At 43.5% G+C, this 1153433-nt stretch overlaps 7 protein-coding genes, 1 long non-coding RNA gene and 1 pseudogene across 13 annotated transcripts; 1 reads left to right on the top strand and 8 right to left on the bottom strand.

Moving 5' to 3' along the window:
* Window positions 1–60440: 60440 nt before the first annotated feature.
* Window positions 60441–102037, bottom strand: LOC137384930 (mucin-19-like). Its single transcript, XM_068059639.1, has 21 exons — window positions 101858–102037; window positions 101030–101130; window positions 99453–99591; window positions 99247–99252; window positions 99091–99163; window positions 98863–99000; window positions 96248–96409; window positions 94508–94602; window positions 91771–91897; window positions 87647–87881; window positions 87499–87563; window positions 87311–87408; window positions 84856–85004; window positions 84626–84764; window positions 81296–81400; window positions 80965–81153; window positions 78801–79046; window positions 76025–76181; window positions 75392–75517; window positions 67401–67539; window positions 60441–60447 (listed from the first exon to the last, which is right to left on the bottom strand). The coding sequence occupies exons 1-21, from the start codon at window positions 102035–102037 to the stop codon at window positions 60441–60443; spliced, it is 2676 nt and encodes an 891-aa protein (XP_067915740.1).
* Window positions 102038–292029: 189992 nt separating this feature from the next.
* LOC137384929 (mucin-2-like) lies at window positions 292030–403976 on the bottom strand. Its single transcript, XM_068059638.1, has 83 exons — window positions 403904–403976; window positions 403756–403812; window positions 401433–401486; window positions 401300–401341; window positions 399853–399906; window positions 399705–399761; window positions 397382–397435; window positions 395802–395855; window positions 395654–395710; window positions 393331–393384; window positions 393198–393239; window positions 391751–391804; window positions 391603–391659; window positions 389280–389333; window positions 389147–389188; window positions 386049–386102; window positions 385901–385957; window positions 383580–383633; window positions 382000–382053; window positions 381852–381908; window positions 379529–379582; window positions 379396–379437; window positions 377965–378018; window positions 377817–377873; window positions 375494–375547; window positions 375361–375402; window positions 373930–373983; window positions 373782–373838; window positions 371024–371077; window positions 370891–370932; window positions 369460–369513; window positions 369312–369368; window positions 366993–367046; window positions 366860–366901; window positions 365429–365482; window positions 365281–365337; window positions 362523–362576; window positions 362390–362431; window positions 360958–361011; window positions 360810–360866; window positions 358494–358547; window positions 358361–358402; window positions 356929–356982; window positions 356781–356837; window positions 354458–354511; window positions 354325–354366; window positions 352893–352946; window positions 352745–352801; window positions 350422–350475; window positions 350289–350330; window positions 348858–348911; window positions 348710–348766; window positions 346387–346440; window positions 346254–346295; window positions 344823–344876; window positions 344675–344731; window positions 342352–342405; window positions 342219–342260; window positions 340788–340841; window positions 340640–340696; window positions 338317–338370; window positions 338184–338225; window positions 336753–336806; window positions 336605–336661; window positions 334281–334334; window positions 334148–334189; window positions 332701–332754; window positions 332553–332609; window positions 330230–330283; window positions 330097–330138; window positions 328660–328713; window positions 328512–328568; window positions 326189–326242; window positions 326056–326097; window positions 324609–324662; window positions 324461–324517; window positions 322434–322487; window positions 322286–322342; window positions 318713–318771; window positions 318275–318376; window positions 302446–302497; window positions 295528–295636; window positions 292030–292316 (listed from the first exon to the last, which is right to left on the bottom strand). Exons 1-83 carry the CDS (start codon window positions 403974–403976, stop codon window positions 292154–292156), a joined length of 4575 nt encoding a protein of 1524 aa, XP_067915739.1. The 3' UTR covers window positions 292030–292153.
* Window positions 403977–494728: 90752 nt separating this feature from the next.
* LOC137384928 (mucin-19-like) lies at window positions 494729–521204 on the bottom strand. The gene is made up of 9 exons (XM_068059637.1): window positions 521022–521204; window positions 520423–520571; window positions 520187–520325; window positions 519340–519441; window positions 516785–516967; window positions 509705–509944; window positions 509425–509581; window positions 505141–505266; window positions 494729–494874 (listed from the first exon to the last, which is right to left on the bottom strand). The coding sequence occupies exons 1-9, from the start codon at window positions 521202–521204 to the stop codon at window positions 494729–494731; spliced, it is 1425 nt and encodes a 474-aa protein (XP_067915738.1).
* Window positions 521205–541208: 20004 nt separating this feature from the next.
* On the bottom strand, window positions 541209–578143 carry LOC137384927 (mucin-6-like). The gene is made up of 17 exons (XM_068059636.1): window positions 578123–578143; window positions 577747–577839; window positions 577141–577381; window positions 574614–574671; window positions 574156–574210; window positions 571723–571813; window positions 568337–568405; window positions 567984–568209; window positions 560848–560965; window positions 552959–553055; window positions 552707–552792; window positions 549150–549354; window positions 548835–549005; window positions 541966–542086; window positions 541728–541866; window positions 541524–541616; window positions 541209–541223 (listed from the first exon to the last, which is right to left on the bottom strand). Exons 1-17 carry the CDS (start codon window positions 578141–578143, stop codon window positions 541209–541211), a joined length of 1899 nt encoding a protein of 632 aa, XP_067915737.1.
* Window positions 578144–630204: 52061 nt separating this feature from the next.
* Window positions 630205–800576, bottom strand: lrrk2 (leucine-rich repeat kinase 2). 3 transcript variants are annotated; one of them, XM_068059026.1, is made up of 51 exons: window positions 799970–800576; window positions 799780–799862; window positions 789677–789786; window positions 781829–781917; window positions 779878–780012; window positions 774317–774451; window positions 773820–773951; window positions 773577–773696; window positions 767624–767733; window positions 765705–765784; window positions 765462–765568; window positions 765248–765377; window positions 758956–759080; window positions 754731–754858; window positions 736652–736796; window positions 733253–733392; window positions 730055–730171; window positions 729785–729955; window positions 728518–728779; window positions 726949–727149; window positions 726184–726281; window positions 724345–724414; window positions 722519–722739; window positions 716757–717001; window positions 713705–713853; window positions 711262–711355; window positions 707861–708047; window positions 707428–707609; window positions 706100–706335; window positions 701482–701609; window positions 696882–697100; window positions 686499–686700; window positions 684214–684326; window positions 680830–681017; window positions 679381–679535; window positions 678102–678254; window positions 677501–677692; window positions 670813–670959; window positions 668251–668363; window positions 665900–666090; window positions 663625–663785; window positions 661010–661180; window positions 658138–658238; window positions 651215–651409; window positions 645725–645918; window positions 642929–643001; window positions 634838–635019; window positions 632895–633047; window positions 631778–631950; window positions 631018–631098; window positions 630205–630677 (listed from the first exon to the last, which is right to left on the bottom strand). In XM_068059026.1, exons 1-51 carry the CDS (start codon window positions 800103–800105, stop codon window positions 630553–630555), a joined length of 7548 nt encoding a protein of 2515 aa, XP_067915127.1. In that variant the 5' UTR covers window positions 800106–800576; the 3' UTR covers window positions 630205–630552. The 3 variants fall into 3 exon arrangements, with proteins under 3 accessions (XP_067915127.1, XP_067915128.1, XP_067915129.1); XM_068059027.1 differs by having other exon boundaries at window positions 684238–684326; XM_068059028.1 differs by lacking the exon at window positions 799970–800576 and having other exon boundaries at window positions 789677–789782; window positions 799780–799863.
* Window positions 800577–824816: 24240 nt separating this feature from the next.
* LOC137384713 (uncharacterized) lies at window positions 824817–855506 on the bottom strand. Of its 2 annotated transcripts, none has more exons than XR_010977641.1 (3): window positions 852988–855506; window positions 843273–843359; window positions 824817–825051 (listed from the first exon to the last, which is right to left on the bottom strand). It is a non-coding gene; the product is annotated as an uncharacterized lncRNA (long non-coding RNA). The 2 variants fall into 2 exon arrangements; XR_010977642.1 differs by lacking the exon at window positions 824817–825051 and adding an exon at window positions 831304–831594.
* Window positions 854622–1048761, top strand: LOC137384712 (proton myo-inositol cotransporter-like). 3 transcript variants are annotated; one of them, XM_068059022.1, is made up of 12 exons: window positions 854622–855460; window positions 886573–886732; window positions 924511–924719; window positions 956007–956115; window positions 1006463–1006626; window positions 1008112–1008232; window positions 1024039–1024164; window positions 1034196–1034317; window positions 1039446–1039598; window positions 1041256–1041405; window positions 1041674–1041730; window positions 1048016–1048761. In XM_068059022.1, exons 1-12 carry the CDS (start codon window positions 854923–854925, stop codon window positions 1048072–1048074), a joined length of 1968 nt encoding a protein of 655 aa, XP_067915123.1. In that variant the 5' UTR covers window positions 854622–854922; the 3' UTR covers window positions 1048075–1048761. The 3 variants fall into 3 exon arrangements, with proteins under 3 accessions (XP_067915123.1, XP_067915125.1, XP_067915124.1); XM_068059024.1 differs by lacking the exon at window positions 1048016–1048761 and adding an exon at window positions 1042066–1045587 and having other exon boundaries at window positions 854623–855460; XM_068059023.1 differs by lacking the exon at window positions 1048016–1048761 and having other exon boundaries at window positions 854623–855460; window positions 1041256–1041766.
* Window positions 1048762–1062567: 13806 nt separating this feature from the next.
* On the bottom strand, window positions 1062568–1116819 carry LOC137384926 (regulator of DNA class I crossover intermediates 1-like). The gene is made up of 8 exons (XM_068059635.1): window positions 1116728–1116819; window positions 1102995–1103034; window positions 1092643–1092784; window positions 1087545–1087927; window positions 1071754–1071878; window positions 1069485–1070005; window positions 1066981–1067066; window positions 1062568–1063428 (listed from the first exon to the last, which is right to left on the bottom strand). Exons 1-8 carry the CDS (start codon window positions 1116817–1116819, stop codon window positions 1062568–1062570), a joined length of 2250 nt encoding a protein of 749 aa, XP_067915736.1.
* A 29411-nt stretch (window positions 1116820–1146230) lies between these two features.
* LOC137385055 (U2 spliceosomal RNA) lies at window positions 1146231–1146397 on the bottom strand (annotated as a pseudogene).
* Between the last annotated feature and the right edge of the window lie 7036 nt (window positions 1146398–1153433).

Below are 1153433 nucleotides of genomic sequence, written 5' to 3'. Positions count from 1 at the left end.
CAGGGTCCTGGAGTCCCCACATGGCACAGGATGTGCATTCGACGGGTGTGAGCAGCCCTGCCATGCCTCGAATTATTTATTAAAATTGGAAGTTAAATAAACACAATAAAATGGTTATAAATAAAACAAACAAATGGGTAACCACCTACTACTGACTACTGGTATTTCAGCTTCTACTGAGTAGATAGACTTAAATGTTAGAGAAAAAAATTAAAATCTGCAGAAAAAAGAAAATAAGAAAATACCCACCAGATACTCACCAACCAGCTCCCTGTGTCTCGCTGCTCGCTCTCCCCTCTCACTGTGTTTGAAGCTCTGAAGTCTCACCCAGCCAATCACCAGCCTGCTTCCCTGTGATGTCCACTTACCAAAACTAATCGATCTTACCACTATTAATATACCCTACCGATACTAAAATGTTATCAATAGAAAGTAATAACTTCAGAAATAAACCTTAGTGCTTTAAAATAATACAGAACAGTAGTCTCACCAGCTTTTCCCTTCTGCATGTGTGCCTTAATTAATTATAAGGTCCCCCCAACCTCCTAGCCATGTCTCTGGGGGCAGGGGGGATTATATCCAGTCAAATGGCTTTGTCCTTCCTAATTTTGAACTGGAGGAAGTTTAGCCTTTTCAAAGACTGCACGTTGGACAAGCAATTTGACCACACATCAATGATCAAGGTTTCTAGAAAGGTGATAGAGATGTCGAGCTAGGTGTCTTCACCTGTGTTTTGTTTACTGTTGGATGTAGACATTCTAATTAATCACAGCACATGCATCTAAATGGGGTATAAACAGAAGTGTCTGCTCCCCAACTCGCCAGTATCCTCCAGTGCCGACTGTACTGCTTCCATCGGTTCACTGTTATCAATTTACGAGATGTGCACCTTCTACATCGCTCATCCAGCCCTTCAACTGTTTACCCATTCCACGCCCCTCAACTATTTAGTGTTCCATACTAACAATCCTCTTCCAAATACTGACTCCCTCCCTAATTATTCACGAGTTTTCATTCACTCAACCATTCCAATAGTCTCCTAGCCATCCTTCCATTCTTCACCCTCCCTAAACTTCAGTTCATCTAAAATGTAGCTGCCCGTATCCTAATCATCATCCCATGACCTTTCTCCTTGCTGATCTACATTGGTTCCTGGTGTGTTTAAATCCTTTTCATGCCCTCGCACCTCTGTATATTACCTCTAACAATACATCCCCAAACTCTCCGTTCTTCTGATTCTAGCCTTTTGTGCATCTCCCAGTCCGTGGCCCATGATCAACAGCCATGCTTTCAGCAGTGTAAGGCCCATGCTCTGGAATTCCCTCCCTAAATGCCTTCACCTCTCTGCCTTCCTCTCCTCCTTTAAGGCCTCCTTAAAACTTATCTTTTTGATCAAGCTTTTGATCACCTCTCCGAATACCTTCTTCTTCTTTATTTCCTTGTACATTTCTGTCTGATTACACCTCTGTGAAGCTACTTGGTGCAGTATAAGGACCTGAAAGGGTTAATGTTGGAGACAGCGAGAGCAACCCGTCCCACTGTAGTGATGATGATGTAACAGTCACATGGTAGAGTCATAAAGTCATAGAGAGATCCAGCACTGAAACAGGCCCTTTGGCCCACCGAGTCTGGCGACCATCAACCACTATATACTAATACTAATTTATACTAATCCTACATTAATCCCATTTCCCTCTCATGTCCCAACCTTCCCTCAATTCTCCTACCACCTACCTACACTAGGGGAAATTTACAATGGCCAATTTACCTATCAACCCGCAAGTCTTTGGCATGTGGGAGGAAACCGGAGCACCTGGAGGAAACCCACCGGAGGTAATGGGCTTTGGAAGAAGAGAGTAGCAGCATGAAGGATGCTTGCTGGAGAGGCTTGAGGAGAGCAAAATAGAGATATGTAAATATTAACAGACTCTGTGACTTTATCAATAATGCCCTAGATATGCTACAATTACAACAACGACACACAATATGGTGGCACCGGTGAAAATGATCAGAAAGTACTGAGAACACCTTACCTTGTAAAGTAGCGCCAAGAGAACAACAGATCTTGTGAGGGAACTGCAAAGAGCTCCAGAGCTGCTCCATAGCTGAAGAAGATGTGGACAGTCAGTGAGTCAGCTGTGCAGGCATTCACAACCAGAAGGGATTCCACTCCTTCAATGTGAAGCCGGTGGGCAACCATACTTAACGTATCATGCAGATCAATGCTAGGTAACCTGGCAGCGGTCATGATATCTTCATTCTGTGGCAGTCCGCCCTACCATGTGCATTTGAGTCACCATGACAAACTAGAGGGTGGCTTCTGGGCGACTAGGGCTACCCACTGTCCACATCACTCACGACTCCAGTGCGCAATCCATGAACACATGGCCAGCATGCAAATAACGAGAGCCATGCTGCCACATGAAATGTAATAGAGAAGACCATTGAGGTGCTTAAGCAATACTTGCTGGACAATATAGGGCACAATTCTAAAGGGGGTGCAGTAGCAGTGGGTCCTGGGTGTATATGTGCATAAGTCATTGAAGGTGGCAGGACAGGTTGAGAGAGCGGTCCTGGGCTTTATTAATAAGGTCATAGAGTACAAGAGCAAGGAATTTATGTTGTACTTGTATAAGACACTAGTTGGACCTCAGCTGGAGTACTGCATCCAGTTCTGGGCGCCACACTTTAGAAAAGACATGAGGGCATTGGAGAGAGTACAGAAAAGATTCACAAGGATGGCTCCAGGGATGAGGAATTTCAGTTATGAAGATAGATTGGAGAAGTTAGGATTGTTTTCCTTGGAGAAGAGAAGGCTGAGAGGTGATTTGATGGAGGTATTCAAAATCATAAGGTGTCTGGACAGAGTAGATTGAGAGAAACTGTTCCCACTTGTGAAAGGATCAAGAACGAGAGGGCATTGATTTAAAGTATTTAATAAGAGAAGCAAAAGTGACATGAGGAAAAACTTTTTCCACACAGCAAGTGGTTAAAGTCTGGAATGTGCTGCTTGAGAACATGGTGGAGGCAGGTTCAACTGAAGCATTTAAAAGAGAATTAGACGATTATATGAAAAGGAAGAATGTTCCAAGTTATGGGGAGAAGGCAGGGGAATGGAACTGAGGGAATTGCTCTTTGGAGAGCCAGTGCGGAAATGATGGGCCGAATGGCCTCCTTCTGCACTGTAACAATTCTGTGATTCTGGCTGCAGCATGGCTGGTGGAGGCTGCTGACTTTCACTGGGGGAGACTGCAGGTGGCATTTCAGGATGACCTCTAGACCTCTGGCCCTAGGATGCCCAGCCCAGACTGCATCACCTTGACTTGGGTGGCAGCCGTCTGGGCTGGCTGGCTGACAGGCAACAGTAATGGCAATTGTGGAATGATAAAAGTTGTCATCCTGTCACCGTTGCTCCTTCGGGGTGGTGCCTCAGCAATCCTAGTAATCTATCAGAGACACTCTGCAAGCACTAGTTTCTGCAGCTATGATGCAGTGCTCTGAGCTTTTATGGTAACAAGCTGAGATTGCATTACTTCAATCTGAGCTTCTACTGCAGCACCCAGACACTTGGCCGCTTCTGCATGTTCCACAATGGAAGCTGGAACATTTGATTTGATACACATTAAAATTTGCCCCCGCTTCTCTGTGCTAGAAGGAGGAAGAAAATGTAGGTTGGTTTTCCATTCACAATTGCTGTTTAATGACCCTTACACAAAAGTGCATATGTGAATGTTGAATGAGGATTGAATTGGGCTTTGGCTGGATGTTCCCATGGCTGAATCAGCTCACATCTAATATTGGATACTTAGTCAAGGTACGCTAGGGTTTCCAGTGCTCTTGGGACATGAAGGAGAAAGGAATAGTAGGATATGCTGATAGGAAGAGGTGAAGTAGATAGAGATGGTGGAAGCTTGTTTGAACATAAACACTGGTACAGAGCTGAATAGTCTGTTTCTGTGCTGTAAATTCTATGTAAGGTTTAGGAGAGGAAGGGAGAACCAGAATAACAAAGTACAGATTCCCACAATTATCTCTCAATTTAAGCGTTGAATTTTCCTCCAATTGACAGATTAGCAGCAGGGTGGGACTCCTGCCTGCCCATGCGACTCCACCAATAACTTGCTTTTTTTTTCTCCCAGTGCCTTCATTAGCTAAGTGGGCCAGGTTTGGAGTGATAAACCCCTCCCCCGCCCCCTAAAATCTGGTCGCATTGGTTTGGCATATATGTTGTTGGAGAGCAGGAGACATGAGTGGCTAATATCCCAGAGAGAGCAATACACTTAGGGGTATGAAAAACCAGAAGAACCCCAGATTTGCAGATGCATCTGTGGAGCTTTGTTTGACAGAAATGTAGGCCAGAAGGATAAGACCATTAGGGACTGAGGACTGGACACCCCATAAGAGTTGTTTCAGGCATTAAGGAGGGAGACTGCAGTAGCAGTCAATAGAGTTTCCACCCCATAACTGCCACACAGTGTCAGGAGAGAGTTCAATGACCTCTCAATGGTAACCAAGGTAAGTTGAAGTGCTGTTGTTGTTCCACATTCTGTACCACGGGTAGAGTTTTCACTCAGCTCCTTAACTAACAGAATATTTCTCTGTCAGCGCCTGAGTAACAAGAAAGCTCACTTGTGAAAAAGGACAACCTCTCCAAACATTTAAGTGCAATTTTTACTCAAAATCACTTTGTCAGCTCAAATTGCTTGACACATTGAGCTCTGCTAGCCTTTAAGGACACTAGATTTAAAGCGACAATGCGTCTGTACCTCATTAGTTTGGGATGCATGCCACTTGTCTGCCTTTAATATTGTGTTTGCTCCTTTCTAAGGAAAAGTTCTCCTATATTCATCACCGCATGTTTGCAGGGATGGAGGAAGTACCCGCAAGAAAAATACTTGCTGGGAATTTCCTTGGCTTTCCTCCTGATCAGCTGCAATAATTTCAGTCAAACATTGGGGAAAACCTCCATGCATGTGTAAATAAAGTTTCAAGATTTTCCAACGGTGCAGTGGTTAGCACTGCAGCCTCACAGCTCCAGCGACCTGGGTTTAGTTCTGGGTACTGCCTGTGTGGAGTTTGCAAGTTCTCCCTGTGACTGTGTGGGTTTCTGCTGGGTGCTCCGGTTTCCTCACACAGCCAAAGACTTGCAGATTGATAGGTAAATTGGCCATTGTAAATTGTCCCTATTGTAGGTATGTGGTAGCAGAATAATGGGGATGTGGTAGGGAATATGGGGATTAATGTAGGATTAGTATAAATGGGTGGTTGTTGGTCGGCACAGACTCGGTGGGCTGAAGGGCCTGTTTCAGTGCTGTATCTCTCTATGACAAACTTACAGGTTGTTGCCCAGAAGAATCCAGTGAAAAAGAAATTCACACTGCAGTGACCTTGACTAGCAGAGACATTGCTGCCCTTCTGGTGCAAGTGGCCTTCCATCAGCAGCTGCTATATTGCCCTGAGGGGAAGCGCAGCCTCCTTGGGCCCTGATGTGCAGAAAAGTCTAAGGAAGACCTTTTTTGTCTCTAAACCTTATTGTGTTACGACATGGAAGAAACACAAACCTTTCATGATGTTGCACTCCAATCTAGCTCTTAGATGGCCTCATCCTCCTCTTTATCGCATAGAATAGAGGCATTCCCATTTGGAAATCCATGGGCTAAAAAATGGATAAGGCCTGTTAGTGTGTCATAATGCATGATTATCCTGTGTGAAATGGAAGTGATGCATGTGACACACAAACTTCAAGCTGCCTGTTCATCTCCATGGTTGTGGCTGCATGCTCAACAGGAGCCCAGGTTCATGCAAGATTAGTATCATTTAAAACTAGTCTGTCCTTCTTGAAGGGGAGGTGTACTGTGGCTGCAGCAGGGACCGGAGGTGACTGGGAAAGACTTTCTGAACAAAAGGAAACTAGAACAAAGGAGCAGCAGGCCTGAGAAAGGGATCCTAGATTCCCAGATGCAGCACTGGAGGCCTTAGTGCAGAAGGAAAAAAAGTGGAGCGAGGTCATTGTTGTGTTTTACTGCTCAGTGATTGATTACTCTGTGCTGTGTTTGTAAGACTGATCACTATGCTGTCAGTCAACCCTGAGGAGGAGTGGTTCCAAAAGTGAAACTAAGACAGATCTGGGCAGCTATCTAAATACAGCCTACATACACGGAAATTGTGAGTCTAGTTTCTTCATGCTTGGGGTAGGAAACATAACAGTCATCTTTCCGCATGGATGCTGTTGGTGGGATGTGGCATTTGAAGATGCATTCATCACCTTGTCCACTTGTGTGAGGTCATCGAACCTTTACCGTACATTGTATCCAGGTCCTCCGGGCCAGACTCCTGGCATTGACCTCCATAGTTATCTTCTTCCACTGACTTCACCGTGTATGTCTGGAGGGCCACCCCTCAGACGGGTGGTCAAGGTCAGAGAATGCATCTTCAAATATCACATCCTACCAACAGCACCACTAACCTCACACACTGCTCAATGCACCATACCTCCATCATTTACTCATCAGCAAACTCTACCAATCGGTATTCGTGCTTAACATTCATTTACTCCACCTGACCTTCACACACTCACCACTGCTACAAGCTTCACACCTATATCTTGCAGCTTCCACATACTTCAACTATTCAGCTAAAACAGGCACATCACCCAAACACATTGCAACACACTCACTGACACTCTTCCCTCTTTCTTGCAGGACAAGATGGCACATAACAGGAAGCAGCAACAAAGAACTGGCAGGTAACAGGCATGGCTGCATGTTTTCACCGCCCTGCCCCACCCCCCCCCCCGGAGGAGAAGGTGCTCAGCAATATTGGCGTGACCGTCACTGATGCCATGGCAACTGGCGTCACTGAAGTCATACAGGATGATGGTAGGTTCCTACCTTATACACCTTTTCAACTCCCACTTTACCCTCATGCCACAGTCTGGTATGCTGTACAAGCTATAGATGGTGTAACCATGTACCACTCGTTTTCCACCCAACCTCCTTAACTCACATCAACCCTTGTGCATATATCCTTTCAGTAACCTAAGACCAGCTGCCTGGCCAGCCAGCAATGTTTGAGGCTAAAGGCCCAGAGGAACAGCAAATATCTGTGAAAGAAGCACTACCACTTGATCTCAGATTCTGGAACTACGTGGACCTTAGAGGGTAGCATACAAATAAGGCAGTTGATGTAGTTTACATGGACTTCAGTAAGGCTTTTGATAAGGTCCCGCATGGGAGATTGGTTAAGAAGATAAGAGCCCATGGGGTCCAGGGCAATTTGGCAAATTGGATCTAAAATTGGCTTATTGGCAGGAGGCAGAGGGTAATAATCGAGGGTTATTTTTGCGACTGGAAGCCTGTGATCAGTGGTGTACCGCAGGGATCAGTGCTGGAACCCTTGCTGTTTGTAGTGTACATTAATGATTTAGATGTGAATATAGGAGGTATGATCAGTAAGTTTGCAGATGACACAAAAATTTGTGGGTCGTAAATAGTGAGGAGGAAAGCCTTAGATTACAGGACATTATAGATGGGCTGCTAAGATGGGCAGAGCAGTGACAAATGGAATTTAATCCTGAGAAGTGTGAGGTGATGCATTTTGGGAGGTCTAACAAGAAAAGGGAATATACAATGGACGGTAGGACCCTAGGAAGTACAGAAGGTCAGAGGGGCCTTGGTGTACTTGCCCATAGATCACTGAAGGCAGCAACACAGGTAGATATGTTGGTTAGGAAGGAATTTAGGATACTTGCTTTTACTAGTTGAGGTATAGAATATAAGAGCATGGAGGTTTTGATGGATCTGTATAAAATGCTAGTTAGGCCATAGCTGGAGTACTGTGTACAGTTCTGGGCACTGCACTGTAGGAAGGATGTGATTGCACTGGAGAGGGTGCAGAGAGGATTCACCAGGATGTTGCCTGGGCTGGAGCATTTCAGCTATGAAGGGAGACAGGATAGGCTAGCGTTGTTTTCCTTAGAGCAGAGAAAGCTGAGGGGGGACCTGATTGAGTTATAGAGTATTATGAGGGGCATTGATAGGATAGATAAGAAGCTTTTTCCCTTAGCGGAGGGGTCAATAACCAGGGGGCATAGATTTAAGGTAAGGGGCAGGAGGTTTAGAGGGGATTTGAGGAAACGTTTTTTCACCCAGAGGGTGGTTGGAATCTGTAACACACGACCTGAAGGGGTGGTAGAGGCAGGAACCCTCACAACATTTAAGAAGTATTTAGATGAGCACTTGAAATGCCATAGCGTACAAGGTTACGGGTCAAATGCTGAAAATGGGATTAGAGTAGGTAGGTGCTTGATGGCCGGCACAGACACAATGGGTCTATAACTCTATGGCTCTATGATTCTATGACATAGTGGGGGAGTCTGCACGTGGTGATTATCAGCCAAATGTTCGCTGTAGCAAGGCCTGGTGGGAAGGATAGCCAGTGTGCCAGCTCATCGGAGGGCAAGTCACACACGACGTCTGCGGCAGAGGACTCGGATGATGACTGCGATTGGGCAGGGTACAGGAAAAGGCTGATGAACGTGCAAACAGAAATGCTTGGTGCATTAGCAGGCCTGCTAGAAAGCCTGCAGTCACTGGCAAGGAGCACGTGGGAGTATAGCTCCAACTTGGCATAGAGCTTTGTGCAAAGCTTGGAGCCCATCCTTTCCAGCATCTAAGTAGTGGACAACTCCATGACAGCACTTGTGGTCCTAATCATGATGAAGAGTCTGATGACCAATGTCTCAGCTTCCGTTGCAGCACAGATAGAAGCCATCCAATATTCAGTGCTGCAGTTAAAGCTCAGACTGAGGTCCTAAGATCCATGGTTGTTGCCATGCAAGCTCAGAATGCTGCCAATTTGGCTGCAGATACCAATGTTCAAAAGGGCTTCCAGATTTTCACAACAGTCCAGCAATTTGTGCTCCAGTAGAATGGGCTGGCCCTGCCCCAGGAGAGTGGCAGTGGCTCTATGGTGCAGGAACCTGCCATCCTCTCTCAGGAGAACAGCATTAGTCCTCTCACCACTGTCACTCTGCTGGTGCCCTTGCTGTTGCCTGTCCACTGTTGAGGTGGTGCAGTCCAAAGCCAGGCCATAAAGGCCCAGAGCTGCTCGAGGGCATCCTGAAGGCCATCTGTGGTCTCCCCCAGTGAAAGTAAGCTGCCTTCCACCAGCCATGCTGCAGATACTTGGGTAGCACTGTGTAGGAGCACTAGAACAGTAAAGGCACCTACCTGCAAGACAAGCACTAAGGGAAATCCCAAGAGTGAATAGTTGAGTGTTGAATGTAGTGTTGGACTGTTATCTGGTAAAGTTACTATGAAACGGCTGTTTTGTCGTGTCTTTTATTTCAGGATTTTGGCTAAGTGGATGCTGTGATTGGTCTGTAACAGAGGGATGGAAAAGTGGGGAAGTGTAGAGCAACTGTGATCGGGGGATTTTTTTCAGGGGAACCAGAGTCTGATGAGATGCTCATGGACAGCTTGTCCGGAGTGATATGTGGCAGGTGCCGCCCCTCCTCCTCCTCCCCCTATGAACAGCTTCTCCTCTCAGCTGCCTCTGCTCCTGCTCCCAGAGATACTGCAGCCCAGGAGCAACTATAGTCCCCCAGGACCAGGAGTAATTTGAGTGCTGAATGGCCTTTCACAACCACACCACTCCTTCCAAAGCTCCAACACTACTCCCTTCTGACTAAAATAACTTCTTGCAACTCCTCCAACAACACAATACTTCCACTAACTCTGCAGAAGCAAATAGATTGTCAAAAGCACCTTACCTGAAAGTTGAACAGTAATGTCTTTAAATAGCACTGCTGTGGGGTCCTCCTGTAGCTGAACGCATAGCTGTGCATATTGAAGACAGGTTGTTGACAGGACTTGCAAGGTCCAAAATGGGAGGCTTTTCACCAAATCAATAGAAGATGCTGACTGGCGTCATGATCTGTGCAAGCTGCATACAGCACAACACACACAGGGCGCCCATGCTATTGCCCTCAAAACAGGTGACTGGCTTAGTGGTGCGTCGGAAGTCATCGGGAGTGGACCCCCCACCATTTTTTCATCACCTGGTTCCTGTAGCGCCGAAGCCAATGGCACTATGAATTTTGCAGCTCATGTCTCAAGTCTAAAATTTTACTTTTTCCAAAGCTGACTAAACTGAACAGCACCTCCAAAATACCAAAATCATTTAATATGCAAGCTAAGTAAAACAAACCCTCAGGTGCAGCAAACAAAATGGCCACCTGTGTCGTATGTTTGTTTGGTATACTGCCACCTTAGTTAGTCTAGTTTAGAGAGATTCTTTAGTCTGGAGTAATTAACCTTTATTACATTCTAACTATGCACAGCTTCATACCAATCTATGTGACTCCTCCAAAGCCATGCTGCATCTATCTTCAAGTCTCTCTCACATGTGATCTCTTACATCATCATGGTAGGAGGTATTTTTTACACTCTCTCAAGATTAACTGTTACAGACCCTTATACTACATCTCCCCTCAAGTCTTGATCCAAATATATATATTTACATACATTCACTTTTTATTTACATACTACCCCATCTCCTCCCAAGTCTCTGACTTCATAGATTCAATCTGCCAGGAGGTTTCACAACTCTCTGATCTTGTTGTCAGCTGTGGAGGATTGGTAGTCTTTCCCTAAACTCTTGTTTCTTGACTTTGACCGCCTTCGTTGAGTTTGGAGAATCTGGTGCTTTCTGAATTTCTGGTTCAACATCTGATATGTCCAAATATATGACTGATTGATGTCTTTGATGAATAGGAATAAGATTCCTTTTGTTTCTTCGTATAGTACCTTCTGAAATTCTTAATAAATATGACCTCTGTTGATTCTCCTCTCTCTGGACAATTACTCCTTCACTGCTTTGGTCTCGTACCCATATCTTTTGCCCTTCTGACCAGTTTGGTTCCTAGTACAGTATATTTCCTGTTGTAATCATGGGCTGTTTCTTTGGTAAGACTTTTCTCTGTCCTGAACTCTCTGATAATCCTGGATTTGTGGCCCTGGAAGTAATTTCTTGGGTACAATTGGAAGTTGGATCCAAAGTTTTCTTCCCATTAATAGTTCAGATGGTGCTGATCTGCATAACAATGGAATAGTTCTGTAGTTCAGAAATGCTATTTGAAATTCTTGATTTTTCTTTAACAGTGCTTTAATAGTTATGACTACTCGCTCAGCTTCTCCATTAGATTGTGGATACCTAGGGGAACTTGTTAGATGTACAAATCCACTGTTTTCCACAAATGCTTGAAGCAATCATTTGCAAATTGTGGTCCATTGTCGAACACTATCTGATCAGGTATACCATGTGTTGTGAAGATTTCTTGTAACACTCAAATGACTGCTTGTGAACACATTACCTTCGGATAACTTTGCCAAGCTTACATCCACTGAGGACATCGGATGGATTTCTCATGCCACAGCCTTACTGAGTTGAGTCTACACAAATGAAAAGATCACCATTAGGTTTAGGAACTGGAACCATTCCTGAACACCACTCTGTGGCCTGAATTTGGGTGCTGCACTCTGTGGCGGCGCCCTTTGAACACAGCGGGATGCCCTTATTCAGTGGCCGCCGCTGCGCCCCCGCGATATTACAGGCTCATTTGAATAGGGGGGGCAGAGCGAACGCCCCTGATGATGTAGATGGAGCAGGTGCTGAATCCCCAGCAATGGTGTCTGGTGGCACCACACAGGCGCAAGCGCCATTTTTAAAGGGTTTTAAGCCCTTACAATTAATTTAAATTTTTAAAGGAAAATCATTAGAAATTTTTATTAAATATAAAATTAAGTGATGGAGGCCCTTCCCCAACATCCCCCAATGGTCATTTCATTGCCCGAAATGACCAATAATTGATTTCTCAAATACCTGAACTTTCTCCCCCAAACTTCAATCTTTTGCCCTTCAGCCCCTTCCCACCATCCCACATCCAATCTAAATTGTTTGCCCCGCTCCTCCACCCCTGAAAATTCTAGTCCTCCACCTTCCCCACCAGGTTCTTGCCTTGGAACTCTGTGCAGCGTTCCAAAAATGCGCAAAGGGCGAACAGAGGCCGTAAAATCGGCATGGCACGGCAGGTAGGTTAATTTGAATATCTTTAATATCAACTTACATATGGAGATGAAGGGCCCGCAACCAGGCGGCTGGGGTGGGTCACACCGAGGTCCCCCCACCACCAGTAATATGCGGCTGGCCCTTCTCAACGTCACGGGCCAAGGCGGGCCTCTCCCGGCAGAATTTTACCGGCCCCTCGCGCCATGAATAGCAGCGTCGAGGAGCCAGTAAAATTCAGCCCTGTAGGTTCAGTAACAGGAGAAATGACTCCCATCCTGGTCATGTCTTCTAGTTGATGTTGGACTTACTTCATTAGTGCGTGTGGAATCTTCCCAGGTGTGAAAAGACATACTGGTTTGGCATCTTTCCGCAAAGTAATTTTATATTCAGTCTTCAGTCTCCCTACACCCAGTAAACAATGTTGGGAATTCCTCTTGCTGTTTAACTTCTTCTACTTTCTTTATAAAATGAAGATCAATATAAACTCTTCAACTTAAGAGAGAGAATTCCTGATTCTTTGGAACATACAGTGTTTCCAATATTTGCTTTCCTTTGTACTAGAGTGTTGCCTGTAGCTTTCCCTTAATTTCATGTTCAACCCCTTCCTGGGCTGTGTAACTGAATTTCTGTTGGTTGCAGAATATCTGTTGACAACCAGGGTTCTTTGTCTGATAAGACCATTACACTTGTTCTAATGTCAAGTTTAAAATTAGTAACATGTCTGTTGACATATATATCTGCAGACCAAATTGCTTCATTAAGATCTTACCAAGAAAGTGTTTCAATTGTTCTGCTGAAGGAGGTTTTTCAACTTCATAAACCACTCTAAGCTTGAATGTTTTTTCTTTTGAACTTGTAAGAGTAGAGATTTTACTTTGGCACATTTTACCAAAATGTCCTATTTTCTTAAGTGGAAGCATTCTGCTTTGTTTGCAGGACACTGTTTGCGCCAATGGGTACTTTTGGTGCCACACCGCTGGCAGGTTTTAATGGCATCTTTCGCTTTCCCCTCCAGGGTACCTTTTTTCTCTGCTGCCTCTTTTTCAGCACTCTGGATAAGGAATTGTTCTATACTGGAGGTTTCCTCTCAGGAGTGCTCTGTTTTTCTTCCGGACTTCTGCTTGTCTCACCAACTGAATAGCTTTGTCTTGGGTGAGGTCTTCTTTAGCCTGCAATGAATCTGATAGGGATTCACCAGCAATACCTACCACAATGCAGTCACTTATTAATTCTTCTTTAAGGTCTCCATATTCACATCATTCAACTAGCCTGTATAGGTAATTGACAAAGGCATTAACTGTTTTGCATAGTTTCTGGAACCTTCTGTTGAATCTTGCTCTTTTTAAAATCTTATTGCTCTGCAAGTTAAAATAAGAATCAAAAGCTTTTAAAACATTGATTGGCAGATGTCTCATTAATACCTTGTCTTTCAATAACATCATCTGCTATAACCCCAATAGAATACAACAATGTGTTAACTTGCTCTGCTGTCCAGTTTGGAATCAATTCAGTATCCGAGAAACTTTTTTGCCAGAGTGAACCATTTGGGTTTGATTTGGTCCTTCCATGAGCTGAATTTTAATGGCTCACCACCGTTTTTGGCTGCAATCTTGAAAAAATACGTGGCGCACGCACAAGACGTGCGCTGTGGAGCCGCCGTAATATTACGCTCGGTGGCTTATTAGCATGGAGGGGGCAGAGCACCCACCCCTGATGATGTGAAGGGCACTCCAGCAGGTGCCGACGCCATTTTTAAAGGGCTTCAGGCCCTTCAGTTTCATTTACATTTTTAAAGGTCCCATTTTAAGAGAAACTGCTGAAAAATGTTAATTTAACTTTGAATCTCCTCATCCACCCCCACCCCATCCTCATTTAATAAATTGACAGATCCTCCAAAAAAGCCTTTTGATATTCTGAACATCCCCCCCACCCAACTTCAGCATCTTTGACCCTCAACCCCTTCATCCCCACAACCAATAGGAATAGTTCTCCCCACTCCACCCCTCCCCCCCTGAGAATTTCACTCCGGCCCCCTCCCCACCAGTGTCACACCTTGGATATCTGAGGTGAGGGAGTTCCGGCCACCGGCCAGAATATTGGCATGGGACTGCCGTCACTATCAGGTAAGTGTTTATTCATTCATTTTAATTTCATTAGCATATGTAGATTACAGCTCTGCCACCAAGTGGCGGGTGGGGGTTCGCCCCGAGGCCTCACCGCCACCATTAAAATGTGGCGGAGCCTCCCCGACATCAAGGCCCGTTGTGGGCCACTCCCGGAAGGATTTTCCAGGCCCCGCTGCCACAACCCCTGACGTCAGAGGGCTGGTAAAAATCTGCCCCATTTGTCCAAACCTCTCTGGAATTGTGAATTTAAGCTCCACAGCTTCAATTTGTTTTACTTTCACTTTTGAGTTTTTCCCTCCAGTATCAGAAGTTTCCCACACACTTTCAGCCCCGTGTTGACTCCCGCTATGGCCAATGTTTCTGCCTTTGAAATCTCACCGCTAGACTAAGGATTAATTTCCTTGTTTTATTAAATGCAGTTTGATAGCATTATTGCTGTATTCCTCTAACTCCCCTCTCTTAGAGAATTGAGGATTTGCAGCCTCATTGCTTGTTTTTAGTTTTTTTTCGCTCCGGCCACCACGTGTAATGGGACCAACCTCGGCTCAGTGCTCACTAAGGACTTTCCTGGTGTTGCCTGCCCAGTGCCGTTAGGGACAGATCTTTTAGCCCCTTTCAAGGTTGCTCACCAGATTCTCAAATGTTGCTTGTGTTATGGAAGTGCTTCTGTTTTTGTTACATATAATTTTTGAGGAATTCATAGTAACTGAAGCAATGTTGGACCAGTTTTTTTTCCAAGAGGGTCATCAAGAGGACACTGAAAGGACTTGTTTGATAACAACATTTGTGGTTGTCACATGACTCAAGTTAAAAATAGAACAGAAACCCTGGTAACTGGGAGTGTACGCAGAGAAATGACAGGTCAGAAGGTGGACTTCCTGCTTCCAGTTTCACTTTTGAATTGTTTTGAGTTGGGAATGAACTGTTTAAAAAGGGGTTGGAGTTTTTAAAAATCAGCCTGAAGGGCAGAACCTCAGCTCAGCTCAGCCTGCAGGAGAAGAAGAGAAGAAAAAAGGAAGAGAACTTCCAAGGAGAGAAGAGAATTCCAAGACCACAACCCAGCTCAGCTTTCCAGCACCTTTCCAAAAGACCCAGAGAAATCCACAATGTCAACTCATCTCGTCTCCTGTTATTAAAGAAAAGCCTGCGAAATGAATTCTCAATGCCGCCTGGAAAGAACTGTTCTAAAAGATCCCGGTGACCCGTCTCCGTGTACTCGGAGGTCAGACTGTATGCCAGTTTTGGAACACAACATATCTCATCTGCTGTTTCTTCAAGAATGAGCAAGTATTCAGCCCAAGTGTTTTTTGTCTGTTATGGCTCAAAAAAAGATCCCTTTATTTTTCTGGTTAACCGGTGTATATGTGTATGTGAGTGTGAGGGGGCTAAAGGTAAAAAAGGAACTTTAATATTTCAATCTGTGTGTTTATACTTTACTTCATTACTGGTTAAGACTTGTTTTATAATAAACTGATAATTGTGTTGTTTATTTTAAAAAAAACTGATTGGTGTGTTGTATTCTGGGATAAAAATAGAATCTATGATTGATTGTATCGGTAATTGGAAATAAAATTAAATGTATGTTCTGACCTGTGGAGAAATTGAGCTAGAATAAACAGTGCACTCCTCCCACCTCGATCGTAACCTATAACGAGGGGTTCTTTGCGAGATAACCCCATCGCCAACGACGTACAATTGTAAGTGGGGTAATAATAATGGAAAAAGGAAAAATAAAAAGAACCACGTTTCTACACCACTGGAATATCTTTAAAAGTTGCTGCAACTTTTCTAGGGATGGTGGATGTATCCCTGAGTGATTTGAGACATGTAATCAAAGTTAAACTAAAGGATTGGGCAGAGCTGTTGGCATTAGAGATAAACCAGGGGCGAAGAAAGCAAACATAATTAAAGTAATAGCACACCATTTGAAATTGGAAGAAGAAAGCAAACCCTAGGGTAGTGCAGTTGAATGAGCTAAAATTTGGTTACAGATGAGGCAGTTTGAACTTAACAAAGAAAAAGAAATAGAAATGAGAAAACTTGGACAGGAACAAGAATTGAAAAAACTTGAGCTTGAAAAAGAATAGACATGAAACAACTTGAACTAGAATTTCAAAGAGAAAGAGAAGGAAAGGAATTTGAATGTAAAAAGATGGAACTAAGACAAAAGGCTCCAAGTAAAGTACTGGTGAGGAAAGGTCTGACTGCAGCCCAGATCCAGTGGAGAGCTGTTTAAATTTGTACAAGCCCTCCCTAAGTTTGAGGAAAAGGATGTAGATACGTTTTTCATCTCTTTTGAGAAGATAACCAAACAGATGAAGTGGCCAAAGGGAGCTGGACACTGCTTATGCAAAGCAGGTTGATGGGCAGACCTCACGTAGCTTATGCCATGCTTTCTGATGAGACTTCTGCAGATTATGAGATGGCAAAAAAAGCTATTCTTGCTGTGTATGAAGCTTACCAACAGTAATTTTGAAACTTCTGGAGATTGTCTGGGTAGACTTATATAGAATGAGAGGGTAAAGCAAATTAATTTTGATCGTTGGATATGGGCACAAAAGATAAAAGCCATGTATGAGAACCATAGGAACTAATTCTCCTGGAAGAATTAAAAAACTCACTTCGTCTATCAGTAAGGACCCATGTAGAGAACCAAAAGATTTCAATGGCTAGACAGGCAGTGGAAATTGCTGATGATTGCGATTTGTGTATAAGCCCAAACTCTTTGACTGTTCGCCCACATACTCAAGAAGGTTAGAAGGTGGGAGGGTGAAAGGAAAGAAAGTAGCTGGAACAAGAAGGGGCAGCTGGGAATGCCCCTGGATATCTTCTTCAGGCCAGAAACAGCAATGCTGAGGGTGGAATTGATGTCCACGAGCCTAAGTGTTACCATTATCACAAGGTGGGACACCTTTGTGCAGAATGCTGGATGTTGTGGGGTAAACCAATGGGACATATTGGGGTACACAGAACCAATGCCAAGAAAGGGGCCCTGGCTGGGAGTACGACAGATCAGGCTGCAGCTTTAACTGCAGCTGTAAGGCTAAATACAAAAACAACTGTGAGTGCAGGGGTTGTGAATAAGATACCTGAGAGTTATAGGGAATTCTTGTTGAAAGAAAAAGTAAATCCTTATCCCTCAAGTGAGGCAGGCAAACCAATCGTTATACTTAGGGATACAGGAGCCACCCAAACTCTTTTGCTGGGGAAAGGCATGACTTTCCACCAGAGAGTGCACTGAATGCTAACGTTTTAGGGAATGGTATTGACGGGGAGTATATACCCATACCTTTGTACCGGGTGCACCTAGAATGTGACCTAATGTCTGGAATGGTAACTGTAGGAGTTGTCTATAGTTTTCTAGTAGACGAAGTTGACCTACTCCTTGGGAATGATTTGGCTGGAGTGAAAGTAGTAACTTCTCCAGTAGTCACAGAAAAACCAAGTGAAGTTAAAGAAACAGATCAGTTGCAGGAAAAGGTTCCAGGAACTTTTCCTTCATGTGTAGTAATCCGAGCAATGGCTAAACAAATTCCATTGCCAGAGGTAAAACTGGCAGCACAGACAGATAACCGAATATCGGAAACTTTCTTTGGGAATTTGGATAATCCGAAGGAAATGTTTAATAAGTCTCCTCTGATCAAGGCTCAGCAAGCTGATCCAGAGTTAAATAAAGTGGCACAATCAGCTCTAACAGAAGCTGAGGCAAAAGGTGTTCCAGCAGATGTTCCATCTTATACTAAAGATGGGATTCTGATGAGGAAGTGGAGACCTCCTCATAGACCTACGGATGAAGCATGGACGGTTGTTCATCAGATAGTGGTACCACTAAAGTATCACCGGGAATTATTAAGGATAGCGGGTAGGCGATGGGGTAGTGGTATTATCACTGGACTAGTAACCCAGAGACCCAGGGTATTTCTCTGGGGGACATGGGTTCGAATCCCACCACAGCAGAAGATGGAACTTGAATTTAATTAATAAAATCTGGAATTAAAAGCTAGTCTAATGATGGCCATGAAACCATTGTCAATTGTTGTAAAAACCCATCTGGTTCACCAATGTCCTTTAGGGAAGGAAGTCTGCTGGCCTTACCTGATCTGACCTACATATGACTCCAGACCCACAGCAATGTGGTTAACTCTTACATGCCCTCTGAAATGGCCTAGCAAGCCACTCAGTTGTACCTAACCACTACAAAGTGAATAAAAAGGAATGAAACCGGACGGACCACCCAGCATCAACCTAAGCACCGGAAACGACAACGGCAAAAACCCAGCCCTGTCAGCCCTGCAAAGTCCTCCTTACTAACATCTGGGGCATTGTGCCAAAGTTGGGAGAGCTGTCCAACAGACTAGTGAAGCAACAGCCTGACATCGTCATACTCATGGAATCATACCTGACAGACAATGTCCCAGACACTGCAATCACTATCCCTGCATATGTCCTGTCCCACCGGCAGGACAGACCCAGCAGAGGTGGCGGGACAGTGGTATACAGGAGGGAGGGAATTGCCCTGGGAGTCCTCAACATCGGCTCCAGACCCCATGAAGTCTCATGGCATCAGGTCAAACATGGGCAAGGGAACCTCCTACTGATTACCACTTACCGCCCTTCCTCAGCTGATGACTCAGTACTCCACCATGTTGAACACCACTTGGAGGAAGCACTGGGGGTGGCAAGGGCACAAAATGGACTCTGGGTGGGGGACGTCAATGTCCATCACCAAGAGTGGCTCGGTAGCACCACTACTGACCGAGCTGGCCAAGTCCTAAAGGACATAGCTGCTAGACTGGGTCTGCGGCAGGTGGTGGGGGAACCAACACGAGGGAAAAACATACTTGACCTCATCCTCACCAATCTGCCTGCTGCAGATGCTTGTGTCCATGACTGTATTGGTGGGAGTGACCACTGCACAGTCCTTGTGGAGACGAAGTCCCATCTTCACATTGAGGATACCGTCCATCGTGTTGTGTGGCACTATCACCATGCTAAACGGGATAGATTTTGAACAGATCTAGCAATGCAAAACTGGGCATCCATGAGGCACTGTGGGCCATCAGCAGCAGCAGAAATGTAGTCAACCACAATCTGTAACCTCATGGGCCGGCATATCCCCCACTCTACCATTACCATCAAGCCAAGAGACCAACCCTGGTTCAATGAAGAGTGCAGGAGGGCATGCCAGCAGCAGCACCAGGCATACCTCAAAATGAGGTATCAACCTGGTGAAGCTACAACACAGGACTATCTACATGCCAAAGTGCGTAAGCAGCATGTGATACAGAGCTAAGCAATCCCATAATTAACGGATCAGATCTAAGCTCTGCAGTCCTGCCATATCCAGCCGTGAATGGTGGTGGACAATTAAACAACTAACTGGAGGAGGTGGCTCCACAAATATCCTCATCCTCAATGATGGGGGAGCCCAGCACATCAGTGCGAAAGATAAGGCTGAAGCATTTGGAACAATCTTCAGCCAGAAGTGCCGAGTTGATGATCCATCTCGGCCTCCTCCTGAAGTCCCCAGCATCACAGATGCCAGACTTCAGCCAATTCGATTCACTCCATGTGATATCAAGAAACGACTGAAGGCACTGGATACTGCAAAAGCTATGGGCCCTGACAATATTCCGGCAATTGTTCTGAAGACCTGTGCTCCAGACCTTGCCACGCCCCTAGCCAAGTTGTTCCAGTACAGCAACAACACTGGCATCTACCCGGCAATGTGGAAAATTGCCCAGGTATGTCCTGTACACAAAAAGCAGGACAAATCCAACCCGGCCAATTACTGCCCCATCAGCCTACTCTCAATCATCAGTAAAGTGATGGAAGGTTTCATCAACAGTGCCATCAAGCAGCACTTGCTTAGCAATAACCCCACTTAGTGACGCTCAGTTTGGGTTCCGCCAGGACCACTCAGCTACTGACCTCATTACAGCCTTGGTTCAAACATGGACAAAAGGGCTGAACTCAAGAGGTGAGGTGAGAGTGACTGCCCTTGACATCAAGGCAGCATTTGACCGAGTATGGCATCAAGGAGCCCTAGCAAAACTGAGGTCAATGGGAATCAGGGGGAAAGCCCTCCGCTGGCTGGAGTCATACCTAGCACAAAGGAAGATGGTTGTGGTTGTTGGCGGTCAATCATTTGAGCTCCAGGACATCCTCCATGTCAGGAATTTGATGGAATACTCTCCCCTTGCCTGGATGGGTGCAGCTCCAACAACAGTCAAGAAGCTCGACACCATCCAGGACAAAGCAGCCCGCTTGATTGGCACCCCACCTACAAATATTCATGCCCTCCACCACCATAGTGGCAGCAGTGTGTACCATCTCCAGGAGTTCCTCAGGGTAGTGTCCTAGGCCCAACCATCTTCAGCTGCTTCATCAATGACCTTCCTTCAATCATAAGGTCAGAAGTGGGGATGTTCGCTGATGATTACACAATGTTCAGCACCATTTGTGACTCTTCAGATACTGAAGCAGTCCGTGTAGCAATGCAGCAAGACCTGGACAATATCCAGGCTTGGGCTGATAATTGGCAAGTAACATTCGCGCCACACAAGTGTCAGGCAATGACCATCTCCAACAAGAGAAAATCTAACCATCTCCCCTTGACATTCAACAGCATTACCATCACTGAATCCCCCACTATCAACATCCTAGGGGTTACCATTAACCAGAAACTGAACTGGAGTAGCCATATAAATACTGTGGCTACAAGAACAGGTCAGAGGCTAGGAATCCTGAGGCGAGTAACTCACCTCCTGACACCCCAAAGCTTGTCCACCATCTACAAGACACATGTCAGGAGTGTGATGGAATACTCTCCACTTGCCTGGATGGGTGCAGCTTCAACAACAGTCAAGAAGCTCAACACCATCCAGGACAAAGCAGCTCGCTTGATTGGCACCCCACCTACAAATATTCACGCCCTCCACCACCATAGTGGCAGCAGTGTGTACCATCTACCAGATGCACTGCAGCAATGCACCAAGTCTCCTTAGACAGCACTTTCCAAACCCGCCACCTCTACCCAACTAGAAGGACAAGAACAGCAAATACATGGGAATACCACCACCTGCAAGTTCCCCTCCAAGTCACACACCATGCTGACTTGGAACTATATCGCCGTTCCTTAACTGTCACTGGGTCAAAATCCTGGAACTCCCTTCCTAACAGCACTGTGGGTATACCTACCCCAAATGGACTGCAGCGGTTCAAGAAGGCAGCTCACCACCACCTTCTCAAGAACAATTAGGGATGGGCAATAAATGCTGGCCTGGCCAGCGTCGCCCACATCCCATGAATGAATAAAACAAAAGCGCATGAAATTCCTATAGCGGGACATGTGGGGATCCAGAAGACCAAATCACGTATAAGTCAAAATTTTTACTGACCAGGTATTTCCAAGGAAGTGGTGCAGTTTTGTAAAATGTGCCATACATGCCAGATTGTGGGAAAACCTCAACCTGTCATAAAACCGGCACCTTTCATTCCCTTACCAGTTATTGGGGAACCATTTAGTAGGGTGTTGGTAGACTGTGCAGAACCTTTACCGAAAACAAAAATGGGACACTAGTATATACTCACTGTCCTGGATATGGCTACTCCGTTTCCAGAGGCCATTCCCTTGAGAATAATTTCTGGAAAGGTAGTGGTAGAGAAGTTAACCCAGTTCTTCACTAGATATGGATTACCAATTGAGATTCAGCCAGATCAAGGTTCCAATTTTATGTCTAAGATTTTGTTTATTAAAGAAACCTGGTTGGTGTGATTTATTCTGGGATAAAAATAGTCTATGATTGATGATTATCAGTCAGTGGAAAAAATTTAAATATACGTTGTGACTCGTGGAGAAGTGGAACTTTAATAAACAGTGCACTCCTCCTGCCTCAGTCGTGACACTTGGTTCTCCGACTCGAAGCCTGCGTTCGCTAGACCGGAGTTCTACCACCAAATCCCCGACTCTACGTGCCTGGAGCTCTAGCGCTTTTCTACAGCCTCTTCTCGAGTTCTGCAGTTTTGGTGCTTTTTCCGGGTCAGCCTTCGTCAAATAATTGCTTCAAATTATTTCATATACTTTAATTGGGTGTAGCATGGTAAGAACTCCCATTGTTCTCGATCTCTCCGCTGACCAACATGATGTATGTTTGTTTGGTACGCTGCCACCTTAGTTAGTCTAGCTTGGAGAGATTCTTTCAGCTGGAGTAATTTGAACATTAATCTTTGTTACGATATTACCATGTAGATCTTCACACCAGTCTGTGTGACCCCTCCAAAGCCACACTGCATCTATTTTCAAATCTCTCTCACATGCAATCTCTTACATCATCAAAAGGTATTCTTTGCACTCTCTCACAATTAACCCTTTCAGACCCTTATACCACAACCTCAACAGATTATTTGATTTTGGAATACTTCAGTGGTATTCATGCCATCACTTACATAGTGGCAGTGATAATTTGGGATGGACGTTGGGAAAATTAGTCAAAAGGGATCAAAACAACACCTATATGGTTCATTTAAATGCAAGCAGGCAGTCTTCTGGCAAATGTTTGGGAGGATATCTCTGCTACAATGTAGATTCAGTTTTGGAACAAGTAGACACTTATGTCCCATTGTGCCTCAAAACTGACAGTAAACAATTGATAATTTGAAGGAAATTTTAGTGTCTAAAAGTGAATAAGTGGTTCCTTTTCTTTTGCTTCTACATGTTATAAATTTAAAAATTCTAACATAATAATTGACTAGAAATTTCGAGCTTGCAGTTATTTATTGATATTGATTTGTGATTATGAAAAAGTCGACAAGTTTACAGAACAAAGTAAAAATTTTGCAAAGATTCCTTTATCCCATATTGAAAAGCAATTAAAAGTAATATGTTTCTAATTACATTTTATATGGTCTTGGATAGGATTTGACTAAAAGAAATGAATTAGGAAATACTTTCTAAAGATAACTGTAAATTGAAATTAACTTTAGGGTTCAAGATATAATTAGTTCATTAGAGATTATAAAGGTATCAAACTACAGGACAGACATGATCTTTGCAGCCGCACGACTTGATGAGAGTATAGGTGTAATGTACATAATCTCCATTTTCACATTCAAGGTGCACAGTCTTAACTTCAGTCTCGTTTTCTTGGCAGCATTGGCAAATATGCTCCAAGGTGTTTGAGTGGATGTTAAATCTGGAAAATAAAAAGTTGCATGTGTAGTGCGCAAATGTAAGAACAATGTGACTAATTATATAGTTTTGATAACAGGTTACAACATAGGTAGTCTTTGGTTTTATATAGTGCCTGATTCTGTCTGAAATGTCTCAAGGTGCTTCATATAGGATGAATTGTGCAATGACTCATGTTGGTTTGAAGAATGTGTTAGTGCATTTGGAATATGATCAGATAGCAAATGCCATTAGAATAATTTGCAGATACATACAAATAGAGAAGGTATTAAAAGGTTGGGGGAGGGGAGGTTATTTTGGTGAAATGGCTAAGTGGGTGCTGTGCTTTTAAGACATGCCTGTTTGAAGTTTGGTTTTAACACACAATTTTAGGGTTACTTGATGATTACCATGATTTAAACAGGCCCGGAGATGCTAAAACAGACACCTGCGGGTTTTGCACTCAAGCATTAATTAGAAGCAATTTTCAAGGAGCAGTAGATGTAGCCTCCATGCACCCACTTCCACTGAAGGAGTGGAGTTCACTGATTGATACACAATGGAATGTTTGAGGATGGCTCAGGGACTGAAGGAGAGGATGCACAGATTCTCGGACACAGCACTGGAGTTCCTGGTGGAAGAGGCCCAAAGGAGGAGAGATGTCTTGTGTCTGTAGGAGGCAAGGAAGCCACAGAGGAAGGTAATATGATAGATGTGGGAGGAGTCTGCCTCCAGCTTGGCCTGAGGCTGATGCAAAGCCATCTTCTCTTGTGTGGAGAGGCTGGCCAATTCCATCCAGCAGCCTTTGGAGCCCAAAAGCATGCAGTGTCTGATGATTGAGGTCATCATTTTCCACTGCAGTCTTCCAAACAGCTTGCATGGAATGGAAAGGTACTGCAAAGAATGCCCAAACAGCTTCCATTGCACTACTTGAATCTTCTATGGAAATGACAAAAGTGCTGCAATGGAAGCTTGGGAAGCTGCCATGGTGGCTTTGTGCTCCTTGGTTGCAAGGGACTTGAAGCATGTCTTCGATGCCCAGAGATCTGTCCTCCAGCAGATCACTGAGATGGCTGAACAGGCACCTCGAGATAGGGGCATTGGAATAATGGAGCAGGAACCTACTGACCTCTTCTGGCTGGCAGCCTTCCTGCTCCCTCCCTGCCACCCCACCATTACCCTTGCAGTTGCCTGTCAGCCAGGCAGCCCAGACTGCTGAAGCCCATGCTGAGATGGTGCAGTCTGAGCAGAGCCATCACTGCCCACAGCCTCTCAAGGGCTTACCAAGAGGACATCTGAACTGCCCTCTTCAGAATCTCAATAGCCATACACCTTGTTTGTTGCTGCCACTGGGATTGCACTTTGTAGAAGCACCAGAATAGGCAGAGCATATAGAGGATAGTCAATGTTAGCAGCAGGATGAATAGTTTAATATTTGTGAATGTTGTTAGTTATGTCATGTTTCCATGGTTTGTGTTTTCTGGAGATAAAGAGCGAAGATGGTCATTGTATAGTGCTGGAATTGGTTGACTTTTTTTCAAGGGAAGGAGTTGAAAGGATTGAGTGCAGATGATGAACTTTTTGATGGATTCTCTGTCATGGAAGGCACAGCATGTGGGAATAATGCTCCAAAGTGTGATGGTGGTGGATGTTATCACAAAAGTGGTCTTCAGTTAGATGACATTAAGCATCCCTCCCAGGTGCAGGTCGTCTACTAGAACACTATGGTGTTCCCTTGATCCCTGTCAGCTTCCTCCTCCTTGTCTTCCTCCTCCTCATCTTTCTCCTCCTCATCTTGACCCTCAGGCACAATTGCTGATGGTAAGGGCTTGTCTCTCATGATCACTAGATTGTGGAGCACGCAGCAAGTCGCCATAAAATCTGGAGACCTTCTCAGTCAGGTTAGGCAGGGCACCTCTGCTAACTCATGTAGGTCAAGGTATCTAAACTTCTGCTGAGGACTCCAATGGTCTACTCAATGATATTCCTGGTGGCTGACTGGCTCTCAGTGCTCATCTGATGTCTGGGGCTTTCTCTGTGTAGTCATGAGCCATGGCATTAGAGGGTATCCCTTGACACCTAGTAGCTAGTCATGCACTTTGTGTTGGGGCTCAAAGATCTGTGGGACGGGTGATTGTCTCATTATAAAAGCATCAGGGCAGTTACCCGGAAAGCAAGCATTCAACTGCACGATGCTCGTCTAGTGATCACACATGGGCTGCACATTGAGGAAATGGAATCCCTTCCTGCTCCTTGTTACCTCTGAGTTTAAATGAGGGGCAATCCTGTTGAATCGTATAGATGTCTGCCTGTGGTCTTCTCGGTCAGTAGGGACTGAGATATGGTCATTCCCCAGAGGGGTAAAGCCTCAGTGACTTCCCATATGCAGAAGTGTACAGAGGATTATGATATGTGACTTATATCACCTGAGGCAGCCTGTAAGGTTCTGGTAGCATAAAGATTAAGTGCTACTGGACCTTTACTGCCACGTACAATGCAGTCCTTGCCTTGCTGCAATTGCTGTGTCTTCCTTCCATGAGACCACAGATCTCTTCTGACTTCTTTGATAAAGCACACTCTCCTCATTTACTGGCCTTGGGTCATGTGAATGTAGGAGTAGTATTCTCTGAAGACACAGGGTGGATCAGGTCTCTTGCTAAGAGCCCTCCTCACCCTACTGTCTTTCCTTTCCCTCTTCGCTCCAGAAACTGCCTCATCTCCTCCTCCCATTCCCTCAAGCAGAGCAAGCGAGAACCCTAACAATATGCCATGACCAAGCATTCCCCTTTTCCTGGTGCATTCTTATAGTCTCCAATATGATAGAGTAGCACAGCACTCACTCTTTTTCGGTAAAGTACTCAGACAATTTCTGGGAAAAACAGTGATGGAGTGCTGGTGAAATTTTGATAAAGTGTCCCAGAAAGTCTCCCAATGTGTATCAACAGTCCTCTTCAAACACAATGTACTCTTTCAATCGCCAGCAGCAAGTGAACAGTGAAAGCTGAGCAAAGCTTTGAGCAGTGCTCAAAATCCTCAGCCACAACTTCTTTACTCCTATTCAGCTGGGCACTGTTAGGAGAGGTCATTAATTGAAACGCTATCCAGCAAAATGCCGTGCAGCCTCTTTTGTAAGTAGCTGGCAATTTAATTGTCAATCAGAGTCTTAATGATCCTTCGGCTATTCCTAGCATGCAGTTCCATTCTTTTACCAAGATGCCATCTTGTGTTAAAGGCAGGCTAAATCAGCGTTGCAGCTCAAGACCACACCTTGACTACCTCAGATGCTCTTCAGTGCCTGAAGTCTTCAGGGAAAAATCACCCTCATAAGATGCAGAATAAGCAACTAAAAACACTCTAAATAGGGAAACTGCATCAGTTTGGTTATGGTAGTCAGCTGGAAACTTAGCATTGAAGGGACACTGAAACAATTATTGAACATCTTGGCAATGAACATTTGGGATATAAGCAGAAACAAAATTATATTGAGCAACTACACAAAGTCAGATTGCATTTAACAGCAACTTTTCTCAAACACTGTACTACTGTAGCCATCAGTTGGTTGATTGAAGTTTATATCTGGCTATTTTTAGTTGTACATTGCTGTTTATAAACCTATATACATTCAAAAATCAATCAACAATGATTTCTAAGTGTAGAAACAATTTTCTCATTCCAATCTCAGAAAATTCCTATTCTTTGTTATGAGACAATATTTAATGGTTCTTATTTAAATCACAATTAATATACTTACTCAGTTGATCCATGACAATAGCCTTGGCATATGGTCAAATCAATTTCTGCTGAACAATTTGTACCATACAACATTTTTGTGACATATCCTGTGTAGTTCTGCTTTCTGCAGACGATTACTGGAATTAATAAATTCAACAACACAGATTAAAACTTCATCTACAATTGAACATAAACACATACTTTCAAATTTGCATTATGAGGAACTTGGATGGTTCAGGCACCAGGCACTCATGGATTTTAGCAGATTCACCTCTACTGAGTTATTTTTAAAACATATTCACATTTCCTCCAGAATGCCTGCGTCTGCAGAATAATTAATATTACCAATTACCTCTAGGTGAAACAAGGAAAATTCTGAAGATCTTTGCTAATTCTTTGACTTGAAACAGAAAGATTCCACATGATCTTCTGCAGCTCATCACAACTTGACGTTTTAACGTGATTTTTTGTGCTCAGGGTGAGAGTTGATAGGATTGGGGAACAGTCAATATTGAGCACATCCAGGTCAAGTATAGGAGGGATAGATGCAGAGTGAGGATCCGAATATTCTGCTTTAACAATGACTCTCCCAGAGTTTTTTTGAACGAAGCCAGCAATTTCCCCCACCATGCTGTGCGCCACAGTTTGTACAACTTGAAGAGAGATAACCAGCATGGATACAGGAAGGGAGGACATAGATAACTGAATTCTGATGAAAGGTCACCAGCCTGAAACATTAACTCTGTTTCATTCTCCACAGATGCTGCCTGAACTGCTGAGTATTTCCAGCATTTTCTGTTTTTATTTCAGACATAACTTACTTGGTGGAGTGTTTACAAAGACATCATTCCCATGGCATGCAAATTCCCATGACAAACCATGCAATTCCTACTTTCCTCAATGACAATTTGAAATACCGCGGACATTTATTTAAAGATTGTTTGTCCGTACCTGGCTGAGACTCAAACCTCACATCAAAAATATACCAGAATATCATAGCAATGAGCTCTTTTAGTTTCCTCCCCACTAACTTACAGCTACTGAAACCAGTACCCTGCATTTTCCGGACTGAGATCAGCAAGCTCCTTACAGAGCACAACTAGAGCCTGGGATCTTCTTGATTTATATAGATCAGTGCCACATGTGATGTGCATCTCAGTTGGGGGCCTTACTTTTATTTAACTACTAACTTAATATTTCTTTAAGGGAGAATCAACATCTATTTGTATTTTACAAATGGTGGGTGGATCACAACATTCCATTTCAAAATGATTCATAAAATCCACTGCCAATCTGGTGCAATGGAAAAGCCCATTTATAATAATGTCCACAGTTATCTGCAATACTTGTTACATTGTAGGTGACACTGTAATCAAGATTTTCAGTGTAAATATTTGCTAAAATTAGTAACACCAGAATGCTTTACACCATTATACCTCAACTCAGGAACAAACCTCAAGAAATTTTTGCCAGTTCAACAATTAAGGCAGTCATCTCTGCTATTTTTGGAAAAAAAAATCAGGGCCTTTTCAACATTGAACTACATGTAACACCTCAAGGTTTGAAATATTTGGACATATTCACTAACAAAAACAGTGGCCGGAATTCTACGCCCCCAAAAGAGCAGGCTAGTGGCGGGGTTGGGGGTGGGGCGTAAAATGGAGTGGGAGGCTGGGGCGGCCCTACCTGACCCGTTCCCGCCTCCGCAGCTAATTTACGCGAGGATGGCAGCTGCACGAAACGGCCTGCCCGCCCCAAGCCAATCAAGGCCATTAAGTGGCCACTTAAGGGCCTCCGTCCACCGCCATGGGGATTTTATGGTTGACTGATAAAACTAGGCGGCCTTCTGTTTGGGCATCTTGTGTCCCTTGGAGGGCCACCCCCCCAAGGTCCCAACTACCCCCAATGCCCAACACGCCCCCTTCCCCCCAACCGACCCACCTTGCCTCATCGGGGCCCGACCGATTGCCCCCAGCGAGGCCCCAAAAACTTACCACTTTTCCATCATCTTCATCCTGAGGCTGGGTTGCAGTCCCAGCTCCCAGTGGCACTGCTGGGACTATGAGCTGCCGGCCCGCTGATTGGCTGGCAACTCCATGAGGTAGGACTTGCTGCCTCAATGAGGTGGAAGTCCTGCCCAAGACTAACTAAGGGCCTGGGGACCCTAAAATACATTCTGGATTCCCAGGCTCGACGGAGGCGGGATCGCCAATGACTTTTCGGCCAGTGGATGAATCCCCCCCCACCCCCCCATGCCCATTGTAAAATCCAGCCTAGTGTCAATTAAAAGCAAAATAATTGGTGCATGTTTATAAAATATTTAAACCCCTTCAACATTCAAAAAAAGACTTGAGGCCTGCTCAAGTCAGAAACTTTTCTTCTTTGAAAATTTGAGCAACACTCATCCCCTGAGATACTTTTCCAACACCCCTGCTGATATATTTTTCTAACCCCCACACCTCTTACCTGAGACACCTCTCCTACTCACAGTCTTCTCCAACACACACTACAGCAGTTTGGTCCTGAGCAGTCTTGTGCAACACCCCAAGAGATCAATGAGTGTATAAATAAATGTGAGTGTAAAATAATTAAATGGTTACCTTGAGGAACTTCACATGTATAGCAGCATTTGTCATCATCCCATATTCTGTCAGACTAAACAAAGGGAATTAACAGTAAAGAGTTAATCCAGTACATGCTCTTTGAATCTATAGTGATAAGACTTTTCTGCTTGTAAAAATGTAGAGGTGATCATATGTGTTAATGTCTGATTTAAAAAAGGAAGAAATCAAGCCTTCTATTTATATTCTGTTCATGTCTTTCAGAAATGTCTTAAACCACTTCACAAACAATGTGCTCAATTTAAAATAAATTCTATGAAACATGGAGGAATAGCCATTCTTTTTTTAAGAACTGTTATTCAGTAACCTGTTTCTGAGGATCATAGTCCCCATTGACGTAATTATCGTTTCACCACTTTGATGTCATCTATTTGTGATGCTTGTTTGAGTTGTTGAGAGCGCTGGCTACCCATTTGATACATTCTTTAAGAGAAGGAAGGAGTAAATGACATCTAGATAGGAAGAAAAAGACATGTATGCACAGAGGATTATGGAATTAAATGGGGGAGATTTTGCTCTACTTTCTGTGTAGGGAATGTTTTGTTTTTGGCCTGGAGACATAGGACCCCACTATTGGCAGTCACCACCACTGCTACAGGCCTACACTAGGTGTATACTGGGGCTATGCTGGTGTGCTCAGCCCAACTCATGCTCATGTAGTGGGGTTGGGAGGGAAGTCAAAGGACAAAAATCAGGACCAGTGTACAATAGGAATACAGAGAGATTGTAAGACACAAGAAGAAAACTTAAAGACAAATGGAAACAACAATGAAATTGTGTGACAGCCACATAGAAAATGCGAAAGAGAGAAATGGGAGGGGCAGGGTAGTGGAGCCACAGAAAGATGGAGATGGGGAAAGCAAATTTGAGGTCAAGCAAAGAGACAATTATAGATAGAGAAAGAGGCATTATTTTTATGTGTGAGCACTGCCACTGTTGATCAACTAGTGACAATAACCTGCAGATGTAACACTTGTAGCAAGTTTAACAATTCAAATTCTGCAAACTGCATGGATAATTTCAGTAATATTCATAAACACCTTGCAGTTATTACATTTTCTACTGAAATATACCATTGCCTTGTCCTGAATTACAGAAGTATCAGCACAAGAAGCATTTAAGTTCTGCATTGTCATAAGCTGAGCAGAAAAATCAATTTTGCATCCTACAGTAAATGTTAATGCTGACATGAAAGCAATAGCAAAGTAACCATTTCCTGCTTAGCCAGCTAATGGATAAACTAACTATATTGGCTAGACTTAGCAATAGGTGGTGATATAAAAATCTGAATTCAATAACCCATATTTTTATACATTTAAAATAGAATATTGCAGTACATATTTTGTTTTCAATGTTTAAAAATTAAATAAAGCATCTCAGTTCATGCTAGATTATTTTTTACAGTTAAAATTCTTTCTCAATATCATGTTTATTCATCATGTAATAATGTTTATAGTAATTTCTTTCAAACAATGGTAGTTTTCATCCAATCATTTTATCTGTACTTTTTTACGATTCCTAAGACGAAGAAACATCTGATAAACATGAAAAATGTATGAACAAACCTCTGGGCAATGTGGCGGAGTACTACATGTCTTTTCCTGTTTTCCAACCCCAATTTCAGTACATGTGTAGGAAATACAGCTATTGTTGGGATCAAGCCATCTTTCATTTTCCTAGGAATGACAGATGCAACATAATAAAAATAGTAAATTCAACCCATACTTCCCAAACAAATAAAGCAATTTAATGTCACCAGTTCTTGCATTAAGAGGACAGTGGTAGAGTTTCCACAATCAACACTTAATAATCTCAATATACTTGTAAAACATAATGGTCCTGAAGATCCAGGGGGAATGCGCATCCCAGTGGGACTTCTGTTGCTGAAACTACCAAGGCTTGCAAGGTTAGGAAAGAATTCCTTCAATTCCATACTCATGCCACTAGAGGTGCATCTTAGGAACCTGCCCACTGAAGAGGCTGGAAAGTTTTTTGTGAGGGAACTATGTGTAAACGTTTTTTTCATATACATATATATATATTTGCAGGCCCCCATCTGCCAAGAATGAGGCACAATAATTTTGCCACATGGACATTAAACTTCAAATTGTTGCTAGGAAGAAGAGAAGGCTTATTACAAGGAATTGCCAGGCTCCTGGCTGGAAAGACATTTTTGCATATTAACAGACAGTGTTGGAACAAAAGAGCTATCCTCTGCTCCCCTACAATACACAGAACATATGTGGTCAGACCAGTTTAGTCACATGACTGACTGTTGCAGAGTTTGAACTGAGAGTATTAAATTGTAAATTGTTTGAACTGGCAGAAAGCTCTTGGCTCCTGGATTGAAAAGAACCTCTCCTTTCTGCTCCCATCTCTTTCTCACCCGCTTCGGAATCCATTGAAGACACATGAACCCCAAGAGAGAAAAGTCTCTTACAGTGGACAAAATTCAAGAAGAATACTGGGCCCCAACGAAAAGCAAGAATTACCTACAATCAAGGATGCTACAGTGAGCTTGAAGAACCGTAACAACTCTTCAGATATTGCCTCAAACCTTTCCATTTTATTTTTTCTTGTGCTCTTTTTTGTCTCTATCTGCATGTGTGTATCACGTATGCATGCTAGCATGGGCATGCCGTGTCTCCATAGCCGTTAGCCGAATTAGAGTGTAAGTTTAAGTTTTAATAAATTTCACTTTTCTTCTTTAAACCTAAGAAAGCCTGTTTGTGTTCATCTCTTTGCCTTATAATTGGAAAGTGGTGAACAAGGATCCACTAAGGGGGAGATCAAAACACAGTGTTTAAAATTAAACTCTGTTACAGTAAGACCAGATGAAGGCTGAGAGGAATCCCTATAGACCTTTCTCACCTGGTCGTAACTATATATATATATATATATATATATATATAAACTGGATCCTTTACAGGGTTCCACGCCATGATCTTGGCTCCATTTCCACCATTTGGTATGCCTGGTCTCATCAGGCATGCTACCAATCCTGTCCTAAGTGAACTCTGATGTCCTGAGTCTCTGCCCTGGCCCCTGCCTTTTCTTACGTCTTGTAAGAGATGGGCTTAGGCTCCAACCCTTTACAAGGCCTAGCTGATATTTTCGCACTAGGCTGGCATTTGCCACATCAGATTCCCAGCCTAACTTCCAAACCTTCTGGTGGATACCTGCTACAATGAGGATATATTGGAAGGACTGTGGATTTCCAGGATCAATGTCCTGGCTTCACATAAAACAAACATTAATAACTATTTAGGAAGAATAGGAATTATTAACGTCATAGTTGTAAGCCAGAGTTACAACTGAGGTTGAATAGAAATGCCTGCCTGGAATTGCCAAAGGGGTTATCCAGCAGATCAGTCAATTTCCCGGAGAAATGGTGTAAGCAGTCTTTTACGCAATTTATCTGTGGTTTCTGCTGAAGTTAGAACAGAAGCAGGGGAGAAACACTTAGAAATGTTCCTCTGTCATGTTTCGGTTTTTGTCTGTCAGCAGGTAAAAATTACAGCTGTTGTAGAAAAATGAATGTGATTGTATTTCCATGGTTGTCTCTATTTTGTTGTACTTAAACCTAAAAACCTGGAAACTGCCATCAATGTAAAATCATAAATCAGCAATATCCAGAGTTATGACCCATGTACTGTCCACCGGCAGCAAGCTACCTACAGCAAGTGAGGTGAGAGTGACTTCCCTTGATATCAAGGCAGCATTTGACCGAGCATGGCATCAAGGAACTCTAGCAAAATTGAAATCAATGGGAATCAGGGGGAAAACTCTCCACTGTTTGGAGTCATACCTAGCACAAAGGAAGATGGTTGTGGTTGTTGGAGGCCAATCATCTCAGCCCCAGAACATTGCTGCATGAGTTCCTCAGGGTTGTGTCCTAGGCCCAACCATCTTCAGCTGCTTCATCAATGGCCTTCCCTCTATCATAAGGTCAGAAGTGAAGATGTTCACTGCTGATTCTACGATGTTCAGTACCATTCACAACTCCTCAAATACTGAAGCAGTCCATATCCATATGCAGCAAGATCTGGACAGCATCCAGGCTTGGGCTGATACTTGAGCCACACAAGTGCCAGGCAATGACCATCTCCAATGAGAGAAAATCTAACCATCTCCCCTTGACAGTCAACAGCATTACTATTGCTGAATCCCCCACTATCAACATCCTGGGGGTTACCATTGGCCAGAAACTAACTGAAGCAGCCACATGAATACTGTGGTTATAAGAGCAGATCAGAGGATGGAAATTCTGCAGTGAGTAACTCACCTCCTGTCTCCCCAATGCCTGCCAACTATCCATAAGGCACAAGTCAGGAGTGTGATGGAATACTCTCCACTTGCCTGGATAGGTGCAGCTCCAACAACACTTAGGAAGATCAACCCCACCCAGGACAAAGCAGCCCGCTTGATTGGCACCCCGTCCACCATCTTCAACATTCACTCCTTCCATTGCCGACGCACGGTGGCAGCAGTGTGTATCATCTACAAGATGCATTGCAGCAACTCACCATGCCTCCTTTGACAGCACCTTTCAAACCCACAACCTCTATCACTTAGAAGTACAAGGGCAACAAATGCATGGGGACACCACCACCTGCAAGTTCCCCTCCAAGCCACACACCATCCTGACTTGGTACTGAACATCCCTATATCGCCGTTCCTTCACTGTCGCTGGATCATAATCCTGGAACTCCCTTCCTAACAGCACTGTGGGTGTACCCGCATCAGATGGACTGCAACGTTTCAAGAAGGCAGCTCACCACCACCTTCTCAAGGGCAATTAGGGATGGGCAACAAATACTGACCTTGTCAGCGATGCCCACAACCCATGAAATGAATAAAAAATAAGGTCTTCTCACCAGATGGTGCACCTTCACAAAAGCATGCAGTAAAAGCATGATCAATCTGGGCAATATTGACATGTAAAGAAGGAGCTCTGTAAATTTCCACTTTAATGCATTGTTTCTGAAATGTGCAACGTTCAGCCAGGTTCTTGCCTTTTGGGAATCAAGGCAACTGCTGCATTTGTTTTATTGAACATATTAGATGCACCTTATTTGGTGATCAACATCTTACAAGTTAACAGAAGATAGCACTGGTCAAATGTAAGAAACTGACACAATTGCGAAAGGCAGATGTTCAGTTGAGCCTATTTTCATTTCCAAGTGTATCCTCCATAACCATCAAAGATTCCCAATGTCATTGTTCCAGTAGGAGAAATGAAGTGAAGAAAAAGATTCCATCCTCTAATATCGCATATATACCATAGTTAATAAATAATTCTGTTTACAAATATATTCTGCATAAAGGAAGTATCAAATTTTGTATCACTTACCTTTCTTCGTGTTCCATCACTGTCCAGGCAACCTGGTTTTCAAGAAAAAGCTTTGTTAATTCAGTGATTTTAACTGATACAGTCATCAAAACTGTTCATTAGTACTTACTATTTTTACCGACTACAAAACTATCAAGAGGATTGCCTATTGAGTGAAGGTAAATAAACTTACATGTAGAAACACAAGTGGTCTTGTCTTCAGATAGCTTCATTCCCTCAGGGCAAAAACAGCCTTCTTCATAAACACCGAAGCTCGCGCCTTCTATCACAGTGCTGAAAATGAGAGTACAACAGTTAGTATTGTAAAGAGTAGCCGATAGTGGCCCCAAATGTCTGTAGGCCTTTAACCCAGCAGTTATGCCAGAATTATGCCCACAGGGACCCTCTAGCACTACTGTTGTGGGTTTTGTGGGAATGCATGGGACTGGAGGGCCACTGCAGACACCTATCTGGAACCTCCCTGCCCCATGTAACTGGAAATCCAGCATATGCCTGCCTTCCATTGGTGGGGGATGGGGGTCAAGTGTATCAAGCTCTACCCCCAGTACTCCATAGTATCCCCTTTGACCCATGTTCCTCAGGTGGCTAGGCCACTACCCTCACCTGTAGCCTTCCAGTGGGGCCCACTTATACATAGCTGACGCCGGCATGCACCATTTCACTTGACATCCCTCTAGTAATATTTGGGATCCTGACTGAGATGAGGAAGCTGGAACTCCCAGCTTTGAGACTCCTTGTCCCACAGACCACTTCTTGCTTTCATTGGTCGGGTAAGAAGGTGGTAGAGGTTCAGGCCCTTACAAGGCCAACCAAGAAATCTCTGGACTGGTGGGGACCCAGCACGGCCTAGAGTTACAGCCTGAGTCTTGCAGAAATTCTGAGGAAATTCAAGACTATCAAAATACTTATTATGCTAAAGATAAAATTTTGAAAAATTTGTCTGCAGTTGCATTGCTGCTACAAGGCAATGAAAGTTTGGCTGTCCACCATTATTTCTAACATATCTATTTTTTGATCTTATGCCTTAGTTAAATTGCACGGTTAACAAGACCTTTTGGATTTGTTATCGATACAAGGCCAGCTGGAAAAATTGGTATTACACTGTGATTGCTACACTTGAATTACTTCAGAGTTTTAGTCTAATCATTCAAATATTTTAGTTTATTCATTTATGGGATGTGGGCATCACTGGCACGGCCAGCATTTATTATCCATCCCTAATTGCCCTTGAGAAGGTGATGGTGAGCTGCCTTCTTGAACCACTGCAGTCTGTGTGGTGAATGTACTCCCATAGTGGTGTTAGGGAGTGAGCTCCAGGATTTTGACCCAGTGAAAATGAAGGAATGGCGATATATTTCCAGGTCAGAATGGTGTGTGACTTGGAGGAGAACTTGCAGGTCATGATGTTACCATGAACTTGCTGCCTTTTGTCCTTGTGGGTGGTAGAAGTCATGGGTTTAGAAGGTGCCGTCGACAAAGCCTTGGTGAGTTTCGGCAGTGCATCCTGTAGATGGTACACTCTGCAGCCACTGTGCACCAGTGGTGGAGGGAGTGAATGATTAATGTGGTAAATGGAGTGCCAAAGCTGGCAGCTTTGCGTTGGATGGTGTTGAGCTTCTTCAGTATTGTTGGAGCTGGACTCATGCGGGCAAGTGGAGAGTATTTCACCACACTCTTGACTTGTGCCTTGTAGATGGTGAAAAGGCTTTACAGCAGGGGTCACCAGGCTTGCGTCAGTCTTTAAGTAGCTTGCATAAAGCTCCCGACAACGCAGTCCGATTGCCCACATCATCCTGCCAGCATTAATCCGCGCAAGCACACCCTAACATCACCACGCACTGACGTCACTACGTGCGCTAATGTCACAATGGGATGAGCAAGCAGCGAGGAGGATAATGAGCAAGTGGCATGGGGGGGTGGCGGGAGCAGGGTGGATGAGTGAGGGCGAGAAGGGGGGGAGTGAGCGGCAAGGGGTGTGCAAGAAGCAAGGAGGGGGGAGTGAGCGGTGAGGAGGCAGCAATCAGGGAGAGTGGGCATGAGGGGAGCAAGTGGGGGGAGCGAGTGGGCGGGGAGTGAGCGGGGCAAAGCTCGTCATATATTTGCTGTATCAGAAGTAGCTCCCACTAAAGAAAAGGTTGGCGATCCCTACTTTAGAGAGTCGGGAGGTGAGGGATACACTGCAGAGTTCCCAGCCTCTGACCAGCTCTTGTAGCCACAGTATTTATATTCTGAGTCTGATTAAGTTCCTGGTCAATAGCGACACCTCTCCTCCTACACCAGCATGTTGATAGTGCGGCTTTAACTACAGTAATGCTGTTGAACATCAAGGATCAAGGGAAGGTGGTTACACTCTTGTTGAATTTGGTCATTGCGTAAAACTTGTGTTGGACAGAAGTTACTTCCACTTAGCCCAAGCTTGAATGTTGTCCAGGTCTTGCTGCATGTGGGCATGGACAATTTTATTTTCTAAGAAGTTGTAAATGGAAATGAACGCTGTGCAATCATCAGCAAACATCCCTTCTACAGACCATATGATGGAAGTAAGATCATTAATGAAGCAGCTGAAGATGTTTGGGCCTAGGACACTACCCCAAGGAACTTTGGTAATGATGTCTTGGGGCTAAAATGATTGGCCTCCAACAACCACGACCTTTGGGCTAAGTGTGATTCTAGCCAATGGAGAGTTTTCCCCCAATTCCAATTTTACTCGGGCACCTTGGTTGCACACTTGGTCAAATGCTACCTTGATGTCAAATCGGGTCTATTGTTGCAGTATGAGTGGCATTAGTTGTGTTGTCTGGGCAAGCAACTGAGCAAAGTGTCACTGAATCATTCTATGAATTCAATAACTGCAGAACACAACTTTGCGAGTCGGGAACAACTGGGTTTAATATTGATTTTAAACGTTATCTTCAGCATACTAAATATTTTAGTGTCCTGAATTTATAAGAACATAAGAACTAAGAATTAGAAGGAGAAGTAGGCCCTTTGAGCTATCTCAGCTACACCTTCCCGCACTATCCCCATATCCCTCGATATCTCTAGTATCCAAAATCCTATCAATTTCAGCCTTGAATATATTCAACAACTGAGCATCCACAACTCTCTGTGATAGAGAATTCCAAAGGTTCACAAACCTTTAAGTGAAGGAATTTCTCCTCATCTCAATCCTAAATGCCGACCCCTTGTTCGAAGACCATGAAAAAAGACTCGCATCTATATAGCAGCTTCCATGACGACCAGAATTCTCAAAGCACTTACAATCAATGAAGTACTTTTGATGTGTAATGTGGTATTGGCCAGATAATCTGTTTTTGTGATGTCAATTGAGCGATAAATATTGACCAAGACACCAGGGATAACACCCCTGCTCTTCTTTGAAATAGTGCCATGGGATCTTTTACCCCCAGTTCTAGGGTCCCCAGCCAGAGGAAAACATCCTCCCAGCAGCTAACCCTAAGAATTTTATGTGAGATCACCTCTCATTCTTCCAAACCCTAGGAATTACAGACCAAGTCTACTCAATCTATTTCCTCAGGAGTTCCAGAAAGCCCAGCCTGTAACTCCAGGCTGTGCAGGGTAAACTGGGATTCTCGTGCACAAAGCCCTGTGGCAGGAGTGAAAATTGGTAAATTCTACTTTGCCAGCTTGTTTGCCTGTTGTGCCCAAACTGGTGAGGAGAAAAGTAATTTTTAATGTTAATCATTTACCAGAAGCATAACATAATATACGAATAAGAATCAAACTGCAATAGTGTAAAACAAAAATGAATCACGCTTACTTGTTCTCACAATAATCGTCTTTTTTTGATTGACAAGGCTTATAAACAAAAGGTGCTTCGCAGGTAAAAGCTATTAAAACGTAAAAAAATTCAGTTATAAAATACACTAAATACTGCAATTGAACAGTCAGATAAACCATCAGAAATGAAGGAAATCGTGCCCAAATTTTAAATTAATGAAAACTAGGAATGCCAACATTCTGACAAAAACACCAAGATGCACTTCCACTATGGCATTTCTAAACTTTGAAATTAAGGTCATTATTATTATCAGTGAATTCTCTGAAATATGCTCATGTCGCTTTTTTTAATTCCTTGGCTGTAATATGTGCTCTAGCTCCATTGTTCAATAGGAGAAAATCACAGTGAAACATGTTCCTTTAAGAAGTTTTATAAGTGAAAACTAATATTCCATGCTCCCAAACTACGTAAGAGCCATGAAGACCAATTTTGGTCTCCAGGAGTAGAATGAGTGGGAGATGGACACAGCAAAATTAATGACCACTGTTGAGACCCAGGGGAAGGGGCAGGGAGAGGCCAGTAAAGGGTTGTATGCCCTTGCCCAGGTACATCTTCACCCATTTCTATCATTCTTGCAGGAGGGAGACAACCAACACTAGGATCACCCTGCTATTCTGCAGACAGTATAGAAGAGGCTGGCACTGAGGTCTTCAGATCAGAAATGACAGCACTGGAGAAATTGAATCTCAAGGTAAGATAAGGTACCTATTTCATCTCACCTTCTGAATATGACCTTACAGGACATAGTGCAATCAGTGATCTGACGAGTGGTTGGCATCAGTACAAGATCCAAATCCTTGTCCCTTTCTCTAATTTGACTAGGTCTAAAATGTTGTGTTTTTAGTTGCATTGCAGCTGCACAGAGTAACTAGAAACGCTTTTCATTGAGATGATGAAGAGGATTGATAGACATCTGACTTTCTATATAGCATCTAAATATAAACGCCTTGCACCTTGAGGAAATCAGCCACTCTGGAATCTTCCTGATACTGGGAAATCATTCCAAATGAAACAACCTTGGTAGACAAGGCACCCAGTTACTGTTGTACGCTAGTCTAACCTGCGTATTTGCTAACGTTCCCCTGTAGCACCCAGGGAAGTGCCAATAATGACAAGGTGGAAAAAGTCGAGAGCTACATTGTCTATTACGGGTACTGTCAGAGGGGTAGGGGTGGGGTGGAGGTCTGGTCACAGTAGGAGGCATAGTTCAGTCAAGGCTTCTGTGCGGAAGACAGAGCTCCTGGTACAACAGAACCAAAGAAGATTACAGCATCAAAGGAGCACTGGAGCTGGTAAAATATAATTACTGGGTACCAGTGGTAGGGTCTCAGCTTCCTCTGGTGAGCATTCCATCATTGCATCCTCCCCCTCTTCCTCCACGCACATTGTACACAGAGGGATTCAAAGAGGAAAATTGATACTGCTTAGAGTTCAGTCTGGGAGTGTACCGTTCACATCATTTATTCTGGTATAATCAGAATTTGGGAGGACCTCATTAAGCTGGTCTCTGCCCTGTTTTTACATCCATCGTAATTGCTGCTGAAAGTGAGGGCAGATGGAAGAAGGCCTACACTCTCTGTGCTGGCACAGGATAATAACAGACTGACATAATTCCATCGTTTGTACCTGCTTTGCCCTAAGTGTAAAGTATAGGTTGTATATATCCGATATACTTACCAGGATCAGCTGATCATAGACAGAAGTAGTTTCTTAAAGGGACAATCATTGTACTGGAACATTTGGTAATAAGTTCTTTATTTCTGCCTGGGTTTGAATTATTTCAAACGATACTGCTGTCTAGGGTGGACATGATGGGCCAAATGGCCTCCTTCCATGCTTCAAATTTCTATGATTCTGTGATTCCAGTTTGTAGCTTTATAACAGAAACATAAGCATTCAGGCTCGGGTCAGGACCGGCCGGGTCAGACACAGTGCTGCCGATTGTTCAGGGAGGGAAAAGCTTCAAAATTTGAACAGCCAGGACGTCAAGGCGGGAAACGTGCATCCGGACTCCGCACTAGTCTGCAGTGAGCGAGTGAACGTCTCCATTCCATACAACCTCTTTGATATAATCAACTTCATTCTGGGAGTTGGGTCGGGTCGGGTCGGGTCGGGCGCGGGAAAAAATCAAAGGACTCGGGCCCGGGTCAAGTTCGGGTTGGATGTGGTTCTGTCGGGCCTGGGTTGGATTTCAATTGCGTACCTGAGCAGGCCTTTACTATCAGCATGCTTTGTGAGGCTAAAATACTTTTTCGAAATAAACTGAAATGCTATAAGCTGTTTTTTCACAGATTAAGCAAGAGTCATTGGACTGTGATAGAAAACAAGCTGCCCTAAAAAACAGCATACAAGCACACTTCGAAGCTGTGTTAAGGCTTTTAGATAAAACCATGCCTAATTAAAGAATTCTTGCTGGAATGGTATATGATGAGATCGGGGGAGGTCTTGATTGATAAAGCCCCAGAAACTCATGGAAGATGGAAAACGCCAGGGCAGGCTTTCATTCCATGTTTTAAACAAAGAATTCAATGCCCCATTGGATATTGCAGATTGAAAGGGGCTCTCATAGGAAAATAAGGCTATGTCAATAAAACACTTAAGTCCATCCCTAAAAAGGGTTGTAAAAAGATGTTGATAACGAGTATTCTGGGCTGCAGTCAGAAGGAGGTGCTTTGCCAAGTGTCTCATCCACAAAAGGGGACCTACAATCAACAAGGATTGATCATCCATTGGTGTTTGTATGTACAGAAATCTCTTGTAACATTATTGGTGCACTGCTTGTGTTGTAGTGTTTTTAACTAAATTTATATTGTGTGGCAGTGGTGATTTTGAATCTGTCTTGAAGATACAATAAATCTTATAAACGGAACCTGCGCATCCTGTGTAATTTCTCATAAATGTCAAGTGAAAGAATCAGAAGCCTGTAGATTCCAGGAGTGAGGTCTTACAACTGTATAAATACAAGTTGTTGTTGTATTGAGGGATGAATTTCAGCTAGTACATGGCTTGAATAGAACATGAACTGGAATATTTTATCTCTACCTGAATAGGCAAACGGGACCTGGGTTCAACGCCTCATCTGAAAGACAGCACCTCCAACAATGGAGCATTCCTCCAGTGTTGCATTGAAGTCTCACACTAGATTTTGTACACAAGTCCAGTAATGGGCCTTGAACCCAAAACCTTAGAGCTGAGCCAGCACAATGAAGTGATGTTGAATTTGTACAAGACATTGTTAAGGCCACAGTCGATTATTGTATATAGTTCTGGTCACCCATTATGGGAAATGAAAGGGTGCAAATGAAGATTCATTGGGCTGCTAGAAGGAATGAAAGGTTATGAAAACATACTTTGAAAATTGGGTCTTTTTTCATTGGAACAGAAAAAGTAGGGATGGGTGGGGTTTGGGGGGGTTGGGGGGGGAATCCCTAAGATAGATTGCCAAAATTATGGTGTGAATTTTATCACAACGTACCCACGGTAACAGAGGTAGGGAAGGTGAGGGACTTTTAGAGTCATAGAGTCATAGAATTATACAGCACAGAAACAGGCCTTTCGGCCCATCATGTCTGTGTCTGTCATCAAGCACCAACTATTCTAATCCCATTTTCCAGCACTTAGCCCGTAGCCTTGTAGGCTATGGAGTTTCAAGTGCTCATCTAAATACTCCTTAAATGTTGTGAGGGTTCCTACCTCTGCCATCTCTTCAGGCAGTGCGTTCCAGATTCCAACCACCCTCTGAGTGAAAAAGTTTTTCCTCAAATCCCCTCTAAACCTCCTGCCCCTTACCTTACATCTATGCCCCCTGGTTACTGGCCACTCCGCTAAGGGAAAACGTTTCTTCCTATCTAACGTATCAAAGCCCCTCATAATTTTATATACCTCAATCATGTCCCCCTTAAAATGGAGTATTCAGCCTTTCTGTCCCATTCCCACTAGAATCTGACTGGCCATCTTATTAACTGCACAGTGCAGCTCAGTAGCTGAGGCATTCACTAGAAGCAGGCAGCAGCCTCATACATTTATGTTAATCCAGCTCCTTAACGTCAATGGGACTCCAATTGATGTTAAAGCCAGAGTGGAAAGTTGCTGCAACTTTCCAGCTAGCCCAAAGCAGCTGTCAGAAGAAAGAAGAGGCCCTGCAAGGGAAGTTGAAATCTTCCCTTTATGGAGCCAGGAAGGACAGGAGTGCTCCTCCTGGCTCCACAAGAAAAGTCACAGCCTCACCTGCCCTTGACTCCAACCACCCCATGAACAACTAGACCATCCTGAAACCCCTCCCTGCAACTTCGCTGCTTGTCAGCATGTTTTCCTTTTGCTCCCAGCAGGTGTCCTCTGGCCATTCAAACTTCTCCCACCCCACCGGCCAGTTTCTGCTTTCTGCCCATTTCAGGCTGATCGCCGGCAGCATACAGGTGCAGGATTTGAAATGCCCCAGGCTGAAAATCTGGGCCAGCAACTTACCCCAGTCCCACACCACTCCCCACAAAACCCATGCGAGACAAAAATTGACCCTAATGTCTATGTGTGTATTAAAATAGACTATTGGTTGTTTCAAAATTATAATGCAAAACAAAATAGAATATTTATATGAAATATATAATACAGCAAGATTTGACTGTTTCCTAGATTCAGAGTACTCACGGCATCCATCTACAGAAGATCTCCAGTCAACACATGTGGTTTCTTTACAGATCTCAGCAGCAGTGTTTATGTTGGTACAGTCGAGTTGTGTGGAATTGGTTGCACAGTGGTCAGTTTTACAGCTTTTCAGGTAAGGCTGCAGCAGAGCCTTGTCACATTTTTCAAATGGTCTGTATGGTTGGGGAAAGACACAAATCTCTCTAAAGAACAGACCTTATTAAATTTCAATTTTCCTTTAGTAAATTATAAAGATCATCAATGTGATGCCAAAAATAGCAGGTTATTTGGTTAGTTGAAGTGAGAACTAAAATGATATTGTTTGAAATTATTCATGATCAAAACAGTAGAAGAGAAAAAAACACTTCTATATTTTCGGTAGTATCAATTATCTATTTCTTATTAAACATTTTGCAGGCGTGTGTGCAGCTGCAAGTTTATCTATTACCGGGAATTTCCCATTGTGTTTCTCATTCTAAAAGTAGGTACGTGGTGGAGTTGGAGCAGATTGGCAAGGGAAGGACATGAGGGTGAGCTGGCAAAGGAAAGGGTTAGAAGCTGGGAAGAGCTGCTTGTAGAAAACAAGTAGATAATGCATCCTGGTACGCAGAGGTGAGAGTTCCAGGGCTAAATTTGAACCAGCGCTCTCTAGAAGGGCTGGGAGGTGGAAGGACTTGTAAAATGGCAACAGAAGTCGTCAGGAGGGAAGCCTGATGCCTTCCCGCCGCACGGGATAATCCCAGAAGTGGGAATGGCAGGGGCTCGGCCGCCCACCACTAGTCAGGCTCCCAGTGGATTCCCGGTGGGTGGGGGGGGGGTGCCCCCATGTCTCCGACACCGCCACAGGAGAGTTCATTCTTCTAATTTTATTTTTACACGTCCTTTGAGGATGCCTCAACATGGAGTCAACCTCTCCTTCTCCCTGCAGCCTCAGAGGTGACCACCTCTATTGGTGGCGCTGCCGAGGGTGCCAAACGGCCGGCCCTCTGATTGGGCCAGCAGTTCTGAAGGGCAGGCCAACAGCCAACTCGGCGGCAGCTTCTAAGGAGAACAGATAACGTGGCACAGGTTGTTAAGCTGTAGTTGTCTTTCATTTTCTTTCCAACTCCACAATAATAACATTTCTATTTATACGGTAGCTTATCAAATCAAATATCTAATACATTACACAGTAATTTCTTTTGAAGAGCAGTGGCTGTTAGGAAGGCAAATGGAGTAGTTATTTTATGTCAACAATGTCCAACAGACAGCAATGAGATGAATGAAAAGTTAACATCAGGATATGATTTACAATTAGTGGGCTGGATTTTAAGGAGCCCTTGACGTCAGGATCTGTAGCTGGGGGGAATGGGGGTGATGGTCTGAGGCCTGAAGATGGCCCCGGATAAGGCACGCCAGGAACCTCGAAGCCAGCAAGGCCCGGCCCGATGTTGCTGGCGGCAACACGGCCTCCTGGCAGCCACCCCCTCCCCCCGTCACTCAGCAACAGGGCCGCAATTTAAATATTTAAATAGATTAAAATACCTGCATTAATTAGTCCCCCATCACCTCCTGATGTCCCGCCATGATCATCACCCCGGCGACTGGCACTGCCATGCCTTCGGATCCCCAGTTGAGGAAACGAGGCTCAACACTGGTGGGGAGGGGGAGGGAGGCAAGTTTCTCAGTGCGGAGGCGGAGAGGGAACAGGGGCAAATTAACGTCCTGGGTGTAGGGGATGGTGGGGAGGGTTATCATTTAAAGTTTGTGCAGTTGGGGGGTGGGGAAGTCAGATGGTAAAGTTAAGTGTTTTGTGGGGGGGGTGGAGAGAGTAAATAATTAATCAAATTTTTATTGGGGGTGGGAGAGGGGCGAAAGAGATGTATTTATTTAATTTCATTTAATCTTTCTTTAAATATTTGAATTTGCTGTTAGGGCTAAAAGTCCTTTAAAACAGACAGACAGCCCGCCGTCTCCAAGTGATCGGGGGGCAGCCCACCTCGGCTATTAAAATGGGCTGCCGTGCTTGGAATCGTGGTGGCTCTTTGGTGTGCTGCCCGTACAGGTGGGCCGCCATTTTTTTCGCCAGCGGCCTTATCAAACCCAGACCATTATTTCTCCACAATTGGCATTGTGAGACTGGAAACAACCATCTAGGGAAATATAGAGGCGCAAGATTATACCTAATGCATTAGCCCTCACAATGACTGTTTAAATGATTCCACAAGTGGGCACTTGCAGTAAAAACTGATGCTCAGCGAGAGCACAGTTTGAATTACTACATGGGAAATCACAGGTTGTGGTCCCTGCTCTTCTGGCTCCTCACTCAAAGCCTCCAATCACAGAATCAATCTGTGTATATCTGTGATACATGGAGCAGAATTTCCGATCGCCTGAGGAGGCAGGACCGGAGGTGGGCGGGCCCACAATTTCCCGCTACTGCTGGTGTGCCGGTCTCCTGCCATGTCCCACCTCCCTGTCATTGTTGTTCAGGCGGGTTCGGGGGGCTGGTGAGAGAGGAGTCTGCAGGGGGCATGTGATGGCTACCTGCCCGCAAGTTGCGGGCATCCTATTAGGCCAAGTAACGGGCCTTTTAAGGCCACTCTGCAGATGTTGACTGGAATTTTCCAGTTGGCATGTGGGCCCCCATTGAGGCCGAAATACAGCCGAATGGTGGGAGCGACCCCCTGGCGGCAGACTGGCTGGGTTTATTGCGGGGGGAGGCGGTGCGCAGACACCCTCCATCCAGCTTGGAGACCGCCCACATCCACATCCACCAAAGCCATAGGGCCACAGCTGCGGCTGTTGGTCATCCAGTGGAGGAATGGCCCCTCCACAATGATGGCCTGACAGCTGTGGCCTTTTTTAATTTAAAAAAATGAAAGGGCTTCAGAATACAACTCCACCTTGAGGCTCCCTCTGTGCCTTATCTACATCGACGGTGCCCACCTCTGACAGTGGGGCTGCCGATCTCCCAGTGCTGAAGGCCATCCTATTGGCCTTCCCACCTCACAAGCCCACTCGCCGTCATTATTTGGATGGCATGTGTACACATTGGCCACTAATTGGCCTGCTCATTAAAAATCACATCAGGCGCCAACGTGAAGCGGCTTGGGACCCGGAAATACACCTGATGTCGGGGTCCTGACCCCAGACTGTTGAAACTTACGTTTAAAGAAATTAAATTACAATTTAAAGATTTACATACTTCTGTGAAATGACGTCGCATGCAGTTTTGCCAGGAGTGCAAGGCGTGGGAGTGGGTTCAGGTGCACAAGTCTGATTTTGAGGAGCTGATACACAATATGGCTTATTGGGGACATCAACCTTCCAATCATATGCAGTTTGGTGACAGCAATCAGAAGGCTCTATTGTCCCATCTGGTCGCATGCAATCATCATCGACAGTAGTTGTGCAAGAGCCTGAGAGAGAAAGAGAACACAAAACTTTTGTGCTAATTGCATGACAAACATCAAATCACCAGCACCTTTACCTCTGCAATGAAGCATAAAAGTGGCAAACAACATATGAAAACGTGAAACTACATACCGCACTGTCCTTGGGTATTATTGACGAAAAACCTTTCTGCCACTTTGATTCTAAAAGTGTTCTGAGCAGCAATGATTGTTGTTTGAATGTCAATGAAATAAATACGCACACTCTTGGGATTCCGTTCAGTTATGCTTATTTCACCTGTGATGTAGGGAATTGCTTGTTGATTTCCATCAACAGCTAGCTGCAAGATTGAAAATACAGTTTTATCTTCACCATCAATGCTACAAACCAGCAATCAGCCGAATAAGTTTTGCAGATAATTTGGGCATTGTTAACCATAACAAAAGCAAAATACTGTGGATGCTGGAGATATGAAATAAAAACAGAAAACACTAGAAATACTCAGTAGGTCAGGCAGCATCTATGGAGAGAATCACAGAATCGCACAGAATCACAGAATTGTTACAGTGCAGAAGGAGGCCAGTCAACCCATTGTGTCTGCACTGGCTCTCTGAATGAGCAATTCCCTCAGTTTCATTCCCCTGCATTATCCCTATATCCCTGCACATTCTTCCTTTTCATATAATAAAAGCAAAATACTGCGGATGCTGGAAATCTGAAATGAAAACAAGAAATGCTGGAAATACTCAGCAGGTCTGGCAACACCTGTGGAGAGAGAAGCAGAGTTAATGTTTCAGGTCAGTGACCCTTCTTCAGAACTGGCAGATATTAGAAATGTAAAAGGTTATAAGCAAGTAAAGTGGGGGTGGGGCAAGAGATAACAAAGGAGGTGTAGATAGGACAAGGTCACAGAATAGCTGATCAGAAGGTCGTGGAGCAAAGGCAAACAATGTGTTAATGGTGTGTTGAAAGACACACCCTCTAGTGGTCACCCATCTATCTGCCTGCACCTTGGGTGTAACCACTTCTCTAAAGCTCCTGTCTATGACGCTTTCTGCCACCTGCATGCTCCTAAGTGCATCCAGTTGCCGCTCCAACCGATCCATGCGGTCTGTGAGGAGCTGCAACTGGGTACACTTCTTGCAGATGTAGACGTCCGGAACGCTGGAAGCGTCACGGACTTCCCACATCTCACAGGTGAAGCACTTCACCCCTCTAACTGTCATTTCTAGCACTAATTAGTTAATTAATATAAAATAAATACTTATTAAATCCTTACGAAATTGTTATAATTAACTATATGGTCCCTAGTGCTAGATTTCTACTATAAATATTAAATGCTGACTAAATACAGTAATCTCCTCCCTCTGGTTTAGTTACTCTACTTATTAATTAGTTAATTAAGGGTTTTAATCAATTTTTACCAATGTTTTATTTTCAAATTCAGTACAAATTCCCTACCAGCCAATCAGGTCACTACTTTCCTGTGACGTCACTTTTCATTTTTTTTTACCAGAGGTAAGTTTTTTATACTTACCGGTCTGGAACTCCGCCCTTCGAGTCTTCTCCTTGAATGTAGGCCGCGAATCCCTGAGGTAAGTTTTTTATACTTACCGGTCTGGAACTCTGCCCTCCGAGTCTTCTCTGTGAATGTAATCCTGAGATTACTGCTTTTGAGGTCCTGCTTTTTAATCTCATTCCTAGCTCCCCAAAAATCTGCTTTCAGGACCTCATCCCCCTATGTCATTGGTACCAATGTGGACCATGACCTCTGGATGGTCACCCTCCTCTAGAAAAATGTCCTGCAGCTTCTCTGTGACATCATTGACCCTGGCACCAGGGAGGCAACATACCATCCTGGAGTCACATTTACTGCCACAGAAACACCTGTCTGTTCCCCTAACTAACAAGTCCCCCATCACTGCTCTTCTACTTCCTCCCCTCCTCTGCAGCTGGGCCACCCGTGGTGCCACAAACCTGTCTCTGACTGCACTCCTCTGAGGAACCATCACCCTCACTAATATCCAAAATAGAAAACCGATTAGCGAGTGAAATCATATCAGGGGCCTCCTGCACTACCTGCCAGGTCCCCTTAGACTGCCTGGCGGTCATGCATTCCCTATCTGCCTGCATGCTCCTAACCTGCGGTGTGACCACCTCCCTAAACGTGCTATCCATGAAGTCCTCCACCTCACATATGCACAACAGTGACTCTAGCCGCCACTTCAGTTCCGAAACCCGGAGCTCAAGCTTCTGCAGCCTGTGATGTTTCCTGCATATGTGCTTGTCTCAGACTCATGGTGTGTCCATGACTTCCCATGTGCCACAGGCTGTGCATTCCACTTGGCAGAGCTGCCCTGCCACACCTTAAAGGACAATTGATTATAAGTAGAATAGCTTACCAGTTACTCACCAACCAGCTCTTTCCACTGCACCGAAGCAAGAACCAAATACTGGAGGGTTAAAAATGTAGGGGAAAAAAAGTAGAAAAAGGAGTACCTCCTTCAGCCTTCACCAAACTCGAATCTTCACACTCAACTTGTAATCTGCATGCCGTTTGCAGGCTGCGCCCAGACGTCTATATTTAGGCTTTTTGAGGCTGAAACTGCAGCAACCAGTTTTGACTGGTCAGCTACTTAATTAATCAGCTATTCTAAAGTAGAGCCTGTTAATCCCTGCCTAAGACTGTAAGAAATTTACTTTACTTTCTTAACGTTACTTTATCTAGAGAGTAAACCCCAGTTAAATGCTAACTGCAGACCAGACTTTTCTAAAGATAACAACACTTAAGATCTCCACTCAGAAAACTTGAATCTCCACACTCAGCTTGCAATCTGCACACTGTTTCAGAGAGAAACAGAGTAAACATTTTAGGCTGATGACCATTCATCAGAATAGTATTTCCAGCATTTTCTGTTTTTGGTGTTAACTATAGGAAGTTTATCCCGATTTAATGAATGGAGACAAAAGTGTTCTAAAATTCCTCTAATGGGATCATTTCTTTTCTCTCCCAATCCCACTCCAAAAACACTGGCTCATTTTGAGGTGCAATCCTTCTATTCCAAATAGCTGCCTTTGTGTGTAAACTCAGTGTCATTATCAGATGATTCAATGACAGGGGAAGGAGCCATCATACAGGAGGGAGCCTTTTACCTTTCTCCTTATTCTTTCATCCACAGTGATCAGTGAGATGTGGGATGTGGGATGGGATCTTCAGTGGTCAGGAGGCAGGCATAGAATTTCCCACCACCAGCAGGCATACCGGTTTGTTGGCACAGTTCCACCCCTGAGCCATTTACAAGGAGGCTGGGTCGAGGTTGAAATGGCTAACCACAATAAAGGCAAGTAATGGGCCTATTAAGGCCCAACTGGAATTTTTGAGTCGACCAGTGGGCCACCTGCAGTGGTTGAAATATGGCCAGTGAGAGGAGGCAGCAGACCAGGAGTCCAGCACTCCAGGGACATTTCAAACCACCTCCCCCCCCCCACCACCCACAGTGCCAATGTGGAAAGATTGCCACAGCTGTGGCCACAGCCCGCCCTGTGGAGTGGTTCCCCTTCCATAATGGATGTCTGGTAGTTGTGGACGATTTTATTCTGAACATTTTGAGATGCCCTCTCTCTCTTCCTTACCTCCATCGGCAAGCTACCACTTTATCAATGTTGGAGCACCTCCTATTGGCCCTGCAGCATTGAGAGCCCACCCTGCCCTCCTTAATTGGATGGCGAGTCGCCCTCTGGCCATTAATTGGCCATTCCTTGGAAAATCATGTCAGGTGACTATTTCCAACATGATGTGGGGTCGGGACCTGGAATCAGGGATCCAGGTTGCCTGAGCCTGGTACAAAAATCTAACCCATGGGATCCAATTGTAGTACCCAGCCCCCCCGCACCCCGCCCCCATTACTCTATTTGGCTCTGCACAGACCAGTAACTCTTTAGCCTATATAGTTCATTATCACAACACACAATGCGTTTGGATTCAACCAGTTATTGCCCTTTAAATGTTTTATTAATATACGGAACTAGTTAATTATTTGGCCAATTAAATTGAGGTAACCAGATGTCGGACAGTAATCCTTAAAAAAAGACAAAATACCTACCACAAATCTATTATCTGTTGAAATAGTAATCTCAATTCCTTTGTAAAATATAATTAGCCCTTTTGCACAGGAAAGGGGTATCGAAGAAAAGCAGTAGTAATTGTCCACTAGAACTCTGAAATTGTATTTTGGATCTCGTTCTTCCACAAGAATGTAGGTGCAATTCCTGTAGAAACTATATCCTTGTTTATTGAAGGTTAGATAGTGTGGATCCCCCCATACGGAACATTCACCTAAAAAAGTAAGCAAAATATGTTTTGCATGTATTTTTGCGATGAGGGAAACAAAGCAAATAGTGTTAATGCTGCTACAAATTTGTAATAATACAGTAATTAGAAAATGCAAACAATACTAACATCCACATTCCCAAGACTGGCAGCCACATTCATTTATTACTTCAATGGGCTGTAAATGATTAGGACATTTAGGCTTTTCTTGTCTGCATTGTTTTTCGATAACAGTTTCTCCATTCACACATTTTTTAATAGCACAGTCTTCTGTCCATGTTCCAGTGCACTGAAAAATAAAGAATTGCATTTATATAGTGTTTCACATGACCACTGGATGTCTCAAAACACTTTACAGCCAGTGAAGTGGTTTTGAAGTGCAGTCACTGTTGTAATGTAGAAAATGCAGCAGCCAATTTGCACAAAGCAAACTCCCTCAAACAGCAATGCAATAATAATCAGATCAGTGTTTTTTCTGATGTTGATTGAGGGACAAAGATTGGCCAGGACATCAGAGAATGATGCCACTGCTCTTTTTTGAAATACTGCCACATGATCTTTTCCATCCACCTGAGCAGGCAGAAGGGGCCTTAGCTTAACATCTCACATGAAAGACAGCACAGCACACCTGCAGTACAGCAGTGGGATGTCAGCCTTGATTTTTGAGCTCAAATCCTGAAGTGGGACTTGAACCCAGAACCTTGTGAGTCAAAGGCATGAGTTCTACATCTGAGCAATGACTGACACAAGGGCGAATGCAAAGTCAGTTAGAGGATTGCTTTACCAGTATGCCTCTAACTCATGTCAATTTAACACAACAATGTCTCAGAACTTAGAAAACAAGAATGAAATAATTTCACAGCACTCAAGGACCACCTTTTACATTGATTTTGGCATCTGGGATTTTCACCCAATTCACCTGAATTCAAGGACCAATTCCCTGCTTGTCATGCAAAAAAATGACAATAATCACAGCACTCCCTTGCAACTAGAGTGGCCTGCCAACTCATTCAGATGTTGCAAAGTCTATTAATTTACAAAATCTCAATACACACTCTGTGCATTTGCTATTGTATTATCTACAGTATAATCAAACTTGAATTCGTGAGTAAGATGAATATTTACAGGAACTGGGAGAACTGTGTTCTTCACTAAAAGGAAGCCTGACGTGCTGCTGAAGGTGTGACACAGAAGCTGAATACTTTATGGGCTGACGAAGACCCTCTTATCTAGCCAAAGTTCATAGTACATGGTAGGTAGATAAATTCAGAAATCTCTGTCAATAGGTCATGGGAACAAGTGAAGAAAGAGGTTCATTGGATGGAGGAAGAATACCCAACTAGGATTATCTTAAATGTGTCTGCTCAAAAGAAAGCCAGTACAATGTTTACATGAAGCAATGAGTCCATCAGCTGTGGAGCCAGGAAATCACTGGTCCCACCCCTTGCATCTTCCACCCTAAACTACCATGTCTGTAACATTGCAGCTACAACTCAGTGGCTATCAAAGGGACAGGGGTCCTTTGACTCAGAATGGCTCCACTTTGTGTCAGCTAATTAATGTGGTGCCTCCTCACTCAGTCTGAGGAGTTATAGCTCCAAATTATTGGGTTGGTGGGTGTGGAACAGGAAAACTTAGTAGCTTCATAGTAGCCCCTCTAGACAGTGAGTCATATGCAGACATATCTTGCCATCAATGGCATGGTGCCATATTGACCTTGCTACTAAATGCACAGCTATTTACCACACAGTTCATGCTAACCCCATTCTTTTTTTCCAGGGAGGTCCCAAAATGATGTAGTTTGATCCAGGAATAACAAGAAGGTGGTCATATCACAAATACTTGTGAGGTACTCTTCAGCACATAGGCAAGGGAAATCAGATGGGGAGAGTCAGGAGCAAACACCCAGTGAAGCACTGGAGAGGAGCAGCAATGGAGGTGACAGCAAGCAAACAGCAACAAGAGGAAGTGTAAGAACCAGTCTGCCTGCTTCTTGAAATAATGTTGGCACGATGGACTAGTTCAAGATTCAGATATTGTGACTGCTACCGATATCACAAATTCTCCTGCCTTATTCTGTCTCTGTGATTTGGCACTACCAACATGTTGATGGAACGGAAGTCTTCAATATACACAAGTGGGATAGTTACCAACTGAATCTAGTGTCAAGGTCCAGCCTGATACCTGAACAAAGTGTAGCAAGATGCTCAAGATAAGGCTGTCTCAGTTTATTTCATTCCTAAGGTAGTTTTCACATTAACATCTGATTTATACTGTACAAGTTTGATATTCTTGTGAAGCCTTAACTGCTTTGCATCAATGTCAAACTTGTAGGCCCTGAAATTCTTGAGGACCCTCTCCACTGGTGCTTGAGCAGTAGAACAAAACTCCTTTCCTGGCATTCCACAAGTCACAGATATCCCAAATTGCAGTGCCAGGCTCATTTACATGGCCAGGATGAACACATTAGATCTGCAAAAACACCCACCCCAAACTGCCAGTCAAAATGTTGGCGTTGAACCATGCCACTCTTGCAGTAGAAAGGAGGACCAGCAGGGATCCAGCAGAAAAAATGCTCTCAATGAAGTGAGCAGCCCTATCAATGGTGTGGGGCCTTCTAAAGGTCTACAGTAGGATTTATGCCAAATCTCAGCTAGTGTGAGTTTATGTGAGGAAGGGAAGAATTGGTGAAATTTCTAGGGACAGCCCAGCAATTCCCATTGACAAGAGGGAGCGGGTGCATGGGGTATGAAAGAGAAGATCTGCTATGCCCCCCATTGGAACTTAAAGGTCCAATAAAAATGGGATAAAACCCCAATCTAACTAGGTTCCACCCCAAATTCCTGCCAGTCCCTCGGCAGCAAACTTCTTTTCTATCTTCCTGGAGTCCAGGAATTTCCAGGCCATAAATATAGATATATTCTGAAATTCAGTGCAACAGCATTTTTTGTTAACATAATAGGTGAGCAGATAATTACACTATCAATCCTTGGTTAACTAAGTTCCAGATTTCCTGCACATATTTTGGAATCCCTCAGGATTGTCATTTTGGCTGACCATTAAGTGAAAAGCCCTGTATAGATAGCACTACAAACAACATCAACCAGCAAAACTTGACAATCAACACAAGGGGCAGTGGTTTAATAACATAATAAACTTAATGGAGTTGGATGTTGAGGGAAGTATTTTTGAATGGAAACCAACAGGTGATGAAGGCTCATTGATGATATAGTACATGGTCCTTCTTCACAAGCAGAACAACATAAAGAGTACGACAAAAACAATGTATAAGCAATCACGTACTGAAACTTTGAAATAGTGCAAGAGGAGAGCAATTATTCTGACTAAACTGAGAGTTGTTATTAAAAGAGTGAGAAAAGTGGTTAAAATGCCTTGATGCAGAGAGTTGTAAGAGAATGGAATACTTTGTGGTTATTAGTTGAGGCAGAGGCCATTACATATCTCTCAGGGAAGAGTAGATAAGGCAGAGATAGGTACAGGACTATGGGAAGAGCTAGCACAGACATGAAGGGGCTAAATGGTCTCCTTACTTGTAAGCATTTATCATTTTAACACAGTTAATCATGATCAGAAAGGGAACTCAAAGTGATACGGGTGACACTGTCTTCCATGAGTTACATAAATAACTGTAGAAAAGCAATGAATGAACATCCCTATGTTGAAGTTTGTTCCTTTGGACCTAGTTGATATGTGGAAGATACCACTTCGAGAAACGTAAATGAACTTTGACAAAGTGCTGTGAAGTAATATTTTTGTTGAGCAGGAGAAATATTTATTCCTTCAGGGAAGATATTCATGTGCAAAAACTGGTCCAAGAATCAAAATCGTAAAGTCCTCTTATGCAGAACATTTGCTTTCTGATCCACTACCACATGTATTTTATAGCAAAATCTTACCTGTTTAGTTTCAGTAACACTGCAAGGACAGGTTGTGGGTGTGGGTGTGGGTGTAGATGAGATTGTGGGGGTTGTTGTGAGTGTGGATGTAGATGGGGTTGTGGGGGTTGTTGTGAGTGTGGTTGTCGATGGGGTTGTGGGAGTTGTTGTGAGTGTGGTTGTAGATGGGGTTGTGGGAGTTGTTGTGAGTGTGGTTGTAGATGGGGTTGTAGATGGGGTTGTGGGAGTTGTTGTGAGTGTGGTTGTAGATGGGGTTGTAGATGGGGTTGTGGGAGTTGTTGTGAGTGTGGTTGTAGATGGGGTTGTGGGAGTTGTTGTGAGTGTGGTTGTAGATGGGGTTGTAGATGGGGTTGTGGGAGTTGTTGTGAGTGTGGTTGTAGATGGGGTTGTAGATGGGGTTGTGGGAGTTGTTGTGAGTGTGGTTGTAGATGGGGTTGTAGATGGGGTTGTAGATGGGGTTGTGGGAGTTGTTGTGAGTGTGGTTGTAGATGGGGTTGTGGGAGTTGTTGTGAGTGTGGTTGTAGATGGGGTTGTAGATGGGGTTGTGGGAGTTGTTGTGAGTGTGGTTGTCGATGGGGTTGTGGGAGTTGTGGTGAGTGTGGTTGTAGATGGGGTTGTGGGAGTTGTTGTGAATGTGGTTGTAGATGGGGTTGTAGATGGGGTTGTGGGGGTTGTTGTGAGTGTGGTTGTAGATGGGGTTGTCGATGGGGTTGTGGGAGTTGTTGTGAGTGTGGTTGTAGATGGGGTTGTAGATGGGGTTGTGGGAGTTGTTGTGAGTGTGGTTGTAGATGGGGTTGTAGATGGGGTTGTGGGAGTTGTTGTGAGTGTGGTTGTAGATGGGGTTGTAGATGGGGTTGTGGGAGTTGTTGTGAGTGTGGTTGTAGATGGGGTTGTAGATGGGGTTGTGGGAGTTGTTGTGAGTGTGGTTGTAGATGGGGTTGTGGGAGTTGTTGTGAGTGTGGTTGTCGATGGGGTTGTAGATGGGGTTGTGGGAGTTGTTGTGAGTGTGGTTGTAGATGGGGTTGTGGGAGTTGTTGTGAGTGTGGTTGTCGATGGGGTTGTGGGAGTTGTTGTGAGTGTGGTTGTCGATGGGGTTGTAGATGGGGTTGTGGGAGTTGTTGTGAGTGTGGTTGTAGATGAGATTGTGGGAGTTGTTGTGAGTGTGGTTGTCGATGGGGTTGTGGGGGTGGTTGTAGATGGGGTTGTAGATGGGGTTGTGGGAGTTGTTGTGAGTGTGGTTGTCGATGGGGTTGTGGGAGTTGTTGTGAGTGTGGTTGTCGATGGGGTTGTAGATGGGGTTGTGGGAGTTGTTGTGAGTGTGGTTGTCGATGGGGTTGTAGATGGGGTTGTGGGAGTTGTTGTGAGTGTGGTTGTAGATGGGGTTGTGGGAGTTGTTGTGAGTGTGGTTGTCGATGGGGTTGTGGGAGTTGTTGTGAGTGTGGTTGTCGATGGGGTTGTAGATGGGGTTGTGGGAGTTGTTGTGAGTGTGGTTGTCGATGGGGTTGTAGATGGGGTTGTGGGAGTTGTTGTGAGTGTGGTTGTCGATGGGGTTGTAGATGGGGTTGTGGGAGTTGTTGTGAGTGTGGTTGTAGATGGGGTTGTGGGAGTTGTTGTGAGTGTGGTTGTAGATGGGGTTGTGGGAGTTGTTGTGAGTGTGGTTGTAGATGGGGTTGTGGGAGTTGTTGTGAGTGTGGTTGTCGATGGGGTTGTGGTGATTATGATACAACATACTCTAATTGTGTAGTCAGGACACATGAGGCTAATGTCAGAAGGTGGTGGGGTGCATTTGAGTCCTTGTAAATCACATGTCACATTGTTAGACGTTTCTGAGATTGGTTGGTTGGGGTATTTAAGGGCTTCGCACTGAATGTCATTATATGAGTTATTGAAAGAACATAGGCCCTTTGGTGATTCTCGATCTCCTCTGTCCTGTAAATTTGGTGTAAATGTATTGCTCCAGTGTGACCAATATCCATGACAAGGATGCACTGCAAAATAAAAATAGAAAACTTATCAACTTATGTAAATGCTTGATAAGGAAAGAAAGTCAGAATTGAATTTTTATAGCATCTTTCATGATCTCAAGACATTCCAAAGTGCTTTACAAATAATGAAGGTCCTTTTAAAGCATAGTCACTGTTGTAGTCTAGGAATGGTGCCACTGCATTTGGTACAGCAAGGTCCCACAAACCGTGATAAAATAAATGACCAGATCATCTGTTTTAGGTGTTGGCTGAAGGATAAATCTTGGTCAGGTTGCCAGAAGAACTCCCCTGCTCTTCCTTGAACAATGCCTTAAGATATTTTATGTTCCCCTGTGTGGCCTCAACTGGACCTCAATTTAGTATCTGACTTGAAAGATGGCACCTCCTTAAGTGCAATGCTCCCTCAGTACTGCACAGAAGTGCCAGCCTAGATTATGTGCTCAGGAGTGGGACTTGAACCCACAGCCTTCTGCCTCAGAGAGGAGAGTGCCAGCACTGAGCAAAGTTTAACAGATAGTGTTATGAAGATATTTCTAAAATTGACTGAATTTTTGAGATAACAGTTAGCTATAAATTGTTGACAGTTGTAAATGAACTGAACAATAAATAACTAATACAATTTATATTCTAAGGCACAGACTATCCCAAATAGTTTTCTTATTCATGGAGGTATAAGCTGTGAAAGTGAATACCTTCACTTGTTCTGATGTGGAAATATTTTGCTCAGAAACTGGTTGGTTGCAGTTGTACATCTTAAAAATTAAGACCATTTAGTCTAATCATTACATCACCAATACCTTTGATTTTGTGTGTCATATTTAACAACATGATTCCAAAGATAAGAATGGTTATTAAATTTTAAAACTAATTATTAAGGTTAAGCATTGGCCTCATCAAGTGTTGTCACTATTGTTCCGACATCAAAGTAAATATTTAAACCTATTGCAGCACTGGTATTTTGTGCTATCCAAGTTAATTTAGAATATGTGTGCAGCTCAAATTACTCATTTATTCCATGAGGAATAAACTTGAATTTCCATTGCTCATCACAAAACTTTTCTTTAAACTTTCCACCCACGCATAAGCAACTTGAATCTGTCGCTGATCAGTTTGATTCTCTTTAAGTACAATGGCGTTATAATGGGATCACTGGATAGGAGCTGGAAGTCCTTTACATGCAGTATTGTGTGGATTACTTGAACCTTCCCAGTGTGGCTCCCATGCACCATTTCCTGTCGCTATCTGATGCATTATGGGTTTGTATATTACAATTGTCAAATCTTCCTTTGCAAGAAACCATTTCGACTCCTTTACAATCTCCTTTGCATTATTTCTGGAATAACATTTACATACGGAGGTTGATTTTAACTTGCATCATCTGCCTTTAATGGGGTGATCATGACCTCAAAATGGGGCTGGTAACCTTCCTACACTATTAAAGCCAACCAAGTAGCTGGTGCCTTTTTTGAAAGGGGTCTACCACTCTGTGCCTAAAGCGCTTGCCTGTTTCAAGTGGTAGACCTATTTCAATATGCAAATAGGATCCGAATGCCATTTTAGGTTCGAAATAGTCGAAGCGATCAGCAGTCACGATCCATACATTTCCATTTGTGATGGAGCAGAAGAAATCTAGTCAAGGTAAGTTTGATATTATTGTTGCAGGGGCAGGAAAGCTGTTCCAGGTGCCAGAAAAAATAATCTTTAGTTTTTTAGATACAGCACTGAAACAGGCCCTTTGGCCCACCAAGTCTGTGCTGACCATCAACCACCCATTTATACTAATCCTACACTAATCCCATATTCCTACCACATCCCCACTTGTCCCTATATTTCCCTACCACCTACCTATACAAGGGGCAATTTATAATGGCCAATTAACCTATCAACCAGCAAGTCTTTGGCATGTGGGAGGAAACCGGAGCACCCGGAGGAAACCCATGCAGACACAGGGAGAACTTGCAAACTCCACACAGGCAGTACCCAGAATTGAACCCGGGTCACTGGAGCTGTGAGGCTGCTGTGCTAACCACTGCGCCACTGTGCCGCAATTGTCCCAGGATCCCCGCCCTCTGCTATTTGCCAACCGACCCAGCATCTATCCCCCTTACCACGGACTTACATGTTGTGCTTGAAGAAATTGTCGATATCGTGGTTGGAGATGTTGTAGATGTTGTCAATGTTGTGGTTGGAGATGTTGTAAATGTTGTGGTTGGAGATGTTGTAGATATTGTGGTTGGAGATGTTGTAGATATTGTGGTTGGAGATGTTGTAGATGTTGTGGTTGGAGATGTTGTAAATGTTGTGGTTGGAGATGTTGTAGATATTGTGGTTGGAGATGTTGTAGATGTTGTGGTTGGAGATGTTGTAAATGTTGTGGTTGGAGATGTTGTAAATGTTGTGGTTGGAGATGTTGTAGATATTGTGGTTGGAGATGTTGTAGATATTGTGGTTGGAGATGTTGTAGATGTTGTGGTTGGAGATGTTGTAAATGTTGTAAATGTTGTGGTTGGAGATGTTGTAAATGTTGTGGTTGGAGATGTTGTAGATATTGTGGTTGGAGATGTTGTAGATGTTGTGGTTGGAGATGTTGTAAATGTTGTAAATGTTGTGGTTGGAGATGTTGTAAATGTTGTGGTTGGAGATGTTGTAGATATTGTGGTTGGAGATGTTGTAGATATTGTGGTTGGAGATGTTGTAGATGTTGTGGTTGGAGATGTTGTAAATGTTGTAAATGTTGTGGTTGGAGATGTTGTAAATGTTGTGGTTGGAGATGTTGTAGATATTGTGGTTGGAGATGTTGTAGATATTGTGGTTGGAGATGTTGTAGATGTTGTGGTTGGAGATGTTGTAAATGTTGTAAATGTTGTGGTTGGAGATGTTGTAAATGTTGTGGTTGGAGATGTTGTAAATGTTGTGGTTGGAGATGTTGTAAATGTTGTGGTTGGAGATGTTGTAGATGTTGTGGTTGGAGATGTTGTAGATGTTGTGGTTGGAGATGTTGTAAATGTTGTGGTTGGAGATGTTGTAAATGTTGTGGTTGGAGATGTTGTAAATGTTGTGGTTGGAGATGTTGTAGATGTTGTGGTTGGAGATGTGGTAGATGTTGTGGTTGGAGATGTTGTAAACGTTGTGGTTGGAGATGTTGTAGATGTTGTGGTTGGAGATGTTGTAGATGTTGTGGTTGGAGATGTTGTAAACGTTGTGGTTGGAGATGTTGTAGATGTTGTGGTTGGACTTGTCGTAGTTATATTTTCTAAAGAAGAAAAACATTTTAGATCATTAAATCAGCAAATAACCTTTTGATTGTGAGCAAGCCCTATTTAGTGACTAAATTACAAAAATAACAATATCACTTGATTCAAAAATATAACTTTTGAAGCCACTACGTTATTAACATTTCAGAATGATAAGTGGTCAAGCTCTTAAGCAAATATAAACATGTGGTAACATGAAGTAGTCACTGATGCCACTGGTAATATCACTGGGCTAGTAATCCAGTGGCCCAGGCTAATGCCATGCAGACACAGATTCAAATCCCACAATGGCAGCTGGTGGAATTTAAATTCAATTAATTAATTTTTAATAATTTGGAACTGAAAACTAGTCTCAGCAATGGTGGCATGAAACTAAATCCATCTGGTTCACTAATATCCTTTGAGGAGGAAAACTGCCATCCTTATCTAATCTGGCCTACATGTGATTCCAGACCCAGAGCAGTGTGGTTGACTCTTAACTGCCTTCTGAAATGGCCTAGCAAGCCACTTAGTTGTCAAGAGCAATTAGGGATGGGAAACAAATGCTGGCCTTGCCAGTGACCCCCACATCCCACGAAAGAATATTTAAAATATCATTGGACAACACTCTCATCACAGGAACCAATCTAGTGAACCTTCACTGTACTGCCTTCAATGCAAGTATATCCTTCCTTAAATGTGGAGCCCAAAACTGTGCACAGTACTCCAGGTGTGGTCTCACCAAAGCCTTGTACAATTGTAGCAAGACTTCCTTATTCTTGTACTCCAAGCCCCTTGCAATAAAGACCAACATGCCATTTGCCTTCCCAATTGCTTGCTGTTCCTGCATGCTAACTTCCTGCATTTCTTGTACGAGTACACTCAGGTCTCTCTGAACATCAACTTTTGAAGCTTCACACCTTTTAAAAAAGTATTATGCTTTTTTATGCTGACTACCAAAATGAATAACCTCACACTTCCCCATATTATACTCAATCTGTCACCTTGTTGTCCACTCACTTAACAGATTGAATTTTATCAGCCCTTTGACGTCGGGGGTCGTGGCAGGGGTGTTGGTAAAATTCTGCCAGGAGAGGCCCACCTCGACACCTGACGCCAAGAAGGCCCTGCCACATTTTATCGGTGGCGGCGGGACCTCGGTGCTGCCCCCCGCTGCCAAGCGGCAGGGCCTTCGTTTAAATATTGAAATTAATTAGAACAACACGCTAATTAACCTACCTGGTCCCGGTGGCCATCCCACACTGATTTTACGGCCGCCAGCCGCAACTCACACGCCTTCAGAACTCCATTCAGAGTTCCAAGAAGAGACACTGGTGGGGAGGGGGGAGGATTGAAATGATCATGGTGGTGGGGAGTGGGTGTGTGGGAAGAACAATTCTTATTCGCTGTGGGGATGGTAGGAAGGGGTTGAAGGGCAAATGTGAAGAGGTTGGGGGGGGAGGTTCAGGTTGGGAGTGAAACTGATTTTATTACTATCAGCCAATAAAACAACCATTGTGGGGGTTGGGAAAGGGTCTCCAGCCTTTCGTATTTTATTTTCAATAAAATGTGCAGTGTTAAACCTTTAAAATTTCAAATTAATGCTAAGGGCTTGAAGCCCTTTAAATTGACGCCGGCGCCTGCGCAGCGGCACCGGATGCTATTGCTGGGGATGGTGTAGCCGCCCCGTCTATGTCATCGGGGGGCGGCCACTCCACCCACTCCATTTAAGTGAGCCCTCACCCGAAATATCGTGTCAGAAGGCCGCCAACTTCAAAACGCACCACTGCGATGGGTGGCGCACTAATAAAATTCAGCCCAACCTGTCCATATCGCTTCCCAGCTTTTTGTGTCCTCCTCACAGCTTACATTCCCACCTAGCTTTGCATCATTAGCAGACTTAGATACATCACTCTCAGTCTCTTTGTCTAAGTCATTAATTTAGATTGTAAATGGCTGAGGCCCAAGCACCAAACCTTGCAGCACTCCACTAGTCACAGCCTGCTGACTTGAAAGTGCCCCATTTAACATTACTCTCTGCTCCCTGCCCTTTAACCAATCCTCAATCCATACTAATGTATTATTCCCCAACTCCGTCTGCCCTTTTCTTGTGTATTATTCTTTTTGCAGCACCTTATCGACTCCAAGTTGACTACATCTACCAGTTTCCCCTTGTCTACCTGACTGGTATATCCTTAAAATACTCTAATAAATTTGTGAAACATGATTTCCCTTTTGTAAAACCATGTTGACTTTGTCTGATCATACTATAATTTTCTAAGTGCATTGTTAAGACTTCCTTAATAATAGGTTCCAATGACTGATGTCAGGCTAACTGATATGCAATTCCCTGTTTTCTTTCTCCCTCCTTTTTTGAATCGTGGTGTGACATTTGCTAACTTCCATGCTGTTGGGCCCTTTCTAAAATCTAGGGAATTTTGGAAAATCTTTATCAGTGCATCCACTATCTCTACAGGTATCTCTTTTAGAACCCTAGGATGTAGGCCATCAGGTCCTGGGGATTTGTTGGCTTTCAGTTCCTTAAGTTTCTCCAATATTTTTTCTCTGCTGATATTAATTGCCTTAGGTTTCTCACTCTTATTAGCCCTTTGCTTACCTGCTATTTCTGGTATGTAATTTATGCCTTCTACTGTGAAGTCAGATACAAAATATTTGTTCAACATCTCTGCCATTTCCTCACTCCCCATGATAATTTCTCCTGTCTTTACCTCTAAGTCACCAATGTTTACTTTAGCTACACTTTTACACTTTTTATCTAAATGTAAAAGCTCTTACAATCTGTTTTAATATTCCTGTCCAGTTTATTCTCTCATATTCTATTTTTTCCCTTTTTGTCAACTTTTATTTGCCTTTTGCTGGTTTCTAAAGTGCTCCCAATCCTCAGGTTTACTACGATCCTTGGCAACATTATAAGCCTCTTCTTTTAATCTAATACTATCCTTAACTTCCTTAATAAGCCATGGATGGATCTTTCTTGTTGAGTTTTTGCTTTTTAATGGAATGCATCTTTGTTGAAGATTTTGAATTGTTTCTTTAAATGTTTCCCAATGTTTACTTACTGCCATACCTTTTAGCCAATTTACCCAACCAACCTCATCCAGCTCTCCCTTCATACCCATATAATTGGCTTTGTTTAAGTTTAATATTCGTGTTTGGGACTGGAGTATGTCGCTTTCTAACACACAGGTGCGGGGGAAAATTATAATGTTTATCAAATCAAATGGTCCAGGTTGAATGTATATGGGTAATTCTGTGATCTGCCTGTTCCTAGTGGCCACTTTGGGTTAATGCAGGCAAGTCAGCCATGACTTAGCATCTATTGGCATTAACAGACAGCAAATCATGGCCTGTGTATATACAATTTCCCATGATACATTTCCTGTAGATCATTAGTTCCCACTGGCACTGACAGATGGCTTCCTTTCTGTTTGAGATTCTTCTTTGGGACTGGAGTATGTCACTTTCAAACTTACTACGGAATATAGTCATAGAGAGATACAGCACTGAAACAGGCCCTTCGGCCCACTGAGTCTGTGCCGACCATCAACCACCTATTTATACTAATCCTACATTAATCCCATATTCCCTACCACATCCCCACCTTCCCTCAATTCTCCTACTATCTACCTACACTAGGGGCCATTTACAACGGCCAATTTACCAATCAACCTGCAAGTCTTTGGCTGTGGGAGAAAACTGGAACACCCAGCGGAAACCCACGCGGTCACAGGGAGAACTTGCAAACTCCACACAGGCAGTACCCAGAACTGAAGCTGGGTTGCTGGAGCTGTGAGGCTGCGGTGCTAATTGCACTATGATCACTTTTTCCCAGAGGAATTTTTACTCTAAGATTACTAATTAAACCTGCCTCATAGAACAATACTAGATCGAAAATAGCTTTATCCTTAGTTGGTTCCACAACATATTGTTCCAGGAAACTATCACAAAAGCATTCTATAAACCCATCTTCCAGATACCCTTGACCAATTTGATTTATCCAGTCTATATCAAGATTAAAGTTAACCTTGATTATTACATTGTCTTTGTTACAAGCTCCAATTATTTCTTGCTCAATGCTCTGTCCAACAATATAACTATTTTTAGCAGGCCTATAAATTAATCCCACCAGCATTTTCTGACACTTGTTATTTTGAATTTCCTCCCATACTGATTCTACTTCCTGATCTCCTGAACCAAGATCCTTACTCGCTATTGTCCTTATGTCATCTTTTACTATAAAGGCTATTCCTCCTTCTATTCCATTCTGTCTGTCTTTTTGAAATATTGTGTACCCTGGAATATTTTTATTTCCCGACCTTGGTCACCTTATAGTCATGTCTCTGTAATGGCAATTAGATCTAAACCATTTATCTCTATTTGTGCTGCTAGTTAATTTATCTCTTCTGAATGCTTCACACATTCAGATAAAGCACCTTTAGTTTTGTTTGCTACTATTCTTTGTAGGGATCTTATTTGCTGATGCTCTATTACTGTTAAACGCTCTGTCCCTTCCTGTCAAACTCTGCTTGTATTTTCCCAAATCACTACACTGCACTATTGCATTGACTTTTCTCCTTAGATTTCTAAATCTCACTTCACCCTTAACCCCTTTTAGTTTAAAGCCCTATCCACAGTCCTAGTTATATGATTTACCAGAACATTGATGCCTGGTTGAATAGAACAGCTCCCTCTTTCCCTAATACTGGTGCCAGTGCCTCATTAATCAAATTTGCAGAAAATTAATGTTTAATCACATTAAATATTGTCCCTAATCTATTTAATCAAAATCATTAACGTGCTTATTTATCTATTCCTGTTATATATATGGTTGTGCTTTGGACAAAAGAAAGATTATTACAAAACTTTATTTTTAACTATTAGTTAAATTTAGTAACAAGATTTCAATATCATAAATGCCCATCAGTGCATAATTGAGTCTTCTCTAACATTCTCACCCTAAATGATCAAAATCATTCCCATTACCATCAAGAGTCTCTATCCTTGCCTTCAGGACAAAGCAAGCTTTCTGTAACCCACCCAGGACTGAAAATGTCTGGTAATTGCTTTTAGCTCCAGAACATGTATTGTCTTTGGAAACCATAGAGCATCACATCAGACCTCATTTTAAGTTTCAGATATCATTTTAGCCTAGTTGAGCAAGCACATAAGAAACAGCTAGGTAATAATATATAGTTCCAGGAATGTAGATCTTCATATTCCCTGAGGAAGTGGCTTCTTCTAATGGTGCTTTGTAGAAATTAATTGTACAATTAAATGGTTTGCCAGGTCATTTCAGAGATTATTAACTATGAACAATATCGTGTGGACCAGAATATGTAAGATGGGTTTTGATGAATCTTTTTTTTGCAGCAATCCAGCAGCATTCATGGCTGCTGGCCATTCAGAGGGTTCCAGCTCTGCACAAAGTTCACACACCATATACAGAGTTAAGTTAGGGAAAATTGGGCAGAATCTTCCCGGCCTGTGGTGGTGGGTTTGGAGGCGAGACCGGGAGCAAAATTTGAAACATCCGGTCACCTCTCCGACACGATTCCACCTCCAACCGATCTTGCCAGAGGTGGGGCCAAGGCAGCAGTGGCTAGCCTCTCGACAGTGATGGGGTAGCCAATTAGGCCAACTAAGGGGCTGATTTGGGCAAGTTGCTGATACGACTGTGATCTTCCTGGCTTCAGGAGCCTGGCAGCGCTGGCCCCATAAATGTACCATGAAAGTGCGAAGGCTGCAGCCTCAGCAATAACTCCTCTTGCGTAGGGGTTTCCCCTTCCACACTGATGGCCCTATGAGCTAAGGGCCTTCCATTTTTTCAAATATTAATCAGACTTTTGTGGACACCTCTGTTTTGAGGCTCCCTCGTGCTCCCCTACCTGCCTCAGCAATGCCCACCTCTGACAGTGGGGCTGCTGTACATCCAGTACTGCAGGCCCACCTATTGGGCCTCCCACCTCAGGAATCCCCCCATTGTCTTTGATTGGACAGTGAACACGGAGGCAGCCTGTTAATTGGCTACAGTCAGTGCACCTCTGACCAGTGCAGGGTTGGGGATACGATTTCACCCATTATTTTGAAAATGTTATAAGTCTTCACCCGCAGTGATTGCCACCAGTATTTGCCTGTATAATTATTTACTGTAGTGTATAAATTACTAAAAATAAAGTTTACTTACCACAGCGGACAGTTCCATGCATGCATACACTGTAAAATATTAAATGTTCAGGTGATTTTTTTTTTAGGAATCAGTTTAGAAAATTCTTACTCTGTATATAGCTCCCATATCCATTAATGAGCAAAGTGCACACCTCACTCCCTGACCCCCAGTGCATCTGAAACCCCAATTGTGGCATAGCATCTCAAAGTTTAACTGACTATTTTCAGTACAAGTCCTCTGTACTTTCAACTTAATCTAATTATAAGGGTGGCAATGTGCATTCACCAAGTTACTAACTGCTTAGTAAGTTAATGCAAGTTTTAGAGAAAATGGTAATCTAATTTTGAAATGGATTTCAGTTTAGGTATCAAGAGAAGATGGCCCTTTAGAAACTAGTATCATAATACACTGGTATCATAATGTGAATGGGTTTAATAGAAAAAGATCATATTCAGCTTTAATATTACATATTACCTAGAATTTACCATACGGAGACAGGCTATTCAGCCCCAGATCTATGCTGGCATCCTTGCTCCACATGAACCTCTTCCCACTGCATTTCCTTAATCCAACCCCATCAACAATTACTTTCTCCTTCGTGTACTCATATAGCTTCCCCTTAAATGCATTTATGCTATTTGCCTCAACCACTTAGCTTGGTAGCAAGATCCATGTTTTAACCACTCTCTGGATAAAAAAGTCTGTCCTGAATTCCTCACTGCTTTCATTAGTGGTATCTATCATATATATGTATACTATATGTATGGCATCAGTTTTGATCTGCTCTTTAAATATAATTATTTTCATGACGCATTAGAATAAATAATTAACAATAAAAACACATGTTCTGGATACTTTACCAGTTTTCACAGGCAGGTATGTTTTCATACGCTCTATATATTTGCCCATTGTAATAACAGGTACAACTATTTAAGCTGACACATTTCATTGTATTTTCATCCAGATAAGGAGCACTCTCTGGGCACTTTGGATAGCAGCCTATTCATTAGGAAAAAATTGAAAATTAGTATGTGGCACTGATAATGTAAGTGTCACATTATCAATGATTTTATCCATAGTTTTCTGTTAACTATATCACAGTTAATTATATCATAGTTTATTACTTATTAGACAGGTGTGGAAATTCATACTTACTTTGCTCATTTTGATTTTTCTATTAATAATTCATTCTTTGAAACCCAGTAAAGTAAATTAAATATGTAAGTACCACTGGGCAATGAACTGTTGAAAACAGAACTTGTAGGTATCTGAGGATGATATCCTAAACTGAAAATGCTAAGACACTTCAGGTAGTTGGGTGACAGCAATTGACTTTGCAAACAGAAGTGTCTCAGATTACAATACATGCGACTTAGTGAAGTCTCTAGGTTCAAAGCATTAAGCCCTTCTAGTGTCATCTCAACAAGATTTAATACAAAATGTGAAGCATCATATTTTCTGTTGCATAGAATTATAGAATCAAAGAAAGTTTACAGCACAGAAAGAGGCCACTTGGCCCATCGTGTCTGCGTGGCCAAAAAAGAGCCACCCAGCCTAATCCCACTTTCCAGCATTTGGTCCCTAGCCCTGCAGGCTTTCGGCACTTCTGGTGAACATCCAAGCAACTTTTAAATGAGCTGAGGTTTTCTGCTTCAACTGCTCTTTCTGGCAGTGAGTTCCAGACCCCACCACCCTCTGGGTGGAAACATATTTCCTTATCTCTCCTCTAATCCTTCTACTAATCACTTTAAATTTATGCCCCCTAGTCACTGACCTCTCTGCTAAGGAAAATAGGTCCTTCCCATCCACTCTATCCAGTCCCCTCACAATTATGTACATCTCAATCAAATCTCTCCTCAGAGCCTCTGTTTCAAGGAAAACAACACCAGTCTATCCAATCTTTGCTCATAACTGCAATTTTCCAGTCCTGGCAACATCCTCGCAAATCTTCTCTGTACACTCTCTAGTGCAATTACATCCTTTCTGTAATGAGATGACCAGAACTGCACACAGTACTCAAGTTGTGGCCTAATTAATGTCTTATATAGTTCCAGCATAAACTTCCTACTCTTATCCTCTATGCCTCAGCTAATAAAGGGAAGGATTCCATATGCCTTCTTAACCACCTTATCGAACTGTCCTGCAACCTTCTGGGATCTGTGGACATACGCTCCAAGGTCCCTCACTTCCTCTACACCTCTCAGTATTTGCCCATATATTATGTATTCCTTTGTCTTGCTTGACCTCCCCAAATGCACCACTTCACACTTCTCTGAGTTAAATTCCATTTGCCACTAATCTGCCCACCTGTCCAGTCCATTGAACATAGGAACAGAGCAAGATAGAAACAGGAGTAGGCCATTCAGCCCCTCGAACCTGTCCCGCCATTCAATGAGATCATGGCTGATCTGCGGCCTAACTCCATATACCTGCCTTTGGCCCATATCCCTTAATATCTTTGCTTAACAAAAATCTATCTATCTCAGATTTAAAATTAACAACTGTTCTAGCTTCAACTGCTGTTTGTGGGAGAGAGTTCCAAACCTCTACCACCCTTTGCGTGAAGAAGTGTTCCCTAACATCTCTCCTGAACAGTCTGGTCCTAATTTTTAGACTATGTCCCCTAGTTTTAGAATCTCCAACCAGTGGAAATAGTTTGTCTTTATCTAGCCTATCTTTTCCTGTTAATATCTTGAAGACTTTGATCAGATCACCCCTTAACCTTGTAAATTCTAGCGAAAACAGGCCTAATTTGTGTAATCTCTCAAAGAACAAAGAACAAAGAACAGTACAGCATAGGAACAGGCCATTCGACCCTCCAAGCCTGCGCCGATCTTGATGCCTGCCTAAACTAACACCTTCTGCACTTCCAGGGCCCATATCCCTCTATTCCCTTCCTATTCATATATTTGTCAAGATGTCTCTTAAACGTTGCTATCGTATCTGCTTCCACCACCTCCCCTGGCAGCAAGTTCCAGGCACTCACCACCCTCTGTGTAAAAAACTTGCCTCGCACATCCCCTCTAAACTTTGCCCCTCGCACCTTAAACCTATGTCCCCTAGTAACTGACTCTTCCACCCTGGGAAAAAGCATCTGACTATCCACTCTGTCCATGCCACTCATAACTTTGTAAACCTCTATCATGTCAACCCTCCACCTCTGTCGTTCCAGTGAAAACAATCCAAGTTTATCCAACCTCTCCTCATAGCTAATGCCCTCCAGACCAGGCAACATCCTGGTAAACCTCTTCTGTACCCTCTCCAAAGCCTCCACGTCCTTCTGGTAGTGTGGCGACCAGAAGTGCACGCAATATTCAAAGTTCATTTACGTCCAAATCGTTACTATATACCACAATATGCAGGGGACCTAGTACTGAGCCTTGTGGAACCCCCCCTGGAAACAACCTTCTAGTCACAAAAACATCAGTCAACAATTACCCTTTGTTTCCTGCCACTGAGCCAATTTTGTATCCAGCTTGCTACATTCCCCTGGATCCCATGGTCTTTTTTTTTGCCATGTCAAAAGCCTTGCTAAAATCCATGTAGACCACATCCACTGCACTACCTTCATCAATCCTCCTTGTTACTTCCTCAAAAAAATTCAATCAAGTTAGTCAGATACGACCTTCCCTTAACAAATCCATGCTGAATATCCTTGATTAATCTGTGCCTTTCTAAGCGAAAGTTTATCCTGTCTCTCAGAATTTATTCCCATAATTTGCCTACTATTGAGGTAAGTTTGACTGGCCTGTAATTATTCAGTCTGTCCCTCGTTCCCTTTTTAAACAAGGGTACAATATTAGCAGACTTCCAATTCTCCAGCACCACACCTGCATCCAGTGAGGATTGGAAAATGATGGTCAGACCTTCCGCTATTTCCTTGCTGGCTTCTTTTGATAGCCTGGGATACATTTCATCTGCCGCCTCCACGCATAGGTAACCTTTTTGGTCTTTAATGGACCCTACTCTTTCCTTATTTATCCTCTGACTGATATTCTTATATCACTTATATTCAGAAAACATCTTTGGACTTTCCTTGATTTTACTGTGGAAGAGCCTGTCACTCTAGAATTGACCTTTATAGCCATTCCAGGCGCTGCTTCACAAACCACTGACCACCTCCAGGCGCTTACCCATTGTCTCTCAAGATAAGGAGTCCAAAGAAGACTTGCCAATATTCTTTCATGCCTCTCTGTGCTTTCCTAATTTCCTTTTCGATTTCACCCCTCCGCTTTCTATACGACTCTTGGCTTTCTGTAGTATTGAGTTCTCGGTGTCTGACATAAGCATTCCTTTTCTGCCTTAGAATATTCTGCCAGCTCCTTGAGATCCAAGGGGCTCTAGATTTGGCCGTCCCACCCGTTTTCTTTGTGGGAACATGTTTACTCTGAACCCCCGAATCTCCCCTTTGAATGCCTCCTACTGCTCTGACAATGATTTACCTTCAAGTAGCTGTTTCTAGTCCACTTTTGCTAAATCCCTTCTCAGCTTAGTAAAATTGGCCTTACCCCAATTTAGAACTTTAATTCCTGTTCTAGCTCTATTCTTTTCCATTATTGTGTTAAAACTAACTGAATTCTGGTCACTACCACCAAAATGCTTTCCTGCTGCCACTCCTTCCACCTGCTCTGCTTCATTACCTAAAACCAAGTCCAGAACCACATCCTCTCTTGCTACATACTGACCAAAAACGTTCTCCTGAATGCACCTTAAGAATTCTGTTCCCTCCATTCTTTACGCACTTCCTGGTTCACTGCTCTGATGATGTGATGTATCAGGGGCAGGGGCAGGGGGAGGGGGGCTGTTTTTGGGATGGGGTGGGGGAGGGGGGTGGGGGAGGGGGGTGGGAGAGCCGCAGGTATTGCAGAGCAGTTTTATTCACTTCAATGAGAGCTGCCATTTTAGACTGTCCTAAGCAGCCAATCCCAAGAGACATAGGGCTGAATTTTACTGGCCCCTTGACACCGTGGGTCGCGGCACTGGGGCTGGTAAAATATTACGGGGAGAGGCCCGCAACGTCGAGAAGGACCTGCCACATATTACTGGCAGCGGGGAGACCTCAGTGCAGCCTCCCCGCAGCCTAGCGGTGGGCCCTTCATCTGCATATTCAAATGAACATAACTGAGATGTTAATAAATTTACCCGCAGGCGGCGGACGTCCCACGCCGATTTTATGGCCTCCGTTCGGCCTTTGTGTGCCTTTGGAACTCCGTATGGAGTTCTGAGGCGAGAACCTGGTGGGGAGGGCGGGGAAGAATAACATTTTCAGGGTGGTGGGGTGGAGGAGTGAGGAAAACATTTGTTATTGGCTGTGGGGATGGTGGGAAGGGGTTGAGGGTCAAAGGGAACAAATGTCGGGGGGAAAAGCTCGTGATACTAATAAAATTTTATCATGACGGTAGAGGGCAATTAATGTATGAGCTACCCATTGGGGGATGGGAGACAGGATTTAGAGTTGAAATAACATTTTATTTTTATATCCCAGAGACTGGGACCTTTAAATATTAAAATGTTACTGAAGGCTTGAAGCCCTTTAAAAATGGAGCTGGTGCCTGCACGGTGGCCTCCCCTACCCGTTAAGGGGGACAGCCACTCCCCCCACCCCCCACACATTTAAATGAGCCCCCATGCCAAATATCGCAGGGGCTCCTCGACGGCTCTTCCGTGTTGGAAGGCCGCCAAATTGAAAGTGCGCCACTGAGGAATACGGCATGCGGTTAAAATGCAGTCCATAACCACAGGATGTTCAATACCAACCAGGCGTGCAACCATATCCAGCTGACAGTACCTTCTTCCATGGTCATATAACTCTGCAAAAACTCCTTTAGTCCATTAAACATGCTAACTTTTATTGAAATGAATAGAGGTGCTGATGGTACTATAGCAGCCAAGTGCCTGAAGAGGGAAGGTGAATTTAAATGGCAGGTCTCCAAAAGGGTAAAAACAATGTTAATTTTCTAACTTATCTTTAAAGGACAGAGCGGAGCCTTCACTTTGAGAAGAAATGGGAACAACACAGCAAAAGGATGCTGGAAAAAGTATCACTTGGCATGAACATATGATCATCTGTAGTTTCTTCTGCTCCCAAGAATCTGGGAGCTATTGAAATGCACCATAGATTAAAAGTATTTCTCAAGATTTCAATCAGAATGCCTTTAATGGAAAAACTACATTAGTGTACATTGCATATAAATGTGTTCCAAATTTGCACTATGGGCTTCCTTCAAATTTGTTGACTAAGTTGATATTGAAATATATGCACCACCATCACTGTCACCCAAGTATCTATATCGCTATTCACTAACTGCTGGGAAATCCTTTAGTATCTTGTAAATGGTTAGAAAATAGTTCCTTTTTAATCAATGTATAAATGAACAAAATAGTTAAAAATAAGTGATGTTTAATGATTGCTATATCCAAAATTAGTATTGTTCTTGAAAGAAGTTAAGCAAAATTATTGTCAATATCATTAACATATACAAAATAATGTGTTTAAAATATTATCAGGACTAAAATATGAAAGTGTTTATCTTTTGTTCTGGTAGTAGTCAGACATTAAAGGAGCTAAATATTTTAACCCCAAAATTGGGTGCAGTTTTCACATTGCGCAATTAGCACACGTCTGTTGAATGTAATGCAGGCAGCACGCCAACTTCATGCAGACAGCTCATTTATATGATTTCTACATGCACCCAACACTGACCTTACTGTTGATAGGTTGCACACATCAGCAAGGGACCCAAAATTGTAAGAGACCAGCACCAGTTAAAACTAGCCTGCACTGCTTAAAGGGGAGGTGAATTGTGGTTGGAGTAGACATTTGAAGTCATTTTACAACTGTTTTCTGGGTCAGAATCAATCAACAAAGGCACAGCACGGCTGAAAGCGGGCTCCAACATTTTTGGACACTGCACTGAACACCTTGGTGGAGTGTTCAGGTCTGAAGTTCTGTTAATGGATAATAAATACCTGGTAGTTCAAGATCATAGGGTGAACAGGTGTTGGGTATTAATTAGTTAATTGTATTCAAGTGTGTATACATAAAGAAGAGCCAGCCAGCACTGGTTGGTGGAGTTGTTTGGAGAGCAGAAGTAAGCTCTGTGACAAGCAATAAACAATCTTCACCAAAGGATCCTAGTCTCAGTGTCTTCTTCACAAACAGGCTTGGAAATTTCCCTAACATGGAGCAGGTGGTAAGGAGGAGAGATGTCATCTATACACAAGGGGTCAGGAGGCCCTCCAGGCACATCCTCAGAAGGCATGGACTGCAGATAGCTATGCAAGCTCCTTGTGCATATAAATTTGCAAAAACATGAATTTAGAGTCACCACAAAATAAATCTACTTTTCATTGGACTAATTTAATAAAATTAGACAAACTGAAATTTTAGCATGGTGAATATGTCTTCTGAAGATAATGAATTCCTGATGGTTGTTTACTTTCAAACTATATTTTGCTGTACGCTGTTACCAAAGCCATAGGGCACTGGTAAAAACAATAGGTTGCATTTTGAAGAATAAAACAACAAGAAGTAACACTTATCTGGAAGAATTTAAGGTTTGTGTTTGTGTGAGTTTCCACTGTATTTATAAAGATTTTTGACACTTCATATAAATATTTAGAGCTACATCTTTAAAAAAATCCTAAAGCGAACTTCAAAAGGTACGCTTAGCATGGGAGATATATTGGCAAATAGGAGAAAATAGAAAATGAAATTATAATATAGCAGTAAATTAATAACATGAAATGTATGGGTCAAAAGTGTTACCATCAAAATAACAAACGAGCAATACCTATGTATACTAATGAGAGATTAGCAAGATGTTCCTTATCTGAATAATTTGAAAATAAGGATACTGTGGTACACTGATGTGTCTTTTTAATCCATAATTCATAATTTATCTCTTCAGATATATTTCATGATATTTGATATATAGATATATATGTGAGTGTGCTATTCAACAACATTGTTGAAAAATATTTATATCAAGTCTCACAAATTATCATAAATACAACAGACATTTACACAAACTCCAATTGGTTGCTAAATAAAACCAATTTCTTATTTGTTATGACTAATCTTAATCATTGTATACACATTCACGAAAATGCATTTGAACCCAAATTATGCAGATTCTTTTCTACAATTGTCTTCCTTCCTCTTCTGAAGGTAATGGCTTTTGCTGGGACCTAATTCCATAAGCAATGGCAACCCTCAGTTACCTCTCTCAAGAGACCATTCATCTGTAATTCTGTATACTTAGTATTAGCAGGCTTTTTGGCAATAAGGGGACAATACAGTTAAGTCTGATTCTATCCTCACCTGCCATTCACACAGCTATTGTTTTTTGCAAAACATAACTGGTTCACTAGTGTCCTTCAGAAAAGGGAACTTGCACCCTTACCGGAGTCATAGAGTCATAGAGAGATACAGCAATGAAACATCCTACATGCAGGTACATGCAGTCGCAGCAAGTAGGGATTGTCAATAACTAGTGCCATGATAGTGTCACCCACATTCCAAGAACAAAGAAATAACCAGCAGGTAATGATCAGAAGTGGAAACCCTGAATGATCTTTCTACTCACTAGCACAGGGAGATTGAGATTGAAGCTGTATTCCCATGTCCTCCCACTGCTGATCTGACCTAATGACACAGCATAATAAGAAAATGAATCTGGAATCTTCATGTACGTGCCTGCGCACTGTACCAGCTAGTGAATGGAATCATTAGTGGTCACAGAAAATAGGATTCTTCATCTGTTTAATATTAAAATACATATGAAGAAAACTAATTGTGAATTGCCTTCTGGCATACCTAAACTATAGAGGTATTATAAAATAATACTACCTTCAAGAACAGCAGAGAGCTTTCTTCGAATTGTATGGTCACTGCATGTTTTTGCTGTTAAAGTTCCACATGGATGATAATGCCAGCTGCATTCATTAGGGCCGTTATAATAGTCACAATACACAGCTGTAATGTGAAATGGAAATAGTTAATTGCCAGTAATTGATCCAACATCAAAAAGGAATAGATCACATAAAAGTCCAAATATTGTTGAAATAGATTGGAAATAATCAGCACTACACCAAAACTTTGCCACAGTTACCTGATGGATTATCTCATGGTGCAGTTCATCAGGGCAGATAGATCAATCTTATAAGATCTGTGCACCAACTAATGTAACACATCACTGGAGGTGACGACCCAAAAATCTGTTTCAGATCATTCAGCATTCCAGGCATAAGCAACAACCAGGAAAGTGGCAAAGATAACAATTTAAACAGGAGTGTAAAGAAAGTCATGAAGGTAATAATGCAAATTGAAATATCCGAAAATTGCCATTTTACCTATTATTTTCACCCATAAACACTTATCTTTGATAACTCCTGCAACTTTGAGATGACCCAACAAACTCTCCAGCATTTACTGAAAAGTCTCAGTTAATATTTCCAATGAAACCAATAATTTAAGACTTACGACATCGTTCTGGAGTTCTCCAGCGGACACAAGCACCAGCTTTGCTACAAGCTTCTGCGTACACAGCTACAGCGGTACAGAAACCCAGATATTTTCCTTCCATATCACAGGCACAAGCTTCTTTAATACAAGCAGCATAGTATGGTGCTGGGTCAACCTGATAAAGACACATCACAGTGTCAGAAAACAAATGGAAGAGGTTTTATAGTACTTCATATAAACAACCAGAATGCTGACTACTATGCATGTCTTAGATTTCTTTTATCAGCATTGCCATTGAAGTGATCAATTTATGAGATCTTCCATACAAGTGGAATAAGTTAGCAATGCACCACCAAACAGTAACATTTTCTGTCCCCCTCCCCTCTTGATGGTTTGATTAATAGCTGAGATTTATCTCAACATCCAAAATCACAAAACACCATATAAGCAGTACAGAGGAAACTGTCTGAGCTCAGCCTCAACCCCTACCCTCACACCCACCCTGACAATTGAACAAAGTCCTTGAGAGACAATTGCAAATCCTTATTGAGAAATATCAGCTCAGTTTAAATAGCATAACCATTGCACTACACTCCAAGCATTAACTACCTGCAAGTGTGGGAGATTTACCTCCCACCCACTGCCCTGCTCTTGCAGCCAAGTTGGTGGTGTGGCATGTTCATTTAAACTTCTGGTCAATGTTAATACCCCTGGATGTTGCTGGTGGAGAATTCAACAATGGTGGTGCTGTTGAAGGTTAGAGGGAGAGGACTGGACCTTTTTTTTTGTTGGCGATAGTCATTGCCTGGCACGAATGTAACACAAATGTAACCTGCCAATACTCAGCCCAAACCAATGCGCGGTACCTTTAAGATTTTTTGTGTAGTTGTGCATGTGTGATATTTAACCCAGAACAAGGCCTGCACAGTACCTTCCAGGCTAGCATAGGCTGCTTCATTATCAGAGAAGTTGTGAATGAAAATCAATAATGGCCATTGAAAAACCTTACTCTTCGATATATGTTGAGAATGTTAAGCAGCAGAAGATGATTGGGACTGAGAAATTCCAACAGAGATGTCTTAGTGCTGCAATGATTGGCCTCCACCAAAAACAACCACCTTAGCCCCTCACTTTGCATCTGGTACTGCTCTGGACATTTGAGTATTTTCCACCTGGCTCGATACAGATCTCAGTGTGCTTGAACTCCTTGATGCATATTTGGTGAAATGCTGCTTTAATGTTGAGGGCAGTTATTCTCACCTCTCCTCTGGCATTCAGTTATTGCATCCATGCCTTGGTTAAGGTTATGATGGGAAGTGAAGTTGAATCAAATAATTCTTGTAGGACCTGAACGGAGTGTCGATGAGCAGGTTGTGGGAGGGGGAGCTAGATGCTGTTTGATGGCTGTATTGATTATTCCTTGCATCATTTTACTGATGGAGACTAATTCGGTCAAATTTGGCTGGATTAGATTTGTTCTGTTTTTTTGAATAAGGCATACCTGGGTAATTTTCCACATTATTGTGTAGAAGGCAGTGTCATAGCAGCGTTAGAATAGTTTGACTGAAAGTGCAGATGTTTCTGGACACAGGTCTTCAGCATTATAGCCAGCATGTTATCAGGATCCATAGCTGGTTTCAGTGCACTCAGCCACTTCTTAATGTCAAGTGGAGTAAAAATATATGGGCTGGATAATGATATCTATGATGGTGGGAACCTCAGAGAAAGGCAGAGTAGGATCATCTACTCTTGCAAGCATCAGCCTCGTCATTTGCACTTGTGCTGTACTCCACTATAGCTGAGGATGGGAATGTTCATGGAGCTTCCTCTTCCAGTTAATTAGCTGGTTCTTCCATCACCATTCATGAATGGTTGTGAAAGGGTCACACGGGTTTGTCTCTGATTTGTTTGTTGTTGAAGCACTTAGCTCTGTCTGTATCCTGTTGATTTTTTTGTTTGTTTTTTATTATTTAGAGATACAGCACTGAAACAGGCCCTTTGGCCCACCAAGTCTGTGCCAACCATCAGCCACCCATTTATACTAATCCCATATTCCTGCCACATCCCCACCTTCCCTATATTCCCCTACCACCTACTTATACTAGGGGCAATTTATAATGGCCAATTTACCTATCAACCTGCAAGTCTTTGGCTGTGGGAGGAAACTGGAGTACCCGGCGAAAACCCACGCGGTCACAGGGAGAACTTGCAAACTCCGCACAGGCAGTACCCAGAATTGAACCCGGGTCGCTGGAGCTGTGAGGCTGCGGTGCTAACCACTGCGCCACTGTGCCGCCCATTGTAACTGCACTAGTTTGGTCCCTCATTCTTAGTTCTTTTGAGCACCTGAACAGCCTTCTACACTCCCCAATGAACCAGGATTATTATTATTTTGTTTAAGCCCTTATTTTGAACAATAGAAATTTCAGTTACTGAGAAAATAAAATGGTACATATAAAATCCAAATGAAGCATTTAAGAAAACCCTTTTGAGTGATTTATGAAGGAAATAATGACTCACAGACCAAGCTGGTGACCAGATCATTAAATTACATTGGCAAGAATTTTCCATTTTTAAAACATGGAATGTGATAAAACTTTGTTGCTACAATGATGACATTAAAACCATTCAATTTTCATCCCTGTGATGGCAAGATATGTGGGTGTGCTCCACTTTGAAAATGGTTAAATATGTGCAAGTGCACTCTAATAGAAACTAATGTTTTTCATAGCTTTAAAAATATCATTAAAAATGATCAAAGTAGTAGCAATAGATTTGGAATAAAGTGTCTTACCTTACTGTGACATTTTTTAAACACTTCGTTTGCATCATTAATTATGGCGCATTTTCTCCGTGCCCATGAAGAACAAAATGGGTTTCTCTCACAAGGTAATGTCTGATTCACTGAATTAGAGCAGGACATTGTGGACTGCCAACTGTTTCCAAATTCAACGGTACTGGTCACCATGGAGTTAAATTTTGTTGTTAGATCATCTTCAGTGTCTTCATTGAAATTGCCACAGAGACCACATACTTTGTTCTAGTAAAAGTTACAAATAATCAAAAATGTTAAGGATACTAACCTGACATTTCAAAATCAATCTTCAAAATAAATTAATTAGGCTGATATGAACTGCACGTCAGAAATATGTGCAACAAGCCTATGAATGAATGCCATTTATCTGGGAAATCCTTTAATCACTATGAACTTTCCATTTTCATTGGTCTGTTCTCAGGTAGTTCACCTCAGCAGAAGTGGCAGTAATTGACCTTAGCACTGCTGGACTAGGCAAGACTACAGGGAGGAAAATCAACTCGGTTTCTCACTACAGATCATTAACCATTGGAAATGGCATATGTGAAAGTCGTGTCAGGATAGGATTGGACTGGTCACAAACCGGCTGACTTCTCTATTTAGGGTCAGCTTTGAGGAATGGTCTATCAGCCAAAGTATTAGATGGGAACAAGCGCCTGTGCGACCCCACTCCAGCATCCGTCAATATCTTCGGGAAAGGATGGCAGGAAAGTGGAAAAAAATATTTTGATCTCTGTGAGCTAGGTTATTGCTGGTTTGCATTTATGCCTCTTGGATGGTAGTGCAGGTAATATACTGTTACTCATCCATTCACATCTCATCTTTTTTTTCCTCTCTAATCTGGAAGAATTTGACATCAAGCAGACTCATTTACTTGTGAGAATGTGCTAGAAATTTGAATGCACATCGTTATTTCTTTTGCTTCTTCAGTACTTTGCCAGGCAATTTGCCTTTTAAATTTAGTCTAGTCATTACTATTATTTAACCCTCGCCCAACTGGGAAGGTCACACTATACATTGGAATATAACAGTAAGCAAGTCATGCTGCAATTATATAGCACTTTGGTGAGACCGTACTGGGAATACTATGTACAATTTTGGTCTCCTTACCTAAGGAAGGATGTACTTGCCTTAGAGGGGATGCAACAAAGGTTCACGAGATTGATTCCTGGGATAATGGATTGAGTAGAATGGGCTTATATTCTCTTGAGTTTAGAAGAATAGGAAGTAATCTCATTGAAATATATAAAATTCTTAGAGGGCTTGACAGCCAGTTTCCCCCTGGGTGAAGAATCTAGAACTAGGTGTCATAGTCTCAGGTTAATGGGTCTGCCATTTAAGATTGGAATGAGGAGAAATTTCTTCACTCAGAGTGTTGGGAATCTTTGGAATTTGCCATCCCAGAGGTTTGTGGATGCTCAGTCGTTGAGTATATTCAAGACTGAGATTAATAGACTTTTGGACACTGAGGCAATGAAGGGAAATGGGGAGAGGGTGGGAAAGTTGAACAGAGGTAGAAGATCAGTCATGAACTTATTGAATAGTGGAGCAGGCATGATGCACTGTACGGCCTATGCCTGCTCCTATAGCTTACGTTCTTATACACAGAATGTATTAATATTGTTGCATCACTGGAATCTTTCTCTAACTAATAAAAAATGGACACAACTTTGGGTCCCAACCAAAGGCCCAAGTATTGTGAACTCTGACTTTGAGGCAGACTAAGTATATAAAAGGAAAAGACTTTTGAAATAATGTACTCCAGTGTATTTTAGGACTGACAAAGTCCATAGACGTGGGTGTTGACCACCTCACTGACTTTTTTTCTGAATGCATATACTGGTCATGTGACAGCCGGCTTTGGAACATTACCCAGTCACAGAGATTGATATAACTTTGGCTAAATCAAGTGATATTTCTCCAGTTATATGATCTTCCTTATGTTGATCGGCGTGATAATTGTGGAAATTTAAGTGATTTTTTAATACAATTTTTCTCTATTTATATCACTCAACTAACTAATTGATTTCATAATGTACTCTTCTGTATCATTACAATTTCCACGTAACTGTCTGCTTTAAGAAAAAGTAAAGAATCAAAATCATATGTAAGAGAGAATACTTTAACTCAAAGCTGCACATACCCTCCAATGTTCATCTAGCGTGACTGAAAGTCTTGTGTGTTTGTCCCAAATCACAGTGATCCCATTAGAAAATGTAAGGATTAAATAGAGTCCAACAGTGTGAAGTGAATAGGAATCCTCTGTGCATCTTTCTGTAGAATTTACTTCAGAAACTTTTACTTTCCCATCTTCCAAAGTTAGTTCTTTATCCTATAAGAGACAAGCAGATTTGAAAACAGTATGTGTTATAGCGTATGTGATAATTAATGGCCCCAACTGAAAATGGTATTTTGAAAATTTCTACGAAAATGGGCAACATAGCTCGCTTATAATTGTAAATGAGCAAATATACCTGAAATATAATTTTGATATTTCTTGAACACGTCACTCCATTTTCACAGCAAGCAACATTTTCTGTTAGTATTTGGAATGTACCAGTCTGTCCTTTGCAATAGTCCTAAAATAAAGGTAGGTTTAAATAAATATGTCGAACAAAGTATAGTCTGTACAATTGTATATGGCTCAGCCAGTTCAATAATTAGTACCAGTATGTAGTATAATAACAAAAATACTCAATACAATTTCAACCATAAACCATTGTTATGCTTTATTACACAGTGGGGATCAAATTGAACCTCATTATTCCAGTTTTCCAGGCATAAAATGGGTGCAAAGCTCCAATTTAGGGGCCAAATTCCAGTGCCCAAACAGCATATTGTTTCAGGCACTGCAGAGGCGTCCCTGGCCCCCGCCTAAAACAGATGAAAGGCTCCTTAAATGTGCTAATAAGGTACCGAAAATGTAAGCTTTTAAAAAATATTTACTTGAATGCGGACCTGGAAAGAGCAGGTGTGCTGCGCCTGGCTCCATATTAAAAATGCGGGCCACTGTTAGCCACTGCTTGCCCCACTCACCAGAGTCCCTGAGCTAATGCTCCAGTCGACCAAATTCCCCCTCCCCGTCCCCCGCTCCCCAGTGACTGCTGAGTTGCCTCTGGGGCTGCATCTGGTGTTTGTGCCTCGCTCACAGTATACCACTAATGCTGGTGGACCAATGTGAAGTGGTCCTGCTGCTGGCCTTAGTTTTAAAAAAATGAAATGTTGCTCTGTTTAAACAGAATATCACTGATAATTTGAGATAACTGGTGAAGGAACCAAAGGGGTTGACGTGGAGAAATTGTTTTATGCAGCGTGTTGTTATAATCAGGAATGTACTGCCTGAAAGGCTGTTGGAAGCAAATTCAATCGTAACTTTCAAAAGGGATTTGGATCAATACTTGGAGACAAAATACTTGTAAGGCTCTGGGGAAAGAGTAGGGGAGTGGACAACTCTTTCAGATGCTGGCACAGGCATGATGCTCTGAATTGCTTCATCTGTATTTTATGACTCTATGATGGATGGGCTGTGTATATGGCTTGAACTCATTCTGTTTTATTTGTTGCTCATGAATTCTGAAAGATTGCAAATGCAGACAAAAATCAAGACTCATCCATCAGTGCATGAAACCTTCAATTTCATGTCAATTACTAGAGCCTGTATTCCAAAAAGGTTGTGAACTCGTTGGGCTGAATTTTCCTGCAGGTGTCAAGAACACAATGTCAGGCCCATTTCTAGGTCCTGGGCCGAGGCTGTCTCCATGTTCACCGGCTAGTTAGTGACAATGGGGGGATTTTTATGGATGTGTGGGGGTCTCAGCCGCCAGCTGGAGAGCCGGCGAGAGATCCGCACTGCCTTCTACAGAACGGCCTACTGAAATTATATGCCAATCAGGCAGTTGAGAGGTCGCCAGCAGTCCTTTCACGGGATCAGGATGCCAGGGGTGGAAGTCCTTCCCGTCAAGAGCCGCCGGCCAATCAAAGGCCAGCAGCTCTTTTGCTCAACAGCGCCACTGGGGAGGTAGTGGCTGCTGAAAGAAAGACACCCCTACCTGAGGCCTGGGTCGCAGAGCAACCTAGGCCAGAGATGAGTGATAGCGGGAGGGGTTTTGCAGGTTGGGTGTGGTGGGGGAGGGGGCTTTAAGGGTTGTCGGCAGCAAGGGGTGGGGTGAGGTCTTAGCAGCACCCCCATGCCTGATGCCTGAACTCTCGATCAGGCATTGGATGCCTTTGAACAAGGGACCCACCACTGGCAGCATGCAAAGCAGCCCTCACAGGTTTGCATGTCGACAGGCCTGCCCACCACTGGGTCAATACCAGCGGTGGCAGGGAGAGGCCCTTCATTGGGCATTAATTGCCGCTTAAGGGCCTCAATTGGCAACGGGGCAGGGTAGAGGCTGGAAGATGACGGTGTCCCCAACCACCACCATCCCAGCCAATTAAATGCCCTCCCCACCTACAGACTTGCCATTGGGGGAGAGCATAAAATCAAGCCTGATGGGCAAGTTCCAGAGACCGAAGTGCAGGACATCCGGCAGACCCCATTGTGAGACTGGTGGGAGTACGACTGAAGGCCAGGCAGGTGGAGCGGCAGGGAGGCACTGCAGCCACCATCAGTATCAGTGGACCGGACAAGATGTAAAGTACATATGGTTATCGGAGACATCCATCTCCACGACTTCATTATTCAACGGCAAGGTTATGCAATGGGCAGATGCCAGCCTTGCCATTTGCTCCTGGTGAGCTCTTCAGCAGCCTTAAAAGTAACAAGGCTCTGATAGCCAGCTGTGAAGACACCCCTTCTGACCTGCAGGAGGTGGGGGTGGGGGCCATGCACAACTTGCAAAATTTCAAGTGTGTCCAAAAATAAGGGCTAATTTCCCTTATAAGTGTCTTAATTAGCTGCTGTGTGGGTAGCTGCTGCCACTGGGAGGCCGCCTCTGGGAAAAGTGCACGGAAATGGGAAGATATCATGGACTTGACTAGACGGCAGCATTGCAAATTCCCACACCAATTCAGCCCACCAGGGCCGCATTTTGCCAACAGCAGCCAATTAATTGGCTGCCATCGAGGCTGCCAATCCTATTAAAGATGGCAGCCGACCCCCAAGAGCTGCCAGAACAATCAGAGGGCTGGCAGCTCAGCAGCCTCAGTAGTGCCACCTTTAGCTGTGGCCACTGCTGGGAATACACCTGGAAGATGATGGCGCAACAATGGCCAGCTCCCTCAAAGTCAGGTAAGTGGGGTCTGGGCCACCAGGGCCAGTTAGGCATGCCCTGGTGGTGGTGGGGTGATGGCTGCTAAGGGCGGGTTGCCCCATTGCCACGGGGTCAATCATTGCTGCTAAAGGCCCTTCTCTGAGCCAAAGAGTACCCAAAAAGGAGGCCCCTCCCACCCACCCAGGACCCCACTGGGGAGCCTGCCAGGTGGTCTCCCCATGCAGGTGTGGGCCTCCCAGCCACTGGTAAAATGCCAGTGGAGGCAGGAAGAGGCCCTTAATTGGCCACTTGAGTACTTAAGTGGCTCAATTGGGCTCCAAGTGGGCAAGCTGTCGGCCACCTTTCCCACCACGAGCAAAATGGCATGGCGGTGGGAAGAGAACGGGCAAAGTACCTGACATCTTCTCCCGCCATTTTGCCAGCCTTCCCGCCTTCCAGCTCTTCACCAAAGGTCTGGTAAAATTCAACCCACTTCAGAAATGTGTTCTCTCTGTTGAGGACCTTAACATATCCTTAACCAAAATAAATGCAACGTTATGATTCATTTCCTATTGAAAGTAAGTCACATATTTAGCCATTGTAACTTACCTGAACCAATATATATTCACAGTTACCCTCGTAGGTGTACCACATCTCATCAAAAGTTGTATAATGACCTTCACCATAAACCTTACAGGTCTTTGGACATGGCTTCTTAGTACAACTCCATAATCCACCCCGGCATGTACTGCAACATAAAGAACAGTGACATTGGGTTCTAAAAGTTTAAACAGCTTTTAACATATGAAATTTATTAATTTTGACGTGTTGAATCTCACCATTTCTTACAATCCTTTTGGATTACTTTTCCTTCAAGATAGCTCTCTCCTCCAAATAAACAAGGGCATTTTTCAAACAAGACACACTTTCCACTGTCATCTTCAGCTTTACCTTTAGGACAGCCACAGCCTGGTACACATTGATCTGGCTGTTATAAAAGAGAAAAAAATACTTCAGTGGTTCCCCAAAATCATTTAATATTGATGTTAAATAACATGAAATACTATAAACTTATGCTGTTTGCTGTTTCTATTTTTATTAGAACATTACAGCGCAGTACAGGCCCTTCGGCCCTCGATGTTGCACCGACCTGTGAAACCATCTGACCTACACTATTCCATTTTCATCCATATGTCTATCCAATGACCACTTAAATGCCCTTAAAGTTGGCGAGTCTACTACTGTTGCAGGCAGGGCGTTCCACGCCCCTACTACTCTCTGAGTAAAGAAACTACCTCTGACATCTGTCCTATATCTATCACCCCTCAACTTAAAGCTATGTCCCCTCGTGTTTGCCATCACCATCCGAGGAAAAAGACTCTCACTATCCACCCTATCTAACCCTCTGATTATCTTATATGTCTCTATTAAGTCACCTCTCCTCCTCCTTCTCTCCAACGAAAACAACCTCAAGTCCCTCAGCCTTTCCTCGTAAGACCTTCCCTCCATACCAGGCAACATCCTAGTAAATCTCCTCTGCACCCTTTCCAAAGCTTCCACATCCTTCCTATAATGCGGTGACCAGAACTGCACGCAATACTCCAGGTGCGGTCTCACCAGAGTTTTGTACAGCTGCAGCATGACCTCGTGGCTCCGAAACTCGATCCCCCTACAAATAAAAGCTAACACACTTCTTAACAGCCCTATTAACCTGGGTAGCAACTTTCAGGGATTTATGTACCTGGACACCAAGATCTCTCTGTTCATCTACACTACCAAGAATCTTCCCATTAGCCCAGTACTCTGCATTCCTGTTACTCCTTCCAAAGTGAATCACTTCACACCTTTCCGCATTAAACTCCATTTGCCATCTCTCAGCCCAGCTCTGCAGCCTATCTATGTCCCTCTGTACCCTACAACATCCTTCGGCACTATCCACAACTCCACCGACCTTCGTGTCATCCGCAAATTTACTAACCCACCCTTCTACACCCTCTTCCAGGTCATTTATAAAAATGACAAACAGCAGTGGCCCCAAAACAGATCCTTGCGGTACACCACTAGTAACTAAACTCCAGGATGAACATTTGCCATCAACCACCACCCTCTGTCTTCTTTCAGCTAGCCAATTTCTGATCCAAAGTTCTAAATCACCTTCAACCCCATACTTCCGTATTTTCTGCAATAGCCTACCGTGGGGAACCTTATCAAATGCCTTACTGAAATCCATATACACCACATCCACTGCTTTACCCTCATTCACCTGTTTGGTCACCTTCTCGAAAAACTCAATAAGGTTTGTGAGGCACGACCTACCCTTCACAAAACCGTGCTGACTATCGCTAATGAACTTATTCTTTTCAAGATGATTATAAATCTTGTCTCTTATAACCTTTTCCAACATTTTACCCACAACCGAAGTAAGGCTCACAGGTCTATAATTACCAGGGCTGTCTCTACTCCCCTTCTTGAACAAGGGGACAACATTTGCTATCCTCCAGTCTATCGGCACTATTCCTGTCGACAATGACGACATAAAGATCAAGGACAAAGGCTCTGCAATCTCCTCCCTGGCTTCCCAGAGAATCCTAGGATAAATCCCATCTGGCCCAGGGGACTTATCTATTTTCACACTTTCCAAAATTGCTAAGACCTCCTCCTTGTGAACCTCAATCCCATCTAGCCTAGTAGTCTGAATCTCAGTATTCTCCTCGACAACATTTTCTTTCTCTACTGTAAATACGGACGAAAAATATTCATTTAACGCTTCCCCTATCTCCTCCAATTCCACACACAACTTCCCACTACTATCCTTGATTGGCCCTAATCTAACTCTAGTCATTATTTTATTCCTGATATACCTATAGAAAGCCTTAGGGTTTTCCTTGATCCTATCCGCCATGACTTCTCGTGTCCTCTCCTTGCTCTTCTTAGCTCTCCCTTTAGATCCTTCCTGGCTAGCTTGTAAATCTCAAGCGCCCTAACTGAGCCTGTCTCCACAGATGCTGCCAGACCTGCTGAGCATTTTCAGCACATTCTATTTTTATTTCAGAGTTCCAGCATCCACAGTATTTTGCTTTTAAAAACATTTGTTCCTTGGGTGATGTTAATGGAAAATCATGTTGCAGAACTCCGCAATGTAGTGAAAGAATTTTTTATGCATTTACCAACAGACCAAAATATGTCCCTCGTTATTTAGACTGGTTTGTTCAATTATATTTTTTGCATTTAACTTCTGTGTTGCATACCAGAATGTACAATTAGCAAAAGCTTGTAATGTTGGATATCACTTACACATGGTAAATTCAAGTTCCTGCATTTCTTTCCACAGTGATTCCGATTTAAGTTTCCAGCTGCTGAGCAATTCAAATATTCCTTTTCCCCAAGACACACTAATGGACAAAAAATGCAGAAAGTTATTTCATACATGTTCCAGTTCATGCTTCTAGTACTGGCAGCTTTAGAAGATACAAACAATTTACCTTGGGGGATTGGTGTAGGGGTACTCGGGGATTGATCGCACAAAATTAATCCACCTTCACAAAAGCTGAAGAGAGAAAAGAGAAGCTAAAGGCATATTTTCATATGTTTAATGATATAACTTCAGTAAATTGTGACAAGTATGCTTACCAATTATCAACACTGCCTCCAGATTGAATATACATGCCCTTGTAGTAACATGAGCAGTCTCCTTTATCAACACAGAATCCATTTTCATTCATGTACTTTCCCTCGGGACAGCCACAGCCATAAACTGGAGCATCCTTAACACTACAGGTGAAGTCAGCTTGTGTCAGTGATCTGCAGTTCCGGTTACAGGTTCTCATATTATTGGCAAAAACCTGGTTCTTCTCACAAGTTGTATCTAGAAACAAAAACCATTGGCATCAGAATACAGATGAATACTGAAGAAAGTAATAGATAAGGCTGAAGCGTAGACCATCACCTTCAGCCTGAAGTGTCAAGTAGATGATCCATCTCGGCTATAGAAACAGAAAGTGCTGAAAGCACTCAGCAGGTCTGGCAGCATTTGTATAGAGAGAAACAGAGTTAGCATTTCAGGTCTGTGACCTTTCATCTGATGGAAGGTCACAGGCCTGAAACATTGGCAGGAATTTTATGCCACCCCGACGAGTGGGATGGTGGCAGGGGAGTGGCGTAAAATGGAGCGGGAGGCATCGGGAGACCTTCCCAACCTGCTCCAGCCTCCGCCGTCACGTTACACAGGGCGGCGGCAGTGAAAAACAGCCTGCCCACCCCAGGCTAATCAAGATCCTTAAGTGGCCACTTAAAGGCCGCTTAAGGGTCTTCGCCCACGTCCACGTGGATTTTACGCATGGCAAGTGGGCATCCTGGAGCCGGGATAAGCCGCCTAACGAAACCAGGCGGCTTCTCAGCATCTCGGGGTGACCCTCATGGTCGGGCATCCTGTGCCCAATGGAGGCTGCCCCCGCTACCCCAACCACCTCCACGACCCATCACGCACCACCCTTCCCCCCTAATGACCACCCTTGCCTCACTAAGGCACGACCAATTAACCCCGGTGAGGCAACCAAAACCTACCTTCCTTCCCGGCTCCCAGGCATCTTGTCTTCATGCTGGGCTGTAGTCCCAGCAGTGGCCACCACTCGGATCCCCAGACAACGCGGAAGCGGGTTCACCACTGACTTTTCAGTCGGTGGCCGGATCCCGTCCGCCTAGGGTAAAATTCTGGCCATTAACTCTGTTTCTCTCTCCACAGATGCTGCCAGACCTGCTGAGTATTTCCAGCACTTTCTGTTTTTACTTCAAATTTCCAGCATCTGCAGTAATTTGCTTTTATGATCCATCTCAGCCTCATTCTGAGGTACCCATCATCACAGAAGCCAGTTGTCAGTCAATATGATTCATTCTGCAGGATATGAATAAAAGACTGAGTACACTGGATACAGTTGAGGTTATGGGCCTCAACAACATCTTGGTTGTAGTAGGGAAGACTTGTGCTCCAGAACTAGCTGAGTCCCTATCCAAGCTGTTTCAGTACAACACTGGCATTGACCCGACAAGTTGGAAAATTGCTCAGGTATGTCCTGTCCACACAAAGAAGGACAAATCCAATCTGGCCAATTACCAACCCATCAGCAAAGTGATGGAAAGTGTCGCCAACAGTGCTATCAACTGGCATTTACTCACCAATAGCCTGCTGACTGATGCTTGGGTTTTGCCAGGACACTCCGATCCAGACTTCATTCCAGCTTTGATCCCAACATGGAAAAAGAGCTGAATTCCAGAGGTCAGGTGACAGTGACTATCCTTGACATCAAGGCCTTGTGTGGCATCAAGGAGCCTTAAGTAAAATTTAAGTCAATGGGGATGAAGGGAAAACTCTCCATTGGTCGGTAGTCACACCAAGCACAAAGGAAAATGCTGGTGGTTGTTCGAGGCCCATCATCTCAGCCCTAGGACATTGCTGCAGGAGTTCCTCAGGGTAGTGTCCTAAGCCCAACCATCTTCAATTGCTTCATCAAATTGCACAATGTTCAATTTCATTCAGAATTTCTCAGATAATGAAGCAGTCTGTGCATTCATGCTGCAAGACCTGGACATCATCAAGGCTTAGGCTGATAAGTGGCAAGTAACGCTCGCATCATACAACTGACAGGTAATGGCCATTTCCAACAAGAGAGCATCTAATCCTCTTTAGGACATTCAATGAAATTGCCATATTGAATCCTCAGCATCAGCATTATGTGCGGGGGGGCGGTGGGGGGGGTCACCATTGACCTCAAACTGAACTGGGCCAGCCACATAAATACTGTGGCTACAAGAATAGGTCACAGGCATGCAACTGACCTCCTGACTCCCCAAAGCTGCCCACCATCTACAAGGCACAAGTCAGAAGTGTGATGGGATATTCTCCACTTGCCTGGATGAGTGCAGCTCCAACATCATGCAAGAAGTTCCACATCACACAGGAAAAAGCAGTCCACTTGATATGCACCCCATCCACCACCTGAACATACATGCCCTCCACCACCGGTGCACAGTGGCCGCAGTGTGTACCACCTACACGATGCAATGAAGCAGCTCGGCAAGTCACCTTTGGCAGCACTTTCCAAACCTGCAACTTCTCCCGCCTAGAAGGACAAGGGCAGCTGGCAATTGACAACACCGCCACTTGCAAGTTCCCCTCCAAGTCATATGCAACCCTGACTTGGAAATATATCAGCGTTCATTCATCGCTGGGAATTCCTTACCTAATAGAACTGTGGGAGAACCTTCACCACACGGACTGCAGCAGTCCAAGAAGGTGGCACGCCACCACCTTCTTAAAGGCAATCAGGGGTGAGCAATAAATGCTGGCCTTGCCAGCAACACTGACATCCCATAAATGATCAAATAAATAAAGCATAAATAAATAGGCAAAATATTTTACTCTTAAACATAACTGTTTATGTACCATGATTGCAAGAGAACTGCACTTTCAATTGCCAGTTTAATTTAGGTTGCATGTGATAATCTCCGTAAATATCAAGGGTCCATTTTAGTTAAGGATTTCCCACTGGTCAAATTACATTTTTTGTGCTGAACTGTAATTTTCTTCTCTTTATAAGTGAGCTTCTCATATTTTGCATTTTACATCAATTCTGTCAATTGGTTAGCTTTCTTCTTAATCAGTTAAGTGTTCAAGTGCTCTATACATTTATTATTTTCTACTTTTGTTGTCCATCAATCATGCTACATAAAACCTTTCTTTCCAATTTCAATTTCTTCCCAAAATATCAAAATTATAGCCAATCACATTCTATCAAAAACAAATCTCCAACAGTTCTTTATCCATCTCATTATATATTCCATTCAATAAAAATCAAATCATAACAAATAAAAATATTTAACAAATCAGGAAAACATTTAACAACTTTCCCATTCTATTTTCTAGTTGCTCTAACTCACTCCATTGGTACATAACCTGATGCACCATAAAGGGCTCAGTAACATTCCTGGAAGCAGCATGGAGGAACATAGCACAGCCGATCCTTGATGTCAGAGTGAAGAGCTATGAGGAATAATTTGATAAGGTAGGCCACTTTAGCTTCATGAGCTGTCTCAGATACTATCTTGTAAGATATTTAATGGAATAGAACAAATTAAACCCAATATAATACCAAGGCACCAGGGTCAGTGGTGTGAAGAACAAATTTAGAAAATATGTCAGAGTATTTCTTTATCAGAGGGTGATTATTTCTGGAACCAATTGTCAGGAAGGGATTTTGAGGTTAGCACCCTGGACTCATTTAAGAACTAGCCACATACTCTAATGGAAATGGTAGGATTGATATTCTGAAAGAAAGAGATTAAATGGGCTCTAGGGCTTTCTTCATTGGAACTTATCTTATGATAAAAGAAAAAAACTAATGCACATCTGTGGAAGGGCATTAATTTTCATTTCTAGGTGTGGTCAGTGAACTCTCTCCTCCATTGATTATGCAGTCTACTACTTTATTAGGTTTAGGTCCAAACGCTGTTATCTGTTAAATGTCAAGTCCATCCAATTCCTACCAAATTAGAATGCACTTTCAAAAAAGCATAGAATCAAAATGTGCAAATATTATGTCTCAACATCAGTCTAGAACAGCCTTGTCTCTAGGCATCAATAAACTCAAAGAATGGTATACTTACATTAATCTGTAAATTTTATAAACTCCTTTTAAGCAAATGATTCAGCCTGCAGAAAATGGTGTGAAATTCCATAAAAGATAAATATCTCAACTCACTGCAAACACGTCCAGTCCATTTCCTCAGGATGACACCTCTTTCTGCACATGCATGAGTGTATGCCCCAAGTGCAGCACAGACACAGTGATCAATATTCTGACAGGTGCATATGGAATCCTTACACATCTTTAAAGCAAGTGTAATTAAAACAATCAGTTTCTCCATTAATTTTAGTAAATTCATGTATATTTTGCAAACTGAAGTCTCGAAATATCAATGCCAGAACTGTGATGGAATATATGTACAATAGGCTTAGTTAGGTAGAATTTAGATATAGTTAATACATTATACATTTTTGAATTAACTGGTCAGTTTTCAAGACTCACTGACATTCCTCTTGAAGAAGGTATAATTAAAAAAGTTCAAGGTCCCTGTTAGAATAGAATTTCTGTTGCCAGGGACTTGGAGGATAAACACACACATTGAACTATCCTGTGTGACATCAGTAAAAGGTAGCCATAAATTTAATTAATTGATAGTATTGGTAAATGTCGGCAGATTTACCCACAAAGAGGGTCAATCAACCTACCCTACCATAAAACACAATTATAGAAAATAAAACAATAAAATGGACTTATAGGAACAAGAGGTCATATAAACACAATTATAAATATTTTGACCAGATAAATGCTCACAACTTCAAGAGCAGGGGAATTCCAGTAAAACATTAAGTGGAGATGTTAGTTAATCATGCTACCAAATATGGATTTTGAAAGCAAGAAAAATACACACAGAAAGGTAACACCTATATGCTAAAAGGTCATATGACACCTCAGAAACAGTATAAACATGAGGCTATTTGAAGCAAAAAATTAGAAGTATTGGATTCCTTAAACAATACTTCTCACCCTATGGTTTACTCGGGGAATTTATGGTAAAAGTTTACTTTAAATTTTGATGGCTATTCTAAGATATGTTGCTATGACATGAGCAAGGTTAAATTTTTGGATTTTGTTAGAAATAAGATGATGTGTTGCATCTCTTATTTGATATTGTGATATACTTATCCACTTAAAAGTGTATTGCATGTTAAATTCTTTAATAAATATATAAAAGTTAATAAATCGTCTCATGTAGCATTCTGTATACAACTATAAGAACCCCCTCTCTGTGTCTCTTTAGGTGGAGAGATACGTATTGAAGAGAGTTTCCCAGACCCTTACAATAGCTAGGATATTTATGACAGTCATAATTATTAAAAATAGGCTTTCCGAAAGATGGTAATATTCTCTCGTTAGTTTTCTTTCTTTGAGGGAAAGCTAGTTCAATTCTTTGGACCCAAATAAGAATTTGTCTGGTTTGAACTTAATTAAAGGAAATTCATAGGGATATACTCCTGATTTGGTTTAGTCCCTATAAGGGGTTAAAGTCATAAATCACTTCAGAACATAATAGGAGTCAAATGATCATAGCTTTTTATAACACAAAGCAGTTGAATTCAACTATTGGGTGACTGACTGCTGGAGTGCATCGGTCGTCTGCCCATTCTGCCGGTAAAGAGAGCCCTACAACTTTGAAGACCTGGCCAAAGTTAAATTTGCCAGGGGAGTTGCTGGGTGCCAAACAGGTGGCCCAAAGCAACTTGCCAGATTGTGGTCTCAAGATCAGGTTGGGACGGCTGCCCACAAAGTGAGCTGTGAGGGGGGTCATGATTATGGAGGGTGGGGATCCCAGGACAGCAACGGCTCAGATTATTTTTGCAAGCATTCCTGCTACTCAGGGGCCCACAAAAAATAATACAACACTTACAAGTGCAGACTCTGATCAGTTATAGCTTAAAAGGGTAATCAGAATCCTATTTACATCATACATCCCCAATTTACATATTAGAAAGGGCCTATCGCTTGAAACAGGTGGGCGCTCTGAAGACCTGGCAGTAGGCCCTTTCATTTTCTACCAGTTATTTTGTGGAGTTTTTGGTAATTTCCATTCTTTTTTTCCCCGACAATACTTCCTAGTGTAGGGGGTTAACGTGACATTTATCTTTTGCATCAGAATAGTTCCATTTACAGTAAAAGTAACATTATGAAATACCTAACAAAGCGGTTCTAATTCATTTGCAATAGGTTCCTAAGTAAAGTTAGTGATTTATTATAACTTCCTCGCATCTTTAGGAATTTTACAACTATTGCAGCTTTAGCAGGGGTGAAAAACTAATTTTTGAAATGGTCCCCTCAGTTTTTAGTTCAATAAATTACCTGTCCTTATAGATTCCCTTTTGTGAGTTACACTTATATTTGAACTGTGGTTTCTGCATATTTTCTGCACAAAAACAGGAAGAGTCCCAGTTTGATGCCTTTTTTTATCTTGTACAATTCCTTTTTATATTAAGTAACATTCTCATGGAATTGTAAGCAAATGTACATCCATTGCACATACCTTTGTTATTACTAACTAAATATTTTATTAACCCTGACTAAAATCCTAATAATCATCCCGAGAAGCACTTTTGGTAATTATATGACTAGATGATTTAATAGTGGTGCTAGCTCTTAATAGACCAATAACTACATTAATGTGACTGAAGGAAAATTGCCCCTTAAACAATAAATGCCTGATTTTTTTTTTGCAGTTTCACATATTTCACTGCAAGTGACTTATCGAAGAATTATTGGACCGATTTTATCTTCAGTTTAATTCAGTTATATAAATGTTAAATATAGACTTTGTAATTTCATTTTACTTTTGTTTCTGAAAGGTTTTCACTTGCACATGTTTGCAAAATATTCTACTTACCTCATAGTATTTGATGTAATCTACTGTAGCATGGCATTTAGCAAAAACACCTTGGTATTTTGTCAACTCGGAGCAGTGTTCTTTTGCATAGACATCTGTAATGTAATATGTAGATGTGATTGCTTATATTGTGCTATGGAATACGCTGAATTCAGATAATTTCAGCAACTTAATTTAATACAGTTATAGTGAGAATACATCAAGCCTCAATAATATTTTTGAGAAGTTCAACTGATATTATGAGCTGTGGGTTGAAAATACCTCTGGACCAGTTCTGATGAAAGGTCACTGACCTGAAATGTTAACTCTGTTTCTCTATCCACTGATGCTGCCAGACCTGCTGAGTTTTTCCAGCACTTCCTGTTTTTATCTATGTAACCCAGTCGTTCCAGGGATCAGCTGTGGACCTAGGTGGCATCTCACATTCGGCAGCTCATCAGGCTATCAGGCAGATCATAGATGCCATTTTCAGGAGGGCAGAGGACTAGATCCACACAGTTGGGCCTGCACTGACACAGAAGGCATTGGCTTCAGCCTCCATTGCTAGATTCCCTCAGGTGCAGGGCATCGTTGCTGTGTCCATGTGGCCAACAACCAGCCAGTGAGATCCAACAACAGAAGGGGCTTCCATTCGCTCAACATCCAACTGGCCTGTGGCCACTACAAGAGCTTCATCCTTGTGTGCATTCTCTTTCCTGGCAGCTGCCATGACTCCTTCATCCTCCACCAGTCCAGGCTGCCTTGGTACTTCACTCCATTCCCCAAAGTGTGGGGATGGATCTAAGGGGACGAGGGAAATCCTTTGAAGAAATGGCTACTGACCCCTCTATGGGAATCCCAGACAGAGGCACAGAGGTGAAACAAACAATGCCACCTGCTCAGCAGGCCAACCATTGAGCAGGCTTTTGGGTTTCTGAAGATGCGATTCTGGTAGCAGGATGGGTCAGGTGGCATCCTCCACTACCCTCCTGCAAGGGTATTGGTCATTGTGGTGGTCTGCTGTGTTCTCCATAACATGCCCCTCCAGAGAGGTGTGGACCTTTAGGAAAGTGAGGTCCTGGAAGGAGACAGCTCATCAGAGGAGGAACAAGAGGTAAGAGAGGAGGAGGAAGAGAAGGCGGAGGGGGATAACACTGAACAGAGAGGTGCTCCTGCTGCATGACAAGGTGGCCTCCACCTGCCACCCTCCGAGGAGAGGACCTCCTCACTCTCCCTCAGCCTGTAGCATTAGATCCAGGTGGGCATCAATGAAGCGAGGGTCTGCCCTGCCCATAGTGCCAGACCTCCAGCTCCCCAGCTCCCCTGTGACATCTCGCTGCCCTCTTGTGAAGTGGAATGCTTTGGCACAAAACACAGATCTCTCCCTCAGGACAACCATCAGCCTCAGTAATGCCTGCCGTAGGGTCGCTACATGATCCCCACAATTGATCTGACCCACCTCCATTCTCAATCCCACTGGCTCTAAGAGGACAGGAAACCCATCTCATACCAATTAAGGGCTTATCCATTTGAAAATTGCAATCTGAATCAGTTTCCCACAGGAAGTGGGTTTTTGACCCAAAACCAGACCCAGTTCTTGTTTCCTGCTTCCGTAACAAAAATCCAATCCTCCATGTCAGCAGAATGATCCAAGACAACAAGGAATGTTAGGATAAGGGTCTGTGACATAACCACACACTTACAAATCAAAATGAAATTATTACTGTTATAACCAAAGTTGGGTATGAAACAGAACAATACCTTTTTCTGAACTAATGCACATGGGATTTTCTGTTTCAGGAGGGTGGCATGATTTTGGATCTACTTCCCATGACTGAACAAAATTGACAATCGATTGTTCCACCATATCCTGTGCCGATAAGAAGTCATCAGCGGCATTGTCATTAAAGTTGCCGCATAAACCTGGAAAAGAAACAATTGCATAACATCACAAAAATTCAATGATCTGATTTGGTTGAGCAGCTGTATTAATTGGACCACATTCTCAAATCATAGTTCAGTTTCTTTGAACAACTTTACAGAGTTTGTTCCTCAGACAGTACTGAACAAAATATGACATTGAGCATTTTATCACACTGATTGTTTTAATATTTGCCTTTGCCTCATGGCTAAACCATCCCCATTATAGCCAATTGCTCACCTACAATTGTCATTATTTCATTTCTATTATTAGCCCCTTTCTAAAACCAGCACCCCATCTACAAACTCCCCTTCTTCTTCAAAGTCCTTAAACCATTATCATCTCCCAAATTCATGCCCATCTTTCCCATGATCCATGTTCGAATTAGGCTTCTGTCTTTGCCACAGCATTCAATTAGCCCCAATCAAAGTCACAAATCACATCCTTTGTGACTGTGATTGGAGCAGATTTATTCCCCTGTTCTCCTAAATCACTCTGCAACCTTTGACATGCTTGACCTCACCATCCTCCTCCAACATCTCTGCTCCATTGTTCAACTCAGTGAAATTGCTCTCACTTGGTTCTAACTTTATCTATTTGATTATAGCTATAGCATCTCCAGCAATAGATTCACTTCCTGTCCCTATAGGTTGCCTTCAGAGTCCCCCAAGGATCTCCCCTTAGACCCCCTACTCATCCTTATCTACATGCTGCTCCTTAGTGATATCATCCAAAGACATGGGTCGAAATTTTATGCCCATCCCCTCCCCACCCCCCTGACAGGAATGGGCTGGTGGCGGCGAGGGATTCAGTCATAAAATTGAGTGGTAGGTGGGGGTGCCATTCCCAACGCCTTCCTGCCCCCGCAGCAATTTTACCTGGGGCGGGGATGGCAGGAAACAGCCCACCTGCCCCAGGCCAATCAAGGCCCTTAAATGGCCAATTAACCGCCACTTAAGGGTCTCCTCCCACTACCGCTGGTATTTTACCAGCAGCCGCCTCAAGACCCCAGAATGCTGACAGGTAAAACCTGGCAGCCTCCTTGCAGGCTAGGGGTCGGCCCTCCAGATCGGGCACACTGTGCCTCATGGAGAGACCCCCAAAGCCCCAACAGCTCCCACTGAAATCAAGTCCCCCCCCTCTCCCAAACAACTCCCCTTGCCTCACCATAGCCCAGCCGATTGTCCCCAGTGAGCCAAAAAACGTACCTCTTTTCTGGGGCCTTTCATGCACATTAACAATCCTGCTGTTGGCTGGGTGTAGTCCCAGCCGTGGCCACTGCTCCAGGACTGAGAGCTGCCGGCCCACTGATTGGCTGGCAGTTCTTTGAGGCAGGACATCCTGCCTCAGAGAGGTGGAGGTCCCACCCAAGTCGAATTAAGGGCCTGGAGAGTGTAAAATCCTGGCGTGGCTCCCTAGGCCCGGTGGAGGCAGGCTCGCCCCTGACCTTCTGGTGGTGGGCAGGGCTTCCTGCCCAACATAAAGTTCCGAACAAGGGGTCAACTTCCAAATGTATGTCTAACTTTACCTCTCCACCAACTCTCTGCTGCTTGTGTTGTCAGACTGCTTGTCCAACATCCAGTCTGAAAGACCAAACCCCATCTTCTGTGGCCAATCACAAACCCTTGCCAGCAATTCTGCACCTGTCCCTGGCCATCATATCAAGCTGCACCAGACTGTTCACAACCTCGGCATCCTCTTTGACCCTGAGCTGAGTTTCCAACCACCTACTCTCACTCCACTTCCACTTCAACCTAACTGATGCTGAAAACCTCCTCCATGCCATTATGACTCCAGACTTTACTATTGCTCCCTCTGTAAACTGCAGCTCATTGTAAACACTGCTGCCGGTAACTTATCATGGATTGGTTTAGTCCCACCCATGAATCATCCCTGTCAATAACCTTAAAAGGAGCAAAGATATCTAGGCTAAGGATATCCTGAATAAAGTTTGACATTGATTGATTGCTCAGTAAAATAAGCTATGTGTTTCTTGCACTTGGTTCGTTGCTTTACCTCAGATGTTACGGGCTGAATTTTCACTTAAAAAGGGTGGGTCTGAGCTGGTTGCAGTAGGGGTTGGGTGGGGTGGGGGCAGGGGGAGGGTTGGTTAGAATCAGGAAAATCTGTTTCTTGACCCAAACCCAACTCCAACTCACCCCATTTCCAGCTTTAACTGATGCCAGAAGTTTGGCAGCCAGCTACCCACTCCAAAGAGGTGGGTTGGAACTTTAATTATAATAATGAGGTCGCAAACCTCATTGTCTTGCAAGTGTAAATGTTAACAGTCGGGTTTCCTGAGTGTCAGGAAACTCAGCAGCTTCATAAAGGTGAGGACCTGGTGGATTCAGGAGTTAGTGCCTCCTGGATCCAGGTGCCTGCTTGAGAAGCCTCTGTGATCTGGCACTCACATGACCTTCTGCCCTGCAATCAATAAATAATTATTCAGCCATACCTTTAACATTTCCTTTTTTGTCTTCCGGCAGTGTAATATAGAGCTGCATAGTGGGAGATGTCTGTACTTGCATTGTTAGCCCAAATGATGTTGCAAATTGAATGAAATGAGAAGACTTTTGAAATATTATTATCCCATCTGTGGAATAAAAAAAAACTCGTTTAATTTAAGATTGAATAACTTTAGTTCTTAAGACAAGAAGTTAATATCCTTCAATTTTCATTTTACCTTGCTTTAGAGGAAGTCTAATTTCGTCTCCACCAGAATAAATGGCACCATTGTTAATGAATTCATATGTGACCTTTCAGGAAAAAAGATTACGTTTTTTTAGTATCAGTTAAACAAATAAAATACAGCACCAAAAATAAAATCGCAAATTCTTACCTCACTCTGAAAATATACAACACGCCATAAACATATCTGTTGAACTGATTTTTGACATACGCGCATCTCAACTTGTACTGACCAGGTTTCTCCCTGAGGGGTTTAAAAAAATTGGTTTTAAAATATAAAGCTCAAAATCCTGCCAAATAAGGATGGCTATCATAGATACTGTCTACCACAAATATAGCAAAAGAAATCTCACGTACAAAAACTGCATAGTAGATGCAATCTCCTCTCAAATTATAATATTTCCCATCAAATGTTGTAATATGTGTTCCTTCTTCTACTTTGCAACTTCTGCGACAGCTATGATGAGAGCACTCCCATAGTCCACTATTACAAACACTAAAAAAGAAAAGAAGCCAATGTTTTAATGAAATATTTGGCAGCACAGTTGATGAATGTTCTGGTGAGAGCTGAATTAGCTGCCATTACCATGTCTGGCAGGAGGTGTTTCTTCTCAGTCCAGCATCATGAATCTTTCCACTGTATACACAAGGACAATCTGATTTCTTGATGCATTTATTGTCGCCTCTTATGTTGTCAAGAACAGTGTCTGAAGTAGATTAGAATGACAGTATAAGTGCATTGAATTCTGGCCAAGGCAAAGTTTTCATTTATAATTGCAGCACTATTATTCTTGTTCTGACACAGTCTCTTATCTGGAACTCAGATTTTGTTATCAGGTCTAGCCTGTATTTTTAGACTTATTTGATGAAGGATATTTCCAGTTATAGCAGGTAAGTTGCTACTTAGCTGGAATGGCGATGAATAATGGGCTATTGTTGTCCACTGGAGCCATACTTGATTGTCTTAGAAACTCAGAGAGAAATTGCCCAAAGTTTTTCCTAAATTGGCCACAGGTTGTTTGTGTTTTTTGCCTCCCCCAGGAGATTGCATGATTGAGTGATGGGTAAAGCATAAGTCCAAAATAAAGTCTAATACAATCCCTCACAAACAGGAAAAATAATAAAATGGACTGTTTCACTAGCTGCTCTCATGTGCCTCTGGGATGTCCACCAGAGCAAACTAAAGCCGCCAGTGTTAAGAATGTTATTGGCAGTCATCCATTTCTCCCCTACCCTCCAGCAAAGATAGATTTTGTCCTCAAACCCTGTGAATGGAAGGTCCTGAAACTTACCCCAATTCCAAGTGAGATTTTGGTCCTCAAAACCCCTCATACCATATAGCGTAACATTTCAACTCGGACCCCCACCCCCCCGGCCCGCTCCGCCCTGCTGCAACAGAGAAAGATTTTGGCACAAACTCTCCCCCCACACTTAGCAAACAATGGACACCATTGCCCAGCCTCCCACTCCGAAGAACAAGATTTTAGCCTCCCTTTCCTCATTGGTGCTGATCCAATATCACCCTCAAGTCCCCACTGACTCTGTTGCCCCTTAGAGGTTACCCCTACCCCACTTCCTTTCTACTTTTACGCTAACCCCCTCCCTAACTGCATTCGCCATCCAGAGAATCTCCAACCCTCAGCAGTTCTATTTCTTCTCTCTTGATAGCTGGTTGTCACATGCTTCAATCCTTTCCTTTACTCCTCCCCTCCCTGCTGCCCCTTCCCTCTCCTCATACATCCTCCATCTACTGCCCCAAATTGGTACCATTACTCCCTAGCCTCCAAACCTGTTCAACCTGAAAAATTCAAATTAGCCTCAACTACCCATGTGCAATGCCACAAGAGGCTGACTTAATATATTAAATGCAACATCATGAATCTGTCTCAGTTAAAAAACATGTTGTTACCTTTTGGACATTGGCAAGTATTTACACAAATGTCTTTCTGTCGTCGAAGCTTTGGATCAGTACATGTTGGAATAACTTCTTGACCACAATCACTGTAAATCTGATTCCCAGGACAAACAGGCTGAACTAGAAAGGAGAAATCATGCATTTCACATTTTTTGTTATAATGAGTACAAATACACAAATATCAGTGAAACATATAAAATTCTGAAAAGGCTTGCCAGTGAGAGACATGATCAGTGGGTTTTGATCCTGCAGGTGCTGTTATTGTGTTTTGTTCTGTTTTTTGGGGGGGTTTCAACGCCGTTGATACAGCATTTCGCTCTTTGGGATTGGAGATCTACCATGGTTGTTGTTTTTCTATTGGTTGGGGTTTTAGTGCCTGTCCCAGGAAAGCGTCAAGCTAAAAATGGCTGCAATCAACTCCAGAGCTCCAGGCCAGAGGGTGCGTAACACCGTTAGGGTAGCAGTGAAACCCATTGACCGCGCCTTCTTCATTAAGAAAATCCTGATCGAATGCTGTGGATTCCTAGTTGCGGACATCTTCTGCCTGCAGGACTTTCCCAGCAGTGGATATTTCGACATGACTTTCAAGAATGTGGTGGGATGCATCAAGTTCCTAAAGGTGTTCAATGAGGGGAAACCAGGCGCTGCTGTCCATCCTCACGGCGGAGCCACTCTTCAAGCTGCCGTCGCATCACGATCGGCTGGTGACAATCCACCTCTACAACCCCCATGTTCCTGTCATCAAGGTGCTCACCTTCCTCACCAGGTACGTTGAGGTGGCCAGCAGCAGCACTGAAGCAAAGGACCCCTTTGGGATTTGGACTAGCAAGCAGCAGGTCAAGGTCACCTTGAAGGTTGCACCAGTGGAGCCATCATCCATCCTCCCTCCAGCTTTGCTGATGGGGGAAGTCAAGGATTCTTGGTCTACGTGGGGTAGCCCAGACTTTGTTGGACCTGTGGCAAATCTGATCATGTGGCGGCCAACTGCAGCACAGTCGTCTGTAAGAACTGCAAGCAGGAAGGCCATCATACCAAGGACTGTAAGCAGAGTGAGTGCTGCAACCTATGTGGTGGGACAGGCCACCTCTACAAAACCTGCCCAAACGCTGCCTCAGTTACGCACAGGCGCTAAGGTCCAAGGAAAGGATGGACGAAGGAAAGATGAACGTGCCTCGTGCTGCAAAGGAGACCAGCAACCCTCCCCACAGCGAGGAAAATCCATCTGAGAAGGAGAGGAAAGGGGAGACAGCTGCAACCAGTGACCCAACACCTACCCCATACCTGGAAACTCCTCCTCAACACGCAAAATCCATGGAGGAGGAGGCAGCAGTGGGACAATCAGCAAGTGATCAAAAGGAAAACCACAAATGAGTAGCCTGAAGAAAAGGAACAGGTCACCACCCAAACCAGTAGCAAGAGGAGGCTACCGTCTGAAACAGACTACAGCAGCTGCTCTTCATCGGACGAGAAAGGACCGGAAAGACGGCACCTGCAAATGAAGCGGCAGAATGCAAAGGAGCCAGAAGAGAAAGCCCCCCAGCTCCGGGGCACTGGAAGCAGTGATGGGCCCAGCGCTCCCCAACCCCAAAGCGCTGAACCTAGCGAGATGCCCAGCTCCGCGAGACCAAGAGCAGCGAAGCGTCCAGCGCACTCGAGCTCTGGGAAGCTGGGAGCAGAAACATCGTCGAGGAGGAACAGAGGGGAAAGACACCACCAGCAGAGGACAGTCCAAACCTTGCTGCCTACAAGACATCCCCGATGTCACCCCAGTGGAACAAACCTCCCATGAGTGATCAGAAGGGTTTTATGAGCCCAGTGCATGTGCAACAGCTTGTGCACACAATGGGTATGCAGGAAATTACCCAAGGATTGGCACTAGTAAGGACACCTAGTGTGGTAAGCAACATCCAGTTTTAAATGGGTATAAAGATTGCTTCTATTAACCTGCGTAGTGTTAAATCCACTACACGATGTGTTTCGACCTTGGGTTACCTCGCCAAGGTCAAAGCCGACCTACTGTTTCTGCAGGAGTGTGGAATACCACACCTCAGCACCTACAGGCAATGGTTGCTATGGTGGTCCCACGGGCCATCGATCTGGTCAGGGGGTAATGATTCCCGTTCCTCCGGCCTGGGTATTCTGCTGCCGGGAGGCAACTTCACCATCTCCGAAGTTAAGGAGGTGGTGGGCAGTCGCTTCCTCGTAGCAGATGTAATGTACAACAATGCTCCGCTCCAGTTAATCAACGTATACGCCCCGGTTCAATGCAGCGAGCGGCTGACCGTCCTCCAGCAGCTCCAACTGCTGCTGGCGACGTCCAGGCCAGTCATTCTTGGCGGTGACTTCAACTGCATCATCGATGCAGCTGGACGATCTGGCAGTAACGACAGCAAACTGGATGCTACATCCAGATTCCTAATGGAACCAGTTAAAGATGCCAAGCTGCACTATGTCTTCAGCAACCCTGCAGATGGAGCGCAGCGTAGCTACACCAGGTCAAGACCGGACGTGTCTACCCATTCCAGGATTGACTCCCTGTTTGTGTCCCGTGCATTCATGGTCAGATCCACCGATGTCAAGCCAGTGTTCTTCTCTGACCACTGCCTTCTGCTGGCCAACTGTCACCTAAAGGATGACCAGTGGGTTGGCAGGGGGACATGGAAGCTGAACATAAAACTGCTGACCCAAGAGAATATTGAGGAACTCAAAAGGGATTATAAAGGTTGAAGAACCGTGAAACCCTTCTTTGAGTTTCGGGTGCACTGGTGGGAAGTGATCAAGGCAAACATCAAGAGGTTCTTTATTCTCAAAGGTGTTCAGAAGGTGAGAGAGAGACAGAGGGAAATGTCCCGACTACAGAAAAGAATGTAAAATCTGCTCCGACTGCAGTCGATTGGGTCGAGGTCAAGGAGGATCTCCAAGAGGTGAAGAGCCAGCAGGCCTCGTTCTTTGCCACGGAGGCCTCCAAGTCATCTTCCGGTCCAGAGTCCGCTCCATTGAGAGGATGAGATGTGCTCGTGTTTCTACTTCCAAAAGGTACACACAGAGAGCTCTGTGATCAGCAGCCTAAAGGAAGAGGATGGCTCAGTGATGTCATTGCAGTCTGACATACTAAGGATCAGCAAATCCTTTTATGCCAGGCTATACGACATGAAGCCAATAGACAGCACGGCCTCCCAGTCCTTCCAGTCATCTATCACGGAGGCCTTAGGTGACAGCACGCGGGAGAGTCTGGACAAATCGCTAACTCTGGACGAGCTGACAAAGTTCCGTCAGGTCCTTCGAGACGAGTAAAACTGCCGGAAGCGACGGCTTACTGGTTGAGTTGTATTCGACTCTGTGGGACTGGGTCGGCCCAGAGCTGCTGGAATTATATGAGAGTATGCTCCTGGCCGGCAGCATGTCAGCATCATCACCCTCATCTACAAGTGGAAGGCGGAGAGGATGGAAATCAGAAATTGGCAGCCCATCTCACTGCTTAATATTGACTTCAAGATTCTGTGTAAAGTCATCGCCAGTCGAGTCAAGTCTGCTCTGGAGTTGGTGATCCACCCTGATCAGACCTGTACTGTACTCGGCAGGAAGATCTCCGATAGTCTCGCGCTACTCAGGGATACGATCGCCTACGTGCACGACAGGGAGGTGGACACCTGCCTCATCAGCTTGGACCAGGAGAAGGCTTTTGACAGGATATCGCACACCTACATGATGGATGTGCTTTCCAAAATGGGGTTTGGGGAGGGAATCCGCAATTGGATCCAACTGCTCTACACAAACAACAGTAGCACAGTCTCAATCAATGGGTGGGAATCAGAAAGTTTCCCGATCCAATCTGGACTCAAGCAGGGCTGTCCTTTCTCCCCTGTCTTGTATGTTTGCTGTATTGAACCTTTTGCTGAGTCCATTAGGAAGGATGTGAGCAAAAGAGGGGTGACAATCCCAGGCAGCAGAGGCACGCAGGTCAAAACCTCCCTGTACTTGGGCGATGTTGCCATCTTCTGCTTGGATCTGCCGTCCATTCGCAGACTGATGAGCATCTGCGACCAGTTCAGACTGGCCTCGGGAACCAAAGTAAATCGCGGCAAGACCGAGGCCATGTTCTTTGGGAACTGGGCTGACCGATCCTTTGTCCCCTTCACCGTTAGGTCAGACTACCTGAAGGTGCTGGAGATATGGTTCGGAAGGGCCGGGGTGAGCGCCAAAACCTGGTACACCATAAACTGAGCATGTGGGAGCAGCGTTCTCTCTCCATTGCGGGTAAGAACCTGATCATCAGGTGCGAGGCACTCACATTGTTGCTGTTTGTGGCGCAGGTCTGGCCCATACCCCACTCCTACGCCGTGGCCGTCCCCAGAACCATTTTCCGCTTTATCTGGAGATCCAAAATGGACTATGTCCAGAGGAACACGGTGTTTAAACCTCTGGATAAAGGAGGAAAAAATGTACCCAGCGTCACCCTCATCCTGATGGCCACCTTTGTGTGTGGCTCTATCAAATGTGCGTAGATCCCCAGTACGCAAACACCAAGTGTCACTATGTGCTGAGGTTCTATCTGTCGCCGGTGCTGTGAAGGATGGCCTGGTCACATTGCCGCAGAATGCTCTATCCAGTTGGACCGTGCCGTACCACCTATTCTTCGTGGAAAAGTTTCTGTGGGAAAACACCTTTGATCATCAATCCATCAGGCAGTGGTCTGCATGGAATGTCCTCAAGGCCCTACGGGAAAAAGAGATGGTGGATCCAATCGGATGGTTCCCGAGCAGACTGCCAAAGTCATTTGACAGAATGCCTCAATCACCAGAACTTTCAAACAAGCACCAAGACGTAGCTTGGCTGGTGGTGAGAAGGGCCCTCTCCGTCAGATCTTTCCTGCATTCCCAGAATCTCACCAACTCCGCATGCTGCCCTCGAGGTAGCTGCTGTGGGGAAGAGACTGTTGCCCACCTCCTTCTGGAATGTGCTTTTGCAGAGCAGGTGTGGAAAAAGATGCAGTGGTTTTTGTTGAGGTTCATCCAGAGCAGCTCCGTAACACAGGAGTCTGTGCTCTAAGGACTGTTCCCAGGGACGTATACTGAGATAAATATCAACTGCTGCTGGAGGACCATCAACTCGGTGAAAGACGCTCTTTGGTCTGCCCGAAACTTGCTGGTCTTCCAGTGCAAAGAGTTGTCCACGACCGAGTGTTGTAGACTGACACATTCCAAGGTCCAGGACTACGTGCTGACAGACACACTAAAGCTCAGGGCAGATGCCGCGAAGGCTCAATGGAGACAGGCCATTGTGTAAGGTTCTCCTGCTGTAGTGAACCGAGGGGCTGGAACCTGTGTAAAACCCCTCAGGCTGGATACACTGAAATATGCTTTTGCTATATAATGCAATATGTAAAATGGAATGGAAAGGTGTGAGGCAGCTTACATTCTGTGTTGAAGAAAACTGATTTCTTTTGCACTTTCTGGAATGTCAACTTGGAACTGTTTAGTAATGTATTTTTTGCAGATTTTTATGAATAAAGTATATTTTTGAAAAAAACCCAAATATCATTGTTCTGTTTAAGAGCAAAATTATTTAGGAGCTTTAAGTTTTAACTATTTATTTGTTTTGTTTTCTAAATATGCAGGAAAACATACCACATCCTGAGGTTTCCCTCCAACTCGATCCAAAGTTCTGTGCTGGGCATACACGTGCAATTTCTGTTAAACTGCGACATTTGGCCTGTTCTTTATTTGTGGAAGCACAGACATCCCTTTTGCATTGTTGGAAATAGTTATTAAAATCAGTGCAGTGTGTAAAATGTTGGGAGAAGGTAGGTATGCAGAGTTTCTGAAAAGAAGCACAACAATGAAAATTATAGAAATGCAACCCAACTGCAGTCTTCAAGCTGTAAAATCAACAATTGAATGTCTCCAATTAAACTCAAATACTTTTTGCATCAATTCAAAAAATATTCAAAATGATTCCCAGTTTTCCAAAGAGAGGCATTTGCATTTAGTCAAGATTTAAAAGCACTTTTCTTCATTGTTAGATCTAGGAGGCTGATAGAAAGACAACATATAGCACAGCACAGAACATTAACATTTTACAATGAAACTTTCGATGGGTGGTCACAAATCAGAAAAAAACTAGTGGTGGCCTGCGGTGGAAATGAAAGTCAAGCTGTTTCTATCATGCTGTGGTCAATCTGCAATGCCAGTTTTACATGCTAGCCATGCAAGTGAGCAAGTTTGAAATCTGTCCATCTATTTCCTAATTACCAGAAACATTCACTGAAACTTTCAACTTTGAAACAGGCAATATGGAAAAGAAAATGGGGTGAGGTGTGATAGAATAGGTTAACTTGGTACAGTAGCCTTAGCAAGCTTTTCGCTAATATAAAACATAATACTGCAAAGACTTGGGTGTACTTATAAAAGGAACATAGAAAGTTAGCATGCAGATACAGCAAGCAATTAGGAAGGCAAATGGCATGTTGGTCTTTATTGCAACTGATTGGAGTAAAAGAATAAGGAAATCTTGCTATAATTGTAAAGGGCTTTGGTGAGACCACATCTGGAATACTGTGTGATGTTTTGATCTCCATATTTAAGAAAGGATATACTTCCATTGGAGGCAGTACAGCGAATGTTCACTAGATTGGTTCCTGGGAAGAAAGGGTTATCCTATGAGGAGAGGCTGAGTAAATTGAGCCTATATTCTCTGGAGTTTAGAAGAATGAGAGGTGATCTCATTGAAACTTATAAGATTCTGAAGGGACTTGACAGGGTAAACATTGAGAGGTTATTTTCACTGGCTGGGGAATGTAAAACATGGGGCACAGTCTCAGAATAAAGGCATGATCATTTAGGACTGAGATGAGGAGAAATTTCTTCACACAAAGGCTTGTGAATCTTTGGAATTCTCTACCCCAGAGGGTAGTGGATGCTCCATCGTTGAATATATTTAAGGCTGAGCTAGACAGAGTTTTGGTCTCTCAGGGAATCAAGGGATATAGGGAGCAGGTGGGAAAGTGGACTTGAAGCCAAGATCAGCCGTGATTGTACTGAATGGTGGAGCAGGCTTGACAGGCTGTATGGTATACTCCCGCTCCTATTTATTATGTGAGGAAACAGATGTCATTGTGCAGACTCTTGGAAAGGATATTAAGCAGATGTGGTTACATAATGCATTATTTTGGAAGGACTTTTTTTTGTTCTTTCGTGGGATGTGGATGCTGCCACCCTCACATGAAGTGCAATGATGAAAATACAGAACCCAAACTGAAGAGTTATAAAAAGTGGACAGTGTGCCGCAAAATGGCTGCCGAAGATCAAACAATTTCTCCCTGTATATTAAAACTGTCTGACTGTCTGCCAGGGACAAAGGGATGCATTCCAAGGTAACAAGTGTCCATTTCACCCATCTGCAACCCACCAAGAGACATTTTTGAATTGAATGGGTTTTTCTGAACCAAGGAAGGTGTGAAGTAGCCGCATCCTGGTCCATTACTGGTCACCACAGGGAAGGGGCTCTGTGTCTCCTAACAGAGGCAAGATGCAAGAAATTTTGACCTTGAAAAGTAGTTCTCTGGAGAGAGAGGGAGAGATCAGAACAAACATCACAAAAGAACTGCAAGAGATCCAGCAAAAGCCAAAGACGGAGCCCTGCTGTGAATTCTACACTTCAGATGTTGCAGCAGAGAACTTAAAGTGATTACCACCTCCAAACTGAAGTCTCAACCACCAAAATAATCTACAAACAACCAGGCCTGCAACTTTAAAACAGAAATCGTCCTCTGAGAAGATTCAAAAGGTTTATCGTGAACCCCGAACACTTACTTCACTTCAAACCACTTACCCTTTTCTACTTATTCTCATGTGTGTGTGCGAATGAATGAGTGTGTGGGTGTGGTTGTGACCATTTTGGGAATGAATATTGCTCAATAAATAGTTAATCTTTTGTTGTAAACCTACAAGAAAACCTGTTGCTGTCTGTTCATTTGACAAATAAAGCACAAGGGTTTAAAGTCAGTTGGGAGGTGAACACTGGGAACCACCCATACCCCTTATCACTTGGCTGTAACAAGGTCACTGGCAAGACCAGCATTTGTTGTCCATCCCTCATGCCCTTGAGAATGTTGTGGTGAACTGCCTTGTTGAACCACTGCAGTCCATTGACTTTTCTGAAGCAGTTTAGTGCAGCTGAGTGGCTTGCACGGCCATTTCAGAGGGCAGTTAATAGTCAACCACATTGCTGTGGGTCTATGAAAAACCATGTTTGTGCTTTTGTCCGGAGCTGTTCATTACTTTGTCACTAACATTCTCTCTGCATTAATGCTTTATCTTTCACCACACCATTAGCACACTCCCTTTGCCTTTGCCCCATGCCTTCCTTGTCAGTTAATCTCTCCTGCCCTCTGTCCTATCACACACCATCTCTCTTGTTCTCTTCCCCCCCACCCCCACTTCACTTGCTTAAAACCTATTACATTTCTAACCTTTGCCAGTTCTGATGAAAGGTCTCCGACCTGAGACGTTAACTCTGCTTCTCTCTCCACAGATGCTGCCTGACCTGCTGAGTATTTCCAACACTTTGTTTTTATTTCAGATTTCCAGCATCCACAGTATTTTGCTTTTATTGCAGGAAGGAAGTGTTGTGCTAGAAATAAAATTATCCTTTATTGGAAGGGGGTTGGAGAATTAGAGTATTGCAGTAATTGCTACAATTATATCGGGCATTGGTGAGACCACATCTGGAGTACTGTATACAGTTTTGGTCTCCTTATCTAAGGAAGGATATACCTTCCTTCGCAGAGGTGCAACAGAGGTTTGTTAGGTTGATTCCTGGGACGAGAGGTTGAGTAGAATGGTCTTATATTTTCTGGAGTTTAGAAGGAAGAGAGGTGATCTCATTGAAATCTACAAAATTCTTAGAGGGCTAAACAAGGTAGATGCTAAGAGGTTGTTTATCCTGGCTGGAGATTCTAAAACTGAGGGTCATAGTCTCAAGATAAAGGATCGGCCATTTAGAACTGAGATGAAGAAAAATGTCTTCACTCAGAGGGTTATAAATCTTTGTTCTCTACCCCAGAGAATTGTGGATGTTCAGTCATTTAGTATATTCAAGACTGAGATCAATACATTCTTGGACACCAAGGAAATCAAGAGATATGAGGATAGGATAGAAAAGTAAAGTTGACGTAAATGTTCAGCCAGGACCATATTGAATGCTATAGCAGGCTTGAGCGGCCATATGGCCTACTGATATTACTATTTCTTATGTTTTTATCATAGAAATAAGTACTGATTTCATTATCTCAACTTTAGAAATATATTTGTTATTTCATTTCTCAATATTCTGTACCAGCAGGTCAATATAAATATTTATTACTATAGCCCAAGTCAGGTTAAGGTTGCACTAAATTGAATTGTAATTTCTGTAATAAGGTACTCTCTGAAAATAAATAACTTACTGTGCCTTCTGTGCACTCTTCAATTACTTCGATAGGACAGTTACCGATTGTAACAGAGGACAAATGGAGGGAGACGGCACTCACTAGAACAGAGAGAGAGAAAGTGACACTCCCATGTTTTCGTACCTTTGCACTGTTACCTTTGGAGGCGTTAATGAACAATCATTGGGCCCCTGCGCTTCCTCACCTACATGCTCCCCTTAACAACATCATCCAAATATATGGGGTCAACTTCCATAGGAACTTTGACGACACCCAGCTGTACCTCTCAACCAACTCCTTGACCCCTCCACTGCCTCTGCTGTCCAACTGCCTTGTCTGAGATCCACTTTTAAATGAAGCTCAATTTCCTCCAATTCAACATTGGGAAGACTGAAGCCACAAACTCCATCTCTTTGTGACCACGACAACCACCGCAACGCCCCCACTCCCCAAAACTCCCTGACCACTGTCCAAGGTTGAAACAGACTGTTAGTAACCTCAGCATTCTCCTCCACTCCTGGCTGAGCATCTAACCCCATATCTTCTCTATCACTAGGACCACCTATTTCTACTTAGTTATTTTATCCTTCAATTCACAATTTCTCATCAATGTGCAATAAAACAAAGCAAATTCAGAAGGAAAAAGGAATTAAAATTCAGTTTGGATTTTATTTGTGCCAAGATTTCCATGACCATGAAAAATTACATATTCTGCAACTTAGATTTGAGAAAAATAGTTAAACGTGATAGGAAAAGGGATGTTTACTTAAAGATTGAGTGCTTATTCTTACCTTTTTTGAATCGACTCTTTACATTTCCTTTTTTTTCAAAGTTTCCACAAAGCCCACAAACGTTTCCACTGTATCTAGGGTGAAGTTTTAGCTTAAAAGGTAAACGGATGCAATATTTAAAGACTGCACATAAACATTTTACATGGCTTGGTAATTTTAAGCTTTTTCTAACAATATCACCCTCAAACTACCAATTAGAGTATTCCTCTATGTTTTGTATTTGTTGTCACGTTACCATAACTGCAACTTTTGAATTCAGCCTACCATCTGCTTCTATGCTAACTTTCCATTTTGTCCATTTACAGTCAAACTATACTTTATCATTTATATCACCAATAATTAATATAAAATTAATTTTGTTCTTTCTTGGCCATTTGCACAGCTTTCCACACAAAACAGTATCAGGTTCAGTAAGTATGTTTAGGACAAATACATAAAATCATTATCAAATTGTCAGTGTTCATTATTTCAGAAATACTTCTCACAGACATTACCAAACAGCCATCAGAAAAAAAAATGGAAATATCCAGGCCTGCATGAAGCAGCAGGACAGCAATATACATGTAGAAGACAGAACAAAAAAACCAAGGTAAAATAGACAATGGTTTGAATGACTAGGCTCTGGGCTTCCGAGGCAAGATGTAGAACAGAAAATACTGGACAGACAGGAATGAGATAACAACAAGAGCTTGCATTTATATAACATCTTTAATGTAGAAAAAAAGTCCCAAGATACTTTATGGAGCTATAATCCAAAATAAATGGACGCTAAAACAAAGAAGGAGATTTTACAAGGAGTGACCAAAGATTTAGCAAGGAGTGGCCAAAAGGAGGCTTATGACAAATGTCAAGAACAAGATTCAGTTACGAACCAGGAAGGCTAAGGAAAGGCCAGGTTTGAAAGAACAGAGAATTCTGGAGGTGAAGAGGTTTAATGATAGGGCAGGTTATAGAGAGAGGGAGGGGCAAGGCCATGAAGGGAATTTAAACAAGAGGATGGAAATTATCAGTTGGAGGTGTTCAGGAACCAGGAGCCAATGCAGGTCATCAAGGACGGGAATGATGGGTGGGTGGGACTTGGTGAGGGTTAGGATACAGACAGCAGAGTTTTGAATGAGCTGGACTTTAGAGCCAGGAGAGCATTGGAACTGTTGAGCCTGGAGATAACAAGGGCATGGTAAGAGTTTTGGCAAAAAGATGTGCTGCGACCAGGCAGAGACAGACAATATTATGGAGGTCAAAATAGGTTGTCATTGGATATTGGGTGAGAAGCTCAGCTTGGGGTCAAATATGATGCTGAAATTTTGAAGAGTCTAGTTCAAGCTGAGACAATGACTGGAGAGCAGGGTGGAATCAGTGGCAAGGGCAATTGTGGCGGGACAAAAGAAGATAGCTTAGTCTTCGCGATGTTTAACTTTGTGTGAAATTACATCTCATCCAAGAATGAATGTCAGATGAACAGTCAGACAGAACAAAAGCTGTGGAGGGGGTCAAGAATTGGTGGAAAGGTGGACCTGAATGTATCAGCATACATATGGAAGCTGATCTCATGGTGTTGTCCCGACAAAGAGGCAAACAAACTTAGATCCCTTGGGGACACCGAGGTAACAGTACTGGGGCAGGAAGAGAAGCCATTGCTGGAAATGCTCTGTCTACAAGAAGGTAGGTAAAAGCAGAACCATGCAAGGGCAGTCCAATTAAGCTGCACAAAGAGGAATTGAAAGGGAATGATGTTGTTGACCATATTGACTGTTTCAGGTTGGTGTGATGAGGAGGTATAAAGCACCACAGTCAGAATAACAAAGGGTGTCATTAGTGATGTTGGTTATGGCCGTTTCAGTGCTGTGACAGGAACAAAAACACTTTTGGTGAAATTTGCACAGCATGGAGTGGTGGGAAAGGTAAGCATGGATTTGGAAGGCAACGAGTTCAAAAGTTCAAGAGCAAAGGGAAATTTGCAGTGGAGCAATAGTTTCCAAAGACAGAGCACCGTGTGGGTTTCTTGATGAGGGGTGTGATGACAGTGGTTTTGAAAGAGGTGTCGAAACCTGAGCAGAGCAATTCATTTACCTAGCTAGCGTAGGCACCAGGACAAGAAATGGGCTGGTCATAGATTTAGTGGGGATGGGGTCAAGGAGTAAGAGATGGATCTCTATAAAGTGACACTACAGCTCAAAATGCCAAAGGTTATAAAGGTGATTAATTTAATGGCAAACATAATCATTGCCTTCCATTTGCTTTCGCCCTAGTGTCAACCCAAGGTGCCTTTCTTGTAAGAAGGTTTCCTAATTCAACTTGCAGATTCTCTTCGAGTAGTCCCAGCTGAGCTGATGGAAGGCTGCTATTACTCATTTTGGGACCCTTGAGAAACTTATGACCAGTGACTTCTGAGCCTGTGAAGGCCTGACTGCAGATTGTTGCAGCATGGCTGCTGCTGGTGCAGACATGCTGACACCATTGTGGGTCCTGCCGCAAAGTGCTGACCCCTTCTCCCTATTCCCATACTAAAATCACCACCACATAAAAATCTATTCCTGTTGTTTATGGACATAAATGCAGCATTAATTTGTTCACGTAAAAACTAACAGATTGAACTTCATTTATGAAACTCTATTCATAGAAATCTGTCTGACTTCCACATTTGCATTACCTTCTTTTAAAATATTTGCGTTGTGTTATAATCTAGTATTCTTTGAGAAGACAGTTAATGGAGAACATTCCTAATCAAAAAATTAGGTTTGAAAGTCAAAACATGTAGTGACTTACATCACAAATGGTTTCTGAAATAGCTATTGTTATTGGCCAAAATAGACTTCAATCTTAATCCCAAGAAGACAAGTTACAACTACACAGGGAAAGTTTCACACATGACCTTTTCAGCCTCTGGAACTCTTCTTGTCAATTTTATTGAATAATCATTCCCTTTTATATACAGAAACTTAAACACAGGGTTAACTATCAATTACTGTATCAGGGTTGCAAAAGCACCCATCAAGTCACCGAAAGGTTGTGTATTATGCTCAGATAAAAGAAAAATCAGTTTTCAATATAACTTGGAACAGTAAAAACCCCATGAAACTGATTAATAAAATGTTAATTTCTCTGATAATGCACACTGCCATTCTTGAGAAACATGATTTCACTGACATTCACAAACTTTTCTAGAGAACACATATCACCTGTTCACTAAGAAAAGTCAAATAAATAAAATGTGTTGTCATTTACTTATTTCAATTGCAGAGTGAAGAAAAATAAAAGTAGAAAGGAATACTACACTTTAAAAAAATCTCACCGACAATGCATCTTTACGGTTCCAGATCAAGGATACAGAATGTTTCTTGTTTGAAATCTGGATGTTAACTCCATTGCTATGAATGTTGATCACCTTATCATCATATGGCAATTCTCTTCTATAAAATAATAGTTATAGGGTAATTAAGTTGAAAAAAATGTGACCTTGTGCAACATTTCTCTGTGATCCGTACTGATTTAATACCTTTTCTTTCTGTGCCTGATAATGCAGCAGTTATGGACTAATAATTCAGACACACACAAGTTCAAATTCCACCATATTCAAAAATTTGAATTCAGTTTAAATAGAAGTAGAATAAAAACAAGAAATGCTGGAAATACTCATCAGGTCTAGCAGCATCTGTGGACAGAGAAGCAGAGTCAACATTTCAGGTCAGTGACCATTCTTCAGAATTGTTCAGAACTTCTGAACTGGAAATAAAAGTTGCCTGTGCCATCCTTAATGGTCTGGCTTGTATGTGACTCAAGTCCCACATCACTTCTGGTTGACACTAACTGCCTGAAGTAGCTTAGTAAACCACTCAGTCGTATAAAAGCACTGAGCACCTTCACCACATTGACTTAGTCTTTCTAGTGACACCCACAGCCCAAGAATGAGGACAAAACACCTTGACGTGTGGTAAGAAATAGAAATAGATATTAGTAATAAAATGGCAAACAATTTAGATTTTTATTGTTCATTTTCACAGAGGTTACTCCATAGTGCTTAACTATCACCTTGAATAGGATTTTTTTAAAGCAAAGAATGTTTTTAAAACAATTCCCAGCAACATGTTTTAATATTCCATTGATCCTACTTAGGCTATTCTCAACAAGCTTATCCTATTCTACTTGAATGTGGAAAGCTACTGTATCTATTATATGAAATATGTCTCCATTTGTATCATTACCTGCAATGTATTTTGATCAGAACCCTAAAATGACTTTCCTCCAATTAATTTAAATTCATCTGAAGAGTCTAAAAATGGGGGTCCCGCTAAAGACAAATCTGAATTCACTGTGCAACTAACACAAAAATGGTGGTGGTTGTTAATATTAGTATGGTGGTTGTTAATATTAGTATAGATAACATAATTAGAGGGACTGTGATGAGAAAGTGTTACAAGTGTTACCATTTTTTGTTAAATTTTGAGAATTTATGTTTTAAAACTGAAAAGGATTCCATTGAAGCTGGAACGTTGTTTTTTTTTAAAAGGCAGTCACCAGAAGGTTTGGACTGTAAACAGTTACTGGAAGGCACCTGTTTTCAAATAACCCAGCAGGGGTGGTTTTTGACTTGGGGAGATGTTTACAAAGGAGTGACAGGCCAAGATTTATGGACGGTAGGAGACCACTTCTGGAATGTTTTCAGTTTCAACTTGAACTGTTAAAAAAGACAGTTGGTGTTTTGCCTGCAAAAGAAGAACAGCTCAGCTCTCTCTCTCTTGAAAACAAACCCTGCATATAATGTGGCAATTTCCTATTTCCTCCTGTATTCAAAGAAACCCTGCATGTTTGAATGATGTGTGGGAACTGAAAAATTTGTTGCTGCATTTCTGCTGTAAGACCTATTTGGTGCCTCTGTAGTTGCATCTCTTGGAAAGCCTACCCAAACTGATCATCAGCATCACCTGGAAAGTACTGTACTAGGAAGATCCCTTTGATAGTCGTCGACACACATTTGGGATGCCTAACCAAAACAAAGGACATATTTCCATACCTTCTTTTCAGCCTAAGTGTTTTTTCTATTCCTTCTATTTCTTTGCAACAGCTGTAAACAAAAATCCCTTTTTTCCGGTTAACTTCTTGTGTATGTGTGTGTGTGTGTGTGTGTCTCTCTCTCTCTCTCTCTCTCTCTCTTTCTCTCTCTCTCTCTCTCTGTAAGGGTTAGGATAAATAAGGGGCTTTAATATTTCAATTTGTGTGTATGTTTTACTTCATTTTTGGTTAGGACTTGGTTTATAATAAACTGTTAATTTTGTTGTTTATTGAAGAAATCTGGTTGGTGTGTTTTATTCTGGGGAAAAATAGAGTATATGATAGACTGTATTGGTAAGTGGGCAAATTTAAATATATGTTGTGACCTGTGGAGAAGCGGGTCCAAGACTTAAACTTAAATAAGGGCAATTATGAGGGCATGAAAACAGAGCTAGCTAAAGTAAACTGGCAAATTAGATTAAGGGATGCAGTGGCAGACATTTAAAGGGATATTTCAGAATACACAGAATAGATATATTTCAACAAGAAAGAAAAATTCCAAGTGGGGGAAGGGGTACCCGCCATCCGTGGTTAACTAAAACAGTTAAAGATAGTATCAAACTTAAAGAAAAAGCATATAATTGCATGAAGATGGGTGGCAGGTCAGAAGATTGGACAGAATATAAAAAACAGCAAAGATTGACTAAAAGATTGATAAGGAAGGTAAAATTAGAGTACAAGAGAAAGCTAGCTAGAAATATAAAGACAGATAGTAAGAGTTTCTATAGATATTTTAAAAAAGGAAAGAGTTAACAAAGTGAATGTTGGTCCTATGGAAAGTGAGGCTGGGAAATTAATAATGGATAATAAGGAGATGGCAGATGAACTGAACAGGTATTTTGCATCGGTCTTCACTATTGAGGATACAAGTAACATCCCAGAATTAACTGTAAGTCAGGAAATGGAAGGAATGGAGGAACTCAAGAAAATTACAATCACCAGGGAAGTGGTACTGAACAAATTGTTGAAGCTGTGGGCTGTCAAGTCCCTGGGTCCTGATGGATCATTCTAGGATCTTAAAAGAAGTGGTGAGTGAGATAGTTGATGCGTTAGTTTTAATTTTCCAAAATTCCCTAGATTCGGGGAAGGTTCCCCTAGACTGGAAATCAGCAAATGTAACTCCGTTATTCAAAAAGGGAGAGAGTCCGAAAGCAGGAAACTACAGCCCAGTTAACTTAACATCTGTCTTAGGGAAAATGTTAGAAGCTATTATTAAAGACGTTATCGTAAAGCACTTTGAAAAAATGAAGGTAATCAGGCAGAGTCAACATGGTTTTGTGAAAGGGAAATCATGTTTAACAAATTTATTGAGTTACATGTGCTGTGGACGAAGGGGAAGCAGTGGATGTATTGTACTTAGATTTCCAGAAGGCATTTGATAAGGTGTCACATCAAAGGTTATTGCAAAAAATAAAAGCTCATGGTGTAGCGAGTAACATTTTGGCATGGATAGAAGATTGACGAGCCAACAAGAAACAGAAGAGTAGGCATAAATGGATCATTTTTCTGGTTGGCAAGATGTAACGAGTGGTGTGCCACAGGGATCTGTGCTAGTGCATCAACTTTTTAAAATTTATATAAATGACTTAGATAAAGGGACCGAAGGTATGGTTGCAAAATTTGCTGATGTCACAAAGATAGGTAGGAAAATAGGTTGTGAAGAGGACATAAGGAGGCTACAAAAGGATATAGATAGGTTACGTGAGTGGGCAAAAATCTGGCAGATGGAGTATAATGCAGGAAAATGCGAAGTTGTCCATTTTGGCAGGAAGAATAATAAAGAAGTATATTATCTAAACGGTGAGAGATTGCAGAGCTCTGAGATGCAGAGGGATCTGAGTGTCCTAGTGCATGAATTGTCAAAGGTTAGTATGCAGGTACAGCATGTAATTAGAAAAGCTAATAGAATGTTAATGTTTATCGTGAGGGGAATTGAATACAAAAGTAGAGAGGTTATGCTTCAGCTATACAAGGCATTGGTAAGATCACATCTTGAGTACTATGTCCAGTATTGGTCTCCTTATTTAAGGAAGAATGTAAATGTGTTGGAAGTAGTTCGGAGAAGGTTTACTAGACTGATACCTGGAATGGGCAGGCTATCTTACAAGGAAAGATTGAACAGGTGAGGCTTGTATCCGCTGGAATTTAGAAGAGTAAGAGGTAACTTGATTGAAACATATAAGATCCTGAGGGGTCTTGACAGGGTGAATGTGGAAAGGATGTTTCCCCTTGTGGGAGAATCTAGAACCAGGGGTCACTGTTTAACAATAAGGGGTCGCCCATTTAAGACAGAGATGAGGAGAAATTTTTTCTCTCGGAGGGTCGTGAGTCTGTGGAACTCTCTTCCTCAAAAGGCAGTGGAAGCAGAGTCTTTGAATATATTTAAGGCACAGGTAGATAGATTCTTGATAAGCAAGGGGGTGAAAGGTTATCGTGGGTAGGTGGTAATGTGGAGTAATCAGTTCAGCCATGAACTTATTGAATGGTGGAGCAGGCTCAAGGGGCCGAGAGGCCTTCTCCTGCTCCTAATTCATATGCTTGTATGACTAGAGTAAACAGTGCACTCCTCCTGGCTCGGTTGTAACAAAAGACATAGTCATTTGGTTATGCCTCAAATTTTGCCATTCTGTATATTATTAAGGGAGGCTACAGGGAGCATAGCAGGGTTCATTCCTTTCCCTCTTGCTCTGGTAGATTGTAACCCTCCCCACAATGATATCTGTGGAACATCGGCCAGTTAGAACATTTATAGTATGGACTCTGCCTGGCAGTCTGAAGTCCTTTTGCCATTCACATACGTGGGCTGGATTTTCATTCTGGGGTGGGGACCCCAACACCCGGATAATTTCTGGGTCCCGATCCCATGCCACACCAGTGTGGCTGACAAGACGCCACCTTCAAATGTAAATGATCTAATTGGGCTGGGAGTGAGTGTGGCGCACAATCAGCAGTGCTGGGACCAGCATTGTTGAAAGGAAGATGGCAGCCGTGACAGGGCTTGCCATTGCCTTGCAGATTGTTGCAGGCAGCAAAGGAGGGCCAGCAGTTTTACAGTGCAAACATGTGGCCAAACGGTGAGCAGGAAGGCAGGTGAAGCCCTATGTTTCAATCACACCTTTTTTCGATTTCTTTGAATAATTATTGACATCAAAGACCATTTTGCTCCCAACAGCTAATTATTTAGATGCACCAGACCGCTCCATCCCCCTGCTCCGGTCTTTGAAAATTCCCCCCCGGCCCTCCACAGCTCATTAACAAGCACCTCAAGGAGCTTAACAGGCAGTTAATATGAAATAAGCAGGTTCTCGGCTCCCCAAGCCTCGCACTCTCTTTGAAAATTGCAGCACATTCCAAAGGCGTTGGGATCCAGAGACTCCTTCTGGGAATGCAATCTTTGATATGCTCTCAGATCTGTGCTTGCCCCCAAAGCACTTTGAAAATCCAGCCCTATGAAACAGATATCTCCCAAGCAGGTAACAATAGAGCAATTCAGAACCTGGGCAAAGATAACCTAAACAAGGAAACACCAAATGGTATAGTTCCAATCCTGAAAGACCCCATTCAATGTTCCTCGAAATACTCAGGAATTAAGCCGAAATTATCCTTGGCTCCAAAAGTGTCCGACTGCCAGTGAGTATTCAACTGTACTAACAATCCCAACATGACATTTTCTTCTCCTGTAAGCACTATGTGAATAAACTGTATCACATCACAAAACATTAGTCTTCAACCTTTTCTTTGATATTTTTACAATAGATTTATAATTTTGAAGTGTCTTCGCATATACTGATGATAATAATTGAGAACTATTACCAATTATCATTGTATTGCTAAGATCAGACAACTGTATCCCCACCTACCAGCCTTCTGACTCAGCTATCAAGTATAAAATACAAGCCATATCAGTGACTGTCCCTTACTTGACTCAACTGATGCACCTGAAAGTGTCAAATTAGTTTTGCTCTCATCATTTTTGTAGCCTCTGCAAAGTATTAATTTAAAGAATTCTCACAAGGGATGACAGACAAATATCCAAAGTAATGGAAATGGCCCAGTTTCTATGTCTTCATATTTAATGTAATGAGTGAGTCTTCAGGAGAAGATGGGAGAAGAAAACAATTTAAAACAAGTGGAAATGTTGTAGGTAAAGTCAAGCTGATGTCTACACAGTTACCTGATCCACCCAGAAATAGACTAGTACATCTTCAAAAGGGGAGTATTGGAAGATTCATCTTGTCAAATAACAAAAAATGTCAATAACACTTCAATCAGGGTAATAGGGACCTAAATACTGACAACAGGTGGAAACATGTGTCCACAACACCAAGGCCAAGTAGGCTACAACTAAACACAAATCTAAAGTACCTAAGGCTGTCCTGGGCAAAGTCATCGCTGTGTACTATCTATCCTCATCAACTCTGTGCAACCACAAATAACAGGAATAGGTAAAAAAAATGTAGATGGAATTTAATGTCAGGAAGTGTAAGGTGATAAATAATGGTTAAAAAAAGGTAATAGCTGTAATTAAACTGAATGGCAGGAGGCGTAGTGTATGGCAGAACAGAGGGATTTGGGGGTATAGGTGTTTGTGTGTTTATCTGCATTAATATGGAATTAGTGTAGGTGATTCAACGTCAGAAATGCTCCATCCATCAATATTGGCGACCACGCTCTGGAAGTGGTTCAAGAGTTCACCTACCTAGGCTCAACTATCACCAGTAACCTGTCTCTAGATGCAGAAATCAACAAGCGCATGGGAAAGGCTTCCACTGCTATGTCCAGACTGGCCAAGAGAGTGTGGGAAAATGGCGCACTGACACGGAACACAAAAGTCCGAGTGTATCAAGCCTGTGTCCTCAGTACCTTGCTCTATGGCAGCGAGGCCTGGACAATGTATGTCAACCAAGAACGACATCTCAATTCATTCCATCTTCGCTGCCTCCGGAGAATACTTGGCATCAGGTGGCAGGACCATATCTCCAACACAGAAGTCCTCGAGGCGGCCAACGTCCCCAGCTTATACACACTACTGAGTCAGCGGCGCTTGAGATGGCTTGGCCATGTGAGCCGCATGGATGATGGCAGGATCCCCAAAGACACATTGTACAGCGAGCTCGCCACTGACATCAGACCCACCGGCCGTCCATGTCTCTGCTATAAAGACGTCTGCAAACGCGACATGAATTCCTGTGACATTGATCACAAGTCGTGGGAGTCAGTTGCCAGCATTCTCCAGAGCTGGCGGGCAGCCATAAAGACGGGGCTAAAATGTGGCGAGTTGAAGAGACTTAGTAGTTGGCAGGAAAAAAGACAGAAGCGCAAGGGGAGAGCCAACTGTGTAACAGCCCCGACAAACAAATTTTTCTGCAGCACCTGTGGAAGAGCCTGTCACTCTAGAATTGGCCTTTATAGCCACTCCAGGTGCTGCTCCACACACCACTGATCACCTCCAGGAGCTTACCCATTGTCTCTCGAGATAAGGAGGCCAAAGAAGAAGATTCAAGGTTATAGTAGCCATAGTATTCGCACATAAAATCTGTGTGGTTGTTCAGGTTCCCTTTTTAGCTGAAGAAATCAGGAGTAAATTAGTGAAAAAGACACCAAAAAATTCAGAAAAATTCAGTAAAACCAAAATCCATTTTTATTTTTAACATAGCTGAAAGTGAAGAAAACAGTTATGGGTTGTTATTTAACTAAGGATTTATAAAAAGGCCATAATTGCTCACATTGTTCATGGACACCACTTTAATAGGCCTCAAAGGCAGTTCAAAAAGTAGTTGTACGCTGGCATGAAGAACCATTAATCCATTCCTGCATCAAGTTAAGCACAGTGTAACCTGCCTATAGACTTCAGTTGCATGAATAAAATACATTTTCTGGTTAAAGTTATGATTCCTTTTTCTTCTCATTTCCCATACTTGTGTAAATACTTTTTGTGTTGCACAAGTTAATCCATAATGCATGAAAATGGAATCTTCAGATAATCTCAGGATGTGAAAGGGAAAAGACACCCACTAAATGGAATTAAATCGCCACCAAATGTACAGGAGTCTGTGGGTTTTATCCACCTTTAGTACATTTATTATGAGGGATGAAGGTGAATAGAAACCCAGTACAGAGGAATCACTATGTTAAAGGGCATTGTTCTTAATATAGAAAAATATTCAATTTTTCCTGATGTGATTGTTGATCAGGAATCAATCTGGTAAGTGAGTTCCCATTCTCCTGGCTTAATAAATCTGGATTTATCTTGGTTTCAAAACACTATACTTGAAGAAACGTGATGCTGCAGCATTTCGGTATCTGATTTTCAGACAGAAAGGCAAGCTTTTGAAAACACTAAGTCAAGACAGAATGTTAGTATTCTACCAAGCCCCAGAAATCTAGGAATTTATGGTTGAAAACTAACTTGAATGGTCCCTAGGTAAATGGTAGCATTCTTAGATAGTGATTGATTCTGATCAATAGTATAAATACATTGTATTTCTGCTACTGCTATGTCTGTCTTCCTGTAAGTTTTTATTCAGAATTTAGCACGGCAAGACTTTGTAAGCTATTCTGCCTTTAGCAGTGTTGCACTGTCATCCTGTGGTATATTAAGTAATGAATCAGTGCCCACATGAAATGTGTAAGCAGTTGGTTATTAGCATGTTTTAGTATTCTACAACAGCACAATTTTAGAAAGCAATATTTCGTAATATTCTATTAAGTAGTTATCATAAAGTTATCCCATTTTATAGCAACATGTTTTACATTTTTAAAGAATTCCCAAAACAGTCAATGTAGCATCTGATAGAAGAAGAATTATATTATTTCCTGTTTTGAAAAGATTTCCTGTTTTCCTCCTATAGCATTAGAGTCGTTTTAAAGTTAAGTGCCACAAAATATATTAAACATTTAGGTGCTAGGGAAGTGGGTGCTGAAAGTATACAGCAAGTAGATAGTTATCTAGAAGACTTATAATTAATAATAAAAATAATCCTGCAGAATTTAACTTACATCTGTCCTTTAACCTGAATTGTCCCATTCGTCAGAACAATCTCAGTGGTTTCAATTTTGATGAATATGCGTTCAAGATTCCCATCAGACCCTCGGTGGATTTTCACCATATATTCATCAAGTTGACTTTTGCATAGTTTACTCATGATAAATTCACAGGTTGACTTAAAATGGAAAAATTCATTGTCAAAATTCTGGAATGCTCCCATTCCCCATGTGTTGCAGGAATCTGGAAGAAAAGGACAATTCCTTTTGTTACAAAAACTGAGGATTATTCTTTTGATAGGATCAGTGTCATCTTACACCTGTCTAAATATATTTGGACAAACAACCATGTTCAACAAATTGTACTCACGATGATTTTGCTGTAATTGAGAGTAGCCATCCAAAGAACGCTTGAAGACTTGGGTAAGAGCAGCCTGGTCCGGATCTAATACAAAATGATAGGTTTAAATCCGAGGTAACTATTTATGGAATATATGCTAATAACATATAGTTTATTTTCAAAATGTTATTTTTATGCTTATACAATCAACTTTCGTTAAAAAAAACTAATTGCACTTGAAGAACCTGCTACCATTATATTAACAAAAGTGTTGCATTTTGCAATTTTGTACAATTACTCCTTAATTTCTTTCAGGCACAAACAGACCTAAACATTTCTGTACACATAAATAACATTTCAAACAGATTTAGAACTTTTAAAAATTCTGAATTGTATTCATGAAATTGACACAGGCAATTTGGACATGCTTATCATTTGTTCTTGGATTAAAACAGTCATATTTTGGTGTTTCTACACTAGATATGTTACAGAGCTCACTGGTCATTTCTATTAGGGGGCTTTGGATCCCCTTTGATATGAAGCATATCTTTTCCTGTTCAATATTAAGTACAACGAAAGGGTAAATGTTTAATTGTTTAATATTAATATAATTTTTAGCTGCTTTGTTTGTAATTTGCAGTGATGCTGTACATTTACTATTCATCTTCAGTATGCAATACTTTGATATTTCGTAAGGGGCATATGAATTGGATGCAGACTGTGATTTCCTAACCCCTCCCCCGCCCCCCCCTCTATGGAAAGAGGAAAATTTTGAATTTCTATGGGGGTTCACCTGACGAACTGCTGGAAGATCCATGGAAACACTGGAAAAATGCATAAAGGGGTGTCCAAAAGCTTCATCAGAGGTGGGTTGTAAGATGCGCCTTAAAGCAGGAGAGGAAGGTGGAAGCAGAGGGGTTTAGGGAGGGAATTCCAGAGTATGAGGCCTATGTGGCAGAAAGAATGGTCACCAAAAGTGGAGTAAAGGGAGGGGGTGATACACAAAAGGCCAGCGTCAGAGGATTGGAGAGTTTGCAGGAGAGCATAGTGCTGGAGGGGTTTGCAGAGATAGAGAGGGGCAAGACCATGAAGGGATTTAAACAGAAGGAGGAGTATTTTAAATTGTGAATTAAACTCATAAATGAAAGTGAGCTCAGAGTAGAACCTTGGGTCATCATCATTGTGTATTTTTTAAAGAAACAAATTAAGGCTCAATTAGGCTTTATAGACAAATAATATGAAAATTAAGCAAAGAAAAATTAAGAAAATTAAATGACAGCATCTCAACTGCCATTTAGAACTTTATTAATAAATGTTATACCTAACCTTTTGAGTTTAGTTGTATTTACTATATTATGGCTTGGCCATGTGAGCCGCATGGAAGATGGCAGGATCCCCAAAGACACATTGTACAGCGAGCTCGCCACTGGTATCAGACCCACCGGCCGTCCATGTCTCCGTTATAAAGACGTCTGCAAACGCGACATGAAATCGTGTGACATTGATCACAAGTCGTGGGAGTCAGTTGCCAGCATTCGCCAGAGCTGGCGGGCAGCCATAAAGACAGGGCTAAATTGTGGCGAGTCGAAGAGACTTAGTAGTTGGCAGGAAAAAAGACAGAGGCGCAAGGGGAGAGCCAACTGTGCAACAGCCCCAACAAACAAATTTCTCTGCAGCACCTGTGGAAGAGCCTGTCACTCCAGAATTGGCCTTTATAGCCACTCCAGGCGCTGCTTCACAAACCACTGACCACCTCCAGGCGCGTATCCATTGTCTCTCGAGATAAGGAGGCCCAAAAGAATTATGGAAATAGCTGTACTGCTTTTGATGTCAACTTACCAAATTTAGACTCTGCATAGTTTTGGTTAGCCCAGTAGGCAGTGGCATGACCTGTGATAGAAAAAGATCAATTTTTCTTATTGAAACAAGCATGAGAAATCAACTCATTTTGAACATAATCGGAGCCTTTATTTCACTTTTCTACAACTTATCAGCAGCATTTACTCCTCTTGGAATTCAAATATAAACATAATGGGCCAGAAATTACTGTCAAAATAGTGGTAAGACAGCGTTCACCATTATCGTAGAGCAATTTCAGACAAGGGCAGAAGTGTGGTTAAATGTAAAATCCAGACATTGCGGTCGATCTGTGCCTCTCCACCACCAGCTTCTGGAAAACAGCAGCTTGCTGTCCAATTCAGACATATTCAACAGCATGAAGTTCCTGCACTTACAAGATAGATATGAACTAAACTCGTCACTGAACGTTACAGCTTGTCCATTTCACTCCAAGTCCCCTTTTTAACAATGTGGTAAGTCTTAATTACTGGCAAACAACCACTCTGACACTGAAAAGCAATTTTTACAAGTGTGAAACTTCATTCCTTAAGCCTTTAATTGTTGTTTGAGGTTTTAACAGTTTTATTTACTTTTTGATTCTGCCTCTTTTTTTCTCTCTCTCTCTCTGAATCCAATCTTTCTTTCCCTTTCATTAATTTTCTTTTGTGCCTGATTTGACATTGAATTCATTATAATAAATTACAGCAAGACTCTGTGCTATTCATTAATAATTCTTCAATCTGATTGGTTTAAGAGTTGCTTACTTTGTTCACACTGGTCCCAGATGCCCTGTAGAGGATGCCATGGTGTTTTTATCTCCCACTCACAGCAACTTATCACACAAAAGCTCATAGAAATTAAACAGCAGAGTGCTGTTTGTTTGCCAGTTACAGTAAATTCTGGCCTGTTACGTCACAGACAGCAAATGAAAAAGGACCCAAGAAAAGAAGCAGGTCAGATCTTCCGCTGTCATAAGGTTGGATGTGGTAAATTGTGGATTGAAAAAATTTAAATAGTAAGAGACATGCAGGCTGTGTAAACCCAGTTTGCAAAGCTTCAGATACACTGAGGCCAGAGGCAGAAAAAAAGTCAAGAAACAGAAGGTGAGTCTAAATTGCAAGTTAAAGGGTGGTGAATCTGTGGAATTCTCCACCCCAGAGAACTGTGGAAGCTCAATCGTTGAGCATGTTCAAGATAGAAATCGATAGATTTCTGAATACTAACAACATCAAGGAATAGTGCGGATAATGGGAAAAAATGGCATAGAGGTAGGTGATCAGCCATGATCTGTTTGAATGGCGGACCAGGCTCAATGGGCTGAATGGCCTACTCCTGCTCCTATTTCCTATGATCTATGATCCTATAACCAGATTGGGTGAGGGCAGAAAATGGGTAATGGAGAAGAATAGACCTAGTGCAACAAAATGTGAAACCTACTATGGCTTGCAGGGACATTGGGATGAAATTCATTTTGGGGTAAATGGAAAAGAAAATCAAGGGGAGTGTAAAACCTATTGTCCATTTTGTAAGGCAGCTCAAGACAAAGAGCCTGAAATGAAGGAAGCATGCAACCCGGGTGAGACAGATGACAACCAGCACAAAGAGAAGAACAGCCAACTTCAGAAGGCTAGACCTGAATCTCCTCCTTATGGAGCAGGAGGGGTTTGGAGTTTTGGACCAAATGCCAGCCAAGCCTTTGGTACACACTTTGTGAAGGGAGCTACCTGTGACAATGAGTGTCACCTCCTTGAAGCCCAGCACTCCTTTGCAGTGTAGGAAATAATTTAATAACCTCACCAGAGCAGCAAAGGTAAACTATCTATTCCCACAGGCCCTTCCTTGAAGTCTCTTTTTATGTGTGGCACCCCTTCATTTATTACTTTCATAGTGTTCTGGGACTGTATTCTGAACCTTTGATTTCTTCTCCCAATATTCCATTATATCTGGCAGATTCTGAGAGATGGTGTCCTGATTCTCTCAATGTGCCATAAACAAGAAAGCCTCATTAACTTACCACATCTGCCCTTTCTTGTTTCCTGCCCTTTTTCTAGCCTTATGTGTCAAACTGTTGTCACTTAAGATTCTGCCTAGTCTTTACCCTTATCTCTTACAGGAGAAAGTGGCTCATAACCACAGGGCAACTCAGGCCAGGTGGTGGTTCCCTCAACAATAAACCTCAGAGCCCTCATGTGAAAAAACCTCAGAAATACTAGATGGTCATGATGACAAACCTTTTGGGGTACAAGCATCTTCAGCTTGTCTGTATAAACTGCATAATGCTTTGTAAGAGTGAACACATTAACATGAAATATGATTGGGAAACATCAAAATCTATAAAAGAACTGTAGGGGTCACCACATACCATTGTAACATCTCTTCATTTTCTGTTCCTCTAGATAATCCTTGCCAGGATGCCACTGAGGAGGATGAGGAAGAAAATAGCACATGGCTTTCCAACTGTGCCCAATCAGCCACATCCTCACCCATACCATCATTTACCCTTTCTCTCCCATTCACCAGCCCAGAGAAATCTGCATTTGAGAATGTAGATTATTTCAATGAGGTTTTTTTCACTGAATTAAACATAATGTTTAAGAGAAGTCACGAGTAAAAATGTGGGAGCAAAGGCTCCACAGAAGTCTGCCCTGTCTCCAGAGCCTGACATCCCAGTTCCCTGGAGTCTTGCCTTAAAAAGGAGGATACTGGAAGAGCATCGCACTCACATTGAGATACTGAGGACCATCTTGGAAGACCTGATACAGATGGCAAGAGTCAGCTTTCCTCAATGCCAATACCTGTTAAGAATTTGATACAATGCTACTTGGAGTGCATGGTGGCATCAGAAACATCCTCCACCACTCTCCACGACAGAGATTTTTAACCGAATAGTGAACCTAACATAGCTGCATTGACTACTGGTCCTTGGGCCTTGGGGGACCATTTGCAGAGAACAATGGCACCCAATTTCTCAGACCTTCAGGACACCATCTCTCAGAATCTGCCAGATATAATGGTCTAAAAGCTTCTATATACTGGTTGAAATGGAATCTCCCATCAGTTATCAGAAGACAGTTTTCATATGATTTGCTACATCTATCTTTGTTGAAAATACAATTGATTTGTGCCTCAGTGTAATGTCAATCTGAATTTGTGACAATTTAGAATTTTTCTGACAAAAACGTATTTTTAGTCACCTCTCTATAAGTGTCTGTTCAAAAGAGTAAAGAGTCATCATATGAACATTAAATTAACCAGGAAAAACTCAAAATATCTAAAATACCTGTCTTTGCAAAATAACCTTCCTGGGTTCACTTTTTTCATGGTAGGTTGAACAATAGCGAGGGAATACTGTCCTAACGGGGTACCTGCTATGATTTTACCAAAGTTGCAAAAGGTTTCTGTAGTTAAAAGTCCACTAAACAAACCTATTCATTGCTAGTCCTATAATTTTAGCAGCAATCTATAGTGATCACAAATATATCCATGAAATACAAGACATGGAATGCATTGTGCTAAACTATTCTCAATGCAAACTGGTAGAACTAGAATTCCTGCCTCCTAATGAGTTAGTTATGGGGTTAAAACTTCCTGGTAACCAGCTATATGGTACTGTATGCCATTTACAAATCTCAATACTGTTAGTTATGAATCTCAAGTGGATCACTGGCAGATGCTACCAATTGGAAATTATACATTTCACCATCTAAAGAAAAGGAAAAATCAAGTTAGCCATCCCAGCTCTTTCTGCTGGCCCTCAAAATACCAGTTACATTGGTAAAAATCTGGAAACCGGTAAAAAAAAGTCTACTCTCAGTTATACAAATAGCATGTAACATACAAAGATAGAAAAATAGAAAAGAAAAGAAAGATAGAAAAGAAGAGAAAGAAGCAAAAGACAAATCATGATAGAAAAGAATAGAAAACAAAAAGAAAAATAAGGAATAAAAGAAATGAAAGCTTTACATTTATATAGCACCTTTCACAACCTCAGGATGTCACAAAGCACTTTACAGCCAACTAGGTAGTTTTGAAGTGCAGTCACTGTTATAATGCAGGTGGAAAATACATAGACTGCTCATTCATCACAAAACACTGAATGTTGTGCACCCCCTGCCCCACCTGCACCTGTTCCCTCCGCTCCGCCCGCACTTGCGCACCCTGCCGCCTGCCCCCCAGCACCTGCACACCCCGCACCTGCACACCCTGCCCCCTGCCCCCCCACACCTGTACCCCCTGCCTCCTGCTCCCCCTGCACCTCTACCTCCTGCCCCCCGCACCTGTACATCCCGAACCTGCACACCCTGCCCCCCCCGCACCTCTACCGCCTGCCACCTTGCACCTGCACACCCCGCACCTGCACACCCTGCCCCCCCACACCTGTACTCCCTGACCCCTGCTCCCCCCGCACCTCTACCTCCTGCCACCCCGCACCTGCACACCCCGCACCTGCACACCCTGCCCCCCCACACCTGTACTTCCTGCCCCCTGCTCCCCCCGCACCTCTACCCCTGCCACCCCGGACCTGCACACCCCTGCACCTGCACCCCATCCAATCCCATTTACTCCCGAATGTTAAAATCAATGCAGTTCATTCTGAGAAATTAGAATGAATCCCCAACCCATTCCAGATTTCAGCCACGAGAAATCAGTATTGCTCTGGAGTGATTATTTGCATTCGTGTCAGCCTTCTCAAAGCATATTGCAGTTCCAGACTGGTTCACTAACCCACCTAAATTATTAAGTGACATTTTCTTTGCTCTCATGGTCACTGACTACTCACTTCCCCAGCTTCAAATTGGTTTCAAAGTCATTGGATACGTGGAAAAGTCAGTATTATCTCTTACATAACTGCAGTCATTAACAAATTTGGGCTGATTTCTACTTCTCAAATCTTGCTTTTTAGCTGACTCTAAAATCTTTGGTATTTTTGTCCTTATTTGCTATTGTTTAATCACATAGCGGTACTGCAAGCAGTTCTGAAGTTTAGCAGCTGGTCCAACCTACTGCCTAAGCTGAAGTTGCTCTTTACAACTGCGCTACCCTCATAGTTAAATCTACAAACAATTAAAGTTTCAGAGGAACATTATTCAACACTTTAAAAGTCTTCCAAGGGTTAGAATTAAATAAAATTCATAATGTCAAAAGGAACTAAATTAGAAAATGCAAAACTTCCTACCCTGAAAATGGAAACGCCACTTCTGTTGAATAAAATTGTCCAACCAATTTTTAAAAAATCATTGAATTCATTTTTTGCATAAGAAGAGATTCTGCTCTTCATTTTACATAAAAGTCTAAGCATCAACATGGTCCAGTTTTTCTCAAGATCTATCCAAACCCCATGCATGTCACCTCGTCCTCTGTCCATTCAACTCACTGAACTATAACCAACAGTTAAAAGAAAATCAAAGAATTTCAGAAACTGACTTTAAGAAAAATCTTTGGTAATAAAAGTTCCCCATGTGATTTTCTGCTATCAAACTGTATTGACAGCCATTACAGCAAAATATTTATAGTGGTTTTAAGTTACTTAAAAAATCTGAATCATAATTTAGGAAAGGAAAATATTGTTATCCTTTAAGACTTAATTGTTTTGTATTACAATACCATTGTAATTCATATTATCTTAAATAAATAATCTATGCTTAATTGATTGAAAAAGTAAACTAATTACTACCACAAAGTGCAAAAACTATGTACAGTACCCACTGCTTGTAGCGAGCATGTCGGTGTGAATGTACTTTGTCCACGATATGCAGCAGATGGTGTAACCAGAAAATTTAAAAAGAGCACTTTTTTATTTGGAGATACAGCACTGAAACAGGCCCTTCGAGTCTGTGCTGACCAACAACCACCCATTTATACTAACCCTACAGTAATCCATATTCCCTACCACCTACCTACACTAGGGGCTATTTACAATGGCCAATTTACCTATCACCCAGCAAAAACCCACATGATCACAGGGAGAACTCGCAAACTCCACAATGGCAGTACCTATAATTGAACCCGGGTCCCAGGAGCTGTGAGGCTGCGGTGCTAACCACTGTGCCACCGTGCCATTGCATTTGCTGCTAGAATAACATTAGTTTTCTCAGAGAGTTCCTTTGCCTGCAGTAAGTTATAAACACAATAAAATGATAAGTTATCAGTTACCTAAGCCTTAGGTAACTTGTATTCTCATACACAATGATTCAATAAGTATCTACTAAATATATGCATCCCTCAGTACAAGCAAAATGTGCAAACATGCAAAATATATAGGAAAGTCTTACCTGTAAAGAGGGCAAAAACCCAGATCACTGCTAACACAGAGTGTGTCATCGTATTAGCTTAAGGCTAAACTAGAAATTCAATGTCATTCTAGTTGGTGCTGCCGTCTACCTGAGGTTTCTTTGAATGGCCTTGCTTTTTATATTGCTGATCTGTTGCAAGCTATTTAACTGGAATGAGGAAATGAAAATTAAGAATGTTGGTATTCAACAATTATAATTCTGGCAACAGCCACATAGATCCCGACAGCAGGTATAAAAATTATTTTCTGTAAATTTCTAAAATCAAAGGTTGCAGTTTTTGTGCATTCACTTTAAATTAGTCTTTGCACCTTTGGTGCAAAAATCCTATTGCAATTGCCCTGAAGCAGCTACCTGAAAATAGCACTTTGTATGTTCATGATTCAAAATCTTAAAGGCAATATAGGATACATTATTTTCTCTATTTAAATGAGAATAACTAACGCTACAAAAAAAAAACACAAGGTAAGGAAGCTTATTTCATCATCAGCCATAAACTAGAAACTATATTAATAGCTGAGGATTGCATTTTGACTACTATTTCATCCTTTTCCTAACTTTACATAAACTGTTAAAAAGCTGGCTGAACTACGTGGAAGGAATTCCATTTATCTTTTCTGAACGAACACTATTTTAAGTCATTAAGTTAACTAAATGATTTTCTACTTTTTGATTATAGGTAAAGACTATATGACAAGGTATTAACAAACCAAGGATGAGCAAAACAACACTACTCAGAGAAAGGCAATTAGTGTTTTTTGGGAATGGCACATTACCACTGCCAGGACTGAGCATGAATATCCTACACAAGATGGAGAGGAACAGAAGGAAATCAAATCATGCTGAAAGACTAATCTTAAAATGTGAAAAGGCAATTCTTTATGTATCCAGGATTATTTCAATGCTGCACTAGATTGTTTTTGAACACGTAAGTTTCCACTTCAAGATTTTGTTATCTGTAGAGCATTTCAGGCAATTTAAGGTATATATATGGCATTGGTAAAGCCTGAAATGACAAATTAAAGAGCATGTCAATAATATAATGTAATATTATCAGGATCCTACTGATATTTATGTTTCTCCTGTGGCATTCCACACAGTAAGTAGGATAGGCTGCATTATAACATTAGCCCATTAAACTTCAACATCAACTGTTATTCACAGTCACAGCAGAACCAGAGATACCTTTCTCTTAAAGGTCATCCTTTGCCCAAAAAGTCTCAGGTCCCCTATGCCACACCTATATTCCCCAACAGGTTCTGCTTCAATTATCACTGTCTTCAACAGTCTTCCTGACACAATTCAAGAGGGTTTATTTGCCTGTCCCTCCTTCTCCACCTAAAGTGAAATTCCTTGCTTGTGTGTGTCGCTCTCTCTTTTCCTCCTTCCCAGCCATACTATGCTCTCCAAATTACTGATAAAATAAATGAAAGCTGGACTTTTCTTAGCCTGATTATTTATGCATGTACATATTTCATAAGTGGCGAGTTCTGAGTTAAATAAATCCAGGGTAAATGACTTGTCGAATGAGTCCTGCAGGTTGAGGAATAAAGCAGAGGCAAAACTGAGGTACAGGCATATTAGTGTAATGCAGACAGATAGCGAGGGATCCGGTCTGGCGAGTAGAGTACAAAGAGAACTCTGGATGTACAGATTGGGTACAGTACCGTAGTATCTAGATGGAAAAACATGTTGGTGGATTTTTTTGGGGGGGTAATCACCTTGTGTATTTCAATATATCACCTTGTATATTTTTTGTCTGTTGCATGTCTAAGCTGATGGATACTCGGGTTCTGTCGCTTCTTTGCAGCTCTACAGTTGCCAGTTTTGCTGATAACAAATGAAGTCAATGAAAATCAAGAAAAGTGACAGGCAGACATAATGGTATATGGCAGAGAAAAATCTTTGATATACATTTCACCATCACCTCTGAAATTGGTGCACTAGGTGTCACTGTGTAGAACTATATTCATATTTATTACACTTAAAAAAATTCTTGTAAAGAATTTCCGGGTACTGAAATATTTTTTTGCTGAGTGCCAATTTGCGAAGCTTGCAAAACCTGAACAACACTTTTACAAAAGCGAATAGGATCTGCATAGTGAGGCTATGTTACTGGACTAGTAATCCAAAAGCCTGGACTAATGATTTGGAGACGTGAATTCAAACTCCATGATGGCAGAAGGGGAATTTAAAATCCCCTGATTAAATAAATCAGGAATAAAAAGTTAACATTTATAATGGTGACCAGGAAATTACCAGATTGTCAAAAAAAACCCATCTAGTTCACTAACGTCCTCTAGGGAAGGAAACATGCTGTCCTTACCCAGTCTGGTCCATTTGTGAACCTCTGAAATGGCCCAGCAAGTAACTCAGTTGTGCCAAACTGCTATGACAAAATATAATCACTGTATAATCACTGCAGTGGTTCAAGAAGGTGACCCACCAACATATTCTCAAAAGCCATTAGGGATGGACAATACCCATAACCATGAATGAATATAAAATAATGGATGGTACAGGGCCTTGGCACGGCTGCATTTCAATTACGTTTACTGTTTTGGGGTGCTCTGTCTTAAGGTCTTTTCTATCAGAATATGATTAAAGAACTGAGGCTTTATTTAGAGAAATAAAAGCTATGTTTTATATTTTTTAAATGATGAAGGGGATACATTTTGGTTTAGTTCAAAGAAGTATTTTTGCACAATAGGGATGGGAGAACTAGTGTCAAATATAAAAGCCAAGATTTAGGGTAGCTGCCATTAAGTATCTTTTTCCCACAGAGAGTCATCAATGTCTGGAACACATTGTCAAGTGTGCCTTCCCTTTGTTCAATCCAAAGGGAGCTGGACATCTTCATTTGAGAGAAGGGCATCTCAAGTTGTAGAAGACTGGTGTTAGGTAGGTTAAATTATTGTTACTCATGTCAAATCATGCTGTGGAAACTATCGAGGTATTTCCCTCTTGTCCATAGCAGGGAAAATCCTGACATGCAGTGGTTGACTCTTGACTGCCCTCTGAAATGGCCTAGCAAGCCACTTTGGTTCAAGGCAATTAGGGATGGGCAACGCTTAAATCCCATAAAAGAATATAAAAATTTTCCTGAATTGCCTACTTACTGTGGCTGAGGATGGCCTTGCAGAGACACAGGGTTGAATTTAGCTCCCCCCCAGGCATCGGGATGTGGTGGTGGAGGCCTGAAGATCGTTCCGGAGAAGGCCCGCCCCTGATCCCGATGCCATGAGGACCAGGCCCGATCTACACAGAGGCGCCCCCACCCCTCCAACCTACCCCTCCTTCCCCCCCCCCTCCCCCCGCTGCTTGGTGACAGGCTCTGCATTTACATATTTGAGTAAATTTAAATACCTGCCTTAAGAGCAAGTCCGCTGCCACCTCCGGTCCCGTTGCGATCTTTGTGCCGCTAGCTGGCACTCCTGTGCCTGCCGATCCGGGGAATCAAGACGCCACACTGTTTGGGAGGGGGAGCAGGTAATTTTTCCTGTGCGAGAGGAGGGGGCAGCAGCGATAAAGCCACTTATTGGTGGAGGGGATGGTGGGAAGGGATAAAGTTGATAGTTTGGGCACATTGAGGGGGGAAAGGTAATTTGGAAAGTGTTTTGGGGTGGAGAGGGAAAGTATTTAATATTGTGGGTCTTGAGCTGGTGGAGGGGGGGGGGGAGCTGGTGGGAGAGGTCCAAACATTTAGGTTTCAATTGTTTTCAAAGATTTCTTTCAAAATCCCGGAAGGACTCAAAGCCCTTTAAAAATGGCGGCAACACCTGCGCACCAGCAGCTGACATTATTGCCAGTGACAGACAGGCCGCCCCTCCATGTGATCGGGAGGGCAGGCTGCCCCCTGCATTCAAATGAACAGCCGCTTTGAAGATTGTGGCAGTTCACCGACATGTGGCCGGTGTGGGCCGGATGCCGCTTCCTTCGCCACCCCCCCCATCACTGACCTCGGTGGCAGCTGAACAAGATTCTGGCCACATTGTGGCTTTAGACCTTCCAGGGGAACCTCTGACATTGTCCTTGTTGCCAACAAATCCAAGAAAAAACTTGAGAACAACACCAGAAACTCTTCATTGCATTCACTGACCTGACCAAATCATTTGACTCAGTAAATCTTGAGACTCTGTGGATTGTACTCCAAAGGTTTGGATGTCCAAGAAATGTCATCACACTCCTGTAATTGCTTTATGATGATATGACTGTAACTGTCTTGAGTGGGAGATCGGAAACAGATGCCTTCAAAATCCATACCAGGGTCAAGCAAGGCTGTGTGATAGCCCCCGTACTATTTACAATCTACCTGACAGTGGCTATTCACCCCAACAAAGGTCAACTGCCCTCTGGTATGAGCATTAAATACCGCCTACATGGAAAACTCTTTAACCTCAGTTGTCTCCATGCCAAAACTGAACGGATCACCATAGACATACATGATCTACATTTTGTGGATTATCGCAGTGTCATTGGCCACTCTGCACCAGATTTGCAAGCCACTCTCAATCTCTTCAATTCTGCATACAAGAGACTCGGCCTGTCCTTGAATGTTGCCAAAACAAAACTCATATATCAACCCACACCTGGTCCGCCAAATATTCCACCTCCCCTATATGTTGAAGGAGAGTCTTTGGAATATGTGGAATATGTTGAGCACTTCCCATACCTTGGCAGCCACATCCCTCAAAAGGCCACCATTGATGAGGAGATCCAACATTGGATCAACTGCGCCAGCTCATCCTTGTACAAACTACGGCAGCAAGCCGTATTGACAACAAAAACCTCCACAAGTCAACAAAAGTCCTGGTGTACAGAGCAGTTGCCATTACCGTACTCCTGTACTACAATGAGACCTGGACTGTGTATCAGCAACACATAAGAGCATGAGGGAAATTCCATCAGCAATGCCTCCGTTGCATCCTCCAGATTCAACGGGAGGACCACCAAACAAACGCTAGTGTCCTTCTTGAAGCCAAATCGCAAACATTCAGGCAAAACTCCTGCAAAACCAACTTTGAGGACTGGATACTGTGTCCGGATGGCTGAAATGCATCTTCCCCTCCTGGTCCTATTTCCTCAACTCTCAAATGGCCAGTGTTCCAGGGGAGGACAAAAAAAAATGCTTCAAAGACACTCTGAAGCTCTCTTTGAAGCACAGCAGCACTGACATTGATGACTGGGAGGAGCTTGCTACCAATCGTTCAAAATGGCAACAACATGTCCATCAAGCTGCATCATGCTTTGAGCCCAAATGCCTTAATGGTGAGGCAGAATGGCAGCAGAGAAGGAAAGAAAAGGAAGCAAATCCTGCACTGTGGATCCCACTACCTCGTGGGATGACCTGCCCCATGTACCCAAAGATCTGCAGGTCAAGAATCGGCCTCTTCAGTCACATGAAGACTCATGGCAGAAACTCGTGACCTTGAGTAGACATCATCCTCGAATTGAGGGGCAGCCGACGACACGACGGCTCATGTCTTATTGTGATCTCCTGGAACTTCCTTGATTGTCTTCAGGAATTGGAGAGGCATTTTCAAAAAATCTCTTTAATTGACATCAAAAGGGCAAATGAAGTTCAATACAGATAAATGTGAGTTAGTGCATTTTGATAGGAAAAATAGGGAGGTCACTTATTACTTGGAGTGTGCAAGTCTAGGTGGGTTAGAGGAACAAAGGGATCTTGGAGTACAAATACACCAATCACTTAAGAGTTGTGCCACAGGTTAGTAAGGCTATAAAAAAGCAAACCAAACACTAGGCTTTATTTCTAGAGGGATAGAATTAAAAAGTAGGGAGGTTATGCTAAACCTGTATCAAACCTTGATTAGATCACACTTAGTGTACTGCGTGCAGTTCTGGTGGACACATTATAGAAAGGACATAGACGTACTAGAGAGGGTGCAGAGAAAATTTACAAGGATAATACCAGAAATGTGTGGGTTACATATCAGGAAAGATTGACAGGCTGGGTGTCTTTTCTCTTGAAAATAGAAAGCCGGGGGAGTGACCTAATAGAGATCTTTAAAATTATGAAAGCTTTTGATAGACTGGATACAGAGAGAATGTTTCTTCTTGTAGGGAAGAGCATAACTAGAGGCTATCAATATAAGATAGTCTCCAAGAAATCTAATAGGGAATTCAGAAGAAATTTCTTTACCCAAAGAGTGGTGAGAATGTGGAATGCGCTACCACAGGAAGTGGTTGATGTAAATAGTATAGTTGCATTTAATGGGAAGCTAGACAAGCATATGAAGAGAGTTATAATGATAGATTTAGATGAAGAAATTTGGGAGGAGGCTTGAGTAGAGCATAAATGTGGCATGGACTGGTTGGGCCAAATGGCCTGTTTCTGTACTGTTTATCCTATGTAATGTAATTCTATGAAGCACCGATGCCAAACACTGTTCCTAGCCTAGCTGGAGGCAGGGGAAATCCTCCCAGGAGACCCTAGGCAGGTAAGGCCTCTTGCTGAGAGGTCTTCTCCCTGTCCTCCTCTTCTCTCCGCGAGCAATTTGTCTTCTTATTTGCTGCCTCTGCACCATCTCTCTCTCACACTGTAGGCCAAGGGGGACTGCGACTATAGCCCCCATGATTGAGAGCAAGTGGCCAGAGCCCTTGGTGTCACAACTGAATCCTTCCCTACATGCAGCATCACTCTCAGTAGACTTCACCAACTGGAAACAACTCCTCAAAAAAAGCATTTCCACAAACTCAAAAAGAGTAAAAAGTAATAGCAACTAAGCTGCAAGTTGTTGTTGTTCCCTTTCAGTAGAGTTGGTGAGAGGTTCTTCATACTGCTGAACACATGTTCAGTTGTGTGTGTTTAAGAGAGGGTATTAACTAGAGTGGTGAGGCCCAAAATAGCAGCGCTGGTGTCAAATCCGCATTACAAACTGGCTGATGTCATAATCTGCCTGCTCCGCATACTTCTGGCATAGACATGTAACGCTCGTGCTAACGCTCTCACCAAAGTGATGTTCAGTATGGCCCCACTGGAATGAGTGGAAGCGGAGCAGGCCCAATTTTGGTATTAAAATGGCACCATTAGTGGCAGAACTACTGGCACCACAGAGCCCAAGTTTGTAGCCCAAGTTTATCTCTCTGCCTTTACTGCATCTCTTAGAATATTGTATGACTGGAGGAGTTGGGGTGGGATTGCTGATGCACATAGGCTGCAAAATATCTGGAAGTATTGAGCTTGATGGATCAGTTGTTTATACAGCCACAGTGATGTGAAAGCATTCTTCACTCTCCTCCCTGTGGCTCAGTTGATAGCACTCTTGCCTCTGAGTTGCAAAGTTCCAGGTACAAGTTCCACTCCAGAACTTAAACACAAAAAATCAAGGGTGAGACTCCAGCGCAGTACTGAGGGAGTACTGCACTGTTGGAGGTACCGTCCTTCAGATGAGATATTAAACTGAGGCCCGGTCAACCCTCTCAGGTGGATGTAAAGGAATCCATAGCACAATTTTCAAGAAGAGCAGGAGAAATATCCCTGGTGTGCTGGCCAATGTTTATCCCTGAATCAACATCACAAAAACAGAGTATCTGATGATTACCACATGCTGTTTGTGGGAGTTTGCTGTGTGTACATTAACTGTATTGTTCCCTACATTACAACTTTAAAAAGTATTTCATTGGCTATAAAACACTTTGGGATGTCTGGTGGTCGTGAAAAACATTAGATAAATGCAAGCCTTTCTTTTTCTTCCCATTTCAGAGATATTTCCCTTCACCCTTCAATTCAAACTAGCAGTCTTCTGCCCTTACAGTCCATTGCTAACACTCTCCTTAATTCCCACCCAGTACCATTTCCAACTACACCCACCCCAACCACAACCAACCAAATGCTAATACTGACTATTCCCTCTGGCAGCTCCTCCAGGGATTCAATACCAATGCTAACCATGGCATCACACCATGGCAGTTAGCACATGGCTGAAACAAGACTGAGAACAGGAACCAGGAATGATGCTGAGAGGCAGAGGGAGGAGCAAAACTGACTTTGTCCCTTTCTTTGGCCTCCTTGTCTCGAGAGACAATGGCTAAGTGCCTAGAGGTGGTCAGTGGTTTGTGGAGCAGAGCCTCGAGTGGCTATAAAGGCCAATTCTAAAGTGACAGACTCTTCTACAGGCACTGCAGATAAAATTGGATGTTGTGGCTGTTAACACAGTTGGCTCTCTCCTTGCGCTTCTGTCTTTTTTCCTGCCAACCGCTAAGTCACTCCGACTCGCCACTCTTTAGCCCCGCCTTTATAGCTGTCCGCCAGCTCTGGCGATCACTGGCAACTGACTCCCACAACTTGTGGTCAATGTCACAGGACTTCATGTCGCATTTAAAGCGGAGACATGGACGGCCGGTGGGTCTGATACCAGTGACGAGCTCGCTATACAATGCGTCCTTGGGGATCCTGCCATCTTCCATGCGGCTCACATGGCCAAGCCATCTCAAGTGCCGCTGGCTCAGTAGAGTGTATATGCTGGGGATGTTGGCCGCCTCGAGGATTTCTGCATTGGAGATACGGTCCTGCCACCTGATGCCAAGGATTCTCCGAAGGCAGCGAAGATGGAATGAGTTGAGAGGTCGCTCTTGGCTGACATACGTTGTCCAGGCCTCGCTGCCGTAGAGCAAGGTACTGAGGACACAGGCTTGAAACGCTCAGACTTTTGTGTTCCATGTCAGTGCGCCATTTTCCCACACTCTCTTAGCCAGTCTGGACATAGCAGCGGACGCCTTTCCCATGCACTTGTTGATTTCTGCTTCGAGAGACAGGTTACTGGTAATAGTTGAACCTAGGTAGGTGAACTCTTGAACCACTTCCATGTCGTCGTCATGGTCATCGATATTGATGGATGGAGCATTTCTGACGTCCTGTCCCATGACGTTCGTTTTCTTGAGGCTGATGCTTAGGCTAAATTCATTGCAGGCAGCCGCAATCCTGTTGATGAGTCTCTGCAGACACTCTTCAGTGTGAGATGTTAATGCAGCATCGTCAGCAAAGCGGAGTTCTCTGATGAGGATCTTCCGTACTTTGGTCTTCGCTCTAAGACAGGCAAGGTTGAACAACCTGCCATCTGATCTTGTGGGGAGGAAAATTCCTTCTTCTGAAGACTTTGAAAACTGAAAACTGACTTTGTCCCTACCTCTCCTTTATGCCCATGTATAGAATGACAAGAGATTTCAATAGTGACCATTTACACACTTGCCAGTAGGGTGACCAAACTCTACACGTACATGGCCAGACACACTTACATTCAACAACAACACCCTGCATCTAACAAAATAAAATGTTCCATCGTAAAATGTTGCAAAGCACTTCACAGGAGCATAATCAGAGAAAAATCAGCCAAAAAAGGAGACATTAGGACAGGTAACAAAGTTTTAGACAAAAAAGTAGGTTATAAGGAGTCTCTTAAAGCAGGAGAGAGAAGTAGAGGTGGCGAGGTTGAGAGAGACAATTCCAGGTCTCAGTGCCTAGACGACTTAAGACACAGTCATCAATGGTTCAGTGAAGGTGCACAGGAGGTCAGATTTGGAGAAACGCACAATTGTTAAGAGTGTTTGCAGAACATGAATCACATGTAAAACGCCTCATGTAATGTCAGTTATTGACTGCAAAGGACAGTCAGCATTTTTCAATTAGTAAAAAATAAAATTGTCATACAAAGGGCTTTCAAAGCTTTAGTTATACTGCACCAGGTCCAAAGTAAACCTGACTCTAGGTCATATTGGGATTTTCAAGACTGAGCCAGCATCAAATCCAACAATGAAAATATGATTAACAGCATCAATAGTAGAATACTACAAACTTAACGATTTCTACATGTTCGTTCTGTTCGGAATCTCGTGTACATAAATGTCTGCTCAAGACTGAAAACAAAATACAAATGGATTGATTAGAAGACTCTTTCTTTTCTGCCTTTTCAGCCTCAACGATACAGGGGATAAAGCTGATTGCAAATAGCTGGTAAGTTATTACACTAACTAAATTTCATTGTCGAGCTAAGTAATGGCAGGGCAGCTCGGCCAAGTGGAATGTGCCTCCTGTGCTATGTGGGAAGTTGTGGACGTACCATGTGACCTTGCTGAACATATTTGCAGGAACTGTCTCCAGATGCAGAAGCCTCAGCTTCAGGTTTCGGATCTCGAGTGGCGGCTGGAGTCACTGTGGCAAGGGGGAGGATTATGTGGATAGCACGTTTCAGGAGGTAGTCAACCTGGTGTCTAAGCCAGCACATTCAGAGAGGGACTGGATTGCTGCCAGACGGACAACAAGGTCAGGGCAGATAGTGCAGGAGTCCCCGGAGGGCATCCCACTTTCTAACCAGTATTCAGTTCTGAGTACCACTTGGAAGGAGGGTTTGTCCGTAGAGTGCAGCAAGATTCATGACCGGACCATAGTGGGTGACTCAGCTGTGCTGGGAGGGAGGGAAAAGGATAAGAGAGCAATAGTGGTCGGGGATTCTATGGTTAGAGGAACAGACAGGCGTTTCTGTGGTCGCTGACATGATTCCAGCATGGTATGTTGCCTCCCTGGTGCAAGGGTCATGGATATCACCGAACGACTACAGAGCATTCTGGAGGGCAAGGGTGCACAACCGGAGGTCATGGTCCACATTGGTACCGACGATACAGGAAGAAAGAGGGATAGGGTCCTGCAGGCTGAGTTTAGGGAGTCGGGAAAGAGATTAGCAAGCAGGACAACAAGGGTAATAATCTCCGGATTACCCCCAAGGCCACGTGCTAGTGAGTTTAATAATAGAAAAATACACCAGATGAATGACTGGTACAAGAGGGGGGGCTTCAGGCTTCTGGGGCATTGAGACCAGTTCTGGGGAAGGTGGGACCTGTATAAGCTGGATGGTCTGCACCTGAACAGGACTGGGACAAATATCCTTGCAGGAAGGTTTGCTAGTGCTGTTGGGGATGTTTTAAACTAGATTGGCAGGGGGATGGGAACCTGAGCATAGTCTTAGATAGGACAATTTCAGGGCAGGGAACAGGATGCAGAAAATTAGTAAAATTGGCAAGAGACTCTAAAAGACAGAAGAAGAAAAAGTTAAAAAGTGCGCAACACAGGAATTTGGCAGTGTTAAAGGGTATTTATTTAAATGCAAGGAGTATAGTAAATAAAGCAGATGAGTTGAGATTACAGATAGACACATGGCAACACAATATTGTTGCTATAACGGAAACTTGGCTTAAGAAGGGGCAAGAATGGCAGCTCAACATCCCTGGATTTAGAGTATTCAGGCGTGATAGAGAGGGAGACAAAAAAGAGTGGGGGGCTGCTGTAGCATTATTAGTCAAGGAATCAATAACAGCTTTGAAGAGGAAAGATATGCTAAATGAATCATCAACTTAGGCCATATGGGTGGAACTCAGAAATAAAAAGGAGGCAGCCACATTACTGGGAGTGTACTATAGACCCCCAAATAATGAGAGGGAGATAGAGGAAGAAATATGTAGGCAAATTTCTGAGTGCAATTACTTTAGGGCGGTGATGGTTGGGGATTTCAACTACCCCAATATCGACTTGGATACAAACAGTGTGAAGGGCACAGAGGGGACACAATTCTTGAACTACATTCAAGAGAACTTTTTTAGCCAGCACATAACAAGCCCAACGAGAGGGGGCGGAATTCTAGATTTAGTTTTCGGTAATAAAGCTGGGCAAGTGGATGAAGTAACAGTGGGTGACCATTTTGGAGATAGTGACCATAATACAATTAGTTTTAGCATAATCATGGAAAAGGACAAAGATAAAATAGGAGCAAAGGTTCTAAATTGGGGGAAGGCAAATTTTATGAAACTGAGAGGTGACCTGGCAAAGGTAGACTGGATGCAGCTACTTGAAGGAAAATCAGTGGCAAACCAGTGGGAGGCATTTAAAAGCGAGATACTACAGGCACAGTGTAGGCATGTCCCCACAAAGATAAATTGTGGTATGACCAAATCTAGAGCTCCCTGGTTATCCCGAAGCTTACAGGTTAAGTTAAAGCAGAAAAAGAAAGCTTATGATGATCATAAAAATCTTAATACTTTAGAAAGCCTAGAGGAGTATAAAAAGCGCAGGGGTGAAGTATAAAAGGAAATTAGGAAAGCAAAGAGAGGACATGAAAAATTATTAGCAGGTAAAATCAGGGAAAACCCGAAGATGTAAGTGTAAGAGGATAACTAATGAAAGGGTAGGGCCTAGAGCATGGCTACCCGATCCGAACCCGACTGGGTGCGACGACATGTCGGGTTCGGGTTGGGTCGGGCCACTCTTCCGGGTCCAGCATTCGGGCTTGGGTCGGGTTGGGTCAGGTCGGGCCGAGTCGGACACTGTGACAGCCAGGACGTCAAGGCAGGAAACGTTCATTCGATCTCCGCACTAGTCTGCAGTGAGTGATTCCATCCAAGGAAGAGTACAACCTCTTTAATATAATCAACTTCATTCTGGTGGTCAGGTCAGGTCGGGTCAGGTCGGGCGTGGGAAAAAATCAAAGGACCCGAGCCGGGTCGGGCTCAGGTCGGATGTGGTTTTGTCGGGCTTGGGTCAGGTTTCAATTGCAGACCCGAGAAGGCCTTTATTAGGGCCTATCAGAGATGTACAGGGGAACTTATGCGTGGATGCAGAAGATGTGGGCAGGGTCCTTAATGAGTTTTTTGTTGCTGTCTTCACAAAGGAGAGGGTTGATGCAGACATTGTAGTTAAAGAGAAGGAGTGTGAAATATTAAATAAGATAAGCATAATGAGAGAGGAAGTGCTTGAAGGTCTGACATCCCTGAAAGCGGATAAATGGCCAGGACCGGATGTTTTGCATCCCAGGCTGTTAAAGGAAGCCAGCTAGGAAATAGCGGATGCCCTGACGATCATCTTCAAATTCTCATTAGGTACAGGCGAGGTACCAGATGATTGGAGGTTTGCAAATGTTGTACCATTGTTTAAAAAGGGTGAGAGGGATAAGCCAGGTAATTGTAGGCCAGTCAGTCTCACCTTGGTGGTGGGCAAATTGTTAGAATCTATTCTTAGGAATAGGATAAACTGTCACTTAGAAAGGCATGGATTAATCAGGGATAGTCAGCATGGATTTGTTAAGGGAAGGTCATGTCTTACTAATTTAATTGAGTTTTTTGAGGAAGTAACAAGGAGGATTGATGAGGGTAGTGCAGTGGATGTGGCTGACATGGATTTTCGTAAGGCATTTGACAAGGTCCTGCATGGCAGACTTGTCAGTAAAATGAAAGCCCATGAGATACATGGGAAGGTGGCAGGCTGGATCCAGAATTGATTCAGTGACAGGAAACAAAGAGAGTAGCCGACAGATGTTTTTGTCAATGGAAAGCAGATTCCAGTGGAGTTCCACAGCGCTCAGCGTTGGGTCCCTTGCTGTTTGTGGTATATATTAATTATTTGGATTTAAATATGGGAGGCATGATCGGGAAATTTGATGATGACACAAAACATTGGCCAAGTAATTAATAGTGAGGAGGAGAGTCGTGGACTCCAGAATGATATCAATGGCTTGGTTGAGTGGGCGGAAAAGTGGCAAATGGAATTCAATCCCGAGGAGTGTTTTTACTTCCTTCTTGGAACTTTTCTATAGAGTTAATGATAGTTCTGTATGTGTCTGGTTTTGTCAAAATACCTGTCAAGTCAATGTGTATCATGCCAAAAAAATATGAGCAGATTTTCAATTTATAATTGTTTTGCTTGGAATTGCTGCAGTGGTGAAATTAGAATTAAATGCTTAACTTGCTTTTTCACATTCACAAACTCAGACAGAGGTGTGGCACTGAGAGACGAGTGGCCTGCAGCTTCTGAGAAGGTCATGATTCAACATTAAAAAGTTATTTGCATTTAATATTTTTTTTAAACCTTTTTTACAATGCAGGGGCAATTTACAATGGCCAATTTACCTATCACCTGCAAGTCTTTGGCAGGAAACCGGAGTACCGGCGAAAACCCACACGGTCATAGGGAGAACTTGCAAACTCCACACAGGCAGTACCCAGAATTGAACCTGGGTCGCTGGAGCTGTGAGGCTGCGGTGCTAACCACTGCGCCACTGTTCTCACACTAATCAGCTCATGTCACATTCTCTGCTTTCTCCCCACAGGACAAGTTGGCAGACAACATGCAAGAGCATCCCCAGTCTGGAAGGGGAGAGGGAGGGTACAACAACCCCCGTTCATCACAAAAAGCATTCTTTCCATGAGGATGGGGCCCTGCAGTTCCAAGGCTTCCACAGTGAGTCGAGTATGGCCCATACGGAGACTGGAGCTGTATTGGCATGGCAAGGTAAGTGTAAAGCCTCTTGTTTAGTCTCTTGGCCAGGAGCCACTCAAGGATGAGGCTGAAAGGAGGGACATTTGAGATTTGTGAAATGCATACGCTCCATGGGCTGTTTGTTGAAAACCTTTTTTGTGGGAAAAGGAAATTAGTCAGAGGATGCTTGTTGTTGTGAGGGCAGTTGGCCTGTTTGCCACAAGAAGTGCCTGCAGCTGATGCCCATGTCCCCTTCGCAGCACCCCTGTGGGGAGAGCCCAGGGCCACGCGTAGCATGCTGCTAATGCATTGTGTAGTGCATAACAGGGGACTTTGATGAAATTCAGACAGTTTGGTAATTTTCCTATTATAGGCAGAGGCTGTATATCATGCACTCTAACTGGTATGGGACATGGATAGGCTAGCACAATGGGCAGACAAGTGACAAATGGAATTTAATATAGAGAAGTGTGAGGGGATGTATTTTGGAAGAAGGGATAGGGAGAGGCAATATAGACTAAATGGCGCAGTTCTAAAGTGTGTACAGGGACAGAGGGACCTGGGGATGCATATGCATAGGTCTTTGAAGGTGAGTGTGTTCAGCAAAGTATATGGGATCTTAGGCTTCATAAATAGAGGCATTGGGTAAAAAAGCAGGGAAGTTATACCTTTATAAAAGCTCTGATTAGGCCACAGCTAGAGAATTGCATCCAGTTCCAGCCACCACACTTTAGGAAGGATGTGAGGGTCCTTGGGAGGGTGCAGAGGAGATTTACCAGAATGGTTCCAGGAATGAGGGAATTTAGCTGCAAGGCTAGGTCAAAGAAACTGGGGTTGTTCTTGGAGCAACGGAGGATGAGGGGAGATTTGATAGAGGTGTACAAGATTCTGATAGGTTTAGATAAAGTAGACAAGGAAGAACTGTTCCCATTAGCTGATGGTACAAGGACTAAGGGACACAGATTTAAAAGGGACACTAATATATTTGCAGGGCTATGAGAACACAGCGGGAAACTGGGACTGATTGAATTGCTCTAGGGAGAGCCGGCATAAACCTGATTGGGCAAATGGCCTCCTTCTGTACTGTAAACGACTATATGTCACAGAGCTGCTTAATCCGCACACTATTGATGGGAGGGATAGGACTCAGTCACAGTGAAACTGGTTTTTCTCACCACAAGCAGTGAGAGTTGTGCTCACTAATGTAACTCATGTAGCTCCTGCACGACAAGGAATAGCCTTGAGGGAACCATTATTTGGAGATAGGTATATTGCTCAAAGGTTTCACTAAAGCTTTCTATGGGGTCGGTTGATGTGAAGTCATTATGAATTGGAGACGAGGATGGAGTAATATGGAGGATCTGGCACAACAGGATTCAGGAGATAACTGACTCCAAGAGAAACTAAAAGCAAAATACTGCAGATGCTGAAAATCTGGAATAAAAACAGAAAGTGCTAGAAAAACTCAGCAGGTCTGGTAGCATCTGTGGAGAAAAAAAACTATTAACATTTCAAGAAACCTGCTGAGTATTTCCAACACTTTCTGTTTTCATTTCAAGAGAAAGTACATGTTTTGAAGACTTCTGAACAGGTATGCTAGTTAAAGTGGGATTCAATAATTATTGGGATTGTCACCTTGTGGAAAAGCTAACTAGACTCTGATATCATTTGTGCTAAGCACACCCAGAGATTATTTATTGTGCTAGTTTGGGAAGACTGAATAGAGCTGGTGTATCTTTAATAAAATGAGGGCCTCCTTTCAGTGGCCTTAATGTAACTGCAGGGTCTTATGCTCCTCTTCTGAACTCTTACCAGGGTGTATGAAAGACAGGCTTGGCATCGAAGTTGATCAAAATGATTGGCCACAAGTTCTCCATGTTCAACAGTCCAAGCAATAGTGCCTAAGGTTTGGCAACCAGTCGAGTTTCAGGAACTTATGTCAAGGGCAGCACTATCGTGTCAAGCTTAAGGGCAGACAAGGGGAATGTAGTTCATACTTATGGAAGAGTCTGAGAAAAGGATAATGATTTTTTTCCCCCGCAGAAAAAGACGCTTAGTGTAGACAACCATCAGGTGGTGATGGTGGTGGTGGCAACAAATTACTGATATATTAATTATGCATAGTCTTTGGATGGAGCAAGCTTGCTGGACCAAATGGCTTTTCCACACACTACACTTTAAATATGTTCATTACAGGCAAAATATGACTTGTTTTGTTTCCCTGACTACTGTCTCAGCTGCTGAATGTCTCCTTCCTCCTTTAGGCCCACAAGTTTCTTTTGCTTCCTTTGCTGTGCCTGTAAATTAGAATCACTCTCGCCAGAGTTCAGTGGATCCTTTATTCCTCAAGCGAGCATTCTAAAGTGCTTTTATCACCCTATGCAGGACTGTTGTGATATTGAAAGGAAAAAAAATGGAGTAAAGCTCCTTTGGAAACCTTGGACAAATTAGTTCGACAGATAATTCCTGGCTGCCTCTGAGATGGCGAAGTGGGTCATTCATATCTGGTATCTGATATATTTTGTTCTGTATGCAATTTTAGAAAGCAAGCTTAACCTCAAAGACTAGCTTATGCTCTGGCATGGACTCAAAGGCCCGAATGGCCTCCATCTGTGCCATAAATGACTTTATGACATTGCATCCACTTCGAAGTTTGACATAAAGGTCTACAAAAAATCTTTATGAAGCACCTCTAGAAACTCAGATTTCATTAAGCTCTGGCCCTGACAGGTGTGTTTTTTTTTGGACAAGACTGTGAATCTGGATCAAGAAGCTATTTAGTCTAAGAACATGGGATCTAAGGTCTGTCAGCGTGGATTTCCCAAAAGAATTTATCTTTTTGCTATTTTGATGAGGGAGAACAGAGGGAAGCAATGAGGAAATAGTGTGGGGGTTGGGGGTGGGGAGAAGGGGGGGGGGGGCTTCAGATTCCGAGGCATTGGGATCAGTTCTGAGGCAGGAGGTACCTGTTCAAGGTGGATAGGCTGCAAGGCAACAGAGCTGAAGGCATAAGTCATGAAATGTGACCTTGATCCAGTGATCAAAGAAGGGGGAGGATTGGGTACTCTAATATTCCTGGCTACAAGGTATTCAGGAAAGATAGGGAAGGAAAAAAGTTGGGCTGTGGCTGTATTGATCAAAGAAATGATTATAGCACTTAAGAGGGATGATGCAATTGAGAGATCAAAGAAAGAATCTATTTGGTTACAATTAAGGAACAATGGAGCAAGCAGCTATTATGCTATTGGGCGTATGATATAGACCACCAAATAGTGGGAGGTGATAAAGGAGCAAATGTGCAGGCAAATTACATAAGATGTAAGAACGAGAGTAGTGATAATGGAGTACTTCAATTATCCTAATACTGGGATAGTAACAGTGTAAAGGGCAAAGAGAGAGAGGAATTCCTGAAATGTGTACAACAGCAATTTCTTCATCAGTATGTTTCCATCCCAATGGATGCAGTGCTGGATCTAGTTCTGGGGAATCAATCAAGTCGCCTCTTACTCATCTAAATTCCAGCGGATACAGCCTCACCTGTTCAATTTTTCCCCGTGGGATAGCCCACCCATTCCAGGTATTAGTCTAGTAAACCTTCTCTGAACTGCGTCCAACACATTTACATCCTTCCTTAAATAAGGAGACCAATACTGTACACAGTACTCCAGATGCGGTCTCACCAATTCCCTGCATACCTGAAGCATAACCTCCCTTCTTTTGTATTCCATTCCCCTTGCAATAAACAATAACATTCTATCAGCTTTCCTAATTACTTGCTGAATCTGCATACTAACCCTTTGTGATTCATGCACTAGGACACCCAGATCCCTCTGCATCTCAGAGCTCTGCAATCTCTCACCATTTACATAATATGCTTCTTTTTTTATTCTTCCTGCCAAAATGGACAATTTCACATTTTCCCACATTATACTCCATTTGCCAGATCTTTGCCCATTCACTTCACCTATCTATATCCCTTTGTAGCCTCCTTATGTCCTTTTTGCAACTTACTTTCCTACCTATCTTTGTGTCATCAGTAAATTTAGTTATCATACTTCCGGTCCCTTCATCCAAGTCATTTATATAAATTGCAAAAGGTTGAGGCCCCGGCACAGAACCCTGTGGCACACCACTCATTACATCTTCCCAACCAGAAAATGACCCATTTATGCCTACTCTCTGTTTCCTGTTAGCTAGCCAATCTCCTATCCATGCCAATATGTTACCTCCTATACAATGCGCTTTTATTTTCCCCAATAATCTTTGATGTGGCACCTTATCAAATGCCTTCTGGAAATCTAAGTACAGTACATCCACCGGTTCCCCTTTATCCACAGCACATGTTACTTCTTCAAAAGAACTCCAATAAATTGGTTAAACATGATTTCTCTATCAAAAAACTCCTTGAACTTTTCCCAAGTGCCCTGCTACAACATCTTTAATAATAGCTTCTAACATTTTCCCTGTGACAGATGTTAAGTTAACTGGTCTATAGTTTCCTGTATTCTGTCTCCTTCCCTTTTTGAATAAAGGAGTTATATTCAGGACAAAAATAATTGACATTTGGAAAAGTATGGGCTAATAAATGAAAGCCAGAATGCATATGCTAAAGGCAAACAATGTTTGACTAACTTGATCGCATCCTTTGATGAAGTAATGGAGAAGATTGATGAGATTGATGTTGCATATATGTACTTGCAAAAGGCATTTGACAAGGTATCACGTAATAAAATTGTTAGCCATGGGATTAAAGCGATAATGGCAGCATGGATACAAAGTCAGTAACCAAAGGACACAAATTTAAGGTGATTAGCAAAGAACCAGAGGAGACATGAGAAAAAATCTTTCAGACAGCGAGTTGTTGTGATCTAGAATGCATTGCCTTAAAGGGTATGGAAGCAGATTGAACAGTAACTTTGAAAAGGGAATTGGATAAACACTTGAAGGAAAAAACTTACAGGGTTATGGGGAAGGAGCAGGGGAGAGGGATTAATTGGTTAACTCTTTCAATGGGTCAATCAAGGCTTGTTGGACCGAATGGCCTCCTTCTGTGCTGTATCATCTTATGATTCTATGAAAGTGAGGCAACAGCTATTCTGGCCAATCTGCATTTATCCACCCCTCACACACAAGTGTATGGTTGGCATCGTCCATCTACAAATGATGATGGCCATGCAGCAAACAATCCATTCAGGTGGGGTGTCTTGTCTTGGTGCACCTTTGTTGATGGCTGTGAAGGCCAACCCTTGAGAGGCAGGTTCTGCCACAAGTGCCGCACATGAAGCTGCCAAATGACGCTGTGAGTTGTTGTTTTCAGCACTGGCACCTGTTGCCAAGCTGCTGTAGCCACTGGTTGTCATGGTAGTGCACACGAGTCCGCAGGATGTGTCGCCATTTCCCTCTTTCACCAGCTTGTGACTCCCAGGTATGATAGTTGACATTTAGGGTCTTCATGCCACGCTTGCAAGCATCCGAAAGAGGAGCTTTGGGTGCCCCACTGATCGTCTGGCCCTGGCTGCCTCACCCTGGGCATGCAACTGTCTTCAATCCTGCGGACGTGGACAATTCATCGAAGCCACCTCTGTTTGATTAGTGCCAACACACTTGGGAGCTCTGCCTTTGAGAGGACTGCCGCATTCATGATTTTGTCCTGCCAGGATATACCCACGATGTGTCACAGACAGCGAAGATGGAAATTATTGAGCTTCTTTTCCTGGTAGCTATAGTTGCCCATGTTTCACAGCCATTCAGCAAGGTGCTGAGAACACAGGCCATTGTAAAGTGGGTGGCACAGTGGCGCAGTGGTTAGCACCGCAGCCTCACAGCTCCAGCGACCCGGGTTCAGTTCTGGGTACTGCCTGTATGGAGTTTGCAAGTTCTCCCTGTGTCTACGTGGGTTTTCGCCGGGTACTCCGGTTTCCTCCCACCACCAAAAGACTTGCAGGTTGATAGGTAAATTGGCCATTATAAATTGCCCCTAGTATAGGTAGGTGGTAGGAGAATATAGGGACAGGTGGGGATGTGATAGGAACATGGGATTAGTGTAGGATTAGTATAAATGGGTGGTTGATGGTCGGCACAGACTCGGTGGGCCGAAGGGTCTGTTTCAGTGCTGTATCTCTAAATTAAAAAAAAATAAATAAAACCATGAGCTTGGCTCTAAGGGTCAGCTTGGTGTTATTCAATGCATGTTTCGTGAGTTGGCCAAAAGTGGTAGCTGCTTTCCCTCTGCGTGTATCGAGCTCTGCATTAAGGGACAGATTGTCTGTCACTGTGGACCCAAGGTAGCAGAATTTACTAACCACTTCCAGTGGGGTGTTGCTTAGTGAGATCAGGGCTGGAGATGCAACACCTCGTCTCATGCCATGGTTTCCTTGATGCTTATAGTCAAAGAAAACAAGTCACAGGCACAGGAGAGACAGTGCATGAGTCTTTGTAGCTGAGTTTCTGTGTGAGCAACTACCACAGCATCATCAGCGTAGAGAAGTTCTCTGATCAGGGCGTGATATGTTTTTGTCTTCGCTTTCAACCTTGATAGATTGTAGAGATTGCCATCTGACCTAGTGTGCAAGTAAACTCCTTCCATATTTGTAGGTTAAGCGAAGGTCAGGAGCAGGAGAAGATACCAAACAGAGTGAGGGCTAGTACACAACCCTGTTTCACTCCATTCTTCACTCAAAAACTGTCAGAAGTGGAGCCTTCAAACTGTACAGCATGTCATGGATGGAGCGGATAAGACTGAGGAGCTTCGGTGAACAGACAATTTTTCCCAAACTCTTGTACAGCCCTGCTTTGCTGACGTGTAGGATGTCTTAGTGAGATCTACAAAAGTAAGGTAAAGGGGTATACTGTGTTCTCTGCACTTCTCTTGTAGCTGGCGCATGGAGAAGATCATGTCCACAGTAGATCTGCCAGCATGGAAACCACAGTGTGCTTCCGGGTACACTCAGTCTGCAAGTAAATGGTGTCTTTTAAGTATGACCCTAGCAAAGGTCTTCCCCGTGATGCTAAGGATATGCCCCTGTAGTTGTTGCAGTCTCATTTGTCGCCTTTCTTTTTGTATAGTGTGATGATTTTGACATCACACATCTCCTGTGGAACAGAGCCTACTTTCCAGCAGAGAAGGAGAAGGTCATAAAGCTGTGGCAATAGATGGGACTTGCTGTGCTTGAGCAGTTTGGCTGGGATTCCTAGGCTGTTCACTAGGCGATTTATGGCCTTTGAGCTCCAGTGATGAGGGTTCTTCATCTAATTCATCCATGACAGGAATTTGCAGGAGAGGTCGAGCGCAGACTGGGAGATGTCCGACTCACAGGAGTACAGCTCACACTTGTGTTCAGCCCAGCAGAACATCTATTTACTTCTGTCTGTTATTACTTCACCATCCGCCGACTTCAGGGGAGCAGCTTTGGTGTTGGCAGGGCCACGTGCCCTCTTAATCCATTCATACATAGTTTGCAGAGGGGTATCTGTTGTTCGCGGCATTTCTCCTGTATCTGACGAAGGGAGAACAGCATGTCAATGGTCGATCTCTCTGCACGAAAGGCACACTGTACCTCAGGGTAGACACGCTCGGCCAGCTTCTGGAGCCTATTTAAAGCGACTCGAGCAAAGACTTTCCCCACTATGCTGAGGGAGATTCCACGGTAGTTGTTGCAGTCACCGCGGTCACCTTTGTTTTTATCGAGGGTGATGATATTGGCATCGTGCATGTCCTGAGGTACTGCTCCCTCGTCCCAGCACAGGCAAAGCAGTTCATGGAGTGCTGAGAGTATAGCAGGCTTGGCACTCTTGATTATTCCAGGGGTAATGTCGTCCTTCCCAGGGGCTTTTCCACTGGCTAGAGGATCAATGGCATCACTGAGTTCCGATTTTGTTGGCTGTACGTCCAGCTCATCCATGACTGGTAGAGGCTGATGAGGACTTGAGGAGAGAAGGATTGGTTACAAGCTGCAGAATATTCTGGGATCAGGTTTACCAGAGATGTTAGGGGTGCAAGAGGCTGAAATCCAAGCAAAGAAATCCGAGCAAAGAACTTCTCTCATTTGGTATCAGGTGTAGGGGAGAAAAATAAAATAAAGCAGCATGTGGTGGCTTGAGGCTCTCTCCTCAAGTCTTCGTCAGACTCATTTCCTCCATGAAGTTCTGGGTCTGCTCCTTCAACACCACCCTGACTCAATTCCCGATCACTATACTATTGCTCCTTGGCTCAGTGCTTGTGGACGATATCAATCCTTTTCCTTCCTCAGCTGCTGATCTCCATTCATTCCTTTCGATTTATCTTCCATGATGATCCTGGAATATTAGGAGTTGGCATCATACAGGCAATAGTATATAATAAAAGCAAAATACTGCGGATGCTGGAAATCTGAAATAAAAACAAGAAATGCTGGAACCACTCAGCAGGTCTGGCAGCATCTGTGGAAAGAGAAGCAGAGTTAACGTTTCGGGTCAGTGACCCTTCAAGGCAATAGTACTTGGGTTTGTTTAACCGGGTCTAGTAGTGGAAGCAAGAAAAGAGTAGTCAATCTTTGTACTTGATATTGTGCAGCTTGGTGCTGTATTGGAGGGATAAATGAGGATAGGAAACATTGATAGGTCTGTCAAGAATGTGGGTGTCAAAAGCAGTGACTAAGCATTTGTTTATCTGACTGCCAAAGATGCAATACTGTGATGGGTGAAGGAGCACAGGAAATGGTGTTGGGAGTTATACTTACTATTTGAGGGAGATCCGGGAGTATATTTTTCTTCCTGTATGACGGATATAATTTGGGGAAATAACAAAGCATCATTTCTATCTAAGAGATTGTGCTATATATGAGAAAAGGTGACAAAATCATTAGTTCATAATAAGCAGTACTATATAACCACAGCTATTACATGCAGCATACATGGGTGGTTTCGACTGAAACAGATCCAAAAGTGGTTAAATGATACAGAGAATAATTAGATGCCTCTTATAACAACTAATCAGATGATGGGTTGGTACAACATAGTCACTCAGGATTGGATCAAAGTCAGGTATTATGTCCAGTGTATTAAGCCTGAAAGCCTTGTGAGCACGCAGAGCAGATCTGGAGCTCAACCCCTTTGATGGTAATCATTCCATTGTTCTACAACAATACTGAGTCCGTGGAGGTGTTTATGATCGAGCCAATAGGAGTGCTAAAAACCACCAGGGTCTCTACCATTCAAAAAGAATATACAAATTACCTGAGGTTTTAGTTGGAGGGAAGGATGGAGTCTGGAGTACCCCAGACATTTGTTCCAGAAGGTGGAGCTTGACTGTGCCGTTGTGATGTTCTGCAGACCAATGTTCTGTGGAGTACATCCACAGCTTGTGGCTCCACATTGGATGAAGAATCTCCTTGTATTATACATGTGACCAGGTGGGGCCCAGATAGGACCAACACTGCATATTTGGAGAAAGGAAAGTACTGTTTTACAACCAATAAAATTTCAACCTCAGTAACACACTCAGCGCTTTGATTTACACCAACCAAGGTAACCAAATTTGGGAATAAAGTTCTGGTACCAGTGAAAGCCCTCAATGTAACAGAAGTACAACTGGCAATAGCCTTCCAGTTAGAAGCATTAAATGAACTAGTACAGTTTGGTTCAATAACACCATTGTCTCCAAGCCCCTGGCCTCTTTTAGAGAGAATCAGCACATCATAGCTTCCTGTGATCCATGTGCAATAATAGTCTGGTAGAATGGAAACAAGGATATCCACCTTGAGTAAGCATGAATGATGGAAGGTAGAATTTGATGTAAGACATCATCCATTGGTCAGAACCAAGTCCATTACGTTTTTAGGGAGAAATGATACTTGTTCAGGTGATCCTGATAAGTTTGAACCAATGGACCTTAAAACAAGTTCACTGAAGGAAGGGTATTATAGAAACCCTAGCTTTAGTTAGAAACATACAATGCTTGAGGAGTGGAATCAACTTAGCTCCAGGTACTCAGGGACTGCAAGCTAGATTGAATATGACAAAGGCCTTGGGAAGGTTCCCGGGATTCTGAGGTGAGGACTCAAATTGAAAGAAAAGACATACAATGCATCGAAGATTAGCGGTAAGCCAGAAGATTGGAAAAATTTTAGAAACCAGCAAAAGATGACGAAAAAAAATAGAGGGAGAAATGAGAATATGAGAGTAAGCTAGCAAGAAGTATAAAAACAGACAGTAAGAGCTTCTATAAATTTATAAAAAAAATAAGAGAGTAGTTAAAGTAAACATTGGTCCCGTAGAGGATGAGACTGGGGAATTAATAATGGAAAACAAGGAAATGGCGGAGACATTGAAAAAGTGTTTTGTGTCTGTCTTCACAGACGAAGACACAAAAATTATCTCAAGACCAGTAGAAAATTAAGGGGCAAAGAGGGAGGGAGGAACTTAAAACAATCACTATAACTAGAGAATAAGTATTAGGAAAACTAATGGGACTAAAGGCTAACAAGTCCCCTGGACATGATGACCTGCATCCTTGGGTCTTTAAAGAATTGGTTGCAGAGATAATGGATGCTTTGGTTGTAATTTTCCAAAATTTCTCTAGATTCTGGAAAGTTCCCAATGGATTGGAAAGTTGTAAGTGTAACAACTCTATTCAAGAAAGGAGGGAGACAGAAAGCAAGAAACTATTGGCCAGTTAGTCTAACATCTGTCATTGGGAAATTGCTGGAAGCCATCATTAAGGAAGCAGGATATTTAGAAAATCATACTTACAATCAAGCAGAGTCAACATAGTTTTGTGAAAGGAAGATTGTATTTATTAGAATTCTTTGAGGATGTCACAAGCAGGGTGGATAAAGGGGAACATGTAGATGCAGTGTATTTGGATTTCCAAACAACATTCGATAAGGTGCCACATAAAAAGTAACAGCTCATGGCGTTGGGGGTAATGTATTAGCATGGATAGAAGATTGGCTAACTAACAGGAAACAGAGTCAAGATAAAAGGATCATTTTCAGTTGGTAAACTGTAACTAGTAACGTGCCACAGGGATCAGTGTTGGGGCCTCAACTATTTACAAGTTATAATAATGGCTTGGATGAAGGGACCAAGTGTATTCTAGCCAAATTTGCTGATGATACAAAGATAGGTAGGAAAACAAGTTGTGAGGAAGACACAAAGTGTCTGCAAAGAGTTATAGATAGAGTAAGTGAGTGGGCAAAAATTTGGCACATGGAGTATAATGTGGGAAAATGTGATGTTGTCCATTTTGGTGGGAAGAATAGACAAACAGAATATTATTTACATGGAGAGAGACAGCAAAATTCTGCAGTACAGAGGGATTTAGTTGACCAGTTTGTTTTTAAACAATGTCCCAAGTCCTTCCAGTGACATTTATTTTTAAAGTCCAGCATCTATAGAATCTCTTCAGTCCTTCAAATGAATCAATTTCCACACCGTTTAAATATGAGTCCTTGGAGGAATGAACCACCATTTTTAAATGCATTTCAATACAAAGTGTAGAAAAAAAAAGAAAAAAAATTAAAACACATACATACTTATTCTCATTTGCTCTTTACCCTTTTTTTATTCATTATTGGGACGCGGACGTCGCTGGCAAGGCCAGCATTTATTACCCATCCCTAATTGCCCTTGAGAAGGTGATGGTGAGCTGCCTTCTTGTACTGCTGCATTCCATGTGGGGTAGGTACACCAACAGTGCTGTTAGGAAGGGAGTTCCAGGAATTTGACCCAGCGACAGTGAAGGAATGGTGATATAGTTCCAAGTCAGGATGGTGTGTGGCTTGGAGGGGAATTTGCAGGTGGTGGTGTTCCCATGCATCCACTGCCCTGGTCCTTCTAGGTAGTAGAGGTTGTGGGTTTGGAAGGTGCTGACTAAGGAACCTTGGTTCGTTGCTGCAGTGCATCTTGCAGATGGTACACACTGCTGCCACTATGTGTCAGTGGTGGAGGGAGTGAATGTTTGTGGATGGGGTGCCAATCAAGCGGGCTGCTTTGTCCTGGATGGTGTTGAGCTTCTTGTGTGTTGCTGGAGCTTCACCCATCCAGGCAAGTATTCCATCACACTCCTAACTTGTGCCTTATAGGTGGTGGACACGCTTTGGGGAGGCAGGAGGTGAGTTACTCACCACAGGATTCCTCGCTCTGAACTGCTCTTGTAGCCATAGTATTTATATAGCTACTCCAATTCAGTTTCAGGTCAATGGTAACCCTCCAGACTGTTGATAGTGGAGGATTCAGTGATCATAATGTCATTGAATGTCATGGAGAGATGGTTAAATTCTCTCTTGTTGGAGCTGGTCATTGCCTGGCACTTGTGTGGCATGGATGTTACTTGCCACTTATCAGCCCAAGCCTGGATATTGTTCAGGTCTTGTTGCATTTCTACATGGACTGCTTCAGTATCTGAGGGGTATCATGAATGGTGCTGAACATTGTGCAATTATCAGTGAGAATCCCCTCTTCTGACCTTATAATTGAAGAAGGTCATTGATAAAGCAGCTGAAGATGGTTGGACCTAGGACACTACCCTGAGGAACTCCTGCAGTGATGTCCTGGAGCTCAGATGATTGACCTCCAACAACCACAACTATTTTCCTTTGTGCTAGGTATGACTCCAACCAGTGGAGAGTTTTCCCCTGATTCCCATTGACTCCAGTTTTGCTAAGGCTCCTTGATGCCATACTCTGTCAAATGCTGCCTTCGTATCAAGGGCAGTCACTCTCACTTCAGCTCTTGAGTTCAGCTCTTTTGTCCATGTTTGAACCAAGGCTGTAATGACATCAGGAGCTGAGTGGCCCTGGCAGAATCCAAACTGAGCATCACTGAGCAGGTTATTGCTAAGCAAGGAGGCCACTTGATAGCACTATTTACAACCTTCCATCACTTTACTGATGATTGAGAGTACGCTGATGGGGCAGTAATTGGCTGGGTTGGACTTGTCCTGCAACTATTACAGTTATGCCCTGTACCATCCTTGTACTCAGATAATGCAAAGCAAGGTTAAATTCTAGCCAAAGCATCAGCAATTACATTGTTTTCCCCACAATTTGGCTAATCTTTGTGATAGGGCTGCTATAGTTAACTCCAGTCTGGCGTTCTGGTTTATGAATTTTTCCACAAAGGCTAGGGGGTTATGATCAGTATATATCAGTGTCTCTCTGCAGTTGTGGTGGCCATATATTTCAAAAATGTTCAAGAGATAGTTGTAAGCTCAGATTTTTGGGCAAAAGGTAAAGCTAGCTGTTTCACGTTGCTGCTATGTAAATGTAAGGTGTTCACCACCAACAGGATGCTGCCGTCAAGCCATTGAGTCATAGAGTTATACAGCACAGTAACAGGCCCTTCGGCCCATCGTGTCTGTGCCGGCCATCAAGCACCTGTCTATTCTGATCCTATTTTCCAGTACTTGGCCTGTAGCCTTGTATGCTATGGCATTTCAAATGCTCAACTAAATACTTCTTAAATGTGGTGAGGGTACCTGCCTCTACCACCCCTTCAGGCAGTGTGTTCCAGATTCCAACCACCCTCTGGGTGAAAGTTTTTTTCCTCAAATCCCCTCTAAACCTCCTGCCCCTAACCTTAAACCTATGACCCCTGGCTATTGACACCTCTGCTAAGGGAAAAGGTTTCTTCCTATCTACCCTATCAATGCCCCTCATAATTTTGTATACCTCAGTCAGGTCCCCCCTTCAGCCTTTTCTGCTCTCAGGAAAACAACCCTCGCCTATCCAGTCTCTCTTCATAGCTGAAATGCTCCAGCCCAGGCAACACCTGCTGAATCTCCTCTGAACCCTCTCCAGTGCAATCACATCCTTCTTATAGTGTGATGACCAGAATTGTACATAGTACTCCAGCTGTGGCCTAACTAGCGTTTTATACAGCTCCATCATAACCTCCCTGCTCTTATATTCTAGGCCTCGGCAAGTATCTCATATGCCTTCCTAACCACTATCTACCTGTGCTGCTGCCATCACTGATCTATGGACAAGTAGACCAAGGTCCCTCTGACCCTTTGTAATTCCTAGGGTCCTACCATCCATTGTATATTCCCTTGCCTTGTTAGTCCTCCCAAAATGCATCACCTCACACTTCTCAGGATTAAATTCCATTTACCACTGCTCTGCCCATCTTACCAGCCCATCTATATCATCCTGTAATCAAAGGCTTTCCTCCTTACTATTTATGAGACCACCAATTTTCATGTCATCTGTGAACTTACTGATCATACCTCCTATATTCATGTCTAAATCATAAATGTACACTAAAAACAGCAAGGGTCCCAGCACCGATCCCTGCAGTACCCCACTGGTCACAGGCTTCCAATCACAAAAACAACCCTCGACCATCACCCTCTGCCTCCTGCCACTAAGCCAATTTTGGATCCAATTTGCCAAATTACCCTGAATCCCATGGGCTCTTACCTTCTTGACCAATCTCCCATGCGGGACCTTATCAAAAGCCTTACTGAAGCCCATATATACCACATCAACTGCTTTACCCTCATATACACACCTAGTCACATCCTCGAAAAATTCAATCAAATTTGTTAGACATGATCTGCCCCTGTCAAAGCCATGCTGACTATCCCTGATTAATCCCTGCCTCTCCAAGTGGAGATTAATACTGTCCCTCAGAATTTTTTCCAATATTTTCCCTACCACTGATGTTAGACTCACTGGCCTGTAATTACCTGGTTTATCTCTGCTACCCTTCTTGAATAATGGTACCACATTCGCTGTCCTCCAATCCTCTGGCACCTCTCCTGTGGCTAGAGAGGATTTGAAAATTTGTGTCAGTGCCCCTGCAGTCTCCCCCCCTTGCCTCACATAACAGCCTGGGATACATCTCATCTGGGCCTGGGGATTTGTCCACTTTTAAGCCCACTAAAACCGCTAATACTTCCTCCCTTTCAATGCTAATTTGTTCAAGTATATCACAATTCCCCTCCCTGATTGCTACACCTACATCATCCGTCTCCAAAGTGAACACAGATGAAAAGTAATCATTTAAAATGTCACCTACGTCCTCCGGCTCCACACACAGATTGCCATTTTGGTCCCTAATGGGGGCCTGGTTATCCTCTTGCCTTTAATATACTTACAAAGCGCCTTGGGATTTTCCTTTATCTTGCCCTCCAGTGTTTTTTCATGCCCCTTCTTCGCTCTCCAAATTACTTTTTTAAGTATCCCCTACACTTTCTATACTCTTCCAGGGCCTCCACTGTTTTCAGCCCTCCGAATCTACCATAAGCCTCCTTTTTTTTTCCTTATCCAGTCCTCTATATCCCTTGACATCCAGGGTTCCCTGGACTTGTTGGTCCTACCCTTCACCATTATGGGAACCTGTTGGCCCTAAACCCTTGCTATTTTCTGTTTGAATGACTCCCACTGGTCTGATGTTGACTTTCCTAAAAGTAGCTGCTCCCAGTCCACTTTGGCCAGATCCTGTTTTATCATATTGAAATCAGCCTTCCTCCAATTCACTACCTTTATTTCCAGTCCATCTTTGTCATTTTTCCATAACTACCTTAAATCTTACAAAGTTATGGTCACTATCCCTGAAATGCTCCCCCACTGACACTTCTACCACTTGTCCAGCTTCATTCCCTAATATTAGGTCCAGTACTGCCCCTACTACTATTACCCTATTATTTTTACACGTCTCTGAGATTTGCCTACATATCTGCTCCTCTATCTCTCCCTGACTGTTTGGAGGTCTGTAGTATAGTCCCAGCAAAGTGATTGCCCCATTTTTGTTTTTAAGGTCTACCCATACGGCCTGATTTGAGGAACCTTCTAAGATATAATCCCTCTTTACTGCAGAAATTGACTCCTTGATCAATAGTGCAATGCCACCTCCTCTTTTACACCCCCCTGCCCCTACCCCCTGTCATGCCTGAAGATTCTATACCCTGGAATGAGCTGCCAGTCCTGCCCTTCCCTCAACCGTATCTCTGTGACAGCAGTAATATCATATTCCCATGTGTTAATCAATGCCCTCAATTCATCTGCCTTACTTGTAAGACTTCTTGCATTAAAATAGATGCAATCCAGCCTTGCATTATTCGTTTGTGCCTTAACAGGTCTATATTTGGTCTGGCTTCAAGACTGCCTTAGTTTTTCTTCTATATTTGGCTGTGCATCACCCCAAACTGTACCTCCACTCTGCATCCCATCCCCCTGCTATTAATTGTACATTAATTGTACATTAATTGAGTGGAATCTCTCTCTATTTATGTCCATAGAGCTGTATGTTACTCACAATGATACCCAGCAAGTTGCGGGAAGATGTCAGGTAGAAATATCTAGTGCTTGGGGCAGCCAATGTAGACACAGCAAGGGCCCACAAACAGCATGAGGTTCTTCCAGCTCGCTATCTGTTATGTGCCCTTAATTTTTCTTAGACCAGTATAAGATCCTGGCATGCCTTGGAGTAGTGCTGCAGGTAAATTTTACCTATCCAATCTAATAACTCGTATTCTCTTAACAAGGTTCCCTCTTATTTTTCACTTTTATAGGCCAAAATCCCCCAGTTGCTGTGATTATCTATGAATCATTTGGTGCTTTTTGGCTTTTGGCTATCACTTGGATGTGATAATGACCAGATAAGCCTTTTTTTTAAGTGAAGCTGTTTGAGGGATAAATATTGGCCAGGACACCAGGGAATGCCATGGGATCTTTTATATCCACCTGAGAGGTAGAAGAGACCCTGGTTTAACATTTACCTCTGAAAGCTAGCACCTCCAACTGTGCAGCACACCCTCAGTACTACACTGGAGTGGCAGCCTAGAATAAGTGCTCAAGTCTCTGAAGTGGGAGCTGAACCCACAACCCTCCTACTCAAAGGCAGGAGGACCACTACTAAGTCATGCTGACATATGTCCCGATTATCATTCATCCCTGTTCTTTCTCTCCTTACTTCCTTGCTGTTGGGGGGTGTAGTTTGTGATCTAACTATAATGATGCCTTCCTCATGTGCCCTCATGATCTTCTCCAATCTTTCAATTGTCAGACTGAAAAACACTTTAGTGCGTCAAGGCCTCATGTGAGTCATTAAGTTGCTTTATGTTACAGAAAGCTGTGCACAAACAAATTGCTTAATTCCTCTGGTTGTTGGCTCTGTACTGCATCACGCACCCTCCTCCAGCACAATAACCATAACCTGTTGCTTTTTTAACCTGTGTGAATTCATTTTATTTTAAAATGCAATACATTAACTCATCACCAAGTCCTCTTGTTGAAAAATGTAGGATCAAAAAACCTGAACACCCGGTGGCTGTGAAAGGCACTATGTAAATGCAAGTCATTCTTTTCTTTTGAAATGTGAGAGGTATACACTGGAATTCTCGGAAACATGTTGTAAATTTTCAGCTAGTTTTATTGAACTGAGAAACTGAATGGATAAAGAAAAAAATGGCTTTTAAAGATATGATGTCCTGGACTCTGGTGATAATGTTACTCTTTCTCAAAAATGATGCAATCCACTGTTACTATATGCTTCAGTCAAGCAACTTGTGGTACGGAAAGGATTTGCTATTTTATTGACTTACTAATAGTTATGGTCCCTGAAGCAGGATCCTCTCTCATCAGCTTTCAGTCTAGAGACGGCAACTCTGGTTGGATGTATTCCTGGAGGTTTCATTGCATGACATTCCACCACCAACCATCCTGTCCAGTCGAACAGCCTTTTTTCCCATCTCCAATATTTTTGTAACTAAGAAACAAAGATTTTTGAAGCAAATGGAAAAAAAAACACTTTTTTAAATGCCCCTATGATTTTTGTTCTAGTTGATTGCAGCCATGTCTAGACCAATCTTTACTTCCCAAAGACTCCTGGAGGATTGACATTCCCACTTTTGCCAGGGTGCTCCAGAAAACCACGTATGGAATGATACAGCACAGAAGGAGACCATTCAGTCCATTGAGCTTGTGCTGGCTCTTTGGGAGAGCTATCCAGTTAGTCCCATTAACCTGCTGTTTCTCATAGTCCTGTAAAAAAATTTTCTCTTCAAGAATTTATCCAATACCCTTTTGAAAGTTACTATTAAATCTCCTTCCACCCTTTCAGGAAATGTATTTCAGATCATAACTCCCTGCTTTAAAAAAAAAATTCATGTTTCCTTTGGTTCTATTGCCAATGAGCTTAAATTTGAGTCCTCTGCTGACTAATTGAATTGAATTCAGAATTGAACACTATACTCCAGCTGTAATAATTAGGACAATAATTTAAAATAAACATTTGTCAGATGTGACAAATTGAAAACTTCCCCTGATGCAATTTTCTTCCTATAATTTTATTTGTACAATGCAAAGATTTGGTCTTAAGTGCCCTTAAGTTTTATATCAGCTGCAGTTATTGTTCCTGTTTTAGTTTTTAATGGCCTCAATGGAGGATCCAGAGTTTGACATTTAATCCTTCAGGTGTGACCAATTGGTTATTATGATTGACCAGCATTTGTTCTTCTGAACAGTCAACAAAGTAAATACTGGGGGCTTGTTTACTGTACAAATTGGATCAGTGACACAAAGCAGTTTTGATTCCCATTGTCAGTAAGATGTTGTAGAGTAAATCAAGAGTTGAGGCTTGCATTACTGTTTGGTATCATGCAAGCACAATCAGCATTACACTGGAAAATGGTCTTAGAAAAAAGAATACACCTAAATAAAGAGCAATGCACATAATGTCCCTGTAATGGTCCAGCAAAGTAAACGGAATGTCTGATTATATTACCAATTAATCCAGTATGAGTTCGAAGATGTCATGGTAAAATTGTAGACTGCCCTGGTCAGATCATGCTTTGAGTGCTGTTTAGTTTGGTCATCAAGACATCAGAGAACTATCCAAGTGATAGCCAAAAGCCAAAAAGCACCAAATGATTCATAGATAATCACAGCAACTGGGGGATTTTGGCCTATAAAAGTGAAAAATAAGAGGGAACCTTGTTAAGAGAATACAAGTTATTAAATTGGATAGGTAAAATTTACCTGCAGCACTACTCCAAGGCATGCCAGGATCTTATACTGGTAAAAGAAAAATTAAGGGCACATAACAGATAGCGAGCTGGAAGAACCTCATGCAGAGAAATCAATATTTTGGAATAGTATTCTGGATAGGATAGTGCAGCAAAAAAGCTTACATTCATTTAACAGTCATTCAGTCAGATGATGTGATGGGAAGGGGAGTGTGAGAATACAGCCACACAAGGGAACCAAACGATCAAGAACAAGTGGGTTTAATATAAGTTAAAAATAATGTTAATGGAAAAGATAATGGAATGAAAGATATAGAAATCTCTAGGATTTGATACTGTCTACTCCAGGATATTAAAAGGAATAAATGAAAAAATTGCTTTAGCTTCAGTCATAACTTTCCAAGACGTGTACATTTGGCTTGTAAGGTTGGAACTGTCACTCAATGAGTAATTAGGGAGGGTGGCAGAAATAAGATAATTACAGATCTTTCAGTTGAACAGTAATTATGAGGAAGTTACTGCATTCTGCTGTCACAGACAGAGTGACTCTGTACTTGGGCAAGTATTCATAGATCTGGCAAAGTCAGCACAGATTTGTAATCGAAGGTTTAAGGCACAGAAAGAGGCCACTTGGCCCATCATGTCTGTGCTGGCCGAAAAACAATCCACCTATCCTAATTCCACCTTCCAGCATTTGGTCCCTAGCCCTGCAGTTTACAGCACTTGAGGTGCCTATCCATACTCCTTTTGAATGAGTTGAGGGTCTCTGCCTCAACTACCCTTTCAGGCAGTGAGTTCCAGACCCCTACCACCCTCTGGGTGAAAGAGTTTTTCCTCATCTCCCCTCTAATTTTTATACCAATCACTTTAAATCTATGCCCCTTTGTCACTGACCTCTTTGCCAAGGTGAATAGACCCCTCACAATATTGTACATTTCAATCACATCTCCCCTCACCCTTCTCTGTTCCAAGGAGAACAACCCCAGCCTATCCAATCTTTCCTCATAGCTGCATTTTTCCAGTCCTGGCAACATCCTTGTACATCTCCCCTGTACCCTCTTAGTACAATTACATCCTTTCTGTAATGAGGTGACCAGAACTGCACAGAGAACTCAAGTTGTGGCCTAACCAATGATTTATACAGTTACAGCATAATCTCCCTGCTCTTGTATTCTATACCTCAGCTAATAATGGAAAGGATTCTATATGCCTGCTTAACCACCTTATCGACCTGTCCTGCTACCTTCAGGGATCTGTGGACATTCACTCCCTTACTTCCTCTACACTTAGAGAGATATAGCATGGAAACAAGCCCGTTGCCCCACTGAGTCTGTGCTGACCACCAACCACCCATCTATATTAATCCCATATTCCCTACTACATCCCCACCATTCTCCTACCACCGACCTACACTAGGGACAATTTACAATGGTCAATTTACCTATCAACCTGTGGGAGGAAACCAGAGCACGCAGTGGAAACCCACACGGTCACAGGGAGAACTTGCAAACACTGTACAGGCAGTACCCAGAACTGAACCCAGGTCGCTGGAGCTGTGAGGCTGCAGTGCTAACCACTGCGCCACTATGCCGCCCATTTTTTTGTAAAACTACAGGACCAAGACATCGTTAACAGCTTGTACTTCTCAGTATTTTCCCATTAATCGTGTATTCCCTTGCCTTGTTTGACCTCCCCAAATGCATCACCTCACACTTCTCCAAGTTGAATTCCATTTGCCACTTTTCTGCCTGTCTGACCAGACCATCAATATCTTCGTGCAGCCTACAGCTATCCTCCTCACTATCTACCACATGGCCAATCTTTGTGTCATCTGAAAACTTCTTGCTCATGCCCCCTACATTTACGTCCAAATTGTTAATACACACCATAAAATGCAGGGGACCCAGTACTGAGTCTTGCAGAACGCCACTAGAAACAGCCCTCCCGTTGCTAAAATACCTGTGAATAATTACCCTTTGTTTCCTGCCAGTGAGCCAATTTTGTATCCACCTTGCTGCATTTCCCTGGATCCCATGGGATTTTATCTTTTTAATGAGTCTGCCATGTGGGACCTTGTCAAAAGCTTTACTAAAATCCATGTAGACCACATCAACGGCACTACCCTCATCCATGCTGACTATTCTTGATTAACATGTGCCTTTCTAAGTGTATCCTATCTCTCAGAATAGTTTCCAATAATTTGCCCACAATTGAGATTAGACTGACTGACCTGTAATTATTCGGTCTATCCTTGCTCCCTTTTTAAACAGAGGTACAACATTCGCAATTCTCCAATCCTCCGGCACCACACTTGTATCCAATGAGGACTGGAAAATGATGGTCAGACCTTCTGCTATTTCCTCTCTTGCTTCTGTTAACAGCCTAGGATACATTTCATCTGGTGCTGGTGATTTATCAACTTTCAAGGAAGCTAATCCCATTAATACTTCCTCTCTACCTATGTTTATCACATTCAATACTTCACACTCTTCCTCCTTAACTACAATATCTGCATCGTCTCCCTCTTTTGTGAAGACAGATGCAAAATATTTATTAAGAATCATACCAATATCTTCAACTCCTACACTGTACTGTAATGGGTTGGTTCTGTCTGACTAAACTAAATGAAATTTAGGAGGAAATAAAAACAAGAAATGCTGGAACCATTCAGCAGGTCTGGCAGCATCTATGGAAAGAGAAGCGGAGTTAACATTTCGGGTCAGTGACCCTTCATCGGAACTGACAAATATTAGAAAAGTCACAGGTTATAAGCAAGTGAGGTGGGGGTGGGGCAAGAGATAACAAAGGAGGTCTAGATTGGACCAGGCCACATAGCTGACCAAAAGGTCATGGAGCAATTCAATGGCAATTGTCTGTGTGTGACTGTGGAAAGCAATACCACCACTAGCATTAGACATAACTCTGCTGTCTATCCATTTTAATATTTTTCACTTGCTTTGCCAACTTCAGCAATCACACTGTTGCTACCTGAGAACCTGATTTCACACCCACAAAGAATGGCAAAAATACACCTTGTACCATAGTGTTAAGACATGGCTTGTCCAAACAATTATAAATCTCAAATGGTTATAGCAGAGGATTGGTTATGTATAGTGCAATTGGAATGCATCCAAATATTTTGAAAACCAATGATCAGCAGGATTTTCTGGTTGTTACAAGTAAGTTCACAGGAAGAGAAAGGATTCGAGGCAAGAGGAGAAAGCATTGATCGGCAACATCCCAGGTACTCAAATATGAAGCCAGATGAAACAGAAATAAGGCCAACTTTGGACCCATACCAGGCTTTGTCGGGACCATCAAGTTAAAGCTGGGACTAACTAGAAGCACATGAAAAGAACAGACAGTCTGGAGAGCAAGAAGTGAGGTTGAGGGATAAGAAGTTGTTTTAAAATTATACTGATAGATCCTAATTCTTGCTTTGCAATGAACAATGTAATTTGTTGCATGTATTGGTCAGGTAAACAAGGTTAATCAGGTGCATCATTTCCTGATAAAAATGCACAAAATCCTGAAACTGGCAAATTGTCTTTTGCATAAGGGTAACCTATCAGGGCTAAGGTTCCTTACTTTGATTGCAGCAAAACTTCCACAAGAACAACAAGAACTTTTAGTTACATAGCACTGTTGTAAGTTTATCAACTTTGGCTCAGTTGATAGCACTCTTGCCTTTGTGTCAGAAGATTGTAGGTGCAAGTCCCGCTCCAGGACTTGAGCACAAAAATCTATGTTGACACTCCAGTGCATTATCAAGGGGTCACTGTCAGAGGTGCTGCCTTTTGGGTGGGGCGTAGAACCAAGATACCAATTGTTCCTCATAGCTGCATTTTTCCAGTCCTGGCGACATCCTCGTTCATCTCCCCTGTACCCTCTCCAGTGCAGTTACATCCTTTCTGTAATGAGATGACCAGAACTGCACACAGTACTCAAGTTGTGGCCGAACCAATGAGTTATACAGTTCCAGCAAAACCTTTGTTATCTCTTGCCCCACCCCCACCTCACTTGCTTATAACCTGTGACTTTTCTAATATTTGTCAGTTCTGATGAAGGGTCACTGACCCGAAACGTTAACTCTGCTTCTCTTTCCACAGATGCTGCCAGACCTGCTGAGTGGTTCCAGCATTTCTTGTTTTTATTTCAGATTTCCAGCATCCGCAGTATTTTGTTTTTATTCCAGCAAAACCTCCCTGCTCTTGTATTCTATACCTCAGCTAATAATGGAAAGGATTCCATATGCCTTCTTAACCACCTTCTTGACCTGTCCCGCAACCTTCAGGGATCTGTGGACATTCATTCCCTTACTTCCTCTACACTTCTCAGTATTTTCCCATTAATCGTGTATTACTTTGTCATGTTTGACCTCCCCAAATGCACCACCAAGTTGAATTCCATTTGCCACTTTTCTGCCTATCTGACCAGACCATCAACATCTTCCTGCAGCCTCCAGCTATCCTCCTCTCTATCTACCACACGGCCAATCTTTGTGTCGTGTGCAAACTTCTTGCTCATGCCCCCATCCACTTGCGCCCAAATCGTTAATATGCACCACAAAAAACAGGGGACCCAGTACTGAGCCCTGCGGAACACCTCTGGAAACAGCCCTCCAATCACTAAAACACCCGTCAACAATTACCCTTTGTTTCCTGCCACTGAGCCAATTTGGTATCCACCTTGCTGCATTGCCCTGGATCCCATGAATTTTATTTTTCTAATCAGTCTGCCATGTAGGACCTTGTCAAAAGCCTTGCTAAGATCCATTTAGATCACATCAACTGCACTACTCTCATCCATGCTGACTATCCTTGATTAACCTGTGTCTTTCTAAGTGACAGTGTATCCGATCTCTCAGAATAGATTCCAATAATTTGCCCACTACTGACATTAGACTGACTGGTCTATAAATATTTGGTCTATTCTTCACTCCCTTTTTAAACAGAGGTACAACATTAGCAATTCTCCAATCCTCCAGCACCACACCTGTATCCAGTGAGGACTGGAAAATATCTGTCCCCTCGGGGATCATAACAGATTACATGGCACTATTTTGAATAAAGCAGCAGAGATATCCCCAGTGTTCTGGCCAATATTTATCTCTCATTCGACATCACAAAACTTGTCATTATCACATTGCTGTTTGTGGGAGCTTGCTATGTGCAAATTGGCTGCTGTGATCCTACGTTAAAACAGTGACTACACTTCAAAAGTACTTTATTGGCTTTAAAACGCTTTGGGGTGTCTTGTGGTCATGTGAGGTGTTATATAAATGCAATTCTTTTTTAACAAAGTAAAATGCCCAAGGTGCTTCACAGGAGCATTACCAAACAAAATTTGATACAAAGCCATATAAGGAGATATTAGGGCATATGGCAGAAAGCTTGGTCAAAGAGGTAAGGTTTAAGGAGTGCCTTAAAGGAGGCAAAAGAAAACAGAGGCAAAGATATTTAGGGAGGAATTCTAGAGCTTTTGGCCTTGCCAGCTGAAGGCATGACCACCAGTGGTGGAGTGATAAAAATCGGGGAATCTAAAGAGGCCAGAATTAGAGGAGTGCAGAGTTGTGAGATGGGAGGAGATTACAGAGATATGGAGGGGCGAAGCCATGGAAGTATTTGAAAATGAGGATGAAAGTTTTAAAATCAAGGTGTTGCTTAACTGGGAGCCGATGTAGGTCAGCAAGCACAGGGATGATGGGTGTGTGGGACTTGGTGCGACTTAGGACACAGGCAGCAGAGTTTTGAATGCCATCAAGTTTAAGAAGGGTGAAATGTGGAAGGCTGGCCAGGAGTGCATTGGAATAGTCAAATCCAGAGGTAATAAAGGGTTTCAGCAGCAGATAAGCTGAGACAGGGGCGGAGTCTAGCAATGTTTCCGAGGTGGAAATAGGTGGTTTTAGTGACGCTATGGATATGTGGTCAGAAGTTTAATTCGGTCAAATATTACACCAAGGTTACTAACTGTCTGAATCAGCCTCAGACTGTTATCAGAGAGAGGGATGCAGTCGGTGGCGAGGGATCAGAGTTTGTGGCAGAGACCGAAGACAATGTCATTTTTCTTCCTAATATTTAATTGGAAGAAATTTCTGCTCAGCCAATACTGGATGTTGGACAAGCAGTCTGACAAATTTGAAACAGTGGAGGAGTCTAGAGAGATGGAAAGAGAGAGTTTAATGGAAATTGAGTTGCAGGAGCAGAAGGTGGGCCTCATGGACAAGATAAGCTCAGAGAGGTACGAGGGGGGAGACTGGAGAGATACTAAAGGAAGCTATAACTTCAGGGCTAAGGCAGAGACGGTGAGGTAGAACTAAGTGTCGTCAGCATACATGTGAAAACTAATGTGTTTTCGCATTATGTCACTGAGGAGCAGCACAAAGATGAGAAATAGAGAGCCAAGGATAAATCCTTGGGGAACACCAGAGATAATGATCCAGGAGTGAGAAGAGAAACTACTGCAACTCATTCTCTGGCTACGCTTAGATAGATAAGAATGGAACCAGGCGAGTGCAGTCCCACCCAGCTGGACAATGATGAAGAGGTTTTGGAGGAGGATGGTGCAGTCAACCATGTCAAAGGCTGCAGACAGGTCGAGAAGAAGGAAGAGGGATAGTTTATCTTTGCCACAGTCAGATAGGATGTAATTTGTGACTTTGGTAAGAGCTATTTTGATATTGCAGCAGAGACAGAAAGCTGATTGGAGGGATCCATACATGGAGTTCCAGGAAGATAGGCACAGATTTGGGAAGCAACAACACATTCAAGGACTTTGGAGAGGAAAAGGAGGTTGGAGATGGGGTAGTAATTTGCAAGGACAAAGGGGTCAAGGTTTGTTTTTTTAGAGGAGGGTTGATGACAGCAGATTGGAAGCAGAGGGTTCAGTACCTGAGGAGAAAGAATTATGAACAAATCAGGAACTAGGAAGGGAAGTTGGATGCTCTGAGAGGTACGAGGGGGGAGACTGGAGAGATACTAAAGGAAGCTATAACTTCAGGGCTAAGGCAGAGAGGGTCTTAGAGGAAGTTTAGCCCAGTAGAGGAAGGGAGGGAGGTGGCAATGGCAGCTGATCGGATGGTCTCAAACTTAGTGATAAAGAAGCCCCTGAGTTTCTTGTACTTATTGACGGTGAGGATAGTGGAGACAGGGAGAGAGATTTAAGAAGAGATTTTACAGTAGAGAAAAGAAGCTAGGGGTTATCTTTGCATCCCAGGATGATCCTGGAATAGTGAGCAGTTTTAGCAAATAGTGCTTTCTGTGGTTCAGCCAGATCTGGCGGTGAATGTTAAACCAGTTGTCCACCATATCTGTTCAAGTCTGAGACCCTGGACTTATAAAGTGGAGATGAAGGCCGTAGCAGGGGGGATGGCCAGGGTGAGAGAGAGTAATGGTTATATGGGGACTAGGACATCAAAGGTGGATGTGGTGCTGTGGTTGAGCAGACTGGCAGCTACAAAAATGTCGAGGTGAATGGAGGGTCAAAGGCAGCTGGAGTTTGAAAGTGCAGTAGTATGTGAATTGGGAGTTATTTTCCAGGGGTGGACACAGAGGGAGTCAAGTTGGGAGGGAAAAGGGGGATGTTGTGAAGAGAGATACAAGGAAATAATCTGAGATGACCTAATCCGTGATTGACATGATTGACATGATGGGAGTAGCGAGTCCATGTGAGATGGCATGGTCAAGGGGTTGGCTATGAATATGGGTTTGGGAGTCTATATAGAAAGAGGGATTAAGGGAAGATAGAAGGGTATGATGAATTGAGACAGAGGTTGAAATCACCGAGAATCAGAAGTTGCTTGGTGCAGAGGCTAAGGGAGGAAAGCAGTGAAGACAGCTCAGTGGGAAAATTTTTATGATACTTGAGTGGACGGTAGAGAATTATCATTTTAAATGCGAAACAAGAGGAGTGGAGCAAGGTGAGAGAGTCTAGCTGGAGCAAATGTTGGAAGATATAGCCAGGCAGAGAGGCTTCATTTAGGGGAAAAATGTCATTACCCCTCAACCGAGTTTCCGTCAATGCCATGATGTCAATGCAATGATGGGAAAACTCAAATTACATAAGCGTGGTTATGTAGCAATCATTCATCTCCATCTTTGGCCTCCTTATCTCGAGAGACAATGGGTAAGCGCCTGGAGGTGGTCAGTGGTGTGTGAAGCAGCGCCTGGAGTGGCTATAAAGGCAAATTCTAGAGTGACAGGCTCTTCCACAAGTGCTGCAGAAAGATCTGTTTGTCGGGGCTGTTACACAGTTGGCTCTCCACTTGCGCTTCTGTCTTTTTTCCTGCCAACTGCTAAGTCTCTTCGACTCGCCACACTTTAGCTCCACCTTCATGGCTGCCCGCCAGTTCTGGCGATCGCTGGCAACTGACTCCCACGACTTGTGTTCAATGTCACAGGACTTGATGTCGCGTTTGCAGACGTCTTTAAAGCGGAGACATGGACGGCCGGTGGGTCATTAGGACAGATATATATCCTAGTAGTATACATATATCTTGGTTGATATACTTTTTTAGACAGGGCACTTGACACAAGAGACTGAAAATGAAAATGAAATTGTAGAACCTTTTTAAAAGCAGCCCTTTCCTATAAAAGCCCTATATTTTTTCTCTAAACTTTTTCTAAGTGAGACCTTTGAAAACCCTGTCACATACTTAACTGGGGTAGGGAGAGATGGTGTGGGCACACCTCACAGTCTGGCTGGCTGCTGAAGATTGCACCTCAGAGATTTGGCTAGCATTGATTGTTCTAATTCAATATTACAATCTAATATTGAATGTTGACATAGTTTCTGCCTGAGCTACTACCTTTAAAATGAATTCCACAGCTTTACAGCTTTCTGTGTAAAGACGTTTCTCCTGTCTTTCATTCTAAATTTCTTGCATTTAATTTTGCATTTAAGACCCCTTCTTCTTTACTCCTTTACTGTCTCATCCTTTTATAATTTTAAATACTCTATTGTATAATTCCATAATCTATGTTGTTCTTATGAAAAAATTACCCTTTTTTCAAGTCTTTCATTATTTCTGCATGACACAATTGTGTGGCAAACAAAAGGAGCTGATTTCAAATGAAGGTATTCACTTAATACATTTCCCCACACTATGTTAATCATAAACTATGCACTTGTAATATAGCCAACATCCCATTGTAAACATTTCACAAACAGTCATGCTGGTCAAGAGTTCAATCATTGCAGGCCCAAAATACACAGGGCATCTGCTTTGGTCCATCTTCAGCTATTTCAAAGATCTTCCTTCAGACATAAAAACAAGAGTAGGGCTGATCACCAATGATTTAACTGCATTCAGCTCCATTCACAACTCCTCCAATAATGAGGCAGCCCATGCCCATAATCAACACCCTGGGTGTTACCACTGAACAAAAGCTTAACCAGATGATCTATATCAATACTATGGCTACAAGAGTAGACCAGACGCTGGGTATTCTACAATGAGTAACTCAGTTCCTGTCTGCTCAATGCCTCACCACAATCAACAAGGCTCAAGTCAAGCCACATCAGTATATTTTCTATGACAACATTACAATTTTATCCCCCACTGAGATTGTTTTTATGCCATTATATGGACCATTATTTACTTCTGTTATCCTAGCCTTCACTACAAATCTTATTTATAGGTAAGAGGTTGACTTTCTATCAAATTCTCCCTATTAAAGGTTTCAGATATCAACAATTAAAACAAATAAAAAGGAGTCCGATTTCATTTGGGAAGCTACAACAAGAAAAGTCCGAAAAGTTCCAGGTCATTTAAAAGTATGGATCACCTTTTAAATCAATTTGACCAACATGCTAACAAAAAGCTTCATGTTAAATATCGAAGTTATAACCAGCTTTCCTTTTTTAAAAAAATCAGTGCTTAGAATATCAGATAAACAGATCTGCAGCTCATGGAATCAAAATCGCTCATTTTAAGCTTCTAACAGATCTATTGTTATAGCGTATCAGAACAGTCGTTCAAGAGGAAATCTTATACTATTCATGGTGTTGCTTTAATCATTACTATTCACAATAGAGCATATGTGGAAACATTTATGGTGTAATTCACATTTTGGACCCTTCAGAATTATTCCCAGATCATTGGAAGTTTTCAAAGGAACCACTCCAGAATATAAAACAAAGATTTTACCCTTCCAAATTCTACTGTCCCGTTATAACTGTCCACCATCTTAAAACTCCACGTGACTGGAGAAACAGAAATCACACCCCAGCAAGGTGTTAACACCTTCAGTAGACAAGCAGAAAGTAAATGAGAGAAGGAAAAAATTAATCTTACAGGCAAAAGGATTGGACAAGTCCTGCTCTGCAACTTCCGCATATCAAAGTTGTAATTCAAGTAATTATTTTCAGTTTTCCAATAATGATAGTGCATCTTGAATTCCAAGCTATTTCCATTTTTTTTAGCCTTTCTTAGTGGATTGGTGGAATAATTTTTCCTCCTTTGATGTTCAGATCCATTTCCCTTGTTACTGAAAAACTAGCAACTATTTGAAATTCGAATGCAATAATCAAAATAGAGGAATCTATACAATAAAGGTGGATTTGAGGTCTGAAATGTTTTACCACAATTCTAAGGCACCTTTGATTTGCGGCCATGGTTAGTGAGATATTGGTGCTTGAATATACTTATTCTCACCACTCTGTGGAAAAATAATTCCCCCTAAAATTTTTATTTGATCTGTTAGTTGTTAACTTATATTTATGCCCCTTTGCTTCTCCATGTCCACCTTATTAAAACCTTTCATAATTTTAAAGATTTCAATTAAGTCTCCTCCTCGTCTTCTTTTCCACAGAAAAAAGTATCATCCTGCTCAATCTTTCCAGATAGTTCCATCCTAGCAAATCTGTTAACATCCTTGTAAATCTGTTCTGCATATTCTCCAGTGCTTCAATATCCTTTTTTATAGTATGGAGACCACAGCTGTGTAGAGTATACAAAGTGTGGTCTAAATAGGGTTCTCCATAAATTTAATATTACATCCCTGCTTTTGTATTTTACTCCTCCAGAAATGTTCCCTAATATGTTGTGTGTACTCTTTAGGCCTCATCAACATGTGCTGCTACTTTTAGTGAGTTATGTATCTGTATTTCCAGATCTCTTTGTTGTTCCGCCTCATTTAGTTTCATACCTACCAACGAATAAGTGGCCACATTATTCCTCCTATCAAAATGAACCACCTCACACTTCATTATATTAATTTTAATTTTCCATCTATGCCGCCCACTCTGCAAACCTGTTTATGTCTTCCTCTATTTTAGTGCAGTCCTCTAAATTATTAGCTATATCCACAATCTGCAAAGTTCAACACCATGCTTCCAATTTTGAGTCCAAATGCTTTATATATATGTTGAGCAACAGTGGTCTGGGTCTCTGTGGGACATCACTTCCAACTGTCTGCCAGTCTGAGAAGCTTTCCTTAATGCCTATCTTTTGTTTTGTAGCCATCTTTCAATCCATTCGGCTATCTGGCCCCGTCTCCATATTCTGTGACTTTTATCAAATATCTCGCATGTATACCACATCTACTGCACACCAAATCTCGTTCCCATGGACAAAGTGAAGCAGGATGACAGAGCACTATGCTTTACCCATGTGAAGGCTTCCCAATGGCGCAAGGTAACATGGACTGCACACACATTGCCTTGTGGCTCCCTGTGCCTTTTATGACTAGTTTTCTTCTAGCAGGGAGGCAATGTGCAGGTGGCTGGTAGGTTAGTGTTGAGCGTTCAGTACTTTTTGCAACTCTTCAGATACTGAAGCAGTGCATGTCCGTATGCAGCAAGACCTGGACAACAGTCAGGCTTGGAATGACTTGTGGCAAGTAACATTCACACTACCCTTCCAGGTAATGACCATCTCCAGCAATGGAGATTCTAACCATCTCCCCTTGACGTTCAACAGCATTATCATCACTGTAACCCCCACCATCAATATCCTGGTGGTTACCATTGACCAAAAACGTAAATGGACCATCCATATAAATACTGTGGCTAAAAGAGCAGGTCAGAGGCTGGGAATTCTGCGACGAGTAACTCACTTCCTGACTCCCCAATTCATGTGCACCATCTACAAGGCAGAAGTCAAGAGTGTGATAGGTGCAGTTCCAACAACACTCAAGAAGCTCAACACCATCCAGAACAAAGCAGCCCACTCGATTGGCACCCCATCCACCACCTTAAACATTAACTGTCTCCATCACCAGTGACTCACAGTGGCAGCAGTGTGTACCATCTACAAGATGCACTGCAGCAACTCATCAAGGCTCCTTCGACAGCACCTTCCAAACCCGTGACCTCTACCACTTAGAAGGAAGTGAGCAGCAGATGAATGGGAACACCACCACTTGCAAGATGCTTTCCAAGCAATGCATCATCCTGACTTAAAACTATATCGCCATTCCTTCACTGTCACTGAATCAAAACCCTGGAACTCCGTCCCTAACAGCACTGTGGGTGTACCTACACTACATGGATTGAAGTGGTTCAAGAAGGCAGCTCACCACCACCTTCTCAAAGGCACTTAGCGATGGACAACAAATGCCGGCCTTGCCAGTGATGCCCACATCCCATGGATGAATAAAGCAAAGTTATTTCCATATGTTGATTCCTTCACCACTTGACTCACAATCATAGAATGATGCAGCACAGAAGGAAGTCACTTGGCCAATCGTGCCTGTGTTGGCTCTTTGAAAGAGCTATCCAAGTAGTTTCACTCCCCTGCTCTTTCCCCAAAGCCCAGCAAGTTTATCCTCTTCAAATATTTATCCAATTCCCTTTTAAAAATTACTACTGAATGTACTTCCTCCATCCTTTCAGCCAGTGCATGCCAGATCTACTTTCTGTCTAAAAAAATCACAACATTTAAGAAATATTTAGATGAGCACTTGAAACGCCATAGCATACAAGGCTACGGGCCAAGTGCTGGAAAATGTGATTAGAATAGATAGGTGCTTGATGTCCGGTGCAGACATGGTGGGCCGAAGGGCCTGTTTCTGTGTTGTATAACTCTATGGCTCTAATATTTTTTCCTCAGATCACATCTGGTTCTTATGCCAAATAACTTAAATAAGCATCGCAACCAGTTTTAAACATTCTGCCAGTTTCCTTATTGGCAAGATTGATGTGCTGCCAACAAGTTACATCAAGTTATAAACAAACTAATGATCAGGATATAGATGAAAGAAATGTTAGCTATATTTCCTTATACATCAATGTCATTGTCACTGCCAGCTAGCAGGAAATATAATTCCTATGGTATTTAGTAGAATAGGCCATATTACAATACAGAGGCATTATGCCATATATTATGATGTAATCATACAGTGCATTATACCCAACATAAAGTATATATAAAATTGAAATCTCGCTGTGATCATTGAGGGAGGGGTGATAATCTCTTGTTTTAATGCTCCTTTCTTGCTGACTATTTTTGTGTCTCTCATGCGTGCACACACACACGTTCCTAATAAACGCAAAATACTGCGGATGCTGGAAATCTGAAATAAAAACAAGAGATGCAGGAAATACTCAGCAGGTCTGGCAACATCTGTGGAGAGAGAAGCAAAGTTAACATTTCAGGTCAGTGACCTTTCATCAGAACTGGCAATTATTGGAAATGTAACAGGTTTTTAAAGAGACAAACGAAAATCCCGTTGGAGAGAAGAGCAGAACTTCTTCAAGGTAGGCATTCCTGGAAGAGAAGTGGCAGTGAATTAAACACTAAAATAAAAGCAAAATACTGCAGATGCTGGAAATCTGAACTAAAAACAAGAAATGCAACTTTCTTATTGTCTCCATTTCTCCTCCCCTCTATGTATAATTCGTGGCTTTTAATCAATGATGTAGCTTTTCATTCATCTCTGACTGTTTTCACTGTTCAGCAAGTCTATTTCCCTCCACTTGTTTTGTCTGTCATCTTTAAGTCTCTGTAAAGCTGTCCCACATGTTCCTTTACTGATATAATTATGCAAAAGAAAGCCCTTGAGTATCAGGTAGAGTACACAGCAAGATGGAAGCCAACATGTAATGATTGATATCAAAACTGGATGAGGACAGGCTGGTGGAATACACAAGTGAGAGAACCTGTTTGGAGGCTGAGACAAAAAGGGAACCGGAATTGGCCATTGTATGGTTTGGGCAGAGAAGGTAAAGAGAAAATGAGCAGTCAGTCCACTTCCCTGCGTCTTGGATACTAAACAGGCAGTCTTCACCTGCCATCATTCTGGTGTTGGGAGGGGGCAGGGGGGAATGGATGATGGTGGAGGGAGGGGGAAAAGAGAGCAGATTGGGAGGGTTGCAGTTAAATAAAACAGCAAAGGGATTAGAGTGGTTAAAAAGAGGAAGAATGCCCAGGTGTTTAGCCAATCCTTCAGCAAGAATGCATTCAACTTAAACCAACATTTAAAGCCCAAAAGGTATCACAAAAAGGCCATTTGTAATGGACAATTTTCAGAAATTGACCAAACATTGGCTCCCAGCATTCTACTGGACCTTGGAAGTGGACTGAAAAAAAGATCCTTGAAAATCTTACAAGAACACAAGGGGGGGGGTGGATTTTATGCTCTCCCCTGTGATGGATTTGAAGGTTGGGAAAGCATAAAATCGGGTGGGTTGAGGGGGTTGGGGGGGGTGGGCGGGAGCTGTGGGGGCAGGGGTGGTGCAGTTTCCCACGACCATCCCATCTCCACCAAAATTTAGTTCGGGGGCGGGAAGGTCTGTGAATGGCCTTCCCGCTCCGCCATGAATTAAGGCCCGTGACTGGGCAATTAACCCCAATTAAGGGGCTTTTCCTGCTGCAACTGCAATTAGCTTTGCAGCAGATGGGCCTGCTGCTGCAGAGGAAATACAGCATAAAAAACTGTATGGGCTGCTTCCTGGCTCTGGTTGTGATGGTGGGGCTCCCTTGTTAAAAGGCACTTAGTGCCTGAACGAAGTATCTGGCAACAGGAAGGTGGGGGGCGCTGAGAGCCACCCCTGCCCTTGCTGCTGACCCCCGATACCCCCTACCCCGAGACCCCCACCCCTCTAATTGGCCGGCAGCTCTCCAAGGGCGGGACCTACGGCAATGGGGTCCTTGATCGTGTGGAAGGCCCACCGCTGTCCATCTAAGTGGCTGATTGACACTAGATTTGGCGGGCCTTCCGGAGAAGAGGTAATGCGGGGATCTCGGCTTTGCTTTTTCCCGTTGTTGAGATCCCCATCACCACAATAAAATCCTGGCCAATATGTGAGTCAGCAGAGACAATTAAACCACACAATGAAATGTGTCTATCCAAGATTTGTCTGAACCATTGAATTGCTGTGAACTGCTGTAGAACTGTAAATAATACAAATTTATGAGCTATGGAAGCACTGGGTGTGCCCCCACATTCCTTGGAGGAGCTAATCCCAAGGAACGATTTCATTAGAGCATTCTAATGGCCTCCTTTGAGGAGAAAGAAGGAGCCTCACAGGGTGCAACATTACACCATTCCCCATGGACCCTCCACCAATGCAGATACTCTCACCTTGGTGGGTTTCCAGTCGAGTTATATACAGGCACACAATCTGGTGAGCACATTACAGATGGGCCTGGGCAGCTGACAGAGGCTGTGAAAGCGAGGTCATTGGCAGTCATTAGAGCATTCTGATGATGTTGATAAACCAGAATCTTCCCCATCGAAACACCTCCATATGTTAATGGATAATTCATGAACCCAGGATGTATGAGATTATTACAATATGTAAAAAGGCGCACATTTGGGGAGGGATTTGTGACAATCATTGTCACGGTTAGGGCGGCACAGTGGCGCAGTGGTTAGCACCGCAGCCTCACAGCTCCAGCGACCCGGGTTCAATTCTGGGTACTGCCTGTGTGGAGTTTGCAAGTTCTCCCTGTGTCTGCGTGGGTTTCCTCCAGGTGCTCTGGTTTCCTCCTACATGCCAAAGACTTGCTGGTTGATAGGTTAATTGGCCATTATAAATTGCCACTAGTATAGGTAGGTGGTAGGGAAATATAGGGACAGGTGGGGATGTGGTAGGAATATGGGATTAGTGTAGGATTAGTATAAATGGGTGGTTGATGGTCGGCACAGACTCGGTGGGCTGAAGGGCCTGTTTCAGTGCTGTATCTCTAAACTAAACTAAGGTTGCAATTTCCTTCCTTTTTTGTAGTTTAAGAAAAAAACGTGTTTTTAGCAGGAGTATTAGCAGCAGCCAACAGTGCAGAAGCAGCGGCTTTTCAGAAGCTGCAATTCAAGGGTTTAACAGTGTGAATGTAGCTCAGAAGAGAGTGGTGTTTGTGAGTACGATATCGATCTTGGTAAGTTTATCAATGTTACAATAAGAACAGTTGTGTGCCTTGACCATTTTCTCCACCCGAATCTGAGAGTTGGGAGTAAGAGGGGAGGTGTGGGTTCACCTACCTACAGGAGGAAGCTGTGGAAACATTGGGCTGAATTTCAAGTAACGGTGCTGGTCTCGATGGCAGCACCGGAAACGAGTGCCATTGTCACGAGAGTAAAATGTGGGCGGCCGACAGCAACCACGCAGCAGCCAGCCAATTAAGGCAGGGGAGGCGTGGGACTCATGCAATTAATCACCAGAAGTGGAAAAAGAGGCGTCAATAGTGGCGTCATCTGACGCAATGGCCGGATGTTGGCACCATATTAAAAAGGCTGCCAGCCCTGCATTCACTGCTGCCTGGCATAAAGCAGTGAATTTCTGAGTGCCCTGTGCTACCCCAGGGCCCCTTCTGCTGCCTCTGCTCCCTGACAGGCAAGGAGCTGAACGTGAACCTGCAGTGACCAAGGCTGAAGGAAGACGCCAGGTGGCCCCATGGTTTAGCGATGCCTCCCTGCAGGTTCTCTTCCAGGCTGCAAGGGAAAGGGATGGGAGGTCCTCTTCCCCAGAGACAGGAGGAGGAGACCTATCTGCCTGACTAAGCAAGCCCAGACAGAGATTGAGGAGGAGGTCAGGAGCCATGGGGTAGCCCCCAGGACATGGATCCGTGCAGGAGATGGGTTAATGACCTCATCGAGGCTGCTGACTCCAAACACTTTAGTCCTTTGGACATTGCATGTGGCTCAGTGAGAGGGAGTTTTTTGTGGAAAGGGAGCAACTGTCCAGACTTGTGCATTGGGGAAGAGCAGCTGGACATGCTGCCTGAGGCTTGGCTGCATCCCGGTGAGAGGCGCACGTCAGTCATTGAATAATTCCACACAGTCCCTCCAGAGGGCTGTATACAAGAGACAAATGTATGGCCCCACCATGGAACACTGGTCTACTACCATCAGAGGTCTTGGGCTTGTCCCCAAAGGGAGACTAACTTTGTTTATCATTGGGCCTGCAGGAGAAGACATTGCACAATCAGAAAGAATGTGCCAAGACTGGCAATTGAGTGCCTTATCTCCATGGGGCGGCACAGTGGCGCAGTGGTTAGCACTGCAGCCTCACAGCTCCAGCGACCCGGGTTCAATTCTGGGGACTGCCTGTGTGGAGTTTGCAAGTTCTCCCTGTGTCTGCGTGGGTTTCCTCCGGGTGCTCCGGTTTCCTCCCACAAGCCAAAGACTTGCAGGTTGATAGGTAAATTGGCCATTATAAATTGCCCCTAGTATAGGTAGGTGGTAGGGAAATATAGGGACAGGTGGGGAAGTGGTAGGAATATGGGATTAGTGTAGGATTAGCATAAATGGGTGGTTGATGGTCGGCACAGACTCGGTGGGCCGAAGGGCAGTTTCAGTGCTGTATCTCTAAACTAAACTAAACTAAACTAAACATGTCTTAAGCCAGATGAAGGAGGAGGCTATGGAACTGGCAGGGCAGCAAGGCGGCTACTCCATAGCTGATGATGAGACAGGGGCGCCTACCCAAGAGACTGAGTGAGCATTTTCTGGGGCACAAGGGTGCATCTGCTGCAAACAAGCCATGCTGATTATCTGTTCACCATTGCATCAATGGAGATGCACAGTCAGGGTGGTTGGAATGTTGCAATGGGCACATGCTAATCCTTCAATGTCTCTGCTTTCTCATGCAGGTAGATCAACAACAAGAGCAAAGAGCTGGAGAGTATGGGGACAGCTGGCCTCCTTTGAGGAGAAAGAAGGAGCCTCACAGGGTGCAACATTACACCATTCCCCATGGACCCTCCACCAATGCAGATACTCTCACCTTGGTGGGTTTCCAGTCGAGTTATATACAGGCACACAATCTGGTGAGCACATTACAGATGGGCCTGGGCAGCCGACAGAGGCTGTGACAGCGAGGTCATTGGCAGTCAGAGAACTGTGAGAGGCCTGGCCCATGTTGAGCACCAGGCTGATGACGTGCCTCTGGTATTGTCAGCAACATGGGAAATGCTGCAACTGCGGTGAGAAATAAGGCAACATCCGGCAGAGATGCCAGAGGCTGTGCATACCCAGCTGTGTACGATGGAGGAGTCCATCCAGGCCTTGGGTGCTGAGCTTTTTTTTATTCATTCATGGGATGTGGGCGACGCTGGCCAGGCCAGCATTTATTGCCCATCCCTAATTGCCCTTGAGAAGGTGGTGGTGAGCTGCTTTCTTGAACCGCTGCAGTCCATTTGGGGTAGATTCACCCACAGTGCTGTTAGGAAGGGAGTTCCAGGATTTTGACCCAGCGACAGTGAAGGAACGGCGATATAGTTCCAAGTCAGGATGGCTTGTGACTTGGAGGGGAACTTGCAGGTGGTGGTGTTCCCATGTATTTGCTGCCCTTGTCCTTCTAGTTGGTAGAGGTCGGGGGTTTGGAAGGTGCTGTCTAAGGAGCCTTGGTGCATTGCTGCAGTGTATCTTGTAGATGGTACACACTGCTGTCACTGTGCGTCGGTGGTGGAGGGAGTGAATGTTTGTAGATGGTGTGCCAGTCAAGCGGTCTGCTTTGTCCTAGATGGTGTTGAGCTTCTTGAGTGTTGTTGGAGCTGCACCCATCCAGGCAAGTGGAGAGTATTCCATCACACTCCTGACTTGTGCCTTGTAGATGGTGGACAGGCTTTGGGGAGTCAGGAGGTGAGTTACTCGCCTCAGGATTCCTAGCTTCTGACCTGGACTTGTAGCCACAGTAGTTATATGGCTATTCCAGTTCAGTTTCTGGTCAATGGTAGACCCTAGGATGTTGATAGTGGGGGATTCAGCAATGATAATGCTGTTGAATGTCAAGGGGAGATGGTTAGATTCTCTCTTGTTGGAGATGGTCATTGCCTGGCACTTGAGTGGCACGAATGTTACTTGCCAATTATCAGCCCAAGCCTGGATATTGTCCAGGTCTTGCTGCATTTCTACACGGACTGCTTCAGTATCTGAGGAGTCATGAATGGTGCTGAACATTGTGCAATCATCAGCGAACATCCCCACTTCTGATCTTATGACTGAAGGAAGGTCATTGATGAAGCAGCTGCAGATGGTTGGACCTAGGACACTACCCTGAGGAACTTCTGCAGTGATGTCCTGGAGCTCAGATGATTGACCTCCAACAACCACAACCATCTTCCTTTGCGCTAGGTATGACACCAGCCAGCGAAGGGTTTTCACCCTGATTCCCATTGACCTCAGTTTTGCTAGGGCTCCTTGATGCCATACTCGGTCAAATGCTGCCTTGATGTCAAGGGCAGTCACTCTCACCTCACCTCTTGAGTTCAGCTCTTTTGTCCATGTTTGAACCAAGGCTGTAATGAGGTCAGGAGCTGAGTGGCCCTGGTGGAACCCAAACTGAGCGTCACTGAGCAGGTTATTGCTAAGCAAGTGCCGCTTGATGGCATTGTTGATGACACTTCCATCACTTTTCTGATAATTGAGAGTAGACTGATGGGGCGGTAATTGGCCGGGTTGGACTTGTCCTGCTTTTTGTGTACAGGACATACCTGGGCAATTTTCCACATTGCAGGGTAGATGCCAGTGTTGTAGCTGTACTGGACCAGCTTGGCTCAAGGCGTGGCAAGTTCTGGAGCACAGGTCTTCAGTACTATTGTCAGGGCACATAGCTTTTGCAGTATCCAGTGCCTTCAGTCGTTTCTTGATATCACTTGATGTCTCTGACAGGTGCGCGTTTGGCATCCTCCATTGCGAGATTGGCGACTCTCATGGAGAGCCAGATCCAGCAGACCAATCAGTGGCTGCCAGAGGTGCACATAGATCTGCACTCCATCGCATTGTCAATGATCTCCATTCAACGGTGACAAGGCGAGAGTGGAGCGAGGCACCTGACCTCTCCACCAGGTCACATACCCTGAAGGTCAGCAGCGAGGTACAAGTGTGCAGTATAAGTGGGGAGGAGCATCTGATTTTCGCATCTGGGGTTCCTCTCAGGGTGCTCCTGGTGTGGACTGTAGCTCCAAAGCCCCTCTGCCAGTGACACCAGCGCCTCCACCATCCCCGATGACAGAGGGTGTCCCTGCTACTGTACTGGAGGCCCTCAGAATGCCGGGGCTTTCCAGGCCTCAGGCAGCCCGAGGATGACTGCCAAGGTCGTCCCAAGCCAGGGGGCAGCAAGATCAGCAGCTTGCCTCCACCTCAGCTGACAGAGCAGGGGGAGCACATGTAGGAGCACCCAGAAAAGAGTTAAGAAGAGCACCTAGGTGCTCTTAGGATTTCACAGGTGAATGTACGTTCCAGATGGATAGGGTTGCATTTGGTTTCATGCAGAATAAAGAAATAATGTCACCTCACTACATCTCCTTCGTATTGTTGATAACCTTTGGGACTTCATTTGAACCCTTCCTCCCAAGGGGCTGGAAGTGAAGGACCAATCTCCGAACGCACAATGCTTCGGCCTTGCCACTGTGCGATGTGCAACTGGATGTTGCAGTTCAGAAGGAAGGAGGTGAAAAGTGGGCTGCTTTAAGGTAAGGTTTTATTGCTGTGGTTCCAGAAGGTGATAAGGTTCAATGGAAATGTGAATGTATAAGGGCGTCTAGCGCCTCCCTTGTGTATATCTCATGGCGCCTTTCCTGCTGAGCCGGGGGCCCTTCATCTGGTTCTACCTGGGCAGCATCCTCCTCCGCATCCTCATCATCGGAGGAGGTATCACACTCCACAATATCCTCACTGGTCAATGTCTCACCGCTCTGTAGCGTCAAATTGTGCAGTGCACAGCAAACTACCACGATACATGAGATCCTCACCAGGACATACTGAAGAGCTCCACCGTATTAATCTATGCACCTGAATCTCATCTTGGGTGGAACGATGGCCTGCTCGATGGTTGCTCGGGTTGACCCGTGGCAGGTGTTGTACCTCTCCTCTGCATGTGTGCCGGTTCCTCACAGGCGTCAATAGCCATGTCCTCAGTGGGCAGCCCTTGTCTCCAAGGATCCATCTCTGAAGGCACGCAGGGCCAGAGAAAACATCTGACACCTGGGAATGCTGAAGTATGTAGGCGTCATGGTTGTTTCCTGGGAATCGTGCACACACCTATAGGATCCTTTTGCATTGGTCGCAAACCAGTTGCATATTGACCGATTGGATGTCCTTCCTGTTGATGAAGGTTGCTGGCTGGTCTGCGAGAGCCTTGATGACCACATTTGTGCAGACACCCTCCACCTGGCAGAATCCAGTGATGGCCCCAAATCCTATAGACCTCTCAGCATGACTGGATCAGTGCAGAAGCGCACATAGTTACTGGTCCTCCTGAAGACTGCGTTGGTGACATCCTTGAAGCACTGACGCGCCGCAGACTGCAAGATGTGGCACATATCTCCAGTGGATCCCTGGAATGAACCTGTGGCATAGAAGTTCAGTGCCACAGTGACCTTCAGCGACACTGGCATCAGGTATCCATCAAGTCCCATGGGGCTTAGCTCATCTTGCATCCTGGCACACAGATCAGTCACGGCCTCCCTGGAGAGGCGGAGTCTTTGGAGACATTGTTGCTCAGACATCTGCAGGTAGTTGAGCCTCGGCCGGTAGACCCGCCCTGAAGGGCTGTCTCTTCTGAGGGCAGGAGGCTGTTGGTGTGCCCCTCTGCATTCTTCTTCAGCCTCCCGTTCCTGAGGCTGGCCTTCCTATGGGCCCACAAGCCTCTGTGGTACCCCTGACAGTGCCTGTACCTTCCTCCCTCTATGCTGCTCCACCTCCTCCTCAATAGGGGCCTTGAAGTCAGGATGAATGAGGCCCATGACTGGTTTCCTCTCCATGAGTGTGAGACCTTCACAGCGAACAGCTCCACCACCCCTTTACCTCACTTGTCACCTTTGATGAGGTGGCATTTCCCAGATGGCACGCTTGTGGGGCTCGCCTGCGAAACTGAAACATTGGCCCCCCCTCTCCTGACAGTGTTTCCCGATACCCTCCCTCCTCCACCCTCCCTGCCAAGTGATGCTGCCTCACCCAATGGCTTCTCTGTGAAGCCAACATTCCGCTCCTGCCTCCTTGGTGCCTCCTTTAACCAGGTGTGGCTCTGAAGCCCTGCAGTTCCCATGATACATTTGTTAAATTGAACTCAGTAAATAAAATTGCTGCCTATTTTCTCTTAACTACCTTAATTGCCTTTGTGCTGTGTGGATGTGCGACGTCTGCCCTTCATGTCGGCCACCGACAGTAAATTTCAGAGGGATATCAAGACGTCGGACTTCCGGTCTGACATCTTCTGCCCCTATTTTATGGCCCACAAGCATGCCATCGGGGCAGTGCCACCTCATGAGAGGAGCAAACTCTAAATTGCACTTTTAAAATAGTAAATTTTAATAATGTGTGTGGGCTGGGAAAGAAAAAGAAAGACTTGCATTTATATAGCACCTTTCATAACCACCAGACATCTCAAAGCACTTTACAGCCAATGATGTGCTTTTTGAAGTTTAGGCAATATTGTAATGCAGGAAACGAGGCAGCCAATTTGTGCACAGTAAACTCCCACAAACAGCAATGTGATAATGACGAGATAATATGCTTTTGTGATGTTGATTGAGGGTTAATATTGGCCAAGCCATTGGGGACAACTCCCCTGTTCTTCTTCAAATGGGATTTTTTACATCCATCCGAGCAAGTAGATGGGGCCTCAGTTTAACATCTCATCCGAGGGCAAGGAGGGAGTCCAGGGATGTTCAATCTTTAAAATATCTGCATTAGAATTTAATCTTTACACATAGATTGTGGGATGGGGGATATATAAAAAAAGCTGCTCAAAAGGAGATTAAAGCTTTTTGGCCAATTTGATTAACTGCTTTTTGGCTGCTTGACCATTAATTTTTTTTTTACCTGTTAAGTGCCTGGAAAGTGCTGCAGGAGGATTTTGATTGTTTTGTCAGTCAATGGGACATTTGATTCAGCATGATTTGTAACAATTCGGTTCGCAATAGCACAAAATCAGATCTACAGTCTCTCCAGCTCCCCAGTAAAAGAAAGCAAAAGAATGTATAGAAGAAGGATTATATCAGCAAGCATAGCATTAGTGAAAGTGCTCAATTGAAAATATAGACAGTATTGTTTAAATAGCACATTTTCATTTAAAATTATATTTAGATATTGGTCTGCATGGGTCAATTGGTAGTACTTGTACCTTGGAGTCAGAGGGTTACAGCTCTGAGCCCTATATTGAGGTTGAGTTCATAATCTATGCTGAGTGTTTCAATGTAAGAAGTGCTATCCTCGGGATGAGATCTGTTCATTCCAATAGTTCAGATGGACATTAAAGATCCATAGCAAAATTTGAAGAGCAAAGCAGTGCTCCTGGTGCCCAAGCCAACATTCTTCCTTCTGCTAAGACCATTTTTTAATACACCTTCATGTTGCACCTAAGTAACCTTGTAGTCTATTTTGACTGACAGCTTTGCCTGAAGCTGTCTGAAATCATGAGTGTCTGAAATCAGAATGTATCTGACAATTGGATACAAACATAGCATGCCTTTTCCAGTATACCAATCTCCTCACTGTGCTATTAAATAGGTAGAGCTAACAAAGGGCTTGAAAGGAATCAGCCTTTTATAAAATCTGCCTAGCCCAAACTACAAATGTTGCTTTCTAGTTTTTAGCCCTGGTATGATTGGTCAAATTATTATTTGTCTATCTGGAGAGATCAAGAGGATATAGCGTTAGTCAACCTGTTTTCTATTCACTTATTATTAGTCCTAAGGTCTAATAGCTCATCCCACAGCCTGCTCTCCAAGATGATGTCACACATAATGTTACATTTCAGTTCATAGGGAATAATAACTTTACTTGTAGATTTTTGAGTAAAGTTTGACATATCAGCAAGCATAGCACATAGACCAGCTTCCCATCCTCTATAAACCTCTGCTCATCCAAAACTCTACTCCCAATATCCTATCGCACTACTCACCCATCACTCTCTCCTTGTTGACTTAAGTTGATTCCATCTGCCAACGCTTCAAATTTAAAAAGGTAATTTCTGGATTTAAAATCCCTTCATGGCTTCAATCCTCACTATCTCTGTAACTGCCTCAAGCCCTGCAACTCCCTCCCCCCTCTAATTCTGGCCTCTTTTGCTTTCTCTCCTCCCTCGTCCCACCATTTAATTCTGGCATGTGTCACAGTTGAATGTGATCCAGTGATCATCCAACCTTCATTGCCCATCCCCAAACAACCTGTGGCCATTGGGTTCACTGCATAATATGCAGTCTCTGACCTGTTCTGGTACCCGCAGCATTTATGTTACTGGTTTGTTGAGCTTCTCATCAATGGGAGTGACTCCCAGGATGTTTATGTTGAAGGATTTAGTGATGGTAATAGCACTGAATATCAAGGAGAGGTGGTTGGCCTCTCTCTTGTTGGAGGTGATCAATTGTTTGGTGCGAATGTTACTTGCCAGATCTTATTGCATGCGGGCACGAACAGCTTAATTATCTGAGGAATTGTGAATGGGAACTAAACATTGTGCATTCATCAGTAAACAGCCTCACTTCTGGCTTTATGATACAAGGAAGGCCATTAAGCCTATTACACTACCCTTAGGAACTCCTGTAGCAATATCCTGCTATGAGATGATTGGCCTCCAACAACCACAATCTTCTTTTGTGTAGTATAAGGACCTGAAAGGGTTAATATTGGAGACAGTGAAAGCAACCCCTCCCATTGTAGTGATGATGATGTAACAGTCACATGGTAATGGGCATTGGAAGAAGAGACGAGCAGCACGAAAGATGCTAGCTAGAGAGGCTTGAGGAGAGTGTAAATAGAGATGTGTAAATAATAAGTTCTTAGTTAACCTTATCCAGACTCCAAGACTTTATCAAGAACGCACTAACTACACTACTACTACAACAACAACACACAGCACTTTGTGTCAGGTATGGCTACAGCCATCAAAGAGTTTTCCCCTTCATCTATATTGACATCAGTTTAACAAGGTTTAACTTAATGTCACACTTGGGATAAATGCTACTTGATGTCAAGGATAGTCACTCTCAGCTCACCTCTGGAATTCAGTTTGTACCCATGCTTGGACCAAGGCTGTAATGAGGTGTGGAGATTATTAGTCATGGTGGAATCAAAACTAAGCAGCTTATTGGTAGTTAAGTGCCACATGATAGCACTGTTGATGACTCCTTGAGTCATTTAGTGAACCAGTTGGGTTTTACAGAAATTCAACAGCTTCATAGTCATTTTTCTTATGGTACTTCTGATACCAGTCCACAGTTTACCAGATTTATTGAATTCAATTCCACTGCACTAGCCTATGCAAGTGTAGTCCCAATCTGACTTCTGGGTTGCCAATCCAGTGTCAAAACTACTAGACCACTAGACCTCCACTTACTTCCATGTCGGTGGATTTGAACACATCTTTAGGAAGACAGAAATGGCACAGAATTGTTACTATCTCTCTAACTCTTGCCCTGGAGATGATTTGTTACTCAATCCATGATAATCGTAGGTAATTTTCACTCCACTAATCTCAAAGAACAAAGAACAAAGAACAAAGAAAATTACAGCACAGGAACAGGCCCTTCGGCCCTCCAAGCCTGCGCCGATCCAGTTCCTCTATCTAAACATGTCGCCTATATTCTAAGGGTCTGTATCTCTTTGCTTCCTGCCCATTCATGTATCTGTCTAGATACATCTTAAAAGACGCTATCGTGCCCGCGTCTACCACCTCCGCTGGCAACGCGTTCCAGGCACCCACCACCCTCTGCGTAAAGAACTTTCCACGCATATCCCCCCTAAACTTTTCCCCTCTCACTTTGAACTCGTGACCCCTAGTAATTGAATCCCCCACTCTGGGAAACAGCTTCTTGCTATCCACCCTGTCTATACCTCTCATGATTTTGTACACCTCAATCAGGTCCCCCCTCAACCTCCGTCTTTCTAATGAAAATAATCCTAATATACTCAACCTCTCTTCATAGCTAGCGCCCTCCATACCAGGCAACATCCTGGTGAACCTCCTCTGCACCCTCTCCAAAGCATCTACATCCTTTTGGTAATGTGGCGACCAGAACTGCACGCAGTATTCCAAATGTGGCCGAACCAAAGTCTTATACAACTGTAACATGACCTGCCAACTCTTGTACTCAATACCCCGTCCGATGAAGGAAAGCATGCCGTATGCCTTCTTGACCACTCTATTGACCTGCGTTGCCACCTTCAGGGAACAATGGACCTGAACACCCAAATCTCTCTGTACATCAATTTCCCCAGGACTTTTCCATTTACCGTATAGTTCACTCTTGAATTGGATCTTCCAAAATGCATCGCCTCGCATTTGCCCTGATTGAACTCCATCTGCCATTTCTCTGCCCAACTCTCCAATCTATCTATATTCTGCTGTATTCTCTGACAGTCCCCTTCACTATCTGCTACTCCACCAATCTTAGTGTCGTCTGCAAACTTGCTAATCAGACCTCCTATACTTTCCTCCAAATCATTTATGTATATCACAAACAACAGTGGTCCCAGCACGGATCCCTGTGGAACACCACTGGTCACACGTCTCCATTTTGAGAAACTCCCTTCCACTACTACTGTCTGTCTCCTGTTGCCCAGCCAGTTCTTTATCCATCTAGCTAGTACACCCTGGACCCCATGCGACTTCACTTTCTCCATCAGCCTACCATGGGGAACCTTATCAAACGCCTTACTGAAGTCCATGTATATGACATCTACAGCCCTTCCCTCATCAATCAACTTGCTGCGATTTAAGATAAGGCCCAGGACTATGGAACCTTGACATGCTACCTGTCTCTGAGCTCAGTTTCCTCCTCCACATCTGATGTGTTACCAAAACTGCTTTCTGCCACCTCAAACATCTATCTCTTCATGGGTAAAACCTTAATCTACACCTTTATTAATTCATTCTTTGTTAATGCCTACTGTTCCCTTCCGCAAATTACAATTTAACCAGAATGTTGTGACCCACACAAGGCTGTAACTTCCTCACCCCAAACTCTTCTTCCTTGGCAAACCCCATTGGATTCCCACACCCAAGCAAATGGAAATCATCAATTGTTAACAACAATAACAGCAATATATTTGCTTCTTGATCTGCTTCTTACAGTTACCAATTTCAGATCTGTTCTGGATATCCTGTCGGCTTCAAATCACTACTCTCTTCCATAAGTGGATCTCATATTCCCTATGATCAGGAATTTACCTTCACTGTCCAATATCTAACTTATAGGTAGAGTGACCCAGGAAGGCCATAACAAAAAAAGCCCTCAACAAAAAGAACAGAATGCTGTAAATGCAAGTTTGCAATCATGTGTGTTTCTCCAGGCCTAAGGTTTAATCACACTTTAGCGAGATAAGGCCATATATAAAAGATATAAGAGAGAGTGCAACATATAGTAAATCTCAATGCAAATCAATTTAATTTCAATGAACCTTATGGAGCTATAGAAAACCACAAAACTCTGTACATGTTGGGATAAACATGCATTTTTTTCTGTTTCCATGGGACTTTTAATCTCTGCAAGCCAAATTTAACTTTAAACTAACATTTCCAAGGTAATTATATTTATCTTGAGCTTAAGGTATAGTTGCCATACATGTACCCATTTAAGTTCAGAAACTGTAACATGGTTATATTTAGATAAGATTTTAACTGTTACATTCCTGACAGTTTTGAAATCCATTACCGATTTTGTAAACCTATGTCATAAACTAAAAATCTCTGTCCATGCCGGACCACTGGTGGTGCATTTCACTGCACTGGACAGGGTTAAATCATCAAATTACCAATAAAAACTCATCTCAGAGTTTCATAACTGTAGCAAAGTTGAAGACAAATGAAGAGATTCTTGACTGTAAGAAAGAGAAGCTCTTTTTGACACAATTTTCAAGCTGGACATTCAACAGTGCTGCTGGGGGAAAAACTTGTTTTAAATTAAAAACCTGCTGAACTTTGGAATGCAGCAAAACCTGTGGGTGCTATTAATAAAGAATAAAGACATTACGTAGCTAAAGGAGGCACCTGTGTAAATGATGGGGACTTGACGTGATTAGACAGAACTCAATGAGCCTCTCCAATAAACAATCCTTATCAGAAAGATTGCCAACTAGGTGGTTGAGATTTGCATGAGCTCTCCAACCAATCAACTGTTACTGTGGTCTTCATATGATTGAATTGCTGAAAAGAAGTTTAATTAAGATGAACAGTGTCATGTGGGCTTTAATTTTAAGTTTTAAACAGAAACATGACACATGATTGGCTATCGTGATCTAAGACTATCATCGATAGGTCAATGAGGCCTTGGCAATGTAACATCCTGTCCACCATTGAAAGGCAAAGATATAAAAGAAGCTGTTATGATAACTTCATTGCTGTAGCCAAGAGATTGAAAGGAGAGAGCTGCAGTCAACAAGAAGGGAACCCGACTGTTTGGTAGAAGGAGAGAACTGCAACCAATGGGAGCTGGCCACTTGAAGTGATTGTATGACCATTTATTAGAACATATTTGGGCCGCATGGAAGATGGCAGGATCCCCAAGGACACATTGTACAGCGAGCTTGTCACTGGTATCTGACCCACCGGCCGTCCTTGTCTCCGCTTTAAAGACATCTGCAAATGCGACATGAAGTCCTGTGACATTGATTACAAGTCGTGGGAGTCAGTTGCCAGCGATCGCCAGAGCGGGCGGGCAACCATAAAGGCGGGGCTAAAGTGTGGCGAGTCGAAGAGACTTAGCAGTTGGCAGGAAAAAAGACAGAAGCGCAAGGAGAGAGCCAACTGCGTAACAGCCCCGACAACCAATTTTATCTGCAGCACCTGTGGAAGAGTCTGCCACTCTAGAATTGGCCTTTATAGCCACTCCAGGCGCTGCTTCACAAACCACTGACCACCTGCAGGCGCGTATCCATTGTCTCTCGAGACAAGGAGGCCAAAGAAGAAGAAGAAGATTTGGGCATTGTATTGCTCGAGCATCTTCATTGCTAAGAGTGGTTAAGAAGCACATTGTATTGCCATTTAAATCCAAAAGTGTTTTTCTTCTTTTTGCTCTTCTTTTCCTTTAATAAACAATCTTATTTAAATTACGGGCTTTAGGGTAATTTGTTAATTATTTCCCTTGTAATTTGCAGGTCAAAACAAACTACATGCCTGAGAATAGGGCAGTAAGGCTTACAGCTTCGTCAAATAGCCAACATATTGGCTGGGATTTACAGGCCACCCTGAGGCAGGATCAGAGGCGGGGGCTACAGAGTATCACGGTGGGGGAGGGAGGGGGGGGGCAGGGAGAGGGCCCGTTGCCTCCCCATCGCCCAGTGATATTCCCAGGGCCACAATAAGCTGATGATGGCCTTCCTTCCCAGAGGCCAATTGAAGCCCGTAAGTGGCCTATTAATGGCCTCTTCCTGCCACCACTGGAATATTACCAGAAGTGGGGTGGGCCTCCACCTCGTGGGGAGGATGCCTTGTAAAATGAGGCAATTTGTGTACCACGGAAGACCCCCACTGGGAACAACTTTACCCCCCGGGACCTCCCTCCCCCTGGACTGAATGACAACTTCCTCCCGCACCACCCCCATTCCCCTTCGCTGTGACCTTCCGGGTTGGCCTCAGTCACCCCTTCTCACCTACCTTTGTTCTGGGGTTTCATTGCTGGGCCTGGGTCTGAGACCTCTACAGTACCGGCAGTGGCCTCCATTCCCACTGGGATGCTACTGATACTGCTGAGCTGGCAGCCCTCTGATTGACTGGCAGCTCTTGGAATTGGGATCCTTATCCCTTTTGAAGTCTTTAAAGGGAAGGGGATCCTGCCTCCTAAAACTTTGAATGAAAGAGATTGAAGAGTTGCTCCAGGCAGGTCGTGAAAAAGCAGTGGTGGGGTTCCCATGCCTTTTTGGCCTGGCACCAGGAGCCCCATCTCCAACAAAAAATCCAGTCCATTTATGTCCTCACAAAACTACTGAGCTAGGGACAGACATGGTTCAATTGACGTATTCCAGAGAAAATAAATTGGCAAGTTGCTTTTTAAAATGTTTGTATAAATGGACCATAAATGATAGCCATCAAGTTAGCAACACAGCTGACATAAGAGTTTGGTCTTGGATTTCTTTATAGTGTAAAACGCTTGAAAACTTAGCTTAGGACTGAAAAAAGTTCAGAATACTAATGCATGCTTCACCACAGCATTAATAGATTTCCAACCTAAAAGATTGGAAAGACAAAAAAAAGACTTTTATTTACGTAGCACCTTTCATGATCTCTTTGCAGCCAATTAAGTTCTTTTGAAGTGTAGTTACTGTTGGAATGTAAGGAAGTGCTGCAGCCTATTTTCAGACAGCAACGTCCATAAACAGCAATGAGATAATGATCAGATAATCTGTTTTAGCACTGTTGTTTGACAAATAAATAGTGGCCACGGGCAGAAAGAGAACGACGCACGGTGGGGTAGTGGTGGAAGGGGGGTGCAAAGAGAGATAGAGAGGGCAACAGATAGAGAGAGGGAAAGAGAGAGAGAAAGAGAATAGAGAGAGAGAAGAAATGGGGCAAAGGGAGAGAGAGGAAACAGGGCAAAGACAGATGGGGGAAAATAGAGGGAGAGGAAGAGGGGACACAGAGAAAGAGGGGACAGAGAGGGGAAATAAGAGACAGAGGAGGGATAGGAAACAGAGAGGGATGGATTAGGGAGAAAGGGGGCAGAGCAAGAGAAGGAGCAGAGGAAGAGAAGGGCCAGAAAGAGTGAAGGGGCAGACAGAAAGGGAATAGAGGGAAGCTGCCGAGAGAGAGGGGGCAGACAGAAAAGGCAGAGAGAGCAGAAGGGCGGCAAGAGAATGGGGGAACGTGAAAGGAGAGAGGGAGAGAGAGAGGGGTGGACAACAGACTAAGGCAAACATATGCCAGAATTTTACATTGAGCAGAAGGTCCTGTCCACCGGCCAAAAGGTCGGGGGCGAGCCTGCCTCCGCTGGGCCTGGGGGAGCGACGCTGGGATTTTATGCTCCCCAGGCCCTTTATTGGCCTTGGGCGGGACTTCCATCTCCTTGGGGCAGGCAGTCCCACCTAATGGAGCTGCCGGCCAATCAGTGGGCTGGTAGCATTCAGTCCCGGTAGCGCCACCAGGAATGGTGACCACTACTGGGACTGCAACCCAGCCACAGCAGCAAGAGGAACGCCGCCCCCAGAAAGAAGGTAAGTTTTTGGGCCTCGCTGGGGACAATTAGCCAGCACCCGGTGAGGCAAGGGGGGATAGTGTTGTGCAGTGGGGGCAGTTAGGCTGTGGTGGGGAGCCTCCATGGGGCACAGGGTGCCCAATCATGAGGGCCCCCCCCACCCCCGCTCCCCGGCAGCATTCTGGGGGCCTTTGCCACCCGCCAGCCACTGGTAAAATACCAGCAGTGGCAGGAGGAGGCCCTCGTGGTAGTTAATTGACCACTTAAGGGCCTTGATTGGCCTGGGTCAGGATGGCCGTTTCTCACTACCGCCACCTCTTGTAAAATTGCAACGAGGGTGGGAAGGCGCGGGAATGGCACTCCCACCTCCCACTCAATTTTACAGCACTCCCATCCCCCACCACCAGCCTGACTCTTCCCAAGTCCTTCACAGTGTTAGATCATTTCCTATCATGTGAAGAGCCTCAGGATATTTTTCTGCATTATATTGTGTCTTTAAGTTTATGTTATTGCCAAATGTTGCATTAAGGCAGGAGTCACCACATCATTAAGCCATCATGTCAAAGAAATGAAAGATTGATGCAGAATGTCGCAAATTTAATGAAAAGTGGTCAGATGAATATTTTTGTGTCCTTCACGTAGATAAAATTATTTGCTTGATATGCCAAGAAACCATTGCGATTTACAAGGTATATAACATTAGAAGGCATTATGAGACAAAACACCATGACAAGTTCTCTGAATATACAGGTGAACGCAGGAAGGAAAAATTTGAGCAGTTGAAAACATCCCTCACAGGCTAGCAAAACCTTTTCAAAAGGAAATTTGAGAAAAACGTTGCCTCTGTTAGAGCCAGCTACCGAGTGTCTCAGCTAATAGCAGCGGTTGGCAAGCCTTTTACAGAGGGAGAGTTTATCAAGCAGTGCATGCTACATGTAGTCGAGGAAATATGCCCAGAGAAGCCAGACCTCTTCGAAGGGTGAGTCTGTCAGCTAGCACAGTTACTAGAAGAGTAGAGGACTCAGGTGACGACCTGTTGACACAATTACAAGGTTATGCCCAAAATTTTGATGTTTTTTCTATTGCTTTGGACGAGAGTAATGGCATTGTTGACACAGCTCAGTTGCTTGTATTCATTCGTGGTATTGACGAATCGTTCAACATTACCAAGGAACTGGGAGGGCTGCATAGTATGAAAGACACTACTACAGGGGCAGACATTTTTATGAACGTCTGCAAAACACTCGAGCGTCTGGATTTAAAGTGGGAAAATCATCAAGGAATATGATGGGGAAAAATGCTGGGTTGATGAGTAGAATTAACAGCCACATAGAATCAATCGGCAGAGTAAAACCAATTGGATTACACTGCATTATCCATCAACAGTCGCTTTGTGGAAAGGCACTAGACTTCGATGAGGTTATGAAAGTCGTAGTGGCAACGGTAAATTTCATCCATTCTCGTGCAGTCAACCACAGACAATTCCAAAGTTATTTGGAAGAAATTGATGCACTGCACAGCGATGTGATCTGCCACAGTGACATTTGGTGGCTCAGTCACGGCAGAGTGCTCAAAAGATGTTTGGAGCTGCGCACTGAAATCGACACATTCATGACTGAAAAAGGCAGGCCTGTGAAAGAACGATTTGGTAGCCAGTGGCTATGGAAGCTCGCTTTTCTAACTGATCTGACTCAGCACATAAATGGTCACAACATTAAACTGCAGGGCAAAGGGAAGCTAATCTGCGATTTACATAGCTATGTGAAAGGGTTCGCGATGAAGCTGCAGCTGCTTAGCAGTTAGCTGAGGGCAAACTCGATGATTTTCCAGCATGTGCAACTCTCAAACAGAGCCTAATTCTGGGAACGGAATGTCCAAGGGACATGGCAGTGCAAAAGGTTGCATTACTACAAGAGCTGTTTTCCGAGAGATTCCAAGATTTCCACTGACATTATGCTGACATACGGCTTTCTGAAAATCCATTTGCTGTCAGTGTTGATTCAGCACCAGAATCTCCACAAATGGAACTCATTGATCTCCAGACAAACAATGCTTTGAAGGACAAGTACAATGAAGGTGATTTGACTGCATTCTACAAGCACCTCCCAAGTGACAATTCTTTATGTCTGAAAACAATTGCACGGGGCTTCATTACTATATTCAGCAGCACCTACATTTGTGAACAGACATTTTCACAGGTGAGGATTGCCAAATCAAGGTTCAGATCAAGACTATCCGACGATCATCTGCACCCTAGAGTGTGCATTCTTCTTCTTCTTTGGCCTCCTTGTCTCGAGAGACAATGGGTAAGTGCCTGGAGGTGGTCAGTAGTGTGTGGAGCAGCGCCTGGAGTGGCTATAAAGGCCAATTCTAGAGTGACAGGCTCTTCCACAGGTGCTGCAGAGGAATTTGTTTGTCGGGGCTGTTACACAGTTGGCTCTCCCCTTGCGCTTTTTTCTTTTTTCCTGCCAACTGCTAAGTCTCTTCGACTCACCACACTTTAGTCCCGCCTTTATGACTGCCCGCCAGCTCTGGCGAACGCTGGCAACTGACTCCCACGACTTGTGATCAATGTCACAGGACTTCATGTTGCATTTGCAGATGTCTTTAAAGCGGACACATGGACGGCTGGTGGGTCTGATACCAGTGGCGAGCTCGCTATACAATGTGTCTTTGGGGATCCTGCCATCTTCCATGCGGCTCACATGGCCAAGCCATCTCAAGCGCCGCTGACTCAGTAGTGTGTATAAGCTGGGGATGTTGGCCGCCTCGAGGACTTCTGTGTTGGAGATACGGTCCTGCCACCTGATGCCAAGTATTCTCCGGAGGCAGCGAAGATGGAATGAATTGAGACGTCGCTCTCGGCTGACAAACGTTGTCCAGGCCTCGCTGCCATAGAGCAAGGTACTGAGGACACAGGCTTGTTACACTCGGACTTTTGTGTTCCGTGTCAGTGCGCCATTTTCCCACACTCTCTTGGCCAGTCTGGACATAGCAGTGGAAGCCTTTCCCATGCGCTTGTTGATTTCTGCATCTAGAGACAGGTTACTGGTGATAGTTGAGCCTAGGTAGGTGAACTCTTGAACCACTTCCAGAGCGTGGTCACCAATATTGATGGATGGAGCATTTCTGACGTCCTGCCCCATGATGTTCATTTTCTTGAGGCTGATGGTTAGGCCGAATTCATTGCAGGCAGCCACAAACCTGTCGATGAGACTCTGCAGACACTCTTCAGTGTGAGATGTTAGAGCAGCATCGTCAGCAAAGAGGAGCTTCTGGAGCCTGATTAGAGCGACTCGAGCAAAGATTTTCCCCACTATGCTGAGCAGGGAGATTCCATGGTAGTCTCCAATATGACCCCAGACACTGGCCGCTTAGTCAGTGAGAAGCAAGCACTTAAATCACACTGAGGGTTTCAGAGAGTGATTCCTCCATCAGGCACGGGAGGGTGAGTACATGTTTGTTAATGGCCCTTTGGTAAAAATATTTGGGGACCACTGTATTAAAGTACAGTCAACTTTTATAAGGTCCCAAAATATTATCATTGCTCTTGTTTATTCTGGCAACCTGCAGCTCAGATATTTATTTGATAGAAAGAATGCGTAATTGTTACTGTTCTGGTGTGGTGTCTGTACAAACTAATCCCTCACTGGAATTAAATTTGCATATTCAAGCTTTGTTTCCAAACAAGGAAATAAGGCAATGGAATGTGAAGTTGCTCAACGAACTAAAAAGTACCTCCACAATCTTCTGGTCGGCATTATAAATCTGATTGCAACAAATGGTCAAATCTTCAGTCCTAACCAAGATAAATAAGGAAAATTGACAGAAGCCAAGTCAGCCTCTGACAGAAAGACAGGTTAACCTTTTGTTTTAGTTTTAGTTTTTAGTTTTAGTTTTGGGTGGAATACATACCAGATTGAAAACATTCAGAGGAAAAGGCCCAAAATAGGACCAATCAAATCAACTACTTCTATAAAGACTTTATTAATATTGTTTTCTCATTCTCTTCCCTCTGTTTTGGAGCTGTTGAACTCAATTTTGGTATTCCTCATGCTTTTTCATGTGCTGCATTGATATGCTCCCTGAATATTTTCCATACCTTCACACCAATATACAAAATTGTGAAATTCATTCAAAGGCAATTATATCCACTGGCCACGTCTTGTTAAAATTAAGTTAACCTACCTGAGCCCCCTCCTATTTCAGGTCACTGTTATATAGGGACGAGGGTTCTTCAAATACGTCTATTCAAATAAAGGATCCTTTGTCTTTCATATTTATGTTTGAAATGATCATACTGTGCACAACCCTGCATGTTTATATCCAGAAACTTACAGAAATGTTACCATTTTGTTCAACCAATTAGTTATCTCTCTTATATAATAAAAGCAAAATACTGCGGATGCTGGAAATCTGAAACAAAAACAAGAAATGCTGGATTCACTCAGCAGGTCTGGCAGCATCTATGGAAAGAGAAGCAGAGTTAACGTTTCGGGTCAGTTCCAAAGAAGGGTCACTGACCGAAACGTTAACTCTGCTTCTCTTTCCACAGATGCTGCCTTACCTGCTGAGTGAATCCAGCATTTCTTGTTTTTGTTTTAGTTATCTCTCTTGCTGGAAGTGGTTCTCACCATTAATCGTGTGTCATTTTCTTGGACATAATCCCAGTTTTTTCTGTATAGACCCATTCTGATGAACAGGTCACACCCAAAGCATTTGTTTATTTTTTTCTGTTCTTTTCCTGATTAACCTGCTGTGCAATTCCAATTTATATTTTAGATGTTCATATCGTGAGTCAGAGAGCCAAGCGAAAATAGCAGCTAACAATTATATGAGTTGATTTTAAAAGAAATGTGCAGTGAGTAATTTCACAGTATTTCAGCTTTGCATCAGCAATTGTGTATAACTGAATCTGTGTATGTGCAATGGTATTTTGTGCTTCACCATATTTGGTAACTTGCCTGGAATCAGCTAGTCATTGGAAATTGTGATTAGAATCAAAAGTTGTTACTTTTGATACAACCTCCTGCTGATCATTTGGAAGCCATAGTTAAAGGGGCACTCACCTGTAAGCATTCAGATCAATTAAATTTGTTTTCAATTTACCTGGCTGGAATATTTGAGAAGTTTTTCCACTGAATTTCACTGATTTTCTGTTTTTGTGCTTCCAAAGCTTCAGGAGCACTGGGAGGGATTACAGAGCTCGAGAGTCATCATAGTCACTCTACGCAAGTTGAAGGAAGAGGAGCAGCAAGTCAGGAAACCAAACGAAGCCCTGTGAAGATTGCAGAAGGATGCTCACAGGTGTCCTTAACCTACCTTGTAGTGTTCATAAGCCCCTCAATTACCTTTATATTTACAAGAAGCAGTACAGCAGCAGGCTGCCACAGACCTCTACAGCATCTTAAAGAAAGATCTGAAAACCACTCTTCCAGCTGGCCGTGCATTGCCCAAAGTAACCAATGGGCCGATTTTTTTTTCAATTCGGGCTCTTTCTAACCTGCAACACATGAGATCAATCACATTAGTCAATCTACAGTCCATGCCTTGCTTCAAGCAGATCTGTAATGCCCTCTTTAACAAGGCCACTGATTTTATAGCATGCCCCATAGATGCCAGAGACAGCAGGGAAGGTCTGTAGGCTTTGCTATCATAGCAGGTTTATCCAAATTTGGTGTATGATTTTCTGTGTCTATGTAGTTAATTGGGCATCTTCCATGAAACACTGCCCACCTAAGTGGAGGTTAGATCTTCAGCACACCTCGCATCCATTTTTAGAGTGAATGGATCTTTTAAAACAAGAAGTCATTTGTAGACACATAGGAACAGTAGTAGGTAATTCAGCCCCTCAAGCCTGTTCTGTGTCGTAGGGTCAGAGAGTTATACAGCACAGAAACAGGCCCTTCCACCCATCGTGTTTGCGCTGGCCATCAAACACCTATCTATTCTAATCCCATTTTCCAGCACTTGGCCTGTAGCCTTGTATGCTATGGTGTTTCAAGTGCTCATCTAAATACTTCTTAAATGTTGTGAGGGTTCCTGCCTCTACTACCCTTTCAGGTAGTGTGTTTCAGATTCCAACCAACCTCGGGGCGAAAAATTTTTGCTCAAATCCCCTCTAAACCTCCTGCCCCCTAGTTTAAATCTATGCCCCCTGGTTATTGACCCCTCTGCTCAGGGAAACAGTTTCTTCCTATCTATCCTAGCAATGCCCCTCATAATTTTGTATTCTATACCTCTCAATCAGGTCCCCCCTCAGCCTTCGCTGCTCGAAGGAAAACAACCCTAGCCTATCCAGTCTCTCTTCATAGCTGAAATGCTCCAGCCCAGGCAACATCCTGGTGAATCTCCTCTGCACCCTCTCCAGCGCAATCACATCCTTCCTATAGTGTGGTGCCCAGAACTGTACACAGTACTCCAACTGTTGCCGAACTAGCGTTTTATACAGCTCCATCATAACCTCCCTGCTCTTATATTCTATGCCTCGGCTAATAAAGGCAAGTATCCCATATGCCTTCCTAACCACCTTATCTACCTGTGCTGCTACCTTCAGTGATCTATGGACAAGTACACTAAAGTCCCTCTGGTCCTCTGTACTTCCTAGGGTCCTACCATCCATTGTATATTCCCTTGCCTGTGATTCGATTAGATCATGGCGGATCTTTATCATAACTGCATTTTACTTGCCTTGGCTCCGTAAGCCTTAATACCCTTGCCTAACAAAATCTGTCAATCTCAGTTTTGAAATTTTCAATAAACCTGAGCTCAAAAGTTTTTTTGGGAGAGAGAGTTCCCGATTTTCACAAGCCTTTGTGTGAAGATGTGCTTTCTAATATCATCTCTGAATAGCCTAGCTCAATGACTGCGATCGACGCCTCCATCCCAACCCAACAGTATCCCTCTGCCTCTTGCCATTGCGCTTCCCTTTGCCACTCCCTCCTGCGCCCATCTACTGGCCATGCTCCCCGCCTCACCACTGCCATCCCTCAGCCACTCAATCCTGCCCTCGCCATTTAACCCCCCCAGCCACTTGCTCCCCGCCTTGTTGCTTCCGCCGCTTGCTCCCTACTTCCCCCACACCTCCCAGCCACTCTCTCCAGGCCTCGCCGCTTACCCCCGCCTCAGCTGTTCACTCCCTGCCTTGCTCTTCGGCTGCTCGTTCCCCGCCCCCAGCGGCGAGCGATCGGCTGGTGGGGAAGCCGCAAGGCTGGGAGTGAGTGGTCGAAGCGGGGAAAGCGGCGAGGGCGAAAGCGAGCGGCCGGGCGGGGGGGAGGGGGGGAAATGTGGTGAGACCTGAAGTGAATGATCGAGGGGAGGAAGCTGTGAGGCCTGGAGGGAGTGGCCGGGGGGTGTTGGAGAACAGTGAGACCTGGAGTGAGTTCACTTAGGTGGGCAGTTTGTCACAGCTGGAAATGCATAGTCAGCTTACTAATGAAACATAAAATGGGTACAGTATGCCAACTGTTGCTTAATATAGTCAACATCAGAGCCTTGTTGATATATTCAATGCCGACGTAACTAAAGTTCAGAATTTCATTCGGTTTTTTTGAAATGACTTAAACTCCCAACATTACAGGTTGAGTTATGTGCACCCTTAGATCATATGAACCATCCATTATTTAAAAAACTTAGTGTTAGCCTGCCTTATTAATCTTTCCAACCAAAACCCACCACTTCATTGCTCTCTGCATTGAACTCCATCTGCCAGCTGTCTGCCCTCTCCATTAATTTGTCTGTCCTCATGCAATCCTTCTCCATTTACAAACTTCAATACGAACCATCTTCCATCTGTGTCTGAATTATTTACAAAAGATGAAAATGATGGGTCCAGCACACATTCCTAGGGTACAACAGTGTTCACAACCACTCATCTGAAAAACACTCATTTGCCCCTACCTCTGGTAACTATTCCCCAGCCATCCTTTTTAACCCTGTGGTTAACTTCAATTTAATACCTTATACTAAAATTTTGAAACAAATCTTTCATATGGCATTTTTAAAACTCTTTAGAAAAATCCAAATATCCACAATATCCACCATATTTCCATTATCTTTACATTCTTATAATTTCCTTAAAGAGTTGATTTAAAATAGCCAAGCAATACCTATTTGTTATAAATCTACTTTGACTCTCCCGCATTAGCACATACCTTGCTTCAATATCTACCAACTTCATCTCCACTTTCTCCCACCACCCTTGGCATTTCTCCCACAAATTACATATGACATAAATACACGTACCCACCCATACATGGACATGTATATTGTAATAGTATGCAAGACATTTAAATAGGTCATCCAATGTATTTTCTTTCATTTGGACTATAGCAACGCTGGATTCCAGGAACACTTGCCCCTCTCTGGTGTTCTGTGTTGCTCTGAGTAGTGACAGAAGGACCATTTTGAAGGACCAGAAAGCTCGTACCTGTCAGGCAGAACTCCCAGTCTGCCAGATTTGTGCTGGGATCCTGATATAGTTGTTGTACATAATCATTCAAGCAGGGACTTTCCACTACAAGTCTAACTGGTTTATAATTGCTTAGGTAATTCCTTTCCCCTTCTCCAATAATGTGGTGAAATGTTTGTTAAGTGTTTCGGTCTTTGGTTTTGCACCTATAAACCTTCCGGACCTCTATCTAGTTCCATGCTCCCTCCTAAACTTCCTAATTTTCCTTTTTGCTTCCCCTTCGATGCTTTTCATATTTCAGTTCCCCAACCCATTATTTATCACATGCCTTTTTAGTCTCAGCTTTACTCTGATTTAATTATCATTAAGATATCAGGATTTGGATTATTGCTTTTACTCTTACGTGTAATCCATTTAACTTGGAACTTATCCATCTTGAATTTAAAGGCACCTCTCAATGCATAATTGAATGTATTAAACTCTGATGAGTTATTGTCCCAAAAAATAATTCAGGTTTGGTTCCCTTTCATACCAGTTGAATTAGTTCATTTTCATTCCACACCTCTCTTCTATAATGTCTCATTAATTTTGTTGTAAGTTATGATCATTATTTTGTCCTTGAAGTTGTTCATTGTCATTTTTTTTAAAGATACTCAGATAAAGCAGGCTCCCTTCTAAAACACACAGCATACCAATAATGCAACATGTAATTTATGAGCCTCATTTTGGCCACGTCTTAACACAGTTTATTTTGCTCATTGCTGAGCTCATTAAAAGGCTTCAGAGGAGCACTTTGAAATTTTCATTTGCGAGGCACAGGGAAAACACAGTGTCTGGGACATGTCAGAGTTCAGCTGTTGTGAACACAATGGGGAGCAATGAAGGCTAATGGATGCACTGCTGAACAAAATTAAGAAGCAGAGAATAATGCTCAGCTGCTCAGCCAGAGGCAGAGCATTGCCATCGCTGGAGGTGAGAGGCTTGCATTTGTGAGCAATGAGTGGTAGGACTCTTGAGAGGGACGTGAGGCTGCTGGCAACACTTCGGCAGCAGAGATTGGCAGAGGAATCCCTGATGAACGTATGAGCACCAGCTGAGGGATTTGACATAGGAGCAGACTACTCTGACATTAGACAGAGTAGCGAGGAGGAGCTTCAGCAGATGCATCCTCCTGGTCAGAAGGAGGCCAGAGGAGCAGAGCGAGAGGCTGCAAGGGGAAGAAAGTGCTACCCAAGACATCGACTGTACCGCCCAAGAGTCAGCAATCTGCAAATGACAGAACGCCAGTGCCATGGAAGACTGTGCCTATCCAGGCAGATGGTTTCGGACATCTGGCCTCTGATCCGCAATGACCCGAGGCCTCACGACCCCCACGACAGTCCCTACCTGCATCTGTAAAGGTCACCATCACCCTGAATTTTTATGCTTCTGGGTCATTCCAGGGATCAGCTGTGGACCTGGGTGGCATCTCACAGTTGACAGCTCATCACGCCATCAGGCAGGTCATGGATGCCCTATTTTACAGGACAGGGAATACATCCATTTCAAGACAGATGGGCCAGCACTGACACAGCGGGCTTTGGGCTTCGCCACCATTGATGGATTCCCTCAGGTCCAGGGGTCATCGATTGCAGCCACTAAGCCATGATTGCACCGACACAGCAGCCAGTCAGATTCCTGAACAGAAAAGGCTTCCACTCACTGAATGTCCAGCTGGTCTGTGACCATAGGAAGTACATCTTGTAGGTGTGCGCTCAGTTCCTGAGCAGCTGTCATGATTCCTTCATCCTTCGAGTGTCAGGTGCTGCATCTCTTCAGTCCCACATCCAGATTCCATGGGTGGCTGCTGGAAGATGAGGGTTATCAGCTGAGGAGGTGACTCCTGACACCCGCCCGACACCCAGACTCAGATGCAGAGAGGCGCTACAATCAGAGCCATCTCCTAACACGAAGCTGCATTTAACGGACCATCGGCATCTTGAATATGTGCCTCTGTTGCCTTGACTGGAAGGTGGTGCCCTCTAGTAACAGCCAGCTAGGGTATCTCATATTGCAGTTTTCTGCACAACGTATGCAAAGAGGCCTGGATAAGGAGGACCTGGAACACCATTGTTCCTCAGTGGAGGACAGAAAGGAGAAGAAGAGGAAGAGGTGGATGAAGGGGGTGCTCCAGAGAAGCTCGTGCCAAAGCATTGAAGGATGATCGATGAGGCAGTCCCGGGCCTCACAGTGATTGGCAGACTGGCATGGTCACAGGGCCATGCTAAGTCAGGAACATTTCACTTGAGCGCCTCTCAGCCCTTCTGACAGATGACTCCGTACCTCACCTTCCATCAGAGAAAGAAATCATCCAGCAAGCACACACATTTCAATTATCCCATTACCACCTAAAACTATTGAGAACGTGATCTCCAACACCAACATCCTCCCACATCACAGACCATTGCACCACAGCAAACCCCAGACCCTCCCTAGCATCACCCCCCTGTCCCCAAAGTCATCAACCCTACCCCCCAAACTCCATTTCCCTGTGAAGATTGCAGAAGGATGCTCACAGGTGTAGGGTCTCAGAGTGGTGCTGCAAATGGCTGTCCAAGAGGGTGGCCAGTCTCTCAATGGAGGAACTCATACGCAAAATGACTCTGAGTCATAACAGTGCACATGTGTTGTGTAGACTCCTCCGTTGTCTGCCCATGGCTCCGCAATGCCTCAGGTGTTCCTTTGGTATGTGAATTATGCTAAGACGCACAGGACTAAAAGTAATTTCCAAAGAAAACTTGGGTTTTTATTATACTTTAAACTAGTGCTGCACGCACCCAAAGTGGTGGTGGGGTGGGGGGGGGGGGGGTGGGGGGGGTGCGCAGGTGATGTGTCGTATTTGTCTAAGACAAAAGGAAAAGAGGAGAGTCACTGTTCCTGGGGTGGAGTAGCATAAAGCGGTGATAAAGTTATTACTTCAGGCACAGTTTGTCCCTCTCCTGAGCAGATTGGCCGATGGTTAGGTTTGGTTGCGAACTGACTTTTTAAGAGAAAAAGGTAACAGAAAGTATATTTACAACCAAGTACATATTAAACACAGAATGTTGAATAAACAAAGTGATATATCAAGAAAAGTAAAAAAAATGGGAGGCCTCCCACCTTCCCCTCCTAACAGAAATGCCATCTCTGATATTAATCCATCTAAACATTTTCGAACAGGGTATAGCAATGTTTATCACATGAGGTATTATACCAAATACAATTAATGTAAAATAATGCAAGGAATCCATTAACAACTGGTTAGGAAATAAGAATAGTAACACGTTTGACATTAGCTTTCGGCATTGTCTATCTTTTTATCATTGCATACACGTACATAATACAAATCAAGGACGCACTAAAGCTTGGGGCAGCCACCGCAAAGGCTCAATGGGGAAAGGCCACTGTGTAATGACCTCCCGCCATAGTATACCAAGGGTCTGGAACCCATGTAAAACCCCTCAGCCAGTACGCACCAAAACATTTTTGCTATGTAATGCAAATGTACATTGCATATAAAATGGAATGGCAAAATTTGTGAGGCACCTCATTTTCTGTATCGAAGGAATCTGATCTATATTGCGCTTTCCGAAATGCCAAATTTGAACTGTTTTGTAATGTACTTTTTTACAAATTTTAATGAATAAAGTATATTTCTGGGGAAAAAATACAAATCAAGAACAGCTTCAGTTTTGAGGAGCAATTGTAAGTTGTACCCCTTGCTATTTCTACAACCTCTTCAAAATTTATCAAATATCTGTTTTCCTATAAAGGAACTATAATTCCTGTTCAACAATAAGTCTACCTATAGAGAGAACACACAAAGGGATCATCAATAATACCCAATCGCAATAGGCTATTAACCTATATTTACATGAAGCAAACTTTGTCCGTATTGCTTCTGAGTATAGTGAGTATGCTTTCCAGGGATGTGTGCATATCCCTGAAAACATGGTATCCTGCATCTCCCGATCATCTTCCAAACAAGTTGCACGAATGATGACAATGTGATTCTCCACAACATTTACATTCACTATATCTGCATCTTGTTTTTGTACAAAGAGCAATGTCTGAGCAATACGTGGGGCTCCCATTGGACTGGCAATCAGCCACTGGAATTCTTCGGGGACATCATCATACTGTCATTTCCTGTCAACTAACTCCCACCTGAAATAAGACTGCCTATAGATGTAGATGACCCTCCTAGGATGCTGCTGTCATACGCTGCAGTTGTTCACCACTGGACTGGCTGATGGAACAGTTGTGGCTGTATAAAATGTTGGGCTACTGGATATCGCAGACACTGGGTTGTAGGCAGGTAATGAGGTTCCGGCTGGTGATGAATCAGAGTATGAGGCAGCTGGATAGGTGGTGTAAGCATTGGTTGCTGGATAGGTGGTGTCGGTATAGATTGCTGGATATGTGACATGAGTAGAAGCTGGGGTTTAGGTAAGATGTGAGAGGCACCAAGTTGCTGTGGATTATGTGCAGGTGAGCATAGTTGCTGCACAGTTATACCAGCTTGTGGATGCGAAAGAATGAGAATGGATTTTATCTCTGTCTTCTAAGACCCCCAAGTTGGTCGACCTAAATCATTGTATGTGAATGTCTGAGGTCTCTTTTTCCTCATCGAACTCCGTTGATCTTCTGTGAAATGGTTGCCCCTTTCACTGGGAGATTGGCCTCTGTTCCTATTTGGGTCTGAAGGGTCAGCATTCAATTCTCTGCATTATTGATAATTGGCACCACCAAAGGCATCAGACACGTCACTAGTGTTTTGCACCAGTGTTGCTTCTTCAGGTATCCCCTGCAATCCAGCTTTACTTTGTCCTAGATCGTATGCATGCACAACCTTGTTCTTCCAGCTGAACTTCTCATGAGCAGACAGACTATGAAACGTCCCCAACAGCATCCTGTTAAAGCACTCTACTTGACTGTTACACTCTGGGTGGTATGGTGTTGTGTAGGATTTTCCAATTTTGCTGTACAGATGGAGTCCGTTGAACAAGTGATTCTCAAAATCTCATCCCTATTCATGGTGTATTTTCCTGGGGAAAATATATATAAGGTCATTGAACAATTTGTCAGCTGCTGTCTTGGCTGATTTATTGGTGGTAGGGTAAGTTTGCGCAAATCTTGTGTAATGATCCATGATCATCAATGTGTACTCGCATCCCACTATACTCTTCTCAAGATGGAGGAAGTCTAGCAAGATAAGTTCGAAGGGCTCAGTGGTGATGATTGGATTGAGTGGTGCTTTGGGAGGGGTGTTGGGTTTCCATTGTTTCAGACATGTACCAGATCGAGCGGTGTAAGGTTCAATACCTTATTGCATATGTGGCCAGTAAAAGCAGTCACTAACCAAACTGGTCAAACAATCGGGTCCGAGGTGTCCCATTTCATCATGTAGTCGTTGAAGAATCAAGTTGTGGTACTCAGTCGGAAGTACTAGCTGCAGATCATTTCCAGATCTCCTGTGCAAGATGCCATGATCATCGACTTGTAAGCACTTTCACTCATAAAGGAGGTGGATGGCCTTTCCATGTCATCAACGTCTCACTTTCTTCCTGAATGAATGAACCCTGCAGTTCTGCCTTGAGTATAGGGGCGATGGTTGACTCTTGCTCTTGGGCATCCCTTGCCTCCTTCCTGGTGTCAAAGTCTACAGGCAGTCTAGAAAGAGAGTCTGCCACACTGTTCTTCTTACCAGAGAGGTACTGGATGGTGAAATTGTAATCTGCCAGTTCGGCTACCGATTGCTGACTTGTTGTATTAAGCTTTCCTGTGGAGACGACGTAAGTAAGTGGATGTATACAGTGAATAGAGTGTATACAGTGAAGGAGGGTGCATAGGTAGTCTCTAAATTTTTCAGTCACTGCCCACTTCAAAGCTAGAAATTCCAACTTTCCCAAGTGTAAGTCCTTCTCTGAAGGACTGAGTGTTCGGGATCCACAACCTATAACCTATCTCTTTTTGAATAAGGGTGTTATATTAACTTTCTTCCAATCCACTGGAACCTTTCCAGCATCCAGGAAATTTTGGAATATTATTATCAATGGATCCACTCTCTCCACTGCCACTTCCTTTAAGACCCTAGGATGTCGGCCATCAGGCCCTGGGACTTGTCTGCCTTCAATCCCAATAGTTTACTTAGTACTTTTTCCCTAGTGATGATGATTGTTCTAAGTTCCTCCCTTTCTATAACCTCTGCATTACCTGTTACTATTGGGATGGTACTAGTGTCCTCCACCGTGAAAACTGAGGCAAAATACTGCCTTTTCTGTGTTCCCCTCTATTAACTCCCCAGTCTCATCCTCCAAGGGACCAACATTCACTTTAGCTACTCTCTTCCCTTTTATGTACTTATAGAAGCTTTTGTTATCCGTTTCTTTCATAATTTACCTTTGCTCTTTTTATTACTTTTTTAGTAATCCTTTGTTGATCTTTAAAAGTTTCCCAATCCTCCAGCCTGCCACTGGCCTTTGCAATATGGTATGCTTTAGTTTTTGTCTTGATGATATCCCTAACTTCCTTGCTTAACCATGAATGTTTTTTCCTTCACTTACAATCTTTCTTCCTCTCTGGAATATATTTTAGTTGAAGGAATTGAATATCTCCTTAAACATCAGCCACTGTCCATCAACTGTCCTACCTTTTAGTCTTCCTGCCCAGTCCAATAGGGCCAAATCTGTCCTCATGCCTATGTAATTACCTTTGTTTGACTCCAGAATGCTAGTGTGGGACTCCAGTTTTTCGCCCTCAAACTGAATTTGAAATTCTGGCATGTTATGATCACTCTTCCCTCGAGGATCCTTAACTATGAGATCATTAATTAATCCCACCTTACTACACAATACTAAATCTAGAATAGCCTCCTCCCTGGTTGGTTCCACTACATATTGCTCCAAAAAACAATGCCTAATACATTCAATGAACTCTCCCTCGAGGCTACCCTTGCCATTTTGATTAATCCAGCCAATTTTCATATTAAAATCACCCATGATTATTGCCGTACCTTTCTTACAAGCCCCCAGTATTTCCTGGTTTATACTGTGCCCCACTGCAGAACAACTGTTTGGGGACCTATAGATTACTCCCACCAGTGGCTTCTTTCCCTTGCTATTTCTTATTTCTACCCAGACTGATTCTACGTCTTGATCTCCAGTGCCTATATAATTTCTCATTGCAGCACTGATCTCTTCCTTTACTGACAAAGCTACACCACCTCCTTTTCCCTCTTGCCTATCCTTGCGAAAAACTGAGCACCCTTGGATATTCAATTCCCAAACCTGGTTTCCCTGCATCCACGTCTCAGTGTTAACTCATTTATTTTATTCCGAATGCTTCGTGCATTCAAATACAAAGCCTTTAAGTTTGTTCTATTATCAAATTTCCCTACTCATGTATGATTCCTTGGTGTAATATGACGTTCACACTTTCTGTCCCTTCCTTTTATTTTCTGGTAACAGGCACAGGCTTTGCACAGAGCTTGGAGCCTATCCTTTCCAGTGTGGCCAACACCATTAGCACACTTGTGGACCCAACCATGATGCAGCATTTGATGGCCGATGTCACAGGTCCCATTGCAGCATAAGCAGAAGCCACCAAATGTCTGGGTACTGCAGTGGAAGGTCAGACTGAAATCATGCAGGCAACAGCTTGCTGCCATGGAGGTTTATACTACTGTCGATATCAGTGTGCAAATAGGGCTTGCATGGTTTCACAGCAGTCCAGCAATTTGTGCTTGGAGTTATTGTTGTGCTTTCTTTTCCTTGTGCTTACTAAGACTTTGGACATCAAGGCATTAACCAGGCATCAGAAGTCACTTAACACTTAAATAGTGGGTTCCTTTATTGAGACTAGTAGCATAGTATTACATTGCAAGAGGACATCAGTACATGAGGGTCTGATGGGTGATCAGCAGCAGACTGAGACTCAGTCACATGGTATGTTACATCATTTCCTCTCTAGCAAGGTGTACTGAAAGTGCAATCACGCCCACTTAAAAGTGTACTTTCATAACCTCAGAATGTGCCAGAGCTCTCTACAGTCAAGTGCAGTTACTGTTGTAACATAGAAAACGCAGCAGCCAATTTGCGCACAGCAATCTCCCACGAACAGCAATGTGATAATGACTAAATCACCTGTTTTTTAGTATTGTTGGTTGAGGAATAAATATTGGCCGAGACACTGGTGGGAATTCTCAAGTTCTTGCCAAGAGTTTAACTCCAAGCACAGCCTATAATGCTGGAAAAAACCTAATGGCCTTACAAGAGATGTCAGTGAAAGAATACTGCTCTTTTACATTCTGCTCACATCACCACTGTCTACAGACTCATTACTCACAACATTTAAGATTCTCATCCCTCCTTCCCTTCACTTTCTTAGAATCATTTTATCAAAGTTCACTACACCATCTACAGCCTCACACTTCCCACTATTCCAACACTCACTTTCTACCAGCTATTCTCCTATGATAGATACATTCTCTAAAAACCTCACAAGGCTCTCGGTAACACCTCCTTTCCTTACTTGCAGGAGAAGATGGCACACAAGTCTATCTGTCAGACAAGGAAGTGGTTTGCTTCACACCTTGAAGCCCATACTGATCATCATGGGCAGGTGGAGATTCATTGCCATGGCAGCGGGCAGCACTGAATGAGACGTTGTGCAGGATTTCTTCACAACTGATCCTCTCTTCTGCCTTCTAACTTCTTTCTCACCACCACACTTTCTGCATGGCAAGCTGTAGATTCTTTCACTTCCCACTTCTCTCTCTGCTCTCCCTTCACACCAAAAGCTAACTCGTATCCTCTATTTTATTGCTTGTGCTGAAAATATGGAAGCTCCTCTGCCGATGCAGGCAAACCTTGTAGAAGATGCACCATCACTAGATCTCACCCTCACAGGCACCAGCTGAAATACTAGTGCCATGCATACTTTAGAGGTGAGGTTACAGGTGGGGTCTTCACGTGGTGAATCACCACGCACAAGTGCACAGAAGCAAGGCAAGGCATATTATGCTAGCTCTGGAGAGGGTTATATCAATACTAGTTCTGCTGTAGAGGACACAGATACTGACTTCGAGGGTCCAGGCTAATGAAGCAATCTGATGGGCATATGCCAGAAAATATTAGGTGCACTGGGCAGTCTGCCAGTGAGCTTGCGCACAATACCACAAAACATGGAGGGGTCCAGGTCCAACTTGTCTGTTGGCTTTGCACAAAGCATGGAGACCACTGTGTCCAACAGGAACTGAGTGGTAAGCTCCATTAACACCGCAATGGTAACCCCTGTCATACACCTCTCCTGCATCTCTCATGGCTGCCATGGAAGCTCAGTTGGATGCCATTTTGGCTTCGGAACACTGCTTAACAGGGGCTTCTAGAGCATCACCTCATGATTGCACATTTTGAGCAGAACCATAGGAGTGCCTCTGGTTCCATGGGAGAGGCACTTATCAACTGTAAGGATGACAACATGCCGGCTGCTCGCTACCCACTCCACCAGTGCCCTTGTTGGTGCCACACAGCCAGATGCCCCAGAATACACTGAGATGGTGCAATCTGTAGCCAGGATCTCAAGGCCCAGAGCAGTTTGAATTGAACTGCCACAGGCATTTGATGTGCTGTTAATGGAAGCTCAGCATAAAGCAGGCATTAAGGGTTTGCACAAGAAGGATTTGTGATTTTTTTTTGGTTTGATGCTGACATACTGTTTAATAAATTTTGTTTTTTTGTTCTTGATCTGATGTTGCTGTTTATTTTTATAATGGCACGAGAGCAAAACCCATAAATCAGATCTAAAGGAAGGCAATCAGATGGTGGTAAGCACAGTGGCTGAATTTCGATGTCAACATTTGCTCTAATATCTCTTGGCACTGCTGTCTTGCTGGGCCTTCCTAAGTCTCTAAGTCTCTGGCACATAGCCATGGAGAAAGCAAAGATCAATTAAGCATGATGTAAGCAGTTTATGGAGGCTACCCAAAAGAAAGTCCACTGCCTGCAGACACGTAAGTGGACAACCCTCAAGCTCAAACATAAAAATGAGTAGCACTGACACATCTGGCACAAAGAGGAGTGAGCACATTTGTTCTGTTTACTTAAAACATACGTACGGCAACCAATGTAGATGGCATTCCAGACAGAAACAAAACAAACTTGCAACAATATGGAAGTGGCTGAGACACAAATATTTGAAGCGGTCTCCAAATCTACTGTCTCCTGGCTCCCATATCGATACTTTGAAGGAAGCCTCAAGAAGCAGACAGTCAGCAACCATGTGCATGTGAGGCAATTGGGTTTAAGTTTGCACAGAAAATCTGACTGAGAATGTGCTCCTGATACTCCAATAATAATCTTGAGAACAAATGAAATAGAGAGGAATTTAATTTATTCAGTTACCTTAAAGAAGTAGCCTTGGTGATGGGTCTTTATAGAGGATTGTTTTCCAGCATTGTTACCTTTCCTGAAGCTATTTACCAGTGCTTAAATTTTGCAGGTTCTCATGTAGGAGACACACAACCCTAAGCCAGAACAGATATCAAAGATATGAGATATCACAATATTGTACACATGGTGGTGGTGGGGGGGGGTGGTATTTTATGCCCTCCCTGCGGCAGGTTTAGTGGCGGGGAGAGCATAAAATTGGGTTGGATGGTGGCAGGAGGAGTTCCGGCCACCATCCCGCCTCGGGCACATTTTCGCCTGTGAATGACCTTCCTGCCCCGCTGCCAATTGCCCTTAACTAGGCCCTAATTAAGGGCCTCTTCCTGCCACAGCCACAATTAGCCATATGGCGGGTGGCCCAGTTGCCGCACGGGAAGCACAGCACGGAAAACCGTGTGGCCTGCTTCCCAGCTCTAGGGGGTCCCTCGTTAAAAGGCACTTCGTGCCTGAATGAAGGACCTGTCAAGGGGAAGGGGAGGGGGGCCCGCAGAGAGCCAAACCCTTCCCTTGCTGCTGAACTCCCTCCATCCCCACCCTGTGAAACCCTTCCCACCCTGACCTACCTGTGGCCTCCAGCTCCTTGGCCTCCAGTAAGTGCTCCTCCATCACAGCCAAGGCCTCTGCAGCTATTGGCCTCTGGTTGGCAGCCACTGTCCAAGTGTGGGACCTCCAGCAACAGGGTCCTTGATCCCGTGGAAGGCCCGCCACTGTCCACTTACATGTCTGATTGATACTAGATTCAGCGGGCCTTCTGGAGAAGAGGTGACGTGGGGATCTCGTCGTCGCTTTATCCAGACATCGCGATCCTAGCCCCCAGAATAAAATTCCCCCCATTGTTACCAGAACTGCTCCCAAATTATGAGCTATCAAACCCCAGTACAGCAAAACCTGTGAATTGCAGAAACTCAGGGGATTGGCATCAGCTGCTGTGCTTTGCAGGTGTCCCTATTTTATAATTCTAAAACTGGATATAGATGCTGCCTAACATGTTGAGTGTTTTCCAGCATTTTGCTTTAGTTGTACATGATATGGTGATTTCCCTACAGTTCTCCTTAGAAAAGAATACACCATGTGACTCTTCACATGCAGTTATATAATGTCAATCTGATTCACCAATGCCTCTGCATCAACCCAGTTTTTCTTTTAATCTAAACGACCATTGTCGGCACCCAGATTACCAGGATCTTGTGCTATTTATGTAAAACTGCTCCAAAGGGCCTAGCCATTCAATTTAAAATCCCAACACATTTGATTTCCAAAGTTTGGTTGAGATTCATCGGGCTGGATTTTACCTTAGGCGGATGGGAATTTGTCGGTGGCGAACCCACTTCTGCCTAGCCCGGGAATCCGTCCCATATTTTACGGGTCCCTGGGCTTTAATTGTCCCGAGGCAGCACTTCCACCCGCTTGAGGGAGGAGGTCCTGCCTCAGTGAGCTGCCAGCCAAGCTGTGGGCCGGCAGCTCTTAGTCCCAGCCGCGCCACCGGGAATGGTGGTCACTGCTGGGACTGCAGCCCAGCCAACCGAGGAGGATGCCATGAGTGAAGGTAAATAGGGGTTGCCTCACCAGGGGATTGGTCCTTTCCTGGTTAGGCTGGAGTGGTCGTTTGGGGGGAGGGGGGCATCTCGGGTCCCGTGGGTGGGTTGAGAGGCGGGGCAGCCCTCAATCGGGCACCCTGTGCCTGACATGCCCCCCCCCCCCCCGGGGGCACAGACAGGCAGCAGCTATCACTGGGCATCCTCTCATGCCAGCAACACGCCCGCTTGCCGCGGGTAAAATACCCATGGAGGCGGGCGATGGCTGTTAGGTGGCCGTTAAGTGGCCTCGAGCGGGTGGGCCGTTTCCCACCCCCCGCCCAATGCCGTAAACTTGGTCAGAGGCAGAAGTGGGGTGGGTAGACCTCTTGGAGCCACCCACTCAATTTTACACCGCCCCCATGCCACCATCCAACCCATTGGGGCAGCGTAAAATTCAAGAATGCGATCGCATAACAGGCTCCAAACTAGAAATGTGAAGATTGTCAACCCACACAGTGAGCCAGAGAGGAAGGGTGTTTCATCTTTATATTGTTTCTGGTTCCCAGATGTTGGAAAGAATCACACTTTAAACTTGGAAACAGCTGGAGTCAGTCTTGTTTATTACAGCACCAGACTAAGGCTGCTCCCAGTCCTTTTGTGGAAGCATCTACTTGCAGAGTGATAGGTTTCTTTCTGTCCTAGTACGACAGACTTGTGTCATTGCATACTACCTTTTTGAGTTTGTTGAAACTCCTGTCATGTGACTTTGACCACTGGTACTCTACATCTTCTTTCATCAGCTCCCGCAGGTTTCCTGTGTGTTCCAACATGTGCGACATAAAGGAGCTCATGTACTGTATCAAACCAAGGAAACTTCTCAACTCTCTCTTATCGCTTGGGGCTTCCATCCCCGAGATGGCTGAGATTCTTTCAGGGTTCGGCTTAACTCTGTCAGGTGTGTACATCATTCTGAAGAACTGACATTCTGTCACTTTCAAAATGCATTTGTCTGCATTTAGCTTAATCCCAGCTTTCCTGGTTCTCTCATGGCTTTATGTAGATTATTGTCATTATCTTTTCCATCTACACCATATATCTGTATATCATCAGCTATGTCGACTGCACCTTTGCATCCCCTGTATGTCTCGTCTACTTTCTGTTGGAACACATCCTTGCTCACTTTGAGGCCAAAGGGTAAATGCAGGAATTTGTAACATCCAAAGGGTGTGTTGAATGTTGTCAACAGTGAAGATTCTGCGTCTAGCTTCACACTCCAGTCGCAATTTCTGGCATCAAGCTTGCTGAAAACTTTTGCCCCTGCCAGTGCTGGTGTGATTTCTTCCAATGTTGGAATAGGGTAGTGATCCCTCTTTATTGCTTGATTAAGATCTTTAGGATCTAGGAAAATTCTTAGCAGTCCATTTGGCATCTCTCTCACCACGATGGAATTTACCCAATCTGTTGGCTCTGTAACTCTGGCGATCACCTTCTTTTCTTCCATTTCTTGGAGCTCTCTTTCAAACTTTCCTCTTAGTTCAACTGGTACTTTATGTGGGGGATGAATCACTGGTTTCATCGCTGGGTCAATAGTGATGTGATACTCAAAATCTTTGAAGCATCCAACCATCTCATCAAAACACTCTGGGTACATTTGTACCAGATCTTCTTTGCTTCTTATTGAAGCGTACTTTTCAATGGGTGTACTATCTTCAACCCTCAGTGTCGCCTCCTTCACCTCATGGTTTACTTAGATAATCTGCAGCTCTTCACAACTGCTCGACCCCAGGATAGCTGGACCATTTGTTTCTGTGACGTAGAACATACAGTTAACATCTTTTCTTTTGTGTGTCCCTCTGATTTGGGTTGTTCCTAGCTGTCGAATCTCAGTTCCCCCGTATGCTGTTAGCATGATGTTGTTTGGTTTCAGAGCACCTTCCCTTGGATAACCATTTTTCTCCAAATTTTCAGGTAAGATCTGTTGGTATAGTCTGAGCGGGATGATGTTATAGAGTTATAGAGTCATAGAGAGATACAACACTGAAACAGGCCCTTTGGCCCACCGAGTCTGTGCCAACCAACAACCACCCACTTTTACTAATCCTACATTAATCCCATATTCCCTACCACATCCCCACCATTCTCCTACCAGCTACCTACACTAGGGGCAATTTATAATGGCCAATTTACCTATCAACCTGCAAGCCTTTGGCTGTGGGAGGAAACCAGAGCACCCGGTGGAAACCCACGCGATCCAGTATCAATCTTCACCTTCAGATTTATTGTTGTGGGCTTATTTCTCAGTCTCTTCCTGATCTGAATGGTTGTGTGAATTTCTTTTCTCTGGGAACTGTCTCATCCAGACATTTCATGAAATTCTATGGTTCCTATGTCTATCATGTTCTCAAACCCATCGCCATCTTCCAGGGTATGGATGTTTTGGTTTCTTTCACTATTCCTACACCCTGTTATTCTGGCTCTGATGACTCATCCAACACCTTCTTGCCTTGTTCTGCACATCTTTTCCCAGTGATTGGTCTTTCCGCAAGTTCTGCAGATTGATCCATATGCGGGACATTTCCTTCTACCTGTCAATTCATGTGGTCGTCCACAGCTCCTGCACGTCTTTCTCTCTGTTTGGTGTACATTCTTTAGTTGTTGTTTCACTGCATCGACCCTGCTGCCTGTCTCTTGGTTTAACTGAAGGCTAGCCATTTGGGAGGTCAGAGTCTTCATCTGTCTGGTCGTGGCTTCATGTGCTCCGGCAGTGTCTACAGCCTGCGATATTGTGAGCTTGTCCTGTCCAATTAGAGCTTTCTGTACTTCAGGATGAGCAGAACCCTAAATGAGCTGATCTATCAGCCGTTCATCTGTGTCCTTAAATTTACAGACAGGGCAATGGCTTGCTCTAAGTGATTGAATTACTTAGAATGGCTTCATTCATATAGCAGTCAAGGCCATCCCCAACCACTGACTTTGAAAAAGCCAACCCCCTCCAAGTGTGCATGGGCACCCTGGGGCATGTAGAACCTTTGAATTTCATTAGAAGATTCCAAAAAACCTCATTAGAAACAAAGGGGATTGAGAAGAACCATATGACCGCCTGTTCATCTCTGAAGAAACAAGTTTTGTTACACAGCAAAGAGACAGGCAGTAACTGAGCGTACAGCAGCAAAGAAGGCTGCTCCTCTCCTGTCTCTCTCTCTTCTTTCTCTCTCCCTAGAAAACATCAAGGGAAGAACCATCTGCGACTGAGGATCCTCCAAGCCTACAGACCGCTACAGACAGCAACCAGGGAAGAGAATCAACTACCAATTCTGCCTTCAGGAAAACCCTGAGCAAAGCAAGCCAGCCAAAATGCACTTTGTCCAACCAAGAACTTCAAGAATACAGTTTCAACTGAGGAGTGCTGGATCATCCACTTCACAGATTGTATTTAAATTCCATTTATTCTGGACTTTAATGCAACCACCAAATCTATTTTCCCTCCTGCAATCTACTTGTGTATGTGTGATTCTCGTGTGAATGTGTGCATGAATTTGTAGCATGTTTTTAGCATTTTAAAATCAGGTTAGAGTGTTAAGTATAACAAACTTACCTGTTTCTTCTTTAAACTCAAGAAAACCTGTCTGTTTGGTTCTTTCTCAATCACAGTAAAAGAAAAAAGTAAAACACTCACAGAGGTGGTAAGCACAACCACTGTTTAAAAGGAATAAACCCTGTTGCAGTCAAATAAGAGGAAGGGGCAAGAGGGGAGCCTGAGACCCCCCCCCTCCTCAACTGGCTGTAACACATGTGACTCCCCAAATGTGGCTCTGTGGTTTTCTTAATGCGTTTGTGAGTGCTCCAATGCGGTGTGATCCCTGCGACAGCCAGCTGAGCTGGTGGCAGGCTGCTGATCACGCTGCCCTTGGCCTGGGATGACTTTGGCAGCTGTTCTCTGGCTGCCAGAAGCCTGGAGGGCCCTGGCTGCCTGAGGATTTCCTGCACAGGTGCAGAACACTCCTCAGACGTTGTGACTGCTGGAGCCGGGCTCACTGGTGGAGGGGCTGAGAAGATTCTGTCCACACTCGGAGTGCCATGAGGGGAACCCCCAGCTGTGGAGGCCAGCCTCTCCTCCTCCCTTTCAAGGTTAGATTGCAGGTCCCTGTTTACCAGAGGAGGATGAGAAGTTAGAAAATACTGCTGTGTCGAGCTCATGGCCAAGGAGATGGTATGCAGGCCCATGCTTATCTGTGGGATCTGGCTCTCCATGAGGGTTGCCAACCTCTCGAAGGAGGAAGCCATGTGCTTACATGCCTGGGACGTGGCACCAGTCATGGCATGGATGGACTCCTCCATTGTCCGCTCATGACTGTGCAATGTTAAACTCCAGAAAGCTTGTTATGGAAGAATAATGTTAGAGCCTATATTTACTCAGTTTCACATTTATTGTGCAGAATAAAAGGATTACAAACATGTAGCTCCTCACTCAAAACCCTCCACCATTCTCAGTGAGTGTCTGCTTATAAGTGCTCAACTAAGATCCCAATTAACACCCCAATTAAACCATTGATACACAGATAGGTTGAGTGAGTTGGCAAAAACTTGGCAGATGGAGTTTAATGTAGGAAAGTGTGAGGTCATACACTTTGGTAGGAAGAATCAAAAGGCAGACTATTATTTAAATGGAGAGACTTCAAAAAAGTGCAGCACAGAGGGATCTGGGTGTTCTTGTGGAGTACTGTGTACAGTTTTGGTCCCCGTATTTAAGAAAGGATATATTAGCATTGGAGGCAGTTCAAAAGAGATTCACTAGGCTGATTCCTGGGATGAAGGGTTGACTTATCAAGAATGGTTCAACAGGTTAGGCCTTTATTCATTAGAGTTCAGAAGAATGAGGGGTGATCTTATTGAAACGTACAAGATTCTGAGGGGGCTTGACAGGGTAGATGCTGAGAAGATGTTTCCACTCGTGGCAGAATCTCGAACTAGGGGACATAGTTACAGAATAAGGGGACACTCATTTAAAACAGAGATGGGAAGGAATTTATTCTCTCAGAGGGTAGTGAATGTCTGGAATTCTCTATTCCAGAGAGCTGTGGAGGCTAGATCACTGAAAGTATTTAAAGAGGAGGTAGATCAATATTTGAAATATTGGGGAGTTGAGGGCTATGAAGAGCTGGCGTGAATGAGGAGTTGAGGTCGGAGGCAGATCAGCCATGATCTTATTGAATGATGGGGCAGGCTTGAGGGGCCAAATGGCCTTCTCCTGCTCCTATTTCTTGTGTTCTTATGTATGTTATGTTGAGAAGGTGGTGGTGAGCTGCCTTCTTAAACCACTGCTTGTGGTGCAGGGACACCCACGGTGCATTTTTCTGTAGCAGTTTGATCTAACTAATGCCTTGCTATACCATTTCAGAGTCAACTACATTGGTGGATCTGAAGTTATGTGTAGACTAGATCAGGTAAGGACAGCAGCTTTCCTCCCCTAAAAACCAGATGGGTTTTTAGAACAATCCGCTAGTTTTATGGTCATGATTAATGAAACAAGCACTTCATTAATTAATTGAATTTAAATTCCCCCAGCTGCTCTGGTGGGATTTGAATTCATGTCTCCGGAGCCTTAGTTCAGGCCGCAGGATTACTAGTCCAGTAACATCACCACTATGTTACCGTCCCCTGCGCCTGATGCTCGCTGCAGGTGGCCACTCTTTTCCCTAAGGCCAGGAGAATGCTACAAACTCCTCCAATCTCTCTCCAATGGTGTGCAGTGCCTCTGGAAATGCTGACAGAACCTTACGCATTTTCTGTTGCTGCTCCAGAATTGCCCTCTTCCTGGATGCCCCCCAGGCTCAGCATCTGAATCCAGCTTAGCAGTGTCTTGCACCCAATCGTGGGGAATTTCCACTTCTGTCTCTATGTCCAACACCTGCTCCTACTCACTTGTGATGTGCTCCTTACCATGTGACAACCTTAAAGGCCATATGGAGGTGTATATATCTGCACTGGTTGAGGGTGCGCATGGGTCATGTGACAATGCTTCCTCAGAGCGACCTACTCTGAGGACTCCTCGGCCTCCCCCGACTCCAGCCCGTGTCATGCTTGAAGGACCTGTGAGTGATGCAAGACATGAATTAGAACTGACATGGGAAAAGGGCTCAAAGTCATCATTGTGCAGATGATCATATTTCAGTTACTGGTGACATCAGTTCAACATGACTGATTGTTATGTGCCATGTGGCAATGTGATATCAAATTCTGTCAGCTGGTATCTGGGAGACCCCCATTTCGTCATCACAAATGGACAAGCATTCTGCCAGCCTGCCGTTCTCCATGGCCTCCTCTGCAGCTGTTAGCGGTCAGGGTGGCTATCATTGAGGGGCCAACCCCAGTTCTCTGCATTCCCCCCCCCCCCTTCAAGTTCTGTGCTCTCTTCTTCCGCAAGGAGAGAAAACAGCAAGTTATGTGTATGAGAAATGGATTATGATGGGACGATGGAGGGACAGCATTTGTGGAGGGTGACTGTGAGGGATGGTTGTGAGATGTCAATAAGATGAAGGTGAGTGTCCATGTTGGCTGCTCAGATGGTCATGTGAGAAGCCGCCTAGAGAGAGAGGATTGAGTGGAGCTGCAATGTGTGTTGGTCTGAGGTATGCTATGAAGGAAAATGCTAGGGAATTCAGAGTGTGGGTGTTGACACCTGAAAGTGAGATGCTACTCATCTTTCCTGTCCTTATGAGGTCATTGAAGCTCTTGTGGCCCGAAATCCAGCTGCTCTGCCACTTCCATCCATACCTGTTTGGTGTTTCAGACTGGCTTCTTCCTCCCATAAGCAAGGAACAATTGGCAGAATTTTAACTGCTCCGTGGCAGTGGAAACAGAGACAGATTGGCCAGTAAAATGGTGTGGGCCCACGTCAGGCATGTCCCCCAACACCACCTTGCTGCCAACCAATTTCATGAGATGCAGGCAGCGAGACAGATCAGTGGCAGACACATTGGTGGCGAGTGGTTAATTAAGACTGGTAAACAACCAACTCCCAGGTATATTCCTACCTTTTTCTGATTTTATGAACAGTGCACAGGATGCATGGAGGCTCAAAGTTTCACCTCAAAGGAGGCGCGATCTGAGCAGCAGTTGAGTGGTGGAGGGAACTGGCAGTCATCGTTTGAACCTGTCCACAGGCTGTGTCTTGGAAGAAGCGATGCTATCAGATTTGGAGGCACTGCAGGGAGTGGAGCCAAAATAACGTGCTGTTAATGGAAGGGTGTCTCCCAGCTGCACAGAAGCCACCAAAGGCTGGGACCGATGATTGAGGGGCTCATCACAGTGGAGGCTTCATTTGGCTATGGGACTATGCTTTCAGAGTTTGATTCCTCCAGTGAAAAGGAGAGTTGTAAAGAGCTGAAAAAAATTATTTTTTCAATTTTTTAAAAAATCTCTCGCAATAAGATCTGAAGGAATGAGACTCCACATTTTTACAGGTTAATTTTCAGTGCCAGAATTACGACTTCCACACAATTAAAAATTAGCTTACACTTCAATAGACAAGGCCCATCTTTTTCAGACATGTTTCATGGGAATCTAATAGATAAGTACAGCAACTTCACGTGTTTCAATGCCAAGTCTCTCGATGAGATACAGGTCGAGTGCAGCTTGTGGAGGAACAGGGCAACTCAGACTGTAACTTCCTGATTTCCATGTTTAGTGTGTGCAGCGGCCTAAGTTGACATTCAATCTACTCTTTCATAACAATGAGCACTGATCCCTCACCACCATTTCTGTTGTAAAATCTGGGCCATTAATTAACTTACAGACCAGCAATTATTATGTTTGCGGATTTTTAATGATGCGTTTAGCTGCTGTGGAAGTCAGTCATGTGCTTTTCTAAGTTTGCCAAACTGGATTTAATCAATTATAGTGAGTTTTGTAAGAAGCATCATGGGCAGACAGCCATAAAGAGCTGTAAAAAATGTGTTATCAAATAATTGGCTGATTAATTTTTAAAAATATTATGTATTGCGGGGTCAGCTAATCCAAGCACAAGCTTGTTTGAACAAAGCCCAACTCAGTTTGCAGTAAAACATTCTCAACTTGCACTAAACAACAGGTTAACAAACCATGGCAACAGATTTATTTCCAATCACAGCTTGAGGCCTTGTTAGAATGTAACCTTTGATTTACGGTTGAAGTGATGGTACACATCAGGAAGTGAGAGCCAAAAAATTCCTTTAAACAGTCAGAATCATTCACAAACTATAATAAAAACAAGACGTGCTGGAAATACTCAGCAGGTCTGACAGCTTCCTTCATCAGAACTTTATTCACTGACCTGAAGCATTAACTCTGCTTCTCTCTTCACAGATGCTGCCAGACCTGCTGAGTATTTCCAGCATTTCTTGTTTTTATTTCAGATTTCCGGCATCTGCAGTTTGCTTTCATTTTGCATTTTGCTTTCATTGACAAACTATCACTTACTATTTAGGTAGGTATTGAGGCAATGCACTATTCTAAAGAATATAATGACCGAGGAGCAGGTTTCTTTAAAATGATTAATACCGTACAGTCAGTCTGTTGAAAATAAAGCCCTTTAATTAAATTTTCTCCCTTTAATTAATCCTCGGCCTCACCAATCCCACCCCAGCTTTGGAGTTTAGGCACAGAAATCAATGTGACTCCAATTTTGTGTCATCTGTTTATTCTCACTGTGGTTGCTAGGTGATGCACATTGTCAATAACAATACTGTAGAATTTACAAACAACAAATTAGCTTCATCTCTTCAAATTACAATTTCCTTCTATTTCGTGGCCCCAAGCAGAAAGGAAGATGATCCTTGCCTGGATGTCAAGTGGCCAAGCGATAGCAAATAAACTAAACTGATTTTTAATTTTTGCATTTATAAGCAGATCATGGGGAATCTTCAGCATTGGAAGGTTGCATTTCCTCAAAGGGGAGTTGGTGGGGGGGGGGGGGGGGGGTGGTCACAGGAAGTACTAAGAGAAACAGAGATTTCCAGAAAAGTAGTCATTAATCAACTGAAGAAATTAAAGGAAGATAAGGCACATGGCTTAGATCATGTTACTGAGTCATTACAGCCCTTAAGGAGGCCCTTCAGCTCATCAAGTCCAGCTTTCTGTAGAGCAACCAGTCAGTCCAATTCCCCTGTTCTCTCCCCATAGCTCTGTAAGTTTACTTCCCTCAAGTGCCTATCCAATTTCCTTTTGAAATTATTGATCACCTCTTCTTCCACCACCCCTATAGGCAGCAAGTTGCAGGCCTTTGTACAAAAATATGGTGTGAGAATCTCTCAAATTCTTGCTTCTATATTTAGGGAATCATAAGAAATGGGACTAGTGTTCAAGCATTGGGAAATAGCTACATTAATGCGAATCATTAAAAGGGGCATTAAGCTGGCCTAAATAAATCTAGGCCAGTAAGTCCAACAGCAGTTATGGACGAAATATTAAGAAGGAATCCTTAAAGAGACATTTTGTGGCAAGGTGGAACTAATATGGATTTATACAGGGTATTTGTTTTTTCAGGTGGACTCCAGAGTCTTTACCAGTTCTGCATTTTCCTACTATTTGGAAAGTTCCCACGTGGTTGGGGGGTGGGAATAGAAACATTTTAATTCCTGTTTCTCTGAGAACACGCTCACAACAAGACTATACATTGTAGAAATTTGTCGAAAGCTTCTATTATATGATTTTTACAATTTATACACTATGCAGTATGTAAAAATCTATTTCACTATTTTGTTGAATCACTCATGATAGTGGACCAGCTCTGTATTCTGATCAGTGAATGTTCAGCTTCCTGACAAAGGAAAATATTTTCCAGTGACTGGTATGATACATTTATTTGAATATTTTAATTTACCACTGTCAAGAATCAACCATTTTATACCTGAAATCATAATTTCCTCTTGTTGTGTGATTGCCTTTAAGAGTGATATCCCTTTAAGATCTTGGTGTGCTAATGAGCCAAGTACCAGAATGTAGTCATGTGACTACATGCCACTCTCACTCTGTAACTGTAACACCAAGAGGCATGTCTTGTAAATAGATAGCTCTGTACCGTATTATAGTTTAGCTGTTTAACAAACCTGTTTGACATCTTCAATCAACTGAACTCCACACATCTCATGTTATGTTGCATCAGCCAACATAAAAAGCCTCTCATTACGTAGTGGCAGCTGTGGTGAGAAAACAGAATCCAAGATAGTAGACCAGAGGAAAACAGCTTTTAAAACTGCCAATAGCTAAGAAAGTTAAAAGAAACACTGGCCCTAATGGTGCAAAGAAAAAAAACTCACCTCCAGCTGTAGAAGATAGAACTCTGAATGACAGGCTGCAAATCAATCACTGTGATCAGATGACTCAGTCTGCCGTCGATAGAGAAATTCTAGTTTTAAAAAAAAAGAGAAGCCTTGAAATCCTTAAAAAATTGTTCTTTTTTCTCTTGACGGCTCCATGGGAGAGTAAAAAAAATACAGGGAAGACCCAATCCCTTTATTAAGCTGATTGGGTCCACGCCATTACAGGAGGCATCGGCAGCAAAAAGCATGGGAATCCTCCATTCGCACAGCTCACAACTGAAGCTATAAAAAGAAACCCCATTAAATCACTCCAACCTGAAGAGCTTTCATTCACTCAGCCTGAGTTTTAAAAAAACCCTTAAACCACTCAAGTGTTAAGAATTGCCTCTTGAACAGCTGTATAAACAAACCTTAGTTTAAAAAAACACCTGATCTGCCTATTGGACAGCTGGGTAAACAGAACAGGCTTAGTGCTGGAAGCAAGATAAACACACAGCACTGCAAAACACTTGCTTCTGACAATCAAAGCAGCTAGTCTAGGGAACAAAAACAAGAAATGCTGGATTCACTCAGCAGGTCTGGCAGCATCTGTGGAAAGAGAAGCAGAGTTAACGTTTCGGGTCAGTGACCCTTCTTCGGAACTGACAAATATTAGAAAAGTCACAGATTATAAACAATTGAGGTGGGGGTGGGGCAAGAGATAACAAAGGAGAAGGTGCAGATTGGACCAGGCCACATAGCTGACCAAAAGGTCATGGAGCAAAGGCAAACAATATGTTAATGGTGTGTTGAAAGACAAAGCATTAGTAAAGATTAGGTGTGAATATACTGAATATTGAACAGCAGCAAGTGCAAACCTGAAGAAAAACAACCTGAAAAAAACAGTGGGTAAGCAAACTGAACAAACTAAGATGAAATGAAATAAATGCAAAAAAAGATTGTAAAAAATGTAAAAAGGAATGTAAAAAAAAAAGGAAGAAAAAATAACTAAAAATGACTAAAAATGAAAGTAAAGTGGGGAGCTCGAGGAACAGCATCTCATCTACCGATTAGGCACACTACAGCCTGCCGGACTGAACATTGAGTTCAATGGCAGTATTTTGCTTTTAGTCTAGGGAACAGTTTTTTTTAAAGGGAAGGCAGTACAGAGTCACAGAAACAGGTTTTGAAGCAAGCTTTAAAACAAAAGAACCGTAGGAACATGGATACCAATTTTCCCAGCATCAACCGGAAGGCCTTTGATATCTTATCCGAGTTCCAAATGTTCAAACAAAGAATACAGTTATGCTCCAACCACAACATTGACAACATCTACAACATCTCCAACCACGATATCGACAATTTCTTCAAGCACAACATGTAAGTCCGTGGTAAGGGGGATAGATGCTGGGTCGGTTGGCAAATAGCAGAGGGCGGGGATCCTGGGACAATTGCGGCACAGTGGCGCAGTGGTTAGCACCGCAGCCTCACAGCTCCAGGGACCCGGGTTCGATACCGGGTACTGCCTGTGTGGAGTTTGCAAGTTCTCCCTGTGTCTGCGTGGGTTTTCTCCGGGTGCTCCGGTTTCCTCCCACAAGCCAAAAGACTTGCAGGTTGATAGATAAATTGGCCATTATAAATTGTCACTAGTATAGGTAGCTGGTAGGGAAATATAGGGACAGGTGGGGATGTTTGGTAGGAATATGGGATTAGTGTAGAATTAGTATAAATGGGTGGCTGATGTTCGGCACAGACTCGGTGGGCCGAAGGGCCTGTTTCAGTGCTGTATCTCTAATCTAATCTAATCTAATCAGAATTAGGAAAACAGCTGTAAAAATAATGATAACAATTGGGAATGAGGGATTGCACAGATTCGATATCTCAAACTTATATAAAGAGGACCAGAAAGATCCAGCAAAGATATGGAAAACACTGGAAGATCAATTTCCGTTACAAATGAATTTTGGAATTCACTGCCTGGAATTGATGTCCTGCAGGAAACAGCCACAGGAATCAATAGACAGGTTCATCAGCAGATGCCATTGTAAGGGAAACAAATGCGATTTCTCAGAGGCTGAGCTGTCAGACCGAATAATGGAGCTAGTGATTGTATCGACACCCATTGAAGCATTTCAGAAAGACCTCTTGGGGGTAAAAGAAAAGTCACAGCATTGATGCACTGCTGGAAGATGGCAGGAAATACAAAGCCATTGTAGCTGGACAACAGCACCTGCAAGCACTAGGTGCAACAAAAAGTGTCAGCATCACAACCAGGTTGAGAAGAGCAAGCAAGCTGTGTGGTAAGTGCCATCTGTTCCACCCACGGCGGAATTGCTGTGCATTTTGAGACCTGTACAAGGCGTGCGGTACAAAAGGACACTGGGCCTGCCAATGTGGGAATTCTGGCTCCAAAGATGCAGCCAGAAGTTATGGTCAGACGCAAACAAACAGATAATATGACAACAGCAGCAAGGAAAGTGCCAGAGACATGCATCAATGCAAGCCAATGCACGAGGTCCACATCAAAACAGACCTGGGACAAGACTGAGAGGGTAGTTCTCAGACAAAAGACAAACAGGCATTCCACATTGTGAACCTGACGCATCACATTGATGAAGTCCAACAACTGGAAGCTTTCACCACTATTAACATCATGTGCCCAAAGAAAGCTGGCAAACAGACACTCAAGGACAAGTTGACATCGGCACTAGTGCAAATATCCTACCAGTCCAAATCCTCAAAGATATGTACCGGAGTCATTGGAGATCAATGATACAACCAACAACTGCCAAGTTGGCTGCAGACAATGAGTCACCCATCCCTTGCAGTGGCACATTAACAATGCAATGCAGATACAGCAAGTTGACATGGAAACCACAAACGTTCTACCTCGTAGAAAAGAGCAAACAAGCAGTGGCAGGACTACCAGTGTGCAAGGACCTCAATATGATAACCATCCATGAGGTCACCAAGGTACCTGTTACAGCAGAATAGACCAAGGGTACCCGCATTGACTCTGTACAAGACCTACAACAAATGTCGATGCCATAGGAGATTTCCAAGGTGATGCCATACTGCACCTCAGAGAGGATGCAATTCCGTCAATCGACCTTCCCAGAAACAGCAGCATGCACATACAAGAAAAACTTAAGCGCGAGTTAGATGACATGGAACATCATGACATGGCATCACCTGTCATGTGCATCAGGCATGTGTGTACTGAAGAAGGATGGAGCAATCAGGGTATGTCTAGATTCGAGGCATCTAAACCTCTTCCAGAAGAGATTCCCCCACAAGATTCTGACATTAGGGGAATTGAATCCCAAGTTCACAGGAGCCAAATTCTTCTCCAAGTTGGATGCCAAATATGGATATTGGTTGGTACACCTAGCTATGCAATCTCAAGAAGTTACCACATTCAGGACACCATTTGGAAGATATTGCTTCCAGACACTACCCTTCGGCTTATCTGTCAGTCAAGATCTGTTTCAGCAGCATATGGACAGAATTATAGAAAACGTGCCAAATGCACATGTACTGCCGATGACATTGTGGTGATGGACAAAACCAAGGAAGAACATGATCAAAATCTCCATTCCCTGATGGCATTAACTCATCGTGAAGGGCTCATTTTTAACAGCAAGAACTGCCAGGTGAATGTGAGTCAGATCAATTTCTTTGGCTCCATCTATTCCAGTTGTGGAATCCGTCCTGACTCAGGCAAAATCGGAGATGTAAGACATGTGCCTACTCCAGAGATGTCTTGGATTTTTCAACCTTTTGGCACCATACATTCCAAATTTTGCTGACAAAGCATCATTGCTGAGAGAGCTCATAAAAAAGAGGTGCCATTTATTTGGCAGGAAGACCATCAGCATATGTTTGAGTCTCTCAAACAAGCATTGTCAACAGAAACCTGTACCCTGCAGTACTGTGACCCAAGGAAAAAGATAATCCTAGAAGTCGATGCCTCACAGAAAGGGCTAAGAGCTTGCATCCTGCAGTATGGAAAACCAATTGCATTCGTTTCCAATTGTTTATCGCAAGCATAGTCCAGTTACTCAAACATAGAGTGTGAAACACTTGCTCTGGTGTTTGGGATTACCAGGTTCCACACCTACCTGTTTGGTAAACAGTTCATTGTGGAAACCGACCACAAACCACTGGAGATGATCTGGCGCAAACCATTGACAATACACCACCTCGAATACAGCGACTTTTAGTGAAAGTACAGGGGTACGACTTCAACGTCTGCTACAAACCGATACCAAAATGATCACCTCGGATACGCTGAGCAGATTGCCAAACCTGAGCAAGAATGAAGAAGTTTCACTGGATCTACGAGTAGACAGCATGGACATCGAGTGGAAGATGTGCTCAAAATCGATTTATTTCATTTTGGTCAGCACAAATGTGGCCAATTACAATCAGAAACAGCAAATGACCCACAACTGAAGGCACTATGGAGAGTCATCATAGAAGTTTGGCCTGACATGGTAAAAGAGAGATTCCGTCAGTCCCTTGGTCCAAAATCGCCACTGACTTATTTTCCATTAATGGAGAAGACTTTATCTTAGTCACTGACTATTTCTTCAAATTTCCAATTGTCAGTCAGGTAGAAGATACTTCAAGTGCAGTCATCGCAGACACATTGAGTACTACATTCAGTCTATTTGGTGCACCTGCAGAAATCATTTCTGACAATGGGCCACAGTCTACAGGCAAACCTTTCAGGGATAGGTACACCAAATGGAGCGTAAACCATGTGACACCCTCACCACATTACCCTAGGTCTAATCATCTCGCCGAGTGAATGGTCCTCACAGTCAAAGCACTTACCTAAAGTGTAGGACAACAAAACAAATTCTTCATGTTGCCATGCTCAACCTCAAAGCTGCACCTATGGGTATCAGATGTCACAAGAGCTTCGTTTTGTTAAAAAAAACTAAGATGTCTATGTGCCTTTAAAAAAAAAGACTGTGAACTAGAGCATGGCTACCCGACCCGAACCCCACCAGACCCGACGACATGTGTCGGGTTTGGGTCGAGTCGGGTCTCTCTTCTGGGTCCGGCATTTGGTCTCAGCTCAGATAGGGTCAGGTCGGACACAGTGCTGCCTTTTGGTCAGGGAGGGAAAAGCTCCGAGATCTGAACAGCCAGAACGTCAAGGCAGGAAGCGTGCATCGGGACTCTGCACTATTCTCCAGTGAGCGATTCCATCCAAGATAGAGCACAACATCTTTAATATAATCAACTTCATTCCGGTGGTCGGGTCAGGTCAGGTTGGGCACGGGAAAAATGAAAGTACTCAGGCCAGGTCAGGTTCGGGTCGGATATGGTTCTGTTGGGCTCGGTCGGGTTTCAATTGCAGACCCGAGCAGGCCTTTACTGTGAACTGTGACTGAATGTTGACATTTGGGGCTGAATTTTATTTGGGCGCCACGCTCCGCTGTGAACTTGCGGGGTGCCTGCATTCAGTGGTTGCTGCCGAGCACCCGCAATGTTACGCCTGGGGTCTCATTGGTTTCACTACACTGAGCTGCCCCCCCCCCCCACCCCATATTACGTGGGGACAGGTGGGACATTTGGTGCAGTGAGGAACCCTTTGACAGCTATGCAGCAGGTGCTGGGACCCTATTTTAAGCACCCCAGCACCAGCTTCCTGACAGCTGTCAAAGAAATAATCTCATTGTTGAAGAGTTGAGCTGCTGTCAATCTGGCAGAAAAGCAGAAAGTGCTGGAGAAACTCAGCAAGTTAGGTAGCATCTGTGGAGAGAGAAGTAGCATTAACTTTCAGGTCTGTGATCACAGACCTGAAAGTTAACTCTGCTTCTCTCTTCACAGATGCTGCCTGACCTGCTGAGTTTACCCAGCACTTTCTGCTTTTCTGCCACATACTTACCCTGTTGTGTCCCAGTGTCCTGTGAAGTTGCGATCCTCTTCTTCCACTCAAGTGTAACATTCTTTCTTGTAGGTGTGCCGCACCTGGGTGCATAATCTTAATTTCGCACATTCCAGGATGTGAGACTTAAATGTACCATAAAAGGCAAATACACAATAGAAATAAAACCATAATTGAAGAATATCTACATATTTCTAATCATCTGAATGTGAAAAGCCGCTGACTAATATGCATTTGGAATCTGTATTCATTTCTCTGCTAACTGTTATGTGAAAATACATGTGATTGCCAACTACAAATATTGCACCAATAATTATGATCAGCTGCTGCAGAAGTAAAGTGTTCGTGAACATGCGTCAACGTGTAATCGTTGAAAAACCATGACAACAGCACAGATTTCCTCACTAGTCCTGCATTGGTTTTCAAACATGTGCAAGACAAACCTTGCAGCCAGAAGTTAGAGCTGGTACACGGTGGAGTCACCTTTGCATTTAAAGGACCACACCTAAAGCCGAGGAGGGCAGAGGGGTGCTCTAGGGTGGCCCCATAGTGCAGCATAGCCTCCCTGCTCACTCTCCTCCAGGCTGTGTGCGCAAGGCGGGAGGTCCTTTTCACCAGCGATGGTAAGAAGAGGTCCTCCCGCCTGAACAAGGCAGTCTGGCTGGAGATGGCAGAGGAGGTGAGTAGACGTGGGGCCATCCGGCGTCAAAGGGTGCAATGCCAGAAGGAGATAAACGAGCACTCCCCCAGCCAGCTGGGACCTTCTAGGCCTCATAAGCACAGGGTATGAGCGCCAAAGGCATCCATAACCAAAGGGCAATCAGATCAGCAGCCTTCCTCCTGTCAGGCTGCTAGCTCAGAGGTTGCACCAAGAAGCGCAAGCGTTTACAGAGAACACACCGACACAAATGGGAATGCACGGGTATCACAGCAATGAAAATACGTCTTTTACTAAATGTTCCTCACCAACATGTGTGTCCTTTTCTCTATGTGAATGATGTGTGCCAGCATGTAGCACCAATGTCACATCATTTTTCACTGTTGGTCCTTCAGGAGAGCCAACATATTCAATAACATCATTGCTATGCCACCATTCCTCATGAGCATCTCCACGTTTGCAGAGACATGGACATTGGCTCAATCAGCTGCTGCCTCTTATGGTTTACACAGGGATGTTGCAGATGTGGACTGATGCACAGCAGGTGAGCGAGGATGATGTGCGGGCTGCAGAGCTCATGCCGGTTCCTATGGAGCAGACAGCCTTTGTCCGATAAGCCACTGCCATACATCCCGAGCTCACTGCTAGCCCTATGTGCAGAGCCTGGGTGCCATCTGCCCTCCCATGCATCTTTCATGTTGTAGGTCCTCAGCGTCCTCATAGTCCGAGGAGGAATCCTGTTGACGTCTCTCCTCATCATGCCAGGCCTAGCCCCTATTGGGTGCGTAGTTGTGCAGAGCACAACGAACAGCAAAGAAAGGAGCTGGCCTTTTTGGCCTATAGTACAGGGCATCACCCTATCTATCCAAGCATTGGAAGTGCTCTTTCAGCATGCCGATCCCCTGCTCAATGGTGGCTCTTGTAGCTCAGTGGCTGGTGTTGTATCTCTCCTCTGCAGCAATGGTGGGGTCTCTCACTGGTACAGGGACCCATGTCTGCAAGGGATAGCCCTGGTCTTCAAGAAGTCACCCCTCCATCTGAGCCAGTTCAGTGAACAGCAGTGGCAGCTGGGACTGGTGCAGGACCCAGCTGTCATGGCAGCAGCCTGAGAAGCAGGCATAGATGTGCATGAAGAATATCCGGTGATCACATACCAGCTTCACCTAGATTGGGAGGATTTCTTTAATAGTGATGTCTGCAGGTGGTAGCCTGGTGGGAGGCCTGATGGCCTCATGGGTGCAGTTTATGAACCCTAAAACCTATGGTTCTCCAGCAATGGTGCCAAAACCAATGGCCCTCTGGGCTTGGCTGTGAGAGTCCATCCTGAAGCGGAATTACTCACTGGCCCTCCGGTGCAGGGCATTGCGACCTCCCTGATGCAGTGGTGCACTGCTGACTGTGTGACCCCACAAAGGTCTCTGGTGGGCCCCTGAAAAGCTGCATAGGCGTCAAGCTTGAGAACCACTGCCACTATGAGGATCGCAAGCAGAGGATGTCCACTGAAGCCCGTGGGCAGCAGGTCATCGTTCAGCGGGGCACAGAGATGTGTCACCACCCTCTATACATGCACAATCGCCTCTGACACTGGTGCTCTCCTCACAGGTCCCCCCTCAGCCTTCTCCACTCCAAGGAAAATAACCCCAGCCTATCCAGCCTCTCTTCATAACTGAAATGCTCCAACCTAGGCAACATCCTGTTGAATCTCCTCTGCACCCTCTCCATTGCAATCACATCCTTCCTATAGTGTGGTGACCAGAACTGCACACAGTACTCCAGCTGTGGCCTAACCAGCATTTTATACAGCTCCATCATCACCTCCCTGGTCTTATACTCTATGCCTCGGTTAATAAAGGCATATCCCATATGCCTTCCTAACCACCTTATCTACCTGTGCTGCTGCCTTCAGTGATCTATGAACAAGCACCACAAGGTCCCTCTGACCTTCTGTACTCCCAAGGGTCCTACCATCCATTGTATATTCTCTGGCGTTGTTAGTCCTCCCATTTCACACTTCTCAGGATTAAATTCCATTTGCCACAGCTCCGCCCATCTTACCAGCCCATCTATATCGTCCTGTAATCTAAGGCCTTCCTCCTCACTATTTACAACGCCGTCAATTTTTGTGTCATCTGCGAACTTACTGATCATACCTCCTATATTCATGTCTAAATCATTAATACACTACAAACAGTAAGGGTCCCAGCACTGATCCCTGCGGTACCCCATTGGTCACAGGCCTCCATTCACAAAAACAACCCTCAACCATCACCCTCTGCCTCCTGCCACTAAGCCAATTTTGAATCCAATTTGCCAAATTACTCTGGATCCCATGGACTCTTACTTTCTTAACCAATCTCCCATGCAGGACCTTATCAAAAGCCTTACTGAAGTCCATGTAGACGACATCAATTGCTTTACCCTCATCTACACATCTAGTCACCTCCTCGAAAAATTCAATCAAATTTGTTAGACACGATCTCCCCCTGACAAAGCCATGCTGACTATCCCCGATCAATCCCTGCCTCTCCAAGTGGAGATTAATCATGTCTCACAGAATTTTTTCCAATAATTTCCCTACCACTGATGTGAGACTCACCAGCCTGTAATTACCTGGTTTATCTCTGCTACCCTTCTTGAATAATGGTACCACATTCACTGTCCTCCAGTCCTCTGGCACCTCTCCTGTGGCCAGAGAGGATCTGAAAATTTGTGTCAGAGCCCCCGCCATCTCCTCCCTTGCCTCACATAACAGTCTGGGATACATCTCATCTCGGCCTGGGGATTTATCCACCTTTAAGCCCGCAAATACAGTTAATACTTCTTCCCTTTCAATGTTAATTTGATCAAGTATATGATAATCCCCCTCCCTGATCACTACACCTACATCATCCCTCTCCATGGTGAACACAGATGAAAAGTACTCATTCATGCCCTAATCCCTAATGGGCCCCACTTTTTCCCTGGTTATCCTCTTGCCCCAAACATACTTATAAAATGCCTTGCGATGTTCCTTTATGTTGTCTGCCAGTGATTTTTCATGCCCCATCTTCGCTCTCCTAATTTATTTTTTTAAGTACTCCCCTATACTTTCTATACTCCTCTCGGGCCTCCGCAATTTGCGGCATTCTGAATCTGCCATAAGCCTCCTTTTTTTTCCTGATGCAATCCTCCATATCCCTTGACATCCAGGCTTCCCTGTACTTGTTGGTCCTACTCTTCACCTTTACAGGAACGTGCTGAACCTGAACCCTCACAATTTCCTTTCTAAATGACTCCCACTGGTCTGATGTAGACTTTCCTGTAAGAAGCTGCTCCCAGTTCACTTTGGCCAGATCCTGTTTTATCATATTGAAATTTGCCTTACCCAATTCAGTACTCTTATTTACAGTCCCTCTATGTCCTTTTCCATACTACCTTAAATCTTACAGAGTTAAGGTCACTATCCCCAAAATGCACCACCACTGCCACTTCTACCACTTGTCTGGCTTCATTCCCTAGGATTAAATCCAGTACCGCCCCTCCTCTTGTAGGACTCTCTACGTACTGGCTCAAAAAGCTCTCCTGAATGCACTTGAAGAATTCTGCCCACTTTAAGCCTTTTGCACTAATACTATCCCCTCTAATATAGGGGAAGTTCAAATCCCCTACTATTATTACCCTATTATTTTTGCACCTCTCTGAGATTTTCCTACATATCTGCTCCTCTATCAATACCTGACTGTTTGGAGGCCTGTGGTACACTCCCAGCAAAGTGATTGCCCCCTTTTTGTTTTTATGTTCTACCCATATGGCCTCATTAGAGGAAGCTTTGAAGCTATCCCTCCTTACTGCAGTAATTGACTCTTTAATCAACAGTGCAATGCCACTTCCTCTTTTACCGCTACCCCCCCCCCCCCCCCCCACCCCCGCTGCTCCATCAGGTCTGAAGATTCTATATCTCTTGTTATCTCTTGCCCCACCCCCACCTCACTTGTTTATAATCTGTGACTTTTCTAATATTTGTCAGTTCCGAAGAAGGGTCACTGACCCGAAACGTTAACTCTGCTTCTCTTTCCACAGATGCTGCCAGACCTGCTGAGTGATTCCAGCATTTCTTGTTTTTGTTGCTGAAGATTCTATACCCTGGGATATTAAGCTACCAGTCCTGCCCTTCCCTCAACCATGTCTCAGTGATAGCAATAATATCATATTCCCATGTTTTAATCAATGCCCTCAATTCATCTGCCTTACTAGTAAGACTCCATGCATTAAAATAGATACAATCCAGCCTAGCATTATTTGCTTGAGCTTTAACAGGTCTATATTTACTCTGCCCTCTGGACTGACTTAGCTTCACATTTATATTTGATTTATACTGTGCTTCCACTCTGTATCCCATCCCCCTGCCAAATTAGTTTAAACCCCTCCCCCACCCACAAACAGCACTAGCAAACATCCCAGCAAGGATGTTGGTCACATTCCGGTTCATGTACAACCCGTCCAACATGTACAGATCCCACCTTCGCCAGAAACAGGCCCAGTGATCCAGGAAATTAAAGCCCTCCCTCCTGCACCATCTCCTCAACCATGCCTTCATCTGCTCTAACTTCCTATTAATATACTCACTAGCCTGTGGCACCGGAAGAAACCCAGAGATTACAACCCTTGAGGTCCTACTTTTTAATCTGCGACTTAGCTCCCTAAATTCTTTTTGCAGGAACTTATCCCCTTTTCTACCTATGTCATTGGTACCAACATGGACCACAACCTCCGGCTGTGCACCCTCACCCTCCAGAATACTTTGTAGCCGCTTGGTGATATCCAAGACCCTTGCACCAGGGAGGCAACATACCATCTTGGAATCACATCTGCGACCACAGAAATGCCTATCTGTTCCTCTAACCATTGAACCCCCTACCACTGTTGCCCTCTTGTCCCTTTTTCTCCAACACAGCACAGCTGAGTCAGCCAAGACATTCCGGTCATGACTCTCGGTGCATTCTCCAGAGGAACCCTCTCCCTCATCGATACTCAGAACTGAATACTGGTTAGAAAGTGGGATGTCCTCTGGAGACTCCTGGACTATCTGCCCTGACTTCTTTGTCCGTGCGGCAGCCACCAGTCACCCCCCGACTGTGCTCGCCTAGGCATCGGCTTGACTACTTCCTGAGACGTGCCATCCACGTAGTCCTCCACCTCGCGGAAGTGCCACAGTGACTCCAGCTGCCACTTGAGCTCCGAAACCCGAAGCTCAACCTTCTGCAACCGGAGACACTTTCTGCAGACATGTTCACCAAGGTCCCATGGCACGTCCACAACTTCCCACATTGCACAGGAGGTACATTCCGCTTGGCCAAACTGCCCTGCCATTACTTACTTTTACAATGAAAAAAAAAACTTGCTAGTGTAATACTAATACTTATGTTCACAACAAGAAAATGCGTTAATAACTGTTAGTAAGTTCCATCACAATAATTTTGTAAGTGAATTACAGTTCCTGGGACCTTACTTAGTGCCGCACATTCATCCCAGCACCATCAAGGCTGCTTACTTGTCGTTCTAGAATACATCTGTTTATTTTTTGGGCTGTAGACAACACTGAGAGAGATACATTAGTGGTCATCTCTAGTTGAGGTAAGTTTCCACATGTAAGCTGAAGATACCCAGTTCTACTTCTCCATCACTTCTCTCAACCCCTCCTTGTCTCTGTACTGCCAGGCTCTTTGTCTGAAATTCAGCCTTGTAAGGGTTATCATTCTCTTTAGCTAAATATTGGAGAGATTGTAGCTCTTATCTTTCACTCTATCCAACTATCCCTATCTCTGTAACCTCTTCCAGTCTTACAACTGCTTCTTAACTCTCTGACTGTGACTTCTTTTCTCACCCCTGCCCTTTAACCCACCAGTGGCAATGCTTTCAGCCATCGAGGCCCCACATTCTGAAAATGCCTCTCCAAACTATTCTACCTCACCATATCGTTCCTTAAAACTCACCTCGTTGAAAAAGACTTTGATCAGCTTTCCTTATCTTCAGTGTTCGATTTTCCTTTGGCCTCTGTGAAATGCCTTGAAATATTTTTCTCTGATAAAGGAGCAGGAACAGAGGTTTAAAAAGCATGCCAAAAGATTGGAGGCCAGAGAGAAAGGAGCAACAGGAGAAGAGCGGAGATTTAAAATGTGTGCCGAAAGATTGGAATCTGGAGAGAAAGCAACGGGAGAGGAGCAGAGAAAGGGAACCAAATCAAACACAGAGAAAAACGAAAATTGAAGAGTGGCATCAAACTGACATCACAATCAACAGAAAGAGCGAGGAAACAGAAAGTTGGCTGGGATGAGTATGCCAGTAAGTTGTTAATTTAATCTAAATTAATCAAATATAAAATAAAACTTGATTGATTCATTGGTATAAAATCTAAAAACTAATGCGGATTTTATAAGTTATCATATAGAGAGAGAGAGAGACCAGCAAGGAGGGTATTGGTTCAAATTAGGAGGTGGGAAATTTTAAAATATTCAATAGGTGTAGTGTAACAGAAAGTGTTGTAATTAGAGTACAAGCACAGAGCAGGACAAGAGGTATTAATTAACATTGATAGTTTAAACAGGGTATGAAATAGATTGTTCAAAAAGAAAATAGAGGGTTTTTTAAGATCATGGATGGACAGCTGTGACCTGTTGCTTGCAACTCCAGCATCATGTGGGAACTTCAGGACACTTCACGAGTCCTGGATGACCATGTGTGTAGGAAATGTTTCCAGCTGCTTCAGCTTGAGCTCAGGCTTTCTGAACTTCAGGGGCAGCTGGAATCACTGCAGAGCATCAGGGAGCAGGAGAGTTCCCTGGATTGTACATTCCAGGAGGTGGTCACTCCACAGGTAGTAAGAGTTCAGGATGGTAGGTGGGTGGCCATCTGGAAGAGTAGAAAGAGTCAGGAATGCAGGAGTCTTCAGGGTGTGTGCCATCTCAAACCAGTACTCAGCTTTTGGAGACTACTGGGAGTGACGATGTCTTGAAGGAGTGCAGTCCAAACCCGTGGCACCAATGGGTGTGGGACTGTGCAGGACGGAGCAGCAAAGTGCAGAAATGCAGTGGTTATAGGTGATTCCATAGTCAGAGAGACAGATAGGCATTTCTGTAACCATTAGTGTGAGTCCCACAATGGTGTGTTGCCTCTCTGGTGCCAGGATAAAGGACATCATGGAGAGGGTGCAGGATATTCTGCAGAGGGAAGCGAGTGTGCCAGAAGTTGTGGTACACTTTTGTACCAACAACGTAGCAAGGACAGGTATTGAGGTCCTGCAGTCATATTTTCAGGAGCTAGGGATGAAGTTAAAGAGTAGGACCGTGAAGGTAATAACTGGATAACTCCCAATGCTATGCTCCAGCAGGAATAGAAATAGGAAGATAGGGAGGATCAATGCTTGGCTTGGAGCAGGAGGGAAGGCTTCAGATTCTTGGGGCATTGGGACCTGTTCTGGGGCAGAAGACACCTATTCGAAAGAGACGGGTTGCACCTCAATAGGACTGGAACCAAAGTCCTTGTGGGGAGGTTCACTAGTGTGGTTGTGGAGGGTTTAAAGGGTCTAAACTAAATTTGTAGGGGAATGAGCACCAATATATAGAAGTGGAAAACAGGAATGTGCATAATGTGAGAGTATTAGACAGTACTAGAGAAGGGAGTAGTTCATAATAATTGGAAGCAAACTGGGAAGGACTATGCAGAATGCAAAGACAGGATTACAATGCATGTGTGTAAATGCACAAAGTATGGTGAGTAAGGTTGGTGAGCTACAAGCTCAGTATGGGAATATGATATAGTGGCAATAACGGAAATGTGGCTTAAAAATGGCGAGGACTGGGTGCTTAATATACAAGGATATGAAGTATTCAGAAAAGATAGAGAAGGGAAAAAGGAAGGTGGGGTGGCAGTACTGATTAGGGAAGACAATTGCAGTGCTGGAAAGGGTGGATGTCCTTGAAGGGGCAAGGACAGAATCAATTTGGTTAGAGTTGAGAAGCAAAAAGGGCAGAAGCATGTTACTAGGGGTATTCTATAGGCCCCCAAATAGTGAGAGAGAAACAGAGGAGCAAATCTGCGGGGAAATCACAGAGATGTGAAAGAACTATAGTGTGGTGATACTGGGGACTTTATTTACTCAAATATCGAGTGGGAGAATTTTAGAGTAAAGGTTAGGAGGGGGATGAATTTCTGAAATGTGTTCAGGAGAACTTCCTCGACCAGGATTTTCTCAGCCCAACTAGGAGGAGGCATTGCCGGAGCTGATGCTGGAAAATGAGGTGGGCCAAGTGGACCAAGTGTCTGTTGGGGAAGACTCGGGTAAGAGTGATCATCATATCATAAGGTTTAAACTAGCAATGCAGAAAAGCAACAAATGAAATAAGGTAGAATGTCTTGATTGGAAGAGGACTCATTTCAATGCGATGAGAGAGGATCTAGCCAGGATAGATGGAACCAACAACTGACAGGAAGAGCTGTATTGGAACAAAGGGTCATCTGTAAGGAACAGATGCTTCAGGTACAGGCTAGGTACATTCCAACAAGGGCGAAAGGTAAGGGAACCAATAACAGGGATCCTGGGATGGCGAGGGAGATAGAGATTATGATGAAACAAAAAAAGAGGGCATATGATACATGTCAGGTGAATTCTTCAGGTGAGAACCATACAATAAGTTGAAAGGGGAGATGAAGAGGAAAATAAGACTGGCAAAGAGAGAATATGAAAATAGAATGGCAGTCAACATAAAAGGGAACCCAAAAATCCTCTATCAGCATGTATATAGTAAGCGGGTAGTAAGAAGTGAAGGGGGACAAAGAAGGTAAGGTATGCTTAGAGAAGCAATGCAAGGCTAACATACTTAATGAGTACTTTGTCTCAGTGGAAGTAGAATCTGACAAAATATCTGTAGAACTGCAGAGAGTAGAGGCAATGGATTGGATAAAAATTCAGAGGGGGGAGGTACTAAAAAGGCTGGCTATGTTTAGGGTAGATAAGTCACCTGGTCTGGACGGCTTGCATCCAAGGTTGCTAAAGGAAGCTGGGATGGAGATAGCGGAAGAGCTTGCCATAATCTTCCATCTTCCCTGAAGACCGGGAAGGTACCAGAGGATTGGAGAGTGGCAAATGTGGTACCCTTATTCAAGAAAGGGTGTAAGGAAGGGTGTAAGGACAGTCCTAGCAACTACAGGCCAGTTAGTTTAACATTAGTGGTGGTATGGTTTTAGAAACAATAATCAAGGAAAAATGAACAGACATTTGGAGAGTCATAGAGTCATACAGCATAGAAACAGGCCCTTCGGCCCACCATGTCCATGCCAACCATAATGCCTATCTATACAAATCCCACCTGCCTGCATTAATTCCATGTCCCTCTATGCCTTGCTCATTCAAGCACCTGTCCAGATGCCTCTTAAATGTCGCTACTGTTCCTACCTCCACCACCTCCTCAGTCAGCTCATTCCAGATACCCAATATTCTTTGTGTGAAAAATTTACCCCTTTGATCCCCTTTAAACCTCTTCCCTCTCGTCTTAAATCTATGCCCTCTAGTTTTAGTCACCCCTACCATGGGACTCTGGCTATCTACCCTATCTATGCCTCTCATAATTTTATACACCTCTATCATGTCCCCTCTCAGCCTCCTTCGCTCCAGGGAAAACAGACCCAGCCTATCCAATCTCTCTTTATAACTCAAGCCCTCCAAACCAGGCAATATCCTTGTGAATCTTTTCTGCACCCTCTCTGGCTCAATTCGAGTTAATTAAGGATAGTCAGCACAGGGTGATTTGTAAAAGGCAAATCATGCTTGACTAACCTAATTGAGCTTTTTTGATGAAGTAACAGAGAAGGTTGATGAAGGGAATGCGGTGGATATTATTTATATGAATTTTAAGAAAGCGTTGGATAAGGTACCACATAAAAGGCTGGTTAACAAATTTGAGATTCATGGAATAGGAGGAACAGTGTCCAACTAGATAAAACAATTTGGCTTCAGGACAGAAAACAGCAAGTCATAGTAAATGGTTGCTTTTCAAACTGGAGGATGGTAGACAGTGTTGTTCCCCAAAAATTTGAATTTTTAAAGGAACAGTATTGTCTTTAAAAAATTAAATAGAAACTGGAGGCTCCTTCCCACCCACCCCACCAAATGTTTGTCTTTGGACCTATCAAACCAAAATAAAATTTATTTCCAACCCGAACGTTCCCCCCCACCCCCACCCCCCGCCCCCACAACCTCATTACCTTTGCCCTGCAGCCCCTTACCACTATCCCCTCAGCCAATACAAAGTGCTTTCCCAGTTCCCTGCCCCCCCCACGGCCCTGATAATTTCTCTCCTGCCCCCTCCCCACCAGTGTCATGCATCGGAACTCCATTCGGAGTTCAAAAGGTGCAGGAGTTCCGGCCAACGCCGGAATATCGGTGTGGGAATCGACGGGACAAGGTAAGTAAATGTTCAACTTAATTTTCATATTAAAGTGAAGGCTCCACCACCGAGTGGCGAGGGGCCGCACTGAGGCCTTGCCACCACTGGTAAAATGCAGCGGGGCCATCTCAGCATTGGGGCTTATGGCAGGCCTCTCCCACAAAAATTTTGCAGGCCCGCACCCACCCCACCCCCGCCACAACCCCCCCCATGTCAGAGAGCTAGTAAAATTTTGCCCATTGAGTACAAAAGCAGGGAAGTTATGCTGAACCTTATTAAAGCTCTTTTTAGGCCCCAACTGGAGTATTGCATCCAGGTCTGGTCACCACACGTTTGGAAGGATGTGAGGGTCCTTGAGAGGCTGCAGAGGAGATTTAGCAGAATGGTTCCAGGGATGGAGGATTTAAGTTACAAGGGTAGGTTGGAAAAGCTAAGGTTGTTCTCCGTAAAACAAAGGAGATCGAGGGGAGATTTAATAGAAGTGTACAAGATTATGACAGGTTTAGATAAGGAAAAATTGTTCCCACAAACTAACGGGACAAGGACTAGAGGACACAGATTGACGTTTTAGGGCAAGAGATGCAGGGGAATTTGAGGAAGAACTTTTTTACGCAGCAGCTGGTAACGACCTGGCAATCACTGCCCACTAGGGCGGTGGAAGCAGAGACAATCAATGACTTTAAAAGGAAATTGGATGGCCACTTGAAGGAAATAGACTTGCAGGGCTATGGGGATCGAGCAGGGGTTGTAACAGACTGGATAGCTTTGTGCTGACAGCTGGCTTGGATTTGATGGGCCAAATGGCCTCCTTCTATGTCATAAATGACTCTATGACTATATACTATCTAAATGCAACTTATTGTTGTTTTAAAATTCTTGTCCCCAGGTCACAACTGAATAAAGAGGGCTTTTCGATAATCATTGGACCTAGTGTGATTGCACCTTAAGCAGCTTTGTAATAATGAAAGCACTACCTCAGATCACCCATGCCAATGTAGGAGGCTGTAGGCCAGAGCCTAGAATGTTACCATATTTTTTCATATTTTTGCAATTGTCAGGACGTTACTATTTTACAACTGTTCATATAAGTTAACGGCCTAATCGTAATTGATTGGATTTTGGAATGACTGCAATTTTACAAGTGCTGATGGGCTAATCAGGAGGGGTGAATTGATTAGATTTTTCTGTTATTGAGTAACCAGAATAGTGTGGTCACAGAAACCCTGTCTTGTTTATTTACAACAATACAACCACAAACCCAACCTAATGGTCCAGCCTGAGCTGGGAGCGATCCATCACAAGCCATAAACCAGGACAATGGAGACCAAGATAAAGACAGCTCTGCTAGACATGCAGGCATTTTGGAACTGATTGTTCCAACGAACTGCTCCTACAGGAACATCTGAAAAGGGGTTGGTTATCCAGCAAATCTGAACATCAGATCTCAGTGAGGACAATCGAATAACCTAATAATGAGAAATGAGCATTTGACAAGCAGGTGCCGGAAGGGGTCTGCGAAAGGTGGGAGTATCGACATAAGGAGCAGGATACCCCAGAGTCGGGAATGGGTGGTCTAGTCAATCATGAGAAGACACGGAAAGATGGAACAACGGCAGAGTGACTAACTGACGGAGTCCTCTCCCATGCAAAGGCAAACTCAAAAGGCTTGGGTGAGAACCTAGTTGTATTGCTAATATATTTGGTGATCAATAAAAGGGTTACTGTGTTTCACTAGAGTATTTCATCTCGCCTGATTGATTGTCACCTAGATTAAGCGTTCAAATTCAGACTTGTTAAGACCTTTAAGGGTTACTAAACCACAAAAAGTCCCATAAACATTTTCTACCTCTCACACATCTCGACATGCAATTTGTTTGCCATATCAATCAGGCAACTTTTTCACATAGAAAATCAATCCTCACCAACCACAGGAACACCCTTTATGACAAATCAACCAGGTGTATATCTGGCCAGCTGGCACATGCAAACAATTCAGAATAAAGAAAACTATTACTTTACTTTGCATATACTTTTTTTATTATTTCAAAGGATGTGGGCATCGCTGGCCAGGTCAGCATTTATTGCCCATCACTAATTACCCTTGAGAATGTGGTGGAGAGCCGCCATGTCTATATAAATATATCTATGTATATATAATCTGTCACAGCATTATACCTGGAAAGTCTTGACCCAATGGAGTATTCAGGTAAAGTGGGTTAGAGACAAAGGGATAATTTCCCAAGTCGTGCAGATATAATTCATATATTCTATCATCTTTTTAAAATTCCATAATAAATTCATATTGTCCACACTGCTGATAGAAACAACAAATGTAAACTTGTCACACTGTAATTACAGCTTTCTGCCAGTGGTGGTGCTGCAGAGTCTCCACTGGGGGAGTTGTAATTCAATGTGACACTTTACAGCAATAGTTTCCCAAAGTGATTCCTGACAACGCTGGCCAGGGCCGACGTCATCAGGCTGCGCCGAGGTGCGCACATGCGCAGACGGTCTCCTGCTTTCCGCGCATGCGCTGCGTTCCGGCTTGCCAGGACCAGTTTGCGCATGCGCCGGTGACGTCATCGCGTTACGTCGTCTTCCTCGGGCGACGCGCCAGGTTGGCCTCTGCGCATGCACTTCATGCAACGCCACCGGATATTCAGGCATGCGTCAATCTTCCGATATTCACGCATGCGTCAAAGCTTCGGCACGAGTTTCTGAAAGTAGAAGGAGGAGAGGTTTCGTCGGGCATTTTCTTGCATTTTATCTCAATTATTTAGTCGTTTTGGAGATTTGCTTCATTTTTATTAGACAGAGGAGATTGTTCCAAGGTAAGTTGCTCTCCCTTTGTAAGTTGTTCTGAAAACATTTCCATTGTCTGGGGCATTGCATGTGCTGCAGTCCCTGTTGTAAGTTGCTGTGTGCAGGCAGTACATGTGCTGCAGTCCAGCTAACAACCTTCCATCTAAACGGTCACTTTCGTTTTTGTAACGTTTCAATGGAGTACATTCTGTATTTCTTATCTCATCTCATGTATCCCGTGTGGTCCCTTAATAGCCTTCCTGAACTTCCTGAACATATGCCTGCCTGTTCAAAGCTCCACTTCCCCCACCTGTGGTACCCTCTCCTTGCTGTTCAGTTACACAGTCACCTGTTCCTGCACCCATCCGAGCAGTGCACATGGACACACAGCCACCTGTTCCTGTGCCCATCCGAGCAGTGCACAAGGAGACACAGCCACCTCATGCCGTGTCCAGTGGTAGCAGAAATGTGAATGCTCTTGCTGCGTACACAACTGGTGAGGTGGGAGTGCAGCCACACCATTCTCCATCCATTGCTTTAAGGCAAAGGTAGGTAAGAGTGAAAGAAATGGAAGGTGATGCTGATAGTAGTAGGCAGGATTAAATGGGAGCGTATGGGAAGGCGCAGGAGTAGCATAACCACTAGCAGGGAACAGCTGGGCTAAATGGCCTGCTTTATGTTCATAGTCCAAAAGAAATGTGCTTCTTTTTCCAGCACCCTCACATCATTCATGTTTTCCCTGAGAGCAGCATTGAACCATCACGAGATAGGGGCAGTTACATCATCCTGACTCCTACAGCTGAGGTGGGTACTAAGTGATTCATTGACGGTGTTATCAGTACATGCCTATCCTGCAGAGCATAAAGCATGCTCAACAGTAATTTCATTGGAGGGAGGGAAGCTCTGACACTCCTGTTCTTTCCTTATTTCTTTTCATGTAAAACGTGCCCTTGAGAAAACAATCCTTGAGACTTAAGGACGGCATTCAAGCAAAGGAGGCAGTGCAGGAGAGGACGCAAGGATGTGCTGATTCCTGCATCTGAGGTGGGTAATAAGTGCTTCATTGGCGACGTTATCGATTGGTGCCTTCACTGCAGAACTTAAAAAGGTGTGCACAGCAGTAATTTCAGTGGATGGAGGGAGGCAAGCTCTGACTCTGATTTGCTTTATTTCTTTTCATGTAAAACATGCCGTCGAGAAAACAATCCTCGAGACTTAAGGTCAGCATTCAAGCAACGAAGGCAACTGGATCATGCTGCGGAGCTCATCACGATGTGGAAAGGAACATTGCATTTATGGATGAATTGGAATGCACATTGGGATGCGCTTGGGGAACATTCACCAAGAAAAGACTGAGCTCAGACTCTTGTGACTTTGCCTTCTTCACATGGACAATACAGTAGTGGAATAGAGAGCCAAGCGTTCATTCACCACAAGGCTCTCCAGGAACAATCTCTTTAGCTGTGCATAGCAGAGCTCGGCCTGTCTGTCTAACGGGAATGCTGGACACAACTCTCATGTATCAATGCACAGCAGTTCCACGGGATGCTTAATGAACTTAATAAAACTTCTCAATAATTAAAACCAGAATTGTTGAGGTTTTGTTTTGCATGCTATTTCCCCGACTTTGCAACTGCACTTCAGATATTCAACTGTGGTGGAGGGGTGGTGGTAGTGGGGGTAGAGGGAGGGGTGGAGGTAGGGAGGTAGAGGGAGGGGTAGGTGAAGAGGGAGATAGAGGGTGGGTGAAGAGGGGGAGGGAGGGGTGGGTGAAGAGGGGGAGGTGAAGAGGGAGAGGGGGGAAGGGTGGGGAGAGCGGGGAAGGGTGGGGAGAGGGAGCATGCAAAAGGCAGGGACCAGACAGTTGCAATGCCTGAAGTACTGTTGAGAAGTAGGGGAGAAAGCAACTGGATTGGGCATCCGCAGCTGGAGGGAATGGCTGAATGGAGAGGGCCGGAAGCGAGAGGCCGTAGAGAGCCGCGGGGAGCGAGCGGCCGAAGACCTTGGTGTTGCCGGGTGCAGGGACTGGCTGGTAAGTCTTTTGCTGTTGTGTTTATGGCGCATGCACAGAAAAAGGCACTCCTCTTCTGCTGCGCTGCTCCCGCCCCCACTCTCCCCCACTGTCGCCCACCCCCACCCTACTCCCCCCCACCGCTGCCCTCTCCCCCCCACTCTCTCCCCTCCCCCCCACTCTCCCCCACCTCCCCTCTCCCCCACCCTCTCCCCTTCCTCCCTCTCCCTCCCCTCCTCCCTCTCCCCTCTGCCCCCTCCTCCCCCAGTTCTCCCCCCTCCCTCTTTCCCCCTCCCTCTTTCCCCCTCCCTCTTTCCCCCCTTCCCTCCCTCCCTCTTCTCCCCACCCTCCCTCTTCTCCACCCTCCTCCCTCTTCTCCCCCCCCTCTCACTTCCACCCCTCCCTCTTCTCCCCCCTCCCTCTTCTCACCCCCCCTCCCTCTTCTCACCACCCCCCCCACCACTCGCCGCTGCTCTCCCACGCTGCTCTTCCTGCCCCCCGCGCTGCTCTCCCCGGCCCCCGCGCTGCTCTCCCCGGCCCGCTCCACTCTCTCACTCCGGCCATTGTATGCTGCCACGTGTTCGTTAGGTTTCATCTCTGTGATTCTTTGAGCAGCGCCATCTTTAGTCCTGGCAGCTGCTACAGTCGCAAGCTGTGACGTTTTAGTGGCACATGCTGTATTTGCGCATGTGCCAAAACAGCGCCACCTACCGATAGCGTTGTCAACAAATGCAGTCATAGTTTCCAATACCAATGTGGGCATAGAAGTTTACACTGCAAGAAGTTAACGGGACGTTCACACGGTAAGCCTCTACTGTCTTCCTGTTGCTGTTCTTTTCAGTGTCAATAATTCCACCTGTCATTCGCTTCCACCCTTAGCTGTCCATCCAGTCGACCCAACTCATTTATTCCACCCAAGGAATGGCATTGAAAATGCAGTCAACCTGTATCCCTGTTGTCCTATTCCCTCCCATACTCCCTTCCCATGTCTAACTCAAAGAAGCTGTGTATGCTTTCAAAATTCAAATTTAAGACATTTACATTAAATAACAGAGAGCAAGGCAATTATTTGTCTGTCTGCCTATCTACCTCTCTCTGTCTTGGAGATGTTAGCAGATGAGAAGTCGGTAATGTTGGAGTGGCAGAATCAGCACTTCACGCTGATAAAAGGTTTCCTCGCCATTATCGCCAATGTCAATTTATACAAAGTTTCCTGGAGAAATAATTTGCATACTCTGCACAAGCAAACTGGAGTCAACCCCAATCTCAAAATGTCATCGGCATTAATGAGCCCAGGAAGCACCACCATCTGCAAATTCCCATCCAAGCCACACACCATCCTGACTTGGAACTATATCGCTGTTCCTTCACTGTCACTGGCTCAAAATCGTTGAACTCCCTTTCTAACAGCACTGTGGGTGTGCCTACCCCACATGGACTGCAGTGATTCAAGAAGGCAGCTCACCACCACCTTCTCAAGGGCAAGTAGGGATGGACAATAAATGCTGGCCTAGCCAGTGACGCCCACACCCCATGAAAGAATGAAAAAAAGAAATTCCTTGGAGTGAGGCCATAAGCGCTGCATGGTTTTGTTTCCCTCTAAAGTCTTGATCTTAGTAGCAAGCTAATTGTCACTTGAATTGATTAAAATTTGCTGCGGGTGATGCGAACACATTAATTAATAAATGTTACATTGGATGGGAAAGATTAGCAAAAATCCAAGCGTTGTTGTGTGACTCAATTTTTCTCAGAACAGTGGAAATGATTCTTTGTTTTCACTGTAAAAAGATATGCAAATTACAAAAAAGCCTCAGCATTTTTTGAAAGCTCAACATCCAGTTAATGACTTGGCACACAGGTCAGTTTTTTAAACAAACATTTTTTTGAAAAGTGGCTTCATCATTGGCAGTTGTTTTTTCACAGACTTGTCATCTGCAGAGGTTACATCATGACTTAGAAGTTGGCAGGAAAAAAGACAGAAGTGCAAGGCAAGAGCCAACTGTGTAACAGCCCCGACCACCAATTTTATCTGCAGCGCCTGTGGTAAGTCTGTCACTCTAGAATTGGCCTTTATAGCCACTCCAGGCGCTGCTTCACAAAACGCTTACCCATTGTCTCCCGAGACAAGGAGGCCAAAGAAGAAGAAGAAGAAGACATCATGCAGGCAGAGGGCCAGCAATTTCCAGGAAGGAGATTGCCAGGCCCTACTGGGAGAGATGGAGCTGAGGAGGTACAGGCTGCTTGGGAGCTGTAAGGCTAAGCTGCTTCATAAAGTAACCCAGGGTGCCTGGAATATGGGGAAGCATTAGCTCTCAGTACAACCTCTGTGATCTCACAGATATTGGAGCAGCATTTCAAGAAATTTAACAACATGACCAGGGCTGGCAAGGTAAGACATTCACCATTCTCTCCCTTTTTACTGCTGGAAAACTAAAACATTTAAAAAACTTTAAAATTTTCCCTGAGTAGTAGCTGCCTAAAGGTTGATAGCTTTCATGGACCTCCTCATGCTGAGTGGCAGGTGAGGGGACTTCAGGGAGCAGAATGTGCAGCTGCCTTGCACAGAGTTCAAACTATGGGAAGAATGTGCCATCTATGTGTGTTTGCACAGGAGGCCACTTAGCACCTTGGTGTTGAGAGCCCTCCTTAATCTGTTTTGAGCCTCTGTGCCTCTATGATTTGTTAAATATATTTTTTGAGGATTCATTTTTGAAAGATTAAAGAAAAGTTAAACTTTGGGGTTTTCAAAGGAGGCCACGTAAAAGCTACTTGACTTTGAAAAACAGTCCCTGGAAATGTTTTTTAAAAGGGGCACTGAGAGGTCTTGTGAGCAAAAAAAGCCTTGCCGGGAAACCACCTGACTTCTAACTCAATAAATAACAGGGAACTTTCGACACCTGGAGAAATAGTTCACAAATAAGTGTTGGGTCAAGATTGATGAAGGTCAATAGGTTGACCTTCTGTTGTCCATTTCACTTTTGAATTGTTTTGAGTTGGGGGTTGAACAGTATAAAAATAGAACTTCCAAGGCGAGAAGAGAACTTCCAAGGAGAGAAGAGAATTCCCAAGGAAAGAGAGATCACAACCCAGCTTAGCTTTCCAGCACCTCTCTAAAAGACCCTGAGAAGTCTACTGTGTCAACTCATCTCCTTTCCTGTTTTGAAGAAAAGCCTGCTAAATTAATTCTGCATACTACCTGGAAAGTACTGTTCTAAAAGATCCCAGTGACTTGTCTACGTGTACTCGGAGGCCAGACTGTATGCCAGTTTTATAACACAACATATCTCATCTGCTGTTTCTTCAAGAATGAGCAAGTATTCAGCCCAAGTGTTTTTTTGTCTGTAATAGAACTCCAAAACAAAAAATCCGTTTATTTTTCCGGTTAACTGGTCTATGTGTGGATGTGAGTGTGAGGGGATAAGGTAAATAGGAAGCTTTAATATTTCAAACTGTGTGTTTATGCTTTCTTCATTACCAGTTAAGACTTGTCTTATAATAAACTGATAATTTTGTTGTTTATTAAAGAAACCTGGTTGGTGTGTTTCATTCTGGGATTAAAATAGAGTCTATGATCGAGCATATCGGTAAATGGGATTAAACTTAAATATATGTTTTGACTTGTGGAGAAGTGGAATGAGAATCAACAGTGAAATCCTCCTGCCTCGGTGGCAACAGTAGTAATAAATCAAACAGACTGCAAGGAGAAACCTTGCTTAAGACCACATTATGCACCCAATCCCATAGTACATACATGTGCAGAGTTCTCATATAATGCAGCAAGAACTAGCACGCCTTCCAAACTAGCTGGAACACTGACAACTGCATCTCTTACACACCAAGGGATGAATTTTATTCAGCCAGCAGGTGTGGGATTGGGGGCATGGGAAGCTGTAAAATTTGTATGACATCTTCAGGTCTTTCTGGAGGAATTCTCAGAGCTGTCCAAATGCTTCCTTTATGAAGTGCAGTCTGAGCACACACTTCTCCTCCAACAGGTCCTTGTATGACTTATACCCCCCTTTAAAGTCAATAGGTGTGGTTAAATAATAGCTTACATGGTACTTGACTCACTACACCTTCAGCCTCTCTTCCTCCCTCCATTATGATAGTGGAGACAGAGAAGCCCACAGGAAAGGCCATTTTCCAGCATCCTCTGTCCTTCTATAAACGTCGGTCCAAAAGAAATCTGAACTCTTCTATTGAACACTGATTCCACAAACCCAGCTGCAAAGTAGGGGAGAATTCTTCAACAGCCTAGAGCAAACAAATTATATTCCCAACAGCAGCCTAAGGTTCCTGGTTACAGGGATTTCAGACAAGGTAGACAAGGGGACAAAAAAGGAGGTGGGGTGGCAATGTTGATCAAAGAAATTATTACAGCCATGAAAAGAGATGATATGTTAGAGGGATCATCAAATGATGCAATATGGGTTGAACTAAGAAACAAAAAAGGGGCAAACCACACTTCTGGGAGTGTACTATCAACCTACAAACAGTCGAGGGAGATAGAAGAACAAATTTGTTGGCAAATGTCTGACAAATGCAAAATGAAGAAGGTGGTAATAGTGGGGGATATCAATTCATCTAATATTAACTGGGATACAGTCAGAGTAAAAGGTACAGAGGGCATCGAATTCGTAAACTGCATTCAGGCAAACATTTTAGCCAATATGTGGTAAACACAACAAGATGGCAGAGGGGTGCCATTTTGAATTTAGTTTTAGGGAACGAAGCTCAGCAGTGGAGGGAGTATCAGTGGGAGAGCACCTTTTTGGTCATGTTCCTAATTCAGTTAGATTTAGTATAGTTATGGAAAAGGACAAAGACAAAATAGGAGTAAAGGTTCTAAATTGGGGCAAGGCCAATTTTACTAGGCTGAGAAGTGATTTAGCCAAAGTGGAGTGGAAACAGCTACTTGAAGGTAAATTGGTGTCAGAGCAATGAGAGGCATTCAAGAAGGAGATTCAAGGAGTTCCGGGTAAACATGTTCCCACAAAGAAAAAGGGTGGGACAGTCAAATCTAGATGAGAAGGTGCATAGAGGATAAGATAAGGAAAAAAGCAGAAGGTTCTATAAGACACGGAGAGTTTAATACTGTAGAAAGCTGAGAAGCGTACAGAAAGTGTTGGGGTGAAAATAAAAGGGAAATTAGGAAAGCAAAGAGAGGGCATGAAAAACATAACATGAAGGAAAATTCAAAGATGGCTCATAAAGAGAAAGAGGATAACTCCTTAAAGTGTAGGGCCTATTAGGGACCAAAAAAATAACCATGTATGGAGGCGGAGAATGTGGGTAAGGTTCTTTATGAATAGTTTATGACTGGCTTCACAAAAGAGGGGCTGATGACAATGTCATAGTGTAGGAGGAAGAGTACAAAATATTGGATGGAATAAACATTGTATGAGAGGAAGGTTTAAAAATTCTGACCATTATATTTCAATCTTCCCTACCTACTGGACTGGTGCCAGAGGATTGGAGTTCTGCCATTGTTGTACCATTGTTTAAAAAGGGAGGAAGGGATAATCCAAGTAATTATAGGTTAGTTAGCTTAACTTCGGTTGTGGACAAATTATTGGAATCAATTCTGGAGGACAATATAAATCTTCATTTAGAAAGGCATGGATTTGTTAAGGGAAAATCATGTCTGACCATCTTGATTGACTTTTTAAGGTGGTGACAATTAGTTGATGAGGCAGTACAGTGGATGTGCTCTACATGGAATTTAGCAAGGCTTTTGAGAAGGTCCCACATGGCAGGATGATTAAAAAACGTAAAAGCCCTTGGGATCCAAGGGAGAGTAGCAAATTGGATCCAAAATTGGCTTAGTAGCAGGATGTAAAGCATAATGGTTGATGGGTGTTTTTGCGTCCAGTGGAGTTCTGCAGGACTCAGTACTCGGTCCTTCGCTTTTTGTAGTTTATATTAATGATTTAGACTCAAATGTGGGGGCATGATAAAGAAGTTTGTAGATGATACAAAAATTGGATATGTGATTGACAGTGAGGAAGAAAGCTTTAGATTGCAGGTAGATATAGATGGTCTGGTCAGTTGGGCAGAAAAGTAGAAAATGGAATTCAATCTGGTGAAGTGTGAGGTATTGCAGTTTGGGAGGTGCAACAAGACAAGGGAATACACAATAAATGGGAGGATACTGAGTAGTGTGGAGGAACAGAGGGACCTTGGAGTGTATGTCGACAGATCCTGAAAGGTAGCAGATCAGGTCGATAAGATGGTTAGGAAGGCATATGGCATGCTTTCCTTTATTAGCTGAGGCATAGAATATAAGCGCAGAGAGGTTATGCTAGAACTGTATACAACACTAGTTAGACCACAGCTTGAGTACTGCCTGCAGTTCTGGTCACCACATTACAGGAAAGATGTGATTGCACAGGACAGGATGCAGAGGAGATTTATGAAAATGTTGCAGGACTGGAAAAATTAAGTTATGAGGAAAGATTGGATAGGCTGGGGTTGTTTTCCTTGGAACAGAGGAGGCTGAGGGGTGACTTAATTGAAATGTATAAATTTATGAGGTGGCTAGATCGAGTAAATAGGGATGAGCTATTTACCTTAGCAGCGGGGTCGAAAACCAGTGGTCATAGGTTTAAAGTAATTGGTAGAAGGATTAGTGGGGAGATGAGGAAAATATTTTTCACCCAAAGGGTGGTAGGGACCTGGAACTCACTGTCTGAAAGGCAAGCAGAGGCAGAACCCTTCACCATGTTTAAAAAGTTCTTGGATGTCCACTTGAAGAGCCTGGTGGGCTACGAACCAAGTGCAGGAAGGTAGGATTAGACTGGGTAGCTCTTTGTCAACCAGCAGGGACACGATGGATTGAATAGCCTCCTTCCATGTTGTAAATTTTCGATGGCTCTATGATTCTGAACTCAGGATCTGTTGCACCTGGATTTCTTTGCATAACTATTCAGCCACTGGGAAAACCAGCACAGTTCAGGAAATTCAGGCAAAGTGCGCTTTTCAAGGAGAGGAGCTATGTTAATGAGCATTAATGCGTTTAAGTGAAGGATTTGCAGAAGCAGCGTAAAAGATTGAGAAAACTCTAGCATTTCGTTCAAAAGGGACCATGTTGGTTTCTGTTGTATATTCAGAGTAAAACTAACATGAGGTCTTAACTGGGAGCAGCCATGTTGGAAACATTTTATTTACACCTCTCAACAGGGAGGGCAGCAGAGAGGCAGTATACAAAAGATCTTACAATACAATAAGCCAGTTTAATACAGTATATTACAGGCCGCATTCAACTAAATCCAAATTTCCTTGACCTCTTACACTCAAAATCGCCGCTACACCCTTATTATTTACAACAAATTGGCTGTAAATTTCCAGGAGATTCTTAGCATACGTGGGTGTCTTGGAATTCTACATTTTTTCATAAAACATAACCTATTTGCATCAAGAACGTCTCTCTTTGAGTCCAGTTTCTCTCTTTCTCACTTTCTCTCTCAGTTTAATATATTTTCATCAAGATAGAACACAAAACAAATGTTTCCAGTTGTGTAATCAGAATATTGCTTTTATTAAATTTTTCGCTCATTCATTAGCAGACAAAAACACAGCTCCTCCTTTAAAAAAAGTATTTTACTTCAAGATTTTTAAATTTATCTGAAGCATTTGACCTTATTCTTTTACATAATTTTGAAAAATGATTGATCAGGTACAACTCGAGCTGAAGAAAAATATTCCTGACTGACTGGTACTGACGCATCCTCGTAAATTAAGTAAATTGTACATGTTCAGACTGCACAATCCAAATTAATTTCATACTGTCGCATCTCTGGCCTACAATATCAACTTCAAGCCTAGGGTTTCTGAGAGGGACTGAAGTTTTGAAGGAAAACTTTCATGAAGGTATTAAAAGACACAAGAGAAATTCAATGGACATGTTTGGTGAAATACATAATTTTTTTTAAAAAAGCTGTTTAAACTCTTATTTTCAAGAATAAATATTTGTTACTGAGTTAAAAAGTTAATGGATTTTCAGAAAGCTTTCAAAATTCTGTGACCAAATTTCACAATGAAAGTGACAAGTTTACATAAACAAAACCCATAATTAGTGTGGAGATAGGAATTTAAAGTCAAATAAGGCAACACATAAGGTATTGCAATATGGATAATAGGAGGTCACATACACATACCAGAAATGGGTGAAAATGTAAATTTTTTTTAAGATTCTCGGTGTGGAGAGAATAGATTACATATGCACACATTTTCTGTCAGTTCTTTGATTGTAGAATCAAAGACTGATACAGCACAGAAGGAGGCCATTCAACCCATCATGATGTAAGCCAGTCACCTGTTTACCCCTGGTACTTTCCCCCAAATATTGTGGACTCGCCTTACTCTTGCTATCAATGGCACATAACAAGTATTTGTTCTCACAAACTACTTTATTTACCTATTACCCAAACTACAGATATACTCACTGTACTGGTAGTTGGTAACCCCACGTGCAAGAGTTTGTCCCCAGGTGGTCAGTTCGCCAAATGAGTCCTCTTCATGTCTTCAGTCACTGACCAGGCCACTCATCCCGACTGCAGCAACAATGTCCTTGTTGGCTGTGGCTTTTATACCCCTTTCTGACCCTGGTCCCTTGACATATGAGGTAATGACTCAAATTGGGTCATTCGATTGGGTTTCAATGTGTTATCAATCCTGCCATGGCTATGCAAGATCACCTGCATGTGGTCATATCCTGCTCTCAGCAGGGGGCTGGGGGAATCTTAGGTGCATATCACCCTTTGTCAAACTCTACACACAAAATCACCAAGTCCCAGTTTACATTTGTAACAAGGACATTCCACAATTTGACAAACTGTTAGAAACAAATAGATGAATAAAAACATTGCATAAAAATACATTCCTCTTACAGTGCCTGTGCTGACTCTTTACCTGCTTACCCCATAGCCCAGCAATTTTTTTTACTTGCAAGTATTTATCCAATTATCTCTGAATGTTGCTTTTTAATCTGTTTGCACCTCCCTTTCAGACGGAGCATTCCAGATCACAACAACTCACTGGGTAAAAGAGCTGTTTCCTTGTGTCGTCTCTGATTCTTTTGCCAATCACCTTAAGTCTGTGTCCCCTGGTTACTGACCCTTCTGCCATTGGAAACAGTTTCTCCTTATTTACTCAATTAAACCATTCACGATGTTGAATTCCTCTATTAAATGTCCTCTTAACCTCCAAGGAGAACAACCCCAGCTTCTCCATTCTCTCCACATAACAACTCCCTCATCCCTGTTACCAAATCTAGTAAATTTCTTCTGTACCCTCACCAAGGTCTTGACATCTTTCCTAAAGTGTGTTGCCCAGATTTGAACACAATACTCCAGCTGAGGCCTAAACAATGTTTTATAAAATGTTAGCATAACTTCCCTGTTTTTGAACTCTGTTACTTTATTAGTAAAGCCAAGGACCCCATATGCTTTTTTAAAAGCTTTCTCAACTTGTCCTGATACGTTCAAAGATTAGTGCACCTACACCCCAGGTCTCTCAGTTCCTGCATCCACTTTAAACTTGTAGCATTTAGTTTATATTGTCTCCTTATTCCTCCAAGCCAGGGATAGTATTAGATCCAAGGAGGAGAAATATAAAATGGCCAGAAGAAGCAGCAAACCTGAGGACTGGGAGTAGTTTAGAATTCAGCAAAGGAAAACAAAGGGATTGATTAAGAAGGGGAAAATAGAGTATGAGAGTAAGTTTGCAGAGAACATAAAAACTGACTGTAAAAGCTTCTATAGATATATGAAGAGAAAAAGATTAGTGAAGACAAATGTGGGTCCCTTACAGTCAGAAACGGGGGAATTTATAATGGGGAACAAAGAAATGGCGGACCAATTAAATACATACTTTGGTTCTGTCTTCACAAAGGAGGACACAAATTACCTCCCAGAAATGTTGGGGAACATAGGGTCTAGTGAGAAGGAGGAACTGTATGAAATCAGTATTAGTAGGGAAATGGTGTTTGGTAACTTGATGGGATTGAAGGACGATAAATCCCCCGGGCCTGATAATCTACATCCCAGAGTACTTAAGGAAGTGGCCCTAGAAATAGTAGATGCATTGCTGGTCATTTTTCAAAATTCTATAGACTCTGGAACAGTTCCAACAGATTGGAGGGTAGCTAATGTAACCCCACTATTTAAAAAAGGAGGTAGAGAGAAAGCAGGGAATCATAGACTGATTAGCCTGACATCAGTAGTGGGGAAAATGCTACAGTCCATTATAAAAGATGTAATAGCAGAGCACTTGGAAAACAATGACAGGATCGGACAAAGTCAATATGGATCTACGAAAGGGAAATCATGCTTGACAAATCTACTGGAATTTTTTGAGGATGTAACTAGTCGAATATATAAGGGAGAACCAGTGGATGTGGTGTGTTTGGATTTTCAGAAGGCTTTCGATAAGGTCCCACATAAGAGATTAGCATGCAAAATTAAAGCACATGGAACTGAGGATAAGGTACTGACATGGATAAAGAACTGGTTGGCAGACAGGAAACAAAGAGTAGGAATAAACGGGTCTTTTTCCAAGTGGCAGGCAGTGACTAGTGGGGTACCGCGGGGATCAGTGCTAGGACCCCAGCTATTCACAATATATATTAATGATATAGATGAGGGAATTAATTGTAATATATCCAAGTTTGCAGACGACATAAAGCTGGGTGGGAGTGTGAGCTGTGAGGAGGATGCAGAGAAGCTCCAGTGTGATTTGGACAGATTGAGTGAGTGGGCAAATATATGGCAGATGCCGTATAATGTGGATAAATGTGAGGTTATCCACTTTGGTGGCAAAAACAGAAAGGCGGATTATTATCTGAATGGTGATAGATTGGGAAAGGGGGAGGTGCAGCGAGACCTGGCTGTCCTTGTGCACCAGTCGCTGAAAGTAAGCATGCAGATTCAGCAGGCAGTTAAGAATGCAAATGGTATGTTGGCCTTCATAGCGAGAGGATTCGAGTACAGGAGCAGGGATGTCTTGCTGCAATTATACAAGGCTTTGGTGAGACCACATCTGGAGAATTGTGTGCAGTTATGGTCTCCTTATCTGAGGAAGGATGTTCTTGCTATGGAGGGAGTGCAGCGAAGGTTCACCAGACTGATTCCTGGGATGGCAGGACTGACTTATGAAGAGAGATTGGGTTAATTAGGCTTGTATTCGCTAGAGTTTAGAAGAATGAGAGGGGATCTCAAAGAAACCTACAAAATTCTAACAGGACTGGACAGACGAGATACAGGAAGGATGTTCCCGATGGTGGGGGAAGTCCAGGACCAGGGGTCACAGTTTAAGAATGAGGGGTAAGCCATTTAGGACTGAGATGAGGAGGGATATCTTCACCCAGAGAGTGGTGAACCTCTGGAAATCTCTAACACAGAAAGCAGTTGAAGCCAAATCATTAAATATATTCAAGAAAGAGTTAGATATAGTTCGTAGGGCTAAAAGGATCAAGGGATACGGGGAGAAAGCGGGAACAGGGTACTGAGTTTGGATGATCAGCATGATCGTATTGAATGGCAGTGCAGGCTCGAAGGGCCAAATGGCCTACTCCTGCTCCTATTTTTTTCTATGTTTCTATGTTTCAAAATGTATCACTTCACACATCTTTGCATTAAATTTCATATGCCTGCACATTTCACCAGTCTGTCCTTGTCCTCCTGGAAGTGTTATCATCCTCCTCGAGAGACTGGTGGGCTTTCAGCAAGGATGGGTGCCGAGGGAGCTGCTGGTCATGGCAAGGGTGTGCGCGGAGTGGGGTGCTGGTGTCACAGCAAGGGTGGGTGCAGAGTGGGTGTTGGACTCTCGGCAAGGGTGAGTTCCGACTCGGGGGGTGAGCTTTCTACAAGGGTGGGTGCTGAGGGGCTTTAGCGCATGTTCACAGTGGAGTGGCAAGGGGAAGGATCCTCTTTCCTAGGACAGCGCACAGGAGAGGGAGAGACCAGCTGGCGTGGGTCACATACACCCAGTTATGCAGATCCCCGCGCTGTGCGGCAGAGACTCAGAGGGAGGCAGGTCCAGGCATTGGCTTGCCAATGTGGTGAACCTTGACTCAGGGAGTCAAGGCAGCAAGGAAAGCATGAGAGATTTTCACCAATGAAATTGACCTTCATTTACTGACATTTTTGCAACACCCAATAACAAGACCACGTTCTATACATTCATGGAACCTCAAGTGCATCTAGGTGCACTTCTTCAGGTGCCTCCATCAGCTTGTACGTGGTGCACCCCCGGAACTGCCATCTGAGGTGGAGGCAGGCTGCTGAACGCGCTGCACCTTGACCTGGGATGATTTTGGCGGGCGTTCTCTGGCTGCCTGAGGTGTGGAGGGCCCCAACTGACTGAGGGATTCCTGTACAGTGTTTTATGTTTTCCTGTAAGAGTGATGTCCCTTTAAGAGCTTAGTATGCTAATAAGCTAAGTACCAGGATGTAGTCATCTAACTACAAGCCTGAGTCACTCTGCAACTGTAACAACCAAAGTAATGCTCTGTAAATAGTTAGCTCTGTACTGCATATCATAGTTTAACTGTAATAAACCTATTTGAGATCTTCAATCAGCTGGACTCCACGCATCTCATTTATGTTGCATTACCTGGTGGCAACTGTAGTGAAAAGGCAAAGTCTAAGTTGAAAACTACAGGTAAAACAGTTTTGAAAATGACCCTTCCTACAGCCAAAAGAGAGAACATTCCACAGAAATACTGGCCAAAACAGTGGAATGAAAAAAGAACCTACCACCAGCTGTAGAAGACAGAGCACAGACAACAGGCTGCAAGTAAATCAGGTGAGTGACTGTGTCAAGGGTCAAGGGATAGTGGTTTAAAAAAAACAAGCTTTGAGGTACTTAAAAGAATGATATTTTTCCAAAGGCTCTGTGAAAAATAACGGGGAAGACCCAACCCCTCTCCTCAGCTTATCAAGGTCAGTACCATTACAGGAGACGTCTGATTGCAAAAAACATGGGAAAACCCCAGTCACTGCAGAGTCCCCATTCACGCAGCTAAAGTTAGAAAAAACCCATTAAACCACTTCAGCATGAGGAACATTAACAAACTCTAGTAAAAAAACAACTGAACTGCCTCTTGAACAGCTGTGTAAACAGACAAGCTCAAGTACTGCAAAACAAAACTCTAGTTAAAAAAAATAATTGGACTGCCCATTGAACAGCTGTGTAAACAGACAAGCTTCAGTGCTGCAAGCAAGATAAACCCAGAGCACCTGATCCTTTCAATCAAAGCAGCCAGTCAAAACAATGGAGTTTCTTAAAGGGGAAACAGTGCAGTCATAAAATAAGTCTTAAAGCAAGTTTTAAGCAAAAGAACAGCAGAAAGATGGATACCAAATTTCCCAGCATGAACTGGAAGGCCATTGATAGCCTATCTGAGTTCAAACTTTTCAAACAAAGAATGCAGTTATGCTTCACAGACCAAGTGATTGTCGAACCAGAGAATCAGGCTGTGAAAATGCTGATAGCAGTTGGAAATGAGGCATTACACAGAATCAATACCCTGCTTTATCGGAAGAGGACCAGAAAGATCCCACAAAAATATGGAAAGTACGGGAAGATCAGCTCCGATGAAGAGTGAATTTTGGAATTCACTGCCTGGAATTGATGTCTTACAGGCAACATCCACAGGAATCAATAAATCAGTTCATCAGTAGATGCTATAGCAAGGGCAATGAATGCGATTTCTCAGAAACTGAGATGTCAGAGCAACGAATGGAGCTGATGATTGTCTCAACACCCATTGAAGTATTTCAGAAAGACCTCTTGGGATAAAAAGAAAGGTCACAGCATTGATGCAATGCTAGAAAATGGCAGGAATATGAAGCTATTGTAGCTGGACGACAGCATCTGCAAGCACTAAGTGCAGCCAACAGTATCGGTATGATAACCAGATTGAAAAGAACAAGCAAGCTGTGTGGTAAGTATGGTTTGTCCCACTCATGGCGAAGTTGTCCTGCATTTCAAGGCCTGTGCAGGGCGTGCAGTACAAAAGGACACTGGGTCCCTCTGTGCAGAAATTTTGGCTCCAAAAACACAGCTGGAAGTCACAAGCAAACAAACGATAGGCACAGCAGCAGGGCAACTGCAGCAAAGAGAGCACCAGAGACCTGCGTAGACACAAGCCGATACACAAAGTCCACTGCAAAACAGATCTGAGACAAGACTCGGAGAGAATCAATTCTCAGCCAAATGACATGAAGGTGTTTCACATTGTCAACCTGACACATCATGTTGATGAAGTCCAACAACATAAAGCTTTCACCACTATTAACATCACGTGCCCAAAGAATGCTGGCAAACATTCACTAAGGGTTAGTGCAAATATCCTACCAGTCCGAATCCTGGATGATATGTACCGGAGTCATTGAAAATCAGTGATACAATCAACAACTGCCAAGCTATCTGCATACAACGGGTCACCCATCCCTTGCAATGGCACACTATCAATGCAATGCAGCTATGGAAAGTCGGCATGGAAACCACAACTATATTACCCGGTAGACACAAGCAGACAAGCAGTGGCAGGATTATCAGTGTGCAAGGATCTCAACATTGTGACTATCCATGAGGTCACCAAGATACCCATTACAGTAGAAGAGACCAAGGGTACCCGCAGTGGGTCAGTCCACAACCGACAACAAATGTACCCGGACAGGTTCAACGCCCTAGGAGATTTCAAAGGCGAAGCTGTACTGCACCTCAGAGAGAATGCAATTCCGTCAATCGACCCTCCCAGAAAGTGCAGTGTGCACATATAAGAAAAGCTTAAGAGCGAGTTAGATGACACGGAATGCAATGCCATCATCTGTCATGTGCATCACACAATTACGTGTGTACTGTAGAAGGATGGAGAAATCAGGGTATGTCCAGATCTGAGGCATCTAAACCTCTCCCTAAAGAGATGCCCCCACGAGATTCCGACATTCGAGGAATTGAATCTTAAGCTCACACGAGCCAAATTCTTCGCCATATTGGATGCTAAATATGGATATTGGTTGGTACACCTCGCTAAGGAATCACAAGAAGTCACCACATTCAGGACGCCATATGGAAGATATTGTTTCCAGAGACTACCCTTCGGCTTATCTGTCAGTCAAGATCTGTTTCAGCAACATATGGACAGAATTATAGAAAACGTGCCTGGCTGCATATGCATTGCTGATGACATTGCGGTGATGGACAAAACCAAGGAAGAACATGATTGAAATCTTCATTCACTGATCGCAGTAGCTCGGTTAACAGCAGGTAATGCTAGGTGAATGTAAGTCAGATCAATTTCTTTGATTCCATCTATTCCAGTTGCGGAATCCGTCCTGACTCAGGCAAAATCGTAGATGTAAAGCATATGCCTGCTCACAAGACAAGGAAGACCTCCAGAGAGATATTGGATTTTTCAACTTCTTGGCACCATACATTCTAAATTTCTCTGTCAAAGCACCATCACTGAGAGAGCTCTTAAAGACGTACCATTTGTATGGCAGGAGGACTATCAGCATATGTTTGAGTCACTCCAACAAGCATTGTTAGTACTACGATCCAAGGAAGAAGACAATCCTGGAAAACGAAGCCTCACAGAAAGGGTAAGGAGCTGCAGGATGGCAAACCAATTGCATTCAGGTCCAAATGCTAATCCCCAGAACAGTTCAATTACTCAAACATAGTGCATGAAACACTTGCTCTGGTGTTTGGGAATCACAAGGTTCCACACCTACCTGTTCAGTAAGCAGTTCATGGTGCAAACTTTTTCTTTATTTACCAATTCATGGGATGTGGGCATCGCTGGCCAGGCCACAATTTATTGTCCATCCCTAATTGCCCTTGAGAAGGTGGCGGTGAGCTACTTTCTTGAACCGCTGCAGTCCATGTGGGGTAGGTACACCCACAATGCGAGTGGTTAGATACAACTGAGTGGCTTGCTAGGCCATTTCAGAGGGCATGTAAGAGTCAACCACATTGCTGTGGGTCTGGAGTCACATGTAGGCCAGACCAGGTAAGGACAGCAGATTTCCTTCCCTTAAGGACATTAGTGAACCAGATGGGTTTTTACAACAACCGACAATGGTTTCATGGCCATCATTAGACTAGCTTTTTAATTCCAGATTTATTGATTGAATTCAAATTCCACATTCTGCTGTGGTGGGATTTGAATCCATGTCCCCAGAGCAATACCCTGGGTCTCTGGGTTACTAGTCCAGTGACAATACCACTACGCCACCACCTGACCACAAATCATTGAAGATGATCTGGTGCAAACCATTGGCAAGCACACCACCTCAACAACAATGGCTCTTAGTGAAGGTACAGCGGTACGACTTCGACGTCTGCTACAAACCGGGTACCAATATGGTCACCTCGGATATGCTGAGCAGATTGCCAAACCCGAACAAGAATGAAGAAGTTCCACTGGGTCTACAAGACAGCATGGACATCGAGGTGGAAGATGTGCTCAAAATTGATTTATTGAATTTTAGAATTTTAGAATTTAGAATTTAGAACATTACAGCGCAGTACAGGCCCTTCGGCCCTCGATGTTGCGCCGACCTGTGAAACCATCTGACCTACACTATTCCATTTTCATCCATATGTCTATCCAATGACCACTTAAATGCCCTTAAAGTTGGCGAGTCTACTACTGTTGCAGGCAGGGTGTTCCACGCCCCTACTACTCTCTGAGTAAAGAAACTACCTCTAACATCTGTCCTATATCTATCACCCCTCAACTTAAAGCTATGTCCCTTCGTGTTTGCCATCACCATCCGAGGAAAAAGACTCTCACTATCCACACTATCTAACCCTCTGATTATCTTATATGTCTCTATTAAGTCACCTCTCCTCCTCCTTCTCTCCAACGAAAACAACCTCGTCCCTCAGCCTTTCCTCGTAAGACCTTCCCTCCATACCAGGCAACATCCTAGTAAATCTCCTCTACACCCTTTCCAAAGCTTCCATATCCTTCCTATAATGTGGTGACCAGAACTGCACGCAATACTCTAGGTGCGGTCTCACCAGAGTTTTGTACAGCTGCAGCATGACCTCGTGGCTCCGAAACTCGATCCCCCTACTAATAAAAGCTAACACACCATATGCCTTCTTAACAGCCCTATTAACCTGGGTAGCAACTTTCAGGGATTTATGTACCTGGACACCAAGATCTCTCTGTTCATCTACACTACCAAGAATCTTCCCATTAGCCCAGTAATCTGCATTCCTGTTACTCCTTCCAAAGTGAATCACCTCACACTTTTCCGTATTATACTCCATTTGCCATCTCTCAGCCCAGCTCTGCAGCCTATCTATGTCCCTCTGTACCCTACAACATCCTTCGGCACTATCCACAACTCCACCGACCTTCGTGTCATCCGCAAATTTACTAACCCACCCTTCTACACCCTCTTCCAGGTCATTTATAAAAATGACAAAACAGCAGTGGCCCCAAAACAGATCCTTGCGGTACACCACTAGTAACTAAACTCCAGGATGAACATTTGCCATCAACCACCACCCTCTGTCTTCTTTCAGCTAGCCAATTTCTGATCCAAAGTTCTAAATCACCTTCAACCCCATACTTCCGTATTTTCTGCAATAGCCTACCGTGGGGAACCTTATCAAACGCCTTACTGAAATCCATATATACCACATCCACTGCTTTACCCTCATCCACCTGTTTGGTCACCTTCTCGAAAAACTCAATAAGGTTTGTGAGGCACGACCTACCCTTCACAAAACCGTGCTGACTATCGCTAATGAACTTATTCTTTTCAAGATGATTATAAATCCTGTCTCTTATAACCTTTTCCAACATTTTACCCACAATCGAAGTAAGACTCACAGGTCTATAATTACCAGGGCTGTCTCTACTCCCCTTCTTGAACAAGGGGACAACATTTGCTATCCTCCAGTCTTCCGGCACTATTCCTGTCGACAATGACGACATAAAGATCAAGGACAAAGGCTCTGCAATCTCCTCCCTGGCTTCCCAGAGAATCCTAGGATTCCTGTGAACTTCAAACCCATCTAGCCTAGTAGTCTGAATCTCAGTATTCTCCTCGACAACATTTTCTTTCTCCACTGTAAATACTGACGAAAAATATTCATTTATATCTTCCCCTATCTCCTCTGATTCCACACACAACTTCCCACTACTATCCTTGATTGGCCCTAATCTAACTCAAGTCATTCTTTATTCCTGATATACCTATAGAAAGCTTTAGGGTTTTCCTTGATCCTATCCGCCATGACTTCTCGTGTCCTCTCCTCGCTCTTCTTAGCTCTCCCTTTGGATCCTTCCTGGCTAGCTTGTAACTCTCAAGCGCCCTAACTGAGCCTTCACGTCTCATCCTAACTTAAGCCTTCTTCTTCCTTTTGACAAGCGCTTCAACTTCTTTAGTAAACCACGGCTCCCTCGCTCGACAACTTCCTCCCTGCCTGACAGGTACATACTTATCAAGGACACGCAGTAGCTGCTCCTTGAATAAGCTCCACATTTCGATTGTGCTCATCCCCTGCAGTTTCCTTCCCCATCCTACGCATCCTAAATCTTGCCTAATCGTATCATAATTTCCTTTCCCCCAGCTATAATTCTTGCCCTGCGGTATATACCTGTCCCTGCCCATCGCTAAGGTAAACCTAACCGAATTGTGATCACTATCACCAAAGTGCTCACCTACATCTAAATCTAACACCTGGCCGGGTTCATTACCCAGTACCAAATCCAATGTGGCATCGCCCCTGGTTGGCCTGTCTACATACTGTGTCAGAAAACCCTCCTACACACACTGGACAAAAACTGACCCATCTAAAGTACTCGAACTATAGTATTTCCAGTCAATATTTGGAAAGTTAAAGTCCCCCATAACAACTACCCTGTTACTCTCGCCCCTGTCGAGAATCATCTTCGCTATCCTTTCCTCTACATCTCTGGAACTATTCGGAGGTCTATAGAAAACTCCCAACAGGGTTACCTCTCCTCTCCTGTTTCTAACCTCGGCCCATACTACTTCAGTAGACGAGTCCTCAAACGTCCTTTCTGCCGCTGTAATACTCTCCTTGATTAACAATGCCACACCCCCCCCCCTCTTTTACCATCTTCTCTGTTCTTACTGAAATATCTAAATCCCGGAACCTGCAACATCCATTCCTGCCCTTGCTCTACCCATGTCTCCGAAATGGCCACTACACCGAGATCCCAGGTACCAACCCATGCTGCAAGCTCACCCACATTATTCCGGATGCTCCTGGCATTGAAGTAGGCACACTTTAAACCAAGTTCTTGCTTGCCAGTGCCCTCTTGCATCCTTGAAACCTTATCCCTGACCTCACTACTCTCAACATCCTGTACACTGGAACTACAATTTAGTTTCCCATTCCCCTGCTGAATTAGTTTAAACCCCCCCGAAGAGCACTAGCAAATCTCCCCCGCAGGATATTGGTACCCCTCTGGTTCAGGTGAAGACCATCCTGTTTGTAGAGGTCCCACCTACCCCAGAAACAGTCCCAATTATCCAGGAAACCAAAACCTTCCCTCCTACACCATCCCTGCAGCCAGGTGTTCAACTCCTCTCTCTCCTATTCCTCGCTTCGCTATCACGTGGCACGGGCAACAACCCAGAGATAACAACTCTGTTTGTTCTCGCTCTAAGCTTCCACCCTAGCTCCCTGAATTTCTGCCTTAAATCCCCATCTCTCTTTCTACCTATGTCGTTGGTGCCTATGTGGACCACGACTTGGGGCTGCTCCCCCTCCCCCTTAAGGATCCCAAAAACACGATCCGAGACATCACGAACCCTGGCACCTGGGAGGCAACACACCAACCGTGAGTCTCTCTCGTTCCCACAGAACCTCCTATCTGTTCCCCTAACTATTGTCTGCTAAACTAACTTTTGGTCAGCACAAATGTGACCAACTACAATCAGAAACAGCCAATGACCCACAACTGAAGGCACTGTGAAGAGTCATCATAAAAGGTTGACCTGACATGGTAAAAAAAACCCTCAGATGCGTTTGGCCTTATTGAGTTGAACTCAGTATCTTGAGAGGCATCATCTTCAAGGAAAAACAAGTAATTGTGCCTGAAGCTCTCCAACAGGCCATCTTGTCACAACTTCACCAAGGCCATATGAACATAGAACGAACAAGACGATTGGCACGAGTCACTGTTTATTGGCCAGGGATCAACAATGGCATTGGAAGGTTAGTGAGGATATGTGAGGCCAGAGCCAGAGCCACCAGCCACAACAATGCAAAGAACCTCTACACCCTCACGAGACTCCATCAGACCCTTGGTCCAAAATCGCCACTGATCTATTTTCCGTTAATGAAGATGACTTTATCTTTGTCACTATTTCTTCAAATTTCCAATTGTCACACAGACAATTGGCCACAGTATATGGGCAAACCTTTCAGGGATATGTGTGCTAAATGGGGTGTAATCCATATGACATCCTCACCACATTACCCTAGGTCTATTAGTCTTGCCGAGCAAATGGTTCGCACAATCAAATCACTTATCCTGAACTGTAGGACAACGAAACAAGATTTTCTTGTTGCCATGCTGCACCTCAGAGCTACACCTATGGATATGGGCTTACCATCACCAGCAGAGATCATGTTTAGCAGACAAGTGCGAACGATTCTGCCAAGCCATCATCTGTCCAAATTCTCTGAGATGCAGGAGACACTGCTCAAAAAACAGGCGAGAATGAAGATGATACATGACTGACATGCAGGGGCGGAACTACATCAGCTATACGTAAGACAAAAGGTCAGGGTCAAACACCCCACAATGAGAACAATGGATACTCGCAGAGGTATCCAAAGTATGCAGCGTGCCCAGTTCCTACGAGATTACAACATCTAGCGGAGCAGCGTTGAGAAGGAAACGAAGTCAACTGACAGAGATGTGCAATACTCCAATTGCGCACAGTGGACTTGAGAGAACGCACACAGACGATGAGGGTGTGATGGAACAATCGGACAACAAGCAAAACATTAACAACATGCCTGCAAACAAAAAACAAAGTGATTGATGACAACGCTACGTCATCAGGATGTGCCGCGGTGCGCACATGCGCACACGGTCTCAGGCCCTCTGCGCATGCGCTGCGGTCCGGATTGCCAAGACCAGTTTGCGCATGCGCAGATGACGTCATCGCGTAACGTCATCTTCCTCGGGGAACACGCCAGGTTGGCAATCCGGACCGCAGCGCATGCGCAGATGACCGGAGCCCGTGTGCGCATGTGCGTCAATCTTCCGAAAGCTTCGGCGCGAGTTTTTGAAAATGGAAGGAGGAGAGGTTTCGTCGGGCATTTTATCTCAATTATTTAGTCATTTTGGACATTTGCTTCATTTTTATTGGACAGAGGAGATTGTTCCAAGGTAAGTTGCTCTGAAAATACATTTCAAGGGAGGGAAGGGAGGAGGGAAGGGAGGGAAGGGAGGAGGGAAGGGAGGAGGGAAGGGAGGAGGGAAGGGAGGAGGGAAGGGAGGGGGAAGGGAGGGGGGAAGGGGGGGAAGGGAGGAGGGAAGGGAGGGGGCAAGGGAGGGGGCAAGGGAGGGGGCAAGGGAGGGAAGGGAGGAGGGAAGGGAGGGGGGAAAGGAGGGGGGAAGGGAGGGAGGGAGGGACGGGGAGGAAGGGAGGGAGGGACGGGGGGGAGGGACGGGGGGGGGGAGGGAGGTCAGGGGGGAGCAGCGGAGCGGAAGGGGAGTGCCTTTTTCTGTGCATGCGCCATAAACACAAGGACTGGCTGATGATATGGAGCCAATTAATTTGCCCAACAATTGCCCGGAAGCACCTTCGGATGGAGGTGGCCACGTGCTGGACATCAGTCACGTGCCACAATCCATGGATCCTGAGCGTTTCACCCCCTGGCCTAATGATCTGATGGACCATACATACGCCTGCCTGTTCAAAGCTCCACTTTCCCCACCTGCGGTACTCTCTCCTTGCTGTTCAGTTACACAGTCACCTGTTCCTGCACCCATCCAAGCAGTGCACATGGACACACAGTCACCTGTTTCTGCACCCATCCAAGCAGTGCACGTGGACACACAGCCACATGTTTCCCCATCCGCCCTTGAAACAACCATGCAGAGCCTTATGAGACTCCGCAATTGCCAGCTGCTGCCTGTCAAGCAGAGAAGGCGTCCAAAGTGGTCAAGCACTTGGGGAACATTCAGCAAGAAGAGACTGAGCACTAAAAGAAACAAGCATGCCGTGTCCAGTGGTAGCAGAAATGTGAATGCTCTTGCTGCGTACACAACTGGTGAGGTGGGAGTGCAGCCACATCATTCTACATCCTCAGTGTTGCTTTCAGGCAAAGGTAGATAAGAGTGAAAGAAATGGAAGATGATGCTGATAGTAGTAGGCAGGATTAAATGGGAATGGATGGGAAGACGCACAAGTAGCATAACCACTAGCAGGGAACAGCTGGGCTAAATGGCCTGCTTTATGTTCATAGTCCAAAAGAAATGTGCTTCTTTTTCCAGCACCCTCACATCATTCATGTTTTCCCTGAGAGCAGCATTGAACCATCACGCGATAGGGGCAGTTACATCATCCTGACTCCTACAGCTGAGGTGGGTACTAAGTGATTCATTGGCCTATACTGCAGAGCATAAAGCATGCGCAACAGTAATTTCATTGGAGGGAGGGAAGCTCTGACACTGATGTTCTTTCATTATTTCTTTTCATGTAAAATGTGCCCTTGAGAAAACAATCCTTGACACTTAAGGACGGCATTCCAGCAAAGGAGGCAGTGCAGGAGATGACGCAAGGATGTGATGATTCCTGCATCTGAGGTGGGTAATAAGTGCTTCACTGGCGACATTATCAATTGGTGCCTTCACTGCAGAACTTAAAAAGGTGTGCGCAACAGTAATTTCAGTGGATGGAGGGAGGCAAGCTCTGACTCTGATTTGCTTTTCTTCTTTTCATGTAAAACATGCCGTCGAGAAAACAATCCTTGAGACTTAGGGTCAGCATTCAAGCAACGAAGGCAACTGGATCATTGCTGCGGAGCTCATCACGATGTGGAAAGGAACATTGCATTTATGGATGAATTGGGAATGCACATTGGGATGCGCTTGGGGAACATTCACCAAGAATAGACTGAGCTCAGACTCTTGTGACTTTGCCTTCTTCACATGGACAATACAGTAGTGGAATAGAGAGCCAAGCGTTCATTCACCACAAGGCTCTCCAGGAACAATCTCTTTAACTGTGCATAGCAGAGACTCGGCCTGTCTGTCTAACGGGAATGCTGGACACAACACTCATGTATCCATGCACAGCAGTTCCTCGGATACTTAATGAACTTAATAAAACTTTTCAATAATTAAACCCAGAATTGTTGAGGCTTTGTTTTGCATGCTATTTCCCCGACTTTGCAACTGCACTTCAGATATTCAACTATGGTGGAGGGGTGGAGGTAGGGGGGTAGAGGGAGGGGTGGGTGAAGAGGGGGATAGAGGGTGGGTGAAGAGGGGGAGGGGTTGGGAGAGCAGGGAGGGGTGGGGAGAGGGAGCATGCAAAATGCAGGGACCAGACAGTTGCAATGCCTGAAGTACTGTGGAGAAGGGGAGAAAGCAACTGGATTGGGCATCCGCAGCTGGAGGGAATGGCTGAATGGAGAGGGCCGGAACCGAGAGGCCGTAGAGAGCCGCGGGGAGCGAGCGTGCGAAGACCTTGGTGTCGCCGGGTCCAGGGACTGGCCAGTAAGTCTTTTGCTGTTGTGTTTATGGCGCATGCACAGAAAAAGGCACTCCTCTTCCGTTCCGCTGCTCCCCCCCTCAACTCTCTCCTCTTCCTCCCCCTCTCCCCCTCCCCCCCCACTTCCCCCAGCTCTCCCCTCCCCCCTTCTTTACCCCTCCCTCCTTCCCCCTCCCTCTTTCTCCCCCCCTCCCTCTCCCTCTTTCTCCCCCCTCCCCCTCCCTCTTTCTCCCCCTCTCCCTCTTTCTCCCCCCCTCCCTCTCCCTCTTTCTCCCCCTCTCCCTCTTTCTCCCCCCCTCCCTCTCCCTCTTTCTCCCCCCCCCGGCACCGCTACCGCTGGTCTCCCCGCGCTGCTCTCCCCGGCCCCCGCGCTGCTCTCCCCGGCCCGCTCCACTCTCTCACTCCAGCCATTGTATTCTGCCACGTGTTTGTTAGGTTTCATCTCTGTGATTCTTTGAGCAGCGCCATGTTTAGTCCTGGCAGCTGCTACAGTCGCAAGCTGTGACGTTTTCGTGGCACATGCTGTATTTGAGCATGTGCAAAAACAGCGCCACCTACCGATCGCGTTGTCAACAATTGCGGTCAACAAAAAACAGCGAAGGGTGAAATCCACATCCCCAGAACATTATACCATAACCAGATCTGGAAGAGTTGTCAAACCACTGAGACGATATATGGATTCTTAAGCTCCTATATTTGTAAATTTCACAATCTCTATCCATGTGTAAATAATTTTGATGTGATCTAATTTTGTGTGCTTTTTACTTGTAGTATGCGAGACATATCTTTGGAAAGAAAGGGAATGTTGTATGATTGCCTTTAAGAGTGATATCTGTTTAAGATCTTAGTATGCTAATGAGCTAAGTACCAGGGTGCGGTCATGTGACTATGTCACATTACAACTGTAACACCCAAAGTAAGGTTCTGTAAATAGTTAGTTCTGTATTGTATATAATAGGTTAGCTGTAATAAACGTGTTTGAGATCTTCAACCAACTGGCCTCCACACATCTCATTTTTGTTGTATCAGACAACATAATGAACTCATTACATACAGGTGCAGGAGCCTCCTCAGTCATTGAAGCTACTGGAGGAGGGGCTGAGGAGACACTGTGCACACTCAGAGCACCCTGAGAGGTGACCCCAGATGTGGGGGGCAGCCTCACCTCCTCCCTTACAAGGCTGATTTGAATGAACCTCCCTCCTAACCAGAGAAGGACAAGAACCAGGTGAAGATACCAGGCATCTCATTCCCTCTTGCCTTGTCACTGCTGCATTGAATTCATGGCAAGGCAATGGTGTACAGGTCTGTGTACCTCTTTGGGATCTGGATCTCCAGGAGGGCAGCCAACCTCTCTATGAAGAAAGCCATGCACTCACAAGCCTAAGACATGGCAGCACTCATGGCATGGATGGACTCCTCCCATCGTCCACACATGACTGCGCATTGCCTCTGGCAGCTCTGCCAGATGTTCCATTACCTCTCTTGGCAACTCCAGAATGTTCTGTGCTGCCAACACTAGAGGCTTGTCATCAGCCTGGGGCTTAGCATGGGTCAGGCCTCCCACAGTCCTCAGACTGTCAGTGGCCTCACCTGTCACAGCCTCTGTCAGCTGCTCGGGTGTGTGTGTGGTGCTCTCACCCGCTTGTGACCCAGAATCTAAGCCCAAGCGCAATCACACCGAGTTGAGAATCTCTGCGCTGGTGGAGGGTGCAGGGGAACGATAGGACGGTGCAACCTCTGAGGATTCTTCCTGCTCCTTCTCCGAGGATGATGAGATTCGACCGGTGCTAGCAAGCAACTGTCCCTCCGAGGTGCCACAACCTCCATGAGAAAACACAAACATTTAGGGGTTATGATGCATAGATCTGCCCATGCCAACCATGTGTAATGTGGATCTCAAGAAGTGCATTGGTGCGCACATGAACACAATGCCTTCTCACTCTCTTGGCTGGACACTCCAGTCTCTCGGGCTGCTATTGAACTGCTGCCCTGGGAGTCCGCTAGTTCCAGGGCCTCCTCCACTGCTGGAGTCAGTTCGCGCATGTCCAGGATCCCACCTCCAGCCTGCGCCATTTCCCTTCTGCTGTGGGCCCTTTTATCCTGAGAACAGAAACAGGCACATAGTCAGTCCTCGCAGGAAGACCAGCAGAACACTTATGCTGGTGACAGCCCTTCAGCCCCTGATGGGGTCTCCCGAATGCCTCCTCCTCACGTCTGCCGTTATGGGGCGTGTAGGGGATAAGCTAAGACTGAAATGTGGCTGTCACAGAGAAGCAGCGATGTAACTGACAGGATCTGCTGCTACCTCAGCCCTTTGACGCCCCCTTTGCGGCCACTCCGTCCCCGTAATGCTCCTTCCCACCTTGACACATGCAAGCCCCAAAGCGGTGAGCTGAATAGAGGATTCATCTTGGCAAAAGGAAGGAGGTCATTGACTTTCTTGTGGCACTTGGTGGGTGACCCCCACGGCTGCTGATCTCCATCCAGGCTTGCTTTGCCAGGCAGGTGGACCTCTTCCTGCCATACCTTTAGAAGAAGAGCTTCACCTTTCCCTTAGATCCTGGAGGAGAATCTGCAGGGAGGCATCGCTAAACCATGGAGCCACCCGATGTCTTCCCACAGACATGGTCCCTGTGGGATGCTGGTCAGCTCCATGCATTATGAGGCCTTGATCAGGACAGCAGCAGCTTAGGGTCTCCAGAAGGAGTTGAGTTACAGGGGGTCAGTACCACACCAGCACAAGGGTAGAAAGGCAAACTCACTAAGTAAAGAATCAGTGCAAGCAGAGCTGGAAACAATTTAAATATGACACCAGCACCTGCGTTCCTGTCAGCTGACAGCATCATTACCCCCCTCACTTACTTCCAATAGGACGGGCCCTACGCCTCATGATTCCAGATTTTCCAGCCGCATGTGCAGAGTTCCGAGGCAAGAGACTGGTGGGGATGGGGGGAGGAGTGAAATTATCAGGGCAGGAAGGAGGGGGAAGCGAGGAAAACATTTTTTATTTGCTATGGGAATGGTGGGATGAGGTTGAAGGGCAAATGTGGCAAGGTTGGGGGGCAAGGAAGTTTGGGGTGGTAATAAAATTAATATTCGGGATATCAGCCAATAAAGATTGTGGGGGGGCGGTTGGGAAAGGTCCTCCAGCTTTTATTTTTTTAAAGGAAATCCACAGTAATGTTACTTTAAAAATTAAATTTTTTCCTCAGGGCTTGAAGCCCTTTAAAAATGGCGCCTGCGTGGTGACGCCAGACGCTGTTGCCAGGAACAGAGCGGCTGCCCTTCTACATCATCAAGGGCAGCCGCTCCTCCTCCTCCATTTAAATGAGCCCCACACAAAATATAGCGGGGACTCAGCGGCGGGGTCACCTCACCCGAAGGCCGTTGACTTCAAAGTGCACTGCCGCGATGTGCAGCGCGCTAATAAAATTCAGCCCCGGGTGTGGTCTCAACAAAGCCCTGTACAATTGTAGCGAGACTTCTTTTCTCTTGTACCCCAATCCCCTTGCAGTGAAGGCCAACATGCCATTTGGTTTCCTAATTGCTTGCTGTACCTGTATGCTAACTTTAAGTGCTTCTTGTACGAGGACACCCAAGTCTTTCTGAATTATCAAGCATCCCTGGGTCACTGTTTTTGCCATTAACAGCTGGTTCTTGCCTTTCCATTCTATCATATAAATTACAATCTTTAATAAGCATACTGTCAAGAAAACGTGCTGTACCAAATGAGGATTTTTAATTAATCAGTTGGAAACCTACATTAAACTTATGAAAAGGAAAGCTGGGATCATACATTTAACTTTTAAAAATGCTGGCAGCCAAGATGGCCACCATAATTTGCATCTGAATAGCTTACACAGCAAGGTATCAAAGAAGAGATGGATGTCTGAGCTAACCACCACTAGAATAATGCCTCATGAATTTGGAATCAGCTAACAGCTTCACTTCTAATGGCAAAACATTCAAAGACATCTTGAAACATTAACAGTGGAGAGAGACCTCCAGGGGGTGAACATTGAAACAATGAGACCCGAGAGAGATTGAGAATTCCTAGACTTGAATCTAATTAAATTGCAAACAAGAATACTGGACAATCATGTGACTGTCTCCCCATATGTGGAAAACTAGCAGTCTTTTGCAAAAGGACAAGCTCCTGAGACTTTAAAGCAGACAAGGTTCGAGTACTAACCAAACAAGACCCCAGTGGAGTGGTCTCTGTCTCTTTTTCTGGATAAACTGCAAGTTTTGAAACCTGTTTGCGTCTGTGGAACATCCTAGTCTACCATTGCCACAGACAGAGATCCCGGCGAAGAAACCCACCAATTCTGTCTCCAAGAAAAACCTGAACCAGGTGGGCCAGCCACAAAGTGCACTTCTACCAGCCAGAGACTTCAAGATTACAACTTCAGCCAGAAGACAACAGAATTACCAGACTCCACAGACTGTATATTATTTTTATTTGTTCTGCACTCTAATCCGATCCAACTATCCCTCATCACTCTGTAACCTGTTTGTGTGTGTGATTCTCATGCGTGTGGGTGTGAGAAAGAGAACGTGCAGCATAGTTTTATTATTATATCTAGATCGGGTTTAGATTTTTTAAAGTACAATAAACTCACCTGTTTCTTGTTTAAAACTCAAGAAAACCTGTCTGATTGGTTCTTTTACGATCACAACAAAGGTAAAAGTTAAAACACTCACTGACATGGTAAGCACATCCTCTGTTTTAAAAGGAATGTACCCCGTTGTGGTCAAACAAGAAGGACAAGAGGAGAGCCTTGTGACCTGTCATCACCTGATTGTAACAATACATTCCCATAAATAATTTTTTAAAAGCCTCGAAAATGCCAGGAATTCCCATAGGTTTAGTGAAAAATATCCCCGAATCACCAAAAATGGTTCAGAACAACATTTAACTGAATTTTCAACCTTTCAAATGCGAAGAAAGAATTTTTGTAGACTGTTCGAAAGAAAACCAAAGGAACTGAGCTGCTAATCATCATAGCTGCTCACAGGTGTGTAAACCACAGGCTTTCTCCTGAACGAGCATTTCATGATAGAAAAATTGTTAAAATTTTAAATGTGACCTACCGCAAATACATCTTTGAGAATTTGATCTCCAGTTTTCTTGGGGAACAAAAAACAAAATTCCCAACTCTGAACAACATCAAAACAACTTGCATTTAGCAAACTGTCTCAAGGCACTTCACAAGAGCATTATCAAATAACATTTGATACTGAGCTACATAAGGAGTTGTTAGGTCAGATAGCCATAAGCTTTGAAGGAGCTTCTTGAAAGAAGAGAGGTAGCGAGGCAGACATCTTCAAAGAAGGAATTCCAGAGCTTAGGGCTTTGGCAGCTGAAGGCACATCTGCCATTGGTGGAATGATTAAAATTGGAGTTGCTCAAGAGACCAGAATTGGAGCAGCACAGATAAGGGGACATTTCTTCACACCCATCAGTTCCTACAGATTGCATGCATAGGAAACTTTGCAACCTGCACACGCTCAGAGTACACAGTGTGATTAGAAGCTCCGGACAGTTGTTGTGAAGCTTTTGAGAGTATCCAAGGTCTTCAAAAAAAACTTTAATGAATATCTCAAAAGAAAACACAGTTCAATGGGTACATTAAGTCCTTTTACTCTGAATTAGATTTTTAAAAAATTTAAAACCTTACTTTGGATATTAGAAATTTCAGTTAGTGAGAAAATATATTGGATGAAGATTTTTGAAAAAAGCATTGAGTGATTTGAAAGTTCATCACCAAAGAGTTAAGGAAAGAGAAAGAGATTAGAAAACATAGAAAAAAAACAGAATATTTACAGCACAGAAGGCCATTCGGCCTATCATATCCGTGCCAGCCAAGAAAGAGCTATCCAGCCTAATCCCACTTTCCAGCTCTTGGACGTTAGCACTGCAGGTCACGGCACTTCAAGTGCATGTACAAAAATGTTTTAAAATGCAATGAGGGTTTCTGCTTCTACCACTCTTTCAGACAGTGAGTTCCAGATCCCCTATACCTTCTGGATGAAAAAAATTCTTCTCAACTCCCCTCTAGTCCTTCTGCCAATTACTATATCCCCAGTCCATGTGGTGTAGGTACTCCCAAAGTGCTGTGAACAAGCAGCAATATAGTTCCAAGTCAGGATGGTGTGTTGCTTGGAGACAAATAATAATTTTATACACTGCAATACAGTGTATAATGACACAGCCTCCTCTGATCCAAAGAAAACAACCCTGCACTATCCAATCTTTCCTCATTGCTAAAATTCTCCATTCTTGGCAACTTCCTTGTAAATCTCCTATGTACCATCTCTAGTGTGATTACATCTTTTCTGTAATGCATCAACCAGAACAGTACATAGTATGCTAGCTATGGCCTAACTAGTATTTCATACAGTTCTGGCATAAACTTCCTTGCATTATATTTTATGCCTCAGCTAATTAAGGAATGTATCCTGCATGCCTTCTTAACCACTTTATCTACTAGTCCTACTACATTCAGAGATCTGTGGACATGTGCTCTCTGGTCAAGATTCAATTAGAAATATTTGCAAATGCAGTTTCAATGCTGCATGTCGACTTAAGTTACAAGAAATTGCAATAATAGGATTTGAAATTGCTGTCGGCTTACTTTTTTTTATTTGCTTCATGGAATGTGTGTGTCGCTCGCAAGACCAACATTCGTTGCCCATCTCTAATTGCCCTTGAGAAAGTGGCGGTTAACCGCCTTCTTGAACTGCTGCAATCTATCTGGTTTGGTACACCCACAGTGCTGTCATGGAGGGATTTCCAGGATTTTGACCCAGCGACAGTGAAGAAACAGTGATATATTTCCAAGTCAGAATGGTGTGTGACTTGGAGGGGAACTTGCAGGTGGTGGTGTTCCCACGCATCTGCTGCCCTTGTCCTTCTAGGTGGAAGAGATTGCGGGTTTGGAAGGTGCTGTCTAAGGAGCCTTGGTGCATTGCTGCAGTACATCTTGTAAATGGTACACCCTGTTGCCACTGTGCATCGGTATTGGATGGAGTGAATATTTAAGGAGGTGGCTGGGATGCCAATCAAGCAGCCTGCTTTCTCCTCAATGGTGTTATGCTTCCTGAGTGTTTTTGGAGAGCACTCATCCAGGCAAGTGGTGAGTATTCTATCACGTTCCTGATTTGTGCCTTGTAGATGGTGGACAGGCTTTGGGGAGACAAGAGGTGAGTTACTCACCGCAGAATTCCCAGCCTCTGACTTGCTCCTGTAGCCACAGTATTTATATGGCTACTCCAGTTCGGTTTCTGGTCAATGGTAACCCCTAGGATGTTGATAGTGAAGGATTCAGAAATGGTAATATCATTGAACATCAAGAGAGATGGTTAGATTCTCTCTTGTTGGAGATTGTCATTGCCAGGCACTTGTGTGGCAAAATGTTACACGCTACTTATCAGCCCCAGCCTAAATGTTGTCCAGGTCTTGCTGCATATGGACATGGGCTGCTTCAGTACCTAAGCAGTTGCGAATGTCACTGAATATTGTACAATCATCAACGAACATGCCCACTTCTGACCTTATGATGGAGGGAAGGTCATTGATGAAGCAGCTGAAGATGATTGGGCTAGGACACTACCCTGAACAACTCCTGCAGCAATGTCCTGGAGCTGAGATGATTGGCCTGTAACAACCACAACAATTTTCCTTTGTAATTGGTGTGACTTCAACCATTGGAGTGTGTTCCCCTGGTTTCCCATTGACTTCAATTTAGCTAGGACTCCTTGATGCCACACTTGGTCAAATGCTGCCTTGGCATCAAGGTTAGTCACTTTCACCTCACCCCTTGAGTGCAGCTCTTTTGTCCATGTTTGGACCAAGGCTGTAGTCAGGTCCAAAGCCAAGTGGCACTGGCAGATCCCAAAATGAGCATCTGTGAACAGGTTGTTGCTGTTTAAGTATCACTCGATAGACCGTCAACGACACCTTCCATCACTTTGCTAATGATCTCTTTGCACCTTTAGACTTTGCTTTGCCAACTTCTTCTATTTTACAGACCGGATTTACCTTCCCTTGTTTCAGCTATCCTTACCTTCTTTGACCAATTATTTTGAATTTGTTTTATTGTCCTTTTTCCCATCAACTAGTGTACAGATAATATCTACCGTCTCCTTATTCTCTTCTAAGAATGTAACAGAACATTGCATCCAAATGTCCACTCTTTCATCTTTGTGCATGTTTTTACACCCCACTCCCTAGTTGTTCTGATTCTATCAGACATTTTTTGATCAAAATGACGGTGAACATCATGGGCTGAATTTTATTCGGGCGCCACGCTGCGCGACGGTGCCCTTTCAACTCAACGGGTGCCTGCATTTAGCGGCCGCTGCACAGCCCCTGTGATATTACGCACGGGCGCTCATTAGCATCACGGCGCCAAGCCGCCCTCCCCACGTTATGTGGGGAGAGACGGGACATTCGGCACAGTGAGAGAGTTTTTGACAGCTGTGCAGCAGGTACTGGGAACCTATTTTAAGGGCCCCAGCACCTTCCTGACAGCTGTCAAAGAATACTTACCTGACTGCTGAAGAGTGGGGCTGCTGTCAATCTGGCAGCAAAGCAGAAAGTGCTGCAGAAATCCAGCAGGTCAGGCAGCATCTGTCGAGAGAGAAGCAAAGTTAACTTGTCCAAGTTCACAGACCTGAAAGTTAACTCTGCTTCTTTCTCCACAGATGCTCCCTGACCTACTGAGTGACCCCTGCACTTTCTGCTTTGCTGCCACATATTTACCCTGCTGTGTCCCAGTGTCCTGTGAAGTTGTGATCCTCTTCTTCCACTCAAGTGTAACATTCCTTCTTGTAGGCATGCCGCACCTGGGTGAATAATTTTAACTGCACAATCCAGGACATGAGACTTAAATAGACCATAAAAGGCATTACAGAGATTTACAGAGAACACACTGACACAAATGGGAATGCACGGGTGTCACAGCAATGTAAATACATCTTTCACTAAATGTTCCTCACCAACATGTGTGTCATTTTCTCTGTGCGAATGATGTGTGCCAGCATGTAGCGCCAATGTCACATCCCTTTGCACTGTTGTCCCTTCAGGAGAGCCAATGTATGCAATAACATCATTGCTATGCCACCATTACTCATGAACGTTTTCACGAATGCAGTGACCTGGACATTGGTTCAGTCAGCTGCTGCCTCTAATGGTTTACACAGGGATGTTGCAGATGTGGACTGGTGCACAGCAGGTAAGCAAGGGTGATGTGTGGCTTACAGAGCTCATATCAGTTCCTATGGAGCAGACAGCCTTTGTCTGATAAGCCACTGCCGTACATCCCTACCTCACTGCCAGCCCTGCGTGCAGAGCCTGGGTGCCATCTGCCCTCCCATGCATCTTTCATGTTGTAGATCCTCAGTGTCCTCATAGTCCGAGGAGGAATCCTGTTGACGTCTCTCCTCATCATGCCAGGCCTGGCCACTATTGGATGCACAGTTGTGCAGAGCAGCAAAGAAAGGAGCTGGCCTTTTCTGCCCGTAGTACAGGGCATCACCCTATCCATACAGGCATTGGAGGCGCTCTTTCAGCATGCTGATCGCCTGCTCAATGGTGGCTCTTGTAGCTCAGTGGCTGGTGTTGTATCTCTCCTCTGCAGCAGTGGTGGGGTCTCTCACTGGTGGCTGGAGCCACGTCTGCAAAGGATAGCCCTTATCTCCAAGAGGCCACCCCTCCATCTGAGCCAGTTCAGTGAACAGCAGTGGCAGCTGGAACTGGCGCAGGACCCAGTTGTCATGGCAGCTGCCTGAGAAGCAGTCACACATTCGCAACAAGCATCTGAGGTTATCACATACCAGCTTCACCTAGATTGAGAGGGCTCCTTTAATGGTGATGTATGCAGGTGGTAGCCTGGTGGGAGGCCTGATGGCCTATGGTTCTCCGGCAATGGTGCCAAAAACAATGGCCCTCTGGCCTGGCTGTGAGAGTCCATCCTGAAGCGGACATACTCACTGGCCCTCCAGCGCAGGGCATTGGTGACCTGCCTGATGCAGTGGTGCACTGCTGAATGTGTGACCCCACAAAAGTCTTTGGTGGGCCCCTAAAAAGCTGCAGAGGAGTCAGGCTTGAGAACTGCTGCCACTATGAGGAACAAAGGCATGGGATGTCCACTGGAGCCCATGGGCTGCAGGTCATCCTTGAGCAGGGCACAGAGACATGTCACCACCCTCTCTACATGCGCAATCACCTCTGACCCTGGTGCTCTGACATCCGATGACATGTCATGTGGGGCCTGTAGATGCACGGCAAATGTAATGGTGAGTTCCCCTTGGGGGCTGCTGCTCACAACTGGGGGCCTCTACGTGGATCGCACCTGCCTGTTGATATTGCCTCTGTCGCATACGGATCCTCATGAGCAGAGGATCACACAATGTAGGATGAGCCAGACCTATTTCCATGTGATAAATAAAGTTGAACCCTTCATGTATTCGAAGGTTCTGAACAGGTCAGGGATTGGTGTTATGGGTACATCAGCTGCTTTCCTGGATCAACTATGTAATGTGCCATGGCATTGCCCATCTTGGCCAACACTCAGTGTGGCACAGCATGACATATCAAGTTCCTACCAGCTGAATTGATTGCCCCCACCATCCATATAACCTTAATGCTCCTGCCCAATCTGGCACCCTCCTCATGCATAAGGTGCCTAGTGTGCCATTGCTCCCTCACAAACAGGAACAAACACAGAGCATACATTGTTAACGGAGGGATGTACACAATGCCAGCAGAACTTTCCCTCCAGTAATCCCAGACCTTCTCCCTTTAAGAGTGCAGACTGAGACCCCTGTGTACCCAGCTCCCTCCTCCCTTCCAGTATGCAGAGTAAGACCCCTGTAATGCCCCCCTCCCTCCTCCCTTTAGGTATGTAGAGCGAGACTCCTGAAAAGAAACTTACCTTCTGCCATGAAACCTTCTGCCTCTGTGGACCCGTCAGCTTTTCCAATCGTGAACGGGACAGCACGTGACGGCCGCCTATTCATCGAAAAATCAGGAAGTGTCAATGAAGAGGTGGCAGGCTGCATAATCAGCAAAGCTAAGTACCGTTTACCATATGCTAATTGTGGTGCCGCCGTCGTGTGCCGGGGGGCCGCACCAAGGCATCCCACCACCGGTAATTTGCAGCGGGCCCTTCTCAACATTGCGGGTCGAGGCGGGCCTCTTTCCGCAGCTTTTTCCGGCCCCCGCACCACGACCTGCAGCGTTGAGGGGCTGGTAAAATTCAGCCCTGTAAGTGTAACATCATTATAGAGAGTAACGAAGAGGATGCAATGGCTGACCTTTGAGAAAATGATTTTAGAAAAGATCATTGTGAGAATTTCTACCCGAATAATGTCGATACGGCAGCACCACTCAGTGCAATTGCTTAGCTTTTTGAAAAGTCAAAAAAGAAATTATCTTTTGCTCAGTATCATTACATAATCACAGTGTCATTTACACATGTAACATACACTTTTTGACCTATTTTGTGTTTTTGGTGTCTAACAGCCTAGAAATGTGTTCGTGCTGCATCTATTTTATGGCAATGATTGAGCGCCCAAGTCTCCAACATGGCAGACAGATGGTGTTCATTATGAGCAGGAAATACAGTGCCCGCAACATTCGTGTAGGTAACAAAAAATAGGCTTCCTGTTTAAAGCTCCCTCTGAGAAATTGGGTTGTCCTGGGCCAGCTTTGTTCATGGAAGCCAGGTCTGCATGCAGTAACTGGACGTCCTTAAAGGGACTGCTCTCGGCCTCACCAAAAAGGTACGTATTTAACAGTAAAAGTACTTACCTGAACAGGGATCTGGGAGCAGCAGGAATGCTGCACTCGTGAGTTGTTTTTGGCCACAACAGCTCGCACGCCTTCCCGATCTCTGCCTAACCTCTGTCTTCGCGAACCACCTCCATCATCCTCCCAATAGCCACCTTGAACCCCCTCTCAAATATCATGCCCCCCATCCTGATTGTGCTCGTCTTCCTCTATTTCTAACTCCTGCCTCCTGCTCACTTCCACCCTCTGTCATTGGACGGGTATTGTGGAGGCATCCCACTAATTCATCACCTCTTGCAAAATGCTGACAATTGGAAATGGTCTTGACGTCGGGATGACGCCAAAATTGGGAAAATCCAGCCCAGATATCCTATCTATTTTTCACTTCTGATAGTGGATCAGGATGGGCAAATAGGAAGGTTAAGCGCACTCACCTCTCCATCCTCACATTGCAAGAGAAACGAGAGGAGTCATTCAGAGGACGGAGTTGCTAGGCTGGTAATGTTGACGCTCATGGAGGAGGAGCATTTGACATTGCAGACAGTCAGCAACGGCAATATTGGTGTGTGGCAGAGAGAGGATGATAGTTTAATGGAGGACTCCATTCATGACATAAGCACTGCAGTGACTCAAGCAAAAGAGCGCATGAGCTCCTCCATAGAAAGAGTGGCCACCCTCATGGACAGTCATTTGAAGCAGTCCACCGAATGGATGCAGGAGCAGGATGCAGAATGTGTAACGCATTCTGTAGTATTAACCAGTCCATCCCATTGATGGCGTATGGATGCATGCACACCCAACCAAGTGTTCTCACGCATCCGGTAAGTGCAGATGTTCATATGGGCCATGAAAGGGCTGAAAGAGGAAGGGATGATGTAGATGGGGCCCCTCACCGATGGACCCCATCTTCTAAAGCTGTCCCTCTGCCCCCTGACTGAGACCAACAGTAAGGCTCGTGCTCCATGACTGAGGCTGTTCTGCACAAATGCAGCTGGCGTAGCCTGTCACGGTGAACCCGAGGAAGGTGCCACAGGCATCTCAGCTGCCAGGACACCCTCCCAGCAGCTTGTCTCCACATCTGCTCCAGCCACAAGGGGAGCACTGTGTAAGAGCTCTTGCAAGAGGGCAGAGAAGTGGTGTTATCATCACATAGGGGTTCACCTGGGTACACATTTTAAGCTTTTGTTAAATCCATGCTCTTTAAGTAAAATGATTGTGTTGGAAGAGAGACATTTGTCATGTCATTTGCTGTGGGAGATATAACGACATTGCCACAAGGTCCTACCTTTGTATGAGGTCTGAGTGTGCCATGTGGCCATATGCTTTCGTGGGAAATTCGATGCATCATGAGTGCTGAAGGCCATGAGAAGTAGATCTGTCCTTGTACTCTGGAGAGGGACCTTTATGTATTAACTGAACGTCTGATTTAGAGTCTTCCATTGAAGACACGGCTGTGTTCAGTTGAAGTGTTCCTGGATCAGGGAATTCTGGGGTTCCCTGCAATCATGGCCAGAGTGTCTGCACATCAGTCTGATCTCTGGGTTGCCTTGACATGCATCCGGTTGATTCTCCTCGAGATCCTTGTCTTCCGCTATGGTGGCGCATTCTGCCCCATGGACTCCCTTCAGGCCACTCCTCTCTGGATGGTCTTGCTGTGCAGAGTGCAACAGACCACAACAATGCGTGAAACCTTGTGGGAGCATACTGCAGGGCGCCCTCCCCCACCTGCCAACAATCGGACAAGGCATCAGTACCACATCCTCAGGTGGCCAATGGCCTGCCCAATGGTATACCTGGTGTTGAGATGGCAGCGTTTATATCTCTCCTGTACCTCAGTTGTAGGATTTCGCACAGGGTCAACAGCCATCTTTTTACTGGGTACCCCTTGTCTGCTTGGAGCCTTGTATCGAGGTCATGTGGTGGAATGACCAGCTGTGGCATCTGCAATAGCGTCAGAATATCTGAATCATGACAGCTGGCAGGAAACCTAGCACAAACTTGAAGGAAGTGCTTACAATGGTCGCAGACAAGATTAACGTTTAGTGAGTGGAAACCCTTCCTGTTGATGAACGCTCTGGCCTGAGATGGCAGGGCTTTGATGGCAACGCGTGTACAGTCGATCACACCTTGCCACTGAGGGAATCCTGCCATTGAGGCAAACTCCATAGCCTTCTGTGCCTGACTGGCCATATCTATGCTGAAGGCAACAAAGTCAGATGCCCTCAGAAAAAGTGCATTCAACACCTGAGATTTGCATCTGTGGGCTGCCGATTGCAAGATCCCACATAGGTCAGCTGTTGACCCTTAAAACAAGCCTGAAGCTGCAAAGTTCAAGGTCACTGTCTCCTTGACAGCTACTGGCATAGGGCGTTCCCCCTGAGCCTTGTGGCATAAGGTATTCCTCCAGGAGTGCGCACAACTTAGCCACCCTCTGCTTCAATAGACAAAGCCCTCAGTGGCATAGCTGCTCCGACATGCTTAGGAAGCTGAACCTCTGCCAGTATACTTGATTCCGTGGGTATCACCTCTGGTCCCTCCTGTCCCTTGACCAGCATGCCTGCATCCATGTACACTATGTGACTGCCTTTGTTGCTGGGGCTGCAGCTCCTCCCCACTGCTGAGTTGGTGGCCTGCATTATCAGAGACAGATAGGCAGAGGAAAGTGAGTGATAAAGATTGACTATTGTTTAGCTGTATTTTATTTTGTTTTGTGACAAGAAAGTAGCCAATAATCAAAACTTTGCAGGGAGATCCTCTTTGCATGGAAGTCATGAAAGCTGCAAGGTGATTGGTTGGTGAGTAACCGCTGTTAGGGAATAACTCTAACTAGCTAGGTTAGTACATTACTGTTAGGGTGCATGTGTATATAGCTAATAATAAGGAACAAGCTTGTTTTTTTCTGAGTAAGGTTTATTTTAATTGGTGAACGGTATTGATTTTTTAGTAAGATTTATCAGAACTAGTATGGTTTTATTAATAATTCTAAGCTGTTGTACTGGTAAGTTTTTTTTAAAGCAGTAGCAAAGGGTCAACTAATAAATAAAGGAATGGCAGGGGTGCTTCAACCTCAAGAGTGCACCTCCTGTGCTATGTGGGAGCTCCAGGATACTTCCTGTATCCTGGAGAATCATTTGTGTAGGAAGTATCGTCAATTGAAGCAGCTTGAGCTCCAGGGTTTGGAACTTGAGCGGCAGCTGGCGACAATGCAGTGTATTCATGAGGATGAGAGTTATGTGGAAACCACAGCTTAACAGTATGCAAGGAGAGAAGGAATGGGTGACCACCAGACAGTCAAAAGAATCAGGCAGGTAGTGCAGGAGAGCCCTGAGTGCATCTCACTTCCCAACAGGTATTCAGTTCTGAATACTGAGGAAAGTGATGCTTCACCTGGGGAGTGCAGCCAAAGCCAAGTCCATGGCACCACAGGTGGCTCAGCTGCACAGGGGGGTATAGGGAGGACTGGAAGAGCCATAGTGATAGGTGATTCAATAGTCAGGGGAATAGACAGGTGTTTCTGTGGTGGCAGACGTGAATCCAGGATGGTGTGTAGCCTCCCTGGTACCAGGGTCAAGGTCACTGCAAAGCATCCTGAAGGGGGAGGGTGAACAGCCAGCAGTTGTGGTCCACATCAGAATCAATGACACAGGTAGAAACAGGGATGTGGTTTTGCAGTCATAACAGAGGGAGCTAGGTAAGAAATTAGCAAGTAGGACCTCAAAAGTAGTAATCTCTGGATTACTTCCAGTGCCGTGCGCAAGTGAGTATAGAAATAGAAGGATAAGACAGATGATTACGTGGCTGGAAAAATAGTGCAGGAGGGAGGGCTTCAGCTTCCTGGGATATTGGGAGCGGCTCTGGGGGAGATGGGACTTGTATAGGCCGGACAGGTTGCACCTGAACAGAGCTGGGACTGAGTTCCTTGCGGGACGTTTTGCAAGTGCTGTTGGGGAGGGTTTAAACTAGTTTGGCAGGGGGATGGGGACCTGAGGGTCGACTCAGCTGGGACAAAATGTGAAATTAAAATGGAACACGTAAAATTAACGGATGGGTCTGGAAGGCAAGGAAAATGAGGGTTAGAAAATACAAAAAAGTTTGGCAGTGCTCAAGGGTATCTATTTCAATGCAACGAGTACAGCAAATAAAGCAGATGACCTGAGGGCACAGATAGACACGTGGCAGTACTATGTAATAACTTTTACAGAAACATAGCTTAAGAAGGGACAGGAATGGCAGCTCAACGTTCCTGGTTACGGGGTTTTCGACACAATAGGAAGGGGGATAAGAGAGGGGGAGTGGCAATTTTGGTCAAGGAAACTATTACAGCTGTGAGGAGGGATGATATGTTGGAAGGTTCATCAAATAAGGCCATATGGATTGAGCTAAGGAACAAAAAAGGGACAATCGCACTGCTGGGAGTGTACTACAGACCCCCAAATAGTCAGAAGGAGATAGAAGAGCAGATATGGAGACAAATCTCTGAGAAGTGCAAGAACAATAGGGCAGTAATAGTAGGAGATTTTAATTACCCCCAATATGAACTGGGATAGTTTTAGTGTGAAAGGAATTGAGGGAGCAGAATTCTTGAGATGCATTCGGGAGAACTTTTCTGCCCAGTATGTGGCAATTCCAACAAGAGAAAGCATAGTTTTAGACTTAGTTTTAGAAAATGAAGATGGGCAGGTGGAAGGAGTGGCAGTGGGAGAGCATTTTAATGGTAGTGATCACAATTCAGTCAGTTTTAACATAATTATGGAAAAGGACAGAGATAGAACAGGAGTTAGCATTCTCAATTGGGCCAAGCCCAATTTTACTAAACCGAGGAGTGATTTGGCGAAAGTGGACTAGAAACAGCTGCTTGAAGGTAAATCAGTGTCAGAACAGTGGGAGGCATTCAAAGGGGAAATTCAAGGAGTTCAGGGTAAACATGTTCCCACAAAGAAAACGGGTGAGGCGGCCAAATATAGAGCCCCATGGATGTCAAGGAGCTTACGGGGTAAGATAAGGCAGAAAAGGAAAGCTTATGTCTGACACCGAGATCTCAATACTACAGAAAGCTGAGAGGAGAATAGAAAGAGGAGGGGTGAAGTCAAAAAGGAAATTAGGAAAGCAAAGAGAGGGCATGAAAGAATATTGGCAAGCAAAATAAAGGTGAACCCAAAGTTGTTTTATCAATACATTAAGAGTAAAAGGATAACTAAGGAGAGAGTATGGCCTATAAAAGACCAAAAAGGTAAGCTATGTGTAGGAGCGGAAGATATTGGTATGGTTCTTAATGAATACTTTGCTTCTGTCGTCACAAAAGAGCGGGACAATGCAGATATTGTAGTTAAGGAGGAAGAGTATAAAGTATTGGATGTGATAAACATAGGAAGAGAAAAAGTATTAATGGGATTAGCATCCTTGAAAGTTGGTAAATCACCAGGGCCAGATGAAATGTATCCTAATCTGTTAAAAGAAACAAGAGAGGAAATAGCAGAGGGTATGACCATCATTTTCCAGTCCTCACTGACTACAGGTATGGTGCCAGAGGATTGCAGATTTGCTAACGTTTTACCTCTGTTTAAAAAGGGGGCGAAGGATAGACCTTAATTACAGGCAAGTCAGTCTAACCTTAGTAGTGGGAAAATTATTGGAATCTGAGAGACAGGATAAACTGTCACTTAGAAAGGCACAGGTTAATCAAGGATAGTCAGCATGGATTTGTTAAGGGAAGATCTTGTTTGACCAACTTGATCGAATTTTTTGAAGAAGTAACAAGGAAGCTAGATGAGGGTAGTCCAGTTGATGTAGTCTACATGGATTTTAGCAAGGCTTTTGACAAGGTCCCACATGGCAGACTGGTTAAAAAAAAAATCCCAAGGGATCCAGGGAAATGTAGAAAGGTGGAGACAAAATTGACTCTGGCAGGAAACAAAGGGTAATTATTGACGGCTGTAGTCGCGACTGGAGAGCTGTTTCCAGTGGCGTTCTGTAGGGCTCAGTACTGGGTCCCCTGCTTTTTGTGGTATATATTAACAATCTGGATATAAATATAGGGGGCATGATCCAAAGGTTTGCGGACAACACAAAGATTGGCTGTGTGGCAGATAGCGAAGAGGATATCTATAGGCTGCAGGAAGATATTGATGGTCTGGTCAGATGGGCAGAAAAGTGGCAAATGGAATTCAGCTTGGAGAAGTGTGAGATGATGCATTTGGGGAGGTTAAACAAGGCAAAGGAATACGCAATAAATGGGAAAATGCTGAGAAGTGTAGAGGAATTGAGGGACCTTGAAGTCAATGTCCACAGATCCCTGAAGGTAGCAGGACAGGTCGATAAGGTGGTTAAGAAGGCATATGGAATCCTTTCCTTTATTAGCCGAGGCATAGAATACAAGAGCAGGGAGGTTATGCTGGAACTGTATAACTCATTGGTTAGGCCACAACTTGAGTACTGTGTGCTGTTCTGGTCACCTCATTACAGAAAGAATGTAATTGCACTACACAGGGTACAGAGGAGATTTACAAGGATGTTGCCAGGAATGGAAAAATGCAGCTATGAGGAAAGATTGGATAGACTGTGGTTGTTCTCCTTGGAACAGAGAAGGCTGAGGGGAGATCTGATTGAAATGTACAAAATTTTCAGGGGCCTGGATAGAGTGGAGGTGAAGGGTCTATTCACCTTAGCAGAGAGATCAATGACGAGAAGCCATAGATTTAAAGAGATTGGTAGAAAAATTAGAGGGAGATGAGAAAAAATCTTTTCACCCAGAGGGTGGTGATGGTCTAGAACTCACTGCCTGAAAGGGTTGTTGAGGCAGAGACCCTCAACTCATTCAAAAGGAGTGTGGATATGCACCTCAAGTGCCGTAAACTGCAGGGCTACGGACCAAATGCAGGAAGGTGGGATTAGAATAGGTGGATCGTTTCTCGGCCAGCACAGATACGATGGGCCAAGTGGCCTCCTTCTGTGCCTTAAACTTTCTATGATTCTATGTCCCTTAGATGCCTTATTTAATGCTGTTGCCTGCATTCATAAATTAATGACATTCGGGAACTTCTGAGTCATTGAAGTTGCCTGTTCGTACATGCACTAATCTGACCCATCAGAGTCTATTGTTAAGGTCCATCTTAGTTAGTTTCTTTGGTGGCTGTTGCTTTAAATCCACACAATACATAAAAGGATAGGCTTTGCTTGGGCCGGCCGCTGTACTATCCTGAAAACCCCTTGACAGCAACGTGTCAGGGGCCACCATTCTCAATGCGACCTTCCTCTGGGCCGCCAGAGCATTTGGCTGTTTCTGTCCTCTCTCAGCTCCTCCTCTGTTAGTCTGACATCCAGTTCTGGATGAGCTGAAATATGCTTCAATTAAACACTGAGAAGTAGTTTTCTGTTTTGGTATTTGTATTTGCAAATCTAGGTGTGGTAAGCAGCTTCGGTGCTGTTTGTAAAGTTTGGGCTAAAATACATTAAAACTCATAATAAGAAACAACAAGATGGATTCTTTCATTTGCAAATAAATTTATCAATTATAATTACATAAAAGTCAATAGGTTTGCAACAGAAAGGAAAGATTTGACTTGAAACTAGAATTTCAGCTTTTTGTCATGCAGCAAGTTAGTGACTACATTGTAAAATCAATTTTCCCAGTTTGATTTAATTTTATATTACCAAATCACCTACACAGGCTGGGTGTATGTGAACAAATCCATTGTCACAGCATTAATTACTGTTCATTCTTACATTCTTTGCACGTACATGACTTGATGTAAATATATCTGAAGGGTTCACGTGGCACGTCACACAGAAGTTCTAGTTGCCTTTCTTCTATCTCATCTTCCTGACAGCATGTACACGTGTGCTTTATACTGCCTACGACCATATCATATCTGAAATATGACCAAACCATCCATCACAGGGAAGCAAGCACAAACACAAGATCATTTTGCTCATACAACAATTTCATTAAAAGTTTAATTTTTTTATGTGCTACCATTAGTAATTTCATTTAATATTTGAAAATAGAGTTTCACATGAACAATAAATGAAAATTAGCAGGGAGCTCTGCTTGAACGGAGCAACATTCAGAGATAAGGCTAAAACATCTCTAAAGATATTGCCTGTCTTCAACTCTACCTGCGTTTCTCTGCTGAGAAAACCCTTATCCATACCTTCATCACCTCCAAGCATGACTACCCTAATACTATATTTTTTGGTCTCTCAAGAATCAAAGTTGTCCAAAACTCTGCCACACCCGTTCAATACAGAATGCCATTCATCCATCACCTGTCTTTGAGAACCTACATTGGGTCCCAGTCCTCCAGTTTATGATTAAAGATTTTTAAATCCTTTTCATCTTTAAACCCCTCTGTAGCCTTACACCACCCTATGTCTGCAAGCTTCTGCAAGTCAATTTCTTTTCCCTAACACTTTGTTCCTCTGACTCCAGCCTTCTGTACCTTTCCCCTCTGTTTGCCCGCTATAGTTCGCAGAATAATCAGCCACGTCCATTGTAGTCTTTGGAAATTGTGACCTACATGCTCTATCTTTACATTACATCACTGATTACACTTCAAAAGTACTTAATTGTTTGTAAAGATCTTTGAGACATCCTGGGGTCGTAAAAGATGCTACATAAATGCAAGTTTTTTTTAATCTCCACTTTTAGTAACCGCCTTGCGACCCAAATCTTTAACCAAGGTTTTTGTCATCCCTTCTACGTTCTCGATTCCTTGTTTGGCATCTGTTTTCTATAAATTTATTTGTGAAGTACCTTGGGATGTTAGTTACATTAAAGATGCTATATAAATGCAAATCATTGTTCTATGATCAGTATAATTTTGGGTGAGTAATTAGTGGACAACTACAGGAAACGGGCTATTGATCTCTACCCACTTTAGTGTTTGCCCATTTTTTGCCATAATTTCTGGCAGATAGGGAAATGCTTGCCTCAAACAAGATGAAAATAATTTAAATATTAATTTTCTGCCATGCAGACTGTTTGGGATAGAAATGCAATACTGTACCAATGTGCCTCCCAGCTTGCTGTAGTCATGTGACCTCTACTATGAGGCACTCTGACTGGAGGAAGCCATTACAGTCAGTTTCATTGAAGACACAATACACACCAGACTGTTGTCCTGTGAGCTCGTAACACAGACCATCAGATGTAAATCAAGGCTGAGTGAAATGGATGCACAGGGCTGCCAAGTAGCAGTAAATATAGGGAAGGACACCATCATCCTTAGGTAAATATATGTTAAACATTTCTTTACCATCTTTCTTATTTTTAAACTTTTTTCACCTGTGAGTTCTTGACTTCTTGTTCTGATTGTTTTTGTTTTGTCCTGATCGTTGTTATTGACACCAAGGGAGTTTCCAATGGGAATTTCTCCCTCTCCTAATGTGATTAGAAGAGGAGACCAACAAAGGGATGACAAGTCAAGCAGTAACAGAAAGGGAATTCTGGCTTACTCTGTAAGGCAGGAATTGAACTCTTGGAAAGGTTCATAATGTGGCCTTCTTATTAGGTTGAAGGCAACATCATGGAGCATATTCAACACAGTCAACACAAATAATAAGTGCTATTTAAATCAATCAAATAGGTGCAAATTTTGGTTCATAGGCTAATCTCCCAAGTTTGATTGCTTGTTTTCTTTGTTGCATCAAACTAAGAAGTTGAGATATCATCTGTTTTGATTGGCGCCATTCATTCAAACATGGACAATTCAACTAGACAGAGTGTAATTTTGGACTCACTCAAAACCAGTCTACCACCATGAGTGAATGTGAAGGCGGCTGGAATGGTCTCAAACAAACCCTCCCACACCAACGCACCTGACATAGTATTTCCTTAATCTCTTACTCACTCAGAGTGAGCAGGCTACCTGATGAATGAACATGTGACAGCCAATGATTTACTGAGATAGCTGAATGGCAATGGGCGGGAGGGGGGGATTCAGAAGCACATGGAATTTAAAGGAACAGGGTGGAAATATCCCATTAGCCAAATTCCTCAAACACTCTGAGGGTGATTTTTGACAATTTCTTCAGGCACTAAAGAGACTCCAAGGTGGTCAAGATGGGGTCTTGAGCTGAAAGGCCAATTTAGCAGAGGAAACCATCTTAATAAAGGAGATGAAGCTTGCACTAGGAAGGCCACCCAGTGGATTGTCAAGGGGCTGATTGCCACATAAATTCACTGATAACGCTCATTAATGAGGCTGCATGGTATTTTGGTGGAAAGTGCTTACCTAAATTCCTCTTCCAACAGTGACCAGCTGATTGGGAGCAAACAAATCATTGGAGGATCTCAAGCAGTACTTAAAGGTACATTCACTTTTTACTGTTCACTTTCTCCTGAGGGTTTGAAGAGGACTTTTGAAATACAACGGGAGATTTTTCTGGGACAATTTGTTAAGACTTCACCAATTCTGAGCAGTTCACCTGAAATGAGTAAGTGCTGTGTCACTCCACCTTATAGGAGAAAGGGAACACTCGATCATTGGCATCTTGTGGGAGGAGGAGGAGACAAGGCCAGGCAGAACAACACCAGCTGCTGCAGAAGACTGGGAGAGAAGGGACAAGAGGGAGAAGTGCACTCCTTTCTTTCTGTGGGTGCAAGACATCCTTCCTCCTCCAGAACCTCCAGTGCTGCATCAGAGTGACCCTCTCCCTCAGTCCATAAGCCATGCTGAGACCTGTCTCTGTGTCAGCCAGTACACACCACGCCCTCAGTGGAAGTGTGTGTATGGAGCCCACTCACACTGCTCCTCGAAAATTGCTTCTAATCAGCACTTGAGCTACAGGTGTCTGGTTTAGCATCTCCAGGCAGGTTCAAGTGATGCTAATCAGCAATTAGGATCAAAATTACTTAAACCAGACTCGCACAGGCATGTCTTATTAACACAGCACCCATTTAGTGCCTGTTTTCACCCTTCCACCAAAGTAACACTCTCCATCTTTTTACCAGCATTGTCTGGGTGCTCAGGCACTCATTAATTTTCATCGATATATTAATTTCCCCAGGATTATTCACTCTTCAGCAGTTGAGAATATTTCCTTATTTAAATCACAAACTTTGGGAAAAATACTACTTACTCAGCCATTCCTTCACAAAGTCCTTCACATTTTTTAAGATTAATATCAACTGCTTTACAGGATTCCATCTCAATAGTTTTGTTGTAGGTGACAGGTTTACACAATTCGACTGTGGAAAAAACACAACAGTAAAATAAGCAGGCATCACAACAAAGAATTAAACAGGAAGGGATTATTCCTTATTCAAAACATTCCTTTGTCTCGCTTTCTCTCAAAGGCATAGGTACACCTGGGCAGGACCGGGAGTGATGTCCTAGGGGGAGTATTTGCTAGAGTGGTTGAGGAGGGTTTAAACTAAAATGGCAGGGGATGGGAACCTTTGCAAGGAGTCAGAGGAAGGGGGAATCAAAGACAAGAACAAAAGACAGTAAGGGGAATAAGAAAAGTGATAGGCAGAGAAATCCAGGGCCAGAATCAAACAGGGCCACAGTGAAAAATAGTGGGAAGAGGAAAAGTAACGTTAAAAAGACATTTTTAATGTTAAGGCTTTGTGCCTTAACGCGTGGAGCATTCGCAATAAAGTGGATGAATTAATCGTGCAAATAGATGTAAACGGGTATGATATAGTCAGGCTTACGGAGACATGGTTGCAAGGTGACCAGGGATGGGAAATGAATATCCAGGGATATTCAGTATTTAGGAAGGACAGACAAAAAGCAAAAGGCGGTGGAATTGCATTGCTGGTTAAAGAGGAACTTAACACAACAGGAAGGAAAGATATTAGCTTTGATGATGTGGAATCTGTATGGGTAGAGCTGAGAAATACTAAGGGGCAAAAAATGTTAGTGGGGGTTGTATATATACCCCTAAACTGTAGTGGTGATGTTGGGAATGACATTAAACAGGAAATTAGAGATGCATGCGATAAATGAACACCTGTAATTATGGGTGACGTTAACTTGCATATAGATTGGGCAAATCAAATTAGTCACAATACCGTAGAGGAGGAATTCTTGGAGTGTATACGGGATGGTTTTCTGGACCAATACATTGAGGAACCAACAAGAGAACAGGCCATCCTAGACTGGGTATTGAGTAATGAGAGAGGAATAATTGACAATCTAGTGGTGCGAGACCCCTTGGGGACGAGCAACCATAATATGATAGAATTCATCCTCAAGATGGAGAGTGACATAGTTGATTCTGAGACAAGGGTCCTGATTCTTTGTAAAGGAAACTGCGAAGGTATGAGGTGCGAGTTGGCCATGACAGATTGGGAAACGTTACTTAAAGGGATGAAGGCGGATAGGCAATAGCAAGCATTTAAGGAGCACATGGATGAACTGCAACAATTGTTTATCCCTGTCTGGCGCAAACGTAAAATGGGAAAGGTAGCCAAACCATGGCTTACAAGGGAAATTAGAGAGAGCATTAGATCCAAGGAAGAGGCATATAGATTTGCCAGGAAAAACAACAGACCTGAGGATTGGGAGCAGTTTAGAATTCAGCAAAGGAGGACCAAGGGATTGATTAAGAAGAGGAAAATAGAGTACGAGAGCAAGCTTGCAGGGAACATAAAAACTGACTGTAAAAGTTTCGATAGGTATGTGAAGAGAAAAAGATTGGTGAAGACCAAATGTAGGTCCCTTACAGTCAGAAACAGGGGAATTTATTATGGGGTATAAAGAAATAGAGTTAGATATAGCTCTGGGGTCTAAAAGGATCAAAGGGTATGGGGCAAAAGCAGGAACAGGTTACTGAGTTGGATGATCCGCCATGATCATAATGTATGGCGGAGCCAGCTTGAAGGGCCGAATGGCCCACTCCTGCTCCTATATTCTATGTTTCTATGTTTAAGTAAATAGTTAGCCTGCAAGCAGCCCGTATGTTTCTCGTTGCCTGTCATTTTAATTCCCTGCCCCACTCTGACCTCACTGTCCTTGGCCTTCTACACTGTTCCAATGAAGCTCAACATAAGCTCAAGGAACAGCATCTCATCTTTTGATTGGGCACTTTACAGCCTTCCACACTCAACACTGAGTTCAATAATTATAGATCATAACCACTGCTCCCATCTTTTGGACAGCAGCTGTTGGTAATGGTTCTGCTATTGCCATCTACACCTCCTCTAAACACATCTTTTGTTTCTTTACTTGTCCCATTATCATCCCCTTTTGCCTTGCATCATTATCCCTTTTGTCATTTCATTTATCCTTCCTTCCACCCTACCATCTCGTTTGTTCTTTCCTCCCCTTCTCCATTTTCCTGCCTCTAGTTGCTTAAAACATGTCACATCTCTAACTTATCCCAGTTCTGGCAAAAGTTAAGCAAACTTAAATGTTAACTTTGTTCCTCTCTCCACTGATAGCCCCTGACCTGCTGAGTATTTCCAGCATCTTCTGTTTTTTATTAAAGTAAACTGTATGTTCAGTTCTTGCCAAGTAAGTTGACTTCAAAACTTTAAAGGCATCCCTGAAGGTGATCAGCGCCCCAATTGCAAAAAGTTCAGGTCACCATCAAGAGCCGAAATATAGTTCAGAGAACAACTATACGACAGATGCTGCTAATGTAAGAAGGAAGGATTATAAGGACTAACTTGATAAGCTAGGGCTCAGCACCCTCAAAAAGAAATGTTGCAGAAGGAACATTATGGAGCTATATGAGATCAGTGTTCACTAAGGAAATGGAGGCTGACAAAATATCAGTAGAATCAGAGTGAGTACAGGCAATGGATAAGGGTAAAAATTGAGAGAGAGTGGTACTAAACAGACTATCTACGCTTAGGGTTGATAAATCACCTGGTCTGGATGGCTTGCATCCCAGGTTGCTAAAGGATGAAGATCGCGAAAGGACTTGCCATAATCATCCATTCTTCCCTGGATACAGGAGGTGCCAGAGAACTGGCAAGTGGCAAATGTGATACCCTTATTCAAGAAAGGGTGGAAAAGACAGTCTTATCAACCACAGGCCAGTTAGTTTAACATCAGTGGTGGGTAAGGTTTTAGAAACAATAATCAGGGGAAAGAATCAACAGACACTTGGAAAGGTTTGAGTTAATTAAGTATAGCCAGCATGGATTTGTAAAAGGCAGATCATGATTGACTAATGTAATTGAATTTTTTGGTGAAGTAACAGAGAAGGTTGATGAAGGGATTGCGGTGGATGTTGTTTATGTGGATTTTAAGAAAACATTTGAAAAGGTACCACATAAAAGGCTGGTTAACAAAATTGAGGCTCATGGAATATGAGGCTCAGTGTCCAATTGGATAAAAACATTGGCTTAGGGACATAAAATAACAAGCCGTGATAAAGAGTTATTTTTCAGACTGGAGGATGGGAGACAGTGGTGTTCCCTGAGGGTCAGTTCTGGGACCACAGTTTTTTTTTTTGCTATATATAAATGACTTAGATCTCAGAATAAACAGTAGAATTTCAAAATTTGCTGATGATGCCAAACTTGGAGGTGTGGCAAACAGTGAGGATGACATGAACCACCTGCAACAGGACATAGATAGGCTAGCAGAATGGGCATATAGGTGGCAGATGGAATTTAATACTGGCAAGTGTGAGGTGACGCATTTTGGCAAAAGGAATAGGGAGATGCAATATATACTTAATGACACAGTTCTAAAGAGTGTGCAGGAACAGCGGGTCCTGGGGGTGCATGTGAATAGATCTTTGAAGGTGGTAGGACATATTGAGAGAGTGGTTAGTAAAACATATGAGATCTTGGGCTTCATAGAGTTATTCAGCACAAAAGTTATGATGAACGTTTATAAAGCTCTGGTTAGGCCCCAACTGGAGTATTGCATCCAGTTCTGGTCACCAGGAAGGATGTGAGGGTCCTTGAAAGGGTGCAGAAGAGATTTACCAGAATCATTACAGGGATGGAGGATTTTAGTTACCAGTTTAGGCTGGAAAAGCTGGGTTTGTTCTCCTTAGAACAAAGGAGATTGAGGGAAGATTTAACAGAAATGTACAAGATTATGACAGGCTTAGATAAAGTAGACAAGAAAAAGCTGTTCCCATTAACAAATGGTACAAGGAGTAGGGGGCACAGATTGAAAATTTTGGGCAAAAGATGCACAGAGAATATGTGGACGCACTTTTTTTAATGCAGTAGGTGGTAATGACCCTGGCACTCACTGCCCACAGGGTGGTGGAAGTGAAGACAGTCAATGACTTCTAGAGGAAGTTGGATGGCTACCTGAGAGAAATAGACTTGCAGGGCTATGGGAATCGAGCTGGGGAGTGGGACTGACTGCATTGCCCTATGGAGAGCTGGCATGAACTCGATGAACCAAATGCCCTCCTTCTGTGCCGTAAATGACACTATGCTTTGCAGAATAAAGTAAGAAAATTTGAATGTATCAATATCTGGAACTATGTTTTCACAGTAGCTAAACAACGGGGAACCACCATCAGGATTTCAAAGCGAAATTTAGGCAGATGCCATGAAATATTTCTGCACAGAGTTTTCAGTTGTTGGAAAGTTTGTCGGGAAAAGTAGTTGAAGCTAAGACATCAGACTTATTTAATAAGCAACAGCTGGATGGTTTAATGGGAAGTCCATGGGATTGGTATTCTGGATGGATGAGCTGGAGAGCTTTCTTCATCCAGACCCAACCAGTGATCTAGAATTTCTAATATGTTCTCAGGATATGTACAATGTTGTATTTATTACCAATCACTCGAACCCCAAGAAGGTGGTGGTGGACTCTATAGTTCTTGTGGGATGGTGGTCCTATAATAAGGTAAGGAATTCCAGGAAATTGACCATGCAGCGATGAAGGAAAGGTAACATATGTCCATATCAAGATGATGTGGGACTTACAGGAGAATTTTGAGGCAATGGTGTTTCCACAACATTGTTGCTCTTGTCCTCTGTAGCCTAAGTAGCCTTGATGAGTTGCTGCAGTGCATTGTTTAGATCATTCATATGTCAGCCACAGTGCATGGTGGTGAAAGAGCTCAATATTGAATTCAGTGACACGAGAACCAAACTGCTCTATCCATGATGGTGTCAAGCTCTTTGCACGATTTTGAAGCTCTTCCACCCCGGCGAATGGTCATGTAATGGAAGCATTTTGCAGGGTCAGGAGGTGAGTCACTCATCACAGAGTATCAAGTCTCTGCCCTGCTTTTGTAGTCATGATGTTGATATGACTGTCAAGTTCAGCTTTCAGTCAGTGGTGACTGCCAAGTATTTTGGGTTGGCTCAGAACACATACTCAATGAATGGTATTGAACTAGCTAGGAATGAGGTTTAAAGAGACCTAGGAGTTTTAGTAGACTTAAGGCTAATCATGTCCAAACAAACAAAGCAAAACAATAGGATATTGAACTGCATTGCCACAATATAAGTCAGGGGAAGTCATGATCAAACTCTATAATATTCTAGTCAGACCACACATCTTAAAATGTGTCCGTTTCTAGTCACCAAGAATTAAGAGAGTAGTTTGAGCACTGAAGGCAGTGCAAAGAAAAGAAAAGAGGCTGATGCCCAGCATCAGGGATCTGAGTTATGAGGAAAGACTGGACAGACCCTAGTTTCTCAACCAAGAAAAGAGCTGACTAAGAAGTGTTCTTAGAGCTATGCAAGATTGTTAAATTGTATAGAAAAGGGTAACCCAGAGTATTAATTTGAATGAAATTGTGGGAGTAGAACTAGGGGGATACATTAGAGAAATGTCCTTTTAGGACTGATATCAGGATATTTTTCTACACATGTAAACTTCCACAAAGAGTAGTGAGGACAAAAACAACTGGAATCATTTCAGAAACATTGTATGCTACAATGGAGGGAAGGTTCGGATCTCTGGATGGATAAATCAAGATAGGCTAAATGGCCTTCTTGCTCCATAATTATTTTGATAAGTTGTCTTGATAAACAGATCATAAAAATATGTAGAATCATAGAACGGTTACAGCACAGAAAAATCCCATTCGGCTCATCATGCCCGTGCCAGCTGTCTGCAAGAGCAACTCAGCTAGTCCCACTCTCCTACCACCTTTTCCCCATTACCCTGCATTTTTTTTTCTCTTCAGACAATTATCTCATTCCCTTCTGAAAGCCATGATTGAATCTGCCTCCACTACACACACAGGCAGTGCATTCCAGATCCTAACCACTTGCTGTGTAAAAAAGTTTGTTCTCCTGTCGCTTTTGATTCTTTTGCCAATCATCTTCAATCAGTGTCCTCTTCTTCTTGACCTTTCCATCAATAGGAACAGTTTCTCCCTATCAACTCTGTCCAGACTGGTCATAATTTTGAACACTTCAATCAAATGTCCTTTAAACCTTCTCCTATAAGTATATTACCAGCTTCACCAATCTATCCATGTAAATTAAGTCTCTCATTCCAGGAACCATTCTCGTAAATCCTTTTTGCATCCTCTCCAATGCCTTTACATCCTTCCTAAAGTGTGGAGCCCAGAATTGGATCCATACTTCATATTTTCCTATGATTAAAATTTGACTGAACACAGATCTATTACATGCCATTTCAATTATTTCTTCACTCAATTTCACCGCCTTTCCACAGAATGGACTTTACAGACCCCCACGACGTCAGGGATCGTGGCGGGGGAGTGCGGGGGAGAGGAGCAGAAAATGCCTCCGGCAGTGGCTCGCTATGGGCCCAGACGCCAGGAAGGCCCAGCCCGATATTGCCAGCAGCAACAGGAAAAAGCCACCAGAAATCTGGACCCTGATTCTCCCTAGCATTTAAATGAGGTGAGGAGTGAAGGAGTGGCTCATGTTGAGCCTGATAGGGTGTGTATCCTGCTCAGAGTGGGAAGATCTTGGCAGCCGAACTACCCAATTTTGCCTTGACATCCTAAACAATTTTGGTAGCATAGCACAGGAAAATCCATCCCTAGTATTCAAATACTGATCCATGGAGCACTCCACTAGGCACTTTGCCCTCGCAAGAATAACAGGCAAATCATTATAATACACAAATAATAGATAATTACCTGTCGGCGGACATGAATAGCAGCAATGATACACATCCCAGATCTTTTCAGACTAATAACAGCAAAAAAAATGAATAATTAATATGCATGTCACTCAAATCATTATTTTCTCTTTTTCCCCTATCTCTCTGCCACCCCTTTGGTATTTCAATCATACTTCATCTGTGAGATTAGTAATGATTTAACAGAGGGTATCAATGCCCACACTGATCTGATGTCCACATATGTATATGTTACAGCAAGAATGTCTAGATTATGAGAAGGAGTAGAAATCCTGGAAATTTTCCTTTCCCTATCTTAGGAGCATTGATGTCAATTAAAATGATCCCACCACTACCATGACTGAGATAAATAGTCTCAGCATCGACCAGTAATCAAACTTGCTATCTTAGTAACACACTAGTTAATGCATTTAACCTTTGAACCCTTAGGGAATCTATGTGAAGAATTAATAAGTCAGAACACTAGCAGGAAGTGAGATTAGAAAAGCATGTTAATATACACAAATTACTTGAAATATCTCACACATATTGTTTTCAATTGGATATTTGGTTTCAAAAGATTAAAGACAGATTTGCATTTGTTCAAATTTAGCAGAAAAACACAATGGATGTTGTTACAACCGAGGTGGGAGGAGTGCACTGTTTATTCTAGTTCCACTTCTCCACGGTTCACAACATATATTTAAATTTTTTCCCACTTACCGATACGGTCAATCATAGACTCTGTTTTTATGCCAGAATAAAACACACCAACCAGGTTTCTTTATTAAACAATAACATTATCACTTTATTATAAAACAAGCCTTAACTGGTAATGAAGTAAAGCATAAACACACAGATTGAAACATTAAAGTTCCCTTTTTACCTTAGCCCCTCACCCTTACACATACACATCCAACAAGAGAGAATCTAACCATCTCCCCTTGACATTCAACGGCATTACCATCGCTGAATCCCCCACTATCAACATCCCAGGGGCTACCATCGACCAGAAACTGAACTGAAGTAGCCATATAAATACCGTGGCGACATGAGCAGGTAAGAGGCTAGGAATCCTGAGGCGAGTAACTCATCTCCTGACTCCCCAAAGCCTGTCCACCATCTACAAGGCACAAGTCAGGAGTGTGATGGAATACTCTCCACTTGCCTGGATGGGTGCAGCTCCAACAATACTCAAGAAGCTCGACACCATCCAGGACAAAGCAGCCCGCTTGATTGGCACCCCATCTACAAATATTCAGTCCCTCCACCACCAACGCACAGTGGCAGCAGTGTGTACCATCTACAAGATGCACTGCAGCAATGCACCAAGGCTCCTCAGACAGCACCTTCCAAACCCGTGACCTCTACCAACTAGAAGGACAAGGGCAGCAAATACATGAGAACACCACCACCTGCAAGTTCCCCTCCAAGTCACACACCATCCTGACTTGGAACTATATCGCCATTCCTTCACTGTCGCTGGGTCAAAATCCTGGAACTCCCTTCCTAACAGCACTGTGGGTGTACCTACCCCACATGGACTGCAGCGGTTCAAGAAGGCAGCTCACCACCACCTTCTCAAGGGCAATTAGGGATGGGCAATATATGCTGGCCTGGCCAGCGATGCCCCCATTCCCATGAATAATAAAAAAAAACATACTCTGGTTAACCGGTAAAATAAAGGGATTTGTGTTTTTTGAGCTCTATTACAGAGAAAAAACACTTGGGCTGAATACTTGCTCATTCTTGAAGAAACAGCAGATGAAATATGTTGTGTTCCCAAAACTGGCATACAGTATGGCCTCTGAGTACACGTAGACAGGTCACTGTGATCTTTGAGAACAGTTTTTTTCAGGCGGCGTTGAGAATTAATTTAACAAGCTTTTCTTCAAAGACAGGAGGTGACATGAGTTGATACAGTGTACTACTCAGGGTCTTGTAGAGAGATGCTGGAATGCTGAGCTAGATTGTGGTCTTCTCTCCTTCTTTGGGAATTCTCTTCTCTCCTTGGAAGTTCTCTCCCTTTTTCTACAGTTCAACTTAACTCAAAATGAGTCAAAAGTGAAACCAATAACAGGAGGTCAACATTTTGACCTCCATTAATCTTGACCTGTCACTTCTTTGGAAATAACTTCTCCAGGTATCCAAAGTTCTCTGTTGTCTATTGAGTTGGAAGTCAGGTGATTTCCCAGAAAGGCTTGTTGTTGTTGCTGGAAGTCAGGTTGTTTCCGGGAAAGACTTGTTTTCCTCAAGACCTCTCAGTACCCCTTTTAAAAAACATTTCCAGGGACTGTTTTTCAAAGGCAAGTGGCCTTTAGGTGACTCCCTTTGAAAAGCCCAAGGTTTAACATTTCTTCAATCTTTTAAAAATGAATCCTCAAAAAATATATTTAACAAAACACCGAGACACTTTCGTAACACCTCCATCCTTGGAGAAATGAAATGTCATTTTTAAATGCGTTTCATTGCAAAGTAAAACACTCACACTCATATTCATTCACTCTTTTCTTGTAGCTAATACAGTTCTGTTTTGTACCATCTTTGCACTTAGATAACTCAAAGCAAAGTTACCTTCCAACGGCACAATGGCGCAGTGGTTAGCACCGCAGCCTCACAGCTCCAGGGACCCGGGTTCGATTCTGGGAACTGCCTGTGCAGAGTTTCCCTGTGCCTGCGTGGGTTTCCTCCGTGTGCTCCAGTTTCCTCCCACATGCCAAAGACTTGCTGGTTGATAGGTTAATTGGACATTATAAATTGCCCCTAGTAGAGGTAGGTGGTAGGGAAATATATAGGGACAGGTGGGGATGTGGTAGGAATATGGGATTAGTGTAGGATTAGTATAAATGGGTGGTTGATGGTTGGCACAGACTCGGTGGGCCGAAGGGCCTGTTTCAGTGCTGTATCTCTAAACTAAACTAAAAAATAAAGCATCTGCAATTACATTATTTTTGCCCACAATGTGGATAATCTTTAAGTGATAAGTTTGTAATAGTAAATTCCACTGGAACTGTCTGGCATTCTGGCTTTTGAATTTTTCCACACGATCCATATATATCAGTGTTTCTCTGTACTCGTGGTGGACATAGACTTCAAAATGCTTAAGAGCCAATAATAAACTGAGGGTTTCTTTTTCCACTGTTGAATATCCTTTTTGGTGTCAATTTAGCTTTTTGGAAAAGTATCCCACTGGCCTTTCTAAGCCCGATTCATGGTCTTGTAACAGGACTGCACTGAACCCCAGGTCACTAGCATCAATTGCTACCTTGAAGGGCTCAGTGAAATTTGGAGCAACCAACACTGGTTCATTAATCAAAATAGCTTTCATCCTTTCAAAAGATGCTTGGCACTCCCCTGACCACACTACCTTGCTTTTCTTTTTCTGTGGTAAATCTGTCAGTGGAGCAGCTATGGTACTAAAATCTGGTACAAATGTGTGGTTCAAACCACACATCCCCCAAAACTTCATGATTTCTTGCTTAGTCTTAGGGATAGGGAACTCCACCAATACTTATATTTTTGCTGTTCTTGACCTTGCCCTACTATATGCCCGAGATAGGTTACCCTTGCTTTTGCAAATTCACTTTTGGCAAGGTTTATTATTGAATCAACCAATTGTAATTTTCTAAATAGAGCTTCTTGTTGTTCCAAGTAGTCCTTCCAAGTGTCACTGTATACCAGCACATCATCAAGGTAAACTACACAGTTAGGAACACCAAGGCTATTACTTGGTTCATTGTCTCTGAAAGGTTGCTGGGCATTTTTTAGCCCAAATGGCATCACTCAGCATTGGTAAAGACGATCTGGTATGACAAAGGCCAATATTTCTTTAGCTTGAGGTGTTAAAGGAACTTGCCAATATCCCTTTAACAAATTTGTTTTTGTAATAAACATGGCAGTGGCCACTCTGTCAATACAGTCTTCCAAGTGAGGAATTGGGTAGGAGTCTGCCTTCGTTACTACATTAACTTTTATGTAGTCTATGCAGAGTCAGGTTGAACCATCAGGTTTAGGCATTAATACCACTGGTCAACTCCAGCTGCTTTGACTGGGTTCAATTAGGTGGTTTTCCAACATGTATTGGATTTCTGATTTAACTGGGCCTGTTACTCCGGACTTAACCAATAGGAATGCTGTTTTATTGGAAAGGATTCCCCTACATCTATATCATGTATGGCTAAGGTTGTGCATCCTGGCTTATCCCTGCAGACTCTTTTAAATGCCATGAGTAGCCTTGTTAGGTCTTCTAGTTGTTCTGCATCTAAATATGAAAGTATAATGTCTAATCTCCCTACCAATTCAGTATTAGCTAACCAGATAGTATGAAGTTCAATTTGACTAGTGTCTAGACCTCCTTCTGACTCATCCTCACTATCCCTTTCATCCCTCACTGTCCCTACTACCTGACATACCTGTGCTTGCTTATCCTCCTCCCAGCGATGATTTTATTTTTATTTATTTATTTTATTTATTTAGAGATACAGCACTGAAACAGGCCCTTCGGCCCACCGAGTCTGTGCTGACCAACAACCACCCATTTATACTAACCCTACAGTAATCCCATATTCCCTACCACCTACCTACACTAGGGGCAATTTACAACAGCCAATTTACCTATCACCTGCAAGTCTTTGGCTGTGGGAGGAAACCGGAGCACCCGGCGAAAACCCATGCGGTCACAGGGAGAACTTGCAAACTCTGCACAGGCAGTACCCAGAATCGAACCCGGGTCCCTGGAGCTGTTAGGCTGCGGTGCTAACCACTGCGCCACTCAATATGTTTTAACATATTGATATGACACCGTCAATTCTTTTTCCAGCCATCTGGGGTGTCAATGAAATAATTTACTTCACCAATTCTCTTGACCACTTTATATGAGCCACTGAACCGTGCTTTAAACGATTTACCCTGTGAAGGCAGTAATACTAACACCTCATCCCCCCTGGTTGAAATGTTCAGGTCTTGGCATGCTTGTCTGTCCATTTCTTCATGGTTGGTTGGGAAACTATTCGGTGTTACTGAGTCACTTTGCAAGCTCTCGTGAGCCATTCCTAGAACACAGATACATAATCTAGCACAGAGGAATCATCCCTCTGTTCTAAAATCACAGAATCAGAATCACAGAATAATAGTGCAGAAGAGGCCCTTCGGCCCATCGAGTCTGCACTGATGCAGTAAAGACACCTGACCTGCCTACCTAATCCCATTTGCCCATAGCCTTGAATGTTATGACATGCCAAGTCCTCATCCAGGTACTTTTTAAAGGATGTGAGGCAACCAGCCTCTACCACCCTCCCAGGCAGTGCATTTCAGACCGTCACCACCCTCTGGGTAAAACAGTTCTTCCTCAAATCCCCCTTAAACCTCCTGCCCCTCACCTTAAACTTGTGTCCCCTCATAACTGACCCTTCAACTAAGGGGAACAGCTGCTCCCTATCCACCCTGTCCATGCCCCTCATAATCTTGTACACCTTGATCAGGTCACCCCTCTGTCTTTTCTGCTCCAGCGAAAACAACCCAAGCCTATCCAACCTCTTGTCATAGCTTAAATATTCCATCCCAGGCGACATCCTGGTGAATCGCCTCTGCACCCACCCCCCCCCAGTGCAATCACATCCTTCCTATAATGTGGCTACCAGAATTGCACACAATACTCCAGCTGTGGCCTTACCAAAGTTCCATACAACTCCAACATGACCTCCCTGCTTTTGTAATCTATGCCTCGATTGATAAAGGTGTGTCCCATATGCCTTTTTCACCACCCTATTAACCTGCCCTTCTGCCTTCAGAGATCTATGCACAAACACGCCAAGGTCCCTTTGTTCCTCGGAACATCCCAGCGTCAGGCCATTCATTGAATACTTCCGTGTCACATTACTCCTTCCAAAGTGTATCACCTCAAACTTTTCAGGGTTAAATTCCATCTGCCACTTTTCTGCCCATTTGACCATCCCGTCTATATCTTCCTGTAACCCAAGACACTCAACCTCACTGTTAACCACTCGGCCAATCTTTGTGTCATCCGCAAACTTACTGATCCTACCCCCCACATAGTCATCTATGTCGTTTATATAAATGACAAACAATAGGGGACCCAGCACAGATCCCTGTGGTACGCCACTGGACACTGGCTCCAGTCACTAAAACAGCCGTCTGTCATCACTCTCTGTCTCCTGCAGCTAAGCCAATTTTGAATCCACCTTATCAAGTTACCCTGTATCCCATGTGCATTTGCTTTCTTGATAAGTCTCCCATGTGGGACCTTGTCAAAGGCTTTGCTGAAATCCATGTAAACTACATCAACTGCACGACCCTCATCTACACACCTGGTCACATGCTCAAAAAATTCAATCAAATCTGTTAGGCATGACCTCCCTCTGACAAAGCCATGCTGACTGTTCCTAATCAAATTTTGCCTCTCCAAGTGGAGATAGATTCTCTCCTTCAAATTTTCTCCAATAGTTTCCCTACCACTGACGTGAGACTCACTGGTCTGTAATTCCCTGTAGTTATCTCTACAACCTTTCTTAAATAGTGGGACCACATTAGCTGTTCTCCAGTCCTCTGGCACCTCCCCCGTGGCCAGAGAGGAATTAAAAATTTGGGTCAGAGCCCCTGCAATCTCCACCCTCACCTCCCACAGCATCCTGGGACACAAATCGTCTGAACCTGGAGATTTGTCCACTTTTAAGCCTGCCAAAACCTCCAATACCTTGTCACTCCCCATGACAATTTGCTCAAGAACCTCACAGTCTCTCTCTCTGAGTTCCATATCTACATCCTCATTCTCTTGGGTGAAGACAGATGTGAAGTATTCGTTCAACACCCTACCAATGTCCTCTGGCTCCACTCACAGATTTCCCCCTTGGTCCCTAATGGGCCCTACTCTTTCACTGGTTATCCTCTTTCCATTGATATACTTATGGAATATCTTGGGATTTTCCCTACTTTTATCAGCCAGAGCTTTCTCATATCCCCTCTTTGCTCTCCTAATTGCTTTCTTAAGCTCCATCCTACACTTTCTGTACTCCACTAATGCTTCCGTTGATTTGCTCTCCTTGTATTTGCTAAAAGCCTCTCTTTTCCTTCTCATCGTACCCTGAATGTTTCTGGTCATCCATGGTTCTCTGGGCTTGTTGCTCCTACCTATTACCCTGGAGGGAACATGTTGGGCCTGTACCATCCCCATTTCCTTTTTGAATGCTCCCCACTGCTCTTCTGTAGATTTCCCGATGAGTAACTCTTTCCAGTCTACCTTGGCCAGATCCTGCCTTATTTTACTAAAATTTGCTCTCCATCAATCCAAAACATTTTTTACAACTTGTCTTTTTCTTTCTCCATAACAAGCTTAAATTGTACCACGTTGTGGTCGCTATCACCAAAATGCTCCCCCACCAACACATCAACCCCCTGTCCGGCTTCATTCCCCAGAATTAGGCACCCTCCCTTGTTGGATCCTCTATATATTGAGCTAAAAAGTTCTCCTGTATACATTTTAAGAACTCCACTCCATCTAAGCCCTTAACACGATGACTATCCAATTAATGTTGGGAAAGTTGAAATCACCTAATATAATTACCCTATTATTATTTTTACACACCTCTGTGAATTGCGCACGTATTTGCTCCTCAATTTCCCGCTGACTATCTGGGGGTCTATAATAAACACCTAGCAATGTGGCTGTCCCTTTTTTATTCCTAAACTCTACCCATAAAGCTTTGTTTGATGCCCCCTCCAAGATATCATTTCTCCTTACTGCAGTAACTGACTCCTCAACTAATATTGCAATGTCCCCTCCTCTGTCTCACCTGAAGATTCTATATCCCGGGATATTGAGCTGCCAATCCTGCCCCTCTCTCAACCATATCTCCGTGATGGCTACTATATCACAATTCCACGTGTCAATCCTTGCCCTGAACTCATCTGTTTTACCTGTAATACTCCTGGCATTAAAGTAGAGGCCATCCATCCTGGTCTTACTCCCTTGAAACTTACTTCCACTGTATTCCCTCTGACCTGTTTGCTTTCTTGTGTTTAGCTGTGTCCCTATTCTGCTCGGAGTCTGCATCCCCTCCCCCTGCCAAATTAGTTTAAACTCCTCCCAACAGCACTAGCAAACCCGCCAGCAAGGATGTTAGTCCCCCTCTGGTTCAGATATAGACCATCTCGCTTGTACAGGTCCCACCTTCCCCAGAAACGGTCCCAGTGGTCCAGGAATCTAAAACCCTCCCTCCTGCATCAACTCTTAAGCCACGCATTCACCTGTGCTATTCTCCTATTTCTATACTTGCTAGCACGTGGCACTGGGAGTAATCCAGAGATTACAACCCGAGAGGTCCTGCTTTTTAGTCTACTGCCTAACTCCCTGAATTCTTGATGCAAGACCTCATCCCTCTTTCTACCTATGTCATTGGTACCAACATGTACCATGACCTCTGCCTTATCACCCTCCCCCTTCAGGATGCCCTGCAGCCGTTCAGTGACATCCTGGACCCTGGCACCAGGGAGGCAACACATCATCCTGGAGTCACGTTGACGGCCACAGTAGCGCCTATCTGTTCTCCTTACTATAGAATCCCCTATTACTATTGCTCGTCCTCTCTTTCCCCCTTCCTGTGCAGACGGGCTGCTTGTGGTGCCAGAAGCTTGGCTCTGTCCGCACTCCCTGGAGGAACCAGCTTCATCAGCCTCCAAAATGGAATACCGATTTGCAAGCGGGACACCAGGGGACTCCTGAACTACCTGCCTGTTTCTCTTGGACTGCCTCATGGTCACCCATTCCCTTCCTTCCTCAAGTCCCTTCAGCTGTGGTGTGACCACCTCTCTAAACGTGCTATCCACGATGCTCTCAGACTCGCGGATGCTCCACAGTGTTTCCATCCGCTGTTCCAGCTCTGAAACCCGAGCTTCCAGGAGCTGCAGCTGGACACACTTCCTGCACACATGCTGGTCCTGGGGACTGGAAGTGTTCCCAGATTCCCACATGCGGCAAGAGGAGCAAACCACGGCTTTAAGCTCTCCTGCCATGACTAGACCCATTAAATTTAAAACTTTAGAAGACTATTCAATAAAAAAAAATCAACTAAGTCTTGCTAAAACAATGACTTACAATTCAATCCAGTTTGAAAAAATACCCACCAGGACTTACTCACCAGTCAGCTGTGCTCTTTGGAAACTCTCGGCTCCCCTCACGCTCTTTGAGGACAGGTAGTAAATGAAAGGAGCTCCTCCTCACCGAACTCCCTCAGTCACAAAACTCCCACTTTAGCACTCTAATGCAGCCCCAAGTCAGCACTCTCGTGAAAACCTTTCTTTAATTAGTTTTAGAGTACTTCTAATCTCATGTCCATAAACTAATTAAAAAGTACTAAAACCGGTAGATTCATTAAGTGAATCCCTAGTGACAAACAAAAGAAATTCTAGCCATTTGTCCCAATCATGGAGATATTCTGTATGTCCTGATGATCATTTTGAGGGTCTGATGGTACTTTTCTAAAGCTCCCTGTCTCTATGGGTAGTATGCAGAAGACTTTAACTGTTTTATACCCAAATTACCCATAACTTGCTGGAAAATTTTAGACATAAAATTGGAACCTTGATCCAACTCAATCTCAATTGGTAATCCATATCTAGTGAAGAAACTGGGTTAACTTCTCTACCACTACCTTAGCAAAAATTGTTCTCAAGGGAATGGCCTTTGGGAACTGAGTAGCCATATCCATGACAGTGAGTATATATTTGTGTCCCGCTTTTGTTTGCGGTAAAGGTCCTACACAGTCTACCAACCAAATGGTTCCGCAATAACTGGTCTGGGAATTAGAGGTGCTGGTTTTATGACAGGTTGTGGTTTTCGCACAATTTGGCATGTATGCCACATTTTACAAAACTGCACCATGCCCTTGGAAAGACCTGGCCAGTAAAAATGTCGAACTATACATGATGTGGTCTTCTGGAGCCCCACAGTCCCACTATAGGAATTTCATGTGCTATCCTTAATAGTTAGAACATAAGAACATAATAACTAGGAGCAGGAGTAGGCAATTCAACCCCTCGAGCCTGCTCCACCATTCAATACGATCATGGCAGATCTCATGTCAGCCTCAACTCCACTTTCCCGCCCATTCTCCTTAACCCTTCAACCCATGACTAATTAAAAATCTGTCTATCTCCTCAAATTTACTCAATGTCCTGGCATCCACCGCACTCAGGGGTAGTGAATTCCACAGACTCACAACCCTTTGAGAGAAGTAATTTCTCCTCATCTCTGTTTTAAATCTGCTACCTCTTATCCTAAAACTATGACCTCTTGTTCTAGATTTCCCCACAAGAGGAAACATCCTCTCTATGTCTACTTTGTCAATCCCCTTAATCATCATATATACCTCAATTAGATCTCCTAATAGTTCCTGAAGATACTTTGGCGGTATCACTATCTGATGAGCTACTGTCCATTCTTCATCCACAGGTCTATGAGGAGGTCTCCACTTCCCCATCAGAATCCCATCTTTAATATAATAGCCTGCTGGAACTCCTTTTGCCTCAGCTTCTGTTGGAGCTGATTGTGCCGCTTTATTTAACTCTGGATCAGCTTGCTGAGCCTTGATCAGAGAAGACGTATTAAACATTTCCTTCAGATTATCTAAATTCCCAAAGAAAGTTTCAGATATTCAGTTATCTGTCTGTGCTGCCAATTTTACCTCCGACAGTGGAACATGTTTCGCCATTGCTCGGATTACTACACATGAAGGAAATTTTCCTGGAACCTTTTCCCGCAACTGTTTTGTCTCTTTAACTTCACTTAGTTTTTCTCTGACTACTGGAGAAGCTATTACTTTTGCTCTGACCAAATCATTCCCCAGGAGTAGGTCAACTTCGTCTACTGGCAAGCTATGGACAACTCCGACAGTTACCGTTCCAGACATTAGGTCACACTCTAGGTACGGGTATATACTTCCTGCCAGTATCATTCACTAACATCCTGTCATACAGTGTGCTCTCTGGTGGAAATATTATGCCTTTCCCCAGCAAAAGAGTTTGGGTGGCTCCTGCAACCCTAAGTATAAACTATAGGTTTGCCTGACTCACTTGAGGGATAAGGGGTTGCTTTTCCTTTCGACAAGAATTCTCTATAACTCTCAGGTATCTTATTCACAACCTCTGCACTCACAGTGGTTTTTGTATTTAGATTTACACTGCAGTCAGAGCTACAGACTGATTTGCTGTACTCTCAGTCAGGGCCCCTTTCTCTGCATTGGCTCTGTGTACCCCAATACGTCCCATGGGCTTACCCCACAATTTCCAGCATTCTGCATGAAGGTGTCCCACCTTGTGACAATGGTAACACTTAGTCTGGTGGACCTCACTTCTACCCTCAGCATCTTCCTCTCTGGCCTGAAGAGGAGATCCTGGGGCATTCCCAGCTGTCCTTTCTTGTCCCCGGCTACTTGCCTTCCTCTCACCCTCCCACCTTCTGTCCTTCACGGGTTTGTGGAAGTGACAGACAAAGGGTTTGGGCTTATACACAAGCTCAGAATCATCAGCAATTTCTGCTGCCTGTCTGGCTATTAAAGCTTTCTGGTTCTCTACATCAGTTCTTACTAATGGAGGGAGTGAATTTTTAAATTCTTCCAGGAGAATTAGTTCCCTAAGGTTCTCATACATGGCCTTCATCTTTAGTGCCCGCATCCAATGATCAAAATTAATTTGTTACCCTTTCAAATTCTATATAAGTCTGCCCAGACAATCTACGGAGGTTCCAAAATTTCTTTTGGTAAGCTTCAGGGACGAACTCATACACAGCGAGAATAGCCATTTTTACCATTTCACAATCTGCAGAATCCTCCTCAGAAAGCACGGCATAAACTTCATGAGCTCTGCCCATCAACCTGCTTTACATAAGCAGTGTCCAGCTTTCCATCGGCCATTTTATCTGTCTGGCTATCTTTTCAAAAAGAAATGAAAAATGCCTCTAACATCCCTTTCCTCAAACTTAGGAGCGGCTTGTACAAATTTTAACAGCTCTCCACTGGGTTCTGGGCTGGAGTCAGATCTTTCCTCATCAGAAGTTTCCTTGAAGTCATGGCCACCCTGTCGTCTTAGTTCCAGTTTTTAAACTTTGAATTCCCTTCCTTCTCTTTCTCGTCCTCTTTGAAATTCTAGTTCAAGTTTTTTTCATTGTCAATTCTTTTTCCTGCTCAAGTTTTCTCATTTCTATTTCTTTTTCTTTGTCAAGCTTAAGTTGCCTCATCTATAACTGAATTTTAGCTAATTCAACTGAACTACACTCTGGTTTGCTTTTTCTTCTTCCAATTTCAAATTGTGCTATTACTTCAATTATGTCTGCTTTCTTAGCTCCTGGTTTTAACTCTAACCCTAACAGTTCTGCCAAATCCTTTAGATTAACCTTGGTTACGTGTCTCAAATCACGCAGGGATACATCCCCCTTCCACAGAAAAGTTGCAGCAACTGTTAGAGACATTCTGGTAGACTAAATTTTAAACTACTACACAAGAAACCAGTTTTTTTCTTCCTTTTTCAATTATTAATCCCCTCTTATAATTGCACATGATTGGCATGTGTTTATCCCGCAAAGAGCCCCCAATTATATATTACGACTGAGGCAGGAGGAGTGTACTCTTTATTCCAGCTCCACTTCTCCATGGGTCACAACATATATTTAAAAATTTTCCCACTTACCGATACAATCAATCATGGACTCTATTTTTATCCCGGAATAAAACACACTAAGCAGGTTTCTTTAGTAAACAACAAACTTATCAGTTTATTATAAAACAAGCCTTAGCTGGTAATGAAGTAAAGCATAAACACACAGATTGAAATATTAAAGATCCCCTTTTACCTTAGCCCCTCACATTCATGCACATACATACACCGGTTAACTGGGAAAAAAAGGGATTTTTGTTTTTAGGGCTCTATTGCAGACAACAAAAAACACTTGTGCTGAATAGTTGCTCATTCTTGAAGAAATAGCAGATGAGATATGTTGTGTTCCCAAAACTGGCATACAGTCTGGCCTCTGAGAACAAGTAGATGGTCACTGTGATCTTTTAGAGCATTCCTTTTCAGGCAGCATTGAGAATTAATTTAGCAGGTTTTTCTTCAAAGACAAGAGACAAGATGAGTTGACACAGTGGACTTCTCAGGGTCTTTTAGAGAGGTGCTGGAAATCGGAGCTGCGTTGTGGTATTCTCCCCTTCCTTGAGAATTCTCTTCTCTCCCTGGAAGTTCTCTTCTCTCTTTGGAAGTTCTCTCCCTTTTTCTACACTTCAGCCCCGACTCAAATCAATTCAAAAGTGAAATCGACAACAGGAAGTCAACCTTTTGACCTCCATCAATCTTGACCTGTCACTACTTTGTAAACAACTTCGTCAGGTGTCCACATTTCTCTGTTGTTTATTGAGCTGGAAGTCAGGTAGTTTCCCAGAAAGGCTTGTTGTTGCTGGAAGTCAGCTGAAAGGCTTTATTTCCTCACAAGACCTCTCAGTAGCCCTTTTAAAAACATTTCCAGGGACCGTTTTACAAAGGCAAGTGGCCTTTACTTGACCCCTTTTGAAAAGTCCAAGGTTTAACATTTAACATTTCTTCAATTTTCCAAAAATGAATCCTCAGAAAATATATTTAACAAAACACAGAGGCACTTTTGAAACAATATAGAGATTAACTCTTAGCTTATACTTAAAAGGCTGGCATATGAGAATATTAGGAACAGAAACTATGCCAAACTCTCATATTCTAAAGTCACTGAATCAAGTCATTGTAAACCAACTTAGATACATGACACTTAGACACGTACTGACACACACATTACACATGCACTCCTTCAATTTCCAGCATCTTTATGCTACTTTTCAGTTTGTGCAATAAACAAAAACAAATGAGAATGGAAATCCTAACCTGCAGAAGGAACACTCTAGTGAAGTGTAGGTGGTGAAGGCACATGTCCTGTGATATCCTAAGTAGGTTTGGCAGGGTCTATTAACCGATGCTTGGGTAATAGAAGATCTGTGAAAAAGAGGGTGCAGGAAGATCTCCCTGAGTAGACTAGGGGCTGTATTTTACCAGCCCCCCGACATCAGGGGTCATGGCAGAGGGGCCTGGAAATTTACTCTGGGGGAGGCACGCCACGGGCCTCGACACCGGGAAAGCCCCACCCCATATTACCAGCGGCAGCGAGGCCTCGTGGCAGCCCCTCCCCACCGCTCAGTGATGGCAACTTCATTTAAATATGTAAATTAATTTTAATTAATGCCTAAATACTTACCTCATCGTGCCAGCCATCCCACTGCAATATTCCGGCCGGTTGCCGGAACTCCATTGCCTTCAGATCTCTGTTCGGAGATCCGAGGCAGAACACTGGTGGGGAGGGGGAAGGAGTTAAGTTTTCAGTGCGGGGGGTGGGGAGCAGGGTGAAATCTTCCCAATTGGTCTAGGGGGTGGTGGGAAGGGGTAAAGGTCAGAGTTAATAAACTTTGGTGGGAGGAAAGGTCAGGATCGTAATGTCAGTTTTTCTGAGGGGGAGAGAGCAACTAATAAACTGTTTACTCATTGGGGAAATTTAATACATTTTTCATTTTAATTTTTCAGGTCCTGTTACTTTAAAAATTTAAATTTAACTGAAGGGCTGGAAGCCCTTTAAAAATGGCGCCAGACGCTGTTGCTGGTGATGGAGTACCGGCAATAGGCGGCGAGCTGGAAAAATTCAGTCTGAGGTCTATATTCCCTAGAGTTTAGAAGAATGAGGGGTGATCTCATTGAAGCATGTAAAGTTCTTAAGGGGGTGTTTCCCCTAGCTGGGGAGCTGAGAAATAGAGGTCTCAGAATAAGGAGTCAGCCATTTAGAACAGAGATGAGGAGAAATTTCTTCACTCAAAAGATTGTGAACCTTTGGAATCCTCTACACCAGAGAGCAGTGGATACACAGTTCTTGAGTATATTCATGTCAGAGATCGATAGATATTTGGGTACGAAGGAAATCAAGCGATATTGGGATAGTGCGGGAAGATAGTGATGAGGTCGAAGATCAGCCATGATCTTATTGAATGGTGAGCAGGCTTAAGGGTCAGAAAGACCGTCTCCAGCTCCTATTTCTTTTGTTTCCTCTTACCCTCAAGTTCTCTGAGGGAAATTCAAAGTTCTCGAGGAATACCCAAGCAATCAGCCAAGGGTTTGAACTGAGAGCAGAACTTCCTTCAATAATAGGTTAAAAATGAAAAAAAAACTATAACAAATGAATGGACAATGCCCCAAAATTCCCACAATCAAAACTAAATTCCCACAATCAAAATTAAATTCAGGAACAAATAAAGGGGCAAACAAAAATCCAATACACTGATTATAACTAAACATAGTTTGAAGAGAAACATCAGGAAATGAGTTACCAAATAAGCCAATGTAAACAGGGCACTCAATGACGATGTTAGGTTTCAGGAAAGATATGACAGAAGCGAAGTAAAAACAAGAAATGCTGGAAATACTCAGCAGGTCTGGCAGCATCTGTGGAAAGAGAAGCAGAGTTAACGTTTCAGGTCAGTGACCCTTCTTCAGAACTAAGAAGAATCACTGACCCGAAACCTTAACTCTGCTTCTCTTTCCACAGATGCTGCCAGACCTGCTGAGTATTTCCAGCATTTCTTGTTTTTATTTCAGATTTCCAGCATCCGCAGTATTTTGCTTTTATGACAGAAGAGAAGCCCTGGCCTGTTTTTATTGTTTTCAACCATTATTGAAACCAGTGCAGCTTAGGCCTTTACGAACTTAATCCAACTACTCTGCCTTAAATTTTGTACCACCAGTGCCACAGCAAGAATCACTCCCTTCACAATACAGACCTCAAGACAGTTGGAGGGCTGTTCACATGTTATTTCATGAATCAGTTGCGTATTGTTTTTGCAGCTGTAGTAAATACAAGTGTCATTAGGATCTGGTCCAACCTAGAAATGAAAAGACATCAAAAAAGTTGTGATTATGTGGAAATGTCAACAATATAAAAGGATGAAACTTATTGAACACTATAACTGGTAGAAATTTCATATTTCGTACTTAAATTAGTTAATGAAGATGGTAAACATAATGGGCTAGATTTTGCAAGACACTACTATATCTTCCCCCACCTTCTGTTAACTATTAAATGGTTCTAAGGTATTTGCTGCTTCTACCCATGAAACTGTGCCATAGTATTTTGAGTGAAGTTAACAAGGTATTTATATTTTCTAAAAACTGGTTCTTATGCAGGAAATCTTAATTTAACAGAATTAAACATGACATACCATACATGTAGGTGCTGTAGTTTCAGGTGTAGTAATTATAATCGTTGAGTAGGTAACACCTTAAGAAAAAGAATAAGCATTGAGACAGTAACCAAGAAATTACCCAAAATATGGATGCCTCAGTAGTAAATAAACCCATCAGATCTTGAACAGAATTTTTTGTTTTTAGAGATACAGCACTGAAACAGGCCCTTCGGCCCACCGAGTCTGTGCCGACCATCAACCACCCATTTATACTAATCCTACACTAATCCCATATTCCTACCACATCCCCACCTGTCCCTATATTTCCCTACCACCTACCTAAACTAGGGGCAATTTATAATGGCCAATTTACCTACCAACAAGTCTTTTGGCTTGTGGGAGGAAACCGGAGCACCCGGAGAAAACCCACGCAGACACAGGGAGAACTTGCAAACTCCACACAGGCAGTACCCAGAATTGAACCCGGGTCGCTGGAGCTGTGAGGCTGCGGTGCTAACCACTGCGCCGGCGAGGATAGAGGACTGGAGAATTGCAAATGTTACACCCTTGTTCAAAAAAGGGTGTAAAGACAAGCCCAGAAACGACAGGCCAGTCATTTAAACTTCAGTGGTAGGGAAACTTCTAGAAAAAATAATTCGGGACAAAATTAATTGTCACATGGACAAATGCAGGTTAATTAAAGAAAGCCAGCATAGATTTCTTAAGGGAAAATAATGTTTAACTAACTTGCTGGAGTTTTTTGAGGAGGTAGCAGAGAGGGATGATGAGGGCAAAGCAGTTGATGTGGTATACATGGCCTTCCAAAAGGCATTTGATACAGTACCAAACAACAGACTTAAGAGCAAAATTATAGCTCATGGAATAAAAGGGACTGTAGCAACATGGATACAGAATTGGCTGAGTGACAGGAAACAAAGAGTAGTGGCGAATGGATGTTTTCTGGACTGGAGGAAGGTTTGTAGTGGAGTTCCCCAGGGATCAGTGCTATTCCTGATATATATTAATGACTTAGACCTTGGTGTACAGGGCACAATTTCAAAGTTTGCAGATGATATGAAACTTGGAAGCATTGTGAATTGTGAGAAGGATAGTGTAGAACTCCAAAAGGACAGAGACAAGTTGATGGAATGGGCGGATAGGTGGCAGATGAAGTTAAATGCAGAGAAATGAGAAGAGATTCATTTACAAACACAAGTCACATGGAAGGAACATCATTGTCCAGAATCAACAGAACAGAATCCTTTCCTTCGGGATTCTCCAAATTATATGCTTTCAAGCAAGATCTTTTCATCTCAGAATCAACAATGTAAGTATGCCCTTTCTCTGTAGTTGTGATAGTCCTATGTAGCAGAGAATTGGGGGAAGGCCGATTTCAATATGATAAAATAGGATCTGGCCAAAGTGGACTGGGAGCAGCTACTGTAGGAAAGTTTACATCAGACCAGTGGGAGTCATTCAAAGAGGAAATAGTGAAAGTCCAGAGCCAACATTAAGGTGAAGGGTAGGACCAACAAGTCCAGGGAACATTAGATGTCAAAGGATATAGAGGATTGGATCAGGAAAAAAAAAGGAGGCTTATGGCAGATTCAGAGTGCTGAAAAAAGCAGAGGCACAAGCTGAGTATAGAAAGTGTAGGGGGGGTACTTAAAAAAAAGTAATTAGGAGAGCGAAGAGGGGACATGAGAAAACACTGGTGGGCAAGATAAAGGACAATCCCAAGGCATTTTATAAGTATATTAAGGGCAAGAGGATAACCAGGGAAAGAGTTGGGCCCATTAGGGACCAAAGTGGCAATGTGTGTGTGGAGCTGGAGGATATAGGTGAGGTTTTAAATGATTACTTTTCATCTGGAGAAGGACAATGTAGGTGTAGAGATCAGGGATGGAGATTGTGATATACTTGAACATATTAGCATTGAAAGAGAGGAAGTATTAGCTGTTTTAGCAGGCTTAAAAGTGGATAAATCCCCAGGACCAGATGAGATGTATCCCAGGCTGTTATGTCAGGCAAGGGAGGAGATAGCAGGGGCTCGGAAACAAATTTTCAAATCCTCTCTGGCCACAGGAGAGGTACCAGAGGACTGGAGGACAGTGAATGTGGTACCATTATTCAAGAAGGGGAGCAGAGATAAACCAGGTAATTACAGGACAGTGAGTATAATATCAGTGGTAGGGAAAATATTGGAAAAAATTCTGAGGGACAGGATGAATCTCCACTTGGAGAGGCAGGGATTAATCAAGGATAGTCAGCATGGCTTTGTCAGGGGGAGACCATGTCTAACTAACTTGATTGAATTTTTCGAGGCGATGACTAGATGTGTAGATCAGGGTAAAGCAGTTGATGTAGTTTACATGGACTTCAGAAAGGCTTTTGATAAGGCTGCGCATGAGAGATTGGTTCAGAAGGTAAGAGCCCATAGGATCCAGGGCAATTAGGCAAATTGGATCCAAAATTGGCATCAGGGCAGGAGGCAGAGGGTGATGGTCGAGGGTTGTTTTTGCGAGTGGAAGGCTGTCACCAGTGGTGTACCACAGGGAACGGTGCTGGGACCCTTGCTGTTTGGAGTATACATCAATGATTTAGATGTGAATATAGGAGGTATGATCAGTAAGTTCGCAGATGCCAAGAAAATTGGTGGTGTCGTAAATAATGAGGAGGAAAGCCTTAGATGACAGGACGATACAAATGAGCTGGTAAGATGGGCGGAACAGTGGCAAATGGAATTTAATACTGAGAAGTGTGAGGTGATGAATTGTGAGAGGACCAACAAGGCAAGGGAATAAAGAATGGATGGTAGGACCCCAGGAAGTACAAAGGGTCAGAGGGACCTTGGTGTACTTGTCCATAGATCACTGAAGGCAGCAGCACAGGTAGATAAGGTGGTTAGGAAGGCAGGTGCGACACTGGCCTTGATTAGACGAGGAACAGAATATAAGAGCAGGGAGGTTATGATGGAGCTGTATGGCCAGAGCTGGAGTACTGTACAGTTCTGGGCACCACACGATAAGAAGGATGTGATTGCATTGAAGAGGGTGCAAAGGAGATTCACAAGGATGTTGCCTGGGCTGGAGCATATCAGCTATGAAGAGAGACTGGATAGGCCAGGGTTGTTTTCCTCAGAGCAGAAAAGGCTGAGGGGGGACATGATTGAGGTATACAAAATTATGAGGGGCATTGATAGGTCAGATAGGAAAAAACGTTTTCCCTTAGCGGAGGGGTCAATAACCAAGGGACATAGATTTAAGGTAAGGGACAGGAGGTTTAAAGGGGATTTGAGGAAATACCTTTTCATCCAGAGGGTGGTTGGAATCTGGAATGCACTGCCTGAAGGGGTGGTGGAGGCAGGAACTCTCACAACATTTAAGAAGTATTTAGTTGAGCCCTTGAAACCCCATAGCAGACAAGACTACGGGCCAAGTGCTGGAAAATGGGATTAGAATAGTTAGGTGCTTGATGGCCAGCACAGACACGATGGGCTGAAGGGCCTGTTTCTCTGCTGTATAGCTGTATGAGAACAGATTATGGAGTATTAAAGCACAAATTGTCATGAATGATTATCATGTGCTGATGGAAAGAAGCGATACTCACCAGTAATTGTGGTCTCAGAAGCAGTAGGTGCAGGTGGCACTGTAGTTGGTGCTGGTCCTATGGACCAGAGAAAATATTACAGGATATTCATTGAATAACTGCACAATATTAATTTTCATGACCTGATGAGAATACAAACAATACCCACCAGTGATGGTCGTCTTAGAAATTGTTGGTCTGGGTGGCACGATAGTTGTTGGCCCTAAAATGTAGGGAATATTTTACATAGTATTAATTCACTGTTGGCCGTAGATGGGGACTTAAATTTTCTTTTACATATATTTACTTGGTCTCAGTCAAAAAAGCAAGCCACAAATGCTTCTACAAATAAAATGAGCAGATCAATAATTCTTCTTCTTTGGCCTCCTTGTCTCGAGAGACAATGGGTAAGCGCCTGGAGGTGGTCAGTGGTTTGTGAAGCAGCGCCTGGAGTGGCAATAACGTCCAATTCTAGCGTGACAGACACTTCCACAAGTGCTGCAGATAAAATTGTTTGCAGGGGCTGTTTGACAGTTGGCTCTCGCCTTGCGCTTCTTTCTTTTTTCCTGCCAACTGCTAAGTCTCTGCCACTCACCACACTTTAGCCCCGCCTTTATGGCTGTCCGCCACCTCTGGCGACCACTGGCAACTGACTCCCACTACTTGTGATCAATGTCACAGGATGTCATGTCGCGTTTGCAGATGTCTCTAAAGTGGCGATATGGACAGCCAGTGGGTCTGATACCAGTGACGAGCTCGCTGTACAATGTGTCCTTGGGGATCCTGCCATCTTGCATGTGGCAGATCAATAATTACAAACCAATGATCATTTGAATAACTCCCTTCAGGAAATGTAATTCTTGTCCTTCAGAGCTTCTCTTGGCACAAGTTTCCTCCAAAAGCCACTTAAATTTTGAGCAACAATAACTTAACTCCCATGGTGTCAGCAAATAAGTTGTTATCTTTTGTCAACGATATTAAGATGTTGCTTTCAAGTAAAAATTACATTGTAAAGACAACATGATTTATTTTACAAAGAAAAAGTTCAAAAATCCAACTCAACAAATCCCATGTTTCATCATTATTTCATCAATTTCTCCTTGTTGAACATTTTCCCACTTTCCGATTTACAGAAATCATTTCATCTGTCATTAGAACACAGATTTCTCTTGGAAGCAACATCATTCCCCAGGTCAACAGAACAGAATATTTCCTTTAGGGAATCTCCAAATTATATGCCTCAAGCATGTCCTTTTCATCTCAGAACAAACAAACATTCCTGTGACTTTTGATGACCTGACATCTTCTATCATCGTTCATGGTAAGAAGTGGATTTAGCTTCTGCAACTATTGACAGCAATCTCCTCCTTCTCCAAAATGCAAATGTAAATTGCAAACAATTCAAAATTCAACAATTTCAATATTTGGAATGCAAATAGAAATGGAGAAAGTCAATCCTCCGGTTCTCCATTGCTCAATACATTTAGCACAGTTTTCATGATTATTATCTCATTATATTAAGAAAATGTTGCCATTATTGATCTCATCAGGAAAAAGCAACACGTCATGGAGCATTCATTGAAATCATCACAGTTATGAAACCGTACTGACCTTTACCAAAAGAGAGAATTAATAATGCCAGTGATTCAAATTATCAGTAACTTTCACTTTTCAGAAAGCAATTTCATGCAAACTTCATTCAATCCCAAAATAAATGTGCATCAATAACCAGTGGGGTTAGGGAATATCAATACACTTGTGCTCACAGTAACTACCATCGGGCACGGAAAAGGTTTCAAACAGCACTGTGGGTGTACCTACCCCACATGGACTGCAGTGGTTCAAGAAGGCAGCTCAACAACACCTTCTCCAGTCCAATTAGGGATGGCCAATAAATGATGCCCTAGCCAGTGATGCCCACATCCCATGAATGGATAAAAAAAAATTACCAAATTACTACTTGCTCGTGATTTTTTCCCATCGAAAGCATTCTCAATATACAGGATGATAGAAGCCTATTCAATAAATAATATGCTCATCAACAGCAATATGTAATAATTCAATTCGTACTCTTTTATACATTTCCATAGGCAACTTCATGTGAAGAACTTCAATGATGCTCCAACAAGACACTTTACTGGCTGGCTTTGGCAGAGCAGTTTTCTTGTGAAAAGAAATGAGGATCATATTACTCACCAGTATACACAGTTGTCGAACATGTAGTTAGTACCGTCTCTGTGGTTGGTGCTGGTCCTATGTAGCAGAGGAAATATAACAGGGTATTAATTCATTAATTGCACAATATTAATTTTCATGTGCTGATGAGGATAAAAACAATACTCACCAGTGATGGTGGTCTCAGGAATTGTTGGTTTGGGTGGACCTGTAGTTGTTGGCCCTAAAATGTAGGGAAACATTCGCAGAGTATTAATCCACTGTTGGCTGTAAATGGATTCCTAGATTTTTTTAGGTATCATTACTTGGTCACAGTCAAAGAGCATGCTATAAATGCTTCGACAAATACAATGAGCAGATCAATAATTACAACCCAATTATCATTTGAATAACTCCCTTCAGGAAATGTAATTCTTGTCCTTCAGAGCTTCTCTTGGCACAAGTTTCCTCCAAAAGCCACTTAAATTTCGAGCACCAATAACTTAACTCCCATGGTGTCAGCAAATATGTCGTTATCTTTTGTCAACGATATCAAGATGTTGCTTTCAAGTAAAAATTACATTGTAAAGACAACATGATTTATTTTACAAAGAAAAACTTCAAAAATCCAACTCAACAAATCCCATTTTGCATCATTACTTCATCAATTTCTCCATGTTGAGCATTTTCCCACTTTCCGATTTACAGAAATCATTTCATCTGTCATTAGAACACAGATTTCTCTTGGAAGCAACATCATTCCCCAGGTCAACAGAACAGAATATTTCCTTTAGGGAATCTCCAAATTATATGCCTCAAGCACGTCCTTTTCATCTCAGAACAAACAAACATTCCTGTGACTTTTGATGACCTGACATCTTCTATCATCGTTCATGGTAAGAAGTGGATTTAGCTTCTGCAACTATTGACAGCAATCTCCTCCTTCTCCAAAATGCAAATGTAAATTGCAAACAATTCCAATATTTAACAATTTCAATATTTGGAATCGAAATACAAATACAGCCTGCCAATTCTCCTGTTCTCCATTGCTCAATACATTTAGCAAGGTTTTCATGATTATTATCTCATTATATTAAAATTTTTTGCCATTATTGATCATATCAGGCAAGAGCAACACGTCATGGAGCATCCATTAAAATCATCACAGTTATTAAACCATACTGAACTTTTCCAAAAGTCAAAATTAACAATGCCAGTGATTCAGATTATCAGGCAACTTACACTTTTCGGAAAGTTATTTAACGCAAAGTTCATTCAATCACAAAATAAATGTGCATCAATAACCAGTGGCATAAAGGAAGACCAACACACTTGTGCTCACAGTTATGACCATCGGGCACGGAAAATGCTTCAAACAAGACATCAAGCCCAAACTATTTGTTATCGTTTGATATGTTTCCCATCAGAAAGCATTGCCAATATAGAGGATGAAAGAAACATATTCAATAAATAATAAGCTTATCAACAGCAATATGCAACAACTCAGTTCGGACTCTTTTATACATTTCCATATGCAACTTCATGTGAAGAACTTCAGGGATGCTCCAACAAGACTCTTTACTGGCTGGCATTTGGCAGAGCAGATTTCTTGTCAAAATAAGGAACATATTACTCACCAGTATACACAGTTGTAGGTCTCACTGTGATTGGTGTTGGTCCTATGTAGCAGAGCAAATATTACAGAGTATTAATTCATTAATTGCACAAAATCAATTTTCATGTGATGATGAGGATAAAAACAATACTCACCAGTGATGGTGGTCTCAGGAATTGTTGGTTTGGGTGGCACTGCAGTTGTTGGCGCTAAAATGTAGGGAAAAATTCGCAGAGTATTAATTCACTGTTGGCTGTAAATGGATTCCTAGATTTTTTTAGGTATCATTACTTGGTCACAGCCAAACAGCAATCCACAAATACTTCTACAAATACAATGAGCAGATCAATAATTACAGCCCAATTCTCATTTGAATAACACCCCTCGGGACCCCTTGTCCTGCAGATCATCTCTTGGCTCAAGTTGCCTGCAAAAGCCACTTACATTTCGAGCAACAACAACTTACCTCCCATTGTGTCAACAAATGCATCATTACCTTTTGTCAACGGTATCTAGATGTTCTATTCAAGTAGAAATTACATTTTGAAGATGACATTTTATTTTCCAATGAGGAAATTCAAAAATCCCACTGAACAAATCCTACTTTTCATCATTACGTCATCAATTTATCCATGCTGAGCATTTTCCCAATTTCCGATTTACAGATATCAGGATGAATTTTACGCCCACACAAAGAGCGGGAAGGTGGCCGGTTGGTGGGAAAAACGGAGCGGCAGGCTCAGGAGACCCTCCATGACCCGCTCCAGCCTCCGCCACCACTTTATGAAGGGCAGTGGCCGTGAAAAATGGCCCGCCTGACCCAGGCCAATCAACGCCCGTAAGTGGCCACTTAACGGCCACTTAAGGGCTTTCACCCGCCTCCACAGGGATTTTACCCGTGGCAGGTTGGTCACCAAGCACTGAGAGAAGCTGCCTGACAAAAGCAGGTGGCTCTCGACCGGCCCAGGGGGACCTCACGGTCGGGAACCCTGTGCACGATGGAATGCCGCCCCTGCTACCCCAATCTCCCCCAGCACCCAATACCCCCCTCGTCCCGCCAATCGACCACCCTTGCCTCGCCGGGGCCCGACTGTTTGCCCCCAGCGAGGCAACCAACACTCACCTTGGTTCCAGAGCACCCGACATCTTTTTTTAACGCTGGGCTGTTGTCTCAGCACTGGCCACTGCTCCCGGTGGCACTGCTGGGACTAAGAGCTGCCAGCCCGCTGATTGGCCGGTGCTCTCTTCGGCAGAACTTCCTACCTCAAGCGGGCAGAAATCCAGCCTCAGAGCAATTAAAGCCCGGGAACCAGAACAATACGGGTCAGGACCCCAGGTGAGGCAGAAGAGGGTTCGCTATCGACTCTTCAGTCGGTGGCCGGCTCCCGTCCGCCGAGGGTAAAGTCCCGGCCATCATTTCATCTGTCTTTAAACCACATTTTTCACATGGAAGCAAAATCCTTGACCACAATCAACACAACAGAATACTTTCTTTAGGGATTCTCCAAATTATATGCCTCTGCAAGTCACTTTCATCTCAGAACAAACAAACATTCCTGTGACTTTTGATAACCTGACATCTTCTGCTATCAGGCTTCGTGGTAATAAGTGGATTTGGATTTCTACAATTATTGACAGCAATCTCCTTGTTTGTCAAAATGCCAAAGTAAATTGCAAACTATTCCATAATTTAAACATTTCAATGTTTGGATTCTAAATACAAATAGAACCTGTCAATCCTCCGGTTCTCCATTGCTCAATACCTTTGGGGCAGTTTTCATGATTATTATCTCATTATATTAAGAAAATGTTGCCATTATTGATCTCATCAGGAAAAAGCAACACGTCATGGAGCATTCATTGAAATCATCACAGTTATGAAACCGTACTGACCTTTACCAAAAGAGAGAATTAATAATGCCAGTGATTCAAATTATCAGTAACTTTCACTTTTCAGAAAGCAATTTCATGCAAACTTCATTCAATCCCAAAATAAATGTGCATCAATAACCAGTGGGGTTAGGGAATATCAATACACTTGTGCTCACAGTAACTACCATCGGGCACGGAAAAGGTTTCAAACAGCACTGTGGGTGTACCTACCCCACATGGACTGCAGTGGTTCAAGAAGGCAGCTCAACAACACCTTCTCCAGGCCAATTAGGGATGGCCAATAAATGATGCCCTAGCCAGTGATGCCCACATCCCATGAATGGATAAAAAAAAATTACCAAATTACTACTTGCTCGTGATTTTTTCCCATCAAAAGCATTCTCAATATACAGGATGATAGAAGCCTATTCAATAAATAATATGCTCATCAACAGCAATATGTAATAATTCAATTCGTACTCTTTTATACATTTCCATAGGCAACTTCATGTGAAGAACTTCAATGATGCTCCAACAAGACACTTTACTGGCTGGCTTTGGCAGAGCAGTTTTCTTGTGAAAAGAAATGAGGATCATATTACTCACCAGTATACACAGTTGTCGAACATGTAGTTAGTACCGTCTCTGTGGTTGGTGCTGGTCCTATGTAGCAGAGGAAATATAACAGGGTATTAATTCATTAATTGCACAATATTAATTTTCATGTGCTGATGAGGATAAAAACAATACTCACCAGTGATGGTGGTCTCAGGAATTGTTGGTTTGGGTGGACCTGTAGTTGTTGGCCCTAAAATGTAGGGAAACATTCGCAGAGTATTAATCCACTGTTGGCTGTAAATGGATTCCTAGATTTTTTTTAGGTATCATTACTTGGTCACAGTCAAAGAGCATGCTACAAATGCTTCGACAAATACAATGAGCAGATCAATAATTACAACCCAATTATCATTTGAATAACTCCCTTCAGGAAATGTAATTCTTGTCCTTCAGAGCTTCTTTTGGCACAAGTTTCCTCCAAAAGCCACTTAAATTTCGAGCACCAATAACTTAACTCCCATGGTGTCAGCAAATATGTCGTTATCTTTTGTCAACGATATCAAGAAGTAAAAATTACATTGTAAAGACAACATGATTTATTTTACAAAGAAAAAGTTCAAAAATCCAACTCAACAAATCCCATTTTGCATCATTACTTCATCAATTTCTCCATGTTGAGCATTTTCCCACTTTCCGATTTACAGAAATCATTTCATCTGTCATTAGAACACAGATTTCTCTTGGAAGCAACATCATTCCCCAGGTCAACAGAACAGAATATTTCCTTTAGGGAATCTCCAAATTATATGCCTCAAGCACGTCCTTTTCATCTCAGAACAAACAAACATTCCTGTGACTTTTGATGACCTGACATCTTCTATCATCGTTCATGGTAAGAAGTGGATTTAGCTTCTGCAACTATTGACAGCAATCTCCTCCTTCTCCAAAATGCAAATGTAAATTGCAAACAATTCCAATATTTAACAATTTCAATATTTGGAATCGAAATACAAATACAGCCTGCCAATTCTCCTGTTCTCCATTGCTCAATACATTTAGCAAGGTTTTCATGATTATTATCTCATTATATTAAAATGTTTTGCCATTATTGATCATATCAGGCAAGAGCAACACGTCATGGAGCATCCATTAAAATCATCACAGTTATTAAACCATACTGAACTTTTCCAAAAGTCAAAATTAACAATGCCAGTGATTCAGATTATCAGGCAACTTACACTTTTCGGAAAGTTATTAAACGCAAAGTTCATTCAATCACAAAATAAATGTGCATCAATAACCAGTGGCATAAAGGAAGACCAACACACTTGTGCTCACTGTTATGACCAGAGGGCACAGAAAATGCTTCAAACAAGACATCAAGCCGAAACTATTTGTTATCGTTTGATATGTTTCCCATCAGAAAGCATTGCCAATATAGAGGATGAAAGAAACATATTCAATAAATAATAAGCTTATCAACAGCAATATGCAACAACTCAGTTCGGACTCTTTTATACATTTCCATATACAACTTCATGTGAAGAACTTCAGGGATGCTCCAACAAGACTCTTTACTGGCTGGCATTTGGCAGAGCAGATTTCTTGTCAAAATAAGGAACATATTACTCACCAGTATACACAGTTGTAGGTCTCACTGTGATTGGTGTTGGTCCTATGTAGCAGAGCAAATATTACAGAGTATTAATTCATTAATTGCACAAAATCAATTTTCATGTGATGATGAGGATAAAAACAATACTCACCAGTGATGGTGGTCTCAGAAATTGTTGGTTTGGGTGGCACTGCAGTTGTTGGCCCTAAAATGTAGGGAAAAATTCGCAGAGTATTAATTCACTGTTGGCTGTAAATGGATTCCTAGACTTTTTTAGGTATCATTCCTTGGTCACAGCCAAACAGCAATCTACAAATACTTCTACAAATACAATGAGCAGATCAATAATTACAGCCCAATTCTCATTTGAATAACACCCCTCAGGACCCCTTGTCCTGCAGATCATTTCTTGGCTTAAGTTGCCTGCAAAAGCCACTTACATTTCGAGCAACAACAACTTACCTCCCATTGTGTCAACAAATGCATCATTACCTTTTGTCAACGGTATCTAGATGTTCTATTCAAGTAGAAATTACATTTTGAAGATGACATTTTATTTTCCAATGAGGAAATTCAAAAATCCCACTGAACAAATCCTACTTTTCATCATTACGTCATCAATTTATCCATGCTGAGCATTTTCCCAATTTCCGATTTACAGATATCAGGATGAATTTTACGCCCACACAAAGAGTGGGACGGTGGCCGGTTGGTGGGAAAAACGGAGCGGGAGGCTCCGGAGACCTTCCATGACCCGCACCAGCCTCCACCACCACTTTATGTAGGGCAGTGGCGGTGAAAAATGGCCCGCCTGACCCAGGCCAATCAACGCCCGTAAGTGGCCACTTAACGGCCACTGAAGGGCTTTCACCCGCCTCCACTGGGATTTTACCCTTGGCAGGTTGGTCTCCAAGCACTGAGAGAAGCTGCCTGACAAAAGCAGGTGGCTCTCGACCGGCCCAGGGGGACCTCACGGTCGGGCACCCTGTGCACGATGGAGTGCCGCCCCTGCTACCCCAATCTCCCCCAGCACCCAATACCCCCCTCGTCCCGCCAATCGACCACCCTTGCCTCACCGGGGCCCGACTGTTTGCCCCCAGCAAGGCAACCAACACTCACCTTGGTTCCAGAGCACCCGACATCTTTCTTTAACGCTGGGCTGTTGTCTCAGCTTTGGCCACTTCTTCCGGTGGCACTGCTGGGACTAAGAGCTGCCAGCCCGCTGATTGGCCGGTGCTCTCTTCGGCAGAACTTCCTACCTCAAGCGGGCGGAAATCCAGCCTCAGAGCAATTAAAACCCGGGAACCAGAACAATACGGGTCAGGACCCCAGGTGAGGCAGAAGAGGGTTCGCTATCGACTCTTCAGTCAGTGGCCGGCTCCCGTCCGCCGAGGGAAAAGTCCCAGCCATCATTTCATCTGTCTTTAAACCACATTTTTCACATGGAAGCAAAATCCTTGACCACAATCAACACAACAGAATACTTTCTTTAGGGATTCTCCAAATTATATGCCTCTGCAAGTCACTTTCATCTCAAAACAAACAAACATTCCTGTGACTTTTGATAACCTGACATCTTCTGCTATCAGGCTTCGTGGTAATAAGTGGATTTCGATTTCTACAATTATTGACAGCAATCTCCTTGTTTGTCAAAATGCCAAAGTAAATTGCAAACTATTCCATAATTTAAACATTTCAATGTTTGGATTCTAAATACAAATAGAACCTGTCAATCCTCCGGTTCTCCATTGCTCAATACCTTTGGGGCAGTTTTCATGATTATTATCTCATTATATTAAGAAAATGTTGCCATTATTGATCTCATCAGGAAAAAGCAACACGTCATGGAGCATTCATTGAAATCATCACAGTTATGAAACCGTACTGACCTTTACCAAAAGAGAGAATTAATAATGCCAGTGATTCAAATTATCAGTAACTTTCACTTTTCAGAAAGCAATTTCATGCAAACTTCATTCAATCCCAAAATAAATGTGCATCAATAACCAGTGGGGTTAGGGAATATCAATACACTTGTGCTCACAGTAACTACCATCGGGCACGGAAAAGGTTTCAAACAGCACTGTGGGTGTACCTACCCCACATGGACTGCAGTGGTTCAAGAAGGCAGCTCAACAACACCTTCTCCAGGCCAATTAGGGATGGCCAATAAATGATGCCCCAGCCAGTGATGCCCACATCCCATGAATGGATTAAAAAAAATTACCAAATTACTACTTGCTCGTGATTTTTTCCCATCAAAAGCATTCTCAATATACAGGATGATAGAAGCCTATTCAATAAATAATATGCTCATCAACGGCAATATGTAATAATTCAATTCGTACTCTTTTATACATTTCCATAGGCAACTTCATGTGAAGATCTTCAATGATGCTCCAACAAGACACTTTACTGGCTGGCTTTGGCAGAGCAGTTTTCTTGTGAAAAGAAATGAGGATCATATTACTCACCAGTATACACAGTTGTCGAACATGTAGTTAGTACCGTCTCTGTGGTTGGTGCTGGTCCTATGTAGCAGAGGAAATATAACAGGGTATTAATTCATTAATTGCACAATATTAATTTTCATGTGCTGATCAGGATAAAAACAATACTCACCAGTGATGGTGGTCTCAGGAATTGTTGGTTTGGGTGGACCTGTAGTTGTTGGCCCTAAAATGTAGGGAAACATTCGCAGAGTATTAATCCACTGTTGGCTGTAAATGGATTCCTAGATTTTTTTAGGTATCATTACTTGGTCACAGTCAAAGAGCAGGCTACAAATGCTTCGACAAATACAATGAGCAGATCAATAATTACAACCCAATTATCATTTGAATAACTCCCTTCAGGAAATGTAATTCTTGTCCTTCAGAGCTTCTCTTGGCACAAGTTTCCTGCAAAAGCCACTTAAATTTCGAGCACCAATAACTTAACTCCCATGGTGTCAGCAAATATGTCGTTATCTTTTGTCAACGATATCAAGATGTTGCTTTCAAGTAAAAATTACATTGGAAAGACAACATGATTTATTTTACAAAGAAAAACTTCAAAAATCCAACTCAACAAATCCCATTTTGCATCATTACTTCATCAACTTCTCCATGTTGAGCATTTTCCCACTTTCCGATTTACAGAAATCATTTCATCTGTCATTAGAACACAGATTTCTCTTGGAAGCAACATCATTCCCCAGGTCAACAGAACAGAATATTTCCTTTAGGGAATCTCCAAATTATATGCCTCAAGCACGTCCTTTTCATCTCAGAACAAACAAACATTCCTGAGACTTTTGATGACCTGACATCTTCTATCATCGTTCATGGTAATAAGTGGATTTAGCTTCTGCAACTATTGACAGCAATCTCCTCCTTCTCCAAAATGCAAATGTAAATTGCAAACAATTCCAATATTTAACAATTTCAATATTTGCAATCGAAATACAAATACAGCCTGCCAATTCTCCTGTTCTCCATTGCTCAATACATTTAGCAAGGTTTTCATGATTATTATCTCATTATATTAAAATGTTTTGCCATTATTGATCATATCAGGCAAGAGCAACACATCATGGAGCATCCATTAAAATCATCACAGTTATTAAACCATACTGAACTTTTCCAAAAGTCAAAATTAACAATGCCAGTGATTCAGATTATCAGGCAACTTACACTTTTCGGAAAGTTATTTAACGCAAAGTTCATTCAATCACAAAATAAATGTGCATCAATAACCAGTGGCATAAAGGAAGACCAACACACTTGTGCTCACAGTTATGACCATAGGGCATCGAAAATGCTTCAAACAAGACATCAAGCCCAAACTATTTGTTATCGTTTGATATGTTTCCCATCAGAAAGCATTGTCAATACAGAGGATGAAAGAAACATATTCAATAAATAATAAGCTTATTAACAGCAATATGCAACAACTCAGTTCGGACTCTTTTATACATTTCCATATGCAACTTCATGTGAAGAACTTCAGGGATGCTCCAACAAGACTCTTTACTGGCTGGCATTTGGCAGAGCAGATTTCTTGTCAAAATAAGGAACATATTACTCACCAGTATACACAGTTGTAGGTCTCACTGTGATTGGTGTTGGTCCTATGTAGCAGAGCAAATATTACAGAGTATTAATTCATTAATTGCACAAAATCAATTTTCATGTGATGATGAGGATAAAAACAATACTCACCAGTGATGGTGGTCTCAGAAATTGTTGGTTTGGGTGGCACTGCAGTTGTTGGCCCTAAAATGTAGGGAAAAATTCGCAGAGTATTAATTCACTGTTGGCTGTAAATGGATTCCTAGATTTTTTTTAGGTATCATTACTTGGTCACAGCCAAACAGCAATCCACAAATACTTCTACAAATACAATGAGCAGATCAATAATTACAGCCCAATTCTCATTTGAATAACACCCCTTGGGACCCCTTGTCCTGCAGATCATCTCTTGGCTCAAGTTGCCTGCAAAAGCCACTTACATTTCGAGCAACAACAACTTACCTCCCATTGTGTCAACAAATGCATCATTACCTTTTGTCAACGGTATCTAGATGTTCTATTCAAGTAGAAATTACATTTTGAAGATGACATTTTATTTTCCAATGAGGAAATTCAAAAATCCCACTGAAGAAATCCTACTTTTCATCATTACGTCATCAATTTATCCATGCTGAGCATTTTCCCAATTTCCGATTTACAGATATCAGGATGAATTTTTCGTCCACACAAAGAGTGGGACGGTGGCCGGTTGGTGGGAAAAACGGAGCGGGAGGCTCCGGAGACCCTCCATGACCCGCTCCAGCCTCCGCCACCACTTTATGTAGGGCAGTGGCGGTGAAAACTGGCCCGCCTGACCCAGGCCAATCAACGCCCGTAAGTGGCCACTTAACGGCCACTTAAGGGCTTTCACCCGCCTCCACTGGGATTTTACCCTTGGCAGGTTGGTCGCCAAGCACTGAGAGAAGCTGCCTGACAAAAGCAGGTGGCTCTCGACCGGCCCAGGGGGACCTCACGGTCGGGCACCCTGTGCACGATGGAGTGCCGCCCCTGCTACCCCAATCTCCCCCAGCACCCAATACCCACCTCGTCCCGCCAATCGACCACCCTTGCCTCACCGGGGCCCGACTGTTTGCCCCCAGCGAGGCAACCAACACTCACCTTGGTTCCAGAGCACCCGACATCTTTTTTTAACGCTGGGCTGTTGTCTCAGCACTGGCCACTGCTCCCGGTGGCACTGCTGGGACTAAGAGCTGCCAGCCCGCTGATTGGCCGGTGCTCTCTTCGGCAGAACTTCCTACCTCAAGCGGGCGGAAATCCAGCCTCAGAGCAATTAAAGCCCGGGAACCAGAACAATACGGGTCAGGACCCCAGGTGAGGCAGAAGAGGGTTCGCTATCGACTCTTCAGTCGGTGGCCGGCTCCCGTCCGCCGAGGGTAAAGTCCCGGCCATCATTTCATCTGTCTTTAAACCACATTTTTCACATGGAAGCAAAATCCTTGACCACAATCAACACAACAGAATACTTTCTTTAGGGATTCTCCAAATTATATGCCTCTGCAAGTCACTTTCATCTCAAAACAAACAAACATTCCTGTGACTTTTGATAACCTGACATCTTCTGCTATCAGGCTTCGTGGTAATAAGTGGATTTCGATTTCTACAATTATTGACAGCAATCTCCTTGTTTGTCAAAATGCCAAAGTAAATTGCAAACTATTCCATAATTTAAACATTTCAATGTTTGGATTCTAAATACAAATAGAACCTGTCAATCCTCCGGTTCTCCATTACTCAATACCTTTGGGGCAGTTTTCATGATTATTATCTCATTATATTAAGAAAATGTTGCCATTATTGATCTCATCAGGAAAAAGCAACACGTCATGGAGCATTCATTGAAATCATCACAGTTATGAAACCGTACTGACCTTTACCAAAAGAGAGAATTAATAATGCCAGTGATTCAAATTATCAGTAACTTTCACTTTTCAGAAAGCAATTTCATGCAAACTTCATTCAATCCCAAAATAAATGTGCATCAATAACCAGTGGGGTTAGGGAATATCAATACACTTGTGCTCACAGTAACTACCATCGGGCACGGAAAAGGTTTCAAACAGCACTGTGGGTGTACCTACCCCACATGGACTGCAGTGGTTCAAGAAGGCAGCTCAACAACACCTTCTCCAGTCCAATTAGGGATGGCCAATAAATGATGCCCTAGCCAGTGATGCCCACATCCCATGAATGGATAAAAAAAAATTACCAAATTACTACTTGCTCGTGATTTTTTCCCATCAAAAGCATTCTCAATATACAGGATGATAGAAGCCTATTCAATAAATAATATGCTCATCAACAGCAATATGTAATAATTCAATTCGTACTCTTTTATACATTTCCATAGGCAACTTCATGTGAAGAACTTCAATGATGCTCCAACAAGACACTTTACTGGCTGGCTTTGGCAGAGCAGTTTTCTTGTGAAAAGAAATGAGGATCATATTACTCACCAGTATACACAGTTGTCGAACATGTAGTTAGTACCGTCTCTGTGGTTGGTGCTGGTCCTATGTAGCAGAGGAAATATAACAGGGTATTAATTCATTAATTGCACAATATTAATTTTCATGTGCTGATGAGGATAAAAACAATACTCACCAGTGATGGTGGTCTCAGGAATTGTTGGTTTGGGTGGACCTGTAGTTGTTGGCCCTAAAATGTAGGGAAACATTCGCAGAGTATTAATCCACTGTTGGCTGTAAATGGATTCCTAGATTTTTTTTGGTATCATTACTTGGTCACAGTCAAAGAGCATGCTACAAATGCTTCGACAAATACAATGAGCAGATCAATAATTACAACCCAATTATCATTTGAATAACTCCCTTCAGGAAATGTAATTCTTGTCCTTCAGAGCTTCTCTTGGCACAAGTTTCCTCCAAAAGCCACTTAAATTTCGAGCACCAATAACTTAACTCCCATGGTGTCAGCAAATATGTCGTTATCTTTTGTCAACGATATCAAGATGTTGCTTTCAAGTAAAAATTACATTGGAAAGACAACATGATTTATTTTACAAAGAAAAACTTCAAAAATCCAACTCAACAAATCCCATTTTGCATCATTACTTCATCAACTTCTCCATGTTGAGCATTTTCCCACTTTCCGATTTACAGAAATCATTTCATCTGTCATTTGAACACAGATTTCTCTTGGAAGCAACATCATTCCCCAGGTCAACAGAACAGAATATTTCCTTTAGGGAATCTCCAAATTATATGCCTCAAGCACGACCTTTTCATCTCAGAACAAACAAACATTCCTGTGACTTCTAATGACCTGTCATCTTCTAACATCGTTCATGGTAATAAGTGGATTTAGCTTCTGCAACTATTGACAGCAATCTCCTCCTTCTCCAAAATGCAAATGTAAATTGCAAACAATTCCAATATTTAACAATTTCAATATTTGCAATCGCAATACAAATACAGCCTGCCAATTCTCAATACATTTAGCAAGGTTTTCATGATTATTATCTCATTATATTAAAATTTTTTGCCATTATTGATCATATCAGGCAAGAGCAACACATCATGGAGCATCCATTAAAATCATCACAGTTATTAAACCATACTGAACTTTTCCAAAAGTCAAAATTAACAATGCCAGTGATTCAGATTATCAGGCAACTTACACTTTTCGGAAAGTTATTTAACGCAAAGTTCATTCAATCACAAAATAAATGTGCATCAATAACCAGTGGCATAAAGGAAGACCAACACACTTGTGCTCACAGTTATGACCATAGGGCATAGAAAATGCTTCAAACAAGACATCAAGCCCAAACTATTTGTTATCGTTTGATATGTTTCCCATCAGAAAGCATTGCCAATATAGAGGATGAAAGAAACATATTCAATAAATAATAAGCTTATCAACAGCAATATGCAACAACTCAGTTCGGACTCTTTTATACATTTCCATATGCAACTTCATGTGAAGAACTTCAGGGATGCTCCAACAAGACTCTTTACTGGCTGGCATTTGGCAGAGCAGATTTCTTGTCAAAATAAGGAACATATTACTCACCAGTATACACAGTTGTAGGTCTCACTGTGATTGGTGTTGGTCCTATGTAGCAGAGCAAATATTACAGAGTATTAATTCATTAATTGCACAAAATCAATTTTCATGTGATGATGAGGATAAAAACAATACTCACCTGTGATGGTGGTCTCAGAAATTGTTGGTTTGGGTGGCACTGCAGTTGTTGGCCCTAAAATGTAGGGAAAAATTTGCAGAGTATTAATTCACTGTTGGCTGTAAATGGATTCCTAGATTTTTTTAGGTATCATTACTTGGTCACAGCCAAACAGCAATCTACAAATACTTCTACAAATACAATGAGCAGATCAATAATTACAGCCCAATTCTCATTTGAATAACACCCCTCGGGACCCCTTGTCCTGCAGATCATCTCTTGGCTCAAGTTGCCTGCAAAAGCCACTTACATTTCGAGCAACAACAACTTACCTCCCATTGTGTCAACAAATGCATCATTACCTTTTGTCAACGGTATCTAGATGTTCTATTCAAGTAGAAATTACATTTTGAAGATGACATTTTATTTTCCAATGAGGAAATTCAAAAATCCCACTGAACAAATCCTACTTTTCATCATTACGTCATCAATTTATCCATGCTGAGCATTTTCCCAATTTCCGATTTACAGATATCAGGATGAATTTTCCGCCCACACAAAGAGTGGGACGGTGGCCGGTTGGTGGGAAAAACGGAGCGGGAGGCTCCGGAGACCCTCCATGACCCGCTCCAGCCTCCGCCACCACTTTATGTAGGGCAGTGGCGGTGAAAACTGGCCCGCCTGACCCAGGCCAATCAACGCCCGTAAGTGGCCACTTAACGGCCACTTAAGGGCTTTCACCCGCCTCCACTGGGATTTTACCCTTGGCAGGTTGGTCGCCAAGCACTGAGAGAAGCTGCCTGACAAAAGCAGGTGGCTCTCGACCGGCCCAGGGGGACCTCACGGTCGGGCACCCTGTGCACGATGGAGTGCCGCCCCTGCTACCCCAATCTCCCCCAGCACCCAATACCCACCTCGTCCCGCCAATCGACCACCCTTGCCTCACCGGGGCCCGACTGTTTGCCCCCAGCGAGGCAACCAACACTCACCTTGGTTCCAGAGCACCCGACATCTTTTTTTAACGCTGGGCTGTTGTCTCAGCACTGGCCACTGCTCCCGGTGGCACTGCTGGGACTAAGAGCTGCCAGCCCGCTGATTGGCCGGTGCTCTCTTCGGCAGAACTTCCTACCTCAAGCGGGCGGAAATCCAGCCTCAGAGCAATTAAAGCCCGGGAACCAGAACAATACGGGTCAGGACCCCAGGTGAGGCAGAAGAGGGTTCGCTATCGACTCTTCAGTCGGTGGCCGGCTCCCGTCCGCCGAGGGTAAAGTCCCGGCCATCATTTCATCTGTCTTTAAACCATATTTTTCACATGGAAGCAAAATCCTTGACCACAATCAACACAACAGAATACTTTCTTTAGGGATTCTCCAAATTATATGCCTCTGCAAGTCACTTTCATCTCAAAACAAACAAACATTCCTGTGACTTTTGATAACCTGACATCTTCTGCTATCAGGCTTCGTGGTAATAAGTGGATTTCGATTTCTACAATTATTGACAGCAATCTCCTTGTTTGTCAAAATGCCAAAGTAAATTGCAAACTATTCCATAATTTAAACATTTCAATGTTTGGATTCTAAATACAAATAGAACCTGTCAATCCTCCGGTTCTCCATTGCACAATACCTTTGGGGCAGTTTTCATGATTATTATCTCATTATATTAAGAAAATGTTGCCATTATTGATCTCATCAGGAAAAAGCAACACGTCATGGAGCATTCATTGAAATCATCACAGTTATGAAACCGTACTGACCTTTACCAAAAGAGAGAATTAATAATGCCAGTGATTCAAATTATCAGTAACTTTCACTTTTCAGAAAGCAATTTCATGCAAACTTCATTCAATCCCAAAATAAATGTGCATCAATAACCAGTGGGGTTAGGGAATATCAATACACTTGTGCTCACAGTAACTACCATCGGGCACGGAAAAGGTTTCAAACAGCACTGTGGGTGTACCTACCCCACATGGACTGCAGTGGTTCAAGAAGGCAGCTCAACAACACCTTCTCCAGGCCAATTAGGGATGGCCAATAAATGATGCCCTAGCCAGTGATGCCCACATCCCATGAATGGATAAAAAAAAATTACCAAATTACTACTTGCTCGTGATTTTTTCCCATCAAAAGCATTCTCAATATACAGGATGATAGAAGCCTATTCAATAAATAATATGCTCATCAACAGCAATATGTAATAATTCAATTCGTACTCTTTTATACATTTCCATAGGCAACTTCATGTGAAGAACTTCAATGATGCTCCAACAAGACACTTTACTGGCTGGCTTTGGCAGAGCAGTTTTCTTGTGAAAAGAAATGAGGATCATATTACTCACCAGTATACACAGTTGTCGAACATGTAGTTAGTACCGTCTCTGTGGTTGGTGCTGGTCCTATGTAGCAGAGGAAATATAACAGGGTATTAATTCATTAATTGCACAATATTAATTTTCATGTGCTGATGAGGATAAAAACAATACTCACCAGTGATGGTGGTCTCAGGAATTGTTGGTTTGGGTGGACCTGTAGTTGTTGGCCCTAAAATGTAGGGAAACATTCGCAGAGTATTAATCCACTGTTGGCTGTAAATGGATTCCTAGATTTTTTTAGGTATCATTACTTGGTCACAGTCAAAGAGCATGCTACAAATGCTTCGACAAATACAATGAGCAGATCAATAATTACAACCCAATTATCATTTGAATAACTCCCTTCAGGAAATGTAATTCTTGTCCTTCAGAGCTTCTCTTGGCACAAGTTTCCTCCAAAAGCCACTTAAATTTCGAGCACCAATAACTTAACTCCCATGGTGTCAGCAAATATGTCGTTATCTTTTGTCAACGATATCAAGATGTTGCTTTCAAGTAAAAATTACATTGGAAAGACAACATGATTTATTTTACAAAGAAAAACTTCAAAAATCCAACTCAACAAATCCCATTTTGCATCATTACTTCATCAACTTCTCCATGTTGAGCATTTTCCCACTTTCCGATTTACAGAAATCATTTCATCTGTCATTAGAACACAGATTTCTCTTGGAAGCAACATCATTCCCCAGGTCAACAGAACAGAATATTTCCTTTAGGGAATCTCCAAATTATATGCCTCAAGCACGACCTTTTCATCTCAGAACAAACAAACATTCCTGTGACTTCTAATGACCTGTCATCTTCTAACATCGTTCATGGTAATAAGTGGATTTAGCTTCTGCAACTATTGACAGCAATCTCCTCCTTCTCCAAAATGCAAATGTAAATTGCAAACAATTCCAATATTTAACAATTTCAATATTTGCAATCGCAATACAAATACAGCCTGCCAATTCTCAATACATTTAGCAAGGTTTTCATGATTATTATCTCATTATATTAAAATTTTTTGCCATTATTGATCATATCAGGCAAGAGCAACACATCATGGAGCATCCATTAAAATCATCACAGTTATTAAACCATACTGAACTTTTCCAAAAGTCAAAATTAACAATGCCAGTGATTCAGATTATCAGGCAACTTACACTTTTCGGAAAGTTATTTAACGCAAAGTTCATTCAATCACAAAATAAATGTGCATCAATAACCAGTGGCATAAAGGAAGACCAACACACTTGTGCTCACAGTTATGACCATAGGGCATAGAAAATGCTTCAAACAAGACATCAAGCCCAAACTATTTGTTATCGTTTGATATGTTTCCCATCAGAAAGCATTGCCAATATAGAGGATGAAAGAAACATATTCAATAAATAATAAGCTTATCAACAGCAATATGCAACAACTCAGTTCGGACTCTTTTATACATTTCCATATGCAACTTCATGTGAAGAACTTCAGGGATGCTCCAACAAGACTCTTTACTGGCTGGCATTTGGCAGAGCAGATTTCTTGTCAAAATAAGGAACATATTACTCACCAGTATACACAGTTGTAGGTCTCACTGTGATTGGTGTTGGTCCTATGTAGCAGAGCAAATATTACAGAGTATTAATTCATTAATTGCACAAAATCAATTTTCATGTGATGATGAGGATAAAAACAATACTCACCTGTGATGGTGGTCTCAGAAATTGTTGGTTTGGGTGGCACTGCAGTTGTTGGCCCTAAAATGTAGGGAAAAATTTGCAGAGTATTAATTCACTGTTGGCTGTAAATGGATTCCTAGATTTTTTTAGGTATCATTACTTGGTCACAGCCAAACAGCAATCTACAAATACTTCTACAAATACAATGAGCAGATCAATAATTACAGCCCAATTCTCATTTGAATAACACCCCTCGGGACCCCTTGTCCTGCAGATCATCTCTTGGCTCAAGTTGCCTGCAAAAGCCACTTACATTTCGAGCAACAACAACTTACCTCCCATTGTGTCAACAAATGCATCATTACCTTTTGTCAACGGTATCTAGATGTTCTATTCAAGTAGAAATTACATTTTGAAGATGACATTTTATTTTCCAATGAGGAAATTCAAAAATCCCACTGAACAAATCCTACTTTTCATCATTACGTCATCAATTTATCCATGCTGAGCATTTTCCCAATTTCCGATTTACAGATATCAGGATGAATTTTCCGCCCACACAAAGAGTGGGACGGTGGCCGGTTGGTGGGAAAAACGGAGCGGGAGGCTCCGGAGACCCTCCATGACCCGCTCCAGCCTCCGCCACCACTTTATGTAGGGCAGTGGCGGTGAAAACTGGCCCGCCTGACCCAGGCCAATCAACGCCCGTAAGTGGCCACTTAACGGCCACTTAAGGGCTTTCACCCGCCTCCACTGGGATTTTACCCTTGGCAGGTTGGTCGCCAAGCACTGAGAGAAGCTGCCTGACAAAAGCAGGTGGCTCTCGACCGGCCCAGGGGGACCTCACGGTCGGGCACCCTGTGCACGATGGAGTGCCGCCCCTGCTACCCCAATCTCCCCCAGCACCCAATACCCACCTCGTCCCGCCAATCGACCACCCTTGCCTCACCGGGGCCCGACTGTTTGCCCCCAGCGAGGCAACCAACACTCACCTTGGTTCCAGAGCACCCGACATCTTTTTTTAACGCTGGGCTGTTGTCTCAGCACTGGCCACTGCTCCCGGTGGCACTGCTGGGACTAAGAGCTGCCAGCCCGCTGATTGGCCGGTGCTCTCTTCGGCAGAACTTCCTACCTCAAGCGGGCGGAAATCCAGCCTCAGAGCAATTAAAGCCCGGGAACCAGAACAATACGGGTCAGGACCCCAGGTGAGGCAGAAGAGGGTTCGCTATCGACTCTTCAGTCGGTGGCCGGCTCCCGTCCGCCGAGGGTAAAGTCCCGGCCATCATTTCATCTGTCTTTAAACCATATTTTTCACATGGAAGCAAAATCCTTGACCACAATCAACACAACAGAATACTTTCTTTAGGGATTCTCCAAATTATATGCCTCTGCAAGTCACTTTCATCTCAAAACAAACAAACATTCCTGTGACTTTTGATAACCTGACATCTTCTGCTATCAGGCTTCGTGGTAATAAGTGGATTTCGATTTCTACAATTATTGACAGCAATCTCCTTGTTTGTCAAAATGCCAAAGTAAATTGCAAACTATTCCATAATTTAAACATTTCAATGTTTGGATTCTAAATACAAATAGAACCTGTCAATCCTCCGGTTCTCCATTGCACAATACCTTTGGGGCAGTTTTCATGATTATTATCTCATTATATTAAGAAAATGTTGCCATTATTGATCTCATCAGGAAAAAGCAACACGTCATGGAGCATTCATTGAAATCATCACAGTTATGAAACCGTACTGACCTTTACCAAAAGAGAGAATTAATAATGCCAGTGATTCAAATTATCAGTAACTTTCACTTTTCAGAAAGCAATTTCATGCAAACTTCATTCAATCCCAAAATAAATGTGCATCAATAACCAGTGGGGTTAGGGAATATCAATACACTTGTGCTCACAGTAACTACCATCGGGCACGGAAAAGGTTTCAAACAGCACTGTGGGTGTACCTACCCCACATGGACTGCAGTGGTTCAAGAAGGCAGCTCAACAACACCTTCTCCAGGCCAATTAGGGATGGCCAATAAATGATGCCCTAGCCAGTGATGCCCACATCCCATGAATGGATAAAAAAAAATTACCAAATTACTACTTGCTCGTGATTTTTTCCCATCAAAAGCATTCTCAATATACAGGATGATAGAAGCCTATTCAATAAATAATATGCTCATCAACAGCAATATGTAATAATTCAATTCGTACTCTTTTATACATTTCCATAGGCAACTTCATGTGAAGAACTTCAATGATGCTCCAACAAGACACTTTACTGGCTGGCTTTGGCAGAGCAGTTTTCTTGTGAAAAGAAATGAGGATCATATTACTCACCAGTATACACAGTTGTCGAACATGTAGTTAGTACCGTCTCTGTGGTTGGTGCTGGTCCTATGTAGCAGAGGAAATATAACAGGGTATTAATTCATTAATTGCACAATATTAATTTTCATGTGCTGATGAGGATAAAAACAATACTCACCAGTGATGGTGGTCTCAGGAATTGTTGGTTTGGGTGGACCTGTAGTTGTTGGCCCTAAAATGTAGGGAAACATTCGCAGAGTATTAATCCACTGTTGGCTGTAAATGGATTCCTAGATTTTTTTAGGTATCATTACTTGGTCACAGTCAAAGAGCATGCTACAAATGCTTCGACAAATACAATGAGCAGATCAATAATTACAACCCAATTATCATTTGAATAACTCCCTTCAGGAAATGTAATTCTTGTCCTTCAGAGCTTCTCTTGGCACAAGTTTCCTCCAAAAGCCACTTAAATTTCGAGCACCAATAACTTAACTCCCATGGTGTCAGCAAATATGTCGTTATCTTTTGTCAACGATATCAAGATGTTGCTTTCAAGTAAAAATTACATTGGAAAGACAACATGATTTATTTTACAAAGAAAAACTTCAAAAATCCAACTCAACAAATCCCATTTTGCATCATTACTTCATCAACTTCTCCATGTTGAGCATTTTCCCACTTTCCGATTTACAGAAATCATTTCATCTGTCATTAGAACACAGATTTCTCTTGGAAGCAACATCATTCCCCAGGTCAACAGAACAGAATATTTCCTTTAGGGAATCTCCAAATTATATGCCTCAAGCACGACCTTTTCATCTCAGAACAAACAAACATTCCTGTGACTTCTAATGACCTGTCATCTTCTAACATCGTTCATGGTAATAAGTGGATTTAGCTTCTGCAACTATTGACAGCAATCTCCTCCTTCTCCAAAATGCAAATGTAAATTGCAAACAATTCCAATATTTAACAATTTCAATATTTGCAATCGCAATACAAATACAGCCTGCCAATTCTCAATACATTTAGCAAGGTTTTCATGATTATTATCTCATTATATTAAAATTTTTTGCCATTATTGATCATATCAGGCAAGAGCAACACATCATGGAGCATCCATTAAAATCATCACAGTTATTAAACCATACTGAACTTTTCCAAAAGTCAAAATTAACAATGCCAGTGATTCAGATTATCAGGCAACTTACACTTTTCGGAAAGTTATTTAACGCAAAGTTCATTCAATCACAAAATAAATGTGCATCAATAACCAGTGGCATAAAGGAAGACCAACACACTTGTGCTCACAGTTATGACCATAGGGCATAGAAAATGCTTCAAACAAGACATCAAGCCCAAACTATTTGTTATCGTTTGATATGTTTCCCATCAGAAAGCATTGCCAATATAGAGGATGAAAGAAACATATTCAATAAATAATAAGCTTATCAACAGCAATATGCAACAACTCAGTTCGGACTCTTTTATACATTTCCATATGCAACTTCATGTGAAGAACTTCAGGGATGCTCCAACAAGACTCTTTACTGGCTGGCATTTGGCAGAGCAGATTTCTTGTCAAAATAAGGAACATATTACTCACCAGTATACACAGTTGTAGGTCTCACTGTGATTGGTGTTGGTCCTATGTAGCAGAGCAAATATTACAGAGTATTAATTCATTAATTGCACAAAATCAATTTTCATGTGATGATGAGGATAAAAACAATACTCACCTGTGATGGTGGTCTCAGAAATTGTTGGTTTGGGTGGCACTGCAGTTGTTGGCCCTAAAATGTAGAGAAAAATTCGCAGAGTATTAATTCACTGTTGGCTGTAAATGGATTCCTAGATTTTTTTAGGTATCATTACTTGGTCACAGCCAAACAGCAATCTACAAATACTTCTACAAATACAATGAGCAGATCAATAATTACAGTCCAATTCTCATTTGAATAACACCCCTCGGGACCCCTTGTCCTGCAGATCATCTCTTGGCTCAAGTTGCCTGCAAAAGCCACTTACATTTCGAGCAACAACAACTTACCTCCCATTGTGTCAACAAATGCATCATTACCTTTTGTCAACGGTATCTAGATGTTCTATTCAAGTAGAAATTACATTTTGAAGATGACATTTTATTTTCCAATGAGGAAATTCAAAAATCCCACTGAACAAATCCTACTTTTCATCATTACGTCATCAATTTATCCATGCTGAGCATTTTCCCAATTTCCGATTTACAGATATCAGGATGAATTTTCCGCCCACACAAAGAGTGGGACGGTGGCCGGTTGGTGGGAAAAACGGAGCGGGAGGCTCCGGAGACCCTCCATGACCCGCTCCAGCCTCCGCCACCACTTTATGTAGGGCAGTGGCGGTGAAAACTGGCCCGCCTGACCCAGGCCAATCAACGCCCGTAAGTGGCCACTTAACGGCCACTTAAGGGCTTTCACCCGCCTCCACTGGGATTTTACCCTTGGCAGGTTGGTCGCCAAGCACTGAGAGAAGCTGCCTGACAAAAGCAGGTGGCTCTCGACCGGCCCAGGGGGACCTCACGGTCGGGCACCCTGTGCACGATGGAGTGCCGCCCCTGCTACCCCAATCTCCCCCAGCACCCAATACCCACCTCGTCCCGCCAATCGACCACCCTTGCCTCACCGGGGCCCGACTGTTTGCCCCCAGCGAGGCAACCAACACTCACCTTGGTTCCAGAGCACCCGACATCTTTTTTTAACGCTGGGCTGTTGTCTCAGCACTGGCCACTGCTCCCGGTGGCACTGCTGGGACTAAGAGCTGCCAGCCCGCTGATTGGCCGGTGCTCTCTTCGGCAGAACTTCCTACCTCAAGCGGGCGGAAATCCAGCCTCAGAGCAATTAAAGCCCGGGAACCAGAACAATACGGGTCAGGACCCCAGGTGAGGCAGAAGAGGGTTCGCTATCGACTCTTCAGTCGGTGGCCGGCTCCCGTCCGCCGAGGGTAAAGTCCCGGCCATCATTTCATCTGTCTTTAAACCATATTTTTCACATGGAAGCAAAATCCTTGACCACAATCAACACAACAGAATACTTTCTTTAGGGATTCTCCAAATTATATGCCTCTGCAAGTCACTTTCATCTCAAAACAAACAAACATTCCTGTGACTTTTGATAACCTGACATCTTCTGCTATCAGGCTTCGTGGTAATAAGTGGATTTCGATTTCTACAATTATTGACAGCAATCTCCTTGTTTGTCAAAATGCCAAAGTAAATTGCAAACTATTCCATAATTTAAACATTTCAATGTTTGGATTCTAAATACAAATAGAACCTGTCAATCCTCCGGTTCTCCATTGCACAATACCTTTGGGGCAGTTTTCATGATTATTATCTCATTATATTAAGAAAATGTTGCCATTATTGATCTCATCAGGAAAAAGCAACACGTCATGGAGCATTCATTGAAATCATCACAGTTATGAAACCGTACTGACCTTTACCAAAAGAGAGAATTAATAATGCCAGTGATTCAAATTATCAGTAACTTTCACTTTTCAGAAAGCAATTTCATGCAAACTTCATTCAATCCCAAAATAAATGTGCATCAATAACCAGTGGGGTTAGGGAATATCAATACACTTGTGCTCACAGTAACTACCATCGGGCACGGAAAAGGTTTCAAACAGCACTGTGGGTGTACCTACCCCACATGGACTGCAGTGGTTCAAGAAGGCAGCTCAACAACACCTTCTCCAGGCCAATTAGGGATGGCCAATAAATGATGCCCTAGCCAGTGATGCCCACATCCCATGAATGGATAAAAAAAAATTACCAAATTACTACTTGCTCGTGATTTTTTCCCATCAAAAGCATTCTCAATATACAGGATGATAGAAGCCTATTCAATAAATAATATGCTCATCAACAGCAATATGTAATAATTCAATTCGTACTCTTTTATACATTTCCATAGGCAACTTCATGTGAAGAACTTCAATGATGCTCCAACAAGACACTTTACTGGCTGGCTTTGGCAGAGCAGTTTTCTTGTGAAAAGAAATGAGGATCATATTACTCACCAGTATACACAGTTGTCGAACATGTAGTTAGTACCGTCTCTGTGGTTGGTGCTGGTCCTATGTAGCAGAGGAAATATAACAGGGTATTAATTCATTAATTGCACAATATTAATTTTCATGTGCTGATGAGGATAAAAACAATACTCACCAGTGATGGTGGTCTCAGGAATTGTTGGTTTGGGTGGACCTGTAGTTGTTGGCCCTAAAATGTAGGGAAACATTCGCAGAGTATTAATCCACTGTTGGCTGTAAATGGATTCCTAGATTTTTTTAGGTATCATTACTTGGTCACAGTCAAAGAGCATGCTACAAATGCTTCGACAAATACAATGAGCAGATCAATAATTACAACCCAATTATCATTTGAATAACTCCCTTCAGGAAATGTAATTCTTGTCCTTCAGAGCTTCTCTTGGCACAAGTTTCCTCCAAAAGCCACTTAAATTTCGAGCACCAATAACTTAACTCCCATGGTGTCAGCAAATATGTCGTTATCTTTTGTCAACGATATCAAGATGTTGCTTTCAAGTAAAAATTACATTGGAAAGACAACATGATTTATTTTACAAAGAAAAACTTCAAAAATCCAACTCAACAAATCCCATTTTGCATCATTACTTCATCAACTTCTCCATGTTGAGCATTTTCCCACTTTCCGATTTACAGAAATCATTTCATCTGTCATTAGAACACAGATTTCTCTTGGAAGCAACATCATTCCCCAGGTCAACAGAACAGAATATTTCCTTTAGGGAATCTCCAAATTATATGCCTCAAGCACGACCTTTTCATCTCAGAACAAACAAACATTCCTGTCACTTTTGATGACCTGACATCTTCTAACATCGTTCATGGTAATAAGTGGATTTAGCTTCTGCAACTATTGACAGCAATCTCCTCCTTCTCCAAAATGCAAATGTAAATTGCAAACAATTCCAATATTTAACAATTTCAATACTTGCAATCGAAATACAAATACAGCCTGCCAATTCTCAATACATTTAGCAAGGTTTTCATGATTATTATCTCATTATATTAAAATTTTTTGCCATTATTGATCCTATCAGGCAAGAGCAACACATCATGGAGCATCCATTAAAATCATCACAGTTATTAAACCATACTGAACTTTTCCAAAAGTCAAAATTAACAATGCCAGTGATTCAGATTATCAGGCAACTTACACTTTTCGGAAAGTTATTTAACGCAAAGTTCATTCAATCACAAAATAAATGTGCATCAATAACCAGTGGCATAAAGGAAGACCAACACACTTGTGCTCACTGTTATGACCATAGGGCATAGAAAATGCTTCAAACAAGACATCAAGCCCAAACTATTTGTTATCGTTTGATATGTTTCCCATCAGAAAGCATTGCCAATATAGAGGATGAAAGAAACATATTCAATAAATAATAAGCTTATCAACAGCAATATGCAACAACTCAGTTCGGACTCTTTTATACATTTCCATATGCAACTTCATGTGAAGAACTTCAGGGATGCTCCAACAAGACTCTTTACTGGCTGGCATTTGGCAGAGCAGATTTCTTGTCAAAATAAGGAACATATTACTCACCAGTATGCACAGTTGTAGGTCTCACTGTGATTGGTGTTGGTCCTATGTAGCAGAGCAAATATTACAGAGTATTAATTCATTAATTGCACAAAATCAATTTTCATGTGATGATGAGGATAAAAACAATACTCACCTGTGATGGTGGTCTCAGAAATTGTTGGTTTGGGTGGCACTGCAGTTGTTGGCCCTAAAATGTAGGGAAAAATTCGCAGAGTATTAATTCACTGTTGGCTGTAAATGGATTCCTAGATTTTTTTAGGTATCATTACTTGGTCACAGCCAAACAGCAATCTACAAATACTTCTACAAATACAATGAGCAGATCAATAATTACAGCCCAATTCTCATTTGAATAACACCCCTCGGGACCCCTTGTCCTGCAGATCATCTCTTGGCTCAAGTTGCCTGCAAAAGCCACTTACATTTCGAGCAACAACAACTTACCTCCCATTGTGTCAACAAATGCATCATTACCTTTTGTCAACGGTATCTAGATGTTCTATTCAAGTAGAAATTACATTTTGAAGATGACATTTTATTTTCCAATGAGGAAATTCAAAAATCCCACTGAACAAATCCTACTTTTCATCATTACGTCATCAATTTATCCATGCTGAGCATTTTCCCAATTTCCGATTTACAGATATCAGGATGAATTTTCCGCCCACACAAAGAGTGGGACGGTGGCCGGTTGGTGGGAAAAACGGAGCGGGAGGCTCCGGAGACCCTCCATGACCCGCTCCAGCCTCCGCCACCACTTTATGTAGGGCAGTGGCGGTGAAAAATGGCCCGCCTGACCCAGGCCAATCAACGCCCGTAAGTGGCCACTTAACGGCCACTTAAGGGCTTTCACCCGCCTCCACTGGGATTTTACCCTTGGCAGGTTGGTCGCCAAGCACTGAGAGAAGCTGCCTGACAAAAGCAGGTGGCTCTCGACCGGCCCAGGGGGACCTCACGGTCGGGCACCCTGTGCACGATGGAGTGCCGCCCCTGCTACCCCAATCTCCCCCAGCACCCAATACCCACCTCGTCCCGCCAATCGACCACCCTTGCCTCACCGGGGCCCGACTGTTTGCCCCCAGCGAGGCAACCAACACTCACCTTGGTTCCAGAGCACCCGACATCTTTTTTTAACGCTGGGCTGTTGTCTCAGCACTGGCCACTGCTCCCGGTGGCACTGCTGGGACTAAGAGCTGCCAGCCCGCTGATTGGCCGGTGCTCTCTTCGGCAGAACTTCCTACCTCAAGCGGGCGGAAATCCAGCCTCAGAGCAATTAAAGCCTGGGAACCAGAACAATACGGGTCAGGACCCCAGGTGAGGCAGAAGAGGGTTCGCTATCGACTCTTCAGTCGGTGGCCGGCTCCCGTCCGCCGAGGGTAAAGTCCCGGCCATCATTTCATCTGTCTTTAAACCACATTTTTCACATGGAAGCAAAATCCTTGACCACAATCAACACAACAGAATACTTTCTTTAGGGATTCTCCAAATTATATGCCTCTGCAAGTCACTTTCATCTCAAAACAAACAAACATTCCTGTGACTTTTGATAACCTGACATCTTCTGCTATCAGGCTTCGTGGTAATAAGTGGATTTCGATTTCTACAATTATTGATAGCAATCTCCTTGTTTGTCAAAATGCCAAAGTAAATTGCAAACTATTCCATAATTTAAACATTTCAATGTTTGGATTCTAAATACAAATAGAACCTGTCAATCCTCCGGTTCTCCATTGCTCAATACCTTTGGGGCAGTTTTCATGATTATTATCTCATTATATTAAGAAAATGTTGCCATTATTGATCTCATCAGGAAAAAGCAACACGTCATGGAGCATTCATTGAAATCATCACAGTTATGAAACCGTACTGACCTTTACCAAAAGAGAGAATTAATAATGCCAGTGATTCAAATTATCAGTAACTTTCACTTTTCAGAAAGCAATTTCATGCAAACTTCATTCAATCCCAAAATAAATGTGCATCAATAACCAGTGGGGTTAGGGAATATCAATACACTTGTGCTCACAGTAACTACCATCGGGCACGGAAAAGGTTTCAAACAGCACTGTGGGTGTACCTACCCCACATGGACTGCAGTGGTTCAAGAAGGCAGCTCAACAACACCTTCTCCAGGCCAATTAGGGATGGCCAATAAATGATGCCCTAGCCAGTGATGCCCACATCCCATGAATGGATAAAAAAAAATTACCAAATTACTACTTGCTCGTGATTTTTTCCCATCAAAAGCATTCTCAATATATAGGATGATAGAAGCCTATTCAATAAATAATATGCTCATCAACAGCAATATGTAATAATTCAATTCGTACTCTTTTATACATTTCCATAGGCAACTTCATGTGAAGAACTTCAATGATGCTCCAACAAGACACTTTACTGGCTGGCTTTGGCAGAGCAGTCTTCTTGTGAAAAGAAATGAGGATCATATTACTCACCAGTATACACAGTTGTCGAACATGTAGTTAGTACCGTCTCTGTGGTTGGTGCTGGTCCTATGTAGCAGAGGAAATATAACAGGGTATTAATTCATTAATTGCACAATATTAATTTTCATGTGCTGATGAGGATAAAAACAATACTCACCAGTGATGGTGGTCTCAGGAATTGTTGGTTTGGGTGGACCTGTAGTTGTTGGCCCTAAAATGTAGGGAAACATTCGCAGAGTATTAATCCACTGTTGGCTGTAAATGGATTCCTAGATTTTTTTAGGTATCATTACTTGGTCACAGTCAAAGAGCATGCTACAAATGCTTCGACAAATACAATGAGCAGATCAATAATTACAACCCAATTATAATTTGAATAACTCCCTTCAGGAAATGTAATTCTTGTCCTTCAGAGCTTCTCTTGGCACAAGTTTCCTTCAAAAGCCACTTAAATTTCGAGCACCAATAACTTAACTCCCATGGTGTCAGCAAATATGTCGTTATCTTTTGTCAACGATATCAAGATGTTGCTTTCAAGTAAAAATTACATTGGAAAGACAACATGATTTATTTTACAAAGAAAAACTTCAAAAATCCAACTCAACAAATCCCATTTTGCATCATTACTTCATCAACTTCTCCATGTTGAGCATTTTCCCACTTTCCGATTTACAGAAATCATTTCATCTGTCATTAGAACACAGATTTCTCTTGGAAGCAACATCATTCCCCAGGTCAACAGAACAGAATATTTCCTTTAGGGAATCTCCAAATTATATGCCTCAAGCACGACCTTTTCATCTCAGAACAAACAAACATTCCTGTGACTTTTGATGACCTGACATCTTCTATCATCGTTCATGGTAATAAGTGGATTTAGCTTCTGCAACTATTGACAGCAATCTCCTCCTTCTCCAAAATACAAATGTAAATTGCAAACAATTCCAATATTTAACAATTTCAATATTTGCAATCGAAATACAAATACAGCCTGCCAATTCTCAATACATTTAGCAAGGTTTTCATGATTATTATCTCATTAATATTAAAATTTTTTGCCATTATTGATCCTATCAGGCAAGAGCAACACATAATGGAGCATCCATTAAAATCATCACAGTTATTAAACCAGACTGAACTTTTCCAAAAGTCAAAATTAACAATGCCAGTGATTCAGATTATCAGGCAACTTACACTTTTCAGAAAGTTATTTAACGCAAAGTTCATTCAATCACAAAATAAATGTGCATCAATAACCAGTGGCATAAAGGAAGACCAACACACTTGTGCTCACTGTTATGACCATAGGGCATAGAAAATGCTTCAAACAAGACATCAAGCCCAAACTATTTGTTATCGTTTGATATGTTTCCCATCAGAAAGCATTGCCAATATAGAGGATGAAAGAAACATATTCAATAAATAATAAGCTTATCAACAGCAATATGCAACAACTCAGTTCGGACTCTTTTATACATTTCCATATGCAACTTCATGTGAAGAACTTCAGGGATGCTCCAACAAGACTCTTTACTGGCTGGCATTTGGCAGAGCAGATTTCTTGTCAAAATAAGGAACATATTACTCACCAGTATACACAGTTGTAGGTCTCACTGTGATTGGTGTTGGTCCTATGTAGCAGAGCAAATATTACAGAGTATTAATTCATTAATTGCACAAAATCAATTTTCATGTGATGATGAGGATAAAAACAATACTCACCTGTGATGGTGGTCTCAGAAATTGTTGGTTTGGGTGGCACTGCAGTTGTTGGCCCTAAAATGTAGGGAAAAATTTGCAGAGTATTAATTCACTGTTGGCTGTAAATGGATTCCTAGATTTTTTTAGGTATCATTACTTGGTCACAGCCAAACAGCAATCTACAAATACTTCTACAAATACAATGAGCAGATCAATAATTACAGCCCAATTCTCATTTGAATAACACCCCTCGGGACCCCTTGTCCTGCAGATCATCTCTTGGCTCAAGTTGCCTGCAAAAGCCACTTACATTTCGAGCAACAACAACTTACCTCCCATTGTGTCAACAAATGCATCATTACCTTTTGTCAACGGTATCTAGATGTTCTATTCAAGTAGAAATTACATTTTGAAGATGACATTTTATTTTCCAATGAGGAAATTCAAAAATCCCACTGAACAAATCCTACTTTTCATCATTACGTCATCAATTTATCCATGCTGAGCATTTTCCCAATTTCCGATTTACAGATATCAGGATGAATTTTCCGCCCACACAAAGAGTGGGACGGTGGCCGGTTGGTGGGAAAAACGGAGCGGGAGGCTCCGGAGACCCTCCATGACCCGCTCCAGCCTCCGCCACCACTTTATGTAGGGCAGTGGCGGTGAAAAATGGCCCGCCTGACCCAGGCCAATCAACGCCCGTAAGTGGCCACTTAACGGCCACTTAAGGGCTTTCACCCGCCTCCACTGGGATTTTACCCTTGGCAGGTTGGTCGCCAAGCACTGAGAGAAGCTGCCTGACAAAAGCAGGTGGCTCTCGACCGGCCCAGGGGGACCTCACGGTCGGGCACCCTGTGCACGATGGAGTGCCGCCCCTGCTACCCCAACCTCCCCCAGCACCCAATACCCACCTCGTCCCGCCAATCGACCACCCTTGCCTCACCGGGGCCCGACTGTTTGCCCCCAGCGAGGCAACCAACACTCACCTTGGTTCCAGAGCACCCGACATCTTTTTTTAACGCTGGGCTGTTGTCTCAGCACTGGCCACTGCTCCCGGTGGCACTGCTGGGACTAAGAGCTGCCAGCCCGCTGATTGGCCGGTGCTCTCTTCGGCAGAACTTCCTACCTCAAGCGGGCGGAAATCCAGCCTCAGAGCAATTAAAGCCCGGGAACCAGAACAATACGGGTCAGGACCCCAGGTGAGGCAGAAGAGGGTTCGCTATCGACTCTTCAGTCGATGGCCGGCTCCCGTCCGCCGAGGGTAAAGTCCCGGCCATCATTTCATCTGTCTTTAAACCACATTTTTCACATGGAAGCAAAATCCTTGACCACAATCAACACAACAGAATACTTTCTTTAGGGATTCTCCAAATTATATGCCTCTGCAAGTCACTTTCATCTCAAAACAAACAAACATTCCTGTGACTTTTGATAACCTGACATCTTCTGCTATCAGGCTTCGTGGTAATAAGTGGATTTCGATTTCTACAATTATTGACAGCAATCTCCTTGTTTGTCAAAATGCCAAAGTAAATTGCAAACTATTCCATAATTTAAACATTTCAATGTTTGGATTCTAAATACAAATAGAACCTGTCAATCCTCCGGTTCTCCATTGCTCAATACCTTTGGGGCAGTTTTCATGATTATTATCTCATTATATTAAGAAAATGTTGCCATTATTGATCTCATCAGGAAAAAGCAACACGTCATGGAGCATTCATTGAAATCATCACAGTTATGAAACCGTACTGACCTTTACCAAAAGAGAGAATTAATAATGCCAGTGATTCAAATTATCAGTAACTTTCACTTTTCAGAAAGCAATTTCATGCAAACTTCATTCAATCCCAAAATAAATGTGCATCAATAACCAGTGGGGTTAGGGAATATCAATACACTTGTGCTCACAGTAACTACCATCGGGCACGGAAAAGGTTTCAAACAGCACTGTGGGTGTACCTACCCCACATGGACTGCAGTGGTTCAAGAAGGCAGCTCAACAACACCTTCTCCAGGCCAATTAGGGATGGCCAATAAATGATGCCCTAGCCAGTGATGCCCACATCCCATGAATGGATAAAAAAAAATTACCAAATTACTACTTGCTCGTGATTTTTTCCCATCAAAAGCATTCTCAATATACAGGATGATAGAAGCCTATTCAATAAATAATATGCTCATCAACAGCAATATGTAATAATTCAATTCGTACTCTTTTATACATTTCCATAGGCAACTTCATGTGAAGAACTTCAATGATGCTCCAACAAGACACTTTACTGGCTGGCTTTGGCAGAGCAGATTTCTTCTGAAAAGAAATGAGGATCATATTACTCACCAGTATACACAGTTGTCGAACATGTAGTTAGTACCGTCTCTGTGGTTGGTGCTGGTCCTATGTAGCAGAGGAAATATAACAGGGTATTAATTCATTAATTGCACAATATTAATTTTCATGTGCTGATGAGGATAAAAACAATACTCACCAGTGATGGTGGTCTCAGGAATTGTTGGTTTGGGTGGACCTGTAGTTGTTGGCCCTAAAATGTAGGGAAACATTCGCAGAGTATTAATCCACTGTTGGCTGTAAATGGATTCCTAGATTTTTTTAGGTATCATTACTTGGTCACAGTCAAAGAGCATGCTACAAATGCTTCGACAAATACAATGAGCAGATCAATAATTACAACCCAATTATCATTTGAATAACTCCCTTCAGGAAATGTAATTCTTGTCCTTCAGAGCTTCTCTTGGCACAAGTTTCCTCCAAAAGCCACTTAAATTTCGAGCACCAATAACTTAACTCCCATGGTGTCAGCAAATATGTCGTTATCTTTTGTCAACGATATCAAGATGTTGCTTTCAAGTAAAAATTACATTGGAAAGACAACATGATTTATTTTACAAAGAAAAACTTCAAAAATCCAACTCAACAAATCCCATTTTGCATCATTACTTCATCAACTTCTCCATGTTGAGCATTTTCCCACTTTCCGATTTACAGAAATCATTTCATCTGTCATTAGAACACAGATTTCTCTTGGAAGCAACATCATTCCCCAGGTCAACAGAACAGAATATTTCCTTTAGGGAATCTCCAAATTATATGCCTCAAGCACGACCTTTTCATCTCAGAACAAACAAACATTCCTGTGACTTTTGATGACCTGACATCTTCTATCATCGTTCATGGTAATAAGTGGATTTAGCTTCTGCAACTATTGACAGCAATCTCCTCCTTCTCCAAAAATGCAAATGTAAATTGCAAACAATTCCAATATTTAACAATTTCAATATTTGCAATCGAAATACAAATACAGCCTGCCAATTCTCAATACATTTAGCAAGGTTTTCATGATTATTATCTCATTATATTAAAATTTTTTGCCATTATTGATCCTATCAGGCAAGAGCAACACATCATGGAGCATCCATTAAAATCATCACAGTTATTAAACCATACTGAACTTTTCCAAAAGTCAAAATTAACAATGCCAGTGATTCAGATTATCAGGCAACTTACACTTTTCGGAAAGTTATTTAACGCAAAGTTCATTCAATCACAAAATAAATGTGCATCAATAACCAGTGGCATAAAGGAAGACCAACACACTTGTGCTCACTGTTATGACCATAGGGCATAGAAAATGCTTCAAACAAGACATCAAGCCCAAACTATTTGTTATCGTTTGATATGTTTCCCATCAGAAAGCATTGCCAATATAGAGGATGAAAGAAACATATTCAATAAATAATAAGCTTATCAACAGCAATATGCAACAACTCAGTTCGGACTCTTTTATACATTTCCATATGCAACTTCATGTGAAGAACTTCAGGGATGCTCCAACAAGACTCTTTACTGGCTGGCATTTGGCAGAGCAGATTTCTTGTCAAAATAAGGAACATATTACTCACCAGTATACACAGTTGTAGGTCTCACTGTGATTGGTGTTGGTCCTATGTAGCAGAGCAAATATTACAGAGTATTAATTCATTAATTGCACAAAATCAATTTTCATGTGATGATGAGGATAAAAACAATACTCACCTGTGATGGTGGTCTCAGAAATTGTTGGTTTGGGTGGCACTGCAGTTGTTGGCCCTAAAATGTAGGGAAAAATTTGCAGAGTATTAATTCACTGTTGGCTGTAAATGGATTCCTAGATTTTTTTAGGTATCATTACTTGGTCACAGCCAAACAGCAATCGACAAATACTTCTACAAATACAATGAGCAGATCAATAATTACAGCCCAATTCTCATTTGAATAACACCCCTCGGGACCCCTTGTCCTGCAGATCATCTCTTGGCTCAAGTTGCCTGCAAAAGCCACTTACATTTCGAGCAACAACTTACCTCCCATTGTGTCAACAAATGCATCATTACCTTTTGTCAACGGTATCTAGATGTTCTATTCAAGTAGAAATTACATTTTGAAGATGACATTTTATTTTCCAATGAGGAAATTCAAAAATCCCACTGAACAAATCCTACTTTTCATCATTACGTCATCAATTTATCCATGCTGAGCATTTTCCCAATTTCCGATTTACAGATATCAGGATGAATTTTCCGCCCACACAAAGAGTGGGTCGGTGGCCGGTTGGTGGGAAAAACGGAGCGGGAGGCTCCGGAGACCCTCCATGACCCGCTCCAGCCTCCGCCACCACTTTAGGGCAGTGGCGGTGAAAAATGGCCCGCCTGACCCAGGCCAATCAACGCCCGTAAGTGGCCACTTAACGGCCACTTAAGGGCTTTCACCCGCCTCCACTGGGATTTTACCCTTGGCAGGTTGGTCGCCAAGCACTGAGAGAAGCTGCCTGACAAAAGCAGGTGGCTCTCGACCGGCCCAGGGGGACCTCACGGTCGGGCACCCTGTGCACGATGGAGTGCCGCCCCTGCTACCCCAATCTCCCCCAGCACCCAATACCCACCTCGTCCCGCCAATCGACCACCCTTGCCTCACCGGGGCCCGACTGTTTGCCCCCAGCGAGGCAACCAACACTCACCTTGGTTCCAGAGCACCCGACATCTTTTTTTAACGCTGGTCTGTTGTCTCAGCACTGGCCACTGCTCCCGGTGGCACTGCTGGGACTAAGAGCTGCCAGCCCGCTGATTGGCCGGTGCTCTCTTCGGCAGCACTTCCTACCTCAAGCGGGCGGAAATCCAGCCTCAGAGCAATTAAAGCCCGGGAACCAGAACAATACGGGTCAGGACCCCAGGTGAGGCAGAAGAGGGTTCGCTATCGACTCTTCAGTCGATGGCCGGCTCCCGTCCGCCGAGGGTAAAGTCCCGGCCATCATTTCATCTGTCTTTAAACCACATTTTTCACATGGAAGCAAAATCCTTGACCACAATCAACACAACAGAATACTTTCTTTAGGGATTCTCCAAATTATATGCCTCTGCAAGTCACTTTCATCTCAAAACAAACAAACATTCCTGTGACTTTTGATAACCTGACATCTTCTGCTATCAGGCTTCGTGGTAATAAGTGGATTTCGATTTCTACAATTATTGACAGCAATCTCCTTGTTTGTCAAAATGCCAAAGTAAATTGCAAACTATTCCATAATTTAAACATTTCAATGTTTGGATTCTAAATACAAATAGAACCTGTCAATCCTCCGGTTCTCCATTGCTCAATACCTTTGGGGCAGTTTTCATGATTATTATCTCATTATATTAAGAAAATGTTGCCATTATTGATCTCATCAGGAAAAAGCAACACGTCATGGAGCATTCATTGAAATCATCACAGTTATGAAACCGTACTGACCTTTACCAAAAGAGAGAATTAATAATGCCAGTGATTCAAATTATCAGTAACTTTCACTTTTCAGAAAGCAATTTCATGCAAACTTCATTCAATCCCAAAATAAATGTGCATCAATAACCAGTGGGGTTAGGGAATATCAATACACTTGTGCTCACAGTAACTACCATCGGGCACGGAAAAGGTTTCAAACAGCACTGTGGGTGTACCTACCCCACATGGACTGCAGTGGTTCAAGAAGGCAGCTCAACAACACCTTCTCCAGGCCAATTAGGGATGGCCAATAAATGATGCCCTAGCCAGTGATGCCCACATCCCATGAATGGATAAAAAAAAATTACCAAATTACTACTTGCTCGTGATTTTTTCCCATCAAAAGCATTCTCAATATACAGGATGATAGAAGCCTATTCAATAAATAATATGCTCATCAACAGCAATATGTAATAATTCAATTCGTACTCTTTTATACATTTCCATAGGCAACTTCATGTGAAGAACTTCAATGATGCTCCAACAAGACACTTTACTGGCTGGCTTTGGCAGAGCAGTTTTCTTGTGAAAAGAAATGAGGATCATATTACTCACCAGTATACACAGTTGTCGAACATGTAGTTAGTACCGTCTCTGTGGTTGGTGCTGGTCCTATGTAGCAGAGGAAATATAACAGGGTATTAATTCATTAATTGCACAATATTAATTTTCATGTGCTGATGAGGATAAAAACAATACTCACCAGTGATGGTGGTCTCAGGAATTGTTGGTTTGGGTGGACCTGTAGTTGTTGGCCCTAAAATGGAGGGAAACATTCGCAGAGTATTAATCCACTGTTGGCTGTAAATGGATTCCTAGATTTTTTTTAGGTATCATTACTTGGTCACAGTCAAAGAGCATGCTACAAATGCTTCGACAAATACAATGAGCAGATCAATAATTACAACCCAATTATCATTTGAATAACTCCCTTCAGGAAATGTAATTCTTGTCCTTCAGAGCTTCTCTTGGCACAAGTTTCCTCCAAAAGCCACTTAAATTTCGAGCACCAATAACTTAACTCCCATGGTGTCAGCAAATATGTCGTTATCTTTTGTCAACGATATCAAGATGTTGCTTTCAAGTAAAAATTACATTGGAAAGACAACATGATTTATTTTACAAAGAAAAACTTCAAAAATCCAACTCAACAAATCCCATTTTGCATCATTACTTCATCAATTTCTCCATGTTGAGCATTTTCCCACTTTCCGATTTACAGAAATCATTTCATCTGTCATTAGAACACAGATTTCTCTTGGAAGCAACATCATTCCCCAGGTCAACAGAACAGAATATTTCCTTTAGTGAATCTCCAAATTATATGCCTCAAGCACGTCCTTTTCATCTCAGAACAAACAAACATTCCTGTGACTTTTGGTGACCTGACATCTTCTATCATCGTTCATGGTAATAAGTGGATTTAGCTTCTGCAACTATTGACAGCAATCTCCTCCTTCTCCAAAATGCAAATGTAAATTGCAAACAATTCCAATATTTAACAATTTCAATATTTGGAATTGAAATACAAATACAGCCTGCCAATTCTCAATACATTTAGCAAGGTTTTCATGATTATTATCTCATTATATTAAAATATTTTGCCATTATTGATCATATCAGGCAAGAGCAACACATCATGGAGCATCCATTAAAATCATCACAGTTATTAAACCATACTGAACTTTTCCAAAAGTCAAAATTAACAATGCCAGTGATTCAGATTATCAGGCAACTTACACTTTTCGGAAAGTTATTTAACGCAAAGTTCATTCAATCACAAAATAAATGTGCATCAATAACCAGTGGCATAAAGGAAGACCAACACACTTGTGCTCACAGTTATGACCATAGGGCATAGAAAATGCTTCAAACAAGACATCAAGCCCAAACTATTTGTTATCGTTTGATATGTTTCCCATCAGAAAGCATTGCCAATATAGAGGATGAAAGAAACATATTCAATAAATAATAAGCTTATCAACAGCAATATGCAAAAACTCAGTTCGGACTCTTTTATACATTTCCATATGCAACTTCATGTGAAGAACTTCAGGGATGCTCCAACAAGACTCTTTACTGGCTGGCATTTGGCAGAGCAGATTTCTTGTCAAAATAAGGAACATATTACTCACCAGTATACACAGTTGTAGGTCTCACTGTGATTGGTGTTGGTCCTATGTAGCAGAGCAAATATTACAGAGTATTAATTCATTAATTGCACAAAATCAATTTTCATGTGATGATGAGGATAAAAACAATACTCACCTGTGATGGTGGTCTCAGAAATTGTTGGTTTGGGTGGCACTGCAGTTGTTGGCCCTAAAATGTAGGGAAAAATTCGCAGAGTATTAATTCACTGTTGGCTGTAAATGGATTCCTAGATTTTTTTAGGTATCATTACTTGGTCACAGCCAAACAGCAATCGACAAATACTTCTACAAATACAATGAGCAGATCAATAATTACAGCCCAATTCTCATTTGAATAACACCCCTTGGGACCCCTTGTCCTGCAGATCATCTCTTGGCTCAAGTTGCCTGCAAAAGCCACTTACATTTCGAGCAACAACAACTTACCTCCCATTGTGTCAACAAATGCATCATTACCTTTTGTCAACGGTATCTAGATGTTCTATTCAAGTAGAAATTACATTTTGAAGATGACATTTTATTTTCCAATGAGGAAATTCAAAAATCCCACTGAACAATTCCTACTTTTCATCATTACGTCATCAATTTATCCATGCTGAGCATTTTCCCAATTTCCGATTTACAGATATCAGGATGAATTTTCCGCCCACACAAAGAGTGGGACGGTGGCCGGTTGGTGGGAAAAACGTAGCGGGAGGCTCCGGAGACCCTCCATGACCCGCTCCAGCCTCCGCCACCACTTTATGTAGGGCAGTGGCGGTGAAAAATGGCCCGCCTGACCCAGGCCAATCAACGCCCGTAAGTGGCCACTTAACGGCCACTTAAGGGCTTTCACCCGCCTCCACTGGGATTTTACCCTTGGCAGGTTGGTCGCCAAGCACTGAGAGAAGCTGCCTGACAAAAGCAGGTGGCTCTCGACCGGCCCAGGGGGACCTCACGGTCGGGCACCCTGTGCACGATGGAGTGCCGCCCCTGCTACCCCAATCTCCCCCAGCACCCAATACCCACCTCGTCCCGCCAATCGACCACCCTTGCCTCACCGGGGCCCGACTGTTTGCCCCCAGTGAGGCAACCAACACTCACCTTGGTTCCAGAGCACCCGACATCTTTTTTTAACGCTGGGCTGTTGTCTCAGCACTGGCCACTGCTCCCGGTGGCACTGCTGGGACTAAGAGCTGCCAGCCCGCTGATTGGCCGGTGCTCTCTTCGGCAGAACTTCCTACCTCAAGCGGGCGGAAATCCAGCCTCAGAGCAATTAAAGCCCGGGAACCAGAACAATACGGGTCAGGACCCCAGGTGAGGCAGAAGAGGGTTCGCTATCGACTCTTCAGTCGGTGGCCGGCTCCCGTCCGCCGAGGGTAAAGTCCCGGCCATCATTTCATCTGTCTTTAAACCACATTTTTCACATGGAAGCAAAATCCTTGACCACAATCAACACAACAGAATACTTTCTTTAGGGATTCTCCAAATTATATGCCTCTGCAAGTCACTTTCATCTCAAAACAAACAAACATTCCTGTGACTTTTGATAACCTGACATCTTCTGCTATCAGGCTTCGTGGTAATAAGTGGATTTCGATTTCTACAATTATTGACAGCAATCTCCTTGTTTGTCAAAATGCCAAAGTAAATTGCAAACTATTCCATAATTTAAACATTTCAATGTTTGGATTCTAAATACAAATAGAACCTGTCAATCCTCCGGTTCTCCATTGCACAATACCTTTGGGGCAGTTTTCATGATTATTATCTCATTATATTAAGAAAATGTTGCCATTATTGATCTCATCAGGAAAAAGCAACACGTCATGGAGCATTCATTGAAATCATCACAGTTATGAAACCGTACTGACCTTGACCAAAAGAGAGAATTAATAATGCCAGTGATTCAAATTATCAGTAACTTTCACTTTTCAGAAAGCAATTTCATGCAAACTTCATTCAATCCCAAAATAAATGTGCATCAATAACCAGTGGGGTTAGGGAATATCAATACACTTGTGCTCACAGTAACTACCATCGGGCACGGAAAAGGTTTCAAACAGCACTGTGGGTGTACCTACCCCACATGGACTGCAGTGGTTCAAGAAGGCAGCTCAACAACACCTTCTCCAGGCCAATTAGGGATGGCCAATAAATGATGCCCCAGCCAGTGATGCCCACATCCCATGAATGGATAAAAAAAAATTACCAAATTACTACTTGCTCGTGATTTTTTCCCATCAAAAGCATTCTCAATATACAGGATGATAGAAGCCTATTCAATAAATAATATGCTCATCAACAGCAATATGTAATAAATCAATTCGTACTCTTTTATGCATGGAAGATGGCAGGATCCCCAAAGACACATTGTACAGCGAGCTCGCCACTGGTATCAGACCCACCGGCCGTCCATGTCTCCGTTATAAAGACGTCTGCAAACGCGACATGAAATCGTGTGACATTGATCACAAGTCGTGGGAGTCAGTTGCCAGCATTCGCCAGAGCTGGCGGGCAGCCATAAAGACAGGGCTAAATTGTGGCGAGTCGAAGAGACTTAGTAGTTGGCAGGAAAAAAGACAGAGGCGCAAGGGGAGAGCCAACTGTGCAACAGCCCCAACAAACAAATTTCTCCGCAGCACCTGTGGAAGAGCCTGTCACTCCAGAATTGGCCTTTATAGCTACTCCAGGCGCTGCTTCACAAACCACTGACCACCTCCAGGCGCGTATCCATTGTCTCTCGAGATAAGGAGGCCCAAAAGAACTCTTTTATACATTTCCATAGGCAACTTCATGTGAAGAACTTCAATGATGCTCCAACAAGACACTTTACTGGCTGGCTTTGGCAGAGCAGTTTTCTTGTGAAAAGAAATGAGGATCATATTACTCACCAGTATACACAGTTGTCGAACATGTAGTTAGTACCGTCTCTGTGGTTGGTGCTGGTCCTATGTAGCAGAGGAAATATAACAGGGTATTAATTCATTAATTGCACAATATTAATTTTCATGTGCTGATGAGGATAAAAACAATACTCACCAGTGATGGTGGTCTCAGGAATTGTTGGTTTGGGTGGACCTGTAGTTGTTGGCCCTAAAATGTAGGGAAACATTCGCAGAGTATTAATCCACTGTTGGCTGTAAATGGATTCCTAGATTTTTTTAGGTATCATTACTTGGTCACAGTCAAAGAGCATGCTACAAATGCTTCGACAAATACAATGAGCAGATCAATAATTACAACCCAATTATCATTTGAATAACTCCCTTCAGGAAATGTAATTCTTGTCCTTCAGAGCTTCTCTTGGCACAAGTTTCCTCCAAAAGCCACTTAAATTTCGAGCACCAATAACTTAACTCCCATGGTGTCAGCAAATATGTCGTTATCTTTTGTCAACGATATCAAGATGTTGCTTTCAAGTAAAAATTACATTGGAAAGACAACATGATTTATTTTACAAAGAAAAACTTCAAAAATCCAACTCAACAAATCCCATTTTGCATCATTACTTCATCAACTTCTCCATGTTGAGCATTTTCCCACTTTCCGATTTACAGAAATCATTTCATCTGTCATTAGAACACAGATTTCTCTTGGAAGCAACATCATTCCCCAGGTCAACAGAACAGAATATTTCCTTTAGGGAATCTCCAAATTATATGCCTCAAGCACGACCTTTTCATCTCAGAACAAACAAACATTCCTGTGACTTTTGATGACCTGACATCTTCTATCATCGTTCATGGTAATAAGTGGATTTAGCTTCTGCAACTATTGACAGCAATCTCCTCCTTCTCCAAAATGCAAATGTAAATTGCAAACAATTCCAATATTTAACAATTTCAATATTTGCAATCGAAATACAAATACAGCCTGCCAATTCTCAATACATTTAGCAAGGTTTTCATGATTATTATCTCATTATATTAAAATTTTTTGCCATTATTGATCCTATCAGGCAAGAGCAACACATCATGGAGCATCCATTAAAATCATCACAGTTATTAAACCATACTGAACTTTTCCAAAAGTCAAAATTAACAATGCCAGTGATTCAGATTATCAGGCAACTTACACTTTTCGGAAAGTTATTTAACGCAAAGTTCATTCAATCACAAAATAAATGTGCATCAATAACCAGTGGCATAAAGGAAGACCAACACACTTGTGCTCACTGTTATGACCATAGGGCATAGAAAATGCTTCAAACAAGACATCAAGCCCAAACTATTTGTTATCGTTTGATATGTTTCCCATCAGAAAGCATTGCCAATATAGAGGATGAAAGAAACATATTCAATAAATAATAAGCTTATCAACAGCAATATGCAACAACTCAGTTCGGACTCTTTTATACATTTCCATATGCAACTTCATGTGAAGAACTTCAGGGATGCTCCAACAAGACTCTTTACTGGCTGGCATTTGGCAGAGCAGATTTCTTGTCAAAATAAGGAACATATTACTCACCAGTATACACAGTTGTAGGTCTCACTGTGATTGGTGTTGGTCCTATGTAGCAGAGCAAATATTACAGAGTATTAATTCATTAATTGCACAAAATCAATTTTCATGTGATGATGAGGATAAAAACAATACTCACCTGTGATGGTGGTCTCAGAAATTGTTGGTTTGGGTGGCACTGCAGTTGTTGGCCCTAAAATGTAGGGAAAAATTTGCAGAGTATTAATTCACTGTTGGCTGTAAATGGATTCCTAGATTTTTTTAGGTATCATTACTTGGTCACAGCCAAACAGCAATCGACAAATACTTCTACAAATACAATGAGCAGATCAATAATTACAGCCCAATTCTCATTTGAATAACACCCCTCGGGACCCCTTGTCCTGCAGATCATCTCTTGGCTCAAGTTGCCTGCAAAAGCCACTTACATTTCGAGCAACAACAACTTACCTCCCATTGTGTCAACAAATGCATCATTACCTTTTGTCAACGGTATCTAGATGTTCTATTCAAGTAGAAATTACATTTTGAAGATGACATTTTATTTTCCAATGAGGAAATTCAAAAATCCCACTGAACAAATCCTACTTTTCATCATTACGTCATCAATTTATCCATGCTGAGCATTTTCCCAATTTCCGATTTACAGATATCAGGATGAATTTTCCGCCCACACAAAGAGTGGGACGGTGGCCGGTTGGTGGGAAAAACGGAGCGGGAGGCTCCGGAGACCCTCCATGACCCGCTCCAGCCTCCGCCACCACTTTAGGGCAGTGGCGGTGAAAAATGGCCCGCCTGACCCAGGCCAATCAACGCCCGTAAGTGGCCACTTAACGGCCACTTAAGGGCTTTCACCCGCCTCCACTGGGATTTTACCCTTGGCAGGTTGGTAGCCAAGCACTGAGAGAAGCTGCCTGACAAAAGCAGGTGGCTCTCGACCGGCCCAGGGGGACCTCACGGTCGGGCACCCTGTGCACGATGGAGTGCCGCCCCTGCTACCCCAATCTCCCCCAGCACCCAATACCCACCTCGTCCCGCCAATCGACCACCCTTGCCTCACCGGGGCCCGACTGTTTGCCCCCAGCGAGGCAACCAACACTCACCTTGGTTCCAGAGCACCCGACATCTTTTTTTAACGCTGGGCTGTTGTCTCAGCACTGGCCACTGCTCCCGGTGGCACTGCTGGGACTAAGAGCTGCCAGCCCGCTGATTGGCCGGTGCTCTCTTCGGCAGAACTTCCTACCTCAAGCGGGCGGAAATCCAGCCTCAGAGCAATTAAAGCCCGGGAACCAGAACAATACGGGCCAGGACCCCAGGTGAGGCAGAAGAGGGTTCGCTATCGACTCTTCAGTCGGTGGCCGGCTCCCGTCCGCCGAGGGTAAAGTCCCGGCCATCATTTCATCTGTCTTTAAACCACATTTTTCACATGGAAGCAAAATCCTTGACCACAATCAACACAACAGAATACTTTCTTTAGGGATTCTCCAAATTATATGCCTCTGCAAGTCACTTTCATCTCAAAACAAACAAACATTCCTGTGACTTTTGATAACCTGACATCTTCTGCTATCAGGCTTCGTGGTAATAAGTGGATTTCGATTTCTACAATTATTGACAGCAATCTCCTTGTTTGTCAAAATGCCAAAGTAAATTGCAAACTATTCCATAATTTAAACATTTCAATGTTTGGATTCTAAATACAAATAGAACCTGTCAATCCTCCGGTTCTCCATTGCTCAATACCTTTGGGGCAGTTTTCATGATTATTATCTCATTATATTAAGAAAATGTTGCCATTATTGATCTCATCAGGAAAAAGCAACACGTCATGGAGCATTCATTGAAATCATCACAGTTATGAAACCGTACTGACCTTTACCAAAAGAGAGAATTAATAATGCCAGTGATTCAAATTATCAGTAACTTTCACTTTTCAGAAAGCAATTTCATGCAAACTTCATTCAATCCCAAAATAAATGTGCATCAATAACCAGTGGGGTTAGGGAATATCAATACACTTGTGCTCACAGTAACTACCATCGGGCACGGAAAAGGTTTCAAACAGCACTGTGGGTGTACCTACCCCACATGGACTGCAGTGGTTCAAGAAGGCAGCTCAACAACACCTTCTCCAGGCCAATTAGGGATGGCCAATAAATGATGCCCTAGCCAGTGATGCCCACATCCCATGAATGGATAAAAAAAAATTACCAAATTACTACTTGCTCGTGATTTTTTCCCATCAAAAGCATTCTCAATATACAGGATGATAGAAGCCTATTCAATAAATAATATGCTCATCAACAGCAATATGTAATAATTCAATTCGTACTCTTTTATACATTTCCATAGGCAACTTCATGTGAAGAACTTCAATGATGCTCCAACAAGACACTTTACTGGCTGGCTTTGGCAGAGCAGTTTTCTTGTGAAAAGAAATGAGGATCATATTACTCACCAGTATACACAGTTGTCGAACATGTAGTTAGTACCGTCTCTGTGGTTGGTGCTGGTCCTATGTAGCAGAGGAAATATAACAGGGTATTAATTCATTAATTGCACAATATTAATTTTCATGTGCTGATGAGGATAAAAACAATACTCACCAGTGATGGTGGTCTCAGGAATTGTTGGTTTGGGTGGACCTGTAGTTGTTGGCCCTAAAATGTAGGGAAACATTCGCAGAGTATTAATCCACTGTTGGCTGTAAATGGATTCCTAGATTTTTTTAGGTATCATTACTTGGTCACAGTCAAAGAGCATGCTACAAATGCTTCGACAAATACAATGAGCAGATCAATAATTACAACCCAATTATCATTTGAATAACTCCCTTCAGGAAATGTAATTCTTGTCCTTCAGAGCTTCTCTTGGCACAAGTTTCCTCCAAAAGCCACTTAAATTTCGAGCACCAATAACTTAACTCCCATGGTGTCAGCAAATATGTCGTTATCTTTTGTCAACGATATCAAGATGTTGCTTTCAAGTAAAAATTACATTGTAAAGACAACATGATTTATTTTACAAAGAAAAACTTCAAAAATCCAACTCAACAAATCCCATTTTGCATCATTACTTCATCAACTTCTCCATGTTGAGCATTTTCCCACTTTCCGATTTACAGAAATCATTTCATCTGTCATTAGAACACAGATTTCTCTTGGAAGCAACATCATTCCCCAGGTCAACAGAACAGAATATTTCCTTTAGTGAATCTCCAAATTATATGCCTCAAGCACGTCCTTTTCATCTCAGAACAAACAAACATTCCTGTGACTTTTGGTGACCTGACATCTTCTATCATCGTTCATGGTAATAAGTGGATTTAGCTTCTGCAACTATTGACAGCAATCTCCTCCTTCTCCAAAATGCAAATGTAAATTGCAAACAATTCCAATATTTAACAATTTCAATATTTGGAATTGAAATACAAATACAGCCTGCCAATTCTCAATACATTTAGCAAGGTTTTCATGATTATTATCTCATTATATTAAAATATTTTGCCATTATTGATCATATCAGGCAAGAGCAACACATCATGGAGCATCCATTAAAATCATCACAGTTATTAAACCATACTGAACTTTTCCAAAAGTCAAAATTAACAATGCCAGTGATTCAGATTATCAGGCAACTTACACTTTTCGGAAAGTTATTTAACGCAAAGTTCATTCAATCACAAAATAAATGTGCATCAATAACCAGTGGCATAAAGGAAGACCAACACACTTGTGCTCACAGTTATGACCATAGGGCATAGAAAATGCTTCAAACAAGACATCAAGCCCAAACTATTTGTTATCGTTTGATATGTTTCCCATCAGAAAGCATTGCCAATATAGAGGATGAAAGAAACATATTCAATAAATAATAAGCTTATCAACAGCAATATGCAAAAACTCAGTTCGGACTCTTTTATACATTTCCATATGCAACTTCATGTGAAGAACTTCAGGGATGCTCCAACAAGACTCTTTACTGGCTGGCATTTGGCAGAGCAGATTTCTTGTCAAAATAAGGAACATATTACTCACCAGTATACACAGTTGTAGGTCTCACTGTGATTGGTGTTGGTCCTATGTAGCAGAGCAAATATTACAGAGTATTAATTCATTAATTGCACAAAATCAATTTTCATGTGATGATGAGGATAAAAACAATACTCACCTGTGATGGTGGTCTCAGAAATTGTTGGTTTGGGTGGCACTGCAGTTGTTGGCCCTAAAATGTAGGGAAAAATTCGCAGAGTATTAATTCACTGTTGGCTGTAAATGGATTCCTAGATTTTTTTAGGTATCATTACTTGGTCACAGCCAAACAGCAATCGACAAATACTTCTACAAATACAATGAGCAGATCAATAATTACAGCCCAATTCTCATTTGAATAACACCCCTTGGGACCCCTTGTCCTGCAGATCATCTCTTGGCTCAAGTTGCCTGCAAAAGCCACTTACATTTCGAGCAACAACAACTTACCTCCCATTGTGTCAACAAATGCATCATTACCTTTTGTCAACGGTATCTAGATGTTCTATTCAAGTAGAAATTACATTTTGAAGATGACATTTTATTTTCCAATGAGGAAATTCAAAAATCCCACTGAACAATTCCTACTTTTCATCATTACGTCATCAATTTATCCATGCTGAGCATTTTCCCAATTTCCGATTTACAGATATCAGGATGAATTTTCCGCCCACACAAAGAGTGGGACGGTGGCCGGTTGGTGGGAAAAACGTAGCGGGAGGCTCCGGAGACCCTCCATGACCCGCTCCAGCCTCCGCCACCACTTTATGTAGGGCAGTGGCGGTGAAAAATGGCCCGCCTGACCCAGGCCAATCAACGCCCGTAAGTGGCCACTTAACGGCCACTTAAGGGCTTTCACCCGCCTCCACTGGGATTTTACCCTTGGCAGGTTGGTCGCCAAGCACTGAGAGAAGCTGCCTGACAAAAGCAGGTGGCTCTCGACCGGCCCAGGGGGACCTCACGGTCGGGCACCCTGTGCACGATGGAGTGCCGCCCCTGCTACCCCAATCTCCCCCAGCACCCAATACCCACCTCGTCCCGCCAATCGACCACCCTTGCCTCACCGGGGCCCGACTGTTTGCCCCCAGCGAGGCAACCAACACTCACCTTGGTTCCAGAGCACCCGACATCTTTTTTTAACGCTGGGCTGTTGTCTCAGCACTGGCCACTGCTCCCGGTGGCACTGCTGGGACTAAGAGCTGCCAGCCCGCTGATTGGCCGGTGCTCTCTTCGGCAGAACTTCCTACCTCAAGCGGGCGGAAATCCAGCCTCAGAGCAATTAAAGCCCGGGAACCAGAACAATACGGGTCAGGACCCCAGGTGAGGCAGAAGAGGGTTCGCTATCGACTCTTCAGTCGGTGGCCGGCTCCCGTCCGCCGAGGGTAAAGTCCCGGCCATCATTTCATCTGTCTTTAAACCACATTTTTCACATGGAAGCAAAATCCTTGACCACAATCAACACAACAGAATACTTTCTTTAGGGATTCTCCAAATTATATGCCTCTGCAAGTCACTTTCATCTCAAAACAAACAAACATTCCTGTGACTTTTGATAACCTGACATCTTCTGCTATCAGGCTTCGTGGTAATAAGTGGATTTCGATTTCTACAATTATTGACAGCAATCTCCTTGTTTGTCAAAATGCCAAAGTAAATTGCAAACTATTCCATAATTTAAACATTTCAATGTTTGGATTCTAAATACAAATAGAACCTGTCAATCCTCCGGTTCTCCATTGCACAATACCTTTGGGGCAGTTTTCATGATTATTATCTCATTATATTAAGAAAATGTTGCCATTATTGATCTCATCAGGAAAAAGCAACACGTCATGGAGCATTCATTGAAATCATCACAGTTATGAAACCGTACTGACCTTTACCAAAAGAGAGAATTAATAATGCCAGTGATTCAAATTATCAGTAACTTTCACTTTTCAGAAAGCAATTTCATGCAAACTTCATTCAATCCCAAAATAAATGTGCATCAATAACCAGTGGGGTTAGGGAATATCAATACACTTGTGCTCACAGTAACTACCATCGGGCACGGAAAAGGTTTCAAACAGCACTGTGGGTGTACCTACCCCACATGGACTGCAGTGGTTCAAGAAGGCAGCTCAACAACACCTTCTCCAGGCCAATTAGGGATGGCCAATAAATGATGCCCCAGCCAGTGATGCCCACATCCCATGAATGGATAAAAAAAAATTACCAAATTACTACTTGCTCGTGATTTTTTCCCATCAAAAGCATTCTCAATATACAGGATGATAGAAGCCTATTCAATAAATAATATGCTCATCAACAGCAATATGTAATAAATCAATTCGTACTCTTTTATGCATGGAAGATGGCAGGATCCCCAAAGACACATTGTACAGCGAGCTCGCCACTGGTATCAGACCCACCGGCCGTCCATGTCTCCGTTATAAAGACGTCTGCAAACGCGACATGAAATCGTGTGACATTGATCACAAGTCGTGGGAGTCAGTTGCCAGCATTCGCCAGAGCTGGCGGGCAGCCATAAAGACAGGGCTAAATTGTGGCGAGTCGAAGAGACTTAGTAGTTGGCAGGAAAAAAGACAGAGGCGCAAGGGGAGAGCCAACTGTGCAACAGCCCCAACAAACAAATTTCTCCGCAGCACCTGTGGAAGAGCCTGTCACTCCAGAATTGGCCTTTATAGCTACTCCAGGCGCTGCTTCACAAACCACTGACCACCTCCAGGCGCGTATCCATTGTCTCTCGAGATAAGGAGGCCCAAAAGAACTCTTTTATACATTTCCATAGGCAACTTCATGTGAAGAACTTCAATGATGCTCCAACAAGACACTTTACTGGCTGGCTTTGGCAGAGCAGTTTTCTTGTGAAAAGAAATGAGGATCATATTACTCACCAGTATACACAGTTGTCGAACATGTAGTTAGTACCGTCTCTGTGGTTGGTGCTGGTCCTATGTAGCAGAGGAAATATAACAGGGTATTAATTCATTAATTGCACAATATTAATTTTCATGTGCTGATGAGGATAAAAACAATACTCACCAGTGATGGTGGTCTCAGGAATTGTTGGTTTGGGTGGACCTGTAGTTGTTGGCCCTAAAATGTAGGGAAACATTCGCAGAGTATTAATCCACTGTTGGCTGTAAATGGATTCCTAGATTTTTTTAGGTATCATTACTTGGTCACAGTCAAAGAGCATGCTACAAATGCTTCGACAAATACAATGAGCAGATCAATAATTACAACCCAATTATCATTTGAATAACTCCCTTCAGGAAATGTAATTCTTGTCCTTCAGAGCTTCTCTTGGCACAAGTTTCCTCCAAAAGCCACTTAAATTTCGAGCACCAATAACTTAACTCCCATGGTGTCAGCAAATATGTCGTTATCTTTTGTCAACGATATCAAGATGTTGCTTTCAAGTAAAAATTACATTGTAAAGACAACATGATTTATTTTACAAAGAAAAACTTCAAAAATCCAACTCAACAAATCCCATTTTGCATCATTACTTCATCAACTTCTCCATGTTGAGCATTTTCCCACTTTCCGATTTACAGAAATCATTTCATCTGTCATTAGAACACAGATTTCTCTTGGAAGCAACATCATTCCCCAGGTCAACAGAACAGAATATTTCCTTTAGGGAATCTCCAAATTATATGCCTCAAGCACGACCTTTTCATCTCAGAACAAACAAACATTCCTGTGACTTTTGATGACCTGACATCTTCTATCATCGTTCATGGTAATAAGTGGATTTAGCTTCTGCAACTATTGACAGCAATCTCCTCCTTCTCCAAAATGCAAATGTAAATTGCAAACAATTCCAATATTTAACAATTTCAATATTTGCAATCGAAATACAAATACAGCCTGCCAATTCTCAATACATTTAGCAAGGTTTTCATGATTATTATCTCATTATATTAAAATTTTTTGCCATTATTGATCATATCAGGCAAGAGCAACACATCATGGAGCATCCATTAAAATCATCACAGTTATTAAACCATACTGAACTTTTCCAAAAGTCAAAATTAACAATGCCAGTGATTCAGATTATCAGGCAACTTACACTTTTCGGAAAGTTATTTAACGCAAAGTTCATTCAATCACAAAATAAATGTGCATCAATAACCAGTGGCATAAAGGAAGACCAACACACTTGTGCTCACAGTTATGACCATAGGGCATAGAAAATGCTTCAAACAAGACATCAAGCCCAAACTATTTATTATCGTTTGATATGTTTCCCATCAGAAAGCATTGCCAATATAGAGGATGAAAGAAACATATTCAATAAATAATAAGCTTATCAACAGCAATATGCAACAACTCAGTTCGGACTCTTTTATACATTTCCATATGCAACTTCATGTGAAGAACTTCAGGGATGCTCCAACAAGACTCTTTACTGGCTGGCATTTGGCAGAGCAGATTTCTTGTCAAAATAAGGAACATATTACTCACCAGTATACACAGTTGTAGGTCTCACTGTGATTGGTGTTGGTCCTATGTAGCAGAGCAAATATTACAGAGTATTAATTCATTAATTGCACAAAATCAATTTTCATGTGATGATGAGGATAAAAACAATACTCACCTGTGATGGTGGTCTCAGAAATTGTTGGTTTGGGTGGCACTGCAGTTGTTGGCCCTAAAATGTAGGGAAAAATTTGCAGAGTATTAATTCACTGTTGGCTGTAAATGGATTCCTAGATTTTTTTAGGTATCATTACTTGGTCACAGCCAAACAGCAATCTACAAATACTTCTACAAATACAATGAGCAGATCAATAATTACAGCCCAATTCTCATTTGAATAACACCCCTCGGGACCCCTTGTCCTGCAGATCATCTCTTGGCTCAAGTTGCCTGCAAAAGCCACTTACATTTCGAGCAACAACAACTTACCTCCCATTGTGTCAACAAATGCATCATTACCTTTTGTCAACGGTATCTAGATGTTCTATTCAAGTAGAAATTACATTTTGAAGATGACATTTTATTTTCCAATGAGGAAATTCAAAAATCCCACTGAACAAATCCTACTTTTCATCATTACGTCATCAATTTATCCATGCTGAGCATTTTCCCAATTTCCGATTTACAGATATCAGGATGAATTTTCCGCCCACACAAAGAGTGGGACGGTGGCCGGTTGGTGGGAAAAACGGAGCGGGAGGCTCCGGAGACCCTCCATGACCCGCTCCAGCCTCCACCACCACTTTATGTAGGGCAGTGGCGGTGAAAAATGGCCCGCCTGACCCAGGCCAATCAACGCCCGTAAGTGGCCACTTAACGGCCACTTAAGGGCTTTCACCCGCCTCCACTGGGATTTTACCCTTGGCAGGTTGGTCGCCAAGCACTGAGAGAGGCTGCCTGACAAAAGCAGGTGGCTCTCGACCGGCCCAGGGGGACCTCACGGTCGGGCACCCTGTGCACGATGGAGTGCCGCCCCTGCTACCCCAATCTCCCCCAGCACCCAATACCCACCTCGTCCCGCCAATCGACCACCCTTGCCTCACCGGGGCCCGACTGTTTGCCCCCAGCGAGGCAACCAACACTCACCTTGGTTCCAGAGCACCCGACATCTTTTTTTAACGCTGGGCTGTTGTCTCAGCACTGGCCACTGCTCCCGGTGGCACTGCTGGGACTAAGAGCTGCCAGCCCGCTGATTGGCCGGTGCTCTCTTCGGCAGAACTTCCTACCTCAAGCGGGCGGAAATCCAGCCTCAGAGCAATTAAAGCCCGGGAACCAGAACAATACGGGTCAGGACCCCAGGTGAGGCAGAAGAGGGTTCGCTATCGACTCTTCAGTCGGTGGCCGGCTCCCGTCCGCCGAGGGTAAAGTCCCGGCCATCATTTCATCTGTCTTTAAACCATATTTTTCACATGGAAGCAAAATCCTTGACCACAATCAACACAACAGAATACTTTCTTTAGGGATTCTCCAAATTATATGCCTCTGCAAGTCACTTTCATCTCAAAACAAACAAACATTCCTGTGACTTTTGATAACCTGACATCTTCTGCTATCAGGCTTCGTGGTAATAAGTGGATTTCGATTTCTACAATTATTGACAGCAATCTCCTTGTTTGTCAAAATGCCAAAGTAAATTGCAAACTATTCCATAATTTAAACATTTCAATGTTTGGATTCTAAATACAAATAGAACCTGTCAATCCTCCGGTTCTCCATTGCTCAATACCTTTGGGGCAGTTTTCATGATTATTATCTCATTATATTAAGAAAATGTTGCCATTATTGATCTCATCAGGAAAAAGCAACACGTCATGGAGCATTCATTGAAATCATCACAGTTATGAAACCGTACTGACCTTTACCAAAAGAGAGAATTAATAATGCCAGTGATTCAAATTATCAGTAACTTTCACTTTTCAGAAAGCAATTTCATGCAAACTTCATTCAATCCCAAAATAAATGTGCATCAATAACCAGTGGGGTTAGGGAATATCAATACACTTGTGCTCACAGTAACTACCATCGGGCACGGAAAAGGTTTCAAACAGCACTGTGGGTGTACCTACCCCACATGGACTGCAGTGGTTCAAGAAGGCAGCTCAACAACACCTTCTCCAGGCCAATTAGGGATGGCCAATAAATGATGCCCTAGCCAGTGATGCCCACATCCCATGAATGGATAAAAAAAAATTACCAAATTACTACTTGCTCGTGATTTTTTCCCATCAAAAGCATTCTCAATATACAGGATGATAGAAGCCTATTCAATAAATAATATGCTCATCAACAGCAATATGTAATAATTCAATTCGTACTCTTTTATACATTTCCATAGGCAACTTCATGTGAAGAACTTCAATGATGCTCCAACAAGACACTTTACTGGCTGGCTTTGGCAGAGCAGTTTTCTTGTGAAAAGAAATGAGGATCATATTACTCACCAGTATACACAGTTGTCGAACATGTAGTTAGTACCGTCTCTGTGGTCGGTGCTGGTCCTATGTAGCAGAGGAAATATAACAGGGTATTAATTCATTAATTGCACAATATTAATTTTCATGTGCTGATGAGGATAAAAACAATACTCACCAGTGATGGTGGTCTCAGGAATTGTTGGTTTGGGTGGACCTGTAGTTGTTGGCCCTAAAATGTAGGGAAACATTCGCAGAGTATTAATCCACTGTTGGCTGTAAATGGATTCCTAGATTTTTTTAGGTATCATTACTTGGTCACAGTCAAAGAGCATGCTACAAATGCTTCGACAAATACAATGAGCAGATCAATAATTACAACCCAATTATCATTTGAATAACTCCCTTCAGGAAATGTAATTCTTGTCCTTCAGAGCTTCTTTTGGCACAAGTTTCCTCCAAAAGCCACTTAAATTTCGAGCACCAATAACTTAACTCCCATGGTGTCAGCAAATATGTCGTTATCTTTTGTCAACGATATCAAGATGTTGCTTTCAAGTAAAAATTACATTGGAAAGACAACATGATTTATTTTACAAAGAAAAACTTCAAAAATCCAACTCAACAAATCCCATTTTGCATCATTACTTCATCAACTTCTCCATGTTGAGCATTTTCCCACTTTCCGATTTACAGAAATCATTTCATCTGTCATTAGAACACAGATTTCTCTTGGAAGCAACATCATTCCCCAGGTCAACAGAACAGAATATTTCCTTTAGGGAATCTCCAAATTATATGCCTCAAGCACGACCTTTTCATCTCAGAACAAACAAACATTCCTGTGACTTTTGATGACCTGACATCTTCTATCATCGTTCATGGTAATAAGTGGATTTAGCTTCTGCAACTATTGACAGCAATCTCCTCCTTCTCCAAAATACAAATGTAAATTGCAAACAATTCCAATATTTAACAATTTCAATATTTGCAATCGAAATACAAATACAGCCTGCCAATTCTCAATACATTTAGCAAGGTTTTCATGATTATTATCTCATTATATTAAAATTTTTTGCCATTATTGATCCTATCAGGCAAGAGCAACACATCATGGAGCATCCATTAAAATCATCACAGTTATTAAACCATACTGAACTTTTCCAAAAGTCAAAATTAACAATGCCAGTGATTCAGATTATCAGGCAACTTACACTTTTCGGAAAGTTATTTAACGCAAAGTTCATTCAATCACAAAATAAATGTGCATCAATAACCAGTGGCATAAAGGAAGACCAACACACTTGTGCTCACAGTTATGACCATAGGGCATAGAAAATGCTTCAAACAAGACATCAAGCCCAAACTATTTGTTATCGTTTGATATGTTTCCCATCAGAAAGCATTGCCAATATAGAGGATGAAAGAAACATATTCAATAAATAATAAGCTTATCAACAGCAATATGCAACAACTCAGTTCGGACTCTTTTATACATTTCCATATGCAACTTCATGTGAAGAACTTCAGGGATGCTCCAACAAGACTCTTTACTGGCTGGCATTTGGCAGAGCAGATTTCTTGTCAAAATAAGGAACATATTACTCACCAGTATACACAGTTGTAGGTCTCACTGTGATTGGTGTTGGTCCTATGTAGCAGAGCAAATATTACAGAGTATTAATTCATTAATTGCACAAAATCAATTTTCATGTGATGATGAGGATAAAAACAATACTCACCTGTGATGGTGGTCTCAGAAATTGTTGGTTTGGGTGGCACTGCAGTTGTTGGCCCTAAAATGTAGGGAAAAATTTGCAGAGTATTAATTCACTGTTGGCTGTAAATGGATTCCTAGATTTTTTTAGGTATCATTACTTGGTCACAGCCAAACAGCAATCTACAAATACTTCTACAAATACAATGAGCAGATCAATAATTACAGCCCAATTCTCATTTGAATAACACCCCTCGGGACCCCTTGTCCTGGAGATCATCTCTTGGCTCAAGTTGCCTGCAAAAGCCACTTACATTTCGAGCAACAACAACTTACCTCCCATTGTGTCAACAAATGCATCATTACCTTTTGTCAACGGTATCTAGATGTTCTATTCAAGTAGAAATTACATTTTGAAGATGACATTTTATTTTCCAATGAGGAAATTCAAAAATCCCACTGAACAAATCCTACTTTTCATCATTACGTCATCAATTTATCCATGCTGAGCATTTTCCCAATTTCCGATTTACAGATATCAGGATGAATTTTCCGCCCACACAAAGAGTGGGACGGTGGCCGGTTGGTGGGAAAAACGGAGCGGGAGGCTCCGGAGACCCTCCATGACCCGCTCCAGCCTCCGCCACCACTTTATGTAGGGCAGTGGCGGTGAAAAATGGCCCGCCTGACCCAGGCCAATCAACGCCCGTAAGTGGCCACTTAACGGCCACTTAAGGGCTTTCACCCGCCTCCACTGGGATTTTACCCTTGGCAGGTTGGTCGCCAAGCACTGAGAGAAGCTGCCTGACAAAAGCAGGTGGCTCTCGACCGGCCCAGGGGGACCTCACGGTCGGGCACCCTGTGCACGATGGAGTGCCGCCCCTGCTACCCCAATCTCCCCCAGCACCCAATACCCACCTCGTCCCGCCAATCGACCACCCTTGCCTCACCGGGGCCCGACTGTTTGCCCCCAGCGAGGCAACCAACACTCACCTTGGTTCCAGAGCACCCGACATCTTTTTTTAACGCTGGGCTGTTGTCTCAGCACTGGCCACTGCTCCCGGTGGCACTGCTGGGACTAAGAGCTGCCAGCCCGCTGATTGGCCGGTGCTCTCTTCGGCAGAACTTCCTACCTCAAGCGGGCGGAAATCCAGCCTCAGAGCAATTAAAGCCCGGGAACCAGAACAATACGGGTCAGGACCCCAGGTGAGGCAGAAGAGGGTTCGCTATCGACTCTTCAGTCGGTGGCCGGCTCCCGTCCGCCGAGGGTAAAGTCCCGGCCATCATTTCATCTGTCTTTAAACCACATTTTTCACATGGAAGCAAAATCCTTGACCACAATCAACACAACAGAATACTTTCTTTAGGGATTCTCCAAATTATATGCCTCTGCAAGTCACTTTCATCTCAAAACAAACAAACATTCCTGTGACTTTTGATAACCTGACATCTTCTGCTATCAGGCTTCGTGGTAATAAGTGGATTTCGATTTCTACAATTATTGACAGCAATCTCCTTGTTTGTCAAAATGCCAAAGTAAATTGCAAACTATTCCATAATTTAAACATTTCAATGTTTGGATTCTAAATACAAATAGAACCTGTCAATCCTCCGGTTCTCCATTGCTCAATACCTTTGGGGCAGTTTTCATGATTATTATCTCATTATATTAAGAAAATGTTGCCATTATTGATCTCATCAGGAAAAAGCAACACGTCATGGAGCATTCATTGAAATCATCACAGTTATGAAACCGTACTGACCTTTACCAAAAGAGAGAATTAATAATGCCAGTGATTCAAATTATCAGTAACTTTCACTTTTCAGAAAGCAATTTCATGCAAACTTCATTCAATCCCAAAATAAATGTGCATCAATAACCAGTGGGGTTAGGGAATATCAATACACTTGTGCTCACAGTAACTACCATCGGGCACGGAAAAGGTTTCAAACAGCACTGTGGGTGTACCTACCCCACATGGACTGCAGTGGTTCAAGAAGGCAGCTCAACAACACCTTCTCCAGGCCAATTAGGGATGGCCAATAAATGATGCCCTAGCCAGTGATGCCCACATCCCATGAATGGATAAAAAAAAATTACCAAATTACTACTTGCTCGTGATTTTTTCCCATCAAAAGCATTCTCAATATACAGGATGATAGAAGCCTATTCAATAAATAATATGCTCATCAACAGCAATATGTAATAATTCAATTCGTACTCTTTTATACATTTCCATAGGCAACTTCATGTGAAGAACTTCAATGATGCTCCAACAAGACACTTTACTGGCTGGCTTTGGCAGAGCAGTTTTCTTGTGAAAAGAAATGAGGATCATATTACTCACCAGTATACACAGTTGTCGAACATGTAGTTAGTACCGTCTCTGTGGTTGGTGCTGGTCCTATGTAGCAGAGGAAATATAACAGGGTATTAATTCATTAATTGCACAATATTAATTTTCATGTGCTGATGAGGATAAAAACAATACTCACCAGTGATGGTGGTCTCAGGAATTGTTGGTTTGGGTGGCCCTGTAGTTGTTGGCCCTAAAATGTAGGGAAACATTCGCAGAGTATTAATCCACTGTTCGCTGTAAATGGATTCCTAGATTTTTTTAGGTATCATTACTTGGTCACAGTCAAAGAGCATGCTACAAATGCTTCGACAAATACAATGAGCAGATCAATAATTACAACCCAATTATCATTTGAATAACTCCCTTCAGGAAATGTAATTCTTGTCCTTCAGAGCTTCTCTTGGCACAAGTTTCCTCCAAAAGCCACTTAAATTTCGAGCACCAATAACTTAACTCCCATGGTGTCAGCAAATAAGTCGTTATCTTTTGTCAACGATATCAAGATGTTGCTTTCAAGTAAAAATTACATTGTAAAGACAACATGATTTATTTTACAAAGAAAAAGTTCAAAAATCCAACTCAACAAATCCCATTTTGCATCATTACTTCATCAATTTCTCCATGTTGAGCATTTTCCCACTTTCCGATTTACAGAAATCATTTCATCTGTCATTAGAACACAGATTTCTCTTGGAAGCAACATCATTCCCCAGGTCAACAGAACAGAATATTTCCTTTAGGGAATCTCCAAATTATATGCCTCAAGCACGACCTTTTCATCTCAGAACAAACAAACATTCCTGTGACTTTTGATGACCTGACATCTTCTATCATCGTTCATGGTAAGAAGTGGATTTAGCTTCTGCAACTATTGACAGCAATCTCCTCCTTCTCCAAAATGCAAATGTAAATTGCAAACAATTCCAATATTTAACAATTTCAATATTTGGAATCGAAATACAAATACAGCCTGCCAATTCTCCTGTTCTCCATTGCTCAATACATTTAGCAAGGTTTTCATGATTATTATCTCATTATATTAAAATTTTTTGCCATTATTGATCATATCAGGCAAGAGCAACACATCATGGAGCATCCATTAAAATCATCACAGTTATTAAACCATACTGAACTTTTCCAAAAGTCAAAATTAACAATGCCAGTGATTCAGATTATCAGGCAACTTACACTTTTCGGAAAGTTATTTAACGCAAAGTTCATTCAATCACAAAATAAATGTGCATCAATAACCAGTGGCATAAAGGAAGACCAACACACTTGTGCTCACTGTTCTGACCAGAGGGCACAGAAAATGCTTCAAACAAGACATCAAGCCGAAACTATTTGTTATCGTTTGATATGTTTCCCATCAGAAAGCATTGCCAAAATAGAGGATGAAAGAAACATATTCAATAAATAATAAGCTTATCAACAGCAATATGCAACAACTCAGTTCGGACTCTTTTATACATTTCCATATACAACTTCATGTGAAGAACTTCAGGGATGCTCCAACAAGACTCTTTACTGGCTGGCATTTGGCAGAGCAGATTTCTTGTCAAAATAAGGAACATATTACTCACCAGTATACACAGTTGTAGGTCTCACTGGGATTGGTGTTGGTCCTATGTAGCAGAGCAAATATTACAGAGTATTAATTCATTAATTGCACAAAATCAATTTTCATGTGATGATGAGGATAAAAACAATACTCACCAGTGATGGTGGTCTCAGAAATTGTTGGTTTGGGTGGCACTGCAGTTGTTGGCCCTAAAATGTAGGGAAAAATTCGCAGAGTATTAATTCACTGTTGGCTGTAAATGGATTCCTAGACTTTTTTAGGTATCATTCCTTGGTCACAGCCAAACAGCAATCTACAAATACTTCTACAAATACAATGAGCAGATCAATAATTACAGCCCAATTCTCATTTGAATAACACCCCTCAGGACCCCTTGTCCTGCAGATCATTTCTTGGCTCAAGTTGCCTGCAAAAGCCACTTACATTTCGAGCAACAACAACTTACCTCCCATTGTGTCAACAAATGCATCATTACCTTTTGTCAACGGTATCTAGATGTTCTATTCAAGTAGAAATTACATTTTGAAGATGACATTTTATTTTCCAATGAGGAAATTCAAAAATCCCACTGAACAAATCCTACTTTTCATCATTACGTCATCAATTTATCCATGCTGAGCATTTTCCCAATTTCCGATTTACAGATATCAGGATGAATTTTACGCCCACACAAAGAGTGGGACGGTGGCCGGTTGGTGGGAAAAACGGAGCGGGAGGCTCCGGAGACCCTCCATGACCCGCACCAGCCTCCAGCACCACTTTATGTAGGGCAGTGGCGGTGAAAAATGGCCCGCCTGACCCAGGCCAATCAACGCCCGTAAGTGGCCACTTAACGGCCACTGAAGGGCTTTCACCCGCCTCCACTGGGATTTTACCCTTGGCAGGTTGGTCTCCAAGCACTGAGAGAAGCTGCCTGACAAAAGCAGGTGGCTCTCGACCGGCCCAGGGGGACCTCACGGTCGGGCACCCTGTGCACGATGGAGTGCCGCCCCTGCTACCCCAATCTCCCCCAGCACCCAATACCCCCCTCGTCCCGCCAATCGACCACCCTTGCCTCACCGTGGCCCGACTGTTTGCCCCCAGCAAGGCAACCAACACTCACCTTGGTTCCAGAGCACCCGACATCTTTCTTTAACGCTGGGCTGTTGTCTCAGCACTGGCCACTGCTCCCGGTGGCACTGCTGGGACTAAGAGCTGCCAGCCCGCTGATTGGCCGGTGCTCTCTTCGGCAGAACTTCCTACCTCAAGTGGGCGGAAATCCAGCCTCAGAGCAATTAAAGCCCGGGAACCAGAACAATACGGGTCAGGACCCCAGGTGAGGCAGAAGAGGGTTCGCTATCGACTCTTCAGTCGGTGGCCGGCTCCCGTCCGCCGAGGGTAAAGTCCCGGCCATCATTTCATCTGTCTTTAAACCACATTTTTCACATGGAAGCAAAATCCTTGACCACAATCAACACAACAGAATACTTTCTTTAGGGATTCTCCAAATTATATGCCTCTGCAAGTCACTTTCATCTCAAAACAAACAAACATTCCTGTGACTTTTGATAACCTGACATCTTCTGCTATCAGGCTTCGTGGTAATAAGTGGATTTCGATTTCTACAATTATTGACAGCAATCTCCTTGTTTGTCAAAATGCCAAAGTAAATTGCAAACTATTCCATAATTTAAACATTTCAATGTTTGGATTCTAAATACAAATAGAACCTGTCAATCCTCCGGTTCTCCATTGCTCAATACCTTTGGGGCAGTTTTCATGATTATTATCTCATTATATTAAGAAAATGTTGCCATTATTGATCTCATCAGGAAAAAGCAACACGTCATGGAGCATTCATTGAAATCATCACAGTTATGAAACCGTACTGACCTTTACCAAAAGAGAGAATTAATAATGCCAGTGATTCAAATTATCAGTAACTTTCACTTTTCAGAAAGCAATTTCATGCAAACTTCATTCAATCCCAAAATAAATGTGCATCAATAACCAGTGGGGTTAGGGAATATCAATACACTTGTGCTCACAGTAACTACCATCGGGTACGGAAAAGGTTTCAAACAGCACTGTGGGTGTACCTACCCCATATGGACTGCAGTGGTTCAAGAAGGCAGCTCAACAACACCTTCTCCAGGCCAATTAGGGATGGCCAATAAATGATGCCCTAGCCAGTGATGCCCACATCCCATGAATGGATAAAAAAAAATTACCAAATTACTACTTGCTCGTGATTTTTTCCCATCAAAAGCATTCTCAATATACAGGATGATAGAAGCCTATTCAATAAATAATATGCTCATCAACAGCAATATGTAATAATTCAATTCGTACTCTTTTATACATTTCCATAGGCAACTTCATGTGAAGAACTTCAATGATGCTCCAACAAGACACTACTGGCTGGCTTTGGCAGAGCAGTTTTCTTGTGAAAAGAAATGAGGATCATATTACTCACCAGTATACACAGTTGTCGAACATGTAGTTAGTACCGTCTCTGTGGTTGGTGCTGGTCCTATGTAGCAGAGGAAATATAACAGGGTATTAATTCATTAATTGCACAATATTAATTTTCATGTGCTGATGAGGATAAAAACAATACTCACCAGTGATGGTGGTCTCAGGAATTGTTGGTTTGGGTGGACCTGTAGTTGTTGGCCCTAAAATGTAGGGAAACATGCGCAGAGTATTAATCCACTGTTGGCTGTAAATGGATTCCTAGATTTTTTTTAGGTATCATTACTTGGTCACAGTCAAAGAGCATGCTACAAATGCTTCGACAAATACAATGAGCAGATCAATAATTACAACCCAATTATCATTTGAATAACTCCCTTCAGGAAATGTAATTCTTGTCCTTCAGAGCTTCTTTTGGCACAAGTTTCCTCCAAAAGCCACTTAAATTTCGAGCACCAATAACTTAACTCCCATGGTGTCAGCAAATATGTCGTTATCTTTTGTCAACGATATCAAGATGTTGCTTTCAAGTAAAAATTACATTGGAAAGACAACATGATTTATTTTACAAAGAAAAACTTCAAAAATCCAACTCAACAAATCCCATTTTGCATCATTACTTCATCAACTTCTCCATGTTGAGCATTTTCCCACTTTCCGATTTACAGAAATCATTTCATCTGTCATTAGAACACAGATTTCTCTTGGAAGCAACATCATTCCCCAGGTCAACAGAACAGAATATTTCCTTTAGGGAATCTCCAAATTATATGCCTCAAGCACGACCTTTTCATCTCAGAACAAACAAACATTCCTGTGACTTTTGATGACCTGACATCTTCTATCATCGTTCATGGTAATAATCACCCTCTATAAAAACAAAGGTGACCGCGGTGACTGCAACAACTACCGTGGAATCTCCCTGCTCAGCATAGTGGGGAAAGTCTTTGCTCGAGTCGCTCTGAACAGGCTCCAGAAGCTGGCCGAGCGCGTCTACCCTGAGGCACAGTGTGGCTTTCGTGCAGAGAGATCGACTATTGACATGCTGTTCTCCCTTCGTCAGATACAGGAGAAATGCCGTGAACAGCAGATGCCCCTCTACATTGCTTTCATTGATCTCACCAAAGCCTTTGACCTCGTCAGCAGACGTGGTCTCTTCAGACTACTAGAAAAGATCGGATGTCCACCAAAGCTACTAAGTATCATCACCTCATTCCATGACAATATGAAAGGCACAATTCAACATGGTGGCTCCTCATGAGAGCCCTTTCCTATCCTGAGTGGTGTGAAACAGGGCTGTGTTCTCGCACCCACACTTTTTGGGATTTTCTTCTCCCTGCTGCTTTCACATGCGTTCAAATCCTCTGAAGAAGGAATTTTCCTCCACACAAGATCAGGGGGCAGGTTGTTCAACCTTGCCCGTCTAAGAGCGAAGTCCAAAGTACGGAAAGTCCTCATCAGAGAACTCCTCTTTGCTGACGATGCTGCTTTAACATCTCACACTGAAGAATGCCTGCAGAGTCTCATCGACAGGTTTGCGTCTGCCTGCAATGAATTTGGCCTAACCATCAGCCTCAAGAAAACGAACATCATGGGGCAGGATGTCAGAAATGCTCCATCCATCAATATTGGCGACCACGCTCTGGAAGTGGTTCAAGAGCTCACCTACCTAGGCTCAACTATCACCAGTAACCTGTCTCTAGATGCAGAAATCAACAAGCGCATGGGTAAGGCTTCCACTGCTATGTTCAGACTGGCCAAGAGAGTGTGGGAAAATGGCGCACTGACACGGAACACAAAAGTCCGATTGTATCAGGCCTGTGTCCTCAGTACCTTGCTCTACGGCAGCGAGGCCTGGACAACGTATGCCAGCCAAGAGCGACGTCTCAATTCATTCCATCTTCGCTGCCTTCGGAGAATACTTGGCATCAGGTGGCAGGACTATATCTCCAACACAGAAGTCCTTGAAGCGGCCAACATCCCCAGCTTATACACACTACTGAGTCAGCGGCGCTTGAGATGGCTTGGCCATGTGAGCCGCATGGAAGATGGCAGGATCCCCAAAGACACATTATACAGTGAGCTCGCCACTGGTATCAGACCCACCGGCTGTCCATGTCTCCGTTATAAAGACGTCTGCAAACGCGACATGAAATCGTGTGACATTGATCACAAGTCGTGGGAGTCAGTTGCCAGCATTCGCCAGAGATGGCGGGCAGCCATAAAGACAGGGCTAAATTGTGGCGAGTCGAAGAGACTTAGTAGTTGGCAGGAAAAAAGACAGAGGCGCAAGGGGAGAGCCAACTGTGCAACAGCCCCAACAAACAAATTTCTCTGCAGCACCTGTGGAAGAGCCTGTCACTCCAGAATTGGCCTTTATAGCCACTCCAGGCGCTGCTTCACAAACCACTGACCACCTCCAGGCGCGTATCCATTGTCTCTCGAGATAAGGAGGCCCAAAAGAAAAAAAAGAAAAAAAAAGAAACATCTTCTATCATCGTTCATGGTAATAAGTGGATTTAGCTTCTGCAACTATTGACAGCAATCTCCTCCTTCTCCAAAATGCAAATGTAAATTGCAAACAATTCCAATATTTAACAATTTCAATATTTGCAATCGAAATGCAAATACAGCCTGCCAATTCTCCTGTTCTCCATTGCTCAATACATTTAGCAAGGTTTTCATGATTATTATCTCATTATATTAAAATTTTTTGCCATTATTGATCATATCAGGCAAGAGCAACACATCATGGAGCATCCATTAAAATCATCACAGTTATTAAACCATACTGAACTTTTCCAAAAGTCAAAATTAACAATGCCAGTGATTCAGATTATCAGGCAACTTACACTTTTCGGAAAGTTATTTAACGCAAAGTTCATTCAATCACAAAATAAATGTGCATCAATAACCAGTGGCATAAAGGAAGACCAACACACTTGTGCTCACAGTTATGACCATAGGGCATAGAAAATGCTTCAAACAAGACATCAAGCCCAAACTATTTGTTATCGTTTGATATGTTTCCCATCAGAAAGCATTGCCAATATAGAGGATGAAAGAAACATATTCAATAAATAATAAGCTTATCAACAGCAATATGCAACAACTCAGTTCGGACTCTTTTATACATTTCCATATGCAACTTCATGTGAAGAACTTCAGGGATGCTCCAACAAGACTCTTTACTGGCTGGCATTTGGCAGAGCAGATTTCTTGTCAAAATAAGGAACATATTACTCACCAGTATACACAGTTGTAGGTCTCACTGTGATTGGTGTTGGTCCTATGTAGCAGAGCAAATATTACAGAGTATTAATTCATTAATTGCACAAAATCAATTTTCATGTGATGATGAGGATAAAAACAATACTCACCTGTGATGGTGGTCTCAGAAATTGTTGGTTTGGGTGGCACTGCAGTTGTTGGCCCTAAAATGTAGGGAAAAATTCGCAGAGTATTAATTCACTGTTGGCTGTAAATGGATTCCTAGATTTTTTTAGGTATCATTACTTGGTCACAGCCAAACAGCAATCTACAAATACTTCTACAAATACAATGAGCAGATCAATAATTACAGCCCAATTCTCATTTGAATAACACCCCTCGGGACCCCTTGTCCTGCAGATCATCTCTTGGCTCAAGTTGCCTGCAAAAGCCACTTACATTTCGAGCAACAACAACTTACCTCCCATTGTGTCAACAAATGCATCATTACCTTTTGTCAACGGTATCTAGATGTTCTATTCAAGTAGAAATTACATTTTGAAGATGACATTTTATTTTCCAAAGAGGAAATTCAAAAATCCCACTGAACACATCCTACTTTTCATCATTACGTCATCAATTTATCCATGCTGAGCATTTTCCCAATTTCCGATTTACAGAATTCAGGATGAATTTTACGCCCACACAAAGAGCGGGACGGTGGCGGGTTGGTGGGAAAAAATGAGCAGGAGGCTCCGGAGACCATCCTTGACCCGCTCCAGCCTCCGCCACCACTTTATGTAGGGCAGTGGCGGTGAAAAATGGCCCGCCTGACCCAGGCCAATCAACGCCCGTAAGTGGCCACTTAACGGCCACTTAAGGGCTTTCACCCGCCTCCACAGGGATTTTACCCGTGGCAGGTTGGTCGCCAAGCACTGAGAGAAGCTGCCTGACAAAAGCAGGTGGCTCTCGACCGGCCCAGGGGGACCTCACGGTCAGGCACCCTGTGCACGATGGAGTGCCACCCCTGCTACCCCAATCTCCCCCAGCACCCAATACCCACCTAGTCCCGCCAATCGACCACCCTTGCCTCGCCGGGGCCCGACTGTTTGCCTCCAGCGAGGCAACCAACACTCACCTTGGTTCCAGAGCACCCGACATCTTTTTCTAACGTTGGGCTGTTGTCTCAGCACTGGCCACTGCTCCCGGTGGCACTGCTGGGACTAAGAGCTGCCAGCCCGCTGATTGGCCGGTGCTCTCTTCGGCAGAACTTCCTACCTCAAGCGGGCGGAAATCCAGCCTCAGAGCAAGTAAAGCCCGGGAACCAGAACAATATGGGTCAGGACCCCAGGTGAGGCAGAAGAGGGTTCGCTATCGACTCTTCAGTCGCTGGCCGGCTCCCGTCCGCCGAGGGTAAAGTCCCGGCCATCATTTCATCTGTCTTTAAACCACATTTTTCACATGGAAGCAAAATCCTTGACCACAATCAACACAACAGAATACTTTCTTTAGGGATTCTCCAAATTATATGCCTCTGCAAGTCACTTTCATCTCAGAACAAACAAACATTCCTGTGACTTTTGATAACCTGACATCTTCTGCTATCAGGCTTCGTGGTAATAAGTGGATTTGGATTTCTACAATTATTGACAGCAATCTCCTCGTTTGTCAAAATGCCAAAGTAAATTGCAAACTATTCCATAATTTAAACATTTCAATGTTTGGATTCTAAATACAAATAGAACCTGTCAATCCTCCGGTTCTCCATTGCTCAATACCTTTGGGGCAGTTTTCATGATTATTATCTCATTATATTAAGAAAATGTTGCCATTATTGATCTCATCAGGAAAAAGCAACACGTCATGGAGCATTCATTGAAATCATCACAGTTATGAAACCGTACTGACCTTTACCAAAAGAGAGAATTAATAATGCCAGTGATTCAAATTATCAGTAACTTTCACTTTTCAGAAAGCAATTTCATGCAAACTTCATTCAATCCCAAAATAAATGTGCATCAATAACCAGTGGGGTTAGGGAATATCAATACACTTGTGCTCACAGTAACTACCATCGGGCACGGAAAAGGTTTCAAACAGCACTGTGGGTGTACCTACCCCACATGGACTGCAGTGGTTCAAGAAGGCAGCTCAACAACACCTTCTCCAGGCCAATTAGGGATGGCCAATAAATGATGCCCTAGCCAGTGATGCCCACATCCCATGAATGGATAAAAAAAAATTACCAAATTACTATTTGCTCGTGATTTTTTCCCATCAAAAGCATTCTCAATATACAGGATGATAGAAGCCTATTCAATAAATAATATGCTCATCAACAGCAATATGTAATAATTCAATTCGTACTCTTTTATACATTTCCATAGGCAACTTCATGTGAAGAACTTCAATGATGCTCCAACAAGACACTTTACTGGCTGGCTTTGGCAGAGCAGATTTCTTGTGAAAAGAAATGAGGATCATATTACTCACCAGTATACACAGTTGTCGAACATGTAGTTAGTACCGTCTCTGTGGTTGGTGCTGGTCCTATGTAGCAGAGGAAATATAACAGGGTATTAATTCATTAATTGCACAATATTAATTTTCATGTGCTGATGAGGATAAAAACAATACTCACCAGTGATGGTGGTCTCAGGAATTGTTGGTTTGGGTGGCCCTGTAGTTGTTGGCCCTAAAATGTAGGGAAACATTCGCAGAGTATTAATCCACTGTTGGCTGTAAATGGATTCCTAGATTTTTTTTTGGTATCATTACTTGGTCACAGTCAAAGAGCATGCTACAAATGCTTCGACAAATACAATGAGCAGATCAATAATTACAACCCAATTATCATTTGAATAACTCCCTTCAGGAAATGTAAATCTTGTCCTTCAGAGCTTCTCTTGGCACAAGTTTCCTCCAAAAGCCACTTAAATTTCGAGCACCAATAACTTAACTCCCATGGTGTCAGCAAATATGTCGTTATCTTTTGTCAACGATATCAAGATGTTGCTTTCAAGTAAAAATTACATTGGAAAGACAACATGATTTATTTTACAAAGAAAAACTTCAAAAATCCAACTCAACAAATCCCATTTTGCATCATTACTTCATCAATTTCTCCATGTTGAGCATTTTCCCACTTTCCGATTTACAGAAATCATTTCATCTGTCATTAGAACACAGATTTCTCTTGGAAGCAACATCATTCCCCAGGTCAACAGAACAGTATATTTCCTTTAGGGAATCTCCAAATTATATGCCTCAAGCACGTCCTTTTCATCTCAGAACAAACAAACATTCCTGTGACTTTTGATGACCTGACATCTTCTATCATCGTTCATGGTAAGAAGTGGATTTAGCTTCTGCAACTATTGACAGCAATCTCCTCCTTCTCCAAAATGCAAATGTAAATTGCAAACAATTCCAATATTTAACAATTTCAATATTTGGAATCGAAATACAAATACAGCCTGCCAATTCTCCTGTTCTCCATTGCTCAATACATTTAGCAAGGTTTTCATGATTATTATCTCATTATATTAAAATTTTTTGCCATTATTGATCATATCAGGCAAGAGCAACACATCATGGAGCATCCATTAAAATCAGCACAGTTATTAAACCTTACTGAACTTTTCAAAAAGTCAAAATTAACAATGCCAGTGATTCAGATTATCAGGCAACTTACACTTTTCGGAAAGTTATTTAACGCAAAGTTCATTCAATCACAAAATAAATGTGCATCAATAACCAGTGGCATAAAGGAAGACCAACACACTTGTGCTCACAGTTATGACCATAGGCACAGAAAATGCTTCAAACAAGACATCAAGCCAAAACTATTTGTTATCGTTTGATATGTTTCCCATCAGAAAGCATTGCCAATATAGAGGATGAAAGAAACATATTCAATAAATAATAAGCTTATCAACAGCAATATGCAACAACTCAGTTCGGACTCTTTTATACATTTCCAAATGCAACTTCATGTGAAGAACTTCAGGGATGCTCCAACAAGACTCTTTACTGGCTGGCATTTGGCAGAGCAGATTTCTTGTCAAAATAAGGAACATATTACTCACCAGTATACACAGTTGTAGGTCTCACTGTGATTGGTGTTGGTCCTATGTAGCAGAGCAAATATTACAGAGTATTAATTCATTAATTGCACAAAATCAATTTTCATGTGATGATGAGGATAAAAACAATACTCACCTGTGATGGTGGTCTCAGAAATTGTTGGTTTGGGTGGCACTGCAGTTGTTGGCCCTAAAATGTAGGGGAAAATTCGCAGAGTATTAATTCACTGTTGGCTGTAAATGGATTCCTAGACTTTTTTAGGTATCATTACTTGGTCACAGCCAAACAGCAATCTACAAATACTTCTACAAATACAATGAGCAGATCAATAATTACAGCCCAATTCTCATTTGAATAACACCCCTCGGGACCCCTTGTCCTGCAGATCATCTCTTGGCTCAAGTTGCCTGCAAAAGCCACTTACATTTCGAGCAACAACAAATTACCTCCCATTGTGTCAACAAATGCATCATTACCTTTTGTCAACGGTATCTAGATGTTCTATTCAAGTAGAAATTACATTTTGAAGATGACATTTTATTTTCCAATGAGGAAATTCAAAAATCCCACTGAACAAATCCTACTTTTCATCATTACGTCATCAATTTATCCATGCTGAGCATTTTCCCAATTTCCGATTTACAGATATCAGGATGAATTTTACGCCCACACAAAGAGTGGGACGGTGGCCGGTTGGTGGGAAAAACGGAGCGGGAGGCTCCGGAGACCTTCCATGACCCGCTCCAGCCTCCGCCACCACTTTATGTAGGGCAGTGGCGGTGAAAAATGGCCCGCCTGACCCAGGCCAATCAACGCCCGTAAGTGGCCACTTAACGGCCACTGAAGGGCTTTCACCCGCCTCCACTGGGATTTTACCCTTGGCAGGTTGGTCTCCAAGCACTGAGAGAAGCTGCCTGACAAAAGCAGGTGGCTCTCGACCGGCCCAGGGGGACCTCACGGTCGGGCACCCTGTGCACGATGGAGTGCCGCCCCTGCTACCCCAATCTCCCCCAGCACCCAATACCCCCCTCGTCCCGCCAATCGACCACCCTTGCCTCACCGGGGCCCGACTGTTTGCCCCCAGCAAGGCAACCAACACTCACCTTGGTTCCAGAGCACCCGACATCTTTCTTTAACGCTGGGCTGTTGTCTCAGCACTGGCCACTGCTCCCGGTGGCACTGCTGGGACTAAGAGCTGCCAGCCCGCTGATTGGCCGGTGCTCTCTTCGGCAGAACTTCCTACCTCAAGTGGGCGGAAATCCAGCCTCAGAGCAATTAAAGCCCGGGAACCAGAACAATACGGGTCAGGACCCCAGGTGAGGCAGAAGAGGGTTCGCTATCGACTCTTCAGTCGGTGGCCGGCTCCCGTCCGCCGAGGGTAAAGTCCCGGCCATCATTTCATCTGTCTTTAAACCACATTTTTCACATGGAAGCAAAATCCTTGACCACAATCAACACAACAGAATACTTTCTTTAGGGATTCTCCAAATTATATGCCTCTGCAAGTCACTTTCATCTCAAAACAAACAAACATTCCTGTGACTTTTGATAACCTGACATCTTCTGCTATCAGGCTTCGTGGTAATAAGTGGATTTCGATTTCTACAATTATTGACAGCAATCTCCTTGTTTGTCAAAATGCCAAAGTAAATTGCAAACTATTCCATAATTTAAACATTTCAATGTTTGGATTCTAAATACAAATAGAACCTGTCAATCCTCCGGTTCTCCATTGCTCAATACCTTTGGGGCAGTTTTCATGATTATTATCTCATTATATTAAGAAAATGTTGCCATTATTGATCTCATCAGGAAAAAGCAACACGTCATGGAGCATTCATTGAAATCATCACAGTTATGAAACCGTACTGACCTTTACCAAAAGAGAGAATTAATAATGCCAGTGATTCAAATTATCAGTAACTTTCACTTTTCAGAAAGCAATTTCATGCAAACTTCATTCAATCCCAAAATAAATGTGCATCAATAACCAGTGGGGTTAGGGAATATCAATACACTTGTGCTCACAGTAACTACCATCGGGCACGGAAAAGGTTTCAAACAGCACAGTGGGTGTACCTACCCCACATGGACTGCAGTGGTTCAAGAAGGCAGCTCAACAACACCTTCTCCAGTCCAATTAGGGATGGCCAATAAATGATGCCCTAGCCAGTGATGCCCACATCCCATGAATGGATAAAAAAAAATTACCAAATTACTACTTGCTCGTGATTTTTTCCCATCAAAAGCATTCTCAATATACAGGATGATAGAAGCCTATTCAATAAATAATATGCTCATCAACGGCAATATGTAATAATTCAATTCGTACTCTTTTATACATTTCCATAGGCAACTTCATGTGAAGAACTTCAATGATGCTCCAACAAGACACTTTACTGGCTGGCTTTGGCAGAGCAGTTTTCTTGTGAAAAGAAATGAGGATCATATTACTCACCAGTATACACAGTTGTCGAACATGTAGTTAGTACCGTCTCTGTGGTTGGTGCTGGTCCTATGTAGCAGAGGAAATATAACAGGGTATTAATTCATTAATTGCACAATATTAATTTTCATGTGCAGATGAGGATAAAAACAATACTCACCAGTGATGGTGGTCTCAGGAATTGTTGGTTTGGGTGGACCTGTAGTTGTTGGCCCTAAAATGTAGGGAAACATTCGCAGAGTATTAATCCACTGTTGGCTGTGAATGGATTCCTAGATTTTTTTAGGTATCATTACTTGGTCACAGTCAAAGAGCATGCTACAAATGCTTCGACAAATACAATGAGCAGATCAATAATTACAACCCAATTATCATTTGAATAACTCCCTTCAGGAAATGTAATTCTTGTCCTTCAGAGCTTCTCTTGGCACAAGTTTCCTCCAAAAGCCACTTAAATTTCGAGCACCAATAACTTAACTCCCATGGTGTCAGCAAATATGTCGTTATCTTTTGTCAACGATATCAAGATGTTGCTTTCAAGTAAAAATTACATTGGAAAGACAACATGATTTATTTTACAAAGAAAAACTTCAAAAATCCAACTCAACAAATCCCATTTTGCATCATTACTTCATCAACTTCTCCATGTTGAGCATTTTCCCACTTTCCGATTTACAGAAATCATTTCATCTGTCATTAGAACACAGATTTCTCTTGGAAGCAACATCATTCCCCAGGTCAACAGAACAGAATATTTCCTTTAGGGAATCTCCAAATTATATGCCTCAAGCACGTCCTTTTCATCTCAGAACAAACAAACATTCCTGTGACTTTTGATGACCTGACATCTTCTAACATCGTTCATGGTAATAAGTGGATTTAGCTTCTGCAACTATTGACAGCAATCTCCTCCTTCTCCAAAATGCAAATGTAAATTGCAAACAATTCCAATATTTAACAATTTCAATATTTGCAATCGAAATGCAAATACAGCCTGCCAATTCTCCTGTTCTCCATTGCTCAATACATTTAGCAAGGTTTTCATGATTATTATCTCATTATATTAACATTTTTTGCCATTATTGATCATATCAGGCAAGAGCAACACATCATGGAGCATCCATTAAAATCATCACAGTTATTAAACCATACTGAACTTTTCCAAAAGTCAAAATTAACAATGCCAGTGATTCAGATTATCAGGCAACTTACACTTTTCGGAAAGTTATTTAACGCAAAGTTCATTCAATCACAAAATAAATGTGCATCAATAACCAGTGGCATAAAGGAAGACCAACACACTTGTGCTCACTGTTATGACCAGAGGGCACAGAAAATGCTTCAAACAAGACATCAAGCCGAAACTATTTGTTATCGTTTGATATGTTTCCCATCAGAAAGCATTGCCAATATAGAGGATGAAAGAAACATATTCAATAAATAATAAGCTTATCAACAGCAATATGCAACAACTCAATTCGGACTCTTTTATACATTTCCATATACAACTTCATGTGAAGAACTTCAGGGATGCTCCAACAAGACTCTTTACTGGCTGGCATTTGGCAGAGCAGATTTCTTGTCAAAATAAGGAACATATTACTCACCAGTATACACAGTTGTAGGTCTCACTGGGATTGGTGTTGGTCCTATGTAGCAGAGCAAATATTACAGAGTATTAATTCATTAATTGCACAAAATCAATTTTCATGTGATGATGAGGATAAAAACAATACTCACCAGTGATGGTGGTCTCAGAAATTGTTGGTTTGGGTGGCACTGCAGTTGTTGGCCCTAAAATGTAGGGAAAAATTCGCAGAGTATTAATTCACTGTTGGCTGTAAATGGATTCCTAGACTTTTTTAGGTATCATTCCTTGGTCACAGCCAAACAGCAATCTACAAATACTTCTACAAATACAATGAGCAGATCAATAATTACAGCCCAATTCTCATTTGAATAACACCCCTCAGGACCCCTTGTCCTGCAGATCATTTCTTGGCTCAAGTTGCCTGCAAAAGCCACTTACATTTCGAGCAACAACAACTTACCTCCCATTGTGTCAACAAATGCATCATTACCTTTTGTCAACGGTATCTAGATGTTCTATTCAAGTAGAAATTACATTTTGAAGATGACATTTTATTTTCCAATGAGGAAATTCAAAAATCCCACTGAACAAATCCTACTTTTCATCATTACGTCATCAATTTATCCATGCTGAGCATTTTCCCAATTTCCGATTTACAGATATCAGGATGAATTTTACGCCCACACAAAGAGTGGGACGGTGGCCGGTTGGTGGGAAAAACGGAGCGGGAGGCTCCGGAGACCCTCCATGACCCGCACCAGCCTCCACCACCACTTTATGTAGGGCAGTGGCGGTGAAAAATGGCCCGCCTGACCCAGGCCAATCAACGCCCGTAAGTGGCCACTTAACGGCCACTGAAGGGCTTTCACCCGCCTCCACTGGGATTTTACCCTTGGCAGGTTGGTCTCCAAGCACTGAGAGAAGCTGCCTGACAAAAGCAGGTGGCTCTCGACCGGCCCAGGGGGACCTCACGGTCGGGCACCCTGTGCACGATGGAGTGCCGCCCCTGCTACCCCAATCTCCCCCAGCACCCAATACCCCCCTCGTCCCGCCAATCGACCACCCTTGCCTCACCGGGGCCCGACTGTTTGCCCCCAGCAAGGCAACCAACACTCACCTTGGTTCCAGAGCACCCGACATCTTTCTTTAACGCTGGGCTGTTGTCTCAGCACTGGCCACTGCTCCCGGTGGCACTGCTGGGACTAAGAGCTGCCAGCCCGCTGATTGGCCGGTGCTCTCTTCGGCAGAACTTCCTACCTCAAGTGGGCGGAAATCCAGCCTCAGAGCAATTAAAGCCCGGGAACCAGAACAATACGGGTCAGGACCCCAGGTGAGGCAGAAGAGGGTTCGCTATCGACTCTTCAGTCGGTGGCCGGCTCCCGTCCGCCGAGGGTAAAGTCCCGGCCATCATTTCATCTGTCTTTAAACCACATTTTTCACATGGAAGCAAAATCCTTGACCACAATCAACACAACAGAATACTTTCTTTAGGGATTCTCCAAATTATATGCCTCTGCAAGTCACTTTCATCTCAAAACAAACAAACATTCCTGTGACTTTTGATAACCTGACATCTTCTGCTATCAGGCTTCGTGGTAATAAGTGGATTTGGATTTCTACAATTATTGACAGCAATCTCCTTGTTTGTCAAAATGCCAAAGTAAATTGCAAACTATTCCATAATTTAAACATTTCAATGTTTGGATTCTAAATACAAATAGAACCTGTCAATCCTCCGGTTCTCCATTGCTCAATACCTTTGGGGCAGTTTTCATGATTATTATCTCATTATATTAAGAAAATGTTGCCATTATTGATCTCATCAGGAAAAAGCAACACGTCATGGAGCATTCATTGAAATCATCACAGTTATGAAACCGTACTGACCTTTACCAAAAGAGAGAATTAATAATGCCAGTGATTCAAATTATCAGTAACTTTCACTTTTCAGAAAGCAATTTCATGCAAACTTCATTCAATCCCAAAATAAATGTGCATCAATAACCAGTGGGGTTAGGGAATATCAATACACTTGTGCTCACAGTAACTACCATCGGGCACGGAAAAGGTTTCAAACAGCACTGTGGGTGTACCTACCCCACATGGACTGCAGTGGTTCAAGAAGGCAGCTCAACAACACCTTCTCCAGGCCAATTAGGGATGGCCAATAAATGATGCCCTAGCCAGTGATGCCCACATCCCATGAATGGATAAAAAAAAATTACCAAATTACTACTTGCTCGTGATTTTTTCCCATCAAAAGCATTCTCAATATACAGGATGATAGAAGCCTATTCAATAAATAATATGCTCATCAACAGCAATATGTAATAATTCAATTCGTACTCTTTTATACATTTCCATAGGCAACTTCATGTGAAGAACTTCAATGATGCTCCAACAAGACACTTTACTGGCTGGCTTTGGCAGAGCAGTTTTCTTGTGAAAAGAAATGAGGATCATATTACTCACCAGTATACACAGTTGTCGAACATGTAGTTAGTACCGTCTCTGTGGTTGGTGCTGGTCCTATGTAGCAGAGGAAATATAACAGGGTATTAATTCATTAATTGCACAATATTAATTTTCATGTGCTGATGAGGATAAAAACAATACTCACCAGTGATGGTGGTCTCAGGAATTGTTGGTTTGGGTGGACCTGTAGTTGTTGGCCCTAAAATGTAGGGAAACATTCGCAGAGTATTAATCCACTGTTGGCTGTAAATGGATTCCTAGATTTTTTTAGGTATCATTACTTGGTCACAGTCAAAGAGCATGCTACAAATGCTTCGACAAATACAATGAGCAGATCAATAATTACAACCCAATTATCATTTGAATAACTCCCTTCAGGAAATGTAATTCTTGTCCTTCAGAGCTTCTCTTGGCACAAGTTTCCTCCAAAAGCCACTTAAATTTCGAGCACCAATAACTTAACTCCCATGGTGTCAGCAAATATGTCGTTATCTTTTGTCAACGATATCAAGATGTTGCTTTCAAGTAAAAATTACATTGGAAAGACAACATGATTTATTTTACAAAGAAAAACTTCAAAAATCCAACTCAACAAATCCCATTTTGCATCATTACTTCATCAATTTCTCCATGTTGAGCATTTTCCCACTTTCCGATTTACAGAAATCATTTCATCTGTCATTAGAACACAGATTTCTCTTGGAAGCAACATCATTCCCCAGGTCAACAGAACAGAATATTTCCTTTAGGGAATCTCCAAATTATATGCCTCAAGCACGACCTTTTCATCTCAGAACAAACAAACATTCCTGTGACTTTTGATGACCTGACATCTTCTATCATCGTTCATGGTAATAAGTGGATTTAGCTTCTGCAACTATTGACAGCAATCTCCTCCTTCTCCAAAATGCAAATGTAAATTGCAAACAATTCCAATATTTAACAATTTCAATATTTGCAATCGAAATGCAAATACAGCCTGCCAATTCTCCTGTTCTCCATTGCTCAATACATTTAGCAAGGTTTTCATGATTATTATCTCATTATATTAAAATTTTTTGCCATTATTGATCATATCAGGCAAGAGCAACACATCATGGAGCATCCATTAAAATCATCACAGTTATTAAACCATACTGAACTTTTCCAAAAGTCAAAATTAACAATGCCAGTGATTCAGATTATCAGGCAACTTACACTTTTCGGAAAGTTATTTAACGCAAAGTTCATTCAATCACAAAATAAATGTGCATCAATAACCAGTGGCATAAAGGAAGACCAACACACTTGTGCTCACTGTTATGACCAGAGGGCACAGAAAATGCTTCAAACAAGACATCAAGCCGAAACTATTTGTTATCGTTTGATATGTTTCCCATCAGAAAGCATTGCCAATATAGAGGATGAAAGAAACATATTCAATAAATAATAAGCTTATCAACAGCAATATGCAACAACTCAGTTCGGACTCTTTTATACATTTCCATATACAACTTCATGTGAAGAACTTCAGGGATGCTCCAACAAGACTCTTTACTGGCTGGCATTTGGCAGAGCAGATTTCTTGTCAAAATAAGGAACATATTACTCACCAGTATACACAGTTGTAGGTCTCACTGTGATTGGTGTTGGTCCTATGTAGCAGAGCAAATATTACAGAGTATTAATTCATTAATTGCACAAAATCAATTTTCATGTGATGATGAGGATAAAAACAATACTCACCAGTGATGGTGGTCTCAGAAATTGTTGGTTTGGGTGGCACTGCAGTTGTTGGCCCTAAAATGTAGGGAAAAATTCGCAGAGTATTAATTCACTGTTGGCTGTAAATGGATTCCTAGACTTTTTTAGGTATCATTCCTTGGTCACAGCCAAACAGCAATCTACAAATACTTCTACAAATACAATGAGCAGATCAATAATTACAGCCCAATTCTCATTTGAATAACACCCCTCGGGACCCCTTGTCCTGCAGATCATTTCTTGGCTCAAGTTGCCTGCAAAAGCCACTTACATTTCGAGCAACAACAACTTACCTCCCATTGTGTCAACAAATGCATCATTACCTTTTGTCAACGGTATCTAGATGTTCTATTCAAGTAGAAATTACATTTTGAAGATGACATTTTATTTTCCAATGAGGAAATTCAAAAATCCCACTGAACAAATCCTACTTTTCATCATTACGTCATCAATTTATCCATGCTGAGCATTTTCCCAATTTCCGATTTACAGATATCAGGATGAATTTTACGCCCACACAAAGAGTGGGACGGTGGCCGGTTGGTGGGAAAAACGGAGTGGGAGGCTCCGGAGACCCTCCATGACCCGCACCAGCCTCCACCACCACTTTATGTAGGGCAGTGGCGGTGAATAATGGCCCGCCTGACCCAGGCCAATCAACGCCCGTAAGTGGCCACTTAACGGCCACTGAAGGGCTTTCACCCGCCTCCACTGGGATTTTACCCTTGGCAGGTTGGTCTCCAAGCACTGAGAGAAGCTGCCTGACAAAAGCAGGTGGCTCTCGACCGGCCCAGGGGGACCTCACGGTCGGGCACCCTGTGCACGATGGAGTGCCGCCCCTGCTACCCCAATCTCCCCCAGCACCCAATACCCCCCTCGTCCCGCCAATCGACCACCCTTGCCTCACCGGGGCCCGACTGTTTGCCCCCAGCAAGGCAACCAACACTCACCTTGGTTCCAGAGCACCCGACATCTTTCTTTAACGCTGGGCTGTTGTCTCAGCACTGGCCACTGCTCCCGGTGGCACTGCTGGGACTAAGAGCTGCCAGCCCGCTGATTGGCCGGTGCTCTCTTCGGCAGAACTTCCTACCTCAAGTGGGCGGAAATCCAGCCTCAGAGCAATTAAAGCCCGGGAACCAGAACAATACGGGTCAGGACCCCAGGTGAGGCAGAAGAGGGTTCGCTATCGACTCTTCAGTCGGTGGCCGGCTCCCGTCCGCCGAGGGTAAAGTCCCGGCCATCATTTCATCTGTCTTTAAACCACATTTTTCACATGGAAGCAAAATCCTTGACCACAATCAACACAACAGAATACTTTCTTTAGGGATTCTCCAAATTATATGCCTCTGCAAGTCACTTTCATCTCAAAACAAACAAACATTCCTGTGACTTTTGATAACCTGACATCTTCTGCTATCAGGCTTCGTGGTAATAAGTGGATTTCGATTTCTACAATTATTGACAGCAATCTCCTTGTTTGTCAAAATGCCAAAGTAAATTGCAAACTATTCCATAATTTAAACATTTCAATGTTTGGATTCTAAATACAAATAGAACCTGTCAATCCTCCGGTTCTCCATTGCTCAATACCTTTGGGGCAGTTTTCATGATTATTATCTCATTATATTAAGAAAATGTTGCCATTATTGATCTCATCAGGAAAAAGCAACACGTCATGGAGCATTCATTGAAATCATCACAGTTATGAAACCGTACTGACCTTTACCAAAAGAGAGAATTAATAATGCCAGTGATTCAAATTATCAGTAACTTTCACTTTTCAGAAAGCAATTTCATGCAAACTTCATTCAATCCCAAAATAAATGTGCATCAATAACCAGTGGGGTTAGGGAATATCAATACACTTGTGCTCACAGTAACTACCATCGGGCACGGAAAAGGTTTCAAACAGCACTGTGGGTGTACCTACCCCACATGGACTGCAGTGGTTCAAGAAGGCAGCTCAACAACACCTTCTCCAGGCCAATTAGGGATGGCCAATAAATGATGCCCTAGCCAGTGATGCCCACATCCCATGAATGGATAAAAAAAAATTACCAAATTACTACTTGCTCGTGATTTTTTCCCATCAAAAGCATTCTCAATATACAGGATGATAGAAGCCTATTCAATAAATAATATGCTCATCAACAGCAATATGTAATAATTCAATTCGTACTCTTTTATACATTTCCATAGGCAACTTCATGTGAAGAACTTCAATGATGCTCCAACAAGACACTTTACTGGCTGGCTTTGGCAGAGCAGATTTCTTGTGGAAAGAAATGAGGATCATATTACTCACCAGTATACACAGTTGTCGAACATGTAGTTAGTACCGTCTCTGTGGTTGGTGCTGGTCCTATGTAGCAGAGGAAATATAACAGGGTATTAATTCATGAATTGCACAATATTAATTTTCATGTGCTGATGAGGATAAAAACAATACTCACCAGTGATGGTGGTCTCAGGAATTGTTGGTTTGGGTGGACCTGTAGTTGTTGGCCCTAAAATGTAGGGAAACATTCGCAGAGTATTAATCCACTGTTGGCTGTAAATGGATTCCTAGATTTTTTTAGGTATCATTACTTGGTCACAGTCAAAGAGCATGCTACAAATGCTTCGACAAATACAATGAGCAGATCAATAATTACAACCCAATTATCATTTGAATAACTCCCTTCAGGAAATGTAATTCTTGTCCTTCAGAGCTTCTCTTGGCACAAGTTTCCTCCAAAAGCCACTTAAATTTCGAGCACCAATAACTTAACTCCCATGGTGTCAGCAAATATGTCGTTATCTTTTGTCAACGATATCAAGATGTTGCTTTCAAGTAAAAATTACATTGGAAAGACAACATGATTTATTTTACAAAGAAAAACTTCAAAAATCCAACTCAACAAATCCCATTTTGCATCATTACTTCATCAACTTCTCCATGTTGAGCATTTTCCCACTTTCCGATTTACAGAAATCATTTCATCTGTCATTAGAACACAGATTTCTCTTGGAAGCAACATCATTCCCCAGGTCAACAGAACAGAATATTTCCTTTAGGGAATCTCCAAATTATATGCCTCAAGCACGACCTTTTCATCTCAGAACAAACAAACATTCCTGTGACTTTTGATGACCTGACATCTTCTAACATCGTTCATGGTAATAAGTGGATTTAGCTTCTGCAACTATTGACAGCAATCTCCTCCTTCTCCAAAATGCAAATGTAAATTGCAAACAATTCCAATATTTAACAATTTCAATATTTGCAATCGAAATACAAATACAGCCTGCCAATTCTCAATACATTTAGCAAGGTTTTCATGATTATTATCTCATTATATTAAAATTTTTTGCCATTATTGATCATATCAGGCAAGAGCAACACATCATGGAGCATCCATTAAAATCATCACAGTTATTAAACCATACTGAACTTTTCCAAAAGTCAAAATTAACAATGCCAGTGATTCAGATTATCAGGCAACTTACACTTTTCGGAAAGTTATTTAACGCAAAGTTCATTCAATCACAAAATAAATGTGCATCAATAACCAGTGGCATAAAGGAAGACCAACACACTTGTGCTCACTGTTCTGACCAGAGGGCACAGAAAATGCTTCAAACAAGACATCAAGCCGAAACTATTTGTTATCGTTTGATATGTTTCCCATCAGAAAGCATTGCCAAAATAGAGGATGAAAGAAACATATTCAATAAATAATAAGCTTATCAACAGCAATATGCAACAACTCAGTTCGGACTCTTTTATACATTTCCATATACAACTTCATGTGAAGAACTTCAGGGATGCTCCAACAAGACTCTTTACTGGCTGGCATTTGGCAGAGCAGATTTCTTGTCAAAATAAGGAACATATTACTCACCAGTATACACAGTTGTAGGTCTCACTGGGATTGGTGTTGGTCCTATGTAGCAGAGCAAATATTACAGAGTATTAATTCATTAATTGCACAAAATCAATTTTCATGTGATGATGAGGATAAAAACAATACTCACCAGTGATGGTGGTCTCAGAAATTGTTGGTTTGGGTGGCACTGCAGTTGTTGGCCCTAAAATGTAGGGAAAAATTCGCAGAGTATTAATTCACTGTTGGCTGTAAATGGATTCCTAGACTTTTTTAGGTATCATTCCTTGGTCACAGCCAAACAGCAATCTACAAATACTTCTACAAATACAATGAGCAGATCAATAATTACAGCCCAATTCTCATTTGAATAACACCCCTCAGGACCCCTTGTCCTGCAGATCATTTCTTGGCTCAAGTTGCCTGCAAAAGCCACTTACATTTCGAGCAACAACAACTTACCTCCCATTGTGTCAACAAATGCATCATTACCTTTTGTCAACGGTATCTAGATGTTCTATTCAAGTAGAAATTACATTTTGAAGATGACATTTTATTTTCCAATGAGGAAATTCAAAAATCCCACTGAACAAATCCTACTTTTCATCATTACGTCATCAATTTATCCATGCTGAGCATTTTCCCAATTTCCGATTTACAGATATCAGGATGAATTTTACGCCCACACAAAGAGTGGGACGGTGGCCGGTTGGTGGGAAAAACGGAGTGGGAGGCTCCGGAGACCCTCCATGACCCGCACCAGCCTCCAGCACCACTTTATGTAGGGCAGTGGCGGTGAAAAATGGCCCGCCTGACCCAGGCCAATCAACGCCCGTAAGTGGCCACTTAACGGCCACTGAAGGGCTTTCACCCGCCTCCACTGGGATTTTACCCTTGGCAGGTTGGTCTCCAAGCACTGAGAGAAGCTGCCTGACAAAAGCAGGTGGCTCTCGACCGGCCCAGGGGGACCTCACGGTCGGGCACCCTGTGCACGATGGAGTGCCGCCCCTGCTACCCCAATCTCCCCCAGCACCCAATACCCCCCTCGTCCCGCCAATCGACCACCCTTGCCTCACCGGGGCCCGACTGTTTGCCCCCAGCAAGGCAACCAACACTCACCTTGGTTCCAGAGCACCCGACATCTTTCTTTAACGCTGGGCTGTTGTCTCAGCACTGGCCACTGCTCCCGGTGGCACTGCTGGGACTAAGAGCTGCCAGCCCGCTGATTGGCCGGTGCTCTCTTCGGCAGAACTTCCTACCTCAAGTGGGCGGAAATCCAGCCTCAGAGCAATTAAAGCCCGGGAACCAGAACAATACGGGTCAGGACCCCAGGTGAGGCAGAAGAGGGTTCGCTATCGACTCTTCAGTCGGTGGCCGGCTCCCGTCCGCCGAGGGTAAAGTCCCGGCCATCATTTCATCTGTCTTTAAACCACATTTTTCACATGGAAGCAAAATCCTTGACCACAATCAACACAACAGAATACTTTCTTTAGGGATTCTCCAAATTATATGCCTCTGCAAGTCACTTTCATCTCAAAACAAACAAACATTCCTGTGACTTTTGATAACCTGACATCTTCTGCTATCAGGCTTCGTGGTAATAAGTGGATTTCGATTTCTACAATTATTGACAGCAATCTCCTTGTTTGTCAAAATGCCAAAGTAAATTGCAAACTATTCCATAATTTAAACATTTCAATGTTTGGATTCTAAATACAAATAGAACCTGTCAATCCTCCGGTTCTCCATTGCTCAATACCTTTGGGGCAGTTTTCATGATTATTATCTCATTATATTAAGAAAATGTTGCCATTATTGATCTCATCAGGAAAAAGCAACACGTCATGGAGCATTCATTGAAATCATCACAGTTATGAAACCGTACTGACCTTTACCAAAAGAGAGAATTAATAATGCCAGTGATTCAAATTATCAGTAACTTTCACTTTTCAGAAAGCAATTTCATGCAAACTTCATTCAATCCCAAAATAAATGTGCATCAATAACCAGTGGGGTTAGGGAATATCAATACACTTGTGCTCACAGTAACTACCATCGGGTACGGAAAAGGTTTCAAACAGCACTGTGGGTGTACCTACCCCACATGGACTGCAGTGGTTCAAGAAGGCAGCTCAACAACACCTTCTCCAGGCCAATTAGGGATGGCCAATAAATGATGCCCTAGCCAGTGATGCCCACATCCCATGAATGGATAAAAAAAAATTACCAAATTACTACTTGCTCGTGATTTTTTCCCATCAAAAGCATTCTCAATATACAGGATGATAGAAGCCTATTCAATAAATAATATGCTCATCAACAGCAATATGTAATAATTCAATTCGTACTCTTTTATACATTTCCATAGGCAACTTCATGTGAAGAACTTCAATGATGCTCCAACAAGACACTTTACTGGCTGGCTTTGGCAGAGCAGTTTTCTTGTGAAAAGAAATGAGGATCATATTACTCACCAGTATACACAGTTGTCGAACATGTAGTTAGTACCGTCTCTGTGGTTGGTGCTGGTCCTATGTAGCAGAGGAAATATAACAGGGTATTAATTCATTAATTGCACAATATTAATTTTCATGTGCTGATGAGGATAAAAACAATACTCACCAGTGATGGTGGTCTCAGGAATTGTTGGTTTGGGTGGACCTGTAGTTGTTGGCCCTAAAATGTAGGGAAACATGCGCAGAGTATTAATCCACTGTTGGCTGTAAATGGATTCCTAGATTTTTTTTAGGTATCATTACTTGGTCACAGTCAAAGAGCATGCTACAAATGCTTCGACAAATACAATGAGCAGATCAATAATTACAACCCAATTATCATTTGAATAACTCCCTTCAGGAAATGTAATTCTTGTCCTTCAGAGCTTCTTTTGGCACAAGTTTCCTCCAAAAGCCACTTAAATTTCGAGCACCAATAACTTAACTCCCATGGTGTCAGCAAATATGTCGTTATCTTTTGTCAACGATATCAAGATGTTGCTTTCAAGTAAAAATTACATTGGAAAGACAACATGATTTATTTTACAAAGAAAAACTTCAAAAATCCAACTCAACAAATCCCATTTTGCATCATTACTTCATCAACTTCTCCATGTTGAGCATTTTCCCACTTTCCGATTTACAGAAATCATTTCATCTGTCATTAGAACACAGATTTCTCTTGGAAGCAACATCATTCCCCAGGTCAACAGAACAGAATATTTCCTTTAGGGAATCTCCAAATTATATGCCTCAAGCACGACCTTTTCATCTCAGAACAAACAAACATTCCTGTGACTTTTGATGACCTGACATCTTCTATCATCGTTCATGGTAATAATCACCCTCTATAAAAACAAAGGTGACCGCGGTGACTGCAACAACTACCGTGGAATCTCCCTGCTCAGCATAGTGGGGAAAGTCTTTGCTCGAGTCGCTCTGAACAGGCTCCAGAAGCTGGCCGAGCGCGTCTACCCTGAGGCACAGTGTGGCTTTCGTGCAGAGAGATCGACTATTGACATGCTGTTCTCCCTTCGTCAGATACAGGAGAAATGCCGTGAACAACAGATGCCCCTCTACATTGCTTTCATTGATCTCACCAAAGCCTTTGACCTCGTCAGCAGACGTGGTCTCTTCAGACTACTAGAAAAGATCGGATGTCCACCAAAGCTACTAAGTATCATCACCTCATTCCATGACAATATGAAAGGCACAATTCAACATGGTGGCTCCTCATGAGAGCCCTTTCCTATCCTGAGTGGTGTGAAACAGGGCTGTGTTCTCGCACCCACACTTTTTGGGATTTTCTTCTCCCTGCTGCTTTCACATGCGTTCAAATCCTCTGAAGAAGGAATTTTCCTCCACACAAGATCAGGGGGCAGGTTGTTCAACCTTGCCCGTCTAAGAGCGAAGTCCAAAGTACGGAAAGTCCTCATCAGAGAACTCCTCTTTGCTGACGATGCTGCTTTAACATCTCACACTGAAGAATGCCTGCAGAGTCTCATCGACAGGTTTGCGTCTGCCTGCAATGAATTTGGCCTAACCATCAGCCTCAAGAAAACGAACATCATGGGGCAGGATGTCAGAAATGCTCCATCCATCAATATTGGCGACCACGCTCTGGAAGTGGTTCAAGAGCTCACCTACCTAGGCTCAACTATCACCAGTAACCTGTCTCTAGATGCAGAAATCAACAAGCGCATGGGTAAGGCTTCCACTGCTATGTTCAGACTGGCCAAGAGAGTGTGGGAAAATGGCGCACTGACACGGAACACAAAAGTCCGAGTGTATCAGGCCTGTGTCCTCAGTACCTTGCTCTACGGCAGCGAGGCCTGGACAACGTATGCCAGCCAAGAGCGACGTCTCAATTCATTCCATCTTCGCTGCCTTCGGAGAATACTTGGCATCAGGTGGCAGGACTATATCTCCAACACAGAAGTCCTTGAAGCGGCCAACATCCCCAGCTTATACACACTACTGAGTCAGCGGCGCTTGAGATGGCTTGGCCATGTGAGCCGCATGGAAGATGGCAGGATCCCCAAAGACACATTATACAGTGAGCTCGCCACTGGTATCAGACCCACCGGCTGTCCATGTCTCCGTTATAAAGACGTCTGCAAACGCGACATGAAATCGTGTGACATTGATCACAAGTCGTGGGAGTCAGTTGCCAGCATTCGCCAGAGATGGCGGGCAGCCATAAAGACAGGGCTAAATTGTGGCGAGTCGAAGAGACTTAGTAGTTGGCAGGAAAAAAGACAGAGGCGCAAGGGGAGAGCCAACTGTGCAACAGCCCCAACAAACAAATTTCTCTGCAGCACCTGTGGAAGAGCCTGTCACTCCAGAATTGGCCTTTATAGCCACTCCAGGCGCTGCTTCACAAACCACTGACCACCTCCAGGCGCGTATCCATTGTCTCTCGAGATAAGGAGGCCCAAAAGAAAAAAAAGAAAAAAAAAGAAACATCTTCTATCATCGTTCATGGTAATAAGTGGATTTAGCTTCTGCAACTATTGACAGCAATCTCCTCCTTCTCCAAAATGCAAATGTAAATTGCAAACAATTCCAATATTTAACAATTTCAATATTTGCAATCGAAATGCAAATACAGCCTGCCAATTCTCCTGTTCTCCATTGCTCAATACATTTAGCAAGGTTTTCATGATTATTATCTCATTATATTAAAATTTTTTGCCATTATTGATCATATCAGGCAAGAGCAACACATCATGGAGCATCCATTAAAATCATCACAGTTATTAAACCATACTGAACTTTTCCAAAAGTCAAAATTAACAATGCCAGTGATTCAGATTATCAGGCAACTTACACTTTTCGGAAAGTTATTTAACGCAAAGTTCATTCAATCACAAAATAAATGTGCATCAATAACCAGTGGCATAAAGGAAGACCAACACACTTGTGCTCACAGTTATGACCATAGGGCATAGAAAATGCTTCAAACAAGACATCAAGCCCAAACTATTTGTTATCGTTTGATATGTTTCCCATCAGAAAGCATTGCCAATATAGAGGATGAAAGAAACATATTCAATAAATAATAAGCTTATCAACAGCAATATGCAACAACTCAGTTCGGACTCTTTTATACATTTCCATATGCAACTTCATGTGAAGAACTTCAGGGATGCTCCAACAAGACTCTTTACTGGCTGGCATTTGGCAGAGCAGATTTCTTGTCAAAATAAGGAACATATTACTCACCAGTATACACAGTTGTAGGTCTCACTGTGATTGGTGTTGGTCCTATGTAGCAGAGCAAATATTACAGAGTATTAATTCATTAATCGCACAAAATCAATTTTCATGTGATGATGAGGATAAAAACAATACTCACCTGTGATGGTGGTCTCAGAAATTGTTGGTTTGGGTGGCACTGCAGTTGTTGGCCCTAAAATGTAGGGAAAAATTCGCAGAGTATTAATTCACTGTTGGCTGTAAATGGATTCCTAGATTTTTTTAGGTATCATTACTTGGTCACAGCCAAACAGCAATCTACAAATACTTCTACAAATACAATGAGCAGATCAATAATTACAGCCCAATTCTCATTTGAATAACACCCCTCGGGACCCCTTGTCCTGCAGATCATCTCTTGGCTCAAGTTGCCTGCAAAAGCCACTTAAATTTCGAGCAACAACAACTTACCTCCCATTGTGTCAACAAATGCATCATTACCTTTTGTCAACGGTATCTAGATGTTCTATTCAAGTAGAAATTACATTTTGAAGATGACATTTTATTTTCCAAAGAGGAAATTCAAAAATCCCACTGAACACATCCTACTTTTCATCATTACGTCATCAATTTATCCATGCTGAGCATTTTCCCAATTTCCGATTTACAGAATTCAGGATGAATTTTACGCCCACACAAAGAGCGGGACGGTGGCAGGTTGGTGGGAAAAAATGAGCAGGAGGCTCCGGAGACCATCCTTGACCCGCTCCAGCCTCCGCCACCACTTTATGTAGGGCAGTGGCGGTGAAAAATGGCCCGCCTGACCCAGGCCAATCAACGCCCGTAAGTGGCCACTTAACGGCCACTTAAGGGCTTTCACCCGCCTCCACAGGGATTTTACCCGTGGCAGGTTGGTCGCCAAGCACTGAGAGAAGCTGCCTGACAAAAGCAGGTGGCTCTCGACCGGCCCAGGGGGACCTCACGGTCAGGCACCCTGTGCACGATGGAGTGCCACCCCTGCTACCCCAATCTCCCCCAGCACCCAATACCCACCTAGTCCCGCCAATCGACCACCCTTGCCTCGCCGGGGCCCGACTGTTTGCCTCCAGCGAGGCAACCAACACTCACCTTGGTTCCAGAGCACCCGACATCTTTTTCTAACGTTGGGCTGTTGTCTCAGCACTGGCCACTGCTCCCGGTGGCACTGCTGGGACTAAGAGCTGCCAGCCCGCTGATTGGCCGGTGCTCTCTTCGGCAGAACTTCCTACCTCAAGCGGGCGGAAATCCAGCCTCAGAGCAAGTAAAGCCCGGGAACCAGAACAATATGGGTCAGGACCCCAGGTGAGGCAGAAGAGGGTTCGCTATCGACTCTTCAGTCGCTGGCCGGCTCCCGTCCGCCGAGGGTAAAGTCCCGGCCATCATTTCATCTGTCTTTAAACCACATTTTTCACATGGAAGCAAAATCCTTGACCACAATCAACACAACAGAATACTTTCTTTAGGGATTCTCCAAATTATATGCCTCTGCAAGTCACTTTCATCTCAGAACAAACAAACATTCCTGTGACTTTTGATAACCTGACATCTTCTGCTATCAGGCTTCGTGGTAATAAGTGGATTTGGATTTCTACAATTATTGACAGCAATCTCCTCGTTTGTCAAAATGCCAAAGTAAATTGCAAACTATTCCATAATTTAAACATTTCAATGTTTGGATTCTAAATACAAATAGAACCTGTCAATCCTCCGGTTCTCCATTGCTCAATACCTTTGGGGCAGTTTTCATGATTATTATCTCATTATATTAAGAAAATGTTGCCATTATTGATCTCATCAGGAAAAAGCAACACGTCATGGAGCATTCATTGAAATCATCACAGTTATGAAACCGTACTGACCTTTACCAAAAGAGAGAATTAATAATGCCAGTGATTCAAATTATCAGTAACTTTCACTTTTCAGAAAGCAATTTCATGCAAACTTCATTCAATCCCAAAATAAATGTGCATCAATAACCAGTGGGGTTAGGGAATATCAATACACTTGTGCTCACAGTAACTACCATCGGGCACGGAAAAGGTTTCAAACAGCACTGTGGGTGTACCTACCCCACATGGACTGCAGTGGTTCAAGAAGGCAGCTCAACAACACCTTCTCCAGGCCAATTAGGGATGGCCAATAAATGATGCCCTAGCCAGTGATGCCCACATCCCATGAATGGATAAAAAAAAATTACCAAATTACTATTTGCTCGTGATTTTTTCCCATCAAAAGCATTCTCAATATACAGGATGATAGAAGCCTATTCAATAAATAATATGCTCATCAACAGCAATATGTAATAATTCAATTCGTACTCTTTTATACATTTCCATAGGCAACTTCATGTGAAGAACTTCAATGATGCTCCAACAAGACACTTTACTGGCTGGCTTTGGCAGAGCAGATTTCTTGTGAAAAGAAATGAGGATCATATTACTCACCAGTATACACAGTTGTCGAACATGTAGTTAGTACCGTCTCTGTGGTTGGTGCTGGTCCTATGTAGCAGAGGAAATATAACAGGGTATTAATTCATTAATTGCACAATATTAATTTTCATGTGCTGATGAGGATAAAAACAATACTCACCAGTGATGGTGGTCTCAGGAATTGTTGGTTTGGGTGGCCCTGTAGTTGTTGGCCCTAAAATGTAGGGAAACATTCGCAGAGTATTAATCCACTGTTGGCTGTAAATGGATTCCTAGATTTTTTTTTGGTATCATTACTTGGTCACAGTCAAAGAGCATGCTACAAATGCTTCGACAAATACAATGAGCAGATCAATAATTACAACCCAATTATCATTTGAATAACTCCCTTCAGGAAATGTAAATCTTGTCCTTCAGAGCTTCTCTTGGCACAAGTTTCCTCCAAAAGCCACTTAAATTTCGAGCACCAATAACTTAACTCCCATGGTGTCAGCAAATATGTCGTTATCTTTTGTCAATGATATCAAGATGTTGCTTTCAAGTAAAAATTACATTGGAAAGACAACATGATTTATTTTACAAAGAAAAACTTCAAAAATCCAACTCAACAAATCCCATTTTGCATCATTACTTCATCAATTTCTCCATGTTGAGCATTTTCCCACTTTCCGATTTACAGAAATCATTTCATCTGTCATTAGAACACAGATTTCTCTTGGAAGCAACATCATTCCCCAGGTCAACAGAACAGAATATTTCCTTTAGGGAATCTCCAAATTATATGCCTCAAGCACGTCCTTTTCATCTCAGAACAAACAAACATTCCTGTGACTTTTGATGACCTGACATCTTCTATCATCGTTCATGGTAAGAAGTGGATTTAGCTTCTGCAACTATTGACAGCAATCTCCTCCTTCTCCAAAATGCAAATGTAAATTGCAAACAATTCCAATATTTAACAATTTCAATATTTGGAATCGAAATACAAATACAGCCTGCCAATTCTCCTGTTCTCCATTGCTCAATACATTTAGCAAGGTTTTCATGATTATTATCTCATTATATTAAAATTTTTTGCCATTATTGATCATATCAGGCAAGAGCAACACATCATGGAGCATCCATTAAAATCAGCACAGTTATTAAACCTTACTGAACTTTTCAAAAAGTCAAAATTAACAATGCCAGTGATTCAGATTATCAGGCAACTTACACTTTTCGGAAAGTTATTTAACGCAAAGTTCATTCAATCACAAAATAAATGTGCATCAATAACCAGTGGCATAAAGGAAGACCAACACACTTGTGCTCACAGTTATGACCATAGGCACAGAAAATGCTTCAAACAAGACATCAAGCCAAAACTATTTGTTATCGTTTGATATGTTTCCCATCAGAAAGCATTGCCAATATAGAGGATGAAAGAAACATATTCAATAAATAATAAGCTTATCAACAGCAATATGCAACAACTCAGTTCGGACTCTTTTATACATTTCCAAATGCAACTTCATGTGAAGAACTTCAGGGATGCTCCAACAAGACTCTTTACTGGCTGGCATTTGGCAGAGCAGATTTCTTGTCAAAATAAGGAACATATTACTCACCAGTATACACAGTTGTAGGTCTCACTGTGATTGGTGTTGGTCCTATGTAGCAGAGCAAATATTACAGAGTATTAATTCATTAATTGCACAAAATCAATTTTCATGTGATGATGAGGATAAAAACAATACTCACCTGTGATGGTGGTCTCAGAAATTGTTGGTTTGGGTGGCACTGCAGTTGTTGGCCCTAAAATGTAGGGAAAAATTCGCAGAGTATTAATTCACTGTTGGCTGTAAATGGATTCCTAGACTTTTTTAGGTATCATTCCTTGGTCACAGCCAAACAGCAATCTACAAATACTTCTACAAATACAATGAGCAGATCAATAATTACAGCCCAATTCTCATTTGAATAACACCCCTCAGGACCCCTTGTCCTGCAGATCATTTCTTGGCTCAAGTTGCCTGCAAAAGCCACTTACATTTCGAGCAACAACAACTTACCTCCCATTGTGTCAACAAATGCATCATTACCTTTTGTCAACGGTATCTAGATGTTCTATTCAAGTAGAAATTACATTTTGAAGATGACATTTTATTTTCCAATGAGGAAATTCAAAAATCCCACTGAACAAATCCTACTTTTCATCATTACGTCATCAATTTATCCATGCTGAGCATTTTCCCAATTTCCGATTTACAGATATCAGGATGAATTTTACGCCCACACAAAGAGTGGGACGGTGGCCGGTTGGTGGGAAAAACGGAGCGGGAGGCTCCGGAGACCCTCCATGACCCGCACCAGCCTCCACCACCACTTTATGTAGGGCAGTGGCGGTGAAAAATGGCCCGCCTGACCCAGGCCAATCAACGCCCGTAAGTGGCCACTTAACGGCCACTGAAGGGCTTTCACCCGCCTCCACTGGGATTTTACCCTTGGCAGGTTGGTCTCCAAGCACTGAGAGAAGCTGCCTGACAAAAGCAGGTGGCTCTCGACCGGCCCAGGGGGACCTCACGGTCGGGCACCCTGTGCACGATGGAGTGCCGCCCCTGCTACCCCAATCTCCCCCAGCACCCAATACCCCCCTCGTCCCGCCAATCGACCACCCTTGCCTCACCGTGGCCCGACTGTTTGCCCCCAGCAAGGCAACCAACACTCACCTTGGTTCCAGAGCACCCGACATCTTTCTTTAACGCTGGGCTGTTGTCTCAGCACTGGCCACTGCTCCCGGTGGCACTGCTGGGACTAAGAGCTGCCAGCCCGCTGATTGGCCGGTGCTCTCTTCGGCAGAACTTCCTACCTCAAGTGGGCGGAAATCCAGCCTCAGAGCAATTAAAGCCCGGGAACCAGAACAATACGGGTCAGGACCCCAGGTGAGGCAGAAGAGGGTTCGCTATCGACTCTTCAGTCGGTGGCCGGCTCCCGTCCGCCGAGGGTAAAGTCCCGGCCATCATTTCATCTGTCTTTAAACCACATTTTTCACATGGAAGCAAAATCCTTGACCACAATCAACACAACAGAATACTTTCTTTAGGGATTCTCCAAATTATATGCCTCTGCAAGTCACTTTCATCTCAAAACAAACAAACATTCCTGTGACTTTTGATAACCTGACATCTTCTGCTATCAGGCTTCGTGGTAATAAGTGGATTTCGATTTCTACAATTATTGACAGCAATCTCCTTGTTTGTCAAAATGCCAAAGTAAATTGCAAACTATTCCATAATTTAAACATTTCAATGTTTGGATTCTAAATACAAATAGAACCTGTCAATCCTCCGGTTCTCCATTGCTCAATACCTTTGGGGCAGTTTTCATGATTATTATCTCATTATATTAAGAAAATGTTGCCATTATTGATCTCATCAGGAAAAAGCAACACGTCATGGAGCATTCATTGAAATCATCACAGTTATGAAACCGTACTGACCTTTACCAAAAGAGAGAATTAATAATGCCAGTGATTCAAATTATCAGTAACTTTCACTTTTCAGAAAGCAATTTCATGCAAACTTCATTCAATCCCAAAATAAATGTGCATCAATAACCAGTGGGGTTAGGGAATATCAATACACTTGTGCTCACAGTAACTACCATCGGGTACGGAAAAGGTTTCAAACAGCACTGTGGGTGTACCTACCCCACATGGACTGCAGTGGTTCAAGAAGGCAGCTCAACAACACCTTCTCCAGGCCAATTAGGGATGGCCAATAAATGATGCCCTAGCCAGTGATGCCCACATCCCATGAATGGATAAAAAAAAATTACCAAATTACTACTTGCTCGTGATTTTTTCCCATCAAAAGCATTCTCAATATACAGGATGATAGAAGCCTATTCAATAAATAATATGCTCATCAACAGCAATATGTAATAATTCAATTCGTACTCTTTTATACATTTCCATAGGCAACTTCATGTGAAGAACTTCAATGATGCTCCAACAAGACACTTTACTGGCTGGCTTTGGCAGAGCAGTTTTCTTGTGAAAAGAAATGAGGATCATATTACTCACCAGTATACACAGTTGTCGAACATGTAGTTAGTACCGTCTCTGTGGTTGGTGCTGGTCCTATGTAGCAGAGGAAATATAACAGGGTATTAATTCATTAATTGCACAATATTAATTTTCATGTGCTGATGAGGATAAAAACAATACTCACCAGTGATGGTGGTCTCAGGAATTGTTGGTTTGGGTGGACCTGTAGTTGTTGGCCCTAAAATGTAGGGAAACATGCGCAGAGTATTAATCCACTGTTGGCTGTAAATGGATTCCTAGATTTTTTTTAGGTATCATTACTTGGTCACAGTCAAAGAGCATGCTACAAATGCTTCGACAAATACAATGAGCAGATCAATAATTACAACCCAATTATCATTTGAATAACTCCCTTCAGGAAATGTAATTCTTGTCCTTCAGAGCTTCTTTTGGCACAAGTTTCCTCCAAAAGCCACTTAAATTTCGAGCACCAATAACTTAACTCCCATGGTGTCAGCAAATATGTCGTTATCTTTTGTCAACGATATCAAGATGTTGCTTTCAAGTAAAAATTACATTGGAAAGACAACATGATTTATTTTACAAAGAAAAACTTCAAAAATCCAACTCAACAAATCCCATTTTGCATCATTACTTCATCAACTTCTCCATGTTGAGCATTTTCCCACTTTCCGATTTACAGAAATCATTTCATCTGTCATTAGAACACAGATTTCTCTTGGAAGCAACATCATTCCCCAGGTCAACAGAACAGAATATTTCCTTTAGGGAATCTCCAAATTATATGCCTCAAGCACGACCTTTTCATCTCAGAACAAACAAACATTCCTGTGACTTTTGATGACCTGACATCTTCTATCATCGTTCATGGTAATAATCACCCTCTATAAAAACAAAGGTGACCGCGGTGACTGCAACAACTACCGTGGAATCTCCCTGCTCAGCATAGTGGGGAAAGTCTTTGCTCGAGTCGCTCTGAACAGGCTCCAGAAGCTGGCCGAGCGCGTCTACCCTGAGGCACAGTGTGGCTTTCGTGCAGAGAGATCGACTATTGACATGCTGTTCTCCCTTCGTCAGATACAGGAGAAATGCCGTGAACAGCAGATGCCCCTCTACATTGCTTTCATTGATCTCACCAAAGCCTTTGACCTCGTCAGCAGAAGTGGTCTCTTCAGACTACTAGAAAAGATCGGATGTCCACCAAAGCTACTAAGTATCATCACCTCATTCCATGACAATATGAAAGGCACAATTCAACATGGTGGCTCCTCATGAGAGCCCTTTCCTATCCTGAGTGGTGTGAAACAGGGCTGTGTTCTCGCACCCACACTTTTTGGGATTTTCTTCTCCCTGCTGCTTTCACATGCGTTCAAATCCTCTGAAGAAGGAATTTTCCTCCACACAAGATCAGGGGGCAGGTTGTTCAACCTTGCCCGTCTAAGAGCGAAGTCCAAAGTACGGAAAGTCCTCATCAGAGAACTCCTCTTTGCTGACGATGCTGCTTTAACATCTCACACTGAAGAATGCCTGCAGAGTCTCATCGACAGGTTTGCGTCTGCCTGCAATGAATTTGGCCTAACCATCAGCCTCAAGAAAACGAACATCATGGGGCAGGATGTCAGAAATGCTCCATCCATCAATATTGGCGACCACGCTCTGGAAGTGGTTCAAGAGCTCACCTACCTAGGCTCAACTATCACCAGTAACCTGTCTCTAGATGCAGAAATCAACAAGCGCATGGGTAAGGCTTCCACTGCTATGTTCAGACTGGCCAAGAGAGTGTGGGAAAATGGCGCACTGACACGGAACACAAAAGTCCGAGTGTATCAGGCCTGTGTCCTCAGTACCTTGCTCTACGGCAGCGAGGCCTGGACAACGTATGCCAGCCAAGAGCGACGTCTCAATTCATTCCATCTTCGCTGCCTTCGGAGAATACTTGGCATCAGGTGGCAGGACTATATCTCCAACACAGAAGTCCTTGAAGCGGCCAACATCCCCAGCTTATACACACTACTGAGTCAGCGGCGCTTGAGATGGCTTGGCCATGTGAGCCGCATGGAAGATGGCAGGATCCCCAAAGACACATTATACAGTGAGCTCGCCACTGGTATCAGACCCACCGGCTGTCCATGTCTCCATTATAAAGACGTCTGCAAACGCGACATGAAATCGTGTGACATTGATCACAAGTCGTGGGAGTCAGTTGCCAGCATTCGCCAGAGATGGCGGGCAGCCATAAAGACAGGGCTAAATTGTGGCGAGTCGAAGAGACTTAGTAGTTGGCAGGAAAAAAGACAGAGGCGCAAGGGGAGAGCCAACTGTGCAACAGCCCCAACAAACAAATTTCTCTGCAGCACCTGTGGAAGAGCCTGTCACTCCAGAATTGGCCTTTATAGCCACTCCAGGCGCTGCTTCACAAACCACTGACCACCTCCAGGCGCGTATCCATTGTCTCTCGAGATAAGGAGGCCCAAAAGAAAAAAAAGAAAAAAAAAGAAACATCTTCTATCATCGTTCATGGTAATAAGTGGATTTAGCTTCTGCAACTATTGACAGCAATCTCCTCCTTCTCCAAAATGCAAATGTAAATTGCAAACAATTCCAATATTTAACAATTTCAATATTTGCAATCGAAATGCAAATACAGCCTGCCAATTCTCCTGTTCTCCATTGCTCAATACATTTAGCAAGGTTTTCATGATTATTATCTCATTATATTAAAATTTTTTGCCATTATTGATCATATCAGGCAAGAGCAACACATCATGGAGCATCCATTAAAATCATCACAGTTATTAAACCATACTGAACTTTTCCAAAAGTCAAAATTAACAATGCCAGTGATTCAGATTATCAGGCAACTTACACTTTTCGGAAAGTTATTTAACGCAAAGTTCATTCAATCACAAAATAAATGTGCATCAATAACCAGTGGCATAAAGGAAGACCAACACACTTGTGCTCACAGTTATGACCATAGGGCATAGAAAATGCTTCAAACAAGACATCAAGCCCAAACTATTTGTTATCGTTTGATATGTTTCCCATCAGAAAGCATTGCCAATATAGAGGATGAAAGAAACATATTCAATAAATAATAAGCTTATCAACAGCAATATGCAACAACTCAGTTCGGACTCTTTTATACATTTCCATATGCAACTTCATGTGAAGAACTTCAGGGATGCTCCAACAAGACTCTTTACTGGCTGGCATTTGGCAGAGCAGATTTCTTGTCAAAATAAGGAACATATTACTCACCAGTATACACAGTTGTAGGTCTCACTGTGATTGGTGTTGGTCCTATGTAGCAGAGCAAATATTACAGAGTATTAATTCATTAATTGCACAAAATCAATTTTCATGTGATGATGAGGATAAAAACAATACTCACCTGTGATGGTGGTCTCAGAAATTGTTGGTTTGGGTGGCACTGCAGTTGTTGGCCCTAAAATGTAGGGAAAAATTCGCAGAGTATTAATTCACTGATGGCTGTAAATGGATTCCTAGATTTTTTTAGGTATCATTACTTGGTCACAGCCAAACAGCAATCTACAAATACTTCTACAAATACAATGAGCAGATCAATAATTACAGCCCAATTCTCATTTGAATAACACCCCTCGGGACCCCTTGTCCTGCAGATCATCTCTTGGCTCAAGTTGCCTGCAAAAGCCACTTAAATTTCGAGCAACAACAACTTACCTCCCAGTGTGTCAACAAATGCATCATTACCTTTTGTCAACGGTATCTAGATGTTCTATTCAAGTAGAAATTACATTTTGAAGATGACATTTTATTTTCCAAAGAGGAAATTCAAAAATCCCACTGAACACATCCTACTTTTCATCATTACGTCATCAATTTATCCATGCTGAGCATTTTCCCAATTTCCGATTTACAGAATTCAGGATGAATTTTACGCCCACACAAAGAGCGGGACGGTGGCGGGTTGGTGGGAAAAAATGAGCAGGAGGCTCCGGAGACCATCCTTGACCCGCTCCAGCCTCCGCCACCACTTTATGTAGGGCAGTGGCGGTGAAAAATGGCCCGCCTGACCCAGGCCAATCAACGCCCGTAAGTGGCCACTTAACGGCCACTTAAGGGCTTTCACCCGCCTCCACAGGGATTTTACCCGTGGCAGGTTGGTCGCCAAGCACTGAGAGAAGCTGCCTGACAAAAGCAGGTGGCTCTCGACCGGCCCAGGGGGACCTCACGGTCAGGCACCCTGTGCACGATGGAGTGCCACCCCTGCTACCCCAATCTCCCCCAGCACCCAATACCCACCTAGTCCCGCCAATCGACCACCCTTGCCTCGCCGGGGCCCGACTGTTTGCCTCCAGCGAGGCAACCAACACTCACCTTGGTTCCAGAGCACCCGACATCTTTTTCTAACGTTGGGCTGTTGTCTCAGCACTGGCCACTGCTCCCGGTGGCACTGCTGGGACTAAGAGCTGCCAGCCCGCTGATTGGCCGGTGCTCTCTTCGGCAGAACTTCCTACCTCAAGCGGGCGGAAATCCAGCCTCAGAGCAATGAAAGCCCGGGAACCAGAACAATACGGGTCAGGACCCCAGGTGAGGCAGAAGAGGGTTCGCTATCGACTCTTCAGTCGCTGGCCGGCTCTCATCCGCCGAGGGTAAAGTCCCGGCCATAATTTCATCTGTCTTTAAACCACATTTTTCACATGGACGCAAAATCCTTGACCACAATCAACACAACAGAATACTTTCTTTAGGGATTCTCCAAATTATATGCCTCTGCAAGTCACTTTCATCTCAGAACAAACAAACATTCCTGTGACTTTTGATAACATGACATCTTCTGCTATCAGGCTTCGTGGTAATAAGTGGATTTCGATTTCTACAATTATTGACAGCAATCTCCTTGTTTGTCAAAATGCCAAAGTAAATTGCAAACTATTCCATAATTTAAACATTTCAATGTTTGGATTCTAAATTCAAATAGAACCTGTCAATCCTCCGGTTCTCCATTGCTCAATACCTTTGGGGCAGTTTTCATGATTATTATCTCATGATATTAAGAAAATGTTGCCATTATTGATCTCATCAGGAAAAAGCAACACGCCATGGAGCATTCATTGAAATCATCACAGTTATGAAACCGTACTGACCTTGACCAAAAGAGAGAATTAATAATGCCAGTGATTCAAATTATCAGTAACTTTCACTTTTCAGAAAGCAATTTCATGCAAACTTCATTCAATCCCAAAATAAATGTGCATCAATAACCAGTGGGGTTAGGGAATATCAATACACTTGTGCTCACAGTAACTACCATCGGGCACGGAAAAGGTTTCAAACAGCACTGTGGGTGTACCTACCCCACATGGACTGCAGTGGTTCAAGAAGGCAGCTCAACAACACCTTCTCCAGGCCAATTAGGGATGGCCAATAAATGATTCCCTCGCCAGTGATGCCCACATCCCATGAATGGATAAAAAAAAATTACCAAATTACTATTTGCTCGTGATTTTTTCCCATCAAAAGCATTCTCAATATACAGGATGATAGAAGCCTATTCAATAAATAATATGCTCATCAACAGCAATATGTAATAATTCAATTCGTACTCTTTTATACATTTCCATAGGCAACTTCATGTGAAGAACTTCAATGATGCTCCAACAAGACACTTTACTGGCTGGCTTTGGCAGAGCAGATTTCTTGTGAAAAGGAAATGAGGATCATATTACTCACCAGTATACACAGTTGTCGAACATGTAGTTAGTACCGTCTCTGTGGTTGGTGCTGGTCCTATGTAGCAGAGGAAAGAGAACAGGGTATTAATTCATTAATTGCACAATATTAATTTTCATGTGCTGATGAGGATAAAAACAATACTCACCAGTGATGGTGGTCTCAGGAATTGTTGGTTTGGGTGGACCTGTAGTTGTTGGCCCTAAAATGTAGGGAAACATTCGCAGAGTATTAATCCACTGTTGGCTGTAAATGGATTCCTAGATTTTTTTAGGTATCATTACTTGGTCACAGTCAAAGAGCATGCTACAAATGCTTCGACAAATACAATGAGCAGATCAATAATTACAACCCAATTATCATTTGAATAACTCCCTTCAGGAAATGTAATTCTTGTCCTTCAGAGCTTCTCTTGGCACAAGTTTCCTCCAAAAGCCACTTAAATTTCGAGCACCAATAACTTAACTCCCATGGTGTCAGCAAATATGTCGTTATCTTTTGTCAACGATATCAAGATGTTGCTTTCAAGTAAAAATTACATTGTAAAGACAACATGATTTATTTTACAAAGAAAAACTTCAAAAATCCAACTCAACAAATCCCATTTTGCATCATTACTTCATCAATTTCTCCATGTTGAGCATTTTCCCACTTTCCGATTTACAGAAATCATTTCATCTGTCATTAGAACACAGATTTCTCTTGGAAGCAACATCATTCCCCAGGTCAACAGAACAGAATATTTCCTTTAGGGAATCTCCAAATTATATGCCTCAAGCACGTCCTTTTCATCTCAGAACAAACAAACATTCCTGTGACTTTTGATGACCTGACATCTTCTATCATCGTTCATGGTAATAAGTGGATTTAGCTTCTGCAACTATTGACAGCAATCTCCTCCTTCTCCAAAATGCAAATGTAAATTGCAAACAATTCCAATATTTAACAATTTCAATATTTGGAATCGAAATACAAATACAGCCTGCCAATTCTCCTGTTCTCCATTGCTCAATACATTTAGCAAGGTTTTCATGATTATTATCTCATTATATTAAAATTTTTTGCCATTATTGATCATATCAGGCAAGAGCAACACGTCATGGAGCATCCATTAAAATCATCACAGTTATTAAACCATACTGAACTTTTCCAAAAGTCAAAATTAACAATGCCAGTGATTCAGATTATCAGGCAACTTACACTTTTCGGAAAGTTATTTCACGCAAAGTTCATTCAATCACAAAATAAATGTGCATCAATAACCAGTGGCATAAAGGAAGACCAACACACTTGTGCTCACAGTTATGACCAGAGGGCACAGAAAATGCTTCAAACAAGACATCAAGCCCAAACTATTTGTTATCGTTTGATATGTTTCCCATCAGAAAGCATTGCCAATATAGAGGATGAAAGAAACATATTCAATAAATAATAAGCTTATCAACAGCAATATGCAACAACTCAGTTCGGACTCTTTTATACATTTCCATATACAACTTCATGTGAAGAACTTCAGGGATGCTCCAACAAGACTCTTTACTGGCTGGCATTTGGCAGAGCAGATTTCTTGTCAAAATAAGGAACATATTACTCACCAGTATACACAGTTGTAGGTCTCACTGGGATTGGTGTTGGTCCTATGTAGCAGAGCAAATATTACAGAGTATTAATTCATTAATTGCACAAAATCAATTTTCATGTGATGATGAGGATAAAAACAATACTCACCAGTGATGGTGGTCTCAGAAATTGTTGGTTTGGGTGGCACTGCAGTTGTTGGCCCTAAAATGTAGGGAAAAATTCGCAGAGTATTAATTCACTGTTGGCTGTAAATGGATTCCTAGACTTTTTTAGGTATCATTCCTTGGTCACAGCCAAACAGCAATCTACAAATACTTCTACAAATACAATGAGCAGATCAATAATTACAGCCCAATTCTCATTTGAATAACACCCCTCAGGACCCCTTGTCCTGCAGATCATTTCTTGGCTCAAGTTGCCTGCAAAAGCCACTTACATTTCGAGCAACAACAACTTACCTCCCATTGTGTCAACAAATGCATCATTACCTTTTGTCAACGGTATCTAGATGTTCTATTCAAGTAGAAATTACATTTTGAAGATGACATTTTATTTTCCAATGAGGAAATTCAAAAATCCCACTGAACAAATCCTACTTTTCATCATTACGTCATCAATTTATCCATGCTGAGCATTTTCCCAATTTCCGATTTACAGATATCAGGATGAATTTTCCGCCCACACAAAGAGTGGGACGGTGGCCGGTTGGTGGGAAAAACGGAGCGGGAGGCTCCGGAGACCTTCCATGACCCGCTCCAGCCTCCGCCACCACTTTATGTAGGGCAGTGGCGGTGAAAAATGGCCCGCCTGACCCAGGCCAATCAACGCCCGTAAGTGGCCACTTAACGGCCACTGAAGGGCTTTCACCCGCCTCCACTGGGATTTTACCCTTGGCAGGTTGGTCTCCAAGCACTGAGAGAAGCTGCCTGACAAAAGCAGGTGGCTCTCGACCGGCCCAGGGGGACCTCACGGTCGGGCACCCTGTGCACGATGGAGTGCCGCCCCTGCTACCCCAATCTCCCCCAGCACCCAATACCCCCCTCGTCCCGCCAATCGACCACCCTTGCCTCACCGGGGCCCGACTGTTTGCCCCCAGCAAGGCAACCAACACTCACCTTGGTTCCAGAGCACCCGACATCTTTCTTTAACGCTGGGCTGTTGTCTCAGCACTGGCCACTGCTCCCGGTGGCACTGCTGGGACTAAGAGCTGCCAGCCCGCTGATTGGCCGGTGCTCTCTTCGGCAGAACTTCCTACCTCAAGTGGGCGGAAATCCAGCCTCAGAGCAATTAAAGCCCGGGAACCAGAACAATACGGGTCAGGACCCCAGGTGAGGCAGAAGAGGGTTCGCTATCGACTCTTCAGTCGGTGGCCGGCTCCCGTCCGCCGAGGGTAAAGTCCCGGCCATCATTTCATCTGTCTTTAAACCACATTTTTCACATGGAAGCAAAATCCTTGACCACAATCAACACAACAGAATACTTTCTTTAGGGATTCTCCAAATTATATGCCTCTGCAAGTCACTTTCATCTCAAAACAAACAAACATTCCTGTGACTTTTGATAACCTGACATCTTCTGCTATCAGGCTTCGTGGTAATAAGTGGATTTGGATTTCTACAATTATTGACAGCAATCTCCTTGTTTGTCAAAATGCCAAAGTAAATTGCAAACTATTCCATAATTTAAACATTTCAATGTTTGGATTCTAAATACAAATAGAACCTGTCAATCCTCCGGTTCTCCATTGCTCAATACCTTTGGGGCAGTTTTCATGATTATTATCTCATTATATTAAGAAAATGTTGCCATTATTGATCTCATCAGGAAAAAGCAACACGTCATGGAGCATTCATTGAAATCATCACAGTTATGAAACCGTACTGACCTTTACCAAAAGAGAGAATTAATAATGCCAGTGATTCAAATTATCAGTAACTTTCACTTTTCAGAAAGCAATTTCATGCAAACTTCATTCAATCCCAAAATAAATGTGCATCAATAACCAGTGGGGTTAGGGAATATCAATACACTTGTGCTCACAGTAACTACCATCGGGCACGGAAAAGGTTTCAAACAGCACTGTGGGTGTACCTACCCCACATGGACTGCAGTGGTTCAAGAAGGCAGCTCAACAACACCTTCTCCAGGCCAATTAGGGATGGCCAATAAATGATGCCCTAGCCAGTGATGCCCACATCCCATGAATGGATAAAAAAAAATTACCAAATTACTACTTGCTCGTGATTTTTTCCCATCAAAAGCATTCTCAATATACAGGATGATAGAAGCCTATTCAATAAATAATATGCTCATCAACAGCAATATGTAATAATTCAATTCGTACTCTTTTATACATTTCCATAGGCAACTTCATGTGAAGAACTTCAATGATGCTCCAACAAGACACTTTACTGGCTGGCTTTGGCAGAGCAGTTTTCTTGTGAAAAGAAATGAGGATCATATTACTCACCAGTATACACAGTTGTCGAACATGTAGTTAGTACCGTCTCTGTGGTTGGTGCTGGTCCTATGTAGCAGAGGAAATATAACAGGGTATTAATTCATTAATTGCACAATATTAATTTTCATGTGCTGATGAGGATAAAAACAATACTCACCAGTGATGGTGGTCTCAGGAATTGTTGGTTTGGGTGGACCTGTAGTTGTTGGCCCTAAAATGTAGGGAAACATTCGCCGAGTATTAATCCACTGTTGGCTGTAAATGGATTCCTAGATTTTTTTAGGTATCATTACTTGGTCACAGTCAAAGAGCATGCTACAAATGCTTCGACAAATACAATGAGCAGATCAATAATTACAACCCAATTATCATTTGAATAACTCCCTTCAGGAAATGTAATTCTTGTCCTTCAGAGCTTCTCTTGGCACAAGTTTCCTCCAAAAGCCACTTAAATTTCGAGCACCAATAACTTAACTCCCATGGTGTCAGCAAATATGTCGTTATCTTTTGTCAACGATATCAAGATGTTGCTTTCAAGTAAAAATTACATTGGAAAGACAACATGATTTATTTTACAAAGAAAAACTTCAAAAATCCAACTCAACAAATCCCATTTTGCATCATTACTTCATCAACTTCTCCATGTTGAGCATTTTCCCACTTTCCGATTTACAGAAATCATTTCATCTGTCATTAGAACACAGATTTCTCTTGGAAGCAACATCATTCCCCAGGTCAACAGAACAGAATATTTCCTTTAGGGAATCTCCAAATTATATGCCTCAAGCACGACCTTTTCATCTCAGAACAAACAAACATTCCTGTGACTTTTGATGACCTGACATCTTCTATCATCGTTCATGGTAATAAGTGGATTTAGCTTCTGCAACTATTGACAGCAATCTCCTCCTTCTCCAAAATGCAAATGTAAATTGCAAACAATTCCAATATTTAACAATTTCAATATTTGCAATCGAAATGCAAATACAGCCTGCCAATTCTCCTGTTCTCCATTGCTCAATACATTTAGCAAGGTTTTCATGATTATTATCTCATTATATTAAAATTTTTTGCCATTATTGATCATATCAGGCAAGAGCAACACATCATGGAGCATCCATTAAAATCATCACAGTTATTAAACCATACTGAACTTTTCCAAAAGTCAAAATTAACAATGCCAGTGATTCAGATTATCAGGCAACTTACACTTTTCGGAAAGTTATTTAACGCAAAGTTCATTCAATTACAAAATAAATGTGCATCAATAACCAGTGGCATAAAGGAAGACCAACACACTTGTGCTCACTGTTATGACCAGAGGGCACAGAAAATGCTTCAAACAAGACATCAAGCCCAAACTATTTGTTATCGTTTGATATGTTTCCCATCAGAAAGCATTGCCAATATAGAGGATGAAAGAAACATATTCAATAAATAATAAGCTTATCAACAGCAATATGCAACAACTCAGTTCGGACTCTTTTATACATTTCCATATACAACTTCATGTGAAGAACTTCAGGGATGCTCCAACAAGACTCTTTACTGGCTGGCATTTGGCAGAGCAGATTTTTTGTCAAAATAAGGAACATATTACTCACCAGTATACACAGTTGTAGGTCTCACTGTGATTGGTGTTGGTCCTATGTAGCAGAGCAAATATTACAGAGTATTAATTCATTAATTGCACAAAATCAATTTTCATGTGATGATGAGGATAAAAACAATACTCACCAGTGATGGTGGTCTCAGAAATTGTTGGTTTGGGTGGCACTGCAGTTGTTGGCCCTAAAATGTAGGGAAAAATTCGCAGAGTATTAATTCACTGTTGGCTGTAAATGGATTCCTAGACTTTTTTAGGTATCATTCCTTGGTCACAGCCAAACAGCAATCTACAAATACTTCTACAAATACAATGAGCAGATCAATAATTACAGCCCAATTCTCATTTGAATAACACCCCTCGGGACCCCTTGTCCTGCAGATCATTTCTTGGCTCAAGTTGCCTGCAAAAGCCACTTACATTTCGAGCAACAACAACTTACCTCCCATTGTGTCAACAAATGCATCATTACCTTTTGTCAACGGTATCTAGATGTTCTATTCAAGTAGAAATTACATTTTGAAGATGACATTTTATTTTCCAATGAGGAAATTCAAAAATCCCACTGAACAAATCCTACTTTTCATCATTACGTCATCAATTTATCCATGCTGAGCATTTTCCCAATTTCCGATTTACAGATATCAGGATGAATTTTACGCCCACACAAAGAGTGGGACGGTGGCCGGTTGGTGGGAAAAACGGAGTGGGAGGCTCCGGAGACCCTCCATGACCCGCACCAGCCTCCACCACCACTTTATGTAGGGCAGTGGCGGTGAAAAATGGCCCGCCTGACCCAGGCCAATCAACGCCCGTAAGTGGCCACTTAACGGCCACTGAAGGGCTTTCACCCGCCTCCACTGGGATTTTACCCTTGGCAGGTTGGTCTCCAAGCACTGAGAGAAGCTGCCTGACAAAAGCAGGTGGCTCTCGACCGGCCCAGGGGGACCTCACGGTCGGGCACCCTGTGCACGATGGAGTGCCGCCCCTGCTACCCCAATCTCCCCCAGCACCCAATACCCCCCTCGTCCCGCCAATCGACCACCCTTGCCTCACCGGGGCCCGACTGTTTGCCCCCAGCAAGGCAACCAACACTCACCTTGGTTCCAGAGCACCCGACATCTTTCTTTAACGCTGGGCTGTTGTCTCAGCACTGGCCACTGCTCCCGGTGGCACTGCTGGGACTAAGAGCTGCCAGCCCGCTGATTGGCCGGTGCTCTCTTCGGCAGAACTTCCTACCTCAAGTGGGCGGAAATCCAGCCTCAGAGCAATTAAAGCCCGGGAACCAGAACAATACGGGTCAGGACCCCAGGTGAGGCAGAAGAGGGTTCGCTATCGACTCTTCAGTCGGTGGCCGGCTCCCGTCCGCCGAGGGTAAAGTCCCGGCCATCATTTCATCTGTCTTTAAACCACATTTTTCACATGGAAGCAAAATCCTTGACCACAATCAACACAACAGAATACTTTCTTTAGGGATTCTCCAAATTATATGCCTCTGCAAGTCACTTTCATCTCAAAACAAACAAACATTCCTGTGACTTTTGATAACCTGACATCTTCTGCTATCAGGCTTCGTGGTAATAAGTGGATTTCGATTTCTACAATTATTGACAGCAATCTCCTTGTTTGTCAAAATGCCAAAGTAAATTGCAAACTATTCCATAATTTAAACATTTCAATGTTTGGATTCTAAATACAAATAGAACCTGTCAATCCTCCGGTTCTCCATTGCTCAATACCTTTGGGGCAGTTTTCATGATTATTATCTCATTATATTAAGAAAATGTTGCCATTATTGATCTCATCAGGAAAAAGCAACACGTCATGGAGCATTCATTGAAATCATCACAGTTATGAAACCGTACTGACCTTTACCAAAAGAGAGAATTAATAATGCCAGTGATTCAAATTATCAGTAACTTTCACTTTTCAGAAAGCAATTTCATGCAAACTTCATTCAATCCCAAAATAAATGTGCATCAATAACCAGTGGGGTTAGGGAATATCAATACACTTGTGCTCACAGTAACTACCATCGGGCACGGAAAAGGTTTCAAACAGCACTGTGGGTGTACCTACCCCACATGGACTGCAGTGGTTCAAGAAGGCAGCTCAACAACACCTTCTCCAGGCCAATTAGGGATGGCCAATAAATGATGCCCTAGCCAGTGATGCCCACATCCCATGAATGGATAAAAAAAAATTACCAAATTACTACTTGCTCGTGATTTTTTCCCATCAAAAGCATTCTCAATATACAGGATGATAGAAGCCTATTCAATAAATAATATGCTCATCAACAGCAATATGTAATAATTCAATTCGTACTCTTTTATACATTTCCATAGGCAACTTCATGTGAAGAACTTCAATGATGCTCCAACAAGACACTTTACTGGCTGGCTTTGGCAGAGCAGATTTCTTGTGGAAAGAAATGAGGATCATATTACTCACCAGTATACACAGTTGTCGAACATGTAGTTAGTACCGTCTCTGTGGTTGGTGCTGGTCCTATGTAGCAGAGGAAATATAACAGGGTATTAATTCATGAATTGCACAATATTAATTTTCATGTGCTGATGAGGATAAAAACAATACTCACCAGTGATGGTGGTCTCAGGAATTGTTGGTTTGGGTGGACCTGTAGTTGTTGGCCCTAAAATGTAGGGAAACATTCGCAGAGTATTAATCCACTGTTGGCTGTAAATGGATTCCTAGATTTTTTTAGGTATCATTACTTGGTCACAGTCAAAGAGCATGCTACAAATGCTTCGACAAATACAATGAGCAGATCAATAATTACAACCCAATTATCATTTGAATAACTCCCTTCAGGAAATGTAATTCTTGTCCTTCAGAGCTTCTCTTGGCACAAGTTTCCTCCAAAAGCCACTTAAATTTCGAGCACCAATAACTTAACTCCCATGGTGTCAGCAAATATGTCGTTATCTTTTGTCAACGATATCAAGATGTTGCTTTCAAGTAAAAATTACATTGGAAAGACAACATGATTTATTTTACAAAGAAAAACTTCAAAAATCCAACTCAACAAATCCCATTTTGCATCATTACTTCATCAACTTCTCCATGTTGAGCATTTTCCCACTTTCCGATTTACAGAAATCATTTCATCTGTCATTAGAACACAGATTTCTCTTGGAAGCAACATCATTCCCCAGGTCAACAGAACAGAATATTTCCTTTAGGGAATCTCCAAATTATATGCCTCAAGCACGACCTTTTCATCTCAGAACAAACAAACATTCCTGTCACTTTTGATGACCTGACATCTTCTAACATCGTTCATGGTAATAAGTGGATTTAGCTTCTGCAACTATTGACAGCAATCTCCTCCTTCTCCAAAATGCAAATGTAAATTGCAAACAATTCCAATATTTAACAATTTCAATATTTGCAATCGAAATACAAATACAGCCTGCCAATTCTCAATACATTTAGCAAGGTTTTCATGATTATTATCTCATTATATTAAAATTTTTTGCCATTATTGATCATATCAGGCAAGAGCAACACATCATGGAGCATCCATTAAAATCATCACAGTTATTAAACCATACTGAACTTTTCCAAAAGTCAAAATTAACAATGCCAGTGATTCAGATTATCAGGCAACTTACACTTTTCGGAAAGTTATTTAACGCAAAGTTCATTCAATCACAAAATAAATGTGCATCAATAACCAGTGGCATAAAGGAAGACCAACACACTTGTGCTCACTGTTATGACCATAGGGCATAGAAAATGCTTCAAACAAGACATCAAGCCCAAACTATTTGTTATCGTTTGATATGTTTCCCATCAGAAAGCATTGCCAATATAGAGGATGAAAGAAACATATTCAATAAATAATAAGCTTATCAACAGCAATATGCACCAACTCAGTTCGGACTCTTTTATACATTTCCATATGCAACTTCATGTGAAGAACTTCAGGGATGCTCCAACAAGACTCTTTACTGGCTGGCATTTGGCAGAGCAGATTTCTTGTCAAAATAAGGAACATATTACTCACCAGTATACACAGTTGTAGGTCTCACTGTGATTGGTGTTGGTCCTATGTAGCAGAGCAAATATTACAGAGTATTAATTCATTAATTGCACAAAATCAATTTTCATGTGATGATGAGGATAAAAACAATACTCACCAGTGATGGTGGTCTCAGAAATTGTTGGTTTGGGTGGCACTGCAGTTGTTGGCCCTAAAATGTAGGGAAAAATTCGCAGAGTATTAATTCACTGTTGGCTGTAAATGGATTCCTAGACTTTTTTAGGTATCATTCCTTGGTCACAGCCAAACAGCAATCTACAAATACTTCTACAAATACAATGAGCAGATCAATAATTACAGCCCAATTCTCATTTGAATAACACCCCTCGGGACCCCTTGTCCTGCAGATCATTTCTTGGCTCAAGTTGCCTGCAAAAGCCACTTACATTTCGAGCAACAACAACTTACCTCCCATTGTGTCAACAAATGCATCATTACCTTTTGTCAACGGTATCTGGATGTTCTATTCAAGTAGAAATTACATTTTGAAGATGACATTTTATTTTCCAATGAGGAAATTCAAAAATCCCACTGAACAAATCCTACTTTTCATCATTACGTCATCAATTTATCCATGCTGAGCATTTTCCCAATTTCCGATTTACAGTTATCAGGATGAATTTTACGCCCACACAAAGAGTGGGACGGTGGCCGGTTGGTGGGAAAAACGGAGTGGGAGGCTCCGGAGACCCTCCATGACCCGCACCAGCCTCCACCACCACTTTATGTAGGGCAGTGGCGGTGAAAAATGGCCCGCCTGACCCAGGCCAATCAACGCCCGTAAGTGGCCACTTAACGGCCACTGAAGGGCTTTCACCCGCCTCCACTGGGATTTTACCCTTGGCAGGTTGGTCTCCAAGCACTGAGAGAAGCTGCCTGACAAAAGCAGGTGGCTCTCGACCGGCCCAGGGGGACCTCACGGTCGGGCACCCTGTGCACGATGGAGTGCCGCCCCTGCTACCCCAATCTCCCCCAGCACCCAATACCCCCCTCGTCCCGCCAATCGACCACCCTTGCCTCACCGGGGCCCGACTGTTTGCCCCCAGCAAGGCAACCAACACTCACCTTGGTTCCAGAGCACCCGACATCTTTCTTTAACGCTGGGCTGTTGTCTCAGCACTGGCCACTGCTCCCGGTGGCACTGCTGGGACTAAGAGCTGCCAGCCCGCTGATTGGCCGGTGCTCTCTTCGGCAGAACTTCCTACCTCAAGTGGGCGGAAATCCAGCCTCAGAGCAATTAAAGCCCGGGAACCAGAACAATACGGGTCAGGACCCCAGGTGAGGCAGAAGAGGGTTCGCTATCGACTCTTCAGTCGGTGGCCGGCTCCCGTCCGCCGAGGGTAAAGTCCCGGCCATCATTTCATCTGTCTTTAAACCACATTTTTCACATGGAAGCAAAATCCTTGACCACAATCAACACAACAGAATACTTTCTTTAGGGATTCTCCAAATTATATGCCTCTGCAAGTCACTTTCATCTCAAAACAAACAAACATTCCTGTGACTTTTGATAACCTGACATCTTCTGCTATCAGGCTTCGTGGTAATAAGTGGATTTCGATTTCTACAATTATTGACAGCAATCTCCTTGTTTGTCAAAATGCCAAAGTAAATTGCAAACTATTCCATAATTTAAACATTTCAATGTTTGGATTCTAAATACAAATAGAACCTGTCAATCCTCCGGTTCTCCATTGCTCAATACCTTTGGGGCAGTTTTCATGATTATTATCTCATTATATTAAGAAAATGTTGCCATTATTGATCTCATCAGGAAAAAGCAACACGTCATGGAGCATTCATTGAAATCATCACAGTTATGAAACCGTACTGACCTTTACCAAAAGAGAGAATTAATAATGCCAGTGATTCAAATTATCAGTAACTTTCACTTTTCAGAAAGCAATTTCATGCAAACTTCATTCAATCCCAAAATAAATGTGCATCAATAACCAGTGGGGTTAGGGAATATCAATACACTTGTGCTCACAGTAACTACCATCGGGCACGGAAAAGGTTTCAAACAGCACTGTGGGTGTACCTACCCCACATGGACTGCAGTGGTTCAAGAAGGCAGCTCAACAACACCTTCTCCAGGCCAATTAGGGATGGCCAATAAATGATGCCCTAGCCAGTGATGCCCACATCCCATGAATGGATAAAAAAAAATTACCAAATTACTACTTGCTCGTGATTTTTTCCCATCAAAAGCATTCTCAATATACAGGATGATAGAAGCCTATTCAATAAATAATATGCTCATCAACAGCAATATGTAATAATTCAATTCGTACTCTTTTATACATTTCCATAGGCAACTTCATGTGAAGAACTTCAATGATGCTCCAACAAGACACTTTACTGGCTGGCTTTGGCAGAGCAGATTTCTTGTGGAAAGAAATGAGGATCATATTACTCACCAGTATACACAGTTGTCGAACATGTAGTTAGTACCGTCTCTGTGGTTGGTGCTGGTCCTATGTAGCAGAGGAAATATAACAGGGTATTAATTCATGAATTGCACAATATTAATTTTCATGTGCTGATGAGGATAAAAACAATACTCACCAGTGATGGTGGTCTCAGGAATTGTTGGTTTGGGTGGACCTGTAGTTGTTGGCCCTAAAATGTAGGGAAACATTCGCAGAGTATTAATCCACTGTTGGCTGTAAATGGATTCCTAGATTTTTTTAGGTATCATTACTTGGTCACAGTCAAAGAGCATGCTACAAATGCTTCGACAAATACAATGAGCAGATCAATAATTACAACCCAATTATCATTTGAATAACTCCCTTCAGGAAATGTAATTCTTGTCCTTCAGAGCTTCTCTTGGCACAAGTTTCCTCCAAAAGCCACTTAAATTTCGAGCACCAATAACTTAACTCCCATGGTGTCAGCAAATATGTCGTTATCTTTTGTCAACGATATCAAGATGTTGCTTTCAAGTAAAAATTACATTGGAAAGACAACATGATTTATTTTACAAAGAAAAACTTCAAAAATCCAACTCAACAAATCCCATTTTGCATCATTACTTCATCAACTTCTCCATGTTGAGCATTTTCCCACTTTCCGATTTACAGAAATCATTTCATCTGTCATTAGAACACAGATTTCTCTTGGAAGCAACATCATTCCCCAGGTCAACAGAACAGAATATTTCCTTTAGGGAATCTCCAAATTATATGCCTCAAGCACGACCTTTTCATCTCAGAACAAACAAACATTCCTGTGACTTTTGATGACCTGACATCTTCTAACATCGTTCATGGTAATAAGTGGATTTAGCTTCTGCAACTATTGACAGCAATCTCCTCCTTCTCCAAAATGCAAATGTAAATTGCAAACAATTCCAATATTTAACAATTTCAATATTTGCAATCGAAATACAAATACAGCCTGCCAATTCTCAATACATTTAGCAAGGTTTTCATGATTATTATCTCATTATATTAAAATTTTTTGCCATTATTGATCATATCAGGCAAGAGCAACACATCATGGAGCATCCATTAAAATCATCACAGTTATTAAACCATACTGAACTTTTCCAAAAGTCAAAATTAACAATGCCAGTGATTCAGATTATCAGGCAACTTACACTTTTCGGAAAGTTATTTAACGCAAAGTTCATTCAATCACAAAATAAATGTGCATCAATAACCAGTGGCATAAAGGAAGACCAACACACTTGTGCTCACTGTTATGACCATAGGGCATAGAAAATGCTTCAAACAAGACATCAAGCCCAAACTATTTGTTATCGTTTGATATGTTTCCCATCAGAAAGCATTGCCAATATAGAGGATGAAAGAAACATATTCAATAAATAATAAGCTTATCAACAGCAATATGCAACAACTCAGTTCGGACTCTTTTATACATTTCCATATGCAACTTCATGTGAAGAACTTCAGGGATGCTCCAACAAGACTCTTTACTGGCTGGCATTTGGCAGAGCAGATTTCTTGTCAAAATAAGGAACATATTACTCACCAGTATACACAGTTGTAGGTCTCACTGTGATTGGTGTTGGTCCTATGTAGCAGAGCAAATATTACAGAGTATTAATTCATCAATTGCACAAAATCAATTTTCATGTGATGATGAGGATAAAAACAATACTCACCTGTGATGGTGGTCTCAGAAATTGTTGGTTTGGGTGGCACTGCAGTTGTTGGCCCTAAAATGTAGGGAAAAATTTGCAGAGTATTAATTCACTGTTGGCTGTAAATGGATTCCTAGATTTTTTTAGGTATCATTACTTGGTCACAGCCAAACAGCAATCTACAAATACTTCTACAAATACAATGAGCAGATCAATAATTATAGCCCAATTCTCATTTGAATAACACCCCTCGGGACCCCTTGTCCTGCAGATCATCTCTTGGCTCAAGTTGCCTGCAAAAGCCACTTACATTTCGAGCAACAACAACTTACCTCCCATTGTGTCAACAAATGCATCATTACCTTTTGTCAACGGTGTCTAGATGTTCTATTCAAGTAGAAATTACATTTTGAAGATGACATTTTATTTTCCAATGAGGAAATTCAAAAATCCCACTGAACAAATCCTACTTTTCATCATTACGTCATCAATTTATCCATGCTGAGCATTTTCCCAATTTCCGATTTACAGATATCAGGATGAATTTTCCGCCCACACAAAGAGTGGGACGGTGGCCGGTTGGTGGGAAAAACGGAGCGGGAGGCTCCGGAGACCCTCCATGACCCGCTCCAGCCTCCGCCACCACTTTATGTAGGGCAGTGGCGGTGAAAAATGGCCCGCCTGACCCAGGCCAATCAACGCCCGTAAGTGGCCACTTAACGGCCACTTAAGGGCTTTCACCCGCCTCCACTGGGATTTTACCCTTGGCAGGTTGGTCGCCAAGCACTGAGAGAAGCTGCCTGACAAAAGCAGGTGGCTCTCGACCGGCCCAGGGGGACCTCACGGTCGGGCACCCTGTGCACGATGGAGTGCCGCCCCTGCTACCCCAATCTCCCCCAGCACCCAATACCCCCCTCGTCCCGCCAATCGACCACCCTTGCCTCACCGGGGCCCGACTGTTTGCCCCCAGCGAGGCAACCAACACTCACCTTGGTTCCAGAGCACCCGACATCTTTTTTTAACGCTGGGCTGTTGTCTCAGCACTGGCCACTGCTCCCGGTGGCACTGCTGGGACTAAGAGCTGCCAGCCCGCTGATTGGCCGGTGCTCTCTTCGGCAGAACTTCCTACCTCAAGCAGGCGGAAATCCAGCCTCAGAGCAATTAAAGCCCGGGAACCAGAACAATATGGGTCAGGACCCCAGGTGAGGCAGAAGAGGGTTCGCTATCGACTCTTCAGTCGGTGGCCGGCTCCCGTCCGCCGAGGGTAAAGACCCGGCCATCATTTCATCTGTCTTTAAACCACATTTTTCACATGGAAGCAAAATCCTTGACCACAATCAACACAACAGAATACTTTCTTTAGGGATTCTCCAAATTATATGCCTCTGCAAGTCACTTTCATCTCAAAACAAACAAACATTCCTGTGACTTTTGATAACCTGACATCTTCTGCTATCAGGCTTCGTGGTAATAAGTGGATTTCGATTTCTACAATTATTGACAGCAATCTCCTTGTTTGTCAAAATGCCAAAGTAAATTGCAAACTATTCCATAATTTAAACATTTCAATGTTTGGATTCTAAATACAAATAGAACCTGTCAATCCTCCGGTTCTCCATTGCTCAATACCTTTGGGGCAGTTTTCATGATTATTATCTCATTATATTAAGAAAATGTTGCCATTATTGATCTCATCAGGAAAAAGCAACACGTCATGGAGCATTCATTGAAATCATCACAGTTATGAAACCGTACTGACCTTTACCAAAAGAGAGAATTAATAATGCCAGTGATTCAAATTATCAGTAACTTTCACTTTTCAGAAAGCAATTTCATGCAAACTTCATTCAATCCCAAAATAAATGTGCATCAATAACCAGTGGGGTTAGGGAATATCAATACACTTGTGCTCACAGTAACTACCATCGGGCACGGAAAAGGTTTCAAACAGCACTGTGGGTGTACCTACCCCACATGGACTGCAGTGGTTCAAGAAGGCAGCTCAACAACACCTTCTCCAGGCCAATTAGGGATGGCCAATAAATGATGCCCTAGCCAGTGATGCCCACATCCCATGAATGGATAAAAAAAAATTACCAAAATACTACTTGCTCGTGATTTTTTCCCATCAAAAGCATTCTCAATATACAGGATGATAGAAGCCTATTCAATAAATAATATGCTCATCAACGGCAATATGTAATAATTCAATTCGTACTCTTTTATACATTTCCATAGGCAACTTCATGTGAAGAACTTCAATGATGCTCCAACAAGACACTTTACGGGCTGGCTTTGGCAGAGCAGATTTCTTGTGAAAAGAAATGAGGATCATATTACTCACCAGTATACACAGTTGTCGAACATGTAGTTAGTACCGTCTCTGTGGTTGGTGCTGGTCCTATGTAGCAGAGGAAAGAGAACAGGGTATTAATTCATTAATTGCACAATATTAATTTTCATGTGCTGATGAGGATAAAAACAATACTCACCAGTGATGGTGGTCTCAGGAATTGTTGGTTTGGGTGGCCCTGTAGTTGTTGGCCCTAAAATGTAGGGAAACATTCGCAGAGTATTAATCCACTGTTGGCTGTAAATGGATTCCTAGATTTTTTTAGGTATCATTACTTGGTCACAGTCAAAGAGCATGCTACAAATGCTTCGACAAATACAATGAGCAGATCAATAATTACAACCCAATTATCATTTGAATAACTCCCTTCAGGAAATGTAATTCTTGTCCTTCAGAGCTTCTCTTGGCACAAGTTTCCTCCAAAAGCCACTTAAATTTCGAGCACCAATAACTTAACTCCCATGGTGTCAGCAAATATGTCGTTATCTTTTGTCAACGATATCAAGATGTTGCTTTCAAGTAAAAATTACATTGGAAAGACAACATGATTTATTTTACAAAGAAAAACTTCAAAAATCCAACTCAACAAATCCCATTTTGCATCATTACTTCATCAACTTCTCCATGTTGAGCATTTTCCCACTTTCCGATTTACAGAAATCATTTCATCTGTCATTAGAACACAGATTTCTCTTGGAAGCAACATCATTCCCCAGGTCAACAGAACAGAATATTTCCTTTAGGGAATCTCCAAATTATATGCCTCAAGCACGACCTTTTCATCTCAGAACAAACAAACATTCCTGTGACTTTTGATGACCTGACATCTTCTATCATCGTTCATGGTAATAAGTGGATTTAGCTTCTGCAACTATTGACAGCAATCTCCTCCTTCTCCAAAATGCAAATGTAAATTGCAAACAATTCCAATATTTAACAATTTCAATATTTGCAATCGAAATACAAATACAGCCTGCCAATTCTCCTGTTCTCCATTGCTCAATACATTTAGCAAGGTTTTCATGATTATTATCTCATTATATTAAAATTTTTTGCCATTATTGATCATATCAGGCAAGAGCAACACATCATGGAGCATCCATTAAAATCATCACAGTTATTAAACCATACTGAACTTTTCCAAAAGTCAAAATTAACAATGCCAGTGATTCAGATTATCAGGCAACTTACACTTTTCGGAAAGTTATTTAACGCAAAGTTCATTCAATCACAAAATAAATGTGCATCAATAACCAGTGGCATAAAGGAAGACCAACACACTTGTGCTCACAGTTATGACCATAGGGCATAGAAAATGCTTCAAACAAGACATCAAGCCCAAACTATTTGTTATCGTTTGATATGTTTCCCATCAGAAAGCATTGCCAATATAGAGGATGAAAGAAACATATTCAATAAATAATAAGCTTATCAACAGCAATATGCAACAACTCAGTTCGGACTCTTTTATACATTTCCATATGCAACTTCATGTGAAGAACTTCAGGGATGCTCCAACAAGACTCTTTACTGGCTGGCATTTGGCAGAGCAGATTTCTTGTCAAAATAAGGAACATATTACTCACCAGTATACACAGTTGTAGGTCTCACTGTGATTGGTGTTGGTCCTATGTAGCAGAGCAAATATTACAGAGTATTAATTCATTAATTGCACAAAATCAATTTTCATGTGATGATGAGGATAAAAACAATACTCACCTGTGATGGTGGTCTCAGAAATTGTTGGTTTGGGTGGCACTGCAGTTGTTGGCCCTAAAATGTAGGGAAAAATTTGCAGAGTATTAATTCACTGTTGGCTGTAAATGGATTCCTAGATTTTTTTAGGTATCATTACTTGGTCACAGCCAAACAGCAATCTACAAATACTTCTACAAATACAATGAGCAGATCAATAATTACAGCCCAATTCTCATTTGAATAACACCCCTCGGGACCCCTTGTCCTGCAGATCATCTCTTGGCTCAAGTTGCCTGCAAAAGCCACTTACATTTCGAGCAACAACAACTTACCTCCCATTGTGTCAACAAATGCATCATTACCTTTTGTCAACGGTATCTAGATGTTCTATTCAAGTAGAAATTACATTTTGAAGATGACATTTTATTTTCCAATGAGGAAATTCAAAAATCCCACTGAACAAATCCTACTTTTCATCATTACGTCATCAATTTATCCATGCTGAGCATTTTCCCAATTTCCGATTTACAGATATCAGGATGAATTTTACGCCCACACAAAGAGTGGGACGGTGGCCGGTTGGTGGGAAAAACGGAGCGGGAGGCTCCGGAGACCCTCCATGACCCGCTCCAGCCTCCGCCACCACTTTATGTAGGGCAGTGGCGGTGAAAAGTGGCACGCCTGACCCAGGCCAATCAACGCACGTAAGTGGCCACTTAACGGCCACTTAAGGGCTTTCACCCGCCTCCACAGGGATTTTACCCGTGGCAGGTTGGTCGCCAAGCACTGAGAGAAGCTGCCTGACAAAAGCAGGTGGCTCTCGACCGGCCCAGGGGGACCTAACGGTCGGGCACCCTGTGCACGATGGAGTGCCGCCCCTGCTACCCCAATCTCCCCCAGCACCCAATACCCCCCTCGTCCCGCCAATCGACCACCCTTGCCTCACCGGGGCCCGACTGTTTGCCCCCAGCGAGGCAACCAACACTCACCTTGGTTCCAGAGCACCCGACATCTTTTTTTAACGCTGGGCTGTTGTCTCAGCACTGGCCACTGCTCCCAGTAGCACTGCTGGGACTAAGAGCTGCCAGCCCGCTGATTGGCCGGTGCTCTCTTCGGCAGAACTTCCTACCTCAAGTGGGCAGAAATCCAGCCTCAGAGCAATTAAAGCCCGGGAACCAGAACAATACGGGTCAGGACCCCAGGTGAGGCAGAAGAGGGTTCGCTATCGACTCTTCAGTCGGTGGCCGGCTCCGGTCCGCCGAGGGTAAAGTCCCGGCCATCATTTCATCTGTCTTTAAACCACATTTTTCACATGGAAGCAAAATCCTTGACCACAATCAGCACAACAGAATACTTTCTTTAGGGATTCTCCAAATTATATGCCTCTGCAAGTCACTTTCATCTCAGAACAAACAAACATTCCTGTGACTTTTGATAACCTGACATCTTCTGCTATCAGGCTTTGTGGTAATAAGTGGATTTGGATTTCTACAATTATTGACAGCAATCTCCTTGTTTGTCAAAATGCCAAAGTAAATTGCAAACTATTCCAAAATTTAAACATTTCAATGTTTGGATTCTAAATACAAATAGAACCTGTCAATCCTCCGGTTCTCCATTGCTCAATACCTTTGGGGCAGTTTTCATGATTATTATCTCATTATATTAAGAAAATGTTGCCATTATTGATCTCATCAGGAAAAAGCAACACGTCATGGAGCATTCATTGAAATCATCACAGTTGTGAAACCGTACTGACCTTTACCAAAAGAGAGAATTAATAATGCCAGTAATTCAAATTATCAGTAACTTTCACTTTTCAGAAAGCAATTTCATGCAAACTTCATTCAATCCCAAAATAAATGTGCATCAATAACCAGTGGGGTTAGGGAATATCAATACACTTGTGCTCACAGTAACTACCATCGGGCACGGAAAAGGTTTCAAACAGCACTGTGGGTGTACCTACCCCACATGGACTGCAGTGGTTCAAGAAGGCAGCTCAACAACACCTTCTCCAGGCCAATTAGGGATGGCCAATAAATGATGCCCTAGCCAGTGATGCCCACATCCCATGAATGGATAAAAAAAAATTACCAAATTACTACTTGCTCGTGATTTTTTCCCATCAAAAGCATTCTCAATATACAGGATGATAGAAGCCTATTCAATAAATAATATGCTCATCAACAGCAATATGTAATAATTCAATTCGTACTCTTTTATACATTTCCATAGGCAACTTCATGTGAAGAACTTCAATGATGCTCCAACAAGACACTTTACTGGCTGGCTTTGGCAGAGCAGTTTTCTTGTGAAAAGAAATGAGGATCATATTACTCACCAGTATACACAGTTGTCGAACATGTAGTTAGTACCGTCTCTGTGGTTGGTGCTGGTCCTATGTAGCAGAGGAAATATAACAGGGTATTAATTCATTAATTGCACAATATTAATTTTCATGTGCTGATGAGGATAAAAACAATACTCACCAGTGATGGTGGTCTCAGGAATTGTTGGTTTTGGTGGACCTGTAGTTGTTGGCCCTAAAATGTAGGGAAACATTCGCAGAGTATTAATCCACTGTTGGCTGTAAATGGATTCCTAGATTTTTTTAGGTATCATTACTTGGTCACAGTCAAACAGCATGCTACAAATGCTTCGACAAATACAATGAGCAGATCAATAATTACAACCCAATTATCATTTGAATAACTCCCTTCAGGAAATGTAATTCTTGTCCTTCAGAGCTTCTCTTGGCACAAGTTTCCTCCAAAAGCCACTTAAATTTCGAGCACCAATAACTTAACTCCCATGGTGTCAGCAAATATGTCGTTATCTTTTGTCAACGATATCAAGATGTTGCTTTCAAGTAAAAATTACATTGGAAAGACAACATGATTTATTTTACAAAGAAAAACTTCAAAAATCCAACTCAACAAATCCCATTTTGCATCATTACTTCATCAACTTCTCCATGTTGAGCATTTTCCCACTTTCCGATTTACAGAAATCATTTCATCTGTCATTAGAACACAGATTTCTCTTGGAAGCAACATCATTCCCCAGGTCAACAGAACAGAATATTTCCTTTAGGGAATCTCCAAATTATATGCCTCAAGCACGACCTTTTCATCTCAGAACAAACAAACATTCCTGTGACTTTTGATGACCTGACATCTTCTATCATCGTTCATGGTAAGAAGTGGATTTAGCTTCTGCAACTATTGACAGCAATCTCCTCCTTCTCCAAAATGCAAATGTAAATTGCAAACAATTCCAATATTTAACAATTTCAATATTTGCAATCGAAATGCAAATACAGCCTGCCAATTCTCCTGTTCTCCATTGCTCAATACATTTAGCAAGGTTTTCATGATTATTATCTCATTATATTAAAATTTTTTGCCATTATTGATCATATCAGGCAAGAGCAACACGTCATGGAGCATCCATTAAAATCATCACAGTTATTAAACCATACTGAACTTTTCCAAAAGTCAAAATTAACAATGCCAGTGATTCAGATTATCAGGCAACTTACACTTTTCGGAAAGTTATTTAACGCAAAGTTCATTCAATCACAAAATAAATGTGCATCAATAACCAGTGGCATAAAGGAAGACCAACACACTTGTGCTCACAGTTATGACCATAGGGCATAGAAAATGCTTCAAACAAGACATCAAGCCCAAACTATTTGTTATCGTTTGATATGTTTCCCATCAGAAAGCATTGCCAATATAGAGGATGAAAGAAACATATTCAATAAATAATAAGCTTATCAACAGCAATATGCAACAACTCAGTTCGGACTCTTTTATACATTTCCATATGCAACTTCATGTGAAGAACTTCAGGGATGCTCCAACAAGACTCTTTACTGGCTGGCATTTGGCAGAGCAGATTTCTTGTCAAAATAAGGAACATATTACTCACCAGTATACACAGTTGTAGGTCTCACTGTGATTGGTGTTGGTCCTATGTAGCAGAGCAAATATTACAGAGTATTAATTCATTAATTGCACAAAATCAATTTTCATGTGATGATGAGGATAAAAACAATACTCACCTGTGATGGTGGTCTCAGAAATTGTTGGTTTGGGTGGCACTGCAGTTGTTGGCCCTAAAATGTAGGGAAAAATTTGCAGAGTATTAATTCACTGTTGGCTGTAAATGGATTCCTAGATTTTTTTAGGTATCATTACTTGGTCACAGCCAAACAGCAATCTACAAATACTTCTACAAATACAATGAGCAGATCAATAATTACAGCCCAATTCTCATTTGAATAACACCCCTCGGGACCCCTTGTCCTGCAGATCATCTCTTGGCTCAAGTTGCCTGCAAAAGCCACTTACATTTCGAGCAACAACAACTTACCTCCCATTGTGTCAACAAATGCATCATTACCTTTTGTCAACGGTATCTAGATGTTCTATTCAAGTAGAAATTACATTTTGAAGATGACATTTTATTTTCCAATGAGGAAATTCAAAAATCCCACTGAACAAATCCTACTTTTCATCATTACGTCATCAATTTATCCATGCTGAGCATTTTCCCAATTTCCGATTTACAGATATCAGGATGAATTTTACGCCCACACAAAGAGTGGGATGGTGGCCGGTTGGTGGGAAAAACGGAGCGGGAGGCTCCGGAGACCCTCCATGACCCGCTCCAGCCTCCGCCACCACTTTATGTAGGGCAGTGGCGGTGAAAAGTGGCACGCCTGACCCAGGCCAATCAACGCACGTAAGTGGCCACTTAACGGCCACTTAAGGGCTTTCACCCGCCTCCACAGGGATTTTACCCGTGGCAGGTTGGTCGCCAAGCACTGAGAGAAGCTGCCTGACAAAAGCAGGTGGCTCTCGACCGGCCCAGGGGGACCTCACGGTCGGGCACCCTGTGCACGATGGAGTGCCGCCCCTGCTACCCCAATCTCCCCCAGCACCCAATACCCCCCTCGTCCCGCCAATCGACCACCCTTGCCTCACCGGGGCCCGACTGTTTGCCCCCAGCGAGGCAACCAACACTCACCTTGGTTCCAGAGCACCCGACATCTTTTTTTAACGCTGGGCTGTTGTCTCAGCACTGGCCACTGCTCCCAGTGGCACTGCTGGGACTAAGAGCTGCCAGCCCGCTGATTGGCCGGTGCTCTCTTCGGCAGAACTTCCTACCTCAAGTGGGCAGAAATCCAGCCTCAGAGCAATTAAAGCCCGGGAACCAGAACAATACGGGTCAGGACCCCAGGTGAGGCAGAAGAGGGTTCGCTATCGACTCTTCAGTCGGTGGCCGGCTCCGGTCCGCCGAGGGTAAAGTCCCGGCCATCATTTCATCTGTCTTTAAACCACATTTTTCACATGGAAGCAAAATCCTTGACCACAATCAGCACAACAGAATACTTTCTTTAGGGATTCTCCAAATTATATGCCTCTGCAAGTCACTTTCATCTCAGAACAAACAAACATTCCTGTGACTTTTGATAACCTGACATCTTCTGCTATCAGGCTTCGTGGTAATAAGTGGATTTGGATTTCTACAATTATTGACAGCAATCTCCTTGTTTGTCAAAATGCCAAAGTAAATTGCAAACTATTCCAAAATTTAAACATTTCAATGTTTGGATTCTAAATACAAATAGAACCTGTCAATCCTCCGGTTCTCCATTGCTCAATACCTTTGGGGCAGTTTTCATGATTATTATCTCATTATATTAAGAAAATGTTGCCATTATTGATCTCATCAGGAAAAAGCAACACGTCATGGAGCATTCATTGAAATCATCACAGTTGTGAAACCGTACTGACCTTTACCAAAAGAGAGAATTAATAATGCCAGTAATTCAAATTATCAGTAACTTTCACTTTTCAGAAAGCAATTTCATGCAAACTTCATTCAATCCCAAAATAAATGTGCATCAATAACCAGTGGGGTTAGGGAATATCAATACACTTGTGCTCACAGTAACTACCATCGGGCACGGAAAAGGTTTCAAACTGCACTGTGGGTGCACCTACCCCACATGGACTGCAGTGGTTCAAGAAGGCAGCTCAACAACACCTTCTCCAGTCCAATTAGGGATGGCCAATAAATGATGCCCTAGCCAGTGATGCCCACATCCCATGAATGGATAAAAAAAAATTACCAAATTACTACTTGCTCGTGATTTTTTCCCATCAAAAGCATTCTCAATATACAGGATGATAGAAGCCTATTCAATAAATAATATGCTCATCAACAGCAATATGTAATAATTCAATTCGTACTCTTTTATACATTTCCATAGGCAATTTCATGTGAAGAACTTCAATGATGCTCCAACAAGACACTTTACGGGCTGGCTTTGGCAGAGCAGATTTCTTGTGAAAAGAAATGAGGATCATATTACTCACCAGTATACACAGTTGTCGAACATGTAGTTGGTACCGTCTCTGTGGTCGGTGCTGGTCCGATGTAGCAGAGGAAATATAACAGGGTATTAATTCATTAATTGCACAATATTAATTTTCATGTGCTGATGAGGATAAAAACAATACTCACCAGTGATGGTGGTCTCAGGAATTGTTGGTTTGGGTGGACCTGCAGTTGGCCCTAAAATGTAGGGAAACATTCGCAGAGTATTAATCCACTGTTGGCTGTAAATGGATTCCTAGATTTTTTTTAGGTATCATTACTTGGTCACAGTCAAAGAGCATGCTACAAATGCTTCGACAAATACAATGAGCAGATCAATAATTACAACCCAATTATCATTTGAATAACTCCCTTCAGGAAATGTAATTCTAGTCCTTCAGAGCTTCTCTTGGCACAAGTTTCCTCCAAAAGCCACTTAAATTTCGAGCACCAATAACTTAACTCCCATGGTGTCAGCAAATATGTCGTTATCTTTTGTCAACGATATCAAGATGTTGCTTTCAAGTAAAAATTACATTGGAAAGACAACATGATTTATTTTACAAAGAAAAACTTCAAAAATCCAACTCAACAAATCCCATTTTGCATCATTACTTCATCAATTTCTCCATGTTGAGCATTTTCCCACTTTCCGATTTACAGAAATCATTTCATCTGTCATTAGAACACAGATTTCTCTTGGAAGCAACATCATTCCCCAGGTCAACAGAACAGAATATTTCCTTTAGTGAATCTCCAAATTATATGCCTCAAGCACGTCCTTTTCATCTCAGAACAAACAAACATTCCTGTGACTTTTGATGACCTGACATCTTCCATCATCGTTCATGGTAATAAGTGGATTTAGCTTCTGCAACTATTGACAGCAATCTCCTCCTTCTCCAAAATGCAAATGTAAATTGCAAACAATTCCAATATTTAACAATTTCAATATTTGGAATTGAAATATAAATACAGCCTGCCAATTCTCCTGTTCTCCATTGCTCAATACATTTAGCAAGGTTTTCATGATTATTATCTCATTATATTAAAATTTTTTGCCATTATTGATCATATCAGGCAAGAGCAACACATCATGGAGCATCCATTAAAATCATCACAGTTATTAAACCATACTGAACTTTTCCAAAAGTCAAAATTAACAATGCCAGTGATTCAGATTATCAGGCAACTTACACTTTTCAGAAAGTTATTTAACGCAAAGTTCATTCAATCACAAAATAAATGTGCATCAATAACCAGTGGCATAAAGGAAGACCAACACACTTGTGCTCACAGTTATGACCAGAGGGCACAGAAAATGCTTCAAACAAGACATCAAGCCCAAACTATTTGTTATCGTTTGATATGTTTCCCATCAGAAAGCATTGCCAATATAGAGGATGAAAGAAACATATTCAATAAATAATAAGCTTATCAACAGCAATATGCAACATCTCAGTTCGGACTCTTTTATACATTTCCATATGCAACTTCATGTGTAGAACTTCAGGGATGCTCCAACAAGACTCTTTACTGGCTGGCATTTGGCAGAGCAGATTTCTTGTCAAAATAAGGAACATATTACTCACCAGTATACACAGTTGTAGGTCTCACTGTGATTGGTGTTGGTCCTATGTAGCAGAGCAAATATTACAGAGTATTAATTCATTAATTGCACAAAATCAATTTTCATGTGATGATGAGGATAAAAACAATACTCACCAGTGATGGTGGTCTCAGAAATTGTTGGTTTGGGTGGCACTGCAGTTGTTGGCCCTAAAATGTAGGGAAAAATTCGCAGAGTATTAATTCACTGTTGGCTGTAAATGGATTCCTAGATTTTTTTAGGTATCATTACTTGGTCACAGCCAAACAGCAATCTACAAATACTTCTACAAATACAATGAGCAGATCAATAATTACAACCCAATTCACATTTGAATAACACCCCTCGGGACCCCTTGTCCTGCAGATCATCTCTTGGCTCAAGTTGCCTGCAAAAGCCACTTACATTTCGAGCAACAACAACTTACCTCCCATTGTGTCAACAAATGCATCATTACCTTTTGTCAACGGTATCTCGATGTTCTATTCAAGTAGAAATTACATTTTGAAGATGACATTTTATTTTCCAATGAGGAAATTCAAAAATCCCACTGAACGAATCCTACTTTTCATCATTACGTCATCAATTTATTCATGCTAGGCATTTTCCCAATTTCCGATTTACAGATATCAGGATGAATTTTACGCCCACACAAAGAGCGGGACGGTGGCCGGTTGGTGGGAAAAACGGAGCGGCAGGCTCCGGAGACCCTCCATGACCTGCTCCAGCCTCCGCCACCACTTTATGAAGGGCAGTGGCGGTGAAAAATGGCCCGCCTGACCCAGGCCAATTAACGCCCCTAAGTGGCCACTTAACGGCCACTTAAGGGCTTTCACCCGCCTCCACAGGGATTTTACCCGTGGCAGGTTGGTCGCCAAGCACTGAGAGAAGCTGCCTGACAAAAGCAGGTGGCTCTCGACCGGCCCAGGGGGACCTCACGGTCAGGCACCCTGTGCACGATGGAATGCCGCCCCTGCTACCCCAATCTCCGCCAGCACCCAATACCCCCCTCGTCCCGCCAATCGACCACCCTTGCCTCACCGGGGCCCGACTGTTTGCCCCCAGCGAGGCAACCAACACTCACCTTGGTTCCAGAGCACCCGACATCTTTTTTTAATGCTGGGCTGTTGTCTCAGCACTGGCCACTGCTCCCGGTGGCACTGCTGGGACTAAGAGCTGCCAGCCCGCTGATTGGCCGGTGCTCTCTTCGGCAGAACTTCCTACCTCAAGCGGGCGGAAATCCAGCCTCAGAGCAATTAAAGCCCGGGAACCAGAACAATACGGGTCAGGACCCCAGGTGAGGCAGAAGAGGGTTCGCTATCGACTCTTCAGTCGGTGGCCGGCTCCCGTCCGCCGAGGGTAAAGTCCCGGCCATCATTTCATCTGTCTTTAAACCACATTTTTCACATGGAAGCAAAATCCTTGACCACAATCAACACAACAGAATATTTCCTTTAGGGATTCTCCAAATTATATGCCTCTGCAAGTCACTTTCATCTCAGAACAAACAAACATTCCTGTGACTTTTGATAACCTGACATCTTCTGCTATCAGGCTTCGTGGTAATAAGTGGATTTCGATTTCTACAATTATTGACAGCAATCTCCTTGTTTGTCAAAATGCCAAAGTAAATTGCAAACTATTCCATAATTTAAATATTTCAATGTTTGGATTCTAAATACAAATAGAACCTGTCAATCCTCCGGTTCTCCATTGCTCAATACCTTTGGGGCAGTTTCATGATTATTATCTCAGTATATTAAAATTCTTTGCCATTATTGATCATATCAGGCAAGATCAACACATCATGGAGCATCCATTAAAATCATCACAGTTATTAAACCATACTGAACTTTTCCAGAAGTCAAAATTAACAATGCCAGTGATTCAGATTATCAGGCAACTTACACTTTTCGGAAAGTTATTTAACGCAAAGTTCATTCAATCACAAAATAAATGTGCATCAATAACCAGTGGCATAAAGGAAGACCAACACACTTGTGCTCACAGTTATGACCATAGGGCACAGAAAATGCTTCAAACAAGACATCAAGCCCAAACTCTTTGTTAGCGTTTGATATGTTTCCCATCAGAAAGCATTGCCAATATAGAGGATGAAAGAAACATATTCAATAAATAATAAGCTTATCAACAGCAATATGCAACAACTCAGTTCGGACTCTTTTATACATTTCCATATGCAACTTCATGTGAAGAACTTCAGGGATGCTCCAACAAGACTCTTTACTGGCTGGCATTTGGCAGAGCAGATTTCTTGTCAAAATAAGGAACATATTACTCACCAGTATACACAGTTGTAGGTCTCACTGTGATTGGTGTTGGTCCTATGTAGCAGAGCAAATATTACAGAGTATTAATTCATTAATTGCACAAAATCAATTTTCATGTGATGATGAGGATAAAAACAATACTCACCAGTGATGGTGGTCTCAGAAATTGTTGGTTTGGGTGGCACTGCAGTTGTTGGCCCTAAAATGTAGGGGAAAATTCGCAGAGTATTAATTCACTGTTGGCTGGAAATGGATTCCTAGATTTTTTTAGGTATCATTACTTGGTCACAGCCAAACAGCAATCTACAAATACTTCTACAAATACAATGAGCAGATCAATAATTACAGCCCAATTCTCATTTGAATAACACCCCTCGGGACCCCTTGTCCTGCAGATCATCTCTTGGCTCAAGTTGCCTGCAAAAGCCACTTACATTTCGAGCAACAACAACTTACCTCCCATTGTGTCAACAAATGCATCATTACCTTTTGTCAACGGTATCTAGATGTTCTATTCAAGTAGAAATTACATTTTGAAGATGACATTTTATTTTCCAATGAGGAAATTCAAAAATCCCACTGAACAAATCCTACTTTTCATCATTACGTCATCAATTTATCCATGCTGAGCATTTTCCCAATTTCCGATTTACAGATATCAGGATGAATTTTGCGCCCACACAAAGAGCGGGACGGTGGCCGGTTGGTGGGAAAAACGGAGCGGCAGGCTCCGGAGACCCTCCATGACCCGCTCCAGGCTCCGCCACCACTTTATGTAGGGCAGTGGCGGTGAGAAATGGCCCGCCTGACCCAGGCCAATCAACGCCCGTAAGTGGCCACTTAACGGCCACTTAAGGGCTTTCACCCGCCTCCACAGGGATTTTACCCATGGCAGGTTGGTCGCCAAGCACTGAGAGAAGCTACCTGACAAAAGCAGGTGGCTCTCGAGCGGCCCAGGGGGACCTCACGGTCGGGCACCCTGTGCACGATGGAGTGCCGCCCCTGCTACCCCAATCTCCCCCAGCACCCAATACCCCCCTCGTCCCGCCAATCGACCACCCTTGCCTCACCGGGGCCCGACTGTTTGCCCCCAGCGAGGCAACCAACACTCACCTTGGTTCCAGAGCACCCGACATCTTTTTTTAACGCTGGGCTGTTGTCTCAGCACTGGCCACTGCTCCCGGTGGCACTGCTGGGACTAAGAGCTGCCAGCCCGCTGATTGGCCGGTGCTCTCTTCGGCAGAACTTCCTCCCTCAAGTGGGCGGAAATCCAGCCTCAGAGCAATTAAAGCCCGGGAACCAGAACAATACGGGTCAGGACCCCAGGTGAGGCAGAAGAGGGTTCGCTATCGACTCTTCAGTCGGTGGCCGGCTCCCGTCCGCCGAGGGTAAAGTCCCGGCCATCATTTCATCTGTCTTTAAACCACATTTTTCACATGGAAGAAAAATCCTTGACCACAATCAACACAACAGAATACTTTCTTTTGGGATTCTCCAAATTATATGCCTCTGCAAGTCACTTTCATCTCAGAACAAACAAACATTCCTGTGACTTTTGATAACCTGACATCTTCTGCTATCAGGCTTCGTGGTAATAAGTGGATTTGGATTTCTACAATTATTGACAGCAATCTCCTTGTTTGTCAAAATGCCAAAGTAAATTGCAAACTATTCCATAATTTAAACATTTCAATGTTTGGATTCTAAATACAAATAGAACCTGTCAATCCTCCGGTTCTCCATTGCTCAATACCTTTGGGGCAGTTTTCATGATTATTATCTCATTATATTAAGAAAATGTTGCCATTATTGATCTCATCAGGAAAAAGCAACACGTCATGGAGCATTCTTTGAAATCATCACAGTTATGAAACCGTACTGACCTTTACCAAAAGAGAGAATTAATAATGCCAGTGATTCAAATTATCAGTAACTTTCACTTTTCAGAAAGCAATTTCATGCAAACTTCATTCAATCCCAAAATAAATGTGCATCAATAACCAGTGGGGTTAGGGAATATCAATACACTTGTGCTCACAGTAACTACCATCGGGCACGGAAAAGGTTTCAAACAGCACTGTGGGTGTACCTACCCCACATGGACTGCAGTGGTTCAAGAAGGCAGCTCAACAACACCTTCTCCAGGCCAATTAGGGATGGCCAATAAATGATGCCCTAGCCAGTGATGCCCACATCCCATGAATGGATAAAAAAAAATTACCAAATTACTACTTGCTCGTGATTTTTTCCCATCAAAAGCATTCTCAATATACAGGATGATAGAAGCCTATTCAATAAATAATATGCTCATCAACAGCAATATGTAATAATTCAATTCGTACTCTTTTATACATTTCCATAGGCAACTTCATGTGAAGAACTTCAATGATGCTCCAACAAGACACTTTACGGGCTGGCTTTGGCAGAGCAGATTTCTTGTGAAAAGAAATGAGGATCATATTACTCACCAGTATACACAGTTGTCGAACATGTAGTTAGTACCGTCTCTGTGGTTGGTGCTGGTCCTATGTAGCAGAGGAAAGAGAACAGGGTATTAATTCATTAATTGCACAATATTAATTTTCATGTGCTGATGAGGATAAAAACAATACTCACCAGTGATGGTGGTCTCAAGAATTGTTGGTTTGGGTGGCCCTGTAGTTGTTGGCCCTAAAATGGAGGGAAACATTCGCAGAGTATTAATCCACTGTTGGCTATAAATGGATTCCTCGATTTTTTTAGGTATCATTACTTGGTCACAGTCAAAGAGCATGCTACAAATGCTTCGACAAATACAATGAGCAGATCAATAATTACAACCCAATTATCATTTGAATAACTCCCTTCAGGAAATGTAATTCTTGTCCTTCAGAGCTTCTCTTGGCACAAGTTTCCTCCAAAAGCCACTTAAATTTCGAGCACCAATAACTTAACTCCCATGGTGTCAGCAAATATGTCGTTATCTTTTGTCAACGATATCAAGATGTTGCTTTCAAGTAAAAATTACATTGGAAAGACAACATGATTTATTTTACAAAGAAAAACTTCAAAAATCCAACTCAACAAATCCCATTTTGCATCATTACTTCATCAATTTCTCCATGTTGAGCATTTTCCCACTTTCCGATTTACAGAAATCATTTCATCTGTCATTTGAACACAGATTTCTCTTGGAAGCAACATCATTCCCCAGGTCAACAGAACAGAATATTTCCTTTAGGGAATCTCCAAATTATATGCCTCAAGCACGTCCTTTTCATCTCAGAACAAACAAACATTCCTGTGACTTTTGGTGACCTGACATCTTCTATCATCGTTCATGGTAAGAAGTGGATTTAGCTTCTGCAACTATTGACAGCAATCTCCTCCTTCTCCAAAATGCAAATGTAAATTGCAAACAATTCCAATATTTAACAATTTCAATATTTGGAATCGAAATACAAATACAGCCTGCCAATTCTCCTGTTCTCCATTGCTCAATACATTGAGCAAGGTTTTCATGATTATTATCTCATTATATTAAAATTTTTTGCCATCATTGATCATATCAGGCAAGAGCAACACGTCATGGAGCATCCATTAAAATCATCACAGTTATTAAACCATACTGAACTTTTCCAAAAGTCAAAATTAACAATGCCAGTGATTCAGATTATCAGGCAACTTACACTTTTCGGAAAGTTATTTAGCGCAAAGTTCATTCAATCACAAAATAAATGTGCATCAATAACCAGTGGCATAAAGGAAGACCAACACACTTGTGCTCACAGTTATGACCAGAAGGCACAGAAAATGCTTCAAACAAGACATCAACCCGAAACTATTTGTTATCGTTTGATATGTTTCCCAATATAGAGGATGAAAGAAACATATTCAATAAATAATAAGCTTATCAACAGCAATATGCAACAACTCAGTTCGGACTCTTTTATACATTTCCATATGCAACTTCATGTGAAGAACTTCAGGGATGCTCCAACAAGACTCTTTACTGGCTGGCATTTGGCAGAGCAGATTTCTTGTCAAAATAAGGAACATATTACTCACCAGTATACACAGTTGTAGGTCTCACTGTGATTGGTGTTGGTCCTATGTAGCAGAGCAAATATTACAGAGTATTAATTCATTAATTGCACAAAATCAATTTTCATGTGATGATGAGGATAAAAACAATACTCACCAGTGATGGTGGTCTCAGAAATTGTTGGTTTGGGTGGCACTGCAGTTGTTGGCCCTAAAATGTAGGGGAAAATTCGCAGAGTATTAATTCACTGTTGGCTGTAAATGGATTCCTAGATTTTTTTAGGTATCATTACTTGGTCACAGCCAAACAGCAATCTACAAATACTTCTACAAATACAATGAGCAGATCAATAATTACAGCCCAATTCTCATTTGAATAACACCCCTCGGGTCCCCTTGTCCTGCAGATCATCTCTTGGCTCAAGTTGCCTGCAAAAGCCACTTACATTTCGAGCAACAACAACTTACCTCCCATTGTGTCAACAAATGCATCATTACCTTTTGTCAACGGTATCTAGATGTTCTATTCAAGTAGAAATTACATTTTGAAGATGACATTTTATTTTCCAATGAGGAAATTCAAAAATCCCACTGAACAAATCCTACTTTTCATCATTACGTCATCAATTTATCCATGCTGAGCATTTTCCCAATTTCCCATTTACAGATATCAGGATGAATTTTACGCCCACACAAAGAGCGGGACGGTGGCCGGTTGGTGGGAAAAATGGAGCGGCAGGCTCCGGAGACCCTCCATGACCCGCTCCAGGCTCCGCCACCACTTTATGTAGGGCAGTGGCGGTGAAAAATGGCCCGCCTGACCCAGGCCAATCAACGCCCGTAAGTGGCCACTTAACGGCCACTTAAGGGCTTTCACCCGCCTCCACAGGGATTTTACCCGTGGCAGGTTGGTCGCCAAGCACTGAGAGAAGCTGCCTGACAAAAGCAGGTGGCTCTCGACCGGCCCAGGGGGACCTCACGGTCGGGGACCATGAGCACGATGGAGTGCCGCCCCTGCTACCCCAATCTCCCCCAGCACCCAATACCCCCCTCGTCCCGCCAATCGACCACCCTTGCCTCACCGGGGCCCGACTGTTTGCCCCCAGCGAGGCAACCAACACTCACCTTGGTTCCAGAGCACCCGACATCTTTTTTTAACGCTGGGCTGTTGTCTCAGCACTGGCCACTGCTCCCGGTGGCACTGCTGGGACTAAGAGCTGCCAGCCCGCTTATTGGCCGGTGCTCTCTTCGGCAGAACTTCCTACCTCAAGCGGGCGGAAATCCAGCCTCAGAGCAATTAAAGCCCGGGAACCAGAACAATACGGGTCAGGACCCTAGGTGAGGCAGAAGAGGGTTCGCTATCGACTCTTCAGTCGGTGGCCGGCTCCCATCCGCCGAGGGTAATGTCCCGGCCATCATTTCATCTGTCTTTAAACCACATATTTCACATGGAAGAAAAATCCTTGACCACAATCAACACAACAGAATAGTTTCTTTAGGGATTCTCCAAATTATATGCCTCTGCAAGACACTTTCATCTCAAAACAAACAAACATTCCTGTGACTTTTGATAACCTGACATCTTCTGCTATCAGGCTTCGTGGTAATAAGTGGATTTGGATTTCTACAATTATTGACAGCAATCTCCTTGTTTGTCAAAATGCCAAAGTAAATTGCAAACTATTCCATAATTTAAACATTTCAATGTTTGGATTCTAAATACAAATAGAACCTGCCAATCCTCCGGTTCTCCATTGCTCAATACCTTTGGGGCAGTTTTCATGATTATTATCTCATTATATTAAGAAAATGTTGCCATTATTGATCTCATCAGGAAAAAGCAACACGTCATGGAGCATTCATTGAAATCATCACAGTTATGAAACCGTACTGACCTTTACCAAAAGAGAGAATTAATAATGCCAGTGATTCAAATTATCAGTAACTTTCACTTTTCAGAAAGCAATTTCATGCAAACTTCATTCAATCCCAAAATAAATGTGCATCAATAACCAGTGGGGTTAGGGAATATCAATACACTTGTGCTCACAGTAACTACCATCGGGCACGGAAAAGGTTTCAAACAGCACTGTGGGTGTACCTACCCCACATGGACTGCAGTGGTTCAAGAAGGCAGCTCAACAACACCTTCTCCAGGCCAATTAGGGATGGCCAATAAATGATGCCCTAGCCAGTGATGCCCACATCCCATGAATGGATAAATAAAAATTACCAAATTACTACTTGCTCGTGATTTTTTCCCATCAAAAGCATTCTCAATATACAGGATGATAGAAGCCTATTCAATAAATAATATGCTCATCAACGGCAATATGTAATAATTCAATTCGTACTCTTTTATACATTTCCATAGGCAACTTCATGTGAAGAACTTCAATGATGCTCCAACAAGACACTTTACGGGCTGGCTTTGGCAGAGCAGATTTCTTGTGAAAAGAAATGAGGATCATATTACTCACCAGTATACACAGTTGTCGAACATGTAGTTAGTACCGTCTCTGTGGTTGGTGCTGGTCCTATGTAGCAGAGGAAAGAGAACAGGGTATTAATTCATTAATTGCACAATATTAATTTTCATGTGCTGATGAGGATAAAAACAATACTCACCAGTGATGGTGGTCTCAAGAATTGTTGGTTTGGGTGGCCCTGTAGTTGTTGGCCCTAAAATGGAGGGAAACATTCGCAGAGTATTAATCCACTGTTGGCTGTAAATGGATTCCTCGATTCTTTTAGGTATCATTACTTGGTCACAGTCAAAGAGCATGCTACAAATGCTTCGACAAATACAATGAGCAGATCAATAATTACAACCCAATTATCATTTGAATAACTCCCTTCAGGAAATGTAATTCTTGTCCTTCAGAGCTTCTCTTGGCACAAGTTTCCTCCAAAAGCCACTTAAATTTCGAGCACCAATAACTTAACTCCCATGGTGTCAGCAAATATGTCGTTATCTTTTGTCAACGATATCAAGATGTTGCTTTCAAGTAAAAATTACATTGTAAAGACAACATGATTTATTTTACAAAGAAAAACTTCAAAAATCCAACTCAACAAATCCCATTTTGCATCATTACTTCATCAATTTCTCCATGTTGAGCATTTTCCCACTTTCCGATTTACAGAAATCATTTCATCTGTCATTTGAACACAGATTTCTCTTGGAAGCAACATCATTCCCCAGGTCAACAGAACAGAATATTTCCTTTAGGGAATCTCCAAATTATATGCCTCAAGCACGACCTTTTCATCTCAGAACAAACAAACATTCCTGTGACTTTTGGTGACCTGACATCTTCTATCATCGTTCATGGTAATAAGTGGATTTAGCTTCTGCAACTATTGACAGCAATCTCCTCCTTCTCCAAAATGCAAATGTAAATTGCAAACAATTCCAATATTTAACAATTTCAATATTTGGAATCGAAATACAAATACAGCCTGCCAATTCTCCTGTTCTCCATTGCTCAATACATTGAGCAAGGCTTTCATGATTATTATCTCATTATATTAAAATTTTTTGCCATTATTGATCATATCAGGCAAGAGCAACACGTCATGGAGCATCCATTAAAATCATCACAGTTATTAAACCATACTGAACTTTTCCAAAAGTCAAAATTAACAATGCCAGTGATTCAGATTATCAGGCAACTTACACTTTTCGGAAAGTTATTTAACGCAAAGTTCATTCAATCACAAAATAAATGTGCATCAATAACCAGTGGCATAAAGGAAGACCAACACACTTGTGCTCACAGTTATGACCATAAGGCACAGAAAATGCTTCAAACAAGACATCAACCCGAAACTATTTGTTATCGTTTGATATGTTTCCCAATATAGAGGATGAAAGAAACATATTCAATAAATAATAAGCTTATCAACAGCAATATGCAACAACTCAGTTCGGACTCTTTTATACATTTCCATATGCAACTTCATGTGAAGAACTTCAGGGATGCTCCAACAAGACTCTTTACTGGCTGGCATTTGGCAGAGCAGATTTCTTGTCAAAATAAGGAACATATTACTCACCAGTATACACAGTTGTCGGTCTCACTGTGATTGGTGTTGGTCCTATGTAGCAGAGCAAATATTACAGAGTATTAATTCATTAATTGCACAAAATCAATTTTCATGTGATGATGAGGATAAAAACAATACTCACCAGTGATGGTGGTCTCAGGAATTGTTGGTTTGGGTGGCACTGTAGTTGTTGGCCCTAAAATGTAGGGAAAAATTCGCAGAGTATTAATTCACTGTTGGCTGTAAATGGATTCCTAGATTTTTTTAGGTATCATTACTTGGTCACAGCCAAACAGCAATCCACAAATACTTCGACAAATACAATGAGCAGATCAATAATTACAGCCCAATTCACATTTGAATAACACCCCTCGGGACCCCTTGTCCTGCAGATCATTTCTTGGCTCAAGTTGCCTGCAAAAGCCACTTACATTTCGAGCAACAACAACTTACCTCCCATTGTGTCAACAAATGCATCATTACCTTTTGTCAACGGTATCTAGATGTTCTATTCAAGTAGAAATTACATTTTGAAGATGACATTTTATTTTCCAATGAGGAAATTCAAAAATCCCACTGAACAAATCCTACTTTTCATCATTACGTCATCAATTTATCCATGCTGAGCATTTTCCCAATTTCCGATTTACAGATATCAGGATGAATTTTACGCCCACACAAAGAGCGGGACGGTGGCCGGTTGGTGGGAAAAACGGAGCGGCAGGCTCCGGAGACCCTCCATGACCCGCTCCAGCCTCCACCACCACTTTATGTAGGGCAGTGGCGGTGAAAAATGGCCCGCCTGACCCAGGCCAATCAACGCCCGTAAGTGGCCACTTAACGGCCACTTAAGGGCTTTCACCCGCCTCCACAGGGATTTTACCCATGGCAGGTTGGTCGCCAAGCACTGAGAGAAGCTACCTGACAAAAGCAGGTGGCTCTCGAGCGGCCCAGGGGGACCTCACGGTCGGGCACCCTGTGCACGATGGAGTGCCGCCCCTGCTACCCCAATCTCCCCCAGCACCCAATACCCCCCTCGTCCCGCCAATCGACCACCCTTGCCTCACCGGGGCCCGACTGTTTGCCCCCAGCGAGGCAACCAACACTCACCTTGGTTCCAGAGCACCCGACATCTTTTTTTAACGCTGGGCTGTTGTCTCAGCACTGGCCACTGCTCCCGGTGGCACTGCTGGGACTAAGAGCTGCCAGCCCGCTGATTGGCCGGTGCTCTCTTCGGCAGAACTTCCTCCCTCAAGTGGGCGGAAATCCAGCCTCAGAGCAATTAAAGCCCGGGAACCAGAACAATACGGGTCAGGACCCCAGGTGAGGCAGAAGAGGGTTCGCTATCGACTCTTCAGTCGGTGGCCGGCTCCCGTCCGCCGAGGGTAAAGTCCCGGCCATCATTTCATCTGTCTTTAAACCACATTTTTCACATGGAAGAAAAATCCTTGACCACAATCAACACAACAGAATACTTTCTTTTGGGATTCTCCAAATTATATGCCTCTGCAAGTCACTTTCATCTCAGAACAAACAAACATTCCTGTGACTTTTGATAACCTGACATCTTCTGCTATCAGGCTTCGTGGTAATAAGTGGATTTGGATTTCTACAATTATTGACAGCAATCTCCTTGTTTGTCAAAATGCCAAAGTAAATTGCAAACTATTCCATAATTTAAACATTTCAATGTTTGGATTCTAAATACAAATAGAACCTGTCAATCCTCCGGTTCTCCATTGCTCAATACCTTTGGGGCAGTTTTCATGATTATTATCTCATTATATTAAGAAAATGTTGCCATTATTGATCTCATCAGGAAAAAGCAACACGTCATGGAGCATTCATTGAAATCATCACAGTTATGAAACCGTACTGACCTTTACCAAAAGAGAGAATTAATAATGCCAGTGATTCAAATTATCAGTAACTTTCACTTTTCAGAAAGCAATTTCATGCAAACTTCATTCAATCCCAAAATAAATGTGCATCAATAACCAGTGGGGTTAGGGAATATCAATACACTTGTGCTCACAGTAACTACCATCGGGCACGGAAAAGGTTTCAAACAGCACTGTGGGTGTACCTACCCCACATGGACTGCAGTGGTTCAAGAAGGCAGCTCAACAACACCTTCTCCAGGCCAATTAGGGATGGCCAATAAATGATGCCCTAGCCAGTGATGCCCACATCCCATGAATGGATAAAAAAAAATTACCAAATTACTACTTGCTCGTGATTTTTTCCCATCAAAAGCATTCTCAATATACAGGATGATAGAAGCCTATTCAATAAATAATATGCTCATCAACGGCAATATGTAATAATTCAATTCGTACTCTTTTATACATTTCCATAGGCAACTTCATGTGAAGAACTTCAATGATGCTCCAACAAGACACTTTACGGGCTGGCTTTGGCAGAGCAGATTTCTTGTGAAAAGAAATGAGGATCATATTACTCACCAGTATACACAGTTGTCGAACATGTAGTTAGTACCGTCTCTGTGGTTGGTGCTGGTCCTATGTAGCAGAGGAAAGAGAACAGGGTATTAATTCATTAATTGCACAATATTAATTTTCATGTGCTGATGAGGATAAAAACAATACTCACCAGTGATGGTGGTCTCAAGAATTGTTGGTTTGGGTGGCCCTGTAGTTGTTGGCCCTAAAATGGAGGGAAACATTCGCAGAGTATTAATCCACTGTTGGCTGTAAATGGATTCCTCGATTTTTTTAGGTATCATTACTTGGTCACAGTCAAAGAGCATGCTACAAATGCTTCGACAAATACAATGAGCAGATCAATAATTACAACCCAATTATCATTTGAATAACTCCCTTCAGGAAATGTAATTCTTGTCCTTCAGAGCTTCTCTTGGCACAAGTTTCCTCCAAAAGCCACTTAAATTTCGAGCACCAATAACTTAACTCCCATGGTGTCAGCAAATATGTCGTTATCTTTTGTCAACGATATCAAGATGTTGCTTTCAAGTAAAAATTACATTGTAAAGACAACATGATTTATTTTACAAAGAAAAACTTCAAAAATCCAACTCAACAAATCCCATTTTGCATCATTACTTCATCAATTTCTCCATGTTGAGCATTTTCCCACTTTCCGATTTACAGAAATCATTTCATCTGTCATTTGAACACAGATTTCTCTTGGAAGCAACATCATTCCCCAGGTCAACAGAACAGAATATTTCCTTTAGGGAATCTCCAAATTATATGCCTCAAGCACGTCCTTTTCATCTCAGAACAAACAAACATTCCTGTGACTTTTGATGACCTGACATCTTCTATCATCGTTCATGGTAATAAGTGGATTTAGCTTCTGCAACTATTGACAGCAATCTCCTCCTTCTCCAAAATGCAAATGTAAATTGCAAACAATTCCAATATTTAACAATTTCAATATTTGGAATCGAAATACAAATACAGCCTGCCAATTCTCCTGTTCTCCATTGCTCAATACATTTAGCAAGGTTTTCATGATTATTATCTCATTATATTAAAATTTTTTGCCATTATTGATCATATCAGGCAAGAGCAACACGTCATGGAGCATCCATTAAAATCATCACAGTTATTAAACCATACTGAACTTTTCCAAAAGTCAAAATTAACAATGCCAGTGATTCAGATTATCAGGCAACTTACACTTTTCGGAAAGTTATTTAGCGCAAAGTTCATTCAATCACAAAATAAATGTGCATCAATAACCAGTGGCATAAAGGAAGACCAACACACTTGTGCTCACAGTTATGACCAGAAGGCACAGAAAATGCTTCAAACAAGACATCAACCCGAAACTATTTGTTATCGTTTGATATGTTTCCCAATATAGAGGATGAAAGAAACATATTCAATAAATAATAAGCTTATCAACAGCAATATGCAACAACTCAGTTCGGACTCTTTTATACATTTCCATATGCAACTTCATGTGAAGAACTTCAGGGATGCTCCAACAAGACTCTTTACTGGCTGGCATTTGGCAGAGCAGATTTCTTGTCAAAATAAGGAACATATTACTCACCAGTATACACAGTTGTAGGTCTCACTGTGATTGGTGTTGGTCCTATGTAGCAGAGCAAATATTACAGAGTATTAATTCATTAATTGCACAAAATCAATTTTCATGTGATGATGAGGATAAAAACAATACTCACCAGTGATGGTGGTCTCAGAAATTGTTGGTTTGGGTGGCACTGCAGTTGTTGGCCCTAAAATGGAAGGAAAATGTTCCAGTGTATTGATTCACTGTTGGCTGTAAATGGATTCGTAGATTCTTTTAGAAATCATTACTTGGTCACAGCCAAAAAGCAATCTACAAATACTTCTACAAATACAATGAGCAGATCAATAATTACAGCCCAATTCTCATTTGAATAACACCCCTCGGGACCCCTTGTCCTGCAGATCATCTCTTGACTCAAGTTGCCTGCAAAAGCCACATAAAGTTCGAGCAACAACAACTTACCTCCCATTGTGTCAACAAATGCATCATTACCTTTTGTCAACGGTATCTAGATGTTCTATTCAAGTAGAAATTACATTTTGAAGATGACATTTTATTTTCCAATGAGGAAATTCAAAAATCCCACTGAACAAATCCTACTTTTCATCATTACGTCATCAATTTATCCATGCTGAGCATTTTCCCAATTTCCGATTTACAGATATCAGGATGAATTTTACGCCCACACATAGAGCGGGACGGTGGCGGGTTGGTGGGAAAAACGGAGCGGGAGGCACTGGAGACCCTCCATGACCCGCTCCAGCCTCCGCCACCACTTTATGTAGGGCAGTGGCGGTCAAAAATGTGCCGCCTGACCCAAGCCAATCAACGCCCATAAGTGGCCACTTAACAGCCACTTAAGGGCCTTCACCCGCCTCCACAGGGATTTTACCCGTGGCAGGTTGGTTGCCAAGCACTGAGAGAAGCTGCCTGACAAAAGCAGGTGGCTCTCGACCTGCCCAGGGGGGTGCTCATGGTCGGGCACCCTGTGTACGATGGAGTGCCTCCGCTGCTACCCCAATCTCTCCCGACACCCAATACGCCCCTCGTCCCGCCAATCCTTGCCTCGCCGGGGCCCCTTCCAATTACCCCCAGCGAGGTAACCAAAACGTACCCTGGTTCCGGGCTTCCCGACATCTTGGGTTGAATTTTAAGGGCCCCTCAACGCCGCAGATCGCGGCGACGGGGGCCTTCGAAGTGTCGACCGGTGAGTCCCGCCTCAACCCGCAACATCGAGGTGGGCATGCCGCATTTTACCGGCGGCGGGAAGTCCTCTGTGCGTCTCCGCTCCACATGGCAGCGGCATCACAATTCGCCTGTGGTAATGCTGAAATATGCTGGCTGATTTTGCAGCCCACTGCCTCTCCACCGTCACAGCCGGATGTTTCATTGAACAGGCGGCCGTCAAGAGCCTTCCCGTTCACTATCTGAAAAGTTAATGGTCCTCAATCTGCATTACTGAAGAGAGGAGGGAGGGGGACACACAAGAGTCTAACTCTGCATTCTGAAAGAGAGGAGGGAGAGGGGATACACAGGGGTCTAATTCTGCATTCTTAAAGAGAGGAGCGAGGGGGATACACAGGGGACGAAGTCTGCATTCTTAAAGAGAGGAGGGAGGGGGTATACACAGGGGTCAAATGCTGCATTCTTAAAGAGAGGAGCGAGTGGGATACGCAGGGGTCTAACTCTGCATTCTGGAAGGGAGGAGGGAGGGGGGACACACAGGGGTCTAACTCTGCATTCTTAAAGAGAGGAGGGAGGGGGGATACACAGGGGTCTAACTCTGCATTCTTAAAGAGAGGAGGGAGGGGGGATACACAGGGGTCTAACTCTGCATTCTTAAAGAGAGGAAGGAGGGGGGATACACAGGGGTCTAACTCTGCATTCTTAAAGAGAGGAGGGAGGGGGGATACACAGGGGTCTAACTCTGCATTCTTAAAGAGAGGAGGGAGAGGGGATACACAGGGGTCTAACTCTGCATTCTTAAAGAGAGGAGGGAGGGGGGATACACAGGGGTCTAACTCTGCATTCTTAAAGAGAGGAGGGAGGGGGGATACACAGGGGTCTAACTCTGCATTCTAAAAGAGAGGAGGGAGGGGGGATACACAGGGGTCTAACTCTGCATTCTTAAAGAGAGGAGGGAGGGGGGATACACAGGGGTCTAACTCTGCATTCTTAAAGAGAGGAGGGAGGGGGGATACACAGGGGTCTAACTCTGCATTCTTAAAGAGAGGAGGGAGGGGGGATACACAGGGGTCTAACTCTGCATTCTAAAAGAGAGGAGGGAGGGGGGATACACAGGGGTCTAACTCTGCATTCTAAAAGAGAGGAGGGAGGGGGGATACACAGGGGTCTAACTCTGCATTCTAAAAGAGAGGAGGGAGGGGGGATACACAGGGGTCTAACTCTGCATTCTAAAAGAGAGGAGGGAGGGGGGATTCACAGGGGTCTAACTCTGCATTCTGGAAGGGAGGAGGGAGGGGGGATACACAGGGGTCTAACTCTGCATTCTTAAAGAGAGGAGGGAGGGGGGATACACAGGGGTCTAACTCTGCATTCTTAAAGAGAGGAGGGAGAGGGGATACACAGGGGTCTAACTCTGCATTCTTAAAGAGAGGAGGGAGGGGGGATACACAGGTGTCTAACTCTGCATTCTTAAAGAGAGGAGGGAGGGGGGATACACAGGGGTCTAAGTCTGCATTCTTAAAGAGAGGAGGGAGGGGGGGATACACAGGGGTCTAACTCTGCATTCTTAAAGAGAGGAGGGAGAGGGGATACACAGGGGTCTAACTCTGCATTCTGAAACAGAGGAGGGAGCAGGGATACACAGGGATCCAATTCTGCATTCGGACAGAGAGGAGGGAGGTGGGATACACAGGGGTCAAAGTCTGTATTCTTAAAGAGAGGAGGGAGGGTGATACACAGGGGTCTAAGTCTGTATTCTTAAAGAGAGGAGGGAGGGGGATACACAGGGGTCAAAGTCTGTATTCTTAAAGAGAGGAGGGAGGGTGATACACAGGGGTCTAAGTCTGCATTCTTAAAGAGAGGAGGGAGGGGGATACACAGGGGTCTAACTCTGCATTCTGGAAGGGAGGAGGGAGGGAGGATCCACAGGGGTCTAACTCTGCATTATTAAAGAGAGGAGGGAGGGGGGATACACAGGGGTCTAACTCTGCATTCTTAAAGAGAGGAGGGAGGGGGGATACACAGGGGTCTAACTCTGCATTCTTAAAGAGAGGAGGGAGGGGGGATACACAGGGGTCTAACTCTGCATTCTTAAAGAGAGGAGGGAGGGGGATACACAGGGGTCTAACTCTGCATTCTTAAAGAGAGGAGGGAGGGGGGATACACAGGGGTCTAACTCTGCATTCTTAAAGAGAGGAGGGAGGGGGGATACACAGGGGTCTAACTCTGCATTCTTAAAGAGAGGAGGGAGGGGGATACACAGGGGTCTAACTCTGCATTCTGGAAGGGAGGAGGGAGGGGGGATACACAGGGGTCTAACTCTGCATTCTTAAAGAGAGGAGGGAGGGGGGATACACAGGGGTCTAACTCTGCATTCTTAAAGAGAGGAGGGAGGGGGGATACACAGGGGTCTAACTCTGCATTCTTAAAGAGAGGAGGGAGGGGGATACACAGGGGTCTAACTCTGCTGTCTGAATCGGAGGAGGGAGTGGGCTTCACAGGGGTCTAACTCTGCATTCTTAAAGAGAGAAGGAAGTGGGGATGCACAGGGGTCTAACTCTGCATTCTTAAAGAGAGGAGGGGGGGTGATACACAGGGGTCTAACAATGCATTCTTAAAGAGAGAAGGAAAGGGGGCTACACAGGGGTCTAACTCTGCATTCTGAAAGGGAGGAGGGAAGGGGGATTCACTGGTGTCTAACTCTGCATTCTGAAAGGGAGGAGGGAAGGGGGCTTCACTGGGGTCTAACTCTGCAATCTGAAAGGGAGGAGGGAAGGGGGATTCACTGGGGTCTAACTCTGCATTCTGAAAGGTAGGAGGGAGAGGGGATACACAGGGGTCTTACTCTGCTTTCTGAAAGGCAGGAGGGAGGGGGTGTTCACAGGGGTCTAACTCTGCATTCTGAAAGGTAGGAGGGAGAGGGGTTCACAGGGGTCTTACTCTGCTTTCTGAAAGGCAGGAGGGAGGGGGTGTTCACAGGGGTCTAACTCTGCATTCTGAAAGGCAGGAGGGAGGGGGTGTTCACAGGGGTCTAACTCTGCATTCTGAAAGGGAGGAAGTAGCGGGGTACACAGGGGTCTAACTTTGCATTTTGAAAGGAAGGAGGGAGGGGGTGTTCACAGGGGTCTATCTCTGCATTCTGAAAGAGAGGAGGGAGGGGGTGTTCACAGGGGTCTATCTCTGCTGTCTGAAAGAGAGGAGGGAGGGGGTGTTCACAGGGGTCTATCTCTGCATTCTGAAAGAGAGGAGGGAGGGGGTGTTCACAGGGGTCTATCTCTGCATTCTGAAAGAGAGGAGGGAGGGGGTGTTCACAGGGGTCTAACTCTGCATTCTGAAAGGGAGGAGGGAGTGGGTGTTCACAGGGGTCTAACTCTGCATTCTGAAAGGGAGGAGGGAGGGGGATTCACAGGGGTCTAACTCTGCATTCTGAAAGGGAGGAGGGAGGGGGTGTTCACAGGGGTCTAACTCTGCATTCTGAAAGGGAGGAGGGAGGGGGTGTTCACAGGGGTCTAACTCTGCATTCTGAAAGGGAGGAGGGAGGGGGTGTTCACAGGGTTCTAACTCTGCATTCTGAAAGGGAGGACGGAGGGGGATTCACAGGGGTCTAACTCTGCATTCTGAAAGGGAGGAGGGAGGGGGATACACAGGGGTCTAACTCTGCATTCTGAAAGAGAGGAGGGAGGGGGATTCACAGAGTTCTATCTCTGCTGTCTGAAAGAGAGGAGGGAGGGGGTGTTCACAGGGGTCTATCTCTGCAGTCTGAAAGGGAGGAGGGAAGGGGGATTCACAGGGGTCTAACTCTGCATTCTGAAAGGGAGGAGGGAAGGGGGATTCACAGGGGTCTAACTCTGCATTCTGAACGGTAGGAGGGAGGGGGATTCACAGGGGTCTAACTCTGCATTCTGAAAGGGAGGACGGAGGGGGATTCACAGGGGTCTAACTCTGCATTCTGAACGGGAGGAGGGAAGGGGGTTTCACAGGGGTCTAACTCTGCATTCTGAAAGAGAGGAGGGAGGGGGATTCACAGGGGTCTAACTCTGCATTCTGAAAGAGAGGAGGGAGGGGGGGATACACAGGGGTCTAACTCTGCAGTCTGAAAGGGAGGAGGGAGGGGGTTTCACAGGGGTCTATCTCTGCATTCTGAAAGAGAGGAGGGAGGGGGTGTTCACAGGGGTGTATCTTTGCATTCTGAAAGAGAGGAGGGAGGGGGATTCACAGGGGTCTAACTCTGCATTCTGAAAGAGAGGAGGGAGGGGGATTCACAGGGGTCTATCTCTGCATTCTGAAAGAGAGGAGGGAGGGGGTGTTCACAGGGTTCTATCTCTGCTGTCTGAAAGAGAGGAGGGAGGGGGTGTTCACAGGGGTGTATCTTTGCATTCTGAAAGAGAGGAGGGAGGGGGATTCACAGGGGTCTAACTCTGCATTCTGAAAGAGAGGAGGGAGGGGGATTCACAGGGGTCTATCTCTGCATTCTGAAAGAGAGGAGGGAGGGGGTGTTCACAGGGTTCTATCTCTGCTGTCTGAAAGAGAGGAGGGAGGGGGTGTTCACAGGGGTGTATCTTTGCATTCTGAAAGAGAGGAGGGAGGGGGATTCACAGGGGTCTAACTCTGCATTCTGAAAGAGAGGAGGGAGGGGGTGTTCACAGGGGTGTATCTTTGCATTCTGAAAGAGAGGAGGGAGGGGGATTCACAGGGGTCTATCTCTGCAGTCTGAAAGAGAGGAGGGAGTGGGTGTTCACAGGGGTCTATCTCTGCTGTCTGAAAGAGAGGAGGGAGGGGGTGTTCACAGGGGTCTATCTCTGCAGTCTGAAAGGGAGGAGGGAGAGGGGTTCACAGGGGTCTAACTCTGCATTCTGAACGGTAGGAGGGATGGGGATTCACAGGGGTCTAACTCTGCATTCTGAAAGGGAGGACGGAGGGGGATTCACAGGGGTCTAACTCTGCATTCTGAAAGGGAGGACGGAGGGGGTGTTCACAGGGGTCTAACTCTGCATTCTGAAAGGGAGGACGGAGGGGGATTCACAGGGGTCTAACTCTGCATTCTGAAAGGGAGGAGGGAGTGGGTGTTCACAGGGGTCTAACTCTGCATTCTGAAAGGGAGGACGGAGGGGGATTCACAGGGGTCTAACTCTGCATTCTGAAAGGGAGGAGGGAAGGGGGTTTCACAGGGGTCTAACTCTGCATTCTGAAAGAGAGGAGGGAGGGGGATTCACAGGGGTCTAACTCTGCATTCTGAACGGTAGGAGGGATGGGGATTCACAGGGATCTAACTCTGTTGTCTGAAAGGGAGGAGGGAGGCGGATTCACAGGGGTCTAACTCTGCATTCTGAAAGGGAGGAGGGAGAGGGGTTCACAGGGGTCTAACTCTGCATTCTTAAAGAGAGGAGGGAGGGGGATACACAGGGGTCTAACTCTGCATTCTGAAAGGGAGGAGGGAGTGGGTGTTCACAGGGGTCTAACTCTGCATTCTGAAAGGGAGGAGGGAGGCGGATTCACAGGGGTCTAACTCTGCATTCTGAAAGGGAGGAGGGAGGGGGATTCACAGGGGTCTAACTCTGCATTCTGAAAGGGAGGAGGGAGTGGGTGTTCACAGGGGTCTAACTCTGCATTCTGAAAGGGAGGAGGGAGGCGGATTCACAGGGGTCTAACTCTGCATTCTGAAAGGGAGGAGGGAGGGGGATTCACAGGGGTCTAACTCTGCATTCTGAAAGGGAGGAGGGAAGGGGGTTTCACAGGGGTCTAACTCTGCATTCTGAAAGGGAGGAGGGAGGGGGATTCACAGGGGTCTAACTCTGCATTCTGAAAGAGAGGAGGGAGGGGGATACACAGGGGTCTAACTGCATTCTGAAAGCGAGTAGGTCTGGGATTACTGGAGGGAAAACTGTGCTGGCATGAAAGGAGGTACTATATACCATCCCTCAGTTAACAGTGTATGCTATGTTATTGTGGGCGTGTAATGGCACACTCGGCACCCTGTGTGTGGGGAGGTTGCCAGAAAGTGCAGGAACATTAAGTTTCATGGATGGTGGGGGCAATCAATTCAGCGGATAGGATCTTGACGTGGTCATGCTGTGCCACTCTGAGTGTTGGCCAAGATGGTCAATGCCATGGCACACCGTATAGTTGATCCAGGAAAGCAGCTGATGTACCCGTCACACTAATCCATGCCCTGTTAGGAACCTTTGAATACATGCAGGGTTCAACTTTATTTATCACATGGAAATAGGTATGGCTCATCCTACATTGTGTGATCCTCTGCATGTGAGGATCTGTATTCGCCAGAGGCAATATCAACAGGCAGACGCGATCCATGTAGAGGTCACCGGTCGTGAACAGCAGCTCCCAAGGGGAGCCCGCCATTACGGTTGCCGCGCATCTGCAGGCCCCACATGACACGCCATTGGTTGTCGGAACACCAGTTTCAGAGGAGATTGTGGATATAGAGAGGGTGGTGACATGTCTCTGTGCCCGACTCAGGGATGACCTGCAGCCCATGGGGTCCGATGGACATCCCATGCCTTTGTTCCTCATCGGGGCAGTGGTTCTCAAGCCTGACACCTCTGCAGCCTTTTAGGAACCCACCAGAGGCCTTTGTGGGGTCACACAGTCAGCAGTGCACCGCTTCTCAGGCAGCTGCCATGACACCTGGGTCTTGACACCTGAGCCAGTCCCGGCTGCCACCGTTATTCACTGAACTGGCTCAGATGGAGGAGTGGCTTCTTGGAGACAAGGGCTATCCTTTGCAGACATGTCTCCAGCCACCAGTGAGAGACCTCACCACTGCTGCAGAGGAGAGATACAACGCCAGCCACTGAGCTACATGAGCCACCACTGAGCAGGAGATCGGCATGCTGAAAGAGCACTTCCAATGCTTGGATGGATGCTGTACTATGGGCCGAAATGGCCAGCTCCTTTCTTTGCTGTTCTGCACAACTGCGCACCCAATAGGGGCCAGGCCTGGCATGATGAGGAGAGACATCAACAGGATTCCTCCTCCAACTATGTGGACGCTGAGGACCTACAACATGAAAGATGCATGGGAGGGCTGATGGCACCCATGCTCTGCACGTAGCGCTCGCAGTGAGTTAGTGACGAATGGAAGTGGCTTATCAGACAAAGGCTCTCTGCACCATCGGAACCGACATGGCCTCTGCAAGCCACACATCACCCTCGCTCACCTGCTGTGCGCCAGTCTACATCTGCAGCATCCCTGTGTAAACCATTACCAGGTATCAGCTGGCTGAGCTAATGTCCATGTCACTGAGTCCGTGGAGACGCTCATGTGTAATGGTGGCGTGACAATGCTGTTGTTGCATCCGCCAGCTCTCCTGAAGGGTCAACGGTGCAAAGGGGTGTGACATTGGTGCTACATGCTGGCACACATCATTCCCACAGAGAAAAGGACACAAACGTTGGTGAGGAACATTTAGTGAAAGACATATTTACATTGCTGTGACACCTGTGCAAACCCAACTGTGTCAGTGTGTTCTCTGTAAACGTCTGTAATACCTTTTATGGTCTATTTAAGTCTCACGTCTGGAATGTGCAAAATTAAGATTATTCACCTAGGTGCGGCATGCCTACAAGAACGAATGTTACACTTGACTGGGAGAAGAGGATCGCAACTTCACAGGACACTGGGACACAGCAGGGTAAGTATGTGGCAGCAAAGCGTAAAGTACTGGGGTAACTCAGCAGGTCAGGCAGCATTTGTGGAGAGAGAAGCAGAGTTAACTTTCAGGTCTGTGGACTTGGACAAGTTAACTCTGCTTCTCTCTCCACAGATGCTACCTGACCTACTGGATTTCTTCAGGTCTTTCTGCTTTGCTGCCAGATTGACAGCAGCCCCACTCTTCAGCAGTCAGTTAAGTATTTCTTTGACAGCTGTCAGGAAGCAGGTGCTGAGGTGCATAAAACAGGGCCCCAGCACCTGCTGCACAGCTGTCAAAGACTCTCTCACTGTGCCGAATTTCTCGTCTTACCCCGCGTAATATGGGGAGGGTGGCTCGATGGCATAATTCTAATAAGCCCCGGCAACTAATATTGCAGGGGCTCTGCGGCAGCCGGCGAATGCAGGCGCCCCGTTCAGTTCAAAGGGCGCTGCCGCGGATGGCGTGCCCCAATAAAATTCAGCCCCTTCTCTTCACGCTGGACTGTCATCTCAGCAGTGGTCACCGCTCCCGGTGGCACTGCTGGGACTAAGAGCTGCCCACCTGCTGATTGGCCGGTGCTCTATTAGGCAGGACATCCTACCTCAAGCGGGTGGAAGTCCCGCCTCAGAGCAATTAAAGCCCAGGAACCAGAACAATACGGTTCAGGACCCCAGGCGAGGCAAAAGTGGGTTCGCTACCGACTTGTCAATGGTGGCCAGCTCCCATCTGCTTAGGGTAAAATCCCGACCATTATTTCATCTGTCTTTAAATCACATTTTTCACATGGAAGCAAAATCTTTGACCACAATCAACACAACAGAATACTTTCTTTAGGGATTCTCCAAATTATATGCCTCTGCAAGTCACTTTCATCTCAGAACAAACAAACATTCCTGTGACTTTTGATGACCTGACATCTTCAATCATTGTTCGTGGTAATAAGTGGATTTAGATTTCTACAATTATTGACAGCAATCTCCTCGTTCGTCAAAATGCAAAAGTAAATTAAAAACAATTCCAAAATTTAACAATTTCAATATTTGGAATCTGTCACCACAGTTGGTGCTGGTCCTATGTAGCAGAGGAAATATTACAGGGTATTAATTCATTAATTGCACAAAATTAATTTTCATGTGATGAGGATAAAAACAATACTCACCAGTGATGGTGGTCTCAGGAATTGTTGGTCTGGGTGGCACTGTAGTTGTTGGCCCTGAAATGGAGGGGAAATGTTACAGAGTATTAATTCACTGTTGGCTGTAAATGGATTCCTAGATTTTTTTAGGTATCATTACTTGGTCACAGTCAAAGAGCATGCTACAAATACTTCTACAAATACAATGAGCAGTTCAATAATTACAGCCCAATTATCATTTGAATAACTCCCTTCAGGAAATGCAATTCTTGTCCTTCAGAGCATCTCTTGGCACAAGTTGCCTCCATAAGCCACTTAAATTTCGAGCACCAATAACTTAACTCCCATTGTGACAGCAAATCTTTTGTCAACAAAATCTAGATTTTGCTTTCAAGTAAAAATTAAATTTAAAGAACGCTAAAGAGTTTAACACAGACAAGTATGAGGTGATGCATTTTGGCAGAAGGGATAGGGTGAGATAATGTAGACTTAATGGCGCAGTTCTCAAGAGTTTGCAAGAACTGAGTGATCTTGATCTGCATGTGCATCGATCTTTGAAGGTGGCAGGACACATTCAGAGAGTGGTTCGCAAAGCATGTTGGACCTTGGGCTTCATAAATAAAGACATACAGTGCAAACGCAGTTAAGTTATAATGAACCTTTATGACACTCTGGTTAGGCCCCAACTAGAGTGTTGCATCCTGTTCTGGTCACCACACTTCAGGAAGGATGTGAGGGTCCTTGAGAGGTTGCAGAGGTGATTTACCAGAATGATTCCATGGAGTTCCAAGGTAAGGTTGGAAAAGCTGGGGTTGTTTGCCCTGGAGCAAAGGAGATTGAGGGGAGCTTTAAAAAAGGTGTACAAGATTATGACAGGCCTAGATAAGTTAGACAAGGAATAAGTGTTCCCATTAACTAATGGTGCAAGGACTGGCCGACACAGATTGAAGGTTTTGGGGATGAGATACAGGGGAAATGTTTAGTTTAGTTTAGAGATGAGATACAGCACTGAAACAGGCCCTTCGGCCCACCGAGTCTGTGCCGACCATCAACCACCCATTTATACTAATCCTACACTAATTCCATATTCCTACCAAACATCCCCACCTGTCCCTATATTTCCCTACCTATACTAGGGGCAATTTTATAACTGCCAATTAACCTATCAACCTGCAAGTCTTTGGCATGTAGGAGGAAACCGGAGCACCCGGAGGAAACCCACGCAAACACAGGGAGAACTTGCAAACTCCACACAGGCAGTACCCGGAATTGAACCCAGGTCCCTGGAGCTGTGAGGCGGCGGTGCTAACCACTGCGCCACTGTGCCGCCCATGTGAGGAAGAACTTTTTTACACAGTGAGTCGTAGTGACTTGGAACTAGCTTCCCTCGAGGGTGGGGGAAGCAGAGACAATCAATGATTTCGAAGGGAAATTTTAAGGGCACTTCAAGGAAATAGACTTGCAGGGCTATGGGGATCAAGCAGGGGTGTGGGACTGACTGGATGCTCAGCGGAGAGCTGGCATTGACTTGTTGGCCGGATGGCCTCCTTCTGTGCCAAAAGTGACTCTATTAATGTTCTTCGGAAAATAGATCATGTCATAGAGTCAAAGGTTTTATTCAAAAATCCCACTGAACATATCCTATTTCTCACCATTACTTCATCAATTTCTCCATATTGAGCATTTCCCAACTTTCGGATTTGGAGAAGTCAATTCATCAGTCTTTCCAACCACAGATTTCACATAAAAGGAACATCATTGTCCAGAATCAACATAACAGAATAGGGATTCTCCAAATTACATGCTTCAAGCATGTCCTTTCATTTTCAGAACCAACCAACATTCCTGTGACTATTCATGACCTGAAATTTTCTGCTGTCACGTTCATGGTAATAAGTGGATTTAGGTTTCTACAATTATTGACAGCAATCTCTTTGTTCTCCATAATGCATACATAAGTTACAAACAATTCCAAAATTTAACCATTTCAATATTTGGAATCTAAATACAAATAGAGCCTACCAATCCTCCCGTTCTCCATTGCTCAATACATTGAGCACAGTTTTCATGATTATTATCTCATTACATTAAAAAAATGTTGTCATTATTGACCTCAATCAGGAAAGATCAACACGTCATGGAGCATCCATTGAAATCATCACAGTTATGAAACTGTACTGACCTTGTCCAAAAGATGGAATTAATAATGCCAGTGATTCAGATTATCAGGCAAAATTCATTTTTCAGAAAGCTATTTAATGCAAAATTCATTCAATCCCAAAATAAATATACATCAATAACTAGCAGGCTGTTACAAGCTCACATGACACAGTGATGCTTGTACTGTGTCTTTATTGAACTGTCTTGTGCTGGCTGCCTGCAGTGAGTGCCTCATGGCAGAGGTCATGTCTACTGCAAGCCACGGGGCACATTAGTACAGTATTACATTTCTACCCAAACACGGGGTAAGGAAAGACTAACACTCTTGTGCTTGCAGTTACTACCATACGGCACAGAAAATGTTTCCAAAGATTACATCAAGCCTTCACTATTTGGTATCATTCAACTTGTTTCCCATCAGAAAGCAGTGTTGGTTGTTCTGATCCCCTTGGAAATCAACAAAACAACAGATTATTAGATGTGGAGATCAACAAAACCACAGATCGTTAGATGTGATTCTGCGCTTGGACAGCATTTAGTGAACAATCCCAAGTGTGCTAAGAATTAAACGAACAATTTAAAATTATCAGCCTGGCTTGCAATTTGGCTCACTTACGCTTGCTAGGAGACACATCTATTCATACACAGGGACCTGTTCTCTGCAGGCAAAATGAACATGGCTAGGTTTTGCGCCTTTTTTGAATTAGACAAAGTGTGGCAGACAATAGTTCGCTGTAGCATTCTCCGTGGCAATGCTTCAACCAATCAAAGTCGACTCGCCAACCAAATCGCGCCCTGCGCTCACACAGTATAAATTGTTTTCTCCCTTTGAAATTTGGCATTCTTGCACCTGTCAATCTGTGCAAGATGAAAAGCTTTGACTGTATGTCTCATTTTTCAGCAATGCTCAAGTTCTCAAGTACTCAAGAACCGAATTTACTGAACGACCCCAATAAAAAAAACAAATGGACAAGATTTCACTTTTATAACTTATACTTATCAATCAAACCAAAATCAACATAACTCAAACATAAAATAACAGACAAATCACAGCCAATATGTATAGTTTACAGATTATATGTTAGTTATCAGTTACAACAAAAATAGATCTCCCAGATTTACTAGGAAATCCACACAGCAAGTATGGCACCGACAACCACAAAGTTCTTCAAAACTCTGAACTTTTTCAGGTACATCTCCAAATTCTGTCTTCCAAGATGCAGTCATCAATTTTCATCAGACAGCAGTCCCCCTGTAATTCCAAACTCCACAGGTACGGTCTCCATCAAACATGGCACACTACTCCATAACCTCCTCAACTCTACTTACAACTGGATCCACCAGTATTTCTTTAAGTCACTGAAAGTTGCAACAATTCATTTTTGCCTGTGGCCAGCTCCCAGATTTAGCTTCCACTCTGTATGCATCTTGTCTGCCAAAACTGCAATCCTGTAATCAGAGCTTGGATAGCTCTAGTCAAATGCCTCTGGTCAAATGACTCTGTTTTGTATCTGGTTCCAGCCAGTTCTGTCTCCCCAGAAGCCTGAGATTTTAGTTTCACTTCTAATTAAGCACTGGTTCAATAAAACAAGCTTTGAAACCAGAGAGAGTGCACCTAGAAGAATATTCATCTATTCAGACAACAGCTTGCACATGCTCTTCCACTGGTCTCTCAAGCCACGAACTCCATCACACAGTATAGAGGATGAAAGAAGCACATTTAGTAAATAATAAGCTTGCCAAAAGCAATATGTAACAACTCAATTGGTACTAAATTATATGCTTCCATATGGACTGAACATACTTTAATGATGCTCCAACAACAACAAATGTTACTGGCCTGTTTTGGCAGACCAGATTTCTTGTGACTACGAGAAAAATATTACTCACAAGTAAGGCTATTTCAGAAGCTGTAGGTCTGCCTGTCACCCTAGTTGGTGTTGGCCCGAAGTAACAGCGAGTATTAATTCACAAATTGCTGTAAATTGATTTCATGTTTCAAGAAGAAAAATAACTATGCCACCAGGAATGGTGATCTCTGAAGTTGTCAGTTTACCTGTCACTGTAGTTTGTGCTGGCCCTAAATAGCACAGAAAATGTTACAGAGTATTAATTTATTGCTGGCTGTAAATGGATTCCAATGTACTTTTACAGCAATCATTACTTGGTCAAAATGGAAAGTGCAAGTTATACTGCTACTACAGATCAGATCAAATGAGCAGATCAAATATTACTCCCTTCATGAAATCTCTCAGAGCAGCAGTTCTTGGCCCACATTGCCAAGAAAATCAAGTTACTTGTCAAATAGTTACAACATACTTCCCATGCTGTCAACAGAGAAGTAATTAGGTGGGGGGGATGGGCAGACGATAGATTAAATAGGGAGAAACAGTTTCCACTGCCGGTGTTGGTGAATAATGAGAGATTTAAGATAATTAGCAAAAGAACTGAAGGGAAGATGAGAAGCAATTATTTTACACAGTAAGTTGTTAAGATCTGTAATGCACTACCTGAAAGGTTAGTGAACCATATTCAATAATAATTTTCAAAAGGAAGTTGAATATACACTTGAAAAGAAAAAGAAATGGCAGGCTGCAAAGATTGTGGGCTGGATTCTAAGCTCCCACTGCCGCTCCTGGCGGTATGCGGGAAAAAAATGGCAGCGCCAGGATCTACAGCGCGGCAGCTCATTTAAATACCGAGGTCGGCCCGACCCCTCCAATTACATGGAGGCAGCGGGCTGACCGATGTCAGTAGTGGCGTCAGCTGCCTGTGCGCAGGCACTGGCACCATTTTTAAAGGGCAGTCAGCCCTGCCAGTTAGTTCACATTTTTTAAGAAATACCCCCCAAAATGTACTGAATAAAATTCTAACACCCCTTTCCCACTCCCCAGTAACAATTAAATTAAGTATCTGCCCTTCCCCATTTAGCTTTGGAATATGACCTTCCCCTACCCCCGCCAAACTGTATAAAGATCACAGTTCACCCCTTCCCACCATCCCTTACATTCATAACGATTATTTGAAACCATTACCCACCCTGCACTAGAAGTCTCAACACCCCTCCCTTCCCACCAGATGGGGAAGTGAAGGCACAGGAGTGCCGGCGCCGCACTGATGATTGTGGCGGGGTGGTAAGATGGGAGCTAAGTGCAAGTTAATTTAGTGATTTTCTTCATTTGCAAATGGTAATGCATGTCCCGTCGCCCAGTGGCTAGGGGGCCAACCCCGAGCCTCGTCGCCACCTGGAAGATTGGGCCCAGCCCTTCCAGTGTTGAGCTTTGTGGCAGGCCTCTGCTGGAATGATCCTCCACCCGCCCGCCGCCCCCCCCCACCCCGCCGCCAACCACAGAGCCTGACGTCAGGGGCCCTGTAAAATCCAGCCTCGTGGATGCATTGGTTGCAACCTTGCAAAATTCCCAAAATTCTGGAAAGATCCCAGCAGATTGGAAAACCGCAAAGGTAATAGCCCTAATCAAGAAAGGAAGGGAACAGAAAGCAGGAAACTATAGGCCAGTTAGGCTATCATATGTTATTGCGAAAATGTTGGAATCCATTATTAAGAAAGTAGCAGCAGGATATTTTGGAAATCATAATGCAAACAAGCAGAGTCAACATGGTTTTATGAAAAGGAAATCGGTATTTAACCAAGTCATTAGAGTTCTTTGAGGGTGTAACAAACAGAATAGATGAAGGGGTACTCATAGATGTAGGGTATATTTGGATTTCCAAAAGGTATTCCATAAGGTTCCATATATAAAATGTTACTCACAAGTTAAGAGCCCATGATGTTGAGGGTAATATATTGGTTTGGCTAGATATTGGCTAACTACCAGAAAACAGAGTTGGGATAAATTGGTCATTTCCAGGTTAGCAAACCGTAACTAGTGGGGTGCCACAGGAATCAATGCTGGGGTCTCAACTATTTTAAATCTATATTAATGCCTTGGATGAACAGACCGAGTATATCGTAGCCAAATTTGCTGACGATACAAAAATTGGTAGGAAAATAGGAAAGCAAGTTGTGAGGATGGCACAAAGGCCAGAATTTTACTAGACCTTTGCAGACAGGCTTGATGCACGTAGGGCAGTAAAAAGGCAGCAGAAGATGTCGGGAGGGAAGCTGAAAGGTGGAAACGTTAGCGGCTCAGCAGCCCACCAACCAGAGACAGATGACCATTTTTCAGGCCGCCCGGATTTTACGAGCCTTGGAATGTCCCTCCACTGCGTGATGAGTCTGCCAGCTGCAACAAAGTGACATCCCAGTGGCTTCCTTGGGGGCCTTCCTTTCTGGACGCTCTTTAGCACAAGGAGGGGCCTCCTGGCAGTATTGGCCACCCCATGGCTCTGATGTCGCCTCTGGAGGTTTCACCCCTTTAAATCCCAGCGCCTGTCTGCCTGGATCCGGCACTTCCGGCAATCACTTACTGAGCCTTCGAGGTCCTCTATTGGTGGCGCTGCAGAGCCTGCATAGCTGCTGGCCCTCTGACTGGGCTGGCAGCTTGGAGAGGCAGGCCACCAACTTCAATTGGACGCTGCCTGTAAAATCGCCCGTGGTCCCACTGTCCACCTGCGCGGGCTAGGGAGCTGCTTTTGGACCCAATGTCAGGATCCACAGCTTGTCACTAAAATTGTGGCCAAAGAGGCTACAAAGGGCTATAGTTATAGTCAGGAAAAAATTTGGCAGGTGGAGTACAAATGTTGGAAAATGTGACATTATCACTTCGGTCGGAATAGAAAAGCAGAATATTTAAATGGAGAAATACTAAAGAATTCTGCAGTACTGATAGATATGGGTGTCCTTGTACATGAAATGCAAAAAGTTAGCATGCAGGCAAAGCAAGTAATTAGGAAGGCAAATGGAATATGGGCATTTATTGCAAGGGGGATGGAGTATAAAAGTAGGGTAGTTTTGGTACAACTGTGGAAGGCGTTGGTGAGACCACACCTAGAGTACTGTGTACAGTTTTGGTCACAGTTAAGGAGGGATATACTTGCATTGGAGGTAGTTTAAAGATGGTTCACTAGGTTGATTCCTGGAATGAAGGGGCTCTCTTATAAGGAAAGGTTGAGCAGATTGGGCGTAAACTCATTGGAGTTTAGAAAAATGAGAGACACTTTTATTGAAAGATATAAGATTCTGGCAAATGTTACACCGCTTTTCAAGAAAGGAGGGAGAGATAAAACAGGACAGGCCAGTTAGCCTAGTACCAGTCATTAGGAAAATGCTGGGATCTAATATTTAAAAAGTCTTAACAATGTACTTAGAAAAGTACAGTACGACTGATACAAGTCAACATGGTTTTTCTAAAGGGAAATCCTGTTTGACAAATTTATTAGAGTTTTTTTGAGGATGGAGCTAGTAGGGTAGAAAAAGGGGAACCAGTTGATGAAGATTACCTGGATTTCCAAAAGGCATTCCATAAGATGCCAAACAAAAGGTTAATTGGCAAAATAAGGAGTTGGGGATAATATAATAGCATGGATAGATGATTGCTTCCTGCCTTTTAACTAATGAGTGCACATAAATGGGGCATTTTCAAGTTGGCAGGCAGTAAATAGTGGAGTGCCACAAGGATCAGTGCTGGGGCCTCAACTATTTATATTCTATATTAATGACTTGGATGAAGAGACAGAGAGTAATGTATCTAAGTTTGCTGATGATATAAAGATAAGTGGATAGGTAAGCTCTGGGGAGGAGACAGAGATGCTGCAGAGATATAGGCAGGTTAAGTGAGTGGGCAACAAGATGGCAGATGGAATATAACATAAGCAAGTGTGAAGTTATACACTTTGGTCGTAAGAATAGAAAAGCAGAGGTCAATCATCTGAGCTCCAGAACATCACTGCAGGAGTTCCTCAGGGTAGTGTCCTAGGCCCAGCCATCTTCAGCTGCTTCATCAATGATAAGGTCAGAAGTGGGGATGTTCACTGATGATTGCACAATGTTCAGCACAACCATCGCTGAATCCCCCACTATCATAATGCTAGGGGCTACCATTGACCAGAAACTGAACTGGAGTAGCCATATAAATACTGTGGCTACAAGAGCAGGTCAGAGGCTAGGAATCCTGCGGCAAGTAACTCATCTCCTGACTCCCCAAAGCCTGTCCACCATCTACAAGGCACAAGTCAGGAGTGTGATGGAATACTCTCCACTTGCCTGGATGGGTGCAGCTCCAACAACACTCAAGAAGCTCGACAGCATCCAGGACAAAGCAGACCGCTTGACTGGCACCCCATCTACAAACATTCACTCCCTCCACCACTGACGCACAGTGGCAGCAGTGTGTACCATCTACAAGATGCACTCAAGCAATGCACCAAGGCTCCTTAGACAGCAGCTTCCAAACCCGCGACCTCTACCAACTAGAAGGACAAGGGCAGCAAATGCATGGGAACACCACCACCTGCAAGTTCCCCCCCAAGTCACACACCATCCTGACTTGGAACTATATCACCGTTCCTTCACTGTCGCTGGGTCAAAATCCTGGAACTCCCTTCCTAGCAGCATTGTGGGTGTACCTACCCCACATGGACTGCAGCGGTTCAAGAAGGCAGCTCACCACCACCTTCTCAAGGGCAATTAGGGATGGGCAATAAACGCTGGCCGAGCCAGTAACGCCCACATCCCATGAATGAATTAAAAAAAAAATTTTTAAAGGTGTGAAACTTGTAACTGTCAATGTTTAAAGCATCTTGGAAAGCTATTCAGCTCGTAATTTATCCACCAAGAATGACACTACTATATCTTCCCACACCTTCTGTTAACTATTAAATGGTTCTAAGGCATTTGCTGTCTTTACCCATGAAGAGTTTTTTCTACTATTGGTCTATAATTACATTTTGTTAGTGTAGACTACGTCCATTTGTTTTACTCCTGTAATTTAAAGTAGTGCAAGGTGTGCTTGTACAAGGAGCGCAGAAGGTTAACATGCAGGTACTGCAAGCAATTAGGAAGGCAAATGTCACATTGACCTTCATTGCAAGGGGATTGGAGTACAGGAATAAGGAAGTATTTCTATAATTGTACAGGGTTTTGGTGAGACTACATCTGGAATATTTGTATTGGAGGCAGTGCAGCAAAGGTTCACGAGATTGGTCCCTGGTTGAGGGGGTTGTCCTGTGATCAGAGACTATGTAAATTGGGCCTATATTCTCTGGAGTTTAGAAGAATAAGAGGTGATCTCATTGAAACATATAAGATTCTAAAGGGGCTGGATAGGGTAGACACAGAGAGTATTTCCGCTGGTTGGGGAATCCAAAACACAAAGGCACAGTCAGGATAAGAGGCCGATCAGTTAGGACTGAGATGAGGAGAAATTACTTCACTCAAAGTGTTGTGAATCTTTGGAACTCTCTACCCCAGAGGGTGGTGGATGCATCATTGTTAAATACATTTAAGGCTGGGATAGATAGATTTTTGGTCTCTCAGGGAATCAAGGGATATAGTGAGTGGGCAGGAAAGTGGAATTGAATCCTAAGATCAGCCATGATTATTTTGAATGGCGAACAGGCATGATAGGCCATATGGTCTATTCTTGCTCCTAGTTCCTGTGTTGCATTCTTGTGTTGAAGAGTCTTGACAGGGTAGATGCTGAGAGGATGTTTCCTCTGGTGGGGGAATCTAGAACTAGGAGGCACAGTTTCAAATTAAGAGGGTTCCCTTTTAAGATGTAGATGAGGAGTAATTTCATCTTTCAGAGGATCGTGAATCTTTGGAATTCTCTATCCCAGTGAGCCGTCGAGGCTGAGTCATTAAATATATTCAAGGCTGAGCTAGATAGATTTTTAGTTTAGTTTAGTTTAGTTTAGAGATACAGCACTGAAACAGGCCCTTCGGCCCACCGAGTCTGTGCCGACCATCAACCACTCATTTATACTATTCCTACACTAATCCCATATTCCTACCACATCCCCACCTGTCCCTATATTTCCCTACCACCTACCTATACCAGGGGCAATTTATAATGGCCAATTTACCTGCAACCCTGCAAGTCTTTTGGCTTGTGGGAGGAAACCGGAGCACCCGGAGAAAACCCACGCAGACACAGGGAGAACTTGCAAACTCCACACAGGCAGTACCCAGAATTGAACACGGGTCGCTGGAGCTGTGAGGCTGCGGTGCTAACCACTGCACCACTGTGCTGCCCATGATCTACAAGAGAGTCAAAAGTTATGGGGAACAGGCAGTGAAGTGGAATTGAGGCCATGATCAGATCAACCATGATCTTAGTGAATGGTTGCGCAGGCTCAAGGGGCCATATAGCCTCCTCCTGGTCCTATTTGTTATATTCTTATGATCTAATGGGAATGGGTAGGGGATTGTTTCAATGAACCAGTATGGACACAATAGACCGACTGACCACCTGTGCTGTACCATTCTATGACTCTATGAAAATGGTATCACAGTTTGAGATACAGATGTGACAACACCTCCTGTTCTCACTTAGTTAACAGTTGAATACTGCAATTTCATCAGGAGCCATTTCCTTTATCATACAGAATTTATTCCATCTCATCGCTGTATTATTAACAGCCCATGGCAGTGCCTAGCCTATAATTTTCAGTATGTTCAATTTATGTTGCATGATTTAATTACCCTTTAGAGACATGATCCATTCATTAAGACAGGAGGGGTTGATTTTCTGGTCCTTAATTTAGGGAAGATGTGTGTTTTAATGTTGCTTTTGAAATAAGTTTAATTCAGTTTTTAGGCCATTCACAACTTCCCTCAAGCAGAAATGGACAAAGTTGCTGGAAGAGCAAGGGCCTACTTTCTGACTTTCACTGACAACAGCTGAATTTATCTAATGCCTTGTATCATGCACAGAAGGAGCCATGATAAAATAAACAATGAAAGAATTATGAATTAAAATGTCAACTGTTAAACAAAATCACAAGAACATGAACACTTGCACCACAGTCAAAATGGAGTAGTGGTCAAGTGATTCCTCCTGTACTGGAAATCCACAAACTTGTCTGCAAAGATGGAAATTGTTAACCTCGTCTGAAATAGCTCTGGGGAGAACCCCACTGAAATTGAAAAGAGCACTGTTGCATATTAATGACTCTTATCAACAAGTATGAACTAACAAAGGATTCTGGAAACAGACCGACTAAATTTTACCAGCCTTCCAATGTCAGAGGTCGTGGTGGGGGAGGGCCCAGAAAATGCTTCCGGGAGAGGCCCACCTCAACCCCCGACGCCAAGAAGGCTCCGTCGCATTTTACCGGCAGTGGCGAGGTCTTGGTGCAGCCGCACCCCCTCCCCCCCACCGAATTAATTCAATAAATGAAAATGAATTGACCGGACCGGGCGGCCGTCCCACACCGATATTCCGGCCAGTGGCCGGATGTCCCGCACCTTCTGATCCCCGTTTGGGGAACTGAGGCGAGACACTGGTGGGGAGGGGGGAGGAGTGTAATTCTCAGGGCGGTGGTGGAGGTAAGTGGAAAAACTCTTCTGATTGGTGGGGGAGATGGTGGGAAGGGGCTAAGGTTTAAAGTTATTAAAGGTGAGGGGAGAAAGGTTGGGATCTGCACAACGTTTTTTTGAGGGGAATGGGCAATTAATGAATTGATTCTTCCTTGGGGGTGTGGATGAGGGGAGTGAACATGTAATTCCATCTGTAACTGCACTTTTGCACCTTCTTTGCCTTTAAAAATGTAAATTCATATGAAAGGCTTGAAGCCATTTAAAAATGGCGCCGGCACCTGCGCGGTGGTGCCGGACGCCATTGCCAGATACAGAGCGGCCACCCACTCTATGTCATCCCTCCATTTACATGAGCCCCCACATGAAATAGCATGAGGGCTCAGCGGCGGTCGCTCCACGCGGGCAGACCACCAACTGCAAAGCGCACCTCCTCAATTTGCAGTGCGCACATAAAATTCAGACCACCGACTCACAGAATTAGAACCATGTTACCAGAATGGTCCCCATTCAGACATCAATCGATAGCCATGGTTATCATAGCCTGACCTATTGCGAGACCACATCAGGGGAGAGGGCCATGTGTCGCCCAACAGAAACTCTAATGCGATGGATTTTTACCTTAAAAAGGTAGCCTTCTGGAGAGAGAGGGGGGAGATCAAGCCAATACCTTCAGAAAGCAGTCCAGCCAGAGGCTGTGCAAGAGATCCAGCCAAGCAAGAAGAACTCTGCTGAACAATAACTAAAAATCCACCAACGCAGATATATCACAAAGTGAATTTAAGACTCTTCATCTGTGAAGGTAATAAAATCCACACTACCAGCTTTGTACTGAATTTTAACCACTAGAACTCTACAACACCACAACAAGTTCAAGACTACAAACACCCAGGCCTGCACCTTTAAAAGAGACTGTCCTCCTGAGAAGATTCAACAGGTTTACCATAATCGCAAACACTTACCTCACTTCAGATTTTAAATTCCCTAGCGTTTTCTCTCTATTTATCTATTCTTGTTCAGGTGTGTGGGAGTGAATGTGTGTATGGGGTGAGGTTGCGACCCTTTCGGGAATTGTGTGAAAATAAATAGTTACCTTTTTTTACCCTAAAAAACACTCAGAGACAAACTCACCACTTTTAATAAAACGCAATTGCGGTCAGTTGGGAGATGAACAGTGGGAACCACCCACACCCTTTTCCACCTGTCCGTAACACATGCCATTATATATTGAAAGAAACCATAACTCAACAGTTATGGGGTCAATGGGAGAGCCAAGTGTAGTTGGTGGCACTGTTGTAGTTGTTCCTACTTAAAAATACTAATAGCTTTCAAAATCACAAGACTCCAATTCAACTCCTAAACTGCTCTTGTAGAATTTCACCATTGCGCAATAGGACATGTGTTGAGCAAGAAATATGATTTTTTTAAATTCAGTGTAGATTTAGATTGCAGCCCCCCCCAAAATAATGGTCAAGTGTCAAGGATAGGTAGTAATGGGTTTTTACTGAGCAGAAGCAGATGCTGTAAAAGCACACTTGTTAAATGATTTGCAATGCATATTGAAAAAAAGCAACACTCACCAATTGTGGAGCTGGCAGTAGACCCAGATATGACGGTTGTCTGTGTTGTCGTTGTTTCTTCTGAAGAAAAGCAGAAGCATTCACAACCCACTACATCCAGCTTGAATTGGGATAATATTAAAAGAGTTTTGCCATGATTCAGCAAGTATTCAAAAGCATTTTAAGCCTCCTCAGTATCCTGCCTCGAGGGAATGCTCTCACCTGATTCCAGTCTTATCTCTTTAATCATTTAAGCAGAGAATCACTTGCAATGGCTTCTCTTCCTGCTCACGCACCATTACCTTTGGTGCCCCCCAAGGATCTATCCTTGACCTCCTCCTGTTTCTCTTACATGCTGCCCCTTAGCGACATCATTGGAAAGCACAATGTTAGTAGTCACACATACGCTGACGACAGCCAGCTCTACCTCGCCATCACCTTTGTCGACTCCTCCACTGTTGCTAAATTATCAGACTGCTTATCTGGCATCCAGTATTGGATGAGCAGAAATTTCCTCCAATTAAATATTGTGAATACTGAAGCCACTGTTTGCGGTTCCTGCTCCAAAACTACATTCCCTAGCTGCTGACTCCATCCCTCTCCCTGGCAGCATTCTAAGATTACGTCATACTTTTTGCAACCTTGGTGCCACATTTGACCCCAAGATGAGCTTTCGACCTCATATTCATACCATCACTAAGAAAGCCTATTTCCACCTCCATAACATTGCCAGACCTCACCCTATCTCAGCTCATCTGCTGCTGAAACCCTTATTCGTGCCTTCATTACCTCTGGACTTGACTATTCCAACACACTCCTGGCTGGTCTCCCACATTCCACCCTCCTTAAACTTGAGGTCATCCAAAACTCTACTGCTTGTGTCTTAACTCGCCCCAAGTTCCATTCACCTATCATCCTGTGCTCACTGACCTACATTGCTTCCCAGTCAAGCAATGCCTTGATTTTAAAATTCTCATCCTTGTTTTCAAATCCCTCCATGATGTTGCCCCTCCCTATCTCTGTATTCTCCTCCAGACCCACAACACTCCAAGCTATCTGCACTTCTCTAATTCTGCCCTCTTGTTCATCCCCAATTTTAATTGCTCCATCATTAGCGGCTGTGTCTTCAGTTGCCTAGGCCCTAGGCCCTAACCTCTGGAATACTCTGCCTACGTCTCTCCACCTCGCTATCTCGCTTTCCTTCTTTAAGACAGTCATTTAAGGAATGGTGGGACAGATTAGAGCCCAAAGAGGAAGAGGACATGGCTGAGGTACTAAATGAGTTCTTAGCATCTGTCTCCACGAAAGAAGGGGATGATGCTAATATAGTAAAAAAAAAAGGGAGGTAGTAGAGAAACTGGATAGCATAAAAATAGATAAAGCAGAGGTACTTAAAAGGTTGGCTTCGCTGAACTTTGAAATGTCATCCAGACTGTATGGGATGCATCCTCAGTTGCTGAGGGAAGTAAGGACAGAGACAGCAGAGATTCTGGCCACAATCTTCCAATCCTTTATAAATGACAGCTTATGCCTCAGTTTCCAGTTCTGAGCACTGCACTTTAGGAAGGATGTCAAGGCCTTGGAGAGCAGATTTACTAGGATAGCACCTGGAATGTTGGACTTCAATTACGTGGAGATCCTAGAGAAGCTGAGATTGTTCTATGTAGAACAGGAAAGGTTAAAGCGAGATTTAATTCAAAATTGTGAAATGTACTGACAGAAGAAATAGGCAGAAACTGTTTACAGAGGTGCACATCTGCTTCTCTGGGCCCCACAAAGATATGTTTCATATTTACCTTCTGGAGCCTCTGCATTTGGTCAGACTAGTTTTAGTGGTTGGAGTGCAAAGGTTGGTTGCTCTGTCAGGTTGACCTTCAAAATTGTCTCGGGTGCCAATCTTAATAAGAGGGCCCTGATTTGTACATAATTATGAGGCATCCACCTCAACCACCCAGATAAAACAACTGCAGGTTGGGTATCTGAGCAACACAAAAAATACTATATGGTTCTAACTCCTGTTCCACCACTTTTCCACCAGGTGGAAGGAGTTAAAATCCTGCAAATGTGTCTATAAAAAATGATCCCAGTCATAAAAATGTATTTAGCTTTTTGAGGCTATACATGCACTGTGTGTAGTTACGAACACCCATCAAAGTACGCTTGTCTTAATGGTATTCAATCCGATTTGAAAAGGTTATGAGGTTATTCTTTCCTCACAATTATTTGATCAATTTTCAAATCATGATCAATCAAGAATGCATGACAAAATTCTATAACTAATAATGTATATAATATAATGCATATTCTATAACTAAAAAAACATAAGGGCTTACAAATACAAGCCTGAAGAGGAGCACAGGGATCAATCTCTGTGCCTGAATGGATAGGCCCTAAGCAAACATAACATTGGGTCTTGGGTCTCATTATCCATTGACCTGGTAAACTGTGCAAAGCAAATGGGCGTCCCCAAGCAGCTTGCTGGAGAAGAGGACTCAATGATTAGGTCTCTGCGCTGTTCATACTAGCTCTAAGTTAAGACCTGGCTGGGCAGCGTTGCCCAGGATCAGGAAAGGTGGGTAGTGGACCCGGGATCAGGAAGGGTGGGAAATGGTGGCCGGCATTGAGGAGGGTAGCAGCCGAGATCGGGGAGAGGGGTTGGGGGGTGCTGAGGGGGGGAGAGTGGTGGAGCAGTGGTCAGAATGTAGAGCACTTCTGCCCTTCCTGGCTCCACATTCAAGTAAATATATTTGAAACACTTACCTTGTCAGTTGTGGCCTGCAGCATTCTCTTAAAAGATTATCTGTTAAATCGCATGTAGATCTGGGTTTTCCTGAGTACAGCTTGCCTATTAGCCTATAGCATTTCTTTACCTTATCAGTTATAATGATACAGTGACTAGCAGTGCTACTTTTTTTCATTGAAATTGTTACTTACGGTAGGTGATGCCTCCATAACGGCACTTGCTGTAAGATAAGAAATATTAATAATAAAATATTTTAGTATTGTATTTATTTTTGGGAAAACAATAGCAATAGGTTCTTCATTTTCATTACAATTTCTCTTTTTGTTCACGGAATAAATCTGCTTATGTCATGCTTATGCCATTATGGACAGCATTTGGAGATGAATTTAGTCTTGGAGGCACTGAGAAGGCATTACATTAGAGTTCATTTTTAGTCACTTTTTTAAGCATATTAGCAGGTCCACATAGCTTTACTTCATGTGCTTTCAGTACAATCAGAAGCATTACCACTAATACACAGCTGAGAAGCCGGCCAAACATATCTGCAGTAATGCAGCTGTTAAATTCCGACAAAAGCAAAATACCGCGGATACTGGAAATCTGAAACAAAAACAGAAAATGCTGAAAATACTCAGCACGTCTGGCAGCACCTGTAGGGAGTGAAACAGACTTAGCGTTTCAGGTCTGTGTGACCTTTCATCAGAACTGGCAAAAGTGAGAAATGTATTGGTTTTGAGGAAGTGAAAGGGGGAGGGGCTAAAGAACAAAAAGGAAGTTGTGTGATAGGGTGGAGGGCAGGACAGAATAAATGGCAAAATGTTTTGTGGCTCTTTCCAAGATTTTATTGGTATGGAGATTAAAATATTTATCAAAAGCTTGGAATACATCTTTGAATTTATCGGTAGCCTTGTTGATCCTTTGTCAGACAATTACGTCGCCCGCTATCGCTCCTACTGAATAAAGGAGGGTGTTCACTTGCTCCACTTCAAATTTGGCCTGGAGTTGAGAAGCAATTCTGAACCTTAAGAACCTTTTTCTCTATATTAGCCAATTTTGGACCTGATTGATTCTGGAAACTGTCAGGCATTCCCAATTTTTGGATCTTTTTGTTTGCTAGGCTTTACTAGGGTGTTCCCCTTTACTTTAAATGTTTCGGGCTTGGCTTGAGGTGTTCACGTTCTTTTCGGGGCATTCCCGTGCTCCACAGCCTTTCCCGTGCTTTCCAATGATTACCACGCATTTTCTCCTCAGCAAGGCTGAGCAATGGCTATCGACTGTATTTGTCTCCCAAGTCGCCGATTCGCCTGAGGTCGCATTCTGCATCCGATTTTTTTTCCCCATGTGCCGTTTAAATAAATGGCCAGTTTCACCATATTATCAATTCTGGATCATTGCCCGGCATGAAGACTAGGACCCGACCGCTGGATGTGCTGGACATACTGATGCAGAGTCCCACACTGCTGCAGTGTGGTCTGAGAGGTGCAGAGCTCTTCACAGCCTTTCTGCCAGTAAGTAGTTTTCTTACTGTACCGGGCCAGTATTTATCTTAAAATTTCTCTGTTGTTCCCCTGGTGTTTCTTCCAAAGGTAAGGAAATTTTCAATTCCCCAGGTCGCTTTCACCATTGCCACCATGTTGCGTTGTTGGGTTTATTTTAGTAGCGTTCTAGGGCATTCTGGAGAAAGTCTTAAGACTCGGTAAAGGGTAACCAACAACCTTTTATTATTTACTGTTTCTATATACACTCTCTGCAAGCCACCTAAGCTAGCATCCTTCATGCTGCTATACCTTCTTCTTCTCAAGCCTATCTCATGTGACTGTTATGTCATCAATCATACAGTGGAAAAGGTCTCTCACGTCTTTGGTATTAACCCTTTACACCCTTAAACTACAGAAACCACCTACACAGTGTCTCTTAACTGCTGCACAAAAAGAGTCAAACAAGTTACTTGGTTTAATTGACACAGTATACAGGAAAAATCAAAGGGAGTTTTTGGAAATGGAAGGTGGTTTCCAGTGGCATTCCGCGAGGCTCAGTGTTGGGTCCCTTGCTGTTTGTGGTATATATTAATGATTTGGACTTGAATGTGGGAGGCATGATTGGGAAATTTGCAGATGACATAAAAATTGTCCGTGTAGTTGATAGTGAAAAGGATAGCTGTAGACTCCAAAATGGTATCAATGGTTTGGCTGAGTGGGCACAAAAGTGGCAAATGGAATTCAATCCGGAGAAGTGTAAGGTAATTGGGGGAGGGCAAACAAAGCAAGGAATACACACTAAACGGAAGGATATTGAGAGGGGTAGAAGAAGTGAGAGACCTTGGAGTGCATGTCCACAGGTCCCTGAAGTTGGCAGGACAGTAGATAGAGTGGTGAAGAAGGCATATGGAATGCTTTCCTTTATTGGCTGAGATATAGAGTATAAAATAAAAGCAAAATACTGCGGATGCTGGAAATCTGAAATAAAACAAGAAATGCTGGAAATACTCAGCAGGTCTGGCAGCATTTGTGGAGAGAGATGCAGAGTTAACGTTTTGGGTCAGTGACCCGTCTTCGGAACTGGCAAATAGTAGAAATGTGAAAGGTTATAAGCAATCAAAGCGCGGGTGGGACAAGAGATAACAAAGGAGAAGGTGTAGATAGGACAAGGTCACAGAATAGCTGACCAGAAGGTCGTGGAGCAAAGGCAAACAATACGTCAATGGTATGTTGAAAGACAAAGCATTAGTACAGATAGGGTGTGAACAGACTGAAAATTGAACAGCTGCAAGTACAAACATAAAAAAAACAATGGGTAAGCAAACTGAACAAACTAAGATGAAATAAAATAAAATAAACAAAAAAAAATGTTAAAAAGGAAAAAGAAAAAAATAACTAAAAATAAAAGTAAAATGGGGGGCCCATCATGCTCTGAAATTATTGAACACAATGTTCAGTCCGGCAGGCTGTAGTGTGCCTAATCAGTAAATGAGTTGCTGTTGCTCGAGCTTGCGTTGATGTTCACTGGAACACTATAGCAATGCCAGGACAGAGGTGTGAGCATGAGAGCATGGGGGGAGGGGGGGAGGGTTGAAATGGCAAGCAACTGGAAGCTCAGGGTCCTGCTTGCGCACTGAACGGAGGTGTTCCACAAAGCGGTCACCCAGTCTTCAATTGGTCTCCCCAATGTAGAGGTGACCACATTGTGAGCAGCGAATACAATATGCGACACTGAAAGAAGTACAAGCAAATTGCTGCTTCACCTGAAAGAATTGTTTGAGGCCTGGGCCTGTATAGAATACAAAAGCAGGGATGTAATGTTGGAACTGTATAAAATGCTGGTTAAGCCACAGCTGGAGTATTGCACATAGTTCTGGTCACCACATTACAGGAAGGACATAATTGCTTTGGAGACAGTACAGAGGAGATTTACAAGAATGTTGTCAGGACTTGAAAGTTGTAGCTATGAGGAAAGATTAGATAGGTTAAGGTTGTTTACCTTAGAACAGAAGAGGCTGAGGGGTGACTTAATAGAGGTGTACAAAACTATGAGGGCCTAGATAGAGTAGACAGGAAGGACCTGTTTCCCCTAGTGGGGAGGTCAATTACCAGGGGGCACAGATTTAAGGTGATTGGTAGAAGGATTAGAGGGGACATGAGGAAAAACTTTTTCACACAGCCAGTAGTGAGTGTCTGGAATTCACCGCCCAGATCGGTGGTGGACGCAGAAACCTGAAGTGCTGTAACCTGCAAGGCTATGGACCAGGTACTGGAAGGTGGGCATAGATTGGGGGGGCTAGTTTTTTCCGCCGGTGCAGACATGATGGGCTGAATCGCCTCTTTCTGTGCAGTAACTTTTCTATGATTCTATTGCTCTGCCAGATGTTGCTCAGATTTTACTCTTGGTTATGTTTGGAAATTTAAGTGTGTGCAAAATGTTACCAGGAAAGGTCATTGAAGTGGTCAGGTGGTATCTGAAATATTTTATAGAGTTTTGTGAAATATGTCATCATGAAAGCAGATGGTATAAATGGATTTAACAGAAAAATGGATACATTTCTCGAGGAGTGTATTGAGGAATATAGTCAGAGCACAGGAACATCTGGATGTTTTGTTTAGGTATATTGGCTTTTTCTAATGTCAAGAAAATATGCAAAACCAAATGAGGACTTTTAATTCAGCGGCTGGAAACCTACATTAAACTTTTTCAAAGGAGCTGGGATCCTACAGTTAACTTGAAATAGCGAGCAGCCAAGATGGCCACCACAATTTGCACTGAAATACCTCACATTCCAGGACATCACATTGCAGACACTTGTTTAACATGGCTGCATCCAAGACAATGCCTCATGAATTTGAAATTAGCGAACACTTTCACTTCTAATAGCAAAACATTCAAAGCCATCTTAACAGTGGAGTCTTACCTCCAGGGGGCAAACATTGAAACAATGAGGCTTGAGAGAGATTGAAAATACCGAGACTTAAATCTAATTAAATTTCAAATGATGACACTGGACAATCATGTGACTGCCTCTCCATCTGTGGAAAAACTAGCAGTCTTTTGCAAAAGGACAAGCTCCTGAGATTTTGAAGCAGACAAGCTTTGAGTGCTAACCAGACAAGACCCCAGTGGGGCTGTGTGTATATCTCTCTCTCCCTCTGTCCAGATAACATTGCAAGTTTGAAACCTGTCTGCGGCTGTGGAACATCCAAGTCTACCATTACTATAAACAGAGACTCTGGGGAAGAAAGCCACCTACAATTTTGTCTCCAAGAAAATTCAAAACCAGGTGGGACAGCTGCAAAGTACATCGACCAACCAGAGAATTCGGAATCACAACTTCAGTCATAAGACAACTGAATTACCATACCCCAGCGACTATATATTATTTTTACTTGTTCTGGGCTCTAATCCAAAACAAAACTATCCCTCATCACTCTGTAACTTATTTGTGTGTGTGAGAGACTCGTGTGTGTGTTTGTATATATGTATGTGTTTGAGAGAGTGAAAGTGTTACATAGTTTTATTATTTTATTTAGATGAGGTTTAGATTTTTTTAGGTATAATAAAGTCACCTCTTTCTTCTTTAAACTCAAGAAAACCTGTCCGATTGGTTCTTTTATGATCATAACAACGGTAAAACTCATCGATATTGTAAGCATTTCCATGGGTTAAAAAGGAATAAAAACAAACAAGGAGAAGGACAAGAGGGGAGCCCTGTGATCCCTCCTCACCTGACTGCAGCAATAATTACTAAAAATTTTATTTGTAATAATTTTGTTACAATATGATGAATATTTAGAGATCAATAATCAAATATATTATTTAGAAATGGATAATAAAATAGATTATTGATACTTTACCATGGTCCACAGTTTGTAATTGCAACTTCATTTGGTTGCAGTAACAGACCATTATAATAACAGGTACACTCAGATAAGGTAACACACTTCATTGTATTTTCATCCAGGAAAGGAGCATGGTCTGGGCATTTTGCATAGCAACCTGCACATTAAAAGAAAATGGCAAAATTAGTCGAGGTGTTGAGCATAAATAAGTTACTAACGCTGAGATGCATTAGCATTTATAGGGTATTGTATGCTTAGAAACATTTCACCGTTTTTCCCCAAATTTTTTTTCCAAAATTATACTTTATTTTATACTTATAAAAATTTGCAAAAGTACATTTCAAAACAGATCGAATTTCACATTTCAGACAGTACAATAGAAATCAGATTTCTTTGATAAAGAAACATGAAGTGCCTTACAATTCTTGCCAATCCATTTTAAATGCAATTTTACTTTTTTTTATTTCCAAAATATACTTTATTCATAAAAATCTGTAAAAAAATACATTACAAAACAGTTCAAAACAGTACCCAGTCAACAGTACAAAGAGTGCAAAGACATCAGTTTTCTTCAATACAATCATGAGTTGCCTCACAACCCTTCTATTTCATTTTACATGCCGTGTACATTTTGCAGCAAACCCATATTTGCTGGATACAGCCCGAGGGGTTTTCCAAGGATCCGGCCCCTCAGTTCAGCTTGGTGGGGGGACCTTATACAGTGGTCTTTCTCCATTGAGCCTTTGCCGTGGCTGTCCCAAACTTTAGTGCATCCCTCAACACATAGTCCTGGACCTTGGAATGTGCCAGTCTGCAACACTCGGTCGTGGACAACTCTTTGCGCTGGAAGACCAGAAAGGTTCGGGCAGACCAAAGGATATCTTTCGCCGAATTGATAGTCCTCCAGCAGCAGTTGATGTTTATCTCAATGTGTGCCCCTGGGAACAGCCCACAGAGCACAGACTCCTGTGTTACAGAGCTGCTTGGGATGAACCTCAACAAAAACCACTGAATCTCTTTCCACACCTGCTTTGCATAGACACATTTCAGAGGAGGTGGACAACCGTCTCTTCCCCACCACAGCCACCACGAGGGCATTGTGCGGAGGGTGTGAGACTCCGAGCGTGCAGGAAGGATCTGACAGGGAGGGCTCTTCTCACCACCAGCCAAGCTACATCTTGGTTCTTGTTTGAAAGTTCTGGTGATGAGGCATTCTGCCAAATGACTTTGGCGGTCTGCTCGGGGAACCATCCAACAGGATCCACCATCTCGTGCAGACCACTGCCTGGTGGATCGGTGGTCAAACGTGTTTTTCCGCAGCAACTTCTCCACGAAGGATAGGTGGTATGACACGGTCCAGCTGGATGGAGTGTTCCGCGGCAATGTGACCAGGCGCATCCTTCGCAACACCGGGGACAGATAGAACCTCAGCACGTAGTGACACTTGGTGTTTGCGTACTGGGGATCGACGCACAGCTTGACGCAGCCGCACACAAAGGTGGTCATCAGGATGAAGGCAACGTTGGGCACATTTTTTCCGCCCTTATCCAGAGGTTTGAACATCGTGTCCCTCCGGACCCGGTCCATTTTGGATCCCCAGATGAAGAAGAAAATGGCTCGAGTGACTGCCACAGCACAGGAGTGGGGTATGGGCCAGACCTGTGCCACGTACAGCAACAACATGAGCGCCTCGCATCCGATGACCAGGTTCTTACCAACAGTGGAGAGAGATCGCTGCTCCCATCTGCACAGTTTATGGTGTACCCCGACTACTCGCTGCTTCCAGGTTTTGGTGCACGCCCCGGCCCTTCCGAACCATATCCCCAGCACCTTCAGGTAGTCTGACCTGACGGTGAAGGGGACAAAGGATCGGTCAGCCCAGTTCCCAAAGAACATGGCCTCGCTCTTGCCATGGTTAACTTTGGCTCCCGAGGCCAGTTCGAACTGGTCGCAGATGATCATCAGTCTGCGCCAAGACAGCGGATCCAAAGAAGACGGCGACGCCATCCATGTACAGGGAGGCTTTAACCTGAGTGCCTCCACTGCCTGGGATTGTCACCCCTCTTATGCTCACATTCTTCCGAATAGACTCAGCAAAGGGTTCAATACAGCAAACAAACAAGTCATGGGAGAGAGGACAGCCCTGTCTGACACCAGATTGGATCGGGAAACTTTCTGATTTCCACCAATTGATTGAGACTGCGCTACTGATGTTTGTGTAGAGCAGTTTGATCCAATTGCAGATTCCCTCCCCAAACCCCATTTTGGAAAGCATGTCTATCATGTAGGTGTGCGATATCCTGCCAAAAGCCTTCTCCTGGTCCAGGCTGATGAGGCAGGTGTCCACCCTCCTGTCCCGCTCATAGGCGATCGTATCCCTGAGTAGTGCAAGACTATCGGAGATCTTCCTGTTGGGTACAGTACAGGTCTGATCAGGATGAATCACCAACACCAGAGCAGACTTGACTTGACTGGCTATGACTTTTGACAGAATCATAAAATCAACATTAAGCAGTGAGATGGGCCGCTAATTTCTGATTTCTGCTCTCTCCCCCTTCCGCTTGTAGATGAGGGTGGCGATGCCTTTCCTCACGGATTCTGACATGCTGCCGGCCAGGAGCATACTCTCGTATACTTCCAGCAGGTCCAGGCCGACCCAGTCCCATAGGGCTGAATACAACTCAACCAGTAAGCCATCGCTTCCGGGAATTTTACTCGTCTCAAAGGACTTGACAGCCATTGTCAGCTCGTCCAGAGTGAGCAGCTTGTCCAGTCTCTCCCTCATGCTGTAATCTAAGACCTCTGTGATAGATGACAGGAAGGACTGGGAGGCTCTGCTGTCTGTGGGCTTCGCGTCATGCAGCCCAGCATAAAAGGATTTGCTGATCCTTAGTATGTCGGACTGCGAAGACGTTACCGAGTCAACCTCTTCCTTCAGGCTTCTGATAACAGAGCTCTCTCTGTGTATCTTTTGGAAGAAGTAACGTGAGTACGTCTCATCCTGCTCAATGGAGTGGGCTTTGGACCAGAAGATGATCTTGGAGGTCACCATGGCAAAGAGCGAGGCCTGCTGACTCTTCACCTCATGGAGGTCCTCCTTGACCTCGACCCCCATCGACTGCAGCCGGAGCAGATTTTGCATACTTTTCTGGAGTCAGGACATTTCTCTCTCCCTGCTGAACATCTTTGAAGATAAAGAACCTCTTGATGTTCTCCTTGATCACCTCCCACCAGTGAACTAGAGACTCAAAGAGGGGTTTCACGGTTCTCCAACCTTTGTAATCCCTTTTGAGTTCCTCAACATTCTCTGGGGTTAGCAGTGTAGCATTGAGCTTCCATGTCCCCCTGCCAACTCGCTGGTCATCCTGTCAGTGACAGTCGGCCAGTAAGAGGCAGTGGTCGGAGAAGAACACCGGCTTGACGTCGGTGTGTCTGACCGTGACAGCACGGGACACAAACAAGAAGTCAGTCCTGGAACGGGCAGACCCGTCTGTTCTTGACCATGTGTATCTACACTGCACTCCATCTGCAGGTTTGCTGAAGACGTCATGCAGTTTGGCATCTTTAACTGTTTCTATTAGGAATCTGGACCTAGCGTCCAGTTTGCTGTCATCTCTGCCGGATCGTCCAGCTGCATCGATGATGCAGTTGAAGTCACTGCCTAGGATGACCGGCCTGGACATCGCCAGCATCAGTGGGAGCTGCTGGAAGACGGTCAGCCGCTCGCTGCATTGAACCGGGGCGTATACGTTGATCAACCGGAGCGGAGCATTGTTGTACATTATAACTGCTACAAGGAGGTGACTGCCCACCACCTCCTTAAGTTCGGAGATGGTGAAGTTACCTCCCTGCAGCAGAATACCCAGGCCGGAGGAACGGGAATCATTACCCCCTGACCAGATCGATGGCCCAAGGGACCACTATCGCAACCATTGCCTGTAGGTGCTGACGTGTGGTATTTTACACTCCTGCAGAAACAGTTGGTCGGCTTTGACCTTGGCGAGGTAATCCAAGGTTGAAACACATCGTGTAGTGGATTTAATGCTGCGCACATTAATTGAAGCAATCCTTATACCTATTTTTAAGTTAATTGTTGCTTCCCATACCATTTGTCCTTGCTAGTCCCAGTCCTTCGGGATGTTCCTCCATACCCATAGTGTACGCATGCTGTTTCACGATCGTTGGGCTCATGAAACCCCTCCTGGTTTTTCATGCAGGGTTTGTTCCACTGGGGTGACATCGGGGTGGGGGGAGGGGGGTGGGTCTTGTAGGCAGCAAGGATTGGGCTGTCCTCTGCCATTCCCCTCTGTTCCTCCTCAAAAACATCACTGCTCCCAGCTTCCCGGAGCTGGAGTGCGCCAGACGTGCCGTTGCTCTCGGTGTCCCGGAGCTGGGATGCGCTGGACATGTCGCTAGGTTTGGCGCTTTAGGTTTGGGGCGCACTGGGCCCATCACAGCTTCTTGTGCCCGGGGGCTGGGGGGCTTTATCTTCCAGATCCTTTGAGTTCTGCCACCTCTTTTGCAGGTGCCGCCGTTCCGGCACTTCCTTGTCCAGTGAGGAGGAGCTGTTGTAGTCTGTCTCAGGCAGTAGCCTCCTCTTGCCATTGGTTTGGGTGGTGGCCTGTTCCGCTTTTGGAGGTTTTTTCTTTGCAGTTTTCCTTTCTACCACTTGCCACTGACCTGTTTGTCCATCTGTTGCCTCCTCCTCCACGGATTCTGTCTGTCGAGGAGGGGTTTCTGGGCACAGGGTAGGTGCTGGGTCGCTGGTTTCAGATGCCCCCCCTTTCTTCTCCTTCTCAGGGAGACTTTCTTCGCTGCGGAGAGGGTTGCTTGTCTCCTTTCCAGCACCAGACGTATTCGTCGTTCCTTCTCCCGGCCTTTTCTTGGATCTTGCCGCCTGAGCATAACTGAGGCAGCGTTTAGAGCAGGTTTTGTGGAGGTGGCCTGCCTCATTGCACAAGTTGCAACACTTACTCTGCTTACAGTGCTTGGTCTGATGGCCTTCCTTCTTGCAGTTCTTGCAGACGACTGTGCAGCAGTTAGCTGCCACGTGACCAGGTTTGCCACAGGTACGACAAACTCTGGGCTGCCCAGCGTAGACCAAGAAACCTCGACGATTCCCCCAGTAGCGAAGCTGGATGAAGGGTGGATGATGGCTCCATTGGCATCAACCTTCAAGGTCACGTTGACCTGCCGCTTGCTGGTCCAAATCCCAAATAGGTCCTTGATATCAGTGCTGCTGCTGGCCACCTCGACCTACCTGGTGAGAAAGGTGAGTACATCCACGACAGGAACATGGGGGTTGTGGAGGTGAATTGTCACCACTCGGTCATGTTGTGAAGAGTGGCTCCGCTTTGAGGATGGACAGTGACGCCAGGTTCCCTTTCTCCTTGAACATCTTCAGGAACTTGATGCATCCCGCCACATTCTTAAATGTCACATCGAAATATCCACTGCTGGGGAAGTCCTGCAGGCAGAAGATATCCGTAGCTTGGAATCCACAGCAATCGATGAGGATTTCCTTGATGAAGAAAATACGATCAACCCGTGCATCTCCTTCCTTGTCCTTCACCACCACCCAAACGGTGTTACGCACTCCCTGGCCTGACACTTGAAGATTGGTTATAGGCATTTTACTCAAAGCTTACCCAGGACAGGATCAAAGGCCACTAATCACTCACTATAAGGCAAAAGATTCATACGAACTGAAGAGAAACCAGAGTAAACTTTTTTTTAATTTCCAAAATATACATTATTCATAAAATTCTGCAAAAAATACATTACCAAACAGTTTCAAACAGCACCAAGTCAAAAATACAAACAGTGCCAAGGAGATCAGTTTCCTTCAATACAATCATGAGTTGCCTCACAACCCTTCCATTTCATTTGTCATACCAGATGCATTTTTACATTTTACAGCACACACTACCCGATGTGTTTCAACCTTGGGTTACCTCGCCAAGGTCAAAGCCGACCTACTGTTTCTGCAGGAGCGTGGAATACCACATGACAGCACCTACAGGCAATGGTTGCAATAGTGGTCTCTTGGGCCATCGATCTGGTCAGGGGGTAATGATTCCCGTTCCTCCGGCCTGGGTATTCTGCTGCGGGGATATAACTTCACCATCTCCGAAGTTAAGGAGGTGGTGGGCAGTCGTCTCCTCATAGCAGATGTAATGTACAACAATGCTCCGCTCCAGTTGATCAACGTGTACGTTCCAGTTCAATGCAGCGAGCGGATGACAGTCTTCCAGTAGCTCCCACTGCTGTTGGCGACGTCCAGGCCAGTCATCCTAGGCGGTGACTTCAACTGCATCATTGATGCAGCTGGACGATCCGGCAGTGACGACAGCAAACTGACGCTAGGTCTAGATTCCTAATAGAAATAGTTAAAGATGCCAAAGTGCACGATGTCTTCAGTAAACCTGCAGACGGAGCGCAGCGTAGATACACATGGTCAAGATTGGGCGGGTCTGACCGTTCCAGGATTGACTTCCTGTTTGTGTCCCGTGCTGTCACAGTCGGATCCAACGACGTCAAGCCGGTATTCTTCTGCAACCATTGCTTCTTACTGGCCGACTGTCACTTACAGGATGACCAGTGGGTTGGCAGAGGGACATGGAAGCTCAATGCTACACTGCTAACCCCAGAGAATGTTGAGGAACTCAAAAGGGATTACAAAGGTTGGAGAACCGTGAAACCCCTCTTTGAGTCTCCAGTTCACTGGTGGGAGGCAATCAAGGAGAACATCCAGAGGTTCTTTATCTTCAAAGGTGTTCAGAGGGCGAGGGAGAAACAGAGAGAAATGTCCCAACTCCAGAAAAGTATGCAAAATCTGCTCCAGCAGATCTGCAGTCAATGGGGGTCGATGTCAAGGAGCATCTACAAGAGGTGAAGAGTCAGCAGGCCTCGCTCTTTGCCACGGAGGCCTCCAAGAGCATCTTACGGTCCACAGTCGGCTCCATTGAGCAGGATGTGACGTGATCACGTTACTTCTTCCAAAAGGTACACAGAGAGAGCTCTATGATCAGAAGCCTGAAGGAAGAGGATGACTCGGTATCGTCTTCACAGTCTGACATACTAAGGATCAGCAAATCCTTTTATGCTGGGCTGTACGACGCGAAGCCCACAGACAGCAGAGCCTCTCAGTCCTTCCTGTCATCTATCACAGAGGTCTTAGATGACAGCATGAGGGAGAGACTGGACAAGCCGCTAACTCTGGATGAGCTGACAAAGGCCGTCATGTCCTTCGAGACAGGTAAAACTCCCGGAAGCGATGGCTTACAAGTTGAGTTGTATTCGGCCCTATGGGACTGGGTCGGCCCGGACCTGCTGGAAGTGTACGAGAGTATGCTCCTGGCCGGCAGCATGTCAGAATCCATGAGGAAAGGCATCATCAGCCTCATCAACAAGAGGAAGGGGGAGAGAGCAGAAATCAGAAATTGGCGGCCCATCTCACTGCTTAATGTTGACTACAAGATTCTGTCCAAAGCAATCGCCAGTCGGGTCAAGTCTGCTCTGGAGTTGGTGATTCATCCTGATCAGACCTGCACTGTACCCGGCAGGAAGATCTCTGATAGTCTTGCGCTACTCAGGGATACGATTGCCTATGTACAGGACAGGAGGGTGGAAACCTGCCTCATCAGCCTGGACCAGGAGAAGGCTTTTGACAGGATATTGCACATCTGCATGATGGACGTGCTTTCCAAAATGGGGATGGGGAGGGAATCTGAAATTGGATCAAACTGCTCTGCACAAACATCAGTAGCGCAGTCTCAATCAATGGGTGGGAATCGGAAAGTTTCCCGATCCAATCTGGAGTCAGACAGGGCTCTCCTCTCTCCCCTGTCTTGTTTGTTTGCTGTATCGAACTTTTTGCTGAGTCCATTAGGAAGAATGTGGGCATGAGAGGGGTGACAATCCCAGGCAGTGGAGGCACTCAGGTTAAAATCTCCCTGAACATGGACGATGTCGCCGCCTTCTGCTCAGATCCACTGTCCGTTCGCTGACTGATGAGCATCTGCGACCAGTTCGAACTGGCCTCGGGAGCTAAAGTTAACCATGGCAAGAGCAAGGCCATGTTCTTTGGGAACTGTGCTGACCGATATTTGTCCCCTTCACCGTCAGGTCAGACTACCTGGAGGTGCTGGGGATATGGTTCGGAAGGGCCGGGGTATGCACCCAAACCTGGAGGGAGCGTGTAGCCAGGGTACACCATAAGCTGAGCATGTGGGAGCAGCGATCTCTCTCCATTGTGGGTAAGAACCTGGTCATCAGGTGCGAGGCGTTCACGTTGTTGCTGTATGTGGCGCAGATGTGACCTATATCCCACTCCTGCGCTGTGACAGTCACCCGAGCCGTTTTCCGCTTCATCTGGGGATCCAAAATGGATCGGGTCCGGAGGGACATGATGTTCAAACCTCTGGCTAAGGATGGAAAAAATGTACCCAATGTCACCCCCTGATGACCACCTTCGTGTGCGGCTGCAACAAGCTGTGCGTAGAGCCCCAGTACGCAAACACCAACTGTCACTACGTACTGAGATTCTATCTGTCCCCGGTGTTGCGAAGGATGGACCGGGACACATTGCCGCAGAACGCTCCATACAGTTAGACCCTGCCGTACCACCTATTCTTCGTAGAAAAGTTTCTGCGGAAAAATACCTTTGACCATCAATCCATCAGGCAGTGGTGGGCACAGAATGTCCTCAAGACGTTTGCACACCTCCTTCTGGAATGTGTCTTTGCAAAGCAGGTGTGGAGACAGATGCAGTGGTTTTTGTCGAGGTTCATCCCGAGCAGCTCTGTAACACAGGAGACTGTGCTCTACGGGCTTTTCCCAGGGACGAACATCGAGATAAAAATCAGCTGCTGCTGGAGGACTATCAATTCGGTGAAAGATGCTCTTTGGTCTGCCCGAAACATGCTGGTCTTCCAGCGCAAAGAGTTGTCCACGACCGAGTGTTGCAGACTGGCACATTCCAAGGTCCAGGACTGCGTGCTGAGGGACGCACTAAAGTTTGGGGCAGCCGCGGCAAAGACTCAATGGGGAAAGACCACTGTATAAGGTCCTCCCACCAAGGTGAACTGAGGAGCTGGATCCATGGAAAACCCCTCGAGCTGCATCCAGAAAATATGGGTTTGCTGCAAAATGTATATGGCATGCAAACTGAAATGGAAAGGTTGTGAGGCAACTCACTGCTGTATTGAAGGAAACTGATCTCCTTTGCACTCTTTGTATTGCCGACTTGGTGCTGTTTTGAACTGTTTTGTAAAGTATTTTTACAGATTTTTATGAATAAAGTATATTTTGGAAAAAAATCACAGGGCCAGCAGCTCAGCTGTATCACCAGCGTCACTAGGAGTGGTGGCCACTGCCGGTACTGCAGAGGCCTTGGACCCAGGCTTAGCGCTGGAGCCCGAATCCAAGGAAAGTGAAGCAGAATCGCCGGGGCCAGTCCTGACTGGCCCCAGCAAGGGGAGGGTGGAAGGGTGGGCATTAAGTGCAGGGAAGTGGGGTTCAGTGAGTGTCAGGTTTTTCCTGCAGGGGCCCTCCGTGTGCCACAGGTTGCCCATGAAGGAGGCACCTTCCCAAAGCCTCCAGGGAGGTCGCTTCGTTTTACTGGGATATGTCCTCACATGGTGGAGGCATCACCCGCCGCTAGTTAAATCCCAGTGGCAGCAGGAAGAGGCCCTTAAGTGGCCATTAATAGGTCACTTAAGGGCTTTAATTGGCCTCCTTGTGGGAAGGCCATCTTTGGCCTATCTTGCCCATGACAAAATTGCATTGTGACGGAAAGGCAACGGGCCCTCCGCACCGCACCGACCCATAACTCCCATTGAAATTCTATGAGTGCCCCCACCTCATCTCTGAACCCATCTCGAGGAGCCCATGAAATTCAGCTCTATGTGTGCAGCCAACAATGCCCTACACTTAAATGGGCCAACTGGTTAGCCCAAGCTGCCTTTGCTTCTCCTGTCAGTCACCCATAATGAACTATATAAACTGGAGTGCCTTTTAGTAGGAGGTTGCTGTCATGGCCTGTATGACAACAATTTGCCATTAACAGCTGCTCCTGGTTAAATATCCTTCTGCCACCGAGAAGGTTAGAGTCACTATTACCTTCACTGGCAGTGCAGTTGCTTCTCACCAGTTTCTATATCTTAACTTTTTCTAACAGTTGATAATATAAGGAAAATGTACTCCATTCAGTTACAAATTCTGTGTACAGATTATAGGAATAATTTTCACTTCAAACATGAAGCAAGAATTGCTATCTCATTGTTACTATAATGCCACATTTTGTTTGTACATACTTAAATGAACTTATGTTCCTACTAACCTTGAAAAATATTTTAAAAAGTTAATTCTGAGATATATCACGTAACTAAACCATAAACTACAAGAGAAAGAAATTTGAAACCTTCGAGAATTGCGGAGAACTTCTTGCCAATCGAATGGTTGTTGCACGTTTTTGCAGTTACTACTCCACATGCTTGGTAGTGCCAGCTACATTCATCATCTCGATTGTAATAGTCACAGTATATAGCTGCAATATAAAATATAAATAATTCATATTTATTCAGTATCACAAAAGGAATACAACTCTTATTGAGTATTCTAATCATGGATGCGGCAGGAAGTAAAATAAAATACCACCCCTGCAAAAAAAAAGCAAGTTAAGTTTACAAGTTGTTGAGAGCTGAGAGTCAATTCCCAGCCAACAGGTAATATTATCATCTACATATGCAAAAACTGGAACTACTCAGTCATGACAATGCTCATCATGGTATGGTTCTCAAATATTTCAAGGCACACAAAGCCAAAATTAGCCCTACAAAGTTGAATTAAGAACCATCGATATTGCCCACACCACCACATTTAGTGACACAGCTTGGCATGCTAACAGCACAATTCAGTTGCATCAACACTTTCGAGCAATGATAGACAATTTGGCCCACAACATCACCTAGTTAGAAACTCAATTAGAATTAGAATTAGAATATTACAGCGCAGTACAGGCCCTTCGGCCCTCGATGTTGCGCCGATCATCTGACCTACACTATTCCATTTACATCCATATGTCTATCCAATGACCACTTAAATGCCCTTAAAGTTGGCGAGTCTACTACTGTTGCAGGCAGGGCGTTCCACGCCCCTACTACTCTCTGCGTAAAGAAACTACCTCTGACATCTGTCCTATATCTTTCACCCCTCAACTTAAAGCTATGTCCCCTCGTGTTTGCCATCCTCATCCGAGGAAAAAGACTCTCACTATCCACCCTATCTAACCCTCTGATTATCTTGTATGTCTCTATTAAGTCACCTCTCCTCCTCCTTCTCTCTAACGAAAACAACCCCAAGTCCCTCAGCCTTTCCTCGTAAGACCTTCCTTCCATACCAGGCAACATCCTAGTAAATCTCCTCTGCACCCTTTCCAAAGCTTCGACATCCTTCCTATAATGCGGTGACCAGAACTGCACGCAATACTCCAGGTGCGGCCTCACCAGAGTTTTGTACAGCTGCATCATGACCCCGTGGCTCTGAAACTCGATCCCCCTACTAATAAAGGCTAACACACCATATGCCTTCTTAACAGCCCTATTAACCTGGGTAGCAACTTTCAGGGATTTATGTACCTGGATACCAAGATCTCTCTGCTCATCTACACTACCAAGAATCTTCCCATTAGCCCAGTACTCTGCATTGCTGTTACTCCTTCCAAAGTGAATCACCTCACACTTCTCCGCATTAAACTCCATTTGCCATCTCTCAGCCCAGCTCTGCAGCCTATCTATGTCCCTCTGTACCCTACAACACCCTTCGACACTATCCACAACTCCACCGACCTTCGTGTCATCCGCAAATTTACTAACCCACCCTTCTACACCCTCATCCAGGTCGTTTATAAAAATGACAAACAGCAGTGGCCCCAAAACAGAACCTTGCGGTACACCACTAGTAACTAAACTCCAGGATGAACATTTGCCATCAACCACCACCCTCTGTCTTCTTTCAGCTAGCCAATTTCTGATCCAAAGCTCTAAATCACCTTCAACCCCATACTTGCGTATTTTCTGCAATAGCCTACCGTGGGGAACCTTATCAAACGCCTTACTGAAATCCATATACACCACATCCACGGCTTTACCCTCATCCACCTGTTTGGTCACCTTCTCGAAAAACTCAATAAGGTTTGTGAGGCACGACCTACCTTTCACAAAACCGTGCTGACTATCGCAAATGAACTTATTCTTTTCAAGATGATTATAAATCCTGTCTCTTATAACCTTTTCCAACATTTTACCCACAACCGAAGTAAGGCTCACAGGTCTATAATTACCAGGGCTGTCTCTACTCCCCTTCTTGAACAAGGGGACAACATTTGCTATCCTCCAGTCCTCCGGCACTACTCCTGTCGACAATGACGACTTAAAGATCAACAACAACGGCTCTGCAATCTCCTCCCTGGCTTCCCAGAGAATCCTAGGATAAATCCCATCTGGCCCAGGGGACTTATCTATTTTCACTCTTTCCAAAATTGCTAACACCTCCTCCTTGTGAATCTCAATCCCATCTAGCCTAGTAGGCTGTATCTCAGTAATTACCCGGGGCATATTGAAATACTTCACCCGAGCTTGTACAGTACACTGATGTTCCAAATGACTTTCATTAGTATAATTATCTAATCACTAAGGAAGATATTTCTGTGTCCAATCATATTGTATTAAGCAAGTAACACTGTTGAGTCAATGCCAGCCCATAGTTTCAACAAGTATGACTCAAATCCTCATTTTCAAAAACTGATCATGAAATAGATCACAAACGGTGATGAAAAATAAATCCAGGTGCCTGGCCATTTTTCCAGCATGGAAATAGCCCCGCCAATGGTATGCTATCCATCATGTGCCATTGGGAGTGATTTTTTGTCACCTGTCTGGCAGAAACTGGGTGAATGAGCAGTTAAAATCACTCAGGTTATTTACCCACCTGGGAGCTGACGTTTCCCGATTATAACCTCCTCAAATGAGCAGACAGCAAGGATACCACCTAAAGCTGGCAGGGTCCTTTATTGCATATGCATGTCAGGTCGCACTGATGTTAATTTTATCTCAGCAGCCTGAGCAGGAAGCAGCATTGCATTTCCCACCAGACCAATCTAACAATGTAGAGGATCGTGGCCAGATCAGGCCCAAAAAAGGTACAATTTTTAACAACTTTGTTCATGGGGCCAGGAAGAGCAGATGCAACAGCCCCAGCAGCTGATCCTACCACTGGCCTAGTCTTGGCTGGCAACCACCCAGCTGCATGATTGCCCACCACTTCCCGAATAGCCCAAGGGATTTCAAACAATTATAGAGTTATAGAAATTTACAGCACAGAAGGAGCCATTCAGCCCATTGTGTCCGTGTCGGCCAACAAGGAGCCATTAGACCTAATCCCACTTTCTGGTTCTTGGTCCATAGTCTTGTAAGTTACGGCACTTCAAGTGCATATCCAAGTACTTTTTAAATGTTATGATTTAAATGAGGCTCTGGAATTAAAATAACCCAGGTGTCATTTCTGGAGTAGCAGGAGAGTTTCTAACTCACACTGCAAGTTGTTGTCGCTACTCAGCTGCCAAAAAATGGTCCGGAGTTAAAATCAAGGCATGATGATCAAGCCCAATCATTCAACCCAATCAATGCCAAAGGTGTACAATCGTAAGGAATTTGGTGAACATAGGGTGATATCATAAGCAAAAAAAATGAAAAGGATTGGAATGTGATTGGTGGTCATTGGTATGGAGTGTGGAAGAGATGAGAATCCTAGAAAACCCTTCAGTGAATTGCAAGTCAAATGATGAGTCATGAATTGTAACACAGGTATGAGATGAGAAAATTTTCATGTACTGAAGCAATAATCTTGATGTCCTGCTGCGATCTTTGGTCTTGTAGCCGGTACTCCCATGCCTTTGAATCCCCATCCAGGGAAACGAGGTGCAACACAGGTGGGGAGTGGGGGTGGAGCTAAGATTCTCAGTGCAGAGGGTGGGGAACAGGGTCAAGTTAACGTCATGGGTGTAGGGGATGGTGGGAAGGGTTGTAGTTTAAAGTTTGTGCAGTGGGGGGGGGGGGGGGGTGGGGGGAAGAGGCAGAAGGTCAGATGGTAAAGGTAAGTGTTTTGGGGCGAAAGGTAAATAATTAATTTAATAGTTATGGTGGAGTGGGAGAGGGGCAAAAGAGATGTATTTATTTAATGTCATTAAATCTTCAAATATTTAAATATGCTGATAGGGCTAACAGCCTTTAAAAATGGCGTCAGCACCTGCACACAGGCAGCTGACGCCATTGCCAGGGACAGACAGCCCATCCGCTCCATGTGATCGGGGTGGTGGGGGGGGAGGGGGGAGGAAGCTCACACAAGCTATTTAAATGAGCTGCCACTTTTGGAATCATGGTGGCTCTTTGGCATGCGGCCCTTTTTTTGGCGGCAGGCTTATAAAATTCAGCCCATTGTTGACCAGAAAGGGGCTGCCTGTCAACTCTTTAGAGACAGAATTGTGATCCTTGATAGGAGGGGAAAAGTACTCACATTTTAAATATCTCCTGCAAAGAAGGATTTTTAAGATGATTTTCATAATCAGCCTTCTTGAGCAACTAAAAGTGCATTTACTTGCTCCTTAAAATGGTTCTTGAATATCATGCATGGAGAAATTGCTACTTACGACACAAGTCTGGGGTTCTCCAGTCAATACAAACACCAGCTTTATTACAAGTTTCTGCATATATTGCTACAGCGGTACAGAAACCCAGAAATTTCCCTTCCATGTCACAGGCACAAGTTTCTTCAACACAGGCATCGTAGAATGGGACTGGGTCAACCTGGTGGAATGTTAGACCACAGTGTCAGAAAACACATGAACATGTTGCAAGAGCATTACCGCTTTTCTTTTCAAAGCTTTATAGATATAGCCATATATTGACATATTCCTTAATATTCCTCACCTTTTTATGGCAGTCTTTAAAAGTGGATCCTGTAATGATGCCGCATTTCCTTGCAGCCCATGAGTAACAATATGGATTTCTTTCACAAGGAGAAGTTAGCGATACTGCTAACTTACATGGCTTTGGAGATTGCCAGCTTGCTGCAAATTCTTCATAATTGGCCACTATACGTTTTGATTTTGTCGTTTGGTCATCTTCAATACGGGAATTGTAATTTCCACAGAGGCCAACTACTTTGTTCTGTAATAAATGTTCAAAGCAATATAAGAATGATTATGTAACTGAGAACAGCAATGCTTTTATTGAACATATCTTCTCCGGATAAAATACTTTTCTGAGCAAGTTAATTCATTTATTTATCAACAGATTACGTAATTTCAGAAATCAAAATTAGAATATTATAATAACTTACAATTTGCATCAAAAGAAGAAATTTTATAGTTGTTCTATTTTCCCATTTTAAATTATGCTAAAATTGATTTATTTCTAAAAGGAAATCCTTAGACCTCACTACTTGTTTTTAACCATCCCCTCCTCGCCCCTGAATAAATAGTAACTTTTTTTGGAAACAAAGCACAAAAGATAAATAGTGTTTGTGAAACTTTTATATCTGAACAAAGTGCTGAAATTACTTAGTACAGAAAGGTCTCTTGTTCGTCTTTATCTGAGTTGTATTACTTAGATGCTGACAGCATTGGTATGAAAGCAACAGTTCAGCTCATGTAAATATATCAGTACAGTGTCTCAGATATGCAGAAAAATTGTTATTAAAATACCATTTTAAAAGATCCATAATCAAATGCAACAATATGAAAATAACAACAGCCAAGGCTGAGGATTACAGTTGCTGAGGCACTATGTATGGCAATTTAATAAAAGATAATAGATAATAATTGTAACCCATTCAAAACACACTCACTTGCACAGAGTTAAAATTGGGCCCATTATTACTGTTAATTCACAAGTTACAGAAATTTAGATTCATATATGGTTAAGAGTCAAAAGATATCTAAAAGGTAGCACACATTTGTATATACCAATAAAAAAAATTCTCAAGGGTAACAAAAATAAAGGCATGGTTTAAATCAAGCTGTATGCAATATTATGATTAGACATTTATCTAGTAAAACATCATCTTTAAAAGGTTTAATTTACTCTGTTAAAGTTAGCTCACACTTCGGGCTGAATTTTGTCAGCCTGAAGCAGGTCCCGGTGGATGGAGATCACAGATGAGGTCAGCAGCTGGGGGCTGACCCACCCCCACCACTCCCCTCCCCACCCGAGAACTGGGTCCAGTGCCGCGAAAGGGCCAATGACCTCCTTGATCCACCAAGCGGAGTCCTCCATAACTATCCCCTCTTTGGGGCTTGAATGTGGCTCCGTGGGAGGGAGTTCTACATGGGAAGGGAGCGACCACAAAGGCAGTGGCAAGGGGTTGAGGCCTTCTATCAGATGCATGGATGCATCTTGGCGACAGACCACCTTCTTTCAGAGCTCACCCCATTACACCCCGAGAGCAGACGGGGGAGGAGTCATTGAGGAGACCACATCAGGGGACAAGGGGCTGCCAACAGCATAAGTGCCCTGTTGTTCTTTGTGTAAGGTCTAACTGTGTCCCTCTTTATGCTTGCAGGAGAAATGGGCCATAACACCAGAGACATCGAGGACTGGTGGTGTGCATCTTCTGATGCTGGCAGAGGAGGCGGCTCTGGCAAGGGCCCAGGGAGGCCATGCAATCGTGGACAGTGAGACTGGAGTGTTCGCACAAGAGGATGAGGAGACATTGTGTTCATGTGTCCTCCACCATACTTCTGGAGATCCACATCACGCTTGGTTGGCATGAGGATATCTGAACAGCCGAACCCACAAATGCTTGTGTTCTCTCATGCAGGTTTTTTTTTAAATTCTTGCATGGGATGTGGGCATCACCGTCCAGGCCAGCATTTCTTGCCCATCCCTAATTGCCTTGAAAAGATGGTGGTGAGCTGCCTTCTTGAACCACTGCAGTCCATCTAGTGCAGGTACGCCCATAGTGCTGTTAGGGAGGGAGTTCCAGGATATTGATCCAGCAACAGTGAAGGTACGGCAATATATTTCCAAGTCAGGATGGTATGTGGTTTGGAGGGGAACTTGCAGGTGATGGTGTACCTGCACCTCAGCTGTCCTTGTCCTTCTAGGTGGAAGGGGTCACGGACTTGGAAGGTGCTGTTGAAGGTGCCTTAGAGAGTTGCTGCAGTGCATCTTGCATACCAGGGTTGTCCAACCTTTTCATGTGGGGGGCCATATTACAATTTTTGTCTTACATAGGGGCGGGTGAGACAATTTCAGAAAGATAAAGGCATTAAAAATTTATTACTCAAAAAAAAATGTACATTTTTGTGAAGAAGCTTTTAATGAGGAGACTAATTTATTGACTTAATTTCTTGTCACTATGTTGGACATTGATTTAGTGAGATACCTGGCATATTTTGCTTGCACAGTCAATATCTGTCTGCACACTTGTTGCGGTGATGTGGAGTATTCCAGATAGATGTCCATCTGTCAGGAGTGATCTTGATCTCTCTCTCTCCCTCTCTCTTTCTCTCTGTGTTCCCCCCTCTCTGTGTCATTCCCCCCTCTCTGTGTCATTCCCCTGTCCACCTCTTTGTCTCTCTCTGTCCTCTCTCTCTCTGTCCCCCTCTCTCCCTGTCCCCCTCTGACTCTCTCTCTCTCTGTCTTCCTTTTCTCTCGCTGTTCACCTCTCCCCCTCTCTCTCTCTGTCCCCCCATTCTGTCCACCTGTCTTTCTCTCTCTTTCTCTCTGTCCCCCCACTCTGTCCACCTGTCTTTCTCTCTCTTTCTGTCCCCCCACACTGTCCACCTGCCATTCTCTCTCTTTCTCTCTCTCTGTCCCCCTCCCCACCTCTCTCTGACAGTTGCAGAGAGTTCGAACGCTCAGCAGATGGTTGATCAGTCTTTTTTTAAAAACGTTTGCAAGTCAGTTTCACAGCTGACAGGTGTTGACATTTGGAACGGCTTTTTCCCAACTTTGGACACACTTGGGGTTTTCCGACTTCCAACTTCTGGATTCCAGTGGACACACTGGAATGTAAGTACTTCCTGTTGATAAAGGCCATTGGCTGCTCCCTGAGAGCCTTGATGGCCAGATGTATGTAGTCGATGACATCGTGTACCTGGGGAATCCATCAATGGCCCTCTCCGCTTGACTGTCAGGTGGTCTGGTACCGCACAAAGTCGCCCCTTGAACAAGACCCCATACATGTCCCCAGTGTATCCCTGGAAAGAGCCGGAGGTGTATGATTTGAGTGCCATGGTGATCTTCAGAGTCATGGGCATTGGGTGTTCACCAAAGTCCATTGGTTACAACTTGTCCAGCAGCGTGGTGCATAAGCCAGTGATGGCCTCCCTGGACAGCCAAAGTCTTCACTGACACTGCCATTTGGACATCTGGAGATAGCTGAGGCAGATCTGGTACACTCTCTAGTGTGGATAGTCCTTTTATTGGCGTGGTCAGTTGCTGCCGCTCTCCTATTGGAGCTTCACGGGTGGGCCCATATGGATCGTGGCCCTCCCTCCCTCTGAGCTGTTGCTGCACACACTGGGATCCACAAAATTGGGTATATGAGACCCACGTCAGCTTATCTTTGCCGCTCCCATATTCTGTCCTTGGAGAGACAAACTTGCCTGGGATCTCCCCATTGCTACTCCCCTCTGAAGGCACGATTATGCGCTTCAGTGCCCATTCGTGCAGAGCCCAGCATCTGAGACTGCACCTACCCTTGCACTCATGCACCCAAGACTGCACCCTCCCTTGCAGAGAGCCCAGCACCACAGGCCAACAATGGCCTCCGCTCCTCCCTTTCCCGTATCCACTGTTCACCATGGCTGCCACCTTTAAAAAGTCAGGGATCTGCAGGAACATGATCCCAGCGCACCAGTGAATAAATATGAACCCCTCTGCTCCCCCACCCCCATTAAGTTTTCTTCAATTCTATGCAAATGCATTCTAACTAGTACACCAAACCAAATTAAAATGCAGTCTGGCTGCTTTGCGGCAATGCCACTTTGGAGCTTTCCTCCCGCTGGTAAAATCCGGAACCAATGTTATGCCATCAAATTTCCAGGCAAGCTCATCCTCCCCAGTTTTGTGGCCTCCCCATGCCTCCACTCCTGCTCCTGCTAGCTGGATAAAATCCACCCCCAAGTTTGCTTTGAAGGGCAGTTTATCGTGATTTGCCACTGATGATGTATTAATTTTATCCCTGCTTCTAAATTCACTCCTGGGAGTAAGTTGCACCAGAGGGAGCCAGTAGAGTTCCAGTGATGTGCGGAGTAGTTCAACAGATACACTACCTGGTTGAACTCTACAACATGGGCCTCAGATCTATGGCAGGATTTTCCTTGCTTATCCTGCCTGTGGACAGGCGGTGGAGCAGGAGTAATTGATTCTTGCCGTGCAGCCCAGCATGAGTCTTGTAGGAAAATGGTCCCAAGAATTGTCTTCAGTGAATCCTCAAGATGGACATAGAAGTCAGAGTGAATGCAGGGAATGGAAAGGGCTAATGATAAACCATGAAGGCTTAGACAAGCAAAGCATTTATCATCCAGGATAAGACCACAAGCCCAGAGATGCTTTGTGAAGAGGAGTATATAGATGTACGGCCTTCTCTGGACCTGTGTGAGACTCTTTCGTGAGCAAAGACCTGAGAACCTAAAGAGTAAACGAGTTACCCTGCATGTCTCGGTTATCATACTTCATGGATTTGGAGGTCATCGAGGGTTATGTCAGATGATGACACCAAAAGGGCTCATGTCTTCGAATGCATGTGTCACTGAGATACTTCAATAGAATTGAGAAGGTCTGTTTGGGCATTATAGATATATGATATGGCGTTTTGATAGCAAAGTCTTCTTTAGTTTAGTTCTTATAGTAGTCTTTTTAGTATAAGGTGTGGGAATTATTAGCCTAGTCTATGTAGCAGAGCGTCTCTGTAAAAATCAGTAATTGCATCGCTGAAAACTGAAAGAAAGGTTACAGCAGTTAAGATTGAATGGCTATACCAGTTAGCTACAGGCAGATACAACTGTGTCATTAAGATGTATATGTTTTCCTGAGATCCATGGAGCTGAGATTGAAGCCAACTAGTCTAGGTACACCTACCAGCATGGAGGGTCTGCAGACAAAATTCCACTGCTCTGGTGTATCGAAAGGTTAACACTTTCCTGCAAGAGGAAGGTGAGGAAACCAATGCATCCATGCCAGCTCATAAGGGTGCAGTTGTACACGTTTTAGAAACATTGCTGACTACAATCTTGTGGACTTTAATCTATTCAATAGGTGGGCTATCTAATGCTGCTAACTTGTTCCATCATTCTATCCAATTTATATCAATCTCAGACACATCCCAACTGTAAATTTATAATCAAAAAACAATTAATGTTGAATAACTAATATTACTGAACTGCATCTGTCATCTAAAATAAAAGCAAAATACTGCAGATACTGGAAATCTGAAATAAAAACAGAAAGTACTGGAAATACTCAGCAGGTTAGGCAGCATCTGTGGAGAGAGAAGCAGAGTTAACGTTTCAGGTCTGCGACCTTTCATTAGAACTGGCAAAGGTTAGAAAAGAATTAGGTTTTAAGCAAGTGAAGGGGTGGGGAAGGGGGAATTGGTGGGGAAGAGAACAAAAGGGAAGGTGTGTGATAGGGCAGAGGGCATGAGAGATTAAATAACAAAGCTATCATGGGACAAAGACAAAGAGAGTGTTTCTGAATGTGAAACTGGGAAAATGGGATGGAGTCCTTACAGGAAACAGGGTGTGAAAAAGTGGAAAGTGTAGTCAAGGTAGCCATGAGAGTCAGTGGGCATATGATGAATATTAGTTACAGCCTATCCCCAGAGATGGAGACAGAAAAGTCAAGGATGGGAATGAAAGTGTCAGAGATAGAACGATGTAAAGGTGAGAGAAGGGTGGAAATTGGAAGCGAAGTTGATGAAGTATTATAGTTCGGGGCGAGAGCGGGAAGCAGCACCAATACAGTCATCAATGTACCAACAAAAGAGGAGACCAAATGCAGATTAGGTGAGCACTTTGCAGAACACCTCAGCTCAGTCCGAAAGCATGACTCCGAGCTTCCACTTGCTTGCCATTTCAACACCCCGCACCCCCCGCCCCCTGCTTTCATGCCCACATTTCCGTCCTTGGCTGCCGCAGTGTTCCAGTGAACATCAATGCAAGCTCGAGAAGCAGCACCTGATCTCTTGATTAGGCACTCTACAGCCTCACGGACTCAACCTTGAGTTCAACAATTTCAGAGCATGACTGTCCTTTATTTATATTTTTCTATTTTTTTAATATTTTATTTTATTGTTAAGCATGTGCCTGTTTTTTCATTTGGGCAGCATTGTTCATTACTCTGCCATTCATAGTCTTTCTGGACTGATGCTTTGTCTTTCACCACAAGCATTAACACACTCTTTGCCTTTGTCCCAGGACAGCTTTATTATTTAATCTCTCCTGCCCTCTGCCCTATCACACACCTTCCCTTTTGTTCTCTTCTCCACCAACCACACCACCCCCCAACGCCCCTTCACTTACTTAAAACCTAATTCTTTTCTACCCTTTGCTAGTTCTGATAAAAGGTCACAGACTTGACGTTAACTCTGCTTCTCTCTCCACAGATGCTGCCTGACCTGCTCAGTATTTCCAGCATTTTCAGTTTTCCTTTGCCTCTATCTATTAATTATTTGTGTATTAAATTAACAATCATCTCAGTGATGTTCCCACCCCTTAAGCGACACACTGTAGACTCATTAAGGTAGACAAACCTTTCTATCATTTACCTATTCCTGTCACATCTCTTCTACATCTTATGACTGGCACAGCATTTAGTTTTATCAAGGTATCTGTAAACATGCCATAGTCAGGATGTGTTTTGTAGCATTCTTCATTATTTTCTGATGAATCATATTGGATGATTATATCCATTTATCAAAAACAATTAAGGCCTTCACTTTGTTCATGGTTATTTCCTATTTACTAATACGAACACCCAAAAAAATTGAAGCACACTTACCTGCCATTTTGTAGCCAGTGTCACTGAAAATCTGGTTCGTTTATCCCATATTATAGTTATCCCATTGGGAAATTCAAGAATTAAATAGAATCCAACCATGTGCAGTGAATATATTCTTTCTAAGCATCGTCCTTCTTTGGTAAAAGTTTGTACTTTTCCATCAATTAGCTTTATTTCTAAATCCTATAAGAATGTGTTGAAAGAAGAAAATAAATTATGGCTTCTGTTTAAACATACAGGGCTAAAAATTCATCTACCTCATTTTTTGAGCACGGGTGTTGCGATTCGCATCCTGCCCATGCTGGTTCCATTGGAACCAAATTTGGAGCTGCCATCTTATTATCATGATTGTAGCCTGAGGCTGAGTAGGTTCCTCACTGCGGGCTGCCTCTGCACATTGTCAGGTGCCTGTGCGTTCAGCAGGGTGCTGATCAGTGTTGTACTGATAGCATGTGGTGCAGCCAGCCTGCTCTTCTTAAAGGTCCTCTTAAAGGGAAGCTGCACTGAATAACACTGCTGAAATGTAAAACATAGAAAATGGAATAGCAGGGCAGAGGTATGGTTTCAGGATGATGGATGCAGCTCTGGAGGCATTAGTGGTGGAGGTGAGCAAGAGGAGAGATGCCATGTTTCCACAAGGGGCCAGGAGGCCCTCAAAGACCACTCTCAGAAGGGTATACAAGCAGGTGGTCAGGAAGGTCAACTCCCAGAGTCTGGGCCTGAGGACCTCACACTGGTGATTAAGGTCAGTGAATACATCTTCACAGGACATATCCCACCCACCACACCATCAACCTTTCACACTGCTCAGTGCACCACCGTCCCATCACTCACCCAACAGCACTCCCTGATGCTCAGGACTCACACCTCACAAGTACACACCTACACAATGCTTCCAGACTTATATCCACCTCTCACTGCCTCCACATACCTCCAACTGGTCAGCTGTGGCAGCACATCACCCAAACACAGTGCAACACTATCACAAATATTCTTTCCTCTCTCTGGCAGGGCAAGGTGGCTTCATTTTGTGGCACCGGCGGTGCTCCCAGCGGCGGGCTGAAAATGCGGGGCGAACCCTGCCTTGGTATTTAAAGACGGGGATCCCACCTCCAAGAACTGTTGGCCAATCACAGGTCCAGCAGGTCAGCAGTATCAGCGGCACCACGGTGAGTGGTGGTCATTGCCAGTACTGCAGAGGCCTTGGACCCAGGCCTACACTGTAGATGTAGACCCAGACCTCAGGTAAGCGAGGCAAGGTCACCAGGGCGAGTCCGGAAGAGGCGGGGCTAGAATGGTGGTTGGGAAATGTGGGGGGGGGAGCAGTTTCAGGAAGCTGCAGTTTTGCTGGCAGGGGTCCTCCATGGGCCACAGTTTTCCCCTGAAGGAGGGACCATGCCCAAGCCCACAGGGCAGTCGCCTCATTTTACTGGGTTTAATCCCAACAGCCAGGGGAAGAGGCCCTTAATTAGCCATTAATAGGCCACCTAAAGGCCTCAATTGGCCTCTGGGAGGGAAGACCATCATCAACCTTTCCCGCTCCTGACCAAGTCGCTTGGAGATGGGGAGGCAACGGGCCATCCATGTACCACCCACCCTGCCGCCTCCCATCACAATTCAATGGGGCTTCCCGCCTCCAACCCATCTCAGGGGAGTCCATGAAATCCAGCCCAATAGAAGGCAGCAGAGCAGAACCTGTGAGGAACAGGTACACCTGCATCACCTGAGCCCTACAATGGGATTTGTTGCGATGGGGCCTTTGGCATTTGACATCGCTGAGAACATTGAGAATGTTCTTGCCTTATGTCCCTTCTCAACTCGCAGCTCACCCTCATCCTGCTATCAGGCATGATGAGCAAGCTGCTGATGGTGTGAGCATGGACCTCTTCCTCTCACTCCACGCCCACTTCCGTCACACCAACATTTCCCTTCTGATTTCCTACTTTCAGACACCCAAGAATATACCTGCCCAGTTACAGCAGCCCCGGCACTAATGAAGAGGCCCTGTCGGTTGATCTGACACTCGCATCCACCAGCTCAGGTACTGGCACTGCACGTAACTTGTAGGCTAATATAGAGTTTGGATCGGCATGTAGTGAGTCACCGTAAACAGGCCAGGGGTAAAGGATGGTTGGTTTTCTAGCTTACTGGAGGGCAAGATCGCAAACAGCAGATCGCTGTTGGACCTGCACACACTGAGATGCTGGGTGCATTGACTGGCCTGTCAGACAGCCAGCATCACTATCAAAGAGCGTGGAGAAGTGCAGACAAATTAATCAGATGACATAGCACAGCTTGTTCTTGCCAGATTAGCTATCCGGGTGTTGTATCAGCTAATTGGACTATGTAATGTCAGAATACTGCTCCTTCACAGGCCTCTGGCACATGCTGGGGAAGCCCATGCGGCACCTTTCTCAAGAGTGCTCGCCGTGCAGGCTGCTGGTGACAGTGCTATGAAGATGAAATTCACGCCCATATTTTTCAAAACATGCATTAAAGTGTTTAAGTCAAACGTTAAAAGCAACTGCTTAATATTTACAATTCAAAGCACATACCTCAAGTAAAATTCTGATCACTCTCATACATGTCACTCCATTTTCACAGCATGGTACACTCTCTATTAGTATTTGAAATGCACCAATTTCATCTGAAGTGCTCTAAAAATGAAAATAGAGATCAAAATATAGTCTGAGATGACTCATCCACTTTTATAACAAGAGCAGAAAATGCTGGTCATACTCAGCAGGCGGCAGCTGTGTAGAGAAAAACAATGTTAACATTTCAGGTCGACAACCTGTCATCAAACTTGGAAAAGGTTAGAGATGTATCAGGTTTTAAGCAAGTACAGAGTCGGGGAAAGGAGGGGAAGGGAGGGAACAACAAAAGAGAAGGTCTGTGATAGGGAATGACAAAAAGGATGATGGAGCAAGGAAAAAAGGGGTGGTAATGGGACGAGTAAAGAACAAAAGATGGGTCTAGGGAAGGTGTGAATGTGATTCTCAGAATGGTTACCAACAGCTGCTATTCGAAAAAAAATTGGAGCAGTTGTTATGATCTGAAGTTGTTGAACTCGATGTTAAGTCAGGAAGGCTGTAAAGTACCCAATTAAAAGCTGAGGTGCTGATCCTCAAGCTTTGGTTGCACTTCACTAGAGTCATAGAGTCATTTACAGCATAGAAGGAAGCCATTTGGCCCATCAAGTTCATACTGGCTCTCCACAAAGCTATGTAGTCAGTCCTGCTCCCCAGCTTGATCCCCTTAGCCCACATTGAGCAGTGTAGAAGGCCAAGCACAGAGAGATCAGAGTGCAGGTGTGGCATAATTCACTGATTTCAGCAATTTCAGATCAATATATTCAGATATAATAACATTTTAATTTATTTCTCCCCTGTTAGGTCTCACCTGCACAAAATTGTATTCACAGCTGCTAGCAAAGAAGAACCTGTGTCCGTCAAAGGTTATGTATTGGCCATCTCCATGAACTACACAAGTCTTTGTACATTGATCTTGACTGCAGCTCCATGATCCACCCTCGCATGTGCTAGAATAGAAATACAGTGCCACAACATTTTATAATGCCATGCAGATATTGATAAATAAATAAAATAATGTATTATTTGGTTTATGTTTAATCTCACCAGTTGTTGCAGTCCACATGGATTGTATCTCCAGAGTAGTAAAAGATATCACCAAATAAACAAGGACATTTTTCACGAGCAATGCAGGTTCCATTTTCATCTTCCACTTGACCATTTGGGCAGATACAGCCAGGAACACATTCAGTTGGCTTGAAAGAGATAATTAGCATCTATTAGTTTCATTTTTTGACAATATTTGAAGACAATGGGTTGGATGTCATTCTGCCCTTGCAGACGGACAGGGAGGCAAGGGGCAAACAAAATGGCAGAGGGTCCATTTCTGATGTTGCCCGAGCCCCTTGCCATTTTGTCTGGGGCAGTGAAGATCAAGGATAGTCTTCCCACCAATTGAGCCCCTTAAGTGACCATTTCCACTTCAGTTTTATTGAAGGAGCAGGGCCCCGCTACTGCGGGGAGATGCTGCCAAGTAAAACCTGGCAGCCTCCTAGTGGGATCGGGGGTCCCACCTTTGGGAGAAATTGAGGACCCCCCACCCAGAGGCAATCACCTGAAAGATAACCCCCCACCAAACCGCCCCCGCCACCCCGTCGCCGGGGCCTAGCTCGCTGACCCCAGTGATCACAACCAACCCCAATTACCTGTCCCGGGGTCTTCACATTCTTCGACACTGCAGGGCACTGGCAGTAGCCACCGATCCCAGGGGAACTACTGGTACTGCAGAGCTGCCAGACTTCCGATTGGCTGGCAGTTCTGGAGGTGGGAGCTCGTCCCTTAAAGAAACATCCTCCCCAAAGGTGGGCAGTTAATTGGTTGCCCGCCATGGAATAGCAATGGGGGTTCCGATGAAGACCTGAGGCGTGTTTTCCCCCCACCTTCCAGCCCGCTGTCGAGACCCCCGTCACTGGAATAAAATCCGTTCCAGTGTAACTGTCAGTGTATTTTATAAACAGATCATTTTATACTGACTAAATAAACCAAATTCCATTTTTATTACATAGAAATATTTATTTTATTTTTTGTTTATTTATTGATACAGCACTGAAACAGGCCCTTCGGCCCACCGAGACTGTGCCGACCAACAACCACCCATTTATACTAACCCTACAGTAATCCCATACTCCCTACCACCTACCTACACTAGGGGCAATTTACAATGGCCAATTTACCTATCAACCTGCAAGTCTTTGGCAGTGGGAGGAAACCAGAGTACCTGGCGAAAACCCACACGGTCACAGGGAGAACTTGCAAACTCCGCACAGGCAGTACCCAGAATTGAACCCGGGTCCCTAGAACTGCGAAGCTGCAGTGCTAAGCACTGCGCCACTGTGCCGCCTATTCAGTGACTTATCACACTGAGTTTTCACTAAAATTGTGCATCATGTGCAATTCCTATAGGTATTTTGAACAGTGTAGGAAACTCCTGCCAGAAAGAAGTGGGAGCTCAATTTCAATACTTTAATTAGACAAATGATGTCTTCATTTACGATGGATCAATACTGATACATAAAAATGCCCCTGCATAACGGTCACCAGCAATTCTAGGTAGATGTTGGATCGAAAGGTGGTAGTGTAAAGTAACAGGAAAGGTCAAATACAGGATGTGAAGGGTATTTTCTAAGTGTTTCTATGTATCATTTTGGTTACAATGGGGCTGGAAATCCACTAGTCACAATCCCATTGGCTGTGCCAAGGTCGAGCCCACCAGGGTGCTCTAGCTCTGATCCTGCCAGAGTTCACCAGAGTCAGTAAGAAGACAAGTAATTACCATGGGGCAGACACGTGCAAGAACCACTTCTCTGTTCTTGGGGAGCCAATCAGAAATGTTGTTAAAGAATACTGGCTCTCTTTAGACACTCAGACCACTGGTGTAGGCCCCACTCACAATCTTCTGGTGCCCATTGGTGTGCTGAGTCCCTGTCCAGACTAATCCAGAGCATGAATTTGGCATTGGGAGTCCATGTTCCTGGCTCCAACACCTGGCCTCGCCTTATACAGGGCAGCTGGATGTATAGTGATGTAGGAACAGGAGTAGGCCATTCAACCTCGTGAGCCTGCTTTGTCATTCGATTAGATCATGGCTTATCTGTACCTCAGCTCCATTTCCCTAACTTTTATCTATATGTTTTGATGCCCTCAATTACAGTCTTGAAATCTTCAATTGACCCATTATCCGCAGCCTTTTGTGATAGAGAATTCCATATTTGCACTACCCTTTATGTGATAAGTGCTTTGTGATTTCACAAAGGCCTAGCTCTAATTTTTTAAGATTATATCTCTTTATTCTGGATTTTCTCACCTAAGGAAAGAGGTTTCTCTGTATCCACTCAATAGAATCTTTGAATACCAATTAGATCATTGCACAACCTTTAAAACCCAAGGGAATACAAGCCAATTTTATGCAATCTGTCCTCATAATTTAACCCTTTAAGATATGGTATCCTTCTGGTGAATCACTGCTGTATCCCCTCCAAGGTAAACGGATCATTCCTGACGTGCAGTGCCCAGACCTGAATGCAGAGTGGTAAAGAACCATGACACAGCCAGAGGCTTAAGCCAGCAAGCAAGGCAAAATAGTGGGAAGAGCTAAGGTTGGTAGTGGTCACTTACCAAGCAGTGAAAATGGCAGCATTGAACATCTGGAAAGTTTTCATCAGATTTAACTAAGCCATAAATCTAGATTCCGGCATCTAATTAGTCCATCAAATTAAATACTAAAGCTTAAGTGAATCCATATGGGCTAACATATTACACAAAATAGGGAAGCAGCCATTTTTATGAATGAAAAGTAATTGGATTAGGTTCATACCAGATAGTAAAAACAAGAGAACGCAAAACTGGCCTCTAAAAAGCAACACATGACACTGGCATATTTTAAAAGCTTTTTAAATTTTTTGCAAACCTCTAATTATTTTGAAAAATTATCCAATCATCCTTTGGTATAAACTGAAAGTTACTAATTAGTGTAATACTTAAATGTTACTTACACAGGGCACATTTAAATTTTGGCATGTCTTTGCACATTCATTTTGTTTTTGATAACCAATACAATCCAAATATATCTTTCCGGGGCAATCTAAAGAAAAAAAGTCATGTAATTAAACTGGAATGAAAGTTTAATTTTGTGTACCAATTATTTTGAAAGAAATGAAAGTTAAATAGATTACCAGGTTTGGAAGTAACTTCCGAGTAGGAACAGGCCAGTTCTCCATTTTGACAAAAGCTGAGCAATGGAAAATATTAGTTTTATTTGATATTTGCTCAATGATTTATGCTTAATTTGTTGAGTGTAAGAAAGCTACTTACCAAATGGCATTTTTAATATCTGCACTGTGTCCAGATTTAATAACAATATCATCAATATAACATGGACACTTCAACGAATTAACGCAGACTCCAGTTTCATCCAAATATTTTCCTTCGGGGCAGCCACAACCATCGACTGGGACATCTTCAATATCACAGGTATAATCATTCAGCATTAATGATTTGCAGGACTGGTTACAGGCTCTCATAACATAGGAAAACTCTTGATTGTCAGGACAACTTACTCCTAGAAATAAATAACACATGCATCAGTAATAAAACTTGTGATAAAAATGCACCATAGAAGTTAATCTTAATAAACACACAAGTTAATAAAGTAATTCTCTCTGTAAAACAGGAAAACGTGAGATTGGTACTTTGAAATGCACCACAATTATGTTTGAATCAGTCATGCATTTATCCGTACATTCTTGTACACAAATGATTGAACCTACTGAAATGTGAACTAATTTTACCAATTCTAAAATATTCAAATATAAACTGATTTATCAATGAATTTTATATATTTCAGATACTGTGCAAGATTTTAACTCATTCTCTTGCACAGATTTAAAATCTGGCTCTATCTGTCCAGTGTCATACTTTATCACCTAATCCAAGTTTCCTCAGCTGATTACACCTGATGTGAAAAGCTGCCAACAGTTTTTTTGAAATTTCAAGTACATAGCAGGCACATTTAACCCTGCTTGTGCAGTGGACAAGCAGTTAAAATCACCTTATCTGCCAAAGTCGAGTTCTCCCCTACAGTTTCTGATTTTAACCTGGTCTTTTACTCAGGTAGATAGGATACCCACTGGGATCCTTCTTTAAACGTGCAGACAGGGTTCGACAGGGCCCAGCTGCTATTTTAAACAGAGGCCTGAACGGGGAAACCATTGTGCCAGGTCAATCTAGTGAAAGGAGGAGTCAGAGCCAGAAGAAAGCCCAAAAAGGTAAGATGTCCTCTGGGCCCCACCTTGCTCCTCCAGGCACCACAAGGGAAGTAAGAACTGTTTGTACCTTCACCGCCCCAGACCTCCCTACCCGCTTCCTTAATCATGAGCCGCCTCCAGGCAGCTGACCCAAGTGACAGGTCTCTGTCCTGCCTCCTGATGGTCCATTCCTGAAGGTCCACTCCTGTTGCTTCAATCAGTTGTGGGCAGGAACCCAAGTGGGCTTTTGCAGATGATGTCTGGGAGTTAAATTCTCCGAAGCCTCGTGCTAACACAGTCAGGATGGTTTGCCACCCGCCTCAGGCCCTGTCTCAACTGATTTTTTTTTTCTCTGGTTACATATTTCATACTTGCGTGTATAATTGTTATATAGCATCACTGATTTGCTGCCGTTACATTAACATATATACTTAAAGTAAATATGTGATAACTTACCGCACATATCTCTTCTCCAGTTAAGCACAATTACACCTCTTGCAGCACACTCATGAACATATGCTTCAAATGCTGCGCAGATACATTCATCAATGTGCAGGCAGATGCATGAGGTAGATCGGCAGATCTGAAGAAATGCACAAATTTAAGGAGTTTTTTTTTGCAATGCTTTTATAAACTCTGTCGTCATTTAAATTCAAGTATAAGTCAGTACATAATAATGCCAAAAGATACTGAGGATCTAGCAGAGGCTTTCAAAATTATGACAAGTCTTTGAGGGTAAATAATGACATATCGGTTCCTGTGGTTGGGAAATCAGTAGCAAGGGGCATAATCTCAGGATTGTAATTAGGAGAATGAAGGAGGAAAGTTAGAAGGTTTTTTTTGCACAGAGAGTTATTAGAAAATGAAATGCTTTATCATAAGTAGTCATTGAGGCAGGGGCATAATGCCATTTAAAGGAATTTACCAAGTATTTGAAAAAATGAATATGAAAGAATATGAGACAAGAGTACAGCAGACACTGTTCCTATTAAAATATTAATTATGAGGTGCAGTGCTGTGATCAGGGCAAATGTCCAATTTGCAGAATTTGACAAATGTCCTTGGAGTAATTGCGTTTGAGTGGTGTGATGGGAATCCTAGGTGTGATTATGTTAGATAGAGTATATGGGAGAGCGAGAAGTGTTGAGTGCAGTCAGAAGCCACAATGAAAACCATTCACTTCATTTATTGATTTGAGAACGTGTTTGTAAGAAGCTGCTGTCAAAACTCGCTCATTGCTGACGTTATGTGCTGCACTTCCTCATCCTTCTTCCATTCCTGCTGTTACATAGGAACGTAGGTACAAGCTCCTCGAACCTGTTCCACTATTTAATTAGATGATGGTTGATTTGTGTCTGATATTCATTTACCCATAAATGCTCCATATCCTTTGATACACTTACCTAATAAAAATCTATCAATTTCAATCTAAAAATGTCATTTGACTCAGCATCCACAGCCTTTTGGATGAGAGAGTTCCAGATTTCCATTCCCCTTTGTGTGAACAGATGCTTCCTCCGTTTGTTGCTTTGCCTAACAGGACTCCATTTTTGCCTCACCTTCCACCTCAGGGATATCCATGATCTATCTAACCTAAGACCCTAGGGGGAATTTTATGCTCTCCCCCACAGCGGGTTTGGAGGCAGGGAGAGCATGCAATCAGGTGGGACCACGCCACCTTCCCACATCAGCCGAAATTAAGTCTTAACCACTAATTTAGGCACTTAATTGGGCAATTAATGTCTTCATCCCTCTGCTGCTGAAATTAGCCCAGCGGTGGGCAGGCCTGTTGCTGCATGGACAGCACAGCAAGAAAAACCGTGCAGATTGTTTATCGGCTCAGGTGGGTGGGTGGGTGGGGGGGGGGGAGGCTCACTTGTTAAAAGGCACTTAGTGCCTGTATGAGGGACCCAGCATCGGGAAGGGGGGCCCACTGTAAGCCACCCCCCACCCTTGCTGCCAACTGCCCCTCCACCACCTACACCCCCTATCCCATGACCTCCACCCTACAAAACCCCTCCCGCACTGACGTACCTGTGGCCTGGGCCCAGCACCGCTCCTGGGCCCCGAGTGGGTGCTCCACCAACAGCAGCCACTGCCTCCGTGGTGGCACTGCTTAGTTAAAGAGCTGCCGGCCACTGTCTAGTTAAGTACCGAATTGGCACTTGATTCAGCGGGCCTTTCACAGAAGGGGCGATGCGGGGATCTTACCACCGTTTTGCCAGAGGCTGAGAAGACTGCTGCCCGGATAAAATCCCAGCCCCTGTCTGCCCTCTCAGATGGATATAAAAGATAACATAGCATGGTTTGAAGAACAGCAGGGCTGTCCTCCTAGTGGTTTGGGCAACATTTATCACTCAACCAACATCACTAAAACAGATTATCTGGTCATTATTACATTACCGTTTGGGGGCAATTTGGCTGCCTTGTTTCCTACATTGCAACAGCAGCTACAATTCAAAAAACATATTTCATCGGCATTAAAATGCTTTGGGAGGTCCTGAGGTTGTGAAAGGTGCTATTTAAATGCAAGTCTTTTTCTCTTTACAACCTTTTTTACAGGACGTTGGATGAAAGATGCAACACGCCAACACATCTTCAATTCTTCTAGAAGTAAACAGCAAACACCCTCCAAAATGACCCGACAACAAAATCAAACTTTTAGCATTCTAACATGGACTGCAGCAGTTCAAGGAGGCAGCTCACCATCATCTTCTCAAGGGCAATTAGGGGTGGGCAATAAATATTGGCTTAGCCAGTGACACCCACATCCCATGAATGAACAAAACAAAGTGTGCTCGATAATGATCAACAGGAACAGAAGTAGGCCATTCAGCCCCTTGATCCTGTTCCACCATTCAATGAGATCCTGGTTGATCTGTACTCTAATTCCATCACCTGTATTGACTCCGTAGGCTAGCAAAAATCTATCCATCTCAGATTTAAAATTATTAATTGAGTTAGCATCTGTTGTTTTTTGTGGGAGAGAGTTCCACAATTCTACCATGCTTTGTAAAAAAGTATTTCCAAACTTCTCTCCTGAATGGCCTGGCTCTGATTTTAAGTTTATGGCACCTTGTCCTCGACATTCCCTCTCTCCAGCAGAAAATGTTGCTGTGTATTTACTCTATTCATTTGTTTCCAAATCCCAAAAACCTCAATCAAATCGACTTAATCTTCTATAATCCAGGGAATACAAGCTTAGTTTATGTAACCTCTCATAATTTAACCCTTGGAACCGAGTAACATTATGGATAATATGTGCTGCGCTCCTTCCAAAGCCAATATATCCTTCCTAAAGTGCAGTGACCAGAACTGTACACAGTATTCCCAAAGGCTTTGTATAGCTGTAGCAAAACTTCCACCCCTTTATATTCTAACCCTTTAATTATAAAGGGCTAACATTTCATTAGTCTTTTTGACTACTTTTTATATCTAGCTGCTACATTTTAGTGATCTGTGTACATGGACCCTTAAATCTCCTTGGACTTCTACCGTTCCTCGCTTTTCACCATGTATAAAATACTCAAATCTATCCTTTTTTGGTCTAAATTGGATGACCTCACACTTTCCTGCATTGAAATCCATTTGCTACAGTTTTGCCCACTCACTTTATCAACGTCTCTTTGTAATGACATGTTCCCATCTACTCTTTGTAATACCAATCATTGAGTCACCAACAAATTTGGATCTATGATGCTCTGCTGTGTTACCTGAGACATTAATACATATAGTAACTAGTTGAGGCCCCAATGCAGATTCTTGCGGGGAACTACTAGTCACTGGGGGAGAATAAGATCCAGCCCAACATCATATCCTTGAAGCTGTGTTTGTGCCTCTAATTCAGTGTACTTTAGTATAGAAAACTCTTACTTGGGCAAGAAACTTAACATCTCCTTATGGCCTGATACCATTTAATACATTTCTCACTGTCACTCCTGCTGTAATTACTTCAGTTATTTTAGTATTCCCTTCACCTGGAGTATCTAAATCATTGTTTATGGCCTGAACACTGCTCTGAAACCTTTTTAAAAATCAAACTACAATTTTTTACTGTTATTTCTGACTGAGCCCTCATCCCAATCATTATTACAAAGGCCAGCATTTTATTGATCTTTTTGATTAGATTTTGTACCTGTTCATGACATTTTAAAGATCTACGTACCTTGACCCCCAAGTCTCTTTGGACCTCCACTGTTTCCAGATTTTCATCATTTAGAAAGCACTCTGTTCTATCCTTTTTTAGGTCCAAAGTTGATGATCTCATATTTGTCTACATTGAAATTGATTTGCCACAATTTTGCCATTCAGTTAATCTATCCATATCCCTTTATAATTTTATGCTTCCATCTATAGTGCTTATAATGCTGCCTTACTTTGTGTCCTTGGCAAATTTGAATATGTGGCTTTATATCCTGTCACCTAACTTATTTATAAATACAGTGAATATTTAAGGCCCCAACATAGATCCTTGTGGGACACCACAAGTTAAATCCTACCAATTAGAGTACCAGCCCATTATCCCTACTCTCTGTTTCTTTCCACTTGGACAATCTCCTAACCAAGTCAATAATTCTCCTTCAATTTTATGAGTTTCGACTTTAGCTAACTGTCTCTTATGATGGACTTTATCATATGCCTTCTGGAAGTCCACATAAATAACATTATTTTTGATCCTGCCTGTGTGAAGCGTTATTGGGTTTTCTAAATTAAAGGCACAATGAAAACACAACTTTTTCTTCCTCTTCCTGTAATAGAAGCTTGTTAGTCTAAGGTTATGCTTCAGTTGCTCAGCAAGTTCAACTGATGGCTTTATCTGTGCATGAAAATGGTATTAAGAGTACTAACATAACAATCTTCAACATTTTGACTGGTCGGTGTTAATTAACACGTGGATAGCACGTTTAGCGAATTGGTCACACCGCAGATTAGGATTGCTGAGGGAGAAAGGGAATGGGTGACCAAAAGGCAGAGAAAGAGCAGGAAGGCAGTGCAGGTGTCCCCTGCGGTCATCTCCCTCCAAAACAGGTATACCGTTTTGGATACTGTTGAGGGAGATGGCTCACCAGGGGAAGGCAGCAGTAGCCAGGTTCATGGCACCGTGGCTGGCTCTGCTGTTCGGAAGGGCGGGAAAAAGAGTGGAAGGGCTATAGTCATAGGGGATTCGATTGTAAGGGGAGTAGATAGGCGGTTCTGTGGTCGAAAACGAGACTCCCGAATGGTATGTTGCCTCCCAGGTGCATGGGTCAGGGATCTCTCAGATCGGCTGCAGAACATTCTGAAGGGGGAGGGTGAACAGCCAGTTGTCGTTGTGCACATAGGCACCAATGATATAGGTAAAAAACGGGATGAGGCCCTACAAGCAGAATTTAGGGAGTTAGGAGCCAAATTAAAAAGTAGGACCTCAGAGGTAGTAATCTCAGGATTTCTACCAGTGCCACGTGATAGTCAGAGTAGAAATGAAAGAATAGTCAGGATGAATGCATGGCTTGAGAGATGGTGTAGGAGGGAGGGGTTCAGATTTTTGGGACATTGGGACCGTTTCTGGGGGAGGTGGGACTATTACAAATTGGATGGTCTACACCTGGGCCGGACTGGAACCAATGTCCTTGGGGGTGCTTTTGCTAAAGCAGTTGGGGAGGGTTTAAACTAATGTGGCAGGGGGATGGGAACCAAATGAGGAGGTCAGTAGACAGTAAGGAGGTAGTAACTAAAGCCTGTAAGGAACTAGATAATGAAGTCAGTGTGACTAAGGGAAAGAGTAGGCAGGGAGCAGATGATGTACGCAAAGGGACTGGTGGTCTGAGGTGCATTTGTTTTAATGCAAGGAGTGTAGTAGGTAAGACAGATGAATTTAGGGCTTGGATTAGTACCTGGGAGTATGATGTTATTGCTATTACTGAGACTTGGTTGAGGGAAGGGCACGATTGGCAACTAAATATCCCAGGATATCGATGCTACAGGCGGGATAGAGAGGGAGGTAAAAGGGGTGGAGGAGTTGCATTACTGGTCAAAGAGGATATCACAGCTGTGCTGAAGGAGGGCACTGTGGAGGACTCGAGCAGTGAGGCAATATGGGCAGAACTCAGAAATAGGAAGGGTGCGGTAACAATGTTGGGGCTGTACTACAGGCCTCCCAACAGTGAGTGTGAGATAGAGGTACAAATATGTAAACAGATTATGGAAAGATGTAGGAGTAACAGGGTGGTGGTGATAGGAGATTTTAATTTTCCCAACATTGACTGGGATTCACTTAGTGTTAGAGATCTAGATGGAGCAGAATTTGTAAGGAGCATCCAGGATGGTTTTCTAGAGTAGTATGTAAATAGTCCAACTTGGGAAGCGGCCATACTGGACCTGGTGTTGGGGAATGAGCCCGGCCAGGTGGTTGAACTTTCAGTAGGGGACTACTTTGGGAATAGTGATCACAATTCCATAAGTTTTAGAATACTCATGGACAAAGACGAGAGTGGTCCTAAAGGAAGAGTGCTAAATTGCGGGAAGGCCAACTATACCAAAATTCGGCAGGAGCTGGGGAATGTAGATTGGGAGCAGCTGTTTGAAGATAAATCCACATTTGATATGTGGGAGGCTTTTAAAGAGTGGTTGATTAGCGTGCAGGAGAGACAGGTTCCTGTGAAAATGAGGGATAGAAATGGCAAGATTAGGGAACCATGGATGACAGGTGAAATTGTGAGACTAGCTAAGAGGAAAAAGGAAGCATACATAAGGTCTAGGAGGCTGAAGAAAGACGAAGCTTTGAAAGAATATCGGGAATGTAGGACCAATCTGAAACGAGGAATCAAGAGGGCTAAAAGGGGTCATGAAATATCTTTAGCAAACAGGGTTAAGGAAAATCCCAAAGCCTTTTATTCATATATAAGGAGCAAGAGGGTAACTAGAGAAAGGATTGGCCCACTCAAGGACAAAGGAGGAAAGTTATGCGTGGAGTCAGAGAAAATGGGTGAGATTCTAAACGAGTACTTTGCATCGGTATTCACCGAGGAGAGGGACATGACGGATGTTGAGGTTAGGAACAGATGTTTGATTACTCTAGGTCAAGTCGGCATAAGGAGGGAGGAAGTGTTGGGTATTCTAAAAGGCATTAAGGTGGACAAGTCCCCAGGTCCGGATGGGATCTATCCCAGGTTTCTGTGGGAAGCGAGAGAGGAAATAGCTGGGGCCTTAACAGATATCTTTGCAGCATCCTTAAACACGAGTGAAGTTCCGGAGGACTAGAAAATTGCTAATGTTGTCCCCTTGTTTAAGAAGGGTAGCAGGGAAAATCCAGGTAATTATAGACCGGTGAGCCTGATGTCAGTGGTAGGAAAGCTGCTGGAGAAGATACTGAGGAATAGGATCTATTCCCATTTGGAAGAAAATGGGCTTATCAGTGATAGGCAACATGGTTTTGTGCAGGGAAGGTCATGTCTTACCAACTTAATAGAATTCTTTGAGGAAGTGACAAAGTTGATTGATGAGGGAAGGGCTGTAGATGTCATATACATGGACTTCAGTAAGGCGTTTGATAAGGTTCCCCATGGTAGGCTGATGGAGAAAGTGAAGTCGCATGGCGTCCAGGGTGTACTAGATAGATGGATAAAGAACTGGCTGGGCAACAGGAGACAGAGAGTAGCAGTGGAAGGGAGTGTCTCAAAATGGAGACGTGTGACCAGTGGTGTTCCACAGGGATCCGTGCTGGGACCACTGTTGTTTGTGATATACATAAATGATTTGGAGGAAAGTATAGGTGGTCTGATTAGCAAGTTTGCAGACGACACTAAGATTGGTGGAGTAGCAGATAGTGAAGGGGACTGTCAGAGAATACAGCAGAATATAGATAGATTGGAGAGTTGGGCAGAGAAATGGCAGATGGAGTTCAATCAGGGCAAATGCGAAGTGGTGCATTTTGGAAGATCCAATTCAAGAGTGAACTATACAGTCAATGGAAAAGTCCTGGGGAAAATTGATGTACAGAGAGATTTGGGTGTTCAGGTCCATTGTTCCCTGAAGGTGGCAACGCAGGTCAATAGAGTGGTCAAGAAGGCATACGGCATGCTTTCCTTCATCGGACGGGGTATTGAGTACAAGAGTTGGCAGGTCATGTTACAGTTGTATAAGACTTTGGTTCGGCCACATTTGGAATACTGCGTGCAGTTCTGGTCACCACATTACCAAAAGGATGTAGATGCTTTGGAGAGGGTGCAGAGGAGGTTCACCAGGATGTTGCCTGGTATGGAGGGCGCTAGCTATGAAGAGAGGTTGAGTAGATTAGGATTATTTTCATTAGAAAGATGGAGGTTGAGGGGGGACCTGATTGAGGTGTACAAAATCATGAGAGGTATAGACAGGGTGGATAGCAAGAAGCTTTTTCCCAGAGTGGGGGATTCAATTACTAGGGGTCACGAGTTCAAAGTGAGAGGGGAAAAGTTTAGGGGGGATATGCGTGGAAAGTTCTTTACGCAGAGGGTGGTGGGTGCCTGGAATGCGTTGCCAGCGGAGGTGGTAGACGCGGGCACGATAGCGTCTTTTAAGATGTTTATAGACAGATACATGAATGGGCAGGAAGCAAAGAGATACAGACCCTTAGAAAATAGGCGACAGGTTTGGAGGGCCGAAGGGCCTGTTCCTGTGCTGTAATTTTCTTTATTCTAACAGAACTGATCTTTTAGTTGCTGGTCAAAATTCACTTTCATTTTTAGTATTGTTAACCAAAGGTATTAAGGGATATAGGGCAAAAGCAGGTATAGGCACAGATCAGCCATGATCTCATTCAATGGCAGAACAGGCTCAAGTGGCTAAATGGCCTGCTCCTGTTCCTGTGTAATGGAAATTGGTGTGAGATAGGATATGGGCAGTAGAGTTATTAGCAGTCAACCACCAGAGATGCTTTTACATAAAAAAATAAGGTGAATACAATGAATTCAGTTCAATTTCAGACAGAACTTCAATTTACATATAGACTGGGAAAACCTAATCAGTAATAATGCTGCAGAGGATGAATTTCTGGAATGTGTACGAGATGGGTTCCGGAGCAGTAGGTTGAAGAACCAACTAGGCATTGGGCTATTTTAGATTTAGTATTAGGTAATGAGAAAGGGTTAATTAATAACCTTGCTGTCAAGGAACTTTAGGAAACAGTGACCATAATATAGTCCAATTTTACATGAAGTTTGAAAGTGATATTTTTCATTCTGAAACTAGAGTCTTAAATCTGAACAAAGGAAACTATGAAGGTCTGGGGGCAAGTTGGCTATGGTGGATTGGGAAAATACACAAAGATTTGACAGTAGACAGGCAATGGCTAGTATTTAAATAAGTATTACATGGCCTACAACAAATATACATTTCTCTGAGACACAAAAATCCAACAGGAAAGATTGAATCAACTGTGGCTAACGTAAGAAGTTAAAATTTGCATTAGATCAAAGGAAGTGGCTCATAAACTTGCCCGAAAAAGTAATAAGCCCGAGGATTGGGAGAAATTTAGAACCCAGCAAAGGATGATCAAGAAATTGACAAAGGGAAAAGAGAATATGAATGCAAGCTAGTGAGACACATAAAGGTTGACTGTAAAAGCTTCTCTAGGTATGTGAAAAGGAGAAGATTAACAAGGACAAATGTGGGTCACTTACAAGCGGAGACTGGAGAATTTACAATGGAGAATTGGGAAATGGTAGAGAAACTAAACAATTACTTTGTGTCTGTCTTCACAGAGGAAGATGCAGAAAATCTCACAAAAAATACTAGGGAACCAAGGGACGTCTGAAAATGAGGAACTGAAAGAAATTAATATCAATAAGAGTTCTCAAAACATTAACTGGATTGAAGGTTGATAAATCCTCTGGACCAGATGAGCTACATCCTAGAGTGTTGAAGGAGGTGGCTAGAGAGATAATGGATGCATTCTATAGATTCTGGAAAGGTTCCTATAGACTGGAAAGTAGCAAATGTAACCCTACTATTTAAGAAAGGAGGGAAAGAGAAAACAGGGAACTACATCAGTAGTAGGGAAAATGTTAGAATCCATTATAAAGGATGTGGTAACTAGACACTTAGAAAATAATGATATAATTGGGCAGAGTCAATATGGATTTATGAAAGGGAAATCATGTTTGACAAACCTACTGGAGTTTTTTTTAAGGATGTTACTTGTAGCATAAAGGAGAATCAGTGAATGTGGTATATTTGGATTTTCAGAAGGCTTTTGATAAGGGCCCACACAGGAGGTTAGTAAAAAAAAAATTAGAGCACATGGGATTGGAGTAATATACTGGTATTGATTGAGAATTGGTGAACAGACAGAAAACAGAGAGGAGGAATAAACGGGTCATTCTCAGAATGGCAGGCTGTTTGTAATGGGTACCAGAAGGACCAGTGCTGGCGCCACAGCTGTTAACAATCTCTATAAATGATTTGGATGTGGAGACCAAATGTAATATTTCCAAATCTGCGGATAACACAAAACTAGGAGGGAATGTAAGTTGTGAGGAAGATGCAAAGAGGTTTCAAGGGGACTTGGACAGGCTAAGTGAATGGGCAAGGTAATGGCAGATGGAATATAATGTGAATAAGTGTGACGTTATCCACTTTGGTAGAAAAAAACAGAAAGATAGTGTATTTCTTAAATGGTGAGAGGTTGGGAAGTGTTGATGTCCAAAGAGACCTGGGTGTCCTTGTTCATGAGTCACTAAATGATAGCATGCAGATGCAGCAAGCAATTAGGAAGACAAATGGTATGTTGGCCTTTATTGCAAGGGGTTTTGAGTACAGGGGAAAGGAAGTCTTGCTTCAATTGGATAAAGCCTTGGTCAGATCGCACCGGGAGTATTGTGTATTTTTTTGGTCACCTCAAGGAAGGATATGCTTGCCATAGAGGGAGTGCAGTGGAGGTTCATCAGACTAATCCCTGGGATGGCAGAATTTCTTATGAGGAAACATTGAAGAAATTGGGCCTGTATTCTCTACAGTTTCAAAGAATGAGAGGTGATCTCATTGAAGCATACAAAACTCTTATAGGGCGTGACAGGATGGATGCAGATACGATGTTTTCCCGGCTAGTGAGTTCAGAACCAGGGAACATAGGCCACGATTTTACCCTAGGCAGATGGTAGCCGTCCACTGACTGAAAAGTTGGTGGCGAACCTACTTCCGCCTGGCATGGGGATTCAACCTGTATTTTGCGGGTCCCCGGGCTTTAATTAGTCTGAGGTGGGACATCTACCCACTTAAGGTAGGAAGTCCCGCCTAATAGAGCTGCCGGACAATCAGCGGGCCAGCAGCTCTTAGTCCCAGCAGCGCCACTGGGAACGGTGGCCACTGCTAGGACTGCAGCTCAGCTTACAAAAGATGATGTCGGGGAGCCCCAGACCTAAGGTAAGTTTTTGTTGCCTCGCCGGGGATAATCAGTCGGGCCCCGGCGAGGCAAGGGTAGTCGATTGGGGGGATGTGGGGCGTTTTGGTTGTTAGGGGTGGTTGGGGCAGCCGCGCGGCCCTCCTTTGGGCACCGGGTGCCTGATTAGGAGCCCCACTCACTAAGCTTTCAGAAAGCCACCTGCTTTTGTCAGGCGGCTTTTCTCGGGTCTGGGACTCCCACTTGCCATGTGTAAAATCCCTGTGGAGGCAGGCGAAGGCCCTTAAGTGGCTGTTAAGTGGCCGCCCTGTGTAAAGTGGCGGCAGAGGTGGGAGCAGGTCAGAAAGGGCCCCCAAACTTCCTGCTCCATTTTACACCACCCCGCACCTCCCCATCACCATTCTGCTCTTTGGGGGGGGCATAAAATTCAGCCCATATTCTCAGAATAAGGGCTAGGTCATTTGAGACTGAGATGAGGAGAAAATTCTTCACTCAGAAGGTGGTGACTCTTTGGAATTCTGTATCCCAGAGGCTGTGGAAACTCAATTATTGAGCATGTTCAAGACAGAAATTGTTAGATATCTGGATATAAATGACATCAAGCGATATGGGGATAGCGTGCAAAGTGATGTTGAGGTAGATGATCAGCCAAGATCTAACTGAATGACGGAGCAGACACAATGGACTGAATGGCTTACTCCTGCTTCTCTGTTCCTTTGAATGCATATTCAAAGTGTGTGGAATATGAAAGTAAAATTTAAAGCAAACAAAATGTTGCAGTGAAATATTCTGCCTCTTTGACCAAGCATTTGGTCACCTGTTGCAATGTCTCCTTCTTTGGATTGCTGTCTTTTTTTTTGTCTATTTGTGCTGTGAAGCACATTAAAAGCTCTATATTAATGCAAGTTGTTGTTGTATGGTGCTTGGAGCATTACAATTCACTACACCCCCTCTCATAACAAAGTGCTGTCTAACACCAGCATACTGAAATGCTGAACTGACATTGTGTATCCACAGGCTACAGATCCACCGGCTTAATGTTCAATTCTTGTAAGCATTTGTATCAGCAGCTGATATGGCAGCCAGACACAGCTAGTGGGGCAGGAGAACCAGGCACAAAGTCAATATTCATAGTATATATAATTCAAATAGTTTTAAAATGAAAATTAGGGTCCACCCACAGGAGGTGACAAAGAGAAAATTTGGCAGGTGTCTTTCTGAAGGGTTCAGTAGTGAAGAAATGTGAGTGTCCTATACTTCGACCTGGTGGTCGGAACATGAAGCTGCAAAGTTACAGACCACAATAGTCTGTCACAACTTTGCAAATCTTCATTAAGTCAGCGTTAACACCACGGGATGAAGTTACATACGACTTTTCAATGAATGTGGGAGAAAAATAGCAAATTTAACAATAATATATATACTTGTAAAGGTTTAGACAGAATTCTTACATCAAAGTATTTCCTGTAGTCCACTGTAGGATGACACACAGCAAAACTGGAATTAGGATCTTTTAAGTTGGAGCAATGCTCTCTGGCATAGTTTTCTGTAAAACAGATTTCAGATATGATTATAATTTATTTTAGAGATCAACAAATAATTCAGCAATATTAAAATGTGAGGTTTTTTTTACACTTGTTGTAATTGTTTATGATCTTTTAACTTTACCAAGATTCACATTAGGGAGATGAGGGCATTATATGTTTACAAACTGTAGTACTGTGCAAGAATGTCATTTAGTACAATGATACATCTGCATAGCTGTCATTATTGGAGCCCTGTTAGATTCAGGAAGAGTAAAACGGTTGTAAACACATTCAAAGACTGTTTTTAAATTTGTCTTTTGTGGGGTTTAGTGCCATCAGCGCCTGGCACATGGGTCTTCTACAACCTGTGGCAACTCCAAAGTAAACTTGCCAGATTTGCCAGGCCTGAGCATCCCATTAATTCCAATCTAACACCAGCGAAACAGATGGCCTGTGGCTGGGATTTCAGATTAAGATGCCCTGAGCACCTTGGGGCATTTTCTATGTTAAAGGTGCTTTATACACGCAAGTTGGTGTTGTCTTAAAATAGATGTATTTTTTAAAATACAAAATCCAAAGTCTCCAGATAGCCACTGGGTTTCTGCCAAACTCCTGCCATAACTCCAGCAGGAAACTGGCAGAACTCACCAGAAAATAGCAGAGTCTGAATTGAGCATGCTCTTCACACATTCTACAAGTTTACAACCTGCTTAGAAAGGATCGGAACTTCTTCCTGCCCATTACAAATGTTGTCGGTGGTGGAACCAGGGACAGGACTTCATATGCCAGGAGTCACTGCTTCCCTGGTTCATTTGAGACTCAGCGTAATACTTGAGTGCAATAAGACAAATGACAATGACCAGTTGGGCAGGTGGGATGCAATTGCGGTGGGGGTGGCATTGTTCAGGCAAAGGAAGTAGCCTGGATCTGAAGAAAGGAACATCTTAAATGATAAAAATTTACAATGACTTCAGCACACCCCTACTGAGGGAACAGCAGGCAGGAAAATAGGAATGCAGTGCCACACCTACAAGAATTACAAAATCAGACACCCAGTGATCCTTGAGCAACTCTTTTCCCCCAAACCATCCAATTCCCCCAACCCTGTTCCCTTCACACCTTTCTATGTAACACGAGTGAAATATCAAAGTTATGCTGAAAGATTCATTGGAGTGAGGTATTCACCCACAAATACTATAAGGCTTCATCATGTTAACAAACATAAAACTCTCATTTAAAAAATACACTATAGATAAAAAAGTATTTTGAAATAAAGCGTTACCATTTTCTGTACTGATACAAGTAGCGACCGGGATTATGTCATAGGTACACTTTTCAGCCTTCCAAGAATGACTGAATACAAGTGCTGTTGGTTCCACAATGTTTTCTGGTGATAGAAAATCATCTTCTTCTTTGTTATTGAAGTTGCCACATAATCCTGGAAAACAGGAAAATGCATGAGATGAGAGCGTATGGATCTCCACCACCGCATCATTTCAAATGCAGTCAGAGGTCTTTAGGGCTCCATGGAAACCTGACTACTACATTTGCTAGAGGCCAGTGTAAAGAAAAGCCAGAGAGATGCTGCAGAACAGAAACTGAGAATGAAACTAAATGAAGTCTCTTGAGATGAAGAAGGCTAAGGGGGAGCTTTAATAGAGGTATTCCAGATTATGAAGGGTTTTGATAGGGAGTATTTGTTCCTACTGGCAGAAGGTCAGTAACCAGAGGACATAGATTTAAGATAATTGGCAAAACCACCAGAGGAAGGTTGACAGAATATTTTTTACTCAGTGAGATATGATGATCTGGTGGAAAAGGTGGTGGAAGCAGATTCCATAGTATTTATCCAATGCCCTTTTGAAAATTACTATGGAATCTACCACACAAAGTCAAAATCAAACCTTGAATAATGGGAGAACAGTCATCACTTTTTAGTGCTATTGCCATACTGTTCACTCATTTACATTTCATTAAATGTTACACACAGAGGGAAGTACGCCTATACAGTGTTACAAACAGGTGAGAAAGGGGTCTAGGATTCCCTCTTAGCCTTCACCTGGTCTTACCGTAACAGAGTTTATTTTCAACACACTGTTTTTAGCTCTACCTTGGTGAATCCTTGCTCACCGCTTTGCAATTATAAGGCAAAGAAACCAGTACAAACAGGTTTTCTTAGGTTTAAAGGAGAAAGGTTGAAATTTATTATACTTAAACTTAAACTCTAATTTGGTTAACGCCTACAGATACACGACGCGCCCATGCATGCATGTAGATAGAGACAGAACAGAGTAGAAGAAATAAAGCGGAAAAGTTTGAGGCAATCTCTGAAGAGGGTTTTTGTTAAAGATCTTCAAGCTCACTGTAGAGTCCTTGATTGTAGGTAGATCTTGCTTTTTGTTGGGGCCCAGTATTCTTCTTAAACCTTGTTCACTGTAGGAGACTTTATTCTCTTGAGGTTCATGTGTCTTCAGTGGATTTGAAGTTCTTTAAGAAAGAGATGGGAGCAGACAGGAGAGGCTGTGGTGAGCCAGCCGGGAGAGGACTTTTCAGTCCAGGAGCAAACCTGCCAAAAGCAGGTTAGTCATGTGACTAGCTGGTCAGACCACGTCTTGGCTCTGTGGATTGTATCATCTTAGCAGGGACTGGAATGCTCTTCCCTGACTTCAATGTCTGGTGCTCAAAGTCCATTATGGATTAAATGGATAAGGGAAGTAACCTCTGCTGTCGCTATTGGTATGTAAATGTCTTCCAGCCAAGTGTCTGGCAGCCCCTGTAACAGGCCTTCTCTTTTTCCCAGCAACAATTGGAAATTTAATGTCCATATGGCAAAATTAATATGCCTCATTCTTGGCAGGTAGGGGTCTGGCATGACAATAGTATCTCAAAGATTTTATTTTTAAAGACAACATTATGTTGTCTCAAAAGTGGTCTAGCTATCTGCTTAATTTAGGTTCACTGACTCTGTTATAATGTAACCATTGGTTACAGAATCAGTGAGATTAATATTTTCATTTAATTACATCTTAGTCATACCTTTCATAAGTCCTTTTGCATCATCAGGCGATTTAATATAAAGCTGTGGAACTGCACTAACACGCAGCTGCATTTTCAGCCCATTGTCACTTGCTATTTGAATGTAATTTGAGCTCTGTTGAAAGATTGTTATCCCATCTGCAAAAGCAAAAATAAAATAAACTCAAGTTCATGTTGAACAATTTATTCCCTAACGTTAAAGAGTATAAATAGAATTCTCTTACTTTGCTTCATAGGGATGTTAATTGGATTTCCATTAACAAAGACAGTACCATCCTTTTTGATTTCATATACAATCTACAAGGGAAAAATAAACATTGTCTTGCATCATTTAAAAACTTGAAACATATCAGTCAAGCAAGCTTGTAAGTGAGCAATATTAAGGAGTAAAGATGTCTTGCTGCAATTGTATAGAGCCTTGGTGAGACCACACATGGAGTATTGTAAGCAGTTTTGGTCTCCTTATCTAAGGAAGGATATACTTGCCATAGAGGGAGTGCAATGGAGGTTCACCAGACTAGTCTCTGGGATGGTGGGATTGTCTTATGAGGAGAGATTGAGACAACTGGGCCTATATTCTCTAGAGTCTCGAAGAATGAGAGGTGATCTCATTGAAACTTAGAAAATTCTTACAGGGTGCGACAGGGTAGATGTGGATAGGATGTTTCCTCTGGCTCATGAGTCTCGAACCTGGGAACACAAAATAAGGAACAAGCCATTTAAGACTGAAATGAGGAGGAATTTCTTTACTCAGAGGGTGGTGAATCTTCAAAATTCTCTACCCCAGAGGGCTGTGGAAGCTCAATCATTGAGAATGTTCAAGACAGAAATGGATAGATTTCTGGATACTAACGACATCAAGGGATATGGGAATAGTGGGGGAAAATGGCGTAGAGGTAGATGATCAGCCATGATCCATTTGAATGGCAGAGCAGGCTTGATGGCCTACTCCGGCTCCTATTTCGTATGTTCCTATGTTAAAATACTTGCCTCTGTATAAGTGTACTCGACACTCTCCAAACAGATCTGTTTATGTCCTTCATGGCATGGATGCAGATCAACCTTGATTAACCACTCATCTGTCTAAAAAAACAATTAAAATGCCAATTTCAGCAATTGATTCAGCAGACATTTGTATGTGTATATTTTAAATAACTACGGCTACAGCAGCCAATGCAGCAAAAGATCACTTACATAAGCAGCAATGTATGAACAATCTCCCATCAATTGATAACTTTTGCCATCAAATGTTGTAATATGGCTTCCTTCTTCAAATTTGCAGAGATGAGGGCAGTTAATATCAGAGCACACCCATTCTCCATTTTGGCAAATGCTACAAGTATAGTAGATACATTTATAGCAACATATTTTTGATGAAACACTTGAAAATTAATTTGTTGAAAAGTATATGACTTGAATTGGTAACGGTTACCATTTCTGACAGTATTCAACTCTTGTTTGTCCATTTAAGTAAATAGATCCACCACTTGTACAAGGACATTCTGTTTGCTTGATACAACGGTCTGTATTCCTGATGTTATCAAGAACAGTTCCTAACGAATAAAATAATTATCTCAGTTAAAAGGTACATGACTCATTTAAAGACTCATAACACATTTTGGCTTGCTTCACACTGTTTTGAAAAGTGATTAAATCTCTTTAGGAAAAGCTGAATGATTTGTGATTGTCAGAATGTTTGTGAATTTAAATTGTCAAATTTATTGGTTGATTATTATGTAGTCTGTCAACAGCTGGTGCATAGCCACATTAATACTGAAAGTAAGTTGTGATGTTTCTGATAAATCTTGAACTTTTCTTGATTAAAGGTAACTTTTGATTTCCATATGCGGTATTAATGCTTCAATAATTATGCTTCACTAGAACTCATTCACCATCCTTTTTCTTTTAGATCAACTTGCTATGTACATACAACAATTGTTGAATTTGTGCTTGAAGCAATATTTGCTTTGTCTTGTTGAAAGCATCTGCATATTATTTGGCCGACCAATGGAGTCCCAGAAGGGGCAGCACCTTTATTTGTTGATTTGCAAAAGGATGCTATACAATCTGACAGCTTTGTTCAATCAGAGTACCGGCAGCTCAGTAGCCTCAGTAGTGCCACAGCTAGCAGTGAACTATTGCCACCAGGGGACCCCTCCATGGGCCATGAAGTTCTCAAAAGGAGGGCCCGCATGAGAGACTGCTGGGAAGCCTCTGAGGTTTACCTAACCCTCTCCCCATGCAATGGCGGGCCTTCCTGACATGGGCAAAATGCCTGTGGGGGTGGGAAGGAGCCATTAACTGGCCACTTAAGTGGATCAATTGGGTGGCCAAGCTGCTGAGCTCCCCACCACTGGCAATCAGCATCCCCTCCCAACTCCTTGCCCCGACATATCACCAGCCCTCCTCCCTCCCAGCCCGACCCCAATGGGGTGGGAAAATTCAGCCCAAAGTTTGTCACCAATCTGTTACCAGAACAGAGGCATGAAATGGATGGTAGAGATAAGACAAGGAGCAGGAGACAAGGTCGAGGGATGGAGTGCATGGAGATGGGGAGAAAAAGAAAGAATAGGAGAGCAAGCAAGGGGTGGTGGAGTGTGGATAGGAAGGAGGGCAAAGAGAGGAGAAAGACGATCAAGAGTGAACACAGGAATAGAAGATGGGTGGAGGAGGAGACAGACTGATGAGGAAAAGGGTGGGGGATATGACATGGAAGAGCCGGAAAGACAGGCGAGTAAAGGAAAATAAAGTAGGGGAGAGAAGGAGATGGGGAAGAGGAAAGGAAGAGGCAGGGAATAACAGAGGACATTTAGAAAAAGAGGTTATTTATTTAGAGATACAGCACTGAAACAGGCCCTTCAGCCCACCAAGTCTGTGCCGACCATCAGCCACCCATTTATACTAATCCTACATTCCTACCACATCCCCACCTGTCCCTATATTCCCCTACCACCTACCTATACTAGGAGCAATTTATAATGGCCAATTTACCTATCAACCTGCAAGTCTTTGGCTGTGGGAGGAAACCAGAGCACCCAGCGAAAACCCACGCAATCACAGGGAGAACTTGCAAACTCTGCACAGGCAGTACCCAGAATTGAACCTGGGTTGCTGAAGCTGTGAGGCTGCAGTGCTAACCACTGTGCCAGGTTGTATGCAAAGGGAGGGGACGTTGGAAGGGGCAGGAGGGATTGAATAATTATTTGATCTGTTAGTATTGAAAGTAATGGCAAATCATTACTTTCTTTCAGCTCTCCTTTTTGGGCTGAGTTTTGCCAAGCCCATGACATCAGCCTCCCGGTGGTGGAGGCCGGAATATGGTTCTGGCAGCAGCCCGCCATGGAGGCCAACGCAGGGAGGGCCCGGCCCGATCTTCCCGGCAGTGGCAAGGCTCCATGGCAATCCCTCCGCCACTGGGCAACGGGACCTGAATTTCAGCATTTAAATCAATAAAATTAATACATTTAAATAAACTTACCTTCCATCTTCCGGGCTCACCGTGATCCTCAGTGCAGCGGCTGTCACTCCTATGCCTTCAATTCCCCATCTGGGGAAAACTGGCACGACTGGTGGGGAGGGGGTGGAGGTAAGATTCTCAGTGCAGGGGCTGGGGGGTGACGGGGTCAAATAAACATAATGGATGTAGGGGATGGTGGGAAGGGGTGAACTTTTGTGCAGTGGGGGTGGGGGGAAGGTCAGATTTGAAAGGTAAGTGTTTTGGGGGGGAAGGGCAAATAGTTAATGTAATTGTTATTGAGGGTGGGAAAGGGGCCTTAGAAATTTATTGGAGAATTTTCGAGGTGGGGTGAGCTTTAAAAATGTAAATATGCTGGCAGGGTGGCTACCCTTTAAAAATGGCGCCAGTGCCTGCGCACAGGCGGCTGACACCATTGCTGGGGACAGACAGCCTTCACCCTCTACGTGACTTGTGGGGGGGGGGGGGGTGGTGGGCCACCCCGGCTATTTAAAAGAGCTGTCGCGCGGGAGATTGCAGCGGCTTTTTGGTGTGCCACGTACCGTTTTTTCAGCTCGCCGCCAATCTAAATCCAGCCCGTTATGTCTGGCAAGTTCCTCGGAGCTGCTCCCTCTCTGAGTGGATTTAGACTGCATATCTGATGAAGCCATGCCTGTGGAGCGGGAGCTGCTCAAAGGAGTTTCCTGGCCTATGTATCTAATATTTAAAGCAAGCCAGAGGTCTGGGGAGGGAAGATCCACTTAAAATTCCAGATGCTAAATCAAGAGTAGAAACCACTCTGCACCATTGAGATTCAGATTTTTCAACACAGAGGTTACCCGCTGAAGACATGGTTGATGACACCAGTGAGGAAGCCACAGAATGAGGCAGAGAAACGGTACGATGCGAGCCATGCAACCACCAGAGTGACCATAGAGCAGACCATAGGTCTTCTCAAAATGAGATTTAGGTGTCTCGATCGCTCAGGTGGTGCCCTACAGTATTCGCCAGCAAGGGTATCTCACATTGTTGTTGGCTGCTGCGCCTTACATAACCTGGCGATGGAGAGGGGAGAGGCCCTGGAAGATGAGGGCTTTGTTCAGCGTGAGGCATCCTCAGATGAGGATGGTGAAGTGGCTGAGGCTGAGGAGGAGGAGGGTGCAGCCACCTGAACGATGGGGGGAGAGAGCTGGAGGTTTACGGGATTTAAGTGAAAGGGAGGCCTGGGAGGCTCTAACACTAAGACATTTCTCCTGGACGGAGGCTCATCACCCAGTGATTGACATAAAGCCTGATACTCATATCGAATATGAATGGCATAGGACAACCACAGCATAATTACTGGATGTTGAAAGTTGAGGTTTATAGCCATTTTGCAATTGTGAATAATAGCAACAGCAACTTGCATTTATATGGCACCTTTAATGTAGGAAAACGATCCAAGGTGTTTCACAAGAACATCAAACAGAATTTGACACCAAGCCATATACGGTGATATTAGGAAAGATGACCAAAAGCTTAGTCAAAGAGGTAGGTTTTAAGAAGTGCCTTAAAGAAGGAGAGAGAGGTAGACAGGCAGAGAGGTTTAGGGCTGAGGTCGCCACCGGAAGCCAAGATAGGTCAGCTAGGACAAAGGTGAGCAGGTCTCAGTGCAGGATATGATATGGGCAGCAGAGATTTGGATGAGCTGAAGTTTATGGAATGTGGAGGATGGAAGGCTAGCCAGTACAACATTGGAATAGTCGAGCCTGAGACTGACAAAGGAACGTTTGAGGGTTTCAGCAGCAGTTGGGCTGAGGCAAGCAATATTATGGAGGTTGAAGTAGACATTCTTTGTGATGTTAAGGATGTGGGGGTGGAAGCACAGCACAGAGTCAAATGGGACCGCAAACTTGTGAACTGTGCAAACTGAGACAGTGGCCAAAGAAGGGATTGAATCTACGGCAAAAGTACAGAGCTTGGGGCAGGGATCAAAAGTAATGACTTTGATCTTCCCAAATGTTCAGTTGGATGAAATTGTGCTTATTGAAGACTGTGTACCAGGCAAGCAATCAGGCAGTGGAGGGATCAAGTGAAGAGGTAAAGCTGGAGGTATCAGCACATGTGTGAAAGCTGACCACATCTTTGGATGATGTCACCGAGGGCAGACTGTCATTTGCGGCTTTGATTCGGGCCATTGACCTAAACCAGATTGGAAAGATTCAAGCACAGAATTGTGGGAAGAATAAGCACAGATTTGGGAGGGAATAACATATTCAAGGACTTTGAAGAGGAAAGGGAAGTTGAAGATGGGCAATAATTTGCAAGGATGGAGGGGTCAAAAGTTGATTTTCTTAATAAGACAGGTGATGAAAGCAATTCTGCAAGGGAGGTGAGCATTACATGGAGGAGAGGGAAGCATTTGCCAGGTCAGCTAGTATGGGACTAGGAAGGCAAGTTGATTGGTCAGTTAAAACCTTGGGAAATGTTACCATGTTGAAAGTGCTATATAACTGCAAGTTGTTGTTTAGTGGGAATGATGTCCAAGGAGCAGGAGGTGGGTTTCACTAGACAAATTAATAACAACTTAAAGGTCTGTCTTAAAGGAACAGTGAGAGGTGGAGAGGCAGAGAAATTTAGAGCAGGAATTCCAGAGCTTAGGACGTAGGTAGCTGAAGACATCGCCACCAATAATGGAGCAATTAAAATCAGGAATGTGCAAGATGTGCCAGAATTGGAGGTGTGCAGATAAGTCAGAGGGTTGTAGGGCTGGTGGAGTTACAGAGGTAGGGAGGGGTGAGGTCATGGAGGGATTTGAAAGATATACATTCAGGGCTAAGGCAGGGAGGGGATGGGGTGTAGGGTGAGGGTTGTAGTATCCATTGTCTGTAAATTGAATATCTCATCTCTGTACAGCAGTCAGAGATTGAAAATTAAGCGCCATAGAGAAGCTGCAACAAAGACAAAGGCAAACAAACTAATTTGGAGATAAAGAGTATTTGCAGAAAGATACAGGGATGACGAAAGAAGTGAGTAGGAGAGACTGGGAATGTAGCAGATTCCAGAATAAAACACAGCAAAGAAAAAGTTAGCTTGGTGCCCATGGGAGGAAACCTCAGATAAGTGTCTCATGTACAATGTGAAGGGAGGCAACAACACTACTGAATGCCACTGTTCACACGCCAGACTGTTGAAAAGAACCTACAAAGTTTCAAAGACATGAGGAGATCAAGCAAGCTAACAGTCCAGCCATTCTGCGTTTTCCTTCTCGGTCACCGCTGTCCACCTCAAAACTAACAGCTGCACAAGGTTAGTTGATCAGCTGCCAGAATCTTAAGCAGACAGAGTCCAAAATTCAGCGCAGCCAATGAAGAATTTTTCAGACAACTCTCCACACTGCACAGTGGTTAACAGGAGGTCAATAGTTCTGGATCTAACAATATATATCTCATCATCTCCCGAAAAGATTTACTTGCCCTACAGGCCCTCAGGTTGTTAGAGGCAAGTCCAATTCCATACAGAGGCAAGTCTAAAAGAAAGCTTTTAAAGCTCTTCTGTCAGTTTGGCAATCTCTCTTAGAAATTTCTTCGGGCTGCAGATTGAAAAGTAAAGCATCTGTATTAGGGTCAACTATCACTGGTAAAAGTTAAGGGTAAAGTAGGGCAATGGTTATTTTACTGAACTAGTAACCCAGAGAACATGAGTTCAAATCTCACTATGGCAGTTTGAGAATTTAAATTCAGTTTTTAAAAATTCTGGAAATAAAAGAGAGCATCAGAAAAAGTGACCATGCCAGTTTGTCATAAAATCCTAATATAAAAGCAAAATACTACAGATGCTGGAAATCTGAAACAAAAACAGAAAATGCTAGAAATACTCAGCAGGTCAGGCAGCATCTGTAGAGAGACGAACAACGTGAATGTTTCAGGCCTGTCTGATGAAATGTTAACTCTGTTTTTCTCTCCACAGATTCTGCCTGACCTGCTGACTATTTTCAGCATTTTCTGTTTTTGTGTCATAAAACTCTAACTGGTTCACCCAGACTGACCTAGATGTGATTCCAGTCCCACACCATGGTTGACTCTGAAGTGACCTAGCAAGCTACTCAGTTGTACCAAAACACCACAAAGCAGTGGTTCAAGACGAAGCTGACCACCGCCTCCTTAGGGCAACTAGGGAGAGGCAAAAGACCACAGTGTAAGGTCCCCCCCACCAAGCTGAACTGAGGAGCTGGATCCATGGGAAACCCCTCGAACTGTATCGTTAATATTTTCATTTGCTGTAAATGTAAAACTGTAATTGGCATGACAATTGTGAAATGGAAGGGCTGTGAAGAATCTCATGATAGTATTGAAGGAAACTGATCTCCCTTGCAATGTTTGTATTTTTTGGTGCTGTTTGAAACTGTTTGGCAATGTAATTTTTACAGATTTTTATGAATAAAGTATATTTTGGAAATTAAAAAAAAACTAGGGAGAGGCAATAATTACCAGCCTTGTTCACATCCCAAAAATGAATTTTAGAATAAAGGTGTCATTTATAATTTTCTAACTTATCCCTATAGCTTTGCAAGTGTAACATCTGGGATTCGGCGTGCCAATTCCTCATTTACATATACTTAAACAAGCTGGATGCAGAACTGTCAGATGAGTTGTAGAGAGAACACAGGCCTGATTAGATTAGGCATTGCTGCCATTACATTCTCCACAATCGAGCAATAAACATGACATTACACTGAAATAGTGCTCCAGAAATACCAGTAAAAAGTATTTATGGATAGTAATTATATATTTGCTAGTGTTAAATAATATTACATAAAATGTAATCTCAAGCAAATTAAATTGTTACTAACAATAAAATATACCTACCTTCTGGACAATCACATGCACTCACACACTGATCGCACTGTTGTTGAGCATTTGGATTAGTACAGGTTGGCATACAGGCAGGACCACACACCTTGTAAATCTGATTTCCAGGACAGGCTTTATGTGCTGAGAATGAAAAATTGTCGATTTTATCATTTGACCTACACAATGCTGTTAAGCAACAAAAGATAATTACAAAAATCTTCTTTGTTGGTTTAGTTGGGCATGAGATTAAAAGGAAAGTAGCAGTTCTAATAACTTCTAAAAGAGTTTGTTTAAAGTTTATATTCTGGCTCTCCTCTGCAGAAAACATACCACAATCTAAAGATTTCCGCCATTCTTGCCAGTCATTGTCATGTGCAGCTGTGCAAAGGCGTGCCACTTCTTCAAAACTGGGACACACATCAGATTCTTCTGCATTGTCACAACAGCAAGCATCCTTCTGACATATCTCTATGTATTTACCCATGATGGGATTGTCAATACAGCACGTGAAAAGGCTTGAGATTTTTGAACAGCTCTAAACATAAAAAGATAATTATATGAACACAAATCTAAATCAGCGTCTTTGTACAATGGGATGAATTTGCATGCCACATATTCCTTTCTATTGTAATCAGAGTCCTACAACCGGCATAAGACCCTGATAACAAAAGACTGTGCAACAAGACTCCCACTTGAAAAAGGGAGGAAATGATACCAACTGGAATTCTGCTTCAGTTGGGCCTTAGTATCCATGGGGCAGTTATGGTGCTCTCCCACCCGATTTTCATCGGCCAGATGTCCTTTTAACAGTTAATTTTAACCTTAGCCACCAAGCGGAAAACCCATGAGATCAGGTGGGATGCCAATATAAACTCTGCCCAATATTACTCTCCAATGACTCCAAAGGAGAGCAAAATCAGGCAGGGTGTAAACTAGTGCTGCATCCAAACCCATCAGGTTAAAATCACACTGTCTTTGTTAATTTTTATTGAACCCTCAACATTTTCCCTCCCCACGCCCCATGTCATTTTAAACTCCTGATTTTGTCCTTCTTTCATACTTGATCAGTTTACTCTCTCCCCCATTACCACACACTTACCCTCTCTATGGGGACATTGTTGCCAGTTCAATTTAAGTGAAATGAGTCCCATCTTTACAGTTCTTTTGGCTCCAGAATTTATCCCATGCTAAAGCAAATTGAAACTCTTCCTTTCACACTTTCAAGCCACGGAAGATATATTTCACCTATTTCTCCCCAAGTGCCCTTGCATGGGGCCACAAGAATAATTTTCAGATTGGTACCCTTGTACTCCTGCTCTTTAATCTAGCACCTAACTCTTCAAGGTCATTTTGCAAAAACTCCTATCTATTTTCCACTGGTTCCTACCTGAACTGTTTTCTATCCTTTTCCTTAAGCATTTCTATCCACTCTATAATATCCTTTACCTTGGTATCCGAGAGGTAGCCTGCCAAAAAAGACTAACTATTCCTGTATTTATAGAGTGACTCACAATTATCATTTGCTTGCTGTAATAAGTACCTTTCATTTTTTCCCCCATGGACAACCGCTTGTTCCAAGATGCAATGGTGCCACTCATGATTACCTTCCCTTGTTTCATCTTCCAAGTGCACATTACAATCACCCAGCACTGTACATCTAACTGGTAGTTTGAAAATCCCAGATCTCCATACTTGCCTTTCAGTTTCTTTTCTTTCTGTACATTAGGTATGTGTTTTGAGAGTTTATATTTTTTGTTAAAACTTGAGAATCTATATTTTAAAACTGAAAAGGGATTCTATGGATGCTGGAATCTTGAAGAAGCTGAACTTTGCATTTTTTTCTTAAAAGAAGTTACCAGAAGGTTTGGACGGAATGTAAACAAATTTTATTGGAAGGCATCTGTTTGTAAAGAACCCAGCAGGGGGTTGTGTTTTGACTTGAAAAGCTATTTGTAAGAAAGTGACAAGCCAAGATTTATGGATGTCACAAGACTTGTTTCTAAAATGGTTTTGGTTTCATTTTTAACTGTTAAAAACAGGAAGTTGGAGTTTTCTTATTGACCTGCCAGAAGAACAGAAGAAGATCCAGCCAGGCCATCTTTCTCTTGAAAAGGAAATTCTGTCGCAAGTGTGTTTCCTGTTGCCTTCTGTATTTGAAGAAATCCTGCATGTTTGCAGAAACCTTTGAAGGAACTTTGCATCGAATGTGTGAGAATTGAAACCTTTGCTGCTGCACACCTGATGTAAGACTTATGTGAAGCCTTCTGTAGCTGCATCTCTTGCCTACACAGACTGATCTTCAACATCGCCTGGAAGGGACTATTCTGGGAGGATCCTAGTGACAGCTGCCTATTCGCATTTGGGATGCCTAACCAACAACAGACATCTTTCCATAACTACTTTTCAGTCTAAGTGTTTTATTTTTGCTATTCTTTCTTTGTAACAGCTGTAAACAAAAAAATCCCTTTTTTCCCAGTTAGCCAGTTGTGTATTTCTGTGTGTGCGTGAGGGCTAGGGGCTTTAATATTTCAATTCGTGTGTATGTTTACTTTATTATTGGTTAGAATTGGTTTATAATAAACACATAGTTTTGTTGTTCATTAAAGAAACCTGGTTGGTATGCTTTATTCTGGGGAAAAAGAGTATTTGATTGACATTTCTGTACGTAGGAAAATTTAAATATATGTTGTGACCTGTGGAGAAGTGGGACTGAATTAACAGTGCACTCCTCCCACCTCGGTCGTAACATATGTTGCACAGGTTGCCAGTTTTATCGAAGTCAACTTACCTTGTGATGGAGCAAATTGCATTTGTACTTGTATTTTCCATGGACACTTTTACTGTCCAGAAACTCCTACATCATCACATTCAGCATAATTTATAGAGATGTATATGTTTACTGGTCTGTCCTTTAACCAGTTTCCAGCTAAAAGTTAGATTCCTCCAGAAATTACTGAGATGCACTCCTACTGCTCCAGGCTCCACATTCAGGTAAGCTAAAAAAAATAAGTACTATGTTGTGGCAGCCTCAGCAGTCCCTTTTAAAAATCTGGCTGCTTTGGACTTGGGAAACAGACTACAGCAAGCACTGTGAATGTTACAGTCAGTCGCAATCAAATATCTGAAAGGTGCCTGAAACAGGCTTTGGATTTGCGTGGAAAATGGACCAGGACAACTCCATGGAAAAAACAAGTGTTACACCATCCAAATTGTCCAGCACTGTCTCTGTCGATTGGTTCATTCTAATTTAAATATTGATGCTAAAACCAGTAATTGCTAGATCATCTTAAATGCAAAATGTTCGTTGCTTTGGAGAGCTGAATAATATTGCACATGGCATAATATTAAAGTTAATCAAAAAAGGGATCCCACAATAATTTTGAATCCCACAGTCTTTTCCAGTTAAGTAGATCATGTGCTTCAAAAGGAATTAAGCAAAGATCGATATTGGTCACAATTGCTCATTAGACAATGACCAGAAGTCCTGCATTACACACGTAGATATAACTCCTTTGTAAACACGTATAGATAGCACCAGTTAAACAAAATTAATGGGTGAATTGTTTGATTGGAAGATTTTTTGTGCTTGAACCATTTAAGTTTTAAAGATATTAAAAACAAACATTGTGGAACTATTTCTTGTATAACCACAATACTATCCCAAAGCATGTTCGCAAAACTTACTCAACCAAGGCATTCCCATGCAAAGCACAGGCTAATAGATAAAGAAATATGGCTACACTAAGGTACTCACATTGGATGCAATAGTTCTTCAGTAGTTTCTGGGTAGTTTCTATCCCCTTCTAAATGAGTGATCTAGTTATTCAATCAATTCCCTAAAACTTTCCTTATATTGTCTTAAGTACTCACCTGAGCATATAACTTACATTAGCCAATGAGCATGTAGTTTTCTCTGAAATTTCAATCAGACAGGGATCATCTGACTCACTCAGTTGAGATGAAAAGATTATACCTAAGACAAACACAGTGCAAAGAGAAATAACCTTAATTTTTCTCATTAATTCAATTCAATGCATTAAATGTTTTCCAAACAAATAAAATATGAAAAAATTATTCAGCGTACATGAGAGATTTAACTCATCATCTTTCATATGATAGCAAATTAGAATTGTACTTACGCTTAACATCAAACACCTCATTGGCGATTTCAGTGACTTGCTTAAAATCCCTACAAAGGCCACATAACTCTCCTTGGTATTGAGCATCAAGAGTTATCTGAAAACAAAAGCAATAAAATGCTAGAAAAAGATATAACTTATGGAAACATTTGCACAATTTTGCAAAGCTTTATGGAGATAATATTACCTCTAAGTACAAAGAAAGTCATTTATTACCAAAATTATTTGTTTACATGAATTTTACCTCCCTGTTAACTGCTCTGGCAGTTTCAATGAGAATGGGAATTATTTTTCAAATAGTACTCATAACATTGCTGTTTCCAACTATCCAAACATGCGTGTGCTGGAGCAATCTTAAATGTTGCCCCCCTCCTTATAGCGTTGTAAAATCTTGGAGAAAAATTAAAGCATCCACGTTATGTGGCAAGGACAACTCTGTTGCACACAATTAAATTGACTTAGCAGCCTGAGACCACTAGCCTGAATTTTGAACTGGTAAATAGATATAAAAACAGTTTCAGTATACATCACAACATTCACCGGATCCTGAGTAATGAGCAGGCTGAATTTTCTGAGCATGTGGGAGGCGGATCAGGAGGCGGGACGTCCAATAACAATAATGACGGATGGTGTCAGCAGGGAAGTCCAGTGCCTTGATGCCAGTTCCAGATTTTCCGAAGGGTGGCCAGCATGGCGGGACATGTTGTGTGTGTGGGCGGCACAGTGGCGCAGTGGTTAGCACCGCAGCCTCACAGCTCCAGCGACCCGGGTTCAATTCTGGGTACTGCCTGTGTGGAGTTTGCAAGTTCTCCCTGTGTCTGCGTGGGTTTCCTCCGGGTGCTCAGGTTTCCTCCCACAGCCAAAAGACTTGCAGGTTGCTAGGTAAATTGGCCATTATAAATTGCCCCTAGTATAGGTAGGTGGTAGGGGAATATAGGGACAGGTGAGGATGTGGTAGGAATATGGGATTAGTGTAGGATTAGTATAAATGGGTGGTTAATGGTTGGCACAGACTCGGTGTGCCGAAGGGCCTGTTTCAGTGCTGTATCTCTAAATCTAAAATCTATACCTTTAAGAGGTGTGGCTACAAGTTCATGTTAGTCATGCAAGAGCTATGATGTAACACACCACATGATTCTGAGTGTTAGGTAGTCTTAAAGAACCACCTGTACAGTAAACATCTCAATGTATTACCTGCTCTCTCAGTATTCAGTAAAGAAACCCATAGTATCGCGTTACTAATCCCATCTGGAGTGGTCAGTCTTTGTGTGAAGTCAATACTAACACAAAGGTTCAAGGAACATGCAACAGGGCGAACAGCAACTTTAACACAGCGGAAAGGTAATTAAGCCTGTTAATCAGGCAATTGACTAAAAATTTGCAGGGCAAATGGAATTTTGTAAGGGTTGCCCAGGTATCAAGGGGCTTTGGAACCTCCCTAGTTACATGAGGATGATGAGGGGAGCGAGGGAGGACAAGGCAGGCTACAGACAGCAGCCAACAGTAGTGAGAGCTTTGTACCGAAGGGAATGTGAGACATCATGGGCCATTGATACCCAGGAGCAGATCAGAAACAGGTTTGGGTGTCGGGGGTTGGCTGGCACAGTGCCAACCTTCATGTGGCACACCAGGGACAGTAGGATGGTTCGGGGGTGGGGGGAGGGGGGAGGGTTGCATGGAGGGTCTGGGGAAAGGAGGCCTTGCAACCTCTGTGCAAAGACCTGCCATGGACCACATCCAGTCAGGTTTCAAGACCTCCAAAGAGGAGGAGCATCAGGGTGGGAGCTGGTAGCGACCACCGAGAGCGAGGCACCAGCAACCTGTGGGCCACCAATAGCCTTACCCTCAGGAGGGGATGCAGGAGGAGGGCACACCACCAGCCTCCTGTCTGTAAAAGGTCCTATCCACGAGAGACGGTCTACCTCACCAGGCTCAATGACTTCCATATGTTGAAACAGCAGTGTCGCCGAGGTCTCCGCCTTTCCAGAGAGACCATCAGAGAGCTGTGTACCAGGATGGAGGATGGGCTCAGGCCCATGGGAGATGCCAGTGGCAGTTAAGGTCACCATGGCGTTAAATTTCTACACCTCTGGATCATTCCAGTGATCCTCCACAGATATGTGTGGGGTCTCCCAGTCCGTGTTCAATGATCCATCCAGGTGGTCACTATGTTCAGCAGGGACCAGCCAGTTTGTTTTCTTTGACACTGATCTGGACAGTCAGGCTGAGAGGGCTGTGGGATTCAAGGCCATCGCTGATTCCCCCAGGTGCAGGGTGTCATTGACTGAGGCAACAAAGGCACTCACGGAACAGCCAGAAGCCTTCATGAACAGGAAAGGCTTCCATTCCATTAGTGTCCAACCGGTCTGTGATCACTACAAGAGGATCCTTCAAGTGTGCACTCAGTTCCCTGGAAGCAGCAGCCATGGCATCTTTATCCTTCGCCAGTCGCCTTTTCAAACCTCCTGCACCCCTTCAAGGATAGCTACGAGGTGAAAAGGGATACCCACTTGAGATGTGGCTAATGACGCCTGTGAGGTGGCGAAGCACTGAAGCAGAGGAGAAGTACAGCACATGCCACAGGTCAACTAGGGCAACCATCAAGCATGCCATAGGGCTTCTGAAGATGCATTTCAGGTGTCTGGATAGATCTTGTGGAGCCCTTCAGTACACCCCGTATCGTCATGTTGCGCTGTGCTCTACACAACCTGACGCTTCAGAGGGGGTTTCAGTTTGGAAATTATTACACTCATTTAAAATATTCAATATTTTATTATTTTCCAAAATACGATTCGATAGGATAAGAGAGTATGAGGCTTTAAAAAAAAAGCTTTGAAATGGTTGTCATTGTGGTAACATCTGTAATGGAACCGATTCAACAGATATTATAAAGCTCTGACCACCCGCAATTGTCCTGAACAAATACATGCCAATGAAATGGAGAACATAAAAATCACCTTCTTGAAAGGAAAATTTGAAAACATTCCATGCACTGTATTATTCAATTTTCTCTTCATTATATTACAATTTCTTATTTTTCTAGCCGGAGCACAATGTAATTATTTATGGAGTCAAAAATTGGCAGTGCAACTAGCTAAAAGGAAACAAAAATGTATCATGACATTAATTAGTTCAGTATGAAATTTAATTTTTAACATAAATATGTGGCTTCTTATTTCCATTTCTGCCTGTAGAATCAAGGTTCTCATTGTAATTTGGGGGGGGGGGGGTGGGGAGGATATAGCTAAAAAAAAAAGTGTTGATGAAGCCTATCAAAACATACATACAGTCAGCTGTAACATCTTGCCAATGTTTTTTAGATGGGTCCAGGCTGACTCATATTTTGGACAATGTTCAAATGTAATTCTCCCAGAGCTGTAAAGCATTGTGCAACTTAATCCAATACAAGGAACATATGTAGCAAAACCATAAATGCATTTACAGTGAACACCTAAATGATGTTTCTACATGTAGAAGACAGATATTTCTTCCCCCAAAGTGAGTTGTCTATTGATGGTATTGTCATGCTAGGCCCCCACATGCCAAGAATGAGGCGCATTACTTTTGTCATGAACATTGATAGTAAAACTGTTACTGCAATGAGGAGAGGACTTGTTGAACAGATCAGATGTGGCTGGAAGGGACATTTGCATATTGGCAGATGGTGTTTGGAAGAACAAAGCAGCCATTCCCTGACATTCAAACCACAATGGACTATAGATCACCAGACGTTGAATATTGGGGTGCTCGCTAAAATGGCCGAATACACAAACGGACATGGTCAAAACAGCTAGTCACATGACTAACCTGCTGGGCAACCTGAGTTTTTTGAATTTGTACGAACAGTTTGGGCAGAAAGCTGTTTGCTCCTGGACTGAGAAGATTTCTCTCCTGTCTGCTCCCATCTCTTTCTCACAGAACTCCAAATCCACTGAAGACACATGAACCCCAAGAGAGAAAAGTATCCTACAGCGAACAAGATTTCAGAAGAATACTGGACCCCAATGAAAAGCAAGATCTACCTACAATCAAGGACTCTACAGTGAGCTCGAAGACCTTTAATAAAAACCCTCTTCAGAGATTGTCTCAAACATTTTAACTTTATTTCTTCTGCTCTGTTCTGTCTCTATCTGCACATGTGTATTGCATACGTATGCTAGCGTGGGGTCGTTGTGTATCCATAGGCGTTAACCAAATTACAGTTTAAGTTTAATAAATTTCAACTTTTCTTCTTTACACCTAAGAAAACCTGTCTGTGCTGGTTTCTTTGCCTTATAATTGGAAAGCTGTGAACAAGGACTCACCAGGGGGGAGCTAAAAACACAGTATGTTTAAAATCAAACCCTGTTACAGTAAGACCAGGTAGGCTGAAAGGGAACCCTAGACTGCTTTCTCACCTGATCGTAACGGTATGTTTTGGGAGGGAGAGAAACAGCAAGAGACCTAGAGGGATAGAAAGCCAGAAAGCAATCTGTGCATTTTCAACAGCCAAACCAAGAGCAGAATCAGGAAAGGTGACATCATTGTAATCAAGGTACCAAACTTGCGTAGGGTGACACAGGGTCATCATTCCAGATTGCACTGCTGGTTCCTGGAGATGATGGAGCTGAGCACACAGATACACAGAGCTGTGTTCATTGGAATCTACTGTCAAGAGAGAGCCAGTAAGACTATCACTGCAGCGCCAAGCAATTAAAATTTAAGTTAAAAAAAGACTAAACATCACTGTGACTTAGCTTTGCACAGTGCTGCAGCAATGCTGCGTGGAGTGAGAAAGAGTTAAACACTTCTCTCTGAAAGCTGATATCACACCTCTTTCCTAAATACACAATAGAGCTTGCAACAGTGTGAAGCCCAAACCTCTTGACAATAACAAGTATATATCATTATTGCCCTGGAGGCCTCATGCGTGCATCTAAGTCACTGATGAACATAATTGTTCGGTTTTCTTTAAAGTTCTTTAAAAATTAAAGAGGAAACAATCTACATTATTGATCACAAATGCCACTTGTCAATGCTGCCAAGGTGTTCAGACTTTTAAAATGTGTTTGATTTTAGATTTTAAGAAAAATGCTGATTGTGGACTATCCTTAACTATGATCAACATAATGTTTTTTTTAATTAATAAAAATATATAGAAGCTAAAAACAAATCGGGCTAAAAATTGGTCAGTGCCATTTTCCTGGGCAGGAGGGTTGCGATTTGCAACCTTCCTGTACCCAAATAGGTGGAGGTATTATAGCATGCAAATTTGGTGCTGTCTCTTCATTTATCTGATTGTCACGTTGGGCCAAGTTTGCCCAGAACCGCTGGCTTCCTGAACACTCAGTAGGGGGCCATGCCGTGTGTGCTAATAGCAGATGTTGAAAGCTATCCTTCTCTTCTTAAAGGCAGTCTGTCCCTGTTAAAGGGAAGCTGCACTGAATCACAGGAGGCAACAGCTGGATATTAGTTCTGCAATTCTAAACAAGAAAAGTGGAGCACCAGGGCGGAGAGAGGGCTGTCAGTTCATGGATGAGGTGCTGGAGGTGGACAGGAAGAAAGACTACCCTCAGAAGGGATCAGGAGCAGGTGGACAGGAAGGTATAATCCCAGAGTCTGGCCTCGAGGAGCTGGTAGCAGTGTCTCAAGAAGTCTAATTACTTCACATGGGTGGTTAATGTCAGTGAATGCATCTTCACAAGACCTCCTCGACCCACAACTCCACCAACCTCTCATGCTGCTCTAAGTACCACATCCCCATCACCTGGCACTCAGGACTCATGCCTAACATTCAGATACTCCACCTCACCCTCACAAACATTCCAACAATGCCAGCCTCACACCCAGCTCCCACTGCTTCTACATACCTCCAGCTATTCAGCTGTGGCAGGCACATCACCCAAACACAGTACAACACAATCGCTGACATTCTGCCCTCTCTCTCACAGGATAATGTGATGAATTCTGCTGCAGAGAATTCAGTTGAGGACCTTGATGGGGTGGGTATACAGTAGAACTCTCACGGGCATGCACATTGAGATGCTGTGTGCATTGGCTGGCCTGTCAGACGGCTTCTTGCTGTCAAAGAGCATGGAAGAGTCCAGCTCCTCTTACAGCTAATGCTTGATCTTTGGTGAGTGACAGGAGAATTCGTTGAATAGACCTACATGGTCCAAATTTGAAAACTCTGCATCGCAGTCAGTTGGACTTCACGATAGCACCAGGCTGGCGTTCACAGAGGACGCCCACGCAAGCACCCTTCTCAGCATGAGGTGCCACGCGGCCATGTTGTAAGCAGCTGGAGGTACAGCATGCCCCACTAGGAGGGCATTTGCTTTCCATACTGCCATCTCCAGCAGTGCTACAGCTTTGAACTTCGCACCCATAGAATTGAAAAAATAAAGATTCAGCAGTTGTTGGTAATTTGAGTAACATTATGGCAGTGCAGTTTTGTTTTATTCTGTCAGTTTCTAAAACAAAGTACACTTAAGTAACTGCAAACACAGATGTCTTATCTTCTAGCCTATCCTATGAAAGTAAAAATAATAATTGTTGCATGGAGAGAAAAATAATTTTCCAGTCGCCCTCCAGTTTCCCACACCAGCCGGGGTCAGTTTGTGTGCCCGTAGGTGGGCACCTGGCAGCAGGCCAGTGGGGCAATGCTCCAGACAGGCCTAGAGGCCCTCCCTGCCTGCCAGGGTGCGAAAGCAGCCACATGCCACCCTGCAGAGGAGCTCTCCCTTCCGCCAATACACCCACACCCCCCCCGAACCGAAGTGGTGGCCGGGCTGCAAGAACCATTTTTCAATGATAAGTTTTAAAAAGTTGGTGAAAGGGTGCCTCCATGTTGATGCGCCCCCTCTGTTACTTACCTGCCATCACAGCCTGCTGCTCCTCAATCTGGAAGGCCTCTGATTTGCCCTCCAGCTACGAGTGCCCACCCACCACTCCTTAATTGGACAGGAAATTTGCCTCCATGCCAATTAAGGGGGTGCCCCCATGAAAATCTCAAAGAGTGACAGTTCCCGACAGGTTCGGGACCCTGAGACAGTCCTGACTTCTGTTTTCTGCCCCTGTAGGGGCAGCCCCATATGTTTCTTTTCATTGGATTGAATTTTGTCAGATGGTGAGAAGTCCCATCACCAGGACTGAAAGTGGGAGCCGACCCTGCACCAGTGGGCAATGGGACCCGGGGCAGCATTTTATAGGTGGCAGCCAATTAACAGGCCGCTGCCCAATTGAGAATGGTGGCTCACCCCTCCAGAGCTGCCAGCCCAATCAGAGGGCTGGCAGCTTGGCAGCCTCAGCAGCGCCACTCTTACATGTGGCCATTGCTGAGGCTGCTGTATGAAGGAGATGGTGTTTCAATGCTAAGGCACCCTCAAAGAGAAGATAGGTGTCTTTGACCAAGTTGGGGCCAGGCAGGCAGCTCCTGGCAATCGGCAGTGCTGGAGGGTGGGTGGTTGGGAGCTCACATTCCAGCAGTGGTTCCTGAGCTGCAGGGTCAGTCAATGCCACCAGAGAGTCCCTCAATGGGCCATTGTGCAGTTTTTAATGAGGCCCACCACCTCCCCACCCCCCCACCCCGGGAACCCACTGGTAGACTGCGAAGGTTTACCTGCCACTCTTCCCCATATGGCAGCTGGCTCTCCTAGTTGTGGTGCAGTTGCAACATTATCGTATTCTGAATGATTGTGGATTTTATGACACCTAAATGTCCAAACTGATATATAATCAGAGAAAGGGGCAAAACTGGAAGCGAATTCCTGATTTTCAGAATTACTCACGGTTGACAAAACCTAAGTAATAGTATAGATTTAGACTGTAGGCAACTCTTTCTGCACCCCAGTTTAGAATGTACATAAAACAGACTAATCCCAAAAGTAGCATGTTTGAAAGTTTCTTACCGATAGTGCATCGTGGAAGTTCCACAGTACAGATACAGTCTGTTTTCTGTTTGAAATCCGTAAGTTAATTCCATATGGCTGAATACTGATTACCTTGTCATCGTACGGCACTGTTACACTATAAAAGAGAAGGTGTCAACTGAAAGAGCTGCTGAAATAAGTCCTGCTATGTGAACACTGCAAAAATGTTTCTGAAAAGTTCTTCTATGACATATAAGGGAATTTACACTTTAAAAAAAGTTCACATTAGCTAGCTTATAGAAAGTGATAGCATTCTTGTCTCTGAGTCAAAAGGCTGTTGGTTCAACTCCCACTCCAGAAACTTGAACACAAAATCTAGACTAACATTTCAGTGCAATGCTGAAGAAGTAGTGCACTCTCAGCGGAGCTGTCTTTCAGATGAGATATTAAACTGAGGCGACGTCTGCCTCAAAGATGGATGTAAACAATCCTCTGAGCTGGGAGCTCCCCCCAGTGTCCTGACCAATATTTGTCCCTCAACCAACATCACTACAAAACAAATTATCTGGTCATTATCACATTCCTGTTGGTGGTATCTTGCTTTATGCAATTTTGCTGCAATATTTCCTCCATTACAATAGTGATTATACATCAAAACTACTCAGTTAGTTGTAAAGTGCTTTGGGATATCCTGAGGTTGTGAAAGACACAATACAAATGCAAATTTGTCCCTCTTTCCTTTGAGGGGGAGGCAATGGTGTAGGGGCAATCTCACTGGACTAATACTCCAAAAGTGCAGACTAAGATCCTGGGCATATGGGTTCAAATCCCATCATGGCAGCTGATGCAATTTAATTAATTACAAAAAGTCTGGAATTGAAAGCTAGTCTCAGTAATAGTGCCATGAAACTATCAATTGTTGTAAAAACCCATCTGATTCATTAATGTCCTTTAATGAAGGAAATCTGCTGTCCTTACCTGGTCTGGCCTACATGTAACTCTAGACCCACAGCAATGTGGTTGACTCTCAACTGCCCTCTGAATTGGCCTAGCAAGCCACTCAGTTGTCAAGGGCAATTAGGGACGGGCAACAAATGCTGGCCTGCTAGCAATGCCCACATCCCATGAAAAAACAATTTAAAGCATTTCATCATTTGCTAATTTTACTGAATATGTAGGCATGAGTATGAACCAGGAAACCTACTTTATACGGAGATCAACCTTTTCACTGAATTTAGTATTTGACAGAAAATATATCCGCAGATTTGGTGAAAGGAAAAACACAGCAACTAACTAGCGTTGGAATTAGCCATATGCAAAGATGATAAAAATATTGTGCAGCTGTCATGTGGCCATTGTTTACAAATGATGCAAATGTGTGCAAGGTACCCTGATAGCAGTCACGATGTGTCAGGCCAACATCCTTGTACAGCATAGCTATTCGGAGACGAGGCCTATCTATTATTGCCATGGCTCATGATACCCATTCGGCACCCAAGAATCCCAGCTGAAAGTCTGTACACTGATAAGACATGGGAGCACTAAAGCAATAATAGAGCAAGACATTGGTGAATTGAAACAGAGTTTCAGCTTACTAGATAAATCCAGGGGATTCTTTCAATACTGAGCCCATTCAGACTCCCCCATCATGGTTGCATCCTGCATTCTGTATAATTTCACCTTGCAACGGAGCCAAGAAATTGTGCCAGCAGCAGCTGAGGAGAAATCACCATGAAAGGAAGAAGAGACCCAATGAGGATGCATCAAAATCAGCCGGTCTTCTGGCAATGGTGATTGGGTGGCTGGAACAACAGCATCACCAACGGCTGCCTCTACACTTACCCATATGTTACTGAGTCCTTTCTATGATCATCAGGATACTTACTGCCACTGAGCAATGCTGGATTCCCATTTCAAATAAATCTTCACCATCCTGCATGCCAAAAGTCCAGGAAAATAGTGTGTAGCACTGACACACCCACAGATGACTGTCAAATGAAACACCCAACCCAACAGAGGAAGGCACTTCATCTACTGCTGTTCCTGCCAATCACATGATGCATTGGAACACTAAACCAGTACATCTTTACCAATTTTATGCATGCAGCCAGCACAACACTGCCCAAAAATCAATCTTATACCCCTACATGATCATGTCAATAAGAATAATTCAGCACCGATTAAGCACCTTTTCCTATGACAGTTCTTTCTTCTTCTTTGGCCTCCTTATCTCAAGAGACAATGGATACGCGCCTGGAGGTGGTCAGTGGTTTGTGAAACAGCGCCTGGAGTGGCTATAAAGACCAATTCTAGAGTGACAGGCTCTTCCACAGGTGCTGCAGAGAAATTTGTTTGTCGGGGCTGTTGCACAGTTGGCTCTCCCCTTGCGCCTCTGTCTTTTTTCCTGCCAACTACTAAGTCTCTTCGACTCGCCACATCTTAGCCCCGTCTTTATGGCTGCCCGCCAGCTCTGGCGAACGCTGGAAACTGACTCCCACGACTTGTGATCAATGTCACAGGATTTCATGTCACGTTTGCAGACGTCTTTATAGCAGAGACATGGACGACCGGTGGGTCTGATACCAGTGGCGAGCTCGCTGTACAATGTGTCTTTGGGGATCCTGCCATCTTCCATGCGGCTCACATGGCCAAGCCATCTCAAGCGCCGCTGACTCAGTAGTGTGTACAAGCTGGGGATGTTGGCCACCTCGAGGACTTCTGTGTTGGAGATACGGTCCTGTCACCTGATGCCAAGTATTCTCCGGAGGCAGCGAAGATGGAATGAATTGAGACGTCGCTCTTGGCTGACATACGTTGTCCAGGCCTCGCTGCCATAGAGCAAGGTACTGAGGACACAGGCCTGATACACTCGGACTTTTGTGTTCCGTGTCAGTGCGCCATTTTCCCACACTCTCTTGGCCAGTCTGGACATAGCAGTGGAAGACTTTCCCATGCGCTTGTTGATTTCTGCATCTAGAGACAGGTTACTGGTGATAGTTGAGCCTAGGTAGGTGAACTCTTGAACCATTTCCAGAGCGTGGTCGCCAATATTGATGGATGGAGCATTTCTGACATCCTGCCCCATGATGTTCGTTTTCTTGAGGCTGATGGTTAGGCCAAATTCATTGCAGGCAGCCGCAAACCTGTAGATGAGACTCTGCAGGCACTCTTCAGTGTGAGATGTTAAAGCAGCATCGTCAGCAAAGAGGAGTTCCCTGATGAGGACTTTCCGTACTTTGGACTTCGCTCTTAGACGGGCAAGGTTGAACAACCTGCCCCCTGATCTTGTGTGGAGGAAAATTCCTTCTTCAGAGGACTTGAACGCATGTGAAAGCAGCAGGGAGAAGAAAATCCCAAAAAGTGTGGGTGCGAGAACACAGCCCTGTTTCACGCCACTCAGGATAGGAAAGGACTCTGAGGAGGAGCCACCATGTTGAATTGTGCCTTTCATATTGTCATGGAATGAGGTGATGCTACTTAGTAGCTTTGGTGGGCAGCCAATCTTTTCTAGTAGTCTGAAGAGACGACGTCTGCTGACGAGGTCAAAGGCTTTGGTGAGATCAATGAAAGCAATGTAGAGGGGCATCTGTTGTTCACGGCATTTCTCCTGTATCTGACGAAGGGAGAACAGCATGTCAACGGTCGATCTCTCTGCACGAAAGCCACACTGTGCCTCAGGGTAGACACGCTCGGCCAGCTTCTGGAGCCTGTTCAGAGCGACTCGAGCAAAGACTTTCCCCACTATGCTGAGCAGGGAGATTCCACAGTAGTTGTTGCAGTCACCGCGGTCACCTTTGTTTTTATAGAGGGTGATGATATTGGCATCGCGCATGTCCTGGGGTACTGCTCCCTCGTCCCAGCACAGGCATAGCAGTTCATGTAGTGCTGAGAGTATAGCAGGCTTGGCACTCTTGATTATTTCAGGGGTAATGCTGTCCTTCCCAGGGGCTTTTCCGCTGGCTAGAGAATCAATGGCATCACTGAGTTCTGATTGCTTATGACAGTAACCTCCATTAATAACAAATCAATCTGTGAACACATCACAATCCACTCTTTCTTAACATTTTGCATCCTCTGGGCAGCTAAAAGACCTTTTTACACCTATTCTTGTGCTTTCCCTCGGTGCAATCGGAGGGCGTGTACTGCAAGAGTTGCTTATGTTCTACAAAATGGTTATAGGACTGAAATGGTCCTTCTCTCGTGGCAATTTGCTTCTGGCAGGGAGTGACGGTTGGCTGCATCTCTGGAGCTTGTTCCTGAGCAGCCTTGTGATAACTCTTAGTGCCACTAGTATGGTGCTGAGGAGGAAGGCCAGAGACTGGACTGTGCTGCTGCCTGAGGTGGAAGCCTCAGGCAGATCACCCTCCAGCTATCCCACCTGGCCTTTAATTGATGCCCCCACTGACGAACAGGAAGGTCTAACAGCAGCTACCAGAAGCTAAAAGGCCTGAGAGGCAGCTGTCTGCATCCCGGTTGCAATAGTCTGGCAGCCAGTATGCATGATACTGTCTATTCTGCCCCCCACTTCCATCAGAGCTGCAGTCTGTGCTTCTATGGAGGTGGAGACACTGATTACTTCTTCGGTGGGAGGCTGCTGCAGATGCTGTTGTGCCACAGTGCACTTGATAACTGCAACAAAGATAAAAAAAGGTCAATTTTAAACCTGCCTACCTGTTGGAAATGTTTGCAGTAACTTACCCCTTCCAATCCCACTGCCTTCTTGTGGATCACAATTTTAACTTGCTGTTCTAAGCAGGTGAATGGGATACCTGCTAAAAGGCAGCAGCTTTCTTCAGGCTCCAATGATGTCATTGGGACCCAATCACAATTGTCCCCTCATGCCTGTGCAGAGAATCCATCGTAGCTTTCCCTCCAGGCCAATATGGTGGCAAGAGAATGCAGGCCCAGAAAGGTAAGCAATGTTTAGTCTTTTTTCTATTTCATTGTGGGCCAGAGGAACATAAGTGCTGATCCAGGTCCCACAAGGAAATCTTGGGCCTCCCCTGCCCCAGGCTTCCCTCCTCCACTCGACTACAATGCTTTTCCGATTCCCCTCCTAAGCATCTGTCTGACTGCCATGAACCATCCCTTTGGATTTGTTGACAGAGTCCATGCAAATGAGACCTGATAGTTAAAATCTCCAAGAGCTCACGCCGTAGAAGTTTGAACAGTTTTGCATCCGTCTTGGCACCCCCAGCTGCACAACTCCAGATGGAAATTAAACTCCAGCCTAAAGTTGCTTCCAAGTTGCTAAAATGAGAACTTAGACCCCACAATTACACTTGTCAGTGGCTGCACATGTTCTTAGATTGACCTCAGAGCCTGCACAGAAAGGTGAAGTTCCTCAAACATCCTTCTTTTCAGGCAAGTACTGATAGGTTCCAGTCCCACGTCTCTGGACAGGCTTCTCCACTGAGAAGGTGGCATATCTTCACCTATTCCTCCAACTGCCTCACGGTCTGTAATTCAATCAGGCACTAACACTATCTAATTCCCTTTCAAGTGAAAGTATCTGAGCTGCTGCATAGTAGGGATAAAGCATGAGAGGTTGCCGTTAGGAGTGAATAGGTGTGACCGAGGAACACAGGGCAGGAGGTTGTTGCAGGAATATTTGGTTGGGATAGATCCTGACTTCCTTTTCATCTTCATGAACATCTTCCTTGCATTTGTCATCCTCATCATCCATTAGGAATATGTTCTGTCTCTTCTCCTTTTCCCCCTCTTCCTCAGCATCACCATCATCCTCTACCCTCAATTCTGTGATGAATCTATTGGAAAGGAGGCTAGAAGTTAAGAATGCATTGGCATTAAAAACATAGAGAAAGGAATGGAAGTATTGGGCTGTGTATTGTTTCACAAGGGTGTCAACAAAACTGTGCAGATGTTCAGCCACTAACCTGGCATTGGCCTTGACTTTGTCATCCCTTGCAACAAGAACAGAAGTGCCTCTCCTTGAGGTCCATAGCTTGCTTCTCAAAGGCATTGTGCACTAGTTAATCTTGCAAGAAGATTGTGTGAATGAGGCAACAACTGAGGAGTGTGTGATAGGTGGCATAGCGTAGCTAAATTAAGAGCTGAGGTGATATCAGTCTGTTCAAATGGAGGGAGATGTTTCAGAATTATGCAAGCAAAACTTCCCAAAGTGTTTCACAGAAGCATAATCAGACACAAATTGGCAATGGGCCTAAGAAGAAGTTATTAGAACAGATGACAAAAGATTTGGTCAAAGAGGCAGGTTTTAAGGAACATATTAAAGGAAACAAGAGATAGAGGCGCAGGGAGGTTTGGGGAGGGAATTCCAGAGCTTAGGGCTTAGACAGCTGAATGCAGTGGTGGAGCGGATAGTGGGAAATGCGCAAAAGCAGAATTCTTGGAGGTGGTTACAGAGATAAGGAGGGGCCGAGTGTGCAAGATCCTAAGATAGTGCTCTCCCTTAATTAGCATGTATTGCAAAGAGTTCTTTGTGCAGCTGCTAATTATAGATGGTAAAGTGTTGATGCCTAGCATGCCCAAGTAAGTAAAGCAAGAGCAGCATATGCATGCCCTGATCAGGTTACTGAAGTTTTTGCAGCACTGTTCCGTAGTCCTGTGGGTGACAGAGTTGACACTTAGTGGCAAGTCATTTAACAAGAGATGTTTTTGGAGGTTTCATCCGATGGACATCCAGCAGTATGTATTTCCTCTGTTTTATTTCATTGAAGACAATTTAGAGGTCCTACTCATTAACATTGTGACCTCTTCTTCTACGTCTCTGTACCTTGCCTTCTATAGCTGCTCCTATGGTAGATGCTCTTTAAAAGTGGCACTATAAGACTCATAGACATCAAGTCAAGTTGGTTGACATCAAATCACGAAGCAGTTCCCTGCTGCTCCCTCAGCCGGCTGTTGCAATCTTCTGTGATAAGTGGCTTTTAAAAGGTTGAATCTAATTTCCAAACATCCCTGCAAATTATACCCTTATTACATGGAATTTACACCAATGACTCCCCCAGTGGATATGCAATTGAGCTGATCCATGAAACTCTCATGCAAACAGCTCTACAAACCAAGGGATGGTAAAATCCGTCTCATATTGACACCAATGTAGTGCGATTCACCATGTGGAAATGCAGGGTTGTAATTTGAATTTGAAAACACATCTTAAAAAAAACAAAATTTATCAAAGCAAAACTTACATTTTATCCTTAACCTTAATTATCCCCTCTTCCACAACAATGTTGACACCTTCTATTTCCATGTAAATATGTTCCAGTTGGCCCCATGATCCTCGGCGAACATTTATGTCCAAGTTTCTTGGGTCTTGGCAAATGGAGCTCAAAGTGAAATCACAATTTGATGTAAAATGGTAGAAATTATCGTCAAATGTCCTGAATCCTCCACTTCCCCATGTTCTGCAGGTACCTGAAAGAATATTGTAAATAATAACCTTGCACCAAAACAGCAGAAATTTAGTTCAGTGTTATATAAGGTAACAAATGGTGTACTTAGATATTCAAACATCTGAATGAAAGGACAAACATATACTCACCGGAACTGCTACTTGATACTGAAGCAGTTACAACACTTTCCGGATCAGGCTTAGAGAGCCAATCTAGTTCTAATTGATAAAATTAGAGTTAGAAACAATGGAAATACAATATGTTATAATGTTAAAACTAATATTCCGACTGGTACCACTTTTTAACATGGTAATCACATTGTACTTTTTACCCCTGTTTTTTGTAGATTTATATAATCAAGATGAGGATTGGTTCCGATCAACAGCCTGCACAGCAACAACACAATATCTTTTGACTTGTTCGATATCTCTCTGCTAATTCTACTCACTTTTCCTTCCTTGTGCACCCAGCATCAGAATTACTCACTCACAGGTTTGTCCAATAAGTCTTTTGACTTGACAATGTGGTTTAATCTCCACCACAAAACAAAATTCACTCCACCCCACCCCCACTGGACCAAATGACATCGTCAATTTTCCATACCATTCATTCTTATAGCCGTTCTGGTAATTTAGTGAGAATGTTTACAAAATCATATGCAATCTTGTACAATGGGCTTTGGAATTGGAATTATCTAAACTTCTCCTACTGAGACCCCTTTCATCCCATCATTAAGACCAGGGGGTGAATTTCCACAGTGAGTCGTACCTATGAAAAATGATTTGCACCTACTGGTGGTCTAATGAGGTATTTGCACAAGGTTTCCTTAGTCTGCTCAACTGAAAACCCATAGAGTAGTTACCGGTGTAAATCCTGTGTAAAATTGGTGTAATTAGCAGAGAAACTGGAGTGTAGTCTTTAAAAAGATAGTTCCAGGATAAGGCTTATATCATGCACATGACTCTCAGATAACTTTACTGCATGTTTCAGCGATCTTATAATTACATTTTTCGACAGTCCCTAGAGTAGGACCCTCTGCAGTAAGCAACCAAACACGAAGGCTTGGTATGGCATCACAGTACAGAAGAAGAGTGCAGAATGTTTCTGATTCTGGCCTCCAAGATGGCATAGACTCCTAGGTGTCAATGCCAACAAACCTGCCAGAAATATTATTCATGCCACCTGGAGGGAGCTGGCACTGGCACTGAATGTGAACTCTCACAGCCCTAGCACTGCAGACCAGTGTCACAAGAAGTTCAATGGTGTCATCTGGATAGGAAATGTAACACTCTCGCTTTTCTTCCTTGCACACACACTTCACCTTCTTAAAACAAGCTTGTGACAACTCAACCTTCACAATGCACTCTGGTTATAGAGTCTCTGTCTTGCTACTTTGCACTATGGCTGCCCAATTTCCCTTACGGCAATTACATATCATGCACAACCTAAAATCCCTTCCAACTCGAGAAAAAGGCCATTATTCCCCACATCTCTTACTTCAGCTCTCCCTTGCCACATCAACTACTAACCCTTCCCTCATTTATTCTGCCTACTTGCAGGAGAAAATGCCAGAGGCAGACCACTGCAGGGTGCATCACTATCTTTAAACCATATTCTGTACAAGGAAGAAGCTATGGAACGCTTGGGGTGGTACTTGTCTCTTGCCATGATTGATGGTGATGTTGGTGGAATACTAGCAATGGCAAATTAATGATTGAAACCTAAGCCATCACTAGCAGCCCTGTGAATCACCACACAGAAATAGCCTTCCAACTCCCACCTGCTCTGTCTCCTGAATATCAAAGGATCATCTGGCTCAGAAACGCTTCATTTCTGCCTGTATCAGCTGAACCTGGTAGCAGCTGTATCATAAAGTTCTCAGTATAAGTTATCTGGAATCCATTTCCAGGCAAAGAAAATCAGAGCTCCAAAGCCACTGGTCCTCATTATAATATATGTAAAGAGAATACTCAGGCCTCGGTGGCCAGATCACAAGAAGGGCAAAAGAGTACACACGAATTCAGAGGGATTTAATGGCAGAAAAATGAACGAAAATGGCTTGCATGATGACACTGCCAGAAATATTTTCCCACACATTTTCTACACCACTATTATGCAAAAATGGCATCAAAATTCAACCTCATATCTCAGCAAATGGCCCATAATTTCATAGAATCTTACAGCACAGAAGGAGGCAACTTGGCCCATCACACTTGCGCCAACTTTTTTAAAGAGCTATTCAATTTAGTCCCACACCCCCGCAAATTAGTTCCGATGGAACTGATTCCACCACCCTTTCAGGGAGTGCGGTTTAAATCTTATCAATCCGAGGAGCCGTATGGCCTATGCCTGCTCCTATTTCTTATGGTCTTAACGGCTGTGTAAAGAAATTTCTCATTTCACCTCTAGTTCTTTTGCCAATTATTTTAAATCCATGACCTGTGGTTACTGACCCTTGTCATAGTTTCTCCCTTTTATTTTATTCTTTCATGGGATGTGGGCATCACTGGCAAGGCCAGCATTTGTCACCCATCCCTAACTGCCCTTGACAACTGAATGGCTTGCTCAGCCATTTCAGAGGGCAGTTAAGAGTCAACCACATTTCTGTGGGTCTGCAGTCACATGGCGGCCAGACCAGGTCAGGACAGCAGATTTCCTTCCCTTCTGGCTCTATCAAAACCCCTCATAATTCTCAACACCACTATTTGGCCACTCTTTAACCTTCTCTGCTCAAAGCTGAATAATCCCAGCTTCACCAGTCTCTTCACATAACTGACTCCCTCATCGCTGGTATCATCCTGGTAAACAATCTCTTTACCCTATTAAAGGCTTTGACATCTTCCTAAAGTGTGGTGCCCAGAATTGTGCACAATAATTCAGCTGGAGCCTAAACAGAGATTTGTAAAGATTTAGCATGATTTCCTTGTTTTTGTACTTAATACCCCTATTTATAAAGCCAAGTATCACATATCCTTTCTTAACTGCCTGCTCAACCTTCAAAGATTTGTAAATATCACCCCCCCCAGGATCCTCTGTTCTTGCACCATCACCAAACCCTCCCCCCCAAAATAGTACATTTAGATTATACTCGCTCTCCATGTTGTTTCTCGCAAAGTGCATCACTTCACATTTATCTGTATTAAATTGCACCATTTCTGCCCATTTCACCAATCTGAAAACAACCCCCTTAAGTTAAGAGGCAAGTTAGGTTTCTTATAGTTTTAAACAGAGGTATTAAAGCTCTCTGAGAGTAGCTGTAGCTAGTTAGGTAGCTAGATTAAACTAGTTTCTGAGCTCTAGCAAAGCTAACACATCATTGTTTTCAGAGAGTATACATTCAGGGATTCTCAGTGCTGCTTGTCTGCACTGAGTTCTGCTGGAGGGCATAGAGTGTGAAGAAGGGTGTTTGGTAAGTGAGGGAGGTTGGTAAGCAGGGGAACTATAATTAAGATAAATTTAATTAAATTCACACAATAAAGATGGCAGCACAGGTGATGTGTTTCAGCTGCAGTATGTGGGAGCTCCAGGAATCTACGGCAATCCATGGCAACCACGTCTGTAGTATGTGTCTGCGGCTTGAGGAGCTTCAGCTCAGAGTCATTGAGCTGGAGGCTGAGCTGCAGACGCTGCAATGCATCAGGGATGGGGAAAGTTAGCTGGACACTTTGTTCCAGAAGGCAGTCATACCCCTAAGGATAGGGTCATCTATTTTGGGCAGTGATCAGGGACAGGGGATGTGACTGCGAGTCAGGCAGGTAAAGGGATCGAGAAAGTGGAAGTGGAGGAGCCTCAGCCCTTGCAATTGAGCAACAAGTTTCAGGGTCTTGCAGCTTGTATGTACAAGACCAAGAGCTGTAGTGTGGATGAGCAGACTGACCATGGCATCATGGTACAGGAAGCAGTTCAAGCAGGGGGAACATAAAGGGTAGCGGTAGTAGGGAACAGTATAGTGAGGGGGATTGACACTGTTCTCTACAGCAAAGAGCGAGAGTCCAGAAGGCTGTGGTGCCTGCTCGGTGCCAGGGTTCAGGACATCTGCTCAGGGCTGAAGAGGCGGCACAGTGGCGCAGTGGTTAGCACCGCAGCCTCACAGCCCCAGTGACCTGGGTTCAATTCTGGGTACTGCCTGTGTGGAGTTTGCAAGTTCTCCCTGTGTCTGCGTGGGTTTTCTCCGGGTGCTCCGGTTTCCTCCCACATGCCAAAAGACTTGCAGGTTGGTAGGTAAATTGGCCATTATAAATTGCCCCTAGTATAGGTAGGTGGTAGGGAAATATATAGGGACAGGTGGGGATGTGGTAGGAATATGGGATTAGTGTAGGATTAGTATAAATGGGTGGTTGATGGTCGGCACAGACTCGGTGGGCTGAAGGGCCTGTTTCAGTGCTGTATCTCTAAACTAAACTAAACTAATTAATTACCTCATAGTGAAGGCACCCCGAGACATCAGCGATCATAATATGATTGAATTTTACATTCAGTTTGAGGGAGAGAAGAGTGGCTCTGAATAGTATTTTAAAATAAAATAAGGGCAATTATGAGGGCATGAAAGAGCTAACCAAAGTGACCTGGCAAAGTAGGTTAAGGGATAGGTTAATAGAGATGCAATGGCAGACATTTAAGGGGATATTTCAGAATACACAGAATAGATACAGTCCAACAAGAAAGAAAGATTCCCTGGGGAATCTGTGGTGAACTAAAAAAGTTAAAGATAGTATCAAACTTAAAGAAAAAGCATATAATTGCACAAAGATGGGTAGCAGGTCAGAAGATTGGACAGAATATAAAAAGCAGCAAAGAATGATGAAAAGACTATTAAGGAGGGAAAGATTAGAGTATGAGAGAAAGCTGGCTAGAAATATAAAAACAGATAGTAGGAGTTGCTATAGATATTTTAAAAAGAAAATATTTAACAAAGTGAGCATTGGTCCTGTAGAAAGAGAATCTGGGGAATTAATAAGGGAAAATAAGGAGATGGCAGATGAATTTTGTATTGGTCTTCACCATAGAGTATATAAGTAACATCCCAGAAATAGCTGTAAAATAAGGAAATGGAGGGAGGAGGGAACTTACAAAAATTACAATCACCAGGGAAGTGGTACTGAACACATTGTTGGAGCTATGGGCTGACAAGTCCTCGGGTCCTGATGGACTTCATCCAAGGGTCTTAAAAGAAGTGGCTAGGGAGATAGTTGATGCGTTGGTTTTAATTTTCTAAAATTCCCCAGATTCAGGGAAGGTTCCATTAGACTGGAAAATAGCCAATCTATCTCCTTTATTCAAAAAGGGTGGGAGACAGAAAGCAGGAAACTACAGGCCAGTTAGCTTAACATTTGTCATAGGGAAAATGTTGGGAGCTATTATTAAAGATGTTATAGCAGTGCACTTAGAAAAATTCAAAGTAATCAGGCAGAGTCAGTGTGGTTTTGTGAAAGGGAAATCATGTTTAACAAATTTATTGGAGTTCTTTGAAGAAGTAACATGTGCTGTGGATAAAGGGGAACCAGTGGATGTACTGTACTTCTATAAATATGTGAAGAGAAAAAGATTAGCGAAGACAAATGTAGGTCCCTTACAGTCAGAAACAGGGGCAATTATAATGGGGAACAAAGAAATGGTAGAACAATTAAACACATACTTTGGTTCTGTCTTCACAAAGGAGGACACAACTAACCTCCCAGAAATGTTCGGGAAACAAAGGTCTAATGAGGAGGAGGAACTGAAGGAAATCAGTATCAGTAAAAAAAAAATAGTGCTAGGGAAATTAATGGGCTTAAAGGCTGACAAATCCCCAGGGCCTGATAATCTACATCCCAGAGTACTGAAGGAAGTGGCCCTGGAAATAGTGGATGCATTGGTGGTCATCTTCCAAAATTCTATAGTCTCTGGAGCAGTTCCTACAGATTAGAGGGTTGCAAATGTAACCCCACTATTTGAGAAAAACAGGGAATTACAGACCAGTTAGCCTTACATCAGTAGTGGCGAACATGCGGGAGTCTATTATAAAGGATGTGACAGCAGAACACCTGGAAAGCATAAACAGGATTGGACAAAGCCAGCATGGGTTTACAAAAGGGAAATCGTGCTTAACAAATCTACTGGAGTTGTTTGAGGATGTAACTAGTAGAATAGATAAGGGAGAACCAGTGGATGTGGTGCATTTGGATTTTCAGAAGGCTTTTGATAAGGTCCCACATAAGAGGCTAGTGTGCAAAGTTGAAGCACATGGGATTGGGGGTAATATATTGGCATGGATTGAGAATTGGTTGGCAGAGAGTAGGAATAAACAGGTCTTTCTCCAGGTGGCAGGCAGTGACTAGTGGGATACCGCAGGAATAAATGCTTGGGCCCTGGCTATTCACAATATATATTAATGACTTGGGTGAGGGAATTAAATGTAACATTTCCAAGTTTGCAGATGACACAAACCTGGGGAGGACCATGAGCTGTGAGGAGGATGCAAAGAGGCTCCAATGTGATTTGGACACTTTGGGTGAGTGCGCAAATGCATGGCATAGAAACATAGAAAAATAGGAGTAGGCTATTCGGCCCTTCGAGCCTGCTCCACCATTCAATACAATCATGGCTGATCATCCAAATTCAGTAACCTGTTCCTGCTTTCTCCCCGTATCCCTTGATCCCATTAGCCCTAAGAATTATAGCCGACTCTTGAATATATTTAATGATTTGGCCTTAACTGCTTTCCGTGGTAGAGAATTCCACAGGTTCACCACTCTCTGGGTGAAGAAATCTCTCCTCATCTCAGTCCTAAATGGCTTACCCCTTATCCTTAGACTGTGACCCCTAGTCCTGGACTCCCCCACCATCGGGAACATCCTTCCTGCATTTAGTCTGTCCAGTCCTGTTAGAATTTTGTAGGTTTCTATGAGATCCCCTCTCATTCTTCTAAACTCTAGCGAATATAAGCCTAATTAACCAATCTCTATTCAAACGTCAGTCCTACGATCCCAGGAATTAGTCTGGTGAACATTCGCTGCACTCCCTCCATAGCAAGAACATCCTCCCTCAGATAAGGAGACCAAAACTGTACACAATACTCCAGATGGCAGATGCAGTATAATGTGGATAAATGTGAGGTTATCCACTTTGGTTGTAAAAACAGAAAGGCTGATTATTATCTGAATGGTGAAAGATTGGGAAAGGGGGAGGTGGAACGAGACCTGGCTGTCCTTGTACATCAGTCACTGAAAGCAAGCATTCAGGTGCAGCAGGCAGTTAGGAAGGCGAATGGTATGTTGGCCTTCATTGCAAGAGGAGCAAGGATGTCTTACTGCAGTTATGCAAGGCCTTGGTGAGACCACATCAGGAGTAGTGTGTGCCGTTTTGGTCTCCTTATCTGAGGAAGGATGTTCCTGCCATGGAGGAAGTGCAAAGAAGATTTACTAGGCTGATTCCTGGGATGGCAGGATTGACATATGAGGAGAGATTGGGTCGACTAGGCCTATATTCACTAGAGTTTAGAAGAATGAGAGGATCTCATAGAAATCTATAAAATTCTAACAGGACTAGACAGGCCAGATGCAGGGAGGATGTTCCCGATGGCTGGGAAGTCCAGAACCAGGGGTCACAGTCTCAGGATACGGGGTATGCCATTTAGAACCGAGATGAGGAGAAATTTCATCACTCAGAGGGTGGTGAACCTGTGGAATTCTTGATAAGCAAGAGGTGAAAGGTTATTGGAGGTAGGTGGGAATGTGGAGTTGAGGTTACAATCAGATCAGCCATGATCTTGTTGAATGGCAGAGCAGGCTCGAGGGGCAGAGTGGCCTACTCCTGCTCCCTAATTCGTATGTTCGTGTGCTACTACCATGGTCATTATTTATTATATTCCGAAGTTTTGTACTGTCCACAAACTTCAAAATTGTACTCCCTACACACAAGTATGGGTCATTTATCTATAACAAGTAAAGTAATGTTCCTAATAACGACCCCTGGGGCAGCCAATTGCATTATGTCTCCTGTCCAAAAAGCATTTGTTCACCAATACACTCTACTTTCTATCCCTTGGCCGATTTTTTACCCATGTTAATACTCTCCCTTCAGAGCCATGTACTTCTATTTTCCAAATAAGATTGTTAAGGTACTTTATCCAATACCTTTTGAAAGTACATATTCACAGCATCTGCTCAACTATCTTCATCCATCTTTCATTGAAGAACTCAATCAGATTAGTCAGATACGATTTCCCTTTAACAAATCTATGCTGGCTGTTCCTTATCAACCCATGCTTCTCCAAGTGAGAATTTAGTCCTTTGCATTGGTATCTAGTAGTTTTCCCACCACTAATGTTAAACTGATTGGCCTGTAGTTAGAAATTTTATCCCTTTCCCCTTTTTTGAAGAGAGTGTAATATTTGCAGTCCACCAGTGGTCTGGCACCACTCTAAGATCCAAGGACAATTGAAATGTGTCAAATGCTAAAGCTAATAGCTCGCTGTCATATATGCACAAATGCTACAGCAACTTGAGGCCAGGATACATGCTCAATTAAATGCAGACATCCAAAAGTTTCTGTCCAAGATGCAGTTAGCTTCACAAAAACGGCATCATGCTGTATGGTTCACTGCTGAAATGCATGGAATGGCATGAAGTTGTACTTGTGCGGTAGATACAAACTAAACTAGCAACAGAAAATTAGAGCTGGTCTTAAGTGATACAAGGAGCTTTTTTTGAAGCCGTTTAATCCATGCATTGTTCTTCAAACCTGAATTAGCTGTCAGAGATTCTTGTAACAATGTGCTAATTGTTAATTACAGTCAATAAAACTCTCTGCCGCTGAAAATTATTACGAGTCTCATTCTTCAGGTTTTAATTGTTGTAGGATACTTTTAAAAACTGAAATTTAAAATTGAAACTTTTTTTTTACTTTTCCTGTCTGTCCCTTTTTTCCCTCCCACTTATTTAATCTAAAGGGCTGAATTTTATTAGCGCCGCACATTGCAACTGCATGCTTTGAAGTTGTTGGCCTTCAGGCACAGATGCGCTGTCGCTGAGCCCCGACAATATTTCACACGGAGGCTCATTTAATTGGGGGGGGGGCGGAGCTGCCGTCCCCGATGACATAGAGGGGGCGGCCGATCGGTCCCCAGCAAAGGTGTCCAGCGACACCGCGCAGGCGCCATTTTTAAAGTGCTTCAGGCTCGTCAGTCTCATTAAAAGTTTTAAAGTGACAGAACGCTTAAAAATGCAGACATTCATTTATTCACATTTTCAATTCCCTGTCCACACCCCCAATGAATAATTCATTGATGTTTTTGTACTAATCCCCCCACTCCCCAAAAAAGTGAGTTTTCACTCATGACCGTTCTCCCCCCAGGACTTTATTCCCTTTGACCCTAAAGCCTTTCCCAGCATCCCCGCAACCAGAGAGGTTTTCCCCACGCTTCCCCCCTCACATCAGTGTCATGCCTCGGAACGTTGGAGTTCCAAAGGCGCATTGGTTGTGGCTGGCGGCAGTAATATCAGCGTGGGACGGCCACTGGGACAAGGAAGGTGATTTGCGTGTTATTTCACTGATTTTAATATTTAAATGAAGGCCTCACCGCCAAGCAGCAGGGGTGACACACCGAGGCCTCGCCAGCGCCAGTAAGATGTGGCGAGGCCTTCTTTGCGTTGAAGGTCGTGACGAGCCTCTCCTGGAAGAATTTTCCAGGGGCCCCCAGCCACGATCCCCGACGCCAGAGGGCTCATAAATTCAGCCCAATGTTTGTTTCCCACTCTCTGGCTGAATTTTACAGATGCACCCCAACAACATCAGGGGCCCTGGTGGATGAGGGTCGCCACGCACCCCGACGCCAGGAAGGCCCAGCCCAATTTTGCCAGCAGCAGGGAAGCCTCTTGGTGACCCCCCGCCCAGCCGCTCGGCGACAGGAGCCACATTGAAATATTTAAATTAATTAAAATCAATGCATTAATTACCATTACACCGTCGGCTGTCATGGTGCGATCTGCGTGCCGCCGGCTGGCACTCCCGTGCCTTTAGATTCCCGTCCAGGGAACCAAGGTGGAACGTTAGTTGGGAGGGGGGAGGAGGTAAGTTTCTCAGTGCGAGATGGTGGGGGACGGCGCAGGGTCCTATTAATATAATTGGCGGAGGATTATAGTGTATAGTTTATGCACTTTGGGGGAGGAAAGGTCAGGTGGACAAGGTAAGTGCTGTTGGGGGTGGGGGGAGAAAGGGCAAGTAATTAATTTATTTGTTATTGGAGGGGCTGGGAGAGGGGCAGAAAAAATGTATTTAATTTTTTTATTCCAGGTTTCTTTAAATATTAATCAGTAGGGCTCGTAGCCCTTTAAAATGATCAGCGCCTGCGCACAAGCAGCTGCCATCATTGCTGGGGACGGACAGCCCATCCCCTTCACGTGATTGGGCCTGGTGGGCCGACCTGACTATTTAAATGAGCTGCTGCGCATGAGATCACGGCAGACCACCATTTTTGAGCTCACTGCCAAGATTGGTGGCAGATTCTTAAAATCATAAGTTACACATCCTCAGTTTGTTTATCTGATTGGTTAACGAGATACATAGCTGTTTGTCCTATTCACTCGGTCCCAGATGCCCTCTTTTCCTCACTACAAGTTTTTTAGCTCGCACTTTCAGCCACATGCGGTGCAAAATATTGTCAAAATTAAACAAGTTAGGGCAAGTCTAACTAATGGCAGACGTCTTTAGATCCACTCATACAGCAAAAGAAGCTTGATGCCATCCTGGACAAAGCAAGCTGCTTGATTGGTAACACATTCACTCCCCCCACCACCGATGCACAGTGGCAGCAGCATGATGCACCGCAGCAACCCACCGAGTCTTCTTCGACAGCACCTTCCAAACCCACAATCTCTATCACTGAGCAGGAAAAGGGCAGCAGGCGCATGGAAACAGCACCATCTACAAGTTCCTCCCCAAGTCACACAATATCCTGACTTGGAAATATATTGCTATTTCTTCATTGTTGCTGGGTCAAGATCCTGGTGCTCCCAATCTAACTATGGGAGTTCCTACACCATACAGACTGCAGCAGTTCAAGAAGGTAGCTCACTACTACCATCTCCAGGGCAATAGGAATGTGTAATAAATGCTGGCCTTGCCAGCGACACCAACACCCATGAACAAACTTATCAAACAAATTATGGCCCAAAATGTTTATCCACTTCACAAGACATTCCCTTTCTTATATAGTTTTTGAATTTAACACGATGTCAGGCTATCTGGCCTGTAGTTCTCTGTTTTCCCCATCCCTTCTTTCTTGAATAGCGGGGTTACATTTGCTACCTTCCAATCTCCTGGGATCATTCTAGTTTCCAAGTAAGTTTAGAAGATCACAATCAAAGCATTCACGATCTTTGCAGCCATCTCTTTTAAAACTCTAGGATCTAGCCAGATTCCAAGGGATTTGTTGGCTTTCAGCCCCATTAATTTCTCCAGTATATTTTCTTTACCAATATTAATTACTTAAGTTCCTCACTCTCATTAGAACATTGGTTCACCATTATTTCTGGTATGTATTTTGTGTCTTTCAATGCAAAAACAGATTCAAAATATTTGTTTAGCATCTGAATAAGAAATTCTGTCCTTTTATGATGACTTTCTAGAGGGCCCCTTATTATGAGATTACTAATTAACCCTGTCTCATTACACAAGACAAGACCTAAAGTAGCCTGTTCCCTGGTTGGTTCCACGACATACTGTTCTAGGAAACTGTCTTGAATGCATATCATGAACCCGTCCTCCAAATTATTTTTGCCAATTTGGTTTGCATGGTCTATATGGGGATTAAAGACGCCCACGATTATTGCACTCCCTTTGTTACAAGCTTCTCTTATTTCTTGATTAATACTGTTAACTACTCACACCACTGTTTTCAGCCCTTGTAATTTCTTATCTCCACCCATACTGATTCTACTTCCTGGTCTCCCCAGTTAAGATCCTTCCTCACTAATGTCCTAACGTCACCTGTTATTATCAGGCTACCTCACCTCCTTTTTCATTTTGTATGGCTTTTCGAAATGTGAGGTACCCTGGAGTAGTTAGTTCACCAACCTTGGTCACCATGGCTATTAGATTGACCCATCTATCTCTTTTTGTGCCATTAATTTGTTTACCTTTTTAGAAATGCTTCCTGCATTCAGATAAAATGCTTTAAATTTTACATGATAATTTTTCCCTGATTTGACCTTATTCACTGATGTCCTATTACCATTAAACACTCTGTCCCTTCCTGTGATGTTCTGTTTACCTTTACCCAAATAGCTACACTGCTCAACTGCTTGACGTGTATCTTTAGATTTTAAAATTTCCCCTTACTTGAACCCTCCCCTTGCACTTTATAGTTAAAGCGCTATCTACAGCCCTAGTTATTTGATTCACCAGGACACTGATCCCAGCCTTGTTTAAGTGAGGTCCATCCCAACAGAAAAGCTCCCTCTTTCCCCAGTGTTAGTGCCAGTGCCCCAAGAATCAAAACCCCTGGCTCACACACCACTCTTTGAACCAAACATTCAACACGCTGATCTGTTTGATCCTATGCCAATTTGTGTGTGGCTCAGGTAGTAACTCAAAGATTATTAGTTTTGAGGTTCCTCTTATTAATTTGTACCCTAGCTCCTCAAGCTCTCTCAACAGAACTATAGTGACATAAATGTTTAGAACTGGGTCATGTTCATTTTCATATGCCAAAAAATGAAATAGTACACCAAAACAAATATATAAGAAAGGCTTATATGGCTATTTTACACAAGGTGGATGGAACATTTTAATGACAATGTTTTCAACATTAGTGTAATATGCCATGCTTGATAGCTATCAGTTATGTGTCTGTTTAGTCAACTGAATTTTGATGGGCACTAACAACATAAATAGGTTCAAGGGGCAACTAGATGTATTTCAGGGTGGAGAAGGGGTTAGGGGATATATTGAGAAGATGGTTAGGTGAGATTGAGACTTATAAATAAAGAAAGGTATTTGTTGGTAAAAGTTTTAGCTGTGTTACAATTTTTACATTGAAATCAATAATGCTGATCAACAAGTTTTCCTGCTTGAAAACCTAAGCATTGCAGGTACAAACTGAATATAAATAGTGGGTATCACAGTTCCCATAGATGGCTTACACACAGAGAGTAAACAGTAGGTTCAAACCCTCAGTTCAATACTTCTGACATCAGCCATGCCATCAGATGTAAGCATTGAACAATCCCATATAAGGGGTTGGGGTTGGAGGGGGCAGTGGGAAGGCAAGAAAAGAAAATCAAAATACAAGTCACATCAGATCATGGACATACATGGCAAAGCAACTTTTTCAAAAAGCCATGGAAATCAGCCTAATTGGCATTTCAATCAGGAAATGGTGCAATGGGATCTAAAGAGAGACAGAGGGAGGGAAGGAAATGCTAACCAATGAATCTGGTCCAAGTTTATTTTTGTGTACCCTGCATAAAGGAAAATTGAATAATAAAAGCCCATAAAGGAACGACTGCTTTAATCTTGATCAGCTTTGCATATCTACAACACTAAATCTCTAGAAAATCCATTATTATGAAGGACAATAGAATGCAATTAGCAGAAACAAAATCACAACTACTAGCTATATTTATATACCACCTCCAACATTGAACATTTCTCAAAATGCTTCATATGGAAATGGAGGGAGAAGAAAATAATAGATATAAATGTAAAACAGCAGACACTGAGGGAGTTGCAAGAGGGAGATAAGAATTTCCACAGTTTGAGGACGAGGAAAAGAAAGAGCTTAAGCAGAAATTGGTATTGTGTACCTCAACTTCCTAACTTACCAGCTCGTTGAAATCTCCATGCAGATGTACCTGCAAAGTGTTAAAAATAAAACAATTTAAAAACATTAACTCAAGGCATTAATAAACTAACCTGAACAAGTCATTTTCAGCAACGCTGGTGAAAGCTTTAATATTGTACATTGAGTAAAGTGACATATTATCATTATAAATACAGGTAAATCCATTTCTAAAAGCAATTACAAATGGTTTATAACGAATGTGAAGTGTGTTCCCATCATTTGTAAACAATTGCTCACTAGAGTGGATATGAAATTATTGATAATTTGCATGATAACTTAGGATATGATTTCAAATAAATTAAGGGAGAATTTGGGCCAATGGGCCCAAGGAGCATTTTTAAAACTTAGCTGTTATCAACATTTAGAAAGCACAGAGTAATACTTACAGCATAAATGAATCATAACCGTGTTAAGAAAATTCCACGAAGGATTCCAGGTTATTTAAAGTTAAAAAGACAATTATGGAATATAAAATATACAAGGGATTAAGTAATGTTGTTGAAAAAATATTTTTCTGGTAAACTGGACAACATAAAACCTTACTGTAAAAATTAATTATATTGACATTTTTATAACTTTCTCTGGTGTAACTTTTTCATGTTTCTTTACTTCTCCCCGTCCAATTTTTCAATTTTCTCCCACAATAACAAGTAAACTATTTTGCTCCCCTTCTCACAAATGCAATGGCCATTCATGCTGGAGTACATTCCTCTTGGCAAAGGCAACCTTCTATTACCTAGTCCATGTGAGGAAAGTCCCACAGCTGTAGACACAGGAGGACTGAGAGTAAAACAGAATGGCACTTTCAACAGTTTTGAGTGCCATGGAGAGGTCAAGGAGGATATTCCCATAGGCAATGTCAACCTTGCAGTACTTTCAAGTGAATGTTCTTCATAAGAACATAAGAAATAGAAGCAGGGAGGCCATACGGCCCCTCTCGCCTGCTCTGCCATTCAATGAGATTGTGGCCTCAACTCCACTTTCCTGCCTCTTCGCCCATAACCCCTGAATCCCCTACGGTTCAAGAATCTCAGCCTTGAATATATTCAATAACTCAGCCTCCATTGCCATAGAACCATAGAAAAATTACAGCACAGAAGGAGGCCATTCAGCCTGTCGTGTCCATGCCGGCTGAAAAAACTAGCCGCCCAATCTAATCCCACTTTCTGGCACCTGGTCCATAGCCTTGCCGGTTACAGCACTTCATGTGCATGTCCAGGTACCTTTTAAAATAATTGAGGGTTTCTGCCTCCACCACTGTTCCTGGCAGTGAATTCCAGACACCCATGACCATCTGGTGAAAAAGTTTTTCCTCATGTCCCCTCTAATCTTTCTACCAATCACCTTAAATCTGTGCCCCCTGGTAATTGACATCTCCACTAGGGGAAACAGGTCCTTCCTGTCTACTCTATCTAGGCCCCTCATAATTTTGTACACCTCTATTAAGTCACCCCTCAGCCTCTTCTGTTCTAAGGAAAACAACCCTGGCCTATCCAATCTTTCCTCGTAGCTGCAACTTTCGAGCCCCGGCAACATTCCTGTAAATCTCCTCTGTACTCTCTGCAGAGCAATTATGTCCTTTTGTGTAATGTGGTGATCCAGAACTGTACACAATACTCCAACTGTGGCCTAACCAACGTTTTATACAGTTCCTGCATTACATTCCTGCTTTTGAATTCGACACCTCAGCCAATAAAGGAAAGCATTCCATATGCCTTCTTCACCACTCTATCTACTTGTCCCGCCACCTTCAGGGACCTGTGGACATACACTCCAAGTTCTCTCACTTCTTCTACCCCTGTCAATATCCTCCCTTTTATTGGGTATTCCATCACTTTATTTGCCCTCCCCAAGTGCATTACCTCACAGTATCTGGATTGAATTCCATTTGCCACTTTTCTGCCTACTCAAACAAACCATTGATATCTTTCTGGAGTCTACGGCTATATTCTTCACTATCAACTACATAGCCAATTTTTGTGTCATCTGCAAATTTCCCAATCATGCCTCCCATATTTAAGTCCAAATCATTAATATATACTATAAACAGCAAGTGACCCAACACTGAGCCCTGTGGAATGCCACTGGAAACAACTTTCCATTCACAAAAACATCCGTCGACTACTACCCTTTGTTTCCTGGTCCTGAGCCAATTCTGGATCCAACCTGCCACATTCCCCTGTATCTCATGGGCTTTCATTTTACTAACCATTCTGCCATGTGGGACCTTGTCAAATGCCTTATTAAAATCCATGTAGACCACATCCACTGCACTTCCCTCATCAATCCTTCTTGTCACTTCCTCAAAAAACTCAATTAATTCATAAGACATAACCCCTTAACAAATCCATGCTGACTATCCATGATTAATCTGTGCCTTTCTAAGTGGCAGTTTATCCTGTGTCTCAGAATAAATTGTTACAATTTACCCCCCACTGAGGTCAGACAGACTGGCCTATAATTATTTGGTCTATCCCTCGCACCCTTTTTAAACAATGGTACAACATTCGCAGACCTCCAATCGCCTGGTACCTCTCCTGTATCTAGTGAGGACTTGAAGATAATCCTCAGTGCATCTGCTATTTCTTCCCTGGCTTCCTTTAACAAACTGGGATGCAATCCATCCGGCCCTGGTGATTTATCCACTTTCAAGAATGTCAGACCCTCCAGTACTTCCTCTCTCAGTATGCTTGTCGTATCTAATATTTCACACTCCTCCTCTTTAACTACAATGTCTACATCAACCCTCTCCTTTATGAAGATGGAGACAAAAAACTCATTAAAAGTCCTGTCCACATCTACTGCATCCACGCACAAGTTCCCTTGTACATCTCTGACACGCCCTACCCTTTCCTTAGTTATCCTCTTGCTCATAATCTACTGATAAAACATCTTTGGGTTTTCCTTGATTTTACCTGCCAATAATTTTTCATTCTTTTTCATGCAAATTTTCTTTGCTTTTCTAATTTCCTTTTTAACTTCACCCCTGCACTTTCTATACTGCTAAAGGCTTTCTAAAGTATGAAGATTTTTATGACCGTCATAAGCTTTCTTTTTCTGCTTTAACTTACCCTGTAAGCTTCTAGATAACCTGGGGTTTTTAGATTTGGCAGCACCACCCTTTATCTTTGTGGGGACATGCCTACACTTTGCCTGTGGAATCTCGCTTTTGAATGCCTCCCACTGGTTTGCAACTGATTTTCCTTCAAATAGCTGTATCCAGTCCACTTTTGCAAGTCACCTCTCAGCTTCTTAAAATTTGCCTTCCCCCAATTTAGAACTCTTACTCCTGTATTATCTTTGGCCTTTTCCATGATTATGCTAAAACTTACTGTCTTATGGTCACTATCTCCAAAATGGTCACCCACTGTTACTCACTCCACTTGCCCAGCTTCATTACAGAAGACTAATCTTGAATTGTGCCCCCTCTCATTGGGCTTGTTACGTGCTGGCAGGGGAGAGACCATGATCAGTGATCTTTGATCCTGTTCAAGGTAAGTTTGGAGTAAAATGGCTGCAACCAATTCTAGAGCTTCAGGCCAGGGAGTTCGTAACATCATTCAGGTGGTGGTTGACCGTACCTTCTTCATGAAGAAAATCCTTATTGATTGCTGTGGATTCCAAGCTACAGACATCTTGTGCCTGCAGAACTTCCCCAGCAGTGGATATTCGAGGCGACGTTCAAGAAAGTAGCAGGATGCATCAAGTTCCTGAACGTGTTCAAGGAGAGAGGAAACCCGGCGCTGTTGTCGATCCTCATGGCAGAGCCACTCTTCACGGTGCCATTGCAACACAACTCCAATGTTCCTGTCACGGATGTACTCACCTTCTTGGCCAGGTACGTCAAGGTGGCCGGCAGCAGTACTGATGTCAAGGACCCGTTTGGGATTTGGACCAGCAAGCAGCAAGTCAAGGTGACCTTGAAGATAGATGCCAATGGAGTCATCATCCATCCTCCCTCCAGCTTTGCTATCAAGGGAAGTTGAGGCTTGTTGGTCTATGCAGGGCAGCCCAGAGTTTGTCATACTTGTGGCAAATCTGGTCATATGGCGACCAACTGCAGTACAGTCATCTGCAAGAACTGCAAGAAGGAAGGCCATCAGACCAAGGACTGTAAACAGAGTAAGTGCTGGACCTGTGCGGTGGGGCAGGCGACCTCAACAAAACCTGCCCCAAAAGCTGCCTCAGTTATGCTCAGGCAGCAAGGTCCAAGGAACAGCCGGGAGAAGGAACAGTGAATGCATCTGGTGCTGGGAGGGAGACAAGCAATCCTCCCCACAGCGAGGAAAGTCTTCCTGAGAAGGAGAAGAAAGGGGAGGCAACTGCACCCAGTGACCCAACACCTACCCCGTGCCTGGAAACTCCTCCTCGACAGAATCAATGGAGAAGGAGGCTGCAGATGGACAAACTGGTCAGTGGTAAGTGGTATAAAGGAAAACCACAAAGAAGAAGCCTCCAAAAAAGGAACAGGTCACCATCTAAACCAGTGGCAAAGAGGAGGCTACCGTCTGAGACAGACCAAGGCAGCTCCTCCTCATTGCACGAGGAAAGGCCAGAATGACAGGAGTTGCAAAAGAAGCAGCAGAGCTCAAAGGAGCTGGAACAGCAAGCCCCTCTGCTCCAGGGCACTGGAAGCTATGATGGGCCCAACGCGCCCCAACCCCAAAGCGCCGAACCCAGCGAGATGCCTAGTGCACCCCAGCTGCGGGAGACTGAGAACAGTGAAGCGCAGACACACTCCAGCTCCAGGAGGCCGGGAGCAGTGATGTCTTCGAGGTGGGACAGAGGGGAAAGACACCACCAGCAGAGGACAGCCCAAGCCTTGCTGCCTACAAGACCCCCCAATGTCACCCCAGCGGAACAAACCCCTCCATGAGTAACTAGGAGGGGTTTCTGAGCTCAACTAATGTGAAACAGCTTGTGTACACTATGCGAATGCAGGAACATACCCAAGGACTGGAACTAGAAAGGACACCTGGTGTGGTCAGCAACACCCAACTTTAAAATGGGTATAAAGATTGCTTTCATTAACATGCATAGCATTAAAAACAATGTGTTTCAACCTTGGACTAACTCGCCAAGGTCAAAGCCGACCTGCTGTTTCGGCAGGAGTGTGGAATACCACACCTCAGCACCTACAAGCAATGGTCGCGATGGTGGTCCTACGGGCCACGATCTGGTCAGGGGGAAATGATTCCCGTTCCTCCAGCCTGGGTATTCTGCTGCGGGGAGGTAACTTCACCATCTCCGAAGTTAAGAAAATGGTGGGCCGCTGCCTCCTCATAGCAGATGTAATGTACAGCAATGCTCCACTCCAGTTAATCAACGTGTATGCCCCAGTTCAATGCAGCGAACAACTGACCGTCCTCCAGCAGCTCCCACCTGCAACCTACAGATGGAGCGCAGCATAGATACATCTGGTCAAGACCAGACGGGTCTGCCCGTTCCAGGATTGACTTTCTGTTTATGTCCCGTGCCTTCACGGTCAAGTCCACCAACATCAAACTGACGTTCTTCTCCAACCACTGCCGCTTACTGGCCGACTGTCACTTAGAGGATGGCCAGCGGGTTGGCAGGGGGACATGGAAGCTGAATGTTACACTTCTAACCCCAGAGAACATCGAGGAACTCAAAAGGGATGGAGAACCGTGAAACCCCTCTTTGACTCTCCAGTGCACTGGTTGGAGGCGATCAAGGAGAACATCAAGAGGTTCTTTATCCTCAAAGGTATTCAGAGGGTAAGAGAGAGACAGAGGGAAATGTTCTGACTCCAGAAAAGAATATGAAGTCTGCTCCGTCGATGGAGTTCGAGGTCAAGCAGAATCTCCAAGAGGTGAAGAGCCAGCAGACCTCGCTCTTTGCCATGGAGGCCTCCAAGGTCATCTTCCAGTCCAGAGTCCGCTCCATTGAGCAGGATGAGACGTGCTCGCGTTACTTCTTCCAAAAGGAACACAGAGAGAGCTCTGTGATCAGCAGCCTGAAGGTAGAGGACAACTCGGTAACGTCTTCGTAGTCTGACATACTAAGGATTAGCAAATCCTTAGGCCTCCCAGTCCTTCCTGTCATCTGTCTCGGAGGTCTTATTTGGCAGCATGCAGGAGAGTTTGGACAAAGCGCTAACTCTGGACAAGCTGACAGATGCCGTCAGGTCCTTCAAAGCGAGTAAAACTCCCAGAAGCAACAGCTTACCGGTTGAGCTGTATTCAGCTCAGTGGGACTGGATCAGCCCGAACCTGCTGGAAGCATATGAGAGTATGTTTCTGGCTGGCAGCATGTCAGAATCCATGAGGAAAGGCATCATCACCCTCATCTACAAGCGGAAGGGCGAGAGGGCAGAAGTCAGAAATTGGCAGCCCATCTCACTGCTTAATGTAGTCTACAAGATTCTGTCCAAAGTCTTCACCAGTCGGGTCAAGTCTGCTCTGGAGTTGGTGATTCACCCTGACCAGACCTGCACTGTACCCAGCAGGAAGATCTCCGATAGTCTCGCGCTACTCAGGGATACGATCGCCTATGTACAGGACAGTGGGGTGGACACCTGCCTCATCAGCTTGGACCAGGAGAAGGCTTTTGACAGGATATTGCACATGTACATGATGGACGTGGTCTCCAAAATGGGGTTTGGGGAGGGAATCCGCAATTGGATCCAACTGCTCTACACAAACATCAGTAGTGCAGTCTCAAGCAATGGGTGGGAATCAGAAAGTTTCTCGATCAAATCTGGAGTCGGACAGGACTGTCCTCTCTACCGTCTTGTTTCTTTGCTGTTTCGAACCTTTTACTCAATCCATTAGGAAGGATGCGAGCATAAGAGGGGTGACAATCCCAGGCAGAGGAGGCACTCAGGTCAAAGTCTCCCTGTACATGGACAACGTCGCCGTCTTCTGCTCGGATCTGCTGTCCGTTTGCAGATTGATGAGCATCTGCGACCAGCTCGAACTGGCCTTGGAAGCCAAAATAAATCACAGCAAGAGTGAGGCCATGTTCTTTGGGAACTGGGCCAACAAATCTCTTGTCCCCTTCACCGTCATGTCAGACTACCTGAAGGTGATGGGGATATGGTTCAGAAGGGCTGGGGCGTGTGCCAAAACCTGGAAGGAGCAAGTAGCCAGGGCACACCATAAACTGTGCAGGTGGGAGCAGAGGTCTCTCACCATTGTGGGTAAGAACCTGGTCATCAGATGCAAGGCGATCACGTTGTTGCTGTATGTAGCGCAGGTCTGGCCCATACCCACTCCTGCGCCGTGGCGGTCACTCAAGCCATTTACCGTTTTATCTGGAGATGCAAAATGGACCGGGTCTGGAGGGACACTATGTTCAAACCTCTGGATAAAGGCGGAAAAAACATACCCAACGTTGCCCTCACTCTGATGACCACCTTCATATGCAGCTACATCAAGTTGTGCTTGGAGCCCCAATACGCAAACACCTAGTGTCACTACTTGCTGAGGTTCTATCTGTCCCCGGTGTTGCAAACGATGAGTCTGGTAACATTGCCACGGAACGCTCCATCCAGTTGGACCATGCCGTACCACCTATCCTTCATGGAAAAGTTTCTGCGGAAAAACACCTTTGATCACCAATCCATCGGGCAGTGTTCTGCACGGAATGTCCTCAAGGCCCTATGGGAAAAGGAGATGGTGGATCCGGTCAGATGGTTCCCCGAGCAGACTGCCAAAGTCATTTGGCAGAATGCCTCATCACCAGAACTTTCAAACAAGCACCAAAATGTAGCTTGGCTGGTGGTGAGAAGGGCCCTCCCTGTCAAACCCTTCATGCATGCCCGGAGTCTCACCCCCTCTGCACGCTGCCCTCGAGGTGCCTGTGGTGGTGAACAGACTGTTGCCCACCTCCTTCTGGAATATGCCTTTGCAAAGCAAGTGTGGAAAGAGATGCAGTGGTTTTTTGTCAAGGTTCATCCCGAGCAGCTCTGTAACACAGGACTCTGCTCTACGGCTGTTCCCAGGGACGCACACCGAGATAAACATCAACTGCTGCTGGAGAACTATCAATTCGGTGAAAGATGCTCTTTGGTCTGCCCGAAACTTGCTGGTCTTCCAGTGCAAAGAGTTGTCCACGACCGAGTGTTGCAGACTGACACATGCCAAGGTCCAGGACTACATGCTGAGGGCTGCACTGAGGGCAGCTGCTGCAAAGGCTCAATGGAGAAAGACCACTGTGTAAGGTCCGCCCGCCATAGTGAACTGAGGAGCTGGATTCATGGGAAACTCCTCGGGCTGTATACACCATATATGGGTTTGCTATAAAATGTGCATGGCATGTAAAATGGAATGGATTGGTTGTGAGGCAACACATTCCTGTATCAAAGAAAACTGATTTCCTTTGCACTTTTTGGAACGTCAACTTGGTGCTGGTTTGAACTGTTTTGTCATGTATTTTTACAGATTTTTATGAATAAAGTGTTTTGGGAAAAAAAAGACCAGCCAGTTGCCCGGAGAGTCTCAGATGTGTTTGCGGATCGGCTGTGGCCAGTCTATGTAAAGGAAGCTGCGGGGTTGGTCGTCCGGACACAGCTGACAGGGGCTCCCAGGAATCACTGGCTTAGGCTCCTCGTGGCAAACAGCTTGCTCGGGGTCAAGAGCAGGGCTGAGAATTGGTTTGACCCCGAAGACCTCGGGGTCACGGAGGCAGGCGTGCTGAGGAAGCTCAGCCTGGCTTTTAAAGCTGAGTCCGGAGAGGAGGTCAAACCAAAGGGCAAGCTCCATGAGGCTCAAGCTAGTGAGCCTAAGAAAGAATGATGTCACGAAGCAGGTGACACTAGCAATCCAGGGACTTGCTACGGAGGTAGGAAGGCAGACCACTGGATGAAGGACTGCCCCAAAGGGAGGAAGCCAGTCCAGAAATCTCCTCCAGGGCAGAAGCCCCACGCAAAGGAAGCCAAGGACTCTCAGTTCATACGCTTCATGACTGCATTTAAGCAGGCTTTTACCAGGAGCAGGGGAAAGCTGGATGCTGCAGTGTCCAGTACAGTTCCCACAGCTCTTGTATGCCCCCCATGACCCTGACTAGAGCGCGCCCAGCCTGAGTACCTGTGTCCGCTCACCTATGACGAGTGGGGCAGACCCTGTGTGAAGGTAGGGGTGGAGAAGGTTAAGGAGGAATATTTAGTGGATACCGGGGCTTCTAGCACGGTAGTCCACACAAATAACCCGACCACTTCACCCTGGTCTAGCAGGGCCCCCTTCAGTCTGCTGGGGTTCACTGGGAATGAACGGGCTGGTGCGATTTCAAAACCCCTCGCCATTCCGTTATGGGTGCTTCACGCCATGTGAAAATGCGTGCTGATGAAGTGGGAGCAACCAGGATCCGGAGTCCTCGGTGCTGACCTTATGTTAGCAAACCAGGTGATTGTGGATCTCAGGAAGCACTGCTTATGGGAAGCAGGGGGATCCGAGGAAGTGAAGGAAGTGACAGTTATCCCTAAAGATAGGGATAAGAGGGGAAACATCTGTACGACGAGTCCAAAGGGCGGTTACAACTAGGAAGCATTAGTCGGGAACACCCCAGCACAGTAACAGGCCTATGTGCGAGCCAATCTCACAGCGTTTGCCACCCACAAACACCATTATGGTAGGGTGACCAGGGTGGAGGTTAGAGTTCTAGGAGACCTGATGTCACGGCCACAACAGCAGTACAGTTTTCTCAAGGAGGCCGAAGCTGACCTCGAGATGGCACTGGGATCCCTTGTGCAGCAAGGGGTATTGAGGGCAATAGTGATCCACGTGAACTCGCCACTTTGGCCGGTCAGGAAACCAGACAATTCGTGAAGAGCTACTGTGGACTATCGAATCCCTAATAAAGACATTTCAACATGCGTGCCTACTGTGGCAGCAGCAGCTGACCTCATAGGGAGCATTCCAGCCACTGCAACCTCGTTTTCAGTGCTGGATATTTCAAACGGGTTCTGATCAATCCCATTAAAATGGGAGGACAAGTATAAGTTCGCTTTCACTTTTAAAGGCCAACAGTATACTTGGAATGTCTTCCCCAGGGCTTCCACAGCAGCCCGTCTATCTTCCACCAGAGCATAGTTGATGCACTCAAAGCGTTCAGCCGGCCACACCAGCTAATCCAATACGTGGATGATTTGTTGCTCTTCTCAGAGGGGGAGGAGAAACATGGCCCATTATTAGCAGAGTTGCCAGGGCTACTGAAGGAGGTGGGATTCAAGGTGAATCTCAAGAAAACCCAGATTAGTCAGCCCGAAGTAAAATTTCTGGGTTTGACCATGCAAGCAGGAGAGCGCTGTATAAATGAGGCAAGGAGGAAGGCAGTACAGGAGTTGCCAGCACCGAAAGATGTTATCGGGATAAGGTCTTTCCTGAGGCTCACAGGGTACTGCTGTGACTTCAATGAGGGCTACGCCGCCACAGCAGCCCCTCTGCTCCGGCTCCTCCAAAAGGGAGTCGGATGGGAGTGGGTTGAGAACTGCCAGGCAGCATTTGTGTGCCTCATGGAGGACCTCCAAACAGCACCAGCACTAGGGGCAATTAATGGGGGTGAGAATTTCTTCTTGGAAGTAGCCGCCAGTGGGGATAGCTTAGGTGCAGTGCTGCTCTCGGAGCGGCACAGCAAGCTAAGGCCCATGGAGTACTCCTCAAGGGTCCTCACACATGTGGAGTGAGGGTACTCCAATTGCAAAAGGCATCTTCTCGCCACGCATTGGGCAGTGAAACGTTCTCAGCTTTTCACAGGGTGCTCACTCATCACATTGTTAACCCACCATACCCCCACTCAAATGCTGCTGGACGGTAGGATAAAGGACAGCACGGTGAGCAGAGCTCGCATTGCACGCTGGACTTTACTACTGTCTCAGCTAAATTTGAAAGTTCAGGGGCTCACAGAGCCCAAACTCGCCATGAACTTCACATATGCACGGGAAGCTCATAGGTGCATGGTTGAAGGAGTTTGGGACCACGAAGTAGGGTTCAAGGCTGGAGTTCATCCTACCGGCAGGGACATCTATGTTGATGGTTCAAGTTCTGTCGTAAACAAGATGTGACTCACAGGATGTGGGATTTATGACCCTGAGGCCAAGGTGGCCAAGACAATTAAACTTCCCGACACCATGAGTGCACAATACGCAGAACTCTCAGCGGTGGCGTATGTGGTTACGCACCCCGAGGAAATCCCCACGCCTTACACCATTTGTTCGGACTTGACGTTCACCTGCAACTCGTGTACCAAATATCTAGTAATCTGGAGCTGCCATGGCTTTAAAGCAGCGGACGGGAAACCCCTTACAACAGCCCCTTTGTTGAAAACGATCCTTGCAGCCATAGGCAGTGGAGAGGGCTTTTACATCCACTAAGTGAAAGCCCACTCCAGGTCAGAGCCGAGGTGGCAGGGAACCTTTAAGGCCAACGAGCTGGCAAAACAGGGAGCAAGAGAGGGAGAATTGTGGGATCCCTGTCAGGCAGGGCCGTACCCAGCGATCCGGATAAAGGAGGGACCCAGGGGGTAGTGTTCGCCCCAGACCTAACCAAGGTCCATGCAGACGACCTGGCTATCAGAGCGGTTCTAAGAAAGCTGGTTAGGGGAGAAAAGGTTGAGGGTCTGCTCTGGATGACTATCTAAATGACTATCCATTTAAGGGAGGTCATAGCGCAGTTGGAGTCTCATGCACACTCCATTAACGAGTCAATCAAGGAGGACAGAAATGCCTCAGCTCAGGCTGCAAGGAATGATGCATGTGTACTTTATGGGGCCTGGTTGCTCAATGAAGGGCGCAGTAATCTGGAGGACCTGAAGAAAGGTCGCGGTTCCTTCTTGGGTTAGTAACAGGCACGTCACCGCACTCAGTCCTTACAGCAACCGTTTGAGCCCGTGTCAGCTCAGGCTGGCTTCAGAAGCCTGACTAGTTTTCCGTGTTGTATAAGAGAGGAGAGTTTTTCCCAAGGCTGTAAGTTTTGGCAAAAGGAATGTACTGCCTTGTTTGTATGTATATATTTTTTCCTTTCTGTTTTAGCAATAATAAGTTTGTTTAAAGCAGGAGGGAGGGTTTCCCCAGAGTTTAGTTTATCAGGGGAGGACACAGTTTGATCTGGACATGAGGGGTGCTCACACATGGCACGATGATGACGAAGGAAGATATTTGTGCGAGGGGTCTCAGTCTTGGTAGACAGAAGACCCTCGTAGGGGCGACTGAAGGATTATCAATTTTAATCCAAGACTTTATTCACCAGGGATAAAACCCCAGTTTTGGGAAAATGGCTGTGAAAAGGATCCTGTTTAAAACACAGTTACCAAAGGACAGGCTGTTGGTCTCAGACCAGAAAGGACAAGCTTTTCAAATGTTAAACCAGAACTCAGCCCACCCAACAAAGACATTGCCTTCTGCCCTCAGCCAGCCACCCACGTCATCACTGGCTCCAAGCTGGCTAAGGAGACAATGAAATAAAGACAATGATATAATCAAGTCAATCGGTCTGGATAACAGAACCCATTGGAAACAGTTCACACCTAGTATAGTACTCAAGTAGATGACGCAAGACCTGCAGTTTCCATTAAAATAAAAGCAACATACTGCAGATGCTGGAAATCTGAAATAAAAACAAGAAATGCTGGAAGTACTCAGCAGGTCTAGCAGCATCTGTGGAGGGAGAAGCAGAGTTAACGTTTCAGGTCAGTGACCCTTCATCAGAACATTAAAACAAAGCTTTCTCTCCAGGGACCAATCGAAGTGTTTTCCACCGTCCGGCAAGATCAGAGAACAAGGGAACATTCGGTTTTGGCAAAAAAAGCAAGACCGCTGAAACAGTAGAATTGAAGCAGCCTGAGGAAAGAGAGGAGGTTCGAACTGTTGATGTCAAACGGACACCAGCCACACAGCTCTACAGGATAGAAGATCAGAGCACACTGCTCTCTCTACAACCAGGGCCAAAGGAAGTCGCATGCCCTAAGGAACGGGTACAGCCCCAAGAACATCGATCATAGAAGACACGACCCGGCAGCCAAAGTCAGCAGGATGAGCATTTCATCCACAGCCTGCAGAATACTCAACTCATAGCCATGTGGAGAGTTACCTCTGCACGTCCCAACCAACCCTTAGAAAAAGGGGAGTTAGTGTAGCGTTGGGAGTTAACCGACCATGAGTAAGGGAACACGGAGGGGCTTAGTTTAAGAAGTCCAAGGGGAAGTAATCTATTTGTTGTCAGTCATATAGGAACGTTAGCATCGGTTTTGCCATATTGAGATTCACTGCACATATTAAACATACTTTTATTATACGAAATCTGAAACCAGTGTCGATTGCATTATTCATCATCCTTCAGTGTGAGTCATAAGGGTAAGCCCAGACCTTCGACCGTAAATAAGTGGGTTCGGTCATGACCAGCAAGGCTGAATGACCCTCACACAATCGGAAACACCCTACATGTGTAAGGTCCTCCCACCATAGTGAACTGAGGGGCTGGACCCATGGAAAACCCCTCGGGCTGGATAGACCAAATGTGGGTTTGCTGTAAAATGTACATTGTATGTAAAATGGAATGGAAAAGTTGTGAGGCAACTCACTCCTGTATTGAAGAAAACTGATTTCCTTTGCACTTTCTAGAATGTCAACTTTGTGCTGTTTTGAACTGTTTTGTAATTTTTTTCACAGATTTTTATGAATAAAGTATATTTTGGGGGAATAAAAAGCTTGTCACGTGCTGGCTAAAAAGGTTCTCTTGAACGCAGTTCAAGAATTTTGTCCCCTTTGTGCCCTTCACATGGTTTGTATCCCAGTTGAAATCCCCAACTATTATTGCCCTATAGTTTATGCACTCAGAAATTTGCCAACATATTTGTTCTCTACCTCCCTCTCACTATTTGGGGGTCTATAGTACACTCCTAGTAATGTGGCTGCCCCTTTTTTATTTCTGAGCTCCACCCATATTGCCTCATTTGATGATTCATTTAGCATATCATCTGTCCTCAAAGCTGTTATTGATTCCTTAACTAATAACGGCAAGCAACCGGAAGCTCAGGGTCCTGCTTGCGGACTGAGCAGTTGTTTGCAATTTCAACACTCCCCCCTGCTCTCATGCTCACATCTCTATCCTGGGCTTGCTGCAGTGTTCCAGTGAACATCAACGCAAGCTCGAGGAACAGCATCTTATTTTCCGATTAGGCACACTACAGCCTGCCGGACTGAACATTGAGTTCAATAATTTCAGAGCATGATGGGCCCCCCATTTTACTTTTATTTTTAGTTACTTTTTCTTTTTTACATTTTTTACCCTTTTTTTTCTTTTATTTCATTTCATTGTAGTTTGTTCAGTTTGCTTACCCACTGTTTTTTTTCATGTTTGTACTTGCTGCTGTTCAATCTTCAGTTCGTTAACACCCTATCTGTACTAATGCTTTGTCTTTCAACACACCATTAACATATTGTTTGCCTTTGCTCCATGACCTCTTGGTCAGCTCTGTGGCCTTGTCCAATCTACACCTTCTCCTTTGTTATCTCTTGCCCCACCCCCGGCTCACATGCTTATAACCTTTGACATGTCTAATATTTGCTAGTTCCGAAGAAGGGTCACTGACCCGAAACGTTAACTCTGCTTCTCTTTCCACAGATGCTGCCAGACCTGCTGAGTGGTTCCAGCATTTCTTGTTTTTATTTCAGATTTTCAGCATCCGCAGTATTTTGCTCTTATCATCCTGGAATCACGTCTGCGACCACAGAAATGCCTATCTGTTCCGCTAACTAGAATCCCCTATCACTATTGCTCTTTTGTCCTTCCTCCTCCCTCCCTGCACAACTGAGACACCCATGATGTTCCGATCATGACTGTCACTGCACTCTCCAGTGGAACCCTCTCTCCCATCGGTACTGAATACCGATTAAAAAGTGGGATGCCCTTGGGGACTCCTGTACTACCTGCCTCTGGGGTAGAGAATTCCAGAGATTCATGACCCTCTGAGAGAAGAGATTCCTCCTCATCTCCGTCTTAAATAGGTGACCCCATGCCCCAGTTCTAAATTCCCCCATGAACGGAAACATCCTTTCAGCATGTGTCCCCTTGGGCAGTGATCATCAGAAGAGTATTGAAAAATGTGGCGCAATATGGCCCAAACACACAAGCATCCAAGGGGGAAAACTTCATCTGTGTTTTGATGAATGGGGAATTATGGTCCCATGAATTGATGCGGCTTGAATTCCTGATCACTTGCTGCTCAAAACTCTGCACCAGGAATGCTTAAAGTTAAAACTTACCTCATAATACATTTTCAGAAACAGGGAAAGGTTTACTGACCTTTTCCTTCCCTAGCTAAATACACTGAAGCAAGCTACAGATCCCAGTGCTACCCCAATTGAAATGGGCTAAATCAGTACAGAACTTAAAAATAAATTTGTAATTTCTGAGTCTCTGTGACTCAGTGTCACACAAAGCAGCACGATTACCCTGGTGATGATGTGACCATCCAAGTGCTGGTAAGCAAGGGTAATGGAAATACAATAAGTGACACTTGGGGTGATCTTTAACTTGCAGGAGCACAGGGTTTTGGGAGCACAGTGGCGAGTGTTAAAAGCATGCTGGGAAGCCGGCTCCAACTTCTGCATTCAGCTGCAGTGTATTAAGGTCGTGTGCGAGTAACTCCCTCGGGAGAGTCAGGTTGTCAATTTCAATATGTTAATCATTCAATAAGAGCGATATTGACATGATTTTTGGAATTTACTTGGAAGTGGATAGGCTTCCCGGGATTCCTGGAACTCGCCAGAGAAAGTAAGGCGAGAACACAGTGGCAACTGATGGCATTGAAGACGTACAAGGAAATATGCCAGTAAGTACTGAAACCTCACAGCTGCTTTCTTGCCAAATTGTATGAAAGGCTTTGTCACAGTAATTGTGCCTAAAGGTTACTTTCACAACGAGAGGTGTTACTTTCTCAACTTTGGACGTCTGTATGTCTGACTTCCACTTTGGGGGGCTGGATTTTAAGAGCCAGCTCAAAGCATGGCGGCCCGCCCACACAGGCCGCACGCCAAAGAGCTGCCGCAGTCTCCCGCATGGCGGCTCATTTAAATTGCTGGGATGGCCCGTACCCCCAATCATGTGGAGGGGGCGGACTGTCTGTCCCCAGCAATGGTGTCAGTTGCCTATGCGCAGGCACTGGTGCCATTTTCAAAGGGCAGCCAGCCCTGCTGCCTAATTTAAATTTTTAAACACTTACCCCCAAAATTAAATGAATAAATTTCTTATGCCTCTTTCCCACCCCCACAATCATGATTACATTAGCTATTTGCCCTTCCCCCCACCTCAAAACACTTACCTTTTACATCTGACCTTTCTCTCCCCAAACTGCGCAAAGTTTAAATTTCAATCCTTCCCACCAAACCCCTATGCCCATTACATGTACTTGACCCCGTCACCCCCGTCCCACACTAAAAATCTTACCTCATCCCCTCTCCCCACCAGTGTCTCACTGCCTTTCCCTGGACAGGGATTTAAAGGCACGGGAGTGCCGGCCACTGCGATCTCCCCTCAAGATTGCAGGTAAGCCGATGTTAACTCATTGATTTTATTCATTTGAATATTTTAGTTGAGGTCCTGTCACCCACGGCAGGGGTGGGGGGTGGCGCTACAGAGCCTCACCACCGCTGGGAGGATCGGGTCGGGCCCTCCCAGCATCAAGGTCTGTGGCAGGCTTCATCTGATCCCATCTTCAGGCACCCCCCACCATGGAACCCGACGCTGGGGGGACACAACCCAGCCCTGGATCTCTGATTTATCAGATCAACATGGGTGCTGCTTGTGTTGTTTATTTTTGGACTTCTTCCATGTCCCCTTTTACCATCATCCCTCGAATGGCCCATTTACATTTTCCTGCTCACAATAAGCTGAAGAGCATTTGCTGCAAATCAGTGAGCTGATGAATGGCCAAGGCAGGCTTTCATGAAAGATACAAACAGAAAACGCTGGAAATACTCAACAGGTCAGTCAGCGTCTAGGGAGAGGGAAACAGAGTTAACGGGGGGTGGGGGGGGGGAATTTAACCAGGCCATTGGAGACAGGTTTGGGGCGAAGAGGCCAGGAAAATTGGAAAAAATGCCATTGGATCGGTATCCCAGTGTGTTCCTGCCTTCCTCTGTCTTTCCCATAGGCAGATTGGGGGCGAAGTCAGGAAACCCCACGGCTGAGGCAGGAAGGCAACAAGCTCAGTAAGGAACCAGTTAAGAGGGACTTTCTGAGTGGAATTCTTTTTTCCCCACAGTGGAGTAGTCCCACAATGTGGGGGGAATTTTATCCTGGCGGCGGGGATCTCGGCGTCTGGAAAAGGCAACGCCAAGTTCCCCACGTTGCCTCTTCTCCAGAAGGCCTACCAAATCTAGTGCCAATCAGACACTGAAGTGGATTGCAGTGGGCCTTAAAATGTATCATGGACCCCATCACCTGAAGTCCCGCCCTTGGAGAGCTGCCAGCCAATCAGAGGCTGGCAGCTGCAGCCCCACAATGGGGGCGGTGGCTGCTGCTGTAGCTGAACCTACCTGAGGCCAAGGAGTGTCGCTGGAACCAGGCTTCAGGTAGGTCAGGGCGGGAGGGGTCTTGGGGGGTGAGGTCGCAGGGAAGGGGGAGGAGTGTTGGCAGCAAGGGCAGGGGGGTGGCACTCAGCAGACCCCCTTCCCAATGCCAAGTCCCTCATTCAAGCACGATGCCGTCAAACAAGGGACCCACCCGGAGCCAGGAAGCAACCCACATGGTTTTCCGTGCCGTGCTTCCCATGCGGCAACAGGGCCACCCACCGCATGGTTAATTGTGGTAGCAGCAGTGGGGACAGAGGCCCTTGGTTGGGGGTTAATACCCCAGTTAAGTGCCTCAATTGGCAACGGGGTGGGAAGGCCAGTCTAAATTTTAGCTGAGGCAGGATGGTAGCGGGAACCCCTTCTGCCAAGTATGTTTGTTATTTTGTTATGTGGAAATAAATTAATCTGTTATTCTCCCATGATATAGACTTTTCAAAAGTCACTGCAAAGAAAAAGCCAAGAATGAAAACTATACTTGTAGTTTATTTAGCATGTATCATTTCTACAGCACCTTTAACATAATATGATGTCCCAAAGTGTTTCACAGAAACAACAACTGGACACTGTGCAGTGATGGTAGAAGTGTTTGAGGCGACCGAAGAGGTGGTCAAAGAGACAGGTTTTGAGTTAGCAAGGCTGATAGGTCTCGGAAAGGGTTTGAAAAGGATCTGCTATTAAGAGTGGAGCAGACAGAGAGGGTTACAAAGCATTACAAGTGCTAATAACTTGAAAACTTTTTAAAATACTAGAAAAAGTTGAAATTATACACTTTAGATATGAAGACAGCAATAATTGTGGCAGCTATAATGGATTTGAATAGAGCAATAAGCTTAATTCCTAATTTACCTGCTGTTAAAACGTAGTTACTGAACACAGAAATGTCATATTTCTTTCACAAAATGATACAAGCAGCAAATTTGAACTGTAAATCACCCAGTTTGTTCTGTTAAATGTTTAATCAATAATAAAGTGGATAAGTTGAAAGTTTGCAAATGTCATCTATACCCTGAAAGAAACGTCTTGCCAAGATTTACTTGTTCATTGAATTTTTGGCAATTTATTTTATTTTCATTGGTATTTAAAATGTAACAGCATCAAAAATGGGTGAACTGTTACAATATGATTATGTTCTAAGGATAATATACATTTCATATTATTACAGTTTAGATGGACAACACAATAACGTACAGGAAAAATGACTTACCTTCAAAAAGGATCAAAGCCCAGAGGACATAAAATATAGAGTATTTCATTGTTTCAGCTTAAGACTGACCAGCATATCGAGTCTTCTGTTGACAGGCTCCTTATTGAAAGAAGTCTTTTATAGTTTAGCAACTCCCAATCAGATTTGCATAGAATGAGAAAGTTAAATATGATGTGGTGAAATCAGTGTTGTTACAGCCAGGTGGGTGATGGCATGGCTTGCTCCCAATATTCACCTCCCAAGTGTTTTTGTTACTAGCATTTTAACCCTTTGGGCTGGATTTTACGGAGCCCTCGACGTCGGGATCCATGGTGGGTTGGGGGGGGCGGGGGTGGTGGGGGGTGCACCTGAAGATCGCTCCAGATGAGGCCCGCCAAGCATCTCGATGCCAGGAGGGCCCAGACCGATCCTCCTGGCGCTGGCGAGGCACCATGGTGCCCACCACCAGCCCCCCACCTGCCCACCCCTGGGCGGCGGGATTACAATGTAACTATTTAATCAATTAAAATAATTAACTTAAATAAACTTACATTGCCTCTTGATGTCCCACTGCAATCTGTGGCCCAGCGGCCAGCATTCCCGTCCCTTCAGTTCCGTGTCTGTGGAAACGAGGTACAACACTGGTGGGGGGGTGGCTGGAGATAAGTTTATCCGTGCAGTGGTGGGGTCGGTGCGGGTGGAAACAGGATCAAATTAATGTCATGAGGGTTGGGGATGTTGGGAAGGGCTGTAATTTAAAATTTGTGAAATTTGGTAGTTGGGGAGGTCAGATGGTAAAGGTAAGTGTTTTTAGGGGGAAGGGCAAATAACTTCAGTAGTGGGCAAATTATTGGAATCTATTCTGAGAGACAGGATAAACTGTCACCTAGAAAGGCACAGGTCAATCAAGGATAGTCAGCAGGGATTTATTAAGGGAAGATCTTGTTTGACGAACTTGATCGAATTTTTTGAAGAAGTAACAAGGAAGATAGATGAGGGTAGTGCAGTTGATGTGGGCTTCATAGATTTTAGCAAGGCTTTTGAAAAGGTCCCACATGGCAGACTGGTTAAAAAAATAAAATCCCATGGGATCCAGGGAAATGCAGCAAGGTGGATACAAAATTGGCTCAGTGGCAGGAAACAAAGGGTAATTGTTGATGGCTGTTTTAGCAACTAGAGGGCTGTTCCGGTGGTTTTCCGCAGGGCTCAGTACTGAGTCCCCTGCTTTTTGTGGTGTATATTAACGATTTGGACGTAAGTGTAGGGGGCATGATCAAGAAGTTTGTGGACGACACAAAGGTTGGCCGTGTGGTAGATAGTGAGGAGGATAGCTGTCGGCTGCAGGAAGATATTGATAGTCTGGTCAGATGGGCAGAAAAGTGGCAAATGGAATTCAACTTGGAGAAGTGTGAAGTGATGCATTTTGGGAGGTCAAACAAGGCAAAGGAATACACGATTAATGGGAAAATACTGAGAAGTGTAGAGGAAATGAGGGACCTTGGAGTGAATGTCCGCAGATCCCTGAGGGTAGCAGAACAGGTCGATAAGGTACTTAAAAAGGAATATGGAATCCTTTTCTTTATTAGCTGAGTTTTAGAATACAAGAGCAGGGAGGTTATGCTGGAACTGTGGAACTCATTGGTTAGGCCACAACTTGAGTACTGTGTGCAGTTCTGGTCACCTCATTACAGAAAGGATGTAATCACACTAGAGAAGATACAGAGGAGATTTACAAGGATGGAAAAATGCAGCTATGAGGAAAGATTGGATAGGCTGGGGTTGTTCTCCTTGGAACAGAGAAGGCTGAGGGGAGATTTAACTGAAATGTACAAAATGTTGAGGGGCCTGGATAGAGTGGAGGTGAAGAGTCTATTCACCTTAGCAGAGAGGTCAGTGACGAGGGGGTATAGATTTAAAGTGATTGGTAGAAAAATTAGAGGGGAGATGAGGAAAAGCTTTTTCACCTAGAGGGTGGGGATGGTCTGGAACTCACTGTCTGAAAGGGTAGTTGAGACAGAGACCCTCAACGCATTCAATAGGAGTCTGGATCTGCACCTCAAGTGCCATAAGCTGCAGGGCTACGGACCAAATGCTGGAAAGTGAGATTAGAATAGGTGGATCATTTTTCGGCCAGCACAGACACGATGGGCCAAGTAGCCTCTTTCTGTGCCTTAAACCTTCTATGATTCTAATTAATTTGTTATTGGGGGATGGGAGAGGGACAAAAGGAATGTATTTTATGAATATAATTAAATCTATCTTTAAATATTTAAATATGCTGGTAGGGCTAACAACCCTTTAAAAATGGCATCAGCGCCTGCGCACAGGCAGTTGATGCCATTGACGGGGACAGACAGCCCAGCCCCTCCATGTACTTGGAGGTAGGGTGGCCTGCCCCAGCTATTTAAATGAACTGCCGCGCTTGGAATCACTGCAGCTCTTTGGCGTGCGCTCACCGACGAGATCGGCGGCGAGCTTATAAAATCCAGCCTTTTGTGTTTGATTTGGCAAATAACAGACAATGACTGTTTTTTTTACCTACAAGAAAAACTATTTATTTTTAACAAATCCCGAAATGATCGCAACACCACTCACACACGCATTCACTCTCACTTGCACCCTCAAGAGAAGATAGATCGAAAAGTACAGGGTAAGAAGAGTTCAGAGTTCAGGTTGTAAAAGTCTGTTGTTTCAGGAATAACCCATGGGATCTTCATCGGAAGGTGAATTTTTAAGGTTGCATGCCTACTTGTTGGTTGTCTGGTGTTTGCTGGGCTGTTGCAGTTTCATGGCAGTTCACCTTGGTTTGAAGACGGTGCTGATGTCTTCGGTCGATTCTCATCAGCAGAGAAGTCATTTTTGCACAGGCACTTCTGGTCTCTACTGTAGCTAGCTTCCAACTTATATCAGCAGGGTTCAATTGTATTGGCTGGAATCGATCTCTCTCTCTCCCTCTCTCTCGTAGCCTTGCTGGAGTTCAAAATGGCTTTTTTGTTGCTGTACTGTGAGAGCTGAGGACAGACCAGACTGGTGTTGTCTCTAGTTTTGTCCTGAAAAGACTCCCATTGTTCCTCGAGATGATTATCTTTTAAGATGAATTTTTACAAGGGTTGACTTTGCCCATCTGACTTTAGATTTCAGTTCTAGCTGGACTGTTTAATGGCTTTGTCGATGACCCCAGTCTGATATGAGGGTCGTTCACAATCCATTGTAATGGAGGTTATTCGGAGATGAGATGTCTGTGAAAGGTCTTATCTTATTGTGTTTGAGCATAGCTGACATCCGGGTGTGATTATCTGTCGCATTCCCACACAGACGGGGCTTAATTGGTTTTCAGTCTTAGTAAACATGGATGTGCTATTGAGTGCAAAAGAAGTTGAGGGCCATGTGTCTTGCCCTCCATTTTGTTGACTGCACATGTACCAGTCGCTTAAAAATTGTTCCAGTTTTTTTATAATTTTGTTCTGTATTTTCACCACTGCACTTCTCATGAGTGTGACAGTGTGTATTTTTAATACTATACTTTGATATGTTCTTGACAAACTTTGAAATGCATCTTTTACATATCAGTAAGATTATTTTAATAAAAACATTGAGCACTTTCCATTTCTACAGCACCTTTGACATAATATGATGCCCAAAGTGTTTCACAGAAACAACAACTGGACACCATGTGGTGATGGGAGAAAAGTTTGAGGGGGTGACCCAAGAGGTGGTCAAAGACACAGGTTTTCAGGTAGCAAGGCTAAAAGGTCTGGGGAAAGAGTTTGAAAAGATTCTGTTATTAAAGAGGAGCAGACAGAGGAGGTCAGAGACTGAAGAGTGGAGGGTTCATGTTGACTTATGGGTCTGGAAGAGTTTGAAACAGTAGGGTGGGCTGACAGGGGACATTACAATAAAAAAAGAAAGCTAATTTTAATTGCCTCTACCCAGCGTTAATGGTGCAGGAGCAACCCTGCAATGGCATCAGGTCATTTATACTGGTTCTCCGGCAGCCACCATCCTAGGGGAGGGGAAATCCCCAGATGGATGCCTGGAACATCTGTCTGCTTCAGGCGGTTGGCCCCTTGGAATATGCAAATCTGTGTTTGGTCCCAAAGCCATCCTTCATACTTATTCAACCAACACTTCTACAGGTTAACAGCCTCCTGTGAGCACGTGCCTAATTATTAGTGATCCAAGGAAAAACAGGTACATCTGTGTTTCTCAGTTTTGGGAAGGTTCTCAGTTGGATTCAGTTTTTAGAACGGCTCAATTACTTGGTAAAATAGTTGAACTTCTGAGCCTCCAAAGGCAAAATACTGATGCAAAACATATTTGCACACATATGCTTAAAATATATCTTGAAATTCCAATGCATCTTGCACTGATATTCATTTTGTTTAACATTTCTATAAAATAGCTTCAAAAATAAATGGAAGTCATAAAAACAGATGCTGATGTCAACAGTGCATAGGACATAAAGTTAAGTAACATCTTGTGATGCTAGCATTTAATCAATTATTGTATGATAATACTTGTGAGCATTGTTTGGTAATGACTATTAGCTTTCTCACAGAAGATTAATTACATTACAACCGGATTTTACACATCTCTCAAAAGTGCATCGGGAATGTATTCTCTGAGATATTAGAGAAATGCTTCTGGCTATTTTAAAATACTTAAAATGTTCCTTTGCAATCTAACTATATGCCCATGATAATATAATTACTCTCACAGGTTCCCTGTCACTGACAATCTCCAAGACTTACCTCTTTGCAAATTCTAACTGCACAGTATACAAGACTGAGTGATTCAGCAAACCCTTCCATGTGGGTTTTAATATCCCAATGCTCACCTAACTTGATTCAAAACACTTGGCAGCAGGAACAGTGGGCATGTCAACAATGTTAAATTGCTTGCAACATTGTACTTCTCCATATCTTAAATAGCTTTTTTTCATTACTATGGACTCAGATGAACTGTTCAACCCAAAAGGAACGGCTGAATTCAATTTTTCCATGACCTGTGGAGCAGAACATATCAAATTCAAGGCAGAAACACTGAAATTGTACCCATTGCTATTGACCAAGCATTGATGATGTCAAATTACTGCAGAGTTGCAATTATATTTCAGTGAGTAAAGCTGTAATTACTCTGTAAAATATTTATTATCATGCACAGACTACTTGCTAATACTGATGTGTCTTCTTTGGGCACGATAGCGTCTTTTAAGATGTATCTAGACAAATACATGAATGGGCAGGAAGCAAAGAGATACGGACCCTTAGAAAATAGGCGACAGGTTTAGATAGAGGATCTGGATCGGTGCAGGCTTGGAGGGCCGAAGGGCCTGTTCCTGTGCTGTAATTTTCTTTGTTCTTTGTTCAGTTACATCACAAAATTTTCCAACGCCCCTCACCGCACCTGCCGAGCCCCCCCACCCCGCCAACTTAGTTTTAGGTAGCAGTTCATGGCCCAATAGGAACTGAGAAAAAGAGGACATCAGAAGATAAGAAATAGGAGCAAGAGTAAGTCACCTGGCCCCATCTGCTGCTTATTCAATAAGAACATGGCAAACCTTCTCCCTCCACTCCACTATCCCCATATGCTTTGATTTCATTACTGACCAAAAATTCTATCACTCTCAGTCTTGAATGTACTCATTTCATATTCTCATCATCTTGTGGCCTGTCCACAAAAAGCAGGACAAATGCAATCCAGCTAATCACCACCCCATCAGTCAACTCTCAATCATTAGCAAAGAGACAGAAGGTGTCATCAACAGTGCTATCAAGTGGCACTTACTCACCAATAACCTGCTCACCAATGTTCAGTTTGAGTTCTGCCAGGGCCACTCGGCTCCAGTCCAAACATGGACAAAAGAACTGAATTCCAGAGGTGACTTGACAGTGACTGCCCTTGACATCATTTGACCAAGTGTGGGTTCAAGGAGCCCCAGTAAAATTGAAGTCATTGGGAATTAGGGAGAACTGGCTGGAGTCACACCTAGCACAAAGTAAGATGTTTGTGGTTGTTGGGGGCCAATCATCTCAGCCCTAGGACATGGCAGCAGGAAATCCTCAGGCCAGTGTCCTAGGCCCAACCATCTGAAGCTGCTCCATCAATTAAACCCTGTTAACCTATCTGGAAGCCCCATTTTGTTTTTGTCAAATTTCTGTTGACAGGAAACAGATATCTTCATCCTTCTAGTCCACTAACTGTGTCCTACTTACTCCTAAAACGCGGTTGAGTTCAAGAATATTTGGAACACTAGTGGATTTCACATGGAACTGCTCAGGGTTATCTTCCTCTGTCGTATTTATGGTGCAAGAATATGAACTATATTCCAATTAATTTATCCATGCACACGTATCCGTCAAGTGTATTTTGAAATCTTGCTGCCATATTTTTATACAATGGTATTTTATACACTCTAGCTGCTATATATTTATATACACTGCTATACATCCTAGTTGTTATATGGATTAGCTTTTAGTTTGTTGTTAGTTCTGAGACCATCCTACTTTTGTCATTGTTGAAAACATTATTCACCTTTAATAATTTCATTTATAAAACAACATGAAATGTGCAGACCCTTTTCCTGGAAACCACATGATCACCTCAGAGTTTGGATTCCTGGAAATCATGTGGCCTCCTCAGCCACAGTGATAAGCAGGATTCCTGGAAAACACAAACCTAATTCCTGTAAAACATGTGATCCCTTATCTCTAGAGAGCAAAGGGGCCATTTAATGGATAGCACTGCCCCTAGGTGTCTGTCAGTTTAAGAAACCAATGAGAAAGTGATCACATTCACCTTAGACCAACCAAAAGAACTGGTGAGGGTTGTTCGGTTCAGGGTGTAAACCTCCTAGAAAGGGTTGAAAGATTATGCCCAGTAGCCTTTGGCACACAGCTTTACAAAAGAAAGAAGTAAGTAGAAAGACCAGAACTGACATCGACCTGTGTCTGAGCTACTCTGGAGAATAAAGCCCCTGTGTGACTTGAAAACTAAATTCTCTTAAATTGTTGCACTGGAACAACGGTTTGCTAACTGTTTTGTCTTGTCCAAGATCCCAAATAAAGTTCAGAACCACCCAGACCCTTTACAGTGATGCTGCTTACCCATCTCTCTACCATCTCTTTTGCTTGTCTCTATGTCATTTTCTACTTTTATACGTCTCTTTCCTGATGTCATTTCAGGCAGGAAGTGGCAGGTAGTGGGTCATCTTTGGGCAAGATAAAGTGCCTAAGGTATCCACTATCCCACACCCTTTGGTCCACAAATGCCACTATACCTTCTCCCTGTCACACAAACCCTTCTCCACCTATATCACTTCTCACTCTCCCCTATATATTCCTTGGTACTAGTAGATGTATGAACATCCTTCATCAATACCGCACTAAGGCCTCCTCTTTGACCTTCTCTTTGGCCTCTCTTTTCAGCCTTCACCTGTGACAAATACAGCCTCACCCATTACCCCTACTTTCACTATTTCCCCTATTATTAACCTTTCTTTCCCTTTTCTACCACATTTCATCCCTGTTTTCTCCTCTTCTGCCTCTTGTGTTGTTCCTCCACTCCCACTTCTCTCAGCATGCTCCACTACTCTAAAGTTCATCCCTCACTTCCACTCCCCATTGCTCCATGTATACCCTTCCTTACACATCCCCCTTCCCCTGCATGTTCTCTCTCTCCTTTACACTCCCTCACTGTCTGCTACCCTAAACATTTTAAAAATGCATAATGCTGGTTTGCCAGCTCTAGGTCCTCTCTGATTTGTAACCAACCCACAAATTATCAGACTCATTGAATTCAATTATAAAATCTGCCATGGTTTGCAAGTGCAGTGCTATAAGAACCACATTATCACATCCTCATGTAAAATACTTCTACTATAGCTTAAATAGGAGTGCTGGTTGCTAACAGGAAACCAGAAGAAGAAACACTGGATGGTAAGGTCGTCAGGAATTGCATATGGATAGTCCAAGGCCAGACATGCAAGGCCCGATATAGCAAGGCAAAATATTGCTTCCTATTGTGGGAACCAGCACAAAGACCAAAAATAGGAGAGAAGTTGTGTAAGTGCCCACGAAGACACGTGCATAATGAGCAGGAAGAGTTGAAGGGAGGTGAGAACAAGCATCAGCAGATCCTGAGAAAAAGCAGCGAAAGACATGTCAGACATAACATCAGGCCTCATTGTCACCCAACCATGAACAGCCTGCTTCTATCTCCTTCTCAGGAAACACAAACAGGACTGCCCTGGTAGCCCCATCATTTCAGCCTGTTCTTGCCCCACTGAACTGATTTCTTCCTATCTCAACTCTACCTCTTCCTCACCTTGTGCAGTTTCTTCCCACCTATATCCGTAACTCTTCTGACTCCCTCCGTCACTTTAGCAGTTTCTAGTTTCCTGGCCTAAACCATCTCTTTTTCATCATGGACATCCAATCTCTATACACCTCCATCCTGTACCAGGACAGTCTGAGGGCTCTTCATTTCTTCCTTGAATGGAGGCCCAACCAGTCCCCATCCACCACCACCCTCCCTCACCTGGCTGAAATTGTTCTCATATTGAACAACTTCTCCTTCAACTCCACTCACTTCCTCCAAATAAAAGATGTTGCTATCGGAATCAATATTGGTCCTACCAATGCCTGCCTTTTCATAAGATATGTGGAACATTCTTTGTTCCAGTCCTACTCAGGTCATTTCCCTCACCTCTTTGTCCGGTACATTGATGACTGTATCAGTGTCGTTTCCTGCTCTCACCCTGAACTGCAAAATTTCAGCAACTTTGCTTCCAATTTCTACCTTTCCTCACTTTCACAGAGTCCATCTCTGGCTCTTCCCTTCCCTTCCTCGACTTCTCTATCTCCATTTCTGGAGATAGGCTATTGACCAATATTCACTTTAAGCCCACTGACTCCCATAGCTACCTTCACTGTACTTCCTCATACACTCTATTGTGCATTCAGAGTAAATCTATGTGAGATCTTTACTAAAAGCAGCATGTTGAAACTTCAATTACAGTATACAAATGCTTTCAGCAGCACCATTCGAAGCTGGATGTTATGGTGTGTTTGACTCCATTCTTACTCAGAAATATTTCAAACTCTTTTGACATAAACTGTGGACCATCCTCTGACATCAACACTTCTGGCAACCCATAAATAGCAAACCAACTTGCCAAAACCTCAATAGTTTTGGCACTTGTGGTATTGGGCATAAACTCAATGGGCTGTATTTTATATTCCCACCGCCAGTTTTGGCATTGGGTGAAAACAATGATGGCCTGCCCATGCGGGCCGCACGTCAGGGAGACACCCAAGCACAGCGGCTCATTTAAATCGCAGGGACAGGCCACCAACCACCGCCGCCCCCCTCCGTCTGATGACATGGAGGGGGTGGGCTGTCCATCCCTGGCAATGGTGTCAGCTGCCTGTGCGCAAGCGCTGACGCCATTTTTAAAGGGCTTTGCGCCCTACCTTAAATTAAAATATTTAAAGCTAAAGGGAATTTAAAAAATTTAATACATATATTTTGCCCCTCTACCACCCCCAATGACAAGTAAATTCAATACTTGCACTCTCTCACCGCACCCCCCCCCCCAGAACACTTATCTTGTCCACCTGACTTTTCCCCCCCCACAACAAATTGGATAAATTTTAACCTAAAATGCTTCCCACCATCCCGTACACCAGTGATGTCACTTTGATCCCATTCCCCCTCCTACTGCACTGAAAAACATACCTCCTACCCCCTCCCCACCAGTGTTCTGCCTTATTTCCCCTGACGGGGATCCGAAGGGAGACACCGTGATATACATAAATGATTTGGAGGAAAGTATAGGTGGTCTGATTAGCAAGTTTGCAGACGACACTAAGATTGGTGGAGTAGCAGATAGTGAAGGGGACTGTCAGAGAATACAGCAGAATATAGATAGATTGGAGAGTTGGGCAGAGAAATGGCAGATGGAGTTCAATCAGGGCAAATGCGAGGTGATGCATTTTGGAAGATCCAATTCAAGAGTGAACTATACAGTAAATGGAAAAGTCCTGGGGAAAATTGATGTACTGAGAGATTTGGGTGTTCAGGTCCATTGTTCCCTGAAGGTGGCAATGCAGGTCAATAGAGTGGTCAAGAAGGCATACGGCATGCTTTCCTTCATCGGACGGGGTATTGAGTACAAGAGTTGGCAGGTCATGTTACAGTTGTATAGGACTTTGGTTCGGCCACATTTGGAATACTGCGTGCAGTTCTGGTCGCCACATTACCAAAAGGATGTGGATGCTTTGGAGAGGGTGCAGAGGAGGTTCACCAGGATGTTGCCTGGTATGGAGGGCGCTAGCTATGAAGAGAGGTTGAGTATATTAGGATTATTTTCATTAGAAAGACGGAGGTTGAGGGGGGACCTGATTGAGGTGCACAAAATCATGACAGGTATAGACAGGTTGGATAGCAAGAAGCTTTTTCCCAGAGTGGGGGATTCAATTACAAGGGGACACGAGTTCAAAGTGAAAGGGGAAAAGTTTAGGGGGGATATGCGTGGAAAGTTCTTTACGCAGAGGGTGGTGGGTGCATGGAACGCATTGCCAGCGGAGGTGGTAGACGCGGGCACGATAGCGTCTTTTAAGATGTATCTAGACAGATACATGAATGAGCAGGAAGTAAAGAGATACAGACCCTTAGAAAATAGGCGACAGGTTTAGATAGAGGATTTGGATCGGCGTAGGCTTGGAGGGCCGAAGGGCCTGTTCCTGTGCTGTAATTTTCTTTGTTCTTTGTTCTTTGAGTGCCGGCCAGTGGCAGGACAATTGCACCAAGACGGAAGGCAGCAGTGTAAGTATAATTAATGCATTTATTTTAATTTATTTGGATATGTAAATTGCGGTTGCGTTGCCGAGCGGTGGAGGGGGGCCACTACGAGGCCTCGCCGCCACCGGCAATATTGGGCTGGGCCCTTCCAGCGTGGCATCCCTCTCCTGGAGGCATTTTCCACCCCCATCCCCCCACCATGAACCCTGATGTCGAGGGGTCTGTAAAATTCAGCTCAATATATATCCTCTTGCTATATCTCTCAACCAAAACAATATACTCTTTACCTTCCACTTCAAAGAAATTGATATGTTCTCGTTCCCATGGTTTTCTTATGTTTGACCATGGAATGAAAGGAACTTTGGTTAGATCATTTCTCATTCTGAGACATACTACACAACTTTTAACCAACTCTTCAATATCTCTATCTACCTTTGGATATCAAAAATAGCTTCTTGCTACTGCTTTCATACAGACTATCCTTGAGTGCTCTTGCTAAAGTTGCTCTAACAATCTCTCTCTAAACCTTGGTGGAATAATAACTCTTAAACCCTACAGGAGACAGCCATAGTCTACACTCAGTTCATTTCTATGTGTGAATTACTCCTGCAATTTCTCATCATCATTCTCTTCATGCCAGCCAGTCATGGCATAATTAAATATTTTACTGAGCACCACATCCTTGCGAGCTTCTTCAGAAATTTCTCTGGCAGACACTGGCATGTCGTTTTTGTATGTAAAGTAATTCACAGGTAATTCATTTGCTAAAATTGAATCAGTCTTCACTTCCTCAATGTCAGACGTACTCTTACTGATTCATACTGTGAACAGCTTGGCCTAGTTTAAATGTATTTTCTTAAGCCCATCCCATCAAGGAGACTTTGTTCCCTCCTACTACTACCAATGGCAAGTAATAGGCTGCATCACTGTATTCCACCCTAACACTAACTTCGCCGAACACTGGAATACCGTTATTGGAATAACTGGTCAATTTCACACCAGTTTTTCATAGGGGAATGTGACTTAGGGTTTCTTGTACTCTCCTTCCAAAATAACAGACATTGCTGCAGCTGTATCCATGATGAAGCTAAGTTGGGAATCTCCAACTTTCATTTTTACTGTGGGTGCTGGAATTGAAAGTGATATAGCTCATTCTGAAACTAGGGTCTTAAATCTGAACAAAGGAAACTATCAAAGTATGAGGGGAAAGTTGGCTATGGTGAATTGGAAAAATACAATAAAGATTTGACAGTAGACAGGCAATAGCTAGCATTTAAATAAGTATAACATGGTCTACAACAAATATACATTTCTCTAAGACACAAAAACCCAACAAGAAAGATGAATCAACTTTGGCTAATGTCAAGAAAACACTATATGCTAAATGAGAAATATCAATTCATCAGTTGAAAACTTACATTAAACTTTTAATGGAAAAATTGCTACAGTTAATTTTTTAAAAAAGCAGCCAAGATGGCCACCGCAATTTGCATCTGAAACACCTTTGTACATTCCAAGGCACTACCAGAGCCATAAGTCTGAGAAGCCCTAGACCCAGAACAATGGCTTTCTCTAAGTAATTGAATTACCTAGGATTGTTTCATTAATACGACAGTCAAGGCAATCCTGCCACATTGACTTTGAAAGAGCAAACCCCTCCGAGTGTAAATGCTGGCATCCTGGGGCCTGTGGAGCCATTTCTGAACCTTGTATCTCATTAGAAGGTTCCAGAGAATACACTGAGGCAGTCATGTCGATCTGTGAAAAAACTGGGAGTTTTGTTACACAGACAAGAGACAAGCAGTAACTGAGACTGTAGCAGCAGAGAAGGCTGCGTGCCTCCCTTTCCCTCTCTCCAGGAAACAGCAAGTTTAAAAACCATGTGCGACCGTGGACCCTCCAAACCTACAGACTGCTACAGCCAGAGACCAGGAGGAGAGAGCCACCTACCATGCTGCCTTCAAGAAAACCATAAGCAAAGCGGGCCAGCCACAAATTGCACTTTGACCAGCCAAGGACTTCAAGAATACAACTCCAGCTGGACAACCACCAAAGCATCCAACCTCAAACTGTATATCTAACTTTTATTTATTCTGGACTTTAATCCAACCAAAAAACCTACTTTCCACTTTGTAATCTATTGGTGTGTGTGTGATCCTCTTGTGAATATGTGCGTGAATGTGTGGCATATTTTTTATTATTTTAGATCGGGTTTAGCTTGTTGAGTACAATAAACTTACCTCTTTCTTGCTTAAATTCAAGAAAACCTGTATGATTGAGCTCGTTCACCATCACATTAAAGGTAAAAGGTAAACACTTACTGAGGTGATAAGCACAAACACTGTTTTAAAGGAACAAAACCTGTTGCGGTCAAATAAGCCATAACACTAACAAAAGGAGTTAAAGATTGCATTAGATGAAAGGTAGTGGCTTAGAAGGATGCCAGAAAAAGTGGTGAGCCTAAGGATTGGGAGCAATTTAGAACCCATCAAAGGATGATGAAGAAACTGATAATGAAAGGGAGAAGAGAATATGAGTGCAAGCTAGTGAGAAACATCAAGGCAGACTGTAAAAGTTTCTTTATGTGGAAAAGAGAAGATTAGCAAGGACAAATGTGGGTCCATTACATTCGGAGATAAGAGAATTTATAATGGAGAATAGGGAAATGGCAGAGAAACTAAACAACTACTTTGTGTCTGTCTGGATTGAAGGTTGATAACTTCCCTGGACCAGATGAGCTACATGCCAGAGTGTTAAAGGGGGTCGCTATAGAGATAATGAATGCATTGGTAGTTATCTTTCAAAATTCTATAGATCTGGAAAGGTTCCTGCAGACTGGAAAGTAGCAAATGTAATCTCTCTATTTAAGAAAGGAAGGAAAGAGAAAACGGGGAACTACAAACCCGTTAATTTGATGTCAGTAGTAGGGAAAATGTTAGAAACTATTATAAAAGATGTGATAACTGGACACTTAGAAAATAATGATATGATTGAGCAGAGTCAACATGCATTTATGAAAGGGAAATCATGTTTGACAAATCTGTTGGAATTTCATCAGGATGTTACTTGTAGCATAGAAAAAGGAGAACCAGTGGATGTGTTTTATTTGAATTTTCAGAAGACTTTTGATAAGATTCCACACAGGTTAGTAAACAAAATTAGAGCACATGGAATTGGGGGTAACATACTGATATGATTGAGAATTGGTTAACAGACAGAAAACAGAGAGGAGGAATAAATGGGTCTTTCTCAGGCTGTTACTTGTGGGGTACCGCAAGAATCAGTTCTTGGGCCACAGCTGTTCACATTCTCTGACTGAATACAACTCTCGATCTTTGTGCTCGATAACATCAACCTCTGTTTCCATATCTACCATATGCACATTTGAGGACTTCTAGAAGCCCAAACTAGCTTTAGGTCTGCCATGACCTTGACCTGGTGCATTGCTGCAGCCTGGGGCTTTACTGTTTCCTCTACTCCCAGATGCCATCTGGATGTGGCCAACTTTCCCACAGGCATGGCATTTTGACTGGAAATGGGAGCATTTAGATGGTAGGCGGCTACCATAGCAACATTAACATCTAAACATTAACATTTCTGACTCTGAGTCTGTGACCTTGGCTGCCGTGAACTGGTTCCCACTGAAATGCAGTGAACCTCCCCTGCTGGCTCAGGATAAGAACTTCCTTGTAACCAGCAACTATCTATTCCTGCCATTCCCATGGCTGTGGCCTTATCACAGGCCTCCTCTCACGTCAGCTTATTTCCTTTAATCAAAAACTTGGCTTGGATTTTACTGTTCTTTGAACCTTCAACGAACGTGTCTTTAAGGTTGACTAATATATTAACATCATAACCACAGTGACAAGAGAGTTTGTTAAATTCTAGAATATAATCTGCAATAGTCTCACTTGGCAACTGCTTCCTTTCACGAAATGCAACTTGCAGTGCAACTTCATTCTTCGTTGTGCCATGAGTCCAGAATCTCATTAATTTCAGAATAGTCCAAAGTATTGGGTCTTGCAGGCAACATTGGTTAAACACCCCCTCAAAAGCATCTGGCCCCATCAAGGTGAAGAAAACATTCACATTATCCTAATCCCTTACCTTATTAGCTTGCAGCCAAATATGTAACCTTTATTTATAATTACACCAGTCCTCTTTGTTAGGATTGAATTCCCCCATTGCCCCAAAATAAGTCTTCAGTGTCATTTTTTTTCAGTTACGTACTGTGCTGCAGACACAACTGGAGCAATCTTTCAAATCGCCCAAACTTCCTCAAACTCAACTTGGGAGTTCAAAAAAGTATGTCACAATGTTCTTCAGACTTTATTCGCTCGAATGAATGAAAAAAAAATTCAATTCCACCTCGTCACCATGTTTCTGTTGTGTATTCAGAGTAAATCTACATGAGTTGTTTACTGGGAGCAGCCATGTTGAAACGTTATTTACACCTCCCAACAGAGATGGCAGCAGAGTGTCAGTCTAGCAGTATATAAATGCTTAGCTATCACAATACAACCAGCCAGTTTAATATACTACACTACACACTGCTTCTTGTAAGGACTTTATTCTATTCTCTCAGTTTCTCCATTTCCATCACATCTGTTCGGACAATGCAACTTCCATGCTAGCACTTCTGATATGTCTTTTTCCTCAACTGATGATTCCCCATCACCATGAATGACAGGGCCCTCAACATATCTGTTCCTCGTCCCGTACTTCTGCTCTCACCCTATTTCCCCACCCAGAACTATGACAAGGTTCCCCTTGTCCTCACTTTCCACCCAACTAGCCTCTGCATTCAGTGGATTCATCATTTAATTCCATCATTTTCACCCCATCTAGCGTGATGCCACCACTAAAAACTCCTCCCCTTTCAGCCTTCTGAAGGGACCATTCCCTCTGAAACACCCTGTTTCACTCCTCAATCACATCCCTACCCCTTCCAAGGCATTTTTCCATGCAAGCACAGGAAATGCAACATCTACCCTTCACCTACTCCCTTCTCACCATCCAAAGCACTAAACTTAGCTTCCAGGTAAAACAGCAATTCACTTGTATTTCTTTCAATTTAACCTTCAGTATTCACTGCTCATGATGCAGTCTTCTCTATACTGGGAAGACCAAATGAACACCTACTGAACACCTCCATTTAGTCTGCAAGTGTAACTCTGAACTTCTGATTGTCTGTCATTTTAATTCTCCACACCAATCCCGCTCTGACCTTTCTGTCCTCATCTTCCTGCACTCTTCCAATGAAGGTCAATGTAAGCTCAAGGGACAATGCCTCATCTTCCAATTAGGCACTTTACAGCCTTCTGGACTGAACAATGAGTTCACCAATTTCAGATCATAACCTCAGCGCCTTTCTTTCTTGGATGGCAACTGTTGGTGGTGACTCTGCTTTCCCATTTATACCTCCTTCAGAAGCATCTTTTGTGGCTTTACTTCTCCCATTAGCGTCTCTTTTTGCCTTGCACTATCAACCCTTTAGTCATTTAATTTCTTCTGCCTTCCATCCTATCACAGACCTTCCTATTTGTTCTTTCCTCCCCTGTCCCCCTTTCCCTGACTTGCTTAACAACTTACATCTCTAAGCACTCCCAGTTCTGAAGAAGGGTCACCAACCAGAAATGTTAACTGTTTCTCTCAAAGATGCTGCCAGTCCTGATCAGTATTTTCAGCATTCTTGGTTTTTATTTCAGATTTCCAGCATCCACGTACTTTGCAGTCATATAACATCAGGCTTATTGATTTTGTGACTGAAGAAGTCAAGTTCTATTTTTAACATTGCATTGGGAATCAGAATCATGACTTTTCAGGACAATCCAAAGCTCGGTGGGAATGTAAACTGTGAGCAGGACACAAAGAGGCTGCAAAGAGATACAGACAGGTTAAGTGAGTGGGAAACAAGCAGATGGAGTATAATGTAGGAAAATGTGAGGTTATTCACTTTGGTCATAAGAATAGAAAAGCAGAATAGTTTTTTAAAGTGTGTGAAACTTCTAAATTTTGATGTTCAGACAGACTTGGGTAAATTCATACAAGGAAGACAGTAAGTTAACATGCAGGTACAGCAAGCAATTAAGAAGATAAATTGCACATTGGCCTTTATTGCAAAATGATTGGAGTACAAGAATGAAGAAGTCTTGTTACATACAGGGCTTTGGTGGGACTGCACCCGCAGTACTGTGTGCAGTTTTGGTCTCCATATTTAAGGAAGGATATAGTTGCATTGGAGTCAGTACAGCAAAGGTTCCTAGATTGGTTCCTAGGATGAGAGGGTAGTTGTCCTATAATGAGAGGCTGAGTAAATTGGGCCTATAGACCCTGGAGATTAGAAGAATGAGAGGTGATCTCATTGAAGCATACAAGATTCTGAAGGAGCTTGACAGGGTAGACACTGAGAGGTTGTTTCCCATTACTGGAGAATCTAGAACACAGGCGCACCGTCTCAGGGTTCAATCATTCAGGACTGCAATGTGGGGCTGGATTTTACCAGCCTTTTGGCGATGGGCTGGGAGGCAGGAGGAGTTGTAATATTGTGAGGAAAGACAGCGAGAGGGAAGCCCAACATCATTACGTCGCAATCGGATATTCCCAAGGACCTTGTTTTAAATGTGACGGGAAAGTAATTAAGCCTGTTTAAAAAGCAATTAACTCCTATTTTACCAGGAATTTCTAATTTTATGCCATGTGCATGAGAACAACAGGGCTTCAGAGTCTCACCAGGTATAAGGAGGCAGTGGATTAGTGGGAGGTCAGTGCTGGCTTGGAGCCACAGCAGTCATTATAAATGTTAGCGTGGCATGGCAGGGAGGGTGGAACAGCACGGCAGCAGCAGTGGCAATCAGGAGCTGGGACAAACTTGCCAGCACAGTGGGGGCATACCGCTTGTGTGCCATCTCAGAAGTAGAGCTTGTACGAACAAAGTGGGCAGGGGGTTGGTGAGAGACCCAAAGAACTGAGTGCAGCTATCTGTCACGGGCTTCATTCACTCAGGGTACGAGACCTCCAGTGAGGAGGAACATCAGAGAGGGAGAGAGCTGCAGCCACAGGCAGCTAGACAGCAGCAACCTGTGGGCCACCAGGAGCTTCAGCCTCAGAGGGGGCATAGGGAAGGAGAGCACAGAGGAGCATGCAACCAGCCTCTTGTGCACAGAAGAGGTTACCCACCAAAGAGGGTCTATCATCGGAGACTCAGCTTCCTGCAAATGTCAGAGCAGCAGCGTCACCCAAGACTGTGCCTCTCCAGGAAGACAGTCACTGAGCTGTGTGGCATGCTGGAGGACAAGCTGAGTCCTATGGGAAGTGGTGGCCACCCAGTGCCTGTCGTGCTGAAAGTCACGGTGGCACTAAATTTCTGTGAACTTACGTTCAGCTGATGCTTAATATGCCTCTCATCTCCATTGCAGATGCCTGCACTCAGGTACCGGAACATCAAGAGGCACAAGACTCCTCCTCTGGGGAGGAAGATACCAATGCACCTGAGAGTGCACCATCGCCTGCTTCTTCACCTCTGCTTGCGCAGGTACATCCACATGGTCTGCAGGGGATTTAAGATTAGTACCTGGGTCGCAATCTGGTGTGCACAACACAGATATGTCCCAACAGCTGACTATCGAAGGACTGCTGGGGACCAGGCCCCTGCTCAGCCACACACTGATGATGATCCTCTGTTTGTCGCTAAGAGAAATCTGCTGGATGTGCAGCAAAGCCACGTGGAAAATATGTCAGAGATGCCTGAGGTCATGCATGGCTTTGTGCATGCCATGGAGGAGTCCATGCAAGCCATGATGTCTGCCATGTCCCAGGCATATGAGCAGATGGCTTCCTCTGTCGAGAGTTTGGCGAGCTCCATGGCGAGTCTGGTTGAGCACTCGAGTCATATGTGCTCTGATCTGCACTCCATGCTGCAGCCATGGGCTCCATGCAGCAGAGTTTAAGCAAGAGGGGGACAAGGAACCTGGATCTCCCTCCAGGTGCTCCTTCCCCTCATGGAGACAGGCAGGTGCCATCATGCACCCAGATGAAGGATGAGTGCATACCAGCTGCTCCGGGGCCATCTTTCAGGACACCCCAGGATCAGTGAAGTCTCATCCTTCCTCACAACATTGACCCCCATACCTCCAACAGGCGACCACACAGGGGATACTCAAACCCCATTGTTGCAGACCCCCAGTAGGATGGAGCCATCAAGGCCCCTTTCCTCCAGAGGATGCTCACCACGGTCATCCACAGCACTGAGGCAATGCACTGAGCAGACTGTGTTTAAAATATTTTGCACATATTTATGGTTTAATATATATTTATTTGCTTGAATATTTGATGCACTCTTGTAAATAATTTTCTTTGTTTCAATTGAAACGGAAAATGATTATTGGAGGCCTGTGGCAGGAACGCATTGATGCTTGCAATGCATTTCTGAAAGTGTCTGGTGTCCTTTTATCATTAACATTTGAGCCTTCAATCTTCAATGACAGCTGTTTGTCATTTGAAGATTTTGCACATTTTGCCTTAACAATATGCCTTACATTTGTGGTTCTGTGGTCACCCCCTTACATTCGGTGCATAGTGTATTTTCAGTTCCATTATAACCCAGAGAAGATTTGATCTGCTGGTCACATCAATGTGTTGCAACGTTGTAGCTTCCTATGTGTGTGGGTTAATGCCTTAATGCAGGACAATATTTCCATGGAGACGCTGGGCGCTTTTAATGAAGCTGATAGCATACAGGCCATTAGGTACATCTCCACTGCCGCGTCATGTGCTGTTGTCAGAAAAACCCTTCTTTTTCATTATAGCAATAAATAAGAGCTCAGGCGGATGTGAACATATTTGGAGAATTTTTTTTTTCTCCTACCAACGTTGCTTAATGAAGTGGCTTAATGTTGGCTGAAACGTGCATATATGAGGTTCTCCCTAATGTCCCTTGCATGTCTCTCCATGGCCCTTATATCTATAACTGCATCATTTGCATTGTTGTCCTCCTCACCCTCTTCATAGTTATTCTCATCTGAGGAGGACTGGTTTTCCTCCTGTTCCTCTGCCTACAAAATGTGACCGCATCTAAATGCCAAGTTGTGCAATGCACAGCAGACGACGATTATTTGAGAGACCTTCTGTGGTGTGTACTAAAGAGCCCCTCCAGACTGGTCAAGGCAACAAAAGCACATTTTCAACATGCCAAGGGTGTGTTCAATGATTGCTCTGTGGATGCATGAGCAGCATTGTACCTCTCTTCAGCTGCGCTTTGGGGATTCCACACTGGTGTCATCAACCATGTACAAAGGGGTAACCCTCGTCACCCGAGATCCAGCCGTCAACTTTGGCTAGTTTGTCAAAAACTCCTGGCAGCTATGAGTTCCTCAAAATGTGAGTCGTGACAGCTCCCTGGGAAACAACCTCAAACCTGTATGATTCTTCTCCTGTGGTCGCAAACCAGTTGTACATTCAAAGAGTGGAAGCCTTTGCGATTCACAAATGCAGCAGTCTGTCTCTAATAGCCACACGAGGGCAGTCGATCACCCCTTGCACTCTAGAGAACCCAGCGATGGTGACGAAGGCCGCAGACCTTGCTGCCTGGCTGTGCTCGTCTGCAGGCAAGCAGATGAAATCATTGGCATGACGAAATAGGGCATTGGTCACCTCTTTAATACACCTATGGGTCGCAGACTGTGATGTGTCACATATGTCCCCTGTTGATCCCTGAAGGGCACCACTAGCAAAACAACTGAGTGCAGCAGTCACCTTGAGGGCAACTGGCATGGATTCCGACCAAACCCAAGCGGTTGTAGGTCATGCTGCAGGATCCTACAAATTTCTGTGACCATTTCACATGACATCCTTTGGCGTCTCTGGGATTGCCTCTCTGACATTTGAAGGTAATTTGTCCTTGTCCTGATGATGATGGGCACTGGCGTGTCATTGCAATAATGCCGTTCCTGGATGTTATCATTCTGAGCAGCCTCACCACCTTCTTCTGCCTGTTACAGGCAACATCCGTTGAGGGAAAAAAGCCCTCCTTAGTCGCACCCTCTGCTCTTCTTACTGTGGTAATAGACAGATTGGGTGCAAGAGACCCATGTTGCTGGAGCTTTGCAAATAATGAAATAAGCAGAGAGTTCCAATTCAGTCTCCTGCTGCCAGTCAACTGAACCATCAAGGTAATGAGCAGTTCAATTTTATTTGTCTTAAAATTGCAGCCAGCAGGAAATCCCACCTACTATCATTTATCTCCACCCACTCGACTTGCAATCCTTGTGGTGACATGGCTTGCATTATTGTTCGAGAAAATGGTGCATGTACAATTTAAAGCAAGTTTCCCCACCTTCCAACCTCCTCCTGCCACCTTCCCCAGCCTGCACCCATCACCCTTGACCCACTCAATGTAACCTTAACCCTTCCCTCTGTTACCATTGAACCTTCCTCCATTACCTTGGACAGGGCCGCCATCAATTTATTCATACTACCCCCCACCCCCCCTCACTGTTTCTACTCTCATTACCATCGAAATGCTGATTCTGATCCCTGGAAGGCACTGCTAGCAAAAATATTGACTGCAGCCGTAACCTTGAGGGCAACTGGCATAGGATTTCCATCAAACCCAAGGGGCTGCAGGTCATGCTGCAGGATCCTCCTGAAATCCACCTTAAAGTTATTGCCGAGTCCCGTTTCCCTCCCTATGATGCCGTAGAGTACCCAACCTTAAGTCTCGACCATCCCCCCCTTACAGAATCTATTTTCCCCTCATTGACTGTGACCGTTTCCTCTGCCAGCCAGTACCCTGAATTCGCCCCACATCTCCTGACATTGACAGCACTCATCCCTCCCTTTAGGCCCCTCATGACCATCTGGACTGTAATGCTCAAATCAACCCACCATCCCCACAGCTGCCCACATCCAGCTTCAGCAGAATAATGACCACTACACAAGCTGGATGCTCCCCTCCTCCCTCCTCTTCTCTCCATGCACCCGATAACCCCACCCTTTGTCCTGCTTTCCTCTCTCCCCTGCTCCTCCATGTACCCAATAACCCCACCCTTTGTCCTCCCTTGAACCCTCCCCTGCTCCTCCATGTACCCAATAACCCCACCCTTTGTCCTCCCTTCCTCCCTCCCCTGCTCCTCCATGCACCTGATAACCCCACCCTGTCGTCCACGCGTACTCTCCCCTGCTCCTCCATGCACACACCCCCATGCTTTCCCCGCCATCCCCTGAGAAGAATGGCCCTTGCTGGTGCCGAGCCTGGAGCCAAACATCCATTCCAATGTTGGTGTTCCTTGTGCCGATGAGATCAAGACATGAAACTACTGACCTCAGACACAACTGCACAAAGTCGACTGTTGTATATCATGTTTAAACAAATGTGAACAGGATGGCACGGGAATACCGCTAGCCGCTAACTTAATATGGCAAGTAGGACTTAATTTGAACTAAGTACAGGGTAATGAGTATTCATGTTATGGAAATGAATGCAAACTTGCAATCTGCCACCATGCAGGGGGGGGGGGGGGGGGAGCCCCTGACTGCTGCAAACACACCGCTTACTTGGGGAGAAGGCAGGGGAATGGAACCATCTGTGGCTAACTAAGGAAGTTAAGGATGGTATCAAATTGAAAGAAAAGGCATACAATGCTGCAAAGATGAGTGGTAGGCCAGAAGATTGGGAAAATTTTAGAAACCGGTAGAGGATTACTAAAGAAAAATAAAGAGGGAGAAATTAGAGTACGAGAATAAGCTATCAAAAAAGATAAAAACATACAGTAAAAGCTTCCTTTTCATAGTCTCTCTTTCTCAATGGAATATATCTTTGTTGAGAGTTGTGAAAAATCTCCTTAAATGTTTGCCTCTGCTTCTCTACTGTCTTAACTTTTATTTTTCCAGTCCATTTTAGCCAAATCTGTCTTCATACCCTTGCAATTGCCATTAAGACCCTAGTTTTAGACCCAAATTTCTCACCCTCAAACTGAATGTGAAATTCTATCATGTTATTACCATTCTTGCCTGGAGGATCATTTACTATGAAGTCATTTATCAGGTCTAAAATAGCCTGCGCCTGGGTTGGTTCCAGAATGTATTGTTATAAGAAACTGTCCCGAATACACTCTGTGAACTCATCCTTCAGGCTATCTTTGCCAATTTAATTAGTCCAATCTATATGAAGATTAAAATCGCCCATGATTATTGCAGTACCTTTCCTATAAGCCCCCGTTATTTTTTGATTTATACCTTGTCCTACAGTGTAGCTACTGTTAGGGAGCCTATAAACTACTAATCCGAGTAATTAAAGGCCAGTTAGCTGAACTTAGGTTGTGGACAAATTATTGGAATCAATTCTGAGGGACAGTAAAAACATCATTTAGAAAGGCATAGGTTAATCAAAGAAAGTCAGTCTGGATTTGTTAATGGAATGTCATGTCCAACAAATTTGATTGACGTTTTTGAGGAGGTGACAGGCAGGGTTGATAAGGGCAGTGCAGTGGATGTGATTTACATTGATTTTGACAAGGCCTTTGACAAGGTACCACATGACAGGCTGGTCAAAAAAAGTAAAAGCCCTTGGGATCCAAGGGAGAGTGACAAATTTGATTCAAAACTGGGTTAGTGTCAGGAGGGAAAGTGTAATGGTTGGCGGGTGTTTTTGCAACTGAAAGGCTGTTATCAGTGGGTTTCCGCAGACCTCAGCACTCAGTCCCTTGCTTTTTGTAGTTTATATTCATGATTTAGACTCAAATGTAGGGGTCATGATAAAGAAGTTTGCAGATTATACAAAAATTGGACATGTGATTGGCAGTGAGGAAGAAAGCTAAGGATGTTTTTACTGTCCCTCAGGAATGTATAGGTGGTCTGGTCAGTCGGGCAGAAAAGTAGAAAATGGAATTCAATCCAGAGAAATGTGAGGTAGTGCATTTTGGGAGGTGCAACAAGGCAAGAGAATACAAAATAAATGGGAGGATACTGAGTAGTGTGGAGGAACAGAGGGACCTTGGAGTGTATGTCCACAGATCGTTAAAGGTAGCAGGATAGTTTGATTAGGTGGTTAAGAAGGCATATGGCATTCTTTCCTTTATTAGCTAAGGCATAGAGTACAAGAGCAGGGAGGTTATGATAGAACTATATACAACACCAGTTAGACAAGAGCTTGAGTACGGTGTACAATTCTAGTCATCACATTACAGGAAAGATGTTGTTACGACCAGTTGAGAAAGGTGTCCAGGGTTCCCTCTCAGCTTTCACCTGATCTTACCATAACTGGGTTTTATTTTAAACACACCGTGTTTTTATCTCCCCCGTGGTGAATCCTTGTTCATTGCTTTCCAATTACAAGGCAAAGAAACCAGCACAAACAGGTTTTCTTAGGTTTAAAGAAAGGTTGAAATTTATTAAACTCTAATTTGGTTAACGCCTACGGATACATGATGCACCCACACTAGCATGCATAAGCGATACACACATGCAGATAGAGACAGAACAGAGCAGAAGAAACAAAGTGAAAAAGTTTGAAGCAATCTTTGAAGAGGGTTTTTGTGACAGATCTTTGAGTTCACTGTAGAGTCCTTGACTGTAGGGAGATCTTGCTTTTCTTTGGGGCCCAGTATTCTTCTTAAACCTTGTTCATTCCAGGAGACTTTTCCCTCTTGGGGTTCATGTATCTTCAGTGGATTGGAGTTCCGTGAGAAAGAGATGGGAGCAGACAGGTGAGGCTATGGCGAGTCAGCCAGGAGAAGTCTTTTCAGTCCAGGAGCAAACAGACACTCAGAGTTCAAACTGTTTGTGCAATTCAGAAAAACCCAGGTTTCCAAGCAGGCTAGTCAAGTGACCAGCTGGTCTGACCACATCTGTTTGTGGATTCTCTGGTCTTAGCCTACCCTGGAATGTCTCTTCTTACACACAATACCTGATGTTCAAAGTCCATTGTGGGTTAAATTGGAGCAGGGAATACCCCCTTTGTCTTTCCAAGCACTGGCTGTTAGTATACAAAAAGGGCCTGGTGATTTTTTAAACAAGTCCTTTCTTCACTTCAGCAACTGTTTGAAATTTAATGTCCATATGGCGAAATTAATATGCCTCATTCTTGGCAGGTGGGGGTCTAGCATGACAATGTGATTGCACTGGACGGGGTGCAAAGGAGATTTACGAGGATGTTGCAGGACTGGAAAATTTTAGCTATGGGGAAAGATTGGATAGGCTGGGGTTGTTTTCATTGGAACAGAGGAGGCTGAGGAGCGAGTTAATTGAGGTGTATAAAATTATGAGGTGCCAATTGGAGTAAATAGGGATGAACTATTTACCTTAGCAGAAGGGTCAAAAACCAGGGGGCATAGATTTAATGTAATTGGTAGAAGGATTAGAGGGGAGATGAGGAAACATTTTTTTACCCAGAGGGTGGTAGGGACCTGGAACTCACTGCCTGAAAGGGAGGCAGAGGCAGAAACTCTGACCGTGTTTAGAAAGTACTTGGATGTCTACTTGAAGAGCCATGACCTGCAGGGCTACCAATCTAGTGCAGGAAGGTGAGATGAGGCTGGGTAGCTCTTCATTAACCAGCATGGATCCAATGGGCTGAATGGCTTCCTTCTGTGTTGTAAATTTTCAATGAGTCCATTTATGTAAGTGTAAAATAAAACCACTCCCAGTATAGATCCCTGGGTCCATTCCTAGTACAGTGTCAGTGTTACTGTTGTCAATGCTTGGTCACAATGTAACTAAATATGATATTGTTAAAATATAACCCAAATTTTCTCCCAGGGGTCACAAGATCCCGGATTTGAACTTAAATGAGAGAATATATACATTTTTAAAAAATATATTGGAATCATCTGAGTTAATCGACCAAACTAATGCATGCATTTGAAGGATGGATTTTCCATCACGTTATCTCTACCACTGATGGGATAAGGCAAGCAAGGGCAATAAATTATAGTTAGCAGCCTTCTCTAGTCCCAGCTGAAAATGCAGTCCTGTCCACTATATCTCCGTTATCAATCACTCCCATTTTTCAGTGGGAATCTCATTAAGCATACACACAGCTTTGTTAGCAATATTAAGAAACTGGCTGCAAAAAAATTCCTTTCAACAATTACAAACAGAAAGATCTTTAAAGATATTGAGAGCTGTAACCTGTCTCCCATGATATTAACACTTATACCGCATAAGGGTGCAACTAACTGGAGCTATATAAGTTGAAATCACTCTACGTGATATCAAGAAACGGCTGAAGGCACTGGATACTGCAAAGGCTACGGGCCCTGACAACATTCCAGCAATAGTATGGAAGACTTGTGCTCCAGAACTAGCCATGCCCCTAGCCAAGTTATTCCAGCACACCGACAACTCTGGCATCTACCCAATAATGTGGAAAATTGCCCAGGTATGTCTTGTCCACAAAAAGCAAGACAAATCCAACCTGGCCAATTAGGGATAGGCAATAAATGCTGGCCTAGCCAGTGACGCCCACATCCCACGACCAAATAAAAAAAAGTCTACTCTCAATCATCAGCAAAGTGATGGAAGGGGTTGTCGATAGTGCTATTAAGCAGCAGTTGCTCAGCAATAACCTGCTCAGTGACACTCAGTTTGGGTTCCATCAGAGGCACTCAGCTCCTGACCTCATTACAGCCTTGGTCCAAACATGGACAAAAGAACTGAACTCAAGAGGTGAGGTGAGAGTGACTGCCCTTGCAATCAACGCAGCATTTGACTGAGTACGGCAACAAGGAGCCCTAGCAAAACTGGAGTCTATGGAAATCGGGGAAAACTCTCCGCTGGTTGGAGTCATACCTAGCACAAAGAAATATGATTGTGGTTGTTGGAGGTCAATCATCTCAGTCCCAAGACATCCCTGCAGCAGTTCCTCAGGGTAGTGTCCCAGGCCCTGTGGTAAGACAATAGACTTAATCAATGGACATTTCATTTTTTTTATTCATTCATGGGATGTGGGAACATCACCACCTGCAAGTTCCTCTCCAAGCCACACACCATCCTAACATGGAAGTGTCACTGGATCAAAATCCTGGAACTCCTTTCCTAACAGCACTTTTGGTGTACTTACATCCCAAGGGCTGCAGCAGTTCAAGAAGGCAGCTCACCACCACCTTCTCAAGGACAACTAGGGATAGGCTTACAAACAACATACATAGTTAACAAATGGCAATGCAAGCTCTATTGGAATGTATTTCTTAGAGGAGCCATTGTAGCATTAATCACATATTTGCCATTTTAGTCCTGGAACAGCACCTTGCAGTACTGCAAGTGGGCCAGAACAAGACACGACTGGCCTAGCCAGCTCTCTTCTTGCAACACAATAAGTTCCTCCTCATCTGTGACTCTCCCATAGCTATCTCCTCAACCTCATTAACTGCATCCTCTAGGACATGTGCAGCTGTAATGATCCTTGCAAACAATGGTGAGAGGGCAGAGAGTTGTGTCTTGTTCTGGCCCACTTGCAGTACTGCAAGGTGTTGTCCCAGGACTAAAATGGCAAATATGTGATTAATGCTACAATGGCTCCTCTAAGAAATATATTCCAATAGAGCTTACATTGCCATTTGTTAATCATGTATGTTGTTTGTATGCCTATGTGGAGTAAGGGATGCTGTTATACAGAAGATAATAAAAGGTGGTCTTCCTCAAGGGAGTCAAGGTCCTATAATTTCTGAAGCTTCCTCCTATTGTCTGTTTCCTTGTGCAAGATATCATTTTCCGTGCAACCAGAGGAGTATTCTTGTTATGTTGTAAATTGAAGGAGCACATACATAGTGGTAGACATGCCAAAACTGAAGGGGATGCATGGGCATCATGAAGTTAGGTTGTGTTGTATGTGTAAAGTCCTTTGAATGTGTTGATGTGCCAAGCTTTTTGCAATAGCTTACAGCTAAAATAAGTGCCTTACAGGTAAAAATGGTCAGAACTACAAGGTTTTGTGAGAGCTTGCATTGGCCAGCAGTACATTCACAACAAGCTACTTGGTAATACTTTGTGGCAAGCATAGATACTTAATAAATGGAGCTGCTATTTAGTCTAACCTTTGCAGCACTTGTAAGGTTTCCATCTTCTTGTCTCTATTCCCAGGTATTGCGATTAGTGTGTACAGTGTTAAACTCGGCTGTCACCGCTTGCCAGGTATGTTGTCTTTGTGGAAAGTGCCCTGAGTGGCAAACAGGGCAATCCTCATTGTACCTAACTCATGGAATAGCACTGTCACGTTAACAGTCATTGAACAAAGGCTGAAATGCCCTGCCACTCATTTAACAGCCCTCAACCTTTACAATCTACATAAATGATTTGGATGAAGGGACCAAATGTATGGTAGCTAAATTTGCAGATGACACAAAGATAGGTAGGAAGGTATGTTGTCAAGAGGACAAAGAGTCTACAAAGGGATATAGATAGGTTGTGAATGGGCAAAAATTTGGCAGTTGGAGTATAATGTGGGAAAATTTGAACTTGCCACTTTGACAGGTATAGAAAAGCACATTATTTAAATGGAGAGAGACTGCAGAACTCTGCAGTACACAGGGGTCTGGGTGTCCTGGTACATGAATACAAAAAGTTAGTATGCAGGTATCGCATGTGATTGGGTAGGCAAATGGAATGTTGTCATTTATTGCAAGAGAAATAGAAAACAAAAGTAGGGAAGTTTGGCTACAGATGTACAAGGCCTTAGTGAGATGACATCTGGAGTACTGTGTACAGTTTTGGTCTCCTTACTTTAAGAAAGGATAAAATTGCACTGAAAGCAGTTCAAAGGTGGTTCACTTGACTGATTCCTGGGATAAAGCAGTTGTCTTATGAAGAAAGGTTGAACAGGTTGGGCCTACATCCATTGGAATTTAGAAGAATGAGAGGTGATCTTATTGAAACATACAGATCCTGAGGGGACTTGACAGGGTGGATGCTGGAAGGGTATTTCCACTTATGGGTGAGATAGATATAGGGACTCAGTTTAAGAATATGGGGCTGCCCATTTAAGACAGAGATGAGAAGAAACTTTTTCTCTCAGAGGGTCGTGAGTCTTTGCAGCTCCCTTTCTCAAAAGGCAGTAGAAACAGAGTCTCTAAATATTTTCAAGGCAGAGGTAGACAGATTCTTGATAAGCAAGGGAGTGAAAGGATATCAGGGATAGGTGGGAATGTGGAGTTGAGGTTACAATCAGATCATCCATGATTTTATTGAATGGCGGAGTAGGCTTGAGGGGCCAAGTGGCATACTCCTGCTCCTAATTGATATGTACTTTTCTTGCCCCAAACATACCTGTGTGGAGGTGAGTAGCTCATATGTTTTGAAAGTATTTAGAGTCGTTTTAAAATAAATCACAATTTTTGCCCCTACATCAAGAGTTGGTGACCATATCTTTTTAAAGGTTGCCTTTGTTGTGACTAGCCTTTTGAGGACATGATTTCCTGAACCCCTCTCCCTGGTGAGCTCCTAGCATCATTCCCAGTAACTAACCAGGAACCTTCACAACTTATTGTAATAAGCCAATTGGGTGGGCACAAATTCCACCTTGGCAACCTCTCATTGGGTATGTTCGTGGAGCTGAAAATCAGTGCTCTCATATTGTCAGCAAGTGTGGCACTTAACGTCCAATGTGGTTAATGTTACATTAAATCATTAAGTTCTGAACTCAGGCAGCAACACTTTATGCTAGCAAATCAATCAGGTTAGGCGAATATCCAAAGTGTAAATTTATTTATATTCTTGCAATATTACAAGTTCCAAAGTTCATACATCTAGCGATTTAAACTAACTTCTGGACAGGTAACAAAAATATATGATTGCTGGGGCGATAGCGTAGTTCCTCAATATGACTAGTTTCAATCTCTACAGAGGAAGTTTTCATGATGGGACAAGTATGGCAGGTATTTTAGCTCCTTTGTGTGCAATATCCCATATTAAAAACACCTTTTGTGACTTAACTAGAAATGTTAGGCTTATCATTTCATATCTTCAGTAAACACAAAAACCATATATATATATATATATATATATATATATATATAATATATATACTCATGCACAATCATTCCAATGAACCAGTCCTCATTTTTTTTAAAGTTATTTCTCTTCTCATATCAATGTGCTTCTTCAGGTTCTGGATCTCATAAGGAAGGTTCATGTCCCAAACAAACACCTGCGATTGCAATCCTGAAACATGACATTAAAGGTAGTTGAAATATCAAGAAACAGTTTGAATCAGTTATTGCTAATATCCTACTTTCACATGAGGCGAAGCTTGCAGGCTTTGGGCCATAAAATAATTAACACTGTAAATATATAAATTTGGCAATGCAGAAGTATATCTTGCAGTTCAATCTTTTTACATTTAGTTATGTAAATCAATGCAATATTTTGTATTAATATCTTCACTTAATTATACAACTGAGAGTGTGTGGTACCCAAAGGTTAACTTCATCATTGATTAAATACACAAGTTTTGTTCACTTTTCAAACTATTACAACACAATATTCATAAAATAACCCATACCAGTCTGCTGTTTGTTGTTTTCATAACAATCCTTACGGACATTTCCTAGAATCAGCATGACAGTGCGAAGGTGTCCCTTTTCTAAAACATAGAATTAAAAGAAATATGCTTAGCAGCAATGAAAATATTAAGACAAATAATCTGAATCTTTTAATAAAGACAATGCATATATTCACAAGATGAAAAGAATGTACTATTTATTTATTAAAAATCTGTCATCTGCATCAGCTTCCCATCAACATGTATTATAAACTCATACGTCAAAATTTATAAATGGACACTGTGTAATTGCACTCTCCCAGCAGTGGAAAGATGTAGTAACACCACTGGCACCAGAACCTCCTGTCAGGAATCCATGATTACTCTTTTATACAAGCCTCCGCTGTATTACACGTTAAGAATGGTTAGTAGTTCAAGATTCCCTAGGTATATATAAGTGGAACTGTAAATATAAATGTAACGTGAATAATTGAGTGCAATGGGGCAGTACTAAATATTACGTGACAGCCCCACCATACAGTCTTACTACCAAATCAGTTGCGAAAAGCATTTACTCAGGGAAAAGTTTAGAGACACTTCACTGGTCCCACCTATTTTACCAATTGTGACTACTACTATTTTACAATGACTGGCGAGAAAACCAAGTGTTCCCAAGTAAAAAAAAAAAATTATATAATTATACCAGTTGTTCTCAAGATACTCTCAAGTAATGCACAGTCCTATCTTTGAATTCAAATAAAAGAGTTCCTCAAAACCTTACCAAATTGTGTCGTCACCATACTTCTAATAGAGTGACAAAATTTATCAATGACTCGGATGGGTTGATGAGTGGAAAGATCTAATAATATGACATCACCCCCTCCTGTTCCAATCCAGAGGGCAGCTGACTTTTGAAGATGGAGTGTTTTCACTCTCGCAGAATAATCGTCATTCCTAGGAAAATGATGAGAGTTTTCAAACTACACTGCAAAATAACTTGCAATTTAATCCCCTTTCAAGATAATTTGTTAAAATAATGAACTGAAAAATAATGATTCACAAAAAATATAATTTAATTCTGAAGATAAGATTTTAAATAAAACTGTTATTTTAATGCTGTACACTCAGCTCTTCTATCAGTGCATATTCACACAGAATTTAGTTTTTGGTGTTCTACTATGAAATATTCCCCTCCCTCAAGTCCTCCACAACCAAAACTGGGCAGGGACAACCTACTGGCAGGTTTCTACAAACATCACTCTGCCGCCAACTACTAAGACTAAGTACTAGAGTAGTGCAGAGTGAAGTTGATTGGGGAACAGGATCACAAAATGTTTTTACTATTCATAGCTTGGTCAAGTTATAGGAAACAGCGATTTATGCTAGATTTTCTACCCATTGACTATGAATGGTAACAATCTAGTGCTATTTGAGGTAAAGCTGTTCCGCTCCAGTGGCACGATAACTTTTGCAAATCTAGTCTGTTTATAATCCTTTCATTTTAACCATGATCGTGATATCACCAACAGGCTGTAATTTAATTTTTTTTCTTCAAATAACATTATCTAAATCCTAAAAAATAATTCATTGGCATTGACTTCTGCACCGTCGCTGGGGAAAAATCTTGGAACTCCCTAACTAATAGCACTGTACCTTCACCACACAGACTGCAACGATTCAAGAAGGCAGCTCACTACCTTCTCAAGGGCAATTAGGAATGGACAACAAATGCTGGCATTATCAGCATCGCCCATGTTCCATGAATGAATTTAAAAATAAACGCTCCTTAGCAATAACTTAATCATCGTAATTGAAGGGCACTGGCATTTAAACTGATCTCAAGAACACATTTAATTCCTCCAATATTTATGACAAATTGAAGTCGATGAAATACTTACTTAAGAATAGAAGCACAGTCAATTGACACAGTCATTTTGTATAACTTTTTGTCCCAAAGTTCAACAACATGGCTGCCCTTCTTTGCCAGATAAATATATTCATCAATCACCATTGTAATAATGTTCCCATCACTGTAATATTTCTGCTGTCTTCTGCAAAAAAAAGGTGAAAATAATGTAATTAATTATCTTTATTTATTCTACTTGTACACTGTGGATCATAAATATAATAGTTCAGGAAATCATCCTCCTCAAACCTAATATGTCCTAAGACTTGTATAACTGAGACTTGACTGATCTCTGAGATGGTGAAAATTAGTTTAGCTCACTTTTTTCATGGGACCTTGCTTGGCAGGTTCTTAAAGAAAGGAGAGCAAAACTGTGCAAAATTTGACAGAGATCAATTATATTTATTCAAATTTTATACATTTAAGCTCTTAGATATCAAAGATTCTGTTCAGCTGAAAAAAACAAGTTGGGATCTGACTCTGCAGCAGCTTCAAAGGAATGCTAAACTTAAGGTATAAACCCATGCATGGACAAATACCATTAATCATAGAGGAACAACTGTTACCTCACCTCCCTGTAAAAGAGCAGGAGCCACAGAATACTATCATTGGTGGTGAGATATGTAGTGTTTAGGTGGAAGCTAACCTGCCTGTCAAGTTGGAACTCCTCTTAAATGCACATTTTTCATTGGCATTTCTTTTTCTCAAGTTGTGTTTAAAATAAAATTAAGAATGTTAGCTTTAGCCTGTTCTTCTCAATATGTCAGGAGACACTGGGTCATACAGAATGAATAAATGCTATCCATTTAGCAGGGAGGCTGCACATGCCCATCTGAGTAGGCACAATAGATATGAAGGGCTGAATTTTACGCCGCCCCAGCAGGTCAAATGGTGGCTTGGGGGCAGCGTAACATTGAGCGGGAGGCTCCGGGAGGCCTACCTGCCCCCACACCCGCCTCCTGTTGGTGGTGGTGGGGGGGGGGAGAAACAGCACACCCACCAAGGCCAATCAAAGCCCTTAAGTAGCCACTTAATGGCTACTTAAGGGCCCTTGCCTGCCTCCACAGGTATTTTACCCGTGGCAAGCAAGCGTGCCGGGGACGTGAAAGGTTGCCCAGCGATCGCTGCCGCCCTTTCCATGCGCTGGGATGGGGCTGGCGGGCCATGGCAATTGGGCACAGGGTGCCCGATTGAGGGCCGCCCCGCCTCCCAACCCACCCCCGGAACCCAGGACGCACCCCCCTCCCCCCAAACGACCACTCCTGCTTCACCAGGGCACGATCGATATCCCTGGTGAGGCATGCCCAACTTACCTTCCCTCCTGTCTCCATGTGCCGGCTGGGCACCACTCCTGGTGACGCTGCTGGGACTAAGAGCTGCCGGCCCGCTGATTGGCCGGCAGCTCACTGAGGCGGGACCTCCTCCCTCAAGCAGGTGGAAGTTCCACCTCGGGACAATTAAAGCTCGGGTCCCGTAAAGTGCGGGATGGATCCTCGGGATAGGCACAAGCGGGTTCGCCATTGACTTTTACATCGGTGGCGAATTCCCGTCCGCCCAAGGTAAAATCCAGCCCGATACTTGGCCTGGATCTAGCAAGTGTATCAACATTCTTTCAAATAAAAAATGAAACAATTAAACCATAAATGAATTATACTTGATAGTATCGGAATCACACTACGGACTACAATAATAGCACAAGGTGATGACAACCATCGTTTACAGATGACAAAGTTGCAATATTTTAAAATAACTCTTAAAATGGCTGCAAGCTGTTGTAGCTTAGATAAGCAGCACTTCAGAGTATGTGGAGATGAAAAAGGCACTGAAAATATCAGTTTACATACTTGCATGATGTACTGAAATAATTAATCATATTTCAAGTTTATACCACAAAATCGAAAAAATTAACTCTAACAAAAGAATCTAATAACTTACAGAGTTCTTGTTTTTGTGTCTATCACCTTCTGAACTGTAAAATCGCTGCTGAGTGATATGATCTTTGTTCCACAGCTTGCCCAAATAATTATCTGTTCTGAAGTGGACGATATGCTCAAACATATCAAAGGAGTACTGATGTCACCTATATCCACAACCTTCAGTGGTGCACCATCTTGATACTGTTGGATCAGAATAAACCACAAATTACAATTCGTGTTGCTTTAAGTATAGGAACATACAGCTTCTAAATATTTGTCAGATTCCTTGTTTTTACATTTATTGAGGCCAAAAGACCTCTGCTGTAACACACTTAAAATAAACCACACTGATAAAAATAGCCACTTGTAAACATAACAAATTTCACTAGTTCTGTAAACCACTCAAGAGAAGAACCTAAATGAGATGAAGTGCACACAGACATACAAATACTCCCATCAAACTGAAAAAGATTTGTTCTAAGTGAGGTTTTCCCTTGACATGAGAAATGCCCAAATAAGTAGAAATAAAAGCTTTTGTATTGTTCTTTGGAGGGTCCTTTGGGCTGCAGCCAGTATTACTGGAACTAATAAATGCACTACTTTGGAAATGCATGCTGGGTAAAATGGCATGAACTGCCCGTGCAAGAGTGAAGCATTAGGTGTCACCAAGTTAATCGGAAGATAAGCTGTGAACTGTAGAAATATATATGCAGCAGAGTAAGTCTGTTTTCTCACTCTCCTCCAATCTAAAATGTAGAGTATCTCCACAGTAGCCTATAGAGTAAAAGAGCCAGGCAGTGCAGTACTATGCAACAAAGACTAGAAGATCACAAAATGAGTCAACAGCAATAGCATGGAAAATGTTCTTTTTTCAGAAATGAAAACCCCAATTCCTCACTGCATACAAGAATGTCAATTTGTTTGGACATCCAAACAGGATTTCACTTAGTTAGGAGTATAAAACAATGGAAATACTCATTTGAGTATACCTTCTAAAGTAGAAAAACTAAATTCAATTATTAAAATCCAAGTTAATAAGCACTCCCCAAATTTCTCACGACTATGCTACACCTATATAAGACCAGCATGAAAGATAAAGTATACCATGACCTTTCAGCAAGTGATTGCTTAAAGGGCGAGCTGCTAGATATTTGGCAGAATTAGTGATCACTGGAATGATTACTGGACTCTTTGGTCAGAAATTTTTTGCTTTATTTTGGTAGCAAAGTTTTTGCTAGCCCCTATTAAAAATTTGAATTTGGGAGTTCCTTTTTCTCAAAACATTCTTAAGAGAAGGATGAAAGGAGAGATGAGAGGAAGGTTTGACTGGATCAGAGGTGCACTGCCTACACTCATGAGAGCCCAGGCTGCCGTAGAGACCCATGTACACCTAACTGGGAATGTTTCAGGGAAAAAGCCAACTTATGGAACCTGACCTAAAGCTAATTTGCAACACAGGGTGGCAATACCGATGACAGCCAAGATAGCCAGTCAAAAGTATTTATGGCTAGCTTCATTCCAAGCTACAGAAGTGTATCATCAGCAAAATCAGTCAATCCAGAGCAGTCAAATGCATGAAATAGATCACTGATGCATTGTTCACAAAACATCTTCCTCATGCTTCCTCATTGAAAATGGCACTAGGATCAGAGGACACTTCATTTTTTTTTTGCATTGCAAGTCCAGCATGTTATTGATAGAACCATCTAGCTATATGGGGCCCAATGCACAAATCCTTGGCCTTCATGAACTACAAGGCCTTTCCACCTCAATATGCACAAGGTCAACTCACTAGCAACACAGGAGAATGCAGGTCTATACCTGATTCCTGGTCAAATTTAATGACCTTGATCTGTTGACTGATGTAATGTGCATTTTACCCCAAAGCTTCCTCTTGATGACTGTATATGAGACATGCATACTGGAACCTAACCTAACATTTCTTCCAACTGCAGGGGTAAGTGAGCCAAGTGTTTGCCTGCTGCATCTCAGTGGAGACCTTTTGGCATCAATGTGACCTTATAATACCATGAGTTAGATCATGCTCCTGATTCTGCTACATACATTGCTATGGTGGTTGGGCCTGTCCACTCCGGACACCTCAAAGGTGATTTGAGGATGGGGAAACAGAATAATAGTGTATGCTAGAATGTTGGTTTTATGACACCTCTTCAAGCAGTCCTTATATGGCTTAGACTGTGTGCCACGATGGACTGTTGGAGTGTTTGCATGAGAGAGTGGGTATAGAGAGTTCTACAGCAAAGGGGTACTTAGTTTGAAGTGGCCTCTAGTCTTCTCCACTCCTACTATGTACCACAGCTCCAGGATTTGGAGAGTACCTATTATAGGGGCTCAAAGACTTCAAGTCATAGGGCCCTCATCCCATGCAAATTTGCAGTCTCCTTTTACATGCTACCTTGTTGCAGGACAAGATTTTGTTTGCTTTGTGAAGTCACCTGTGCACATATTAAATCAACAATCATTCCAGTTTTAAGAAGTTTGCCCTGCTATATGTCAGGCAAGTAAACATCTTAAAAAAAAGTCTGTAAAGTTTTGTATTCTGTTGCATTCTGTATGCAGCTTCAGGCAAGGTGCAACTAATTGAGAGGAAACCCTTCATGGAATACATACTTTGCTCATCTATAAGGAATTCCTGGGTAACCTTCACTTGGTATTGACTCTGTACCACTTCCTTACACATAATTCCCACAGCTCTTCTGTAGAAAAATGCCCTCCAATCCCAAACAGGGCAAATAGAGTTTTGCCTGCTTTAATGCAGCTGAGGAGCTCCTGCTGCATTAGTGATGGTGGGTTTCTTTAGATATGTTAAGACAATTTTGGACAAATGTAAACATATTTAGAGTCATAGATTTATGTCTTCCTTCTGCTACTCTGCAATGTCATGTGCTTTCTTCAAAAAACTCAGTCAGAAAGCTCCTGGTTGCAGGCTTAATCCGGCCTAGAAGTCTGCTGTGAATACAACAAGAGAAGCCACCAGGGTTTACTCATTCATAACTGGCATTAGCGAAAACATTGCATTACTCTGCTCCAGTTACCTGAGAGCAGGGAAAATAGAACTATTAAATCCACACTCCTCCAAAAATTAATATTTTTTAAATCAGTTTCATAATATACATCATGATTGGAACACAAACTCAAACTTGACTTTACTTAGATTTGTTGTGAAGATAATATCTGAATTCTGCTGAAATTATCAACATTCTTCATTAAGCCAGTTCAGGGTGATAAAATGTAATTATTAATACCTCTAATCTTTATAATAAAATGTTGTTTTAAGTCATTGAAATATTATTTTACAGTGCGATGATAATTAAATAACTACGTTTTCAGAAATTATGTAATATCCAACATTTTTATTTAATTATCATCGCACTGTAAAATAATATTTCAATGACTTAAAACAACATTACTTTATAAACCAATCTTCACATGGGTCGATAATTGGTTGGGAGATAGGAGGCAAAGAAGGGATAAAGGATTCGAAATTTGATTGTTGGGGTGTGACAGTTGGTGTTCTCCAGAGATCTGTATAGGAGCCTCAGCTCTTCATCATTATTCCTTCTTCCAAGTCATGAATATGAGAGAGTTTTATCTCTAAATTCATAATGGCACAAGGTTTAGGTACAGTAAATTGTGTGGATGGAAGGTGGAAGTTACAAAGGGACATAGACAGACAAAAATTGGGCAAAACTGTAGCAGATGTTGTTCAACCTGGGGAAGTGCAAGACCATCCACTTTTGATCAGAGGGACAAGTCATAATATTTCCTTAATGGTGAGGGCTTAGTAGCTGTGGAGGAGCAGGTTTCCACCAACACAGATTACTAAAACAAAAACAAGAAATGCTGGATTCACTCAGCAGGTCTGGCAGCATCTGTGGAAAGAGAAGCAGAGTTAACGTTTCGGGTCAGTGACCCTTCTTCGGAACTGACAAATATTAGAAAAGTCACAGATTATAAACAAGTGAGGTGGGGGTTGGGCAAGAGATAACAAAGGAGAAGGTGCAGATTGGACCAGGCCACATAGCTGACCAAAAGGTCACGGAGCAAAGGCAAACAATATGTTAATGGTGTGTTGAAAGACAAAGCATTAGTACAGATTAGGTGTGAATATACTGAATATTGAACATCAGCAAGTGCAAACCTGAAGAAAAACAACCTGAAAAAAACAGTGGGTAAGCAAACTGAACAAACTAAGATGAAATGAAATAAATGCAAAAAAAGATTGTAAAAAATGTAAAAAGGAATGCAAAAAAAAAGGAAGAAAAAATAACTAAAAATGACTAAAAATGAAAGTAAAGTGGGGGGCTGTCATGCTCTGAAATTATTGAACTCAATATTCAGTCCGGCAGGCTGTAGTGTGCCGAATCGGTAGATGCGATGCTGTTCCTCGAGCTTGCGTTGATGTTCACTGGAACACTGCAGCAATCCCAGGACAGAGATGTGAGCATGAGAGCAGGGGGGAGTGTTGAAATGGCAAGCAACCGGAAGCTCAGGGTCCTGCTTGCGGACTGAGTGGAGATGTTCCGCAAAGCGGTCACCCAGTCTGCGCTTGGTCTCCCCAATGTAGAGGAGACCACACTGTGAGCAGCGAATACAGTATACTACATTGAAAGAAGTACAAGTAAATCGCTGCTTCACCTGAAAGGAGTGTTTGGGGCCTGGGATAGTGAGGAGAGAGGAGGTAAATGGGCAGGTATTACACCTCCTGCGATTGCAAGGGAAGGTGCCCTGGGACGGGGACGAGGTGGTGGGGGTAATGGAGGAGTGGACCAGGGTGTCGCGGAGAGAACGATCCCTTCGGAATGCTGACAGGGGAAGGGAGGGGAAGATGCGACTGGTAGTGGCATCACGCTGGAGGTGGCGAAAATGGCGGAGGATGATCCTTCGGATATGGAGGCTGGTGGGATGAAAAGTGAGGACAAGGGGAACCCTGTCACGGTTCTGGGAGGGAGGGGAAGGGGTGAGGGTAGAGGTGCGGGGAATGGGTCGGACACGGTTGAGGGCCCTGTCAACCACAGTGGGGGGAAATCCTCGGTTGAGGAAAAAGGAGGTCATATCAGAAGCACCGTCATGGAAGGTAGCATCATCAGAGCAGATGCGTCGGAGACGGAGAAACTGGGAGAATGGAATGGAGTCCTTACAGGAGGTAGGGTGTGAAGAAGTGTAGTCGAGGTAGCTGTGGGAGTCAGTGGGCTTATAATGGATATTGGTAGACAACCTATCCCCAGAGATGGAGACAGAGAAGTCGAGGAAGGGAAGGGAAGTGTCAGAGATGGACCATGTAAAGGTGAGAGAAGGGTGGAAATTGGAAGCAAAGTTGATAAAGTTTTCTAGTTCGGGGCGGGAGCAGGAAACGGCACCGATACAGTCATCAATGTACCGGAAAAAGAGTTGGGGGAGGGGGCCTGAGTAGGACTGGAACAAAGAATGCTCGACATATCCCACAAAAAGACAGGCATAACTAGGACCCATGCGGGTACCCATAGCGACACCTTTTACTTGAAGGAAATGCATGGAGTTGAAGGAGAAGTTGTTCAATGTGAGAACAAGTTCAGCCAGGCGGAGGAGGGTGTTGGTGGATGGGGACTGGTTGGGCCTCTGTTCCAGGAAGAAGCGGAGAGCTCTCAAACCATCCTGGTGGGGGATGGAGGTGTAGAGCGATTGGACGTCCATAGTGAAGAGGAGGCGGTTGGGACCAGGAAACTGGAAATTGTCAAAATGACGTAGGGCGTCAGAAGAGTCACGGATGTAGGTGGGAAGAGACTGGACCAGCGGAGAAAAGATAGAGTCTAGATAGGAAGAAATAAGTTCAGTTGGGCAGGAACAGGCTGACACAATGGGTCTGCCGGGACAGTCCCGTTTGTGGATTTTGGGAAGGAGGTAGAAGCGGGCTGTCCGGGGTTGCGGGACTATGAGGTTGGAAGCTGTAGAGGGAAGATCTCCAGAGGAGATGAGGTCAGTGACAGTCCTTTGGACGGTGGCTTGATGTTCGGTGGTGGGGTCATGGTCCAGAGGGAGGTAGGAAGAGGTGTCTGTGAGTTGGCGTTGAGCTTCTGCAAGGTAGAGGTCGGTACGCCATACAACAACAGCACCACCCTTGTCTGCAGGTTTGATGACCATGTCGGGGTTAGACCTGAGAGAACGGAGTGCCTCAAGTTCAGAGGGGGACAGGTTAGAGTGAGTGAGGGGGGCAGAGAAATTGAGACGACCAATGTCTCGCCGACAGTTTTCAATGAAGAGATCAAGAGCGGGTAAGAGGCCAGGGTGAGGGGTCCAGGTAGAGGGAGAATGCTGGAGGCGGGTGAATGGGTCTGCTGGTCGGGGGGAGGACTCCTGGTCGAAGAAGTGAGCCCGGAGGCGGAGGCGACGGAAGAAGAGCTCAACGTCATGCCGAGCGCGAAATTCATTGAGGTGGGGGCGTAAGGGGATAAAACTGAGACCTTTGCTGAGTACAGAACGCTCAGCATCAGAGAGGGGGAGGTCAGAGGGTATAGTGAATACACGGCAAGGGGTCAGATCAGAAGGGGTGGGGTCAGAGGGAAGTGAAGCGGAAGGAGGATCTGGAGGGGCATTAGTCCCCATCAGCTGCTGGAGCTTGCGTTCCTAAAAGCTGGTGCATAGGTACAAAAAGTAATCAAAAAGAATGTTGGCCTTTATCTCAAAGGGTTATGCTCCAGTTGAACAGAGCCTTGGTCAGATCCCAGCTGGAGCACTACTTTTAGTTTTGGGTACCACACCTCAACAAAGATATATTGGAAGGAGTGCAGCACAGATTCATCAGAATGACACCAGGGGCTGAATTTTCCCAGCCCCGTGATGACAGACTTGGAGGCGGGGGAACTGGGAAAATAGCAGGGTGATACATCGGGATAGCTCTCTGATGTGTTCTCACTGCCAGGGAACTATCCCGGGGCAGGCTGGGAATAGGATCAGTTGCCTTGCTCCACAGAGATGGGTAGCCAATTACGCTGATTAAGGTCCTAATTAGAAGTGATTTTGCAACCTCATTGGCATTTTGCCACTGACAGACCAGCCACACGCCACGTGCGGAGGCTGTTAACTCAATGGAGGAGGCCTCCTTTGGGCAGGCCGGTGAGCCATCAGAGCTGGAGGCTGATCCTAATCCAGTGGAAGGCTTTGCCCTCCTTCCCGATGGACTTGCCGGCCTAGATCGTGCTTATTTCCGCTGCTGTGCGGGTCAGCCCTCTGGGCCTGCAGCATTGAGAGCTCATCTCTGAATCAAATGTGATGCGAAGGTCATGAATGGTTAGTGGCCAGGGAGAGGCATGGGGTCAGTAGCTAGGGAACGGAGTTTGTGGCAGGGGACCAAAGACAATGGCTTCAGCCTTCCTAATATTTAATTGTAGAAAACTGCTACTCATCCAGCAGTAGATGCCAGACAAGCAGTCTGACAAATCAGAGGCAGTGGGGATTTGGAGCTGGGGGTGGAGGGGGATGATGATGCAGGGTGTGGGTGGGTCTAGAGAGGTGGTAGTCAGGTGATGTCTGCATACAGGTGGAACTTGACATTGCGTTTTGGATGATGTTGCTGAGGGATGGCTTACAAATGAGAAACAGGAGAGGGCCAAGGACAGATGGCCTTGGGGATCTGCGCAGGTTAACAGTGTGGAGGTGGGAAGAGAAGTCATTGCAGGTGATTCTCTGGCTAGGATTGGAATGGATAGAATAAGAATGGAACCAGGTGGGGACAGTCTGATCCAGCTGGATAATAGAGGGGAATGATGTGGTCAACCGTATCAAAGGCTGCAGACCAGTTGAGAAGGATAAGGAGGAATAGTTTAGCACTGTCACAATCATACAGGACTTTTATTAGGGACATTTCAATGCTGTGGCAGAGTGGAAACCTGACTGAAGGGGTTCAAACATGCCATTGTGAGAAAGACAGGCATAGATTTGGGAGGTAACAACATGTTCAAGGACTTTGGACAGAAAAGGAAGGTCGGAGATGGAATTAAAGCAAAACTTCCAGGAGATAAAATCCAATGTTATGCGTTGTATTATACTTCATGAATTCTTTTCAAATATTTACACTCAAGGTTTGCTGTATTTTGATAAAAGGGAAATTTACCTTTACTGTTGTATCCTTAAAAACAGCAAGTTTTCCATCCGCTGTCCCCACCAACAGGAAATTTTCTTCTTTGCTAGGAGCAACACAAAAAATGTTTTGATAAATGTGTCAAATCATGTTTTTAATTTCTATCCAATAACCAGCATTGCACAATGTTTGCAGTACCTCACTACAGAGGAAGAAGGGGAAGTATCAAAGGTGGGGATGGGCAATAAATGCTGGCCATATTATTAGTGACTCCCACATCCAAGGAACAACAAAAAAGCACTATCCCTTTAAGTAGTTTATCTCAGGTCAGCAAGCCTGGAGGACTAAATGCAAGATATACTTGCACTGGGCGGCACAGTGGTTAGTCACGCAGCCTCACAGCTCCAGCGACCCGGGTTCAATTCTGGGTACTGCCTGTGTGGAGTTTGCAAGTTCTCCCTGTGTCTGCGTGGGTTTTCTCCGGTTTCCTCCCACAGCCAAAAGACTTGCAGGTTGATAGGTAAATTGGCCATTATAAATTGCCCCTAGTATAGGTGGTAGGGGAATATAGGGACAGGTGAGGATGTGGTAGGAATATGGGATTAGTGTAGGATTAGTATAAATGGGTGGTTAATGGTCGGCACAGACTCGGTGGGCCGAAGGGCCTGTTTCAGTGCTGTATCTCTAAATCTAAAAAATCTGATGCCAAACACGCTTTTTTTTACTCGAGTGAAACCTGTAACTTAGGTACATCTAAGGGTCTTGCATAAAAAGTGTCCTTTATTTGAAGGTGTCCTCATTTTCAAAATGATCATTGTATGGAGAGTAAACTGAATGAGCCAGATATCCCAGGATTGGCTGTATAGCCTGCAGCATTCCTTTTTTAAAAATCTCTCTTATCTGCCAACATGTCTAATTCTGGAGCGCTGCCAACAGGATGGCATTTCAGTTCATTTTCCTGTTTTCTTCAGTTTCTCAGTTCATTGCCATGCCAGGGTTCTTTTCCATTGAGGGAAAGATGTCCTGATCCTGGGATCTGCTACATTGGCACCTGCACAGGGTGAGGTGGCTGCTGTAAGACCAGAGTGCCTGGCAGATTCCAGTCAAATTGGGAGGAATTAATATCCTGCTGACCCCTCGCAGGGACACCTTCCTTCTGTGTGCTGCAGCTGCTAATGTTTGAAGTGCTGAGAGGTGAGTCGGGAGCTGTTAGCAGCTCAGCAGTGCCCAACATACTGGTAGACTAAGATGCGATCCTCAATCACAGGTTTACTTTTTCCCACTTTCCCCAGCTACTCGCAAGTTTTGGGTTGGGTTTTGCATGCTCTCCTCACACGGGGTCTGTTGCTCACAGTCTGACCGGAGCTTTCCACCCAGGCAGCTGCTTTCACAATGTGCATCTATGCTCCCCTGCTCTGCAGTTAATACCGTTTTAAATTAGAAACATGGATGAGGGATCCCGTGGTCTAATAGCCCTCGGTTTAAGAACCTTTCTCATCCCTTCCTCATTGGTTCTTCCACTTTACTGGGTGCTCCTCTGTCAGTGCTGTCCCCAGTCCATACTGTTTTTACTGCTGTTCCTGGCTCTGCAGAGAATCATGGTGCCAACCCCCACCCCATACTTGAGGTCCAATCTCTCGCCTACTAATCCCATTCTCTTCCCTTTCTCCTGTGCTCCCTAAGACACCATTCCACGGTCTCCATCTCTTTCCCCCCACCCATGATTTCAGATACACCAGCCCCCCTGCAAACCCCAACCCCCGCTCCGGTTTCTGCCATGTCCCTCCAAATGCTAAGGACTTCCCACACCCCACTCTGATTTCAGAGTTGTGCTGAGACCACCCCTTTTCAGACCCCCTTCTAAACATCAGAATTCACAATTCTCGACTCTCCAGCTCCCTCCCACGGAAGTGGGTGGGTGACATCGCATGGAGGTTTTGCACTGTGGCTTGTAAATAATCTACAGGCAGTGCCCTGGAGACCCAAGCTCCATTTCCTGACAGTACAGGACATCCCAATACTGTTCCTGGCCTTTGTAGAATGGGAGTTCTTCATCCAGCATCCACAGCAGCAGAGAAACCTCTCTATCCTTGGGATAGAGCTGTGCAAGCATTCAATCCCAGAGATACAGGGGTTTCTCTGCTGCTATGGATGTTGGGCAAAAAAATCTCCACTACGCAGAATCTATTTTTTTCACCCTTTGCTGCCTCGCATTTACCTGTGTGTTCAGTGTTTTCAGTTGCAAACTGAGTCACTGATTTGAAGGCTATGTATACATTGTAATTCGCCTATGTCCTCAGTGCCAAGGCACAGATCGTATCTATCATAATGGGAATTATTTGGGGGTGTGAATGAGTGCTTGTTTTTTTTGCAGATATCGATTTTGTAGTGGGTCTCTGTTCAGGTTTTACTGTATATTCAATTGAGTTTCAATGTTGGAGAAGTGTTAGCTCACTGACAGCTGCACTCTTATTTTCTCATTTTTTCTCATTAAGAATAATTGCCGTTCACACTTCACTAAAAAGTGGTGAGAGATTATATTCTGATCCAGCGGCAATCTCTCAGCTAGATTTTTGTCTTTAATGACGCCTGTGGGAGACCCAGCAAAATAGCTGTAGAATTGAACGAATACCCAGACAGCAATCCGTCCTGCTATAATCATTGAAAAAAACAATAAACAGGGAACTAAAAAAAGTTGAAATCCTAGATTTTGACATAGTGCTTGGATAAGAAAAAGCACCACAATAATTAATCAAATCCCTTATTTGTTGAGCATTTAAAATAAAAATCAATGCAATAGCACTAGAAGCTGCTTAAATACACACTTACTTATGTTGGGAATGATCAGTGCAGAACAAACAGGTAATAGAATCAGACATCTTCCGAAGTTGATGAACAGATTTTACATTCTCTGTGTTAACTATCCACAAATGTCCAGACTGAGTGCCAGCAACAACCCAGTTAACTTGTTCACCAATCACACATACCAGTGCCAGGCACAAAACACGGTTATCATCAATGTCCTAGACAAGGATCAAAATATTTAGAACAAAGGCATATTAAATGAATTTATTCATTGCTATTTCAGATAAGCATTTCTGTCACTTAAAATATTTACAGTATTATTTTTCTTACCCCAATAGACAGAACACCAAGATTTAACAATTTGAGAGAATTAATTTTGTGCCTATCAAGATGATGGATGCTTCTATTCAGTGATAGGCTTTTTCTTAATTTAACACTCAGCATCAGTATGATACCCAATGTACAATTCAAAAACTATAATGTGACAGATAAAGCGTTGCTGTTTAACCTTCTCCCACAACTTGCTGACCAGAATTTTACATTGGGCGGGAGGCCCCGCCCACTGGCCAAAAAGTCGGGGGCGAGCCTACCTTCGCCGGGCCTGGGAGCCATGCCAAGATTTTACATGGCCCAAGCCCTTAACTGGCTTTGGGTGTGACTTCTGCCCCTCTGAGGTAGGAAGTCCCACCTCCAAGAGCTGCCAGCTAATCAGTGGGCCAGAGGCGCTCAGTCCCAACAGCGCCACCGGAGTGGTAAAATTCCGTCCTGTTTCCCTGTGAAATAATAGAATTTTTCCCTTCCCCTTACTCCTTTAATTGGACAGAGAGCTGGCATGGACACGATAGACCAAATGGCTTCCTTCTGTGCTATAATAATTCATTAGCTCACTCCCCCATTTATTCACTTTAATGAAAAGTAGTAATGTTCAACAATTTTGCTAAACTAACATTAAGTTTATTTTAAAATCTGTTAATATGGGTTATGGGGCCTGACAACATCCTGGCTGTAGTACTGAAGACTTGAGTTCCAGAGCTAGCCGTGCCCCTAACCAAGCTGTTTCAGTACAGCCACAACACTGGCATCTACCCAACAATGTGGATAAGTGCCCAGGTATGTCCTGTCCACAAAAAGCAGGACAATCCAAGCCAGCCAATTACCTATCAGTCTATTCTCAACCATCAGCAAAGTGATGGAAGATGTCACTGACAGTGTTATCCAACAGCACTTACTCAGCAATAAGCTGCTCAATGATGCTCAGGGCCACTCACCTCCAGATCTCATTAGAGCCTTGGTCCAAACATGGACAAGGGAGATGAATTCCAGAGATGAGGCAAGAGTGACTGCCCTTGACATCGAGACAGCATTTGACTGAGCTTGGCACCAAGGAGTCTGAGCAAAATTGAAGTCAATGGAAATCAGGGGGGAAACTCTACAACAGTGTCCTAGTCCCAACCATCTTCAGTTGCTTCCCTCCAACATAAGGTCAGAAGTGGGGATGTTCACTGATGATGGCATAGTGTTCAGAATCATTTGCAACTCCTCAGATACTGAATCAGACTGTGCCTGCATGCAGCAAGACATGGACAACATTCAGGTTTGGTCTGATAACTGGTAAGTAACACATGTGGCAGGCAATGGCCATCGCAAAAAAGAGAGAATTTTAACTATCTTCCCTTGATATTCAATGGCAATACCATTACTGAAGCCCCCACCATCGGCACCCTGGAGCATTACCATTGACCAAAAACTTTAACTGGACCAGCCATAAATATACTGTGGCTACAAGACCAAGTCAGAGTCTAGGAATCCTGCGGTGAGTAACTCATCTCCTGACTCCCCAAAGCCTGTCCACCATTTTCTAGGCACAGGTCAGGAATACTCTCCATTTGCCTGGATGAGTGCAGTTCGAGCAACACACAATAAGCTCGAAACCATCCAAGACAAAGCAGCCTGCTTGATCGGCATCCCATCCACCCCCTTAGATATTTATTCCCTCAATCACTGGCATACAGTGGCAGCAGTGTATATCATCTACAAGATGCACTGCAGCAATTTGCCAAGCCTCCTTCGAAAGCACCTTCCAAACCTGCAACCTCTACCACATAGAAAGACAAGGGCAGCAGAGACATGGGAACACCACTACCTGCAAGATCCAATCCAAGTCACACACAGTCCTGACAGTTCCTTCACTGTCACTGGGTCAAAAACCTTGAGTTCCCTACCTAACAGCACTGTGAGTGTACCTAAACCACATGGACTGCAGCAGTTCAAGAAGGTGGCTCATCACCACCTTCTCAAGGGCAATTAGGGATGGGCAACAAATGCTGGTCTTGCCAGCAACATTCACATCCCATGAACAAAATGAAAAAAAAAATTGAAGTTTAAAAGTATAAGAACTTCAATTCTGATGAAGAAAGTTATCTGCATAACAGTAAGTTGAAACAGAGCCTGGGTCTGCTAATGAATGGAAAACTGCAAAAATGCACTGTGCCACTGGGGTCATGCCAATGCTTTTCATCAATTTGTAGTTAATTAGACATGAAAACACTGTTCACTTTGAAGATTCATTTTGGTAGAATGTTACATGGGGACCAGAAGACAAAATGTAGAGAAAAATCTGTACATCAAGAACAGAATGGGTTGCTAAATTCAATATGGAGTGCGACAAAGAAAAGATTCCTTGTCCAATGTTCCTTAAGGCGATAAGACCCAAGATCAATATTCCTCAACAACAGTCAGTTCTTCTTGACTCATGTATGAAAGAATTGCACAGTAAAAGGAAGTCAATAAAATTACTTTAGCCACTTCAGTTGGGATCATTGTTTCAGTTTGCAACAGGTGGTGAACAGAGTATCTGGCAACTTTTTTTTAAAATTCTTTCACGAGATGTGAGCATCGCTGGCTAGGCCAGCATTTATTACTCATCTCTAATTGCCCTTGAGGTGAAAAATATAGCGCAAGTCAATCAATATTTCCCATATAGAGGCACAATTCATAGATCCCTTCCTGAGGTCTTTATCCAATGCCAAAGCCCTTAATTGCTAGCTCCTCCTCTCCTCTTCTAGGACAATAAAAGCTTTACTCTAGTGCCAACTACCAATGATATGAAGGACAGAGAATACCAATTCTTTCTCCTAAAGGTACTGAGTCAATACAATGTATAACTAGCCTGATGCTGCCATGACAATAGTATGGTCAAAGGACTGCCTATGGTCCTTGCTCAGTTCTCTTTCTGACTTCGTGTTTCAGATATGAACTGAAATCTGTGGTCTCACTCAGAGTGTGTCTAACATCACACAGAATTGCTAGCCAATGTTTTGATCATTCTTGCAAACTCTTCTGAGGGTCTGAAACAGAAGGTACATTACACACTAAGATAATACAAGGGGACAGGCCAGGTAGCCACAATTAAAATGTTAAATTTGGTCCTTGGCATTAACTGGTGTCAATGTTAATATTAAAGCAACTAAACCTCTTGACACAAGCTGCATCAAAGGACTCAGGTTAGGGGACGACACCGTGGGCAGAATTTTACCTGCTACACAGGAAGGCCACCAGCATCATGGAGGCAGCCTCCCTGCAGCAGCCCAGGGTCCAGGAGGTTCCATAGTCCAAAGAGCGTGCTGCGGGCAGCAGGGGATGCCCCCGTGGCCCCAATGGGTCATCTGGATGGGGTTCTCCTCCATCTGTGGAGTCTACTGCCCTCAGCACCCTAAATTTAAATTTTTATAAACCTCTCTGGGGTGTCTCCATCTTGAAGTTCCTCCCCCAAGGTCTCTGATCCACCTCAGTAGTGCCCACCTCTCCTGGTGGCAATGCTGAGGCTTCAGAGCTGCTGGCCCTCTGATAGGGCAGGCTCTTGATGTTGCCGGCCCATCGACCTGAACAGGATGACAGGCCCAGCAGTGCCAATTAGCAGGCCGCCTCCAGTAAAATCGCTGAGCTGGTCCCGCTGCCGGCAGGTGCGGGCTTGGGACCCCCATTTGGTCCTGACATCAGAGTTCAGAAGCCGGCGCTAAAACAGAACCTTGTATATCAAAGCCAGAGCAGCCAGAAACTGAAAATAAATCACTGAGCAAACCTACAAGGCCTCTTCTCCATTTAAAAAGGAATTTCAGACACAAAATAAAATCCAGATATAACTAATTAAACTATGAAAGACAAAAAATGTACAAAAGCAGAAAAAGGCCCATAGCAATCAACTGAGGGAGATACTGTTTGGCTTTGATGGTTATTGTGATAATGTTAAAAAGTCTTCAAAAGGATTTGTCATCTCCCCAGTTAGTAACTGCCCATTCATTTGTATGTGAAGGATAACAAAAATGAGAATTTCACAAAATTGACACAGGGCTGAACTTTAAGTTCTGCTGAATCTGAGCTCCCTCCCCTCCGGCTCCCTTCACCTTGCTTTTTATTCACTTAATTTTTTGGTGTTACTATCAAAATAAAAGTCTGCTATGAGCTGTGCATACATGGGGCTGAATTTAGTCATACCACTGGGCTCCCAGCGCCAGGCTGGAAAGGCAAGGGGAATCCCGCCTCAGTCTTTTGGAGCCCCATCGACACGATTCAATTGCGCTCAGGCATTTGTGCGCGGCGCCGGGATTTCCATCCCTTTAAAGATACGGATCGCGCCTACAAGAGCTGCTGGCCAATCAGAGGGCCAGCAGCTCAGTAGCATTGGCAGTGCCACCGTAAGTGGTGGTACTGCAGGAGGCCTGGGAGCAGGCCCAGTGCTGGAGCCCCGGACCAGAGGTAAGTGAGGTGGGATCGCCAAGGCCAGTCCGGCAGGCCCCGGCAACAGCGGGGGTGGGGGAGTACAGGAGGGGTGGCCTTTGCCACCGGGGTCCCTCCATGGGCCATAGATTGCCCACAGAGAAGGCACCTAACCACCAAGCTCACAGGGAGGTCATTTTACTAGCTGGCCTCACCGCGTGGCAGAGGCCCTCCCTCCCGCTGCTGGTTTAATTCCAGTGGTGGTGCGAAGAGGCTTAAGTGGTGACTGATTGGCCAAATAAGGACCTCAATTGGTTTCTGCACTGGAAGTCCAACTTCGGCGTTTCCCACCCCCGACTTAATCACAGTATGGCGGAAGGGTGACAGGCTGCCTGCCCCCTGCCTTCCTTCGCAATTCTATGGGCCCCTCTACCTTCTAACCCGTCTCTGGGGGTCCCATTAAGTTCAGCCCATAGCTTTCAACAAGATATCATTGACGGTCAGGGTCATTTGAAATTGTTTATATGCCACCCCACCAACTCACAAACCTACCTTTCTAAATACTAAGCAGACAGAAGACAGCAAGCTCATAAGTAGAAAGCTCCAAATTTAAAACAAAATTAAAAGTGCAACCAAGTAAAGGAATAACATAATATTCAAAAGGCAAAGTCTCTTTAACTTAGGACAATAAATATTCTTTGCAAATCTACCAGTTCCTTACTAAGCAATACTCAATGCTCCTTATTGGAGTTTCAATTTATTTCTAGTGAAATGTTACATTTTCTCCTATACACATACCACAACAGCCTGCCCAACAGTATCCAGTTCTAAGCAGGAGAGTTGCGCCTTGTCTCTTTTTCCACTGCCAATCCAGATAGTAGGCTTTCTGCAATTTGGTTTGGTAGCTACCATACATTCTGCTGTGAGATTGCTGGGTACTGTCATCCTTCTCTTCAAACAAAGTAGCTCCACTGAGTTCAGAGTCTCATACACCTGTAGGCAAAAAAAGGACACATAAGAATACAAATCAAAAGAGAGACAGTATTTATTGGCTCCATTTGCAATGAACATGTACATTTTGTTTTGCATATTATTTCCCCCACCAAGTCTCTTGAAACCTATAGACCACTGCAACCAAGTAGAAGGACAGCTGGGCTGCCACAAACCACTAAATTGCTCTAGATTTAGCTGTCAGGGGCAAGTGATAGTGATCCAGTGAGGACGCCTTCCTTAGTATTCCTTTCCATTAAGCAGAAGTACAGCGCAGATGGGCAACTATATGGAGTCGAGGAATCAGTTATGCATCTTCACATTCCATTACTGTGAATTTGATGCCTGGCGGCACTGCTGTTCTTCTTTTTCCCCTTAAATTTATATTTTTAGTGAATATCATGATTGATGGGGTCGGAAAACATCGTCAGCAAGCACTCTCGGGTCAGATACGTATAACTAAAGGAAATTAAGGATCTGTCCAATCTGTCAGTCATAGGGCCAAATATTTAAACAGCCGCAGAGGCAGGAGTTGGATGCGGATGGACCCGCAACTTCCCGCCACCAGCTAGCCTGCTGGTTTTCCAGCGTGTTCCCGCCTCTGGGCCATTTTGGAATATGCCGGTTTGCGGGGGGAAAGGCTACCTGCCTGCAAGCATTAAGGGTCTATTACGGCTACGGAATTTTCCAATCGGCATGGGGCCCCCCACTGAGCCCAAAACACAGCCCAGGAATGGAGGCGGCCTCCTGGCCGCCGACCAGGGGGCTAGCGCTCCATTTTTGATATATTTCACCTCCCAGCTCCAGCCACCCCGTGGCCGTGATTGTGAGGTGGCCACATCTGCGGCCGTAGGCCAACCTGTGGAGGGGATTCCCCCTCGACAATACCGGTCTGGCAGCTGAGCCAATTTTAACCTAACGTTTTCCAAAAGTCTTCAGAGGGTGTCTCCATCTTGAGGTACCCTCTCTCTCCTACATATATTGGCAGCTCCCATCTCTTGACTGTAGGGCTGCCAATCAGAGTGCTGGAGGACCTCCTATTGGATCTCCAGCCTCAGGGTCCCACCCACTGTCCTTAATTGGATGGCAAGCATGCTCTGGTCACTAATTGGCCAGTTTGTAAAAAAGTTGTGTCAGGCGTTAGGCGTCAAAGTCATGAGCCAGGACCTGGATATGCACCCGACCCCATAACTAAAATCCAGCCCATAGAGTCATTACAGCACAGAAGGAGGCCATTCAGCTCATTGGGTCCATCCTGCCCCTCTGCAGAACAATTCATTCAGTCCCATTCCCCCACTGCATCCCCGTAGCCCTGATAGTTTATTTCCTTCAATTGCGTATCCCGTTTCCTTTTGAAATCATTCATTGTTTCTGCTTCCACCACCCTCGTGGGCAACGAGTTCCAGGTCCTTTACCATCGCTGCATAATTAAGCTCTTCTTCACACCCCAACTGCATCTTTTACCCAAAAATGTTCAATCTGTGTACCCTAGTCCTTGTACCATCAGCCAATGGGAACAGCTTTTCTTTGTTTACCTTACCTAAACCTGTCATAATCTTGTACACCTCTATCAGATCTCCCTTTGACCTCCTTTGCTCCAAGAAGAACCACCCCAGTTTCTCCAACCTAACCTTGTTGCTAAAATCCTCCATCCCTGGAACCATTCTGGTAAATTTCCTCTGCATTCTCTCAAGGACCCTCATATCCTTCCTAAAGTGTGGTGACCAGAACTGGATGCAATACTCTAGCTGTGGCCTAACAAGAACCTTCTAAAGGCTCAGCATAACTTCCTTGCTTTTGTACTCAATACCTCCATTTATGAAGCCCAAGATCCCATATGCTTTACTGACCACTCTCTCAATATGTCCTGTCACCTTCAAAGATCTATGCACATGCATCTCCAGGTCCCCATGTCCCAGCACACTCTTTAGAACTGTACCCTTAGGTCCAAATGGCCTTTCCCTATCCCTTTTGCCAAAATGCATCACCTCATACTTCTCTGTATTAAATTCCGTCAGCCATGTCTGCCCACTCTGCTAGCCTATCTATGTCTTGCTGCAGTCGACTGGTATCATTCGCACTGTTGCCCACACCTCTACGTTTGGTGTCATCAGCAAATTTTGAAATTTTACTGTGTTATCCAATATCCAAGTCATTTATATATTTCAAAAAAGTGGTCCTAGCACTGACCCTTGGGAAACTATCTACCATTCCCCAGCTTGGAAAACAACCATTTACCATGACTCACTGTTTTCCATCCTTAAGCCAATTTTTTATCCAAGTTGACATTGATCCCCCTATTCCATGAACCTCAATTTTGTTAATCATCCTTTTATCTGGTACTTTGTCACCAGGTGGTACTTAAAAACCATACAAACAACATCCACTGCATTCCTTTCATCAATCTTCTCTCTTACTTCATTAAAAGATTCAATTAGATTAGCCAAACATGATCTGCTCCTAGAATTTCCCTTAACCCCAAACACAGAAGAGCAGCTCCTTTATGACAAGATAAGCATTTGCCTCTCAGACACTAAATTTTGTGCCAAAGGTTTTGTGGTATGGATTTGTGTGTATTAGGGCAAAAAGTGCCCTCCAACAAATGGAAATTTCCACCTAACCCCCAGAATTAAAACCAGTGACTGAACCACCAGAATATGCAATTAGAATTGTATAAAAATCCTCAGAGCCTGTCCGAGGTACTCTGGTTACCAGTGAAGAGCAGATGAAAAGAAACAGAGGGGGAGAACATCGTCTAGAGCCCAACAGTTTCAGGAAAGCAAGGACCCATGGACAGTCATTGCTCCTTGCCTATTGTTAAATATTATCTTAATAAAGTCTGGTTGATTGACTTTACTTTGGCTGTTGTCCCCGTCTCACCAGACTGGTTGTCTTGTCCGAACTAAAATAAAGAAAAGGGATATTTTTTCCCCACACTAGTATAACTACGAGAGCAGGTAGGTGTAGCTCTGGTTCATCCAAAGGACTCTAACTCTGCCCATGTAGCATTTCTTCAGCACTGCTGGCTAGATGATGTGGTCAGGTTCTGGAGTGTGGTTTGAACGCATGACTTTATGATTCAATGCTGCAACTCTGCCAGACTCTACAGAAAACATTAACAATTTTTCTGCAATTTAGTAGAGAGAGAAAATCTTCATTCATCTAGAACTATCTCTAACCTTCAACTACAGCTTACATTGAGGATGAGAAATTCAATGAAACTGATGACAGGACAGATAGAAAACAAGATATGTTGGATGATATAACAGAGATGCTGTGATTATATAAGGAAGTAGAATAAAACATTGAGTTGCAATTTTGCCACCAGTTTATTTTTTTTTTAATACTAAATAGCCATGAGCTAAGTGAAGCTTTCTGAATCAGTTTTAATGTAAACCAGACCCACACAATAAAAATAGTTTAAAAAGCTGGGTTCAGCTGATTTATTGCAGGAAATAGAATTGGATTTCGGATTAATCCGATTTAAAGTCACCACTACAAAAACAAAATATATGAAAGATTTGTGACGCCTTCTAGTGATCCTAATAATGAACTTTAGGTGAAAATGCAAGGCTGAAAACAAATAAAGATAAGCATATCATTTTACTCAAAAATCATGTAAATACGTCTATTCAATAAAATCTTCATACTAGGTTGAAAAAATATTTTTTTAAACAGCTGTCATCATCTATATCCTGTGCCATTTATAGCGCTTAGGGCAATGGGAACAATAGACTGGAGGCCTTACCCTTTCTCATTATTATCGAGCAATAGAGAGAGTTTTTTTCTAATACATCGCTACAAAATTGTTTTGTAAGATAAATTCTCCTCCTGCCCAGCCTAAATCATTATTTTTGCAAGATCTAAAAGCAATAGCTAACAACGGTTTTAAACAAACATCCAGGAAAGATGGAATTCAGCACCACACAGGATAGTATCATACACCGGGAGTTGCGTTACACAAGAATTTTAAAGAAACTATGATACTAAAATAAGACTCCTAGTGACAGACCTTATAAGATTGACACCTTAGTGTTGAAGACTGAGGTGTTTGCCACAGCCATCTATTTATTCACACCAGGTTAGCTACATCAAATAATTTAAGTACAATTAATCACAGGCAGCTCAAATTTAAGAATAAATTTTCCACTTTACCATATGAAATCTTACGATCCTTGATCCTGCCACTTGCTATGACAAGTATTTATACAGATCTCAGAAAGTATTCACTTATTGCTGGTCTTTCTGATGAGAAGGACCATTTTATTTCCCTCTTGCTCTTTTAAGATTTTGAATGGTTTCTTTTGTTGTCATTTAATTGTTTAATAACATTTTCTAAACAGCACTCAAAATCCAGATCCCATTTTCATTAAAAGTCAGCCTGCTTGCTCACAGATAAATTTAGTTAAAAATACTTTGAATCAGATGTGAATGAAGTGTGTCTAAACGCCTGCTATAGTCCTCTGCATGCCTTTGTGTCTACAGATTTCAAGATTGTTGTATTGTTCGTCCGATCACCTTTATCCAACAGGCAGGCCTTCAAAGACTGTTTTTGAAAGGAATTATGACTATAAAAAGGAATAGGACATTTGGTATATTAGCAGTTTGATTTATTTTGTACATTTTATGGGAAAGAACTAGGCTCCATAAATGTGATTATATAATCAATACTGTTTTTGCTGAGAACTGAGTGCTAATTTTGTTCTGACAAATATTTCATCTCAAGTGCTGTAAGAAGAATTCAAAGGGTCTCATCTGCTTGATTTGTTTGATTAGTGTCCTGTGAACCACTCGGATGTGTTTTTGCTATTCAATATCACCTATCGCTTCTTTAAATATTATTATCCATGAATCAGCCTGTTTAACGGTTAAGCAAACTATGAAAAATGCCTGGCGTGGCTGATATTACCTGTTTTTGAAAGTCACATGAAATGTAGTGGAATTCTAAGTATTATCCAGAAACATTTACAGTTCACATATGAAATCCATAATAATTTTTATGTGATAGGGAAAGTGACATCAATGGAAGCTACCTTTTGTGAATGATTAGTAGTATTGAGAGCCAACCTGGATTTTCAACCTGCCCACAACTGACTCTCAACAAATAACCAGGTACACTAATTCATGAAAGGTTCATTTGTATCAATAGAATATTAAAAGCCATTTGGGCTGTTATTTCACTTTTAAATATTAGAATAAACGTTTATTGCAACATAACTACACAGTGGATTTCATAATGCTAAACTTGATGCTAAAAAGATCAAGAATGTGAACAAGAAAACACAGCAATCTGGACAAAACTATACAGGAGAAAAGGAAAAACAAGTGGAAAAGCTAACAGAAGAATGGAAACCAACAAAAACATTGTGATAATTCCAAATGTAGATGAGATTGAATAAAATCTGTGATTTTGGCATCAGTGACTGTGACAACGTAATGGTTTCTCCTTGGAGAACCTGACTCTCTTTTCTATGTCTTACTCTGTTAAAATAACTGAGTTGTTTTTCGAGCTTCCTTCAGCTCCTCACTACTGGCTCCACTTGGATCGCTGCTTAATTCCACGATTTACGAACATAATAGGACGAATTTTACCAGCTCCCTGACGTTGGGGGTCTTGGCGGGTGGGGCCGGAAAATGCCTCCTGGGAGGCCCGCTGTGGGCCTCGATGCCGGGAAGGCCCCGCCCCATATTACCGCTGGTGGCGAGGCCACGTGGCAGGCCCCGCACTGCTCGGCGACAAGAGCAGGATTTAAATATTTAAATTAATAAACTAATGACCTACCTGCTCTTGTCAGCTGTTCTACTGCCATCGTCCAGTCGATTGTCAGTACTCCCGTGCCTTCGGATTTCCGTTTGGAGATCCGAGGCTGAACACTGGTTGGTAGGGGGCAGCAGGTACGTTTTTAGGGCAGGGGGGGGGGGGCCGCCGAGAAAAACTATTGTGATTGGTGGAGGGGATGGTGGAAGGGGTTGAAGATAAAAGTTCATAAACTTTGGGGGGCAGCGAGGGGGAAAGGTCGGGATGGCAAGTTAAGTTTTTTTGGGGGGAGAGGGCAATTAATAAACTGTTTAGTCATGGGGGGGGGTGGCGAGAGGGCCTATGTCTGGTATTAAATTTTTACTTTAATTTTGTCGTGCATATAACTTAAAAAATTTAAATGCAATGTAAGGGCTTGAAGCCCTTTAAAAATGGTGCTGGTGTCTGCACAGTGGCACCGAACACCATTGCTGGGCACGGAGCAGCCGCCCCCTGCACGTCATCAGGGGGCCACATAAATGAGCCGCTGCACTGAATATCGCACGGCTCCACATAGTAAATCTCGCGCGTGTGCCTTACCATCTTTGAAGCTCGCTGCAAAAATGCAGCTCAATAGCCTGAGTGAGTAAAGTCCATTTGGCACATCAAGCTCAGTCTATGCAGAGTCCATGTGTACTTATACATGCGTCCCCACCATCTGTGGATGTGACAGGAGTGGCTTTCTACATATGAATACGAGTACATGCTCAAACACAAAACCCCCTCCTGTCACGAGTGCAGTCAGCTGTGAATTACATTGTACGGTTATATCCTCAATAGTAGTCACTGTTGCATCAATTTTATAGAAAGTGATCTACAAATTTCATAACTGTATCATCCAACTTCCATTTGCTGACCGAAGCACATCATTATTGGGTAGACTATTTTGGTGCCTGTGCTTACAGCTTAGTTTTCAACCTTTATATAATCTTACCTGAGAAGCTGTAGGCCTGTCCTCAGGATTTTGTTTCAGACAATCATCAATTAAATTCTGGATACCAAACCATGGAGAACAGTTAAATTCTTTGACCGGATCTAAAAACATTTGAACACTGATTAGGAAACATTTAATAGTACTTAATGTCATACTGAGGTAAATGATGGCTGTGAAAAGGCCACCTCTTACAAGGGCCATAAAAAATATAAAAGCAAAATACTGGAGATGCGGGAAATCAAAAATAAAAACAGAAAATGCTCAGGTCAGGTAGAATCAGTGGAGAGAGAAACTGAGTTCATGTTTCAGGTCAATGACCTTTTGTTTGAAAGCTGAGCAGTTTTTAAAATGTCAAAAGATTTTCATGAGGAACAAAAATCAATACGAGTGTGTGTCAGGTCTGCAGAGCCTAGGCCCTTTTGATATTAGGGTTTTATATGTCACTCTAACTTTCTCCTTGCCTTAGCAAATGGAAGGTCATAATTTCATCACAGTTCTCAGTAATTGGCTTGATAATGAGATAACCATCTTTTGTGAGTCAAGGCTGTCTTCCTCAACAGATAGCTTTTTGACTCCTCAGGCTACCAACCAATTAAGTCTGATTAGGAATGAGTTCAAAGAAACTTTTAGATTGCACTAATGGCACTAGGTTCCCCAAACTCTCAAATGTCTCACAAAAATCAGCAGCCAGGAAGACCATTTATAGCAAATATTTTGAACAGTTTAATTTTTGTCTTGCAGCCAGATGCATGAAACAAAGATTCTGGGGGCTGAATGTTTTTGGGCCCCAAAGGTGAGTATGGAGAAGGGGGGCCCGAAATTAATGGTGCCAGGTAGCGTGTCAATTTCAAGGCGCTGATTCCAACGGTCATCGGGGCAGGAGGAGGGTGGGACTCTCCACTGAATTGAGGCCATAAGGCGGGGTGTACCGCATAGAAGTGGCCGACAGCAGAGGCCACCAAGTTGGGCCGAACACTGAGTGGTTCACTGGGGTTTGCCTCCCTTGTAAATGTTCACTTATTCTATTTTTTAACACTATTTAAAATATTGGCGCATGAAGCCAGAGGTGTGAGCTTCCACTCTTTAATAGTGAGACAGGAAATGAGGAGTGAAGTGCTGCAGGGGATTAAGGGTCCTTGAACAAGGACATTGAAACCTCTAGACAGATGTGCATCTTTCATTGGTGGTTAGAGTGGATCTATTCCAGGCTGCGTCTTTAATGGAAGTGTTCTCACAGGCAGCTCAAAGTTCTAGACCATGCCATCCTCCTGGGTTAGAAGGGCTCAGCTGAAGCATGCCTTGATCAGAGGATCCCTGACCTTGATGGCATCCTCATGAGATCCTCGAGTCCTGCGCTAGGCTCGGTCACTTCTCTCTGTAGCTAGGGCACCTCGGTGTTCTGCAACTTCTCCTCCTCCTCCTCTTCCATGTGCCCCTCCTCCGATGTGCTGTGTTATTCCAGGGCTTCACCCTCTCCAAGATCCACACCTTTCGAGATGGCCATGTTATGAAGAGCACAGCAGACCACAACAATGAACAAGACCCTTGTGGGAGTGTACTGCGAGCACACACAAGGAGGAAGCTCTTGTGGTCACAGAGCAGCTGAAGGTTGAGGGAGTGAAAGCCCTTCCTGTTGATGAATCACACTGGCCGCTCACTTGATACCTTGATGCCCACATGGGTGCAATCGATGACGCCCTGCACCTGAAGAAATCCAGCAATGGAGGTAAAACCCAATGCCCTCTGTGCCTGCGAGGCCCCATCTATCTGGAAATGAATGCACTGCCAAGCTCTTACAAATAGGGTACCTGTAACCTGCGAGATATACAGTGGTGTACTGCCGATTGCAACACCCCATCAAGGTCCAAAGCTGATCCTTTGAAGGACCCAGAGGCAAAAATGTTCAAGGCCACAGTGACTATGACAGTTACTAACAGGGCATGAAGAGCAGTACTGCAGGGGTGTGGTTTCAGGATGAGGGCACAAATCTGCGACCATCTTCCTGGAGAGTCACAGTCTCCTGCGGCTCTGGTTCTCTGTCATCCCAAGGTAGCTCCTTCTTCAGGGGTAGATCCTATGCCAGGGGTATGGCCCCCATGGCCTTCCTACCTCTCATCCCTCTGCCTTCCAGGATGCTACTCCTCATCACCACTGGACCCAAAATCTGACAGTCGTGCTCTCAGATTACCAGCTGCTGCCTTCCTTGTGTTCAGATGGCCTCTCATTTTGTCTAAAAGCCTTGCCCCTACTCTTATGCCCCCACGATGCCAGGAGGGTGACTATCTTAGAATGTAGTCAACACTCTCCCCACAACCTGTGCACACCCGATGGCACCTGTGTGCCAATGGCTCAGTGTCTCTCTCAGCCATTCTCCCTTTCATGGGGCCCACCTAATTTGTTGGGGTGGTCATGACTGGCTCCCCACTGTGTGCTGCCTCCATGCACCTGGTCTGTCCCGACCCAACGTGCAGCCCGTGCGTCCCCATCAAAATCTCAAGATGGCCCTCTCCGAGCTTTCAGTGAGCTCTTTAACTAGCTTAATTGGACTTAGTTGCAAATCAGGTGGGTATCCAGTGCCGGCCTTCCCCAAGCCTGATAAGATCTATCGGTAGCGGGAAGGGCAAAGGGAAACCGATGCCACTATTTTCAGCGCCTGCGGCCTCTGTTCCCACCCTCAGCAGGATCTAAAATTCTGGCCCTGTATGTCACGTTGCTGAGCAATATTCTTGATAGGGTCTTGGAAACACCTACAGAGTGAGTTAGCCAACATTTCCAGCACAAAGCTCAGGAATGAAGAGGAAATGATTCAGAATATTTTCATTTAAAAGTTAAATCAAAATTGTTTGTAATTAGCTGGTTTAAAAAAAATTACCTGGCAATTTCCCCTGAATCGCCATCTCATCAAAGTCATTTGGAAACTTCATTCCAATAGCGATTCTTTCACCATTAGTAATCATATCATACAAAAGCAATCCAAAGGAATACACATCAGCCTGGTGATTATAGATGACATTTCCTTTTGCAACCTCCGGTGCTCGAAATCCTAACAAATAAAAAAAAAATTATGCAAATTCGAAAACATGCTTAATCAATATATTATGATATTTATTTATCATTCCTCTAAATCACAGGTACAACTTTAGCAAAAGCAGGACACAGTTTTGGCCACTGAATTCACTCCACCATTTTACTGCATTCCAATTTCCAACTTTTCTCCATAATCCTAATACTCACTTCCCAAATAAACTTCCAGCTCCCTTTAAGCATCTTAAGTGATTCTGCTTATTGTTTTTGTTGTCCGAAGTATTGCAATAGTGGCTGCTCGTTTCCTCAATATTTAACTTTCTAAACATATTACACAAAACTCAGTTACTTGCCACAGTTCAATGTGAAATATGTTTGGTCAGTTCCAACACAATTTATTGTATGCATAATGCTGTGCCACAAACATGGCCCCGAATTTAGCACTGATAGTCAACAGGTTAGAAAAATAGCTAGTGTGAGAACTAGAAATGTCATTCTGTAGGGATGGGAGAGGTTTTTTTTTTGAAAGATGGGTAAAGACATACTGCTGGGGAAACGATGGAGGGAGCTTTGCTCTCCATCTATATTATGATATTGTCTAGCAGTATTTGATCACACTAAGATGCCTAAAATGAGAAAAATGTTCCAATTTTCAGTACTGAATGCAAGTCATTCTTTATTTCTTTGACTAATATCTCGCTTGATAACCTCAATCCAAAAAATAAGGGCCAGAGGCAAAATAAAAATTTATACAATCAACGGCCTGAATTTTATTAGCGCGCCACTAATCATGGCGCGCGCTTTGAATTCTGCGGCCTTCAGGTGCAGATGCGCCACCACTGAGTCCCCGTGATAGGGTCACTGACCCGAAACGTTAACTCTGCTTCTCTTTTCACAGATGCTGCCAGACCTGCTGAGCGCTTCCAGCATTTCTTGTTTTTATTTCAGATTTCCAGCATCCGTAGTATTTTGCTTATATTTTGCGCAGGCCTCATTTAAATAGAGGGTAAGGAGCAGCCGCCCCGATGACGTCATCGGGGCGGCCTCTCCGTCCCCGGTAGCGGCATCACCGCACAGGTGCCGGCGCCATTTTTAAAGGGCTTCAAGCCCTTACAAGAGATTTTAATTTTTAAAGTTATATGGTGGTGCATTGTTTGCTAAAAGTTAAATAAATGCTGGATGCCCCTTCGCACCCCTCTGCCCCTGTCACAATGTTTGTTCTCTGGGTAATATCAACAAAGTGAAATTTATTCCCAACCCGAACATTTCTCCCCACCAACCTCCTAACATTTGCCCTTCTACCCTTTCCCACTATCCCCACAGCCAATAAAAATATTCTCCTCGCTCTCCCCACTCCCCAACAGTGACTCACCTTGGAACTCCAAACGGAGTTCCGAAGGCGCGCGAGTTGCAGCCGGCGGCTGTAATTTTGGCGTGGGATGGCCACCAGGACAAGGTAAGTTGATTTGCATGTTTTTAAAATTAATTTTAATATTTAAATGAAGGCCCCCCCCCGCCACTGATAAAATGCCCCCCGCCATGACCCCCGACGTTGAGAGGCTGGTAAAATTCAGTCTGTTGGCTCGTACAGGATGGATGCAGGCAAATGCAGTTGACTGATTGAAATACTCTACCCACGATCTTGTCAAGTTGCACTGCTTTAATTATCACATGATGTGGGATACCCCAGGAAAGATTCAGAGCAGGGCTACTAGATTTATATATAGTTTCAAGGCTCTCAGGTTACCAGATCAGACTAAGAGAACTGTGGCTTTTTATTCTGGTAAAACAGAGACTTTGAGGACACATGAAGGACGTCTTCAAAATCATTACAGGATAAGATTTAGTCCAAGTGAGTAAGTTAATTGTGTTAGGTAGCTTAGGGAGAACAAGGGGGTCAATGTCTAAATTCCAAATGCACAGAGCTAGTTTAGGTAGCAGGAAATACTTTTCTTTCTTGCAGAGTCATGAATCTCTCAAATAAGTTGCCACATGTGCAGTGAGTGCAGATTCAGATGGAAGAGTTCCCAGCAGCGGCAAACATCTCTACAGATAGAAGGCAGCTGTGTCATTGGGGCGTTTGATCATCCAGTCATTGTGGTTCCTGGAACTTCCTTGATCAGGGGTTGGAGAGGAATTTACCAGAGTTTTTCCTCAGAGTTTTCTTGTTTTTCTTGCAGAGCTGGGCAGGGGTGAAAAGCATATGGCATTCAGAGGTCACGCCATGCTAAGACAGGACAGGCTTGGTCAACCGGTTAGTCTTTACCTGCCCTTTCTTTGATCTTCATCTGGTTGTATATTAATTCAAACCCCTCCAATTATGGGTAGAGTTTATGACCGAATGGCAACCGTGCTGCATTTATGAGCACAGAAACATTAAGACTAAATAAAAAAACAGTTAATCATTTTCGAATATAATATACTTCAGTGGATCCTCCTTTATGCAAACTGATATGTTTCTACCTGGTGTGCCCTCAGAGCTCTGGATTCCCATTCTGCAGCAGTACTGAGCAATGCCGTAATCAGCAATTTTGGCAATTATAGCAGAGTTGGGGTTCAAACTGAACAGTAGTACATTGTGAGGCTTCAAATCCCTATATATTATCATTGATGAATGCAGGTATCTGTCAAAAAAGACATATAATATGTTAACATAGCTAAGGACAAAGATAACCAATCATTTTACAGAATTTATACCTGGGAGTGATAAAGCAACAATCCAACTGGTAGATTTAGGTGTAGTCATTAATCATGAGAAATTTAAAGTTTATATCTCTGACCTGAGACTTGGATTAAGATTAGGTTAAAGTGTGGAAGTCACTTTAGGTTATCAGTTATTGTTATATAAAGTTACAGGGTTTCATTTCTGACATTTATTTTGTTTGTACCATCAGCAAAATTCAGTGCAAGAAAACATCAGCCTGAGGATTAACTGTTTTTTTTTTATTCATTCATGGGATGTGGGCATCGCTGGCCAGGCCAGCATTTATTGCCCATCCCTAATTGCCCTTGAAAAGAAGAACAAAGAACAAAGAAAATTACAGCACAGGAATAGGCCCTTCGGCCCTCCAAGCCTGCGCCGATCCAGATCCTCTATCTAAACATGTCGCCTATTTTCTAAGGGTCTGTATCTCTTTGCTTCCTGCCCATTCATGTATCTGTCTAGATACATCTTAAAAGACGCTATCGTGCTCGCATCTACCACCTCCGCAGGCAACGCGTTCCAGGCACCCACCACCCTCTGCGTAAAGAACTTTCCACGCATATCCCCCCTAAACTTTTCCCCTCTCACTTTGAACTCGTGACCCCTAGTATTTGAATCCCCCACTCTGGGGAAAAAGCTTCTTGCTATCCACCTTGTCTATACCTCTCATGATTTTGTACACCTCAATCAGGTCCCCCCTCAACCTCCGCCTTTCTAATGAAAATAATCCTAATCTACTCAACCTCTCTTCATAGCTAGCGCCCTCCATACCAGGCAACATCCTGGTGAACCTCCTCTGCACCCTCTCCAAGGCATCTACATCCTTTTGGTAATGTGGCGACCAGAACTGCACGCAGTATTCCAAATGTGGCCGAACCAAAGTCCTATACAACTGTAACATGACCTGCCACCTTTTGTACTCAATACCCCGTCCGATGAAGGAAAGCATGCCGTATGCCTTCTTGACCACTCTATTGACCTGCGTTGCCACCTTCAGGGAACAATGGACCTGAACACCCAAATCTCTCTGTACATCAATTTTCCCCAGGAAGGTGGTAGTGAGCCACCTTCTTGAACCGCTGCAGTCCGTGTGGGGTCGGTACACCCACAGTGCTGTTAGGAAGGGAATCCCAGGATTTTGACCCAACTGTTGAGGCATAATTAATGTAGGTTTACCAAGAAACAATCTGGAGACATACTCGTCCCATGTCCAGTATATTACATGGTCACCCTATGCCATTTATTCATATACAGCTTTAGAAGAAATGTTTAAAAAGAACCACCATAAAAAACAGATGTCAGTTTTCTAAAAGTGCTGCTCTATTCTAAATGAAGTAATATGAAATAGTCAAAGTGAATCTAAATAATACTAATAGAAATGACATAGTAATGACCTTCAATTGCACAGTACCATTTTGTTAATAGTTGAAATTACTTTCATACTTCTACAACTTGTATTTCTACAGCAAACTCAAAGATCAAGATTTTCAGAAGGCTTTTGAAAGCAGGGAGGAGGCAAGTCAGACGGATTTTGGGAAGAAGGGTCTACTCTCCTGGACCATTCCGTCAATATAAAGAATCAAATTGATCCCACAAAAAGAGAGTGACCATTATAGATAATGTGGGCAACATCACACATAGTTATATGACTAAAGGAAACCTCAGCTTATCAGACTTATATTTTTATTTACTAACTTTTTTTTTTAATAGTTGGGCCGTTGTTCATAAAACACAGAGAAATTCCTTTTTTAACAATGCCAAGGAATTTCTTCTCCCTTTTAGCAATTGTAAAACAATAAAAAGTTCAAACTTGCTCAATGATTCTACTTTTCACCATTTTTCTTGTTTATATCATGAATAATGCATACAGTTTACAACAATAGTACATTACAGCTAAAACTACTAATTTAGATTTACTTATGTTGATAGACTTAAAATAAGATCTCATATTACAATTAATAGTTTGGATTATTCCTCCAAAATCTATTGGTACTAACTATAGCGAACTACAGTGTGCAACTGAATTATAGTTACCGTAAACCATCAGCCACATGTACAGCAATCCGATGTTGAAGAGTTCGATTAAGGTGGTCTTTCTCATGGTTAAGCAAGAGATCCAGGGAACCTTTGGGTGCCAATTCCATTACTAACATCCGAGGTCGAAAGTCAGCCGCCAATAGAGAGACCAAACTGGGATGATGCAGATAACTAAGAACTGCAAGTTCCTGAGTATTACAGAATTGCATAAATGCATCAATTTTTTTTACTGGAAAAACAGTGGGGTATTTTTATTTATTTAGAGATACAGCACTGAAACAGGCCCTTCGGCCCACAGAGTCTGTGCCGACCAACAACCACCCATTTATACTGCAGTAATCCCATATTCCCTACCACCTACCTATACGAGGGGCAATTTACAATGGCCAATTTACCTATCAACCTGCAAGTCTTTGGCTGTGGGAGGAAACCGGAGCACCCAGCAAAAACCCACGCAGTCACAGGGAGAACTTGCAAACTCCGCACAGGCAGTACCCAGAATCGAACCCGGGTACCTGGAGCTGTGAGGCTGCAGTGCTAACCACTGCGCCACTGTGCCACCCGTAGTTTCCACTTTGGGTGCAGTTGGTGAGTGGGTGCAAATTGTGCTCAAAATAGCAATCGTTTTGAGAAGTGTCTTTTCTCCCCCTCAGGTTTCTGCTCAAACTCATAACACCGAATGTAAATATGCCATGAACTAGTGCACTCTCAAAATTAACTGATAAGAAAGACTGAAAGCTCAGGAAAGGCTTGTATCTGATATCATGTGTGACATAATTTTGGGGTGCAAATGTAATATGTTACACCTAACACAACTAGCATGCAGAATGAAGATATACTGAAGAACAGGACTCATACATGTTCAGTTGCAACGACATGAAATGGCTCATGGCTCCGGAGTGTGACAGCAGATTTTTAAAATCAGTGCACTGACATACACTCCACAGAGAAACTGACTTTTTAATGAAACGATCATGAAAGGATTGAAGAAGGATATGGAACAGGAAATTCAAATTCATGTAATTTAAAATTAAATTTATACATAACATGGCTAAGTCCAGATGATGATTGTGGATTGAATGGCGAGCAAAATTTAATGCACTATGATTGTCATAATATTTTTGAATCATATATTATTGCTGAACAAATGGGTAGAAATTTGTGTGACAGAATTGGTTGAGATAGATACACGATTCTGATGAAATAATGATTAGTGTTGGCCTTAAATATCTCCAATTGGCAAGGAAGGGACTGTTAGCAAAGAATTAACCAAATGGGACTGCTACTGATTTCTCTTTATGTCCTGTATCCAGTACAATTTCAATTGGAACTGGTGTCACTGACAGTTTGATTATCCCTTTGAAATCCGCAAAGCCTTATAAAGATCTTAACTGGTTTAAATGGGTATGTAGACAGGAGGCCACTACATAAATTATGTGTCTTTCAACTGTAGGACATCAAAGTCCCCTCCAGAGTCTCATTTAGATTCAGAGCCATACTCTAGACAACTAGGCCTACACAACTTCACATTGATACAAGAAAGATGTGACAATTATAGGATGGTCTGGTATCTCTAAAGTTGAAGGTGATTGTTTTGGTACATAAACGGCTATTTGCAAAGGCCACACTGAAAGGCGACATCTGTCGAAACACTGTGGCATAATGTGATGGAAAAGTAACACATGCACAGGAATGTTAAAATGTCTTTGATGGTCAGTAGTTGACTTCCTCATAATGATTTGATTGACAGATCAATTGGCAGGGGACACGGAAGGTATGAAAGCAACAGCAACTACACAAAAACACAACAGGATTGGGGAAGAAAATTAATAGTCGTTGCAGAAAGAAAAACCTCAGAATTCAATGAGGTCTCACCAGCTGATCATTTTGCTGTTAATGTGTGGATTCTCTGGGATAAAAACTCACAGATGCTATTTTTAACAGTATGTTTAGTTATGGTCAATAATAGTTATCATATGCTGAATACATTTATGAATATCTACCTATAACGCTGTGCATTCTATTATTTTGAGGAGTAACTTATAGTTAATCAGTGTCCATAAGGAGCTGAATTGGAAATTCCAGAGTGGCGAAGAGACTGGGAATCAGGAGATATCAGGACATGGAAAAGTCAGTGCCTGCTAGATATTGTGTGAATAATCACAGCAGTACGCTATAGAGAAAGAATAACTGAAATGAGACATCTCCACAGAAGTGAGAAATAGAAATCAAGAGATAAGCAATTTAAATTTTTTAATACATTATATTGAAAGTACTCGCCCTACGATTTCTTTATGAAGCAGTTATAAAGGAAAGGTGCACTATGTAATGCCACTTTTCTTACATACTTGTCTCAGAAGGCGATGTAGATGCATTTGTGACACATGCTTGTTAAAAATTTTAACAGCCACTTCTTTACATCTGTAAGTTGCACGATAGACAGATGCAAACCCTCCATCACCTTTAAAAGAAAATAAGTTGAAGTTGGAATTTAACTAAGGAAGTGTGCAGACTTTTCAAACCAATATTTTAATAAGATTTAATAATCAATTAGGTATGCATTTGAAAAGACGACCAAATTCAGGTTTACTATCTTAATGGAATAGACAATGGGCTGAATTTGACAAGTGCGCTGTAATTCGTGGCGGCACACTCTGATGGCGGTGTGCATCCCGCACAGATGCACCGTCCCTGGGCACCGTGATATATCATGTGGGGGATCATTTAAATGGAAAGGGCAGAGCGACCACCCCCGATGACATAGAGGGGGTGGCCACTGCATCCCCGGCAACGGCGTCCAGCGCTACTGCCATCGCCATTTTTAAAGGGCTTCAAGCTCTGACAGGACATTTAAATTCTTAAAGAGAAAAGATAGTGCGAGTTTAGGTAAAACATGTCATGACATTCTCACTCCCCTCACACGCATCCTCAAGGAAGAATCGATGGATTAATTGAACATTCCCCCCCCTCAAATAACATATGTGCTCATCCCGACCTTCCCCCCCCCACCCCCACAACCCGACCTTCAGCAACTTTAAACTTTGGCCCCTTCCCACCAAACCCCCCCACCAATTAAAAGTGTTTTCCCCGCTCCCCCCACCAACCGCCCCCCCCGCCCTGAAATTTGCACTCCACCCCCCTCCCCACCGGCGTCTCACCTCGAAATTCCGTATGGAGGTCCAAAGGCGTGCGGGTTGCGGCTGGCGCCCGTAATATTGCCGTGGGACGGTCGCCAGGTGCAGGTAAGTTTTTTTTTGTTTTGTTTTTTAATATATTTTAATATTTAAATGAAGGCCACGCCACCAAGCAGCAGGGGGGCCGCATCGAGGCCTCGGCGCCACCGGTAACTTGCAACAAGTCCTTCTCGGCGTCAGACCTTCCCGCAAGTATTTTTACAGGCCTCCCCACCACAATCCACGGCATGAGTGGCTGGCAAAATCCAGCTCACTGTCTCACTGAATGAAACATTTTTTTCAAGCAAACTTATTTGTCAGATCAGCCTGCTCCAAAGTCCACTGCAAACATTTTTAACATCTTAATATCAGTGTAAACTAGACTAAAAATTGGCAGTTGATGTTTCTCATATCATTGTTCCAGTCGCTGTGAGGCAACTATGGAGTGACCTCTCCATGGCGCATGCCTGGGCAAGTTTATGGAGGTTGAGAGTTGCCCAGTCGTCAAAACCCCCCTCTCGGCCTTTCTGGTGGGGTCCAAAGGAGTGCAGGGCACGACGTTTGGCATCAGTATGGCTGCAGGAACTGCCGGAAACATGCCAAAGGTGACACATGACCGCCTACGGGGTTCCTCTCCGGATTATCTGTTAGGGTTTACTCCCTTAGCCTTGGTCTCTCCCGAGACGCCCACAAGGCAGTGGGGTTGTTGGGGCCCCTACACAGGTGTAGGATGGTGCCGGTGGGAGGAGGGGATGCGAGGGGGAGGGGTAGAGGGAGGGGGGTGCGAGGTGGAGCTGGGAAGGGGGCTGTAAGGGGGTGGGGGGGTGCTTTGGAAGGGGGTACGGGGGGGAAGATGGTGCGAGGGGGGGCGGGCTGGGACGGGGTTGTGAGGGGGTGAGCTGAGAGGGTGAAAAGGGAAGGGGGAGGGGGGGGGAAGGGGGGAAAGCGGGTGCAGCTAATAAGCCATTTCCTCAGTGCCCACCATCGACGTCCGGAAAGCTCATCCACATCCTTCGGGAGGTGAAGCATCTTTTGGCAGACTTAGAGGTGATTACATTCGCTATGGGTTTTTTTTTGCAGTGGTTTAAATAAAGGCATGCAGCATTGCCGACAGTGCGCTGCAGATGCTCTCCGAGCCATCTCCCGCGGGCGCTTTGAAGTTGCAGCCGGGGTGGGGGGGGGGGGGGGGGTGGGGGGAGCCGTTCGTGGATTTTTTGGGTGATCGGGGCACCTTTTCTCAAGGCTTCCCTAGGGTCCCGCTGCTCCTTCTTCACCTCAATGGACTTACCGCACGCCGTGGCTGCAGACACTCTGGGCGGTGAAGACAGCAGGATCGGAGATTAAAGTATCGACAGCTGTGCTCGTCAGTTTCGTCCAGATCAATTTCATTGAGAAAACAAAGCGCTGGTGTGGCTGGGGGAGGGCAGTGGGCCCAGGTAAAATACACTAAACTAACTGTTAGCTTTTAGTTAGGGCTAAAATGAACTGATTTAAAGAGCCAGGGGAGTTTAAACAGTTTAAGAGGGTAGATTGGGGGAGAAAACATTAGGAATGGGAGCAGATGGCCATGGATAGAGTTGAACAGCAAGGGAGCTTCCTAGGGAGCTTACAGCCCAGGAGCCATCTTGAGCTATGGAATATATAAACTTTTTTTTTTATCATCAACGTGATTTAGAAGTTTTACAATTTTACAACCAAAAGAATAAAACCACAAAAATTATGTGAATTAAATCTTACCCAGCAAAAAATTAGGTGTTTGTTCAAGCTCGAGGTGGTTAACATCCAACATAATGTTCCTGGGTAGATCAACCAGCACAAGGTCTGGAGCAACTTGAGAAATGGAAATCTTGTTGCTTCTATCAGTGGGGCAAGTCAAAAAATCCCCTTGAGAAGAAAACACAGAAGTATAGCAAAAAAATGTCAACTGCTGCTTTAAATGATGCTCATACAGAATCACAGAATTGTTACAGCACAGAAGGAGGTCATTCGGCCCGCCATGTCTGTACTGGCTCTCCAAAAGAGCAATTTACCTAGTGTCAGTCCCCCGCCTCCTCCCCATAGCCCTGCAATTTCTTCCTTTTCAGACAACAATCCAATTCTCTCTTGAATGCCTCAACTGAACCTGCCTCCACCACACTCTCGGGCAGTAGATTCCAGATCCCAAGCACTTGCTGTGTGAAGCAGTTTTTTCCTCATGTCACCATTTTTTGTTTGACAATTACTTTAAATCTGTGCCCTCCTGTTCTCGATGCTTCCACCAATGGGAACAGTTTTTCCCCATCTACTCTGCCCAGACCCCTCATGATTTCGAGCACCTCTATCAAATCTTCTCTCAACCTTCTTCTCTCCAAGGAAAAAAGTCCCAACCTCTCCAATCTATCTGCATAATATCTACATAGCCATCCTCTCCTACATTGACTCTTGCTAGGGTATGGTTGAGAACAGATATCTGAATGATGTGTGTAGAAACACCTACACAAACAAATCTGGGTAGTTTATTAACCGTTTAAACAACCTATACTTAATATATGGCTTAGAGTGATAGCAGTGCCGCAATTTCATCAAGGCACATGAGAGAAAATTTTCAGCTTAAGATCCAAGTCATTTCGAGATGGTTTGTGAGCGTCGTTGGGAAGGCCAGCCCATCCCTAATTGCCCTTGAGAAGGTAACGATTAGCCGCCTTCTTGAACCACTGCAGTCCATGTGGTATAAGTATACCCACAGTGCTATTAGAGGCAGCTTGATGCAACTGAGTGGCTTGCTAGACCATTTCAGAGGGCAGCTGAGAGTCAACCACATGGTTAGGACCCAGGCTGCTGTTTAAATCAGCCAATGAAATTAGTTACATCCTGTCAGGGAGTTGGCGGGGGTGGGGGGGTGGGATTATTAGAATCAGGATTAGTAACAAAAGGATTGCTGAAAAGGGCAATAGGAATGCCATGGAAATTAGAGACAAGTAGGCCTGACATCTATTATGGAAGAAAAATTAGTGTTTATCCTGAAAAAGGGTCTTCAAAACACCTAAAGAAGCATCAAGCAATCAAGGCAACACCCCTCCCATGACTTTATTGGAGGGGAAGAGATCATATTAGGATTCTTTAAGGGGATATCATTGCTTCTGGATAAAGTCAGTTCAATGCAGAGAGAGCCAAAACTGTCAAACATTACTGGTAATAAGATGAAGAGAGAACTGGATAAATTTGGAAGTTGGACTGAGAAATGGCTATGAAGTTCAACACAATTACACAGATTATACAGCACAGAAATAGGCCACTTGGTCCAACCAGTCCATGCTAACATTTATGCTCCACTCAAGCCTCTTCCCAACCTTTTTCATCAAACTCGATCAGCATAATCCTCTATTTCCTTCTCCCTCATATGCTTATCTAGCTTCCCTTTCAATGCATCTATACTATTTACCTCAACTGCTCCCTGTGGTAACGAGTTCCACATTCCCACCACTCTCTGGGTAAAGACGTTTCTCCTGAATTCTCCATTGGATTTATTGATAACTATCTTATATTGATGGCCTCTAGTGTTGCGCTTCCCCACAGAAACACTCTCTCTGTGTCTACTCTATCAAACCTTTCATAATTTTAAAGACCGATATTAGGTCACCCCCCTCAGCCTTCTCTTTTCAAGAGAAAAAAGACCCAGCCTGTTCATGCTTTCTTGATATGTATAACCTCACAGATCTAATATCATTCTTGTAAATCTCTAGTGTTTCTATATCCTTTTAATGATATGATGACCAGAACTGTACAAAGTACTCCAAGTGGAGTCTAAACAACTTTTAGTGATTTATGTATTTGTTCTCCCAATTCCATTTGTTCTTCTACCCCATTTTGATTATCATTTTCCAAGTAATATGTGACCTCTTAATATGTCAAGACTCAGGAATTAATGATCAATTGATAGCACATGGAGAGTGTACAGAAGGGCTCAGTGGGGCAAATAGACTAGTTAATTATTCTGTACCAGAACAGTCATTCCTTTCTGATATTCAGCCTTTTCGATTGTAATATCAGTTGGAGTTATGCACGGAGTAGCTCAGAGCATTCCATGAACTTGATGCATAACTAACATTTAAAAGAAATTTCTTTGCTGATAGCATCATTACTCGAGATCCAAATGAGAAATAAGCACAGTAGAATGAAGAGATCATCTGATAATATGGCTACTGATGGAGAAACAACTAAATTACATGTTTAATAGTACAAATTACATTCTACAGTTTGTCTCATCAATCTTCTTCTTCTTTGGCCTCCTTGTCTCGACAGACAATGGGTAAGCGCCTAGAGGTGGTCAGTGGTTTGTGGAGCCATGCCTGGAGTGGCTATAAAGGCCAATTCTCGAGTGACAGACTCTTCCACAGGTGCTGCAGATAAAATTCATTGTCGGGGCTGTTACACAGTTGGCTCCCTCCTTGCACTTCTGTCTTTTTTCCTGCCAACTGCTGAGTCTCTTCGACTCGCCACTCTTCAGCCCCGCCACTATGGCTGTCCGCCAGCTCTGGTGATCACTGGCAACTGACTCCCATGACTTGTGGTCAATGTCACAGGACTTCATGTCACGTTTACAGATGTCTTTAAAGCGGAGACATGGACGGCCGGTGGGTCTGATACCAGTGACGAGCTCGCTGTACAATGCGTCCTTGGGGATCCTGCCATCTTCCATGCGGCTCACATGGCCAAGCCATCTCAAGTGCCGCTGGCTCAGTAGGGTGTATATGCTGGGGATGTTGGCCGCCTCGAGGACATCTGTGTTGGAGATACAGTCCTGCCACCTGATGCCAAGGATTCTCCGGAGGCAGTGAAGATGGAATGAATTGAGACGTCGCTCTTGGCTGACATACGTTGTCCAGGCCTCGCTGTCGTAGAGCAAGATACTGAGGACACAGACTTGAAACACTCAGACTTTTGTGTTCCGTTTCAGTGTGCCATTTTCCCACACCCTCTTGGTCAGTCTGGACATAGCAGCGGACGCCTTTCCCATGCGCTTGTTGATTTCTGCATCGAGAGACAGGTTACTGGTGATAGTTGAGCCTAGGTATGTGAACTCTTGAACCACTTCCAGAGCGTGGTCGCCGATATTGATGGATGGGGCATTTCTGACGTCCTGTCCCATGATGTTCGTTTTCTTGAGGCTGATGGTTAGGCCAAATTCATTACAGGCAGCCGCAATCCTATCGATGAGTCTCTGCAGACTCTGCAGTCTCTTCTGTGTGGGATGTTAATACAGCATCGTCAGCAAAGAGGAGTTCCCTGACGAGGAGTTTCCGTACTTTGGTCTTCGCTCTAAGGCGGGCAAGGTTCAACAACCTGCCATCTGATCTTGTGTGGAGGAAAATTCCTTCTTCTGAAGACTTGAACGCATGTGAGAGTAGCAGGGAGAAGCAGATCCAAAACAGTGTAGGTGCGAGAACACAGCCCTGTTTCATGTCACTCAGGATAGGAAAGGGGTCTGATGAGGCACCGCTATGCTGAATTGTGCCTTTCATATTGTCATGGAATGAGGTGATGATACTTCATAGCTTTGGTGGACATCCGATCTTTGCTTGTAGTCTAAAGAGACCACGTCTGCTGATGAGGTCAAAGGCTTTGGTGAGATCTATGAAAGCAACGTAGAGGGGCATCTGTTGTTCACGGCATTTCGCCTGTAGCTGGCGAAGGGAGAACAGCATGTCAATGGTGGATCTCTCTGCTCGAAAGCCACACTGTGCCTCAGGGTAGACACGCTCAGCCAGCTTCTGGAGTCTGTTTAAAACGACTCAAGTGAAGACTTGCCCAACTATGCTGAGCAGGGAGATTCCACAGTAGTTGTTGTAGTCACCGTGGTCACCCTTGTTCTTATACAGGGTGATGATATTGGTATTGTGCATGTCCTGTGGTGCTGCTCCCTCATCCCAGCACAGACAAAGCAGTACTTGGAGTGCTGAGAGTATAGCAGGCTTGGCACTCTTGATTATTTCAGGGGTAATGCCATTCTTTCCAGGGGTTTTTCCACTGGCTGGAGAATCAATGGCATCACTGAGTTCCGATTTTGTTGGCTGTTCGTCCAGCTAATCCATGAGTGGCAGAGACTGGGCTGCACTGAGGGTGGTATCAGTGACAGCATTTTTCCTGGAGAACAGTTCTAGGTAGTGCTCCACCCAGCGGTCCATTCATTGCGTTGGTCAGTGATTGTTTCCCCTGATTTAGACTTGAAGGGGGGGGGGGTGGGGTGGGGAGCGATCTTCCTGATGGTTGGCCCAAAAGCTCTCTTAATGCCATCATACATTGCTCTGATGTTTCCTGTGTCGGAGGCCAGCTGAATACGACTGCATAGGTGTTGCCAGTAGTCATTTGCACAGCGCCTGGCTGTTCTTTGTGCAGTGCTTCTGGCTGCTTTAAGTGCTACGGATGTTAACTCGCTGGGGTCTTTCTTGTAGTTTAACAGTGCAGTGCGCTTAGTGGCTATGACAGGTTCCAGCTCTTCAAAGTGAGATTGAAACCAGTCTGCATTCTGCTTCTCACGTTTGCCAAAGGTGGTCATTGCTGAGTCATAGATGGCATCTCTGATGTGGGCCCACTTCGTCTCTGCATCCCCTGCAGGAGTGATTTGAAGGGCTTTTTCAAGTGAATTTAGAAACTTATCTAACAGCTGTGGATAAGAAATTCTGTTCTTATTGCTACAGTAAACTAGCTGAAGATATAGCCAATATCAGTGTTACGAATGCTGGACTTTGTAATATGAATATGTTTTAAAAGGTGTGGTTTTTAAAAGTTTGAGATGGAGTCCAGAAGGGCAGGTGACCTCACAACCATTCTGCTTAAGGACAAGACAGATCAAAGACTTTTTTTGAAAAAAAGAGACTCCAGGCGTTAACACCTGATGAACACTGGGTTTCACCCTCCCAGACTTTCAGGTCGTAAAACAAGGAGTCACTGATTCCGAAGATGGAAATGTACCAAGCAGATGTTAACACCTGGGAACAATGGAAGGCCCAGGTGGCTGTGTCAAACCAGACTTCTGGACTTGATAAATTTGACAAATTTTCTGAAGGCAGACAAGTTGTAAGAGAAGAAACCAGCAGTTATGTCCTCAAGGCAGGCTGTAAAAAGGGAACCCAGCAGTTGCAACCTTGAGAGAGAAGAGAGAGAGAGAAAGAAAGCGAGAGAGGGGACACCTGCTCTCAGAAGCCTGATATAGTAAATGGCTGCGAAGACTTGAACCTGTTTTGAAAGTTGAAGCTTCTGGAGAAGTAGAAGATAGCATGATCACCAGGAATGGCCTTATTCACAGATATCCAGGTCAGAAGTGCTCGGAGAAGTGAGCAAAGTGGACATTGATTTTTGAAAAGGTCTGGAAGATCCAACCCATTGCAACTGGGAGGAGCATGAGACTTTTAACCACAAAGGATTTCATCATCAAAAAGGACTGCATAACGTATAAGTGTGGTGTGTGGTTTTCAAATATTTTAATAAGTTAAGAAAATACCTTTCTTTGTAATCAGGTGAATCAACTACTTACAAAAGGATTATTTTAGATTAATTCTCACAAAACGTGAAATCTTATTATGTAATTCTTTAAATTGGTCTGTGGATTCATATCTCGTATTTTAACTAACAGGCTCAATGAGGTCATAATCAGTATTACACTTATTTAACATATTACTTGTGTTATAATCATCTAGTTTATGGTTGAGATATTTTTTAAATGGTCACTTTTAGTTTGGGGAAATTAACCGTGTAGGTGTAAGATAACTGAAATTCTAGAATTCAAAAGATTGCCAGACCACCCAAGTCATTTACATTTCAAAGATCTTTCCTTGTGTACTTACAGTGACAGAGTTAGATGTGAGAGTCTGAAAGCAACAGGTGGACTCATTGAGTGGAGAAACTGAAGCCAGTAAGTCTGAAGAGAATTGTCCTGACTTTGTTCACAATGTGAAGTTTTCATGTGACTATCCAGAATCAAATAGATGTTTTGGAATTGGAGTTAATTAACTTAAATTTCTATCTGGGACATCCTAGGTGTACAACATTGCAATGGAGATAGATGATGCAGGGAGATGTCTTGTGGTCAGGTGTTTTATCTCTGTGCTCTCTGACAGAAAGTCAGTTGGTACTTGGAAGCAGCTGGAACGAGGCGGAGAGAGAATCTGTCAAGAGGCTGGGAAGGAGCAGAAAGGCCATCAGGAACCAGGGGTATTCTGATTTGAGTGAGGCCCATTCAACTTCCATCACTATGACTATCAGTTACTACACCTCAAAGATGAAATTGAAAATGTTCTCTTTAAGCACAGCACAAATTCAGAATAGAACAGTCTACAATTATACTATGGGTTCTTGTCACAATTCAAATGTGAAGAATTATACTTCGTTGAAATCCTACCATCAATGCTAATTATCAAGACTTAATTAATCACATAGAAATGAATACCTTCTTCAGCTATGTCTAACAAGTCGTCGAGTAAAATCTTCTGGCATTCTTGATTGTCTTCAAAGCTATACATGGCATATTTCTTCAAAAGAGTGCCTCCTTCACCACTTATATCTGTCTCCAACAGGCCTGGAAACCATTCTTCCAGCAGAGAATCAATGTGATCTACAATCTGGCCCAACAAAATGAACCCTGTTCGTTTTTGTGCAACGGAAACAAAGCAGCAATTTTGTGATCACAGAAGGAAAGCAGCAATTTGATGAGTTTTAAAACATAACTTCAAAGGACCTACAAAGCGTTGTGCTATGTTTCTGATATTTGTTTGTATTTCTTTACTTTGCACTCAAACTATACCGGGGCAGGTAATAGGTACAAAGTCAAAATCTTCATAAAGTGTCCCAACAAAGAGACCTTACTGGATTTAATTTCCAACTGCAGCTGCCCTTATAACAGCTCAGCGGAAAATAGTCTACTTCTTATACAAAATGCTGGCCTGTCCACCCAACTGGAATTGGATAAACATTAGCTAAACATTCTCCCCTGACCCACCCCTCAACAAAATGACTAAATCTGAATGAAACGTTGGAAAGTAGCAACTTACCTTTCCTGCAGCACGGAACGGTAATTTTGAGAATACTCTCTGGTTTATTGTCCAATACAGCTGAGTCTACTAGGCAGTAGGCTTCTGGTGCCCAGATTAGGTAGACTCCTTGTCTCCAGTATGTTCTATTAGGACGTACAGGTTTCGCCAAGTCTGAAACACCACAGTAGATTTTATTGCTTAAAAAGCAAAGATACACTATGTATCATCATTCTTTGATGTATTAATAATTCCTATACATGTAGCAAAACTTCCTAACTTTTATTAATTTTATTTATTATTCAGTTAGCAATTCCTAGTAGGCTCTTTATTTCTTTATTAGCAAATGCCATGCTGGATTAACAAAATAATTTAATCCAGGAACGTTAAATGATTCTAGAATATTTTGAGATGCACTCCTAATAGCTATGATAATTACAATAACATGGTTATCAAGTTGAGAATATTAACAAAGGTCAATATTCTCAACATTATGAATCAAATCAAATATTGGTATAGCAGCAGTAAAAGGAAGGAAAAGCTGCACTGTGGAGAAAATACTAATGTCAAAAATGTTTCAACAAATTACTTGCAGGGGCAATACTAAAAGGAGGAGTTGGAATTCTGTAATGAACACCAACCACGAGAGGTTATAGTTAATCAATTCTCCGACACCATTCAGGGCACAGTAGTTCCCATCCTACCACTGGATTCAACATCCTTCAACACTAGCACACAATGGCTGCAAGTATGTGTTAGCTACAGGATGGACTGCAACAACTTATCAAAAACGCCTTCTTTCTCCTGCGACCTGCGTCACCAAGGTCAGGAGCAACAAGACCATCACCTCTACTTCCCCTCCAACTCTCAACATCCCAAAATGGACATAGATCAGCTTTCCTTTAAAGTCACTTGGTCAATATCCTGAAATTTTCATCTTAATCAGCATAATGACTGCAACAGGATGACTAAGATGGTTGATAAGTGAAGCCTTACCAGTGTCACCCACATCCCCCAAAAAACTATTAAAAAGCGCTAAAATGAAAGCAATATACTGCAGATGCTGGAAATCTGAAATAAAAACAAGAAATGCTGAAAATGCTCAGCAGGTCTGGCAGCATCTGTGGAGAGAAGCAGAGTTAACATTTCAGGTCAGTGACCCTTCATCATATATATATTATATTAAAAAGCGCTCCTTCCTCTACCAGTCATTTAATAGAATTTCAATGCCCGGTATCCCCCATCGTTAAAATATGTCATCAATAGATCAGATTCAACAAAAAGTGATGCTGACAATTACCCTGAGAACCAAGCATGTAGGCAGAAACCTCCAGCAGCCTGTTGATCAGTCTGGACCAGAATCCCATTGGAAAATACGGCATCTCATAAAGCCTTACTATTAATTCAGAGTTTTCACAATGTGGGAGTTCAATTACAGGTCTCTGATCAGGCAAGCTAAAAAACAAAATTCATTAAAAGGTGTGAGAAAAGGTGTATCTATCTCCTTCAGTGAATGTATTGAAAGGCATATAAAAAAATCAAACAACAGGTGAAGCAATTCCTTAACTGTACAAGTTAACATCCAGAATTTGATTAAAAAGCTGAATAAATATTTTAAAGACAGTTGGGTGACAGACAGAAAAGTACAAAGAGAGCATCATAACATAATTCTTCTGGTGACAAATGTAAATAAGGATTTAGATATACACTCATCATCAGGACTGAATTTTACCAGTCCTCCGGAGATGGGCTGGGAGGCGGGAGTGCTCGTGAAATGGCTTTGGGAAGGAGCCCAATTTCTTCCTGCCGCCATGGGCTCTCGTCAACGGTGGGAACAGAAACAGCATGACCACCTGCTGACCGGAGTCGGGCGGCCAATTAATGCAATTAATTGGCCAATTAATAGCCACTTCCTGCCCCCGCCAGCATTTTACCAGTGTCAGGACGATCCCCCGCTTTGTGTGGAGACCGCCAGGTAAACCATGCCGGCCTCCCAGTGAGTTCCCTGGTGGAGGGGGCCTTCCTTTATGGCAGCTCCATGGTCCACAATGGGGCCCACTAGCAGCAATGGTCGCATCGCAGCTCCGTCGCCACCAGTGAGGGGGGTTCACCCTGATTGCCGGGGCCTGCCTGCCTAGCCCCAGCACGGAAACAAAAACTTACCTTGGCTTCGAGGGTACCTCAACATGCAGGTGCCCTCTTCTTCTCCCTGCAGCCTCAGCAGCAGCCACCTTTATCAATGATGTTGCCAAGCTGCTGGCCCTCTGATTGGGCTGGCAGCTCTGAGGCGGGCCGCCCTCCTCAACTGGACGGCGGTCCTAGCAACGACCTCTTAATTGGCTGCCACTGGTAAAAACCCGCCCGGGGTCCCGCCATCCATCCTTGCAGGCTCAGGACACGCTATCAGTCCAGAAGGCAGGACTATCTGGCTTTTGGAAAAATCCAGTCATCACTGTCTATATTACAAAAAGCACATTAAAACCTCAAAACTACTGCTAATGTAACTATATGAGAACAGGGTGTACACACAAAATTCAAGTTCCTTTTAATATAGTAGTTATATTTATTCTATTCATATTCCTGCATCACTTCCATTTATAATAGGTTTAGATCCGCAACTTGGAGCCAAACCACACAGCCCCATGACAGATTATATCTTGTCTTCTGTTCACTTAATATCCTTTGACATACAAATAATAATTCATGAATTCAGCACATGATGACTAATGCGGTTTTGATTGAGAGTTACCTGCTTGGAATCAGTAATTGTTCCTCTCCTAAAGGCAATGCAATTTGGAATTTTTCCAGGAGCTTTATGTATTGTGACATGTAATTTTGAGGGAAACTGTTTTTCTGTGAGAGAAACTTCTCAACATCTGATCGGTAAATAATTCCACAAGGATGCTTTGGAAAACTTGCTGCTTTAACAGTCACAATCTAATTTCAAAAAAATGCATACAGGTTAATACTTATAATATTTTGGAGCACTTCCACATGAAATCAGAGTTTCAATTTTCAAACAAATAACTGATGATACCAGGCCAAGATCACTATGCACTAAACCCATTATTATGTCTCTGTCATGTTCCCTGTAGTATTTCTGACAAATCAGAGATCACATACCCATGCCACACTTCATTAACCTTGTGAGAACTATGCAATACTATCCATTAAACCAAAGTGAAGTTGTTATCCAGACTTTTTAAAGAAATATTCAGAAACGCAACAAGTGTTCTGCATTTTTGCATATTTCTGTAAAATTACTAGACAATAACATGGAACAAGAAATTTGTTTAAAAAAAATTGGCCTGGAAGGTCTTATGAGATGACTAAAGAAACACACTTTGAAAGATAAAAATTAAGCATCAAGTACAGTGTGAGGGGTCTTTTCATTCAACCTTTAGTTAAACACAGTGAAAATAACAAGCTCCAGCACACTCTCCATGCATTCATACTTTGCTGGTAATTAATGCAACAATGTATGACTACAGTTACATGCAGGCCTATAAAAATTAACAAATCTCGTCATTTGTAATGAAGCCCATGGATTTCACTACTTATATAACTTTCACAAATACAGTTATGCCAAGGTTTTCTTAAAATCCAAGCCCATGAAATTAAGCTCTGTAAATATTAGTGTGTGAAGATCTAACATCAAGTCCCTCAGTTAAAGTAACAAAGGAATTCCACAGGACTGAATTTTATTCAGGCACGTGGCGCCCTTTAAACTCAACGGAGTGCCCAGATTCAGGGGCCGCCAAGGAGGCCCCGCGATATTTCGTGCGGGGGCTTATTTAAATAGTGGGGAGGAGTGTCCGCCCCCGATGACATGTGGGGGCGGTTGCCACGACCCTGGCAAAGGCGTCCGGCACCACCATGCAGGCACTGGCGCGATTTTTAAAGGGTTTTAAGCCCTTACAAATAATTTAAATTTTTTAAAGGGAAAACATAATTGATTTTTATTAAATATAAAAATAAGTGATGGAGGCCCTTCCTCAACACCTCCCCCCACCCCACCCCTGCCCCCACCATGCTCATTTCATTGTCCAAAATGACCATCAATTGATTTTTCAAATACCCAAACTTACCCCCCCACCCCCAACCTTCAACCCCTTCCCACCTTCCCCACATCCAATAAAAATTGATTTCCCCACTCCTCCACCCCTCCTGCCCTGAAAAATTTATTCCTTCCCCCTCCCCACCATTCCGTGCGGTGTTCCGAAGGCACGCGAAGACTGAACGGAGGCTGTAAAATCGGCGTGGGATGGCAGGTAAGTTATTTTGCAGACATTTATTGGCAATCTGCATATGGAGATGAAGGGCCCATCGCCAGGCCTCGGTAAGGCCCCCCCCCCCCCCGCCGCCAGTAATATGCGGCGGGCCCTTCTCCGACTTCGCAGGGTGAGGTGGGCCTCTCCCCCGCAGAATTTTACCAGCCCCCACGCTGCACCTGGCAGCGTCGAGGGGCAGGCAAAATTCAGCCCCATTAGTTGTGCAGTCCAATTTTCTCCTGTTACGGGGGAGGTGCCAGAGGATTGAAGAGTGGCAATGTGACACCCTTAAGCAAGAAAGGGTGTAAGGACAGTCCTCGAAACTACAGGCCAGTCAGTTTAACATCAGTGGTGGATAACATATTAGAAACAATAATCTGGGAAAAAAATCTCCAGGCACTTGGAGAAGTTTAAGTTAATTAAGGAAAGCCAGCATGAATTTGTAAAAGGCCAATCGCACTTCATCAAAAAATTCCATCAGATTAGCGAAGTAACAAAGGGGGTTAATGAAGGGAATGCAATGGATGTTGTCCATATGGATTTTTTAAAAAAGCATTTGACAAAGTAACCATCCTTTTATGCGGTAACAAAATTGAGGCTCAGTTGGATAAAAAAATTGGATTACGGACAGAAAACAGCGAGACATGGTAAAGGGTTATTTTTCAGACTGGAGGATGCTAGACACTTGTGTTCTCCAAGGGTCAGTGCTAGGACCACTGCTTGATATATATATTGGAGTACAGAGTAAAATTTCAAAATTTGCCTATGACACCAAACTTGGAGGTGTGGCAAACAGTGCAAATGATACCAGTCGACTGCAACAGGACATAGATAGGCTAGCAGAGTGGGCAGATGTGGCAGACAAAATTTAATAGAGAAGTGTGAGGTGATGCATTTTGGCAGAAGGGCTAGGGGAGGCAATATAGATTTAATGACACATTTCTAAAGAGCGCGCAGGAACAGAGGGACCTGGGGGTGCGTGCGCACATGTCTTTGAAGGTGGCGGGACACTGAGTAGTTAGCAAAGCATTTGGGACCTTGAGCTTCATAATTGGAAGTATTGAGTATAAAAGCAGGAAAATATGCTGAACCTTTACAAAGCTCTGGTTGGGCCACAACTGAAGTATTGCATCCAGTTCTGGTCACCAGGCTTTAGGAAGGATGTGAGGGTCCTTGAAAGGGTGCAGCAGAGAGTTACCAGAATGGTTCCAGGGGTGAGGGATTTTAGCTACAAGGTTAGGACAAATAAGCTGGGATTGTTCGCCTTAGGACAAAGGAGATTGAGGGGAGATTCGATAGAGCTGTATAAAATTATGACAGGTTTAGATAAGTTAGACAAGGAAGAAGTGTTCCCATTAGCTGAAACTAAAAGTTGCCAAAAAAAAATTTTTTTTAAGTGTAAATGCTGGAAATTGGAAAGAAAAACTGAAATTGGTGGAAAAGCTCAGTAGGTCAGGCTGCGCCAGTGGTGAGAGCAGACAAATTGATGTTTCATAACTGGACTCTTCATTAGAACTGCTGGATATTACAAATTAACAGCGTCTCAAAAGGAGCAGAATAAAGAGAAGGGGACACAGATTGAAGGTTTTGGGCAGGGGGAATATGAGAAAGAGCTTTTTTATGCAGCAAGCGTTAATGAGCTGGAACTCGCTGCCTGTGAGAGTGGTGGAAGCAAGAACAATCAATTATTTCAAAAGGAAATCGGATGAGCATTTGAAGGAAATAAACTTGCAGGGCTACGGGGATAAAGTGGGGGAATGGGACTGACTGGATTGCTCTAGGAAGAGTCAGCATAGACGTGATGGGTTGATTGGCCTCTTTTGTGCCATAAATGATGCTCTGATTCTATACAGCATAATTACAAGGTAAAAGTCTGAAGGTTGCACCTGTGCCATCATCTTACATAGCCATTGTGGATCTATAAAATATAGATCCCGTAGGTGAAGAGCTGGATCATGAAAGTGCAGCAGTACACCTGCAAAGAGAAAATTCACCTTTTAAATAGTTTAGTACTTAAAATCCTGCTTACAATGCTAAATCATAATGAAAGGTGAATGTATTACTTGACTTCTGTGCGCTGCAATGCATCGCAAAACATTTGTCTTATTTTTTCCTCCCAATACTGTGCATCATTTATTATCCTGAGGTATTGAATTTCATGCAGCTACATGACCAGCAGCAGCCTTTTCAGTACTTGAAGGCTATAATGAGCATGCACATTCTATCTCGTCGGCAACAGTTTCCTCTCATAATTTATTGACCTTATTTTCTTTTTTCTTAAGCCTAAATTATCTGCAAGGACTAGTATAACACTGCAATTCTCAAATAGGCATGAATGGTAAAAGTGAAAGCAAGTGTATTCAACTGAATTCCCTGACCATTCTTAAATGGCAGCTAAGAAGGTAACTATACATTCATGGTTTCCCTCTTTCTCTGGTTATACCATTTGACATTTTAGAATTGCTGGTGAGAAAAAAGGGTAGGAGACATTTTGTGGACATTCTATGGTATCACTAATCAATCACTATTACTACCAACATGCATTTAAAAGTGCATGCTAGTGATGGCACTGACTGATCGGTAATGTCAAAGAAAAATGTCCCAAGGTGCTTCACAGACACACATGGAAAAATAAGGGCACCAACCCATAGAAAGATATGGTCAGCAACAGCTTAGCCAAAGAGTTGGGCTTTAATGAGGGTATTAAAAGAGAAGAGAAAAGTAGAGGGAGTTAGTTTAGTTTAGTTTAGTTTAGAGATACAGCACTGAAACAGGCCCTTCAGCCCACCGAGTCTGTGCCAACCATCAACCACCCATTTATACTAATCCTACACTAATCCCATATTCCTACCACATCCCCACCTGTCCCTATATTTCCCTACCACCTACCTATACTCGGGTCAATTTATAATGGCCAATTAACCTATCAACCTGCAAGTCTTTGGCATGTGGGAGGAAACCGGAGCACCCGGAGGAAACCCACGCAGACACAGGGAGAACTTGCAAACTCCACACAGGCAGTACCCAGAATTGAACCCGGGTCGCTGGAGCTGTGAGGCTGCGGTGCTAACCACTGCGCCACTGTGCATTAGGACCCTAAGCAACTGAAGGCATGGCCATCAATGGTGGGAAGAAGAGAGGAGGAATGCACAAGAGGCCAGAGTTCGAGGAACAGAGAGTTCAGTGTATATTACAGAGAAAGGAAGGGGTGAGGCCATTATGGAATTTAAACACGAGTATGAAAATTTAAAATTTCAGCTATAGGGTACCAGAAATCAGTGTAGGTCAATGAGGATGGGATGATGGGCAAAGCAGGGCTTAGCATGGGGTGGAAACGCAGCAGAGTTTTGAATGAACTGAAGCTTATGGAGTATGGGAGGATGGTCAGAAATTGTAGTTGAATTGGAATAGTGGAGCCAGAGGTGACAAAGCATGGATGAGGTGTTTTGCAGCAGATGGACTGAGGTAAAGGCAGTAGCAGATGATTATGGAAGTGGAAGTCGAGAGTCTTTGTGATGGAGAGGATAGGGGCACAGAAGCTCAGCTCAGGGTTGAACAGATCAACACCTAAGTCAGTGGCCAGGGAGGGCATGGAGTCAGTGGTGAGGGAATGGCAGGGGCCAAAGACAAGGACTTCAGTCTTACCAGAGTCACTTCTATCATGAATAGGAACGCTAGACTGTGGGAGAAAGACTTCCCATTCCCGCCATCACACTGTCTGAGTTCCATCAGTTCTCAGTAGGCCATAGAGCCAGAATCAGACAACTGTCCCACTGTTTTCTCAATCATAGCTTATATTTCTCTCTAGACAGATATGTAATGGAGCAGCTGAGTGCAAACTACAATATCACCTGGCTAAATGTATTAAGCAAAAAGACTGCCTAAGAAGAGAAAGTGACACATAAAAATAAAATGGCAGACTATTGTAACAAGACAAATACAGTTCATTTAAAATCAATTCATTCTGAACACAAGTATTCATTTATTCCACAGCATTAGCTGGAATAAACCAGTCTTCTCCCTTTTTGCATGCACAAAAACTTCCTCTCCTGTCACATGTACAAAATTAATTCGGCGATGTAATTCTGCTGAACAGACCATTTGATTGCTGATACAACCATTTAAAGACATTAAAATTTTAAAATACCAGACTCATTGAGGAAGCGAACAGCATGAGACAGCTCATTTTCATCCAACTGCAACTGGTTCTCTTGAACTATTTCCAACAGCTGCTGTTGATGAATTACTGGGAATTCTGGTAGAACAGTCTTTCGTTCATGTATAATTCTCTTTTCCAGCTCCATGTAACTATGAGGGATTAACTGACCCATTACTGGTTGGTCTCTGATCTGAAAAATATTGTTTGAAAATGGGAACCTTGTTTTGTCAAGTCAAAACATACTACTGGTGCAACAAGAAAGGAGACAATAAGATAATTAGCATAAATAGCAACAAAACCAGAAAGAATGGAAATTCAGCATGCAAAAGTTAAAAGTAAACTCAACTTTAGCTGCAAGCAAAGATCCCTATTTTTGTACATTCATTAAAGATTTGCTACTATTTTCACCACAGTTTTTCGGTGTATTTTTATACCTAATCTTCAACCTTCAACCTCATGATGCAAAAATACCTGCTTGTATGGAAATAAGAATGATGTACGCAATTAAGAAACACTCATGGTTGATCCCATAAATCTGACATGCAATCACCTGCAACATAATAGTTAGCTGTGACTTCACTGCCAAGTTTCATTTGAGCTGGGTTCAAAGCCTTAACCGCAGAGGACTATTTTCACTGTGATAAAAAAGTGATTTATGGGAAATAATCTACAGTAGTAAAAATAACTTCCTCAGAGTATGCCACTACCAAACACATCTTCCCCTGTCAACCTTCCGAAGGGATCGTAGAGTCTGTGCTCTCCGGGCTGTTCCCAGGGACACACACACACAGATAAATATCAACTGCTGCTGAAGGACTATCAATTCGGTCTGCCCAAAACTTCCTGGTCTTCGAGTGCAAAGAGTTGTCCACGACCGAATGTTGCAGACTGGCACATTCAAGGTCCAGGACTACGTGCTGAGGGATGCACTAAAGCTTGGGGCAGCCACAGCAAAGGCTCAATGGGGAAAGACCACTGTGTAAGGTCCCCCCACCAAGCTGAACTGAGGGGCTGGATCCATGGAAAACCCCTCGAACTGCATCCAGAAAATTTTTGTTTGCTGTAAAATGTATATGGCATGAAAAATGAAATGGAAGGGTTGTGAGGCAACTCACTCCTGTATTTTTTTTCATACAGATTTTTATGAATAAAGTATATTTTGAGAATAAAAAAAACAATCCGAAGGGATCGTTCCCTCTGCGACTCCCTGGTCCACTTCTCCATTACCCCGACCACCTCATCCCCTTCCCATGGCACCTTTCCCTGCAATTGCAGGGGGTGTAATACCTGCCCATTTACCTCCTCTCTCCTCACTATCCCAGGCCCCAAACACTCCTTTCAGGTGAAGCAGCGATTTACTTGTACTTCTTTCAATGTAGTATACTGTATTCGCTGCTCACAATGTGGTCTCCTCTACATTGGGGAAACCAAATGCAGACTGGGTGACTGCTTTGCGGAACACCTCCACTCAGTCTGAAAGCATAACCCCGAGCTTCCGGTTGCTTGCCATTTCAACACTCCACCCTCTTCTCATGCTCACATCTCTGTCCTGGGATTGCTGCAGTGTTCCTGTGAACATCAACACAAGCTCAAGGAACAGCATCTCATTTAACGATTAGGCACAATAAAACCTGCTGGACTGAACATTGAGTTCAATAATTTCAGAGCATGACGGGCCCCCCATTCTACTTTTATTTTTAGTTATTTTCCTTTTTTTAAAATTTTTTTTGTGTTTATTTTATCTTTGTTCAGTTTTTTAAGAACATTAGAACATTACAGCGCAGTACAGGCCCTTCGGCCCTCGATGTTGCGCCGACCTGTGAAACCATCTGACCTAAACTATTCCATTTTCATCCATATGTCTATCCAATGACCACTTAATTGCCCTTAAAGTTGGCGAGTCTACTACTGTTGCAGGCTGGGCGTTCCACGCCCCTACTACTCTCTGAGTAAAGAAACTACCTCTTACATCTGTCCTATATCTATCACCCCTCAACTTAAAGCTATGTCCCCTCGTGTTTGCCATCACCATCCGAGGAAAAAGACTCTCACTATCCACCCTATCTAACCCTCTGATTATCTTATATGTCTCTATTAAGTCACCTCTCCTCCTCCTTCTCTCTAACGAAAACAACCTCAAGTCCCTCAGCCGTTCCTCGTAAGACCTTCCCTCCAAACCAGGCAACATCCTAGTAAATCTCCTCTGCACCCTTTCCAAAGCTTCCACATCCTTCCTATAATGCGGTGACCAGAACTGCACGCAATACTCTAGGTGCGGCCGCACCAGAGTTTTGTACAGCTGCAGCATGACCTCGTGGCTCCGAAACTCAATCCCCCTACTAATAAAAGCTAACACACCATATGCCTTCTTAACAGCCCTATTAACCTGGGTGGCAACTTTCAGGGATTTATGTACCTGGACACCAAGATCTCTCTGCTCATCTACACTACCAAGAATCTTCCCATTAGCCCAGTACTCTGCATTCCTGTCACTCCTTCCAAAGTGAATCACCTCACACTTTTCCGCATTAAACTCCATTTGCCATCTCTCAGCCCAGCTCTGTAGCCTATCTATGTCCCTCTGTACCCTACAACATCCTTCGGCACTATCCACAACTCCACCGACCTTAGTGTCATCCGCAAATTTACTAACCCACCCTTCTACACCCTCATCCAGATCATTTATAAAAATGACAAACAGCAGTGGCCCCAAAACAGATCCTTGCGGTACACCACTAGTAACTAAACTCCAGGATGAACATTTGCCATCAACCACCACCCTCTGTCTTCTTTCAGCTAGCCAATTTCTGATCCAAAACACTAAATTACCTTCAATTCCATACTTCCGTATTTTCTGCAATAGCCTACCGTGGGGAACCTTATCAAAGCGCTTACTGAAATCCATATACACCACATCCACGGCTTTACCCTCATCCACCTGTTTGGTCACCTTCTCGAAAAACTCAATAAGGTTTGTGAGGCACGACCTACCCTTCACAAAACCATGCTGACCGCTAATGAACTTATTCTTTTCAAGATGATTATAAATCCTATCTCTTATAACCTTTTCCAACATTTTACCCACAACCGAAGTAAGGCTCACAGGTCTATAATTACCAGGGCTGTCTCTACTCCCCTTCTTGAACAAGGGGACAACATTTGCTATCCTCCAGTCTTCCGGCACTATTCCTGTCGACAATGACGACATAAAGATCAAGGACAAAGGCTCTGCAATCTCCTCCCTGGCTTCCCAGAGAATCCTAGGATAAATCCCATCTGGCCCAGGGGACTTATCTATTTTCACACTTTCCAAAATTGCTAACACCTCCTCCTTGTGAACCTCAATCCCATCTAGCCTAGTAGTCTGAATCTCAGTATTCTCCTCGACAACATTTTCTTTCTCTACTGTAAATAGTGACGAAAAATATTCATTTAACGCTTCCCCTATCTCCTCTGATTCCACACACAACTTCCCACTAGTCTCCTTGATTGGCCCTAATCTAACTCTAGTCATTCTTTTATTCCTGATATACCTACAGAAAGCCTTAGGGTTTTCCTTGATCCTATCCGCCAATGACTTCTCGTGTCCTCTCCTTGCTCTTCTTAGCTCTCCCTTTAGATCCTTCCTGGCTAGCTTGTAACTCTCAAGCGTCCTAACTGAGCCTTCACGTCTCATCCTAACATAAGCCTCCTTCTTCCTCTTGACAAGCGCTTCAACGTCTTTAGTAAACCACGGCTCCCTCGCTCGACAACTTCCTCCCTGCCTGACAGGTACATACTTATCAAGGACACGCAGTAGCTGCTCCTTGAATAAGCTCCACATTTCGATTGTGCCCATCCCCTGCAGTTTCCTTCCCCATCCTACGCATCCTAAATCTTGCCTAATCGCATCATAATTTCCTTTCCCCCAGCTATAATTCTTGCCCTGCAGTATATACCTGTCCCTGCCCATCGCTAAGGTAAACCTAACCGAATTGTGATCACTATCACCAAAGTGCTCACCTACATCTAAATCTAACACCTGCCTCCCCAAAGTTTTGGGGAGTTTGCCTCCCCAAAGTTTTTTTTCATGTTTGTGCTTGTGGCTGTTCAGTTTTCAGTCCATTAACACCCTATCTGTACTAATGCTTTGTCTTTCAACACACCATTAACATATTGTTTGCCTTTGCTCCATGACCTTCTGCTCAGTTATTCTCGGAGACCTTGTCCTATCTACACCTTCTCCTTTGTTATCTCTTGCCCACCCCCGCTTTACTTGCTTAAAACCTTTCACATTTCTAATATCTGCTAGTTCTGAAGAAGGGTCACTGACCCGAAACGTTAACTCTGCTTCCCTCTCCACAGATGCTGCCAGACCTGCTGAGTATTTCCAGCATTTCTTGTTTTTATTTCAGATTTCCAGCATCTGCAGTATTTTGCTTTTATTTTCTCTGTGTATTATTCTCCTTAACCTTAAGATAAATTTATAGTAATTACCTATTCTCTTACATACCTGACAGGGCAGAGACCATGTTCAGTGACCTTTGATCCTGTTCCAGGTAGGTTTTGAATAAAATGGCTGTAACCAATTCTAGAGCTTCAGGCCAGGGAGTTTGTAACACCGTTCATGTGCTGGTGACGGATAAGGAAGGAGGTGCACCAGTTGACCGTACCTTCTTCACAAAGAAAATCCTTATTGATTGCTGTGGATTCCAAGCTGCAGACATCTTCTGCCTGCAGGACTTCCCTAGCAGTGAATATTTCGACGTGACGTTCAAGAATGTGGCGGGATGCATCAAGTTCCTGAAGGTGTTCAAGGAGAAGGGAAACCGGGCGCCGCTGTCGAACCTCAGAGTGGAGCCACTCTTCACGCTGTCGTCACAACATGACCGGGTGGTGACAATTCACCTCTATAACTCCCATGTTCCTGTCGTTCCACCTTCCTCGCTGGATACGTCGACGTGGCCGGTAGCAGCACTGATGTCAAGGACCCATTTGGGATTTGGACCAGCAAGCGGCAGGTCAAGGTGACCTTGAAGGTCGATGACAATGGAGCCACCATACACCCTCCCTCCAGCTTAGCTATCAGGGGAAGTCGAGGATTCTTGGTCTATGCGGGGTAGCCTAGAGTTAGTCGCACCTGTGGCAAACCTGGTCACGTGGCAGCTAACTGCAGCACAGTCGTCTGCAAGAACTGCAAAAAGGAATGCCGTCAGACCAAGGACTGCAAACAGAGTAAGTGCTGCAACTTGTGTGGTGAGGCAGGCCATCTCTACAAAACCTGCCCCAAATGCTGCCTCAGTTATGCACAGGCGACAAGGTCCAAGGAAAGGCCGGGGGGAGGAACAGTGAGCGCGTCAGGTGCTGGGAAGGAGACAAGCAACCCTCTCCACAGCGAGGAAAGTCTACCTGAGAAGGAGAAGGGGAGGCAGCTGCAACCAGCAACCCAACACCTACACCATACCCGGAAACCCCTCCTCTACAGACAGAGTCAATGGAGGAGGAGGCAGCAGATGGACAAACATGTCAGTGGCAGGTGGTACAAACGAAAACCACAAAGAAAAAACCTCCAAATAGCAACAGGCCACCACCCAAACCAGTGACAAGAGGAGACTACCATCTGAGACAGACTATGGCAGCTCTTCTTCACTGGACGAGGAAGGGCCAGAATGACAGGACCTGCAAAAGAAGCAACAGAACACAAAGGAGCTGGAAGATAAAGCCCCCCAGCCCCCGGGCACTGGAAGCTGTGATGGGCCCAGCACGCCCAAATCCAAAGCACCAAACTTAGCGACATGCCCAGCGCATCCCAGCTACGGGACATCGAGAACAAAGAAGCATCGGGCGCACTCCAGCTCCGGGAAGCCGGGAGCAGTGATGCCTTCGAGCAGGAACAGAGGAGAAAGACACCAACAGCAGAGGACAGCCCAATCCTTGCTGCCTACAAGACCCCCCTGATGTCACCCCAGCAGAACAAACCCCCCATGAGAAACCAGGAGGGGTTCCTGAGCCCAACAAAAATGAAACAGCTTGCGTACACTATGGGTATACAGGAACATACCAAAGGACTGGTACTAGCAAGGACAAGTGGCGTGAGAAGCAACAACTAACTTAAAAATGGGTGTAAAGATTGCTTCAATTAACGTCCATAGCATTAAATCCACTACGCGATGTATTTCAACCTTGGACTAGCTCGCCAAGGTCAAAGCTGACCGACTGTTCCTGCAGGAGTGTGGAATACCACACCTCAGCACCTACAGGCAATGGTTGAGATGGTGGTCCCACAGGCCATCGATCTGGTCAGGGGGTAATGATTCCCGTTCCTCTGGCCTGGGTATTCTGCTGCGGGGAGGTAACTTCACCATCTCTGCTTAAGGAGGTGGTGGGCAGTCGCCTCCTCATAGCAGATGTAATGTACAAAAATGCTCCACTCCGGTTGATCAACATGTACGCCCCAGTTCAATGCAGCGAGCAGCTGACAGTCTTCCAGTAGCTCCCACTGCTGTTGGCAACATCCAGGCCGGTCTTTCTAGGCGGTGACTCCAACTGCATCATCGATGCAGCTGGACGATCCGGCAGTGACGACAGCAAACTGGACGCTATGTCCAGGTTCCTAATGGAAATCGTAAAAGATGCCAAACTGCACGACATCTTCAGCAAACCTGCAGACGGAGAACAGCGTAGAGACACATGGTCAAGATCGGGCGGGTCTGCCTGTTCCAGGATTGAATTCCTGTTTGTGTCCCGTGCTGTCACGGTCAGATCCACCGACGTCAAGCCGGTGTTCTCCGACCATTCCTCTTACTGGCCGACTGTCATTTACAGCACGACCAGCAGGTTGGCAGGGGGACACGGAAGCTCGATGTTACATTGCTAACCCCAGAGAACGTTGAGGAACTCAAAAGGGATTGCAAAGGTTGGAGAACCGTGAAACCCCTCTTTGAGTCTCCAGTTCACTGGTTGGAGGGGATCAAGGAGAACTTCAAGAGGTTCTTTATCCTCAAAAGGTGTTCAGAGGACAAGAGAGAGAGACAGAGGGAAAGGTCCCGACTCCAGAAAAGAATGCAAAATCTGCTCCGGCTGCAGTCGATGGGGGTCGAGGTCAAGGAGGATCTCCAAGAGGTGAAGAGCCAGCAGGCCTCGCCCTTTGCACGGAGGCCTCCAAGATCATCTTCCAGTCCAGAGTCCACTCCATTGAGCAGGATGAGACGTGCTTGCGTTACTTCTTCCAAAAGGTACACAGAGAGAGCTCTGTGACCAGCAGCCTGAAGGAAGAGGATGGCTCAGTAACGTCTTCGCAGTCCGACATACTAAGGATCAGCAAATCCCTTTATGCTGGGCAGTCCGATGTGAAGCCCACGGACAGCACAGCTTCCCAGTCCTTCCTGTCTATGACGGAGGTCTTAAATGACAGCATGAGGGAGAGACTGGACAAACCGCTAACCCTGGATGAGATGACAAAGGCCGTCAGGTCCTTCAAGATGAGAAAAACTCCCAGAAGCAACGGCTTGAGAATGAGTTGCATTCGGCCCTGTGGGACTGGGTCGGCCCAGACCTGCTGGAAGTATACGAGAGTATGCTCCTGGCCGGCAGCATGTCAGAATCCATGAGGAAAGGCATCATCACCTCACCTACAAGCGGAAGGGCGAAAGGGCAGAAATCAGAAATTGGCGGCCCATCTCACTGCTTAATGTTGACTACAAGATTCTGTTCAAAGTCATCGCCAGTCGGGTCAAGTCTGCTCTGGAGTTGGTGATTCACCCCGACCAGACCTGTACTGTACCCGGCAGGAAGATCTCTGATAGTCTCGCACTACTCAGGGATACGATCGCCTACGTACGGGACAGGAGGGTGGACACCTGCCTCATCAGCTTGGATCCAGGAGAAGGCTTTTGACAGGATATCGCACACCTACATGATGGACGTGCTTTCCAAAATGGGGCTTGGGGAGGGAATCTGCAATTGGATCAAACATCAGTAGTGCAGTCTCAATCAATGGGTGGGAATCAGAAAGTTTCCCCATCAAATCTGGAGTCAGACAGGGCTGTCCTCTCTCCCCTGTCTTGTTTGTTTGTTGTATCGAATCTTTTGTTGAGTCCTTTCGGAAGGATGCGGGCATAAGAGGGGTGACAATCCCAGGCAGCGGAGGCACTCAGGTTAAAACCTCCCCATACATGGACGATGACACCATCTTCTGCTCGGATCCGTTGTCCGTTTGCAGACTGATGAGCATCTGCGACCAGTTCGAACTGGCCTCAGGAGCCAAAGTCAACCACGGTAAGAGTGAGTCCATGTTCTTTGGGAACTGGGCCGACCGATCCTTTGTCCCCTTCACCATCAAGTCAGACTACCTGAAGGTGCTGGGGATATGGTTTGGAAGGGCTGGGGAATGTGCCAAAACCTGGAAGGAGCGAGTAGCCAGGGTACACCATAAACTGAGCATGTGGGAACAGTGATTTCTCTCCATTGTGGGTAAGAACCTGGTCATCAGGTGCGAGGCGATCACGTTGTTGCTGTACATGGTGCAGGTCTGGCCCATACCCCACTCCTGCGCCGTGGCGGTCACCCGAGCCATTTTCCACTTTATCTGGAGATTCAAAATGGACCGGGTCCGGAGGGACACAATGTTCAAACCTCTGGATAAAGGCGGGAAAAATATACCCAACATCGTCCTCATCCTGATGACCACCTTCGTCTGTGGCTGCATCAAGCTGTGCGTAGATCCCCAGTACGCAAACACCAAGTGTCACTACGTGCTGATGTTCTATCTGTCCCCCGTGTTGCAAAGGATGGCTCTGGTCACATTGCCGCATAACGCTCCATCCAGTTGGACCGTGCCGTATCACCTATCCTTCGTGGGAAAGTTTCTGCGGGAAAATACCTTTGACCACCAATCCATCAGGCAGTGGTCTGCACAGAATGTCCTCAAGGCCCTAAGGGAAAAGGAGATGGTGGATCCAGTCGGATCGTTCCCCGAGCAGACCGCCAAAGTCATCTGGCAGAATGCCTCATCACCAGAACTTTCAAACTAGCACCAAGATGTAGCTTGGCTGGTGGTGAGAAGAGCCCTCCCCATCAGATCCTTCCTGCATGCCTGGAGTCTCGCCCCCTCTACACGCTGCCCTCGTGGTGGCTGTGGTGGGGAAGACACATTTGCCCACCTCCTTCTGGAATGTGTCTTTGCAAAGCAGGTGTGGAAAGAGATGCAGTGGTTTTTGTCCAGGTTCATCCCAAGCAACTCTGTAACACAGGAGTCTGTGCTCTACGGGCTTTTCCCAGGGACGCACACAGAGATAAACATCAACTGCTGCTGGAGGACTATCAATTCGGTGAGAGACGCTCTTTGGTCTGCCTGAAACTTGCTGGTCTTCTAGCGCAAAGAGTTGTCCACGACCGAGTGTTGCTGACTGGCACATTCCAAGGTCCAGGACTACGTGCTGAGGGATGCACTGAAGCTTGGGGCAGCTGCAGCAAAGGCTCAATGGGAAAGACCACAGTGTAAGGTCCTCCCACCATAGTGAACGGAGGGGCTGGACCCATGGGAAACCCCTCGGGCTGTATACACCAAATATGGGTTTGCAGTAAAATGAACAAGGCATGTAAAATGGGATGGAAGGGTTGTGAGGCAACTCACTCCTGTATCAAAGAAAACTGATTTCCTTTGCACTTTTTGGAAGGTCAACTGTGTGCTGTTTTGAACTGTTTTGTAATGCATTTTTTTTTTTTTTACAGATTTTTATGAATAAAGTATATTTTTGGGGAAAAAAAAGTAATTCCCCATTCTCTGTGTGAAGGTACTTTTGCATGAAGGAATCTGAGTAGGCAGAGATGAAGTCATTACTATAAATACAATGCCCCTGAACCCAAGGATGATTATAAACCACATGAGCTTCATTCAGGCAATTAATTATTTACTGAGTTACCTGATTGGATCGTTGCCTTCTCATTATTCCCAGGCATCCACTATTCTTTAATTAATGTGCAGTATCAGAAATGCAAATCATTTTCACTTGTTACTAAGATAAAAAAAGGCACATGCTCAAATCTGAAAGCCTGTCATAACTCTAAAGCATTATTAACCTAGCTGAAGTATTTTGGAGAATAGGGCTCCAGTGATTAAATAATGTCCTCTGCAGTCACCATGTGGCATTTAGTACATTTTTTTGGCATCATGTAAAAGAGGGAATTTATCTGTAGAAATTTACTAACAAAATTTGTGTTCCGATAATCAACTATTATTATCCATGAGTTGTCAAATTGTGAAAGGACCAATGAAAGTAAATGAAACTAATTATTCCACTAAATCCATTGAAAGTGTCATAGTTTGAGACAATGGTTATTATTCTGAAACATACACACAGTTGCAGTCTTTATAACATTTCTTTTGTGCACCTTGAAAGTCTGTATTCCACTAATAATGGCTCTTCGCAGTTTTGCTACAGAATCACATTCTTCTGTGGCCACCACAAAATGGTAATCACAGATAGGAGGAAAATCATGTTGCTGAAGGAATTCCATCTTAATTTTGGTTCTGCAGTTTTGTTGATGTTTTTCATTGGTCATATCAACATGGGTACCAACAAGAATTACAGGACAAGATGAGGCACGGGCCTATTAATAGAAAAAAGAACAAACTTACAAAACATATTAGAAAACAAATATCATAATTAGGAAACAAAAAATAGCAATGATAGTTGACATATTTTTGCATCTATCTTACAATGCACATGTGCAAGTAGGTAACATTCAAATGTTGTGAAAACGCCAATAAGTTTTAAGATCAGTTGCAGTAAATTATGATTAACATTTTTCATTTTATTCTTATAATTAACAAAATGGCGCATGAAATATCTCAGCTTCCTCTGCTGCTTAGAGAACTGAAACCATACAAATTCCCCGTCACCATTAACAATTTATTTTTACTTTACCCATCACAGATCATCAGTAAAGTTCAATGCAGAGATGATCTGAGAAAAGTCTTTTGTTCAGGGCAAGACCTTGGGCCGGATTTTATCCTGGCTACCTGCCATCAGGAATGCCGCCCCTTTAAGGAACAAGCTCCCACCTCCAGAGCCACTGGCCATTCGGAGAGCTGGTAGCTCTGCAGTACCAGCAGCACCAATGGGAGCGGTGGCCATTTCCAGTATTGCAGGAGGCCTGCATTGCCGAAGATGTCAGAGATCCCGGGACACAGGTAAGTGGGGTCAGGGTTGTCGGGGCCAGTCAGGCAGGCCCTAGCGAGTGGGTGGGGGTTGGTGAGGGTGGGGGGTCTTGCCGTGGGTGCAGCTATCACCGTCACCTCCATGGGCCATGGATTGACCACAGAGGAGGAACCCCTCCCCCTCCAAGCCTGCTAGGAGGCCACCAGGTCTCAGCTGGCAGCATCTCGACGCAGCAGCGGGCCACTCCAACGTGGGTAAAAGTGGAGTGGAGGCGGGAGGTTCATAAGATCATAAGAACTAGGAGCAGGAGTAGGCCGTCCGGCCCCTCGAGCCTGCTCCGCCATTCAATAAGATCATGGCTGTTCTTTTCGTGGACTCAGATCCACTTACCCGCGCTCCCACCGTATCCCTTAATTCCTTTATTGTTCAAAAAGATATCCAAATTAGCTTTAAAGACGTTTACTGAAGAAGCGTCAACTACTTCACTGGGCAAGGAATTCCATAGATTAACAACCCTCTGGGTGAAGACGTTCCTTCTTAATTCAGTCCTAAATCTGCTCCCTCTAATCTTGAGGCTATGCCCTCTTGTCCTAGCTTCACCTGCCAGTGGAAACATCCTCTTTACTTGTATCTTATCTATTCCCTTCATGATTTTATATGTTTCTATAAGATCCCCCCTCATTCTTCTGAACTCCAATGAATATAATCCCAATCTACTCAGTCTCTCCTCATAAGCCAACCCCCTCAACTCCGGAATCAACCTAGTGAACCTCCTCTGCACCCTCTCCAGTGCCAGTATATCCTTTCTCAAGTAAGGAGACCAAAACTGCACACAGTACTCCAGGTGCGGCCTCACCAGTACCTTATACAGCTGCAACATAACCTCTCTGCTTTTAAACTCAATCCCTTTAGCAATGAAGGACAAAATTCCATTTGCCTTCCTAATTACTTGCTGTACCTGCAGACCAACCTTCTGCGATTCATGCACAAGGACACCTAGGTCCCTCTGCATAGCAGCATGCTGCAACTTTTTACCATTCAAGTAATAATCCTTTTTCCTGTTACTCCTACCGAAATGAATGACTTCACATTTATTAACATTGTATTCCATCTGCCAGACCTTTGCCCACTCGCTCAATGTATCTATGTTCCTCTGCAAAGTTTCACAGTCATCTGCACACTTTGCTCTGCCACTCATCTTAGTGTCATCTGCAAACTTTGACACCCTACACGTGGTCCCCAACTCCAAATCATCTATATAAATTGTAAATAATTGTGGTCCCAACACCGATCCCTGAGGCACACCACTAGTGACTGATTGCCACCCAGAATAGCACTCATTTATCCCCATTCTCTGCTTCCTGTTAGTCAACCAATCCTCTATCCATGCTAATACTTTACCCCTAACACCATGCATCCTTATCTTGTGCAGCAGCCTCTTGTGCGGCACCTTGTCGAAGGCCTTTTGGAAATCTAGGTACACCACATCCACTGGGTCCCCATTGTCCACCTTGCTCGTAATGTCATCATAGAATTCCAAACGATTTGTCAAGCATGACCTGCCCTTCATGAACCCATGCTGCGTCTGCCCAACGGGACAATTTCTATCGAGATGCCCTGCTATTTCTTTCTTGATAATAGACTCAAGCATCATCCCCACTAGGGGTTAAGCTAACCGGTCTATAATTCCCCATCTTTTGTCTACCTCCCTTTTTAAACAGTGGCGTCACATCTGCAGTTTTCCAATCAGCTGGGACTACCCCAGAGTCCAGCGAATTTTGGAAAATTACCATCAGTGCACCTGCTATTTCTCCCGCCATCTCTTTTAGTACCCTGGGATGCATTCCATCAGGGCCAGGAGACCTATCAATCCTTAGCTCCATTAGCTTGCCCAACACTACCTCTTCCGTAATAATGATTGTTTCCAGGTCCTCACCTACGTTCGTCTCTTTGTCAATTACTGGCATGTTATTAATGTCCTCCACTGTGAAGACCGATACAAAATACCTGTTCAATGCCTCGGCCATTTCATCATATCCCATAACTAAATTCCCCTTCTCATCCTCTAAAGGACCAACGTTTACTTTAGCCACTCTTTTTCGTTTTATATATTTATAGAAACCTTTGCTATCTGTCTTTATATTCTGTGCTAGTTTTTTCTCATGTTCTATCTTACTTTTCTTTATAGCTCTTTTTGTAGCTTTCTGTTGACCTTTAAAGTTTTCCCAATCTTCTAGTTTCATGCTGCTTTTGACCACTTTGTATGTCTTCTCTTTCAATTTGATAGCCTCCCTTATTTCCTTAGACACCCATGGCAGATTACCCCTTTTCTTCCAGTCCTTCCTTTTCACTGGAATATACTTTTGCTGAGCACTTTGAAAAATTGCTTTGAAAGTCCTCCACTGCTCGTCAACTGTCCCACCATAAAATCTTTGTTTCCAGTCTACTTTAGCCTAGTCCTCCCTCATTCTATTGTAGTCCCCCTTGTTCAAGCACAGGACCCTGGTATTGGATTTTATCTTCACACTCTCCATCTGTATTCTAAATTCAACCATACTGTGATCACTCCTTCCAAAAGGATCCCTAACTATCAGGTCTATTAATTATTCCTGTCTCATTACACAGGACTAGATCTAGGATAGCTTGCTCCCTCGTCGGTTCCATTACATACTGTTCAAGAAAACTATCACGGATACACTCAACGAATTCCTCCTCAAGGCTACCCTGACTGAGCTGGTTCGACCAATCTACATGTAGATTAAAATCTCCCATGATAATTGCTGCACCATTTTTACAGGCATTAGTTATTTCTTTGTTTATTGCCCGCCCCAATGTGATATTATTTGGTGGCCTATAGACTATGCCTATCAATGACTTTTTCTTCTTAAGGTTGCTCTTAAGTGGCCATTTAAAGCCCTCAATTGGGGCCATCCCTACCCCAGACTAAATGGCATGGGGCCACGACAATGTGGGCACACCATCCAACGCCAACCCAATGCCATTTTGTGTTCCTCCCCCTGTTTCCATTCCCGTCTCCAAGGGCAGGATAAAATCTTGCTCCTTATTTGCTTTCCTCATGCAGTTCAAGTAACTGACCATTTGCTGGAAAGAATGTATGTTTAAAGCAAGCAAAAATGAATGCTGGGCCAAAGAGTTTTAATGTTGCTAAAATTCTTAGTTTTAGGTCCGAATTGTTGTAGATTCTATTCAGGATATTAATTTGTTCCCAAGACAATGTGACAATTCTGATCCAAACAGTACCTAATATTTTGCAGTTAAATATAATGAGCATAATTCCAGCAGTGCACCCAGGAGACTGAACAGCAACTGTAGCACCCAAAAGATGTGGACTTACATGTTGGGATAAAGAGCGTCCCATTAAAAGTACTTGAGGTTCAGCTAGCAGTACTGAGCTTTCCCATTTGACTTCATAATGGCACACCAAAAGTAATCATGAAATGTTGTCAGTAGTGGCTGCCTTTCTCAAGACTACACCACTTTTATACCTATTCTTAGATCATTCACTTCATCTCAATATAATACAGAGTAAGAGAATGGCTATTTACACAATGAGTGACAATAACTATTTCCTGGTGTAAATCAATAGCAAGATTGCAACCAGCAACATGAGAAAATGTACTTGGGTAAAAATTGTTTGAGAAATTCATATGCGCCACATAGCTACAGCAAAGGTTAAAATGAGCATTAACCAGTGTCTTCTCCCATTTGGATGGCAGTCTCTTACTTTAAGTTTGCAGATTAAATAGATGAGAAGGAATGATTTGTTTACTACAAATAGACATTACTGAATACAGGTTCTGCTCTCATACCTTAATGTTGAACAGCCAATGTTTGATAGCATCAACTTCACCAGCTCCTTTACTAAGGTCATAAACAACAAGGTACAGGGCTCGTGGAGACATAAAGTGGGGATGTGTGCTGTAGAATTCTTCTTGGCCTTATGAAATAAAATTACATAATTATTTTTTTTTTTAAATAAAATTGCCATTTGCACCAGTATTTTCTGCCTAATTTACAAATGAGAAGATACTTCAGCACCAAACATTACAAAATTTAGATAATTATATAAACTTTCCAAAAGATAGAAAATAAATAAAACCTTTCCATTAAAACATATGCTACAGGTGCTGTGAAAGGCTGCTTGATCTATCTGCAGGATGTATTCTCTGAACTTCAAAATGTAGGACACTTGTCCAGTATGTTCCTCTATGAGGATCAAGCATTATTCTTCTACACCACCATGAACTGTGGTGCGCATAAAGCACCAGAGGCCAAAACTCAGTTCATAAAAGGAAAGCTTTTGCATAGATAAGTATGAATGAAAATACTTCAATCTCAAAATGGCCACTAGGAATGAAAGGTCCAGGAACGATTTTTTAAACAACTAAAATATTGTCTGTACAATGAAGAAAATATTTCATTAGTGCCATTGCTCTTTCATTGTCCCTCACATCTCACTAGTGTCACAGAAATAAATGTAAAAATCTAGTGCACTGACAGATTAAGTTTGTTAATATGCTGTCACATTCTATTGGAAAGTCCTATGGAACCCTTTTCTGTGATTGTAGCACGAGCTTAATATGAATTTTCAAAGTTATGTGGACAGTTTACAATAATGAGATGCTGTAATTCGATCTTCCAGTCCCTTTTCTAAATTTTAATTATTTATTTTTAGCTCTTTTATTAATAAAAGTTTTATTCTGTTCTCCTCCTAGCCACCTGTTAAAAAAAAATTGCTGGGACTCAAAACTGACCCAACTCAACATTCCTTTTCAAAGTTCCTGTGGAGGGCTTTATGGAAACATAGAAAAATAGAAGCAGGAGTAGGCCATTCGGCCCTTCACGCCCGCTCCACTATTCAATACGATCATGGTTGATCATCCAAACTCACTAACCTGTTCCCGCTTTCTCCCCAAGAACTATATCTAACTCTTTCTTGAATATATTTAATGATTTGGTCTCAACTGCTTTCTGTGGTAAAGAATTCCAGTTATGCCAGTCAATGGGTTTGGCCTCTTTCACTGACCACAGGACTCCAACCTTTGTGTTTTTGTAAGAATGGGGGATGGGTAGAAATACAAATAATTCCGAAACAAATGCTTCAACGCAAACTTTAACCCCTGATTCACTTCCTGCCCGCCTTTGGCTGCACTGACTATGTGTCGTCAGGATTTTCTCTCAAATAAAGTTCAGGATTAGGATCAACGGCTTCCACTGCCTGCTGCCAAGATGAAATTACCAACTCATTCCCTAGGGCCTCCGATTCCACTCACTCATCAGCTTTCAGCTGTTTATGGCCATCGCTACTCCCCCATCTATTGGCGCTTCTGCTCCCAAATCCTGTCAATTTGTGGGCCTATGTGCTATTAAAAAGTTACTGGTGCTTCTGGAAGGTAGTGTCTTGAGTATCTTCTATAAACAGCGTATTCTAATTGAACAATGGACAGGGCATCAGTGATGGGGGGGGGGTTATTCTGAGTAAAGATTCAGAGTCCACAGCACCCTCCCCCTGCCAAAGGTAAACCTTGGGAGTAACTGACACAAGGCTGACAGCTCAGCTGCAGAAACTGCACCAGTTCTAACACAATTTTCAAATTCAACTATTCAACAGAAAAATATATTTATTTTATACTTAACTCATATTCAAATTGGTTATTTTGCCTCACAGCCCATTAGTCTCTGTGGTCCTGCAGCAAAACAAGCCTGCCTTACACAGAATTTACAGCACAAAACCAGGCCATTTGGTCCACCAGGGTTACGTCAATCTTTATACTCCACAACGCCTAACCCCCATCTTACCATTGCAACATATCGCTCACCCTATCAACATATAACTTGTAGTACAGCTGTCAATACCAGAAGAGAAATTTAAGAAGAGGTTTTCATATGTACAGTGATGAAAATATATTGAGGCACCACACTCTTTTAGACCACAAAGAGTGGATCTCACATCAAAAGATATAGATCCAAGAGGTCTGTAAAGAATCTCTGACGAGATTAAATTTGTGTCTAGCAATCGTAAAGAACTAAAGACTTGCATTTATACAGCGCCTTTCACAACCTCAGGACTTCCCAAAGTACTTTACAGCCAATTAAGTACTTTTGAAGCGTAGTCACTGTTGTGATGTAGGGAACACAGCTGCCAATTTGCACACAGCCAGGTCCAAGAAACAGCAAGGTAATAATGACCAGATCATCTGTTGTTTTTAGTGATATTGATTGGGGGATAAATAATGCCCAAGACACCAGTGATATCTCCCTTGCTCTTCTTCAAAATAGTGCCATGGGATGTTTTATGTCCAACTTAGAAAGGAGACAGGGCCTTGGTTTAATGTCTCATCCAAAGGACTGCATCTCCAACAATGCAGCACTCCCTCTGCACTACACTGGAGTGTCAGCCTATATTTTTGTGCTCAAGTCTCTGAAGTGGGATATGAACCCAGAATCTTCTTATAGTACAGTAGGTGTTGGCCTCTGCTCGGACACAACACTGACTCAGAAGGACATGGGTTTCAGCCCCACTCCAGAGATTAGAGAACATAATCTAGAATGGTACTTCAGTGCTTTGCTATTGATTACTACCAACAAAACAATGGTAATATTTTACTTTGCTTCATTCGCAAGCATCAAATGCCAGCGGTAGCCATTTTCTCTTTGCCTATTTAAGCCTAGGTGTTTCTTAAAAATTAGATTCAACACAGTAAGTTGTATGTAACCATGTTCTTCCCTCCTTGATGTCAGTGTATTGCATAGATGCTGATATTGTTAGGTCAAGCAACATTCTCAATACAGCATTGAGCAGTTTTCCATTACAAGTTTAGTATAAATGGAAGCAAAAGTCTTTGAACAATAGGACGACAGGGCACATGAGGTGGCGCTATGAAAGCCTAGTGCCCTTTCGTTGGGGCGTGCTGCACCACCAGCCACTTCTAACACGATGTGCCCTCGGAAAAGGGCATCCGTGAAGGCATTCCAAGCGTGCGCTAGAAACCGCAAAAGGAGTGCTACACTGACTCACACAGCCCTACTGGCTGATGTGACACCAGAATGCCTAATTTGGATTACACACATCCAGACAGCAAATTCACATGTCACTCTACAACGAGCAAGTGCTGAGCTGCAAGATGGGCCCTGCACTAGTGTTATTTAAAAGGCTAGGCACCCAACTTGCAGATAAGGTAATTTTGAAGGTAATTTTGCTATTGCAAAGTTTCTGAAGTACTCTGGACTGTTTTGGAAGTGTTCCTGTGAGTGAGCCAGAGAGTGTCACTGCATCCTCAGAAGTGTAAGGTTGGTGTGAGAGAAAGGGGCAGAGTGGGATGCTGGAGGTCAATGGTGACACCATCAGCAGCTTGCTCATCATGCCAGATAGCAATATGTGTGAGAGCTGCGAGTTGAGAAGGGGAATAAGGCAGGAACATGCCATCAACCTCAATGTTCTCAGCAACACGGATGCCAGGGGCTCCATGGTGCTGAGAGCCATGTCCTCCTCGGGCTCAGGAAATGCAGGCGTCCTTGTCCATCGCTGGTTCTGCACTGGTTTCTTCTATTATGTCCCATCTTACCCTGTAGGAGGGCAGATTTTGGTGATTGTGTAACGCTGTCTTTGGATGTTGTGCCTGCCATAGTTCAATAGCTGGATGTATGTGGAGGCAGAAAGAGTTGGGTGTGAGGCTGACAGCATTGGCAGGTGTGTGAGGGTGAGGTGGAGTAGCTAGATGTTGTTAGGTGTGAGCCCTGAGTGAAGTGGGTGCTGCTGGGATGTGGAGTGTGGTGCACTAAACAGCGTGAGATGTTGGTGCTGTGGTGGGTAGGAGATGTCATGTGAAGATGCATTCACCGATACTGACCACCTGCATGGGGGTCATTCGACTTTTCGTGACATAGTGCCAGGTCCTCAGGTCTAGAGACAAGAAATTTACTTTCCTGGCCAGCTGCTGAATGTGGTTCTTCAGGGCCTCCTGGGCCGCCACAGAACCAGGGTGTCTCCTCTCCTGCTCACTTCCACCACTGATGCTTCTAGCATTGCATTTGTCACCTTGGAACCCTCTCTCTGCCCTGGTGTTTCATTTTATATGTTTTAAATTGCAGCATTATTATTCAGTGCAGTTTCCCTTTAAGAGGGATAGACTGCCTTTAAGAGGAGCAGGCTGGCTGCACCATGTGCTATCAGCAGAGGCAGCCAGCAGTGAGGCAGCTGCTCAGACCTATGCTGTAATTATGGTAATAAGGTGGGAGCACCAAATTTATGTGCTGCCCACTCCAACAGTACCGTTAAGGGCAAGTTACGATTCGTAATTCCCACACCCGAAAGAGGGACAAACAATTTTTTAGCATGTAATGTTTAATGGTAGGAATCAAAAAAAAGTTGGCTATTTGAAATTCTGGGTAACAACGAACCTCAGAACAAAGCAGCAGACAATTTACCTGCAAAATCCCAGACACTCAACATGTATTCCTTTCTCTTCCCTTTTTTTTCCTTTATGTGAACTGACCACTCCTTAACATTTATTCCAATCGTGGCTTTCTCTGGTCCCATATCTGATTGCTTGCATTTCATCAGCTGCTGAAGCAATGTGGTTTTACCACTACCAGCATTTCCCACGATCATTAGCTTCATTCTGTAATAAGGCACAGCTTTCTTCAAGCGCTGATGCAGAAATCTAAAATAAAAAAAGTAAACGTGAATTTTTGGGGAAAAATGTAGTTCAAGGTGCAACTGTGTTACATTAGCCCCAATATTTACTCAGGCAGGAAAAGAGTGGGTGGGGGTTCTGAAAGTTGCAGGGGATGGAGAATCTGCAATTAAATCACTATAATGGCATGAAATTAGGGTAATTACCCATTGTTCCACACTAAAGGTAGATGAAAAAGTTAGGCCTAGTGCAATCAGGAGTAGGTGTAATAAGTGATAGCTACCAACGAACCACATCTGGCCCCAAGAAAGTAATTTTACAAGTCTCATTCCCTCAGAAGAAAATTTATGTCGCAGATTTTTTTTAAGTAATTTTGGTTTTAGTTTTTCTCTTTTCTTTTTCTCCCTTAATCGCATGCAGATGTCCCAATCTGTATTTTGTTTTCTGTACAATGATTTAAATGTCATTTATATTTCCTGTTTTCTAGCATGATTTTTTGAATCTGACTGGTTGAAGAGCCTTGCTGCTGCTTGTACTGCTCACAGACACCACTGATCCCTTGCAGAAGATGCCATGTTGGATTAGACATGTCGAAATCTCCACTGACAAGCCTGTGAAAAGTCTCTGGGCAACTGTACGTGAGGTGAATGGCAAAAGTTGTTCCTTCACCATTCAGAGCAAAATCCAGGAATACATATTAATGCAGAACCAGGGCTCTCAAATTCTAATCTGCCTGAGTCTGCTTCAACTGCGGGCTGGCTATATGTTCCATTACACTGTAACGCCAAACTGTCGACCTGACTGACTTCACAAAGCATTTGACTTAACATGGAATTATACTGTGTGAACACAAGGTGGTGCAAAGCTGCACCCTACTGGCAGTATCACCTTCAGGGTTTAGTACACTCACCAGTCCTGTCACTTTGTACCAAGACAAAAATTGCTGTACAGTTGCTTTCTTGGTTTCATATTCCGCACGCCTCCATTCCTTCAGTAAACATCAAGAGCGTCATGTAATTGTTACATTATATTGATTTGGCTCATCTGCACAAACGTCTTTTGGTTTCCATAGGCTACACAAAAGTTTGTTGATATTTTAAAGAAAGTAAAGTTAGTCACCTTATAATATCTTTTGTTCTGCTGCCCACATGTTTGAAATCCAAATCCAGAAACAATCCTTGTAATTCAAGCTCCCACAACTTTTGCAGCTTCCCCATTTCATTTGGCAAGGATCTCAAGTCGGAGTTATAACTCAGGAGTAAAGAGGTTATGTTTTCTAGTAAACCAATCTGAGGAGGTACCTGGGAGCAACATAAAAATCCAAATGATTAAATCTTAACTCAAGACTTGATATATTTAAATATAAGTCAAAAATACTTAAAATGCCAAACATGAATACGCACAATTGTAGCAAAGTCCAGGTTCAAAGAAAACCAGCTTCTATATTTATCCACTGATCATGTTTTTTCTAATTTTTAGAAAGGTTCAAATAAGTAATTGATTACCAGATTATTTATTTTACAGTTTAAGGAAATAAAATTAAAAATTTCACCTCCTTCAAGTTGTTATGGTTAAGATTCAACTTTTCTAGTCTTGACCATTTGTTCACTCCTTCACTCAGATCCAAAACACTGATTTGGTTATGGCTGAATATCAGCTCCCTTAAATTTGAAGACTCCCAATGTACAGGCCCAGGAAACTCTGATATGTTATTGTGACTTAGATTTACACTCCTTAAGCTAGAGAGAAAATAAAGACATCTCAGATCATTAGTTTGAAAATAAATTCATGGCGATAGATTGTGAGGGACCTAAAACATGATTAATTCTTCAATCTGCTGAATTTCCAAGTGTTTTCATATGCTGGTCCTCAGATTCCTTCTGAAACATTGAGCTTAACTCAACGTACACACCATTAAACTTCAACAGTTTAAGACATAGCATTATTACTATACAGCATTTGGAAATTATTAAAAGGATATTTAACAGTGCATCAGTTATAAAATCAAGGAGAAGGAATACAGAATTAATTTCTTCAAAACCATCTTCAATACCACTCTCTGTTCAGATACTTAAGTTGAACAGAAAAATTCCCTTCAACTTAATGGCTCACTAAAATAAGATCAAATTAATGCAATATCTTTTGTGGTGGAAGATACTTCATATTTGTCATCAACTATATGTTTTTAAATGAGCTACTTGGCAATGTGACATTTAGAATGAAATTGTTTTTTTCTCAATAGAGTCAGGGTTCAGTTGCCTGCTTTTTCTCTTCAGTGTAATCAATGTTAATTATTAAGCTAACAGAACATTGTATGACAAATTAACAAGTTACTGCTTTTTCACAGCTAATGTACCATTATCCACAAACTCAGCAATTCCAAAAGTGCTCAACAAAGCAGTTAGGTCACTTGAAATACAAGCATCAACAGGTTAACAGATAAGAAAGATATTCCAAACAGGTAGCCAGGGAATGTTGTGCACAGTTGAAATTTCTGACAATCAGGCAAAGGCACATTGTCAGACTCAGAGATGTACACCCTGCATGAAGCACCTCACGGACAGGTTTGCATATGAGGATCAGATGAGCTTCAGTGGTGGCCTAGGGTTAAGGACCTGGAGTTGGCAGGTAGAGAAGGGAATGAGCAACAAAGACAGGGAAAGAATAAACAGACTGAAGCTAGGAATTGGGAGCAAAGTGGGTCTTCAGGAAACACTTGCAGGGGGTTGGGGAATATTTCATAGCGCCATAAAGGAGGGGGCCGGGCAGAACACTACAGAGAGCCAAGGGAATTAGAGCAACAGCAGCATCTGTAGGCCTCAGTGCTGTTTTAGGTTGGAGGGGTAAAGCAGTGATTGTAGAAAAGGTAGTTTGGAGCAAACAATGGGATTTGAGACCACAATCAGAAATGTTGAAGCATAGGTTTTGGGCCACTGTCAGAAGCAGGAAAATTTATCAACACAAATCAAATACATAAAAGGTAGAAAAAAGTTGCAGTAGTTTGTTTGACTATTATAAGCTACTAAATACTGTTAGTTCATTTATTTTTGATGATGATGATGATGCACTGAAAACATTCCAGGAATCCAAACTCCTTGTGGGAGTTGAGATGACTCATTGGCAGCAGCACATAAAAATATTAAGAGGGAAGGGCTAATAGAAGAAAGGTGTAATACCCAAGCCTCAGGCATCTAGGAAACTGTAGGCTGTTGATGGTGGGTCATTAAATGGATCTCCAGAAGAACCCGGACAAATCTAATATGTATTTTTTAGATTTTGTGTTATGTTATTAATCGTATTTTAATAAGTTGTACATAATTGACAAGCTGAGGAAACAATAAGCATGTTCGAAGAAATCACAAATAAAATGTCATTTGTTTTGTTCCAGCTGCTGCTAGTGATTGCTGGCTTTAAAAAACAAAATATTTGTCTGGTTAGTTTTCTGTGGGTTAGTAGTTTGTGAGCAAATCAGCAATGTTAATTTGACAGACAGCTATTTGAGGCAACTGATGAGCATGGCATTCGGCATGTGCAACACTTTGTGGTTCATGTGGAAAATATAGTGCCACACCTGAACTGCACATCAGATGCAAGACTTGCAATGGTGTAATAGATCAGACCATTACTTCCCAACCAGCAATGCAAAGAAAGCAGCAATTCTTTTTTTTTTTATAAAAGAAAACTATAATTACTGTTTCAAACATACAGGATATTCAGGGATACATGTATTTAATTTGTATGACTTGGGTAAATGCTGTTGTAATGAAATCTTGGATCTTGTAGAATGACATCAAAAAGATTGACAAGGATCGTACCGCAACAGCGGTTATAACTATCAGGAAAGACTCTTTTGTCTAGAAAATAGTAGGCTGAGCAGTGATTTAATAAAGGTCTTTAAAATTATGCAGGGGTTTGATAGGGTAGACATCATAAAGATGTTTTTACTTGTGGAGGCGTCCAAAACTAGAGGTCATAAACATTAGTCATGAATAAATCTAATAAGGAATTCAGGAGAAACTTCCTTATCCAGACAGCACTTAGAATGTGCAACTTGCTGCCACATGGAATAGATGAGGCAATTAGCACAGATGAATTTCAGCAGTAGTTAAGTAAGAACGTAAAGGAGAAAGGAAGAAATGTTATGCTGATAGGTTTAGATGACGTAGGGTGGGCAGAGACTCATGTGGAGCATAAACACTGGCAGAGAGCAGTTGGGTCAAATGGCCTTTTTACATGCTTACGAAAATAAATTCTGTACCCCTTTCCTTGGAAGGATCAAGTTGAATACTTTTGTGAAAGAAACAATCTGCATATGCAGAAAGTTCATATTCTGCCAACTACAACCTCGTTTTCAATCACAGAACTGTTTTTTGTTAAACTACTTTGCTCACTTATAATTGAATACACACACAAGAACTTCAAATCTGGCTGTGTTTATATGCTGCCCTTCAGTTAGAACAGTTAACAATGAGGAGCTAGATGGTATGGTGAAATATAGTACACTGTCTCTTCAACTCTAGGAACTTAATTAGCCCAGACTGTTGAAATGAAAGTTTCCTCTCTGTAGAGTGTCACAGTCCTACGACATTAATTCAGGAATCTCAGCATAGTTTCTGATGACAATTAATCCCATGGCCCAATCAAACATAATTTAGAATCTTATTTACTGAAGACCCTAAGGATGGCTGGTTTGGAAAGAGGAAGTAAAATTAAGGTTGCTGTGGAGAATATACTTTGGAGTTCAGAGTTTAGGCATATTGTTAGCACAGAGTAAAGGGAGCTTTGCTCCATAGTCTGGTCATGTTATATTTAAGTTAGAAGTGCTTGATGTGACCACCGGGTCACAAAATATTTCAGTCTCGCCAATGACATCCCTCTTTCTGATGAGCACATACACTTGTTCACACACTCATAAAAGTTAAAAAGCAAAACTGACAAGACTATGGCACATACTGTTGAAGCTTGAGAACTGCTTTGGGAACTCTGTCAAATTTGTTGCTGGCCAAATCGATTGTAGTAATTTTTGACGGCAAACCAGACAACATACCTGTCAAAGTGAAATAACCAATTAGAAAACGACAGAACAAAGCATAACAGTCTGAATTTGTTTGTCAAAGATATAAAGAATCTAAACCCAAATCAAATAAAAACAAACAGTTAAGCTGCAACAGGGAAGAAAATCAGACTGAAAACATTTTCCAAATTCAGAAGAGGAGAAAAAAAAGTTAATTTTCTTATGATGCAATGAAATACAACATTATTGTGAACTTTGCTGAAATAATAGTTTGATTTCAACAAATAAAAACTTCAAGATTATCAGAGAAATAAGGCATAAGCAAAGTTAAAAAAGTGTAGATCACGATACATTGACACAATTCAAATAAACTGACCAATTATTTCTGCACAGTCCAGCCAAATACAGCAATGGCTTGATGGGATAAGATGCTACATAGGACAATCTGTAATAGAAACCAATGTCTTTTCTTCTATCCAATGAATAAAATTTCTAAATTTGAAATTTTAGGCAATTAAAACATTTGAAGTATATTTCCTCCATTAGCATCTTACAAGTTGCTTCCACTATAATGCACTCAAGTATTTTTTTTAGCTGGATAGCCCGGAGAAATCTAGAAATATCCATTTCCTAGTTAAACTGGGGTACAGGAGTCAGTTTCTTGGTTAAAAAAAAGTTACACTCAAAAGCTTTTAAGACATTCCTATCAGTATCTTTGCACCCAAAAGAGCCAGCTTAATTTTTAGAGCCTCCTCATAGGCCTAGAAACGAGCAGAATTAGTCACCCAATGGTGATTAATTCAGCCTGGGGACATAACCAGTTTTGTAGGCGGGCCTGGTTTCAGCACTTTTTTTCAAATTAGCACAAAGGATTGTGGAAATTCATATGGTGCTGAACATCATTTGCACTTAAAATTCCCGATCTTACCTTCCCCTGTGACCAACTTACATCATTTAAAAAGAGAGACAAAAACAAGAAATGCTGGAATCACTCAGCAGGTCTGGCAGCATCTGTGGAAAGAGAAGCAGAGTTAACGTTTCGGGTCAGTGACCCTTCTTCGGAACGTTCGAAACGTTAACTCTGCTTCTCTTTCCACAGATGCTGCCAGACCTGCTGAGTGATTCCAGCATTTCTTGTTTTTGTTTCAGATTTCCAGCATCCGCAGTATTTTGCTTTTATTTAAAAAGAGAGTATCTGGTCATTATCTCATAGCTGTCTGAGGATCTTGCTGCGCACAAAATTGGCTACTACATTCCAACTATGAAAACACTTCATTGGCTGTAAAGCACTCTGGGACATCCTGATGTCATGAAAGGCATGAGAAAAATGAGAGTTCATTTTGTGAAACTCATTGCAGCTAAAATTACCAGCACACTCTGATGAGCGATATGCCCTGGGTACTCTTTGTATCTGACACCATTGTGCCTGACAAGCATTGAACAGAGAGTGAAGGATAAAATTCTGAGTTAGATTCTATCAGTTCAAAAGAGAAGAAAAGAATAGGTATCTCTCTTCCAATCTAACTTCACAACTAAACCTGCCATTGCAGACTACTATATGCTGCACTTTCTCTAGCCCTCCTGGGCAAGATGTTCCTAACTCTTACAGTAAGGAATGTTGTTCTACTTACAGGAACAAAATAGAATTATACTGAGATCTCCAGAACAGCCATGCACTGGTTGAATACAAAACTCTCACAAGCCTCACAACAAGGTTGGAATTAACTACTGCACACAGCTTTAAACTCATACTTCACATCTCAGACATCAACCTACTAGACCCTAAACTATTAGGGTCTAAATCAAATAGATAGAGAGAAACTGTTCCCATTGGCTGAAAGGTTGAGGATGAAGGCACAGATTTAAACTGATTGGCAAAAGAGTCAAAGGCAACATGAGAAGAAACATTTTTTAAACACAGCAAGTCTGGAATGCACTGTCTGAAATGGTGGTGGAGGCAGATACAATCGTGGTTTTCAAAAGGGAATTGGATAAGCACCTGAAGGGAAAAAAATATTGCCAGGCTACAGGAAAGGGCAGGAGAGTGGGATGAGCTAAACTGCTCTTGCCACAGACTTGACGGGCCAAAGAGACTTCCTCTATGCTGTAATCAGTCTATGATTCTATAATAAAATCAGAAAGGGCTGGAAATACTCAGCATGTCTGGCAGTATCTATGGAGAGAGAAGCAGAGTTAACATTTTGAGCCTATGACTTTTCATCAGAACCATCAGTATTTTCAGCACTTCCTGTTTTTATTTCAGATTTCCAGCATCTGCAGTATTTTGCTTTTATTCTATGATTCCATAACCTTTATTCTTAATTCTACATTCACATAAAGAAAACTACTTCCCCTTTGCAATCTATTTGTGAGTATACTTACTGAGATGGTTCTCAGAGACTCTGAACGTTTCCAGCTTTGAGCACTGCATCAGAAATGTATCCAATATGGTCGAGATGCAGTTCTGACTAAGATCTAGTAGATTAAGCTCAGTCAAACACAGTGAAGACTTAATTGTCCTCATTTTGTTTCTAAAATGTAGAGAAAAAATATCCAATTTAAATAAACAAATGATATGTTTCTAAATCTACAAAAAAGCAATATAAAAAAGGCATGCATATTCTCAATCATAAATCACTTCAAATCATCACCATGATCCGAAATGGATCTCTGACAATTCTGGGACTTCTTAAACAATTGCGTACAAGGGGGGAAATTGGTCCTCAATTGTATGGTTTCATTTGTTTCATTGGCCTCCACCTCAGATTTTATTTGAAATAAAAACACTGTAACTTTTGATACTACAGCCACATGAATCCAGCTCAGATGGAGTAATAGGATCTCAAAATTAGTCTGGAATACGATCCTGTTGATAGCTGAGAAAAAGCTCTCTGACCTGAGCAAGATTATCAACTGTTATAAAACACAAATAAAAAATAAGTTATTTACCTTAAGGATTTACCTCATTGTGCTACAATATTTTTTGAATTCATTCATGGGATGTAGATGTCACTGGCAAGGGCAGCATTTATTGCCCATCTCAAATTGCCCTTAACTGAGCGGCTTGCTCGGTCATTCCAGAGGGCAGTTAAGAGTCTAGAGTCACGTATAGGCCAAACTGGGTAAGCACGGCAGCTTTCCTTCCCTAAAGGACATTAGTGAACCAGATGGGTTTTTATAACAATCCAGTAGTTACATGATCACTTTACTGGTGCTAGTTTAATTAATTGAATTTAAATTCCCCAGCTGCCGTGGTGGGATTTGAACTCATGTCTCCAGATCACTAGTACAGGCCTCTGTTTCATTTTACATTTTTGTTTTATGTTTCCACCTGTAATGAACACTATAAAAATGAACAGAAACATCGGAAGTCAACGAATAACCAAGTTAAACGGGATTATGCAAATATTCCTAGATTAATAGATTAGTTAACTATTAAAGCACAGTCGACCTGACTCCAACTGATATACTGATACACCAGTCTTTAAAGCTTTTTTCAGCCAGATGGTATTTTAAATAAGGTTCCTCCTACTTCCAATGTGGCAAGAATTAGGAAATAAGTTAAAATTGGTAGGATAGAGTATATTAGTTGGAAAGGAATTAAAATGAAACTTAAAATGAGGAAAGTGTGCATTCATAAATGAGGAAGAAAAGAGAATAAAGGACAGCAAAGCACTACAGCTTGTAACACCAAGTAGGGTTTCCTGTGGTGAGTTTAAGGGGAACTATCATTTAGACTAACTGTTAGAACCATATTTCTTCCAAGCTAGCCCTTTTTAAAGTATCATTCCGAAGTCATTCTGTTAGATTGGATTACTCATCTGAATTAGGGAATTTAGATCTGAAAAACTAACAGAAAACTTTCTTGTCAGAGATCTACAATTCATCACCAGTACTCTTCTGGTACTAAAGGAGCTCTACAGTTGTGCAAAAATTCACATTTTCACTGGAGCATTAGTTGACAGATGGATCTAAATTACAGGCTGGGCTCAACAGAGAAAACAGAGCTAACCCAACCTGCACAGAACACGAGTGAACGTGATGGAATTTTACTTTTGTATTTGAAGTATCTGCCATTAACTTTGCACCTATGCTTAAAAAACAAAATTCATAGAAGTTGTTGAACAGCTTCCAAAAAGCTGACGTGTCAAGAAATGAGATTCAACTGATAAAAGGTCGATGACTGAGGTCACTACTTCAGGGCAACTGATTAAGTTCACTTCTTTTATATTATTTTGTATGTCAGGATTTTTAGTAATGTTTTAGGATCATATTCCACAATTCAGTTTGTTTTTCTGTGAAAAGTAAAATCCAATGGCCTCACGTATGACATAACGAAGTAGTTATTATGGGTGTGCAGTGGGACATGAACTTGTCATGACCTAAGCTGCAGCTCTGGCCAACATCCCATTAATTGTACTTAATGTCAAAAACATTAAATTTCATAAACATTCCAAAATGTATTGAAAATTCCTATTCCATTTCGGGTAATATTAATTTAAAAAGTATCAACATTTAGATATTTTATCCGTTACACCTATCTTTGGTGGTATGATGGGCCTTTTCAATTCTAACTCATTATGTACTGCAAACGAACATTAGAAGAGTCTGAACTACAAATTTAGGTTTTGACGGTATTTAAGACCATCTGAATGGCAGATTATTGCAATCGCTTCCACTGTGACAGACAGTCTGAATCTTGTGCCTTGGTGGCCAGAACTAAATGTAGTATTCAACATTTCACCCGAGTAGATCACTACATGACTTGAGCATGACGACCTCAGATTTATACTATGCTAATTTGGCTGTATAATTCAGTGTTCTATTTGCTTTGATGACTACTTCTTAGTAATGACAGGAGATAGTCAATGAGAAGTTTACTATCACTTAGTCTCTTCCATAGCTAGTTGAACTCGATTCATTAAGTAAGCCCTCACTTAATTTCACCCCAGTGTGCATTCAACGTAGTTCTGCTCACTTGCAAAAATGGTCAAGGTCCTTTCTTTAACTGCTTCATCAGAATCTGCAGCTCTCCCGTTCCCTACCACTAACACTGCCAAGCACCCTCCCACCACCAACATCCCAACTCACTTTCCTAGTCATCATCTGAGAAGCTAAATGATTTACATGTGCATTTACATTATTAAAAAGACATGGGGGACCAGCACTGATCTCTAGAGCACTTCACTTAGTACATCCCCCAACCCAACATCATTCTTATTACCCACTTCCTCTTTTCAGCGAATTCCTCAGCCACTTTCTAAGTTTTATTGAGCTAACACTATGCCTTAAACTTGTACAAAAGTCTTTCATCTGGAATCGCATTGTTAGTCCTTTGGAGAATTTTAGCATTTATCATGTTTAACTAACTAGCAGTCTCTGGCAATAACCAGAGTGTAACTTAATATGCAGAAAACAATCTCTGAAAACTTACCCTTTAAGTAACAGTTCTTCTAGTTTTTCTGTGGCTTTGCCAAGACACTCTGGAAAAGAGGAGAGCTGATTTTGAGACAAATTCAATTTTTTTAGGGTCAGGCACCTGCAGTTCAAGGTCAGAGAATGGCCAATGTTGTTTCTGGAGATATCAAGGGAGGTAATGGACTGCATTTCCAGTATACACAAAGGAAAGGAGGTGAACCTGTTGTTGCTTATGTCCAAATCAGTCAGACACTTGAGAACCTAAGAGAAAAATTGTAACAGTATATTAGAGAAATTATGAATCCTACTTCAAAGCAAATCAATTATACCTGATTTGTTTTCCCCATTAAGTTACATTAGAATCATTACTTCAGTGTCAGCATGTTCCAGTTTAATATGTCCTCAAATTCCATGTGTTTACAAACTATTAATTTGACAAATGTGCCACACGTGTCTAATGTGAAGTGATCATCATGTCACTTTTAAACAAATCTGTTGCTTTCTTTGAAGAACTCTATAACCCAGCTTTCCAGAAAGACAGCGCCCGAAAACTGGTGTGCAGATCTCACAGCAAGATTGCACCGTGTCCATTGCTTCTAATGCAGGCAGCATGCAAACTTTATGCTGCCTGCAAATTTAAATGATTGCAACAGGCAGCCAGTGTTAAGTGCACTGTTGAGTGGCTGCACGTCTGAGTAGGGGGCACAAAATTGTGACATTCTAAAGTTAAAATTAGTCTGCACTACATAAAGCAAACCTGCACCTCTTAAAGGGTAGGTGACTGCAGCAGGTGCTTTAAGTCATTCTACAACTGATTTTGACCTGGGAAAGATAGAAGATTGGCACAACATGGGAGAGTGTGGGCTCCAAGGTTTTCTGACACTGCACTAGAGACCTTGGTGCAGGAGATGGAGGAGGAGAGACGTCATCTATCCACAGGGGACCAGGAAATCCTCCAGATAAATTCTGCGAAGGCACAAGGAGCAGACAGCCAAGGCAGTCAATGCAAGAAGTCAAGCCCCAAGGACTTGCATGCAGTGTCACAAAAAGTTCAATGACCTCACAAGTGGTCAAGGTTAGTAAATGTATCTGCAAATGCCATATCCCGCCAACTGCACCACTAGCCTCACACAATGCTTAACGCACCATCACTCACCTACCAACAATCTCAATAAATCACAACTCATACCTAACATTCATAACTTCACCTCACCCTCACATACTTAGCACTGCTGCAAACCTCACACCCACATCTCATAATTTGCACAAACTGCCAGCTATTCAATCATGTCAGTCACATCACCCAAACATTTTGTATCACACTCAATAACATACTTCCCTTTCTTTTGCAGGACAAGGTGGTGCACAACCGCAAGAAGCAGCCCCTAACTGGCGGGTGATAGGTAAGACTGCATTGTCCTCACCCTGACGGAGGAGAAGGTGCTTGCCATCATTGGAGCATCCAAGCTGGAGGCCATGGCTAGTGGGGCGCTGAAACCATTGAAGATGATGGTATCTTCATACCTAATCCTCCTTCTCATATCGCACTTCCCCGTCATCCCACAATCTATTCAGATTTGCAAGCCAAAGATGGTGTAAGCATGCACCTCTTGCTTTTCCCCTCTCGCCTCAACTCTACCCTTGTGCCTTTCTCATTTCAGAAGCCCCATGAACTTCAATCTGGCCAGGAAGTGTTGGAAGAGCAAGAAGACAGTGAAGAAAAAGGAACACCTTCACTGGTTCTCACACTTGCAGCGACCAGCTCAGATACTGACACTACAGTTACTTTAGAGGATAGCTCAGAGGCGGGATCTGCAAGTGGCAAGACACCAGACACAAGTGGCTTGCAGCCAGGCAAGGGACAAGGCTAGTGCAGGTGCCAGTTTGCCGAAGGATGAGGTCACAAATGAGTTCTACTGCAGAGGACTCAGATGGGCAGCGTACAGAAAAGATTGATGGCTATGCACAATTAAATGCTTGGGGTATTGGCAAGTCTGCCAGAAAGCCTGCAGCCATTGTCAAGCACCAACCTGGCACAGAGCTTGGCGCCTATTCTTAGCAGGGTGGAAGTGGTGGCCTACGCTAGTAGCACACTTCCAGACCCAACCATGATGCAGCATCTGATGGCTGATGTCTTGGCCTTTATTGCAGCATAGGCTGAGTCCCCAAACATCTGAATGCAGCAGTGGAAGCTCTGAATGCTGCCATTCTAGCATTTACAGTGTTCAAAGAGGCTTGCAGGGCGTCACAGCAGTCCAGCAATCTGTCGTCCAATAGATTACTAGGATTGCTGAGGTGCTGCCCCGGGGGAAGTGGCAGTGACTCTGTGGAATACAAAACTATTGTCCTCACTCAGGACGACAGCATTCATCCTCCCACCAATCTGCCAGTACCCTTCTGTTGTCTGTCAGCCAGAAAGACAAACATGCTGAGATAGTGCAGTCTGAAGCCAGGACTTCTAGGCCCAGAGCTGCTCAAAGTCATCCTGCAAGGTCATCTGTAGTCTCTGTCACTGAAAGTCAGCAGCCTTCCACCAGCCATGCTGCAGCCACTGGGATAGCACTGCACAGAAGCACTGGGACAGGAAAAGGCACATGAAAGACAGGCAACAAGGGAATGCACATGATTAGTTGATGTTTGTATGCAATGAGGCATGCTTTGATTCAGAAGCCTGGTTGGGAATGTTTGTTCCGTGATGGCTTTTCTTTTTACATTGTGACCAAATGATGGTCAGTAACAGAAGGACAGTAAGGTATGGGACAATGGTGAATGAGGAATTGGGGTTGCATTTACGATATCGCAGTCAGACGTGTTGTTCACAAGATCCCAGCCAGATTGAGGGTGTGTTGGCTGCTTCCTCCATTCCTCCTTCTCCTCATCTGGATGTCATATAGCTGGTAGCAAGGACTAAGCTCTCGTGAAGACAAGGTTATGCAGAAGACGATAAATCTTGACATGTGCCCTTCCGAATACTGTAGGGCTCCTCCAGAGAAGTCCAGGCAGTGGAAGCATTGTCTAAACACCCCAATGGTCTGTTCTATCACATTTCATTTGACAGCATGGGTCTCAATCTATCCATGTTGCCCAGGTGGGGTGGGGTTGCATACTGGAGTCGTGTCATCAAAGGATCAGCCTCATCGTCCAGTAACCAGCCTCTGATTTGTCATGGTGGCTCAAACGCAGATAGCACAGCAGAACAAAGACATCATATGAACATACAAACATGCGAATTAGTAGCAGGAGTAGGTCACTTGGCCCTTCGAGCCTGCTCTGCCATTCAATAAGTTCATGGCTGAACTGATTACTCCACATTTGCACCTACCCCCGATAACCTTTCACCCCCTTGCTTATCAAGAATCTATCTACCTCTGCCTTAAAAATATTAAAAGAATGACCGCTGCCACGATACAGGGCATTGTCTTGCATGACACACTGTGTATGGTCACACACCAGCTGGACATTGAGGGAGTGGAATCCCTTTCATTCAAGCTACATCTCAGAGTTGACATGTGATGCCTGCAAAGTGGAGTGCATGCTGTCAATGGCATCCTGCACCATGGGGAAGCTTGCAACCCTTATAAAGCCATGTGCTCACTCTGCCTGCTTCTCACGTGTATTCAGCTCTCTTGGAATACGAAGCCTCAGTGACTCCCCTTATGCAACAGTAGACAGAAAATTGGAAGATATTGCACATCATGGCCACGGTCACCTTCACAACTGCTGGCAATGCTATCCTCGCTTTACTCTGAGGTTGCAGCAGGTGGCTGATTTCAGTGAGAACATCCTTAGTGAAGAGAAGACATCTGACTCACTGTTTCTCACTGAAGAGCAGTTCCCTGAACACCGTGGGAGGATGTGGTCTCGTGCTGAGAGCCCTTCTCCCCCTCCACCTCCCTCTTCCAGCAGTTTGTCCTGTTCTGTGTCACCTCTGCTCATTCTCCCATTCTCCCTGTCATGCTGTAATCCAAAGGGGATGCATTCTACTCCATGTCTGGGAGCAAGTGGCTTGTGCAGAATCCTTGAAGTCAGGACAAAGTCTTTCAAGCCTGTGCCACATCAATTCCTTTAGACTTTAACAACTTTAAAAACTCTTGAAACCACCAAACACTTCTACAGTCACAGCAACAGCCAGGAGTAATCAACCACCAACTTACTGAAAGTAGTTGATCCCTTTTAAGTTGGTGGAGGTCCTTCCTGCTGCTGAACGCATGTTCAGCTGTGCGAGGTTAAGAGAGGGCATTAGCTGCAGCATCGAACTCCAAAATGGCAGCACTGGCATCAAATGGGCATTACACAATGACTGATCTCACGATCTGGCTACTTTGCACACTCCAAGCTGAATTTTGTTAGGGTGGCGGGGGGAACCCCACCTTGGACATTTCCGGGATCCCCGGCCGCATTCTGGGCCCATCCAGCAACTACTTAGTTGCCGCAGGGCTCCCATCTCAGGGCCTGCCTTCAAGAGCAGCTGACCAATTGGAGGGAGGGCTGGCAGCTCTTCAGTCTCAGCAGTGTTGGGTCAAAATCCTGGAACTCCCTTCCTGACAGCACTGTTGGTGTATCTAAACCCCAAGGACTGCAGCGGTTCAAGCAGGCAGCTCACCACCACCTTCTTAAGAGCAATTAGGGGTGGGCAATAAATGCTGGCCTAGTCAGCGACACTCATATCCCCCAGAACGAAGGTTGGGAGTCGCGGGGGCCAGTCAGGTAGGCATGCCCCAGACGGGGGATGGAGGAGTTGTTGCTGTGGGGCCATGTATTGCCGCTAGGGGGCACCTCCGTCAGCTACAGAGTGCCTAATTAGGAGGGCTCCCCCCCTGCCCACAAGCCGCAGGGAGGCTACCAGGGTTTATAAGGCAGTCTCCCCACGTGGCAGAGGGCCCACCAGCGGCCACTTAACTGGCACAACTGGTCTCTGGACAGGAGGGCTGTCCACCACCTTCTCTGCCGTCGGTAAAATGACATGGCAGCAGGAAGGTGACGGGCACTCCAACCGCACCCCCGCCGCCTTCCCTCCCCATTTTACAGGCCCGCTGTCTCTCAGCCTGTCCCTAGAGGCCTGGTAAAATCCAGCCCTTCCAGTATAAACTCCCTGGATGCCAACGCCCTTACCAAAATGGCATCTGGCACGGCTAGCATCAGAAGTGTGCGTGCATGCCGCAGATGCCATTTTAGGAGCAAAATGGCACTCGTGGGGCTTAAAAACCATGTGCTTGGTAACCAAATTTCACAACCTCCGTCTTTTATTCAAATCTATAGTGTAGTTAAGACTGCTTTTTTTTTTAGTTTAATTAGTTTAGAGATAAAGCACTGAAACAGGCCCTTTGGCCCACCGAGTCTGTGCCGACCATCAACCACCCATTTATACTAATCCTACACTAATCCCATATTCCTACCACATCCCCACCTGTCCCTATATTTCCCTACCACCTACCTATACTAGGGGCAATTTATAATGGCCAACTTACCTACCAACCTGCAAGTCTTTTGGCTTGCGGGAGGAAACCGGAGCACCCGGAGAAAACCCACACAGACACAGGGAGAACTTGCAAACTCCACACAGGCAGTACCCAGAATTGAACCCGGGTCGCTGGAGCTGTGAGGCTGCGGTGCTAACCACTGCGCCACTGTGCCGCCACTGCTGTCTAATATTCAAATGAGTAATACTCAAAAACAGGTTTAACATTGGATATCAATAGAACATAATTCAAAGTGATTAAAACAACCTGGAAAATATAGTGTCTAATATGTGTGAAAAAGATAGATTGCAGTTCTTACAGCACACAAATCTTGTGAGAAGTCTGTTAGGTTATTTTGACTGAGATCAAGTTTTTGTATTTGTGCAAGTTGTGCAGCAATACAACATTTCTCATTTATGGAGTGTAGATTCTCTAAGTCATTTGCAGAAAGATCCAATGACCAGATGAATTCTGTCTCAGAACCAAGCTGTGGCAAGTGGTCTTGTCCACTTCCAAAAGAGGGTCTTTTTGGTGCACAATCTAAGAAAAAGCATACATACACTTAAACAAAAGTGGCACCAATTAGTTGCATCACATTTAAGAGTTCTTTAAGAATTTTCTGATGTAAACGAAACGTAGAAACACAAGAGAAAAAAAAGTCACGGTTTTGAAATCCAAAGTAATCCCAATTGTCTTCATAAAGCACATGCAGCCACTCCAAACTAGGAGACTTTCACAGACTCTAAACCTTCTCCTCTCCTCCAATCCATGTCAACCTGAGCAGATTGTCTTCTCCACCACTTATAAACATACAAGATGTATCGAAGAATAGTTAAAATGACGTTCCAATGCAATTAGTCTGCTGGGCAATGGGAGTTAGGTAGGAGAATAAAATCTTGCTTCATTTCTCATGCCACTTGGGGCACTGTACGTTCCAAAGAACATTAATGTGCTGGAGACACTTTCGAAATGAAAAGCCATAGATTGCAGGGATTCATACATCAGTTACAAGAGTTATCTCAGGCCTAAATGCTCCAAGTTAAAAACATGATTCAGGTTTTCAATTCTTCAGAGAGGTACACAGTATGAAATGGAGGCATATCATTTAACTGGAGCACTAAATTAGAGGATAAGGTCTAATTTCAAATGATGCTAAACTTGAGCGAAGCTGAGGCAGCCAGAAACTACATTGTGCAGTCAGCATTTAAGTGCGTAGAAATGACAGGCAAAATAAAGGGCTATAAAATAAAATACTATAAAGGGCAATCCTAAGAAAGTTCCTTTTCACACAAATGATCAAATATATGGATTGTGGAAAGGATTTTCCCGCAGGCTTTGGTACCCCGCCGTTGGGATCAAATGGAGGTCCCGAGCCAGCAGCAAGACCGGTACAGTGTGATTCCCAGAGGTGGCCTCCTAATTGGCCAGCTTCGTGCTGGACAGGCCACCAGGAGAGGTGAGCGCTGATAACACAGTTCAGGGACCGCAAAGGCACCTCAATAAGGAGGTGCCCTCAGAGGAGTAGAAGTAAATATATTCATCAGCGGGGGAAGCCAGTAGGCCCCTTGGATTGGAGGGGAATCCCCTCCAGATGGCTCATGGGGGCTGCTAGGGTGCCACCCCCCCCCCCCCCCCACCTCGAAATAAACTACTGCAGGGGTGCTGTCTCCATTAAGCCGGTGGCTTTCACATGGGGCAGGAGTGGGCCTCTCTGCCACTGGCAAAATGCCAGGAAGCCAGTACAACTGCCCCTGATTGGGGCCTTAAATATGTAAATTGACTGTCCGCCCCCATGGTGCAGGCAGCTGATCTGCTTTCCTGCCCAGCCCTGGGAAAGATCCCTGGCAGCGAGAATGTGTCGGGGAGCTGCCCAATGTGGCCTTCCGCTATTTTCCCAGCACCTCCCCCCGCCCCACCCACCCTCCCCTCAACTCACATCCAAGCCTGCCACCCCAGGGCTGGGAAAATTCAGCCCAATGTCTCAACAGGAGCAAAACCTTTGGAATAATTTATAGAACAGTTCAGCATGATGATCAAGTAATGATGACTGTAGACCTCTCTGAAATAATGGATTTGATATCCATGCTAATGTGGAATGGCTTAACACAGCACGATTCAAAAGATGAGATTTTTGTTTTTCATTACCTGGTTTATGAACATGACAAATAAATCTCTGCCTTGGGTTAACTGCAGGCTCAACATCGTCAAGTGAACTCTGTCAGTGTATATAAATTTGTTTTAAAAAATGGATTAGAAACATTTGCTCAAGTTTTTTCAATTAAATCAGTATTAACATTTTAAAAACTAAAAAATTACATTTTCTACTACACAAGAATGCTACTACTCAGATTAGCAGTGCCCAGAAGTTATGTTTTCTGCATAATTGTCACTGGTCATCTAAAGTAATTCATTATAAAATATATCCATATTATAAACAGGATATCTCCACATTATAAAAAAGAGAGAGGTACTGGGAAAAATGAAAAAGATTCACAAGGATGATACCAGAATTGAGAGGATAAACTTATCAGGAAAGTTTGAGCAAGCTGGAATTCTTTTCTCCAGAAAAGAGAAGGCTGAGGGGTTATCTAATAAAGATCTTCAAGATTATGAAAGATTTTGATAGGTTGGGCGTAGAGATGATGTTTCTAGCTGTGGGAGACACCAAATCTAGGGGTCATAAATATAAAGAATAGTCTTTAATTTTCTCTGCAGCACCTGTGGAAGAGCCTGTCACTCCAGAATTGGCCTTTATAGCCACTCCAGGCGCTGCTTCACAAACCACTGACCACCTCCAGGCGCGTATCCATTGTCTCTCGAGATAAGGAGGCCCAAAAGAAAAGAAGAGTCTTTAATAAATTCAACAAGGAATTCAGGAGTAATTTCCTTACTCAAAGAGTAGTACGAATATGGATCTCATATCACAAGGAATAGTTCAAGCAAACAGTATAGATGCATTTAAGGAGCAGCTAGATAAGCACATGAGGGAGAAAGGAATAGAAGGATATGCTGATAGAGTTAGACGAAGGGGTGGGAGAAGGCTCTTGTAGAGCTTAAACACTGGCATAGACAGTTGAGTTGAGTGGCGTGTTTCTGTGCTGTAAACTCAATGTAACTATGGATGCGCAAGAAGGTATTTTGATTAGTTCTTGCATTTATCCAGCATGCCACAATGAAATTGAAGTGTGCATAGTGCTGTTGAAGCACTCAAGCCCAAAACCTTCCTATCTGTCTATAAAGCTTAAGCCCTGAAATGCATGGGGATCCACTCTTACAGCACAAATGAAGCTGTCAGCTGTGGCTCAGTTAGTCGCACTCTCACTTGAGAGACTTCAGCTCAAAAATCTAGGCTGACACTCCATTGCAGTCCTGTTGGAGTTCTGCAACTTCAATGATCCATCATTAAAACAGTTACATATACAGTTGCGATTTTTCAATTGGGCATAAAACTACTGCAAATTTTAGTTGCCACAACTAGAATCTTTAAATGGCACATTAAAATTATCCGCCACATTGCACCTTAAAAACACTTGATTCCTACAGTATTGCTTTAAAAAGAAATTGAAATTCAACATGCATCAGACATCTGTGATTTGCTCATAAATTGAGTCTCTAACTTGTCCATGGACCCAGGACTTGACTAAGCTCAATCTTTCCCTTCATTAGTTTGGATTTCTATTTTTAAAGTCTTAACAGTTATTTCAAACTTTTAAGTAGTTGGAGTTATTTCAACTTGGATACTTCAAATTTTAGTTTTTTTGTTTGGAACTACTGTTTTCTGTGTTTGTTGTGGAATTTCCCCCTGCTAACCGCATGGTTAGCAATGATCAATTAGAAATCAAGTTGGAAACAACAGATAAAAACAGAGAGATGGGGATAATGTAACCACTAAAATCCATTCAAAAAAAAGGGGAAACATACCATATAGAATTATGACATTACTTTGCATTAAATCTCATTTTGTACTGAATTTAATTAACATACCAGAGAGCTGTAGCGTCTCGATTTTACTGTAGACTCGCTGTATGCTCCACCATGCAAGTAACAGGTTGGATTTTGAATGACAACATAACTCTCTAAATCTAAAAGAAAAATAAACTTTGGGATATTTACAATCAACGGGGAAATGGAAATACAGAGAAACTGCTTTTTAGCAAACTTTCAATACAACCAACCTTATTGCAATTCAAATATAACCCAATTGTGGAGGTAAAGATTGAAAAATAGTTTGAATCCTTTGCTTAACCATGCAGTTTACTTTCATATAAACTAATATAAGCTACAGAAATACAAACTTTTAATACTCAGATATACCTCATTTCATGGTTGGGTTGGTTTGGTTTACAGACACATCACCCCCAACATTTCAGTCATGAAAAAATAACGAACATCCCCCACATGCAGTGTACAGCAAAGATGCAGAAGCGTCAATAAATTTTATCATTCCTACTACAGGACCATGCACCAAACATTAATGGGAGAAATACATAGACAAAAACATCGTTCTTTTTAACAAATGCAAGTAAAATAGTTGCAATGGTCAAGGGAACTAGGTGAGCCATGAGCATAAGTCATATGCTAATAATTTTCTGGATTTATAATAAGCAAATGAATCCTATGACTCTAAGCCATCATTTGATGATAATACTTAGTGCTGTAAAAATGGAACAAAGGTCCAGAATGACCAAACTGGTGAGAAAGCAAAAGGCTAAATCAGCAAATTCATTTGAGTATCTATCAGAAGCAAACCTCTACACTCCAAGTTATCGAATCCGATGTTTTCTTCTATATCAGTCGCTGACACATCCGACAATACAGTGTAATCATTGCTCTTGTCCAATGCTTCCTCAGAGTAGCTCAATTCAGAATTTGTACTTGAATTTTCCATTACTAACAATGCCGATTCTGCCCCATCCTTTAGCAGAAGTCTTGCCAAGGAAGCACCAGTGGCTATAGAGCATGGAAATAATAATCATTACTTTGTGTGCTGTTAAAAAAAAGAAATGCTACAAAATCTGACCAGCAACAGACATGTATATGCAAAGGCACATGTTTCTTAGCACCTTAGGTTGGCAAATTTAGATTAAGGGTAGGAAGTTCTGATGTCACTATATATTTGTTAGTTCAGGAAATCCTGCCTGCAGCATAGCACACATTGGTCTGCCTCCAGAAATAAAGCAACTGGAGTTGTGACATGCTGTAAGAAAATCATTACGAAAAGAGAGTATCTCTCTGTGAAATGGGCAAGGGGGAAGAGAACGAAATGTCATTGTAAATTGGTGGAAGCAATGAGTGCGATAGAATAGAAATGGTCTCCTCTTTGGATGAGGAGGAAGAAACAAAGCATGCCTGTGAGAACTGAAGGAGGAGAATAGAAAGCAATGAACTGATTTGAGTTGACGGATTGGGTTCCTCAGTAAAAAGGAGACAGTGACTGTTGAGGTTGACTTTGAGGATGTGATGGTCTTATTTGTATGTTGAACATGGATAAGCTGAAAAGATCATTATTTTTAAAATTTTTTTAAATGTGAACTGTAAATTAAAAATATGCTGTTAACCAGAATTTACCACTTTGAGGGTCGAAATACTAAATGTTTATAGGTGTGCGCACCCGAGGTCCTACATACCAATATGTACAAGAGATGTGTCAGCATTTGGGAGCAATGTATACATCTCTAAACCTTCTATAAATCCCACTTAAAATCATATTTGGAGAACAACCTGGTTACATTTTTTCCCAAATGAATGAATTGTAGAAACAGGAATCACATCCATTTTCCCTCCATTACGTGGTTTTTTGACATTTGTTAAAGCCAATAAAAGATGATCAACACACCTACAAATAACCACTATATTAACAATCTAATGCATTATAAAGTATGACAACAATGGGAAGCTCATTGCTAAGTTACTCATGCTGCATACAGAGTGAATTAAGAAATGATTCTAATACATGGTCTAGACTGAAGTTTCTAGGAATTGCTGGTGCCACATAACCTTAGTTTAATGATGTCTAGAATAAAGATGGCATAGTGTTACAGTACAAACACTAATGTATGGCTTGAAATTCAGATTAAATCCTCACTCCATTGAGCCCTCATCTTAGCTGAATCACTGCGATGCCAAGGAAAGGCCAGGGACCTCTTAGCAAGGGAGGAAAATCAGAACGTGGGCAATCATCAGGCTACCTTAGCAGACAGCTGAGCAGCAAGCTCAGAACTGAACTCTGTAAGCCTGCCCTCAGAAAATATTAGTTATGCACCTTCCCAACATTAACTGTTAAACTTATAAAAGTCGAACAATTTTTCATGTACTTACTCAGCTGCTGTTTTGAAATGGGAAACTTTTCACCAATGAACAATGGGCGTAACCAAGCAGCTTCAATCTTGCTCATATGAAGTCCACCCAGACAAACAGCCTTATTGTTTTGGTCCAATCCAAGTTTTCTTAAAAGCAAGCTTATGATTTTGTCATCACCCATCTTAATGCTGGCATCCAATGCTTTCCGAATATCTTGTTCACGTGCTCCACTGGTAAGCAAAAGCTCCACTAACACTGGGTTACAGCTTTGCTTACAAGCCTACAAAAAAGCCATTAAGAAGTTGTTAAAATTCAAGTGCTATTAGCTTGACCGAGCAAAATTGCAGGGAGCAGTTTTTGTTTTCTTCTCAGGGCAAAAATGTAAACTTTTTGGAAAGTTGGCTCCAACACTATGACTTCGGCATTTAACTCGGGTGCATTGGGCTGGTTGCCTATTAACATAGGCTAATCACTCAAATAGAGCGATATTTCAACACATTTTAATGTCATATCCATGGTTTCCTGTGCTTCCTGAAACATGCCATTGAGAGCAAGACAAGAACACAGTGGCAATTTATTGGGCTGGGAGCTGATTGAAACTTATGCAAATATTGCAATAAGTACTCAGAATTCATAGCTGCTTTTTAAAAAAAAATCTACAAGTACGACAGGGTTTGCTCATGGTACTTTTGCTGAGAGTTTATTTTCTGCACTTTGGAGGTTTTCAGAATCAGATCTGGATGGGTGTCACCTTAGCTGCTTTAGATTGGACCTTGGACAATATGACAATCAATAACTGCAATGGATGAGGGGCAGGGGCGGTTAGTGATAGTGGGTGGGTTTACAGGGTTAGCTTGTTGGGTCTGGTGAGGGACCACACACTTATCTCCATTCCGGGGCCTCCTCCATTGCTGCTGGCCCCGGCCGACTGCAGTCCCAGCAGTGGCTACCATTCCTGGTGGCGCTGCAGGGACTGAAGAGCTTCCAGCCCTCTGATTGGCAGGCAGCTCTTGGAAGTATCCTGCCTCAGTGGGTGGAAGCCCAACTGCAGCCAATTAAGGGCCTGAACCATGCAAAATAGCAGCACCTCCACATAAAATTCAGGCCAAAATTACCAACAGCATTCTCTGCTTTCAAATGGAAGTCGAATTTTCCATTTATGTCTACATTTCAGAACTTAAGCCACAAACCCATTACTGTTGACATTGAAATTTGGCAAAAGATGATTCTTGGTAATAGAAATGGAGTTCCAGCAGACTAAAAGCTTCAACAAAATTATATTTACCTGGTAAATCAGTGATTCATTTTTAGACTTGTGATTGACATCAGCCTCTAAGATGATTAAATATTCAGCCATCATGACATTGTTTTCTGAGCAAGCATTCTCAAGCATCTGATTTCTTATTCCACGATCAATGGCCAACTTGGACAAGCACTTGCAGAAGAGGCTCCACAGCTAATCATTTCAAAAGAAGCAGCATAAAATAATGGCTAACAATGAATTGAAAGTAATGTTTTTCAAATTCTTGAAAACAAGTAGGAAATTTAAAATGACCTGCTTGTTTCTGCAATCTGTCATCTGATGAAAAATAAATCTGTCAATGCGTTCCTTGAAGAAAATTACAACAGCAGATGGTATGATTTCAAAATACATCAAGACTACTTGGAAACCCTAAAAAGAAAAAAGATTTCAATTACAATTTGGTGAGCATTTCTCCTCTATGTAAAATTAATTTCAATCTCTAGATTCAATTAGGCTGCTCTTAAGGTTTTAGGCTAAGAAATTCCTGAGGAAGTACTTTTTCCCTTAGCGGAGAGGTCAATAACCAGGGGGCAGCTCAGTTTTGCCAACGTGTCTACAGTAATACATTATAATGCTGATTAGCCAATTGAAAGATACAGATGACAGCAGAGGTGAGTTAGCACATTTACCACTACCACCAAACTTTCTTTATCTTTTATCATTAATAAACATAAAACATAAAGAAATAACTTAAATGCCCCATTACTGCATAAATGGTTGAAATAAAATCAAAAGTCATAGTCAGAGAGTCATACAGCAAAGAAACAGGCCCTTCAGCCCATCATGTCCATGCCAGCCATCAAGCACCTATCTATTCTAATCCCATTTTCCAGCACTTGGCTCATAGCCTTGTATGCTACGGCGTTTCAAGTGCACATCTAACTACTTCTTAAATATTGTGAGGGTTCCTGCCTCTACCACCCCTTCAGGTAGTGTGTTCCAGATTCCAACCATCTCTGGGTGCACATTTTTCCTCAAATCCCCTCTAAACCTCCTGCCCCTTACTTTAAATCTATGCCCCCTGGTTATTGACCTCTCCGCTAAGGGAAAAAGTTTCTTCCTATCTATCCTATCAATGCCCCTCATAATTTTGCATACCTCAATCAGGTCCCCCCTCAGCCTTCTCTGCTCTAAGGAAAACAACCCGAGCCTATCCAGTCTCTCTTCATAGCTGAAATGCTCCAGCCCAGGCAACATCCTGGTGAATCTCCTCTCCAATGCAATCACATCCTTCCTGTAGTGTAGTGACCAGAACTGTACACAGTACTCCAGCTGTGGCCTAACTAGCATTTTATACAGCTCCATCATAACATCCCTGCTCATATTCTATGCCTCGGCTAATAAAGGCAAGTATCCCATATGCCTTCCTATCCGCCTTATTTACCTGTGCCATTGCCTTCAGTGATCTATGGACAAGTACACCAAGGTCGCTCTGACCCTCTGTACTTCTTAGGGTCCTACCATCCATTGTATATGCCCTTGCCTTGTTAGTCCTCCCAAAATGCATCACCTCACACTTCTCAGGATTAAATTCCATTTGCCACTGCTCCGCCCATCTTACCAGCTCATCTATATCATCCTGTAATCTAAGGCTTTCCTCCTCACTATTTACGACACCACCAATTTACATGTCATCTGCGAACTTACTGATCATACCTCCTATATTCATGTCTAAATCATTAATGTGGAGCAAGGATTATGGCAATATGCAAACATTTTGCCAACCAGATGATACTTTACTGCTAAGTCAGACAACCATCTTTCACTTTTCCACTGCCAACACAAAGGTGAGTAGAAATGAGGAAGGTACTTTGGCCCATTCAGTTCATTCTTCCGTGGAAATGTATGATCTCCCATCACAGCGCTGTGTGGAGAAAGGTTTCTTAACTATTGCTACTTTGTATCCTTGTCCTACAGTCATGCATTAACCTGAAACATGGCTTGAGTGACACTGATAACCTATAGGCCAATGTGGTACTCATAGATTCATAGAAACATAGAATGATACATCACAAAGGAAGTTATTCACACCTATGCCAACTCTTTGGTAGAGCTATCCAATTAATCCCACTCCCCTGCTCTTCCCCATAGACCTTTAAGTATTTATCCAATTCCCTTTTGAAAGTTACTACTGATGTTGCTTCCACACCCTCTTAGGCAATACATTCCCGAACGCAACAGCTCGTTGCACCCCTGGTTCTTTTGCCAGTCTCTTTAATGCTGTGTCCTCTGGTTACTGACCATTCTGGCATTGTAAACAGTTCCTCTTTACTCAATCTATCAAAACTGTTCATGATTTTGAACAACCTCCACTAAATCTCCTCTTAACTTTCTCTGCTCTAAGGAGAACAACTCCAGTTTCTCCACTTAACTGAAGTCCCTCTTTCCTGATAACATTCTAGTAAATCTTTTCTGCAGCCTAACCAAGGCCTTTGCATCCTTCAAGTGTAGTGCCCATAATTGAACACAATTTCCAAACTGATTCTCTTAAAAATCAAGCATAACTTCCCTGCTTTTATTCCTTATTCATGGGTACTCTACTGTGGACTGAGACCTCACTTCAGAAAAGGCTTGAGACTGTGCAAAATTCATATAGGGTCATTTGAGACAGGCAGAAGGACATTTACAGCCCATTAGTCTCAGTTGGATTCAAGTTCTCAACTGCAAGAGAATACACTTCCATTGTAAATATCGGGTCTCCGTACATACTTAACAGTGGCAGCGCTTACTTCCAAAAGTGGATCCTGTGCATCTTCGATGCCAAAGACAGCTTACAATGCCCAATATCCCAGCATAACCCAGAAGAACAATGCATCTCCCCTAATACACGCACTGGATATCATGTCTTCCATACATGCCCCAGTATGCTTCTTCAATCTTTTTAAAAATGAACCTTGAAGACACTCTTTCAGACGTGGTCTGATCATAAGCTGTTTATTCCACAGGAATTGAATGCACAGATTGGATTCACTAAAGTCAAAATTAGTAGAACTTGTCTTTGTATAAAAAATTTTGAACGGTCTAAAGTTCTGAACATTTTTGGATCGACATACTTGAACAAAACAAATCCTAACTACCCTCTTGTGTGTTAGCTTTTGGAGCCAAATCAAAAGCCTGACTGGCTGCCAGTGCCTTTGTTTTTATCCCTCGAAGGCAAGGCTTGCCAGACCCCCTTTTGGATTGGAGACATCATGCACATAGGGTGTAAGGTCTTAGCTGATTTACAAGACAGGCTATTTTTTTTAAAGTGTCTTTGCTGAAACATCGAAACTTAGCTCATCGGCATTTAACAAACCATCATTTCAGTGCCCTATTTTAAACAAAAGCTATGAATATGCCTTGCATAATATACCCAAAATTGAAAGTGATCAAAAAATCCCAAAGGTAATACTACCCTTTCTTCTTCAGCTTTAATGCAATTAATGCAATTAGACTTTTACAATAACCTACCTGTATTTGCACTTCTATGTCCTCTTCATATCTGCGTAACGTTTGCATCAGAATTGTTGCCACTAAAGCCAAAAATGTATGACACAAATCTTTCATAGGAACAAGGACCCCCATAAATTTCAGACCAAGATACTGAATTTCTGAAACAAAACAGTGTGAAATACATTGAAAGATTCGTTGAAGTGAGAAAAGTTGAATACTTATGCATTATTCCCTATATTCATCTTTGTTGGCACATTAGAGCAGCCAAATGTGCAGAAAACACTAAAATCAACTGTTTTCAGTTATGTTTACACCCTCATGAAGGAATGGTTATTGATGAACAGCTTAGCAATCTGCCCAGCATACTTTTGCAGCATCTCCCAGTCTCAACCTCGACAAATGTTAAGAGCAGGAAGATTAAGGGTACACCATCATGTCCAAATCACACACTACCCTGACTTGTACACATACCATCTACAATTTCTTCATCATGCTACGCAAAATCATGGAATTTCCTATCTAATACCATTGTGGGAACAACATTAGCACAGGGACGGCAGTAATTCAAGGTAAAAGCCCACCAACACTTTTTCAGGGCAAGTAAGCATAAGCAATAAATACAGCCTTGCCAGCATTGCTCACATCACAAGAACAAATAAAAACAAATGAACAGATGTGGTACAGCGGGCCTACTAGCCATTTGAAGTACTGCAATCCTTGGAGCTGATTCACAGAATTCCAGCTTGGCTCAGGCTACCACTCCTGCCTACGAACATACATATGAATTAGGCGCAGGAGTAGGCCGTTCGGGCCCTTGAGCATGCTCCACCATTTGATAAGATCATGGCTGATCAAATTGTAACCTCAACTCTACTTTAATGTCTACCCCCATACCCTTTGACTCCCTTGTCAATCAAGAATCGATCTAACTCAGCCTTAAAAATATTCAATGACCCTGCCTGCACTGCTCTCTGGGGAAGAGAATTCCACAGCCCAACGACCCTCGGAGAGAAAGAAATTCTCCTCATCTCTGTCTTAAATGGTAGACCTATTATTTTTAAACAGTGTCCCTTCGTTCTAGTCTCTCCCATAAGGGGAATCATGGTCCAGACTTTTACGCCTCCCCAGAGGAGCGGGGGAGGGGGGGGCCTTAAAATTCAGTGTACGGTGGGGAATGTCGTTCACGAGGCTTTCCCACCCTCGCTGCAATTTTACAAGGGACTGCAGCGGCGAGAAACAACCCACGTACCCCAGAGCGATCAAGGCCCTTAAGTGGACAATAAATGCCACGTCAGGCCTCCTCCCGCAACCACTGGTATTTTACCAGCGGTGGCCAGGTGGCTCAGGCCCCCAGAACACCGCCATGTAAAACCTGGTAGCCTTCTTGCAGGCTGAGGGGGGGTAGGGGCCTGCGCTCCTGATCGAGCACCCCATACTCCATGGAGGGGCCCTCCACGGCCCAATCGCCTCCACTGAACAACACTCTCCCCATCCCCCCAAACCGACGCCCCACCCTTGCCTTACCAGAGCCTGACTGATCAGTCCCAGAAACCGAGAACATTGTCCCTCTTGCTGCTTTTGGTTGGGTGCAGACCCAGTGGCACTGCTGGGACTGAGAGCTGCTGGCCCACTGATTGGCTGGTAGCTTCATTAGGCAGGACTTCCTGCCTCAGAGAGGTGGAAGTCCCACCCAATGCCAATTAAGGGCCTGGAGAGCGTAAAATCCTGGCATGGTTCCCCAGGCCTGGTGGAGACAGCCTCACCTGACTTTTTGGCCGGTGGGCGGGGCCTCCCACCTAACGTAAAATTCCAGCCATCCCCTCAGCATCCACCCTGTCAAGTCCCCTCAAGATCTTATATATTTCAATAAGATCACCTCTCATTCTTCTCAACTCCAATGGATACAGATCCAACCTGTCCAACCTTTCCTCATAAGATCACCCCTTCATCCCAGGAATCAGTCGAGTGAGCCTTCCCTAAACTGCTTCTAATGCAATGATATCCTTTCTTAAATAAGGAGACCAAAGCTGTACACAGTACTCCAGATGTGGTCTCACAAACGCCCTGTACAACTACAGCAAAACCGTCCTTACTTTTATACTCCATTCCCATTGCAATAAACGACAACATTCCACTTCCCTTCCTAATCACTTGCTATACCCACATAGTAATTATTTGTGATTCATGTACCAAGACACCCAGATCTCTCTCTACTGCATGGTTGTGACGGCTCTCTCCATTTAAATATATTGCTTTTCTATGCTTCCTACCAAAGTGGATAAGTTTGAACTGATCAGAAGCTTATGGATTCAAGGCTCCCTCCAGGATTTCTGCAGAAAAAAATTACTGCTGTATTGCTGAAGGTCCCATGACAGTATTCAACGAAGGGCATGGAGTTTCTCCTGGTTGCCTTGCCAACATTTACCAGTTAACCAACACCAAACAGATTAAGTGACCTTTTATCTCATTTGCTGTTTCCAGGAGTTTTCTTTGCCCAAATTCACTGCTGCCACTGCCTACATAACAACGATGGTTGCACTTCAAATTAATTAATTAATTGGGAGTGAAACCCTTTGGAACATCCAAGAGGTCATAAAAGACATTATGCAAATTAAAGTTCTTTCTTTACAGGTCTCCTGTGTCGGCAAGTTTTAGGTCAGGTTTAAATATGATGTTAAAACAAATGATAGGAATAGCTTTATTACTACAATATTAAATGTATACAGCAGAAACTTGATCATATGTGCTCCAATTACCCATTCTTCCAAAAACTATTGAATTATTGTAGGACAAAGTCCTGTACAAAACACTGTCTCATTTCACAGCTTGTTTTGTTATTTGTCATTTACCTGCTTTACCTGGTGAACAAAATAGATTATTTCCTTTGCTACTTATATTGTACTTGTTCTTATTTCCATGCCTAGGGCAATGCAAAAATGCGGATATGTGAAAAATCAAGTTTTGGTATGCTCAATTATCCCAAGCAAAGGGGGAGCTTCCCTCCATTATAAGAGGATAGCAACAAAAACATCTTGTATTTGAGTAACATGCTTCACATGATAGAAAACTTTCTCAATGCACTCGATCGGATGGCCAAAAGGTAGGTACCCTCCTCCTACTCCTGGGTTCAGCCCTGCACTACACTTCCAGCCTCACCAGCTCAACAACAGCTTTTATTACTTTCATTCCTTCACTGTGGGAAGGCAGCCAATTGTAATGTTGAGACTGTGGAATGGAGCTCTCATTTTCTTACTCTGCATCACGTGAGGGTCAACAAGTTATTAATCTATAAAGTACAAATACATGTTAACACAAATTTTCTTTTCTGAAAAAAACATTTTTATAAATAAAAGTGGAAAAAATCTTTTTTTTTCAAAAAATAACAGAAGAGTTGACACTGACATTTACTTTTCCTACCTCGGTTATAAGGATACATTTGTAAAACATGGATCACAGAATCCAAAGCCCCTCTTCTCATCAGTTCCTCCAGTGCACCTGAACGATCAGCAATAGAGCACAGTATTCGGAGGCCGTACTGTTGGATAGCTGGATTCAAAATAAACTGGAAAAAGTGCAATAACATTTTTTAGCATTAATACATTTAACAATGGAAGAGTTGCATGGATTAGACTGGTACTCAACCATGAAATATTCTCTTACAAGCTCTTATCTGCCACAAAATAACAATGCTATTTCTACTCTATAATACCACATTGACCTAAAAAAGTAAGAGTTTACTGTTCCAGTGGATACACATATCATACTTACCATGTGTCTCACTGCGGCAACACAGGTTAAGCTTTCAAACCACCTTTTCCACACCTTGCATCTGTCTCCCATTCTGCATGCTGGCTCTGGTCACTTCTCTGATGGTCCTTCCAGTCCTTTTCTACAGAAATGTCTACAGTCCCAATATTCAAGAGTTATGTTTCGCGACTGGCCACCACTATTATATGACATGGACCCGATTCTGCAGTCAGCAGCGAAGCAAGGGCACTCACTGCTGACCACAATAAAAGTCTTGCTGAGAGATCTAGCAATCTCCCTTGCAAGAGTTTCACATCCAGCGCTAAGCAGTGGTTCTGCAACTGATTGCAGAGTTCCTTACTGGGCCATTCACAGTGTGGAGCTTGAGAGATGGCATCAGGCTGTTCAAGCAGCCAATCAAATTAAAGTATTTTAACAGAAACCCCTCCGCCGCCAAAAAAAAAACAGGAAACTAAAAGCATTAAAATAAAATCACTTTTAAAAACGCATATATGGAGCAAATTAAAGATTGGGGCATACACATGGGATGAAGGTAGAAGTTAAAATATTCTGAATGTTTTAAAAGAATTGTTTAAGAAAACATTAAGCTTAAAAATCTATTAGTCATTTGACAGCAATCCACTATGATAGAATTATTTTTTCACTGCCAATCAAATTTTATTAATCACATCGCTGTTAAAAACTCAGTTACAGCTGTTTGAACAAGGTGTAACTTTTTAAGGAGTTTCAAACGGCAGGTGGAAAAGCTGAAAATCTCAATGATTTCAGGGATTACTGGCTCTGGGGAAGGTCCACAGTACAGCCTGTGTCGCAGCCCTGAGCGACAGACCACAACTTCAGGATTTCCATGCAAACCTGTGCATGCCTGACAGTTCACTGCCGACGGCCCCCTCAAAATCTGGCCCAATGCTTTACAGAAGCACTTTTACCCAATTATGACAAATATTTTTCCAGCTTCACTAAAGCTACATAGACCAGAATTTTATGTTGGGCGGGAGACCCAGTCCACCAGCCAAAAAGCCGGGGGCAAGCACATCCTCGCCAGGCCTGTGAGCCACGCTACAATTTTATGTGGCCCAGTCCCTTAGTTGGCCTTGGGTGGGACCTCCGTCCCTCTGAGGCAGGAAGTCCCGCCTCCAAGAGCTGCCGGCCAATCAGCGGGCCAGCAGCTCAGTCCCAGCAGCGCCATGGGAGCGGTGGCCATTGCTGGGACTGCACCCAGCCACAACAGTCAGACGGACATAAAAGCAACATACTACGGATGCTGGAAATCTGAAATAAAAACAAAGTCCTGGAAATACTCAGCAGGTCTGGCAGCATCTGGGGGGAGAGAAGCAGAATTAACATTTAAGGTCTGTGACCTTTCATCAGAACTGCCCCTTGTACAATTGCAGCAGGGGTGGGAAGGCGTCGGGAATGGCACCCCCTGCCTCCCACTCAATTTTATGACTCCTCCACCATCAGCCCACTCCTGCGGGGTGGGCATAAAATTCTGGCCATAATGTTTAGGACAAATAGTTGCCTGGTAATCCAGAGCATGAAATCACTTGTTTTCTACATCCTAAATATGTTATCCATTATTTGAAAAGGGTACCTATTAATATTATTCGCTGTTATCCATATCTGGTTAAATACTGTTTATCACCAGTTTCAATTCTAGCATCATGTTCTGTTACAGTTTACCATAATCTTAGTTTAATTTTTAGTTTAGAGATACAGCACTAAAACAGGCCCTTCGGCCCACTGAGTCTGTGCCGACCATTAACCACCCATTTATACTAATCCTACACTAATTCCATATTCCTACCACATCCCCACCTGTCCCTATATTTCCCTACCACCTACCTATACTAGGGGCAATTGCTAATGGTCAATTTACCTATCAACCTGCAAGTCTTTGGCTGGTGGGAGGAAACCGGAGCACCCGGAAGAAACCCACACAGACACAGGGAGAACTTGCAAACTCCACACAGGCAGTACCCAGAATTGAACCCGGGTCGCTGGAGCTGTGAGGCTGCGGTGCTAACCACTGTGCCACTGTGACAGAATCTCTAAACCAGAGATTAATGATGTTAGCATTTAAACAAGACCAACTGAACACATTTCTGGCCAATCCCCCTCACACACCCCTTCACGCGCAAACCCCAGCCCCAGCCTGGAGAACTGAATATCTTTACTCTGAATGATAAAATGGAATGCTCAAATTAGTGCAGACAATAGTCTACAGTCTTGGGTTTATAATGTATTGTCTCTTTTGCTCCCCTACCTTGAATTTTCAAAGCACAGAGCTCCTGTACATTGTGCACCTGCTTCTAAGGTTGACTGCGTTTTTACTGCAACCACAGGATTTTAATAACCTGTTTACAAAGTATGATGTAGATTTGGCAGACCCAAGCTGTACTGCCAATGTACATGTCATTGACCACAGTGACAAAGAAACTCTGTGCATACATGATTGAATGCATGCACAAAGTTGACCCCAAGGCATGTCATTTTTTCCTGTGACAGGAGTGTAGTCAGAAGTTGGCAGTCTTCTTTCTTCTAACATTGAATTTTTCTTATAAAGCAGCCGTGAGGTCCCTTCAGATGGTCTGAAACTTTTAAAATGGACTTCACACCAGCCTGGAGTTTTATTACACCTGGTGTACATGAAAATTAATGTGAGACAGCCTTTTGAAGGTGATTTCACTCCATTTGACTATGGTGCACCAAGGACTCCGATATGACTTTGACTCTGGAATTATAGTGCCACTTTAGTAGTTGCGAACAGCAAAAATCTCTTAAAGGAGAAAAGGGAGGTGAAAAGGGAGGTAAAAAGGCAGAGGGGTTTGGACAGGGAATTCCAGAGTGTGGGGGCCCAGGTAGCTGAAGGCACAGTTGCCAAGGAATGGAAGGTTGGGGGGGGCGGAATCTGGCAGAGGGAATAAAGGGACTTGAGGGGCTGGAAAAAATTACAAAGATAGGGAAGCATGAGGCATGAAGGGATTTCAACAAAAAAAAAAAAATGTATTTTCATTTGGAGACAATGCAGGACTGGGACTCAATGCAGAACAGCTAGGCCAGGTGTAATGGGCAAATAGGACTTTGGGCAAGATTTGATACAAAAATCAGAGTTTTAGATTTGTTAAACTTTATGGAGGATGGGGGACCTACCAGGAAGGGACTGGAATAGTTGAGGCTGGAGATGGCAACGGCATGAATGAGGATTTCAGCAGCAGATGGGCATAGTTAAGGATGGAGGCAGACAATATTATGCAAATGGAAGTAGATGGAGAGTCAGATGTGAGTCAGAAGCTCACCTCAGAATCAACTCAAGGCTGAAGCTGCAAATATTCTGGTTCAGAAAGAGACATTGGCCAGAGAAGGGGATGGAATCAGTGGCAAGAGTACAGAGTTTAAGGCAGGGGTCAATGACAATGGCCATGATCGTGTCAATGTTTAACTGGAGGAAATAGTAGCTTTCAAAAACTGGATGTCAGACAAGCAGTCTGACACCACAGATGCAGGGAGAGGTGGTGGTGTGGTAGAGCTGGGTGGTATCAGTGTATGATCTGCGATGAGGTTGCTAATGGACAAGATGTAGGTAATGAAGAGCAAGGGGCTAAGGGCAGATCCTTGGTTGACTCCAGAAATAACAGTTTTGGGGCTAGAAGAGAAGCTATTGCTGGAGGTACTCTGGCTATGATCAGATAAGTAAGAGTGGAACCAGATGAGGGCAGTTCCACTGAGTTGGACAATTGAGGAAGATAGCATGGTTGGCTGCACTAGAGAGGTAGAAGAGGGCTAATGCACCACAGAAAATGATATTCATGACTTGTTAGGGCTATTTTGATACTTTGACAGGGACAGAAACCTGATTGGAAATACACAAACTAGGAATGCAGGAGAAATTAGCTCTGATTTGGGAGACAACACATTAAATGACATTGGAGAGAAGCTGGACATTAGAGATAGGTAGTACTTTGCAAGGACAGAGGGATTTTCTTGTTGTAGGGGGAGGTGGGTGGGGGCTGGTATTTGTGAGGAGGAGCATGATAACAATAGTTATGAAAGGGAGGGCTACAGTACCTGAGAGAGATTACAATGTCAGTTAACATGGGTCGAGAAAGGAAAATTCGGTCATCAGCAGCTTAATCCAAATGGGGTCAAGGGAGCAGGAGGTGGGTCTTGTGGACGAGCTGAGCTCTAAGAGGACACAAGGGACTGAAGGAGAGAAACTAGTGAGATTAAAACCCTCCAAACACAGTGGGTGCTGTAAAGTGTGTATCACTTACAGGGACATGCCACCAAATTACTTTATTTGGTCTCTAAGAAAAAAAAAACCTCCAATTAACCAACCGACTTTGAATCCACATCCCAAAATGGGGTTTTCATGAGAAATTGGCCCTTTAACAGGAGTTATATATTCAAATGATGCTTTTCATGGAAAATTACCCAAATAATCCTGAAACACGACAGCCTACTGAAACTACTGATGGAAAGACCTTTAAGAAGCCAGTAAAAAAACAAATCTTTGAACAGTCATGTTGCAGCTCATTAGATTCTGTCCCGGTTTCTTATATGCTCACTTACAACCTGTATTAACTGAACTCAGACACATTAGCAATGTAATATACGAGTATTAAGCAGACCTGTACATTTAGCAAAGAAATAATGGCTTGGTTTCAAAGTCAGAGAGATGGAAGAGTGAGATGAAATTATCAAAGAAAGTTCTTAACCTGGATCAACAGAAGGCAAGCTGGATAATTTGACCACACTGATTTGACTGTATAATTTCAAAACCTAGCAACCACTCTTTTTTTGCCCAATGTTACTTCATATAACTGCCATTAAATCACATATAAAAAAATCTAAGGAAATAACAGCGGAAATGATAAACAGAGGCTCTGCAGTCTTGAAAGCAGACCTCTCAGAAGCAACCTTATATTGATAAAGAAGAGCTTTAAATAGGATAGAGAAAGTAAATTCTAAACTGTACTTCAGAATTGCCCAGGTAGCAGGACAAGGTGACATTTGTTGATGATTATGAACAGCAAATTTAGAACAGATGTCAGATTGCCTCCTGTTATGGAGGATGATCAATAGCCAAAAAGGGTGATTAAGGCCAGAACATTGCATTCATATTCAAAAAACAGCTGGATATTGTAATGGGAGGATGATACAATGAGATCATCTGAATCAATTTGTTATCTTGTAACCATGAACACAAGCTCTAAAAATATATCCGAGACACAATTGTTCTAATCTATCACAAGAGGGTGGAACCACAATTACAATGTTTTAACTTCTCTGGTATTTTACACAAGTGTTGACTACTTATCAGTCTCAAAATTTAAAAAAATCTGAATTTTACTAAGTTATATATACAAGCTCGTAATAAGTCATGTTGCAATAAATCAGACACCAAAATAAAGCTCTTAAATGATCCCAGTTATTTTCACTTTTAAACCATAAACTGGCCAGAACTAAGTTCATACATTTTGGTACAGGTACCAAAATGCATCACCAACTCGTTCTTTCACACTAAACCCTGTCACCAGGTTTCATGGAGGCACCCAAGATCACGTCGTTGGCACCAGCTAGACCTCATTGTCACAAGGCGAGCCGCCTTAAACAGTGTTCAAATCACACGCAGCTTCCACAGTGCGGACTGCGACACCGACCACTCCCTGGTGTGCAGCAAGGTTAGACTCAGACCAAAGAAGTTGCATCATTCCAAGCAGAAGGGCCACCCGCGCATCAACACGAGCAGAATTTCTCACCCACAGCTGTTACAAAAATTTCTAAATTCACTTGTAACAGCCCTTCAAAACACTCCCACAGGGGATGCTGAGACCAAGTGGGCCCACATCAGAGACGCCATCTATGAGTCAGCTTTGACCACCTACGGCAAAAGTGCGAAGAGAAATGCAGACTGGTTTCAATCTCATAATGAAGAGCTGGAACCTGTCATAGCCGCTAAGCGCATTGCACTTTTGAACTACAAGAAAGCCCCCAGCGATTTAACATCCGCAGCACTTAAAGCAGCCAGAAGTACTGCACAAAGAACAGCTAGGCGTTGCGCAAACGACTACTGGCAACACCTATGCAGCCATATTCAGCTGGCCTCAGACACCGGAAACATCAGAGGAATGTATGATGGCATGAAGAGAGCTCTTGGGCCAACCATCAAGAAGATCACCCCCCTCAAATCTAAATCGGGGGACATAATCACTGACCAACGCAAACAGATGGACCGCTGGGTTGAGCACTACCTAGAACTGTACTCCAGGGAGAATGCTGTCACTGAGACTGCCCTCAATGCAGCCCAGCCTCTACCAGTCATGGATGAGCTGGACATACAGCCAACCAAATCGGAACTCAGTGATGCCATTGATTCCCTAGCCAGCGGAAAAGCCCCTGGGAAGGACAGCATTACCCCTGAAATAATCAAGAGTGCCAAGCCTGCTATACTCTCAGCACTACATGAACTGCTGTGCCTGTGCTGGGACGAGGGAGCAGTACCCCAGGACATGCGCGATGCCAATATCATCACCCTCTATAAAAACAAAGGTGACCGCGGTGACTGCAACAACTACCGTGGAATCTCCCTGCTCAGCATAGTGGGGAAAGTCTTTGCTCGAGTCGCTCTGAACAGGCTCCAGAAGCTGGCCGAGCGCGTCTACCCTGAGGCACAGTGTGGCTTTCGTGCAGAGAGATCGACTATTGACATGCTGTTCTCCCTTCGTCAGATACAGGAGAAATGCCGTGAACAACAGATGCCCCTCTACATTGCTTTCATTGATCTCACCAAAGCCTTTGACCTCGTCAGCAGACGTGGTCTCTTCAGACTACTAGAAAAGATCGGATGTCCACCAAAGCTACTAAGTATCATCACCTCATTCCATGACAATATGAAAGGCACAATTCAACATGGTGGCTCCTCATCAGAGCCCTTTCCTATCCTGAGTGGTGTGAAACAGGGCTGTGTTCTCGCACCCACACTTTTTGGGATTTTCTTCTCCCTGCTGCTTTCACATGCGTTCAAATCCTCTGAAGAAGGAATTTTCCTCCACACAAGATCAGGGGGCAGGTTGTTCAACCTTGCCCGTCTAAGAGCGAAGTCCAAAGTACGGAAAGTCCTCATCAGAGAACTCCTCTTTGCTGACGATGCTGCATTAACATCTCACACTGAAGAATGCCTGCAGAGTCTCATCGACAGGTTTGCGTCTGCCTGCAATGAATTTGGCCTAACCATCAGCCTCAAGAAAACGAACATCATGGGGCAGGATGTCAGAAATGCTCCATCCATCAATATTGGCGACCACGCTCTGGAAGTGGTTCAAGAGTTCACCTACCTAGGCTCAACTATCACCAGTAACCTGTCTCTAGATGCAGAAATCAACAAGCGCATGGGTAAGGCTTCCACTGCTATGTCCAGACTGGCCAAGAGAGTGTGGGAAAATGGCGCACTGACACGGAACACAAAAGTCCGAGTGTATCAGGCCTGTGTCCTCAGTACCTTGCTCTACGGCAGCGAGGCCTGGACAACGTATGCCAGCCAAGAGCGACGTCTCAATTCATTCCATCTTCGCTGCCTTCGGAGAATACTTGGCATCAGGTGGCAGGACTATATCTCCAACACAGAAGTCCTTGAAGCGGCCAACACCCCCAGCTTATACACACTACTGAGTCAGCGGCGCTTGAGATGGCTTGGCCATGTGAGCCGCATGGAAGATGGCAGGATCCCCAAAGACACATTGTACAGCGAGCTCGCCACTGGTATCAGACCCACCGGCCGTCCGTGTCTCCGTTATAAAGACGTCTGCAAACGCGACATGAAATCGTGTGACATTGATCACAAGTCGTGGGAGTCAGTTGCCAGCATTCGCCAGAGCTGGCGGGCAGCCATAAAGACAGGGCTAAATTGTGGCGAGTCGAAGAGACTTAGTAGTTGGCAGGAAAAAAGACAGAGGCGCAAGGGGAGAGCCAACTGTGCAACAGCCCCAACAAACAAATTTCTCTGCAGCACCTGTGGAAGAGCCTGTCACTCCAGAATTGGCCTTTATAGCCACTCCAGGCGCTGCTTCACAAACCACTGACCACCTCCAGGCGCGTATCCATTGTCTCTCGAGATAAGGAGGCCCAAAAGAAAAGAACAGTCATAGAGTCACTTACAGCACAGAAGGAGGCTATTCGGCTCATCAAGTCCATGCCAGCTCTCCACAGAACTATCCAGTCAGTCCCACTCCCACACTCGATCCCCGTGGCCCTGCGCGTCTATTTCCTTCAATTGGCCAACCAACTTCCGCTTGAAGTCATTGATTGTCTCCGCTTACATCACATTTGTGGGCAACGAGTTCCAGGTCATTACCACCCGCTGCGTAAAAAGGTTCTTCCACATATTCCCCCTGCAACTCTTGCCCAAAACCTTCAATCTGTGTCCCCTAGTTCTTGTACCTTTTTAAAAATTAATTCATGGGATGTGGGCATCGGTGGCTAGGCCACCATTTATTACCCATCCCTAATTGTCCTTGTGAAGGTGGTGGTGAGCTGCCTTCTTGAACCGCTGCAGTCCATGTGAGGTAGGTGCACCCACAGTGCTGTTAGGAAGTGAGTTCCAGGATTTTGACCCAGAGATGGTGAAGGAGCAGTTCCAAGTCAGGATGGTGTGTGAGTTGGAGGGGAGGTTTTGGGGAGTCAGGAGATGAGTTACTCGCCGCAGGATTCCTAGCCTCTGACCTGCTATTGTAGCCATGGTATTTATATGGCTACTCCAGTTCAGTTTCTGGTCAATGGTAGCCCCTAGGATGTTGATAGTGGGGGATTCAGCGACGATAATGCCATTGAATGTCAAGGGGAGGTGGTTAGATTCTCTCTTGTTGGAGATGGTCATTGCCTGGCACTTGTGTGGCGCAAATGTTACTTGCCACTTTTCAGCCCAATCCTGGATATTGTCAGGGTCTTGCTGCATTTCTACTTGGACTGCTTCAGTATCTGAGGAGTCGCGAATGGTGCTGAACATTGCGCAATCATCAGCGAACATCCTCACTTCTGACCTAATGACTAAAGGAAGGTCATTGATGAAACAGCTGAAGATGGTTAGGCCTAGGACACTACCCTGAGGAACTCCTGCAGTGATCTCCTGAGCTCAGAAGATTGACCTCCAACAACCATAACTGGTTGTTAATGGGAACAGTTCTTCCTTGTCTAACCTATCTAAGTTGGTCAAAATCTTATACACTTCTATTAAATCTCCCCTCAATATCCTTTGTTCTAAAGAGAACAAACTCAGCTTTTCCAATCTAACCGTGTAACTAAAATCCCCATTCCTGGAACCATTCTGGTAAATCCAGGGAACTTTGGAATATTATAACCAATGGATCCACTATCTCCGCTGCCACTTCCTTTAAGACCCTAGGATGTAGGCCATCAGGCCCTGGGGACTTGTCTGCCTTCAATCCCAATAGTTTGCTCAGTACTTTTTCCCTAGAGATGATGATTGTTCTAAGTTCCTCCCTTTCTATAACCTCTGCATTACTTGTTACTATTGGGATGGTACGAGTGTCATCCACCGTGAAAACTGAAGCAAAATACTGATTTAGTGTCTCCTCCATTTGTGTTCCCCACAATTAACTCCCCAGTCTCATCCTCCAAGGGACCAACATTCACTTTAGCTACTCTCTTCACTTTTGTATACTTATAGAAGCTTTTGCTATCCGTTTTTATATTTTGCGCTAGTTTTCTTTCATAATTTACCTTTGCTCTTTTTATCACTTTTTTAGTAACCCTTTGTTGATCTTTAAAAGTTTCCCAATCTTCCAGCCTGCCACTGGCCTTTGCAATATGGTATGCCTTAGTTCTTATCTTTATGTTATCTTTAACTTCCTTGCTTAGCCATGGATGTTTGTTCCCCCTCTTACAATCTTTCTTCCTCTCTGGAATATATTTTAGTTGGGAGGAATTGAATATCTCCTTAAACATCTGCCACTGCTCATCAACTGTCCTACCTTTTAGTCTTCCTGCCCAGTCCACTAGGGCCAAATCTGTCCTCATGCCGATGTACTTATCTTTGCTTAACTCCAGAATACGTGTGGGACTCCAGTTTCTTGCCCTCACACTGAATTTGAAATTCTAGCATGCCATGATCACTCTTCCCTCGAGGATCCTTAACTATGAGATCATTAATTAATCCCATCTCATTACACAATACCAAATCTAGAATAGCCTGCTCCTTGGTTGGTTCCACAACATATTGCTCCTAAAAACAATCTCTAATACATTCAATGAACTCTCCCTCGAGGCTACCCTTGCCAATATGATTAATCCAGTCTATATGAGTCTATACCAAGTTAATAGTGACCCTTGTGCTGAGATGGCAGCAGTTGTAGCACCTCTGTGCTCTGTTGTAGGGTTGCACACAGGTTTCAGCAGCCATTTCTTCAGTGGACAGTCCTTGTCCTCCAGCAGCCAACCACATAGTCTCTCTGGTGGCATGGACAACTGCAAGGACTATGAACATGCGAATTAGTAGGCACTTCGGACCCTCTAGCCTGCTCCACCATTCAATAAGATCATGGCTGATCTGTTTGTGTCTTGAATTCCACACTCCCACCTACCCCCGATAACCTGTGATTCCCTTGCCAAACAAGAATCTATCTACCCCCAACTTAAAATTATTCAATATACGATTGCCTCAGGACAAAGGCGTCATGGCAACTGCCAGGAAACCTTGCACACACCTGCAGAAAATGCTTGTGGCGGTTCCACATCAGCTGGACACGGAAACGGATTCCACTCCCTCAATTGATAATTGTCCCTGGCTGTTCCGTCAGGGCCTTGATGGCCACATGGGTCCAGTCAATCTCTCCCTGCACCCCAGGGAATCCTGCCATGGAGGCAAAGTCCACAGCCATCTAGGCCTGAATGGCCCTATCAGTCTGGAAGTCAGTGTACCCTGCTGCTCTCTCATATAGGGCATCCATCACCTGCCTGATGCTATAATAGGTGGCTGCTTGCGATACAGCACACAGGTCTGCTTCTGCCCCTTGAAATGACCCAGAGGCAAAGAAGTTCAAGGCCACTGTCACTTTCACAGCTACTAGCAGGGCAGCCCACATGACTAGCGAGGCCAGAGATCCTCCTCCATGAGCACATGCAAATTAACAACCACCTGCCTCATTAGGTGTCGCCTCTGGTGGCACTGCTGCTCAACATGGCCAGGAAGTGAGAATTTCGTGGTACACTCTATGGTGAAGGGAGCACCTCGATGACCTTCCTGCCTCTCGGGCATCGTCTCTGCGTTCCTCTGCACCTAGGGGCTGCATGTGTTGCTAGCGCAGCTGCTCATGATTGCTCATTGCCACCTCAGAGTAGCTGAGCCCCAAGTCCAGGGATGGCCTCGCTTGTCACCAGCTGCATGGGAATGGCTGCCTGGACCCCCCTGCTCTGCCCCACTGACCCCTGCAGGTGCACTACCCCACAAATGCACCAGCTGAAACACACTGTAAGCTCTGCTTACGCAAAGGTCACTGCATGCTAATGCATCAGCTCTTCTCTACTTATTCCACAATTTATGCATCGTCAGGAATGGCTCCCTGCTGTGCAGCCGCCACATCTCCTTCAACATGTTGCTGACCCAGTGTGTTTCCTGTGCGTGGCCTCAAAAATCTTATACAGGCCTGCAACGAGCTCTCAATTGGCTCGGTAACTGCCTCAATTGATTACCCACCACTTTTGGATGGGATGCCGCAACACCTGAAGTGCTGGGAGGCAGGAATGCATCTTGAAACCGGAATGCAGCTCGACACTACAATTTTCTCGCCAGGCCCGCCTCCAAACCCACCTCACGATGAAATTTCAGCCCAATGTACCCAAACTTCACATTTTCAAAATATTTAAATAAACCTCCAAATAAAACAAAACACTTTGCCTTGGGCATTGTGCAAGGTCTATAAAAACCATTCTGGAAGTCACAAAATAATTGCCCCAAACATTTTCGAAGGCTTTTGGTACAATTATTTTTTATGATCTCCAAACATAGTTGATTTTGAAGATTTTTGAAATGTTCACATTTAAAACCACCATAAAACCTGACTTTTCTTCATTATCCATTGTCATTTTCACACCATCTCGTTTGAGCAGAATAAATCAGTTGGACATTGCACCAATGACACACACAAACGAGGTCAAAGAAGCTTTCCACGACAATCTCAGCAGGATCATCACCGCACTACAACAAACTCATCATCCTTGGTGATTTCAAAGCCTGTGTTGGTACAGATTGTAATACATGAAGGAAAGTAATGGAACACCACAGCATTAGTGGAGTAAACTCCAATGGCCAGCTTCTTCTCTCTAAGTGCAGAGAGTTTGACCTCACCATCACAAACACAATCTTCCAACAAGCAATGATAAATTGAAAACAACACGGAGGCACCCCTGATCCAAATATTGGCACATGCTGGGCCAATTATTATACGACAGAGACCTCAAGGATGGGCGCATAGAGGTGCTGGATGCTGGTTAGACCATCGGCTTGTCAGGAGCATCATGTCCTTGAAGATAATAGCTAAAGCGCTATGACAGAGTCAAACCACAAAGGAAGCTTGACGTAACTATCCTAAAAATCTCAGCTAAGAAACAGGAACTGGAACAAAAATTAACCGCAGAGCTTGCTGGTACCCCAGAAGTTAACATAGACATTGACAATTCTTGGAAGTTAAGGAATGTCACTCATAGCAAGGCATCTGAGGTCCTTGGATTTGTCAAACGGAAGCACCAAGATTGGTCCGACAAAAGCGACCAAGATATAGCCAAGCGAATAGATGATCTGCACAATGCTCACAAATCCTACATATCTGACAAGAATTCACTGGCAAGAAAAAACAGATACTATCAAGCAAAACAATGCTGCAGGCCAAACTAAGACAGATGAAGAACCGATGGTGGGAGAACAAGGCTGCAGAGCTGCAGGAAACTGCTGATAAGCACAACCTGAAGGCTCTCCATGAAGGTCTCTGATCTGTCTAAGGCCCCAAAACCAATGGTACAACATCCATATTCTCAGCAGACAGCAATCAGCTCCTAACAAACAGGCATGAGATTCTCTCTCGCTGGGCATAGCACTTTAACGATCTCCTGAACCAAGAATCCAGTGTACAATGATGCCACTGCATCGCTGTATTTCCACAGCATTGCATTCTGGATGAGCTTGCCCGCGATCCATCTCAAACTGAAGTCACTGAGACCATAAAGCAATTATCTGTGGATAAGTCTATGGAAGTCAACGGCATTCCACCTGAAGTATTCTAATCCTGAGGAGCTCACATGGTTAGGAACCTCACTAGCCTCTTCTGTTTAATCTGGAGCTAGGGCATTGTGCCCCAAGATCACAAGGATGCTTCCATAACTCACCTGCACAAACAGAAGGGAAGCAGGTCCATCTGTGACAACCATCGCAATATTTCACTTCTCTCCACAATGGGAAAAATTCTTGTAAGGGTTATTCTCAACAGGATTTCACTCATTTTATAGACTCGGTGTACTCTGAATCATAGTGTGGCTTGTGTGCTGGACAAGGGATGGTTGACATGATCTTTGCAGCGTGTCAAGTTCAAGAAAAGCCCTGCAAACAGAACAAGGACCTCTACATGACATTCGTCGACCTGACCAAGGCCTTCAACACAGTAACCTGTGAAGGTCTATGGAAGGTGCTGCACAAATATTGCTCTGAAAAGCTGATCAGGGTCATCTGCTCATTTCATGATGGTGTGATGGCCAGTGTGATGCAGTATGGTGCTTTATCTGTCACCAATGGCACCAAGTAAAGTTGCATAATGGCTCAATTTTGTTTGCTATCTACTTTTTAGCCATGGTCCTGCATGCACTCAAAAGATCTTAACATAGGAGTACGCATTCAGTTCAGGACAGACGGAAACCTCTTCAATCTGCAAAGGCTCAAGGCTTGCACAAAGATCAAAGAGCAGCTCCTAAGTGAACTCTCATTTGCTGACAACTGTGTTTTCATTGTACACATTCCAGGACATTCAGCTGCTTGTTAACCGCTTTGCCTAAGCCTCAGAATGCTTTGGTCTTACAATAAGTGTGAAAAAGACAGAGATCTTATACCAACCTGGCCATGGCCACAAATTCCAAGACCACATAGTCACAATCAATAATCAACTCAGTTCAAAAGTTTTGCTATTTTAGGAGTATCTCCTCCAATACCACCACGTTGGATGCTGAAATCACCCACCACCTGGAAAAAGCAAGTTCAGCATTCGGCAGGCTCACCCACAAGGTCTGGAGAAAGCATGGAGTCTGTCTCAAAACAAAGATCAAAGTCTACCAGGCAGTGGCTCTCACATCGCTCCTCTTTGGCTGTGAGGCACGGATAACCTACCAGCGTCACAAAAAGCAACTAGATTCATTCCACCTTTGCTGTGTATGATCTATCTGCAACATCCAGTGGCAGGACAATATTCTTAACACTGAAGTTCTTGCAAGGTGCTGCAAACCTGGTATCAACAGTTCATCAGAGCTCAGCTTCGCTGGGTTGGCCATGTGGTTAGCATGGTGGATTCCCACATACCAGAAGCGGTTTTTTATCGCCAGCTGAGCATGGGAACCCTTACCACAGGACATCCCAAATTTCGGTACAAAGACATTCTGAAAGCCAATCACAGAGCCTGTAAGTTGGACCCCACTACATGGAAAAAGCAACCATGGACAGATCCAAATGGAGAAGTCTCAGTCATCAAGCAATCTCAATATTTGAAGAGAACAGAGTCATGTCTCTACTGTACAAGAAAGCACAACGCAAAGCCAATGCCTTCACCCACCCCTCCAACAGTGACTTTATAGGTAATATTTGCAATCAGATCAGAAAATCAAGATTTGGTTTAACAAATGAGACAACACCAACATAGACTGTGAACAACCATTCTCCGTGTTGAACTCTCATCTGTCAAAGTGATGGGGAATCCTTCATGAACAATACATCTACAATATACAATTCTGCTACACAAGGCAACATTTTCTTTCCGGGACAGGAAACTGAAATCAGGACTGTTTTGGGGTCCAGATCCTGCCCCTGGGGGACGCAGTCACAGAACCTGATTGGCTGATGGTTAATTGGCTAGAGGGTGGGTTGGGTGGACAATTAGCAGGGACTGGAACTGAGGTGGGATTGAAAGAGTGCAGGCCCGATTTAAACTGACCACGGCAACCATTAATTTGGCTGATGTTTCACTGAATCAATTGCTGTGGTAGTTATTGATGGAGCAGGAGAGGCAGAGGGCTGGAATCTGTGGCAGTGCTGCCCCTTGCTTTATGGAAACTGACGTGGAAATTCTACTCGAAGCAGTGAGGGAAAGGTCCTCCTCCTGGAGGTACCTGGTGGGTAGCAGGAGAAGGCCACCCTCCCAGATCAAGCAGACATCAGAGATGACAGACAGTGGGCAGACAAAGTCTGGTCCAGAGGAACTGGGTCCAGTGCCAGAACAGGGTCAATGACCTTTTTCACTCTGGCAAGGTGAGTGCAACGCCAGACCCTCAGGGCAGGTCTCTGAGTATTCAGCCTCCAGCAGACACACCAGCTGAGGAGCCGGAGGGTGCATGCTGCTCCTGAACATGACAGGAATGAAAGTCCAGGGCACTTACTAACTCCTCAACATAGTTCAGAGACATAGTGCTGTCGGGGACCTGCCAGCAGCGATACATGCAGCTTATGTTCCTGCACTCATAAGAAGCTGCATGTATCCATCTCTGTTCCTGCACTCAGCGGGACCTAAATATCCAGCCCACAGTCTGTCAAAGGTACAGTGGCCTTGGCATTCAATTCCAGTTTTAAATGTTATTGCTGTTTGTCAGCATAATGTGAAAGAACCCCAAATGGCTCCGTCACAGAGTGGTAGAGGCTTATAATTCACCATGTGCTTAAGTCCCAATAAATAAAATCAGAAAAATAACACAAAATAAATTATTAATTCGAAACCTTTCAGGCCACAAGGTCAATTTTGGGGCCTGTGCTATCTCAGGTATCTAACAGACTAGATGGGAAAATAGATAAAAGATGTCTTGAATGCTTCAGATAACTAAGTGAATAATTGTTAGATGTAATAAAATGTAAAAATAGTTGGAATGAGTACATGTAATGACTGCTGAGGCAGTCAAACCTGTTAACACCCATTGTTACAATCCTCAGAACACAGAAAAATGCTTTGCAATTGTTATCTCCTACCCAAGATAACAGCTTTGAAAAACATGCACACAATAAATTAAATAACTTTTCTGTTTTGGAAACAAGATAAAAAGCACAAATTCTGAATTTCTGAAATCTTGTCAACCGGATCATCTGCTGGGTAGACAGAAGTGAAGTGCCTCATCAGTCCCGACATGTGGGAGATTTAAAACGTTGGGTTTAACTGGCGGAAAATTCAAATGAGCTGGCCAGAAGGTTTCAGTAGCAAGTCTACCCTACTGAGAAAAACAGAATCCTGGGAGCACATATTCAAATTATTTGGTTTGAAAGGTTGTTGGGAGTCCTTAGTCACAGAGCTGCACCCATTCACTTTTGGAGCAATCCCGGCAGATAAGGAAGCAAGAAGAAACAAGACTTACCAAAACTGAAACGAAGGCCAGAACTTTACGCCACCCCAGCGAGGGGGATAGTGACGGGGGGGGGGGGGGGGGTGCTGTTGGCATACATTTTAGCGGGAGGCTCTGGGAAGCCTTCCCGGCCCGCTCCCTCCTCCACCCCACTTTACGTGGGCCACGTGGGGGCCAGAAACGGGCTGCCCACCCCACGCCAATCAAGGCTCTTAAGTGGCCACTTAAGGGCCTTCACCCGCCTCCACGGGTATTTTACCCGTGGCAAGCAGGTGTCCAGTAGACGTGAGTGAAAGGCTGTCCAGTGATACCTGGCGGCCTCTCAGCACACCAGCAGGGGTGGGGGGGATCCCTGACAATCGTCCCCAATTGAGGGCTGCCCCCGCTTCCCCAACTACTCAATGAAACAATTAAAGCCCAGGGACCCATAAAATCCAGCCCAAAGAAAAAGACCTCAGTTCATACCGTTAACACTGGGGGAGCTGTATGGCACCAAGGAACCAAAGAGAGTCAGGAACAGATGTTGAAGACAGTGGCGCAAAGCACTGATTATGACATTAAAAGTCTAATTTGTTGCTCATTTTAGATCAACGGGCGGAAAAATACAAACATATTAACTCACTCCACACTGTCTTCAATAATTCTACTCCTTGCTGCCAGAGAAAGCTTGGACAAACAGGCCTCAAGAGCAGGACTACTACACACTTGGCAAACTTTGTGGATAGGGTTTCTGGAGGACATAAAAGATCACAAAGGGCCTGATGACCCCTTGAGCTTGGGGACATTTCCCTCCCACAAAACACAGCTCTCACTACTAACAAAGAAAACACATTCTGCTCTCTAGCCATGGTACCACAATAAGAATGCCCCCTAGACCCCTTTCCCTTACAGAGCAATTGAAAACCACAGTTCAAAGTATCATGTAACACGCGCAATACCTCAATTCATATTAACGTATTTCTTTCTATAATTTGGAAATATTATGATTCAACAGTCATTATATACCTGTAATTGTAATGGCTTTCTTACACAATTTTTTGAAATGTTGCAGTGAGCCTGAAAATTTTAACCTACCTATATTTCATCAGCATATTTAAGCACATGGAATAAGTAGATCTCCAATTTGTTTTGTTCTTACCTTGTTCAAAGCTTCAAGAATCAATTTATGAAAACCATCTGACAAACACTGCTTTTTAATTACTTTCTGCATCAATTCCAACTTTGCTGCATCTTCCTCTGCATCCACTGTGTCCTCTTTCTGATTGACTTTGGATACAAAGTAGTGAAACAAATATATCCAATTAGAAGCAGTTCAGAAGAACTTAAAAGAAACAAATGAGAGAAAAAAATTACCTCACAAGATCAATCCTCAAACAGCCTTTACTATCATGGACTTAACACCCCTTAATGTCCTGCTGAAAAATTCTACATAAGTACTCCATAATTACTAAAGACCCACCGGCCATCCATGTCTCCGCTTTAAAGATGTCTGCAAACGCGACATGAAGTCCTGTGACATTGACCACAAGTCGTGGGAGTCAGTTGCCAGTGATCGCCAGAGCTGGTGGACAGCCATAAAGGCGGGGCTAAAGCGTGGCGAGTCGAAGAGACTTAGCGGTTGGCAGGAAAAAAGACAGAAGTGCAAGGACAGAGCCAACTGTGGAACAGCCCGACAACCAATTTTATCTGCAGCGCCTGTGGAAGAGTCCGTCACTCTAGAATTGGCCTTTATTGCCACTCCAGGCACTGCCCAACAAACCGCTGACCACCTCTAGCCGTTTACCCATTGTCTCTCGAGACAAGGAGGCCAAAGAAGTACAGATGATCCAGATTATCTCTCCATTCTCTCTCCTACACTTTCAGCAGCATTACAGATTTAACCTCAGCCATTGTGCCTCAAAACCATCAGGTCCCATATAATATTGGACATTTGGGTACATCCTTTGGAATAATGACAATATCTAAAAGTTCCTACTTTAGTTCTACTGCACCTACCTACCAGATTAACCCTTTTTCTCCTTTTTGTATTCATTTACATATATCTCCATTTACTTAGCTGAATGGATTAAATTTATTCAATATTCTCCATATTTTTCCCATTTCCCCATGTACATACCTAGAGTTTCATCAAAGTGAAAAATGTTACGTTACTTTGTTCAAGACAATCATCGAGCCATAATCACCTAAATTAACACTTACTGTTAACAGAATACATTATGTCAGGTGTTTACTACATTTTAGTGCCACTAGCAGTTGGCAGGAGTTAGTAGTTGGCAGGAAAAAAGACAGAGGCGCAAGGGGAGAGCCAACTGTGCAACAGCCCCAACAAACAAATTTCTCTGCAGCACCTGTGGAAGAGCCTGTCACTCCAGAATTGGCCTTTATAGCCACTCCAGGCGCTGCTTCACAAACCACTGACCACCTCCAGGCGCGTATCCATTGTCTCTCGAGATAAGGAGGCCCAAAAGAAAGAAAGAAAAGAAGTGCCACTAGCAGTACACTTAAATCACTGGTTCTCAAACATTTTTGTATGCGGACCACCTAGGTGAAGCAAAAGATCCCGCAGACCACCTACCAGTCCTACCCCACCCGCTTTTGCTTGCCAATGCAAAAAACTCAAACAGCATTAAAGGGAAGAATGGCACTGCTTTTGATGAGACACCATTGAGGTGATGTCTCGTTCCACGCTAAAGAGCTTCAGTCTCATGTCGGGCTCCACGTTCAGCTGGCTCCTTTTTGTTTTCAGCCCCACGAGTGCTGAAAATCCGATCTCACAGTTGTATGTCATTGGGAATGGCAGCAGGTACTTCAGAGCTACGCAGTGAGTCCAGCATACTTGGACCGTACGTGGAGCCAAACAGCCATCAAATTTTTCTTGACGAGTACTAGCTTCAGAGACTTGCATTATGGACCAGCCAGGACTACCTAGAGGACTCTCACAGATCATCAGTGGTCTGTGGATCACACTTCGGAACCACTGACTTAAATATGCAATTCCAGGCCAGAAAATAGTCTGGACAGAGAATCTAATTGATATAAGGCTGTATGAACAGGATCCAAAAATAGGCCCCTTAGTTTGCTGGCATTCTGCACTGTTTACAAATAGATCCTTTGAATTTTATAGGGTTCTTTCAAGATTAAGTTCTCAAATGAACCACTTGTCAAGACTGTTTTAACTTTAAAATTTGTTGCCCTGCCAAAATTTAAAAAAAAAATCATCCTTTCAACGAATGAAGGGAGAGTTCTGTGACTGCATACTTAGAGAGAAGCAGACTGTTGGCTTTGCTACTCTGAACATTAATATGCTGAACATCAGACCACTCCTTGTTATTAACAGTGAGTTTATGTCTGCTCTTGGTGTTAATACTGCAGCAATTTCCATCCATGGGCCCAGTATGCAAGTGGATGCTGGCAGTTAGCCATTGGGCGAGATACACTGATTGACTGCTTTGAATTAAAAAGGTGAGATGACCATTTCTTGAACTGTGCAACTGTGGAAAGGTGATGAGGAACTTTTAATAATGCAACATTTCAAAAATAAGTTCTTTAACCTGATATTGACCACAAGTACAATATATCTCAACCCCAGTTTAGCTAGTAATCTTTAATGTTTATTATTTTCCAAAGTGAGTCGTGTTGGCAATTTGAACTCCCTTATGATTTCAGATTTAAAGCACCTTAAAAGCACATCGCACAAATATTGCAACATTGCAAAATGTATTCTTGCACAACCTTTTAAGACCATTCAGTTTAAATGTACGTCAGGACATTGTCCTAAGCAAAAATCAGAATGTGTTTAGCATAGTCAGGTTATGCCGCACCTTTAAAAACACTGCTGTTGTGTGAACTCACCACAGACACAGAGTTTGATTGAATGCTGGTATGAACTGAAGGCCCTCACCTATAAAAACTCCACATAATATCTTCGCCTTGGCTCCCAAGAGTAATATTGCACCAAGGGATTACTATGTTACAGTTTGAGCTTCCCCAGCACCTTTGTCTTCTATTCACTGTCACAAGACAATTTCCATAAGAAGACTGAGTGACCCATGATGCAAAGCCTCTGGTCTCTTACCCTCTCTAAATCTTTTCATTGAGAACTGCTGGTGTAACATCAGCCCTCTCAATTTCTCTGCTCCCCTCAGTCACTCTAGCCTACCTGCCTCTGAACTTGCATCACTCCTTTCTCAAAGGTCCAACTCTAGCATTGTCATTAAACCTGCTAAGAATGGCGCTGTCTGGCAAACCAATCTCTAGTGAAGGCTGAATGCCATCTCTCTGACATCTCCTCCTAGACCATTACTCCATCACTGAGCATCAAGTCATTGTTTCCAAGACTGTCACTGACCTCATCTCCTCTGACGATCTTCCCTCTACAGCCACTAAACTTCTCCAACTCTGCACAGTCCGCTTCTACCTCCTTCTCAAGATCCACAAACAGGGTTGTCCTGGTAAACCCATCATTTCAGTCTATTCTTGCTCCACAGGACTGATTTCTTCCTATTTTGACTCCATTTTGTCTCCCCTTGTCCAGTCTCTTTCAATGCCCTTGCCACTTTCAGAACCATCTTTTGTTTCTTTATATGTCCCATTACCATTTCATTTTGCCTTGTGTTATTATCCGTTTTGTCATTTATTCTCTCCTGCATTCCACGCTGTCAAAGACCTTCCCTATTGTCCTTTCCCTGCATCTGTACTTACTTAAAACCTTTTACCTGTTCTGACAAAAGGCTATCAACCTGAAATGTTAACCCTATGAATCTCTCTCTACAGATGTTGCCTGAGCTGCTGAGTATTTCCAGGATATTCAATTTTTAATCCAAAACCTGTCTGCTTAGGTATGTTATCTGTGAGATAGCATGTCCAGGATTAAATTACCCTCTAGTTTTAGTTTATAAGGTCAGTGAGATGCCACTCTTCCAAAGGCAGAAAGTAACACTCAAACAAGTTTATACACAGAAGTGTATAATTATACACAGCAACATAATTTAAAATAATTAAACTGAAATCAGATCACAAGGAGTTAAAATACCATTTTTGAAACTTCCTCAGAGTCGAAGAAGTGACAAAGATTTTTAAATGCAAGTGATGATATATATATATATAGATGATGCAAATCTCAAGTCATCGACTGATTTCAAATCTCCAGTCAGAACTAAAATTACAGCAGAATTTTCCAGCACTTAAACAAACCAAAAGCTTTTGAAGTCAGAGCTGTCCATCACCACGAAAGGCATAATGATGCAAGTTAGAGCATAAAATGCTAACGTATGATTTTTTTCTTTAAATCACTTTTTTCCTTTTCAGAAAACACTAATTCATCACACACACACACAAACGCTAGATCAGTACTTTTCACTTACCAGGACAAGTAATATGTAACACCACTCGAAGGGCCTCAAGCTGGACTGAAGAAAAGTTTGCAGAACTCTTCAATGTGTCTGCTATTTGACTTAGAGTTAATCTCATGACATCCAGACTCAGAGCACTGAAACGACATGAAATGATTATAACACAGTAATTAATGGCATAAAATCAAAATATAGCATGGAGTATAATTTGTTGAATTCTACTTTTATTTCATTTATAGGTTTGCAAGGAAGAAAACTTAATTGTGTCGATATTCTTAAAGCTACTGTACAATTTAATGTATGAAAAATAGCCTTTGTAGACTGAGCAACACAGTGGATTAGCATACTATCCATTTACATCTGGGATCTAGGTTTGAATGCAAAACAAACTATTTGGATATAAATTTCCACTTATTTGCCACTGTGAGAATTCAACGTGAATTACTTTGGAAGTTCAAACTCCTTTTCCAAGACATATAGGTCTACACCAGAACACAGGCTATTCTTTCAGACCTAAACCTGCAATTTCATTCGAAGAGCCCACAACAGCAGCAGGAGTCCGAAGCTTAGAAATTCACAATGATGTCACGGGAATTGGTCTTGTGATATTGGGGGCTGCACTTTTGAGACTGAGTCTGAAAAGAGCTTTACTCTGCAAAGAGCATAAATTGTAACTGATCTGGGAATTACAGGCACTGAGCAGTACATACAAAAAGTCAGAAAATGCTCCAAATCGTCTTCAGAAAGATTGTCCACCTTGATAAGTGCAAGTGTTTAAAAAATAAATTCCAAAATTAAAAAATACTCTAAATTCCACTTTTGTTAGGATAGTACATCTTCACCAGCAGACTTCAGTGGTATAACTCATGGCAGCTCCAAGGATATGCAATTTTAAGCATGTCATGTAATGCACAGTATACTGATTCTAAGATGGAACTGTGTACACTTAAGGTCACAATGTCTAACTGCTGTAACTGGATCCTGAGGTAATTAGAGGATGACTGATTGAATCAGATTGCCTGATTATTCAGATGGATAGCTAGTTGCAAATCCACGACAATTCCCCAACGTCAACAGAGTTCTGACAAAGTGAATGGCTTACTTCGCTATGATTATTTTGCATTTGTAACAAAGTGTGATGGTGCATGCTAGTGGCAAGACACTGGAATAATTATAGATCAAAAAAAATGATAATTACTCATTGCTTGCAAGTCAGTGACATGTTTAATGAAATGTCACTGTGGTAATCAACATTCTGCTAACTGCAACAGACCATCAACTCTTTCAGGGCTGACTATCCTTGGTGACTATCAACTATATACATGTACATTCTACCATCTTATTCTTCTTTGGCCTCCTTGTCTTGAGAGACAATAGGTAAGAACCTAGAGGTGGTCATTGGTTTGTGGAGCAGCGCCTGGAGTGGCTATAAAGGCCAATTCTAGAGTGACAAACTCTTTCACAGACGCTGCAGATAAAATTGGTTGTCGGGGCTATTACACAGTTGGCTCTCTCCTTGCGCCTCTGCCTTTTTTCCTGCCAAGTGCTAAGCCTCTTCGACTCACCACACTTTAGCCCCGCCTTTATGGCTGTCCGCCAGCTCTGGCGATCACTGGCAATTGACTCCTACGACTTGTGATCAATGTCATAGGACTTCATGTCACGTTTGCAGATGTCTTTAAAGCGGAGTCATGGACGGCCAGTGGGTCTGATACCAGTGACGAGCTCACTGTACAATGCGTCCTTGGGGATCCTGCCATCTTCCATGCAGCTCACATAGCCAAGCCATCTCAAGCACCGCTGACTCAGTAGGGTGTATAAGCTGGGGATGTTGGCCGCCTCGAGATGTGTTGGAGATACGGTCCTGCCACCTGATGCCAAGGATTCTCCGGAGGCAGCGAAGATGGAATGTTGAGATGTCGCTCTTGGCCAACATACGTTGTCCAGGCCTCGCTGCCGTAGAGCAAGGTACTGAGGACACAGGCTTGAAACACTTGGACTTCTGTTTTGCGTGTTTTTCTGTTTTTTCCACACCCTCTTGGTCAGTCTGGATATAGCAGCGGACGCCTTTCCGATGCACTTGTTGATTTTGGCATCCAGAGACAGGTTGCTGGTGATAGGTGAGCCTGGGTAGGTGAACTCTTGAACCACTTCCAGAGTGTGGTCGCTGATATTGATGGATGAAGCATTTCTGATGTCCTGTCCATGATGTTCGTTTTCTTGAGGCTGATGGTTAGGCCAAATTCGTTGCAGGCAGCCGCAATCCTGTTGATGAGACTCTGCAGGCACTCTTCAGTGTGAGATGTTAAAGCAGCATCGTAGGCAAAGAGGAGTTAGTTCCCTGATGAGGACTTTCCATAGTTTGGTCTTCGCTCTAAGACGGGCAAGGTTGAACAACCTGCCATCTGATCTTGTGTGGAGGAAAATTCCTTCTTCTGAAGACTTGAACGCATGTGAGAGCAGCAGTGAGAAGAAAATCCCAAACAGTGTAGGTGCGAGAACACAGCCCTGTTTCATGCCACTCAGGATAGGACAAGGGTCTGATGAGGCACCGCTATGCTGAATTGTGCCTTTCATATTTTCATGCAATGAGGTGATGATGCTTAGTAGCTTTGGTGGACATCCAATCTTTGCTAGTAGTCTGAAGAGGCCACGTCTGCTGTGACCACGTCGGCTGATGAGGTTAAAGGCTTTGGTGAGATCTATGAAAGCAACATAGAGGGGCATCTGTTGTTCGCGGCATTTCTCCTGTAGCTGGCGAAGGGAGAACAGCATGTCAATGATGGATCTCTCTGCTCGAAAGCCACACTGTGCCTCAGAGTGGACATGCTCAGCCAGCTTCTGGGGTCTCTTTAAAATGACTCAAGCGAAGCCTTTCCCCACTATGCTGAGCAGGGAGATTCCACAGCAGTTGTCACCGCGTTCACCCATGTTCTTATAGGGGGTGATGATATTGGCATCGCGCATGTCATGTGGTACTGCTCCCTCATCTCAGCACAGGCAAAGCAGTTCATAGAGTGCTGAGAGTATAGCAGGCTTGGCACTCTTGATTATTTCAGGGGTGATGTCGTCCTTTCCAAGGGTTTTTCCACTGGCTAGAGAATCAATGGCATCAGTGAGTTCTGATTCTATTGGCTGTTCATCAGCTCATCCATGACTGGCAGAGACGGGGCTGCATTGAGGGCAGTATCAGTGACAACATTTTCCCTGGAGTACAGTTGTAGGTAGTGCTCCGCCCACCGGTCCATTTGCTTGCGTTGGTCAGTGATCGTTTTCCCTGATTTAGATTTGAGGGGGACGATCTTCTTGATGGTTGGCCCAAAAGCTCTCTTAATGCCATCATACATTCCTCTGATGTTTCCGGTGTCGGAGGCCAGCTGAATACAACTGCATAGGTGTTGCCAGTAGTCATTTGCGCAGCGCCTGGCTGTTCTTTGTGCAGCACTTCTGGCTACTTTAAGTGCTACGGATGTTAACTCGCTGGGGGCTTTCTTGTAGTTCAACAGTGCAGTGCGCTTAGCGGCTATGACACTTTCCAGCTCTTCAAAGTGAGGTTGAAACCAGTCTACATTCTGCTTCTCACCTTTGCCAAAGGTGGTTATTGCTGAGTCATAGTCTCTGATGTGGGCCCACTTCATCTCTGCATCCCCTGCAGGAGTGTTTTGAAGGGCTTTTTCAAGTGAATTTAGAAACTTGTGGCTGTGGATAAGAAATTCTGATATTGTTGATGCGCGGGCGGCCCTTCTGCTTGGAGTGATGTAGCTTCTTTGGTTTGAGTCTAACTTTGCTGCACGCCAGGGAGTGGTCAGTGTCGCAGTCCGCACTGTGGAAGCTGCGTGTGATTTGGACACTGTTTATAGAGGCTCGCCTTGTGACGATGTGGTCCAGCCATACATCACTTATAAAAAAGATCACCCAGTGAATTTTAAATGCAGAATACTGCAAACTAGAATTATGAGGCACCACAACTTATTTCTAAAGGAGCAGTATTCTCCGCCCAGAAATCAGAAATGGAAACCATGTTTTTCAAAACTAAGAGGTTACCAGCGAACTCCTGAAACATCACAATTCTCAATATTTTCTCAATGGAGCCACATTTGTGCAATAATCACCTATCATTGTAGAATTATCAGTCAATGTGCAATTTTCCTTAAATGTACAATCAGCAGCAATAAGAGAGCCTCATCACTAGCAACTTCCTGATCTTAGTTGTTGCATTAGAGCAAAGTCATCATGTGGTGACCAGAGAAAAAGAAAGAAAAAAATAAACATCACACCCTCACTAATCCAGTTCTTGCATAGCTTCTAGCTGGAAAGAAGTGAAGGGCTGTTCTCCTATCTTTTCCTGTGGCCAGAATTTCATACAAGCCCCATGAGCACCTCAAATACAGGTAGAAAAACTGAAGAAGAACTGCAATGAAGCACAATTATCCAGCACCAAGGAGTGGTAGAATGTAGGCTTGCATTTACAATATCTCACACCTTGTCCTGCCACTGGGAGCGGCAGCAGATGCAGAGAATGGCGGCCGCCCCGTGCGCAAACTGCGCTGCTACGATTCTGCGGCAGGAGGCCACTTAGCATATTCACGGTAGCCCAACGCTCCCCCCCCACCCCACTCACCAATCCCATGGTGGGGCGGCATTGGCAACGCTGTTCACGGCAACACCTGATGCAGGAGCAGGTTCTGGGGCCATTTTTAAATGGCTGCCAGCCCTGCAGACAGTTCAACAAAATGCAAAGCTGACCCCTTCCCCCGCTTCTCTATACAAATACTGCAGAGTTGACCCCTTACCCAAATCCCTATACAAATACTGCAGAGTTGACCCCTTACCCAAATCCCTATACAAATACTGCAGAGTTGACCCCTTACCCAAATCCCTATACAAATACTGTAGAGTTGACCCCTTACCCAAATCCCTAGACAAATACTGTAGAGTTGACCCCTTACCCAAATCCCTATACAAATACTGCAGAGTTGACCCCTTACCCAAATCCCTATACAAATACTGTAGAGTTGACCCCTTACCCAAATCCCTATAATAAATACTGCAGAGTTGACCCCTTACCCAAATCCCTATACAAATACTGCAGAGTTGACCCCTTACCCAAATCCCTATACAAATACTGTAGAGTTGACCCCTTACCCAAATCCCTATACAAATACTGCAGAGTTGACCTCCTTACCCAAATCCCTATACAAATACTGCAGAGTTGACCTCCTTACCCAAATCCCTATACAAATACTGTAGAGTTGACCCCTTACCCAAATCCCTATACAAATAGTGTAGAGTTGACCCCTTACCCAAATCCCTATACAAATACTGTAGAGTTGACCCCCTTCTCCACCTCGGTGGTGCCAGCTTTCCCAGGACAGGAAAATGAAGGCGGTGAGTGCCACACATTGTGCTGAAAATTGGGAACTGGAGGTAAGATCGCTGTGGGTTACATTTAAATGAATGCAAAGATCTGATTAGCAGATGGAAAGCAGGATCCCGTTGTCGGGTGGCAGAGGGGCCGCCACGGAGCTTCCCCACTGCCGGGAAGATCGGGCCTGACAATCCCGATGTTGGGTTCCATGGCGACCACTGCCACTCTGATTTTCCAGCACACACCTCCCGATCAGCCCCCCCACATACACTTAGATCGACATCGGGCTGGGAACATAATCCAGCTCCTTGAGTTTTCAACTCCAGCAATGTTGCGTTTGGATTTTAGATTATTCCTCAGAGAAGAATGGAAGAAGAACAAAAAGACGGCACAGTGGCGCAGTGGTTAGCACCGCAGCCTCACAGCTCCAGGGACCCGGGTTCGATTCCGGGTACTGCCTGTGTGGAGTTTGCAAGTTCTCCCTGTGTCGGTGTGGGTTTTCTCCGGGTGCTCCGGTTTCCTCCCACAAGCCAAAAGACTTGTAGGTTGATAGGTAAATTGGCCATTATAAATTGTCACTAGTATAGGTAGGTGGTAGGGAAATATAGGGACAGGTGGGGATGTTTGGTAGGAATATGGGATTAGTGTAGGATTAGTATAAATGGGTGGTTGATGTTCGGCACAGACTCGGTGGGCCGAAGGGCCTGTTTCAGTGCTGTATCTCTAATCTAAAAAAAAAGACACCAGATACCAGCCCCTTTTGGCATCCACATGGCCAGCTTCAAAAGAACACTCATAAGGCTGGTTGCTGTTGACCTAACACCTGTACACTGCACAGGAAAATGTGTGCTGTAACATCAACTGGAGAAAGGGATTAAGCAGCTTTAAAAATTGTTATACTTTCTGAAAAATCAACCTACAAAGATAAACATTTACCTTCCCTGAAATAGCTTATTAAGGAATTTGCAGGCACTTTCCAGGACATCACAAGAGTCTGAATGCTTTTTCATTAGGTCTAGAATGTTGATATGTATCCCTTTTGCCAACAGAAGCTTTCTAATTTGTGCTGTTAAACAAAAAGAAAACAAAACACTTGTTAAAAACTGGTCGCTTTAATATTTTGTTGGATGTTTTCTCATTTTTAACTTACCGCTTTGGTCTGCCAAAGTTGCCAGAGCATTTGCAGCTGCCTGAAACACTTCCTTTGAATTGGAATGTAATAACATGGCTGTCATCACCAGTCTGTGAACTGGGTAGCTGCAATACAAGACATTACTCTTAAGTATTCTGATCAGAATTATACAAGAAAGAAACAACCTTTCAGAACAGGCTTCAGTTACAAAAACATCGAAGTCACAGCTAAGTTATCTTAAAAGGAACTAGATCTCAATACCATGCTTCCTCGTCTTCAAATTTTGTATGAAGATCATTCTGATACACAAGTAGATTGTTCAGTGCCCAACAAGCTGCTTCCTGAAAGATAAATGTTGCAAAAAAAGTGATCACTTCTGTGTTGGTTTTTGCTCTGCATGTTTTTGCATCTTCGACTAGTCACAACCAGAATTTTTTCCCTCTAACAAAAACTGTCAGTGACTTTTTCTCCCTGTCTGAATTACCTATTTGAAGTGTGTCTCCTTTAATCTATTCTTTGAAAAATATAATTTGGCCAATCCAACGTGACATCATTGCATATCCTCTTATATACCATGCTAAGAGGAAAAACAAACATCTCTGTTGTGCAATTCATACAAGCCTGGGAACTGCAGTTTACACAAAATAAACTTTTCATTCACAGCTGTCGCAGGCCAGATGGCCCATTTACTTTTTGTAAGCTATCCAGTTTTCAATGTATATCCTTTATAGATATCTGTGAAATTCACATTTTAATACTTAATACATTCAATGAAGAAAAAAATCACAGAATACATCAGTTTAGCACAGCTATTAATGTTTCAAGCAGTGTTATTATAACACTATTTTGAAGCAGGGAGTGAGGATCTTTAATTGTAAATGATTCCAAATGATTTGAAATCCCAGCTTCACAAACCACAGGCAAAGATTTGTCACTTGTTCATTTTTTGAGGAATTGACTCCAATATTTCCCTGAGTGACTTAGTGTGCGTGCGTATTGTGTATGTGCGTTTGCAGGGGAGGTCAAAGAGTAACTTTAACAAGAGCTGCATAAAAAGCTATCACACAAGCTCCTCCTTTCAATTGCCTTTGGAACGCAGAGAAATGTTTGTTTTATGTATAAATAATGAAATACACACTTGTGAAGAAACTTGGAATTCATGAACATTGAGTTTTTCTTTATCAAATACCCCATTTTTTCCAGTCATATAATATTACATGCAATCATAGTATAATGGGTCTGAACATCAAAACAACATAAATATTTCTTCATGCACTTTTTTGCATCCTAAAAAGCAGTTTGAGCAATCTAAAATCAGCAAGAGGTTAAATAGAGATTACCATTTTAGTTGGTTCAAGTGCCACTGACAATATCTGTGCCGCACAGGATGTTAATCTCGTCTCAGTTTAATGACAATTAGCCAAAGACTGATTTGGGTGCATCAGACTGAAAGTATGCCACCACTTTCACTTGTTTCACTATTATTTCACTTCCTTACTTTTTTCCTCCTCTCCTGACCTCATATTTGGTTCAGGTCCAGAGCCATCAATGACGCTCCATTGCCTAAGCAGCTATTCATACACGAACCTAAACAGTGAATATTTGACTATAAGAGCCATCACAATCCCAACCATTTTTTCACCCAAAGTCCATAAGCACACTCCTTTCCAACAGGAATCACTGGACAGTAATCAGAAATGAGAACTCTGGAAGCTTAACCCTCCCTGGAGCTTGAATGCTGAGGCCAACTAATACACCCACAGCCATACAGCGAATATAGTCAAGGCCAGGGATCAAACATGGGTACATCTTCATTTGTACAGCTTAATATCAGATTGTACAGTACACCTCCCGGTTGAGCTACATGAAGGTTTTTTTTAATTCTTTTCCTCAAACGAACATGGCATTCTTGGTTTTACAGAACACTTTTCAAAACAAGCCAATACGAGATTAAAAAACTGACTCTACTTGAGTGATGGGGGTAATTTCTTCAGCAGTTTCTCAGTGCTTCAGCTGACTTTAAAACATTTAGAAAAAAATCAGTACTACTTGAAAAGTTATTTTCAAGCAAAGCAAAACAATGATAGTAGTTTACCTCATAGAAGTTCAAAATAACTGCATATTTTAAAAAGAAAATGAAAATTAAACATTTCAAGCAACAAAAGAGTAATATCCTTCACCTGGACATTAGCATTCCCCTTGTATGATACCAAAGCTTTACAGCAAGCCTCCGTCCAGCAGAGATCATCTTTTTGTTCATCAAGATCCTTGTTCACAAATATTGTTTCAGCTTCATAAAGAAACATTGAAGGCATTAGAGCTTGACTGGATCTAAAGGGATACTATCATTGCAGCAAGTGATTCATCACACAGATCTACTCAGAAACTGGGATTTCATGTATAAATTGTGATACACTGACAGCAAATAACACTGCACATGGTAAAGGAAAAAATTGTCAACATTATTCTCATGATGTCAGGCTGTGCCAAATCATTAGCTTAGAGCAACAATTTGACAGGAACAGACATGATGCTCAAAAAGAAAACAACAGAAAATGTTTGACATCCCCTTTTTTGTTTCGGAGGACCGGGGACTGCTGGGTAGGGGAAAACTATTTATTTGGGCAGTTTTAAAATCTTTGTCTTTTGCGAGGAGCAGCCTTGATAGAACGGGGTGCGGAGCGGACTTTCAGCTGAGCGGTCAATTTCAGTAAGTTACAAGTTAATCCCTTTTTTGTTTCGGAGGACCGAGGACTGCTGGGTAGGGGAAAACTATTTATTTGGGCAGTTTTAAAATCTTTGTCTTTTGCGAGGAGCAGCCTTGATAGAACGGGGTGCGGAGCGGACTTTCAGCTGAGCGGTCAATTTCAGTAAGTTACAAGTTAATCCCTTTTTTGTTTCGGAGGACCGGGGACTGCTGGGTAGGGGAAAACTATTTATTTGGGCAGTTTTAAAATCTTTGTCTTTTGCGAGGAGCAGCCTTGATAGAACGGGGTGCGGAGCGGACTTTCAGCTGAGCGGTCAATTTCAGTAAGTTACAAGTTAATCCCTTTTTTGTTTCGGAGGACCGGGGACTGCTGGGTAGGGGAAAACTATTTATTTGGGCAGTGGCAGTACCCGAGACACTACACGTGTAGTGTCTCCCACCCACCATCCTCCTCTAACCAAAAAAAGGACTCTAGGGTGTTGATAAGGTAAGCTTTTTATTTAAAACTTCAGTCTGTCGGATTGCTAAGCGAACAAGTTTTGACTTTTTTTTTCGTTTGGTTTTTCAGTAGATTTATTGGGAATCTAGAATAGTGGGAATGGAGGTAAAGGCAGTTGTATGTTCCTCCTGCAGAATGTGGGAGGTAGGGGTCGCCAAGAGTGTCCCTGCTGACTGCATCTGCGGGAAGTGCACCCAACTCCAGCTCCTCGCAGACCGCGTTAGGGAACTGGAGCTGGAGCTGGATGAACTTCGGATCATTCGGGAGGCGGAGGGGATTATTGACAGGAGTTATAGGGAGGCAGTCACACCTCAGGTAAAAGAAGTAGGTAGATGGGTTACCGTCAGGGGAAGGAAAGGGAACCAGCAGGCAGTGCAGGGATCCCCTGTGGCCGTTTCCCTCAACAACAGGTATACCGTTTTGGATACTGTTGGGGGGGACGACTTACCAGGGGTAAGCAATGGGGTGCAGGTCTCTGGCACAGAGTCTGTCCCTGTTGCTCAGAAGGGAAAAGGGAAGAGGAGCAGAGCATTAGTCATTGGGGACTCCATAGTTAGGGGAACAGATAGGAGGTTCTGTGGGAACGAGAGAGACTCACGGTTGGTGTGTTGCCTCCCAGGTGCCAGGGTACGTGATGTCTCCGATCGTGTTTTTGGGATCCTTAAGGGGGAGGGGGAGCACCCCCAAGTCGTGGTCCACATAGGCACCAACGACATAGGTAGGAAGAGAGATGGGGATTTAAGGCAGAAATTCAGGGAGCTAGGGTGGAAGCTTAGAGCGAGAACAACCAGAGTTGTTATCTCTGGGTTGTTGCCTGTGCCACGTGCTAGCGAAGAGAGGAATAGGGAGAGAGAGGAGTTGAACACGTGGCTGCAGGGATGGTGTAGGAGGGAGGGTTTTGGTTTCCTGGATAATTGGGGCTCTTTCTGGGGTAGGTGGGACCTCTACAAACAGGATGGTCTTCACCTGAACCAGAGGGGTACCAATATCCTGGGGGGGAGATTTGTTAGTGCTCTTCGGGGGGGTTTAAACTAAATCAGCAGGGGAATGGGAACCTAAATTGCAGTGCCAGTGTACAGGCTGTTGAGAGTAGTGAGGTAGGGGATAAGGTTACAGGGACGCAAGAGGGCACTGGCAAGCAAGAACTTGGTTTAAAGTGTGTCTACTTCAACGCCAGGAGCATCCGGAATAAGGTGGGTGAGCTTGCAGCATGGGTTGGTACCTGGGATCCTGATGTTGTGGCCATTTCGGAGACATGGGTAGAGCAGGGGCAGGAATGGATGTTGCAGGTTCCGGGATTTAGATGTTTCAGAAAGAACAGAGAAGAGGGTAAAAGAGGGGGGGGTGTGGCATTGTTAATCAAGGAAAGTATTACAGCGGCAGAAAGGACGTTTGAGGACTCGTCTACTGAGGTAGTCTGGGCCGAGGTTAGAAACAGGAGAGGAGAGGTCACCCTGTTGGGAGTTTTCTATAGACCTCCGAATAGTTCCAGAGATGTAGAGGAAAGGATAGCGAAGATGATTCTCGACAGGAGCGAGAGTAACAGGGTAGTGGTTATGGGGGACTTTAACTTTCCAAATATTGACTGGAAATACTATAGTTCGAGTACTTTAGATGGGTCAGTTTTTGTCCAGTGTGTGTAGGAGGGTTTTCTGACACAGTATGTAGACAGGCCAACCAGGGGCGATGCCACATTGGATTTGGTACTGGGTAATGAACCCGGCCAGGTGTTAGATTTAGATGTAGGTGAGCACTTTGGTGATAGTGATCACAATTCGGTTAGGTTTACCTTAGCGATGGGCAGGGACGGGTATATACCGCAGGGCAAGAATTATAGCTGGGGGAAAGGAAATTATGACGCGATTAGGCAAGATTTAGGATGTGTAGGATGGGGAAGGAAACTGCAGGGGATGGGCACAAACGAAATGTGGAGCTTATTCAAGGAGCAGCTAATGCGTGTCCTTGATAAGTATGTACCTGTCAGGCAGGGAGGAAGTTGTCGAGCAAGGGAGCCGTGGTTTACTCAAGAAGTTGAAGCGCTTGTCAAGAGGAAGAGGGCGGCTTATGTTAGGATGAGACGTGAAGGCTCAGTTAGGGCGCTTGAGAGTTACAAGCTAGCCAGGAAGGATCTAAAGGGAGGGCTAAGAAGAGCAAGGAGAGGACACGAGAAGTCATTGGCGGATAGGATCAAAGAAAACCCTAAGGCTTTCTATAGGTATATCAGGAATAAACGAATGATAAGAGTTAGAACAGGGCCAATCAAGGATAGTAGTGGGAAGTTGTGTGCGGAATCAGAGGAGATAGGGGAAGCGTTAAATGAATATTTTTCGTCAGTACTTACAGTAGAGAAAGAAAATGTTGCCGAGGAGATTACTGAGATACAGCCTACTAGGCTAGATGGGATTGAGATTCACAAGGAGGAGGTGTTAGCAATTTTGGAAAGAGTGAAAATAGATAAGTCCCCTGGGCCAGATGGGATTTATCCTAGGATTCTCTGGGAAGCCAGGGAGGAGATTGCAGAGCCGTTGTTGTTGATCTTTAAGTCGTCATTGTCGACAGGAGTAGTGCCGGAGGACTGGAGGATAGCAAATGTTGTCCCCTTGTTCAAGAAGGGGAGTAGAGACAGCCCTGGTAATTATAGACCTGTGAGCCTTACTTCGGTTGTGGGTAAAATGTTGGAAAAGGTTATAAGAGACAGGATTTATAATCATCTTGAAAAGAATAAGTTCATTTGCGATAGTCAGCACGGTTTTGTGAAAGGTAGGTCGTGCCTCACAAACCTTATTGAGTTTTTCGAGAAGGTGACCAAACAGGTGGATGAGGGTAAAGCCGTGGATGTGGTGTAGATGGATTTCAGTAAGGCGTTTGATAAGGTTCCCCACGGTAGGCTATTGCAGAAAATACGCAAGTATGGGGTTGAAGGTGATTTAGAGCTTTGGATCAGAAATTGGCTAGCTGAAAGAAGACAGAGGGTGGTGGTTGATGGCAAATGTTCATCCTGGAGTTTAGTTACTAGTGGTGTACCGCAAGGTTCTGTTTTGGGGCCACTGCTGTTTGTCATTTTTATAAACGACCTGGATGAGGGTGTAGAAGGGTGGGTTAGTAAATTTGCGGATGACACGAAGGTCGGTGGAGTTGTGGATAGTGTCGAAGGGTGTTGTAGGGTACAGAGGGACATAGATAGGCTGCAGAGCTGGGCTGAGAGATGGCAAATGGAGTTTAATGCGGAGAAGTGTGAGGTGATTCACTTTGGAAGGAGTAACAGCAATGCAGAGTACTGGGCTAATGGGAAGATTCTTGGTAGTGTAGATGAGCAGAGAGATCTTGGTATCCAGGTACATAAATCCCTGAAAGTTGCTACCCAGGTTAATAGGGCTGTTAAGAAGGCATATGGTGTGTTAGCCTTTATTAGTAGGGGGATCGAGTTTCAGAGCCACGGGGTCATGATGCAGCTGTACAAAACTCTGGTGAGGCCGCACCTGGAGTATTGCGTGCAGTTCTGGTCACCGCATTATAGGAAGGGTGTCGAAGCTTTGGAAAGGGTGCAGAGGAGATTTACTAGGATGTTGCCTGGTATGGAAGGAAGGTCTTACGAGGAAAGGCTGAGGGACTTGGGGTTGTTTTCGTTAGAGAGAAGGAGGAGGAGAGGTGACTTAATAGAGACATACAAGATAATCAGAGGGTTAGATAGGGTGGATAGTGAGAGTCTTTTTCCTCGGATGAGGATGGCAAACACGAGGGGACATAGCTTTAAGTTGAGGGGTGAAAGATATAGGACAGATGTCAGAGGTAGTTTCTTTACGCAGAGAGTAGTAGGGGCGTGGAACGCCCTGCCTGCAACAGTAGTAGACTCGCCAACTTTAAGGGCATTTAAGTGGTCATTGGATAGACATATGGATGTAAATGGAATAGTGTAGGTCAGATGATCGGCGCAACATCGAGGGCCGAAGGGCCTGTACTGCGCTGTAATATTCTAATTCTAATTCTAATCCACAGATCAATCAGAATTTGCAAAGACAACAGGTGCCTGACACATCTTGAATACTGTGTGCAGTTTTGGTCTCCTTATTTAAGGAAGGATGTAAATGTGTTGCAGGCGGTTCAGAGGAGATTTACGAGACTGATACCTGGAATGAGCAGGTTTTTCTTATGAGGAAAGGTTGGACAGACTGGGCTTGTTTTCACTGGAGTTTAGAAGAGTGAGGGGAGACTTGATTGAAGTATATAAGTTCCTGAACAGTCTTGACAAGGTGGATGTGGAAAGGATGTTTCCTCTTGTGGGTGAGTCCAGACTAGGGGGCACTGTTTTAAAATTAGGGATTGCCCTTTTAGGACAGAGATTAGGAGAAAACTTTTTCTCTCAGAGGGTTGTGCAACTTTGGAACTCTGCCTCAGACGGTGGTAGAGGCAGGAGTCAGCTAACAGATTCGATTTTTGACTATTTAATTTGAATTTGACCGAAAACTTGGTTGTTCCGCGTCATCATTTGTATTTAAAATTAATACATCCCTGTAAATTAAATCACATTCGAGCTCCAATATAAGGCATCATGGAGTTCTAGGACAGCAGATGAATTCCCCTTTCTCCTCTTTGCCAAGGTCCTAATTCCAGCCATTCTACTTAAGAAAAGTACCAAGTGAAGGCCTGGTGTCACCAAATGGGTAGGGGTGTTGGGGGTGGGCCGGGGCGATGGGTGCAATGGGTGTGGGAGGCAGGAAGGGTAGTTTCCACAGAACCCCTCTCATGATTTCTAGAGGTTCTCCAAAAATCAGCATTAGTATTGGACCCTTTTGGTGAGATGCCTTTTCAAAGGCTGATGAAAAGATTTGTAATACAGGAAGCTGTGCTCCACAGCTTTGAACAAAGTTTTGACTGAATTCTTACAAATTTTATTTTTAACTTCAATATTCCAAAAATAAGTTCTTACTTAAAAGAGCCAAACTGCTGAGTGCTGCAGCCTGCAGTGTACCATTGTGTGGATATTTCAGAACTGCCTTAATGACAACCTCATGCACTCCATTCAGTACCAAAATATTGTAAAAATTATCTGGAAAACAAAATTAAGTTCAGTTTATTAACTTTCTCAATTTCTCTTTAATAAAGTGTTATTCAACATGGAAAGGTTTTACCAAAAATGTAATACAATATTAATTTAAAAAATCAAACTTACCAAGTGTAAACCTCTGAAGTAAACAGCAACTAACTTCATGAATTGCCTCACTGTCAGGAAATCTCTTCATTATATCAGTTACCAGACTATAACATTTTTCATTTCCAGACATCAGAATTTCTACATTGTTTTCTGAAAATAAAAATTCATGTTTAATTTTGCATGTAAGAAAGCTAAATTTCAGCTACCTTGCACTAATCGTTTGAGCATGCATCTTGAAGTAGCTGGTCACAGATTTGTCAAATGGTCTCAAATGTCACACTTCACAGCCTTTGACAGATATAATTCAATAAAACGAAACCCATTTTCTCTCACTTTGCAACTGTTAGATAGAAGTTGTGGAGAGTAAAACTCTGGATAGGCTCAAATCAGCAACTACTGAAAATATAAAGCAGCAATATTGTTTATTCGTCCATCCCATAATTACAACTTAAATGACTTTTTAAAACAATCGAATAAACAGTTCTGAAAAGAGTTTATTAAGCAAATCAACTTACGTGGACCAGACAAAGGAAGCAGAGCCTTCAAAGCATACAGTACCATATCTTCCTGTTCATTAAAGTTTTTTATGGCTTCCAAAATGACCACGTGATCTTTCCCTTCGACAAATTCAATCACCTGTTCATCTGGAACTTAAATCAAAACCAAACATTATGGCATCAAAAATAAATGGAGAACAAAAGCCAAGGACCTGTACAAGATAGAAGGGTGGCACCTCAAAAGGACTGGGAACAATGGCCCTACAGGGAGGTTAACTAGTGCTGCAGAGAGCAGCTGCCAGGGTGAAGCATTAGAGAGGAGAAACAGGGTGCAGAGGACTGGGAGAGACAAACAGCATTAGAATAAGTAGTTCAGAAATAAGTGTGATCAAACAGGGGTGAAATGAGAGTAAACTAAAGTGTGCTTGGCGTGCACGTGGGTAAATGGCCAGAGTGTGGTAAATAAGGTTGGTGAGCTGCATGACATTATGATGTACTGGCAATAACAGAGTCCTGGCTCAAAATGGACTCTTAATATTCCTGGCTACAATGTATTCAGGACAGATAGAGAAAGAACAACAGAAGGCAGTATTGGTCAAAGAAAGGGATGATGTACTTGAGGGTTCAAAGACAGAATCGATCTTGTTAGAATTAAGGAGCAATAGAGCAGCTACAATGCTGCTGGGTGCATATTATAAGCCATCAAAAAGTGGGAAGGAGATAGCGGTGCAAATTCGCAGGCAAACAGCAGAAATATGCTAGAATAAGTATTTCAATTCTCCTAATATATACAGGACAAAAGTGTAAAGGGCAAAGAGTTGGAAGAATTCCTGAAATGTATACAAGAGAACTTTCTTGATCAGTATATTTCCAGCACAACAAGGAAGGAAACAGGAAAAAAAAACCCAGAAAGTGCCAGAAATACTCAGCAGGTCTGACAGCATCTGTGGAGAGAAAGAAATAGAGTTAATGTTTCAGGTCTGTGACCTTTCATCAGAACTGGCAAAGATTAAAAATGTAATAGGCTTTGAGCAAGTGAAAGGGGGGGATGGGGAGAAGAAAAGGGAAGTTCTGTGATAAGGTGGAGGGCAGAATAGAACAAAAGGCAAAGGGAGAAGTAATAGCCATAGTAAAAGACAAAGCATTTGCCCAGAGAGAGTGTTAATGGCAAAATAATGAACAGCACTGTCCGAAAGCAAAAACATGAAAAACATGTTTAAGACTGGCACGTGGTAAAAAAAACAATTAAAATGGCAGTCATGGTCTGAAGCTGTTGAATGCAATGTTGAGTCCAGAGGTCTGAAGCGTGCCCAATCGGAAGATGAGGTGCTGTTCCTCGAGCTTGCATTGAACTTCACTAGAATACTGCAACAGGCCAAAGACAGAAATATGAATGTATCCTCATTGGCTACAGGTGAGGTCCCCGAGGACTGGAGAATAGCCAATATTGTTCCTTTGTTTAAGAAGGGTAGCAAGGATAATCCAGAAATTTATAGGCCGGTGAGTCTTAAGTCAGTGGTAGGGAAATTATTGGAGAGGATTCTTCAGGACAGGATTTACTCCCATTTGGAAACAAATGAACTTATTAGCGAGAGGCAGCATGGTTTTGTGAAGGGGAGGTTGTGTCTCACTGACTTAATAGAGTTTTTTGAGGAAGTGACGAAGATGATTGATGAAGGAAGGGCAGTGGATGTTGTCTACATGGACTTCAGTAAAGCCTTTGACAAGGTCCCTCATGGCAGACTGGTACAAAAGGTGAAGTCACACGGGATCAGAGGTGAGCTGGCAAGATGGACACAGAACTGGCTCTGTCAGAGAAGACAGAGGGTAGCAGTGGAAGGTGTTTTTCTGAATGGAGGGCTGTGACTAGTGGTGTTCCGCAGGGATCAGTGCTAGGACCTTTGCTGTTTGTAGTATATATAAATGATTTGGAAGAAAATGTAGCTGGTCTGATTAGTAAGTTTGCGGACGACACAAAGGTTGGTGGAGTTGCGGATAGTGATGAGGATTGTCAGAGGATACAGCCAGATATAGATCGGTTGGAGACTTGGGCGGAGAAATGGCAGATGGGGTTTAATCCGGACAAATGTGAGGAAATGCATTTTGGAAGGTCTAATACAGGTGGGAAGTATACAGTAAATAGCAGAACCCTTAGGAGTATTGACAGGCAGAGAGCATCCAGGTCCACAGATCACTGAAAGTGGCAACGCAGATGGATAAGGTAGTCAAGAAGGCAAACGGCATGCTTGCCTTCATCGGTCGGGGCATAGAGTATAAAAATTGGCAAGTCATGCTGCAGCTGTACAGAACCTTAGTTAGGCCACACTTGGAATATTGCGTGCAATTCTGGTCGCCACACTACCAGAAGGAGGTGGAGGCTTTGGAGAGGGTACAGAAGAGGTTTACCAGGATGTTGCCTGGTCTGGAGGGTATTAGCTATGAGGAGAGGTTGGATAAACTCGGATTGGTTTTCTGGAACGACGGAGGTGGAGGGGGCGACATGATAGAGGTTTACAAAGTTATGAGTGGCATGGACAGAGTGGATAGTCAGAAGCTTTTTCCCAGGGTGGAAGAGTCAATTACTAGGGGACATAGGTTTAAGGTGCAAGGGGCAAAGTTTAGAGGGAATGTGCGAGGCAAGTTTTTTACACAGAGGGTGGTGACTGCCGGGGGAGGTGGTGGAAGCAGGTATGATAGCGACGTTTAAGAGGCATCTTGACAAATACATGAATAGGATGGGAATAGAGAGATACGGACCCAGGAAGTGCAGAAGGTTTTAGTTTAGACAGGCATCAAGATCGGCGCAGGCTTGGAGGGCCAAATGGCCTGTTCCTGTGCTGTACTGTTCTTTGTTCTTTGACAGCAGGGTGGTGAATTAAAATGGCAAGCAACCGGAAGCTTGGGGTCATGCTTGCAGACTGAACAGAGGTGTTCCACAAAGCGATCACCCAATCTGCATTTTGTCTCCCCAATGTAGAGGAGACCACATTGTTAGCAGTGAATAACAGTATACTAAATTGAAAGTCGTACAAGTAAATCTCTGCTTCACATGCAAGGAGTGTTTGAGGGTTTGGATGGTGAGGAGAGAGCAGGTAAGTAGAAAAGTCACCCAGTTCAGATGGAATGCATTTTTGGTTGCTGAGGCAGGTAAGGGTGGAATTTGAGGAGGCTCTGACCATAATCTTCTACAAATACAGGAGCGATGCCAGAGGACTGGAGGATTGCAAATGTTACAGTCCTGTTCAAAATTGAGAATAGGGATAAATCCAGCAAATAAAGGCCAGTTAGCCGAATGTCATTGGTAGAGAAACTTTTACAGACATTAATCCTGGACAAAATCAACTGGCACTTTAAATAATATGCCCTCATAAATGAAGGTCAGTACGGATTTGTTAAAGGCAAATCATGTTTGACTAACTTAATTCAGTGCTTTGATGAAGGAACAGAAAGGATTGATTAAAGTAATGTGATGAATATTGTGTGTATTGACTTTCAAAAGGTGTCTGATAAGTACCACATAATAGACTTGTTAGCAAGATTGACCAATGGGATTAAAAGGGACAGTGGCTGTGTGGAATCAAAATTGGCTAAGGGACAGAAAGCAGAATGATGGCGAAAGGTTGTTTTTCAGATGGAAGGGAAGTGTGCAGTGGTATCCTGCTGGGGTCAGTGTTAGGACCGTTGCTCTTTTTGATATCTATTAATGACCTTGATTTGAGTATACAGGGCATCATTTCAAAGTTTGCAAATGACATGCAACTTGGAGATATAGTAAACAGTGGAGAGGATAGAAAATTCAGGAGGATGGACTGATGAAATGGGAAGACATGTGGCAGATGAAATTTAATACTGGTTTGGTCCCAGCTGGAGTGTTTTGGCCAATTCTGGGCACCACACTTCAGGAAGGATATCAAAACCTTACAGCAGGTGAAGGCAATTTATTAGAATGGTACCAGGGATGAAAGGCTTCATTTACATGGAGAGACTGGAGAAACTGGGCTTATTGTTCTTAGAGCAGAGAAGGGGAGATTTGATTGAGGTGTTCAAAATCATAAATAGTTTCTCTTTATTTACTCTATCAAAACTGTTTCCAGTTCCAGAAGATTGGTAATCAGAGGGCACAGATTTAAGGTAGCTGGCAATAGAAGCAGAGGCCACGTGAGGGAAAAAAAAATTACGTAGTGAGTTATGATGATCTGGTGTGCACTGTGTGAAAGGGTGGTGGAAGCAAATTCAGTATTAATTTGCAAAAGGCAATACGTGAAAACAAAAAATGTGCAGGCTGTGGGGTAAGAGCAGAGGAGTGTGACGACCTGGATAACGCTTTCAAAGATCAGCACAGACATGATGAGCCAAATGGCTTCCTTCTGTGCTGTATCATCTATGGCTCAATAGTTATATGATTGTTGTCAATGAATGCAATGACCGATACAGCGGTATGTATTAAATATATTTCTGGCAATATTGAAAGCAATGGAAAGACTATTTCTTTCAGCCATTTGCAGAAGGAAGGCAAAACAAGCACCTAAATTGGACATTTTCAGTTCACTGCAATTGGTTTTAGCCTCTGTATTTCGAGGTTAAAAAGCAACCAATAGAAAAAAGTGAGAACTCAGCAAGGAAAAAAGGTAATGAATTAAGAGATCAGATATGCCAGGCAAGGTTCAAAGGAGGGCAAGAATTAAGAAAAACAGTGGAGAGCCTAAGTATTTTGAGAAACCATCCTAACTGAGAATTGCATGTAGGCACTTGCTCATTATTGGAGTGGAACTTACAATGTGGATGTGGAAAGGATGTTCCTCCTTGTGGGAGAATCTAGAACTAGGGGTCACTATTTAAAAATGAGGGATCGCCTATTTAAGACAGAGATGAGGAGATTCTGGGGGGAGGGGGCGCCTTGGGTTCCGGAAGTAGGTTGGGAGGCAGGGCGGCCCTCAATCGGGCACCCTGTGCCCGACTGCCATTGCCCCCCACCCTCCCAGGGCACGAAAAGGGATTTTCAAAGGGATTCTCCAGCTTTTGCCTGGAGACTTTTCACGCCCCCAGCACGCCCGCTTGCCACGGGTAAAATATGCGTGGAGGCGAGCGAGGGCCCTTAAGTGGCCATTAAGTGGCCACTGGTGGGCCTCGATTGGCCTCCGGCAGGCGGGCCGCTACCTCCCCCCGCCCAACCGCCGTAAAGTTCACCGGAGGCGGGAGCGGGGTGGGTAGGCCTCCCGCTCAGTTTTATGCCGCCCCACTCCATCATTCGACCCACTGGGGGGAGGGGGCGTAAAATTCAGCCCAGAGTCTTTAAGTACTTTTAAGGCAGAGGTAAATAGATTCTTCATAAGCAAGGGGCTGAAAGATTATTGGAGGTGGACAGAAATGTGGAGTCGAGGCTACAATCAAATCAGCCATGATCTTACTGAATGGCGGAGCAGGCTCGAGGGACCGAGTGGCCTATTCCTGCTCCTAATTCGTATGTTCGTAATCTTTTCAGATTTGCTGTCAGATTGCATACTAAACATTCAAAATGCAAAAATATTTCAAAAAATCCACTTATTTCAAGTGCCTCTAGAGTACTTATAGAGCATTACCTTTTTCTAAAAGTGCACACAACACTTGACACCCATGCATCTGAATTCCGCAATGGTTAGCAAATGTCTTCATTCCCTCAAGAACCAAAGAAAAAACATCCACTTCTTCATCTCGAAGTAATAATGAAATTTCATCTGCAGTGTGATTTCAAAAGCAGCATTTTGTTAAAAGATGCTCACACAGAACTTCACTGCCAACATTGCACCAATGTAACAAAATGGGAAAAAGATCTACAGAGCCAAACTTTCAATCTTCCTTTTAATTCTTTTTAACGATGAATAATGGATAAAAGGCATACTGTGGAGTAAACTTAAACCAGGCAGAGCATCATGTTTTTACAAGCTTACAAATGCTACATGCATAAATGAGCTATGGAAACCTTCACAAATACATTTGTCAGCATTTAGATGAATTAAAATGGTTTAACAGAAAACTATTAATTCTGAGTTCTGAAGGAAGGTCCCACCAGAGCCGTTGATCAATTTGTTGCAAATTTCCAGCATATTCTGTTGTTTCAGATTTAAGTTTTACTTTTTTACCTCTACAAACTTTATGCACTAATTATTTGTTGTCAACAATATTAAGGAGTATTACTTATCCAGATATCCATATCTATCACCATAAACTTCTATAAAAAATTAAAGCTCAAGAGGTTCATGGTTATCTAAACCCCCACACACAAAAGGTTAGATTACGTCTTAAACTCACTATTGCTCTTATATAACACTCTGGGAGTAAACCTTTCCTCATCTTTATTAAGGCCAATGATAAATGAAAACTAAAACAATATGATTAAAGATTAACAATTCATTGTAACACAGTTCGTAACAGGGGTGCAATATGGATAATAGACATCCAACTTAACCGTACAAAGAATAATGAATAGCTAGTTTAATAATCTTCTGAATTCCACATAGGATATGACTCCTTGTACATGCTCTTGTCTATTTTGCTCTTGCACTCGATGCATGATGAAAGCTTAATAACTGGTACAGAATCACAAGGTTGTTGAGTGAATCTGCAGTTGCTAACCAGGCATTCATGGTTCAGTAAATATTCCAAGTCAGCCTTGTGATTTGTCAAAGCATCTCCTACTTTGAATTTTGCTGAGTGCAATTTTCCTGGTCAATTAGGTTGAAACTGCTGATCCCACATTCCTATTCTGCAGTATGAACAAACATCACATACTGAACCTCAGATAGGCTTGAAATTTGGATGGTAGGTCATTTGAAATTTTCAAGATTGAGATCAACTGATTTTTTTTTTATTAGGTAATGAATATCAAGGGCTAGGGATCAAAGGTGGGCAAACAGATTGAGGTTCAGATCACCCATGGTCTAATTGAATAGAGGAACAGGTTCAAGGGGCTGATTGGCCTACTCCTGTTCCTATGAATTGGGATAGATTTTGCCAATTAAAAATTAACTCATCAGATGAAGCAATTGCAATTAAAACAGAAAGACACCATCAGGGAATTCAGCATATTTGATCTAATGCTGTTTGATCTGTGGCTTAATCAGTGGTGCACATTCTATCAGCAAGAATAGACTCTCGCCTCACAAATAGATAAATAGGCGCATCAGAGAAGCAATTCTAATGTTTAACCACAGGGGCCAAACACCTAATTCTTCAGCAAAATTGCAGACTATTTAACAGTTCATCTAACTCCCAGACTCAAATCAACTGAAGTCTGAAAATTACATTATGCACACCTGTCCACCTACTCAACGACAACCTATAATTTTCACTATATTTTCCTACGACAATCACTACCCCCAATTTTAAGGGAATTATGTTGGTATAAAAACAGGTAATTTTGAGCTGACTATATTATATAGATTTTCATGCATGGGTTCTGTCTCCATCAAAGCCAGAAAATATACAGAGAGAAAAGGAAAATTGTTAATAATGGTAGACTTATTTTTCTGAATGTAACTAGAATTACTATACCTGACTGAACAAGGAGTGTTAACACCTTAAGGCCAAGCAGCAGCATGGTAGGATGGAAACTGTAAGTGAACAGCAAATTCAGGATCTGTCTAAAATATAAGGGAGAAAGAGAGAAACATCAAATACTGCAATAAAAAGCACTTTTATAGAAATAGTGCAATTTCAATTCTCAAATAATTTCCAATGCTACTGACTTTCTTCAAATCCTACTGTCATCAAGATCTCTCCTTTCTTGATAACTATGGGCACTGTTTGGTGAAGTAATAAGCTATATAAATACCCAAAGGTCTATGCTGAGTTAGCTAATTTCAGTCAAATCAGTGGTCGTGCTACAGACTTTCAGCACCCATAGGCTGCAGAAGGAAAATAAAAGTGAGCCAGTCTTCTGATTCAGTAACTATTGTTGAAAACACAGCCAATCTTGAGGACACCAGGGGTGCTTGGCTAAGTTGCTTTCTCGATGGCAAATGGAACATTCAGCAATTTGTCTCCAGAATTTTTTTTAGTCCATTCAAATTTCACTGACAGGATCAGGCTTGGGCTGTAATGTGTTCTTCAGAAAAACAGTGTACCAACACTCACTACCTAGGTCCATATGGAAATACTGGTCACAGGCCTGTGGCAACACATTTAGGAATGCAAAGAAGAGATTTGGTGGGTAAGTAAATAATGAAGTAAAATGTGTAATATTCTACTTAAGTATTAATGGTGATTATGAGCCGCTTAAACACACACAAGCAAAAACATGCAAACAGCTCAATCCACATCTTTAAGTTGCAAACATGCTAGAAAAACATGAAAAAGTCATTTAGGCTCACAAACCTAGAAGAAGCTTTTAATTTGTTAAGGAGCTGTAATTATTTTTCTACTCATTAAAAACAGTGTGTGTGCCTTTAAGACTCTGTTAAAAACAGTGCACCTTTAAGGGAGAGAAAGTTCTGGAGACACAGTGCCACTGCTGCATTTTTGTTACCCTGGGCAACAGCAGGACAGAGGTCACATGGTAATGTTTCCACCTGGTTGTGTGGGGAACTGGCAGAAACCGACTGACACCAGTTAGATCTGACAGATTTTCCAGCGAAGCATACTGAAGAGAAGAAAGCTGTCTATTTCCTCTCAGAGTAAATTCTACAAGGAGCTACAAGCCAAGTTAATTACCTGAATAAAGAAGAAAAGCCTTCTTTTTCAAAAATATGTTTGTATTGCTGTGCTCATCGTTCAAAGAACTGTTTAATGCTTACTGCAGCCGAAGAGTTGAATGCCTATCTTCTGAAGGATTATTTTCATCAAATCCATGTAAAGACTTCGAGTGACCTTTGATTATTTTTCACATTAGAAGACCTCATCCATTATGGAACGTCACCTACAAAAACTCACTTATTTATTTATTCTTAAGAGACAACTAATTTATAAAAACTCCATTTTAAAACCAGTTAACTGTTAGTTATTGAGTGTATGTGTGTGAATGCAGGAGTTAGGTTAAATAAGAAGTTTAAGGTCTTTAGACATAGGTTTATCGTCATAGTGTTTAAGATTTAGTTATTTTTAATAAATAGTTAATTTGTTGTTGTCTAAAGATACCTGTTTTGATCTGTTGCATTCTGGGGTTACTAGAGTGTTTAATTTGGCTGTTTTCCAATTGGGCGTGAAAGCTTTATAATATGCTGTGACCTGTGGAGTGACGGGACTGAACTGACAGTCCATTGCTCCCGCCGCAGTTGTAACAAATTGATAAAAGTAATGAGTGGCAAGGAAATGAGAGTCTGCACACAGACACGTGCAAGAGATCAGAAAGCAGTTCACTACATGTAAGCACAGAGGGGGAAGAGTTAGGTAAATCAACAAAGAATTGAAAAGACAACGGAAACATTAAGTAACTCCCTAAGTATAAGGAAGCACCACCAATCGGTTACAAAAGGAAGCCATCAAGTTGATTAAGATTCTAAACAATATAAAATTGGAAGATATATGCAGTTGAGAAAATTGAGGACAAAAAAGTGAAAGAGGAAAGCAGATTGAATAAGTCACTAAGAATTAAGTATAGTAGAATCAACTTGCAACACAGGAAAACAGAAGAAGTGCAAAAAACAATGAAGCGTATAGCGATAGGAATGAGCCATAGGCAGGGATAGGCACTAATGTGTTGCACCACGCACATTTGACAAAATTATTGATTCAGCCTTGGACATGGGCGCAATTAATCTGTATATAAAGTGTACAGCCAATCCAATGCCATCAAAACACAGTCCAATTTAAAACACATTTCTCCCTATAAATAAAGTAGCTAAGCATACAAACATGAATGGAGAGCAGCACAACTATATTAGCTAGCTAGCAAACAAAATAGCATGCAATGCCAATGCAAGTTACTTTTGTTGACAGAATAGAGCTAGCTACACCATATCATGGGGTGGTAGATGGACCTTATCGGGTGACCTCTGTAGATTCACACTGTGTTAGGAGTGCAAATTCATCCTATAAACCATAAAACGCAAGGAGATGATTGTGATTGTGATTAAGGAGGTGAAGCAGTAGAAAAACCAGCAAGAGGAAGACGGACCATTTCTCACACTGCTATTGTCACAAGACAATTTAACCCAAGTTGGTCAATGTTTGCGCAACTTCTCCAGCTGCTTGTAATATGTGTATGAAGACAACAAAAGGGCAGTGAACTCCAAATCAGGAGAATTTCATAGGATAGAGAAGATAGTACTTCAGAAGAGTCATGTAAAACAGAAAAGCTGAGTGGGATAAGAAGGGACATAGAGATTAACAGTAGGCAGTCAAGACTAGTTTATTCATCTTAACAGGTTATTAAACTAGGTCCTGGATTCTAAAATACAGAACCAACAACATCCCTCATGAATGAAACGTCATTTACTCACCAAAGTCAGTGACGAAATTAAATGAACACAATTACAAATAAAGAGCAACCTTCAGTTCCTCCAAATAAAGCGATTCTCTTAAATTCACCTATGTCTGTATCTCAGTCTATCACTGTTGATTCTGATTTAGCTCTGACAAGATAATTATTAACTAAAGGCTTTTCTGCAAAAGGTTGAGCGGTTGTTACTGCATGAATTATTCAATTGCAAAATGTTTAGTCACTATCTGTAAGATTATACTCCAGGCTAACCAATTTATGTCCAAGCAGAATCTCTTACCTGTTATCAAAGGTGCACTTTTAACGTAATGTAATTCTATGATACAGACAGCTTTCAAATGACATTGGCCACTCAGGTTACCTGCCCTCAAACTGGATAGTAAATTAAGTACATTACAACAACTGACCTTTGACATGCTTGTAAATCCTGTTCTTTAATCCAATTCACAGCAAAAGAAAATCAGTTAATGACTGTTTCTAACATGGTCAGTGAAACATATGTCTTCCCCGACAGTTTTTTAAACTGCAAATACAGCATGGATTTTGTGAAGGAATTAAAGACAGTTTGTCATAAGTTAAGGTTTATTAAAGCTATCCATTACATTGTATTTACTAACTATTTTATATGGATCAACAGCATCCTCTTCTTGCCGCTATGACTCAGCCGCATTATACCGTACGCTTGTATTCATGTGGAACTTACAGTGCTGACTTCTGGAGATTCCTTGGATTTTCTTACCTGTTTTCCCCTCAATACCAGTTCTGGAACAATGTGATTCCAAATGGATAGTAGCAAACATTTATACAGAAGTAAAAGCCCAGCAACTTTCAACATGTCACTGAACTTGTGTCCCAAGTGGAAGTAATGCATGCCAGAGGGCAGAAATTGAGACATTTGCTGAGTGACATTTGCCATTTTAAAATGTGTTTACATAACACAAGCCTTTAAACTTGTGTTTTAGAATAACCTAGCTGCTAGGTTATTTTAAAACACAAGGTTAAAGGCTTGGAGCAGGGGTGTCCAACCTTTTCACATGGGGGGAGGCACATTACAATCTTTGACTTACATAGGGGCTGGTGGGACAATTTCAGAAAGATAAAGGCATTAAAAATGTATCTTACTATTAATCAAAAAACAACAAATGTGCATTTTTGTGAAGAAACTTTAAATGAGAAGACTAATTTATTGACTTACTTTCTCCTTGCTATGTTGGACACTGATTTAGTGAGATACCTAGCATTATTTTTGCTTGCACAAGCAGTCAAAGTCTGCCTGCACACTTCTTGTAGCGATGCAGGGTATTCTGGATAGATATCAATCTGTCAGGAGTGATCTTGATCGCTCTCTCTCCCTCCACTCTCTTTCTCTGTCTGTCTGTCTTCCCTCCCTCTCTGTGTCCCCCTTCTCTGACCACCGCCCCCATGTTCCTCTGTCATCCTCCCCTATGTATTGTTCCCTCCCCTCTCTATGTTGTCTCCCTCTGTCTCCCACCCTCTCTCTCACTGTCTCCTCCCCTTCCTCTCTCTCTTTCTGTCCCCCTCTCTGTCCTCCCTTTCGCTGTCCTCTCTCTCTCTCTCCCCATGGCTCGGCCTCTCTCTTTCTCTCTGTCCCCCTCTCTGTCCTCCCTTTCTTATTCTCTCTGCCCCGCCCCTCTGTTCCCTCTCTCTCTTTCCCTCTCTCTGCCCCTCCATGTCTCCCCCCCGTCTCTGTTCCCCCCCGTTCCCTCTTTCTCTCCCTGTTCCCCTTCTCTCTCTCTGTCTCCCCTCTCGCTCTCTCTGTCCCCCACTTTTTCACTTTCTCTGTCCTCCCCCCTTCCCTCTCTCAGCTGACCCCCCCCCTGCCCCCACTCTCTCTCTGACCCCCACTCTCTTTCTTTCTGTTTCCCCCCTACACCCACCCCCATTACCCCCCACCTACCCCTTCTCTCTCTCTCTCTTTGATCATTGCTGAGAGTGGGAACAGCAGTTACCGAACTTCAGACAGATTTGGGGTTTTCTGGCGGGTTCCGAATTTTTTTTTAAAAAGCCTTCCGGAAAACCCCGAATCTGCCCAAAGTGCGGTAACAGCTGTTCCCACTCTCAGTGCCTGTCAGCTGTGAATATGAAAAGGAGTGTTAATGAGCCTTGGATAAAGATCTGAGCTTAAAAATTCAATTCAGCTGTGAAACTGACGCATGATCTCTTTTATAAAGCCAGTGTGGTCAGAAAGAAGAAGCCAATGGGAAATTTCTCATCCCTGAAATTACCAGTCATGGACCTCAAAATGTTTAACCACAGACACTGGTGACCATATACGTGCATGTTGTCAACCCGTGGCCATGGGCAAGAAATTAGGGTACGTGAGCGAAGAATCTGAACCTTCAATGAATAGGGAAGACTGCCACAGCAGATTAGAAATTAAATGGGATTATCCAATGTCAGATAAAGGACTGAGTTATATAAATATTTATGCTACTTTGTAAAGTTAACCATTTAAGTATCAACAACGTAACAAGAAGCTGTAATTTCCAATGCTTTTAAACATTAATCATAGATCTACTATAACACTGCTCTAATCAGTTAGATCATATTCTGTTTTAGGACAGGAGCACTATACCATAGAACACATAGCTAGTTAAGCTTTGATAGCTTTGGACATGGAGTAAAAACCAAATGCCATGTTAAGGTCAAGCAGGACTGGAGAACAAAGCTTATTAGACCAAGGTACATAAATGTATTTCAGTGCTCATTTTAAAGTCATACATTCTGCCTTTATTTAATTCTACCAACATACATAAAACTATGCTGAGAGAGTTTGAGGAGTTAGGGTCCAAATTAAAAAGCAAAACCTCAAAAGTATTAATCTCTGGATTTACCCGAGTCACCTGCTGTCATAGGGACAAACACATTGCAGGTTAAATGCATAGTTGAAAGAGGGAGCTGTTCCATTGCGGCAGTCTCCACTTAAACTGGGCTGGGCCCAGTGTCCTGGCAAATGGAACAACTAGGGCAGTACACAGGGCTAAAAACTAATAAAGGTGGTGGGGTCGGGAGGATTCAAGAAAGGGTAAATTCAAAAGCAACAAAGGAAATGTCAAGGCTCTAGAGCAGAGCAGTGTTTTGCGCAAAAACAAGCAGAATGGGTCAGGAAGAGACAGTGAGAGTAACAAAGATTAGAGGGCATTAATGACGAAGGAGACATGAGAGAAAATTAGAAAAAAGTGAAAGCTAATGGAACTATATCTGTATGTGTGAAACATTCACAACAAATTAGGTAAATTAATAACACAGATAGAAATTAATAGGTTTGATCTTATAGCCATTACAGAGACGTGGTTGCAAATTGACCAAGGCTGGGAACTAAATATTGTAGGATACTTAACTTTTAGGAGAGATAGGCAAGATGGAAAAGCAGGAGGAGCAGCCCTGATTAAAATAAAGGATGGGATAAAGACAGTAGAGAGAAAGGATCTTAGCTCAGAAAATCAAGAAGTAAAATCATTTTGGGTAGAACTAAGAAACATCAAGGGGAAGAAAACATTGCTGGGAGTTGTTTATTGGCCGCCTAAAAGTAGTTGTTGTGTTGGGCAAAGTATATACCAGGAAATTAAAGGTGCACGTAACATGGTTAATACATATCTTCAAATATACTGAGCAAACCAAATTTGCAATAATAGCGTGGAGGACGAATTAATGGGATGTATACAAGATAGTTTTCTAAATCAGTGTATCGAACATCCAACTAGGGACAGGCTATTTTGGATCTAGTATTGTGCAAAGAGAAAGGGTTAATTAATAACTTTGTAGGATAAGGGCTTCTAGGGAAGAGTGGCCATATTAAGAAAGAATCTTAGATTGAGTTTGAAAGTGATTTAGCTAAGTCCGAAACTGGGGTCTTAAATCGAGACAAGGGAACTACGTACATGAGGGCAAGTTAGCCAAGATAGACTGGGAAACTGCAATGAAGGATATGACAGTAAACAAGCAATGGATAGTATTTAAAGAATTAATACATAGTTTGCAACAAATACACATTCAGAGGGACCTGGGTGTCCTTGTAGATGAATCACAGAAAGTTAAGATGCAGATGCAGCAAGAATTAGGAAAGCAAATTGCACGTTAGCTTTTGTTACCAAGGGATTGGAGTATAAGCGTAAAGTCTTACGACAATCATCCCGGGAATTGGAGAGGCCATACCCTGAGTATTGTGTGCAGTTTGAGTCTCCTTGCCTAAGGAAGGCTATACTTTCCGAGAGGGATCGCAACAAAGGTTCACCAGACAGGTTTTGGGATGAGAGGATTGTCACGTGAGGAGAGTTTGTACAAACTTGGTGTATTTCCCGGACTTTAGAAGAACGAGAGTTGATCTAATTGAAACATATAAAATTCTTAAAGGGCTTGACAGAGTAGATGCTGAAGAAATGTTTCCCCTGGCTGGGGAGTCTAAAACACGGTATCACAATCTCAGAATAAAGAGTTGTCTATTTAGGACTGAGATGAGGAGAAATTTCTTCACTCAAAAGTTTGTGAACTTCAGAATTCTCTATTCCAGAGAGTTGTAGATGCTCAGTCATTGAGTTTATTCAAGACTGAGGTCGATAGATTTTTGGGTACTGATGGATTTAAGGGATATGGGGAAAGTGTGGAAAAGTGGAGTTGATGTAAAAGATCCGCCATGATCTTGTTGAATGCTGGAGTAGGTTGGAAGGGACAAATAACCTACTCCAGCTCCTATTTCTTATGTTCTGATATTTCCATTGTACCTTTCTATGACCACATTTATAAATGGAAACTACCTATATAATGTGTCATACTGTAATTACACCCTCCTGTCAATATTAAAAATTACAAAGTACTATTCAAATAGGAACTGAAAGCTTTTCTGGTGTACTGCAAATTTACTTTTAGAATATGATCAAGTTTAATTATGTTGGAATTATTTCATACACATTTCATCCTGTCATGTGAATGAAGAAAATACTTACTGATGCACTCCAAGAACATCCCAGTCCTTTCCCATGTCTTGGGGTGCAGCCAATTTGTTAATTATGTCTGGACAGAGCTCCATCAGTTTACAGAGTAAAGACCAACCTGTCTGGCCAAAGTAAAAAAAAAAGCACATTATCATGAAGAATATAAACATACACTTGTTCATTTTACCTTTTGGTTGCAATAAATTTCAAGCCTGCTGAGTATTTTGTAATTAAAATACACAATAGAAAAATAGGCCAGAATTTTATGTAGTGGCAGAGGCCCACTCACCGGCTGAAAAATCGGGAGTGAGCCTGCCTCCACTGGGCCTGGACACCATGCACCGATTTTTCATGGCTCAGGCCCTGAATTGACCCTGGGCGGGACTTCTGCCCCTCTGAGGCAAGATGTCCCACTTCCAGGAGTTGCCAGTCAATCAGAGGGCCGGCAACTCTTCAATCCCAGCTGCGCCACCAGAGCCATGGATGCCGGCACCAAAATGGCGAGTAGGGTTTTGGGTGTCGCCGAAGAAAATCATCTGGGCCCTGGCAAGGGGGCAGTCAGGAGGGCTTCAGTGGGAGCGGCTTGTGCCGCGAGGGGGCCCTCCCCAGAACCCGCAAGGAGGCTGCCAGGTTTTATCGGATGACTTCCCGAGGTGGCAAAGTACCCGGTCACCGCTGGTATGATACCAGCGGCAGCGTGAGGAGACCCTTAATTGGAAATTAATTGGCCCCTTAAGGGCATCAATTGGCCTGGACCATTTTCAACCTCCCTCGCTGCTCGTAAAACGGCAGTGGGTGCAGGCAGGCGACGAGTATAGCACCCCCAGCCTCCCACTCAATTTTACGCACCCCACCCACTCCCCCCCGCCTCCCCCCACTTCCAATCCGCTCCCAGGGGTAGCGTAAAATTCCAGCTACAATCATAACAAACACCTCTAAGATTTTAGTAGAATACAAGTTGGAAGATGGAAAAGTTAAAAGACCAAGGCATTCAAGTATCCGAGTGGAAAACATACTTTCTACACCTTAATTTATCTGGACAGGCTCCAAAAAGGATGATTTTTTAAAAATAAGTTGGGAAATACATCAAAGTGGATTAAATACAAGTTGCAAGAACGTAAGAAAAAGTGTTCTCTTCATTTTAACCTTGGCAATACAGGTGTTGGCTCTTCAACTCATTTCAGAACAAAACTACAGTATTTAATATTAAATATTAATATTAAATATCGCTTATCCATAGAATTTGATTTCTTATTAGACTGCTGGCATGCTGGCAGCTCCAGGGAAGTGACAGTCATGGCGAACAATTTGGCAGGAAGATTGAGGAGTGAAAGCATATTGGAAATTTCCCCACCACACCGCACCACCAGCCCCCTCAATCAAGCCCCATATAAAGAGACTAAAACTGTAGCTGTTGGGTTAGGAGGTGTATGCCTGTAATGTGTAACTCTGTTAATAACAGTTTGTAAAGATTGGCTCCTTCACAAACTGTGGCCTGGAGGAGAGGAGAGGAGAGGAATTGCTGCGAATCATGCTCCTCCCACTGCTGTAGCCGGGAGCCTGGAAGAGAGAAGGAACCAAAAAAGGTAGCATTGTGCTTTACTTTGCTGCTTACTTCAAATATTGGGAGAGGAAGAGGGGAGAGAGAGGGAAAAAAGCAAAAAAAAAACAAGTGCTTTGGGGGGGGGGGGGGGGAGGAGGGAGAGGGGGCTGCAAGAGCGAGAGACAGAGAACAAGACAGGGAAAGGAGAGTGGAGTGGGGGGAAAGAGCGAGGTGGGGAAAGAGTGAGGGGGGAGCGATTGGGAAAGAGCGATTGGGAAAGAGGGATTGGGAAAGAGGGATTGGGAAAGAGGGATTGGGAAAGAGGGATTGGGAAAGAGGGATTGGGAGAGAGCGCGGAGGGGGGATGGGGGGAGAGAGCCGGAGGTGGGGGGAGAGAGCAAGGGGGCGGGAGAGTGAGGGGGTGGGGAAGAGCAAGGAAGGGGGAAAGAGCGATGGGGGTGGGGGAAGAGCAATTTTGGGGGAGAAGAGCGATTGGGAGGGGGGATGAGCGATTGGGGGGAGAAGAGCGAGAGGGGAAGAATGAAGGGGGGAAGGGGGAAAAGCGAGGGGGGGGGAAGAACGGGGGGGGGGAAGAACGGGGGGGGGGAAGAACGAGGGGGGGAAGAACGAGGGGGGGAAGAACGAGGGGGGGAAGAACGAGGGGGGGAAGAACGAGGGGGGGGAAGAACGAGGGGGGGGAAGAACGAGGGGGGGGAAGAACGAGGGGGGGGAAGAACGAGGGGGGGGAAGAACGAGGGGGGGGAAGAACGAGGGGGGGAGAAGAACGAGGGGGGGAGAAGAACGAGGGGGGGAGAAGAACGAGGGGGGAAAGAACGAGGGGGGAAAGAACGAGGGGGGAAAGAACGAGGGGGGAAAGAACGAGGGGGGAAAGAACGAGGGGGGAAAGAACGAGGGGGGAAAGAACGAGGGGGGAAAGAACGAGGGGGGAAAGAACGAGGGGGGAAAGAACGAGGGGGGAAAGAACGAGGGGGGAAAGAACGAGGGGGGAAAGAACGAGGGGGGAAAGAACGAGGGGGGAAAGAACGAGGGGGGAAAGAACGAGGGGGGAAAGAACGAGGGGGGAAAGAACGAGGGGGGAAAGAACGAGGGGGGAAAGAACGAGGGGGGAAAGAACGAGGGGGGAAAGAACGAGGGGGGAAAGAACGAGGGGGGAAAGAACGAGGGGGGAAAGAACGAGGGGGGAAAGAACGAGGGGGGAAAGAACGAGGGGGGAAAGAACGAGGGGGGAAAGAACGAGGGGGGAAAGAACGAGGGGGGAAAGAACGAGGGGGGAAAGAACGAGGGGGGAAAGAACGAGGGGGGAAAGAACGAGGGGGGAAAGAACGAGGGGGGAAAGAACGAGGGGGGAAAGAACGAGGGGGGAAAGAACGAGGGGGGAAAGAACGAGGGGGGAAAGAACGAGGGGGGAAAGAACGAGGGGGGAAAGAACGAGGGGGGAAAGAACGAGGGGGGAAAGAACGAGGGGGGAAAGAACGAGGGGGGAAAGAACGAGGGGGGAAAGAACGAGGGGGGAAAGAACGAGGGGGGAAAGAACGAGGGGGGAAAGAACGAGGGGGGAAAGAACGAGGGGGGAAAGAACGAGGGGGGAAAGAACGAGGGGGGAAAGAACGAGGGGGGAAAGAACGAGGGGGGAAAGAACGAGGGGGGAAAGAACGAGGGGGGAAAGAACGAGGGGGGAAAGAACGAGGGGGGAAAGAACGAGGGGGGAAAGAACGAGGGGGGAAAGAACGAGGGGGGAAAGAACGAGGGGGGAAAGAACGAGGGGGGAAAGAACGAGGGGGGAAAGAACGAGGGGGGAAAGAACGAGGGGGGAAAGAACGAGGGGGGGAAAGAACGAGGGGGGGAAGAACGAGGGGGGGAAGAACGAGGGGGGGAAGAACGGGGGGGGGAAGAACGGGGGGGGGAAGAACGGGGGGGGGGAAGAACAGGGGGGGGGAAGAACAGGGGGGGGGAAGAACAGGGGGGGGGAAGAACAGGGGGGGGGAAGAACAGGGGGGGGGAAGAACAGGGGGGGGGAAGAACAGGGGGGGGGAAGAACAGGGGGGGGGAAGAACAGGGGGGGGGAAGAACAGGGGGGGGGAAGAACAGGGGGGGGGAAGAACAGGGGGGGGGAAGAACAGGGGGGGGGAAGAACAGGGGGGGGGAAGAACAGGGGGGGGGAAGAACAGGGGGGGGGAAGAACAGGGGGGGGGAAGAACAGGGGGGGGGAAGAACAGGGGGGGGGGAAGAACAGGGGGGGGGAAGAACAGGGGGGGGGAAGAACAGGGGGGGGGAAGAACAGGGGGGGGGGAAGAACATGGGGGGGGAAGAACAGGGGGGGGGGAAGAACAGGGGGGGGGGAAGAACAGGGGGGGGGAAGAACAGGGGGGGGGAAGAACAGGGGGGGGGAAGAACAGGGGGGGGAAGAACAGGGGGGGGGGAGAACAGGGGGGGGAAGAACAGGGGGGGGGAAGAACAGGGGGGGGGGAAGAACGAGGGGGGGGGGAAGAACGAGGGGGGGGGAAGAACGAGGGGGGGGGGGAAGAACGAGGGGGGGGGGAAGAACGAGGGGGGGGGAAGAACGAGGGGGGGGGGAAGAACGAGGGGGGGGGAAGAACGAGGGGGGGGGAAGAACGAGGGGGGGGGGAAGAACGAGGGGGGGGGAAGAACGAGGGGGGGGGAAGAACAGGGGGGGGGAAGAACAGGGGGGGGGGAAGAACAGGGGGGGGGAAGAACAGGGGGGGGGAAGAACAGGGGGGGGGGAAGAACATGGGGGGGGAAGAACAGGGGGGGGGGGAAGAACAGGGGGGGGGGAAGAACAGGGGGGGGGGAAGAACAGGGGGGGGGGAAGAACAGGGGGGGGGAAGAACAGGGGGGGGGAAGAACAGGGGGGGGGAAGAACAGGGGGGGGAAGAACAGGGGGGGGAAGAACAGGGGGGGGGGGAGAACAGGGGGGGGAAGAACAGGGGGGGGGAAGAACAGGGGGGGGGGAAGAACGAGGGGGGGGGGAAGAACGAGGGGGGGGGAAGAACGAGGGGGGGGGGGAAGAACGAGGGGGGGGGGGGAAGAACGAGGGGGGGGGAAGAACGAGGGGGGGGGAAGAACGAGGGGGGGGGGAAGAACGAGGGGGGGGGAAGAACGAGGGGGGGGGAAGAACGAGGGGGGGGGAAGAACGAGGGGGGGGGAAGAACGAGGGGGGGGGAAGAACGAGGGGGGGGGAAGAACGAGGGGGGGGGAAGAACGAGGGGGGGGGAAGAACGAGGGGGGGGAAGAACGAGGGGGGGGGAAGAACGAGGGGGGGGGAAGAACGAGGGGGGTGAAGAACGAGGGGGGGGGAAGAACGAGGGGGGGGGAAGAAAGAGGGGGTGGGAAGAACGAGGGGGTGGGAAGAACGAGGGGGTGGGAAGAACGAGGGGGTGGGAAGAACGAGGGGGTGGGAAGAACGAGGGGGTGGGAAGAACGAGGGGGTGGGAAGAACGAGGGGGTGGGAAGAACGAGGGGGTGGGAAGAACGAGGGGGTGGGAAGAACGAGGGGGTGGGAAGAACGAGGGGGTGGGAAGAACGAGGGGGTGGGAAGAACGAGGGGGTGGGAAGAACGAGGGGGTGGGAAGAACGAGGGGGTGGGAAGAACGAGGGGGTGGGAAGAACGAGGGGGTGGGAAGAACGAGGGGGTGGGAAGAACGAGGGGGTGGGAAGAACGAGGGGGTGGGAAGAACGAGGGGGTGGGAAGAACGAGGGGGTGGGAAGAACGAGGGGGTGGGAAGAACGAGGGGGTGGGAAGAACGAGGGGGTGGGAAGAACGAGGGGGTGGGAAGAACGAGGGGGTGGGAAGAACGAGGGGGTGGGAAGAACGAGGGGGTGGGAAGAACGAGGGGGTGGGAAGAACGAGGGGGTGGGAAGAACGAGGGGGTGGGAAGAACGAGGGGGTGGGAAGAACGAGGGGGTGGGAAGAACGAGGGGGTGGGAAGAACGAGGGGGTGGGAAGAACGAGGGGGGGGGAAGAACGAGGGGGGGGGAAGAACGAGGGGGGGGGAAGAACGAGGGGGGGGGAAGAACGAGGGGGGGGAAGAACGAGGGGGGGGAAGAACGAGGGGTGGGAAGAACGAGGGGGTGGGAAGAACGAGGGGGTGGGAAGAACGAGGGGGGGGGGAAGAACGAGGGGGGGGGGGGAGAAGAACGAGAGAGAAGGAGAAGGATGCACTGAAGGACCTGCAGCTTGCAAGGTCCCAAGGCACTATCGTGAGGTCACAGATCCGGTTCCTGCAGGTTTTGGACTGCGACGCCCCCCTTTTCTACTTGCTGGATAAAAGGCAGGTAGTCCATAAGCAGCTCGTGCTTCTGACTGACGACAGATCTCTGGTCTTGGATCCAGAGGGCATCAGTGCCCAGACCCCAGCCTATTATGGTGCTCTGTTCTCTCTGGATACATCCTGTGAGTATGCTGTAAACTTTGTGGGAGGACCTGCTGAAGATCGGCCTGGAGGGTGCCAAGCGGCTCACTGCTCTGCTCGGTCTGGCTAAGCTGACCGCTGTCCTCCACCAGCAAGACCCCGTGGTTGGACGGGCTGACCATGGAGGTCCACAGGGTGTTCTGGGACATTGTGGCAGGTAACTACCAGTGGGTCCTGGAGGAGGCCTGGCAACCAGGGAGATGACCCACACTTGGTGCAGGGCTGACAGTGTCCTGCTGCCAAATGGGCGACCTCCACCTGGTTAAAAACTGACGCTTCCTCAACACAAACTACAAGAGCTTTGCCCAGGGCCAGACAATTATGGCAACATCCACTTAGTCCGGGACCTGGTCCACCATTCCCAGGAGGTTGGTCTGTTGGTCACCTTTCTTTCCCTGGATCAGGAGAAGGCATTCAACAGGGTGGATCATGAATACTCATCTGTGACTCTGTGGGCATTCGGGTTCAGGATGCATTTCGTTGTCCGGGTCCGATATCTGTATACCACTGCGGAATATCTGATTATGGTTAATGGGTCTTTGACAGTGCCCCTGCATTTTGGGAAAAGATTACATCAATGGTGCCCCATGTCTGGCAAGTTATATGCCATCTGCACGAAGCCTTTCTGCTCTTGCGGAGGAGGTTGATGGGACAGGGTCTGTGCAGGCCGGGTGTGGAGGTCACAAATCCCGTTGACCTGAGGAAGATGCCCAAGTGTCAGCAGATCTACTCCGCCGTGTCCTCCACCAGGATCAACTGGGAGAAATATTCAGAAGCCTCATGGGTAAGTGGCGGCTGAACCTCCTGCCAGAGGAGCTCAGGCCTTTTGCTTGGAGCACCATTCATCTCCTCCACCTGGGAATCTATCTTAGCACTGCCGAGGACACCTGGCCCAACTGGCAGGAGCTGGAGCCCAAGGTCCCCACTCACATAGGCGCAGGACAGGACTGCTCTGACTGCTGTCCTGCAGGGGTCGAGTGCTGGCCATAAAATAACTGGTGGCCGCTATGCTGTGGTACCGGTTGATCACTTTGATCCCTCCCCCTGAGTTTATCGCCAAGAGAGAAGTTCATCGACTTCTTTTGGGACAAAACAGCACACAGGGTCTCTGCCATGGTGCTGAGTCTCCCACTTAGGGAGGGCAATGAAGCACTGGTGGCCTTCTCACCAAGGCAGCAAATTTCTGCCTGCAGACCCTGTACATCGAGGATCCTCCTAAATGGTGTGTGTTGGTGACATATTTCTTCCATCGGCTGCATGGCCTCAATTACGACACACAGCTCCTGTTTGTAAACCCTGGGGGGAATTCGTGCCTTCCCTTGAGGGAGCTGCCTTTTACCAGGAACTGATCCGTGTCTGGAACATGGTCACCTCCAGCTGGAGTGGTGGCTGTCCTCCCGGAGCCACTGCTGAGGAATCCACTCCTCCATCACCACAGGTTCGTGTGGCTGGCGGAGAGGAAGGCTCTGGCTACCAAAGTGACCAGAGTTGGGGATGTTATGGATGGTGGAGGAGTGAGCTGGATGTCGCCGGAGGAGCTGGCACAATGCACGTCCTTGGGTTGAGTCCAGTTCGCGGCCACAGCCATCAAGAATCTCAAAGTGGTGCTCAGCTCTGACTGCATTTGAGGCATCAAGGTTGCTCTGGAATGTGGAGCACTCCTGTATGAGCTGACCCCCCCGCTTGGACAGAAATTCTCATCAGTATCAGGCCCCGAAACCTCCCTCGGGTACCTCGGCCCCATAATATGAGCCATCTCTCAGAAATCCCCTCTATGCCATTCCACTCTGCATGGAGGGATTTCCAGTACAGGCTGCTCTTGCACACCTTCGACTTCCATGCCCTCAGCTGCCATCTGGACACATCGTGGCATTCCATCCCGCAGTCCAGAGGAAGTGGCACCCCAGTAAACAGCTCTCTATGCGGGGGTCCTCTCTTTCTCCATTGGGGATTTGATGTGGGGGTATTGCATGTGGCAGTCTCATGCAATAGGTTAAGTCGATTCATGGACTCCCAGGTCGCCTGTAATTTCTGCAGCCTGGAGAGGTCCATGTTTCACATCTATTTAGGATGTGAGGTTCAGCATTTCTTTCACTATCTGAGGGGGCTGTTCCTCAATTTCTGGCCGCATTTCAGTCCCATACTCCTGATCTTCAACTACCTGGTGCGGAGAGGGAGCAGGCAGATCGGAGGACCTCCTCATCAGACTGCTCCTGGGCCTGTCCAAGGTGGCCATCAACAGGTGCAGACAGTGGATGGTCGAGCGGGTTGTTTGGCCGACTGCCTGCCTCTCGTTTATGTTTGGGTGTCCTGGAAAGGGAGCACACTGTGTCCACCAGTACACTTTAGGCCTTCCATGACCAGTGGGTACCAGGGGAGACTGGACTGCATCACCAGTCCTGGAAATGTCACTTAAATTGATTGGCTAAGTTTCCTTTAAAGTGTTCAGCTTTTGTGACTTTATTAGTGGTGCCTCTTTCAAAAGGAGCACTTAGTTCCTCTTTATCGGCAATCTATTGGTTGGATCAAAAGAGGTATAAATAGACACGGACTACAACTGTGGTGGTGGGGTTAGGAGGTTTATGCTTGTAATATGTAACTCTGTAAAGATTGGCTCCAGACCTATCCTTCAGCAACTGGCTTTCTGGAAAAGAACACAGATGGTGTTTCTGGAGTTTTGCCAGATTCTCCATTTACATTATACAATAAAAAAATAAATCCCATGTATTTCAATACTCAAAATTTAGACTGTGGTGAGTTTCCTTTCAGCCTTAAGGTAGCAGAAAAGGGCTCCCTGTGTGATTCCTACTTCTTGCTGGTCCATTATATCATGCCATCAATAATGCTGATACAAATTGACATTTTTCCCACCAAATTAAGTTCAATGTTGCTGACACAACAGTGCACACACTTATACTTGTTGCAGCAAAACCTTGCTGTTCTAGAAAAAAAGTATTTTTTTTATTTTTGCATTTTATTTAAAATAAAATCCTGCCTTCACTGAGAGCCCATTCATGTTACTTGTCCATCCACAACATTATCAATTATAACTCAGTTTGAGATTGTCCTCGGTTGTTGGTGTTTGGCTACTGCACTGAAGTGGTTATATTGAACTAACAACCGAGATCTCATGAGTTCAAAGACAAGTTGTGAAAATGAACTTTGAATCTTCTGATAACTTGTGTATGGCATGACCATGAAGTTGCCAGATTGTTGTAAAAACCCAAATGGTTCACTCATGTCTTTCAGGAATGGGAATAACATCTGGTTTGGCCTACATGTGGTTCTAGTCCCACACTAAGTGGTTGACTCAAAATCAGCTGAATGTTTTTAATCTCCACCAGTGCTTGCTGCCAGCTCTCTCACTGGGTAAAGCACATGAAGTTAAAGAGATAGCCTCAGGTTATTTTTATTTTGCATGTTCTGCAACCATCCTGCTTTCTTAAAAACAATAAACTCAGGCAGTTTCCTGCATTTTCATTCTAGTTCTATTCTATCAATTGAACAGGGCCAACAAATCACCTCAAGTCTTCCCAATCAGTACAAAATTCACAAGTCAGCCAGCTAACATTGCTCTTTGCATCATGTCATATGCAGGGCTCTCACACAGCGATGCAAATGGCCAATTGTAATGCTGTTCAAGCATTGTCAGGTACTGTATACCTACAACATAACTTACGTCTATATAAGCATTCTCAGATTTGGTCTCAGTGGAGGAGTGACAGTAACAGGCACACATGAGATCTACATTGAGACCAGGCTATTTTGGTAAGAACAAATTTCCATTAAGAGACACATGGTGTTCAGGGAAGATATTTCGCAAACTTAAGAGATATGCGTCGATTTCATCACAATGACATGCCAATATCTCAACATGGTTCATGCCATTTAAGTGGTAGAAGTCAATACCTGCAACAGTTCTGATGAAGATTTTGCTTCGTTTAAAAATAAACAGGAGCTATCATTTTAAAACTCATATTTGAGCCTTACATTGATCTTGGATGGTGAAACAAAACTGAACCAAACCAAAACTATTTGTACCAATCACGCCATCATATCTTTAAATGACGTAAATAGAAAGTAGGTCACAATCATAATAAATAAAGAAGCCTACAGCCTACCTGTTGGATACTGGCGCTGGTAAACGAATCCAGAACTACCAGCAATGGCATGTGGACGTTCTTAGTTTCGAATAAAATCGAGGCTGTTTAAAGTATTAAAAACCAGAAGTAGGCATCAAAATATGACATAATATGGATTTTTTTTTAACAAAAGTATATAAAAATTCTTGCACCAACAGAGTGCACTTACCATTTTGAACGGTGGTGAGGAGAATCAAATCGTCCAAAATCTGAAGCAAATTGTTGATTTGTTTCCCCGGCTCCACGTTTTGGAGACGAACGATGAGTTTTTTCAGGTTTTCTTCCAGTTGCTCCAAGTCCGCCATGGTTAGTCGACCGTTGTTAATATTGGCCACTTTTCATGTTTACCCGCAGATAGACCAGCTGGTTGTGTGTGACAGCGACCACTTCACTTCCTTCAGCAATGGTTACGGTTTGACTGTTCGGGTTTCTGAAACACTGTGGCATCTCAGTATCAAAAAATAAATCTGAGTTCTGAAACTTTCCGTTTCAACTGCAGGGACTTTCCAAGCGCTGGCTTCACCACAGCAGCAGCCGGGTTCTGCTGTTACTCGGCATCCATCGGGCAACTTCGACTGCGCCCTCCTTATTTTTTATTTAAAGTATCACAGGCAACAGCGAGAGCCCCGCTCCATTTGTTTCCAAAAATGAAATCCACATTGGTGTTGTTGGAAAGTCCAAAGCCAGCGTCAAATGTCAGGCCGCGCCGTCCGAAACGGCAGAGAAGGCACTCCCTTGGCTGCAGCCACTGAAGGAAGTTTGGCAATTTGCCAAGCAGCCCACGCTGTATCACCAGAATAAAACGTAATAACTATCATGAGTTATAATTTAGCTCCGCGATTTATCACTTAAGCTGCCACTTGTTTGGCACCTTGCTCTACAACTTACTATTTTGGTCAGACTGGTATCCGGCCTGTATGGTTCGCGCTGGTTTGCAACTGAATCAAAACATTTCTCATAATGCCCCACAAATGCACAAATCTTGATTTGAGCACATAATCTAGGCTGACGTTCCAGTATACTGCTCCCTCATGACTGCACTATTAGAGGTGCTATCTTGTCGACGAGACTTGAGGCCTGTCTGCTCTTCCAGGCAGGCAAAAAGATCCCATAGAACGATTTCAAAGAAGATTGGGGGAGTTCTGTCCTGTGTCCTGGCCAATATTTACTCCACATCCAACATCACTGTATAACATTATCTGGTGATTCTTGGCCGCATATCCTATATGTCCACAAATTTCCATTAAGAGACACTTAAAAAAGTACTTTGTTGGCTGTGAAGCACTTTGGAAGAGCCCAAGGTCATGATAGGCAGTATATAACTGCAAGTTCTTACTTTCTATAATACTTTAATATGTCATTTACAGACGAAATGGTTCTTTTCTGCAGAGATGGAAGTTATTGGCAACTTTCTGGAAAGTTATCGGGGGTAGATGGAAATGTGGAGTAATCAGTTCAGCCATGAACTTATTGAATGGTAGAGCAGGCTCGAGGGGTCGAGTGGCCTACTCCTGCTCCTAATTCATATGTTAGGGAAAGGGTACTATGTACCAGGAATGCTCAACCATTTGGAGCTGGGGGCTTGACACCTGTACCAAAATCAGTGATTGGGCTGCATATCACTGAAGCTGAAAGATGAGCCTCATATACATAAATATCAAGATCCCCAAACGTGAGACCCACATAAACAAAAAATGCAATGCATCTCACCCAAACAATGCAAGCCCTGCCCAATTTCACCATGCAGTCAAAATTAACATAAAACGGCCACTGACTTACCAGAGTTTGGTCTAATTGTCGGTAATGTGAAGGGGAAGTGAAAGTAGAAACTTGAATGAGCGTGTGGATTTTAGAGTGGGTCAATAGTTAAAAGCACTGAAAATGACAGCACAGTGCAAAACCGGCTCCAACCCGTTGACTTCCACATTTAACTGCGGTGCGTCAGACTGCGTGAGAGGAACCTCCTCTGGAGAGGTGGGCTGCCAATTTAAATGTGTTAATATTTCATTAATAGCTATTTTAATAGGGGTTTTCAACTTTAACTGCCGGTTCTCGGGTTGCCTGTCTTTCCTGGAATTCGCCAATAATCATGAGGTTAGGGCAAGTGGCTGAAAGGATGGCAGGCAAAAAACTCTAAGTACTGAGGCCTCACATCTGCTTCCTTGCCTCAGTGAAAGGCTTTTGATCACAGTACTTGTGCTGAGAGTGTGCTTTCACTTTTGGAGGTGATTTCTACTACTTCTGAGACAATTTCCATAACTTTGGCGGTTACTTTCAATACCTTGGACATTTGCATGTCTGATTTCCAATTTCCATCTGTCATACATCAGATCAGGATGAGTGCTGTTTATGCTGCTTGACCTTGGATCTCACATGAGAACCATTATGAGCAGTAGCAGCAACGGCACCAGCAACAAGGGAATCAGCAGCCGGAGCAACCCCAACAGCATCAGCAAGAGCAGCAGCAGCCATACAAACCTGCCGCTCCACAGGAGAGACGGATGAGCACAGTGGTGCTGCCCGCAGGAGGTAGTACTCTAAACACAGGGTACATAGGCAGAGGATCAGCTTCCACAATATATCTGAACACCAGTGCCTCAGAAGCATTTGGAACCTACTGGAAGAAGACCTGCTGCCAAGTGGATCTGGTGACCTTTGCTTGGGAGGTGGCTGTCAAAGTGACCACCGACCTCAACATCTTCACCTCAGGTTCATTCTGGGGAGCTGCAGGAGGTATTTGTAGAATATCCCTGTACGCCACCCATAAATGTATCACGCAAGTGACTGATACCATGTTTACCAGGGCAGAAAATTTTGTGCACTCTGCCTTCGATGAGACCAGTCAGAATGAGCAGGAGCTTGGGTTTGTGGTTCTGGCTGACTTCCCACAGGCATAGGCTGCTATCTACTGCATACATGTGGCAATCAAGGTACTGCCAGATCACTCAGCAGTGTTTGTGAGCTGTAAGGGCTTCCACTCCATCACCCATCTGCAACACATGTGCAACCACAAAAAGATCATCTTGCAGCTGTGTGAAAATACCCAGGGACCTGCTATAGTTCAGTCGTCTTGCATCAGTCAACCCTCCCTGAACTCTATGGACCTCAAAATGGACTTCCTGGCTGATTCCTTGGGGACAAGACCTACCAACTTAAGACATGGCTGATAACACCATAAGCAGCGAAGCAATGAGGCCCAAGAGCATGACAATTGTACCCATATGATGATGATATGTAGAGTGCTGGAGGGCATGCCAGGAGCAGCACCAGGGATACATAAAAATTAGGTGTCAACCTGGTGAAGCTACAGCACAGGGCTGCATGCATGCCAAACAGCGAAAACAACAGGCAATAGAGCTAAGCGATCCCACAACCAATGGATCAGATCTAAGCTCTGCAGTCCTGCCACATCCAATCACGAATGGTGGTGGATAATTAAACAACTAACAGGAGGAGGAGAATATATAAATATCCCCATCCTCAATGATGGGAGAGCCCAGCATATCAGTGCAAAAGAAGGCTGAAGCATTTGTAACCATCGTCAGACAGAAGTGCCAAGTGGATCATCCATCTCGGCCTCCTCCTGAGGTCACCAGCATCACGGATGCCAGTCTTCAGCCAATTCGATTTACTCCATATGATATCAAGAAACAACTGAAGGCACTGGATACTGCAAAGACTATGGGCCCTGACAACATTCCAGCAATAATACTGAAGACCTGTGCTCCAGAACTGGTCATGCCCCTAGCCAAGCTGTTCCAGTACAGCTACAACATTGGCATCTACCTGACAATGTGGAAAATTGCCCAGGTATGTCTTGTATACAAAAAACAGGACAAAAATCATGAGCAAAGTGATGGAAGATGTCGTCAACAGTGCCAACAATCATCCACACTTGCTTAGCAATAACCTGCTCAGTGACGCTCAGTTTGGGTTCCGTCAGGGCTACTCAGCTCTTGACCTCATTACAGCCTTGGTCCAAACATGGACAAAAGAACCGAACTCAAGAGGTGAGGTGAGAGTGACTGCTCTTGACAACAAGGCAGCATTTGACTGAGTGTGGCACCAAGGAGCCCCAGCAAAACTGGAGTCAATGGGAATCGGGGGGGGAACTCTCCACTGGCTGCAGTCATACGTACCTACAGAAGTGAGGCCAAAGTGACTGATGTTACAAAAGATGAAGAACAGTCTGACGTGCTGTTTATGAAGTCGGTAAATGTGAGAATGAAAAACTGATGCAGAAACCACCACAAATAAAAGCCATGCCAGCAGCTTGCTCAGAAGCACTTCAAGGCCAGGATGTTACCCCAGGTGGACGGGAGCTGACCATCAACTGAAAGGTCAGTAGCGAACCCACTTCCGCCTCGCCTGTATTTTGCAGGTCGCCAGGCTTCAATCGGTGTGAGGCGGGATTTCCACCCGCTTGAGGTAGGAAGTCCTGCCTAATAGAGCTGCCGGCCAATCAGCTCTTTGTCCCAGCAGTGCCACCAGGAGTGGTGGCCACTGCTGGAGCTACAGCCCAGCATGAAGATATGTCGGGGAGCCTGGAGCAAAGGTACGTTTTGGTTGCCTCGGGGTAATCGGTTGGGCCCCGGCAAGGCAAGGGTGGTCGGTTGGGGGGAAGAGGAGCGTGTTGGGTGTTGGGGGTGGTTGGGGATAGTTGGGGATAGCGGGGGTGGACCTCCATCGGGCACAGGGTGCCCGATCATGAGGCCCCCCCCCCCGGGACGTTCGAGAGCCGCCTGCTTTTGTCAGGCAGCTTTTTTCAATTCTAGGATGTCCGCTTGCCACACGTAAAATCCGCATGGAGGCGGGAGAAGGCCCTTAAGTGGCCGTTAAGTGGTCACTTAAGGACCTTGATTGGCCTAGGGCGGGTGGGCCGATTTTCGCCGCCGCCACCCTTTGTAAAGTGGCAGCGGAGGCGGGAGTGAGTTGAGAAGAGCTCCCGGAGACTCCCCCTCCATTTTACGTCACCCACCCGCCACCATCCCGCTCTTTGGAGTGGTGTAAAATTCAGCCCAAAGTTTCTGCAGGAATGCAATCTCTCAAAAATATTTTGATACTCAGAGAACAGCTAAAATATGGGAGTTGTAAGCAAAGTTTAACGGGATTAGAGTTGGAATGTTGAAACCAGCAGTGAGAAAGGCAGTTATAGCGGTGCCAGAGGGTGAACTGAGGAAAAAGATTGGTACTCTCAACTGGATCGTCAGTGTTCCCTTCATCCTTTATTCTATGTCACAGAGAGATAAAACACAGAAACAGGCCCTTTGGCCCACCGAGTCTGTGCCGACCATCAACCACCCATTTATACCAATCCTACATTAATCCCATATTCCCTACCACATCTCCACCTTCCCTCAATTCTCCTACCACCTACCTACACTAGGGGCAATTTACAATGGCCAATTTACCTATCAACCTGCAAGTCTTTGGCTGTGGGAGGAAACTGGAGCGCCTGGCGGAAACTCACATGGTCACAAGGAGAACTTGCAAACTCTGCACAGGCAGTACCCAGAATTGAGGGCGGCACAGTGGCGCAGTGGTTAGCACCGCAGCCTCACAGCTCCAGCGACCCTGGTTCAATTCTGGGTACTGCCTGTGTGGAGTTTGCAAGTTCTCCCTGTGTCTGCGTGGGTTTCCTCCGGGTGCTCCGGTTTCCTCCCACATGCCAAAGACTTGCAGGTTGATAGGTTAATTGGCCATTATAAATTGCCCTGAGTATAGGTAGGTGGTAGGGAAATATAGGGACAGGTGGGGATGTGGTAGGAATATGGAATTAGTGTAGGATTAGTATAAATGGGTGGTTGATGGTCGGCACAGACTCGGTGGGCCGAAGGGCCTGTTTCAGTGCTGTATCTCTAAAAAAAAAACTGAACCCGGGTTGCTGGAGCTGTGAGGTTGCGGTGCTAACCACTGCATCACTGTGCCGCCCCTAAGTGTCATTACAACCCTCTCATTTATGAACAGTGAAAATTGGTGAGAACCATGCAGGAGGTAACAGGCTTGGTTGAGGACATAAACTGTGAACTTGAAACTTTAAATTAGTACAGAATAGGATTAAGTAGTAAACACCCAAAATTGAAGGTTGGTTTAAGTGAAAAAGGATAAATTAGTGCCATGCCCAGTAAAGGGCATGTCCTATTCATAACTTTAAACATTTTCCTTTTAAATGAACCACAATGGACATTAAAATGCAGCAATAAGATGGCTGCCGAGGATCAGGTGACTTTTGCAATTTTGGCTCAGAGTCAAGTATCTCAAGCATCTGAAATTGAATGACAATGGGTGGAGTGCCTCCCTTCGATCGACATACCAAGACAAAACTATTTGTGGAATTCACACATCCTATTGTTTGTGGTTTGACGCAATATCTATGTACTCCTAGACTCACGGGGCTGGATTTTGTATTCCCGCTACTGGGAGCAGCTGCAGGCACGGAACATGTCAGCCGTCCCCCAAGGGACCCGTGTCGCCGCCCCAGCGCGATTATGCATCGGGTGGCAATTTTGCATATTCAAGGCGGCCGCCTCCCCCGCCAATCACGCGGTGGGCGTGGCCTCGGCGACGCCATTTGCGTTGCCACCTGTTGAAGGAGTAGGTGCTGGCGCCAAGTCTGCCAGCCCTACAAATAGTGCACCATAACGTACAGTTCACTCCTTCCCACCCCCCCGCCCATCAGAGTGCAGAGTTCACCCCTTCCCCCCCCCCGCCCATCAGAGTGCAGAGTTCACCCCTTCCCCCCCGCCCATCAGAGTGCAGAGTTCACTCCTTCCACCCCCCTGCCCATCAGAGTGCAGAGTTCACCCCTTCCCCCCCCGCCCATCAGAGTGCACACTTCACTCCTTACCCCACCCCGCCCACCCATCAGAGTGCAGAGTTCACCTCTTCCCATCAGAGTGCAGAGTTCACCCCTTCCCCCCGCCCATCAGAGTGCAGAGTTCACCCCTTCCCCCCCGCCCATCAGAGTGCAGAGTTCACTCCTTCCACCCCCCTGCCCATCAGAGTGCAGAGTTCACTCCTTCCCCCCCCGCCCATCAGAGTGCAGAGTTCACCCCTTCCCCCCCGCCCATCAGAGTGCAGAGTTCACTCCTTCCACCCCCCTGTCCATCAGAGTGCAGAGTTCACCCCATTCCCACCTCGTTGGCGCCAGTTTTCCCTGGATGGGAAAGTGAAGGCGTGTGAGTGCCCAATGTTGCACTGAGGATCGGGAACTGAACATAAGATCGCTGCGGTTTATATTTTAATTCATGCAAATATCTTATTTAAATATGTTAAGTCGGGTCCCGTCGCAGAGCAGCGGAGGGACCGCCACGGAGCTTCCCGCCGCCGGAAAGATTGGGCCCGACAATCCCGGCATCGGGTTCCATGGCAGCCACTGCCACTTCAATTTTCTGGCCCACCCCGCCATGGAACCCAACGTTCGGCTGGGAACAAAATCCAGTCCACTGTCTCCAAGCTTGAAACTTAACAAAGAGAGCTATAAGTAAACAGTTAAACCTTAAGTAGGTGTGAATAGCCATCATCCATCCCCCATTGTGTAGCAATGGCTTTGAAATTCAAATCATTCTGGGTGGGCAATAGAAGCATTGATCAGGTGGTCACATGACTGAAACTAATCACAGATAAAAGATCTTATTACTCCAAGCACCAGGGAGAAACTGGCCAGTCTGTAAACCACCAGCTGGAGAGACAGCAACAAAAGGCAGTACCATTGTGCCTTAAAAGAACTGGAGGCTGTAACATCTTGAGGTCTCCAAGCCTGTTCCTTTTCAAGTCCATCATTCCAGAAAACTAACTCCTGGTCAGTTTCACCTTAATGGTGGGAAAGCTTTTAGAAACGATAATTCAGGACAAAATTAATAGTCATTTGGACAAATGTGGATTAATTAAGGAAAGCCAGCATGAATTTGTTAAGGCCAAATCAAGTTTAACTAACCTACTTGAGTTTTTTGATGAGGTAACAAAGAGGGTTGATGCAGGATATGCAGTTGATGTGATATACATGAACTTCCAAAAGGCATTTGATAAAGTACCACATAACAGGCTTGTCAGCAAAGTTAGAGCCCATGGAATAAAAGAGACAGTAGCAGTGTGGATACAAAGTTGGTGAGTGACAGGAAACAGAGAGTAGTTGTAAATGGTTGTTTTACAGACTGGAGAAAGGTATATAGTGGGGTTTCTCAAGAGTCGGTGTTAGGACACTGCTTTTTTGATATTTATACCGAGAGTTGGGTGTACAGGGCACAATTTCAAAATTTGCAGAGACACAAAACTTAGAAGTATTGTAAACTGTGAGGAGGATAGTGATAAACTTCAAGAGGACATAGCCAGTCTGGTGGAATGGGCAGACAAGTGGAAGATGAAATTTAATGCAGAAAAGTGTGAAGTGATTCTTTTTGGTAGGAAGAACAAGGACAGGCAATATAAATTAAAGGGTACAATTCCAAAATTGAAGCAGGAGCAGAAGGATCTGGGGGTATATGTGTAAAAGTCATTGAAGGTTGCAGGGCAGGTTGAAAAAGCAGTTTATAAAGCATATGGAATCCTGGGCTTTATAAATAGGGACATAGAGTAAAAGAACAAGAAGGTTATGATAAACCTGTACAAAACGCTGGTTCGGCCTCAACTGGAGTATTGTGCCCAGTTCTGGGCACTACACTTTAGGAAGTATGTTAAGGCATTAGAGAGGGTGCAGAATAGATTCACAAAAATGGTTCCAGGGATGAGGAACTTTAATTACGTGGATAGGTTGGAGAAGCTGGGGCTGTTCTCCTTGGAAATGAGACTACAAGCAATTAACTTTGTGACCTCCTGAAAATCCATCTCTTCGAGAGAATCCTGCAACGACTTTGATACACACTCCGTCTATCAAATTCTAACTACACTTCAGGAGTGAAAACATCTTCTTCACCAGGCCTGCGACACATGCCTTTTCCCCAAGATGAGCCAAATCACGTGACTTACAAACTATTCCTTTGATTGTAATTGGTAAAATTGCACTATCCTCTTTAATGGTTTTCTTTCTCGAGTATGTGTGAGAAGGGAGTGAATGACATAGCGTTAGGCTTTCGGGATGAATGAGTGAATTAAAAATAATCTTCTTTATTTAAACCCATGAAAAGCATGCTGCGGTTATTCAAAATAAAAACAAGAAATGCTGGAAATACTCAGCCAGTCTGGCAGCATCTGTGGAGAGAGAAGCAGAGTTAACATTTCAGGTCAGTGACCCTTCTTCAGAACTAGCAGATATTAGAAATGTCAAAGGTTTTAAGCAAGTAAAGTGAGGGTGGGGCAAGAGATAACAAAGGAGAAGGTGTAGATAGGACAAGGTCACAGAGAATAACTGACCAGAAGGTCATGGAGCAAAGGCAAACTATGTTAAAGGTGTGTTGAAAGACAGATAGGGTGTTAATGGACTGAAGACTGAACAGCCACAAGTACAAACATGAAAAAATAGTGGGTAGGCAAACTGAACAAACTAAGATAAAATAAAATAAACACAAAAAGAAAAAGGAAAAAATAACTAAATATAAAAGCAAAATGGGGGGCCCGTCATGCTCTGAAATTATTGAACTCAATGTTCAGTCCAGCAGGCTGTAGTATGTCTAATTGGTAAATAAGATGCTGTTCCTCGAGCTTGCATTGATGTTCACTGGAACACTGCAGCAATCCCAGGACAGAGATATGAGCATGAGAACAGGGTGGAGTGTTGAAGTGGCAAGCAACCGGATACTCGGGGTCATGATTTCCGCAAAGCGGTCACCCAGTCTGCATTTGGTCTCCCAGTGTAGAGACCACATTGTGAGCAGTGAATACAGTATACTACATTGAAAGAAGTATAAGTAAATCGCTGCTTCATCTGAAAGGAGTGTTTGGGGCCTGGGATAGTGAGGAGAGTGAAGGTAAATGGGCAGGTATTACACCTCCTGCGATTGCAGGGGAAGGTGCCGTGGGACGGGGACGAGGTGGTGGGGGTAATGGAGGAGTGGACCAGGGTGTCGCGGAGGGAATGATCCCTTTGGAATGCTGACAGGGGAAGGGAGAGGAATATGCGTTTGGTAGTGGCATCACGCTGGAGGTGGCGGAAATGGCGGAGGATGATTCTTTGGATATGGAGGCTGATGGAGTGGAAAGTGAGGACAAGGGGAATCCTGTCGCTGTTCTGGGAGGGAGGAGAAGGGGTGAGGGTAGAGGTATGGGAAATGGGCTGGACATGGTTGAGAGCCCTGTCAACCACAGTGGGGGGGAATCCTCAGTTGAGGAAAAAGGAAGACGTATCAGAAGCGCTGTCATGGAAGGTAGCATCATCAGAGCAGATGCGTCAGAGACGGAGAAACTGGGAGAATGGAATGGAGTCCTTACAGGAGGCAGGGTGTGAAGAAGTGTAGTCGAGGTAGCTGTGGGAGTCGGTGGGCTTTTAATTGATATTAGTAGACAGCCTATCCCCAGAGATGGAGACAGAGAAGTTGAGGAAGGGAAGGGAAGTGTCGGAGATGGACCAGGTAAAGGTGAGAGAAGGGTGGAAATTGGAAGCAAAATTGATAAAGATTTCCAGTTCAGGGCGGGAACAGGAAACGGCACTGATACAGTCATCAATGTACCGGAAAAAGAGTTGGGGGAGGGGGCCTAAGTAGGACTGGAACAAGGAATATTTTACATATCCCACAAAAAGACAGGCATAATTAGGACCCATGCGGGTGCCCATAGCAACACCTTTTACTTGAAGGAAGTGAGTGGAGTTGAAGAAGAATTTGTTCAATGTGAGAACAAGTTCAGCCAGGCGGAGGAGGGTGGTGGTGGATGGGGACTGGTTGGGCCTCTGTTCAAAGAAGAAGTGGAGAGCCCTCAAACCATCCTGGTGGGGGATGGAGGTGTAGAGAGATTGGACGTCCTTAGTGAAGAGGAGGCGGTTGGGGCCAGGAAACTGGAAATTGTCAAAATGACGTAGGGCATCAGAAGAGTCATGGATATAGGTGGGAAGCGACTGGACCAGCGGAGAAAAGATAGAGTCAAGATCGGAAGAAATAAGTTCCGTGGGGCAGGAACAGGCTGAAACAATGGATCTGCCGGGACAGTCCTGTTTGTGGATTTGCTGGTTATTCAAATTGGCTATACACTCAGGGGTTAGGAAACACACATCTTTCTTGTCAATTACACACTGATTACGGACAGTAAAGGGAAAAGAACTGGGGTTTCCGTTTTCTCTCAATTCTGTCCATAACATTAGTCTATGATGGAATAGAGAGAAAAGGGAAGATCAAGTCTCTTTTTTACTGTTCTACAGAAGTTCTGTGGAGTACTGTCTCTTTGAAAAGCTTGTGTGAATGTTTCTGTGTCAGCTGACTGTTTCACCCTTTTTCAAGCTGTAATATGTTCAGTTTATGATATTGATATGAATTAAATTGGAGTTATTGAGATTAACTAATCTATTAAATTTTTAAACCAGACTTTTATTGTGGCCATGGTAAAATTCTGGTTGTTATAAGTTGTGTGAAAGTTTCTATTTTCAGACGTGAGGGTCCCGGTTTTAACTGTGCAAGAGGGTGGGCTTTGAATGAGATAAAATCTCGCCCAAGATTATCACATAAAAAATTTGGCAGTTTTGAATTTCTGATCCATGCTAAGGTCTCAATGATTTGAGGTGATTCTGATTGTTTAATTATCTTGATATTGAAATGTGATAGCTGTTCGCAAACTGGTAGCACCCTTTGATAAGTGATTGACTGGTCAAACCAGAGAGATTGCGGTAAGGAAAAGGAAAGATTAATGAATCTACTGCTATATCTGTGCCAACCATCTAGTGACATTGTGTAGTTAGACTGTACTACAAAATTGTTTCATAGAATGTCCAGAGTCAATAAGATGTTACTAATGATTTCTGTTGTTTTAACAGATTTTCGATTCCTAGCATTACATAAAAATTGGTAACATTTCTGTTCCTTGATGGCTCATGTTTTGAAAATTAAAAGAAAAAGAGAAGCCGAAATTTATTTCTGAATTGAATTGTATTAGGATCCTTGTGCAAGTTTTAAAGGCATAAATCTTTGAAAAAGGAATAGAGTTTTGTTCTCCTTTATTTGGCAAAGTTTTTTTTAAAGTTTACTTGAAAGCTGCGAACTGCTGTGTGACACAAGCTGACACTGATTGATGATGTCTGGATAAGTCTTTTCAAATGAAAAGAAGTTAACTCTTTCTACAAGCAGCTTCTTTTTCTTTCACCTAACAGATTGGGCTGTATTTTACGTTAAAAGGTCGGTGGCAAATCCGCTTCCACCTCGCCTGGGGATGTGTCCCGCATTTTAAGGGTCCCCAGGCCTTAATTGTTCTAAGGTGGGACTTCCACCCACTTGAGGGAGGAGGTCCCAACTCATTGAGCTGCCAGCCAATCAGTGGGCTAGCAGCTCTTAGTCCCAGCAGCGCCACCAGGAGCAGTGGCCACTGCTGGGATTGCAGCCCAGCCGACCGAAGAGGATGCCTGGGAGCTGGGATCCAAGGTGAGTTTTGATTGTCTCGCCGGGGTAATTGGTCAGGCTCCGGTGAGGAAAGTGTGGTCGTTTGGGAGGAACGGGGGGCATCTTGGTTCCTGGGGTGGTTAGAGAAGTGGGGGCAGCCCTCAATCGGGCACCCAGTGCCCGATTGTTAGTGCCCACCCCCGGAGCGCTGAGAGGCCACCAGCTTTTACTGAGCGGCCTTTCCCGGCTCCAGGACACCAGCTTGCCATGGGTAAAATCCACATGGAGGAGGGAGAAGGCCCTCAAGTGGCTGTTAATTGGCAACTTAAGGGCCTTGATTGGCTTGGGGTGGGCGGCCTGTTTTTCACCCCCCACCACCCCCCACCCCGGCCCTATGTAAAGTGGAGCGGAGGCAGGAGCAGGTCGTGAAGGCATCCTGGAGCCTCCCGCTCCATTTTATGCCACAACCCCACCACCATCCGGCTCATTGGGGCGGCATAAAATTCCAGCCATAAACTGTGCTTCAGTTATCACTAAGCAACAATGTTTGCACTGCTGAATGTAAACATAATCAGGCATTGTTAAATTTTAAGTTTCTTTATTTGAGTGATGTACCCCCACAGTGACAAAAGGGAATCAGGAACTGACTTGTTGGACTCTCAAGAAGTGCCACAATAGATTTTCTGCTTTTTTTCTGTTAAAATAGGGGACTATAGTTTTTGGGACTGCATTGGCCAAATTTTCATTGCAGGGTGGGGGCAGGAATGGAAGCGGGCATGCCGGCAATTTTGATACCGGCTACAGGATGCAGGACCTGGTAACCTGTTCAAAAAAGGCGGATCTGCAATTGACAATGCAAATAAGCTAGTGAACAGCTCATTGAGGACCAGTTTGCTTTTGCAAAGGAGGCACAGGAACCATGAAGGTTCTCAAACAGGTCCATCAGTAGGAGGCGGCAACATAGCGGGGAGCCAGTTGTAGCCACAGGAAATAATCATAAGACAGTATAAAAGCGGGAAGTCTCAGAGAGGCCTTCATGCAGTGACACACAGCTGCCGTCGCATCAGCAGAGCTCCCTGAGCATTTTGACTGCAAGTCCCGGCAATTGTGGGGGGTTCTGAGCCAGAAGGAATCATGAGAATAAGAGGGGGGGTTGATCCTGCAACTCTTACCAGTCAAACTGACAGCAAGCAAGACTCGACCTGTCAATGGGAATGCGCTTCTCCAAGATAGGGACATGTAGCAATGAGAAGCAACATCTGCAGCAGCAGATGTAGACCCTGGGCATGAGCAGCACTGAGGAGAGGAATGAGTGGCAGGAAGGCAATGAAGGCCACACCCTCAGCATTGCATACTGCTGAAGACGAAGCTACCTTGATATGTCAGAGCATCATTGTCACAGGAGACTTCACCTATCCAGGCAGATGGTTTCTGACATGTGTGCCCTTGTCGAGGATCACTTCAGACCTTGCAGGTCTTGTGGGCATGCTCTAACAGTCAGCATCAAAGTCACAGTGGCTTTGAACTTCTTCGCCTCTGGCTTGTTCCAAGGATCGGCAGTGGACCTTGGTGGAATTTTTCAGGCAGCAGCACGTCATTGCATAAGGCAGGCCACGGATGCCTTGTTCGAGAGAGCAGGAAAGTACTTAGAGTTTCCAACAGATGCGGCAACATAGGCACAGAGATTTGCCTCTATCACTGGATTCCCTCAAGTGCAAGGGATCATCTATGTGGCCATCAAGGCACCAAGTGAGGAGCCAGGGAGATTCATCAGTAAGAAAGGCTTCCACTCCCTAAATGTTCAGCTGGTCTGCGACCACAATGAGCTCTATCCTGGCAGATGCCATGATGTCACAGCTCTCATAGCACCGGTGAGAATCTGTGAATAGCTGCTAGGGGATGGGATATCCATTGAAGTGACACCTTTGCATAACCCTGCAAAAGAGATACTGAGGCACTAAAACCAATGCCATCTGGACACAAGGACCACCATCGAGCAGGTCATTGCACTTTTGAAGATGTGGTTCCGGTACATTGATCAGTCAGGTGGAGCCCTCAAGAGTGTCATGCATTGTGGTGATCTGCTGCACTCTCCATAACATGGCCATCCAGAGAGGTGTGTACCTTGAAGAGGGGGATGCATTGGAACGGCACAGTTCCTTGGAGGAGGACGACAATACAGTGTCAAACTATGCCCATGCTTTGCAAGGAGGTCAGCGGGCTCATCAGGATGGCAGGGATGCGTGGGCCACTCTGATCCAGGTACGTTTCACCTGACCTACAATCATCCTGTAGGACAGATGGCTCTGTGCATAAAATTGTAGGGGTTTATGCCCCCTTCTAAGGGAGGAACAGACTTGGCAGCAAAACTTTGATGTGAAGCGGCTTTATTGAGACCAAGTTAGGGCACGTTTATTAAGTTTTTTGATAAACTATGGTATCAGGCAGAGTCAACATGGTTTTGTGAAAAGGAAATCATGTTTAACCAATTTATCGGAGTTCTTTGAAGAAGTAACAGGTGCTGTGGATAAAGGGGAAACGGTGGATGTACTGTACTTAGATTTTCAGAAGGCATTTGATAAGGTGCCACATCAAAGGTTATTGCAGAAAGTAAAAGCTCATGGTGTAAGGAGTAATATATTGGCATGGATAGAAGATTGACTAGCTAACAGGAAACAGAGAGTAGGCATAAATGGGTCATTTCCTGTTTGGCAAGATGTAATGAGTGATGTGCCACAATGCTGGGGCCTCAACTTTTTCCAACTTATATAAATGGATGAAGGGACCAAATGTATGTGGTTGCTAAATTTGCTGATGACACAAAGATAGGTAGGAAAGTAACAGCAAAATACTGCGGATGCTGGAAATCTGAAATAAAAACAAGAAATGCTGGAAATACTCAGCAGGTCTGGCAGCATCTGTGGAGAGAGAAGCAGAGTTAATGTTTCAGGTCAGTGACCCTTCTTCGGTACTGGCAAATATTAGAAATGTCAAAGGTTATAAGCAAGTAAAGCGGGGGTGGGGCAAGAGATAACAAAGGAGAAGGTGTAGATTGGACAAGGCCACAGAATAGCTGACCAGAAGGTCATGGATTAAAGGCAAACAATATGTTAATGGTGTGTTGAAAGACAAAGCATTATTACAGATAGGGTGTTAACGGACTGAAAATTAAACAGCAGCAAGTACAGACATGAAAAAAACAATGGGTAAGCAAACTGAACAAACTAAGATGAAATAAAATAAATATACAAAAAAAATGTAAAAAAGAAAAAGAAAAAATAACTAAAAATGAAAGTAAAATGGGGGGGCCCGTCATGCTCTGAAATTATTGAACCCAATGTTCAGTCCGGCAGGCTGTAGTGTGCCTAATTGGTAAATGAGATGCTGTTCCTCAAGCTTGCGTTGATGTTCACTGGAACACTGCAGCAAGCCCATGATAGACATGTGAGCATGAGAGCAGGGGGGAATTTTGAAATGGCAAGCAACCGGAAGCTCAGGGTCCTGCTTGTGGACTGAGCGGAGGTGTTCCGCAAAGCGGTCACCCAGTCTGCGTTTGGTCTCCCCAATGTAGAGGAGACCACATTGTGAGCAGCAAATACAGTATACTACATTGAAAGAAGTACAAGTAAATCGCTGCTTCACCTGAAAGGAGTGTTTGGAGCCTGGGATAGTGAGGACAGAGGAGGTAAATGGGCAGGTATTACACCTCCTGTGATTGCAGGGGAAGGTGCCACGGGAAGGGGACGAGGTGGTGGGGGTAATGGAGGAGTCGACCAGGATGTCGCGGAGGGAACAATCCCTTCGGAATGCTGACAGGGGAAGGGAGGGGAAGATGCGTTTGGTAGTGGCATCACACTGGAGGTGGCGGAAATGGCGGAGGATGATTCTTTGGATATGGAGGCTGATGGGGTGGAAAGTGAGGACAAGGGGAATCCTGTCACGGTTCTGGGAGGGGAAGGGATGGGGGTAGAGGTGCAGGAAATGGTCCGGACACGGTTGAGGGCTCTGTCAACAACAGTGGGGGGGAATCCTCGGTTGAGGAAAAAAGAAGACGTATCAGACGCGCTGTCATGGAAGGTAGCATCATCAGAGCAGATGCGTCAGAGACGGAGAAACTGGGAGAATGGAATGGAGTCCTTACAGGAGGCAGGGTGTGAAGAAGTGTAGTCGAGGTAGCTGTGGGAGTCAGTGGGCTTATAATGGATATTAATAGACAACCTATCCCTAGAGATGGAGACAGAGAAGTCGAGGAAGGGAAGGGAAGTGTCAGAGATGGACCATGTAAAGGTGAGAGAAAGGTGGAAATTGGAAGCAAAGTTGATAAAGTTTTCCAGTTCGGGGCGGGAGCAGGAAACGGCACTGATACAATCATCAATGTACCGGAAAAAGAGTTGGGGGAGGGGGCCTGAGTAGGACTTGAACAAAGAATGCTCGACATATCCCACAAAAAGACAGGCATAACTAGGACCCATGCGGGTACCCATAGCAACAACTTTTACTTGAAGGAAGTGCGTGGAGTTGAAGGGGAATTTGTTCAATGTGAGAACAAGTTCAGCCAGGCGGAGGAGGGTGGTGGTGGATGGGGACTGGTTGGGCCTCTGTTCAAGGAAGAAGCGGAAAGCCCTCAAACCATCCTGGTGGGGTTTGAGGTGTAGAGAGATTGGACGTACCTGGTAGGAAAGTAAGTTGTGAAGAGGACATAAGAAGCCTACAAAGGGGTATCGGTAGGTTACATGAATAGGAAAAGGTCTGGCAAATGGAGTATAACGTGGTAAAATATGAAAGTGTCCATTTTGGCAGGAAGAATAAAAAAGAAGTATATTATCTAACTGGTGCGAGATTGCAGAGTTCTGAGGTGCAGAGGGATCTGGGTGTCCCCATGCATGTATTGCAAAAGGTTAGTATACAGGTACAGCAAAAAATTAGGAAAGCTAATAGAATGTTATCATTTATTGTGAGGGGAATTGAATATAAAAGTGGTGAGGTTATGCTTTAGCTATACAGGGCATTGGTGAGACCACATCTGGAGTACTGTGTACAGTATTGGTGTCCTTATTTAAGGAAGAATGTAAATGTATTGGAAGCAGTTCAGAGAAGGTTCACTAGACTACTACCTGGAATGGGTGGGTTGCCTTATGAGGAAAGGTTGGACAGGCTAGGCGTGTATCCACTGTAATTTAGAAGAGTAAGGTGACTTGATTCAAACATATAAGATTCTGAGGGGTCTTGATGTGGAAAAGATGTTTCCTCTTGGGGAGAATCTAGAACTAGGGGTCATTGTTTAAAAATAAGGGGTCGCCCATTTAAGATGGAGATGAGAACTTTTTTCTCTCAGAGGGTCGTGAGTCTTTGGAACTCTCTTCCTCAAAAGGCGGTGGAAGCAGAGTCTTTGAATATATTTAAAGCAGAGGTAGATAGATTCTTGATAAACAAGGGGGTGAAAGGTGATTGGGGGCAAGCAAGAATGTGAAGTTGAGATACAATCAGATCAGCCATGATCTTATTGAATGGCTGAGCAGGCTCAAGGGGCCATGTGGCCAATTCCTGCTGCTAATTTGTATGTTTGTATGTTCGTATGTACAAACTCAGGCAGCGATTAACAGTCTATTGCAGATTATACTACCAGTGTCAGGAACTGGACGGTAGAAGACATAACTAGTTTCATTATATACTATATATAACTAGTTTCTCTTGCAGCTTTTGTTCTTCAAGCTTTCTCTCTCTCGTCTTGTTTGTTTGAGGATTCCCTCAGCCATAGAGAGACAAAGTCAAGATACTTTTATCCTGGCTGCTTTCCAATTAACCTCTCCCTTTCTGCAATCTTCTTTAGCCTTGTGTTAAAGCATGCTTTCCTTAACCAACCAAGGATTATTTTGTGGCTGTTGCTAGCCTTTCTGATTGACATAGGTAATGCCCTTTGTACTCACTACTGTAACTCCATGCTTTTACATTCTGTGGTTCCTTTTCTCATTGGGAGACACATCTACATACCGTTCTCACACAAGCTGCTTCTCACTGACTGCCTTCAAGGTCTCATCCTCTTTGCTCTAAGTAAGCTTTTTAAAACTTGACATTATTTCCCAGGACCCCTCTACCTTGATATCTTGTCTATACTCTTCCCTATTTCCTAGGTTTTGCTACTTTACCATATTACAAAGGGTTCTCATGAAGTTAAATGGTTACTTTATAATAATGTTAGTTGCTAATTTATAATAGCTAGATTTTAAAACTCTTCCCCAACACAGAGCTTGGTCTCACTCCTCATCTCCTTCCTTCTTTTGCCTTATTGCCATCAAAGAATGCAACCAACAATATTTCCATTGTATTGACTCATTCATCCTTAACATAAACACAGAAACTGTCACCCCAGTGAGATGCTCATGGCGATCATCCTCATGATGAAGAAAATGCATTTGATAGCCTATCAAATGGCCACTATCTGACGTTGGGACCATGCAGAGGGAGATGAGCAAAGTTCTCCAGACAGCCCCTGATCTTTTGATTAGATAAAGTAAAATCCCAGGCATGACTTGTATCTTACATCAAAATGGCAATGATCTTGGCTTGTGTGCAAATGTGATATGTTGTATATGAGGCAACTAGCATGTGGAAATTCATGATGAAAGTGCACTGCCATGCTCAGTTACCTAACTGCAATGCAACATGAAATGGTTAACGTGGCTCAAGGCACTGATACAAAGAGAAACTGACTTTTTAATGACAGAATCAGGATAGAGTTAAACACACTGGTACTTATCAGAGAAATTGAAATTCAAGTGAAGAGGTACATAGAATTGGATTTCTAAATTCAGAGATACGTTCCTTTGAGATAACAATGAAATTGGCATCACTGATGGCCAGCGGAAAATAGGACTTAGTAAGGTTACGCACAAGATGGATATTGGTAAAAAGAGAACTGGAAAATCTTTTAAGTCCATGATTTCTTGATAACATGGTACACTGTAACTTTCTGTACATTGTATTATGATTTCCTTTATCTGTATCTTGATGTATAATACCAAATGAAATTTACACTAGAAGAGGAAATGGCTCAAGATAGATGAGATACTAATCAGATGAAAACCTTAGATAAGCTCATGAGGAGTCACCAGGGGGCTGATCAAGACTGAGAAGTAGGAAAGGAGACAATTCTCTTGTATTACAAGTTTTAAAAAAAACACAAACATTAAATGACTGACAGTGTATACCAAACAATTCACTGCTGATGTTCAAAACAGGACATCTATGCTTGGGAATCAAGGCTGGTGGGAGACACCTTAAAACTTAGGTCAGCACCCAAGGACTAAAATTCACTGTACAAGCATGCATTAGAAGAAATAAAAAGTGGTGGCTTTGTAGTACAGAATTAAGGATTAAGTTATGGAGAGAGTGGTCGCACAGAGAATTTGTAAACAGAGTTTAAAAGTTGGCAGTTTGGTGAGAGTATAATTCTCTGGTAAGTGGTGGGTGAATATATTAGTATATCTTAAACTGAAATTCAGTTTAAAATTTTGAATTTAACATAGAACTTTAATAACTGTAGAAGAACCTACAAGTTAATTAACAGAAACTGTGTTAGTGGCAGTTAACTGTCAATTAGCTATAAGTGGTTGCCTGAACAAGTGCTAATTATTGTGAACAGGAAGCTAAAAGAGCATTTGTAACTTGGGTGTGGCTCAAAAAGGTGTATAAAAGTAAACCACAACTGCTGCTGCACAATATAAAAGTTGGGAATATGTTGGGTGTGTGTCTGGACTGCAGTACATGGAAGTTTGTGGAAAGTGAGACTGTCCTGGGTGGACAACCTGCAGGAGATATCTCTGTCTTGAATATGTCTGGCTTGGAGTCATTGAGCTGGACTGCAAGTAGGAGGCACTCTGATAACCAAGGGATGGGGAAAAGTATCTGGACAGTTTGCTCACTGAACTCACATCCTTCTTACAATTCCATGGCAATTAAGCACGGGCAACAAATGCTAGCCTTGCCAGCGACACCCACATCCCATGAAAGAATAAAAGAAATTAAACCAGGAGAGAGAAATAAGAAGCATGTGAGTGAAACATTAAAGCAGAAGGACAGTGTGTGCGTCCCAAATATGTGCTCTTTATACAAAGTGCATGGACTGTAAGGAATCAATTGCAAGTGAAAATTCAACTTAAAGGGCACAATATGGTACTACATTACTGAAACATGGCTGCAAGATAGGCAGGACTGGGAACTAAATGTACCAGGTTATAAGGTCAAGAAAGATAGGGAAAATATGAGAGGATTAAGGATGAAATTACTTCAATGATACGAGGATATAATGAAAAGTAAGAAGTTTAGTTTAGTTTAGTTTAGTGATACAGCACTGAAACAGGCCCTTCGGCCCACCGAGTCTGTGCCGACCATCAACCACCCATTTATACTAATCCTGCACTAATTCCATATTCCTACCACATCCCCATCTGTCCCTATATTTCCCTACCACCTACCTATACTAGGGGCAATTTATATTGGCCAATTAACCTATCAACCAGCAAGTCTTTGGCATGTGGAATAGCTGAAGTGAAAGCGGTAATGCTAATAGGATTAGATGAAGTAGGGTGGGAGAGGCTTGAGTACAGCATAAGCACCAGCACAGACCAGTTTGGTCAAATGGCTTGTTTTTGTGCTGTAAATTCTATGCAATACAGTTCAACATGCTATTGATTACAGAGTAGCAATGATTGGACAGATTGAGTTGAGCCTACCAAGGTCCCTGGATCTCTTAGCTTCAACCTGAACTATTCCAACACTATCCATGGAGTGTCACCCATTTTACCTTCCATGTATTTTATATTTGGTGATATTAAATTCTGTCTATAATTCTGTCCACTTGTGTAATTTATTCAGTTTGTTTCATATTAGGCAGTGAGAGATTTTCTGGGTAGAATTAAGAAATAGAAAATAATTTAAGACTGTAGCTGGAGTTGTGTATAGGCCCCTGGTAGTAGATGTAAAGTGGTGGATTGCAAAAATTAGACATGTAGCAAAGGCAGAGTGGTTTTAATTGGGAATTTTAACTATCATTTAGATTATGATAAGCAGGTTAGTACATCAGAAAGGTAGTTAATTTCTTGAGTGAATCTGGAATACTTTTCTGCAACAATATGGCCTGGAATCAACCCGGGGGTTGCCATATTAGATGTAGTAATGAGTAACTAGCCAGATTTAAATTACCAGCCTAACAGTGTGTGAACTTTTATCTAATAGCGATCATAATATGATTGAGTTCAATGTAATGTTTGGAAGAGAGAAACATGAAACAGCAACAAAGATTCTAGATTAAATAGAGGTGATAAAACTGACAAGAATATTTAAAATACTTATTGTCAGTGGGCTTTAACACCTGGCAGTGCTTCAGCCATAGCTGAGAATGGCTTGCTATTTGGTCCTTCAGTAGGTGGACATTGTGGCCCTGGCTGTCCAGTATTCTTCTGGATTCTCTGCATCCTCTTGCGGACCTTTGGTGAATCACCAATGTGTTGCCATGTTATTCCCCTATTGTCTTCTTGCCTCAGCTCTGCTAAGTGACAAAATCTTTCTCAATAATAGTGCTTCAGTCTAAGCCTCACATTAAACTTTGAGGTCTAATTTGAATTATTTTGCCGAGCTTATTTTGTCTACCTGAAATTTGGTGACTTGAGCTTGTTCTGTCTTAATTATTAAATTGGCCAGTCTTCTATGAGGACAGCAGGCTGCTGCCTTTGATTGACTTCAACTCCTGGTGACAAAGAAATGGCCCACTTTATACCTTAAATTTCACTGACAACCCCTTTTTCCTGGTTTAATCCTTGATATCCATTTAAGAAAAATTAACTAGGTCATGGGCATCCCTTTCAATGGGGCATTCATATTTGACAGGCAAGTATCATAAATTATAGATGGTCAAGATTGTGAATATCCTGATGAATTCATATCGGCTTCGCATGCTTACACTCTTTAACATCCATAGCAGGTTAAAGTCATAAATTGACTTTCTTGTTATATTATCACCTCTGAAATCCCTTGACCAAACTCTAAATAAATGTGTCATTTCTCATCTTTCAGACTGAGCAAGGAGATAGTTTTATGGTACCTTATGTTTCCAGGCTAACCACCCATCTGGTGACTGCTTGTGCATGGGATTGTATTTTATCCTGGTTTCTCGAAACCGACCTCCCAGGCTTCAGCCTCAACCCTTCAGATGTAGTTCAAGAAACCTACTGTGGTTTAAGAAGCCCACTATACTTTAACCTTCCAGAATTGTTGATGGATTACACAAAGTGCAGTTCTAAATCTTCCCTAAACGAGAAGATTGTAATCAAATTTATCAAAGTAAAAGATTATTCCTTGTGGTTGTAAAATGTGACTGAAATTTGTACCAAACACACTTGGACAGATAGTTTATGAACACATGAGACATCTGGAGAAACTGTCGAACACAACATTATTTGGTTTTTTTGCTGTTGCTTCTCACAAGTTTTGTTGCTTGGTTTTTTAAATTCCTGGGCTAGGGACCTATTTGGTTCCAGCATAGAAAGGGCTACTGAGACAATTTCAACAGGAATTGGGAGACACCCCCACATTCCACTGACTCCATTTATATCACTTCTAGTTTTGGGTGACCTAGGCTTGAGGATCTATAGGATTAAATCTGAAGACTGTTCTTGCTCTTGGCTCCCACTGTTCACTACCCTTTTTTGATTATAATATTTGAAACTAGTGAGGTGCAACCTCCCCGCATGAAATGATGTCTTGATCTCGCATTGGCCTTCATGTGAACATGTGCTGGCAATTTTACTGGAACCCTCCAAGCAGCAAAGCTAAGAAAGGCATGGTGGAGAGCCAGATTGTATCAGCTAGTTCCTAGTATTGCCACTTGCAGATAATATAACATTTTTCCTCATCCATTCAACTTACATAAATAGAAATGCACAAAACTGGTACAAGAAACTGGCTGTGGGTATCTGAGGACCTACATCTTCAAGACTGTTTGGAGAATCATGGACAAAACACTTGTTCTAAACTGTCATCCTCCCGCCACATCCTGTGGATTTAAAGGTACCCTGCATATATTGGATCAAGAGATAAGAACATAAGAAATAGGAGCAGGAGTAGGCTATTTGGTCCTTTCAGCCTGCTCCATCATTCAGTAAGACCATGGCTGATCATTTACCTCCACCTTCTCGCACTATCCCCATATCCCCGATTCCCATAGTACCTGAAAATATGTTGATCTGTGTCTTCAATATACCAAATGACAGAGCTTCTCTAGCCCTCTGGGGTAGAGAATTTCAAAGATTCAAACCCTTTGAGTGAAGAAATTTATCATCTCAGTCCTAAATTGCCAAACTTTGAGTTTAAGCCTGTGACCCTTAGTTCTAAGCACCTGAGCCAGGGAAAGCATCTTCCCAGCATCTACCCTGTCAAGCCCTTCAAGACTTTTACATGTTTTAATTAGATCATCTCTCATTCTTTTAAATTCTTGGGAATATAGGCCTACTCAATCTCTCCTCATAGCACAATTCTCCTATCCCAGCAATCAGTCTAGTGAATCTTTGTTGCACTCCCTCTTAAGGCAAATTTATCTTTCCTTAGGTAAGGAGACCAAAACTGTATACAGTACACCAGGTATGGTCTCACCAAGGCCTTATATAATTGTAGTAAAACTTACTTATTCGTATACTCCAATTCCTTTATATTAATTGTTAACATATCATTTACCCTCTGAATTGCTTGCTGTACCTGCATATTAACTTTTTGTGATTCATATACAAGGACACCCAGGTCCCTCTGAATATGAACATTTCCCAGTCTCTCACCATTTAAAAGATATTCCGCTTTTCTGTTTTTCTACCAAAGTGGATAACTTCACACTTCACCAAATTAAATTCCATCTGGCACATTCTCGCCCACTCACTCAACCTGTCTATATTCCTTTGCAGCCTCTTTGCATCCTCCTCACAGTTTACTTTCCTTCCTAACTTTGTATTATCAGCAAACTTGGATACATTACATTTCATCCCCTCATCTAAGTCTTTTATATAGATTATAAATAGCTTCGGCTCAAACACTGATCCTTGCGATACCCCGCTAGTTACAGCTTGCTAACCCAAAGATGACCTGTTTATTGTTACTCTGTTTTCTGTCCTTTTTGACCGTTCCTCAATCCATACTAATATATTACCTCCAATCCCATGAACCCTAATTTTGTGTAATAACCTCTTGTGTGGCATCTTATCTTATGCTTTTTGAAAATCAAGATACATTAACATAACATTGCATCCACTGGTTCCCCCTTATCTACCCTGTTAGTTACAATCTCGAAAAACTCTAACAGATCTGTCAAACACGATTTCCTTTTCATAAATCCATATTAACCCTTCCGAATCACATTAAGATTTTTTAAGTGCTGTTACGGCCAGGTGGTAAGGGGTATGGGTGGTTCCCAATGTTCAACTCCCAACTGACCGCAATAAGTGGTTTTGTTCCTAGGGTTTTATGTTTTATTTATCAAATAAACAGACAGCGACAGTTTTCTTGTAGTTTTAGAACATAAGATTAACCATTTATTGGGCAATATTCATTCCCAAAATGGTCACAATCACACCTGCACACACACGAAGAGATAGAAAGGAAAGGGGGTAAGTGGTTTGAAGTGAGGTAGGTTTTCGGGGTTCACGGTCAACCTGTTGAATCTTCTCGGAGGTCAATTTATCTTTTAAAGTTGCAGGGCTGGGGTTTGTAGATATCTCTGGTAGCTGTGTCTTCAACCTAGTGTCGTGCAGGCCCCCACCTGCCAAGAATGAGACATTAATTTTGCCACATGAACATTGATTTTTAAACTGTTACTGGAACAAAGAAAGAACCTGTTAAACAAAAACACCAGACCCTTGACTGGAAAGATATTTGCATAGTAACAGACAAAGGAAAGGACAAAAGGGCCACTCCATGCTTCAATTTAATCCACAATGGACTTTTGATTACCAGGCACTGAAGGTGGAGAGGCTAGCATTGCAGGTTAACTGCTAAGAGGGCCGAATACACAAACAGACATGGTCAGGTCAGTTTAGTCACATGACTAACTGGCTGTTGGAGTTCTTTGAATTTGAACTTGCCACAGAGAATTTTGAACTCAGAAAGCTGTTTGCTCCTGGACTGGAGAAGACCCCTCTCCTGTCTGCTCCCATCTCTTTCTCACGGAACTGAAGACCCATTGAAGACACATGAACCCCAAGACAGAAAAGTCTTCTACAGTGAACAAGGTTTAAGAAGAATACTAGGCCCCAACGAAAAGTAAGAATTACCTACAAGCAAGAACTACCTACAAAAGGACCACAGTGAACTTGAAGCACATTAACAAGAAACTCATCTGATATTGCCTCAAACCCCTCCACTTTATTTTCCTTCTGCTCTTTTCTGTCTCTATTTGCATGTGCGTATCACGTATGCATGTGAGTGTGGGGCGCAGCATGAATCTAGACGTTAACTGAATTAGAGTTTAAGTTTTAATAAATTTCACTTTTCTTCTTTAAACCTAAGGAGGCCTGTTTGTGCTCATTTCTTTGCCTTATAATTGGAAAGCGGTGAACAATGATTCACTAAGGGAGAGCTCAAAACACAGTGCGTTTCAAAATTAAATCCTGTTACAATAAGACCAGATGAAGACTGAAAGAGACCCGAGACACCTTTCTCACCTGGTCGTAACACTAGAGACAGGAAATTACTTTCAGTTCTCTGCTGCACAATTTGAAGTGTAGAAGTCACAGCAGGTCAACTTATTTTGCTTTTCCTGGATTTCTCCCAGCTCTCAGCTGGACAGGCTTTCGTGGTGTTTGTCCTGGGTCCCTCTCTCTCCAGTCATGGAGTCATAGAGTTATACAGCACAGAAACAGGCCCTTTGGCCCATCATGTCCATGCCAGCCATCAAGCACCTATCTATTCTAATCCCATTTTACAGCACTTGGCCCGTAGCCTTATATGCTCTGCCATTCCAAGCGCTCATCTAAATACTTCTTAAATGTTGTGATGGTTCCTGCCTCCACCACCCCTTCAGGCAGTGTGTTCCAGATTCCAACCACCCTATGGGTGAAAAAAAAAGTCCTCAAATCCCCTCTAAACCTCCTGCCCCTTACCTTAAATCTATGCCCCCTGGTTATTGACACCTCCACTAAGGGAAACGGTTTCTTCCTATCTACCCTACCTATGCCCCTCATAATTTTGTATACCTCCCTCAGCCTTCTCTGCTCTAAGGAAAACAACCCTAGCCTTTTCAGTCTCTCTTCATAGCTAAAATGCTCCAGCCCACGCAACATCTTGGTGAATCTCCTCTGCACCCTCCCCAGTGCAATCACATCCTTCCTGTAGTGTGGTGACCAGAACTGTACAGTACTCCAGCTGTGGCCTAACTAGCATTTTATACAGCTCCATCATAACATCCCTGCTCTTATATTCTGTGCCTCAGCTAATAAAGGCAAGTATCCCATATGCCTTCCTAACCACCTTACCTACCTGTGCTGCTGCCTTCAGTGATCTATGGACAAGTACACCAAGGTCCTTCTGACCCTCTGTACTTCCTAGGGTTCGACCATCCACTGTATATTCCCTTGCCTTGTTAGTCCTCCCAAAATGCATCACCACACACTAGTTACCTGCTTGAAACATTCTGTCAAATTTGGTAGACATGATCTCCCCGACAAAGCCATGCTGACTATCCTTGATTAATCCCTACCTCTCCAAGTGGAAATTAATCCTGTCCCTCAGAATTTTTTCCAATAGTTTCCCTACCACTGATGTTAGACTCACTGGCCTGTAATTACCTGGTTTATCCCTATTACCCTTCTTGAATAATGGTACCACATTCGCTGTCCTCCAGTTATCTGGCATCTCTCCTGTGGCCAGAGAGGATTTGAAAATTTGTGTCAGAGCCCCTGCTATCTCCTCCCTTGCCTCACATAACAGCCTAGGATACATCTTATTTGGGCCTGGGGATTTATCCAATTTTAAGCACACTAAAAACACTAATACCTCCTCCCTTTCAATGCTAATATGTTCAAATATATCACTATCCCCCTCCCTGATCTCTGCATCTACATCGTCCTTCTCAGTGGTGAACGCAGATAAAAAGTAATCATTTAAAACCTCACTTACGTCCTCCGGCTCCACACACAGATTGCCACTTTGGTCCCTAATGAGCTCTATTCTTTCGAGTTAACGCCTTGGATTTTCGTTTATCTTGCCCGCCAGTGTTTTTTCATGCCCCCCCTCTTCGCTCTCCTAATTACTTTTTTAAGTACCCCCCACCACACCCACCCCCCCTCCCACACACACCTTCTATACTCCTCTAGGGCCTCCGCCGTTTTCAGCCCTCTGAATCTGCCATAAGCCACCTTTTTTACCTTATAAAATCCTATATATCCCTTGACATCCTGGACTTGTTTGGTCCTACCCCTCACAGGCCCTTTGGCCCACCGAGTCTGTGCCGACCATTAACCACCCATTTATACTAATCCTTTTACGGGAATATGTTGGCCCTGAAATCTCACTATTTCCTTTTTGATTGACTCCCACTGGTCTGATGGAGAGACTTTCCTAGAAGTAGCCGTTCCCAGTCCACTTTGGCCAGATCCTGTTTTATCATATTGAAATCGGCCTTCCCCCAATTCAGTACCTTTATTTCCGGTCCATCTTTGTCCTTTTCCATAACTACCTTAACTATTACAGAATTATGGTCAACTATCCGCAAAATGCTCTCCCACAGGCACTTCTGCCACTTGTCCAGCTTCATTCCCTAACATTAGGTCCAGTACCGCCCCTTCTCTTGTAGGACTTTCTATGTGCTGGCTCAAAAAGCTCTCCTGTATGCAATTTAAGAATTCCACCCCCTTTAAGCCTTTTGCACTAAGACTATCCCAGTTAATATTGGGGAAGTTGAAATCCCCTACTATTATTACCCTATTATTTTTACACCTCTCTGAGATTTGCCTACATATCTGCTCCTCTATTTCTGCCTGACTGTTTGGAGGCCTGGAGGCCAGCAAAGTGATTGCCCCCTTTTTGTTTTTAAGTTCTATCCATATGGCCTCATTTGAGGAACCTTCTAAGATATCATCCCTCCTTATTGTAGTAATTGACTCCTTGATCAATAGTACAATGCCACCTCCTCCAGAGAGCTACTTGTAAGGTCAAAATGGTCTCACATCTTGCCTTTGTTGGGAGATGTAGATCTCCCTCCCTGTGGTGACAGACAATGGCCCAGTATGTGGCTACTTCACACATTTTTGTTTCGGAAGAACCCATTCAATTCAAAAATGTCTCGATTTGTTCGAAATGGGTGTAATTGACACCTCTTAGTTTGGAATGTATCCTTTTGTTCTTAACAGACAGTAAGACAGTTTGAATATACAGAGCCAGGCTTTTGACCTTCAGCAGCCAATTTTTTCCAGCACATTGTCCACTTTTTAAAGGAGAAGTAAATTTTTATAATTCTTCAATTTGGGTTCTGTATTTCAATTGCTGCACGTCACGTGTACATAACAGTGCCCTGTCACCATATCCCTGCTACTGATATCAGGCTACTTGACCTATAGTTTTCCGTTTTCTCTCTCCCTCCTTTCTTGAATAGTGAGGTTATTTTTGCTACCGTCCAATCATGGGCACCGCTCTAGGGTCCAGGGAATTCTGGAAGATCAAAACCATTGCATCAAATGTCTCTAGCTACTTCTTTTAAAACCTTCGGATGCAGTCCATCAGGTCCAGAAGACTTGTCTTCCCATTAATTTCTCCAGTACTATTTCTTTACTGATACAAATTTCTTTATTCCTCATTCTTTCCAGACCCTTGGTTCCCTACCATTTCTGGAATGAGAACTGCATGAGCAGAAGGAGCTCTAAATTTGCATGTTGGATCTCAATTTGGGAGGGAGTGAAACAATTTGTTTATAACAAAGACCTGTGACACTTGTAATTAGGCACATGGTTCATCTCTGCACTAGCTGCAGCACTTGAATGTGTCTCATGGTTTTTGGTAACCAAAACCGAATGTAATATTCAGGGTGCAGTCCCAACAGAACACTCTGAGGATTGAATGACAACTTCCTCTGACTTATCTTCTACTTTCTGGCAATGCAATTCAACATCTTTTTGGCTTTGTTGATTGCTGCTTTGCATTGGCTGGATATGATTAATATTGTCGAATATGTCTCCTAGGTCTTTCAGCTTTATCCTTAACTATTCACAGACTTAGTATGCCATCTATTTTCCTTTGTGTGTGCAGTACTTTGCATAATTTTAATATGACACTGTTCTGCCTATTTACACAAGTTTTCTAACTCATTCGGTAAGTTCTTATCTGTCTCTTCTGATTCCACTTCCCATCCTCGTTTGGTATCAACTGCAAATTTGACACTTGGCATTCAGTTACTGAATCCAGTCCACTTGTGTAAATAAAAAACTGAAATGCTCCCAGCCTTGAGGCCTAAAGCACCCCACTTAGTACTTCCTCCTACTCTGAAGTAACTCCTCTAACAAGTACTTGTTTTCGACTTTTCAGCTACTTTCTTAGCCATTCCTAGGATTTACCCAAAATTCTGAGAGCTTTGAATTAAATTAGTAAATTCATGTGTCGAACATTTTCAAATGTATTTTGAAAGTTTAGGTACAGCAAAACATTGAATTTACTAAAGTCATCTTGGGTTACCATTTCTTCAGTTATTAAGAATTTTGGTTTGAGCTTCCCCATCTGAATTCATGCTGACTGCTATTAACGAGATAATGGTTGTACAGATAATCGATTCCATTATTTCACATGGCATGAAGTAAGATTAATGGGTCAGTGGTTGCCTTTGTTTTGTCACCCTTTCTTGAATATAGGCACTAACATTATCTGTTTCCAATCTTACTGATACATCCCCAGTGCTCACTGACTCCCTCATAATGATTATCTGTGCCTCACAAATCTCCTCCCACATGTCTCTCAGCCTTCTATCCTCAAGAGATATATTTATTTTGAGTCCATTTAGCCTGTCTAGGATTTCCATCTCATTTATAACAGTCATTGATTATACTTGGGATATCTTTTTCGGGAGGGCAATTCCTGAGTGCAATTATCTTACACTCAAAGCATATAAACAAATCAATGAGTTAAAGTAAAATTACATAATTTCTAAGTTGCATGATAAATATTGCACTGAACTTGCATAGAGAATTTTGTAGCCAAAAAGTGTTTATTAACTTCCCTAATTTGACTTGATAGAGATAGATGTCTACCTATGAGATCCACTACAAGGAATTGAACAGGTTGTAAATCTTCTAGCAGCTCAAATATCCAACACCACCGTGGTGGAAGTAATATGGACTTCTTTTCTTTTGGGCCTCCTTATCTCGAGAGACAATGGATACGCGCCTGGAGGTGGTCAGTGGTTTGTGAAGCAGCGCCTGGAGTGGCTATAAAGGCCAATTCTGGAGTGACAGGCTCTTCCACAGGTGCTGCAGAGAAATTTGTTTGTCGGGGCTGTTGCACAGTTGGCTCTCCCCTTGCGCCTCTGTCTTTATTCCTGCCAACTACTAAGTCTCTTCGACTCACCACAACTTAGCCCTGTCTTTATGGCTGCCCGGCAGCTCTGGCGAATGCTGGCAACTGACTCCCACGACTTGTGATCAATGTCACACGATTTCATGTCGCGTTTGCAGACGTCTTTATAGCGGAGACATGGATGGCCGGTGGGTCTGATACCAGTGGCGAGCTCGCTGTACAATGTGTCTTTGGGGATCCTGCCATCTTCCATGCGGCTCACATGGCCAAGCCACCTCAAGCGCCGCTGACTCAGTAGTGTGCATAAGCTGGGGGTGTTGGCCGCTTCAAGGACTTCTGTGTTGGAGATATAGTCCTGCCACCTGATGCCAAGTATTCTCCGAAGGCAGCGAAGATGGAATGAATTGAGACGTCGCTCTTGGCTGGCATACGTTGTCCAGGCCTCGCTGCCGTAGAGCAAGGTACTGAGGACACAGGCCTGATACACTCGGACTTTTGTGTTCCGTGTCAGTGCGCCATTTTCCCACACTCTCTTGGCCAGTCTGGACATAGCAGTGGAAGCCTTACCCATGCACTTGTTGATTTCTGCATCTAGAGACAGGTTACTGGTGATAGTTGAGCCTAGGTAGGTGAACTCTTGAACCACTTCCAGAGCGTGGTCGCCAATATTGATGGATGGAGCATTTCTGACGTCCTGCCCCATGATGTTCGTTTTCTTGAGGCTGATGGTTAGGCCAAATTCATTGCAGGCAGACGCAAACCTGTCGATGAGATTCTGCAGGCACTCTTCAGTGTGAGATGTTATGGACTAAGGAATGGAATACAATGGAACGAGTTTTAGTTTTAACCTACTGGAAGGCTGTGATTTTAGAGAAAGACGATTATCTCAATAGGAGCTTAAGCCACACAATTATTAGCCCTTAATTTTTATCAGTTAAATAATATTCTGGTGTTTAAGTGTTGTGTGATTTTACTAATACACTTCTGATTACAGGTCTGAAGTGACTTGGCTAATCAAATGTTGTATTTCAAGTATGAACTTGTGTGCACTGTATTATTTTAATTTGTATACTAGTGTTACTTTTTATTTACTGAATTATACAACTGATTGATGATAAAGTGATACATGCAGCATGTATCATTAAACTATGTTCCCAGCAAAGAAGTAAAATATTAATCTCTCCTCTTTGCAGTGGAGAAGGAAAGAATTATGTAGGGAATGTAATCGAAAGATTGTCCTAAAAATACCCAGGAGTGTCCTAAAAATTGTGTTTACAGCAATCCATCTGAATTCTGCAAAACCAAAAGTTAATTCAAAGTACCACAAGCACTCCAACGCAGCACTGAGGACAAAAGACTGCAATGAGCAGCCACAGCCAGGTATTACGAGGTGTTTCCAGGTTGAATGGAGCATTATGTTGGGATAAATCTTGATGGAGCTGGGCATTTCACGGTGTGCACTCTTAGACAATTTCCTGCGGCTTCCAGCTCAAAAAACTTGCACCATATCTTGCTGCAAGTGTGAGCTAGTAATGGCATGGCAAGGGCAAAGGGGCGTCTGGGACCTTAGTGAAAGACAGGACCAAAAGTCCATCTCCTAATCCAATGTGGTCTAAGGATTTAGAAACAGGATCACAGCGAAGGAGGGTGAATTGGAGTGGGTTGAGTGGAGTCAAATCGAGTTGAGTGGTGTCAAATCAGGTTCAGATAGGGAAATGAAGAGAAAAAAGATGGGATGTGTTACACAGGAGTGCACTGCCTTTTCTAGTTCCACTTCTCCAAAGGTAACAACACATAGAGTTATACAGCACAGAAACAGGCCCTTCGGCCCATCATGTCCGTGCGAGCCATCAAGCACCTATCCATTCTAATCCCACTTTCCAGCACTTGGCCCATAGCCATGTATACTACGGCATTTCAAGTGCACATCTAAATACTTCTTAAATATTGTGAATGTTCCTGCCTCTACCACCCCTTCAGGTAGTGTGTTCCAGATTCCAACCATCCTCTGCGTGAACATTTTTCCTCAAATCCCCTCTAAACCTCCTGCCCCTTACTTTAAATCTATGCCCCCTGGTTACTGACCCCTCCGCTAAGGGAAAAAGATTCTTCCTATCTATCCTATCAATGCCTCTCATAATTTTGCATACCTCAATCAGGTCCCCCCTCAACCTTCTCTGCTCTAAGGAAAACGGGCGGCACAGTGGCGCAGTGGTTAGCACCGCAGCCTCACAGCTCCAGGGACCCGGGTTCGATTCCGGGTACTGCCTGTGTGGAGTTTGCAAGTTCTCCCTGTGTCTGCGTGGGTTTTCTCCGGGTGCTCCGGTTTCCTCCCACAAGCCAAAAGACTTGCAGGTTGATAGGTAAATTGGCCATTATAAATTGTCACTAGTATAGGTAGGTGGTAGGGAAATATAGGGACAGGTGGGGATGTTTGGTAGGAATATGGGATTAGTGTAGGATTAGTATAAATGGGTGGTTGATGTTCGGCACAGACTCGGTGGGCCGAAGGGCCTGTTTCAGTGCTGTATCTCTAATCTAAAAAACCCTAGCCTATCCAGTCTCTCTTCATAACTGAAATGCTCCAGCCCAGTCAACATCCTGGTGAATCTCCTCTCCAGTGTAATCACATCCTTCCTGTCGTGTGATGACCAGAACTGTACACAGTACTCCAGCTATGGCCTAACTAGCATTTTATACAGCTCCATCATAACATCCCTGCTCTTATATTCTATGCCTCGGCTAATAAAGGCAAGTATCTCATGTGCCTTCCTAACCGCCTTATCTACCTGTGCTGCTGCCTTCAGTGATCTATGGACAAGTACACCAATGGCCCCTCTGACCCTCTATACTTCCTCGGGTCCTACCATCCATTGAATATTCCCTTGCCTTGTTAGTCCTCCCAAAATGCATCACCTCACACTTCTCAGGATTAAATTCCATTTGCCACGGCTCCGCCCATCTTACCAGCTCATCTATATTGTCCTGTAATCTAAGGCTTTCATATATTTAAATGTTTACCCAGTTATTGATGTGGTCAAACATATGCTCTACTTTTTAGCCCAGAATTAACTACACTAACAGGTTTCTTTAATAAACAACAACATTATCAGTTTATTAGAGAATAAGAATTATCTAGTAACAAAGCAAACCATTAACACACGGATTGAAATATGAAAGTTCCCTTGTAAAAAAAATCCCACACAAACTCTCACACATATTGAAATAAATACAGAAATTCTCTCTGCAGTGGTCTGTTACAAGAAACAAAACAAAAAATACTTGCTAATTCTTGAAGAAAAACAGAGAGGATATGGAAATATATCAGTTGTCCCTTTTGGTCTGGCATCCGGGTATACAGTGACGGGTCACTGGGGTCTTTTTTGGAACAATAAAGGCAAAATACTGCAGATGCTGGAAATCCGAAATAAAAAAAACGCTGGAAATACTCAGCAGGTCTGGCAGCATCTGTGGACAGAGAAGCAAATGTTTCCGATCTGTGACCTTTCATCAGAACTGGCAAAGGTTAGAAAAGAATTAGGTTTTAAGCAAGTGAAGGGGAGGGGGGTGGGCAGAGAACAAAGAGGAAGGTGTTTGATAGGGCAGAAGGAGATTAAATAACAAAGCTGTCCTGGTACAAAGGAGGGACTTTATCAAATACCAGGAGGGAAATAGAAAGCAATGAAGGTGAACAAGGTAAAAGAGACAACGATAATCGCGTGGAGAGAAAAGCAGAACGGCTTCAAGGTAGGCATTCCTGGAAGAGAAGTGGCAGTGAATTAAACACTAAAATAAAAGCAAAATACTCCAGATGCTGGAAATCTGAAATAAAAACAAAAAGTGCTGGAAATACACAGCCGGTCTGGCAGCATCTGTGGAGAGAGAAGCAGAGTTAACGTTTCATGTCTGTGACCTTTCATCAGAACTGGCAAAGATTAGAAAATAGTTAGGTTTTAAGCAAGGAAAGGGGAGGGGGTGAGGGAGAGAACAAAGGGGAAGGTGTTTGATTGGGCTGAGGGAGATTAAATAACAAAGCTGTCCTGGGACAAAGGAGATACTTTATCGAACACCAGGAGGGAAATAGAAAGCAATGAAGGTGAACAAAGTAAAAGAGACAAAGATAATCCCATTGGAGAGAAGAGCATAACTTCTTCAAGGTAGGCAAGTAGGTCGTAGGCAGGTAGTACCTGTTTTTGATCGTGTCCTTTCAATGACCCCAGTGAAAAAAAGTCCAGCATTTCTTCAGGCTTCCAAATGAATCCATTTCCACAATTTAAATGAGTCCTTAAAACATTTAAAAAAAAATAGAAGCCTCTCATAACAGATGAAAGAGAGAGAGGAAAAGTGACAGAAAGGAAAACATGCAGGAATTAAACTCAACAGTTTAAGTTTTCCCTTTCTGGACCAGAGATACTGATTGGTATTGCATTAACAATTATCATGTCTTTAAAAGCAAAGTCTACTTATTAAAGCAGAGCTGTCAAGAAATGTTATTAACTTCTGTCATGATTCTGTTTTTTTCGGGAAGTAAGCGGTGTGCCTTTAAGAGATCAGTATTTCTTTAAGACAGCCAGCTTCAAAAGTTACTGGAAAGTGCATCTTGGTTGCCCTGGATACAGCCATACAGAGAGGGAGAACAGGACATACAATGTTGCTGTTTAATTTAGAAAAACTGTTTTTTGCCGAGACAGTTGACACAGACACAGACTGTTCTGGTATGTGAAGGAAAGAGGAGAGCTCTCTCTCAGTCTAGTTAAACCCTATTTATTATTCCCTCTCAGAATTCTGAAAAGTCAAGCCAGATTAATTCTTCTTTAAAAAATAGCTATTTGTCAATCTACTGTGTTCATCATTGGAAAGAAGGTTTGATGCTTCAACTACTGAACTGTAATTGCTGAACTCCTATCATCGGATTCATCAGGCCTTGGAAGACTTCAAGCAGCTTTCGACTGTTCCGCATTCAAAGATTCCACCTCATTAGGACCGTAAATCTCCAAAGACTTTACTGTTATTCTATTTTTTTTCTTTCGGGTAGCTAATTAAACACCAAACTTCCGATAGTTTGGGTATATGTTTGCTAATGCGGGAGTTAGGTTTTTAAATAAGTTATAAGGACTTTAGATGTTGGTTTATCTTAGTAGTGTACAAGAGTTTAGTTTTTTTAAAATAAATAGTTAATTTGTTGATATCTAAAGATACCTGGTTTGGTTCACCTCATTCGGGGGTTACTAGATTGTTCAATTCGGCTGCTGCTTTCTTTGATTTGGAAAGCTTAATATGTTATGCGACCTGTGGGGTGGCAGGACAGAATTAACAGTGCGTTGCTCCCACTGCAATCAGAATCATATATTTTGATTGGTGGCTTTGTCCTGAGTGGTCATGCCATAACAACTTCCCTAATCTACCTTGCCAAAAAGCTGTCTACTTAGTAGATCCATCACAGGGGATTCAACAGGTCTTAAATCCTCTTCTTTCTTTTGGGCCTCCTTATCTCGAGAGACAATGGATATGCGCCTGGAGGTGGTCAGTGGTTTGTGAAGCAGCGCCTGGAGTGGCTATAAAGGCCAATTCTGGAGTGACAGGCTCTTCCACAGGTGCTGCAGAGAAATTTGTTTGTTGGGGCTGTTGCACAGTTGGCTCTCCCCTTGCGCCTCTGTCTTTTTTCCTGCCAACTACTAAGTCTCTTCGACTCGCCACAATTTAGCCCTGTCTTTATGGCTGCCCGCCAGCTCTGGCGAATGCTGGCAACTGACTCCCACGACTTGTGATCAATGTCACACGATTTCATGTCGCGTTTGCAGACGTCTTTATAACGGAGACATGGACGGCCGGTGGGTCTGATACCAGTGGCGAGCTCGCTGTACAATGTGTCTTTGGGGATCCTGCCATCTTCCATGCGGCTCACATGGCCAAGCCATCTCAAGCGCCGCTGACTCAGTAGTGTGTATAAGCTGGGGGTGTTGGCCGCTTCAAGGACTTCTGTGTTGGAGATATAGTCCTGCCACCTGATGCCAAGTATTCTCCGAAGGCAGCGAAGATGGAATGAATTGAGACGTCGCTCTTGGCTGGCATACGTTGTCCAGGCCTCGCTGCCGTAGAGCAAGGTACTGAGGACACAGGCCTGATACACTCGGACTTTTGTGTTCCGTGTCAGTGCGCCATTTTCCCACACTCTCTTGGCCAGTCTGAACATAGCAGTGGAAGCCTTACCCATGCGCTTGTTGATTTCTGCATCTAGAGACAGGTTACTGGTGATAGTTGAGCCTAGGTAGGTGAACTCTTGAACCACTTCCAGAGCGTGGTCGCCAATATTGATGGATGGAGCATTTCTGACATCCTGCCCCATGATGTTCGTTTTCTTGAGGCTGATGGTTAGGCCAAATTCATTGCAGGCAGACGCAAACCTGTCGATGAGACTCTGCAGGCATTCTTCAGTGTGAGATGTTAAAGCAGCATCGTCAGCAAAGAGGAGTTCTCTGATGAGGACTTTCCGTACTTTGGACTTCGCTCTTAGACGGGCAAGGTTGAACAACCTGCCCCCTGATCTTGTGTGGAGGAAAATTCCTTCTTCAGAGGATTTGAACGCATGTGAAAGCAGCAGGGAGAAGAAAATCCCAAAAAGTGTGGGTGCGAGAACACAGCCCTGTTTCACACCACTCAGGATAGGAAAGGGCTCTGATGAGGAGCCACCATGTTGAATTGTGCCTTTCATATTGTCATGGAATGAGGTGATGATACTTAGTAGCTTTGGTGGACATCCGATCTTTTCTAGTAGTCTGAAGAGACCACGTCTGCTGACGAGGTCAAAGGCTTTGGTGAGATCAATGAAAGCAATGTAGAGGGGCATCTGTTGTTCACGGCATTTCTCCTGTATCTGACGAAGGGAGAACAGCATGTCAATAGTCGATCTCTCTGCACGAAAGCCACACTGTGCCTCAGGGTAGACGCGCTCGGCCAGCTTCTGGAGCCTGTTCAGAGCGACTCGAGCAAAGACTTTCCCCACTATGCTGAGCAGGGAGATTCCACGGTAGTTGTTGCAGTCACCGCGGTCACCTTTGTTTTTATAGAGGGTGATGATGTTGGCATCGCGCATGTCCTGGGGTACTGCTCCCTCGTCCCAGCACAGGCATAGCAGTTCATGTAGTGCTGAGAGTATAGCAGGCTTGGCACTCTTGATTATTTCAGGGGTAATGCTGTCCTTCCCAGGGGCTTTTCCGCTGGCTAGGGAATCAATGGCATCACTGAGTTCCGATTTGGTTGGCTGTATGTCCAGCTCATCCATGACTGGTAGAGGCTGGGCTGCATTGAGGGCAGTCTCAGTGACAGCATTCTCCCTGGAGTACAGTTCTAGGTAGTGCTCAACCCAGCGGTCCATCTGTTTGCGTTGGTCAGTGATTATGTCCCCCGATTTAGATTTGAGGGGGGTGATCTTCTTGATGGTTAGCCCAAGAGCTCTCTTCATGCCATCATACATTCCTCTGATGTTTCCGGTGTCTGAGGCCAGCTGAATATGACTGCATAGGTGTTGCCAGTAGTCGTTTGCGCAACGCCTAGCTGTTCTTTGTGCAGTACTTCTGGCTGCTTTAAGTGCTGCGGATGTTAAATCGCTGGGGGCTTTCTTGTAGTTCAAAAGTGCAATGCGCTTAGCGGCTATGACAGGTTCCAGCTCTTCATTATGAGATTGAAACCAGTCTGCATTTCTCTTCGCACTTTTGCCGTAGGTGGTCAAAGCTGACTCATAGATGGCGTCTCTGATGTGGGCCCACTTGGTCTCAGCATCCCCTGTGGGAGTGTTTTGAAGGGCTGTTACAAGTGAATTTAGAAATTTTTGTAACAGCTGTGGGTGAGAAATTCTGCTCGTGTTGATGCGCGGGTGGCCCTTCTGCTTGGAATGATGCAACTTCTTTGGTCTGAGTCTAACCTTGCTGCACACCAGGGAGTGGTCGGTGTCGCAGTCCGCACTGTGGAAGCTGCGTGTGATTTGAACACTGTTTAAGGCGGCTCGCCTTGTGACAATGAGGTCTAGCTGGTGCCAACGACGTGATCTTGGGTGCCTCCATGAAACCTGGTGACAGGGTTTAGTGTGAAAGAACGAGTTGGTGATGCAGAGGTTATGATAGGTACACAACTCAAGCAGTCTCTGCCCGTTCTCATTCATCCTTCCAACGCCATAGCGCCCAAGGCAGGAGGGCCATGAGTCATGGTCGGCCCCAACCCTGGCATTAAAGTCCCCCAGCAGGAATAGGTGTTCGGTGTTGGGGATGCTGCTAATGATGTTATGGAGTTGTTCATAGAACTGGTCTTTAGCTTCAGGTGCGGAACAGAGTGTTGGAGCATAGATGCTGAGTAGGTGTACTGGACCAGAGGTGGTGAGCAGTCGGATGGACAGTATGCGTTCCGAGCCATTTGAGGGAGGCTCTATCATGCTGAGCAAGGAGTTTCTGATGGCGAAGCCCACTCCATGCTGTCTTGGTTCTTCAGGATCCCTGCCCTGCCAGAAGAAGGTGTAGTCTTGCTCTGCTAGAGAGCCACTCGCGGGGAGGCGAGTCTCCTGAAGTGCTGCAATGTCCACATTGAGTCTACTGAGCTCGTTGTTAATGATGGCGGTCTTCCGAGAATCGTTGATTTGTGTAAGGTCTTCCGACAGGCCAGGACACATAGTTCTGACGTTCCAGCTTGCAAAGCGAAGGGCTGGTACCTTCTTTCCTTTTTTCATGTTGTTTGGTGCGGTGTATCAGTCCACCTTTCGGGCAATGACCCTGAGCTCCAAGCACCCATTGAAGCAGGCAGACTGTGGCGGGACAGAACCTTATTGACCGGGGGCTGCCCGGTTTGAGGCGGGCGGTAGCTGTCCAGTGAGGTGCAATGACCTCTCCCACCGACAAAGGCAACCCGTGGCGCCCAGTTTCTACGCCAATTTATCTGGACTTATAACCCGTAACTGCTGCCTTCCGTGTTGTTTCAGTCGCTGTGAGGCAACTATGGAGTGACCTCTCCATGGCGCATGCCTGGGCAAATTTATGGAGGTTGAGAGTTGCCCAGTCGTCAAAACCCCCCTCTCGGCCTTTCTGGTGGGGTCCAAAGGAGTGCAGGACACGACGTTTGGCACCAGTATGGTTGCAGGAACTGCCGGAAACATGCCAAAGGTGACACATGACCGCCTACGGGGTTCCGCTCCGGATTTTCTGTTAGGGTTTACTCCCTTTGCCTTGGTCTCTCCCGAGACGCCCACAAGGCAGTGGGGTTGTTGGGGCCCCTACACAGGTGTAGGATGGTGCCGGTGGGAGGAGGGGATGCAAGGGGGAGGGGTAGAGGGAGGGGGTGGGGGGGGGGTGCAGGGGAAGGGGGTGCGGGGTGAAGATGGTGCGAGGGGGGGGCGGGCTGGGACGGGGTTGTGAGGGGGTGAGCTGAGAGGGTGGAGCAGGGAAGGGGACGGGGGTGGGGGGGGGTGGAAGGGGGGTAAAGGGGGGGGAGGGGGGGTAAAGGGGGGGGGAGGGGGGGTGGAATCTGGTGCAGGTAATAAGCCATTTCCTCAGTGCCCACCATCGACGTCCGGAAAGCTCATCCACGTCCTTCGGGAGGTGAAGCATCATTTGGCAGACTTAGAGGTGATTACATTTGCTAAGGGTTTTTTTTTTGTAGTGGTTTAAATAAAGGCATGCAGCATTGCCGACAGTGCGCTGCAGATGCTCTCCGAGCCATCTCCCGCGGGCGCTTTGAAGTTGCGGCCGGGGGGGCCGTTCGTGGATGTTTTGGGTGTTCGGGGCACCTTTTCACAGGACTTCTCTCGGGTCCCGCAGCTCCTTCTTCACCTCAATGGACTTACCGCATGCCGTGGCTGCAGACACTCTGGACTGTGAAGACAGCAGGATCGGAGATTAAAGTATCGGCAGCTGTGCTCGTCAGTTTCATCCGGATCAATTTCATTGAGAAAACAAAGAGCAGGTGTGGCTGGGGGAGGGCAGTGGGCCCAGGTAACATACACTAAACCAACTGTTAACTTTTAGATAGGGCTAAAATGAACTGATTTAAAGAGCCAGGGGAATTTAAACAGTTTAAGAGGGCAGATTGGGGGAGAAAACGTTAGGGATGGGAGCAGATGGCCATGGATAGAGTTGAACAGCAAGGGAGCTTCCTAGGGAGCTTCCAGCCCAGGAGCCATCTTGAAAGTCATTATTAATCCACTCATTATTAAATCCTCTACCAACTCAAATATCTAGCCCAACGGTAATAGAAGTAAAAGCAAAATACTGCGGATGCTGGAAATCTGAAACAAAAACAAGAAATGCTGGAATCACTCAGCAGGTCTGGCAGCATCTGTGGAAAGAGAAGCAGAGTTAACGTTTCGGGTCAGCGACCCTTCTTCGGAACGGTTCCGAAGAAGGGTCGCTGACCCGAAACGTTAACTCTGCTTCTCTTTCCACAGATGCTGCCAGACCTGCTGAGTGATTCCAGCATTTCTTGTTTTTGTTGTAGTAATAGAAGTAATATGGAGTAAGGAATGGGTTGCAATAGAACAAGCTTTAGTTTTAACCCACTGGAAGACTGTAATTTTAGAGAAAGATGATTATCTGAATAGGATCTTAAGCCACACAAATATTAGCCCTTAATTAGCTATTATGAGCCCTAATTTTCTGTGTCAAGTTTAATGGGCAATTAATGTGCAAATCCAGCAAGTTCTTAAAAATAATGGTGAGTTTCCATTGGTGCAAGGCAGATGGGGGAGCGCCATTAACCAACCAGCAAGGTCCAAAGATTCACAACGCATGGCATATCTCTTCATCCCCTGACCTTGTTCACCAATTTGTGCATTAATAACAACGTGCATCATTAAGATGCCATTATTTTTCTAGGAAGATTTAGCCTGTTGTTTGATCTTGGGTGACTTAAAAGAAAGCCATATTTAGATTGTCTTGTGTTACTATTTGATGCCAAGCAAGCTGAAAGAACTGCCTTTGTAATCTCAGACATTAATTCCATCAGTGAATATGTACTGAAGTATCATCCATACCCTTAGTGTATAATATAAAGATGCTGCTCTTTGTATTCAAGTGCATTGGTAAAAAAAAAACATGATTCTATGTTCTGACGACTTCTTTGGCTTTGAGAAGAGGCTAACTCATTCAGTTTACCTTAATAGGCATTTGGCAGTGTAATTGTCAGTATAATTTGTGCAAGATGATTCAATTGATGCAAGTTGGTTCAAGAGAACCAAATTTAGGCATCTAGTAGTTCCCTAGACACAGGCAGTTCAAGCCCTACTCAAGAGATTTGAGCACATAATATAGGCTGACACCAGTGCAATACTTAGGGAGTGAGTGTGACATTGTTGGAGGTGCCGTCTTTCGGAAGAGACATTAAAATAAGGCCCAATCTGATTCCTTCCCCTCCCTTGTTCAGGATGGTGAGGAGAACTCTAACACCAAACAGGTACCCTGGCTAACTTCTACAAACACAACTCAGGCCATGAATGATTTTGTGACATTCTCAGCCTATATAGCTCAGTGTTGCACCAGATAGTGCAGTTATTCACTAAAGCATCAGGAGGACTACTTTGAAAGAAAAACCTAACATGTGATATGAAAAGCAGCATATGTGAGGATAATGGCCAGTCAATGTTTTTGTAGAAGTTCTATAGTAGAGAGTGGAAGGTCTTTATACTATTTTGTGTCAGCTCAGAATATCTACAGCAGCATTTTATTGGAAGGGGTGGGGGGAATGTCCCGAGCCCAGCAGTCGGTGATTTCCCTGGAGGTGGGCTCTTAATTGATACACTGTTCAATTCGGCACAGTAGGTGGACTGCTGATGCTGTTGGCCCAATCAGAAAGCCAGAAGCTCTGGAGCCTCAGCAGCACCCCTGGGAGACCTGTCTGTTGAGGCAGGCCAAAGAACATGAGGGTTCCTCAATATGGAGGCACCAAGAGGGTAATTGGAATTTAAAAATTAGGTTGCCAAGGGTGGTATGCCCTGCTGATCAGAGGGGTGATCTCCTGATGTGTGTTTTAGGGTCACGGCCCCCTCTCTGGGACGTGGAGCCTCCAACGCTGATGACCCCAATGGGAAGCTGCTGGTAGGCTGCCATCATGTAGGTGGCGGCCTCTCCATGTGGCAGACGGCTGCTCTGCTGCCAGCAAAATGCCAGCGTCCTGGGAAAATGACCCTTAATTGGTCCTTTAGTTATTCAAATTGGCTGCCCACCTCCAAGGGCAGGCAGCTCTTCTAGCACAAGGCCCACTGCTGGACAACATCCCCAGCAACATTACTGCATAGAGGAGCTGTCTCGATGCAGTTCACCAGCATTTTATTAGCCCACCTGTCTTCCAGCCCATTGCTCAGGGGCTGGTAAAATCCCAGCCCTCAACATTACTTCTTGGCTATAACCAATGTTAAAGTAATGAGGCCTGGTCTGTGTGCATTAACACTTGGAGTTATAGTTACAAAATGGCGATGAGCAGCGCATGCATGCTACTAGGTTAAAACAGTACCCTCAGAAGGTGATGAACTGAGTCCATTCCAGTAATGCATAGTGTGACATGCCAAAGCTGACATGGTGGATCTGTGTACAGGAAGACCTAAATGAAAGAGTGACAATGACATGTAATGTTTGTTATATGCAAGGTTTAGAACCTACTTTGCACAATACATGTAGCTTCTGTCAATTCAGCAAGGTCAATCTGTAACCTTTTATCGCTCTCACTTTTTGTAGAGTGTACATTATCCCACAAGCATGATTATCTACATAACATGCAATGGATATCTTATCTTCAGTACGCCCCTTGTACACAGTCTCACCTAAAATATCTGACAAATAGAACCCTATCTGCACTGCCTCCACAAGAGCCAGTATTTCCGCAACTAAAGTATTTTTAACAACCTTTTTTATTTTCTTAGCTTCCCAAGGTTCAGGACAACATTTCCCATTTTCATCCATCAAAAATATTACGAAACCAGCTGCACTCCAATAACCATCATGAAGCATCACAAAAAATGACTAGTTTCATATTCTTTGGGTCACATAAGGATGGGAACTTGAGTATGCATTTCTCCAGATTTAGTTTTTTAATATTTTATTTGCTCTTAAAACATTCTCAACTTTTGGATGTTTCATCATAGTACTTAACTCCAGCACATCAAAACTAGCACCAGGTCTATTCTGAGTGCACTGCCAGTTTAACTGAACAATCAAGCTTTGCAATTGCTCTGTCTTTTCTTTAGATATATCATCATCTTTCTGAGATGACCTGGCACGATTAACTGGGATGGGAGTAACACTCTCCAAATAGGATTGTTGATTTAGTTATTCCAGACCTACGCTGCTTAATATTTAAACTAATATATTTAAAAGTTCCACAAGCCTGACTCCCAATCTTAAATTCTACTCTAATCTTATTAATAACACAATTCTCAGATTTTACAATCCCATAAGAAATCAGCAATGTGCATCATGAAGATGCCTGAAAGTGTCCCTTTATGATACCAATAGAACATTACGGGATCTGCTTTTAGTTGAACACAACCAACTTTCAGCAAAACAGATCTCACCAAGAAATACCACACCCTGGAAGCATCATTAAGGCCATAGACGCATTTGTTTAGTTTCCACAGATTTCCTGCTGCATCTGCTGCCTCTTTAGGTAGTTTCAGAAACACTTCTTCCGGAAAAGTATCACCCTACAGAAATACAGATTTTATGTTGTTTGATCTACACTCCCATGAATGTGGCCAAAAGAGCTAAAGAGATGCACAAGATTACTTTTCCAGCTGTGGGAGAGTCCACTCTAACATTTCTATCACCCAGTCGCTCTTCAAAACTCCATGCAACTAACCTCATTTTAGCCTTATAAGTCCCATCTACAGGGATTTTTTCAGTCCAAATCCACCCATGTGACAAGGCTGGCTGTCCCTTATCTGGTACCTCAGAATAAACACCAAACACTGTCCAACTCTCTAACTCCTTGTGTTTTGCCTCTCTTATTAGTTTATCCCCAATTTTATTGGCAACCACCAAAACCTCACAGTCATGAGGACTCCTGCTTCTAGTTCTATTGTGAGACTGTTCTTCAGCCTTCATTTAATTGTGTAATCTGTTCAAACTACGGCCTCTACTAGCACTTTGATGTCTTTTGGGACTACTACTGTAAGATCTCGCTCTTGCACTATCAGAGGCTCTTTCTCAGTAGGTGATCGCTTCCTGACACAAAAATCACATTTAGACGCACTATTTGAACTTGCACTGCCTTTTTTACTCCCCACTCTTTCAACTCCTTCTGCCAGTCCATGGACCTTGCTTCTTGGCCATCATCCCGAACATTCAATCAATATTTAAATTTGCCAGAAGATTTTCCTGCACGTGCCACAATTATCACATCTCTCCACTCACTAAACCCCTCTGGAATATACATCACCCAAGTACCTATTCGGGCAATTGGCCTTTGGATGTGACAGTCTGTCCTGCACCTTGTGATCACTCACATTATCACTATCCATGGTATTCTGTTCCTCAGGACTTTCATCACAGAACACATGAGTATTTGAGGTACAAGGTGCCTTGCTTCCTTCTATCAGCTGCTCAGATGCTGAGATTTTGGTATCAATCCCAATTAATCATGAGGAATGAACCTTAACAGTTTGATTTCCATGTTTGATATCTGTCTTACCATCACGACCTATTACCTTACAAGTGCCTTTGCATTCCCTCTGATCCTCTCTTTTACAATACACCAAACCTCTTGAACTGAATTCTCAGATGGCCTCATACAATGCCTCAGAACTCTGAGTTTTCTCCAAAACCTCAGCCTTGATTAAAGCCCGTATCCCCGTATGTAAAACATTCAAATGTGCAGAAGAAAATTGAACAATTGTAGTACCTTCTAGAGCCAGAGGACTGTTGCACAGCACAGAAGGCAGTTTGGGATTTTGCCCATAGACCAATTGATAGGGACTATGCCCTCCAACCATCTAAAGCGAATTCTTTGCATGAACCTCCTATGCCAGGACGGTAGTCAACTTGTAGTTTGGTTGGTCAGCTAAGATTTTTTACAGCATTTCATCAATCAAAGGACTTTCAGCTGCGGTATCCATGACCATAATGTTCATGTTTTAACATTTCTTTGGACTCATGATTGGCAAATTCCTTCATTATCCGTCAGATGCTTAACTGGTGCCCAACATCCAGTCTTTATCCATTTCTCCATGATTTTATCTATATCACTCTTTTGTCCTTACTATGTATTATTGTAGAAAGACAAAATCTGGTTGCCATGTCCATATTAAATGTAGAATGAAATTATTTCTGTCTTCGTCCCATACCTTTAAATCCAAGGCAACTACCTGGTTAAAGTCACCTGCCAACAGAAGACACACAATAGGACGTGACGGCGTCCTCTGACACTTGTACAGATTTTGCACTTTTCACTAATCTTTTCTACTATCCTCGTATACTTCTTTGGCCTCCTTGTCTCGAGAGACAATGGGTAAGCGCCTAGAGGTGGCCAGTGGTTTGTGGAGCAGCGCCTGGAGTGGCTATAAAGGCCAATTCCAAAGCGACAGACTCTTCCACAGGCGCTGCAGATAAAATTGGTTGTTGGGGCTGTTACACAGTTGGCTCTCTCCTTGCACTTCTGTCTTTTTTCCTGCCAACTGCTAAATCTCTTCGACTCACCATGCTTTAGCCCTGCCTTTATGGCTGTCCACCAGCTCTGGCGATCACTGGAAACTGACTCCCACGACTTGTGGTCAATGTCACAGGACTTCATGTCGCGCTTGCAGACGTTTTTAAATCAGAGGCATGGACGGCCGGCGGGTCTGATACCAGTGACGAGCTCACTGTACAATGTGTCCTTGGGGATCCTGCCATCTTCCACGCGGCTCACATGGCCAAGCCATCTCAAGCGCCGCTGGCTCAGTAGGGTGTATATGCAGGGGATGTTGGCCGCCTTGAGGACTCGAGGACTACTGCGGTCCTGCCACCTGATGCCAAGGATTCTCCGGAGGCAGCGAAGATGGAATGAGTTGGGACATCGCTCTTGGCCGACATACGTTGTCCAGGCCTCGCTGCCATAGAGCAAGGTACTGAGGACACAGGCTTGAAACCCTTGGACTTTTGTGTTCCGTGTCAGTGCGCCATTTTCCCACACCCTCTTGGCCAGTCTGGACATAGCAGCGGACGCCTTTCCCATGTGCTTGTTGATTTCTGCATCGAGAGACAGGTGACTGGTGATAGTTGAGCCTAGGTAGGTGAACTGTTGAACTACTCCCAGAGCGTGGTCGCTGATATTGATGGATGGAGCATTTCTGATGTCCTGTACCTGATGTTCATTTTCTTGAGCTGATGGTTAGGCCGAATCCGTTACAGGCAGTTGCAATCAGTCGATGAGTCTCTGCAGACACATTTCTGTGTAGGATGTTAATGCAGCATCGTCAGCAAAGAGGAGTTGCCTGATGAGGACTTTCCGTACTTTGGTCTTCGCTCTAAGATGGGCAAGGTTCAAAAACCTGCCATCTAATCTTGTGTGGAGGAAAATTCCTTCTTCTGAAGACTTGAACACATGTGAGAGCAGCAGTGAGAAGCAGATCCCAAACCGTGTAGGTGCGAGAACACAGCCCTGTTTCATGCCACTCAGGATAGGAAAGGGGTCTGATGAGGCACCGCTATGCTGAATTGTGCCATTCATACTGTCATGGAATGAGGTGATGATACTTCTTGGATTTGGTGGACATCCAATCTTTGCTAGTAGTCTGAAGAGATCACGTCTGCTGACAAGGTCAAAGGCTTTGGTGAGATCTATGAAAGCAACGTAGAGGGGCATCTGTTGTTCGTGGCATTTCTCCTGTAGCTAGCGAAGGGAGAACAGCATGTCAATGGTGGATCTCTCTGCTCGAAAGCCATACTGTGCCTCAGGGTAGACACACTCAGCCAGCTTCTGGAGTCTGTTTAAAACGACTCGAGTGAACACTTTCCCCACTATGCTGAACAGGGAGATTCCACGGTAGTTGTTGCAGTCACGCTGGTCACCCTTTGGCAAATGTGAGCAGAATGCAGACTGGTTTCAATCTCACTTTGAAGAGCTGGAACCTGTCATAGCCGCTAAGCGCACTGCACTGTTGAACTACAAGAAAGCCCCCAGCGAGTTAACATCCGCAGCACTTAAAGTAGTCAGAAGCGCTGCACAAAGAACAGCCAGGTGCTGTGCAAATGACTACAGGCAACACCTATGCAGTCGAATTCAGCTGGCCTCCGACACCGGAAACATCAGAGGAATGTATGATGGCATTAAGATAGCTTTTGGGTCAACTATCAAGAAGATCGGCCCCCTCAAGTCTACATCAGGGAAAGGATCACTGACCAACGCGAGCAAATGGACCGCTGGGTGGAGCACTATCTAGAACTGTACTCCAGGGAAAATGTTGTCACTGATACCGCCCTCAATGCAGCCCAGTCTCTGCCAGTCATGGATGAGCTGGACGAACAGCCAACAAAATTGGAACTCAGTGATGCCATTGATTCTCGAGCCAGTGGAAAAGCCCCTGCAAAGGACGGCATTACCCCTGAAATAATCCTCATATACTCTTCATCAATCACACCTGCATCCTTTAGCAGGGTTTTAGTCTTTGACAAGAAGGGTGAGCAAATTGTCTGTGTAACATGAGGACAATTTGCTTTTTTTCTTGTTGATTCTTATCACCTGATGCCATTCTTCTCTAACAATTGACTAGAAACATCAGCTTTTGTTAAGACGATACAATAATGCCTTGACGGGGTAAACTGCAAATCCATTGACTTTCCAAAAACAATTGCCTTATCATGCTCTTTATCAAGTTTCTTTTGTGCCTTTTTCATAGAAGGTTTACTCAACAGTAAGGTTATCTCACTACAGACTATATCAGTACTGATAAAGTGGCTTACTCCAGCTATTTTACATGGAAATATGACTCTCTTTAGTGACTTCAATGTGTTGTCATCACTAAACCTAAAGCAAGTAGTACTTTAATACTCATTAACCTAGCATCGATCTTCACGACTGAGTGAATCCAGATAACATTTTAAGCAATCTGCTCCACATAGTGTCAACCTGTAAGCACTATCTTACACAGCATAGTTGAATGCATCTGCAACTAACACATTCATCAAAGGACTAAAACTCACTGTGACTCGTACAATTTGTTCAGATTTATCGTTATCGTCCTCTTCTGCCTCAAGAATTTGTTGTGTCATGTGTCATTTCGTGGACCCTGCCTCTCTGCTTTGGGTAGTTCATTGCATAATGATACTTCCAGTCACCCTGAAGAACCTATTAACTGTCCTTGGGCATTCCTGGAATTCATTCGCCTATTATTGCTGTTCTAATTCTGTCTTCTGCTGTAATAGCCAGACCTCCTAAAGATGCTTTCATCTTCATTCCTCCTGTTTTTAACTTTTCCATTTTACTGGTACCTGCATCTATTTGTTTAGTTTAGTTTAGAGATACAGCACTGAATATGGCCCTTTGGCCCACCGAGTCTGTGCCGACCATCAACCACCCATTTATACTAATCCTACACCAATCCCATACTCCTACCACATCCCCACCTGTCCCTATATTTCCCTACCACCTACCTATACTAGGGGCAATTTATAATGGCCAATTTACCTACCAACCTGCAAGTCTTTTGGCTTGTGGGAGGAAACCGGAGCACCCGGAGAAAACCCATGCAGACACAGGGAGAACTTGCAAACTCCACACAGGCAGTACCCAGAATTGAACCCGGGTCGCTGGAACTGTGAGGCTGCGGTGCTAACCACTGCGCCACTGTGCCACCCAAGGCACAGCCTTGTACCAAGGCTGCAGGGAATGACTGTTTCCCCAGAATTTTTTAAGGCGGCAGACATCTGATCCAACAGGGAGATTTTTTCCGAGAACTGGACCCAAGTTAAAACCAGGACCCTGTCCCTATGTGACACCCTAGCACAGTGTAGCATTTTAAATTCAAGCACTGAACCAGGAATCTCCAAATTGAATTTCCCCAATCTTCTATAATGTTTGTTAAAGTCCATCATATTTTCCTCCATTGAATCCATCCATTTTCTGAAATTCATTAAAATCTGACCACATAGGCAGTTAACAGATCATCTTTCTTGTAAATCTCATCCAAGGCTTTTAATAGATCATCCTTCTTGTAAATCTCATCCAAAAATTCTAACAGAACATACAATTTTTATCAGTATTCAATTGATAAGCATCCAGTTGACAAAGTACTTTACTTCTGATTTTACTTTTGGTAGGAAGTGACAACGCCAAGGTCATACTTTGTTTCCTCTTTGGTCGAGATGTAACCTGTATCTACATAGCCACTTCATTCTTCCACTGGTCATATGGTTCAGACTCAGAGAACATTGGAGTGTAATCATACCTTGACAATCTACACTGGCTTTCTGCCATTTTCCATAATAGCCACAGGGATTTAGTTTACTATGTGAAAAGAAAGTTTCTTAATTTCCAACCTTCACCTTTAGGTAACCATCCTCTGCTACCATATTATATTCTAGAAAGCTTATCGTTGAAGGATTATGCAGGAGCCAATCTTTACTCAGTCTATCATTTATATTACAAAGTAAAAAGACTACAAACATTTAGTTCCTCACTCAAACTTTCACCCAGTTTCAGTGTCTCCTTATATGTACTCATGTAAAACCCTCATTAATGATTAAACACAACTAACAGCGAGTAACTCCTCTCCTGACTCCCCAAAGCCTGTGCACCATCTACACTGCAGTCAGGAGTGAGATGGAATACTTTCCACTTGCTCCAACACTCAAGAAGCTCGACACCATTCAGGACAAAGTAGCCTACTTGATCGGCACCCAATCCACCATCATAAATGTTCACTCCCTCCACCACCGGCACACAAAGGCAGCATTGTATACCATCTACAAGATGCACTACAGCAACTCGCCAAGCCTCCTTCGATAACACCTTCCACACCACAACCTCTATCACCTAGAAGGGCAGCAGTCTTTTGGAAACACCATCATCTGCATGTTCCCCTCAGTCATAAACCATCCTGACTTGGAAATATATTGCCATTCCTTCATCATCACTGGGTCAAAATCCTGGAACTCCCAAACAGCACTGTGGGTGTGCCTACACCACACGGAATGCAGCAATTCAAGAAGGCCATTCATCAACACCTTCTCAAGGGCAATTAAGGTTGGGTAATAAATGCTAACCTTGCCAGTGATGCCTACGTCCAAGAAAAGGCTGGTTATGATACTAACTTAGCACCCACCTCTTCCATGAGTCCACCCTTTTAAATTTGTGGCTTAATGAAAAAAAAAATACAAAAATTTTCCAACTTTCTCCCACTCTCTTGAAGATATGACACAGAATAGGATAAGGTCCCACAGTTACCAGCAGTCGATGGCACTTGTCTACGTTTCATCTGTGAGCCGACATTGTTTAAGTAGGTTATTCAACAAGAAACAAGGAAATGGGAAAATTAAGGCTGAGCCTGATATTTCACCCTGTTCTTATATGTGTACTGACAGGTTGGAAGTAGTGGTGGTATTGTTAAATGATAACTTGTATTTATATATCACCTCTAACTTAGAAAAACATTCCAAGGCACCCGAAAGGGACGCTGTCACAAAAAAAGACACTGAGCCAAAGAAGATATTTGGTGAGGTAACCAAAAACTTAGTCGAAGAGATGGCTTTTAGGAAGGGTCCTGAAATAGTGGGAGGTGGATATCCAGTGTTTTAGGGAAAGGACTTTAGAGTGCAATGCCTATGTGGATAAGGACATCACAAGCAGGTGGGCTGAGGTAGTGGGAGATGCACACCTTGTTAAAGAGATGCAAGTAGATGGTATTTGTGATGGAGAATGTATGAGTTTGAAAGCTGAGCTTGGAAACAGACTGGTTCAGCCATAGACAGCAGCTCGGAAGGTGGATCAAATTAGTTGCAAGTATGGAATTTGTGGCTGTAGATGGAAAACTATGGCTTCGGTCTTCCAACTGTTTAGCTCGAGGAAAGTGTGGCTCATCAAGACTAGTGAACCATTTGTCTGACAAAAGACTGCAGACAGTTTGAGTGTGGTGGAGAGGTAGACCTGGGAGGCATCAGTGTGGATCCTGGCACTGCACCTGTGGATGATGTTGCCAAGAGGAAACATGTTGATGAGGAAGGGTGGAGGAGGCAGTACAGAGGGCATTAAGGAAAGGATTGATAGTGAAGAAGCCAGTGGTTATCTTTGTTCTTAAGGATTATCATAGGGTACTGGGAAGTTTCAGCTGAGAATACTGCCTAATATGGTCCAACAGATATGGCGAAGATGGCTAAGCTACTACACCTGGCGGACATGAAGGAGTAAAGGCGGGTGACATACCATGTGGAACAACCAGGATGGGAAAATGAATAAAAACTTTGCTGGGGACCAAGGGCATCAAAAGTGGAGGCAAGGGAGTGGTTGAGCAATTCACCAACTTCAGAATTGTGCCAAGTGGCATTTGTAAGTGATCTGAGGGATGTTTCTTCAAGGGTGAATAGAAGTCAGGTTGTAAGGGGGCGTTATTAGAAACATAAGGAAACGGTCAGAGGTCTTATCTGTGAACGAAACCATGGAAGTAGATAATTGTCAATAGCGAGGACTGATTCTGGATTCCCTGCTCAGGAATATCTTTCTGGTTGGTCTGGTTGAGATCACAAAGTTGGTTACCCAGTTTGTGAAAAAAAACTGCAATCTACAATTTTATGTAGACAGTTTAAAAATTGCATTGTTTAATGTGACATTTTGTAATATAATTTCACTGAACAATTGTGAAACTATTATCTGCCCATATTTTATTTACAGCATTACAGGAAATTGTTTCAATTTCTTTGACTATGCTGAGTTTTTAACAGTAGTGTAATTGGAAAGCACAAAGAACCATTTTGTTTTGAATTAAGAACCTGAAACTCTGGGGGAAAAAGGATATAAATAGAATAATGTTTACAACTGTTTGTAAGATATGCCTCTGGTTTAGGCTGTACTTTATCAAATGAATTGTGAAACATTTCTGTAGTAGCTTAGTAATGCATTTTTCTGGTTAAACAATTTTATTACAGAACAATGGTTCAATCACACTATGTTTGGATAATTGAATAATGGGCTTTATTTGCTTGTAAGATAACAAGTTTTATCAAGAATCTAACTGGCATAAACCACGTCATAAGATCATGGATACCTGCGTTGCTGCTTTGGCTGAGATCATCAAAGATCAGGGATGAAGCTCGTTAACTTGAAATGAAACCCTGCAATATAAAGTTCTTTGCTTAAATGCAACAGTTTGTAATGTAATTTAACAGAAATTACAAAAATCAAAAACCCATTCAAGCCACATGGTATTACAATTACAGCAATGTTTCAAATTCTTTGATTCTGTTGAGCTTTTGAGGGAACCTGGCAAGTAGGAATATTTTGTTTTCAATCCAGAACCTGAAGCACTGGGCAAAAAGGCATAATCCGAAGAATATTTGCAATTGATTGGAAGGTATGCCTCTGGGTGGGGCTGTACTTTCTCAAATTAATTTTGCAATGCTCATTTTCTGTAATAGCTTCCATATTTTTCTGTCCAAACAATTTCACAAAGGTTCATTGGACCATGTAGTTATTATACATTTAAAAAATTGACTTTTTTGCCTGTTGCGCCACATTTGAATTATGATTACTGTAAACTGACACATTACAAAACTGTTCATATAATATAAAAAATTAACATTTTATTAAATATGGATTAATGCAGCAGTGGCTAGCACCGCAGCCTCACAGCTCCAGCGACCCAGGTTCGGTTCTGGGTACTGCTTGTGCGGAATTTGCAAGTTCTCCCTGTGACCGCGTGGGTTTCCTCTGGGTGCTCCGGTTTCCTCCCACTGGCCAAAGGTTGATAGGTAAATTGGACATTGTAAATAAATTGCCCCTAGTGTGGGTAGGTTGTAGGAGAATTGAGGGAAGGTGGGGATGTAAGAGGGGAAAAACGGGATTAATGTAAGATTAGTATAAATGGGTGGTTGACTTGATGGGCCAAAGGGTCTGTTTCGGTGCTGTATCTCTCCATGACTAATGCAGAAACTGGGAATAAAAAATGTCATTAAGGTAATAAATGATTCCAAGATAGACAAATTACATTTTTTTCAGTCAGCCAATTGAACGATTTTTCAGAGTGGAATGCGTTTGCAAACATACCTTCCACTCAACAGAAACAAAAGTGGTTTTATCCAGTAGTTTTTCACCTGACATGTATCAGAAAACACGTGACTTGAAAAAAGGTGGCAATCATAACATTAGCCTGGATTTTGCAATCAGCGACAATGGGACAACGTTCACGGCAGCACTTGAAGAAAGCTCCCCTCAAAGATTTATTGGGCTCTGTGGGCGCCGATTTCCCCCATTCCGGAGTGACTTTCAATCTGGCGCTACCTTTAGTAGAGACGTGGCATTCAGGAACAGTAAATCACGCAGCTAAGTTGCCACTGAACAATCCTCACAGACAGCAAATTAGGAATTAAAGAACAGATTATTATTCACTTTTTAATCATTTTACAAAAACTATTTATACATCCACATGGTAAAATAAACTTTAAAACTCTTAAAAATCTATGGACCGAAAATTAGCTTTTCACTGCTAGATTGTTCAGCAATTATGACAGCGCTTTAAAAAGTTACACCCCATTCGGGAAGGTTTAATTCTTTCTACAGCAAACTAGTGTTTAAGAGACTGAAGTTCACATCAAATGAGTCTCTGTATTGACTGCATCTGTACAAGCTTTGGAAGAACTGGGGTGCTCCTGACAGCAAGTCCAGGTGTAAGCGCGCATGCGCGGACGCCACAAGTTGCAGCCAGTGAGAGTCAGGACGGTGAACGCTGACCGTCCTCACAAATGCAAAATTCGGGGCTACTTTAAAAAAACAGTAATTTGCACCACCAAACCCTCCAGGCGGCATATGAGTTGCACGTGACAGAGGCGCGTCTGGTTCACCGCCTGCCTGAGCTATCCATACCAGTTTAGCAGCTCAGGGAGGAGCTGCACGGTCTGAGCGAGCGCCTTTACCTACAACAGCTGAGAACCTTCCAGCAGCAGTAGCTGCTGCAGTCGGATCCGAAGCAAACTCCCGGCTCCTTATGTCCCGTCAAGCCAGCGACACCGAGTACAGCTTAAGCGACCTGAGCGGGGAGTGGAGGAACAGGCCTGAGGGGCAGCGGGAGGTGGTTGGCGAGCGCAGTCTGATCAAACCGGCCAGCAACAACGACAACCAGCAGTTCGCGACCATGGCAACCGGGGCTGGGGGTGAGCTGGAGCGGGCCGCCCGGAGGCAGTTCCAAGGCAACGACACCACCAACTTCGTCTACATCCTCTCCGTCTTCGCGGCCTTGGGCGGCTTCCTGTTCGGCTACGACACCGGCGTCGTGTCCGGCGCCCTGCTGTTGCTCAAGAAAGACTTCGCCCTCAATGAGCTGTGGCAGGAGCTGATAGTATCGGCCACGGTGGGAGCAGCGGCCATCTCGGCGCTGGCCGGAGGCCTCCTCAACGGCCAATGGGGCCGGAAACCCTGCATCCTCCTGGCCAGCTTCCTCTTCACGGTGGGGGCGGTGGTGATGACGGTTAGCCCCGATCGCTACGCCTTGTTGTCCGGACGCATCGTGGTGGGATTAGGCATTGGTAAGTCCCGGAGTGGAGTGTGACGGTTTGAACCGGGGGAACCGAAACTTACCTGTGAGGAGCGGCAGAAGTCGGCCGCTTCTCCTCACGGTCCGCTTCAGTAGACTCTGCATCCCGGGCGGACACAGGTTCAGCATTATGGGAATCGGTTCACTTATTCGTGGGCGGGACGTCAGCCGGTTGTTTTGGGGGGAGTTTCGGAACGACTCCCGGGTGGCGTCATCGCGCTGCAGCGCTCTTTAAAAAAAAAGCCGCCGCTGCATACTTGTCAGGGGGCACTGATCTTTTAACCTTTTCCTCTCTTGTATACAAAGGTAATGCAGGTAGCAGTCGTTGCTTTTTGATGGGAGAGTTTTGGTGTTTCTGCATATATATAAAAAAAACTGGGACAGATTGGTGAACTATCCCTTCTCGTCTTTCTCGACCGATCTGCAGCCTTTGACATGGTTGACCGCACCATTCTCCTCCAACGCCTCTTCACCATCCAGCTAGGTGGGAATGCACTCAGTGGGAGCCAGAGAATCACCTGCAATGGCTTCTCCTCCTGCTCATACACTGTTAGGTATGGTGTTACCCCAAAAGTCCCCTCCCATTTCTCATCTGCATGCTGCCCTTCTTACGGTGTAGATTTCCACAGGCGGAAAAGCAAATAAGAGAAACAACGAGGGAATATGAAAAGATACTGGCAGCTAAAATAAAAAGAATCCAAAAGTGTTCTCTAGGCATATAGAAGAGGGGAGATGGTGGCATAGTGGTAATGTCACTGGACAAGTAATCCAGAGGCTGAGGCTAATGCCCTGGGACATTGGTTCAAATCCCATCATGGCAGCTGGTGGAATTTAAATTCAAATTACTTCGAAAAATATGGAATTGAAAGATAGTGTCATGAAACTATTACAGAGACTATCATCAATTGTTGTACAAACCTATCTGGTTTATTAATGTCCTTTCAGGGAAGGAAATCTGCCATCCTTACCTGGTCTGGCCTACAAGTGACTCCAGACCCACAGCAATGCGGTTGACTCCTAAATGCCCGAGCAAGCCACTCAATTCAAGGGCAAAAAAGCTAATTCGGGACAAAACTAATAGTCACTTAGACAAATGCATGTTAATTAGGTGAAACCAGCACGGATTTGTGAAGGGCAGATCGTGTTTAACTAACTTGCTGGTGTTTTTTTTTAATGAGGTAACGGAGAATGTTGATCAGGGTAATGCTGTTGATGTGGCATACATGAGCTTCCAAAAGGCATTTGATAAAGTGCTGCACAACAGACTTGTGAGCAAAGTTTGTAGCTCTTGGAATAAAAGGGACAAGAGCAACATGGATACGGAATCAGCTAAGTGACAGGAAACAGAGGGTAGTGGTTAATGGATGTCCTTCGGACTGAAGGAAGGTTTGTAGTTGAATTCCTTAAGGGTCGGTGATAGGATCCTTGCTGTTCCTGATATGTAAATAGACCTTGGCGTCCAGTGCACAATTTGAAAATTTGCAGATGGTATGAAACTTGGAAACATTATGAACTCTGAGGAAGATAGTGTAGAACTTCAAAAGGACATAGACAAGTTGGTGGAATCGCAGACAAGTGGCAGATGAAATTTAATGCAGAGAAGTGTGAAGTGATTCATTTTGGTAGGAACTACATGGCGAGACAATATAAAATAAAGGGTGCAATTCTAAAGGGGGTGCAAGAGCAGAGGGACCTGAATGTATATGTGATAAATCATTAAAGGTGGCAGAACAGGTTAAGAAAGCAGTTAATAGTGCTTACAGCACCCTAGACTTCATTTAATAGGAGCGGGGAATACAAAAGCAAGGAAATTATGTTAAACTTGTATAGAACACTGGTTTGGCCTCAACTGGAGTATTGCCACACTTTAGGAAAGATGTGAAGGCATTAGAGAGAGTGCAGGAAAGATTCACAAGAATTGTTCCAGGGATGAGAAACTTCAGTTGCATGGATAGATTGGATGAGTTGGGTAAAAGCAAAATACTGCGGGTGCTGGAAATCTGAAATAAAAACAAGAAATGCTGGAAATACTCAGCAGGTCTGGCAGCATCTGTGGAGAGAAGCAGAGTTAACATTTCAGGTCAGTGACCCTTCTTCAGAACTAGCAGATATTAGAAATGTGAAAGGTTTTAAGCAAGTAAAGTGGGGGTGGGGCAAGAGATAACAAAGGAGAAGGTGTAGATAGGACAAGATCACAGAGAATAACCAACCAGAAGATCATGGCGCAAAGGCAAACAATATATTAATGATGTGTTGAAAGACAAAGCATTAGTACAGATCGGGTGTTAATGGACTGAAAACTAAACAGCCACAAGCACAAACATAAAAAAAAGCCGTGGTAGGCAAACTGAACAAACTAAGATAAAATAAAATAAACACAAAAAAATTATAAAGAAAAAAATAACTAAAAATAAAAGTAAAATGGTGGGGGGGGGGGGCAGTCATGCTCTGATATTGGATGAGTTGGGACTGTTTTCCTCGGAGAAGAGAAGGTTGAGAGGAGATTTAATAGAGGTGCTCAAAATCATGAGGGGTCTAGACAGTAGATGGGGAAAACCTGTTGCCATTGGTGAAAGGATCGAGAACAAGAGGGCACAGATTTAAGGTAATTGGCGAAAGAAGCAATGGGGACATGAAGAAAAACTTTTTCACGCAGTGAGTGGTTAGGATCTGGAATGCACTACCTGAGAGTGCGGTGGAGGCAGGTTCAATTGAGGCATTCAAGAGGGAATTGGATGGTTATCTGAAAAGGAAGAATGTGCAGGGCTACGGGGAGAAGGTAGGGGAGTGGCATTAGGTAAATTGCTGTTTCGCAGAGCCAATGCAGACATGATTGACTGAATAGCCTCCTGTGCTGTAGCAGTTCTTTTATTTTGTGTATGCTGACCCAGCTCTGCCTTGCCACCACCTTTCTCAACACCTCCACTGTCTCTAAATTGTCAGACTGTTTGTCTGACATGTACTAGTAGAAAGTTCCTCCAACTAAACATTGGGAACACTGAAGCCATTGTCTTTGGTCCCCACTCCAATCTTTTCTCCCTAGCCACCAACTCTATCCTTCTCCCTGGCAACAATATGGCTGAATCAGACTGTTTGCAACCTTGGTATCTTATTTGCCCCTGAGATGAGCTTCTGGCCACATAACCATGAAATCACCAAGATTACCTATCTCCGTCCCTGCCTCAGTTCACCTGGAATTCTCAACCATGCCTTTTTTAATCTCAAGACTTGACTATTCTAACACATTGCCAGCCGGCCTTCCAGGTTCTACCCTCCCTAAACTTGAGGTCATCCAAATCACTTTTGCCCATGTCCGAACTCGCAGCACGTCCTGTTCACCTGTTGCATATGTGTTCTTTTCCTTGTTTTCAAATCCCTTCCTGGCCACACCCCTCCCCATCTTTGTGATCCCCAGCCCTATAACCCTCAGATATCTGTGCTCCTCTAATTCTGGCCTCTTGAGTAAAACTTGCCAAAGCTTCTTCCGTAGCAACTCCAAAGCCTGCGACCTCCACACCGAGAAGGACAAGGGCAGCAGATGTATGAGAACACCACGTCCAGGTTCCCCTCCAATTCACACACCATCCTAACTAGGACGTATATTACTGTTTCTTAATAGTCATCCAGTCAAAATCCTGGCACTCACTACATAGCAGCATTGTGGGCAATTTAGGAATGGGCAATAAATGCCAGTCTTGCCAGTGGCACCCACATCCTGAGAATGAATAAAAATAAATAATTGCCACAATCAGTAGTTGTCCAGTGTTGGCAACCATGATCAGAGGTGGCACTGACATTGCACTGCTGCATCATTGTGTAATATGCATGTGACATGATATTTGGACTGATATGATTTGTATCTTTAAACTACAAAGGATTTTCCCAATGCTTTTTTCCCCAAAGACATCCCCTGTAACAAATAGTCAAACCATAGAAAGGGATAGTAATGGCTGCATAGGCTTTTGCCGAGTGTTTGAAAAGCTACCACTATAGCAATATCATCAGGTCATATGAGTCTTGCAGGTGAGGCACCAAGTCGGCAACTTGCTCCTGAAATTTAATGGATTTCTGGAATTGTGGTAGTGAAACATTGGTTTGGCAATGACTTCTGCTCTAACTTTTCTTCCTGTGTGGAGACATTTTGTCCCTGCTTGCTGTATCCTTGTAGCTGAAATCAGGAACTCTGTATTGAGGAAATCGAACGCGCATGTGGTTTTGAGATTTTTCGTGAAATTTTCACGTTGTCGTGAATAACATGATTTTTATATATCAATATTTTGTACTTTAATATACTTGATTTCAGTTAGCAGGAGGTGACTGCAATGTTTGCTTCCTGCAACATTCTTAGTAGGACCGGTATTTATAGATTTGACTATACTGATTCATGTTTCCCTGTTGTTTTTAAATTTACGCTACTGAAAGTAATTCTAACACTATTTACAAAGCATTGACAGCTTGAATCAGCTGGTAGAATTCTCACTTCTGAGTCAGAAGGCTGAGTTCAAGCCTCATTATGCAATTGAGCACAAAATCCAAGTTAACTGAGTGTGCTGCATTTTTGATAGCTCAGCTTAAATGTTCAACCGTGGCTAGGTGGTATTATTTGAAGAAGAGCAATGTGTTCTCTCAGTTCCTGATGAACATTCACCCCTTCACTGACTTCACAAAAATAAATTAAATTGTCATTCATTCATTACCTCTTATGCGACCTTGCCGTGCATAATTTGGCCAGACCTCAAAAGTAATCTGAGATTTAAATATTTAAATTCTTGGCAATTTTGGGGTATGTGATGAGGCACTGTAAAATCCTTTTTCTAATATTGATGAAATTAGTTAGCTTTCTTGTGTGGGTGTTATTGAAATAACTCAGTTTAAGCATTGTTTCTTTCTTTCTTTTCTTTTCTTTCTTTTTCTTTTGGGCCTCCTTATCTCGAGAGACAATGGATACGCGCCTGGAGGTGGTCAGTGGTTTGTGAAGCAGCGCCTGGAGTGGCTATAAAGGCCAATTCTGGAGTAACAGGCTCTTCCACAGGTGCTGCAGAGAAATTTGTTTGTTGGGGCTGTTGCACAGTTGGCTCTCCCCTTGCGCCTCTGTCTTTTTTCCTGCCAACTACTAAGTCTCTTCGACTCGCCACAATTTAGCCCTGTCTTTATGGCTGCCCGCCAGCTCTGGCGAATGCTGGCAACTGACTCCCACGACTTGTGATCAATGTCACACGATTTCATGTCGCGTTTGCAGACGTCTTTATAACGGAGACATGGACGGCCGGTGGGTCTGATACCAGTGGCGAGCTCGCTGTACAATGTGTCTTTGGGGATCCTGCCATCTTCCATGCGGCTCACATGGCCAAGCCATCTCAAGCGCCGCTGACTCAGTAGTGTGTATAAGCTGGGGATGTTGGCCGCTTCAAGGACTTCTGTGTTGGAGATATAGTCCTGCCACCTGATGCCAAGTATTCTCCGAAGGCAGCGAAGATGGAATGAATTGAGACGTCGCTCTTGGCTGGCATACGTTGTCCAGGCCTCGCTGCCGTAGAGCAAGGTGCTGAGGACACAGGCCTGATACACTCGGACTTTTGTGTTCCGTGTCAGTGCGCCATTTTCCCACACTCTCTTGGCCAGTCTGAACATAGCAGTGGAAGCCTTACCCATGCGCTTGTTGATTTCTGCATCTAGAGACAGGTTACTGGTGATAGTTGAGCCTAGGTAGGTGAACTCTTGAACCACTTCCAGAGCGTGGTCGCCAATATTGATGGATGGAGCATTTCTGACATCCTGCCCCATGATGTTCGTTTTCTTGAGGCTGATGGTTAGGCCAAATTCATTGCAGGCAGACGCAAACCTGTCGATGAGACTCTGCAGGCATTCTTCAGTGTGAGATGTTAAAGCAGCATCGTCAGCAAAGAGGAGTTCTCTGATGAGGACTTTCCGTACTTTGGACTTCGCTCTTAGACGGGCAAGGTTGAACAACCTGCCCCCTGATCTTGTGTGGAGGAAAATTCCTTCTTCAGAGGATTTGAACGCATGTGAAAGCAGCAGGGAGAAGAAAATCCCAAAAAGTGTGGGTGCGAGAACACAGCCCTGTTTCACACCACTCAGGATAGGAAAGGGCTCTGATGAGGAGCCACCATGTTGAACTGTGCCTTTCATATTGTCATGGAATGAGGTGATGATACTTAGTAGCTTTGGTGGACATCCGATCTTTTCTAGTAGTCTGAAGAGACCACGTCTGCTGACGAGGTCAAAGGCTTTGGTGAGATCAATGAAAGCAATGTAGAGGGGCATCTGTTGTTCACGGCATTTCTCCTGTATCTGACGAAGGGAGAACAGCATGTCAATAGTCGATCTCTCTGCACGAAAGCCACACTGTGCCTCAGGGTAGACGCGCTCGGCCAGCTTCTGGAGCCTGTTCAGAGCGACTCGAGCAAAGACTTTCCCCACTATGCTGAGCAGGGAGATTCCACGGTAGTTGTTACAGTCACCGCGGTCACCTTTGTTTTTATAGAGGGTGATGATGTTGGCATCGCGCATGTCCTGGGGTACTGCTCCCTCGTCCCAGCACAGGCATAGCAGTTCATGTAGTGCTGAGAGTATAGCAGGCTTGGCACTCTTGATTATTTCAGGGGTAATGCTGTCCTTCCCAGGGGCTTTTCCGCTGGCTAGGGAATCAATGGCATCACTGAGTTCCGATTTGGTTGGCTGTATGTCCAGCTCATCCATGACTGGTAGAGGCTGGGCTGCATTGAGGGCAGTCTCAGTGACAGCATTCTCCCTGGAGTACAGTTCTAGGTAGTGCTCAACCCAGCGGTCCATCTGTTTGCGTTGGTCAGTGATTATGTCCCCCGATTTAGATTTGAGGGGGGTGATCTTCTTGATGGTTGGCCCAAGAGCTCTCTTCATGCCATCATACATTCCTCTGATGTTTCCGGTGTCTGAGGCCAGCTGAATATGACTGCATAGGTGTTGCCAGTAGTCGTTTGCGCAACGCCTAGCTGTTCTTTGTGCAGTACTTCTGGCTGCTTTAAGTGCTGCGGATGTTAAATCGCTGGGGGCTTTCTTGTAGTTCAAAAGTGCAATGCGCTTAGCGGCTATGACAGGTTCCAGCTCTTCATTATGAGATTGAAACCAGTCTGCATTTCTCTTCGCACTTTTGCCGTAGGTGGTCAAAGCTGACTCATAGATGGCGTCTCTGATGTGGGCCCACTTGGTCTCAGCATCCCCTGTGGGAGTGTTTTGAAGGGCTGTTACAAGTGAATTTAGAAATTTTTGTAACAGCTGTATATACTGATTAAAATAAGATCTGTTAAATACTGCATTTCTGTATGTTCACTGTAGTCAATCCAAATAGTGAATGTATAAACTGTGCACAGTACCAGACAAGTGTGCTGATTTCTGTAAACCTGGCAAAAAAAGTGTCTTGCTGTAAGTGCTTTTAATAGAACACTAGGAACATTAATGTGACTGAAAAATAATTGCGACTGCATTAAAAAGATTCAAAACCTGTTGACTGGATTACCTTGAGAGTAGGAAGTGTTTAGTTCCAGATGTGAATCACTAAATGAGAAAAGATCATGGCTTTCTAATATCCTGGTAGTCGCATGATACAATAGAATACTAATCATGGCAATCAATCTTGATCAGTTAATCTAAAACAGACCCAGACATGCGATGAAGGAAAATGCCCTGTGGCAGAAAACTTCAGGAACTATTAGATCGAAAGTCACCTCTTTTCTCCCAGGTATGCTTCGATTGCCATGTCATGTCTCAAAGGATAGCTTAAATAATTGAGAAGTGGTTTAAAACTTTGCTATATTATACAATTAACCATTTGCACTTAATGACTGTGTGTTTCACAACAGTTTGTAGGAATGATTAATGCATGTTTGAATCTCTCCAATCTAGTTTCTGCCCCTGATACAGTAGACGATCAATGATTTCAAAAGGAACTTGGATAGATACTCGATAGATAAGCTTGCAGGGCTATGGAGATAGAGTGGAGGAATGTGACTGACAGGATTGTTCTACAGAGAGTGGTGTAGACTCGATGGGCCAATTGGCCTCCTACACTGTTATGACTCTGAAATGGCCCTAATCAACACTGTAAATGACCTTCTCTGACTGTGATCATGGTACACTAACCATCCTCACCCTTCTCAATCTCTCTGCAGCCTTTGACATCATTGACCATATCATCCTCCTCCAGCACCTGTCCTCTGTTGTCCACTGTGATTGCTCTCACTTAGTTCCATTCTTCCCTATCCAGCTGTAGATAGAGCTAGATAGATTTCCAATAATGGTTTCTTTTCCTTCCCCACACATAGTTATCTCGAGAATTCCATGAGGATGTATCCTTAGCCAGTTCCCTTTCTGATCTACATGTTTCCTCTTGGCGACATGGGGCCAGGTTCCAAATATAAACTAGCTAGGCTCGAGCTCTATTTTTCTATCGCCTGTCTCACTTCTTAACCACCTTTCCTGACGGAATAATGGTTGATCTTTAAGGAGGAGATGTTTCAGGTACAGGCTAGGTATATAACAACAAGGAAGGGGAACCAAAGCCAGGGCTTCTTAGATGATGAGGGCGATGGAGAATTTGATGAAATTTAAAAAAAAAAAGGGGTGTAAGATGCCTGTCAGGTGAATTCTTCAAGTGACAACCATGCCCAATACAATAAGTAGAGAGGGAAGTGAAAAGGAAAATAAGACTAGTAAAAAGATAATATAAGAATAAAATGGCAGTTAACATAAAAGGCAACCCAGGAATCATCTTCCAGCATGTAAATAGTAAACGTGTAGTAAGAGGCGGTGTGGGATCTCTTAGAGACAATGGTGATATATGCTTAGAGGCACAGGGCATGGCTAGAATACTTAATCAGTACTTTGTATTGCCATTTACTAAGGAAGAGGATGTTAACAAAATATCAGTAGAAGCAGGGATTGTAGAGGTAATGGATGGGGTGAAAATTGATACATATGAATTGAGTGGTGCAGTGGTTAGCACCGCAGCCTCACAGCTCCAGCGACCCGGGTTCAATTCTGGGTACTGCCTGTGTGGAGTTTGCAAGTTCTCCCTGTGTCTGCGTGGGTTTCCTCCTGGTGCTCCGGTTTCCTCCCACATGCCAAAGACTTGCAGGTTGATAGGTAAATTGCCCATTAGCAATTGCCCCTAGTATAGGTAGGTGGTAGGGGAATATAGGGACAGGTGGGGATGTGGTAGGAATATGGAATTAGCGTAGGATTAGTATAAATGGGTGGTTGATGGTCGGCACAGACTCGGTGGGCCGAAGGGCCTGTTTCAGTACTGTATCTCTAAACTAAAATGAACGTACGAATTAGGAGCAGGGGTAGGCAACTCAGCCCCTCGAGCCTGCTCCACTATTCAATGTTAATGGCTGAACTGATTGCTCCACATTACCACCTATCCCCGATAATCTTTCACCCCCTTACTTATCAAGAATCTATCTACCTCTGCCCTAAACATATTCAAAGACTCTGCTTCCACCGTCTTTTGAGGAAGAGAGTTCTAAAGACACACGACCCTCTGAGAGAAATAGTTTCTCCTCATCTGTCTTAAATGGGCGATCCTTTATTTTTAAACAGTGACCCCTGGTTCTAGATTCTCCCACATCCACATCCACCCTGTCAAGACCCCTCAGGATCTTATACGTTTCAATCAAGTCGCCTCTTGCACTTCTAAATTCCAGCAGATACAAGTTTAGCCTGTCCAATCTTTCCTCCTAAGACCACGTCTGTTTGTGTATTTGGCCATCTTAGCAGTTAACCTGGAATGCTAGCCTTTCCACCTTCAACGTCTGGTAATCAAAAGTCCATTGTGGATTAAATTGGAGCAGGGAATAGCCCCTTTGTTTGTTGAAGTACTGTCTGGGATATGCTCATGTCTCTCTCCAGCCAAAGTCTCCAATTGTTTTTTAAAGCAAGTTCTTTCTTCAACAACTGTTTAAAATCACTGTTCATGCGGCCGAATTAATTTTCCTCGTTCATGGCAGGTGGAGTAGGCAATTCAGCCCCTCGAGCCTGCTCCGCCATTCAGTACGATCATGGCTGATCTCATCTCTGCCTCAACTCTACTTTCCTGCCCGTTCTCCATAACCTTCAACCATTACTAATTAAAAATCTGTCTATCTCGTCCTTAAATTTACTCAATATCCCGGCATCCACCGCACTTTGGGGTAGTGAATTCCACAGACTCACGGCCCTTTGAGAGAAGTAATTTCTCCTCGTCTCTGTTTTAAATCTGCTACCCCTTATCCTAAAACTATGACCTCTCATTCTAGATTGCCCCACCAGAGGAAACATCCTTTCTGTCTACTTTGTCAATCCCCTTAATTATCTTGTATACCTCAATTAGATCTCCTCTCTCTTCTAAACTCTAGAGAGTAAAGGCCTAAACTGCTAAATCTCTCTTCATAAGACAAACCCCTCATGCCTGGAATCAATCTAGTGAATCTCTGAACTGCCTCCAAGGGGATTGACAAAGTAGATGTAGAGAGGGTGTTTCCTCTGGTGGGGCAATCTAGAACAAGAGGTCATAGTTGTAGGATAAGGGTTAGCAGATTTAAAACAGAGATGAGGAGAAATTACTTCTCTCAAAGGGTCGTGAGTCTGTGGAATTCGCTACCCCAAAGTGCGGTGGATGCCGGGACATTGAGTACATTTAAGGAGGAGATAGACAGATTTTTAATTAGTAATGGGTTAAAGGGTTATGGAGAACGAGCAGGAAAGTGGAGTTGATGCTGAGATGAGATCAGCCATGATCGTATTGAATGGCGGAGCAGGCTCGAGGGGCTGAATTGCCTACTCCTGCTCCTAGTTCTTATGTTCTTGTGTAAAAGACTTTATAACTTATTTTCTAACCTTCATGCACACATACGTTCAAAAACCAACAGTTAACCAGTTTAAATAAAATTAGAGTTGTTTCTTAGGAATAAATAAATCAGTAGGTTGTAAGTCTTTGGTTATGTTCTGCATTGAAGGAAGAATTTAGTCTGTCTTAGCAGCAAAATTGGTTCGATAAGGTGTCCCAGAACCGAACAGTCGGTTGCCACTCGAAGTCTCCAGGCGAGTTCAATCAACAGTTGTTACGACCAGCCGCTCCAGTCAAAGCCCCCAATCAAAATATACGATTCTGATTGTGGTGGGAGAAATGCACTGTTAATTCAATCCCGTCGCTTTACAGATTGCCTAACATATCATTTAAAACTCTTCCAAATTAAAGAAAGACCCAGCCAAATTGTACTATCTATTAACCCCCGAATGAGGCTAACCAAACCAGGTGTATTTAAATCAACAAATTAACTGTTTAATTAGAAGAACTAAGTTCTTAAGCACTATGAAGATAGAAACAACATTTAAAATGGAAAAAATTAGAGTCCTTGCAAATTTGCAGTCCAATGTTGCTTGAAGTCCTCACAGCCGTCCGATGGAGAAAAAAGGTTCTTCCACGGTCGAACAGTCCATAGTCAAATTCCTGTAGTACGTGACTCCTTCCTTCCTTCAGCGAATTTCAACAATTAATGACTTGCAAACACTTTTTAAATGAATCAATCTGACTTTAGAGTTTTTGAGGGATAAAAGATTGTCACAGTCTAGCTTCCCTTCCTTCAGTTTAAATTACCAGAGATCTCTGTTCTTGGCTTGACCTTTTTAGAATTTTGAGATAATAATTAAACAGACTGAAATTCTATTTCTTCAGTTTAAATGGCTGAGAGCTCTTTTTCAGGTGCTAAACACCACAGCTGTCTGTCTGTGTCCTAAAAACCAGTTCAAAATTGAATTGTTACGAATGTATCGCTTGATAATCACTCCCAGCGGCTATATCCATGGTAACGAGAATGCACCCTTTGAATCACAGTCTCCAAATGGTTGTATCCAAGGCAACGAAAATGCACCTTCCTATAACTCCTGAGGCTTGCTGGTTCTTCAAGCAATACTGATCCTTTGCAAGCCTTAAATGCAAACTGCATATTCCCCGGAGAAAAAAAACTACACAACCATAACACAGTCTTTAATGGATAGGCATTCAAAACACTTTGGTTGCAGCAGGCGTCACTCAGTTCTTTCAACAAGGAGAATAACAACAAGTCTATTTGGATTTTGAAATTGGTAGTTTTGCAGTAGAAACTTTACTGAGAATTCCAGCGAACACAAATAGTCAATCCTGAAGCAAAGACTTCTTAGAGTTTGGAAGTAAAAAAGGAAGTTGCTACCTCCAACAATACAAATGTGTTTTCTGGGGGGTTTTTCTGTTTAGACAATGATACAGCCTGTAGTTCAATGTAGATTTTCAGCTAAGACAGACAAAATTCTTCCTTCAGTGCAGAGCATGCTTGGCTGATCTCCGGTTCAAACTGGTTCTGGCCAGTCTTTACACAATCAAAAGTTGCAATATAACATTTGACCTCCTCTCGCTCCTGCTGTTGCCTAGGAAACAGCTGCAGCTGTTGGCACACTGTGCCCCTTAGTTTTTAAAGGCACACTCTTTTTAAATAGAGGAGAAAACATTTCCATGACCTACTTTAATCGCATCTGCGGTGTAGTTGAGTTGAGACTTTTACAGTAGAGATCTACTTTAAAATACTGTATGTAGTAGATCTGGGTTTATCTAGTTATCTAGTAATGTGGAGATGTGGTGAGGAAGTACAGTTTATAATTTCCTTCCAGGTGATTGTAACTAATTTTCCTTTAAAATTTCATTGTGCACAGCTAGTTTTTTTTCACTGTGCAGTCCCTTTAAATTTTAAAGTGGGCGCACACATGCCGTATTTACCACTAGACGAGGCCTGCCTGGTACCTTCCCGGCTGTTGCATGGATGCAGGTGTGTAGTTTAGCGGGAACATTGATCCCAGCTGACAATCCTGCAGTTTCAAGGATCATTCTTATTCATTATAGTTATCGTTATCATTGTGGCTGTTTTGTTAATATCTAATAAATGTTTACTATTTAAGTGTTGGAGAAAAACTGTCAAATGAAAAATGATTTTGTTCACTTAATTCTATTCTTTCATCCATTTTAACTGTTGTATGAAGTTTGGCAAGCAGCTAACAATGGAATGCAAACTGGATCGCAGTTACAGTACTGTAAAGAAAGTCCCACAATTGCTATGGATAACTAAAAGTGTAAAGAAGTCTTGTTGCAATTGTATAGTGTCTTGGTGAGACTGCACCTGAAGTATTGTGTACAGTTTTGGTCTCCTTAACTAAGGAAGGATGTACTTGCCATGGAGGGAGTGCAGTGAAGGTTCGCCAGCCTGATTCCTGGGATGGCGGGATTTTCCTATGAGGAGAGATTGAGGGGACTGAGCCTATATTCTCTAGCGTGTAGAAGAATGAGAGGTGATCTGATTGAAGCATACAAAATTCTTACAGGGTTCGACAGGGTAGATGTAGGAAGGATCTTTCCCTTTGTTGGGGTACATCTAGAACCAGGGGACACAGCCTCCGAATAAGTGGTAGGCCATTTAGGACTGAGATGCAGAGGAATTTCTTCACTCGGAGGGTGGTGAGTCTGTGGAATTCTCTACCCCAGAGGGCTCTGGAGGCTCAGTCATTGAGTATTTTCAAGACCGTGACCGATAGATTTCCAGATATTAAAGATATCAAGCGATATGGGGGAGAAAGGCATTGAGGTGAAGATCAGCCATGATCTAGTTCATTGATGGAGCAGGCTTGAGGGGCCGAGTGGCCTATTCCTACTCCTATTTCCTTTGTTCCTACATTATCATTTGATTCACTACAATATGTTCATTACAATGCAGCATACTAAATCTTGAACAAAAGGCTTTGATGCACCAAACTTAGATGATTTCACTCTAGGAATCTGGGAAGCTTTTGGCCCATTTAGCATTGCAATCACTTTCACCTTATTAGCAAGAGAAAGAACCTCCTCCTTCAGAGGTGATGTTCCGTTCTTCACACAGTTTCTGCCAGGTTCTTGCTGAAAGGTTTGTGTGCTGCTTAAACATTTGAGTTAGATGCATCACAAAGCTTGAGCGTTGGTGCCTGATGAAACTGTGTTCCCACCTGGACAAAAACGCTTGTGAAAACGTTTTGATATAGATTTTTCATCATATAACCTAGTTGTAAAATTGGAGAATCTATGGATTCTGTTCATTGTTCAAGGTGAATGCCAAATGTCAACAAAATCCTTGTTGGCAGAGCTAGAATCTCATTCTTGAATGTAGGATATTCAATTATTGCAAAACATTTTGACGTGGGTGATCTGCTTGAAGTAAATGTACTAACTGGCAGCATGCAAACTTTAATAAAGCTTTTTTTAATCTTGCTGGGCTGAAGTTGAGTTCTTTATGTACTGAATTCTGTCAGTATGAATGACCAATTTTGCATCACACCAGTTCACACATGCCTAGCTTCATACTGAACTGAAGCACTTCTTACTGAGAAAGAAAGACTCGACAAGAAGGATGAACCATCTGTGGCTGGCTAAGGAAATTAAGGATGGTATCAAATTGAAAGAAAAGGCATGCAATGTTGTGAAGATTAGTGATAGGTCAGAGATTGGAAGAGTTTTAGAAACCAGCAAAGGATGTTTATTTTCTCTTTTTTTTAAATGTTAGGAGTAAACTAGCAAGAAATATAAAAACACAGTAAGAGCTTCTACAAGTATATAAATGGATGATTGAACAATGTTCAGCACCATTAGTGACTCCTCAGATACTGAAGCAGTCCGTGTAGAAATGCAGCAAGACCTGGACAATATCCAGGCTTGGGCTGATATGTGGCAAGTAACATTCGCGCCACACAAGTGCCAGGCAATGACCATCTCCAACAAGAGAGAATCTAACCATCTCCCCTTGACATTCAATGGCATTACCATCGCTGAATCCCCCACTATCAACATCCGAGGGGCCACCATTGACCCGAAACTAAACTGGAATAGCGATATAAATACCGTGGCTACAAGAGCAGGTCAGAGGCTGGGAATCCTGAGGCGAGTAACTCACCTCCTGACTCCCCAAAGCCTGTCCACCATCTACAAGGCACAAGTCAGGAGTGTGATGGAATACTCTCGACTTGCCTGGATTGGTGCAGCTCCAACAACACTCAAGAAGCTCGACACCATCCAGGACAAAGCAATTCTCTTGATTGGCACCCCATCTACAAACATTCACTCCCTCTACCACCGAGGCACAGTGGCAGCAGTGTGTACCATCTACAAGATGCACTGCAGCAATGCACCAAGACTCCTTAGACGTCACCTTCCAAAGCCGCGACCTCTACCAACTGGAAGGACAAGGGCAGCAAATGCATGGGAACACCACCACCTGCAAGTTCCCCTCCAAGTCACACACCATCCTGACTTGGAACTATATTGCCGTTCCTTCACTGTCGCTGGGTCAAAATCCTGGAACTCCCTTCCTAACAGCACTGTGGGTGCACCTACCCCAAATGGGCTGCAGCGGTTCAAGAAGGCAGCTCACCACCACCTTCTCAAGGGCAATTAGGGATGGGCAATAAATGCTGGCCTAGCCAGCGACGCCCACATCCCTGAATGAAGTTTAAAAAAAAACGAAGCGAGTAGCCAAAGTAAATGCTGGTCATTTAGGGAATGAAACTTGGGAATTAATAATGGGGAACAAGGAAATGGCAGAGACTTTGAACAAATATTGTATTTGTCTTCACGGTAGAAGACAAAGCCGAATGGTCATTTAAAAAAAAAGTTTCTTCATCTGGAGCTTGCTCTGCCATTCAATATGATTATGGCTGATCTTCTTTCTCGTGTCCACTTTCTTGCCTGCTCCCATATTCCCAGTTCCCTGAGAGATCAAACGATCTCCGTCTTTAATATTTTCAATGAAAGAGCATGCACAAACCTCTGAGGGTGGACAATTCCAAAGATTCACAATCCTCTGAGTGAAGAAATATCTCCTTATAAGAACAGTCCTAAATGATCAACCCCTTATCTTGAGGCTCTGTCCCCATGTTCTACATTTCCCCAGCCAGGGGAAATAACCTCTGTGTAAGTGCCCTGTTATGAAGGTTTCCATTTTTTTTTTGTTAAAACTTGAGAATCTATATTTTAAAAAAACTGAAAAGCATGTCATGGATTCTCATCTTGAAGAAGCTAAACTTTGGGTGCTTTTTTTTTAAAAGGAATGTTAACAGAAGATTGACCAGTACATAAGTTTTTTTTTAATATGATTTCAAGTAAACATAGGGGATTGTGATTTGACCTTAAGAGCTATTTGCTTATTGACGACAAGTCAGGATTTATGGTGTCATAGGACTTGCCTCTGGAAAGGTTTGTGTTTCATTTTTGAACTTTTTTTAAAAAGCCAGCCGCTTTGGCTAAAAACAGGAAATTTGGAGTTTGCATAGTAACCTGCCAGAAGACAAGATCCAGCCAGTTGACATCCCTCTCTCTGAAGAATCCCTGCTCTTGAAAAGCAAATTCTGCATCAAGTTGTACAGTTGCCTCCTGTATTTGAAGAAATCCTGCATGTTTGCAGAAATTTTACATCGAATGAGAGAATTGAAAGCTTTGTTGCCGCACACCTGATGTGTGACCTCTGTAGCTTTCTGTAGCTGCATTTTTTGAAAGCCTACCCAGAATGTTCATCAACATTGCATGGAAAGATTCCTAGTGGCAGCCGCCTATTCACATTTGGGACATATCGCCAAAACAAATGACTTCTTTATCTTCTCCAGTATACGTTTTAAAAAATTCCTTCTATTTCTCTAACAGCTGTAAACCAAAATCCCTCCCCGCCCCCCTCCCCTCCCCGGTTAACCGGTTGTGTATGTGAGTGTGTGTGTGTGTGTATGTATGAGGGCTAGGATAAAATAAGGAGCTTTAACATTTCCATTTGTGCAGATGTTTTACTTCATTATTGGTTAAGACTTGGTTTATAATCTGATAATTTAGTTTATTAAAGAAACCTTGGTGTGCTTTATTCTGGAGACAGAGTATCTGATTGTTTCGGTAAGTGGGAAAATTTAAATATATGTTGTGACCTGTGGCGAAGCGGGAATGAATTAACAGTGCATTCCTCCCACCTCGGTCATCACAATCCCAATAATAGTAGAAAATCAGGGCAAAAAAAAAAAATCACTGGAGAAAAAGTACGAGGCAAACTAAAGGCTGACAAGTCCCCTGGACCTGGAGGCCTGCATCCTCAGGTCTTAAAGAAGTGGCTGCAGAGATAGTCGATGCATTGGTTATATCTTCCAAAATTTGGCTGATGGAGTATAATGTGAGGCTATACATTTTGGTAGGAAGAACAGAAAAGCAAAATATTATTTAAATAGAGAGATTACAGAATACTGTGGTATAGAGGAATCTGGGTGTCCTTGTACATGAAACACAAAGTTAGCATGGCAGGTATAGCAAGTAATTCGGAAGGTAAATAGAATGTTGGCCTTTATTGCAAGGGAGGGTGGAGTATAAAGGTAGGGAAGTACAGGGAAATGGTGAGACCACACCTAAAGTACTGTGTACAGTTTTGGTATCCTTATTTAAGGAGGGATATCAGAGAAGGTTCACTAAGTTAATTCCTGGGATGAAGGGGTTGTCTTATGAGGAAAGGTTGAGCAGTTTGAGAGTTTAAAAGAATGAGAAGTGATCTCATGGAAACACCAGATTCTGATGGGGCTTGACAGGGTAGATGCTGCAAGGATGTTTCCCCTCATGCGGGAATCTAAAGCTAGGGGGACACAGTTTCAGAATAAGGGATCTCCCATTTAAGACAGATGAGGAGGAATTTCTTTTCTGAGGGGTGTGAATCTTTGGAATTCCCGAACTCAGAGCTGTGGAGGCTGAGTTAGACAGATCCTTGAACTATATTGGAGTCGAGAATTATGGGGAAGAGGTAGGAAAGTGGAGTTGAGGCCAAGAACAGATCATCTGTGATCTTACTGAATGCTGGCTTGAGAGGCCCAATGGCCTACTCTTGCTCCTATTTTCTATTAGGTTCTAAGTTGAGAGTCCAGTTCAAAAATAAGGGAGTGCTGCATGTGTTGGCCTTTGGATGAGACATTCAAAGTTTTACATGTGTCCAGATGAATGTTAAAAGAAATGTGACATTTCACAAATGGCAGGGGTTCCCTAGGTATCATAGTCTTATGTACCTTTCAACCTTTTACTGGACCTTTGAAAATTATCAGCTGGATGCATTGTTTTGTTACTAAATAAAAGGAAATGTTGGTAGAAAATACTTGGGGGTGCGGATTTTGGGTGAGTGCTGTGCCAGCTCTGAATTTTCTTGTTAATGCATTTCAAATAAATTGTTTCTCTGGCTAAAGACCTAGTTTCTTGTATTTTTAGCACATTAATGTTGCATTCAGTTACATATTGTGAATTAGACATATAAAAACACTGAGCAGTATTTGCATAAAGAAATTGAAATAATTTAGAATGTACTAGTGCCAGACAGTCTGATTTTGGACATTTTAGACTGTTGATTTATTTAAAAATTCCATGTGCAACATTAATGTCCTATGGAGATACCTCTCATTACAGTTCAGTTGGCTGATGTTTATTTAAAATATTCTGCATCGCTTTTAAATGAGACGTAAAAGATTTCATGGCACTATTTCGAAGATGGACTGTGGTTAATATATATCCTGGTTAATATATATCCCTTCACCAATATCAATAACAGATTACAAAAGCAAAATACTGTGCATGCTGGAAATAAAGACATTAAATGCTAAAAATACTTGGGTCTGGCAGCATCTGTGGAGAGAGAAACAAAGTTAATGTTTCAGATCGATGACCTTTTGTCAGAACTGGAAAAAGTTGAGATGTAACAGGTTTTTCAGCAAGTACAGAAGTAGGGAAAGTGGGGAGGAGAGGGGGAGGGAAGGTTAAGAAATAGAATGGAAGGCATGAAAGATTACATGACAAAAGTGAAAAGCAGAGCAGCAGAATTAAACAGCCCGGGAGAGCTGGCCTTAGCTTATCGGGAGCGGAATGGCAGGCACTAAACAAGGAGAGGGGAAATACCAAAAAGTGGCATCGTAGACAGCATAATGTGTAGAATAGTGCAGGTATGTTATGTTACAGATAAGCGTTTAGTTTATTGGTTGTGTTTTTGGTGGTTAGTGTAAGTAGTTTTTTTTTTTAGTGGTTAGTGTTAACTAAACAGTTAAATAGTCTTAAGCTAAAAAGAATCTATAAAAGTTCTATCTATTACTAAATATAGAATTAAGATATGGCAGAGCAGATTGTGTTTGGACTGCAGTATGTGGAAGCTTGTGGACAGCGAGACTGTCCCAAGTGCACATGTCTACAGTAGATGTCTCTGCCTTGTGTTGTATAAGGGACTGAAAGGGTTAATGTTGTGAAAGGAATACATCCCACCATGATGTAAGAGATCACATGTGAGCGAGCCTTGAAGGGAGATGCAGCATGGCTTCAGAGGAGTCTCATAGACTGGTGTGAAGCTGTACATAGTTATAATGTAATAAGAGTTAATGTTCAAAGTACTCCAGACTCTGGAATAGAGCATGGGAACCCGATGGGACCTGATGGTCTGGTTTGGGTCGGGTCACTCTTCCGGGTCCGGCATTCGGGCTCAGGTTGGGTCAGGCCGGGTTGGACCCACTCTATCACCACCTCCAGTAAGTGGCTCCAATGTCGATGTACTTTTTGGACTAGAAAGGTTGTTTAGTTACAGGTTTTTTAAAAGATTGTGCAGGTAAGTAACAAGGTGAAAAATGGAAGCTAGGTTAACTAATGGTTGGGTCGGACGTGGGAAAAATTTGAAGGACTAGGGCCGGATCGGGCTTGGGTCGGATGTGGTTTTGTCGGGCTCGGGTCGGGTTTCTATTGCAGAGCCTAGCCGGCCTTTACTGAGGAATCTCTCTAAGCTAGACTAAGTATATTAAGGTGGCAGTGTACAAACCACACATACAACATCTTGAATCTCTCCAGCTCCGAGTCATTGAGCTGGTGCAAGTTTAAGGGAAGGGGAGGAATATCTGGCCTGTTTTGCAGACCTTGGTCACATATCGTAGAGAGGTGCAGCATCAGGATTGGTGTGACCAGTAGTGTACTAAGTAAGGGGAGATGATGGCATAGTGGTAATGTCACTGGACTAGTAATCCAGAGGCCTAGGCTTATGCCCTGGGGACACTGGTTCAAATTCCATCATGGCAGCTGGTGGAATGTGAATTCAATTACTTAATAAAAATGTGGAATTGAAAGCTAGGCTCTGCGATGGTGCCTCTGGTTCACTAATGTCCTTTAGGGAAGGAAATCTACTGTCCTTACCTGGTCTGGCCTGCATATGACTCCTGACCCACAACAATGTGGTTGACTCTTAACTGCCCTCTGAAATGGCTTAGCAAGCCATTCAGTTCAAAGCCAATTAGGGATGAGCAACAAATGTTGGCCTGCCAGTGACGCCCACATCCCATGAAAGAATTTTTTTTAAAAAGGAGCCCAAGAGAGAGAGAGAGAGAATGAGGTTCCACATCATATCCAACAGGTACAGTGTACTTGCTGCCTTTGAGGATAAGAATGAAGACTGTTGGAAGGACAAACAAAATGCTGACCATGGCACCTTGCAGCAGGGTGTGCTCCATCAGGAGGAGGGGAGGAAGCGTAATGTGGTAGTTTAGAGGATTCAGTAATTAGGAGGACAGATGGCATCCTTTGTAAGCAGGATCGAGAGTCCCACATGGTATGTTGCCCACCTGGTGCCATGGTGCATGATATCTCAAACTAACTTGATAGGATATATTTTGGAAAAGTAGGTGGAGAACCCAATCATTGTGGTTCATGTTGACACCAACAACATAGAAAATTGACAACTGTATTTCATCAGACTACCTGGAGCTAAATAATTTTTTTAAACAAATGGACCTCAAGGGTTTTAATCTCTGGATTATTACCCGAGCTATGTGCAAATTGACGTAGTCTAATCAGATTAAGGAGGGGAAACACATGGCTGAAGGAGTGGTGAGGGAAAGAGGGCTCTGAGTTCATGGGACACTGGTACCAGTATTGGGACAGGAAAGAACTGTACCATTGGGAGGGGTTCCATCTGAACTGGGCTGGGAACAGGGTCCAAGTGGAAAGGTTAAATAGGGCGGCCACAAGGATTTTAAATCAGTAATTGGGAGTGGGAGGGCTGGTAGTATAAATAATTTGAAAATGAAAGAAAGGGAAGAGAGCAGAGTAATAGAAATTGTGTTTTGGGCACTACAAGTAAAGCAAAGACTAAAAGATGCAAAATAATGAAATTGGAGAGAAATGAGAGATATTATGAAAAACAAGATTAGAGTGGAAGGACAGGTTAGGGCACATGACCCAAATTAGTTTTCTTTATACAAATTCATGAAGTATACGGAGATTTGATCACAAGTCGTGGGAGTCAGTTGCCAGCGATCGCCAGAGCTGGCGGGCAGCCATAAAGGCGGGGCTAAAGTGTGGCGAGTCGAAGAGACTTAGTAGTTGGCAGGAAAAAAGACAGGCGCAAGGGGCGAGCCAACTGTGTAACAGCCCCGACAAACAAATTTTTCTGCAGCACCTGCGGAAGAGCCTGTCACTCTAGAATTGGCCTTTATAGCCACTCCAGGTGCTGCTTCACACACCACTGACCACCTCCAGGCGCTTACCCATTGTCTCTCGAGATAAGGAGGCCAAAGAGAAGATAAGGAGCATATTGAATGAGTTGCATCTGCAAATTCAACTTTGGGGTACAAGTAGGTCAAGGGAAAAGTAAAAGATGTAAAGAATTAAAACAGGAGGGAGAAATAAGAAATGTCAGTAAACATTAAGAAAGACTTGCATTTTTCATAACGACTGGATGTCCTAAAGCACTTTACAGCCACAGAAGTATTTTTGAAGTGTAGTCAGCGTCGGAAGAATGAAATGCAGCAGCCAATTTGCACACTGCAAACTCCCACAAACAGCAATGTGATAATGACCAGGTAATCTGTTCTTGTGATTTGATTGAGGGATGAGTATTGACGACTCTGGGGATAGCTTCCCTGCTCCTCTTCAAAATAGTGCCACGGGATTTTCATATCAACCCGAGCAGGCAGATGGGGCCTCGGTTTGACGTTTCATCCAAAAGATGGCAACTTCAACAGTGCAGATTTCCCTCAGTACTGCACTGGAGTGTTGGCCTTGATTGGCCCTGGAGTGGGACTTGAACCCAAAACCTTGTGAAGGACAGATTAGGGCAAGGGTCTGCAACCAGCAGTTCCAGAGCTGCATGTGGCCCATGGAGGACTCATGTGGCTTCCAACCTTGATCAATTGAATACATTCTGATAGCTTGTTTTGTTAAACTTTTATTAGCATTGTTCTTGTGAGAAAATATCATTCAATTAACAATTTTTTTGTAAAACCTTTTAAAATGTTGAAACATATCTCTTGTTTTTCATTATTGGCATTTGAGTAACAGATTTGTGGCTCTTAAGATATTGCATTTTTTGACTAAATTTAAGAAAATAGCTCTTTTTTTTATTGCCAACCCCTGGTTTCGTGTGTGCAGCCCAAATAAGTGCTCTTTACACAAATGCACAGAGTACAAGAAACAAGTTGAACGCATTGTTGGCACAAATTCAGCTTGGAGAGAATGACAATGGTAGCCATTGCTGATACCTATGTACAAGATGGTCAGCATTAGGAAATAAATATACCCCAGGTTATAAGGTCTACAGGAAAGATAGAAAAACTAGTATAGAGGAGGAGTAACCTAGTGATTAAGGATGAAATGGCTTCTGTGATAAATGATCCAAGACATAAGCAGGCAATGAAGATTTTATAGGTAGAATTAAGAAATGGGAAATGATTTAAGATTGTAGTGGGAGTTGTGTATAGGCCTTTGGTAGCAGTTGTGATGTGGAAGAATATATTAACGCAGAAACTAGACGAGCTTTTTTTTATTCTTGGGCTGTGGGCATCACTGGCAAGGCTGGCATTTGTTGCCCATCCCTAATTGTTCCTGAAAACTGAGTGGCTTGCTAGGCCATTTCAGAGGGCAGTTAAGAGTCAACCACATTTCTGTGGGTCTGGAGTTGCATGTAGGCCAGACCCAGGTAAGGACAACAGATTTCATTCCCTAAAGGACATTAGTGAACCAGATAGGTTTTTACGACAATCAATAGTTTCATGGCGCGGTTGCTAAGACTAGCTTTCGATTCCAGATTTTTAAAAAAATAATTGATTGAATTTAAATTCCACTGGCTGTCATGGTGGGATTTGAACCCATGTCCCCAGGGCATTGGCCTGGGCCTCTGGATTACTAGTTCAGTGACATTGCCACTACACCACCGTCTCCCTGTAGTAAAAGCAGAATGGTTTTAATGGGGGATTTTAACTTCTGTGTAGATTGGGATAAGTGAATGACCTTGTGTCAGAAAAGTACTCAATTTCTTGACTCTTCAGGACAGTTTTCTGCAACAATATGCCCTAAAACCAATAAGGGGTATGCCATTTTTGTGTTAATAAGGAGTAATGATTTAGTTAACGGCCTAATAATGCATGAACATTTACCAAATAGCTTAATACGATTTTAAGTTCATTGTTGAGATTGAAAGAGAGGAGCGCAATGTAGCTACTAAGATTATAGATTTAGGTAATGCTGACTTCAATGGGATGAGAGAAAAACTGTCCACAGCAAACTGGGCAAATCTGTCAATGGGTAAACTGACAGAAGATCAGTAGGAGGAATTCAGAAAAAGCAGTGGAGTTCCAGAGAGATTTGGGGTCCATGTGCATAGATCATTAAAATGTCATGGGCATGTAGAAAACATAATCAAGAAGGCTATCGCAATGATGGCTATAATTAGAGTACTAGGATGCAAATGGTTAGAAGCCATGCTACAGCTATACAAAGTGGGCGGCACAGTGGCGCAGTGGTTAGCACCGCAGCCTCACAGCTCCAGGGACCCGGGTTCGATTCCGGGTACTGCCTGTGTGGAGTTTGCAAGTTCTCCCTGTGTCTGCATGGGTTTTCTCCGGGTGCTCCGGTTTTCTCCCACAAGCCAAAAGACTTGCAGGTTGATAGGTAAATTGGCCATTATAGATTGTCACTAGTATAGGTAGGTGGTAGGGAAATATAGGAACAGGTGGGGATGTTTGGTAGGAATATGGGATTAGTGTAGGATTAGTATAAATGGGTGGTTGATGTTCGGCACAGACTCGGTGGGCCGAAGGGCCTGTTTCAGTGCTGTATCTCTAATCTAATCTAATCTAAACCTTGCTTAGCCCATACCGGAAATGTGTTCAGTGCTAGACACTACACCTTGGGAAGGAGGGAGTGTAGCATTGATTTACTAAGATGATACTTGGACTGCAAAGATTAAATTACAAGGCAAGATTACACAAACTAGAGTTATTCCTTGGAATTTAGAAGTTTAAGAGGTGATTTGATCGAAGTTTTCAAGATATTAAGGGAACTGATTTATCTCTATTCACACTACTTCCACTGTTTGGGGAATCTAGGACTAGGTGAACTAGCCTAAAAATGAGAGCTTGGCCTTTCAGGAGTGAAGTTAGGCAACATTTCTACAAGCAAAGGGTGGTAGAAGTTTGGAAATATTTCACAAATGAGAGTTGATGTTGGGTCAATTGTCAATTTTAAATCTGCAATTTATAGATTTCTGTTAACCATAGGTATTAAGTGATATGGGACATGGATAGGTTTATGTTTATGAAGTTAGATCATAAATAAGCCATGATCTCCTTGAATGGTGGAACAGGCTTCTGGGGATAAATGGTTTGCTCCTGTTCCTCTGTTCAGATATGATAGTTTTTCACACAAATCTAATTTGGCTAGTTATCTGTTGTTAGGTCTTTTTGGATAGGCATACTGCATTTAAAAAATATATATATATATCTGTCTGAAACCTGGTTGTTGGTTCCTCTAGCCAGGAACAAATAAAGTACAATTATAAACAGTTGTAACATGCAAATGGTTGGCATTATGAATATGCTTCTATTATGAATATTTTTGAGAACTTGTGTTTAAAAGACTGTGAAGAGATGCTGGACCTAGTTTTTTTTTAAGGGTCACTGGAAGGACACTTGGGATTTTGCCTTTTCCAGTAAGTAAAAATTAACAATTGACCCAATATCAACTCACATTTGTGAAAGATTTCCAAACTTCTTCCACCCTTTGCTTGTAGAAGTGTTTCCTGATTTCACTTCCGAAAGGCCTAGCTCTCATTTTTAGGCTAGGTCACCTACTCCTAGATTCCCCAGTCAGTGGAAATAGGGTGAATAGAGATAAATCAGTTCCCTTAATATCTTGAAAACTATCAAATCATCCTTTAAATTTCTAAATTCCAGGGAATAACCTTGGTTTGTGTAATCTTGTCTCTTAATTTAATCTTTGGAGTCCAAGTATCATCTTAGTAAATCAATGCTGCACACCCTCCAATGCCAATATCCTTCCTAAAGTGTAGTGCCCAGCACTGAACACATTTCCGGTATAGGCGAACCAAGACTTTGTATAGCTGTAGCATGGCTTCTAACCATTTGCATTCTAGTCTTCTAATGAAGTCAAATCTACATAATGAGCCTTGCTGGCTAGTGGAGTTGTTTACAGAGAAGTCACATGTCTGGATTTATGGCTCAGGAGTTTCGGTTTCGTTTTTTTATATTGTATGAGTTCAGTAGGGGTATAAGCCAGGTAAGAGAAAAGCCACCAGCCCATCCTTTTCCATCTCTTTGAGAAACCCTCAGAATCCAGAGTGAGAATCGGAGAAACTGTTGCAGCATTTCTCCTGAAACGTCTGCCAGACTAATCCTCGATGTTGTCTGAAAAGAACTGCTTCAGAAAGGTCCCTGTGACAGCTGTCTCCATGTACCTGCACGCCAGACCAAAGGACCAGCTGGGAACATTCCATATCTTATCCTTTTTCTTGAAGAAGTAACAAGTATTTGGCCAAAGTACTTATTTGTATTTTTGTAAAGTTAATCCCTGCAGAGAAAACTTCTTTATTTTTTTCTTTGACCTGTGCGTATGTGCATATGTGTTGGGTTATTTCGAAGGGAACTTTCATGTTTCAAACTGTGTGTTAATAAGCTTTGCATCTTTATTGAATGGATCTTGTTTTATAATAAATTAATAATTTTGTTTATTGAAGAAACCTGGTTGGTGGATTTTATTGAAATAGATCATATATATAATAGGCCGTATCAGTAACTGGGTAAAACATTTAAATATATATTGTGACCCGTGGAGGAGTGGAACTAGAGAAAGGCAGTGCATTCTTCCAGCCTTGGTCATAACACTGTTTTTTTCCCCCACAGTTTGACTGTTTTAATTCTTGGAGGGTAAAATATGATTAGAGCAAAATTACAATTGGAGCAAATGTGCAGTCAACTGCAGTAGTCAGTCAGTCACTGGAAGAATCACATTTTTGATAATTGAAGGCTAGAAAGAACTATCTTTGCCTTGTAATTCATTTAGAGTATATCCCTATGTACTCAGTGCTTTCATGGTTGTCATAGGTTACTCTGCTTTTACACTAAATAGACCTTTTTGAAGCAAAATATGTTGTGTTCTGCTTGATTCTTGCTTTTCATGTCAGAGCAGGAAGCTTACACTTTTATTCTCCTATATTCTTTCCTTCCTGCCGAAGGCAACGACCACCTTATTTGGGTTCTTTGTCTGGATCAGTGAAGGAAATACAATAGATGTGTACATGGATTTTTGGTAGGTATTTGATGGAGTTTCTTAAGAGACTTGTTAAATTTAAAAACAATTTAATGATCTATGGAGGAAGAAATGAAGTTGCATTTATAGAAAGTTGGTTGAAAAACTGGAAACCAAAGGTTAGGATAAATGGATGCTGCTCTGATTGGAGAAGAGTTGAAAGTGGTGCACCTCCGGAGTCCACATTTGGTGCGCACTTGTGCGAATTCCTAGTGGCCAAGATAATATGCTGATAGTCAAACCTGATGACTCCAATAAGGGTGGGATTGACAAATAGAGTTAAAATGTAAAAAAGGTGTTTGAACGTGAAAGGTGAATGGAAACGGGCAGATACAGCTTCATGTAGAGATGTGTGAAGTGGTGCATTTTAAAAGCAAAAATTTACAATGGAAGTGTACACTCCATGAAAAGCTACTCAAAGGTATGGATGAACAGAAAAGATCTAGGGGGCCCAAATATATCATTTCTTAAGTGAATGCAAACAGATGAAACCATAATTTTGCAGCTGGAGTATTTTGGGTTTCATAAGTAAGAGTCTAGAGTGCAAGAGTAAACTGTCCTGCACAAATGTATTCCCAGTGTTTGGGTTACATGAGTACATTGTGTAATTTTGGTTTCCCCATTATAGAATGGATATGGAAGCCAACAAATATACCTTGTAGATCATGCTGTATGATGCGAGGGATCAGAAACTTGGAATACTGGAACTATTTACAGGTGCACTGTAGCAACTCACCAAGGCTCTTTCGACAGCACCTCCCCAAACCCAGGGCCTTCACCAAGGACAAGGATTAGCAGTTGAATAGGAACACTATCGCCTCCACTTCTTCAAGTCACACAACATCCTGACTTGGACATATATCGCTGGGTCAAAATCTTGCAACTCCCTACTGAACAGCTTTGTGGGAGCACCTTCTTCACCTTCTCTTCAGTAGTTCAAAGGACATTCACCACCACCTTCTCAAGGTCAATTCGGGGTGGGCAAGAAATGCTGGTCTTGCTAGCAATACCCATATCCTGAGAATGAAATAAAAATTTGACTGGAGCAGAAAAAATGAGCAAATTTAATAGACTTTTTTTTAAAAAAGTGTTCTGATTTAGCTGGATAGACGAAACCAGAAAAAATAGTCTGAGGAATTAATTTAATATGATCACCGTGAAAAGAGGCCTTGGGACTGAGTTGCTAAAACATGGAATCCATTGTCACAATGTGTATCTGAGGCAGACACCATTGTCTCTTTTAAGGAAAAAAAGTGGATGTGTGTGTTTACAGGCGTTCTAACTGCAGAGAACATTGTAGTTGAACATGATCCCCTCTCCTGCATTTAAGCGCATGTTTTCTTTATCTGACTTGCTGAAAACATGCAAACAAACTACTTGCTTGAGTTGACAGTCTTCGTGCATGTTGCCTTTTGGTTTTTCATTTCCTGTAGGAGGCCTTCAGTATCCCTGTAAATGTGCTTCTGAATTCCCCCTCTACTGTACTGAATGCCTGAGTATTGGTCAAGGATGATATGAACCGCCTGCAACAGGACATAGATTGGCTAGCAGAATGGGCAGACAGGTGGCAGATGGAATTTAATACTGACAGGTGTGAGGTGATGCGTTTTGGCAGAAGGAATAGGAGGTAATTTGTTCTTAATTTTACTTAATAGCACAGTACTGAAGAGTGTGCAGGAATAGAGGAACCTGGGCGTGCATGTGCATTGATCTTTGAAGGTGGCAGGATATTGAGAGTGCGTTTAGCAAAGCATACGGGTTGCTGGGCTCCATAAATAAGAGGCATTGAGTACAAAAGCAGGGAAGCTATGCTGAACCTTTTATAAAGCTCTGGGTAGGCCCTAACTGGTGTATTGTGCCCAGTTCTGGTCACCATGCTTTAGGATGGATGTGAGGATCCTTGATAGGGTGCAGAGGAGATTTACCAAAATGGTTCCAGGGATGGGGATTTTTAGTTACAAGGTTAGGTTAGAAATGCTGGGTTTGTTCTTCGATTGAGGAGAGATTTAATAGAAGTATACAAGATTACGACAGGCTTAGATAAGTTAGACAAGGAAAAGCTGTTCCCATTAACAAATGCTACAAGAACCAGGGGACGCAGATTGAAGGTTTTGGGCAAGAGATGCAGGTGGAATATGAGGAAGAGCATTTTACGCAGTGGGTGGTAATGACCTGGAACTTGCTGCTTGCGAGGATGGTGGAAGCAGAGACATTTGGTAAGTTCAAGGGGAAATTGGATGGCCACTTGAAGGAAATAAACTTGCAGGGCTACTGGGACCGATGACTTAATAAATCACTTGAATTGCATTGTCACAATTTGCAATGGGTGTACATCTCTAAGTTGGCTGGTTACTTGTTCCCACTTGATATTTATATAAGCACGACCCCAGAACAGAAAGGCGGTTCTGGCCATTGTGCCTTTTGCTTCTAGGAGTAATTGGGTTGGGCTTTGCTGTCACTGTTCGTTAACTTGCACTTGCCCATAGACTTTCTGTGGATTTTTGCACGAGACGTTCCTGTCACTAACTATCCAAAAAGTGCTGTATGGACCTTTGTGAACAGGGCAAGGAACTGCATATCTCCTCAACCAATTATATTGAAGAGTTGTTGATTAGCAGTGCAGAGTCTGAATCAGAAAGTATCAGTTGTTTGGCAGTAATTAAGACTAATCATGCCATTTAAAAGGGTACTTAAACTGAAATGGAGATGTAACTTTTTTTCTGGCGAGTTTAGTCCATACCTATGAGATAAGTACAGCAACTTCACGTCGTTGAATGTGGAGTCAGATGGTGAGATACTGTTAGCGCATTTTGGAGGAGCTGGGCTTCTCGGATAGCAACTTCCTGATTTCCATGTATAACTATGGTTTGGAAGAGCCGGGGCGTGCACCAAAACATGGGAAGAGCGAGTAGCCAAGGTACGACAAAAGTTGGGCATGTGGGGGCAGCGATCTCTCTCCATTGTGGGTAAGAACCTGGTCATCAGGTGCGAGGCGCTCACGTTGTTGCTCTACGTGGTGCAGGTCTGGCCCATACCCCACTCCTGCGCCGTGGCAGTCACCCGAGCCATTTTCCGCTTCGTCTGGGGATCTAAAATGGACCGGGTCCGGAGGGACACGATGTTCAAATCTCTGGACAAGGGCGGGAAAAATGTACCCAACGTGGCCCTCATCCTGATGACCACCTTCGTGTGCGGCTGCATCAAGCTGTGTGTAGATCCCCAGTACGCAAACTCCAAGTGTCACTACGTGCTGAGGTTCTATCTGTCCCCGGTGTTGCGAAGGATGGGCCTGGTCACATTGCCGCGGAACGCACCATGCAGTTGGGCGGCGCCGTACCACCTATCCTTCGTGGAGCAGTTTCTGTGGAAAAACACCTTTGACCACCGGTCCATCAGGCAGTGGTCTGCACGGAATGTCCTCAAGGCCCTACGGGAAAAGGAAACGGTGGATCCTGTCGGATGGTTCCCCGAGCAGACCGTCAAAGTCATTTGGCGGAATGCCTCATCACCAGAACTTTCAAACAAGCACCAAGACGTAGCTTGGCTGGTGGTGAGAAGGGCCCTCCCCGTCAGATCCTTCATGCACACCCGAAGTCTCGCCCCCTCCGCACAGTGCCCCCGCGTTGGCTGTGGTGGGGAAGAGACGGTCGCCCACCTCCTCCTGGAATGTGCCTTTGCAAAGCAGGTGTGGAAAGAGATGCAGTGGTTTTTGTCAAGGTTCATCCCAAGCAGCTCTGTAACACAGGAGTCTGTGCTCTACGGGCTGTTCCCAGGGACGCACACCGAGACAAACATCAACTGCTGCTGGAGGACTATCAATTCGGTGAAAGACGCCCTTTGGTCTGCCCGAAACTTGCTGGTCTTCCAGCGCAAAGAGTTGTCCACCACCGAATGTTGCAGACTGGCACATTCCAAGGTCCAGGACTACGTGCTGAGGGACGCACTAAAGCTTGGGGCAGCCGCAGCAAAGGCTCAATGGGGAAAGACCACAGTGTAAGGTTCCCCCACCAAGCTGGACTGAGGGGCTGGATCCATGGGAAACCCCTCGAACTGTATCGTTAATATTCTCAATTGCTGTAAATGTAAAACTGTAATTGACATGACAATTGTGAAACGGAAGGGTTGGGAAGAAACTCATGACAGTATTGAAGGAAACTGATCTCCCTTGCAATATTTGTATTTTTTGGTGCTGTTTGGAAACTGTTTGGCAATGTAATTTTTACAGATTTTTATGAATAAAGTATATTTTGGAAATAAAAAAAAACCCAAAAAACTATGCACATATGGTCGTGGAAGTTGCTGTTGGATTTACATGTTAATTGTGGGTGCTGTTAGCATCACCATTATTTCTATCTGAAATGACTGCAGTTTAACTCTTTAATGAAAAGTAAGGTGTACATTGCATGTGATGTCTTCAGTTCTGCATGTTCATTTTTTTCCCCCCTCAGGATTGGCTTCCATGACCGTAACGGTATACATTGCAGAGGCTGCACCTTCCCATCTGAGAGGACGATTAGTTACCATTAACACCCTTTTCATTACTGGAGGACAATTTTTTGCAAGTGTCATTGATGGAGCATTTAGCTACCTTGAAACAAATGGCTGGAGGTACGTAACATAAAATCAATTGGTGTTTATTCCAGGAAGTGTTTAAAAGCTCAGTTGGGTGATGTATGTACCAGAAAAATTCCCATGTGTTTTGATAATTCATGAGAGTTTGAATAAATGTGAATTGATGTACCTGGAATCCATCTTAATCGGGCAAATACCTGTCTTATTTTCTTGTCAAGTTTTCCTGTTAGAACATTTGTTATGTTTTGAGCTGACTATACTGAAATTGTGATCCACACAGCTGTTCAGTCCATAGATGAACTTTTGAACATAACTATTTATTGGTGAACAGCTTTAAGTAACTTCTATCCACCTGATAAAACCAGCAACTGCAGGCCAGTCAGTTTAACCTGTGTTGGGAAAGCTTTTAGAAATCTGGGACAAAAGTAACAAGTCACTTCGACAAATGCGGATTAATTAAGGAAAGCCAGCACAGATCATTTAAAGGCAAATCGTGGTTAACTAACTTGATTGAGTTTCTTGATGAGGTAACTTGGTTAATGAGGGTAAAGCAGTTGATGTGTACATGGACTTCCAAAAGGCCTTTGAAGTGTTACGTAACAGCTTGTCAGCAAAGTCAAAACTTTTGGAATAAAAGGGACAGTGGCAGCATGGATGCAAAGTTGGCTGAGTGACAGGAAACAGTAGTGGTGAATGGTTGTTTTTTTTCAACTGGAGGAAAGTATGTAGTTTCTTGTCAAAGAAAAAAAACACCTAGGTGATGCAACAATCTATATAACCTTATAAAAGTTGACATTTTGAACAGACTAATATCCCAGCCTTGTGTGTTAAGGATCATTAAAATGTTGTCTTTTAATTAAAGCTGTGCAAGCCTTGCATTGTATAGTTTATATAGAAATTAATTGTATTTAAATTATTATCCCAAAGTACCCTGCGACAGCTGCCTTTTATTAAAAAAAAAATTTGTATATCTGATGCATAGTCAGAAAGAAAGGTTGTGTTTGTATTACATTTCAAGGTACTTGTACTTATACTTTGATAATGAATTTGAAATGGAGTGATTTATTAAGTAGGTAAATGCAATAGCAATCTTCTCAAACAATCATACAATCATCAATGCAACAAATGACCAATTAAGTTATATTGGAATTGGCTGAAATCCACCACCTTTTTAATTCAGCGCTATTAGTGCTATGAGCTACACAAATCTGGCCACAATTGGGTCTAATAACTCACCTGTATTTTGGAGTGTTGCATGGAATATCTCAATTTCTGTCTCTCTTAATTGTACTGGTATTCCCAACATTTCTCCTTGTTTTCCCTTGCTGAAGAGCAGGTGCTGCTTTCTTTTTCAAGGCAAAGTGAAAGTAAACGCTCTTGAAATCTTATAGTTGAGTAGACTGTAATGAGAAATACAGACAGAAATACCAAGATGGGACGTTAAGAGCTGAGTTTTCTTTTAGAATACCATTTTGGCCCTGTTTTGTATCTATCCATGTGGCCGAAGCAGTTAAATTTTTAGCCATTTTCTGGCACGAATTATACCTCTGGTCTATGGCTGATGACCATTAATCATATTTAATGGGCTAATAAATTAGGCCTGCATGTCCATGATATTTCCAAGTTTGACAGTTTTATTAATAATTGATTAAAATTCTTAAGCAGTAGGACACAGAATGCTAGTAGAAGTTAAAGGTAAACAATGGGTGACTACCTTGTTGCTGGTTTTAAACCAGGAAGGGCCACTTTATTTTTTTTGTGGTGCAATAATGGCAGTTCTATAATATCTTTTATTAAAAATACACAGCAGTTGATCCACACTAACATTTTTTCCTTCTTGGAAACAAAGGGCAATTGTTGCTGAAGACAGGATTTGGGATTGAAGAAGATGAGCAATAGGTTGTGAAAAATATGGAGAAATGTGTACAGAATGAGCCTTCCAGAGTGAAATTGGAGGGTGAGGTAAACTTATGAAATGGAGTGCTTGATGAGGGGGAATTTGTAATGTTATAGGAAACAAATTTTCACAAACACTGGCTGCACACAAGCCCACATAGTTCCTGACGTCAGCTGTACAGCTGCAAAAGTGCTGACTGAAGGTCAGGCTTTCCTGATTTTATTTTTGTGGGGTAGGGGAGGAAACAAATTGGTTAAAATTACCATAGACCTTAGATACTAGTTCAGAGGGGTCCGAAGAACAGCTTTGATAGAGGCTTGAATACAAACTGGCACTATAAATGGATTAACTGGATTGGAGGGGGGAGGAGAGAGAGAGAGACAATTTAGAGTTGAATTTAAAAAAAAAACACTTGAAGCTTCTCTACCGTTTCCTTGCCTCTCCTCTCTCTGGGTTCAGGAAGTGTATCCAGTAAGTTGCTGAGTCCTACAGATGTGAAAGTTCCCTGGTTGATTGCTCATTTGTGCTGAATTCGCATGATCTCAGCTAGTAACCGGAAAACTGAGTCCCAATGGTCATGTTCTACCTTCTCAGCAACCTGCTTTTCTAAGTACATGCATGAATGTTGTTACGGCCAGGAGAGCAGGGGGTCTCAGACTCCCTTCTCTGGTTTGACCACAAAAGGGTTTATCCTTTTTGAACTTACCACCTCAGTAAGTGCTTGCTCCTGTTCCTCTAATGTAATTGCAAACAATCAAATCAGACAGGTTTTCTTGAGTTTAACCAAGACAGATGTAAGTTTATTATTCTTAATACTCTAACCCGGTTAAAATTACACTACACATTCATGCGAGAGTCACACACACACACACAAATAGATTATAGAGGGAAACCAGATTTGGTGGTTGGATTAAAGTCAGGAATAAATGGAATTTAATTACGGTATCTTAGTACCATAGTCCTCAGTTGAAATTGTAGTCCTGAAGTCCTCACTGGGCCATGTGCATGGTTGGGGCTTCTCTCAGGGCTCCTGAAGGCAGAAGAGGGGTTTGATTCTTGTCCCCTGGTTGCTGGCTGTGGCGGTCTGTAGACTTGATGGGCTTTCCTTGTTACAGCTGGGCCTTCTCTTGATCTTTAATGGGGGGTGGGGGGGGGATCTGGAGGAGGGGAGAGAGAGAGAGAGAGAGAGACCTGCTTCATTGATGGCTTTTCACTTACTCCCTCTGCTTTCTGTGTGACAAAGCTTACTGTCTCTCTAGAGCTCTGCAGGCAGTCACATGGCGCTATCAAGCCCCTTTGTTGTTTTAATGCGACAATGGGAGCATTTCATTAAAGTAGTGGAAAAGAAAACAAAGGAGAAAACACAATAATTTTCTATTCACTCTCATTCACTCGTAAATCTTAGAATTGTTGCAGTTTTATTTTCTTGCAGCGGCAAAGCTGATTTAATCGCCCTTTTTTCCCTTGGAGTTTGTCTGGGATGGTTATGTGTTGTCCAATGGGTTTAAGGTTGCTTTAGTATCAATTTGTAATAACCTGAGGATGGGCATCTCAATGAAAATGCTGTTGGAGAAGTGTGGGGTCTGCAAATTTCCATGATTGTCTAAGGCAAATTCTCTTGCATGCACAAGCTTTAACCCCTCAGCTGCTGTTTCAGCAACATGTGGTTCTAACCATTCAGGTTCCAGTGTCTTGATAATTTTTTCTCTCCATAGTGGTATTGGGTAATAAATTGATTTTAAGCCTCTGAGATATCTGAACTTTCCTCTGGGCCCTGGTTCTTGCTGGATTCTGAAGTGTAATTGTTGGATTTGGTTAGCTTGGGCCCTGATCATTGGATTCTGCAGTGGGTAGATCCACCCTGACCTCACTTTTTGTGCTCTGGTGAATCTCACAAGGGCATTTTTGTTTCCTTTTTCTATTTACTGTGGGGAGGGACTCTTTTTGCTAATCGCCTCCATGCCCTCTGGGACATTCTTGCTCACAGGTACCTCTCCAGCTTCCAATGCACTTCCCTGTGGCACTTCGACTAAGTGAGATATCGCCCTTACTGTTGGTTTTCCTTTTTGGGAACTATCCTTGTTCCTACAGGTTTCTGTAAAGGCTGTTAGCAGCCTTGGTAGGGTGATTCTGTGGCCTGCATTTATGTAGGAGGGTGTGAGATCTAATTTATCCAACATTTCAGGGTTGGCTGACCAGACAGTAGGGGGGGGGAGTTCCATTTGGGAATCCTCCCAGCCCCCTCTTAACTGCCCTTTTTGTCCTGTTCCTCCATAACTGTTGGCCAGACCTATGCTTGTCTGACCCCTTTTGTTTTCAGCAGTGGTCCCTCACAAATCACCAGCTCCCTGCTGGAGGGTTCCCCAATAGCCAATACAGGAATTAAGGGTGCAGATTTTATTGCAGGTTGGGGCTTCCTCACAACCTGGTACGTGTGGAAAGTTTTACAGAACTCCAGCACATCTTTGTGGAGTTTTGGCCAGTCAGACTGCTGTCTTATGCGGGCTTTGGTTTTTCGTGCACTGACATGTCCAGCTCGTGGGCCATTCTTAATATTTCTTTACGGTACCTCGGAAGCGGCACTATCCGGTGAACTGTCTACTCTTTGTCCTCAGGGTTGTGAGGAGGTTCCCACTTTCTTATTAGAACCTCATTCTCCAAGTAGCATTCAGGGACTCCCTCTGCTTCAGTTTCAGTTTGGCAGCCTGTGCTAACTTCCTTTAAAACTAGGTCAGCTTGTTGAGCCTCAGCTAGAGACGATTTGTTTGACCCATTCCTTGGTTCCTCTAACTTCCCAAAGAAGGTTTCGGACAACCGGACAGCAGGGTCATCTGTCTCCAGCGCCAGTTCAGCCTCCTCTGAGGGAGGTGGTTTGGTCATGGCTGAGTAACACACAATCAGGGGAAATGCAGGGGACTGTCTCCTGCAACTGCCCTGTCTCTCTGACCTCCTTTGGTCTGTCTACCACTACTGGGGAAGCTACCACCTTCGCCCCTGCCAGATCATTACCCAGGAGCAGCTCAACCCCATCCACAGGCCAACTAGGGACAATTCCCACGGTCACCGGTCCTGAAACTAGGTCGCACTCCCAAGTGCACCCAATATAAAGATACGGGCATGCACTGCCCTCTGATACCATTCACTACCATGCTTGCATTCACTGCACTCTCTGGGAGAAAGGTCATGCCTTTTCCCAGCAGAAGGGTTTTGGTGGCCCCTGTATCCCTGAGTATGATGATGGGCTTGCTTGCCCCACTTGGGAGTATGGGGTTACTCTTCCTTTAGATACAAAATCCTGATAACCTTCAGGAATCTGGTTAAATTTTCCTGCACCCACAGCAGTATGTTTCCTGGAATAACAACAAGAAATGTTGGAATCACTCAGCAGGTCTGGCAGCATCTGTGGAAAGAGAAGCAGAGTTAACGTTTCGGGTCAGTGACCCTTCATCGGAACTGCTGCTGTTCAATATTCAGTGTATTTACACGTAATCTGTGCTAATGCTTTGTCTTTCAACACACCATTAACATATTGTTTGCCTTTGCTCCGTGACCTTTTGGTTAGCTATGTGGCCTGGTCCAATCTAGACCTCCTTTGTTAGCTCTTGCCCCACCCCCACCTCACTTGCTTATAACCTGTGACTTTTCTAATATTTGTCAGTTCCAATGAAGGGTCACTGACCCGAAACGTTAACTCTGCTTCTCTTTCCACAGATGCTGCCAGACCTGCTGAGTGATTCCAGCATTTCTTGTTTTTATTTCAGATTTCCAGCATCCGCAGTATTTTGCTTTTATTTTAGTATGTTTCCTGGGTCTTACTTCTGTTGCAGTTAAAGCCACTGTCTGCTCTGCTGTGCTTTCCATCAGGGTCCTGTCTCCTTCACTTGTCTGGTGTGCCCTGATTAATCCTACAGGTTTTCACCGTAATTTCCAGCAGTCAGCTCGGAGGTGACCTGCCTTGTTATAGTGGAAACACACAGGTCCCTGGGTCTCACTGGCTCTCAGCACCATCTTTTTGGCTTGAGGAGGGCTCCCTGTGTGTCCAACTTTCCCTTCTCACCCAGAGCTATTTGGTTTCCAATCACTTTCCTACCTTTTATCTTTTTTGGGGTTGTGGGGGTGACTAGAAGGGTTTCCCTTGGGGTATGAACTTGTATATGAGAGTAAATTCATCAGCCAGCACTGTGGCCTGCCTGGCTCTTTGAACCTTTTGTTCCTCTACATGGGATTTAATAGAAAGGAAAGGGTGTTTTTAAATTCCTCCAGAAGAATCACCTCTCTGAGGTTTTCATATGTGGGCTGTACTTTAAAGGCCCTTAACCACTGGTCAAAAGCCAGCTGCTTACTTTCAAACTTGGTAAAATTGATTGGGCTGCTTCCGGAGGGTTCAGAATTTCTGGCGGGACGCTTCCGGTACTAGCTCGTATGTGCCGAGGATAGCAGTTTTAGTCCATTCATAATCTGAACTTTCATCTGGTAACAGTGAATAAACCTCATAGGCTTTTCCTGTTAGCTTGCTTTGTAACAGCAGGGTCCAGCTCTCGGCTGGCCATTTCAACTGTCTTGCAAGCTTTTCGAATGTGACAAAATATGCTTCTGGATCTCCCTCACTGAACTTCGGAATCAACTGGGAGAACTTTAAGAGCTCAGCACACTGCCCTGACCTAAGGGTAGCTTCCACACTGGCCATTCTTATGAAAACCCCACATGCCAAATAGGAAATATTAATTTCATCGATTGGAAATTTGCCTGAAACTTTTACTGGAAATTCTGGACTGGCCCCGCCCCTCCTTACATACTTCTTGTCTGGGTTTCCACTGCTGAGCCTGGGTCCGAGGCCTCTGCGGTACCAGCAGTGACCACCAATCCTGATGGCGCTGAGCTGCTGGCCCTCTGATTGGCCAGCAGCTCTTGAAGCTGGGATCCCCGTCCCTTTAAAAACTTTAGAGGGACGGGGACCCCCCTCCTAAAACTTTGACACAAAAAGTTGGCACAGAGGATTGCTCCCAGGGCTGAGAAAATGCAGAGGCAGGGTTCCCCCTGCCTTTTTGGCCTGGCACCGGGAGCTCGCCTCCAGCTCAAAATCCAGGCCAGGCTGTGCAGTTTTGGAGGCAATGGAGGGAATGAAGGCATTGACAACCTTGGAATTAATGGCTTGATGTTTCGTGGCATCATGGTCCAGGCTGAGTTAGGAGGAGATGTCAGAGTTTGCTTTCAGTCTCCGCTTGGTGGATGTAGTTTGCCAAACAATAACTGTACCACCCTTGTCAGCAGGTTTGGTGATCTTGGGTTTGGACCTCTGAGAATGGAGTTCTGCAAGTTCAGAAGAAGATAGGTTAGAGTGAGTGAGGGGAGCAGAGAAACTGGGAAGGCCAATGCCATGTCAGCAATTATCAATGAAAATACCTAGAGAAGGTAGACTAAGAGACCAGGTGGAAGGAGAATTCTAAAGGCGTGAGAAAGGGCCCACTGTTGGGGGCTGGGGGTGCTCTGAAGACTCCTGGCCAAAAGTACGTGCAGAGTTGAAGGTGGCAGACAGAGCTCGGCGTTACCCAAGCTCGGAATTCATTGAGGTCAGGCGAAAGGGGAGGAAGCTTGAGGCCTTTGCTGGGGACTGATCATTCGGCATCAAGAGGGGACAGTGGAAACGCGATCGGGGTGAAATTGGAAGAGGCATGGGGTCAGGTGGAAGTGAAGGGGACGATGGATTTGGAGGGGGTTTGTATCCAAGAGTTGTTGAAGTTTATGATTCTTGACGCCTGAAAGAAAGAAAAAAAAAAAGCACTGGATGAGGAGAAGGATGAAGTGGAACTGTGGACCAGCCAGGATGGTTTTGAGATCGAGTGAGTCAGTGCTACTGAAGGGAGAGTTTGAGAGTGTTCATGCAGTGGTGCAGGGCGTTTATCGTGGATCTTGGGATGCAAGAAGGGCAGTGGTTTGAGGAACGCTGGATATCTTGGAGATATCTGTAATTATGGGTGATCTGAAACATGAAGGGTAGAATTTCAGTTGGAATCCACGTGGAATAATTCTGAAAAAAGTAAATGCTGGAAATGCTCAGCAGGTCTGGCAGCATCTGTGGAGAGAGAAGCAGAGTTAACGTTTCGGGTCAGTGACCCTTCAGAACTCAGGAGTCACTGACCTGAAACGTTAACTCTGCTTCTCTCTCCACAGATGCATTTCTTGTTTTTATTTCAGATTTTCAGCATCTGCAGTATTTTGCTTTTATTATTATATTGGAATAATTCTGATCTGGGTTCAGTTGCTGAGGAAAGAGATGTGGCTGTGAAAGTGTTTTGGTAGATAACCTGATCAAACATGAAAAGGGAAGCAGAAAGCAATGAAGTTATGATTATCTGGTCATGCTATTCACAAATTGGTTGCTGCATTTCCTACATTACAACAGTGACTATGCTTCGAAAGTGTTTCATTGGCCGTAAAGCACCATGTAACATCTGGAGGTTGTGATAGGCATTATAGAAATGTAAGTCCTTTTATTTCCTTAAAGGAATGCTAGCTTGAGAAGAACTTGAGAGGGAAAGAATGATCGGGTTTAGTTTTGAATACTTTAAAATAATTTACACTGTGTTCCATCTAATGATTGTGACTGATTATAAGAAAGAATGTTGGGTATTTAGATGTAGGACTGAGTGTGTATTTAAGAATGCCTCATATCTGTACAGGTTCCTCAATCTCCAAATCCTGATTCAAACTTCTTTCTTGTACTCAAGCAGATGAAGCAGTAAACAAATAGATTTGATTTAGTTGCCTTGCATATCTTCCATGCTTTCTTTCAGCAAACACGATGTTAGGATGTATAGATGAGTGTCTGATTTAAGAGGTCTAAGGAGGTAACTTATTTGTATCTGGTCTTGATGAAGCCACACTTGGAATATGATTTGATGTCTAGTTCCTTGGAGGGAGCTCAGGTAAGTACTAAGAAGCTGATTTTCTGAAATTAAGAGGAGTGAGTTTTGGAGCATTGTGTCACAGGAATATACAGCTTAGAATGTAACAGTTTGGGCGAAAGGAAATCTAAAAGGCTTAAGTAGAATGTAAGTATATGGGAAACTTTAAACTCTGGTGTGACAGCATAACGTGACCTGTGTGTGTGTATGCGCGCAGTATGTCAGTGTAATAGTTGTGTTCTGATGGCATAAATGCGATCATCCTAATTAATATAGGTTGTTTGCCTTTGTATTACACTGGAAAAGCTGCATTAATATAGTTTGGATTCTGTCATGTACCGTTTTGTATAGAATTTTACAACAGTGAGGGCCATTTGGCCCAACAGGTCTGGTGTTTGTTCCACTTAAGCCTACTCGATTATAAATATTAAATGCAGGATTTTTTTGTGGCTGTTATTGAAAGGCACAAGTCAAATTTGAAGCAGCACAAAAAGTAGAAGTCCAGTTGAAGTACTGAAGGCACAGGCAGGTTGTAGACTCGTTAGTATAACTGAGGGGGCGAGACAGGCTTCAATCCTGCGGCAGATCTAAACATTTTTGTTTGTTCCAAAAGAACGTCTATGCAGGGGACAGGCAGACGTCCATTGAAAATATAGGCCAGATGGATATAAACCTTGCCCAAAGGGGAACATCACCAATTGTTAGATATCCATATGCCCCTCTGTTATTGCCAGTATGAATCATTGAAATTACTTGATTCTTCTGGGCTGGGCCACTGCCTGAGCCATTACATGAAGTTTGTTCCACTGGGAACCTTTCCTTTTATAATGCTGGTTTCTGCCTGGGAATGAATGCTCCACTGGCAGTACACCCCCACCTCCACCCTCCACCACCTCAACCCCCAGCTTTGTATTGCAGTTTTAAAACAAACACAACATCAATAGGAATACAGTTCCAGTCTTAACTCCAGTTTTACTCATGCACTATTAGTTCAGTGTTCCACTAAAATATTCAAGCAAGAACATACTAAATAAAGAGACAAAGTAGGGCCTTATAAGTTGGAAGGGATTGTGAATTCAGAGTAGCTCCGCACATTGATCCAAATCTTCAAAAAAAAATTATAAATGCTTATATAATGCAGTAAGATTGAAAGCGATCTTCAAAAAGATTTAAATCACTTTGTTGTGTATATACTCCATTTGAGCCATTCTTATACATATCCTTTGAGCCACTTAAGTACTGACCTAGCCCTTTGACAGCTAGCCCATCTAAACCATCTTTATGTAGCTAGCTACAGAATAGATGACTGTGCTTCAGCACTTGGTGTGATTTCTTTAAAATGAAAGGTTTTAATTTGGGAGGAGGAGGGAAGAGGTGGGGGAAGCGAGAAAAGAGGCAAATCCTCAAACATACAAGATGAGAACTAACATGCCATTTTAGATGAAAAAGCTTCCTGATGATGATGGCTAGCTCCACCATTGCCTCTGTGTATGTCCAACTTCCAGTGCTGGATGAGCCACAATTTGTGGCCACCCCATCAACTTCTGCCCCTGTTACAGACTCCGTAACCTTGTCACCATTCATCAGCAGCCACCCCCTGCCACTGGCCTAACCCCCAGCCACTGTCTTGGGTTGAACCAAACTGTTCACATCCTTAGCATTCTATTCAACCCCTGAGCTGACCCCATATCCTCTCCATCACAAAGATTGCCCACTTCCACCTCCCTAGCATTGCCCACTCTCATGCCTCTACTTATCTGCTGCCAAAGTGCTTCTTATACTTTTGGCATCTTCAGAATTGACTGATCCATTGCATTTTTGGCCATGCCCCTTAAACTTCAGATCATTCAAAACTCTTTTTTCGTATCCTATCCTAGATCAAGTCCCACTCACCCATCATTCCGATCACTGGCCCAAACACGCTTTTGGTTCCTGACTCTCCAATTTAATATTCTCATCGATCTGTTCAATCCATTGATCGTCTTGGCTCAGCCTCCGTTTTGATTGTCTGATCACACCCCTGTGAAGTTCTTTAAAATGTTTTCTACATTAATGACGCTATATAAATGCGAGTTGTTCATTTTAAGCTGTCATTCAGTCCCAATTTTCAACCAAGCCAAAATAAATATTAAGAGGAGTAGCGAAAAACTTGGGTCAAAAAGGAGAGTGAAATGGAGGGATTTAAAGGGAATTACAAAACCTGGGAGCTGAGTGGCCCATGGCATGACACAAATGGTGGGACAGAGGGATCGGGGTGAGGATGGAAATGCACAAGATGTCAAAGAAGTGGAAATTTTGAGCGTTTTTATATTCACTCACAGGATGTGGCAGTTGCTGACAAGGGCAGCATTTAGTGACCTTGCCTAAACCTTGAGAAGATGGTGGGGAGCTGCCTTCTTGAATACAGCTGAGTGGCTTGCTAGGCCATTTCAGAGGACAGCTAAGAGTTGATACATTGCTGTGGGTCTGGAGTCACATAGGCCAGACTGGAAAAGTACAGCATATTGAAGTTTGGTTTTAATGACACCAGGTGGTTTTGTGGTCACCATTATGGACGCTAGCTTTTTGTGCCTTCTTTATTTAATTAACTGAATTTAAATACCCCAATTGCCATGGTGGGATTTGAATTGGATTATTAGTCCCGTTACATAATCACTGTACTGTTGGACCCTTGAGGTTGTCAAGTTGGAGGAGGTTACAGATGCAGACAGGCAAGATCATGCATGAATGGATATAAACACAAAGATGATATATTTGAGGCATGGGGAACTGGAAACTTGTATAGGCTGAGAGAAAAAGAATGATGAGTGAATGGGATTCAGTGTCATTTGGTTCCAGGAACTGAAAATTATTAGTATCCATAAAGAGGTAGTACTCAAAATTAATTGGATTAAAAGTTGATGTATCCCCTGGACTAGATGAGTTACATCCCAGAGTACTGAAGGAGGTGGCACCAGAGATAATGGATGCATTGGTGGTTATCTTTCAAAATTCTATAGATTCTGGAAGGGCTTCTGCAGACTAGAAAGTAGCAAATGTGACACTGCTATTTAAGAAGGGAGCGATGGAGAAAATGGAGAACTACAGACCTGTTTAATGTCAGTAGTAGGGAAAATGTTGGAATTTATTATAAAGGATGAGATAACTGGACACTTAGAAAATAATATGATTGGGCAGAGTCAACATGGATTTATGAAAGGGAAATCATGTTTGAAAAATCTGGAGATTTTTGAGGATGTTACTTGTAGCAAAGATAAAAGGAGAATGTGGTGTATTTGGATTTTCAGAAGGCTTTTGATAAAATCCCACACAGGAGGTTGGTAAACACAATTAGAGCACATGGGATTGGGAGTAATATACTGCAATGGATTGAGAATTGGTTAACAGACAGAAAGCAGAGAGCAGGAATACATGGATCATTCTAATGTTACGACTGAGGTTAGAGGAGTGCACTGTCTTTTCTAGTTCCACTTCTCCACAGGTCACTATATATATTTAAATGTTTACCCAGTTACCGATACGGTCGATCATGTACTTTATTCTGGAATAAAGAGTAAAGTCTATCAACCAGGTTTCTTTAATAAACAATAAAATTACTAGTTTATTATAAACAAGATATAACCAGTAACGAAGCAAAACATTCGCACATAGATTGAAATCTAAAAGTTCCCTTTTACCTTCGCCCCTCACACACTGGTTAACTGGAAAAAATAGAGATTTTTTTAAAGAGCTCTGTTACAAAAAAAAAAGACAGAAAAGAATACTTTGTCCAAATACTTGCTAATTCTTGAAGATAAAGAGTAGTTGTCCCTTTTCCTTTTTTTGTTTTGGCATTCCAAAGATGTGTAGATGGCTGTCACTGGGGTCTGTCTCTGAAGCAATTTGTTCAGGCGGCGACGAGGATTTTCCAGCATCTCAGGAGAAATGCGACAACGGCTTTCACGCAGGCCTTTCAAGACGAATATAGCATCAATTTCTCTTTCTTACACTCGCTTCCAAGAGATTCTCAAAGATGGAAAAACTGGCAGGCTTTTCAAAGAGATGGAACAGGCTGAGCTGGGGTTTTGTCCTTTAGGTTGATTTTTAAAACTCCAACTGACTGTCCAAGGTGAAACCAAAAACTATATCTCATGAGTCAAGCCTCCTGACCCCTATAAATCTTTTTCCTGTCCCTCCTTCATAAACATCCCCCAAGTCAAAAAAACTCCTGCTGGGTAATTATCTGAAGATAGATAATTTCCAGTAAGGTCTGTTTACAAGCCAAGTCCAAAAGACCTTATGAAAACAAAGTCCAGCATCTATGGAATCCTTATTTCAGTTTTAAAATACAAGTCCTCAAAATTTAACAAAAAGTGGAAATACTTTTGTAACACAAAGGATGGCAGGATGTTACTAGTGGGATACTGCAAGGATCAGTGCTGGGGCCACAGCTGTTCACAATCTATATCAATGATTTGGATGTGAGGACCAATTGTAATATTTCCAAATTTGCTGATGACACAAAACTAGGTGAGGATGCAAGGAGGCTTCAAGGTGATTTGGGCAGGCTAAGTGAATGGGCAAGAATATGGCAGATGGAATATAATGTGAATAAGTATGAAGTGATCCACGTTGGTAGAAAAAACAGTAAGGCAGAGTATTTTGTAAATGGTGAGAGGTTGGGAAGTGTTGATGTCCAAAGAGACCTGGGTGTCCTTGTTCATGAGTCGCTAAAAACTAGTATGCAGGTGCAGCAAGCAATTAAGAAGGCAAATTGTATGTTGGCCTTCAATGCATGGGGATTTGAGTACAGGAGAAAAGATGTATTGCTTCAATTATATAAAGCCATGGTGAGACCGCACCTGGAGCTTTGTGTACAGTTTTGGTCTCCTTATCTAAGGAAGGATATACTTACCATAGAGGGAGTGCAGAGGTTCACCAGACTAATCCTTGGATTGGTGGGATTATCTTGTGAGGAGAGAGATGTGATCTCATTGAAACTTACAAAATTCTTACAGGGTGTGACAGTGTTGTTGTGGAGAGGATGTTTCCTCTGGCTGGTGAGTCTAGAACCAGGGAACACAATCTCAGAATAAGGGGCAGGCCATTTAAGACTAAGATGAGGAGGAATTTCTTTACTCGGAGCATGGTGAATCTTTGGAATTCTCTACCCCAAAGGGCTGTGGAAGCTCAATCATTAAGCATGTGCAAGACAGAAATCGATAGATTTCTGAATGCTAATGGCATCAAGGGATATGGGGATAGTGGGGAAAAATGGCTGAGGTGGATGATCAGCCATGATCTATTTGAATGGTGGAGCAGGTTCAATGAGCTGAATGGCCTACTCCTGCTCATATTTCCTATGATCCATATAGGATATGGGTAGCAGAGTTTTGAATGAGCAGACATTTTTGGAGAGTGGTAGATTTCAGAATTTCTAGTTAATTAAAATTGTTTTTATACAGGATAAACAGTGTCTGTGGCTGTTCTACGGCTGTTATCTATGTAACCTGACAGCATTTAAGATCAACAAACTTTTTATCAGCTGTTAACATTGTTTTTCCCCCCCCCCCCCCCCCCCCCCCCAAACAGCACTATCAAAGATTGATTTCCTGATGTCCTAATACAATTAAATCAAAGAAGCTTGTTTCTATTTTGGTAGAACATTTCATACAGCTACTGTACAAACTTTATTCTGTTTTACCTTCAAGGTCTTCCCCATGCCATGAAACATACTTGGGCTGAGAGCAGGTAGGGAACCTGTGCGAGAATGGCTCTAAGTTTAGTATTTACAGCAAAAGAATATAAAGCTAGTTCAATTGTAATGTGTGCTGTAAATCAGTCATTTACTGATCTAGTTTTTAAAGATTAGGAAATATGTGCAGATATCTTCTGAATTCATAATTTTTTAAAAATTTAAACCTGGCAGTTGCAAAGTTGTTGACTAATACATGTTTGAAAATTGGGAGTTTTTAACCTGATGGAATGTTTTCAAGAGCTTTTTTAACCATTGCTGTTCTTGCATGTTCATTAAAGAATTATTTTTACGGTATTCTTCATTAGTCGTGACAAGTTGCTGTAAGTGGATCACATTTCTCTTGATGTAAAATCAGCATCATTTCAGTGTGAGGTGTTCTTGGATTCTGAATTTAAATATTATCTGGAGTGTTGTAGTAAGGGCTTTTGCATGGCCTTGTACTTTGTTCCCATCCTTGCCCCAGATAAATTGAAAATATTATACGAAGGCAAGCTATTTGAGAAACTATAATTGCTAATTGAATTGTATAATCAGGTGTTTGGAAAGTTTGCAAGACTGTCATGGTTTATACGACCCATCTTTGTCCAGTAGCTGTCATGATCTTTTGCAGCAAATTTAATGAATCCTTAATTCTGATGCATTTCCTAAATTGTGTTTTTAATGTTTAATTACCCCTAATTATATAGATTCTTGCTTGTATGTGATTCTGACATGCCATTTACGTGAGATGATGACCCAGTTTGGCACTGGAGTGAAGATGTTATTTTGTTTAACTTGACTTCAGAGTTCCAACATATAGCTCACTGGAGTTGGATCTGATACAAATCACTGAATCCTGAGTTAGTCCTTTCCTTGCAATGGAATAGACAACTATTAGTGTCTGTTAGGCCAGCGCATACCAAGGACCTCTCTTCTGCTTTGGATCACAAGTTAAAAATACTGTCACAGCTACATATAATTTAATACTATTCTGTCTAAAGGCATTAGTGCCTTCAGATTTTTGACTTTGCCTTAGTTATTTTTAGCTTAAGTTGTGTTATGTTTTTGATGTAAAGTTAGATTTACGATTCAGGATTCTAAGGATTAATTCCTAAGGGCCCAACTTTTTGAGAAACTTTACAGAAAAAAGGCAGATTCACTGGAACAAAGAAGTAGGCAGTTTGATTGCTTCTAAGTGGAAGTGCATTATACAGATCATTGAGATTATGGTTGGTGGGGGGAATGGTTGTGGGTTGATTGACCTATTTCAAACCTTCTCGTGATTTTTCATGTGTGTAATGATGTTGTGCTGACTGTAAAGCCTGCCACATGAAGGGTTTGACTGGGCAAGCCATATCGGTTCAATGGGTGGGAAAGGTTTATGATCCATGGTTCAAGGTGAGTTTGATTTGGCAGGATCAACTGGCCAGTCCTAATAACTTGTGGCCCTCCCCATCTCTCTATTTTAAATCAATAGTTCCCTAATTTGCTGAGAGAGTGCGCAAACAGTTTGAAAAAACCTGGAGAGAAAACAGCCTCAAGGAGTGCTCTCCCTCTTTTTATGAGGAACAATAGAACTTAGTTTGACAGTATATTTTGTGTAGATTAGAGTTTATAGATTACAGTTGGGTTTCAAAGTTGTGAAATTGTAACATCCAGTTCAGATAAAGGGGGGTTGCATTGTTATGAACGACCCTTTGGATTATGCTATTGTATGACTAGATATTGGGTAGTAAAGCTAAACTCCTGATTGTAATGTTCATGGATTATAGAGAATGTTTTTAACCGTAAGCCTGGGTGGATATTGAGTGTAGGCTGTAAATTTTTAAGCCTTGCATCAAAAGAAACCTGATTGAGGCTTTGATCACAAAATATTTGTAAACAAGTAAATGTTTCCTCAGAGAACTCGAGATTTCAAGAAAGTGTTGTCAGCCATCAAGACCAGATTCAAATAGCTGTTGTGCTGACTTATTGCTTTCTGGCAGACATTTGTAAAATCGGATTGTCTGTTAACCCTTCAGAAGTATCTGCCCTTCTGTGAAGGGATACAATTTTTTAAACCTCTATCCTTTCCTTTCTCTAAGCCAACAGACAAAGCACCTCACCTACTGCCTGTGCTTCATGACACTTACCCTTGTTTGGTTCCACTCTTATCTGTACCATATATTCACATCTGCAATCAATTCTTCGGCCCCCATGTGGTCATTTCAGGAGTGCCTTAAAGTTCTCGCCTTGGCTCCATCGTTTTCCTTGTTCATATGCTGCCACTTGGTGACATTATTCATAGACATGGTTACTGTACCCAGCTCTTGTATGACAGTTTGTCTGACAAGTTGTTGATGAATGTGAACTTTTTGTCAAAAGAGCATGGGTGACACTGAAGTAATTGTGCCAGAACTCTGAATTCTTTCCCAGGCACCTCACTCAAGCTGAACCCAATGTTGGACAATTGACATTTTTTGGCCCTGGGCTTTAAACGGGGGTGGGGTCGCATGACAGGTTTTGTCCTACATAGGGGGCCGGTGAGAAATTTCAGAAAGATAAAGACATTTAAAATTTTTTAACTTGCTATCAACAAACGTGCATTTTTGTGAAGAACCTTAAACTGAGAAGTGTAATTTATTGACTTATATTCTCATCGCTATGTTAAACACTGATTTAGAGACAGACCTGGCATTTTTGCTTGGATAAGTAGTCAATGTCTGCCCATACATTGTAGCAAACTGGAGAATTCCAGATAGATGTCAAGCTGTGTCTCTCCCTCTCACCCCTTTGTCACTCCCCCCCCCACCCTCCCCACCTTCACGCCCCTTCGCTCCTTCCCCCCCTCCCCCCCCCCACCTTCACGCTCCTTCCCCCCCTCCCCCCCGCCTTCACGCTACTTCCCCCCGCACCTTCACGCCCCCTCCCCCCCCCCACCTTCACGCTCCTTCCCCCCCCCTCCCCCCCCACCTTCACGCTCCTTCCCGCGTCTCCCCCACCTTCACGCTCCTTTTCCCCCTCCCCCCCCCCACCTTCATGCCCCTTCCCCCCCTCCCTCCCCCCCCCACCTTCACGCTCCTTCCTGCCTCCCCCCCCACCTTCACGCTCCTTCCCCCCTTCCCCCCACCGTCACTCCCCCCACTCCACGCTACTTCCCCCACGCACCTTCACGCCCCTTCCCCCCCTTCACCCCCCACCTTCACGCTCTTTCCCCCTCCCCCCCACGCTCTTTCCCCCTTCCCCCCTCCCCCCCCCACCTTCACGCTCTTTCCCCCTCCCCCCCCACCTTCACGCTCTTTCCCCCTCCCCCCCCCACCTTCACGCTCTTTCCCCCTCCCCCCCCCCACCTTCACGCTCTTTCCCCCTCCCCCCCCCCACCTTCACGCTCTTTCCCCCTCCCCCCCCCCACCTTCACGCTCTTTCCCCCTCCCCCCCCCCCCACCTTCACGCTCTTTCCCCCTCCCCCCCCCCACCTTCACGCTCTTTCCCCCCCCCCCCCACCTTCACGCTCCTTTCCCCCCCCCCCCCCACCTTCACGCTCCTTTTCCCCCCCCTCCCCCCCACCTTCACGCTCTTTCTCCACCCCCCCCCACCTTCACGCTCCTTTTCCCCCTCCCCTCCCCCCCCACCTTCACGCTCCTTTTCCCCCTACCCCCTCCCCCCCCCATCTTCACGCTCCTTTCCTCCCCTCCCCCCACCTTCACGCTCCTTTCCTCCCCTCCCCCCACCTTCACTCTCCTCTCATCTCTTCTCTCCCCCCCCCCCCCCCCGTCCTTTCCTTCTTTCCCCCCCCCCCAACCCCCGTCACTCTCATCTCCTCCCCCCACCCCCGTCACTCTCATCTCCTCCCCCCACCCCCGTCACTCTCATCTCCTTTCCCCCCCCCCCATTCCCCCCCCCCCCCCCCCCCGGTCACTCTTTTTTTTCTCTCGCGCTCACTCTCCCCCTCTGTCTCTATAATAGGGTAATAATAGGGGATTTTACCTGCCCTATCAACTGGGATAGTCTGAGTGCAAAAGGCTTAACGGGAGTGGAATTCTTAATGCGTACAGGAGAGCTTTTTGAGCAGGTACGTAGAAAGTCCTGCAAGAGAAAAGGGCAGTACTGGACTTAATCCTAGGGAATGAAGCTGGACAAGTTGTAGAAGTGTCAGTGGGGGAGCATTTTGGGGATAGTGACCATAACTGTAAGATTTAAGGTTGTTGTGGAAGAGGACAAAGACGGACCATAAATAAAGGTGCTGGATTGGGGGAAGGCCAATTCCAATATGATAAAACAGGGTCTGGCCAAAGTGGACTGGGAGCAGCTACTTGTAGGAATTTCTACATCAGACCAGTGGGAGTCATTCCAAGAGGAAATAGTGAGAGTCCAGAGCCAACATTTACCTGTTAAGGTGAAGGGTAGGACCAACAAGTCCAGGGAGCCCTGTATGTCAAGGGATATAGAGGATTGGTTCAGGAAAAAAAAAGGAGGCTTACGGCAGATCCCAAGCGCTGAAAACAGCGGAGGCCCTAGAGGAGTATAGAAAGTGTAGGGTGGCACTTTAAAAAGTAATTAGGAGAGCAAAGAGGAGACATGAAAAAACACTGGCAGGCAAGATAAAGAAAAATGCGAAGGTGTTTTATAAGTATATTAAGGGCAACAGGATAAGCAGGGAAAGAGTAGGGCCCATTAGGGACCAAAGTGGCAATCTGTGTGTGGAGCCGGAGGATATAGGTGAGGTTTTAAATGATTACTTTTCATCTGTGTTCACTATGGAGAAGGCCAATTTAGGTGTAGAGATCAGGGAGGGTGATTGTGATATACTTGAACATATTAGCATTGAAAGGGAGGAAATATTAGCTGTTTTAGCGGGCTTAAAAATGGATAAATTCCCAGGCCCAGATGAGATGCATCCCAGGCTGTTATGTGAGGCAAGGGAGGAGATAGCAGGGGCTCTGACACAAATTTTCAAATCCCCTCTGGCTACAGGAGAGGTACCAGAGGACTGGAGGACAGTAAATGTGGTACCATTATTCAAGCAGGGTGGCAAGGATAAACCAGGTAATTACAGGCCGGTGAGTCCAACATCAGTGGTTGGGAAACTATTGGAAAAAATTCTGAGGGACAGGATGAATCTCCACTTGGAGAGGCAGGGATTAATCAGGGATAGTCAGCATGGCTTTGTCAGGGGGAGATCGTGTCTAACTAACTTGTTTGAATTTTTCAAGGAGGTGACTAGATATTTAGATGAGGGTAAAGCAGTTGATGTAGTCTATGTGGACTTCAGTAAGGCTTTTGATAAGGTCCTGCATGGGCGATTGGTCAAGAAGGTAAGAGCCCATGGGATCCAGGGCAATTTGGCAAAGTGGATCCAAAATTGGCTTAGTGGCAGGAGGCAGAGGGTGAGGTCGAGGGTTGTTTCTGCAAGTGGAAGCCTGTGAGCAGTGGTGCACCGCAGGGATCAGTGCTGGGACCCTTGCTGTTTGTAGTGTACATTAATGATTTAAACATGAATATAGGAGGTATGATCAGTAAGTTCGCAGATGACACGAAGACTCGTGGTGTCATAAATAGTGAGGAGGAAAGCTTTAGATTACAGGACGATATAGATGGGCTGGTAAGATGGGTGGAGCAGTGGCAAATGGAATTTAATCCTGAAGAGTGTGAGGTGATGCATTTTGGGAGGACTAACAAGGCAAGGGATGGTAGGACCCTAGGAAGTACAGAGGGTCAGAGGGACCTTGGTGTACTTGTCCATAGATCACTGAAGGCAGCAGCACAGGTAGTTAAGGTAGTTAGGAAGGCATATGGGATACTTGCCTTTGTTAGCCGAGGCACAGAATATAAGAGCAGGGAGGTAGGGGGCAGAGGGTTCACTAATGTCCTTTAGGGAAGGAAATCTGCTGTCCTTACCTCGTCTGGCCTACATGTGACTCCAGTCTCACAGCAATGTGGTTGACTCTGAAATGGCCTAGCAAGCCACTCAATTGTATCTAACTGCTACAAAGTCAATAAAAAGGAATGAAACCGGATGGACCGCCCGGCATCGACCGAGGCACCGGAAACGACAATGGCAAACCCAGCCCTGTCGACCCTGCAAAGTTCCCCTTACTAACATCTGGGGGCTTGTGCCAAAGTTGGGAGAGCTATCCCACAGACTAGTCAAGCAACAGCCTGACCATAGTCATACTCACAGAATCATACTTCACACACAATGTCCCAGACACTGCCATCACCATTCCTGGGTATGTCCTGTCCCACCGGCAGGACAGATCCAGCAGAGGTAGTGGCACAGTGGTGTACAGTAGGGAGGGAGTTGCCCTGGGAGTCCTCAACATCGACTCTGGACCCCATGAAGTCTCATGGCATCAGGTCAAACATGGACAAGGAAATCTCCTGCTGATTACCACCTACCACCCTCCCTCAGCTGATGAATCAGTACTCCTCCATGTTGAACAGCACTTGGAGGAACCTCTGAGGGTGGCAAGGGCACAGAATGTACTCTGGGTGAGGGGCTTCAATGTCCATCACCAAGAGTGGCTTGGTAGCACTACTACCGACCAAGCTGGCCGAGTTCTAAAGGACATAGCTGCTAGACTGGGTATGTGGCAGGTGGTGAGGGAACCAACAAGAGGGGAAAACATACTTGACCTCGTCCTCTCCAATCTGCCTGCCGCAGATGCATCTGTCCATGACAGTATTGGTAGGAGTGACCACCGCACAGTCCTTGTGGAGACAAAGTCCTGCCTTCACATTGAGGATACCCTCCTTCGTGTTGTGTGGCACTACCACCGTGCTAAATGGGATAGATTTAGAACAGATCTAGTGATGCAAAACTGGGCATCCATGAGGCGCTGTGGGCCATCAACAGCAGCAGAATTGTACTCAACCACAATCTCTGGCCTAGCATATCCCCCTCTCAACCATTGCCATCAAGCCAGGAGACCAACCCTGGTTCAGTGAAGAGTGCAGGAGGGCATGCTAGGAGTAGCACCAGGCATACCTCAAAATGAGGTGTTAACCTGGTGAAGCTACAACACATACTAGGAGTGCCAAACTGCGTAAACAGCATGCAATAGACAGAGCTAAGCGATCCCATAACCAACAGATCAGACCTAAGCTCTGCAGTCCTGCCACATCCAGCTGTGAATGGTGGTGGACAATTAAACAACTAACTGGAGGAGGTGGCTCCACAAATATCCCCATTCTCAATGATCGTGGAGCCCAGCACATCAGTGCAAAAGATAAGGCTGAAGCGTTTGCAACAATCATCAGCCAGAAGTGCCGAGTTGATGATCCATCTCGGCCTCCTCCTGAAGTCCCCAGCATCACAGTTGCCAGACTTCAGCCAATTCGATTCACTCGATGTGATATCAAGAAACGACTGAAGGCACTGGATACTGCAAAGGCTATGGGCCCTGACAATATTCCGGCAATAGTACTGAAGACCTGTGCTCCAGAACTTGCCATGCCCCAAGCCAAGCTGTTCCAGTACAGCTGCAACACTGGCATCTACCCTGCAATGTGGAAAATTGCCCAGGTATGTCCTGTACGCAAAAGGCAGGACAAGTCCAACCCATTACCGCCCCATCAGCCAACTTAATCATCAGTAAAGTGATGGAAAGTGTCATCAACAGTGCCATCAAGTGGCACTTGCTTAGCAATAACCTGCTCCGTGACGCTCAGTTTGGGTTCCGTCAGGGCTACTCCGCTCCTGACCTCAATACAGCCTTGGTTCAAACATGGACAAAAGAGCTGAACGCAAGAGGTGAGGTGAGAGTGACTGCCCTTGACATCAAGGCAGCATTTGATCGAGTATGGCATCAAGGAGCTCTAGCAAAACTGAGGTCAATGGGAATCGAGGGGAAACCCTCCGCTGGCTGGAGTCATACCTAGCACAAAGGAATATGGTTGTGGTTGTTGGAGGTCAATCATCTGAGCTCCAGGATATCTCTGCAGGAGTCCCTCAGGGTAGTGTCCTACGCCCAACCATCTTCAGCTGCTTCATCAATGACCTTCCTTCAATCATAAGGTCAGAAGTGGGGATGTTCACTGATGATTGCACAATGTTCAGCACCATTCGTGACTCCTCAGATACTGAAGCAGTCCGTGTAGAAATGAAGCAAGACCTGACAATATCCAGGCTTGGGCTGATATGTGGCAAGTAACATTCACGCCACACAAGTGCCAGGCAATGACCATCTCCAACAAGAGAGAATCTAACCATCTCCCCTTGACATTCAATGGCATTACCATCGCTGAATCCCCCACTATCAACATCCTAGGGGCTACCATTGACCAGAAACTGAACTGGAGTAGCCATATAAATACCATGGCTACAAGAGCAGGTCAGAGGCTAGGAATCCTGCGGCGAGTAGCTTTCCTCCTGACTCCGCAAAGCCTGTCCACCATCTACAAGGCACAAGTCAGGAGTGTGATGGAATACTCTCCACTTGCCTGGATGGGTGCAGCTCCAACAACACTCAAGTAGCTCAACACCATCCAGAGCAAAGCAGCCTGCTTGATTGGCACCCCATCCACAAACATTCACTCCCTCCACCACCGACACACAGTGGCAGCAGTGTGTACCATCTACAAGATGCACTGCAGCAACGCACCAAGGCTCCTTAGACAGCACCTTCCGAACCCATGACCTCTACCAACTAGAAGGACAAGAGCAGCAAATGAATGGGAACACCACCACCTGCAAGTATCCCTGCAAGTCACACACCATTCTGACTTGGAACTATATTGCCATTCCTTTACTGTCGCTGGGTCAAAATCCTGGAACTCCCTTCCTAACAGCACTGTGGGTGTACCTACCCCACATGGACTGCAGCGGTTCAAGAAGGCAGCTCACCACCACCTTCTCAAGCGCAATTAGGGATGGGCAATAAATGCTGGCCTGGCCACCGTTGCCCACATCCCATGAATGAATAAAAACAAAAGGTTATGGTGGAGCTGTATAAAATGCTAGTTAGGCCACAGCTGGAGTGTACAGTTCTGGTCACCACACTATAGGAAGGATGTGATTGCACTGGAGAGAGTGCAGAGGAGATTCTCCAGGATGTTGCCTGGGCTGGAGCGTTTCAGCTATGAAGAGAGACTGAAAAGTTGAGGGTTGTTTTTCTTAGAGCAGAGAAGGCTGAGGGGGGGACATGATTGAGCTATACAAAATTATGAGGGGTATTGATAGGATAGATAGGAAGAAACTTTTTCCCTTAGTGGAGGGGTCAGGAGGCAGGGGCCATAGATTTAGGGTAAGGGGCAGGAGGTTTAGAGGGGCTTTCACCCAGAGGGTGGTTGGAATCTGGAACACACTGCCTGAAGAGGTGGTGGAGGCAGTAACCCTTACAGCATTTAACAAGTATTTAGATGAGCACTTGAAGCGCCATAGCATACAAGGCCAAGTGCTGCAAAATGGGATTAGAATAGGTAGGTGCTTGATGGCCGGCACAGATACGATGTGCTGAAGGACCTGTTTCTGTGCTGTATAACTCTATGATATGGGGGTGGGCAAGCATAGAATTTCCTGTCCTTGGGGTGCCAAACTTGAACAGAAAATCCTATCAAATGCTGCCCAATGCCTTGAATTCATAATCCTTGTTTAGAGCTTTCTTCAACTGGTACCCTCTTTACACTCAGAACTGTCTCCACAAGCTCTCATACTTTGCTCCCAATTTTGAAAGTTTCTTCAAAACCCATCGTTTCAGCCATGTCTTTGGTTGCCCTCACTAATTCTTCTTCTGGTTGCTATGCATTTGTTTTCTCATTGGCAGATGAGGATGCTTAGTATGTATAAGTTGTCAGTGCTTTTGTATGCCACGGGCTGATATGATAAGTTCACCAAAGTGGAACTGAAGCTATCCTCGTGACGTTCATTCCCAATATTCATGTTGCTGTGTGCTTCCCTGCCTTGAGCAGAGTAGATAAAGACAGGATTCCAACCAGCGATTTAATATGCCTTCACTTGCCTTCTGTTAACCGTTGTCTCTCATTGAGAGGATATCCCAGCTTATCCTCCATGTAGAACCTACAAAATATAGGGAGCAAAATCACAATGGCAGTAATAAAATATAGGTGAAAATCATACGTTGCTATGTTGTGGTCCCCAATGTTGACAGCTGCTTCTATGAAACCCTGTAGTAGCTGTCTGTCAACTTTCAAGTAAGAAGATTGTTTCTACCCTGTCAGCATTGTATCCATCTCTATGTAATCTTCAGATATCTGGAAATATACAGTAATGGGTTGCTGCAATATATTGTAGAAGGAAAACATCTCACTAATTTTAGCAATTGCTATCTTTTTCCATTCAACATATAATTACTTCAATATATATAACAGCCAAGTTTATTTCTCTTGTGGATGGGATGTAGCTAGGCAATATTTCTCTCTATCTGGTAATTGTTGTAGTTTTACTGGAACAACTTTGCCAGGGGATGGAAGAGTAGCAATTGAGCCAGTTTTAGTGCACAAGTCTTCAGCATTAGAGCCAGTTTTTATGATTCCAATATTGATCGTCCACACTCCTGGTTGCACCTTTAATGACATGTGGAGTGAACCAAGTTACCTCACCATTGTCGTCTACAATAGTGGGGACCTTGAATTTATTGGCTATCTATAAATTTCCTGTGGTCCACAGTAGAATAGTACTTAGCAGAATTTTCCACTTCAGGCCAGCTGTTACTTATCCAGTTACAGTTTCTGATCTTTGATCCCCTGAAGTTATTTATCAAAGCTCCAAAGAGCTGTTATGGTAGCAGCGAAGTATGTGTTTAAATAACTGTTAATCCCAATATTGTATTCTTAAATATTTAATAATGAAACTGAAACAAAAATTTATCCAATATAACTGAGAATTCCAGTCAGTTCATATTAGTGGCTTTCCACTGCAAGGTATAATTAGAAAAATATTAGCTGTAACAATTTGTCATTTTTGAAGTTTATTATAAATATCTTTGCTTCCACAGAGTTTAGCAGGATTTCAGTTCCAGTAAACTATATTAAATATTAATGTTAAGGCGATAGAAACTTTCACTGTTGTGAAATTATTGCACATAATGGCCCCAGAAATATAGACCTAGGATGTGATATTTGAAAAGGTTTTGTCACATTCATGTGACATTTTCAGAATAATTCATAGCCATTAATAAGTATATAGAGGTTTGCAATACTACTGTGATTGACATGACATTTATGAAGCTTTTTCAAATAAATGCAGCATACTCTAAAATTCAATGCAGAAATTTCTGTTTAGGAAATAAGCTGTTATAATTAATAAGCTATTAACTTTTTAAATTAGCACCTCATGATGCACCAACCTTATGTTGGTGAGGAGGGATTGGGAGTCAGCAGCCAGGAAACCTGGAAATACAGAAACGGTGGAGGTCCAGCTGACTTTAATGGCAGGAACTCATTAGAATTGTTGTACACAGTTTCCTGCCCAGCAGCTGGAGAGATTGAGACTGGCTGATGCCAGGCGAGAAAATCTGCTGTACAAGACATGTGGAGGGCTTCTGGAGGTCCGGGGGAAGGAGGCAGATCGTGGCATCTTAGCTTGGAGAAAGGACTTCTGCTCTAAGCCCACAAGCAGTGCTGAAAAAGCACCTACTTGGTGGGTCTGGCAGTACCTGCTTCGCTTCATCTGCTGCATTCCTCATATCCTTGAGAAACCAAGCCTGCAGCTGTTAAATCCAAATGGCTGCTAAAATATGAGGCACGCAGCCTAATTAACATATTATAGTTAACGACCCATCCCCCAAGCATAGGTTACTTGCCGAACTCGTCCAAGCCAAATATTCAGGCGGGTTGGAATTTGGTTTCCCAATTCTTACAATTTGATTCCAGCCCCACACCCCCACCTCCTGATATTGTCCTGCCCAAAATTAAAAAGTGCCTATAATTTTAACCCACTATGATAACATAATAGGTTAAAATTCTCACTATGGGCTCCCCGCCCCCCATTATGTTTATCATAATGTCGTACAGGACAAACTGCACTTTTTTCTGGGGGAAAATTGGCAAGTTTATTTTAGATTTTTGTCAGTAGTGTAACCCCCATACCTCCAAAACTGACCAGCTTCTGAAAAAGCTTGTTAAAAGAACTAATATATATAATATATAATGCTTTTCGCAATATCAAATGACTAAAGCTTTTCACAGCTAATGTAACTTTAGTCAGTTTTGTAACACAGGGAAATACAGAAATGAGATAAATGACCATATAATCTGTTGTTCATGATGCTGGTTGAGGCATAAATGTTGATCAAGACACCAGGTGACTACCCTGCTCATCTTCAAATTGGCGTACGGGGCCTTGATTTAAAGCCTCATCCAAAGAATGACTCCTGCGACAGCGTAATAGTCTCTCGGTTCACATCAAGATGTTAGTCTAGATTATGTGCTCAAGTCCCGAGTGAGGCTTGGATTCACAATCTGACTTGGGAGCCAAGAGAATAACTAATAACGCTGATAAATCAAGAGTGATTCTGAATATAAGCCTCGTGACAAATGAAGATGAGACATTAGTGAAAGTAGTGGTGGGACACAACCATTTTGACTTGAAGTGTACCTATACCCTTTTGACTTAAACTTCAATTTTGTGAATAGCAATCAAAATAGTTTAGTAGTGGTGAATAAGAAATTACTGAAAGGGGATTTGAATGATGAGAGCATGAGATTTATTTTCCAGCAGAATGTGGGAGTGCTTCCTTCTCCTGTCTGCCCCCACCTCCCAGAATTTTTCTGCTTGTAACATGTGATTTGGTGCCTTTGAGAGCCTACTGCAATTGAGTGCCTGTCTATAAACTTTTAATTTGATTTAAACTCATGATTGCTCCAATCCTGCTACCCATTTAAGTTCCAATCCCCCTCAATTCTACAAATATTGTGACAGAAATGTTCCAAGTAATATCAGTTAATGTATTCATGTCAGGGAACATTCTCATTTCAAAAGCAGCTGTGACCAGTGTTGGGGGAGAATGACCTTTACGTAAGACATGTCCCAGAAAGTTGTTCTGAGCATGGAGTCATAGTTATACAGCACAGAAACAGGCCCTTTGGCCCATCGTGTCTGTGCCGGCCATCCAGCACCCATATTCTAATCCCATTTTGCAGCACTTGGCCCGTAGCCTTGTATGCTATGGCATTTCAAGTGCTCATCTAAATACTTATTAAATTTTGTGAGGGTTCCTGCCTCCACCACCTCTTCAGGCAGTGCGTTCCAGATTCCAACTACCCTCTGGGTGCAAATTTTTTTCCTCAAATCCTCCCGAAACCTCCTGCCCCTTACCCTAAATCTATGCCCCCTGCTTCCTGACCCCTCCACAAAGGGAAAAGGTTTCTTCCTATCTAACCTATCAATGCCCCTCATAATCTTGTACACTTCAATCATTTCCCCTCTCATCCTTCTCTGCTCCAAGGAAAACAACCCTAGCCTTTTCAGTCTCTCTTCATAGCTGAAATGCTCCAGCCCAGGCAGCATCCTGGTGAATCTCCTCTGCACCCTCTCCAGTGCAATCACATCCTTCCTTTAGTGTGGTGACCAGAACTGTACACAGTACTCCAGCTGTGGCCTAACTAGCATTTCATATAGCTCCATCATAACCTCCCTGCTCTAATGTTCTATGCCTCGGCTAATAAAGGCAAGTATCCCATATGCCTTCCTAATCACCTTCTCTACCTCTGCAGCTGCCTTCAGTGATCTATGAACAAGTACACCAAGGTCCTTCTGACCGTCTGTACTTCTAGGGTCCTACCATCCATTGTATATTCCCTTGCCTTGTTAGTCCTCTCAAAATGCACCACCTCACACTTTTCAGGATTAAATTCCATTTGCCACTGCTCTGCCCATTTTACCAGCCCATCTCTATCTCCCTGTAATTTAAGGCTTTCCTCCTCACTATTTACAACACCACCAATTTTTGTGTCATCTCCGAACTTACTGATCATACTCCTATATTCACGTCTAAATCATTAATATACACTACAAACAGCAAGGGTCCCAGCACCAATCCCCGTGGTGCACCACTGCTCACAGGCTTCCAATCGCAAAAACAGCCCTCGACCATTACCCTCTGCCTCCTGCCACTAAGCCACTTTTGGATCCACTTTGCCAAATTGCCCTGGATCCCATGGGCTCTTACCTTCTTGACCAATCTCCCATGCGGGACCTTATCAAAAGCCTTACTGAAATCCATTATTACTACATCAACTGCTTTACCCTCATCTACACATCTAGTCACCACCTTGAAAAATTCAATCAAGTTAGTTAGACACGATCTCCCCCGACAAAGCCATGCTGACTATCCCTGATTAATACCTGCCTCTCCAAGTGGAGATTAATCTTGTCCCTCAGAATTTTTTCCAATATTTTCCCAACCGCTGATGTTGGACTCACCGGCCTGTAATTACCTGGTTTATCTCTACAACCCTTCTTGAATAATGGTACCACATTCGCTGTCCTCCAGTCATCTGGTACCTCCTGTGGCCAGAGGGGATTTGAAAATTTGTGTCAAAGCCCCTGCTATCTCCTCCCTTGCCTCACATAACAGCCTGGGATGCATCTCATCTGGGCCTGAGGATTTATCCACTTTTAAGCCCGCTAAAACAGCTAATATTTCCTCCCTTTCAATGCTAATATGTTCAAGTATATCACAATCACCCTCCCTGATCTCCAAACCTACATCGTCTTTCTCCATAGTGAACACAGATGAAAAATAATCATTTAAAACCTCACCTATGTCCTCCAGCTCCACACAGAGATTGCCACATTGGTACCTAATGGGCCCTACTCTTTCCCTGGTTATCCTTTTACCCTTAATATACTTATAAAACGCCTTAGGATTTTCCTTTATCTTGCCTGCCAGTGTTTTTTCATGTCCCTCTTCGCTCTCCTAATTACTTTTTTAAGTGCCACCCTACACTTTCTGTACTTCTCTAGGGCCTCCGCTGTTTTCAGTGCTTGGGATCTGCCATAAGCCTGTTTTTTTTTCCTGATCCAATCCTCTATATCCCTTGACATCCAGGGTTCCCTGGGCCTGTTAGTCCTACCCTTCACCTTAATGGGTACATGTTGGCTCTGAACACTCACAATTTCTTTTCTAAATGACTCCCACTGATGTGATGTAGACTTTCCTACAAGTAGCTGCTCCCAGTCCACTTTGGCCAGATTCTGTTTTATCATATTGAGATCGGCCTTCCCCCAATTCAGTTCCTTTATTTCCAGTCCGTTTTTGTCCTTTTCCACAACTACCTTAAGTCTTGGAGTTATGGTCACTATCCCCAAGATGCTCTCCCACTGACACTTCGACCACTTGACCGGCTTCATTCCCTAGGATTAGGTCTAGTACCGCCCCTTCTCTTGTAGGACTTTCTACGTACTGACTCAAAAAGCTCTCCTGTATGCATTTTAAGAATTCCGTCCCTTTTAAGCCTTTTGCACTAAGCCAATCCCAGTTAATATTGGGGAAGTTGAAATCCCCTACAATTATTACCCTATTATTTTTACACTTCTCTGAGATTTGCCTACATATCTGATCCTCTATCTCTTGCTGACTGTTTGGAGGACTGAAGTACACACCCAGCCAAGTGATTGCCCCCTTTTTGTTTTTAAGTTCTACCCAAATGGCCTCATTTGAGGAACTTTCTAAGATGTCGTCCCTCCTTACTGCAGTAATTGACTCCTTGATCAACAGTGCAATGCCACCTCCTCTTTTATCCCCTCCCTTGTCGCGCCTGAAGATTCTATACCCAGGAATATTGAGCTGCCAGTCCTGTCCCTCCCTCAATTCATCTGCCTTACTAGTAAGACTCCTTGCATTGAAATAGATGCAATCGAACCTTGCATTTTTCCTTTGTGCCTTACCAGGTCTATATTTGCTGTGCCTTCCAGGCAGACTCGCTTTCTGTTCTATATTATCCCCTACTGTACCTCCACTCTGTATCCCATCCCCCTGCCAAATTAGTTTCAGCCCCCCCCTCAACAGCACTAGCAAATCTCCCAGCAAGGATGCTTGTCCCATTCTGGTTCAGGTGCAACCCGTCCAACTTGTACAGGTCCCACCTTTGCCAGAAATAGACCCAGTGATCCAGGAAACTAAAGCCCTCCCTCCTGCATCATCTCAGTCACGCATTCATCTGCTCTATCCTCCTATTTCTAAACTCACTAGCATGTGGCACTGGAGTAATAGAGATTACAACCTTAGAGGTCTTGCTTTTTAATCTGCTACCTAGCTCTCTGAATTCTTGTTGCAGGACCTCATCCCTTTTTTTACCTATGTCATTGGTACCAATGTGTACCACGACCTCTGGCTGCTCACCCTCCCCTTTCAGAATGTTCTGCAGCCACTCCGTGACATCCTTGACCCTGGCACCAGGAAGGCAACATACCATCCTGGAGTCACGCTTGCGGCCACAGAAACACCTATCTGTACCCCTAACATTAGAATCCCCTATCACTATAGCTCTTCCACTCCTTTCCTCCCCGGCTGTGCAGCAGAGCCATCCTTGGTGCCACGGACCTTGCTGTTGCTGCTTTCCCCTGGGAGACCATCCTCCCCAACAGTATCCAAAGCGGTATATCTGTTCAAGAGGGGCATGGCCACAGGGGACTCCTGTACTACCTGACCATCCCTTTTCTGCCTGTGCTGCCATTACCTGCGGTGTGACCACCTCTCTAAATGTGCTATCCACGACGTCCTCAGCATCGCGGATGCTCCACAGTGAATCCACCCGCAGCTCTAGCAGGATACACTTCCTGCACGCATGGTTGTCAGGGACATTGGAAGCATCCCTGATTTACCACATAGCGCAGGAGGAGCATATCATGGGTGCGAGCTCTCCTGCCATGACTTACCTTTAAATTAATTTAGTTACTCCCTTTAAAAAATACTAATTACACTAGGAGTCTTGTTCTACTCCAAACACTACCCAGTACAATCTAAAGCCCTTAATAAATTACAGTAATTTAAGTAGTACTACTCACCTTATCACTTGAGTTTTTAAAAAAAACCTTCCCCTTTTTTAAGCAATTTAAAGGCGCTAACAGCTGTTGCCTACCCAACCAATCACCTTGTAGAACTCCTGTGATGCAATACTGCTTTAAAAGTTGAATTTTAGCAGCTTATTAGTCTACTGATTTAGGTTGAAAGTCAATTTCTGGATTGAAATGTTTTGTACTTTCTGGTAATTTGAATTGAACAATGTAAATAATCTAGGCGATTAAGAATGTAGTGTTTAAATTCTTTTTGAATAAGCAGATAATTTGAATTAAGCCTTGACTACATGATCCCATTGCTTGGGGTTCACTTATCTCCTGTTGGCTTCATCTGTGTGTCAGCCCCAGCTTATATTTTACCTGCTCCCTCAAAACTATAATAGTTTGGATTAAAAAGCATCAAACCTCAGCAACAATATATAGAAACCTGAAATTAAATAAATCTAAAATAGCCACTGTGGAGGATTGGGTACACTGAATGAAACAGCATGTGAAGAATTTTGCTTCGGAGACCTAAATATTACTTTTATATGCTAAGCCATGCTTCTCCATAAGTTCACCCCATCCTGGTATCCATGGAAAATGAAGTTGCAGGTTTCATTGTTGCAGACAAAATGATAGTCTGACTGTCAGCTAATGATACAATTGTAATTACAGTGAAGGAATAAGTTTCTATCAAGTTGTGATCAGTAACATGTTGACTAAACAGTACCAAGTGGTTTTGGTTTTGTGTTGCTAAAATGGTATCTTGAAGTAGGGGTGTCCAACTGCAGTTCTCTGGTTACATATAGACCCCAAGGTCTGTCAGCCTGTCTTTTGAAAGGCAGGCAGCTTGGTTCTGTCAGTACTTGTATTTCCTACTTTGTGGGTGTGTAGGTTTTAAGAAGGCTTTTTTAGTGTTGATCTCACTGGTGGATAAATCCTCAGTCAGCCCATCAACATGAATAGATATCAGCATGTTAAACACTGAGAGGGTGGGTGAGAAGAGGAAAATCCAGAAGAAATAAAGTCAAGAAGCAAAGTTAAATGTTAAGCTACAAAATTATAGCCAATGTGAACTTGTCTGAAGAGAAAGTAAGTTTTGGGACAGGGTAGAGTAAAATACCATTAATGAAGTGGAAATCATAAATCTGCTGCATATTGTCATGCAATGGCCATAGCCTACAAATGCACACAAACTTAACCAGTTCTTTTGAAGTATTGTAGCCTTACTGACTGTCACATTAATTAGAAAATTCTATTAAAGGCATGACTGGTATTAAAGGTAAAAGGTTATAGATAAACATAACGGGAGTGAACATATTTAATGTGGGTGATTCCATAAGGATGTTTTCAGCAGAACTTGTGACAGGCATGCCAATTCTAATGTGACCTTTGAAGTGGCATGGTACACACCTATGCAGCCCATGAAGATGAAAACTTGAATACCCCAGTCTTTAAGTATTGATTGATTACAAGTATGTATAGTAGAGAAGATTTGTTTTGCTGTAAAATGTACATCGCATGTAAAATGAAATGGAAGGGTTGTGAGGCAACTCATTCCTGTATTGAAGGAAACTGATCTCTTTTGCACTCTTTGTATTATTTGACTTTGTGCTTTTTGGAACTGTTGTGTAATGTATTTTTTACTGTTTTTTATGAATAAAGATATTTTGGAAATAAAAAAAATGTATAGTAGAGAAGAGGAATTTTATTACTTCCATTTTTTCAATGGGGTATATCCATCAGTTATTAATAATTTTCTCTTGTGTGATTTCATTTAGTTAGAAACAATGAGCAGAGACAATATGAACAAAATTGTACAATTTTAAAGTGGGTACGCAAGCAGAGACACCTGGGTGTGTGTATATACACACATCTTTAGAAGTGACAGAACAACTTGAGAAGGCTGTTAAAAAGGAATATGGGATTCTGACTCTAAGTCGAATAATAGAGTTCAAAAGAGACGAACGATGTCAAGGCCTTGTTGAGGGTATAGAGGTTTACAAGGATGATGCCAGGGATGTGAAACTTCAGTTATTTGGAGAGATTGGAGAAACTGAGATTGTACTCCGAGAGCAGAGAAGATTAAGGGGCGATCTCAGAGAGGTATTCAAAATTGAGTGCTTTTAATAGAGTAAGTAGGGAGAAGGTGTTTGCTCTGGAAGTGGGTCAGCAGCCAGAAGTCATAGATTTAAAATAATTGGCAAAAGAACTGGAGGGAAAATGAGAATTTCTTTCACAGAGGGTTGTTAAGATCTGCAGCACACTATCTGAAAGTATAATAGAATTCCATAGGAACCTTCAAAAGGCAATTGGACATGTTCTTGAGGGTTCTTTGCTGAGATAGTTTGGGTTTCATATTTAAATATTTATATTTTCCAAATGCATTCAAGATATTGGAGTACTCTACCCTCAAAGCATTAACCAATATTAGAATCATAGAATGATAAAGCAGAGAAGGAGGTCAATCTATCCATCCTGCCTCTGTCAGTTCTTTGAAGGAGCTCTCCAGTTAATCCCACTTCCCTGCTCTTTCTCCACTGTACTACAAATATTTTCTCTTCAATATCCATACCGGGATACAGCACTAGGGATTTGATATTCACAGTACTTCGTCCATACTTTATGCACAAGGTTGCTGAATGAGCAATGCATCTAAGCCTCATCTTGACCTCACCTAACACACCACATCATTTCAGCAGCAGTCATCCCCTCAGACAGCATTTTACACGTAATACCTCCAATTTAATGTCATGCATTTGCTACACACACTGCCGTCTCCTTTTATATTCAGGAGTAAAAGACTGGCTGTTTTACCAAGTATCTCTTGTTCCCAAGCATCCCAATATCCCTTGTCTTGCCACAACAACCATTCTCACTCCAATCTCACCACCTTTGGCCTTCATGCAAGCTTCATGAAAAGTATCTCATCATCCTCTTGCACACTCTGCAGCACTGTCTTAAACATTGACTTAAGCAACTTCAGACTCTGGTAGCTTCCCCCATGTTCCTGCTAGTTTCTCCCATTCACATTCCACTTTGCCAGACTGGCATGACCTTTTGTGTATCTTTTTCAACAGGTGCTTTAAAAAACATCTGACCACTTTACATTGCTCAAGATACATACTTCAGGAACCTGCAATATTGATGAAAGATGTCAGACCAACAAAGTTAACCTTTTTAAATACTGATAGACCTATAGCCAGCATTTTTGTTGTTTTATCCCCCCTCTTTTTGAATCTCTGGTAAATTTGTATGATCAGATAATCATATGGAAGGAAAAGGCTTTATTCAACCAGTTGTGGTCTAGACGATATCTGCATTTATATTATCCTTTATTCAGAATATTACCAGTTGAAGCAGTCCATATGTCACAGTGGAAAAAAGTTAATTTCCCAGTATAGTCATCCCAATAAGAGTGCGCTTAAAAAAAGGTGTATACATTTTCTCTTTCCTGAGAGAGTTTGGGTTTGAGCTTTAAATATTATCATTTTCCAAATGCATCCAAGATATTAGAGCACTCCACCTCAAATCATTATCATTCTATGATTCTAATATTGGTTAAAGCAAAGAAGGAGGCCAATCTGTCCATCCTGCCTGTGCCAGTTCTTTGAAAGAGCTCTCCAGTTAATCCCACTCCCTTTCACCGTATTGCAAACATTGTCTCCAAGTACCTATCCAATTCCTTTGCGAAAGCTACAATTGAATGTGCTTCTACCACCATTCCAGGCACTGCATTTCAGATCATTATAGCTAGCTGCGTAAGTTTAATTTTCCTCTTGTCGCCTCTGGTTCTTTTGACAATGACTTTATATCCATAATCCTCTGGTTATTGACCCTTCTGCCATTGACAACAGTTTATTCTTATTTACTCTGCCAAAATCCTTCATGATCTTTAAAGAGAGGTGGGTAGAAACTTGTCAATCAGGGCAGAGGTTGGGAACAGAACAAAAATGCATTTTCTAGTGATGCTTTTTCAATAGCCGCATTGATGCATGCTCATAAATTATGGTTTTTGCTTTTCTATCCTTCCTTGTCCTCGCACATCCTTGTACCATAGCATTTACTTAGTAGAAAAGTGAGTCTGCTTCAGTAGTTGGCGCACTTATGCTGATGTCTCCCATAGTGCATAAAATGTTCTATTTGCTGGTTTAGTTAATTGAGCTGTGCCTACAAATTAATATGCTTTGGTACTTCAGAATTTCCCTGGAGGGCAATGACATTCCTCCAATGACTCCCAGTCCTAATTCACTCTTCTGCTCCAACCTCGCCTACAGTTTTGAGGAGATCATGAATTTTTATTCTATCCTGAAGATTGTCAATGTCCTTCCCTTGGTCCTTCTTTGTGCATTCTTCCCTGTCCTTCAAAACTGCAGCCGTCACTTGCTTATCCACTTTCTGTCTTCTCTAACAAAACTCCCTTCATTGCACTTGCTTAAAACTGATTACATCTCTAACTTTTCCCAGTTTTGATGCAACATTAACTCTGTTTCTCTCTCCATACATGCTGTTGGACGTGCTGAGTATTTCCAGCATTTTCTGTTTTTATTTCCTTCATTCAAATTTACATCCCTTCAATCTAGCTACCAGCCTGCTCATCGTACTTGGTGTCACAAATTGCATCCTGTGATTTTGGCCTCTTGACCTCTCTGTGGGATTTGACACCGTGTCCACCTGTGCAGCACTGCCCTTGTTTATGTCTAATACTACCAGTCCCAGTGCAGCCTGCATTTTGTTTTCCGTGGCATCTCCAGCTCTGCATGGTCAGAATGGGTGTTTCCCCCAAAGTTTTGTCCTGGGTCCCGTATGACTTTTGTCAACATGCTGCCCCTCAGTTACATTGTCCATGTGTGGTGACTGTGTGCCCAATTCGACCTTGACTCAACATTACCACTGTGCTGTCCAATCAAATCATGGATGAGCCAGATGTTTCTCCAACTTAACTTTGTTAGACCAAAATCATTTGTCAAAAAAAACCTTCCAGTGAGTTTCATTTATCCCCTGGCTTCTTGCTCAGCCTGACTTAATTAGTGCACAAAGTTGGTGTCATGTTAGTGATTGAGTTGAGCTACAATTTCCATACCTTTGATCAAAACGGTTTGTGTCTGCCTTCTGGCTTTGCTGCATCCTCATTAGCAGGCTTCACACCAGCTTTGTTACATTAAAGGTGCTATATAAATGGAAGTTGTTGTTTCCTGAAGCTGCAACACACATAAACTCCGTCTTGATTTGATTTTTTTAGATTTAGAGATACAGCACTGAAACAGGCCCTTCGGCCCACCGAGTCTGTGCCGACTATTAACCACCCATTTATACTAATCCTACACTAATCCCATATTCCTACCACATCCTCACCTGCCCCTATATTCCCCTACCACCTACCTATACTAGGGGCAATTTATAATGGCCAATTTACCCATCAACCTGCAAGTCTTTTGGCTGTGGGAGGAAACTGGAGCACCCGGAGGAAACTCACGCAGACACAGGGAGAACTTGCAAACTCCACACAGGCAGTACCAGAATTGAACCCAGGTCGCTGGAGCTGTGAGGCTGCGGTGCTAACCACTGCACCACTGTGCCGCCCACGTCTTGTTCTGCAACAACTCCCACTCATCACCTGTGCTTGCTGTCCTGAACTAGCTCCTCATCCACCAATGCATTATAATTGAAAATCTATATTCACATCAATGCCTTCATTGCAACCTATTCCTAACCTGCTTGCTCTGCTCTTCCCCTCCAGGCTTCACTTTTCCAATTCTGTCTTTTCCAGCCTTTAAACTCCATCCTGCATAAACCAGTTTATCTCCTTCACCAAGCTCCTGAGCTAAGCCACAAGACCTTTTCTTTACCAAGGCTACCTATTTTTCCAATTTCTCCCTTACCTCACCTTCAGGCTGCACCTCTTCCTCTGCCTCTCTCTCTATATCTCTACCATTCCTTCTTTGTCTTCTTCCCACTATCCTCTACATTTCTTCTTTCTTTCCCTCTCTCCCTATCGCTCTACTCCACCTTTGGTAAGAGGGTATTTTCTGTTTGCTACATGCTGGGAATGTTTACCTAAACCCATTCCACCTTTTTTTTTCTCCCCAAAAAACTTTCAACATCTGACCCATCAGGGTCGGTTCACACTTCTGAATTATTCTGCTTCACTATGCAGAAGGTGTTATTTAAACACATTTTGCTACAAAGGTAGCTGTATCAATGCTTTGCATTGTCTGTTTAATTTGTGTTCTGCCTACATTGGAATAAAATATATGGCTCAATAATAATTGTTCTTTTGGATCTGCAGTGACGTTCAAAACCCTGATATATTAACAAATTTGTTTACGCTTAATATTATAATTGCTGTTCCAGATACATGCTTGGTCTTTCAGCTGTTCCAGCCATTATCCAGTTCGTGGGATTCCTTTTCCTTCCAGAAAGTCCACGATGGTTAATGCAAAAAGGCAAAACTCAGAAAGCACGCCGAGTCCTGAGTCAAATACGTGGAACCCAAAATATTGATGATGAGTATGAGTGCATCAAAAATAGCATTGAGGAAGAAGAGAGAGAAGCAGGAGGAGGTAAGCTTGTGAATGCCCTGTAAATAAAAAGTAGTTGGCTAGGTAATTATTTTCTTCTTGGCTTTTTAGAGGGGAGAAGGGAGAAGCCTGACACTTGTTCGAAGTAGACTGAAACTAAATCAGTTCACTTCAAGTGTGAGATTAGTTTTGTACCATAAGTTATCCTGCACAGTTCTTTGATGGAATAAGAAAATGTTATATATCTGGGCTTCTATCAGTCAGATTTTTAAAAGAACATTGGATGGAAATAAATGCGGGATGTATATATGAAGTCTTTCAGCTTTAGTTTTTAAAAAGCAATAACTTCAGAATGTATTCATTTTAATTTTTTGTTCTGCACATTTTGTCAGTGGTAATCACTTTCTGTAGTGATTTTCTTTTCAATAATGAAGCACACCAGCACAGAACTGTGCTTATTTGAGTTGCTACCCTAGTTGTCTTTACTTTTTTTTTACTTTAACCCACTGCTTCATTGATGTAAAACATTCCCAACCAGAATTATTACAATTTTCTAAATCTCCAAAAAGTGAGATTCAAGACCTATGCCCTACCAATCAAAATATGTATACTTCATGTAAGTAAAGTAGTCTGTAGTAAGTTTATTGAGGGTTCTCATGTAATTTTATAAATGTTTTGTATTAGAATGTAACTTTTTTTTTACAAAAGTTGTTCTATAGTTGCACAAGAAAAATGGATTTTGTCCTCCATTTTCCTCTTTTTATTTCTTTACCAGAAGGTGGTGTCTCAATGTCCTATAATTGCTACAATGGTCTTGTATCTTTTATTCAAGTGGCCATTCTTCGTTTAGAAGCTTAAACAAGGTGCGTCAGCAAACTTCTTTGAAAGGAACTTCAGCGATGAATTAGTGAACATAGGCAACCAACATAATGGGATTAAATAAATAAACACGCTAGGCAAGTCTTGGTTCTTTCTAACAATACCTTAAAATTTAACACAAGCATATCTCAGATGCTTTGTTTAGTCTCTTGATAAGTTGTAGGTTTCAGGAGTACTAAAAGGTCTGACTGTTGATTTAAGTGAGTGACATGAAAGGTGAGAAGAGGGGCCTTGTCATCATGAGGAAAAAAAGTGAGAGATTCGAGGCAGAGACAATGCAGTCGACATAGTTAGGGGGCCTGTCAACCATTAAAAGAGGGAGCACCTCAATTAAAGACGACTTTTCAGAAGCTCTGGTGTAGAAAGTGGAATTATTGGAGCAGGTGAGGCATCGAAACTGGGAGAAAAGGATTTTATACAACAACTTGCAGGTATAATAGTGCCTTTAATGTAATTAAATATCCCGAGTTTCTTCACAGGTGCATTATACAGGAAAATTGACAGAGCTACAAAAGGCAATATTAGGCCAGACGGCCAAAAGCTTGGTCAAAGAAGTAGGTTTTAAGGAGCACCTTAAAGGAAAAAAAGTGGTAGAGGTTTAGGGAAGAAATTCTGGAGAATAGGGCCTTGCCACCAATGTTGGAGCAATTAAAATCGGGCATGTTTGAGACCGGAATTAGAGGAGCACAGATATTTGGAGGGTTGTTGGGCTGGAGGAGATTACAGAGATAGGAAGGGATGGAGGCATGGCAGGATTTGAAAACAATGATATTTTTGCAATTGAGGTGTTTAATCGGGAGCTCATGTAATAAGCACAGGGGTGATGGGTGAATGGCACTTGGTGCGAGTAAGGACACGGGCAGCAGGGCTTTGGATGACCTCAAGTTTATGAAGGGTAGAGTGTGGGAGGTCAGCCAGGGGCACGTTGAAATAGTCAAGTCGAGAGACATGGTTGAGTGTTTCAGCAGCAGATGAGTTGAAGTGGGGGTGGAGTCACATGATGCTACAGAGGTGGAGATAGAAGGTGGTCTTAGAGATGGCACAGTTATGTGGTTGGAAGCTCATCGCAGGGTCAGATATGTCACCAAAGTTGCAAACAATGGTTCAGCCTCACAGTTGCCAGGTCGGTGGCTAGGGAATGGAGTTTGTAGCAGAGACCAAAGACATTGGCTTTGGTCGGCCCAATATTCAATTAGAGGAAAACTGTGTTTTCGGATGATGTCACTGAGGATCAGCATGTAAATGAGAAATGGGAGCCAAGGATAGATCTTTGGGTGACACCAGAGGTAATGGTGCGAGAATGGGAAGAGAAGTCATGTAGTGATTCTCTGGATAGAAAAGATTGGAACAGGCAAATACAGTCCCGCCCAGCTGGTTGACAGAGGGGCTTTAAAGGAGAATTATGCAGTCAACTGTGTCAAAGGCTGTAGACTGGTTAAGAGAGATGAGGAGGGATAATTTACCTTTGCCACAGCCTCACAGGATGTCATTTGTGACTTTGAGATATAAGTTTGTGGATGGTTCATTTTCAGATGGAGAGAAATCCCTATCATGAAAGGGGAAAATCTGGAGGACCTTGTAACAGTGTGGAATGGGTGGAACTAGGAGGTGCAGTCAATCATCATTTCCAGATTAACGGAAGAATAGGAAGTAGTTCAGTGATTGGGCCGAAGGCCTGAATAGGATTGGAGCAGGGACTCTTCCACACTGAGAATGGAGTGCTGCTGGACTCTCAAAAGTTCTCAGTGGTGTTTAAGATGGGTTAAGTTTAGCCAACTAAGTAACTGGAAGTGAATTAGAGTGGTTGGGGTGCTCGTTGAAAAAGAGTTGGAGCGCCCAGACACCTTATGAAAAATGGTGATATAGAGCTTAGGTTTTTGTAGTTGCATCCATGACACTACCTTGGAAGTTCCTTGTGGTCATCAAATTTCTCTTTTTTGTGGTGAACTCCACTGGCATATTTTGGTTGCATGCTTTTAAAAGAAAATGTATTTTGCAACAATGTTGTCTCGTTGCAGTGAGGCCAGAAGTTCCATGGAGTGTCACTATTTGTAGGGGTCACTGTGGAAGTTTAAAAGCTGCTAGTTAGCAGGAATGGCCCTACATGCTAAAGACAGTTGAGGCTGGAAAACGTGAAATTGTCAAAGCAGTAGAGTGCAATAGAAAATATGTCGATATATAGGTAGAAACTAGAAAAGGATGGTTATAACGAGAATGCAGCTAGGTGGAGGAAGGATTGGTAGACAAAGGACTTTAAAGCTAAGTTGAATTTTCTTGAACAATGCAAAAAGAGATTTGCTAATATCAAATTTCTCACCTTTTTGTCTAACAAATTTATACTTTTCATTACCCTGTTGGAATATCTAGTGCAGACCTAAAAGGTCTGAGCTGGTCACTTGCTTAGTCAGGCCCAAATTACTTCAACAATCGGAAGTATATTGTTACTGTCTGGCATCTACTTGTACGAGTGTATCCTGAGTCGTACCAATAATGAAATCCCTTGTTGAACACTGTAGGCTCACACTTGTGTTTCTCCTGTCTGCCGTATGGCAGATTGATGCACCTGAGTGATAAGTTTAGTTTAGTTTAGAGATACAGCACTGAAACAGGCCCTTCGGCCCACCGAGTCTGTGCCGACCATCAACCACCCATTTATACTAATCCTACACTAATCCCATATTCCTACCACATCCCCACCTGTCCCTATATATTTCCCTACCACCTACCTATACTAGGGGCAATTTGTAATGGCCAATTAACCTATCAACCTGCAAGTCTTTGGCGTGTGGGAGGAAACCGGAGCACCCGGAGGAAACCCACGCAGACACAGGGAGAACTTGCAAACTCCGCACAGGCAGTACCCAGAATCGAACCCGGGTCCCTGGAGCTGTGAGGCTGCGGTGCTAACCACTGACCATTCACATCTTATGTTTACAGTGAATTTCAATCCGTTTCATAATGCTCCATTATGACTGTGCTTTGACTGCACAGGCCATACAGGGTCTGGCAAAATGAAGGTCTGGTGCTTAAGTGGCTTGCTTTTATTCCATGCTTTATGTTGTCCTGATTCAATGTTAAGAATTCCTCTCCATATTCGACACGGTATCAATTCTGTTATTTGACAAGAAGAAAAATTTTAGTCATGATCTGGAACTACTTTCAATTTCAACGGGATGTAGTGAATCCAGTGATAAGCTGCGAGTAATCTCCAGACTCTGCACCTTTGAGAAACCCTCCTCCTTCTGGCATCTTTCAGATCCTTCTGGCATCTTTCAGAGCCTTCTAGAATGAACTCTGTGGGAGTTCACTTCAGGATTGGTTGAGGAGGCCTAATATTTTTGAATAGACCCTACAAACTTGGCTGCCATGCTCTGTATTGATAAATCTAATGAGTTAATGATGGACTAAGTTGAAAGTACCTTGAACAGTGTATGTTGCCATCCTTTTGATACCTGTGTAAATCTATTTTGCTAGTCAGGTCTGCAAATGGAGTGTTCGCTTTGAGCACAGCCACAGCAAAACAATCAACCCAGATCCCATTCATTTGAGACTACATTGTGATGTAATGATCACTGCTAATATTTTTGGCCATAGTCTTCATTTTTGTAATGTGTCCTTTACATTTCTGAAAGACGTTGTTCTCATCAACCTTGCTGTAGGTATACTATGCTAGCTCACCAAATTGCCAAAACCTGATAACTTTGGCTGCTAAGGTCGAATGGAGTCTGTGGGTGCATTCAGTTTAACCAAAGCCCAATTTCTAGAAAAAAAATAGTGGCACTAACTTAAACTTACAATAACCATGGCTGAACAGGACCTTTATTGCACCCACTAGCTGCAATCAGCTGCACACCTGTTACAGTATCCAGTTTTTTCTTTACAGTGGTAATACCACTATAATTAATGTGTCCTTTGGGAAATTGTTTTGGTAGCATTTGTTCTATTTAAATATTGCAGTACTGTAGCATTAGCTATTGATGTCAAAAGAAAGACCTCTAATAGTTAAATGTTGAACTACTGTTCTGTTTTCAAACAGATGCATTGAATTCTGCTGTTGCAGTTGTCATGGTGATAAATCATGAAGGTTTCCCAAGAGTCTTTGACTGTCCGTTCAAATCAATGTCTTAGCAAAAGATGGGTTTAGATGAAAAATACTCTTAGATTTTCAGGGCTTTACTAAATATTTGTGTTGTGCACCAAAGTCTATTCACGTAGATCCAGATGTACATCTTTTAATGCAGCTGTCAAGTTTTATGGTTCTTATGCGAGATATTTTCTGAGGTTCATTGTCACCAGTCACCTTGTATCGCTATGTGCACTTTATCCTGCCCAATTTTTAGTTATAGGATAACAGCACACAGGAATTGTAACAGGAAATCCTTCCTCTGTACACTGTCTTCTGGGATGTATGGTGCAACAATGTGATACTCCTCCCCTTGAAAGGCTGACTCTTAACAGATCTAGACACAGACTTTGAAGGAAGCTGTTAATTCTTTTCATGTGCCATTCTACTCTGAGGAAAGATTTCCTGTATAAGTTGCTGTACACTCTCTCCATTTTCTTGCCCTGACCTCCTGCACAGATGGTCTAGCAGAACATTTTGCAAATCGGTAAAGGTAACTGTCCCTATTGGAAAGTGCTGTATTAGAGAATCTATTCTGACACAGTTGGAAACTTAGAATGCAAAACCCTGTGTGGTGCAGCTGCTTCAAATAGGTTTTTAAGTCATTCACAAACAGTCAGGCTACATGTGTTATTTTTATGGCAAGGAAGAATTGGTAATCCATATTACTATGTGCAATGCCAGGGGTTGCAGTCCCCATTTCACCTGCTGAAGAGGCTGTTGCTAATATTTTATTTTAACTTTACCGCCACTCTGTTCACGCTTGGTGGAGGGTGGGGCGAGCAGATAAAAATAATGCCTCCTGGGTATGGCAAAGGTAATCATTCACAGGTCCAGGATGCACAAGATCAAATGGAGAGAATGGTTTAGTTGCTGATCCCTCTTCCAAAGCCTCATAAGCACCTGGGTGACGTTGAAACAAAATCATTGTCCACCAGCTCACGTCAAGCATGTTCCAACTGGCAAATGACACAGGACAGCTGTTTAGTTTACAATATGGCATTATTCTGATTGTTACTCAACACTCAATGTTTTAAATAAAAACAAAGTACTGTAAATACTCAGCAGGTCTAGAGGCATCTGTGGAGAGAGAAACTGAGTTAAATTTTCACGTCTGTGACCTTTCATCACAACTGGCAAAGGTTGGAAATGTAATGGGCTTTGAGCAAGTGAAAAGGGGGAGTGGTGAAGAAGAACAAAAGGGGAGGTCTATGATAGGGCGGAGGGCAGGAGAGATTAAAAGACAGATGCCATGGAACAGAAGGCAGAGGGAGTGCTAACAGTTGTAGTAAAAGACAAAGCATTAGTCCAGAGAGAGTGTTAATGGCAGAATAATGAACAACTCTATCCGAAAGCAAAAGCATGACAAAAAGGTTTAAGATGGGCACACAGTTAAAAAATATTTTTGACAAAGTATCATGTAATTAGAGCACTGTAAATGATCTGTATTGATGCAAATGCTTCCAGGCCACATGAAATGTGTAGAAACATTAGTTTTTCCTTTGTTTACCTTCGACTGTACGCACCCCCCCTCCGCCAATGCCATGTTCTGCGCCAGGCGTCTGCCCTTCTTCAGACCCAGGTCCTGCCTATCCCCTCGACTTGAGGTCCACTTGAATAGGAGAGCAGTCAATGAAAGCTCAGTTACTCTACTGTCAGTCAGAGGATTGGCAGGCTGGACTGTGGCCTGTGGGCTGTATGTTGGGTAACCATGTCAGAAAGGAAGAAGCCAACGGTGGTTTTCTGAAACCCCAATGTCTGGTATCTGCCATTAGGCGGAAATTTCTTATCCTTTTACTGCAGCTTTGTTTTGGTTTCAGAGCTGACCAGTTTAACTGCTTCTCATTGTGCCTTTTTTTCTCTCAATAATTTGTTTCGTACCACTTTTTAACCCATTCTGTACACTTAGCTTTTCGCTAAGATTAAATGTATGGTAACTACTGTGAACAGTTTCAAAATAACTTGAATATCTTTAACAAGTGGCTGTTGAGAAGCAGATCATTTTACGTGGAGACACATGGTACAATTTCCTGTAATATAAATGTATGTGGTAATGAAGTGGAGGGATCGGTGTTTCACCCCACTCCCCTTATTTTTCCACCCCAACTTATGTACCGCTTGAAATTTCCATTTTGGCAACAGTGCTGTGGGAAACTGCTGAATCGGGATTGGGGGAGTGGGTGTGGGGGAGGCGATGGTGAGGAAAAAGGGCAGTTTAAAACCACCTTTTTGAGTAACAACTTTCACGGGTACTTGGGGAACCACAAAACAACGAAATTAAACTGCTTTGTCCTTTTGGTAGTTTACAAGTTTCGGGTCAAATTTGTAGTGGGGGAGGGTTGATTCAGAAGTTTCCCAAATGTATTTTTCAGTCGCAGTGAAACAGATGAAAAAGACATGGCAGAGAGAGTAGGCGCTGAACCACACCTGCCATTATGCCTTCCGTTATAGCTGAATCATTCGATACACCTACCAGACAGTGACTGAAGGCAACTGCTCTGCTGACTCGAGGTATCAGACAGATAAACTGGCGTATGTTTTTCCAAACTTGTGGGGCCCTCCTGCAGCTGGCTAGCTCCCTATGCAGAGCGCTTGTAATTATGTAGAAGAGCTGAAGTCAAAGTTGCAGATCAGCTCATTGATTTTACTGCTTTTTAGAGAAAACCATTGGTTTTGCACTGCTATCCAGGGGTGATGAAATACTGTTATGACAAGTTGTTATTGCATTTGGAAAAGAAACCCTTGCTATGAATGAGATTTTTTAAGAAGAAAACTTTTACTTTCAGGGAAGTTCAAACATTTACCAGTTTGAATAAGGAAAGCATTGTGGCATTAGAACTGCATTGGAATAAATTCAGTAAAATCTACAGCTAAATGTGATTTTTGGTGTCCAGACTATGTAGATATCAGCCCTGTAATGTAACTGGAAAGGCAGTTGCTTGTATTGAAAGAGGCAATTTTCTCATTGCAAGCAGCAGCTTATTTCAGTTTTCTACACAGCACTTATTGATGGCTCTTTGCCAGAGAAATACCTTTTGCTAATATTGATGGATTGGACTACTATCTTCATGCTTTTTCAAGATACAGCATGTTTTTGTACATGTAAACGTGACCTTGAATATTTTTTCACATTGAGAAAAATTGCAACTGAATCTTGGTGATTGTTACAAGAGAATGACTTTTAAAAAGGATTGTACTTGTAGAGAATATTTTTATTTTATTTTCAAATATAAACAAGCTGAACATTCTTGATATCAAGCACTTTATTGTAGTATGAGTTCAGAATTTCTTTGTTCCCAATGGGGTACATGACTACCCAACATCTTGGGCACAAATTATAGGAATCTTAACTATTTCTATACTTTTATCTTGTTCATTTTAGCTCTTGTCCTTAAAGGATATTTTTAGATAAAATTATAGCATAATATTTATAACTTGCTCCTGACTTTCCATGCTGCTGCTTCCTCTAATTTTCTGACTTTGTTCTTTACTATGCATTTCCTATTTCATTTGTTTCTCTAGGTGTGCATTTTTTTTTGTTAAACTTCCATGTCTCTTTCCCATCCTCCCACTTTCCCCACTCCATCAAACATCACTTGAAGAGACTAAAATATTGGGGTACAGTTCCACCATGTCCCCTCTAATGACCTGTCCAAAATGCCCACAAGTAGGTGCTGGCAGTCTAAAAGACCACAGAGGGCATTGCAGATGATCCCAATCTTGTTCTCATTTGAATTTCCATCTAATCCAGGAAGTAGAATCATGTTGGCACAGGAGGCGGCCATTCGGCATACTTTTTCCTCCTTCATCCTTCATAGCCTGAGGGTCTATGGCTGAAATCAGCTGACGATGAACAGGTCTTGTATCCTCTGGTCTGTGTCATTTACTGCTATGCCTCATGATGGCTTTACCCTCTGACTACTAGGGGAGCTTTCTTCTGCCTTTATGGGGCTGGGTTTTGGGTTGGACCCCAACATCGGGGTCACAATCCCACACTGTGTGGGGAGACAATTACCTGGCTTTCCCCAAATTGACCATTTACTGGCCAGAGAGATGGCTCACCGTCCAATTCCGGATCTTGGGTGGGCTTTTGAAGCTGGAGGGCCAGTCGGAGGTCCTCCAGCACTGAAGAACCAGCAGTCTGCCTTTTCAGGTGAGGGAGAGAAAAGACACCTCCATCTTGAGGCGAGCTCCCTCCAACTTTTAAAAGTTGAAAATTTAAAAATTGATTCAGCAGCTGGGCCACAGTGTGGCGAGGGAACCCCTTCACAGGGCAGTCTGTGGCTGCAGCTGTGACCAAGTGGCTGGGGAGGGCCTCAAAGCCTACCAGAGCGCTGGCTCCCCGGTCTGGTGGCCTATTCCCTGACTCCTCGGAGGGTCCGAAGACTGACTGAAAAATTCCAGTCAACCTCTGATAATAGGCCTTAAGTGGCCTTTAAATACCCTTAATTGATTACTTGCAGCTTGTGGGTGGGAAGCCTTGCTGACACCCATCCTGCTTCTGGGAAAATGGCCCAGGGCTGAGGTGATGCATGCTGGCCGGTGGCGCTAATTTTCGCAGCTGCCCAACTCTTCCTGCCCCCATCGGGGGTGGGGGGTGGAAATTGTGCCCATGTTGTTTCCTTCCCTCCATTACATGCCACTTGTGTGTCTCATCTCTCGTGCGCGTCCAATCCGTCTGCTTTTCTTTCTTCCCACTTGCTCTACCTGGCTTCTGTCAATCTCTCTCGAACTTTCCTGCCATCCCATCTTCCATCCTCCATGAACTCCAACTTGTCTAAAACTCAATGATACAAATCCTGCCTCCAAAATTCCACTCACCCAACATGTACAGAAACATCCTATTTCCCTCCCCGCCCCCCCCCCCCTCCCCGCATGCACTGAATTTAAAAACCTCCTCCTCACATTCTCCATAGCCTCAACCCATATCTGCAACCATCAGTCCTTGAACTCTGGTCTTTTGTGCATTCCCCCTCTGTTATCATTGGCAGTGCCATCCAGCTACCTTAACACTGCTTTGCAAAATTTACTTTCTAACCCTTTCCATTTATCCATTTCGCTCCACCTTTTTAAAAAAAAAAATGAAAGCTTTTTAAACCATCTTTTGAATTGTCCTTTGAGAAAGTTATAAAGTTGATGCATGAAGTTATCATTGTAGAACATGTATATTTGGACTTGAAAGAAGCTTTTGACAAGATGCCAAACAGTAGGCTACCATAGAAAATAGAATCCCTGTGGGAGTGTGGGAAGATTCTGAGTTGTATGGGGAAAATTGGTTGCATTCTGATGCAGGTTTAGTGTGGCAGCTCCACGTTGAGACCAGTCACAAGTGGAGTTCCGCAGGAATTGGTATGAGAACTATTACTCTTCATAATCTATACCAATGTTTGGGACAAAGAAGGTCATGGTACTGTCAAATGCAAGTTCGTGACATAAAAATCAGTGAACCCTTAAGAAGAAATTAAATTACAATCTCTTCTAGAGGCAATAGGGGAATGGGCCAGCATCTGGCCGATGTTGCAGTGTAATTGGTGTGGGTAGGGCTACTGCCAAGTGTGTGAGTAACATTCCTGGTCTTTGGATATTATACGTTTGTATTGCATGGCCCACAACCAGCGTAGAGAGGCTATAGTTTAAGCAAATCAAGTATTGGGATATATCTAGGATGATTCCAAAATAAACAAAAATCACTACAGTATCTTTGTACAAGACCTTCGTTAGGCCCCATCTAGACTACAGTTCTGCTCCCCTCACTTAGTAAGACATATGGTGGTGCTGGAAAAGTTTCAAAGGAGGGGCATTACAATAATACCTAGTTTAAAAGCTGATAAATTATGGATTTTGGTAAGATTCCCAGGAGGTGGGTTGGCAATTTAAATATTTTAATGTGGCTGGCCACCACTCTTTAACCTGGTTTGCAGCTTTAATTTTGGGTGGCTGGACTTCCCAGACCTCAGGAAACCCAGCAGCTGAAGGAAGGCGAGAAAAGCTTCTGGGAGAAGGTATGTGTCCTTACAGCCTTGTAGCTCTGCTTGCCGGCCAGGAGGAGCAGGAGTGCTTCCCCCCAGCTCCCCAAACTTGTCGTCTTTCTTTGTATCGGGATTGGAGTCTGATCCAGAGAACCCTGGGGATGGGGATGGTTCCTATCCTGGAAACCCCCAAGCTTTCCAGTAGCAGCTGCAGACTCCCTATCTGTGGCTGTGGCCTGATCTGAATGCTTTCCACCTGACTGGAAGCCAAGCCTGTTAATCAGGGATCCTGTCAAAGAAAAAAGTTGCACACTGGAGTTAAAACCCTGGTTTCCTGTCCAAAGCTCCTAACATCCCACATGCAACCCACGCCTGTCTGTATCAGGGCCATAGTAGTTCTTTCCTTTTACGTATTTGGGAATCTTGTTGACATCCGTCTGAATGAAACATACTCTAAATATTTAAAACTGTTTCTTGTGTGAAGGGCCATTTAACATATTGGTGCTTTTAAAGATTGGATTGTGGCACAAAGCATTATTATAGCAACAACATTGTGAAATTGCAAGTTTTGCTTCTCACCTCCAATATCTCAGTTCAAATCCTAGGCAAGGCTGTTCAAGGAAGTGTAGTCTAAGAACCCCCTGAGGGTAGATCAAGCTGTGGCACTTCATAAGAACAGGAGTAGTCAATTCGGCCCTTACAGCCTACCCTGCCATTCAATTAGATCATGGCTGATCTTCTATCTTAGCTGCACCAAGCATTATCCCCATATCACTTGATTCCTTTAGTATCCAAAAATCTATTGATCTTTGTCTTGACTAAGCTCACAACTAAGCATCCATAGCCCTCTAGGATAGAGAATTCCAAAGATTCACAACCCTTTGAGTGAATACATTTCTGCTCATGTCATCCTAAATAGCCGATCTCATATTCTGAGACGCTGACCCCTAGTTCTAGACTCCCCAGCCAAAGCAAACATTCTTCCGGCATCTACCCTGTCAAGCTGCTTAAGAATTTTATATGTTTCATGTATCAGCCATGGCTCTGTTGGTAGCACTCGCCTCTGAGTCACAAGGTTGAGAGTTCAAGTCCCACTCTAGGACTTGAGCGCAAAAATCAAGCCTGACACTCCAGTGCAGTACTGAGGGAGTGCTGCACTATTGGAGGTACCGTCCTTCTGATGATATGTTAAAACAAAGCCCCATCTGCCCTTTCAGATGAATGTAAACAATCCCATGGCATTGCAAAGAGCAAGCGAACTGTCCCGGGGGTCCTGGCCAATCGTTATCCACAATCAACATCACAAAAACAGATTTTATGCTCATTAGCACATTGATACTTTTGGGGGCTCGCTGTGCACAAATTGGCTGCCATGTTGCCTACATATAACAGTGAATGCACTTCAAAAGTACTTAATTGGTTGTAAAACACTTTGGGGTGTCCTGTGGTCATGAAAAGTGCTATTTAAATGCAAAGCTATCTGTCTGTCTTTTCAATAAGATTACCTCTCATTCTTCTAAACTCTAGGGAATATAGGCTTGGTCTACACAATCTCTCTTCCTAGGCAATCCGTCATCCCAGGTATTAGTCTGGTTAACCTTCATTGCACTCACTGCAAGGCAAGTACATCCTTTCTTTGGTAAGGAGACTAAAACTATACACCGTATTCCAGATGTGGTTCCACCAAGGCCCTATAAAATTGTAGTATGACTTCTTTACTCTATATTTCAATCCCTTTGTAACATACCATTTGCTTTCCTAATTAATGCTCTACCTGCTTGTTAACTTCCTGTAATTTGTGTACAAGGACACCCAGGCCCCTCTGGATACCAACATTTCCCAGTCTCACCATTTAAAAAGATATTCAGCTATTTTATTTTTCCTACGCAAGTGGGCAATTTCAAATTTTGCCACATTGTTGCACCTGCCACATTCTTACCCACTTGCTTGAACTGTCTGTATACCTTTGCAGTTTATTTACATACGAACATACGAATTAGGAGCAGGAGTAGGCCACTTGGCCCCTCGAGCCTGCTCTACCATTCAATATGTTCATGGCTGAACCGATTACTCCACATTACCACCTACCCCTGATAACCTTTCACCCCCTCTCAGTGACCTTACAGCCTACTTTTCCACTTAGCTTTGTATCGTTGGCAAACTTGGATACATTATACTCTGCCCCCTCATCTGAGTCATTGATATATATCGTAAAAAGCTGAGATCCAAGCATTCATATTTGTGACACCCCATGAGCTACAGATTGTCAAACGAAAATGACCTGTTTATTCCTCCAGTTTTCTGTCCGTTAATCAATCCTCAATCCTTGTTAATCTATTGCCCAGTGAGTCGTGCAATAACCTCTTGTGTGGTATCTTATCAAATGCTTTTTAGAAGATTCAAATACACTACATCCATTGGTTTTCCCCTTATCCACCCTGCTACTGAGTACTTCAAAAAGCTCCAAGATTTTTCAAACACACTTAAATCCATGTTGATTCTGTCCAATCATATGATTTTGTAAGTTCCCTGTTACCACACCTCTAATAATAGATTCTAGCATTTTCCCTACTGCCGTTGTCGCGCTAATTGGTCGACTTGTTCCCTGTTTTCTCTTTTCCTCCTTTGTTTAATAACATGGTTATGTTTGCTACCTTCCAATCAAAGGGGGACATTCTAGAATCTACAGAATTTTAGAAGATCGAAACCACTGTAGCCACCTATTTTAAAACCCTAGGATGTAGGCTATCAGGACTAGAGGATTTGTTGGCTATTAGTCCTATTAATTTTCCCACATTCATCCTCACTGGACCCTTGTTACCCCACTACTTCTGGAATGTTTTGTGTCTTTTACCATGAAGAGAGATACGCATTATTTGTTTAATGTTTCTGCCATTTCCTTATTCCCCATTATAATGTCTCCTGTCTCTGTCTGCAAGAAACCCACATTTACTTTCATTCGTCTTTCTACATGCCTATCAAAGCTTTTACAATCTGTTTGCCTCCTGCTAGTTTACTCTCCTATCCAGTTTTCTCTGTCTTTACCAGTCTTCTTTTTCTTTTGGGCCTCCTTATCTCGAGAGACAATGGATACGCGCCTGGAGGTGGTCAGTGGTTTGTGAAGCAGCGCCAATTTCTTTACCAATTTCTTGGTCATTGAGAATTCTAAAATTCTCCCAATCCTCAGGCTTACTTCTGCTCTTATCAACATTATAAGCCTCTTTATTCTAACTTAGCCACAGTTTAGACCCCTTTTCTCATGTTTTTTAACATTTCCTTAAGGGAATGTATATTTGCTGCAAATTGTGAATTCATTCTTTCAATGTTTGCCATTGCTCATCTACCATCTTATCTTTTAATCTTGTATCCTAATCTACCTTAGCTAATTCACCCATCATACCTCGGTAGTTTACTTGGTTCAGATTTAAGAATTTAGTTTCAGACTTTAGTAAATCACTCTTAAACGTCATATAAAATTCTATTATTATGATCACTGTTCCCCAGGGGTTCCTTCACTACAAGGTTATTAATTAACCCTGTCTCATTACACAATCTAGATCTAAAATAGTCCGTTCCCTAGCTGGTTCCTTGGCGTCCTAGAAAACTACCTTGAATACGTTCCATGAACTCCTGCTTCACGCTATTACTGCAAATTTTGGTTTGTTCAGTCTATAAGAAAATTAACGTTCTCCATGATTACTGAATCAACCTTGTGCATGCCTAACTTCCTAGTTTATACTCTGCCCTATGCTATGTCTATGGAGGCTTATAAGCTACTTCCACCAGTGTTTCCTGTCCCTTGTTATTTCTTAACTCCGCCCAAATTGATTCTATGTCTTGATTTTCCAAGCTAAGGTACTTTCTCCCTCCTGTCTTTATCCCATCTTTTATTATCAGGACTACCCCTCCTCCTTTTCCATTTTGTTTGCCTCTTCTGAAAGTCAAGTATCCTGAAATATTTAATTCCCAATCTTGATCACTCTGCTCTAAATCTCTATAATGGCTATTAGATCAAACATATTCATTTCTATCTGTGCTTTTAATTCATCTATTTTGTTGTGAACGTTTCACGCATTTGTTGTGGCCATGTAGTGCAATGTGGGTTGTTCCCACTGTTCAACCACCCACCTGACCGCAGCAAGTGTATTGTGTTATTAGGGTTTAACCCCTTGGTGTTGTATTTTTCAAATAAACAGACAACAACAGGTTTTCTTGTTGGTTTAAAAAACAGAAAATCAATTGTTTATTGATCAACATGTCTTATCCCAAAATTGGCGCAACTGCATCCACTCGGGCATTCGCTCATGCGCACACACGTGAGGCAAATAGAGGGAAAGAGGGGAAGTGATTTTTAGTGGAGGGAGGTCATGATAAATCTGTTCAACTCTCTTGGAAATCAAGTTCTCATTGGTGCAGGCCTGAGATGATTGTAGATTTCTCTCTTGATTGAAAGTTCAGTTGAAGATGGTGGATCACTTCTAGTTCGCTGCTGTCTGGTGTAGATGTAGGATTCTACAGCAGGGCACGTGCCTTCTGGCTTGCTGGAAAACAAGCTGCTAGATGCTGCTCTTTCTTGCTCTCGCTCTCGCTGTCTTTCTCTCTGGCTGTCTTTTAAGGTAAAGCTATGTTACTTCTCACCACCTGGTGGGAGACGCTCAGGTTCCTTCCCTATGCTCATTGCACAATGACCCCAGACATGGCTACTTCACACCTTCTTTATTTCAGAAGAAGACAATTCTGGAATGTTTTAGAATGGCTGTAGGATGGGTTCAATTGACACCACTTGGACAAAAGACCAAATTTTCGAATCTTTGTCAGACTGTTTGAATATGCAAAGGCCAAGCTTTTTACTCTGGCCATTTTGGATGCATTGTTCACTTTTTTAAAATAACGGTTAATTTTTTAAAAGACAGTCGGTTTTTATAACTCTTCCGAGTTTAGTACATTGTTGTATCAATGTACTTCTGGTGTGCGTGACACATTCAAATATAATGTCCTTAATTTCAAGATGCAATCTGGCAATTTGTTCAGATTGTCGAAGGTCAGAGATTCAAAATGAGTAAACTAAAATATTTGTATATATCAATTTAAATGTTGATGTCTTATCTGTCCATTGAAGCTATATGTGTGTTATAATTAATATGGGAGCTGTTTGCAAATCAGTAAATGGGTTAATTCATCTTGTATAAGTTACCTGAGATGGATTCATACTCGTAATCATCTTTAAAATCTAAAATTTAGATCTCTGTGCTCTGCCAATTCTGGCCTCTTGAGCGTTCCAGATTATAATTGCTCCACCACTGACAGTCATGCCTTCAGCTGCCTGGGCCCTAAACTCTGGAACTCTTTTTTTTCTTAACACTTCTCCGCCTCTCTACTTCTCTTTCCTCCTCTAAATGCTCCTTGAAACCTCTCTCTCTGACCAAACTTCTGGTCATGTGGCCTAATATCTTAAGTGGCTCAATGTCAAATTTTGTACTATGATGTCCCTGTAAAGTACCTTGGGACATTTTATTATGTTAAATTCAAATTACTGTTGTAAAATGCTGAGACAGATTCAGCCCACGTCAAGCCCATGACCTCAGAATTTATTTACCTCCTATAGATCATGTCTTTGTTTTAGTTCAAACCCTAGAATGGTTACAGCATAGAAGGAGGCCATTTGGCCCATTGAGCCCATGCGAGCTCTCAAAGAGCAATCCAGCTAGTCCCACTGTTTCAATGTCCCTTCATCATACCTTCTGTGCCTCTATTAATAAAGCCCAGGATCCTATAGTTATACTTATGGAATCATACCTTGCCGACAATGCCCCAGACATCACCATCCCTGGGTATGTCCTGTCCCACTGGCAGGACAGACCCATCAGAGGTGGCGACATAGTGGTATGCATTCTGGAGGGAGTTGCCCTGGGAGTTCTCAACATCGACTCTGGACCCCGTGAAGTCTCATGGCATTAGGTCAAACATGGGACAGGGAACCATCTGCTGATTACCACCCACCGCGCCCCCCCCTCCCCCCACCTCAGTTGATGACTCCGTGCTTCTCCATGTTGAACACCAATTGGAAGAAGTACTGAGTGTAACAAGGGCACAAAATGTACTCTGGGTGGGGGACTTCAAGAGTAGCTTGGTAGCACTATGACTGACTGAGCTGGCTAGGTCCTAAAGGATATAGCTACTAGACTGGGTATGCGGCAGGTGGTGAGGGAACCAACAAGAGGGAAAAACCTACTTGACCTCAACCTCACCAATCTACCTGTCGCAGATGCATCTGTCCATGACTGTATTGGTAGGAGTGACCACGGCACAGACCTTGTGGAGACAAAGTCCCGTCTTCACGCTGAAGGTTCCCACCATAGTGCTGTGTGGCATTACCACTGTGCTAAATGGGATATATTTTGAACAGATCGAGCAACTCAAAACTGGGCATCCATGAGGCACTATGGGCCATCAGCAGCAGCAAAATTGTATTCAATCTGTAACCTTATGGCCCAGCATATCGCCCACTCTTCCATTATCAAGCTGAGGGACCAACCCTGGTTCAGTAAATGCAGGAAGGCATGCCAGGAGCAGCAGCAGGCGTACCTCAAAATGAGGTGTCAGCCTGGAGAAGCTACCACACAGGGCCAGACAGCAGAAGCAGCATGCAATAGACAGGGGTAAGCGATCCTACAACCGACGAATCAGATCGAAACTGTGCAGTCCTGCCACACCAGTCGTGAGTGTTGTTGGGCAATTAAACAACTGACAGGAGGAGGAGGTTCCACAAATATCCCCATCCTCTGCGAAGCATTTTCATCCATCTTCAGCCAGAAGTGCTGAGTGGATGATCCGTCTAGGCCTCCTCCTGAGGTCCCCAGCATCACAGATGCCAGTCTTCAGCCAATTCAATTCACTCCACATGATGTCAAGAAACCGCTGAAGGCACTGGATACTGCAAAGCCTATGGGCCCTGACAACATGCTGGCAATAGTAGTGAACACTTGCACTCCAGAACTAGCCACGCCCGAAGCAAAGCTGTTTTAGTACAGATACAAAACTGGCATCTACCTGGCAATGTGGAAAATGGTCCAGTTATGTCCTGTGCACAAAAAAACAGGACAAATCCAACCTGGCCAACTACTGCCCTATCAGTCCACTCCCGATCATCAGCAAAGTGATGGAAGGGGTTGTCAACAGTCCTATCAAGCGGCACTTGCTCAGCAATAACCTGCTCACTGATGCTCAGTTTGGGTTCCGCCAAGGTCACGCAGCTCCTGACCTCATTACAGCCTTGGTCCAAACATGGATAAAAGAGCTGATCCCAAGGTGAGGTGAGAGTGATCGCTCCTGACATCAAGGCAGCATTTGACCGAGTATGGCATCAAGGAGCCGCAACAAAACTGAGGTCAATGGGAATCGGAGAAAACTCTCCGCTGGTTGGAGTCGTACCTAGCACAAAGGAAGATGCTTGTGGTTTTTGGTCAAACATCTCAGTCCCAGGACATCACTGCAGGAGTTCCTCAGGGTAATGTTCTAGGCCCAACCATCTTCAGTTGCTTCATCAATGATCTTCTTTCAATCATAAGGTCAGAAGTGGGAATGTTCACATATTGTGCAATGTTCAACACCATTCACGACTCCTCAGATACTGAAGCAGACCATGTCCATATGCAGCAAGACCTGGACAACATCCAGGATTAGGCTAATAAGTGGCAAGTAACATTTGCACCACACAAGTGCCAGGCAATGACCATCTCAAACAAGATAATCTAGCCATCTCCCCATGACATTCAATGGCATTACCATCGCTGAATCCCCACACATCAGCAATGTGATGGAATACTGTCCACTTGCCTGGATGGGTGCAACTCCAACAACACAGAAGTAACTTGACATGATCCAGGGCAAAGTAGCCCGCTTGATTGGCACCCCCATCCACCACCTTCAACATTCACTCCCTCCACCACCAACGCACAGTGGCAGCAGTATGTACCATCTATAAGATGCACTGCAGCAATTCACTAAGGCTCCTTTGACAGCACCTTCCAAACCTGTGACTTCTATCACTTAGAAGAACAAGGGCACCAGATGCATGGGAGCACCATGGCCTGCAAGTTCCTCTCCAAGCCACACACCATCCTGACTTGGAACTGTAACAACGTTCTTTCACTGATGCTGGGTCAAGATCCTGGAACTCCCTTCCTAATAGCACTGTTGGTATACCTACACCCCAAGGACTGCAGCTGTTCAAGAAGGCAGCTCACCACCACCTTCTCGGGCAATTAGGGGTGGGCAATGGATGCTGGTCTAGCCAGCAACACCCATATCCCCCGAACAAATGGGGAAAAAACAGATGCAAAGTACTCATTTACTACCTCAGCGATGCCCACTGCCTCCATACATAGTCTCCTTTTTGGTCCCTAATTGGCCCCACCTCTCCTCTTACTAGCCATCTACTATTTATATGCCTTTTGAAAAAAACTTAAAAATTCCTTTTTTTAATGTTAGCTGCCAATCTCCTCTCATACTCTTTGCCCCTTATTTCCCCTTTCATGTCCGCTCTGCACTTTGTAAATTTGGCCTGGTTCCCACTTCTATTATTAATCAGATATGTCATATGTCCCCTTTTTCTGCTACATACTACCTAGGAGTAGGTCCCTCAGAAAATTTCTCCTCTTATCTTTCTTAAATAGGTCACCCCTTATTTTTAAACCATGACCCCAAGTTCTAGATTTTCCCACAAAGAGGAATCAGCCTTTCCACATCCACCCTGTCAAGACTGCTCAGGATCTTGTATTTTTCAATCAAGTCGCCTCTTACTTTTCTAAACTCCAGTGGATACAAGCCTAGCCAGTCCAACCTTTCCTCATACGACAACCCGCCTATTCCAGGTGTTGTTCTAGTAAATCTTTTCTGAACTGCTTCCAAAGTATTTACATCCTTCCTTTAATAAGGAGACCAATACTGTACACGGTACTCCAGATGTGGTCTCACCAATGCCCTGCATAACTGAAGCATAACCTCCTACTTTTGTATTCAATTCCCCTTGCAATAAACAATGATATTCTATTAGCGTTCCTAATTACGTGCTGTACCCACATACTAACCTTTTGTGATTCGTGCAGTAGGTTAAAAGCCGGCCTGAGCCCGACGGAACCACATCTGGCCCTAACCCAACCCGTCCCGAGTCCTTTCATTTTTTTCCCGCGCCTGATCCGATCCGACCATCAGTTAACCTAGCTTCTGTTTTTCACTTTGTTGCTGATCTGCACAAGCTTAATAAAACTAACTAAACAACCTTTCAAGTCCAAAAAGTACATTAACATTGGAGCCAGGTACCAGAGATGGTGATAGTGTGCCCGACCCGACCCAGCCCGAATATCGGACCAGAAACAGCAACCCAACCCAAACCCGACACTTGTCGGGTCCCGTCTGGTTCGGGTTGGGTAGCCATGCTCGATACTAGGACATACAGATCCCTCTGCATCTCAGCTCTGCAATCTCTCACTAGTTAGATAATATGCTTTTTTTATTCTTCCTGCCAAAATGGCTAAATTCACATTTTCCCACATTATACTAATTTATCAGATCTTTGCCCAGTCACGTAACCTATCTATATCCTTTTGTAGCCTCCTTATGTCCTCTTCACAAGATACTTTCCTACCTATGTTTGTGTTATCAGCAAATTTAACAACCATACCTTCAGTCCCTTCAGCCAAGTCATTTATATAAACTGTAAAAAGTTGAGGCCGCAGCACTGGTCCCTGCGGTACGTCACTCATTACATCTTGCCAACCAGAAAATTACCCATTTATGCCTCATCTCTGTTCCCTGTTAGCTAGCTAATCTTCTATCCATGCCAAAATGTTACCCCTCACACCATGAGATTAATTTTCCGCAATAACCTTTGATGTGGCACCTTATCAAATGCTTTCTGGAAATCTAAGTACAGTACATCCACCAGTTCCCATTTATCCACAGCACATGTTACTTCTTCGAAGAACTCCAATAAATTGGTTAAACGTGATTTCCCTTTCACAAAACCATGTTGACTCTGCCTGATTACCTTGAATTTTTCCTAAGTGCCCTGCTATAATGTCTTTAATAATTGCTTCTAACATTTTCCCTGAGACTGATGTTAAGCTATGTGGCCTGTGGTTTCCTCCTTTCTGTCTCCGTTTTTGAATAAATGAATTACATTCACTATTTTCCAATCTAATAGAACCTTCCCCGAATCTAGGGAATTTTGGAAAATTCATGTTACTTTCCCTCTCATTACAGCCTTGATCCAAACATGGACAAAGAGCTGAATTCCAGAGGTGAGAGTGACTGCCCTTTATCTCTAGGCAACATTTGACTGAGTGTTGTCATCGAGGAGCCCGAGTAAAATTCAAGTCAGATGAAGCAGGGGGGAAAGCTCCACTGACTGGAGTCATACCTAGCACAAAGGAGGAAGTTTGTGGTTTTCATCTGCCACGCTCATAATCAGCTGCAGGACATCGCCATTATAGGAGTTCTTCAGGGCAATGTCCTAGGCACAATCATCTTCAGCTTCATCAACAACCTTCCTTCCATCACAAAGTCAAAAGTGGCAATGTTCACTGTTCATTGATGTGTGCTGATGGAAGTAAACACGAATCAACATGCTGGGGGTCACCATTAATCAAAACTTAACAGGACCAGCCATAAAAATATTCTGACTACAAGAGCAGGTCAGAAGTTTGATATCCTGTGCCTTATCAGTTGATTCTCCCAAAGCCTTTCCACCATCTTTAAAGCACGAGTCAGAAGTGTGGTGGAATAGTCTCCACTTGCCTGCATGAATGCAGCTCCAACAACACTCTAAGCTTGACACCATCAAGGACAAAACATCCTGCTTGACCTGGCCCCCATTCACCACCTTAAACATTTACTCCTTTTGCTGCCACCACCCTGGCTGTGGTGTGTACCCTTTAGAAGATGCACTGCAGCAACACGCAAGGCTTCTCCAGATCCTGTTACCTTTACCACCTGGAATGATGAGGGTAGCAGGCACATGGAAACTTGCAGGTTGGGATGTTTCCCTCCAAGTCAGAAACTATCCTGAGTTGTAAACATATTGTCATTACTTTGGTGTTGCTGTGTCAAAATCCTGGAACTCCCTACTTAGCAGCACTGTGGGAGTACCTTTGCAAAGCCTGTAGTTGTTTAAGAAGGTGGCCTACCACCACCTTCTGAAGGGCAGTTGGGGATGGGCAATAAATGCTGGCCTTGCTAGCAATGCCCACATCCATGAATGATTTAAAAAAAAAAAAATGTCTCTCATGAGGAGACATGTTGAACCCAAAGATGCTAATGTTGTACCTTTGATTAAAAAGGGAGCGAGGGATAGACCAAATAATTAGTCAGTCTAACCTCAGGATTGGGCAAATTATTGGAAACATTTCTGAGACAGAATAAACTTCCACTTGGAAGGGCACAGATTATTTAAGGATAGTCAGCATGGATTTGTTAAGGGAAGATCGTGTCTGACTAAGTTGATTGAATTTTTTGAGGTGATAACGAGGAGGATTTATGAGGGTAGTGCAGTTGATATGGTCTGTATGGATTTTAGCAAGGCTTTTGACAAGGTCCTACATGGCAAACTGGCTCAAACAAAAAAGGCTGCATTTGCTGACGACGCAACCACTAAGTGGTGCTGCAGTGGCACATGTGCAAATGCAGCCTGTGCCACTAAAACATCAGTCTGCGAAGTCAGGCAGCTGCCAGGACTAAAGATGGCACTGTTCAAATAATCACACAAAGGCAAAGTAAACACATGGCAGCAGACAATGGCTGGGGAGGGAGAGTGCGAGCGGGCGGGGGTGGGAGGAGGAGAGTGCACCCACTACCACCAAGGTCTTAGGCCGCGCTCTCTTCCCGCTCCTGCTCTCTCCCCTCTCTCTGCCCGCGTTACGCGATGACGTCATCTGCGCATGCGCCAACCAGTCTTGTCAATGTGGAACGCAGCGCATGCGCAGAGAGCGGGAGCCAATCTGCACATGTGCGCAGATTGGCACCTTCTGATGACGTCAGCTGCCGGTTGCGTTGTCAATAATCACATTGAAAAATAAAAGCTCATGGGATCCAGGGAAATGCAGCAAGCTGGATACAAAATTGGCTCTGTGGCAGGAAGCAAAGGGCAATTGTTGACTGGTGTTTTTGCGACTGGAAGGCTGCTTCCAGTGATGTTCCGCAGGGCTCTGTACTAGGTCCCCAGCTTTTTGTGGTATATATTAAAGATTTTAATGTAAATATAGGGGGTATGATCAAGAAGTTTGCAGGCACAAAAATTGGCCGAGTGGTTGATAGTGAGGAGGATAGCTGCATACTGTGTTACGAGTGTTTCTATTTTTTTGTAAAATAAAATTTTTAAGGACTTATAGTTGAATTATGGACATTGATTCATCTGGAAGCTTAAAGAGAAACTGAATTTCCTCATTTTTAAAAAAGAGGACCAGGGGTTGACTGAACTTGGCTTGTAAACAAGCCTTTACTGGAACGCACCTATTTTCAGATAAAATACCAGCAGGCACCTTGCTGTTTTGACTTGGAGAAGATGTTTACAGAGACGTGACAGGTAAAGAATTGTTGGGGTCAGGAGGCTTGATTCTTGTGACATTGTTTTTGGTTTCGCTTTGCACAGTGAGTTGAAGTGTAAACTGCTTGAAAGACAGCAGATTTTTGCCTGCCAAGGAAACCCAGCTCATCTCTTTCTCTCTTGGAAAGAAACCCTGCATATCCAGTGTGTCAGTCTCCTCTTTCCTCCTGTATTTGAAGAAACCCTGCGTGTCGAATGTGTGGGAACTGAAACCCCTATTGCCGCATTTCTGCTCTAAGGCCTAACTGAAGCCTCTTGCTGCATTTCTTGGAAAGCCTACCCAAACTGATCTTCAGCATCACTTGGAAAGAACTGTTTTAGGAAGTTTCCAGTGACAGCCATTTATATGCAATTGGGACGCCAAACCAAAACCAAGCACATCTTTCTGTATCTTCTCTATTTGCTTATTCTTGAAGAAAAAAAATCAGCCTACGTTGGGTTTTTTGTCTTTTTATTCTGTAACAGCTCTAAAACAAAAATCCCTTTTACTTTTCCGGTTATATGTATGTATATGTGTCTGTGTCTGAGGGGCTAAGGTAAAAAGGGAACGGTTATACTTTAATCTGTGTGTATATGCTTTGCTTCATTACTAGTTAAGACTTGTTTTATAATCTGATAATTTTGTTGTTCATTAAAGAAACGTGGTTGGTGTATTTTATTCTGGGAAAAGTAAGAGTATACGATTGACCATATCGGTAAGTGAGAAAATTTAAAAATATGTTGTGACCTGTGGAGAAGTGGGACTAGAATAAACAGTGCACTCCTCTCGCCTCAGTCATAACATATAATTGGGGATAAACCTAACACCGATGACGTACAATTGTAAGTGGGGTAATAATAATTGAAAATAAAAAAAAACAGGTTTCTTGTTTAATAGTTAAGTCAACACCACCGGAATGTCTTTAACAGTTGCTGCTACTTTTCTGGGGACAGAGGATATATCCCCGAGTAATTTGAGGCATTTAATCAAGGTTAAGCTAATAGCATTGGCAGCAAAATTAGGGTTAGAGTTAATACCAGGAGCTAAGAAAGCTAACATAATTGAAGTAATAGGGGAAAGGGCAAAAATAGCATTTTAAAGAGAAAAAGAAGGAAATTTGAAGTTAAAAGGCTGGAATTAAGTCAAAAGAGTGGCCTTGGCTCCAAGGAAAGTTCCACTGAAGAATGATCTGACTTCAGCCCAGGACCCACTGGAGGGCTGTTTAAATTTGTGTAAGCCCTCTCTAAGTTTGAGGAAAGGGACGAGATGAAACAGTGGAAGGAAAGCTGGACCTGTTTATGCAAAACAGCTTATATAAAAGCAAAATACTGCGGATGCTGGAAATCTGAAACAAAAACAAGAAATGCTGGATTCACTCAGCAGGTCTGGCAGCATCTGTGGAAAGAGAAGCAGAGTTAACGTTTCGGGTCAGTGACCCTTCTTCGGAACTGGTTCCGAAGCAGTTCCGAAGAAGGGTCACTGACCCGAAACGTTAACTCTGCTTCTCTTTCCACAGATGCTGCCAGACCTGCTGAGTGAATCCAGCATTTCTTGTTTTTGTATGCAAAACAGCTTGATGGGCAGAACTCGTGAAGTTTATGCCATGCTTTCTGACGCGGCTTCTGCAGATTGAAATGGCAAAAAAGGCTATTCTCGCTGCATATGAGTTAGGTCCTGAAGCTTACAGACAGAAATTTTGCAACCTCCGGAGATTATCTGGGCAGACATGTATAGAATTTGAGAGGATAAAATAAATTAATTTTGATTGTTGGATACGGGCACTAAAGATGGAGGCCACATATGAGAACCTAGGGGAACTAATTCTCCGAGAAGAATTTAAAAATGTACTTCCTCCATTGGTAAGACCCCATGTAGGGAACAAGAAGGTTTCAACAGCCAGACAGGCAGCAGATGATTGAGCTTGTGTATCAGCCCAAACCCTTGTCCATCACCCCCACAAGGCCAAGAAGGACAGAAGGTGGGAGAGTGAAAGGCTGGCAACAGGAAGGGACAGCTGGGAATGCCCCGCAATCTAATCCTCAGGCCAGAAAGGAAGAAGTTGAAGGTGGAAGTGAGGTCCGCAAGCTTAAATGATACCATTGTCACAAGGTAGGACATCTTTGTGCAGAATGCTGGAAGTTGCAAGGTAAACCCATGGGACTTATTTGGGTACACAAAGCCAATACAGAGAGAGGGGCCCTGACTGAGTACAGTAGATCAGGCTGTAGCTCTGACTGCAGTTGTAAGGCCAAATACAAAGTCCACTGCAAGTGCAGAGGTTGTGAATACGATACCGGAGAGTTATAGGGAATTCTTGTCGAAAGGAAAATAAACTCCTTATCCCTCAAGTAAGGCAGGGAAACCTATAGTTATACTTAGGGTTACAGGAGCCACCCACACTCTTTTGCTGGGGAAAGGCATAATAACCAGAGAATGCACTGAATGCAAAAGTTTTACTGAATGGTATTGGCAGGGAGTATATACCTGTACCTTTGTATCAGGTGCACCTAGTGTGTGACCTAATGTCCGGAATGGTAACTGCAGGAGTTGTCTATAGTTTGCCAGTAGAAGGAGTTGACCTATTCCTGGGGAATGATTTGGCTGGAGCGAAGGTAGTAGCTTCTCCAGTAGTCATGGAAAAACCAAGTGAAGTTAAACAGACAGAATGGTTGCAGGAAAAGGTTCCAGGAACTTTTCCTTCATGTGTAGTAACCCGACCAACGGCTAAACAAGTTCCACTTTCGGAGGTAAAATTGGCACCACAGACAGATAGCCGAATATCTGAAACTTTCTCCGTGGATTTGGATAATCCGAAGGAAATGTTTCATAAATCTCCTCCTGATCACGACTCAGCAAGATGATGCGGAGTTAAATAAAGCGGCACAATCAGCTCTAACAGAAGCTGAGGCAAAAGGAGTTCCAGCAGGCTATTATATTAAAGATGGGATTCTGATGAGGAAGTGCAGACATCTTACAGACCTGTGGACGAAGAATGGACAGTAGTTCATCAGATTGTGATACCGCCAAAGTATCACTGGAACTATTGAGGACAGCGCATGAAATTCCTATAGCAAGACGTGGGGATCCAGAAGAACAAATCACATACAAGTTGACATTTTTACTGGCCAGGTCTTTCCAAGGACCTAGTGCAGTTTTGTAAAATGTGCCATACATGCCTGATTGTGGGAAAACCGCAACTTTCCATAAAACTAGCACCTCTAATTCCCAAACCTGTTATTGGGGAACCATTTAGTTGGCTGTTGGTAGACTGTGTAGGACCTTTACCGAAAACAAAAGCCGGTCACCATCATATATATGGCTACTCAGTTCCTAGAGGCCATTCCCTTGAGAACAATTTCTGTTAAGGTAGTGGTAGAGAAGCTCTTCACTTGATATTGATTATCAATTGAGATTCAGTTGGATCAAGGTTCCAATTTTATGAAAGCATGTTGAGAGAATTTGGAGAGGAAAGGGAGGTTGGAGATTGGCAGTTGTTTGCAAGGACAGTGGAGTGGAGGAGTAGGTTTTTTGTGGAGAGGTGTGATGATGGTAGATTTAAAGGAGAGAGAGGGACAGCACCTGGTGAGAAAAACTGTTGACAATATCAGCTAACATGGAGACCTGGAAGAGAAGTTGGGTGGTCATCATAGAGTCATGGAGAGATACAGCACTGAAACAGGCCCTTCGGCCCACCGAGTCTTTGCCGGCCATCAACCATCCATTTATACTAATCCTACATTAATCCCATATTCCCTACCTTCCCTCAATTCTCCTACCACTACCTACACTAGGGGAAATTTACAATGGCCAATTTACCTATCAACCTGCAAGTCTTTGGCTGTAGGAGGAAACCAGAGCACCTGGCGGAAACCCACATGGTCACAGGGAGAACTTGCAAACTCCACACAGGCAGTACCCAGAACTGAACCTGGGTTGCTGGAGCTGTGAGGCTGTGGTGCTAACCACTGCGCCACTGTGCCACCCAGTTTAGTGGGAATATGGTTGTGGGAGCAGGAGATAGGTCTCCTGTCCAAGATGATCTTGGAGAGGGTATGGGGGTAATAGGAGAGGAACTAGCACTAGGGTAGGAGGGGGACCTTTAGAGGAAGTTTGGAATGATAAAACAACAAACAGCAAATTAATTCATTTTTATCAAATACAGAATGATTATATGCTTTAATCCCTAGGCACTGATGACATACATAAACTTCAGTTTTGGCTTGGAGCAGAGTTTTATTATATAATGCCAACAGCAGTCATTCCATACATGTTGAAGACTTTCAGTACTTGATCTGTGACAGGCTTGAACATTTTGATTTGACGGGCGTAATAAATCTGCCACAAGGGAAGAGGCTTCATATAACCTAGAAGATTGAATAAATTAATTTTAGCAGACAATGCGCCAGAACAAATTAAAAATGGACCAATGAGAGTCTATAAATTCACCACTATGGGTCAAATACATTTTCATGGCAATTTTGAAGAAGGAGTCTTGTCACATTACACACATTGAGATTCTAGCCCTCAAGCCCCGAAGTCTCGTTCTCATCTTGGTTTGAGTTGAAGTTGAACTGATTCATAACTCTCCTCCCTTCCCAGTACAGCAGTGGTTCTGAAGATAGGTAATTTGCCAGAGAATAAATTTAACTAGCAAATTATAAGTGGATTTACAAGAATGTAGCCAGAGTTGTAAGAAACAAAATAGTTTTTTTTAAAAATTGCAACCAAGGAAGACTGTGTGGAAAGCAGGCGGTCTTAGATAGAGCCACAACATTTTATGGCCAATTTGAAAGAATAGGGATGAGAAAGAATACAGAGAAGGACCGATTTCAGGAAAGCAGGAAATGATTGAAATCAACAGACAATGGGCTGGAATTTGTGGTAGTAGTAATGGCGAGGTTGTTGGCGCTCGCAATTATTACTGGGTAAAATTGACTATTATTTCTGGCGTCTGCACATGTGCAATTAAACATGGAGGGAAAGTTTTTACAGGGCTATGGAGAAAGTGCAGGGGAGTGGGATTAATTGGATAGCTCTACCAAAGAGCCAACCCATGCACAATTGGCTAAATGGCCTCTGGTGCTGTATCATTTTATGATTCTACAAATCCACAAGTAGCTGTCAGAGATACCCTGCTCCTCCGCAGGATTTGCTGTTGCAGTCTTTACTGTTGGAATCAACACAGAAATCACTGTTGAGGTGTGAAGTTAAACTAATTACTCACAATTATTATTCAAAAGTCTGATGAAAAATTTATACCCTTTTCAATTAGGAGTAACTGAGTTTTTAAGTAACTACTGCTAGCCAACCTCTATGGCCCTGAAAAGTTATACTCCCTTGGCATCTCATTCCCTCAAGAAAATTAAAATGCAGATTTTAAGTTTGTGTTTTGCTATTTGGTTTTCCCATAATCCCATATGTATGTCCCTATCTTTATTTTACTTTCTGTACAATGATTTAAATGCAATTTATACTTGTCTTCTACTTCCTGCTTTGCTGTCTCTGAGGATTTTTGTGATTAGTTGACCAGCCTGGCTGTTGGCTGCCCTGTTGCTTGACATCACAGAAATTCTGTAGAAGGTGCCATTTTCAAACTGACATTGGAAAAGATGAAGACTTTGCTTTAGAACCCACTAAAACTTTACATGGTCAAATGGCAGGCGCTGTTCCTTTGCTGTTGATAGCAAAATCCAGGCCTTTGTATGTTCCCCAAAGAAAAAAAGAAAGAGGGAAATATGGAGGTGACATATAAAATCATACACAATTTCTTTGGCCACTTTTTAAGTGACAAACAGAATCACAGAATTGTTACAGCACAGAAGGAGACCATTCGCTTTGTCATGTCTGTGCTGGCTCTCTGAAAGAGCAATTTACCTAATGCCACTCCCCTGCCTTCTCTCCATAGCTCTGCACATTCTTCCTTTTCAGATAACAATCGAATTCCCTCTTGAATGCTTCGATTGAACCTGCCTCCACCATACTCTCTCGGTGCATTCCAAATCCTCATGTCATCATTGCTTCTTTTGCCAGTAACCTTATATCTGTACCCTGTTGTTCTCGATCATACCGCCAGTAGGAACAGTTTTTCTCTATATACTCTGTCCAGATTCCTCATGATTTTGAACACTTCTATCGATTCTCTCCTCAGCCTTCTCCAAGAAAAACAGTCCCAACTTCTCCAATCTATCCATGTAACTGAAGTTCTTCATACCTGGATCCATTCTTGTGAATCTTTTCTGCACTTTTCTAATGCCTTCACATCTTTCCTAAAATGTGGCGCCCAGAACTGGACACAATACTCCAGTTGTGGCCGAACCAGTGTTATATACAAGTTTAACATAATTTCCATGCTTTTGCGCTCTATGCTCCTATTAATGAAGCTAAGGATGTTTTATGCTCAATTAAGCCCACTGTCAACCTGTCCTGCCACCTTCAATGATTTGTGCACATATACACCTCTGCTCCTTCATCCCTTTAGAATTGCACCCTTTATATTTTCTCTCTGCATTCTTCCTACCAAAATGAATCACATCACACTTCTCTGCATTAAATTTCATCTGCCACTTGTTCACCCAATCCACCAACCTGTCTGTCCTTTTTGAAGTTCTATATTCTCCTCCATACAGTTCACAATATCTCCAAGTTTCATATCATCCGCACATTTTGAAATTGTGCCCTGTACACCAAGGTCTATGTCATTAATATATATTAAGAACAGCAAGGAACACTGACCCTTGAGGAATTCAACTACAAACTTTCCTTTAGTCCAAAAAATATCCATTAACAACTACGCTGTTTCCTGTCACTCAGCCAATTTCGTATCCATGTTGCTATTGTCCCTTTTATTCCATGAGCTATAACTTTGCTCACGAGTTTGTTGTGTGGCACTTTATCCAATGCCTTTTAGGAGTCCATGTACACCACATCAATACCATTACCCTGATCAACTTTCTCTGTTATCTCATCAACTAACTACAGCAAGTTAGTTAAAACATAATTTGCCCTTCACAAATCGTTGTTGGCTTTCTCTAATTAACACTTATTTGCCCAAGTGACTGTTAATTTGGTTAAACTGACTGGAAGGGTGTAACATTTGCAGTTCCCCAGTCCTCTGGCACCACGCCTAAATCTAAGGAAGACTGGAAAATTATGGCCAGTGCCTCTGCAATTTCCACTCACTTCCCTCAGTATCCTTGGATGCATCTCATCTGGTCCTGGTGCCATATCAACTTTAAGTACAGCTAGCCTATCTATACCTCCTCCTTTATCAATTTATACTCTCTTTTTCTCTTTTTTTTCCTCTCTTTTTCTCTCTCTTTCTCTTTCTCTCGTTTTCCCCCCAACTGCCATTATAAACTGGGCATTTAATTTCCTTTCCTGTTTTTTTCTTTATCTTTTATCTTGGGGTTTCTTTTGAGAGACTCTAACTAAATATCTTGGACACTGCAATCCACTTTTAGTGATCATGGTATAAGATTGTTTTGAGCACTTCGTCAACAATAGCATGTTACAACCTTAATTAGCTGAGAATTTTCCATTGGTGGTGGTCAATTTTGTTCTTGAATCTGTTATTGACTAGCAGCGCTTAATAGTATTTTATTCATTGTGAATTTACTCATTCAAGAAACAGTTTTTGTTTGGAAGCAATATATTGAATTTCTCTTTTGTTTTCTCAAACTTGTGACAATTACAGACTCTTGAACTGAAAGTGTGGTGGAAACCCTATGGTTTTGTGTTGTGTGTTTACATCAATGATGTGAATTCTCCTTTGTAATAGATGGTACCGTGTTGTGGAAGATGATAACCTACCTCCCAACTCGTAGAGCACTGATAGTTGGATGTGGATTGCAGCTCTTTCAGCAACTTTCTGGTATCAACACAGTCATGTATGTATCCTCCTGAAATTATGCGACCAAGGATTCTTTAAAATTGATTTAAATTTTAAATGTTTTACTCTCTTATAATGTAGTAAATAATGTTCTGAATTAGGAGTTAAAACTTTCTGTGTCTTGTAAAGAACTTTTTAAGTGTGCTATGGATAATCAGCCAGGACAGATTTTGAAATAGTGTATAAAACATGTAGGGGGCTAAATTCGATGCTATCCAAAAACACATAATGAACCTGTGCCTGTTAGAGTCATAGAGTCTTAAAGCACTGAAACAGGCCCTTCGGCCCACCGAGTCTGTGCCGACCATCAACCACCCATTTATACTAATCCTACATTAATCCCATATTCCCTACCATTCTCCTACCGACACTACGGGCAATTTATAATGGCCAATTTACCTATCAACCTGCAAGTCTTTGGTGGGAGGAAACCGGAGCACCCGGCAGAAACTCACATGCTCACGGAGAACTTGCAAACTCCACACAGGCAGTACCCAGAACTGAACCCGGGTCGCTGGAGCTGTGAGGCTGCGGTGCTAACCACTGCACCGTTGTTTGTGATGAAGGCAGTAGGACAGCTTCGTACTGCCTGCTCATTTCAATGATTTCAGCATCCAACCAGCACTAACTCTGCTGTTGATTGGCTGAGCCCATCAGTATCATGAGTGGCTCGCACCACTTAAAGTTAGCCTACACCTCTAAAAATGTGCATTGTGGCAGGAGCAGGTGCTGGCAGTTGTACAGGAAGTGACTCTGACCTGGAAAACATTGAAGAATGACACAACATGGGAGAGCGCGGGCTCCAATGTTTTCAGACGCTGCACTGGAGGCCTTGGTGCAGAAGGTGGAAAGTAGGAGAGATGTTCCATATCCACAGGAGGCCAACAGACCCTCCAGACTCATGCTCATGAGGCAAAAGGTGTGGATAGCTGTGGTTAATGCCAGAAGTCAAGCCTTGAGGACCTGGATGTACTGAGTTCAATAGCCTCACCAGTGGTCAAGGCCTATGAATGCATCTTCAAATGCAATATCCTGCCAATTGCACCACTAACCAAAGACTGCTCAATTCACCGCACCACCACATCCCCACCCCCACCATGACTCACCTACCAACAACCTCTATCAATCATGACTCATACCTGACATTCATATGCTCCAGTGTGCCCTCACACCCACATCTTATTGCTTATACACTGCCAGCTATTCAACCATGACACCATATCACTAAACCATTGCATGACACCCAGTGACACAATTGGCTCTTTGTTGGAAGACAAGGTGGCATATAATAGGCAACAGGAGATGACCAGAGGGGACTGGCACAGCTGCATGTCCTAAACGCCACTCCTGTCACACCCCACCCCCCGCAATGGAGGAGACAGTCCTGACCATTATTAAAATAACCATTGCCAAGGCTGTGGCTAGTGGTGGGGCTGAAACCATCCCCATACCTAATCCTTCGCCTCATCCAACACTTTTCTGATTTACAAGCTGTAGATGGTGTATGCACTAACCTCTTAGTTCCATCCTCACCCCTATCAGCCAACCTCCTTTCATTTACTCAAGAACTGCAACCTGGCTAGGCAGTGGGGGAAATGCAAGAAGACATTGATGAATGCTATTTCACATTCAGCCACCAGCTCAGATAGGGACACTCTGCAATTTAGAGGATAGCATTGAGAAAGGAGCAGCGCACGGTGAGACAGTAGGCACCAGCTAGCTGCATCCAGGGCAGGAGACCAGGATAGTGCGTGCAAATCCAGCTATCCTCTAAATTATGCACAGTGTCAGTATCTGAGCTAGTAGCTGCAAGTGTGAAATTGAGTGGAGGATTCTCAAAATTACCGAGAACTGTACTCCAGGGAAAATGTTGTCATTGATACTGCCCTCAAAGCAGCCCAGTCTCTGCCAGTCATGGATGAGCTGGGCGAACAGCCAACAAAATCGGAACTCAGTGATGCCATTGATTCTGTAGCCAGTGGGAAAGCCCCTTGAAAGGATGGCATTACCCCTGAAATAATCAAGAGTGCCAAGCCTGCTATATTCTCAGCACTCCATAAACTGTTTTGCCTGTGCTATGATGAGGGAGCAGTACCACAGGATATGCGCGATGCCAATATCATCGCCCTCTATAAGAACAAAGGTGACCGCGGTGACTGTAAACAACTACCGTGGAATCTCCCTGCTCAGCATAGTGGGGAAAGTCATCGCTCGAGTCATCTTAAACAGGCTCCAGAAGCTGGCTGAGCGTGTCTACCCTGAGGCACAGTGCGGCTTTCGAGCAGAGATCCACCATTGATGTGCTGTTCTCCCTTTGCCAGCTACAGGAGAAATGCCGCGAACAACAGATGCCCCTCTACATTGCTTTCATAGACCTCACCAAAGCCTTTGACCTCGTCAGCAGACGTGATCTCTTCAGACTACTAGCAAAGATCGGATGTCCACCAAAACTACTAAGTATCATCACCTCATTCCATGACAAGATGAAAGGCACAATTCAGCATAGCGGTGCCTCATCAGATCCCTTTCCTATCCTGAGTGGCATAAAACAGGGCTGTGTTCTCGCACCTACACTGTTTGGGATTTTCTTCCCACTGCTGCTCTCACATGTGTTCAAGTCTTCAGAAGAAGGAATTTTCCTCCACACAAGATCAGATGGCAGGTTGTTCAACCTTGTCCGTCTTAGAGCAAAGACCAAAGTAAGGAAGGTCCTCATCGGGGAACTCCTCTTTGCTGACGATGCTGCATTAACATCTCACACAGAAGAGTGTCTGCAGAAACTCATAGACAGGATTGCGGCTGCCTGCAACGAATTTGGCCTAACCGTCCGCCTCGAGAAAACAAACATCATAGGACAGGACGTCAGAAATGCTCCATCATCAATATCGGCGACCACGCTCTGGAAGTGGTTCAAGAGTTCACCCACCTAGGCTCAACTATCACCAGTAACCTGTCTCTCGATGCAGAAATCAACAAGCGCATGGGAAAGGCGTTCGCTGCTATTTAATTTTTAGTTTTAGAGATACAGCACTGAAACAGGCCCTTCGGCCCACCGAGTCTGTGCCGACCATCAACCACCCATTTATACTAATCCTACACTAATCCCATATTCCTACCACATCCCCACCTGTCCCTATATTTCCCTACCACCTACCTATACTAGGGGCAATTTATAATGGCCAATTAACCTATCAACCTGCAAGTCTTTGGCATGTGGGAGGAAACCGGAGCACCCGGAGGAAACCCACGCAGACACAGGGAGAACTTGCAAACTCCACACAGGCAGTACCCAGAATTGAACCCGGGTCGCTGGAGCTGTGAGGCTGCGGTGCTAACCACTGCGCCACTGTGCTATGTCCAGATTGGCCAAGAGGGTGTGGGAAAATGGCGCACTGACACGAACACAAAAGCCCGAGCGTTTCAAGCCTGTGTCCTCAGTACCTTGCTCTACCGCAGCAAGGCCTGGACAACGTATGTCAGCCAAGAGCGACGTCTCAACTCATTCCATCTTCGCTGCCTCCGGAGAATCCTTGGCATAAGGTGGTAGGACTGTATCTCCAATGCAGAAGTCCTCGAGGCGGCCAACATCCCCAGCATATACACCCTATTGAGCCAGCGGCACTTGAGATGGCTTGGCCATGTGAGCCGCATGGAAGATGGCAGGATCCCCAAGGACGCATTGTACAGCGAGCTCGTCACTGGTATCGGACCCACCGGCCGTCCATGTCTCCGCTTTAAAGATGTCTGCAAATGCGACATGAAGTCCTGTGACATTGACCACAAGTCGTGGGAGTCAGTTGCCAGTGATCGCCAGAGCTGGCGGACAGCCATAAAGGCGGGGCTAAAGTGTGGCGAGTCGAAGAGACTTAGCAGTTGGCGGGAAAAAAGACAGAAGCGCAAGGAGAGAGCCAACTGTATAACCGCCCCGACAACCAATTTTATCTACAGCACCTGTGGAAGAGTCTGTCACTCTAGAATTGGCCTTTATAGCCACTCCAGGTGCTGCTGCACAAACCACTGACCGCCTCTACGCGCTTACCCATTGTCTCTCGAGATAAGGAGCCCAAAGAGAGTGCAAAATTGACCTTTGGGGCCCGCAAAGCAATCGCCGTGCAGCCAATGGCACACTGCACCATGGGAAAGCCTGCAATCCTACTGAAGCAGTGTGATCACTCTACCTGTTTCACTCTGACAAGAAATAACGAAATGTAGTTGGCTCTCATCAAATAGTGACCTTCGGTGACCACCCTTCTGCAACATGAGATGGCAAATTGTGAAATGTTGCAAAAATCACCTAGCTGCAGTCTGGAAGGAGTCTGCATAAAAGTTCATGGCCATACCCACCTTCACAGCCACTGGCAATGCGTTCCTTGCCCTGCTGCATAGGTTGCGGTTGTGACTGCAGAAGGTGGAAGATTTCATTGGGAAAGATCTTACTGAAGTGCAGACACCTCACACATTGTTCCTTGGTTCAGATGGAGAATTGCTCCCTAAACATCCTAGGTGGCTATGACTCCTCCCTCCTTTCCCCCCCCCCCCCCCCAGGGGACACAATCTCCGTCTACCCTGCTGAGCTCTTTCAGAATTCTGTATACAAACTTCTGGTGGCTGGTCAGCGCACACATGATAGCTTCTTCACCAATATGGTGTCTGACGTGAGCCACCCAAAAAACAGCGGCGAACAATCCCAACTTCTCTCCCATAATGTCTTTAAGTGTGTTTTGTGTGATAATATTGACAGGTTAGTTGTATACTTTAATGCTGTAGAACTGAATCAATGAAGTACCAGATGCAGAAATAATTAAACTTGAGGAATTTCAGCATGTTGGGATAAGCCTAAAATGTTATAGTACAGAAACAAGCTATTTGGTTAATCAAGCCAATGCCATTTTTATCCACATTAACCACTTGTTCTATTTCTTTACTATTTCTTTTAAAATAGCTAATTCCCTGCTATAAAAGAATTATGAAATCAGCTTCAACAATGAGAGTTTCAAATTCTAACTAACTTCTGTGGAATGTTTTTCAGTTTTAATTAAAATATAATATAGTAATTGTCTTAGCTTAATGTGGTGCATAACCAGAGGCAGCAGCATCTGACTGGCAGGAGCAGATGCAGCTGCATGTCCTCACCGCCATGGAGCAGATGGTGCTCACCATAATTGGACCGAAACTATTGATGATGAAATGCTCCTACCTAATCCTAGTTTTCACAACCCACCTTCCCCTCAGTCCACAATCTTCTGATTTACAAGCTGCAGATGGTGCAAGCATGCACCTCTTGCTTTCCCCTCCCTTCCTTCACCGCAACCCTGTCCTTGTGCGTTTCTTTTCAATACCCAAGAACAACAGCGTGGCCAGGCATTTGTGGAGGAGCAGAAAGAATTGATGAAGCAGAAACCAACACCACTCGCTGCCAGCAGGTCAGATACTGACACTCGGCAGACTTTAGAGGATAGCTTAGAAGCGAGACCTGTGCGTGGTGAGACACCGGGCATGAGTGATCTCCAGCTGTGGCCAGGGACAAGGTTAGTGCAGGTGGCAGCTCGTCAGAGGGTGAGTTCGTGCACGAGTTCTGTAGAGAAGTTAGGTGAATATTTTAATGGAGTAGCCTACAGAAGGTGGCTGACAGATATGCACACTGAAATGCTTGGTGCATGGGCAGGCATACTTATCCTGCTCATTCTGCCTTTAATGTTGTAGGCCAAGGGGAATGCATGCTCTATTGCACCCATATCTGGAGCAAGTAGTTTGTGCAGAATCCTTGAAGTCAGGACACTCCTTCAGTACATGCTATGCCACCCACTGTAGACTACAGTCACTTAGGGGAAAAAAAACTCTGGAAACCACCGAATTCTACAATCACAGCAAGAGCTGGTAGAAATCAAACAGGAACGAACCTGAAAGTAATTGATAATGCGTTTAAATAGCTCTGAGTGGGATATTGCTTCCTATTGCTGAATTCATGTTAGAGATGGTGTTAGCTGGAGCATTGAGCTCCAAAATGGCAATACTGGCGTCAAATCATGTTGCAGCCCTCACCAAAATGGGGTCTGCTGCGGCTGCCACCAGAAGTATGCACATACCGTGTATGCCATTTTGGAAGCAAAATTACATTCGAAGCTGAAAAGACAGGCACTAAGGAGCCAAATTTCACAGCCTGTTTCTTTACACCAACACTAAAGCAATTCCAGTTTTTCACTGACCCAAGAGATCCTGCCTATCCTATCAGATGGAGCGAAAAGATCCCATTGCACACATCGAAGACAAATTTCTCCTACTGTCTTGGCCAACAGTCGCTGCTCAATGAGTACCACCAGATTACCTGTTCACTGCTGTTTGTGGGACATTGCTGCAATGGCAACAAAATTTCAACAGTTAGTGCACTTGTTTAAAATACTTTGACTAAAGCATTTTGGGATGTCCTGAGAATGTGAAAGGCACTATATAAGTTCAGTGCATTTTCTTTCCTTCTGATCTTTCGAGCTATCATAGAATAGTTACAGTACAGGAGGACCTGTCTTGTCAGTGCCAGCTCTCTGCAAAAGCTACTCAGCTAGTCACATTTGCCAGCCTTTCCCCCATAGCCCTGCAAATTTTTTCTCTTCAGATAATTATCCAATTCTCTTTAGAAAGCCACAATAGATTAAGAACAGCAGTAGTCCTCATACCGACCCCCTGGGGAGCCACGCTTTTTTTTTTACCTTCCTCCAGTCCGAAAAATAAGCGTTCACCACTACTGTTTCCTGTCACTCAGCCAACTTTGTATCCATGCTGCCACTGTCTGTTTTATTTCAGGGACTCTGTTATGTGGCACTTTATCAGATGCCTTTTGGAAGTCCGCGTGCACCAACTGCATTACCCTCATCAACCCCCTCTATTACCTCATCAAACATCTCAATCAAGTTAGTTAAACACAATTTGATCTGAATAAATCTCTTCTGGCTTTCCTTAATTAATCCACATTTGTCCAAGTGACTTGTTAATTTTGTGACAGATATTCGTTTCTAAAAGCTTTTCCACGACTGAGGTTAAACTGCCCGGCCTGTAGTTGCTGGGCTTACCAAAACTCCTTTTTTGAACAAGGGTGTAACATCTGCAATTCTCCAGTCCTCCGGCATCATCCCTCTATATGAAGAGGAATTGGAAGATTATGGCCAGTGCAACCACAATCTCCACCCTTACTTCCCTTAGTGTTCAAGGATGCATCTGATCAGGTCGCTTATCAAATTTAAGTACAGCCAGCCTTTCTAATACCTTCTTTATCAATTCTCTATCAATCTTTAGCCCATTCAGTGCCCCAAATACCTTCTCTTTCACTGTGGCTTGGGCAGCATCATCTTTCTTGGTAAAAACACATGCAAAGGACTCATTTAATATCTTAGCCATGCCCTCTGCCTCCATGCATAATTCCTCTTTTAGGTCCCTAATTAGCCCCAATTGTCCTTTTACCATTTTACTATTTATGCCTGTAGAAGACTTTTGGATTCTCTGATGTTAGCTGCTAGTCTCTTCTCGTGTTCTCTTTTTCGGATTCTCTTCGGTTTTTTCACTTGCTCTCTGAATGTTCTATATTTAGCCTGGTTCTCGTGTATTAGCAACCTGACATCTGTCACATGCACCCTTTTCCACTTCATCTTGCTCTCCATCTCTTTTGTCATGTAGGGACCTCTGGCTTTGTTTGTCCTACCTTTTCCCCTCGTGGTAATGTACCTAGACTGTACCCGAACTATCTCCTCTTTAAAGGCAGCCCCTTGTTCAGCGACAGTTTTGCCTGCCAATCTTTAATTTAGTTTACCTGGGCCAGGTCTGTTTCCACCCCATTCAAATTGGCCCCCCTCCAATTTATTATTTTTACTGTGGATTGCTCCTTGTCCTTTTCTGTAGCCAACCTAAAGTTTTTGATACCACTGCGTGCAGTTCTGGTCGCCACATTACCAAAAGGATGTGGATGCTTTGGAGAGGGTGCAGAGGAGGTTCACCAGGATGTTGCCTGGTATGGAGGGCGCTAGCTATGAAGAGAGGTTGAGTAGATTAGGATTATTTTCATTAGAAAGACGGAGGTTGAGCGGGGACCTGATTGAGGTGTACAAAATCATGAGAGGTATAGACAGGGTGGATAGCAAGAAGCTTTTTCCCAGAGTGGGGGTTTCAATTACAAGGGGACATGAGTTCAAAGTGAAAGGGGAAAAGTTTAGGGGGGATATGCGTGGAAAGTTCTTTACGCAGAGGGTGGTGGGTGCATGGAACGCATTGCCAGCGGAGGTGGTAGACGCGGGCACGATAGCGTCTTTTAAGATGTATCTAGACAGTTACATGAATGGGCAGGAAGTAAAGAGATACAGACCCTTAGAAAATAGGCGACAGGTTTAGATAGAGGAATTGGATCGGCGTAGGCTTGTAGGGCCGAAGGGCCTGTTCCTGTGCTGTAATTTTCTTTGTTCTTTGTTCACCACGAACACTGTCCCCTGACTGTTTGCCTACTCACACTTGATCCACTTGACCCACTCCCCAGAACCACATCTAACAATGCCTCCTTTCTTCTTGGACCGGAAAATTCCTGATCTTAAATTCTCCTGAACACATTTCAGAAACTCTTGCCCCTCTCTGCCCATTTCATGTTTCTCTCTCTCTCTCTCTCTCTTGTCATCCAGGGAGTTCTGGGTTTGTTTCTTTTGATCTTTCAATCTTTTTCTATCTTTCAATCGATCTTATTTATGAAGTGTTATGAAACATTTAAACTATGGCGAGTGAGCTCTGTACATCCAAGCAGCCAGTCATGTACAAAGCTTTCTCTTAAACAGGACAGCAAAGGTTTCTAGCCACACAGGAGCCAAGGAATGTAAATGGGTTTCTGTTCCCGGCTGGGAGTGTTACTTGAACTGTGCTCAGTAGATTCTTTGTCAGAATATTTCATACACCTCAGCTATTGTTCTCAATGATGAACTGAAGCTGCTATACAAGGGGGGGGGGAAGAAAGGTGTCCACAGAAATTAATGGATGGAAGGAGAGGATCAATATGCATTGAATCAAAAGATTTATTTCCCTAACTGGAGCGTTCTAAGACTAGAGGAGGTTAGCGAGATGGTGGTGGGGATTTTTTGAAACACAAGGATGAGAATTTTATATTTGGGGAATTGGGATTCATTGTAGTTGAGCAAGCTCATGGGTGATGGGTAAGTGAAACTTGATGCATGATACAGTACAGGCAGCAGCCTTTTCGATGACCTGAAGGTTTTGAAGGCGTGGAAGATGGGAAATCACCCAGTAGAGCATTGCAATAGGAACATAGGACTCAAAAGCAGGAGTAGGCCATTTGATCCTTCAAGCCTGCTCTGCTATTCGATAAGATCATGGCTGATCTGGTTGTATCTCAACTTCACCTTCCTGTCTGCCTCCATAATCCTTGACTCCCTTGTCCATCAAAAATCGAACTCAGCCTTGAATAAATTCAGTGACCCAGCCTTCACTGCTTTTTGGGGGGGAGAATGCCAGACTAACGACATTCAGAGAAAAAATGTATCCTCATCGTCTTAAAAATTAATTAAAGGATCTCCTTAATTAAAGCTTGCCAATCCGAAAATAATCCATTTATCCCTACTCTCTGCTTCCTGTTAGCTGACCAATCCTTTGGGGAGAACAGGGAAGTTGGAGATGGGTGGTCGTTTGCAATGACAGAGGGGTTGAGGGTAAGTTTATTGAGAGCTGGAAATTGTGATGACAGTTTTGAAAGGGAGCCATTTACAGTGTCAGCTCAGAAGGGGACCAGGATAGGAAGTTAGATGGTTCGCAGACTGAGTCAAGGGAACAGGGTATGGTTTTGATGGATAAGATGAGCTTTGAGGGGGCATGAGAGTTACTAATTGTGTGACATCTGGAAAGGATTTTAGGGAATCTTGTCTTTTATAGTGGGATATTCCACACAAAGTATCGAGATTAGCAAAAATGTTATGCAGCTGTTTATATTAGCTTCCTCCTTTTTTTTAAAAGAAATCTGTATATTTTGAGATTTGTTTTTGAAATTAATTGAAACTTCCAACCCGCTTATTTAAAACATTTCCTGTGAAAGTTTCATTGTGGTCTTCAGAAGTCAGCACGTCTAATTTTGAGCAGAGGGATTCTCGATCAGAAAATCAATACTGATCCTTATGTGCTTTATTAAAAGATTTGATTAACTCATTGGCCCACAGAGATGATCTGATTTGCAATCTAGATTCCAGTGCAGTAGACCAGTGAATGTTGCTGTCATGTTTCAGGATCTTTTGACCACAAAGGATTTGAGGGAGCAAAAAGAACAAAGAAACTGCAGATGCTGAAAATCAGATAATGCTGGAATACTCTGCAGGTTAGTCAGCATCTGTGAAGGAAAAAAATGGCATCATTTCAGGTGTGGCCCATTTGCCAGAACTGTAAGGTATTGGACACGCTTGGAAAGATGGAATCTCCTCTAAAGTGCTTAAATGAGAAACAGGGGATAGTTAAATGGCTTGTTCATGTTTCCATTTCTACCTCCCGTACCCCACCACCTCTGCTATTCACACATTGTGTCTCTCAAATGTAATGACTTTCTCTCATTGTGCCTTCTGTTGTCCCAGTTAATATTTCAGTCATTCAGTCATTTCTTGTTTTCCATTTTAGCACTATATAGGTCATTCTATTTCTTTTCGCTTGCTTGTGCATGTATATTTTCAGCCCCTAATCCTTTGTTCTGTTTCTTCTTAATGCTGTTCACCTTCTATTTCTGACAACGGTCTGAAATGCTAACTTGTCTGTTCTCTTCTCATTTGCTGCCTGACCTCCTGTCCTAAGCATTTTCTGTTTTCATATTGCAAAAAGAGTTGCGTTAAATGTTTTTTTTAAAGCAAACTATTCCTGCACTTAAAAAAGGTTAAGATGCTAACGATCTAGCTTTTGATGTTTCCTTACAGACTGTAAATCAATTTTTCAGTTTGTTTTTGTAATTGATAATTACCTTGCCTCCATTATATTTGTAGGTCTTTGAACTATTTCTGCCTGTGAACATTGAGGGATAGAGAGAGGAGAATCACAAACACTGGTAGGCAGTCAAGCTTTTGAAACCAAGAAGCTATGAGGCAGAGAGGCATCAGCAAAGACTTGTGAAGGTTAGGAAGCAGGGGAGTTAATTAAATAGGATAATCCACTCATGGGGAAGCACAGTTTATTTATTGATTTTTTTTTTAACCTACATGAAGACATGTTAAATTAATTAAAATAAGTGAATAAAGCTGTTGAAAATAAGCACCTTCATGCTTTGTATGAAGTATCATCTCCGTGTTTGCTCAGTCCACTTTCAGAGAGGTTGAAGCAGCCTTCGTGTAAAACACACAGACTATCCCAGAATTTCGTTTGCCTTTTATATTCATTAGAAGTTCCTTTTCTTCCCCCATAGACATATGTAATTGATTGCTGTATTTGGACACTTTTTTCCCCCCCAGTGTTTTTGATTATTTTGTGGTAGGGGGATTAGTGAAAGATTGTGTCATCAGCCAATAAGTGTCTAGTATGGGGAAATTAGATTTGTTAAAGATTTATGCTATCTAGAGGGAAACGATGAAGTCAGCAAGATAACCAGATGGCAGCAAACATTTGGCAATAGTTACTATGAAAACAATTTTTGTTTGGTCGTACAGAACTTGAGTAACGCTGAAAATAAAGACATTTTGTCGAAGCATTTCATTTGCACTCATCAGGACAATGCACAAGAATACCAATGTAAGGGAAAGCAACAACTTTATACTGTATGAGAAGAGTGCTGATTGGTTGGCAAGTCGACTCTGGTAGAGGCATTGCCATGGAGAATGCACCCAGTTTATGGTGACTGGCAGTTAACTGCCTGCTTTGTTTGAAATTCAAACCAGGCATTGCCCTGAGGAATGAACCCGCGAATGGCTGTCAGTTATTTTGTTTAGCTGAAACAGGCACAATGTGTATATATGTGCTAAGAATTACACTGGTATTAGGGAGGATTATTCCAGGATTTTGACCTAGCACCAGTGAAGGAACAGCAATACAGATCCTGATCAGGATGATGTGTGACTTGGTGCGGAACTTGCAGTTGGTGTTCCATGCTTCTGATGCCCTTGGTCTTCTACATGGTAGAGGTTACCGGTATGGAAAGTGTTATCAAAGGAGCCGTGGTAAGTTTCTCCAGTGCATTTTGTAAATGGTACACACTGTTGCCACTGTGCGCTGGTGATGGAGGGAGTGAATGTTAAGTGGTGGATAGGGTGCCGATCAAGCGGGCTGCTTTGTCCTGGATGGTGTCGAGCTTCCTGAGTGTTGTTGGAGATGCACTCACCCAGACATGTGGAGAGCATTCCATCATACTCTTGACTTGTGCTTTACAGATGGTGGACAGGCTTTGGGGAGTCAGGAGGCGAGTTGCTCACTGCACAGTATGCGGCCTCTGACTTGCTCTTGTAGCCACAGTATTTATATGGCTGGTCCAGTTAAGTTTCTGGTCAATTGTAACCCCCAGGATGTTGGATTCATCGATGATACTGTTGAATGTCAAGGGGAGATGGTTGGATTCTCTGTTGTTGGTGATGGGCATTGTCTGGCACTTGTGTGGCGTGAATGTTACTTGCCACTTATCAGCCCAAGCCTGGATGTTGTCCAAGTCTTGCCTCATGTGGACACAGACTGTTTCAGTATCTGAGGTGTTGTAAATGGTACTGAACGCTGCAAACATCCCCAGTTCTGACTTTATTTTGGAGGGAAGGTCATTGATGAAGCAGCTGAAGATGGATGGGCTTAGGACACTGCCCTGAGGAACTCCTGCAGCAATATCCTGGGGCTTTGATGATTGGCTTCCAACAACCACATCCATCTTCCTTTGTGCTCGGTATGAGTCAAACCAATGGAGGGTTTTCACCCTGATTCCCATTGACTTCAATTTTGTTTGGGCTCCTTGATGTCAGACTTGGTCAACTGCTATCTTGATGTCAAGGACAGTCACTCTCACCTCACCTCTTGAATTTAGCTCTTTGTCCATATTTGGAGCCAGGTTAAACTGAGATCTGGAGCTGAGTGGCGCTGGCGAACCCAAACTAAGCATTGGTGAGCAGGTTGTTGGTAAGTGCCGATTGATAGCAGTGTCAATTGCATCTTCCATTACTTCGATGCTCGAGAGTGGACTGATGGGGTGGTAACTGGCCAAATTGGATTTGTCCTGCTTTTTGTAGATTGGACATATCTGGGCAATTTTCCATATTGTTTGGTTGATGCCAGTGTTGTACCAGTACTGGAACAACTTGGCTAAGGGCGCGGCTAGTTCTGTTGCACGTCTTCAATACTATGGCCGAGATGTTGTCAGGGCCCATATCTTTTTGTTGTATCCAGTGCCTGCAGCTGTTCCTTGATACCACGTGGAGTGAATTGAATTGTCTGAAGATTGGTATCTATGATGGTCAGGTCCTCGAGGAGGTCGTGATGGATCAGCCACTTGGATTTCTGGCTGAAGATGATTGCAAACACTCCAGCCATGTCTTTTGCACTGATGTGTTGGGCTCTGCTGTCATTGAAGATGGGGATGTTTTTGGTGCCTCCCTCTCCAGTTATTTAATTGTCCACCACCATTCACGACTGGATGTGGAAGGATTGCAGAGCTTTGATCTGATCCGTTGGTTGTGGGATTGCTTAGCTCTATCGCATACTGCTTCTGCTTTTTAACATGCATGCAGTCTTGTGTTGTAGCTATTGAAGTTCTCCACCCAGAGTACTTTCTGTGCCCTTGCTACCCTCAGTGCTTCTTTCAAGTGGTGTTTAAATGGAGGAGCACTGATTCATCAGCTGAGGGAGGGTGGTTGGTGGTATTTAACAGGACATTTCCTTCCCCGTGTTTGATGGGGTCCGGAGTCCATGTTGAGGACTCCCACGGTCACTCCCTCCTGACTGTGCACCACAGTGGTGGTACAGCGGGACAGGACATAACCAGGAATTATGGTAGAGGAGTGTGGGACATTGGCTGTAAGGTATGATTCAGTGGCGACCCGGGTTCAATTCTGGGTTCTGCCTGTGTGGAGTTTGCAAGTTCTCCCTGTGTCTGCGTGGGTTTCCTCCGGGTGCTCCGGTTTCCTCCCACATGCCAAAGACTTGCTGGTTGATAGGTTAATTGGCCATTATAAATTGTCACTAGTATAGGTAGGTGGTAGGGAAATATAGGGACAGGTGGGGATGTGGTAGAAATATGGGATTACTGTAGGATTAGTATAAATGGGTGGTTGATGGTCGGCACAGACTTGGTGGGCTGAAGGGCCTGTTTCAGTGCTGTATCTCTAAACTAAACTAAACTAAACTAAACTAACACTTCAGTAACCCCCAGAATAAAACAAGCCAAACCAGGTATTGTTAAACAATAACAAATTAACTATTTATTAATAAACTAAACTTTAAACGCTATTAAGATAAATTTATGTCTAAAGACTTTATAACTTATTTAGCCTAAGCCTTCCTATCCACACATGCATACATTCAAAAACTAACAATGGTTAACCGTTTTTTAAAAATAGTATTTCTTAGAAATAAAATAAGTAGCTGGCTTGTAAGTCCTGGTGAGTTACGTTCCTGGGTGGTAAAGTGTCCCAGATTAGAACAATCCGATGCAATCGAAGTCTCCAGATGAATTCGATGAAGCAGTTTTTTAATAGATAGGCATTCGAAGCAGTTTGATTGCAGCAGGCGTCACACAGTTCTTTTAACAAGGAATATAGCCACAGGTCTATTTGGATTCTAAAATCTGTAGTTTTTTCAGTTGAAACTTTACTGAGAATTCCAGCAAACACAAACAACAGAGTCCCTCTTGAAGGCAAATGTTCATTTTTATTCCAAGGTTTTTTTTCCTCTCCTTAGGCAATACAGAGCCTGAAGATAAATGTAGATTTTCCTGCTAAGAGAGAGGGATCCTTCCTTTTAGTGAAGCACGCTTCACTGGTCTCTAGTTCAAAGCAGTTGAAGCTAGTCTTTATCCACAGTTAAAAGTTACAGTATACCATGTGATCTTATCTCTCTCCTGCTGTAGCCGAGGAAACAGGTGCAGCTCCTGGCACATTTTTAAAACTGAGACTTAAAGGCTCATTGTTTTTAAACAGAGTCTTAAAGGTACACTGTTTTAAACAGAGGAGAAAAAAAAGTTCCGTGGCACTAGGTATGAAGATAGAGTGGGAAAAAAATCTGTGACATCATAGAAAAGCTGTAAGTTGATTGGTGCGTAACTGTTACGGTTTGTGTGTAAATAGGAGGAAAATTAGAAAATTGTAAAATTTTTAAAGTCACTCTTCAAGTAGCTACCTTCTATTGGTAAGGTGTATTGCTCTTATTAGTGTGAGTGGTTAGTGAAGAGGTATTTAATTAAAAATTATTTTAAAAATTAATTGATTAGTTAATTAAAACACAATAAGGATGGCAGGGCAAGTGATGTGTTGCCGCTGTAGTAGGTGGGAGCAGGTAGACACCAGTGTGATCCATGGCAACACATCTGCAGTAAGTGTGTAAAGCTCGAGGAGCTTCGGCTCGGTGAGTGAGCAGGAGACTGAGCTACGGGCACTGCGATGCATCAGAGAAGGGGAAAGTTACCTGTTCACTGTTCCAGAAGGCAGTCACACTCCTTGGGATAGGGTCATCTGATTTGGTCAGTGGTCAGGGACAGGAGGGTGTAACTGCAAGTGAGGCAGGTATGGGGTATGAGAAGGTAGAAGTGATCCTCAGCCCTTGTAGTTGTTCAACAGGTTTGAGGTTCTTGAAGCTTGTATGGATGAGGGTCCTGCAGGGTGGATGAGTGAACTGACCATGGCATTGTGGTACAGAAAGCCATTCAAGTGGGGGGAGTAAATAGAACTATAGTGGTAGTAGGGGACAGAATAGTTGGGGGGGTGTTAGCTAACCAATCCTCTGGGGTATGGACAGTATTTTGAGTTGGAGTTTTTAAAAATCAACCTGAAGGACAAAACCCTAGCTCAGCCTGTTCCATCTCTTTGAAAAGCCTGCCAGGTTTTTCATCTCTTTGAAAAGCTCTTAGAAGCGAGTGCAAAAAGTAGAGAAATTGATGCTACATTCATCCTGAGAGGCCTGCTTGAAACCTTGTTGTCACATTTCTCTTGAGACGCTGGAAAAACCTGCCGGATAAATTTCCACGCAGCCTGAACGAATTGCTCCAGAAAAGGATCCCAGTGACAGCCGTCTACATGTATTTGGGACGCTAAACCAAAAAAAGGGACATCTGACATCTTTCCACATATTTATTTTCTTCAAGAATTAGCAAGTATTCTTTTCCTTTTTTTGTAATAGAGCTCTAAAGAGAAAATCTCTATTTTTCACTTAACCAGTGTGCGTGTGAGGGGATAAGGCAAAAGGGAATTTTCATATTTCAATCTGTATGTTAATGCTTTGCTTCGTTACTGGTTATGATTTGTTTTATAATAAACTGATAATTTTGTTTATTAAAGAAACCTTCGTTGGTGTCTTTTACTCTGGGATTAAGAGTAGCGTTTATGATTGACCATATCGGTAACTGGGTAAATATTTAAATATATGTTCTGACCTGTGGAGAAGTGGAACTCGAAAAGACAGTGCACTCCTCCCACTTCGGTCGTAACGCTACTCATAATAAGAGCATACGGTGTAGCGGGTGACATATTAGCATGGATAAAGGATTGGTTAGCTGACAGGAAGCAGAGAGTGGATAAATGGGTCATTTTCAGGTTTATTTATTTAGAGATACAGCACTGAAACAGGCCCTTCGGCCCACCGAGTCTGTGCCGACCAACAACCACCCATAACAACAACCAACAATACTAATCCTACATTAACCCCATATTCTCTACCACATTCCCACCATTCTCCTACCATCTACCTACACTAGGGGCAATTTACAATGGCCAATTTATCTATCAACTTGCAAGCCTTTGGAGGTGGGAAGAAACCGGAGCACCCGGCGGAAACCCACACAGACACAGGGAGAACTTGCAAACTCCGCACAGGCAGTACCCAGAATCGAACCCGGGTCGCTGGAGCTGTGAGGCTGCGGTGCTAACCACTGCGCCACTTAGTGGAATGCCATAGGGATCAGTGCTTGGGCCTCAACTATTTACAATCTGTATCAATGACTTGGATGAAGGGACTGAAAGTTGATTAATTTTCCTGTGACACTAAGATAGGAAGGAAACTAAGTTGTCAAGAGGAGGTTAAGCTTCTACAAAGGAATAGAGATGGGTTACGTGAGTGGGCAAAAAATTGGCAGATGGAGTATAATGTGGGAAAATGTGAACTTGTCCACTTTGGCAAGAAGAATAGAAAAGCAGTATACTATTTAAATAGAGAGAGATTGCAGAACTTGGTGGTACAGAGGGATTTGGCTGTCCTGGTACATGAATCACAATAAGTTCGTATGCAGGTACAGCAAGTGATTAGGAAGACAAATGGAATGTTAGCGTTTATTGCAAGGGGGATAGAGTATAAAAGTAGGGAAGTTTTACTGCAGTTGTCCAGGGCCTTGGTGAGACCACATCCAGAATACGGTGTACAGTTTTGGCCTCCTTATTTGAGAAAGGATATAATTGCATGAGAAGTTGTTGAGAGAAGGTTCATTCTACTCATTCTGGGGATGAAGCGCTAATCTTATGAAGAAAGGTTGAACAGGCTGAGCCAATACCCATTGGAGTTTAGAAGAATGAGAGGTGATCTTATTGAAATGTATAAGATCCTGAGGGAACTTGACACGGTGGATACTGGGAGGATGTATCCTCTTGAGACATAGCTTAAGAATAAGAGATCTCCTTTTTAAGATGGAGATAAGGAGAAATTTTTTCTCTGCGGGTTATTAGTCTGTAGAATATTCTTCCCCAGAAAGCAGTGGAGGCTGGGTCATTGAAATTATTCCAGGCTGAATGAGATAGAGTTTTGATAGACAAGGGAGTCGAGGGTTATGGGGGACAGACAGGAGGGTGGAGTTGAGACAGCCATGATCTTATCGAATGGTGGAGCAGGCTTGAAGGGCCAAATGGGCTGCTCCTAAGTCCTATAATCCTATGTCCTGCTGATACTTGACTGGTTCTTGGGACAGCTCTCCCAATTTTGGCACAAGTTCCCAGATGTTGGTGAGGAGGACTTTGCAGAGCTGACTGGGCAGGGTGGATCTTTGTCATTTCTGGTGCCTAGGTCGATGCTGGGTAGTCCATCTGGTTTTATTCAACTTTTCTGTAGCAGTTTGATATAACTGGCTTGCTATGCCATTTGAGTGCAGTTGAGAGTCAACCACGTTGCTATGGGTCAGGAGTTTATATAGACCAGACCAGATAGGGGTGGCAGATTTCCTCCCCCGAGGGCATTAGTGAATTTCAAATCTGCTACTTTAAGGTAGTCTATTGATAATTCAATCAATTTTTGGACAAAAGATGTCATGTTATCCAGTCATTTGAACTGAACAACGCAAATATTTTAAGAATGTAGTGGGGGTTTAAATTGGACAGCCCCCGAAAACAGGTGTGTGGATTGCGATGCGCAATTAACCCAACACCAGTTGTTCCCAATGCAGACAGCATGCTAACTTCATGTTGCCTTCTAATTTGCAGGATTGCTGTATGCAGCAAGCACTAAACATGCTGTTGAGCAGCTGCCCAGGACCACTTAATGCTAGCCTGCACCTCTTCAAAGTTTTAGAACTATTTGTGGGAAAGAGTCTAAGCAGGAAGCGTGAATTGTGGCGCAAACAGAGGAGAGAGTGCTCCAAGGTTTTCTGACACTGCATTGGATGCCTTGATGGAGGAGAAATGTGATTTATTCATAGGGTGCCCTCCAGACAAACTCTCAGAAGGCATGAAGACCGAATAGTTGTAGTGGCAATTCCAAGCATCAAGCCCAAGTACCTACATGCAGTGCTATAAAAAGTTCAGTGGTCTTGTGCGATGGTCAACGTTAGTGAATGTGTCCGCTAATGGAACACCCCACCACTCATCTCACACTGCTCAACGCACCACACCCTTCACCTGCTAACAATCTGTATCAGTCACAACTCATAACCAACATTCATAGCTTCACCTCACCCTCGCATACTCCGTGTCAAACATCGCAGCCGCATCTCACAACTTGCACACACTGCTTGGCATTCAACCATGATGGCCACATCATCCAAACAGATTGTACGAAGCTCACAGACACACTTACCCTCTCTTGAAGGACAAGGTTGCACATAACTGGAGGCAGCAGGGCCTGATTGGCAGGGGACAGGCAGGGCTTATTGTCCTTAACTCGAGCAGCCATTGCTAAGATTGTGGCCAGTGGGGGGAGCTGAGGTCATCAAAGATGACTGTATCCTCATACCTAATGCTCTTTCTCACATTCCACTTCTCACTCATCCTACTGTCTCTTCTGATTTACAAGCTGCAGATGCTGTAAGAATGCACTTCCTATTTTCCTCCTTCCCTCACCACAACCCTACCCTTGTGCCTTTGTCCTTTTCAGATAACCAAGAATTGCAACCGGGCCAGGCTGTGGTGAAAGAGCAGGATGATGATGATAAAGAAGAAACACCAACATTCGCACTTAGTTACAGTCACTAGCTCAGACACTGACACTGCATGTATTTTAGAGGATCCTGAGAGGCAGGACCTACATGTTGAGTCCCAGGGCCTGAGTGGGCTGTCGCCAGGGTAGAGTAGATGCCAGCTTGTCAGAGGGCAGGATCACACACAAGCATTCTGCTGCAGAGGACTTGGATAAGAACTTTGATGGCGGGGCCTACAAAAAAAGCTTGATGGGTATGCACAATGAAATCTTTGGTGCATTGACAGACCTGCCAGGAAGCCTGTAGTCACTCTCAAGGAACATGGCGGAGTCCGACACCAACTTGGCACAGGGTTTTGTGCAAAACTTGGAGCCTATCGTTTCTGGCATGGGAATGGCAGTCGACTTCATCAGCATGCTTGTGGACCCAGCCAAGATGTGTCATCTGATGGCCGATGTTTCAGCTTCCATTGTAGCACGAAAAGAAGCCACCCAATGTCTGGGTGCTGCAGTGGAAGCTCAGACTTCTGTAATGCAAGGCTAACTTGCTGTCATAAAAGCTCAGATTGCTGTCATAAAAGCTCAGATTGCTGTCTTGCAAACAGAGCTTGTTGCTGCACAAGCTGAGACTGCTGCTGTCTTAGCTTCTGATACCAGTGTTCAAAGACGCTTGCAGGGTATCACAGCAGCCCATCAATGTTGTTGTGGTGGTGGCTTCATGGAACATGACCCTGAGTCCACTCTCAGAATGACAATTGTTCTCCCAGCGCTGCCACGCTGCCAATGCCTTGCTGTCACCTGTCAGCCAGCCAGGCCAGACTACTGCCCATGCCGAGATGGCACAGTGCAAAGCCAGGCCTTCTCGGACAAGAACTTCTCAAGGTTATCCTTCAAGGCCATCTGGAGTCTTCCACAGTCTTTCCATACTGCAGCCACTAGGATAGCACTATATAAGCACACTTGGACAGGCAACGGCACATAGAAGGCAGGCAATACAAAGGCTGACTAGTTGATATTTTTATGCAAGATGGTATGGTTTGATTTATAAATTTGGTTTGGAATTTTTTTTTTGTTGGCTTTTATTTTAGCATTGTGCGCAAAAGGACACTGATGGTCAGTAATAAAGGGAAGGCAAAGTGCTGAACTTTCGGTGAATGGGGTTACATTTACAAGTATCAGTTGGATGAGTCAATCACAGTCAAAGAACAAAGATAATTACAGCACAGGAACAGGCCCTTCGGCCCTCCAAGCCTGCGCCGATCCAGATCCTCTCTCTAAACATGTCGCCTATTTTCTAAGGTTCTGTATCTCTTTTCTTCCTGCCCATTCATGTATCTGTCTAGATACATCTTAAAAGACTCCATCGTGCCCGCATCTACCACCTCCACTGGCAATGCGTTCCAGGTGCCCACCACCCTCTGCGTAAAGAACTTTCCACGCATATCCCCCCTAAACTTTTCCCCTTTCACTTTGAACTCGTGTCCTCTAGTAATTGAAACCCCCACTCTGGGAAAAAGCCTCTTGCTATCCACCCTGTCTATACCTCTCATGATTTTGTACACCTCAATCAGGTCCCCCCTCAACCTCCGTCTTTCTAATGAAAATAATCCTAATCTGCTCAACCTCTCTTCATAGCTAGCGCCCTCCATACCAGGCAACATCCTGGTGAACCTCCTCTGCACCCTCTCCAAAGCATCCACATCCTTTTGATAATGTGGCGACCAGAACTGTACGCAGTATTCCAAATGTGGCCGAACCAAAGTCCTATACAACTGTAACATGACCTGCCAACTCTCGTACTCAATGCCCCGTCCGATGAAGGAAAGCATGCCGTATGCCTTCTTGACCACTCTATTTACCTGCGTTGCCACCTGCAGGGAACAGTGGACCTGAACACCCAAATCTCTCTGGACATCAATTTTCCCCAGGACTTTTCCATTTACTGTATAGTTCACTCTTGAATTGGATCTTCCAAAATGCATCACCTCGCATTTGCCCTGATTGAACTCCATCTGCCATTTCTCTGCCCAACTCTCCAATCTATCTATATTCTGCTGTATTCTCTGACAGTCCCCTTCACTATCTGCTACTCCACCAATCTTAGTGTCGTCTGCAAACTTGCTAATCAGTCCACCTATACTTTCCTCCAAATCATTAATGTATATCACAAACAACAGTGGTCCCAGCACGGATCCCTGTGGAACACCACTGGTCACACGTCTCCATTTTGAGAAACTCCCTTCTACTGCTACTCTCTGTCTCCTGTTGCCCAGCCAGTTCTTTATCCATCTAGCTAGTACACCTTGGACCCCAAGCGCCTTCACTTTCTCCATCAGCCTGCCATGGGGAACCTTATCAAACGCCTTACTGAAGTCCATGTATATGACATCGACAGCCCTTCCCTCATCAATCAACTTTGTCACTTCCTCAAAGAATTCTATTAAGTTGGTAAGACATGACCTTCCCTGCACAAAACCATGTTGCCTATCACTGATGAGCCCATTTTCTTCCAAATGGGAATAGATCCTATCCCTCAGTATCGTCTCCAGCAGCTTCCCTACCACTGACGTCAGGCTCACCGGTCTATAATTACCTGGATTATCCCTGCTACCCTTCTTAAACAAGGGGACAACATTAGCAATTCTCCAGTCCTCCGGGACCTCACCCGTGTTTAAGGATGCTGCAAAGATATCTGTTAAGGCCCCAGCTATTTCCTCTCTCGCTTCCCACAGAAACCTGGGATAGATCCCATCCGGACCTGGGGACTTGTCCACCTTAATGCCCTTTAGAATACCCAACACTTCCTCCCTCCTTATGCCGACTTGACCTAGAGTAATCAAACATCTGTTCCTAACCTCAACATCCGTCATGTCCCTCTCCTCGGTGAATACTGATGCAAAGTACTCGTTTAGAATCTCACCCATTTTCTCTGAGTCCAAGCATAACATTCCTCCTTTGTCCTTTAGTGGGCCAATCCTTTCTCTAGTTACCCTCTTTCTCCTTATATATGAATAAAAGGCTTTGGGATTTTCCTTAACCCTGTTTGCTCAAGATATTTCATGACCCCTTTTAGCCCTCTTAATTCCTCGTTTCAGATTGGTCCTACATTCCCGATATTCTTTCAAAGCTTCGTCTTTCATCAGCCGCCGAGACCTTATGTATGTTTCCTTTTTCCTCTTAGCTAGTCTCACAATTTCACCTGTCATCCATGGTTCCCTAATCTTGCCATTTCTATCCCTCATTTTCACAGGAACATGTCTCTCCTGCGCGCTAATCAACCTCTCTTTAAAAGCCTCCCACATATCACATGTGGATTTACCTTCAAACAGCTGCTCCCAATCTACATTTCCCAGCTCCTGCCGAATTTTGGTATAGTTGGCCTTCCCGCAATTTAGCACTCTTCCTTTAGGACCACTCTCGTCTTTGTCCATGAGTATTTTAAAGCTTACGGAATTGTGATCACTATTCCCAAAGTAGTCCCCTACTGAAACTTCAACAACCTGGCCGGGCTCATCCCTTCCAGAAGAGGCTGTGTTGTTAGCCTCCTTTTCCTCTTCCTCCTCCTCTTCAGCTGTATTGCTGGTGGCAAGGGCTGTGATTTCATGATGGCAAGGCTGTGCTGCATACATCAGATTGCAATTAATCTTGATATGCACTCTGCCAAGGACTGCAGGACTCCTGCAGAGTGTGTCAGACAGCAGAAATGTTTCAGCACACCAATGGTCTGCTCTATCACATTTTGTATGGCAACATGGCTTTTATTATATGCATGCTACCCATATGTACGGTTGTGCATCAGAGTCATAAACGATGTAGTCAATGGATAGCTCTTGTCAACCAGTAGCCGCCTTTGTTTACCGTGGAGGTTTAAATGCAGATGGCACAGTGGACTGCAGCAGAATGCAGCATCATGATTGCTGCCAGGTTACTGGGCATTGACCTGCCTGATACGCTGCGTATGTCCGCACACCAGCTGGATGTTGAGGGACTAGAATCTCTTGATTGCAGTACACCTGAGTTGACATGCTGCACCTGCAAAGCAATGTGTGTGCAGTCACCAGGGAAAATCTGTAATCCTCATAATGTGTGTGCCTGCTCCACCACCTCCTCTCTGGCAAGAGATAATGAAATGTATTCAGCTCTCTTAGAATACAGAGTTTTAGTGACCTTCCTTATACAATAGTGGATGACAAGCCAGAAGATATTGCAAATATCATCTGCAGCAGCCTGGAAGGAACCCAGTGTATAGAAGTTCATTGCCAAGGTCAACCTCAGAGTCACTGGCAGTGCTGTCCTCTGAGGTTGTAGTTGTGGCTATAGCAGATGGCAGACACGCTGTTCCTTGCTGAGGTTTAGGTAGGAGAATTGCTCCCTAAACAACTTGAGTGGATATATGCCCAACTCTTGAGTGCTCTTCTCCCCCTTCTACATAGAAACAGAAAATAGGAGCAGGAGTAGGCCATTTGGCCCTTTGAGCCTGCTCTGCCATTCATTGATTATGGCTGATCATCCAACTCAGTAACCTGTTCCTGCTTTCGCCCCATATCCTTTGATCCCTTTAAACCCAAGAGCTATATCTAACTTCTTGAAAACATACAATGTTTTGGCCTCGACTGCTTTCTGTGGTAGCGAATTCCACAGGTTCACCACTCTTTGGGTGAAGAAATTTCTCCTCATCTCAGTCCTGAAATGACTTACGCCATATCTGTTGCTGCTTCTTCCAGCAAGTTGTCCTGCTCAGTATTGCCTCTGTTCATTCACACTGTCATGTTGTAGTCAAAGGGAATGCTTACTATTGTATCTGTGTCTGGAAGCAGGTGATTTGCGCAGAATCATTGAAGTCACAACCAACTCCTTCAGCTTGTGCCACCCCACTACCTCTAGACTTTAGCAACTTTATTGAACTCTGGACACCACCAAACACTTGTACAATCACAGCAAGTGTAAGTACAATGGCAGCAAGCGTAAGTAGAAATCAATCTGCAACTAACCTGAAAGTAGTTGATAATCCCTTCAAATAGCACTTGTGGGGGGTCCTTCCTGCTGCTGAACCCAACTCAGCTGTGCATATTTAAGTGACCGTGTTTGCTCCCAAATGTCAGTGCAGGTGCCAAATTAGCGTTGCATGCTGATTGACGTCGTGATCTGCCTATTCTGCTCAGTATGTACATGCTAATGCCCTTACCAGAATAGCTTTTGCACCTTGCACCAGCAGTGTGTATGCATGCCACAGATGCCATTTTGGAGTCAAAAAGGCACTAAGGAGCCATATTTTGTGGTCTAGAAATTTAGTGCTTAAAAACTGAATTATCAGATAGTAATAGGACTGTGCAATGTCTTCAGCACTGTTGGCATTGAGAGTGACTGCTGGTGAGGACTGAATAAACAAGAATTCCCAGAGAAACCTTTTTTGTTCAGGATACCTTTTATCTGTTCATGCTATAACCATGGTTACTGGACTTCAGATTTTGATTTGAGCCCACACATAAATTTGCTTCATTAATTACAATAACTAGGGTATCAAACAAGTATTCTCTTGGCATAGCATTATTGTATTTTTATTAAAGAAGTATTACTGATGAACCATGATCCAATTTTAAATGTTTAATTTTAATGTGATTTCAATATAATTTTAGCAAAAAGAAAAGCATTTCAGTCATTAGAGGTAGAATGCTTTGTAGCTGGAGAGTGTAAGTATCTTTTCCTAAGTGTGAATGTAATTAATGAGTAGCACACAAACTTATTTATATGCAGGTATTTTCTCAGAATTAGATAACAAATAGACCCAACGCTTTTTCTAAAAAGTAAATTAAAAGTTTCCTAATTTTATTTTATAATTGAAACCTAGACATTGACTCTTAATACCCTTCCCTTGCAAGTTAAAATTGATATTTGAAATGGATTCTTGGTACCTTTTATCTCTTCTTGTGGATTGATTTTTTTAATACTTAAGTGCTAGCATTGAAATCTAGTCTTTTTGTTGCAGTGAAGATACAGATGTTTTCAGTATCATGAAAAAAATACATCATTGATTTAATTCGGTCTACAACATTCCTGAATCTCCACCACTTCTGAGTTCTTGGTTCTGTTTATTTCACCCTTAGTTCTTATGGCAGGCTATCTTTTTTTAAATGTAAGTAGTTATTGAGACTGATTTTCCTCAATCTCATAAAACTGCTGTTTTTCTTTTGCACTGTTCCCCTACTAAAACTAGAAATTTCAAAAGAAATGCCTGTTTCCAGAGTAAAATTATTAGTATGCAGAGATTGCAGACACAGACCCATATCTTATCACTGTAGCCTACTGCTTTGTAATATTGTAGTCGAAACTAAATTTGTTGCATTGAAATGTGGTTTGAACTAAATATCTAAATCACGTCATGGAAAATGCCTCAGACAGTTGGCAGGGAGAGAGATGGAGTTGGTGGCCAGGGAATGAAGTCTAGTGGGGACCAAAGTAAGTGGTAACTTAAAGACAGTGGAGGGGTTGAGAGAGGTGGGGATAAGGTAGAGCTGGATGTCGTTTTCCATACGTGCGAAACCTGACAATGTTTTTGGATGATGTCGCTGAGGGGCAGCATGTAGATGAGCCAAGGATAGATCTTTGGGGGAACTAAATTGGTATGCAGGTTATGTATTAATTATGCAGGTTTGCAATCTGTTTCTTGATATTTATGTCCCCATTGATTATGGGTGACATTTGTTATCTCTTATGTATAGAATGTGTCGGGACTGTGGATTTTGGATGTCTGGTAGTTTGATGCCTGAATTGACCTCCAGGTGTAATTTTTTTCAAATACCACAAATAGTGAGCGATGAATTCGTGCCAGGATCTGAGAATAGGAACATTCTCAAAAGCTGTATTTTTGTGCAGTTCATTCATCCCTGGTACACTTTTCATTCCCACCACCTCCCCCTCCACCAGTCATCTGATGCACTTACTTCTGGTGGTCCCAACCTCCCCAAATAGGGTTGCTGTTTCTGGAGAGTTAGAGATTTTGTTTTTGAAGCACTTACATATTATAAACACAGCATCAATTAACTTGCTTGGCAGCTTGTCATTTAAAATCATTTCCCTGAAGAAGAGGCAGAATAATCGCAAAACACCAGTCTTAAGCTTCAACAGTGATACCTGACAAGGAATCTGTAAACCCACAACTGAACACTACAGGCAGCATATTGATTTTAACAGGTAGCAAGTGTAAGTTTTTATATTAATCCTGATTCTTAGTTTCTGTGTCACTTTGTATTTCTATTACATGCCTACAATTACATTGTGCTTTACCCTGATATCCTGATGTATGTTTGTTCTATCACTATGGTCAATCTTTGCATGAACCAAGATGATGAGTGGCAGGAAGCTGTTTGAGTATAGCGGGCATCTCAGCTGAATCTGAGTCCGTCTTTGTCTCTTCTTGATGTGTTCCCAATCCAGCAAGGATCACTGGATAGTGATCATGATCAAAGCCTCTGTTTAATATTCCACACTTAAGCCAAAGCACGCTGAGGCCCACCGGAGTGGACAACTGCTATGACAGCTACGATCAGTTAACTCAACAGAGGAGTTGAACCTGAATCATCTATTCTGTTTAGCTCAGTTAAACATTACCTTTTTACCAGCTAAGCTAGTGGAAGCGATTTTCCACATAACCTGGCAAGAAGATGGGAACCAGGATGTAATATTAGAAAGGAGAAACGAGGTGCACAAAGGATTGCAAGAGAGATAGCACTAGAGTAAGAAATAGTAAGACATTAGTTGGGATCAGAATACGAGGAAATGCAATATGGTCTAAATTAGGTTTACACTGCATATATCTGAATGCACGGAGCATGGTATATAAGCTTGGCGCACTGCAGGTGTAGATAGGGAATATGATGTGACGATAACAGATTTGGCTCATAAAAGAGCAGGACTAGGTACTAAATATTCCTGGATACACGGTGTTCGGGAATGATGGGGAAGGAAAGAAAGGAGGAGGGGTGACCATATTGATTAAGGAGAATATTAGTGCTGGAAAGAGAGGATGTCCTACAGGGTTCAAGGACAGAATCGGTTTCTTTTCAAACTAAGCAACATTAGAGGTACTATTACAGTACTGGGTGTATTCTGTAGGCCAGCAACTAGTGGGAAAGATAGAGGAACAAATTTGCAAAGAAATTATGGAGAGGTGCAAAAACTATAGAGTAGTTATAATGGGGGACTTCATTTATCCTAATCTAGACTGGGATAGTACTGGTGTAAAGGGCAGGGGTGGGGGGAGAGTTTCTGAAGTGCGTTCAGGAGAATTTTTAAGATCAGTATTTTTCTGGCCTAACAAGCAAGGAGGCATTGCTGGGTACAGTTGAAGTGCATTCCCACATGGGGTGAAATGTAGCATAAACAAAGCCAGAGCTCCCTGGATGACAAAAGGGATAGAGGACAAGATGAAGCAGATAAAAGGCATGTATGACAGATGTCTGGTTGATAATACAAGCAAGGACCAGACTGAATGTAGAAAGGTCAGCGAGGAAAGGAAAAATCGAATAAGAAGCAAAGAGACAGTATAAGAAAAGACTGGCAGCTAACACAAAAGGGAATCCAGAAGTATTCCATAGGCGTATAAATAGTAAAAGGAGGGGTGGAGCCGATTAGGGGTCGAAAAGGGAATTTACGTATGAAGGCAGAGGGCATAGCTGAGGAGCTATATGAGTACATTGCAGCTGTCTTTATCAAGGAAGCAGATGCTGCCAAAGTCATAGTGAAAGAGAAGATATTTGAGACATCAAGCTAAAAATTGATAGAAGAGTTATTCGAAAGGCTGGCTGTACTTAAAGCTAATAAGTCACCAGAACCAGATGAGATATATCTGAGGATACTGAGGGAAGTAAGGGTGGAAATTGCAGAGATGCTGACTATCTTTCTATTCTCCTTAGATTCAGGGCTGGTGCCAGAGGACTGGAGAATTGCAAATGTTACACCCTTGTTCAAAAAAAAGAGTGTAAGGATAAGGTCAGTCAGTTTAATCTCAGTGGAGGGAAAGCTTTTAGAAATTATAAATCTGGGACAAAATTAACAGTCACTTGGACAAATGTGGATTAATTAAGGAAAGCCAGCACTGATTTGTTAAGGGAAAATCCTATTTAACTAACTTGATTCCGATTTTTTGATGAGGTAACAGAGAGGGTTAATGAGGGTAATGCAGTTGATGTGGTGTATATGGACTTCCAAAAAGAGTTTGATAAAGTGCCACATAACAGGCTTGTCAACCAAGTCAAAGCCCATGAAATAAAAGGGTCAGTGGCAGCATGGATATGAAGTCAGCTGAGTGACAGGAAACGGAGACTAGTGATGAATGGTTGCTTTTCAGACTGGAGGAAGGTATACAGTGGGTTCCGCAAGGGTCAGTACGAGGACCACTGCTTTTCTTGGTCTGTAATAATGACCTAGACTTGGATGTGCAGAGCACGATTTCAAAATTTGAAGACAACAAAAGTCTTGGAAGTATTGTGAACTGTGAGGAGGATAGTGATCGACTTCGAGGACATAGACAGGCTGGTGGTATGGGTGAACACATGGCAGATGAAATTTAATACAGGGAAGTGATACATTTTGGTAGGAAGAATGAGGAGAGGCCATATAAAATAAAGGATACAATTCTGAAGCAGGTGCAGGAACAGAGGGTCCTGGGGGTATATGTGTACAAATAATTGAGTCAGCATTGCTGCAACAAAGAGCCAGAACAGGCATGGTGGCAGGGTGGGTTGAGAAAGTGTTACGGACAGAGGAGTGATGATGGGGATGGCTCCCCCTTCTCATCTTTCGACTGACTGAATACTGTGTGTTAGAGAAAAATGTTTTAACTCTTGAGTGCTTTGATTGTCAGGAACAAAGGACAGATTTTTTTTTATATAGATACAGCACTGAAACAGGCCCTTTGGTCCACCGAGTCTGTGCCGACCATCAACCACCCATTTATACTAATCCTACATTAATCCCATTCCCCTTTCACATCCCCACCTTCCCTCAATTCCCCTACCTATACTAGGGGCAATTTATAATGGACAATTTACCTATCAACCTGCAAGTCTTTTGGCTGTGGGAGGAAACCGGAGCAAGATAAATGTTTATGGTTTAACACCCGAATATACGCAGCTACACCCAATCTCTCACTCATACAGATGTGCACGCTCAAGAAAACATTATGATTATAGAAGTAGCATGTGTTTAGGTCATATGATTTTAAGAGTACTCTGTTACACTTGCTTTTCCCCGGGGTGAAGACTTGAAATGATGCAGGCCTGTATTTTTTTTTTGTCCACTGAAGAAAAGCTCTGGAGGTTTAGGAAGTCGGACTCACTGCTTTATGTTCGCAGAGGAAGATTTTTTTTGTTATACCAGTCAAGAATCAATGGCGAAGCCCTGATACGGTTCCTCAGGTGGAGAGTTCAGGGCCAACTTGAGTCTCTGCCTACATGTAGCTTAAAGCTGGTGGTCTTGGCAGGGTCTTTTCTGTTCATTGGCATAGATATGTTTTGTTGTCTGCCCAGAATATGCCTCATTAAAACCCCTTATCAGAAACCTAGTTTCTGTCATGTGGCCAGAGCATCTCTTTACCATTGTTCTCATAAATAGTTTCTGATGGTTGGGCCATTGTCAGACATGGAGTCTGGGTATCACTCATCCACATACCATCATGATAAAATAGAGCTTTTCACACCCACTTTCTGAATTTCAAGTTTGGAGTTGAAGAGTGCAAAGTATTGTGAACCCAGTTTTTAAAAAATTAGTTGGAGAAATGCAGCCATACCACAGGAAGGGTCCTTTGCATTTTAATGATTTCACCAAAACTTGACCAGACATGAAAATTAGTTCGGGGTTCTTGCAGTTCCATGTGTATTGTCAGGAAAGAATAAAAACACCTAACCTCTCAACTCCTTTTTTGTTTTACAGGAAAGTTTCTGTATCGGTTTATACTTAAGTTCATATTTATAGTTTATAAGTTCGTATTGCGTGAGCGTGCCATAAGGTATAAGGGGTTCTCGGCTTTATAAATGCTTCTCCAATACACAGAAGTGGTCAAACCAGTTCTAGTTACATGACTAGCTGGCTGGGGGTTCTGAATTTGAACTTCCAACAAATGATGTTGAAGAGACTGTTCCATATAAGGAGCTAGTCACATGACTAATCTGCAGAGCAACCTGAGAGCTTTTTGAATTTTAAACTCCCAACAAAGGAATTGCCAATCAGAATGCCGTGTGCTCATGGACTGAACATCTCTGCCTGCCTGCCTGTCTGCCTACCTGTTCATCTCTCAGGGAACTGAAACCATTGAAGACATGTAAACTCAGACAGAAAAGGTTTCCTGCATGAACAAGATTTTTAGAAGACTACTGGGCCTTAGTGAAACACCAGACCATATCTTCAATCAAGGACTACAGCGAGTTTGAGAAACAGTAACAAGATATTGCCTCAAACTGTTCTACTTATTTTTTCTTCTGCTCTATTCTGTCCCTATCTGTGTGTTTATATCGCGTGTGCATGCTGACGTGGGCGGGTCGTACATCTGTAGGTGTGAACCGTATTAGAGTTTAAGTTTTAAGGTTTTAATAAATTTCCTTTCTGTTTTAAACCAAAGAAAACCTGTTTGTGCTCATTTCTTTACCTTAGAATTGGTGACTGTGAACAAGGATTCATAAAAAGGGGAGTTTAAAACAGTGTTTAAAATTGGACCTTATTACAATAAGACCAAGTAAAGACAGCACGAGACCCCTAGACACATTGCTCACCTGGTCGTAACATGTCCAGAGAGACTTCAGGGTGACTTGGACAAGTTGAGTGAGTGGGCAGATGCAGTATAATGTGGATAAATGTGAGGTTATCCACTTTGGTAGCAAAAACAAGAAGGCAGATTATTATCTGAACAGCTATAAACTGAGCGAGGGGAATATGCAGCGAGACTTGGGGGGTTCTCGTACGCCAGTTGCTGGAGGTAAGCATGCAGGTGCAACAGGCGGTAAAAAAGGTAAATGGTATGTTGGCCTTCATAGCGAGAGGATTCGAATACAGGAGCAGGGATGTCTTGCTGCAATTATACGGGGCCTTGGTGAGGCCACACCTGGAATATTGTGTGCAGTTTTGGTCTGCTTATCTGAGGAAGGATGTTCTTGCTATAGAGAGAATGCAGCGAAGGTTTACCAAACTGATTCCTGGGATGGCGGGACTGACTTATGAGGAGAGACTGAGTCGGTTAGGATTATACTTGCTGGAGTTCAGAAGAGTGAGCGGGGATCTCATAGAAACCTATAAAATTCTAACAGGACTTGACAGGGTAGATGCAGGAAGGATGTTCCCGATGGTGGGGGAGTCCAGAATCAGGGGTCATAGTCTTAAGGAGACAGGGTAAACCTTTCAGGACTGAGATGAGGAGACATTTCTTCACCCAGAGAATGGTGAGCCTGTGGAATTCGCTACCACAGAAAGTAGTAGAGGCTAAAACATAGTATGTTTTCAAGAAGGAGTTAGATATAGCTCTTGGGTCTAAAGGGATCAAAGGATATGGGGGGGAAAGCGGGAACGGGTTACTGAGTTGGATGATCAGCCATGATCATAATGAATGGCGGAGCAGGCTCAAAGGGCCGAATGGCCTACTCCTGCTCCTATTTTCTGTGTCTAATTCTGGGCAGCACACTTAAGGAATGATGCGAAGGCATTGGAGAGGGTACAGAAAATATTCATGAGAATGGTTCCGGGGCGAGGGACTTCAGTTATGTGGATAGATTGGAAAAGCTGGGGCTGTTCTCCTTGAGGCAAGAGAAGGTTGAAAGGAGATTTGATAGATTTGCTCAAAATCGTGAGGAATATGGACACAGTAGATAGAGAGAAACTGTTTTATTGACAGAAGGATCAAGAACCAGAGGTCACTGATTTAAGGTGAATGGCGACATGAAAAAAAGCTTTTTTTTCGCAGTGAGTGGTTAAGATCTGGAATGCACTGCCTCAGTGTGTGGTGGAGGCAGATTCAATCATGACTTTCAAAAGCAAACTGGATAAGCTCCTGAAGAGAAAATTTGCAGAGCTGCGGAGAAAGGGTGGGGGAGTGGGCCTAATTGGAGTCGTTCCTGCAAAGATAATGATTTAAAGGATTCTGCACAAAATGCTTGCTCCCATGGCTGTCTGGTCCCACCGCCTTCTGAAAGTTTGTCTGGTTGGCCTCCTGTGGACAGAGAACATCTTTCCTCCTCTGCACCTCCTCAACCAAGGTCTCCATTGCAGGGTTGGAAAATCCTGGACCCCAGTCTTTGATATGTTATGCCAGTCTTCTGACTTCCCCAGGTCAGAATCAGCTGTAGAATGACTTCTTGTGCCTGCTGCTGTCACAATTCACACAATTCACCTCCCTTTTAGAGGTGCAGGCTGGTTTTAAGTAGTGTAGGCTAACTTTAACTGGTGAAGCCTCTCATGATTTTTTGAGCCCACTGCTGAGGCATGGACTGGCTGCATGCTGCAATCATGTTAACTAGCAGGCAGAACAAAGTTGCGTGCTGCCTGCTTTGGAAGCTACGGGCACGGGTTAATCTCGTGAGCTCCATGCCCATTTTTGGGGACTATTGAATGTATTGTATTGAATGGCAGAGCAGGCTTGATGGGCCATATAGTTTACTTCTATTTCTTATGTTCTTGTGATTATCGAGTTTAGCCCCCTGCCTTTCTACCTTTTGAGGTGTCTGATCTCAATCAGAAGCTTCCTTCAGCAGCATAATGGGGTAAAATGCACAAAATGGTAGGTTGTTTGTGGCCCATGGGCTTGCTGGCATGGTTTTTTCAAATGTTCATGCTTTTTTTTCCCCTTAAGGTTGAGTGTCTCAGCACCATTGTGTTCGTAAAACTGGGAGGGACAGTAAACTTATACCAAGCAAAACAGAGCAATCGAGCTGTTGGCATTTGAAGGGTTGAATGTGGTCAAGGCAGTCCAGATTGTATATTCTGAAGAAATTTTCATGTCTTGTTATATCAACAAGTCTTAACACAGCAATCTTGTTACTTTGATGGAATGACCTGTACAATTAGTTTTCCAAAATGGTTCCGTCACCAGCAAAATTATACAGTACATTAGATTAAATGCTATCTGGCAAGACAAACTCAATAAGCCTGTTGTTAGTGAACACTGAAATCTTGTGTAGTGGATGAGATGATATTACAGATTGAAGTTTGCAATCTAAGCTAATGCACCGTGCCATAAACTGGTGATTTGGGAATTTCAAAATAAACTGATTAGTACTTAAAATGTGGATTGTGAAGTATGCTGAAGACTTTTTATCCACAACTTATCTATTCAGGTAAACAAATCCACATATTGCTATATTCTAATAGATATTAAGGGGGAGAAATTGGGCTCTGTAGAGTCCATTCTTGGGCGTTGCATGATCTTCTAACACTTGAAAATGAGGTTTGGGATGTGCACGCACACTTCCTCTCGAAGTATTCGGATGGTAAAGGAATTTGCACAGGCACACCCAACCACTACGGGCAACATGAGCTGGCAAATTGATATCAGTCAATAGGTAACGCAGATTTAACCCCAGAGCTACCAGTTTCAAAAACTGCACTCCAGTTTATGGCCTGTCTCACTCTTGCAACAGCTGAACATGACCACCCACCACTGGCCACAAATGCTGCTTGACCTACTTAACAGGTTTGTTGCTGGATTACTTTTTATGGCTGCTGGTGCAATTGTACATGTTTTTGGAGCTTTCCAATACTGCCGAAGGTTTCAGTAGTATACAGGGAGTGATCTAACTGGTGCTGAATTCTTTTCGTTTATTTAAAAGCTTGTACTTGTGTAAGTTGCTTCCAAGCATGGGTAGCCTAGTAAACCTTCCTCTTGGAATTAAGCATGGCTAGGAGAATGAAGAGAGGTCATGCAGAGCAGGGGGAAGAGGAGGAGAGGATGACAGCCCCTCAGCAGGAAGCCATATTCACAGAGGGCCTTTAGGAGAAATTCTCTTCGCTCAACTTCAGTGAGGACCAATGCTTGAGACAATAGTCACTTCACTAAAGAGCTTGTGACTGAAATCTACCAACTGCTGTAGCCACAGCTGCAACTCCAAAGCAAGTAAAGGACCCTGTTGCCTGTGGCTGTCAAGGTGTCTGTGCCTCTTAACCTTTTTTGCATCTGGCTTCTTCCAAGCTGGGGAGATGGTGACGTAGTGGTAATGTCACTGGAATAGGAATCCAGTGCCCAGGCTAATGTTCTGGGAATATGGGTTCAAATCCCACTGTGGCAGCTGGTGGAACTTGAATTCAATTGATAAACTAGAATTAAAAGCTAGTTTAATGGTGACCATGAAACGATTGTCGATTTGTTGTAAAAACCCATCTGGTTCACTAATGTCCTTTAGCGAAGGAAATCTGCTGTCCTTACCTGGTCTGGCCTACGTGTGACTCCAGACCCACAACAATGTGGTAAACTCTTAAATGCCCTCTGAAATGACCTTGCAAGCCACTCAGTTCAAGGGCAATTCGGGATAGGCAATAAATGCTGGCCTAGTAATCAACGCCCACATCCCACAAATAAATAAATAAAGCTGCTTCTGGAGATATAAGCAACATCTCACTGTTTGCAGCATACTGCAGGGAGGTCACTGAGGCTTTGTATACAAAGAGCAATAGCTTCATCTCATTCCCTTTTGCCAAAGACAAGCAGGTGGAGAGAGCCCAAGGATTTGCTCAGATTGCAAGCTTCCTCCAGTACAGGGTGCTATTGACCGCACACACATTGTTTTGTGTACACCTCATGTGAACTCGCCTATTTTCATGAACAAAATGGGATTACACTTCCTCAACATGCAGCTCATGTATGACCACAGGCTGCGCAACATGGAAGTGAATGCCCATTATCCTGACAGTAGTCATGATTCCTTCTTTCTGTGGCAGCCTCCTGTGCCTACATAAGATTATATAGGATATATGGCACAAGAAACAGGCCATCTGGCCCAACTAGCCCATGCCAGAGTTTATGCAATCTTCCGAATTTCCATGGGATTTCTTGCCGACTGTTATATTGATGGCCTCCAATTATGTCCATTCTGCTACCATGTCTATGTCCTGTTGCAGGCGGTTCATATATTCCTCACTGTTTGCCACACCTCCAAATTTAGTGTTATCAGCAAATTTTGAAATTCTCTGTATTCCAAAATCCAAGTCATTTATATATAGCAAAAAAAGCAGTGGTCCCAGCACTGACCCTCGGAACACCACTGTCTACCATCCTCCAATCTGAAAAATAACCCGTTACCACAATTTGCTGTTTCGTCCTTAAGACAATTTTTAAAATCCAATTGGACACTGACCCTCCTACTTCATGAGCCTCAATTTTGTTGAAGTACCACATAAAAGGCTGTTTATCAAACGCTTTCTTAAAATCCATATAAACAACACCCACCACATTCCCTTTATCAACGTTCTGTTATTTCATCAAAAAATTCAATTAGATTAGTCATAGAGTTATACAGCACAGAAACAGGCCCTTTGGCCCATCATGTCTGTGCTGGCCATCAAACACCTATCTATTCTAATCCCATTTTCCAGCACTTGGCCTGTAGCCTTGTATGCTATGGCATCTCACGTGCTCATCTAAATACTTCTTAAATGTTGAGCGTTCCTGCCTCTACCACCTCTTCAGCCAGTATGTTCTAGATTCCAACTACCCTCTGGGTGAAAAAAATGTTTCCTCAAATCCCCTCTAAACCTCCTGCCCCTTACCTTAAATCTATGCCCCCTGGTTATTGACCCCTCTGCTAAGGGAAACAGTTTCTTCCTATCTATCCTATCAATGTCCCTCATAATTTTGTATACCTCAATCAGGTCCCCGCAACCCCCCCCACTCAGCCTTCTCTGCTCTAAGGAAAAACAACCCTAGCCTATCCAGTCTCTCTTCATAGCTGAAATGCTCCAGCCCAGGAAACATCCTGGTGATTCTCCTCTCTACCCTCTCCAGTACAGTCACGTCCTTCCTATAGTGTGGTGCCCAGAACTGTACACAGTAATATTCCTCGCTGCATTTTAGCTGCCAGGTTTCCCGGCCGGCCACCATTCAATGATCTCCCTTTTACAAATCCGTGCTGGCTCTCTTTAATTAACTCGAACCTCTCTAAGTGTCTGTTGATATTTTCCCTGATAATTGTTTCTCAAACCTTACCCACCACTGATGTTGAACTTAACTGGCCTGTAGTTGTTTGGACTGTCCTTGCACGCTTTCTTGAATAAGGGTCTCAACATTTGCCACTCTCCAATCCTGTGGCACCTCACCTGTATCTAGGGAAGATTAGAAGATTATGGCTAGCCTTTTCAATATCTCCACTTCCTTTAGAAACCTGGGATGCAAGCCATCCAGACCAGGTGACCCATCTACCCTAAGCATAGGCAGCCTTTTTAATACCTCCCCCTCTCAATTTGTACCCTATCCATTACCTCTACTCTCTGCTTCTACCAATATTTTGTCAGATTCCACTTCCTTTGTGAACACTGATGCAAAGTTCTCATCAAGTATATTATTCTTGCTTTGCGTCACTAAGCATACATTACCCTTTTTGTTCCTAACGAGCCGCACTCTTACTATTCACATGCTGGTAGAAGATCTTTAGGTTCCCTTTTATGTTGACTGCCGTTCTATTCTCATGTTCTGCTTGCTGAATCAGAAATGCAGTGGGGATGCACAGATTTAGGTTTAATATAAGAATCAAGGCGTAGGTCAGAAGACAAATTTTGATGCAAAGGGTTATTAGAATACAGGGACTATTATTATGAATGACAATTGAAGCTGAATCATCAACTATGAAAAAGTTGCATTAAGGTTTTGTTGGGGGTGGGGGGAGGGGGAGAAGTATTAGTAAATAAGGGAAATGAAAGAGATTGGAATCAATAGCTTCATTGTGGAGTTAGCACAAGCCCGTTGGGACAGTATAGCTGAAGCTTCTGTGATTCTGTATTGCTGCTGTTTGCTAATTTTGACAAGTGATCCTCGGCATTACTTTGTGCAAGATGAAAAGTTGCTGTTGCATGTATTACAGTGGCAGTATTACAATAACTGAGTTTCATTACAATGCAGAAGTATAGATTGATCGGTCTTCAGTGGTCTATGTTGCTTTGTAATTCACCAAGAAGTAAGTTTATCTAGATTGCCTCTTGCTGGTATCAAACGAGCAATAAATGTTTGTTGCAGCAAATTATCCTAACTTAAAGTAGGCAGCTAAATCAGCCTTCAAAATTACTATGTACTGCATATCAATCAGGTACTTTTCTCTTCCCCAACCCTATTGTATTCTATTGACTTTGCCAGAAACCCTTCCTACTTTTTTTCCTTCCTGCTCTTTTTGTATGTTGTCCTTCCCTACTGCTTGCTTTATCTTGAGTTTTTCATTATTTTTCTTTATTGCTAAAATGACAGAAATAATGAACATCCTCCCTGACAAAGACTTGTCACAATACTCTACGGATTACTCGGAAAAGGGATTAAAACGAAGGCAACTTGGATATAGTGGGAAGGAAGTGAGATGGAGGGTCCCACAACTGGCGTTTCGATGAAGGGTCACTGACCCGAAACGTTAACTCTGCTTCTCTTTCCACAGATGCTGCCAGACCTGCTGAGTGATTCCAGCATTTCTTGTTTTTATCCCACAACTGGAAATGGTTTGCAAGATATAGCCAGAAAGAGGTTAAATTGCATATTTTTATTTATTCTTTCATGGGTTGTGGGTGTCTCTGGCAAGGTTGTTGCTCATTCCTAATTGCCCTTGATAATTGAGTGGCTTGCTAGGCCATTTCAGAGGGCAGTTAAGAGTCAGCCACCTTGCTGTAGGTCAAGAGTCGCATGTAGGCCAGACCAGGTAAGGATGATAGATTTCCTTTCCTAAAGGGCATTAGTGAACCAGGTTTTATGACAGTCGATAGTTTCATGGCACCTGAGACTAGCTTTCACTTCCAGATTTTTAAAAATTTACTAATTGAATTTTAAATTCCACCAGCTACCGTGGTAGGATTTGAGCCCATGTCTCTGGGGCATTAGCTTGGGCCTCTGGTTTACTCGTTCACTGACATTACCACCACGCCACCGTTTCTCTTATATACAGATAGAAAGAAAGAAATAGAAAAAGGCAAAAGAAAGTTGCGCACTCTGAATTGGAATTCATTAAACTCATTGAATCACACCACTCCCAGGTGGGCATTGCTGAACACTCATCAGTGCTGGAGACTTGCTGGCATTGGCCGCACTGAGGATCTGTTCAGTGCTGAGGAACCTGAATTTCTTTATGCTATATACCCTTAGTACATTACAAATGTAAGTTAAAACCAAACTTTATTCTCGAAGGAAAGCAATGAAAGGACTGCCAGAATAACTAGGGAAAGTTTTTTTTTATCTACGAATCACTTCAAAGGAATTTATTTCATTTGAAGCACTTTAGGATGTTTGAGAGATGTGATGAGGTACTATATAAACATGAATTCCTTGGGGAAAGAATCTCTAATGCACCTATTCCAGTACCCCTAATAAAAACAATATGCTTTAAAATGCTCATCAGGTTGGGCAGCATCTGTGGAGAGAAAAATAGAATTAACATTTCAGGTCGATGACATTACATCAGAATGACACCTTTCATTGGTATCCCAAGTCTCTCATAGCACACAGTGGACATGGTGAACCTCTAAGTGAATAGGCAAAAAAATGGCATGCATAGCAAATCTTTAATTTCGCACTACCTTATGAGTCAGCAAAGACACCAAGAAGGGGATATGAACATAATCATGTCATGTTTTTTGATGTGAAAAAGCTTTACCAACTGGCTACTAATTGAAAGCTGCTACAATATGGAAGGAAGGTTAGAATTTCACTCAATTAATCACAGATGTTCCTTCTAACACTTAAATGTTTTATTACAAGGGAACTCAATTACTGAATTTTTAAATGTTTGATTAACGTTTCATTACAGGTTTGAGATTTAATAAGTTTTGTCTGAAATATTGGAAAGAAAGAGAAAGAACTTGCATTTATAAAGCACCATTAGTGACCCCAGGATGTCCCAAAATGCTTCACAACAAATGAAGTAGTTTTGTCTTGCACTGTAGTAACTTATAATTTAGGAAATGCAGCAGCCAATGTGCACAAAGAAAACTTCTTTTTTGAAATCCTTGTGGGTCAGAAAGAACAGGAGTGGTCCTCTGAGCCCCAAAGGAATCTTTTGATCTCTTCCTCCACCCCACCACTTTGCCTCTCCCTCCCAACAGCAACATTGGTTTCCAAAGTCCCTGTCCAGCCATAATTTTATATTGGGATGATCTCCTAGGAACCCTCTGGCCCAGTTTTTGCTCCCACCCTTCAAGGAAGAAAGGAGCAAGTTGCATTTATGTAGTGCCTTTCGCAACCTCAGGACATCCAAAAAAGCTTTAAGCCAATTAACTACTTTTGTTTTGAAGCATAGTAACTGTTATACTTTAGAAAATACCACAACCAGCAATTAAGTAGTATAATTGTATCATAGGATTTAGAGTAGTAATGCAGAAAAGTAAGGAACGGAATAAGGTAGAACGTCTAGATTGGAAGAGGGCTAATTTCAATGTGATGAGAAGTGATTTAGCCAGGATAAAATCGGACCAAAGACTGACAGGAAGAGTTGTATCAGAACTATGGGTTACGTAGTGGGTGGTAATGACGTAGAACTCACTGCTCGTAAGGGTGGTGGAAGCGGAGACAATCAATGACTTCAAAAGGAAATTGGATGGGGGCTTGAAGGAAGTAAACTTGCAGGGCCACAGGGATCTAGCAGGGGAGTGGGAATGACTGGATAGCTCCATGGAGATCGGGCATGAAGTTGACTGGCCGAATGGTCTCCTCCTGTGCTCTAAATGACTGACTCTTGTGATCGAGTTAACTCTTTTAGTGATGTTGGTTGAGAGTTAAATATTGGCCAGGACACTGGGTCGCCCCTTTATTTTCTTCTACGTACACCGGAGAGGGCAGACAAGACCTTGGTTTAACTTCTCATTTGAAAGCCGTCACCTCTGACGGTGCAGCATTCCCTCAGTACTGTATTGAAATATCAGCCTCAGTTATATGCTTAACTCTCTGGAATTGGACTTGAACCCACAACCTTCTGACTCCGAGGTGAGAGTGCTACCAACTGAGTCATGACTGTGAAAATGCTACTGTATTGAAATATGGCTGGTGACCAGAAGGGGTGGGATATTTGCTCCCTTATGAATAAGTCGGCAGTGGTTGAAAATATAAGTTAAATATTTGAGCATTTCACCAGTTATAGATTTTAAAAAATTTTTTAGATTTGCCTTCAGTGACTTTTTTTGCTTCTAAGATGCCTGACTGAATTACTTCAAAGTTCATAGCCTGGAAGGATACAAATTTCATGTTTAGTAAAGCATAAAGCTCATTTCTGTGTATTGCAATGTACTCTTAAATGATTGAATTTTGTATCTCCATGATTCTCCATTGTGCAAAGATGTCTAAAATCAGGTCTAATGTCAGCTGCGATTATTCAGTGTTGGCTCTAGGTTACATTTTCTTCTGTAACTCAAGCTGTGATTATTTAGAGAGAGTAGGGTTGACCATCCACAAGTGCTGCAGTCTGTCAAAAGTGCCAGAATATGCCTGCTGTAACCTCCATAGCTGACCCTATCAAAGTTCGCAAGTTTAGGGGGAGACCCCTTAATTTGCGCATTCAGATTGGCTGTAGCCCATCAGTTGGCAGGATGGTACACCTGGATTCAAGATGTTAGCTGACATTGTACCCATCATTTCTCCATCCACTGGATCCCAAGCTGTGGACATACGGAACGTTTAGCCTAGTATTTCCTGCAACACCACCTTCCTGAATCCACAGCTTTGTTTGAGGGGTGGGGGGGTGGGTAGAGGCTCAATCCTCATGAGGCCAATAGGAAACTCCAAGGGAAGTCCAGGATCTGAACAAATTTATAGCTCTTTGCAGAATTGCACCGGATCAGATACAGATATTTGACTTCACAACTTGCGATCATCTTATAACATGACAATGCATCTTCCCAAAATGTTTCACATGGCTATAGATTCCTTCTGAATTGCAGTCACTTAATGGAGGGAAAATGTACCTTAGTGGCTTTGAATTCTTTTAATTATTCATGCAATGTGGGTGTTGGCAAGGCCAGCATTATTGCCCATCCCTGACTTCGCTTGAGAAGGTGATGGTGAGTCCCCTTCTTGAACATAAATGAGTGGCTTGCTAGGCCATTTCAGAGGGCATTTACGAGTCTACCACATTGCTGTGGGTCTGGAGTTACATAGGCCAGACCAAGTAAGGAGGACAGGTTTCTTTCCATAAAGGGCATTGGTGAACCAGATGGATTTTTGCAATAATCTGGCTGATGGTCACCATTACAGAGACTAGCTTTTTATTCCATATTTATTTAATTAACTAAATTGTTGAATTCCCCAGCTGCTGTGTTGAGATTTGAATTTGTGCCTCCTCTATGCTACTGGACCTCCTATATGTAAATCAGATCAAGATGAGATAAAGTGTAAAATCACAAGCATCAGGTTTGTTTGTTTGTTTAAAATTGCAGTGCATAGGCATATGGAATAAGCAGAGAAATTATATGTTTCAGAAATATGAAGAGATTGTCGATTGGAGAGAGGGCAGGTTGAGCCTGGCAGTGACTTTGCCTCATTTATTTGAAGCTATACCATCAGATTGCCTTTCTAGTGAATACTTGTATGGCTGCACTATTTAAAAAACCTCCATGAGTTGTACTGCCTTCTGGAAAGGTGGACAACTTAATTTATGCTGGTGTATCATGCATGGTTTTATAGGAATAATTTCCCTAGGAATATTCACTTAATTTTATAATTAATAATATTACAGCGATGTCTGTTTTCTACAACTTTTCCCTTGAGGATTAGATTATTACATTTACATGTTTTGTTTTTTCTATTCCTTGACTTGCATATTGAATCTGTGCTAGGTTTAGAAATCAGAATGAAAAATGCTTTGTTTCTTTAACATTGAAGCCTTATCCATCCACCTGCAATCAACCAAAAAAAATCTAGTTGCTTTCTATTTTCTGTAACTTTAACTCTCTAACCCTCTCCTCTACCCCTCTCATCCCATATGAAAATAGCAAATCAGGAGCTCGAGGTGCAGGACTTGGGAGAGTTTAAATATACCTAACATATAGTTATTAGTATGGGAACGGTGTGCAACCCATAATTTGGGCTACTCTGGATCCACTGAGTCTCCAGAAAGGTGAAGTTTTTGTTTTATTTAATCAAGGAATGTGAGCATCGCTGGCAAGGCTAGCATTTAATGCCCATCCCTAATTGGCCTTGAGAAGATGGTAAGCTGCTGTCTCAAACCACTGTAGTCCTTGTGTAGATACGCCCACAGTTCTGTTAGGGAGAGAGTTCCTTCGCTCTCGCTGGGTCAAAATCCTGGAACAGCAATACATTTCCAAGTCGAGATGGTGTGTGACTTGGAGGGAAACTTGTAGGTGGTGGTTTTCTATGCGGCTGCGACCTTTGTTCATCTAAATGGTAGAGGTCGTGGATTTGCAACGTGCTATTGAAAGAGCCTAGGTGAGTTGCCATAGTGCACCTTGTAGATAATGTGTAAACACTGCAGTTACGTTGTGCTGATGGAGGGAGTGAATGCTTAAGTTGGTGGATGAGGTGCCAGTCAAGCTGGTTGCTTTGTCCTGGATGGCGTTGAACTTCGAGTGTTAGAGCTGCACTCATGCTGGTAAGTGGGGAGTATTCTATCACACTCCTGACTTGAGCTTCGGAACAAAAAAAGGGCAGTCACACGACTGGGAGTGTACTGTAGGCCCGCTGAACAGTCAGAGGGAGATAGCAGAGCAAGTATGTAGGCATATCTCTGAGAAGTGCAAAAAACAAAAGGGCAGTAATAGGGGATTTTAACTATCGCAATATTAATTGGGATAGTTTTAGTGTGAAAGGAATGGAGGGAGCAGAATTCTTAAGGTGCATTCAGGAGAACTTTTTTGGCCAGTGTGTAGCAAGTTCTACGAGAGGGCACAGTTCTGGACTTGGTTTTAGGTAATGAAGCTGGGCAGGTGGAAGGAGTGGCAGTGGCCTTGTAGATAGTAGACAGGCTTTGCGGAGGCAGGAGGTGAGTTACTTACCATTGAATTCCCAGCCTCAGTCCTGCTTTTGTAGCCACAGTATTTATCTGGCTGGTCCAGTTAAGGTTCAGGTCAATGGTAATCCCTAGGTTGCTCTGACAGAGGATCACTGCGATCAAGGAATACATCTTCAAGTGACTCATTATAGCACCAAATTTATGTAATTGTGGTTACCACTACAAAGTTTCTGTCCACCTGTTCAGTCCTCACTTTCCAACCCACCAGCCCCCAGATCCAAAGGATCATCCTCCACCACTTCCGTCACATGCAGCGTGATGCCACTACGAAACGCACTTTCTCCTCCCTTCCCATCAACATTCCGAAGAGATCGTTCCCTCCGCGACACCCTCATCCACTCCTCCATTACCCCCACCACCTCGTCCCCTTCCCTCAGCACCTTCCCCTGCAATCGCAGGAGCTGTAATACCTGCCCATTTACCCCCTCTCTCCTCGCCTATCCAAGGTCCCAAACACTCCTTTCAGGTGAAGCAGTGATTTACTTGTACTACTTTCAATTTAGTATATTTGCTGCTCACAATGTGGTCTCCTCTATTGGATGACAGCCTTGCGGAACACCTCTGCTCAGTCCGTAAGCATGAACCCAAGCTTTCCAGTTGCTGGCCATTTCAACACTCTTTTCCCCCTCCCCCCCCCCCCCCCCCCCCCCCCCCCCCCACCACTGTCATGCTCACATCTCTGTCCTGGGATTGCTGCAGTGTTCCAGTGAACATCAGTGCAAACTCGAGGAACAGCATCTCATTTACCGATTAGGCATGCTGCAGCCTGCCAGACTGAAAATTGAATTCAATTGATGGCCCCCCCCACCCCCCCCCTTTAATGTTTAGATATTTTTTCTTTTTTATTTGGCTATTTTATTTTAGGTTTTTTAGTGTGTTTAGTTTGTTTCTACTGTGCCTACCCACTTTCTGTTTGTTAAAATTTTGTTTTTAATGTTTGTGCTTGGAGTGCTTTGTGCTTTACAGTCTATTCACAACCTCTCTGTACTAAGGCTTTGTCTTTCAGCACACCATTAACACACCGTTTGCCTTTGTTCCATGACCTTCTGGTCAGTTATTCTCTGTGACCTTGTCCTATCAACACCTTCTCTTTTGTTATCTCTCGCCCCCCGCTTTACTTGCTTAAAATTTTTTACATCTCTAATATTTGTCAGTTCTGAAGAAGGGTCACTGACCTGAAATGTTAACTCTGTTTCTCTCTCCACAGATGCTGAGTATTTCCAGCATTTCTTTATTTATTTCAGTATATCTGGGCGTGCTACACCTATATCACCAAAACTGTGGTTAGTACCATATAGAACAATATGTCAATTTAATTGTCTGGTAAAAGAAAAAATTGGTGGTAGGGGCTTGCATATTAGAATAAAATAGAAATAATTGCTTGCGTGTATTTTCAGGACTTGAGTGGTGATGAAATTTCAAGTTGTCATGCAAATGACAGAAGTGTTACTTATTTGTCAGATAAATGAAGAAGGATGCAAATCTGCGAGAATAATGGTTCAAAGCCCAAATCTATTAGAGATGTTCACTAACGTGTTATACAGTAAAGTGATATTTCATTATTTACTTTTTGGAAATAGAACCCATGCTTTGACATTTCGTGTGACGGTTTGGTTTGTCTGAGAGTGATGGACCATTATATACTTCAGGGTATTTTGAAATGGTTAAATAACAATGCAGAAACAGGCTTGTGAGGGAAGTAATTAACTCAGTAAAAGCATTGTTAGCCTGTTTTTCACTGAACAATTTGGCAGTGATGTACATTTGTAAAATTTGTTCATGTACAGCTCTTCTGTTCTCATGAGATCTGATTCTGGTGCCAGATTTTGAGTATCTTGTTCTGCTCCAGTTGACAACATGCTATTGCAGCAACAATCGCTTGCTGCTCCTGCTGGCTAACTGCTACTGGAGCTCTCTTCCCTTCACTACACACTAGACACTCTAATTCTCTGTTCTAACCTTTTGTCTGCTCTCACCATGCCTTATGTACTTAGAAGAGGGGACCGTGTGTGCAATGTCTAAGTTTGCTGACTATGCAAAGTTAGGTGAGAAAGCAAGCTCTGAAGAGGACACAGTGAGGCTACAAGAGGATTATAGACAGGTTAAGTGAGAGATGAGGTGAGAGTGACTGCCCTTGACAGCAAGGCAGCATTTGACCGAGTGTGGCATCAAGGAGCCCTAGCAAAACTGGAGTCAGTGGGAATCGGGGAAAACACTCCGCTGATTGGAGTCATGCCTGGCGCAAAGGAATATGGTTGTGGTTGTTGGAGTTCAATCATCTCAGCTCTGGGAACCATCTTCAGCTGCTTCATGAATGACCTTCCTTCAGTCATAAGGTCAGAAGTGGGGATGTTCGCTGATGATTGCATAATGTTCAGCATCATTCGCGACTTCTCAGATACTGAAGCAGTCCGTGTAGAAATGCAGCAAAACCTGGACAATATCCAGGCTTGGGCTGATAAGTGGCAAGTAACATTCGCACCACACAAGTGCCAGGAAATTACCATCTCCAACAAGAGAGAATCTAACCATCTCCCCTTGACATTCAATGGCATTACGATCACTGAATCCCCCACTATCAACATCCTGGGGTTACCATTGACCAAAAACTGAACTGGAATAGCCATATAAACACCGTGGCTGCAAGAACAGGTCAGAGGCTAGGAATCCTACAGGAGCAACTCACCTCCTGACTTCCCAAAGCCTGTCCACCATCTGCAAGGCACAAGTCAGGAGTGTGATGAAATACTCTGCATTTGCCTGAATGGGTGCAGCTCCAACAACATTCAAGAAGTTCCACACCATCCAGGTCAAAGCAACCCACTTGATTGACACCCCATCCACAAACATTCACTCCCTCCACCACCAACGCACAGTGGCAGCAGTGTGTACCATCGACAAGATGCACTGCAGCAACGCACCAAGGCTCCTTAGACAGCACCTTCCAAACCCACAGCCTGTACTACCTAGAAGGACAAGGGCAGCAGTTGCATGGGAACATCACCACCTGCAAGTTCCCCTCCAAGCCACACACAATCCTGACTTGAAACGATATCACGTTCCTTCTCTGTCGCTGGGTCAAAGTTCTGGAACTCCCTTCCTAACAGCACTGTTCGTGTACCTACCCCACATGGACTGAATCTGTTCAAGAAGGCGGCTCACCACCACCTTCTCGAGGGCAATTAGGGATGGGCAATAAATACTGTCCTAGCCAGCGATGCCCACATCCTATTAATGAATAAAAAAAATTGAGTAAGCCTGAACATGACAGATGGAATATAATATGGAGAATGGGATATTATCCATTTTGGTAGGAAAAATAGAAAAACAAAATGCAATTAGGAGGGCAAATAGTTTGGCCTTTATTACAAAAGGATTGGTGTATAAGAGTAAAAGAAGTCTTACTACAATTATAAAGCGCCTTTGAGACTGCACCTGGAATACTGTGTATAGTTTTGTTCTCCTTACCCAAGGAAGGATGTACTTGTTTTCGAAGGAGTGCAACAAAGGCTCACTGGACTGTTTTCTGGGAGAAGGGTATTATCTAATAAGGTCAGATTGAACAGACTGGACCTATATTCCCTCCAGTTTAGAAGAATGAGAGGTGATCTGATTGAAACATGAAATTTTTAAGGGGTTTGATAAAGTAGATTCTGGAAGGATGTTTTCCCCTGGCTGGGGAGTTGAGAATTAGGGATCACAGTCTGAGAAAGGGGTTGACCATTGTTAAGACCAGGTGCGAAAGATGTCTATGGGTTTGTTACTATCTTCACCTGGTCTTATTGTAACAGGGTTTAATTTTAACCAGTGTTTTGAGCTCCCCGTTTGTGAATCCTTGTTCACAACTTTCCAATTTTAAGGCAAAGAAATGAGCACAAACAGGCTTTTTGTGGTTTAAAGCAGAAAGATGAAATTTATTAAACCTTAAACTGAAACTCCAATACGGTTAACACCTACGGGTATACGACACACCCACGCTAGCATGCACACGCGATACACACATGCAAATAGGGACAGAAAAGAGCAGAAGAAAAGATAAGTACAACAGTTTCAGGCAATATCTTGTTACTGTTTCTCGAGCTCGCAGTAGTCCTTGATTCAAGATATGGTCTTGCGTTTCATTGGGGCCCCGTATTCTTTGTAAACCTTGTTCACATAGGAGATTTATTCTCTCTGCGTTTACGTGTCTTCACAAGATTCAGTTCCGTGGCAAAGAGATGGAGGCAGGCAGACAGGAGAGGGTTTTGCTTCAATTCCAGGAGCACAGCCTTCACTCCATGAGCACACGGCTTTGTCTAAGTTCAAATCCTGTTTTCTCCAATTTAAAACTCTCAGTTCAGACCTCTGCAACAGCCAGTTAGTCATGTGACTGAAACTGGTCTGACCGCTTCTGTGTATTGGGGAAGCAACTATTGGGTCCCCATTGTTTCAACATTGTCTGGTACTATGCAAATGTCCTTCTAGTCAGGACTTGCAATTCTGAGTTTTTGTTCATGTGGTGAAATAATGTGTGCCTCAGTCTTGGCAGGTGGTGGGGGGAGGGGTTTGCCTGACACCATTTAGACCTGAGATGAGGAGAAATTTCTTCATTCAGTGGGTGTGAATCTTTGGAATTTTTTGCCATAGAGCTGCGAATGCTCCATCGTTGAGTATATTCAAGTCAGAGATTAATAGATTTTTAGATACTAGGGGAATGAAGGGATATGAGGATAGTACAGGGAGGTATAGCTGAGGTAGAAGATCAGCCATGATCTTATTGAATAGCAAAGCAGGCTCAAAGGACAGTTACTCCTGCTCCTAATTCTTCTGTTCTATCAATTACTGTAAAGATTGCTAATGTTACTGTTGGATCAAAAATTAAATAGCTATCAGCTATCAGCAGTTCCCTAGCAAGTTTGTCAGTTTTTGAGTGTTACAATGCTCAAGAAATATCACAAGAGGTACAGTGACTAGGAGCAATTTTGAAAGAATTATTTGGTGATTCTGATCATCACAACTCTTGTATTTACTTAGCAGTATTCTCTGGCCATCACATACTTTTTTTTGATCTGATCCTATTATAGCCATTGTGATATTTATTTGGCAGTATGTTAGAGATGATGTGTTTGTAAATTCATCCTGGAAGGGAAACAGTGACTCAGACCCATGTAAAAAAAAAATTGTGTACATGAAACCGCAGCATTTTTGGAGCACTTGTGGAGTCTGTAATGTGACCCTTCTGACCCTCAAACACCTTTTAGAATTCCATGATTTAAAAATAGAATTTAATTTATTCAGTCACTGCGAACCAATTTGCTTTGGTATCTGGATTATTGATGCAGATTAGAATTGCGTACAAGCATTGATGCATTGGCTCCACTTCATGCTTTTCCTCTTTTCCCTCCATGCAAGCCACATCTAATGCTTGTAATAAATTGCTCTTTTTTTTTAAACCAATTTCTTATCCAGTTTCAAATTTACTTTTGATCTTTGTGGCTTTTAGTTCCATCTTTGATGTAGGAATTTGTCAAAAACCTTTTGAAAGCATAAATAAGCTACAATCATAGCGAGACCACTACTTATTTTATCTGCATCCTCAGAGGTTTGTAGGGGAGATCCTCTAAATCCATGCTGACTGTTCCTCATCAAGTTACTGTTAGGCAGGTGCTCCTGCAGCCTGCTGCTTAATATATTATGCACCATCTTAAACCTATTTGCCCCATTGCTACCTTCCTGCATTTTTTTGTTCAACTGGAAGGCTTATGGAACTTTGTTTAAAGCTTTGAAAGTATGAAACATTATAGGAAATATTTAATAATACTTTCGTTTTTAATAAAGGAATACTTTTGACTTATCACACTACAGTTTTCAAAACTTACAGCATTGGAAACTGGAATATTTATAATGACAGTTTTAACCTCAATAATGCAACACAAATTTGTGGCTAAGTACTGGAGTTCTGATATTTATTATTCATGAAATGGATTTCATATAAAGAAACTCTTAGCAATTTAATCTCAAAAGGGTTAAGCTTTGTTCAGTATAAAAGATACTGAGGGTGAAATTGGTCTATGCCAGCAGTACCAACCGGCCTTGTAGTGAATCGGCAGCCGACTTTTCACCGCCAGTTTTCTACTGACTTGCAAAATATTGCCAAGATTTTTAATTTCAAACCAAGTAAAAGTGAATAAGAGTCTAGAAAATGAGTCTCAAAAATGCATTCTGTGACATTCGTTGGAAAGATTGCGTGCAGTGAAAAAAATGGCAGCCGATTCACTGCAAAGCTGGTTTCATGCGCTGCTGTAGACAAATTTCACCCCACTTAGTTTTAAAACAGCATTAGATAGAAAGATTCAGTGTAATCTGTTTTTAAACTTACACTGAAGGTGCCTTTTCATCAGGGTTACTGAACATGGTGTACATACATTTAACTGAAAACCCAACAGTATTATTTTAATGAAAGCATTGTATGTGTAAAGGGATTGACATTTGAAACAAATTTCAAGGGCTTAAAAGAATAAAGTTGTTAATACCATCTTCCCCTTTCTTTTATTAGCTCTCTTTTTATCCTACTGAATGAACCATGATTGTATAGTTATGCAGTACAAATACCGCAAATTTTAATAGTTAATATTAGACTACAAATGATAAATTTCTTCCCTTTGTTACCTCTAGGTACTACAGTGCTACCATATTGCAGATGGCAGGAGTTCAAGATGACAGATTAGCAATCTGGTTAGCAGCAGTCACAGCATTCACAAACTTTGTTTTTACACTGGTTGGAGTTTGGCTTGTTGAGAAGGTAGGACGCAGAAAGCTCACCTTGGCCAGTCTCGCAGGTTGGTAAATTTATTTTCTGAATCTACATATTCATAATAACAAAATCGCAGCTGTTGTCATTCATAGAAGAAATGCAAATGAGGACAAGATGAGGCTACACTTCAAAAAGGCTGATGTATGTGGTGTCACCTCTTAACAATTACTGCAAGGTCTCTGCCTGAGTATACAGCCTTATTTCTGTAATATTCTGATAACTTTTAAGGCTTAGTACAGAATATCTAAGAGTGATGGTTACAGGAACAGGAGTTTATTTACACGTCTTGCATCTATGGCTTCTGCTTACACTCCACACGAAGTTTAGTACAAATTCTATTGCATTACTTCTGATGATGCTCACCGTCTATTTACATATTCTGTCCAGTTACAACCCTATATTACGTTATACTACAGTTTCTAAACTTTTTCCCTTGATTATGATGTTGTGAGGACTCTGGAGAGATACAAATGTTTTTAGTGTTTATTTGAATTAGAAATCAAGCCAGTGACAATTTGGCTTCAAAACAGTTAATTTTGGGTGTTAAGTTCTGACTACACCACCTGGTGGGATTGAGCAGATGTAGTTTTACTCTATTCTGAAGATGCTGGTGATGCAGTGAAAGAAGTATTCGATTCTGCACCTTTATATTTCTGCACATTTTACAGCAGCACATTTCTGAACTTTAATCGAATAGTTAAATAAAAATATATTTTTGAAAAAGACTGAATGATAACATACATGGAGGTAACATCTTGGTGTATAATTTCCATACATCTTCAGTGTGTCTGTAGCAAGACACGACACCTCAGTGCTGCATATTGGTAGGGCAAAAAAAATTGGTAACAATGTAACTGATTATTTGAGCCAGTTAAGTATCAATGTGACTAAATGTGAATGAATTAGAAGCAGCAAGAAATATTGGGGAGCAGCTAACTGCAATCAGAAAACCAAGCATTCAAATTGCTCATCTGTTTTCTTACATGGTATTGCACCCAACAACCACCTGTTGCACGTTGGATGTTCTGGTGGTGCTCAGCTTGCCACAATTCCAGCGTCTCAACAAACTGAAATTGATGATACAAGTTAATTGTCAATGCTTTTGAACAATAAATATAGAGATTGTTCGTAACAACAAGTGAAAAATTGAAGGTAGTGGAAATATGAAGCAAAAGCAGGTCAGGCAGCATCTGTGGCGAGGTCAGAGGTTAATGATTCAGGTCTTCAGATTCACTCTTTAATTGCAGCATTCTTTGTTATTGTTAGTGCTGTGGGCTGAAGAGGACCGGCAACTTATACCGACTATGAAAAATGATAAAACAGAGAAAAGGGTACTTCCCTGTGTGGTTTCTCCACCAGCTATTCTGGGTAGCTTGCTAGCATTACTTACAGGTTTTGTGTTTGGGCATCAAATTATTTGCCTACCCACATAAAGGGAATAAACATGCGATGCAGTTATTTACCTGCTCAGCTTGAAGGTTTTCTTGATGGTTTCTGTGAATTTTTACAGGCACAGCATTTAGCCTTGCAATTCTAGCAGTTGGATTTTTGTTATCAGCCCAGGCTTCACCACCTGTAACTCTCCACCCCAGAGACCCATCAGGCCATAATGCCAGCTGTGTTCAATACAAGTGAGTGTTCTCTCTGTTACATTTAAAAACGCAAATTTTCTTTACATTGTAAACCAAACTCCATTTTTGTCAGAGTGCTATCTGTCACATAGATGTAGAAATGTACAATCGTTCATCGGAACCAATACAGACTACAGTTATCTTTTGGCCCTTCTGAAAATTGCAGCAAATTTGTTAATTGACACTGACATCAGTTTCATTCTGTGCACTGCCTTAAACTTGCTTCTTGGATGGAATGATAGCAATTGACAAAAATGAGCTGATGCCAAAGACATTTTAAGACTGGGATAACTATTATACCTAAGAGCACTGCTGGTGTTCAAAAGTGTTTAGGACTGAGAAGTTACCATAACATAGACAGTAAGATTAGCAACAAGCTCATTTCTAGTAAAAAGTAAAAGTGAACCTAGGATTACAAAGCCACAAAAAACTATAAAATAAAAACCAGAAAATGCTGCAAATATTCAGCAGGTCTGTCAGTATCTATGAAGCGAGAAACAGTTAAAAGCGCCACACTTTAGGAAAGATGTGAGTTGATAGAGAGAAACTGGTCCCATTGGTGGAAGGATTGAGAACCAGAGGGCACAGATTTAAGGTAATTGGCAAAAGAAACAATGGTGACATGAGGAAAAACTTTTCACACAGCGAGTGGTTAGGATCTGGAATGCACTACCTGAGAGTGTGGTGGAGGCAAGTTCAATCGAGGCATTCAAGAGGGAATTGGATTGTTATCTGAAAAAGAAGAATGTGCTGGGCTATGGGGAGAAGGTGGGGCAGTGGCACTAGGTAACGACTGGCCAAATGGCCTCATTCTTTGCTCTAACAATTCTGTTCTTCAGGTTCGTGGCCCGTTGTCAGAACTGGAAGTGCTAAGAGATGTAACAATTTTTAAGCGAGGAAGGGAAGGCAGGAAAATGGGATAGGGTGGAAGGCAGGAGACAGTAAATGACAAAAGAGGTACTATATCAAGGCAAAAAAATGGTAAAACGGGACAAGTAAAGAAACAGAACCCGTGTCCAGAGAAGGTGTAACTTGTGCAGGATCACCACTAACAGCTGCCATCCAATAAAAGTGACATAGGTTATCATCTGAAATTGTTGAGCTCCTCAGTGTTGAGGCCAGAAGGCTGTAAAGTGCCTAGTTGGAAGATGAGGTGCTGTTCCTCAAGCTGACATTGAGTTTCTTTGGAACGGTGTTGCAGGCCAAGGTCAGAAAGGCCAGAGTGAGAGTGGAGTAGAGAATTAAAATGACAGGCAACCAGAAGCTTGGGATCACGTTTGCGGACTGAACAGAGGTTTTTGGGGTGAGTCTAGAAGTGCGGTAATGGAACAGACACAGTCAAGGGCCCTATCACTATGGTGGGAGGAATCCTCTATTGAGGAAAAAAGAAGACATATTCGAAGTGCTTGTATGGAAGGTTGCATCCTCAGAACAGAAGTGATGGAAATAGGGAAACTGGGAGAATGGAGTAGAGTTTGTACCAGAAGCAGGTTGTGAGGAAGTGTTGTTAAGGCAGCTGTGGGAGTCATTGGACTTATAGTAGATATTGGTCGATAGCCCATCCCCAGCAATGGAGTGAGAGAAGTCAAGGAAGGGAGGGGAAGTGTCAGGAATGGATTATGTGAACGCAAGAGAGAAGGGTGGAAATTGGAAGCAAGGTTGATGAAATTTTCCAGTTCAATGAGAGCAGGAAATGGCACCGATACAGTCATCAATGTACAAGAGAAAAAGGTGAGAGAGGGAACATAGCCCATGAAAAGGCAGGCCATATTGGCTCCCATAGCAACACATTTTATTTGGAGGAATTGAGTGGAGTTAAAGGAGATATTGTTCAATGTGTGAACAGGTTCAGCTAGGGGGAGGAGAGTGGTGGTGGATGAAGACAGGTCAGCCTCTGTTCAAGGAAGAAGTGGAAGACCCTCAAACAGTCCTGGTAAAGGATGGAGGTGTCGAGAGATTGGACATTCATGATGAAAAGAAGGATAGGGCTAGGAAACTGTTAAAGTGGCAGAGAAAGCGTCATGGTTCTAGGTGGGAAGAGACTGGACAAGGAGAAAAAGTAGTGTCGAGCTAAGAAGAAAGCATCTTTGTGGGGCAAGAACAGGCTGAAATTATGGGTCTACCAAGGCAGTCCTGTTTGTGGATCTTGGAAAGGAGGTAGAAGCAGGCTGTTCAGGGCTGGGGTACTGTGAGGTTGGAGCCTGTAGAGGGAAGATCTCCAGAAGAGATAGGTCAGTGAACATTCTTGGAAACAGTGGTTTGATGTTCAGTGATAGGGTCATGATCTAGGAGGAGGTGTCAAACAGTTGGCATTCACTCCACTAGGTAGAGGTTGGTTCGCCAAAAAACAACAGCACCAGCCTTGTCAGCAGGTTTGATGTTGGGGTTGGCTGTGAGAACAGATTGCTGCAGGTTCAGTGGAAGATAGGTTAGAATGAGTGAGGGGAGCAGAGAGATTGAGACTGCCAATGGATCTAAAAAGGGTAAGAGAGTAGATAAAGGGGTCCATGTGGAAGGAGAATGCTGAAAATGAGGAAAGGGTTTGCTGTGTAGGTGGAAGATTCCTGGACAAAGAAGTGGATGTGAAGGCGATTGAAGAAAAGCACAGCATTGTGCCTAGTCCAATATTCATTGAGATTGGGACCTAAGGGGATAAAACTAAGGACAGCCCAAGGACTGCTGCGGTTCAAGAAGAAAGCTCACCACCACCTTCTCGCGGGCAATTAGGGATGAGCAGTAAATGCTGGGCTAGCCAGCAACACTCACATCGCATGAGCGAATTTTAGAAAAAGATTAAGTCTGTGAGCATGACCCTGAGCTTTAAGTCGCTTGTCATTTTCATTATTTGCTCCACTTGCACGCTGACCTTTCTGTCCTCAGCCTCACTGTTCCAAGGAAGCTCAACGTAAGTTGAAGGAACAGCACTTCATCTTTTGACTAGGAACTTGACAGCCTTCTGGACTCAACATTGGGTTCAACAATTTCAGATCATGACTTCTGCCCTTTCTTCGTGTGGCAGCTGTTGATGGTGATTTCTACATTTCCAATTTACAGCTCTTCTGAACACAACTTTTGATTCCTTACTTGTCCTATTACCGTCTTTTTGTCTTGCACTATCATCCCTTTTCCATTTAATCTCTCCTGCCTTCCACCCTTTCATAGATCTTCCTGTTTGTTCTTTCCTCCCCTTCCCGTGCATCCCCGCACCACCACCCCCCCCCAATCACTTTCCCTGAAAAAAGTGTTACATCTCTAAGCATGCCCAGCTCTGATGAGAGGTCACTGAACTGAAATATTTACTCTTATTACTCCCAGTACTGTATTGCCAGCAAGAATAGAAATAGGAAGATGGGCAGGATCAATGTGTGGCTTGAGGCATGGTACAGGAGGGAGGGCTTCAGATTCATGGGGCATTGGGACCAGACTGAAAAAGCAAGAGACGCCTATTCAAAAGGGATGGTTGTATCTTAACAGGATTGTGATCAGTGTCATGGTGAGGTTCACTAGTGTGGTTGGAGAGGGTTTAAACTAAATTGGCAGGGGGATGGTCACCAGCCCATAGGAGGGGAAAAGAGGAATAAGGTGCATAACGTGAGAGTGTTAGACAGCCCTAGAGAAGGAAGTAGTACTATATTAGATAAGAGCAGACTAAAAAGGACTGCGAGGAATACAAAGACAAAGATTTAGAATGCATTTGTGTGAATGCACAAAGTGTGGTGAATATGATTGGTGTGCTACAAGCACAAGTAGCTCTGTGAGAATGTGATGTGGCAAAAATGGAAAGATACTATAATAATGGCGAGGACTGGGTGCTTAATATTCAGATACAAAATGTTCAGAAAACATAGAGAAGGAAAAAAGGGAGGTGGGGTAGCAGAACTGATTAGGGAAGACGTTGTAGGGAACAAGGGCAAGAATCCATTTGGTTAGAGTTGAAAAGCAAAAAGGGTATGATCACACTACTGAGGGTATTCTATAGACCTCCAAATAGCACTTGCCTTCCGGGAGAGCAGCGGAGAGGAACGGACCTGCAGGAAGAACAGAGTGGGGAGCGGATAAATGTAGCCCGAGAATCGCGGCCTAATGCACATGCCTGCTGGGAAAACAGCGGAGAGCAGTTCAGGCGCACTAGAGTTGGATAAAAAAGGGAACGCTAACATCACAGGTGATTGGTTGGTGAGTAACTGCTATTAGGGAGTATCAGTAAATAGCTAGGTTAGTACATTACTGTTCGGGTGCTTGTGTAAATAGCTTGGTGAGAGGGTCTCAAAAGCTAATAGAGTAAAAAAATTAAGTATTAGTAATAAGGAACAAGTGAGTAGCTGGTGAGTTTTATTTTTGAGTAAGGTTTATTTTAACTAATGAATTGTATTGATGTTTAGTAGGATTTATCAGTACTAGTAAGGTTTTGTTAATTCAAAGGTGTTGTAGTATTGGTAAGGTTTCTTTTAGCGGTAGCAAAGGGTCAACTAATAAATGAAGGAATGGCAGGGGGTGCTTCGTCCTCAAGAGTGTACCTCCTGTGCTATGTGGGAGCTCCAGGATACTTCCCGTATCCTGGAAAACCATTCGTGCAGGAAGTGTTGTCAATTGTGGCAGCTTGAGCACTGGGTTTTGGAACTTGAGCGGCAGCTGGCGACACTGTGGTGCATTTATCAGGATGAGAGCTACGTGGAAAGCACATTTTTGATGTGGTCATCCCACAGCTTAAGAGTATGCAGGGACAGAGGGAATGGGTGACCACCAAGCAGTCAAAAAGAATCAAGCAGGTAGTGCAGGAGACCCCTGAGTGCATCTCACTCTCCAACAGGTATTCAGTTCTAAATACTGAGGAAAGTGGTGCTTCACCTGGGGAGTGCAGCCAGAGCCAAGTCCATGGCACCATGGGTGGCTTAGCTGCACAGAGGGGTACAGGGAAGACTGGAAGAGCCATAGTGATAGGTGATTCATTAGTGAGGGGAGCAGACAGGCATTTCTGTGGCCACAGATGTGAATCCAGGATGGTGTGTTGCCTCCTGGTGCCAGGGTCAAGGATGTCACTGAGCGGCTGCAGAGCATCCTGAAGGGGGAGGGTGAACAGCCAGCAGTCATGGTCCACATTGGAACCAACAATATAGGTAGAAAGAGGGATGTGGTCTTACAGTCAGAATTTAGGGAGCTAGGTAAGAAATTAGCAAGCAGGACCTCAAAAGTAAGAATCCCCGGATTACTCCCGGTGCCATACACAAGTTTGTATAGTAATAGAAGGATAAGACAGATGATTACGTGGCTGAAAAGATGGTGCAGGGAGGGCTTTAGATTCCTGGGACATTAGGACTGGCTCTGGGGGAGATGGGACCTGTACAGGCCGGACGGGTTGCACCTGAACAGAACTGGGACTAAGTTCCTTATGGAACGTTTTGCTAGTGCTGTTGGGGAAGGTTTAAACTAGTTTGGCAGGGGGGTGGGGACCTGAGGGTAGGCTCAGTTGGGACAAAATCAAATGAAAATGGAAGGCAGAAAATTAATGGATGAGTCTGGAAGACAGAGGAAACAAAGGTGAGGAAACAAAAAAAAGAGTTTGGCAGTGCTCAAGGGTATTTATTTCAATGCAAGGAGTATAGCAAATGAAGCAGATGAGCTGAGGGCACAGATAGACACGTGGCAATATAATATATATCTATTACAGAAATATGGCTTAAGGAGGGACAGGAATGGCAGCTCAACGTTCCTGATTATAGGGTTTTCTGATGTGATAGGGAGTGGGATAAGAAGGGGGAGTGGCAGTTTTGGTCAAGGAAACTATTACAGCTGTGAGGAAGGATGATATGTTGGAAGGTTCATCAAATGAGGCCATATTTATTGAACTAAGGACCAAAAAAGGGTCAATCGCACTGCTGGGAGTGTACTACAGACCCCCAAACAGTCAAAGGGAAATAGAAGAGCAGATATGTAGGCAAATCTCTGAGAAGTGCAAAAACATTAGGGCAGTCATAGGGGATTTTAACTACCCCAATATTAACTGCGATAGTTTTAGTGTGAAAGGAATTGAGGGAACAGAATTCTTGAGGTACATTCAGGAGAACATTTTTGCCCAGTATGTAGCAGGTCCATCAAGAGAAGGCGCAGTTTTAGACTTGGTTTTAGGAAATGAAGATGGGCAGGTGGAAGGAGTGGCAGTGGGAGAGCATTTTGGTGGTAGTGATCATAATTCAGTCAGTTTTAACATGATTATGGAAAAGGACAGAGATAGAACAGGAGTTAGCATTCTCATCTGAGGCAAGGCCAATTTTATTAAACTGAGGAGTGATTTAGCAAAAGTGGGTTGGAAACAGCTGCTTGAAGGTAAATCACTGTCAGAGCAGCGTAAGGCATTCAAAGGGGAGATTCAAGGGGTTCAGGGTAAACATGTTCCCACAAAGAGAAAGGGTGACATGGCCAAATCTAGAGCCCCGTGGATGTCTAGGAGCCGAGAGAGTAGGAAAAGGCAGAAAAGGAAAGCTTATGTCCGACACCGAGAAAGCCGAGAGGAGTTTGGACAATGGAAGGGTGCAATCAAAAAGGAAATTAGGAAAGCAAAGAGAGGGCATGAAAGAATATTGGCAGGCAAAATCAAGGTAAACCCAAAGATGTTTTTTCAATACATTAAGAGTAAGAGGATAACTAAGGAGAGAGGTAGGGCCCATTAAAGACCAAAAAGGTAAACTATGTGTAGGGGCGGAAGATGTTGGTGTGGTTCTCAATAAATACTTTGCGTCTGTCTTCACAAAAGAGGGGGACGATGCAGATATTGTAGTTGAGGAGGAGTGTGAAGTATTGGATGTGATAAACATCGGGAGAGAGGAAGTATTAATGGGATTAGCATCCTTGAAAGTTGATAAATCACCAGGGCCAGATGAAATGTTTCCTAGGCTGTTAAAAGAAGCAAGAGAGGAAATAGCAGAAGGTCTGACCATCATTTTCCAATCCTCACTGGATACTGGTGTGGTGTCGGAGGATTGGAGAACTGCTAACGTTGTACCTCTGTTTAAAAAGGGAGCAAAGGATAGATTGAAAAATTACAGGCCAGTCAGTCTAACCTCAGTAGTGGGCAAATTAGTGGAATCTATTCTGAGAGACAGATAAACTGTCACTTAGAAGAGCATGGTTTTATGAAGGATGGTCAGCATGGATTTGTGAAGGAAGATCTTGTTTGACCAACTTGATCGAATTTTTTGAAGAAGTAACAAGGAAGATAGATGAGGGTAGTGCAGTTGATGTGGTCTACATGGATTTTAGCAAGGCTTTTGACAAGGTCCCACATGGCAGAATGGTTTAAAAAAAAAATCCATGGCATCCGGAGAAATGCAGAAAGGTGGATACAAAATTGGCTCAGTGGCAGGAAACAAAGGGTAGTTGTTGACGGCTCTTTTAGCGACTGGAGGGCTGTTTCCAGTGGCGTTATGCAGGGCTCAGTACTGGGTCCCCTGCTTTTTGTGGTGTATATTAACGATTTGGACGTAAAAGTAGGGGCATGATCAAGAAGTTTGCGGACAACACAAAGATTAGCCGTGAGGTAGATAGCGAGGAGGATCGCTATAGGCTGCAGGAAGATATTGATGGTCTGGTCAGATGCGCAGACAAGTGGCAAATGGAATTCAACCTGGAGAAGCGTGAGGTGATGCATTTGGGGAGGTCAAACAAGGCTAAGGAATACACAATAAATGGGAAAATACTGAGAAGTGTAGAGGAAGTGAGGGACCTTGGAGTGAATGTCCACAGATCCCTGAAGGTAGCAGGACAGGGGAAATGAGGGGAGGCGGTAGCGTAGTGGTATTGTCACTGGACTAGTAACCCAGAGACCCAGGGTATTACTCTGGGGACATGGGTTCGAATCCCACCGCAGCAGAAGGTGGAATTTGAATTCAATTAATAAAAAATCTGGAATTAAAAAGCTAGTCTAATGAAGGCTGTGAAACCATTGTCGGTTGTTGTAAAAACCCATCTGGTTCATTAATGTCCTTTAGGAAATCTGCTGTCCTTGCCTGGTCTGGCCTACATATGACTCCAGACCTGGCCTACATGTGACTACATGTTGACTCGTGCATGCCCTCTGAAATGGCCTAGCAAGCCACTCAGTTGTACCTATAAAGTCAATAAAAAGGAATGGAACCGGACGGACCACTCGGCATCGACCTAGGCACCGGAAACAACTACAGCAAACCCAGTCCTGTCGACCCTGCAAAGTCCTCCTTACTAACATCTGGCGGCTTGTGCCAAAGTTGGGAGAGCAGCCTGACATAGTCATACTCACGGAATCATACCTTACAGACAATGTCCCAGACACTGTCATCATTATCCCCGGGTATGTCCTGTCCCACCGGCAACAGACCCAGCAGAGGTGGCGGCACAGTCGTATATAGTAGGGTCGGGGTTGCCCTGGGAGTCCTCAACGTCGACTCCAGACCCCATGAAGTCTCATGACATCAGGTCAGACGTGGGCAAGGAAACCTCCTGCTGATTACCACTTACTGCCCTCCCTCAGCTGATGAGTCAGTACTCCTCCATGTTGAACACTGCTTGGAGGAAGCACTGAGGGTGGCAAGGGCACAAAATGTACTCTGGGTGGGGGACTTCAATGTCCATCACCAAGAGTGGCTCGGTAGCGCCACTACTGGCCGAGTTCTAAAGGACATAGCTGCTAGACTGGGTCTGTAGCATGTGGTGAGGGAACCAACAAGAGGGAAAAACATACTTGACCTCGTCCTCACCAATCAGCCTGCCACAGATGCATCTGTCCATGACTGTATTGGTAGGAGTGACCACTGCACAGTCCTTGTGGAGATGAAGTCCCACCTTCACATTAAGGATACCGTCCATCGTGTTGTGTGGCACGATCACCATGCTAAATGGGATAGATTTCAAACAGATCTAGCAATGCAAAACTGGGCATCCATGAGGCACTGTGGGCCATCAGCAGCAGCAGAATTGTACTCAACCACAATCTGTGACCTCATGGCCCCCCACTCTGCCATTACCATCAAGCCAGGTGACCAACCCTGATTCAATGAAGAGTGCAAGAGGGCACGTCAAGAGCAGCACCAGGTATACATCAAAATGAGGTGCCAACCTGGTGAAGCTACAACACAGGACTACTTGCGTGCCAAACTGCATAAGCAGCATGCGATAGACAGAGCTAAGCGATCCCATAACCAACAGATCAGATGTAAGCTCTGCAGTCCTGCCACATGCAGCCGTGAATGGTGGTGGGCAATTAAACAACTAACTGGAAGAGGGTGGCTCCGCAAATATCCCCATCCTCAATGATGGGGGAGCCCAGCACATCAGTGCGAAAGGGAAAGGAGGGGTGGAATTTTTGAAATGTGTTCAGGAGAATTTCCTTGACCAGTATGTTCTCAGTCCAATTAGGAAGGAGGCATCTAATTTCTAATTGCTTCTAATTTCCACCCTTCTCTCACCCTCACATGGTCCATCTCCGACACTTCCCTTCCCTTACTCGACTTCTCTGTCTCCATCTCTGGGGATAGGCTGTCTACCAATATTAATTATAAGCCCACCAACTCCCATAGCTACCTCGACTACACTTCTTCACACCCTGCCTCCTGTAAGGACTTCATTCCATTCTCCCAGTTTCTCCGTCTCTGACGCATCGTGTCTGATGATGCTACCTTCCACGACTTCTGATATGTCTTCCTTTATCATCAACCAAGGATTCCCCCCCACCACCACCACTGTGGTTGACAGGGTCCTCAACCGTGTCCGGCCCATTTCCCGCACCTCTACCCTCACCCCTTCCCCCTCCCTCCCAGAACCACGACAGGGTTTCCCTTGTCCTCACTTTCCACCCCACCAGCCTCCAGATCCAAAGGATCATCCTCCGCCACTTCCGCCACATCCAGCGTGATGCCACTACCAAACGCATCTTTCCCTCCCTTCCCCTGTCAGCATTCTGAAGGGGTCGTTCCCTCTGCCACACCCTCATCCACTCCTCCATTACCCCCACCAGCTCGTCTCCTTCCCAGGGCACCTTTCCCTGCTATCGAAGGAGGTATAATACCTGCCCATTTACCTTCACTATCCGAGGCCCCAAACACTCCTTTCAGGTGAAGCAGCGATTTACTTGTACTTCTTTCAATTCAGTATACTTTATTCGCTGCTCGCACTGTGGTCTCTACAATGGGGAGACCAGATGCAGATTGGGTGACTGCCTTGCAGAACATCTCCGCTCAGTCCGTAGGCATGACCCCGAGCTTCCGGTTGCTGGCCATTTCAACACACTCCCCTGCTCTCAAGCTCACATCTCTGTCTTGGGATCGCTGCTGTGGTACAGCGAACATCAACGCAAGCTCAAGGAACAGCATCTCATTTACTGATTAGGCATGGTACAGCCTGCCAGACTGAACATTGAGTTTAATAGGCATGATGAGCCCCTCCCGCTCTCTTCTCCCCCCCACCCCCTTTTATGTTATTTTTTCTTTTTCTTATTTGGTTTTTTTTTTAGTTTGTTTCTACTTTGCCTACCCAGTGTTTCTGTTGTTTGTTAATGTTTGTGCTTGGTGTGCTTTGTGCTTTACGGTCAATTCACACCCTCTCTGTACTAACGCTTTGTCTTTCAGCACACCATTAAATATCGTTTGCCTTTGTTCCATGACCTTCTGGTCAGTTATTCTCTTTGACCTTGTCCTAGCAACACCTCTTTTGTTATCTCTTGCACCACCCCCTGCTTTACTTGCTTAAAACCTTTTACATTGTTAATATTTGTCGGTTCTGATGAAGGGTCATTGACCTGAAACGTTAACTCTGCTTCTCTCTCCACAGATGATGCCACACCTGCTGAGTATTTCCGGCATTTCTTGTTTTTATTTCATATTTCCAGCATCTGCAGTATTTTGCTTTTAATTTAATATAGGAAGGAGGCATTGCCTTCGTGAATTGCTGCAGTGCATCTTGTAGATGTTACATGCTGCTATCATTGTGTTGGTGGTAAAGGGAGTGAATGTTGAAGGTGGTGGATGGGGTGCCGATCAAGCAGGCTGCTTTGTCCTGGGTGGTGTCAAGCTTCTTGAGTGTTGTTGGACCTGCACCCATCCAGGCAAGTGGAGAGTATTCCATCACACTCCTGACTTGTGCCTTGTAGATGGTGGACAGGCATTGGGGAGACAGGAGGTGCATTACCCACCGTAGAATTCCTAGCCTCTGCCCTGCTCTTGTAGCCACAGTATTTATGTGGCTGGTCTAGTTCAGTTTCTGGTCAATGGTAACCCCCGGGATGTTGATAGTGGGGGATTCTGCGATGGTAATGCTACTGAATGTCCAGGGGAGATGGTTAAATTCTTTTGTTGGAGATGGTCATTGCCTGGCACTTGTGTAGTGCGAATGTAACTTGCCACTTATCAGCCCAAGCCTGAATGTTGTCCAGGTCTTGCTGCATATGGACATGGGCTGCTTCAGTATCTGAATAGTTGCGAATGGTGCTGAACACTGTGCAGTTAGCAGCAAACATCCCCACTTCTGACCTAATGATGAAGTGGCTGAAGATGGTTGGGCCTAGGACACTACACTGAGGAACTGCTGCAGTGATGTCCTGGGACTTGGGTGATTGACCTCCAACAACCACAACCGTCTTCCTTTGTGCTAGGTATGACTCCCACCAGCAGAGCGTTTCCCCCAGATTCTCATTGACTCCAGTTTTGCTAGGGCTCCTTTATGCCATACTGAGTCAAATGCTACCTTGATGTCAAGGGCATTCACTCTCGCCTCACCTTTGGAGTTCAATTCTTTTGTCCATGTTTGGACCAAGGCTGTAATGAGGTCAGGAGCTGAGAGGCCCTGGCAGAACCCAAATTGAGTGTCAATGAGCAGGTTATTGCTGAGCAAGTATCGCTTGATAGCACTGTCAACGACCCCTTCCATTACTTTGCTGATCGAGAGTGGACTGATAGGGCGGTAATTGGAGGTAGGTTGGAGTTGTCCTGCTTTTTGTGGTTTTGGGCCAAGAGATACAGGAGGATGTGATAAAGAATTTTTTACACAGCGAGTGTTAATGACCCAGACCTCACTGCTTTAGTGAGTGGTGGAAGCAAAGACGATGAATGATTTCAAAAGGAAATTGGATGGATACTTGAGGGAAATAAACTTGCAGGGCTATCGGGATAGTGTGGGTGAGTGGGACTAAGTGGATTGCTCTAGAGAGCCAGCATGGACTCGATGAGCCAAATGGCCTCCTTCTGTGCCATAATGAATCTGACTCTTATTTCTCTTTCCACAGATGCTGCCAGACTTGCTGAGTATTTCCAACATTTTCTGTTTTTAGTTTAGCTTTCTAGCATCTACAGTACTTTGCTCTTATCAAAAGAGTGAACTATTTAATTTATGATATAGTTCATGGAGGTTGCACAGCTCAGAGTGAGAGTCAGCAGGGAGAAAGAACATTACCAGACAAAATGTGAAATCTTGGAAGGACCGTGTCCAAGAGTGATGATCTCCAGATAAGGGGAGGGACTTCCCTACTTGCATGTTAAGATTGAATTCCATTGAATCGATGCAACTGACTCTATGGCAAGTGATTAGTAAAAGACCACATTGCTTGAGATAGCTAAACACTTTGAAACACCAGCACATCATATTATAATGCACCTCGATAAGCTCCATCTTCTCAAAAGGATATTCTGGTCCCAACTTTAGGGCATGGAACTGTTGGCAACTGCTAGTCTTCAAGCAGCTACTTTTAAATTTGTCGCAAGCAAATAGTGAACCATTTGCACTTTGTGTTCTTTACCAAGGTTCAATTATTTACCTCAGTGAAGAAGTTTATTCATATCAAAGGTATTTCCTTTGAAATCAAATCTGCTGCACTTCTCGGGTTAGTTGCTGGAGGTAGAAACTGTCAATATTCAAGATGAGATTAGTTTTGGTGGATAAAGGAAAAGAGCTTGAGGGGTTTGTGAACAAAGTGGGCAAATGTGATTAGAACTATTTGCTTACATGAAGGTAAAATACAAATACAGACTGGTTGGGCTGGAGGCCTGTTTCCATATTATAATGTAACTTCTATATATTTCTATGTGTTAATCATGCAGAGTGAAAATAGGCAAATGCCATAAAATGTCCAGGCAGTTAAATATTGAAAAACCCATAAACTCCACACTGTTGGCTAAAAATGGATGGTGAAGAGGACCTTGAAATAAAAATCAAGGCTGCAAAATTCATCGCCTGTACTTTTGGAGCCATGGGTGCTGTTTTGGGTGCAAAATGGTGTCAATGCCACCACTTTCCAGTGCAGGCCACGCCAGATGCCATTTTAGTGAGAGCATTAGCTGCATATGACTGAAGTATGCTAACTAGGCAGATCATAAAGTCAGTCAGGATATGATGCAAGCAGTGCCATTTTCAATCTCAAAAGCCCAGCTCATGTGCTGCACTCTTAAACACATGACACTGAACATGTTCAGCAACAGGAAGGGCCTCCCCACCAATGCTATTTAAAGGGACCATCGATTACTTTCTAGTTGGTTGCTGATTGTTTTCTGCTGGCTGATGCTGATTTTGGCAAAATGCCGTGAGTTTTCTACTGCGACTTAAAGTTGCTGAAGTCCACAGGAAATGGAGTTGCACATGGTGAAGGCGTTGCTTCTCACTTCGTTCCCAGTCATGGCTGCTATCGTTATCATCCTCCTTGGCCTGCAGCATGATGGGGAGCATGAGCAGAGGTGACACTGACATAGAGGAGGACAAGCTGCTGGTAAAAGAAGGAGGAGAAAGGGGTGAAAAGGGCTCTCAGCAGGAGGCTATATCTGCCCAGGGTCATCAGGGAGCAGTTGTCTTACCTCAGCAAGAAGCAGAGCGATGTCTCTATTTTACAAAGGAGGTGCTCGCTGAAATCTGACGGGCTACAGGCAGAGCTGCAACTTCAGAGCAAGGTGAGGACTGCACTGTTAGTGGCTGTGTAGGTGACTGTGGCCATGAACCTCTTCATGTCTGTTTTTTCCAGGTGAGAGAAGGCGGCATTTCGAACATCTCACAGTTTGTCATCCACAGCTATATAAGGGATGTTGCTGATGCTCTATTCTAGGAGGTGCAATACAGAGGGAAGCAGGTGGAGCATGCATGTGACTTCACGAGGATAGTGGGCTGCAGAGCTTTGATTTGATCCTCTGGTTGTAGAATTGCTTAGCTCTGTATATAGCATGCTGCTTTTCCTTTTTAACTTGCAGCTAGTGCTGTGTTGTAGCTTCACCAGGTTGGCATCTCATTTTTAGGTATGCCTGTTGCTGCTTCTGGCATGCTTTCTTACATTCCTCATTGATCTAGGCTTGGTCCCCTGGCATTGATGACAATGGCAGAGTGAAGGATATGCCAGGCCATGAGGTTACAGATTGTGGTTGAATACAGTTCTGCTGATAGTCTACAGCATCTCATGGATGCCCAGTATGAGCTACTAGATCTGTTCGGAGTCCATCCCATTTAGCACGGTGATGGTGCAACGTGATGGAACGTTTCCTCAGTGTGAAGAGAGTACTTCATCTCTACAAGGACTGCGTGGTGGTCGCTTCTACCAAATCTGTCAGAGATCAGTGGAGGCTGGGTCATTGAATATATTCAAGGCTGAGTTAGATAGATTTTTGATCAACAAGGGAGTCTAGGGTTATGGGTGGCAGACAAAGTGGAGTTGAGGCCACAGTCAGATTAGCGATGCTCTTAGCAAATGGCAGAGCAGGCTTGAGGGGCCGAAATGCCTACTCCTAATTCTTGTGTTCTTAGACAGATGCATCTGCGACAGGTTGTTGGTGAGGGTGAAGTAAGTAGATCCCCTCTTATTGGTTCTCGCACCACCTGCCACAGGCCGAGTCTGGCAGATGTGTCCTTCAGTGCTTGGCCAGCTTGATCAGTAGTGGTGTTGCTGAACTACTCTTGATGGACATTGAAGTCCCTCAAGCAGACAACATTCTGTGCCCTTAGTGTTTCTTCCAAGTGGTGCTCAACATGGAGTCCTGATTCATCAGTTGAAGGAGGGTGGTGTCTGATATTCAGGAGGTTTCCTTGCCCATGTTTGACCTAATGCTATGTGACACCATGGGGTCTGAAGTCAATATTGAGGACTTCCAGGACCATTCCCTCCCAACTGTTTACCACAGTGCTGCTACCTCTGGTGGGTCTGTACTGTCACTGGACAGGACATACCCAGGGATCTTGGAGGAGTCTGGGACATTGGCTGTAAGCTACGATTTGATGAGTATGACTATATCAAGCTGTTGCTTGACTAGTCCGTTGGACAGCTCTCCCAATTTTGGCATAAGTGCCCAGATGTTAGTGAGAAGGACTTTGCATGGTTAACTGGGCAGGGTGTGTCTGTGTAATTTCTGGTGCCTAGTTCAATGCCAGGTGGTCTGTCCAATTTTCTTCAACTTTTCTGCAGCAGTTTGATACAACTGGTGGCTTGCCAGGCCATTTCAGAGGGGAGTTGAGAGTAAACCACATTGCTGTGGGTCTGGAGTCGCATGTAGGCCAGACTGGGCAAGGATGGCCGATTTCTTCCCCTTAAGGACATTAGTGAATCAGATGGGTTTTTAATGATAATCTGGTAGTTTCATGATCATTATTAATGAGACTAGTATTTCATCCCAGATTTAAAAATTAATGGAATTTAAATTCCCCCAGCTGCCATGGTGAGATTTGAACTCCTTTCTCTGGAGCACGAGTTAGTCCAGGTTTTTTGATTACTAGGTCCAGTAACATTACCACTGTGCTACCGTTCGCGTAAATGCAAGTTGTCCTTGTTTACTTTGGTGCAAATCAAAATTTTAATAGATTTTATTTCTTCATTCCAGGTCTTGTAACAATTGTATGTTGGACCCAAACTGTGGCTTCTGTTTTAAAATGCAAAGTCCCAACATTACTGAGACGTCCTGTGTTCCTGTGAGCAACAGATCTGAGACAATCGCTGCCTGGGGCAGGTATGGTACTCAGGCAGTATATTTTCATGTATATACTCATTATTTGCTGAGTAAAAGAGAAGCTTGATGACCTACCTTATACTCACTGTAGTTCAGAAGAATGAGAGGTAATCTTATTGAAACATAAGATTTTGAGGGGGCTGACAGATTAGATTCTGAGAGAATATTTTCCCTCTGAGGGAACCTAGAACTAGGGGGCACAGTTTCAGAATAAGATTTAAGACTGAGATGAATTCCTTCTGGGGTCATTAGTCTTTAGGATTTTCTACCCCAGAGAGCAGTGGAGGCTGGATCACTGAATATATTCAAGGCTGAGCGAGACAGATTCTTGATTTACAAGGGAGCTAAGTATTATGGGAAGCAGGCGGGAAAGTGGAGTTGAGGCCATGAACAGGTCAGCCATGATCTTATTGAATGGCAGAGCAGGCTCGAGGGACCGAATGGCTTACTGCAGCTCCTGTTTTTTTTTTATGTTCAAAAAGAAAAAGAGAGAAAAGATAGGCTTACACCTGAGGCACAGCCTTTCAAGGAACATTTTTGATGAAGGGTCCACATCTTCAAATATTAACCCATATTTTTTCTTTTCAGATGCTAATATGCCTGTCACATAGATGCAGCATTTTCTGTTTTTATTTGAGATCTTGTATTTGCAAGGGGTTTCTGTTAATCTTTGTTTACCTGTTGGACTCGTTTTATACTCAGAATATAGTCTAGTTTGACTCAGCAATGACCACCTATGGCAAACGTGTGAAGCAGAATGCAGACTGGTTTCAATCTCACATTGAAGAGCTGGAACCTGTCATAGCCGCTAAGCACATTGCACTGCTAAACTACAAGAAAGCCCCCAGCGAGTTAACATACGTAGCACTTAAAGCAGCCAGAAGCGTTGCACAAAGAACAGCCAGGCGCTGCGCAAATGGCTACTGGCAATACCTATGCAGTCGTATTCGGCTGGCCTCGGACACTGGAAATATCAGAGGAATGTATGATGGCATTAAGAGAGCTTTTGGGCCAACCATCAAGAAGATTGCCCCCCTCAAATCTAAATCGGGACGCAATCACTGACCAACGCAAGCAAATGGACCGCTGGGTGGAACACTACCTAGAACTGTACTCCAGGGAAAATGTCACTGAGACCGCCCTCAATGCAGCCCAGTCTCTGCCAGTCATGGATGAGTTGGATGTACAGCCAACAAAATCGGAACTCAGTGATGCCATTGATTCTCGAGCCAGCAGAAAAGCCCCTGGGAAGGACAGCATTACCCTGAAATAATCAAGAGTGCCAAGCCTGCTATACTTTCAGCACTGTACGAGCTGCTTTGCCTGTGCTGGGACAAGGGAGCAGTACCACAGGACATGCGCAATGCCAATATCATCACCATCTATAAGAACAAGGGTGACCCCGGTGACTGCAACAACTACCGTGGAATCTCCCTGCTCAGCATAGTGGGGAAAGTCTTCACTCGAGTCGCTTTAAACAGGCTCCAGAAGCTGGCTGAGCATGTCTACCCTGAGGCACAGTGTGGCTTTCAAGCAGAGAGATCCACCATTGACATGCTGTTCTCCCTTCGTCAGCTACAGGAGAAATGCCGCGAACAACAGATACCCCTCTACGTTGCTTTCATTGATCTCGCCAAAACCTTTGACCTCGTCAGCAGACGTGGTCTCTTCAGACTACTAGAAAAGATTGGATGCCCACCAAAGCTACTAAGTATCATCACCTCATTCCATGACAATATGAAAGGCATAATTCAGCATAGCGGTGCCTCATCAGACCCCTTTCCTGTCCTGAGTGGTGTGAGACAGGGCTGTGTTCTCGCACCTACACTGTTTGGGATCTTCTTCTCCCTGCTACTCTCTCACGTGTTCAAGTCTTCAGAAGAAGGAATTTTCCTCTACACAAGATCCGGTGGCAGGTTGTTCAACCTTGCCCGTCTAAGAGCGAAGACCAAAGTACGGAAAGTCCTCATCAGGGAACTCCTCTTTGCTGACGATGCTGCATTAACATCTCACACTGAAGAGTGTCTGCAGAGACTCATTGAAAGGATTGCGGCTGCCTGCACAGAATTTGGCCGAACCATCAGCCTCAAGAAAACGAACACCATGGGACAGGACGTCAGAAATGCCCCATCCATAAATATCGACGACCACACTCTGGAAGTGGTTCAACAGTTCACCTACCGAGACTCAACTACCAGTAACCTGTCTCTCGATGCAGAATTCAACAAGCGCATCGGAAAGGCTTCCTCTGCTATGTCCAGACTGGCCAAGAGAGTGTGGGAAAATGGCACACTGACACAGAACACAAAAGTCAAAGTGTATCAAGCCTGTGTCCTCAGTACCTTGCTCTACGGCAGCGAGGCCTGGACAACGTACGTCAGCCAAGAGTGACGTCTCAATTCATTCCATCTTCGCTGCCTCCGGAGAATCCTTGGCATCAGGTGGCAGGACCGTATCTCCAACACAGAAGTCCTCGAGGCGGCCAACATCCCCACCATATACACCCTACTAAGCCAGCGGCGCCTGAGATGGCTTGGCCATGTGAGCCGCATGGAAGATGGCAGGATCCCCAAGGACACATTATACAGCGAGCTCGTCACTGGTATCAGACCCACCAGCCGTCCTTGTGTCCGTTTTTAAAGACGTCTGCAAACGCGACATGAAGTCCTGTGACATTGATCACAAGTCGTGGGAGTCAGTTGCCAATGATCGCCAGAGCTGGCGGGCAACCATAAAGGCAGGGCTAAAGCGTGGCAAGTCAAAGAGACTTAGCAGTTGGCAGGAAAAAAGACAGAAGCGCAAGGAGAGAGCCAATTGTGTAACAGCCCCGACAACCAATTTTATCTGCAGCACCTGTGGAAGAGTCTGTCACTCTAGAATTGGCCTTTATAACCACTCCAGGCGCTGCTTCACAAACTACTGACCACCTCTAGGCACTTACCCATTGTCTCTCGAGACAAGGAGGCCAAAGAAGAAGATGATGTGCTTAGATCCCCTACGCGCACAACCGGAGTACAGTCTATTGTTATAGTTTCTCCAGACCCTATAGGTTAGATTCTCATTTGCACTCTCTGGGAAGAGCACAGCGAGGAACATATGGTGTGGAAGAATTGCAGTGCAACCCCACCCGATTTTCGCACCATTAAAAATAAATGGAAAGAAAATTGCACAGGCATGTGAACCTCCCAAATCTGTTTTCTTCTCTGCCGAGCTGGGTGGTACAGATGAAAACTGACCACCTCACACCTGAGAAACCCAACCTATTATAAATTAGTTAGATCTTTCCGACAATCTGGCAGGTTTTGTGGGCATTTTCTTCTGTTCCTAAACACTCATGATCAGATTTATGGAAGTCAATTGTTGTGTTTGAATTTAAATTTACAGCTGCTGAGCTAGGAGTTCAGCACCAAAGGCTTGACACTGTTATACTATTAGATGCTTAGTTTTATTTTCACCAAAGGGATAGTGTCATGCAGGCCCCTCACCTGCCAAGAATGAGGCACACTAATTTCACCACATGGGCATTAAACTTCAAATTGTTGCTGGGAAGAAAAGAGGCCCTATTACAAGGAATTGCCAGGCCCCTAGCCGGAAAGACATTTTTGCATACCTGCAGACAGTGCTGGAACAAAGGAGCCAGTCCCTGCTCCCAATACACAGAATGGACATGGTCAAACCAGGTTAGTCACATGACTAACTGGCTGTTGCAGAGTTTTGAACTGAGAGTTTTAAAATTGGAGAAACAGTGTTTTGAAGACAGAAAGCTCCTGGATTGAGAACATCTCCTGTCTGCTCTCATCTCTTTCTCACCAGCTTTGTAATCCATTGAAGACACAGGAACCCCAAGAGAGGTCTCTTACAATGAACAATGTTTAAGGAGAATACTGGGCCCCAACGAAAAGCAAGTATTACCTGCAAGCAAGAACTACCTACAAAAGGACTCTACAGTGAGCTCGAAGCACAGTAACAAGAAACTCTTCAGATATTGCCTCAAACCTCTCCACTTTTGTTTTCTGTCTCTGTTTATATGTGCGTATCCCGTAGGCATGCTAGTGTGGTGCACAGCGTGTATCCGTAGGCGTTAACCAAATTAGAGTTTTAAGAAATTTCATTTTTCTTCTTTAAACCTAATAAAGCCTGTTTGTGCTCATTTTTATGCCTTATAATTGGAAAGCAGTGAACAAAGATTCACCAAGGGGGAGCTCAAAACACGGTGTGTTAAAAAATTAAACCCTGTTACAGTAAGACCAGGTGAAGGCCGAGAGGGACCCCTAGATACCTTTCTCAGTTGTTGGTAACACATAGGTTCAGAAAATCAAGGCTGTTATTTGTGTGCTGTGATAAGAGAATCCTAGGTAGCTCAGATGATTTGGCAGCAGGTAGCTAAATGAGTGGTGGAATGCTCCTCTCCCTACCATCATTTGGATGGTAGGAATTTCATCCTTTCAGGGTCTACTTTTTGGCATTCCTTCCTGAAATAAACCTGTTAAATTTAGTTAATCCAGAAGACCATGTTTTTGGCAGAATGGTTTTGGAGCTTTGTTTACTACAATGACATGATTCCTGTAGTGTATGAAAGATGCAACCAAATATTTTTGAAAAGCTGAAATGGCAAGTATTAATTAAACATTTAAAATCTCAAAGATAAACTATGTTGGATTGTTAAACTAATGCAACATTGATGTACTAAAGAGTTGAACAGGTTGGGGTAGAGTTTGGACTTTGGGCATAACCGGCGATCCAGGCACAGATTGTGCTGAAAATTGTGTTCGTTTTTTGAATAGTTTCTTTGTCTCAAGTTTCTGCTCGAGCTTATTTGCATATCGCTGAATTTGCTGGTACATGGAAGATTTTTACAATCAGGCAGCACTTCAGAACATAACTGTTTAAAACTTGCATTAAAAATATTCCTTGATGCGTTCAAAAGTGACAACCTGGTGCGGTTTTATTAATACAGCTGAAATTGGGTTTACCACACAACAAAACATTTTAATTAGTGTCTAGTCTACTACCTATGAGTATCTCTATTTTAAATGAATGAAAATAATCTTTAAGAAACTATACAAAACTAATTACTAGCTATTTGGTGTACAGTAATTAATTTCTTATTACATTTCTTTCAAATTAAAATCTTTTAAAAGGTGCCAGTTAGTGCCCTTGCACCAAAAAGGTTCAATTTCAAGACTGTTGCAATTAGTGGAAACTCACTGTGGTGATCAATTCATTCTGAGTGTGGCCTTTGTGAGCAGAGCCAACTTCCAGTGCCATGTTTTTTAATCCAGCTCAGAGATCATGGAAATTCAATTTGCGTGGACCGAATTTGCGTTTCAAATTCTACAATCTTTAATGGTGAATTGGCCAATTTTGGGCAAGCTGTGCTGGAATATCATCAAGTGGAAACCCTACTGCTATATATATCTTTGTATTCCTTTCAAACCTTAAAACATTATTTGAAATAACTGAAAAGCAAGTTTATTGCAGTCTTATATTTTTTTGAAATTAATTTAAAATATGTTTAGAAAACATTGCCCACTTTTGCTTGTAATTTTATTGCAAAGGCTTAAATGATTATGTGTATGTTTTGTTAAAACCAGGTGAGAAATGTGTCTAAAGGTTTGTAACTATCTTCACCTGGTCTTATTGTAACAGGGCTTATTTTTAAACACACTGTTTTAAGCTCCCCCTTTGTAAATCATTGTTCACAACTTTTCAATTATAAGGCAAAGAAATTAGTACAAACAGGCTTTCTGTGGTTTACAGAAGAAAGATTAATTTGTTAAACCTTAAACTCTAAAACGGTTAATGCCTACGGATATACGACGTACTCACGCTAGCATACATGCGCGATACACATGCAAATAGGGACAGAAAAAAGCAGAAGAAAAGATAAGTAGAACAGTTTGAGGCAATATCTTGTTACTGTTTCTCGAGTTTGCTGTAGTCTTGCGCTTCGTTGGGGCCCAGTATTCTTCGTAAACCTTGTTCACGTAGGAGATTTGTGTCTCTGAGTTTGTGTCTTCACAAGATGCAGTTCCGTGGGAAAGAGAAGGAGGCAGGCAGACAAGCGAGGAGGTAATTCTTGCTTCAGTTCCAGGAGAGATCCTCACTCTATGAGCACATGGCTTTGTCTCAGTTCAAATCTTGTTTTCTCCAATTTAAAACTCTTAGTTCAGACCTCCGCAACAGCCAGTTTGTCATGTGACTAAAACTGGTCTGCTGACCACTTCTGTGTATTGGGGAAGCAACTATTGGTTCCCCATTGTTCCAGCATTGTCAGGTACTGTGCAAATGTCTTTCCAGTCAGGGGGCTTGCAGTTTTAAGTTTTAATGTTCATGTGGCAGAATCATGTGTGCCTCAGTCTTGGCAGGTGGGGGGTTTGCCTGACAGTTTGTTATTACATTTCAAATATAATTTGCCTTCTAAATAGTAATAATCAAAGCTTAATTAAGCTCTGTAACACGACTGGAGTGTGAATTCCATGAAACTCTTGAAGTGTCATCCCTGCCAAGTACAGTGATTTAAACAACAAAGGCCACAGAGCAAGCACCATTGAAGGAAAGAAAACTCCCATTGCCAGTATTAGACATTTTTCACCAAACACATTTTGACAGAATAACAGTAAAATCTGGGTACTCTGTATAATGAACATACTTGGCTAATAACAACCACTATAAATGGCTTTGAATTCTTGATGAAGCAATCTAATTCAAATATACGGGAGTGCAGAGTGTTCAGAAGAGAAGATCAAGCAGCCAGAAAAAGAGGTGGTGTAGACCATTTATGTCTGGGACACATGGAAAGTAAATCATGTCAATTTCTATAGGAGTTGGGAAGTTTTTTTTTTATATTTTGGTTTGATATCTCATGTTTTTTTTTAAAGTAGCAATAGGTGTATGCTGCAAATTTTGAAATCAGAATAAAATAAGAATTTATTGGAAGAGATGAAGAGAGAGAAACTGAGCTCTGTAGTGTCCAGTTTTTAGGTGCCACATGACCTCCCTCGAAAATGGCTTTCGAGGTGTGTGCAGACTCTTCCAATGGAAGATGGGGCAGACTCAATCTTGGTAAAAGGATACATGCGTGTGCCTAACGATTACCTCAGCATAAAGCTTGGCTCAGGTATAAAATTAAAACCCGACCTGAGCCCAAGTCCTTTTAATTTTTTTAAATGCCCGACCCGACCTGACCCGAACCCGACACATGCAGAGTGCAGAGTCCAGACTGCACGTTTACCACCTTGATGGTCTGAATGTTCATTTAAAGATTACTTCCCAGAGCAAGGCAGCACTGTCCATGTCCAGCCTGATCCGACTCGAGCCCGAATGCAGGACCCGGAAGAGAGACCCGACCCAAAACAGACATGTGTCTGGTCTGGTTGGGTTTGGGTTGGGTAGCCGCGCTTTACCTCAGCATGCAAAACAGGCAGATTATTTTTAGCAGTGTGCAATACTGGTTTGACCCTAACATTGCCATTTTTGAATGCCATGCCCTGTCCTAACCTTGCAAGCTATACATGACATCACATGGCATGAAGGACTCCTCACAAGCACTACTTAAAAGTTAGTTGTTGTATTCTTCCTTCTGGCTGCTGGTGCAATTGTATGTGTTTTTGGAGCTTTTCTCTACTTGCCTAAAGTTTCCTTTGTGTACAAGGAGTAGTCTAGCTGGTGCTGTAGCACTTCTTTGTTCATTTAAAAGCTTGTGCTGAAACAGGCTGCTTCCAGACATGGGTGACCTAGTAAGCCTTCCCCTTGAATTGAACTTGACTGGGAGAATGAAGGGAGGCATGCAGAGCAGGGCAAGCTGCTAGAAGGGCGGTGGGGGGGAGGGAAAGAAAGGCTCTCAGCAGGAGGTCTTTATCGCTGAGGGTCTTCAGGGAGCAATTCCCTTCCTCTCAACTTCAGTGAGGGCCAGATCATAGGTTTTTGCCTCACTGTTGTGGTGGTGACTGAAAACTGCCACAACTATTTCTTAATGCTAGAACTGACGAAAGGTCATCAACCTGAAACATCAACTGTTTCTCTCTTCACAGATACACCCTCACCTGTTGAGTATTTCCAGCATTTCTGGTTTTTCAGACCTCCAGCATCCACAGTATTTTGCTTCTCTTTATTAGAAAGGCAAAGCTAGTAAACAGTATGGAAAAGGTAAATTTGGAAAGTTACTTCAGACTAAATTGTAACAATAAACTATAGGGGCACAGGTTCAAACCAGTAAAAGGGAAATTTAGAATGAATATCAGATATTTTTCTTAATGCAAACAATGATGGAGTGGACTACTGGGAAGAGTCATGGAGGCGAAAACTCTGGAATTTTTTTAAAATCACTGCTGCATGGGAGAAGTGTAGGGTCTTTTTAGGCAGGTGAACTAAAATGAGCCAAAATGTCATCTGAAATTATGTTGTGAACTTGTGGAAAGTTTAATGTCTGTTGATGAAGTGTAAAACTGTAAAAAGTGTATTAGAAAGGCTGTCATAAATAGGATATGAGGAATCTGAGATTTTGTTTGAAGCTTGTGGGTAGAAAATCCTGCAGGTTATTGCAGAGAAGCAATTATGTAGAGGGGGGAGAAACTAGTTTCATCTAGTTTTTGATCACTCCCTCTGGAAAAGCTATTTTCCTGGCATGGAAGCTGCCATTCTGTACCAGATTACATGATTACCAATGTGCTGTTGCACTGTACTGCTGGGAAATAAATTTGACAATATAAACGTATTTTGTTCCATGATTTTATTGTATGCTTTTTGGCAACTTGTTCAATCACTGAAACTTGCGTTTAAAATGAAAATATGATTTCCCAAAGTATGTCACAGTCCAAATAGAAGTAATACCTCATCAAAACAATATCTTTTAATAAAGTTAGTGAGTTATACAATGAATACTATTACTGCTATGATCCGAAAGATACAAAAGCACCACCTTGCAATTGGGATTTTCATATGTTTGAGATGAAAGTTAATTATAGTTGCGTTTGTGTGGCGTGTATGTCACTTGCTATTTATCAGGCCAAACCTAAGTGTTGTCCAGGTCTTGCTGCATGGAGGCAAGGATTACTTAATTATCTGAGGAGTTGTAAATGGAACTGAACACTGTGCAGTCTTCAGTGAACATCCTCACTTCTGACCTTATGATGGAGGGAAGATCAGTAAACCAACTGAAATTTGATTCATTTGTTTTGGTTGGCTAGCTATTATACATGAAAACTCATCACCAGATGAGTCACTAATCAGTCATCAGGCAAGTGATGGCTTCATGTTTAAATGTATGCTTGATGAGTGGACAGGAGGTATTTGGAATTCTTCCCATATAGCATGGTGACTAACACAATTTGTCATTAAATATGTTTGTACATTCTCCTCATCCTATTTACCTCAGCATGGCTATGAGGTCCTGATTTCTCCCAATTGAAGATGGTGATTCTTGCCTCCCAACAGCCCAATTAAGACTGACATTGAACCTTGTTTACATTTATTATAAGGATGAAAGAAGAAATGAATTTTTCTCTGTTTTGAGAGTCAATGATGAAGTTCATCAATTTAAAATTTATCACAAAGACAGTTAAGGGGAGGGATAATGAGATGTTTTATCAGAGTTGTTGAAGCTGAATGGTTGAGATACCTTTTTACACAGAATTGTTGGCGCATGGAATGCGCATCTATAGAGGACAAGGAGACTGGTCCCTTACATGCCTTTTGTAATGGAAGGAATGCAGTAATATCTGTTGCCATAAAAGATATTCCCCTACATGGACAGACTATTGAAAGAGTAATTATTTTGGTGTCATCTGGATAGTTAATTACCTAGGTCAGTCTAAGCTGATACAATGCATCTGAGGTTCGTTCGGATTTAGACTGTCTTTCTGAATCTTTAGAGATTGAAGTTGATCCGTTTTGACAGACCCTGCCTCCTTCTATATGATTAATTTTAACACAACTGAACAAGAAAAAATATTTTTCAATTGTGAGATTTCAGATCAGTTATTTTGTGAATTATATTATCCTTTACAATAATCTATTATTATTTCTTGTAGGTGCAGCAATGAGTCAGAGTTTAAGAAAGAAGGATTATTTTGGGCATACAACTTCTGCCCCACATTATATTCCTGGACTGCATTACTGGGTCTTATCCTATATCTTGTCTTTTTTGCACCTGGTATGAATTACTTTTATTGTTACTGATGATGTAATCTTTCAATAATTGTCTAGTAGTCTTATTTAATAACTGATTTTTTAAAAATATTAAATCTTTTAGTTTCAGTGGAAGGAAAAATATCTGTATAACTAGCTATATGATTCAAAGTTGTGATTTCATGTGCCTGGATTTTGCAGTCAGCGGTGAAGGAATTGTGTTGATATATGCCCACAGTTTTTGCGGGCTTCTCAGCGTAATTTCTAAATATCCTGCTACTATTTCCTTAATGTATTGCAGCATTCTCCCAATGACAGATGTTAGCAAGCAGGAAACTATTGGACCGTTAGTCTGTCGAAACCCTCTTCCATCCCCACCGGCACTTCCTTGAATAGAGGTATTACATTTGTGGTATTCCAATCCGCAGGGAGCTTTCCAATATCCTGGGGCCTCCTACAACCAGAACTATCTTCCTTTGTGCTAGAATTGCTTCCAGCCACTGTAGAGTTTTCCCTTGATTCTCACTGACTTCAATTTTACTCGGGCTCCTTGATGTCACACTCACAAATGTTACCTTGATGTCCAGAGCAGGCACTCTTGCCTCACCTCGAGAATTCAGCTCTTTTGTCTGTTTGGACCAAGGCTGCAATGAGGGCTGGTGCTGAGTAACCCTGGTGGAACCCAAAGTGAACATCGATGAGCAGGTTCTTGCTGAGTAAATGCTGCTTATCAATGACTCTTTCCATCACTTTGCTGATTGAGAGCAGGCTGATCAATTGTCTGATCCAGCGTGGTGTCCTGTACTGTGGCATCTATGAGCAGGACAAGAAATAATGAGACTCTTCAACTAATCAAATTGAAGAGTCCTCACTGAGACACGGAGTCTAAACCAGGAAATATAAATTAGAGTTAAATCATGCAGCAAGTGTAATAAAGATTGGGCAAGACAGGTGGGATTAAGAAAGAGATGAGACAGACAGAAAAATTCAAAAAAAAATTCATTTAACAAAAAAAGCTAACACTAATTAACTTCTGGAGGAATGTGACCCCACACTTATAAAGTTAAGTTTTCAGGGTTAGAGAAGTTGTTTGGTAGTAATTATCATGCTGTTAATATATTTTTTAAAAATCACTTTCTCCTAAAAGCACCAAACCTAACATTTTGTGCATGCTCAGTGGGGAAGTTCACTGCATTCATGTCTATGCCAAGGTTATTGCTAAGGAATGCAGCAATGCATCTTGTGGACCAGTGGGGAGGCCTGACAGCAACTTCTGGATTTCAACATCAAACTGCATGTGTGCATACTCCAGAAATTGCCATCAGATTTCCTCCTTTTTAAGGCTGACCGCTGTTAGCCTGATCATTATTCTTATTGCAAAATCGGGGCAAAGCTTCAGGTGGCATCCTAAATGGAGAGAAAGATTTCCTTCATGAGATTCCTGTCATGCAGTCTTTCCTTGTTATCTGTTGCTTTATAACAGATATTGTTTCCATATTACAGGGGATTATTCTGTTACAGTGTCAGCAGTTGCCAGTTTCATGTCATTGATGACCAACCACCAGGTTAATTGTTCAATGCCATTTAGAATTATTGAGAAATAATCAAAAATTGATTGGGCCTGAATTTACTCCAGCTAGTTAATGAATAGTGCCTGCCATTTGTTAGACCTTTTTTTAATTCATTCAGGGATGTGGGCGTCGGTGGCATTTATTGCCCATCCCTAATTACCCTTGAGAAGATGGTGGTGAGCTGCCTTCTTGAACTGCTGCAGTCCATTTGGGGTCGGTATACCCACAGTGCTGTTAGGAAGGGAGTTCCAGGATTTTGACCCAGCGACAGTGAAGGAATGGCGATATAGTTCCAAGTCAGGATGGTGTGTGACTTGGAGGGGAACTTGCAGGTGGTGGTGTTCCCATGTATTTGCTGCCCTTGTCCTTCTAGTTGGTAGAGGTCGCGGGTTTGGAAGGTGCTGTCCAAGGAATCTTGGTGCATTGCTGCAGTGCATCTTGTAGATGGTACACACTGCTGCCAGTGTGCGTCGGTGGTGGAGGGAGTGAATGTTTGTAGATGGGGTGCCATTAAAGCGGGCTGCTTTGTCCTGCATAGTGTTGAGCTTCTTGAGTGTTGGAGCTGCACCCATCCAGGCAAGTGGAGTGTATTCCATCACACTCCTGACTTGTGCCTTGTAGATGGTGGACAGGCTTTGGGGAGTCAGGAGGTGAGTTACTCGCCTCAGGATTCCTAGCCTCTGAATTGCTCTTGTAGCCACGGTATTTATATGGCTACTCCAGTTCAGTTTCTGGTCAATGGTAGCCCCTAGGATGTTGATAGTGGGGGAATCAGCTATGGTAATGCCGTTGAATGTCATGGGGAGATGGTTAGATTTTCTCTTGTTGGAGATGGTCATTGCCTGGCACTTGTGTGGCGCGAATGTTACTTGCCACTTATCAGCCCAAGCCTGGATATTGTCCAGGTCTTGCTGCATTTCTACACGGACTGCTTCAGTATCTGAGGAGTCACGAATGGTGCTGAACATTGTGCAATCATCAGCGAACATTCCCACTTCTGACCTTATGATTGATGGTAGGTCATTGATGAAGCAGCTGAAGATGGTTGGGCCTTGGACACTACCCTGAGGAACTCCTGCAGTGATGTCCTGGAGCTCTGATGATTGACCTCCAACAACCACAACCATCTTCCTTTGCGCTAGGTATGACTGCAGCCGGCGGAGGGTTTCCCCCCTGATTCCCATTGACCTCAGTTTTGCTAGGGCTCCTTGGTGCCATACTTGGTCAAATGCTGCCTTGATTTCAAAGGCAGTCACTCTCACCTCACCTCTTGAGTTCAGCTCTTTTGTCCATGTTTGAACCAAGGCTGTAATGAGGTCCGGAGCTGGGTGGCCCTGGCGGAACCCAAACTGAGCGTCACTGAGCAGGTTATTGCTAAGCAAGTGCCGCTTGGTGGCACTGTTGATGACACCTTCCATCACTTTACTGATGATTGAGAGTAGGCTGATGGGGCGGTAATTGGCCGGGTTGGACTTGTCCTGCTTTTTGTGTACAGGACATCCTGGGCAATTTTCCACATTGCAGGGTAGATGCCAGTGTTGTAGCTGTACTGGAACAGCTTGGCTAGGGGCGCGGCAAGTTCTGGAGCACAGGTCTTCAGTACTATTGCAGGAATATTGTCAGGGCCCATAGCTTTTGCAGTATCCAGTGCCTTCAGTCGTTTCTTGATATCACATGGAGTGAATCGAATTGGCTGAAGTCTGGCATCTGGCATCCCTTTCGCACTGATGTGCTGGGCTCCACGATCATTGAGGATGGGGATATTTGTGGAGCCACCTCCTCCAGTTAGTTGTTTAATTGTCCACCACCATTCACGGCTGGATGTGTCAGGACTGCAGAGCTTAGATCTGATCCGTTGGTTATGGGATCGCTTAGCTCTGTCTATCGCATGCTGCTTACGCAGTTTGGCACACAGATAGTCATTTTGAGGTGTGCCTGGTGCTGCTCCTGGCATGCCCTCCTGCACTCTTCATTGAACCAGGGTTGGTCTCCTGGCTTCATGGTAATGGTAGAGTGGGCGATGTTTCGGGCCATGATGTTACAGATTGTGGTTGAGTACAATTCTGCTGCTGCTGATGCTGGCCCACAGCGCCTCATGGATGCCCAGTTTTGCATTGTTAGATCTGCTCGAAATCTATCCCATTTAGCACGGTGGTAGTGCCACACAACACGATGGACAGTATCCTCAATGTGAAGGCGGGACTTCGTCTCCACAAGAACTGTGCGGTGGTCACTCCTACCAATACAGTCATGGACAGAAGCATATGCGGCAGGCAGATTGGTGAGGACGAGGTCAAGTATGTTTTTCCCTCGTGTTGGTTCCCTCACCACCTGCTGCAGACCCAGTCTAGCAGCTATGTCCTTTAGGACTCGGCCAGCTCGGTCAGTAGTGATGCTACAGAGCCACTTTTGGTGATGGACATTGAAGTCCCCCACCCAGAGTACATTTTGTGCCCTTGCCACCCTCCGTGCTTTCTCCAAGTGGTGTTCAACATGGAGTACTGACTCATCAGCTGAGGGAGAGCAGTAGGTGGTAATCAGTAGGAGGTTACCTTGCCCATGTTTGACCTGATGCCATGAGGCTTCATGGGGTCCGGAGTCGGATGTTGAGGACTCCCAGAGCAACTCCCTCCCTACTGTATACCACTGTGCCACCACCTCTGCTGGGTCTGTCCTGCTGGTGGGACAGGACATGCCCGGGGATGGTGATGGCAGTGTCTGGGACAGTATCTGTAAGGTATGATTCCGTGAGTATGACTGTCAGGCTGTTGTATGACTAGTCTGCAGGACAGCTCTCCCAACTTTGGCACAAGCCCCCAGATGTTAGTGAGGAGGACTTTGCAGGGTCGACAGGGCTGGGTTTTCCATTGTCGTTTCCGGTGCGTCGGTCAATGCCGGGTGGTCCGTCCGGTTTCCTTCTATGACAATTGCTGTAAGTGGGAGATGGAAACGGCATAGTGCCCTCTGTAAGGCATCTGGGATCTGTGAACTGGATAAGGAACTGTGTAATCAGATTAAAGGATTAAATGATTGAACTCACTGTTGTTCTTACAATGGCAAATCAAATACAGAGGTTGAGAGGGAAAAAGGAGAAGAAAAAAAATGCAAAAAAAAATTAATTTACATTTGAAAAATCTTTCCAGTTAAAAGCTGAAAGAATGAGACTCCACACTTGTAATAGTTCATTTACAATACAAGAGAGATTAGTTGCAAGAGAGATTAACTGGCATATCACACCATTAAAAAGGATATTAAGACTGAAATGGCATGCTCTAACTTTGCGTGGCAAGTTTAGTTCTAATCTACCATGCAATTACTGGAATGTAATGCCATTTAGTGTATTTGAATGGCGAATCAGACAATGAAATGCCATTTTCGCAAAGTTAATGCCGCATCTTCGACAGCAACTTCTGGATTTTCACTTTAATTGCACATCTGCCTTAAGTTGCTGTGCGATTTCGCATAAATAGCAGTGAACACCATTAGCCTCACTGTTACTTTGACAAGAAATTCTGGGCCATTATCAGGAAAAATTGTACCTGGAAATAGGTGTGTTAATAGTGCTCATGTTGTATTTTTTAGGAATGGGTTCTATGCCTTGGACAGTAAATTCTGAAATATATCCAATGTGGGCACGAAGTACAGGGAATGCTTGTTCTTCTGGCGTCAACTGGATCTTCAATGTCCTTGTATCGCTGACATTTTTGCATTTGGCACAACATCTTACATATTATGGTAGGGAATGAATTTTATTTCACAGAAAATTTTCTATCTTGATAGATAATTGTTAAAGTTTAATCTTCATGCGATTTAATAAACTACCTCAGGTGAAAGAAATTTGCAATATAAGTGGAAAATTAATAGAATGCAGCATTTAAAGCAAATTGGTCCAGATTTTATTGAATTGTGTTTTATGATAAGTATGTAAGCACTTCATGAATAGTCAGCCTTGAACCGAATAAATATTCAGAATGTTGCATCTGTCTTCTATGTGGTCATTTTGCACAGGAATTAAAACCAGCAGCATTTTCAAGGGGACAATATGTGTTGATGTCTGCTAATCCAGGAGTTAATCGTATTTGAACGTCATGAACATAAGTGGTAAAAGAGAAGTCATTTGAAGAGGGTAATGAATGGAGGAGCTATTACAAAGTCTAGGCAAGGAAGTATGAGGATTCTAGCCAATAGCTAGTTTTAAAAGATCAGCAATTCCTGATTTTTCAATTTGATTGTTATCATTATTCAGTTATCATATCCATTGAATTCTAACAATTACTTAAAAAAACACAAGGAGGTATATTTTTGTTTTCAGTGCTCCCAATGCAGACCTTCACATACTGGAAGCACTAAAGGCAAAATTTTAACCCTTTTTTATATATAAAGAGCATATTTACTGAAAAATTGGACTGAATTTTCATTCAGCAAAGGTGGTGCGTTCAGAGGTGGGAATGCTGTCAATTCCACACTACCGGCCAGCATACTGGTTTGTCAGCATGTTATTTTTAGGGGGGCTGCTTTCAGGGAGTGACGGCAATCTCCCTGCCAGCAGTGGGTAGCCAATTAAAGTGCCTATTGACACACTTTTCTCATGCTGCTGAGGCTGAAGCCTGTCAGATGGATTGAGGTGGCCTCCCAGGAGGGCAGCAATGCCCTTCTCCCACCCCCACCCGCAAACCACGATTCCCAGAATGTCACAGCTATGGCTGTAGGCCATCCTGTGGAGGGCTTCGTCCTCTGCAATGCTGACCTGGCAACTGTGGTCACATTTTATTTTTAAACTTTCTAGTCTTCAGAGGTCATCTGTATCTTGAGATGCTGTCTCGTTCTCCTACCTACACAGGCGCTGCCCACCTCTGCCAGTGGGGTTGCCAGCCATCCAGAGTCCCGGGCGCTTTGGCTCTGCAGCTTTGGAGCCCATCAGCCATCGTTAATTGGGTGGAGCGCCAGCTGCCAGTCTCTTAATTGGCTGCCTCCCCAAAAAATCTGCCTCGGAATCCCACCATTGGCATTACTGGGTTCCCAGCCCGTATTTCATCCCAACAGCAGGACTGGATCCCAGGAACAAAAATCCAGCCCATTATGTCAGTTTTTTATGGTACCTTTTATGGTAGCTGAGAACCTTCAAGGTTTTACCGAATTTCAAGCTTTCAATGTTTCCTCTCACTTCCCAGAGTAAGTGTAAGGATCTTGGGCAATTTCAGCAATTACCCCCCATTGACTCACTTCGGCCTACATCTCTTTTTATTGCTGTGAGTATTTATCATTGTGCCAGTGAAACTCAGGGCAGATCAATGCATAAACTCTCCAATATAAACCTGTGTTCAGTTATATTAATTTCCTTCCTCCCTGTACTTTATTGAATAGCCTGTTTACTCTGCATTTTGTGTTGCAGGTGCGTTCTTCTTGTATTCTGGACTAACCACCTTGGGATTGTTTTTTGTCTATGGATGCCTTCCAGAAACTAAAGGAATAAATTTGGAGGAAATTGAGAGCTTGTTTGACAACAGACTATGCACATGTGGCCTTTTGGATTCTGATGAAGGTCGGCATATTGAATACATTCGAGTGAAAGGAAGCAATTATCATCTTTCTGATAATGATGCTTCTGATATAGAATGATGTTCTGCTGTGGTGTCTTTAATAATTCCTCTTACAAATCAAGGAATATTGGTGTCCATCTACCCTGCTTCTGGCTTGGTGTATGATTCTGCACTTAGCTGCTCCTTACGTTTAAAAAAAAAAATCATTCTATGCTTTTAATTCTCTAATTCCATTCGGTCTTTGTCAACCATTGTACTTTTGTTTTATAGCTTCTAGGCCACTTTGTCAAAGAACTGAAAATGCGGATGACATTATATGGTACACAGGTGGGCAAACAAACATGTATTCTGAATTTACTGATAACAGCACTTACTGCTGACATTAGATTCTGTGTCTATCATTGCAGTGAAGATAAAAGGTGCAGCATATAGACATTTTAGATCATCTTGGTATAATGTTTTGCTTCCAAAAAAATCTTTGATACAGTCCTTTGAAAATAAGGCAACCATATTAATTTTGTTTGACAGTTTTCTGGTATGTGGTATGCCAAAGCAAGATTATTCTCAGTAGCTTGGTGATGTCATGTATTAGTGTACCGATATTCTGTGACATGTAGGATGTTTATGCTTTTCTCCCTTTGCAAAAAACTGATCTCGTCTAGGTATTCAAAGAAGTTGAGGAATATTCTCAAGCAAGATTACGATCAAGTTTGTCATCTTCACCCACTCACATACATTCTAGCAGTCAGATACGAAACGAAGTTGGGAAGAAATGTGCCTGTCCAGCATCTTGGATAATGAATGTTTTATGAACCTAAATTTAGTAGAATATAATTTTTAGCTTTGAAGGGGAGGGGCTGTGTTAAAATCATTACTTAAGTCTACTTATTAATTCTAGACAGAAATTGCATTTCCAGTGCCTAACACCACTGGCATAGTCCATTATGGATTTAAACGTGGAAAACCCATTTTATAACGCACCTTATGTACATTTTTGTTAAAAGTAATTTGTTTGTTTTCTCAATTTAGTAAAATAATTTCACTACTTTATATTGCATATAGACTTGTTAATTATCTGTAATCATAGAACTGAATCCATCCGTTAAGTTACAATGCAGTTATTTATCAGTACTTTTAAGGTTTTATTTGGATAAATTTCAGTGCAGTTTAATACTAGTGGTGCCCAAATGCATGATTACAAAATCTATATTTTTCTAATATCTCAAAAATAGTTCAAAGGGTTTTTATCTCCAATTTGTTCATTTGTTTATCTAGAAATACTTCCTTTTCAGCATGCAATTTGCACAGGTGGTGGTGTCTATAGTTGGCATATCTAACAGGGTAGCACATGTGGCCTTGACTTTAAATGTTCTAACAGTGCCAGCAATCATGTTCAGTGCTTGTGAAGGTTGATAGTTCAAATTGGAGCAGCCTTTGATTATAACAGCTCTTTTATGTTCCTCAGTGACCTATGGGGACTGGAGAGAGAGAGCGAGTAAAATAAAGTATTCATTGGATCAGGGTAAACATTTCCTATTGGTGTCATTTTATATAGCATATTTTCTGTAATCTGAATAGAGATTCATATTTTGTTGGAATTGGAGGCCAGTCATCTAGTTGATCTTTTACCAAAGGGTGTTTTTCTTAAGATCAGAATTTCAGGCATTCCATAGTCCATTCTCCTTTTTGTGGTGAAAATGCAAACATAGAAGCAATTGTGGAAAAAAAGTCGGCCTTATTTGAATATAATGGAGATACTACATTGCTATACCCATGGGAGGTAGACAGCTTTTTAGTATAGGATCAGAAAATCAGTCTCGAGTTAGTATAGTAAAAGATTATGTAGCAATTGAGAACCAAATAGTATTGATTTCTGGACTTGTTTAAGGTTTCCATTTGCTGTACTTGCAGTATTTGGCACCATTTTATTGAGCACAAGAAGGAAAATATGCACATTAAATTGATTTAACATCTAATTAATTTATACTGAGTTCTGCCTCAAATCTAGTGCTGCACTACAACAATATGTATCTACTTCATTTGTCAAGTTATGAAACCAGTTGCTAATCATAAATGTACTTTACAGCATTGTATGAAAAGAACCAAGCTGACCAAAAAACATTCCAATTAGAACTTTTTGCATTACAATATTAAGTAATTTTATATATTCCTTTTTATATTGTGTATTCAATTTTTTAAAAAGGTAGAACAGCCAGAAGGTAACATACCAGAATTCAGAGCTCTGAAATGCACAAAGAAATCATTGTTAAATAGAAAAACTATAAAAGCATTAAAATATTAAAAACAGAAACTGATGCATGTTGTCTAATGGCATAATTGTTTTATACCAATCTTGCTTCAGTTTCTAGTCCACTGTTTAAAATATATGGTCTGTTTTTTTAAAAAAAAAGCAGTTAATTTTTTTTTTAAATGCCTTGAATGGAAAATAAGGGGCATACTACAGTAGATCGACTACAATTGGCTGTGTGAGCTAGAACCCTACCCTTTATCCTCTGAAATTTGGAATCCCATACTGATGGGATGAGAGTCCCCTGTGTCGCTCCTATGTAATATTAATTTGACAGTTTCTCCAGTTATTGGTACCCCATGATTTGGCCCATGAAATTGGCGGCTCACTCACAGGATCAGTGGAAAAGTTATACTAATGCAGAGGGAGGGGGCACTCAAGGTTAACATGAATTATTACAGTGGCAGGAAAATTGCCCAAATAGAAAAAGAATTTCATTCCTTACTAGTGACGTCCTTCACGATGTTCATAGCAACAACTTGTAAATTCACTACATGCTAGTTCACTTAAGAAACCTAAAGGTGTGCATTAGCCAGGTATTTCTAAGTAACAGGTAAAATAAGTTTGTCTACAGAGCTTGTAGGCGATAGTCTGACAAAGTTAGATTAGCTTGCTAATTATTGCAATGTTTACCATATGAATATTCTAAAATTTGTTCTGTGGAACATAAATGCTGTATTAATACATCAATAATAAAGTTTCAACTGTGCATCAGCTTTATAACACAATCTAAATAGCTAACTGCTTCTGTGTTGTAACAGTATATTTATATATAATAGATTGTTCTATTTGCTTTAATATAAATTGATTAATTGTAATGTTGCTACCAGAAAGAAACTATTCAAGGATTAATAATTTATAAGTTAGTTACATATATTTTTTATGCAGAATTACATTTTAGGTGTACATGTGGATCTACAGCAAATCAACTTGATTTATTTTAAAAATATTGTTATTGATTTAATGCACTAAGGAATTTCACACACCCCTCAATTATGAGTTTGACTTCAGCATTGCAGTGCAATGAAAGTATTGTAACGTTTGAATAATATGTATAAATGACCTTGTGAGGGGACATTTACCGGATGACAGAGGTGCAACAGTAAAAAAAATTTTGAGTATTTTGTGTGGCTGGTTGAATATAGTTGGATTGCCAAGGTAATCATTTATATGATGTTCAAAGAATTGAATTCCAAAGCTATTATGAAATTAGTGATTTAGAAAAAAACTATATAATATAAATACTACCAAGAAGAATATTTACTAAGTCTATAACAAGTATTTATAATTACTTGGATAGCACTATTTAACACAGTAAAGTTGGTGCTCCTGGGAAACTGGCCAATAATATGAATAGGGATCTATTTTGCAACTTATTCTGTGTGCTTTTTACATTTGTTTAAAATGAACAGAAAGTTGTTATGAACCAAAATTTTTTTAAACTGAATTTAAATTGTACAACATTCAATAAAATCAATCCTCATGCAACGTTTTAAACAAATACAATGGCAGAAAACAGTCAAATTGATTCTAGTAACAAATGCTGAAAGAAATCCTGTAATTTTGTGAAGTACAGAGAAAATGATTTATCACCATGAGATGTAGTATTCAGATATCTTGGCAATTCTGACAAGTATTCAACTTTTATTAATAGGTACTGGGGAAATCTTCTGAGGGGACCTGAATACAACTTTATTGAAATCTGAAATATTTGTACATTGGTGTTGTAAAATTAGAGCTATATTTGTTACTTCATGTTACTGTACATGTTTTAATAGGCATACTTTCTATGAAATTATATGGATCTAGTTAATGGATTCTGTTGATTCATAAATGAACCTGTAAAGGGAAAAAATAAATGTTAACTGATTACCTACATCACTGTGTTACATTCAAACTTAATCTGATGTTTACAAATTACAAGATAGAACCATAGAAAAGCTATGGCACGGAAAGAGGCCATTCAGCCCATCGTGTCTGCGCAGCTGAAAAGTCTAGCCGCCCATTCTAATCCCACATTCCAGCACCTGGTCCGTAGCCTTGCAGGTTACAGCACTTCAGGTGCAGGTCACAGTGCCTATTAAATGAGTTGAGGGTTTCTGCCTCCACCACTGATCTGGGCAACGGAAAAAACCCTACAAAAGATTGCTGATATTTTATTTTTACTTTTGAATCCCCATTAGTTTGATGATATTTATGTAGATTAAAGAAAATATATTTGAAAGTTCTTGATATCCTGATCAATCCAGGGCAGGTTACAACATAAAATATATTTCCTGTTCCCCAGCTTGTACAGTTTTTTTAAAAAAATTGAAGTGCATCAACTTGTATGTAAACTAATTTGGTATTGTAGTAAAATATTCCTGCACAGTCTGATATTGTAAACATCTCTGCCTTTAGAATCAATGGAAGTTCTAATGTTGTAAGTAGAGGAATTCAAACCATAAACCCTCATTAAAACTCAGGTTTAGTATCTGGAGTAGAAACACACATTTCCTTAGAGACCCAACAATGTCTGTTACTAATTTGAATATTGCAGGCTTAACGAAAAAATATTTGTTTATGTTTGCATCAGTTATTTATAGATAAAGCAGGTCCTTGTCCTGCACGATACTAGCATCAGTTTAACATAATGGTTTGGTTGAGTGGGCAGAAAAGTGGCAAATGGAATTCAATCAGGAGAAGTGTGAGGTCATGCATTTGGTGAGGGCAAACAAAGCAAGGGAATACACAATAAATGGGAGGATATTGAGAGGGGTAGAGGAAGTGAGAGACCTTGGAATGCACACTCTGCCACAGGTGGGGGAGGTGGTGTTTGATGAGGCAAGTGGATGGGATGCTTAAATTTAACTGGGAGACCGGAAAGGCAATCTGAAGACCTGGGAGGAATCCAAACAGCGATATAGTTCCAAGTCAGGATGTTCTGTAATTTGGAGGGGAACTTCCAGGTGGTAGTGTCTGCTGGCCTTGTCATTCTAGGTGGTAGAGGTCACAAGTTTGGAAGGTGCTGTCGTAAGAGGTTTGTCAAGTTGTTGCAGTGGATTTTGTATATGGTGCACACTGCAGCCACTATGCACCATTGGTGGAGGGAGTGAATGTTTAAGATGGTGGCTTGAGCGCGGATCAAGTGGGCTGCTTTGTCCTGGATGGTGTCGAGCTTTCTGAGCATTGTTGGAGATGCACTCATCCAAGCAAGTGGAGAGTATTCCATCACGCTCCCGACTAGTGCTTTGTAGATAGTGGACAGGCTTTGGGGAGTCAGGAGGTGGGTTTCTCACCCGCAGAAATCACAGCCTCTGACTTGCTCTTGTAGCCACAGTATTTAGATGACTGGTCCAGGTCAGTGGTAACCCCCTCAATGTTGGTGGGGGATTCAGTGAAGGTAATGCCTTTAAATGTCAAGGGAGATGGTTAGATTCTGTCTTGGAGATGGTCACTGTCTGGCACTTTTGTGGCATGAATGTTACCTGCCACTAATCAGCCCAAGCCTGAATGTTATCCAGGTCTTGCTGCATGTGGACACAGACTGTTTCAGCATCTGAGAAGTCGTGAAGAGTACTGAACAAACATCTCCACTTCTGACCTTATGGATAGAAGGTCATTGAAGCAGCTGAAGAAGGTTGGGCCTAGGCCACTACCCTGAGGAACCTCTGCAGCAATGGCCTGGGGCTGAGATATTTGGCCTTCAACAATTACAACCATCTTCCTTTGAGCTTGGTATGACTCCAGCCAGTGGAGTTTTCCACCTGATTTCCCCATTGACTTCAATTTTGCTAGGGCTTCTTGATGCCACACTCAGTCAAATGTTGCCTTGATGTCAAGGGCAGTCACACTCACCTGTGGAATTCAGCTCTTTTATCCATGTTTGGACCAAGACTGTAATGAAATCCAGAGCCGAGTGGCCCTGGCAGAACTTAAATCTTCTCATTTAAAGCTTCTTCCCAAAAAAGCACATTTGTTGTTTTGATAATTAGATAACTTTTAATGCCTTTATCTTTCTGAAATTTGTCTCACCGGCTCCCTATGTAAGGCAAAAATTGTAATGTCCCCACCCACTCCCCCCACAAGTGAATTGGTTGGACAACCCTGACTAAATTGTAGGCTGGCTTCAATAATGCAAGTGAGAAGACTACCACACCTGCATAGAAATATCACATCAGGTAGTCCACAAACAGCTGTTTCAAAGTCTTGTAGGTTATTGGACTATGTAACTAATGTGTTCTAATTAAATTTTACTCTGAAATGATTCAGGTTTTCTGTACTATCAGTTCTTATCTTTTCTACATTTGTGATTTTTCTGAAAGGACTTGCTTTTAAAAAAAAAAGTTGCCAGATCTTGGCTGAAAAGGCATTTGCATATTAACAGACAGTGTTTGGAAGGACAAAGCAGCAACTCCCTGACGCATTCAACCCACAATGGGCCCTTGGCTGGAAAGACATTTGCAGATTAACAGACCGTGCTTGGAAAGGACAAAGGACCATTCCCTGACACATTCAAACCACAATGGACTTTTGATCACCAGATGTTGAAGTTGGGGGTGCTCGCATTCCAGGTTGACTGCTAAGATGGTCGAATACACAAATGGACATGGTCAAACCAGCTAGTCACATGACTAACCTGCTGGGCAACCTGAGTTTTTTGAATTTGTACAAACTGTTTGTGTAGAAAGCAGAATGCTCCTGGACTGAGAAGATCTCTCCTGGCTGGCTTGCCACAGCCTCTCCCATCTCTTTCTCACAAGCTTCTGAATCCACTGAAGATGCATGAACCCCAAGAGAGAAAAGTCTTCTGCAGCGAACAAGGCTTAAGAAGAATACTGGGCCCCAACAAAAAGCAAGATCTACCTACAATCAAGGACGTCACAGCGAGCTTGAAGAACAGTAACCAAAACCATCTTCAAATATTGCCTCAAACTTTTCCATTTTATTTCCTCTTTCTGTCTCTACCTGCACGTGTGTATCACGTATGCCTGCTCGCGTGAGCACGTCGCGTATCCATAGGCATTAACCGAATTAGAGTTTACATTTAATAAAGTTCAACCTGAAAACCTGTTTGGCTAATTTCTTTGCCTTATATTTGGAAAAGGGGTAGCTAAAAAAATTGGCGTGTTTAAAATTAAACCCTGTTATGGTAAGACCAGGTGAAGGCTGAGAGGAAATCCTAGACCCCTTTCTCACCTGGTCGTAACACTAAATAAAGCCGTTGTGATGTTTATTGATTTTCAGGGTCAGACATCCCACATGGATATACATAAGGTATATTCTAATTCAACGGTAAATGTTAGTCCTGTGGCATGCTATCCCATTCACAGCATGCACAGGGGTTCATAGCAGACTGTTTAGGAAATCTGCCTTTTGCTGTGATCAGAAGTCTAAAGTGTTGGAAGAAAGCCTGCAGCATAACAGTAACTAACAGGAAGCCCTATTTAACGATACACAAGTATGGTTGCTAAATTTGCTGATGACACAAAGAGAGGTAGAAAAGTAAGTTGTGAAGAAGACATAAGCAGTCTACAAAAGAATATAGACGTGTGGGCAGAATTTTGGCAAATGGAGTATAATGTGGGAAAATGTGAATTTATTCATTTTGGCAGGAAGAATACCAAAGCAGCATATTATTTGAATAGAGCTTGCCGAACTCTGAGGTACAGAGGGATCTGGGTGTGCTGGTACATGAATCACAAAAGGTTGATATGTAGATACAGCAAGTGATTAGGAAGGCAAATGGAATGTTGTTTATTGCAAGGGGAATGGAAAATAAAAGTAGGGATGTTTTGTTGCAGTTGTATAGTGTATTGCTGAGACCACATCTGGAGTACTGTGTACAGTTTTGGTCTCCTTATTTTATATCCTTTCTTAAATGCATTAGAGGCAGTTGTGAGAAGGTTCACTTGACTGATACTTGGGATGGTGGGGGGGTTATGAAGAAAGAAATGTTGGACAGTTTGGGTCTGTATCCACTGACGTTTAGAAGAATGAGAGGTGATCTTATTGAAACATTTAAGATCCTGAGGGGACTTGACAAGTTGCATGCTGAAAGGATGTTTCCCCTTGTGGGAGATATTAGAACTAGGGGACACAATTTAAAGATAAGGGGTCACTCAATTAAGACGGAGATGAGAATTTTTTTCTGAGGGTTGTGAGCCTTTGGAACTCCCTTCCCCAGACAGTGGTGGAGGCAGATTATTGAATATTTTTAAGGCAGAGGTAGATAAATTCTTGACTAACAAGTGAGTCAGAGGGTATTGGGAGTAGGGGGGAAAGTGGAGTTGAGGCCACAATCAGATCAGCCATGACTTCATTAAATGACGGAGTAGGCTTGAAGGGGCAGAATGGCCTACTCCTCCAAAGTTGTATGTTCGTCATTTCAGGATCTGTATCCATTACCCTACTTGAAAATCCATATGTTGATTATTCTGTGTGGAAAAACTTCCTGACATTGATAATTTTGCTAGTTTCAACTGTTGCCCCATGTCCTGCTGTCCGTTTTCTGTACCTTGTAGTGTATTTTTGTATACCTGCTGTGTCACATCCTTGTAAAGTTGAAAAATATAAGTTTCCATAGATTTTCCTTTTTAGCTCAGTCCCGTAGCTCTAGTGATCAGTCTCATGATTATTCTCTGTACAGGCCATAGAACATTAACTTCTCCTAAAGAAATTAGCACCTACTCAGAACGTTATAAATCATTAAGTACCTTAACACCTACTTAGAACACTAAGCATGACTTACAAAAATTCAGGGAATGAATGGTGTCAAAACAGGCATAGCAAGGCTACAACAAGAGTTAGTGAGTTTGATGGCTAGCAATAAGAGTTGCATATCATATGAAAAACTGTTTTCTATTCACGAATGTGAGATGAGCCTCTCCAAAGAAGGGAGCAAGATTCTGGGGATGAACTGAATAGTCAATTGTGCAGGTGAACAGATGTGTTCGCTGGAAAGGATGAAGGCGTGACAGATGTGTGTAATACTTAAGAAATTGGGTTCTGGATAGACCTAGGACTTAGAAGTTAGTAACTATGGAGGAGAAATGTTTTTGGTAAGAAGAACAAAACAAGCCTCATGAAGGCAGCTTTAGCAAAGGAGATGATGAGACTAACAACATGAAATAAAGTCCTAAATCTGTAACTATCAAACCTTAAGAGATGGTAGCTACTGATTGAACTTGCAAGAGACATGAAGCCAAGTATGAGTGCATGTTTATGAATTAAAAACTCTGCAAGTCAAATCTCACACATGCTGTTACTACTTGCATGTCTTTCTTACTAAATATCAGTGCTGTGTCTGCACGAACCCTGATTAGGCTAGTTTGAGTTTGAAATATACTGAATAGACACCAAATTAAGAAATCCTAAGATATTAGATGGAGTCAGAGTAAGTGGAAATACAATAAAGCCGAAATTGAGTTCACCATGCATGTATGCGAATACACTGAGTATGGTAAATAAGGATGATGAGCTGTAGGAACAGGTAGCCACATGGAAATATAATGTTGTGGCAACAAAAATGACACAGCTCACAAAAGGACTGGACTGGGTACTAAATATTCCTGGGTACAAAGTGTTCCGGAAAGATAGGGAAGGAAAGAAAGGAGGACAGATGGCATAAATGATTAGGGACAATATTATTGCTGGACAGAGAGAGAGAGAGAATGTCCTAGAGGGGTCAAGGACAGAATCTATTTGGTTAGAGCTAAGAAACAATAGAAGTACCATTACACTACTGGCTGTATTCTATAGGCCACCAATTAGTGGGAAAGATATAGAGGAACAAATTTGCAAGGAAATTACAGAGATGTAATAGTTATAATGGGGGTCTTGACTTTATCCTAATATAGTCTTGGATAGTAGTGTAAAGAGCTGAGAGGGGCAAGAGTTTCTTCAGTCTTCTCAGGAGAATTTTCTAGATCTGTATGCTTCTGGTCTAATGAGGAAGGAGGCATCGCTGGATCTGGTTCTGGGAAATGAGGTGGGACAAGTGGATCAAGTGGCAGTAGGGGAATATTTAGAGGGCAGTGATCATAGTATCATAAGATTTAGGTGAGCTATGGAAAAGAACAAGGAGCAATCCAGAGTAAAAATAATAAATTGTAGGAAGGCCAATTTTATTGTGGTGAGAACAGATCTGGCCCAGGTAAATTGGAATCAAATATTCACCACGAAAACTGTAATGAAACAATGGGCTACTTTTAAAGAGGAGATAGTTCAGGTCAAGGTACATTCCAACATGGAGGAAAGGTAGGACAAACAAAGTCAGAACTCCCTGGATGACAAAAGAGATAAGGGAGTAAGGTGAAGCAGAAAAGAAGTCGGGTTGATAATACAAATGACAAACAGGCTAAATATAGAAAGATCAGAGGGGAAGTGAAAAAGAAATAAGAGAAACAAAGAGATAGTAAGAGAAATGACTGGCAGCCAACATAAAAGGGAATTCAACAGTCTTCTGTAGGCATATAAATAGTAAAAGGGTGGTAAAAGGAGTAGGGCCAAACAGGGACCAAAAAGAGAATTTACGCATGGAGGCAGAGGGCATGGCTGAGGTATTATGAGTACTTTGCATCTGTCTTTACCAAGGAAGAAGATGCTGCCAAAGTCATAGTGAAAGCGGAGGTAGTTGAGACATAAGAAAATACAAATTAGGAGCATCAGTAAGCCACTCTGCCCCTCGAGCCTGCTCTGCCATTCAATAAGATCATGGTTGATTTGATTGTAACCTCAACTCCACATTCCTGCCTACCCCCAATAACCTTTCATCCCCTTGCTTATCAAGAATCTATCTACCTCTGCCTTAAAAAAAATTCAAAGACTCTGCTTCCAGTGCCTTTTGAGGAACAGAATGCCAAAGACTCACGACCCTCGGAAAAACAATTTCTCCTCATCTCTGTCTTAAGCGGGCGACCCCTTAGATTTTCGCACAAGAGGAAACATCCTTTCCACATCCACCCTTTTCAAGACCCCTCAGGATCTTGAATGTTTCAATCAAGCTGCCTCTTCCTCTTCTAAACTCCTATGGATACAAGCCCAGCCTGTCCAACCTTTCCTCATAAGACAACCCGCCCATTCCAGGTATTGGTCTAGTAAACCTTCTCTGAACTGCTTCCAATGCATTTACATCCTTCCTTAAATAAGGAGACCAGTACACAGTACTCCAGATGTGCTTTCACCAATGTCCTGTATAGCTGAAGCATAACCTCTCTACTTTTGTGTTCAATTCCCCTTGCAATAAATTATAACATTCTATTCACTTTCCTAATTACTTACTGTACTTGTATACCAACCTTTTGCAATTCATGCACTAGGACAGCCAGATCCCTCTGCAACTCAGAGCTGTGCAATCTCTCACCATTTAGATAATATGCTTTTTTATTCTTCCTGCCGAAATGGACAATTTCACATTTTCCCACATTACACTCCATTTGCCAGATCTTTACCCACTCACTTAACCTATCTATATCCCTTTGTAGCCTCCTTATGTCCTCTTCACAACTTATTTTCCTACCTATCTTTGTGTCATCAGCAAATTTAACAACCATACCTTTGGTCCCTTCATCCAAGTCATTTATATAAACTGTAAAAAGTTGAGGCCCCAGCACTTATCCCTGTCGCACACCACTCATTACATCTTGCCAACCAGAAAATGACCCATTTATACCTGCTGTCTGCTTTCTGTTAGCTAGCCAATCTTCTGTCCATGCCAATATGTTACACCCTACACCATGAGCTTTTATTTGTCGTAATAACTTTTGATGTGGCACCTTATCAAATGCCTTCTGGAAATATTAGGACGGTACATCCACCAGTTCCCCTTTATCCACAGCACGTTGCTTTCTCAAAGAACTCCAATAAATTGGTTAAGTATGATTTTCCTTTCACAAAGCCATGTTGACTCTGCCTGATTACCATGAATGTTTCTAAGTGCCCTGCTATAACGTCTTTAATAGCTTCTAACATTTTCCCTATGACAGATGTTAAGCTAACTGGCCTGTAGTTTCCTGCTTTCTGTCTCCCTTTTTGAACAAAGGAGTTAAATTGGCTGTTTTCCAATCTAATGGAACCTTCCCCAAATCTGGAGAATTTTGGAAAGTTATAACTAACGCATCAACTATCCCACTAGCCACTTCTTTTAAGGCCCTAGGATGAAGTTCATCAGGACCCGCGGACTCGTCAGCCTGCAGCTTCAACAATTTGCTCAGTACCACTTCCCTGGTGATTGTAATTTTCTTGAGTTCCTTCCCTCCCTTCCATTTCCTGATTTACAGCTATTTCTGGGATGTTACTTGTATCCTTTATAATGAAGACTCGTGCAAAATACATGTTCATTTCAGCTGTCATCTCCTTATTTTTCATTATTAGTTCCCCAGACTCACTTTCTATAGGACCAGTACTCACTTTAACTTTTTAAAATATCTATAGAAACTCTTACTATCTGTTTTTATATTTCTAGGTAGACACTGAATGGGCTAAAAAAAAAAATTGATAGGCTGTACTTAAAGTTGATAAATCACCAAGACCAGGTGAGAAGCATCTGAGGATACTGATAGAAGTAAGGGTGGAAACTGCGGAAGAGCTGGGCATAATTTTCCAATCCTCTTTAGATGCTGTGGTGGTGCCAGAGGACTGGAGAATTGCAAATATTACACCGTTGTTCAAAAAAGGTGTAAGGATAAGCCCAGGAACTACCGGCCAATCAGTTTAACCTCATTGCTGGGAAAGCTTTAGAAACGATAATCCAAGATAAAATTAAGTAACTTGGACAAATGTGGATTAATTATTTGCCCAGAAGTTTTTTTTTGATGAGGGTAATGCTGTTGATGTGGTGTACATGAACTTCCAAAAGGTGTTTGATGTGCCACATAATAGGCTTGACAGCAAAGTTAAAGCCCATGGAAGACAAGGGACTGTGACTGCATGCATACGAAGTTGGCTGAGTGACAGGAAACAGAGTAATAGTGAATGGTTGTTTATTAGAATGGAGGAAGGTATAGAGCAGGGTGGACCAACCTTTTTGCGTGGGGGGCCACATTACAATTTTTGTCTTGCATGGAGGGGCTGGTGAGGCAATTTCAGAAAGATAAAGGCATTAAATGTATCTTACTATTAAAACAACAACAAAGCTGCAATTTTGTGAAGAAGCTTTAAATGAGAAGACTAATTTATTGACTTACTTTCTGGTCACTATGTTGGATACTGATTTAGTAAGATACCTGGCATCTTTTCCTTGCACAAGTAGTCAATGTTTGCCCGCACACTTGTAGCAATGCCAAGTATTCTGGTAGATGTCATTCTGTCAGGAGTGATCTTGATCACTCTCTCTCTGCCTCTACTCTTTCTCTCTGTCCCCCTTTCCATCTTCTCCCCCCCCCCCCATTTCTCTCTGTCCCCTTTCCCTCTGTTCCCCCTTCCCTATCTCTCTCTCTGTTGCCCCTCCTTCCCTCTCTCTCTGTCCCCCTCTCCCTCTCTGACAGTTGTAGAGATTGCGAGCACTCAGCAGATGGCTGATCAGTTTTTTTTCAATTGCAAGTCAGTTTCACAGCTGACAGATCCTGACATCGGGAACAGCAGTTTCTGAACTTTGGACAGATTCGGGGTTTTTTTTTTAAAAAGGCCACCGGAAAACCCCAAATCTGTTCGAAGTTCTGAAACTACTGTTCCCAATGTCAGGATCTGACAGCTGTAAAATTGACTTGCGATCATTTTGAAAAGCTGCTCTGACAATGTGGAATTTCCCATCTCCAGTCACGGACCCCTGGGGAGGATGAGGAACGACCCCGGGTATAATTTATATCCACAGGCCAGATAGAAACCTTTGGGGGCTGGATCCTGGCCTACAGGCTGTATATTGGACAACCCTGGTATTAAATGAAGTTCCCCAGGGGTCAGTATTAGGACCACTGCTTTTCTTCATTTATATTAATGACCTAGACTTGGGTGTGCAGGGCACAATTCCAAAATTTGCAGATAACACAAAACTTGGAAATATTGTGAACTATGAGGAGGATAGTGACAGACTTCGAGGACATAGACAGGCTGGAGGAATGGGTGAACACATAGCAGATAAAATTTAATGCAAAGAAATGTTAAGTTTTGGTAGGAAGAATGAGGAGAGATAATATAGAATAAAGCATACAATTCTAAAGGGGACGTAGGAGCAGAGGGACATAGAAACCTAGGGAAAAATAGGAGCAAGAGTAGGCCATTCACCCCTTTGAGCCTGCACCGCTATTCAATACGATCATGGCTGATCATCCAAACTCAGCACCCTGCTCCCACTTTCTCCCCGTATCCCTTGATCCCTTTAGCCCTAAGAACTATATCTAACTCTTGAATATATTTAATGATTTGGCCTCAACTGCTTTCAGTGGTAGAGAATTTTACAGGTTCACCACTCTCGGTGAAGAAATCCCTCCTCATCTTAGTCCTAAATGGCTTACCCCTTCACCTTACCCAGGGGCTATATGTGCACAAATTGTTGAAGGCAAGAGGCCAAATTGAGAGAGTGGTTAATATGGCACGCAGGATCTTGGGCTTTATAAATAGAGGCACAAAAGGAAATTATGGCAAAATTTTATAAAACACTGGTTTGACCTCAACTGCATTGTGTCCATCTCTGACCACACTTCAGGAAGGATGTGAAGGCATTGGAGAGGGTGCAGAAAAGAATTTACAAGAGTGGCTCTGGGGATGAGAGACTTCAGTTATGAGGGTAGATTGGCAAAGCTGGGGTTGTTCTCAAAGAAGAGACGGTTGGGAGGAAATTTGGCATACTTGTTAAAAATTATGAGGGGTCTGGACAGAGTGGATAGGGAGAAACCGCTCCCACTGCTGGAAGGATTGAGAATCAGAAGACAGCGATTTAAAATGATTGACAAAAGAACCAGAAGGTACATGAGGAAAAGCTTTTTTTTATGCAGTGAGTGCTTAGGATCTGGAAGGCACTGCCTGAAAGTGTGGTGAAGGCAGATTCAATTGTGACTTTTAAAAGTGAATTGGATAATTATCTGAAGAGAGAAAATTTGCAAAGCTACAGCAAAAAGGCAGAGGAGTGCAAATGGTTGAGTTGCTCTTACAGAGTGCTGGCATGTACACGATGAGCCAAATGGCCTCTTTGTCTTGCAACCATTCTATAATTCTACATAATATCCACATCAATACTGTGGTTACAAGAGCAGATCAGAGGTTTGGTACTCTGTGTTGAGTAACTCACCTCCTGCCTCCCCAAAGCCTTTCCACCATCACCAAAGCACAAGTCAGGTGTCTGATGGAATTTCTCTCTCCACCTGTCTGGATGAACAACACGCAAGAAGCTCAACGCCATCTAGAACAAAGTGGTCCACTTGCTTTCCACCCCAACCACAACTTAAACAGTCATTCTCTCCACCACCATTGCACAGTGGCTGCAGTGTGTACCATCTGCAAGATACACTGCAGCAATTCACCAAGGTTTCTTCACCAGCATCTTCCAAACCTGTGACCCCTGTCATCGAGAAGAACAAGGGCAGCAGGTGCATGCAAACACCACCATTTGCAATTTCTCTCAAAGTCACATACCAGTTGGACTTGGAAATATATTGCTGCTCCTTCATCGCCACTGGCTCAAACTCCCTACCGAACAGCACTGCGGGTGTACCTATACCACACAGACTGCAGCCACCATCACCTCCTTCAGCAATTAGATGGACAATAAATGTTGGCCTTGCTAGTGATGCCAACATCTCATGAAAGAACAAAAAACTATTCTAATTTATGCAGAGAACATAAGCACTACACCATGTTATCGTGTAAGCAGAAAATATTTACTAGGCGACAGATTTAATGAAGACCAAGCTGTAAAATTGTTTTGTCTCCACCATTTTCTTTTCTTCACAAGGCAGAGGCTCATACTGGTTCCATAGGTACTAGCACCCTTACTCAATGGCTGTTCTTCATGGGAACCAAGATTGCCAGCAGACTGTTTGGATGTTGAATAAGAACCTTACAAATATACTTTTTCACACAAGGGACAATAAATAATAATTAAAAGCAAAAGACTGGAGTGCTGACTTGGGTTGCATTAGAGTGCTACAGTGGAAGTTTGGTAACTGAGGATAATTAAGTATTAATTTTATCTTAAATCTAATCTGTCTTTTATTTAGCAGAGTAACTTAACTGTTGGGGTTGGAGAAGGTGAGTTTTAGACCAGCTTTAAACAGGGTTCACTCAAGCTCTGCTTGCAGCTGCACCTTATTAGAGAATTGGCTTAAACCAGTTTTCAGGGGGCTAGAGTCAGTCAGTATAAAAGTGAGCCATCTTACAGTGCTGACCTTGTTTGCACCAGAGTGCTGACTTGGGTTGCATGAGAGTACTACAGTGGAAGTTTGGTAACTGAGGAAATTCAGTAAAGAGGGAGCGAGGAGCTCCTTTCATTTCCTACCTGTCCTCAGAGTGAGGGGAGCTGAGAGCTTCCAAAGAGCACAGCTGCCTGGGAGAAGACTCGGAGGGTGGAGTTCCGGACCGTTAAGTATAAAAACTTGCCTCTGGTAAAAAAAAAAAACTGAAAGTGACGTCACAGGAAAGCTGTGACCTGATCGGCTGGTAGGGAATTTTTTTTTTTACTGAATTTGAAAATAAAACATTGATAAAAATTGATTAAAGCCCTAATTAACTAATTAATAAGTAGAGTAACTAAACCAGAGGGAGGAGATTACTGTATTTAGTTAGCATTTAATATTTATAGTAGGAATCTAGCACTAGGGACCATATAGTAAATTATAACAGTTTAGTAAGGATTTAATAAGTATTTATTTTAAATTAATTTATTAATTAGTGCTAGAAATGTCAGTTAGAGGGGTGAAGTGCTTCACCTGTGAGATGTGGGAGGTCTGTGACGTTTCCAGCGTTCCAGACGACGACATCTGCAGGAAGTGTACCCAGTTGCAGCTCCTCACAGACCGCATGGATCGGTTGGAGCGGCAACTGGATGCACTTAGGAGCAGTTTTAGAGAAGTGGTTACACCCAAGGTGCAGGCGGATAGATGGGTGACCGCTAGAAAGGGCAGGCAGTCAGTGCAGGAATCCCCTGTGGCTATCCCCCTCTCTAACAAGTATACCGTTTTGGATACTGTTGGGGGGGATGGCCTATCAGGGGAAAACAGCAGCAGCCAGAACCGTGACACCACGGCTGGCACTGTTGTTCAGGGAGGGACAAAGCGCAGAAGAGCAATAGTTAAAGGGGACTCTATAGTCAGGGGCACAGACAGGCGCTTCTGTGGACGTGAAAGAGACTCCAGGATGGTATGTTGCCTCCCTGGTGCCAGGGTCAAGGATGTCTCTGAACGGACAGGGGGCATTCTGAAGGGGGAGGGTGAACAGCCAGAGGTTGTGGTACACATCGGTACCAACGACAAAGGCAGGAAGAGTGATGAGGTCCTACAGGGGGAGTTTAGGGAGTTAAGTAGAAAGTTAAAAGACAGGACCTCTAGGGTTGTAATCTCGGGATTACTCCCTGTGCCACGTGCCAGTGAGGCTAGAAATAGGAAGATAGTGCAGCTAAACATGTGACTGAACAGCTGGTGTAGAAGGGAGGGTTTCAGATATATGGACCATTGGGATCTCTTCAGGGACACATGGGACCTGTACAAGAAGGACGGGTTGCATCTAAACTGGAGAGGCACAAATATCCTGGCTGCGAGGTTTGCTCGCGTCACTCGGGAGGGTTTAAACTAATGTGGCAGGGGGGTGGGAACCAGAGCAGTAGGACAGCAAGTGAAATAAATGAGGGGGAACCAGTAAATAAGGCCATTAAGACTAAGAGGAAGAGCAGGCAGGGAGATGTTGCAGAGCACAGCGGGACTGGTGGTCTGAAGTGCATTTGTTTCAATGCGAGAAGTATAACAGGTAAGGCAGAAGAACTTAGAGCTTGGATTAGTACTTGGAACTATGATGTTGTTGCTATTACAGAGACTTGGTTGAGGGAAGGACAGGATTGGCAGCTAAATGTTCCAGGATTTAGAAGCTTCAGGTGGGATAGAGGGGGATGTAAAAGGGGTGGGGGAGTTGCATTACTTGTTAAGGAGAATATCACAGCTGTACTGCGGGAGGACACCTCGGAGGGTCATGCAGCAAGGCAATATGGGTGGAGCTCAGGAATAGGAAGGGTGCAGTCACAATGTTGGGGGTTTACTACAGGCCTCCCAACAGCCAGCGGGAGGTAGAGGAGCAGATATGTAGACAGATTTTGGAAAGATGTAAAGGTAACAGGGTTGTAGTGGTGGGTGATTTTAACTTCCCCTATATTGACTGGGACTCACTTAGTGCTAGGGATTTGGATGGGGCAGAATTTGTAAGGAGCATCCAGGAGGGCTTCTTGAAACAATATGTAGATAGTCCAACTAGGGATGGGGCCGTACTGGACCTGGTATTGTGGAATGAGCCTGGCCAGGTGGTTGAAGTTTCCGTGGGGGAGCATTTCGGGAACAGTGACCATAATTCCATAAGTTTGAAGGTACTTGTGGATAAGGATAAGAGTAGTCCTCGGGTGAAGGTGCTAAATTGGGGGAAGGCAAATTATAACAATATTAGGCAGGAACTGAAAAATTTAGAGTGGGGGCGGCTGTTTGAGGGTAAATCAACATCTGACGTGGGAGTCTTTCAAACGTCAGTTGATTAGAATCCAGGACCAGCATGTTCCTGTGAGGAAGAAGGATACGTTTGGCAAGTTTCGGGAACCTTGGATAACGCGGGATATTCAGCCTAGTCAAAAAGAAAAAGGAAGCATTCGTAACGGCTGGAAGGCTAGGAACAGACGAATCCCTTGAGGAATATAAAGACAGTAGGAAGGAACGTAAGCAAGGAGTCAGGAAGGCTAAAAGGGGTCATGAAAAGTCATTGGCAAACAGGATTCAGGAAAATCCCAAAGCTTTTTATAGGTATATAAAGTGCAAGAGGGTAACTAGGGAAAGGGTTGGCCCACTCAAGGACAGAGAAGGGAATCTATGTGTGGAGCCAGAGGAAATGGGCAAGGTACTAAATGAGTACTTTGCATCAGTATTCACCAAACAGAAGGACTTGGTGCATGATGAGCCAAGGGAAGGGAGTGTAGATAGTCTCAGTCATCTCATTATCAAAAAGGAGGAAGTGTTGGGTATCTTGCAAAGCATTAAGGTAGATAAGTCCCCAGGGCCTGATGGGATCTACCCCAGAATACTGAGGGAGGCAAGGGAAGAAATTGCTGGGGCCTTGACAGAAATCTTTGCATCCTCATTGGCTACAGGTGAGGTCTCAGAGGACTGGAGAATAGCCAATGTTGTTCCTTTGTTTAAGAAGGGTAGCAAGGATAATCCAGGAAATTATAGGCCGGTGAGCCTTACGTCAGTGGTAGGGAAATTATTAGAGAGGATTCTTCGGGACAGGATTTACTCCCATTTGGAAACAAATTAATTTATTAGCGAGAGGCAGCATGGTTTTGTGAAGGGGAGGTTGTGTCTCACTAATTTGAGTTTTTTGAGGAAGTAACAAAGATGATTGATGGAAGGGCAGTGGATGTTATCTATATGGACTTCAGTAAAGCCTTTGACAAGGTCCCTCATGGCAGACTGGTACAAAAGGTGAAGTCACACGGGATCAGAGGTGAGCTGGCAAGATGGATACAGAACTGGCTCTGTCATAGAAGACAGAGGGTAACAGTGGAAGGGTGCTTTTCTGAATGGAGGGATGTGACTAGTGGTGTCCACAGGGATCTGTGCTGGGACCTTGGCTCTTTGTAGTATATATAAATGATTTGGAGGAAAATGTAGCTGGTCTGATTAGTAAGTTTGCGGACGACACAAAGGTTGGTGGAGTTGCGGATAATGATGAGGATTGTCAGATGATACAGCAGGATATAGATCGGTTGGAGACTTGGGCGGAGAAATGGCAGATGGAGTTCAATCCGGACAAATGTGAGGTAATGCATTTTGGAAGGTCTAATGCAGGTGGGAGGTATACAGTGAATGGCAGAACCCTTCGGAGTATTGACAGGCAGAGAGATCTGTGCGTACAGGTCCACAGATCACTGAAAGTGGCAACGCAGGTGGATAAGGTAGTGAAGAAGGCATACGGCATGCTTGCCTTCATCGTTCGGGGCATAGAGTATAAAAATAGGCAAGTCGTGCTGCAGCTGGACAGAACTTTAGTTAGGCCACACTTCGAATATTGCGTGCAATTCTGGTCGCCACACTACCAGAAGGACGTGGAGGCTTTGGAGAGGGTACAGAAGAGGTTTACCAGGATATTGCCTGGTCTGGAGGGCATTAGCTATGAGGAAAGGTTGGATAAACTCGGATTGTTTTCACTGGAACGACAGAGGTGGAGGGGCGACATGATAGAGGTTTATCAAGTTATGAGCGGCATGGACAGAGTGGATGGTCAGAAGCTTTTTCCCAGGGTGGAAGTGTCAGTTACTAGGGGACATAGGTTTAAGGTGAGAGGGGCAAAGTTTAGAGGGGATGTGCGAGGCAAGTTCTTTACACAGAGAGTGGTGAGTGCCTGGAACTTGCTGCCGGGGGAGGTGGTGGAAGCAGATACGATAGCAGCGTTTAAGAGGCATCTTGACAAATACATGAATAGGATGGGAATAGAGGGATACGGACCCCGGAAGTGCAGAAGGTTTTAGGTTAGGCAGGCATCAAGATCGGCGCAGGTTTGGAGGGCCGAATGGCCTGTTCCTGTGCTGTGCTGTACTGTTCTTTGTTCTTTTGACTCCCATCTAGGCAGAGAAATTCTGAGATCAATTGTAACATCCAGCTGCATCAATTGATAAGATAACTCACTGCAGACTAGTATCAAACCTGGGATCTTGCTTGTCTGTGTGGCTCAGTTCCTTAGAAGCCAATGTATTCATTCATTGGGCCATCAGAGGAACAACAAAGTTGTGTTGCATTGAAAGCTCAGGAAAGGTGAAGCACCATCCTAATTCAACCACAACATCCCAATATAAAAGTGAACATATATGAAAGACAAAGTTTATCTTTTCACGGCTTATAGTATTATATATTCGAGTCAAGTTACCTGCTAAATCCTTTTGATCTATTGTATTGCGAACGCCAGATAAGTGGTGAACTTCTCTACTGGCCTTAAGGCATTTTGTGTCACCCAGTTCCTCAAAATGTATCCTGTTGCCTAAACTCAGATCTTTTTCAATGAGTACTATAGGTTTCTTGCTTGATATATCCAAACAAAGAGAGTATTTATTTGATGAGTTGTACTGTCCCCGAGTGGTGTGCTCAAAATTGCTGCCATCATCATTCACACTGGTTGGTTCTTTGACAGGAGAGGAAAAATTCTCTGTAGGATTTGACAAGTTGCATTGTATGGCAATCTCTGACCTTTTCACATGTATGAGTGAACATTCAGTTTGTGTCCATGCATCTTGACCCCGAAAGGACTTGCTGTCAGTAGTATTTTGATCATAAGTACAAGTCTCTGATGAACAATTCATTGATGATGGAACAAACTGATTTGGTTTTCCCTTCTGTTCACTATTAACCAGGTTTGACTCAATTGAGTCAGTAGCAACTTTTTTACTGATGGGATAAGGGGAAGATTGGCTTGTACTGTTGGTTTCTCTGGTGTATTCCTCTGATGGTACATTTTGGACTTCAAAGTTTTCTCTGACAGTCCTGACATCAAAAAGCCTTTCCTGAACGCTGTCTTTGTTTATAGCTGAAACATCTGGCTGCATGCTTTGACCATCTAATTCTGACTGAAAAGTAAAAAAAATTGTAAATGACCACTGCAGTGAAAATATTTATATGATTCAATCTAATTTAGTAATCAGGAACAGAACAGTGTCCTTCACTCCATTATCTGAGATCCAGGATGAAGCTCTTGGGTACATTTTTGGCTAATAGTTGCAGGGAGATGAATCTGACACAGGCCACCATGAGCACCTTGGGTAGAGGGGAAGAGGGTCTCACGGTAACTTGTCTCTTCCTAAGCTCCTGCTTACAAGGACCATGATTACACAGTTCATGAGAGTCTGATTTGCAGCTTTGGACTTGGAAGTCGAGATCATCAATGTAACTGCAATGTTCCAAACTGTCGTCCAAAGGTTCTTCCTCCAGACTGAAGATGTCAGTTATGTATATTATATGAAGATGTCAGTTGTTCGACTGATGAGGAAACAGACTTGGGAGGACAGCTGTTGGAAGGCGTTACCTAGAGGTAAGATTTGAGAGCAGGCACTCAAATCGGGGATGCCGACTATAACTGGATTGCAGTTTCATTTCCTAGAACTCAATCCATCATTGCCTACCTACTTGTTGAGTGGAAAGACACTGTCCTGGCAACATTGTGGAAACTAGGTTTGAGGTATGAAGGGGAGCGGATATGGTAGAGAAACTATTTCCGCTGGTTGGGAGTCTTGGACTTGGCGGTAAAGTCTAAAAATTAGAACCAGAACCTTCAGGAGTGAAATTAGGAAAACATTTCCGAACACGAAATGTGGCAGAAGTTTGGAACTCTCCTATAAATGGCAAATGATGCTAGATGAATTGTTAATTTTATATCTGAGATTGAAGGATTTTTGTTAACCACTGGTACTCAGGGATATAGGGCAAAGGTGGATATCTGGAGTTTGATTGTAAATCAACCATGATTTCACTGAAAGGGAGAACAGGCTCAAGGGGCTAAACAGCATACTCCTGTTCCTATGTTCATGAATTGTTTGCATGGATTCGCTGGTGAAAAAAGGTAAATGAATAATGTAAATACCCTATTCCAATCATTAGGACATATTAACAGCAAGGGATACCAAAGCAGATCCCTATTGAACACCTGTGTATTTTCCTACTGGTACAACATTTCGATTTATCACCACTGTCTATCTTCTGTTAATTCTCAATCCATCTTAGATAAATTTGTCATCTATTTCAGTTGCCTTAACCTCCTCTACTAGTCTTACATGTGGAATTTTGTTAAATTCCTTTTTGAAATCCATGTAAATTGCTGGTTACCTATAAAGCATTCCAATGCAGTTGCAAGACTATAACTTCTAAAACCATCCAAACTGCTCCCTATTATAACTGTGTTCTTTAAATGTTCATTTACAGCACGTTTTCAAAATCTTTTTACCTACTGCAGATGTAAGATTAATTGCTCTACATTACCAGGGTTGTGCCTTACTTTTTTTTTTGAGTATATTGGAACTACACTTGGAATTTTCTTCCCCTCAGGTACTACTCCAGTATTTTTAGAACTCTGAACGTTTGCATCAGGGTGAAGCAGCTTCATGGTCCAAGACTGTTTACAATGTGTCCTCAGATCCTTCTCTGCAACCCCCAAAATCCCTCACCCCCTCCTGCCACCACCACACCGTGGCTTTAGGAATTACACAGTAGCATAACTAAAAACCAGTTTTCTTGATCTAATCAAACCTCTTCTAATGCCCCAGCAAAAAGATTTTTCTTGTTATTTCTTCAATTTCTACACCCACTGTCTAAAGAAAAGAGCTGCTTTAAGTTGTTGGAACGATGTAAAATGGAGGATAAAGCTTCACTGCAGTCTCCTTCACCAACGCATTCAACAAGACTAGATGTAATTTGCTCAAAATGCCATGCATTTCTTCTCTTTTCCCCCTTACCTACCGGGTTTCTGCTAGTATTGGTAGCAGCAGCAATGGCTGCTATTGGGAGTAACTGGTGAGATGGACTTTTTGTGCCTTTCTTCCTACAGGCTGCCTGTCCTGGAATAAACCCACCTTTGGTTTAAAAAAAGAACTTCTTGCAATGTTTTGCCAGAGTCTTCTCCAGAATGGTCCATACACGTTGTTGCTGTTCTTTAAAGCATTTAAAAGTGTCCAAATAGGAATTTTATGAAGTTTTCTTCAAAACTTGAAATCCTCAGCCAAACCTATCTACGAGGATAATGCCATCCAGATTCACAGCTTAGCTGTTTAGCCAATGATATTAATAGCCTGATTTTGAAGCATGGGAATCTTGCCACTGCAACTGTTATTCTGGATTGACTGCATACAAATTTTATAAAATCTGCCTGATTGTAGGTTCACACCTATGTGCGGTTTAAAATTGCATGTTTTTTCCCCCATGCATTTAGATTCTTTCTCAGGTGGAACTGATGTCTTGTCCTAAATCTAAAAGTTCCTATACTTTCGGATACAGTATCACTGACAAACAAGCCAACCAGGCCTCCCCTTACCGGTCTCGAACCACTGTTGTTGTCAATGATTCTCTGAAATGATTTGAAGTGCAGTTCATGGTGAAGTTCAAAAATCCAATCAGCATAAACATATAGTAAGGGACCTACTGCTGCCCAAGTGTTCAGGAACTAGATTCCTAATTGGGATACAATTCACGTATTATTGCTATAAACCTGTGCCTACATTTTAAGAGAAACCCTGACTTCCTTTTCCCCCACTGAATACAGGGAAGTTACTTGAAATCATAAAAGTATCCACTAGTTTCAAACAATTTGATGAAGTCCAAAAGCACAAGTGCTTTGTCAGGTGCTGAAAACCAGTGTTATGGATAGGGACTGTAACCAATGTTCTCTCTAAGGTGCGCAGTCACACAGCAATCTAGAATATACCATGCTTTGAAATAAACAGGCCTCTCTCAACTTCATGAAAGTTGAATGACTTTTAAAATTTAAGCTGCCTATGAACAAGATAGTAATGCTCAGAGGGGTTTGTAGCCTGCCAAATACAAAGAAAACTTAGAGGAAACATTGACCGTAACCCAGGGATTTGTGCCACTTGGATTGGAATCCCATTAAAAAAATGTTCTGGTGAATAATTCAAAACCTGCCTTGCGACAAGCTTCCAATAGCTGAGGGCAAGCACTGAAGGAATGTAAAAGATTGCTGGAAATTTGGGAGAGATTTTCTTGGTCAATTATTTATTCTCCCTCTTGGTCTTCGATTTATGGTTAGTGCCAGTTTCCCTATGGAATTTCAATATTGGTGCACAGCACAATGCACTGGTTGATGAAAATTATAAAATTGCTTGAGCACAGTTAGTAATTGTGCTGTAATCACTCAGAGAGTACAATGGCATCCACCTTTGGAGACTCTTTCAAAAATATTTTTTCTAATTTACATTCTGAACCTAGTACAAAATTTAAATCTGGTGCAATGAGAGAGGAAACGTTGAGCGATTCAATGCTTTGGTTGCCGAAAGGTCAGGGCATATTTATTGTTTGTCCTTATCTATTGGCTACTTTTTGCCATATAGTCTAGTTCAATATATCTAGGTAAAGTACACAACCCAAAATTCCAAACGATACTGCTACATACTCACCATGTCAGAAAATGGACTACAACAACTCTCTGTTTCCTTTGGAGAGTAGCTGGGAGATTGACTACCTTCAATTGAATCATTCAGCACTGCAAAATAAAATAAAAAATTGACAAAAGTAATGAGCTATCAACTGGAAAGATTACTCATTTCAAAACCAAAAATTACAATCATTTCTCTGCTTAAAGTAGGGATATGAAAAGTTTATTATTGAAAGTATCACTCATTATGTACCTGTATTTTAGACCCATTTCATTGTGCAAAATGGTGCACAGTTACATAAAATACTGTAAAATGCAGTACACAAAAACATTGCTATCTGGAATAATGAGGGCATTGAAACCCTTACCAAGATTGTGTTAATCTCCATATAGTATTTGAGTATCTTTTTGTGGTAACAGTTAACACAAGTGCAACTTACTCAGGTGCTATGCCGACAATATTGCTGAGAGCAACTGACAAAAGCAAAGACATTTGGGGATGGTCGGGCAGGGGTGGAGGAGTTAAGAGATACACAGTTAATAAGCCTAAGTATCACAGATTAGTACAAGTACCTGCCATTAACAACACAGATGGCAATACTGCATTATGTTTATTGACATGATGTAATTTTATGTCCAGCAACCTAAAGATGTACTAATGGTACAGTTTGTACTGTACAACTCTATGGCCTAAGGTTAACCGTGTTAGCACAGTAGCGCAGTGGTTAGCACTGCAGCCTCACAGCTCCAGCAACTCTGGTTCAGTTCTGGGTACTGCCTGTGCGGAGTTTGCAAGTTCTCCCTGTGACTGCGTGGGTTTCCGCCAGGTACTCCGGTTTCCTCCCACAGCCAAAGACTTGCAGGTTGATAGGTAAATTGGCCATTGTAAATTGCCCCTAGTGTAGGTAGGTGGTAGGAGAATGGTGGGGATGTGGTAGAGAATATGGGGTTAATGTAGGATTAGAATACATGGGTGGTTGTTGGTCGGCACAGACTCGGTGGGCCGAAGGGCCTGTTTCAGTGCTGTATCTCTAAATAAATAAATAAATAAAATGCCTACCACTTGCATTCTGTTGACATAACTTCGAAGACTAAACTCAAACTCTGGTTGATACTAAAAACACACGTGGGGAGGCAGGGATTAAGAATTGTATGTACGTTGAAACCTGTATAAAATGGACACTCGAAAAACAGACACTCTCGAAAAACAGACACTTGCAAAAAATAAAGCTTATCGCACCCACTGAATAACTTACATTGTATACAAGCGGCACTCTGAAATCACGGACACTCAAACTAAGAAAAGCCTTCAGTGTACCATTTTTTAACGTTTAAACACGGGACAGAGCCTTACGTTACACTTGAAAATGTTCAAAGTATGTACTGGATATGAGTTTGAAGATCATGTTGATCAATGCATTGTTGCTGGATTCCTGTTTATCCATGCCGATATCCAAAGACTGAATCACCTCTGTAGCTGCTGCTTTCAAAAGCTACCTTGCTGACATGGTTAGGAACAAGTTCCATTGATACAGGTTTCACTTGCAACATCAATTTAGTTATATAAAAGCAAAATACTGCGGGTGCTGGAAATCTGAAATAAAAACAAGAAATGCTGGAAATATTCAGCAGGTCTGGCAGCATCTGTAGAGAGAGAAGCAGAGTTAACGTTTCGGGTCAGTGAAGGGTCACTGACTCGAAACGTTAACTCTGCTTCTCTCTCCACAGATGCTGCCAGACCTGCTGAGTATTTCCAGCATTTCTTGTATCAATTTAGTTATATCTGCTTCCAAACCTAAGTACTTAAGCATTGTTGCAGCTGATTAAGTGATCATAATCTCAGCTGGTTCTTCAAGATTGTTGGGGAAATTTTTTTACAGTGCATATAATGATCATTTAGAAAATAAGGTCACCTGCAAAAAAAGGACACCTGATGAAAGTCCCTTAGGTGTCCCTAATTTACATGCTTCACTATATCTCAATTAGACACAATGACCTTACTGTTTGTTCTAGCAATAAATATGGCAGCATATAGAAAGTAGGCATAAAGTCTATAGATAATAGTAACATAAACAGCAATTTTGTAGTTCAGTGACCAAGAAAAAATGATTTAAAAAAACACCAAGGGCTGCTATTCCAAACTTAAAAGTTTATCTTATATGTGGACTTGAAAACATTGTTTTGTGCTAGTGCCAGTGTGTTACTTGCAAAATGGAATATTTAGAGTACTGGTTTCTTTGTTTCCTGGTCTCACTCTTTACCCTCTACCACCCCATTCCTGCTTGTTTTCCTTAACATTCATGCATTGTGTGTGCATTAGTCATACGAACTATGAGCAGAGTTCTCGGTAAAATTTGCAAATGGAATGCAATCAAATGTATGGGTTCAGGAATTTTCTTACGTTCAACAGCCTAACTCGGTATTCCCTCTGCACACCCTCTCAAGCACAGTCCATCTGGGTTTGAATTCAAAGCAACAAAGATCTTCATGCAAATAGCTAATATAATGGTATCTCACAATACCAACCTGGTCCTCTGTAGTCTAAGGGTCTCCAAGTTTCCTCAAATCTTCTGAAAAAGCCATTCTTTTCCTGAACATTGAACTCGAAGTTGCTTTCCAAAAACTGATCATGTGAATTATTTTCACCAAAATAATCTTTCTCTACTGCTTCTTTAAATAAATTGTTTTTTGGTTGTGTGAAAATATTTTCCTTTTTTTTGTTTTGAATGACACTTTTCTGATCTACAACTGAAATTCTACACATATCACTTCTTTTACAGGGAGTATTCATTTTAAAACTGGTTTCAGCTGGGGCCAATGGATTATACATAAACTTCTCTTGGCATACAGGTTGACTACTTTCTGAATTGAAGCACTGAGTCAGAGGGAAATCTCTGCCAAAGCAAGTCATGCTCTGACTTGCGGTTGCAAGTTGTGTTGTAACTTTCTGAGATAAAGGAAATGAATCTTGCACAGCAAAGGAAACATATTCTTCATCGTTGTTTGAATGAAGACCTGAACTTTCCATCAAGGAATTTTGCAACAACCTTAAAGTAAAGAAGCATGAACATATTAAATGCATTTTTATATGAAAAGAATAATTGTTATTTTCTCAATAATTAAGGAATCAGGAAGCTTTAGATTCTTTTTCATTTCACAATCATCCTTGATGTTAGCAGTTGCTCAATGAACTACATCTATATTCCCACAAAAATCTAACTGACAAAAATTTTTAGCACCAAAATATTGATTCAAATCTATAAATAAAAAACTGTTTAGGTTTGGCGGAAGATCCAGACGCGAAATGAGGGGAGTTTTTTTGTTCAAAGAGTTGTTATAATCTGCATTGCACTGCCTAAAAGGTTGGTGGGAGCAGATTCTAATAACTTTAGAAAGGCATTTGGATTGATTGATGCTTTAAAGGGGAAAAAAATTGCAAGGCTATGTGGAAAGAGCAGTGGAATGGGACTAACTTGACTGCTCTTTCAGAGAACCGGCACAAGCGTGATGGGCCTAATCATCTCCTTCTGTGCTGTATCATTCGATGATTCTAATATTCATTAGACACAGGTTTCAAAAATAATTTGTTACTATATCGGAGTCATTGCTAGCTTTTTAGAATTGAGAGACAGTATTGTTGTCATTATTTTAGTCGCTGATGTCCAATTTGCACTGTCTTTACAGGTAGGAGCATTTTTTAAAATATAAAGTACATTCCAATTTGGAAAGGACACTATACTATAAATGACACTTCATAAAGTCCTCTAAATCAGCATCTGTGAAACCTCCTGTTTGATTGTCTACTGATAGGACTGAACAAGTGTATCAGTTTATTTAGAATGCACAGAAACAGGCCACTCAGCCCATCTGGTCCATGCCAAAGTTTATGCTCCAGATGAGTTTCCTCCCACTCCTCTTCATCTAACCATATGAGCTACTCTGTGGTAACGATTTCAGATTCTAACCAGTCTCTGGATAATGGCATCTTTCCTGAATTAATTATTGGATTTATTGGTGACTATCTTATATTGATGTCCCTTAGTTTTGATCTCCCCACAAGTGGAAACATCTTCTAGTGCAAACTGATGAGATTTTTAACATAATGAATGGGTTTGATAAGGAAGACTATCAGATGACCCTTCAGCCTTCTCCTTGCTAGAGACAAGAGCCCCAGCCTGTTCAATCTTTCCTGATAGGTATAATCTTTCATTCAGGTATCATCCTTCTCCAGTAAGTCAGACAAGAACTGTCTACAGATACTCCAAGCGTGATCCAATAAAATCACAATTTGTCCCGTTTGAACAGTATATGCCTGTAGGACATGGTGATTAGCTTTCAGAAGTCAGAGCAGTGGACCACTGAGTTTTTCCTGGTGAAGGGTCTGTGTAATCACTCTTACATCATTGTCATGCACAAGCCCCAGGAATAGGATTCAAAATTTCAAAACAATTGCAGACGTTGCAGGCAGCACAAGGACTGCCTCTTCCTTCCTCAGCAGCAGGTCATTTGGCTCACTGCAGTTAGGTTCTGGCCTCACTCCGCGCAACTCCCTGATGGAACCAGGGCAACAAGCCCGGGGAACAGAAGATTGGCCCTAGTCAATGATACATTTGCATAACAGACTGAAATCCCACCCACTAGAGTTACCCTCCCCAATTAGGAAGCCCAAGCCAATGAGCTTTCCTTAGAGATATTACTGGCTGAAGACAATCATTAAAATACATTTGGCCTGTTTGCTAAAGCTATATAAAAGTGCAATTCCAAAGTCTCCTAGCTTATCAGAGTTCATACCCACCTTGCATTTGAATGTTTGGGTAAGCTCCTACAACTTGGCATGATATTCTCATGCTCAGTAAGTACAGTAGCGTGTTCTATGGGCGCAGTCAGTGGGGTCATGCCATCTTCGATAAGAAAATGTTGCTACAATTTCAGAAAAAGAGAAAATTAAGGGGCAATAAACATTATTTTCTTACTGCCAAATTACTCCTAACTTCTAACAATTTATAATTTAATACTAAATAATGTTGTTGTAATACTGATAATTTGATTGAGGAGGAGCATGATTTGATAAATTTGCTGTTTGTGGGCTAGCAACAGAGAAAAAAGACCATAAAAGCTGCCAGAGTGGTGTATAAACCCAAATAGTTCATTGATTTCTATCATGGATGGGATCTTGCAACCCCTGCCCAGTCTTACCTACATGTGACTATCGTCCTATGTGGCTGACTCTCAATGCCCTCTGAAGTGGCATTATAAGCCACTCATTTGTACAAACAAACTCCAGGTGTTTAATATCTACCACCTTCTCAAGACAGCTAGGGATGAGCAAAAATGCAGCCTTGCCAGTTTCACAATGCCCATATCCCAATAACAAACGAAAAAGCCAGAAAAAGTAGTCCCTTCGTGACTTATTTTGTTAAGATATTGTTCAGTGTATAATGGAGTCGCCCAGATGAGTAAGGACTTAGGTTCAATCCTTGATCTGTACTCAGTTAGCTGATCTCATGAGACGCTGGTAGGTCACCACAACTGACCTCTCTGTCACAGGGCGAGGTAGAGGAAAATCCACAGGATTGCCACTTTTGTTTGTTGACTACTGACACTTTCTTGAAAGTGTGTATGTTGGCCCGTAATATGACCCCCACCCCCACCCCCATCCCCACAGTCAAGTCTCCGGATAACATTTACTGGCCAAGATTTTCCAATTTTAATGCCAACAGTAACCTATCTAAAATTCATGTGTTTCCATTGGTACAATCAGAAAAATTAGGTCACTCTCTTGGATAATGGCTTCTTGAGAAGTACCTATGGTACTGTCCCTAGTATGAATCACTGCCTCCAGGGGAGAAGACAATTGGAGACAAAAAAAGTGTTAAATACTATGTTTACATGCTTCTTATTGATGATATTTTATTTCACTACATTGAGTATACTACCAAGCCTATATACACTTAGTTGCAGAGCACATGAGGAAGTTGAAACAAATTGTTTACTGAAGCTCCAGAGGGTGAGGAGGATGAACAGCTAAGTTTCCTTGGCTTGATCCCAATTGTAGAATTTTAGGGTTGAATGTTGGTCTCCTTCAATCTCCAACTCCTTATCTGGTTCCTTTCTAGAGTATTGAGCTATTCCAGGGAGTAATCACTTAGTGAGTGTCTAGGAATGGGGCCCAGATACTTGGCATTCTGCCAAATGTTCAGTTGTCACAATTCGTGCACATCTCATGTGGGAACATTTCTGTTTCATCATAGCATTAGGATGTGAATTCTTGTTGCCAACACTGAGAATGCATGCAGTAGTGAAGTTAAAATGGTAGTTAACACCAAAATAAAAATGTAAATGTAACTGTTTTTAAACCTGTAAATGCTTCCCATTGTCATAGGGTGAGTCCCAAGCAGTAGTTAGTTCGGTACTTAGATTTTCTTGTAAAGGATAGCTTTTAGCAGAGGTCCATGAATCTGACAATGGATACCCATTGAAACTATCCATTGAAGAACACGAATTGTCCATAACGTTATATTCCAAAGAGTTCAATTCCATTACAGGAGAAAGCTAGAGGTGTAATGAAACAAAAAGGCATTCATAATCTCTTTCAAACACAAATGCAAATGTTGTCAGGCAAGTCAACTCCATTTAAGCTAAAACTAAACTAAATTACCTATTAAAATGACAAGATTACACAATGTATGTAGGTTAATGGATTGAGTAGTGGTGAAAAGAGCAAGGCATAGATTTTCCAGTACCAGTTCACTTGATTCCAAATGGGTAGAAACAAGAGCAAAACTCATCCAAAGTGATTTCACACAATTGGATGTCTGCAGGCAGGTAGCCTAGTGATCGAACTGGAAAATTAAAATTCAGGTGAAATATAAAGGGATGTGGACACATTAAGGGAAAGTGGGGCAAAAATTCTTTGCAGAGAGCAGCAAGAAGTTACTGGCAAAAAGGAAGCCCAATGTGGAGGCATAAAATGGATCCTGTATGCAAGTGATGCAGCAGCTCAGCATTATGTTTTTGGCTGCTGAAGTGGTGGTGGTGGTTCTGTACAACGTGGATCCAATGAGATCTTTTCAGGACACTGGGGGAGAGATTCATCGGGAGCAAGCAGCGTTGTGGGCCGCAACTTGCCTGACTCATTCCATTGATAACCGTGGTACTTTCTGCCCCTGGGGAATTGACCATAGAAGCGGAGCTATCCGAACGTGAGTTAAGTCAAAAATAATGTAACTTGGGAATGGAAAATGTGAGAATCACAGTAGCCTCTGTTGCATCCCATTTTATCAAGCTTGATATCAAATATATTCCCTTTCTTCACATGTTTCCTGAATGATGTATTTGGAAGCAACCTTTCTCGCTCAACCAGTTTGCATGTTTCCAAATATTTTGCAGTATTCTATTCATAACTTAGACCTTCCATGAGAGTAGTCACCTAAGGTAAATTAATTGTATCTGAAAAAGCCTACTGGAATACAACAGTTATCTAGAGGATATTGGAGAGAAATTCATTCGCTAGCGCCGCTTCAATGATATCAATATCATTGAAGACTGCCGTGTAGTCACGCATGAAGAGGCCCGTGGCACTGCCTACCGCAGTGAATTGAGGCAAGTTCCTCCTCATTGTATTTAAACATACATTTGGTATGCTTAAATGCAATGCTAAACCCCACCTCCAATACTATCAGGAATGTTCAAGAACAGATAGTGCAACAGTGTTACAAACACCTCATTCAGTATCCTGCTTTCTGCTTCCAGTCTAAGATGTGGTATTTGCATTATCTACTTCAAAAGGATGAGAAGTTGATTGCACCCTGGGCTCTTTGGTGATTTTTATAAGCATTGAACAACTGTGTGTCAAGTGATGCTGTAGTTAGAATATTTTGTCTGTTTTTAGTCACTTTACCTTAAAAAGGATGTCTAGTCCCTGGATAGGCTGCTGAAGATATTCCCTAATATCATCTCAGATGACAGCCTTTAGTTATGAAGTGGCGCAGTGGTTAGCACTGCAGCCTCACAGCTCCAGCGACCCGGGTTTGGTTCTGGGTACTGCCTGTGCGGAGTTTGCAAGTTCTCCCTGTGACCTATGCGGGTGTGCTCTGGTTTCCTCCCACATGCCAAAGACTTGCATGTTGATAGGTAAATTGGCCATTGTAAATTGCCCCTAGTGTAGGTAGGAGAATTGAGGGAAGGTGGGGATGAGAGGGAAATGGGATCAATGCAGGATTAGTACTAATGGGTAGTTGATGGTCGGCACAGACTTGGTGGGCCGAAAGGCCTGTTTCAGTGCTGTATTTCTCCATGACTCTAAAAACACTGGAGAATCTAGGGCTCTAGCCAGCGGAAAAGCCCCTGGGAAGGACAGCATTACCCCTGAAATAATCAAGAGTGCCAAGCCTGCTATACTCTCAGCACTACATGAACTGCTATGCCTGTACTGGGACGAGGGAGCAGTACCCTAGGACATGCGCGATGCCAATATCACCACCCTCTATAAAAACAAAGGAGACCGCGGTGACTGCAACAACTACCGTGGAATCTCCCTGCTCAGCATAGTGGGGAAAGTCTTTGCTCGAGTCGCTCTGAATAGGCTCCAGAAGCTGGCCGAGCGCGTCTACCCTGAGGCACAGTGTGGCTTTCGTGCAGAGAGATCGACCGTTGACATGCTGTTCTCCCTTCGTCAGATACAAGAGAAATGCCGTGAACAACAGATGCCCCTCTACATTGCTTTCATTGATCTCACCAAAGCCTTTGACCTCGTCAGCAGACGTGGTCGCTTCAGACTACTAGAAAAGATTGGATGCCCACCAAAGCTACTAAGTATCGTCACCTCATTCCATGACAATATGAAAGGTACAATTCAACATGGTGGCTCCTCATGAGAGCCCTTTCCTATCCTGAGTGGCGTGAAACAGGGCTGTGTTCTCGCACCCACACTTTTTGGGATTTTCTTCTCCCTGCTGCTTTCACATGCGTTCAAGTCCTCTGAAGAAGAAATTTTCCTCCACACAAGATCAGGGGGCAGGTTGTTCAACCTTGCCCGTCTAAGAGCAAAGTCCAAAGTACAGAAGGTCCTCATCAGGGAACTCCTCTTTGCTGACGATGCTGCTTTAACATCTCACACTGAAGAGTGCCTGCAGAGTCTCATCGACAGGTTTGCGGCTGCCTGCAATGAATTTGGCCTAACCATCAGCCTCAAGAAAACGAACATCATGGGGCAGGATGTCAGAAATGCTCCATCCATCAATATTGGCGACCACACTCTGGAAGTGGTTCAACAGTTCACCTACCTAGGCTCAACTATTACCAGTAACCTGTCTCTAGATGCAGAAATCAACAAGCGCATGGGAAAGGCTTCCACTGCTATGTCCAGACTGGCCAAGAGAGTGTGGGAAAATGGCGCACTGACACGGAACACAAAAATCCGAGTGTATCAGGACTGTGTCCTCAGTACCTTGCTCTATGGCAGCGAGGCCTGGACAATGTATGTCAGCCAAGAGCGACGTCTCAATTCATTCCATCCTCGCTGCCTCCGGAGAATACTTGGCATCAGGTGGCAGGACCATATCTCCAACACAGAAGTCCTCGAGGCGGCCAACATCCCCAGCTTGTACACACTACTGAGTCAGCGGCGCTTGAGATAGCTTGTCCATGTGAGCCGCATGGAAGATGGCAGGATCCCCAAAGACACATTGTACAGCGAGCTCGCCACTGGTATCAGACCCACCGGCCGTCCATGTCTCCGCTTTAAAGACGTCTGCAAACGCGACATGAAATCCTGTGACATTGATCACAAGTCGTGGGAGTCAGTTGCCAGCGTTCGCCAGAGCTGGCGGGCAGCCATAAAGACGGGGCTAAAATGTGTCGAGTCGAAGAGACTTAGTAGTTGGCAGGAAAAAAGACAGAGGCGCAAGGGGAGAGCCAACTGTGCAACAGCCCCGACAAACAAATTTCTCTGCAGCACCTGTGGAAGAGCCTGTCACTCTAGAATTGGCCTTTATAGCCACTCCAGGCGCTGCTTCACAAACCACTGACCACCTCCAGGCGCGTATCCATTGTCTCTCGAGATAAGGAAGCCAAAGAAAAAGTATTAATGGGTAGTTGATGGTCGGCACAGACTTGGTGGGCCGAAGGGCCTGTTTCAGTGCTGTATCTCTCCATGACTCTAAAAACACTGGAGAATCTAGGGCTCTTTTCATTAGAACAGAGAAAGTTAAGAAAAGATTTGATAGTTCAAACTATGAGAGATTTTGGTAAGAAAATTAAGGAAAAATATTTCCACTGGTGAGTGAATACAGCACCTACATTTTGGATCATCAACAAAAGTACAAAGGGAGAGGTTGTGAGAAATATTTTTGCACAAGGGTCATTCGGATATGGAATACTCTACTAGAAAAACAGTGGTGGAAGCAGAATTCACAATAGCTTTTGAAAGAAAAATGGAAAACAATTGAAAAACTTAAAAGGGTTTAGGCAAGGGCAGGAATTAGTACTAAGCTCTTTCTGGTACAAGGGGTAGAATGGTCACCTGAGCTGTAAAATTCCAGAGAGAAAGATGAAGTTATCCACTTTGGTAGGAAAAATAGAGAAGCAGATTTATTTTTAAATGGTGAGAGACTGGGAAATGTTGGTATTCAAAGGAACAAGGGTGTCCTTGTACACAAATCACAGAAAGTTAACAAGCAGGTACAGCAAGCAATTAGAAAGCAAATGGTAAGGCAGCCTTTATTACAAAGGGATTGGAATATAAGAATTAGCAAGTCCTACTACAATTGTATAGGGCCTTAGTTAGATCACATCTGGAGTGCTGTGTATAGTTTTGTCCTCCTTACCTAAGGAAGGATACACTTGCCTTAGAGGGGCTGCAATAAAGGTTCACTAGACTGACACCTGGAGTAAGTGGATTGTTCTATAAAGAGAAATTGAGTAGGTTGGGCCTATATTCTCTAACATTTAGAAGGATGAGAGGTGATCTCATGGAAACATATTTTTAATCTGCTTGATAGAGTTGATGCTGGGAGGATACTTTGTCTGGGGAGTCTACAACTAGCGGTCACAGTCTCAAAATAATGGGTCAGTCATTTAGGACTGAGATGAGGAGAAATTTTTCACTCAAAGGGTTGTCAGTCTCTGGAATTCCCTACCCCAGAGGGAAGTGGATGCTCAGCCATTAAGTATATTCAAGACAGAAATACTAAGGGAATGGAGGGAAATGGGGGAGTGCAGGAAAGTGGAGTTGAGGTAGATCAACCATGATCTTACTGAATGGCAAAACAGGCTCGAATGGTCAAATGGCCTAGTACTGCTCCTATCGCTTATGCACTTCACATTGTGAACCAAAGTTCTGTTTCAACAAGTAGATTTTGAGATTGACACTCACCTCCCCATATTTTAAGTTTGTCGTATTGGCAAAATGTTTTGTTCTGCTGCTCCATCCTTTCTCTTGAGTACTGTCAAGAAAAACAAAATTCTTTTTTTTTAAACTTTAGTTTAGTTAACTCAGCTTGAAAAATTACAGATATCAATATATAAATAGAATCACTTCTAATTTGTCCGGAAGTTAAAACGTACTCTTTCATTACAGGAGCACATCACAGCCTGGAAATTGCTGTGTTATATGAACATTTAATGCGCATGTATCAAATTCCTTTGTTATTTTAACTGAAGCATTAACTGATTTATTTTAGCTTAAATTGTTAATGTCTCTTTTAAAATAATGGAAAGAGGAATTAACATTGCAAACAATAAAAGAACAGAGATACACAGCATAAGCTACAAACCTCCAGAGTGGATATGCCAGAAGCCATTCTGCCAAATGTGGATTAGGTCAGAACTTTAAAGGTGATGGATGATTTGAAAGTTATTAGAACTTTATTGAAAAGAAGTTTCCTATTTGCCAGCTTTAAAGTGGATTTACAGAAATTATGAGCAAAGCTAAATTTGGCTTCAGCCAATTTTTTGAGTTTGGCCAACTACTGCTGATGTTAGAAAATTGTGAGATGTGTGCCTGTGAAGTCCTGTTTTGCACGGCCAATGGTTGAGGCTTCCTGACAGCAATGCAAACTCAATAAATTATTTCTCAGATAACTCGGACTGATCAAGATACCAGGTACAAGAGACAGAAATTTTGACAGCCTTAAGGCATACAAAACTGAATTGAGTGTACCATTTCTGACAGATGAGAATCAGTGAGGTATTAGACCATGTACCTCAGATAGAATATCAGTTAATTTAATAACAGATAAATTAGTAGAATAAAAGTTGCAGGCATGCCATGGAAAAGCGAGACTTACATTCACCACTGTCCCAATTAGCTAACCTTTAAAGGGGTAATTTCACAAGACTCCATGCTAACGCAGAGCCCATGAATGCAGGTTGGAGATAAAATTGCAATACTGTACCCCAATTCTCCAAGCTGTTTCATCGCTAACACATATGGACACAAAACAGCCAACCACCTCATATTCGAGAAGCATTTAAAAGGTGCATACACTTTCACTAAGGAGAAGTACTGGGAACAAAATGCACTGAACACATGTGCATCACATGTTGCTGGGGAGGGTTAGAATTTAAGTTAACTGGTGCTTTAACACGTTGAGAGTTAATTTGGGATGGAGCAGAATAAAGTAGTTGCAGAGAAATGAAGTGGAATTCCAGCTGCCATTGGAGATTACACTTTATTTGGTAAGGATCAGGGTAGGCAGTGGAGTAGTGATAATGCCACTGGACTAGTAACCAGAGGCCCAAGCTAATGCTCTGGGAACATGGGTTTGAATCCTACCATTCAAATTGAAATTTGAATTCAATTAATAAATCTGCAATTAAAATCTAATGGTGACCACGAAACCACTGTTGATAGTTGTAAAAACCCATCTGGTTCACTATTGTCCTCAATATTGACTCTGGACAACATGAAGTCTCATGGCATCAGGCTAAACATGGGCAAGGAAATCTCCTGCTGAATATAACCTACCCACCCACACCCCCTCAGCTGATGTATCAGTGCTTCTCCATGTTGAAGACCAGTTGGAAGAAGCACTGAGGGTAGCAACGGCACAGAATGTACTCTGGGTGGGGGACTTCAACATGTAGCACCCACTGCTGGCAGAGTTCTCAAGGACATAGCTGCTAGACTGGGTCTGCAGCAGGTGGTGAGGGAACCAACAAGAGGGAACAACTTACATGACCTTGTCCTCACCCATCTACCTGTCGCAGATGCATCTGTCCATGACAGTATTGATAGGAGTGACTACTGCATAGTCCTTGTGCAACCCGCTTGACTGGCACCCCATCAACCTTCACTCTCTTCACCACCGACACACAGAGGCAGCAGTATGTACCATCTACAAGATGCACTGCAGCAACTCACCAAGGCTCCTTCGACAGCACCTTTCAAACCTGCGACCTCTACCGCCTAGGTGGTCAAGGGCAGCAGATGCATGGGAACATCACCACCTGCAAGTTCCCCTCCAAGCCACAGCCATCCCTGTTTGGAATTATATACCGTTTCTTCGCTGTCACTGGGTCAAAATCCTGGAACTCCCTTCCTAACAGCACTGTGGGTGTACCTACAACCTAAGGACTGCTGCGGTTCAAGAAGTCAGGTCACCACCACCTTCTCAACGGCAATTAGGGATGGGCAATAAATGCTGGCCTAGCCAGCAATGCCCACATTCCACAAATGAATAAAAACAAAGTATCAGGTGTTTCAGCCACTTTACTATTGTCCTCTTTACAGCCTGCCTGATGACTCTAGCTGAGTGACTGGTTTGCACAAGGAAGCAGTCTCTCAGGATCAGGATTATCTTCTGCTTTTGGATGCTGGTGGCCATCTTCTGTCTACTCCATGGCAAGGGCACTCAGAGAGCAAAGTTGGTTCAGAAGCAATAGGCAACAATAATTTTGGACAACCGGGCTAGACCGAGCTGCTGCACTTTCCCAATCAGCAAGTCAGAAATTTTGCTTCAGGCTTCTGAGGGCCTGCTCCACCAAGGCCTTAGTGCTCTTCAGGTCTTTCCCTTGGAAGTCTCAAACAGGTAAAGAGCCATGGCTGCGTGAATAACCTTGGTCTTCCTGACCCTTGAAATAATGGTGACACCATGAATTGGAATAAAATGAATCAATCATAGAAACTGCCACAGACCAGCTATCACAGACCAGCTGCATATTCATAGAATGGAATTCTTCTGTTCATGAAGCTAGTACTGGGGTACGGGTATATATTGTCACGTGCATGACAACAAAACTTTGGGGAACCACCATAATGGTAAAAGTGAAGTTGCATTTTTTTCCCATGGTGAAAGAGATGAACTGGTAAGCCAGGCATCTGTGATTGCATGATGCAACTGCATGATGGGAGATCTGACAGATATTTCCTGGGGAGAGCAGAACTTAGGCTGGAACTCAGATTTGCCAGAGTCTGGCTTTTCCAGGTCCATTGGAAACCTTGCCACTTTCAGTAGAATATATAACAACTTGTACTTATATAGCATCTTTAATGTAATAAAATGTCCCAAGGTGCTTCACAGCAGCAATATAAAACAAAATTTGACACTGAGCCACATACAAAGGTATCAGAGCAGATGACCAAAAGTTTGGTCAAAGAGGTAGGTTTTAAGGAGTGTCTTAAAAGGAGAAAATGAGGTACAAAGGCAAAGAGGTTTAGGGAGGTAATTCAGAGCTTGGGGTCCAGGCAGCTGAAGGCAGGGCCACCAATGTGAAGTGATTAATAATCAGGTATGCTCAAGAGACCAGAATTAGAGGAGCGCAGATATCTGAGGGGCTGAAGGAGATTACAGGGCTAGGGAGGGGCGAGGCCATGGAGGGATTTGAAAACAAGGATAAGAATTTTAAAATCGAGGCACTGCTTAACCAGGAGCCAGTGTAGGCCAGGGGCGATGGATGAATGGGATCCGGTGCAAGTTAGAACATGAGTAGTAGAGTTTTGGATGATGTCAAGTTTAGGGAGGCTGGAACATGGAGGGCTGTCCAGGAATGCTTTAGAACAGTCAAGTCTAGAGGTAACAAAGGTGAGGTGAGAGGGACTGCTCTTGACATCAAGGCAGCATTTGACCGAGTGTGGCATCAAGGAGCCTTAGCCAAATTTAAATCAATGAGAATCAGGGGGAAAACTCTCCAATGATTGGAGTCATACCTAGCACAAAGGAAGATGGTTGTGGTTATTGGAGGCCAAACATCTCAGCCCCAGGGCACTGCTGCAGGGGCTCCTCAGGGTAGTCCTAGGCCCAGCCATCTTCAGCTGCTTCATCAATGACCTTCCCTCTATCATTAGGTCAGAAGTGGGGATGTTTGCTGATGATTGCACAGTGTTCAGTATCATTCGCATCTCCTCAGTTACAGAACAGTCTGTGCCCATGTGCAACAAGATCTGGATAGCATTCAGGCTTGGGCTGGTAGGTTGCATGTAACATTTGTGCCATGCAAGTGCTGGGCAATGACCATCTCCACAAAGAGAGAATTCAACCATCTCCCCATGATGTTCACGGCATTACCATCATTGACTCCCCCACCATCAACATCCAGGGGGCTACCATTGACCAGAAACTGATCTGGATCTGCCTTATAAATACTGTAGCTACAAAGATGTCAGAGAATGGGAATTCTGTGGTGTGTAACTCATCTCCTGACTCCCCAAAGCCTGTCCACCATCAACTTTGCACAAGTCAGGAGTGTGAAGGAATACTGTCCACTTGCCTGGATAAGTGCAGCTCCAACACTCAAGAAGCTCAATGCCATCCAGGACAAAGCAGCCCACTTGGTTGGCACCCTATCCATCACCTTAAACATTCACTCACTTCACCACCAGCATACAGTGGCAGCAGTGTGTACCAGCTACAAGATACACTGCAGCAACTTGACAGGCCTCCTTCAACAGCACCTTCCAAACCCGTGACCTTTACCACCTACAGGAAGAAGGACAGCAGATGCATGGGACCACCACCACTTGCGAGTTCCCCTCAAGTTACACAACATCCTGATTTGAAACTATAATCACTGTTCCTTCATTGTTGCTGGGCCAAAATTCTGGAACTCCCTCCCTAATATCACAGTGGGTGTACCAACACTACATGGACTGCAGCAGTTCAAGAAGGTGGCTCACCAACACCTTTTCAAGAGCAATTAGGGATGGGCAATAAATGCTGACTTTGCTGGTGACACTAAAATCCCACAAATGAATTTTTAAAAAGGCATGGATGAGGCTTTCAGAAAATGAGTTGAGGCAGGGGTGCAGTAAGGCGATACTACAGAGGTGGCACTAGGCTGTCTTAATGATGGCACAGATATGTGGCTGGAAGCTCATCTCGGGTCAAATATGACATCAAGTTTGCGAACAGTTTGGTTCAGCCTTGGACAGTAGCCAGGGAAAGGGTTGGAATGATAATGTGTATGACAATAGGTGTGCATTATGATAGCCTGGAACAGACTGCCAACTGGAAAGCCATCTCTTGTCTACAATGGTTCGACATGTGGATTTGAGGTGGGGGAAGCTGGGGAATATCAAAAATATTTTTCTGGGAAGACAGGAAAGCATTTCAGGAAAATAAAGCAGAGATGTCAGTGATTTAAAAACTGTGAAGGAAGGTGTTAAAGAAAGTTCCTCAGAAGCCTCTGATCAGTCAGTCAGATTGGTGTCCTCTTTAGCTCACCAACTCCTCACTTATACTTGTCTGAGGTTCTAGAGGGAGCTATTACACAATTTTTGGGGTGGTTTAAAGATACATGAATTGAAGAGCAGTTTACATCCAGGAAATTTCCTTGTGCCTAAATAGTACAGCTATGCAAACAAGGGGCTTTGATGGGCATAAGATCTGCACTGTTAAAATCAAGGATATCTGCAATTTGAACAGTAACAGCATATCTATCATTTTTGTGCAATAACAGCAAAGCAGTGAGTGGTGTAATTACTGAAGACAACAAGGAAATTAAAGGGCATTTATGTTTCATTCACTATTGAATTGGATGTATAATTGTTTGTGCTGGTACATATTTCGGTGATGATAAAATCATAAGGAATAGCAGTAGGAGTAGGACATTTGGCACCTCGAGCCTGCTCCGCCTTTCAATATGATCATGGCTGATCTGACTGTGGCCTTAACTCCCCTTTCCTGCTTGCCCCCCATAACCCTGGACTCCTTTTTAGATCTAAAATCTGTCTAACTCAGCCTTAAATATATTCAATGACCCAGCCTCCACTGCTTTCTGGGTAAGAAAATTCCAAAGATTATCAACCCTCAGACAAGAAATTCCTCCTCATCTCCATCTTAAAAGGGAGAGCTCTTATTTTAAAACTGTGCCCCCCAGTTCGAGATTGTCCAACGAGATAAAACGCCCTGTCATGCCCCCTCAAAATCTTATATGCTTCAATAAGATCACCTCTCATTCTTCTAAACTCCAATGAGTATAGGCCCAACCTCCACAACCTTTTCTCATAAAACAACCCCCTTCATCCCAGGATCAGCCGTGTGAACCATCTCTGAACTACTTTCAAAGTAAGTATATCCTTTCTTAAATAAGGAGACCAAAACTGTACGCAGTACTCTAGGTGCGATCTCACCAACGCCCCATTAAGCTGCAGCAAGACTGCCCTACTTTTATACTCCATCCCCTTGCAATAAAAGCCAACATTCCATTTCCCTTCCGAATTACATGCTGTGCCTGCATGCTAAGTTTTTGCAATTCATGCACGAGAACACCCAGATTCCTCTGTGCCACAGCGCTCTACAGTCTCTCTCCATGGAATTAATATTCTGATTTTCTATTCTTCCCACCAAAGTGGACAACCTCTGATTTTCCCACATTATACTCCATCTGCCAAATTTTTGCCCACTCACTTAACCTATCCCTATCTCTTTGCAGACGCTTTGTGTCCTCCTCACAACTTGTTTTCCCATCTACCTTTGTATCATCTGCAAACTTGGCTATAATACACTCAATCCCTTCATCAAAGTCATTAATATAGATCGTAAATAGTTGAGGCCCCAGCACTGATCCATGTGGCACTTCCAGTAGTTACAGTTTGCCAACTTGAAAATTTCCCATTTATCCCAACTCTGTTTCCTGTTAGTTAGCCAATCCTCTCTATCCATGCTAATATATTACCCTCAACATCATGAGCTATTATCTTGTGTAGTAACCTTTTATGTGGCACTTTATTGAATGCCTTTTGGAAATCCAAATACACTACATGGTTCCCCTTTATCCACCCTGCTTGTTATATCCTCAAAGAACTCTAATACATTTGTCAAATACATTTCTTTCATAAAACCATGTTGACTCTGCCTGATTGCATTATGATTTTCTAAATGTCCTGCTTCTAATTCCTTAATAATGAATTCTAGCATTTTCCCAATGACAGATGTTAGGCTAACTGGCCTATAGTTTCCTACTTTCTGTCTCCCTCCTTTCTTGAATAGAGGTGTTACACTTGCAGTTTTCAAATCAAATGGGACTTTCCAGAATTTAGGGAATTTTGGAAGATTACTATCTCTGCAGCCACCTCTTTTAAGACCCTAGCATGCAGCCATCAAGTCTCGGGGACCTGTCAGTCTTTAGTTCCATTAGTTTTTCTAATATTTTTTCTCTAGTGATAGTGATTGCTCTAAGTTCCTCCTTCCCTTTTGTCGCTTGATTTTCTACTGTTCTTGGGATGTTTTTTGTCTCTTCCCTGTGAAGACAGATACAAAATAATTGTTCTAAGTCTCTGCCATTTCCTTGTTTCCCATTATTAATTCTCCAGTCTCATCCTCTAAGGGACTGACATTTACTTTAGCTACTCTTTTCCATTTTATATATTTGTAGAAGCTTTTACTGTGTTTTTATATTTCTTGCTAGTTTACTCTCATACTCTATTTCTCTCTCTATTTTTTCTTAAGTCATCCTTTACTGGTTTCTAAAATTTTCCCAATCGTTTGGCCTACCACTAATCTCTACAGCATTGTATGCCTTTTCTTTCAATTTGCTTACATCTTTAACTACCTTAGTTATCCATGAATGGTATCCTTCTCATAGAGTCTTTCTTTCTCAATGGAATATATCTTTGTTGAGAGTTATGAAAAATTTCCTCAAATGTTTGTCATCGCTTCTCTACTGTCTTACCATTTAACTTATTTTCCCAGTCCACTTTAGCCAAATCTATCCTCATACTTTTGTAATTGCCTTTATTTAAGTTTAAGACACTGGTTTCAGACCCAAATTTCTCACCCTCAAACTGAATGTGAAATTTTATCATGTTAAGATCACTCTTGTTTAGAAGATTCTCTACTATGAGGTTATTTATTAATCCTGTCTCATTACACATTACCAGGTCTAAAATAACCTGCTCTCGGGTTGGTTCCAGAATGTGTTGTTATAAGAAACTGTCCCTAATACACTCTATGAACTCATCCTCCAGGCTATCTTTGCCAATTTGATTTGTCCAATCGATATGAAGATTAAAATCACCCACGATTATTGCAATACCTTTCCTACAAGCCCCATTATTTCTTGATTTATACGCTGTCCTACAATGTAGCTATTGTTTGGGGGCCTACTCCAACCAGTGACTTTTTTCTTTTGCTATTTCTTACTCCACCCAAACTGATTCCACATCTTGATCTTCCGAACCATGATTATTTCTCACTACTGTACTATTCTCATCCTTTATTAACCGAGCTACCCCACCTCCTTTTCCTTTCTTCCTATCCTTCCGAATGTCAAATACCCTTGAATATTTAGTTCCCAGCCTTGGTCACTCTGCAACCACGTCTCTGTAATGACGATCATATACCTATTTATGTCTATTTGTGCTATCAATTATCCATCTTGTTAGGAATGCTGTGTGCATTCAGATAAAGAGACTTTAATTCTGTCTTTTCACCATTTTTCCTTACTCTGACCTTATTTGCTCGTGCAATCTTATGCTTGTACACTCTGTCCCTTCCTGTCACACTCTATCATTACCCATATCACTACCTTGTACTATTGCCTTGTCCTTTCTTGTTAACTTTCTAAATTTCCCCTCACCTGCAACCTCCCCTCGCAACTATTTAGCTTAAAGCCCTTTCTACAGCCCTACTGATACAATTCTCCAGGACACTGGTCTCAGCGCAGTTCAGATGAAAGCTGTCCCAACAGTACAGCTCCCTCTCTCCCCAGTACTGGTGCCAGTGCCTATGAATCGAAACACATTTCTCTCAGACCAATCTTTGAGCCATGCATTCAACTCTCTGATCTTATTTACCCTATGCCAATTTGCTCGTGGCTCAGGTAGTAATCCAGAGATTATTACCTTTGTGGTTCTGCTTTTTAATTTAGTCCTTAGCTGCTCATACTCTCTCAGCAGAACCTCTTTCTTAGTCCTACCTATGTCATTGGTACCCACATAGACGACAACAACTAGATCCTTCCCCTCCCTCTCCAAGTTCCTCTCCAGCTCCAAGTAGATGTCCTTAACCCTGGTATCAGGCAAGCAACACAGCCTTCCGGACTCGGGCTCTCAGCTACAGAGAACAGTATCTATCCCGCTAAATATACTGTCCCCTACTACAACTACATTCCTTTTTACTCCCCCGACCTTAATGGCTCTCCCTTCACCACAGTACTGTGGTCAGTTTGCTCATCCTCCCTGCAGTCCTTGTTCTCATCCACACAAGCTGCAAGAACTTCAAACCTGTTGGACAAGTGCAAGGGTTGACGCTCATTCATTACTACCTTCTGGATCTCCATACCTGTCTCACTCATAGTCACACCCTCCTGTCCCTGAGAACAGACCAAATCTGGACAAGCACCATAGTGCAAGCTTGCAAATTTGTTTGGGTTATCTTTCAAAACAAAAATAAAATACCTGCATTGACTTTCATCTAGAAATATTCGGGAGGGTGTGGAGCAGGGAGACATTGGTAGCTCAATGTTATGTTGTTTAATTGGCATTTTTGTATCTTTCTTCATATCTACTTGAATGATCTTGTTTGGCATATCTAAGATAAAGAAACAAGAGGCATTATTTACTGGTCATCGCATCACTGTTGTCAATTCAAAGGTACTGAACTGGGTAGTAAAGAAATAAGCTTTTAAAAAGGATTCAAGGAGTCACTGTCTGTCAAGATTTGTGGAATGGATGACATTAATGATGAGCGGCAAGGAGATGGGATTTAAGGCTTCACTGTGCTAGTATGCATTTCAGGATGCGAGGCATTTGACATGAGTACTGTCAAGTAATTTGGGCCAGTGGCATTTCCCTGTCAGCGTCAGAGAAGTTAGACATTCTCTTCTTCAGCAACAGCCATTCCACTCCCTCTTCCAGAGCCTGGTCATCCCTATAACTGCATCCCTCCCTCCTCCAACTTCAGCAGGCATATGTCCTTCTCTACCAGACTTGCGCTGCTATATTGGGGAACCAGAAATTTCCAGGCCAACAATGAGATAAATTTGAACCTTGAAACGATTTTTAAAATGGAAATCTTTTTTTCCACTTATTTTAGTACTTTACAATATGGAGGCTTTAGAGATAATAATGATTAAAATCTTCAATGAATTGACAGCAAAGAAAATATCAAATTCAAACACTTGCCTGCCCCTGTTCCATTTTGGTCTTGGTAAATGTGGCAGCCCTATTTAAATATTTGTCTGTTATCTCTTGTATACATATTTTACTGAACAAAAGACTGAACAGAATTAGCCTCTAACTTACTGTTTTGTGTTTCCTCACAAGGGACAGTGGAACTATGTTGGCATATTAGGCTGCAAAGTTTATAACAAAAGAACACAAGAAATAGGAGCAGAAATAGACTATATGGCCCATCGAGCCTGCTCCGCCATTCAATACGATCATGGCTGATCTTGGGCTTCAATTCCACTTTCCTGCTCGCTCCCCATATCCCTTGATTCCCAAAATATTTCTCAGAAAAATTAATGTGATCATGGATCAGATTTCATATGATAAAATAAATATTACATGCCAAAGCACATAACTGATAAAAGATGCATTTCAAAGCACATAAAATGTTTTGAGGTGACTCTCACACAATAAGTAAAACGGATAGCATTAATATGTTTCTAGCCTCTAAATCCACAATTAACATAGAAGAACTAGCAAAGACCCACAAAACATTTGTAGTTGAATTAGTATCTTTATTGCAACAGGATTTCTTTAAATCCCCATCCCATGCTATTCCCCCCACCCCCACTATGCCAGGAGACCCTCTCCCCAATCCCTCCAGCCAGGGTAACTTCGTTGTTGGGCTCCTCTTACTTTCATTTTTTTTGTTTTCTCCACCAGCTCCCCCTAACCCTGGCTAGAAAAGATTTCTAGCAACAGTCAGTAGGTGTAGTCACTTTATGGAACAAAACTGTCTCGTGTTGTGGCAGAACACCTTGATGCCAAAATTACCAGTTTCCAGTGATTCATCAAACAGCGGCAAAAACATGATTACTCATTAAGCCACACTGGCAACTTGGATGAAATGCCCATGAATTTCAATATGCCTAGCAACCGAACTATGGAGTGGAAAGGTTTGAAAACAGTTCTAGTGAAAACTACAGGACATGAAAAGACAAGATTCACGATGGTACTAGCCTATATGGCTGACTAAACGAAATTAAAGGCTATGGTAATTTTCTAACGCAAAACCATGCCGAACATCAAGTTCCCTGAAGAAGTTTTTGTGCATGTCCATGACAATGGTTGGATGGATGAGGATGGAGTCAAGTTATGGATTGAAAATGTGTAGATTAGGCACCCTGGTGGCCTATGTAAAGAATGCAGCTTATTAGTGTGGGACTTGTTAAGATCCATATAACCAATGAGATCACGAGGTGCCTGCGAAGAAATTACACCCACATTGCAGTTATACCAGGCGTCTCAACGTCTGTAGTTCAACCTTTGGACGTGTACCTCAACAAGCCATTCAAGGATCATATTCGCACCGAATGGAATAGGTGGATGGTTAACAGAGAAAAAACCTTCACAGAGTGGAAATATGCACACTGCCTCGCTTGATGTTTTGTGTAGTTTCGTCATCAAATCGTGGGACGCTATTAGTGAACAAACTGTCATCAGATCGTTCAAAAAATGCGGACTTTCCAATTCAGTGGATGGAGAGGGTGATGATTTGTTGTGGAGAGATGATTTATGAAACTGAAAGCGTCACATCTGGTCTAGAGTGTGATCTTTATGATGGTGCCATAGCCAAAGTAATTCAGAATGAATTTGATGAACTCTTTGCGTCAGATGCCGAAGACAATTCATTTGACAGGTTTTAAAACACTTAGATTGTGGTTAAAGGTATCTTTGTAGAATTACTTCATTCAATAAATCCTGCCATGTTGATTTCATATGAATTACCCGTGTTATTTTTTTTTCACATTTCAAAATGGTGACCACACAACACACCCACACCAGCAGATCACATTTTATACTCAGCTCATAAGTCAATCCCCGTTTTTGGAACGATATATGGAGGCTTCAAAGGTCAACTTATACGCCGCAATCTACAGTAAACCCACCAATGGATGCACCCTTTATTGTAACATTAAGGTACTGAGTGTACTGAATGTGATCATTCTTGATCCATTGATAGAAGCCACCTGGAATAAAGGGGGAAGGTCCTAAACCAAAAATTACATCCAAAAATTGACCAAGCATAATAGTCCGGACAGACAAAAACTGCATATTATTATGGCTGCGTTTGCTGACAACACAACCACTAGGTGGCACAGTACTAGCACATGCAAAATGTAGCCAGTTCCACTGAAACGTCACTGTCTGTGACAACTCTGGCAGCTGCAAGATTAAAGATGGTGCGCTCAATTTATCACAAAAAACAAATTCAACCTGAAAATCCCCTCAATGGTTGCCATCGCTGCCTCCATCCCACCGGGAACAGTCCCCCGCTCCCTCCTGCCATTGCGCTTCTCTTTGCCATTCCCTCCTGCGCCCATCTTCTCGCCGTTTGCTCCCCACTACCTTCCCTTAGCCACTTGCCGCTCCCCCCCACCCCCGCCTCCGGCCGCTTGCTCCCTGCTTCCCCCCCACCAACCCCACCACCCCACCGCTCTCTGGCCGCTCGCCCCCCGCTTCCCCCCCCCCTTCAGCTGCTTGCTCCAGACCTCGCCACTGTTCCCCTCCTCCCTTCAGCTGATCGTTTCCTGCTCCTCGCTCCCGCCCCTACCCCGCTCTCCGACCACTCACTCCCCGTTTCCCCCCACTTCAGCCGCTAACTCCAGGCCGTGCCACTTCCCTCCTCTCGGCCACTTGCTCCCACGTTCAATTGTTCCCTGCCACACCACCCGAAGAAGCAAGGCGGGCCGCAAGGAGTGACAGGGCAACGTAGGAGCGAGTGGCCAAGAGGAGGGAAGCGGTGCAGCCTGGGGCTAGCGGCTGGAGCAGGTAAGGGGGGGGAGAAAGCAAGGAGCGGGGAATGATCGGCCGAGGGTGGGGGGAGGGGGAAAGCAATGGCGAGGTCTGGAGTAAGTGGCTGAGGGGGGGAAGCGGCCTGTGGGGAGGAGAAGGAGTGGAGAAAGTGTCAAGAGCAGGAGCGAATGGCTGAAAGTGGGGAAGCAGGGAGGCCTGGAGCAAGTGGCCGAAGGGCGAGAGCGGCCAGTGGGGCGGGAGTGAGTGGCTGAGGCAAGGGGAAGCGGGCAGGGGGAGCGAGTGGCTGAGGGAAGGAGCAGCATTACAGGGATCAAGTGGGGTGAAGTGGCTATTGAAGCAGGGATGGTGGGAGAGTGGGGTACTGTTCGAATGAAAGGAGATGGCTATTGAGGGGTGAGGACTGCTTTACGTGATGACATCATGCGTGCGCATGCATATTGGCAGGCTGGCAAATGTTCGCACACATTGATGATGTCTGCAATCGCTCTGCGCATTCTCTGCGTTGTCAGGAGTCACTTTGTATTATTATATGTTAAAATTTTTAAAACTGCAAATGCTTACAATCTGAAACAAAATCAGAAAATACTGGAAATACACACCAAGTCAAAAAGCATAATTTGGTTATGAATTTGTGTCTGCAGTGTAATGAAGCAACATGCAGTAGGTAACTTCTCAAATTCAGCGATGTCATTCATTCCTGTTATGTGGTCTGATTTCATTTTATATAGCATAACTCAGGGCAGTAACAACAGTACCCCCTTGTGATCTGAACCGGATATTCATGTTTTTCAAACTTCTCAATCTCTTCAAAGCAATATGAGCAAATACTTGGTAAAATGAAGTTTGATATGAAATGAAACACCAACAGTCTGCTTTGCAAACTGTGCTTCTATAATTTGAACAGAATGGTAAGAATGTGCAACTTGCTACCATGTGGAGTGGTTGATGCAAATAGCAAAGATGCAGATGAGGGAGAGCTGGATAAATACATAAGGCAGAAAGTAACAGAAGGATCTGTTGATAGGGTCAGATGAAAAAGCTGGGAGAGACATTCTGTGGAGCATAAACATGGTGTAAACCTGTTGGTCCAAATGGCCTGCTTCCGTATTGTAAAATTCTCTATAATCTATTCCAAGAAGATGCCTTAGAATTAAGCATACTTTAATTATAATTTGGTTTAGAAAATGTCTGATTTTGATTAATCATTATTTGGCCTAAATTGCAAATACACAGCAGCAAGATTAAAGAAATAAAGTGTATCTATCTTATTCATTGAACATATATCTCATTTGTGAATAAGTAAAGATTAACTTTTCTTACCAGTATGTTCCTTCTTTGCTGCTATTCGGTTAACAATATGCAGAGTAAGGAGATCCCAGCTAACTGAAGAATTCTGTTGAGGTGACAATGGTGGCCCTAACAGTTTAAATTTGGATTTCAGCTTCCTCTTCTCAAAAAATTCCTTCAAAAGATTTTTAAAAAGGTAATTAATACAAAACTCTAAACAAACATAAAAACATCTCTTTTAATCTAATCTAACATGTTGATATTCTAAAAAAATTGTCTGCTGAAATTACACAAACTAGGATTGTAGCCCTGGAATTTAGAAATTTAAGGGGTGATTTGATCAAAGTTTTCAAGATATTACAGGGAACTTGATAGGGTAGATAAAAGTTATTTCTGCTGGTTGGGGACTCTCAGACTGGGGGCAGAGTCTAAAAACTAGGGCCTGGCATTTCAGGGGTGAAGTAAGGAAACACTTCTACAGGCAAGGGGCAGTTGAAGTTTGGAACTCTCTTCCACAAATGGCAATTGATGCTAGATCAATTGTTAAAATTCTAAGTATGAGATTGATAATATTTTTCACTCATAAAAATCTAAGGGATACAGGCAGAGGCAGGTATATGGAGTTTGGTCACAGATCAGTCATGATCTCATTGAATAGCAGAACAGGCTCAAGCGTCTAAATGGCTTCATCCTATTCCTTTCTTTAATTTGTTCCAGGGATGTAAGGCAAAGCCAGCATTTGTTACTGATCCTTAATTGCCCTTGAGAAGATGGTGGTGAGGCGCCATAGAAGCATAGAATGGTTACAGCACAGAAGGAGGCCATTCAGCCTGTCGTGTCTGTGCCAGCTCTCTGCAAGAGCAAACCACCGAGTCCCACTTCCCTGCCTTTTTCCCATAGCCCTATAATTTTTTTCCGTTCACAGAACTATCCAGTTTACTTTTTAAAGTCATGATTAAAACTGCCTCCACCACAGTCTCAGGCAGTGCATTCCAGATCCTAACCACTCACTGCATAAATGTTTATTCCTCATGCTACTGTTACTTCTATTGCCAATCACCTTAATATCAGTAATAAAAACAAGAAATGCTGGAAATACTCAGCAGGTCTGGCAGCATCTGTGGAGAGAGAAGCAGAGTTAACGTTTCAAGTCAGTGACCCTTCTTCAGAACTGACAAATATTAGAAATGTAAAAGATTTTTAGCAAGTAAAGTAGGGGGTGGGGCAAGAGATATCAAAAGAGAAGGTGTTGATAGGACAAGGTCACAGAGAATAACTGACCAGAAGGTCATGGAACAAAGGCAAAAGGTATGTTAATGATGTGCTGAAAGACAAAGCGCTAGTACAGAGAGGGTGTGAATAGACTGTAAAGCACAAAGCACTCCAAGCACAAACATTAATTTTTTTTTTAAAAAACAGGAACACAGTAGAAACAAACTAAACACACTAAAAAACTAAAATAAAATAACCAAATAAAAAAGAAAAATAGAAAAAAAACTAAACATAATAAGGGGGGCGCCCATCATGCTCTGACATTATTGAATTCAATGATCAGTCCGACAGGCTGTAGCGTGCCTAATCTGTACAGGGGGGTGGGGGGGAGAAGAGAGCGGGAGGGGCTCATCATGCCTATTAAACTCAATGTTCAGTCTGGCAGGCTGTAGTGTGCCTAATCAGTAAATGAGATGCTGTTCCTCGAGCTTGCGTTAATGTTCGCTGGAACACTGCAGCAATCCCAGGACAGAGATGTGAGCATGAGAGCAGGGGGGAGGTGTTGAAATGACCAGCAACCGGAAGCTCGGGGTCATGCTTATGGACTGAGTGGAGGTGTTCCGCAATGCGGTCACCCAATCTGCGTTTGGTCTCCCCAAGTTAGAGGAGACCACATTGTGAGAAGGGAATGCAGTATACTAAATTGAAAGAAGTACAAGTAAATCACTGCTTCACCTGAAAGGAGTATTTGGGGCCTTGGATAGTGAAGAGAAGGAGGTAAATGGGCAGGTATTACACCTCCTGCAATTGCAGGGGAACGTGCCGTGGGAAGGGGACGAGGTGGTGGGGGTAATGGAGGAGTGGACGAGGTTGTCGCAGAGGGAACGATCCCTTCGGAATGCTGACAGAGGAAGGGAGGAGAAGATGCGTTTGGTAGTGGCATCACACTGGATGTGGCGGAGGATGATCCTTTGGATCTGTAGGCTGGTGGGGTGGAAAGTGAGGACAAGGGGAATCCTGTCGCGGTTCTGGAAGGGAGGGGAAGGGGTGAGGGTAGAGGTGCAGGAAATCAGTGTCCTACTTTGTCCAGACCTTCTTAACTTTGAGCACCTCTATCAAATCGCCTCTTAATCTAGGGTCTTAAAAGAGGTGGCTGCAGAGATAGTAATCTTCCAAAATTCCTTAAATTCTAGAAAGTCCCATTTGATTTGAAAACTGCAAGTGTAACACCTCTATTCAAGAAAGGAAGGAGACAGAAAGCAGGAAATTATAGGCCAGTTAGCCTAACATCTGTCATTGGAAAATGCTGGAATCCATTTTTAAGGAAATAGCGGCAGGTCATTTAGAAAATCATAATGCAATCAGGCAAAGTCAACATGATTTTGTGAAAGGGAAATCGTGTTTGACAAATTCATTAGAGTTCTTTAAGGATATAACAAGCAGGGTGGATAAAAGGAAACCAGTAGATCCAGTGTATTTGAATTTCCAAAAGGCATTCAATAAAGTGCCACATAAAAGGTTACTACACAAGCTAAGAGCTCATGGTGTTGGGGGTGATATATTAGCATGGATAGAGGACTGGCTAACTAACAGAAAACAGAAGTAAATGGGGCATTTTCAGGTTGGCAAAACTAACTAGTAGAAGTGCCACAGAGATCAGTGCTGGGGCCTCAACTTTTATTATCTATATTAATAACTTGGACAAAGGGACCGCGTATATTCTAGCCAAATTTGCTGACAATACAAAGATAGGTACGACAGCAAGTTGTGAGGACACAAAGAGTCTGCAAAGAGATACAGATAGGTTAAGTGAGTGGGCAAAAATTTGGCAGATTGAGTATGATGTGGGAAAATCTGAGATTGTCTACTTTGGCAGGAAGAACAGAAAAGCAGAATATTATTTAAGTGGCGAGAGACTGCAGAATGCTGTGGTACACAAGTATCTGGATATCCTTGTACATGAATCACTAAAAGTTAGCATGCGGATACAGCAAGTAACTAGGAAGGCAAATGGAATGTTGGCTTTTATTGCAAGGGGGATGGAGTATAAAAGTAGGGAAGGCTTGCTACAACTTAACAGGGCGTTGTTGAGACTGCAACTAGAGTACTGTGTACAGTTTTGGCCTCCTTACTTAACGTGGAATATAAAAACAGTAAGTGCTGGAAATACTCAGCAGTTCAGGCAGCATGTGGGGAAAGAAACAGAGCTAATGTTTCAGGTCTGCCGTAGAGTTATACAGCATAGAAACAGGCCCTTCAGCCCATCATGTCTGTGCCGGCCATCAAGCACCTAACTATTCTAATCCCATTTTGCAGCACTTGGCCCACAGCCTTGTATGCTATGGCGTTTCAATTGCTCATCTAAATACTTCTTCAATGTTGTGAGGGTTCCTGCCTCTACCACCTCTTCAGGCAGTGCGTTCCAGATTCCGACCACCCTGAGTGAAAATTTTTTTCCTCAAATCCCCTTTAAACCTTCTGCCCCTTACCTTAAATCTATGCCCCCTGGTTACTGACCCCTCCGCTAAGGGAAAAAGTTGCTTCCTATCTAACCTATCAATGGCCCTCATAATTTTGTATACCTCAATCATGTCCCCCCTCAGCCTTCTCTGCTCGAAGGAAAATAACCCTAGCCTTTTCAGTCTCTCTTCATAGCTGAAATGCTCTAGCCCAGGCAACACCTGGTGAATCTCCTCGGCACCCTCTCCAGTGTAATCACATCCTTCCTATAGTGTGGCTCCCAGAACTGTACACTGTATCCAGCTGTGGCCTAACTAGCGTTTTATGCAGCTCCATCATAACCTCCCTGCTCTTATATTCTATGCCTCGGCTAATGAAGGCAAGTATCCCATTTGCCTTCCTAACCACCTTATCTACCTGTGCTGCTGCCTTCAGTGATCTATGGACAAGTACACCAAGATCCCTCTGATCCTCTGTACTTCCTAGGGTCCTACCATCCATGGTATATTCCCTTACCTTGTTATTCCTCCCAAAATGCATCACTTCTCAGGATAAAATTCCATTTGCCACTGCTCCGCCCATCTTAGCAGCCCATCTATATCGTGCTGTAATCTAAGGCTTTCCTCCTCACTATTTACGACACCACCAGTTTTTGTGTCATCTGCGAACTTACCGATCATACCTCCTATATTCACGTCTAAATCATTAATGTACACTACAAACAGCAAGGGTCCCAGCACCGATCCCTGTGGTACACCACTGGTCACAGGCATCCACTTGCAAAAACAACCCTCCGACCATCACCCTCTGCCCCCTGCCACTAAGCCAATTTTGCATCCAATTTGCCAAATTTCCCTGGATCCCATGGGCTCCTAACTTCTTAACCAATCTCCCATGCGGGACCTTATCAAAAGTCTTACTGAAGTCCATGTAGACTACATCAACTGCTTTACCCTCATCTATACATTCAGTCACCGCCTCGAAAAATTCAATCAAGTTAGTTAGACATGATCTCCCTCTGACAAAGCCATGCTGACTATCCCTGATTAATTCCTGCCTCTCCAAGTGGAGATTAATCCTGTCCCTCAGAATTTTATCCAATAGTTTCCCAACCACTGATGTTTGACTCACCGGCCAGTAATTACCTGGTTTGTCCCTGCTACCCTTCTTGAATAAAGGTATCACATTCACTGTCCTCCAATCCTATGGTACCTCTTCTGTGGCCAGAGAGGATTTGAAAATTTGTGTCAGAGACCCTGCTATCTCCTCCCTTGCCTCACATAACAGCCTGAGATACACCTCATCTGGGCCTGGGGACTTATCCACTTTTAAGCCCGCTAAAACAGCTAATACTTCCTCCCTTTCAATGCTAATACGTTCAAGTATATCACAATCACCCTCCCTGATCTCTACACCTACATCGTTCTTCTCCATAGTGAACACAGATGAAAAGTAATCATTTAAAAACTCACCCATGTCCTCCAGTTCCATATACAGATTGCCACTTTGGTCCCTAATGGGAACTAATAAAATAAGAACTTTTTTTTTCTAACCTTTGCCAGTTCTGATGAAAGGTCATGGACCTGAAACGTTAACTTTGCTTCTCTCGCCACAGATGTTGCCTGGCCTGCTGAGCATATCCAGCACTTTGTTTTTATTTCAGATTTCCAGCATCGGCAATATTTTGCTTTTATTAAGGAGGGATATACTTGCATTAGAAGCAGTTCAGAGAAGGTTCACTAGGCTGATCCTGGGATGAAGAGGATGTCTAATGAGGAAAGGTTTAGCAGGTTGAGCCTATACGCATTGGAGTTTAGAAGAATGAGAGGTGATCTTATTGAAACATTTCAAATTCTGAGGGAGCTCGACAGGGTAGATGCTGCGAAGATGCTTTCCCTCATGGGAACCTCTGAATCCCTTTTAAGATGGAGATGAGGAGGAATTTCTTCTCTGAGGGTTGTTAATCTTTGGAATTCTCTTACCCAGAGAGCAGTGGAGGCTGCATCATTGAATATATTCAAGGCTGAGTTAGACAGATTTTTTTATCTACAAGGGAATCAAGGGTTATGGTGGACTGGCAGGAAAGTGAGTTAAGGCTACAGTCAGATCAGCCATGATCTTACTAAATGGTGAAGCAGGCCTGAGGAGCTGAATGGCCCACTCTTGCTCCTATTTCTCATCATCTTCTTCTCCGAGAACAGCCTCAGCTTCTCCAGTCAATCCATGTAACTGAAGTTACATCTACCCCGTCGAGCTCCCTCAGAATTTGAAATGTTTCAATAAGATCACCTCTCATTCTTCTAAACTCCAATGCGTATAGGCTCAACCTGCTAAACCTTTCCTCATTAGACATCCTCTTCATCCCTGTAACCATTCTAGTGAATCTTTTCTGCACTCTCTCTAATGCCTTCACATCTTTCCTAAAGTGTGATGCCCAGAACTGGATACAATATTCCAGTTGAAGTCAAACCAGTGTTTTACACAGATTTACCATCATTTCCTTGCTTTTGTTTTCTATGCCCCTACTTATAAAGCCTAGGATCCAGTATGCTTTATTAACTGCTTTCTCAAGCTGCCCTTCCACCTTCAATGATTTGTGCACATATACCGCCAGGTCCCTCTGCTCCTGCACCTCCTTCAGAATTTTATCTTTTTTTATATAATGCCTCTCCTCATTCTTCCTACCAAAATGTATCACTTCACACTTCTCTGCATTAAATTTTATCTGTCAGTTGTCTGCCCATTCCACCAGGCTGTGTCTGTCCCTATCCTCCTCACAGTTCACAATGCTGCCAAGTTTTGCATCATCTACAAATTTTGAAATTGTGCCCTGCACACCCAAGTCTAGATAATAAATATAGATCAAGAAAAGCAGTGGTCCTAAAACTGACTCCTGGGGAACCCCACTATTTACCTTCCTACGGTCTAAAAAACAACTGTTCACCACTACTCTCTGTTTCCTATCACTCAACCAACTTCCTTCAATGCTGCTACTGTCCCTTTTATTCCACAGGCTCTTACTTTGCCAACAAGCCTGTTATGTGGCACTTTATCAAATGCCTTTTGCAAGTCCATATACATCACATCAACCGCATCACTCTCATCAACCCCATTACCTCAAACAGCTCAAGCAAGTTCGGTAAATACGCTTTGCCCTGAACAAATCAGTGCTGGCTTTCCTTAATTAATCCATATTTGTCCAAGTGACTGTTAATTTTGTCTTGAATTATCATTTCTAAAAGCACTGAGGTTAAGCTGACTGGCCTGTTGCTCAGTTCATCCTTACACCCTTTCTTGAACAAGGGTGTAACACTTGCAATTCACCAGTCCTCTGGCACCACCCTGTATATAAGCCTTCCTGAACCGCTGCAATCCACGGGGTGTATGTACATCCACAGCGCTGTTAGGAAGAGAGTTCCAGGTTTTTGACCCATGATAGTGAAGGAATGGTGATATAGTTCCAAGTCAGGATGACTTGTGGCTTGGAGGAGAACTTGCAGGTGGTGGTGTTCCCATGCATCTGCTGCCCTTGTCCTACTAGGTGGAAAAGGTCACGGGTTTGGAAGGTGTTGTCGATGGAGCCCAATCGAGTTGCTGCAGTGCATCCTGTATATGGTACGCACAGCTGCCACAGTGCAACAGTCATGGGGGGGCAATAAATGGTTAAGGTGATGGATGGGTGCTGATCAAGTTGGCTGCTTTGTCCTGGATGGTGTTGAGCTTCTTGAGTGCTGTTGGAGCTGCACTCACCCAAGCAAGTGAAGACAATTCCATCGTACTCCACGACTTATGCCTTGTAGATGATGAACAGGCTTTGGGGAGTCAGGTGTTGAGTTACTCGTCACAGAATTTCCAACCTCTGACCTGCTCTTGTTGCCACAGTATTTATATGGCTGGTCAAGTTTCTGGTCAATGGTAACTGCCAGGATGTGGATTTTGGGGGAATTCAGCAATGGTAATGCCGTTGAATAAGATTCTTGGGAGATGAACTTTTCATGTTTGTAGTTTTTAAATTTAATGTGTTTTTTTTTACTGCTGTTGCTACTTTTTGATTAGTGTGTTCCTATATATACAACTGTGATGTTGCTGATTTACAAATATGAAATTTAAGCCACTCAGCTGCAATATTTTGATGTGTGATGACCATAGTGCTCATAAGACTACTGTTTTCATCGAGATTTCCAACCATCATGATCAATTAAATGTAGTAATCTCTTACATAAGAAACAAAAACCCACATCATCAAAAAATGAAAATAAATATGGCAAAACTCTAACAGACTTAGATATACAGAGGAACATAGGAGCAGGAGTAGGCCATTCAGCTCATCAAGCCTGCTCCGCCATTCAATACAATCATGGCTGATCATCCACTTCAATGCCTTTTTCCCCACATTATCCTCATATCCCCTTATGTCATTGGTATTTAGAAATCTGTCACTCTCTGCTTTAAACATACTCAATGACTGAGCTTCCACAGCCCTCTGGGGTAGAGAATTCCAAAGATTCACAACCCTCTGAGAAAATAAATTTCTTCTCATCTAAGTGGCTTCCCCCTTATTTTGAAATTGTGTCCCCTGGTTCTAGACTCCCCAACCAGGGGAAACATCTTACCTGCATCTACCCTGTCTAACCCTTTAAGTATTTTGTAGGTTTTAATAAGACCACCTCTCATTCTTCGAAACTCTAGAGAATACAGGCCCAGTTTCCCCAATCTTTCTTCATAGGACAGTCCCGCCATCCTGAGATCAAGTCTGGTGAACTTCATTGGTTCACTCCTTCTATGGCAATAATATCCTTCCTAAGGTAAGGGGACGCAAACTGCACACAGTACTCCAGGTGCAATCTAACCAAGGTTCTATACAATTGAAGCAAGACTTCATTACTCCTGTACTCAAATCCTCTTGTGATAAAGGCTAACATACCATTGGCCTTCTTAATAGCTTGTTGCGCCTGCATGTTAGCTTTCAGATGGTAATAAAATAAAATGTGGGTAGATAAATAATTATAACCATTGACTGTTGTCAGAACATTAGTGCAGTTCGGAAAATACCAAAATAATAGGAAATAAATCCAAGCAGTTGCTAGTGTGTGGCAGCAATACTTAGTTCTTTACATTCTTTAAAAGGCTTGCAACTGCATTTAGTGGCTCTGAAAATTACCCAATTTGGCATTTCAAGGCACCATTCACAGTGGCGGGTGGGAAGGAAGCTCAAGTAAACACTATCTACAGGATCAGGAACCAGATGGAGAAAAGGAGAATACACAAAGGAATCAGGCAAGGAAACAGAACCCAACTTTACTGTGCATCTTGTACAGGGCCCAAACACTGGTTTCCACAAAGTTCTGCAGGTCCCTTGCCCAATTTTACACCTTGTTTCTTGCATATTCATGCTTAAGCTGGCACACTACCAAGATGCAATGTAGAATCAGAAACTTTGCTACACTCACATCTTTCGAAGCCTTAACACCTCAAGGTGATTTTGTAACGATTTAGCTATATGATACACCTCACTTTATGATATCCAGGGGCTTTAGATTGTGCATGTTTGTCATTGTACATGTGCTTCTTCAACGTCTCAGGATGACTTCTCTGCTGGGACAACCAAATTACATTTTGAGAGTTCAATCCCAACCTAGAGAGAGGCCTCCCTTGTCAAATCTCCTATGACATGACCAGGGTCAATCAGGGCCATCCTACCTGACACAGTGGTTAGCACCGCAGCCTCACAGCTCCAGCGACCCGGGTTCAATTCTGGGTACTGCCTGTGTGGAGTTTGCAAGTTCTCCCTGTGTTTGCGTGGGTTTTCTCTGGGTGCTCCGGTTTCCTCCCACAGCCAAAAGACTTGCAGGTTGGTAGGTAAATTGGCCATTATAAATTGTCCTTAGTATAGGTAGGTGGTAGGGAAATATAGGGACTGGTGGGGATGTGGTAGGAATATGGGGTTAGTGTAGGATTAATATAAATGGGTGGTTGATGGTCGGCACAGACTCGGTGGGCTGAAGGGCCTGTTTCAGTGCTGTATCTCTAATCTAATCTAATCTAATTAATAGATTTGTGCCATCTGCCTCAGCTACGTGCAGACATCAAATATCCTTCTAATGAATGCTCTGGAAATCCTCCTTATCCTCCAGCTCCAAGAAGGTAAGAAAGATGACAGTGCTTCAAAATCAATCTATCATATGAAAGCCAAAGTGAAAATTTAAATAAAATTACACCTACCAATCCAAAAATGATACAGCTTTAAGTTGTGCAGGAAGCTAATTTCTGTGGCTGTGCACCGGCAGGCTTGACTTGTGCTCCAGCACTTTTTTTGCCATACCTGGATAAAGCAAATTCGTACAATTTCCAAAGAAGACAAGAAACAGCCTCCAGAACACCCCGAATGCTTATGAAAAGGCTGACCTGAAAGAGCACCAACCTATTTTGTCCCTCTGGTGGAGGTGCAGAACCAGTGCAGGAATTAAACTTCTAATTTTCTGCCCCTGCTATATAGGGTGTGTGCCTGCGCTGTCTACATAAGGGAGCACAATTATCAGGTCATAGCTATCTATCGACCCAAAAGCAACTTTCTCAACAGCCTAGGGGAGATTTCTGTAACAGGAATACATATCGAGAAATCATGCATCTCTAATCTGCAACTTTCCAGTTAATAATTTTAAGTGCCCAGAAGTGCTGATGGGAATCTCCCCTTATATTCTACTTACTCTTACCTTTTGCTGCCTTTTCTGTTGTTTCAGCTTGATTCTGTTTCTATTATAAAATAAAGAATACAATGACATTACTTCTAGTAAATTCTGACGCGTTAATCATTTTGCCCACGGAAACTCTCACTCCACTAGCTAATAGAAATTTCATGAAAATTCCTCTATTCCATTTCGATAATTAATACATATTATTTGACCAGAAATACTACTTTACCAACATATATTTCCTATAGGAATCTTTCAGAGGCTCCTATGGTGTATTACTCAGCAGGGCAGATCAGACAGATCCCAGAACGGAACTCTATTCTGAGACAGCAAAAGGAAGACTTGCATATATATATAGTGTACTTCATGAGCTCAGTACATAAAACAATTTACGGCTGATGAAGTACTTTTGAAGTGTAGTCACTATTACAATATAGGAAACATGGCAGTTAAATTGCGCACAGCAAATTCCCAAAAACAGCAATGACATAATGACCAGATCATTTGTTTCAGGTGTTGGTTGAGGGATGAATGTTAGCCAGGACATTGGAGGGAACTTCCCTACTCTTCTTTGAAGTAGTGCCATGGGATCTTTTACATACACCTAAAAGGGAAGACAGGACCTCTATTTAATAACTTATCCAAATGACAGCACATCTGACAATGCAGCACTCCCTCAATACTACAGTGAAGCATCAGCTTAGATTGTATATCCAAGCTTCTGGAGTAGGGATATGAACCTATGACCTTCTGGTTCAAAGGCAAGAATGCTACCACTGAGCCAAAGCTAATAGCTTGACAACACTTGCCTTCACTACCCCAAGCTTGGGATGAGGAGAAAAAAAATGGCCAAAATTTTTGTTAACTGCTATCCATTCACCATTGTTTGCAAGTGCTTAAAAGTGGTTGTCAGTTGGGATGCCAGCAGAGCAGAGAAGTACAGCAAGAGAGAGGAGCCTTTATAAACAGTGCGGGTAACATTGGAAGCAGCAGAGCAATAAAGCACAGTGGAAGAGAGGAGCAGATGTGAGAGGCAGGGATGTATCGTGATGTGATGGCATAGGGCAAGGAGTCACCTGGGTGAGTTCACTGGTAACCTTTGCATTTTTATTTTAATGTAATTTAATTTAAGTTAATCAACTATAAAGTAAGACTATTCAATTAATTAGCATACAATTATGGCCAATTTGATAATTTATCATAATTACAATCAGTGTTCAATGAATTAATCAAAGCTAGGGGATAAAGTTAAAATTAAATAGCAAGGGATAGCAACACTAAAGGATTCTGAATTTTTCAGTAAATTAAAATGATATATAAATAATAAAAGTTAAGTAAACATTTATGTACCTATAAAATAAAGTGATGTCAACTCACAGGAAGTATCTGATTGGTTTCTGTTTTTTCTTATTCATTCATGGGATGTGGGCGTTGCTGGCCAGGCCAGCATTTATTGCCCATCCCTAATTGTCCTTGAGAAGGTGGTGGTGAGCTGCCTTCTTGAACCGCTGCAGTCCATGTGGGGTAGATACACCCACAGTGCTGTTAGGAAGGGAGTTCCAGGATTTTTACCCAGCGACAGTGAAGGAACGGCAATATAGTTCCAGGTCAGGATGGTGTGTGACTTGGAGGGTAACTTGCAGGTGGTGGTGTTCCCATGCATTTGCTGCCCTTGTCCTTCTAGTTGGTAGAGGTTGCGGGTTTGGAAGGTGCTGTCTAAGGAGCCTTGGTGCGTTGCTGCAGTGCATCTTGTAGATGGTACACACTGATGCCAATGTGCGTCGGTAGTGGAGGGAGTGAATGTTTGTGGATGAGGTGCCAATCAAGAGGGCTGCTTTGTCCTGGATGGTGTCGAGCTTCTTGAGTGTTGTTGGAGCCGCACCCATCCAGGCAAGTCGAGAGTATTCCATCACGCTCCTGACTTGTGCCTTGTAGATGGTGGACAGGCTTTGGGGAGTCAGGAGGTGAGTTACTCGCCACAGGATTCCTAGCCTCTGACCTGCTCTTGTAGCCACAGTATTTATATCGCTACTCCAGTTCAGTTTCTGGTCAATGGTAGCCCCTAGGATGTTGATAGTGGGGGATTCAGCAATGGTAATGCCGTTGAATGTCATGGGGAGATGGTTAGATTCTCTCTTGTTGGAGATGGTCATTGCCTGGCACTTGTGTGATGCGATTGTTACTTGCCACTTATCAGCCCAAGCCTGGATATTGTCCAAGTCTTGCTGCATTTCTTCACGGATTGCTTCAGTATCTGAGGAGTCACGAATGGTGCTGAACATTGTGCAATCATCAGCGAACATCCCCACTTCTGACCTTATGATTGAAGGAAGGTCACTGATGAAGCAGCTGAAAATGGTTGGGCCGAGGACACTACCCTGAGGAACTCCTGCAGTGATGTCCTGGAGCTCTGATGATTGACCTCCAACAACCACAACCATCTTCCTTTGCGTTAGGTATGACTCCAGTCAGCGGAGGGTTTTCCCCCTGATTCCCATTGACCTCAGTTTTGCTAGGGCTCCTTGATGCCATGTTAAGTCAGTTAATAGTCTAATAAATAGAGGCACGGCAGGGCATCTCGGTCCCGCGGAGTGCACATCCTGTTCCACCTGGGAACTCCAAAACCCTTATCGTGTCCTGTACAACCACGTGTGTAGGAAGCATCATCAGCTGCAGCAGTCCGAACTCCGGGTTTCAGAGCTTGAGCAGAAGCTGACGTCACTGCAGTACATCCATAAGGCTGAAAGTTTTGTGGATAGCGCATTTCTAGATTTGGTCACCCCACAGTTTCAGGGTGGGCAGGCACAGAGGGACTGGGTGACCACAAGGCAGTCAAGGAGGACCAGGCAGGTAGTGCAGGAGTCTGCTGTGTGCATCTTGCTCTCCAATTAGTATTCAGTTCTGAAGATTGGTGAAATTATGGTTTCTCCGGGGAGTACAGCCAGAACCAAGTCTACGGCACCATGGTTGGCTCAACTGTACGGGGTGGGTGGGGGGAGCGGGGCATGGAGCGTGCAGGAGAAAAACTAACAAAGTAATTGTGATAGGCGATTCAATAGTTTGGGGAACAGACAGATATTTCTGCATCCACAGACGTGAATTCAGGATGGTATGTTGCATTCCTGGTGCCAGAATCAAGGATATCACCGAGCATCTGCAGAGCACTCAAGAGGGCAAAGGGTAAACAGCCAGCAGTCATTGTCCAAATCAGTAACAACGACATAGGCAAAAAGAGGGATGGGGTCCTGCAGACAGTCTTTAGGGAGCTCGGAAAAAAACTAACAAGCAGGATCTCAGAGGTAATCTCCAGATTACTCCTGGCACCACGTGCTAGCGAGTATGAAAATAGGAAGCCCAGGTAAACTGGAATGAAAGATTGGCAGGCAAAACTGTAATGGATCAATGGGCTGCCCTTAAAAAGATAGTTCAGATACAGTCGAGGTACATTCCCACAAGGGGAAAGGTAGGACAAACAAAGCCAAAGCTCCCCGGATGATGAAAAAGATAGAAAGATGAAGCAGAAAAAGGGAGCGTATGACAGATGTCAGCTTGGTAATACAAGCGAGAACCAGGCTGAATTTAAGTTCAGAGGGGAAGTGGAAAAAAAGAATTAAGAGCAGCAGAGTATGAGAAGAATTTGGCAGCTCACATAAAAGGGAATCTAAAAGTTTTCTCTAGGCATATAAATAGTAAAAGGATAGTAAAAGGAGGAGTGGGGCCAATTAGGAATCAAAATAAGGATTTACACATGGAGGCATACGGCAAGGCTGAGGTAAGTGAGTACTTTTCATCCGTCTTTACCAAGGAAGAAGATACTGACAATGGCATAGAGAAAGAGTAGGTACTTGAGACACTGGATGGGCTAAAATTGATAAACAGGAGATATTAGAAAGGCTGGCTGTACTTAAAGTTGATAAGTCACCAGGACAGGATGAGATGCATCCGAGGATACTGACAGAAGTAAGTGTGGAAATTGGGGAGGCACTGGCCATAATCTTCCAGTCCTCCTTACATAAGGGGTGGTGCCAGAGGACTGGAGAATTACAAGTGTTACAACCTTCTTCAAAAAAGGGTGCAAGGATAAACCCAGCAACTACAGGCCTGTCAGCTTAAACTCGGTAGTGGGAAAGCTTTGAGAAATGGTAATCTGGGACAAAATTAACAGTCACTTGGACAAATGCGGATTAATTAAGGAAATCCAACAAGGATTTGTTCAGGTCATTTCGTGTTTAACTAACGATTGAATTTTTTGATGAGGTAACAGAGAGGGTCAATGAGGGTAATGAAGTTGATGTGGCGCACATGACTTACAAAAGGCATTTGATAAAGTGCCACATAAAAAGTTGAAGTCCATGGAATAAGAAACAGTGGCATCATGGATGTGAAGTTGGCTGAGTGGCAGGAAAGAGTAGTGGTGAACAGTTGATTTTTGGATTGCAGGAAGGTATAGAGTTGGGTTCCACAGGGGTCGGTATTTGGACCACTGTGGTTCTTGATATATATTCATAACCTAGACTTGGGTGTGCAGGGTACAATTTCAAAATTTGCAGATGACAAAATTTAGCAGTATTGTGAACTGTGAGGGGGATAGGGATAGACAACAGGAGGACATAGGCTGGTGAAATGGGCAGACACGTGGAAGATGGAATTTAATGCAAAGAAGTGTGAAGTGATACATTTTGGTAGAAAGAACGAGTAGAGACAATTCTAAAGGGGTGACAGAACAAAAGGGCCTGGGGGTAAATGTGCACAAATTGTGGTCAGTGGCAGGGCAGGTTGACAATGTCCTGAAAAAGTCAAGCGGGAACCTGGGCTATATAAATAGAGGCACAGAGTACAAAAGCGAGGAACATAAGAACTTAAGAAATAAGAGCAGGACTAGGCCATTTGGCTCCTCGAGCCTGCTCCGCCATTCAATAAGATCATGCTGATTTGATCATGGCCTTAACTCCACTTTCCTGCTTGTAGATCAAAAATCTGTCTAACTCAGCCTTGTACATATTCAATGACCCAGCCTCCACTGCTCTCTGGGGAAGAGAATTCCACAGACTAATGACTTTCTAACAGAAGAAATTCCTCCTCCTTTATGTCTTAAAAGGGAGACCCCTTATTTTGAAACTGTGCCCCCTAATTCTAGATTCCCCATGAGGGGAAATATCCTCTCAGTATCTACCCTGTCAAGCCCCCTCAGAATCTTGCTTGTTTCAATAAGTCTAACCCCTTCATCCCATGAATCAAACTAGTGAACCTTCTCTGAACTACCTCCAATACAAGTAGACCCTTTCATAAATAAGGAGAACAAAACTGTACGCCATACTCTAGGTGTGGTCTCACCAATGCCCTGTACAGTTGTAGCAAGACTTCCCTACTTTTATACTCTATCCCTCTTTCAATAAAGGCCAACATTCCATTTTTGCCTTCCTAATTACTTGCTGTACCTGCATGCTAACTTTTTGTGATTCATGCACGAGGACACCCAGATCCCTGTGTAACGCAGCATTCTGCACTCTCTCTCCATGTAAATAATATTCTGCTTATCTATTCTTCCCACCAAACTGGACAACCTCACATTGTTCCCACATTATACTCCAGCTGCCAAAGGTTTGCCCACTCCCTTAAACTATCTATATCCCTTTGCATACTCTTTGTGCTGCATTATGTACTGATGACGGGCATCCCAGTGGCAGGCTGGAAGGTGGGGGGAGAGGAGAACCCACCTCGGCCCGCTGCTGGATCCCCATTGGAATGCCACAGCAGGCAGGCAATTAACTGCCCACTGGAGACACCATCCCTTCAAGAGACAAGTTCCCACCTCCAAGTGCTACCAGCTAATCAGAAGGCAGGCAGCTATGCAGTGCCAGCAGCACCACTGGGAGCAGTGGCCACTGCCGGTAATGCAGGAGGCCCTGTCGTATTGAGGACGTCGAAGATCCTGGGAGAGGTATGTGGGGTCAGGGGCACCAGGGCCATTTAGGCAGGCCCCTGCGACGGGGTGGGGTAGGGGAATGGTGCGGGTGGGGTGTGTCTTCCCAGGAGGGCGCAATTGCCACCGTGGGGCCCTCTGGAGGCCCTGGACCCACCCTCCAACCCCACTAAGAGGCAGCCAGGTTTTACCTGGCAACGTCTCCATGCAGCGGCAGGACCCTCCTCCTTTTATTAAATTGAGGCAGAGGCGGGAAGAGGTGCTTAAGTAGTCATCGATTGGCCTGGGGCAGAAATGTAGTCCTCGGCTTTCCCCACCCCAGACTAAATTGGAAGGCATCAGGAAGGCGATGGACACTCCATCCCTCCTGCCTCCGTTCCCATCCCAAGGGGGTCCATAAAATTCGGCTCTTTGTGTCCTCTTCACAACTTGCTTTCCTACCTTTCTTTGTATTGTCTCCAAACCTGGCTACAATACAATCAGCCTCTTCATCCAAGTCATTAATATACATTGTTTGCCAACCTGAAAATGACACTTCTTTCCTGACACTTTGTTTCCTGTTATTTAGCCAATCCTTTATGCATGCTAATATATTACCCCCAACACCATGAACTCTTATCTTGTGCAGTAACCTTTTATGTGGCACCTTATCAAATGCCTTTTGGAAATCCAAATACACTACATCTTCTGGTTCCCCTTTATCCACCCTGCTTGTTATATCCTTAATGCTGACTCTGCTTGATTGTATTATGATTTTCTAAATGTCCTGCTACTACTTCCTTAGGAAAGGATTCCAGCACATTCCCAGAGACAGTTGTTAGGTTAACTGGCCTATAGTTTCCTGCTTTCTCAGCAGAGCCTCCCAGTCCTTCCTGTCATCTATCACAGAGGTCTTAGATGACAGCAGGAGGGAGAGACTGGACAAGCCGCTAACTCTGGACGAGCTGACAAAGGCCGTCGAGTCTTTCGAGACGAGTAAAACTCCCGGGAGCGACGGCTTACCGGTCGAGTTGTACTCGGCCCTGTGGGACTGGGTCGGTCCGGACCTGCTGGAAGTATACGAGAGCATGCTCTTGGCCGGCAGCATGTCAGAATCCATGAGAAAAGGCATCATCACCCTCATTTACAAGCAGAAGGGGGAGAGGGCAGAAATCAGAAATTGGCGGCCCATCTCACTGCTTAATGTTGATTACAAGATTCTGTCCAAAGTCATAGCCAGTCGAGTCAAGTCTGCTCTGGAGTTGGTGATTCACCCCGATCAGACCTGTACTGTACCCGGCAGGAAGATCTCTGATAGTCTCGCGCTACTCAGGGATACGATCGCCTACGTACGGGACAGGAGGGTGGACACCTGCCTCATCAGCCTGGACCAGGAGAAGGCTTTTGACAGGATATTGCACACCTACATGATGGACGTGCTTTCCAAAATGGGGTTTGGGGAGGGAATCTGCAATTGGATCCAACTGCTCTACACAAACATCAGTAGCGCAGTCTCAATCAACGGGTGGGAATCTGAAAGTTTCCCGATCAAATCTGGAGTCAGACAGGGCTGTCCTCTCTCCCCAGTCTTGTTTGTTTGCTGTATTGAACCCTTTGCTGAGGCTATTAGGAAGGATGCGAGCATAAGAGGGGTGACAATCCCAGGCAGCGGAGGCACTCAGGTCAAAACCTCCCTGTACATGGATGACGTCGCCGTTTTCTGCTCGGATCCGCTGTCCGTGCGCAGACTGATGAGCATCTGCGACCAGTTCGAACTGGCCTCGGGAGCCAAAGTTAACCACGGCAAGAGCGAGGCCATGTTCTTTGGGAACTGGGCTGACCGATCCTTTGTCCCCTTCACCGTCAGGTCAGATTACCTGAAGGTGCTGGGGATATGGTTCGGAAGAGCCGGGGCGTGCACCAAAACATGGGAGGAGCGAGTAGCCAAGGTACGACAAAAGTTGGGCATGTGGGGGCAGCGATCTCTCTCCATGGTGGGTAAGAACCTGGTCATCAGGTGCGAGGCGCTCACGTTGTTGCTCTACGTGGCGCAGGTCTGGCCCATACCCCACTCCTGCGCCGTGGCAGTCACCCGAGCCATTTTCCGCTTCGTCTGGGGATCTAAAATGGACCGGGTCCGGAGGGACACGATGTTCAAATCTCTGGACAAGGGCGGGAAAAATGTACCCAACGCGGCCCTCATCCTGATGACCACCTTCGTGTGCGGCTGCATCAAGCTGTGTGTAGACCCCCAGTACGCAAACTCCAAGTGTCACTACGTGCTGAGGTTCTATCTGTCCCCGGTGTTGCGAAGGATGGGCCTGGTCACATTGCCGCGGAACGCTCCATGCAGTTGGGACGTGCCGTACCACCTATCCTTCGTGGAGCAGTTTCTGCGGGAAAACACCTTTGACCACCGGACCATCAGGCAGTGGTCTGCACGGAATGTCCTCAAGGCCCTACGGGAAAAGGAAACGGTGGATCCTGTCGGATGGTTCCCCGAGCAGACCGTCAAAGTCATTTGGCGGAATGCCTCATCACCAGAACTTTCAAACAAGCACCAAGACGTAGCTTGGCTGGTGGTGAGAAGGGCCCTCCCCGTCAGATCCTTCATGCACACCCGAAGTCTCGCCCCCTCCGCACAGTGCACCCGCGTTGGCTGTGGTGGGGAAGAGACGACCGCCCACCTCCTCCTGGAATGTGCCTTTGCAAAGCAGGTGTGGAAAGAGATGCAGTGGTTTTTGTCAAGGTTCATCCCAAGCAGCTCTGTAACACAGGAGTCTGTGCTCTACGGGCTGTTCCCAGGGACGCACACCGAGACAAACATCAACTGCTGCTGGAGGACTATCAATTCGGTGAAAGACGCCCTTTGGTCTGCCCGAAACTTGCTGGTCTTCCAGCGCAAAGAGTTGTCCACCACCGAATGTTGCAGACTGGCACATTCCAAGGTCCAGGACTACGTGCTGAGGGACGCACTAAAGCTTGGGGCAGCCGCAGCAAAGGCTCAATGGGGAAAGACCACAGTGTAAGGTTCCCCCACCAAGCTGGACTGAGGGGCTGGATCCATGGGAAACCCCTCGAACTGTATCGTTAATATTCTCAATTGCTGTAAATGTAAAACTGTAATTGACATGACAATTGTGAAACGGAAGGGTTGGGAAGAAACTCATGACAGTATTGAAGGAAACTGATCTCCCTTGCAATGTTTGTATTTTTTGGTGCTGTTTGGAAACTGTTTGGCAATGTAATTTTTACAGATTTTTATGAATAAAGTATATTTTGGAAATAAAAAAATATATAGTTTCCTGCTTTCTCTCTCCTTTCTTGAGTAGAGATGTTACATTTGCGGGTTTCCAATCTGCTCTGACTTTCCAGAATCTAAGGAATTTTGGAAGATTACAACCAATGCATGCATTATCTCTGCAGCCACTTCGCTTAAGACCCTAGGATGCAGGCCATTAGGTCCAGAGTACCTGTCAGATATTAGTCCCATTTCCTCATACTTTTTCTCTAGTAATAGTGATTGTTCTAAGTTCCTCCCTCCGTTTTGCCCCTTGATTTTCTACCATTTTTGGGATTTTTTTTGTGTCGTCTTCCGTGAAGACAGATACAAAATACTTGTTGAATGTTTCTGCCATTTCCTTGCTTCTCATTGTTAATTCCCCAGTCTCATCCGCTGAGGATCAACGTTTACTTTTGCCACTCTCTTATTTTTTATATCCTTGTAGAAGCTCTTACTGTTTTTATATTTTTTGCTGGTTTACTCTCATTCTAATTGCTCCCCCTTTATTTTCTTTAGTCGTCCTTTGCTGGTTTTTAACATTTTCCCAACCTTCTGGCCTACCACCAATCTTTGCAGCATTGTACATCTTTTTTTCAATTTGGTACCATCCTTCGTTAGTTCGCCACAGATGGTGCATTCTTCTCATAGTCTTTCTTTCTCAATGCTATATAAAAACAAAGGTGACCACGGTGACTGCAACAACTACCGTGGAATATCCCTGCTCAGCATAGTGGGGAAAGTCTTTGCTCGAGTCGCTTTAAACAGGCTTCAGAAGCTGGCCGAGCACGTCTACCCTGAGGCAGTGTGGCTTTTGTGCAGAGAGATCGACCATTGACATGCTGTTCTCCCTTCGTCAGATACAGGAGAAATGCCGCGAACAACAGATGCCACTCCAAGTTGATTTCATTGACCTCACCAAAGTCTTTGACCTCGTCAGCAGACGTGGTCTCTTCACACTACTGGAAAAGATCAGATGTCCACCAAAGCTACTAAGTATCATCACCTCATTCCATGACAATATGAAAGGCACAATTCAGCATAGCGGCACCTCATCAGACCCCTTTCCTATCCTGAGTGGTGTGAAACAGGGCTGTGTTCTCGCACCCACACTGTTTGGGATTTTCTTCTCCCTGCTGCTCTCACATGCGTTCAAGTCTTCTGAAGAAGAAATTTTCCTCCACACAAGATCAGGGGGCAGGTTGTTCAATCTTGCCCGTCTAAGAGCGAAGACCAAAGTACGGAAAGTCCTCATCAGGGAACTCCTCTTTGCTGACGATGCTGCTGTAACATCTCGCACTGAAGAGTGTCTGCAGAGTCTCATCGACAGGTTTGCGGCTGCCTGACCATCAGCCTCAAGAAAACGAACATCATGGGGCAGGACGTCAGAAATGCTCCATCCATCAATATCGGCGACCACGCTCTGGAAGTGGTTCACGAGTTCACCTACCTAGGCTCAACTATCACCAATAACCTGTCTCTCGATGCAGAAATCAACAAGCGCATGGGAAAGGCTTCCACTGCTATGTCCAGACTGGCCAAGAGAGTGTGGGAAAATGGCACACTGACACGGAACACAAAAGTCCGAGTGTATCAAGCCTGTGTCCTCAATACCTTGCTCAATGGCAGCGAGGCCTGAACAACGTATGTCAGCCAAGAGCGACATCTCAATTCATTCCATCTTCGCTGCCTCCAGAGAATCCTTGGCATCAGGTGGCAGGACCGTATCTCCAACACAGAAGTCCTCGAGGTGGCCAATATCCCCAGCTTATACACACTACTGAGTCAGCGGCGCTTGAGATGGCTTGACCATATGAGCCGCAAGGAAGATGGCAGGATCCCCAAAGACACATTGGACAGCGAGCTCGCCACTGGTATCAGACCCACCGGCCGTCCATGTCTCCGCTTTAAAGACGTCCGCAAACGCGACATGAAGTCCTGTGACATTGATCACAAGTCGTGAGAGTCAGTTGCCAGCGATCGCCAGAGCTGGCGGACAGCCATAAAGGCGGGGCTAAAGTGTGGCGAGTCGAAGAGACTTAGCAGTTGGCAGGAAAAAAGACAGAAGCGCAAGGGGAGAGCCAACTGTGTAACAGCCCATATTAGAGTTTGTCACTCTAATATTGGCCTTGATAGCCACTCCAGGCGCTGCTCCACAAACCACTGACCACCTCAAGGCGCTTACCCATTGTCTCTCGAGACAAGGAGGCCAAAGAAGAAGATATCTTAGTTGGAGTTGTGAAATATCTCCTTAAATGTCCACCCTGCTTCTCTACTGTCTTACCTTTTAACATTTTCTCAGTCCACTGTAACCAACTGTCTTCATACCTTTGTAATTGCCTTTACTTGAGTTTAATACACTAGCTTCAGACCCAGGTTTCTCACACTCAAACTGAATGTAACAACACAACCACAAGGTGGTGCAGTACTGGCACATGCGCAAATGCAGCCTCATCGAAATGTCACTAGCTGCGACATCTCAGGCAGTTGCTAGTAACAAAGATAGCGGTGCTCAATTTAACACAAAAAAGTGAATTGAACTCAAACCCACCTCAATGGCCCCGACGGCCGGCTCCACCCACCCCCAACAGTATCCCGTTCCCTCCCGCAATCGCTGCCTCAAACCGCCCCATACAGTGATCGCTGCAATCAGTTTCCTGCTCCCTACCGCACCCGTCTGCCCCTCCAGAAGCGGGTGGGGGGGGGGGGGGGTGCGGTGGCAGGATGGGAGCAAGCATCAAGGTTGAAAACGAGCAGTGAGCAGCTGGGAGTGGGAGAGAACGGCAGGATAGAGCAATGAGCAGACGAGTGCGGGGAAGAGAAGCAGCAACTGAGGCAGTGATTATGGGAGGGAGCAGGGAAGAGAAGCAGCAATTGAGGCGGCAATCGCGGGATACTGTTGGGGGGATGGAGGTGGCAGTCGCAGCCATTGAGGGATGAGGCAACAATAGGATGTCATTACGTCTGATAACATTACATGGTGATGTCACCGCGTGCATGCAGGGATTCATACTGGCAAGCTGGCAAATGTTCAGACGCACTGATGACGTCATCGATCACTCCCTTCAACCACTCCCCTCCCCCCTCCTCCCCTTTCCCCCTCTCTCCCTCCCCTTTCTCTCCCTCTCCTTTCTCTCCACCCCCTCCCCCTCCCCCTCGCTCCCTGCCCTCCTCTCTCCTCCTCTCTCCTCTCTCCTCCTCCCTCCCCACCCTGCTCTAACCCCCTCCTGCTCTCCTCCCCTCCCTCCTCTCTCCTTCCCCTCCCTTCCTACCCTCCTCTCTCCTCCCCCCTCCCTCCACTCGCCTCCCCAGCGCCTTCGTTTCTCCTCCCCCCCTCCGTCCTAACTCCCCAACCTCCTCTCTCCTTCACCCTCCTCTCTCCTCGCCCCTGCCCTCCTCCCCTCCTTCCCCCTGCCCTCCTCCCCTCCTTCCCCACTCTCCTCCCCTCCCCTCCCCCTCCTGCCTCTGCCGCCCTCCTCTCTCCTCCCCCCGCCATCTCTCCACCTCCCTCGTCTTCCCCCACCCCCTCCCTCCCGCCTCCTCCCCCTCCCTCTCACCCCCTCCTCTCCCTCCCTCCTCCTCCTCCCGCCCTCTCCCCCTCCTCTCTCCATCCGCCCTCCTTTCTCCCCCCGCCCTCCTCTCTTCCCTCCCTCCTCTCCCCCACTCCTCTCTCCTCCCCGCCCCCTCTCCTCCCCTCCGCCCCCTCTCCCCCGGCCCCCCTCTGTCCTCACCCTCCCCCTCTCCTCCACATCCCCCCTCTCCACCCCCTCTCCTCCACATCCCCCTCTCCACCCCCTCTCTCTTCCCCCCCTCCTCTCTCCCCCCGCCCCCCTCTCTCCTCCCCGCCCCCCTCGCCCTCCTCTCCCGCCCCCCTCTCTCCTCCCCCCCGCCCTCCTTCTCCTGCCCCTGCCCTCACTCTCCCCCCTCTTCACTCCACCCCCCACGCCCTCCTCTCTCCCCCCGCGCCCTCCTCTCTCCTCCCTCCAGCCCGCCCTCCTCTGCTCCCCCGCCTTACTCTCCTCCTCCCTCCTCTCCCCTACCCCCCAACCTCCTCTCCATCTTCCTCCTCTCTCACACCCCCTCCCTCACCTCACCCCTGCCCTCCTCCCCTCCTTCCCCCTGCCCTCCTCCCCTCCCCTCCCCCTCCTCTCTCCTCCCCTCCCTCCCCCCACCCTGTTCTCTCTTCCCCCTCCGCCCTCCTCTCTCTTCCCCCTCCGCCCTCCTCTCATCTCCTCCTCCCCCGCCCTTTCCCTCCCTCCTCCTCCTCCCGCCTTCACTCTCCCGCTCCTCTCTCCACACCCGCCCTCCTTTCTCTTACCCCCTCATCCTCTTTCCCCGCCCCCTTCTCTCCTCTCTCCTCCCCACCTCCTCTCCCCCACGCCCCCTCTCTCCTCTCTCCTCCCCCCCCCTCCACCCCCCTCCTCCCTCACCATCCTCTCTCCTCCCCCACCCTACTCTCTCCCCCCCCCCCCCCCCCTCACTCGGCTCCTTGCTACTGAGCCCTTTCATGCATTCCAGCAATCCTTCTATGTCGCAAATACACTTTAGGCCACCGATGCCTCCGCAACTCACCGAACTCCCCCGACCCAGTTCATGGTCGCACCGTCACTTTCCCGCTCTCGGTCCCCGAAAGATTTCAAGTCGCACGAGATCGTCCTCAGCATCACCTCGTGGGAGCGACGGTTAATGCAGAAAAAGGCGCGAGGACGGAGTGCGAAGATCCCTGAAAAACTTAATAACCACCACCCCCCCCCCCCCCGCAGGTAACTAAACGCCAATAAAACCCCCCACAGGTAATCGAACTCAAAATACATCCACAGGTAATCAAACCCCATTTATATCCCCTCAGGTAATCAAACCACAAAAATAAACCACCACCACACCCTCACACAGGTTATCAAACTCCAATAATACCTCCACAGATAATCAAACCCCAATAAAACTCCTCACAGGTAAACCCTAATATGTCCACAGGCAATCAAACTCCACTAATATCCCCACAGATAAACGCCAATAATACTTCCCCACAGGTAATCAAACCCCAATACCTCTCATAGGTAATCAAACCCCATTAATATCTCCACAGGTAATAAAACCCCAAAAGTAAACCACCACCACACCCCGCACTGGTAATCGAACTCTGATATGATGCCCTATAGGTAATCAAACCCCAATACCCCCCACAGGTAATGAAATCCTAATAATACTCCCCACAGGTAATCAAACCCCAATTACCACCCCCCCCTACTTCACGGTAATCAAACCTCAATTCCGCCCCCCCCCCCCACCAGGTTATTAAATCCTAATACTACGAAGTGCTTCCCCTGCACTGCCCTATAGCCTGGAATGACATTGCCTCTGGCTGTCGGAGGCCTGGAAGACCCTGGACAAGTGTAGGAGCCTTCTCCGTCGTCACAGCTACTGGAGCTGGGGTCACTGGCGGAGGAACTGAGGAGCCACTGTTCACTTTGGGAGCGCCCTGAGGGGATCCCTAAATGTGGGGGTCAGGCTCTCCTCCTCCCTTTCAAGGCTCATTTGAACTTCCCTGCTGACCATAGACATATGAGGACCTGGAGAAGACACCAAGCGCCTTGTCGCCCTCTTGCTTTGCCACTGTTGTGTTGAATTCATGGCCAAGGCAATGGTGTACAGAATTATGTGCCTCTCTGGGCTCTGGCTCTCCAGGAGGGCAGCCAACCTCTCAATGGAGGAAACCATGTGCTTGCACACCGAGACGACAGACCTCATGGCATGAAGGGACTCTTCCATCGTCTAAACATGACTGAACATTGCCTCAGACTGCTCTGCCAGATGTTCCCTTAAACATGTTCTGTTCTGCTGACACCAGAGGCTCGTCATCACTCGAGGGCTTAGCATGGGCCAGGTCTGCCATAGTCCTCTGACTGTCAGTGGCCTCAACAATCATGGCCTGTGTCAGCTGCTTGGACCCATGTTTGGTGCTTTCACCTGCTTGTGACCCTGCATCTAAGCCCAAGCACATACCCACCAAGGGGAGAGTATCTGCTGGTGGAGGGTTCAGGGGAATGGTGTGATGGTTCACCCTCTAAGGATTCTTCCTCCTCATCCTCAGAGGGTGACGGGATTCAAATGGCGCCAGCAGACAATCTTCCTTCTGAGGTGCCATGACCTGCACAAGAAAACACAAACATTTAGGGGTTCTGCTTTGTGGATCTGCCCATGGCAACCATGCATGATGTGCTTCTTTAGAAGAGCAGTGGTTGGCAGATGAACACAATGCCTCCTCACTCTCTTGGGTGGACACTCCAGTCTCTCCATTTGCTCTGCATTGGCTGTCCCAGGAATCCACTCGTTCCAGGGCCACCTCCTCTGCCAGGGTCAGTCTTGGACGTCTGAAATGCCGCCTCCTTTCTTTGCCCTTTCCCTGGTGGTGTGAGCCATTTTATCCAGCGAGCAGAAAGAGAGACACTGTTAGTCTTTCCACGGAGACCAGTAGATCACTTTTTCTGGCCTTGATACGAGATCCCAAATGCCTCTTCCTCATGTCTTGACTCAAGGGACATACAGGGAGAAAGCTAGGACAGAAGGTCGGCTGTCTTGGAGATGCAGCCATGCATCAAACATGATCTGCTGTTACTTCAGCCTTTTACCACCCCCTTTGCAGCCACTCCCACACCATGTCGCTCTTCCTCCTGCCGAACCACATGCAAGCCCCAAAGATGATATACGTATGGAGAACTCATCTTGGTGGAGCGAAGGAGGTCATTGACTCTCTTGCGGCACTGGAGTTTCAGAGGGTGAGCCCACGTTTGCTGACCTCCTCAGCAATCTCCATCCAGGTTTGCTCAGTTAGATGGGAGGGTCTCTTCCTGCCGTCCCATGGCAAGAGGAGTTCCCACCTTTCCCTTCCAGCCTCGAGGAGAATCCGCAGGAAGTCATTGCTGAACCGTGCGGCCACCCGGTGTCTTCCGCCTGACCTGGTCCCTCTTGGATTCTGGTCAGCTCCTGGCCTTATGAGGCCTTGGTCAACAGCTCAGCTGCACAGGGTCTCTAGCCAGGGGGGATCAGCAACACAGCAGCACAGGGACTTCTGACATGGGGGGGGAGTCAACACAGCTGCACAGGACTCCAGCTCAGAGAGAGAAAAGGTTTCCAACATGAACAAGATTTTTTAGAAGACTACTGAGCCCCAATCAAACACCAGACCACATCTTCAATCAAGGACTACAGCGAGCCCAAGAAACAGTAACAAGATATTGCCTCAAACTGTTTTACTTATCTTTCCCTCTGTTTTTTCTATCCCTATCTTCATGTTTATATCGCGTATGCTGCTTCCTTCTGCACCACCTTGTGAAGAAAGATTGTGTGGCGCGAATGTTACGTGCCACTTATCAGCCCAAGCCTGGATATTGTCCAGGTCTTGCTGCATTTCTACATGGACTGCTTCAGTATCTGAGGAGTTGCAAATGGTGCTGAACATTGTGCAATCATCAGCGAACATCCCCACTTCTGACCTTGTGATTCAAGGAAGGTCATTGCTGAAGCAGCTGAAGATGGTTGGGCCTAGGACACTACCCTGAGGAACTCCTGCACTGATGTCCTGAAGCTCAGATGATTGACCTTCAACAACCACATCCATCTGTTTTTGCGCTAGGTATGACTCCAACCAGCGGACAGTTTTCCCGCTAATTCCCATTGACTTCAGTTTTGCTAGGGTTCCTTGATGCCCAGATGATTGACCGTACTCAGTCAAATGCTGCCTTGATGTCAAGGGCAGTCACTCTCACTTCACCTCTTGAGTTCAGCTCCTTTTTCCATGTTTGAACCAAGGCTGTAATGAGGTCAGGAGCTGAGTGGCCCTGGCGGAACCCAAACTGAATGTCACTGAGCAGGTTATTGCTAAGCAACTGCCACTTGATAGTACTGTTAATGACACCTTCCATCACTTTACTGATGATTGAGAGTAGACTGATGGGGCGGGTAATTGGCCGGATTGGTCTTGTCCTGCCTTTTGTATACAGGACATACCTGGGCAATTTGCTGGATAGATGTCAGTGTTGTAGTTGTACTGGAACATCTTGGCTAGGGGCACGGCAAGTTCTCGAGCACAAATATTCAGTACTATTGCCGGAATATTGTCAAGGCCCATAGCCTTTGCAGTATCCCGTGCCTTCAGTCGTTTCTTGATATCACGTGGAGTGAATCGAATTGGCAGAAGTCTGGCAGCTGTGATGCTGGGGACTTCAGGAGGAGGCTGAGAGAGATTATCAACTCGACACTTCTGGCTGAAGGTGGTTGCAAATGCTTCAGCCTTATCTTTTGCATTGATGTGCTGGGCTCCCCCATCATTGAGGATGGGGATATTTGTGGAGCCACCTGCTCTAGTTGGTTGTTTAATTGTCCACCACCATTCACGGCAGGATGTGGCAGGACTGCAGAGCTTAGATCTGATCCGTTGGTTATGGGATCGTTTAGCTCTGTCTATTGCATGCTGCTTACGCAGTTTTGCACGCAGATAGTCCTGTGTTGTAGCTTCACCAGGTTGACACCTCATTTTGAGGTATGCCTGGTGCTACTCCTGGCATGCCCTCCTGCACTCTTCATTGAACCAGGGTTGGTATCCTGGTTTGATGGTAATGGTAGAGTGGGGAATATGCTGGACCATGAGGTTACAGATTGTGGTTGAATACAATTCTGATGCTGCTGATGGCCCACAGCACCTCATGGATGCCCAGTTTTGCATTGCTAGATCTGTTCAGAATCTATCCCATTTAGCACGGTGGTAGTGCCACACAACACGATGGACGGTATCCTCAATGTGAAGGTGGAACGTCATCTCCACAGGGACTGTGCGGTGGTCACTCCTACCAATACTGTCATGGACAGATGCATCTGCAGCAGGTAGATTGGTGAGGATGAGGTGAAATATGTTTTTCCCTCTTGTTGGTTCCCTCACGACCTGCCGCAGACCCAGTCTAGCAGCTTTGTCCAATAGGACTCGGCCAGCTTGGTCAGTAGTGGTGCTACCGAGCCACTCTTGGTGATGGGCATTGAAGTCCCCCACCCAGAGTGCATTCTGCACCTTTGCCACCCTCAGTACTTCCTCCATGGAGGTGTATTGATTCATTAAGTGAGGGAGGGCAGTAGGTGGTAATCAGCAGGAGGTTTCCTTGCCCATGTTTGACCTGATGCCATGAGACTTCATAGGGCCCGGAGCTGATGTTGAGGACTCCCAGGGCAACTCCCTCCCAACTATATACCACTATGCCACCACCTCTGCTAGGTCTGTCCTGCCGGTGGAACAGGACATACCCGGGGATGGTGATGGCAGTGTCTGGGACATTGTCTGTAAGGTATGATTCCGTGAGTAATACTATGTCAGGCTGTTGCTTGACAAGTCTGTGGGACAGTTCTCCCAACTTTGGCACAAGCCCCCAGTTGTTAGTCAGGAGGACTTTGCAAGGTCGACAGGGCTGGGTTTGCTGTTGTTGTTCCCGGTGCCTAGGTTGATGCTGGGTGGTCCGTCCGGTTTTATTCTGTTTTATTGACTTGGTAGTGGTTAGATACAACTGAATGGCTTGTTAGGTCATTTCAAAGGACATATAAGAATCAACCACATGACTGTGGCTCTGGAGTCATATGTTGGCCAGACCAGGTAAGGACAGCAAATTTCCCTCCCTGAAGGACATTAGTGAACCAGATGGGTTTTTACAACAATCGACAATGGTTTCATGGCCATCATTAGACTAGCTTTTAATTCCAGATTTATAATTGAATTCAAATTCCACCTTCTGCCCTGGTGCTCATTCTTGGCAGGTGGGGGTCCAGCACACAGCAGCTTGAGTTAACTAGGGGGTGACAGAGTAACCCAGTGAAAGCATGGCCAATATGGAGGAGCGTAATTTAGGGCCGGGTACAGAATTGTTAAAACTATCTCAATTAATTCCAAAATTCAATGAGGAAGTTGTAGAAGCATATTTTGAGTCCTTTGAGAAACTGGCAAGGCAGCTAAAATGGCCAGCTGAGATCTGGCCTCTTTTACTGCAAAGCAAGCTGACTGGAAAAACCCATGAGGTTTATACCCTGTTGCCAGATGAGAGTTCATCAAATTATGAACTGACAAAAGGTGCTATCCTCGGGGCACATGAATTACTACCCTAAGCCTCGCGCCAAAAGTTTAGAACCCTCAAGAAGCAAGCTAATCAAACTTATCTGGAGTTTGAAATAAGTTAGCAGCTGGCTTTTGACCAGTGGCTGAGGGCTCTTAAAGTACAACTCAGCTCTGAGAATCTCAAGGAAGTAGTTCTGTAAGAGGAATTTAAAAACTCTGTCCCACTCTCCATAACGACCCACGTAGAGGAGTGGCAGGTCCAGAGAGCCTGGCCAGCGGCTGTTCTGGCCGATGAGTTTGCTTTAATTTATAAGTCGGTTTCCCAGGGGAGAACCTTTCCTAGTCATCCCTGCAAATCCAAAAAGGACAAAAGATGGGAAGGTGATAGGAGCCCAAGCAGTCCTGGGAGAGAAAGGAAAGCAGGAGACACAGGGGGCCCTCCTCTCGCCAAAAAGGAAGGTGCTGTGAGCAAGAGTGAAACCCGGAGACCTGTGTGCTTCCATTGTAATAAATCAGGGCATTTAAAAGCTGACTGCTGGAAACTAAAGGGAAAACTGGTAGGGTTGATCAGGGCACACCCACTCAGTAAAGCTGGGACCTTGATGGAAAGCACAGCAGAACAAGCTGTGGCTTTGACTGCAGTAAGAGTGAGACCCAGGAAGCTTACTACTGCAAGTGCAGGAAAATTTAATAGGATTCCTGAAGGTTATCAGGGTTTTGTGTCTGAAGGGAAAGTAAACTCATACCCCTAGAGTGGGGCCAACAAGCCCATAGTGATTCTCAGGGACACAGGAGTCACTAGATCCCCCAAAGAGTGCAGTGAACACCAAAATGGTGGTGAATGGTATTGGAGGGCAATATATGTCTGTACCTGTGCACCAGGTCAACCTGGGGTGCGACCTAGTTTCGGGACCAGTGACCATAGGGATTGTCCCGAATTTGCCTGCGGATGGGGTTGACCTGCTCCTAGGTCATGATCTGGCAGGGATGAAGGTGGTAGCCACCACCCCCCACCCCACCCCCACCCCCCACAGTTGTGAAAGAAAGACCGCAGGAGATCAGAGAGACAGGGCCATGGCAGGAGACGGACCCCTGCAGTTTCCCTGAATGTGTAGTGAATCAGGCCGTGATCAAACCAGCTCCCCCAGAGGAGACTGAATTAGCACTGCAGGCAGATGACCAGGTCTGTCTGTCTGAGACTTTCTTTGGAAAGTTAGGAGACCCAGGGAATGAATTAAATGGATTTTCCCAAGCTGAGGCTCAGTGAGCCGACCCAGTATTGCGAGTTAGCACAGACTGCCCAGTCTGAAAGTGAAGCAGTAGAAGTCGCTGACTGCTACTATTTAAAGAATGAGGTACTGATGAAGAAATTGAGTTTTCCTGACAGATCTGAGAGCAAAGAGTGAACAGTAGTTCACCAGTTAGTGCGCTGTTACCAGAGAGGGCCCAGGAGACTACACTGGCTGTACATGCCAGTATACGAAAGACCAAAGCCTGCATAAGACAGCAGTTTGACCGGCCAAAACTCCACAAAGACGTGGTGGAATACTGCAGGAGTTGCCACATGTGCCAGGTTGAGGGGAAATCCTAATCTACAGTGAAACCTGCATCCTTAAGCCCTGTACAGGTGTTAGGACCCTCCAGCAGAGGGCTGGTGAACAGTAAGGGACCCCCACCGAGAACAAAAGGAGACAGGCAGGCACAAGGCTGGCAAAAAGTGAGAAAAAGTGACCAAGAGGGCAGGTTAAAGGAAGTCTGGGAGGAAAACCCCCACTGTCCGGTCAGCCAACCCCGAAAAATGTGAAAAGTTAGACCCACATCTTCCTACGTATATGAAGATACAGTTGCAACCAGCATTTATAGGAACCTGCAGAAATGAAGAAAGACCTCTAGGGGGCATAGAAATCATGAGGGTGATGCCTCACCTAGTTAAAGTACCACAGGGGAGTGCGGTAGAGTCTGCACAAATACCTGCAGGCAAGAGTGTCCTCTGGGACAAAGGGGAGATTAGCAAAGAATAAAAGCAAAATACTGCGGATGCTGGAAATCTGAAACAAAAACAAGAAATGCTGGAATCACTCTGCAGGTCTGGCAGCATCTGTGGAAAGAGAAGCAGAGATAACGTTTCGGGTCAGTGACCCTTCTTTGGAACTAGCAAAGAATCCTCCCCCACAGTCAGAAAAAAAGCAAAGCACCCATCCTCCTGAAGTCAAAAGCCTTTGCATGACTCAGCAAAGCACTGAAAGAGAGGTAAAGATAGATCTGCCCACTACTGACTTTCTTTTTTTGAAAAAAAAATTCCTCAGCAGGAACAAAGACCCTCGGTAGCCATGGAAATGGGCAAATGGAAGAGAAACTTCACAAAAAAAAGGAACCACATGTTTTTTGGGATGCCAAAAGGGGGCAATTAAAGCTGCACTGGCACCAAGAGAAGTCAGGCTGCAATAAGTTTTAGGATTTATGAATGAATGGGAATGAATGAGAGAAATGCATGGGTTTTTCTGTATCATTTTTTCTTGACTCTTTTAATGAAATGCGCTTTTCTCAAATCGCAATTCATTCCACTGGGTGTGGAGGTGTCATGCTAGGCCCTCACTTGCCAAGAGTGTGGCACATTGATTTTGTCATGAACATTGATTTTTAAACTATTACTAGAGTTAAGAGAGGACTTTGTTGAACAGATCAGCCAAGGCTGGAAAGGACATTTGCCTATTAACAGACAGTGTTTGGAAGGACAAAGCAGCCATTCCCTGACATTCAACCCACAATGGACTTTTGATCACCAGACATTGAACGTAGGGGAGCCCGCATTCGAGGTTGACTGCTAAGATGGCCAAATATACAAACAGACATGGTCAAACCAGCTAGTTTCATGACTAACCTGCTGGGCAACCTGAGTTTTTTGAATTTGTACAGTTTGGGCAGAAAGCTGTTTGCTCCTGGACTGAGAAGATCTCTCTCCTGTCTGCTCCCATCTCTTTCTCACAAACCTCTGAATCCACTGAAGATACACGAACCCCAAGAGAGAAAAGTTTTCTACAGCAAACAAGGTTCAAGAAGAATACTGGGCTCCAACGAAAAGCTAGATCTACCTACAATCAAGGACTCTACAGTGAGCTGCAAGAACCTTAACAACAACTCTTCAGGTATTGCCTCAAACCTTTCCACTTTATTTTTCTTCTGTTCTTTCCTGTCTCTATTTGCATGTGTGTATCGTGTATGCACGCTAGCATGGAGCGCGGTGTGTATCCGTAGGTGTTAACCGAATTTAAGTTTAAGTTTAATAAATCTCAACTTTTCTTCTTTAAACATAAGAAAGCCTGTTTGTGCTAGTTTCTTTGCCTTATAATTGGAAGGATTCACCAAGGGGGAGCTAAAACAAGGTGTGTTTAAAATTAAAACCCTGTTATAGTAAGACCAGGTGAAGGTCGAGAGGGACCCCTAGACATCTTTCTCACCTGGTCGTAACAACACACTAACACAAATGGGAATGCATGGGTGTCACAGCAATGTAAATACGTCTTTCACTACATGTTCCTCACCAATCTATGTATCCTTTTCTCTGTGTGAATGACATGTGCCAACATGTAGCACCAATGTCATATCCTTTTCCACCGTTGGCCCTTCAGGAGAGCCAACGTATAAAATAACATTATTGCCATGCCACCATTACTCATAAGCGTCTCTATGGATGCAGTTACATGGACATTGGCTCAGTCAGCTGCTGCCTCTAATCATTTACACAGGGATGCTGCAGATGAGGACTGCCGTACAGCAGGTGAGCAAGGGTGATGTGTGGCTTGCAGAACTCATGTTGGTTCCTATGGAGCAGAGAGCCTTTGTCTGATAAGCCACTGCCGTACATTCCTAGCTCACTGCTAGCCATGCATGCAGAGCTTGGGTACCATCTTCCCTCCCATGCCCCATTTTTCCACATTATATTCCATCTGCCACGTTTTTGCCCACTCACTAAGTCTTTCCAAGTCCCCTTGAAGCTGCTTTGCGTCTTCCTCACAACACACATTCCCACTTAGTTTTGTGTTATCTGCGAACTTGGAAATACTACATTTGATCCCCATATCCAAATCATTGATACATATTGTAAATAGCTGGGGCCCAAGCACTGATCCCTGCGGTACCCCACTAGTCACAGTCTGCCAACAGGAGAATGACCCATTTATTCCTACTCACTGCTTTCTGCCTGTTAACCATTCCTTAATCTGTGCCAGCATATTACCTCCTATCCCATGTGCTTTAATTTTGCTAACCAACCTCCTGTGGGGGACATTATTTATCAATTGTGTTTGTAACATCCTCAAAATAAACCCAACAGGTTCGTCAAAGATGATTTCCCATTCATAAATCCATGTTGACTATGCCCAATCAGATCATTATTATCCAAGTGTCCATCTATCACATCCTTTAGAATAGATTCTAACATTTTACAACAACTGATGTAAGGCTAACAGGTCTGTAATTCCCTGTTTTCTCTCTCCCTCCCTTCTTAAATAGTGGGGTGACATTTGCAACCTTCCAATCTGCAGGAACTGCTCCAGAATCTATAGAATTTTGGAAGCTGATCGCCAATGCATCCACTATCTCCATAGCTATCTCTTTCAACGCTCTGGGATGTAGAATATCAGGTCCTGGGGACCTATCAACCTTCAGCCCCATTAATTTCTTCAATACAACCTTCTTACTAATACTAATTTCCTTCAATTCCTTATTCCCCCTAATCCCTGGGATCTCTAATTCTGGGAGATTTCTTGTATCTTCCTCACTGAAGACAGACACAAAGTAATCATTTAGCTTCTCTGCCATTTCTCTATTTCCCATTATAAATTCATCTGACTCTGCCTGTAATGGACCCACATTTGTCTTAGCCAAACATTTCCTTTTTACGTACCTATAGAAGCTTTTACAGTCCGTTTTTATATTTTTTGCCAGCTTACATTCATAATCTATTCTCCCTTTCTTTATCAGTTTCTTCGCCCTCCTTTGCTGTATTCTAAAATCCTCCCAATCCTCAGGTTTACTACTATTTATGGCAACTTTATAGGCCTTTTATACAATTCTTAACTTCCTTTGTTATCCATGGTTGACTGCCTTTACTTTTGGGGTTTTTGTGCCTTGAAGGAATGTATAGTTGCTGTAAACTATGTAATATTTCTTTCAAGACTATCCATTGTCTATATACTGTCATACCTTTTAATGTATTTTCCCAATCTACCTCAGCCAATTTGCCCCTCTTACCTTCATAATTTCCTTTTGCCAGGCAAGCCCCCTCCCCCAGCCTGCCAAGAATGAGGAAAATTAATTTCGCCACATGAATATTGATTTTAAACTTCTTGTTGGCGAAGAAATTGGAGACTTTGGCTGGAGAGAGACATTAGCATATCAAAAGACAGCTTCAAAGGACAAAGGGGCTATTCTCTGATCCGATTTAATCCACAATGAACTTTTGATTACAAGACGTTGAAGCATTCCAGATTAACTACTAAGATGGCCGAATACGTGGTCAGACCAGTTTAGTCACATGACTGGCTGTCTGTTGGAGTTTTTTGAATTTGTACTGGCCACAGGGCTAAAACGGAGGAGGCTGTTAGCACCTGGACTGAAAAGACCTCTCTCCTGTCTGCTGTCATAGAGTCATAGAGTTATACAGCACAGAAACAGGCCCATCATGTCTGTGTCGGCCATCAAACACCTAACTATTCTAATCCCATTTTCCAGCACTTGGTCCACAGCCTTGTATACTATAGCGTTTCAAGTGCTCATCTAAATACTTCTTAAATGTTGTGAGGGTTCCTGCCTCTACCACCTCTTCAGGCAGTGCATTTCAGATTCCAACCACCCTCTGAGTGAAAATGTTTTTCTTCAAATCCTCTCTAAACCTCCTGCCCCTTACCTTAAATCTGTGCCCCCTGGTTATTGACCCCTCGGCTAAGGAAAAAAGTTTCTTCCTATCTAACCTATCAATGCCCTCATAATTTTGTATACCTCAATCATGTCCGCCCTCAGCCTTCTCTGCTCTAAAGAAAACAACCCTAGCCTTTTCAGTCTCTCTTCATAGCTGAAATACTCCAGCCCAGGCAACATCCTGGTGAATCTCCTCTCCACTCTCTCCAGCGCAATAACATCCTTCCTATAGTGTGGTTCCCAGAACTGTACACAGTACTCCAGCTGTGGCCTCACTTGTGTTTTATACAGCTCCATCATAACCTCCATGCTCTTATATTCTATGCCTCGGCTAATAAAGGCAAGTATCCCATATGCCTTCCTAACCACCTAATCTACCTGTGCTGCTGCCTTCAGTGATCTATGGACAAGTACACCAAAGTCCCTCTGAGCCTCTGTACTTCCTAAGATCCTACCGTCCATTGTATATTCTCTTGCCTTGTTAGTCCTCCCAAAATGCATCACCTCACACTTCTCAGGATTAAATTCCATTTGCCACTGCTCTGCCCATCTTAGCAGCCCATCTATATCATCCTGTAATCTAAGGCTTTCCTCCTCACTATTTACGACAGCACCATTTTCGTCTCATCTCGCTTTCACCAGCTTTGGAAACCATTGAAGCCATATGAACCACAAGAGAGAAAAATCTCCTCCAGAGAACAAGGTTTAAGAAGAATACTAGGCCCCAACGAAAAGAAAGACCACTTACAAAAGGGCTACAGTGAGCTCGCAGCACAATAAATAAGAAACTCTTCTGATATTGCCTCAAACTTCTCTATTTTATTTTTCTTCTGCTCTTTTCTGTCTCTATTTGCATGTGCTTATCACGTATGCATGTTCGTGTGGGGCACGGCGTGTATCCGTAGGCGTTAACCGAATTGCAGTTTAAGTTGAAATAAAATTTCACTTCTTCTTTAAACCTAAGAAAGCCTGTTTATACTTATCTCTTTGCCTTACAATTGGAAAGTGGTGAACAAGGATTCACCAAAGGGGGAGCTCAAAACACGGTGTGTTTAAAATTAAACTCTGTTACAATAAGACCAGGTGAAGACAGTAAATGACCCTTAGACACCTTTCTCACCTGGTCGTAACACGATTGTTCACGTTTAACACCCTGGCTTCAGATTGAACTACCCCACTTGCAAACATAATGTAAAATTCTATCATATTATGGTCCCTCATCCCTAAAAGTTCTTTCACAAGACCCGATGATCTTCAGCCTAGGACCTGATATTCTACATCCCAGAGTGTTGAAAGAGATGGCTACAGAGATAGTGGATGCATTGGTGATCATCTTTCAAAATTCTATAAATTCTGCAATGGTGTCTGCAGATTGGAAGGTTGCAAATGTAACCCCACTGTTTAAGAAAGGAGGGAGAGAGAAAGTGGGGAACTACAGACCTGTTAGCCTGACATCAACAGTAGGAAATATACTGGAATCTGTGATAAAGGATGTGATTACTAGATACTTAGAAAATAATGGTCTGATTGGGCAGAGTCAACATGGATTTATGAAGGGGAAATCATGTTTAACAAACTTGTTAGAGTTTTTTGAGGATGTTACCAGCAGAGTGGATAGAGGGGAGCCATTGAATGTGGTGCATTTGAACTTTCAGAAGACTTTTGATAAAGTCCCACATCGGAGGTTACTAAGCAAAATTAAAGTACATGGGATTGGGGGCAATATACGAGCATGGATTGAAAATGGGTAACAGGCAGAAATTGAGTGTCGGAATAAATGGGTTATTCTCAGGTTGGCAGACTGTGACCAGTGGGGTACCGCAAAGATTGGACACCAGTTATTCACAATGATTTGGATGTGGGGACCAATTGTAATATTTTCACGTTTGTGGATGACACAAAACTTTGTGTCACTGTGAGGTGTGAGGAGGATGCAAAGAGGCTTCAAGGGGATTTGGACAAGCTGAGTGAGTGAGCAAGAACATGGCAGATGGAATATAATGTGGGTAGGTGTGAGGTTATTCACTACGGTAGGAGGAACAGAGGTGCAGAGTATTTCTTAAATGGTGTGAGATCAGGAAGTGTTGATATCCAAAGGGACGTGGGTGTCCTTGTTCATAAGTCACTGAAAGCAGGAAGGTGCAGCAAGCAATTAGGAAGGCAACAGTATGTTAGCCTTTAATGCAAGAGGATTTGAGTACAGGAGCAAAGAAGACTTGCTTCAATTGCATAGAGCATTGATGAGGTTACACCTGGAATATTGTATGCAGTTCTGATCCCCTTGCCTGAGGAAGGATATACTTGCCATAGAGGCAGTGCAGTGGAGGTTCACCGGACTGATTCCTGGGATGGTGGGATTGTCCTCGAGGATAGATTGAGGAGACTGGGCCTGTATTCTCTGGAGTTTAGAAGAATGAGAGGCGATCTCATAGAAACTTACAAAATTCTTAAAGGGATAGAAAGGGTAGAGGCAGAAAGGACGTTTTCCCTGGCTGTGGGGTCTGGAACCAGGCGACACAATCTCCGAATAGGACTTAGATAAGGAGGAACTTCTTCAATCAGAGGGTGGTGAATCTTTGGAATTCTCTGCCCCAGAAGGAAGCTCAGTCACTGAGTAAGTTCAAGACAGAGATTGATAGATTTATAGTTGCTAATGACATCAAGGGATATGTGGGAATATGGTGTTGAGGTAGACAATGAGCCATGATCTAGAATGGCAGAGCAGGCTTGAAGGGCTGAATGGCCTACTCCTGCTGCTATGTTCCTATTTAATGGCATTGCCATGGTTGAATCTGCATCAACAACATCCTGGGGTTACCATTGACCAGAAACTGAACTGGAGCAGCCATGTAAATACCGTGGCTGTAAGATCAGGTCATGGTGTGGGAGTTCTGCGGCAAGTACCTCATCACTTGACTCCTAAAAGCCTCTCCACCATCTACAAGGCACAAGTCAGGAGTGTGATGGAATACTTTCCACTTGCCTGGATGAGTGCAGCTCCAACAACACTCAGGAAACTCGACACCATTCAGGACAAAGCAACCCGCTTGATCGACACCCCATCCACCACCTTAAACATTCACTCCCTTCACCATCGACGTACAGTGGCAGCAGTGTGTACTATCTACAAGATGCACTGCAGCAACTCACCAGCCTCCTTCGACAGCACCTTTCAAACCCGCAACCTCTTCCACCTAGAAGACAAGGGCAGCAGGCACATGGGAACACCACCATCTACAAGTTCCCCTCCAAGCTATACACCATCCTGACTTGGAAATATATCGCCATTCCTTCTATGTTGCTCGGTCAAAATTCTGGAACTCCCTCCCTAACAGTACTGTGGGTGTACATTGGATGGACTGCAGCGCTGCAAGAAGGCAGCTCACCACTACCTTCTCAAGGGCAATTAGGGATAGGCAACAAATTGCCAGCAATGCCGACATCCCATGAAAGAATTTTTAAAAAGTAAGGAAATGGAAACCCACTCTCCCTGCTGTGGGATAGGTAAGGAATTTTAACGCAACGACTATTACTTTGAGACTGGTGAGGATATGAAACCCAATGCAAATCATGCTATGAGGTGAGAAATGTGAACATTTCAAAGCCACTATTTCTGATCGCACTTTTCAAAGGTTTAGAAATTTTGCAGCTCTAGTTTTGGACCATTGGTGAATTCATACTGATGTTCATGGAATAAAATTTCTGTAAGTCTGTTGCAGTGCTTAAGGGATTCAAGTGATTGATAACTAGAACTGTCTGAAAACCACATATTGTACTATTTCCTTTTTTCTAATATTTTCAATGCAGCCTAAGTGGACTGCATAAATTTAGAGTCCGTGATCTGCCAAAATATGTGTGTTATAAATAAAATAATATTGGCCAATATGTGGCTGAGAAACTCTGGGATGACAGCATGCTATCTCTCATAATTTACCTTTCTTTGTCTTTAGCGTCTTTTACAAGAGGCTAGTTAACCCACACTGACTAAGAGTATGCTGCAGATGGAGAACATTGGGATGTACTCTTTTTTCAAGAATATTCACCAGGGACTGGAAGGAACACACAGCATCAATCATTCAGCAAAGAACGTTTCAAGAAAAATGTTAATGTGGAGGAAATCATGATTTATCATAAACAACAACCTCGACCACCCACAGCCATAGCCACAGCCACAGCCACAGCTTTCAGTAAGTATATTACTTTGAAAAACTTGTATAATTAATATTGAACTCAAATCTGCCATGCAAAAGAGAGAACATTCCACAGGTAACAGGATACACCCACTTAAAATTTTCACAAAGTACGACCACATACACACTGCTCACCTGTAAACTCATATTTGGTTGGATATTTAACCTTGAATTCAGAGTTATTGTACCAGAATTCAAAGTAGCATCTGTAACTGAATGATGGAGACTTCTTCTTCAAGACTTTGGCGAAGGTAATAAGTGTAGCTAATGGAAAAGACTTTTTTGAAGTCCAATATTATTGTGCCACTGTCTATTTTGTATACCTAAGAAACATTTCATGTCCACTAGAATAATCATAGAAAACCATAGAAAGTTTAAGGCACAGAAACAGGCCACTTGGCTGTGCCAGCCGAAAAACGATCCACCTATTCTAATCCCACCTTCCAGCATTTGGTCTGTAGCCCTGCAGATTACGGCACTTGAGGTGTATATTTGGACTCCTTTTAAATGAGTTGAAGGTCTCTGCCTCAACTACCCTTTCAGGCAATGAGTTCCAGACCACCATCACCCTCTGGGTGAAAACATTTTTCCTCATCTCCCCACTAATTCTTCTACCAATCACTTTAAATCTATGCCCCCTCGTCACTGACCTCTTTGCTAAGTTGAATAGACCTTCACCTCCACTCTATCCAGGCCCCTCAAAATTTTGTACATTTCAATCAGATCTCCCTCAGCCTTCTCTGTTCCAAGGAGAACAACCCCAGCCTTTACAATCTTTCCTCATAGCTGCATTTTTCCAGTCTTGGCAACATCTTCGTAAATCTCCTTTGTAATCTCTCTTGCGCAATTACATCCTTTCTGTAATGCGGTGACCAGATCTGCACACAGTACTCAAGTTGTGACCTAACCAATAAGTTATATAGTTTCAGCAGAACCTCCCTGCTCTTATATTCTATACCTTGGCTAATAAAGGAAAGGATTACAGCAGCAATCTTAACCACCTTATCAACCTGTCCTGCTACCTTCAGGGATCTGTGGACATTCGCTCCAAGGTCCCTCACTTCCTCTACACTTCTCAATATTTTCCCATTTATCATGTATTCCTTTGCCTTGTCTGACCTCCCCAAATGCATTGCCTCACACTTCTCCAGGTTGAATTCCATTTGCCACTTTTCTGCCCATCTGACCATACCATCAATAATCATCCTGCAGCCTACAGCAATCCTCCTCGCTATCTACCACACGGCCAATCTTTGTGTCATCTGCAAACTTTTTGATCATGCCCCCTACATTTGTATCCAAATCGTTAATATATAACCACAAAAAGCAGGGGACCCAGTACTGAGCCCTGCGGAATGCCACTGGAAACAGCCTTCTAGTCGCTAAGACACCCGTCAACAATTACTCTTTGTTTCCTGCCACTGAGCCAATTTTGTATCCATCTTGCTCCATTTCCCTGGATCCCATGGGATTTTTTTTTTACCAGTCTGCCATGTGGGACCTTGTCAAAAGCCTTGCTAAAATCCATATAGGCCACATCAACTGCACTACCCTCATATATCTTCCTTGTTACTTCTTCAAAAAATTCGATCAAGTTGGTCAAACAAGATTTTCTCTTAACAAATACATGCTGACTATCCTTGATTAACCTGTGCCTTTCTAAGTGACAGTTTATCCTGTCTCTCAGAATAGATTCCAATAATTTGTCCACTACTGAGGTTAGACTGACTGGCCTTTAATTATTTAGTCTATCCCTCACTCCCTTTTTAAACGGAGGTACAACGTTAGCAGTTCTCCAATCCTTCGGCACCATACCTGTATCCAGTGAGGACTGGAAAATTATGGTCACACCTTCTGCTATTTCCTCTTTTGCTTCTTTTAACAGCCTAGGGTACATTTCATCTGGCCCTGGTGATTTATCAACTTTCAAGGATGCTAATCCCATTAATACTTCCTCTCTCCCTATGTTTATCACATCCAATACTTCACACTCCTCCTCCTTAACTACAATATCTGCATCGTCCCCCTCTTTTGTGAAGACAGACGCAAAGTATTCATTGAGAACCATACCAACATCTTCCGCCCCTACACATAGTTTACCTTTTTGGTCTTTTATGGGCCCTATTCTGTCCTTAGTTATCCTCTTACTCTTAATGTATTGATAAAACATCTTTGGGTTCACCTTGATTTTGCTTGCCAATGTTCTTTCATGCCCTCTCTTTACTTTCCCAATTTCCTTTTTGATTTCACCCCTCCACCTTCTATATGCTTCTCGGCTTTCTGTAGTATTGATTTTTCGGTGTCGGACTAATAAGATCAGTAAACAGGAGGTACTTAAAGAGTTGGCAGTCCTTAAAGCAGAAATTCACCTGGTCCAGATGGGATGCGTTCTAGGTCACCGAAGGAAGTAGGGGTGGAAACTTTGAAGGGACCGGCCACGATCCTCCAGCCTCCCTAGATATGGGGTTAATGCCAGAGCCCTGGAGTATTGCAAATGTTCTGCAAACATGGAGAGGAATAAACCCAGCAACTGCAGACCAGTCTGTTTAACGTCAATGGTAGAGAAATTTTTATCGACAATAATCCAGGACAAAATAACTTGGCAATTGGAAAACTATGGACAAACGAAGGTCAGCACCGATTATTTAAAGGCAAATCATGTCTGACTAATTTGATTGAGTTCTTTGATTAAGTAATGGAGAGTAACTGGCTACCCACATTACGGAGCTGGAGCTGCTGGTGGATTCACTGTGGAACATCCATGATGCTGAGGACATCGTGGGTAGCACATTTCGCGAAGTGGTCACACCGCAGGTAATGGCTGCACGGGCAGAAAAGGGATGGGTGACCACCAAGCAGAGTAGTAGTCGCAGGCAGGTAGTGCAGGAGTCCCCTGTGGCCATCCCCCTCTCAAACAGATATACCGCTTTGGATACTGTTGGGGGGGATGGCCTCCCAGGGGAAAGCAGCAACAGCCATGCATTTGGCACACGGATGGCTCTGTGGGTGGATTCAGGGGAGGAAAAGGAGTGGAAGAGCTATAGTGATAGGGGATTCTATCGTAAGGGGTACAGATAGGTGTTTCTGTGGCCGCAAACTTGACTCCAGGATGGTATGTTGCCTCCCTGGTACTAGGGTCAAGGATGTCACGGAGCGGCTGCAGGACATTCTGAAGGGGGAGGGGGACCAGTCAGAGGTTGTGGTGCACATTGGTACCAATGACATAGGTAAAAAGAGGGATGAGATCCTGCAACAAGAATTTAGGGAGCTAGGTAGCAAATTAAAAACCAGGACCTCAAAGGTTGTAATCTCTGGATTACTCCCAGTGCCACATGCTAGTGAGTATAGGAATAGGAGGATAGAGCAGATGAATGCATGGCTGAAGAGATGGTGCAGGAGGGAGGGCTTTTAGTTTCCTGGATCACTGGGTCTCTTTCTGGCAAAAGTGAGACCTATACAAGTTGGACGGGTTGCCCCTGAACCGGAATGGGACCAACATCCTTCCTGGGAGGTTTACTGGTGCTGTTGGGGGGGCGTTTAAACTAATTTGGCAGGGGAATGGGGTACAGAGTAGAGGTACAGTAGGGGGTGATGCACAGTCAAATATAGAAGAGAAACTGAGTCAGTCTGGAAGGCAGAGCAAATATAGACCTGTTAAGGCACAAGTGAAAAATGCAAGGCTGGATTGCATCTATTTTAATGCAAGGAGTCTTACTAGTAAGGCAGATGAATTGAGGGCGTTGATTAGCACATGGGATTATGATATTGTTGCTATTACAGAGACATGGTTGAGCGAGGGGCAGGACTGGCAGCTCAATATTCCAGGGTATAGAATCTTCAGGCGTGACAGGGGAGGGGATAAAAGAGGAGGTGGCATTGCACTGTTGATCAAGGAGTCAATTACTGCAGCAAGGAGGGATGATATTTATTTATTTAGAGATACAGCACTGAAACAGGCCCTTTGGCCCACCGAGTCTGTGCCGACCAACAACCACCCATTTATACTAACTCTACAGTAATCCCATATTCCCTACCACCTACCGACACTAGGGGCAATTTACAACAGCCAATTTACCTATCACCTGCAAGTCTTTTGGATGTGGGAGGAAACCGGAGCACCCGGCGAAAACCCACGCAGACACAGGGAGAACTTGCAAACTCCGCACAGGCAGTACCCAGAATCGAACCCGGGTCCCTGGAGCTGTGAGGCTGCAGTGCTAACCACTGCGCCACTGTGCCACCCTTTTTTTTAAATCTTAGAAGGTTCCTCAAATGAGGCCATATGGTAGAACTTAAAAACAAAAAGGGGGCAATCACCTGGCTGGGAGTTTACTTTAGTCTTCCAAACAGTCAGGGAGAGATAGAGGAGCAGATATGTAGGCAAATCTCAGACAGATATAAAATAATAGGGTAATAATAGTAGGGAATTTCAACTTATCTAATATCAACTGGGATAGTTTTAGTGTAAAAGGCATGAAGGGAGCGGAATTTTTAAAATGCATACAGGAGAGCTTTTTGAGCCAGTACGTAGAAAGTCCTACAAGAGAAGGGGCAGTACTGGATCTAATCCTAGGGAATGAAGCTGGACAAGTGGTAGAAGTGTCAGTGGGGGAGCATTTCAGGGATAGTGACCATAACTCTGTAAGATTTAGGGTAGTTATGGAAAAGGACAAAGACGGGCCGGAAATAAAGGTACTGAATTGGGGGAAGGCTGATTTTAGTATGATAAAACAGGATCTGGCCAAAGTGGACTGGGAGCAGCTACTTGCAGGAAAGTCTACATCAGACCAGTGGGATTCATTCAAAGAGGAAATAGTGAGGGTTCAGAGCCAACATGTACCTGTTAATGTGAAGGGTAGGACCAACATGTCCAGGGAACCCTGTATGTCAAGGGATATAGAGAATTGGATCGGAAAATAAAGGAGGCTTATGGTAGATTCGGAGTGCTGAAAAAAGCGGAGGCACTAGAGGAGTATAGAAAGTGTAGGGGGTACTAAAAAAAGTAATTAGGAGAGCGAAGAGGGGACATGAAAAAACACTGGTGGGCAAGATAAAGGAAAATCCTAAGACGTTTTATAAGTATATGAAGGGCAAGAGGATAACCAGCAAAAGAGTGGGGCCCATTAGAGACCAAAGTGGCAATGTGTGTGTGGAGCCGGAGGACATAGGTGAGGTTTTAAATGATTACTTTTCATCTGTGTTCACTATGGAGAAGGACGATGTAGGTGTAGAGATCAGGGAGGGGGGTTGTGATACACTTGAACATATTAGCATTGAAAGGGCGGAAGTATTAGTTGTTTTAGCATGCTTAAAACTAGATAAATCCCCAGGCCCAGATGAGATGTATCCCAGGCTGTTATGTGAGGCAAGGGAGGAGATAGCAGGGGCTCTGACACAAATTTTCAAATCCTCTCTGGCCACAGGAGAGGTACCAGAGGACTGGAGGACAGCAAATGTGGTGCCATTATTCAAGAAGGGTAGCAGGGATAAAGCAGGTAATTACAGGCCGGTGAGTCTAACATCAGTGGTTGGGAAACTATTGGAAAAAATTCTGAGGGACAGGATTGATCACCACTTAGAGAGGCAGGGATTAATCAGGGATAGTCAGCATAGTTTTGTCAGGGGAGATCGTGTCTCCCTAACTTGATTGAATTTTTCGAGGTGGTGACTGGATGTGTAGATGAGGATAAAGCAGTTGATGTAGTCTACATGGACTTCAGTAAGACTTTTGATAAGGTCCCGCATGGGAGATTGGTTAAGAAGTTAGGAGCCCATGGGATCCAGGGAAATTTGGCAAATTGGATGCAAAATTGGCTTAGTAGCAGGAGGCAGAGGGTAATGGTCGGAGGGTTGTTTTTGCGAGTGGAAGCCTGTGACCAGTGGTGAACCGTAGGGATCGGTGCTGGGACCCTTGCTGTTTGTAGTGTGCATTAATGACTTAGACATGAATATAGGAGGTATGATAAGTAAGTTTCCAGATGACACGAAAATTGGCAGTGTCATAAATAGTGAGGAGGAAAATCTTAGATTACAGGACGATATAGATGGGCTGGTAAGAAAAGCGGAGCAGTGGCAAATGGAATTTAATCCTGAGAAGTGTGAGGTGATGCAATTTGGGAGGACTAACAAGGCAAGGGAATATACAATGGATGGTAGGACCCTAGGAAGTACAGAAGGTCAGAGGGACCTTGGTGTACTTGTCCATAGATCACTGAAGGCAGCAGCACAGGTAGATTAGGTGGTTAGGAAGGCATATGGGATACTTGCCTTTATTAGCTGAGGCATAAGACTATAAGAGCAGGGAGGTTATGATGGAGCTGTATAAAATGCTAGTTAGGCAACAGCTGGAGTACTGTGTACAGTTCTGGGCACCACACTATAGGAAGGCTGTGATTGCACTGGAGAGGGTGCAGAGGAGATTCACCAGAATATTGCCTGGCTGGAGCATTTCAGCTATGAAGAGAGACTGAAAAGGCTAGGGTTGTTTTCCTTCGAGCAGAGAAGGCTGAGGGGGGACATGATTGAGGTATACAAAATTATGAGGGGCATTGATAGTTTAGATAGGAGGAAACATTTTCCCTTAGCTGAGGTGTCAATAACCAGGGGGCATAGATTTAAGGTAAGGGGCAGGAAGTTTAGAGGGGATTTGAGGAAACATTTTTTCACCCAGAGGGTGGTTGGAATCTGGAACGCACTGCCTGAGGAGGTGGTAGAGGCAGGAACCAGTATGTTTCCAGCCCAACAAGGCTACGGGCCAAGTGCTGGAAAATGAGATTAGAATAGATAGGTGCTTGATGGCCAGCACGGACACGAAGGACCGAAGGGCCTGTTTCTGTACTGTAAAGCTCTAGGACTCTATGTCTCTAAGGATAGTAACGGACTTCAGGAGGGCATAGACAGAGTGGTGAAATGGGCAGACACATGGCAGATAAAATTTAACGCAGAAAAAGTGATGCATCCTGGTAGGTAAAATTAAGAGAGACAATAGACTGGACTTTAAGTGCCTGCTGCCGCTCTCAGCGGCGGGCAAATAAAATGGCAGCCTGCATGCGCAAGCTGCGCTCCACCATGCTGCCGCAGCTTATTTAAATACCCTGGTTGGCCCGTGTGGAGAGGGTGGGCTCTCCGACACCGGTAATGGCGTCAGCGGTCTGTGCGCAGGCGCTGGTGCCATTTTTAAAGAACAGCCAGCCCTGCCAGCTAATTAAAATTTTTTAATGGAATCCCTCCCCACCACGCTACTGTTAAAATCTAAATTCTGTAGCCTCTTTCCCACCACACAATAACAATAAAATTAAGTATCTGCCCTTCCTCCACAAAACACTTACTTTCAAATATGACTTTCCCCGCCCAAACTTAACAAAGTTCACAGTTCACCCCCTTCTTACCATCTCCTACACCAATGATGAAAATATGATCCAATTTCCACCGCACCCCCCCCCCCCCCCACACCCTGCATTAAAAATCTCACATTCCCCCCACTTCTCCACCACTGTGGCACCTGCTTTCCCGAGACAGGAAAGTGAAGATGCAGGAGTGCCGGCCGCCGTTCTGAAGATCGCGGCCCGACTTTTAGATCACAGGTCAGTGTATTTAAACGTATGCATTTAATTAATTACCATATGTTAATCCAGGTCCCATCACCGAGCGGCGGTGGGTGTTCCTCCACGGAGCCTCGCTGCTGCTGGGATGATAGGGCCTGGCCCACTTGGCGTTGGCTCCGTGGTGGGCTGCTTCCGGAACGATGATCTGGCACCACCCCCCCCCCCCCACCCCACGCAACGGAACCCGATGTCAGGGTCCCTGTAAGATCCAGCCCGATATAAACTAAATGGGCGGCACAGTGGCGCAGTGGTTAGCACCGCAGCCTCACAGCTCCAGCGACCCGGGTTCAATTCTGGGTACTGCCTGTGTGGAGTTTGCAAGTTCTCCCTGTGTCTGCGTGGGTTTTCTCCGGGTGCTCCGGTTTCCTCCCACAGCCAAAAGACTTGCAGGTTGATAGGTAAATTGGCCATTATAGATTGTCACTAGTATAGGTAGGTGGTAGGGAAATATAGGAACAGGTGGGGATGTTTGGTAGGAATATGGGATTAGTGTAGGATTAGTATAAATGGGTGGTTAATGGTCGGCACAGACTCGGTGGGCCAAAGGGCCTGTTTCAGTGCTGTATCTCTAAATCTAAAATCTAAATCTAAACGAGACAATTTTAAAGGGGGTGCAGAAACCAAGAGAGCTAGGGGTATATGTACTCAAATCTTTGAGGGTGGTAAGACAAGTTGAAAAATCTGGTTAAAAAAAAACAAGTGGGATCCTTGACTTCATTAATAGGGACATGGAGGGGAATTTTATTCTGGAGGAATGCATGTGTTTGGATCCGGATGGGAGTTTAAAACAAACAAGACGTCAGCAATCAGGAAGCTGCCTCCAACACTTCGATTTCTACATTTAACTGGAGGGCGGTCAGCTGCCCCTCAGGAGAGATGGGTTCCCTAATTATATATGCTAATCGCTCAATTACAGCTATATTTCAATTCACATTTCAATTTAATGGCACATTCACTGGCAATTCTGGAGACTGTATTAACCATATACAAATATTATGTGCTTCAGTTGCCTCGACAGATCTGGAGGTATTCTTTAGTACGCACCAGCAACAATGTCCAGAATGGTCAATGGCGTGCTGCGCTCTGCACAACATTGCGCAGCAGCAAGGTTTGGATCTGCAGGATTTTTTTTTTATTTCCAGAATATACTTTATTCATAAAAATCTGTAAAAATTACATTGCCAAACAGTTTCAAACAGCACCACAAAATACAAACATTGCAAGGGAGATCAGTTTCCTTCAATACTATCATGAGTTTCTTCACAACCCTTCCATTTCACAATTGGCATGCCAATTACAGTTTTACATTTACAGCAAATGAAAATATTAACGATAAGTTCGAGGGGTTTCCCATGGATCCAGCCCCTCAGTTCAGCTTGGTCGGGGGACCTTACACTGTGGTCTTTCCCCATTGAGCCTTTGCTGCGGCTGCCCCAAGCTTTAGTGCGTCCCTCAGCACGTAGTCCTGGACCTTGGAATGTGCCAGTCTGCAACATTCGGTGGTGGACAACTCTTTGCACTGGAAGACCAGCAAGTTTCGGGCAGACCAAAGGGTGTCTTTCACCGAATTGATAGTCCTCCAGCAGCAGTTGATGTTTGTCTCGGTGTGCGTCCCTGGGAACAGCCCGTAGAGCACAGACTCCTGTGTTACAGAGCTGCTTGGGATGAACCTCAACAAAAACCACTGCATCTCTTTCCACACCTGCTTTGCGAAGACACATTCCAGGAGGAGGTGGGCGACCGTCTCTTCCCCACCACAGCCACCGCGGGGGCATTGTGCGGAGGGGGCGAGACTTCGGGTGTGCATGAAGGATCTGACGGGGAGGGCCCTTCTCACCACCAGCCAAGCTACGTCTTGGTGCTTGTTTGAAAGTTCTGGTGATGAGGCATTCCGCCAAATGACTTTGACGGTCTGCTCGGGGAACCATCTGACAGGATCCACCGTCTCCTTTTCCCGTAGGGCCTTGAGGACATTCCGTGCAGACCACTGCCCGATGGACCGGTGGTCAAAGGTGTTTTCCCACAGAAACTGCTCCATGAAGGATAGGTGGTACGGCACAGCCCAACTGCATGGAGCGTTCCGCGGCAATGTGACCAGGCCCATCCTTCGCAACACCGGGGACAGATAGAACCTCAGCACGAAGTGACACTTGGAATTTACGTACTGGAGGTCTACACACAGCTTGATGCAGCCGCACCCGAAGGTGGTCATCAGGATGAGGGCCACGTTGGGTACATTTTTCCCGCCCTTGTCCAGAGATTTGAACATCGTGTCCCTCCGGACCCGGTCCATTTTAGATCCCCAGATGAAGCGGAAAATGGCTCGGGTGACTGCCACAGTGCAGGAGTGGGGTATGGGCCAGACCTGCGCCACGTACAGCAACAACGTGAGCGCCTCGCACCTGATGACCAGTTTCCTACCCACAATGGAGAGAGATCGCTGCTCCCACATGCTCAACTTTTGTTGTACCTTGGCTACTCGCTCCTCCCAGGTTTTGGTGCACGCCCCGGCCCTCCGAACCATATCCCCAGCACCTTCATGTAATCTGAGCTGATGGTGAAGAGGACAAAGGATCGGTCAGCCCAGTTCCCAAAGAACATGGCCTCGCTCTTGCCGTGGTTAACTTTGGCTCCCGAGGCCAGTTCGAACTGGTCGCAGATGCTCATCAGCCTGCGCACGGACTGCGGATCCGAGCAGAAGACGGCGACGTCATCCATGTACAGGGAGGTTTTAACCGGAGTGCCTCCGCTGCCTGGGATTGTCACCCCTCTTATGCTCGCATCCTTCCTAATAGACTCAGCAAAGGGTTCAATACAGCAAACAAACAAGACCAGGGAGAGAGGACAGCCCTGTCTGACTCCAGATTTGATCGGGAAACTTTCCGATTCCCACCCATTGATTGAGACTGTGCTACTGATGTTTGTGTAGAGCAGTTGGATCCAATTGCAGATTCCCTCCCCAAACCCCATTTTGGAAAGCACATCCATCATGTAGGTGTGCGATATCCTGTCAAAAGCCTTCTCCTGGTCCAGGCTGATGAGGCAGGTGTCCACCCTACTGTCCCGTACGTAGGCGATCGTATCCCTGAGTAGCGCGAGACTATCAGAGATCTTTCTGCCGGGTACAGTACAGGTCTGATTGGGGTGGATCACCAACTCCAGAGCAGATTTGACTCGACTGGCTATGACTTTGGACAGAATCTTGTAGTCAACATTAAGCAGTGAGATGGGCCGCCAATTTCTGATTTCTGCCTTCCGCTTGTAAATGAGGGTGACGATTCCTTTCCTCATGGATTCTGACATGCTGCCGGCCAGGAGCATACTCTCGTATACTTCCAGCAGGTCCGGGCCGACCCAGTCCCACAGGGCCGAGTACAACTCGACCGGTAAGCCGTCGCTTCCGGGAGTTTTACTCGTCTCGAAGGACTCAATGGCCTTTGTCAGCTCGTTCAGAGTTAGTGGCTTGTCCAGTCTCTCCCTCCTGCTGTCATCTAAGACCTCTGTGATAGATGACAGGAAGGACTGGGAGGCTCTGCTGTTTGTGGGCTTCATGTCATACAGCCCAGCATAAAAGGATTTGCTGATCCTTAGTATGTCGGACTGCGAAGACGTTACCGAGTCATCTTCTTCCTTCAGGCTGCTGATAACAGAGCTCTCTCTGTGTACCTTTTGGAAGAAGTAACACGAGCACGTCTCATCCTGCTCGATGGAGCGGACTCTGGACCGGAAGATGATTTTGGAGGCCTCCTTGGCAAAGAGCGAGGCCTGCTGGCTCTTCACCTCTTGGAGGTCCTCCTTGACATCGACCCCCATTGACTGCAACCGGAGCAGAATTTGCATACTTTTCTGGAGTCGGGACATTTCCCCCTATCTCTCTCTCGCCCTCTGAACACCTTTGTGGATGAAGAACCTCTTGATGTTCTCCTTAATCGTTTCCCACCAGTGAACTGGAGACTCAAAGAGGGGTTTCACGGTCCTCCAACCTTTGTAATCCCTTTTGAGTTCCTCAACATTCTCTGGGGTCAGCAGTGTAGCATTGAGCTTCCATGTCCCTCTGCCAACCCGCTGGTCGTCCTGTAAGTGACAGTCGGCCAGTAAGAAGCAATGGTTGCAGAAGAACACCGGCTTGACGTCGGTGGATCCGACCGTGACGGGACGGGACACAAACAGGATGTCAATCCTGGAACGGGCAGACCCGTCTGATCTTGACCATGTGTATCTGCGCTGCGCTCCGTCTGCAGGTTTGCTGAAGACGTCGTGCAGTTTGGCATCTTTAACTGTTTCTATTAGGAATATGGATGTAGCGTCCAGTTTGCTGTCGTCACTGCCGGATCGTCCAGCCGCATCGATGATGCAGTTGAAGTCACCGCCGAGGATGACCGGCCTGGACGTCGTCAGCAGCAGTGGGACCTGCTGGAAGACGGTCAGCCGCTTTGCTGCGTTGTACCGGGGCGTACACGTTGATCAACCGGAGCGGGGCGTTGTTGTACATTATGTCTGCGACGAGGAGGCGAGCGCCCACCACCTCCTTAACTTCGGAGATGGTGAAGTTACCTCCCCGCAGCAGAATACCCAGGCCGGAGGAACGGCAATCATTACCCCCCGACCAGATCGATGGCCCGTGGGACCACCATCGCGACCACTGCCTGTAGGTGCTGAGGTGTGGTATTCCACACTCCTGCAGAAACAGTAAGTCGGCTTTGATCTTGGCGAGGTAATCCAAGGTTGAAACACATCGCGTAGTGGATTTAATGCTATGCACATTAATTGAAGCAATCTTTACACCCATTTTTTTAAAGTTAGTTGTTGCTTCCCATACCATTTGTCCTTGCTAGTCCCAGTCCTTCGGGATGTTCCTGCATACCCATCGTGTGAGCAAGCTGTTTCACAATAGTTGGGCTCAGAAACCCCTCCTGGTTTTTCATGCAGGGGTTCTTCCGCTGGGGTGACATCGGGTGGGTCTTGTAGGCAGCAAAGGTTGGGTTATGCTCTGCTGCTTCTATCTGTTCCTCCTTGAAAACATCACTGCTCCCGGCTTCCCGGAGCTGAGGTGCGCCAGACGCGTCTTTGCTCTCGGTGTCCCGGAGCTGAGATGCGTTGGCCACGTCGTTACGTGTGGCGCTTTGGGGTTGGGGCACGCCGGGCCCATCACAGCTTCCAGTGCCCGGGGGCTGGGATGCTTTATCTTCCATCTCCTTGGAGTTCTGCCGCCTCTTTTGGAGGGGCTGTCGTTCCAGCATTCCCCCGTCCAGTGAAGAGGAGTTGTTGCAGTCTGATTCAGAAGATAGCCTCCTCTTGCCACTGGTTTGGGTGGTGGCCTGTTCCGCTTTGGGATGTTTTTTCTTTGTGGTTTTCCTCTGGACCACTTGCCACTGACCTGTTTGTCCATCTGCTGCCTCCTCCTCCATTGATTCTGTCTGTCAGGGTAGGTGCTGGGTCGCTGGTTTCAGCTGCCTCCCCTTCCTTCTCCTTCTCAGGTTGAAGTTCCTCACTGCAGAGAAGGTTGCTGGTCTCCTTTCGAACACCGGACGCCTTCGTCGAACCTTCTCCCGGCCTTTCCTTGGACCTTGCCGCCTGAGCATAACTGAGGCAGCGTTTGGGACAGGTTTTGTAGAGATGGCCTGCCGCACCGCACAAGTTGCAACACTTAGTCTGCTTACAGTCCTTGGTCTGATGGCCTTTCTCCTTGCAGTTCTTGCAAACAACCGTGCTGCAGTTGGCTGCCATGTGACCAGATTTGCCACAGGTGTGGCAAACTCTGGGCTGCCCAGCGTAGACCAAGAAGCCTCGACTTCCCCCGATAGCGAAGCTGGAGGGAGGGTGGATGATGGCTCCACTGGGATTGACCTTCAAGGTCACCTTGACCTGCCGCTTGCTGGTCCAAATCCCAAAGGGGTCCTTGACATCAGTGCTGCTGCCAGCCACCTCGACGTACCTGGCGAGAAAGGTGAGTACATCCACCACCGGAACATGGGGGTTGTAGAGGTGAATCGTCACCACCCGGTCCTGTTGTGACGGAAGCATGAAGAGCGGCTCTGCTGTGAGGATCGACAGTGGCGCCCGGTCCCCTTTCTCCTTGAACGCCTTCAGGAACGTGATGCATCCCGCCACGTTCCGGAACGTCACGTCAAAGTATCCACTGCTGGGGAAATACTGCAGGCAGAAGACGTCTGTCGCTTGAAATCCACAGCAATCGAAGAGAATTTTCTTGATGAAGAAGGTGCGATCGACCAGTGCATCTCCTTCCTTGTCATTTTCCTTCACGACCACCCGAACGGTGCTCCGCACTCCCTGGCCCGAAGCTCGAAGATTGGTTTTAGCCATTTTGCTCAAAGCTTCCCCAGGATCAAAAGGCAATGATCATGGTCTCTTCTCAATCAAGTAAGCACTGATAAGAACAGATACTACACTTGATCTTAGCCAAAAGGCCAAGAAGGATCTGCAGGATGAACAAAGTGAACAACTCAGATCCTCTTCAAATGATTTGGAGGAGGAAGGTGATGAGGGCACTGCACTACCACCTGCTCACATTACTGTCATGGTATACTTGTGTTGCACCCGTGGACCAATATCAGGAATGTATGTAGTCGCCATTCATCCTGCCTGCCCCCTATCAATCCACCCACACCACACCAGCCCCAGCAATGCAATTGACACTAAGCAGTCCTGCAAATAACCACCCATCCCTCGAACATCACCCCATTGGTCCCTGTTAATTCACGTTTTCCCATTCATCATCTCCCTGCTGCTTTCACATGCGTTCAAGTCTTCTGAAGAAGGAATTTTCCTCCACACAAGATCAGGGGACAGGTTGTTCAACCTTGCTCGTCTAAGAGCGAAGTCCAAAGTACGGAAAGTCCTCATCAGGGAACTCCTCTTTGCTGACGATGCTGCTTTCACATCTCACACTGAAGAGTGTCTGCAGAGTCTCATCGACAGGTTTGCGGCTGCCTGCAATGAATTTGGCCTAACCATCAGCCTCAAGAAAACGAACATCATGGGGCAGGACATCAGAAATACTCCATCCATCAATATTGGCGACCACGCTCTCGAAGTGGTTCAAGAGTTCACCTACCCATGCTCAACTATCACCAGTAACCTGTCTCTAGATACAGAAATCAACAAGCGCATGGGAAAGGCTTCCACTGCTATGTGCAGACTGGCCAAGAGAGTGTGGGAAAATGGCGCACTGACACGGAACACAAAAGTCCGAGTGTATCAGGCCTGTGTCCTCAGTACCTTGCTCTATGGCAGCGAGGCCTGGACAACGTATGTCAGCCAAGAGCAATGTATCAATTCATTCCATCCTCGCTGCCTCCGGAGAATACTTGGCATCAGGTGGCAGGACCGTATCTCCAACACAGAAGTCCTCGAGGCGGCCAACATCCCCAGCTTATACACACTACTGAGTCAGCGGCGCTTGAAATGGCTTGGCCATGTGAGCCGCATGGAAGATGGCAGGATCCCCAAAGACACATTGTACAGCGAGCTCGCCACTGGTATCAGACCCACCGGCTGCTTCAAAGACGTCTGCAAACGTGACATGAAGTCCTGTGACATTGATCACAAGTCGTGGGAGTCAGTTGCCAGCGTTCGCCAGAGCTGGCGGGCAGCCATAAAGACGGGGCTAAAAGGTGGCGAGTCGAAGAGACTTAGTAGTTGGCAGGAAAAAAGACAGAGGCGCAAGGGGAGAGCCAACTGTGTAACAGCCCTGACAATCAAATTTTTCTGCAGCACCTGTGGAAGAGCCTGTCACTCTAGAATTGGCCTTTATAGCCACTCCTAGCGCTGCTCCACACACTACTGACCACCTCCAGGTGCTTACCCATTGTCTCTCGAGATAAGGAGGCCAAAGAACATTCATCATCAAACCACTTAAAAGGTGACTTGTCTCCCAGCAATTAAGAATGAGCAAGACAGGAAAGTAGTGCAAAAGAGTAATATTTACGTGTCTTAACTAACCAACAGAAACTTAACATAACATTTTATCACACACCCATGTGTATAAACTTCCGCATGTACAAAGCCTTACCCTTCCTTTTCCTACTGCTCCTAGGTGAAACAACTCCTGTGGGGCAAGAGTAGAAATAGAGGCAGGCTGCTCAGATCCCTGCTCTGACTGCTAAGATGTTCTTGGCTGATGCAATCTGGGTTTTGGAGCCCCTGAGGGCCCCACCAAATACTGCTCCACCTTCATCTGTGCCAGGGCAGACTTGGCTGTTGGGAGTTGAGGCTGGTGAGTCTTTATTTATTTAAGTCGAGTCTATTTTTGCTAAGTTATTTAATAGTCTAATAAATAAAGGCATGACAGGGCATCTCAATCCCGTGCAGTGCATATCCTGTTCCATGTGGGAACTCCAGGATGCTTCTTGTGTCCTGGACGACCACATGTGCAAGATATGTCATCAACTAGAGCAGCTGGCATCACAGTGGTGCATCCACGAGGCCTTACCTGGTTGTCCTTACCCGGTCTGGCCTCCATGTGACAGCAATGTGGTTAACTCTTAACTGGCCTCTGAAATGGGCTAACAAGCCACTCAGTTGCTCAAGGCCAATTAGGGATAGGCAATAAATGCTGGCCTTGCCTGTGACACTCACATCCTGAGAGCCAATATAAGAAAATATTTCCAGAATACCCCCAGTGCCACGTGCTAGTGAGTATAGAAATAGGAAGATAGAGCAGATGAATGCACGCCTGGAGAGATGGTGCAGGAGGGAGGGCTTTAGATTCCTGGATCTTGGGACAGGTTCTGGGGAAGATGGGACCCGTGCAGGCTGGAAGGGTTGCAACTGAACAGAATTGGGACCAATGGCCATGCAGGGCGGTTTGCTAGTGCTATTGGGGAGGGTTTAAATTAACTTGGGGGTAGAAATCATGAGGTAATATTTGAAAGGAAAAACAAGGTGCACAAAGAATTGGGATTTGCAGTATTGATTAAAGAGAATATTATCATGCTGGAGAGAGAGGATATTCTAGTGGAGTCAAGGACAGAATCAATTTGGTTGAAGCTAAGAAGCAATAGAGATATCATTCCATGACTGAGTGTACTCTATAGACCCCCAACTAGTGGGAAAGATATAGAGGAACAAATTTGCGAGGAAATTACAGTGAAGAGGTGCAAAAATTATAGCGTAGTTATAATGGGGGAGTTGGGTAATCCTAACATAGACTGGGAGAATAATAGTATAAAGGGAAGAGAGAGGGAAGAATTTCTGAGATGTGTGTTCAGGAAAATTTTCTCGACCAGTATGTTTCCAGCCCAACAAGGAAGGTGGCATTGCTGGATTTGATTCTGGTGGGTCAAGTGAAACAAGTGTCAGTAGGGGAACATTTAGGGGACAGTGATCATAGTATCATAAGGTTTAAGTTAGCTATGGAAAAGGACAAAGGGTAAAAATAATTAACTGGGGGTTGGCCAATTTCATTGTGGTGAGAACGAATCTGACCCAGTTAAATTAGAATCAAAGATTGGCAGACAAAACTGTAATCAAACAATGGGTTGCCTTTAAAGAGGAGATATTTCGGGTACAGTCAAGGCACATTCCCACGAGGGGAAAGGTAGGACAAACAAAGCCAGAGCTCCCTGGATGATGAAAGAGCTAGAGAGTAAGATGAAGCAGAAAAAGGGTGAATATGCTAAGTATCAGATTGATAATACAGGTGAGAACCATGCTGAATATAGAAAGTTCAGAGGGGAAGTGGAAAAAGAAATAAGAGAAGCAAACAGAGAGAGTATGAGACTGGCAGCTAACATAAAAGGGAATCTAAAAGTCTTCTATAGGCCTATAAATAGTGGTAAAAGGAGGAGTGAAGGCAATTAGGGACCAAAAAGGGGATTTATGCATGATGGTAAAGGGCATGGCTAAGTTACTAAATGAATACTTTGCATCTGTCTTTATCAAAGAAGAATATGCTGCCAAGGTCATAAGTGAAAGAGGAGGTAAAAGAGATGGGCTAAAAATTGATAAAGAAAAGATATTAAAAAGGCTGGCTGTACTTAAAGTTGATATGTCACCAGGACCAGATCAGACACATCTGTGGATACTGAGGGAGATAAAGGTGGATATTGCAGAGGCACTGGCCATAATCTTCCAATCCTTCTTGGAAAAAGGGGTTGTGCCAGAACACTGGAGAATTACAAATGTTACACCCTTGTTCAAAAAAGGGCGTAAGGATAAGCCCAGCAACTACCAGCCAGTCAGTTTAATCTCTGTGGTGGGAAAGGTTTTAGATATGATGATCTGGTGTTATGATCCCTGGGAGATCAACAAACCAAAAGACTCAAATTTACCAACCGACCCCCAACAGAAAAATCAAATAGGCAAGGTTTGACTTTTATACATTTTATTTTTAACAATCAAACCAAGATCAACGTAAATTAAACCTGAATTAACAGTCAAATCACAGTTAATATATATAGTACAAATTACATGTTCACTATCAGACACAACAAAGATAGAGCTCACTGATTTACTGGACAGTCCGTTCAGCAAATATGGCATCGAACAGCCACAAATTTCTGCAAAACTCTGAACTTCTTTAGGTAGATTTCCAGATCCCATCTTTCAAGATGCAGTCACTGATTTAATGCCTTCGTATCGATAACGAGTGTTGCCGTCTTCCTTCAACATTTTGGTTTTGTCACCTCTCGAACCTCCTCCCTCTGCTCATGACAGTCTTGATGGCGTGGATTCACCAGTATTTCTTTAAGTCACTAAAAGCAGCTGCCGCAACTTGTATTTGCCAATGGCTAGCTCCCAGAATCAGCTTCCAGTCTCAGCAGCTTGTCTGCAAAACAGCCTGCAGCCCGCTTTAACTCTTGAAATCCGAGCTTGGATAGCTCTAGTCACATGCCTCTGGTCAAATTACTCTGTGTCTATCTGGTTCCAACCAGTTCTTCTCCCCAGAAACCTGATGTTTTTAGTTTCACTTGTAAGTTAGGGCCTGTCTCAAAAAAACAAGGTTTGCAACCAGAGTCACTGCACCTAACAGAATCCACCAAGTTCATCTGCTCAGACAACAGTCTGCACACGCTCCTTCACTGGTCTTGCAAACTGCAAACTCCATCATATCAGGATAAAATTAACAGTCACTTGGACATATGTGTTTTAATTAAGAAAAGCCAACACAGATTTGTTTCGGACAAATTGTGTTCAACTTAACTTGATTTGAGTTTTTTTGATGAGGTAACAGAGAGGGTAATGAGGGTAATGCAATTGATGTGGTGTACATGAACTTCCAAAAGGCGTTTGATAAAATTCCACATAAAAGGCTTGTCAGCAAAGTTAAAGCCCATGGAGAAAATTGACAGTGGCTGCATGGATACAAAGTTAGCTGAGTGACAGGAGACAGAGAGTACTGGTGAATGCTTGTTTCTTGGACTGGGGGAAGCTATACAGTGAGGTTCCCCAAGGATTAATATTAGGACCACTGCTTTTCTTGATCTATATTAATGACCTAGACTTGGGTGTGCAGGGTACAATTTCCAAATTTGCATTTGACACAAAATTTGGAAGTATTGTGAACTGTGAAGAGGATAGTGATAGACTTCAAGGTGGAATGGGCAGAAAACTGGCAGATAAAATTTAATGCAGAGAAGTGTGAAGTGATACATTTTGGTAAGAAAAACGAGGGGGCCAATATAAGATAAAGGATACAATTCTAAAGTGGGTGCAGGAACAGAGGGACCTGGGTTTATCCGTGCACAATTCATTATAGGTGGCAGAGCAGGTTGAGAAAGCAGTTTATAAGGCTTACGGGAGCATGGGCTTTATAAATAGAGGCGTAGAGTACAAAAGCAAGATGGTTATGGTGAACATTTATAAAACACTTGTTTGGCCTCAACTGGAGTATTGTGTCCAATTCTGGGCACCACACTTTAGGAAGGATGTGAAGACATTAGAGAGGGTGCAGAAAAGATTTGCAAGAATGGTTCCGGGAATGAGAGGCTTCAGTTACATGGATGGATTGGAGAAGGTGGGGCTGTTCTCCTTCCAGAAGAGAATGTGGAGAGGAGATTTAATAGAGGTGTTCAAAATCACAAGGGGTTTAGACAGAGTAGATAGGGAGAAACTGTTCCCATTGACAGAAGGGTTGTGACTGGAGGACACCCATTTAAGGTGTTTGGGAAAAGGACCAATGGCGATATGAGGAAAAACTGTTTTACACAGCAAGTGGTTAGGATCTGGAATGTGCTATCTAAAAGTGTTATGAAAGCAGTTTCAATTGTGGCTTTCAAAAGAGAATTGGATAATTATCTGAAGAGAAAAAAATTATAGGGCGACAGTGAAAAGGCGGGCAGTGGGACTAGCTGAGTTGCTCTTTTAGAGAGCTGGCATGGACACGGCGGACTGAATGGCCTCCATCTGTACTGTAACCATTGTCTGATTCTAGCATGTGCGCATCTCAAAATGTGGGGTGGGGGTGGGGGGGGGGTGGGGGCGGTTGCCGACAGATGAGAAGTGGAAGTGCTTTGAGTGGAGTCTCCACTTGCAAGTTCCCTTTTGCCATCATCCCTCTCCCAAGCCACTGGAGAGCACTTCGATGTAAATGTGTGCGGCACTGTAAGTCCAAAGGTATGATATGTGTCATCCTATTCAAGGCGGGAGACATTTTGTCATCCACTGTCGGCACAGCTGTAAAGTATGCATGGCCTCATTTGATTGGAGCGTTTGTTCCACAGAACTGGCCACTCTATCCATGGAAGAACACCTCATTGCAATGCCCTGTGACATCATCCATTCATGCTTGTGGCAGGCTCCTCCATTCCCACTAACCGTGGTCAGTGTGCTTGGAAGGCCTGTCAGTGCATTGCATATTCTCTGCTGCTGTTGCTCTATGATTCTCCTTTTCATTTATTGCCTCCAGGCATCTTTGTTCAGCTGAGCAGAGCTTGGGAGAGGGCTGTGTCCTCCAATGCAGACTCTCCACTGCTGTCCCTGCCATTATTATCTGCCCTTGCTTACTTGTGAAGTGTGAGTCAGGAGGTGAAAACCCAATTATCTTTCTATGAGGTTTCACCAAAGTGTGAGTATGTGAGTTGGTGCCTGGTATGCATGAGTCTTGTGATGGTGCACCCTCAGAAGAATTCAGCTTCTCTGAGGAAACATCATCCTCAACCTCCAGCAACTGCACTTGTGAAGGCTCTTTCAGAAGTAAAAGATATGAATTAATACTAGCAAGGTCAGAATGTTGCAACTAAACATAATGAAGAAGACCATATTTCACTCAGTGTTGAAATCAAGTTAACATGACTGAGTGCCATATGACATTTGGGTTGCTAATATTCGATTATGTCGTCAGGCAGCTGGGAGCTTCCAGTCTCCCCATCTCGGACAGCCAAGGATACCAAAACTCCAGTGATCTCTGGCACCACCTCCTCTGCACTAGTTAACTAGAAAATGCGTAGAGGCCCATCTCCAGTTCTGTCCCTCTCCCAATTGTTCTGTGCTCTCTTTTCCTGCACTGAGGTAAG

The sequence above is a fragment of the Heterodontus francisci genome, chromosome 27 (assembly GCF_036365525.1).
Source record: "Heterodontus francisci isolate sHetFra1 chromosome 27, sHetFra1.hap1, whole genome shotgun sequence".
Taxonomy (NCBI): domain Eukaryota; kingdom Metazoa; phylum Chordata; class Chondrichthyes; order Heterodontiformes; family Heterodontidae; genus Heterodontus; species Heterodontus francisci.
The sequence above is the reverse complement of the archived record's forward strand: the minus strand, read 5'-3'. Positions and strand labels throughout refer to the sequence as shown.

Excerpts from the sequence above, each read along its gene's own strand:
- lrrk2 (XM_068059026.1), bottom strand. The coding sequence starts at position 800,105 with ATGGCGGACTTGGAGCAACTGGAAGAAAACCTGAAAAAACTCATCGTT. Across the intron at positions 765,378-765,461 it reads AACTTTGGCAGACCAAAGCG|CACAAATTAGAAAGCTTCTG; the intron begins GTAAGTTAAAAA and ends TTTGTTTAACAG. Across the intron at positions 707,610-707,860 it reads ACCATAACAACTTGAAGGAG|GTACCTCCTCAGATTGGTTT; the intron begins GTGAAATTTTTA and ends TGTTGCTCCCAG.
- LOC137384928 (XM_068059637.1), bottom strand. The coding sequence starts at position 521,204 with ATGGCGGGCAACCAATTAACTGCCCACCTTTGGGGAGGATGTTTCTTT. Across the intron at positions 519,442-520,186 it reads GTGAATACAATTTTGTGCAG|AGCACTTCAGATGAAATTGG; the intron begins GTGAGACCTAAC and ends TTTCATTTTTAG. Across the intron at positions 509,582-509,704 it reads TTAAAGACTGCCATAAAAAG|GTTGACCCAGTCCCATTCTA; the intron begins GTGAGGAATATT and ends ACATTCCACCAG.
- LOC137384927 (XM_068059636.1), bottom strand. The coding sequence starts at position 578,143 with ATGACAGCCGACGGTGTAATG. Across the intron at positions 571,814-574,155 it reads GCATGTTCGCCACTACTGAT|CGTCTGCAGCTCAGCCTCCA; the intron begins GTAAGGCTAACT and ends GATGCATTGCAG. Across the intron at positions 549,355-552,706 it reads CTACATGCTCATTGGCTAAT|AGCTGTTCAAAAATCTCAAG; the intron begins GTAAGTTATATG and ends TTTTATGTTTAG.
- LOC137384930 (XM_068059639.1), bottom strand. The coding sequence starts at position 102,037 with ATGGCCTTCCTGCTTGCAGTTCTTACAGACGACTGTGCTGCAGTTGGC. Across the intron at positions 94,603-96,247 it reads GTGCATTAGTTCAGAAAAAG|ATGTCTATGCAAAAGAACAC; the intron begins GTATTGTTCTGT and ends ATTACATTACAG. Across the intron at positions 91,898-94,507 it reads ATTACATCAAATACTATGAG|ATGTGTAAGGATTCCATATG; the intron begins GTAAGTAGAATA and ends CTTGCTTTAAAG.
- LOC137384712 (XM_068059022.1), top strand. The coding sequence starts at position 854,923 with ATGTCCCGTCAAGCCAGCGACACCGAGTACAGCTTAAGCGACCTGAGC. Across the intron at positions 1,006,627-1,008,111 it reads CACCTTGGCCAGTCTCGCAG|GCACAGCATTTAGCCTTGCA; the intron begins GTTGGTAAATTT and ends GAATTTTTACAG. Across the intron at positions 1,024,165-1,034,195 it reads ACAATCGCTGCCTGGGGCAG|GTGCAGCAATGAGTCAGAGT; the intron begins GTATGGTACTCA and ends TATTTCTTGTAG.
- LOC137384929 (XM_068059638.1), bottom strand. The coding sequence starts at position 403,976 with ATGTTTCCCTACATTTTAGGGCCAACAACTACAGGTCCACCCAAACCA. Across the intron at positions 379,438-379,528 it reads TTCTGAGACCACCATCACAG|GACCAACACCAATCACAGTG; the intron begins GTGAGTATTGTT and ends TCTGCTACATAG. Across the intron at positions 340,697-340,787 it reads TCCTGAGACCACCATCACTG|GACCAGCACCAACCACAGAG; the intron begins GTGAGTATTGTT and ends TCTGCTACATAG.
- LOC137384926 (XM_068059635.1), bottom strand. The coding sequence starts at position 1,116,819 with ATGCTGAGGACGATCTCGTGCGACTTGAAATCTTTCGGGGACCGAGAG. Across the intron at positions 1,087,928-1,092,642 it reads AGCAAAGAAGGAACATACTG|ATATGCCAAACAAGATCATT; the intron begins GTAAGAAAAGTT and ends TCTTTATCTTAG. Across the intron at positions 1,070,006-1,071,753 it reads CCCAAACATTCAAATGCAAG|GTTGTTGCAAAATTCCTTGA; the intron begins GTGGGTATGAAC and ends CTTTACTTTAAG.